The 1,153,433-nt window shown below is 37.6% G+C and overlaps 3 protein-coding genes, 2 long non-coding RNA genes and 2 pseudogenes across 15 annotated transcripts in view; 3 read left to right on the plus strand and 4 right to left on the minus strand.

The window, feature by feature from the left end:
• The window catches only part of LOC138843529 (uncharacterized), a 21,938-nt gene extending 11,176 nt beyond the window's left edge, over positions 1-10,762 (minus strand). The window contains exon 1 of the long non-coding RNA XR_011378340.1: positions 10,153-10,762. This is a non-coding gene — a long non-coding RNA (uncharacterized lncRNA). The remainder of the gene's footprint in view (positions 1-10,152) is intronic.
• A 23,350-nt stretch (positions 10,763-34,112) lies between these two features.
• Positions 34,113-204,468, minus strand: RAP1GDS1 (Rap1 GTPase-GDP dissociation stimulator 1). 6 transcript variants are annotated; one of them, XM_070047837.1, is made up of 15 exons: positions 204,249-204,468; positions 163,028-163,135; positions 133,610-133,732; positions 132,151-132,276; positions 98,481-98,627; positions 82,072-82,200; positions 75,848-75,973; positions 61,063-61,206; positions 60,477-60,608; positions 59,109-59,243; positions 58,075-58,200; positions 57,264-57,403; positions 49,233-49,359; positions 45,298-45,426; positions 34,113-35,908 (listed from the first exon to the last, which is right to left on the minus strand). In XM_070047837.1, the coding sequence occupies exons 1-15, from the start codon at positions 204,250-204,252 to the stop codon at positions 35,781-35,783; spliced, it is 1,824 nt and encodes a 607-aa protein (XP_069903938.1). In that variant the 5' UTR covers positions 204,253-204,468; the 3' UTR covers positions 34,113-35,780. The 6 variants fall into 6 exon arrangements, with proteins under 6 accessions (XP_069903938.1, XP_069903939.1, XP_069903942.1 ...); XM_070047838.1 differs by having other exon boundaries at positions 57,264-57,400; positions 204,249-204,458; XM_070047841.1 differs by lacking the exon at positions 98,481-98,627 and having other exon boundaries at positions 57,264-57,400; positions 204,249-204,458.
• On the plus strand, positions 146,366-172,637 carry LOC138843530 (uncharacterized). Its single transcript, XR_011378341.1, has 3 exons — positions 146,366-146,492; positions 146,661-146,741; positions 172,503-172,637. It is a non-coding gene; the product is annotated as an uncharacterized lncRNA (long non-coding RNA).
• A 125,579-nt stretch (positions 204,469-330,047) lies between the features above and the next one.
• On the plus strand, positions 330,048-934,439 carry STPG2 (sperm tail PG-rich repeat containing 2). 6 transcript variants are annotated; one of them, XM_051820162.2, is made up of 17 exons: positions 330,048-332,299; positions 332,532-332,658; positions 335,270-335,378; positions 338,005-338,080; positions 342,026-342,135; positions 345,014-345,163; positions 348,573-348,737; positions 362,216-362,328; positions 366,442-366,553; positions 460,849-460,956; positions 465,150-465,309; positions 468,116-468,276; positions 487,176-487,277; positions 585,541-585,700; positions 668,292-668,407; positions 926,451-926,600; positions 934,176-934,439. In XM_051820162.2, exons 4-16 carry the CDS (start codon positions 338,008-338,010, stop codon positions 926,580-926,582), a joined length of 1,662 nt encoding a protein of 553 aa, XP_051676122.2. In that variant the 5' UTR covers positions 330,048-332,299; positions 332,532-332,658; positions 335,270-335,378; positions 338,005-338,007; the 3' UTR covers positions 926,583-926,600; positions 934,176-934,439. The 6 variants fall into 6 exon arrangements, with proteins under 6 accessions (XP_051676122.2, XP_069903945.1, XP_069903946.1 ...); XM_070047844.1 differs by having other exon boundaries at positions 330,048-332,658; XM_070047845.1 differs by lacking the exon at positions 335,270-335,378.
• On the minus strand, positions 392,556-403,062 carry LOC100352692 (mannosyl-oligosaccharide 1,2-alpha-mannosidase IC). Its single transcript, XM_051820165.2, has one exon. The coding sequence runs from the start codon at positions 402,844-402,846 to the stop codon at positions 401,011-401,013; it is 1,836 nt and encodes a 611-aa protein (XP_051676125.2). The 5' UTR covers positions 402,847-403,062; the 3' UTR covers positions 392,556-401,010.
• Positions 734,708-734,967, minus strand: LOC108178105 (non-histone chromosomal protein HMG-17 pseudogene; annotated as a pseudogene).
• Positions 934,440-1,118,403: 183,964 nt separating the features above from the next.
• LOC127483356 (small nucleolar RNA ACA64) lies at positions 1,118,404-1,118,548 on the plus strand (annotated as a pseudogene).
• The last annotated feature ends 34,885 nt before the right edge of the window (positions 1,118,549-1,153,433 follow it).

Here is a 1,153,433-nt window from a genome sequence, read left to right on the forward strand (position 1 = left end):
TCATCATTGTTTCATTCCGCAAATGGCTGCAATGGCCAGGGCGGGACCAGGCTGAAGCCAGGAGGCAGGAGCTTCTTCCAGGTCTCCCACATGGGTGGCAGAGGCCCAAGCACTTGGGCCATCCCCTGCTGCTTTCCCAGGACATTAGCAGGGAGCTGAATCAGAAGTGGAGCACCCAGAACTTGAACCAGGGCCCATATGGGATGCCGGCGCTGCAGACGGAGCCTTAACTCACTATGTCATAACACCGGCCCCTAAAGTTTATTTTTTAAAAAACATTCATTTTCCATGACCTGTGCTTTTGTTAGTCTTGTTCCTTGGGGACAGGTCAGCCCACTAGTTAGTAACTAGTTATCAGTTAGTGACTCCAACTGTGAGGCAGCTACTAAGCCTCCAGTGAATCCTCTATGCTGTCAACCAACAGTTCGCACTTACGGAAAGCTGACCCTGTTCTAGGTGCTGTGCGGGGAGCAGGATCGGAGGGAGGGGGAACCACACACATGTGGACACTGTAGATGTCACCAGAGCTGAGCTGGTATCCAGGCTGGTGCTGGCTGAGAAATGGGGAGGACAGGGGGACAACGGAAGGTGGACTCTAGGGTGAGGGGCGCACAATAGTGAGGCGTGTGCTGCCGGTGCAATGGGGAGACCCTGAGCTTCCTGACTGCTACGGGCCACAAGGTAGAGGAAGCCCAGGTATGGAGGTTGTTGCACACACCAGCTGCTCAAACCCTTGCTGGATGGTGGACTTGGAAACCGAGGTGCCTGCTCTGCAATGAAGCGGACATGAAAAATAGAATTTTGGGGCAAAATAGATTCACAAGGTAGGTACAAAAAAATCACTATGTGACAGGAATATTTAGAAAATCAGACCAAAATATGTCGAGAGTTGTGTATCAGAGAGTCTCATTGCAAGGCCAACACACCAACAATGCCATCAGACCCAGACCATCGCCTCTCGAGAAATCACTGCGACCACAGCACTGGCAATCAAATGGCCGAGAGCTCTGAGCCGGTAGGAAATGCAGTTGCTGCGTGTCCTTCGGCTTCCCGGCTTCCCGCAGGCTACAAGGGAGCCCAGCTGCTGCTAACTCAGCAAAAGGCATGGTGGGGAAGCCCCTATGCCATCGCCGTAACCAGCGGCTCCTGTGGGCTGGTGATTGAGTCCCGAGGCGGAGCCCTCGTGTGTGGGATTAGTGCCCTTTTTTTTTTTTTTTTTTTTTTTTACTTTTATTTAATGCATATAAATTTCCAAAGTACGACTTATGGATTACAATGGCTTTCCCCCCATACCGTCCCTCCCACCCACAACCCTCCCCTTTCCCACTCCCTCTCCCCTTCCATTCACATCAAGATTCATTTTCGATTATCTTAATATACAGAAGATCAGCTTAGTATACATTAAGTATGGATTTCAACAGTTTGCTCCCACACAGAAACATAAAGTGAAAAATAATAGATGATTTTTTAAAATGATGATGAAATCAGATTAGACCTATTGTCATGTTTAATCCCAGTGAGAGTCAAGTTGGGAATTGATAATTTCTTTCTTTTTTTTTTTTTTTTTTTTTTTTACAGAGGATCAGTTTAGCATGCATTAAGTAAGGATTTCAACAGTTTGCACCCCCATAGAAACACAAAGTGAAATATATTGTTTGAGTACTCGTTATAGCATTAAATCCCAATGCACAGCACATTAAGGATAGAGATCCTACATGAGGAGTAAGTGCACAGTGACTCCTGTTGCTGACTTTACCAATTGACACTCCTGTCTATGGCATCAGCAATCCCCCTATGCTCCAGTCATGAGTTTCCAAGGCTATGGAAGCCCTCTGAGTTCTCCGACTCTTATCTTGTTTAGACAAGGTCATAGTCAAAGTGGAGGTTCTCTCCTCCCTTCAGAGAAAGGTACCTCCTTCTTTGATGGCCTGTTCTTTCCACTGGGATCTCACTCGCAGAGATCTTTTGCCAGAGTGTCTTGGCTTTCCATGCCTGAAATACTCTCATGAGCTTTTCAGCCAGCTCCGAATGCCTTTAGGGCTGATTCTGAGGCCAGAGTGCTATTTAGGACATCTGCCATTCTATGAGTCTGCTGAGTATCTCACTTCCCATGTTGGATCACTCTCCCCTTTATTTACTCCATCAGTTAGCGTTAGCAGGTACTAGACTTGTCTATGTGCTCCCTTTGACTCCCAGTCCCTTCACCATGACCAACTGTGAACTGAAACTGATCACCTGGAACAGTGAGATGGCATTGGTACATGCCACCTCGATGGGATTGAATTGGAATCCCCTGGTATGCTTCCAACTCCACCACTTGGGGCAAGTCAGCCTGAGCATGTCCCAAATTATACATCTCTTCCCTCTCCCATTCCCACCACCATGTTCAACAGGGATCACATTTCAGTTAATTTTCAACACTTAAAAATAACTGTGCATCAATTACAGATCTAAACCAGTCATATTAAGTAGAACAGATAAAAAAACTACTAAGAGGTATAATGTATTTAGTTGTTCATTAACAGTCAGGGCTATGCTGATCAAGCCACCATTTCCCATAGTGTCCACCTCACTCCAACAGGTTTCCCTCTTGGTGTTCAGTCAGTCATCACCGATCAGGGAGAACATATGGTATTTGTCCCTTTGGGACTGGCTTATTTCACTCAGCATGATGTGTTCCAGATTCCTCCATTTTGTTGCAAATGACTGGATTTCGTTGTTTCTTACTGCGGTATAGTATTCTAAAGAGTACATATCCCATAATTTCTTTATCCAGTCTATCGTTGATGGGCATTTAGGTTGGTTCCAGGTCTTAGCTATTGTGAATTGAGCTGCAATAAACATTAGGGTGCAGACCGCTTTTTTATTTGCCAATTTAAATTCCTTTGGGTAAATTCCAAGGAGTGGGATGGCTGGGTCGAACGGTAGGGTTATCTTCAGGTTTCTGAGGAATCTCCAGACTGACTTCCATAGTGGCTTGACCAGTTTGCATTCCCACCAACAGTGGGTTAGTGTCCCTTTTTCCCCACATCCTCGCCAGCATCTGTTGTTGGTAGATTTCTGCATGTGAGCCATTCTAACCGGGGTGAGGTGAAACCTCATTGTGGTTTTGATTTGCATTTCCCTGATTGCCAATGACCTTGAACATTTTTTCATGTGCCTGTTGGCCATTTGGATTTCCTCTTTTGAAAAATGTCTGTTGAGGTCCTTGGCCCATCTCTTAAGTGGGTTGTTGGTTTTGTTTTTGTGGAGTTTCTTGATCTCTTTGTAGATTCTGGTTATTAACCCTTTGTCTGTTGCATAGTTTGCAAATATTTTTTCCCATTCTGTCGGTTGTCTTTTCACTCTCCTGACTGTTTCTTTTGCAGTACAGAAACTTCTCAATTTGATGCAATCCCAATAGTTGATTTTGGCTTTGACTGCCTGTGCCTCCCGGGTCTTTTCCAGAAATTCTTTGCCTGTGCCAATATCTTGAAGGGTTTCTCCAATGTTCTCTAGTAACTTGATGGTGTCAGGTCGTAGATTTAGGTCTTTAATCCATGTGGAGTGTATTTTTGTGTAAGGTGTAAGGTAGGGGTCTTGCTTCATGCTTCTGCATGTGGAAATCCAATTTTCCCAGCACCATTTATTGAATAGACTGTCCTTGCTCCAGGAATTAGTTTTAGATCCTTGATCAAATATAAGTTGGCTGTAGATGTTTGGGTTGATTTCTGGTGTTTCAATTCTGTTCCATTGGTCTATCCATCTGTTTCTGTACCAGTACCATGCTGTTTTAATTACAACTGCCCTGTAGTATGTCCTGAAATCTGGTATTGTGATGCCTCCGGCTTTGTTTTTGTTGTACAAGATTGCTTTAGCTATTCGAGGTCTCTTGTGCCTCCATATAAATTTCAGCACCATTTTTTCCAGATCTGAGAAGAAGGTCTTCGGTATCTTGATTGGTATTGCATTGAATCTGTAAATTGCTTTTGGGAGAATGGACATTTTGATGATATTGATTCTTCCAATCCATGAGCATGGAAGATTTTTCCATTTCTTGGTATCCTCTTCTATTTCTTTCTTTAAGGTTTTGTAATTTTCATCGTAGAGATCTTTAACGTCTTTGGTTAAGTTTATTCCAAGGTATTTGATTGTTTTTGTAGCTATTGTGAATGGGATTGATCTTAGAAGTTCTTCCTCAGCCATGGCATTGTCTGTGTATACAAAGGCTGTTGATTTTTGTGCATTGATTTTATACCCTGCTACTTTGCCAAACTCTTCTATGAGTTCCAATAGTCTCTTAGTAGAGTTCTTTGGGTCCCCTAAATACAGAATCATGTCATCTGCAAAGAGGGATAGTTTGAGTTCTTCCTTCCCAATTTGTATCCCTTTAATTTCTTTTTCTTGCCTAATAGCTCTGGCTAGAACCTCCAGAACTATATTGAATAGCAGTGGTGAGAGTGGGCATCCCTGTCTGGTTCCACATCTCAGTGGAAATGCTTCCAACTTTTCCCCATTCAATAGGATGTTGGCTGTGGGTTTTTCATAGATTGCTTTGATTGTATTGAGGAATGTTCCTTCCAAACCCAGTTTGCTTAGAGTTTTCATCATGAACGGCTGTTGTATTTTATCAAATGCTTTCTCTGCATCTATTGAGATAATCATATGGTTTTTCTTCTGCAGTCTGTTAATGTGGTGTATCACATTGATTGTCTTGCGCACATTAAACCATCCCTGCATACCAGGGATAAATCCCACTTGGTCTGGGTGGATGATCTTTCTGATGTGTTGTTGCATTCTATTGGCGAGAATTTTATTGAGGATTTTTGCATCTATGTTCATCAGGGATATTGGTCTGTAATTCTCTTTCAGTGCTGCATCTTTTTCCGGCTTAGGAATTAAGGTGATGCTGGCTTCATAGAAAGAATTTGGGAGGACTCCCTCTTCTTCGATTGTTCTGAATAGTTTGAGAAGAATTGGAGTTAGTTCTTCTTTAAACGTCTGGTAGAATTCAGCAGTGAATCCATCTGGTCCTGGGCTTTTCTTTGTTGGGAGGGCCTTTATTACTGTTTCAATTTCTGTCTCAGTTATGGGTCTGTTTAGGTTTTCAATGTCTTCCTGGTTCAATTTAGGCAGGTTGCATGTGTCCAGGAATCTATCCATTTCTGATAGGTTTCCCTGTTTGTTGGCATACAGGTCCTTGTAGTAATTTCTGATGATTCTTTTTATTTCTGTGGTGTCTGTTGTTACATTTCCTTTTTCATCTCTGATTTTATTGATTTGGGTCTTTTCTCTTCTTTTTTTAGTTAGTTGGGCCAATGGGGTGTCAATTTTGTTTATTTTTTCAAAAAACCAGCTCTTCGTTTGGCTGATTTTTTGCAATGTTTTTCTTGATTCAATCCTGTTAATTTCTTCTCTGATTTTAATTATTTCTCTTCTCCTACTAGATTTGGGTCTGATTTGCTGTAGGTTTTCTAGATCCTTGAGGTGAATTGAAAGCTCATCTATTTGGTGTCTTTCCAATTTCTTGATGTAGGCACCTATTGATATAAACTTTCCTCTTAACACTGCTTTTGCTGTGTCCCATAAGTTTTGGTATGTTGTGCTGTTATCCTCATTTACTTCCAGAAAGTTTTTGATTTCTCTTTTGATTTCTTCTTTGACCCATTGTTCATTCAGGAGGATTAGTGCCCTTTTAAAAGAGGCCTGCTTCGCCCCTCCCACCCCGTGAGGATCTACGGTGCCTTTCGCGAGGCGTGGGTCCTCGCCAGCCCCCGCGTCTGCTGCTGCCGCCTTCGTCTTGGGCTGCCCGGCCTCCAGAACCATGAGTCTAGGACGGTGCTGTGTGTCAGTTACCTGGCCTTCGGGACGGTGCTACTGCAGCCAGAACGCGGCCTGTCTCCTACGCTCAGTGCCTCTGGCTCTGTGAAACGCCCAGGACCTGTGAGTCGCCGGCGAGTTCGCCATGTATTTATTGCTGGGGAAGGGGTGCGCTGCATGGACGCAGGCAGAGGTTGGAGGTGGCAACGTTGGGGATTTTTGTTGGTTGAAGCCAGGCTCATACACGGAACAGCACTGCTCAGTCCTGGACTCACGATAGAATCACCTGGAAGCATTCAGACAACTCTATAGCCCTGCCCACCCCAACCCCCACCCCCTTGGTAAGTACCCCAGGTCAGCCTACTGTAGTGGGCCAGGGATTCTCAAACTTCTGCACACCAATTACCTGGATCTTTTTTTTTTTTTTTTCAAAAAAAATTTTTTTTTGAGAGGTAAAGTTACAGACTGAGAGGGAGAGACAGAAAAGTTTTCCTTCTGTTGGTTCACTCCCCAAATGGCCACAACGGTTGGAGCTGTGCTGACCTGAAGCCAGGAGCTTCTTCTTGGTCTACAATATGGGTGCAGGGGCCCAAGGACTTGGGCCATCTTCTGCTGCTTTCCCAGGCTATAGAAGAGAGCTGGATTGGACGTGGAGCAGCCAGGACTAGAATCAGTGCCCATATGGGATGCTGGCGCCACAGGCGGAGGATTAACCTACTGCGCCAGGGCACGGGCTCCTCCAATTACCTGGATCTTAACTTGGTCTCTTATCCAGGAGTTCTGAAATGGTAGGCTGGAGGGTCCTTGTTCCAGAAAGCTCCTAGGTGATCCTGACCACACTTTGCCAGGCCAGGGCCATCTACTGGTAGTCAGTTGTGCGAAAAGCAGTGTCTTATCGCTGATATTTTTGGCTGGTGTCTTTTCTCAAACTACTAAGCCAAAGTTTTCCGGTCTGAGAAGGAAAATACGGTTGCCTGAAAATAGACTATTTATTTATGTTTGCTACATGTATTTTATTCAGATTACAAAACAAATTGCAGCCAAAAAGAACTTGTATTTTCATCATCTAGAGGTATATCCTTAATATATATTACAGTGTTAATTGCTCTTAAATTTAGTGCTACTCAGTGTTTAATCTGCTTGCTTTCTTTACATGGGGATGCTTTCAGTGTCAGTGAATATCTTATGCAGTAAAAATGGGTCACATTCTGTAGATCAAGGGTTCTGAAACTGGTCCACGACTGTTTTTGCAGTTTCTAGGATGCTAGGTGTACACAAGGTCATTCCTACTACTTCCTACTACTAAGATGTGATTTTTCCCTTTTTGATATTCATTCTGGAGGTACCAGAGAATGTTTCAGAGACTATGTGACATGGTGATGCCCTCACTCTGAAAACTAGTGGATTTCTGTGTTTCCAGTGTTTCCCTTCATTTCTAATATGGTAAAGGTTCAGAAATAACTGGTATAAACAGAAACTCCCTAGGGGTCTCAACCACTTTTGTAAGTGTAGGGGGTCTCGAGAAAGAAGGTTTGAGAATAGCTGGTATAGATAAACTGTAATTAACCAGTCCCATCAGTATTAGAGCTTTAGGCTCTTTCCAATTAAATACAGTTGCAGTAACCTTTCATGTACAACTCGCTTTTTTAAAAAAATTATTTGAAAGGCAGAGTTACAGAGAAAGAGGCAGAGAAAGATCTTCCATTCACTGGTTGGCTCCACAAAAGGCCAAGCCAGGAGACTGGAACTCCATCCAGGTCTCCCACATGGGTGCAGGGGTCCAAGCACTTGGGCCATCTTCTAGTTTCCCAGGTGCAATAGCAGAGAGCTGGATAGGAAGCAGAGCAGCTGGGACTCGAACCATAACTCTGGTAGGGGATTCAAGCCATGGCTTAACCCACTGTGCTCCAACACCAGCCCCTGTCATGCAATTCTTTGCATATGGCTCTAATTATTTCTTTGATAGATTCTTAACTGTGGCACAACTGGATCAAAGGATTAAACTCCTCTAATTTGTGGCACCTATAGTTAAGCCTTATTGAAAGCTTTGCAAAATTAGTACCTTATCATTGATATTTAAATTTTAGGTGAAAACTGTTCATTTTTAGTCAAATTTGCACCTAAATCAAAAGAGAAGGAAAGTCTTAATAATGTCTTTTTATCTGCTCCAGATTAGCATATTTGTTAACCTAACAAAATATCAAAATGCCAGAATTTCAAAATAACAGAAACCCAACTGCGTTATGGTGGAGTTTATTTTTAAACATTCATTTATTTGAAAGGCAGAGTGACAGAGGGAGAAACAGATTTCCATCCACTGACTCACTCCTCAAATGGCCACAATGGCTAGAGGTAGGACAGGAGCCTGGAACTCCATCTGAGTCCCCCACAGGGGAGGACAGGGGAGGTTGTTGGCAGGGGCCCAAGCACTTGGGCCATCTGCTGCTGCTTTTTCCAGGTCCATTAACAGGGAGTTGGGTGGGAAATGAAGTAGCTGGGACTCAAACCAGTGCTCCAATATGGGATTCTGGCATTGCAAGCAGTGGCTTGAACCATCGTGCCACCACGCTGGCCCCAGGGGAGGTCGTATATCACCCCAAGATATTTAGAGTGCAGAGCAGATGCCCTGCCCCCCCCCCCCCCCCCCCCCCGTTAACTGGTGTGAGGGAGTGAAATAAAATGACTCTCACGGTATGTTGTGTGCTTTCAGAAAAGATCATCTCAGGACTCTGGCTTCAAGTCCTAATTTAATTTCTGCTAATGTTTTCATTATTCTACTTCCTTGACCAATTGCTGTGCTGACCCACAACACATCTTTTTTTAAGGTTTATTTGTTTGAAAGGCAGCATGACAGAGAGGGACTGAGACAGAAGGATCTTCATCCAGGGATTCATTCTCCCTATCTGCATCTCCCTCCAGCAACTGGGGCTGGGCTGGGCCATCCTGGTCTCCCATGTGGGTAGCAGGAACTCAAGTACTTGGTCATCATCTGCTGCCTTCCCAGGCATATTAGGGCAGGTGTCTCAAACGAGGGCTTAATCCTCTGTGCTAATATCGCCCATCTCTCGAGCCTGGTGTCTATCAAACATTCTGCTAAGTTCTAGGACAGGAGAGCAATATCAGGGAAACACTCGAATAAAGACGACGACTAAGACAGGTTTGACTCCTTTAACTGTGCTGCAGAGGAACGTCAGGGGAGATGTTGATTCCATTGTTGGTTCCATCATGGAAAGAATTAGCAAACAGGACATTGAAACCTATGCCTTAGTCTCTGAAGGCTCTGGGAGCTGTTAATTCAACCAGCCTAAATGACACAGTGCAACCTGTGATGAGTGTCCTTAGGAGAAGAGGAGGTGGATCTTTTCCTACGCACCTCTGCCCCCCATACCAGCCTTCCTTCCTCACTTTCTGTCCTATTTCTGTCTCCATCTTGGTCTTTTCTCATTCTCTCTCTTCTCCCCCCCCCCTTTCTTCTTTCTCTGTCTCTCTCTTGCCCCATTTCCTTCTCCCTCTGTATGCATACTCGCCCACCAAGGAAAAGCCACTGGAGACGTAACCAGGAAGTGTAACTGCAACCATGCTGGTATGCTGATCTTACACTTCCCAGCCAGACTCCAGAATGATGGGAAATATGAGGCATCTTCAAACATTACAGAAAATACATATTATGGAAAAAGCCCTGCAAAGATTTCAAAAATTTCTGCACCAAAATAAACATTTTTGGTCAAATTTTCCAAAAACTTTGAGGTACTCTTATTTAAGGCCCCCAGTCTGGTAATTGGTTATAACAGCCTAACTAAGACGGCTAGGTTATTTCTATGAGCCTATCACAAAAGGGACAGAGGGCATATGGTTACCTAAAAGATGGGATTTGGTTTGGTCAAAAGACCTCTACTTACCTATAAGATGGTTTTTTTCAAAGATGAACTGACCCTGGAAATTGTCAGTGCAACTCTGGATGGGCTCAGGCCTGTGTCTGGAGTACAGAAAATGTCTACACCCCCCCCCCCCCCCCCGCCCCACAGGGCGTATCCATCTCCCTCCACCCTCTTGGTTCTGCCCGAGCCTCAAAGAGAGAAGACAAGGTAATTGGGGATTCAGCCTTTGAAGAAATGACTTTGCTAAGAAATTCTGAGTTTCTCCTGGGGCTGAAGTTTTTCTCAAACAACTTTTTTTTTAACAGCTAAGTTACAAGGAGGTGGGATCGAGGTTAAACTGAGAAAACTCTTGTGGTATTACTGCCAGACTGAACTGAGTTTCATAAATCCCATTTGTTTGGGTTCAGATAGTCATAAGAACATATGTGCTAAACAGCTGCCCTTCAGATGTCCCACATAGGAAAGGGAGACTGACCTTTTCTGGACAAGAGAGGTCATAAGCCAACATGCAGAAGGGCTCAGAAGTACATGCGGAAAGCTGAAGAGGAAGACTGAGCTGCTTGGGGACACAGCCGCTCCCTCTGCCTGCTTGGAGAGACCACAGGAAAAGAAAAAAAAAAACTAAGAAAAATCTCTACACTTGCACTCCATTCTGACCCACATTCTGAATTTTATGTCCTCTCTTACATCTTTTTACATTACTTATCTTTTAAAAGAAATTTTGAAAGGTAGAGTTGCAGAGAGAGGGTGGGGGAAGAGAAGAAGATCCACTGGTCCACTCCCCAAATGGTGGAAATGGCCAGGGCTGGGCCAGGCTGAAACAGGAGCCTGGAGCTCCACCCAGGTCTCCTTAGGGGTGGCAGGGACCCAGGAGCCTTGGCCATCTGCTGCTTTCCTAGCTGTATTAGCAGAGAGCTGGATCGGAAGTGAAACGGTTGGGATTCAATTAGCACTCCTATGGATGCAAGCATTACAGGCAGTGGATTAACTGGTTTGGCCATAATGCCAGTCCCTATATTGCCTATGTTTTAACATTTTAATGTGTTTTATTATTTTTAATTACTTTAACAGTCTTTATACTGAAGTGGTTTATGTACCATGTTTATAATATTAGAGCATTCTGAATTCATATGCTTACTGTTACCAGTGAATTTTAGACCATCTGATACTTTCTTCTCGCTATTTCAATTTTAAGAACTCTTTAGCATTTCTTGTAGAGCAAGTCTGGTAATAAATTCTCCCAGCTTTTGTTTGTTTCAGAATGTCTTTCACTCTTTTTTTTTTTTCAGCTTTTGTTTTAATGGATGCAAATTTCATAGGTACAACTTTAGGAATATAGTGGTTTTTCCACCCATTCCTACTCTCCCACACCAACTCCCATCCCACCTCCTCCCTCTCCCATCCCATTCTTCACCAAGATTCATTTTCAATTATCTTTATATACAGAAGATCCACTTAGTATATACTAACTAAAGATTTCAACAGTTTGCACCCCCCCACACACAATGTAAAAAGTACTGTTTGAGAACAAGTTTTGCAGTTAATTCTCTTAGTACAACTCATTAAGGACAGAGGTTCTACATGGCGAGTAAGTGCACAGTGACATTTGTTAATTTAATAATTAACACTTATTTAGATGTCAGGGATCCCCTGAGGCTCTTGCCATGAGCTGTCAAGGTTATGGAAACCTTTTGTGACCACAAACTCTGTCAATATTTGGACAAGGCCATAAGCAAAGTGGAAGTTCTTTCCTCCCTTCAGAAAAAGGTACATCCTTTTTTTTTTTTTTTTTAAAGATTTTGAGAGGTAGAGTTACAGACAGTGAGAGGGAGAGACAGAGAGAGAGGTCTTCCTTCCGTTGGTTCACTCCCCAAATGGCCGCAACTGTTGCAGCTGCAGTGATCTGAAGCCAGGAGCCAGGTGCTTCCGTGTCTCCCACATGGGTACAGGGACCCAAGGACTTGGGCCATCTTCTACTGTTTTTCCAGGCCACAGCAGGGAGCTGGATTGGAAGAGGAGCAGCCGGGACTAGAACCAGGACCCATATGGGATGACAGCGCTGCAGGCGGAGGATTAACCTGTTGCGCCACAGCGCCGGCCCTGGTACATCCTTCTTTGATGGCCCCTCCTTTCCACTAGGGTCTCACTCACACATATCCTTCATGAAGAACCAGTGTCTTGGCTTTCCATGCCTGAATTGCGCTCATGGGCTTTTCAGCCACACCTGAATGCCTTAAGGGCTGATTCTGAGGTTTGGGTGTTACTTATAGCGAATGCCATTCTAGGAGTCTGCTTTGTATACTGCTTCCCATATTAGCCATTCCCTCCTTTTTAATTCTGCCTTTTATTATTACCAGGCACTGATGCTATTTATATGATCTCCTTAACACTTAATCCTATCTATGTTCACTTTAACACTTAATATGATCACTTTAACAATTAAGATGGCATATTAAAGCTTTACAGTTACAAACTTCCTCCTCCCTTATATTCCCCCTCTTATTTTTTAACTGACTTTATAATCATATGATTAATTCTATGTTAAGTAACGAGTTCAACTTGTATTATGAAGAAGAGAAAAAAAATTATAAATAAAAATTAAACTGTTCCTCGACGGTCAAGTTGAGGGCTGTTCAAATCGTTTCTCAAAGTGTCAATTTCACTTCTACAGCTTTCATTTCAGGTGTGCTATTAGTTCTCACAGATCAGGGAGAACTTATAGTATTTGTCCATTTGGGACTGGCATTTTTCACTAAGTATGAAGTTTTCCAGATTGATCCATTTTGTTGCAAATGACTGGATTTCATTTTTTTTTTACTGCTGTGTAGTATTCCATTGTGTACATACCCCATAATTTCTTTATCCAGTCTTTGGTTGATGGGCATTTAGGTTGATTCCATGTCTTAGCTATTGTGAATTGAGCTGCAATAAACATGAAGGTGCAGATAGCTTTTTTTTAAACTGATTCATTTCCCTTGGGTAAATTCCCAGGAGTGGGATGGTTGGGTCATATGGTAGGTCTATATTTAGATTTTTGAGGTATCTCCAAACTGTCTTCCATAGTAGCTTTACCAGTTTACATTCCCACCAACAGTGGATTAGGGTACCTTTTTCCTCACATCTTCTCCAGAATTATGTTTGTTGATTTCTGTAAGAGCCATTCTAACTGGGGTGAGGTGAAACCTCACTGTGGTTTTTATTTGCATTTCCCTGATGGCTAGTGATCCTGAACATTTTTTCATGTGTCATGTGTCATTTGGATTTCCTCTTTTGAAGAATGTCTATTTAAGTCCTTTGCCCATCTCTTAACAGGGTTGTTTGTTTTGTTGTGGAGATTCTTGATTTTCTTTGTAGATTCTGGTTATTAATCCTTTATCAGTTGTATAGTTTGCAAATTTCTCCCATTCTGTCGGTTGCTTCTTTACTTTCCTGTTTCTTTTGCTGTACAGAAGCTTCTCAATTTGAAGTAATTCCATTTGTTAATTCTGATTTTTGACTTTGTGCTTCTGGAGTCTTTTTCCTAGGAATTCCTTGCCTGTGCCAGTGTCTTCCAGGGTTTCTCCAATGTTCTCAGTTAATTTGATGGTGTCAGGTCATAGATTTAGATTTTTAATCCATGTTGAGTGGATTTTTTGTATAAGGTGTAAGATAGGGGTCTTGCCTCATATTTTTGCATGTGGAAATCCAGTTTTTCCCACACCATTTGTTAAAGAGACTGTTCTTGCTCTAGGGATTGGTTTTAGCTCCTTGGTCAAATATAAGTTAGTTGTAGATGTTTGGATCAATTTCTGGTGTTTTTACTCTGTTCCACTGTTCTAGCCATCTATTTTTGTACTAGTACCAGGCTGTTTTGATTATAACTGCCTTGTTATATGTCTTAAAACCTGATACTGTGATGCCTCTGGCGCCTTTTTTTGTGTGTGTGATTGCGTTAGCTATTCAAGGTCTCCTGTGCATCCTTATGAATTTCAACAACCTTTTTTCTAAATCTGAGAAGAATGCTTTTAGTATTTTGATTGGCATCACATTGAATCTGTAAATTGCTTTTGGAAGCATTTTGATGATATTGATTCTTCCAACCCATAAACATGGAAACTTTTTCCATTCTCTTGTATCTTCTATTTCTTTAATGTTTTATAATCCTTATTGTAGAGATCTTTGATATCTTTTGGTTAAGTTTATTCCAAGGTATTTTTTTTTGGTATCTATTGTGAATGGGATTGATCTTAGAAGTATTTTTCTCAGCCATAGCATTGTCTGTGTATACAAAGGCTATTGATTTTTGTGTATTCACTTTATATCCTGCTACTTTACCAAACGCTTCTCTGAGTTCCAATAGTCTTAGTGGAGTCTTTTGGATCCTCTATATATAGAATCATGTCATCTGCAAATAGGGATAGTTTGATTCCTCTTACCCGACTTGAATTCCTTTGATTTCTTTTCTTGCCTAATAGCTCTGGTTAAAGCTTCCAGGAAAAAGCAATGGTGAGAGTGGGCATCCCTGTCTGGTACTGGATCTCAGTGGGAATGCTTCCAACTTTTCCCCATTCAGTGTGATGCTGGCCATGGGAATGTCATAAATTGCTTGGTTCTGTTGAATATTCCTTCTAAACCCAACTTGCTTAGAGCTTTCATTATGAAAGGGTGTTGTATTTTATCAGATCTGTCTCTGCATCTATTGAGATAACCAATATGGTTTTTATTAATATGTTAATATGATTTATCACATTGATTTTTTTTTCAAATGTTGAACCACCCCTGCATACCAAGGATAAATCCCACTTAGTCTGGGTGAGTGATCTTTCTGATGTGTTGTTGGATTCGATTGGCCAGAATTTTGTTGAGGATTTTTGCATCTGTGTTAATCAGGGAAATTGGTGTGTAGTTTTCTTTCTCTGTTGCATCTTTTCTGGCTTTTAGGAATTAAGGTGATGCTGGCTTCATAGAAAGAATTTTGGAAGATTCCCTCCCTTTCAATTTTTTAAATAATTTGAGAAGAATTAGAATTAATTCTTTAAAAATGTCTGTTATAGGCTGGCACCATGGTTCATTAGGCTAATCTTCCGCCCAGGTTCTAGTCCTGGTTGGGGCACTGGGTACTAGTCCCGGTTGTTCCTCTCCCAGTCCAGCTCTCTGCTGTGGCCTAGGAGGGCAGTGGAGGATGGCCCAAGTAGTTGGGTCCCTGCACCCACATGGGAGATGGGGAGGAAGCACCTGGCTCCTGGTCTCGGACTGGCACAGTGCCAGCTGTAGCGGCCATTAGAGTGATCCTATGGAAAAGGAAGACCTTTCTCTCTGTCTCTCTCACTATCTATAACTCTAATCTGCCTGGCAAAAAAAAAAAAGTCCATTAGAATTCAGCAGTGAAGCCAAATGGTCCTGGGCTTTTCTTTTTTGGGAGGGTCTTTATTACAGATTCAATTTCTGTCTTGTTTATGAGGCTGTTTAGGTTTTCGACATCTTCATGGCTCAGTATAGGTTGGTTGTATGTTTCCAGAAATCTATCCATTTCTTCTAATTTCTTAGTTTGGTGGTGTACAGCTCTATGTAGTTATTTCTGATGATTCTTTTTATTTCTGTGGTGTCTTACATTTCCCTTTTCATCTCTAATTTAAAAAAAATTTTTTTTTAATTATTTTATTTACTTGAAAGAGTTAGAGAGGTAGAGACAGAGGTCTTACATCCGCTGATTCACTCCCCAGGTGGCCACAACAGCCAGAGATAAGCTGATCTAAAGCCAAGAGCTTTTTCTGGGTCTTCCACATGGGTGCAGGGGCCCAAGGACTTGGGCCATCTTCTGCTTTCCCAGGCCATAATAGAGAGCTGGATTGGAAGTAGATCAGCTGGGGCTAGAACTGGCACCCATATGGGATGCTGGCACTGTAGGTAGAGGCTTTACCCACTATACCACAGCGCCAGCCCCAATGTAGAGCTTCTTGAGTTGTTTCCCAGCTTCATTGCATTGTTGATTTTGATTTTTTTTTAATTTACTGAGACTCCCTTTATGGCCTAGCATATGGTAATCCTAGAGAAATTTCCATGCACTGGAGAAAAAGTGTACTTTGTGGCTGTAGGGTGGAAGGCTCTGTAGATATCTGCTAGGTCTTTTTGGTCTATGGTGTTAACTCTGTTTCCTTGTTGATTTTTCTGTCTGGTTTATCTGTCCATTGCTGAAAGTGGAGTATTGAAGTTCCCTGTTACTATTGTATTTGAGTCTGTATCTCCCTTTATATCCTTCAACAATTCTTTTAAATAGCCAGTTGCCCTGTAATTAGGTGCATATACATTTATAACAGTCACATTTTCCTGTTAAATTGATTCTTTAATCATGATATAATGTCCTTCTTTGTCTCTTTTAATAATTTCTGTGTTAAAGTCTATTTTGTCTGATATTAGGATGGCCACACCAGCTCTTTTTTGGTTTCTGTTGGCATGGATTATCTTTTTCCAACTTTCACTTTGAGTCTGCATGTGTCTTTGTGGGCAGCAAATAGATGGGTTTTCTTAATTCATTCAGCCAGTCTGTGTCTTTTAACTGGGGAGTTGAGACCATTTACATTCAGTGTGACTATTGTTAAATACCATCTTTGCCCTGCCATGTTTCCTTAAATAGTCTTGTTTATATATTTTGGATTTTGTACTTTTGCTGGGGCATTTTCTGTGTTGTTCATCTTTTGTAGTAATGTTCCTGTTTCTGTGTTTCTGTGTGTACCACGTCCTTCAGCATCTTTTGTAGGACTGGGAGAGTAGTTATAGATTCTTTCAATGTCTGCTTGTTGTGGAAGCTCCTTATTTTTCCTTCATTCATAAATGAGAGTTCTGCAGGATACAGTATTCTGGGTTGACAGTTTTTTTCTCTTAGGACTTTGATAATGTCTTGCCAATGTCTCCTTGCCTGTAGGGTTTAGTATGAGAAGTCTGGGGTGAGTCTAACTGGGTTTCCTCTGAACGTGCTTGGTCATTTCTCTTGTGCTCATTTAAAGATCTGTTCTTTGTTCTTTTGGTTTCGCTGAGGTGAGTTTCGCTACTCTGTGTCATGGTGAAGTTCTTTTCTGGTCCCGTCTATTGAGATTTCTGTGTATTTCTTGTACTTGGATGTCGCTTTCTCCAGATTGTGGAAGTTCTGTTATTTCATTAAGAAGGCTTTCTAATCCCTTCTCTCTTTCCATACCTTCTGGAATTCTTAGGATCTGTGAGTTTGGTCATTTGATAGAATCTGCTAACTCTCCAATCATGATTTTTAATTTTTTAATTGTGTTTGGTTGACTATTTCTGGAAGTTTGTCTTCTAGTTCTGATATTGTTTCTTTTGTTTCATCTGTTCTATTGCTAAGACTTTCCATTGCATTTTTTATTTGGTCTATTGAATTCATTTCCAATATTTCATCCTGGCTTCTCTTTAAAAATCTCAATTTCTTGGGAGTGCTTTTCATTTAGATTGTGAATTTGTTTCTGATTGCTTCAAAGTAATCTATTAATTTTCTGAATTCCTTTTCTGGCCCATATCCTTGATCTCTTCTTCAGCCTCCATTATTGAGGATTTGTATTGCTCCTCTGGCAAGTTCATAGTCTTTCTCACTTATTCAGGATTTTTCCTTTGTTCTTCAGCATTTCTGGTTGATTTTATCATTAAATTGATTTCCCAATGCTATGAGCTGCGTTGCAAGTGGAGCATGCAGCCCCACCTCCTGGAGCCCTTTTTACTTCTACATCGTGATGGAGGTGGGTACCAGGGCTTTGGTGCACTAGGCCCCGCCTTCTGGGGTGTTGGTGCGTGAGACAAGCTGGGTTTCTGCTGTTTAAGACTATTCCTTGTTGTACAGCTTGCGTGGTGGGGAGGAAATCACTCTGAATTGTTGTGATCCTTGTTTCCTGGTCGGCCATGTTGTGAGGTGGCCCGCACAATTGATGGCTTTGTACCTGGGAGGGAGATACAGAGGCCTCCTGCTTACACTCCACAATGTAAACAGTCAATACTGCTTCTGCCTGCTGGCTGTAGGTCTGGTTGCGGGGAGGGGGTGAGACACAGAAGGACCATGGTGTGCCCAACCTCTCTGCCTGTTCCCCTACAATTTCTCCTTCCTGCTTGGAGCTTCAAACGCAGTTCACCAAGCTTCCCTGCCCACCACTGCCTGTTGCTCTGTGGACTCATGACCTCTCACCTGGTTCACTGGGAGTGGCAGCGCCAATCTCCTAGCTCGGTCCCTGTGCTGCTCCTTTGCTGTACGTCTGCCCCCTCTCCCTTGTCTTTGCTCCCACGGTATCTACCAGAGCTGTCTCTGGTGGATTCTTGGACTATTCTATGTGAACTTTTCGTGATTCTGCTTCTGGTGCTCGCTAACTATCCATTTTTTCCCTGTGTGACTCAGTGTCCTGCTATTATACCTGATCTGGAATTTCTCTCTTCCATTTTTAAAAGGTAGCTTGCTGGGGATAGTATTCTTGGTTTTGGTTTCTTCCCTTTTGCATTGTGAATATCTCATCCCACTTTTTCCTGGCCTGGAAGGTTTCTGCTGAAAAGTCTGTCAGGAAAATGGAGATGCCATTATGTGTTACTTGGAGTATTTTGCTCTTGTAGCTTTGAGAATTCTCCTTGTCTTTAACAGTGTGATTTTAACATGTCCTGGAGTACTTGGTTGAGTAGAATACTAGTGACTTTTGTCTGCCCATATCTGGATATTTGCATCCTTCTCTGTTTGGGAAGGTTTTTTTTTTTCTTAAAGATTTACTAATTTATTTGAAGTCAGAGTTGGAGAGAGAGAAGTGAGCTTTCATCTGCTGGTTCACTCCTCGGATGGCTGCGATGGCCAGGGCTAAGCCAGGTCAATTTCTGGCATCTTAAACTGTATATTGGGTTCCTGAAAGCTCTCTTTTCCCAATTAAAAATATACTATAATCCAAAAGCTTTTTTTTTTTTTTTACACCTATTATGCCGTGAATTCATAGGGAACAGGTTCCAGCAGCTCAGGCTCGTTTCTGTGGGTTCTGACCAAGTGAGCTTCTCTGGGTGGAACAGGCTGGTGCTTCAGGTGAACCCAGGTAACTTTCTCTTTGGCTTCCTTCTTTTTTCTTATTATTTTCCTTTACATGTTTCAGGAAGCTCTTTTCGTTCTTTGAGTGCTTAATATGCTCAATATGTACAAGAATCTTGTCCTTAACATGTTTGTTTACAACAGTGCCAACAGCATGCTGCATAACATTGTAGACCCTTCCAGTTTTGCTGTGATATTTATGGGGATTCCTTTTTGGACAGTACCCATTCCCTTGATGTCTACAGTGTCACCTTTCTTGTAGATGTGCATGTATGTGGCCCAAGGAATAACTTCGTTTTCAAAAAGACCAGGCGAACACATACTGGGTGCCTCTCCTCTTTCCCTCTATGATTGTCATCTTTGTGTAGCAAATTATTGGAAGATGGCTCTGCTTGTTGGCATATTAAGACATTTGAGCATTGAAAGATTATTTATTCTACTCCTCATAACATGGCTTTGTTTCCATCTTTCCAGAAGTTCTAAATAGGCTGCTTATTTTCTATAATCCTGTGATCACTGCTGCTCTTGCAGCGCTAGATGGTGCCCTAAGTTCAGGTTTGCAACAAATATGTAGTTGGTGTGTTGCCACTGATTGAGAACTAGTGGCCACTCCAGGCCCAAGTTTGTTCTATATCTATAGTTGGCTTGCTCAGAAAGGACTGATACAGTGCCTAAAAAGGGAAGTCCATCCCTGCCTGAGGCCAAGATGCTTTGTCCAAAGTCATAAGCTTGTGGTCAGATGCTATAGAATTCTGCCCAGATCTGGGTCTCACCATGGAGGGGCCAGCCCTGGGCTCTTCCTCCCCCTCTCCCACCCCCAGAATCCTTTTATTTAAGGAATACAAACTTAATGCACTTCATAAATACAACTTTTGGAATATAGTAACATCCCATAATTTCTTTATCTGGTCTTCAGTTGATGAATACCTGGGTTGCTTCTATATCTAAGCTATTGTGAATTGAGCTGCAATAAAACATGGGGATACACTTTGATAGGCTAATTTCATTTCCCTTGTATAAATTTCCAGGAGTGGGATGGCTGGGTTATGTGGTAAGTCTAGGGTACCTTTTTCCCCACATCCTTACCAGCATTTATTGTTTGTAGGTTTCTGAAAGCCATTATAATAGGGGTGAGGTGAAATCTCATTGTGGTTTTGATTTGCATTTCCCTGATGGATAGTGATCCTGAGCATTTTTTTCATGTGTCTGTTGGCCATTTGGATTTCCTCTTTTGAGAAATGTCTTAACTCCTTTGCTCATTTCTTGACTGGGTTCCTTGTTTTGTTGTTGTGGAGTTTCTTGATCTCTTTATATATTCCAGTTATTAATCCTTTATCAGTATATAGTTTGCAAAAGTTTCTCCCTATCTGTCAGTTGCCTCTTCACTTTCCTAAGTTTTTTTTTGTTGTTGTTGTTTATAGTATGGAAGGTTCTCAATGTGATGTAATCCCACTTGTTAATTTTGGCTTTGATTGCCTGTGCTTCTGGGGTCTTTTCCAAGAACTCTTTACCTGTGCCAATGTCTTAGAGGGTTTCCAGTGTTCTTTAGTAATTTGGTGGTATTGGTTTATAGATTTATGTGTTTAATCAATGTTGAGTGGATTTTTGTGTAAGGTGTAAGGTGTAAGGTATGGGTCTTCCTTCATACTTCTGCATGTGGAAATCCAGTTTTCCCAGCACCATTTGTTGATGAGACTGTCCTTGCTCCAGGGATTGGTTTTAGATCCTTTGCCAAAGATAAGTTGGTTGTAGAAGCTTGGACTGATTTCTGGCATTTCTATTCTGTTCCATTGTTCTATCCATCTGTTTTTCTACCAAAACCAGTCTGTTTTGATTATAACTTCCCTGTAGTATGTATTGAAAGTGGTATTGTGATGCCTCTGGCTTTCATTTTATAAGATTCCTTTAGCTATTTGGGGTTTCCATATGAATTTAAGCATTTTTTTCTGTATCTGAGAAGAATGTCCTTGGTATTTTGATTGGTATCATATTGACTCTGTAAATTGCTTTCAGTAGTATGGATATTTTGATATTGATTCTTCCAATCCATGAGCATGGAAGCATTTTTCCATTTTTTTGTGTCTTCTATTTCTTTAATATTTTGTAATTCTCATGGTAGAGATCTTTGACATCTTTGGTTAAATTTATTTCAAGGTATTTTTTTTTTTTGTAGCTATTATGAATGGAATTGATCTTAGAAGTTCTCACCCGTGGCATTGTCTGTGTGTACAAAGGCTGGTTTTTTTTTTTTTTGAATTGATTTTATATCCTAGTACTTTACCAAACTCTTCTATGAGTTCCAATAGTCTCTTAGTGGAGTGTTTTGGATCCCCTATATTTAGAATCATGTCACCTGAAAATAAAAATAAGGACTTCCTCCTTCCCAATTTGTATCCCTTTGATTTCTTTTTCTTGCCTAATGTCTCTGGCTAAAACTTCCAGCACTATATTGAATAGCAGTGTTGAGAGTGGGTATCCTTGTCTGGTTTTGGATCTCACTGGGCCTGCTTCCAACTTTTCCCCATTCAATAGGATGGTGGCGTAGGTTTGGATTTCCTTTGAACTTCTACTTGGACATTTTCTGCCTTCTCCTTGTTTTATACTGATGATCATGTTTTTCTGTGTAGCACACCCTTAAGTATTTTTTGCAAGGCTGGATGGGTGGTGGCAAATTCTTTCAATTTCTGTTTGTTATGGAAGATCTTTATTTCACGTTCATTCATAAATGAGAGCTTTGCAGTATACAGTATTCTGAGTTAACAGGTTTTTTTCTTAAGATTTGGAATATATCTCACCATTCTCTCCTAGCCTATAGGGTTTGTGATGAGAAGTCTGCTGTGAGTCTAAATGGAGATCCTCTGAAAGTAATCTGGTGTTTCTCTTGTGTACATTTTAGACTCTTTGTTTTACTGTGGAGAGTTTGATTACAATGTGTCATGGTGAAGATCTTTTCTGGTAGTGTATATTGGGAGTTTTTTGTGCTTCCTGTACTTGGATGACCTTTTTGTTCTCAAAATTGGGGAAGTTTTCTGTTATTTCACTAAAAAGGCCTTCTGATATTTTCTGTCTTTACATGCCTTCAGGAACTCCTAGGACCCATATGTTGGTTCATTTGATAGTGTCCTGTAGATTCCCAACAATGTTTTTTTTAAATTTCTTGTTTTTGGTCTGACTGTAAAATTTCCAGAGATTTGTCTTGTAACTTGGATATTCTTTATTCTGCCTACCTGAGTCTGTGGTTAAGGCTTTCCACATTTTTTATTTGTTGTATGGAATTCTTCATTTCCAGTATTTCATTATGATTTCTTTTTAAAATATCAATTTCATGGGAAAAATTTTCATGTCATGTATAGATTGCTTTAGTTTGTGGATTTGCTTCTGATTATTTCTGAATACTCCTCATATTTTTTTTTTTTTAAATTCAGTTTCTGGCATTTCTTCAATGTCTTCATCTTTATAGCCATTGTCTCTTATCAAATGATTACAGCCCATATCTCTCTTCTTCCTGCGAATGGGCAATGACTCTCTGGTATGCTGCTTAGGTTAGGGGAGGGTTGGGGTAGGCAGTCCTGTTAGACCAGTGGTATAACACTAAATTGTAGCTGGGGTCCACAGCCTGTCGGGATCAGTGCAACATAGGGGTAGGACCAATACTCTCACTGCTATGAGCTTTCTGCTACTGTGTTATACTCCTGGCCCAAGACTGTTGCAGATACCACTTGGTCCAGACGCTTGATCAGCAGGCATTAGCCTGAAGACAGGCCAACAGGATTGCCCTGGTTTGGTTTTTGTCAGCTCAGCACTGAGTTCCAAGGGAAAGCTCTGTTAACTCTCTGTTCTACTGTACAGCAGATGGAGTCATTCTCCACTCTGTGCTATTTACTGTTGGGAAAGTGGTGGTGGAAGCAGTCCTTTTGCATGCCTGGCCTTGGAGCAGAAGTCACAGGTCTTTTCTAAGTACCAGTTTTCTTTTTTTTTTTTTTTTTTCTTTTTTTTTTTTTTGACAGGCATTATGGACAGTGAGAGAGACAGAGAGAAAGGTCTTCCTTTGCCGTTGGTTCACCCTCCAATGGCCACCGTGGCCGGCGCGCTGCAGCAGGTGCACCGCGCTGATCCGAAGGCAGGAGCCAGGTGCTTCTCCTGGTCTAAGTACCAGTTTTCACATGATAACCTTGGTACTGGGTTCCAAGTCTAAATCCTGGACTTCATTCCCTCTCCTTCCTGCATCTTCTCCACACTGCATTTCTTGGAGTTAAGGGTAGGGTGACACAGACGACTCATTCCTGCCTTCTTCAATGCATCTCTTATCATACTAAAACCAGATACTATGTACCATAGTATGGTACCAGGTACAATAGTACCTGGTTTCCTTTGCTCTTGTGAAAGTAGTTTTATGCATGAAGAGTTATTCAAATTGATGCTTCTGTGGAGAACTGATTGTTGTAGGTCTTGTCCCGCTGTCATCTTGCTCTGCTTTCCCAGCAAGAAGCTCTGGTGTCTGAAAGAACATGGCTTTTCATTAGGGGCAGTAGGTTGGGGTGGATGATGGTTCTGTCTGGGACTATGTCCAGTATGACTGGCATGAGAGCAACCAGATAACTTCTTCAAAAAAGATGTTGCGCATAATTTCAGGTGGTTTGGTGGGACAATCTGAGCTGTTTGTTTTTTGACAGGCAGGGTGGACAGTGAGAGGGAGACAGAAAGAAAGGTCTTCCTTTTTCCATTGGTTCATCCCCCAATGGCCGCTGCGGCCAGCGCACCATGCTGATCTAAAGCCAGGTGCTTCTCCTGGTCTCCCATGTGGGTGCAGGGCCCAAGCATTTGGGCCATCCTCCACTGCACTCCCAGGCCACAGCAGAGAGCTGGACTGGAAGAGGAGCAACCGGGACAGAATCCAGCGCCCTGACTGGGACTAGAATCTGGGGTGCTGGCACCACAAGCAGAGGATTAGCCTATTGAGCCACGGCGCCAGCCTTCTGAGCTGTTATTAAATGTGTTTACCTTATCCTGCTTCCTATCAGTTAGTATTAGCAGACACCAGTCTTGTTTATGTGATCCTTTTGACTCTTAATCCTATCATTATAATCAATTATGAACTGAAAACTGATCACTTTGACTAGTGAGATGGCACTGGTACATGCCACCTTGATGGGATTGAATTGAAGTCCCCAGGCACGTTTCTAACTACCGTTTGGGGCAAGTCCGATTGAGCATGTGCCAAACTGTACATCTCCTCCCTCTCTTATTCCCACTCTTATATTTAACAGGGATCACTTTTCCGTTAAATTTAAACACCTAAGAATAATTGTGTTAATTAACAAGAGTTCAACCAATAGTATTAAGTAGAAGAAAAAAAATACTAAAAGGGATAAAAAAAAAAAAACCCTAATAGTATTAAGTAGAACAAAAAAAAATACTAAAAGGGATAAAGTATTAAGTTGTTCCTTGACAGGACAAGGGCTGATCAAGTCATTGTTTCTCATAGTGATACATAGCAGACTCATAGAATGGCAGATGTCCTAAACAGCAGTCTGGCCTCAGAATCAGCCCTTAAGGCATTCAGATCTGGCTGAAGAGCCCATGAGAGTATTTCAGGCATGGAAAGCCAAGATACTGTGGCAAAAAAAAAAAAAAAAAACAAAAAAACAAAAAAAAAACAAACAAACAAAACCAAAAACAAAACAAACAAACAACCAGCAATAACAAACAAACAAAAAATACACACAAACAACAACAAAACACACACACAAAAACAAACCTAAATGGAAGATCTCTGTGAGTGAGACCCCAGCAGAAAGAATGGGCCATCAAAGAAGGAGGTACCTTTCTCTGCAGGGAGGAGAGAACTTCCACTTTGACTATGGCCTTGTCCAAATAAGGTTGGAGTTGGTGAACTCAAAAAGCTTCCATAGCTTTGGCAACTCATGACAAGAGCCTAGGGTGATTACTGACACCATAAACAAGAGTGTCAATTGTTAAAGCAACAATGAGAGTCACTGTGCACATTGTCCCCATGTAGGATCTCTGCCTTAATGTGTTGTACAATGTGAATCAATGGTATAACAAGTAATCAAACAGTACTTTACACTTTGTGTTTCTGTGAGTGCTAACTGTTGAAATCTTTACTTAATATATACTAAATTGATCTTCTGTATATAAAGATAATTGAAAATGAACCTTGATGTGAATGGGATGGGAGAGGGAGTAGGAGATGGGAGGGAAGTTATGGGGCGGGGGGGAGGGAGCCACTGTAATCCAAACGCTGTACTTTGGAAATTTATATTTATTAAATAAAAGTTAAAAAATGTTTAGATAAACATCTGGAGTTGGTGGCTCAGAAAATCAGTACTTTTTAATTTATTTTTTATTTTTTTGACAGAGAGAAAGGTCTTCCTTCCGTTGGTTCACCCCCCAAATGGCTGCTACAGCTGGTGTGCTGCGCTGATCCGAAGCCAGGAGCCAGGTGCTTCATCCTGGTCTCCCATGTGGGTGCAGGGCCCAAGCACTTGAGCCATCCTCCACTGCCTTCCCGGGCCACAGCAGAGAGTTGGACTGGAAGAGGAGCAACCGGGACTAGAACTTGGGGTGCCGGCGCTGCAGGCAGAGGATTAGCCTAGTGAGCTGCGGTGCCAGCCCAAAATCAGAGTACTTTAATTGCAGTGGTTTATTTGGCAAGTAATTGCTCTGAACTTGGTGAAGCTGGAAAGAAAGGAGGTCAGATAAAAGTCTTGGGATACTGATGTAGTCTATGCTTTCCTGTTTGTCCAAATAAGGTGAGCCTTTTATTGGCCAGGTAAGGCTCTCTCTGAGGATTCCAAGGAAAATGTGATTGCCTTTGGATGTTACAATGCTTTTCTGCTTGAGCTGCAGATCAGAATCACTTTCAGAATTTTCAAGACTTCAGGCACCCATGCTCTAGCTCCAAGGATTTGGTTCTTTAAGTGTTGGATAAAACACACCTGGGGACCCTGATACAATGCAATGATATGTGAATTTAGGAAGTGCTGAAGGGAGCACTGAGGGCTGAGGGGACGTATGAAACGTCCCTGTAGACGTGGGTCTGCTGCAATGAAGCCCAGGTGACCAGGTGACTCCTCTCCAGGAGTCTCTAGATACCTGAAATCTGCCATATGACAACCAGCTCATGGTTACTGTACATGAATCTGCATTCCCTCCTGTGTCCTACACCTTGCCTCCTCTCTAGTCCTGAACTAAGCGTTAAGAACTGTGAAGGGTTGGATTACCCTACGCGAAGCTAACAAGTTAATCTGCCACAGTTTCATAGATGCTGAAAGATGGCATGAGACTCCCAGGTCAGAGCCAACAGACTTCATTACTCATATTCCTGCAGGTAGCAAGAGTTTCATGTCTGCAATAGCTCCTCTGTCCCCAAATCCCACAGGGAACAGTGGTCCAAATGGATAATACACACAACCCAAATTTGTACCCCAACTGAGGAATGCTAAACTTAGTCTACTTCTAATATTATAAAGGGGTCAGCTAACAATCCTGGCCAATTTTGCCCCTGGAGGACACACTGCTTTTATTGTGTAGTAAAAATATCTGCCCTCTGCCCCAGAGGGAGATGCTGGCTCTAAGACTGTTATAGAAACATGCTTGAAAATACAGTTTTGTGACAAAAGCTGTCCTTTCACAGAAGAAACGAACACCCATAGAGAACTGACTTCTAACGTTAGGGACTCGTCATGCTTACCTATTAATCTCCCTGATGCTAACCTACCCCTTTACCCATTAACAACAACTCTGCTGTAGAACAGAACACACAGCAGCCATACCAGTGTCATGCTAACCTTGATTTAAACAGCTAAATGGCTGAGGTCTCTTCCCTATCTTGTATTTTTTCAGTCTTGTTTCTACTTTTCTTTCACATGTACCCTCTGCCCAGGATGCCCAAATAGCCCAGACCCTTATCACTGTTTATATCTCAGTTACAACCCTTAGTTCTTTGCTTAACAGAGTCTCTCATCTTCCAACATAGTACCTGATACGTGCAGGAAGTGTTGAATCAGTCTTTGGTTAGGATGGCCATTGTGTCAAAGTCAGGTTCTTTGGAATTTTTCTGTTGAGTTATAACTGGTAGCTCTAGGGCCAACATGGTGGCAATGTGGTTTAAACCACTGCCTGTGACGTCAGCATCCCATATGAGTGCTGGTTCAAATCCCAGCTGCTCCACTCCCTGATAACATGCCGGGGAAAGCAGAAGATGGCCCAAGTACTTGAGTCCCTACCTCCCACATGAGAGACTCAGAGTTCCAGACTACTGCCTTCAGCCTGGCCTAGCCCTAGCCATTACATCCATTTGGGAAGTGAACCAGCAGATGGAAGATCTCTCTGTCCCTCCATCTTTCAAATAAATAAGATATTTAAAAACAGCCAAACCTGGTAGCCCCAATTGTTTTAATCCTTTAGACATGATTTCTGTAAGTTCTGCAGCCACGGCATGACCAGCCTTGTAAATCAAGACTTCTATTCCAAATAGTAGAAAACCATACTCTAGGGGTCTCAACAGGCAGGTGCGTGTTTCATGGGGTCAGTGTGAGGATTTTCAGTACATGTGTGGTCCTCCAGGTCATTATTGCTCCTTCCTGCTCCACTGTCCTCAATACGTAAGACTTCATCCTCATGTTTATACGTATCATTGCAAGAGGGCTGCTGTACTTCTGGGCCCATATCAACACTTGAGGCAGGGGAATGATAGAAAAGGGGAGCTTAGGGCCAAAGGTCCATCTGCTAGCAGTCCTTTGCCTTTCGATTCACTAAGGGGAGTCCTTTCCGGGGATTTGTGTGGAACTGTAGTGCAGGTTTGTAGAGCTGGGGCATTTGAATATTTTAAGCTTGGCATATTGTTGCCTGAACAAAATCGGGCTTCTGTTAACTAGGAAGAAGGGAGAGCTGGGTATTGGGTAAGCACCTCATGGTAATCTGCCTCGAAGACATTTTCAACTCTTTTTAAAAGACTTTTTATTTGAAAGGCAGAATTATAGAGAAGGAGAGAGCCATCTGCTGGCCCACTCCCTAAATGGCTGCAAACAGCCAGGGCTGGGCAAGGTGGAAGCCAGGAGCTGCTTCTGGGTCTCCCATGTGGGTGGCAGGGGCCCAAGAACTTGGGCCATCTTCTGCTGCTTTCCCAGGCCATAGCAGAGAGCTGGATCAGAAGTGGAACAACAGTAACTTGAACTGGCCCCCATTTGGGATTCTAGCGCTGCAGGTGTTGGCTTAACCCACTCCAAAATGCTGGCACCTCCCTTACTGATGTCAGTCCTTTTCAAATATGGCATTTCTTTGAGGGGTGGGTCCTGGGTTGTCCTACCCCAAAGGAAATAGGGTTTGGCAACAGTTCCTGAGCTATTGACATATTTCAATTCCCAGTCTATGCAGTCCTTGGTGGCTTGAGGCATGGAGTTACTTGGCTTCTGAGCCTGCTGAGGCCTAGGGTTTATTGCCCTTGGATACATGATGCTGTTGAGAAATTTCCCAGGGTATTCCTCTTTGCTGGGGTCTTGGTTGGAAGTGGATTGTAACTCCTGGTTGTATAAGCCTTTCTAAATAAGGGGATTCGTATGTGTGGGGGCTGGCTATTGAGAGGGAATTGTGGATTATGAGGTTATGCTGGGAGTTCAGTAGATGTAGCCTGTGTTAGGTAGTCTCCAGAGGAAGACCTTAAAGAGCGGAGTTCAGTGAATTGGGTTAGCAGGATCTGATATTGCATAAGTGCTCCTGACTCGTGGGATGCCTTTGGCCTCAGGAGAAGGAATGCATTCCTGACCCAGCTTAGAAGGGACTTTCCGGATTCCTGTATGACCCCTGGGTGCTCCCAGCCCTCTGAGAGGATAGGAGGGTCAGCACCAGTTGCCTCCTATTAGCAGGATGAGATTGGCACAGAATCGGGCATGGCTTGCAGCTGTTTGTTTCCATGTTCCTGCCATTTGTCAGACTGCAGCTGCCACTAGCCCTCAGGATGTCAGATCTTTTCTCGAAGAGGATGAAAACAGTGCACAGGTCATAGAAATGCTCTCAAGTATTTGAACCTGCACCAGTGGGGCCTTCCCAGTGGTGCTGCTCCTCCATGCTTACACATCCACAGACCCAGGCCTCCAGGGGCACCGGAGTTAAGGTGTACACAGGATAGATGAGGTGGGGACCCTCACTGGCTGGAGAGACATGCCTCGTCCCACGGGGACTGCACAGCTGCATCCTTCTCTCTTGGAATATGGAGTCAGTTCCCATTTTTAAGGAAAAGTTGGATAACAAGATTTTTATGCAACAATCACATAAATTTCAAATGTTTAAAACAATTGATTTCCCCCCTCCCATTTTTGTTTAAACATGTGGACAGACCAAACAATATGTGCAAGGGTCTTGAGTTTGCCATCTCTGGTCTATGGAGAAAGAAATGGTGTGGCTAGGTCATTGGATGGTGAGGAGTGTTACATGATGGCTCTTGTGAAAGAGGCTCCCCACCCTGTCCCTTCTCTGTGTGAGCCAGCCTGGAAAGTGTTTATCAGCTTGGAACACATCGGTGGTGGCTCACAGGCTGGGTGAGAGGTGTGAACATGCTGGCAGTGGTTGATGACAGTGCTAAGAGGCAGTTAGACTGCCACTACCTGAACACTGGCTCCACTGGTGCTGGTAGGTGTGCTCTGCCCCTCCTCCTTGAGGGTGATCCCTCTGGTGCACTTGCTGAGAGGATGGGATACATGGTGAGTGGGTGTATGTGCTGCAATGCCTGGATGCCCTGTGGAGGTGCTGCTGTGGGTCTCCTTAGGAAAATGGAAGGCTTGGCAGGAGTAGGGTGAACAGGAAGTAGAATGTCCACCTAGGGTGCCACATGGACAGCCTGATAAGGATCCCCAAGGAAGAAAAGTGGGCTTCTGACTTAGGAGTAGGGGCCGAAAATAGAGGGACTGACAAATCAGATAGTTCTTAGTTGATGAACTCTGCTAGAATCTGAAAATGCTCACAACTTAGCATTTGGGCTTTACTTTCCTTTTTTAAATTTCTCCTTATTTTATTTGAAAGGTGTGTGAGTGGGGGAGAAATTGGGATCTTCCATTCTCTGGTTTATTCCCCAAATGTCTGCAACAACCTGGGCTGAAGCCCCGAACCCAAGCCAAATCTGCAGGGTAGGAGCCCAAGTACTTGGTCTATGACCTGCTGCCTCCCAGGGTGCACTTACAGCAGGAATTTGTGTCAGAAGCAGAGCCAGAACTCCAACCAGGCACTCTGCTATAGGGTGCAGGTGTCTCAAGCACCGTCTTAACTGCTGCAACAAATGCCCACTCCTAGGTTTGTTTTCCAAAACTCAAAGTATACTTTGAATGTCCAGATGTGGGGAAAAGATTAAGTAAACTATATCCACAATTGAACACACAACCAGGAAAAATGAAGTTTATAAGGGTGGGCATTTGGCCTACTGATTAAGATATGTCACTCAAGACACTCATATCCCTTATTGGCCTACTAGGTTCAATGCCAGCTTCTTGCCGATGCAGACACTGGGAGGCAGCAGTGACGGCTCAAATAGCTTGGCCACTGCCATTCACATGGGAGACCTAGATTGAGCTTCCAGCTTCTGCCCATCTCACTCACAGCTGATTTGGGAATTTGGGGAGTGGGAGTAAACTTGTGGTTGGGAGCACTGTTTATTCTTTCACATAAATGGAAAAAAAAATTGAGTCATTAAAATCTCATGATTCCTAGTAACATGACATATTCTAATTGTATAAAGGGAGATAAAAGGACAGCGCTACTGGTGATCTAAAACTTCAGCTGTGTAAAAGACCCACAGGGCAGATGCTGGGGGAGGGTGGGCCAGATGTCATTCTGGAACTTTGCATCAGGCATTAGCCACAGGTTTAACAAGTCATGCTTTTAGAGGCTAAGTGGCTGTCAAATTAGGCTAGAACGTTAAGTGCATGGTTAATCTCTAGAGTAGCAGGAAACGAATTTTCATCAGATGCTTTTCTTAGGTCAGTTATCATCTTGCTCCCACTCCTCATGGTTCAGGGAAAGTCACTGCATTGCTCAATTACATGAAGGGAACAAGAGGCAAGAGCTAGGGAAGGGGGCAGCAGGCCTTAATAGTTGCTACCTTGGGATACCAGGTGGCTCACTGACTCCTGTGCTGTCGTCACTTCCTCCAGCTTCTGCTGGACCCTGGGGATGAGGCTGTGTGGGTGAAAAGAGCAGAATGAGTCATTAAAAGGACGTCATTGTGGGAGAGGCTGATGGAGAGTGGGATGTGTTCTAGAAACTCAAAGGGAGGGCAGGGCAAAGCAAGCACCTACTGATGGTAAATTGGGAACTATTTTGGGTTTCCCCAGAGGTGGGACTACTCAACCTTCTCCTCCCTCAGAAGTTCTAAGTTATTTTAGGTGTTTGATGTGCCTATGGTAGACATAGAGGAATTAAGCAGCAGAAAGTTGAGATCAAGGTCCGAGGCACTGAGCTGCTCTGATGGTCCTGGTGGTGGGAGGATGCTGACACTGGGAGAATGCGGACAAGTCCTAAAGGAGAGGCTTTTTTTTTTTTTCCCTGTGGGTGCACACATGGCCCGAGGGTAGGGCGTGTAGCCAGCATCCAAGCAGCAGGTAGTGCCTGCCTTTCAGTTATAAGGCATGGCTCCATTCTTCAAAAAGCAAAAAAGCATTTGGCTAGAAGAGAGGCCCATTTTTAAAGATTTATTTTATTTATTTGAAAGAGTGAGAAAGATCTTCCATCTGTTGGCTCACTCCCCAGATGGCTGCAACGGCCGGAGCTGCACCTATTTGAAACCAGGAGCTTCTTCTGGGTCTCCCACGGGGGTGCAGGGGCCCCAAGGACTTGGTCCATCTTCTGTATCCCAGGCCATAGCAGAGAGCTGGATGGGAAGAGGGGCAGTTGGGACATGAACCGGCACCCATATGGGATTCTGGCGCTTCAGGCCAGGGCTTTAACCTGCTGCGCCACAGCGCTGGCCCCAAGAGAGGCCCATTTTGAAACAGATGTGGTAGTAGCAGTAGTAGAATCCCCTATACTTAGGAAACAAGAGGGAGGCTCTACACTGTTTCTCTTGGGACAACTGCAAAAACACCAGTAAGCAGCCCAGGGACTGAGGGAGCAAAGGCCATGTGCCAGTTGCCACCTAGCTTGAGTTTGACTTCTTTGTCATTTGGTTGCAGTATACAAAGAGTTGTCACCATTTAGGTTCCTATATGGTGTTATGAACAGTAGACATGTGTCCACCGTCCACTTCCTTTTTTAAAATTCTGTCCACTTTCGATGTGTTGTTAGAATATCTGTGGCCATAGCTAAAAAGCTCAATTTTAAAAAAAGGTTTGTTATTGAGGAAAAACGTTAATACAGTTTAGTTATATTGACTGAGTCATATTAATAAAAGCTAGTCGAACTGAGCTACTGTCACTTCACAATGAAAAGGGCTGAGACAGGAAGAGAAAGCCCTGTAGAGGGGACTGATATACAAGGATTTTCTGCAGACCTGGTCATCTCCATTTCGGGGAAGTGAGGGATTATGAACTCTATGCAGAGTATGGCTGAGAGCCCTCAAGCTATTGAGAGACACCTTGTCTTCGGTTCAGTGGTGATATTTTGAATTCTGTCAGCTGGGAATCCTGTGGAGGGGTGGGGGAAGTATAAACAGGAATATATCACACTTCCATCCAACCATCCAGCTTCTAAAAGTTTTGTCACAAAAGTTCTGAGAAGTAGGAATTTCTAAACTTGTTACACTGAGAAGCCAGCCAGCCCAGGGAGTTAAAGTAACCTGGCTATGGTCACAAGAGCCAGTATGTAACAGTACCAGGTTATGACTACAGATCAGACATTATCCAGACCACCCTTCTCCTACTCTGACACTGTCGAAGTAGTTATCTCAACATTTCAGGCAGACATCCCTAATAAAACACTTAGGAAGCTTTCCAAGAGTACTTCAAAGAGTTTGTAGAAAATAAAATGATAAATTTATCTTGGTGTGAAAAAACTGAAATGCATACATACAGGGAATATTCAGAAAGTCTGAAGAAATACACATTATGAAATACGATGCATGGAGTTCAAATTTTGCACCAAAATAAACATGTCTAAATTCCATTTTCCATGAACTTTTGCAAGTGCTTTGTACGTGGGTGTTTGTACATGAACGTAAAGAGATGATACCTGTGCAGAAAAAAGGCCTCTGTTTTCCAGGTTACAACTCATCCTACGTATCATTAAGTACCTTCTAATAGATACTTATGTAATTCAAGCATCATGGTTTCCTAGAGTTAAATGGCTTTTAAGCTAATTCTTGTAACAGCTGGATACAAAGGTAATGCTCACCTAAGTAAATGTCTTTATCCAGACATCCTCAGCCGGTGTGCTCGACAGAATTAGTATTTTCTAATGATATGAAAGGGCATTTCGTTTTTGAATTCTTCACGTGCAGGGTTTCTCCGAACATTTCACATTGCTGCTTCCATCTGACAGTTGCCTCCCGTTCCACCCATCAGGAAATCACTTCAGAAATGAAAAATCTTAATTCCACATCTTCCTTATCAGTATGCCCAAACATGTTTTATCAAGGAAAACACTGGATTACAGGCTAGTGTTTGATCAGTTTTGTTCTGAGCATCAAGAAGTTACCACCTAGGGTGGGGTGGGGTGGGGTGGGTGGTCAGTGGGATTCCAAGTTGACAATGGGGCTGAAGGCAGGGGGACTATTCTAGTGTTTCACCCAGCCAGCCATCTTTCCCCTGTTCCCTGGGATTTTTAGGCCTTTTTTCTTTTCATCTATGCTCTAATCCTGGCACAAAATGATAGTTAAAGCTTTGTTGTGCTGTTCTGCCTGTATCCTCCCTTAGGAAGCACACTGAGTAGATAGTAAACTAACTCGTGAGGTTGGTGGTAGGAGATAAGGGAGGAGCTAAGGGACGGTACAGCCTGTAACCTGCCTCCCACTGCCATGGCACAGCAGTGCAGGATGTAACTGGGTGGACCCTTGTCATCTTAGATGCATGGTCTTCTGGTCTTTTTATAGAACACTTAGTCACTCAAATTGCCCTTTGTTTTGCTAGAGATGAGAATTGCTAGCATATCGGTGAATTGATTGCTGGAAGCTGGTCCAGATGGCATCTCCTCTCAAATCTGATTTTAGAATGTTCTGAGGCTTTCTGTAATTATACAGAAAGGGACAGATCCTACTATCAAAACTTTTTCCCTTTAAGTCAAACTACCTAAATCTCAAATTTCCTATCGATCGTCTATCTGGAATTAGTTTAGGGAGTCTTGAAACTTCATGGAAATAGGAATTTTATTCATTCAACAAATACTGACAACCCACAGTGAGCAAGCACTGTTAGAGGAGCTGGAGGTATATGTAAAAATACACAAAACCAGACAAATGATGCTACTGTAGTTTGATATACCATTTATTAAGTTATTAATATGCACAATCTATTATGCAACATGTTTTTCAAAACCTATAAAATATAGTCCACTATCCAGTCCAGAAGATTGACAATAAACAAGATCATTCTTACAGTAAGTGTAGCATAAGAACTCACAATAGTCCCTTATTTGGATATCCAAGGGAACAATCAGTTAAGATTATTTACCTCCATTAGGGTTTTAACTTCCCTGAAGTATAGTTGTTTTATTGGAGTCGAAAGTCCAACTTAGCACACCTATAGAGATGTGCAGCATCTCATGTTGGAGGGGAGGACACTTGTCACCTCCTTGGAAGCCCCTGCCACTATCCTGCACTCCTTCCATATTGGAGCCATCTTGTCTTAGGCCAACAGTGGTCAAATTCGGGTACAGAGAGAAGGCAGGCGGGTCACAGGGATGCTCTGGTTAATTTATGAAGATTGTGTTTCAAAGCGCTAGAATACCATGTGGTGGTGGTGGCAGTAGTGAAGAGTACACTCTGTTTTGCCAAGGGAGTCTTTATGGTTACTGCCATTCTCAGTGGGAAAGTGGAGGTGGACAATTAACAGTGACAGGTATGAGACCATCAGTGGAATGAACTGGACTGGCTACTATGGCTTTTATTACTTCCTTCCTTCCTTTAGTCTAAACAAGCTTATTCATCTTTCCTCCTGTGTCCTGCTAGTTCTAATAGAAGATTTAAAAGGACTGTGAAAGATGAAAACCTTTCACCTGAATGATGAGAAGCAGCGCACACACACACACACACACACACACAACCCCTCCCCCCATTCTTCAGTGAGCTACCATTTCCTCACCTGAAAACAAGTACTAAGTGACTTGTACAAGTGTTGGACAATGCTGATTAACTCATGGAAGATATTCTGAGGTGAAACTGCACATGGATCAGAATCTAAAATACAGGTAAAACCCAAATGCTCTAATGTCAGATTCTTCAACCCCTAGTTTCACATTGAAAATTACAAGGTTTTTAACAGTAAGGTGTTAATGACAGCCAATTAAATATGGCATCAGAAACCTCAGGATGTCTTGCCAAATTTGTGGCCATTTTAGTAGTCTACATAGTTAGGAAAAAGGAGAAACCATAGGGTAAAGATTGAGAGCGTTGGAATTTTATTCAACTCTAGGTACCATGAGTTTGACATTAGTAGGTAAGATTAATGAATGTACAGCCATACAGTTTTTTGGTCACTGTGCTTCCCGAAGCACCAAAAAAGGAGCTATTTTTACTATTCAGTTTCATTTTCAATAAGCTAGACAGGTCCTGCTGCGTTCTTTGTTTCTAATTTACCAGTACATTATTATGTGGCTTACGGCATGTGAGGAGCAAGTCATTATGTAGTACCAAGTTTATATCATCAAAGGACTACAACATGCACATTCTAATTAATGTAGTTCAAGCAACAGGAATACAAGAGAACAGTTATGGGTGGAGACCTGTTTCTGACAAAGCCATGTTCACACTAACTGTGGGTTTAGAAATCTTATTAGGCAGGTACCTACAGCAGTTCTTCCATTGCTATGGGAACATTACACGCATGCACAAGTGATATGGTAAAGAATGAAGCAGAAGAGGCAGCTGGATGGAGGACAAAGGGGAGTTCAGAGATGGGAAGATGCTGTGCGTCTCAGCTTTCCACAGTAAGTCTCTGCTCTGTGAGAGAGGCCTGTTGGGCAACATTTTTGTTCTCATGACTGCGAAGCTTGGATATAACATCTAGAAAGGCCAAATCCTGGACTTCCTTGTGTAGAGACTCTGGAAGACAAAAATAGATAGCAGATATGCTTCTGTTAGTTGTGTTTTTAAAATTTTGACAGGTAGAGTTAGACAGGGAAAGACAGAAGGGTCTTCCATCCATTGTTTCACTCCCCAAATGGCCACAATGGCCAGAGTCAAGCCAATATGAAGCCCAGAGCTTCTTCCAGGTCTCCCATGTACTTAGGCCATCTTCCACTGCTTTCCCAGGCCATAAGCAGAGAGCTGGATCAAAAGAGGAGCAGCTAGGACATGAACCAATGCCCATATGGGATACTGGCACCACAGGTGGAGGCTTAGTTGGCCACTACATTTTTCTACCAAAAATATATGCCCAAAATGTTTATTTTGATGAATCTGAGATATAATTCTGGAGAAAGATGTAGCAGTAGTCGAGGAATATGTTAAAAAGTCAGAAACTTTGCTTGATATATATTTTAAAGATTTATTTGAAAGTTGTAGTTACACAAAGAGGCAGAGAGAGAGGTCTTCCATCCGCTGGTTCACTCCCCAATTGGCTGCAATGGCCAGAGCTGCGCTGATCCAAAGCCAGAGCTTCCCTCAGGTCTCCCATGTGGGTGCAGGGCCTCAAGGACTTGGGCCATCCTCCACTGCTTTCCCAGGCCATAGCAGAGCACTGGATCAGAAGTGGAGCAGCCAGATCTCTAACCAGTGCCCATATGGGATGCCAGTGCTTCAGGCCAGGGCTTTAACCCGCTGTGCCACAGTGCTGGCCCCAGAGAGGCCTTCCATCTGCTGGTTCACTCCTCAATTGGCCGCAAGGGCCAGAGCTGCGCTGATCCAGAGTGAGGAGCCAGGTGCTTCTTCCTGGTCTCACATGGGTGCAGGGGCCCAAGGACTTGGGCCATCTTCTACTGCTTTCCCAGGCCATAGCAGAGAGCTAGATTGGAAGTAGAACAGCCGGGACTTGAACTGGTGCTCATATGGGATGATGGCACTGCAGGTGGCAGCTTTACCTGCTCTGCCACAGTGCCGGCCCCTATTTGCTATATTTTTATAAAGATATATCTGATGTTAAATTCTGTAGTCTAAGATTGATTAGGATAATGAGTTATAATTAAACATAGCTCATTGTATTACCTCATGTTTCAGTTATGTAGTACTTAACCCTATCATGAGTTCAAATATGAAAATGATTTTGGTAAGAACCTTGGTAACTGCTAAAATGTATACTTTTTGTTCTTTCTACAAATTTTTCTGACAGTGTTCTACCTTTCAGATTTCCTATCCTCCTCTTTCTGGCTTTCTTGCTCCACTTAGTGTCAATTACAGGAAATTGGAGAATTCCCTTTAAGACTAAAGTCAAATATGTTTAATATAATCACTCTTCAAATACCTGTGTTTAATAAGACTGACATATAAAACTAGGACCAACATTTTTAGGAGAAATAGAGAAAGCCATGCTAGAATTCATATGGAATTTAAGTACCTTGAATCCACAAAGCAATCTTGCAAAACAGTATTACTGACTTCAAAACCTAATGGAGGGGGCCGGTGCCGTGGCTCACTCGGCTAATCCTCCGCCTTGCGGCGCCGGCACACCAGGTTCTAGTCCCGGTCGGGGCGCCGGATTCTGTCCTGGTTGCCCCTCTTCCAGGCCAGCTCTCTGCTGTGGCCTGGGAGTGCAGTGGAGGATGGCCCAAGTACTTGGGCCCTGTACCCCATGGGAGACCAGGAGAAGCACCTGGCTCCTGCCATCAGATCAGTGCGGTGCCGGCCATTGGAGGGTGAACCAACGGTAAAGGAAGACCTTTCTCTGTCTCTCTCTCTGTCCACTCTGCCTGTCCAAAAAAAAAACAAAAAAAAAAAAAAAACAAAAAAAAAACCTAATGGAGGGGCCAGTGTTGTTGCGCAGCAGGTTAAACTGCCACTTGGAATGCAGGCATCCCACAGCAGAGCACTGATTTGAGTCCTGAGTGCACCACTTCTGATACAGCTCCCTGCTAATGTGTCTGAGAAAGAGGCAGAACGTGGGCCAAAGTATTTGTACTCCTGCCACCCATGTGGGAGACGGAGTTCTGGGCTTCTGGCTTCGGCCTGGCCTACCCCTGGCTATTGTGGCAATTTGAGAACCAGTGGATGTTTGACCTCTCATTATGATATTCAAAACAGTGTAGTACAAGTATAAGGACAAAGATACACAGGGGCAGGTGCTGTGGTATACCAGATTAAGCAGCTGCTTGGGACTCTTAAATCCCATATTGGAGTGTCGGGGATCAAATCCTGCCCCGTTTCCAATTCAGCTTTCTGCAGTTGTACATGCTAGCAGGCAGCAGATGATGGCTAAACTACCTGGGTTCCTGTCACCCACATGGGACGTCCTGGCCCAGCCCTGCATGTTACAGGCATCTGAGGAGTGAACCGGTGGATGTAACCTCCCTCGCACTATCCTCCTACCACTCTGCTTTTCTGATAAATAAATAAATTTAAAGGGGGGGTAGATCCACAATCTAAATGAAAGAGCTAAAACTGATAGGACTTGTAGAAGAAAGCATAGGGGGAAAACTTTGACACAGGATTTTAAAAATGATTCCTTGGGAACAACGACAAAAGCACAGGCAACAGAAGAAAAATAAATTGGATTTTATAAAATTGAAATAGTTTTGTGCATGTAAGGACACCACCATGAAATAAGCCAGGAACAAAACACAAGTACTGTATGTTCTTTTTCTTAGAAGCTAAAGTTGATTTCACAGAAATGGAGAGTAGAATAGTGGCTGTCAGAAGCTAGGAAGGGGAGGGAGGAAGAGACAGGCTAGATAACATCCCAAAAACATAGATAGGAAGAATAAGTTCTAGGGTTCTCCAGCACAGTAGATTACACACTTATTACCTATGAAAGCACTTCAAAAAGTTCATGGACAATGGAATTAAAAGTTTACTTTGTAGAAAAATTTTTGAAATTCATGTAAAGTTTTTCCATACTACTCATTTTCATGAACTTTTTGAAGACCTCTTATATGCAAAGGCTTCCAAATTTTTGCACCAGGGGCTGGTGGTGTGGTGTAGTGGGTAAAACTACCACTAGCATCCTATGTGGGTGCCAGCTGCTCCACTTCCAATCCAGCTCTCTGCTAATGGTCTGGGAAAAGCAAGTGCAAGTGTTTGGGCCCCTGCCACCCACATAGGAGACTTGGATGAAGTTCCTGGCCCCTGGCTTTAGCCTTGACTAGCCCTGGCTGTTGTAACCATCTGAGGGGTAAACCAGCACATGGAAGATTACCCCCCAAACTCTGCCTTTCAAATACAGTAAAATTTTTGCACTAAATAAACATATATTTGTTTGAAAAGCTGTGACCAAAGATGGCTATCTTCCATCAGCTGGTTCACTCCCCAATGGCTACAATAGTCAGGGCTGGGTCAGGCTGAAGCCAGGGGCATTCAATCTTGGTCTCCCATGTGGGTGGAAGGGGCCCACATTCTTGGGTTGTCATCTGCTGCACTGGCAGTAAGCTATATCAGAAGTGGAGCAGCTGGGACTCGATTTGGCACTCTGATAGGAGATGTGGGTGTCACAAGCAGTAGTCTGACCTATTGAGTAGAGTTTGAAGCATGCCAACATAAACACTAAAGTTTTAAGGAGAGAGAAATATAAGTTATCCTTTTTTGGTCATTATACTTTGAATCAATTAACACAATACCAAATAATGGATAATTTATATCAATGGAAAAATACTATCAGAGCAAAATAAGCAAATATTTGCTTATCTCATAAGAGATTAGGGATTATACATAAAGAACTACAACTCAACAACAAAACCATTTGACTTAAAAAATAGGTAAAAGACTTGTAGACATTTCTCCAAAGATAACCTACAAATAACCAATCAATATACAAAGAGATCCACAATATCAACACATGTTAGAGAAATGAAAATAAGACTACAATAAGATATTTCCTCACACTCATTAGAATAGCTATTATAAGGGAGCGCGGCAAGATGGTGGAATAGGAAGGGAGCACACTGATAGTCCGGGAAGAGCCAGTTTAATAAAAGTGGAGATACTGCAGGTTCAAGGAAGAGTAGGGGAAGAAACAGCAGAGGAAACTCTTCTGGAACTAGTGATTCACAGTGGACCTGCGTGGAGAGCATGGGGGCCCACAATTCAGGACACCAGCGGCAGAATCAATGCACCAGCGCTGGAACACGAGGTAAGTCGAACCTCAGTAGCCCGAGACACCGGTGGGCAAGTGGAAAGAGGAGACTATATGTATTGGTGGTGATATTGAAAAAATGGAACACTTATGCATTGCATATGCTAGTAGAAATGTAAAATGGTCTAATCATTATAAAAAATAGTATGGTAGTTCCTCAAAAACCAGAACAATTACTGTATGACCCAGCAGTTTCATGTGTGTATAAACCCAAAAGAACTCAAACTAGGGAATAAAAAATATCTGTATATCAATGTTCATAACAATTCTCAAAAGGAAAATGGTATCAATAATACAATAGGTAAAATGGATAAACAAAATGTGATATTCATACAATGGAACATTATTCTACCTTAAAAGAAAATAAAATTCTGATACATGCTACAACACAGAGGATCTTAAAGATACTATGTAAATGAAACAAGCCAGATACAAAAGGACAAATATTTCATTCCACATAGAAGATGTCTAGAGTAGTAATATTCATACAGACGAAAAACAGAATGGTAGTTTCCAGAGGCTGAGAAGAGGAGTGAATGAGGAGTAACTGTTTAATGAGTACTGAGTTTCAGTTTGGAAAGATGGGAAAGGTTTAGATACTGAAGGTGATGGTTGCATAGGCACGTAAGTGTATTTAATGCCACTAAACTGTACACTTTAAAATGGGTTAAATCATAATATGGCATTTTTTAAATTGTAGAAAAATAATTTATCTAAATGCTTTGAAACAAAAATACAATAACTGAAATAAAACTTGAAAGGCTCACTATCAGAATGGTGAGGACTTTAAGACAGAATAACAAACTGCTGAACAAAGAATCTAAATAGTAAGGAAGAAATAAAGTTGTGGGGGTGGGGGGAGACAACTCAGGACTCCGAGGACTATATCCAAAGATCTCACATTTGTCTAATCAGAAACTCAGAAGGAAGAGAAACAGGGCAGAGTTGAAAAATATCTGAAGAAATAATGTGGGCTAGCAATATGGCACTGTGGGTAAAGCCACTGCAATACCATCATACCATATGGGTGCCGGTTTGAGTCCTGGCTGTTCCACTTTAATCTAGCTCCATGCTAAAATGCTTTGGAAAAGCAGAAGATAGCCCAAGTGGGAGAACTGGTTGAAGCTCCTGGCTTCAGCCTGACTCAGCCCTAGTGGGTGTGGCCATTTGGGGAATGAACCAGTGGATGGAAGATTTCTCTCTCCTAAATTAATAAAATCTTAAAGTATTAACAACTTCGTAAATTTAGCAGAAGATGTAGCTCTTCAGGTGTCTAAGAAGTTGAGCAAACCTCAAAACAGGATAACCAAAAGAAATCCATGTCAAGATACATCATAGTCATCTGCAATCTGCAGACAAAAAATCTTGAGACAAGGCCGGCGCCGTGGCTCAATAGGCTAATCCTCCGCCTTGCGGCGCCGGCACACCGGGTTCTAGTCCCGGTTGGGGCGCCGGATTCTGTCCCGGTTGCCCCTCTTCCAGGCCAGCTCTCTGCTATGGCCAGGGAGTGCAGTGGAGGATGGCCCAGGTGCTTGGGCCCTGCACCCCATGGGAGACCAGGAAAAGCACCTGGCTCCTGGCTCCTGCCAGGATCAGCGCGGTGCGCCGGCTGCAGCGGCGGCCATTGGAGGGTGAACCAACGGCAAAGGAAGACCTTTCTCTCTGTGTCTCTCTCACTGTCCACTCTGCCTGTCAAAAAAAAAAAAAAAAAAAAAAAAAAAAAAAAAAAAAATCTTGAGACAGAAATGGGAATAAACAAATTGGAACCCAATGATTTCTTATAAGAAACCATGGAGGCTAGAAGATAGCAGAAGAAAGCACAATATTTAAGTGCAGAAAGAAAAGAACTATGAGTTCAAAGTCCTGTACCTGGAGAAAATACAGGAATGAAGGAGAAATCAAGATATTCTCAATGTAGGTTGTAGGTAGACACAATAGACTTTCCTTCTTTCAAGAGTTTTCTGATTAAGGTTGCTGGTGGAAACAAATTTTAATACTGTCCACTGTGGTTCTAAATGTATATAAGAAGAAATAGTTTAGAATTAAAGAATAAATGTACTAAAAAATGTTGTTAACCTCTGGAGGTAAGAAAAAAAATGGTACAAATAGGAAACAATAATGAAACTGCAGCCAAGCTATAATGTCATTATACTAAATATAAATGAAATGGTCTGAATTATCAAATAAAAGGGATTGGCAGAGTAGATTAAAGAACATGACCCAACTCTGCCGAGTATAAGATACTTCAAATAAACAATTTAGCAGATGGAAAGCACAGACAGCTAGGTTAATATTAGGTAAAGTAGACTTCAGAGCAAAGAAAATTACTAGAGACGGTGAAGGATGCTATGTAACAGAACTAAGAAGGCAAAGAGAAGGTATATGTACCTAACAGAGCTGAGAAATTAGTGGAGCGGAAATTGATAGCCCTGGAAGGAGAAACAGACAATTCACAATTATAACTGGGAGTATTCAAAAGACTCCTTTCTCAAAAGAAACAGTCAGGAAAGTGAAGAGACAACCGACAGAATGGGAAAATATATTTGCAAACTATGCAACTGATAAAGGGTTGATAACCAGAATCTACAAAGAAATCAAGAAACTCCACAAGATCAAAACAAACAACCCACTTAAGAGATGGGCCAAGGACTTCAATAGACATTTTTCAAAAGAGGAAATCCAAATGGCCAACAGACACATGAAAAAATGTTCAAGATCACTAGCAATCAGGGAAATGCAAATCAAAACCACAATGAGGTTCCACCTCACCCCAGTTAGAATGGCTCACATGCAGAAATCTACCAACAATAGATGCTGGAGAGGATGTGGGGAAAAAGGGACACTAACCCACTGTTGGTGGGAATGCAAATTGGTTAAGCCACTATGGAAGTCAGTCTGGAGATTCCTCAGAAACCTGAATATAACCCTACCATTCAACCCAGCCATCCCACTCCTTGGAATTTACACAAAGGAAATTAAATTGGCAAACAAAAAAGCAGTCTGCACATTAATGTTTATTGCAGCTCAATTCACAATAGCTAAGACCTGCAACCAACCCAAATGCCCATCAACAGTAGACTGGATAAAGAAATTATGGGACATGTACTCTATAGAATACTATACAGCAGTCAAAAACAACGAAACCCAGTCATTTGCAACAAGATGGAGGAATTTGGAAAACATCATGCTGAGTGAATTAAGCCAGTCCCAAAGGGACAAATATCATATGTTCTCCCTGATTGGCGACAACTAACTGAGCACCAAAGGGGAAACTTGTTGAAGTGAAATGGACACTATGAGAAACAGTGACTTGATCAGCTCTTGTCCTGACGGTTGATGTACAATGTAATACTTTATCCATTTTAGTATTTTTTTTTTGTTCTAGTACCATTGGTTGAACTCTGTAATTAACACACAATTATTCTTAGGCGTTTAAATTTTAACTGAAAAGTGATCCCTGTTAGGAATTTGGAAAACATTGTTGAGTGAAATAAGCCAATCCTAAAGGGACAAATACCACTTGTTCTCCTTGATAGGTGACAACTAACTGAGCACCAAAAAGGAAACCTGTTAAAGTGAAAGGAACACTATGAGAAACAGTGACTTGATCAGCCCTCACCCTGACTGTTGATGAGCAGCTTAATATGTTATCCCTCTTAGTATTTTTTTGTTTGTTCTACTTAATACTTTTGAATACTGTAATCAATACACAATTCTTCTTAAGTGCTGAAACTTAACTGAAAAGTGATCACTGTTAAATATAAGAGTGGGAATAAGAGAGGGAAGAGATGTGTAATTCGGGACATGCTCAAGCTGACTTACCTAAACAGTAGAGTTAGAAACATACCAGGGGATTCGAATTCAATCCCATCGAGGTGGCATGTACCAATGCCATCTCACTAGTCCCAGTGATCAATTTCTGTTCACAATTGATCATAATGATAGGACTAAGAACCAAAGGGATCACATAAACAATAGTGTCTGCAAATACTAGCTGATAGAATCAAAAAGGGAGAGAATGATCCAACATGGGAAGTGAGATACACAGCAGACCCATAGAATGGCAGATATCCTAAACAGCACTCTGGCCTCAGAATCAGCCCTTAAGGTATGCAGATCCGGCTGAAATGCCCATGAGAGTATTTCAGGCATGGAAAGCCAAGACACTCGGGGGGAAAAAAAAACCTAAATGAAAGATCTCCATGAGTGAGATCCCAGTGGAAAGAATGGGTCATCAAAGAAGGAGAGGTACCTTTCTCTGAAGGGAGGAGAGAACTTCCACTTTGACCATGGCCTTGTCTAAATATGATCAGAGTCAGTGAACTCAGGGGGCTTCCATAGCCTTGGCAGCTCATGACAAGAGCCTAGGGTGATTACTGATGCCATAAACAAGAGTGTCAATTTGTTAAGTCAACAACAGGAGTCACTGTGCACTTACTCCTCATGTAGGATCTTTGTCCTTAGTGTGCTGTACATTGAGATCTAATGCTATAACTAGTACTCAACGAGTATTTTTCACTTTATGTTTCTGTGTGGGAGCAAACTGTTGAAATCTTTACTTAATATATGCTAAACTGATCTGTATATAAAGAGAATTGAAAATGAATCTTGATATGAATGGAAGGGGAGAGGGAGTGGATAAGGGGAGGGTTGCAGGTTGGAGGGACGTTATGGGGGGGAAGCCATTGTAATCAATATTCTGTACTCTGGAAATTTATATTCATTAAATAAAGGTTAAAAATTAAAAAAAAAAGACTCCTTTCTCAGTAATTGATAGAATCATTCAGATGATCACACCCTGGGATAATTGACACCACCATCAATCAACATGATCTAATCAACATCGATAGATCACTCTACCTAATATAATACATGGCCCTTTCAAGTGTTCTTAGAACATATACCAAGATATGCCCATGATTCCTAGGATGGATTTCTTAGCTAATACAGCATACAAAGGAAGAACTTGTTCTTTATATAAAATAAATCATTAGGGTTAATAAAACTTTATTTAACACTAATTTTTGCCTATATTTGCCAGATGGTATTTTCTGTTATAGCAAGAATCTTTTGGAAATGTTTTCATTGTAGAAGTAATCCTACATATTCTGTGAAATAATTTCTAAAGCTTTTAAAACCCCAAGTCACCATTAACTATTCAGCCACATTTAATATTTAGTGTTAATCATGTATTGATACAGGAAATACTTACCAGATCCCATGAGAGCACAGATCAGGACCATGGAATTGTATTTTATTTCAGGAGCACTTCTCTCATCTGCTAGCAGTCTGTGTAAAATCTGTACAAGTTTAGCACTTTCTAGGTCTTTTTCAGCAGTGCCTAAAATATGAAGCAAAATGAGTTACATCTGCTGTTATGAACTCAGTGCATTCAGGATAATCCACCTTCCTCTGCTAGAAACTATGGAACCTCCCTAAAGAGACTGATAAATAACAATGATCTAGAAAAATAGTAAATTCAGACTACATGAAAATAGTAGAACTAGATTTCCATATACATTTGAGTTAATTAGACTTAATATTTAATAGGCAATTTATGAAAAGTGCTAAACAGACACAACCACTGCCATTAAGAATTAGACAATATTTTTTCTACCTCTATCAAGTTATTTTGAAATAAATCCTACATATCACTTAATTTCTTCCACAAATATTTTATTTCTTTAAAAGAAAGTCTCCTAATATAAATCTCATGAAAATTCCATCAAAAATTTCTATAGAAATAGATAAGCTTATACATACTAAAATGTATTTGAAAAGCCACTGGCTGTGGAATAGCTAAAACAATTTTGGTAAAGAATAAAAATTTCTCTATCCAATATTAAGGCTTACTATACAGCTGCAGTAGTCAAGATACTATGGTATCATCAGTAGAGGGACAGATAGACACAAAGATCAAAGGAACTGAATATAGGACAGAAATACAAGGGTATTTCAAAAAGTTCATAGAAAACTGGAATCAAAGGTCTATGTTGGTGAAAAAAAATTTTTGAGATCCATGCATAGTTTTTTTTCATAATATACATTTATATGAAATTTTTGAGGTATCCTCATACACAGTTAAATGAAGTAGAAAATAAGCAAAACATAGGCACTTCACCAAAAATATTTACAGGTCATGAATAAGCATATGAAAATATATTCAATATTATTAGCCATTAGGGAGATGGAAATGAAAACCACAATGAGATATCATTACATAGTGGTTAGGTTGGCTAGGATTAAAAATAGTGACAACACCAAATGCTGGAAAGGATGCAGAGAAAAAACTGGGTCAGTCTTACAATGCTGACAGAAATGTATTACAGCCACTCTAGAAAACAGGGTGACAACTTCCTTAAAAACTGAACATGTAGGTACCATACAACACAGCAATTGCATTCCTAGGCATTTATCTAGAGAAAAGGAAATGTACATTCACTTAAAAACCTGTACAAAAGTGTTTTCAGCTGCCTTATTTTTTAAAGCTCAAAACTGGATTCAGTTAAGATGTCCTTCAGTAGGTGACTGTTAAACTATGATAATATATGAAGAATCTTTTATTTTTTTTTATTTTTAACAGAGTGGACAGTGAGAGAGACAGAGAGAAAGGTCTTCCTTTTGCCATTGGTTCACCTTCCAATGGCCGCCGGCGCATCGCGCTGATCCGAAGCCAGGAGCCAGGTGCTTCTCCTGGTCTCCCATGGGGTGCAGGGCCCAAGCACTTGGGCCATCCTCCACTGCACTCCCTGGCCACAGCAGAGAGCTGGCCTGGAAGAGGGGCAACCGGGACAGAATCTGGTGCCCCGATCGGGACTAGAACCCGGTGTGCCAGCGCCGCAAGGCGGAGGATTAGCCTATTGAGCCATGGTGCCGGCCCTGATAATATAATATGATAATATAAGGACTTACCATGGAGTACTATTCAATAGTAAAAAGGCATGAACTATTTATATATAAATTAGATAACTTGAATTATGCTGAGCAAACATACAAAAAGTTAATCATAAAAGGTTATGTTGTTTGGCCCAATGTATGTAGCATTTTTGAGATGATAAAATTTTATTAATGAAGGGACACGTTACTGTTTTCTAGGGGATAGAGGCAGAAGGTGGGTGTGGCTATAAATGGGCATCAGAAAGGATCTTTATGGTGTTGGAAGTCTTCAGTATGTTAACTCTGGTGGTAGATGCAGTCCCACACAATAAAACTATATAGAACTTAACATATACACAAATAAGCATTAATAAAACTGGGGAATCTGAATAAGATAAGTAACATATCAATAGAGATATGCTATAGGTCTCCAAACTGTTACTACTGGGATCACTCTTTACTATTTCTTTCAATTGCACTGTAAATCTACAATTATATTTTAAAAAATAAGGACTCTTCAAAATGCTTTTAAATACATTATACAAAAGATTTGTAATGACAGTTTCTTATAGCCTGTAGACTGGAGAAACAGGGTTTTTCAAAGCGGATTGTGTATTTAAAGGCAGGATAGGTTTATTCACATTTTAGGGTCTAGGGGCCTAGTGATCACCAGTAACAATTAAAATGTGAATATGTATTATCATTTTTTGTAGTTCTAGGGTAAGGTGATCAGACCCAGGCAAATGCTCAACTATTAGGAAGCTGATGAAGTTGCAGTTTGCTTGGAATATACAAAACATGAAGGGCACAAAAACCAGATTCAGGAGTCTGTGCTGTAGTGTAGTGAGTAAAGCTGCTACCTGCAGTGCCGATATCCCATATGGGTGGTGGTTCAAGTCCTGGCTGCTCCACTTCCAATCCAGTTCTTTGCTATGGCCTAGGAAAGCAGTAAAAGATAGCCAAAGTCCTTGGGCCCCTATACCCACGTGGGGGACCTGGAGAAAGCTCCTGGCTTTGGATTGGCATAGCTCCAGCCATTGAGGCCATTTACCTTTTGGTTTCTCCTTGCTGGGATTGGCATTGGTGGGGCCACTTGCCCCAGTGAGAATTATGGCTATAAGTCATCAGTGGGAATTAAGAGGGGATTGGTTAAATTTACCCAGATGCCTTGAATTGGACAGGACCCACCTAATTCTATGAGCCCCTTTGTGTATAGGAGTCTTAGGTCTTAAACATAGGCCATGTCTTGATACACTGGGCTTGGCTTACTGTATCAGGCTGGGTTTATTGAGCCAAAGGCTGCTACTCATAAGCTAGATGCTTTACACTAGCTTCTTGTGAAAAATTTTGCCAAATAGGAATGCATTAGACAGAAATTAACACAATACTTCAGGCTCTGTTTTGGGGAATTTGATGGCAAAATACAAGTAAGAACAACACAGAAGATGGTAATTTAGAATGAAGGCAATTTTACAAAAGCAATAGAAACCAAAATGAAAGGGGTGATTAACAAAAAAATCAGTAGTACAGAGAGCAGAGATTGAAAAAGTCTGGGTTACTGGAAGAGGAGTGGGCTTTTCACTTGCTGTTATATATATATATATATATATATATATATATATATATATATATATATAGTTTGTTTTTTGACAGGCAGAGTGGACAGTGAGAGAGAGAGAGGTCTTCCTTTTGCCATTGGTTCACCCTCCAATGGCTGCCGCGGCCGGCGCACCGCACTGATCCGATGGCAGGAGCCAGGTACTTATTCTGGTTTCCCATGGGGTGCAGGGCCCAAGCACTTGGGCCATCCTCCACTGCACTCCTGGGCCACAGCAGAGAGTTGGCCTGGAAGAGGGGCAACCGGGACAGAATCCGGCGCCCTGACCGGGACTAGAACCCGGTGTGCCAGCGCCGCAAGGTGGAGGATTACCCTAGTGAGCTGTGGCGCCAGCCGCTGTTTTATTTTAAATACTTATTTTTTTCTTCCATGAAATCTGCTGAAAACATTGTCTATATTTTTTCAGTGGCTATAACTTGAGGTATTATTAAAATATTAAGCCAACCTCAGAGCACTGCCATAAAAATGTTACTAAAAGCAGAGCTGACGGAAACAGCTCTGACAACCTATCTAATGGATGTTCCCTTATTTCAGATACAGGTACAGGCAAAATGCTTCCAGTCAAGGTCCTATGTGACTTCAGTTCCACTCCTGTGCTTCCTTTCATACAAGATAAAAATAGGAGAAAATAACTTTGTCACTGGGGTACTTACCCAATTCTAAAGCTGCTATTAGTGCCAAAGCAACAAGGGCTTCGTTCTGCATTATTACATGTTCACTAGTTGCCATGGTAACTAGATGCTTGATGCCACCACTCTGCACAATGGTTTTAATTACATCCTACAATAAATAACAGAATTATAAACTTTAATTTTAAATATAGTGAAAGTGCATTACAATCAGTCAATTCATTGTTAAGCTGAGTGGTTTTGTGACAGTGTCCTGTATGAATCACTACTACATTTAACCACATTTTTTTCTTCTAGAAGAAAAGGAAAAAGCTTTTAGCTTTAAATAAATTCATCAAAAGATGACAACTTAAACTGCCTAAGTGAAAAAAGACCATTGCACCTCATATCAAGGAACAGAGAGGCCTAGAAGCTACCAAAGCTAAAGAAATAAAAGCCCCACTGCCTAAATGCTGACCTACCTCAATATCAACAGCAGAGACTAAAACTTGGATTAAAAAAAGGAAGGCCTAAGAAGGCCCAATTTTTACATTACCCCCAGGTAGTTGTTCTCTAGGTGCTTTAGGTAATGCTTTTATACATTTTTTTTTATTTATTTAATGAGCATAAATTTCCAAAGTATACATTTTTTTACTCCTTGGTTTGACCGGACACAAATGAGAACTATGACATGCAAACGGATCAAATAGGACTGCAATCAAAATTCTGTCTGCCCCCATGCTTCATGGTGTCCAGAGTATGGTCCTATCTCCATGGCAGGGTGGCAGTGGGCTCTGCATTCAGTACATCACAGCGCCAACAATGACTTTGAGCACAGTACAGAACTTCTGTTACCTCAGCGACTTCATCTGTGATGCTGGTATGATGTGTATCTTATAGGTTTCTTTTCTTTTTTTTTTTTTGACAGGCAGAGTGGACAGTGAGAGAGACAGAGAGAAAGGTCTTCCTTTGCCGTTGGTTCACCCTCCAATGGCCGCCAAGGCCAACGCACCGCGCTGATCCGATGGCAGGAGCCAGGTGCTTCTCCTGGTCTCCCATGGGGTGCAGGGCCCAAGTACTTGGGCCATCTCCACTGCACTCCCTGGCCACAGCAGAGAGCTGGCCTGGAAGAGGGGCAACCAGGGCAGAATCCAGCACCCCGACCGGGACTAGAACCCGGTGTGCCGGCGCCACAAGGCGGAGGATTAGCCTAGTGAGCTGCGGCGCCGGCCATCTTATAGGTTTCTTTAACCATTTTTGTCTTCATCTTATAGAGGATTTTGTTGTCTTAGAACTCTTGGATTATAAGAGGAAGAAGTCTCATTTTTAGAATATTTTAAAACCAGTTTTCTTTTGCTAATTTTTAGTACTTTGAAGTAAGCTCTTATATGTTAAGTAATCTAAGGTGGATTCAATGATAACAAACTGGGGGGTGGTGTTGCAGTGCAGTGGGTTAAGCCAACATTGTGATGATGGCCAATAAAGGCCCCGGTACCTGGGTTCTTGCCACCCATATGGAATACCAGGGTAGAGTTCCTGGCTTCAGCCTGGCCCAGTCCTGGCTGTTGAGGGGCGAATGGGCAGTGAACCAGCAGAAGGAAGTTCTCTCTAGGTTACTCTGCATTTCAAATAAATAAATTTCAACAAAAAATGACACCAAACTACTTGAAATAAGAAATTCTTTTCAAATTAATTTGCTAAAATATTTGAAAAAGGTTTTACTTCATACTTCTATCTTATGTACATTTTTAAGAAACCTATTTATATAGACAATATAATTTTTTTTAATGATCAAAAATACTAATCTAACTGGAGTCCAATGGTTACGTTTTTATGGTGGCTTTTATATTAGCTATATTCTGGCATCCAGTAAGTCTCTTTCCACTAACCTTTTTGAAAGTGAGAAGCTTTCAACATTTATTTTATTTCAAAGTCAGAGTTATAGATGGAAGATCTGTCTCTCTCTCTGCTGGTTCACTCCCCAGATAGATGCAACAGCCTGGGCTAGTAGTCCAGGCCAAAGCCAGGACTTTCCTCCAGGTTCCCCACATGGGTGGCAGAAACCTAAATACTTGGGCCATCATCTGAAGTTTTTCCCAGCCCATTAGCAGGGAGCCAGATGGAAAAGTGTAGCAGCCAGGACATGAACTGGTGCCCATACGGGATACTGGTGTTGCAGGCAGCAGCTTTACCAGCTATACCACAATGCTAGTCCTGAGAAGCTATCATTTAAAGTCTCTCTAACCTCCCAATTAACTGCCTACTTGAAGACAGTTTATTTGAAACTTAGCAAAGATTTTTTCGTTAAAAAAACCCACAAAGGAGTTTATGGAGTTAAGAGGATCAGAGGAGACTGAGATACACATGCTTTCACCTAGGAAGGCCCCAAGATGGTCATTTCATCTTCTGCTTTTTGATTCACCCTGCAAAGTCCAGTGCAAAAGAAGGAAGAGCAGGCAACGTACAAAGCAAACTGGTACATGAGAAATGAATAGTCCTCCCTTATATCCAGGCATAGCTTCTCCCTCTCACCTTTCTAGGACAGGTATCTGTTTCCTTTGGAAATGCCTGGGGCAGGTGTTGTGGTGTGACAGGTTGAGCTACTGCCTGCAACACCAGCATCCCATATGGGCGCCAGTTTGAGTCCTGGCTGTTCCACTTCTGATCCAGCGCCGTGCTAATGTGTCTGGGAAAGCCATGTGGGAGACACAGATGGAGCACATGGCTTCAGACTGGCCCAGCCCAGGCTACTGCCGTCAATTGGGGAATACACTATCTGTCTCTCTTTCCCTCCCTTCACAAATGTGTATTAAACAGCTACTACTCTATTAAGCTGCTTTACCTGATAGAATGCAGGATAAAGGGTAAAGCATTTTACCTGTGCTATGTGATAGAAAAGCAATCAAATATTGACAACTACCCTTTATGGAGCAACAATTATTATACTGAGTATAGATCTAGATCTTTTTTTCCTACAGAAAATCCCTTTAGCTAAATATTATCTCTAGTATATGGATGAAGAAACTGAAGGTCATATTAAGGTATGAAACCTGCCCAAGGTCAGAGAATGATTAAATGGTCAAGCCAAGGTTCGAATGCAGTTTGGTTACCGAGTCCATGTTCTTAATCTTTTATGGCTAGTGTAAAAGTAATGTAGTAAATTCATAGTGCCACACATGGCAATAATTTAATATAACGAGGTTCTGTGAGTGTATCGTAAAGTTATATTTTCATTTCAAGATTTTTCAAAAGGTGAAGGATATTTGTACCACTTCACATAGCAAGAAGGTTCATCTAGAGCAGTACAATTAACCAATAAACTTCTCAAGCTAGTCCTGAGATTAATTTCTTTCAAAGTATCTTATAATAATTTCTAGATACTCTACAATGAAACAGTTCTTTAGATAGTCCTTCTAATCACTAAATGTCTCTAAAAATTTGAGATTTTTACAAAGTTTAAAATAATGTCTTATTTTACAGTTCTGTTTTCTTTTAGGAAAATAAGCTTTCTCTTTGCTAACAATTTCACCTTTTTTAGCATTAACAGTCAATCTGTCCTTGATGACTGAAATAAACCCTGGTTGAAACTATGTTTAAAACTGTATAATAATGTTGATCACAAGTGGGATGTGCCTGATTTAAGAGATAATCAATTTACAAGTATGCAGGTTGGTGCTGCCAAAATTGTCAACACTGCATCATCAAAGCATTCTCAATATGGGACTTAAATATTTGTTGGATGAATGAGTGAATGACTAAGTATATTTGTCTAAACAAGCTTTCAGCTTAATAAACAAGTGATGATGAATGTTACACTCTGAAAGTAAAGATACATGATTATATCCTCAGTGTAGGCTACAGCTGCATTTGTTTGTTTCTGCTCTCTGCAGTTGAAGACCCAGCAAGTTGGTGAGGCGTTCCAGCTGAGGGCAGCCTTTCAGGTGAGTGTGAATTCACCTAATGGCATAAGCCCAGAATTACTCTGCATATGGCTACAGTGACTAAGTGGTGAGAAATCTTGTTAGCAAGTTCAGCCCTCCAAAAGTTTGCACTAAGACAGAATTCAGGGTGACTTTAAAAGGAGTACTATTTTCAAAGTTTAACACATGGAGAGAGCTGTGATTCATAACAGTTGGCTGAAGATCTATATGTAACAACAAGTTTGTTATTGCAAAAGTTTATTCCAGAAGAGCATTTTCCAAAGTACTAGGGTACTTCACAAAGTTTGGGGGAAATGGAATTAAGATACATTTTTGTGCAAAAATTTTGAAATCTAGCATATTTTTCATATGCGTTTCTTCTGTGAATTCTTTGAAAACTCTTGTATGCATTCAAAAATTAACACACCTTTTCATTCCAGTTTCCACAAACTTTGCTCATACGTCCAGAGTAATGTTAACAGGTGTTCCTGTTATGCTCTCTACGTAAAGTGTGACTACAAATTACAATCCTATAACTTCAAATTGTTTTCTGTTACATAAATATGCACAACATTTAGAAAGGTACTGTCATTCAAAGTGCCTACAGGGTGATGGGTGCTCAATAAGTACTCAAACAAATTGAGTCATTGAGTATGGGGTGAGGGGAAGCACAGGATGTTAGATGAGGGAAAGTCAAGATATTCCTCAAAATATTCAAACTTCAATTTCATATTATTGCATTTCGGTTGTTTAGGCCTTTAAATATAGTTAAGTTGGGATGCATCTTTTCATGGATAACGGTTTGTTGTATAACTTTGTTAATTGCTACAAAACTGAAGATACATTATAGATAAGTTCCTGTTACACATAGTAGTAATTAATCTAAGAGTTCCAAATTTAGATGCCAGAAACATGTCTGCTGTTTGTAACTATTTAAACAGAATTGTGGTTTTCCTTTAATTTCAAATCACTGCTGGTAATTCTAATGGAGTGGAGCAAGACTACAGAAAGTGTGAGATGGTGTGTTGAGAATAAGCAAGTTAGGATTCTAAGATGGTGGAATAGGGAAAGGATGTAATGCTTTATTTAGGCTAGCAGGAAAGATGAGCAAAAAATGGAAGTGCATTTTATTTTTTTCTTTTTGACAGGGAGTAGACAGAGAGAGAGAAAGAGAAAGGTCTTTTTCCGTTGATTCACCCTCCAATGGCCGCTGCGGCCGGCGTATCGCCTTGATCCGAAGCCAGGTGCTTCTTCTGGTCTCCCATGCGGGTACAGGACCCAAAAACTTGGGCCATCCTCCACTGCCTTCCCGGGCCACAGCAGAGAGCTGGAATGGAAGAGGGGCAACCGGGACAGAATCTGGTGCCCCGACCGGGACTAGAATCTGGGGTGCCGGTGCTGCAGGCGGAGGATTAGCCTAGTGAGCCGTGACGCTGGCCAATGGAGGTGCTTTTTCAAAAGAGGAAATTCAAATAGCCAACACACACATGAAAAAATGCTCAGGATCAGGGAAGCACAAATCACAACCACAATTAAGTTTCACCTCACCCCAGTTAGTCACTCTCATACAGAAATCAACAAATGCTGGTGAGGATGTAGGGAAAAAGGTACCCTAATCCACTGTTGGTGGGAATGTAAACTGTTGCAGCCACTGTGGAAGACAGTATGGAAAAACTTCTTAAATCTGAATATGATCCAGCCTTCCCACTCATGGGAAATTACTCAAAAGAAATCAGCATATGAAAGAGTTATCTGTACCCTCATGTTTACTGCAGCTCAATTTATAATAGCTAAGGGATGGAATCGCCCAGATATCCATCAACTGATGATAAAGAAATTTGGTATATATACACAACGGAGTACTATTCAGCCATAAAAAATAATGAAATCCTGTCTTTTGCAACAAAATGGATACAACTGAAAACCATTATATTTAGTGAAATAAACCAATCCCCAAAAGACAAATACCATGTTTTCCCTTATCTGTGGTAACTAAGAGTACCAAAATGTAATGATTTTGAGTGAAACTGACATTTTGAGATTCGATGATTGTATAAACAATCCCTACTTATCTCTACTGTTGAGGAACAGTTTTTTCTTAGTGTAAGGTTAATCTTATGAGTATACAGTAAACAAACAAAGTGGATCGTTATTAAAATTGAAATAAGAGTAAGGAGGAGGAAAAGTGGGAGCGTAGGCAGGAGGGAAGGTAGTATGGGAAGTATCACTATGTTCCTAAATCTGTATATATGAAATTTCTATTCATTAAATTATAAAAACTAAGCCAAGTTAGCTACATCTCTTCCTATTAACCTGGGGCTGAATCCAAACCTTGGAGTTACCTCTAAAACCACCTTCTCCTGCAAACCTTCTGTCAAACTTTGTCAAGATCTTCTCTTTCTTTTCCATCCAACCATATGAAATGTGTTCCTTTGTGTCAAAAGTGGTTAAATATCAACAATCCCAACTGCTCAACCCCAAATCTTGATTCAGACCATCATCTTTAATGCATATTTTTACAATTATTTTCTGATTGTTCTCTTTGCTTCCATTAAAGTCCTATGGCAGATTTCTAAATGAATGCCAAATAATGGAACTCTGCTACTTAAAACCCTTTAAAATTCTATGGAGAAACAAATCTATATATTTTCACTTGGCATGTCAATCTCCAATTCTCATTTTCTGACCATGGTCTCCATATCCTCTCTGTTCCAGCAATACCGCTTTACTTGTGGGTTCTCTCTAAAATTAGGCTGTTTTACATAGGCTGTGCTCTATTCCTTTCTTTCCCGCTTCTCTTGAGACAAGGAACACATTCACATTTTTTCTTTTTTTTTTTTTTAAATCTCTAAATAAAAATATTTGGAGAATTAGAGTTCTAAACTGACTCTTTTCATGTATAATCACCATAAGGTTGTACAATGGAAATGATCAAAAGGCTCAACTTAGAAAAACGATTAAAAAACAAAGGAATATAATCCAGATACTAAATGAGGTGCCAGGCTTCTGACCTGGGTTCTCACCACAATGATAGCCAGTGAATGAACAAATGAACTAATTTAGCTAAGTACCATGTGCCAGACAGCTATTAAGTTGGACGCTACTATGGGAAAGCATTTTGTCCATCTGGATACCATATAATTTCTAAATGCTCACAGCTATCAAGGTTAGTACCTGGCCCACAGAAGATGTTTGCCACTGACACTGGTAATAGTGGTAAAAATAGAAGCAGCAGCAGCAACAGCAACGTCTATTGAGTGCTTCCTATGTGCTGGGTACCAGCTGAGCACTTTGTATATATGACCTCACTAAATCCTCAACACTTTCAGACAGGTATTATCCCACTTTTCATATATTTAGATACAGAGTTGGTGCCGTGGCATAGAAGGTTAAGCCTCCACCTTTGGATGGGCACTGGTTCAAGTCCTGGCTGCTCCTCTTCTGATCCACCTCCCTGCCAATGGCCTGGGAAAGCAGCAGCAGAAGGCCCAAGGACTTGGGCCCCTACACCCACGTGGGAGACCTGGAAGAAGCTCCTGGCTTTGGATTGGCTCAGCTCTGGCGGTTGTGGCCATTTGGGGAGTGAACAAGTGGATGGAAGACATCTCCCCCTCTCTGCCTGTAACTCTACCTCTTAAATAAATAATCTTAAAAAAAATACATAAAGAAACTTGACCATTTAAATGGTAGAGATAAAAATGAGAATCCATAGGGCCAGTGCTGTGGTGCGTAGCAGGTTAAGCTGTCATCTGCTGGTTCAAGTCCAGGATGCTCCACTTCTGATCCAGCTCCCTGCTGATATGCCTGGAAGGCAGCGGAAGATGGCCCAAGTGCTTGGGCCCCTGTAACCATATGGGAGACCCAGATGAAGCTCCTGGCTCTGGCCTGGCCGTTGCGTCCATTTGGGGAGTGAACCAGTGGATGGAAGCTTGCTCACTCTAATTCTACTTTCAAATAAATCCATCTCTGTTGATTCCAAAGCCTTATACTTAACTATTATGAAATACAACTACATAGAAAAGCTCAATCTTCAATAATTTTTCCCCAGAACTGTTGATGAACATTTTATGTATAAATACATAAAAATACAAGCTTATTATGTACAATCTAAGCTGCTGGGTCTCATTATCTAGCAACAATTTCCTCAGGAACTTACTTTTGATTTACTGTGCCGTATGAGGGCTGACAGCAGTCTGTTAGACTCCCCCATTACACCAGCATGATCTTTGGCTTCACACCATTCCACCAAACGCTCTACTAATTTAACATTCTTTCCCAGTTGTTCAGCAGCTTCTGCTATAGGAAAAAAAGTCACAAAGGAATGACAGGCAATCAGCTGAAATAATTGGTAAAGGTAATAAGAGTGTGAAGGAAATTACATGTCTTAAAAACACAGAACAATGATATTATTAAAGCAAACACTTCAAACACTCCTTTTCTGATGGACTATTTGGCATTTTCTATAAAGTTGTAGACTTCATTATAAAATATACAAACAACTTCATACCCTTTTGATTAAGCCTGGCAGTCTGTTAGTATTCTGGCAGATCTGAAGAACTCAAAGCAATCAATGTGGAAAAGAGTTCAGAACTTAGAAATAAGTAAATAAATATAATTTATTCCAAGGAATGGTTTTCATGGCTGTTTTTACAATGGAAAATCTATGACTTTGAAGATTTAGGGAAAATTGAAAATGGATATGGGATTACTAAAGACAAAAAACCCTCAAGAATTGATAATATGCTAAAACCAGGATCATATATATATTAATAAGGGGAGATAACAGTTTGGTTTCTATTTAAAGGCAACTATAACAAGCATGAGAATTAATGGAGTTCCAAAATATTTTTATCTTTTATTTGCTATGTATTTGATGGTTACATAATTCTGAAAGTTAAAAACAAAAACCTCTTTCAATTAGAGAGGCACATTCAGAGTCCCATACAAAAATGAGGAATTTCCTTTACCTTGTGCATCTATTAACATTCTCAGTGTTCCCAGAAGTTTGAACTGCACTGGCGGCATTTCGGATTTAAGGAATTTCAAAACCGCCTCTGTGACCCCAGCTGATAGCATCTTTGCTTTATTTACAACTAGAGACAGGAGAAAGAATATATTTAAGATGGTGTTGGCATTCTTGATCATAAACATTCAATTCAATACACAGTTACTGAGTGCCTATTACCTTTACAGTTCCATTTTAGATTTTCCTATTTAGAAGCAATTTTGCTACTTTTCTGCGAATTTTAAGAATAGAACTAGAGTTGTGTATGTAAGCATCCTGTTTGTCTATATAAGCATAACATACACAATCATAATGGCTTTTTAAATGCATTCAAATACTTAGTTACATAATGCATAAAGGAAATCTGAAAATACTGACTTGTTATTTACAAAAAGCACAGTTTCTCAGCTTTAATGTTTTTATTTCTTTGACCCAAGTGTATTAAATGTAATTGATATCAATAAATATTAATATGCTATATAAACCACCGAACTCATATAGGTTGGATCCTTATGAAATCTATTTTACCTAGTCAGATATTTATTTTTAGAAAGCAGAATAAAATACTTTTAACTATCTTCTGTGTTATTTCCCATGATAATTTGATTTCATAGTTCAAAAGCCATTTATCCAGACATTTTTTAAAAACTATTTCTGCATGTAAGGAAAATGTCATTTTTTAGGGGATTCTGTTAATCAATGCCATTATCTTTTCTAAACTGGAGGTGCTTAAGAAAGCTTAACTGTACAATATAATGAAAATCTAACCATTAAAAAGGTAATAGTCTTTGAATGATCTGAATAAAAGCAAAGATTTTGTATGGGATACAGTCTCAGAAAGCTTATTAATAAATGGAGAGCATATGTTAAATAAGAAAAATGTGAACAACTTAAACTCTTATTATAAGTCAGGAAAGATACTCAACTCACATAATATGTTCCCCAAATGCTAGATTTTTTATTTTCTACATAGTTGCCATCTTTCTTACGTCTTACCTGGAATGGCTAGGTTTCTGAGGGCACTTAGTGCTGCATGCTGTACAGTTACATTTCCATCTTCTACATGTCTGTCCAATAAATCCATAAGTTTTTCTACAATTCCGTTGTCTACCATATGTATACAATTTCCATCTAAAAATCAAAAACATTTTTCTCTTTAAAAATGTTTAGAAGTATTCTGTAGCACTGATGTATGCCAATTAAACATTAGGGACCCAATTCTTATTCCCATCAGGTTTATAGATTTTTCTGTTTATGGAATGAGAAGTATGATTGTAAAGATTCCTAGAGTTTGAAAGAGCAGAAAAATAACCAGAAAGATCTCTTGCTTATAGCCTGATTATCAGGAAAAGTAGAAACCACATGTTTAAAATGTCCACTGATAGTTTTAACATATAGTGCAATATGTTTGTTTTCTGCCAATGTTACAGTGACTGACAATCTACCTTCTGTTATCATGGCTGATACTTAAGTTGTTTTTCACTTACAAACCACAGAGGATATTATATTTTGGCTTCAACAGTTATCAATAGTTTGCCAGTCTTAACTCTATCATTAAAGAGTTAATTACAAAACAAGAGAGTAACAGTAGAATGTCAGCTACTATAATACATTGCGTGTCAATAATTCATATTGGAATGAAATCAAAGAGGAAAAAACCCCATATTTGCAAGACAGTGTGAGTTTCTAGACTGAATAGGAGAATCAGATACCATAAATACAGAGGTCTAGTGTCACTGAAATATTAAAATATTCTACTCTAGAGGATTATTCTCACGTTTTATAGGCATTAAAGTATAGATTAAGGCACAACATTCAGATTAAACAAAATCAAGAAAAATGGCATAATTCAGATCAAATGTACATTAGAATGAGACTCATTTACTAAGCTCTAAAATGCAAAATATTTAAAAGAAATACTTTATTAATTTACAGATCTATTAGAATTTAGTTGAATTGCAAAGAATGTGCAATTTATTAGGATAGTCTCTATAAACAGGATATCTAAAAAATTAAGGAAGTAACAAAAACACATAGTGCACAAACTCTTAAAACTTTTTTTAGTAACATGTAATACCTGTACATTTTCAGTACAATGCAATATTTCAACACATATGTACTGCCCAACCCAGGACTAGCTTTCCGATTTTCTTATCCTTTGTGCTTGGAGCCCATCAGCTCTTTTTTCTAGTTCTTTGTATGTTACATTACTGTGAACTATTGTCACCCTACCATACTATGGAACACTAGACCTTCCTACTACATGTTACACATGCTTCTGAACTCTTCCAGCATATGAAATGGAAAAGCAAAAATAAAAAATATAGGACATTTGATTTGCAAAGGAGGGACCAATACGCTTACCATTTCGGGCAAAATTTGCAATGGCCAATGCTCCAGCAAGCTGTAGCTGGTGGTTATTTGATGGTATCCAAGAAAGCACCCTTTGAAACACATTGCCTTTTCCTCCTTCAAATAATTTCTGCATGGATTCATCTGGAGGTAAATGAAACAAATGGCTAAATAAAAGAAAAATAAGAATAACAAATCCATATTCCTGAGTATCCAATTGGGAAACTACATACCCCACAAACTTAATTTATAATAGGAAAGGTAATGACTTTTTGTTCTGAGCCTTTAGTAGAGACCAGAAAACAGTTAAGAGTTTTTCTAGTCTAAGTCCCAGATGGACATCCAGTTTTCAGTCCTTTAGCGCCACAGCAATCTCCTCTATATGACTGTTCTTAAAATACGGGATGATAGCTTGCTTTCTTTGGTTCAGTATCTCTTGTCCTCTCATTGATGTGTTTAAGGTTTCAAGATCATCACATCAACAGGATGTGTGATAGAAAAATGAAAAGCTTCCTGGTATAGTATCTATAGAAGAGATTTCATACACTAAAAATTATCTGACAATCATGTTCTGTGGGTGGCCTAAGTTACAACTCACCTCCAAGAAGTAATAAAACCATTAGATCTGAAGCAGTTTTGAGCTCAGCAATATCATCCTCTTTGTCACTGTCCACCTTCTGCTGAACAATCTCTAGCAGGCACTCTACCAGGCCTGCTTCAACCAGCTGCAATTTAATGGCATCTGAAAAACAATGTGAACAAAACCAAAATATGCAATTAAACAGGAGCTCTCAAATTAGCAATCCATTATTAAAAAACAGAACAAAGTAAACACAAGACTTACATAACACATCTTTGGGAATTTGAGTTTCAAAAGGAAGCACCCGACTCTGCAGTTTAAATACATAATAGCTTTATTTCATTTTTCTGTTCGTAGTTATATCACATTCCATGATGTCATGCAACACCCAAACAAGTCAATTCTCAGCTCTGAAGGCAACTAGTATCCATTATTATTCTAAAGGTTATGCTTATGTTTAGAAAGTCAATACTATAAAAGATTACATATCAAATATGCCTGTAATATACATACCTGTTACATAAAAGTTAAAAATATATCCCCAATGTGTCTCGCATATAAAGTTATTGAAAAGTAATGATGGGCTGGCACTGTGGCATAAGTAGGCTAAGCCTCCGCTTCCGGTGCCTGCATCCCATATGGGTGCAAGTTCAAGTACTGGCTGCTGCACTTTCAATCCAGCTCCCTGCTAATGGCCTGGGAAAGTAGTGGAAGATGGCCCAAGTTCTTGGGCCTCTGTACCCATGTAGGAGACCTGGAGGAAGCTCCTGGCCTCGGATTAGCCAAGCTCCAGCAGTTGCGGCCACTGGAGAGTGAACCAGCAGATGGAAGACCTCTCTCTCTCTTCCTCCCTCTCTCTATAACTCTGCATCTCAAAGAAATCTTAAAAAGCTATTAATTTCAATCTACATCCTCTAAGTATATTTGGATTCACATTTGCATAGATGCCATTTTTCTATTGTAATTAATCTACAACTTTATTAACTTTGAAAAGTAATGTTTTTAAAAAGGGCTTCAGGATTTACTTAATTTAAAACTTTCTTGGGTATGAGTATATGGTGCTTTATCATACTAAATTCTACTTTTAAGTATGTTTTAAAATGTTCCAAATAAAAGTTGAAAGAAATGACTGTAAAGCTCTCTGATGGGTAACCAACAAAATAAGGTTTTATAAAAAGAGAATTTATCCCAAATATATTTTAAAAAATGATCTTCATCACAGCAAACTCCACCACCAAATCAATGCTTAGTCTTTCATTATAACATTTATTTCATTGCAGATTTTATATTCATATCCATATTTGTATCCCATTCATATTAGATTTAAATTTATCTATGAAAATGCTTTGGATGTAATGATACTCCTTAACATAAAGACTGATCAACTGACCTTAGAAATACATTTGCTATACAGAAATTTTTAAATGTAAATTTTACTTTATTTATTTAAAAGAGTTAGAGGTCTTCCTCTCTGGTACATTCTCCAAATGGCCACAACAGCTGGAGCTGGGCCAGCCTGAAGCTGGGAGCCAGAAGCTTCTGGGTGGAAGGTGGCCCAAGGATTTGGGCCACCTTCCACTGCTTTCCCAGTCTTAATTGCAGGGAGCTGGATCATAAGTGGAAGAGCCAGCCGAGACTCAAAACATGCGCTCACATGGGATGCTGGAGTAGCAGGCAGCGGCTTTACTGGCTACACCACAATGTCAACCCTGAATTTTACTTTTTAGTTGCCTTACACTGCAGTCATTGGTTTCCTGAAGCTGTATATGCACATAGTCTCAAAGATAGCAATAGCAGTTTCAGCTTGTCACTTGGGAGAAAGATTTATACACACACACTTAAGACTTTGTCTTTCAGGCAAACAATGTGTAAAAATTTAGCTTTTTTCTATCACTAGAGTCACTGAATTTTCTTTGGAATGTTGTTTCAGAATATTCAACCTGGAATATTTGTCTTTTTTAAAGGCACATTCGCACTGTGCCATGCTGCAAGTAGGGCGTTTCCTTGGTTACAGAATGCTAAGGTTAGAAATATGTGGCAACTAGAATTTAAAATCATGATGCAAAAGTCTTATATTTTAAAAACCCTAAACAAATCTCAACTTTAATATCAGAATTACTCTCCTTTGCATACATAGGAAATTAGCAAAAGCTTAGTTTAAAAGCAAGTTTTTTGAGAGGTGGAGGGAAAAAACAATAAATGCACACACTTATTTTGAAATATGATAAGGAAGGTTACAGGTAATACTCTAGCATAAAACTGACAGAAAATTACAATAAAATTTTCATCTTGCCAAACTACCAAATGAATTTCTCCCTAAAGAATAAGACTTAAGGCATTTAGAAAATTTAAAATATGTCAAGATTAACGTTTACAGTTCTCTATTCTCAGTCTTGACTATAGTGACAGGAGAATTTAAATGGCCTTAATTGGGATTAGTAAGGCATTGTGGCAAACCAGATTTACCAACACCAATCTGAAGAAATCTACCTTCATTACCTCCACTTTCATACATATACTTTGTATACATACATTGGTGTATGTCTGTATCATATATGTGTATATATTTAAAAATTTTTATTTTTACATTTCATCTGCAAGAGAGACATTAATCTTCCATCTGCTAGCTCATTCCTCAATTGCCCCCATCAGCCAGAATTTGGCCAGGCTAAAGCCAAGAACCTGGAACACCATCCAGGTCTCCCACATGGGTGGCGAAGGGCCCCAGCCTTTTGCCATCATCTGCTGTATCCCAGGATGCATCAGCAGGAAGCTCAATGAGAAGCAGAGTACCTGGGAATTGAATTGGCATTCTGATATGGTATACGGGCGACCAAAGTGGCAGCTTAACCTGATACAACACAATGCCTTCCTTGAAATCTTTCTTTAAATGGTGAAGAAAGGCCACAGATGTAGAAAGTTGATACAATATGCAAATCAATGGTTAGAAAGCAAATAACCATGAATCTGTCTCCCAGATCAAGAAATTCATTGCCAACAACCTGAAGTTCTGATAAGCACTCCCCTTTCTTACAGTCCCCTCCCCCTTAACCCCCCTTTAATCACTACCCTGATTGTTATGTAACCACATCTATACTTTTATTGTTTCACCAAATCATCTCTATAAACTGATTTAATTTTACCTCTTAAAAACTTTACATAAATAGAATGTTATTTCTTAGTGTAAGCTTTTTCAACAATTTATAAGATTCATCCATACTTAATGGCTATAGCTATCTTCATTCCTTTTCCTAACTCTATTTTTCCATTGTATAAATGTGCCATGATTTATTTATTCATTCTGTTAATAGATATGGATTGGTTTCAACTTTTTATCATTATAAATAATATCGCTTTAAAAATTCCTGTAATGGCTCTTGGTGCACATATTTTCTGTATATATTCCTGGAAATCAGAATTGCTAGATCAGAGGGATGCACAGCTCTAACCACAGTACATACTATTTTCTTAACTGTATCAATTTATATTCCCATTAAAACTTACTCCACATCTCAACAACACCTGATTTTATCAGAATTTTCAAAAGGTATACAGTGTTATTTTGGTTTTTTATTTTTTTGTTTTTGCATGACCTGATTATTATAAAATTGAGTATATTTTCATGTGTTTATTAAACAGTTAAGTTTTATCTTTTTTTTTTTTTAAGATTTATTTATTTGAAAGAGTTACACAGAGAGAGTAAAGGCAGAGAGACGTCTTCCATCCAACGGTTCACTCCCCAAATGGCCGCAATGGCCAGAGCTATGCTGATCTGAAGCCAGGAGCTTCTTTCTGGTCTCCCACGTGGGTGCAGAGGCCTAATGACTTGGGCCATCTTGTACTCTTTCCCAGGCCATAGCAGAGAGCTGGATCAGAAGTGGAGCAGCTGGGTCTCGAACCAGTGCCCATATGGGATGCTGGAGCTTCAGGCCAGGGTGTTAACCCACTGCGCCACAGCGCCGGCCCCTAGGTTTTATCTTTTGTCAAGTGCCTATTCAGATCTTTTACATTTTTTCCCACTGAGCTTTCTACATTTTTCTTATTGATGTGTGGGAGTTTTTAGAAGTATACTGTACACTTTGAGGCCTTTGCTGGGTTGTAAATATAGTCTTTGGCCCACTCTTAGTTTTCACTCTTAAATGGCATCTTCGAATAATGTAGGCAATCTACCATATGGAGCTCTTTGTGACCTAAGCAAACTTTCTGTACTTCAAGGCCACGGTGATATTGTCCTGTGTTATATTTTCAGGAAAGCTTTTTGGGCATAACTTTCACATTTAAGCCAATAATCACCTGGAGTTAATATTCTACATAGAAGGACAGAAATCTAATTCATATTAATTTAAAAAAACTCATCTAGAAAACTGATCTCTAAACTGAGTATATATAATCATTTACAAATAATAATAATATTCTTTCTTTGCTACATTCTCTCTTTCATTCTTCCACTTCAATGTACTCATAGCTCCTATACAAGATTAAGCAGGAACTGGGATAATCTTTATTCCCAGTCTCCAAGGGAATACTTTTTTATTTCACCTCTGATGTTTTCTGTAGGCTTCTCGTAGGTATCTCTTTCTGATTAAAGACAATTCCTCCTAATACTGGCTTCCTAAGAATTGTTAAAATCATGAATGGACAATTAACCTTATCAAATCCTCTTTCTTCCATCTGAGATCATGATTTTTCTCCTTACATGTTTTAAGGTGATGAATTATCTCAATTGCATTTTGAATATTAAACTGCATTACATTTTCAGAATGAATACAATCTGGTATGTTCAATTTAAGAACATTACTGGAGTTGATTTGCTAGATCTATCTTCATGATGAGATTGGTCTTTTATTTACATTCTTGTATTTTCTCTGTTGGGACTTGATATGAATAAAGAATTTTTTAAGAAAACTTTAATAAATATAAATTTCAAAAGTACAACTTTTGGATTATAGTGGTTTTCACCCCATAACCTCTCTCCCACCCACAAACCATCCCATCTCCTACTCCCTCTCTGATCCCATTCTTCATTAAGATTCATTTTTAATTATCTTTATATACAAAAGATCAACTTAGTATATACTAAGTAAAGATTTCAACACATTAATTTAAGAAAAGATTGTCTAATTTTTCTAGTATCACCCACATTTCTAAATGCATTGGCATCAGGGGCCAGTGCTGTGGCATAGCGGGTTAAGCAGCTGCCTGCAGTACTGGCATCCCATATGGGTGTCAGTTCAAGTCCTAGCTGCTGTACTTCCGATCCAGCTCCCTGCTAAAGTGCCTGGGAAAGCAGCAGAAGATAGTCCAATTACATTTGGCCCATACACCCATGTGGGAAACCTAGAAGCTCCTGGCTCCTAGCTTCGGATCAGCTCAGTTCTGGCTGTTGCGGCCATTTGGGGAGTGAACCAGCAGATGGAAGACCTCTCTCCCTGTAACTCTGCCTTTCAAATGAATGAATGAATGAATGAACGTATGAATGAATGAATGAATAAAGCAAGCTTAAAAATGTATTGGCATCAAATTGTTCATAACATCCTATTAATATATGTATGATCTGTAGTAAGTTCTTTAGCATTCTTGATTTTAGTTATTTGTGGTTCCCCCACCCCCTAATTAATACCACTTTAGGGGTTTAGTAATTTAATAAGTCTCTTCAGATTCAACTTAGGTGATTACATACTTGTATTAGTTTTATATTTTCTATTTCATTAACTTCAGCTATTTTTATTTTCTTCCTTCTGGTTTTTAGATTGTTTTCTTTTGTCTCCTGAAATGAATACTGAGTTTACTGATTTTAGCTTTATTCTTTTTCTCATATGTATGAAAAAAAATATATAAAACAAAAGCTTCTCTCTAAATCTGGCTTTACTTGCATCATAAAGATTTGAGATTCAGTGTTTTCTGAGATTTCAGTTTTGACTATGACCTTGTCTAAATATGATCAGAGTCGGTGAACTCAAAAGGCTTCCATAGCCTTGGCAGCTCATGACAAGAGCCTAGGGTGATTACTGATGCCATGAACAGGAGTGTTAATTTGTTAGGTCCACAACAGGAGTCACTGTGCACCTACTCCTCATGTAGGATCTCTGTCCTTAATGTGCTGTACATTGTGATTTAATGCTATAACTAGTATTCAATCAGTATTTTTCACTTTGTGTTTCTATGTGGGTGCAAACTGTTGAAATCTTTACTTAATATATGCTAAACTGATCTTCTGTATATAAAGAGAATTGAAAATGAATCTTGATGTGAATGGAAGGGGAGAGGGAGTTGGAAAGGGGAGGGTTGCGGGTGGGAGGGAAGTTATGGGGGGGGGGGGGCATTGTAATCCATAAGCTGTACTTTGGAAATTTATATTCATTAAATAAAAGTTAAAATTAAACTTCAAAATTAAATATACTGTCTTTTTAAAATAAATACAATTTAGCATGGTTTTTTAATGATTACTTTTCTTAGTAATAACTAGATATGGCAAGCACAGTCAAGGATCCCATTCTTAAAAAAAAAAAAAAAAGAGATTCAGTGTTTTCATCTTAGAAACACTTCTACCTTTTAGTATGAGTCTTTAACCTCTGAGGTACTGGAACACATACATAGATACATAAACACACACACCCCTCCTACTTTCCACCCACTGGTTCTCTCCCGAGATGCCATACTGGTGGTAAACTTTCTCAGTGTTTACTCTGAACATCTTTATCTTAGAGCCAAGGGGCCTCTTGAATATTTGGTATGTTACACTAATTTCTGATTAATTCTCTACCAAAATTTCTTCAAATACTACCCCACTACCTCTATCTTTATTCTCCTAGTACTTCAAAAAAACTTACAGGAGAGTTTCTCACTTTATTCTCTGTATCTTTTATCCTCTTCTTTATAAACTGGTTCTGTTAATTTTTACAAAAATTATTTACCCTTCTAATTAATTAATTTTTACCAGATAATGTGCTTTGTAGACACAAATTCTAAGAACATAATGATATTCCTTTCTTCCATCACTCCTTCCCTCCCCCTCTATCCCTTTCTGGATCCCATCCTCCTTCCTTCTCCCATTCTTTTTTTGTTATTGAGATAGCATATTTTAAATTGACATAATAGTAAAAAGACTTAATACTTCACTGAATAAGACATTTTAACAAGTAAAAAGCAAAAAGACCCTTAAGTTTAGTGGGAATAAGAAAACGACTATAAACAATAATTAAAGGGAAAAATGACCATTTCACCCATATACAGTAAGTTTTAAAGTAATCAGAGATCATTAATACTAAAATAGTGTAACATTCTTAGCCATGGATTTCACAATGGTCTAAAACAAGGTTTTACAAAACTATATTTTTAGCAATACTGATACACAGATTTCTTTAAAAAATTTTTTTGTTTGCTTTTTAAATTTTAGCTCCTACATATTATGGAGAACATGTGGTATTTTGTCTTTCTGTGTCTAACTTATTTCACTCAACATGATGTCCTCCAGATGCATCCATTTTGCTGCAAATGGTAGAATTTCATTCCTTTTTATAGCTGAATAACATTCCACTGTGTATATACATCACATTTTCTTGATCCATTTACCTGATGGACATCCTGGTTGATCCCAAATTTTGACTACTGTGAACAGTGCTCCTATGAACATGGTGGTGCAGACATCCCTTTGATACATCTTTTTCAAGCATTTGGGATTGCTGGATCATATGGCAAGACTATTTCTAGTTATTTTAGGAAATCTCCACGCTGTTTTCCACAGTGGCTGCACTAATTTACATTCTCACCAACAGGTTGTTAAGTGTTCCCCTTTCTCCATATCCTCACTAGCATTTGTTACTCTCTGTGTTTTTAATTTTAGCCACTCTGATAGGGGTGTGATGATATATCCTTGTGGTTCGATTTGCATTTCCTTGATGGCTAGTGATGGTTGAGCATTTTTTCATATATTTGTTGGCCACTTGTATTTCTTCTTTTTAAGAACTATTAAAGTCCTCTGCCCATTTTTCAACTTGATTTTTTTGTTGTTGTTGCTGAGTTTTTAAATTGCTGATATATTTGAGATATTAATCTTTTGTCAGGTCATTTGCAAATATTTTTTCCCATTCTGTTGAATGTCTCTTCACTTTATTGATTATTTCCTTCCCTGTGCAAAAGCTTCTGAGTTTATTGAAATAGCCTCACTTGTTTAGTTTTGCTTTTGTTGTCTGTGCTTTGGGGGTCTTGTCCAAGAAGTTGTCCCTTACCCCAATGTCTTGGAGTGTTTCCCATACGTTTTCTTCCAGCAACTTCTTCATCTCAGTCTTAAATTTAGGTCTTTGATCCATCTTGAGCTGATTTTTTATATATGGTGAGAGATATGGCTCTAACTTCATTCTTTTACATATATAAATTCAATTTTTTCAGCACCATTTGAAGTCACTATCCTTACTCCACTGTATGGTCTGAGCACTTTTGTCAAAAATCAGTTGGCTGTAGCTCAATTCAGAAATAGCTAAGATATTAAATCAACCCAGATGTCCATCAACTGAAGGTTAGATAAAGAAATTACAGTATATATATACACTATGGAATACTACATAGCAGTTAAAAATATCTTGTTGTTTGCAACAAAATGGATGCAACTGGAAACCATTATACTTAGTGAAATAAGCCAGTGCCAAAAAGACATACATCATGTTTTCCCTGATCTGAGGTAACAGAGTACCTAAAATGTAATTTGTAGGAGTGAAACTGACACTTTAAGATGCAATGACATTTTCTTCTTCATTCTATTTGTTGAATTTGTCTAGGGTTAATCTTAAGAGCACAAAGTAAACTGAAAATAGGTCTTTGTAAAAAAAAAAAAAAAATAAGAATGGGAAGAGGAAGAGGAAGAGGAAGAAGAAGGGTGGGAACATGGGCGGGAGGAAGGGTAGGGTAGAAAGTATCACTATGTTCCTGAATCTGTATATATGAAATACATGAAATTTGTATGCCTTAAATAAAATAAAAAAAAAAGCAAAAAGAAAATCAGTAGGCTGTAGGTATGTGGATTAATTTCTGTGATCTCTATACTGTTCCATTGATCTATGACTTGGTTTTTATGCCAGTACCAGGCTGTTTCAATTACTACAGCTTTGAAGTCAGGTATCGTGATGCCTCCAGCTTGATTTTTCTTGTTCAGGATTGCTTTGACTATTCTGGGTATTTTGTGATTCCATATGAATTTTACAATGTCTTTTTCTAGTTCTGTAAAGAATATCATTAGTATTTTGATAGGGATTGCACTGAATCTTTATATTGCTTTAGGTATGACAGACTTATAATGATATTGAGTCTTCTGATCCATGAGCAAGAAATATTTTTCCATTTTTGGGGTGTTTGATGATTTCTTTCATCAATGTCTGATAATTTTCATCATAGAGATCTCTTACTTCTTTGGTTAAATTTATTCCTAAATATCTGATTTTTTTTTTTTTGTGGCTCCTGAGTAGAATTTCTTTCTTGATTTCTCCTATGCATACAGAAAAAACTATTTAGCATACAAAAAGACCTATTTTTTGTATGTTTATTTTGTAGCCTGAAACTTTACTGAATTGGTTTATCAATTCTAGCAGCATTTTTGGTGGTTTTTAGGCCTTTCTATGTACAACATCGTGTCATCTGCAAACATGGATAGTTTCCCTTCCTATTATATATTTTGATGCCCTTGGTTTCTTTTTCCTTCCTATCTGCTCTTGCTAAAACTTCCAGTATTGTATTGACTAAGAGTGGCGAAAGTGGACATCCTTGTCTTATTCCAGATCTCAAGGGAAATGCTTTCAGCTTTTCCCCATTCGATATGATATTGGCTATTGGTTTGTGATATATAGGGAGGGGGAGGGGGAGGGAGAAGGAGGTCTTCCATTTGCTGGGTCACTCCCCAGTTGGCTGCAATGGCCAGAACTGCACTGATCTGAAGCCAGGAGCTTCTTCCGGGTCTCCCACAAGGGTGCGGGGGCCCAAGGACTTGGGCCATCTTCTACTGCTTTCCCAGGCCATAGCAGAGAGCAGGATCAGAAGTGCAGTAGCTAGGACTTGACCCGGCACTCATATGGGATGCTGGCACTGCAGGCGGTGGCTTCACCTGCTACACCACAGAAATGGCCCCCAAGACATTTCTTTTTCAATGTAAGCAAGTAATGCTCACCTCTAAATACTGCTTTTGCTGTATCCCACAGATTTTAATGTTTGTTTTCATTTTAATTTACTTCAAGAAAGTTTTTGATTTCCTTTCTAATTTCTTCAGTGAGACAATGATTATTCAGTAGCATGTTGTTTAATGCCCAAGTATTTGTGAGTGTTCTATTGTTAATTTCTAGTTTTAATCCTTTAGGGTATGAGAGGATACATGGCATGATACCAATCTTTAAAACTTTGCTGAACATGATTTGTGGTCTAATAAGTGGTCTATTCTAGAAAATGTTCCATGTGCTGATAAGAATTTGTTTTCTGTAGTAGTTGGGTGAAATGTCCCATAAATGTCTGTTAGGTCAATTTGCTCAATTTATGTTTCAACTCTAATGTTTTTTTTTTTTTAAGATTTTATTTGTTTATTTGACAGGTAGAGTTACAGACAGTGAGAAAGAGAGACAGAGAGAAAGGTCTTCCTTTTTTGCTGGTTCACTCCCCAAATGGTCACCACGGCTGGAACTATGCCGATCCAAAGCCAGGAGCCAGGTGCCTCCTTCTGGTCTCCCATGTGGGTGCAGGCGCCCAAGCACTTGGGCCATCCTCCACTGCCTTCCTGGGCCATGGCAGAGAGCTGGACTGGAAGAGGAGCAGCCGGGACTAGAACCCAGTGCCCATATGGGATGCTGGTGCCGCAGGCAGAGGATTAACCAAGTAAGCCATGGAGCCAGCCCCAACTCTAATGTATCTTTATTGATTTTCTGTTCATTGATGAGTGGGGTGTTGAAGTCACCCATTATTATTGTATTGGAATCTATAACTCCCTTTAGGTCTGAAAGTATTTATTGTATATATCTGAGTAGTTTGTGTTGGGTACATATATATTTTCGATTGTTATGTCTTCTTGCTGAATTGAACCGTTTATCTAAATATAGTGTTTTTCTTTTTCTCATTTTATAGTTTATGATTTAAAGTCCATTTTATGTGATATCAGGATAGCTAGGGCTGACTGTTTTGGTTTCTACTTACCTGGTACATCTTTTTCCAAACCTTCATTTTCAGTCTGCATGTATCTTTGTGCAGTGAGTTTCTTGTAGGCAGCACATAGTAGGGTTATGGTTTTTTATCCATTCAGCCAACCTAATTCTTTTGGTTGGTGAATTTAATCCATTTACATTCAAGGTTAGTACTGACAGATAAGAATTGGGACCTGTCATTTTGTTGATTAGATAATGATTCTACCTGCTCTGTCAGTGAATTTGGTAGTGTCATGCGTTTCGTCTTTACTTCTAATGCAGGACACCTTTCAGAATTTCTTTTAAGGCTGATCTGGTGGTGGAGAATTCTGTTTTTGCTTATCTAGAAAATACTTTATTTTTCCTTCACTTTTAAAGAATAGCTTTGCTGGATATAATATTCTGGCTAGAATTTTTTTTCTGTTAAGACCTTGAATATATCATTCCCAGTCTCTTCTGGCCACTGAGAATCTTCATGTTAATCTAATTAGTTTTTAGATGCAACATGATGCTTTTCTCTTACTATCTTTAGGATTCTCTACTTGTCTTTAACTTTTGACAATTTGATGACAGTATACCTTGGAGAAGATCTTTTTTGGTTGAGTCTGCTTGGGGTTCTTTGTGCTTCCTGTATCTGGATGTCCATGTCTGTTTCAAGACCTGGGACATTTTCAACTATTATTTCATTTAGTAGTTCTCAATGTCTTTCTTTTTCTTCTCGTTCAGGAATGCCTATAATACAAATATTTGGTTGCTTAGTTGTATCCCCTATTTAGTGTAGACTTTCTTCATTCTTTTAAACTCTGTTCTATTTTTATCTGACTGGGTTATTTCAAAATTCTTGTTCTCAAGGTCATAAATTCTTTCCTCCACTTGGTCTGTTAAAGCTCTCAATCATATTTTCATTTCACTGACTGAAGATTTCATTTCCAAAATTTTTATTTGGTTCTTCTTAATGAGTTCTATCTCCTTAGTATTATTTCCATTCAAATCACTCATTGATTTCCTCATTTCTTTAATATGTCTATCTGTATTATCTTGCCTCTCACTGAGTTTCCTCACAATCATTATTTTGAATTCTGTATCTGTCATTTCATAGATTTCCTTCAGTTCAAGATGTAATCCTGGAGGAGTACTGTGTTCTTTTGGAGGTGTCATGCTACTTTGCTTCTTCATGTTTCCTGTGTCTCTATGTTGACATCTGCCCTTCTGCTGTATTCGTCCCAATAGGGTACCACTTTATACCCACTAGAGAGGGACAGTAACAAAGCACTAGTAATGATATAGAGAAACTGGAACCTTCATACATTGCTGGTGGAAATATAAAATGGCACACACTCTTTGGACAATTTTTCAGGGTAGGTTCTATTTTAAGAGTTTATGATTACAAACCTTTCTGCCAGGACTCTCCATCCTTTGTCCTGGAGGAGAGGGGGAGGTGGGTAAAGACTCCCTTAAAAACCTAGGAGTCCAAACAGACTGCACACTCAGCCCTCTGCCTCTCTGCCAGCCTGGCCTGCCCAGGTGTATTCTCTCCATTCAACCATGTAACCTCGCTCTCCCTTGGTCTGAGCGACTGGTCGCTCTCTCTCTGTCCCTTCCGGTCTGATGGATGCCCTATCTCCAATAAAACCTTATCACTCTGAAAAAGAAAGTTTATGATTTAGCCGGAATGCAGGTTATCATATGGCTTGTTGCTTTGACTTCAGTTCTAGGAGAGCCTAGGAGTATAGTCTCTGATGGATTTCTTTTGTCTTAATCAATGTTTTATCTGTGTCTACAAGTGACACAGTGGTCCAGTCTACTGAAGTTCACAGGGACATAAGTGTGGTTTTGAGATAAATAATAGTTTCCTTGGGTGAGTTTCTTTGGCCCACACAGTTCAGTGTCACTCTCTCTGGCAACTGTGATATCCAGGGGTTGTTCTTGGTGCTGAGGGAGACAAGGGTGGCTGCTCTCTTCTCCTGCTAGCAAGCCTGGGGATGCTGGGGCTTATGGTACTAACTGCTGTGGCTCTACTACTGTGTGATACAGATGTACCCTTCCTCAGGTCCTGCTAGGAGGGTCCAATTGGTGCTGTAGCTTACAGCAACAACAGCCTTAGTCTAGGGCTAGGGGGTTGTGAACTGAACTCTGTTCCAGTCCTACAGGGTGGCTACAAGGTATACAGGTGATTTTACTGTGGGGTGTGTAAGTCCAGAGAGGTGGAAAGCAGTAAGTTTTTCCCTATGTTCACTGAGTAGATTGTGGTGGCACTGAGAAATTTAGAATGAATTGTTACAGTCCTGGTATTGCAGGGTATACTGGTTACCCAAATCTCCCAGAGTTGGAATAGATTTTTTTTTTTTTTTTAATGTGTTAGACCCTAACAGCTTAGGTAAATTCCCTAGCTCATGTACAGTGTGTGAGCATAGCTCTGGGGCTAATGCCTAAAAACTCCTACACTTGCAGGATGTGGGAGATCTGTCCTTTAACCCACACATTGCCCTAACTCTGACTATGATGCTGGTAGGAGCAGAATAGAAGCACTCTGTGTGGCTTTTCACTGCTGAGTATGATGCTCTGTGTGGGTGGGGGAGGTGAGGAAAGGAAAGGAAAGCAATGTCGCTTCCCGACTGCAAGCCCGGCAGTTGCTCAGACCTCAGTCAGTTCTCCAGGCTGAAGTAGAAGTCAGTGAGTGGATGACTGTGGAACTCCTTCTGAGCTAAAACTGCAAGTGGCGGGGTACGGTGATTTCTCCCTACCTCAAGGTGGTAAGATGGTATAGCTCACAGATCTAGCTGTGCCGCGACAGTGTCTCTGTCTTCTCTGCTCCTCTTGTCCCATGGAGTTTTAGAGTCTTTTTTTTTTTTTTTCACTTCATCGCTGAAAATTTCTGTCAGACCTCTGGAAATGTAGTCCTTCCTTTTTCTTTTCATATCTCACAGCACCTTCAGTTAGTGTTGCTATGCCCTTCTCAGCCATCTTGGATCCTTTCATCTGAGTCTGTTTTTATTTAATCTTCACTGTGGACTTCTTTCAAACCTATCTTCCAGTTCACTTATTTTCAGAATTAACTGTATTTACTCTCCTGTTAAACATCCCAGTAGTTGTTAATTTTGGTTAAACTTTTCAATTCAGGAACTTTTGCTTGTTGCTTTCTCAAATCTGTTATGTCAGTTTGCTATAGCTTCCAGTTTAATTCTTTGAATATAATAAGCATACTTGTTTGTAGACAATGCATAATAATGCCAGTAACTGGCAACTTTCTGCTAATACCCACTCTTTGTGCTGGTTTTCACTTACTGTCTTGTTTCTTCATGTAGTGTCTAGTTCTTTTTGATTATGTGGTAGATATTATATTTGAAAAATTATTTACATGAGATGGCTTCTTTACACTGATTTACTTACTCCTTGGGTTAATCCAGAATATTTTCTCCCTAAAGAAGGTAATAGTTTCCCAGTTTTCTTATTGCTGCTCTGTAGCTTTGGCCAATGTAGGTACAGTTACAGAGCAGATAATATAGTTGCAGTCAGAGATACTCAAAATAAGTCTTAATACATCACTAATAAAACAAAGAAGGGTTCTGAGTCAAATAATGATTAAAGAATATTAGGAAAAAGCTGAAAAAGTGTTCATGATCAAATATGATAAGGTATATTTATTTTCTCACCATTTTCTGCCAATGGAGCAAGAACTTCAAAAATCATTTCCCTCTTATCATGTTCTATTTGTTTCTTGAAAAGTTTTACCAGCTCTTCAGCAATGTTTGTACTAGCAAACTGTTCTTTACTTGACTCTGCAAAATAAGAGAAATAAACAAAATTAAACCCAGAAATTGTTCTATTACTTTCAATGCTTGGTCACTTTGTATCATTACTGATAAAAAAAAAAGCACTCTTTAAGTACAGAAAAAGCATTTTTAATGTCCTTGAAAGGAAAAATGCCTAAGGTTTTAGAGAAAATGTTTTGACCCAATTATATCTGAGGCTATAAAAAATGTTTTCACTAGCAATTCAGGTAGCTATAGCAACAATAAAATTACTAAGTAATAAATTTATAGTTTCAAGGCCTTTAGATTACTCATAAAAGACTGTATGAGCAGACTGGCTGGATTAAATGTGACTTATTTTATCTTTATGCCATTAAAGTGATATGTTTTTGCACTGGCCCTGACATGCCTACTATTAAAGCATAGTTCTTCACAAATACTTAAGATGTCATTCCCTCTTGACTCTTTAGCATCTCCAACTTCTCACTGCCAGTCTGTATTTCAATATGCTTTAGTGTTTCTCAAAATATATGAAAAACAAATATCTTACCTTTATTCAATGTCTTTCTTTAACTACCATTCAATCTTGGTCTCTTTTACAAACAAGTTTCTTGACAGTATTGTCTATGCACACTGCCTCTACTTTGAATCACAGGAATTCCTAAACCCACTTCAAACTTGTTTTCTTCCACTCCTACAGTTTGTTGTCCATGTTTATTTCTCTTTCTACCAAACTTCTATGAATTCTTATTCCTTGGGACATACCAGTCCTTTGCTTTCTTATATTTATGGACCTTATTCTCACATGAGGTAATTAATTCTCTTCCATAGCATCAAAGCACATCTGTGTGTTGATATTTTATAACTATATTTCACTAGCCCTTCTCTGGACTCCAAGCTATGTATTTAACTGTCTATTTGATGTCTCTAATTCAGTATCTCTTGGGCATCCTAAACTCAATATCTAAAACAACTATTGATATACCCTGAAATCTCTTCTTCCTCTAGACTTTCATAACTCAGTAAATTCTCCCTCAGTCCATCTGTATAAAAGCAGAAATCTGATCATTGCTCATGTTTTTACTCAACATCCATGTCCAATAAATCATCAAGATCTACCAATCTCCCTTCAAATTCCAACCTGAATCCATTCCATTTCTCTCCAAATCGCCTCTCAATTTCTTTGGTTAAAAATTAAGTATCCTATTAAGTTTCCTAGAAACTTCTTTCAGAGAATTCTGACCGAATCTAATCAATACTGGTTGTTCTCTACGTTTGGGGGCACAGTTGACATCCTACAATCAACCCTTTAATCATTATCTTGATGGATCATTTCTTCTTTCTCAATTAGGGACTCTGTTACCATTGTCCTCTCTCCTTTATTTGTTTTGTTTTGGTGGAAGCATATTCAACAATTTCCTGAGAAAGCTACTGTATACTTTGTATAGGTAGGTGCTTTGAAATGATGACTTTCTGAAAATGTTATCTCCTCACCTTATGCTAATTACTTTCTCAGAAAAGCATAATTTATATGATATTTAATATTTATATATAATAACATATATATCATATAATATATATTATATAATATAAAATACATGCTATATTATTACATAATATAATATATAATATTTGGTATTTATATAATTTATAATTATATGCCTATTTGTGAATTATTTAATAAATAATTGTTCACTCCATCGACTTAACAGGGACAGTTGTATTATTTTAACCACCACAAACATAACACACAGAAACACTGCCTGGTAGACAGCAGGTGTTTGAAATAAATTTATTGACTAAATGAATAACTAATATGAACACGTAAATGAATCCAAGAGTTAGATATCATTTTGTAGCCTCTGGTAAATCTCCATGTTATATATCAAATAGAAAAGTATGAATACTGTAAACTTAACTTTTTAAGAGATTTTTTAAGAGAAAGGACAAATACAAATTTTAATACAGCTTAATACAATCTTGGCTGGCTTTTCATTTCACCACATTTGGTGCATACATCAGTAATCTATGCCAGAATTATGAGGACAGGTGAGGTGTCCTTTCCAATAAACTACTAAACCCTTAGACGTTGTATTCTGTAAAGGTCAGCACATCCTACCCTAAAAGGAGGATAGTCTGATTTAAATAGAAATGATTTAACTCTTGAACATTGCTTATAGTTCCTCTGCTTCAGGAAATTCTCCAAATGAAATGAGTTTCAGAAACACAAAATCATAGGTGAGGCAGACAGATATCATTACTCACCTACTTATGTGCGTTTATTCTTCTTTAAAATAATACTATTTGTACTCTTTTCTTTTCAAAACATATTCTCTTCCCCCAAACATTTACTAAACTGCTGCTATGTAACTCAGTTCTTGCTTGCTAGCACAAAAAGCATACATACAAGAATTAAAGAACAAAATCTATACTTACCTTGCAGGTTGATTAGAGTGAAAAGACAGCATGAAGTATGATTTGAACATTAAATCCAAATTAAATGACAAACATTCTTAACAGACTTTCAGCAAGAACTTCATTTTCTAATGCTCTTTTTTTAAAATCAAAATTACAGTTTAAAATGTTGTTTAACCTAATAATACCAGAAGACTGTAGCTTCCTCTTCCCTATTTCTTCTTCCTCATAAGCAAATAAATAAACCTCTTTTAGCTTAATTTCTTTTTAAACTTACCTAGCTGTAATGTAATAGTATGGCCACTTCTTAATTTTAGATATTTCTGATCAACTTTCTACTATGAAAGATGAGACACTAGTTTTCTTTGCATCTTGAATCCTATACATTCTATCTTCCCAATTTAGCTATTCTGTAAATTTTAGTTATATAGTGTTCTGATAAGACTTTATTTTCCTTCAAATATTTTTCTTTCATTTGCTTAGTTTCTATACACTTATTAATTCAACTCCAAACACACCCCCAGTTAACACCGGGCAATAAAACTTTCATTGACAGGAGAAAAATTATTCTAGGGAATATATGCTCTATTTCAGAGTCAATGGGCATACTACAATGGGCATAACCGGTTCCTGATATAAACTAAAAGTTTTAAAAGATAATGGAATATTTCTTTTATCTTTTCCTCCTCCAAATGGGGTAGTGCAGCTGGAGCTAGGGACTGAGTGTAAAACTGGACTAAAGGACCAGAATTGTGACACAGCAGGTTAGGCCACTATCTGTGATGCCAGCATCTAAAAGGAGTACTGGTTCAGCTCCTGGCTGCCCAGCTATTGTGCCTGGGAAAACAGGATAAGATGGCTCAAGTACTTGAGACCATGCCACCGAGGTGGGAGACTCCTGTGGATTTTCAGTCTCCTTGTTTCAGCCTTGCCCAGTCCTGGCTGTTGTGGCCATTTGAGGGAGTGAACCAGTAGATGGAAGAACTTTTTCTTTGTCTTTTCCTCTGTTGCTCTGTCTTTCAATAAATTAATCTTAAAAAACTGGGCTGAATCAAATTTATCTTTTAATATAGACTGGGGGGATGAGGCTGAATTAAGGTGGTCTGCAATCTCCCAAACAAATCCAGATTTTAAAAAATAATTTTTAAGTGACACAAAAATTGCTCATTTATATAACATGTGATGTTTTCATCCATGTATACATTGTGTAATATCCAAAGAGGGTAAACATCTACCTCCACAAGCATTCAATCTTTATGCTGAAAACAGTTAAAAATCCTTTGTTTTTTTTTTTTTTTAATTTTAGAGAAATACACAGCATATTATCATTAGCTATAGTCACCTTGTTGTGCAATAGAACTCTGTACCCGTTAAACAAACTTTCTCCATCTTGGTCTTACTTGAATAATGAAAAAAAAAAAAAGTTGAACAGGGGATGTTTGGTACAGTGGTTGGAATGCTTGCATCCCGTATCAGCATGTTTGGGTTCAAGTCCTGGTTCTGTTTCTGATTCTAGCTTCCTGCTAATGCATACCCTAAGAGGCAGCAGGTGATGGCTCCAGTGGTTGAGTCCCTGCCACCAAAGAGGCAACCTGGATTGAATCCTGGCTCCTGGGCATTGGGGGAGTAAACCAGTGGATAGGAAGTTTGTCTCTCAAATAAAATAAATAATAAAGAAAAATATGGCAAAATGTTAATCAGGATAGTAAGAAAAGAAGAAAATCAGAAGACAGAAGATAGTCACAAACATTAGGATATGACCCAGTGATTGACTTTAAAAATCTATCACTGATGAATAATCCTTACTGCCTTGGCTTGAAGTCAAAACAAAAGCAAAGTAGTGAAATCAAGATTTCAATGTGTAACATGAAAGGTTATATGGTGCTTTTATTACTTTCTTTATAAAACAGGGATAACTGACAGTATGGACATTTTTTATTGTAACTACTTTTATACCTACGGTAACATCATTTAGCTTCTTTACCCTAATAAAGAATCTGGTGTGAATGTGGTTCTGAAGGACATCTGTATCAGTAACTATAACATTCTGTCAAGAGTTACAGGAAGAAAGGAGAGAAGGAAGGTAGAGGATATAAAGCAGAGAGAAAAAGAAGAAGAAAGCTGATTCATCACATAGAGGGAAAAAAAAAACAGAAAAAGAGAGGTGGGTAGTCAGGGATCGGTTCATTCCTTTGATCAGAGTAGGGACGAGTTTCCAGCATTATTCTGGTCCCGTTTGCTTTCTGATTTTCAAGGATTTCTTAAATTATGCTTTCAAGGAGCTATCATTGTGGTAAGGTGGATTAAGCTCCCACCTGGAACACCAGCATTCCACATGGGTGCTGATTTGAGTCCTGGCTACTTTGCTTCAGATCCAGCTCTCTGCTAATGTGACTGGGAAAACAGTAGAAGATGGCCCAAGTGCTTGGGCCCCTGCATCCACATGAGAAATCTGGGTGAACCTTCTAGCTCAGCTTTTGCCTGGCCACACCATGGCTTCTGTAGCTATTTGGAGAGTGATCTAGTGGATGGAAAATCTCTGTAACTCTGCCTTTTGAATAAATTAAAGAAATGTTTAAACCAATTTGTGGAGGTCAGCACTGTGACATAGTGAGTTAAGCTACCACCTGCAGTGCTGGCATCTCATATAGGGTCTGGCTGGTCCATTTCTGATCCAGCTTCCTGCTAATGTGCTTGGGAAAGCAGTGGAAGATGGCCCAAGTGCCTGGGGCCCTGTACCTTCGTGGGAGACCTGGATGAAGCTCCTGGCTCCTAGCTGTGGCTTGGCCACGTCATGGCTTTTGTAGCCATCTGGGGACTGAACCAGCGGATGGAAGACCCCTCTCTCTGTCTCTATCCTTCCCTCTGTAACCGCCTTTCAAGTAAATACAATAAATATTTTTTGAAAATTTGTTTTCTAATGTTGTTATAAATATATTCTCATGAAAAAGTTCTGTTATTTTTAGGGATTTTGTGAAAAAGGGAAAGGAACCTTAGCCTGCTACATTCCTTCTTATCTAATCAGCAAAGATTTATACAATGTAATTATAATGTATTTTATTTTTGGCATGAATATACATTGATTTCAAGACCAGTCCCAGTGTAAGAATATTGAAGTCAATTGATAAAATTTTAAATATTCGGGTCGGCGCCACGGCTCACTAGGCTAATCTTCCGCCTGTGGTGCTGGCACCCCAGGTTCTAGTCCCGGTTGGGGCGCCAGTTCTGTCCTGGTTGCTCCTCTTCTAGTCCAGCTCGCTGCTGTGGCCCGGGGAGGCAGTGGAGGATGGCCCAAGTGCTTGGGCCCTGCACCTGCATGGGAGACCAAGAGGAAGCACCTGGCTCCTGGTTTCAGATAGGCTCAGTGCGCTGGCAGTAGTGGCCATTTGAGGGGTGAACCAACGGAAGGAAGACCTTTCTCTCTGTTTCTCTCTCACTAACTCTGCCTATCAAAAAAAATTTAAATATTCAACTCCATTAAATAATATACAATGTAAACATTAAACCTTAATACAGAATGTAATTAGGAAAGCAATGTAGTATCAATTATAAATAATATAATCTTAAGATCTAATTGGATCTACTTCTTCTTAATACTTTAGAAAACATCCTGTAATGCTTAAAATTAAAATTAATATAACAAAAAATGAATTTCCAGGTTCTTGATATGTAAAGGAAAATTTATTATGTGGTTCATGCCTAGGACTTACCAAGTTCTGCTAAATTTCCAAATGCAACAAGACACATCTCTGTAAGAGCTGCATTTTGACAGTGGATACCCAGTAATTTCACTAAGGTAGGAATAACACCCATATTGATAAGCTGAGCCTGAAGGGAATCTGTTAAGAAAGAGAAAACAAACAAACAAACAAAAAAAAACAAAGGTGTTCAAATATGAAATTAATATTAGCAAGAAAAAAATCTCTTTTAATCTCTATTATATACTCAGTGCTATCTGAATTACATTAAAACGGCATCCATTCATATGATTGTCTGGAAAACTGAAAAAACAGAGTGGGTTTGTAAGAGCTGTGTGCTCTGAACCTTTACCAAAGAAATTTAGAAATGGAATTAAATTTAAAGAATATATCAAATCATAGGTTTTTTTGGGTAAAAAAATGAGTCATACCAATAAAGATCAGACTTTTAATAGGTATAAATAATGAAAAATTACCATAATTTTGAAATTGAAAGGTTAAATAACATGTACATTACAGGAAATCAGGGAATATACGAAAAGCTTAAGAAAAATAAAGCTTAATAAAGACCAATAAAGGAGACAAAAATCTTAAAATTCTTTAAAAACAGTTTCTTCATTGTAAAAATTAAAAGGTTTATAATTGACTCTGAGTATTTGCAAGCAGGGCGTTCTTTGAAGACTTAATCTAGGAAGGAATGTACTTTTAACAAGGAAAAATTGGTTAAAATATTTTCTTTTTCAAGTTTTATTTAATAACAGTAAAAGAGCTAGCTTGAGAGGTGATGAATGAGGTCAACACGACCCTGTCACCCTTGTTTGCCTTCACTTTCTAAGCAATTGACTTTAAGGCACTAAACAAGCTTTGGATCTCCACACTGGTTCTTTATGGACAATAACAGAACACGTGCAGCGAGGCTGAAGGTGAAGTGTAAACCACAAGTACTACCTCTGAGAATAAGCTGAGAAAGACACATGCATTCACATATTTATGAACAATACTACTACTACTGCTAATTGCTTCATAAAGATTTAGGAATGCTTTTTCACATTCTTTTTTCTCCTGAAAATTATCTGCCATTTTCAAGCTAATGTTTTTCTCCAAATTCTCTTAAGTTACTTATTTGGGATCTAAAGATAAAAACTCTGTTTTAACAAAACACATTCTTCTTCACAGCACAAATCCCTTGACAGGGTTTGTCTGCTAAACCCCTTTTTATTATTCTTTATAGTTCTTAACCTGTAGATAAGGAAGTGGGTGGATTATGAGACAAGAACATAAAGGCAAGACTGAGCTGTCTCACATGCCAGGTGATAACTTCCTTGATGGTCTTTGTTGTTGATTCTTCCAGGTTTTAAAGTAAGGTTTGAAGACAGCCAACAGAGATTTATTGCTCCTGAAAACTGATGAGTGGGCATGTAGGGATAATCATTTGGTTTGCTTATGGGAGCCCTTACATTAGAAAAGGGCCTATTAACAAAACAACAGAAAATAAACCTGACAAAAGAAGGGGAAGTTAGAGTTCAAATCCCCTAAAACAATTTCCAATTTGCAATGGAATTAAGAAATCTATTCTAAAAGAGATAAAGAATGTAGTGTAGTCAACCAAATGATCTGTTTTTACACTTTTGATGGTAAACATTTTTTCTGAATATACAACTCAGCAATGATGAATAATTCACAATACATTTTAGAGGCAAAATACTTATGCTATAGGATACATTGCTATACCTGCATTATAATGGCAGAATACTTGCATTCTGGTTACAGTGTTTGTAAGGATCATGCACCAAGGAATTTCCAAGTTAGAAATTATACGTCATCACTTACCAGAAGAGAGAGTGCTTTCTTTTTATCACCTCTGCATATCCTTGTTCTTTAGCAGTTTGTTTATGTATTTATTTAGACTACCTTTTAAATACTGCAGAGCTGAACAATCATTAAAATTTCAGGTACGTAAGCGTGAGCACTAGCGCATGCATTGAGTGTGAGTCAAATTCCACTATAAGTCTGCATATACGTAAGCATCACACACCCCCTCAGTACTGTTGGTAGAAACTACGAAAATCCAACAGTCCAGGGACATCAGAGGAGTAACACATTTTATCATGGAGATAACTAAAGATGAGAATGCCACTTAGAAGATTATGTTCTTCAGATGTTCTTCTAACTTGGCATATCTACCACCATTTTGGACCTCTTTTACAATGCTGTAAATTTTGGCTCTAAGGAAAAGAGGACCAAAAAGTTAAGAAATGTTGCAGAGCTTAACTACAATCTTTGGCATACAAATTGAAGCAGTAATATTTGAAATTGTGGCAGATCAGGAGAAAAAGTAGCATGGCCAAATGGTATATGGTGTGAATTGCCATAATTAATGAAAATCACATTGCTACGTGAAAATGTTTCTAAACTATACAGGAGCCCAGTTAATTATATACTCACGTACAACAACACACATACAACACACAAGAGAAAGATATACGGTCATCCAACTGGACAGATTTCATTTTGGACTAATTGGGTTTCCTGTTTTAATATCCACTTCCATGTTGCTAAAAAATAATCATAGTCAACTAACTCTAAAATATGTTCACACTGCAGGCAAGTCACTCTCTTCAGATAATGAAGGCCCAGGAAGGGGGTCACTCCTCTAATCAAACAGGTTGCTAAAAAATTTCATTTTATGATGCCGAAGCATCCTAGATATGGTTATCAAAGCAGGGTCCCTGAAATCCTTTCATAGGATCGATCACACAGTCAAAATTATAAAAAAACAAACAAAACAAAACAAAACAAAACAAAACAAAACAAAACAAAACAAAAAACAGTTTCATTTGCCTTTTTCACTGACACTGATAGTACAAAATTAATGGCAGGTAAAACTGCTGTTACTTCAGCATGAACCCAGAAGTGGCACCTAACTGTATCAGCAGCCATTTATTCACAACCATGCAATCCCAGTGAAATGCTATTTTTCAGTTTTTAAAATTTTTTTCTGATAAAAATGTTACTTATGTTAACATATAATTGGTTTATTATTTTAAAATCCAGTACTACTGGGGCTGGCACTGTGGTGTAGTGGGTAAAGCAACCGCCTGCAGTGCCAGTATCCCATATGGGCGCCAGTTTGAGTCCTGGCTTCTCCACTTCCCAGCCAGCTCTCTGCTATGGCCTGGGAAAGCAGCAGAAGATGGCCCAAGTCCTTGGGCCCCTGCACCAGCGTGGGAGACCTGGAAGAAGCTCTTCGATCCTGGCTTTGGATTAGCCTAGCTCTGGCTGTTGTGGCCATTTGGGGAGTGAAGCAGCAGATGGAAGACTTCTCTGCCTCTGCCTCTCTGTAATTCTGCCTTTCGAATAAATAAATATCTTTAAAAAAATCCAATACTACTTTGCCTCATTTAAAATTTCCAATAAAGAAAATATCAATAGATGTAACTGATATACACAAATAAAACTTGTTTGATATTTTCAATCATTTTTAAGTGTAGAAAGAGTCTTGAGAACAAATTTTAGCATCCAATGTCAAAAGACTACCTAATTTCCATCAGAGGTGGTGGGGGGACAGTGAAGAAAACATGGAAAAGACATTCTGAAGTTCAATGATGTGATAACAAGACAGAAGGAAATAAAAATTAAAAGCATGGTAAAAATTCGAGATTTTGGTACTCAGATATTTTTAGAGAAATGACCTTAATAAAGTACTTAAACATATCATCTTCTTTATTTGGGGAAGAACTCTTTTTTGGGGGTAGGGGGTGAAGGAGTGGAATGGGGATTTAGTATGGGTCCTGTCTGAGTGGGTTAAACTGATATTAAAGAAAGCTTGCGAATGTTTTTCAAAGGGTAGCAGCTAACACTCATATCTAGAGTGAATTTTAAGTGAAAGACTAACAAAAAGAGATTCTTTTAGAACCAGGAAAAATTGACAATCTCTAGATACAATTAAGGGAGTAAGTGAAACAACTACAAGACTATGACTTTTGCATCCCTCAATGAATACCAGCAACTCCAGGGAAAAGCTTATCAGAGCTCAACAAACATAGCAATTCACAATAATGCAACCCAGGCCCATACATAGCAGACACTTATGTGTGGAAGACAGTATTTAGACAGTACAATGTCATAAATGTCTGAAGACCTTTTAATAATTGTTCCTGACACACATCACAGACAAATACTGACCAAAATACAGATTTACAAAATTATGTAATACCAGGATGACACAGGCCCTACATGATCTATGGGGAGGAAAAGAAAGAAACTGAGGGGGTGCAATACAGATGCATATACAAAGAGATATAAGGCAATCAACGCATGCGCTGGTGTGAACACTTACCTACCTACATTTGAATTTCAATGGTTCCAAGTTCTTCAGGTCACACTCATGGGAACTCCAAAGAATGGAGATCTGGAGAGAAGATCTCAAGTTGAGGAAGCTTTTTCCCCCTGAGTTTTAAATTTAATGTCTAAAACATTGGTATTGACTAGATTATAGGTCCAGAAAAGTATGCTGAGAATTCTAGTAACTCAACTGAAGTTATTTTGATTAATCACTAAAAATAAGTTTCTTAAGATTATAACATGTTTATCTTATTCATAAGGTCTTTATAGACAATATGATAAGTTATTAAGCTTACTGGTAAATAGGACTTAAGGATGAAAATGTCAAAATAATCTACAATTAAAAATACAGTCTCTACATTAGTATAAATATATACTATTATATGACTCAAAATGTAAAGATACAATATTGATATTTATAGGTTGAATTAAAAACCTCATCTATAGCCAAATGAGTTGAAAGAGTGAAAACAAACAATCTAAGACTTGGTGAAAAGCTAGAGTAAAAACTGGTTAAAAACCATTTGGGCATAATAGAGACAGAAGAGAACCACCTTTGACTTAATATAACATCTATGTTTTCCAAGGAAGGGATATGAAAATTAAAAATTAGAAACAATGTAAAAGTGAAGTAGAGCTTTGTAGTTTATACACATTTCAGTTCTACTGTTAACACTGAAAAGGAAAGTGACAAATACAGCTACTAAGAGTACAACTGTTAAAAACTTCATAAACACAAATGTACAGGGACAAGTAAAAAGACTTCCTTTTCAATTTCTTTTTGTATCATTTTGTTGGTCAGTAAAGTGGAGAGCTTTTATTCTAAACCTAGTGTTTCAAACTACCTTCAAATCATTATTTTAAAAGTTTTTATATAAAACATGCAGATGTGTTTTGCACCCAGTTTACTCCTTTATGTACCAGGTTATAACATTACAATGGGACATGGAGATTTCCCAAGGGGGGAGAAAATTGAGATTTACTAGTACTAAGAATACTCAAGGCTTAAGACAATATATTTATATATTTATTGGTATCTAAAAGTCATCAATAGGACTGACACTGTGGCAGAAAGGGTAAAACTGCCACCTTCAGTGCTGGCATCCCATATGGGCGCCGGTTCAAGTCCCAGACGCTCCACTTCGGATCCAGCTCTCTACTATGACCTGGGAAAGAAGTAGAAGATGACCCAAGTGCTTGGGCTCCTGCACCTGTGTGGAAGACCTGGAAGAAGCTCCTGATCAGAACAGTTCCAGCCACTGCGACCATCTGGGGAGTGAACCAGCAGATGGAAGACTTCTCTCTCTCTCTGCCTCTCTGTAACTCTGCCTTTCAAACAAATAAATAAATCCTTAAAAAAAATCAATAAAACCCAAAAAATTCAGGCGAGGGTGTTTAGTATCAGATAAGATGCCAGCAAATCACACTAGAGCATTTGGGCTCAATATCTGGTGATTCCTGCTAGTTCAGACCTTAGGAGGCAGTGGTGATAGTTCTAGTAATTGGGTCCCTGCCACCCACATGAAGAGTCATGGATTAAGTGCCTAGCTCCTGGCTTAAGCCTTGGCCTGCCATTTTGCCTTCTGGGGATATATGGGGCATGAACCATTGGACAGGAGTTCTCTGTCTCCATGCCTCTCAAATTTTTAAAAAAGTTTAGAAAGAAAATTCAAGTTGAGTTCTGAAAATAAAGGTCTCTATGTAACAAAATAGCTCTTTTGTTAAAGTTTGAAAAATAAATGACAAAATTGTAATGACAGCAAAAACCATAGCAAAAGTCCCAAAGCAAAAAACAGTAAGACATGAGAAAAGTGATTTATTGTTTGTAAGAAGCCCATCCATGCCAGCGCAGTGGCTCACTAGGCTAATCCTCTGCCTTGTGGCGCCGGCACACCGGGTTCTAGTCCCGGTCAGGGCGCTGGATTCTGTCCCGGTTGCCCCTCTTGCAGGCCAGCTCTCTGCTGTGGCCAGGGAGTGCAGTGGAGGATGGCCCAAGTCCTTGGGCCCTGCACCCCATGGGAGACCAGGATAAGTACCTGGCTCCTGCCTTCGGATCAGCACGGTGTGCCGGCTGCAGCGCGCCAGCCACGGCGGCCATTGGAAGGTGAACCAACGGCAAAAGGAAGACCTTTCTCTCTGTCTCTCTCTCTCACTGTCCACTCTGCTTGTCAAAAAAAAAAAAAAAAAAAAAAAGCCCATCCATTTACTATTCTGAATTCAATAATATCTAAAGTGATCATGTCCTAATCTAGTAGTAATTTCATCTCTATATCATTTCAGGTTCAACTATTTACTGCACATCAACTCTTGCTTTAGTCAATACTGCTACAAAAGAAATTTTTACAAATATGTCTATTCTGACTAAAGAAAACTGTATGCTTTCATCTCATAAAGAACCTGGTCTTTTATAAACATCTTTCTCTCTCTCCCTCTCAGATTACTGCTCGTTGTTGTTTAAGTAGATCTTAATAACAGAAACCAACAGTCTCTGCTCTCAAATAGCACTGCTGAGATAAAGCCAATACCTATGGTCAGTGTTAGGTTTTTTTTTTTTTTTTTTTTTTTTTCTTTTTTTGACAGGCAGAGTGGACAGTGAGAGAGAGAGACAGAGAGAGAAAGGTCTTCCTTTGCCGTTGGTTCACCCTCCAATGGCCGCCGCTGCAGCCGGCGCACCGCGCTGATCCGATGGCAGGAGCCAGGAGCCAGGTGCTTTTCCTGGTCTCCCATGGGGTGCAGGGCCCAAGCACCTGGGCCATCCTCCACTGCACTCCCTGGCCATAGCAGAGAGCTGGCCTGGAAGAGAGGCAACCGGGACAGAATCCGGCGCCCCAACCGGGACTAGAACCCGGTGTGCCGGCGCCGCAAGGTGGAGGATTAGCCTATTGAGCCACGGCGCCGGCTATTGTTAGGTTTACACTTGAATATTTGTAAAGCAAATTAAGCTAAATGCCAGGTTAGCTTATAATGTAACATGTATACCTCACAGACATGTTTAAAACAGAAAAATTTGTTTTACAAAAGGATATACTGGCTTAAAAAAACTTTACTAATTATCCTGAAACATGATTTAGTTTTATACTTTAAAATTACACAGAAGCTGCTTGCAACTCAAAACTTTTCTTAATGGGATATGCAGACATACCCAAAAGAATTTCTATACCAGTCAGTACCCTTGGTTTTCAAATAGTATTTAAGTTTTTTCAGTAAATTAAAGAACATAGTTGAGTATTAGATTTTACTTATCAAATAGGATTACTAATTTTTATAAAAGTTAATTTATACGTAATATGTTTCTGTTTTCAATTTTTCTCTGAATACATTTTCTAAGTGGCCTAAGTCAGAGATGCACTGATACTTGGTTATTATTCACCTCAGATTTTAACCTCAGCTCAATGCTAACTTCAAGGTCTTTTCTGGAACCTAAAAATTTGTACAGGATCAATGCATATCATGGCTGATACCATCATTTAATCAACAATAAAATAGAATCTTGAGGTGGGAAATGTGGGAAAGCAGGAATTGTGATGCAGTAGGTTAAAACACCATTTGGGATGTCCACATCCACATCCGTGGTTTAAGTCCTGGCTACTCTGTGCTTCCTTATGCTTCTTGCTAATGTGCCTGGGAGGTAGCATATGATGGTCTAAATATCTGTGTTCCTGCCATCCATGTGGGAAACCAGGATAGACTTCCAGGATCCCAGCTTTGACTGACCTACCTAAGGCTGTTGCAAGTATTCAGGTAATGAACCAGCCGGTGGGTAGAAGACCACCAACCCCCCTTCCTTCCTTCCTTTTCTTTTTCTCCCTTTCAAATAAACAAATCTCTAAAAAGATTTTTTAATTTAGAAGAAAGTAAAATGGCAAACACAAGTAAACAATTCACATATAGAGAAAATCTATTTGGCTCATATATTGAAATTCTATCATTCAGTCAAAATGTATATATCTATTATTATTATATTTAAATATACCAATAACTAATGATGGCAAACTTCACATAAAAATCAAATAAAAGCCAAACAATAGAGATTATATCATATATTCTCTTTAGAGTTTACAACATAAAATAAACATCAGGAACTGTTTTTAAGTTACTTAATCCCAGTCAGGCCATGAGTCTTTCAATTATAAAGTCCCATGTGGGAATTCTTTATTTCTTGTGAGGATAAGTAAAAATCAGAAAGCTAGTTGTCCTACCTTAAATTTTCACAATAAGGAAAATCTTGAAAATAATATTAAGCAACATCTGTGATTAGTCATTTTTAATACAGGCATACAGAAAAGAAAACCATGTTACAGAATGAGGAACATCAAATAAAGTGGGCTCCTAAGTAGCATTACATGCCAAAGTGCTATCATAATCACAGAGGTGATTTAGAGGATGACAATACTAAATATTATGTAAAAATTTAATTTCATACTTTAAGTATTAAGCTACTAAAGTCACTGATAAAAAGATTTAAGAATGATTTCATTTTTTTCTGAGATAAAATTGCAGATTCTTGCATTTAGAAGTTCATTCTATAATGGCCAAAGCTTAATATTACCACCAATACTTGACCATGGGGATAATATTTTTTTAAGATTTATTTATTTACTTGAAAGTCAGATTACACACAGAGAGAAGGAGAGGCAGAGAGAGAGAGGGGTCTTCCAACTACTGGTTCACTCCCCAGCTGGCCGCAATGTAGTGAGCTGTGCTGATTCGAAGCCAGGAGCAAGGAGCCTCCTCCGGGTTTCCCACGTGGGTGCAGGGGCCCAAGGACTTGGGCCATCCTCCATGCTTTCCCAGGCCATAGCAGAGAGCTATGGGTTGGAAGTGGAGCATCTGGGACTCAAACCAGTGCCCATATAGGATGCCAGCACTGCAGGCAACAGCTTTACCCACTACACCACAGCACCGGCCCGGAATAAGATTAGATATGCATTTGATATATCTCTACTAGGAACCAAGTATTATCCAGCATCTCCAACTGCCCTTTAAATAAGAGTATTATTATGGTAACTGTCTAGAAGGATTACGGCTAAAGGCTACCCTTGAGTGGTTTAACAGAGTTATTAGCAAGAGGCACCAAAATAATTGCTCTTTCAATGAAACAACTTGTTTAAAATGCCATTTGTAGCAGATTTGAAGAATGTAACCTGCTTCAGCAAACTGTTAAAATTCAAAAAACATTTACAAGAGAACAATGATAGGCACAGAAAATAAAGAAAAAATTTTTGAACAGTAAATAAATAAAGAAGCCCAGTAACACATCCCATATGAGTACCAGTTCAAGTCACAGGTGCTGCACTGCTGTCCCAGCTCCCTGCTAAGGAACCCGGGAAAGCAGCAGAAGGTGGCCCAAGTACTTGAGCCCCTGCCACCCATGTTGGAGTTCTGAGCTTCTGGCTGGCCATTTAGGGAGTGAATCAGTGGATGCAAAATCTGTGTGTGTGTGTGTGTGTGTGTGTCTCCCTCCTGCCCTCTAACTCTGCCTTTCAAATAAGTAAATAAATCTTAAAAATAAAAAACCAACAAGTTCTCATCTATACAATAAAATGCCCTTAATTTGACAAACTAGGCTTCAAAAGATGTACTTGATAGTACATTTTCCATATCTTCATAAACAAAGTAAACAAGTAAACAAAAATATATTTAAAATAACATACTGGAAAATTTAAGTTAAAAAAAGACCATGATCACAAAGATAAAGATACAGTTTTACATTTTAAATTTTCTTTTTTTTTTGTTTACACTTACAGAGTTACACAAAATGATTTTTACTATTTAGGGAATATATGGGATTATTAATTGCCTGTACACACAGTAAGTAAACTCTGGAAACAGTTCCTCATTCATGTAAAACAAACATTTCTCTAAACTTCTAACATTTAGGAAATGTTTTTTCTCACCTGTAATAACCCTTAAAACATAAGGATAAATATGGAGTTCAGGCCAAAAAGCATTTTAATTTTTAATCAGGATCATTCTTATTCATTTCTACTCCTCTATTTTTAAGGATGAAGAAAAATAAAACAAAACCAAGCTATTTGAATGTGTTCATTATGAAAATGAACAGCAGGATTAGAAGTTTGTTTTTACAGGTTGAAATAAAGTACAGGCTGAAATTAATTTCATATTAAATGATCTTTAAATTAGAGGACAGAAAACACTTTAAAGCCTAAACAGTAAGTACTGAGCTCAACAGTGAAAAATTAAGTGTTATGACTCCATAACACATCCCGGAAGTTGCATTTCCTAAATAATAGATAGGGTCCTTTCAACCATGGTTTAGTTCTAACTGTAGACAGCAAAGAAACAGAAATTATCATGCATGTATCCAAGAGAGATTTCAGGAAGCATACAAAAAAAAAAAAGGAGAGAGAAATTCTTTCAATAACAGGGAGTTAAGGTATGAGAGAAAACTTAGCTTTATTTATAGAAACCATATAAATGTACATAAAATACAGATCAGAAATCACAGATCGTACCCATTAATTTTAGAAGGAATGAGTTTTCCTTTTCCTGAAAGCATGTTTATTATCTCTGCCTTTTCTCTCTTATAGCATGGATTACATATAAAACGAATAACTTTGGTCTTTGTGCTAAGTGCTTATCATCAATTATAACTTGCTTTAGTGTTATAAGATATTTCCCTTCATTCTGTATCTCTAGCACAATGGCATTCAGAAAAAAATCAAACTCTAATTATAGAGTTTTCTGTCAGATAATTCTTTATTATGGGTACTTGTAACAAAGTGATGATGACCACCAAGAGATTCCTCCACAAGGTGCTCTTCTGGTCTCTATAGAATTGTTTTATGTTACCAGTTTGCTTCTATTCAAACCTTTTACGTGTATATAAAGCACATTTCTCAAGGCTACCGATCGCCTCTGGGAAAGTTGTACATGCAGATCTGATCACTGTTATTATCACTATTTTTTCAATGCCCTTTTCTGCTACTACCATGTATGTGGATAGAGAATATCACTAATATAGTGAAAAGGAGTTTATAATTCTTCTAACTTATTTAATGAAGAAAATCCAATTCCAATAACATTATTCTTCTCCAAGTACTGATTTTGTTAATTAAAAATTTTAGACTATACTATAAATCCAGAAAAGTCAATATTTTCTAAGCCACTATGTGCCAAAATAATGTAATAAATACCAACTGTGACTTAACCAAAAACTTGATTAAAAGTTTTGACTTTATAATGGTGCCAAAGTGATCTTCACTCACTAGAAACCTTATTTCAAACTATGATCTTCTAAGCTAGCAATATGAGGCACACAATTCTCATGATGTTGTGTAGCAGCAGTGACTCATGGTTCAGAGTTAGCCACACAACCATGAGTTAAGCAACCTGCACACTACAATATATTGTGCTGCTAAACTACAATGTTTGGTAGATGCATTTTGGAAGCATGATATTGAAAAGTTATGGGGGGGGGGGGCGGCACTGTGGCATAGTGAGCCAAGCCTCCACCTGTGGAGCCGGCATCCCATATGGGTGCTGGTTCAAGTCCTGGCTGCTCCTCTTCGGAACCAGTTCTCTGCTATGGGCTAGGAAAGCAGAAGATGGCCCAAGTGTTTGGGCCCCTGAACTCGTGTGGGAGACTCGAAGAAGCTCCTGGCTCCTGGCTTTGGATCAGCCCAACTCCATCCAACTCTGGCTATTGCAAGCCACTTGGGGAGTGAACCAGTGGATGGAAGACCTTTCTCTCTGTCAAGCCCTGCCTCTCTGCCCTGTAACTCTACCTCTCAAATAAATAAATAAAATCTTTAAAAAAAGATTTTATTTTTAAATTATTTATTTTATCTTTAAAAAAAGAGTTATGAGGAGGCCTTTCAGGACCTAATCCCAGAACAGCTGTAACTAAAGAAAATGTTTAGTCTTCATGGCAATGTTTTGGTATTAAGTTACCAAAGCTGTAAAAGGATATTTAAGAAACTAATAAGGGGCCAAGCACTGTTGCGCAGTAGGTTAAGCCTCTGCCTGTGGCACTGGCATTCCATATGGGCACCAGTTTGAGTCCCAGCTGTTCCACTTCCCTTCTAGCTCCCTGCTGATTGTCTGGGAAAGCAGCAGAAGATGGCACAAGTCCTTGGGCCCCTGCACCCATGTGGGAAGCCCAGAGGAGGTTCTTGGTTCTTGGTTTCAGATCAGCTCAGCTCCAGCTGCGGGAGTAAACCAGTGGATGGAAGACATTTCTCTGTCTTTCCTTCTCTCTGTCTATATCTCTCAAATAAAATCTTAAAAAAAAAAAGGAACAAATGAGAAATGTTAAGGGTCTTCAAAGAGTTCATGGAAAATGTACACTACTAAGGAACCATGCATAGATTTCACAATTTTCATACCAAAATAAGCTTATCTTTTAATTCCATTTTTGTATAATTTGAAGTATCTGTATAAATATCTATAATTAAATGAGTTCTTTGTTAACAGAATATAATTTTTCAATTTTTAACGAAAGAAAAAAATTAGAAAGTTCAACACATTCTCTCAAATTGAACACCTTGTCAACATGCATTTTACAGCCACAACTACCAGATATTCAGGTTATTTTCAAGAATCACAGAATTTCAGGGTGTGTTTTGCAACATGAAACAGGTGTCATTTTCCAAAATGGATAAATCTAAAATGATTTTTACTAAACAAAGTTTTATTTCTGCCTTATTTTAAATATGATGTCATTTATACAACATTATTGACATAACTTCTCTGGCTAAGCAATATAACTTTTATCTCACATATTCCACACTTACCTGTCTGAATATAAAAAGTTTTAATTGCTTCATTAATGTGGAAATAAGAATTTAGCTCACAGTTTAAAAGTATAGACTTTTTAAAAGACTTCTTAAACTGAAATTTTCAGTGTAATTCATTTTATAAATATATATGTATGTGTTATGTATGTATATAGTTATCAAATAGTAAAAAAGTCTTTATTAAATATTTTCATAATATGTCTAGCTTGCATTTGTTTAGAAAACTTGTTTTATTCTCAATTTAATGGATTGAAAAAAATATATATGCTCTGGGTTTCACCTACTGGACAAGATGTCCTAAGTCTCAATCTGATGAAAATGCTGTCTTCAAGGAAAACAATGTTGGAAGGTTTTTGTGATATTTTAAATACTTTCTTATCTGCATATTTAAACATTTTATCTACAGGATTAGGGAATAATTCCTTATTATAATGGGTAATGCCTAGGTTATTCATTCCAAAGGCAGAGTTAAGTTTTAAGCTGGAGTAGATTTTTATCACTTATATTCTTTTTTTTTTTAATTTTATCTATTTGACAGTTAGACAGTGAGAGAGACAGAAAGAAACGTCTTCCTTCCGTTGGTTCACCCCCAAATGGCCGCCACAACCAGAGTTATGCTGACTGAAGCCAGGAGCCAGGTGCTTCTTCCTGGTCTTCTATGCGGGTGCTGGCGCCCAAGCACCTGGGCCATCCTCCACTGCCCTCCCAGGCCACAGCAGAGAGCTGGACTGGAAGAGGAGCAACCAGAACTAGAACTTGGCACCCATATGGAATGCTGGCACCGCAGGTGGAGGATTAACCAAGTGAGCCATGGCACCGGCCCCCACTATATTCTATGCACAAATTAACACAGGCTTAAATTCAATGGTAAATATTTTTTAAAAATAAACTATACGTATCAGTGCCAATAAAAAAGTACCTCTTATGTTTTAAAAAGCTCTAAATTTTTTGTCTCAGGAACACATCTAGGTGGACAGAATCAATACTAACTAATCTGTAGTAAAAAAAAACCACACCCTATATTTAAATTGTTAAACACAAATTCTACAGAAAAGAGTCAGTAAATGAACACAACAATAAAGATGCTTGATAAGGATGCAAAACAGACCAAGGAGGACATAACTTGAGTCAAAGATTATTTGGCAGAAAACGAACCACTTCACAAATTGATGCTTATAACAGAAAGTAAAAAGGAAGCAGAGGAAAGATGATGATGATAGTTACAAGTTTGACATTTGTTCCTTAAAATTATTAAAGGTTGCTTCTATTTTAACTAGTAAGCTTTAAAAGCTACATTCAGATTGTAGCTTTTGGAACAGCAGAACAAAACAGCAGAACATTTGTCCAGTAATATTCTGAGAAAAGTTAATACAGTTCTCCAAAGTATCTAAGCTATTTCCTAGGAATACCTGAACACTAGGAAAAAACATACTTATAAAAAAGAAATACACATTTAGGCAATGCACTAGTTAAACACTACAACACACAGTTGTTAATAACTACCTTCTTAGTATACCTCTCTACACACAGTGCTCTATAGTATTGATTTAATCACTGCTTTGGATGAGAATTAATAATGTTTTCTTGAAGACCATGTGGCCATTTAATAACCTTTTGTACAGAGTTCTAAACAGCTTCCTCAAATGACTAACAAATAGTTTAGGTGCATAATAAGACTAACTCTGTTACATTTAGAGCTGCTATAATAACTTTATGAATAGTTTCTTTCCTTTGTTTTTCTAAAAACACTTTCTCCTATGTAGCACTTTCCTCCTTTCCCAAATACCCCAGCCCAAATGAAGTTATAGGGAATGAAGCAAAGTGGACAATCAATCAATAATTTCTTAATGCAACTCAAAAACTCATGATCAATGTTGATTATTTAAGAAATTGCTCCTCATTTCATGAATTACCCAGACATTGTCCATTTTGTTTCTCCTGTTCATAATTAGGACAGTTTCTCTTCAAAATTAATTCTACTGGGGGTGGGAGAAATAGAAATAATTGATACTATAAACACTACCATTTGTTATTAGCTCAAGCTTAATAACCATCTGCTCAATAAAAACTATTATTATTATGGATAATTTTGAGAAGCTCATGCATTAGCAAAATGAGACTTGAAGCCACTTCACGTTCAGCTCAACAGTGTTAAGGAAACAAATGTAATACAACATTTACAAATCAGATGTCATTACGAAAAGCTACACTTCCACCCTTCCTCAAATAAAAAGATGTAGAATCTGGCCAACCTGCCAAATAACAACTGGTTAGACAGGAGCAGTAGCTCTTCCCTTATAGGACATGGTGATTAATCACACTGCAGAGCCCATCATTCATGGTTCTCACTAACACCAAGGGCAAAATGTCAGTAGTCATTTGTGATCAGTCTTATCTTTTTAAAAATTATTGAGAATATTTCTTAGCTGCACTATTAGCAAAAGTGAAAGAAAAAAAAAAAGAAAAAAATGTAGAAGGGTCCCTGTGTTTCTAGATCACATGAAAATAAAGAGTAACATTGCATGTTCAATATGCAAATATCTTTGTAGAAAGACCACAACTTAAAAAACTTCTGTAAAACAAACCACAAAGACCTTATTTATATTACATGCCAAAAACATAACACAATTTGAGTGTCTGAGCCACACAACAATCATATAAAATAACAAAATGACTGATATTTTGTGACACAAAAGTACTGTGATGCCTTAATATCACTGTTTTTATGTTCATTTATTTAACCCTATGAGCTATCTGAAACCTGTTGATATGTCATTTGCTGCTAGGTTCTAAAAATGCCTGATAGAGAAAAGCTGCTGCTGTTTAAAAGACTTTATTAAATTTCTAAATTGTGCTGTCTGAAACTGCTCTAAATGTCATTTTACTAAAGCCAGATTTTATCAAAGTTATTTTAAAATTCTTCCAAGTCAATCTAGTACCTAGATAAAATAATTTTACTTTTATAGATAGCATTTACATTTTAAACTAATTCTGGTATTAATATAAAGCAATAAACACAATGCAATTTATTTTAGTACTGTTTATTTCAAGAATGTTCAGAGCTATAAAGCTTAAAGTGTAGCACAGACTATTTTTTGTTTGGATACTGATTAACATGGGTGAACCTTTAAAAACTACTCCCATTTAATAAATTAGAACATTTTGTATTTTTGAAACCTTAAAACTTAATGTTGGCTAATTATTAATTTTGTTAGGAATTCTTTATTCATCATTTTTCAAATATTTTGTTTTACACTATAGTAAAGATTATTTTTAATTTTTCCCCCAGAGATAAAGCAAGTTTTCAGTTTTGTTTACCATTCTCATTGCTATAGTTCATCAGCATGCCACAAAAGACAGTCAAGAGCTTCTCATTGGCGGGATCTGTTATACTGCACAGTGACCTTAAATGGTCAACTACAATCTGTGCACCACCTGCTTGGTCAACTGCACTTCTGCCCTCATCTGTAAAACAAAGAGTTAAATTACAAATAAAAGAAAAAATAAACGTACCTTATAACTTCAAATACAAAACATAACAGTGCTATTCTTTATTTAATAAGTAGAAATAAATCTAAGCAGGGCATCAAATATATCTTTTTGGATAAACAAAACAAAACAAAACAAACATGGAAATGGGAGTGGGATGGGGAAAAGAGACAATCACTTTTTAAGAGAATAAAAGATTCCTTTCATTGGCATCATACAGGAGTTTAAATAACTTTTTTGTTTTCAAGATGTTTATGTTGCAACATTATTTACCCCTTCTTCCACAAATGAGAATTCTGTATCATAGAGAAAAAAAAAGGAAATAAGTGATATTCTAGTAGTATGAGTTTTTGTTCCTCAGCTTAAAAATAGCTAAATATATCTATCATTGGTTTTCAAAGTTACCTATTATTAAAGAAAACTGCATGATACAAGGTATAATTTTCATATTAGTACTAGGCTCTTTTTAATGGCATCTTTAATACTCTTTAATAAAATCTAGAGATTGTTTCCCCTTTTCATTCTTATGTGTTTTTTTCCTTTTCCCCTGTTTTATGGAGCATACCAATACATTGCAACATTACAACTAGTGTCAAATGACAGTCAAACATACGTTCTTTCCATTATGTGTACATCTATACTGCATGGAACAGGTGTCATTGCACTGCTGGGACACATGGACAGCTATATAATACTTTCTCTTTTTTTTTGACAGGCAGAGTGGACAGTGAGAGAGAGACAGAGAGAAAGGTCTTCCTTTGCCGTTCGTTCGCCCTCCAATGGCCGCCGCGGCCGGCGCACCGTGCTGATCCGATGGCAGGAGCCAGGTGCTTCTCCTGGTCTCCCATGGGGTGCAGGGCCCAAGCACTTGGGCCATCCTCCACTGCACTCCCTGGCCACAGCAGAGAGCTGGCCTGGAAGAGGGGCAACCGGGACAGAATCCGGCGCCCCAACCGGGACTAGAACCCGGCGTGCCGGCGCTGCAAGGCAGAGGATTAGCCTAGTGAGTCGCGGCGCCGGCCTAAACTATTAACTTATAATCTTTTTTATAATCTACAAAATCCAACTATATTTTACCTAGATTACCTACATTTCAACTTCTCAATTGCCACATTTGGCAATGGCAATCCCAGTGCACAGCTCAGCTACAAACGTTTAAAAACAGGATCAATAAAAGCAATGACTCACAAGGGAATTATAGCTGTGAAATTAACATATGTGTGATTTTCATTCTTCTCATGAAATAACTAAAACTAAGGTCATATATTTAAAACTGCTGGAGTGATATTATATAGTGATACAATATATGTAATATTTTGTGGTGCATGCTCATACACAAATAAACATATAACACAGCAGAGCCTCAGAAATACTAGCTTCATAACTTGCAGAAATTTCAGAAATTCATATTAAAATGCAACAGCATACTTTTATCCACTTAGTTTCATTACATTATTATATAGATGCAGAACAGGATCCTATGCTAATTAGTAAGATCACAGAAATCTCTTCTGCCAGGATAACTAGTGAAGATGAACCAGCCAACAACAGTGGTGAAAACTGATCTCTTAAGCTTTATTTTCCAGTAACAAATGTCTGTTGTCTAAATTCTGGAGTAATCTCTTATGGATGTTATCTCAGCAAAGTAAACTTTTGGACTATCAATCCAAATGTTCAGACTCTCAATAGTCTGAATGCACAGTAAACTCTATCCTTTAACTGAAAAGCTCAGACAGTACTTGATTCTAAATGCTGAACATAGTCTTCCAAAATTCCCAACACGGATGCTTAAGACATATAAGAAGCAAACCTTGCAGAACAATTATACTAAGTCTTAATTTCATGTACTAGGAAATTACAGTTTAGAAAACATGTGGAGAATCTTTGCAGTGAGTTTTTAAAAATGAAGATGGTTTTCTATCAGCACTAAGCTATTCAATGTTCAAATCTGTTCAACAATTTTAATAATGCAATAAATAAGATAAATAAGAGTACAACTACAATTAGAAGGCAAATTGTGTTTCAGAGCCACAATACTTTTTCTCTTCCCTCCATTCCCTTCCTCCCCTGCTTGGATTGCCTAGAACACAGCTCCTTATTCATGAGTTACTGAGAGGAAATTGCAAAGCATAAATTCAGTCTCTGTTAACAGAAATTATAATCTTAGTGAATTTGAGAAGAAAATTTAAAAAGCATATATTACAATAACAGTTGTCTTAATTTAAAAAATTTAACCACACCTATAGGAATAGTTACACAGTTCTCCCCCCACCCTCACCTTTTGGACAAAAGCAGTAACAGACTTTAAATGTCTATTAGAACAGCTATCTCTGCACAAGTCCATATAAGCTGATATTTCAGAGTGAATGTAGCTCCACTGTTTTGTTACACGAATGAGTACTATAGTTCACTTATGAGTAATTTTTTTAAAATATTTATTTTATTTATTTGACAGGCAGAGTTACAGAGAGGGGTAGAGACAGAGAGAGAGGTCTTCTATCCACTGGTTCACTCCCCAGATGGCCGCAATGGCCTGAGCTGTGCTGATCCGCAGCCAGGAACCAGGAGCTTCTTCCAGGTCTCCTATGCAGGTGCTTTCCCAGGCCATAGCGGAGAACTGGATTGGAAGCGGAGCAGCTGGGTCTTGAACCGCTGCCCCTATGGGATGCCAGCACTTCAGGCCAGTGCTTTAACCTGCTGCGTCATAGCACCAGCCCCAGCCTGTCAACTCTTTAAGCCCTTCTGCATTCTTTAGTGAATATCCATACAGTAGTTTTCAACACAAGTATGACCTTTCTTCATACTAGGTAAGAGTAAGGCTTTAAATCTAAACAGATGCTGGATTTCATTATCAGCTTCTCTCCCCACTTTCCAAAAAAGATAGAAAGTTCAAATTTTTGAGAAAGACTCTGTGAGGGGGGAAATTGGGGAGGTAGCCCAGTACTTGAAAAGGAACATTGGCGGCCGGCGCCGCGGCTCAATAGGCTAATCCCCCGCCTTGCAGCGCCGGCACACCGGGTTCTAGTCCCGGTTGGGACGCCCACAGCAGCCATTGAAGGGTGAACCAATGGTAAAGGAAGACCTTTCTCTCTGTCGCTCTCTCACTGTCCACTCTACCTGTCAAAAATAAAAAAAAGAAAAAAGAAAAGCAACATTGGCATATAAACTAGATCTTAAAAATTCTTTGCCTACCCACTTTCCAGCTGTGTGAATATGCAGTTACCTAGTCTGTATTTCTTCTATGAGCTATACAATGAGGATAAGAATTCCTCTATTTCTTTTAAGAATTAAATGACATAAAATAAGACTCTTTAAAAAGTGCATGGAAAAAGCATATTATGACAAAGCTATACATAGATATCAAATATATTTTGTACAAAATTTTATTTTATTCTGAAGACATTAATTTTTTTAACTTTGCAAGGTAGAATTAGAGGGAGAGGGAAGGAGAGAGAAATCTTCCATCCCCTAGTTTACTCCCTAAATGGCCACAATGGCCACGGCCAAGCCAGGTCTAAGTCAGGAGCCTGAATTCCATCTGGGTCTCCCATGTGGGTGGCAGAGGCCATTTTTCCATTGCTTTCCCAGGCACATTAGCAGGGAGCTGAATAGGAAGCGGGGCAGCCAGGGCTTGAACTGACACTCTTATGGGATGCTGGCATCGCAGACGGCAGCTTAACATGTTGTACCATAACACCAGCTCCTTAAATTTATCTTTTTAATCTCATTTTACCCAGAAACTTTAAACAAATTACATACAGGGATGACCCCAAACCTTGCTGGGTACACCTCATTCTCAAGCAAGTCCACACTCCCTTTCATGTATTCTTGCTTTGCTGAAAATAAATCTTATTCTCTTAACTTTACATATGCCTCAGCCTCAAATTCTTTAGTGTGTTGGAGACAAGAACTTAGACCCAGCCACCTGAGAACACCTGGACCGCTGCAAGGACTCATGCAAACTCAGCCTAACTCCCACAGGCCAACAAACCTATGGGACCTTACTAACACTGCCACAGGAATCTAGCAACTGGGCCCAGTAGGCCACCTCTAGGTCTACTTGTGACATAGACTGTCTGCCAGTGATACTCCCATGACTCTGGCTCTGCTCTCACAGCTGAAAGCTACTACTGTGACCCACATAAACCCACTGAGACTGAGGAACACTTTAGGTCCTCACCACCATCAATACAGAAGACTACATTAGAGCATCCAAATGAATCTAAAGCCAAAGTCACCTACCAGGGGCTGGTGCCATGGTGCAGTAGGTTAATCCTCCGCCTGCGGTGATGGCATCCTACATGGGCACCGGTTCTAGTCCCAGCTGCCCCTCTACCAATCCAGCCCTCTGCTGTGGCCTGGGAAAGCAGTAGAAGGTGGTTCAAGTTCTTGGGCCCCTGTACCCACACAGGAGACTGGGAAGAAGCACCTGGTTCCTGGCTTTGGATTGGAGCAGCTCCATCTGTTGTGGCCATTTGGGGAGTGAAACAACAAAAGGAAAACTTTTCTCTGTTTCTCCGTCTCACTGTGTGTAACTCTACCTCTCAAATAAATAAAATCTTTACCAAAAAAAAAAAAAAAAAAAAAAAAAAAGTCACCTACCAAACTGACACACAAAGATAAATCTTCAGGAAAAAGACTTTTACTATAAAAGCCACCCTTTAAAAGCAATAGAGACACCTGATCCACCAAATGTCCTAATATTAATACAGGGAAACAAGTGTGAAAATGTAAAGCAATATGATGCCTTCAGAGGATACATGTAATGCCTGGTAACCGACTCTAAGAAAAGGAGACTAATAAAACACCTCATAAGGAATTAAAAAGGATAATTATAAACATACAAGAAAATACAGATGGAGCATTTAACAAAATTAGGAAAACAATGTATGATATAAATGAGAAATTCAGCAGTGATATGTTATAAAAGAACAGAAATCATGCAAAAGAAGAACTCAGTAAGTTAAGTAAAATGTACATTAGAAGGAAGCCTTAATACCAGACTACATAAGGCAGAAGAATACCTGAACTTCAGGACAGATTTTATAAAATACAGCACACACCCCAAAAGCCTGAGACCTTTGGAACACCATTAAATGGATGAATACTCAAATCTGCATACTCTCTAAAAAAGAGTAAAGCTATAGAAAAAATATTTAATAAGATAAAAGCTGAAGACTTCTTCAATCTTGAGAAAAATATATGGACATTCAAGAATAGAAAGTCATAGGGACCCCAAATAGACATGACCACAGAAGATCCTGCTTGCAATATTTCATAGTCAAACTTTCAGAAGTGTAACATGGGACCAGCATTGTGGCATAGTGGACAAAGTGCCACCTGGGATGCTGGATGCTGGTTTGTGTCCTGGTTGCTCCACTTCCAATCCTGCTCCCTTTGGGAAAAGCAGAAGATGGCCCAAGTGAGTAGGCCCCTCTACCCACATGGGAGGCTGGGATGAGGCTCCTGGCTCCTGGCTTCGGCCTTGCCCTACCCTGATCATTGCAGACAAATGAGGAATGAACCAGCAGATATAAGATCTCGATCTCTCTCTCTTTCTCTCTCTCTCTCTCTCTGTAACCCTGACATTCAAATGAAAATTAAAACGGAGGAAAATCAAGAGTGAATTGTAAAATCTACAAGAGAAAAGTGCCAAATCATATTTATAGAAACTCCAATTAAAGCAACAACAGATTGTTAAGCAGGAACCTTAAATGCTAGGAATGCAAGTATATTACAATCTCTGAAAGGAAAAACTGCCAACTAAAACTATTATACCCAGCAAAGATATCCTTCACAAATGATGGAGAAGTAGAAAGGTATAGAGGATACTGCCTAAATGTTCTCAGGGGAGCACAATCCCCTGGGATAGACATGGATGCAGTTATGTCTCTGCCTATGCAGGCTGGGTGAGGGCACACCCTCCCAAAGGAATGCCCTGGCAGAAGCATCTGGGGGCTAATAGGCTTTTTAATTGATACCTACTATTTTTGGGAGCTTGCAATAGCATCTGAATGGATCTGTCTGTGAAGATATACATCATCATTCTGTTCTCTGTCATGGATCACCAGACCAGATTCCTTTCCCACCATAAAGCTGATGTACAACCTTGCCTACATGTTTGCTAGCTTGTAGATGTGCTTATACCCTCTAATAAAAAGTGCTGGCCGACAGCTATCCAGTGGCACACTCTTTTGATGGAGGCTCCCATGTTCTATGTCTTCATTTGAAAAACCCCACAGAAAGTTTTTCCAAGACAAGCAAAAACTGAAGGACTTCACTACTACCAGACTGCCCTCACGAGAGATGCTTAAGGGAGTACCCATAATCAGAAGCAAAACAAAGATATCTACCATTATGAAAACATTTGAAAGTGTAAAACTCACTAGAAAAGACATACACAGAAGAGAAAGAGAAAACAATCAAACCTTATCAAAATAGTAAACTGCTAAACCATGGAGAGGAAAAAAACAGGATATACAAAATCTACTGAAGAAATAAAAAAAAAAAATAGGACTGTCATTACTATACAATAATAACCTTTAATTGTAAATGAACTAAACTTCCAATTAGAAGATACAAACTATCTGAGTAGATTAAAAAACAAGACCCAACAATTAATGCCTATAAGAAACTTATATTGGCTGGCGCCGTGGCTCACTAGGCTAATCCTCCGCCTTGCAGTGCCGGAACACCGGGTTTTAGTCCCGGTCGGGGTGCCGGATTCTGTCCAGGTCGCCCCTCTTCCAGGCCAGCTCTCTGCTATGGCCCGGGAGTGCAGTGGAGGATGGCCCAAGTACTTGGGCCCTTCACCCGCATGGGAGACCAGGAGAAGCACCTGGCTCCTGGCTTTGGATCAGTGCGATGTGCCGGCAGCAGCAGCCATTGGAGGGTGAACCAACGGTAAAGGAAGACCTTTCTCTCTGTCTCTCTCTCTCACACTATCCACTCTGCCTGTCAAAAAAAAAAAAAACCAAAAACCAAAAAACAAAAACTTATATTACCAGTGAAACACACAAACTGGAAGTGAAAATGATGGAAAAAGACATTCCATACGAAAAGAAACCAGAAGCAAGCAGTAATAACTATACATATGAGACAAAGTGAACTTTAAGACAAAAAGTATAAGAGAGACAAATAAGGCCACTAAATATAAGGGATCAATTCAACAAAACAAGACATGACAATTGAAATGTACACACAACTAATGCTGAAGCACTGAATTTTATATCAACATTTTTTTGTAAAGGAGAAAAATAGGCTCTAATACAGTAATAGTGTGAGACTTTCATATTCCACAATGGATAGATCATCCAGGCAAAAAGTCAACAAAGAAACATTAGAGTTAAGCAATACTATAGACCAAATGGACCAAATAGAACATTGCAGAACATTTCATCCAATACCTGCAGAGTACAAATTCTTCTAATCAACACATGGGCACTCCTGAGAACAGAACATATATTAAGTCACAAAACTAATCTGAGAATATTTAAAAAAATCAAAATCATATCATGTATCTTCTGAACATAGTGAAAAAATCTATAAATTAACAACAAAAGAAACTTCAGGAAATACACAAATTCATGGAGACTGAACAACATGCTTCTGAACAAACACTTGGTCACTGAGGAAATCCAAAGGGAAATAAAAAAATTTCAAATGAAAATGGAAATACAACATACCAAAATTTGTAAGGCACACTAAAAGCAGTACTAAAAATTTTATAGCAATAAACTCATATATAAAAAACAAAACCACAACCTAGATCCCAGACAACTGCGGGACGCATCTCAAAGAACAAGAAAAGTAAAAATAGGGCCAGCGCCGCAGTTCATTTGGCTAATCCTCCGCCTGCAGCACTGGTACCCCAGGTTCTAGTCCCGGTTGGGGCGCCAGGTTCTGTCCCGGTTGCTCCTCTTCCAGTCCAGCTCTCTGCTGTGGCCTGGGAAGGCAGCGGAAGATGGCCCAAGTGCTTGGGCCCTGCACCCACATGGGAGACCAGGAGGAAGCACCTGGCTCCTGGCTTCGGTGTCAGCGTAGCTCTGGCTGTGGCGGCCATTTTGGGGGTGAACCAGCGGAACGAAGACCTTTTTCTCTGTCTCTCACTAACTCTGCTTGTCAAAAAAAAAAAAAAAAAAAAAAAGAAAAGAAAAGAAAAAAGTAAAAACAAACCAAACCCAAAGTAAGGAGAAAGGAATAATGAAAATTAGAACAAACAAAATGGGAAAAAATGAAAAAGAATTATTTTTTTGAAAAGATAAAATCAACAGAACTTTAGCTAGACTAACCTGGAAAAAAGGAAAAGTGACTCAAATAAAATTGGAGATGAAAAGGCAGATATTACAACTGATACTGTTAGGTAGGAAGTCAGATATGAGCTTATGTGTGTGTGACAAAGGCCTAAGGAGACATTTGGGTCCAGCATATGCATCTCAAAGTTTCAGGTGCAGCCCAGTATCTGTACTTCAAAGGCACCCAGCCCCTTCTACCTGATAACCATCCTCCCTCTAAGGCTCCTCTAAGGCAGGGCAGTGCCAACCAGGCTTCCCCCTGTCTGATAACTTCAGGGGGAAAACTCAGATAGGAGTTTTTCTATTTATATCCAAAGAATCCTTGGTTCCAAGAGAGCAGAGGTGGGAAAACAAGACCCATCCCCTTAAAAACCCTCCAGCCTCAATCGGACTGCATGCTTAGCCCTCTGCCTCGCTGCTGAGCCACCTGCCTGGCCTGCCCAGGTATATTCTCTCCACCCAACCATGTAACCCCGCTCTCCCCCAGTCCAAGCAACTGGGCACTCTCTCTCAGGTTCTGTCTGGAGAGGTGCCAATCCGTTCTTATGGATGTCTCTTCCCTAATAAACCTTGCTATTTTACTTTCTGCTACTCTCTGTCTCACGCCTGAATTCTTTCTTGCACAATGCCATTCACTGGTAGCAATACTGCCACACTACAAGAGATCATTAGAGAGTATGAAGAACAAGTATATACCAACAAATTGGAAAACCTAGCAGAAATGGATAACCTTCTGGATAGATACAAGGTATCTGGACCATGGAGACTTATATGAAATCTGAACAGAATAATTACAAACAATGAGAATGAATCACTACCAAAATGTCTCCCAATAAAGAAACACCTAGGACCAGATGGCTTCAATACTGAATTCTACTAAATTTTTAAGGAAAAATTAAAACCAATTCTTCTCAAACTATTTTAAAGAATTGGAAGAGAACCCATCCTAACTCATAAAAACCAAAATATATAAAGAACAACAATAGCACAGAAACAAATAATGCAATTAAAAATGGGCAATAGATCTAAATATATGTTTTTCTTTTCCAAGGAAGATATATAAATGCCCTATCTGTATACAAAAAATTCTATTCAACATCACTAATCTTCAGGGAAATACAAATCAAAACCACAAGGAGATATCATCTCACTCAAATGAGAATGGCTATTATCAAAAGGCAAAAGATAACAAGTATTGGCAAAGATGTGGAGAAAAAAGAATGCTTCTACACCATTGGTGGGAACATAAGGTCAGTCATAATAGTATGAAAGTTTCTCCAAAAATTAAAAATAGGGCCAGGTGTTTGGCTTAGCAGTTATGACGCCAGTTAAGCTGCCTGCGTGCCACACTTGGAGTGCCTGGGTTCAGTTCCCAGCCCTGGCTCCTGATTCCAGTTTTCTAATAATGCGGATTCTGGGAAAGAGCAGATGTAGCTGAGGTAATTGGGCCCCTGTCACCAACGTGGGAAATCTGGTTGAATTCCTGGCTCCCAGCTTCTGCCCAGTCCAGTCCCTGCTGTCTTGGGCATCTAGGAATTAAACTTGCAAATGGTATCTTGATCTACCCCTACCTTTTCACCTCCCACAATCCTCAGATACCAATTTTCTCTACCTTTCAAATTAATAAAAAAATATAAAATAAAATATAATGTAAAAAATTAAACTCCAAACTACAATGTGATCCAACAATTCCAAAACTGGGTAATAATCAAGGGTAATGAAATCACTACATTGAATAGACATTTGTACTCCCATATTTATTGCAGCACTATTCAGAACAGCCAAAAAATGGAAACTACCTGTCTATTAAGTAGTGAATAGACAAAGAAAGTGTGACACACATAAACACTGGAATAGTATTCAGGCATTAAAAAGGATGAGATTCAATCAGTTGAACATCACGGAGGTCACTACATTACAGGAAACAAACTAGACAAGAAACAAGAAAGGCAAGTAATCATGACCTCACTCATATGTGGAGTCTTAAAAAAAAATAAAATTAGCAGTGAATGTAGAATGGCAGCTACCAGAGGCTAGAAAGAATGTGTGTGTGGAGGGGGAATGGGGGGACAAGAGATTAGAAATAGTTGATTAATGGTACTAAGCTACAGTTAGATAGAAGACACACAGCAGACCCATAGAATGGCAGATGTCCTATGGCCTCAGAATCAGCCCTTAAGGCACGCGGATCTGGCTGAAAAGCCCATGAGAGTATTACAGGCATGGAAAGCCAAAACACTCTGGTAAAAAACAAAACAAAACCCTACATGAAATGGAAATTTATATTCATTAAATAAAAGTTAAAAAAAAAGATAACTTCAATGAAAAAAATAAAAAAAATAGTTGATTAATGGTACTAAGCTATAGTTAGATAGAAGAAGGAAATTCTGACATTCTATTGCACCACAAAGTAAAGGCAGATAACAGTAATGTCATATGCATATATACTACAGGTATTAAAAGACTAGAAGGTGATTTTTAATGTTTTCTCTAAAGATGCTTGAAAATATCACTATGCTTACCATGAACTTAATCTTTAACAATGTACACATGTATTAAAGACATTACAAGGGGTACCCCACAAATATTGTATAGTTTTTATGTATTAACTTGAAAGTAATCACATTAACAGAAGACAGAGGCCAGACAAAAATATACAAGTACCTCAACAGATGAAGAAAAAGCTTTTGGTAAAATTTAACATACTTTCATGATTAAAACCCTGAAAAAATTAAGCACAGAAGTACTGCACCCCAATAAAATAAAGGTTATTCATGACTGCCCCACAGGCAATAGTGAATGGGGAAGTGCTGAAACCTTTTCCTTCAAGATCTGGACTAGACAAAGCTGTCCACTGTACCATTCTTAATAAATACAGTACAGAAGTCTTGAGCGTAACAAGGCAAGAGAAATAAAAAGCATAAAAAAGGAAAGGAAAAAGTCAAATTATTCCAGTTAAAGATAATATGATTCTTTATATAGAAAAATCTAAAGACTCTACCAAGAGGCTGGTGTTGTGACACAGTGGGTTAAGCTGCAACCTGGGACCCCAGCATCCCATATCAGAGTACTGGTTCAAGACCCAGGTGCTCCGCGGCTGATCCAGCTTGCTGGTAATGCTCTGGAAAAGCAGTGAAAGGCCTCTGCCACCCACCCTGAAGAGCCAGAAGGAGTTCTGGGCTCATGCCTTTGGCTTGGCCCAGTCCTGGCCACTGCAGCCATTTGGGAAGTGAACCTGTGGATCAAAGATACCTCTCTCTGTCACTCTGTCAAATAAATAAATCTTTAAAAAAATTGACTATAATGAACAAGAAATAAAGACCCTACCAAAACACTATTAGAATAAATTTAGTAAAGTTGCAATATACAAAAATCATTAGCATTTTATATAATAATAAGCTCACTGAATAATCACAATGTAGTCCCATTCACAATAGTTATAAAAAATACCTTGAGGCTGGCACCATGGCTCACTAGGCTAATCCTCCGCCTGTGGCGCTGGCACCCAAGGTTCTAGTTCTGGTTGGGGCGCCGGATTCTGTCCCGGTTGCTCCTCTTCCAGTCCAGCTCTCTGCTGTGGCCTGGGAAGGCAGTAAAGGATGGCCCAGGTCCTTGGGCCCTGCACCCGCATTAGAGACCAGGAGGAAGCACCTGTTAGTGGCCACTTGGGGGTGAACCAACAGAAAAAGGAAGACCTTTCTTTCTGTCTCTCTCTCTCTCACTGTCTAACTCTGCCTGTCCAAAAAAAAAAAAAAAAAAAAAAAAAAAAAAAAAAAAAGAATCATTGCTAGAAGAGGAGTAAATGGATTAAAAAAATACCTTGAAATAAATTTAATAAAGGACACAAAAACTACAATGAAAATTAAAAATACTGATGAAGAAAACACAAATAAATGGAATGACTTTCTATGGTCATAGATTACACAAATTAGCATTGTTAAAAATATACATACTGGAGCTGGCGCCTGCAGGGTTTGTGTCCTGGCTGCTCTACTTCTGATCCAGCTCTTTGCTATGGCCCGGGAAAACAGTGGAAGGTGGCCCAAGTCCTTGTGCCCCTGCACCCATGTGGGAGACCAAGAAAAAGCTCTTGGCTACTGACTTTGGATCGGCGCAGCGCCAACCACTGCAGCCATCTGAGGGGTGAACCAGCAGATGGAAGGCTAATATTTATTTATTTGTTTGCAGAGCTTCAGAGAGAGACAGAGAAAGACATGTCTTCCATCTGCTGGTTCACTCCCCAGATGGCTGCAACAGCCAGCACAGGTAGAGGCCAGAAGCCAGTAGCTTCTCCCAGGTCTCCCATGAGGGTAGCAGGGGTCCAAGTACCTGGGCCATCTTCTGCTGTTTTTCTCAGGCTGTTAGGAGGGAGCTGGATCAGAAGTGGAGCAGTTAGGACATTAACCAGAGACCAATATGAAATGCTGGCATCACAAGAGGTGGCTTTTACTCACTACACCACAGTGCCAGCCCCAGCCAAAAAAAATCTTAAGCAACATGAGCAAAGAGGCATCACAACACCTGATTTCAAGACATACTTCAGGGCTGTAATAACCAAAACAGCATGGCACTGGCATGAAAAGTCACATCGACCAATGGAGCAAACACAGGAACCAATGAAATAGAACAGGGATTCCCCCAAATGAATCAATGCATGTACAGCCAAGTGACTCTTCACAAGGTGCCAAAAATATACACTGCAGAAAGATCAACATATTCAGAAGACTACATTTTTTTTTGTCTCTTTCACCCCTGCCCCCGGCAATCTCAAATGCTACACAATCAACTCAAAATGATCAAATGTGTAGGTCTTAGACTTGACACAATGAAACTACTGGAAGAAAACTTGGGAGAAGTACTTCAAGACAATGGTATAGGTGATAGCTTTATGGATAAGACATCAACAGTATAGGTAACAAAAGCGAATACAGACAGATGGGATTTATCAAACTAAAAACTTTTTCACAGCAAAGAAAACAATCAACAAAGGAAGAGAAAGCCTGTAAAATGGGAGAGAACTTTTGCAAACTATGCATCTGACATATTCATAGAAACTAAAAGAGTCAGCAACAAAGACCTTTTAAAAAAAGTAGTTCAAATGGCTAACAAATTGATGAAAAAATGCTCAACATCATTAGCCATGAGGGAAAAGGAAATCAAAATCACTGTATCAGCTCGCTCCAGTTAGAATGCGTATTGCCAATATGGCAAAAAAAAAAAAAAAAAAAAAAATGGTGATGAGGATATGGAGAAAAAAGAACTCTTACACACTGTTGGTGGGAATGTAAATTAGCATAGTCATTATGGAGAACAAAATGGAAGTACTCAAAAACTAAGTACAGAACTACCAAATGATACAACTATCCCACTTCTGGGTAAATATCAAAGGGCAATTAAATCAGCTTGTCAAAGAGATGCTTGCCCTCTCATGTTCATTGCTGAACCTGAACTATTCACAATAGTTAAGATACAGAATAAACCTAGATGCCCACTGACAGATGAACAGGTAAAGAAAATGTTATAAATATATATATATATATATATAACCATGTACACACAATGGAATATTATTCAGCCATAAAAATGATATCCCATCACCTGCAACAAAATGAACAGAACCAGAAAACATGATGTTCAGTGCAGTAAAGTTAGACTAGGAAAGACAAATATTACATGTTCTTTATGTTACGAAAGATTTTTTTTTAAAACAAGCGGAAATGAGCGGGGCAGAGATGGAATAAAAGCAGGGTAGGCACTGGGTACCAAAACAGATAGAAGGAGTAACTTCTGATGTTCTCTAGCACAGTGGAGGTAACTACTTATTATATATATTATATATTTTATGAGCAGAGCTTGAAGCCTCCAGTCATAGAGGGATGTCTGGGAGAGGTAAACACTGATTGCTTTCATTTGATTTATACACATTGTGTACATTTGTTAAACTGTCTCACTGTACTCCGTAGGGTGTATACTGATCACTAGGGTAATAATGTTTTTTTAACAAAAGGTTTGAGGAGATGGAAACGCTAACCTGATTAGATCAACATCCATTAAATACATGTGAGAATCTGCAATTTTCATGCTGTCTTCTATTTATGGTTTAAACATTATATTTTTCTTACTCTGAGAAATTCTCATATCAAATACAAATAATGAATTATTCCCACATACATATCTGTCATTGGTTTTCCTCCCACACTCTAATTATTTGTGTAAAAACAGGATCTTGGTTCCTGACGCATCTATCTGCTCAGATGACTTATTTCCCAGAAGTTATCATCCTTTGTGAAATCAGTAATTGTTACTGTAGTGATATTGTCATGTAGCACCAAAAAAACAGTATATGGGAGAAATAAATAGCAAGAGCTGGTATCAGTAAGATTTCATCTAAATATTATTTAAAATAACATTGAAAACATAAGAAAATTGCATGTGGAAATACTGTTGGATTAGTTATCTTTTGTTATTGAAGTTTTTGCAAACTTCATCTTTACTATTACAAGCTGTATGGATTGTTGTGCTTTCCTCATTTTCTCTGTTTTCTATAAAAGCATCCTGCACATAATGTTCTGCAAGTGTTATTTAACAATGCTGGCTATGCATACAAGTGTTACACTAAGCGCTAAATGTTCTTTAAAATTAAGAGGGTGCACAATATACAGCAAAAATGCTGTTTAAGGTTATTGAAAACCATAACAAAAACCAATGTATGGAGAAGCTATACACAAATACCTTCTATTGTGGGTGTATTTCAGAGAGAACAATGATTAATGAATTATGGTAAATTATAAACCATGTTTTTTTTCTTATATTTTACCTTAGACTTTTCTTTAAGAAATTATGTGATTACGGCCGGTGCCACGGCTCAACAGGCTAATCCTCCGCCTGTGGCGCTGGCACACCGGGTTCTAGTCCCGGTCAGGGCTCTGGATTCTGTCCCAGTTGCCCCTCTTCCAGGCCAGCTCTCCGCTGTGGCCCGGGGAGTGCAGTGGAGGATGGCCCAAGTTTTTGGGTCCTGCACCTGCATGGGAGACCAGGATAAGTACCTGGCTCCTGCCTTCGGATCAGTGCGGTGTGCCGGCTGCAGCGCGCCAGCCGCGGCGGCCATTGGAAGGTGAACCAACGGCAAAGGAAGACCTTTCTCTCTCTCTCTCTCTCTCTCACTGTCCACTCTGCCTGTCAAAAAATAAATAAAAAAAAATTATGTGATTAAACATCAGCATTCTGAAGAACTTGCGAAGTCTGAATTATGTCAATATTTTTTCATTAAATACTTTAAAGAAAAAATATTGCCTTTGCCATCTTACTCAGTATTAATTGACAATTTTTAAAAATATTTATTTAGTTATTTGAAAGGCAGAGTTACAGGGAGAGAGAGAGGGAGAGAGAGAGAGAGATCTTCCATCTGCTGGTTCACTCCCCAAATGGCTGCCGCTGCAGGGACTGGGCTGGGCTCAAGCCAGGAGCCAGGAGCTTCTTCTAGGTCTCCCATGTAGGGGCAGGGGCCCAAGCACTTGGGCTATTTTCCACTGCTTTCCCAGGGGCATTATCAGGGAACTGGATTGGAAGTAGAGAAACTGGGACCAAAATCAGTGCCCCATATGGGATGTCAGCATTGCAGGCAGCGGCTTAACCTGATAGGCCACAACACTGGCCCCAATAATCTATTTTTGAAGACTTATTTCTGAAAGGTTCTTTGATGCCTTCCTCCCATTCCAAATTTTTCAAGATATCTGTAAATGCAACAATTATCAAGACCAATCTATATAATACAATAGCTGTCTAAAATGCACACTAAACAACCAGAAGTTGATGGACAAAATCCATTTCACAAATCATTGGTTCAGGGCTTAAAGTGACATAATACAATAACACAATTTTCACAACCCTATCAAAACTCAAGGAAAGTCACAAATCCACTCATTGAGATCCATTTTGAGAGTGAGAAATTTCTAAAACTCACAGAGGAAGTGCTTTAAATAACAGCATTTAGAAGCACAGCCAAGAATAGCCCCAAGTACAATCTTTTCTTTAACTGTGTAAATTATAGGCCTGTAAGAACGACAATCCCTTACCTGCACTAAATAATCTTCTCCCACATCCCTGTCCTCTTATCCAGGATGACCTGCCCAAATATTCATATTTTCTAAAGCTCCCTGCTTTACCCAACTTCTCCATTCTTAATAGTAATCATACTTCCTACATCATAGAGAAAATCTCAGGTACAATCTTCCTTACTTTTTCCTCAACCTCTCTGGTATTAGACAGGATATTATATTTACTTCCCTCAGATACTTTCAGTAACTTATACTCTATTTTGAGTTCAGTTTTAGCTAACTAAGAGGATGTAAAAGAAAATGAGATTTACTTTCAACAACAGGTGAGACTTTTCAAGTACAAATGTAGACATGTCATTAGCTAAGGTCTCTGAGGAAATAAATGGAAAGGACACTCAGTGATGAAATTCTAAGACAAGTCCTGGTTGTCAAAAGAGGAATTTGAATTTCTTTACTATCTAACACTTGAAATGTTAATAAATTTCAATTAAAAAGAGATAAAAAGACAAGAAAAACAGAAAACATTAAACATTTTTCCATTAAGTAGAAATTTTTTAGCATCAGAAAAATCCTAACACGGCTGACATAATGACTTACTGCAAACTATAATAAGCTCTTTAAATTTAGGACTTTGATAAGCTTGACCATAGGAAAGCCTCTTAATTTCTGTTGACATCAATTTTCTGATCAAGGAAAAGGGGAGGCAGGAGCAGACAACTGCTGAGCTCTATTTCAGCTCTGATGCTCTTTTACTCATTTCAACCTCTCTGTGCCTAATACTATGTTGTGCACACAGGAGGTACTTAATGTGAAGTATTTGTTTAATGTAATGGAATAAATGCCTCACAACTTGCTCTCTTAGCTTTCCAATCATTATTCACTATAATTTGGCTGCTTAATATATTTTCTCCAAGCAAGTATTACTAGAAACTATAAAGAATTCTGACACATTAATCAAAAAATAATTTCTGAAGGTAAACTGGAAAGCTGAGTTCTGAAAACATTTACTGTCTAGAATTTTGAAACAGAATAGATGCTTACTATCAAAGCAACTAAAACTCCAGTCCTAGTTTACTAGTGTTAGTTTACAAAAAGTGACACTACTACAAAGGTACCAGAACAAAATCTACTGTAATCAAATCCTTCATGGTTTTTCCTTCTGACTCCCATTATTATAGCACTTTTAAGCCTCTAAGAACAGCTTATTATGATAGATTTTGAAAATGTATAATATACTCTGAACCAATATTTCAAAACAGTAGGCAAAACAAACTCATTTTAAACATAAAGACACAAATGGTACTGAGTTCTCTTAGTTGATACTAGCTAGTTTTTTATTTTATTTTTTAAAGACTTATTTTATTTTTATTTGAAAGGCAGAGTTAAGGAGAGACGTAGAGGCAGAGAGAGAAAGAGAGAAAGAGAGAGAGAGACAATCTTCCATCCACTGGTAAACTCCACAAATGCCACAATGGATAGGGTTGCACCAGGCTGAAGCCAGGAGCTTCATACAGGTCTTCCACGTGAGTGCAGGGGTCCAAGTACTTGAGCCATTCCTCTACTGCTTTTCCAGACATTAGCAGGGAGCTGGATTGGAAGTGGAGCAGCCCAAACTAAAATCTGTATTCGAACTGGCACCCATATGGAATTCCAGCATTGCAAACGGTGGCTTAATGTCGCTCCCCCTCTTCGTGGAGGAGCAACACAGGACCCTGCGCTGTTCTTTCGTCTGCTCGGCCCTCCCCGGGTTTGCCGCTGGTTCTTCCCGGGTTGGCCACTATCCCTTCCACCTCCGTGGAAGGGCAGTTCCCCCTGGCCGCATTCCCCACTTCCGCAGGGGAGCGGCACACCGCCGGCCGGCTTTCTCGGGGGCTGCACGGGTGTTCCTTCAGCTAGATGTTCCCCATAGATGTTCCTGGTGCATGCCGTCTCTCTCCTCCCTTATAGTCCTCCTCCGCCAATCCCAACTCGGCTGAGTACGCTGCTCTCCAATCAGGAGCAAGTCCCACAGTTAATTGGTTGAACTGGAGGCAGCTGTGCGGAAGCTGTTTACTTCTCTCCCAGCGCCATATTGTGGGAGAGCAGATGCACAGAACAAGTCCCAATTCGAGCAACTTAGTCCAGTCCGGATTGCTCCCCACAGATCCCCCTTTCTTTTTATTTTTTAGCGTTGATACGCGCCTGTCTTCGGTGTCCCGCGGAACACACTCTGCTGTACTTGCTAGAGTTGCCACAGGCTCTTACAAGTCCTATCAATCAGGAAAACCGAATCCGGGTCCTCTCTTCGCCATTGTGAGGAGGTTTTTAGGCGCTGATGCATGCCTGTGTTCGGTGCCCTGCAGCGCATGCTCTGCTCTGCCCGCAGGGGCTTACAAAACCTATCAGGCAAACCGAATCCAAGCCTTCTCATTGCCTTATTGTGGGGGAGACTTATTAGTGTTGGTTCGTGCCTATCTTCGGTGACCTGCAGCTCATACTCTGGTCGAGCTTTGCTGGCGCTTACCGCCTTAAATCAGGCAGACCGAATCCAAGCCTTCTAATTGGCATGTTGAGGGGAGGCCTTATTTTTCTCTATTTCTCTATCTCCGGGCATTCCTACCTCTCCCATTTCACTTCTATCTTCCAGCATTCCCATTTCTCTTTTACTTCACTTCCAAACTTCTGTTTCTCTTATCCCTGCGGCTTTCCGGCACCTCGCCCCGCCGGCGGGTTCCCGGCTCTGCGCCGCTTCAGCCCGCGCGCCTCTCTGCGCGGCTTCCCGGCTTTGCGCGGTCCGCGGTCTCCACGCTTAACCCTTTCGCGTCTGAACCACGGCCTACGCCAGCGTTCCCTATCTATTCACGCCCCGTGCTCTCTCTGCACGCGGCGGCTTCCGCGAGTAACACAGCGTAGCTTGCGTCTCCGCCACTAGGATTCAATCTAAGTTCCCCGGGCTAGCCTGGCGAATTCAACCCAGCGTACGTCTCCGCCCCACGATCTGGCTTCCCGTCCTTTGCTCCCCGGGCTAATCAGACGGATCCCAATCTGGCTTACGTCTCAGCTTCTGGTTTTAACTTTTCGCCCCCTATTCCCGGGCTAACTTGAGAATCCCAAAGTGGCTTTCGTTTCCGCCTCGGCCTGCCCCCCGCGGCTTCAATTTCCCTAACATTTTTCTCTACCCGGTATGTTTCCCCAAGCTTTCCTCCAACGATATTCCTCCCTCATTTCTCCTGGCCTCTCCCCACAGTCCGCGTCCGAGTCTGTTTGTTCTAGCTTTCACTTTCGCTTTCGACCTTAGAGATTTCTCCCAGCTTCCCCCCGTAGTCCGTATCCGAGTCTATGCCTAGGCTTTCAATAGCTTCTTCCGGCTCCTTTTTCGTCCGGCTTTTCCCTAGGCTGTTTCGAGTCTATGCCTAGGCTTTCAATAGCTTCTTCCGGCACCCTTTTCGTCCGGCTTTTCCCTAGGCTGTTTGCTAGTCTCTCTCTCCGGTAATTTCCCTAGGCTGTTTGCTAGTTTCTCTCTCCGATATTTTCCCAGTTCTTCCCGTTTCTTCCCTCCTAAGTTTCGTATCCATCCTAGGTTTCCTATCCGAGCTAGGTTTCCTATCCGAGTCACGGCACCATTATGTCGCTCCCCCTCTTCGTGGAGGAGCAACACAGGACCCTGCGCTGTTCTTTCGTCTGCTCGGCCCTCCCCGGGTTTGCCGCTGGTTCTTCCCGGGTTGGCCACTATCCCTTCCACCTCCGTGGAAGGGCAGTTCCCCCTGGCCGCATTCCCCACTTCCGCAGGGGAGCGGCACACCGCCGGCCGGCTTTCTCGGGGGCTGCACGGGTGTTCCTTCAGCTAGATGTTCCCCATAGATGTTCCTGGTGCATGCCGTCTCTCTCCTCCCTTATAGTCCTCCTCCGCCAATCCCAACTCGGCTGAGTACGCTGCTCTCCAATCAGGAGCAAGTCCCACAGTTAATTGGTTGAACTGGAGGCAGCTGTGCGGAAGCTGTTTACTTCTCTCCCAGCGCCATATTGTGGGAGAGCAGATGCACAGAACAAGTCCCAATTCGAGCAACTTAGTCCAGTCCGGATTGCTCCCCACAGCTTAAGCCACTGCACTACAATGCAGGCGCCAGATACCAGTGTGCACAATTGAGACCAGAGTCCTAGATTTTTAAACTTCCAAGAACTCATTAATTTTCAGTGTATGGTACCCATACATGCTAAGTAATTCAGATGTTTCAGATCGTTAAATGAAAATTACTAAAAATTTCCAAATATCCCATCATGAGTAAAGGTAATGACAATTATTAAAATATACCAGAATTTTATGCAGAAAATGCTCCAAGTGGCAAGTGGTTTGTATTCTGTAAGTATCTGCATTTAAATGTGATTTTAGAAAACTCTACATTGCTATCTTTTTATCTAACTAAAACAGGAAACAAGTATCAAAATTCTTCTAAAAAATTAAAGAACAAAATCCTGACAGATTTACTCATGAGTACATACTTCGTCTAACTTTTCTGATTTAGCAGTTTTATATCTTTAGTAGTATGATACAATGTTACTGACATGGCAGGATCCTTTGAGGCATAGAGAACACTGTCCCCCCGCACTCCTCCCCGCCTCCAAATATTTAAGTCCTAACTCTCAGTACCTCAGAATGGGACTATATGTGGACACAGAGCTGTTGTAGATACAATTCACTAAGAGAAAGACAGGGGGTGAGTCCTTATCCAATATGACTGGTTTCCGTAAAAGAGACAGATGCAGGAAGGATATTTCACATGAAGATACTGAGCTGTGAAAGATGACAACCATGTGAACACAGTAAGAACACCTGGGGCAACAAGAGGCTAGAACAGATGTTAGGAAAAAAAAAAGGGCCTCCTTCTACAACTTTTAGAGGGGCTAAGGCCCTGCCAACACCTTGATTTCAGACTTTGCAACTTCAAAACTGTGGAACAATTAAAAAAAAAAAAACTTTATTTAACAGGTAGAATGACAGTGAGAGTGAGAGTGAGAGTGAGAGAGAGAATAAGCTTCAATTCAGTTTACTCCCCAAATGGCTGCAATAGCTAGGCTTCAGCCAGGATCCTGGAAATCCATCTAGGTCTCCCATGTGGGTGACAGGGGCCCAAATAATTGGGCCATCTTCCACTGCTTTCTCAGATACTTTAGCAGAGAGCTGATTGGAACCAGTGCTCTGATATGGGAAGCTGGTATTGGGAGTACCAGCTTAAACTGCTGCACCACAACAACATTGGACACCAATTGCTCTTTTTTTAGACACCTAAAGTGTGGCAATTTGTTACACAGCTCTAGACATTACATTTCTACAAGTGTTTATCATAATGTATTTAAGCTTTCTGGTTTTTTTTTTGTTTCTAAAAAGTATTACTTAGAATTGGGTCTTTGCTCTAAAAGCTAATATTAACAGCATTGGACACTCTGCATGGTGCTTGTTAACAGAAATCTATTGTGGGAAGAGGAACATGAGCACTGAGGGAATCCTCTGTGGCAAAGGCTTTCATGGATGGCTAAAGGTTCAAGGGAAAGCAGGAACATTAAGAAAAGGCCTCTATCACCTCCAGCAAAAGGTAAGAGCAGTCCACTATTTGAAGGAACTTGGGGAATGTACTGCATGAAGGTAACTATAGTGACAAAAAAATATGAACTCAACTCCTGACTGGATTTGCCTGACCTCTACCCCAGCCTTACAGTCTAACATAAAAAGAAGGCGCTCATTTCCAGATTACCCCAGTAATTTCAATCTCTATCATTTTTCTGCACACTACAACTGCCCAGCAGCCAATGCACAATATAAGAGATGTATTAAAGAGAAGAAAAACCCTACCACATTTCAAAGCTAATCAATAGAACCAGACTGGTGTTCAGATGATCCACACTATCAGATAAGGACTCTAAAATAACTATGAATAAAATATTGAAGGATCTACATGAATAACATCCACAGATTTGGAACTAGAAGAAAGTACATGGAAATGCCAGAAATGAAAAATATCAAAGATAAAGAATTATTTGTACAGGATAAATAATACTCAAATACTCTTAACTTCCATTCTTCTCAATCCATTTTTCATGTTGCTTCAAGCATTGTTTTTTTTTTTTTTTTTTTTTTTTTTTTTGACAGGCAGAGTGGACAGTGAGAGAGAGACAGAGAGAAAGGTCTTCCTTTGCCGCTGGTTCACCCTCCAATGGCCGCCGCTGCAGCCGGCGCACCGCGCTGATCCTGGCAGGAGCCAGGAGCCAGGTGCTTTTCCTGGTCTCCCATGGGGTGCAGGGCCCAAGCACCTGGGCCATCCTCCACTGCACTCCCTGGCCATAGCAGAGAGCTGGCCTGGAAGAGGGGCAACCGGGACAGAATCCGGCGCCCCAACCGGGACTAGAACCCGGTGTGCCGGCGCCGCAAGGTGGAGGATTAGCCTATTGAGCCACGGCGCCGGCTTGAGCATTGTTTTTTTAAAATCTGAACAAGGTCATGTCATTTGCTAGTTTTCTATGATTCCTCATTATTTCAGGATGATTCATCAGGCTTCTCATGATCTAAATCTAGTCTACTTTTTGGGCCTTATCACACAACTCTCTCCCTGTTTGCTCTATTTCAGACATTCTGGTCTCTTAAATTCTTTGAACATACTAAATCCTTTCCCTTCTGCAATTGCTCTACTCCTCTAAGGAATACTCATCCTCTTCTCTTAAAGCTCACTTTTCAGAGTTCAGTTTAAGTAGCATTCTCAGATACTCTCCATTACATCACCTTGTTTATTCCCTTGATATTCAAGATCACAATCTGTAAATATCTTCTTTTTGTGGAATCCATTTATTATATCCTCCTGTGTAATCCTCATAAAGACCCACTTTTTGCTTTTATTTTCTTGTGTGATTTCCATCAACTGGCACAGTGACTTGAACACAATGAGTTCAATCAGCATTTGTGGGTTAACTGATTTGGTATCTCTACCAAAGAATTCAAAGGCATAGAGTAAGAATTTCCTGGCATTTACTCATTATCCCTACTGAATAAAACATTCAAATAGGTTAGACCAGACTGAGTTCCTGGGTCATGGTTTTGGCCTGGCCCAACCCTGGCTATTGCAGGCATTTGGGGAGTGAACTAGAGGATAGGAGACCTCTCTCCCTCACTATTCCACACCCCAATCCGCACTCATTTTTCTGCCTTTCAAATAAATAAATTTTTAGAAACCATTTGCACTAGTTTACTGTTTCATTATGGTGGCATGTCTCTTCTGAATTTGAGTTGCAATTCTTGGCACAATAGTGTATCTAGACTTGAGTTTTATTTGGAAAATGAAAAAAAAGGTTTATCCGTCAAGACAGAATTTTTTTATCCTTTGAATCTACATAGCATAAATGTATTTTCTCAATACATGAATTTTATTAGAATCATTATTAAATGTGACTAATAAATTCATTCTTGTGTTAAAAGAATATGAAGAATATTCATATTTAAAGAAGGTGGCAGCCAATGACCCAAATCATTCACAGCAGTATCATATTTTAAATATCAGACATACTGGATATTCTGATCAAAATCATTATGCAAGAAATTTTTTCCACTTCTCTTAAATACACTGCCTTTTTATTTTCCCAAGCACTATTTTTCTGGAGCAGGTTAATGGTAAACAGACATACCTCATTATTTTTTAAGACAGATTTAAAAGATATTTTTGAATTTTACCAAGGAAAAAATTAAATACTGATGCTTAGATGTCCTCCTGTAATTTTGTAGAAATAGTGAATTTCTATTTTGCACCCAGGACACATTCAAAACACTTTAAGCATTCAAATGAAAAATACTAATCTACCAACATCTTTTCTGAAATTCAAAAAGCAATTTGTTCATGTTGCAGGTGCAGGTAAAATTAATGCAAGATTAGGTATAAAAGCAAAAGTTATAAATATTACACCAGTGAAATTACAAGAATGAGTCATGAAGCAAAAGCCATCATGACCACTGAATGCTCACATGTCCAAAAAAAAAAAAAAAAAAGAGGGATAATATATTTAGATTTAACTTATGCATTTATGCTGGAAAATTTCAGTATTTATATATTTACATTAATAATTCTGGATTAGGAGGAGAAAAGGAATAAACTATTTCCCAAAGCACTAGTACCACAGATGCTGTTTAAAATATGTCATGACACAGCATTCAATAGACAAACTAAGCTGTGCTTGCCAATATTGGTTTTAGTTCCTATAGCCCAGCAGACTTCATGTCAGTTAAAATTGTTTGATATTCCACTTTTTCAAAGATACTTTCTAATAGAGAATCCATAAATTACAACACTACTCCCTATATTTTTATCAATAAAACTGAATTTTTTTTAACAATTTTAATGGATATCAAAATATTTCTATTTTTACCAATAAGACTGTTTAAAACACACTGTAAAATAAATTATTAAACTGAATTATTTCCCAAAATATTACCTGAAATGACTTTTAAACATTCAGATAACACTGTAAATAATTTACTGCTTCAAGTTATTAGCACAATGTTTGATAAAAACCGAACTTTATATCATATATTTTAAATATGAAATTCTTTTACAAGATTACAATATATCTAAAAGAAACATTAGATATGTGTATATGTGTGTGCAATATAGATATGTTTAAGAAGTTAATCTGAACTGAAGACAGCACAGTTTCTTGAGATACAAGTGTTTATTCCACTCAGCAGGTAGAATATGGATTATTTTCTTTAAATATTATCACATACATTTCATATGCTCTCTCAGCCAAGGAAAACAAACTCATACAGAAGGGAAAGCTTTGATTTAAAGCACACGAAGTTTGCTGAATTTAAACAAGAAAATTAGAAAAATTAAAACACTTTTAAAATTAGAACATAATATGTGTGCATAGGGTTTCCATAAGCAGACTACAAAATTTTATGTTTTGTGTGTCTGAATCTTGACTACATCTTTTAAAGATAAAATTAGGCTGATAAAGTTAAGGGAGAACAGATTCAAACCACACACACACACAAGTTATTTTTTTCTGTAACATTGTCATAAAAATTTTTCCCAATCCACTTAATACTTATTAATCAGGGAGGGAAAATTCCAAAGGCCATTCAGGCTTTTGGTTCAAAAACTAGCAGGAAGTCTGTTATCCAAGAGAAAAAAGTTTAACATGACTTCATATGAAACTCAAGAAAAATCATCTAATATTTTACCATATGCAGTAATGTTCTCTCACATGCTACCTACACTCTTATATCTATACAATTAATAACACTTATTCAGAACTATTATTCCATGACTTCATCAAGGCATTAGCTTTGCATAACAGCACTACTTGGAAACTAACCAAGCACTGGAAAAAAGCAGCTATATAATGTGTTCTTTGTTACCTAATTTTTATTAAAATAACAATTTAAGAAACCTCAGGCTCTCTAATACTCTTTTTTTGTTGTTTTTCTGACAGGCAGAGTTAGACAGTGAGAGAGAGAGAGAGAGAGAGACAGAGAGAAAGGTCTCCCTTTTTCCATTGGTTCACCCCCCAAGTGGCCGCTGCAGCTGGCCCATTGCGGCTGGCACGCTGTGCTGATTGGAAGCCAGGTGCTTCCTCCTGGTCTCCCATGCGGGAGCAGGGCCCAAGGACCTGGGCCATCCTCCACTGCACTCCCGGGCCACAGCAGAGAGCTGGACTGGAAGAGGAGCAACCAGGACAGAATCCAGCGCCGCAACTGGGACTAGAACCCAGGGTGCCGGCGCCGCAGGCAAAGGATTAACCTAGTGAGCCACGACGCCGGCCTCTAATACTCTTTCAATACACAAGAGGTTTCAATTTGATATCAAATAAAAAAATGGGAAGATTGTAGTTCCTCAAAGTGTAAATTATCTTAAATGGTTAAGTATTAACATTACTTACCCCTGGTGCAGTGCTACCTAAGAAAAAACCAAACTGACAATAAACAACCCAATCTGGGTACTGTCTCTCACTTTGCATTTTACTTTTATTCTCACTGCTACATCACACTTGGTTTCTCCTATATCAGCTTCCTGATTATCTCTGCCTCACATCTCTTCCTATTCCAATCTAAACAACATGCTGGTATCATAAAAATACCAATTTCTTCAAGTTATTTTTGGTAGATTTTTCCTGTGTACACAAAGTACAAAGTAACTCCTTAGCTACACACACTTTAAGTTTGCAAAACATATTAATAAACTGATGTAAAATCAAGATCTCTAAATACAGTAAACTTATATAACAATTTCAGTTATTTAAAAAAAAAATCCTATCTTCATGACTGTTTACAACACATTCCACAGCTCCAGTCCTGAACTTTACCCCATACAAGTTTCTCTGAATCACCCTGCTGCTCTCTTCCGGACTTTTACTTTACTGGGAAAAGGCAGGACCTGGAACTTGGAAGGCCAAAGTAGGCCTCTGACTGTGCCCTTTATGACTTCAAAGCCTTTCAGCCTTTCACTTCTATAATTTTTCTCTAAGGGAAAAATATTCTTTCTCATTCTAATACCAATCTATTGAAACCTGTTTACTTGGGCTTTTGATTTCATTTCTTCTTTATTTATTTACTTTTTGTCTATGATCTTTCTCCATCAATTATCCCTTCTTTAGGAAATTTACTCTGTTATCCATTTGGTTCTCACTTAACAAATATAAACTCCCGCTGGCGCCACGGCTCACTAGGCTAATCCTCCACCTTGTGGCGCCGACACACCAGGTTCTAGTCCTGGTCGGGGCGCCGGATTCTGTCCCGGTTGCCCCTCTTCCAGGCCAGCTCTCTGCTGTGGCCAGGGAGTGCAGTGGAGGAAGACCCAAGTGCTTGGGCCCTGCACCCCATGGGAGACCAGGAGAAGTACCTGGCTCCTGCCATCGGATCAGTGTGGCGCTCCGGCCGCAGCGCGGCGGCCATTGGAGGGTGAACCAACGGCAAAAGGAAGACCTTTCTCTCTGTCTCTCTCTGTCCACTCTGCCCGTCCAAAAAAAAAAAAAAAAAAAAAAAAAAATGAACTCCCTCTTTATTTTGAGGCTGTTGATCTGGTTGGCTGTTTTCTGAAAGTCTAATTTGGAAGGAGAAAAAATCAGAAGTAATTTTATCTTCCACCTGAATTGCAAAACCTGGTTAAAAATGAGTATTATGGACCAAACTTTAGAATTTTATGTGTATGTGTGTATATATTCCTTCCACATTCTGCCTCAAGAACAGCTAAAAATAAGGTGATTTCCCATAGGAGAGAGCACACGTACGCCTCCTGGGTATTGGGATTGCAGTAAACTTTTTATTTTGATATAATCATTGGCTCACAGAAAGGTATCAAAAAAAAAAGGATAAGATTTCATGTACTTGCCACTCATTTTCTTTGAATAACAACACAATATAACTAGTACAACATCCCAATCAGGAAACTGAGACTTGTATAATCTACTGATCACATTCAGATTTTATTAGTTTATACATGTTCTAGTGTGTATCTGGACATGTATGATTCTAAACAATTTTTTCATATGTATTGATTCATGTAACCACCACCAATGTGATGTTTTTAAATATTTTCATGCAAATCTGATTTTTGTTTTATCAATCTGACAAGTGGCTTAAAACTCAAAGACAAGTATTCTTCTGGTCACAGACAACAGAATTTGGATGTATTACAGAATACACTGAAGGTTGCTGTTGTAGCCCAGAGGGTTAAGTTGCCACTTGTGACAACTGCTTCCCATGTGGGCACCGTTTTGAGTCCCTACGGCTCCACTTACTTGTGCCTGGGAAAGCAGTGGGTGATAGCCCAATTCCTTGGGCCCCTACCACCCATGTAGGAGACCCAGATGAAGCTCTTGGCTTCAGCCTGGCCCAGCTCCTGCCATTGCAGCCATTTGGGGAGTGAACCAGTAAATAGAAGACCTTTCTCTATCTCCCTCTGTCTTTCAAATGAATAAATAAATCTTTAAAACAAACACTAAAAATGTTGGGCATAGTGAATGCACAGTAGAACTGTATTTTGATTTAAAATTAGGAAATAAATTCAAGTTAAAACTTCTTCAAATTTTTAAGTTGTATCCTTGAAGCAAGTTCAGCACCAAAAATCAATATATTTGGTCTACACTACTCAAACAGAGATAACTTTACTAAAGTACTCAATACTATTTCTTGGATTCTACATATAATCTTACTTCATCCATATAATAAGCCTATTTTACCAATGAGGGAACTAAAATCAGACAGCTTAAATGACAAATTAATAAACAGTAGAGCTGGGAAATGTATCTATTTGCAGAATCAGCCTTCCACAGGGACATATTAGAACTTTATACATCTACATTAACTTTAAGTGAATTCTATTTCTATTCTAAGCAAGCATTAAAAAACAGTTGCAATTAATACTTTCATCATCCATTTATTTTTATTCTTACCAAAAACAACATTTTTAAGTGTATACTCTACTAATCTGCCCTCATAATGTTCCTTTATGCATGTTATTTTCTTTACTATATAAAAATCTTTTGAGACAGAGAGGCATAAACTTTTCTGTGTATATGACAGGGTTATAAAACAGCATCAGCTTCAATCAATATGTTTAGGACATCTTTACAATGAAGTATTTTCATGTAATAACATTCATAATTACATCACTGAAAGCAGCAACATATATTTAAGTACATGAAATACTTTGATAAACTGATTCATAAAATATAAGACTGGCTCATAAATGTTGAGGAATCTTTTTATGTAACTTACTGATTCTATTTACTTTAATGCTAAGTATTAAAAAAAATACAAACTGCTACAAATATACTTTGATTTCCTAGGCAATTTCAAAGCATATCTGTACTATATTAATGCACACTTATCTGACCAATTTACATTACAAAATATTGCAGAGTTATTGCTAACTTTTTCAGCATTTGCAGTCAGAATTGCAAATTCTTTCTTCTTCCTTCATATTAAGAGTGTAACATAATAGGAATTCCAAATATATAAATGGGTACATTACAGCTTTCTGAACATTCTTCTCATTTATAATTGAAGCCAAAGAAACAAGCAATATTTTATTTACTTCATAAACACTGGTTTTGGCAAGTAGTAATACTACCTCCTTTTGAATATTTACTCAACAGTGACCAAGACCACAATTTTTCCTATTATCAAGTAAGACAGCATAAGTGTGCTACTGTCACTCTTAAGTGTGCTTATCTTTCCAGTAGCAGGACAATTATATAATAAATGGTAATTTAACTTTTAGAAAATGGCATAATTAATTTTAAAATGTGATCATTTTTCTTCCTCTCTAAATAAGAAGGCACAAATATTGAATTTCATGTCATCATTGTTCTCTAGCCTCCATTAGTATTCTTTAAGAAGTACATCAAATATCACTTATTTCCTGACCTCAAGCAGTAATTTCCAAAAATCTCAATCTCTCTAATCACCAATTTATCTGCTGGGATTATAAATATAGGATGGGAATTTAACATGAAGCCTTTCAAAACTTTAAGGTAATTTAAATACACCAGCAATTTAAAATGTGCACACTTACACAAACAAAGCAAATCACTGAGAGAAGGGAATACCACAATGACAGCCAAACACGAAGAGAAAAAATTTACATCACCTTTGAGATGGATATGTAATGAAATAGGCCAAAGGTAGGCATTTTTGAAATTGGTTACTGCTTATTTTTATCTAAAGCCATATTCCCTGCTATATCTTATCAAAAGCACAGCTTTGCTGATTTCTTTCCAAATTGAAGCACAACTTTTCACTGTTCCGTGATTTGAAATAAGTCAAACTTCTCATTAAAAGGTTTATTTGGCAAAGTTAAAGGGCAAAAGAGTTTTTAAACGTTGCTAACAATAGAAGTCTGGATCCTTCCAAAGAGAAACCCATAAGTGAAGTGAATGAAGGCTCTCTAGAATGAAAGAAAAAAGACCGGGTATTTTAGTAAAAAAATGTTCCTAGCCAGTGATTCTTTCATCTCTTCATGCAAGACAGAGACTGGGATACAAAAAGTTCATCAGCAACAAATTCTCATTTCACCCCATTTAGTAGATACATCAATCTGTTACTTGATGTTAGCATTATATAAGATCATTTTCTTCCATTAGGAAGAGTTCCTAAAATGGGAACTGTCAAGGCTGGTAAAACCAAAATCTGACCTACTTTTCCCCCAATGATTTCCATGGATTTTATGGTAAGAACTTTATCTTATTTTTTTACAGAGAGAGCTTCCTTCCTTTCAAATAAGCTGTTAGAAAATGCTTTACTTCCTAAGATATCAAAACAAAAATCTCTAAAACATTTACAAATTCCTGAAATAAAGATTTCCAATAGTGAATTCCTTATAGCATTTTCTGTATATGCCAGCTTTACTATCTATTGTAAGCCTATCATCATCCTGAATAAATCCATACTGAAAATTTTATTCACCTACAATACATTAATAAAAGTTAAGCCAGAGCAGGCACTTGGCCTAGCAGTAAAGACCGCAGTTGAGACATACTTGTATCACAATGCCTGTGTTTGAAACCCAGCTCTGGTTCCTGACTCCACTTTCTTGGTAATGGAGACCCTGGAAGGCGGTGGTGGTGGTGATGGTTCAAGTACTTGAGTTCTTGCCACCTATGTGGGAGACCTGAATTGAGTTTACTGCTCCCAGCTTCAGCTTTGCCCTAGCTCTGGCCATTGCATGCATTTTGAGAGTGAACCAGCAGATGGAAGCTCTATGTCTCTGCCTCTCTAATTAATTAATTAATTACTGTCGGTCAATTGATGAGTCTGACAAGTATGCTTGATAAAACACAAATGAGAATTTTTAAATATATTTTATTTGGAAGAACAAGGTTCTTTACATTTACAAACCTGTCAGGTTTAGTTTACTGTTCTTTAAGAAAAAAAAAAAAAGAAAAAAGAAGCATAAAAAAAGAAGCATTATATTCCTGAGAGAGAAGGTGGCTTAAGAATTAATTAAAATAGAGGCTATTAAAAACTTAAAAAGAGAAATCTAATTGTTAAGTTCTTTGAAACTCCCAATTATCACAAAATAAAAGGAGAACTAAATGTCAAGTAAATTCACAAGTCAACCACATGGCATCACACTTCCAAACTTTTATATCATCTTGTAATTTAAAAATAGACAGTGTAGTTTCTCTATAAGAATTTTGGATAAATCACTAAGGAGTTCAAAAAATTCAAGTTCAGATAATAGGATAAGAAAGCATCTTATGGAATAATATGCATAAAACAGAATGGACAATGAATAAATTTTCACAACATGATTTACAGTAATAAATCACTTTATATTTATTCATTTTTTTTAAAACTGCAAACCTCATTTTCCTTAACTAAGGTTTAAGTGTATAAAAATATTCATTATGCTTAATTACTCATTTAACTATAATTTAAGTAAATGATGAAGAACAGTTATAAATATTTATAATTAATAAAAAATTTACTTCATGGTATAAAGCATCACCACAGAACTTTATACTGCATATTACCTAATACACTATAAATGGACATGAACTTTAGTTTCATCAAAATTATAATCTTATTAACTAGACATTTATTATCTCAACTTCAGAATTCTTTGGAGTACATGGGAGGTAAAACAACTGCTCATCAACAACAGGGCAACACAAGACAAAGGATCACTGTGTATTTTCTCTATTTTGCCAAATTAATAAGAACTCCAGGAAAAAACTACGCAAAGCAGATAATAGTCCCTATATGCAAATAATATATAATTCAAGAATAACTATGCTGAACAAAGTTTAAAGAATATTTTTGGTAGCCTTAAATTCTAGTAACTAAACAGAAGAAGGATAAGAACAATAATAATAATCAAAATTCTCCAAATATATGCCATCAATCTTTGACTATCATTCTGTAGATAACTTTTAAATGTATGTTGCCAATATTAATCATAAAACACATATTAAATGCTTTATTCTTGACAGCATGTAATAAGCTGTGGCACGGAATCAAAATCCTAAATTTTAAAATGCAAAGTTAAAAAGTAAATAAAGCTAGTATCTGAGGATAAAAAGAACTGAAGGAGACAGGTAAATTTACAGGCAGAACAGAATGTTAGAAACTGTAAATTAAGAATCATATCAAGATATCCATGTCCTCATATGTATCACTGGCATTTCAATACTTAATAGCTATCATAACATGTTTCAGAAAAATAAAGAAAAGAACAAATAAGGTTTGCCTTACCACTATTGTTATAGACCAGTTATCAACAATAGAATTTGTTTTTTTCCTACTTCTTTATTATATCATAAATTAATAATATGTTTAGGCCCTTATTTTCTATCTGTTTCATGCACATAAATCACTTTTGGAAGCACTGTCTATTATAAAAGGGGCATGTCTTTGTGTATATAAGAAAATACACCTTGAGATATAAACTCAACAGGAAATTAGCATTAAAAGTTATCCTAATTACATAAATAAAACTAAATTCCTACAAGGTTTTAAAGGTGAATGATAAATATGTTTCTGGTTCAGAAAACAGTAATCTAAGAAAAGCCTAATTAAATTGAATATACTCAAGATTTCTCTGTATTTTTTTATTTGTAGCAATTGTAACATTTTTGCAATGTACCCATAGCTGAGATCTTGCTTTTGCTTTTCCTGGTAGAACAGTGTATCACAGAAGGTGGTGAAGATGACAATGACATAATGATACATAGGAATGGAGTCAATGCAAATGCAATAGGCCAATCTAGCTTTTGGAAAGATAATGGCTTTTATGAATGGTTTTTACTAAACTGCAAGTAATTAAAAATGTATGTGAAATTTTAAAAAACTGTCCATAAGCATTCTCATTCATGAGTGTTTCAACAAAACTCAACTGAAAAGACATACATTCACATGTTTGCTAAATTTAAAGTCCCAATTTCTTAGAAATCTACTTCCTTTCCTCTGAAAATAAGACTTGTGATAATAGAGAGAATTCTCAATTAACTTTAGTTAGAAATACCATTGCCCAAATTTCTATCACTTCTGCTAAATAAGCAAAGCTAAATCATACTTATCAATGTTAGTGTCTTAGACTAGAAAAGCTGGTCATAACTACAAAGTGAAATTAATCTGAAAATCATAATTCTGTAAAATGGAGAAGTGTATTGCTGATGTACAACACTTACGGCTGTCATAACATATGTTTCCTAGAGCTCTGCCCGTCTGAAGCAGCACTTCCTGGTCTTTGCTATTTAGCAGCTGTACCAGTGGTGAAATCAATCCGGCATCCACACATGGAATTCTCATAAATTCTGAAAATAAAAGATATACTTCACAAATAGAACTTGTTGTTTTGTGTTGTTGGCATTCTTCAAGCAATGGCAACATCAATTTGCTATTATTTTACTCTGTTCTTACATTCTCACTGTCCACATGATACCACTGTCAAAACTTTGACTCTACAATCAAAGCTTCAGGTATTCTTGAAAATAATGGAAAATAAATAATTATAGGAAAATTTTGCAATCAGATGAAACTTTTCTGAACCACTTTTTTACTCAAAAACGTATAAGGATAAGGCAGTTATAGACTAGTGCTCAGCTCTCAGAAAATGTAAAAGGAAACACTGCCAGTCTCTGGAGAAAGTAAACTCCTAACAAACCCTTTCCTTTTTAGAAAATTCATTTTTTAAGAAAAAGAGTGGCAGCCCAACTTATCTAATCTTAAAGACATGATATTGTTCTCTGTGTATGTGTGTGTTTAAATGTTTAAAATAACACGTGTATTATACTGGAAAAGCATCAGAATGGCTGCGGCAGTCATTCTTATTCAAAAGAGTTCCTGCTACATATACCTGCTAAATTCACACCATATAAGCCTGTTACTTGGTCACGGCTGGCTGGATTCTGAGTCCAGTCCAGTGTGTATAACAGGCTGGCCAATAGTCTAACAGATGTCTAATCTGAAAAATCCGATAAATAGAGCAATGGTAATGAACTTAAAAAAAAAAAAAAAATTAGATTCTGCAGAGAAGTGAAAAGTTCTTGAGGTGAGGAGTGGGGGGAATTCTACAACAGGGAGGCCAAAACAAAAATAAAGTAGAAACCATTAGATCAAAGAAAGTAGAAATCATTAAGTATTCTTAAATACAAAAATTTAAGAAACATATGCTTTCCATGAAAGTGTCAAAAACAGAACACATATTCCAACTGCATTAATCAAGTATAATGTCAGAAGGATAGAAAAAATAAAAACAAAAAACAAATATGTGAGTTTACCTCAGTAAAACCAACATATATATTAGAAAATATAAGATCTCCTGTGGCAATGAAGATAAATGACTCAGTGGCAAGCTCAAGAATCTTATAATCCAAGTGAAAAATACTACAAATATAGCTGGGACTAGTAGTTCTTTCTCTTTATTCTATTCTAGAAGAATGAAATAGCAAATGACAAATGTATGAGTAAAATGACTATAGCAATAGTCATTTAAAACAATTACCTGAAAATAGCCAAAGAAAAGAGAAACAAAAATAAAAAACATCTAATCTACCAAAGCAAAACATAAATTAATAAAACATACTGACAAGTAAGGTGTAAAACTGAAGATGTTCCCAGCAGAAAAGTTCTTGAGGAAAACCTCACCATTTTTGGCTACTTCTGCTATGATGTTAGCTACTTTGGCTGTGCAGGAAGACTGTGGAGTCAACAGATTTGCAAACAATTGAAGTATTCCACTTCCTTGTATTTTTTCACTCGTTTCCATATCTGAAAGAGAAAGATACAAAGAGTTTCAATGAAAATCTTTAAGGCTAATGCTGACAACTTTATCTATTGCAAATTCTTCTACAATTTTCCCAGTTCATAATAGGTATTATAGTTTTAAGATACACTCAAATGTATGCTTAAATAAAATTACCTTCTGTTCCCAATCTGCTTTTGAGTTTTAATCTGCACAAAAACACTTCACAATATTGTATTCTGTCTATCTATGGCCAAACTACAAAGAGATTCTTATTAAATATATCATTAGCAAACCAATGATACCTTTCCATGTAAGTTGCAACCCTCACTTTTCAGAGCAGGAATGCTTTTTTCTCTATTTCTTTTGAATTCATAGTTATAACAGCATAGTACCACATTTTATGTAAACTATATGGTTCTTTATAATACTACAGCAACACTAAACAGCAGAAGTTAGTGGCAATCAGAACTCCACTTGGAGATTCAGAAATAAAAGGTCTCTGCTTTCTTTTTGTTAAAATATAAATGAAGAGCATATAAAACAAAGGGTCTTCATGTCTGTTATTGAAAGAACAACCTATTAAAATAATAGATAACAGCAGTACTTGGAGTAATGATGTAAGTAAAGAAAAGTTCAAGGAAGTAAAATTAATACATGTGAACAATGCAGGGAAGTGATGACAGAATTCTCAATCAACTTTAGTTAGAAAAATCATTGCCCAAATTTCTATCACTTCTGCTAAACAAGCAAAGCTAAATCAGGCCGGCGCTGCAGCTCACTAGGCTAATCCTCCACCTTGCGGCGCTGGCACATCGGTTGGGGTGCCGGATTCTGTCCCGGTTGCCCCTCTTCCAGGCCAGCTCTCTGCTGTGGCCAGGGAGTGCAGTGGAGGATGGCCCAAGTACTTGGGCCCTGCACCCCATGGGAGACCAGGATAAGTACCTGGCTCCTGCCATCGGATCAGCATGGTGCGCCGGCCGCAGTGCGCCGGCCATTGGAGGGTGAACCAATGGCAAAAAGGAAGACCTTTCTCTCTGTCTCTCTCTCTGTCCACTCTGCCTGTCAAAAAAAAAAAAAAAAAAAAAAAAAAAAAAAAAAAAGCTAAATCATACTTATCAATGTTAGTGTCTTAGACTAGAAGTCATAACTACAAATACCAAGGAATAAATGCAATAAAGAAGCCCCAAAATGTCTTAAGTATGCGGCAGCTGATATGATGATGTGATCAAATGAGCAGGAAAACCATTTTAACAGAATAGTTTTAGGAAGTCCACAAAAAGTAATGTATTTCTTTATAAATGTACTGATTATTTAATAACATAGTTTTCAATCTGTGGGTCCCAATTCTTTTAAAGGTTTATTTATTTGAAAGTCAGAATTAGATAAAGAGGGAGAGACAGAAAGAGATCTTCCATTCACAGGTTCACTCCCCAAATGGCTGCAATGTCCAGAGCTGGGCCAGGCTGAGCCAGGAGCCAGGAGTTTCATCCAGGACTCCCACATGGATGGCAGGGGCTGTGGCACTTGAGCCATCTTCTGCTGCTTTCTCAGACACCTTAGCAAAGAGCTGGACTGGAAGCGGAGCAGCCAGTATTTCAACAGGTGCCCACATGGGATGCAGGCATGACAGGTGACGGCTTTACCTGCTATACCACAGCACCAGCCCCCAGCAATTTCTTAAAAGAGTAATACACTTAACAACAAAAATGAAAAATACAAAAGAAATTGCAAATAATAAGATGAAGCACTGCTAGTGAAATTGTGGTTTGAATTATGTGCATGCACATGTAACTGTACATGAAAGCATTACCATTTGTAAAAAGTATTTCTAATCATGAGCCTTGGTCAAAGAAGCTAAAAATCACTGTCCCAGGTACTTCTTGATTATCCAGGATTCTAAGTTAAAGACACATATCTAAAAATTAAGGTTTTAAGAACATCTGAAAATCTAATACCTAAGACCAATTAACTAAAATTTTCACTTTAAGCAAAAAGCCAAATGGAACTGACTTCAACTGTCATGCTAAAATGCTTTCTTTTATGAACACTGGTACCAGAAGCTCAACATTAGAACACTGGGACAGACTGCCCCAGGGGTCTAGCCCCACCATCTGCTGGTGCTGGAATGACAGCAAGAGTCTGACATAAGGCACGAATCATGATTAGATGTGATTAGGCATTTGCGTGTGTAGAGGTTAGCAGTGTAACTGCAAATCCTTCATGCATATCTCATTTTAACTATAACTAAAATAATGGCTTAATATCAGAGCTGAAAGTCAGGGGCAGAGTGAAACAAAGCAAACTCCTGTATGCTGATGAGATATCTCTTTTTCTTTTTTAAAACAATTTTATTTATTTATTTGAGAGGCAGAGTTACAGACAGAGGGAGAGACAGAAAGGTCTTCCATCTGCTGGTTCACTCCCCACATGTCCACAAATGGCTGGAGCTGAGCTGATCCAAAGCCAGGAACCAGGAGTTTCTTTAGGGTCTCCCATGAGGGTGCAGGGGCCCAGGTACTAGCGCCATCTTCGCCTGCTTTCCCAGGCCATTAGAAGAGAACTGGATTGGAAGAAGAGCAGCTGAGACATGAACTGGCACCAATATGGGATGCTGGTAACATAGGCAGAGGCTTAGTCTACTATACCACGGCGCCAGGTCCCATTGACGAGATTTTCTGCAGATTACAACTGAAGGAATTGGGAAAATAACTACTAAAACTGGAATCAAGAATTTGGGAATAGTAATTTCATAATGTTACCATCAGAGTAATAAAAGGGAAAGCATATCTAATTTTTTCATATAAATATGATTTCCCATTTTAAAAAAAATCTAAGAGGAATTATATTTACCTGCTAGCCTATGGATTTCCATATAGGTTCAGAATTTTAAAATTAAGTGTTCCTTTTCCCTTTTACATAAAAACATAAATAACAAAATACTGTTCACCACTAAAATGCCACTCTGTCTAACAAATAACTACAAATTTTTAACCTCATCTCATATATGGCTTCTGCACTGGCATTCTATAGCATCTCAAAAGGTGTATTTACTTGTGAACTAATAGGTGTTCCTAGATATTTGAAAGCACCCTTGAAATGGTTTTAAAGGGGCATTACGAAGGGCAGGCATTTGGCCTAGTGGTTAAGATGCCTGCACTCCAAACTGGAGTACCTGGGGAAGACACCTGTACTTGACTCCTGACGTCACCTTGCTAATACACACCTGGGGGGGGGGGCAGTAGTTATGGATTAAGCAAATGGGTTCCAACCACCCACATGGGAAACATGGACTGTAGTTCCTGAACCAGGTTCTACCCAGCTAAGTCCTGGCCATTGTGGGAATGTGGGGTGTGAACCAGTGAATATGAGCTGACATACACACTCGCTCACTCTCTAAAAAAGCAGCCAAAAAAATTTTTTTTAGATTTATTTATTTTTTACTTGAGAGTCAGAGTTTCACAGAGGGGAGAGGCAGAGAGAGAGAGAGAAAGAGCACGCGAGCGAGAGAGAGAGCGAGCTTCCATCCGATGGCTCACTCCCCAATTGGCCGCAACGGCTGGAACTGCGCCGATAAGAAGCCAGAAGCCAGGAGCCAGGAGCTTCCTCTGGGTTTCCCACGCGGATGCAGGGGCCCAAGGACTTAGGCCATCTTCCACTGCTATCCCAGGCCACAGCAGAGAGCTGGATCAGAAGTGGAGCAGCCAGGACTAGAACCAGCGCCCATATGAGATGCTGGCACTTCAGGCCAGGGCGTTAACCTGCTGCACCACAGCACAGGGCCCCAGCTAAAAATTTTTTTTAAAAGGCAGAGGTTGATGTTTGCAGGTACAAATAAATGGCTATTTGTTGAAAGGAAAGAAGGAAGGGAGGGAGGGAGGAAATCATACACTATGACCAGGAGTCCTTAAAAAAGGGTAGATTACCTGTCAAATAAATAAAAATAAAAAAGGTAGATTTTCATTATATTTAGCCAGACTATTATTAACATTTAGCTACAATCCTTTTAAAATGTTTGCAAGAATCGATTCCACAGCTTTCTCCCCCTTCACATCTAGGTGTAGTTGTAAAAATGTTAAGAGTATGCCTACAAATTATACACAGCAGGTGGTTCTTGAATTCTCAAGCATGAAGGGCAACTGCTACTCTAAAATAGCAACTGTGGAAGCTACTGCAATAGTCACACTATCACAATAGCCCTTGCTGTCCTGTAAACATGCATTCTGTTTCTGAAACCCTGTCTACACTCCTCCTGACCTCCTGATAGCTCATAATCAACTTACTATCACACTGTCAGTGACTGAAAGGAAAGGTAAACTAGGCAACTTGGCCAGAGAAGCCTTAAAAAAAAAAAAAAAAGAATAAACCAAGACAGGCTACAATGCCATGGAGGGAGAAGTTAAAGCACAACTCATACAACTCCTCAAAGTCAGTTACAGTAGGGGAAATGAAGGAGTAGAGGGAATAGGGAGCATTCATAATTTAAGATGATGGCTTGAGAAAGGCTAAAGTTCCCAAAATGCTGCCAACTAATAATATTAAAATAGTTGGCTTTACAGTTTAATACCAAGAGGAAGTTTTTAAGTGTGCTACTACATAAATTTTAAATGTTATGTTATCTTATAGGCTTCATGAAGATAAACTAATAAAAAATATTTGAATATCAATTTACAGTGAACTCTGCGTTAGAAAAATGGATGATTATTGCTATTGTTGACCCTATTCGTTGAAAAATGTACTTGAGTTAGATTGATGATATAGCTTTGGAGGAATAAAAATGTTTGTTTTACTAGGAGTTATGAGAATAAAGGTACCTTGCTATTACACATCTGAGGGATCCCTGTGGCAGATGGTGTTATGAGACAAGTTTTCTGTAAGGACTCACACTTGGTATTGACTACAAGGACTGGGCATATGACTCAAATGGTTATGGGTATCTTGGTCTCTGGGGATTTATTTTTTACTGGTAGGTATTTAAAATGTGGTTTAAAAAGACTGTCTTTGGTTCTGGGCAGTCTGATCCAAATCCAAAGTTTCATTTACCACCACCCAGGCAAGGCTCAAATCCTCTCTTTTATCCAACAGAAAATAAAACATTTACACTCAATATATCATAAATACTTCAAATTTAACATGCCCTGATTCAAACTGACTCTTTCCTTTAAACCATCTTCTGGACTCTATTTCAGTGAATAGTGAGGAATCCACCTACATCAGAAGCCACAAAATAATTAAAAAATGTTTTAGTAAATGGTTTTCTACAACCACATCTAATCAGAATGCAAGTCTCTTAGATCCTATCTCACCAGGGTCTTTTGCATACAGTCTTTTCTTTCTACATTTATGTTGCTTCAAGTTCTCAGTGTGGACCTTTATTACATGCAACAGCCTCCTCATGAGTCTCCCTAACTCTTGCTTGCTTGCTGTCCAATATGTCATCAACAGTGAAATCAGAATACATTTCTGGAAATGCAAATATTATGTTACTCATCTACATGTTTAACCCAAACCAATCGATTTATTTCATAACTGCATTATGCACATGATTTTGCCTCTCTGAATTGCTGTGTCACCCACCCTGTCTTCCCAGCTAATTCCTACTCAGACTCACACTGTCCTCATTCAGAGCTACCTGACTGAAAGCCATTTAATCTTTTAAATGATATCTATTATAAGAACTTGGTACCTTGACTTTATATTGAGTACTTTTAAATTGAAAAGCATTTTCAAATATATTATCATTTCACTTTTAAAAGGCATGTAAGATAGGTATGAAGATCTTGTTCTTCAAGTTATAAATAAGACCACATGACATACTGGTTATACTGGAAGAGGAATAGAAACTAACTCTGATTCCTGGTCCAGTGCTCTTCCAACAACAACTGTCATTGAGGAGACAGATGCTGATGACAATACCTTGACTGCCAAATTATTACACAAAATACATTTGTAATTAACATGTTTTATAAATGTAAAAATTAAGACAACTGAGTGAGAAAAGGATGTAGGGTATTTTAGGAGAGATAAATCAAGGCAATAATTAAAACAGAGGACGGAAACTGCATATACATATAGTGAAGCTGGGTTAAAACATAAACAGAAATATGCTGAGTATCAGTAGATTAAGGTAAAAGCCCAACAAATGGGAAGTTAATAGTTCTACAAGAAAACTGGCAAGGAGGTGGGGAGATGAATAAAATGGCATTTTTTTTCCACTGATGAGATATTTACAAAGATCTGACATCTAGCTTGCATATTCTTTCTTCTGACTCAACAAGTCTATTGTTAAGGCTTACCACAGTCTTTTTTGACATATAAAATTCTCATTTCTAGTATTTCAGTGTGTTTTCTTTTTAAAAAACTCAATCTCACAGGCAAATTTTTTATCCATGTCATGTATGGATTTCTTGAACCATGACACACTGCAGCCAAGCTTGCAACAGTAAAACAGATTCTCAATGATGCACAAGAAAAAAAACAGGAATACTTTCAGAGGATCTCCAATTAGACTCACAGCTGATTTCTCATCAGAAACACTACAGGCTAGGAAATAAGGGAAATACATAGTCCAAGTCTTAAAAGAAGGTGAACCCAGAATGCTGTACCCCACAAACTCTCATTTATAAATGAAGGTGAAATAAAGAGCTTCCATAACAAACAGGAATTGAAAGAATTTGTCATCATTCACCCATTCTTACAAATGATGCTTAAGGATGTGCTAAACACAGTCATCATTATGAAAAACGTGAATGCAGAAAATCTCCGAGTGACAGTACAAAGGAAATCCAAAGCAACCAGTATTTATGGAAAATGGCAGGGCGAAGTTATCACTTAGCAAAAGTAACCTTGAAGGTAAATGGACTCAACTCTCCAGTTAAAAGATACAGACTGGATGAATGGATTAAAAATAAGACCCATCTATTTGCTGCCTACAAGAAACACATCTCGATAACAAAGATACACAACAACAAAACCACAGCCAGCATCATAATGAAAGAGGAAATGCTGGAAACATTTCCACTAAGATCTGGAACCAAATAAGGATGCCCACTTTTATCATTGCTATTAATGTATTTCTGGAAATTTTAGCAAGAGCCATTAAGCAAGAAAAAGACATTAAAGGGATACAATTTGGAAAGGTGGAAGTAAAATTATACCTGTTTGCAAATGACAAGATTCTACATATAAGGGAAACAAAACACCTTACTACAGACCTCTGGCACTCATAAGAGAGTTTAGTAAAGTTGCAGGACATAAAACTAACATAGAAAAGTAAATAGCCTTTGTAAACACAGACAATGCCATGGGTGAGAAAGAATTTCTAAGATCAATCCCATTAACCATAGCTACAAAAAAAATTAAATACCTTGGAATAAAATTAATCACAGATGTGAAAGACCACTATAATAAAAATTACAAAACATTAAAAAAGAGAAAACACCAAAAAATGGAAAAATCTTCCACATTCATTGATTAGAAGAATTAATATCATCCAAATGTCCATACTACCAAAAGCAATTTGCAGATTCAATGTCATCCCAATCAAACTACCAACAACATTCTTTTCAGATCTAGGAAAAAATGATGCTAAAATTCATACAGAAACACAAAGGACTCTGTATAGCTAAAGCAGTCATGAACAACAAAAACAAATCAGGGGCATCACAATACCAGAATTCAAGACATACTACAGGGCAGTTACAATCAAAACTGAAAAATCTTCCATGCTCATGGATTGGAAGAATCAATATCATCAAAATGTCCATTATCCCAAAAGCAATTTATACATTCAATGCAATACCAATCAAAATACCAAAGACATTCTTCTCAGATCTGGAAAAAATGATGCTGAAATTCATATGGAGACATAGGAGACCTCGAATAGCTAAAGCAATCTTGTACAACAAAAACAAAGCTGGAGGCATCACAATACCAGATTTCAGGACATACTACAGGGCAGTCAAAAACAACGAAACCCGGTCATTTGCAACAAGATGGAGGAATTTGGAAAACATCCACTTTTCTACGAATATAAACCAAACAACAAAAACGTACATGGGTAGCAGGCATTTGACCAGGTGGTTATGATATTCCTTATGACACCTGCATCCCATATCAAGAATGCCTGAGTTGGAGTCCCAGCTCCACTTCTGGTTCCAGTTTCCTTCTAATAGGTACTCTGGGAAGAAGGTGATGGCTCTAATAGCTGTCCCTGCCATCCACTTGGGACACCTATATTGAGGTCTTGGCTCCTGAACATTTGGGAAATGAACTAGTAGGTGGGGGTTCTGTTTCTCTTTCTCTCTCTCTCTAACCCTCAAATAAGTAAAATACTTTTTAAAAGATATAGCAAGTAAAAAAGCTGAAGGGTCATTTAAATCAACATACTGTAATCTTGGCCAAGGGGCAGGGGAACAGATGGATGACTAATACCTTAATAAGAAGTATTGAATAATAGATAACTTCCATTGTTACCGGCCATGCAAAATAATATGATGTAGTCATTAAAAACATAATTTTAAAACATCATGAATAAATGCTCTAAAATATATTTTAAAAAAGGAACCACATTTATATGGCATGATTCAAATTTTATAAAATAAAAAAATAAAATAAAAACAAAAATTTTCCACATTTTTTCAAATACTACAGAAACTGCTTCCATTATTTTATAAGCAAAATGGTTATTTTGAAATTTGTGTTTATCAAAATATATTGCAAGTAACAGAAATTACTATACTGTTCTTCAATGGAGGAATTTATCAGCTTACAGATCACATAACTGATAATTCTAGGAGCAATCTTCATAAATGGTTTAATGAGGGTTATTCCTCCATTGCTCTGAAATCTTAACCTTCTCTTCTTCTGTATGTTGACACTGTCATTAAACTAGCTAATATCACTGTAGACACAATAACTATACCAGCTCTAGGTCTTATAGACAGAGACCACACAATCCAAAGCAACACACATTTTTCTCTACAGTTCACATGACTAAGAAAGTATACACGGCTGGTGCCGCGGCTCAATAGGCTAATCCTCCGCCTGCAGTGCTGGCACACCAGGTTCTAGTCCCGGTCAGGGCGCTGGATTCTGTCCTGGTTGCCCCCCTTCCAGGCCAGCTCTCTGCTGTGGCCCGGGAGTGCAGTGGAGGATGGCCCAAGTCCTTGGGCCCTACAACCGCATGGGAGACCAGGAGAAGCACCTGGCTCCTGGCTTCCAATCAGCGCGGTGTGCCGGCCACAGTGGCCACTGGAAGGTGAACCAATGGTAAAGGAAGACCTTTCTCCCTGTCTCTCTCTTACTGTCCACTCTGCCTGTCAAAAAAATAATAAAATAAATAAATAAATAAATGAAAGTATAGGCTATGTGCTTTCACCAGATGAGTGGCAAGTCAAGCATCGTTCTGTTTAGGCCTAAGTTAAGTTCTGTGAATGGATCCTGTAATTTAAAGGGAGGAGGTGAGGGTTATCTCACTCAAATCTCATGGCAAGAAGTAGTAAAAAAAAAAGAGATAATAAAATCAGAAATACAAAGCATAAAAGCAGCAAAGTGATAATAATGATCTGTAGTGATTTATCTTTGCTTTATTTTAAAAACCTCAATGAAAAAGAAGGCAAATCTAACTAAGAAAAACCATATTGGCTTAAGTAAAGTTGAGAACTTTCTTAAGTTTTGCGGGCGTAAATTACAATTTCCTTTCAAGTAAAATCCCAGAGAACAGAATTTCAGTCATCAAAAGAGGTTCAAGAAAAGGGTTTGAGGGGCCAGTATTACGGCGCCTGTGTTAATCCTCCACCTGCTATGCCATCATCCCATATCGGAGCAACAGTTCCAGTCCTGGCTGCTCTACTGCCAATTCAGCACCCTGCTAATGAAATTGGGAAAGCAGCAGCAGATGGCAGAAGTACGTGGGCCCCTCTCACCCACACAGGATACCAGGCTCCTGGCTTTGGCCTGGTCCTGTACTGGCCATTGAAGCCATCTGAAGAGTGAACCAGCTGATGCAAGATCTTTGTCTCTCCCTGTCACTCTGCCTTTCAAATAGCATAAATCTTAAAAACAGTGGTGGGGTTGGAGAATGAGGAAGCCAAAAAAGATACAACTGACCAAGAACAAATTTGATGTTAATGTCCCCAAGTTTAAAAAAGTGACTTTTTGAGATTCGATGACTGTTTACAGCTCTTGTCTCTTCTGATGAAGAACAGTGTTTTTTTTTTTTTGCATACTTTTTGTTGAAATCTTTCACTCAGTATAGAGTTAACTTTATGATTATTAAGTAAACTCAAAGTAGTAGATCTTTGTAAAAATAAAAGTAAAACAGAAGGAGGAGGAGGAAGGGCTGGAGCTTGGGCAGGAGGGAGGGTACGGTGGGAAATACCACTGAGTTCCTAAATCTGTAAATATGAAATAGATGAAACTTGTATAACTTAAATAAAATTTTTAAAAATACTAAAATGATAAAAATCAATAACGTTATATGACTCTTCTGGGTGAAGATTTCAAAATATTAGAATAAAATATAGGCTGTAAAAACAAGATTTATTGACTGTAAAATATTTTGAGGAAGTTCAGTATTTTAAAAAGTGTTTGTATGTGAGCGGTAAGAATGAAGGGGTGTTCTGAGAAATGAATGCAAAAAAATATCAAACCAAAGCACTTAAAGAAAACTAATATATAGGACCATGACATGAAACTGTGATGGTCAACGAATATGCCAACATAAGACTTTAAGCAAGAGATAAACGATTATTTTATTTTTGTCTACAGACATCAAGAGGGAGCTAATAATTCTATATAAAAATATCTAGCACTGTAACTGAACTGAATCATTCTCAGAAAAACAATCAAGTAAACATTTTCAAACAGTTTTTCTCAATATGTTTTGGCTACAAAAACAACAAAATCCATTAACACTAAACTTTTAAAAGGGGTGAGGAGGCACACCAGCACTGTGGCGTGGCAGGTTAAGCCTCCACCTGCAGTGTTGACATCACATGTGGGTACTGGATCGTGTCCCCGCTGCTCTACTTCCAATCCAGCTCCCTGCTAATGCACCTGGGAGGGCAGTAGAGATTGGCCCAAACAATTGGGCCCTTGTACTAATGTGGAAGACCTGGATCCTGACCCAACCCTGGCCTTTGTGGCCATTTGGGTAGTGAACCAGTGGATGGAAGCGCTGTCTCTCTCTTTCTCTCTCTGTTTCTGCCTTTCAAATAAATGAAATAAATCTTTAAAACAACAATAACAATAACAAAAAAGGAACATACTTCAGGCTACCACAATCTACCAATAACAAGTAAATATATGTACTGGATTTCATTATCCTTCCAGACTTGCTTTAATTCCCTTTACTACGTCATCTGAGACCCTTAATAAATGTGAGCAAAATGCAGTTATTCCCCAATTCTACCTCCTCCCTTTCACATTTAGCTATAGTTCTTTGGAGACTTTCTTGAAGTACTCTCAGGCAGAAGTGCTTACCTCTCTTTTCCTCACCTTCTGCCCCAAGATACATGGCTTCTTTTATTTTCTTAACTCAAAATATGAGATGTTTTGTCTTCTGGCTTCATTCAAAAATACTTTTTTTTCTTTCCTACCTCTACCATCTGGTGACATTATCCTTGCTCCATAATCATTATTAGCATTCTAATAACCCTCAAGAATACTCTTTTTCTCTCCCCTCTAATTCCTGCCATTTATCCTGAACAACTCTGAACCCATACGAAGTCGTTAATAACTTGGCTTTATGTTCCCTGACTTTAGTAAATGGCCTAACTTCCATTGCTCTTTTAACAGCCTACCATGAAAATCATACTGAGGGTGTCATCCTCATGTAAAATTGCTCTATGCTTGAAAGCTTAAATTAGGAAATCACTTTCTGATCAGTCTTCTATTCTACCATGTCTTTTATTTCTTCACTGGTAAACTTTTAATCTCATTGAAATATCTTCTTTCAACAACTTGTTCTCTCCCTATCAGACCTCTCCATAATTTATTTCAACTTTACCCACTTTGAGTAAAATGATCAATGAGTTCAGCAATTCTAAAATTACACCTGTTTTCTAAAACCCTATCTATCTCCTCTTGCTATTCAGTCTCAACACTGTATGAATCTAGTCATATATTTCTTTTCCTTGACTTAAATATAGCAGGTTTCTTTCATGATTTTTTTTTTTTTTTTGACAGGCGGAGTTAGTGAGAGAGAGAGACAGAGAGAAAGGTCTTCCTTCCGTTGGTTCATCCCTTCAAATGGCTGCTACGGCCAGCGTCTGCGCCGACCCGAAGCCAGGAGCCAGGTGCTTCCTCCTGGTCTCACAGAGGGTGCAGGGCCCAAGGACTTGGGCCATCCTCCACTGCATTCCCGGGCCACAGCAGAGAGTTGGACTGGAAGAGGGGCAACCGGGACAGAATCTGGCGCCCCGACTGGGACTAGCACCAGGAGTGCTGGCGCCACAGGCGGAGGATTAGCCTAGTGAGCCGTGGCGCCGGCCTTTCTTTCATGATTTGATCTCAATCTCCCTTCCTGATTTTCATCTCTTGACCCTTCCCACATATAGCTGTTTACAAGCCAGACCAAGATTCTCAGTTTCTCAGAGGACTAGAGATGTTTCCCAATGCTGTGCTTTTGTACGTGTTACCTCCTTTGCTTTTGCTTCAGGCCCCACATTTACCTGGTGCTATGAACTGGATTTGGCTCCTTAACTCATGGAAATCTGAAGTCCCAAAGACATGTTTTGATGCTAATGACACGATGGAGACTTGATCCAATTCTGGTGTTCAAAGGTGGGGAATTTGGGAAGTGATTAGATTGGATCCGGTTGCTTGGGTGGGGTGCACTGGCTGAGTCATCTTGGCTTAATAAGTACAGAACACAAGGATGAGCATGTTCCTTGTCTTTCTGCTTCATGGTTCACCATGGGATCCTTCCTCTGCACATATTCTGCCTTCCAGCACCCTCATCAATACTCCAGACCCATGAGTTGCCTGATCTCGGACTTGGACTTCCAAGATTGAGTGCTGAAATCTTCTCTGGTAAGTAGCTTTAGTTGTAGTAAATAATAAGAAGCTATTGGATATACCTGGAGAAAGTATATTATATTTTTAAAATTCAACATTCATTGGACCTGCTTATCAAACTTACCCTCTACTTCCCAACACTAACACTCAACATTGTAACTGTTTCTGAGTTGTTAAAATAATTTGGTCATTGAAGACTTGGGAGTGGATAAGATCATTCAAGGAACGACATTTTTTTTACAGTTCCTCTTATGTTAGATAAGATAAAGAGGGCATAAATAATATCCTCAAATATAATTTCTGGTAAGAGAAAGAGGTTAATAAATTATCACAATTCAATGAGATTCATACCACCATGGAGGTTATGTAAAAGGTATAGTGGGGGCTGGCGCCGCGGCTCACTAGGCTAATCCTCCGCCTGCAGCGCTGGCACACCAGGTTCTAGTCCCAGTTCGGGCACCGGATTCTGTCCTGGTCGCTCCTCTTCCTGTCCAGCTCTCTGCTGTGGCCCGGGAGTGCAGTGGAGGATGGCCCAAGTGCTTGGGCCCTGCACTCGCATGGGAGACCAGGAGAAGCACCTGGCTCCTGGCTTCAGATCAGTACGGTGCACCAGCCACAGCGGCCACTGAGGGGTGAACCAACAGAAAAAGGAAGACCTTCCTTTCTGTGTCTCTCTCACTGTCCACTCTGCCTGTCCAAAAAAAAAAAAAAAAAAAAGGTATAGTGAGAGGGAATCGTAGTTGTGTAAATATGGAAATGTGCACTGATAAGGTAACGTTAGAGCTGAGTTTTTAAGGACAATAAAACATATTCTAAACAGAAGAGAAAAACACATACAAAGAAGCAATATCTGAAATTATTAACAGTTGAGTTTAGAGGTCATATTTAATGACAGCATTCTGCCCATTGGGTCACTTTTTGGCTAGCAGCTGAAGGCTACCACTATTGAGAAGTTATAAAAAAAAGATGGTTGGTATTGCTCAAGTCAGAAGAAAAATCAAGTAGTATACAGACAATACACCTATAAAACACCTATTTATCAATCAATGGCCAGGTAACACATCATTCCCTTTGTGAAACTTTCTAAGACTCTTCCATTTGGTTGTAAGTCAAACTGATGTCTTTGTTTCTAACACAGGTTGTAATCAGCTCATCTACACTATCTTAAAATGTGTCTATATGTTATGAATCTATACCATTAAACTCTCCAGAGCAAAGAACTAAGGCATGGTGGTACCTAATTATGTTAGCTGAATACAACTGCATATCATCCCTTAATAGAATTTACAAATGAATAAATGAAAAAAGGTATTCAAAAATAATGAACATATACTGAAATAAGTTTGGATAGAAAGTTATATAAACTGCTATGGTATACTAAAGATGAAGCAACTGAGGGATGATGTAGTAACTGTAATTACTTCTGATAGAAAAGAAGAAAGAACTGAAAAAAGAAATTGCTTTATATTTTAAAGAATTTTTTCATCAAGATCTTTGAATAGTTTCTGTAGAATTACCAATCACTGACTCAAGCAGAGACTAAACTTTGCACTTTGCATTAAGCTAATCAGATCTCAGATTGTATTTTCAAAAGCAAACATATGCAAAAATGTTCTCTAAACCTTTAGAAATCATTGTAGAAAATTACCTTGCCTTTCTATTATCCTTTCTATATATACATATCGGAAAGAAAAAGATGATGAATTCTTCAGTAATTATGAGCCAAATGAAAACATTGCTTACTTCTTTACAACAAAGAGAAAAGATGCCTATCATTCAATATGCAAGCATCTAAAATGAACTCACTTTCCAGAACACTATATGCTACAATCTAGACTTTGACTCCATATATCTAAAAAACAAAACAATAACAAAATTCAAATGTTACTGCCTTTTGGAACCTCATTTTGAGGTTTGTTTCAGTAAGTATCAAAAAGTAGGTCATAAAAACCTCAGTAAAATCAGTTATAGATTCTTCTGTGCAAAGCTCTAATGCTAATGGGATTCCTCCCAGCAGTTATTCCAACACATAAATACTGTGGCAAACAATCCATTTTGCTACTACAGTGGAAATGTATATTCCATTTGTGATGATTTTACCAATTTGGCAAAGCCATATTACTCAGGTGTTTGGTTAAACTTTATTTTGGATGTTCTAGGGTGAGATTACCATTTAAAACAGTGAATTATGAGTAAACCAGACTTGCCCTTCATGATTTAGGTGGGCCCCATCCTTATAGTTGAAGTCCTAAATAGAAGAAAAGACTGCTCTTGTTCAAGCAAGAGGGAATTCTGCTAGCTGCCTTTGTGGACTTGAACTGCAACATCAGCTCTTCCCAGGGTCTTCCCACTCTGCAAATCTGGGCTTCCAGCTTCTATAATCTCAGGAACAAACTCCTTAAAAATCTCTCCCTGTACCACCTTCTGTCTCTCTATACCTACCCACCTATCTACCTACCTTCCTATCCACCCACCCACTCATCTCTTAACAGTTCTAATTCTCTTGAAAACCTTGACTAAAAACCACCAGCTCCTAGAAAAGAGAATCATTTAAGCCCTTCCAACAAATATGTCCACACAAACATTAGGATGCTGTACCATCTTGTAACACTGCACTATACCTCTGTCACCGTAAGACCACCGACTGAAGAAATAAGGGATACAATAGTTACCTTTAAATGTAGAAGGTTTGTTAGGGAGCAAACATTGTATGTTTATCCAGGGGCTAAAAATGGGGCCAGTGTGTAGCAGTTGCAAGGAGGAAAATAAGAGATTAACATTTAAAAGTGCTGTTTTAAATCTTAGGTTTATCAAAAAATGAAACAGATCTTATCATAAAAAATGAAGTCCTTCATAAAGACAGAATAATTATTTGCTAAGGATGAGACAGAAAAGGATTAACAACTGGAGATGAGGTTAGTAAGGTATTTACAAACTGCAAAATTAGATGACAATATCATTAAAATACTGTCCCAGCCCTAAGGCTAGTGAGTTAACAGGCCTGTAGGTATTAGAGCAGACGGTGCTATAAGCTTTGTAAAATCACCTATCTCTTCACTGCTGACCATTATTTATGACCCATCTTCCTCCTGTCTCTGACTTTTGTCTCATCATTCTCCCCATTCCAATTCCATCATTTGTTACATAAAGGTTAAGAATACAGAAATGAGAGAAAAAAAATCTAGAAAAAGCAAGTGCTTTAGTAAAAGATCTTTCTGTATCTGTGTAATAAACACATTTTAATTGAACTTTCATAGGTATTTTTTCCAACAATTTTCTTCCTTTTCTTTCTTTACAAGTATAAAGTCTTCTGCCCTTTAAATAAATACATCTTTAAAAAAGTGTAAAGTCTTAAAATGATATAATAAATTTTACTTTCCTATTTGATAAACAGTTGCTCTTATTTTTTATATTCTTATTTATAAGAAATAGTAAAAACAAAATACTCATTTAAAAAATAGCTACAGACTTCAACAAAATTCCAGACTCTTTTCTTCAAAGGCCTAGCACAATGCTTACATTTATAATCCTCTAGACAGTATGATAGTATCTTATTTATAGATTAGACTAGATAGATTGTGTGAATACTGATATTGTCTTTGATTCATCTTACTCTGCATTCTTTTCAACCCACAAAAAAGTATGTATATTACAATCATATAACTTAAAGTGACAGATCAGTACATCGGCATCTTCTGAAAGCTTAGTAGAAATGCAATTCTTCGACAGCACCCTGAAATTACTGAATCAGAATCTCTGGGTACAAATCCCAGGTATCTGGTTTAACAAGATCTCCAAAGAACTTTCAGTACTCTTAAGTCTGAGAAGGATTGTTCTGGTATGCTGCAATCCAAAAGAAATATGTAAGCCCGGCCATTTGGAGGGTGAACTAACGGAAGGAGGACCTTTTTCTCTGTTTCTCTCTCTCTCGCTCTCTCTCTTTGTCTAACTCTGCCTGTCCGGAAAAAAAAAAAAAAAAGAAAAGAAATATGTAATCCCAATATGTAACTTTAAATTTTTTAGCAGGCATATTTTTAAAAGGTAAAAAGAAGGAGCAGCACTGTGGTGCATCTAGTCAAGCCACTGCCTGCAATGCTGACATCTCATGAGTGTCAGTTCAAGCTCCAACTGCTCCACTTTCCATCCAGCTCCTGGTAATGTGCCTGTGAAGGGAGAGGTAGATGGCCCAAGTGCTTGCGCCCCTGCACCCACGTGGGAGACCTGGATAGAGGTTGTTCCAGTCTTAGCCATTGTGACCATTTAGAGAGTGAACCAGAGGATGAAAGTTTGATCTCTTTCTCTAACTCTCCAATCTCCCTCTCTGTTACTCTCCCTCTCTATAACTCTACCTTTTGAAAAAAATAAATATGTAAATTTTTTAAAAAGAGAAAGCAAAAAGAAACAGATGACATTAAGTTTAATAGATATTTCATTTACACAAAATATCATTTAACATGTAATCAATATAAAAATTAAGTCATTTTATATTCTTACTTTTTAATACAAAGTCTTTGAAATTATACTATGGGAAACGGTGACTTGATCAGCATAGCCCTGACTGTTAATGAACAACTTAATACATTATCCCTCTTAGTAGTTTTTTTGTCTGTTCTACTTAATATGACTGGTTTAATTCTGTAATTAATACACAGTTATTCTTAAGTGTTGAAAATTAACTGAAATGTGATCCCTGTTAAACATAAGAGTGGGAATAAGAGAGGGAAGAGATATATAATTTGGGACATGCTCAAGCTGACTTGCCCCAAATGGTAGAGTTAGAAACATACTAGGGGATTCCAATTCAATCCCATCAAGGTGGCATGTACCAATGCCATCTCACTAGTCCAAGTGATCAATTTCAGTTCACAATTGATCATAATGAAAGGACTAAGAGTCAAAGGGAGCACATAAACAAGTCTAGTACCTGCTAACACTAACCGATAGAATAAATAAAGGGGAGAGTGATCCAACATGGGAAGTGAGATACTCAGCAGACTCATAGAATGGCAGATGTCCTAAATAGCACTCTGGCCTCAGAATCAGCCCTAAAGGCATTCGGATCTGGCTGAAAAGCCCATGAGAGTATTTCAGGCATGGAAAGCCAAGACACTCTGGCAAAAGATCTCTGTGAGTGAGATCCCAGTGGAAAGAACAGGTCATCAAAGAAGGAAGTACCTTTCTCTGAAGGGAGGAGAGAACCTCCACTTTGACTATGACCTTGTCTAAACAAGATAAGAGTCGGAGAACTCAGAGGGCTTCCATAGCCTTGGAAACTCATGACTGGAGCATAGGGAGATAACTGATGCCATAGACAGGAGTGTCAATTGGTAAAGTCAACAACAGGAGTCACTGTGCACTTACTCCTCATGTAGGATCTCTGTCCTTAATGTGCTGTGCATTGAGATTTAATGCTATAACGAGTACTCAAACAATATATTTCACTTTGTGTTTCTATGGGGGTGCAAACTGTTGAAATCTTTACTTAATGCATACTAAACTGATCTTCTGTAAAAAAAAAAAAGAAAGAAATTATCAATTCCTAACTTGACTCTCACTGGGATTAAACATGACAATAGGTCTGATCTGATTTCATCATCATTTAAAAAAATCATCTATTGTTTTTCACTTTATGTTTCTGTGTGGGAGCAAACTATTGAAATCCTTACTTAATGTATACTAAGCTGATCTTCTGTATATTAAGATAATCGAAAATGAATCTTGATGTGAATGGAAGGGGAGAGGGAGTGGGAAAGGGGAGGGTTGTGGGTGGGAGGGACGGTATGGGGGGGAAGCCATTGTAATCCATAAGCTGTACTTTGGAAATTTATATTCATTAAATAAAAGTTAAAAAAAAAAGTGAAATTAGATCCTCATCTAAAATATATATCAAAAACATATTTTTGAACATAATACATATAAATTAATTTTGATAAAAAATATATACTTTACAAAGCAGCTTTTAAAGGAAAAATGATTCAATAGATTTTATTACTTCTCAAAATGTCTCACTGGTAAATTCCTAAGTCCACATAATGATGAAACTTTATTTTATAACACCAAATGTGTACTCAGGAAAGCTGAAATGTAATACTTAAAAGTGAAAGTGTTTATAAACTATGCAAGAAAGCATTCTAGAGGTAATACAACCTCTTGGACTTGACTCACACTGAAAAAGGTAATCTATTCACTACAACAACAACAAAGAAACAACCAATCAAACTGAAAAATGGGCAAAGGACTTTAATAGACAGTTCTCTAAAGAAGAAATACAAATGGCCAACAAATATATGAAAAAGTGTCCAACATTACTAACCATCAGGGAAATGCAAATGAAAACCACAATGAGATATGACCTCACCCGTCAGCATGGCTACAATCCAAAACACGGAGAGTAATAAATACTGGCTAGGCTGTGGAGAAAGAGGAACATTTATACACTGTTGGCAGGAATGTAAATTAGTGTAGCCACTGTGGGAAACAATGCAGAGATTTCTTTAAAAACTAGAAACAGTCTTTCCATAGGAAGTGGCAATCTCACTACAGGATATATTCCCAAAAGACTTGAACACAATGTATCAAACAGATATCACCATGTTTATAGCAGCACTGTTCACAATAGCCAAAATTTGGAATTAATCAAGGTGTCAGTCATCAGATGAATGGATAAAGAAAATGTAATATATATGCACAGTGGAACACTATTCAGCTATAAAAAAAAAAAAAAGAATGGAATTCTACAATTTGAAGCAAAATGGACACAACTGGTGGCCATCATGTTGAGTGAAATAAGCCAGACCCAGAAAGACAAATATACATATTTTCCTTTATATGTGGGAGCCAAATTTTAAAAAAGAAGGAAAGAGACAGAGAGAGAGGGAGAAACGTCTGTATCAGTGTTGCTGCAAATACAGTTTTGTAAAACTTTGTTTTAATATTTGTGAAACTAATGGTTAAGGATGTTATACTACTACAGTTCTTTTTTTTTTTTTTTTTTTTTTTTTTTTTTTTTTTGACAGGCAGAGTGGACAGTGAGAGAGAGAGACAGAGAGAGAAAGGTCTTCCTTTGCCGTTGGTTCACCCTCCAATGGCCGCCGCTGCAGCCGGCGCACCGCGCTGATCCTGGCAGGAGCCAGGAGCCAGGTGCTTTTCCTGGTCTCCCATGGGGTGCAGGGCCCAAGCACCTGGGCCATCCTCCACTGCACTCCCTGGCCATAGCAGAGAGCTGGCCTGGAAGGGGGGCAACCGGGACAGAATCCGGCGCCCCGACCGGGACTAGAACCCGGTGTGCCGGCGCCGCAAGGTGGAGGATTAGCCTATTGAGCCACGGCGCCGGCTCAGGATGTTATACTACTACAGTTCTAATGATCTGTGATTACTTTAAAATTTGCTATTTATGGGTGAAATGGTCATTTTTCCATTAAATTATTGTTTATAACTATTGTCTATATTCCTACCAAACCAGCTTTCTGCTTTTTTACTTGTAAACTTCTTATTTAAGTGAAATATTAAGCCTTTTTACTGTAATGTAAATTTACAATGTGTTAGCTCAAAAACAAAAAGAAAGGGAAAAGAAAGGAGGGTGGGAGGGAGAGAGAGAAGGGAGAGGGAGGGAGGAAGGGAATATTATGTTTTCAGAATAGTATCTACAAACCATATTGAATCTGCTAAAGTAACTAAAAATACAAGTTTTTTAATAAACAGTTGCTACATATAAAAAAAAGAAAGAAAAAATACATTCTCATATGTAAAATAAAAAAGTTCCAATAACAATATTTATATAGCATAAAAAAATAAGATTAGAGGTGGGCCCTTTTTGGTCAGTGAGTTAAGTCACCCTAATGACTGGATTAATGGTGTCATGGGTTAGGCTTAGAATGCTGCCATCCATTATGTGAGGATCCTGTAACAAGGCATCATCAATGAGGTGCAGCACATCAGCTCACTTCAAACCTGCTAGTGCCTTAATTCTGGACTTGTCAGGGCCAGAGCTGTTGTGCAGCAGGGAAAGCTGCCACCTCCAATGCCAGCATCCCATGTGGACACCAGTTCAAGTCCTGTCTGCTCCACTGGGGATCCAGCTCCCTGTTAATAGCCTGGGAAAAGCAGCAGAGGATCCCAAAGTGCTTGGGCCTCCATCACCTACATGGAAGACCTGGAAGAAGCTCCTGGCTGCTAGCTTCAGCCTGGCCCAGCTCTGTTATTGTGGCCATCTGGGGAGTGAACCAGCAGTTGGAAGACATTCTCTCTCTCTTTCTCTTTCTCTCTCAAACAAATAAACAAATATTTCAAAGAAAGAAAGAAAACAAAGTTCTATTATTTATAAATTACCCAACCTGTCATATTGCTACATTAGCACAGACTGACACATTAGTTTAGTATTTATAGTAGTCTCCCTCTTTTTCCCAGGGTGTATGTTACAAGATCCACAGAGGATGCCTGAAACTGCAGACAAAATCAAACTCCAAATATATCATGTTTTTTCCAACTCACACATACCTATAACAATGTTTAATTTATAAATCAGGTGTAGTAAGAGAATAAAAATACTGGGGCTGGCACTGTGGCGCAGTGGGACGACGCCCTGGCCTGAAGTGCCGGCATCCCATATGGGCGCCGGTTCAAGACTCGGCTGCTCCACTTCCAATCCAGCTCTCTGCTATGGCCTGGGAAAGCAGTAGAAGATGGCCCAAGTCCTTGGGCCCCTGCACCCACATGGGAGACCAGGAGGAAGCTCCTGGCTCCTGGCTTCAGACTGGCGCAGCCCCAGCCATTGCAGCCAATTGGGGAGTGAACCAGCAGATGGGAAGACCTCCATCCTCCCCACCCTATAACTCTGACTTTAAAAAAAAAAAAAAAAAAAAAAAAAGGGCCGGCGCCGTGGCTCAATAGGCTAATCCTCCACCTTGCGGCGCCGGCACACCGGGTTCTAGTCCCGGTCGGGGCGCCGGAGTCTGTCCCGGTTGCCCCTCTTCCAGGCCAGCTCTCTGCTATGGCCAGGGAGTGCAGTGGAGGATGGCCCAGGTGCTTGGGCCCTGCACCCCATGGGAGACCAGGAAAAGCACCTGGATCCTGGCTCCTGCCATCGGATCAGCACGGTGCGCCGGCTGCAGCGGCGACCATTGGAGGGTGAACCAACGGCAAAAGGAAGACCTTTCTCTCTCTCTCTCTCTCTCTCACTGTCCACTCTGCCTGTCAAAAAAAAAAAAAAAGAGTCAAATAGCAATGGAGAGTTATCTCCTTCTGGAGATTGCAAATAATGAGAATTTTTTTGACTCTTATGAAGTATAATGTTTTGAAGAAAATCAGACAGCAAACAGCATGAACCAGCACAGTCATATCTACCTTCTGTTACGTAACCTCATGGCTTGTGAGGGTTTCATGATGGTCTTTCTCATTCTTCCAATCAGATTCAAGCCTTTTTCCATGTTGCCTTTCAACAAATTCCTGTCCTCTCCCTTCTGCTATATAGATTTAAGCACACAGATCATAATTCAGCACTACACACTGTCTCACCCTTAGAATCTAACCCCAGAACAATGAATTTAAATTTCCTTTTAAAATGTCTTCACCCTACACTGAACAACCTAATCATAATATATTTATTCATGAAATATGAATAAGTTCATATTATTTCACTTCTAAGCTGCATTTTCCATCATATATTTTCTGGCTCAACTCAGAAATCCACTTTAATCAGTTACTACACAATCCAAGAAATGTCAGCCTATAAGCCTCAATAAAGCATTTGTAAATATAAGATGTAAGAAATGTGTTGAAACAAAATCTTGTTTCAAATTCCTACATTTTATATTCTTTTTTCTGGTAATAAGTCTGAAATTCAGTTACATATTTTACACTTACAGCTTGCCACATTTCAGGTTAGCCTTATTTCAACTGTTCTACAGCCATGTCAGAGAATGGTTACTGTAACGGACAAAGATTCTTCTGGAGGTGAATGAGTACAGTATTTCCTGTGGTTTTTTTTTTTTTTTTTGATATCTTTGCTATTTATTGAGCAGCTTGTCTCAATATAAAGTTCTTATTACTTGAGTTAAATGAAAATATTGCTTCATTATTGAAATGTGTATTGCTACTGAGAAGTCTGATGCCTTTCTGATTTTCTTTCCTTTGTAAATTTTACTTGATCTTTTCTATATTACTATCCTTACAATTTCTTCCTTTGTACTTTTTTTCCTTTGAAATTGAAATTATTACTCTATTTTGTCTTTTAAGTTGACTGCTCTAGCCAATTTTCACAAGTACATAGTAGGCCTTTTTAATATGTAGATGCTGATTTTCCTTGACTTCTAGAAAACTTACAAGTTTAGTATCTCCTCTGTTACCTTTTTCTGTCTTCTTAAGAACTCCAATTTCATGCATGGTGGATCTTTTTTGTTGTCTTCTACACTGATCATCTTTTGTTTGAACCTTTATTTTGTTTTCATTCTTTTGCATGTTCTCATCCCTTCCTTATTGCCCCTTATAAAATTTTCAAATGCTGTGGCCTGCACTGTGGCATAGTGGGCTAAGCCTCCACTTGCAGCACCAGCATCCAGTATGGGCAGTGGTTCCAGTCTCAGCTGCTCCTCTTCCAATCCAGCTCTCTGCTATGGCCTGGGAAAGCAGTAGAAAATAGCCTAAATGCTGGGCCCCTGCACCCACTTGGAAGAACCAGAAGAAGCTCCTGGCTTCGGATTAGCCCACCTCCAGCTGTTGCAGCCATCTGGGGAGTAAACCAGTGAATGGAAGACCTTTCTCTCTGTCTCTCCCTCTGTATGTAACTCTACCTCTCAAATAAATATAATTTTCAAATGCCTCTACTCTTCTTTCCATATCTTACAATTTATTCCTAATTTTAAAATGATTCAGTCATTTTTTCATGAATTTCTTCTGGTCAGCACCCATTTTACATCTTCATGGTGTTTATAAATTTCAGCTTTAGGTTTCTGATTTCTGACATGTGGGCTTTTCTCTTCATACCTTCAAAAGCTTAAGGATGTTTAACATCATTTACAGTGTTCTGTTACCGATAACTGCTTCATATGGTTTAGGAGACAAATTTTTAATAGATAAAATGTTTTGATTCTTATTTGCTACTTTATTCCTTGTAGCATCTTTGTATGTATCTCTCACTGAAATTTCCTATTCAGTGTCTAAGCTTTATTTTCCTTAACTAGTGATAAAAAAAAGTTGTATGCAGTAAGGGTAAAGATTTGAGATAAATGCCTAGGCTTTAAGTTGAAAACCTTCCCCCTTCTGAACTGAAACCAAATGAAGTGATTAATGTGTCTTCTGATTGTGTGATTTTCTTATTTTTATAGAACACTTAATTCTCTCCTCCTCCCACTTACTTTCTTCTTTTCACGAAGTATACAGGAAGGAAGAACTCCTTTATCCCCCAAAGTGGTACTCTCCTGACCTGTCGTACGGGGTGCTACACACTTCAAAGTAGCCAATGTTCTAATTCAATCTAAGATTACAGCTTAGTATTTTCCTATTAGAGTAGGAATTTTACTTACATTTTTTTTTTTTATTTGAAAGGCAAAGTTACAGAGAGAGAGGGAGGGACAGAAAGAGAAATCTTCCATATACTGGTTCACTCCCTAGATGGTCACAATGGCCAGTGCTAGGCCAGACCCAAGCCAGAAGCTTCATATGGGTCTCCCACGTGGGTGCAAGGGCCCAAGGACTTCGGCCATCCTCTGCTGCTTTCCCAGGCACATTACCAGGGAGCTGGATAGGAAGCAGAGCATCCAGGACTCAAATTGGCAACCATATGGGCTGCCAACATCGCACGCAGCAGCTTTACCTGCTATGCCACTGCACCAGCCCCAGGAATTTTGCTTTCTCTCTCTCTCTCTCTCTTTTTTTTAAGAGTTATTTATTTATTTGAAAGGCAGAGTTACAGAGAGGCAGAGAGGCAGAGAGAGAGAGAGAGAGAGAGGTCTTTCTTCCACTGGTTCACTCCCTAGATGGCCGCAACAGCTGGAACTGAACTTCTTCCAGGTTACCCATGTGGGTGCAGGGGCCCAAGCACTTGGGCCATCCTCTACTGCTTTCCCAGGCCACAGCAGAGAGCTGGATCTGAAGTGGAGTAGCCGAGACTGGAGTGGGCACACATATGGGATGCTGGCACTGCAGGCAGCGGATTTAACTGCTATGCCACAGCAAAGGTCCGAATTTTACTTTCTAATTTGAGCTCCTGGTTCCTTACTCCCCTTTTCTTTTTCATGTAGTCTCTGTACTCTTGACTGAAATCACTCCACGGTGGTCTCTCAAGTTGAGCAGGCTAGATTTCGATGTTTATTTCTTTCTCTAATAATATTAATTCTGTTTCCCAGTTATACTGAAGGTAGAGATTATGGTCAGTTGGTTTTATCTGATGTCATTGTTGATTTGTATGGATTTTCAGAAAATATTTGGAAAGATTTAGATTGAGTTAGCTACCACTATACTCTGAAATCCAAGAACCTTAACTCATTAGGAACTGTCAACATCTTTTTAGTTGACAGATTTGGTATAGTTTAGAGTCTCATACAGTCTTCAAACGCTACCTTTACTTAGTATGAACAGAATCTCTGGGAGTTTATGATTTGTATCAGTCATAAACCTTCAGGGACAATGAACACTATAACTAAAGAATTACTATAAAAAATGAATAAGCACCATAATGAAGAAAAAAGGGCACTTCTGTGGCACATCTGATAACTCGTGATAAAAAAGTTGTATCTACCCTCCTTATTATTATTAAATAATAAACTAAAATAATACATTTTAATTTCTAAAAAATCAGCAATATTTTGTGCTCAGTGATTAGTTTTACTATAGCTACTGGGGTGGGGACTAATAAATTTCAAAACCCCTTAGTGAAGAAGTAACTTTGCTACTCGCAGTAAAATCTATTTAGATACAAGAGGGTGGGGAATGTCTGACTCATTAGCTGTATAAGGCCTGTGAAATCATTTGGTGTGGCCCTGACAGTTACCACAAGTGGTATCTGAAATTCAATAAGTAAATAGCCCACTAATTTTTTAAGTTGATAATTTCATATGGCCTGCAAGTGATGTTATAAATATACAAACATCCCTTAGCAGAAAGAAAAAGAAAATGTTTCCCAGCCCTGCATTAGAAGCATAAGGCAGACTGAAAGCAACTGAAACAAAAAGGTCTTACTGCTAGAGAAGATCCATGGAGTAATCTATATTAGCAGTTGGTGTATGTAATTAGGTATGCCTAGCATTGTAGCCGAGTATGGAACCTGGAATCAATACAACAAATAAAATACAAACCAAGAAATAGGAAATAAACAGATTAGTCTTGTGGATCTAGATATTAAACACTTTCTTCTTCAAAGACAAGTTAACCTGTGTTTGTCTCATAGAGTTGTTCTACACAAAATAAATAATCATATAATTCTTGTATGAAATCAGAATTTTTACTAGGAAAGTAACAAAGCAAATTTTAAATTACAAAGGAAAATATGACAGCAAGGCAGAAGAAGAGAGCCTCATTCTTCAGGAAGAGTTTAAAGTTGCTGGAGAATATTGCTGCGTTGTTTGGTGATTCTCCCCTCCATGTGATCTGTTCCCCATGTTTTAACATGGAATAAAATTAATAGAACTTTTATTATGACAAAAACGGTAATTTGGTTCTTTGTCTTAGCTTTTAATTTTTGCTGGTAGTTTATCCTGGAAGGTGATGCAGAAGTCCTGCTCTTTTTGTCTTAATGTTGAGGGATGAAAAGAGGTAGCTTATTGTTTTAATTTTTCAAACAAACATGAAATAGAGTAGCTATACTGTAATTCAACAAGCATTTACTGAGAATCATCTAAATATAATCCGAATTAAGAAACTAGAATAAACAGAAGCTGATTTCTTGGCTGGTAGCCTTCATATATTTACTGAAAACATTTTTAAAACTGAGATCTGAAGTATTTATGTGAGTAAATGAATGCCTCTCATTCAGATCTGAGATTTATAAAAATATCTTACTTAAACAAAGCGTTTTCTATAAAATCTACTATGTATTCAATTCTTGTAACTCTCATCTCTCTCCCCCTTTTTTTTTTTTTTTTTTTTGGTAAGATGGATGTATTTATTTGAAAGTCAGATTTACAGAGAGAGAGAGGGAGAGAGAGACAGATGTCTTCGATCTGCTGGTTCACTCCCCAAAGGGCCACAACAACCACAACTGGGCCAGGCAGAAACCAGGAGCCAGGAGCTTCTTCTGAGTCTCCCATTTGGGCCATCCTCCTCTGCTTTCCCAGGTACATTAGCAGGGAGCTGACTCAGAAGTGGAGCAGCCGGACTTGAACCAGCACCCAACTGGATAGGTTCTGCAAGCAGTGGTTTATCCTGAGGGGCCACATAGCCAATCACACGCTCATCTTTTAAAATTGGCAGACACTGAATTTAATGTCAAAGAAAGGGAAGAGGGAACCATTCTAGTCACACATCAAAGTAAAACTTTCATAATATGATCATTTACAATGCACAATTCAAATGTACTAAATTCACACAGTACAGATTTTTCAAAAGCATATTCTTTCTGAAATATCCTTTCCAGGGCCGGCACACTGATGCAGTGTGCTAATCCTCCGCCTGCGGTGCCGGCATCCCATATACACACCAGTTCTAGTCCCAGCTGCCTCTCTTCCAATCCAGCTCTCTACTATGGCCTAGGAAAACAGTAGAAGATGGCCCAAGTCCTTGGACCCCTGCACCCACGTGGGAGACTGAAACCGAAAGAAACTCCTGGCTCCTGGCTTCAGATCGGTGCAGCTTCAGCCATTGCGGCCATTTGCGGAGTGAACCAATGGACAGAAGACTTCTCTCTGTCTCTCCCTCTCACTGTCTATAACTTTACCTCTCAAAAAAAAAAAAAAAAGAAATATCCTTTCCAAGGACAAGTGAGACTATTGTAAAACAAAATTTTAAGTTCACATTTCCATTATACACATTATCATGTTGTATTTGTACAAAATGGAGAACTCTTTTTTGACCAGGTGCAATTTTGGTGCAAATAGTGAGATTTTTTTTTTTGTAAAACAACTGACACCAAGGAAGAATTATGAAATTAAAAGTTCTCCATCAAAAAAAAAAAAAAAAAACATGTACAGACTCATTTAAGTTAAATGTTATCATAAGAAGACAGAAGTGTCAATGGGTCAATCTACTTAGGCAAGTAAGAATGATGAAAATAAACATTACAGAAAATTATATATTACTTTTTATGGTCTAAAACCAGATATTTTTAAATTATATTAATAAATACCTAAATAATAAATATTATCAAGTCTATTCTCAAGGGGAAAAAAGGTTTATTCGCCTTTATACTAATAAATATTCAGAACTATTTTAAAGAAAAAGCAAAAACTTAAGATCACATTAACATCTAGCTTCTTGGAATAACTTCATGTTGTGAACTAAGAGTTCGATTCCAAACTCTTACTTCTGACACATCAATGCAAATAATCTTACCCAATCTTTCTCATCCTTTAGATTGTGATAATAAACCTACCTCATGTAGTAAGGAAAAGACTAGGAAATAAATAGAGTCTGTGGCATACAATAGGTGCTCTCATGACAGACACAAGTATAGCACAAACAGAATTAAGGCAACAAATGAAAATCACTCTATACCTCTGCATTCACTGTCATACAGAAATTAGTGCATGGAAATATGACAAATCAAATGCAATAATACCATGTGTTAATTAATGAACAATTATGTAATTTCTATTTCTAGTATTTATCACACCAAAGTCTTGTCTCAATTTCAGGGGATTTTTAGTTGACTATTGATGGTTTTTCCAAGTTAATCTACATATACACACATAATTTTAAAGTAAAATTACTTTAAATAGTGACCATAAGATCTCATGTGAAAAAATGTCAAATGTTTTAGGTTATCTTCTCTGTTTCTCCTCTCTCCCCCTCTCAACCCACAAATAAGCAGTCTTTTCTAAAGCACAAATGTAGGTGTTCAGCAAAAAACAACTATAATGTTGTCTGTTAGGAAGGAAATAATGGCCTCTTTCTGAGGCTGGTATTAATGTCATCACCACCAATCAATTCCTCCTTTCTTTGCTTATCAATTTGGCTTTGAGTTTATTTTGAGGGTGGGAGGTTGAGTGGGAGGGTAGAACATGTAACACAACCTCAGCACTCAGGGATAGGACTCAAAAACATTCAAGTTATGTCAATGCAAGTTATTTGTTCAACTATATATCAATTTCTGAATGACTGCTGATTCGATTTTTTTTTTGCTTTGCATTTGAGAAAAACATAATGGAACTTACTATTTTGAGCCAGGGCTTGAAGCAGACAATCCAAGCATCCTTCTAAACTATCCTCAGTCTTGTCAACAGCTGTTATCTTCAGCTTCTTTAAGGTATCACTGAGATTATCTGTTTAAATAAAAGTGAAAAATTCGAAACTCAACCAACCTTATCACCATCATATTTCACATGGTAAAAGGATAAACAGTTAACATTAATATGCAAAAGATTTCCACTATAGTGAATTGCCCTCTATCTACATTCCAAAATGGCATTGCACTGAACTATTACAAATTTTTAAATAAATCTTTGTCCATTTAAATCAAGTATGAAGCATGTGTGAGACATGAGGAAATATTCCATAGATAACCACAGAACATCTTTTTCTGTGTTCTTATATTTTATTGAGCTTCAAAAAAAAAAAAATCAGCTACCAACTATGGTTGAGAAAAACTAAATGTCCAAATATTTCATTTTGGTATTCTCTTGTATTTTAAATATATAAAATGAAAGCAAAATTTTGGAAAAGTTTCAAAATAATATGACTTCAAAAAATATAGTGTGGGGGCCATTATTATGGCACAGTGGGTTAAGCCGCCACTTATGACACTAACATCCCATGTTGGAGTGCCTTTTCAAATCCAGGTTGCTCTGCTTCCAATCCAGCTCCATGCTAATGTGCCTTAGAAGGCAATGGAAGATAGTCCAAATACTTGGGCCCCTGTCACTCAAGTGAGAGATCCAGATGGAGATCCTGGCCCACCCTTGGTTGTTGCAGCTATCTGGGGTGTGAACCTGCAGATGGAAGATATCTTTCTGTGTCTCTCCCTCTCTCTGCCACTCTGCCTTTCAAATTATAAGTAAACAAATTTCAGGGCTAGCACTGTGGCAGAGCAGGTTAAATCACAGCAAGTACCAGCATCCCATATGGGCACTGGTTCAAGTCCCAGCAGCTCCACTTTTGATACAGTTCCCTGCTAATGCATCTGGGAAAGCAGTGGAAGACGGTTCAAGTGTTTGGGCCCCTGTCACCCATGTGGAAGACCTGGATGATGCTCCTGGCTCCTAGGTTTGGACTGGCCCAGTCCTGACTGTTGCAGCCATCTGGGAGTGAACTAGTGGAGGAGATTTCTCTCCCTCTATAAATCTTTAAAATAAATAAATAAACAAACCTCTATTTTAAAAAAGTGATTCCTACAAAGCCTACCTTAACACTTTCATTTGAAAAACACTTCACATCAAAGTACTACTTTAAGCTGAAACACATATATTTTGGCTATGTCCTCCTCCTAAATCATACGTGGATTTCTCTAGACCACAGATTCTTAAAAAACCTCATTACGGTAGGAAAACATATTGAGGAGCCCAAAGAGCTTATCTTTATATTTCTATTGATGTTTAACTTATTTAGATATTAAAAACTGAGATTTAAAAAACATCAATTCATTTGAAAGTAAAAATTATCAACCTTTTACATGTTAAAATAACTAGCATTTTAAATGAAAATAACTATATTTACAAAATAAAAAATTAGCAAGAGTGGCTAATTATTATTACAAATCTCTATAATACAGTTTAACAGAAAATAACCTCATTCTAATATCTGCTTCTATATTCAGTATTTTGTGACGTGTTACTGTGGTTGAGTAAGTGAAAACAATTCAGCCTCCCATACATGTACAGGTAGAAAATGGAAGTATTTTTAATTATTATGTTGGATTCTTGTGAATATTCATTAATAGTATACTAAAATTTCCGGCAGGTTAGCAGCCATGTGAACTCTGAAAAAAATATCAATGAACATTCCAACTGCTATATTAAAATCCATTGATCTCAGGCTGGCGCCACAGCTCACTAGGTTAATCCTCCGCCTTGCGGCGCCGGCACACCGGGTTCTAGTCCCGGTCGGGGCGCCGGATTCTGTCCCGGTTGCCCCTCTTCCAGGCCAGCTCTCTGCTGTGGCCAGGGAGTGCAGTGGAGGATGGCCCAAGTGCTTGGGCCCTGCACCCACATGGGAGACCAGGAGAAGTACCTGGCTCCTGCCATCGGATCAGCATGGTGCGCCGGCCGCAGCGTGCCGGCCATTGGAGGGTGAACCAACGGCAAAGGAAGACCTTTCTCTCTGTCTCTCTGTCCACTCTGCCTGTAAAAAAAAAAAAAAAAAAAAAAAAAAATCCATTGATCTCTTGTGCTTTGGAGCTCCTAGGCATACAAAACATCAACATGTATTGATCATTTAAAAAATATTACATCAGGGGCAGGTGCTGTGATACAGCAGGTGCACCACAGTTTAGGATGCCCACATCCCATTTTGGAGCATCAGAGATCAAGTCCCACCTCCCCTCCTGATCCAGGTTCCTATAATACACCTGGGGAGGCAACAGATGATGGCTGGGATTCCTGCCACCTAAGTGGGAGACCTGGAAAGAGTTCTTGGCTCCTAGTTTGGGCATGGTGCAACAAAGGAAACTGAGGGATTTTGGGGAGTGAGCCAGTAGGTGGAAAATCAATCTTTGCCTCTCCCTCTCTTGCTGCTTTTCAAATCAATCAATCAATCAACCAAACTTTTTAAAAAGTATTAGTACAGGAAGTTATGCTTGTCTTTCAATTGTTGACATATTTCATCACACTATTTCAAAGTAATGCATTTGTTAATATCACTAATCTTATTTTAAAATGAATATTTTAAGTATTGGGAAGCTGTCAAGTTCAAGGTGGTCTAAGTTTTCTAAAATTCTAATTTTTTTCTTGAGAACTCCAATTTTCTCACAAGCAATACTGTCAACAACTTTTTCTCTGAATGACAAACTAACTTCATTCATTCTGGCAAACAATCAAACTTAAAAAAAAAATCTCTTGGTTCATTCATAAACAAAATGGTAATCCTCAGTGGAAGGCGGAACCTCCATCAGCTCCCAAGTGCTTTTCTTTAAAGAAACCATCAGATATGATGCACTGAAAGTGTTTTATGTATACCTGCCACTTCATCATGCAGAATATTTTGAAAATGAGGACTTAAAGGCTTAGGGTTTTTTTTCTTTTGTGTGTGTGTGTGTGTTTTAAGATTTATATATTTATTTGAAAGGCAGAGTTACAGAAAGGAAGAGGCAGAGAGAGAGAGAAAGGTCTTCCATCCACCAGTTCACTCCCCAGATGTCCGCAATGGCTAGAATGGAGCTGATCCAAAGCCAGGAGCCAGGAGCTTCTTCCAGTTCTCCCATGCAGGTGCAGGGGCCCAATTACTTGGGCCATCTTCCACTGCCTTCCCAGGCCATAGCAGCAAGCTGGATCAGAAGTTGAACAGCCAGGACTCAAACCGGTACCCATATGGGATGCTGGCACTGCAGGTGGCAGCTTTAACCTGCTGCACCATGGTGCCAGCTCCAAAGGCTAGGTTTTAAAAAATACTTTTTGTAGTAAATCATGGATATTCTTTGATGGAATAGTTACATATTGTGTTCTCTTTTACTTCAAGTGTGTGCCGGCAGACAACAATAACTACAGTATAGGTTTGTGCTGCTACCCCAATTGATGCATACCAAATCACAGAAGTTTATTTACTCAAAATTGCTGCAATCACCACTTTCAGTGCAAATGGCAACATAGTGAAAAAGATAAATAATGTCTTGACGTTATGAAGCAAGTAAGTTTGCTCTCATGACTCTCCTAATAGGAAACTAAGGACCTTCAGGATTAGCATTCCAGATATTCTCTTACTTCCAAGTAAAGTACACATTTTAATAGATTTTTGTACACTGCCACCATGACAACTGCAAAAATATGATGTTTTCTTGCTATGAGTGCTAACTTACAGAAAAAAAGACTTAAAAATAGACATCAAATAATCATATCTCTAACTGAACCTACTAAAACTTGTGACTAACATAAACCTAAAACTACTCTTAATTAAAAACCCCAAGTTATCATTCACAATTAAGGTTAACATTTATTTTCTTAGGAGACACAATGAGAAATTGATTTTTTTCTAAAGTAAAATCATATCCAACTCCCTATGAGCTAAACAAAATTACAGGGCATTATAGCTCAGGTTAGTAGATATTAAATTGATGCTTCTGAAATAAACTATGAATATATAATATCTAAGTTCCCATTATTGAAAGTCACAAAAATGATCACAACACTGAGAAAAAAAAACAGGACTTAGAATATTAGTCAAATTACAATTCCTCAGAACTACCAGTCAACAAGTTATAAGAACAGTTAAGACTAACAGAGTAGTACTGTATGTTTTAAATGTACTGCCTTATCTGGTGCATACAATACTCCTAAAGCAGAATATAAATGTACTCTTATTATACTCATTTTACTAATCTAAGTACTTAGTTGATCCTTGCTTCTTCTTACTTATATGGTTTATAAGTGAAGGCACAGAAAAGTGAAATAATTTGTACTAAAATCACAGAGGTAGAAGAGTAAGACTCTAGATTTAAACCAAAGCACTTTACTCCAGGGCACATTCTTTTAACCTATATACCCTATTGTTTCCCTAGTGTATTTAATGAGTACTTACTTGTACATTACCATATTAGAGTCTACAAGAGACTATTTTGAAGATAAATATTTGAATGTAATTAACATTATAAAGTAAAACAGTTACATTATAAACTAAGGTTTTAAAAATTAGATAAAAATTACAAAATACAAAGTAATTTTTTTAAACTTTTATTTAGTAAATATAAATTTCCAAAGTACAGTTTATGGATTACAATGGCTTTTCCCCCCCATAACTTCCCTCCCACTCGCACCCCTCCCCTCTCCCATTCCATTCACATCAAGATTCATTTTCAATTCTCTCTATATATACAGAAGATCAATTCAGTATATATTAAGTAAAGATTTCATCAGTTTGCACCCACACAGAAACACAAAGTGTAAAATACTGTTTCAGTACTAGTTATAGCATTACTTCACATTGGACAACACACTAAGGACAGATCCCACATAAGAAATAAGTACACAGTGACTCCTGTTGTTGACTTAACAATTTGACACTCTTGTTTATGGCGTCAGTAATCACCCTAGGCTCTAGTCATGAGTTGCCAAGGCTATGGAACCCTTTTGAGTTCGTCAACTTCGATCTTATTCCAACACGGTCATAGTCAAAGTGCAAGTTCTCTTCTCCCTTCAGAGAAAGGTAACTCCTTCTTTGATGGCCCGTTCTTTCTACTGGGATCTCACACGCTGAGATCTTTCATTTAGGGTGTTTTTGGTTTGTTTTGTTTTGTTTTGTTTTTTTGCCAGACTGTCTTGGCTTTCCATGCCTAAAATACTCTCATGGGCTCTTCAGCCAGATCCGAATGCCTTAAAGGCTGATTCTGAGGCCAGAGTGCTATTTAGGACATCTGCCATTCTATGATTCTGCTGTGTATCCCGTTTCCCATGTTGGATAGTTCTCTCCCTTTTTTATTCTATCAATTAGTATTAGCAGACACTGGTCTTGTGTGATCCCTTTGACTCTTAGACCTATCAGTATGAACAACTGTGAACTGAAATTGATCACTTGGACTAGTGAGATGGCATTGGTACATGCAACCTTGATGGGATTGAATTGGAATCCCCTGGCACATTTCTAACTCCACCATCTGGAGCAAGTCCAATTGAGCATGTCCCATATTGTACATCTCCTCCCTCTCTTATTGCCACTCTTATATTTAACAGGGATCACTTTTCAGTTAAATTTAAACACTTAAGAATAATTCTGTGCTAATTACAGAGTTCAACCAATAGTATTAACTAGAACAAAGAAAATACTAAAAGAGATAAAGTATTAAATTGTACATCAACAGTCACAACAAGGCCTGATCAAGTCACAGTTTCTCATAGTGTCCATTTCACTTCAACAGGTTTCCTTTTTGGTGTTTGGTTAGTTGTCACCGATCAGGGAGAACATATGATATTTGTCCCTTTGGGACTGGCTTAATTCACTCAGCATGATGTTTTCCAAATTCCTCCATCTTGTTGCAAATGACTGGGTTTCGTTGTTTTTGACTGCTGTATAGTATTCTATAGAGTACATGTCCCATAATTTCTTTATCCAGTCTACTATTGATGGGCATTTGGGTTGATTCCAGGTCTTAGGTATTGTGAATTGAGCTGCAATAAACATTAATATGCAGATTTTCTGTTTGCCAATTTAATTTCCTTTGGGTAAATTCCAAGGAGTGGGATGGCTGGGTTGTATGGTAGGGTTATATTCAGGTTTCTGAGGAATCTCCAAACTGACTTCCATAGTGACTTTATCAGTTTGCATTCCCACCAACAGTGGGTTAGTGTCCCTTTTTCCCCACATCCTCGCCAGCATCTGTTGGTAAATTTCTGGATGTAAGCCATTCTAACTGGGGTGAGGTGGAACCTCATTGGGGTTTTGATTTGCATTTCCCTGATTGCTAGTGATCCTGTACATTTTTTCATGTGTGTTTTGGCCACTTGGATTTCCACTTTTGAAGAATGTCTATTGAGGTCCTTGGCCCATCTCTTAAGTGGGTTGTTTGTTTTTTGTTGTGGAGTTTCTTGATCTCTTTGTAGATTCTTGTTATTAACCCTTTATCTGTTGCATAGTTTGCAAATATTTTTTCCCATTCTGTCGGTTGCCTCTCCACTTTCCTGACTGTTTCTTTTGCAGTACAGAAACTTCTCAATTTTATGCAATCCCAATAGTTAATTTTGCCTTTGAATGCCAGTGCCTCCTGGGTCTTTTCCAAGGAGTCTTTGCCAGTACCTATATCTTGCAGGGTTTCTCCTACGTTTTCTAATAATTGCATGGTGTCAGCTCATAGATTTAGATCTTTAATCCATGATGAGTGGATTTTTGTGTAAGGTGAAAGGTAAGGGTCTTGCTTCATGCTTCTGCATGTGAAGATTCAGTTTTCCCAGCACCATTTATTGAACAGATTGTCCTTACTCCAGGGATTGTTTTTGGATCCTTGATCAAATACAAGTTTGCTGTAGATGTTTGGGTTGATTTCTGGTGTTTCTGTTCTGTTCCATTGGTCTATCCATCTGTTTCTGTACCAGTACCATGCTGTTTTGATTCTAACTGCCCTGTAGTATGTCCTGAAATCTAGTATTGTGATGCCTCTGGCTTTGTTTTTGTTGTACAAGATTGCTTTAGCTATTCGAGGTCTCCTGTGTCTCCATATGAATTTCAGCATTATTTTTCCAGATCTGAGAAGAATGTCTTTGGTATTTTGATTGGTATTGCATTGAATCTGTAAATTGCTTTTGGGAGAATGGACATTTTGATGATACTGATTCTTCCAATCCATGAGCGTGGAAGATTTTTCCATTTCTTGGTATCCTCTTCTATTTCTTTCTTTAAGGTTTTGTAATTTTCATCATAGAGATCTTTAACGTCCTTGGTTAATTTTATTCCAAGGTATTATATTGTTTTTGTGGCTACTGTGAAAGGATTGATCTTAGAAGTTCTTTCTCAGCCGTGGAATTGCCTGTGTATACAAAGGCTATTGATTTTTGTGCATTGATTTTATATCCTGCTACTTTGCCAAACTCTTCTACGAGTTCCAATAGTCTCTTAATAGAGTTCTTTGGATCCCCTAAATAAAGAATCATATCATCTGCAAAGAAGGATAGTTTGACTTCTTCCTTCCCAATTCGTATCCCTTTAATTTCTTTTTCTTGCCTAATAGCTCTGGCTAGAACCTCCAGAACTATATTGAATAGCAGTGGTGAGAGTGGGCATCCCTGTCTGGTACCAGATCTCAGCAGAAATGCTTCCAACTTTTCCCCATTCAATAGGATGCTGGCCATGGGTTTTTCATAAAATGTTTTGATTGTATTGAGGAATGTTCCTTCCATACCCAGTTTGCTTAGAGTTTTCATCATGAAAGGCTGTTATAGTATTTTATCAAATGCTTTCTCTGTGTCTATTGAGATAATCACATGGTTTTTCTTCTGCAGTCTGTTAATTGATTGTTTTGCAAACATTGAACCAACCCTGCATACCTGGGATAAATTCCACTTGGTCTGGGTGGATGATCTTTCTGATGTGTTGTTGCATTCTATTGGCCAGAATTTTATTGAGGATTTTTGCATCTATGATCATCAGGGATATTGGTCTGTAATTTTCTTTCAATGCTGTATCTTTTTCTGGCTTACAAATTAAGGTGATGCTGGCTTCATAGAAAGTATTTGGGAAGATTCCCTCTTTTTGGATTGTTCTGAATAGTTTGAGAAGAATTAGAGTTAGTTCTTCTTTAAATGTTTGGTAGAATTCAGCAGTTAATCCATCTGGTCCGGGGCTTCTTTGTTGGGAGGGTCTTTATTACTGTTTCAATTTCTTTCTCAGTTATGGGTCTGTTTAGGTTTTCGATGTCTTCATGGTTCAATTTAGGTAGATTGCATGTGTCCAGGAATCTATCCATTTCTGATAGATTTCCCTGTTTGCTGGCATACAAGTCCTTGTAGTAATTTCTGATGATTATTTTTATTTCTGTGGTGTCTGTTGTTACGTTTCCTTTTTCATCTCTGATTTTATTGATTTGGGTCTTTTCTTTTTTAGTTAGTTGGGCCAATGGGTGTCAATTTTGTTTATTTTTTCAAAAAACCAGCTTCTAGTTTGGCTGATTTTTTGTAATGTTTTTTGGATTAAATCCTATTGATTTCTTCTCTGATTTTAATTATTTCTCTTCTCCTGTTAGATTTGGGTCTTGTTTGCTGCAGTTTTTCTAGATCCTTGAGATGCACTGAAAGCTCATTTATTTGGTGCCTTTCCAATTTCTTGATGTAGGCACGTATTGCCTACATTTGTCTGTTTTATGTAACTTTTTTTTTTTCAAAACTAATTTCTTTTCCCAACTTGTTTTCTAACTTTATCAAAAATTATCTCCCTGTCTTTCCCCATAGATACCTACACTGGCATCAGGTTCCTTTTTAATTCTTTCTTTTCCCTCATCCTGTCAATAATACTTCTTGCTTGACATCCCTTCCATTAAGTTTCAGTTCATCCCTGCCCAATCCCCCTAAGGCTTGTCCTTTGCCTTAGGTCCTCAGGTTTATTCTTTGTCAATGTACCTACCCATCATTCACAGCTAATCACCAGCTGTGATGCAACCTCCCCTACCATATTTTATGCAGTATCTTTTTGTTACAATCAATGCACTACTTGGCACATAGGTAGCAACCAGTAAATGAGTGAATGAGTGAATAAGGTAATCAACCAGTTAGTTTTAGAAAGCTGTCTAGCTACCAGCCTTTGTATCATATACTTGGGGCCAAAGTGTGCCAATAGAGAAGGGAAGGGAAGCACTACCTGTGAAGTTCTTACTATACACTCCATAGGATCAGAAATATAAATGGAGGGATTTAGTTTTTTAATATAAAAAGAGATCGATTCAAGTATTTAAGAATATAAAAAATAAGAAAAATTACAAAGAACAATCTACTTTCTAAAAATTTGTAATCATTAAAACATTCAGTCTTTCCATGGGAATAATTACTTTCATATTAATTTTTGCAGCATGAAACAGAGTGGTACTGGCACAAAAACAAGATGGGTAGAGCAATGGAACAGAATAGAAACACAAGAAATAAATCCATACATCTACAAGCAACTTATCTTTGACAAAAGAGCTAAAATCATTCCCTGGAGCAAGGACAGTCTCTTCAACAAATGGTGTTGGGAAAACTGGATCTCCACATGCGTAAGTATGAAGCAAAACCCCTACCTCACACATTACAAAAAAATGCACTCAAAATGGATCAAAGATGTAAATCTATGACCCAGTACCATCAAATTATTAGAGGACATTGGGGAAATCCTGCAAGATATTGATATAAGCAAAGAGTTATTGGAAAAGACCCCAGAAGCACATGCAAACAAAGCATAGATGAATGGGATTACATCAAGCTGAGAAACTTCTGTACTGCAAAAGAAACACTCAACAAAGTGAAGAGGCAACTGAATGAATGGGATAAAATATTTGCAAGCTATACAACTAATAAAGGATTAATATCAAAAATCTATAAAGAGCTCAAGAAATTCAAAACAACAAAACAAACAATCCAGTTAAGAAATGGGCAAAGGACTTGAACAGGCATTTTTCAAAAGAGCAAATTCAAATGACCAAGAGGCAAATGAAAAATGCTTAGGATCACTAGCCATCAGGGAAATACAAATCAGAATCACAATGAGGTTTAACCTCACCCCTGTTAAAATGGCTTTCATACAGAAATCAAGAAAACAACAAATGCTGGTGAGGATATGGGGAATGTAAATTGGTACAGCCACTGCAGAAGACAGTACAGAGATATCTCAGAAATCTGAATATAGACCTACCATATGAGCCAGCCATCTCGGTCCTGAGAATTTACCCAAACAAAATGAAATCAGTATATGAAAGAGTTATCTGTACCCCCATGTCTATTGCAGCTGAATTCACAATGGCTAAGATATGAAATCAACCCAAATGCTAGTCAATTAAAGAGTAGATAACGAAATTATGATAAATGATACCATGGAATACTACATAGTGGGAAAAAATAGAATCTTGCTGTTTGCAACAAAATGGATACAACTGGAAACCATTATACTTAGTGAAATAAGCCAGACCCCCAAAGATAAATCCCATATATTCTCTCTGATCTGTGGTAACTAATAGAGTTCCTAAAAGGTAATATAGAGAAGTGAAATTGACACTTTGAGATGTGATGATTTTGATCAGACTTTGTCTCAACTATTGAGAAGTTTTTTTTTCATACTATTTAATGAACTCTTTACTTAGTGTAGGGTTCATCTTATGAGTATAAAGTTAATTGAAACTAGATCTTTGTAAAAAGTAAGAATAGAAATAGGATAGGGAGGAGGAAGAAGGGTGGAAGGGAGGGTAGGAAGAATCACTATGTTCCTAAATGTTTACATATGAAATATATGAAGTTTGTATACTTTAAATTAAAGTTTTAGATTAAAAATTTATTGCAATGTGAAAACGCTTTAGAAAAAGTTCACTAAACTGATTTGGAGACAATCAAAGCTTTCAACAGAATTATTACAAATTCAAAAGAATGAAGGGGTCAGTAAAGAAATCTTGCTGTGAATCTGTTTACAAAGTGCTAGAATGTTCCGTATCTTGTTTCAAGTAGTGATTACATGAGTATCTTTGTCAAAATTCATCAACCAGCACCTGTCTATTTTCCTGTGTGTGAATTAAGATAGTACACCATAAAATAAAATGATTGGGACAGGAACCCCTTTTCCACTGACCTCAAGCTTCCTCATGACGGAATATCTATCATAATGGTACTTCTACCTTTTCTGCCTCCTCAAGTAGCAGATGCACCCCTCCACCCTCCATTTTCCAAGAGAAGGATGATCTATCTAGCAATCTGAGAAGGAAGAACTGGACATGCATAGCTCCGCTGCTTAGGGGCTATGCTTAAAAGAAGAGGCAAGAATTCTCTGTTCCACCATTTACTGTTCACTTGTCCCAGGAATGAAATTAGTAAGTATTGTCTAATTCAGCAGTGAAGTATCAAAAATCTCATGGTGAATATACAGAATCCTTCACTCTAGACATTATTAATTATAGTATTAGCAGACTACATATTATTTACATTCCTGATGCTTCTAAACTTGGATAAGGAACAGAGAATGTAATTTTTTGGATTGCTTCTAACTACGATAGTAAATCTCAATCATGAATTTTTATCACCTATTTTTCATGTAAATCTAGATTTCTATATTTAACTATGATTTACAATACTGAAATCGTTCTTAAAAAATGTCCCAGTAATGAAAGAATGACACAGATACTTCTCAAGGAAGGTTTCAATACTTAGTATTAATAGGCAAAGTTAATTAATATTTTTCTTAAAAAAATTTTCCTGCCAATAAAGCAACATATGGTCTAGTCTGTCTATGTTATAGAAAATGTGGTATCTACAAAGGGTTAAAGCAAAGTTGATTTGGTCACTAATCGGAGCCTTGTTAACCAGCTGATCCTAAAGCTATAATCTAAGCAAGTCCTCTAAAACTCTATCAAAATTACACCAGCAAAGATTAAATAATTATTTTGACAAAGCTAATAGATTTTCCCCCATCTTTTTATTTGACTTTCTTCATTTTTAGGACACTTGAACTTCAAAATGCCAAACTTTGAAATTTGGCCTTGGCCTTTAACAGCTTTTTCCTCCTTGTCCATCCTTTTAATGTTGGTGTGGCCATTGTTCTGCCCACAGCCCACTTCTTTTTCTGAGGGACAGATGCACTCTGGTGGACTGAGAAAGTAGGCTGTCTTTACTTCAGTCCTTCCTTTAACCAGCTTCCTTTATTTACCTATTGACACGAGGAATTGCCACATTCTAGTCCTTGTTACATTTGGATAAAATCTGACTACATTTTCTCATTACCCTGATCAGCTATCATTCCGCATGTCCCTGCTGAAGACAAGAACAGCTATACTTTCCTGCTAAAACATTTTTTAAAAACTTTGCCATGTTTTCTCTTTGCTCTTATAATCCTGTACACTATTAGGCACCAGAAGCTCTTAATGCTCAACTTTTCTCTTCTACAAACCAGAAACCCAAATTATTTTTAAATAATTTTACCCAGAATAATTTTAATAACATAACCCAGAAATGGTAGCTTTATATTCAAGTTTATTGGACCTAAAATATTTTAAACTGTTAATTCTATCAATTCACTATATGCTAATTAAGTAAGTGGGTGTGTGTGTGGATGGATGGACAGATAGGTGGGCATGGTTACCATCTTGGGACAATTATACCATTACTGACGGTAAAACCCACAGGATACGGCACTACTAACTGAGCTTAAAGTTCAAGACCTTTCTACCGGGGCCATAATTGTGGCACAGCAGGTAAAGCCACTGTCTGCAATGCTCTCATCCCAAATGGAGTCCCGGCTGCTCCACTGCCAGTCCAGCTCCCTGCTGATGGACTGGGGAAAGGAACAGAAGATGGGCCAAGTGCTTGGGCCCCTGCATTCACTTCAGAGACCTGGAAGGAACTCCTGGCTTTGACCTGGCCCAGCCACTGTCGCTGTGGCCATCTGGGGAGTGAATGAGCAGATAGAAATTCTCTCTCTCTCACTCTCTCTATAGCTCTGCCTTTCAAACAAATGTTTTTTTTTGTTTTTTAAAGATCTTTTACCCTCCTTCAAATGTCATTCAGTTCTTTTCTGAACCTACAGCCACTCAGTTATAGTGATACTCTTTTAGAAAGAAGAGATTAGTCTAAGAATATCTTACCCTTGAACCTAATATAATTTTCACAAAACTAGTACCAAAGCTTTCCTAGCATCATTTTTACACACATCAAATGTAAAAGAAAAATCATTTCTTTGCTAATGCAGTTTTTAAGCACCTAGAATGTCGTCAATGCTTGAATGGAAGAATTTCAAATTCATCTCAAAATGAACGGCATTAAGTCAATGTGAAGCACTTGGCTTACAGAGCTGGGAATAATAACTATCTCTCCTGAATATTATGTTTCACTTATCTTAAGGGTTTAACATCTGATAGAATGAAGCTATTTTTAAAAACATAAAATAAGAAGAAATAATTGTTTTTGTTAGCATGACAAGTGAAAGTATTATATTTAACAACTGTAATATTTCAGATTTTTATTATATTTACTGATTTGGTTTCTTGTTTTGTTTAATATATATTTATGGAGTTAGTCCTGAGACAATCTGAAACTCAACAGCTCTTAACAAGTTAACATATTTCATATTCCATTAACCTATACAACATGAGAATACTGACTTATTTTTTGTTTCTGAATGATAATGAATTTCTGCTAAGTAAAGAACACAAAGACCAACAAAGGATTTCAAGTCTCATGTAGCTATTGCCTCCTCCTCGCTTTTGATGGATCTAGAGTAATATATAATTGCTATTTTAATTTGCATTTTATATTATTATAAACATCAGCATCTTGGCCAGCACCGCAGCCCAATAGGCTAATCCTCTGCCTGTGGTGCCGGCACCCCGGGTTCTAGTCCCAGTCAGGGCGCCAGATCCTGTCCCAGTTGCCCCTCTTCCAGTCCAGCTCTCTGCTGTGGCCTGGGAGTGCAGTGGAGGATGGCCTAAGTCCTTGGGCCCTGCACTCGCATGGGAGACCAGGGGAAGCACCTGGCTCCTGGCTTTGGATCAGCGCAGTGCACCGGCCGCAGTGGCCATTGAGGGGTAAACCAACAGTAAAGCAAGACCTTTCTGTCTCTCTCTCAGTCCACTCTGCCTGTCAAAACAAACAAACAAACAAAAAAGCATCTTTTCATATTTGTTGGCCATTTGAATTTTATTTCCTCTAAAGTGTTTATTCACATTCTCTGTCTAGTGTTCAAATAGGTTTTTCAGTCTTGTTCTTACTGTATCACAGCAACAGTAGTCAGTAAAGACTTTTGTCTACTACCTATGTTAACGTTTTCTCCCCAAATCTATCATTAATCTATGGGCTTTGTTTAAGCATCTTCCTCCTAGTTTTCTTTTACAGCATCCGGGTTTTAGGCACAGTTAAGAAAGTTGCTTGGGTTCCCAGCAAATGCTTCACGTATCTTACAATGTTATGATTCTTTTAGTTTTAAGTCTGATTCTTTGGAAGTTATTTTTATGTATGACCCAAGATGAGGGCTTCCTTTTACTTTTTTGCATGAGCAGTAGTTTTTAATATTCCATTCTTTCCTCACCAAATTAAACTGCCACCATTGGCTCATACCCAGAAAAATATTTCTGATGTCCTCTTTCTTCCAATGATCTCTGTCTACTCTTACACTAATACCATACAGATGGAAGCACACTGGCTCTAATGTTCTGTTTTAAATGCTAGTCTCTGACATTACTGTTTCCGTTTTCCTAGCTATTCAGATTTTTTCGTCCAGAAGATCTTTAAAATCATCTCACTGAATCACTCCACAGTGAATGAATAAATGAACAAACAAATGAATAAAAACCTGGGCTGGCGCCATGGCTTATTTGGTTAATCCTCCACCTGCAGCGTTGACATCCCATATGGGCGCCGGGTTCTAGTCCTGGTTGCTCCTCTTCCAGTCCAGCTCTCTGCTGTGGCCCAGGAGGGCAGTGGAGGATGGATCAAGTGCTTGGGCCCCTGCACCTGCATGGGAGACCAGGGGGAGGCACCTGGCTCCTGGCTCTGGCTGTAGCGGCCATTTGTGGGGGAGGGGGGTGTGTACCAAAAGAAGGAAGACCTTTCTCTGTCTCTCTCTCTCTCTCTCTAACTCTGTCAAATAATAAAAAAAAGAAAGAAAAATAAAGAAAAAGACTGAACTACAGTATTTAAAAAAAATGAATAAAAACCTGAGTTTATAACAGGAATTACATTAAATTTGTATTTTAATTTTGGGATCACTTGATTCTTTGCTGAAAATAATTATTCCCATTTGTAAACTGAGCTACTTGAATATGATCACATATTCAGCTACCAACAAAACTCTCAGAAGTGGGTTTAAGTCCCCTGAGTTTTTTATGCATACCATTATAAGATCAGCAAATACTGATCACACTATCCCTTTTTTCTAATCTATATTCCAGTCTCCAAACAAGATCAAATGAGAAAATGGCTCCATACTCTATTATTTCACAACCTATTCATTTTACTGTTAGATTAACTTTAATATAGAAAGCTTTCCCTTCCGTTCTTAATACCAATACAAGCCTCCATGAGTCTCTGAGGATGGGGGTAGATGTTCTTATATAAACACACACCCAAAAACTGAAGACACAAGCACTTATTTTTAGTAAGCTAAAATATAAGCAGAAAATTCATGCCTCTAATTGGTACTGCTGCTATAGATGCTTGCTGTCAAAATACCAACTACAAAGATTAAAAAAAACCTAAAAGCTTAGAAATAGTTTTAAAAAGTTATTATTTATTACTTACTTCCTAATTATCATTTGGTCACAGAATAAAAAACTGGAAAGTTAAAGCGAATATGATGTTAATAAGAATGTGCCTTTTCCTTTCAACTGGTTTCAGGTTCCACAGCATAGTTTAATGTGAATGTCACTAAACGTTAACTATGATAAGTAAAGGTTCTATATATGAACAAAAACACACCAGTTACAAGTTTATGTATGCAGGGCCAGCGCTATGGCGCAGGTTAATTCTCCTCCTGAGGCGCTGGCATCCCGTATGGGCTGCTCCTCTTCCTATCCAGCTCTCTGCTAAGGCCTGGGAGAGCCAGTGGAAGATGGCCCTAGTGCTTGGGCCCCTTCACCCACATAGGAGACCCAGAAGAGGCTCCTGGTTCCTGGCTTCGGACCAGCCCAGTTCCGACTGTTGTGGCCATTTAGGGAGTGAACCAGTGGATAGAAGACCGCTCTCTCTGTCTCTCCCTCTCATTGTCTGTAACTCTCTCAAATAAATAAATAAAATCTAAAAAAAAAAAGTACATGTGTGTAACATCCATTTTTAAAGGCAATTTAAGCAGTACTTAGAAACACAGTAATGTTTGCAATAATTGAAGAAAAATAAAATTAAGAGCTAGAGATTATTATAGTAATTTCCTAATCCAAACTAAACTTCATAAAATTTGCGTTCTTATTTTTTTTGTCTTCATTAGTTAACTTACTGTTTTAACATGCTAGCATGCTTACTTACACACATGGGCTTTGTTCCCACTGTGCTTCTCTAGGTTGCAATGAAATTTTAACTCTTAACCCATTCGTCAGTTATTCACACAACCATCTGTCCATTCAATAAACCTTTTTCATCCCACAAGTTATAACTGAATATCTCACATCACTTGCCTCCCTTTCTTCAGAAAAGAAAACTTAAGATTTCATAAAATATAAGGGCTGGGGCCAGCCCTGTGGTATAGCGGGTAAAGCCGCCGCCTACAGTGCCGGCATTCCATATGGGTGCTGGTTCGAGACCCATATGCTCCACTTTTGATCCAGCTCTCTGCTATGACCTGGGAAAGCAGAAGATGGTCCACATCTTTGGGCCCCTGTACCCACAAGGGAGACCCACAAGAAGCTACTGGCTCCTGGCTTCAGATCAGTGCAGCACCACTGGCTGTGCGGATCTGGGGAATGAACCAGCAGATGGGAAACCTCTCTCTCTCTCTCTCTCTCTCTGCCTCTCTGTAACTCAGCCTATCAAATAAATAAATCTCTAAAAAAAAAAAAAAAAAAATAAGGGCTTACTAGTTTTTTAGTCTCTCATAGGTAGATCAAAAATTGTTGTTGGTATATTTCTACCATCATAAAATTCTTGGACGGATACCTATACTACTGCCTGCGGTGAAAATTTAATAAATCCTGACAAACTTACATTACTTTCTGAGGCACCTACACTTGCACCTTTTATACAAATTATAGCATAAAATGTGGTAATTCAGAAACATTTTTACCAGATCAGCATTGTGGCACAGAGGATTAAGCCTCTGCCTGTGATGCCAGCATCTCATATGAGCACCAGTTTGTGTCTCAGTTGCTCCACTTTTCGATCCAGCTCCCTGCCAATCTACCTAGAAAAGCAGCAAAAAGATACTCAAGTACTTGGGCCCCTGCCTATGTGGCAGAACTGGATGAAGCTTCTGGTTCCTGGCTCCTGGCTCCAGCCTGGCCCAGCCCCAGTTATTGCAGCCATCTGGGAAGTGAACCAGCAGATGGAGGATCTCTCTCTCTCCCTCCCTATCTCCGTAAATCTGCCCTTCAAATAAATAAAAATAAATCTATAAAAAAAGAAATATTTTTATTAAGATGGGCTACACTAAAAACAATGACTTCATTTTGCTCTAAGTTTTCTTCTCTTCTTCAGGTATCTAATAAAAACTTTTTATTTCAAAAACTCTTCACTCATTCTTAAATGGAGTTAAAAGTCTATTCTAGTTTGACTCAGAAAGCGTGGTCAGTCATATTTGATTAGAGAGTCAAGAGTCTGACAGACGATCTTCACAACTACAATATTAAACCATAATAGGTAAGAGCAAGACACAGTTTGTTCATTTACCAAGTTCAAAATCTATTTCACAGTTGTCAAATATGCTAGTATATAACATGATCCAAATTGGTAATAAGTTGTCTTTTTTTTAAAACACATACTGATTCATATTGAGATCTAGGCTATATTAACTCATCTCAGAATTGAGAGAGAAAAATATGAGGGTGATTTCTTAGCAGTCTCCTAGACAAAAAGATTTAAGAAAGTCTCATATCAAATAGTGGTCAAAACTTGGGATGTTATAACGCAACAGATAAACAGACATGGTTTAATAGCATACGTTAAACAGCTGTAAGGAAATCCAAGCATTATTAGTGGAACAATGTAGATGAAATGTATAACCTGCCAATTACAAACAGCTTCAGTGCAGAGGAACTGCTGGAACGATCTCCATACACAGAGAAGCTCCAAAAGATGCTGGGAAGTTGGAGTTAGACACTTTCAAACTTCACTTCTGTACAGATAAACTGAATACAAACATGATAAAGTAGAAACTCTCCAAATACAAAAATATCCATTTGAAATATATTTGCCCTGCTCCAGCTCCTTTATACAATGTGCCTGGAAGCCAACCTAAGCCCTCACACCACTAGTACTCTTATCACCAGTATTCTTCCAGAATAATGTCTTAGCTTATTCATATTATCCTGTGTTTACCAACTTCTCAGTCCTGATTTGTCTCTTAGCTCTCAAATTCCACTTACCCTCTCAGATTTAGTATACTGATCTTGGACTACTATCTTAGCAATGAGCTTCTACTTCTCAAGTGTCTGCTACTCAAGTGTCTGTCTACAATGCCTTGGCTCCTGATACTTAAATTCAAGGATAAAAGATATCCTGCCTCCAAATTCTGCCCTGGACTCTGGAATATGCTTGACAGAGAGAGATGATATAAATTCAAAAAGAAGAAATTCTGCCTAAAAATGTATGGGAATTTTTATAGCTATACAAGTTAAACAAAGAGAAATGTTTGGGGTTATTTACTGAGAATTCTAAATTGTCTTAAGATTCCTCAGTAGAAAATATTCAAAGCTATGACTCATCATATACAATGGTGGGAAAAGTAGTAAAGACCCTCCTTTATAAAGCTCTATAGTAATAGAGAACAGGACTAAAGGTTGACATGTAAGGCTAGATAAATGAGGCTTTCTTTAGCAGGAAAAATATATAGAGAAGTATTCCATTAAGATTGGTGCAAAACAGTCCCACTTATTAACCTAATAAATAACATGGGAGAGATACTGTACACTGAAATTCATAAAATTTTTTAAAGATTTTATTTATTTGAAAAGCAAAATTAGAAGGAGAGAAAGAGAGGTCTTCCATCCACTGGTTAACTCCTCAGATGGCCGCAATGGCTGGAGCTGTGCCAATCCAAAGTCAGGAGCCAGGAGCTTCCTCCAGGCCATGCAGGTACACTTTCCCAGGCCATAGTACGAGCTGAGTCAGAAGTGGAGCAGCCGAGACTTGAACCGACGCCTATATGGCATGCTGGCACTGCAGGCGAACGCTTTACCCACTATGCCACAGCATTGGCCCCAGAAATTCATGAATTTTTAGGCAGCATCAACTTTTTTGGCTAATGAAATGTCAACACAGAGGTGCCGGCACTGTGGCATAACGGGTAAAGGCACCGCCTGTGGTGCCATCATCCCAAATGGGCGCTGGTTCAGGTCCCAGCTGCTCCCCTTCTGATGAGAAAGCGGTAGAAGATGTCCCAAGTCCTTGGGCCCCTGCACCCATGTGGGAGACCTGGAAGAAGCTCCTGGCTCCTGGCTTTGGATTGGCTCAGCTATGGCTGTTGCAGTCAATTGGGGAGTGAACCAGAAGATGGAAGACCTCTCTCTCTCTGCCTTTCCTTCTCTCTCTGTGTAACTTTTTCACATAAATATAAAAAAAAATCAACACAGAAAAACAATACATGCAGTGTCATAAATGTGACAAATGAGTTTAACATAGGCTAATATTAGGTAATACATTAAGAATTTTTAAAAATCTAATAAAAAAATACTGTCTGAATTATCATTCATGAATCTACAAAGGAGAGACTGTCCCAGGATACCACTATCAAAAGAAAAAAGAAATTCTGAGATCAAGATTTAACAAAAAAATTTAGATAAAAATTAAAACAGAAAACATGATTAATAGCCTTTCTTAAATCTATAATGAGACATGCATTTAAAAATAAATAAAATTCAAACAACAGATTTTGACAATTATCCACTTACTTGTGCCTCAGCTACAACTACCCTTATTGCCTAATGTGTAAAAGCTTGACACTTAAGTATTTTTCTTTTGCCAGATTATATAATAAAAGTTTTGTCTATAGAGGACAATAGATAGGAAGATGCTCTCCTTCCTACTCAGCCTATGTGATATTCTCCAGTGCCAATCACCTACAAGTCATAGCTTTCACCACATATTCTCACACCATCTTTGAACACGGTAGCAGCACTGAAAAAGGAAAGCCCCAGGCAGGTCAAGTCTGCACCCTAGCACAGGTCACACTGCTTCCTTCACTATCTCCTCAGCCTTGGAAGTACACATGTTGGAAGCCCTGCAGGACACATCACTTGAGACACTCTGGCCCACACTGCACACCGAAGCATGCTAGATTCCTGGAAGAAGCATCTCCAGCTCCCAGTTCTAGCAGTACCTGCGTGGGTAGCTTCAGGTTCCTATGCATACACAGCTCTGGTACCCACCCACCACCCTCATCTTGCTAGTTTGTCAGAGTTGTTCCTATGCATCAGGCAACATTGAGCCAGTCTGGCCTGGGTAACCCAAAGAACTTCTACAAACCCAGAGGGTTAAAACCACATCTTTTAATGAGAATCTGAGCTTCCAACAAAGTTAGTTCCTCCTACCTTGGATACATTCCTGCTGGCCTAACTGCCCTTCATAGTGTGCACTATTAATCTTTTATAGTTATTTCCATACTACTGTTTAAAAATGGTCATTAAATATTCTCCATTTAAATAACTGTGCATTGGGAGACAATTCTTAGATTTCTTGGCATTCCTGCATGGTTGGAGTTTCTAATCAAAAGACACCAATAAGCTATAATAAAAGTAGTCTCCCACCCTGAAAACATTATAGGATTGTAAAAAATTCCCCTTTTCTTCCTAGACATTTGCTTTCAGCTTACTTTTAGAGTATGTAATAAACCTGGAGATGCCTTCCACTTTCCAAGGGAGGATTTTTTAAATTCCAGAATAAATATAAGAGGTGTGTGTATATTTTTAGATAGGTAAATGTGCCTGCCAGCAACGCCACATAAACTTACAGTACCAAATTTTAGGGTTCCTCTCCTGGTGCAACCTTGTAGAGGGTAACACCAGGTTGTCAGTGAGTGGTCCTGTGGTAATTTGGGCTTGGGCAACTGACATTGAAATATTCTGTAATAAACTAGTCTGTGACCTCAAGTTTCCTGTTAGAATATCTATATAGGGGCCAGATCTGTGGCATAGCAGATTAAAGCCTTGGCCTGCAGCGTCAGCATCCCATATGGGCACCGATTTGAGTCCTAACTGCCCTACTTCCGATCCAGCTTCCTGTTCATGCACCCGGGAAAGCAGGAGGATGGCCCAAATGTTTGGGGCCCTACAACCCAAGTGAGAGACCCGGAAGAAGCTCTTGGCTCCTGGTTTTGGCCTGGCCCAGCCCCTGTCATTGCGGCCATTTGGGGATGGAAGACCTCTCTCTCTCTAACTCTACCTTTCAATTAAACCTTTATTTTTTTTTTAAAGAGTATCTTATATGTAAACACATAAATTTAACATGGTATGGTTTTTGTCTTCTGACTGGACCTAGACAGATATATAAATAGCCCTGAAAGAAAAACAAAGATATAGGTGAAAGGATTATTTGCTCTTTTCAATGAATAATATCATAATCCATAAGATCATGAATATTACATACAAGGTGACTAATAACAAGATAGATCTCAAACTTCTACTCATTTAACAATATGAACTAAGTGCTTACCAAGCACCAAACACTGCACTAGATGCTAAAAGTAAACAAATGAGTACATCACAGCTCTGTTCCCTAGTTTCTCACAACATAGAAAATACCCCATAGTTTTAATTTTTTTAGTGGAAATTACCTTGACATGTCCCACTTCACTCCTGGAAGCAACCAATGCTATTAGTTTCTTACGTATCCTTACAGAGGCATTCTGAATATCTATATGCAATTATCTACATTTATACACACACAGACACACACAAAATTTCAAAGCGGGGCTGGCATTGTGGCATAGTAGGTAAAGTCACTGCCTGTGATGCCGGCATCCCATATGGGCACCGCCAGTTGGTGTCCCAGCTGCTCCATTTCTGATCCAGCTCCCTGCTATTGCGCCTGGGAAAGCAGCAGAAGATGGCCCAAGACCTTGGGCTCTTGCAATCCACATGGGAGACCTGGATGAAGCTCCTGGCTCTGGCTTTGGCCTGGTCCAGCCCCAGCTGTTGTGGCCATCTGGGGAGTAAACTAGTGGCGAGACAATCTCTGTGTGTAACTCTAACATTCAAATAAATAAATAAACCTTAAAAAAAAGCTTGAAAGCATAAGCAATGTAAAAGTTATGATGGTACCACCTTTCTCATGATAATGATCTATGGTTTGAATATGATTTGCCCCCAAAACTCATGCAGCACTTTGCATTTTTTTAATTAATTTATTTGAAAGAGTCAGAGAGAGAGGAGGGGAGATAGAAAGAGCTCTTCCATCTGCTGGTTCACCCCCTAAATCGGCAGCAAGTCAAGGCAGGGCCTGGCCAAAGCCAGGAGCTTTATCCAGGTCTCCCATGAGGGTGGCAAGGGCCCAAGCACTTGGACCATCCTCCACTGCCTTTCCAGGCCAATATCAGGGAGCTGGATCAGCAGTGGAGCAAATGGGACATGAACCAGTGCCCATTTACATGTCACCATCACAGGCAGCAAGCAGCCTTGTCTGCTGCTATGCCACAATTCCTGCTCCACACAGCAGCTTAAACTCCAAAGCCAGTAAGTTAAATTAATCATATCAAGGGGGTTTGAAGCTCAATTAAATTATGCTGTTTAGGAGGTAAGTCTGGTGAAAAGTCTTTATGTAATTAGAGGCATGTCCTTTGAAGGGAGTTCTTACAAGACAGAAGGTTCTAAAAATCTGAGTCAGTTCTCTCTGTCTCTCTCTCTCTCACTGTCCACTCTGTCAAAAAAAAAAAAAAAAAAAAAAATCTGAGTCAGGCCCAGACCTGTTCTTTGCTTCTTTGTTCACCAAATGATCCTTCCTTGGCACATCCTACACCTCTGTCTCTGCTGTCCTCACTAGATGGCAAACCAATGGGGTTGCCCAACCTTGGACCTGAACCACCCAAACTGTGAGCTAAATAATCCCTTATAAAGATAATTGACTTGGGTATTTATCTAGTTGTAGTGACAAAAAAAGGAATATATGATTTTAATAAAAATAACCACTAACAAGGCAGGCATTCGGCACAGCAGTTAAGATGCCATTTGGGGTGCTTGCATTCCTAGGTTTGAGTCCTAGCTCTATGTCTGATTCCAGCTTGCTGTTAATGCAGACCCTGAGAGGTGGCTGGTGATGGCTAAGGGGGAGATCTAGATTTTTAGCATCTGGTTTTGGCCTGTCCCAGCTGCAGACATTGTGGGCAGTTGGAGAATAAAACAAAAGATGATGATGCTGGTGTTGTGGTGCAGCAGGTTCAGCCACCACATACAAATGCTGGCATCCCACATGGACACCAGTTTGTGTCCTGGCTGCTCTGCCTGCAATCCAGCTCCCTGCTAGTGTGCCTGAGAAAGCAGTGTAAAATGTCTGGACCCCTGCCACCCATGTGGGAGAACCAGATAAAGCTCCTGGCTTTGGCCTGGCCCAGCCCTGGCTGTTGCAGCCATTTGGAGAGTGAATAAACCAGCAGATAGAAGATTTTTCTGTCTCTCCCTCTGTTTGTAACTCTGCCTTTCAAATACATATATAAATCTTAAAAATTAAAAAAGGTGAGTTTGGCTGGCGCCACGGCTCACTAGGCTAATCCTCTGCCTGCGGCGCCAGCACCCCAGGTTCTAGTCCCGTTTGGGGCGCTGGATTCTGTCCTGGTTGCTCCTCTTCCAGTCCAGCTCTCTGCTGTAGCCTGGGAAGGCAGTGGAGAATGGCCCAAGTGCTTGGGCCCTGCACCCTCATGGGAGACCAGAAAGAAGCACCTGGCTCCTGGCTTCGGATTGGCATAGCATGCCAGCTGTAGCGGCCATTTCGGGGGTGAACCAACGGAAAAGGAAGACCTTCCTCTCTGTCTCTCTCTTTCACTGTCTAACTCTGCCTGTCAAAAAAATAAATGAATAAAAATAAAAATAAATAAAAAAGATGAGAGTTCAATCTAACTTTTAAATAAATAAAAATGTTTAAAGTATCCATTAATATAATTATTTCAGAAAATCATATTAACTACTACTGAACTAAAATTCCCTGGTAATTTTATGACAGTATTATTTCATTCAGTGATAACCAACCTAGAACACTCTCTTCAAAGTTACAGGGAAAAAATGATTTAATTTTTTCAAATACACCAAAGTGAAGCTCCTACTGTAAGAATAACATTAAAATTAACATCAAGGGGGCCAGCACTGTAGCATAGCAAGTTAAGCTGCCACCTGCAGTGCCAACATCGCAAATGGGTGCCAGTTCAAGCCCCAGCTGCTCCACTTCTAATCTAGCTTCCTGCTAAAGTGCCTGGGAAAGCAGCAGAAGATGGCCCAAGAACTTGGGCCCCTGCATCCACCTGGGAAACCTGGAAGAAGCTCCTGGTTCCTGACTTTGGTCTGTCCCAGCCCTGGCCAATGCAGCCATTTGGGGAGTAAGCCAGCAGATGGAACTCCTCTTTCCCCATCTCTCTCTCCCTTTCTCTGTAACTCTTTCAAATAAATAAAATAAATCTTAAAAAAATTTAATATCAAGGACAATCACTAAATTTTCAATTGGAGAGGCCAGCAGATATTAATTTGTTCCTAGGAAGTTTTATTAGACTCCGTGTCAGTGAAAATACATAAATTTTAATGGTAACTATCCTTATTAATTTAAGAGTTCAGATTGACAGTTTTCATTAACCAAGCTGGTAAATGGAACATAAAGCTATGATGAAACCTGCAGCACTGTTTAAACATGTGCAATTCTTCCCTGTCTTTTAAAGCAGTTAACTAGTATTTATTTAAGGGAATTATGGTAAGAATAAAGAACAAGTAAAAAACCATAGGGCAATACAACTTACCAGACAGAATTCTCTATTAGGCTACCTTCATTTAAAACTAAAGAAAACTCAGTAAACATTTATGTAGCAGGCAGTTCTCACTTTGATTTATTTTATAATAGCAATCTATTTCTTACTGAGAAAATGTTATCTTTTCAGTTTTATAACTATTCCAATTATTGTTATATAATAAATCATCCCAAACTTGCTGCCATAAAACAAAAGCCAATTTATTACACTCACAGATTCAGTGAACCAGGAACTGACAAAGAACACACTGAAGATGGTTTGTCTACATTCCACAGGGTCTGGTCCTCATGCAATCTCAAAGGTTAGGGGTGATACTGGCATTTCAATGGCTACAGCTGGAACCATTTGAATTATCCAATCATCCATTCACTCACTCACACATGTACTGACTAGTCAGAAAGATCTTGAAGACCAGGATTACTGACTGACACCTAACACCTGAGACAGTTCTATTAGGCTGGGCCTCCTAACAACACGGCAGCCTCAAGGTACTGACTTCTTGGGTCTCCAAGCACAGTGTTGTCCAACAAAGAAGTGGAAGCAACATTGCCTTCTACATGCAGGACTAAGAAGTCACACAGAATCATTTCTACTGTATTCTGCTGGTTCCAAGTAGGTAATATGCATACTCAAATTCAATAGAATTAGACCCAAATCTCAGTGAAAAGTCCTAAGTTCTAGAAGAATATGTAAGACTAGAGATATTGGTACAGCTATTTTTGGAAAATATAATTTGCTACTATAACAATACTGACAACAGTTTTGTTAATGCTATAAACAGCATTATACTGATTAGTTTTATATGGAAATATTTCCAGAAGTGATGGTATTTTCATCTTTGGATATGGAAATTAAAGTTCACATGGATATTATTATATGTAAGTTATAACTATCTTGTGAAATAGGTGTGATTATCACCCACATTTTATTAGAAGAGAAAACTGAATAGAAAAGCTGCATAACTTGCACAGAAGAAGCGCCAAAATTAGGATAAATTCATTTGTAGGAAGAATCTTTAAAAAGTTTGTCTGTGGTACAGCAGGTAAAGTGCTACCTGAGACACCAGAATCCCACTCATATGAATGCCAGTTCATATTCCAGCTGTTCCACTTCCAATCCAGCTCCCTGCTAATGGTCTAGGAAAAGCAGCAGCAGATGGCCCATGTATTTGCACCCCTGCCATCCATATGGGAGACCTCGATGAAGCTCCTGGTTTGAGTGTGTCCCAGCCCCAGCTATTGTGGCCATCTGGGGAGTGAATCAGCAGATGGAAGATGTCTCACTGTCTCTACCTCTCTGTCACTCTTTCAAATAAATTAATTAATCTTAAAAAAAGAATTTATTGAAAAATTGGATTAAAAGCATGTTTATTTGGGTGCAAAATTTTTTTAGAAAACTCAGATTTATGAAAAAAACTGCATGGATTTCATTTTTACACCAAAATAAATTCATATCTTTATAACTTCATTTTCCACAAATCTTTTAAGATACCCCTGTATTTGTCTTAAAGTCCAGGATCTTTCCACAGAATAGGCAGGCAGTTGGCATTTTGCAGTTAACAGAAACTCATATAAAACTCATCTAAATGAGAACTATGCAATGTAAGGACTGCTTGTATCTTGCTTATATAGAAGTAAACTCTTCAAAAATGAATTTATAATCCAACCAGGTTAGCTACCAGCTAACAACTGTCTATATATCTAAAAATGCAACCGAAAAGTAACAATCAAATCTACAGAGCAGTCTCTGCCATATTATATTAATACAAAATTTCTATTCTAGCTTTCATTAAGTGATTAACTGAATAAGGAAATGAATTCTAGGTGCACATGCGCGTATATGCACGTGCACACACACACAAAACCTGGGTTGTTATACATATGAGCACTTGCATATGCCAGAAAAACTATAACAGATGCTGAAAAATCTCTAAGGGTGCTTTCTATTTTTATCTATTTCTATTATTCATTTTTTACAATATTATTTACCTACAGTTACAATCTGAGTTTGTGCAGAAAATGTGACTACTTGTACTACTTGTTTTGTCACTTTTTGTAATATCTAAAAGGCTGTCTTGTGTTTCTGATTTGATTGGTATATTGTACAAACCATATAAATCCAGAAATGTGACACAATGGACAGTTATTCTTTCTTGAATCTTAACACAGTATTACCCTTACCCAAAAATGCAATTTTGCAACTAAAAGGATATGAATCAGCCTATATAAGTTTTTTCTCTGCTCTGATTATAGAGACCAAATATACAATTTTTTTCAATTTTTTACTTTTTTGAGAATGAGAGAGACAGAAAAGAGACAAAAGAGCAAGAGAGCAAGAAGGTGCACTGCTTCACTTGCCAAATGTCCACAACAGCCAGGTGGGCAAAGTTGGGAATTCAATCCAGTTCTCCCATGTGGGTGACAGGAATCCAAATACTGCAGCCATGGCTGCTGCCTCCCACAGTCTGCATTAGCAGGAAGTTGGAACCAGGAGCCCGAGTTGGGGTTCAAATTCAGATTCTCTGATGCAGGATGTGGGTATCCTAACTTGCTTATTAACCATTAAGTCAAATGCCTATGCCTCTATCATAACTTTTTTTGTTGTTTAAATCACAGGAACAGGTATTTGGTGTGGCAGTTAAGGTATCCCTTGGGATGCTCACATCCCATATGAAGAGCCTGAGTTTAGGTTCTGGCTCTTCTTTCAACCCATTTCCTGCTAATGTGCACCTTGGGAGTCAACAGGACTTGGGTCCCTGCCACCGATTTGGGAGCCCTGGACTAAGTTCCATGCTCCTGGATTCAACCTGGCCCAGCCCTGGCTGCTAAGGGAGTGAACCAGCAGACAGAAGATCTCTGTGTGTTTCTCTCTCTGCAGTTCAAATAAAAAATTTTAAAAAATAATTTTTTAAAAAACTTACATGATGTGGCTTTTTCGCAGCTTTGAAAGAAATGTTTTTCTAAAAGTACAATTCCTGGTATATCTCCACAAATTAGGAGAATTTACTAGTCATCTGAAAATTTTATATAGTTTTCTATAAATTTTTATATAGTTTAAACAATAACTTAGGATTTAAACTACATATTTTATGTACTCCTTTGATATGTAATTATTTTGAATACTTTTATATAATTTTTTAAAATACTTATTTGAGAGGTAGAGTTACAGAGAGAGGGAGAAACAGAGAAAGGTCTTCCATCCACTGGTTCACTCCCAAATGGGCACGAAGGCTGAAGCTGCGCCTATCCAAAACCAAGAGCCAAGAACTTCTTCTGGGTTTCCCATGTGGGTTCAGGGACCCAAGCACTTGGGCCATTTTCCACTGCTTTCCCAAGCCACAGCAGAGAGCCGGATCAGAAGAGGAGCAGCCAAGACATAAACCGGTGCCTATGAGACGCCAGCACCACAGAGGCTTAGCCTACTATATCACAGTGCTAGCCCCTATATAATTTTTATATATTTGAAAATGCTTTCTGGGGCTGCACAATGGTTCACAGCTTGACTGCCGCACTTCTGATTCAGCTCCCTATTAATGCACATGAGAGATCACTGGATAATGGCCCAAGTGCTTCTGCCCCTGCCACCCACATGGGAGACCCTCAAAGAAGCTCCTGGGTTCAACGTGGCCCAGCGCTGGTCCTTGCTGTCAGAGGGTGGAAGATCTCTTTCTGTTTCTCCCTCTCCCTTTGTAACTCCACCTTTCAAATAAAATAAAGTTTTTTGAAAAAGAAAAGGCTAAGATATAAGAAAATAATATTTCTTAGAAACAATCTAGTGGCCCTATTGTACTTTGAGGATTTTTTAAAATATCATGCTATCATTTTCCTAGAAGATGTATTTACTGCTCAAGAGTGAAAAATAAGGAAACAAAAAATACAACAGATCTTGCTTTAGACTAATGAAGTTCCAGTTAGATAACTGAAATTGAAGGTTTCCATATTACGATTTGTCCTAGTTGTATTTGAAATAGGCTTGGAATCTATCCTTGGGTTTCACTAATATTAGTTAATATTGGCCGGCGCGTGGCTCACTAGGCTAATCCTCTGCCTGCGGCACCAACACAGTGGGTTCTAGTCCTGGTCGGGGCGCCGGATTCTGTCCCGGTCACTCCTGTTCCTGTCCAGCTCTCTGCTGTGGCCCAGGAAGGCAGTGGAGGATGGCCCAAGTGCTTGGGCGCTGCACCTGCATGGGAGACCAGAAGAAGCACCTGGCTCCTGGCTTCGGATCAGCGCAGTGTGTCGGCCACAGCGTGCCGGCTGCAGCAGCCACTGGGAGGTGAACCAACGAGAAAGGAAGACCTTTCTCTCTGTCTCTCTCTGTCCACTCTGCCTGTCAAAAAAAATTAGTTAATATTAATAATTATAATATTTTAGAGGCATATACAAAATGGGGATGTTAAGAGCTTATTTGACCTGTCAAAGACTCCACTAAACAGTTTGTAGAAAAGCAAAGAACTTATCCTCTCATTCTAAAATTCAGCTTAACCATGACTGATGACCACTTATATCATTAAGAGGCTGACTGTGCTCTTGACTGTTTAATTTTCATAATAATTTCTTAATTTTAAAAGAAATTAATTTTCAAAAATACAAATTCAACTTAATCACACTTTTAGACACAATTAAATCTTTAGTAATTCAGATACCTCCAACAGCCAGACAAATGTAGTATTCATGAGTGAAATTTGTAGGATGGATGATAACAGAAAGCAATGAACTGGGAACCTCACACCCTGCCCAAGTAGAACTATAACTTATTGTCATTAATGAGAATCAAGGCTAAGGGAGGCTAATTTTTTTAATCTTTCAAAAAAAGTAGATAAAGCAGATTTTATTATTTATTAGAAATTTCTTTGTAGTTAAATATGAACTAATTCCTAAAACTTCCCTAAGAAAATATATCTGCATGGTATTTGTGGCTCATAGACTGCAGGTGTATAACCTTTATTACAAACATGCCTATCACCACTATAGGATAACGCTGTTAAATTAGAAGCAGGAGCTTGATCCAAACCTACAGTGACTCTATGACATCAACACACAGTATTGACTGAATGTCCACAAGAAATTTGAAGCATTAAGTTAATAAAACTATATCACTGAACATGTTTTGAAATCCATGTAGCAAATTTCGAAAGCAGTGAGAGACTGGAATGAGGTCAGAAAAGAGTTTCATGAGCTAGACTATGGAGAGTGATTAAGAAAAGAGGTAATCCTTTACCAGAAGAAGCACAGAAGAAGGAATAATAGGAGCAGAGGTATACTGCTGCTGTCTCTGGTATTAACAAGGAACATCCAGGGGACAGTGACAATATCAAAGGGAGATATTCAAGAGGACTTTAAAAGTTCATGGAAAAAACAAGAGTTTATTTTGGCACAAACACACACACACACAACTGAGATCCATGTATAAGAGGGTTCTTCAAGGGATACACTCTTGGCACAGCAGTTAAGATGTCGCTTCTGACACCTACAACCCCCATCAATGAATGTAGGAGTTCAAGTTCCTAGCTCTGCTTCCCATTCTGGCTTTCTGCTAATGTGCATGCTGCAAGGTAGCAAGTGGTGGCTCACATACTTGGATCCTTGCCACCTACATGGAGACCAGATTGAGTTAGGGCTCCCGGCTTCACCTGGACCAGTCACAGCTGTTGCAGGCATCTGGGGAGTGAACCAGCAAATGGAACATCTCTCTCTGTCTCTTTGTCTCTTGTATTTGTGCCTTTCAAATAAATGTTTTAAAAAGAGTATTCTTCAAAAATTCCATGGAAGTACGTATTACGAAGTAACTATGCATGGATTTCAAAATATTTTTGCACCAATACAAATTTATATTTTAATTTCATCTTCCAAGAACTTTTTGAAGTAACCTCACATTTCAGAGTTGTGAGAAATATAACAGTAGGGCTAGTGTTGTGGCATAGCAGTTACGTGTCATGTCAGCATCCCTCATCAGAACACTACCTTAAGGTCCAGCTGCTCTGCTTCTAGTCCAGTTCCTTGTTAATTCACCTGAGGAAGCCAAATGTTTGGGCAAGTCATCCATGCGGGAGACCCTAGCATAGAATTCTGGGCCCCTGGCTTCGGCCTGGCCCAGACCTAGCATTTGCAACCATATGGGGAGTGAACCAGCAGATGAAGAGTTCTATCTTCTCAATCTCTCTCTCTTTCTGCCTATCAAATAAATAAATAAATATTTATATATAAGTTAAAAAATAAATCTTTCATATATATATGATATAGCAAATTTCCATGGCTCTCGAAAGCTAAGAGTTTAAACCTAATGTGATAGGCAATTGAAATAATTATTAAAAAATTATAAAAATAATAATTACTTCAGAGTGTTATAATTGATGTGGCATCTTTTAAAAAAGATTACTCTGTCTTAGTACAGAAAGGATGGGAGAGCACAAAGCCTAGCAGACAATGAAGAAATGGTCTCAGTAGTACAATAAGGTGGAGACAAGGGCCTGGGCTCTTACTAATGAAAATGTGAAGAGTCTCCCATTAATCCACTGAATCCTTGCTGTTACCTTGTTCCTGTAGGTGTGCATGCACACACACACACACACACACACACTTTTGCCTAGCCTGAAAGAGGGATTCTGTACTCAACTTTGATTAGCTTTCCCATATAGGTTTGTAGGCTCAAGGAAGCCAGATTATTTGTTATTCAAGAGATCTCTATATGAGACCTCCAGATTGCTGGTTTTTTGGAATTTAAAGATATTTCAATTTGAAAATCTAACACTTCAAATGATTATATCAGGGCTCTCTTTTTACTTTGATTAGGGATTTGATGGTCGGTGAGGTTAAGAAACAAGTCTGAGTTCACATATTTAGTAAGGGCCGTGCTGGAATTAGAGTTTTGATTTCCTACTTCCAATGTTAGTGTTCTTTTTATTATACAAGGATAGCTCCAATTTGTTAATGAAGAAGAAAGACAAGAATCACCCTTTCTAATATTCACTGGGGAAAGGTAAGGTAGCACAGCTTTACTCCTACAGCAGAAGTTAGCACACTAAGGCCACAGATAGGGGTGGCTTTTATATTTATAATGGTTGAACAAAATGAAAAGAATATGTATTTCATGACGTGAAAATTAAATTTCAGTGCCCATAAATAATTTTATCGGTACACCACTCATTCCTCTGTGTGTTGTTTATAGCAGCATTCACATCATCCACAACCTTGCTGTTTGATGCACTACAAATTGCAGTGACACAGTCATGACTCACCAGTGTTTCATGTATCATGTATACTGTCAAACCACAAGATTTAATTTTGGTCATGTCAAAACAAGAAAAGTATACAGATGGTCCCCAACTTACAATGGTTCAGCATGATTTCTGAAACTTTACGATGGTACAAAAGCAATAAGCACTCAGTAGAAATCCTAATTTGAATTTTGATCTTTTCTTGGTTATCGAAATTCATTAAGATACTCTCTTATGATGCTAGGCAGGGGCCACAACTCCAAGTCAACAATAACAAGGGTAAGTAACCTATTCTCTATAGTATACTGTGATGTTAAACCACGATATCCATAGGTTAAATGCATTAAATGCATTTTGTACTTACAATATTTTCAGCTTACAGTTTATAAGGACATAACCTCATTCGTTTAAGGCATTTAAAGCAGTGTGTAGACTATGTTGTTATTGAGTTAGATAGCAAGCCACTGTACTATGCAATGATACTGTAGCTCTGCTACAAAAATAGAATACACATTGACATTAACCAATTCATCAGATTACTAACGCATATGAAAGCATTGTCAGAGAAATCAGGAAACATAAAATACCTCATCATAGCAGAATTTTTTCATGAAAATGAAGCTGCAAACATGAGTGGCTCCAGAAAGGAGGGCTGCTTACATAAAGATAATTAAATTGTATTTGACAGCACCAACCAAATAGATATTCCCAGAGAAGATAACTTTTTAAGAACAGCTTTCAGTGAGAACAGCTACTTGAAGGGAAGACAATGGGAGCAATATCAACATTTAATGTAACTTAAAAAAAAAAAAAAAAAAAGATGAAGAGGTTTTCCCCAGCTCTTGAGTTGACTGAAAGATACTGGTACTACTTTATTTTTATTTTTTTTAAGATTTATTATTTATTTATCTGAAAAGCAGAGTTACAGAGAGGCAGAGGCAGAGCAAGAGAGAGGTCTTCTATCTGCTGGTCCACTACCCAAATGGCCGCAACAGCTGGTCCGAAGCCAGGAGCCTTCTACGGATCCTCTACATGGGTGCAAGGGCCCAAGGACTTGGGCCATCTTCCACTGTTTTCCCAGGCCACAGCAGAGAGCTGGATCGGAAGTGGAGCAGCCAGGGCTAGAACCGGCATCCATATGAGATGCCAGCACTGCAGGCAGCGGCCCCATCAACTATACCAGAGCACTGGCCCCTACTGTTTTTTTTAAGAAGTCCATCCCAAGCTTGTAGTGACTAAATAAGCTTCTATAAAGAGTCTGTATAGAAAATAATTGGCAAGCATATTTTCAAAGTTGAGAAAACACTATTTCAGTACAACCTGAAGTGGAATCTGCTAAGATGTATTACAACAGATAGTGGCAGAAATATATGAGGAATAGAAAACTGTTTAGTTGAACTTATGTGCAAAGTTTATGGTTCATCAGTCTGGTATTCATCAATAGGTTTTTTTATAGGGAAATATTTTAATTTATTTCATATCACTGAACCAGTAGTACTGCCAGTGAACTTCGTTTGCTTTCACAGATTTAACTATCATCAGTTCTATGCATTTCAATCAGAAATAGAAAGTGAATATCTTAACTTGTTTTATTTTGCAGAAGAAGTTCAATAGTTTAGCAGCTTTAAAGTTTTATTGTAATTTATTTGGGCTCAAACGCACAATTGAAATTTTCTATGCCAAAAGAAATGCCAACCACTATTACCAAACAATGAATGGCTCTGAAAGTTAGATTTTGTAGATTTGATAACATTTCCTAATGAATCCGACCAGAAAGTCAGGTAGCAACATGCTTTTATGGTTACTTACACCACAGTAAATCAATTTGACACACTGTTCAAATCACAAGTTAAAACCAATCTACTTCATACTCTCCATTATTGTCAAAAAGTAAAACAAGACCTTCCTACATACAGAAATTTCAGAGATAAATTTTGTAACTTCAAACTGTAGTCCTAGCAGTGCTTTTCAGACCTTGTTGCAAGTGCAAAGGAAATTTCCTTATTTCAAATGTAACTGAACAGTTGAGGGGCTCCTACCAAACCATCCACTGGAAGCAGTTAATCTGCATGCTACATGGCAAACATCTAAAGTGGAGTAGAAAATAATTCTATAAATGTCTTCCATATAATAAATATGCTCATTAAAAATCATATGCAATTTGCAATACCTATCTGTGTGCAAAAAGCCTTCAAAGATAAAATTTGTAAAATCGCACTGCAGATCTGCATTAACAGATGAACATCTGGACTCATTCAGATAGGATAACTATGAGTCTCAAATAAGTGAAATTATATCCCCCAAAAAGAATTCCTTACTTTTCATTTTGTACTACAATAAGCTATGTTCCATTAATATTATATTTTGAATTTGGTAAAAATATTCATGAGTACTTGTTCTCATCATATGTATATTCTCTCTTTTCTACATTACATCCTTGATTTTTGTCTCTTGGCATGTAAAGCCTAAAAGATCTACCATCTGGCCCTTTATGGAAAAAGCTCATCAACCTCTACTGGAAGGGTGGTGCTTTTCCAGTGCAGCATCACCAGGGAATGTCTTGACAAGGCAAATTGTGAACCGATCCCACACTCACTGAACCTGAATTTCTAAGGACATGCACAGTAATCTTTTTTTAACAAGCTCTCCAGGTGATGGCTGTGCAAAAGTTTGCAAACCTTGCTCTTGCACTTCCAGCTTCCAGACTGTGAAAGAATAAATTTCTGATCCTGAAAAATCATTCCGCTTCAGGTATTCTATTACAGCAGCATAAAATGAATTAAGATAATAACCTATTCTGATATCTTTATTTTTGCTCTTTTCAATATGTTAATGAGCTGTTTGACAAATTAAAATGTCTAGGAAAATAATTTAAATTTTCTCTTATCAGTTATCTAAAGAATTGGCTATACAAAATTTATGGGGTTCCCCAAGGAGTAGGTCTTCCCTATTCCTTTCTTCCTGATGTTCATGATTGGATAATAAACATTTAGGCAATTCTGATAGCTGTTGCTGGTGCCACCAATAACTCCAGAATTGCCAAGTTCAAAGTCAAGTGACCAGGAATTTCTGGAGAGAGCAAACCACATTATTACCCCAAAAGTGTACAAAAGCTCCAAGATCCCATTATGAAAGCAAAAATTTCTTGAATCTCAAAATGAGTTATAGGTATTATAACTTTCCAAAGAGACTTCATAATAAGACTCAACTAAGGATAGTGAACTTAGCCATCTCCAACAAAAGGTATGAGGAGCATATAGAAAACATTATAATACCAACGTAAGAAAAATTATTTTACTTTTTAATCATCTATGCTCTTTTAAAATCACAATTTCTAGTAATTATCAGCTAATAAAAATATGTGATCACCCCACCTTGACTTGCAAAGATCAGGCAAAAGTGGTATTTTTTTTTAACTAATTCATTCCTGAACTTACAATTAAGAGAAAAGGACCATCTATAAAGTTGATATATACTTGCTTCTGCAGAGAAAAATACAACTCCAGGAATTAAGAGTATAATTGGAGATACAAGAATAACCTGGAAAAGTCCCCAAATTCACAATGTCTGATAGTAAACTGGAAATGGTAAAATCATTTATCAATAAAGAGTTTTCTTTATGCAAAATTATAAAATAAAGTCATTCTAAATTCACCATGCATTTTACAAAAAGAACTGTAGTATGCTAAATCACAATGATATAAGAAAATGGAGTATCAAAGAAGTGAGAAAGCACTATTAAAAATTATTCTGAGGCAAATAAATAACATTTGCCACTCCAAGTAATGTGCAACATTTAAAAAAAAATCTATGCTTTCTTACAGATCTTTAAACAAAATAAGGAATACAGCATGAAAATACACAGTGAGCTGTTTTTTCCTACTCATTACCCGCTTACTTTACAACTAAATTCCATATTTACCATACCTTTCTTAAGTAACCTGTTTGGAAAATATAAAAACTGTCCATCAGTATGCTTCAGTGATTCTTTTCAGGACCTTCTCATTACCTAGTACCCTCACCCCCACCCCAATCCATGGTTTCCAAAGTCCCTTATAGAAAATGAAATAGTACTTGCATACAACCTATACGTATCCTCTCATGTACTTTAAATCATCTCTAGATACCTACAATACCTAACACAATGTACATGTGTATTGTTTGGGCATAAGGATAAAAAAAAAGTCTGTACGTGTTCAATATAGACTTAATTTTTTCCCCAAATATTTTTCATTCCCAGTTGGTTGAATCCATAGAAGCAGCAGGTATGGATATGAACAGCTGATCATACTGGGTAACATCCTACCAAAGTATATGAACTTAAGCCTTTTCTCAGTCCTTTATCACTGATTATTCTGTAGAAATAGACATTATTGGGTCCAGCACTGTGGCATAGCTGGTAAAGCTGCTGACTGCAGTGCCAGCATCCCATATGGGCATTGGTTCTAGTCCCGGCTGCTCCAGTTCCTATCCAGCTCTCTGCTATGGCCTGGGAGAACAGTAGAAGATGGCCCAAGCCCTTGGGCCCCTGCACCCGCATGGAAGACCCAGAAGAAGCTCCTGGCTCCCGGCTTCAGATCGGCTCAGCTCTGCCCACTGCGGCCAATTGGGGAATGAACCAGCAGATGGAAGACCTCTTTCTCTGCCTCTCCTTCTCTCTGTGCAACTCTGACTTTCAAATAAATAAATAAATCTAAAAAAAAAAAAAAAAAAAGACATTATTGACCATTTATTCTTTCTTGAAATCAACCATATGATTCTAGTCTTTCACTGCTACCTACTTTGGTATTTTTTCAGTGTCAAATCACGCGATTCCTTTTCCCTAACTCTGAGGGCATTCCTCAAAATTCTTACCTTGGACAGATTATCTTCTTTTTCTTTGTTGATCCTTATCCTCTATCAACTTCAAATATCACCTCAGGATATCTGTGGATCACTTCTAAATCTCTAGTTCAAACCTTCTCTTGAGAGTTACAAATAAACGTTTAATTTTTTCTACCTATTTTAGTCAGCACATTTCTACCATATAAAGCTATGTGCCACACAGTGATATTACAAATACATTCAAAACCTAATATAACAGAGTCCCTGTCATTAGGGAGCAGAGACAGGCCAAAATGTCCAACTCAACAAGTTCAAATGGGTTCTCATGTTTCCTCTTCCAATGGATTGAGAATGTATTAACAGATCCCCACATTGTCATTATCACCCAGGCAATCAAGTGCCATAATCTAGTTCAGGACATGAAACATTTTTACTGGAACTGCAGCAACTCCCTTCTGAAGCATTCTCTCATTTCTCATCTAACCCATTCTGCACTCAATTGACAGATTTTCTTAATTACAGATGTAATCTATAACTTAACTGCACAAAAATGTTTAACAATTACCCTCAATAGACAAGTGATGTACAAACTCTTCTACCATTTGGCATTTAAGGTTTTCCAGTATCTGGTCTACTAGAATTTTTTCATCACTGTCACCTATGATTTCTTTATCTTTCACATGGTTAATCACATCCTAGAAATTCCTCAAAAGTTCCCTATCTCTGGATTTTCATTTCTATCATCCCTCCCCCTCATTCTGATTAACAGTCTCACTTCTGCCATTTAGAAACTTAACCGACCTTTGGTTCAAATAACACCATTTCCCTCAAATGTTTTCTCCATCCCTTGAATCCATATTAGATGTAAAGTTCTCTTGTATCACTTTAACATTCATTCCTGTTACAGTTATTTGTGATGTGTTCCTTAAAATCATAAGCAACTGGGGCAGGCTCTGTGATGTTGCAGGTTCAAGCTGCCACCATATACCATCTGGGCATGGGTTCGTGTCCCAGCTGCTCCACTTCCCATTCAGCTCCCTGCTAAAGGCCTGGGAAAAGCATTGGAAGATGGCCCAAGTGCTTGGGCCCTTGCCACTCACTTGGGAGACCTGGGAAAATCTCCTGGCTCCTGGCTTTGGCCTGGTCCAGTAGCAGCCGTTACAACCATCTGGGGAATTAACCAGCAGATGTAACACCTCTCTCTGTAACTCTTTCAAATATAAATTTAAAATAAAAAAGATTACAAACAACTTGAAACATGAATGTTTACTCACCTTTATCCTCTCATAGAATATGGTACATGACAATAAATATTGTTTATAAATTATATAAAAATATATTTATATATTGTGTTTATATATTCACAATATTAAATATTGTGAATTTATAGTAAAGTATACACATAAATTAATAGTTATGGCCCATAAGGCTATATAGTAATTTTTCTTCACTTTCTTATGGAGAAATGTCAGTCATGAGAATATATATTTTTAATCACCTTATTTTTGAGAAGACAGTGATTTTTTTCCCCTTACCATTAACCAACATATGTTCCACCTCATATATATATGTGTGCATGTAAATATGCAGTACATATGTATACATATACATATTAATATATGTATATAATATAGATGTATATTAATATGTATATATTATATATACTATATGTATTAATTATTGTAACTTCCTTGGCTCAAATAATTGCTTTCCAGGGTTTCAATTTTATATTATTGTATGTACCTACTGAGCATACACAAAACAGCTTTACCATTGGAATGGCAGAACAGAAAGAAACGTCTTGCCTAAGTCTGACCCAAAGCCTGACAGGATCATCCAACTTTTTCTTCTCTTTTAAAAAGAAAGAGGCTATAGTATAAATATTCTTCCCTGTTGTGGCTTCTTCCACATTTCCATAACACCTACCAGCGCAAAGGTTTGTTCAAAGTTTGTTCAGAGCCTATACTTTTAGGTTCAAATGTTGAAAATTAAAAGGTAAGTGGTTTAGGTCCAACAATTAATTTGCCAAAGATTTACTAAATGCCTACTACGAGAAAAGCACTGAGAGAGACACAAAAATTATTAGGACATACTTTTCATCTTTTGAAACTCATGATTAATAACAATTCCATTATAAGGCAGATTATGTAAGTGCTAAAAAGCTTCTACCAAGGTACCAACAAGTACTATAAGAGAAACCAAACAGCTTCTATGGTGTCAAATGAGTGATGGGCTTCTAATTGGACTTTTATTTTTTAAATTATGTAATAGTATCCACTATTTTAAAGATTAATAATTTTTAAATAGGCAATTTCATTTGTTTTAGGTATTTTTATTCAGGTGTGTTGCAACTGATTTGGATTTTTCCATTTAAAAAGTACTGATTCAACATGAATGCTAAAATTTTTAGTCAAATGGGTTTTTAAGTTACTTTGACACATGGGGAAATGCATTTTATAGGCCAAGCTTGTGGCCTATAGTTAAGAAAATGTATGCATACTTAAAGGAAAGACACAATATGTCCAATAATCTCATTTAAAATTCTGCTCCTAGAAAAAGGATAGGCATATGAAAATGGGCCACCCTGTTTTTACAGAGATTTGCTCAGCCTGTCAACAACTGAAAATAAAATTCAGGGACCCACATCATTTTTCCTTTATACCACCTCTTCCTGCTAAATGGCCAGAGGTCTGAATCAGAGCTTTTCCAGGAAGCCTTTGCTTTTCTAGGAAGCTCCATCAACACCATTTCTAGATTGAGATATTTCCTTGAACATTTTGAGTTGCCGTGACCTAACTCTGGATGCATAGAGCACTGCATGGCAGATGAAAGGACCACACTCATCTCAAGCTTAAAAATAACTCGCGCAGAAGGGGTGGGAAAAGCCTGACGTGACAGATGCCAATGGAGCAAATTTTTTAAATGAGGAAATTATGATAGACAGGAGTGGAAACAAACTGGGGAACACGCAGAAGTACAGTATTCCGAGCTGCTACTATTAAAAGAAACTTTCGGCTCTGGATGGCATTACAGAATTTAACAGATGCACGAGTATTTGTGATGCCTAAATGTAAAAGTTAAGAAATACACAATGAGAAACACTGAGGTTCAATTACATTTTTGTAAGATTGGTTTGGGTGAGATGTTTAAAAGCAAACCTCTCCCTCGAGATTAACTTTAAATACAAAGGAACTAAAATCAGATTATGCAGATTGAGGCAGGGGAAGCCGGGAAGGAATAACTAGCATGTAAGTTGGGTAACAATATGTCACAGGGTGCAGCTTCCTGAGGCAGGAGGCGGGCGAAGACGGCGAGAAGCGGGTTGAGCACTGGAGCACCGCACGGTGTAGTCGCCCGACACTAATTCAACAGCTAGCGGCTCTACCCTGCCTCACGTTCCTCGTGGCCTCTGACAAGTCATCCTCCCAGCCTATGGGGCTGTCCGCTCTCGCCCCTGGAAAATTGTTTCTGTGCAGGTTGTAGAATCGCCCTCACCAACTACTTGCTCCCACTTCCCTGCCCAGGACGCGCAGTCCCCAAGATGGGGAAAGGTCGCCCTGACAGGGAAGCGAGTTACACCAAGTGGTGTCTCCGGGGGTCGGCCGGCTGGCTGGCGGACCAGCGGCCTCGGGAGAAGCGGCGCTGGGGCAGAGGAGGCGAGCCGGCGAGGCGGCTCCGGGGTGCCCGGGCACCGGCAGGAAGCATGGAGGAGGGGAGGCAGGCAGCGAGGTGCCGGAGAGCCGGGCGGCGGTCCGGCCCCAGCCCGACCCCACCCGGCTCGGGACCCTCCCGGCCCGGTACCGGCGCGCGTGCCGCGTGCGCCGACGCTCCCCGGTGGCTCAGCCACCGCCTCACGCCCGTGGGCTTGGGGAATCCGGCAACTTTGCGCGAGAAACGCTCCCCACCCTGCAGCAGGCTGAGAGAGAAAAATGTCAGGCGATGACGGGGGAGGGAGGATGACTTACCCATGTTCCTCCTAGGGGGTGAGGAGCAGGCAGGGCAAGGCGAAGGTCTCCGGCGCGGGCAGCGCGGCTCGGCGTCCTCCTTCTACCTTCTTCTCTCCCGCAGCCAGGGAGGGACCCGCGGGGGGCGGCCGCCGGGAAGGAGCAGCTGCTGCCGGTGCCGCTGCTGCTGCTGCTGCTGCTGCAGGCGGCGCGGCCGCGGCGGGGACGAGCGGCGGGGGGCGGGGCGGGGCGGGACGGGCGCAGCCTGCGGCGGGCGCGGCTCCGAGCGGGCGTGCGGGCGTGCGGGCGGGCGGGCGGGCGGCGGAGGCGCCGGGCCGGCCTGAGGAGCGCCAGCTCCGACGCGCAGCCGGAGAGCGCCCCGCCCTCCACACTGCGCATGCTCAGTGCTGGCTTGCCGGCCTGCTTTTTTTTTTTTTCCCCCTCCGTGGCAAATGAGGCTGAGCGTGTTGGTGGGCGTGTTTGCCTGTCGGCTGCAGCTGCCGCCGCAGAGGAGCTTGATGGCGGCCGTCTTTGGGGCGGGGGGTGGGCCCGGAGAAGGTACGGCATAGCAGTCGGGAGCCCCAGCTGCACCTGCCGACTCGCCCGAAGCTGGCTTTCCACCCTGGATACCCGGCCCGCCTGCAGTCGGTTGCTGGACGGCCAGCTGCACAGGCGGGAATTTCCCGGGGAAGACGCTGGGCAGCCCCCGGCCCGGGAGGGGTCCGGGGGAAGCCAAGCAGCCGCCCGAGAACGAAGCTGGGATGCACGTGCAGGCGAGGAGGCCAGTGCCGCTAGGGGATACCGAGGACGCCTGCTGGGAGGGCGCTCGCCAAGCCCGAGGGACGGTGAAGGCTCTCCTGGCTGTGGCCAGCTTGAGAACAGAGGCCCGAACGGCCGCGGAGTGACTGCCCGGGGTTTCCTAGGGGAGCGCGGCCTTCCAGACCCTGGAGGGCGCTTTCTCGAGGCTGCCCTCGGCCATCGGGCTCCACCCCTCCGGACGTGCCGGTTCTGCCCCGCTCCCTTTGAACGCGGGAGGAACGACATTCCTAGGCCACAAAATAATTGTCCAACTGAGTTGGCTGCGGCGCGGCCAAGCGAACACGGCAGAGGTTGCGCTGTCCCAGGGGCTGCCGCCCGCTCTGGCCTCCTCCTCCACGGCGGGGCGAACCTGACCAGGGACGCTCCCTTTCTAGGCCGCCCTCCAGGCCGGGCATGCGCCTGAAGCCGCAGCTGGTTTTGGGTCCTGTGCCAACGGGAAGGAAGCCAAGAAAACCTTGGATTTCTTTGCACCTTGCTCTGCCCTGACCCTTCTGTGACTGGGGGCAGAATCTTCCCAGGCTGCAGCCCTGCAGGGCACAGGGGCGCAGTGAGCTGCACAACCTGTGGGAAGAAGAGCTGAATCGAGGTTTCTCTCTCTGCAACTTTTACTCTTTCAGTTCTGTGTCTGGAAAGAGCTTTATTCTTCATCTGTGCCTCATGTTCACAGATCAGTTTCTCTGTGTGTGACTAATACTGCAGACACACATCAATCAGGAGGGGCTCTGTAATTTGTTCATCAGAGAGCAGATTTGATGTGATTTTTCTAAAACGAAAATGAAACAGTTGACTTAGAGAGGTTTGGTAAAACAGGAAAATACAATTTTCTTTACAGAAGTCAAAGATACTGGACTTTCCTGATGCACGTGACAATCAGACGCCTCATTCTTCTCGAACGATAAGAGTGATCTTCCTGTTGGCCTCGAAAATAATCTTGGCTGAATTCATTTCCCAGGGCTATTAAAACAGCTGGCACAAACTGAAGGGTTTGGAACACCTGAAATTACTGTCTCAGAGTTTTGGAGGGCAGAGGTCTGACAACAAGGTGGCAGCGGCCCCATGACCAGTGGAAGGCCTTGAGTAAGGGCTGAGGCAGGGTGACTACAGTCTCCACATGGTGCTCAACCTGTGTACATGTTTCTATGTTCAAATGGCTCTCTCTGTCTTAAAGCTTTATTTACCTATTTGAAAGGCAGATTTACAGAGAGGGTGAAACAGAGATCTTCCATCTGCTGGTTCACACTCCCCAAATGGCCTCAATGGCTGGAGCTGTTGGATCCAAAGGCAGGAACTCCAACCAGGTCTCCCACGCGGGTGCAGGGGCCCCTAGTACTTGGGCCATCTGCTGCTGCTCTCCCAGGCCATTAGCAGGGAGGTGGAGCAGCCATGACTCAAACCAGTGCCCATATGGGATGCCAGCGTTGCAGCGGCTTTACTCATTACACCACAGCATCAGCCCCCAGGTTTCTCTCTCTTTTTTTTTCAACAAAGACACCAGTTATATTCAGTTAGGTACCAACCATACTCCAGTGTGATCTCATTATCTTTAATTATTTCTGTAGTGACCCTTCTTCCAAATAACGTCATGGTCTGAGGTCCTAGGGGTTAAGTCTTTTAGCACAATTCATCCCTGCCCCCACCTCACACAGACACATTTGCCATATTCCATATTCATTTTTGACTGCCCAGAAGCCACCCAGAGCCTTTGTATCGCTGCTTATTTCTGACCTCCTTGTCTTTCCTTAACCATCATGAATCTCTTCTAGACTCTCAAGTTCACTTGCTTTCCTTTCCTGCTTTTCCTTTTCAAATTATATGTTAGAATAATTTCCTTGTACAACTTTTCTCTTTCTTTTGGATGTATAAATGGAAATTAGCCAAAGGAGCTGAAGAGGCCTTGTGACCTCCCACCTGACACTGGTTTCAGTGCTTTCTGTTCTGCTTGAATCTACAAGCCATTCCCCCAGCCTTCCTACCAATTCAAACCACAACACTGTTCAAGTGTATTGCACACACTGAGTCCCAATGTGTTGGTGGGTAACCATAGTGGGACCCAATACGGACTGCTACATGCAGTAGTGGATCACCAAGGACCAATATAGCACCTAGTCCTCACACACAACACCATTTCCTATCCTCTCCCCTTTCTTGTGCTATTATGGGAATATAGCACTTTTTCAGATCTCTATTTTATCTCTTAATTCAAAAATTTCCTTTATGAAGCCTTTACTAGGCATCTTATCTAAAACACTCCATCCACTTCATATGCCTGCTTATGTACTTTTATTTCTATAGCACTTATCAAAAAAGATAATGCATATTTTGCTGTTTGGTTGTCATCCACATTTAAATGTAAGTTCTCCAAAGGCAGAGATTTTTGTCTGCCTTATTTGCCATTATACGACCAGTCCTTGGAACAGTGCTAGCAGATAGCAAATACTAAAAATTTGTAGTATGAATGAAAATATTCTTTTTTTTTCAGAGATTTTATCTTGAAAGATAATAAGAATGGCATTAATATTCTCTATAAATTCTAGTATCTCACCAAGTAAAATTCGTTATTCAATAAATATAATAATGATACAATGACTATATTATTTCTGTCAAACTATGAGACTTCTCCTAGGTAGAGTATTTGTCCTAATTTACTCACTCATTCAGTTCATAGAGAATTATTGATTGCTCCTATCTAACACACACTATGATATGCACTTATTAGAAAAATTGTTTTGATAATATTTCTGGTACTTGATCCTAGAAATATTTAACAACATTTTCTGATGTAGAGAGAATGTGCTCCAGAAGTCAATCTGCAAGTGCCCATACTGCAGGTCAAGCAATTTCCAGGATTTTATTAAATCTGCAACAAAATAAAGCAGGAAATTCTGGCCCAATGCAGAGATTTTCAAATTCCATCCAGGAAACATTATGTTCATAAAGTATTGCAGATTTATTTGAATAGCAAGTTATGTTGAAAATTAGTTTATTCACTAGATAGCTGTAATTTTGATGGAATAGTAGGAAGGAAATGTCTATTAAAAAATACCAGAAGTAAAACTTATAAGTAATTACTTAATATTGATGCATCTAAACTTAAAAAGTTTAGAAGGTGATTTAAATTCTTTAAAAGATACATTGGGAAGAGCAGAGCAGGAAGAACTACCAAGAGAAGAAAGAGAATGCTCTTTTAAGGAATAATAGGGAACTGATTGCCTGTTCTTCACCATAATGTTCTGAATATCATTTAAGGGAATCTCACTGGAGTAGTTTCCTGAAATTTGCAGTGATAAAAAATGATTTGGCAGTGAACAGTCTTCTGTCTAACCTCTTTATTTTAAAAAGGCTTCCTTGCTGGGTTTAAGATAGTCCAGGCTGAACAACTAAACTGTCTTAATCTTACTGCTAACCCATCTGATTTGCTTAATATCTAGATTTTATTTTTTCATAATTCATCACTTCAAACTAATGTTGACACATTGCAAACAACTATAGATCAAATTATGTAAGGGAGTGCTTTAAAAAATTCTTGGGCAATGGAATTAAAAATGTTACTTTGATGCAAACAAGTTTGAAAACCATGCATAGTTTTCTTTTTTCTTTTTCTTTTTTTCTTTTTTTTTTTTTTTTGACAGGCAGAGTGGACAGAGAGAGAGAGACAGAGAGAAAGGTCTTCCTTTGCCGGTGGTTCACCCTCCAATGGCCGCTGCGGCTGGCGCGGATGGCAGGAGCCAGGTACTTATCCTGGTCTCCCATGGGGTGCAGGGCCCAAGCACTTGGGCCATCCTCCACTGCACTCCCGGGCCATAGCAGAGAGCTGGTCTGGAAGAGGGGCAACCGGGACAGAATCCAGCACCCCGACCGGGACTAGAACTTGGTGTGCCGGCGCCGCTAGGCGGAGCATAGTTTTTACATAACATGCATTTTCCAGAAGCATTTGAACATCCCTAATATGCATGGAATTTAAAAAACTTTACAGGGGCTGGTGCTGTGGCAATGTGTGTTAAGCTACCACCTGCAGAGCCAGCATCCCATATGGGCCCTGGTTTGAGTCCTGGCTGCTCCACTTCCTATCCAACTCCTTGCTAATAGCCTGGGAGAGCAGTGAGAGATGGTCCAAGTCCTTGGGCACCTGCACTCATGTGAAAGTTGTGGAAGAAGTTCCTGGCTCCTGGCCTTGGCCTGGCCCAGCTCTGGCTGTTGCAGCCATTTGGGGAGTGAACCAGAAGATGGAAGATCTCTCTGTCTCTCCTCTCTCTCTCTCTCTGTAACTTTGACTTTCAAATTAAAAAAAAAAAAAGTTTTGCACCAAACTAAACTTAGCTTTTTCTATTTTCCATGAACCTTTTGAAGTCTTCTTATACAAAGATGGGATACACCACTTCTAAATCAGATGACTACTCATTTCTTCTGAATTTGATGTTATAAGAAATAGCTATAGGTACATACCATGCAAAACAAGTGATATCAGTCTAAGACTATGATTGCTGGGGGCTGGCATTGTGGTCTAGTGGGTTAAGCTCCTGCCCGCAATGCTAACACTCCTTAAGGGCACCAGTTCAAGTCCCGGCTGCTCCACTTCTGATCCAAACTCCGGCTAACACTCCTGGGAAAGGAGCAGAAGATGGCCCAAGTGGGAGACCTGGATGAAGCACCTGGATTTGGCCTGGCCCAGCCCTGGCCATGGGACCATCTGGGGAGTGAACCAGTGAATGGAAGAATGCTCTCTCTCTTTCTGCCTCTCCCTTTCTCTTTGTAACTCTACCTTTCAAATAAATAAATCTTAAAAAAGAAGAAGAAGATGACGGTATTTGAAAGATGGATAGAATTTCATTTTTGGAGAGGTGATGGCAAGAAAGGAATCTATTCCAAGAGAGGGAAACATCATGAGCTAAAGTTGAGGTACATCATAATTAAAGGATCATAAAAAGGATATATATTGGGGGCATCTTGGTAAATAAACCTGGAAAGTTAGTATGAAGGAGAAAGAAAGGCAGAAGAATTTAAACTTGATAAGGCAGGAAGTGGGAACCGTTGAAAGCTTCTGACACATGGATTAACATGGTAAAAACAGTATGAGGAAGAAGTGGAACATTAAATAAAGAAATATGTATTATAATTTTTAAAATATTGGGAGTCTGTTTAATTCTGTGTAAGAATAAGGTATGCCAAGTGAAAAAGACACAGTTTTGACATTCAAAACTCATTTTGACACTCATAAATATGAGGGGTAAAACTTTGCATATGAAAGGTCTTTTAAAAGTTCATGGAAATGCGTGTTATGAAATAATTACAGAGATTTTAAATATTTCTGCACCAAAACAAATATCCTTTAACTCCATTTTTCTGTGAGCTTTTTGAAATACCCTCATACTGTAGTTAAAATATAGCACTACAGTGATCATGATGAGATAATGTGAAGGATGTAGGTAGAACATTCACCCTATCATAGAAAGCCTCCTAGAAAAATACTACCTAAGTAGAGAACTGAAAGATGAATACAAGTGAACTAAGCAGAGGTTGTGTGTACACAGGTCAGGAGACAAGATTTTGAATCTTTGAGGAATCTTCAAGCATTTTTTTTATAACTAGTGTGAGGCATGCATAGATGAGGGGAATGGCAGAAGATCAGGGCACAAGAGTTGAGCAGTAAGAGACCAAATCTTGTAGGTGAGCTACAGTATTGGACATTATCCTGAGGGCAGAGAGTTTTAAATTTGAAAGTGATTTTGTAAAATTTATATTTTAGTATTTGCAAAGTGGAAAATGGCTAAGAATGGAGTTTATACTAGAGGCTAGGAGACCATTAAGAGACTCGTGTAATATTCCAGCTATGCACTGAACTAATATAAAGGCAATGCAGTTACGGAATGATTGACAATGTTGAGAAATATTAGGGAGCAGTATTAGCTTGGTGACAGATCGTGTAGCATTTATTATTATTATTATTATTATTATTATTATTTTTTGACAGGCAGAGTGGACAGTGAGAGAGAGAGACAGAGAGAAAGGTCTTCCTTTTTGCCGTTGGTTCACCCTCCAATGGCCGCCACGGCCGGCGCGCTGCGGCCGGCACACCGCGCTGATCCGATGGCAGGAGCCAGGAGCCAGGTGCTTTTCCTGGTCTCCCATGGGGTGCAGGGCCCAAGCACCTGGGCCATCCTCCACTGCACTCCCTGGCCACAGCAGAGAGCTGGCCTGGAAGAGGGGCAACCGGGACAGAATGCAGCGCCCCAACCAGGACTAGAATCCGGTGTGCCAGCGCCGCAAGGCGGAGGATTAGCCTAGTGAGCCGCGGCGCCGGCCGTGTAGCATTATTTATTTCAAACAATATAAAAGCACTATATTGAGTTATTATCTCAGCTTTATCAATAATGAGACATGTTCAGAGTTTAAATAATTTCACATAGAATCTCTAACTTGTAAGTAAGGGAGGCAGAAGTAAAGTCTAAGGCCTCCTGTCCTTAAATCCTCAGTCAAATCATGTCACATTAGAGAAATGAATCTCCATTTCCTTATCTGAAAAATACCTAACTCTTGTTAGTTCTATGTGAGAGTGTCTGACACCTTAACCATCCCAACAGAATCAGGCTATTTGATTCCAAAAACCATGCTGCGGGGCCGGCTTTGTGGCGTAGTGGGTAAAGCTGCAGCCTGTGGTGCCAGCATCCCATATGGGTGCTGGTTTGGGAATCAGCTGCTCCACCTCCAATCCAGCTCTCTGCTGTGGCCTGAGAGAGCAGTGGAAGAAGGCCCTAGTCCTTGGGTCCCTACATCCGTGAGGGAGACCCAGAAAAAGCACCTGGCTTCTGGCTTCGGATTGGCCCAGTTCCAGCTGTTGTGGCTGTTTGGAAAGTGAGCCAGCACTGGCACTGTGCAGTGCATCCCATACAGGCACCACTTTGAGTCCCAGCTGCTCCACTTCCAAACCATCTCCCTGCTGATGGCCTGGGAAAGCAGTAGAAGATGGCCCAAGTCCTTGGGCCTCTGCACACACACGGGAGACCTGAAAGAAGCTCCTGGCTCCTGGCCTCAGATCAGCCCAGCTCAGCCTTTGCAGACATTTGGGGAGTGAGCCAGCAGATGGGAGACCTGTCTCTCTCTGCCTCTGCTTCTCTGTAACTCTGCCTTTCAAATAAATAAATCTTTAAAAAAAAAAAAAAAAAGAAAGTGAGCCAGCAGATGGAAGACCTCTCTCTCTCTCTCTGCCTCTGCCTCTCTGTAACTCTGCCTTTCAAATAAATAAATAAAAATCCTAAAAATAAAAAAGCCATGTTCCTTCTATTTCATAACACTACCTTGTGTAAATTTGTTTTCCTCACCACTAAGCTCACATGCACTGTGACATTCTGTGAGAAAAAGACATCTTTACTTTATCTTACCTACTTCTCTATACTATTAGGGTCTGTTTCTAACCAGGAGTATTTTCCTTTTTAGAATGGTAGGAAGCAAATCAAGTGATATATGTACAGAGATTGTTCTTTTTAAAATCTTGGGAAATATATATATATTTATTTCAGAGTGGATTTTAAATAAAAGTAAAGTAATTCAAAGAAGGCCTTCTGATGATAGTATCTTGCTTCCTTTATATACTTATATGTGCCTCAAATCAAAAGTAACTGCCAATTCTGCCTACTCGTAGGGTTTTTCCCAGATCTTCATGAAACTTTATTTCCTTTTTAGTCATCTTCTTATTTTTTTAAAGCTTTATTTATTTATTTATTTATTTGAAAGGCAGAGATACAGAGAAAGATGGAGAGAGAGAGAGAGAGAGAGAGAGAGAGAGAGAGACTGTATCTTCCATCTGCTGGTTCACTACCCAAGCTGCTGCAATGGCCAGAGCTGGGCCAGCCTGAAGCCAGGAGCTGAAGCTTCTTTCAGGTCTCCCATGCAGGTGCAGGGGCCCAACCACTTTGGCCATCTTCCACTGCTTTGTCAGGTACATTAGCACGGAGCTGGAGTGGAAGTGGAGCAGCTAGGACTTGAACTGGTGCTCATATGGGACGTGAGTGCTGCAGGTGGAGACTTAACATTCTGCACCACAGAAATGGCACCTCAATGGTCTTTTTTTTTTTTACATTTTATTTATTTATTTAAGAGGTAAAGTTACAGATAGTGAGAGTAAGAGACAGAGAGAAAGGTCTTCCATCCGCTGGTTCACTCCTCAGATGACCGCAACACCCAGAGCTGCACCGATCCAAAGCCAGGAGCCAGGAGTTTCTTCCAGGTCTCCCACGTGGGTACAGGGGGCCAAATACTTAGACCATCTTCTACTGCTTTCCCAGGCCACAGCAGAGAGCTGAATTGGAAGAGGAGAAGCTGGGACTAGAACCGACACCCATATGGGATGCCGGCACCACAGGCGGAGGATTAACTTACTGCACCACAGAACCGGCCCAGTGGTCTTCTTTTATCTTCTTTAAAATTCACCTAAAGACCCATTTCCTTTGGGAAACATTTCCTACTTTAACTTCATCCAGTCTTGGCTAAGTTACAATTCTTAAGCACTTACAAACCTTGTGTAATAAAAGCTGGCTCATTCAGCCTTTTGAATAGAAATGTCTCATTAACCAGCATGTTTATTTATCTACAATTCACTAATAATTGATTCTTATAACGATGACCCTGAAGGGCTGAAAGATTCTGAAGTACTAACGGCTGAGTAAAGTTTGCTTAATGTAGTCGTATTAGTTTCCTATGGCTGCTATAACAAATTACCACATATTTAATGGCTTAACACAACAGAAATGTATTATCTTACAGTTCTGGAAGTCAGAAATTCAAAATGGATCCCAGCAGGCTAAAATCAAGGTGTGGGCAGGGCTGCAGTCCTTTCTGAATGTTCTAGGGAAGACCCTGTTCCCTTGCCTTTCCCAGCTCCCAGAGGCTACCTGCATTCCTTGATTTGTGTTCCCTTTCCAGCCAGCAATTACATAACACCAACCTGTGCTTCTGTCATCACATCTGTTCTGTCACCCTCCTGTGTTTTTCTTTGCCTTATGAAGACCCTTGTGATTTTATATTGGGCCCATTCAGGAAATCCAGGATAATCCCCCATTTCATAATCCTTAATTTAATCAAATCTGCAGAATCCTTTTTGCGTGTAAGTGAAACAAAGTAGACCCCCTCTGTTTGCTTGACAGCAAGCTTCCTGAGGCTGTCTTACATATTAATAGCCCATAATAGTCATTTAACCACATGTTGCATAGTAACTTCAATACTATAGTAGTTGTCTTTGATTTAAAAAAAATCTGCTGAGCTGTCTTTTCAGGGTCCATGATAAAACTGGGCAGAATTAGCCACAGCCAACCTTGTATCTGGAGGCTATTGATCAACTCAAATTTACTGATACCTTGTGTCGCTCCCCGTCTTCGTGGAGGAACGACACAGGACCCTGCGCTGTTCTCTTGTCTGCTCGGCCCTCCCCGGGTTTGCTGCTGGTTCTTCCCGGGTTGGCTACCATCCCTTCCACCTCCGTGGAAGGGCGGTTCCCCCTGCCACTTTCCCCACTTCCGCGGGGGAGCAGCACACCGCTGGCCGGCTCTCTCGGGGGCTGCACAGGTGTTCCTTCAGATAGATGTTCCTGGTGCTTGTTGTCTCTCTCCTCCTTTATAGTCCTCTTCCGCCAATCCCAACTCGGCTGCCCACACGCCGAGTATGCTGCTCTCCTCCAATCAGGAGCAGGATCAGCTCCTGGAGGTCATCACTCAAGTTGGCAAGAGGCAGCTGCGTAGAAGCTGTTTTCTCCTCTCCCAGCGCCATATTGTGGGAGAGCAGATGCATAGAATAAGTCTTAATTCCAGTAACTTAGTCTAGTCCGGGTTGCTCCCCACACCTTGTGGTTCATTATAATGCTAAATGACATACCTCTAATGGCACTTCAACAGCTATTTTTGAACATATCCTGTATGTAAAGACATGATTTGCCAAGATGCATGCACAAAGAACTATCCCCACCTCTGTCTTCTTCACCTTTTATGTTCTGTTAGTTCCTTATGCTCAGTTCCAACGCAATTACCCTAATTCTATATGTTTCCATACCCATTTCTGAATGTGTCTTCTTACTAAGAAGGTGAATTTGGTGTTTTCACAACAGTAATAGTGTGGATGCAAGTAAGAGAACCTGCCATTTGATAACATAAGGTACCATTTTCAACAGGTTCCAGGCATGAGGACATGGATCTAGACCTCTTATAGAAGTATGGGGAGCATTATTCTCTCTCAGTAATTAATAAAGTTATTTTCTCCTATTAAATTTTTGAAAACTTAGTAATACCTATACATAGAGATGATTTAGATGTGATTTAAAAAATGTGAGTTTACTTCAAAATTTTATTAACTAGTTCTCTAATAATGCTGGAAAGTAGACATTTCTTACCTTATATTTCATGTGTATGCTTTAATCATTTCACTGATATACATCTTTATCCATTCAGATCCACCATAAATTCATTTTCATGTCTCCCTTTCCTTCCTAGAACCTATTAAATGTAAATTTACTCCTGTAGTATATCCTTGAAGTTAACATGTCTGCAAGTGGTGAATATTTGGCACAGTGATCCAGACTCTCCTTGGAACACCTATATCCCATATTGGAGTGCCTGGATTGAGTCTCAGCTCTGGTACCAACTCTATGTTCCTGGTATTGTATACCCTGAAGACAGCAGATGATGGCCCAAGTACTTGGGTTCCTACCACTCATGTGGGAGACCTGTATGGAGTTCTGTGCTCCTGTCTTTGGCCTGGCCCCATCCCAGATGTTTTGAGATTTGGGGAGTGAACCAACAGATGGAATATCTCTTTGAGTCTGCCTGTCTCAGTCTCTCTGCTTTTCAAAGAAAATGAGAATAAATTTAAAAATTTTAAGTATCCATTTCTTTTTTTTAAAAAGTCTGTCCAAGGCATTTGAACTCTTGGAGTTTGGTTTCATGGTAAAAAGAAAAGAAATCTTGCTTTTTTTTGGGGGGGGGGGTAAAAACAATTATGGGAAAGATCTGTTCCCTCTTTGAGTACATTTGAGTGAAGTGGACAAACAGTAAGCAAATAAGTAAGCAAACAGCGCATAAAGATGTGACAAGTAGTGTGAGTGAAGCAGACAAGGAGATGTGATAGACAAGAATGGCAGTGAAAAAGTATATTAAGTGACATTGGGAAAGCCTCTCTTGTAATAACCTGAGGTCTGAGGATAAAAAGAAGGCAATTTTCAGGGAGACAAAACAATTGGACCATTCTGAAAGAAAGAATCCAAGAAGTCTCCGAACCACACATTCTCAGTGTCTGTTTCCCCTCTCATCAATGCAATCGTTCTCTCTTCCTCTTCAAGTACTCAGGGATGGGAGTAGAGAAGGCAGTTGCTGAGAGAGACCAGGAATGTTTCCACTATTTTCCTTCTGTGAAGAGAAAGCTCTCTCCTCTTCATGGGTTGTGTATGTGTGTGTGTGGGGGGGGGTAAATTTTATCCTAACACTCCCATAACTTGCATATTCTAAGCCATGAGACAAAGAAGTTTAATTCTGATAGAAAGTACTACAAGGTTTTCATCAGGAACTACCTAGGCTGAATTATGAGTGAGGAGACCATGCTGGCTACTGTGGAGACAAGAGGAGACAAGGTGACATCTAGGGAACTATTATTGGTCAGGGTGAGACATGCAGGGGCTGCACCAGAGAAAAGAGGAGTGAGAGTATTGGAGTCCAGAGGTAGAAAGGCTGGGGTTTGCCCACAAATTGGATTTAGGGGAGAGAATCAAAGAGGATTTCGGGCTAGGTATGAGATTTCTGGTTTAAGTGACTGAATGGATGGAGATGCTATTTATTGACATAAGGGAAACTGGGAGAGAAATTAGATGACAATAGAATCATATTCCTTGAATTTGACAATGTGAAGATGATTTGTTGATTCATCAAGAAGAGTTTTTGTGAAGACTACAGAAGGAAGCCAGATGTGGAATTTGTTTTTTTTTTTAACTTTTATTTAATGAATATAAATTTCCAAAGTACAGCTTATGGATTACAATGGCTTTCCCCCCCATAACTTCCCTCCCACCCACAACCCTCCCCTCTCCCCCCCCTTCTTTCACATCAAGATTCATTTTCGATTCTCTTTATATACAGAAGATCGATTTAGTATATATTAAATAAAGATTTCAACAGTTTGCTCCCACACAGAAACATAAACTGAAAAATACTGTTTGAGTACTAGTTATAGCATTAAATCTCAATGTACAGCACATTAAGGACAGAGATCCTACATGAGGAATAGGTGCACAGTGACTCCTGTTGTTGACTTAACAAATTGACACTCTTGTTTATGGCATCAGTAATCACCCTAGGCTCTTGTCATGAGTTGCCAAGGCTATGGAAGCCTTTTGAGTTCGCCGACTTCGATCTTATTCTGACAGGGTCATAGTCAAAGTGGAAGTTCTCTCCTCCCTTCAGAGAAAGGTTCCTCCTTCTTTGATGACCTGTTCTTTCCACTGGGATCTCACTCACAGAGATCTTTCATTTAGGGTTTTTTTTTTTTTTTTGGCCAGAGTGTCTTGGCTTTCCATGCCTGAAATACTCTCATGGGCTTTTCAGCCAGATCCACATGCCTTAAGGGCTGATTCTGAGGCCAGAGTGCTGTTTAGGACATCTGCCATTCTATGAGTCTGCTGTGTATCCCGCAGATGTGGAATTTGAAGAAGGACTAGTAGGTGACTGCTCATGTATTTTTTTAAACGTATGTTTATTTATGTATTTGAAAGGCAGAGCTAGAGAGAGAAGACATACACACACACACACACACACACACACACACAGAGGAGAGAGACTTAGAAAGATCTTCCATCTACTGGTCCATTTCCCAAATGACTGCAACAGCTAGATCTGGGCCAGGCTGAAGTCAGAAGGCAGCAACTCCATCCTGGTCTCTCACATCCGTGACAGGTGCCCATGTACTTGGGCCACCTTCTGCTGCCTTACTTGGGACATTAGCAAAAAGCTGGATCTGAATGGAGCAGCTGGAACTTAAACCAGCACTCTGATAAGAGATTCTCGCATCACAAGCAGTGGCATAACTCATTGAGTCATAACAACAGCCATGCTTGTGTACATTTTAAAAAATGTTTTGCAGGCCGGCGCCGTGGCTCACTAGGCTAATCCTCCGCCTTGCGGCGCCGGCACACCGGGTTCTAGTCCCAGTCGGGGCGCTGGATTCTGTCCCGGTTGCCCCTCTTCCAGGCCAGCTCTCTGCTGTGGCCAGGGAGTGCAGTGAAGGATGGCCCAAGTGCTTGGGCCCTGCACCCCATGGGAGACCAGGATAAGTACCTGGCTCCTGCCATCAGATCAGCGTGGTGCACCGGCCACAGTGTGCCGGCCGCGGCAGCCATTGGAGGGTGAGCCAACGGCAAAGGAAGACCTTTCTCTCTGTCTCTCTCTCTCTCACTGTCCACTCTGCCTGTCAAAAAAAAAAAATGTTTTGCTGTGGAAATAAACAGAGAAATGTCATAATAAAAGGGCGATACAGGATTTTAGACTTAATTTTTACACTGAAAGGAACGATTTATTGGTGACACAGGGTAAAGAAGAAAACTGGCAGTCAGAACTTCAGTAAAGGCAAGAGAAGATGAAACCCAGAGCTCTAGTGGGGTGAGGTACCTAGAGAGGGACACCTGATTTGAGTCTTCACAAGAGTGAAGGTGATACAGACACAGATGGCCTGTAAGATTTGATGGCAGAGAGATGGGAAGTCCCCACTGAATAACTTCTGTTTTATTTATGATGTATGAAAGTGTATCTATCATTAATGGATGGTAAGAGAAAGAACAGGAGAGACAGGAGTTTTGAAGACAGAAGAGAGCATGAAATAGTTGTGTCTTAAATCCTGAATGCAAACCTATGGCAAAAATTAGACACTATCACTAGGCAGTGCTGAAAGCCCATTTTAGGTTTATAATTATTGACGAAAGTAAAATATTTCATGCTGGTTTGGTCATTTTCTTCAAAAGTTTTTCATTGCTTATTGAAGATGTAGTCTAAGAATGGTTTACAGTGTGGATGATAGCACATGTGAACTGAAAAGATAAAATTTTAAATTTTTTTCCTCAAAAATGATTCAGTTTTTAAGTTGTCAGGGTATTATGTGTGATGATAGAAGCAGGTCAGTGAAGAGGAGTAGAGGAAATACTAAAAAGTCAAGAAACTGAGAGGATGGTTATAGTTTTGGTCACCCTAGAGGATGCTGAAATCATAGAGTATGATTAAAAAAAAAAAAAAGTAGGACTGGGGGCCGGCGCTGTGGCATAGCAGGTGAAAGCCGCCGCCTGCACGGCTGGCATCCCATATGGGAGCCAGTCACGTCCTGGCTGCTCCACTTCCCATCCAGCTCTCTGCTATGGCCTGGGAAGGCAGTAGAAGGTGGCCCAAGACCTTGGGTTCCTGCACCCGCATGGGAGACCCAGAGGAGGCTCCTGACTCCTGGCTTCAGATAGGCACAGCTCGAGCCGTTGCGGCCATTTGGGGAGTCTTTCATTTGGGATGGAAGACTCTCTCTCTCTCTCTCTCTCTGCCTCTGCTTCTCTGTAACTCTGCCTTTAAAAAAAGTAGGACTAGAGTGTGATCCAGGAGCTAGGATGTCAATGAGTAAGGAGGAATGCCCAAGGGATCAGAAGTCAGCAGAAGCAAGATTTAGAGAGAGGGCCAGATGGCATGAACTTCAAGATGGCCAAGCTCACTGCAAGAAGACAACAGGGATCTGGGAGAACATGTCTGTTTGTATTGGCCCTGCAGTAGTTGGGCATGAAAGAAAAAACAGATGTAACTTGAAAGGGCTAGAGAATGAAATTTGGAAAGTTACTTGACATCAAATGCTACAAGGGGATGTTCCCCAGAAGTCTGAGTATGTAAGAGAGGGTTTGTTTTCTATTGTTGCCTATTTAACCACGTCAAAATTCAATCTCTTAAACAATTTTTATTATCTCTCAAGATACTGTATGTTAACTGGACCCAGCTAGATAATTGTTATGACCACATGATGCCATGTGGAGCTGAAATAATGCCATATGGAGGCTTTAATAAGACTGGATCATCCAAGATGACTCACATGCCTATCAGGTGCCTTAGCAGAGATGGCTAGAAAGCCAGGCTCAGGCAGCATGGCTAGATCCTCCTCCCATCCCATAACTGAGTGCCTGGGTTTGATTCCCAGGTCTGACTCTTGACTAAGCTTGCTGCCAATGCAGATGCTGAGAGACATCAGTGATGACTCAAGTAATTGAGTTCTTGACACCTACATGGGAGACCTGGATTGAGTTCCCAACTACTAACTTTGGCCTGGCCCAGTCTTAGTTTTGTGTGCACTGGAAGAGTGAATCAGCAGATGGAAGCTTTCTGTCTCTCTGCCTCTCAAGAAAAATTAACTGTATTGACAATGGTTTGTGTTGTATATACACTGTGGTGCAGTATAATACATGGAAAGGGAATGAGTTTATAAGATTCTCCCTACCAAGCCCTACTGGGGCTACCTTATGTACCAAGTATTTGACTTCTGAGCAAATAAGGTCAAAAGTGTGAGTACTCTAAGTAATATTAGAAAAACATAAATCCGTTCAAGTCTTTTAGCTACAGATTAAATATAAGTGTAAAGTTTAATATTCTCATGGTCCATGTTGTAGCATAGTAGATTAAGCTGCATCCTCCAATGCTGATACCACATTTGGACGCTGGTTCAAGTTCCAGCTGCTTAATTTCTGATTCCCGGCTAATATGCCTGGGAAAGCAGTGGGAGATCTAGATGAAGCTCCTGGTTTCTAGCTTCTAGCTCCAGGCTTCTAGCCTGGCCCAGCTCTTGCTGTTGTGGATATTTGGGGAGTGAACCAGCCAATGGAAGATCTCTCTCTCTCTCTTTCCCTATGTCTCTCCCTCTCTCTTTGTAACTCTTTTAAAAAATGTTTAATATTTTCTTCTTGCTCTCTATTGTTTGGTTTTGCACATCCCACTTTAGAAGCCACACTCTGAAAAGAATGAGGGCAATCACTTTGCTCTAGCAATGTAATGTCAAGGAAAACAATCAAATAGCAACTGTTCCTTCTGAAGACACCTATTGTAATGTAGGATTCACTCCAAAATGTCCTTCTTTAGCACAGTTATTAAGTACCAACTATAGGCTGACAATGGCTTCAACAATGAATTTTACATTAAAAGCAGAACTGGGAAGGAGAAAGAATGAGGCAGATACTGATACCAGTTGTTCATTATTCTCACACACAAGTCTTAAACACCAAATTGGAGAGAATAAAAACTGTTAGTGTTTGAAAAGATTCTAGAGGATGGAGAGAACTGGTTCAACTCCTGGTCTTCAGAAATGTGTTATTCCCATTTATTAATACATTCATTCACTTAACATTTATTTCCAGAACTTTTGACATTGCATTTTTATGAGGAGACAAATGAATTTCAAGGATTTGCCAGATTTTACAACACTAAGCTAAGTACTAAGGTTTTCTATTTGAAATAGTTCTTTCTCAAGATATTTTCAGCCACTGAGATGGAATTTAATCAGGCATGAAATATTAAAAACTAAAATAAAACATAGGTACCTCCTTCCCCAAAAGAAGCACAACAGGACTTGTGTCATCAGGATAAAGCAAGAACATCCAGATGCTGAAGTCAGATAACCATATGATGAGTTCAGAAATGACTGGTGGGTGGCTTGCAGCACAAGAAGTATCAGTCAAAAGAAGTAAGACATTGGAAGCACTTGTGTTCTTAGAACAAATAAGCACATTGTAGCACTGGCTCACAGCAAATCCTAGAGATTCTGCTAACAGTAATATAAGAAAAAGATCTTCTTAGCTGTTTGGGAGTGACTGTAACATGGGTGTTGCATGTAGTAGCATGGAGCTCAGTGGAGAAGACTTGTGTTCTGTGTTTCCTCATAGCTCAGATAGGTTCCATTTCCTCTGCTGGTCCCTAGCCATTGGTAAGCCCTCTTCTTTCTCCCTTTTCTCTTCTCTCCTCTATACACTTTCCCTTGAATGTCTTCACTGAGTCCCGATGTTATTGACCCCATGTTCTCAGACTTGACAAGAGGCCAATGTGTATTCCATCAAGGTTTATTGAAGGCTATGGTCAACACAATGGAGGCAACATAGTGTGAAGAGGTTCTGCTGACTGGCTGTTTTTACAGGAGTTCATCGATGCTTTTATGAGGATGGGGAGGCATCCCTCTTTCTACATGGAATTTTGATCTGCATTTGGCCTAGAGTTCAGGCTCAACTCTTGGCATACTTCATTTCAGTTTGGATCCAGTTTGGTGGTCTGCACAAATGCTATCGGTTTTTTGTACACGACACATATTCAAAATGGCAGTATTGCTCCTATTGCTACCCCAGGAAAGTCACATATTAGTCATATTGTGCTATTCTGGGCATGGGTGCAAGTTGGGGAAGTCCCTAACATGGCAGTAGGGTTCTTATGTGGATAGAGTCTGGATGTTCTTGCTTCTGATTGTTTTGGAGCTGGAGATGGATACATAGCCAGGTTGGGAGATTGATACATATTAGGTCAGGAGCAGCTTGATTAGGGTCTCACCAAGGCCTTAAAGCATCTCTCTCTAATCCTGACCCTAGACTCCAAATATGTATATCAGCTACCTACTGTCAGGGAATTATGATGAAGAAGAAGCCAAACTCTAAGCTGCCCTGCAAAAGGAAATCGCCAAACTGCAAAACCACATCACCATAGCTAGGAGACCCTGGGAGGGCGGCGGTTGGGCAGGGCTGACTTTTTAAAACTATATATAAGTGGACCCTCAGACTCTGTAAGCAGAGGTTGCTCAGCCTCTCTCCCCGATCAATAATGTCTTGTTCCTGCAGGAGTCTGGCTGAGTAGTCTCTCCCTCTAGATGCCGTAATAAAGAGCTTTAAGGTGTGTACCTGAGTCTTCTCAGTCTTCTTTGTTGAACCCATCGTTGGCTTCCTGGCCAGTTGCTAACGATAGGGAAGCCGACACCTACGATGATATTTCCTCTTCTATGTCATAAACAATTCAAATTTTATGTGGCCCAGACAGTAATTTTGATTGTCCTCCTACTCTCAATTTGCTCCTTTCTAAATCATTGCCATTTTGCTTTGTTTAAAACAAAAACCTAGAGGTCCTTATTGAATCTTCTGTTTCTTTCTCTGTCATTCAATCCCCATTGCCTCCTCTACACATATACACAACCAATCCTCTCAATACACAAACATGCACAGACACATACAGATACACATAGTCAACTCATCCACTTCTTCCTTCTTTCAAAACATATTCACATTCGTTTACACTGCACTCGTCCAAGCTGCCATCTTCTTATGCCTAGATTTCTTCAAATAATTTCAAGATAGTATCCCTAACTTTTTTCTTGCTGCCTTTCAATCTTATCTCCGCACAGCAACAAAAGTCATTATTATAAAATGTAAATTAGATCCACTATCTCAATGCCTAAATCATTTCGAAAATTTACTACCTCACATAGAAGGAAACCCAAACTCTTTACTTATAGGACTTCAAGTGATCTATCTGATGATTGCATTTTTCTAAGCCTTTTAAATGTTCATTTCCCCCTGCCTGTTGCAATGCCTTTCTTCATATTTTTCAGAATATGCCAAACTCATTCCTGCGTTAGAGTTACTAAAATAGCCATTCCCTCAGCTAGGAATGCTCTTTTGTTAGCTATTTCGAAAACTGCCTGCTTGTCATTCAGGTCACAGAGCAAATATCTCAGAAGAGCTTAGTAGTTTCACCTCTATAATATATAAAATAAATCCAAAATAATCACTCTATTGTATTATCTTGTTTTATTTTGTTCATAACCTTGTTATTATATGATATTTTCTTGTTTTATTTATTTATTTATTTATTTTCTCTGTTTACCAGAAAAGACAATGGCATTAGGATTTTGTTTTCGTTATTAACTAGCTCTATTAAAACACTGCCTGGTATGACTAGCCTTGAAACATTAATTACATGCTTTAATTGCAAAGGAAGAGATAGCTTTAAAGATAAATATCATGACTTTCATTAAAAGTGTCTTTACCTAATGATATTTAGTAGGAAGAAGGTCCCTTTTCAATAACAGTTGTTTGGTAGTGAGAGAGATGACTGATGGAACAATCACTTTCTAAAGAGTCTAAATAACTGCAAACTTCAGATTCCTTCAGATTCAGGGAATGAATAAATGGGCTCAACAAGCACGTCAGAGCATCTGCTATGCTGGTGATAGTGACAGGATTACATAGGAGATAAAACTGTGAAAGGGAACCAGCTCATTTGTCCTACTGATTATACTATGAGAGATTGGAAGAACAGAATGCTGAAATATCATGAAAATAGCAATTGTAGGAAAAATACAGGATAAAACCAGATAGGATTCTCTCTAATTGCATAAAGAGAAATCAGTTGGCATAAAATATGATCTGTACTTTCAAGGAAATTGACAATACAAATGTGGAGGCAAATATGTACGTAATAAAATGGAATCCAAGTTTTGGGTTCACTTCATGCATATCTTCAGGCCAAGCTACCTCATTTCAGCTCTTAAAGAAAACTGTGAGAGCACTGCTTAGAAATACAGACTTTCTAAGTTTAATGGGGGGGGGGGCAGTGTTGTGGTATAGTGGATAAAGTTGTTGCCTGCATTGCCAGCATCCAACATGAGCACTGGTTTGTGTCCTGGCTGTTCCGCTTCTGATCCGGCTCCCTACTAATGGCCTAGGAAAAGCAGTAGAAGATGGCCCAAGTGCTTGGTCCCCTACTACTCATGTGGGAGACCTGGTAGAAGCTCCTGGCTTTGGCCTGGCACAGCCCCAGCCATTGTGGCTATCTAGAAAGTGATTCACCAGATGGAAGATCTGTCTCTGTTCCTGTCTTTCTGTAATTCTGTCTTTCAAATAAATAGATAAAAAAGTTCAATAGGAAAACAGGCAAGAGTCACACAGTAAAACAGTCAAAAACTCTGCTTTTTTCTGCAAAGTTTTTCTTAACTAGCTGCCTCATTCCTTCTGGTTCTTGCTCAGGATCTTGTCAGCAGCCTTGTAAACCATGTTGCTCAGGCCTCCTTTTCCCCTTTACCTTTCTCAAAATTCATCCAGCTTGCATGAGTTTCTTAGGAAAGCAAAATTTAATTGTGAGCCAAACTATGACCACCTGTTGTTCCCCAAATGCACTACAGGATAATCAGCATAAAGGTGTGGGTAAGGAGGATGGATCTACTCTAATGCCATGGTTATGATTAGACAATGAAAATGTTATTGGAGTTTAAGTTTCATAATGGGGTTTAGTTGGAAATAAATCTGAAAAGGCAACTAAGAGTATGATCAGCCTTGAATGTCATTGTAAACATTTTTTTGCTTTGTAGGGCAATGGGGAATCTTGAAGATTTTTTGAACAGAGCTGTTCAGATTTGTATTATAAGAAGGCAATTCTAGGAATAATGTAAGGGATAAATTTGAGAGATATCTGAATAAGATAAGAACACAGGTTGTGGCTATTTCAAAGATATTCAATGATGTATATATAAGAGTATTGGGTGGCTGGCACTGTGGCGCAGTAGGTTAAAGCCCTGGCCTGAAGCACCGGTTCTAGTCCCAACTGCTCCACTTCTGATCCAGCTCTCTGCTATGGCTTGGTAAAGCAGTGGAAGATGGCCCAAGTTAATGGGCCTCCACACCCGTCCACATGGGAGATCTGGAAGAAGCTCCTGGCTTTGGATCGGCTCAGCTCTGGCCATTGTGACCATCTGGGGAGTAACCAGCAGATGGAAGGCCTCTCTGTGTCTCTCTCTGCCTCTGCTTCTCTGTAACTCTTTAAAATAAGTAAATAAATCTTTTTCTTTTTTTTAAATACAGAGTCAGATCCTTGTCTTACAAAGCTGTTACCAAGTGTAGCATCTAAACTTAAGGTGCCCAGGGGCTGGCGCTGTGGCTCAGTAGGTTAATTCTTTGCCTGTGGCGCCAGCATCCCATATGTGTACCGGTTCGAGTCCCAGCTGCTCCACTTCTGATCCAGCTCTCTGCTATGGCCTGGGAAAGCAGTAGAAGATGGCACAAGTCCTTGTGCCCCTGCAACCATGTGGGAAACCTGGAAGAAGCTCCTGGCTCCCGGCTTTGGATTGGCGCAGCTCCGGCCATTGCGGTCATCTGGGGGAGTGAACCAGAAAATGGAAGACCTCTCTCTCTCTCTCTCTCTCTCTCTCTCTCTGCTTCTCCTTCTCTCTTTGTAACTCTTTCAAATAAATAAATAAATCTTTAAAAAAATAGAGTATTGGAAATAACATGAAATAGATAATTCTAGATATGTTTTAAACTTTAAGAATCTTTGGAATTTTGGTTCGATGTAGAAGGTAAGAGATTCCCTTATATCTAGTTTTAGCAATCAGTGGGAGATTGATGTAATTAACTGAGTTAGGAAATACAAGCAATGAATAACTATGCTATTTCTGTGTGTATTTTATGATTTGTTTTTGTGGGCAGAGATAATGATTTAGATGTCAAACCAGACAAATGTGAGTAGGCATTTAACATGCTCACATGAAGATGTATTGCATTTGGAAAAGCAGGTGTGGGTTTTTAAAAGAAAGGTTAGTGTGAGAGGGCATTAACTGTACTGAATGATAGTGAAAGCTATGAGTGCAGATAAATGATGCATAAGCAAGTGTAGAGCTGGAATAAAATAGTGCTTAAGACATGTATTACATTTGAGACTTATAGGAAAACGAGAGCTGAGAAGCAGATTGACCAAGAGTTGTCAGAAGCAGAAAGATTGTCAATGAAAAGGAATTATTACTTTTGAAGAAGTGAAAACAATGTAAGAACTCAGGCAAAAGAATTGATGTAATTTTCAAGTTAATATGGAATTCTGATATATCACAGGATTTTAACCAAAAAGTTTAGCTATCAAAATTGTTCAATGTTTGGGATGGTGCTATGGTAGAGTAGGTTAAGCCTCTGCCTGTGGCGCCAGCATCCCATATGGGCACCAGTTCATGTCCCAGCTGCTCCTCTTCTGATCCAGCTCCATGCTAATGTGCCTGGGAAAGCAGTGGAAGATGGCACAAGTGCTTGGGCTCCCAAACACCTGTGGGAGACCTGGAAGAATTTCCTGGCTCCTGGCTTCGGATCAGCCGAGCTCTGGCCATTGTGATCATTTGGGGAGTGAACCAGCAGATGCAAGATCCTTCTCTATGCCTCTCCTTCTCTCTGTAACTCTGCCTCTCAAATAAATAAATAAATAATTGTTCAATGTCATAATTATTGACTGTAGTGATGTGTGTGGGGGGTAGATGTGGGATTGGATAGGGGAAAAGTTTGACTTTAGGGATGAGATAAAAGGAGACAAGGTCAGAAATCTCTATTAGGCTTCTCTGTACTTTCTCCATATCTTTTTTTTAAGATTTATTTTTATTCATTTCAAAGACAGAGTTATAGAGAAAAGCAGAGCCATAGAGAGAGGTCTTCCATCCACTGGTTCACTCCCCAGTTGGACACAATGGCCAGAGCTGTGCCAATCTGAAACCAGGAGCCAGAAGTCTCCTCTAGGTCTCCCACATGGGTGCAGGTGCCCAAGCACTTGGGCCATCTTCTGCTTTCCCAGGCCATAGCAGAGAGCTGGAATGGAAGTGGGGCAGCCAGGACTCCAGCTGGCGCCCATATGGGATGCTAGGGCTGCAGGCCAAGGATTTAACCCACTGCACCACAGTGCCGGACCCTCTCCATATCTTCTTGATTGGGGCTTAGCAGGCCTTTTCTGCAATGGGCCAGATAGCAAGTATTTTAGGTTCTTTGTGTGTCACGCTATCTTTGAATGCACTAATAATATGCACCATTGTAGAGCAAAAGTAGCTGGTGGACAATCCACAAACAAATGGGCACTGTTAGTTTCCATAAAATTGTACTTACAAAAACAGGTGATGGGCTGGATTTGACCCACTGGTGGATTTTTTTTTAAGGCAGAAAAGCTGAGAGAGAGACATAGATAGACAGACAGACAGACAGACAGAGCTCCTATCTGCTGGCTAATTTCCCAAATGCCTGCAACATCTTGGACTGGACCAAGCTGAGGCCAGGAGTCAGGAACCTAATGCAGGTATTCCACAAGGGTGGAAGGAACTGAATTACTCGAGCCATCATCTGCTGCCTCTCAGGGTGTTCAGTAGCTGGAAACTGGAATTTGGAGTAGAGCCAGGACTCAAACCCAGGCACTCTGATATGGGATGTAGGTGTCCCAAAAGGCTTCCTAACCACTACACCAATTTCTCACCCTTGGTTGACTTTTTTTTTTTTTGACAGGCAGAGTGGACAGTGAGAGAGAGAGACAGAGAGAAAGGTCTTCCTTTGCCGTTGGTTCACCCTCCAATGGCCGCCGCGGCCCGTGCGCTGCGGCCGGTGCACTGTGCTGATCCGATGGCAGGAGCCAGGAGCCAGGTGCTTTTCCTGGTCTCCCATGGGGTGCAGGGCCCAAGCACCTGGGCCATCCTCCACTGCACTCCCAGGCCACAGCAGAGAGCTGGCCTGGAAGAGGGGCAACCGGGACAGAATCCGGCGCCCCGACCCGGACTAGAACCCGGTGTGCCGGCACCACTAGGCGGAGGATTAGCCTAGTGAGCCGCGGCGCCAGCCCGGTTGACATTTTGTGACCCCTGTTAGTGACTGATCAATGCCTGCACAATTGAAATATAGTAATATTAATACATGTTTGATCTTGGTATAGGTTTTATTTAATTACAAGTCTCCTATAGAGATGTTCGGTTTTGCCGAGATAAAAATCACTTTTATAAATTCAGATTTAGATTTAGCTGTGGTACACATCAATCTGGCGATCTCTGAAGACCTAAAAAGTGTGATGATGTTGTTAAATCAGCAAGGGGCCTTTTGATTTTGTTGTAGTAAAATCTGTGCAGTTAACTGAGAATCTACAGGCTCTAGATGTTTCTGAGGATCTTGACAACTGTATGCAATTTTTGTAGTTCTTTGATTATCTTTTTACTCTCCAATTCATTGATTGTTCAATTATGCTAACAAATAGGCCAATCTTGTCTCATTTATTTGCATTAATTAATTTGCTTATATGTTTTTACCAATCAATGCAATTAAAATGGGTTAAAAATGGCTTACTGTTACTTTTTCACTTGGAAATCATATGATGGCTCTCTGTCAAGGGATAGTAGAGTTCCAAAGGGGAGAGAGAGTTCAACACTAGCAAACATGGCAGAAAAGTCAACCTTGAGAAGTGAGCAGTGGCCATTGGGTTTAGCAGTAAGAAAATTATAGGTGACCTCAGAGAGAGCATTTTCAGTGTCAGCAAACCTAACTCTTAGTTTCCTCACACTCACCTCAGCTATCATTCTCAGATGCAGAGTAATACAGCACACAGGCAGTGCGTTTCTCAAGAGAGAACTCTTTCTTTATTTGTGGTTTGGGTCTGAGTTCTGTATCAGGATTCCTAGTTGTAACCAAAACAAACCAGCTCTATTAGGTGTAAGTTTAAAATTTTTTAAGGAAAAGGCTACCTCTTAGCTATCTAAAAGGGCAAGAGAAGCAAATTTGGAGGCTACACAGATAGCAGCTAAATCTGAAGTCTGAAGTTGAGGTAGCCCTATAAAAACGCCACTGCTCAGACACTGCATCTTGAACAACTGTCAGTGTTGATAAGAGATGTTAGCTATGATTGCCAGGACTGCCAGGACTGCCGAGACTTCTGGATTGATTGCCACACAATCCCTGCCTCCCTGTGTCACTAACTCCTGAGTCTAAGTGGCGCTGGGGTACATTTCATCCCAGTTGCAGGACCAACTAGAAAGGAGAATATCGAGCTTCTGCACAGGGTAGGAAGGCTTTCTCTCCCGTTGAGACTCATAAGGCAATTACCCAAATCAGGAAAATGGTTCAAATACTTGACATCTAGAGGAAATGGCAACTGTTACAAAAATTCAAAAAGACATATACTGTGGCATCTTTTACTTAAGCCTAACTCTGAGTCAGTCTTAAAGAATTAATTCTCAGGAGGCTGGTGTTGTGGCCTAGTGGATAAAGCCAGGCCTGAAATACTTGCATCCCATTTGGGTGCTGGTTAGAGTCCCAGCTGCTCCACTTCCAATCCAGCTTCCTGTTAATGGCCTGGACAAAGCAGTGGAAGATGACCAAGTATTTGGACCACTGCTACCCACTTGGGAGATTTAGATGAAACTCCTGACGCCTGGCTTGAGCCTGGCTCAGCCCTGACCTTTGCAGCCATCTGGGGAGTGAACCAGTAGATGGAAGATCTGTCTCTCCCTCTGTCTCTGTAACTCTGAGTTTCAAATAAATAAATAAATAAATAAATAAATCTTTTAAAAAAGAAGAATTAGTTCTCTACTTTTCCCACACTTGTATTTTTTTTTTTAAAGAAAACAGCATTCCTCATTCCAAGAAAGACAAAATAACTCTAAAATCCCAATGGTGCAACAGGGCTCCCAAAGGTCCTCCGCCTCAAAGGCAGAACACTAAAAGCTCATTGAGTAAAACATATAAAGTCATAAAAGCAGAAAGACCAAAAATCCATAATCACTATCTCCCAGAGTCTGCAGTGGTCAGAAGCTGGAGTCAGCAGCTGCACCAAAGTAACTGATACAGGCTGTGGGTGTCCTACCCACTAAGCTAAACATCCATCCATCCTATAAAAATTTTAACCATCTTTTAACACAAAGAGATAAGACAAGAAAAGGGAAATATCTGCTCCTCTCTCATCTAGGCAAGGTATTCTCTTCCATTTTTTCAGAATATTTTCTTGTTTCTAAAGATTTACCTTTAGCATTGTTTCAGGTTTGGGAGATTTTTATGATGGCTCATATTCTTCTCACTAAACCTTTCTCACTCTTTTTGATATCTCCTCCCTTGCATCCCTGAGGTTAATGACAAGAAGAATAGGATATAGGATGAGTAATAACTACCATTTTTAGCAACACTGATTTTTTTAAGAAAACAGGTAGCACGTATTTTTCTAGATCTTTATCCTCTTGTAGCTCAGAGAATTAAATTGAAGGGACAGGATCTTTTCTGTTTCATATTTCATCTGTTCCACAGATGGGAGCTTGTCATTGCTTTGTGTGAAAGGTTCCAAACTGGCATCCCTCAGGTCAAATCTGCCTGCAGTTTTGTTTTGTACAACACACACAGTTTTAAAACATTTAAAAATATGGATACCTTTTGAGTGGTACAACCTCTTCAGCTCTCTGCAGGCTGCACCATTCTCTGCTGCTGTACACCTTTATGTTTTCTGCCTTGATCTTTGAAAGCATTTTCATCCAGCCCCCTACTAATGCTAATCTACAGTGATCAAATCTTAGTTCCACATTTTTAAAGTAAGACTCAATTGCATTTTGATGTTATTCTGTAGCCAACTTGATGTTTTTATTATCCTTTTCATTCTTGGAATGACTTGATAATAAATATGTAAAACTTATTTTTAATAAAATGGGACTTCTTTGGCTCCTTAAATTTCCTTTTTATTGGATCCTAACAGTAACAACTTTGAATTTTCTAAAAATTATTTTTATTTATTATCATTATATATCTTTTTTGCAGCAAAAAACCAGATACCTTTATCTCTAGATAAATTGCAGCTGATATGTCTGATCAGATATTATCAATTCCCTCTATAGATCCACAAAGAAGCCTAAGCTCAATTTAGACAAAAGTCTATCTATCCCCAGAGTGGGTGCCCCTACTACCACAGCTATCTGCTTCATGTCATTGTCTTGAGCATTTGTAACCATGTGGTTCCTCATTCAGCATTACCACCTATCTTCACATTTCCAGCTAATTCCATCCTGTTAGTAACAATCAGATAAGATGTTCACAAAGCCCTCTAAAAATATGGATAATGACCAAGTTAATTAATTTTAGAGGAGATACTTTGGAAATAAATGTATTTCATCTTTATTAATTATTTAAAAAAATCATCTCTCTCTCTCACCCCTAAAAAGAGCTTGCATTTGGATCAAGAATATAAATGGGGGTGGGTGTTAGGTGCAGCAAAGACCCTCCTGGGGATGTCTGTGTCCCAAGTCAGAGTGCCTGGTTTGAGTCCGGTTCCATTTCCAAACTAGCCTTCTGCTAATGTACACTCTGGCAGGCTGCAGGTGATGGCTAACTATATAGGTGCATGCCACCCATATGAGAGGCCCAGATTGAGTTCTGGGCTCCTGGTTTCAGCCTGGCGCAGCCCTGGCAGCTGTGGGCATTTTGGGAACTGAACTAGCAGATGGAAGATCTTCATCTGTCTGTCTGTCTGTCTGCATCTGCTTATGTCTCCCTGCCTTTCAAATAAAGTAAAAATAAAAAAATTTAAAAATTTGTCAAAAGACTCAATTGAAAATTTTTTTTTGAAAAAGGATATAAGTGGCACTGAACTGAAGCACGTTCTTCTAACTCTATTCTGCATTATCTTCCCTCTTGTTGCTTTCTTTTTGCTTTGCTTTCTTCCTGCTATGTCACTGGAATAACAATATAGAGGCTGGAGAATGTTTCAGGCCTTCTTTATCTGGGGATGTTAAGTGGAGCCAGCTGTTTTCTTACCTTTGGTATAGGCTTTAAGATAAAGGAATAAGGCCTCCCTGAGGCTTTCATGAAGTAGGAGACAGTGTATTTCATCAGTATTAGAAGAAGATAGTATGCAATGGAGAGTGCTTTTGCCTGAAATACATGTTGGGATTTGGGCATGGCAGTTGGATGGGAAACAGGATTTAGGATGCTGGCCATATGTCTTCCTTTGGGAATGAATCTAAAAACACATTCTATTTTCTGGACTGTGGTTGATTTGAATGGTATTAAAGAATCATTTTGCACTATTGTTTCAGAGTTTCCGCTCTGCATTTATAATTTCTATTATCAAATGATAAGTTTGCTCCACCATACTTCTAATCGTGTCCCAACAGTGTTATTGAGCATAATATTCTGATTTGTTATGCTGGCATTGCTCTAAGTTCTCAGGGAGCCATAGAATGTTCTTTCTATTTTTGCTTAACAGCCCATTACCTACATTTCTCCCCTTTTCCTCTTTTAAATTATAAAGGTAAGATACACTATTTAACATTTCTTAATTTCCTGCTAAATTTATGTCTCAAAATTAGACTTTAGTTCTTCTTCCAAGGAATGTTAATTCCAATTATTTTATTTTAATCCATATTTACGAAATTTAGGATCAAGTCCCATCACTACTTTAGCTGATTGGCTATAGTGTATGAAACAAAGTAAATATTATTTATATATTTACAAATCTAGATTTTCCTTATTGTAGAAGATTCCTGATTTTTAATTTATTTGTCCATTTTCATTTTAAATTTTCCAGAGTCCCTCTGAAGAAAACTAGAAGAGTATTTCCAATAGAATTTTCTACAGTGATGGAAAGCTATCCAATATGGTAACCACTAACAACATCTGGATATTGAGCTCTTGGATTGTGGCCAATGCAACTGACCGACTAAAATTTAATTTAATTTAAATAGCCATATGTGGCTAGTGGCTTATTACTAGACATCACTGATTGGAACATGCTATCTAACATTTGTTTTTTGTTTTAGTTTGTGCCTTCTATATCAATTATTCACATTTTAAAATTTGATATATAGAGATTTTGACATCCTTGATTAAATTTATTCCAAGGTATTTGATTCTTTTTGTAGGTATTGTGAGTGGTACTGATAAATAAAATATTTTTGATATACATATTTGATATATATATTTTATCATATATATGATGTACATCTATGTATATTTGACATATAAACAAAGCATTCATATTTTGCTACCTCGGAGACTCTGTAGACAATGGAACTAAAAATCTAAAATTCCTTGGGATTAAAGCTACAGTCTAAAAGATAAAGTTCAAATTTAAGGTCTTTTCTTTTTCTGAATCCTCAGGAACATTCAGTTTCAAATGAATTCAAAAGCATGAATAACTTCATCTCAAAGTTGAGTGATACAATCATGGTTTCAGTGTTTATTATCAATTCAGCATATATTGCACCCTTATATGTAATATAGTGAGAAGAACTCTAGCTTACAATTTAAGATTCATGTTCCATTTATAGCTCTGCCATGTAATAAGTGGTCAACCTTTGCCAGATGACTTACTTATCTCAGTTTTAATTCTCCTAAGTGTAACATGGAGATTTCATTGATCCCTGTCTTTCCTGAATTAGAAGCTTGGTGTAATATTAAGTGCTAAGTAAATATAACATAATATTAACACTGCTTACCAGTATTTTCTAGTTAGTATATTAAAAATACATCTAGGAGAATTAAGGCTCTTAGGTCAAAGGTAATAGATCTTCCTGGCTAGTATTTTTCAAGCTATATATGGGGACAGCCAGGTTTTAAAATTTCCAATCAAATCCACACATCTACAGCTGATGTTTGACAAAAGTGCTAAGAGCAGTATTGGAAAAAGGATAATCTTTTCAAGAGAATGCTACTGACAAAATTGGGTATCCATATGCAGAAGAATGAAACTAGACCTTTATCTCTCATCAAGTACAAAATCAACTCAAAATGGATCAAAGACCTGACCTGAAACTTTGAAACTACTAGAAGAAAAAGTAGCTAAAACACCACAGGGCATCAAATGAGCAGAATTATCTAGATCAGACACCAAAAGCCCATGAAACAAAAGCAAAAATAGACAAATGGGATTTCATCTAAGGGGCTAGTGATGTGGTATATCAGGAAAGGCTGCTGCCTGTGATGCTGGCATCCCATATGCATGCCAATTTGTGTCCCAGATGCTCCACTTCCAATCCAGTTCCCTGCTAATGTGCCTGAGAAAGCAGCAGAGGATGGTCCAAATGCTTGGAACCCTGCACCCACATGGGAGACCCAGAAGAAACTCCTGGTGTCTGGCTTTGTCATGACCCAGCCTGAGCCATTGCAGCCATCTGGGGAGTGACCCAACAGATAGAAGACCTCTCTCTGTCTCTCCCTCTCTGTAGCTCTGATTTTCAGATAAATAAATAAATAAATCTTTTTTTAAGAAATAGGATTTCGCCAAGCTACGAATTTCTGCATAACAAAGGAAACAATCAAGAGTGAAGAGACAATGCACAGAATGGGAGAACATATTTGCAAGCTATCCATCTGACAAGGGGTTAATATCCAGAATATATAAGAAATTCAAACATCTCAATAGCAACAAAGAAACAAAACAAATAATGCAATTTAAAAATGGACAATAGATCCAAACAGACTATTTCTCAAAGGAAGATATACAAATGGCCAAAAGGAATATATAAAAAAAGACTCAACATTACTAATCATCAGGTAAATGCAAGTAAAAACTACAATTATTGGCTATTATCAAAAAGATAAACGATAACAAGTTCTAGCCAAGGTGTGGAGAAAAGGGAACTTTGGACACTGTTGATATAAATGTAAATTAATGCAGCCATTGTGGGAAACTGTGTGGAGGTTTTTAAAAAATTAAAAATAGAAATTACCATATGATCCAGCAATCCCACTCACAGGCATGTATCCAAAGGAAATGAAATCCATTTGTTGAAGAGACATATGCCACTCAATGTTTATTGCAATACTATTCACAGTAGCCAAGAAATGGAAACAACCAAAGTATCCATTCATTGATGAGTGGATATAGAAAATGCAGTCCATACATAGAATAGAACAATACCTAACCATTAAAAAGGATGAAATTTTGTCATTTGCAATAACATGGATAGAACTGGAGGTCATTATGTCATGTGAAATTAGCCAAGTACAGAAAGACAAATGTCATATGTTTTCATTCATATGTGAAGTGTAACAAAAAGTGGTATCAGAGAAGTTAAAAATATAATGATGGCTTTCAGAGATGAGAGAGGGAAGAAGAGAGGCAGAGATGGAAAAAGATTGACTTATGGGTTTTAGGCTACAGCTAGATATGTATAAGAAGTTCTAGTGTTCTGTTGCATAGCAAGGTGACTATAGATAATGTTGATTTTTATATATTTCTCACTAAAAAAAAAAACCAGAAGATAAGATCTTGGGTGTTTTCACTATAAAGATATGTTAAATGTTTGAAGAGATAAATATATTTACTTTTAATGGAAACAACAAATGTATGCATGGATTGAAGTATCACATAGTACCCAATAAATATGTATAATTTTTTATGATTTTGGATTTTTTTAAAAATTAAAGTCTAAAATAAATAAAAAATAAATAAATAAATAAATTCTCAATCAGTTGTGGCTCAATACACACAGAATAGAAATGAATTACTTGAAAAACTAAGTAAAAATAATTTTTTAGATACAATAGACAAAATTATTGTCAAAAGTTAAATAGGCTTTCAAAGGTTTCTCAATTTTTTAAAAAGAATTATGTATTTTGATAGAGTCAGAGAGCAGGGCACTGACAGAGAGAGAGGGAGATCTTTCATTTACTGTAACTGCCAGGGTTGGGTAAGGCTGAAGCTAAGAGCTAGGAACTTCATCCAAGTCTCCCTTGTGGATGCCAGGGACCACTTGGGCCATCTTCGTCTGCCTTTCTGGGCACATTGACAGGGAGCTGGATCAGAGGTGGAACAACTAGGACACAAACCAGCACCCATATGGGATGCTGGCATCACAGGAGGCAGCTCAATCACTGCACTACCATGCATGTTCCTTCAATCTATGAATTTACTGTATCATGGATCACTATCAGTTTGTGGGTCAGCACAAGTCCTTAGAACTCATTATGAGTAGTACTGTTTTAAGGAATCCAGGACTACGTGGTTAATAAAAGATTTAATGAACTATTTCCACTAACTTTACTATTATATTTAAGATATTATATCAATTACTTGATATAAAAATAAGAATTACAGGAGCCAGCACTGTGGTATAGCAGGTAAAGCCACTGCCTGCAGTGCTGGCATCCCATATGGGCATTAGTTCGAGTCCTGGCTGCTCCAGTTCTGATCCAGCTCCCTGCTCAGGTGCCTGGGAAAGAAACAAAAGACAGTCCAAGTCCTTGGGCCCCTGCACCCATATGGGAGACTTGGAAGAAGCTCCTGACTCCTGGCTTCAGATTGGCCCAGATCTGGCCATTGAAGCCATTTGGGGAGATCATCCATGGAAGGAAGATCTCTCTCTCTCTCTGCTTCTGCTTCTCTGTAACTCTTTCAAATAAATAAATAAATAAATAGGAATTATAAATATAGATATAGATAGATAAAAAATAAGAATTATAGATGAATTACTTTTATCCTTTTCAAAGAATCAACTTTTATTCAGCTCAGAACCTTAATGTGTATGGAATTTGTCATTCACATAGAGACATATAATTATCCTATGTAAAATGAAGGAATGTGAAATTAGTAGAACTGTGGAAGAATATTAGTACTACATAGTCTATTGCCTATTGATTGAAAAACACATAATCACAGCTTACCCAGTTATGTTTGGTTATACACATATTAATAAGCTTTATTATGTACAATTCATACTTCGAGGCAATTGTGTGATAGTGGTTAGTGCATTTTCTGTTAGTTTATTTAACAGTCTTACTTCTACTTGCAGTTTATAAGCCTTTTAAATTTAATTAAAGTATTTCATGATTTAAGGGGCTGGCACCGTGGTGCAGTAGGTTAATCCTCTGCCTGCAGTGCCAGCATCCCATATGGGCGCCAGTTCTAGTCCCGGCTGCTCCTCTTCCAGTCCAGCTCTCTGCTATGGCCTGGGAAAGCAGTAGAAGGTGGCCTCAGTCCTTGGGCCCCTGCACCCACGTGGGAGACCTGGAAGAAGTGCTTGGCTCCTGGCTTTGGATTGGCTCAGCTCTGGCCATTGCTGCCATAGAGGAGTGAACCAACGAAAGGAAGACCTTCCTCTCTGTCTCTCACTGTCTGTAACTCTAACTCTCAAATAAAATAAATAAAATCTTAAAAAAAAGTATTTCATGATTTAAATTTGTAGGTGGTATAAAAGATTGCATATTCATTGATTATAAGATAGTAAATTAAACATATGTATTTTTTGCCACTTTACTGATCTCTTACGAAAAATCTAGTACTGATGGTTGGAGTGCACACATTTTTTTAAAAAATAAAATTTATGAATTATATCTACTCAGAGAAAATGATGTATGTGTTTCATTTGAGTGATTGATTTGTCCCATTAGTAAATCACATGACTAGATAGGTTTCTTTGATTGAATCCTTTTAGTTCTTTACCATTAACCTCTTTGTAAATAGCCTGTTAGACAACTGTCTCTAACAAAGAGATGTGGCCATGAAGCAGACTGGGTGACTGGCCTATCACAGCTCTGTCTTTCCAGATGCACATTAAGGAATGTAAAGTTGAGTTTCACTTTAGTATTTTAACATATTTAAAGTGTTTTTTAATATACATAGATCATTATTTAGAGAAATTGTAGTATCTATTTTGGTGATTTATTTGTTATAATATACTTGGCAAACACTGAATGTAGATGAAAACTCTATTACATGGCAGCTACAACTATGAATCTTGTAAATATTTTCATCCATTTATTTAAGTCCTTTCCATATTATTATTGACTGACTAAAGATCCTCAAAGACTATTTATTTATTTAATTATGACACATTTCAAACCTACAGAAAGTATGGAGAAGAATATAATGAATATATAATGAATACCCTTATAACTTACTACTCAGATTTAAGAAACTCTAGTATTTGGCAGATTGAGTCAGTTGTTTCTGAAACATTGCGTATAAAGATTTTTGTATCCTTTCTCATCTTATTTCCTTCTCTCATTCCCAAGAGACTGCCACTCTCATTCCTACGCATGCCTTTGTATTTTCAATATTGTGCCTGACAGCTAATGAGGCCCTAGAATCTTATTTTCTCCTTTAGTGCCTTTTACCTGAGCATTTGACCACACAAATAAACTATACATCCCAGTGTCCCTTGCATAAGACATGACTAACTTAGGGTCAATTGCAAGGAGAAGATGTTACAGCTCCTGAGTAACTTCCTTAAAAATGCCTGCCCTATAGCTTTTCCTCCCTTTCATTGGCTGGAAATGTGGGAACTGAAACAACTTTGAAAACCACATGTTAAGAGAGCAGTCTGTATCCTTGGGGACCCTCGTGGAGCAATGCATTTATACTTGTTCTAGACTGCTTTGGAGTGAGAAATAATCTTTGGACTCCTTCTTCAAAGAGGCTTAGCTTATATAATGTTTGTATCTTTTTTGTTATATATTATCCAATCATGCAAAATGATGACGTTTTGGTAAAACAAAACAAAACATGGGTTAGATGTGCAATGGTGGTCCCATAAGATCATAACACAGCAAAATTTCTACTACCTAGTGAACACGTAACTGAACAGGCAAGAGAAAAGGGAACTTCAGAAGAAAAATAAGAACTCCCCCCAAAAATTCATAGTGAAAAGGTTAATACAAGCTCTTACAGACCTCAATAAGCTCCTTGGTGAAAGTTTGAATGCATGGGGCGAGCATTTAGTGCAGTGGTTAAGACATTGCTTGGGGCATCCACATCTCATATTAAAACTCCTGGCTCAACTCTTGGCTCTTTTGGTTCTTCTGATCCAGCTTCTTGCAGGTGATGGCTTAGGTACTTGGGTCCCCTCCACTCAGAAGGGAGATGCAGATTAAGTACTAGTCTCCTGGCTTTGGTGTGACACAGCCCTGGCTATTGCAGACTTTTGGAATATAAACCTGTGGATAGAAGGTTTCCCTTTGTCTGTCTGTCTCTATCTCTCTGCCTTTCACATAAAATGAAAAAGAGTTTGAAAACATGGGCCCCCAACACCAAAAAGGTTTAATAGAGAGGAATATTGGGCCGGTGCTGTGGCACAGAGGGTTAACGCCCTGGCATGAAGCCCCAGCATCCCATATGGGTGCCGGTTCTAGTCCCGGCTGCTTCTCTTCCAATCCAGCTCTCAGCTGTGGCCTGGGATAGCAGTAGAAGATGGACCAAGTCCCTGCACCCACATGGGAGACCTGGAAGAAGCTCCTGGCTCCTGGCTTTGGATTGGTGCAACTCTGGCCATTGCGGCCATTTGAGGAGTGAACCAGCAGATGGAAGACCTCTCTCTTTCTCTGTCTCTACCTCTCACAAGAGTGACACATCCTTATGAAGAGCCTCACGTAGGTCCTTCAGGAGGTGTACAATAGAAGGCATTGTTGTTGTGGGACATGATAGCTCCACATGTGCTATTACTGCAAAAGACCTTTCAGGTGGACAAGACTTGAAGCTAGAAGACAGCAATACTGATCATCCTAGCCCTGTGTAGGCCTATGTTGATTTGTGTGTTTGTGCCTTAGTTTTTAATTTTTTAAATTTTATCTTATTTATTTGAAAGGTAGAGGGAAAGAGACAGACAGACAGAGATCTTCTATCCACTGGTTCATTCCCTAGTTGCCTATAATACCAGGGTTAGGCCATGTTGAAGCTAGGAGCCTGGAGCTCAATCTGAGTCTCCCACATGGGTGGCAGGGATCCTAGTACTTGAGCCATCACCTGCAACCTCCCAGAGTGTGCATTGGTAGGAAACTGGAATCAGAATGCGGCTGGACCTCAAACCCAGGACTTCAATATACGATGTGGGTGTACCAAGGGATGTCTTAACTGCTGCACTAAACACCTGCTCCTGTGCCTTAATTTTTAACAAAAAAAATTTAAAGGAAATAAATTTTGAAATAGGAAAGAGCTTAGAGGATGTAAGGAAAATATTTTTGTACAGCTACACAGCATGTTTGGGTTTTAAGCTGTAATTACAAAAGTCAAAACTTCAAAATTCAAATCTATAAAGTAAAAACATTACAGTAAGCTAGGATTAATTAATTATCAAAGAAAGAAAAAAATTTATAGATTTGGTGTAGCCTAAGTATACAGTGTATTAAAATGTCTACAGGTTTGTATAGTAGTGTCTTAGGCTTTAACATCCACTCAGAACTCACTAGTCACTGAGAGTAATTTATATTCCTACAAGTTCCATTTGTAATAAATGACCTATACAGGTATGAATTATTTAAAAATTTGTATGATATACTTTTGCTATATCTTTTCTGTATTTAAATAGGCTTGGATACACAAATGTCATCGTGTTACAATTGCGGACAATTGTGGTCAATACAGTAATATGCTGTACACGTTTGCAGTGTAGGAGCAATAGACTATACCAAATGGCCTGGGTTGTGTAGTAGGCCATTGCATCTAGGTTTGTGTAAGTACTGTGTATAATGCTTGTACAATGACCAAATCACCAGACAACACATCTTAGTATGTATCCCTGTTGTTAAACAATGCAAGACTACAATACACATTATTATATGCATATGTGTCCATAAGCAGTTCTATGTAAGTATTTTGCATATTAAAAAACTTTACATTGATTGCTTTCTTCAGTATCAGTTCACAACTTTTTTCACCCTACATTAGTTCCATTACATACATTAATTTATATAGCTCTGGTTCATTCAACTTCATTGGCCTGTGACTCTTGATTTTTTTACTTGTCTTTTTCTCTCTTACTCTATCTTTTACTCACCCCGTTTGTCTGGGTTTTGCGGTTTTCTCTGTCCAGAGCCCCTGGATCCCAGACCAAGTCAGGTTTTATTGCAATAGTTTGGAGTCCTTCCTACCTGGAGACCTTGCTACCTGGTAGTATTACAGCTTTGTTCATCAAGCCAGCTATGGCTTGCTTTATGACATTGTCAAGGACTTGTGCCTATTGTTTTCCCTGCGTACACCTGCAGTTTCATAAGTACTAGCACCAAAGCCACAGATACAACAGTTTTTCACTTTCCTTTTAGGTAAGTTCTATCTTTGAGCTTTGAGCAACAGATGTGGTTTCAGTCCTCTACCTTGCATGATAGATTTCTTTCCTTTCAGAAACCAAGTTCCAGCCACTACTGCTTATTTTAGGATTGAGAATCCAGCAGGATTTTTCTTATTTCTCTTCTGCTTCTTATCCGTAGATATTTACCTTACATCTGAGTCTGACTAGGTCTTTTTGGTTTTCTCTCTCAATGTTCTAATCTATTACTGTTACACTTTTGGTACTGAGTGGGTCTATAAAAGCTTAAACTCACAGTGTCATCTTGACAGTAAATCTTTCAACTCTCTTTTTAAAGTCCAATACTTCATTCTAGAAATATGAGATGAGAAAGCACACTCAGAACAATTCTCTATGTTTAAAGTACTCTTTTGCTAGGATGACAAGTTGTTCATTCTAACTTTTATGTGGAAAGGGAACTGTAAATTGGGTAGAAAAGGAAGGGTTCCATAGTCCAGGTAGTTTCATAGCTTCTCATAATTCAAGTTTACTTTATAGAACCATCATTCTGGCTCTGGAAATTCTAAAAATGTCAGGTACATACAATTATATGCTAAAGTTCAAAGAGTATCATTGTCAAGTCTTTTGGATAATCTGCCATACTTCAACATAGTTCTGTTAGACTGAATAGTAATTGTCTCCTATTTTTTGTCCCTTCAATTATTTGTGCTATATTTGAAAGTTTTAGCCTTTTCTTTTTCCTTTGTTATTTCTTATTATTTATCAGTTAAAATGTTTAAGTGTAAGTACGTAGGTCTAAAAGTAAGGAGCTCTGTCTCTGTTTGCCAATATTTGCCAGTAATTAGAAAGTTAATACCACTTTATTTCCTTGTTTGTAAAAGAAGGCCTGTTAGTATTCCATTGCTGCTGTAACTACCACATTAAGCCAACACGAATTTATTATCTTACAGATCCAAAATGGATCTCCCTGCACAAAAACCAAAACATGGGCCATACTACATTCTCTGTAAAAGCTGAAGGGAAAAAAATCTGCTTTCTTGTCTTTTGCCGCTAGAGATCGCCTGCAATGGCCCTGGCCTCCATTTTCAAAGACATCAGGGTATCCTCCTCAAATCTTTCTTTCTTTCCTTCTTTCTTTCTTTTCTTCCTTCCTTCCTTCCTTCCTTCCTTCCTTCCTTCCTTCCTTCCTTCTTTCCTTTCTCTCCTTTCTCTCCTTTCTCTCTCTCTCTCTTTCAGATTTATTTATTTGAAAGTCAGAGTTACACAGAGAGAGGAGAGGCAGAGAGAGAGAGAGAGAGATAAAGTCTTCCATCCCATGGTTCACTCCCCAGTTGGTCACACTGCCGGAGCTGCACCTATCCAAAGCCAGGAGCTTCTTCCCGGTCTCTCACATGGGTGCAGGGGCCCAAGGACTTGGGCCATCCTCTGCTGCTTTCCCAGGCCATAGCAGAGAGCTGGATTGGAAGTGGAGCAGCCAGGTCTTGAACTGGCACCCATATGGGATGCTGGCACTTCAGGCCAGGGCATTAACCTGCTATGCCACAATGCCGGCCCCTCAAATCTCTTTCTTATTCCATCCAGCTCTTCTGCCTCCCTTTCACTTATAAACTCGCTTCTGTTTTTGTTGGGCCAACCTGAAAAATCCAGGTTAATCTCTACCTCACAGATTCATCTGATTAGTAACCTCAATCCCATCAGCAGCTTTAATTCCCTTTTGCCATGTGACCTCACAAATTTTGGGGATTAGGACTTGGACATCTCTGGAGGAACCTTTGATTCTGTCTACCACAGAAGGTTATTATCATTTTATCTCAGAGGGGAAAAGTGATTAGAAATGATGTTGAATTAAGTGGTCACCCCCTCAGAAAATGAGAAGTAGGGTTATCTACCTTACTCTTACTAACATAACCAAAATATCTGGATCAAAGCCTTCAGTTAAGCAAAATTACAAATGTATCAAAAGTAAATGTGAGTAAACAGGTTGACATTTTGGAGAATATCATGAAAATTAGAAGCCTGAACAATTCTATCATCTCAAATATAGTAAACAACAATCAATAAACTACAAACAAGAAAAAAAAATTGTCACACATTAGCTAAGCAGAGGACCAGAATCCATGATAAACAAAGAGTTCTTAAAATTAATTGGAAGAAGGTAACCCACTGAATAGAAAACAGAAATGAGTGAAGATAATCACAGAAGGATAAATGGATGCCAAACATATCAATTTTTTCTTTTACTTTTAGCATGTTTGATTCTATAATTCAAAAACACATCTTTAATTTGTTTCATTTAAGTAGTAAGAGTCCTTCCTGTTCTAGATAGGATCCTTCCCGTCCTAGATAGGATTCAAAGTTTTGTGAGCACTCTGTGAGACTGCTATTTGTGTCAGTGTAAAAACAGAGTTAGACAAGTCCTGAATAATGCATAAGAATTTTAACTATAGAAATTACCACAAGTTTTTCATCTTGGTAAATTTTTTATTGGATACTTAGAATAAAGAAACAATTATCTTAGTGATTACTTTCTACTAGTAATTCAGAAGGTAGCCTAATTATCATACATTAACATTTTAAAACATAAACTGAGACTACTCAGTTTACAGGGTAAGAATCCTTTATACCTTATATAAAAAACTACTTAAAATTAGAAATTAAAGCTTTGTTCATGTTAGCTAGTCATCAAGAGTGTTATAATGGCTGGGTGGGTATTCAAGAATTATAATTTGGTGAAATATTTTAATTAAATTATTTCTACCTATTTATAACTTTTTTTTAATGTAGTAGAAACACAAATGTTTCACATAGGAACTTTCATACTCAAACTCATAAAATATTCTCAAATCCTGTGGGATTTATTATGAACATTAATCTTGCCTTAACATTTCTAGGTAGGTGCAAAGTAGGAGCTATTTAGAAAATACTACATTTTCTGGGAAGATTTTCATTTTATTATTTTTATTTAGCCCAATGCTATCATAAAAACAGAACAAGTTTTTTTTTTAACAAAGATGGACAAAATAACTACAGCTTTTAAGTTCCAGATAAGGAATATATTCTTGTAATTACCACAGTCCCCAAACAGAGAGAATGATTTTAAATAATAGTGTGAAATAATTTTATGTTTATGATCCTGTATTGCTCTTTTTGCTTAAACATTTTGGTTTAAATTCTTGAACACAATTCATTTGATATGCTTGTTTTGTAGATGTTCTTTACCCTGGAGGATTTTTTCAGAATATTGCATCAGCTTATGATTCCCAGGTCTCCAAATATAAGAATTTGAATAGAAGCTCTCAAAGAGATTATAGCTAAGTGAGAACTCATTATCTAAATACATTTGGTTTGAATAAATAACTTAGGATTTGAATGTATTTATCATCACTCATTTTCTAACTCAGCTATTAAGGTAGCTCAATATTTTCCACAATCATCATATTTAGTAACAGAAAAAAAATAACAGTACATTTTAAAAAACACACTTAACTGTCATATCAGAAATGCAACTAATCAGGGCCATGGGTGAGGCAGCACCCTAGACAGACATAAGAGTTCAGTCCTTACAGGTGTTAAACTTTTTATTTCTGCTTTTAAATGAAAGGAATGTGTGTATTTGTGTGTGTGTGTGTACTATGGTTTGGGTGTAGAGGCAAAATTCAGATGTTCACATCAATGTAGATTTTTCAAATTGAGTTTCAGAGTATTATTGACTTATTACAATTAAGAGTGAAAATCTATTTAAAGCATAGATTTTCAGTGGAACGTACAAAACATGGAAATCTTCCACACTTGTCTTGTGTTGATGCTGTGTTGATCTGTTTTGATACAATCCCTGGTCAGACTGAGTGCTCAGAAGAAAGATGATGTTAACATCAGATGTGCAGATCAGGAAGAAGAAAATTTATACACAAAGTCATTAAACTCACCAAAGTCCATTTTATGTAATGCCCTCCCTTTGGTCTTGATAATATTTCAGCACCAGCTTTTACTCACAAAGTATAAATGAGGAGGGAGGGGATCTCTTGGGATACAGCCTCCGTTGGGATATGGAGAACATTAGGTAATCAAAAAGCTTCTGGCTGAGGACATGTTGATTTTGCCAGAACCACTCTGCAATGTTGCTAGATTGGCTTTTTTGTTTTCCTAGTCTTATAAAGATTGTTGCTTTTATACAATTTCCATAAGAACCAGCTTTTCTGTAGGCTGCTTATGTGATTTTAGGTTTTTAGGGAGATGGTAGGAGAGGGGACATTGAGAACCAAGTAGACATTTCCAGATGTACCTGAAAATTCTCTGGCATAGGAAGGCAGGTGTGAGGAACCAGCTCCATGGTATATGAGACTTTAAATCACGTACTCTTGGCTCAATCAAGAATTAAGGTTACCTGGTAATAAAAATATAGATTTGGATAGCTAAAAAAAGGTTTATATTTTCTTAATGAGTTCAGTATTAGGTGATTTCTCTCCAGGGAGGATGTAACAGCTCTATTCTTACAGGAAAGCTATGATGAATAACGAGGGTTGCAGGTCAGGTTCAGAGACCACAAGATGATAGCTGAGGAAATTAACAAGAAGTCATCTCAATGATTCTTACAGAGTGCCATATCAGTGCAGAGGGACGTAAAGAAGTATGGTTGGGACAGCATTAAATTTCTTGGCACCTCTGCAGTCTTCATCATCTATATGCTGCCTGAACTAACCAGGTCAACCAATCTTTCATTGGAAGTCAAGCTCCTGATGCATTTACCACAATATCATTAGCTATAATTACAATTAAATACTTATGTATTTGATTATTGATATTTCCTATTAGTGACTTGTTTATTACTATAAACTTAGTATAAGGCAAGTATTTGAAAATATGTTTGTTGAGTGAATTAATGGGTAAACAAGGTGGAAATAAAACTGCTCTGTAGTTCCTTCAAGCTATATGCATGAAATTGAACTAACTTATCATTTACACCTCTGTCCTTCAAATATGCTTTTCTTCCTATCTTCACTGATATGGCCAATGGCATTATCATTTATCTAATCGCCCACAGTACAAAGCTCCCAGTCATCCTGCATCCCTGTCTCTTTCCCATTCTATGTCTAACTGACCTTTAATTTCTTTTCATTTTGCTCTAAGATTTTGATTCTATTCTCCCTCTATAATGCCATGATTTTTATCTAGCTTCTACTATCTATTATCTGAACCACAGCAATAGCCACTGAATGAGACTATTATCCACTAATTTCTACCCATTTAAAGCTATACAGGGATGGATGACATTGTGGCTGAACTGGTTAAGGAGTGCCTGGTTCCTAGTCCCAGGTACTTTGCGTTTCCAATTCAGCTTCTGGTTGATGTCCTTGGGAGGCAATTCATGATAGCCCAAGAACTTGGGTTCCTGTCACCCATGTGGGAGACCCAGATAGAGTTCCATGCTCCTGGCTTTTGTCTGGCCCAGGCCAGGCTTTTGGAGAGTGAACCAGCAGGTGGAAGCTTGCTCCCTCTCTTTTTCTCTTTCTCTTTATCTCTTTCTTTATCCTCACCCCCTCTCTCCATCAGCTTGTCTTTTAAATAAATAAATAAACTTAAAAAAATCTATATAATGCCATTGGTGGTAACTAAAAAAACCTTCATGCATGGATTTCTTTTAACTTTTTTATTTATTAGTATATTTATTATTCTTTATTAAATAAAAAATAGTCTTGGACCTCAATTGGAGTGGTATCATTCTTTAGGGATATTTACTGATTTGTGAGTACAGTTTTGATGTCATAGGGATCAAGGTACTATTATCTGGGAGACTAGATGTCTTAATGTGTGGACAGTCTCTCAAAGAAAAATTGTTTCGCATCCTGCACAGCTTTCAGATATTATTCAAGAAATAGATTCAATAAACCTGTTCAAGCAGGTGAACAAGAATTTTCCAAAAATTGAATTATTGTGTAAATCAAAGGAAGCATTCACTTCATTTAGTTTGAAACTTTAGAAAAAATTGTTTGCCATTTTGGAGAATCATACCACTGATGATGGATGCTGCTTGTGATATCTGAGTTGTCAAAACATACCTGGAGGCTTCCATAGCCTTGGCAACTCATGACAAGAGCCTAGGAAGATTACTGACACCATAAACAAGAATGTCAAATTGTTAAGCCAACAACAGGAGTCACTGTGCTCTTAACTCTCCACGTGGGATCTCTGTCCTTCATGTGTTGTCCAATGTGAATTAATGCTATAACTAGTACTCAAACAGTATTTTACACTTTGTGTTTCCGTGTGGGTGCAAACTGTTGAACTCTATACTTAATATATACTAAATTGATCTTCTGTATATAAAGAGAATTGAAAATGAATCTTGATGTGAATGGAATGGGAGAGGGAGCGGGAGATGGCAGGGTTGCGGTTGGGAGGGAAGTTATGGGGGGGGGGGGACCAATGTAATCCAAAAGCTGTACTTTGGAAATTTATATTTGTTAAATAAAAGTTAAAAAAAAAAAACATACCTGGAGGGATCAGTGTTGTGGCTCAGGGGCTTAAGTTGCCACTTGAGATGCTAGCATCCCACATCAGAGCACCCGTTCCAGTCTCAGCTGCTACATTTCCCAACCCAGCTTCCTGCTAATGTGCCTGAGAAAGCAGTGGACAATGGCCCAAGTACGTTGATCCCTGCAATTCACATGATACCTGGCTGGTGTTCCTAGCTCCTGGCGTTGGCCTGGGTAGTTTTGGCTCTTGCGGACATCCAGGGAGTAAACCAGTGAGTTCACTGTGTCTTTCTCTCTCTGTTACTCTGCCTTTTGAACAAATATGTTTTTAAAAAAACCCCTGCATTTGTGACTCTCACATTTATGGTGAGTATTTATATGGATGCGAGCATCTGACTATTTCATGATTTCCAGTGTAGCTGTGCCTATTTCCCTTAATTTCTTTTATATATGATATTGGATATTATATTGCTTCTTTTGAAGTCATCTTTTTCACCCATGAATTTAATTTCAGGAGAATATTAGCAGCAAATATTTGTTAATGGTAAGGATTGTTAGGTTTAAATGATATAGGACAAAGGTGTGATTTATTCATAATATACTAAAGTGAACAAAAAAATGGTATTATATTGTCTAGGGATGACCTGATATTTCCCTTATTTCCTCATTTCCTGTGTAGGGTAAAATAAAACCTAAATTTTAATCTAAACCCATTGACATAATCCATTCAAATCATTTAAAATGCATAGATATGGAAGGTTGAATGACAGGTCTCTCAGGCTTCTTCTACTTTCATGGCTCCACTCCAACAATTCTGAGGTGGGAAGTAAGGTTAAGCACACACAACCTTATATGGTGATGGAAAGATTTATTCCCTCCTTATCTATGAGAACTTGTCCTCAGTTACTCTTGGCTTTAAATATCCTCTATGTGTTACAGATGACCTAGAAACTGGTATCCCGTCTCCAATCCTAAATTCTCCTTCTCAAGTTTTAAGTATCTGTCTCTGAACTTGATATCTCTACTTGAATATCTAATTGACATTTTAAACCTTACATAGCCAAGTCTTGATCCTACTTTTTCCCAAATCCACTATGTGTGTCTGTGTCAGTAAAGGCCATTGTACTGTACTGTTCAAACCAACACTACAAATCAACAGTTTCCATTCCCTCTTTTGCTTATTATTCCAATCAGACTGTCAACAAGACTTTTTGGCTCCACTTCAAAAATACATACCAAATCCAGCAATATTCACTACTTCCACTATTACAACTTGGACTGTTTCAATAACTTCCTGTTTTTATTTTTTGGCTCCTTGTTTTCACTTTTGTCCCTTCACATAGCACCCAGATTATCTTCCCAATGGGCAAATCAGATCAGGTCACTCCCCTTCATGAAACCTTTCAATGACCCGCCACTGGAATCGTAATAAAATCCAAACTCTTTACTATGGTCTACAAGGTCCTTAATCTTTTATTTTATCTTATTATATATTTTTTAAAGATTTACTTATTTATTTGAAAGGCAGAGTTACAGAGAGGTAGAGGTAGAGTTACAGAGAGAGTCTTCTATCCACTGGTTCACCCCCCAAATGGTCACAATGACTAGAGCTGGGCTGATCCAAAGCCAGGAGCCAGGAGCCTCCTCTGGGTCTCCCATGCTGGTTCAGGGGCCCAAGGACTTGGGCCATCTTCCACTGCTTTCCTAGGCATATTAGCAGGGAATTGGATCAGAAGTGGAGCAGCTGGTACTCGAACTGGCATCCATATAGGATGCTGGCAGTGACTTTACCTGCTATGCCACAACAATGATTCCTATATTATTATTTTTTAAAAAGATTTATTTACTTATTTGAAAGATAGAGTTACAGAAAGGGAGAGACAGGGTGCTATTCCATCCTCTGATTCACTCCCCAAATGCCACAATGGCCTGAGCTGGGCTGATCTGAAGCCAGGAGCTTTTCCTGGTTCTCCCATATGGGTGCAGGGGTCCAAGGACTTGAGCTATCTTCCACTACTTTCCCAGGTGCATTACCAGGGAGCTGGATTGGAAGTGGAGCAGCCAGGACTCAAATGGGAGCCCATATGAGACGATGGCATTGTGGACTATAACTTATCATCCTCGCCACAGCGCTGGTCCAAGGTCCTTAATCTTCTGACCTCTGTCTAACTAACCCGTGTCATCACCTACCACTGTCCTCTCATTCACAGAGTTCTACTCTACCTCAAATTGTTCCATAGTTTTTCATGTGCTGACTCTTTACTATTTGGTGTTCACCTAAAGGAAACACTTCATCTGAAAATTCTTATCTTGTTCATATCTGTCTCATGTCAAAGCATCTGACTGGCTGATCTCTGCTGTGGAAAGGCTTAGTGTGTATTCTACTAGGACTGGTGACAATAGAGACAAAATTTGGGGGAGTTATGTGGTGGCATCTACTGCTAATGACTGGCCATTTTCCTTAGGCCTTAAAGTCCTATAATGGAATGTCTTCCTTGGAGACCCTGGGTCACGATGACCTGTTGGCATTCTCAGTACCTTCAGGTTCATTCCCCTAAAGCACGCATGAACTTCTGGGTCTCTACATGATATATCAGCCATAAAGGTAAGGAGATGTGCCCTGTTTATTTATGTGACCCTTACCTACCTCCACCTCCATATAGTGGTTTCATACCACATTGGACATTGCACTGAGTAAAGGATAGAGTTCTCCGAGGTTTAGGAACTCCTCAGCACTGTTCCTAAGGAATGAGTCCGTAACACAATGCCCTTGGCCGTTATCACTTTTTAAAAAGATTTATTTATTTATTTGAGTCAGATTATAGAGAGAGAGTGAGAGAGCAAGCGAGTGACAAAGAGAGGAATCTTCCACACACTGGTTCATACCCCAAATGGCAGCAATGGCCAAAGCTGAGTTTCTGAAGCCAGAAGCCAGAAGCTTCTTCTGGGTGTCCTTTGTGGGTACAGGAGCCCAAAGACTTGGGCCATCTTCTGCTGCTTTCCCATGCACATTAGTAGCATTTCCCAGGCACATTATCATAAGTGGAGCAGCTGGGGCTCGAACTGTTGCCCATAGGAGGTTGCCGGCACTACAGGCGGCAGCTTTACCAGCTATGCCACAGAACTGGCCACAGCCTTTTTCATTTTTATTGTGATTTTTCTAAGGGTTCTTCACTTACATGCCCCATCCACTACCTCAAATTTCTCTGCTGCCTCAAAGCATGAATTAGGAGAGAAGACACATGATGCCTGTCCTCCTTATTCTTTTGGTCTCTTTCTGTATTGATCCACAAAGATTCAAAGTGGCAGGCTCTTTCAACTAAACCATACTGTCTAGATTGGATTTCTCTTTCATCAATAATATGGGCTGGCTTTGTGAATTTTAAGTGAAGAAATCAAGAAATTTAGTAAAATGTTTTCTCTCCCTTTCAAAACCAGTCTCGCTCAATTGCTGTGTTCATAGGAGATTTTTAAAAAGTCTGATTTAACACTCAAAAATAACCAAAGCCCACTTTATTTTCCAATATTTCCATTTTTCTGGGATGATAAACCTTATAGCTTGACTTTGAAGTGGAAGAATGCAAAGGAACATGTTTTAGCAGAGACATTAGTTTAAGATTTGTAAACCATTCTCCCTACTCCATGGGTAAAGCACATCCTAACTTAGTTCCAATCTGCTTTATCATCTTCATTTCTATCTATGTTCCATCTGCTGCACAAACCTTATTGCTTTTTTAAATATTTATTTGTTTATTTATTTATCTGAAAGGCAGAGTTACATAGAGGCAGAGGCAGAGAGAGAGAAAGGTCTTCCATCCGCTGGTTCACTCCCTATGTGGCTGCAAAGGCTGGAGCTGCGCCAGTCTGAAACCAGGAGCCAGCAGCTTCTTCTGGGTCTCCCACACGGGTGGCAGGGGGCCAAAGACTTGGGCCATCCTCCAACCTCCACTGCTTTCCCAGATCATAGCAGAGAGCTGGATTGGAAGAAGAGCAGCTGGGTCTTGAATTGGTGCCCATATGAGAGTCTGGCACTGCAGGCTATGCCACAGCACTGGCCCCCAAACCTTATTCATTAGACATAATAAATCTGCTACCACTATTTGATACAACCTACTCTGAATTAGCACAGCTGTTTGTTTTGCCTAAAATATCCTTTTCCAACTTACCCTCTTCTTGGCAAAGTCTTTCTTATCTTATAAGATTTAACTCAAATGTCAACCCCCAGTGATGCCTTCTTTGATCAACTTGTCTTCTGTAATATCTTAGCAATATGTGAGGCTCAACATTGTGGCATGTATTACATTATAGTAGAATTATTTCTTTGTTGTTGCTATTCGATTGCTCAGTACTTCAATAACAGGGACAGAGTTTTGTCCAACTCTTTTCTATCAGCCCCTAACATTGTGGTTAAACATATCTCCTCTGTTTTTGTTTTTTAATTTATAAAAAAATCCAAATTTTACTTACATAGGAAAAGGTTACTGAATTCCAATGTAGTAAGCTATCTTTAATTTGCTATATGAAAAATGTGAAAGCAACGAAGAGTAAGAAGCAGATAGTTTTAGAAATCCTGTTTCACATTTCACAAAATCCTTTTTCACATTTCCTCTTTTCTATTTTTATGCAAAGGATAAAGAATTTATGTTAGAAAAAATTGTGATGATTTTTAAAAAAATCCATAACTTTGTCCAAACTCCAAAAACAACTGTAAATTAACATTTTAAAAGTTCTACACGTCCTATTCTACATTAATAACCATTCAGAGTGTTTCAGATAAAATAATCCAATCATGCTTCAATGAATGAATACACTAAATTAGACAGAGAAAGGAAAGATCAAGATAATAAAGAATTGTACAACTGAAACATCAATTAACAACAAAATAAAAGGTTTTTGTTTTATGAAAAGAGTCAGATAACATGCCTGCAGAATTATTTCCTATCTTCCTTCCTTAATTTTCTTCTTTCACAATGAAATAAAAGCAGGACTTGCTTATTATAAGTTGGGAAATACATGTAGAAAGAACGCATGTAAAAGTCATTACTCAAGGGAAGGCAGTGCTCTCAAGAGGCTAAAGCAAGAGTTTGGAGTGTGTCTTTTCTTTAACGCTCTGTGCTGCATTGTTCAACCAAAACATTTTTGCTGTAATGCACCCCACTGAAGCCTTGCAGCTGTTATTTTCCTATTTCCACTCTAGAATCAGAACATATCATTTTCTTCACCTTTACAAAAGTCAGAAACTGTGAAACTGTAGTATTTTAAGAAACATAAGCTTGTGAAAGATTTAGATTCTTCATGTAAGTATATGTAGTGGGTCGGGTAGCATTCCCCTAAAATTCATGTCCACCCAGAACCTCAGAAAGTAACCTTATTTAGAAATAGGGTCTTTGCAGACGTAATCACTTAAGGATCTCAGGATGAGATCATACTGGATTAGGGGTGGGCCTTAAATCCAATGACAGGTTTTTTTTTTTTTTTTTTAAGATTTATTTATTTATTTGAAAGGCAGTGCTACACAGAGGCAAAGGCAGACAGAGAAGTCTTCCATTCACTGGTCCACTCCCCAGATGGCCCCAATGGCTGGAGCTGTGCCTATTCAAAGCCAGGAGCCAGGAGCTTCCTCTGAGTCTCCCATGCAGGTGCAGGGACCCAAGGACTTGGGCCATCTTCCACTGCTTTCCCAGGCCATAGCAGAGAGCTGCATTGCAAGCGGAGCAGCCAGGACTCAAACCGCCACCCATATGGGATGCTGGCACTGCAGGCGGCAGCCTCACCAGCTACGCCACAGTGTCGGCCTCTGACAGGTGTTTTTATAAGGAGAGATGATGACACCCAGAGACGCCCAGAGAGGAAGCCTGTGAAAAATGGAGGCAGACTAGAGAGATGCAACTACAAACTGAGGAATGCCACGGATGGCTGTGAATTACCGGAAGCTAAAAGAGGTGAGCTAGGATTCTACCCCAGAGCTTGGGAGGGAAGATGGCCTGCTGACATATGGATTTTGTCCTCCTAGTCTCCAAAATTGTGAGAAAACAAATTTCTGTTGTTTTAAGACAGGCAGTTTGTGGTAATCTGTTCGAGCTATCATAGCGAAGCAATATACTATAGTAAATAATTCTTAGTCCTTTGTCTTGGAATGCCCAGCCTATTACAGGCATTTTAGGAGATATTTGTCTCTCAAATACATCATTTTTTTGAAAAAGTGCTTTTCTTAAAAAAAATTAGATTGCAAGGAACTTTCCATCTACATTGCAAATGCATGCATCTTAACTTTAAGAATGTAGTTACAGAGTCCAGCACTGTGGTGCAGCAGGTTAAGCCATCACCTGCAGAACTGGCAGCCCATATGAGTACCAATCTGAGTCTCTGCTGTACCATTTCTGATCCAGCTTTCTGCCAATGCACCTGGGAATACAGCAGAAGATGGCTTACATGCTTGGGTCCCTGCCACTTATGTGGGAGACCTGGATGAAGCTCCCGGCTCCTGGCTCCTGGCTTCTGCCTAGCCCAGCCCTGTCCATTGCGGTCATTTGGGGAGTGGATCAGAAGATGGAAAATTCTCTCTCTTTCTCTCTCTCTCTGTCTCCTTCTTTTTATTGGTAACTCTGCCTTTTGAATAAACAAATAAATAAGAATCTAGTTACAATAAAAATATTTTAATTTCTCATTTAATACTTTTAAAGACATACAGCATTATTGTCACTCTAATAATTATTATGCTAACAAGTAAAATTTCAGCCATTTTCTTTTACACCTCATAAAATAGATATTCACATAAAATGCAATGATAAGAAAATGCAATGGTAGCTATCCTTCTAAAGCTAGCTATTAATGAAAGTTTTGAGCTAATATCTCATACTTCTACATTCATAGAAGTTTATCATATGAAATGCTATTCATAATAGATATTATTCATTACTGAGCATATGAAACTTTGAACTTATAAAACTGAAGAAATAGGGAACTAGCACATTATCTGGAGTTACAAAGTTCCCCAAAAGAATACACCACGTGTTAGTCATCAATCTGCTCAAGTCCATTAGCATATTTTAAAAGTATGGGAGTAGGAGGCTAATTCCATATAGAACCTGGACTTACTCAGGCAAAAAAGAAATTCCTAGGATTTTGCAATGGAAGGGCATAAATACAGAGTAGATTGTGGAATAGAGAAGGTATTGTTATCTGTCCAAATGTTCAAAAACTGAATGCAAAAATTGTTGATCACTAGGTACAATGATTATTTGGGGTGCTATTATCTGACAGTGCCCAGCAACCTATAATAATAATAACCAGAGCAATATTTTCCTTCTTGAAAGGTTTTGACTCAGCCAGTTAGAGAATTTTGTTTTCCATGGTAATGTCTCTCCAATTTTGTAATTCAAATATGAAATGGATCAACAAATTAGCTTTTCATAAAGTTTTATAGAATATCATGTCTTTAAAGAGTAGGCTATTTGAGTACTCATTTTAATACTGTCTTAATATAATTACTGCAAAAAAATCTGTATTTTGGCAGCAACAATCCATATTTATTAATTGGTGTTATACCACTACCAACACTGGCAGAGTAGGGAAAAAAAACCCATATGTTATTTAGGCTGGTTCTGAATATCTGCTTTTCCCCCTTCAGTGTTTATCTACTTGGAGCTGAAGAAAGTATAAAGGCCAAATGGGAATCTGACAGTCATTTAACCAGAAGATGTCAACCAATCCAGAAGATTTTAATCTGGAAATCTCTGTTCAGAAATAGATGTTAGAAATAAAAGCAAAAAGTAAAGGTTACAAAAAGCATGAAATGAGTTTGGACATTAAAAAATTGACATGTACACCTATACACAATGTTTTATTCCTTGTGAAAATGTCAGAATGCCATCATTTATTATTGGCTACATATTAACAACCTGGGGCAACCTATCATAATGGCAGAGATGAAAAGTATTCAACCTTGCAGTGCAAGGTAGGGTAAAAGTCATGAAAGTGGTGTTTAAGAATAACAAGTAGAAACCAATCATGATGGTGAAGAATGGGTGACAGATGAGAAATCTTCACTTGTAAAGCACATATGGTTTCAAGTCAATCTAAAATGATATTCTCATATATTTTATAATCAGGTGCTACCAAAAATAGGTCCACTGAAGACCAAGAAGGGAAAAAAAACAACTTTATATACTATTCTGCAATTGTGAGTGCTGTATGATATGAGAATATCTTCTGAGCTAAGCATGCATCTGTTCACATAGTCCTAAATCATATAAAATCCAAAATGATCTCACAATTCCATAACATGTTAGTCACCACTCATTTTTATCTTTAAATCTAAGTTATATGCAATACAGTTAATGAACATACTAAAGAAACATAGTCTATTAAATATTACAGTAGCATTTCACACAGTTTAGTGTTGCTTGCACTTGGAAGCTTTATGAAACTTTGGTTTTACTTCCTTTCATAGAAGGCCAAGTTTGGGTGCTATGAAAGCAGCTAGATGGGTCACAGGTTAGATCACATGCACTAGTTATAAGGAATGCTGAGAGAAACAGGAAACAGAGTCAAAGCAAATGGAGTCTTAGAGAAATGAAAATTAAAAATTCAGAAAGCCAAATTTGCTATCATTTCCAAGAGGTAATGCTATACCTGGAATGAGAGACAGGTCTAGGGAATAGAGGTTCAGAGTCACTGGTGTAGGGTCTGCTCATGGAATGGCACTGGTATTCAAGAAGATTCTCTTATTTTAATTTAAACTATGAACATTAATATCATGGAAAATATAAGATAAAAATTAAACAAGTACATAGAGGTATAAAGTGAAATATAAAATCTCTCATCCCTCTCACCTCTACTTCCACTCCCTAGTGATAGTCATTGCTAACAGTTTCTCATGAATCCATCCAGTAATTTTCTCTATATATACAAACATGGAATTTTATTTCAAAATTATTATTGTATTTGTTACGAAATTCTATTAAAATATAAATGTGAGGCATGTAATGTCTTAAACAGCAGAGTTCCCCTATGTGAATCTGCAAAATAATCAAGGTTCTAAAAATCAAGCATACAAACAAAAGGAACCATTCATTTGTAATCAATTTTTATATTGATGAAACATAATAGGGAACAGACCAGTTAATTGGGATGCGATATAAAGAAAATGAGTATTCTTAAAGCAAACACATAGGTGATCTCATATGAGCACCAGTTTGAGTCCTAGCTGCTCCACTTATAATCCAGGTCCCTGCTAATGCTCCTGGGAATGCACCTGGGAATGCATCTAATTGTCTGGGTTCCTACCACCCATATGGGAGACCTGGATGGAGTTTCAGTCTTGGCTTTGGCTGGGCTCAGCTCATGCCAATGGACAATTTGGGGATTGAATCAGTGAATACTATGAGCTGACTTTGTACCTACATTTTTTCAATGTTTATTCATTTTTCTTCATGTACTTGAGAGGTTGAGGGATCAGTCTTCCATACAGTACATATAAACAGAGGTGGAACAGGGAGGGATCAGTCTTCCATACAGTGGTTCATTCCCCAAATGGCTGCAATCAGGGCAGGGCCAGGCTAAAACCAGGAGCCTTTGGCTTCTGGGTCTCTCATGTGAATGGTAGGGGCCCAAGCACTTGAGGCATCATCCACTGCCTCCCAGAATGCCTTATCAGGAAACTGGATCAGAAGTGGAGGTGATTTTTGATTACTGCAGTTTCTATAATATGAAGTCACTATGATTTATGCTAATAGTCCAATGTTAATGAAAATTGAGCAAAATGCCGATTTTACTGTTTTTTATAATACTTAAATTATTTTTACGATTTTTTCACATTTGTATAAGGACGTATAAACTCTTTTTAGATATCATTACTGCATCCATTTTTATTTTTTTTTAACTTTTATTTAATGAATATAAATTTCCAAAGTACAGCTTATGGATTACAATGGCTTCCCCCCCCCCCCATAACTTCCCTCCCACCTGCAACCCTCCCCTTTCCACTCCCTCTCCCCTTCCATTCACATCAAGATTCATTTTCAATTCTCTTTATATACAGAAGATCAGTTTAGTATATATTAAGTACTGCATCCATTTTTAAACTATAATGGGGGAACTGGCACCGTGGTGCTGTGGGTTAAAGCCCTGGCCTGCAACACCAGCATCCTATATGGCCACCGGTTCAAGTCTCAGCTGCTCCACTTCCGATCCAGTTTCCTCCCAAGTGTGCCTGGGAAAGCAGCAGAGGACAGCTCAACTCCTTGGGCCCTACACCCATGTGGGAGACCCAGAAGAAGCTCCTGGCTCCTGGCCATATGGGGAGTGAACCAGTGGATGGAGGACCTTTCTTTCTCTGTCTTTACCTCTCTCTGCAACTCTGTCATTCAAAAACAAACAAACAACAAAAACCACACCTATAATTGGTACTAACAAATTGTGCCAATAGATATCCAATAAAAGCCTTCTAATCTTTGCTAATGTCCTTAGTGAAAAAAGGAGCCCATCAATTTTTTAAAATCCTTTGAATTAATTTCAACAGGGCTTGATAATTTTTTCATAAGATTCTTAGCTATTTTTATTCTTTTTTTTCTGTTAACATGATAGATCATATCATGCTTCTCGCAAAACCCTCCTATGACTTAAATTTATGCAAAGTAATATTGAAAGTTTTAATGTGACCTAAAAAACTCTAAAAGATCTGACTCCTGGATTCTTTTTTGATCCTGCCTATCAATCCAATTTTTTAATTATCTTCTCCATATACTGGCTTTCACACTATTCTTCACGTATACTCATTATAGCCTTTTTGAAATTGCTGTTCCCTACTCCTGTAATTCTCTTCCCTCTATAGCAGCATGGCTCACTCATTTCAGCTCACTACTCAAATGTCTTTACAGAGAGCTCTCATCTTCCCACTTTATTGAAAGTACCAAGTGAGAGGGGAGTTACATTGAGTCCAGACTCTGTAGGGTAACCTTCAACATCAGAAGATAATGGGAAAGGGGTCGGTGCTGTGGCATAGTGGGTAAAGCCGCCATCTGCAGTACCAGCATCCCACATGTGCACCGGTTTGAGTCCCGGCTGCTCCACTTCTGATCCAGTTCTCTGCTATGGCCTGGGAAAGCAGTAGAAGATGGACCAACTCCCTGGGCTCCTGCACCCATGTAGAAGACCCAGAAGAAGCTCCTGGCTCCTGGCTCCTGGCTTTGGATCTGCACAGCTCTGGCTGTTGTGGCCAACTGGGGGAGTGAACCAATGGATGGAAGACCTCTCTCTCTCTGCCTCTCCTTCTCTCTCTTTGTAACTCTGCCTTTCAAATACATAATTTTTTTAAAGAAGCTAATGGGAAAAAGAAAGTGTATCCTGGGGCATGCATTGGTGCAGCAGTAAAGAGACTGCTTGCCCATATCCCATTCATAGTGTTCCTCTTCCATTTCCAGCTTCCTACAAATGCACACATTAGCCACATTAGCAGCAGGTGATGGCTCAAGTTGTCAGATCCCTGACACCCACATGGGAGGCCCAGATGAAGTTTCAGGCTCTTGACTTTGTTTTGGTTCAGCTCCAGCGGCTGCAGGCCATTGGAGATTAACCCAGCAAAATTAAGATCTCTGTCTCTATGTTTTGTAAATAAATAAAAATAGATTTTAAAAACTAGCACATATTTTCCTCTGGAGATTATGTTTAAAATGCTGAACAACTGGAAGGGGCATGGAACCATTTTTCTTTTTTAAAATTAATTTTGATTTTAATTTTTTAGTTTTTTAACACATTCAATATAGTTCATAGATACAATTCTAAAAATATAATGATATTCTCTTTTTCCCTCCCTTTTATCTTTCCTTCTTTTGAAGATTTACTTATTTATTTGAGAGATTTACAGACAGAGAGATGAAGAGAAAGAGGGAGAGGTCTTCCATTGGCTGGTTCACTTCCCAAATGACCACAATTGGCCAAACCTGAGCCGATCCAAAGCCAGGAGCCAGGAGCCAGGAGCTTCTTCCAGGTCTCCTACATGCATGCAGGGGCCCAAGCACTTGGGCCATCTTCCACTGCTTTCTCAAGTCATTAGCAAGGAGCTGGATTAGAAGTGGAGCAGCTGGGACTTGAACTAGCACTTACGTGGGGTGCCAGCACTGCAGGTGGAGGCTTAACCTACTATGCCACAGCTCCTTCCTTCCTTCCTTCCTTTCTTCCTTCCTTCCTTTCATTTTTGATAACATATTTTTAATTTTTATTACAGTCAAGGGCTTACTGTTCCATTTTGAAAAAGAGTTCAACAAGTAAAAAGCAGAAAGACCCTAGTTTAGTGTAAATACATGCAAGTGCTGTAAACATTGATTCAGCAATCTCACTTCTGGGTATTTATTCAAAAGACTTGAGTCTGTCGTATCAAAGAGTTACCTGCATCATCATGTTTATAGCAGCACTGCTCACAATACTCAAAATATGGAACCAACCAAGGTGTCCATCATCAGATGAATGGATAAAGAAAATGTGGGATATATACACAATAGAATATTATTTAGCTATAAAAAAGAATGAAATTATACCATTCTCAAAATGGATGGAACTATTTTTCTTTTCAAGATTACTTCTAAATATTTTAATTATGAAATTCAGTTTGGCAAATGATATGCTTTCCTTCATTTCATTTTCCATATAGTTTTGTCCAATTGTTTTTTTCCAACTGGATGCTAGACATATAGGCATGTTGTCATCAATTTGGTTTAAAAACAAAGTTGGGACTTATGTTGTGGCTTAGCTGGTTAAGCAGCTGCCTCTGACACCAGCTTCACATAAGGGCAGTGGTTAGTGTCCTGGCTGGCTGCTCTACTTTCGATCCAGCTCCCTGCTAACATGTATGGGAAAGCAGCAAGCAGTGGAAGATGGCCCAAAATATTTCGGCCCCTGCCACCAATGGGGGAGACCTGGAAGAAGCTCCTGGCTCCTGGCTTTGGTGTGGCCCAGCCGTGGCTATTGCAACCATCTGGGGAGTGAACCAGTGGGTAGAAGATCTTTCTGTCTGTCTCTGCTTCTCTCTCTGTACTCTGCCTTTCAAATAAATACACAAATACATAAATAAATCTTTTTTTAAAAAATCACAGAGTTAAAACAAGCTATCTCAGTTTCTGAGCTACATTTGTTTTTTTGCTTGTTTTGTTTTTTTTGTCTAAGTCTTATCATATTTGTCAGCCATTCCAAAACTAAGAATGGCCTTCTGTTACCATTCAATCATGTCTCAGAATCTTTCCCAGTTAGTCTACTCCCTACTGGTCATCTAAACACTTTGATATCTTTAAAAAACAGGTTATTATCAATGTTTTCCTCATTTAAAAGTATTTTCTACATTAAAAAGCTTTTTATATTTAAAAATATATTATGCAATTTTGTAGATTATCATTTCTTTTCTCCTCAATTTTTATATTCCCCTAGAATCAATAATGCCATAATCTAACTTTTACAACATATGCAGCTTAGACATGGGAGCAGAGAGAGACTGCCAAAACTCTGAAAGTGAGCAAAGCTGGAAACCACAATTTAAGCTGTCAGTTTGGCACATATCTATCAGCAACCTCATTCTCCCATTTGTGAAAATGCCATTGTTTGCCTCCTGTGGTCTCTCTACAGCAAAGTGTCCACAATGGTCAGTTCAGCTTCCCAAATTACGTGGGGAGAGAAAAATGAAATGTCTAGTCTACAGAGGGCTTTTAGCATTAGAAATTTTTTCCTAATGCACTGTCTCTGCTAGATACCTGCTCTGTACAGGCTGGTGAATACTTATTAACTATTGCTGCAGTGGCATCTTTTCTTGTCCTTGTGTGTTTGGCACTAGTTTTTTTTAAAAAATATTTTATTTATTTATTTAAAAGGCAGAGTTACAGAGAGGCAGAGGCAGAGAGAGACAGAGAAGTCTTCCATCTGCTGGATCACTTCCCAGATGGCCATAATGGCCAGAGTGCATCAATCCAAAGCCAGGAGCCAGGAGCTTCCTCTGGGTCTCCAATGCGGGTACAGGGGCCCAAGGACTTGGGTCATCCTCTATTGCTTTCTCAGGCCATAGCTGAGAGCTCTATCAGAAGTGGAGCAGCTGGAACTTGAAATGGCACTAGTTTTACCATCATGAAGATCAAGCTTATACTTATACACACCCAGTCACTGAATCCCTAAACTGACAACATGCTAGACTGGTAGGGACTGAACTAGCTTTCTGCTTTTCACATGTGTTTTAACCAAAGCTGTACTTCTCAGGTTATGGCTATGTGCTTGAGTTGAGTGGGTCTTAAGCCCAGATCACTGAGAGAAAATTCTACTTCAAAATACTTGGTTCCATTTTCCAATTAAAATTCTTGAGCCAAACCACCTCAAACTGTGACAAATTTCCCAAACTGTTAAACCTCAAAATGGAAGTTGGTCAGATTATGATTCAGTTTTATTCCAAACAGTTCCTTAATGGGTGTGAAAATTTCTCCACAAGCTACCCTAGAGGCAAGCTCTGTACACCAAGAAGTCTTGAGGAAATACATGAGGTTATGAGACTCTTCCCCAAGGGAACAGCTTCCCAGATTACTTTCCCAACTAAAAAAACAGAACAGAAACTCTCCAAAGGGACAGGCAATGGGTACCTAAACCAAGCAGTGCTGTCAACTTGTCACTCAGTGTTCTAAATTCAGTCTCACCTAAAACTCTGTTTTACACACAAGCCATCAAAAATGAAAGCAGGCCAGAAGCAGGTGTGAGAATTTTGGGAGGAGAAAATAGGAAAGTGTAGAGTTAGTTGTCTAAACTCTCTCTTGATCTTCCCATTTGTTTTGATCATGTGTGGGAGGAACAGCCAGGTGCAAAAAACTACAGACAGAAGGTGCACTAAATAAATAAGGGTCTTGCATGCAAGTTGTTAAAACAGTCTACATAAGCTCTGTTAGGATTAGAATGCAAATGGCACCTCTTTTCAACATTAACGAAATTATGTTCCATCCCCCATGCTTTGCTTTAGGCATCTCATTTACCAACACTTGAACATCAGATAGGCATAAATTAAAGTATACAATTTATAGTGCATAAAAATCACAGAAATGTTTATTGATTCCTAAATTAGGATAATATATTTTAGCTGATGCAGTCTTTTATCAATAAATCTTAATTGAATTTTCAAGTTAGAACCTGCAGGGAAAATGTGCTCTATTTTTCTGTTTTGTTTGTTCAAACGTTGTGAATATTTGCTTACTAAACATAATTGGACCACTTTGGAACAAAGATGAGTCAATTCTCTTAATTTGTTCAAAGAAAAATCGTTCACATAGTCTAAGTCTGAAGTTTTCAAGTACTCTGTAAAAGTAATTAGCTTTTCTTATAAATTACATTTCAACCAGAATATTACTGAAAATATTTTGTTTGCTCTTTTAAAGGTGTTTTCAAATTTCAGCACTATTTTCAGTGCAATCACACATGAATCCTTTACCTCTAGATAAACAAAAAAATGACTCAACATATTAAAAAGACTATTCCCTTTGGAGAATTTTGCCAATATTTTTGTGGAAATAAATAATGTATCTCAAGTACATTAATGATGTAGAAAGTCATTAAAATAATCCTAACATTTAAAAAATAATATTCAGTATAGTAGTTCTTTGAGTTGAAGAAAGCAGCGGTTGAGGCATTACTTTGGAATTCTAGTTTTAAATATCTTTTACCTAAAATGTTCAAAGTTAATGTGTACTGGGCTCCTGAAATTTGGCTGCCATTTATATAGTCTGATTGATTGGGTCCCCTCAAAAGTAGACCCTGAAATGAAAGCTTGGGTGCAGATAGTGTATTTTAAATTTTTTATTTATTTATTTTTATTTTATTTGGAAGGCAGAGAGACAAAGAAAGTAGGGGGGAGAGAGAGAGAGAGAGAGAGAGAGAGATCGATCTTCCATGTGCTATTGCATTCCCCAAATGCCCACGACATCCAGGGCAGTGCCAGGCTGAAGCCCGGAGCCCAGAAACTCAATTATGATCTCCCATTGGATGTCATGGACCCAAGTATTTGAGTTATACTTTCCAGGGTGAAGGTGGATTCAAAGAGGCATAGCCATGGCTGGTGCCGCAGCTCATTTGGCTAATCCTCCACCTGCGGCACCGGCACCCCGGCTTCTAGTCCCGGTTGGGGCGCGGATTCTGTCCTGGTTGCTCCTCTTCCAGTCCAGCTCTCTGCTGTGTCCCGGGAAGGCAGTGGAGGATGGCCCAAATCCTTGGGCCCTGCACCTGCATGGGAGACCAGAGAAAGCACCTGCCTCATGGCTTTGGATTGGCACAGTGCGCCGGCCACAATGCGCCAGCCGTGGTGGGGGTGAACCAACGGAAGGAAGACCTTTCTCTCTGTCTCTCTCTCTCTCACTGTCTAACTCTGCCTGTCCAAAAAAAAAAAAAAAAAAAAAAAAAAAAAGAGGTGTAGCCAGGTTTCAAACCAGGCACCTCAATATAAAATGTGTCTGTACTAAGTGATGATTTAACAGCTGGATCAGAAAGTTCCACGTGATAGTCAAACTGAGGAAGTCAAAGTGTGATAGGAAAGGGTGAAAAGCCAATAAAGATTGCATTAATGAGTAGCAGTAGGCAACCAGGGCTTCATTGTATTGGAACCCCCAGAGAAACTGTGTGTACCATGTATGGAAATAAAGAAGACCAACCAAATGTAAACAGACATAGGCTATACTCAGAACTTGCCAAAGCAAGACAGTTAGGTGTCACCATTTGTGTTTTGCTAGAGACTCATCACTTGTGTTTTGTAGAGGTAGGTAGAAATATGAATATGCCCTGATTGGAGGCTGTTTGCTTGAGGAGGCTGTGGGCAGACTATCTGCAAGTGAGGCATCCAATGTGATTGGTTAGGAGTACATATTTGGGTTTCTCTGTAGGTCCTAAGTTGGAAGCAGGGGACAAAAATTGGGGAAACTCGGTTATTGAGACTGAACATTCTGGACCAACTGTCTATAACAATTCTTATAGAATTATTCCTGGACTGTTTGCTAGAGACAGTGATCTGATTCCCTATAAGTAGGATTTATAGATGGTTGTTGAATTTTCTGTAGAAATGAGTTGGTTCCCTGGGTTAGTTGGGGTGGATTGTAAGTCAGGGTTCTATTTTCCATAGGGGCTGGCCATTGTCTATATATTCAATGTCTCACATGCTTTTAGAATGATCTTGCTGGTGGGTGGGAAGCCTGGAGAATTTATTAATCTATTTTCAGCTCCCCTGAATTGTTGTTACTTTGAGTGACATTAGCAGTGCAAACTTTCATAGTCTCAGAGAAAACCCTAAGGCAAGGAAAAGAGACACAAGTGTTTGATGTGTGAAGCTGTCAGTTTGTGGAAGCTGTCTCCTGCAGTTGATCCTAACATAATTTGATTACATCTGTAAAGACTTTATTCTCAAATAAAGACACACTCTGAAGTTCCAAGCTAACATGATATTTGGAGGAGTCTCTATTAAACTAGTTTAAGAGGTAAGGACTAACTTGCCCCAAACTGATTCACTGCAGGCTGGCTTCCAAGAAAAAGCAGTTAGTCTTCTTTAGAGTTTTATGAAAAGTGGTCACAGACAAACAATGACAATCAATCTTGGTCAACTGTAAGTCCTGTACACGAATTCCTGATCATGTCCAGTGAAGGGCTCATGCTTGCTACAAATATAAAAATTAAGCTTACAAAATAGGGCTGAAGTCATTGTTCTGGATGTCATCTTACAGCATCCTGGTCATGGATCACCTGAGGTATGCACCAGTGCTTCCTTGATCATGCATCTTAAAGGCCCTCAGACCAGAGATTGGAGTCCCTTTCCCTGAGTATGACATAAGACCATGTTAGAACTCTCATTCTACCTTATAGTGAAACAGAAGGCCTTCACAACTTATTGTTTCTATAACCATTATTTTTTTCCAATAAACTTTGCTCTAGGATTTTTTGTATGACTACTCATTGATGGCTGCATGACAAGATTTTTTTTTTGCATGACAAGATTTTATTTATTTATGACACCAACTATCTGAGGCAGATTCATAGCCATCATCCTTAATTTCAAGCAACTGAAGTTCTTTATCTGATCAAGCAGAAAAAAATTTTTGTAAAAGATTTTGGGTAGGTCACATAAGTTTTTGGAGGGCTTGAGAACTAGTCTTAAAATTAAGCTTCTACGAACAGTTTTGAAAACTATAGGGAAGTGCTGGCCCAAGGAGGAAGCTACATGACAAATATTGGGGCTGACAATGTGGTATAGTGGGTTAAGCTGCCACTTGAGATGCTGGCATCCCAAATGAGCACAGGTTGGAATCCTTGCTACTCCACTTATGATCCAGCTCCCTGCTAATGTGATTGGAAAATCAGTGGAAGATGCACTAAATACACGCACCCCAGCACCCATGTGGGAGATCTTGATGAAGCTCCTGGCTTTGACCTGGCCAAGGTCTGGCCATGGCTGACATTTGGGGAGTGAACCAGCAGATGGAAGATCTCTCTCTCTTTCTCTCTGAAAGTATGTCTTTCAAATAAACAAATAAAACTTTAAAAACAAACAAAACCATGACAAATATTGATGTACAATATAGCAAACATCCTTCTTTTACTTATGAGGAAATAGAAAAGCAGGTGATTTCAATGTCTAACATCTGGCTGTTACTCTATGTAGTCAATAGGGGTGGAATCAGGCTGGATATCCAGGTTTGTCTAAACTTATATCCTACAACCTTATTCACTGCTTTTGTTCGTTCAAACCAAAAACAGATTCACAAACATGTATAGAATTCTTAAATGAGAACAGTCCTATATTGTTACCAAAACATATTGACACTGTGATTTAGTTGGGAATATGTAGTAGCATGTATTTTGTTTTCTGTGTGGGTTGTTTGGTTTATTCATTTCTTCATCATTCTTTTTTCTTCTTTTGGTAATAGCAACCTTTCTTTTGAAAAGCCATTCTTCTTCAAATACATGTGGACCTGGTGGGACCACTGTCACAATATTCTCTTTCCATTCTTCATACAGAGTCATGAAAATAGGATACTTAATCCTTGAACAGATCTCCTTGTACACAGTGATTTGTTTAGGATGAGTGTGCTACCCAAGAGGTGCTAATAAAATTTCTTCCCAGGATTTCATTGCTAGAGTAATCGTAATCTCTGTAGTTGGTTGAATAATGCCCACCCCAAGGATGCCAGATCGAAACCCCAGAATCCATGGTTCTGTTACCTTTGCCACAAAAAATATTTTTCCCAGAAACCTTTTATTTAAGGTATACAAACTTCAGGCATTTCATATATACAACTTTAAGAGCATAGTGAATCTCCCAAACATGCCCTCCCTCTCACCCACACTTCTATCCTCCTTATCCTATTCCATTCTAATGTTTTACTAAGATCTATTTTCATTTAACTTTATACATATAAGATTAACCCTACACTAAGTACAGGGTTCAACACATATTATGAAAATAAAAATAAACTATTCTTCCTCAGTCGAGACAAGGGCTGTTTGAGTCATCACATCCCAAAGTGTCAATTTCAGTTCTATAAATTACCTTTTAGGACCTCCATTAGTTACCACCAGATCTAGAAAAACATGGTATTTGTCTTTTAGGGACTGGATTATTTCAATAAGTATAATGGTTTCCAGTATCATCCATTTTATGGCAAATGACAGGATTCATTTTTTTTTTAATGCTGTGTGGTGTTCCATCATGTACATATCCCATTATTTCATTACCCAGTCTTCAGTTGATGGGCATTTGGGTTGATTCCACATCTTAGCTATTGTGAACTGGGCTGCAGTAAACATGTGGGTACAGATAACTCATATGCTGATTTCATTTCCTTTCAGTAAATTCCCAGGAGTGGGATGGCTGGGTCATTGGTAGGGCTATAAGCAGATTTCTAAAGTATCTTCATACTATCTTCCACAGTGGCTGTAACAGTTTGCATTCCCACCAGTAGTGAATTAGGATACCTTTTTCCCCCACAACCTTGCCAGAATTTGTTATTCATTGATTTCTATATGAAAGCCATTCTAACTGGGGTGAGGGGGAAACCTCATTGTGCTTTTGATTTGCATTTCCCTGATGGCTAGTGATCCTGAGCATTTTTCATGTGTCTGTTGGCCATTTGGATTTCCTCCTTTGAAAAATGCCTGTTTAAGTCCTTTGCCCATTTCTTAACTGGATTGCTTGTCTTGTTATTGAGTTTTTGAGCTCTGTATAGATTCTGGATATTAATACTTTATCAGTTGCAGAGTTTGCAAATAATTTCTCCTATTCTGTTGGTTGCCTCTTTACTTTGCTGAGTGCTACTTTTGTAGTGCAGAAACTTCTCATTCTCAATTTGATGCAATCCCATTTGTTGATTTTGGCTTTGATGCCTGTGCCTCTGTGGACTTTTCTAGGAACTATGTGCCTATGCAAATGTCTTGCAGGATTTCCCCAAAGTTTTCTAATAATTTGATAGTATCAGGACACAGATTTAGGTATTTGGTCCATTTTGAGCACATTTTTATGTAATGTGTAAGGTAGGGGACTTGCTTCATACTTCTGCATGTGAAGATCCCTATTCTTGGTTTCTGAATTTTTGCATTTATTTTTAGGCATTTGTGGAGATATTTGTCTCTTTTTTTCCTGTGATGGCTTTTATCTTTAGACTATGACTCCATAGTTTAGTGGAGTGTCTGCTCTTTCAGTGAATACCCACGGAGATGTGCTGGGTGTAGCCAGGGAGCTCTGTTCAGTGCTGCAGTGTGAGGGAAGTATCCAAGGTAACATCCAAGTTGGGTGTGGTAAATTTTTTTTTTATCGGAAGGGAGGGTTTGATCAGCTCTGTTGGCATAGTCTCATTCTTACCTACTCTCCTCCAAGGCTACTATTACCCAGGTGCTAGCTCCAGTGTGTGCAATATTCATGCAGAACCACACAAAAGATCCATGTAGTCCTCAGTGTGAGCATGGGTCCCCCAGCAATGACCCACCCGAGGCAATCAGGGAGTCCTGTGCTTTGGAACTGACCACAGTGACAGCCCCGTGACTCAGCCACACTCTGAGTCCTCCCACGCAGCCACAGTGTTTTCACAGATCCAACACACAAGGCTCCCACAGTCATGGATACCCAGCCTTCATTTAATTATTCCAGCCAGTCAGGTGTCTCCTCTCAGCTGATTGCTGGGCACAGGAACACAAGCTGGTACAGCTGTTATGTATGTCCAACATGGCGCTGGCCGTCTCTCAGTTAACTATAGGATGCCATTGTCAGATGGTCAGAAAGAGAGAAACATGCCTCTTTTTTTCCTCTCTGAGTTGGCAGGTACACTGTCCCCCACAGGGTTCCAAACAGACTCACTCCATGCTCTCCATGAGGCTTTATTGCCAGTGGCTTGGGCTACTGCAGTATGGTCTCACCTCATTCTCCAAAGCTGGTGCTGAGGCTCTCGGCTCCTGGGGTCCTGTGTTGTATCCATGTTTGTGTGTGTGTCCACACCCTCCACGTAGATCCACAGAGTCCCTTAAACTTGTATGGAGTTTCCACTAGTTTTCTCCCCAAGTCTTTCCTGAGATGGCACTCTCTCCACATTTTTTAACAACTTCTGCTAGACTAGAGCAGTAAGCTCCCTCCCCATTCTGCCATCTTGGAATTCATAAAAATATTTTATAGATAAGGTCAAATTGAGAATCTTGAGATGAACAGATTATACTGGATTAACTGCATATTTCACTTTGGGTGGGCTTTTTGTAATTCTGAGTGCTTTATAGCAGGGAGGTAGGAGATCAGAGTGAGTAGAATGAAATTTGACCATGGAAGAAGAGACTGGATTCATGTGGCCACAAGCCATGGAAGGCTGGCAACCACTGGAAACTGGCAGAGGAAAGGAACAGATTTTCCTCTTTAACACTGCAAAGAAACTAGCTTTGTCCATGTCTTGTGTTTTAGCCCTGTAAAATTCATTTAAGACTTCTGACTCCCAGACCTTTATAAGAATTAATTCAAGGTTCAATCAGCTCTGCTAATCAAAGGTGTTAACAATGTTACAGCTAGATTTCTTTTGGCATTTAGACATGAGAAAAGGTGTTTTAAACTAGAATTCAATAGTTATTTGAATGTTAGTACTAATTTTACATTCATGCAATTTGTTTGGTCTGAAATTATATACCTTTTCATATTTATTGTTAATTTATTTTATTTCTGATACTGTGCTAAGCACTTGATATACATTATTCCATTTAGTTGTCATAGCAACCCAATGGAATAGGTATTACTAGTATTTCCATCTTATCAATGAGAAAATTGAGGCTTTGAGAGATTAGACATTAAACATAAAACTAGTAAGTGAGAAAGGCAGGATACAAATATGGGCAGGGGATTTCTGCAACCCGCAGTTTTATTGCAAGGGCTATTAACTAACCAGTAATACTAGAACAATTGTAGCTTGAACTTACATATGCTACCTTTGTTTCATTTATATCATTCCAGTGCTTCTTCCATCTATGTTCAAGATATGGAAATACTTATGGAAATACATGGTTAAAAGCTGTCTTATTGTTCTGCTCCCATTGCATCTATTCCAAGTTCTTTACTCAGCATGAGAGAAGAATTCAAAGCAGAGACCTAGATTTATTCCAAGAATGGGAGAAGGATTTATTTTGAGATTAAAGACATAGTACACATTCAAAAGTGAATGCAGTCAACCTCTTTGAGAGAGAATCACTCCCACCCCAGTTCAGTTATCCCTGTTATAGGGTATGGGATGGAGCTTGAGAGTGGCTCAATGCATGTGCTGATTTCTGGGAAGGTTTCATGGTGTCGTTGCATACAGCTTGGTATACACGTGTTCATCATGGCACTTCCTGCGTGATGAAGGAGGCTCAGGTGTATCATGGAAAAGTGAGTGTGTTGAATCAGCACAGAAAGTAGTAGAGTTTCAGTGGTGCAGAACTAAGACACAGAGACTGCTAGAAGCCTCTCTGTTGTTCACTAACTAGCTCATTACTTAGCCCATATCAACCACAGCCATACAAAAATGCTAGTTTTGTAAATTAAAATCACACAAGGAAAGATTATAAAAGACTGAATACTTGGAATAAATTATTTTTCATAGAATAATTGAAAAGGATTTATGCTTCTTCACTCAAACTATTCCATAAATTGAATATTGTTAGTGCCCTCCTTCACCCTGAACTCATGCTTTCATTTGATTGTCACTGAATCAGTGCTAACAGGTAGGGTCTGTAAGAGGTGATAAAGAAATTAAGAAGAATTAGTGCCTTTTTCAAAGGCCTGGGTTTCTGCTCCCAGGACTAAGAACAGGCCATTATGAAACAAATCCGCCCCTATTGTTTTGTCTCCTTCTCACATACCTGCTTGCACTTCTGCTTTCCACTTTGAGTGGCATTCTGGGATAAGGTGTTGTTTCAATGTATGTGCAATTTGCGGTCAAGAAAAGAGAGGAGAAGGAATGATTAGAAGCAATATTTGAATAGACAGTGACCCTAGTCTTCTAAAACTTAGGAAAGACATCAAGTTACAGAATCAGAGAGTGTAATGAACTCCAAATAGGATAAATGAAAAGAAAACCCTATCTAGACACGTTAGGGTCAAACTGCTGAAAGCCAGATTTAAGGAGAAAATCCTAGAAGCAGCAAGAAGAAAAAAATTTCTCTTTAGAGAAGCAACGATGAGACTTTCAGCAGAAATGATGGGGGAAAACAAACCATAAAATAGATTCTGCAAAGTGGAAGTGAATGCCACAAGGTTCAAAATATCCTTTAAAAATGGATCTAATATGGATCATAGATATATATGGAAAGTTACATGATAAAACTTCTGTGTTAAACAGTAAGAAATTATCCATGGTTTTGAGAATAAACAGTTATTTCTTAAACAAATGATAATAATGACAGATAATACTGAAAAATTCTACTCCATGACAATTAAGAAGTTGTGTTCATCAAAGAGAACAATAAGGAAACAAAGTTCAGAAGAATGTGTTCACAAGATACATATCCCCTTAAAGACTCTTATTCACTAGATAAACTGGAACAAAACAGGCTCACTATAACAGTGTTAATCAGGAGGTTGAGAAACTGGAATTCTCATTCATTGTTGATGGGGATGTTAACTGATATCATCTTTTAGAATTTTTTGGCAATATCTATTAAAGGGCTTACCAGAAATTTGATTTCTAGCATGAGTTTACATTCAGAAAATACATGTACAAGAATGGTCCTGGCAGGTTTATACTTAGTCATTAACAGCAGGAAACAACCCAAATCTACATCAGTATGATAATGGGTAAACCAACTGTGGTATATTTATGCATTAGAATACTACTCAGAAAATTACTACTATATACAATGAAATAGATGAATCTAACAGACATAGACTGTACAAAAGAAACCAGATACATTTAGATGAACATCAAAAGAAGGCAAAATTAATTTATGTCATAGTGGTCAGAATGGTATTATCTTTGAGGAAATATATATTGAATAGAAGAACTGTAAATGATTATTTTGTAGTGCTGGAAATATTCCATCTCTTGATCTAGATTGTTGTTATAGCAATGTATTAATATGTAAAATTCATTTAGCTGTACTGAAAGACTTTCAGAAAAGCAAAAATTAAGAAAATTAATCTTCAAGTAGATATGTACTAAAAGAAAGAAAGGGATAAAGGGAGCTTATCAGATTGGAAGAAAAAGATTCTAGATGAAAGAATGGAATTGCAGGAATCAGCAAAGAATAACAGGAGACTGGATAAAGAGTACGGGATATGTACTATAGAATACTATACAGCAGTAAAAAAAATTGAAATCCAGTCATTTGCAACAAAATGGAGGAATCTGGAAAACATCTTCCCGAGTGAAATAAGCCAGTCCCAAAGGGACAAATATCATTTGTTCTCCCTGATCAGTAACAACTAACCGAGAACCAAAAATGAAAACTGTTGAAGTGAAAGGGATACTATGAGAAACAATTACTTGATCAGCCCTTGTCCTGACTGTCGAGGAGCAACTTAATATTTTATTCCTTTTAGTATTATTTTGTTCTACTTAATACAATTGGTTGAACTCTTTAATTAACACACAATTATTCTTAGGTGTTTAAAATTAACTGAAGTGTGATCCCTGTTAAATATAAGAGTGGGAATAAGAGAGGGGGGAGATGTACAGTTCAGCACATGCTCACTTGGACTTACCCCTAATGGTAGTTAGAAACATGCCAGGGGATTCCAATTCAATCCCATCAAAGTGGCATGTACCAATGCCATCTTACTTGTTAAAGTGATCAGTTTAAGTTCATAATTGATCAAAAAGATAGGATTAAGTGTTAAAGGGATTACATAAATAAGACCAATGTCTGCAAATAATAACTGATAGAATTTAAAAGGAGAGAATGATCTTACATGGGAAGCAGGATACACAGCAGACTCATAGAATGGCAAATGCCCTAAACAGCACTCTGGCCTCAGAATCAGCCCATAAGGCATTCATATCTGGCTAAAAAGCCCATGAGAGTTCAAAAGATGGCAATACAACATACAAAAATTTGTGGGATACAGCAAATGTAGTATTAAAAGGAAAGTTGGTGCCTACATCAAGAAACTGGAAAGGCAACAAATAAATGGGCTATAAATGCACCTCAAGGATCTAGAAAAACAACAGCAAGCCAAACCCAGAACTAGTAGAAGCAAAGAAATAATTAGAGAAGAAATCCACAAAATTGACACAAAGAAAAAATTACAAAAGATAAGCAAAATGAAGAGCTGGTGTTTTGAAAAAATAAACAAAATTGACACACCATAAACCCACCTAACCATAAAAAGGAGACAGAAGACTCAAGCCAATAAAATTAGAGATGAAATAGGAAATATAACAACAGACACCACAGAAATAAAAAGAATCATCAGAAACTACTACAAAGAGTAGTAGTAGTTTCTAGGGAAACCTAGACGAAATGGATAGATTCCCGGACACATAAAATCTACCTAAATTGAGCCATTAACACATAGAAAACTTAAACAGACCCATTAACAAGACAGAAATTTAATCGGTAATAAAGACCCTCCCAACAAAGAAAAGCCCAGGACCAGATGGTTTCACCACTGAATTCAACTAAACATTTAAAGAACTAACTCCAATTCTTCTCAAATTATTCAAAATAATTGAAAGGAAGAGAATCCTCCCAAAGTCTTTCTATGAAGCCAGAATCACCTTAATTCCTGAACTTGGAAAAGACACAACAGAGAAAGAGAACTATAGTCCAATTTCCTTGATGAACATAGATGCAAAAAATCCTCAGCAAAATTCTCACCAATCGAATCCAACAACACATCAGAAAAATCATTCACCTGGACCAAGTGGGATTTATCCCAGGTATGCAGGGTTGGTTCAGCATTCTCAAAAAAGTCAATGTGATATATAACATTAACAAACTTAAGAACAAAATCCATATGATTATCTCAATAGATGCAGAGAAAGCATTTGACAAAATACAACATACTTTCATGATGAAAACTTCACAAATCAGGTTTAGAAGGAACATTCCTCAACACAATCAAGGCAATTTATGACAAACCCATGACCAGCATCCTATTGAATGGGGAAAAGTTGGAAGCATTCCCAATGAGATCTGGAACCAGACAAGGATGCCCACCCTCACCACTGTTATGCAATACAATCCTGGAAGTTTCAGCCAGAGCTATCAGGTAAGAAAAAGAAATAAAAGGGATTCAAATCAGTAAAGAGGAAATCAAACTATCCCTATTGGCAGATGACATGATTCTACATATAGCGGATCCAAAAGACTCCACCAAGAGAGTATTGGAACTCAAAATAGCAGGATATAAAATAAAAACACAAAAATCAATAGCCTTTGTATACACAGACAATGCTACAGCTGAGAAAGAACTTCTAAGATCAATCTCATTCACAATAGCTACAAAATAATAAAATACTTTGGAATAAATTTAACCAAGGATGTCAACGATCTGTACCATGACAATTATAAAATATTAAAGAAGGAAATGGAGAAGATGCAAAAAAATGGCAAAAACTTCCATGTTCATGGATTGGAAGAATCAATATTATCAAAATATCCATTCTTCCGAAAGCAATTTATCAATTCAATGCAATAATATTCAAAATACCAATGACATTGTTCTCAGATTTAGAAAAAAATGATGCTGAAATTCATATAGATACACAGGAAACCTCATGTAATTAAAGGAATCTTATACAACAAAAACAAAGCTGGAGGCATCACAATACCAGATTTCAAGATATACTACAAGGCAGTTATAATCAAAACAGCCTGGTACTGGTACAAAAACAGATGGACAGACCAAAAGAACAGAATAGAAACATCAGACATCAATCCAAGCATCTACAACCAACTTGTATTCAACCAAGGAGATAAAACCAATCCCTGGAGCAAGGACAGTCTCTTCAAGAAACGGATCTTGGAAAACTGGATTTCCAAATGTGGAAGTATGAAGCAAAACCTCTCCCTTACAAATTACACAAAAATGCATTCAAAATGGATTAAAGACCTAAATTTATGACCTGATACTATCAGATTATTAGAGAGCACTTGGGAAACCCTGCAAGACACTGGCACAGTCCAAGTGTTCCTGGAAAAGACCCCAGAGGCACAGGCAATGAAAGCCAAAGTTAACAACTGGGATTACATCCAATTGAGAAGATTCTGTATTACAAAGAAACAGTCAAGAAAGTGAAGAGGCAACTGACAGATTTTTGAAAAATCATTTGCAAAGCATGCAACTGATAAAGGATTAATAACCATAATATATAAAGAGAACAAGAAATTCCACAACAACAAAGGAAACAACCCATTTAAGAAATGGGCAAAGGTCTTAAACAGACATTTTTCAAAAGAGGAAATACAAATGGCCAACAGATACATGAAAAAAATGCTCAGGATCACTAGTGGTCAATGAAATGAAAATCAAAACCTCAATAAGGTTTCTCCTCAAACTAGTTAGAATGGCTTTCATACAGAAATCATCAAACATAAATACTGGCAAGTTTGTGAAGAAAAAGATACCCCAATCCATTGTTGGTGGAAATGTAAACTGGTAAAACCACTATGGAAAGCAGTTTGGAGATACCTCAGAAATCTGAAGATAGTCCTACCATATGACCCAGCCATTCCACTCCTGGGAATTTACTCAAGGGAAATGAAATCAGCAAATAAAAGGGTGATCTGCACCCCATTTTTTTGCAGCTCAATTCACAATAGCTAAGACATGGAATTAACCTAAATGCCCATCAACTGAAGACTGGATAAAGAAATTATGGGATATGTACTCCTTGGAATACTACACAGTGGTAAAAAAAAATGAAACCCAGTCATTTGCAGCAAAATGGATGAATCTGGGAAACATCATACTTAGTGAAATAAACCGTCTCAGAGGATCAAACACCATATGTTCTCCCTGATTGTAATAACTAACAGAGCACCTAAAAGGAAATCTGTAGACGTGAAATTGACACTTTGAGAAGCAATGACTTGAACAACCCTTGTCTTGACTGCTGAGAAACGGTTTTTTCTTCTCTTCCTTTTCTTTTTTTTTTTTTTTTAAGATTTTTATTTATTTATTTGACTGGCAGAGTCACAGATAGTGAGAGAGAGAGAGAGAGACAGAAAGGTCTTCCTTCCGTTGGTTCACTCCCCAAGTGGCTGCAACGGCTGGAGCCGCATTGGTCCGAAGCCAGGAGCCAGGTGCTTCCTTCTGGTCTCCCATGCAGGTGCAGGGGCCCAAGAACTTGGGTCATCCTCCACTGCTTTCTCAGGCCACAGCAGAGCAACCAGGACTAGAACTGGTGCCCATATGGGATGCCAGCGCCACAGGTGGAGGAATAACCTAGTGTGCCATGGCGCCAGCCCCTTCTTCCTTCTTAATACCATTGGTTGAACTATTTACTTAGCATAGAATTAACTGTATGCGTATAAAGTCAAGTGAAAATAGATCCAAGTAAAAAATAAGAATGGAAATAAGGGAAGGAAGAGCTGTATAGTTCTGCATACATCCTTATGGACATACTTCCAAGGATACAGCTAAAAACTTGTCATGTGATTCCAAATCCCATTAAGTTGGGTGGTAACAATGCCATCTTAAGTGCTAAAGTGATTATATTAAGTATTAACCTGATCATATAGATGGGATTAAATGTTAAAGTCTCATATAAATAAGACGAAGTGTCTGGTAATAATAGATAGAATTTTTAGGAGAGAATGTTCCAACATTGGAAACACCCCACAGAGCAGACTCATAGAATGACAATTGGTATATAGCATCTGACCTCAGAATCAGTTCTTAAAGCATTCTGGTCTGGCTGAAAAGCCCATGAGAGCATTTCAGGCATGGAAAATCAAGACAATGTGGAAAGAAAAAAAAAAGTCCTACATGAAGGATCTCTGTGTGAGAGAACTCAGTGGAAAGAAGGGGCAATCAAAGAAGGCTGTACTTTTCTCTGAAGGGAGGAGAGAACTTCCACTGTCCTTTTGGCCTTGTCTAAATACTGACATATTGTGGACTCAAAAGGCTTCCACATCCTTTACAGCTTATGTCAAAAGCATTGGGTGGTCATAGACATCACACATAAAAGTGTAAATTGTTAAACTAACAACAGGAGTCACTGTGCACTTACTCCCCTTGTAGGACCTCTGTTCTCAATGAGCTTACTTTGAGAATTAACTATAAAACTTGTTTTCAGTTTTTATATTTTGTGTGTATGTGTGCAAATTGTTGAAATTTTTACTTAGTATAGAGTTGGTCTTCTGTGCATAAAGTTAATTGAAAATGAATCAATAGAGAATGGGACTGGGAATGGGAGAGGGAGAAGGAGATGGGGTGGGAGTGGTGGTGGGAGGGCAGATATGGTGGGAAGAATCTCTATATTTCTAAGGTTGTACTTATGAAATTTGTACTCATTAAATAAAAGATTTCTTTGAAAAAAATATATAAATGTTTCCACTGCAAAAAATATAATGTTGTATAAAAAATTAAGGTAAAAGGGTGAAAAGTCTAAATCACAAAAATCACTCAATACAAGACTGAAATAGCTGACTATACCATATTAATATTAAAGTAGCACTTCATGTAAGTTGTATTACTAGAAGCAGAGAGGTATTTCATAATAATACAAGGGTCTTCCAGCAGACTGATGGATTTAAAATGCCAAGTCACCACATTACTGCACTGATATAAATCTTATAATGTCTCTTCACTGACCTTGGATAAAGCTCAAATTACAATTATGGTGGATAAGATCCTCCATAAATCACCTCTTTCACCTATAACAGCTTATCTCTTTGCTCAAAATTTATATTCAGGTTTGTTGAAAAGCATGCGATTACTCAAAATCACCCTGTTGTTTTATACTCACTTTTCTTCTTGCTCATATTAGTGCCTAGAATGTTTTTATTTTGTGGAAATCATATGTTTACTTTTTAAAGATATATTCTAGTAGATCCTACCTAAAGCTCTTCTGATTGGTCCTCAGATATAATCCTTCTGTTTATCTCTGTACCTCAGGAGCACTTTAAAAGACTCATTTCTTGTACTATATTTGTTTTTAAATTCTGCCTTTTTAGCTAGCCTGCAGGAAAATATTAAACACTCATTAATTTTTCTGAAATTAATTTGTTTGTGTTGGTAAATGCAGGTGCTCACACACTTGCCATAAAATTTTCTAAAATTTTCACTAGTGTATTTTGCCAGTTAACATGTACTTTTACATCCAACTAATATCTTACTATTTTTTCTATTTTATTAATTTTATTCTTATGAATGGAGTCATGTGAACAGTTATATAATTAGTTATTCCAATACAGTATTTTTTCATGTGGTTTTTCTTTTACAGATTGCTCGATTCTTTTCCATAACATTGTTAGTTTTTTAGACTTAAATAAATTGTAGTTAGTACATGAATTCAATTGAAAAATTTTTATTTTTATAGAAAGCATGAATCCATACTTTTTTGAGAATCTATAGTAGAATTTTTAGATATTCAATGCAGAGTGTTATGGCTAGGAAAAGCTGTAATGACAATGTTTAAATTTTTGGATGTGTTTTAAAATGTATTCAGTTAATTTTACAGTTCTTTTTGCTAGGCTTACAAATTAAAATAGCCAATGTAAATTCTTAGGTGAAATGATTTTTAACTATGCCATTGATGTTTTCTTAAATTCAAATTAGAGGAATTTCATATTTGTGTTGCAGTAGACTGGGTAAAAATGAAAATTTTGGGCCAAGATGCCGGATCTGAACTCAGGTTTTCCACATGTAGCCATATAAGCTTGAACAATTTCCTCAACTTCTGCAAGCCTCAGACTTTTTGCCTGTAGAAATGCAGATAATAATATTATCTACTTCATACATTATTTTAACTTTAAATGATTTAATATTGATAAGGCACTTAGCATGGTTCCCATTGCATAGTAAATCTGCAATGAAAATGAGCTGATACAACAGATATAGCTAAGCAAAATCAATAAATCACATAGTTAATTAAGAGTGATTTTACATCTATAATATATATGTAATTACTACTAATAAAAGCTATCATTATTGAGCATTGTACTAAATATTTTATATCCATTATCTCATTTGAATTTTATAATATCTTTGGGAGTTAGGTAGAATGTCCTTATTTTATGGAGGTGTTAACCACGGCTCAGAAAGTATATGCATAAAGTTATGTATTCAGTAAGAATATTTCAATATGATCATCTTAAGCAGATATTTTAATGTCATGGATATTTTAGTGCAGCCTTTAAAAAAGTCTTTAAACCTTCTGTTTTCCTCTACAAAATGAAAATAGCTTATTATTCTCCTTTGTAATTAAAAAACCACAGAACACATGTGTTGCAAACAATTCAGACAATACAATATGAGAATATATATTCACATATATACATATTCATATAAGAATCACCTGAAATTTTACCATTCAAAGGCATATAAAAAATTTGATAAATATAAGTAGCAAACAAGTTGGTTGCTTTTCAAACATCCATTCTCTCCTTATTTCTTAATATGAACCCAAATTTTGTTTGGATCAAGCTAAAATATGAAAAGCAGTGAACCAGTTCTAATCCAGGAGATGCAAGCAGAAATTGCTGGTCAGGCAATGTTGGAAAAGTGACTTATTGGTCCGGCAATTACCTTATGCCCTTTCCCCTTTTCTTTCCTTTACCTATGTGGAGTTCAAGCATGTAAGCAGTAAGCAGACATTATGTAGCCAAAAGGAAGAAAACTTGCAAGCATCTGGCACAATGAAGCCTTAGACCCTGGTAGGAGCATGGAGCCTTTTTATCATTCTTGACCTGCCTACTTTGCACATTCTTGATATAAGGGGAAGAAAACCTTTTGAGTTAATTTATTTTAATCTTGTTTCTGTTACATGAAACAATCCATTTTAATCTTGTTTGTTTTATGTTAGATAAAACCTTAACTAGTGTATTATTATTTTGTAATATTTTCCTTATTCAATTATATTAAATATTTAAAAAGAACCTTATTAAAATGCACATTATAAAACAAATCTTATTATGTAGCTATAATTTTGCAATAAACTATTAATTTATGTCATTTAAATAGACATAGCTGTTTGCCACCCAACAAATGTTTTTCCTGATTCTTTGTTAACAGAATTCTAATTTTGTTCAGATAGTATTCTATCCAGGCCCTGGGATGAATCTTGATTGGTGTGCTCATGTATGTTAATTATGACTATGTTTTATTTTGTCAATAATTTGTCTAGAAATGACAGTGTGAGATCATTCTGGCTGATGAGACCTAAGGGAGAATCTACAAAAAGAAAATGATTTACCATCTTGAAAAAAGATAAGTGGAAGAATACTTTTTCCCTGTGTTTCTTCTGCTAAGATTCTGGTGTATGAAGACAACATAGCAGGCCGGCGCCGCGGCTCACTAGGCTAATCCTCCACTTAGCGGCGCCGGTACACCGGGTTCTAGTCCCGGTCGGGGCGCCGGATTCTGTCCCGGTTGCCCCTCTTCCAGGCCAGCTCTCTGCTGTGGCCCGGGAAGGCAGTGGAGGATGGCCCAAGTGCTTGGGCCCTGCACCCCATGGGAGACCAGGAGAAGCACCTGGCTCCTGCCTTCGGATCAGCGCGGTGCACCGGCCGCAGCGCACCAGCTGTGGCGGCCATTGGAGGGTGAACCAATGGCAAAGGAAGACCTTTCTCTCTGTCTCTCTCTCTCTCACTGTCCACTATGCCTGTCAAAAAAAAAAAAAAAAAAAAAAAAGAAGAAGACAACATAGCAGTCACCTATGAAAACAAGAGGATGTATCATTGGTACTCTGATGATGACCTAATGCAGAGAATATCTATTCAGGCTTTCTTACAGCATAAACATATTAAATGTAATGTATTGTGCTTTATAATTTAATAATAAATTAATAAATAATAAATACAAATGTATGTTCTCAGATCCTGTTATTTATAGGCAAAAGAATTCCTAATGACAAATTTATTTCTAAAAGTTTTATTATGTATTGTCTGTATGTCAAACGCTTTTATATGCACTAGGAATAAATTAGTAAACAAAGCATATTATTTTATCCTCACAGACCTTACTTTTTGAATGAAGAGTTATATTAAATCAATAAATTGCATTATAAGTAATTTATATTATACATTAGAAAGCAACAGTGGTTGTGAAAAACAATAAAACAGGAAAGGTGTTTAGGGAATGAGGGTATGGTCTGAGAAGGTTTATTGAGGCCATGTTGGAGCAAAGACTTAAGAGTGGGTAAGGGAGTTAACTTTGAAGATTTCTGGACAAAGAGAGTTTAAGGCAGGGATAGTGGCAAATGCAAAGGCCCTGTGGTGGGACAGTGTCTGCTATGTTTAAAGAATAGCAAATAGACCCTATCCTAGAGTTGAGTGAGTAGAACTAGAAATTAGCCCAAAGGGATAAAAGAGAACAAAGTTGTATAGGATCTTGTTAAGATTTTGGCTTTTATTCAGAATGAAATGAATGGTCATTGAAAGATTTTGTATAGAAGAATAATACGATCCAAATCACATATTAAAGGATTATATAGACTGCTGACCTGAGACGACATGAAGGAGACTGTATTAATTATCGTACAGAATTAGTTACTAAAGCAGAGACAAATTATAGAGGCTTAAATAAGGTTTATTTCTGGAGGTATTGATGGTGTTGTTGTGTTCCAGGGAGTCAGTCAGGTCCCAGATCCCCTCTATTTTGTTGCTCTTCTTTCTTCAGACATTGGCCCTATCCTGCTTGTGCTCAAATGATATCTTGCAGAAAGGAGAATATAGAGTTTCCAGTGTATGTGGCTTGATTTTCAATTGGAGATGAACTAAAAATTGCACACCTCATCTCTGCTCACATTCCAGCAAACTTAATCATATAGCCACTTTTTGCTTGAAGGGGGTAAGAAATATAGAATTTAATCACAGCAGGACAATGACAGCCTAAATTCCTTCTATGAAAGTGAGACAGATGTGTTGAAGAACTAAAAGTCTATACTTCTAGGGACAAGGGGAGAAGTAGGGTCCCCATGGACTCTTGCAGTAATTTCCTACTGCATAGTTGTGTCTTGGACCGTGGCTGTAGAAAAGGGGATAATGAGAAGTGGTCAGATTCTGGAAAAGTTTTCAAGGAAAATACAACAGCATGTACTGGTAAATTGTATGTGGTCTGTGGAAAATAAAGAGGAATCAAGAACTTGTCATTTTTGGCCTGAGTGACTATCAACATGAATTAACCAAAGCTAAGTTGAGGGTGGGACGCATTGTGGCACAGCAGATTAAATTGCCCTCTAGAGCCAATTTTTTGTAGGTAGAAATTCACTGCAAATTTCAATGCAATAATTCTCAAAAGGGACTCTCCTAGAGAGGAATTTGGAATCAGTGGGGTGCTTTCTGTCACAGTGAATGAATCTCACTACTGGTATTTGGAACTAAGCATATTATATAGCTTGCACTGTGAGAAACAATCTCATTCAACAGAGATCTACATGTCTTTCACTACATTTAGATGCCTCACTGCATATTTGTGACTTGGAAAACCTGTTTCTAATTTTCTGAAACTACAATATAACATCATTTTACATGTAAGCGAAAGTATATTCTGAATGTTTTAATATGCTTAGAATTTTTCGGAATGAAACAACTGGCCACATTTGGGGAAAACTGTATTTTCTTGTTAAGAGAAATGAAGATTTGTTTATCATTTTGGAAAATCCTGTCACTGCCATCTAACACTATTCATTTAAATTGCTGGTATAACTTACTCCGCTTAGTTTGCATCTGTTGTTCTTTTCTTGGTGATTTCAATTATCAGACAGAAAGAAAAGTGTGATACTATTCAGCAGAATATTTTCTTATTTTTATAATTTCAATTTATTTTTTAAAGTATCAGTATATTCTTTTTTTTTCTCCCAAAGAAGCCATTAATTTAATGAGTACAAGTTTCATAAGTACAACTTTAGGAATATAGTGATTCTTCACATCATATTTGCTCTCCCACCCCTACTACCACCCCACATCCTCCTCCCTCTCCCATTCTCCATTAAGAAAAACAAACAAACAAACAAAAAAACCCTGTTCCTTGAGAGTCAAGACAAGGGCTGTTCAAGTCATTGCTCCTCAAAGTATCAGTTTCACATCTACAGATTTCCTTTCAGGTGCTCTATTATCACAGATCTGCGAGAAGATATGGTATTTGTCCCTTTGTAACTGGCTTATTTCACTAACCATGATGTTTTCCAGATTCATTCAGTTTGTTGCAAATGACTGCATTTCTTCTTTTCTTTTTTTTAATGATGGGTAGTATGCCACAGAGTACATACTCCATAATTACTTTATCCAGTCTTCAGTTGACGGGCATTAAAGTTGATTCCATGTTGTAGTTACTGTGAATTAATCTGCAATAAACATGGCAGTGCAGATAACCCTTTTATTTGTTGATTTCATTTCCCTTGGGTAAATTCCCAGGAGTGGGATGGCTAGGTCATAAGGTAGGTCTATATTTAGATTTCTGAGGTATCTCCAAACTGCCTTCCATAATGGTTTTACCAGTTTATATTCCCACCAGTAGTGGATTAGGGTGCTTTTTTCCCCACATCCTTGCCAGCAATTATTTGTTGATTTCTGTATGAAAGCCATTCTAACTCGAGTGAGGCGAAAGAAACCTCATTGTGGTTTTGATTTACATTTACCTGACAACTAGTGATCCTGAGCATTTTTTCATATCTCTGTTGATCATATGGATTTCCTCCTTTGAAAAATGGCTGTTTGTCTTTGACCCATCTCTTAAGTGGGTTGATTTTTTTTTTTGTGGAGTTTCTTGATCTCTTTATATAGATGGTTACTAATCCTTTATCAGTTGCATTGTTTGCAAATAATTTCTCTCATTCTCTTGGTTGCCCCTTTACTTTCCTAAGTGTTTCTTTTGCAGTACAGAATCTTCTCAATTTGATGTAATCCCATTTGTTGATTTTGGCTTTGATTGCCTGTGCCTGTGGGGTCTTTTCCAGGAACTCTTTACTTGTGCAAATGTCTTGCAGGGTTTCTCCAATGTTTTCTAGTAATTTGATAGTATCAGGTCAGAGATTTAGGTCTTCAATTCATTTTGAATGGATTTTTGTGTAAAGTGTAAGGTAGGGGTCCTGCTTTATACTCCTACATGTGGAAATCCAATTTTCCAGGGCTGGCGCTGTGGCATGGCGGGTAAAGCCATTGCCGGCAGTGTTTGCATTCCATATGGGTGCTGGTTCGAGTCCTGGTTGCTCCACTTCCGATCCAGCTCACTGCTATGGCCTGGGAAAGCTGTAGAAGATGGCCCAACTCCTTGGGCCCCTGCACCTGCCTGGGAGACCCAGAAGAAGCTCCTGGCTCATGGCTTTGGATTGGCGAAGCTCTCGCCATTGCGGCCAATTGGGGAGTGAACCAGCAGATTGAAGAGCTCTCTCTCACTGCCTCTCCTTCTCTCTCTGTGTTAACTGTGACTTTCAAATAAATAAAAAATAATTCTTAAAAAAAGAAGAAGAAATAAATTCATTTTTCCCAGCACTGTTTCTTGAAGAGACTGTCCTTGCTCCAGGGATTGGTTTTACCTCCTTGGTTGAATATAAGTTGGTTGTAGATGCTTAGATTGATTTCTGGCATTTCTATTCTGTTCCATTGGTCTATCCATCTGTTTTTGTACCAGTACTAGGCTGTTTTGACTATAACTGCCTTGTAGTATGTCTTGAAATCTGATATTGTGATGCCTTTGGCTTTGTTTTTGTTGTGTAAGATTGGTTTAGCTATTCGAGGTGTCCTGTGTTTCCAAATGAATTTCAGAATCGAGGTCTCCTGTATTTCCAAATGAATTTCAGAATCATTTTGTATGGATCTGAGAAGAATGTCTTTGCTATTTTGATTGGTATCACATTGAATCTGTAAATTGCTTTTTGAAGAATGGACATTTTGATGATATTTTTCTTCCAATACATGAAAATGAAGATTTTTTCATTTTTTGGTATCTTCTTCTATTTCTTTCCTCAATGTTTTGTAATTCTCATCATAGAGATCTTTGACATCCTTGGCTATATTTATTCCAAGGTATTTTATTTTTTTGTAGGTATTGTGAATGGGATCAATCTTAGACGTTCATTTTCAGCTCTGGCATTATTGTGTATCAAAGGCTTTTGTTTTTTGTGTTTTGATTTTTTATCCTGCTATTTTACCAAACTCTTCTGTGGGTTCCAATACTTTCTTGGTGGAGTCTTTCAAATCCCCTATAAATAGAATCATATCAACTTCAAATAAGGATAGTTTAACTTCCTCATTCTCATCTGAATACCTTTGATTTCTTTTTCTTGCCTAATGGCTCTGGCTAAAACTTCCAGGACTATATTGAATAGCAATGGGGAGAATAGGCATCCTTGTCTGGTTCCAGATCTCATTGAGAATTCTTCCAACTTTCCCATTCAGTAGGATGCTGGCTGCATCTGCTGAGATAATCATATGGTTTTTGTTCTTCAGTTTGTTGATTTGATGTATCACATTGATTGATTTGTGAATGTTGAGCAATCCCTGCATACCAAGGATAAATCCCACTTGGTCCAGGTGAATGATCTTTCTGATGTGTTGTTGGATTCAATTGGCCAGCATTTTTTGAGGATTTTTGTATCTATGTTTATCAATGAAATTGGTCTGCCATTTTCTTTCTCTGTTATGTCTTTTTCAGGTTTAGGAATGAAGGTGATACTGGCTACATAGAAAGAATTTGGGAGGATTCCTCTCTTTCAATTGTTTTGAAGAACTTAAGAATATGTGGAGTTAGTTCTTTTTTAAATGCCTGGTAGAATTCAGCAGTAAAGCCATCTGTTCCAGGGTCTTACTGGGAGGGTCTTTATTACTGATTAAATTTCTGTCTTGTTAATGGGTCTGTTTAGGTTTTCTATGTGTTAATGGCTCAATTTAAGTAGGTTGTATGTGTCCAAGAATCTACGCATTTCTTCTAGGTTTCCCAGTTTTTTGACATACAGCTCTTTGTATTAGTTTCTGATGATTATTTTAATTCTGTGGTGTCTGTTGTTACATTTTCTTTTCATCTTTAATTTTATTAATTTGCATCTTTCTCTCCTTTTTATGGTTAGTTGGGCCAATGGTGTGTCAATTTTGTTTATTTTTTCAAAAAAAGAGCTCTTCATTTTGCTTATCTTTTGTATATTTGTTTCAATTTTATTAATTTCTTCTCTAATTTTAATTATTTCTTTTCTCCTAATAGTTTTGGGTTTGGTTTGCTGTTGTTTTTCTAGATACTTGAGATGCATTGGTAGCTCATTTATTTGTTGCCTTTGTAGTTTCTTAATGTAGGCATCAGTTGCTGTAAACTTTCTTCTTAACACTGCTTTTGCTATATCCCATAGCTTTTGATATGTTGCATTGTCACCTTCATTTGTTTCCAGAAATTTTTTTATTTCTCTTTTGATTTCTTCTATGATCAACTACATTCAGGAGCATGTTTCTCAGTCTCCATGTGTTTGCATATGTTCTAGAGATTCTTGAGTTGCTGATTTCCAGCTTTATTGCACTGTGGTCCCTAAAGATGCATGGTATTATTTCGATTTTTTTGATATTGCTGAGACATGTTTTATGGCCTAGCATATGATCAATCTTAGAGAAGATTCCATGTGCAGGTGAGAAGAATGTGTATCCTGCAACTGTAGGATGAAATGTTCTGTAGATATCTGTTAGGTCCATTTGGCCTATAGTGCTGATTTAGTCTGCTGTTTCCTTATTGATTTTCTGTCTAGTTGAGCTGCCCATTGCTGACAGTGGGATATTGAAATTCCCCATTACTTTGTATTTGAGTCTATGTATCCCTTTAGATCCCTTAATATATGTTTTAAATAGCCTAATTAAAGGCACCTGGCTATTTAAATAATTTATAATAGTCACATCTTCCTGTTGAATTGATCCCTTAATCACTACATAGTACCCTTCTTTGTCCCTTATAAACTTTTTTGTGTTAAAGTCTATTTTGTCTGATATAGGATGGCTACACCAGCTCTTTTTTGTTTGTTTTTGTTAGCATGGAATATCTTTCAGTCTTTGTACATCTTTGTTGGTGAGATGTGTTTCTTGTGGCAGCAAATAGCTGGTTTTTTTTTTTTTTTTTTATCCATTTAGCTCATCTGTATATTTTAACTGGAGAGTTAAGGCCATTTGTGTTCAAGGTGACTACTGGTAAGTAACAACTTTTCCCTGCCATTTTTTCATAAATATTCCTATTTTTTACTTTTAATTTCCTTTGTACTTTCCTTCCTTTACTTTCTTTTTTTTTTTTATCTTTTATTTAATGAATATAAATTTCCAAAGTACGACTCATGTGTTACAATGGCTTCCCCCCCCGTACCGTCCCTCCCACCCACAACCCCCCCCTTCCCACTCCCTCTCCCCCTCCATTCACGTCAAGATTCATTTTCGATTATCTTAATATACAGAAGATCAGCCTAGCATACCTTAAGTAAGTATTTCAACAGTTTGCTCCCACACAGAAACATAAAGTGAAAAATAATAGATGATTTTTTTTAAATGATGATGAAATCAGATCAGACCTATTGTCATGTTTAATCCCAGTGAGAGTCAAGTTGGGAATTGATAATTTTTTTTTTTTTTTTACAGAAGATCAGTTTAGTGTACATTAAGTAAAGATTTCAATCGTTTGAACCCCCATAGAAACACAAAGTGAAATATACTGTTTGAGTACTCGTTATAGCATTAAGCCTCAGTGTACAGCACGTTAAGGACAGAGATCCTACATGAGGAGTAAGTGCACAGTGACTCCTGCCGTTGACTTCACAAATTGACACTCCTGTTTATGGCATCAGTAATCTCCCTATGCACCAGTTATGAGTTTCCAAGGCTATGGAAGCCCCCTGAGTTCTCCGACTCTTATCTTGTTTAGACACGGTCATAGTCAAAGTGGAGGTTCTCTCCTCCCTTCAGAGAAAGGCACCTCCCTCTTTGAAGACCTGTTCTTTCCACTGGGATCTCACTCACAGAGATCTTTTTGCCAGAGTGTCTTGGCTTTCCATGCCTGAAATACTCTATGGGCTTTTCAGCCAGATCCGAGTGCCTTCAGGGCTGATTCTGAGGCCAGAGTGCTATTTAGGACATCCGCCATTCTATGAGTCTGCTGAGCATCTCACTTCCCATGCTGGACCACTCTCCCCTTTATCCATTCTATCGGTTGGTGTCAGCAGATACTAGACTTGCCCATGTGCTCCCCTTGACTCTCAGTCCTTTCATTATGATCAATTGTGAACTGAAATTGATCACCTGGAATAGCGAGATGGCATTGGCACATGCCACCTTGATGGGATTGAATTGGAATCCCCTGGTATGTTTCCAACTCTACCAATTGGGGCAAGTCAGCCCGAGCATGCCCCAAATTACACATCTCTTCCCTCTCTTATTCCCACTCTTACGTTCAACAGGGATCACATTTCAGTTAATTTTCAACACTCAAGAATAACTGTGTGATAATTACAGAATTAAACCAGTCATATCAAGTAGAACAGACAAAAAAAAAAATACTATGAGGGATAATGTATTAAGTTGTCCATCAGCAGTCAGGGCTATGCTGATCAAGTCACCATTTCTCATAGTGTCCACTTCACTTCAGGAGGTTTCCCCTTTGGTGTTCAGTCAGTTGTCACCGATCAGGGAGAACATATGGTATTTGTCCCTTTGGGACTGGCTTACTTCACTCAGCATGATGTGTTCCAGATTCCTCCATTTTGTTGCAAATGACTGGATTTCGTTGTTTCTTACTGCGGTATAGTACTCTAAAGAATACATATCCCATAATTTCTTTATCCAGTCTACCGTTGATGGGCATTTAGGTTGGTTCCAGGTCTTGGCTATTGTGAATTGTGCTGCAATAAACATTAGGGTGCAGACCACTTTTTTGTTTATCAATTTAAACTCCTTTGGGTAAATTCCAAGGAGTGGGATGGCTGGGTCGAACGGTAGGGTTATATTCAGGTTTCTGAGGAATCTCCAGACTGATTTCCATAGTGGCTTGACCAGTTTGCATTCCCACCAACAGTGGGTTAGTGTCCCTTTTTCCCCACATCCTCTCCAGCATCTGTTGTTGGTAGATTTCTGAATGTGAGCCATTCTAACCTGGGTGAGGTGAAACCTCATTGTGCTTTTGATTTGCATTTCCCTGATTGCTAATGACCTTGAACATTTTTTCATGTGCCTGTTGGCCATTTGGATTTCCTCTTTTGAAAATGTCTATTGAAGTCCTTGGCCCATCTCTTAATTGGGTTGTTGGTTTTGTTTTTGTGGAGTTTCTTGATCTCTTTGTAGATTCTGGTTATTAACCCTTTATCTGTTGCATAGTTTGCAAATATTTTTTCCCATTCTGTCGGTTGTCTCTTCACTCTCCTGACTGTTTCTTTTGCAGTACAGAAACTTCTCAATTTGATGCAATCCCAATAGTTGATTTTCGCTTTGACTGTCTGTGCCTCCCGGGTCTTTTCCAGAAATTCTTTGCCTGTGCCAATATCTTGAAGGGTTTCTCCAATGTTCTCTAATAACTTCATGGTGTCAGGACGTAGATTTAGGTCTTTAATCCATGTTGAGTGGATTTTTGTGTAAGGTGTAAGGTAGGGGTCTTGCTTCATGCTTCTGCACGTGGAAATCCAGTTTTCCCAGCACCATTTATTGAATAGACTGTCCTTGCTCCAGGAATTAGTTTTAGATCCTTGATCAAATATAAGTTGGCTGTAGATGTTTGGATTGATTTCTGGTGTTTCAATTCTGTTCCATTGGTCTATCCATCTGTTTCTGTACCAGTACCATGCTGTTTTGATTACAACTGCCCTGTAGTATGTCCTGAAGTCTGGTATTGTGATGCCTCCGGCTTTGTTTTTGTTGTACAAGATTGCTTTAGCTATTCGAGGTCTCTTGTGCCTCCATATGAATTTCAGCATCATTTTTTCTAGATCTGCGAAGAATGTCTTTGGTATCTTGATTGGGATTGCATTGAATCTATAAATTGCTTTTGGGAGAATGGACATTTTGATGATGTTGATTCTTCCAATCCATGAGCATGGAAGATTTTTCCATTTTTTGGTATCCTCTTCTATTTCTTTCTTTAAGGTTTTGTAATTTTCATCGTAGAGCTCTTTAACGTCTTGGTTAAGTTTATTCCAAGGTATTTGATTGTTTTTGTAGCTATTGTGAATGGGATTGATCTTAGCAGTTCTTTCTCAGTCATGGCATTGCTTGTGTATACAAAGGCTGTTGATTTTTGTGCATTGATTTTATATCCTGCCACTTTGCCAAACTCCTCTATGAGTTCCAATAGTCTCTTAGTAGAGTTCTTTGGATCCTCTAAGTACAGAATCATATCGTCTGCAAAGAGGGATAGTTTGACTTCTTCCTTCTTGATTTGTATTTCTTTGATTTCTTTTTCTTGTCTGATGGCTCTGGCTAAAACTTCCAGAACTATGTTAAATAGCAGTGGTGAGAGTGGGCATTCCTGCCTGGTGCCAGATTTCAGTGGAAATGCTTCCAACTTTTCCCCATTCAGTAGGATGCTGGCTGTGGGTTTTTTATAAATTGCTTTGATTATATTGAGGAATGTTCCTTCTATACCCAATTTGCTTAGAGTTTTCATCATGAAAGGGTGTTGAATTTTATCAAATGCTTTCTCTGCATCAATTGAGATAACCATATGGTTTTTCTTCTGCAGTCTGTTAATGTGGTGAATCACATTGATTGATTTGCGAATGTTGAACCATCCCTGCATACCAGGGATGAATCCCACTTGGTCTGGGTGGATGATTTTCCTGATGTGTTGTTGTATTCTATTGGCCAGAATTTTATTGAGGATTTTTGCATCTATGTTCATCAGGGATATTGGTCTGTAATTTTCTTTCAGTGCTGCATCTTTCTCTGGCTTAGGGATTAAGGTGATGCTGGCTTCATAGAAAGAATTTGGGAGGATTCCCTCTTCTTCGATTGTTCTGAATAGTTTGAGAAGAAATGGGATTAGTTCTTCTTTAAATGTCTGGTAGAATTCAGCAGTGAATCCATCTGGTCCTGGGCTTTTCTTTGTTGGGAGGGCCTTTATTACTGTTTCAATTTCTGTTTCAGTTATGGGTCTATTTAGGTTTTCGATGTCTTCATGGTTCAATTTTGGTAGATTGCATGTGTCCAGGAATCTATCCATTTCTGATAGGTTTTCCTGTTTGCTGGCATACAGGTCCTTGTAGTAATTTCTGATGATTCTTTTTATTTCTGTGGTGTCTGTTGTTACGTTTCCTTTTTCATCTCTGATTTTATTGATTTGGGTCTTTTTTCTTCTCTTTTTTTGTTAGTTGGGCCAATGGGGTGTCAATTTTGTTTATTTTTTCAAAAAACCAGCTTCTCGCTTGGCTGATTTTTTGTAATGTTTTTTTGGATTCAATCCTGTTAATTTCTTCTCTGGTTTTAATTATTTCTCTTCTCCTACTAGATTTGGGTTTGGTTTGCTGCAGTTTTTCTAGGTCCTTGAGGTGCGCTGAAAGCTCATTTATTTGGTACCTTTCCAATTTCTTGATATAGGCACCTATTGCTATAAATTTGCCTCTCAATACTGCTTTTGCTGTATCCCATCAGTTTTGATATGTTGTGTTGTTGTCTTCATTTACTTCCAGAAAGTTTTTGATTTCTCTTTTGATTTCTTGAATGACCCAGTGTTCATTCAGGAGCATGTTGTTCAGTCTCCATGTGTTTGCATACTTTCTGGGGTTTCCTGAGTTGCTAATTTCCAGCTTCATCCCGCTGTGGTCTGAGAAGCTGCATGGTATGATTCTAATTCTTTTAAATTTGCTGAGACTTGCTTTATGGCCTAGTATGTGATCAATCCTAGAGAAGGTTCCATGCGCTGCTGAGAAGAATGTGAAGTCTGTAGATGTAGGGTTGAAAGTTCTGTAGATATCTGTTAGATCCATTTGGGCAATAGTGTCAATTAAATCTGCTGTTTCCTTGTTGATCTTCTGTCCGGATGATCTGTCTATTTCTGAGAGTGGAGTATTGAAGTCCCCCAGTACTATTGTATTGGAATCTAAATCTCCCTTTAAGTCCCTTAGCATATCTTTTAAATAGACCGGTGCCCTGTAATTAGGTGCATATACATTTATAATAGTTACATCTTCCTGTTGAATTAAACCCTTAATCATTATATAGTGTCCCTCTTTGTCTCTCTTAACAGTTTTTGTATTAAAGTTTATTTTGTCTGATATTAATATGGCTACACCTGCTTTTTTTTGGTTTCTGTTGGCATGGAATATCTTTTTCCAACCTTTCACTTTCAGTCTGCATGCCTCTTTGTTAGAGAGATGTGTTTCTTGTAGGCAACAAATAGTTGGGTTGTGTTCTGTGAGCCAGTTAGCCAAACGGTGTCTTTTAACTGAAGAATTCAGACCATTAATGTTCAATGTGACTATTGATACGAAGTGACTTTGCCCTGCCATTTTCCCGGAAATATTTTCTAGTATATGCTTTGAGCTTCCCATGCTCTTTTACTGGTAGGTGTTCTTCCTTTCCCTTCTTTCATATTGATGACCGTGTTTCTGTGTTTCTGAGTGTAGCACATCTTTAAGTATCTTTTGCAGGGCCGGACGAGTGGCCACAAAGTCTTTCAATTTCTGTTTGCTATGAAAGGTCTTTATTTCACCTTCATTCACAAATGAGAGCTTGGCAGGATATAATATTCTGGGCTGGCAATTTTTCTCTCTTAGCACCTGTGCTATGTCTCGCCATTCCCTCCTAGCTTGTAGGGTTTCTGATGAGAAGTCAGCTGTGAGTCTGATTGGAGATCCTCTGAGAGTAATCTGACGTTTCTCTCTTGCACATTTTAGGATCTTTTCTTTATGTTTCACTGTGGTAAGTTTAATTACCACGTGTCGTGGTGAGGATCTCTTTTGGTCATGTTTATTGGGGGTTCTATGAGCTTCCTGTACTAGGATATCTCTGTCCTTCTCCAAACCTGGAAAGTTCTCTGCTAGTATCTCACTAAAAAGGCCTTCCAATCCTTTCTCTCTCTCCATGCCTTCAGGAACTCCTAGAACTCGAATGTTGGTTTTTTTAATAGTATCCTGTAGATTCCCAACAATATTTTTTAGGTTTCTAATTTCCTCTTCTTTTCTTTGGTTTGACTGTATGTTTTCCTGTGCTCTATCTTCTAAGTCCGATATTCTCTCTTCTGCTTCACCCATTCTGTTTTTAAGGCTTTCTAATGTGTTTGTCATTTGATCTATTGAGCTCTTCATTTCATTTTGATTTCTCTTCACTATAACACTTTCCTGTTCTACTAGTTTCTGAGTTTCATTTTGACTCTTCCTTAAAATTTCGTTTTCACGAGAGAGATTTTCAATCTTGTCCATTAAGGATTTCTGTAGTTCAAGGATTTGCTTTTGAAAACTTCTAAATGTTCTTATCATAAATTTTTTGAAATCCGTATCTTGCATTTCTTCTATCTCATCATCTTCATACTCTTGGCTTGGGGTGTTTTGCTTATTTGGAGGCATCATAGTGTCATCGTTGATCTTGCTCCCTCTATTTCTGTGTTTGTTACTCGGCATAGTTAATTCTTCTTGCGTCACTGTGCGTTTTTTTTTTGTTTGTTTGTTTGTTTTTTTTTTTACTGTGTCCGTGTTAAGTGGACTGCCTGCTGTTGGAGGAGCCTTGGAGGCTTGAGATGGGTGCGGCCTGAGAGCTCTGCCTGGTTCTTCCTGGTTAAGGGTGTGCAAAGGCGACACCCTCAGGTTATGCGTGGTAAATCTCTCTCTTTTTATTTATTTATTTATTTTATTTATTCAGGGGGTAAGTAACACCGCAGGGCATGGCTGTGCAGAATTGATGGTATTTAGCTTCCAGTCTTTGGCTCCTCTGGACTCCCACTGGGTTGCCTAGGCTACTGAATTGTAGTGACTCAGTTCCTTAGCTCTCCCCCATTGATATGTAAATCCAGAGAGGAGGCCTGCTCTTTGTCTCTTCAAGCCTTTCAGCCTTGTAACCTTTGCAAGGTTAGGGGGAAGAGAAACCCAGAAGCTTTTTTTTCCTTCTTTCCGGTAGTGAGTTTGCTGCACTTTCCGGCCCCCCTCTAGATTCTGACCCCCGTTTCCCCACCAATGTCTCGGGTTATTGAGCTCACCTCCCCTTCCAGCGCCGATGTGTGGACTCGGAGCCCTGAGCGTCCCAAGTCTCCCCGCTGTTGTCTGTGTGGCGTGCACTCCCCTTGGAGCACTGGCGTGCCGACCCTGGGGCTTCTGCGGCTCGGTCCCGGGACTTGGCTTCCACGCGGTGGGCGACCTTGTTCTCCCAGTAGGTCCTCCGATTCACGATTCCCGTGCAATTTTTCCCTGGTTCTTTTTTTCTGCGGCTACCGTAACTCCCCTTTTATTAAACTAAATTTTCCCGGACTATCAGTGCGCGCCCTCACTATTCCGCCATCTTGGCTCCGCCCCTCTACTTCCTTTACTTTCTTCTGTAATGATGAACATGTTTCTCTGTTTCTGTGTACAGCATATCCTTATGTATCTTCTGCAGGGCTGGATGGTTGGTGACAAATTCTTTCATTTTCATTTGTCATGGAAAGTCTTTATTTCACCTTGGTTCAAAAATGAGAGATATGCAGGGTATAGTATTCTGGTTGTTGGTTTTTTTTTCTCTTAAGACTTGGTCAAGGCCGGCGCCGTGGCTCACTAGGCTAATCCTCCGCCTTGCGGCACTAGCACACCAGGTTCTAGTTCCGGTCGGGGCGCCGGATTCTGTCCCGGTTGCCCCTCTTCCAGGCCAGCTCTCTGCTGTGGCCAGGGAGTGCAGTGGAGGATGGCCCAAGTGCTTGGGCCCTGCACCCCATGGGAGACCAGGAGAAGCTCCTGGCTCCTGCCTTTGGATCAGTGCGGTGCGCCAGCGGCAGCGTGCCAGCTGCTGTGGCCATTGGAGGGTGAACCAACGGCAAAGGAAGACCTTTCTCTCTCTCTCTCTCTCTCTCTCTCACTGTCCACTCTGCCTGTCAAAAATTAAAAAAAAAAAAGACTTGGACTATATCTTGCCATTTTGTCCTAGCCTGTAGAGTTTCTGATGAGAAATTTTCTGTGAGTCTAATTGAAGATCATCTGAAAGTAATCTGGAATTTCTCTCATGCACATTTTAGTATCTTTTCTTTATGTTTTACTGTGGAGAGTATGATTACAATATGTCATGGTGAAGATTTTTTCTGGTTATGTCTTTAAGGAGTTCTTTGTGCTTCCTGTACTTGGATGCTCCTTTCTTTCTCCAAATTGGGGAAATTTTCTGTTATTTCACTGAAAAGCTTTCTAATCCTTTCTCTCTTTCCACACCTTCAGGACCTCCTAGAACCTGTATGTTCATTCGTTTAATATCCTGTAGATTCCAAATAGTGTTTTTTAGTTTTATAATTTCCTCTTCTTTTGTGTTTGATCTGACTGTATAATTTTCTGTGCTTTGTTTTCTAAGTTGGATATTCTTTCTTCTGCTTCACCAATTCTGTTCTTAAGGCTCTCCACTGCATTTTTAATTGGTACTATTGAATTCTTCATTTCCAAGATTCCATTTTGACTAGTATTTAAGATATTACTTTCGTGGAATAAATTTTCTTTCATGTAATCTATAAATTTCATTAGTTCATGTATTTGCTTCTGATTACTTCTAAGTAAACCTATGATCAGTTTTTTGAATTCCATTTCTGCCATTTCTTCAGTCTCATCATCTTCACAATCTAGTATTGAGGTGTTGTGTTCTTTGGGGAGTGTCATGTTGTCTTCCTTGTTTTTGTTTCTTGGATTGCTGCACTGGCTATTCAGCATTTGAGGGGATACTCGTTGCCTTCTTCCTTGATTTTTCACTATGCTAGTTTTTATCTTTGGACTATATCTGATTGGATTAGTGGAGTTTCTGCTTTCAGGGTATACCTAGAGGCATGTGATGGAAATGGCCAGGGCCTCTGTTCAGTGCTCTAGTGTGAAAGGCATGCCTGCTCTGGCCTTAGAATCAGCCCTTAAGGCATTCAGATCTGGCTAAAAGCCAATGAGAGTTTCTCAGGCATAGAAAGCCAAGACACTGTGGCAAAAAAAAAAAAAAAAAAAAAAAAAAAAAAAAAAAAAAAAAGCCTAAATGGGAGATCTCTGTGACTGAGATCCCAGTGGAAAGAATGGGCCATTAAAGAAGGAGGTACCTTTTTCTGAAGGGAGGAGAGAACTTCCACTTTGATTATGGCCTTGTCTAAATAAGGTCGGAATTTGTGCACTCAAGAGGCTTCCATAGCCTTGGCAGCTCATGACAAGAGCCTCGGGTGATTACTGACATCATAAATAAGAGTGTCAGTTGTTAAATCAACAACAGGAGTCACTGTGCACTTATTCCCCATGTAGAATCTCTGCCCTTAATGTGTTGTACTATGAAAATTAATGGTAAAAATAGTCTTCAAACAGTACTTAATACTTTGTGTATCTGTGTGGGTGCAAACTATTGAAATTTTTACTTAGTATATACTAAATTGATCTTCTGTACATAAAGATAATCAAAAATGAATCTTAATGAAGAATGAGATGGGAGAGGGAGTAGGAGACAGGATGGTTTGTTGGTGGGAGGGTAGTTATAAGGGGAAAAACTGCTATAATCCAAAAGTTGTACTTTCGAAATTTTACATCTATTAAATAAAAGTTTTCTTAAAAAAAAAAAAAAAGAAAGGCATATCTGAGGCTACACACTCAGGTTTGTCAAGGTAAATCTCCTTTTTTTTTTTTTTTTTTTTTTTTTCCAAATCAGAGGGATGGTTTCTTTTTTTCTGTTGGTATAGACTCAGCTGAGCCCAGTGCCTGGGCATTAGCCCCAGTGTGTATATTATTTGTCTGTTCTGTCACAAGGACCACACGAAGGATCTTTGTAGTCTTCAGTATAAGCTCAGATTTCCCAGCAATGCCTCTTGCCAGGCCATCAGGGAGCCCTGATCATGTGGAGCCTGCCACAGTTACTGTCCAATGTCCCAGGCACCCTGAGTCCTCCCACACAGCCTCAGTGTTTTCACAGTCCTGGCACACAAGCTTCCCACAGTCATGAACACCCAGCCCCCGTCTATTCTCCCCACCAGATTCAGGAGTCTCCACTTGGCTGGTTGCTGGGCATGGACACAAGCTAGCACAGCTCTTTCATATGTCCAAAATGGCACTGGTTACAAGATGCCTTTGCAGGATGACAGGGGAGAGAAAATGTACCCTCACTTATTTTTTCTCCTCTAGTTTGGTGAGTACACTATCCCCCATGAGGCTCCAAGCCTGAATCCCTCTAGGCTCTTCCTGCAGCTTTTTCACCAGTGGCTTGGGCTGCTGCAATCTGGTCTCATCTTGTTCTCCAATGCTGGTATGAAGGCTCTTGGCTGTTGGGGTCCCAAGTTGTTTGTGTTTTCACCCTCCATGTAGGTCCACTGTGTTCCTCCGATTTATGTAGACTCTCCTCTGCTGTTTTCTTCCTAACTCTTCACTGAGACTGCACTCTTTCCACTTTCTTTTAAACCGTCTTTTCCTAGACTCGAGCAGTAAGCTCCCTCCCTACTCTGTCATCGTAATCCAATCTGAATATTTTCTTGGGCTTTGAAATTTCCAGTATTCATTGTAAGTAGGTACAAACATCTACTTACTTTATGTTTTCTTATCTACTAATTTTAATGCATTTACAGCAACAAAATATGTATTATTTTATTTTGAACTAAGTTCCTTTTGTTTCTCCTCTGTATTTTAGATAGGGCACTCTATTGCCCCTTTTTTGGTGAAATTATGTGAATTTCATTCCAGGATGAGAACATGATATTGTCAAAGGACTTATTGTAAAGCATGCTGATTCTAATATTCTTAAGAACCACTGACATTTTCTTATCTCCATCAGGAGTTATAAATAGTCTTTCTATCTATTCTCAACAAAGGATTTCCTCATCACTAATGTCAAACATCTTAAAAAGTTTGTAATCTTGTTGGGGGTGATAAAAACAAATCCATGGAGCAATAGAGAACAGTGAGGTGCTCTTGTCTGATTACCAACCAATGCTTTCTCCAGTTGTTATTTTTTTTTTTTTTTTTTACAACTGGGAGCATATGACTATGCAACATGAAAAAAGAAAATCTTGACAACTAAAGTTTCAGTACTAAGCATCACAAGCACACGGAAATTGCATAAGTAAATTTGACACAGACTTAATCATAATACATAATTGTTATTGCTCTGGATGATAATTTTTAAAATGACTATAATCTATTACTATTACAGAGTCAAACTGTCCCCCCACCTTTTAAAGATATATTTTGCTTATTTGAAAAGCAGAGTTATATATAGAGAAAGAGATCTTTCATCTATTGGTTCATTGGTTCACTCCCTAAATGGCCCTAATGGCCAGGGCTAGACCAGACCAAAGCTGGTAGCCAGCAGTTTCTTTCTGGTTTCCTATATGAATGCAGGGTCCCAAGCAATTAGGCCATCTTCTGCTGCCTTCCCAGGTGCCATATCAGGGAGCTAGATCAGAAGTGGAGCAGCCAGGACTCATGCTGGTATTGTAGGTGGCAGCTCTACCCCTATGCTACAATGCTGCCTCCTGTTTTCTCTCATTTTAAAAATTAATTCTCCTTGTATTTTTGAATAAAGATGATAAAAATTAAAAGTTTAAGTGACCCTAGAAGCAGCTGAAACTTAATCACACTCATACTGTGAGGAGTCAGATGGATTAATAGGTAGTCAGATTGGTCACAGTGGAAATTTAGGGTGCAAACTGCTTTCTTCCCTCAAAAGTTATCTTTAGCAAGGTCAAAAGCAGCTGCTCCATTCTGTGGGAACTTCCAATCTTATGATAATAACAGGGGAGTGGGTTCCATCCTTCTGAACTCCCAGTTTACTATAAATCAAATTAGGTATCCCATTCTTTTGATGTTCTTTTGTTTTATCATGAGCAAGCCAAACAGGGTAAAGAGATTATAATATAAATCCGGTTTTTTGATGGCTTTGTACCTGCCTTGTACTGATTGATAGTTTCTTCCCCAAAATTGTGGTTAAAAACCCCAGTACCACCAGCCTCTTTGGGTTTTGCCTCTCTTGGAGCCCTCTCCAGGCCACTCTCGATGGAGGTCTCTGACTTAAATAAATCTTGCTTTTAAAGGCATCTTGCTTTTCTTTCTGCCTTGTCCACTTGAAATTTCTTTTTCCATGTGAGACAAAGAATGAAGGTAATTTTTCTCCACCACTGTTTCACCTATAACAATACTAACTAACACACTTAGAAAATCCAAGATCTTGTATTTCTACTTTACAGACTTAGAAGGAATAAGTGTTCCAGGTTACTGTTGTTGAAGATAAATGACATCTCTCAAATCTCTTGCCTTCTAGGAAAGATTCAGGGCAGACGAGACCACATTGCTCCTAACTATATGTCCTGATGCAGGTGAACTTGTCACGTGGAAAAAAAAAAGAAAGAAAATAAAGGGAAGGATGAATAACATGGCTGAGGGGAAGGTCTAGAGTTGGGAAATAATATATTCAGGATTTTCATTTACTCCTTCATTCAAAAATATTTGTGTGCCCTTCTCAGTGCAAGTGTTTGAGCATTTGTACAACATATCTGTTCTTTCTTTCCTTAAGGGCTTGCCTGAGAGTACAAGGCAGCACAGATGGAGCTTTCAAGCTGTGGATATATGCCCAGAGCTGAGATATGAATCTTACTCAGCTTTTCATATAGAACAAGTGCTAGCCATTGTTTTTAGCTGGCAAACACATTGGCCGACTCCCATTCCTTCTTTTAGTGATGAAAGCTTATATCCCTGGGCTTGTGGCTCAGACCAGGTTAATAAGAATACTTCTTCTAGTTCCAATCAGGTAGCACATGTAATCCAAGTCACATTATTACACCAGGATTGCTGTAGACAGAGCTAGCAAGAAAACCCTTGCTTCTGAATATCAGAGTTAGAAGTTTGTGAAAATAGATGTTAGTCATCCTATTTTTTGGTCTTATAGAGAATATGGTGCTAGATAATAAAACCACCAGAGATGGCAGAATTAGAGGAGAGAGAGGGAGATAGAGACAGAGAGAGAGAGAGAGAGAGAGAGAGAGAGAGAGAGAGAGAAAAGAGGTGTTAAATGCTGCTTCGGGGTCTGAGGTTCTAAAAACTGACACTCCTTAAGGTGTTAGTTGATGAAAGATTCTGGGCAGAGGAGGCTGCCTCCTCAACTCTGTATCACACTTCACCATCTGGAGCTCAAAGCAGCACTATTCATGCCCGGGGCTCAGAATGCATCTTACATAAACAGTTCCTTCAACCTCTGGCTCCCAGTTTTGCATCTTCCACCAGGAGTGTCCTCAAATCACATCTCCTGAGAAAAGAAACTATTTTCTGACACGGAGGAGTCTTAATCTCAGAGGAGATAGTCTCTAAAGGGAACCAAATCTGCAGAAATGCAACTCTTTCCTACCAAGTAAACAATCTTTAATATAATTAAACAAAACTCTTCTAATTGTAGTTTTTGCTGTATATTTATGTAACCAAAAAAATTCAAGGAGTTTCATCAGAACAAGGAGTCATTTGTCCCAAGTCTGTTTCCATGTTTTTTTTTTTTTTTGAAACAAAGAACTGTTGGCAGCTTTGAAATGGCTGTTTTTCTCGTGCCCACGTTTTAGTCCAAGTGCAAGCTTAAGGTCCCAGGCCTTTTCTTCCTCCTTGAGGTCTGTGTGAGGAGCTCTTCACAGTTCACACACTGCAAATGAGAATCAGGACCATAGAAGAGTTGCACAAGTGACTCTATTTCCTATTTTGCTCCAGATATCACTATTATAGTCCTCTGAAGATCATAAACATCTGAGTGGGATTATTCTGTGAATGCTTAGAAATGTAAGCTGAAACATACTGAAATACTAAGGGAAGAAATAGAAATTTAGGATAAAATTCCATGGAGGTGACAGTTGAATTAATCTGTCATGTAGTGGTTTCAGGGTACTGTGATTTTAAGAGCAACTGTGGCACATTATTTGGGGCATGACCAGAAGTTTCCCAAGGAGACCAGGTTAGAGCAGTCAATATAACTGCATTATTTGAGTGTAATTTAAGCCCCTCTGATTTCTTGCTGTGCCTCTTCACATCCTTGTGAAATAATAGCTGCAGTCTCTATCAGCCCTGTCAACTTGAATTCTCCCTAGAGCCCTGTCTTAGTCTTTATGTTTTTGTCAATTGACTGGGTTCCTGAACTGGGTCCATTGCCCTTTTTGTTTTTGCCTTTGGTATTAACAGCATAAAAGGCATTTTGTTCAACTACATGGCTTAAAATATGAACACATGACAGTTTTAATACTAGTTTTTTTCTATGATGAGTAGGGATAGGCATTGGAAAAAAGTCCATAATAACTATAATTATGATTCAGTTAGAAAGTCACTAGACAGGAAGCCTAGCTGCAGGAAGGATCAGATTTTCATAAGGAAGTAAGAATGAATAATTGGTTGGCTTTGATTTTTCTCTAGTATCATCCTGTTGTACTGTAAGAGGCTAGAGGCACACACTGGAGCAGTGGAAAATTCTGGGTTGGGTGCGATGCCATAGGACAATGGCATGGCTAGGAAAATCCAGAGTGTTGAATTTCTGCCAGAGATGGCCATGCAAAACACTGTCATCTTGGAATCTTGGCATGTCAGATAAGATATGCTGGTTCACATAAAGCCCATTCCATTCTCCATAATCCTCACCTCCATTTTTCTTTATTTGCTTTGTTGTAGTGGCTAAAATATCTAAAATTTCTATTTCCCAGTCTCTAGTGAAACTAAAGTGGCCCGTAATATGGTTCTGACCAATGAAGTATAAGCAAGTATAATTTGGTAGCACTACTTCCTCTCTCTTCTCTGCCTTGTGGCTTTTAGGCCTGGAGGCACCGATGGTGTGAGGAGTCAGATGGGTCAATAAGCAGTTAGGTTGGTCCTAGTGAAAAATGAGGAAAGAGAGTCCCTCTCTGAGGGTACAAAATGGTTGCCTTCCCCAAAAGTTATCTTTAGCAAGGTCAAAATGCCAATCCCACTACTTGGAAGCTTCCAGTCATCATGAAAATAGCAGGAGAGTGGTGATTTTACCCTCCTGATGGTTTTTTGTCTTATCCAGACAAGCTAGACAGGACAGACAAGACTACAAATCCAGACCCTTGATGCGCTTTGTCCTTGCCTTCTAATTGATTATTAGCTGCTGTTCTGATTTTTTTTTCCTTCAAAAATTGTGCTTCAAAACCCCACTTCCAGCAGCCTCTCAGATTTTGCCTCTTTTTGTGTGCCCTTCCAGGCTGCTTTGGCAGGAGGTTTCTGAATTCAATAAATCTTGCTTTTTCTTTCTGCCTTGTCTGCATGGAAATTCTTTCATATGAGACAAAGAACTGAGGTAACTATTTCACCTATAACAATGTCCTGTGGTACCATGAGGCAATAAGCAAGAGAATGAGCAATAGTATGATAAAGATGATAGACTAAAAAGGTGAAAGGGCCTACATGCCCAATGGCATTGTAAGTCTCAGCCCAGAATTGCCTACCCTGGGACTTATGTCAGGTGAGACAGTGGACCTCTGTTCCTCTAGGCCAGTGCGTCTCACTCCTTTCTGTGTTTCAGCTCATACTTACACACTACACACAGATAGATAGGCAAAGCTGCTTAGGACTGAAGACATTTTCCATGTCTCAAGTGGCCCCTCCAAATATTAAATGATCAATATTTTGGCTTACTGTTAATCATGTATGCAGAGAATTCCTATTTAAGCCCCTTTGGGTTATGGGTTTCTTCTCTAAGGCTGAACACATTGTGGATGCATTGGAGTTAGAAGAAGGTGTTTGGAGGCAAGGAGGTTACTATAAGCTTAAAAGGAAGGAATGGTGACATACCTGAAAGTCAGGATGAAGGTGAAAATCAAGTTAATCTTTGTGAGGTCAAAATGGGAATGTGGCATGTGAAAAACAAATTTGTATTTAAAGAGAAATTTCTGATTTAGGGATTGGTCATTGAGCAAGTGCTTGGCTAATAGAATGGAGATGGAGGTCTATAGGGCAAAGAAGCAAAGAAATGTGAACCAAAGGAACTAGCACTGTGAAATTCCCTTTGGCTGTAGGGGACACTAGAGTGTAGAAAGAATATACTGTCCCAGATTAAGGGTATCAAAGGAGAAGGAGGAGGTTTTGGCTAGATGAGAACTATGTACTTTGAAGTGGGAGAAGAGACTTGTGCTGAGGATACACATAACAATTGGCCAGATTGGAAGAGATAGTGCTGGCTCAATTGTCTGATAATAGCTTTGGGAATCTAGTAGAAAACCAAATTCTGAGCAATAGACAATATCTTTCCCCCTTCTCCTACTCTTGTTGTATTGCTATTTCTCCCATTGACCTTTTCCTGCTGCTTTTCCTCTGGCCAATTTAGTTCAGATGGCAGCACTGCAAATAAAATATATGAACAAGTAGGATTCTCTGGACTGTCTTCCCTGAATATGAGTTAGTAACAATTAAAGTAATAATCATTATAATGAAAACAATATAAATGTGATATATATAATTAAGGTACTACATATAATACATTGTTGAACACATAATAGGTGTCTGACACCATTGAAAAGTGTTGTATATGTATTAATTCATGTAATCTTCCTACAGATTCACTGTGTTAAAGTAGCATCTAGCATTATGATTTGGTGTGTGACAGACAAAGCACATTAGACAAAATGGAGCTGATTTTATTTGACCAACTGAAATAGAGAAAGCAATAAAGAGATGATTTTATTTAGGCAATTGCAATAGGGAAGAATGTCAAAAGTCTCAATAAACAGGGAGGGCCTTATGGAGTTTTATAGAGGCAGATAAACAAGGGAGCCTACATGAGATTTACGAGGAAGGCTGCAGATATGTAAGAATATTTGAAGCCAAGGTTATGCATTATAGTCATCTCCTGGAATACAAGAGACATGGATTTCTCAATAACTACTGGTCAAAAAACGGGGCTCAAATAAATGTTTAGATGTCATATGATGAGAGAATGAGTGGCACATATGAAAGTAGAAATCAATTTAATGACAACTTTCAAACTCTCTACCCCTAAGCCCAAACAATCCTTCAGCATAAAACAAGGGCAATGGCCTATCATTCTACAAATTATCTAAAATTATCTACTGCTAAATTTCTGGAGACTGGGTACTTAAGAACATCCTAAGTACTATGTTTTAAGAAAAGTCAAATATCTGATAAAAATTGAGAAGTGATTATATATGATGCATGATTACATAAAGTTTTTAACAAACCTCTTAATTATTTATGTTTTGGTAATAGTGTTGACAATGAGAAGCCATCCAATAACTTGACAATAAGGACAATAAAATTGTCCTCTCAGAAAGCTACTCTTGGTGGCTTTTTTACTGCCTGCAAAACCTGGGCATCTCCCTAGGTGATAGGTTGTTCCCAGGACATCTTCAAATAGTGCTTTGCATAGAACAGGTACCCAACTATTTGGTTAAATCAATTTCTCTGTAGGAATAAACTTTGAGAATGTGTGGAACTGCAGGACTAAAGAGTTTGACAATACTTAAAACTCCAAACAAAATAATCTGAGAGTAATCTCATGAGACATATCTGGAAGTGATTATAGTTTAATATGTAAAACCTTGAGTAGTGGCATCATACCTTACTTATTTTCTTGTGTAAAAAAAGGTAAATTCCATCTGGGGTAGGGAATATGGAAATCTCAACTGAAAAGTTATTAATATCCAACAGTGCTTGGAATCACGGCTTGAGATCTCTTTAATCTGATTCCACTAACCATATAATATTGTATAACTAATATTCCTATTCTAATTCTGTGCTTATTAAACAACATTGCAATTTCAAATTGGCTTCCTGTGTCTGTTGGAGAAAGAAATCTTGGACCTAGTGAGATTAGTATTCTGTGCTAACTGTGGCACAATGGAGCTGCAACCATGCAATTAGATGCTTCTTTACAGATAGATCATTAACTGTTGCACCTTAGAAGCCAAGAAGCTGAGACAACTAAGCAGTAATTTGGCTGCAATTATTTTGTTTTAGATATCTAGATCTCAGGATTTAGTGTGGAGATAGGATTTAAGAAATAAAAGAGCAGGATCAGGCAGGAGATAATAAGTGGAGTTAGGGATGTGCAGGACTGTAGGAATGTGGTGGCAAAACAGGAGATGTTTCTCTGCACCCTTAGCAGTATCAGGCATTATTTTCTAAATCTGCTCATTTGATAGGTAAGCAATGTTGTCTTAGTGTTTAGATTTTAAAGTCTTTCCTCATTAAATTGATTAATTTTAAACTACTGCTTCATTCTCTTAATTGAATTTTTTAGATATCATTTTTCTTTCATAAAATTCTTTAGGACTTAAATGTGTAAGAGATGAAAACTGGCAATAATAACCAACAATAGCATTGGGGCATTTAAACATAAAACAAAGTACAGCAGAAATGCAAAGCAATCTTATTTTATTGTAATGTAATGCATTAACTTTGGCCTGACCTTCAGCTTTGATTTACACAAAGTTGCCTAGGAGACAGAATTTACTGACTCAGCAAAGGCCAGAGGCCTTGTGTTTTAAAAGTATAAAAAATTAATTCTAAGGAATGGTGTAAATTCTTCCAGAATTCAATCTGTTTCTAGGTTTAGGGAAACACTTTTTTAAATGGACTAGAAGAGTAAACTATAAGCAAACTGTGCTGTTATATTTTTATTCCTGGTGCTTATTTATTGTAAACAAGGTAACAATTATAGCAATAATGGACTTTTTTAAAAAGGAAAGTTAGATCAAATATATTCAAATCACCATAGTACATATTTAAATTTTTTAAGACTTCTTTTAGTCTTTGTGTTTGTGTAGGTGGTGTGAGACTTCTTAATGTTCACAAAATCACTCAGCTGGGTTTCTTCCCTTACACTGTGCCCTAGAGAAGCTGCTGGGTTTTCTGGAGCTAAGATAGCTAGGCATCACTTCTATTGGATGACTGTTGCAGTGATATGCCTGGCAATTTATTTCCAGGGACCAAAGATTTTTTCCAACCCAAATTTAAATCTGAAAGATGTGCAGATAGCACCTTTAATTACTTTACAAATCATGTTACCATTAGTCATTTCCTTTTCTTTTGTTGCTCTCAAATTAAATACTTGTCAGTGTGAAAGTAATGGTGTAAGCACTGTAGCATTGTGAAAAGGTTTCTAGAATTTTCAACTTTAGCTTTCACTTCTGTAAATAAACATTCACATTCATCTTCTAAGGATTAGATCATGTTAAATCATAGAGTATGCACTCACTGAATGTTAATTCTCTCATTCTATGGGTTGTTTTAGAACATGATGTTCCTTTACGCTGAACTATGAATTTGCTTTATGGTTGTGATCAAACAGATCAATGCCAAAAAAGAAAAATCTATGTTTACTTCAGCTTTCCTGAGCACACACAAGTCTGTCTTTTGATTAACGGTTGGCTTCTAAAATACCCTTTTGGCCCCCTCAGTACTTTCTTCAACTCTTAGGATTGCCTAATTAGCTACAAAGGCTAAAAAAAGAAAAAAAAAAAAAGAAAAGAAAAATTCTTAAGCCCCATGACCAGCAAGGGGGAATTTATGAAATGACAACAATTCCTTAAAACTATGAGTACAGTACTAATTATTTCTAAAATTTCTTGAAGTTTCCTCGGTGGTGTCATTGCCTGTTGTTTTGTAGCACCATGCTCTGCATAAGACACAGGGATGACTTGAGGGAGCCTTGAGGTGTGCTTGTTGCTGCCCTTGTCGTGGGAAAGGGAAAAGAATATCCGACACTACTTGCAAAACTGTTCTGGCAGTCTGAAATAGACTCTGAGTCACCTGCTGCTAGAACCAGTGGAATCCCTAGTCCCTTCAGACATCCTTTTGCCTCTAAACACAAACCACAGAAAGGTCCCTTCCCAACCTAGGCTGGACTTAATATTGGTCACCCTGTTTTTACTTGTTGATAAAATTTAAGGTGGAGATCATCTTTTTTTTTAAGATTTATCTATTTATTTTGAAAGTTTTTACGGAGAGATAGAGGGAAAGAGAGAGAGAGAGATCTTTCATCACTGGTTCACTTCCCTGATGGCTACAAAAGCCAGGAGTTTCATCCAGGTTTCCCACATGGGTGACAGGGGCCTAGACACTTGAACCATCTTTTGATGCTTTCCCCAAGCCATTAGCTGGGTGCTGGATCAGAAGTGGAGCAGCCAGGACATGAACTGGTGCCCATATGAGATGAAGGCATTACAAGCAGTGGCTTTACCTGCTATGCCACAGTGACGGTCCAAAGGCTGAGATTATCTTAAGCTAAATATTTGGTGCTAACATCTCTTCTCTGATTTTCCTGAGGAATGATCAGTAGACAATGGAGTATGTGAGTTCTTCTTTCATACAGAGTTCAAGTGTTTGTTCAATTATTCTAAACTATTATGGATGCCTCTTCTCTGTAATGGCCATGTAACCTATAACAACAAAAGTTTCCTCCAAATTTGACGTGTGTGCTTTCTTTAGTATCTCCAACATAATTCTTGTTTTTGGTCTACAGGATTTCTGACATTCGTGGCTCAGTGATCCATCAGAGACAGATGAGACAGGAATCTAAGGAATCCCTGTTTCCTCTGCCAAAAATCTCTTATTAGGCAATAGTTGACTGAGGGGAACAAATGGATGCAAAAACTGTTCCATTAATGAAGAATAATGTATTTACATGGTCTCTAATCACAAGTTATCAACTAATTGCCAAGGAAACCATATCAGGTTATAGTGGAGAAGCCTGGCAGCTACCACCTTTAACTGAGTAATCACAGTTAATTTTATCAATCATAGGACAAATACACATCAAGTGTCTCTTGATAAGAAATACTGTTAATAAGACAATAACATTTATATAGTATTCCAGTCAAAAATTTATAACCTGAGTCAAGTCATGAGGGAACAAGTTGAATTTAAAGTGAGGGACAGTGGTGAATGTTGTAGCTCAGGAGATGAAGCTGCGACCTGTAATGTCAGCATCCCATAAGAGCACTGTTTGAGATCCAGATGTTCTACTTCTGATCCAGCTCCCTGCTAATGCTGTTGGGAAAACAGTGAAGGATGGCCTAAGTACTGGGTTCCTGCCACCACATGGGAGACCAGTATGGAGTTCTGGGCTCCTGGCTTTGGCCTGGTCCAGCCCCAGCTATTGTGGTCATTTGGAAAGTGAACCAGAAGATGGAAGATCTCTCTCTCACACACATGCTTTGTCTTGCCTCTCTGCAAGTATACTTTTCAAATAACTAAATAAATGAAATAAATCTTAGAAAATATAAAGTGAGGGACATACTGAAAAACAACTGATCTATACCCTTCAAAAATATCAGTATTATGAAAGACTAACAAATTGCTTCAGATTAAAGGACACAAGAGAGACCAAAATAAGATGTAAAATTTAACCCAGATTGAATCTTGTCCTTTTTGCTATAAAAGGCACACTGGAACAATTGGTAACATTTAAGTAAGGTCCTGTAGATTAGATAATAATGGTTTTCAAGATTAAATTTCCTGATTTTGACCATTTTATTGTGGTTATGTGAGTGATTTCTCTTGTTAGGAAACATACACTAAAGTATTCTAGGTTAAAGGGGCAATGATATCTGTAACTGTCTTTAAAATGGTTCAGAAGAATAGTATCAAACACATGTATCTATGCATACGTTCAAGTGTGCACACATGCACATCCACACAAAGGATCTTCAGCCGGTGCCATGGCTCACTTGGCTAATCCTCCATCTGCAGCACTGGCACCCCGGGTTCTAGTCCCGGTTGCTCCTCTTCCAGTCCAGCTCTCTGCTGTGGCCTGGGAGGGCAGTGGAGGATGGCCCAAGTGCTTGGGTCCCTGTACCCGCATGGGAGACCGGGAGGAAGCACCTGACTCCTGGCTTCAGATTGGCACAGCGCCAGCTGTGGCGGCCATTAGGGGAGTGAACCAACGGAAGGAACACCTTTCTTTCTATCTCTCTCTCACTGTCTATAACTCTGTTTCTGTCTCTCTCTCTCACACTGTCTAACTCTGCCTGTCAAAAAAAAATCTTCAAAAAGTTAATGAAAAACATATTATATAAAAAATATTCATATGGAAGGGGAGAGGAAGTGGGAAAGGGGAGGGTTGGGGGTGGGAGGGATGTTATGGGGGGGAAGCCATTGTAATCCATAAGCTGTACTTTGGAAATTTATATTCATTAAATAAAGTTAAAAAAAATAAAAATATTCATAGATCTTAAAAATTTTGCAACAAAATAAGCTTATTTTTAATTCCAGTTTTCCTTGAACTTGTTAAAGTACCCTCATACAGCATCTTTTTGTCTATGCATCCATACCTATGGTTAAGTTTAATATATATATTAGGCACAGAAGATTAACAATAATATAGCAGAAACATTATAACAAATTATAATAAAAGTTATGCAGTGTATATAACAAGGTTATATCTATCTTTCTAGAATTTTCCACTTAATACTTTTGGACAGCAATTGACCTTGGGTAACTGAAATCAAGGAAGGTGAAAATGCAGATAAAGGAGGCCTACTGTAATAATTTCTGTACATATATTTTCTGTAGTTTTTCTCCCTTTTTATTGAAAGATTTTATTTATTAATTTGAGAGGCAGCATTACAGAGAAAGGGAGAGAGAAAGGTCTTCCATCCACTGGTTCACTTCCCAGATGGCCTCAATGGCTGGAGCTTGGCCAATCCATAGTCAGGAGCCAGAATCTTCTTCTGGGTCTTCCACAGGGTTGCAGGGTCCCAAGGACTTGGGCCATCTTCTACTGCTTTCCCAGGCCACGATCAGAGAGCTGGATCAGAAAAGGAGCAGCTGGGACACAAACCAGCGGCCATATGGGATGCAGCGCTACAGGCAGAGGCTTAGCCTACTAAGAAACAGTGCTGGCCCCTCTATAGTAGTTTTTGCAAATGATCAGTTTTATGTGTTAACCTAATGATTCCGTGGTACCCAGATGTTTAATCAAATATTGTTCTAGAAATTTCTGTGAAGATATTTCTAAGATGAGATGATCAGATTACCCTCCATAAAATGAGTAGGCCTCATCCAATCAGTTGCAGACTTCAGGAGAAACAAGCCATAGCTCCATGAAGAAAAAGGAATTCTTCAAGCATACTTGTAGACTCAAACTCTTCCCTACAGTTCTATGGGTTACTAGCCTATTGGCTTACCTTGCAGATTTGGAATGTGCCTGGCCCCCAAATCATGTGAACCAATTCCTTAAAATCTCTTTCTCCACATGTATGTATCATATTTGCTTTATTTCTCTGAAGAACCCCAATTAGACAGTTCTCCAACTAGGAATAGCTTTACTAGCAGGTCATGCATGCTCATCCTTGTGCTTTGGTGGGCATGCCTGGATGATTCTCCTTTTACTCTTCTTCCTTAGCCAATCAATACTCCCTTATCTTTTTTTTTTTAAGTTTTATTTTATTTATTTGAAAGACAGAGTTACAGAGAGAGGTAGAGACAGAGAGAGAGGTCTTCTATCCGCTGGTTCACTCCCCAGATGGCTGCGATGGCTGGAGCTGCGCCGATCCGAAGCCAGGAGCCAGGAGCTTCTGTCTGGTCTCCTACGAGGGTGCAGGGGCCCAAGGACTTGGGCCATCTTATACTGCTTTCCCAGGCCATAGCAGAGAGCTGGATCAGAAGAGGAGCAGCTGGGGCTTGAACTGGTGCCCATATGGGATACTGGTGCTTCAGGCCAGGGTGTTAACCCACTGCGCCACAGTGTCAGCCCCATCCCTCATCTTTTTTATGGATGCACTTGTTCATTAGCTCTGTTAATATATTCAGTAAGGTACAATCAAATCTTCCTGACTCGACTTGGCAGTAATTCTTGGCAGTAATTAATACATTGATTAAGCACATAAATTAACTCTCCAAGGACAATCTTTTTACCTAATATTGAAATTCTTATGCGAGCACCCCCTGTAGCACTCCATACTGGCAACTGTGGGAAGTAATAAATTTTTTACTTACAGCTGAATTGGAGGTTGCTGTATTAGCCATTTCCTGGACATCAACAGTAATTTTGATTGTATAAATTGGTGTTTTAGAAAGGAAATCTTTTTGGTATTGTTCTTCCTTGTAATTATTTCACTTGAGCTTAGGTACCCTGCTGTGGTATTATTTCCATGTGCCTACATTTGCATATTTCCATTGTGATAAACATCTGCATTTGTCCTTACTTCCTTCCCTCCTGTCTCAGAAGATGAAGTGTCCCTCCCAAGGCTCAACCCACAGCAATCTGCCGCCTGCCTACCCTCACCCCTTCTACCTTGAGATTGGAATTATCTTTACTGAAGTAAAATAATGCATTAAATTTGTCCAATTCAGTGGAGGCTTTTACATCTTTGCCTTACAGAATCTCTTCTACTTCTGATTTTTGGGCAGGCACTGCTGAAAACTCTATCCTCCCTGCTCTCAGCTTCCTTGCCATTATTTTTCTAATTATACTCACTTATGCCTATATGCTCAACCACTTTTATTATTTTTCTATGCATGCTCTTCCTCTTTTGACTCCAAATCTCCGATCTTGATTTGTGTTTGTCTGCAGGAACTGCTTTTCTCTCTTTTTCTCCTCATGTTGGGTGACTACTGATATGATTTTAATATCTCTTGAATGATAACTTCCAAATCTATATTTTAATCTTGATCTTTCCTGAATTCATACTTATATAAACAATCAGATAAAAATTCCTGAGTACTGGTAATGTTTTGACATTTCATATTATAAAAATAAAACATAATTTTTTCTGACTAAACTTTAAATTTCTCAACCATATGCACTGGGATTAAGCAAAAATTTTTATGTCATTACACAAGAGATATCTTTCTTATAATCTTCTTTTGAATTTGTTCAATTTACTTAGATAAAATGGAAAAAAGAAGTAAACTTGATACCCTCTTTAATTTAAATGTACAACTGCAGCATGGAGAATAATTTAAATAAAGAAAATATTGAGACATAATTAAACTGACTATTTTTGAAAAGCATCAATTTGGTATTTTATCAAACATACCTGAGATACACTATGAATACTTAACATTATTATTACAGATGCAACCCTTCTAAAAATTAAATGTTTATTAAATATAAGATATAGAATGAATTTATATATCATGCATTAGTTGGAAAACTCGAGAAAAGAATGTATTTTAGTGTGTTGGGTTGAATGGTTACCCTCCTCACATTTTTATTTAAAGTTATTTAACTTATTTACTTGAGAAATAGAGAGAGAGTGTGTGTGTTTGAGAGAGAGAAAGAGAGAGAGCGAGAAAGAGAGAGAGACAGAGACAGAGAGAAAGGCAGAGAAAGACAGAGAAATCCCATACACTAATTTATACCACAAAATGTCTGCAATAAGTCTAGCTAGGCCAGGCTGGAGCCAGCAGCTGGAATCTTAGTCCAAGTCTCCCATATAAGTGGCAAGGATTCAATTACTTGAGCCATCTTGAGGAGCCTGCTGCCTCCCAGGATCTGCATTAGCAGGAAGTTGGAGTCAGGGACCAGAGCTGGAATCAAATCCAGGTAGTAAGATGTTGGATGCAGGTGTCTTAACCACTAGGTTAAGGGCTTGCTGCCTCCTCAAGTTCATATACTGAAGTCCTAACCCCAGTACTGCACAAAATGATCTTATCTGGAGAGTTTTTATATGCGTAATCAAGTTAAAATAGGATTATGAGCAAGGTCCCTAATCCAATATGATTAGATTACTTATAAGAGGAAATTTGAATACAGACAAATATAGAGGGAAGACAATATGAAGGGAGTAGGGAGAGAGGACCATCTATTAGCCACAGACAGAGGTCTGGAGCAGACCCTTCCTTCACAGAAGGGTCTCAGAAGGATATTAACCCTGCAGACACCGTGCTCTGGATGTCTAGTGCCAGAACTGTGAGACAATAAATTCCTGTTGCTGAAGCCACTCAATTTGTGATACTTTGTTTTATTCACCCTGGCAAACTAGAGATAGAAATAGAGATAGATGACATACATACAAGACTCAGTTCTTAAAGTAAAATAATTCTTCATAATTGGTTATTTTAAATTAAAATATCTCTTTTTAATCCCAAAAGCAACTAGTGAATTCTTCAAAATTTAAGTAAAATAATCAGACAACATGATGGAAAAATAGTTGCTCTAAATTAGTTATATTAATTGCTTTGGATGCAACCTATATTTATGACTTTAGGACACTATTTTGCCTTCCTTCTAACATTGCAATTTGTTTCCTAAAACAGTTAAGAAGTAATATTTAAAAATTCTCTTTTTCACAGTTTCATGTACTTTGATGATGAGCCATATCAGATAACAATATAACTAACTGTTTTTCTCCAATAGTTAGCATTCTCAACATTTATCCTTTATTTTACCTTACATTAAAAAAACACTTATTTTCATTTTTATTTGAAAGGCAGAGAGAGAGAGAGAGACAGAGAGATAGATGAAGAGAGATCTTTCAACCTGCTAGTTCACACCCCAAATGACCACAATAGCAAGGGCTAAGCCAGGCCAAAACCGGGAGGCAGGAACTCCATTCAGGTCTCCCAGATGGGTATCAGGCACTCAAGTACTTGTACCATTATCTATTGCCTCCCAAGGTATACATTAGCAGGAATCTGGAATCAGAAGCAGAGTGAGGACTTAAATCCAGGCCCTGCAATATGGGATGTGGGTATCCCAAGTGGTATTTCAACCAATGTGCTAAATACCTACTGCCTTGCTCCAACATAATCTGCTTATGTCCAATATGTTAGTACCAAGTAGGAACTATTTTGTGATTGTGAGAGTGATCTCATTTTCAGGAATCTCATAAAATAGTCCTCTATAAGTCAACTCCAGCCATTAGGTCCTGACATAGCAATTTACAAAAAAAAAAAAAAAAAAAAAAAGAGACACCATTTGTCCTGTGATTCATCCCTAGAATTAAGTAAAATCTTGATAGAACTCCTAACAGACTTTTGCAACTCTTTGGCCATTATATTAGTTTTCTATTGTTGTCAGGACAAATTAACACAAACATAGTAGCTTAAAGCAACACTTATTATTTCACAATTTTGTAGAGCATAGGGAGACTCAGTTTTTTTTTTTTTTTCATTTTTCTTTGTTTTGGTTAGATTTATTGATTTGAAAGGCAGTTACACACACACACACACACACACACACAGAGACAGACAGACAGACAGACGAGAGAAAGGAGATATCTGCCATTTGCTGGTTCATTAGCAATGGCTGTAAGGGCTAAGGCTGGGCAAAACCAAAGTCAGGAGCCAAGAACTCCATCTGTTTCCCAAGTGGGTGGCAGAGGCCCAAGTACGTGGACTATCCTCTGCTACTTTCCCTGGCATATTAGCAGGGAGCTGGATAGGACACAGGGCAGCCTGAATTTTGATATAGGACAACTGACAGTGTCACAGGTGGCATTAAACTGCCACATAACAGTGGTCCTAAGTGGGTTTTCTGCTTAGTGCCTCACAAGGCCAAAATCCAAAGGATCTGAGTAAGGTTCTACTCCCAAGTTTATCTGCATTGTTGACAAAATCTAGTTCCCTGTGTATGTAATATTGACCTCCCTCTCTCCTTATTGGCTCTTAGATGGGGATTACTTTCAGCTCACTGGGGCAGCTTGCATTCCTCATCAAGTGGTTCCCTTGAATCCTTTTTGTGCTTTAGATATCTTTGGCTTTCCCTTCCTTCTTCTGTCAACTGAAAGAATCTGTTTTTCAAGTGCTTGTGTGATTAGGTTAGGGCAACCCAGAAAACATCTCTAATTTAAGGTCAACAATCTCTTATAACAAAATGTAGTCATGGGGATGGCATTTCATCATAATCCTAATACTCAAGGATCAGGGTGAGGAATCTTTGAGGGTCATTTTATGCTCACCACACCCATAGTTGGGATATGTATCTTTTACTGAACTCATCACTGGAAAGAGGAATGAATTACAGGCATTTGCTGAGATGGTTTTCTGAGATGGAATGGAAACACTGGGAAATGAACCACAATGTTCATTATGTGTCCATATTATAATGCTTCTCTTGAGAAGTATCAAATAGGTTCATATATTCTCTCTTCTCTCTCATTCTCTCTCTCTCTCTCTCTCTATATATATATATATATGTATACATACATTTTATAGGCTTTTTTGTTATATATACACATATATATCTGGTTAGCACTCTATTTTTCTCATTTTTTCATACTATACAGTAAATGTCAGTTAAGATACTGGCTAAATATTATTTCAGTGTAGATCAAAAAAGAGGGACTTTTGAAGTGAAGCTTAGCATTTGAGAACAAAAAGCATTCCATTTTTCTTATTTTATGATAGTAAATTATCTTTTTTATTTTATCATAGTAAATTATCTTTAAGAGAGCTGATGAATTTGTTAGTTAACAGAGAACAGCAACATTACGGATACAATTTGTAAGGTCTTTTTTTTCCCCTACAAATCTTAAAAAAACTTGTAGTAGTATCATGGCAGATAGAATATTGGTCCAGCTGTTAAGATAAGTCATCTTAGATGTCTGAAAACAACTTCCTATAATAAATCACTGGCCACTTAGCATTATCATTACAAAGCCACTTGTGCGCTCATCAACTTTCAGTGGGTTCCAGTACTGCTTTAAGAGTTCCTCTACAGGAATTGTCCAGCTTTTCTCTTACTTTCCTCCCCCTTCCCCTACTGTACTGCATTTGTTGGAATGTATGGGGAAATCTTTGTATGTAGCATGCCACGCCATTAATATTTAGTGTGGTTTAAGAGAGTTGAGCTAGCAAGATATATGTCATTTTCCCTATTCCCCTCTGCTTATGTGATCCCTTAGAAGCTATTACCTTTGCCCAAGATAATGGTTTTCCTCTAAAGAGAACTTTCATCCTGCAAAGTATCTAAGTAGGAGCATTTCCCTCTTAGAAGCTCCTTTGTAGGTGTCTACCAATGCTGATTGCATCATCTGGCAGGAGTATTCACCAAATAATGGTTAGACAGGACTGCTCCAAGAGACTGAGCCAGGTGAAGTATACATACTCTTTGTTTGGCTGATGCATACTATTTCTTATTCAATATGCCAAAATGTGAAAAGGAGCTGATACACTTTCTGGACTATAGATAATTCTAGGAAAAGACTTGATAGTGAAAACATTAGAGATCTGGGACTTTAAACAAATGTTCAACAAGATACAAAACTGAGTCATTTTCTATTGTATCTAGATAAATTTTTTTCTCATTTTCAAGCACAAAGAAATTAATGTTCTAACTAGGTGTAATTAGCTTATAATATGCAACTAAATAAAAATAACTCAGTCTTCTGAACTCTTAGATAATCTTTCTACTACCTGAGTTTAAGCGTTTGTAGTAAATGGAGTCACTAGTCCCCTCTGTTGATGTAGGGATCCAACTTGACATGACCATAGGCATTTTGGTCCTAACCACCATCTTGTCCTTTAGGTGACCTATATAGTTATCCTGAACCCTATGGGATAAACAAAATCCACTGTCCTGGACTATACTTCTGTCCATAAATTTGTAATAAATTACATTCTAGGTAATCCTGGATTTATCTTCCTCTTTCTTTGATCTAACAGCACCTTCTGCCTTTGGTGGCTAGTTCATGTATATTGGATTTTCCCAAAATAGTTGTATTAGAGAATTTTATTATCCATAGGTAATACTATATAAATGCACATTTGATACAAATGTTTAATATCTATAATTTTAACACATTTTTAAGAGAGAGAGCACTATTTTCTTTGGATTATTTAAATTTATCTGCTGAGAGAATTCTCGTTACTGTGTTAGTGAATAAGAACATAAAACATGGTATATTATTCTCAGAAATTTTTATATTTATCGTTATGTAAGCTTCCAGTTAAATTATTTAGGTGCAACTATATATAAATTATTTCATATATGAATTCATGAGAGGGTGAATGATTTTATTAGCATAAATTGATGAAATTGTGCCATCTAGTGCCCTTTACTGAAAAAAGTTATTTTAAAAAAGATTTTTCAATACCTAGAATCTTTCCATTGTTACATATAAAAATGAATTTTAAATATATTTGTCTGATGATTAATATTACAGATAATGAAGATGAGTATAAAAATGAAAATAAATTGGGATACCTATTATTAGAAGAATATATTCTAGTCACAGGATAAAATCCCAGCCACTTCTTAGGAATTAGTGTGGTTATTCAAAGTATCTCCTAAGATTGTTTATTATATCTAGCATAAAATTTTTTGTAGGGTATGTGGATTAGTGGGGAAAGGAGTAAGAAGAGGTGTGATGAGACTGAAGATCCCTGATAATGAGATCCTTGGTGGTTGATGGTGGAAGGAAGGGAGGAAGGATCACTTGGTGTTTGGAATTTCTTTTCTTCTCCTTGGCTCTCTCCTGTCCAATATAGCTCAGGATAAGCCCTAGCTTGAGAACTGGCAAATCAGAAGTGTGTGTGTATATGTGTGTGTGTTGATAACAAGAGGAAAACAGTCTTCTTTAGGATAAACAGGGGGTGTTGTGAAAGAGAAGTTAGCTTAAGTCAAATTGATAGAAAGCTTCTGAGTCACATTTATCTAGATTTGAATTAGTGTGAATTTGGAATTAGCTGATTACTTTTGTTAATTTCCATATGTTAAAAAGAGGGTGGAAGTGGGCATTTGACACAGTGGTTAAGACATCACTTAGAATACTGTCATATGTCGCCCTAGAATTCCAGTTCTGCTCCTTATTCCAGCTGTCTGCTAATGCATATCCTTGGAGACAGTGGGTCATGGCTTCGTTTCTGTGTCTCTGCCACCCACATGGGAGACTCAGATGGAATTCTTCACTTCTGGTTTCAGCCTTCCCCAGATGTAGCTGTTGGCAGGCATTTGGGCAGTGAATCAGTGGATGGGAGATCTGTCACTCTGTTTCTTTAAAAGTTTTAAAAAAGAGGTGTAGATGGAAGCAAAAAAAAAAAAAAGATAAATTTGGGTACCTTATAAAATAGCTGGGCAAAAACCTAATGAATTCAACTTCAAATATACTGGGGACAGTTTCTGCAGCTACTTGCCTGTATATATGGGAAATATGAAGAAAACATATTAGGTATTGTGTTTGTTCAATTAGGCTAAAGATTTATCTAGTAACTTCTGATTAAATATTAATTAGGCTGGTGCCACAGCTCAATAGGCTAATCCTCTGCCTGTGGCGCTGGTACACCGGGTTCTAGCCCCGGTCGGGGCACCGAATTCTGTCCTGGTCGCTCCTCTTCCTGTCTAGCTCTCTGCTGTGGCCCAGGAGTGCAGTGGAGGATGGCCCAAGTGCTTGGGCCCTGCACCCACATGGGAGACTAGGAGAAGCACCTGGCTCCTGGCTTCGGATCAGTGCGGTGCGCTGGCTACAGTGCGCCGGTCGCAGCAGCCACTGGGGGGTGAACCAATGGAAAAGGAAGACTGTTCTCTCTGTCTCTCTCTCTCTCACTGTCCACTCTGCCTATCAAAAACAAAATATAAAAAAAAATTAAAAAAATATTAATTATATGCCACTTTGTGACTTCTATTACTTTCTTAACATTTTTTTTAATCTTGAATTGTTAGTCAGGTTTTGGGGACTTATGTCAACAACTATATAACAGTGTCTAAAAAATGTTTTGCATACCTCTCAATGCTTTGTTCATAGTCAGTAATTGATACATATCTTATTATTTGGGCTTCAGTAGAATTTTCATTTACCCAGAAAAAGACATATTGTAAGAAATCCTTTAAATTATAATCATGAAAAGAAAGTATACTTTATCAAATACATCTGAGATTTCACAACTACTCATGTAAGTTAAGGCAATTATTTCATATTAAAAACATAACAGAAAACTTATCTTAACATATTAAAAAACATTCTCTGTTTATTTGAAATGGAGAGACAGAAAGAAGCAGCAGCAGTAGCAGCGGCAACAGCAGCAGGAGAGAGAGAGGAGAGAGGAGAGAGGAGAGAGGAGAGAGGAGAGAGGAGAGAGGAGAGAGAGAGAGAGAGAGAAATGGATCTCCCATCTTCCTAAATGCCTGTGGCAGCCAGAATCCAAGAGCTGGGAACTCAATCTGGGTCTTCCATATGGGTGGCAGGGATGCAAGTAGTTAGGGCATCTCCTGCTGCTTCATAGGGTACGCAGTAGCAGGGGGCACAATCAAAAGCAGAGAAGCCAGGGTCCAAACCAGGGAACCAGGCACTCTAATATGGGATGTAGGTGTTCCAAGCAGTGTTTTAACCACTACTCCAAATACCAGCTCCAATCTTAATCATTTTTAAGTATTTATTCAATAAATGTTATGTATGGATGTATTCACAGTGTTGTGAAATGGAATTCTAGAGTTTTTTCTTTGCAAAGCTGAAACTTTATACCCCATGAACAATTGCACATTTCACATTGCCCCTGCCTCTGGAAACAACCATTCTGCCTTTTGTTCCTATGAGCTTGGATAACTTAGATAACTCATAGAAGTGTTTTCATATGAGTATTTGTCTTTTTGTGACCAATTTACTCTTATTTCATTTGGCATAATTTCCTCAAGATTGATCCATGTTATATTATACGACTAGATTTCTTTCCTTAAGGCTGAGTAATAGTCAAAGCAATTATTTTTAAAGTATTTAGCTTGTCATCAGAAGACTTACTTAATCAATAGGAACTATAAATCAATTTAATATGGTCCTCAGATGTAACAGAAAAATATAGCTACTTATATTTAGCAACACAGTGTACAATGCTGAGACAGAATTCCAACAATTGACAATCATCTAAACTATAGTGATTTCCTTTAGGATGATTAGGCAAGACAGTAGTATTTTTAAAGTGTCATGTAGAGTTGGGGCTATAAAAGTGTCATGTAGGGTTGGTGCTGTAACGTAGCAGGTAAAGCCACCACCTGAAGTGCTGGCATCCCATATGGGCGTGGGTTCGAGTTCCAGCTACTCCACTTCTTATCCAGCTCTTTGCTATGGCCTGGGAAAGCAGTAGAGGATGGCCAAAGTCCTTGGGCCCCTGCACCCATAAGGGAGGAAACTCCTGGATTCTGGCTTTGAATTGGAGCAGCTCCGGCTGTTGTGGCCATCTAGGGAGTAAACTAGTGGTTGGAAGATCTCTCTCTCTCTCTCTGTAACTCTGCCTTTTGAATAAATCAATCTTTTTTTAAAAAAGTGCCATGTAAATACTTTCTTACATTTTTACAAACATTTAATAATCTGAGCCACATAAGAGGAACCTTAATATTCATATTGTGTCCATTTTAGTAAACTGAAATTAAATAAGCACGAAATTCACTTATGTATAATTTTTAAAACATACACACCATATTTTCAAAAGTCTTGTCATTTACCCTTTATTTTACTCTCTTTATCATTTTCATTTTTAAAAGAAATTATATTTGGCAATCGCTTCTTGGCCTTTTGGCTAAGATCAAGTATAGAAATTATATTTGGCATTGCTTCCCTTATTTCATACCATTTAAAGTAAATTACCAGAAAATTGTTTACTGGAGCTACTCATTCTAGGAAGATCTAACTTACAGAAATTCATGATAACGATGAGGAAGCAATCAAATGATTAGTCTGCTGCATTTGCCTTGATTTCAAACCCTATTTGCACAGTACATGGAAAGAATCAATAGTTGCCACTTCTCTAGGGTGATTTATTTACACACTGATTTTGGTAAAAGTTAGTAAGAAAAATATTATGTCTATCCCTTTCTCAGATACTCCTATGTGCACAACTTCTTTCTACCCATTTTTTCATAACTTAAATGATTCCTTCATGATCTTATATTTTGTAGTAAAATCTGTACTGACAACCTCTCCCCATCTTCTCTCATCATGGGTTACAAGATGGCTCTGCCTCCAATTACTGTTTTCCTTATTTGATCCCATATTTTCCTCATCAGTGTAATTTGATTTAGGTAGATTAATAGACTACAAGGGGCTTCAAAAAGTTTGTGGAAAATGCAATTATATGATGGTACAAATCTTCTGTTAATTTTTTGATGCCCCCTTGTATTTCCCAAAGCAACCCTCAGGGTGTATGCATGCACAATGCAACATTTACTGCAAACTCTACCTGATTGAACTTTCGCATTTTAGTAATGAAACAATACCAACATTTCACAGCTCTACTGCTTTCTCACCTTCTGTCTTTTCCAACCAAATTTTACATAATTAATTTCATTAAATGATCTTAAAGCATTTCCCCCATTTTATAATTAATGCATAAATGTGTTCATTATTTATCCCTTCCTCACTATCTCTTCCATTCCTATAACCACATTTTCTCGCCATTTAGGTAATTTATATTAATAGCCTAGCATGTATCCTCACATCTTTTTCACCATGCTTATATAATCACACATAATCATCCTTTAGTATATTCATGGGCTGTTGATTCCAGGAACAATGATTTAAAGTATATAAGAGGATGTGTGTAGATTATATTCAAAAACTATGTAATTTTACTTAAGGGACTTGAGTATCCACAGATCTCGGTACACACTGGGAATCTTCAAACTAATACTCAATAGATACTGAGGTACAACTTTATTTTAAACCATCTCTAGTTACTTAGAATACCTAATATGCTGTATTCATAAACATTATGCCAGTATTTGTTATACTGTATTGTTTAGGCAATAATGGGAAGAAAAAAAGTCTGTTCATGTTCACTATGGATGAAAATTTTTTTCCAAAAATTTTTGATCTGTGGTTGGTTGGATCCATGAATATGCAACCTGCAGACACTGAGGTGTAGAGACGCTGCATAAGTGCCTCTTAGGGGGCACACCCCCCTGAAATTAGAGGTATGGCCACAGTTTCTGCTCATGCCAAAACAGGCAGGGGATGGACACATCCGCCCCAAAGGAATGTGGCAGCAGGAGCAGCAGGAGGCTAATGGACATGAATTAGTACCTGGAATATTTTTGGGAATTTGTAAATTTGTAGGAGCACCTAAAAGGGCCTGTCTCTGAAGATTTACAACACACCTCTAATCCCTATCTTAGTCCACCACACTGAATTCCTTTTCCCAAATCCTTAAGTTGATGTAAAACCTTGCCTATGTGCCTGCTAACTTGTAGACTTGCTGGTACCCTCTAAATAAAAGTACGAGCACATAGCTATCCAGTGGCTTCCTCTTAGAATGAATGCTCCCGTATTCTGTCTCTTCATTTGAAAAACCCCACACTGAGGGACAACCTTATATACCTATTTATGCACATGCACATGCACATTGAACATGTATATTTTTGTTGCTGCTATTCTTTTTTTTTTTTTGGTTGTTATTCTTTGGTTTTATACTTTCTTGAATCTTTTCTTAATAATACCTCATGGAAAACATTCCAGAAAAGTAATAATTCTCATTATCTTCCATCTGCTGGTTTACTCCCCAAATGGTCTCAACAGCCAAGTCTGGGCCAGGTTGAATCCAGGAGCTAGGAACTCCAACCTGGTCTCCCAAATGGGTGCCAGGAACCCAATTACTTGTGCCATCACTACTGCCTCCCAGTGACTGCATTAATAGGAAGCTGCTCAGGAGCTGGAGTTGGGTATCAAACCACGTACTCCAATGTGAAATTTGGGCATCTCAACTGGTGTCCTACCCACTAAACATTTAGTATGAGATATTGACAGGGTACATCTCTATATTTTTCAACTTTTCTGGGAATGTAAAACAAAACTTTTATGTTACATGTTTGCTTTGTAAATAAATTTTTGTTTTAGAATCCCAGAAAAGTTGATAAATCCACAGATACCCTATCTGTATCTCGGGCAATTTCCCGCCATTATCAGCAGCTTCCATTAGCAATGCATATTTGTTATAATTAATTAACTAATGTTGATACATTAACTGAAGTGCAAAATTCATTTGGATTTCTTTAGTTTTGCCTAATATACTTTTTTACTTCCATAATCTCATCCAGGGTACCATATTACATGTAGTTGTTATGACCCCTTAGGTTCCTTTTGGCTGTGACTATTTTTCAGGATTTCCTTATTTTTAATGACATTGATAGTTTTGAAAGATACTGGTCTATTGTCTCAGGCAGCCGGCCTGGGACTGTCTGTTTGAGGGGTCTTGCGGGACTTCTGCTGCAGGCTAATAAAGATTTTTTCTTCACTTAAAAAAAAAAAAAAAGAAAAAAACGGGAAAGATACTGGTTAGGTATTTTGTAGGATTCTCCTTAACCAGCATTTGTCTAGTGTTTTCTTCACAATCAGATGTGGTTATGGTTTTTGGGGAGGAAGACTATAACTGTAAGGTGCCACTTTCATCTTCTTGTATCAAAGGTTCATACCATAAACATAACTTAGCACTGTCAATATTGATTGATTACCTAAGTGTGTTAATGTTTGTCAGGTATTTCCACTGTAAACAATTTTCTGTTTAAATATTCTCTCTGAGAGGAAGTCCATTTGTGTAATTTATGCTTAAACAGTGGAGTTATGCTCCCTCTCTTTAAGGATGAAATGTTTACATAAATTACTTGGTATTTTGAAATAAATTTATAAACTAAAATCTTTGTAGTCAAATGGAAGATTAAAATATTATTTATTTTCATCTACTTGAAAGGCAGAGTTAAAGAGACAGAGGGAGCTATCTTCCTTTACTGGTTTGCTCCCCAAATGCCTGCAACAGTTAGGGCTGGACCAGACTGAAGCCAGGAGCCCTGAACCCCACCTGGGTCTCCTACATGGTGGCAGGGACCCAATCACTTGAGCCATCATCTGTTGCCTACCAGGATGCATTAGCAGGAAGTTGGATTGGATGTGGCATGCTAATACAGGATACTGACATTGCAAGCAGTAGCTTAATCTATTGAGCCACAAGGTTTGTGCCCAAATGGAACATTTTTTTGTATTAAATTCAATGATTTTATTATTCACTATCATTTTTTTTTTGCTATTATATTCTATCAATTCTGGAAGAGGTGAATTGAAGTATCTATTATAATTTTTATTTTTTAATCAAGTTCCCTCTTGCAGTTATATTAACTTTTGCCTTATGTATTCATCTGTTACCTCATTTGATGCATATCACTTTATTATTGTGAACATCTTCATAAACTTTGCTACCTGGTATTGCTTAGTTTTATTTTTTAACCTTAAATTCTCCATAGTCTTCTACCTTGCATCAGTTTGTTTGCATTTTCCTGGTTTTACTTGGACCATGTATTTATTTTCCACCTTTCTCAATGTGTTTTAGTGACTCTTGTATACAGCACATGAGACTTTAAAAATAAATGTGACGCCAGCGCCGCGGCTCACTAGGCTAATCCTCCACCTGTGGCGCTGGCACTCCGGGTTCTAATCCCGGTTGGGGCGCCGGATTCTGTCCCAGTTGCTCCTCTTCCAGTCCAGCTCTCTGCTGTGGCCCGGGAAGGCAGTGGAGGATGGCCCAAGTGCTTGGGCCCTGCAACCGCATGGGAGACCAAGAGGAAGCACCTGGCTCCTGGTTTCGGATTGACACAAGTGAGCCAGCCGCAGCGGCCATTTGGGGGGGTAAACCAATGGAAAGGAAGATCTTTGTCTCTGTCTCTCTCTCTCACTGTCTAACTCTGCCTGTCAAAAAAAAAAACATTAAAAATTTAAAAAGTGACAATTTTTGTCTTTAATGGGAGATTCTAAAGCTTTAACACTTACACTTAGTGCAATGATTAATATGTTTAATGTTATCTATCTTAAGATTTATAATTTATATTACCTTCTTTTAATTTTTCTCATTTCTACTGAATGATCTAGTGATCATTGGTTTTAGGTTCTTACCTCTCCCCCTTTAAAAAGCGGGGTGTGTCCTATTGTAAGGTTTTCATTCTATTATTGGTCACTCTCCATTTTCCTGTGCTGAAAATCAGACTCATATTTATTACTACTTGAGAATAAAATAGCTATTATTTTTACTAAGTCATTCTATTTCCCTTACCCTGCAAAACAAGACTGGCTTTTAGAACATTTTATTTTCTCCATTCTCATCTCTTCTCTTTTCCATCAGCTATAGTGTTTGGGACTATATATGTGACCTATTTCTGCAATTCATCCAATTCCTTATTTTTTTCTAATTTATTAGACTATTACTAGTTTTCCATTCTTTTTCAGACTATAGAGTCCTTATTCAGGACATATTGTACATGTTTTTGGAAGTCTATTATATGTTTAACTAAATTTTATGGTATTTTACATAAAAATTTCATTGACTAAGAGTTTCCTCTCTCATTTATTGTGTTTTTACCTTGAGGCTTTTCATAAAGAACTCTTCATTTTTGTTTAGAACCTATTGCAAAGTGTACCCATATGGTATTTTCAGAGAGTAAGTGGCACTTTCTAAATTCTCATTTATTCATGTCTTACTTATGTAGTGATGGAAAAAAAGTTACTGGTAAATTCAGTCCCCTTTGTTCCATTCACTTTTTTTAGTTGTTTGTAAATACTGTTACTTTGTCTATTATCTTACATTGTTAAGATGAGAGTTCTAATTTCATTCTGATCTTTTACTTTTATAGGTAACTTGCTCTTTTAGCCTCAAGCATTTTTCAGATATGTCTATAAGAATGTCTCTCATTAATGTCATCTCAATTCTAGTCACTTTAATTTGAAGATACATGTCTTGGTCACAAAGAATTTTTTTTTCTTTCAAAAAATTCTCACTATTACCTTTTCTACTTTTGGGATATCTATTATTTGCATATGAGTTCTTCTGGATTTATGTTCCACGTTGGTTATTTCTTTTCTATAGATTTGTTTATGTATTTGTTGTTTTGAATTTTGACATATATCTTCCGGTTGACCTTCCAAGATAATTGGGGTTTCAACAAATGACTAACCTTTCCTCCAATTAATCTATGTAATTGTTCAGCTGGGAAATCATATATTAAGCTTCAGAATCTCCTTCCTGTTGCACATGAAACTTCCTGAGTGCTTTCATTATTTTACAACTTGTCATCTACCAGCTTTATTTCTGGTGCTGAATGCTGCTTATTTGGTAAGATCTTTGCTTCTAGAAATCACCTTGGAGAGTAGGGTTAGGTCTGTTTGTTGGAACACCCACAGTAGCAGCAGTCTTAACAGTGGTGGAAGGAAGCTCTCATTCTATTTCCCATACTGGAGCATTTATAGAACCTCAGACTTATCTTGCCTCATCCTTTTAATGTTTTTTTTTATTTTTTATTTTTTTAAATCATTTGAGTTTGCTGGACTGCCTCAGAATTTTATTTAATAGGCATTTAAGAACCCTCTTAGACTTGTAAGACTCGCAATGACAACATGATATGGTATTTTGGCATCAGCTGATTCTCTACCCAATACATTTTTACTTAGCTGTATTTTCTCACATATTTTTATATTATTAATTGTTAGCTAACTAGTATAGATGTGCTTACTAGCATAGACATATATCCTAACAAGTAGAAAAATATTTATTCATGCTTCCTATAAAAAGCTGACTTCCTTAATTATCAAAGCTTTCTTCTCAATCTCTGTTATCTGACAAAACAATACTTTTAGAAAGGCTAACACAAACTACCAGCAAACATGAATGATTATGATAAACCTACTAATTATCATACTGTGGTTCATTCTTTTATTATGGAAATAGTTACTATTGCTTGGTAGTTCCACAACATTTTGAAAAATTGTTAATTTCTCATGAAATTTAAAGTAATAAGCTGGCATCAAAAGCAGTGTTTCTTGGCTGGCATTTCATTACATTAAAAATGTACTATGCTAAATGATGTGAGAAATTAAAAAATAATGTCCTTAGAATTTAGCATTTGTAGGTGAGAAGTGGAGAGAGGGTATTTCCACAGAGATGAGTCTTGAACAAAAGCACAATGATGGAAAATGCAAGGTGTGTTTCACCTATACGTAATTTGTATGCTTGAGTAGTAGCAGAAAATAATGGGAGTAGAAAGGGTGATAAACTCATTCAGTAAGAAACAGATTTCCAAGGACAGTGACATTCTCAGAAGTATACTCCAGAAGGTAACTTAGCTGCACTGTGTGGGATAAACTATAACAGAGATACTGGAAGAAGGAATTCTAACTGAGGTATTATATCAAATCAGTAGGATTGAGAATTTCAACAAAATTACAGAAGGAATGGGGAGAGGAGGTAGATTTCAGAAAGATCACCAAAGTTGAAACAGCAGAACCTGGCAGCTGTTTGGATATATGAGAACAAAGGGAGGATCAGTAGTCTAAGAGATGTCAAGCATTATGTGAGGGAAGATGTTGCTCTTTTGAACAGAAGTAGGAAATGAAGAGGAGGAAATGGCTTTCCAGAGAAAAATGAATTAAGGTTTGGACAATTCAACTTGAATTGATGTGGAACACTCACATAAAGGTGTTAAGCAGACCTTAAGAAATGCAGGTATTATGTTCATGAGTTATGAGAATGGACAAATTTACCAAGGGAGAAACAGAAGGGGATGGGAGAAGAGAAAAATTAGAAAAAGAAACACAACATTTTCTTGAAAGGGAGGAGAGCACACTTTCATTCTCCCTATATGGTGCCTACAATGGCTGGAACACCAGTAGGTTCTTTTTGGGTTGAGATGATCTTAGTAATGGGAGCCACATGTGAAGATATGGAACAGTATGATACAGCATCTTTGTTTCCTGCCATCAAGGAGCCACTACATCACTTTTGAAACACTATCTTTAGGGCTTTATAAGAATAAATAAATATGAAGCCAAACCCAAATAAGAACTGAAAAAAAAAATGATTAGGTGTGAGACTAGAGTTTGGAACATTTTCCTCTTAATGCATGTTTCTACCATTTTAACTTGAATGCATATCATTTTACAACGCAACCTTTAATAACACTGACAAGGTATATTTAGTTGATTTTGAAAAAGAGAGTGAGCAAGCAAGCAAGCACCCTCCCATTTCTGGTTTATTTCCCAAATGCCTGCAAGGGCAGAAGTTGGCCCAGGGTCAAAGTCAGGAGCTTGGAATTCAATCTAGGTCTCCTATGTGGTTTGTAGCCACATAGGAGCCATTATTATATACTTGAGCCATTATTATTGCCACCCAGAGTCTGCCTTAACAGGAAGCTGGAGCCATGGGCTGGATTTGGTACTTGAACCCAGGAACTTGATATGAGTTGAAGGAGTATTAACTGCTAGGCCAAATGTTTACCTCCCTCCTCATCCCACTCCCTCATTATTTTAAAAGAGAAAGTGGTATCGTTTTTCACTGTGGCTATTATGTTTGTTAAACAGTTTGATTTTTTGGATCTCACTTTATTTAAAAGATTTATTTTATTTATTTGAAATACAGAGTTAGAGAGAGAGGTAGAGACAGAGAGAGAGGTCTACCATCCACTGGCTCACTCCTCAGATGGCCGCAAAGCCAGAGGTGTGCCGATCTGAAGTCAGGAGTCAGGAGCTTCCTCCTGGTCTCCCACGTGGGTGCAGGGGCCCAAGCACTTGGTCCATCCTCCACTGCCCTCCCAGGCCATAGCAGAGAGCTGGATCAGAAGAGGAGCAGCCGGGACTAGAACCAGTGCCCATATGCTGGCCCCCAGGCCAGAGCTTTAACCCGCTGCATCACAGCGCAGGCCCTGAATCTTACTTTTGTTAAAGCTTCAATTTAATCTGATGAGAATCACGAGGGCAAAAGGAAGTAAGTCAGCATCTGAAGTTAAATAATCTTAATTCAAACTAAATGGTCAGCTGGTGGTTAATTATCAATGAAACTGTTTATCAGGAATTGAGAAATGCTGAATCAAATCCTTTGTGTTTATAAGTAATTATAATTTTGTGTTAACTTTTTTAGTAATATGCTTATTCCAGACTAGTCAAGAAATATTTACCATAATAACACTGTATTACTGAATAGTAGGAAGGAAATAGATGGGACATAAATAGAGAAGAACATGGCCGGCGCCGTGGCTCACTTGGCTAATCCTCTGCCTGCGGCGCCGGCACCCCTGGTCTAGTCCCAGTTGTGGGCACCGGGTACTAGTCCCGGTTGCTCCCCTTCCAGTCCAGCTCTCTGCTGTGGCCCGGGAGTGCAGTGGAGGATGGTCCAAGTGCTGGGGTCCCTGCACCCACATGGGAGACCGGGAGGAAGCTCCTGGCTTCGGATCGGCGCAGTGAACCAATGGAAGGAAGACCTTTCTCTCTGTCTCTCACTGTTTATAACTCTCTTTCTCTCTCACTGCCTAATTCTGCCTGTTAAAAAAAAAAAAAAGTTAAAAAAGAGAAGAGCAGATATATTGATCAAGAGAATAGAGATTTTCATACTAAAAACATTTAAGAAAAGACTTTGTTTAGAATGTAGAAGTCTAAGAGACTATGCATTACAAAATTGTGAGCAATTTATAGAATGTATTTTAGCGAGGTAGTATTTTGATGGAATTTGGTTAGAAAACCAAGAAACACTGGGCCTCTGCCATTGATCAACAACCCCTCTTGTGAATTTCTTGAAAAGACAGATATTCACTGAGGAAGTGGGGAAGATAAATTGTGTTTCTAGCTGGTATTTCAGGTACAAATTCCCCTCAGAGTCCTGTGAATGACCTAAGAGTGACTCTATGAGGAACTTCTTTTGTTTAAGTTAGGTTAGGCTTAACAGCCAAAAATCAAATCAGACAGAAAGCACTTACAGTCTGCTTTACCACTCCCATTCCTCATCTCAAATCCAGTTATATCCAAAGAAAGTGTAATCTAGTCCACAGAAAAAATAAATAGGTGTTGGGGGGGGGGGTGGTATGAGAATTTGTACCAGTGTCTACATCACCATGGCCTAAACCTGAACTTGCTCTCTGGGTTGATATCCACATTAGGATCATCAAGGGCAAGCATTCCTTAAGGAATATTCAAGAAGACTAATTTTTACAATATCAGAGGATTATCTTCCAATGCATATGGCTTTTTCTGTTTTTACCTCTTTTATTTTCTTTCTGTCATAAGAAATGTATTCTAGATCTTCTGAATAAGTAACTGTGGCACCTTGGGAAAATAAGATTAATTTAACTTTGAAAGGACTATGAGGGTTTCTCTAACAATGGAGGGAGCATCCAAGTCAGTGAGAAAGGATCAGTGATCCTGTAGTGAGGTTTCCAATATTAGTTTTCTGGCATTTTATACATCTTGTTCATCATTTCTTGTTTTTATTTGTTTTCTCAACAAAAACGCTTGAGAATTGGGACTTTTTTTTTTAATAGCTTTGTATCCCTAACTTAGCAGGGTATGGAATCTATGGTATATATTTGTGTGTTTTTCAGTGGACAAATAAGTGTATTATTTGGACAGCTATTTTGTAGGAGAAACATTTTACAGATACAGCTTTGAGAAGCATATAGCCTTATAGGGAAAATATTCCAACAGATAATGGCACAACTAAGCCACAATAAAGGACGCACTGAAGCGAGTAACACAGCGCATACCAGAGTGTAAATGCCATAAAAATCTTCAGTAGGGACAAAGTAAAATACCATTTCTGGGGGTAAAGCATGGTCAGGTTACGAGTTTTCTAAGCGTTTAAGGATCTGAATAGGCTTATTGCTGAAAACAGTCCGACACTAGTGGAGGTGGATTTTGACAGACTTCTCAAGACCTTTGAGGAAGCCAGCTTCCCGCTGTTTGAGGCTAAAAGGGCCGTAGGTTTAGTGGGATGAATTGGGCTTTCGCAGTGCCTTCACCTTGCTTTATAAACATTTGAACCAAAGCTGCCGCTGCCTGGCACCTGACCACAGAAGCAGCTTTCACTCACCTGACGTGCCCAGCGTGTTTCAGCTGCGGCGCTTCTTGTCTTTTCCCTGGTTCCCCATTTCCCGTTCCTCCCCCTGACTCCGGGTTCCTCTCAGCACGGTTTGACGGATCTAGGGCATAAAGTCAGACACACTCCTCCTCCGTGGGTCCCAGTGTAGCTGCTCTAGAGTAGGGGCGAGCTTCCAGAACCCAGTCTCGCCTCCGTGTTCTGCTTTTTCTTTCTGTTTTTGCCGAGTCTGTGGTCGTCCTGACTGACCTACAGAAAGTATCGATGGTGGTCTCTCGGCCTCACCCCTTATAATGTGTTTTCTAGGGCTTTACAGCACAGTGAAAAGGGTCAGAGACTTAACACAGTCCACGAATTAACACGGGCTCTGAGGCGAAAGGCGCGCGGCGGAGCGCGGGAACGCCGGGCGCCACTTGGCGCGCATGCTCCGTCGTGGGTCGCGTCCCGGCAAGGTAGCGCCAACCCTCCTTCCAGAGTCGGGACCCGCCTCCTCCCTAGTCTTCCGGGGCGGAGGGGAAATGGGCGGAGTCAGGACCGGAAGCACAGGGGGCGGGCACCTCCCCCCTCAGCGCCTTCGGTGGAGGAGCGCCTGAGCTCTGTCCTGGTGAATACGTGATTGTGTGGGCTGTCTTATCGCTAGTCACTCCCCATGTTGCCCCACAGTTTACCAAGGGCTAGGAATCCACCTGGGGGAAACCTGGCACTAATGGGAGGGTAGAGAGAGCGCTTCTCTAGCAGTTCCTGGCTTACGAGAGTTCTCAGGCGTTTGCGATTGACGTCTGCCCTCTTTTGCTCCACACCTCTAGCTGCCTTTTTTTTTTTTCTTCCCCGTTCAGTCTCCACTACTTCCCGTTATGTATGATCGGGCTCCCCGGTTGCTCAGATTGGTTGAAGGTGGCAGCACTGAGGCACATGTGGGTCCTGGATCCTACCAGGTACCTTTCCTGAAGCAGCAAGTAACAGGTAAGAGATGTAGGAACAGGCAAGCCTTGTGTGGCGGGCTCCCCACCTCTGCCCGCTCCGCCTCTGTGTGTCTATGACTGAAACATAAAAGCAGATGGCACCACTTCACAAGCACGACATAGAAGTAAGCGGGAAGAACACTACGCCTAGGATTTTGGGCTCCCGGTTCTGTGGACTCTATGAAGCCCAAGTCCTTTTGTTAATTCTTTCTGCCCCCCCCCCCCCTTTTTGATTGTAATTCTGCCTCACACACCTTTCTTAACAGTAACCAGGGACTTTATTTACTAAGCTGTCACTTCTATATTTCTATTTCGGAATATAATTTATAATCTCATTTCTTTTTTTTAATGGGTCGAATCTGGTCGTCCTCATCCCCCTTGAACATACTTAGTGAGAACCCCTTTTCCCACATTCTGTAAAGAAAAACTACACTCCTATTTTTGAGAGAGGGAGTGAAGATGAAGTTAAGTAATTGCTCTTCTCATTTATTTGCAGGTAGTAAGCTAGGGAACACTTTTAATACATCAATTTGCTTTCTAGTTTTTCTGTTCTGATTTTCTGGAGCTTAATACCATCCAAATTACAGTTTTTCCTTTGTTAACCTGTATTTTCCCCACATATACCCTATGTCTGTATTTTTACACAAAAGCCAGGGTTCATTATTTTGGATCAGTTGGCACAACTGATCAGATTAGGGTTGGTTTAGGATTCTTTAGTAAAATTTTATCATCTGTCAGTGTTTTAAATCTTGCATTTCGCTACTTCTCAACATCTGATCTCAGTATTCTTGAAGCTTTTTAAAACTGTTATAATGCAGGTGTGCTGTTTAAAGCAATGAACTCCCCAACAACTTGCCACCAGTGATCTCCCAAAGTGCTTGCACCTATGATGGTTTTTTATCATTATTTTGATACATACAAAGGGCTATTTTCTATTTTAGATATACTTCTTACTACAGAGTATGTAACATCATTGTTTTCTCCTGGTTGCTTTTTCTTACTGTTGTTTTGGAAGAGTGCCTGATTCAGGTTGGGACCTGATAAACATTTGTTAAGTGCTAAAGGGGGGAATCATTTTTTCTCCCTCTCCAGCCCTTTTTTTTTTTTTAACACTTAAGCATGTACACACTGTACTTTTCATCCTTTGCTTGTTGCTTTTCTCAGGTGTACTTTCTTATTCATATTTATAACATCAAATACTATCCATATTTTTATTTGAACACTCCCAGGATTAAGTCTTTAGAGATATATGTGATTTGTGTCTCCAAAATAAGATTTCTCCTGATGGTAAGTCTTCAGCATTCCAGTTTGCTTTTTGGATATCTCTCCCTGAGTGGTCTTCAACCATCTGAAATTCCAATTTCTGAACTCATAATTTTTCCTACCAAACTGGATCCTTAAAAAAAATTCCCTAGTTGTCTATCATGAACTTTAAGCCTGGGGCTTATTCTAGACTTCTTCTCTGCTTAACTGCTTCTGTTGATCATTAAGACCTATTGATTCTATCTTTAAAATCTTTTTATAATTGGTCTTTTTCTATTTAAATTTTATGGTTTGGCTGGTGCTGCGGCTCACTTGGCTAATTCTCTGCCTGCGGTGCCGGCACCCTGGGTTCTAGTCCCGGTTGCTTCTCTTCCAGTCCAGCTCTCTGCTGTGGCCCTGGAAGGCAGTGGAAGATGACCCAAGTCCTTGGGCCCTGTACCCGCATGGGAGACCGGGAGGAAGCGCCTGGCTCCTGGCTTCTGATCGGTGCAGCGCGCTGGCCATAGCAGCCTTTGGGGGGTGAACCAACAGAAAAGGAAGACCTTTATCTCTCTCTCTCTCTCACTGTCTAACGTTCTGATCTCTGACTTGGTTTTCTACTTTATCTGATCTTTCCAGGCACTCACACTTCCACAGACACTTGATATACATTTTAGTAATTACAACTTACTAGTTTTCATAAGTTATTGCTTGCTTACCTCTATATATTTGTACTTGATCTTTGGCCAGTATACTCTTTCTGCTTCACTTGGCTAATTCCTTTTTATTCTTTGAGACTCAGCTAAAGTAAATTGTTCTGACTCTTCTTTTTCTCAGGCTTTTCTTCTCTGACTCCTTAATGACTTTTTTTTTAACAGCACTTTAATTATATGTTGTAATTACTGTTTAAGTTACCTGGAGCACCACTAAAAGATGAACTGTTTGAGGTCAGTAACCATGATCTCTACTCCATTATTCTCAATTTTTAGCTCAATACTGTAACCAACAAATGGTTCTCAATAAAAACAAACAAATCATGAAATAAAATTATATTGAGGCACATATGACAATTAAAATTTCTTACAAATGTGTGTTAATTTGGTTTAGAGTGTAGCAAGTAGAATGTGTCAAGGCCCTTTTACTGTTTAATAGGATGTGCCTTGTTTACTGATTAAACAAACTAGGAAATTCCATACCTTGGAACTTTGAGCATCTGCATCTTGCAGGTTGTTTTTTTTAAAGCAATACTAGGGGTGACGTGCTGATAAGAGGAGGAATAGGTGTTCCTTTCATCACCTCTTTGCTAGGTGGTACATTTTACCTCACCTGTCCTTAAGACCAATAATACCCAGACTATGCGTTTATTTCAGCTCAGGATTAGGTGGATTTTTACACAGTATGAAGTGGAAAGAGAAGATATTGGGACTTTGTATTGCTTACTGGTTATCTTGAACCTCACAAGAACAGAACACTTTAGAGGTGTGTATACTCTTATTCTCAAACTTTCTGTCTACTAACTATACTGTCCTCTTACTGTATATGTCCTGCTTGGTGTTAATCCACAGTATATCATTTCCAGAATTATTTAATATTGTTACCTTTCCTGGCATTATTGTGCCAAGGAGAATTTTGTTGCTTTTTGAGCTTACTTACATAACCTTACATTAGCTGTATATTCATTATCTATTTTGGTTCTATATTAGCCATCTAAGTTCGGTGATAACACTTCCTAAATATATTTTTTTTCCCAAGATATCTTCTTTTATGAGAGAGTAGTTAGTTTTATCTGCCACAGAGCATTAGTTGTCTGTGGTCCCATAGATGTGCCTGTATGCTTATGCCAACAATGATGATTTTTATTTATTAACCAATCAGAATACAAGGAAGCTGCATCAGGGAAGGCAATCTATCTTTATTTGTGTTTAAATAAATGTGTGTAATTGCTGTATATGTTTATGTTCCTGAAGATGAGTGCATATTTCAAAGGCCTAGTTATTTCCTATATGTGAAGAATGCCCTTTTCTTTGTCCTGTGGCTGTCTTTGTGGCTATAGATCTTGTCTTTTAATCCTATACTGCCCATCTTCTTCCTCAGAATGGACTTTTACTGCTTCATGCCAGTTTGATTTATCTTTTGCTTGATGCCTCAAATTTAATATATACCGAACTGAACTTCTTTCTTTCCTTTCAAATCCTTTTCCCTCCTATATTATTAATTCCTGCTGCCAGTTTGATTTATCATTTATAATTGACACCTCACATTGTCAATTTATCTATATACCCCAAATCAGACTCCAATTCCCTGAGCCATTTTCTATATTTTATACCTTAATTATTAGCAGCACTATTTGTAGTGCAATCCGTTATTTGAAGCCAGATTTATCTTATTTATTATTATGCCCTCACTGCCTATCATGCATGCACATCAAATACATAATAAAGTATGCGTATTGTTGAATGAATAACTAAAATTATAGTTTATAATATTGCTGAGTCTGTATGTATTGTTTACTATACAAGGCACTATGATAACTGACCAAACATTCTGCTTTCTCAGGGACTGTCTTGGTTTTAGCACCAAAACTCTCATGTCATGGGTAAACTGGGACAGTTGGTCTCTCTAATTATAAACATTAAATATGCAGCTATGAATAAAATGGGAAAGTCTCTCCTTCATGGAGCTTATAAACATTTTAATTTCCTTGAGGTTTGACTTGTGGTCAAATTTCATATATACTTTAAGCTTATTGAAAAAGTACTATAATATGGCCAGCGCCATGGCTTACTTGGCTAATCCTCCACCTGTGGTGCAGGCACCCAGGGTTCTTGTCCTGTCTGGGGCAGCAGATCCTGTCCCAGTTGTTCCTCTTCCAGTCCAGCTCTCTGCTGTGGCCCAGGAAGGCAGTGGAGGATGGCCCAAGTCCTTGGGCCCTGCACCCGCATGGGAGACCAGGAGAAAGGCCTGGATCCTGGCTTTGGATAGGTGCAGTGTGCCGGCTGTAGCGGCCATTTGGCCATTTAGGGGGTGAACCAACAGAAGGAAGACCTTTCTCTCTGTCTCTCACTCTCACTAACTGCCTGTCCAAAAAAAAAAAAAAAAAAAAAAGAAAACTTTGTTAAGAAGATTAGCTTTCTTGGTTCTTTATGTTTTTATGTTGTCTCTTTCTACTTGTATACAAGGGAAATCCAAAGATTTTTGTAAAGTAGAACTAATAATATCTATTTTGTTGCTAGACATTTTGAAATTTATGTATAGTTTTTTCATTATGCAGATTTTCCATGAATTGTTAAATGTTGAGTACATGGAGCTGTTGTGTGTTTGTTTCTTAATGAATCAGTACTTTTAATGAATTTTACTTTTGTGTGGGTGTATTTATTAGATTCTGCCATTTTTCTGATGACAACTCTCAGAACTTGTTTGACCTTAGCTTTCATAGTTTTCCTATCTATGTAAACATTACATTATTGTTTGTGTGAACCAAAACATAAAGCCTTTTTGAGGGTATTTTGCACAGTGGTTAAGGTGCTGCTTGGGACACCTGCATTCCATAGTAGAGTGCCTGCATTCAAATCCTGGCTCTGCCTCTGATCCAATTTTATGCTACTGCACCCTGGGAGGCAATAGGTATGGCTCAAGTTCTTAAGCCCCAGTTACCTATTTAGCATAGTTATAGATTGAGTTCTGGCTTCAGCCTCATTCAGCCCTGGGTATTATAGGCATTTAGGGGAGTGAACCAGTGGATGGTAATGATGATGATGATGGGAGAGAGAAAGAGAGAAAGATAACATCCATCTTCTGGTTCACCACCCTAAATGGCTTCGTCAGCCAGGCCTGGTCTAAGTTAAAGCTAGGAGTCTGGAACTCAATCTGCATCTCCCATTGGGTGGCACGGAACCACATATTTGAGTTATTATTCGTTGCATCCCTGGGTGTGCATAACAGGAAGCTATAATTGGAAGCCAATTTGAGACTTGAACCCACACTCTGAGATGGATAATATACAATGCAGGTGTTCTAGGTGGTGTCATAACCATTGCATCAAACGTTTGTCTTCATCCTTGCATTGTTAAATTTCTTTTCATTGACTTTTTTTTTCTGTTTATAGGTAATGTTTTTCTGCCTCTTGGAAGTATGCTGTGGTAATTTGTACAATTTACTTTATAAAATCTGTTGCTTGATAGGTATGTGTATAAGTGTATATTTATGTGTTTTGAATGAAATCTAAAATGCTGTTCTTTGGTTACTTTGTGAGATTTGGAGTGTTTTTCTGGTGTGCTGAGTTTCTTTAACAGACAACTGCTGCCTTTTCAAAGTGAACTTTGGCTTACTTTTAAGGATTTCTGTTTTTGTGGTCTTTGTTACTTTTCTGAGGGTGTTTTATATCTTTTTCTTTGCTTTCTTTTTCTGCTTTGGGACAACCAACTTAAATCATCACTTATAAAATTATTACTCAGAATTTTAACATCTTCCATGAATCTTTTCCCAGCATCCTCTATGTGGAAAAGAACTTCTCTTCCTTTTTAGTTCTGTGTATTGTCATCCATTATGGCACTTGAGATGTTTTTCCTTGTTTAAAATTATTTTAATACTTTTTTTTTAGAGCCAAAGAGATTGTTGTTTATTTGAGAATGTTTGCTTCTTTTATGCTGACACTGATAACACAGCTAAATAATATTTTGAGTTGTTTATTAATATACTTAGGCCTCAAAGTAAGATTTTATTTCAGGGGCTGATGCTGTGGTGTAGTGGGTAAAGCAGCAGCCTGCAGCTCTGGCATCTATATGGGCAGTGGTTCGAGTCTTGGCTGCTCTACTTCTTATCCAGTTCCCTGCTAATGGCCTGGGAAAGCAGTGGGAGATGGCCCATGTGCTTGGGTGCCTGCACCACTCTTGTGGCGGCACTGGAAGAAGCTCCTGGCTCCTGGCTTTAAATCAACCCAGCCCTGGCCATTGCAGCCATTTGGAGAGTGAACCAGTGAAAGGTAGATTTAAATGTTTGTCTGTCTCTCTCTGTAACTCTGCCTTTTAAAGAAATTAATAAATCTTTTTATGAAAAGTGTAAATTGTTTCTACTTTTAAATAGATTAATAAAAATTAAAAAAAGTTTTATTTGTTTGAAAGGCAGTTTGAAAACTAGTTGGGTAGATAGATCTTCTGTCTAGTGATTTGCTCCCCAAATGGCCTCAAAAGCTGGAGCTAGGCCAAACAAAGACCAGGAGCCTGGAGCTGCATCTGGGTCTCCCACGTGGGTGACAGGGGCCCAACCAAGTACTTGGACCATCTTCTGCTGCCCTCTCAGGCACATTAACAGGAAGCTGGATTGGAAGTGGAGGAACCAGGACTTGAACTGATGGTTGATATGGGATACCATCTGCATCACAGGTGTCAGCTTTACCCATTGTGCCACAACACTGGACATAAATAGATTATATTTTACTATCAGTAAGATATTTACTATACTAATTTGAAAGGCAGAGTTACAGAGAGAGAGAAGTGGGGGGAGAGAGAGAGAGAGAAAGGAGGGAGGGAGGGAGAGAGAGAGGGGGGGGGAGGGTAAGAGAGGGGTCCTCCATCTACTGGTTCACTCCTCAAATGGCCACAACAGCTGGGACTGGGCCAGGCTGAAGCCAGAAGCCAGGAGCTTCTTCTAGGTCTTCCACATGGATACAGGGGCCCAAGCACTGGGGCCATCTTCCACTGCCTTCCCAGGTGCATTGGCAGGGAGCTGGACTGGAAATGGAGCAGCCAGGACCTGAACTGGTACTCATGTGGGATGCTGGCTCTTCAAGCTCTGGCTTAACTGACTGTGCCACAGTGCTGGCCTCATAAATTCTTAGATTTGCACACGTGTTCTTTTAGTGTACATGTTATTTAAAAAATTTGTTTGAAGTGCAGAGTAAAAGGGAAAGGGAGAGAGGTCTTTCATCTGCTGGTTTACTCCTGAAATGGCTGCAATAACCAGGTCTGGGTCAGGCTGAAACCAGGAGCCAGGAACTCCATCCTGGTTTCTCATGTGGATGCCAGGGGCCCATATATGTGGGTCATCTTCCTCTGGCTTCCCAGGTGCATTAGCAGGGAGCTGGATTGGATGCAGAGCAGCTGGAACTGAAACCCAACACTTGGATTGGCATTCCAGTACTGGGATGCTGGTGTTGCAAGCAGTGGCTTAACCCACTGTGCCATATTGCTGGTCTCTAGTATACAAGTTTTGAGTCCTTACTTTCATTCTTTTGTTACCAGTTGAATATAGCTGCTTTATTCTCCATCAGCTTTTTTTTTTTAAAGATTTATTTTTTATTTCTTTGAAAGACAGAGTTACAGAGAGAGGTAGAGACAGAGAGAGAGGTCTTCTATCCACTGATTCATTTCCCAGATGGCCGCAATGGCTGGAGCTGCGCCGATCCGAAGCCAGGAGCCAGGAGCTTCTTCCGGGTCTCCCACGTGGGTGCAGGGGCCCAAGGACTTGGGCCATCTTCTACTGCTTTCCCAGGCCATAGCAGAGAGCTGGATCGGAAGAGGAGCAGCTGGGACTAGAACCGGTGCCCATATGGGATGCCGGTGCTTCGGGCCAGGGTGTTAACCCGCTGCGCCACAGCGCTGGCCCCTCCATCAGCTTTTAACATCTATTTTGCTTAAACTGCACTGATTTTGTCATTACGGTTCTTGAATTTTTTTTTATAAGTCTCTAGTACTCTCTCCATGTTTGTCAAATTTTATGATTGCTTGTTTCAATGAAGTTTTATCTTGGATTTGTAAACATTTGTTTAGAGTTGCACAATCCAGAAATATGATATATGAAAGCGAGGAGACATTAACGACTATCTTCTTTTACTCAACATTTCTATAATTTATTCTATAAAAATAACATGCTATTTCGAAACATGAAACAGATTTGGAGGTTGAAAATTTTTTATCAGATAAATAGAACTACTTTTACCACAAGTCCTGTCCTTGTCACTGTTGCTGAACTAGAGTAATGAGACAAAGTTTGAGGATAAAGAGAAAGTTCATTCTATTGATAGAATGAGAATGTAGCAGACAAACACCTATAGAGCTACCATCTTCCTGAGTGAACAAAGTTCAGAGTTTTTAAGGATTTCAAAAGGGAAAGCTGTGCTTAGGAAGGTAAGACTAATAATGCATGAAAAATTAGAGACAGGGGCTCAGGAGTAAGCAGCCAAACACCGAAACTGGTTGTGGATCCAAAAACAGGATTATTTGTTATAAATCTCAAGCATCATTACAATTTCTTGAGAAACGTGGAAGGAGAATGGATGGCTTGATCTTAATATGCGCAAAACAACACATTCTGGATGGGTGAGTGCTGCAAAACATTATGTGGCCGGCATCTGGAAGATGAAAAGCACTGGGTTAAGAGACTGGAGTGTTTCATTAACCATATGAGGTCTACTGCTCCTAAAATATGACTAGTGAGGTTTATTGTGTCCTTACTCACCTTCATCCCATTACACCATGTTACAATGCCATTTTCATCCTGACCAAATATATTAGAAGAAAAAAAATTTTTTTCCTTTGGGTATTTTTTCTGTTTTCTGATAAGTTGTGTAGTTTCTTATATTTATTAAAAAGTAAAGGTTCTGATCCAATTTTTACTTTTTAAAAATGGATCTTATTTTTAAAAAGTAATAACTTCTGTGACAAGCCTTTAGTTCTGAAAAATAGTCTCAATATTGAGTGTTCTTTTTTTTTAAAGATTTATTTATTTATTTCAAAGTCAGAGTTACACAGAGAGAGAAGGAGAGGCAGAGAGAGAGGTCTTCCATCAGCCGGTTCACTCCCCAGATGGCTGCAATGGTCAGAGCTGTGTTGATCCGAAGCCAGGAGCCAGGAGAATCTTACGGGTCTCCCACGAGGGTGCAGGGGCCCAAGGATTTGGGCCATCTTCTACTGCTTTCCCAGGCCATAGCAGAGAGCTGGTTGGGAAGTAGAGCAGCTGGGACTCAAACTGGTGCCCATATGGGATGCTGGCACTGCAGGCGGCAGCTTTATCCGTTCTACACCAGCACCGGGCCCTGAATGTTCTAAATGATTTTATCTGAGTGTTTTTTCTTTGAAATCCTTGAAATGTTATTTTACCTGCCATTAAATATGATTTTATTTTTATAGGTGGCTATGCACCATTTCTTTCTTTGGCTGCCAGAGAAAGTACTTCTGTTGCCTCTAACACTGAGAAAGATGGTCCAGGTCCAGGACACTATAATGTTTCAGAAGCACAGGTACATTTATAAATTCATTATAATTGAGTCAGTGAAAGTCATATTTTTCTCCCCTAATGGAACCAAATGTCATTTGTTACATTTTTCCCCTATTAGTGTTTTCTTTCTCTTTTTAATCTATGTTTTGTAATTTGAGTAATAGAAAAAATGAGTTTGATATTGGTTGCTTTATCGGGTGTTTTTCATTATTCTTTAAATCCTATAAGGTACAAACCATTTAGCCAAAAGAATGGGAGATCAATATATATGGAAGAGATTGTCAAAAGAGTGAAGGAATTGGTTTTCAAAAGCTATAGCTGTTTCATTTATATCCTGTTTCTTTATAGACATAAGAGTCTGACCAGAATATATGCAATGGTCCACTCAGAAACAGTGTATAACTCCGATATCTTCATAATCGCAGATGTCATCTTTTATCATTTTGGAATTTTATTTGAATTAACTATTTGTCAGTTGATAATTTTTGATTCTGGAGAATCCGGATATGCTGCATGATGGGCCATGGAAGATTCCTCCCAATGTCTTCCTTTGTATGAAACAATGTTTAAAAATAATCTAAAAATAACCTTAGGTGTTAGTAATCTGCTGCAATAGTTACTACACTGCTATGGACATGTGTGTCTTATATAGGAGTGTGGGTGAGTTCAAGTTGGTCCTCTGATTCTGATCCAACTTCTTGCTAATGTACACCCTGGTAGGCACCAGGTGATAGGTTGTGTAATCTGGTCCCTGCCACTTACCTGAGGAATTTGGATTGAGCTCTTGGCTGTTGACTTTGGCCTGGCCCAGCCCTGGGTATTTTGGGTATTGGAGAAATGAACCAGTGGATGAAAGATGTTTCTCTCTCTCTCTCTCTCTCTCTCTCTCTCTCTCTCTCCTTGTCAAATCAATTAAAACAAAACAAACAAAAATGTAATCTGAGTATAAAACCATCCTGTTGCCAATAAACCTACATTAACTTCCTTGGAGATCACCAAAATGAACATAATTAATCCTAAACAATTTTTTTTTTTTTTGCCTTTTTGCTGCCATGTGATTGTCAGCATTTTTCAAGTTCGTTTTGGAAGTAAAATTTTCCCAGGCCTTGGAAAATATACACGATTTTTGCCCTGCAGTTTTGAGAATTCCTGTCTCTGATTCCTATTTTTTTTTTTTTAAGATTTATTTATTTATTTGAGAGGCAGAGTTACACAAGAGAGAGAGAGCGAGCAAGCACTTCTATCCATTGGTTCCTTCTCCAAATGGCTGCAATGGCTGGAGCTGGGCAGATCTGAAGCCAGGAGCTTCTTCTGGGTGTCCCACATGAGTGCAGGGGCTGAAGCACTTGGGCCATCTTCCACTGCTTTCCCGGGCCATCGGCAGGGATGCTGGATTGGAAATGGAACAGCTGGGTCTCCAATGGGTGCCCATATAGAGAGCAGGCATCACAGACAGAGGCTTAACCTACTATGCCACAGTGCAGGCCCTAGCCCGGATTTCTGTTTTAAAAACTGTGTTTTCTTGGGGCCAGTGCTGTGATATGCTGCCAGAATCCCATATGGGTGCTGGTTAAAGTCCTGGCTGTTCTACTTCCTGTCCAGCTCCCTGCTAATGTGCCTGTTAAATCTTTGAAGGATTGCCCAAGTGCTTGGGCTCCTGAACTCATGTGGGAGACCCAAATGAAGCTCCTGGCTTTGGCCTGGCCCAGCCCTGGCAGTTACAACTCTTTGGGGAGTGAACCAGTGCATGGAAGATTCTCTGTCTCCCTCGCTCTGTGACTCTGATTTCGAATAAATAAGTAAATCTTCAAAACAAAACAAAACAAAACCCAGAGTTTTCTTGTATTCTTTTAGACTGCTCTAATTATAGTAAATTTTAGTTTGGATTCTAAGTTAAAACTGACAAAACTGTTATTACCTGCTTTTACTAGAACTTTTTTTTTTTTAACTTTTATTTAGTAAGTATAAATTTCCAAAGTACAGCTTATGGATTACAATGGCTCCCCCACACCCCATAACTTCCCTCCCACCTGCAACCCTCGCAACTCACGCTCCCTCTCCCATTCCATTCACATCAAGATTCATTTTCAATTATCTTTATAGGCTAATCATGCACCTGCGGCACCGGGCTGCTGGGTTCTAGTCCCGGTCGGGGTGCTGGATTCTGTCCTGGATGCTCCTCTTCCAGTCCAGCTCTCTGCTGTGGCCCGGGAAGGCAGTGGAGGATGGCCCAAGTCCTTGGGCCCTACACCCACATGGGAGACCAGGAGAAGCACCTGGCTCCTGGCTTCGGATCAGTGTGGTGCGCCGGTTGGAGCGGCCATTGTGGGGGTGAACCAACGGAAAAGGAAGACCTTTATCTCTGTGTCTCTCTCTCTCACTGTCTACTCTGCCTGTCAAAAAAATAAATAAATAAATAAAAAGAACTAAAAAATATATATAAAACTTTTTTTTTTAAGGATTTATTTATCTATTTGAAAGGCAGAGCTACAGAGAGAGAGGAAAAGGTCTTCCATCCACTGGTTCACTCCCCAGATGGCTGCAATGGCCAAAGCTGAGCTGATCCAAAGCCAGGAGCCAGGAGCTTCTTCCAGGTCTCCCAGGTGGGTTTAGGGGCCCAAGGACCTGGTCCATTTTTGACTGCTTTCCCAGGCCACGGCAGAGAGCTAAATCAGAGTGAAGCAGCTGGGACCCATATGGGATGCCCTTGTTCTAGGTGGCGGCCTTACCTGCTACACCACAGTGCTGGCCCCTAGAACTGTGTCTTCAATTAAGAGTCTTAATTTTTTTAGGTTCGGTTTTAACACTACATGTTAATAGTGATGTTTAATATTTATCAAATAAAAATCAATTGCAAAGTGCTTTTAATTATTTTATATATTTTTTTCTCTCCAATTTAGTGTAATATAAAAGGAGGCCGTAGTCTACAAAACCGGGAGAAACGTTTTAAGAAGTTTATTTCAGATAATCCAGGACCAGCAAGCTATGATCAGTGTTTTCCTGGAACAGTATACAGAAAAGTACTGGAGGCTAAAGAGCATCTTCAGTCAGTATGTTGGTATTTTAAATAATGCTTTCATGACATTTCTTTTAGTTAAGATAAAGAAAAGGTTTAGTATTTTTTGTGATGTTAGTACATTTAAAAAGCCTCACTGACAGAATTAGCAGATTTCTTAGTCTCCATATTGTATTTAGTTTATAATTAAATGAGTACTTAAAAATTTATAAAAAATTTTTTAACTGTGTTGGTATCTAACTTCATTTTTGTGCTTGAGAAATCTAATGTTTATGAGGAATAGGAAGTAAGAAAGATTTGAAAGACTATCTGAGTTTACCTGTTAGAGAGGAAACTCTGTGTTAAGTATTGTTAATAATGCAGGGAAATTAAAAACGTGATTCCTGAAGTATAGAAGTTTAAAAAATTTGGATGGAAAAGAACATATAGGTTACTACTAATTCAAGATAAAATGTGTTAGGCTGTAAATGCATGATCATGTATTAAATGCCACAGAAATTTTAAAAAGATCTATGGTAATATAGGATGGTATAATTTATAGAGAATTTATGGCGGAGACTGGTCTTGAGGTAGGATTTGAGGAATAAGATTGTAATATTCATTCCAGACATGGAATGCTATGAATGAAGATATGGAAGTGGAGTTTTTAAAGAAGTAATGATGGAGCTTTCACATGGTGCATTTGGTTAATCCTCCAGCTGTGGCCCTGGCATATGGGCACTGGCTCTAGTCCTGGCTGCTCCTCTTCTGATCCTGCTCTCTGCTATGGCCTGGGAGGGCAGTATTAGATGGCCCAAGTGCTTGGGCCCCTGTACACATGTGAGAGACTTGGGAGAAGATCCTGGCTTCTGGCTTTGGGTCGACTTAGCTCCGGCCATTGCAGCCATTTGGGGAGTGAACCAGCGGTTGGAAGACCTTTCTCTCTGTCTCTTCCTCTCACTATCTGTAACTCTGTCTCTCAAATAATAAATAAAAATATTGGAAAAAAAAAGAAAAGGTAATGAGGAGACTGTTTTAACTGGAATGAGGAATTTATAGTAGAGACTAACGTAGGTGATATGTTTGGAAAGATGTGCTGCTGCTACATAGCAAATAATTTTGACACCCAAACCTCCTCCTTTGAAATAAATAATAGTATCTAGTGGATTTTGCTCATGGTTTATTTAGAGCGTATCCCTTCTCTTGCCCTTATTTCTTTATGTATCTTGTATTAATTGTATTTTAATCAGTTCTCTATTGAAGAGGATATTTTTCAGGGTTGAGTCCTCAGTTGAATAATGTCAGTGTAATGACATTGGGGTTAAGTTTTATAATGTATTTAAACATCAGTTATTTCATGTATGAGGACAAAGTAACTGTTCATTTACTTATGTAAGGATTTATCAAACATTTATTGATGTATCAGACAGCTGTAATTTTAACAGGAAAGTAATGACTGAAATTCAGTAAAGTGAAAGTGATGAAATCATGTCATAGAACCATGATCAAATTTCACTAGTAGCCTAAAGTGGGAGTCTAGGAAAGAATAGAACAAACAATTGAATTTGATCTTCAAGAAGGATTTACTAAGTTATAAAGAAAAGGAAAAGGATTCTAGACAGCAAAAACAACATTAATAGGCTGGCGCCGCGGCTCACTAGGCTAATCCTCCGCATGTGGTGCCGGCACACCGGGGTCTAGTACCGGTCGGGGCACCGGATTCTGTCCTGGTTGCCTCTCTTCCAGGCCAGCTCTCTGCTGTGGCCAGGGAGTGCAGTGGAGGATGGCCCAAGTCCTTGAGCCCTGCACCCCATGGGAGACCAGGATAAGTACCTGGCTCCTGCCATTGGATCAGCGCGGTGCGCCGGCTGCAGCGTGCCGGCCGCGGCGGCCATTGGAGAGTGAACCAATGGCAAAAGGAAGACCTTTCTCTCTGTCTCTCTCTCTCTCACTGTTCACTCTACCTGTCAAAAAAAAAAAAAACAAAAAACCACACACACACACACACACAACATTAATAGACTCTGAGATGTTTAGTATGCTCAGAGAAGAGCAAAGTTTCTTGGAATGTTTAAAGTATAGGATGTAAGGGACAATAGTAGGAATAGAGGTTGGAGAAGGAGATAGGGTCATTATTTTGTAAAATCTTGATACCATGTAATTGCTTTTTGAAAGTACAGAATGGAGAATAAACCATTCCATGCTTCTTGTTTTAATATGGTAAGTAATCTCATGAGAGTCATTGGAAGTTAATAGTGATAAGAAAAAGAAAATTCTGTGATAGTTTGTTTATAACATAATTGTATATGTCCATATGTGTTTATAACTATTGTACTTACTTATTTTTTCCAGAAATAATAGGGATCAATGTATTCTTTTTTTTTTTTTTTTTTTTTTTTATTTGGCAGGCAGAGTTAGACAGTGAGAGAGAAAGACAGAGAGAAAGGTCTTCCTTCCATTGGTTCACCCCCCAAATGGCCGCTACGGCCAGCGCACTGCACTGGTCCAAAGCCAGGAGCCAGGTGCTTCCTCCTGGTCTCCCATGTGGGTGCAGGGCCCAAGGACTTGGGCCATCCTCCACTGCCTTCCCGGGCCACAGCAGAGAGCTGGACTGGAAGAGGAGCAACCGGGATTAGAACCTGGTGCCCATATGGGATACTGGCATCTCATGCGGAGGATTAGCCAAGTGAGCCATGGCGCAGGCCCGGAATCAATGTATTCTTAATTATCCAAATAACTAAATCCTTTGAATGTCAATATTTTTATCTGATGTATTTTATATTAATATTTTAAATGTTACTCCTTCCTGTTTTTGTTTAGACGTATTGTACATTAAAGCAAATTTTAAAAAGAGGACAATCACCTTAAAACCTCTCACATTAACATTGTTTTAGTTTTTGCAAAGCTTCTTTCAATATTGTCACATTTGCTTTCTTATAAATTTCTATATGACTTCACATAACTTACATAACTAAATTCATAGTTAAATTTTTTATTTTTCTGTTTTAATTTAGTGTTATTTTCCTGGTACATAGTATGTGCATGATTAGGGTATTTATACAAGGTCTGGGTAATGTGGAGATAAGTTAGGACCTGGAAAATAATGAAACTCAGAAATGTTATTAAAAATATAAAGCATGTTTTTGTATGGCAAATTGAATAATAGCATAATTGTTCATGTGATTCTTGGAATTCTTGCCTTTGAATCAATATTTATTTTACTAAGCAGGTGCATAACTGATGCAAATGAGAGAGAATTCATACATCTTTATGGTGACTTTAGTAGTTTGGTTTATAAAATGACATTAGACTTGAATTTACTCCTTTGAGTTACTTTTAGAAATACTTTTTTGGTTTATATTATGAAATTCATTGTCAATATTTAATAGCTTTTAATAAAATTTCATATCTAATTCTCTTTTCCTTGTGTCTTTGAGTAAATAATATAAAATGTTTCCTTACAGAAAATTTCAAGAGCACGAACACTTACCAAAACTCTGGATATTCCTTCAATTCCTTCTTGTGGACAGTCATGTGGTTATCATATCAATAAGGATGATAGTATTATAAAATGTGTTCCACCTGCTAGTGATGACACACTAGGTCCAGCATACTATAAGCCTCTATTTGTAAGTATAATGCATTTCATGACAGTTGGACGATTGTGTTTGTTTATGCACGTTTTAGTTCATGTAATACAAATTGTGGTAACAAATAGACACCCACATTTCAGTGATTTAAAACAAAGGAATTTTGCTCCCATTCATCTGGACACTACTTGTTGATAAGTGACTTTCTTCCATGTAGAGATTCAAGGACATAGTCATATTCTGTTTGTATTTCTGTCATCCCCTAGGGCCTGGTCATCTAATCTATATCTAGCTAATAGAAGAGGCTGGAAGATTATGAGTGGGAGATTTTTGTAGGCCAGGTCTGGGAGCTAAAACTCAGTCACATGGCCATACTTGCCAAGGAGGATGGGAAATACTGTCTAACTGTGTATCTAGGAAGAAGAAAGAATGTGTGAAATTGCTAGATGTCTCTGCTACCATGTTTAGTCATATATAAAGCAGATTTTTTTCTTGAATTTGAAAGAAAAAAGTGAACATTTTATTTATAAAATAATTTGAATCTCAGAGTGTAAACATCATTTATTCAACAAATGATTGTAAAAAAGATAAGGAGCTTCTTTTTGATTAAAATAGCAAACATATTATAGCAGATCCATCTAATCCAGATAAAATTTCAAACCTAGGCAGAGTTGAATCAAAATTTCAGTCAGTCAGTTGAAATGTGAGTTACCCAGGCATACAAATACTGAGTATATATTGAATGTCTGGTTTTGCTTAGGTACGAGACAGAAGTACCTAGTGCTTTAAACCTATTGTATTTTTATAAAATACAAAAGATGAAATATTAGCAAGGAAAATGGCATAAATTAAGCATAGATTTAAGGAAAGGCTGAAGAGACATTTTGGACATAGTATAGTAGGTATTCTCAGGATTTGACTTAACCTACATTCACAATACTCTAGTTGTTCTCCATCTTTGGGCTTAGACTCAAACACCTGCAGAAACTATTTGATTTGTGATAATAGATATACCCAAGAATTTGAGGGGTCTTTTATCTTTGAATTGTTAAAATCTTTTGTTCTTAGAACATTTCTATTATAATTTATATATCAAAATATAGATACTATATTACCCAGGTGTCATATATTTAAAATTTGGCCACTTTTTGAGTTAGCTATGTTTATTTTTTCAAGATTTATTTGTTTGTTTACTTGAAAGGCAGAGTGAAACAAAGAGAGATAGAGATCTTCTATTTGCTGATTCACTCCCCAAATGCCTACATCAGCTGGGGCTGGGCCAGGCTGAAGGCATAAGTCAGAACCTTATTCAGGTATCTGATATGGGTGGCTGGGAGTAAGGCCTTTGGTCATAATCTGTGGTTTTCCCAGGACAGTTAGGTGCAAGCTGGATCAAAAGTGAGTAGCTGGGACTTGAACTGCTATGCCAGTATGGGATGTGGGTGTTTGTGTTGGCTTAACCCACCGGGAGACAATGCCTGCCAGAGTTAGCTACATTTGAAAAACAATGTATTATTATCCCCCTAAATCTTCTTTCTCCATCTTTTTTTCATTGCCAGAGCAAGCACTAAACCTTTATTACATATTCAAACATAATAATGTGTATTTTTATAATTAAAAAAAAATTAAGTGAATGTTTTCAGTATGTTTATTGATTTCCCACTTAATATATTTTTTGAATTTAAGAATATAGATATTAGATCTAATTCGTTTATTATGAGCAGTTAGATAAATTTAAAAAAATAATTTTAAATTTTAAAGGAGTTTCACAATTATAGAAAAGTTGTAATAATAATTTGCATATATTGTTTACTTAGATCACGTAGTTGTTAACATTTTATCACATTTATTTCATATTTTTTCTCCCTGTATATTTATATATTATTTTTAATAAACCATGTGAGAGTACATTTTACTTTAGAGATTTATTTATTTATTTGAAAAGCAAAGTTACAAAAAGAGAGGGAGAGACAAAAAGGGAAAGATATCTTCCAGTCTCGGGTTCACTTTCCAAATGGCAGTAATGGTCAGGGCTGAGTCAGAATGAAACCAGGGACTAGGAGCTAGGAAATCCATCTGGGTCTCCCATGTGGGTGAGAGATGGCCTGAACATTTGGCTGTCTTCTACTGCTTTCCTAGGTGTATTAGCAGGGAGCTGGATAGGAAGTGGAGTAACTGGGACAACAACCAGCACCCATATGGGATGCCACCGCAGGCAGTGAGTTAACTCGCTATACCACAATGCTGGCTCCAAGAGTACTTTGACACGATGTCTCTTTAACCCTAAAGATATCAGTGTAAGTAACCTGAGAAAAAGACATTCTCTTTGATAGCCACAATGCAATGATCAAAATCTGGATATTTCATTCATATAATATTATTATGTCATCTTCATGTTTTGACATTATTTCTAATTATCTCAATTATATTCTTTGTAGAAAAACACAAATTTTTGGTTCAGAGTCTAATCTGATACAGTTGCACTTCGTTGTCATGTTTCTTTAGATTCCTTTAATTTGGAACAGTTCTTCAGTTTGTTTTTGTTTTTGATAACTGATTTTTTAAAGACTACCGGTAGTTATTTTGTAGACTTTTCCTCATAGTTTGTGTATATTTTTATGAATAGTTTAAGGTTTTATATTTTGGCTGGAGTACTATAAAAGTGATGGGTTTTCAATAAATTATGTAAAGAGAAATATATTGCTATTGTGGTAATGTTTTCCAGTTTTATTTCCTTTAAAGTTATTTTAAGATTCAGTAGTTAGGGCTGGCACTGTGGTGCAGTGGGTTAAGCTGCCATCTGTAGTGCCAGCATCCCATATTGGCACTGGTTCATGTACCTGCTGCTCCACTTCTGATCTTGGGAAGGCAGCGCAGGATGATCCAAGTGTGTGGGTAACATGGGCCCACACTTGGGTCATCCTCCACTGCCTTTCTAATCTCATCAGCAGGGAGCTGGATCAGAAGTCAGAAGTGGAGTAGCACATGGGAGACCTGGAAGAAGCTTCTGGCTTTTGGCTCCTAGATCTTGGCTTTTGCTTGGCCCTTGGCCATTGTGGCCATTTGGGGAGTGAATCAGTAGATGGAAGATCTTTCTCTCTATCCCTCCTCTTTATCTCTTTCAAATAAATAAATCTTAAATAAATAAATCTTAAATGGATAACTCTTTCAAATAAATAAATATTAAGAAAAGATTGAATAGTTATCCATCAAATTGTCATCTGCTAGTTTTAATATTCATTGATGATGCCCAAATCAATTTTACTGTGATGTTAACAAATAATTTTCTGACTTCCTCTTTCCTTTAACATTTATTTGTTGAATCTGTACTCAAAAGAAGAATTTTATTTTCTTTGCCATTTTTTTGTGCTTGTATCAATGTGGAGTCATGAATTCCTATTTTATTCAAATGTTTATCTCACCCTTTTTATTTATTTTGAGGCTTAAATTATCCCAGATTTGATCCTTGGGAAACTGTTCAAGATGTAGCTTGTGTTATTTTTGTATATCACTATCATTTTGTGAGAATTTCCTTACTTTCTGGAGTCATAAGATGTTCTGGGTTTGTCTTTTCCTGTCCAGGCCTCAAATCAGCCATTTCTTTAAGGAACTGTACTTCCATTTAGTAGATAATGCATATCAGAATAAAATCTGTATACTAGGTACAAACAATACTACTGGGCTGTCCTTGCTTCTAAGTCATCTCAATAGATAAAGTTAGAAATTTATAATTATTTCTTATATATTTATTCAATCTTTGACTTTATACATATACCTCCAATTGCAATCCAATATTACAGATTTGTTCTACTTGCTTCTTTTTCATATTGAAGTCACTTCTTTCCACAGTGAGAAACCTGACTCTCATTATCCTCAATATAATTCCTTGGTTGCTTATTTCTGTAATATGCTTAAAGTACTTTCAGAATTGTTAACATAAACTCATAACTGTAAAAAATATGCTTGAGTATGTACAGGCTCTTACCTCTAGGTGATCTTGAAGCTCCGCCTAAGCAGGAGGTGAGGGATAATAGGCAGATTTGTAAATTGTCTGTGTGAATACTGAAAGTGCCCCAGCACTAACATAGAGCACTTTGGTGAAAGTTGGAGATTTATTGGTTTAGGGCATTTAAAGAAACCTTTGTCTAGTTATTTCCTGACCATTAACTAACTAGGTTGACACATGTGACCAAGAATAATAGACTTTAGGGAATTACTACAGGAAAATCACTAAACAATAACAAAGTCTGCTAGAGGGATTCTAATTTTCAGAATTGTCAACATTATATTATAAAAATTGTCATGTTTCAACAAAAGGCATGAAATATGCAAAGAATTTTAAAAATATGGCTTGTACACAGGAAAAGAAATTGTTCCTAAAGAAGCTAGGATAGGAGGTTGGCATATGTTTTTCAGGCTAAAGTAGGTTATTAGTAACTCAAATTTATACACAGAATTAAAGAATAATGCTATAGGTAATTTATAAGCCAGTATCATTCAGGTTTTGGTTTGTAATTCCTTCTTTTAAACATTTTTGAAGATGTATTTATTTATTTGAAAGTCAGTTACACAGAGAGAGGAGAGGGAGGGGGAGGAGAGAAGAGAGAAAAGGAGAGGAGAGGAGAGGAGAGGAGGAGAGAGAGAGAGAGAGAGAGTGTGTGAGAGAGAGTGTCTTCCATCCATGGTTCACTCCCCAATTGGCTGCAACGGCCTGAACTATGCTGATCTGAAGCCAGGAGCCAGGAACTTCTTCCAAGTCTCCCATGCGGGTGCAGGGGCCCATGGACTTGGCCATCTTCTGTTGCTTTCCCAGGCCATAGCAGAGAGTTGGATTAGAAGTGGAGCAGCCGGGTCTCGAGCTGGCGCCCATAGGGGATGCTGGCGCTTCAGGCCAGGGTGTTAACCCACTGCGCCACAGTGCCAGCCCTAGGGACTTTTGCTTTAAGATTATTTTTACTTTATATGTCAAACTTGGTCTTCCATTTGTTGACTATACCATCATTGATATTAAGAAGAACCTGGCCGGTGCCACGGCTCAATAGGCTAATCCTCCGCCTGCGGTGCCGGCACCCTGGGTTCTAGTCCCGGTTGAGGCACCAGATTCTGTCCCGGTTGCTTCTCTTCCAGTCTGGCTCTCTGCTGTGGCCTGGGAAGGCAGTGGAGGATGGCCCAAGTGCTTGGGCCCTGCACCCACATGGGAGACCGGGAGGGGCACCGGGCACCTGGCTCCTGGCTTCAGATTGGTGTGGTATGCCGGCTGCAGCATGCTGGCTGCGGCGGCCATTGTGGAGTGAACCAACGGAAAGGGAAAGACCTTTCTGTCTGTCTCTCTCTCTCACTGTCCACTCTGCCCGTCCAAAAAAAAAAAAAAGTTGCTAGTCCTTAGCTGGTATTAACTGCTCAAAAAAAATTAAAAAAAAAAAAAAATAGAGGAACCTAATGGTCTTTTTCAATAGAGAATGGCAAATATCTTAGATAGTTGTCATATGTGCTTAGTAAAACAGCAAAGATCAATTTTGTAACAATTTAAGTGACCTATAGAATTTCTGTAGTCTGATAACAGGGTAGTTTCTCTCAAGTGAAAGACAAGTTATGAGATGAAGTTTAATGGGACCAAAAGGCATTAGTATGTTTGCTGGCCCCACCACTTAATTGTTAATTGTCCTTGACCAAATTACTTAATCTCTTTGTGCTTAGTTGCTTTATTCAAAATATCCTGGGGGGAAAAATTATGGTCTAATACATTGCAATGAGAAAGAGAGAAAGAGAAAGAGAGAAAGAGTGACTAGGGGCTGACCAGGCTGAAGCCAGGAACCTGTAACTCAGTCTAAGTCTCCTACATGGATGAAAGGTACCCAAGGAGTTGAACTATTATCTGCTGCCTCCCAAGGTTCACATTTGCAGAAAACTGGAATTGGAAGTGGAACCGAGGGCTGAAACCTAGGCACTCTGGTATAGGATGTGAGTGTCCCAAATATGGGGCTTAGCTGCTGCACCACAGCACCTGCTCCCAAAATTATTTTGAATATCATTTTGAATGATAAAATTTAGCTTTTTTTTTTTTTTTTAAGAAGAGGTTAGCTTACTGTTAGAAAGCTGTTTTTCAGAGGTGGGTTTCAGAAGTAAAGTTCAGGATTGGAATTATGATACTAACATACTTGCTAGTGATAACATGCTGGTAACTACCTGTATGCTGTCACACTGGAAAATAGTCCATTAGTGTTTGCACTGCTGTATTTTGAGGCTTTTAACTCTTCACAAATTTTGTTTTCATATTTAATTATAGAAGGACATGGGGAAAAGTTGTATAGCCATTTCTTAATTTAATTTTCGATGAGAGTGGCAGTAATTCTTCTTTAAGTTATATTTTGGCATTCATTTAAAGTAGTGCAGCTTCTTGCTGAGTTTGCTTCAATTAAGCCATATTTTATTTGCTAATAATGACTTTACAGGTTGACAGTGACCTTGAAGTTAGTACTACTGTCAACACTTCTTGATATAGAAGAGAGTGTAATTTAGAATTAAGAATGCATGAATTTATTCATTTTTTGTCTGTATTTTTAAAAGGCTTTTAAATTAAATTTCAAATTGAACAATTTGAGTACTGCAGAGATGAGTTAAGTAATTATCAGTTCATATGGTTTAAATTAAATGAATTTTATTGTATATATGGAAAAGGATTTTTCTGCTAATATTTTGAACAATGTTTTCTTCTCCTGAATTACCTTTAGAATTGTTAAATTGTTGAACCATAAAATCTCAATAATGTAAATTCACCTGAAGAAAGCTTCTTAGATATACTTCTCAAGGTTTTCTGAATTGCTGTGTTAAAATTATTATTATAAAAGCTTAACATGATTTTTTAGGCTATAAAATATGAAAGATGGATTATCATAGTGTGTTTTAAAATACTAATAGGTACATTGATTATCTACAGTAAATAGATATGCTTGTATATGAAATATATAATAATATATTCAATGATATTATATTAGAACATATTTCTAATGTATGTGAAATGCCTAACATATTCAAGTATGTTATATTAGAACATAGGTCTACATTTTGTACTTCATAGCTCCTTATAGTAAAAATGTAGTAGAACAAATCTATGGAATTACGAAATTCTGCTTTATTTCTAAGAAAATCTAAAGTAGAACATCAATGGGAAATTTTTTTTTCTGCCATCAAAACTGTTTACTTTAAAATCCATGGCTATATTAAGTAATTCCATTTGAAAGAGGGTCTTAAATATTCAGTTTTTAAAAGAAAGTGTTGTGTGGTTAGGCATTGTCTCTTTTTCTGAAGCTTTGTTAGATGCATGCTCTTTTGAGTTACTGCTGACCCTATCAGAAAAATATGCCTTTTAGCTATTTCTGTAGATGCCATGGTTTTCTTTAGTGCTTCCCTAATGACACCTGCTGTTCTGCTGACTTCTTCTAAGCTGTTCTGGATGTTGCAGCATTTGTCTTTGCACCCTCAAGATCCAAAGCTTTTGGATGGCCTAATTTCCTTTTGTGTTATAGTTAGGAATCTGAAAGCAGTTTTTGTATATCCTGTATTTTACAAAGATTAGTGAGAAGCTCTTTTATTATTTATTTATTTTTTATTTATTTAATTAATTAATTTTTGAGGCAGAGTTACAGACAGAGGGAGAGACCGAATGGCCACAATGGCTGGAGCTGGGCCGATTCGAAGCCAGGAGCTTCCTCCTGGTCTCCCATGCGGGTGCGGGGTCCCAAGCACTTGGGCCATCCTCTACTACTTTCTCAGGCCATTAGCAGAGACCTGGATCATAAGAAAAGCAGCTAGGACTTGAATCGGTGCTCATATGGGATGCTGGCGCTGAAGTTGGAGGCATAGCCTACTACGCTACAGTGTCAGCCCCCAGCTTTTTTGATTTTTATTCATAGCCTTATTACTTCAAGGCCCTCATAAGGGTCCTCACAAGGGACTGGACTTAGAATTGTGTTCATTAAAATCCCCACTAGTAATGACAAATAATATTAATAGTAACAATAATACCTTGAATTGATATAGTGCTTTATAGAATTGTATCACTCACCATTCAGTGTTATGACAGATGTCATAGTGAAGAGGGGATGATACCACCCGGCTCTTTACATTTTAATTTGTTAGAAAGGATCTATGGATCCCTTCTAAAGTACACTGAGAGCGCTTATGATGTTGGAAATATTCCTAGAAAAAATAGAAATTAATCTTTTTTATATATGTTATGCAAGTTTTTCCAGGTTTCAATGGATTGTGGATACTAAAATTAGAGTGATGTTACTAATTCAAGTATTAATGTTTCTCATCTGTCTCCGCCAGTTAATGTAGAGTTTCTCTTGCCAGGCAGCTTTAGTGGTCCTCAGGGGATGTCTCAGCCATACTCCTAGACAAGTCTGTTTCCACTGAGTACAGCCACTGTCCCAGACACTTCAGTCTCTTGCCAGCTGGTTCTCTCTGCTGGGCATTTTTACCAATGTTCATCAGCTGCATGATAAACTAGGGTGAAGTGAGGAAATAATGTCTTCTTTGTGTTACTCTCTTTTCAGAGTCCTGAAATTGGATTGAGTTTACCAGTGTTTTTTGTTTGTTTGTTTGTTTGTTTGACAGGCAGAGTGTACAGTGAGAGAGACAGAGAGAAAGGTCTTCCTTTTCCATTGGTTCATCCCCCAGTGGCCGCTGCGGCCGGCGTGCTGCGGCCGGCGCACTGTGCTGATCCGAAGCCAGGAGCCAGATGCTTCTCCTGGTTTCCCATGTGGGTGCAGGGCCCAAGCACTTGGGCCATCCTCCACTGCCTTCCCGGGCCACAGCAGAGAGCTGGACTGGAAGAGGAGCAACTGGGACAGAATCCGGCACCCCGACCGGGACTAGAACCTGGTGTGCCGGTGCAGCAGGCGGAGGATTAGCCTATTGAGCCACAGTGTCACCGGCGTTTTAAAGGAACCATTCTTTTAGATTTTTTTATAGCCTTTTTGCACTCCACAGGATATAGGCATCAATCCAGATGGCATTATCTGTATTAGGAGATAAATTTATTTATTTTTAAAATTTCATTTAAGATATATAAAGTTCGTGTATTTCATATATACAGATTTAGGAACATAGTGATACTTCCACCTACCATCCCTCCTACCCATGTTCCCTCCCTTATTACTTCTCCCTCTCCTTTTCCCACTTTTAGTTTTTACAAAGATCTATTTTCAGTTAACTTTATACTCATAAGATTAACCCTGGACTAAGTAGAGTTCAACAAATAGTATAAACAAAAAAATCACTCTTCCTCTGAGGAAGAGGCAAGGGCTATAAATGATCACTAAATCTCAAAATGACTATTTCACCCCAATACATTACATATTATATGCTCTATTAGTTACCACAGATCAGGGAAAACTTACGGTATCTGTGTTTTTGGGATTGGCTTATTTTACTTAGTATAATGGTTTCCAGCTGCATCCATTTTGTTGCAAAAGACAGGATTTCATTTTTTTTAACCAATGAGTAGTACTCCATTGTGTATTTATACCATAATTTCATTATCTAATCTTCAGCTGATGGACATCTGGGTTGATTCCATATCTTAGCTATTGTGAATTGCATTGTAAAGAACATGGAGGGTATAGATGACTCTTTCATATGCTGATTTCATTTTGTTTGGGAAAATTCTCAGAACTGAGATGGCTGGATCATATAGTAGATCTATTTTCAGATTTCTGAGGTATCTCCATACTGTCTTCCACAATAGCTGTATGGTTTATATTCCCACTAGCGGTGGATTAGTGTACTTTTCCCCCCACATCCTTTCCAGCATTTATTGTTTGTTGATTTCTGTATGAGAGTCATTCTAACTTGAATGCAACCTCATTGTGGTTTTGATTTGCATTTTCCTAATGGCTAGTGACACTGAGCATTTTTTCATGTGTACGTTGGCCATTTGAATTCCTCTTTTGAAAAATGTCTGTTCACATCCTTTGCCCATTTCTTAAGTGGATTGTTTGTTTTGTTGTTGTTGAATTTCTTGAGCTCTTTATAGATTCTGGATATTAATTTCAGTTTTATAGTTTGCAAATATTTTCTCCCATTCTGTTGGTCGCCTCTTAACTTTGCTGAGTGTTTCTTTGGCAGTGCAGAAGCTTTTCAGCTTGATGTAACCCCATTTGTCAATTTTTGCTTTTATTGCCTGTGCTCTGGGGTCTTTTCCAAGAAGTCTTTGCCTATGCCAATGCCATGTGGAGTTTTCTCAATGTTCTCTAATAATTTGATGGTATCTGGTATTAGATTTAGGCCCTCGATCCATTTTGAGTGGATTTTTGTATAAGATAGGGGTTTTGTTTCATACCTCTGCATGCTGAGATCCACTTTTCCCACCAGCATTTGTTGAACAGACTGTCCTTGCTAGGAGGCAAATTTAGTCATCAGAAAATATTCAATGTTTGATCTTGCCACTCTCTTGACACGAGAATTTTCTTATCCTGTGATGGTCATCATGATGAGCTGCTTCCTATAGGACTAGTTTTCACATTCACCTCCTGTTGGTTGACTGTATTAGTTCCCAAATGTTCAAAAACATGACTAAGTCCTACTTGGACATATCTGATGACTCCATGTTTCTCTACCCTTATCTTCAACGTTCTCTACAGCCCCATGCAAGGAACAAACAAAGGGCTTTACTAATATCAAGACAGCGGAAACATTTTGGAAATCTGTATGCACATTTTACGATGAGATTGCATCTATGTAAAAAGAATCAACAGAGGTCCCATTTCACTTTATGAAAAAACTGAAGATCTATCAGTGCTTGTTTTTGTGCCTGTGTGTCACTGTCCTCCAGAGGAACAGGACCATTTACTCTTATGTATACATATACATGCACTTTCACAAAATTCATAGAGAATGAAAATAAAAGTAACTTTGTTTTGGGTTCAGAAATTTTGAAATCTTTGCATAGTTTTTTCCTAATATGCATTTTCATGAGCTCCTTGAAGTCTTCTTAAGTGCATAAATTTAAAATTTTTTTGTGCTAAAATGCACTTAGTTTTTAATTCAATTTGTATGAATTTTTTGAAGTACACTTTGGGGTGTGTATATGTGCATCTATATATGTAAGAAGGTTTTTATTATAGGAATTGGCTCATGCAGTTATAGAAGCTAAGTTCCATGGTAGACCATTTGCAAGCTAGAGAAACAGGGAAGCCAGTGGCATAGCTCTGTCCAAGTCTGAAGGCATCAGAACCTTGGAAGCCAATAGTGTGACTCTCAGACTGAGAACAAAAGCCTAAAAACCTTGGGAAGGGTGGCAGGGCATGGAAAGGGGAAGAGATGGGGCACTGGTGCAAGTCTCATAAGCTAAAGGCAAGAGAAACTAGAGTTCTGATCTGTTGTCCAAGGGGAGGAGATTTCCCAGCTCCAGAAGAGAGTGAATTTCCTTTTCCTCTGTATTATTGTTCTATGCTTTCCCTCAACTGGTTGAATGCTCAGCCATGTTGGATAACGGTGGATCTTTCTTAGACCACTGATTTAAATACAATCCCTTTGAGAAACATCCTCCCAGACATACCCTAAAATAATGTTTTACAGGTATCTGGTATCCCTGCCCATAGTCAAGTGGACACCTAAAATAAGCCATCATAGTCTCTACTTAGTTCTTTATATTTCAAAGATTTATTTATTTATTTATTTGAAAGGCAGAGTTAGAGAGAACTTCCTTTCACTGGCTCACTCCCCAAATAGTCATAAAGGCTGGAACTGGGCCGATCCAAAGCCAGGAGCCTGGAGTTTTTCTGGGTCTTCCATGTGGGTACAGGGGCTCAGCACTTGGGCCATCTTCTGATGCTTTCCCAGGCACATTAGCAAGGATCTGGATAGGAAGTGGAGCAGCAGGACCTGAACAAGTACTCATATAGATTGGTGGCTTTACCTGCTATACCACAATGCTGACCTCTTAGTTTATATTTTATGTCTGAGGGCTACTTGTTAGTGATAAGTTCAGTGAAGTAAAAATTATCACATAATAGGGAATTTTAGTGCTGTGCCAACTTCTTTTTGGATTTTGTTGTAGTATCCCAAAGCTTTTTGGAGTAGTGTTTCTCTAAGTAAATACTGCTTTATATTCACTACCTCAGCATCTGTCTTCATCTCCAGTTTCTGTTTTTCTCAGGATGTGAGTGGAGGTCATCTGAGACACTTTTCACATGTTGTGAGGTCCCTTTCTAGTTCTGGTATCTGCTATATTTTCTACAATTCTTTAAAGTTTCATATGTGGATGAAATCTTCTAGTTTCTAGCACTGATAATTTGTGTCTTTATATAAATTATTTTTGAAATTGTGGGGTGAGGTGGGGCACCTATGGGTTTGAGTCACCATTTTGAACTGAAATTATGCTTTTTATCACTAATAATATATTGCATTAATATTGCCTAATATTGTCATTGAGAGAAGTTGCGTCCACTGCTTAAAATAGTAATAGCCATCTAGAGCACTTGCACACTTTTTTAATGCAATTAAACTGTATGTTATGGGGATTTTATTCAGCATATACAGAGTTTTCCAAAATTTCATGGAAAATTCATATTATGAATAAACTATGCATTGGTTTAAAATTTTATACATTTCATTTTCCACAAATGTACATACACTCATATAGTATTTATTTAATAATCATGGTTAAAAAACTGTATTTTTACAAATTTACAATATGTAAACTAGATTTTTCTTCTACCACCAGATAGTTCAGTTAAGAGTATCTTAGTTCTGAAGAATTCCTGTGAGCAGCTATGGTTATTTTGTTATACTTTATTAATTTTAGTTTATGATGAAGCCAGTTGCTTTAACTCTTTATGGTTCATGCATAGTTTTGATATTTATTTTAGAGTATGTAAAGGAAAGTAATGGTTGGTTTCTCCAGTCACAAATGATTTCTTTGACATTAAAGGCTGATCCTGTCCTTAAGTATTAACAATAAAATGAACTGAGTTAGTGTTTACTTTATTACTGACTATTATTACTCTTTGAAAAATTTACACCAGGTAGAAAAATTTACACAGGTAGATAGAAGTTATCTAATGTCTATTTGTAATGTTTGCATTTTCTCAATCTGTCTCTCTCCTTTGTTCTGCCTTTGAAGAGGATGAAAATAAATATCAAAAACTAATTATAAATAGAGTTTATTCATTCCCTAAATAAGACAATCCCCCTCCTCATTTTCTAAACCTCCAAGAGCTAATTTTCATTGCCCTTAAGGTTTTAGATTACTGATGCACTGCCCAGAGCAAAACTGTTCATATTGGTTGAGAATATGCTAATATTTGTGGTACTTCTATGGGAATCCTGGATGATACAGATGGAGGATGGAGGCCAATGGTGTTACTTAGCTTGGGATCATCGAAGAACACCAGCAGAATCCCATTGACTGAACCTATCCTTGCATTTACAGTTAGATTTAAAGTTAGACATCATTTCATGATTTAGTTACACCAGGTCCCATCTTCCCCTGCTTCCTCCTCATTTTTTAGGATGTTTCTGATGCAACTTTGAAATACAAAGGTGTACATTTTGGCAGCTCTTCAGGAAGACGAGAGTTACCTGGAAGGTCTGGTCCTGGTCCTGGACAGTATGACATAATCCAGTAAGTTAAAAAGAAATAGTATAACTTTGATGTAGTTCTTGGCCGTAAAGTATTTTAATAATTCAGACTAAGGCTAGGCTGTCAAAAAAGGAAAAAAAATAGTATGAAAAACTTAAGGAAGTATTGTATTTTGGAGTAATGAAAGCTATTGCTTTTTTATGAGTCAGGTCCTCCCTGTGGCACTTACTTTACATGTATTGTTTTATATGTAGTTGTGATTGTTGTAACCATTCTATTAATGAGAAACTCAAGGATTGGAGAGGATGAATAACACAGTAAAGACTTTGCAGATATTAAGGGGTGGAGGCAGACGTTAACTGAGGCCTGTTTGATTACATAGTCTATGTATATAAGTAGGAAAATATGAGGGGCTTCAAAAACTTTTCTATCACTGTGAGTTAGAGTGATAACTTTGGGTTGAAAATAATATTTATGAAGTTTAGCTACTAAATAAGTTCTAGCAAAAAAAAAAGTTTTCCTTTATATTCTCCTACTTCCCAGTAAAGTTTTATACAGGAGGTCACAGAAGGCAAAAACAACAAATATATGGTCCTCATAATCTGCTACCCATTTTCATGATTGATTTTTTTAAAAAGATCTATTTAATTATTTGAAAGGCAGAGTTGCAGAGAGAGAGAGAGAGAAGGAGAAAGAGAGATCTGCAATTTGGTAGTACACTCCCCAGATGGCTACAATGGCCCGGGCTGGGCCAGACTGAAGCCAAGGTCCAGGAGCTTCTTCTGGGTCTGCCACCTATGTGCAGAGGCCCAAGAACTTGGACCATCTTCCTCTGCTTTTCTCAGGCCTTTAAGTAGGGAGCTCGATCAGAGGTGGGACAGCCAGACACAAAGTGTAGCCCATATGGGATGCTGGTATTGCAGATGGCAGCTTACCTTGCTGCACCACAGCACCGGCCCCAATGATTGATTTTGTTTCACATAGTCCAGTTTATCTGCCTAATTCATTCTTTCTAATAACATGAATTTTTTCAAGTCCCAAAGTGACTGGATACTCCATCAGTTTGCTAGACAGATTCAGACATATCTGTCTATCAGCAGTGATAAGTTCTTGCTCTGACTCCCTGCTATAGCTCATTCACTGAACAAACATTTGAATTCCCACTATGCACTAATACTTTTCGAATGAAAGCTGTAAAATATGGTCCTGATTTGGAGAATTTTATACTGTAGTCCATTGTCTGTTTCATTTTTCACTCTTCTAACATGAAAGACATATCTTTGTATTCTTTCTGTAGTTACTCTAAACTTAACACATATATTTAGTTAAGTGAAGTCTATATTTATAGCATATTCATTCTTCCAAACAAGACGTAAGTCTATGGACTACTCTATGTAAATCCGCTTCTTGACATGTTTTTATTGTTAATAATTTTTATTTAAAAAAGATTTATTTATTTGAAAAGCAAAGTTAGAGAAAGAGGGAGAGAGAGATCTTTCAGCTACTTGGTTCACTCCCCAAATACTTGCAACATTGAGTTAGGCAGGCTGAAGCCAGAGCCCAGAACTCTATCTGGGTCTCCTACAGGGGAAGCAGGAACCTAAGCACTTGGGTCGTCATCTGTTGCCTTCCAGGTACATTAACAGAAAGTTGCATATGAAGCAGAGGAGCTGGGACTTGAACCAGGCACACTAATATGGGATGTAGTCATCCAAAGTGATGGTTTAACCTGCTATGCCTCAAGGCTTGCCCTGTGTTGTTCAATATTTTAATCCTATCCTGTTCTCCCAGATTGGCTTGATTTGTTTCTTTTTCTCTCTCTACTTCGCTTACATTCTCTCATAGTTTTATTGAAGTCTGAAAAACATAAAGAAAAATTCGTCTTAATTTAGTTTTTATCTATAAACCCATTTGAGGTTTAGAAAACCAATTTGTTAAATTTTATGTGAATAAGTGAGTGAAAAAGTGAACATTTAATAATAAGCTGGAATGGTAAAGGCATCTTAAATCATAGCACTGCTGAACAAAGAAAATAATGGTAATTCTTATATAACTTAAACTTTTATGTATTTTATGTTTTCCTGTTATCTATTTTTTAACCTGCATATATTCAGTATGGTTTTTTTTGGAAATGTTAAATGTCAGATTTCTTTGAAATTTTTTTTTAGAAATAGAAAAAAAGTGGTGAAGTCAGAATAGCATGTTTAAATGTAATTCTTAATAATAATAGCTAAGAGTTATTGCGTATTTGTTATGGGCCATGTGTAACACTAAACACTTCACATACATTATCTACATTAATTTTTGCAACCTTGAGAGATATGGTTATTATTACCTCCAGTAACATAAAATTCTGAAGCTTAGAAAAGCAGGTGGCAAAGTTGGGATTCTTACTAGGCTGTATTACTCCAAAGCTGGGGTCTTAATCACTTCTCATGTTATTTCCAGTTCTTTTTTGAGGTTGTTTGAATTTCAATAAAAATAAATTTCCTTTCATTTTCAAAGAGTTTTCTTTAGGCCCTTTTGCTGGTGACTTTATGATATATGTGCTGTTTTCTCCTTATTTTAATAGTAGTTTTAGAACTTATTTGAGAGGGAGAGAAAGAGATAGACAGATAGAGTGAGTGAGTTAGCTCCCATCTGCTGGTTCACTTGGAAAATGTTTGCAGTGACAGGGTGTTAGAGGTGTCCACAAAACTGGAAACTAAGTCCAGGACATTTTAACAGACTAAACACCTTTCCTGGATTTGGAATTTTTTTAAATAAGATTTTTTATAATAAATAAAATACACAGGAAACTTTTGTTTGGACTAGCTTTTTATTTCTATTCATGATATAAATCCCACATTGCATTTTATTTTTGGATCATTAGAATATAGTTATGATGGGGTAGGCTCTGTGGCGCAGTGGGTTAAAGCCTCAGCCTGCAGTGCCGGCATCACATATGGACACTGGTTCGAGCCCCGGCTGCATCTCTTCCGATCCAGCTTTCTTCTATGGCCTAGGAAAGCAGTAGAAGATGGCCCAAGTCCTTGGGCCCCTGCACCCGCATTGGAGACCTGGAAGAAGCTCCTGGCTCCTGGCTTCGAATCAGCTCAGCTCTGGCCGTTGCATTCATTTGGGGTGTGAACCAGCGGAATGGAAGACCTCTCTCTCTCTTTTTTTTTCCTTTTCTCTCTCTCTCTCTCTCTCTCTCTCTCTCTCTCTCTCTCTCTCTCTCTTTTACTTGACAGGTAGAGTTACAGACACAGAGAAAGACAGAGAGAAATGTCTTCCTTCTGTTGGTTCACTCCCCAAATGGCTGCTACAGCCGGCGCTGTGCGGATCCGAAGCCAGGAGCCAGGTGCTTCTTCCTAGTCTCCCATGTTGACCATCCTCCACTTGGACCATCCTCCACTGCCCTCCCGGGCCACAGCAGAGAGCTGGACTGGAAGAGGAGCAACCAGGACTAGAACCCAGCGCCCATATGGGATGCTGGCACCGCGGGTAGAGTATTAACCAAGTGAGCCACGGCGCCGGTCCCTGCAAGACCTTTCTCTCTCTCTCTCTCTGGCTGTACCTCTCTCTGTAACTCTTTCTAATAAATAAAACAATTCTTTTAAAAAAAGAATATAGTTGTGATAATCTCTGGATTGAGAAAAATAGAACCATTTTATCTAAATAAATATTTTATGAAACTTTGAATATATTGGTCTGTTATCAAAGAGGTATCTTTTTTCCAAATACTTTTAAAAAGACTAATTATTTATTTGAAAGTCAGAGTTCCAGAGTTCCAGAAAGAGAGAGAGAGAGGGAGAAAAGAGATTGATTTTTCCATTTTCTAGTTCACTCCTCAGATGGCTGCAACAGCTGGGGATGGGCTAGATCAAAGCAAGGAGCCAGGAGCTTCATCTGGGTCTTCCCATCTTCATCTGGGTGGCAGGGGTGCAAACAATTGGACCGTCTTCTGCTGCTTTTCCCAGGCTATTAACAGGAAACTGGATGGGAAGTGGAGCAGCCAGAACATGAACTGGTGCCCATATGGGATGCCAGGGTGGAAGGCAGCATGCCCCTACCAACATTTAAAGCCGAAAATTTTGCTGTAAAAAATTTTTGTTGCTTATATATTTATATATTTTAAATTGATAACTAAATTTCTGTCTAAATTTTCTAAAGGGAAAAGACCTTATACTATGAAAATATTAACATCAAGAAAGATAAACAACAAAATTATTGCTCATTTATCCCACGGTTTTATGAAGTAATAGCATTGCAGGAGGAGAAAAAGGTAAGTTGAAAAGTGACTGTTTCATGTATTTTCCAGATTTTAAGATTTTAAGATGATTGAATCCATCATCACAGGGCTAGAGTACTCTTAGATCTATTCTGCTTCACAGCTGATTGCCACTCAATGACTATTATAGAAGGAATGAATATAATATCTCTGTTAAGTAGTCAGTGTCTGTGGTTGAACAACCTCTTGTCATATAGAACTTACCACTCCTAAGGTTTTTCGTTTAAATGGTAAAAGGCAAGTCTTTTTCTTGAAATGTCTTGTTTAAATTGACCTAAATTTACCTGTCTCCTGCCTTCTCCCTTTTCCTGTGATTTCAACCTCCCTTTCTAATGTAGTAAGGATGAATGTTCTAGTTATATTTGACTTCACTTAACTTTATTTCCCTTTGAAATCATTTAGGGAAGTTCATTCATTTGTGAATCTCTATTTTTAGTAAGATATCTAGAACTCGGCATAATATATTAGGTACGTTCTGTACATAGTAAGTTTCTCATCTTAATTTTGTATGTGTGTTTGGGGTGCTGCATTTGAGTTTACACACTTGGAACTTATAGGCAAATGAAAACTCTGGATTTTTTCTTTAGTAAATTACATTTAAACTTAAAATGTGAAGATTGAAGGATGAAAGTTAAAAAGTCAATACAATTAGAGTAAAGGTAATTATTCTCCATTGAAAAACCAATTACTATTAAAATAAGGATTGTCTCATACTTGATATCCTTTATTAGTTGAATATTAACTATCTATGAAAAATGTTGTTTATTTAAATATTAGAAAATCATTATATGGTTATTTTCATAGGCTATCATAAATCTAAAAGCAGATAAATTGTATTTAGAAATATTAATTTTGGGATATAATAACTATAATTGTTTGAAATATTTTCCAGAAAAGGCAAAAAATCTCTGGTTTCTCATTAAGACTTTATTCATTTGTGGAATTTATTTATAGTTGATATTTTTATTGAGTGTCAGTAAATATGGAAATTAAAGAAAGAAAATTATTTTCTGTTTGGCTTTTTAATTAAAAACCTTAGATATTCTGAAATCTATTTTACATTATTTTAAAGTCTTTCATAGTGTTATCCTACATGTTTTGAAAAGAGAAAGAAGTTTTAATTAGATGACTTTTAAATTAATATGAGGTACAGGGAAATCTATCAGAAATGGATAGATTCCTGGACACATACAACCTACCTAAATTGAACCAGGAAGACATAGAAAACCAAAACAGACCCATAACTGAGACAGAAATTGAATCAGTAATAAAGGCCCTCCCAACAAAGAAAAGCCTAGGACTGGATGGATTCACTGCTGAATTCTACCAGATACTTAAAGAAAAACTAACTCCAATTCTTCTCAAACTATTCAGAACAATTGAAAAAGAGGGAATCCTCCCAAATTCTTTCTGTGAAGCCAGCATCACCTTAATTCCTAAAGCTGAAAAAAGACACAACAGAGAAATATAATGGCAGACCAATTTCCCTGCTGAATATAGATATAAAAATCCTCAATAAAATTCTGGCCAATAGAATGCAACAACACATCAGAAAGATCATCCACCTAGACCAAGGGGGATTTATCCCTAGTATGCAGGGATGGTTCAACATTCGCAAATCAATCAATGTGATACATCACATTAACAAACTGCAAAAAAAAAAAAAACATATGATTATCTCAATAGATGAAGAGAAAGCATTTGATAAAATACAATACCCTTTCAGGGTGAAAACTCTAGGCAAAATTGGGTATAGAAGGAACATTCCTCAATACAATCAAAGCAATTTATGAAAAACCCATGGCCAACATCCTATTGAATGGGGAAAAGTTGGAAGCATTTCCATTGAGATCTGGTACCAGACAGGGATGCCCACTCTCACCATTGCTATTCAATATAGTTCTGGAAGTTTTAGCCAGAGCCATTAGGCAAGAAAAAGAAGTTAAAGGGATACAAATTAGGAAGGAAGAAGTCAAACTATCCTTCTTTGCAGATGATATGATTCTTTATTTAGGGGATCCAAAGAACTCTACTAAGAGACTATTGGAACTCATAGAAGAGTTTGGCAAAGTAGCAGGGTATAAAATCAATGCACAAAAATCAACAGCCTTTGTATACACAGGCAATGCCACAGCTGAGAAAGATCTTCTAAGATCAATCCCATTCACAATAGCTACAAAAACAATCAAATACCTTGGAATAAACTTAACCAAAGATGTCAAAGATCTCTATGAGGAGAATTACAAAATCTTAAAGAAAGAAATAGAAGAGGATACCAAAAAATGGAAAAATCTTCCATGCTCATGGATTGGAAGAATCAGTATCATCAAAATATCCATTCTCCTAAAAGCAATTTATAGATTCAATGTGATACCAATCAAAATACCAAAGACATTCTTCTCAGATCTGGAAAAAATGATGCTGAAATTCATATGGAGGCACAGGAGACCTGGAATAGCTAAGGTGATCTTGTACAACAAAAACAAAGCCGGAGGCATCACAATACCAGATTTTAGGACATACTACAGGGCAGTTGTTATCAAAACAGCATGGTACTGGTACAGAAACAGATGGATATACCAGTGGAACAGAACAGAAACACCAGAAATCAATCCAAACATCTACAGCAAACTTATGTTTGATTAAGAAACTAAAACAAATTCCTGGAGTAAGGACAGTCTATTCAACAATGGTGCTGGGAAAATAGATTTCCATGTGCAGAAGCATGAAGCAAGACCCCTACCTTATACCTTACACAAAAATCCACTCAACATGGATTAAAGACTTAAATCTATGACCTGACACCATCAAATTATTAGAGAACATTGGAGAAACCCTACAAGATACAGGCACAGGCAAAGACATCTTGGAAAAGACCCCAGAGGCACAGGCAGTCAAAGCCAAAGTTAAAAATTGGGATTACATCAAATTGAGAAGTTTCTGTACTGCAGAAATAGTACAGAAAAGTGAAGAAACAGTCAGGAAAGTGAAGATGCAATCGACAGAATGGGAAAAAATATTTGCAAACTATGTAACCGATAAAGGATTAATAATTAGAATCTACAAAGAAATCATGAAACTCCACAACAAAAAACAAACAACCCACTTAAGAGATGGGCCAAGACCTCAATAGACATTTTTCAAAAGAGGAAATCCAGATGGCCAGCAGACACATGAAAAAATGTTCAGGATCACTAGCAATCAGGGAAATGCAAATCAAAACCACAATGAAGTTTCACCACATCCCTGTTAGAATGGCTCACATTCAGAAATCTACCAACAACAGATGCTAGCGAGGATGTGGGAAATATGGACTCTAGCCCACTGTTGGTGGGAATGCAAACTGGTCAAGCCACTATGGAAGTCAGTTTGGAGATTCTTCAGAAACCTTAATATAACCCTTTCATACAACCCAGCCATCCCACTCCTTGGAATTTACCCAAAGAAAATTAATTTGGCAAATAAAAGAGCTGTCACCTTAATGTTTATTGCAGCTCAATTCACCATAGCTAAGACATGGAATCAACCTAAATGCCCATCAACAGAAGACTGGATAAAGAAATTATGGGACATGTACTCTATAGAATACTATACAGCAGTAAAAACCAAAGAAATCCTGTCATTTGCAACAAAATGGAAGAATCTGGAAAACATCATGCGGAGTGAAATAAGCCAGTCCCAAAGGGACAAATATCATATGTTCTCCCTGATCAGTGACAACTAACTGAGCACCTGTCGCTCCCCCTCTTCATGGAGGAACGACACAGGACCCTGCGCTGTTCTTTCGTCTGCTCGGCCCTCCCCGGGTTTGCTGCTGGTTCTTCCCAGGTTGGCTACTGTCCCTTCCACCTCCGTGGAAGGGCGGTTCCCCCTGGCCACTTTCCCCACTTCCGCAGGGGAGCGGCACTCCGGCCGGCTCTCTCTGGGGCTGCACAGGTGTTCCCTCAGATGTTCCCCTTAGATGTTCCTGGTGCATGCCGTCTCTCTCCTCCTTTATAGTCCTCCTCTGCCAATCCCAACTCTGCTACCCACACGCCGAGTACGCTGCTCTCCTCCAATCAGGAGCAAGTCCTACAGTTTATTGGTTGAACTGGAGGCAGCTGTGTAGAAGCTGTTTTCTTCTCTCCCAGCGCCATATTGTGGGAGAGCAGATGCATAGAATAAGTGTTAATTCCAGTAACAGTATAGTCCGAGTTGCTCCCCACAAGCACCAAAGGGGAAACTTGTTGAAGTGAAATGGACACTATCAGAAACAATGATTTGATCAGCCCTTGTCCTGACTGTCAAGGAACAACTTACTACTTTATTCCTTTTAGTGTTTTTTTTTTTGTTCTACTTAATACCATTGGTTGAACTCTGCAATTAACACACAATTATTCTTAGGTGTTTAAATTTAACTAAAAAGTGATCCCTGTTAAATATGAGTGGGAATAAGAGAGAGAGGAGATGTACAGTTTTGGCACATGCTCACTCAGACTTACCCCTAATGGTAGAGTTAGAAACGTGCCAGGGGATTCCAATTCAACCCCATCAAGGTGGCATGTACCCATGCCATCTCACTAGTCAAAGTGATCAATTTCTGTTCACAATGGATCATAATGATAGGACTAAGAGTCAAAGGGATTATATAAACAAGACTAGTGTCTGCCAATACTATCTGATAGAATTAAAAAGGAGAGTACAATCCAACATAGGAAGTGGGATACACAGTAGGCTCATAGAATGGCCAATGCCCTAAACAGCAGTCTGGCCTCAGAATCAGCCCTTAAGGCATTCTGATCTGGCTAAAAAGCCCATGAGAGTATTTCAGGCATGGAAAGCCAAGACACTCTGGCAAAAAAAAAAAAAATGACCTAAATGAAAGATCTCTGTGAGTGAGATCCCAGCAGAAAGAACAGGCCATCAAAGAAGGAGGTACTTTTCTCTGAAGGGAGGAGAGAACTTCCACTTTGACTATGGCCTTATCTAAGTAAGATTGGAGTTGGCAAAATCAAGAGGCTTCTATAGCCTTGGCAGCTCATGACAAGAGCCTCTGGTGATTACTGACATCATAAATAAGAATGTCAATTTGTTAAGTCAACAACAGGAGTTATTGTGCACTTACTCCCCATATAGGACCTCTGTCCTTAATGTGTTGTATGTGAATTAATGGTATAGCTTGTACTCAAACAGTACTCTATACTTTGTGTTTCTTTGTGGGTGCAAACTATTGAAATCTTTACTTAATTTATACTAAACTGATCTTCTGTATATAAAGAAAATGAAAATGAATCTTGATAAGAATGGAAGGGGAGAGAGAGCGGGAAAGGGGAAGGTTGCGGGTGGGAGGGAAGTCATTGGGGTGGGGGAAGCTAATGTAATGCATAAGCTGTACTTTGGAAATCTATATTCATTAAATAAAAGTTAAAAAATTGTGAGATAATTAATATAATATGAAGAATTATAATTGAAAGCAGTGAAATTAAATATTAGCATGTATTTTTCTTATTATTAACTTAAAGTGTTCACTTGATTATATTTCCTAGGCATAGGGACCATCTATTGTGTATTTCTATGACTTTAGTGATTAGTACGTTGCCTGGAATGTGGGAAGTGCTCAATTAATAATTATTTAATGAAATCATGAAGGAACTAAAACATTTTATGTATTTTAAATAGTAATACCGTTTTATATTTCATAGGGCTACAATTTTTTAAGCATAAAATATGTTCCATATTTGTTCAAAGGCAATAATACATTGACATCTTAGCTTTTTAGTTAACTTTAAGGAAAATAATCTTTGAATCTGACAGTCCTTTATCATCTTCAGATACTTTACTACTACCTTTGTGCTTTCTTCTTATATTCCTTCCCATTTATAATTATGTACCAAAATATTATCTCAGTATTATATTATCCGAGTATACCTCACTGTCATTTATACACATGGGAAAACTCTAAAAGATAATACTTGAAATCTTTTTTTTAACTTTTATTTAATGAATATAAATTTCCAAAGTACAGCTTATGGATTACAATGGCTTTTTCCCCCCACAACTTCCCTCCCACCCGAAACTCTCCCATCTCCCGCTCCCTCTCCCCTTCCATTCACATCAAGATTCATTTTCGATTCTCTTTATATACAGAAGATCAGTTTAGTATACATTAAGTAAAGGTTTCAACAGTTTGCACCCACATAGAAACACAAAGTGAAAACTACTGTTTGAGTACTAGTTATAGCATTAAATCACAATGTACAGCACATTAAGGAGAGAGGTACTACATGAGGAGTAAGTGCACAGTGACTCCTGTTGTTGACTTAACAAATTGACACTCTTGTTGATGGCATCAGTAATCACCCTAGGCTCTTGTCATGAGCTGCCAAGGCTATGGAAGCCCCCTGAGTTCACTGACTCTGATCATATTTAGATAAGGTCGTAGTCAAAGTGGAAGTTCTTTCCTCCCTTCAGAGAATGGTACCTCCTTTTTTGATGACCTGTTCTTTCTGCTGGGATCTCACTCACAGAGATCTTTCATTCAGGTCTGTGTGTGTTGTTTTTTTTTTTTTTTTTTGCCAGAGTGTCTTGACTTTCCATGCCTGAAATACTCTCATGGGCTTTTCAGCTGGATCCGCATGCCTTAAGGGCTGATTCTGAGGCCAGAGTGCTGTTTAGGACATCTGTCATTCTATGAGTCTGCTGTGTATCCCACTTCCCATGTTGGATCGTTCTCTCCCTTTTTTATTCTATCAGCTAGTATTTGCAGACACTAGTCTTGTTTATGTGATCCCTTTGACTCTTAGTCCTATCATTATGATCAATTGTGAACAGAAATTGATCACTTGGACTAGTGAGATGGCTTTGGTACATGCCACCTTGATGGGATTGAATTGGAATCCCCTGGTATGTTTCTAACTCTACCGTTTGGGGCAAGTCAGCTTGAGCATGTCCCGAATTGCACATCTCTTCCATCTCTTATTCCCACTGTTATTTTTAACAGCAATCACTTGAAATCTTAATATGTTAGGGGAGTAGGAAGAGAAAGATGTGAATGTTCTAAAGAGCTGAAGATTTGATTGCATCTTCATTTTTTTGTGGATATAATAGAGAGTTTAAATGTGAGAATTTTAAAGGATAATTTATTACTAAGTAAATTGATGCTTTGAAATAGATGTTAAAAAGTCAATTTACCCACGGGCTTGTCCATTGGAATTGCATGTAATTTGACTTTCTTCTGAAAATCAACTCAGTGGAAGCATGTCTCATAAATTAAGGATTTTAAGGTGTCAAAAAACATTTATAATTAAAGAAGACATGCGAAATTAGTATTTTATACTAATACATGCTAAATATATTTGTTATAATATAAAACTAGTAAATGTCTTTCTCAAAATGATTATGTAACCACATTATATTACAGCATCCTGAAGCTAGAGATAACATCAAAAAATCATTTCATTTCTTTACCCTATAAGTAGTAAAAAAGGATAACTAATTACATCGAATGGCTAGTCGAAATACAGGGACTTTTTTTGTCAATTCTTTGTTGTCATAGCAGCATATTTTGAGATTAAAAAATTTTTTTCTGTGTGTGTGTATTTTTTTTAACTTTTATTTAATGAATATAAATTTCCAAAGTACAGAATATGGATTACAATGGCTTCCCCCCCATAACGTCCCTCCCACCCGCAACCCTCCCCTTTCCCACTCCCTCTCCCCTTCCATTCACATCAAGATTCATTTTCGATTCTCTTTATATACAGAAGATCAGTTTAGCATACATTAAGTAAGGATTTCAACAGTTTGCTCCCACACAGAAACATAAAGTGAAAAATACTGTTTGAGTACTAGTTATAGCATTAAATCTCAATGTACAGCACACTAAGGACAAAGATCCTACATGAGGAGTAAGTGCACAGTGACTCCTGTTGTTGACTTAACAAATTGACACTCTTGTTGATGGCATCAGTAATCACCCTAGGCTCTTGTCATGAGCTGCCAAGGCTATGGAAGCCCCCTGAGTTCACTGACTCTGATCATATTTAGACAAGGCCATGGTCAAAGTTGAAATTCTCTCCTCCCTTCAGAGAAAGGTACCTCCTTCTTTGATGACCATTCTTTCCACTGGGATCTCACTCGTGGAGATCTTTCATTTAGGTATTTTTTTTCCCCAGAGTGTCTTGGCTTTCCATGCCTGAAATACTCTCATGGGCTTTTCAGCCAGATCTGCTTGCCTTAAGGGCTGATTCTGAGGCCAGAGTGCTGTTAGGACATTTGCCATTCTATGGTTCTGCCGTGTATCTCACTTCCCATGTTGGATCATTCTCTCCCTTTTTGATTCTATCAGCTAGTATTTGCAGACACATTCTTGTTTATGTGATCCCTTTGGTTCTTAGTCCTATCATTACGATCAATTGTGAACAGAAATTGATCACTGGGACTAGTGAGATGGCATTGGTACATGCCCCCTTGATGGGATTGAATTGGAATCCCCTGGTATGTTTCTAACTCCAACGTTTGAGGTAAGTCAGCTTGAGCATGTCCCGAATTGCACATCTCTTCCCTCTCTTATTTCCACTCTTATATTTAACAGCGACCACTTTTCAGTTAAGTTTCAGCACTTAAGAATTGTGTATTGATTACACTATTCAACCAAAAGTATTAAGTAGAACAAACAAAAAAAATATTAAGAGGGATAACATATTAAGCTGCTCATCAACAGTCAGGGTGAGGGCTGATCAAGTCACCGTTTCTCATAGTGTTCATTTCACCTAACAGGTTTCCTTTTTGGTGCTCAGTTAGTTGTCACCTATCAAGGAGAACAAGTGGTATTTGTCTCTTTGGGATTGACTTATTTCACTCAACATAATGTTTTCCAAATTCCTAACAGGGATCACTTTTCAGTTAAAATTTAAGCACCTAAGAATAATTGTGTGTTAATTACAGAATTCAACCAATGGTACTAGAACAAAAAAAAATACTAAAATGGATAAAGTATTACATTGTACATCAACCGTCAGGACAAGAGCTGATCAAGTCACTGTTTCTCATAGTGTCCATTTCACTTCAACAAGTTTCCCCTTTGGTGCTCAGTTAGTTGTCGCCAATCAGTGAGAACATATGATATTTGTCCCTTTGGGACTGGCTTAATTCACTCAGCATGATGTTTTCCAAATTCCTCCATCTTGTTGCAAATGACTGGGTTTTGTTGTTTTTGACTGCTGTATAGTATTCTATAGAGTGCATGTCCCATAATTTCTTTATCCAGTCTACTGTTGATGGGCATTTGGGTGGTTCCAGGTCTTAGCTATTGTGAATTGAGCTGCAGTAAACATTAATGTGCAGACTGCTTTTTTGTTTGCCAATTTAATTTCCTTTGGGTAAATTCCAAGGAGTGGGATGGCTGGGTTGTATGGTAGAGTTATATTCAGGTTTCTGAGGAATTTCCAGCCTGACTTCCATAGTGGCTTAATCAGTTTGCATTCCCACCAACAGTGGGTTAGTGTCTCTTTTTCCCCACATCCTCTCCAGCATCTATTGTTGGTAGATTTCTGAATGTGAGCCATTCTAACTGGGGTGAGGTGGAACCTCATTGTGGTTTTGATTTGCATTTCCCTGATTGCTAGTGATCTTGAACATGTTTTCATGTGCCTGTTGGCCATTTGGATTTCCTCTTTTGAAAAATGTCTATTGAGGTCCTTGGCCCATCTCTTAAGTGGGTTGTTTGTTTTGATCTTGTGGAGTTTCTTGATTTCTTTGTAGATTCTGGTTATCAACCCTTTATCTGTTGCATAGTTTTCAAATATATTTTCCCATTCTGTCGGTTGTCTCTTCACTTTCCTGACTGTTTCTTTTGCAGTAGAGAAACTTCTCAATTAGATGCAATCCCAAATGTTAATTTTGGCTTTAACTGCCTGTGCTTCTGGGGTGTTTTCCAAGAAGTCATTGCCGGTACCTATATCTTGCAGGGTTTTTCCAATGCTCTCTAATAATTTGATGGTGTCAGGTCATAGATTTAAGTCTTTAATCCATGTTGAGTGGATTTTTGTGTAAGGTCAAAGGTAGGGGTCTTGCTTCATGCTTCTGCACGTGGAAATCCAATTTTCTCAGCACCATTTATTGAATAGACTGTCCTTACTCCAGGGATTGGTTTTGGATCCTTGATCAAATATGAGCTGGCTGTAGATGTTTGGATTGATTTCTGGTGTTTCTGTTCTGTTCCACTGGTATATCCATCTGTTTCTGTACCAGTACCATGCTGTTTTGATAACAACTGCCCTGTAGTATGTCCTGAAATCTGGTATTGTGATGCCTCCAGCTTTGTTAATTTAAATGTTGAGATGGTGAGAAAAGAATTTCCTAAACTTCAGATAACACATCTCAGATAATGCTAAATGATAGTTTACACATGATTCTTATGACATAGAATTATTCCATTTTTTATTATTTTGTTATGTTCACTAGCAAATGCTGACGTCATATGCATGTGTGTGTGTGTGTGTGTGTGTGTGTGTAAGTGAGCAAGAAGGAAAAAGCAGAGATGACTTATAAAGCTTGAATTATGGGGACTGTGTCATTAGCAGTGATGGTAATTACAGAAGCTGCTCACTGTGATGGACAGAGGATGAGTTTAGTTTATAAAACTGAATTTTGAGAAAAATAACTAACAGATGGTAGGAATTGAAAATATAATTTGTAATACAAATTATGGCTAGAGATCCAGAGTTACTAATCATCCTCTTGAAGGTGATAATTGAAGTGGTATGGTGGCTGTAGAAGAGAATAGCAAAGAACATTTAAAACAGATCTTTGAAGAGCACTTGAATTTTGGAAGTGAGGCTGTGAGAGATTTTAATTTCTTTTTTTTATTTGCTTCATTCTCATTCTGTTACTTTATAATGAACATATAATGCAATTTTATGACAATAAAGTTGCAAGAAAATTTTCAATGGAAGAGAGAGTTTTAGAAAAGAATACAAATCAAGACCAAGGTTTTGTATTTGGTTGTTAAAGGTAGTGTGAGAGTAAATGTTTCAAATAGTATAAATATTGAAAGAACAGTTTGTCAGCAGGTGAATGTTAGATTCCATTAGAATGAGGGAAATGGGGCCGTTGAATGTACATTGGTACTATTCTTTCCAGAACTTTGATGCTGAAGTAGAAAAATTGGAAGTACAAAAATTGGATAATAGATTCAGAGTATACCAGAACAGGGGATATTGTATTTCTGGAGGGATGCATATTCTTAGAAAATTTGTGAGATGGAATGGAAGTTGAGGAACTGCAGAAATGTACAAGATGAGATAATTAATCTAGTAATGTCTGTTCATAAACATAATACGGAAGAGGATCCAAGGGGTAAATAGCTGGGTTATATTGGATGGGAAGAAAATTTCTCTTTATGAAAGGGAAGAAAGAATGAATGATGCAATAGATTAGGGGTTAGTAAAGTTTTCTGTGTGTGATCAGATAGTAAATAAATTCTTAGTTTCTGTGCCACACTGTCTCTTTTACAACTACTCAACTCTGTTGTGGTACATTGAAAAAAGCTATAAATAATACGTAAATAAACAGTGTTCAGGTAAAATTTTGATTTACAAAAGCAGATAGTGGACTGTATTTGCTCACCTTAGAAGGAGAAATATTGAGGTGCATAGTAGATAGATTCAGATTCAGTAGTTTTATCGAGGTGGCAGGCTCTTTTTTTTTTTCAGTAGTTTTATCTAGGTGGCAGGTAGTGTTTTTTTTTTTTTTTTTGTGACATATGATGACATGTAAAATAAAGTCCTCTCCACAGTGAAGTTAGGTACAGCTTGCAAGGTTGGTGAATTTGGTGTGGGATAGGCTGAATATTTTCATGACATTTCTTGGCTTTTCAAGTTCAGCTGAAATACTGACTCCTACAATAGATGATGCATAAAAACTGGTTACAGGCTGTGATTCCTTGAACTTGTCTCAGAACGCTGTTTACTTACATTGGGCTCATTGCTCTTTTATCTTGTTTCCCAGGATCTCAGATTTCTGGCTTGCACGGCCTCTTAAGTATTCCTCTTTTTGATTCATTTAGATTTTGGTGTCCCTTTATGACTTTCATGTTTGCACATCTTTACAAAGCACATACCCTCTGATGCCTCAGAATCCTCTGGGTTTGACTAATCTAATTCTGTTCTTATAAGTGGAAAATTCACACAAGTGTTAGTTTTTTCACATTATTTCTTTTTTTTACTGCTATATATATATATATATATATATTTCTTTTTTAACTTTTATTTAATGAATATAAATTTCCAAAACAGCTCATGGATTACAATGGCTTTTTCCCCCCCATAACTTCCCTCCCACCCGCAACCCTCCCATCTCCCGCTCCCTCTCCCCTTCCATTCACATCAAGATTCATTTTCAATTCTCTTTATATACAGAAGATCAGTTTAGCATATATTAAGTAAAGCTTTCAACAGTTTGCACCCACATAGAAACACAAAGTGAAAACTACTGTTTGAGTACTAGTTATAGCATTAAATCACAATGTACAGCACATTAAGGACAGAGATCCTGCATGAGGAGGAGTAACTCCTGTTGTTGACTTAACAAATTGACACTCTTGTTTATGGCATCAGTAATCACCCTAGGCTCCTGTCATGAGTTGCCAAGGATCTGGAAGCCTTTTGAATTCACCGACTTGGATCATATTTAGACAAGGTCATACTCAAAGTGGAAGTTCTTTCCTCCCTTCAGAGAATGGTACCTCCTTCTTTGATGACCTGTTCTTTCTGCTGGGATCTCACTCACAAAGATCTTTCATTTAGGTCATTTTTTTTTTCCCCCAGAGTGTCTTGGCTTTCCATGCCTGAAATACTCTCATGGGCATTTCAGCTGGATCCGCATGCCTTAAGGGCTGATTCTGAGGCCAGAGTGCTGTTTAGGAATCTGCCATTCTATGAGTCTGCTGTGTACCCCGCTTCCCATGTTGGATCGTTCTCTCCCTTTATTTTTCTATTGGTCGGTATTTGCAGACACTAGTCTTGTTTATGTGATTCCTTTGACTCTTAGTCCTATCATTATGTCTTGACATGTTCATCTATTTTCCCATGTTTTTCAAGTTTGCCTCAAAATACACTTCTTTTTAAATGTGGAAGTTAAGCTTTTTTTTCTTTTTTTGACAGCCAGAGTTAGAGAGAGAGACAGAGTGAAAGGTCTTCTTTTTAGTTTTTTTTTTTTTCTTTTGAACAGCTTTATTGAGATTTAATTCACATGTCATACAGTTGATACACTTGGCGTATATGGTTTGGTGGTTTAGTATACTTATGGAGTTGTACTACCATCACTATGGTCAATTGTAGAATACTTAACTCACCACAATTAGCAATCATTCCTTTTGCTTGCCAGCCTTCACAGCTGTAGGCAATCAAGAATCTACTTTCTGTCGCAGATTTTTCTATTCTGGATATTTCATATAAATGGAATTATATGGTATTTATCCTTTTGTGACTGGCTTCTTTTACTTGGCATGGTGTTTTCTGTGTTATGACAGATATTAATACTTCATTTCTTTTTATGACTGGGTAATATTCCATTGTAGGGGTATACTACATTTTGTTACTCCATACATCAATTGAAAGATATTTGAATTGTTTCTACTTTTTGGAAATATAAACACAATAATAATCATATGCTATCTAAAAGCATCAGAATAACAAGTGTAAGAATAAAGCTGTTATGAACATTTGTGTACAAGACTTTGTATAAATTTATATTTTCATTTGTCTTGGGTATGTGCCTTGTTGTGCAATTTCTGGGTAATATTGTAACTCTGTTTAATTTTTGGTGGAACTGTTTTATAAAGCAGTTGTGCCATTTTATAATATGATCAGCCAGGTATGAAGGTTCTAGTTTTTCCACATCATCACAACACTTGTTATAATTTGTCTCTTTGATTACAGTCATGCTCTGTAGATTAGAATCTTTGTAGTTTTAATGTGCATTTCCTTAAGCAATAATGATTGTAATATCTTCTCATCTGCTTATTGGTGCTTTTTATGTTTTCTTAGAAGATGTTGTCAGATCCTTTGCCCATTTTTAAATTGGATTGTGTTTTTATTATTGAGTTTTATGAATTCTGTAAGTTTTATTTGTTTTCGTTCAATTTATGATTAATTTAAGTAACATTTCTTTTATATAGGTTTTTTAAAAAAGATTATTTATTTATTTGAAAGTCAGAGTTATAGAAAGAAGTGGGGGAGAGACACAGAGATAGAGATCTTCCATCTGCTGGTTCACACTCCAAATGGTCATACCAGCTGGGATAGGTCTAGTTGAAGTCAGGAGCCAGTAAATCCACTGGGTCTCCCACGCAGTGAGCAGGGACCCAAGCACCTGGGCATCTTCCACTGCTCTCCCAGGTGCAATAGCAGAGAGCTGGATGGGAACCTGGATAGGACTTTAACCAATGCTCAGATGGGATGCTGGTGTTACAGGCTTGGTGTCACACACTTTACCACAAAATAGGGTCAATATGTTGAATTTTAAAATGTGTTTGACTTAGAGTGAAACCAGAGTTCTTAGAAGACAAGAATTTGCATCTTTTAACTTTTATTTAATGAATATAAGTTTCCAAAGTACAACTCATGGATTACAATGGCTTTTTCCCCCCCATAACTTCCCTCCCACCTGCAACCCTCCCATCTCCCACTACCTCTCCCCTTCCATTCACATCAAGTTTCATTTTCAATTCTCTATATACAAAAGATTAGTTTAGTATATATTAAGTAAAGCTTTCAACAGTTTGCACCCACATAGAAACACAAAGTGAAAACTACTGTTTGAGTACTAGTTATAGCATTAAATCACAATGTACAGCACATTAAGGACAGAGATCCTGCATGAGGAGTAAGTGCACAGTAACTCCTGTTGTTGACTTAACAAATTGACACTCTTGTTTATGGCATCAGTAATCACCCTAGGCTCTTTTCATGAGTTGCCAAGGATATGGAAGCCTTTTGAATTCACCGACTTGGATCATATTTAGACAAGGTCATACTCAAAGTGGAAGTTCTCTCCTCCCTTTAGAGAAAAGTACCTCCTTCTTTGATGACCTGTTCTTTCCACTGGGATCTCACTCGTGGAGATCTTTCATTTAGGTTTTGTTTTTTTTTTTTTTTTTTTTTGCCAGAGTGTCTTGGCTCTCCGTGCCTGAAATACTCTCATGGGCATTTCAGCTGGATCCGCACGCCTTAAGGGCTGATTCTGAGGCTAGAGTGCTGTTTAGGACATCCGCCATTCTATGAGTCTGCTGTGTATCCCGCTTCCCATGTTGGATCGTTCTCTCCCTTTATTTTTCTATTGGTCGGTATTTGCAGACACTAGTCTTGTTTATGTGATCCCTTTGACTCTTAGTCCTATCATTATGATCAATTGTGAACAGAAATTGATCACTGGGACTAGTGAGATGGCTTTGGTACATGCCACCTTGATGGGATTGAATTGGAATCCCCTGGTGTGTTTCTGCCATTTGGGGCAAGTCCGATTGAGCATGTCCCAAATTGTACATCTCTTCCCTCTCTATTCCCACTCTTATATTTAACAGGGATCTCTTTTCATTAAAGTTTCAACACTTAAGAATAACTGTGTATTAATTACAGAATTCAACCAATAGTATTAAGTAGAACAAACAAAAAATAGTAAAAGGGATAAAGTATTACTTTTTTTTTTTTAGGTTTGTATGCCTAAACTTAGTGGAGTGAAGGACATATGTTTTTAGTAATAAAATCACTTCAATAATAGTTTTTGAATGTATTTATTACAGATCTGAAAAGTGAGCAATTTTAATATTTGAATTCATAGCAAGACTTCTTAGATTTTCCTTTCCTTCCAGTTTACCCTACTGCCTTTGCAGTATAAATTTTTTTTGTTATTAATATAAAGAGATTTGATTTCATGTATTTCATAGGTATAATTCTAAGAAGATAACCATTCTCTCTCCATCCCTCTCCTTTTCTCCCTTCTTTCCTTTCATTAATGTTTGCAAAGACATAATTCACCACTAACCACTAATTCACCATTTAACAAGTAAAAAGTAGGAGGACCAATGTTCCACAGCAGTATAAACAAGAGCTAAAAGTGACAGTCATATCACATGATGTCTACTTCATTACTATACATTCTTTTTTATTGTACTTTAATTTCCACATATCAAAAAAAAAAAACATGATATTTGACTTTTTGAGCTGGCTTATTTCACTAAGGGTAAAGGTTTCCAGTTGTACCAATTTTGTTGAAAAGAAAGGATTTCATTTCTGTTTATAGCTGAGTAGTATTCCATAGTGTATATATACAGCATTTTCTTTATCCAGCCATTAGTTGATGGAGATATGAATTTATTCCATATCTTAGCTATTGTGACTTGAGCTGCAATGAATATGGGAGTACAGGTAACTCTTTCATATGCTGATTTCATTTCATTTGGGTAAATACCCAGGGGAGGGATGTCTGGCAAATGTGGTAGGTCTGATATCAGATCTCAGAGAAATCTTGATATTGTCATCCATAACGGTTGTACTAGTTTACATTCCTGCTAACAGTGGATTAAGCAAGAAAAAGAATTACCCACATCTTCACCAGCATATATTGTTATTTGATTTTTGGGTGATAGCCATTCTGACAGGAATGAAGTGAAGCTCATTGTGGTTTTGATTTTCATTTCCCTGATGGCTCATGATTCTGAACAATTTTTTATGTGTCTGTTGGCCATTTAAATCTCATCCTTTGAAAATGCCTATCCAAATCTTTTGCCCATTTCTTAACTGGATTGTGTTTTTTGTTGTTGAGTTTCTTGAGCTCTTTATAAATCCTGGATATTAATCCTTTGTCAGTTGCAAAGTTTGCAGACATTTTCTCCTATTCTATGGTTTGCCTCTTCACTTTGCTGAGTGTTTCTTTTGCAGTTCAGAAGCTTCTCAATTTGATATAATCCCATTTGTCAATTTTGGCTTTGATTGCCTGTCCTTCTGGGGTCTTTTCCAAGAAGTCTAGGCTTATGCCAATGTCTTTCAGGGTTTTCCCAATGTTCTCTAATAATTTGATGGTATCTGGTCATAGATATAGATCTTTAATCCATTTTTGAGTTGATTTTTGTATAAGGTGTAAGGTAGGGATCTTGATTCATATTTCTGCACACGGAAATCCAATTTTCCCGGCACCATTTGTTGAAGAAATTGCCCTTTCTCTAGGGATGTATTTTAGCTCCTTTGTCAAAGATTAGTTGGTTGTAGATGCATGGATTGATTTCTTGGATTTCTATTCTGTTTCGCTGGTCTACATGTTTGTTTTTGTGCCAGTACCAGGCTGTTTTGATTATAACTGCCCTGTAGTATGTTTTATTTTTTAAAGATTTATTTATTTATTTGAAAGAGTTACACACAGAGAGGAGAGGCAGAGAGAGAGAGAGAGAGAGAGAGAGAGAGAGAGAGGTCTTTGATCTGCTGGTTCACTCCCCAATTGGCTGTGATGGTCACAGCTGCACTGATCTGAAGCCAGGAGCCAGGAGCTTCTTCCAGGTCTCCCATATGGGTGCAGGGGCCCAAGGACATGGGCAATCATTTGCTTTCCCAGGCCATAGTAGAGAGCTGGATCAGAGGTGGAGCAGTCGGGACTCGAACCTGCACCCATATGGGATACCGGCACTGCAGGCAATGGCTTTACCTGCTATGCCACCATGCTGTCCCCTATCATATGTCTTGAAATCTGGTATTGTGATGCCTCCAGCTTTGCTTTTGATTTTTTTTAAGATTTTTTATTCATTTGAGAGGCTGAGTTACAGAGAGAGAGAGGAAGAGACAGAAAGAAAGGTCTTCCTTCTACTGGTTCACTGCCCAAATGGCCACAATGGCCAGAGCTGAGGCAATCTGGAGCCAGTATCCAGGAGCCAGGAGCTTCTTCCAGGTCTCCTATGTGGGTGCAGGGACTCAGGCACTTGGGCCATCTTACACTACTTTTCCAAGCCACAAGCAGAGAGCTGTATCAGAAGAGGAGCAGCTGGTACATTAACTGGCGCCTATATGGGATGCTGGTGCTGCAGGTGGAGGCTTAGTCTACTATGTCAAAGCATTAGCCACTGTTTTGGGTATTTCATATTGCTTTAGGTATTAGGAGTCTCTTGTGTTTCCATATGAATGTTAGCATTGCTTTGTCTACATCTGAGAAAAATGTCATTGGTATTTTGATTGGGATCATATTGAATCTGTAAATTGCTGTGAGTAGTATGGACATTTTTGTGATATTAATTTTCCCAATCCATAAACATGGAAGATGTTCAGACTTTCCATTTTTTTGTGTCTTCTTCTATTTATTTCTTTAATGTTTTGTAATTTTCCTTGTAGAGATCTTTCAATTCCATGATTAAATTTATTACAAGGCTTTTTAAGTTTTTCTGCAGCTGTTATGAATAGTACTGATCTTTCTTTCTCAGCCATGGAATTATGTGTTTATACTAAGGATATTGATTTTTGTGTGTTGAGTTCATTTCTTACAGCTTTACCTCTTTTATGTGTTCCAATAGTCTCTTAGCGGAGTCTTTTGGTTCTAATATATATAGTAGTATGTTATCTGGAAACAGTGATAATTTCACTTCCTCCTTTCCAATTTGTACCCCTTTGATTTCTTTTTCTTGCCTAATGGCTCTAGCTAAAACTCTAGGACTATGCTGAATAGCAGTGGTAAAAGTGGGATCCTTGTCTGGTTCTGGATCCTTGTCTGGTTCTGGATCCTAGTCTGGTTCTGGATCCTAGTTGAAATGCTTCAAGATTTTTCCTTATTCACTATGATGGTGGCTGTGGGTTTGTCATATATTGCCTTTATTGTGTTGAGGAATGTTCCTTGTATACCGAATTTGTTTAAGGTTTTCATCATGAAAGAATGTTGTATTTTATCAAATGCTTTCTCTACATCTACTTAGATAATCATATGGCTTTTATTATTAAATTTGTTAATGTAATGGATTGCATATATTGATTTGTGTATGTTTAACTATCCCTGCATACAAGGGGTAAATCCCACTTGGTCTGGGTGAATAATCATTCTTCTGTGTTGTTGAATAGATTAGCCAGTGCTTTGTTGAGTATTTTTGCATACGTGTTCATCAGGCATATCGGTGTATAGTTATCTGTCTTTGTTGTATGTGGGGAGCAACTCGGACTAGACTGTTACTGGAATTAAGACTTATTCTATGCATCTGCTCTCCCACAATATGGCACTGGGAGAGGAGTAAAAACAACTTTTACACAGCTGCCTCCAGTTCAACCAGTAACCTGCAGGAGCTGATCCTGCTCCTGATTGGAGGAGAGCAGCGTACTCGGCGTGTGGGTAGCAGAGTTGGGATTGGTGGAAGAGGACTATAAAGGAGGAGAGAGACAACATGTACCAGGAACATCTATCTGAAGGAACACCTGAGCAGCCCCCGAGAGAGCCGGCCGGCGGTGTGCCGCTCCCCCGCGGAAGTGGGGAAAGTGGCAGGGGGGCCGCCCTTCCACGGAGGTGGAGGGACGGTAGCCAACCCGGGAAGAACCAGCAGCAAACCCGGGAAGGGCCGAGCAGACAAAAGAACAGCGCAGGGTTCTGTGTTGTTCCTCCGCGAAGAGGGGGAGCGACATAATGGTGCCGTGACTCGGATAGGAAACCTAGGAGGGAAGAAGTGGGAAAAAGTGGGAAAATACCGGAGAGAGAGACTAGAAGAGCCTAGGGAAAAGCCAGACGGAAAAAGTGCCGGAAGAAGTTAGGATTGAAAGCAAAAGTGAGAGCTAGAACAAACAGACTCAGATACGGACTGTGGGGAGAAGCCAGGAGAAAAGAGAGGGGAATATTGTTGGAAGAAAAGTTAGGAAACATACTGGGTAGAGAAAAATGTCAGGGAAAATGAAGCCGCGGGGGCAGGCTGAGGCGGAGACGTAAGCTAGCTTGGGATTCGTCAAGTCAGCCCGGGGAGCAAAAGACGGGAAGCCAAACCGAAGCGGAGACGTGAGCTAGGTTGAATTCGCCAAGTTAGCCCGGGGAACTTAGACTGAATACCGGTGGTGGAAACGTGAGCTAGGCTGTGTGATTCGCGGAAGCCGCCGCGCGCAGAGAGAGCGCGCGGGGCACAAGTGGGGAGAGCGCACGGGGCGCGAATAGATAGGGAACGTGGGGCTAGCGCGGAGGCTGTGGTGCGGGCACGAAGGGCGCAGAGACCACGGAGCACGCGTGAAGCCGGGAAGCCGCGCAGAGCCGGGAAGCCGCCGCGGGGCGAGGCGCCGAGAAGCAGCCTCGGGGCGGGCGCCGGGAAGCTGCGGGGATAAGAGAAACAGAAGTTTAGAAGTAAAATGAGAGAAATAGGAATGCTGGCAGATAAAAGTAAAATAGGAGAGATAGGAATGCCCGGAGATAGAGAAATAGAGAAAAATAAGGCCTCCCCACAACATGGCAATGAGAGGGCTTGGATTCGGACTGCCTGATTAGTGAGGCGGTGAGCACCTGTGGGCGGCTAGCAGCTTCTGCGCCGCAGGTCACTGAAGACAGGCACGTTATCAACACCAATAAGTCTCCCCACAAGACAGCAATGAGAGGGCTTGGATTCGGTCTGCCTGATTAGGCGATAAGCACCAGCAGGCAGCTCGACCAGAGTATGAGCTGCAGGTCACCGAAGATAGGCACGAATCAACATCAATAAGTCTCCCCACAATACGGCAATGAGAAGGCCCGGATTCGGTTTGCCTGATTGGTAGGGCTTGTGTGGGTAGCAGAGTTGGGATTGGTGGAAGAGGACTATAAAGGAGGAGAGAGACAACATGCACCAGGAGCATCTATCTGAAGGAACACCTGAGCAGCCCCAGAGAGAGCCGGCCGGCGGTGTGCCGCTCCCCCGCGGAAGTGGGGAAAGTGGCAGGGGGGCCGCCCTTCTACGGAGGTGGAGGGACGGTAGCCAACCCGGGAAGAACCAGCAGCAAACCTGGGAAGGGCCGAGCAGACAAAAGAACAGTGCAGGGTCCTGTGTCATTCCTCCGCGAAGAGGGGGAGTGACAGTTGTATCTTTTTCTGGTTTAGGAATTAAGGTGATATTGGCCTCATGGAAGGAGTTTGAGAGGATTCTGTCCCTTTCAGTTGTTTTGAATTGTCTTAGAATTGGACTGGATATTCTTTAAAGGTTTGTTAAAGTTCAGCTGTGAAGCCAACCGGTCCTGGGCTTTTCTTTGTTGGGAGGGTCTTTATTACTGATTCAGTCTCCATCTTGTTATTTGTCTGTTTAGGTTTCCTAAGTCTTGTTACTTGATTTTGGTAGATTGTATGTGTCCAGAAATATATCCATTACTTCTAGGTTTTTTAATTTGTTGGCATATGGCTGTTTGTAGTAATTTCCTGATAATTATTTTTATTTCTGTGATATGCTTTTTAACGTCTTCTTTTTCATCTCTGATTTTATTAATTTGGGTTTTCTTCCTACCCTTCCACACTTATTTTGGTTAGTTGGAACAATGATATATCAATTTTGTTTATTTTTTAAATAACTAGCTCTTCATTTCAGTGATCTTTTGTGTTTTTGTTTAAATTTTGTTTATTTCTTCTCTAATTTTAATGATTTATTTATTCCTGCTAATTTTGGATTTCATTTGTTCCCCGTTTTCTAGGTACTTGAGATGCATTGTTAGATCAATAATTTGATACCTTTCTAATTTCTTGATGTAGGTACTAATTACTATTTACTCTCTCTCTCTCTCACTGTCTAACTTTACCTGTCAAAAAAATAAAATAAATGTAACTCTAGGAGCATAGTGATTCTTCACGTCATACGCACCCTCCCCCACACACTCCCACCCTTCTTCCTCCTCCCTTTTCTATTCTCAGTCTTATTTTTTTCCTAAGATTTATTTTCAATTAACTTTATACCCAGAATATTAACTCTATACTAAGTAAAGATTCAACAAATTGTCTTAAAATAAAAACTGTTCCTCAACAGTCGAGACAAGGGCTGTTCAAAGGCATTGCATCTCAAAGTTGATTTCACTTCCTTTTTTAAAAACATTTTTTATAAACATAATTAACTTTAAAGAAGAACCCAAGAATGATATGTCTTTTGCGAGCACTTAGATATAATTATAACTTATGAGGCATAAGGATATTCTCTACTTATTACACTAAAATGACGAAAATCTTTGAGAACAAGTTTTACTATTAACTCTCATAATATAATTCTTTGAGGCCCAAGGTCCTGCATGGGAAGTTAGTGCACAGTGACTCCTGTTATTAATGTAACAATTAACAGTCTTATGTATGATGTCAGTGATCACCTGAGGCTCTTGACTTGAGCTGCATCGGCTATAGAAGCCTTTTGAATCCACAGACTCCTTCAGTATTTAGATAAGGCCATAAGCAAAGTGAAAGTTCTCTCCTCCCTTCAGAGAAAAGTACCTCCTTCTTTGATGACCACTTCTTTCCAATGGTGTCTCACTCACAGAAGTCCTTCATGTAGCACATTTTTTGCCACATTATCTTGGCTTTCTATGCCTGAAATGCTCTCATGGGCTTTTCAGCCAAACCAGCATGCCTTAAGGGCTGATTCTGAGCTCAGAGTGCTACTTTAAGCAATTGTCATTCTATGAATCTGCTGTATGGACTGCTTCCTATTTTGGAGCATTTGCTCCTTTTTAATTCTGTTGTTATTACCAAACACTTAATCCTATTTATATGATCACTTTAACACTTAATCCTATCCATATGATCACTTTACACTTGAAATGCTATTTTTTACCATCCAGCTTAAGGGAATTTATGGCCCTATGCCAAATTTTTAAACTGTACACTTAGAAGTAAATCTGTAGGAATGTATGTAGAACTATAGCTTTACAGTTACAAACTTCAGGAACGTGGTGATTCTTCCCACCATGCCTACCCTCCCACCCATACTCCCATACCCCTTCCTTTACCTCTTTTATTCCCAATCTTACTTTTACTAAGATCATTTTCAATTAATTTTATACACATAGATTAATTCTATGTTAAGTCAAGGGTTCAACAAATTGTATGGAAAGAAAACCTCTTCCTTAACAGTCAAGACAAGGGCTATTCAAAGTCATTGCTCCTCATAATGTCAATTTCACTTCTACAAATTGCCTTTTATGTGCTTTATTAGTTATCACAGGTCAAGGTATTTTTCTTTTTGGGACTGGCTTATTTCACTAAATATAATATTTTCTAGATTCATCCATCTTTTTTTGCAAGTGACTGGGTTTCTTTCTTTCTTTATTTTTTAACCATTGTGTACTATTCCATGGTGTACATATCCCATAATTTCTTTATCCAAAGTTTAATTGGTGGGCATTTGGGTTTATTCCATGTCTTAGCTATTGTCCATAGCTTTTGATATGTCGTATTGTCATGTTGATTCTCCTCTAGGATTTTTGATTTCCTTTTTTATTTCTTCTGTGATCCACTATTCATTCAGGACCATGTTGTTTAGTCTCCATGTGTTTGTATATTTTCCAGAGTTTCTTAAGTTGCTTATTTCCAGCTTCAGTCCATTGTGATCAGAAAACATATATGGAATGATTTTAATTATTTTTTTGAATTTGCTGAGACTTGCTTTATGGCCTAAAGTATAGTCTACTCTACAGAAAGTTCCATACACTGAAGAAAAGAATGTATATTCTGCAGCTGTGGTATAAAATGCTCTGTAAGTAAAAATTGGGTTCATTTGGCACATAGTATAGGTTTGCTCTGTTGTTTCTTTGTTGATTTTTTTTTGTCTAGTTGATCTGTCCATTGATGAAAGTGGGGTGCTGAAGTCCCCCATTATTACTGTATTTGAGTCTCTGTCTCCCTTTAAATCCATTAATTTTTTTAATTGCCAGACACCTTGGGATTGGTTTCATATACATTTGCTAGTCACATTTTCCTGTTCAATTGATCCCTTGATTATTATAAGATGCCTTTCTTTGTCTCAACCATTTTTGTGTTAAAATCTATTTTGTTAGCTTATTTTTGCTTTCTATTAGCATGGAATATATTTTCCTGTCCTTCTACTTCAATTATTTTGTTGATGATGTGTGTTTCTTGTAGGCAGTAAATAGACAAGTCTTGTTTTTTAATCCATTAAGTCAGTCTATATCTTTTAATTGGAAAATTTAAGCCATTTACATTGAAGGTTAATTATGATAAGTAATGACATGGTCCTGCCATTTTTCCATAAATATTCCTATTATTTTCTTTGGATTTCCTTTGTACTTTTATTAGGAATTTTCCTGCCTTTACATTCTTTCATAATGATGACTGTCATTTCTGTTTCTCTGTGTAGCATGTCCTTAATTTTCATTTGTAAAGCTAGATAAGTTTTAGCAATTCTTTCATTATCTGTTAGATTTGGAAGGTTTTTATTTTACCTTTTTATAAATGAGCACATTTTTAGGTAGTAGGAACCATATTCTATTATTTTAAGTGAGAAAATATATATCACCCAAATGAAATTCTAGATTGGTTTTGATTTCTGAAATAAAACACTCATACATCTGCATAACAATGGCCATGAATTTCTGTGATGTATTTATAAAAAGCAGTTACTTAATTTTTCAAAAAAATATTTTGAGCACATCAAAGTATGTTCATTTGCAGTCATCAATGATATTAGTCTGTGATACATACTACTTTTTAATTTGCAAAAAATGTATTCTGTAATGTAAATAGACTAACATGTTATTTTACTAAACGTGTATTAACTGTCTGAACTGATTGAATCATTAGGCTCTTGGCAGAACTGAAAACTGGGGTCAATAAAGTTTTAAGCATGGGGAGTAGCGGAGGCATGGGATGAGATGGGAGGATAATAAGATGATAGCAGTAATATGTTATATTTTAATATATTTCTGCCTTTTTGGCTTAAACTCATAAGTATAGATGCTGCTTTTCTTTTCATGGGGTAATGCCCCAATCAATTAATTTTAAGTTAAAGACATCCTACGTTGAATATGCATTTAATATATTTAACCTACCAAATAGCTTAGCTTAACAACACTGTACATGGGGGAGTCAGTTGTTTCCCATCATGATCATGTGACTGTCTGGGAATCATGCCTCAATGTGCTTCCCAGCATCATCAGAGAATACTGTATTGCATCTTACTAGACTGAGAGAAGATCAAAATGCTAAATATGAAAAAATCCTTAAGTTAAACCATTGTAAGCCAGGGATCATCTGTACTGAAAAACTACAGCATGGACTATGGAAATCAGATTTTGGTTTGAGATTTTTTCTTTTTTCTTTTTCTTTTTTTTTGACAGGCAGAGTGGACAGTGAGAGAGAGAGAGACAGAGAGAAAGGTCTTCCTTTTTGCCGTTGGTTCACCCTCCAATGGCTGCCACGGCTGGCGCGCTGAGGCTGGCGCACCGCGCTAATCCGAAGCCAGGAGCCAGGTGCTTCTCCTGGTCTCCCATGGGGTGCAGGGCCCAAGCACTTGGGCCATCCTCCACTGCACTCCCGTGCCACAGCAGAGAGCTGGCCTGGAAGAGGGGCAACCGGGACAGAATCCAGCGCCCCGACTGGGACTGGAACTCGGTGTGCTGGTGCCGTAAGGCGGAGGATTAGCCTATTGAGCCGCGGTGCCGGCGGTTTGAGATTTTTTCTAACATTTACATGAACTGGGTGTCTGGTAAGATTACTTAACTTTGATAAGATTTTATTGAAAAGTAATATAGTTTGTTGTGAGAGTGAATCTTGACAATGCATAAATTGGGCATAAATTGTGTGTATTGTGATAACTGTAACATTTATAATTATATTTCCAAAAATACTGATAGCAATGTACATTTAAAATTGCATTCCATTGATATTCATGTAACTTGACTAAATCAAAATAATGTACCTGTATTCTTTTGGTTTTATTTTGTGTGTGTGTTTTCATCTAAGTTATATCAAAACATACACCTCAGTGAAAGAAGCCAGGCATATATATATACACATATATATAAAATATTATATATATAATTCTATTTACATAAAACTCTAGAAAATATTTCTAATCTATAATAAAAACTAAAAGTAAATTAGATTTTTCCTGTGGCCTGAGTGGAAGGGTTGTTTGAAAAGTGGTACAAGTAAACTTTTTGGGTAATGAAAATATTTTATATCTTGATTACTGTGATAAAGATAGCAGACATGGAACTGACAAACACTCGTTTTATTGGTTGTGATTATATTATAGTATATCTAAACTTTTCGGTTATATATAGCTTACTAGAATGTAGGTGGTTAGAGGACATGAATTTTTGTTTTTTGTTTGCTTTGGTATCACCATTTCATAGAACACTTATTATGTGCTTACCATATGCTATACTTGAAGTATTAATTGATAATTTGATAAGCATTTGAATTAAATAAACATTGCTTTTTGTTTTAAAAAATTTACTAATTAATTTGAAAGACAGACAAAAGCAAGATCAAAAGAGCAAGAGAAATCTTCCATCTGATGGTTTATTCCTCAAATAGCTTCAACAGTAGGGCCCTTAAGCTGAAGCCAGGATACAAGAACTCCATCTGGGTATCCCACATGGGTGGCAGGGCTGCCATCCTAGGTACAGGAAACTGGATCAGAAGTAGAGCAGATGGGACTTGAACTTGCACTCTAGTATGGCTCAGTGTTGCAAGAGACAGATTAACTTGCTGTCCCACAACTCCAGACTTTAAACATTGCTTTTCATGTCCTTTTTCATTTTTTAAAAGATCTGTTTATTTAAGAGGCAGAGTTACAGGCAGAGAGAGACAGAGAGAAAGGTCTTCCATCTGCTGGTTCATTCCCCAGGTGGCCTCAATGGCTGGAGCTGAGCACATCTGATGCCAGGAGCCAGGAGCATCTTCTGTGTCTTCCACATGGTTGCAGGTGTCCAAGAACTTGGGCCATCTTCCACTGCTTTCTGAAGCCATAGCAGAGAGCTGGATTGGAAGAGGAGCAGCTGGATTATGAACTGGCACCCATTTGGGATGCCAACACTGTAGGCAGAGGCTTAAGTTACCATACTATAGCACTGGCCCATATAATCTCTTTAAACTTGGAATCTTAGATATTTTCCCTGTTGTGATAGTATTGTATTAGTGCATATTTTCTAGGTATTTCTGTGAATAAAATTCTTCAGCTCCACTTAAAGTCTTCTTGTCCTCTGCATGCTATCAATGTGGTATTTATATAAATTATTTGGAAATGAATTTTTCTGAAATTCCTGAATACTCATTTATTAGTGAATTCTAAAGTAAGCTTTTCACAAGGGTCTACAGGGGTCTAAATTTATAGAAGATTTCCTATTTGTGTTTTAGGTTTACAGTGTTCAAGAATCATTATTGCATATTTGATGTTTCTGAGACAGAAATAAGTAATGATTTGAAAGAAGGCTAATGGAAATTCAGTGAGGGAAGAAAAGTGAATGGGATGATGTTGGGGAGATACAACAGGCTGAAGTAGGCAGGGCCTGATAGACTTTGGAAAGATGTTTTGATTTTACTCTTAGGGCAATTAAGGGTTTTTACAGAGGTTGGTAACATGGTCTTTCTGCTGTAGGGACACTAAATTGGAGAGGGCAAGAGAGGAAGATCATGGAAATAATGGCGATAGAGATGGAGCAGAATTATTCAGGGTACAGTTTGGATGTGATGTGATAGAAAGGCTTTTACCATTCTAAGTACTTTGTGCTTTACTGTACTGGCAAAAGGGAGTCAATGAAAGGTTTATCAATGGAGTGACAGTGGCATGATTATAGTTGTTATTTGGGAAATGTTTGGCAACATTAAGGATGGACATGCACAGGAGAGAGATGGAGAAAAGGGAGACAAAGCACAAATTAATAGTACTGATAAGAAATGATAGCTCTGTGTCTGTGGACATAGTTTTCTGCTTTGCCGTGTAAGATAAATCAGGTTTAGATGCCTCCATTTGGGTAATAGTTACAAACCGAGTACTGGGACTAATTGAAATTGAGCTTGGCTTGAGTGCTAGGGTAAGGTGAGTGTACCTTCACATAGAGAGTGGGTTCAAAGTAAAGGGTAGGAGGTTGAATCTGAAGAAATTCCTTGAGGCACTAGAGTAGAACATAGTTGCAGGGGGTTTGTATTTGGTTCCATGGATTTCATTGGTGGGTAGCAAGTGTACTGATTAAAATGACTTGACTATATTTATAATTTTCTCATCATCTTGTTTCCTCTTGTTTGACAGAACCTCTCACTTCTTAATGCTTGACTGTTTCTCTTGGTAATAGTTTTTAGAACATTTAAAAGATCTGTGCTTAAATGCTTACCATCACTTCTGTTGAACTGAACTATCTATTTGCCATGATCCTGCTTTTCAGATCTTGAGCCAGAATAATTAATAACTTTTCTTTTTTTCCTGTGATAAATCGATGAAGTTCAAGTTAAAAAAATTTTTTTGAGCAGGTGAGGAGGGGAGAGAAAAAATACCATCTTCTGGTTTATTCTCCAAATGGTCATAACTGCGCAGCTGAAACTAGAGCCCGAATCTAGGGACACAATCTGAGTCTCTGCCATGCCTGCTCCCTCCTATGATCTACATTGGTGGAATGCTGAAATCAAGAGCTTGAGTCAGGGAATGAAATCTAAGGCACTCAAATACATTACATGGTCATCTTAGTCAGTGCCTTAACCAGTAGGACAGATGCCCACATTCAAAGCTCATCTCTTGGTTTCTATTCAGCCTCTCATTAGTGGGTGTGCATTGGAAGAATTTTCAGCAATCTGACCATCCTAAAATCTGAAATTTTTAAATTTTCTTCCAGTGATTTATTTTTAAATTTATTTGAAAGGCAGAGTTACAGAGAGAGAGGGAGAGATGGAGGAGGAGGAGGGGGAGAGAGAAGAAGGAGAGAGAAAGGGAATGGGGAGGAGGAGAGATGTTGCTATCTCCTCTCTCTCCCTATCTGTAATGCTGCCTTTCAAATAAATAAATAAATAAATAAATCTTTTAAAAAATCATTGAGGTTATGGAAATTTTTTATTTTTCTTAAGAAACCTTTTATTTAATGAGTATAAATTTCATGAGTACATCTTTAGGAATACAGTGATTATTCCCACCATACCTGTCCTCTCACCGCCATTCCCTCCCACTTGCTCCTCTCTCCTATTCCCAGTTTCATTCTCCATTAAGATTCATTTTCAATTAAATTTATACACAGAAGACCAACTCTATACAAAGTAAAAAATTTCAGCTGTTTGCAGACACACACACACAGAATAGAAAAGACTATTTGAGAACAAGTTTTACAGTTAAATCTCATAGTACGACTGCATGGGGAGTAAGTGCACAGTGACTCCTGCTGTTAATTTAATAATTAATGCTCTTTGTATATCATCAGTGATCACCTGAGGCTCTTGACATGAGCTGCCAGGGCTATGGAAACCTTTTGAGCCCGCTATCTCTGTCAGTACAGTATTTGGACAAACCCATAAGCAAAGTGGAAGTTCTCTCCTCCCTTCAGAGAAAAGTGCATCCTTCTTTGATGGCCCATTCTTTCCACTGGGGTCTCATTCACAGAGATCCTTCAAGTAGGATTTTTTTCCACAGCGTCTTGGCTTTCCATGCCTGGAATGCTCTCATGGGCTTCTCAGACCAGCATGCCTTAAGGGCTAATTCTGAGGTAAGGGTGCTACTTAAAGTGATTGTCATTCTATGAGTCTGCTGTGTGGACTGCTTCGTATGTTGGAACATTCTCTCCTTTTTATTTCTATCTATTATTATTAGCAGGCATTTGATATTATTTATATGACCTCTTTAACATTTAATTTTATCTATATGATCACTTTAAAACTTAATATGATCACTTTAATATTTAAGATGATAATTCCTACTTTGTAGAGTGGTGGAAGAAATGATACAGTAAATGTAAAAATATTTATTTCATTTAAGGCATAATATGTGTATTAATTGTTGATGATTGAAAAAAAATACATATATATTTTTCTAAAATTAGTACCCTAAGATGAGTGACAGAAGCAGCCATAAATAATTCATCTTTGAACACTGTTTTGAAGACAAAGTTGTGCTAACTATATCATAGCCTTTATGTGAATAAAACTAGTATTTTCTGTATTTTATAGTGTGATTATTGAATTTTCTTAATTTTAAATGGAGTAGTCTAAATAAAAATTTCATATTTTTTTGTACTGGATATTTTAGATTTGTAGCTGAAAGGAACACTCTTTTTCCCTAAAAATAGGGAGACTGTATGTATGTATATATGTATGTATGTATATGTGTATGCATATGTTCATGTGAATTGTGATTGCTGATGATTGCCAGGTAACCTCAGTGAAATTCAGTCATGGTTACCTGCTAGTTTTCTTTAGGAATCGTCCACTTATGACTGAAGCAACAATAAGTTATGTTAAATATTTATAAAGAAAGTAAAATTAGTAACAATGTAGTTTATAAAGAAGCTCCCTTTAAAATCAATTAAGAATTATTTTACATCAAACTGTATTTTTCATGGTTTTACATATACATTAAATGTGCATGTATTTTTTAAAAGTTGTATGTTTTTACTTTTAGATAGTGTATATTTAATTTTTACATGTACTAATTTTTCTAAGGCCCAATTTCAGTGGTATTATACATTCTTTAAGAGCTTATATATAATGTAATGCAGATTCTGTGAAAAAACAACTTGGGTCTAACAACATCTTTCAGAAAGCAAGATGAACATTCCTATAAATTCTTTAGAGTTTATATAAATATTTCATAAATTGATCTCTAGATGTGAATATTCTTTTTGGAATTTGGAGTAAAATAATTTTATTTAAAAGAAAGGATTGATATTGTTAAAAGTAACATTTTAGATCAACTGGTATTATGAAATTATATTGAAATTTGCCTAAAGAGTTTTATGACTAGAGAAATATCACTTTTCATGTTGCATATATATATATATATATATATTATATTATTGTATCACAATATGGAGTTGCTATTTTGTGAGCCAGTCAGTAGAGAATTTATCAAGAAGTAATTTCTTGAAAGTGCGAGCATGGTTGTTTTAAAAGAGTGAACCTAATAAATAATAGTACTATTTTCTAGGAATTGATAAAGACAAGTAGTAAGGAGTTGAGTACATAAGAAAGTGAAAGCAGTGCCTTAGTAAGACTAATGAGTGCCTAAAATACTCATCTTTGGCTTTTCAAACTAAACCTTTTAGATCATCACTCAGTCAAGAGTGGCAAGTAGTGACCATTAGGTGGATTCATTAACACCCCGCAGCCTGCGTGTACAGGATGACCCACATCTGTCTTCATTAGAAGTGTTCTAGTTGCCAGTAGCGAACAGATGGGTCATTATTGCCAACACTGCCCTCTGGGCCTACCTGGAGGACATTCAAAGTCATCTCATTCAGAACACAGATCTATGCTTCCCTACTATGGTGTGAGAAAAATATTGAGTAATTTTGATATATTAAGATAGAGTTTTACTAATAGAGTGCTCATGTGGATTCGTATTTGTAAACAGTTCATGCAAAGATACTATTTTGAAGGAGAGAAAACAATCTAAATGTATATTTATAATGTGACCATTGTGAACATCTGAAAAAGCTAGAATACTTTAATTGTAAATTAGGCATAGTTGGATCATAAATTTTCATTCAGATTATTTGAATTTAATAATATATTGAAAGATTTTAGTAGAAACAAAATAAGTGATAAGTATGGTTATTTTTGATGATACTTCTATATCATAAATACTATGTATTTCAAGTTTTCCTTTTAATTTTTCTGATGGGCTTTAAATAGTACTATACCTAATAATATGAGGGTACTTCATAAAATAAGTGGAGGAATGGGTTTAAAAGATAAGATTATTTTGTTGTAAATAAACCTTAGAATTCATGCATTATTTTTCCTAATGTGTATTTTCCATCAACTTTTTGAAGACCCCTTACTTGTATGCTAAATTCCAAGTTTAAGATTTTAAAATCTTTGTGATTTGTGTGTATAAGCAGTCTGATTTAAACAAATTCATGTTTCTGGTCTGAAATTATAAGACTCTATAGACAATATAACATTGAATTATATCATTAAAGAAGAGTTACTTCCTTCAGTAGTATCAAGCACTTTTCTAAGAGCAGATTAATTACATTCATTGTGTAACATCGAAACTGTAATGACAGCAAGAAATTGACTGCACATTTATCTTTGCACTCCTGCTTCTCTCTTTATTTCTACTGAGAGGCTTTTTGTTGGTTAGTTTTCAGAGTCACCACAAGTGCAGTACACCTTGTTATACTTAGAAATCAGGAAAACTATTTTATCAAATGGCATTCTTTGTATAATGTTGTATGACAGTTTTAAATCTAGTTTTCTTTGTTTAGAAACCTGGAGGCTAGACTTCTGAGGAAATGCAGTACCTTGAAATTCTGGTAATTTATTGGTTTGTTAGATCAGCTCACTAGTGGTGAATTTATTTTCTTTCATGTTAACTTTCCAAGAGAAATATATTATGAGGACTTCCAAATTATAATAGCAATAACAAAATGCCAGATTTCCCTTTAAAACATTCTTAGGTGAAAATAAACTTTGCTTAAGGAGTTTGATAAGGATATAGTAGAAGCACAGTGCCCTGCTTTTTTTTGATAATGCATGCGTTTTCTTTCTGATCTTTTTTTTGATAGTGGAGAGAGAAATATTTTTAAGGATAATATTTCTGATAATATTCTAGTTCTGTGTTTGAGATAAGATTTATTTTATTTTGGTATAAGTGTCCTTTTATGACTTTCAGGTTATCTAAGGAGCAAAGAGAATACAGGAATTAAGAATATGTTGTGGGGAATTTGTATAATATATTTATGCAATCATAATGATTCTCATGGAAAGAGCTGAAAATGAGAAAAGATCACATCAATAGCACAGTAATATTTAATCTTGTGAGAATGGAACTTTTCTAAGAGTTATTCGAGAGAGTTACAGAGAGGAAGAGGGAGAGAGAGAAAAGGAGAATCTTCCATCTACTGGTTCATTCCCCAGATGGACGCAATGGTCAGGGCTGGTGGGTCAGGCTGAAAACAGAAGCCAGGAGCTTCATTCAGCTCTCCAACATGGTTGGCACAAGCACGTGGATCTTCCCCTGCTGGTCTTCCAGGCCATTAGCAGGGAACTGGATCGGAAGTGGAGGAGCTAGGACATGAAGTGTGGCCCTTATGGAATACCTGAATTGCAGACTGTGCCTTACCCTTCTGTGCTATGATGCCAGCCTGGAAAGTAGAACTTTTAATAAACTTATCTTTTAATTCATTTTTCCACAAACTTAAAAAAGATTTATATTCATATATTTGAATGGCAGGGTGACACACACACAGAGGGCAAGACAGAGGTACAGAGAAAATTGATCTTCTAGTCATTGGTTCACTCCTCAAATTCCTGCAACAGCCAGGGCTAAGCCAGGCTGAAATGAGGAGGCAGGAACTGTATCTGGGTCATCCACATGGGTGGCGGGAACCTAAGTACTTGGGCCATCAGCTGCAGCTTCCTAGGTATATTAGCAGAAAGCTGGAATGGAAGCATGAAGTATCGGGGTCTCTAACTTGCACAGTGACAATGGGATGCAGCCATCTCAAACAGTGGCTCAACCTACTGTACCATAACACCTACCCCTGAAATTTGCTTTTTGATTTAATGTTATTTATTTGATATATTAGGATATTTAGGGCTTATCAGAGCAACATGTAGCTATTTTCACTATTTTTATCTCATATTTTTTTTCAAAGTAATTTTATATATAGCAACATTTCTTTATCAGTTTCTCTTAATTTATCTTTCAGATTGTGGGACACTGATTCTCAGACTTTTTGGCTTTAAAACTAGTTTTTTGTTATTCAATGTTATTCAAGGTCTTTCATTCCCAGGTCACAGATTTTCCATTACAATAAGGAGAATAGCACTAGTTGAGTCCTACCACTTGGGTCCCAGTCAAGGGAAACCCCAACTCAAATTATAAAGTAACAGACATGTAGTTGAACATGGAGTAAATGTTGGAGGAAAGGCATTTAAAATAGAGATAATGGGGTCAAGATTGTATGTGCATAAACACTTTGAGGTCTGGCTTATCAGGATGATACTGTTTTAGCACACGATTAAATTAAAACTGAACTGCAAAGAAAAGCAAAATAAAACAAAACCAAAAAAGGAAGAGAACCAGCTGTGGGGTTGACATGCAGACCTCTGGTCCTTTGGCCCTGCAGCAGCAAATTTGTGGGTTTCATAGAAATTTCTCCATAATAAGGAATGACTGGGCCACGCATGACCGGGACCTGGCTGTGACACTGCCACATTTCTAAGTCCTGTCTCCTCACAGAGGAAATCTGTCAGTGGTCTGCTCCGGTGGGGCCTCCATTTCTCGTCCCTTTGAGAACAGTTCCGAACTCCTGAAAAGACCATGCAACCTTGAGGCCGCCAGGGAGCAGCAGGGAGGCGGGTCAACGTCAGCCCTGGGCCCTGCTGGAGCTGTCTGAATGGTTGACCGGGAGCGGGTGGGCCTCGGTGTTGAACACCCAGTCTTCCAGAGAGAGCACGTCATCGTCAGAGAACAGAAGGTAGAGATACTTCAGTGTCTCCGCCAGGAAGAAACTCTGCTGCTTGTTGTCGTGGCTGGGGGTGCTGCTGTACACGTCCTGGATCCCCGAGAAACCGGCCTCAGTCAGGCAGTATTTCTCCAAGGCCACCGCCACCTCCCAGCCCCACTCCCTGTAGATCGGGTCATGGGTCTGGCGCCACAAGTACATGTAGCTCTCTACGACCTCTGGCCGCAGGGTGTAGGAGCTCTCCCTCGCGTAGATGGCCATTGCCTCTCTGCTGGACTTGAACCAGAAGACCTCAGGCCCAAGTTTGGTATCTGAGCGGGCGTACGACTCGTGGCACGTCTTGGTGATCTGGGCGGCGAGCTCTCGATAGTGGGCCCTCTTGGTCTCCTTTGCCTCCTCAGCGCCAAGGGCAATCATGCCCCCGGTGAAACAGGCCAGGTGGTTCATCTTGTTTATCACAGTCCCCTCTTTCCACTCAGCAATGTAGGTCAGCCCCCCAGGCGAGACCTTCAGCAAGTTGGTCTCGATTGCCTCCAGGGCTTTGTAGTACATAGTTTTAGCCTCCAAATCTGTCTTGGCCGACATAAACCAGGATTTGATCAAATACTCATAAAAACTGTCACCGAGGCCCCCAACCGAGACGTGTTGCAGCTCCCACTTACCGCTCAGTGGGCTGATGAAATTGGGGTAGAGGCCGAAGGGCTTATCCGTGTTCTGGAGGACCTTGCGGATGTTCCTGGTCTTTCTCGCAAAGACCTGCTTGCCAGAAAGCTCTGTGAGGTGTAAGAATTCCAAGTGCAGAGATCCAAACTCGGCCAGGACGCTGCTGTCGCTCATCGTGTTCCAGTCGCAGCCGAAGCTCCCGCTCCGGCTTTTGAAGTTGATACACCTCATTGGGATTCCTGTGGGGGTTTTGAAGGCTGGCAGGAGTTTACCCCCGAGTTCTATGGCCTTTACTCGGAACACCTCTTCGCCCGTCAGGTAGAAGGCTGAGAGGAGCCCTCCAATGTAGCGGATGTTCACCTCAAACAGAGATGCCACTCCACTCACGTTCAGGTGGAAACTCTCTTCAACCCAGGCCTTGGCCTCCCTGAATTCCTCCTTAAGCTCCATGAGGAAGAGGGTGTCTAGGGAATCAATGACAGTCGCTCCGCTGAGGCCTCCGAACAGCTTGCCCTCATAGCCGTCTTTTGTTAGTGGACGGAGCTCGTTTTGCCCCATTGCGTAGCGCTTGTAGTTCTGCCAAGCAAACTTCATCATCTCCTTGATTTTCTCCCTCTGGGCTCCCACTGGGCTCTGAGAAGACTTCTCATCTGCCCCGGTCCCTAGGACCGGGTGGCGGAGGCGGCTGCGGAATGCATTGAAGTCGAAGCTGAACAGGACACTCTTGTTCTTCGGCCTAATGGCTGCGATGGTGGGCCACGTGCGTCGTGCTCCCCCTTTCTTGCGTAGGATGCGGGACTGGCTGCGGGGTTCATGCTCGCCCAGGGCAGGGGCAGCGGGGGCCGGCTTGGGAGGCGGCAGTAGCCCGTGGGCCAGGAGGTGGCTGGAGACTTCAGCCACCACCTCCTGGTCAGGCTGCTGGATCCGCGGAGGCAGGAAGAGGGGCAGCAGGAAGAGGGCTCCAAAGCACAAGGTGACAAGGCCAGAAAGGAAGAGGAGGAAGTGGAACTTACGTTGTAGCCTGAGCCGCCGCACGGAGGGTGGCTGGAAGCCAGACACTTTCCACCAGAGCATGATGGCTCAAGAGCATGGTCCCTGGGAGAGGCACATGTCCTTTTGCAGCTCCGGGCGATCCATGCCCCAGGGGACCATCCCCGAAGTTTACAGAGTTTGGAGTCACTCCAGCTCTGGGCCCAAGAAGAGCAGAACAGGAGGCTTGGGCCCACGGCCCTGGCTGTCACCGCGGGCTGCAGCCTTTTCCTCTGTGGCCTTCCTGTGCTGCGGCCGCGCCAGGCCGACAAAAGCCAGTGCTGTGACGCTGAGTGGCAGCTGCAGCCCCGGTTCCCCGGCCTGGCTCCCGCGCTGCCCCTCCCTTAAAACTGGTGGTGATCCAAAAGCACATGTATTTATATGGGTTATATGTGATGATACATAATTGTAGTAGAAAGTGAAATACAGAATATTTAAAATACAAGAATACACAAGTGTTCTTGAGTCAAAGTAAAGTTTTCGAATTATTAAAATAATTTTAATCTGCAGATTCTGTGAAAAGGTTTAAAGTAGTCCTAGGGATCACTGGAGCAAACTATGAGAACCATGACTGTGGAGTCTTTGAAGTTAGACAGCATTGTGTTTATTGATTAAATGCTCAGACCATAGTACTTAATATACATGTTAGCTAATAGTTAATAGTAAAAATTCTATTTTTAAAAACGTGATAAAGCTATATATGTAGCTTTGAATAGAACTATTTTTAGTTACAAAGTAAAACTATCCTTTTAAAAATCATAAAGTTCTCATTTAGAATGAGATTAGATTTCCTAAGTATACCTGTTAGAATTATAGTGACCTTTACAGATATTGCTGGCATTTGCAACTCTAATATCAAATGTCTTCCAATGTTATGCTGTCAGCAAGGAACATGAGGATTGACTAGTTTGAAATGGCAGTCTTAGGAAAAAATAAAAAAAAAAAACTTTTAAATTACCCATAACTACTTTTAATGTCAAAATCACATATACCAATCTCATTATTATTATTATCATTATTATTATTGACAGGCAGAGTGGACAGTGAGAGAGAGAGACAGAGAGAAAGGTCTTCCTTTGCCGTTGGTTCACCCTCCAATGGCTGCCACGGCCGGCGTGCTGCGGCTGGCGCACCGCACTGATCCGAAGGCAGGAGCCAGGGGCTTCTCCTGGTCTCCCATGGGGTGCAGGGCCCAAGCACTTGGGCCATCCTCCACTACACTCCCTGGCCACAGCAGAGAGCTGGCCTGGAAGAGGGGCAACCGGGACAGAATCCGGCGCCCCAACCGGGACTAGAATGCGGTGTGCCGGCGCCGCAAGGCGGAGGATTAGCCTGGTGAGCCACGGCGCCGGCCCTCAATATTATTTTTAATGCTTCTGATATCTCCACAAATTTATTGCTTTTGGGAGCACTTTTTATTCCAATGTATGTATTTGTTGTAAATGGAACATATAAGGACAGATGTTTGACATATCAGTTAAATTATGACTTGGAAAACCTGCATCCCCATATTGGAGTGCCTGTGTTCAAGTTCTGGCTGTCTGGATTCCTCTTGGGAAGCAGCAGGTATTGGCTCAGCCTGCTGCTTGCATGTACACTTGGATTAAGTTCCTAGCTCCAGACTTCAGCCTGGCTCAGCTTTTGTAAGCATTTGAGAGCAAACCAGTAGGTGGGAGATTTCTCTGCCTCTCAAAAAAAAAAAAAAAATAAATAAATAAAAAAAAATAAAAGGACACATAAAATTGTGTCTACTTATTTTCTACAATATGATTTTTGATACATGTATGTTGCAGAATAGTTTAATCTAGCTAGTTAACAAATGCATTACCTTAACGTGAAGTTATCATTTCTGTGGTAAGACCCCTCAACATTTACTTCTAGTGTTTTTTAAGAATATGTCATCATATAGTTAGTATGCTGTATATCTCTTGACCTTATTCTTCCAAAGTGTAAATATGTATCCTTTGACCAACATCTCTCTACCCACACTCCCACCTCTGGTAACCACCATTCTATTCTATGAAATCAACATTTTTAGATCCATATACAAATGAGATAATTTAGTGTTTGTCTTTAAGTGCCTCACTTATTTCTCTGAACATGAGGTCTTCAAGTTTTATTCTTGTTGTCCCAAATTACAGGATTTCCTTCTTTTTTATGGCTGACTGGTATTGCACTGTGTATATATACCACATTTTCCTTATCCGTTCATTCCTTGATGAATATACTTAGATTTTATGTCTTGGTTGTTGTAAATAGTGCTGATATGTACAACAGAGTTACAGATATATCTTTGAAATACTGATGTTGTTTCTTGTGACTATATATCATGTAGTAGGATTGCTGGATAAGTTTTTTTTTTTTTTAATTTTGGGGAGAATTCTATTCTGTTTTCTAGAAATGTACTGGTTTACATTCCCATTGACAGTGTGCATCCTTACAAGTAGTTGTTATACTTTTTTTTTTTTTTGACAGGCAGAGTGGACAGTGAGAGAGAGAGAGAGAGAGAGAGAGAAAGGTCTTCTTTTTCTGTTGGTTCACCCCCCAGTGGCCGCTGCGGCCGGGATGCTGCGGCCGGCGCACCACGCTGAGCCAGGTGCTTCTCCTGGTCTCTCATGCGGGTTCAGGGCCCAAGGACTTGGGCCATCCTCCACTGCCTTCCTGGGCCACAGCAGAGAGCTGGACAGGAAGAGGAGCGACTGGGACAGAATCCGGCGCCCTGAGTGGGACTAGAACCCGGGGTGCTGGCGCTGCAGGCGGAGGATTAGCCTATTGAGCTGTGGCGCCAGCTATACTTTGTTTTTTATAATGGCCATTCTAACAGGAGTGAATTAGTATCTCATTATAGTTTTTATTTGCATTTTCCCATTTTCCCAGTGATTATTATGTTGAGAATCTTGTGTCTGTATCTGGGCCTTTTGCCCATTTTTTTTTTTTTTTAAGATTTAATTATTTGAAGGGAAGAGTTATAGAAACCAGAAGTGATAAATCTTCCATCTTCTGGTTCATTCCCTAAATGACTGCAAAAGCCTGGCCTGGACCAGGCTGAAGCCAGCACCCTGGAAATGCATCTTGGTCTCCCACATGGGTGGCAGGGATCCAAGTACTTGGGCCATCTTCTGCTATTCTTCCAGGTGAATCAGTAGGGAGTTGGACCAGAAGTGGAACAACTGGGACTCAAACTGGTACTCATATAAATTGCTGGTGTCACATGTGGCGGTTTAACTCTGTGTGCTACAATGCTGACCCCTCTTTTGCCCACTTTTTAATTGGATTATTTTCTTGTTATTAAGTTGTTTGAGTTCCTTATACATTTCAGATAATTAGTTCCTTGTTAGAAGTTTTGTAAAATTGTAAAATTGTAGTACACTTATTTTCTTTCATTAAATAGGTTGTCACTTAGTCTGTTTGATATTTTCCTGTGCATTGCAAGAACTTTTTAGTTTCATGGAATTTCATTAGTGCATTTCTCCTTTTGTTGCCTGTGCTTTTGGAATCATAAAAAAATCATTTCTTAGATCGATGTTCCAGAGCTTTCCTTCTATGGTTTCTTGATGTTTCATAGGTTTGGGACTTACCTTTAAGTCTTCAATCTATTTTCAGTTCATTTTTGTATACATTGTGAAATAAGCGCCTGATTTCATTCTTCTGAATGATATTCAGTTTTCCTAACAACAAAAACTATTGTTTCCCCAATATGTATTCTTGGCACTTTTGCTGCAAATCACTTGTCTGAAATGTGCAGTTTTATCTCTATGCTCTGTATTCTTTTACATTGGTCTGTGTTTTTGTTTTTATGTCAGTGTCATGGTATTTTGTTTTTCAATTTTTCTCTGAGCTATATGATGTTTTCTGTAGGTTTGTCATATAAGGTCTTTATTGTGTTGAGGCACAGTCCTTCTATACCTTTTTTTTGTAGCTTTTTTTTTTATCACGAAAGGATGTTGAATATTGTCAATTTTTTATATTTATTGAAATGATCTTACATTTTTTGTCCTTATGTTAATGTGATATATCATGTTTATTGATTTGTGTATGTTAAACAGTCTGTGGGGCTGACTCCCAATTGATCACACTGAATGATTTTTTTTTTTGAATGATTTTTTTTTTTTTTTGGAGAGAGATCTTCCATCTGTTGGTTCACCTCCAAAATGCCTGTAACAACCATGGTGTGCTCAGGTTGAAGCTTGGTGCCTGGAACTCCATTTGGGTCTCCCACATTGATAGCAGAGGCACAGGTACTTGAGCCATCATTTGCTGCCTCTCAGGATTCATTAGCAGGAGGCTGCTGGGTCAGAAGTGGAGTACCTGGAACTTGAACTGGCTTTCCAATATAGGATGCAGGTGTCCCAATAGGAGATTTAACCCACTTGCCCCTTCCTAAGCTTTTGTTTATTTTGGAAAGTATTTATTGTTTCTTAATTTTTAAAGGATGTTATTTTCTGGGAATATGATTCTTGATTGGCTTTTTTCTCCCTATTCCGCATTTGAGTATATCATTTTATTTACTCATGAGCTTTAAGATTTTTGCTGAGAAGTCTCCTGCTAGGGGAATTATAGCTACCTTATATATTTTATTATTTTTCTTTTCTTGATACTTTAAGGATCCTCTTTTTCTTTTATCTTTGTCAGTTTGATCATGGTATATCTTTGGGTAGTGTTATTTGGACTAAATTTGGTTTATACCCTTGATTTTCCTGTATTTGTTTATATCTTTCTCCAGGTTTGGAAATTTTTCTGCTATTACTTATTTAAATATGTTTTCTACTCCTTCATCTTTCTTTATCCTTATGAAAATCATCTAGTTACTTGAATATTTGTTCTTTTTATGCTGTCCTACAGTCATTGAGCTTTCTTCATTTCGTTCTTATTTTTCTGTTTTTTTTTCCTCTGATTGCCTATTTGTGTATGACCATTCTTTGAGCTCAAATGTTTTTTCTTCTGATATATATCAGTTCTTCTCTTAATGTTATCTATTGGACTTTTCGTTTCTTTATATTTTTTCATTTCTTTATATTTTTCAGTGTCAAAATTTCTTTTTGATTTTTTTAACTTATTTATTTCAAAAGCAGAATGAGAGAGGAATACAGCTAGATAGGTAGGTAAATATATATATGTAGGGAGAGGTCTTTCATCTGCCAGTTCACTCCCTAAATGACCACAGTAGCCAAGCCTGGACCAAGCTGAAGCCAGGAACAAGGAATTCCATCTGGGTCTCCATGTAGGTGACAGGGTCCCAAGTACTTGGGCTGTCTTCTGCTTTTCTAGGCACATTGGAAGGAAGGTGGGATGGAAGTGGAGCGGCTGTGACTTGAACTGGTACTTCAATATGGGGTTATGGCATTCTAGTCCTAGCTGTGTTCTACAGGACTGGCCTCTATTGCTATTCAGTCTTTCTGTTAATTTCTTGTTTCAATCACTTGTTTTTCTCGTTTTGTTATTATTCCTCTGTATTTTCTTGAATGTTTGAGCTTCCTTTAAACAGTTATTTTGAGTTCTTTTTCAGGCAATTACTACATGTCCATCTCTTAGGATCAGCCACTTGCACTTTATTTTGTTCGTTTTATGACTTTATATAACCCTGTTGCTCTTAATCCTTGTGGTTGCGTGCACATTAAAGAAATAAAAACTTATTCCATTCCTGTCTTTGCAGTGTGGTTTGGTCTGGGAAGTCCTTCACCAATAAGCTTCTTCAGAGATTGTGGGAAGATCTTATGATGTGGTCTTGGAGCCCATTACTCCTGTAATTGTTGCATTACTACCTGGTAGTTGTTATAGTATTGGTCTGGAATATTGTGGGTGCCATCACTGCCAGTGATATGATATAACCAAAGCTGAGTATTGTTTAGGCTATTTCTCTACTTTGGTGTGTTTAAAGTGTGTGGCTGCTAAGACCTGTCTAGTTAAGGTTTATTTGCAACCCAAGGCAACTGTATAAGGTTAGTGACAGTATAGGCTTGAATCCATTTCTTTTTTTTATTTGACAGGTAGAGTTAGAGAGAGAGAGACAGACAGACAGACAGAGAGAAGGTCTTCCTTCTATTGGTTCACTCCACAAATGGCTGCTATGGCTGGCGCTATGCTGATCCAAAGCCAGGAACCAGGTGCTTCTTCCTGGTCTCCCATGCGGGTGCAGGAGCCCAAGCACTTGGGCCATCCTCCACTGCCCTCCCTGACCCCAGCAGAGAGCTGGACTGGAAGAGGAGCAACTGGGACTAGAACCTGGCGCCCATATGGGATGCTGGTGCTTCAGGCGGAGTATTAACCAAGTGAGCCATGGCGCTGGCCCCTTGAATCTATGTCTTAGGAGCTTTATGTTCCTGTTTGGTGCTGGGGCAGGTGTAACCTGTCTGCAATGGGTGACTGTGAGAATCTACATAGTGCTGAGTTTTACTGTGGCAGACACAGTACTGGGGTCCAAAGTAAAATCCTGTGATTACTTCTTTCTCTTTCCTCCAAGCAGATGATTTCTCTCTTAAGCTGTATTGCCTGGGTTTGGGGAATCAGTGACACAGGTAATATTTAATTGTCACCCTACCCTCTTCAAAGTGTCTTTTCTTATTATTGTGCTATGAGTAGGTGCTATGGTATCTCACCTTGTTTCCTTAGCTCTTGTGGAAATATTTCTATGCATGGAAATATTCAAATGAATAGTTCTGGAAGGAGGGATCACTTCTGCCATCTTGCTCCATGTTCTCCCAAGAGCATCTTATAGCTTGAATCTATATCAGATGTTTATGTGAAAGTAAATATATTGACCTGCAGAGTCATGATTTTATATATATATATATATGAACCAGTAATCAGCAAGCTATTTATGAGATTAACTTTATATTAATTTTAACATGGTACAAAGATTTACAAATTAAACTCCCCCCTTTTTTATCCTTTCGGTTATTTATGTTTGGATGCTTTTCCACTGGTTTGTATCTTCAGTGTCTTTTAACATTGTATTGTCTTTCATTCTTGAAGATTTTACAAGTGCTGTTAAGAGTTTCAAACTTGATAGTTAAGCTCTAAGAAAAATATAAATAGTAGAGTATTTATTTTTATAATCTTCAGGATATATTCCTATTATTTGAGTTGGATTTCATTAGTACATGACTAATTTTTTCCTTACTGTTAAATTAGGTACTTTAAATATTTTAAAAAGAATCATGAATATTTCTGTCCTAAATATACTTGAGTAGCTCATATTAGATCAGATATCCTGATGAAGCAAGTATAGAAGTTGGAAGAATTATGTGATTGCCAAATAGCTGAGGGTAACAGAAAATAACTAAAACAGTTAGAACTAAGGGCTACAGATTTTAGAGAGAAAGGGAAATATGTTTGTGTTGACCCGACATTCTCTTGAACACCTAACCACTCCACCAAAAATCTGTTAGAATTGATAATTCAGTAAAATTGCAGGTTACAAAATAAACATACAAAAAAAGGTAGCATTTGCGTGCTAATGAAGAATTCACAGAAAGAGAAATCAAGAAAGAAATCTTACAATAGCCACAAAAGAATAAAATATTTAAGAATAAATTTAACCAAAGAAGTGAGAACTCTGTATAATGAAAGTTATCAAACGTTGATGAAAAATATCATGAAGGACACAAAATAATAGAAATATATTTCTTGCTCATGGCTTAGAAGTTTTGATATAATCAAAATGTGTATACTACTTAAAGCAATTCACAGATTCAGTGCAGTTGCTATCAAAATACCAATGGCATTCTTTGCATAATTAGGGAACACAATCTTAAAATTCATATGGAATCACAAAAGACCCTGAGTAGCTAAAATGATCCTGTGGGAGGAAACTAAGGTAGAAGCATCACAGTACCTGATTTCAAAGCATACTACAAAGCTATAGTAATTGAAACAGCTTGGTACTGGCTTAAAAAGTGATACATAGATCAACAAAATAGAATAGAGGGCCTGGAAATTAATCCATGTAAATACATGTACATACAGATAACTGATTTTTTTTTTTGACAGGCAGAGTTAGAGAGAGAGAGAGAGAGAGAGAGAAAGGTCTTCCTTCCGTTGGTTTACCCCCCCAAATGGCCACTACAGCTGGCATGCTGTGCCAATCCAAAGCCAGGAGCCAGGTGCTTCTTCCTGGTCTCCCATGCGGGTGCAGGGCCCAAGCACTTGGGCCATCCTCCACTCCTTCCTGGGCCACAGCAGAGAGCTTAATTGGAAGAGGAACAACTGGGACAGAATCCGGTGCCCCAACCGGGACTAGAACCAGGGGTGCTGGCGCCACAGGCAGAGGATTAGCTAAGTGAGCCGCAGCGCCAGCTGACAACCGATTTTTGACAAAAGTGATCAGACGATACAGTGGAGTAAGGATCATGTCTGCAGCAAACATTGCTAGCAAAGCTAGATATATATATGTGGCAGAATGAAATCAGACCCATACCTCTCACCATTTACAAAAATTAACTGAAGGTAGATCAAAAATCTAAATTTAAGACCTGAGACCAGAAAGTTGCTTGAATAAAATATAGGGAGAAACCATCTAAGACATTAGTGTAGGGCATGACTTCGTGGACAGGATCCCTAAAGCACAGGCAATAAAAGCAAAAATGCACAAATTGGACTGTATCAAACTCAGAAGCTTTTGCACAGCAAAGGGAATGATCAATAGAGCGATGAGACATCCAAACAATGAGAAAAAATATTTGCAACCCACCTATATGACATAGGATTAATATCCCAATTATACCAGCAGCTTAAAAAAAAAAAAGCTCTACAACAACCAAAATCAATCCAGTTGAAATGGGCAAAGGTTTGTAGTAGACAATTTTCGAAAAAAGAAATGCAAACGGCCAACAAATCTATGAAAAAAAAAAATGCTCAGCATTGCTAGCCATCAGGGAAATGCAAATCAAAACCACAGTGAAATATCACCTCATCCCTGTCATAATGGCTAAAATCTAAAACAGAGAGTAACAAATGCTGGTGAGGTTGTGGACAAAGTGAAACAGTTATAAACTGTTGAGGAGAATGTAAATTAGTTCAACCACTGTGAAAAATGTTGTGGAGATTTCCTTACAAAACTAGAAATGCACTTGCCAAATGATCCAGCAGTCCTACTATTGGGTATATATACCATAAGATTTGAACACTGTGTATCAAAGTGATACATGCACCACCCTGTTTATAGTAACACTGTTTACAATAGCCAAAATTTGAAACCAACCAAGGTGCTCATCATTATATAATGGATAAAGAAAAAATACATATACATTGGAATATTATGCAGCTATAAAATGAATTTATACCATTTGCAACAAAATGGACAGAATGCAGGGCATCATGTTAAATGAAATAAGCTGGATCCAGAATGGCAAATACCACATATTCTCCCTCCTATGTAGGAGCTAAAATTTAAAAACAAAAACTGGAAAAAGAAAAAGGAAATGTCTAAATATATCCATATTGTTGCAAATATAGTTTTGTGAAATTTTGTTTTATAACCACCAGAACAGTGGTTAAGAATGTTATACTACTATAATTTTAATGATATGTGTTTACTTTATAATTTACTATATGTGGATGTAATGGTCATTTTTCCATTCAGTTATTATTTATAACCATTGTATATATTCCCACTAAACTAGGATCTTTTTGCTTATACTTATTAAAATTCTCATTTGGTGAATTATTAAGCCTTTTTACTGTAATTTAATTGTAAACGATGTTATATCTAAAACTGAAAAAAAGCAAGAAGGAATGAGGGTGGGAGGGAGATAGTGGGAGGGAGGAAGGAAGGGAATAACATTATGTTCATAGAATTCCATCTATAAGTAATGTTGATAATGTTATAGACTAATTAAAAATTAAAAGTTAAAAAATTAGATCTGGAGTACAGAACCAAAAATACAATACATGAGATGACGAACTCAATAGTTTTAACAGAATAGCATTGCAGGCCTCTGTCATTTTACTAATCCTACAGCAAAAGAGGGGATTAGCAAACAGGGGTGTTAGTTCACTGGGAAAACAATTAGGCTGTAAAATGGAGAATAAAAGAATAGAAGGTATAGAAAAGAAATTGGTGAACAAGTATATAAATCTGTTAGCAGCACCAATGAATGAATAGATAAATAGATAAATAAATAAATAATAATAATAGTACCCATAATAGCCACCACATTTTTCTAGGCATTATAGTTACTTGTTTCTCATACAGAATTTACACTTCATAATAAATTTTTGTCTCAAAAGATTTTCCTTTGAAATAATTTCTTACATAGTGTCTTATAAGATAATTGTTTAAACTAAAACAATAATCACTTCCTAGAGCTACTAATTGTAACAAAAGAGTTCATTTATCAGTCATTTGTGAATTACTACTTAATGTCTAAATTAGTTAAATAAAAATGCAATTAGAGGATATTTTTTAATTATCTAGAAAATGTGTGCAAAACACAAAATTCTGCAATGATGAAAAATCAAGTAAGCATTGCAAGTGAATAATAAAAGTAATAAAAGATCAGTAAGTAATAAAAGTGAGTAATAAAAGGTGCAAGATACATTAGAATAGATGATTAGTTGTGGAAATAACAAATGCTCATACTTTGCACATTCAAAAGTATTAAAAGAATTAAATATGTTTGTCCCTTACTCATAATCTGAAATGCAATAACATATAGTAGTAATCACTCTACTTATATACCCACACATAACTTCCATTTGAGTCAAGACCAGGAGAGCCCATGGACAGGTTTATGATTTGCATTCACTTTAAAATTATCGTGAAGGCATTCATGTTAGTGACATTTTCAAATACTTGTACTTCATTCAATAATTTACTCAACAGATGTTAAATTAGCTTCTGCCAAATTCCCAGTACTTAGCTAACCTCTGTAGATACCGTGTTGAAGAGAAGTATGCATAGTCTTTGTCCTCAGCATTGTTATAATTAGTTTACCAAAAAAGCATCATAGCAACAAACAGCAGGAAGGAGAGCTTTGCAGGACTTTGAGAGTTTTAATAAAGACATTCAGCCTAGTCATGGAAATTAGGAAAGGAGGCTACCCTTTGAAGTGAGATTTGAGTTGAGATCGCAAGTAAAACATATAATAAAGGAAAAGGTAAGGAAAGAACATTCTAGGCATAGGGAACATGTAAGGCCCTGTGTTTGCAAGGGTCAAATGAGCCAAAGAAGTACAGCCTAGATGTTTCTTGTTAGACATTTATACACAAGAAAATTGTTAATTACTTCAAAAAATCAACACCTTATTGCAAAATAAAGATTCGGTTAGACAGCCTAGAGGACACTAACAAGAAATTTTTTATCACAGAAGTGAAAATAAAAATTTATTTTTCCCCCAGAAACCTTTTATTTAAGGTTAATTCTGTTGTTTCCCTGCTGATTTTCAGTCTGGTTGATCTGTCTGTTGCTTAAAGTGGGGTATTGAAGTCCCCCATTACTATTGTATTTGAGTCTATGTCTCCCTTTAGATCCATTAACATTTCTTTTAAGTAGCCAGGTGTCCTGTAATTGGTTGCATGTAAATTTATTATAGTCACATCTTCCTGTTGAATTGATCCCCTAATCATTACATAGTGCCCTTCTTTGTCTCTTTTAACAGTTTTTGTGTTAATGTCTTTTTTTTTGGTCTGATATTAGGATGGCAACACTAGCTCTTTTTGGGTTTCTGATAGCATGGAATTTCTTTTTCCATCCTTTCTCTTTCAATCTGCATGTGTCTTTGTTGGAGATGTGTTTCTTGTAAACAGCAAATAAATGGATCTTGTTTTTTAATCCATTCAGCCAGTCTGTATCTTTTAACTGGAGAGTTGAGGCTATTTACATTCAAGGTGACTATTGACTTGTCCCTTGTCGCTCCCCGTCTTCGTGGAGGAACGACACAGGACCCTGCGCTGTTCTTTTGTCTGCTCGGCCCTCCCCGGGTTTGCTGCTGGTTCTTCCCGGGTTGGCTACCGACCCTTCCACCTCCGTGGAAGGGCGGTTCCCCCTGCCACATTCCCCACTTCCGCGGGGAAGCGGCACACCGCCGGCCGGCTCTCTCGGGGGCTGCTCAGATGTTCCTCTTAGATGTTCCCCTTAGATGTTCCTGGTGCATGTTGTCTTTCTCCTCCTTTATAGTCCTCTTCCACCAATCCCAACTCTGCTACCCACATGCCGAGTACGCTGCTCTCCTCCAATCAGGAGCAGGTCCTGCTGTTTATTGGTTGAACTGGAGGCAGCTGAGTAGAAGCTATTTCCTCCTCTCCCAGCGCCATATTGTGGGAGAGCAGATGCATAGAATAAGCCTCAATTCCAGTAACAGTCTAGTCCGAGTTGCTCCCCACAGTCCCTACCATTTTCTCATAAGTATTCCCATTGTTTACTTTGGATTTCCTTTGTATTTTTACTGGGGGATTTTCTTCCTTCACCTTCTTTCATAATGATGACCATGTTTCTGTGTGCAACACATCCTTAAGCATCTTTTTAAGGCTGGGCAGGTGGTAAAAAATTCTTTCAATTTTTGTTTGTTATTGGAGATCTTTATTTCACCTTCACTCATAAATGAGAGCTTTGAAGGATACTGTATTCTGGTTTGATGGTTTTTGTCTTTTAAGATTTGGACTATATGTCACCATTCTCTTCTAGCCTGTAGGGTTTCTAATGAGAGGTCAGCTGTAGGGATAATCAGAGATCTTCTGAAAGTAATCTGGCGTTTCTCTCGTGACATTTTTGAATGTTTTATTTACTTTTTACTGTGGAAAGTTTGGCTACAATGTGTCGTGAAGATAATTTCTGGTGATTTCTATCAGGATTTCTGTGTTTTTCCTGTACCTGGATATCCTGTTCTTTGTCCAGATTGGGGAAGTTTTCTGTAATTATATCACTAAAAAGGCCTTCTAGGCCATTCTCTCTTTCCATGCCGTCAGGAACTCCCAAGATTCTTATTTTGGGTTGTTTTGATAGTATCCCATAAATCTCTTACACTGTTTTTACGTTTTCTAATTTTGTCTTCTGTTTTTTGGTCTGACTGAAAAATTTCCAGAGACTTGTCTTCTAACTTGGATATTCTTTCTTGTGCCTCGCTAAATCTGTTGTTAAGGCTTTCCACTACAATTTTTATTTGATCGATTGAGTTCTTCAGTTTTAATATTTCATTTTGATTTCTCACTAAAACCTCAATTTCATGAGGAAAATTTTTCTGTGTGTGCAACATAAGCTGGCACAGCAGTTATGTATTTCTAAAATGGTGCCCGCCCTCTATCTGCTAGTTATAGAATGCTGGTGGGAGAGAGAGAAACGTGTCTCCCACCCTTCCTTTTTTTTCCTCTAGCTTGGTAGGTACCCTGTCCGCCACAGGGCTCCAAGCCAAAGTCATGCCAGGCTCTCTCTGCATCTTTATTGCCAGTGGCTCGGGCTGCTGCCATATGATCTCACCTCACCCTCCAAATCTGGTGTGGAGGCCCTCGGCTGCTGAGGTCCTGTGTTATGTTTGTGTTTATGCTGTGTGTCTATACCCTCGTGTAGAACCACCGTGTCCCCCTAACTTGAGTGGAGTTTCCTTTACAGTTTTTTTCTTTACTCTTCTCTGAGATTGCACTTTCTCCATTTATTTTAAACTATCTTTCCCTAGACTAGAGCAGGAAGCTCCCTCTATATTCTGCCATCTTGGAATCATCCCCCAATAAAAATTCTTTTGTTTTCTTCTGATCTGGTAAATGACAAGCTTTTGGATTATGATAGAAAAATATGGATTTAAAAGCAGGAGATTTTTGTTCATAATAACCAATAAGGTAAAATGTTAGTAAACTTTCCACCACCCAAACTAAGTTGAAATATTCAGGTTTATCATGAAACAGCTTTTATTGTAGTGTTCATATTTGAAAACCTTTCTAAAATGTATTAGTCCCATCCCTCATATCTTTTAATTTTATATTTTTGTAATTTAATAAAATTAATAGATTTTTTTGGTGTGGGTTCTTTTAAGATATAAATTAATACAAAATCATATTTTACATAATGATATTTCCATTCTTTCCTGCTCCCAATATTCATGAAGCAGCAGAATCTTTTTGTATTATTAACTGGAATTCTATTACAATATTTATTTTCATATCAGAAGTATAGGCTTAGGGTGTTTTGGCCTCATGGTTTAAGATACAGCTTGGGATGCCTGTATCCCATATTTGAATACCTGGGTTTGATTCTTGTTTCTGCTCCTGATTCTGGCTTCCTGCTACTTTTTACCATTTGAGGCAGCAGGTGATGTTTCAAGTAATTGAGTCCATACCACCCACATGGGAAATCTGGATTGATTTCCTGGCTCTCAACTTTGACCTAACCCAGCTCTAGCCTTTGCAGGTATTTTGGAAATGAACCAGCAGATGGGAGATTTTTCAGTCTTTTTCTTTCTATGTTTCTTTGCCTGTTGCTTGCTCGCGCTCTCTCTCCCTCAAAAAAAAAAAAAAAAAAAAAGAAAAAAAGAAAAAAAAAAACAAAGTGGGTTCTAGACATGCAAAAATAAGCAATAGTATTCAAAAGGATGTTATTTAATTTTTTTAATAGCTAAATAACTATGGTTGACTTACTGGATTAGATTTTTTTGAATATTATTGGAGCCATATCAGAAATTTTACTATTTATTTCAATACCAAATAATGTTTTTAATGTTTGCATTGTGGAATTTCAGACTCTTATCAAGCATTTGTGTGAGGTACAATTTCAGAATTGCCTTCTGTAAAAATCCCATCCTCTTTCTCAAGAAAGTACACAGTTTTAATGGCATAAATGTTTTCATTTTAAGGAGAATGACACAGAGGGAACTGGAGTTATAACCTTCCAAAAAGGAATGGAGTGAGAAGGAAGCATTTCCTTAACATGTTGTCACAATTGTTGAAGCCATGATTGAATGTTGAGTTTTCTGATATCCATAACTGCTAACCTTTTAAAAAAGAATTGAATTTTTTTTCATGTTTGTGATTGCATATTATACATTTCATAAAAGAATCATAATAGATTTGTCAGAAATAATAAGCTTGGGAATAAATAAAGCATTCACTTGTATTGGGCAATTTGAGAATATGCAATATACTTACCAGTGAAAGTGATTTATGGATAGTACATCTTCCAGACTTGTGAATGGTAACATTAATAGTGGGTCTAGTATAAAGGGTGTATTTGTTGCTATTTCTGTGTCTTCTATCAGTGTTCCTATGGATGAAGATATATTTTTCCTGTTAGGTTTGTATAAGACAATATGACATAGGCTCTTTTCCAAATGGAATATGTATTAAAGCATCAGTATCTCTTTAGATTTTGACAAATCACTTCTGCAGTAATATATACTATATCACATCCTGGATTTGCCATTTTCTACCAACTGTGCAATTTTGTAAAGTTGTTAGCCACTAAGATAATTTACATATTTTGGTAGGTTATATATTTATATGTATCATAAATATTATACTTTTTGGTATATGAAATAGACTTCCTTCATTTTTGACAGATATTTCAAATTCATATTCTTCTACTTGTAAATAGCTGAAGGCTAAAAATTGTTATATTCAAATCATAACAATATAGCAAAAAATGTTGAAGTTAAATAAATTTCTATTCTTTACTCATAAAACACACTCCCATGCAGTAGTCTGCATATAAATCCAGGTTGAAACATAGTACATATGTTAGCAAATTTACTAATATTGAGAATGGTACAGCTATATATAATCATACAGTTTAAGCACTTAATAGAGTAAGTCAGTGTTGTAACTAACAATGATTTGGTGAATCCATTTCTTTTTTTTCTTTGTGCATTGGCACTAAGATGGATGAAGCATGGTTATCCCATATGCATCCTTGTTGAAGTACTTTCTGATCAGTGCCTGTGTGGCCTATTTGCAGTTTTTTTTTAAAGATTTGTTTATTTTTTTATAAGGCAGAGCTACAGAGAAGCAGAGGCAGAGAGAGAGAGAGGTCTTCCATCCACTGGTTCAATCCCCAAATGGCTGCAATGGCCAGAGATGAGCTGATCCGAAGCCAAGAGCCAGGAGTCAGGAGCTTCCTCCATGTCTCCCACGTTGGTATAGGGGCCCAAGGACTTGGACCATGTTCTCCTGCTTTCCCAAGCCATAGCAGAGAGCTGGATCAGAAGTGGAGCAGCAGGGACTTAAACTAGTGCCCATGTGGGACTCTGGCAGCACAGGCAGCAGCTTTACCCTCTATGCCACAATGCCAGCCCCCATTTGCAGTTTTTAGTTGCTTGTATAGCACAATATTTGAGGGCTTTAAACTTTTATGCTTCATTAGACATTATTAGGGGATAGAAAACTATAGTCCATAGATTAAATGTGATTTGCAGATCTTTGTTTCTTTTTGTTCATGTCCTGGAGCAAATAATGAGTTTCACACTTTTATAAGATTATAAAACAAGAAAGACTGTGTATCAGTGACTATATAAGGTCTACAAAAACTACAATATTTGCTATTTGGCCTTTTTTGCAGAAGAAATTGCCAGTATCTTGTCGCTCCCCCTCTTCGCGGAGGAACGACACAGGACCCTGCGCTGTTCTTTTGTCTGCTCGGCCCTTGCTGGGTTTGCTGCTGGTCCTTCCTGGGTTGGCTGCCGATCCTTCCACCTCCGTGGAAGGGCGGCTCCCCCTGCCACTTTCCCCACTTCCGCGGGGGAGTGGCACACCGCCGGCCGGCTCTCTCGGGGGCTGCTCAGATGTTCCTTCAGATAGATGTTCCTGGTGCATGTTGTCTCTCTCCTCCTTTATAGTCCTCTTCCACCAATCCCAACTCTGCTACCCACACACCGAGTACGCTGCTCTCCTCCAATCAGGAGCAGGATCAACTCCTGCAGGTTATTGGTCGAACTGGAGGCAGCTGTGTAGTTGTTTACTCCTCTCCCAGCGCCATATTGTGGGAGAGCAGATGCATAGAATAAGTCTTAATTCCAGTAACTTAGTCTAGTCTGAATTGCTCCCCACATTATCTGATCTATGTGAGATAACACTGGCTTAAACTATTTTTGTTAAAAAAAAGATTTATTTATTTATTTGAAAGGTAGAGTTACAGAGAGAAAAGAGAGATCTTCCATCTGCTGGTTCACTCCCCAAATGGCTACAAAGGCCCAGATTGTGCCAGACTGAAGTCAGGAGCCTGCAGTGTCATCTGGGTCTCCCTCATGGGTACAGAAACCCAAGCACTTTGGCTATCTTCTGCTGCATTCCCAGATGCTTTGGGAGGGAGCTGGATCAGAAATGGAGCAGCCAAGACAAACCAGTGCTGATATGGGCTGCTGGCATTGCAGGTGATAGCTTTATATGGTTCACCACAATGCCAGTCCCTGGGTTACACTTTTTGACACAAACTATGATACATTGTCTTAGATTGCTTATCATCTGTGCTATTCCACAATGCTTGACCCTTAAATTTCTTTTAATGTATATATTTGTTGTATATATCTTTATATATTTATGAAAAGAACATACAAACGGTCAAATTTTCTCTCAAATTTCTCATTGTCTGTCTTTGCTGGGTATTTACCAATGGTGTCCTTTAATATTTTCCTTTGTCTCTAGTATTTTCTGAGGTTTAATTGTAGAGGTATAATCTGATTAAATGCTAAGTGCTTGATTCTTTGTTTTTATTATCACCTTTCAAAATAATGCATTGTTGCATGTATTCTCCAGTGGAGACCAATGACTTTTTAACAGTAGCAATATGAATTAATGAAGTTAAATGTTATGTATGTTTCAGTCAATATTGTGATTACTGCCAAATATATTCCAGTTAAGGTGGTTGGGAGCATCTTAGACTTAACTTCTGAGTTTAATTTATACAAATCCAGCAGTCTCTTCCTTTCTGGCAGAATAAAATGCTTAGTATTATTCTTAGTGTTACCTTTATTTTACAGCAAAGGAAACTGAAGCTTGGTTAGGTTAAGTACCTGAACAAAATTTTACAGCTTACAGACAGTGGGCCTGATAGTCTCATTCAGGTCCATTTTATTCTAAAACTTTAAGTCAAGTATCCATTAGAGACTCTTGTAACTCATGAACACACTTCTAATTTAGTATTGTTTAATTCAGGTTTCAACAAATTCTGTTTAAAGGTGTATATAGCTGTAAATAGATTCAGAATATGTGAAACAAAACCTGACAGAATAGAATGGAGAAACTGAGAAATTCATAACTGAGTTATCACTAGCGATTTCTCCACTATAGTTTCATTAATTATTAGACCAGTACGGAAGACTTGAATAGGACTATTGGCAAATTTTTAATCTGATAGAAATTCATAGAATGTGGTACTCATTATATTGAAATATTTAGTATGTGGTCATAGCATATCCATCAAGCAGGACATATTTGGGGCAGTACAACAAGTCAATTATTTAAAGTATTGAAATAATAGAATCCCAAAAATGGTATCTGGGAAGCTGGTTTTTTTTTTTTTTTTTTTTTTTTTTTTTTTTTTTTTTTGACAGGCAGAGACAACAGTGAGAGAGAGAGACAGAGAGAAAGGTCTTCCTTTTGCCGTTGGTTCACCCTCCAATGGCTGCTGCGGCTGGCACGCTGCGGCCAGCGCACTGCGCTGATCTGAAGCAAGGAGCCAGGTGCTTCTCCTGGTCTCCCATGTGGGTGCTGGGCCCAAGCCCTTGGGCCATCCTCCACTGTACTCCCTGACCACAGTAGAGAGCTGGCCTGGAAGAGGGGCAACCGGGACAGAATCCGGCGCCCCGACCGGGACTAGAACCCGGTGTGCCGGTGCCGTAAGGCGGAGGATTAGCCTATTGAATTGCGGCGCCGGGGAAGGTTTTTAATATATTTATAAATTGAGCATCAGACTTCTAAATTAACAGTGAGCAAAAGAAGATTTATTTACTTTAGAAAAGAATATTTATTTATTTATTTTAGAAAAGAAGAAACATGTAAAATCAGTGTACTGAACCTTCACCCTTAGGAAATAGAAAAAGAAGAGCACAATAAACCCCAGACAAGGAGAAGAAATAGTGGAGAGTGGAATTAAATGAAATAAAATTCTACAGCATCTATTCTCCACAAGGAAATAGGGAGCTATTAAATTAGGTTCAAATATTTACTGTAAAATAAGATCAATTTATTAATGTCTCTGGAAAGTATTTTTTTACTCCTTACTAGCTCTGTACCCTGGACAATTTGTTCAACCTATTTAGTTAGGTTTCTAATTTTTGAGGAGAGGAACTACTTGTTTTTAAGGTCATAGTCATTGAGAAGCAAATGAAATTAATATATGCAAAGATTAAAGAGCTCTGGAATTAAAATTCAGAAGCAAGATGGAATTCACCCTCAATAAAATTTAAAGGAAATAAATGTTTTTAATGAAAGAAATCTTATGGTACTGAATTTGCATAGGGCTCTGAAAATAAAATTTAGTATACTACTACTGTATTAGGGTTGCAATCCTGCCAAAACCTTGATTTTGGGACTTCTAATCTTCTAATCTATAAGATAGCCAGTCTGTGGTTTGAAAGTCAGAGTTACACAGAGAGAGAAGGACAGGCAGAGAGAGAGAGAGAGAGGTCTTCCATCCACTGGTTCACTCCCCAACTGGCTGCAATGGCTGGAGCTGTGCCAATCTGAAGCCAGGAGTCAGGAGCTTCTTCCAGGTCTCTCACGTGGGTACAGGGGCCTAAGGACTTGGGCCATGTTCTACTGCTTTCCCAGGCTATAGCAGAGAGCTGGATGGGAAGTAGAGCAGCCAGGACTCGAACTGGCACCCATATGGGAAGCTGGCACTGCAGGCAATGGCTTCATCTGCTACATCACAGCTCCGGCCCCATCAATGGGAAATTAACACTGGTCTAAATGTTGGGTGCTACTGTAACAAATACCTAAAAATGTGGAATTTGCTTTGCAAACTGGTTAAGGGGTACTTTTTTAACAAGCATGATAGGAAATGTATGCATTGCTTTCAACATACTGTTAGTAAAAATATGAATATTAAAGACTCTTCTGGTGAGGGTTCAGAGGAATGAGAAGAACATGATAAAGAAAATCTGTATCATCTTAGAGAATACCTAAGTCATCATGAACAGTTGTGGGTAGAAATATGAGCCTTTTTAAAAAATATTTCTTTATTTAAAAGCAGAGTTAACAAAGTGAAGGGGAGAGATCTTCTACCTGCTAGTTCACTCCCCAAATGGCTGCAACAACCAGGGCTGGCCCCGGCAGAAGCCAGGAGCCTGATCTCCATCTGGGTCTTGCTTGTGGGTTTCAGGGTCCCAAGAGCTTGGGCCATCTTCTGCTGCTTTCCCAGATGCATTAGCAGGGAATTGGACTGACTTAACCCACCTCACCTCAATGCTGGTTCTGAAATGTGAGTGTTAGAGGCACTGTTAATGAAGGATGAGAAGAAACTGAAGAATGTGTTGTTAGGAACTATAGTAAAGGGGGTTCTTGTTCAGAAAACTAAATTTTTGGCTACACACTTTGTTAGAAAGTAGAATTTGTAAGGGTTTTCTTGAATCTTTGGGTGAGGAGGTTTCCAAGTAAAGTGCTGTGAGTGTGCCCAGATTTCTCCTTGCTGCTCTATACCAAAAGCAACCAAGCCTTGATCATGGGAAAACCTAGCCAGATTTTAAAATGATATCAAACCAAAGAGACTGACTGTCAGGAACATATGCTCTGAGGAAAAAGCTGAGTTTGTAGCTGAATCCTCTTTTGCTAGAGCCAAAGTATTCAGTCATACAGAGGCTCTCTGAAGATATTAGGTTGGTGACTCATAAGGCTGTTCAACCATCTCAGGAGAAAGGAGTTCTGTATATTATATCAAAATAATTCATACAGGAAGAATTTACCAATATATGCTGCCTTTCAGGATGGAGAGAGGTAGAAAGAGGTAGAGAGAGAGAGAGAAAGAGGGAGAGTATAAATGCAGTAAGAACTTAGAAGAGCATCTTCTAATTTCCAAGGTTGCCCTATAGAGCTCATTGAAGGTGGCATGGTTGAGCCCTTTGGATGGCAGAGAAGTTCACTGGGAGCCAGTGGGCCAAAGTTTATCTGTTGGCTGTTATCTGCCACAGTTGTGGTAGTCTGGGATGGTCCACAGGAGCTGCCCTTGAGGGTCTGAAGAAACTCAACAGTGAATGTCACTAGGCCTCTAGCTTGTTGGTAGTAGGCATAATATAGGAGGAAACAGACATTAGAATTAGGATGAGAAATTCTTGTGCCATAAAATGTCCCCTGTAGTAACCCTCTTCTGGTAAAGTCTAAGAGTACACCTGCTTTTAAAAGAAATATTTACAGGGTCCGGATTCAGTAAAACCACGCAAGGCAAAAGAGTGTCAGTTTGGAGGTGAGAGGCAACAAATTGATAGTAGACAGTCTGCCCCATGGATCATTCAGCTTCTATGTGTTTAGTTCTACATGAAAATAAAAAAAACAGTTTCCACCTAATAAAACATAGGTATTTTTAGCTGTCTCCTTTAAAAAATATTTATTTATTTGAAAAAGTTATAGAGAGAGAGGGAGGAAGAGGGGAGGGGGAGAGAGAGAGATCTTCCATCTACTGGTTCACTCCTCAGATGACCACAGTGGCCAGGGCTAGGCCAGGCTGAAGCCAGGAGCAAGAAATTCATCTGGGTCTTCCACATGGGTGGCAGGGGCCCAAGCACTTGGGATGTCATTCGATGCTTTTCCCAGGCCATAAGCAGGGAACTGGATCAGAAATGGTGCAGCTGGGGCTCGAACCAGCACATATATTGAATGCTGGTGTTTCAGGCAACGACTTTTCCCGCTATGCCACACTACCAGCCCCATGGTTATCTTTCATACTGGGAAAGAAGCAAGTAGTCATCCTACCAGTTGCTTGCCAGCTATATTAATTAATCCTCAAATTCAGTTGAAACCTGGTATAATTTGAGTGCATGAATCACTTGTAATTCTAATGTAAATGTTAAAAGACAACATTATTGGCTGTGGCGGCCACTTGAGGGGTGAACCAATGGAAAAAGGAAGACCTTTCTCTCTCTCTCACTGTCCACTCTGCCTGTCAAAAAAAAAAAAAAAAGACAAAATTATTGAACTAAATTAAGTCATTATAACTAGAGCCATACTAATTATTAAGGAATCCCATGATAAAAGGTGTAAATTGTGACATAAATAAGAAAATGTAGGGAGAGTAGAAGTTAAAATGAAAATTTTTATATGTAGTTGAAGTAAACACATTACCAGTTTAAAATGAACTGTTACAGATACAAGATTTTTTTAATGTATACCTTATGGTCATTATGAAGAAAAAAACAATAAACACAAATTATACAGGAAAGGAATCAGAACATAGTACTACTTATTTAAAAAAAAAAAACTATTAGGGACTGGCGCTATGGCTCAGTAGGTTAATTCTCTGCCTGTGGCACCAGCTCCCATATGGGTGACAGTTCTAGTCCCAGCCACTCCTTTTCTGATCCAGCCCTCTGCTATGGCCTGGGAAAGCCGTAGAAGATGGCTCAGATGCTTGGGTCCCTGCACCTGCATAGGAGACCCGGCAGAAGCTCCTGGCTTAGATTGGTGCAGCTCTGGCCACTGCAGCCATCTGTGGAGTGAACCAGCAGAGGGAAGATCTTTCTGTCTCTCTTTCTCACTGTCAGTAAATCTATCTCTCAAATAAATAAAATAAAAAAACCATCAAATCACAAAGGAAGATAGCAGGAGAGGAAGAAATTTCAAAAACTATATGAAAATAGGGCTGGCGCCGCGGCTCACTAGGCTAATCCTCCGCCTAGCGGCGCCGGCACACCGGGTTCTAGTCCCGGTTGGGGCGCCGGATTCTGTCCCAGTTGCCCCTCTTCCAGGCCAGCCCTCTGCTGTGGCTAGGGAGTGCAGCGGAGGATGGCCCAGGTGCTTGGGCCCTGCACCCCATGGGAGACCAGGAAAAGCACCTGGCTCCTGGCTCCTGCCATCGGATCAGCGCGGTGCGCCAGCCGCAGCGCGCCGGCCGCGGCGGCCATTGGAGGGTGAACCAACGGCAAAGGAAGACCTTTCTCTCTGTCTCTCTCTCTCACTGTCCACTCTGCCTGTCAAAAAAAAAAAAAACTATATGAAAATATGAGAAACAATAAACAAAATGGCAATAGTAAGTCCTTACTGTAAATTGTTACTTTAAATATAAATGGATTGGTGCTGGCGCTGTGGTATAGTGGGTAAAGCCACTGCCTGCAGTGCCAGCATCCCATATAACTCTGGTTCGAGTCCTGGCTGCTCCACTTCTGATACAGCTCTCTGCTATGGCCTGGGAAAGCAGTAGAAGATGGCTCAAGTCCTTGGGCCCCTGCACCTATGTAGGAGACCCGGAAGAAGCTCCTGGCTCCTGGCTTCGGATCTGCACAGCTCCAGCCATTGCGGCCAATTGGGAAGTGAACCAGCAGATAGAAGACCTCTCACACACTCTCTCTCTATCTCTCTGCCTCTCCTTCTTTCTCTCTGTACTCTTTCAAATACATAAATAAATCTCTAAATGTAAATGGATTAAATTATCCAATTAAAAGACATAGAGAAGTAACCCATAATCGTATGACAGTATTGTGGGTGAATGTTTATCTTACATATTTTCTTCAAGTTGTTATATGGGTGTTGAGCTGGTTTGAGGGGAAAATGTTAAGGTAGCTGGTAGATACTGGCCTACGTGTGTGTATGAGGAGCCAAAGAATGTGGGAATTTTGTGTGGTTTAATGAGGGAAGAAATGTAGAAGTAAACCTTGGGAGCAGACCAGCATTTACACATCAAAAGTCTTGTCCTTATTTGATAACCTTGATGGATGGGTCTTTCTTTTTCTAAATATTTATTTGAAAGTTGCATTTAGACACACACACACACACACACACACACACAGTTTTCCATCTCCTTGTTCACTTCTCAGATGGCTGCAATGGCCAGGATTGGGCCAGGCTGAAGCCAGGAGCCAGAGGCTTCATCCAGGTCTCCCATATGGGCGGTAGGGACCCAAATACTTGGGCCATTTTCTGCTGCTTTTCTCAGGCAATAATCATAGAGCTGGATTTGAAGTGGAGCAGCAGGGATTTGAACCAGTGCCCATTTAGGATGCCTTTATCAAAGGCAGCAACTTCACCTGCTATACCACAGGGCTGGTCTGAAGGGTGTGTCCTTTGTGTGGTTGAATAAGAGAAGAATGGTAGAATAAGCTTGACTAGCAATTACATAATTAAATTAATTAAATTGAATGAAATTAAGTATTATTTTTCTTTGATGACCTTGTTGGATGGGTCTCAACCCTCTCAATTATGTCCATTATTAAGTTCTGTGAAGAATTTCAGGAATTCCATGTCCAGGAAACCTTCTACCTAACAATGTCCCAGACTGGAGAGGGAAGAAGCAACAGGTTGGGGGCAGGGAAGACTTCCCATATCCATAAAACTTCAGTCTGAATGCAGTCCTTTACTCTGATGCCCACCTGGTCTGCCAGCAGTACTTTTCACGTTAGCAGTCTGAATGCAGACTGGACTCTCAGTTCTTTCCTGAGCTGACATCATGGGCTGTCAGGTGTACTTTCTTCATTACACTTGGCTAGCATACTTACTGTACCATTTGTCTTTTTCTAGAATTCTTTCTTGTGCAAAGACAGGAATCTCTGATCAGCTGTCTCTGGTACCAGGATAAGTAACTGAGACTTTCCATCATCAATGATTTTTTAATTTTACTAAGGAAAAGAATGCCTAGAGTGCTTATTAAGAATCTATTGCGGCCGGTGCCATGGCTCAATAGGCTAATCCTCTGCCTTGCGGCGCCAGCACACCAATTTCTAGTGCCGGTCTGGGCGCCGGATTCTGTCCCGGTTGCCCCTCTTCCAGGCCAGCCCTCTGCTATGGCTTGGGAGCGCAGTGGAGGATGGCCCAAGTGTTTGGGCCCTGCACCCGCATCAGAGACCAGGAGAAGCACCTGGCTCCTGGCTTCGGATCAGCATGATGCGCCTGCCACAGTGTGCTGGCCGCGGTGGCCATTGGAGGGTGAACCAACGGCAAAAAGGAAGACCTTTCTCTCTGTCCCTCTCTCTCTCACTGTCCACTGTGCCTGTCAAAAATTAAAAAAAACAAAACAAAACAAAAAACAAAAAACTATTGCCTAGTGGTTAAATGCTTGCATCTTATTTTCAGTACCTGGTTCCGTACCTGGCTCCCATCCCTAACTCCTGCTTCCTGCTCATGCTGACCCTGGGAAGCAGAGGTGATGGCTCAAGTGATTGCTTCCCTCCCACCTGTACAGGAGAACTAAACTGAGTTCTTCACTCCCAGCTTTAGTCTATAGGCCGGGACTATCACTCATTGGGAGAGTAAACTAGTGGATGGGAATGCACTCTTTCTCTCTCCTCCCTCTCTCCCCTCATATAAATAAAATCTTTTTGAAAATAATCAGTCTCACCCTATTCTAGAAAGTCCCTGTCCAATGAGCAGCCCAGATGATTCTGATTTGGATCATTCTGGGATGTACTTTGTTTAACCCTGCAGTAAGGCTGTCAGAGGACTCTGAGTTACTATTAACTCTAAAACTTAGGATTGCTTTCACATGACCAGGGTGTCACTGAAGCCTGGGAAGAGGAGGTGAGAGTGCTATAGGATGTGGAATGGAAGAGTTGTTTGCCGAAAATGTGAGATGGGAGAAAGAGTTTGGAAAAAAAATGGGCTGTAGGACTTTTGGAGATGATTAGCAATCAGGGCAAAAAGTAGAGAAAACTTGCCATATCTGAACATGTTATTATCTAATATATTTGCCTTTTCCCCCCAGAAACCTATGTAAGGTATACAAACTTCATGCATTTCATAAATACAGCATTAGGAACATAGTGATTCTACCCACCCTACCCACCGTCATACCTGCACTCCCACTGTTCTTCCTCCTCCCTCTCCTATTCCCACTTTTAGTTTTTTTCAAAGATCTATATTTTTAAAGATTTATCTTTATTTATTTGGAAGATAGAGTTAAAGAAAGAGGTAGAGACAGAAAGAGAGTGGTCTTCCACCTGCTGGTTCACTCCCCAAATGGCTGTAATGGCTGGAGCTGAGCCGATCCTAAGTCAGGAGCCAGGAGCTTCTTCCGAGTCTCCCACATGGGTGCAGGTGCCCCAGGACTTGGGCCATCTTATGCTGCTTTCCCAGGCCATAGCAGAGAGCTGGATGGGAAGTGGAGCAGCTGGGACTTGAACCGGTGCCCACATGGGATGCTGGTACTGTAGACCGGGTCTTTAACCCACTGCGCCACAGTGCCAGCCCCAAAGATCTATTCTTAATTAACTTCATAATTAATATAAGATTAACTCTATACTAAGTAAAGAGTTCAACAAATAGTATGAAAAAAAAATCACTGTTCCTCAACAGCAGAGACAAAGTCTGTAAATGATCATCAAATCTTAAAATGTCAATTTCACTCCAATATATTACATTTTATGTACTCTATTAGATACCACAGATCAGGGAAAATATATAATATCTTTTCTGGGATTGGCTTATTTAATTAAGTATAATGGTTTCCAATTGCATCCATTTTGCTGCAAATGCAGGATTTCATTTTTTTTTTTTAACTGCAGTGTAGTAGTCCATGGTGTACATATCCCATAATTTATTTTCCAGTGTTCAATTGTTAGACATTTGGGTTGATTCTATATCTTAGTTACTGTGAATTGAGCTGCAGTTAACATGGGTGTACATATAACTCTTTCATATGTCGATGCTGATTTCATATCCCTTGGGTAAATTCCCAGGAGTGAGATGGCTGGGTCATATGGTAGGTCTATGTTTAGATTACTAAGGTATCTCCATACTGTCTTCCATAGTGGCTGGACCAGTTCACATTCCCACCAACAGTGGATTAGGGTACCTTTTTCCCCACATCCTTGCCAGCATTTGTTGTTTGTTGATTACTATCTGAAAGCCATTCCAATGGGGGTGAGGTGAAAATTTCACTTCCTTTAGTCTTGTTCTGAGAACTAATATCCAGTTTAGATAGAGCTTTTTTCAATAAAATTTTCAATAAATATATAATTATTAAAATAAATTGATAAATGATATAGAGTGATTGGCTACCAAACCAGGTAACAACTATATGCTGCCTCCAAGAGAGTGTCATGAGTGTCACTTGTCACGCAGCTTGATAAGGCTAATGCGACATATCGGAGCATGGGGAAGAATTACACAGAATCGTGATAGTCTTTTTAATATAATTTATTATCCAATATTCAATACCACTCAATATATATATTCAATGCTCACATCTAAAGGTCGACATCACTCAATATGTCAGTAGTCCACAGGTCATAACACACATCTAGGAGTAAGGCAACTTCCAGAAATATCCAGCAATAGTAATAAGTATAACACATACAAAGCATAAAAGCATAACCAATCTTAACACTCATGGCTAAGGATGTAATATGAATGCTGCATTCTGAAGGTTCGTATCATGGTCACGAAAAAGTCAAAGTCCAAAGTCTAAGTCCAAAGTCACCGTTACCACTTGGGGAGACAGATCTCAGAACAGTCACTTATGGGCAGGAGTTGTGGGATGACTGGCACTCTGGGCAGTAGGCTGGATGTTCCAAGATGGATGGCAAGGTGAAGGGTTGGAGAGGTCACCTGATGAGAGGTCTGGTCCAGCTCCAATGTCAGTTCTGGCAGTAGCTGGGATGTCCAGGTGAGGTGGGCTCCAGTAGAGTGGCAGGCAGAATTTCAGTCAGTGAAGACTCAGGCAGAGTTTCACTTGCACTGAGCCATGGTCCCTGAGGGGATGAAGAGCAGTTGTGAGGCTTGCCTGTTTATCCCCTCTTTGGGGTAGGTGGACAGTGAATGTGCCCTGGTGTGTCACCAATCACAAGCTCATCTTTTTGGGTGTCACCAGCCAGATGTTGGTGTTTGGGGTGACCAGTGGTGTGTTGGGGGTCTTCTAGGTGTGGCCAATCGTGGTGCAGTAGTGTGGGTGAAGTAATGCAGTAGCCAGCTGGTTGGCTTCTTCTTATGATGTAATATCCCCCAGTCCTTTTCAGACCTTACCACCTGTGTCTGTTCTGACAGATGGTCTGGGTCAGTTCCTGGTGCTTAATGGCCTTAACTTAAATGACTCCATTTTGGTTTTGCCTTTTCTCTTTCTTTTTGGGTTAGCAGTGCTCCATAACTCTTTTGGGACTCCTGTGGGATTGCCCACAGAGAGTCACTTTACCTTCAAGGATACACATAGACTGAAAAGGAAGGATTGGAAAAGTGTATTCTATGCAGAGGGGAATCAAAGAGTAACAGAGTAGCTCTGTTTATATCAGACAAAATAGATGCATAGTCAAAACTGTCAAAGAGACAAAGAATGCCACTATTTAATGATGAAAGGCTCAATTCATCAAGAGAACACAATAATTGTAAACATATATATACCCAGCTTTGGAGTATGTAAATGAATTAAGCAAATATTAGCAGATATTAAAGGAGAAGTAGATTACTAGGGGACTTCAAAATCCTACTGTCATCAGGTGTGATAGATCATCCATACAGAAAATCAGTAATGAAACACTGAACCTGATTTACATGTTAGATCAAATAGACCTAACAGGTAGGCTGAATATTCCACCCAACAGCAGCAGAATATGTATTTGGCTGAAGCATATGTGCTTCATTCTCTATGATAGATCATATATTAGGACACAAAATAAGTCTTACCAATTCAAAAAGATCGAAGTCATATAAAAGTATCTTTTCAGGCCAAAATTTATGAAAGTTGAAATTCATAACAGGACAAAAGCTTGAAAATTAAAAAGATCTATTAAAAGCTCTGTTGTGATGTCATCTTCATTCATTTCTTGGAATTTTCTGATTTCCTTTTTATTTCTTCTATGACCTCCTGTTCATTAGAAGCATGTTCTATTTCCATATGTTTGCACATTTTCTAGTGTTCCTTACTGTTAATTTCCAGCTTTGTTCCATTATGGTCAGAAAAGATATGTGATGCAATTTCACTTAAAAAAAATTGTTGAGACTTGCTTTATGGCCTAGTATGTAGTCCATCCATTCATATGGTATGTCAGTTCCATACACTGATGAAAAGAATGTGGATTCTATAGCTTTGTGTTCAATGTTCTGTGGATGTCTTAGATCCATTTGTTCAATTCTGTTGGTTAACTGTGTAATTTCTTTATTGATTTTTTTTTGTCTAGTCGATATGTCCATGAATGAAAGTGGAATATTGACAACCTCAATTGTATTGGAGTATATGTCTCCTTTCAGACACATTAACATTTGTTTTAAACAGTCAGCTGCCATAGCATTGGGTCCATATACATTGACTGTAGTCATATTTTCCTGCTGAATTGATCCCTTAATCATTTTAATAATGCCTTTCTTTGTCTCTTTTAATAGTTTTTGTCTTAAAGTCTTTTTTGTCTGATGTTAGGATGGCTACTTCTGTTGGCTTTTCATTTCTGTTTGCATGGAATATGCAATATGGATGTGTTTCTTGAGGCAGCATTTAGATAGGTCTTGTTTTTTAATCCACTCAACTAGTCTGTGTATTCCAGCTGGGGAATTTAAACAATTTACATTCAAGGTTATTACTGATAAATAATGACTTGGTCCTTTTCTTTTTCCATAAATATTCCTATTGTTTACTTTGGATCTCCTTTGTACTTCTCCAAGGAGGTTTTGTACCTTCACATTCTTTCATGTTGCTGATTATTTTTCTCTATTTCTGTATATAGCACATCCTTAAATATCATTTGTAAAGCTGGCCAGGTGGTGGCAAATTCTTTCACTTTGTTTATTTTCAAAAGGTCTTTTCACCTTCATTTATAAATGAGAGCTTTTTTGGGCACAGTATTCTGGGGTGACAGTTTTTTTTTTTTCCTTTAGGACTTGAATTATATCTCCTAGCTATAGGGTGTCTGTCTGATGAGAAATTTTCTGTCAATCTATATTGAGTTCCTTTAAAGTTACTCTGGTATTTCTTTCACTTCTTAGGGTCTTTATTTATGTTTTACATTTTAAAGTTTCACTATAATGTGTCATGGTGAAGATCTTTTCCGATTGTGTGTTTGGGATTCTGTGCATTTCCTGTACTTGGAGGTGGATTTCTGCTGTTACTTCACTGAATAAACCTAAGCCTTTTTCCTGCAGGAACTCGAAAGGCACATATATATTGTCATTTGATGGTATCCCATAGATTTGGAACATCGTTTTCAATTTTTCTATTTTCTTGTTTCATTTTTTTTTGGTCAGACTAATGTATTTTCAACAGTTTGCTAGGATGAATATTCTTCCTTGTGCCTCACCAAGTTTGTTGTTAAGGTTTTCCACTGTTTTTTTTTTTTTTTTAAATTTGATGTATTAAATCCTTCATTTCTAAAATTTTGGTTTGTTTTTCATTAATATTTCTGTATCTTAGCAGAATTTCTCATCCATGTTATGTATGGATTTCTTTAAATAGTGCAATTTTTAACTTTTTATGTTTTTGAATAATATTACAATCATTCTTTTGAGTTATTTTTCAGCTATTTTATCAATGTTCTTGTCACAGTGTAATATTGAAGTATTATTATGTTCATTTTTGGGGGTCATATTGTCTTCCTTGTTCATGTTTCTTATATCTCTACATTTACTTTTACTTATATGCAGAAGCACTTGCTTGTATCTCCTCTGAAGACTTGTTTTTGGAAATATGCCTTTAGGTATTACTAGAATGCCTATACCCTTAGCAGATATCCAGAAGTGTGTCCTGGATGAGGCGAGAGGAGCTCTGGCCAACATATGTAGCTGGGGAGCAACTGTCCAGAATTACACCCAAGTGGGATGTGATAGATCTCTCTGTTGTCAGCTGTGGGGGAATAATTGTGCTGGCTGAAGTGTTCACATTTTCAGCCCTTTTCTGTGCTAAGGTGATTCAACTGCCCATGGAGGGCTCACAGCGCCTGTGAATCACATCCACTGAGGCACATGAATCACACAAAGTACCTATATACTCCACAGTGTGAGCATAGATCCCTAAGCAGTGACACTCCACAAAATTCAGGGAGCTCTGAACTTCTGTGGTTGGACCCAGTAGACTTCCAACAACAGAGCCACAAATTATGCCCTTCTGTTTCCCAGACTATCGCACAGTCACAGGGTGCAGGGTAGCCACTCTCTTCCCTGTGAATCTCGCTATTCATGGAGAGAGCCGCCCTATCCCAGAATCTGCTGTTCACCTGAAAAAGGTCAGTTGGTATTTCACCCTGGCAAGCTGAATCCAGTGCTTTGACGGGGGTTGGGCCTGTCAGGGAGCATCATGCCCTCCCTTCGTGGCACTTAGTGGGTACCCTGCCCTCTGCCAAATGTCCAGGCCAGACTCAAGCCAGTTGGGACTGTGTATTTCTTCCTCTGACAAAACCCACCAGTGGAGCACAGGCCACAGCAGCCTCTACTGATCTTATTCTGGGTAGATGAAACATCCCCAAGGCTGGTCTCTGGTACCAGAGACAATGTATCCTCCCTTCATGGAGTTAATTGGCATCTTGCCCCTGCCAGCCCTTTATTCCAGATTCAAAGTCAGTCGTGACCACAGTTTTCTCCCTAAGACAAAAATGCTGGTGGCACTCTCACCTTGCTCTAGGAAGATGGTGTTCCCTACCAGCCTTTGGCTGCAGGAGTCACTGGTGGCATCTTGCCAACTACCTGTGTGTTTTTACAGCATTTGTTCTCCTCTTTGTGTAGATTTTCCATTGAAAATTTCTAAGTGTCCCTTGGGAACCTTACTCCTCCCCTGTTCTTCTGGTATCTTCTTGTGGTCAAAATCAGCGTATCTTTGCTCTGTTCAGCAATTTTGGCTCTCCTGAAACACCTTTTTTTGTATTATTCTGACTACTGATTTTTTTTAAATGACCGCAAAACAAAGGCAACTAGAGAGACAAACGAGACTGCATAAAACGGAAGTTTCTGCACAGCAAATTATACTATCAACAAGAGTGGAGATACAACCTACAGAATGGAAGAAGATATTTGCACATCCAATAAAGAGTTAGTGTCCAAAATATATTAATAACTCTAACACCTTAATAGCAATGGGAAAATAACCTGATCAAGAAAATAGGCAAAGGACCTGAAAAGGCATTTTTCAAAAGAAGACATACAAGTGGCCAACAGTTATGTGGAATAAAAGACTTATCATCACTAATCATCAAGGACATAGAAATTAAAGCCATAATGAACATTATCTCATGTCTTTTGGAATGGTTATTGTAAAAAATCAAATAATGGTGTTGGTGAACATGGAGAAAAAAGGCAATCCTTGTATACTGTTCATGCCGATGTTAATTGTTATGATCATTGTGGAAAACAGCATGAAAGTTACTTCAAAATATATAGAAAGAACTACCATATGATACAGAAATCCCACATTTGGATATATGTACAAATGATATAAAATCAATGTCATGGGCCAAGTGATGTGGCATAGCACGTAAAGCCTCTGCCTGTGGTGCTGGCATCCCATATGGGCACCTGTTCAAGACCCAGCTACTCCACTTCTGACCCAGCTCTCTGCTATGTCCTAGGAAAGTAGTAGAAGATGGCCCAAGTGCTCGGGCCCCTGCACCCGCATGGGAAACCTGCATGAAGCTCCTGGCTTATGGCTTCAGATCAGCTCAGCTCCAGACATTGCAGCCATTTGGGGAGTGAACCAGTGGTTGAAGGTTTCTCTTGCTCTCGCTCTCGCTCTCTGCCTCTCTGTAGCCCAGCCTTTCAAATAAATAAATAATAAATGAATCTTTTTAAAAAGTCATTGTCAGAGAGATTTCTGCACTCTGTGTTCACTGCAATATTATTCAGTATTGCTAAAATGTGGAATCAGTGTAATATATGTCATTGGATGACTATTTATTTGAAAGTGTCGGAGGGGAGAGACAGAGACAGACAGACAGACAGACAGACACACACACACAGAGCACACACACACACACAGAGAGAGAGAGAGAGAGAGAGAGAGAGAGAGGGATCTTTTTATCTACTGGTTTATTCCACAAATGCCCATGATTGATGCACTGGACTAGGCTGAAACCAGGAGCCTGGAACTCCATCTGTGTCTCCTACATGAGTTAAAGGGACCAAACTACTTGGGCCATCATATGCTGCCTTCCCTGGAGCATTCTAGGAAGCTAGATAGGCAGCAGAGTAGCTAGGACGCTAGGTGGCATTCCAGTATTGGATGTGGTTGTCCCCAGCATCGGCTTAACCTGCTCTGCCCCAATGCCTGCCTCAAAACACACTCAAATATTATTCTGTCATAATAAAGGAGGGAAATACCATCATTTGTGATAACATGTATGAACCTGGAGGATATTATATTATATGGAATGGGTAAAAATACCAAGCTATAGAAGCAGAGAGTGGAATAGTATTTGCTAGTGAGGAATATGAGAAATGTAGAAATGTTCAAAGGCTACAAAATTTCAGTTATGCTGGGTGAGTAAATTTTGGAGATCTAATGCACAACATTATGGCTGTGACTAATAATACTGTATTTGATACTTGAACATTGCTAAGAGATTAGATTTAAATGTTCTTACCAGATACATACAAAAAGTGGTAACTATGTGAATTTAATGAACTTGGTTGCCATGATCATTTCTTCACATTAAGAGTGGGTGTTTGGAACAGCAATTAAAAGGCTGCTTTGTATGTTTGCATCCCATGTTTGATTTCCTATGATGTAGTCTTAGCTCAGCTTCTTGCTAATGTGCACACTGGGTGGCAGCAAGTGATGGCTTGTGTGGTAAGGTCCTTGCTACCCACATCTGAGACCCAGGACAAGTTCTGGACTCCTTTCTTTGATCTAGGTCAGCCCCAGCTTTTATGGCTTTTGGGGAGTGAACCAAAATGAAGGAAGTAAACCACTGGAAGGAAGATCTCTGTCTCTGGCATTCTCTCCATTACTCTGACTTTCAAAAAAATAAAAATAAATAACAAAGTTTAGAAATTACACCATCTACCTTGAATGTATAGAATTTTTTTTCTGACATACTTTAGTTCAGCTAGAAAATGTAATAAAAATCTCAAATCTTTATGCCTTCTGATTATAAATTGGGCTTGAAATGAAAAATGAAAAGTCTGCATATTTTCTAATTTCAATTGCATCATATATTTTAAGTGTGGATAATGAAGAAACACATAATTGATACAACTATTAGAACAGGCTTAAAGAATAATCTTGAAAAGGGAACAAATGATTATGTGAATTATTGAAATGAAATAGAAATCTGATGCTATTAAAGACCATTACGATTTCATGTGGTCTTTTTCAATTAGCATATCTTTGTATCTTCTGTGGCCTGAAGTCATCTCTCCCAGGGATACATAGTATACTTTTTAATATTAAGGATAATTTTCAGGATTTTCAAGATGATCAAGGTGCCATACAAGTAGATCGGGTTTGAGATTTGGACTTTTTCCCAATTCAGTTTCTGTTTTGGTCTGTGTAGAAAGAAACGATGATGTATAATTTAGCTAATATGCAGACTACTTCCAAATATTAGAGCAGAGCATGAAGAGAAAATTTCAATGATGTAAACTACTTGAGTAGATTAATACTGCACTCCTGTTGTCTTCCAACCTTTAAATATCCAACCTTCCAGCTTTTGCCTATAAAATGTTAGAAGTCATCATTTGTTAGAGTGCTGACATTGGTCTTCAGTGAGCCATCTCTTAATAATTTCTGGGCCATTTGTGTTTAATATGAATATCTAGACTTTTCTGACAGCCACTAAATTCTTGGTGTCATTTTCAATGATCTATGAATGTAAATTTAAACTTTCTAATTTGATAGAAGCTAGCATGAGAATTCAATTGGAAATTTAACTTAAATTATGGATTAAGCTATCCATCCTTTAGTTGTATGTGGCTACCTTGGAGAAATAATGCAGACAACATTGTCATTCACATTAAAGTGAAATTTATTTACTACTAACTTTAAAAATATATGGCTGATTTTTACAGTCATGCAAATTCAGATATATGGTTTTGAAAATTACTTAAAATTGATGATATTCATATGCACTGAATATTCATTAACATTGAAAAATATGATTTAAGCTATAGACAAGGAATTTCTCTCATGCTGAGTATTATTTATTTATTTGAAAGGCAGAGTAAGACACAGAGAATAAAAAGAGATCTTCCATTTGCTGGTTCACTCTCCAAAGGGCCACAATGGCCAGGATAAGACCAGCCTGAAGCCAGCAGCTAGGAGCTTCTTTTGAATCTACCACATGGGAGACAGAGGCCCAAGTACTTGGGCCATATTCTGCTGTTTTCTTAGGTGCATTAGCAGGGAGCTGGATCAGAAGTGGAATAGATGAGACATGATCTGGTGCCCATATGGGAGCTAGCCTTGCAGGTGATGGCTTAACTGCTGCATTACCATGCTGGCTGCAACATGTGGACTTTCCAGGGACACACTCAAAACATATCAAAAGCCCTGTTATTTGTTTCAGTGTTCTTAGAAAGTCATATTTTGTTTTATCACACAGAATCAGAGCCAGTTCTTATTTTGGTACTTTCATTACTTGATGACTTGATCTACAACCTTATTTATCTCCTAAGTGGAAGAGTCTATAAATCTGGCCAGCTGAATCTACTTTTGCATTTCATTTTCTAATTAACACTAACCCCTCTTCCATCTGCAGGAGTTGAGTATGGAAATTTCTTATTTTATTTTTTCCTACCTGGAAATGTTTATTTAAGATATATAAACTTCCCACCCTACTTCTTCCCTCTCCTGTTCCCATTCTTTTTTTTTTTTTAAAGAGCTATTTTCAATTAACTTTACACACATAAGATTAATCCTACACAAACAACGAGTTCTACAAATAGTATGAAAAAATTGTTTCAACAGTTGAGACACAAGCTATTCAGGATCATCACATCTCAGTGTCAATTTCACTTCTATAGATTACCTTTTCAGTTCTCTGTAACCACAGATCAGGGAGAAGATATGGTATTTTTATCTTGGGGACTGGATTATTTCACTAAGTGTGATGCTTTCCAGTTGCATCCATTTTGTTGCAAATGACAAGATTGCATTTCTTTTTTTACAGTGTATATTAGTCCATGGTGTGCATATGCCATAATATCTTTATCCAGTCTTCAGTTGATGGACATTTGAGTTGATTCCATATCTTAGCTATTGTGAATTGAGCTGCAATAAACATGAGGTTACAGATAACTCTTTTATATGCTGTTTTCATTTCCTTTGGTTAAATTCCCAGGAATAGGGTGACTGGGTCATATGGTAGGTCTATATTTAGTTTTCTGAAGTATCTCCATACTGTCTTCTACAGTGGCAATGACCCTCACCATAGAATCAGGGAGCCCCGAGCATGTGGAGCTGCCTACAGTGACTGCCCAAAGACACTAGCCACACCTTGAGCCCTCCCATGCAGCCACAGTGTTTGTACAGTCCCAGCACACAAGGCTCCCCCAGGCACGAGCACCCAGCCCTCTGACAATTCTCCCAGCCAGACTTAGGCATCTCCTCTTGGCTGGTTGTTAGGCCTGCAGACACAAGCTGGTGCATCTCTTATGTATGTCCAAAATGGTGCCTGCCCTCTCTTGACTAGTTACAGGACACCAGTACCAGGTGGTTGGCGAGAGAGAAACCTGCCCCCCCCCCCTTTTTTTCCTTCTAGGTTGGCAGGTAAACTGTCTCCCACAGGGCTCCAAGTCAGACTCATGTCAGGGTCTTCCAACATTTTTATGGCCAGTGGCTTGGGCTGCTGCAGTCTGTTCTCACCTCACTCTCCAAAGATGGTGCTGAGGCTCTTGGCTGTTTGGGTCCTGAGTTGTGTGTATCCCTCCATGTAGATCCACAGTGTCCCTTCAATTTGTGTGGAGTTTCCTCTGCCATTTTCTCCCTAACTCTTCCCTGAGATTGCACTTAAAAAAAGAAAAAAAAAAAACATAAAAACAAAAAAAAACTATCCTCCCTTAGACAAGAGCAGTAAGCTCCTGCCCTATTCTGCCATCTTTATCCTTTAATTGAATTATCTATTTTCTCCTACTAATTTTGGGTTTGGTTTGTTGTTGTTTTCTAGATCCTTGAGTTGCATTGATAGCTCATTTATTTGGTACCTTTCCAATTTCCTGATGAAGGCAACAATTTTATAAACTTCCTTATTAACATTGTTTTTGTTGTATCCCATATATTTTGATATATTGTCATCTTCATTTGTTTCTAGAAATTTTTAAATTTCTTGTATGACCCATGTTCATTCAGGAGCATGTTGTTCAATCTCCATGTGTTTACAAATGTATTAGAGATTCTTGAGTTGTTGGTTTCCAATTTGATTCCATTGTGGTCATAGAAGATATGTGGTATAGTTTCTGTTTTTTTTTTTTTTTAATTTGCTAAGACATGCTTTATGACCTAGCATGTGGTCTATCCTACAGAAAGTTCCATACAGTGGTGAGAAGAATGTGTATTCTGCAACTGTGGGATGAAAAGTTCTGTAGATAGCCACTAAGTCCATTTGGTCTATAGTGTCAATTAACTCTTGTTTTTTTGCTGATTTTCTGTCTGATCTGTCCATTGCTTAAAATTGTCATTGAAGTCTTCCATTACTACTGTAATGGAGTCTGTGTCTCCCTTTAGATCCATTAACAATTCTTTTGAATAGTAGGCACCCTGTAATTGGGTTCATATACATTTATGATAGTTACATATTCCTGTTGATTTGATCCCTTAATCATTACCTAGTGCCCTTCTTTGTTTCTTCTAACAGTTTTTGTGTTAAAGTCTACTTTGTCTGATATTAGGATGGCTATGCAAGCTCTTTTTTTTTCTGTTAGCATGAAGTACCTTTTTCCAACCTTTCACTTTCAGTCTATAGGTATCTTTGCCGGTGAGAAGCACCCCACCCCAAGAACCAGCCACAGCCTATGTGCACCACCCCTCCTCCCCAACACAGCCACAGTGTTTCCTTAGCCTAGCACACAAGGTTCCAACTGATACAGGGCACCATATAGCCACTCCACCCCTCCAGTCTGTCCCATCCACAGAGAGGCGGAGACACTCCCAGAGACAGCCTTTAGGTGCTCTGCCCAGGCAGCCCCAGAGCCTGTAGTGTGTTGAGATGCTGGGGCACCTCACAATCCTGTGTATGTCCAACCCCCTGCCAATGCTGCCATCCATACTCAGGCATCGCCTCTTGGCTAGTTACTGGGCACATGGACAAAAGCTGGCACAGCTGTAATGTTTGTACAAAATGGTGCCTGCCCTCTCTCAGCCAGTTGCAGTGACTATTTTTGGAGGCATCGGGAGAGAGACATGTGCCTCCTATTTCCCTCTAGTTTGGCTGATACCCAGTTCCTCACAGGACTTCAGGGCAGACTCATGCCAGGCTCTCCACACAGCTATATGGCCAGTGGCTTGGGCAGCTACAGTCTGGACTCACCTCACTCTTGGCTGCTGGGGTCTTATGTTGTGTCTGTGCTTGTGCTATGCATCCACACCCACAATGTAGACCCACAAAATCCCTCTTCCTTCCATGAAATTTCCATGATATTTTTCTCCCTAACTGTTCCCTGAGATTACACTCTCTCCACTTTTTTTTAAACTATTTTCCCCTTGCCTACTACAGTAAGTTCCCTCACTATTCTGCCATCTGAGAATCTTGAAAAATTAAAATTTTTAATATACTCTGTTCTCTCTCTCTTTTACAAAAGATTTATTTATTTATTTAAAAGTCAGAGTTACAGAGAGGCAGAGGAAAGGAATGAGGGGGAGAGAGAGAGGTCTTCCATCAACTGGTTCCCTCCCCAAATGGTCACAATGGCTGGAGCTGGGTCAATCCAAAGCCAGGAGCCAGGAGCTTCTTCCAGGTCTCCCACATGGGTGCTGGGGCCTAAGGACTTGGGCCATGTTCTACTGCTTTCCCAGGCCGTAGCAGGGATCTGGATTGGAAATGGAGCAGCTAGGACCTAAACCGGTGCCCATATGGGATGCTGGCACTGCAGGAGGCAGCTTTACCTACTATGCCACAGTGCTGGCCCCAAATACTGTGTTCATTAACTTATGAATTTAGTGAGAAATTAGATATTCTGTCTTACAACAATGAGAATTGTGAAGAATAAATCGAGCTTTTCATGGTGTTTAGCAACAGTTGATATGACTCAATATGCTTATGCCTGTATTCCTGGCTTCCGGATTCCTCCTTGCCTAGTCTCTGCTATTGCAGGCTTTTGGGGAATGAACCAGCAGATGGGAGATTCATTCTCTCTCTCCCTCTTTCTCTTTGTCTCTGTCACACACACACCTTTCAAACACACAAATATATCTTAAAATTAATATAGTGAAAGCAAGTATTAATTGAGCTCCTTTCCTACATGTCATTTTGGACATTACCTGAAATGAAAACAGTCATCATTTTAGAATCATCAGGGTCTAGAAATATCTGAGTCTCTGCTGATCACTTGTAATTATGAGCATTATAATTTCATCATGATATGATAACCAGGCATGGGAAAGTCCAAATCATTAATTGAACATCTTTTAGACTTAAATTTTGCAAGTTATGGAGGTATATGCAGGAATTCATGTATGGAAGTATGTTTTTAACATTTATATTTAAGATGTTAAAGAACAAAGAGTGAAATCAATTCTGTAAATTTAATCCACAGGTGTATTTTTATGGCCTATTTGATAGTCATTAAAATTAGACTAGTTGGCAACGATCATAATTTTGGGGATTGCATATGGAAATGTAGATTTTTAACTTTTCTTAAAAATCAGAAGAAAAAAACTAAAAAATCAGTTGGGGCTTATTAAATGCTGCCATTCGAGATGGGCTTGAAGGACTTCCAGTATATCATTTTCCATTCAGCATTTATTTGCCTTCCTAGCTCCAGTAGGCATTTGAATCCCATATCTTTGTGAGTGTAATATTTTGTGTGGGTTCCTTAGCTTAATTTAAGAGATTTAACTGCTAACATTATTTTATTTGAATGTGTTAAATTATCTGTGTATTCATTAAATGATAGTATTTTTCACTTAAAAAATTTGGGTTTGTAAGGAGAAGGAAGAAGATATTCACTTTAAATAACTCTAGGAAGAAGTTCATATTGTAGTTGCAGTAATAAATGTAAATAGACTGAATACTTACATAGCACTGATTTACCACAATAAATAGTATAAATCTTGATTGCTACTAGATAATCTGCTTCAGAGGCTAGAGTAATTATAGGAAAATGCTACAAGCCATTTTCCATGTTTCTTCTTGGTGAAAACTTTTCAGCACAAAGATTTTGTGTATTTCTTGATCATTGTGAGATTTTCAAGATGGCCTTATTTCTTCATATTTACTTCATCTCAGAACTTAGCAGTGTGGTTTCAGACTTGCTATATTGGATTTTTGACTCTGCTGAATTACTAATGCCACCGTTGACATGAACTGTTATTCAGCAAATGTGTTATGGAATCCAAGTAGCTTTCAGTCAGCTTTATTCAATCTCATATTTATTTGGTTGACATTGCGTGAGACAACCCTCTTCTCCAAAGCAGCAATATATGAGTATAGTCAAAGTTAGTAGCTTACATTTACATGTTGCCTCTTCTGATTTACTTGCCCAAATTGATGTGGCAAAGCTACTTTTATTTTCTACTGCTGTTACTGAACATATGGTCGGCTAACTAGTATATGATTTATCTTCCCAAACACTTCCTGTCATTGATTTAATTTTCTCATCTGCATGGCATATAACCTAAGTGCTGCATCTGAGACCCAGTGCCACTTACATTGCTATTATTGATGAACAGAGTTACTTTTCAAATGGTTTGGTTCACTTACAGTGTTCCTTACCATGTTTATTTAATTTAGCTCTGTTTAAATTTAATTAGTTTTCAAAAAGCCACAGAGAGCATAACATATTTGTTTCCTGAAATCAAAAATAAAGAATGCATTATGCTATCTCAGTGAACCAAAATTTATGTTGTCATTATGTAAATGAATGTAATATACACATGTTCTTTTCTACAGTCTCAAAGTTATATATGAATAATATTCTGTTCAATCAATCATAAAGATTCAATTAGGAATTATAAAGAATAAATCATAAAGATTGACTAAATTAAAGAGTTAATTGTATTTGAGACATACTTTTTTTTCCAAAGAAATCTTTTATTTAATGAGTACAAATTTCATAAGTACAACTTTAGGAATATAATGATTCTTTCCACCATACCCGCCCTCCCATCCCCACTCCCATCCCACCTCCTTCTCCCTCTCCCGTTCCCAGTCCCATTCTCCATTAAGAAAAACAAAACAAAACAAAACTGTTCCTTGACTGTCAAGACAGGGCTGTTCAAGTCATTTCTTCTCAAAGTGTGAGACATACTTTTAAAATATTTTCTATTTTTAAAAAGAGGGATTTTTCCTTTTATTATGAGCATAATACCACATAATCACATAATATTCTAAGACATTTTCTTTTTTTTCCTCTATGCAATTTTCTCAGAAACAACTTACAATTTTATGGCTTTAGGTATAACTTACATATACCAATCACTTTCAAATACACAGGTATCTTCCAATGTGTATTTACATCCTCAACCTCCCCATTGATCTCCAATGCTTTGTAAATTTTTATTTTGTTTGACAGCTCATCTTTGATGTTTTATAGGAATGAGGAAACCAAAATGTCCAAACTAAATTAGTCTTCTCCTAATCTTTCCCTGGCTTCTGTTGTCTGTATCTGATACTTGTTTACATTCATTATCCAGGACGGTTTCACACATCCACTCTTATCAATGGCTGGGAAAAGGGAGGTTGATAATTGGGATTGTGGATAACCAATAGTATCTGGCTGAAGTTATGTTGCTTTTGCAAATAATTTATTTCCTTTGTGTCAAAATTTTCTTATCTGTGAATTGAAATAGTTCCTGGCAAACAGTAGGTGATTAGTAAATATTTGTTGCTGTTTTAGTTATGTTGGTGCATAGCCAAGTACTCCCAAACGATGTGACTTAAAATAACAATTCATTATTTTTCATGACTGCACTAAAGTGGCAGACAGAGTTTGATTGCTAAGGCAAAATGGCAATGCTTAAATTTATAGTTTATTGCTGAAAAACAATAAAATAGCCACAGCATTAAAGTAAGGGCATTCTTGATTAGCCAAAAGCTTCAAGGATTCCAAAGATTACAGAAGTGAACTCTTAATTATTTTCCCTCTCATACCAGGAATTACTTTCTCTTTTATATCAGGAACTACTGAAATGTACAAGAAACACCTCAGAAACAGGGACCACAAAATAGTCTTGCCAGGTTTCTTATATGCTGCTGGTGAGTGGGCATGCTGTTGCCCGTCCTTCCTTCCTTCCTTCCTTCCTTCCTTCCTTCCTTCCTTCCTTCCTTCCTTCCTTCCTTCCTTCCTTCCTTCCTTCCTTCCTTCCTTCCTCTCTCTCTCTCTCTCTCTCTCTCTCTCTCTCTCTCTCTCTTTCTTTCTTTCTTTCTTTCTTTCTTTTTTGACACGCAGAGTGGACAGTGAGAGAGAGAGACAGAGAGAAAGGTCTTCCTTTGCCGTTGGTTCACCCTCCAGTGGCCACCAAGGCCAGCGCGCTGATCTGAGGGCAGGAGCCAGGTGCTTCCTCCTGGTCTCCCATGGGGTGCAGGGCCCAAGCACTTGGGCCATCCTCCACTGCACTCCCGGGCCACAGCAGAGAGCTGGCCCGGAAGAGGGGCAACCGGGACAGAATCCGGCGCCCCGACCGGGACTAGAATGTGGTGTGCTGGTGCTGCAAGGCGGAGGATTAGCCTATTGAGCCGCGGCGCAGGTTGGGCATACTGTTTCATGACCAAGCACCAAATGGTAGAATCCTCCATGAATCTCACTGAAACCATGTAGAAATCATCAAGCATACTGTTATCAGTTAAACATGTTCACAAGCAGATGAAAACTACTCTGAAGCCCATAGGACCCATAATTATAAAGTAAGTCTAATTAGTAGTTTCATTCCTGATTGAGGGTCAGTGCCTCCTAGTTAATTCAGTGAAATGGCTCATGCTGGTTCCAGGCCCACTGAAATTAACCTCTCAGTAAACTGATTCTCTGGATTCACTGGGCTCTGTTAGCTTGTTTTTCTCATCCATGTTGTTATTACCTGGGGCCACTCCTGCGACTTCATTCTTTTGGGGATGGGGCTGAGACTGAAAAAGTGAAGATATTTACATGTGTGGCACCTCATATAGGTTGGCTGTCATGAATGGAGTTGGTAATTGGATTAATTTCATGGAGTCTGAGGGTTCTGTGAGTGCAAATGTGGAGCACATTATGCCTATTAAGGCCTATGCTCTGAAGTGGTATTATTCAGTTTCCTCTGTACTCTATTTGTCAAACCAAACCACAAGGGAAGCTCATATTCCAGGAGATGGAAAAAGACTCTCCCATCTTCTGATGGGAGATAAGCATAAGATTAAGGGTATAGAAATTTTTGGTGACTATCTGTGTAGACAATCTATAGAAACTGATTTTTGTTTTTAATAAGTGCTTTATTATCATCACTCAACTAATGTCCAATCAAAGAAGGCATTCTCTTTTGCCTGGATTTTTGAAATATCCTTGTAACTTGTGTCTCTACTTAAAATATTATTCCTTTCTTTAATCTATTGTTTGTAGGCAGTACATTTATCTTCTTAAATTGTAATCTGACAACAATAAGACAAAGAATCCAGTTAAAAATAGACCAAAGACTTAAATAGACATTTTTCCAAAGAAGATATCCAAATGGCCAATTAACCCATAAAAAATGTTCAGCATCCTTAGGCATTAGGGAAATGCAAATCAAAATAACAGTGAGATTCCACTTTTCTAGGATGGCTATAATAAAAAAATGAAAAATAACAAGTATTAATGAGGTGATGGAGAGATTGGTATCCCCATGCACTGCTGCTGGGAATGTAAAATTGAGATAACCCTATGGAAAACAGTTTAGTGATTCCTAAGTAAGACAATATAAAATGATCATTCAACTCAGGAGTTCTATTCCTTGCTCTAGCCTTCCTCAGAGATTTACAAATGATCTTCACTCTGTCAGGAATGCTATTCTGACCGAATTTTCCATGTTCTTTGCATATGCTGCCATAATAGGAATTAAAAAAAAAACTTTTATTTAATGAATATAAATTTCCAAAGTACAGCTTATGGATTACAATGGCTTCCCCCCCATAACGTCCCTCTCACCCGCAACCCTCCCCTTTCCCACTCCCTCTCCCCTTCCATTCACATCAAGATTCATTTTTGATTCTCTTTATATACAGAAGATCAGTTTAGCATACATTAAGTAAAGATTTCAACAGTTTGCTCCCACACAGAAACATAAAGTGAAAAATACTGTTTAAGTACTAGTTATAGCATTAAATCTCAATGTACAGCACACTAAGGACATAATAGGAATGTTATTCCATCCACTTTTCCCAAGAGAAGTTCCTTCTTTTGTTTAGGTTTCACATAAATGGTTTTTCCTTTCCATATAACATTTTTTTGTACCAACATTTTATATCCTTCCTGTCAGAAATTATACCTTGTATCTGTTAGTCTTGTTAACTGTTGCATATTGGTCTTTTTCACTGAAATTTTCACTTCCTGAGGGGAGAGCTCTTTCTTGCTACCCATATTAATGCTTAATGTATTGGTTGATTGAATAAATAATTGCAAAAAGAATGAATATTTAACCAAAGAAATTTGTTCCAGAATATAAAACAGTGCCTGTTACTGTAGGAGGGTACCTAAAGTAGTTTGTGGAAAAATAGAATTAGATGTTTATTTTGCTTCAAAAGAATTTTTGAATCTATGCATCGTTTTCTCATAAGTGAACATTTTCCATGAATTTTTGAAGACTCTCCAATATAATATCTTAATGAGCCCTTAATATTTTTCAGTCAGTTTTTTCCATGATCTCTGTAATCCTGTACTTTTGTTAAATTCCTTGAAAAAGAGGAGGGGCCTTGTAGTTAGCCAGACTTTATTTTGATTTTTGCCACTACTAAGAGTTTGGTAGTTAAATTACTTAATCTCCATGAATTTTTTTTCCTCATTGAGAAAATTTATGAATCATGCTGTCTACCTTGTGAGACTTTTAAGGATTAAGGACCATGTAGGAAAAATATCAAGTATAATGCCTGTCCCACCATGGTACTCAGTAAATGTGAGAAATTATTTTTACTTCATTTCACTTGTAAGAAGGATTATGGACAAGAAGAACCAAAACCATTATCTCAGTGAATGCTGGATACAGATTTATACTCTAAGAATTAAAGCATATAAACTAAAATAAAAGCTTTTATAGGTATTTGGATGGTTACTAGGAAAAAATAACCTTAAATTTCTCTATAATTTCTCTATACTATTTTTGTGATGTCATTGCTTGGATATGTATAGAATGAGGATACTTTGTTATAAATATACTGATAAGAACAATCAGTTAAATTAGATGTGGAACTAAAGTTCATGAAAACAAATGAAAAACCTAAAAGTAGACTTCTTGGCATCTTTCTGCACCAAACATCATTTGGCAATCAGTGCCATTTCCTCAGTTAATATGTTTGAATAATCATAGTTTAAGGGCAATATCCTGGTTTTGGATGCTATATGCATGCAATTATGTTCTGTACAAATATCAGGTTCTGAAAAAATACTTCTGTATTTGAAGGAGAGATGCAGAAAAGTCAAGAGTTATAGATGACACTAGTCTATGTTCTCATATATTCAGTTAATATTATTAAACTGTTAATGTTTCAAAAGAATGGTAAAGTCAACTTTTTTCCCATCTTCTGAAAATTGCCATGATTGGGCCAGTGTTGTGATGTAGTGGGTTAAGCTACTGCCTGCAATGCTATAATCCCACACGGATGTCTGAGTTTCAGCTGAACCACTTCTGATCCAGCTCCCTAATTATGCACCTTGGAAAGCAGTGAAAAATGACGCAAGTGCTTGGGCCCCTGTACCCACCTGGGAGACCTGAAAAAGCTCCTGGCTTTGGCCTGGCCCAGCCCAGACAATTGGGGCGTTTTGAGGAATGAACCAGTAGATTGAAGACCTGTCTTTCTCTTTCTCTTCCTTTGTCTCAATGTAACTCTACATTTCAAATAAATCTGTTTAAAAATTGCTATGATATAAAATGATTTTTTAAAGATTGTTTATTTGAAGGGCAGAATTTCAGAGAGAGAGAAAGAGAGAGAGAGAGAGAGAGAGAGAGAGAGAAAGAGAAGGAGAGATAGAGAGGGAGAAGGAGAGACAGAGAGTGAAATCTTGTATCCACTGGTTTACTCCCTAGATGGATGCAACAGCTGGGATTGGGCCAGGCTGAAGCTGGGAGCCAGGAACTTCTTTTGAGTCTCACACGTGGGTGCAGGGGCCCAAGGACTTAGGCCATCCTCCACTGTTTTCCTAGGTGCATTAGCAGGGAACTGGATAAGAAATGGAGCAGCTGGGACTCAAACAGGCATCCATGTGGGATGCTGTCATTGCATAGGCGGCTTATCCTGCTGTGTCACAGTGCTGACCATTCAGTGATTCTCAAACTATGTTGATGCCATTGTTTTCTATTCTTACATTCTTAGCTTCATGAAATTATTTATATTTTGTGGGTTTTATAAATGCTTCTAGTACTCGTTATAGCATTAAATCTCAATGCACAGCACATTAAGGACAGAGATCCTACATGAGGAGTAAGTGCACAGTGACTCCTGTTGTTGACTTTACCAATTGACACTCCTGTCTATGGCATCAGTAATCTCCCTATGCTCCAGTCATGAGTTTCCAAGGCTATGGAAGCCCTCTGAGTTCTCCGACTCTTATCTTGTTTAGACAAGGTCATAGTCAAAGTGGAGGTTCTCTCCTCCCTTCAGAGAAAGGTACCTCCTTCTTTGAAGACCTGTTCTTTCCACTGGGATCTCACTCGCAGAGATCTTTTGCCAGAGTGTCTTGGCTTTCCATGCCTGAAATACTCTCATGAGCTTTTCAGCCAGCTCCGAATGCCTTTAGGGCTGATTCTGAGGCCAGAGTGCTATTTAGGACATCTGTCATTCTATGAGTCTGCTGAGTATCTCACTTCCCATGTTGGATCACTCTCCCCTTTATTTACTCCATCAGTTAGCGTTAGCAGGTACTAGACTTGTCTATGTGCTCCCTTTGACTCCCAGTCCCTTCACCATGACCAACTGTGAACTGAAACTGATCACCTGGAACAGTGAGATGGCATTGGTACATGCCACCTTGATGGGATTGAATTGGAATCCCCTGGTATGCTTCCAACTCCACCACTTGGGGCAAGTCAGCCTGAGCATGTCCCAAATTATACATCTCTTCCCTCTCCCATTCCCACCACCATGTTCAACAGGGATCACATTTCAGTTAATTTTCAACACCTAAGAATAACTGTGCATCAATTACAGATCTAAACCAGTCATATTAAGTAGAACAGATAAAAAAACTACTAAGAGGGATAATGCTATAACGAGTACTCAAACAATATATTTCCCTTTGTGTTTCTATGGGGGTGCAAACTGTTGAAATCCTTACTTAATGCATACTAAACTGATCCTCTGTAAAAAAAAAAAAAAGAAATTATCAATTCCCAACTTGACTCTCACTGGGATTAAACATGACAATAGGTCTGCTCTGATTTCATCATCATTTAAAAAAAATCATCTATTATTTTTCACTTTATATTTCTGTGTGGGAGCAAAATGTTGAAATCCATACTTAATGTATACTAAGCTGATCTTCTGTATATTAAGATAATCGAAAATGAATCTTAATGTGAATGGAAGGGGAGAGGGAGTGGGAAAGGGGAGGGTTGTGGGTGGGAGGGACGGTATGGGGGGGAAGCTATTGTAATCCATAAATCGTACTTTGGAAATTTATATGCATTAAATAAAATTTAATAAATAAATAAATAAATAAATAAATAAATAAAAAATAAATGCTTCTAGTTAAACAAAGTGGAATGAATTCAGGCATGCATCAAACTCCTCCTTGTACTAGAATGCTAGGGCTGCCACTGCAAAGTTTCAAAGACTGGAGGCTTGAATCAAAGAAATTTATTTGCTCATGGCTCTGGAGGCTAAAAGTCTGAGATCAAGATGTCAACAATGATTTACTCAGAGGTCTCTCTCTCTCTGACATGTAAGTGACCATGTTCTTCCATGTTCTTCTGGTCTTATTACATGCTTATTCCTCTGTTTGCGCACATATCTATGTCAAACTTTCTTCCTCATGTAGAGAAATCAGTCATATTTGCTTAGGACTCAGACTAAATTCCCTATTTCACTTAATTACCCCCTTAAAGATCTTATACCCAAATATGCTTACATTCTGAAGTACTTGGGGTTAGAACTTTAATGTGAATTTGGGAAGATGGAATTTAGTTCATGACCCTCTTGAAGTGTCAATAAATTAATGAGTAAAGGAATGAGAAAAATGCAATGTTATAAATAAAAAGAATGGGAGAGATATGATTACTGATACCAGATATCTTCAATTTCAGAAGAAAAAAAGCTGATGGGAAGTAGTAAGTGGTAAAAGCTAATGGATGAATGGAAATGAATGGCAGAATGGAGAAAACTTTCATGTAAATGCCTTCCCCCAACTCTCTACCCTCACTCTTTCCAGATTTTATTTTACATGCAGATAAAATATAATTATTTTTACTTCCATATATGAAAGAGAACATGTGGTATTTTTCTTTCTATATCTGTCTTATTTGTTTAACATAATGATTGCTAGTTACATCCATGTTATTCAAATGCCAGTATTTCATTCTTTTTTTAATGACAGAATAATATCCCATTGTTTATACATACCACATTTTCTTCGCCTGTTCATCCAGTGATAGATACATAGGTTGATTCTATATCTTTTCTATTGTGAATAATGCTATAATGAACATGGGCGTACAGGTATCTTTTTCATATGCTGATTTCATTTCTTTAGGATATATATCCAGAAGTAGAGTGGCTGGGACATATGATAGATCTATTTGTATTTTTAAGGATCCTCTGTGCTGTTCTTCAGAATGGCTCTACTAGTTTACATTCTTATAAATATTGTATAAGGATTCCTTTTTCTCCATGTTCTTGCCAGCATTTGTTATTTTTTTGTGTTTTTGATAATAGCCGTTCTAACTGGAGTGAGGTGATACCTCATTGCACTCCTGATTTGCATTTCCCTGATGGCTGGTAATATTGAACATTATTTCATGTATTTGTTGGCCATCTGTAGTTCCTCTGAAGAGTGTATTCAGATTCTTTGCCTACTTAAAAATTGAATTGGTTGTTATCTTTTTGTTGAGTTTTCTGAGTTCCTTATGTATTTTGGGTAGTCTTTGTCAGATAAATAGTTTGAATATACTTTCTCCGATTCTGTTGGCTATCTGTTCACTGTGTTGGTTGTTTTCTAAGCTTCTTAGATTGATGTACTCCCATTTGTTTATTCTTTTGTTGCCTGCACTTTTGGGATCTTATGCAAGAAAACTCATTGGCTGTGCCATTATATTGAAGTGTTTCCCCTGTTTTTCCTTTCCTTTTGAAAGATTTATTTACTTATTTGGAACGTAGAGTTACAGAGACAGAAGTAGAAAGAGAGGGAGAAAGGCAGAGAGAGAGAGAGAGATTGATCTTCCATCTGTTGGTTCACTCCCCCAATGACTGCAATGACAAGGGCTGGAGCTGGCCTAAGCAAGGAGCTTCTTAAGGGTCTCATGTGGGTGGCACGGGCCCGGGGCTTGGGTCACCTGGTGCTTTCCCAAGAGCTTTAGCAAGGAACTCGATCAGAAGTGGAGCAGCTGGGACTCCACTTGGCGCTGCTGGTGGCAGCTAAACCTGCTGCACCACAGCACAGTGTCCTCTTGTGTTCTGTAAATGGTTTAATAGTTTCAAGTCTTAAATTCAGATCTTTGACATATTTTGCATCGATTTTTGTGTAAGCTGAGAGGTTGGGGGTGTTGTTTCAGTCAGTTGCATATGGATATGCAATTTTCCAGCACCATTTATCAAAGAGTCTGTCTCTTCTCCATGGTATATTTTTAGTTTCTTAGTCAAAGATGTAGATTTATTTCTGGCATTTCTATTCCTTCTTACTTTCTTTTTCCCTTCTTCCCACCCCCTTTTCTTTCTTCCTTTCTTATAGTGAATAGCCAATATATTTTCAATTCCAAATTGAATTCTAAACATAATCATTTGCACTTAAGTCTCACAATTCCTGCTGGGTATAGGTCATATGATTTATTTTCTGTTTTCTGCTTTTTATTATTAAGGAATAAAGAGAGATCAGACTAAGAGTTATAGGCCAGTTGTGTTTGTAGGTTCATCTCTAAATTTTTATTTATAAAAAGGAATAAATCTCCTTTCATAATACAGTTTTAGAGCATAATGATACTTCCTACCCTACCCTCTCTCCCTCACTCTCTTGCTCACAGCCTCTCTCCATTTCTTATTTTTCTTTTAACTTTTACAATTATATACTTTAAAGTTTCTTTATAATAACAAGCTTAACCTTTCACTAAATAAAGGATTCAATAAGTAGTAAGTAGAAAAACTATTGTTCCTAAAGAGTATGAGTCAAGGACTGTAAACAGTAATCAAATATCAAAATGTCAATTTTGATCACTACATTTTTTGTACTCTGTGTAATAGCTACCTCAAATCAGGGAAATCATAATGATATTTGTCTTCTTGGGACAACATATTTCACTAAGCATAATGGTCTTCAGTTATATACATTTTGTTGTAAAAGGTAGTATTTCATTTTTTTATGACTGTGTATATATACCACATTTCCTTTATCCAGACATCAGTTGGTAGACATCTGGTATGATTCCATCTCTGCTTTTGTGAATTGAGTTGCAGTAAATAAGGAGGTACAAATAACTCTCATATGATTATTTCACTTCATTTGGGTAAGTTTCTAGAAGTGGGCTGGCTGGGTCATATGGCAGATATATTTTCAGATTTCTGAGGAATCTCCATAATGTCTTCTATAGTGGTTATACTAGTTTACATCCCCTCCAGTAGTGTATTAGGGTACCTTTTCCCCTACATACTCACCAGCATTTGTTATTTTTTTAAATTTTTGAATGATAGCCAATCTAACTGGGATGAGGTGAACATTTATTGTGGTTTTTATGTGGATTTAACTGATGGGTAGTGATATTGAGCATCTTTTCAAGTGTCTGTTGGCTATTTTGTTTCATCTTGTGAAAAATTCAAATTGTTTTCCCATTTCTTTTTTTAAAAAAGGATTTATTTATTTATTTGAAAGGCAGAGTTACAGAGAGACAGAGGCAGAGAGAGAAAGAGAGAGAGAGAGAGAGAGGCCAAGAGGCACAGGCAGCCAAAGCCAATATTAACAAATGGGATTATATCAAATTGAGAAGCTTCTGTACTGCAAAAGAAACAGCCGGGAAAGTGAAGAGGTAACCAACGGAATGGCGGAAATTATTTGCAAACCATCCAAATGATAAAGGATTAATAATCAGAATGTATAAAGAGATCAAGAAACTCCACAAAAACAAAGTAAACAACCCAATTAAGAAATGGGCAAAGGACTTAAACAGACATTTTTCTTTTTTTTTTATTTGACAGATAGAGTTATAGACAGTGAGAGAGAGAGACAGAGAGAAAGGTCTTCCTTCCGTTGGTTCAATCCCCAAATGGCCACTACAGCTGGTGCTGTGCCAATCCGAAGCCAGGAGCCAGGTGCTTCTTCCTGGTCTCCCATGTGGGTGCAGGAGCCCAAGCACTTGGGTCATCCTCCACTGCCCTCCCGGGCCACAGTAGAGAGCTGGACTGAAAGAGGAGCAGCCGGGACTAGAACCCAGCGCCCATATGGGATACCAGCGCTGCAGGCAGAGGACTAGCCAAGTGAGCCACGGTGCCAGCCCCAAACAGACATTTTTCAAAAGAGGAAATTCAAAAGACATATGAAAAAATGCTCAGGATCACTGTCACAGAAATGCAAATCAAAACCACAATGAAGTTTCACCTTACCCCAGTTAAAATGGCTTTCATACAGAAATCAACAAACTACAAATGCTGGTGAGGATGTGGAGAAAAAGTTTCCCTAATCCATTGTTGGTGAGAATGTAAATTGGTAAAATGACTGTGGAAGACAGTTTGGAGATACCTCAGAAGTCTGAATATAGTCCTACCATATGACCCAGCCATTGAACTCCTGGGAATTTACCCCAGGGAAATGAAATTGGCAAATAAAAGAGTTATCTGCACCCACATGTTTATTGTAGCTCAATTCACAATAGCTAAGACATGGAATTAACCTAAATACCCATCAACTGAAGACTGGATAAAGGAATTACAGGATTTGTACTCTTTGGAATACTATATAGCCGTACAAAATTAAAATCTGGTCATTTGCAGCAAAATGGATGAATCTGGAAAACATCATACTTTGTGAAATAAGCCAGTCCTAAGGGACAAATACCATATATTCTTGTATGTTGCTCTACGATAACTAATCAGGCACCTAAAAGGAAACCTTTAAAAGTGAAATTGACAGTTTGAAAGGCAATGAATTGAACAATGCTTATCTTGACTGTTGAGGAACAGTTCTGTCTTTTTTTCTTTTCCTTCATAATACAATTGGTTGAACTTTTTACTTAACATAGAATTAATCATATGTGTATAAAATCAATTGAAAGTTCAACCCAGTAAAAAATAAGAGTGAGGATAAGAGAGGGAGGAGGAATTTTGTAACTGTAAAACTATATGGTTCTGCTTAGATTCCTATGGACTTACTTCCAAGTATACAGCTAATATCTTGCTATGGGAATCCAAATCCCATTATGCTGAGTGCTAATAATGCTATCTAGAGTGTTAAAATGATCATATTAAGTGTTAAATTGATCATATATAGGATTAAATGTTAAAGGAATTATAAATATGATCAAGTGTCTGTTAATAACAATAGATAGAATTAAAAAGGAGAGAATGTTCCAACATGGAAGCAGTTCACACAGCAGACTCATAGAATGACAATCATTTTAGATATCACTCTGACTTCAGAATCAGCCCTTAAGGCATTCCGGTCTGGCTGAAAAGCCCATGAGAGCATGGTATGGCATGGAAAGCCAAGATACCATGGCAAAAAAAAATGTCCTACTTGAAGGATCTTTGTGAGTGAGACCCCAGTGGAAAGAAGGGGCCATCAAAGAAGGATGTACTGTTCTGTGGAGGGAGGAAAGAACCACTTTGCTTATGGCCTAGCCTAATTACTGATGGAGACTGTGGACTCAGAAGTCTTCCATAGCCTCTCAGCACATGTCAAGAGCCTCAAGTGATCACTGACTTTGTACATAAGAGTGTTAATTGTTAAATTAACAGCAGGATTTACTGTGTACTTAATCCCTAAGCAGGACTTCTGTCCTAAATGAGTTATACTATGAGAATTAACTGTAAAACTTGTTCTCAAACAATTTTATATATTTTTTGTGCGTTTGTATGTAAGTTGTTGACATCTTTACTTAGTAGAGAGTTGGTCTTCTATGTATAAAGTTAATTGAAAACCAATTTCAATGGAGAATGGGACTGGGAATGGGACTGGGGGTGGGAGTGCAGATATGTTGGGAAGAATCACTATATTCCTAAAGTTGTACTTATGAAATCTGTACTCATTAAATAAAAGGTTTCTAAAAAATTAATAACATAACATACAAGATAGAACAATGAAGCAGTTTTCAATAGTAGCTTTTTAAAATCTTTAGCTTTTTTTTTTCTTTAAAAAGTTACCATGGATTGATTAGAATTACTTCCTGCTGTTACTGATCTGAATTAATCATACTTTTTTCTAAGTTGATACCTGTGTTACATCATTGGCTTTATCTGTTTACAGAACTGTCCCAAACATTGAATACAATAGAGGTCAGGGAAAAAGAAGTCCTTTGGAACTTGGAACCTAAAAGAAGTCACATTGATACATAGAACCATTAATGTTTTAACTTTATGAGTGGTAAATCTGATTTTTAGTTTTTGAAGAATACAAAACTGTGAATTACAAAAGACTTTAAATAACCATGTTTAAAATTATGAACTCATTAACCAACAAGAAGTGGCACTTGCTTACTCTGCACAATATATTTGAAAGCACCTGTAGAATTTTACAAAACGTTCATCTATTTTAGGACTCTGAGCCTTTCTCATTAAGATAACCATCATGTCTGATAACACAAGATCATTAGACTTGTAACCTTTGCACATTTGTATTACTAGCATTTTACATTATCATAACTTAAAATTTAGTACCACTTCACATCATGACAGTACCTTTAATATAATCCAAATAGCCTTATTAGTTGTAGTCTCTGTAAAATGAGACATATATCCTTTGATATTCCCAGGGACCCAACTGGAAATATCAAAGTCCAAATAATTTGGAACTTTGATTTTTTTGAATGCCTGTCAAAGATGCCAAGAAGGCTTAAAATACTTGGTTGAAAAATGGAGGAATCTGGAAAACATCATGCTGAGTGAAATAAGCCAGTCCCAGAGGGACAAATATCATATGTTCTCCCTGATCGGTGACAACTAATCAACCACAAAAAAGGAAACCTGTTGAAGTGAAAGGGACACTATGAGAAACAGTGACTTGATCAGCCCTTGTTCTGACTGTTGATGTACAATTTAATACTTTATCCCTTTTAGTATTTTTTTGTTCTACTTAATACTATTGGTTGAACTCTGTAATTAACAAACAATTATTCTTAGGTGTTTAAATTTAACTGAAAAGTGATCTCAGTTAAATATAAGTGTGGGAATAAGAGAGGGAGGAGATGTTCATTTGGGACATGCTCAAGCTGACTTGCCCCAAATGGTGGAATTAGAGATGTGCCAGGGGATTCCAATACAATCCCATCAAGATTGCATGTATCAATGCCATCTCACTAGTCCAAGTGATCAATTTCTGTTCACAGTTGATCATACTGATAGGTCTAAGAGTCAAAGGGATCACATAAACAAGACTAGTGTCTGCTAATACTAACTGATAGAATTAAAAAGGGAGAGAGTGATCCAACATGGGAAGCGGGATACACAGTAGACTCATAGAATGGCAGATGTCCTAAACAGCACTCTGGCCTCAGCCCTTAAGGCATTCGGATCTGGCTGAAGAGCCTATGAGAGTATTTCAGGCATGGAAAGCCAAGACACTCTGGCAAAACAAAACAAAACAAAACAACCTAAATGAAAGATCTCTGTGAGTGAGATCCTAGTAGAAAGAATGGGCCATCAAAGAAGGAGGTACCTTTCTCTGAAGGGAGGAGAGAACTTCCACTTTGACTATGACCTTGTTGGAATAAGATTGAAGTTGGCGAACTCAAAAGGCTTCCATAGCCTTGGCAACTCCTGACAAGAGCCTTGGGAGAATACTGATGCCATAAACAAAAGTGTCAATTTGTTAAGTCAACAACAGGAGTCACTGTGCACTTATTCCTTATGTAGGATCTCTGTCCTTAATGTGTTGTTCAATGTGAAGTAATGCTGTAACTAGTACTGAAACAGTATGTTTTATGATCTGTGTTGGTGCAAACTGATGAAATCTTTACTTAATATATACTAAATTGATCTTCTGTATATAAAAAGAATTGAAAATGGATCTTGATGTGAATGGAATGGGAGAGGGATCCGGAGATGGGAGGGTTGCGGGTGCGAAGGAAGTTATGGGGAGGGAGCCATTGTATTCCATAAACTGTACTTTGTAAATTTATATTTACTAAATAAAAGTTAAAAAAAATGCTTGGTTGAAATAGAATCCCTGAACATCATGACATAATGTAGATAAGATTTGGTGATTGCTACAAAGTGATTACTCAAATGCTTTATAATTAACATACATTCAAGCAAACTATAACTATTAATCAAAACTCAGCCATTTTACTGCTCTTTTTATCTTTGTAAAGCAAAGTTCCTTTGGAATTTTATAAAAAAGCAGAAAAAAGGAAAAGGAAGTTTTTGTGAAGCAATCAAGATTTTATTTGAAAAAGTTCCTTTAGAACTGTTTATTTATCCTATTACTCACACTTAACATATTTTCTGTGATCCACATTAATGACTACTTATGGAACTGCTGAAAACAAAGGAGAGTAATTGTGGTTTGTCCTTAGCTGATTTTTTAAACCATGTCTGCCTATATATGGAGAAGAAGCATCTCTCTAAAGTTCTAGAAAAGCGATTAACACTGTTTGTAGTGATGCTACCCATCTTTATATATCTGGTACATGGTTTTACTACATGTTCATAATTTAAAAATGGTCTTAGATGTGAAGACTGAAATGATCATTTCTGTCTGCCACCAAGTAATTTCACAAATTTACTCGTTTGAGACAAAACATACACTTGTGTGTATATTTTTGCACTCTGAACTGACTGCTATGAAGAAGAGGTATAACTGTATGAGTTTCTTGTAATGTAGCTGTTTTCCCCAAACAGATTTCTTTTAATATGAGTATATGAGCTGTATGTTTTACTATATCCAGAAATGTCTAATACATTTACTTAGTGACACATTATTTGGCAGAGGAACATATTTCTACATCATAATGTGGCCAGTAAAAATGTATGCTTCAGTTCATATATTCATCGATTCATCCATTCTTTTGGGAAATATTAAGAACACTTACTGTGCTAAGGGTATTCTTCCATGTGTGAGAGTTGCAACAGTGAACAAACAGAAAAAAAAAAACCCAAAACCTTCCCTTCTATAGCTTACAACATGACAAACAAAATTATTTTTGAAATAATAGTAAATGATAGGAGTTTTGAAAAGGCATGAAACTGGACAAGAATTATTTGGGATAAGGCAATGACATTTTAGATTAGATAATCTTGAAATGACTTATTGGGAATATGCACTAATGGAGAACATTGCTTGATGAGAACATTCCAAATGCCAAAGTCTGGAAGCAGATGTATTTGGGAAAGAGATGGAGCTGATGGAATGAGGGGGAGAGTGGTAGGAGATGAGGTTAGATTGATAATAGTATGCTGTGGGGGTGGAATTTGGACTATATGAAGTGCTTTGGGCTTTGCTCTGAGATTAGAAGTGGTTGATGGGCTTGGGATAAGTAATATATCCAGTTTGGAGTCTGGAGTGAATTCATCACTGGTGTCTATGTTAATTGACTGAAGATGGACAAGAGTGGAAACAGTGGACCGTTGGGAGACTCTTACAGTAATTCATTTACGAAATGATGGCTTGAATCATTGTGGTGGTTGTGGAGGTGGAGAGAAGTGGTTGGATTTGGATGTAGGAAGACAGGAGTGACAGAATGTGCTCATAGAGCTTCATTATACATCCAATTTGTAAGCCAAGTAATTCTATTCATAAATCAATAAAAATTCTTTCAGATGTGGAAAAGTAGATACATAGAAGATATGAATCTAACCTTTTTTTTTTTTTTACTATGAAAGGTACTTTATCAAAGTACTTAAAAGAGTTGATAATGAATAAATAGCATGCCTTGCTATACATTTAATTTATATTGCTAGGGTGTTAAAGAACTGAGTTCTATGACTTACTGAATTAATTTTTATCTCTTGTAAAGTATCTAGTTAAAAGTTTAATGTCTGACATCATCTAACATTTGTAGTTAAAATATTTCTTAAAACCCATTTGTTGGAAAAAATAGCAGGCTATTCATTAATGGAAATTTCAAAAGATAGTACAGTATTTTTAGAGGAAAGCTAGTGAGATGATTTTAAATGGAATAACTCTAGAAGTCATTTTTATTTTTCTTTAATCATGTGAAGAGCTGGATAATTTTTTTGAGTTTTGTCAGTAGAGGGCAGTAAAGTTTCAAGCAGTGTGTTTTCAGGTTGAAGGGAAGCTTTACTAAGGAAAATTTTTGTTGCTTTTTAAAAAGTGTGTTCTGGCTTGCCTTTCAGTGCAATGCTTTGGTCATATCATATTGGAATTTGCTGAAAAATTCTGTATCTTGGTATAGATGTTTAGCCAACTGTTCCTCTCATGTGCTGTAGACTCTTGGTTAATTAGAATATATGTTTCTTTTTTATAATTTAGGGAGTACCGGGTCCTGGAAAGTATGATATTAAAAGTCAGTTCCAGAAGACTGAAAGTTCATCACCCCATGTGAACAATGCATCTCATGCTTTCCTTTCTCAAACCCAGGTAATCATCATTTTCATGTACTGAGTCTAATTGGCCTAATGTGAGGTCAACAACAAATTTAATGACACTTAAGGAGATTATAAAAAGAAAAGTGATATGTAATCAAATTTGAAACAGATATGATCTGGCAAAAACATGGCCCAAAATATGGGGGAAATGAAATGAATTCAGATTAGACTATTAACAGTATGAATATCACAGAGCAATGTTTGAATTAGAACCATCTATTAAACATTTTTTGCTAAGCAAATTTGTGTATGTGAACATCTGATTTTGAAGAAATATCTATTTTAGTATATTTTAAAATCTATTTTGCTAATGAATGTGTTAACATGTAACTTATGACACAACTGTATATTTAAGAGCAGGTTTTAAAGGCTTTCTGTGGAAGCTGGCCATAGGTAGTATCTATGAAACAAAGATAAACCAGAAAATAATGTCATTGTTTACCTATAGTGAATGCTTTAGGGGTAGAGTGCACGTACAAGTATGCTGCAGCTAATTTGTATTGGCTTTCTTGAGAAATTGTTAGTTTTCCAGGAGTTTTGCAAGTTTATTTATGTTGCTAATGTGAAAACAGTCACTGCTTTGAGTTTGTTTATATCATGGAAATTGGCAAATGTTACAAATTGAGACTTTCTCCCCCCAGTGGCTCAGCATCCCATAGGTATCTTTATTTATTATTCATTTTTAGAGATTATTTATTTCTTTATTTGAAAGGCAGAGAGAGAGAGAAACACACACCCACACACATACCCACACCCACACCCACACCCACACACATACCCACACACCCACACGTGTTTCATTTGCTGGTTCACTCCCTAAATGAATGTTACAGCTGGGTCTAGGCCAGAACATAGCCAGGAGCCAGGAACTCCATCTAAGTCTCTTGTGGGTAACATGAACCAAAATACTGGGGTCATTATCTGCTTCATCCTAGGCACATTAGCAGGGAGCTAGATCAGAAGCAGAGGTGAGACTCAGGTTCAGGCACTCTAATAAGCAATGTGGGTGTCTCAGCCGACAGCATAATCCACTGTACTACAATGTCTGCCTGACTCTATTATAAACAAATGTTTTGTCTTTTAGAAGCATTTTTTAATATTTCACATATTGAAGAGTAAAGGAAATTAATAAGATTATTAAGGGTTTAAAAAGAAAGTAAAACTAGGGCTGGCACTCTGGCACAGTGGGTTAAAGCTGCTGCCTTCAATGCTGGCATCTCATTTGGGCACTGGTTCGAGTCCCGGCTGCTCCTCTTCCGATCTAGCTCTCTACTATGGCCTGGGAAGGCAGTGGAAGATGGCCCAAGTCCTTGAGCCCCTGCACCCACATGGGAGAGCTGGAAGAAGCTCCTGGCTTCTGGCTTCGGATCAGCTCAGTTCTCGGTGTTGCAGTTATTTGGGGAGTGAACCAGTGGAATGGAAGACGCCCCCACCCCTGGTTCTACCTCTCTCTAACTCTGTCTTTCAAATAAATAAAGTAATTCTTTTTTAAAAAAGAAAGTAAAACTGAAAGCAAATGAGCAATTGCATTCCAAATGAATACCCTTAACTCCCCTGAAAGGAGAAAAGGAAAGAATCATCCAGGTAACCACAGTAACTGACGCTTTAGTCTCAGGTGGGAAGGAGTGGTAGGCAGGAAGTATAAAACTTGCAAACAATTTTTTTAACAGAGATTTATTTCTTTTATTTGAAAGAATGACAGAAGCCTGGAACTCCATCCAGGTCTCTCACATGGGTAGTAGGGGCATAAATACTTGGGCTATATTTTGCTGCCTTCACAGGCACATTAACAGGGAGCTGGACTGGGAGAGCAGCAGCTGAATCTCCAACTGGTAACATATAGGATGCAAGCATTGCAGGCAGCAGCTAATCCTCTGTGCCACAATGCTGGCACATGTAACATGTAACTATTGTAGTTGCATTGAACAGGTTTGAACAGACAAGTTGATATTGTGAGCCAGAGTTTGTACTGTGGAAAAAGATGCATAAAAATATGGATCTAGGGAGGGGCTAGTGTTGTGGCGGATTTACTGATGGAACAGGCTGATTTCAGGGCAGTTGGAAGATGACTTTGCAATGTGTTCTTACATCAGAACATGACTTCTGAAACCTTTTAAAAAGCTGAGAACATATCAGAGGAGCACAAGAATCAATATGAAGTTCCCCCACCCTAATAGAAAGTTTAGTAATGAATTATAAATCATTAAATTGGCACTCATGAGTACATACATGTAGGTAACAAATAGCTAGTTATCTAGATTGATAATGGCAGAGATAACTGAAGGAAAAACAGTAGAATGCTGATTGTTTACTGTTAAATGTAGAATGAATACTGAATTTGATCAAAATTAAAATCACCAGTGATTTTTGTCCTTACCACAGGACATTATGTGCCTCCTGATATAATGCACTGAGAAAGCCATAACATGGTCTGTTTAATATTCTTTCCCAGAATACATAACCTGGATTATAATTATGTGCAAGCTTCAAATAAAGTCCAAGCAAGGCAGGTTTTATTGTACAAAAGGGAGGTGTGATATTCTTCCAAATTGTCAAAGTCACAAAAGACAAATAAGTGTCCCTACATTAAAGGAGGCTACAGGGACATAATGACTAAAAGCAATGTGTGACTTAGGTTAGATTATGTATGTAGGGAGAGATGTATGGACAGATTATTAGATCAAGTAACAAATTTGGAATATGAATGGTAGATTGGATAACAAAAATATTTTATCTTTGATACATTTGCTGAATTTAACAACTGTGCTATATAAATATAGGAAAATGTCCCTATTGTTTGGTAAATACATACTAAAGTATTTATGGGTAAAAAATATTTGATTCCTATTAATGATTAAATATTTGTTTAGAAACATAAATTTAAGTGTATGTGTATATATATATGTTTATATGTAAGTTTACTTTGGTACAAACATTTTGAAATCTATGAAATTTTCTTATGATAACACATTCAATGAGCTTTTTGAATATTTGAAAACATTTTGCAATATAATATCTTTTAATTACATTTTTTATGATCTTTAAAAAGTATTCTCATGTCTGTTTGTCTCTCTATATGTGTTAGAATATCTCTCTCTCTCTCTCTGTGTATATATGTGTATAGAACGTGTAGGAGAAAGAGAGACAGAGAGAGAGAAATGGACAAGGGTAAAGAGATAATGGGCAACAAAGATCATAACTGGGGTAACAAGTTTGCCATAGATGAATTTAGGTAATTATTATAGAGATATTTTCTATATTATTTTTATTTGTCTAAATTTTCTATAAGTTTGAAATTACTTTAAAGTAAGAAGTTAAAAAGTCGGATACACAGTGATATATTTTCTGAGAGTTCATAGTTATAGATACACATATATTTAATGCTAATAAGTATATACATTAAGCTGGACTTCTAAACAACTTAATGTAAGATTTTATTTTTCATGAGGCTGGCACTGTGGCATAGCTACTTTGAGACCCGGCTGCTCCACTTTGGATCCAGCTCCCTGCTTATGTGCCTGGTAGAGAAACAGAACAAAGCGCAGGTTCTTGGGCCTCTGTACCCATATAGGAGACTTGGAGGAAGCTCCTGGCTCCTAGCTTCTGTCTGGCCCAGCCCTGGATTTTAGTGCCATTTGGAGAGTGGACCAGCAATTGGAAGATCTCTTTCTGTCTCTGCCTTTCTCTGTGTAACTCTGGCTTTCAACTAAATACAATAAATCTTTAAAAAGATTTTATTTTTCTTTAAATATCAAATGAAATTATTGGTTTAATATAACATAGATGTTGAGAAACCTTGTCAATTCATTTAACTTGATTACAAAAAAGAAATTAGGTTAGAGTATACAGTTTTTTATCCATTATTCCAGTTTTCAAAACCCTCTAAATGTGAAATTATCCGTACACTGATATCTAGGATTTTATGTTGAGATTATTTCCCTTAAAAAGTCTATCTGCCTTAATAAGACATATAATGCATTACTATATTAGTATATAGGTGATATTACTAAAAGCTCATATATTTTACGTTTTGATGGGTATAGGATCTTAATTTATTTACATTTTCTTTACTCCATTAAGAAATAAATTAAACTTTGTTACATTACTCAGAAGACTGCTTTTAATTCATGATATATCAAAATGTCCAGTAGTTTTTCACTGGTATATTTTCCTGTTCTTCACTAGAGATTTGTATCTGTGAAATCAGTCACACCAGCTCCTGGTACATATAATGAACCTCAAATTGCTGTTAAATCCTCAAAGAAAACATCAGGACTGAAAAGTTCCTCATTTGGTCAAAGAACTGCTCAGTTTACACAGGACTCCAGGACAGAGGAAATGCCAGGTTAGCAATTAATACACATATTTATACTCTTTAGCTTTAAGTAACTAAGTATTCTTAACAAGGTGGATGCCCCAGAGAGTACTTTTTTTATCCCGTGGTTGGTAGTGTCATTTTAAGTTAACTTTTTTTTTAAACATTAGTTATCTACTGTACACAGAGAAGTCAAAATAATGTATAGCTTTAATAAGATTTCAATTTAACCTTTCATAAATATCAATTGTAATTTTCTATTGTTTTTTCCTTAAGGAATTTCATAATTTTCTCCTGGTGATTGACATATAGAATGTTATCAACTCAGTAGTAACTACTAATAATAAAATTTATGATCAGTTTTATTAAACTTATATTTTTAGGAATGCCCTCTCACATATTCTAGTTTTCTCTAAGTATTCTAATGTATAAAACTCATAATAAAGAACCAAAGTTACTAATACAATTGCTAAAATGGTTATTTATTGCCATGCAACACACTTAGTGGCTTAAAGCAATAGAATTTTCTACCACATATCATTTTGTGAGATGACTAGAATACAGGGCTTAGATGGAACTGTCATTCCAAGTAAAGCTAGCACCAGGATGCCTGCCTGAGGGCAAGCAGTCTGACCTTTAATGGGGTGACTCAGGACACCATGAGACCATAGCAGATGCCCCAAGGCTTTTCCTAACTCAGCCACAGAGGTTCCAGTATATAACTTCTTTAGCTTTTCATTAGTAAAACAAGTCACTCGGGGTAACACCTACTGAAAGGAAGGACATAAGGCTGCATCTCATAATGACAGGGATAGCAAAGAATTTATAGAAATTTCTCCTGCAGAGTTTCCTATGGCCACTGCTATATTGTCTACTATTTAGCACCCACTCCTGTTAAAGGACCCTAAAATATCCTAGAGTTACAGAATGATTTCAGAGTCCTAGATTTCATCATATGAATAAGTAAAGGTGAGAATTCTTGAGTGTAATTCTTGTGCTCCATTTTGTGAATGATTTCTCTGTATCAGAAGATCTATAAACCAGATGTGCTGGTTCATCCAACACACAATACCAGGAGAGAGGTAGCGATAATCATATCTCTTCAAAAAGAAAGACTACCAGTCTGTGGCAGTCACATGAGTGACTGAGTAATTCTGAAATCTTATGAGGTATATGTTGCTATTTTCTTGATGAGGATCTAGTTAGACTCTGGGAGTGATTCTCTGTGATTTTTTTTTTGGCTCTTGGTTCAATATTTTGTATCATTATTTCCTTTTTATAATAAATAGACTTGTTTGCAGCTTAACCTACTTTCTGCCTACAAATTGGGGGTCTATAAGTTACTTTTCAGTACTGTAATTGTCACTTTCATCTCAAGTTGGTACAATTTATTATAAAATCTTGTGAATTTCTAATTATGTTAATTTATAATAAAATTCCTATGAATAGCCACATTTCTCGTTTAGAGAAAATTTTGTTTTGGATCATCTTTGAAGCAGTTATGTTTTAACACCCTTAAATTCTTAGAAGTGCTGTTATTCTAGCCAAGAGATATAGAATATAAGATTTTAAGATTCTTACAGGACCTTCTATTTAACTGAGAGATTCTATGAGCAGCACACTAAATCTTTCAGAAAAAGGAAACAAAGGATCTTATAGCCTTTTTGATCTTTACCCTGAAGTCACTTGTTTGAGATATTTGCTATCTGGAGAGATAGAATGAAAATAATGTTTTTAAATCAAATTTTAAAAATTCTATTTATTTTTCAATTTCTATAAATTCTACTTGAAAAAATGAATTGTTTAAATTCAGTTCTTTCTAACCATACCTTTTCTTACATGAATAAAAGCAACTAGTTGTCACTTTGATATCCTTTCTGGAAGATTCCCTAGAATTGACAAATTATTAAGTCTTTTCTTCATTACCTCAAGTGTTTATTTTAGTAAAAGTATTAATTTTGTATTAATTTTACTATTAGTTTTGCAATTTCATTGCATAATACAAGTTATCTTTTCTCTAGCAATCATAGCATTTTTCCTCTTGGCCTTTCCACTCATCACCAATAGTCTCCTAAAGGACTCTTTTTAGAGTCTTGAGGTTGCTCTAGTTTTTTTTTTTTTTTTTTTTTTTTTTTTTTTTTTTTTTTTAAGGTTTATTTTATTTATTTGAAAGACAGAGTTACAGAGAGAGGTGGAGACAGAGAGAGAGGTCTTCCGTCCGCTGGTTCACTCCCCAGATGGCTGCAACTGCCAGAACCAGGAGCTTCCTCCGTGTCTCCCACATGGGTACAGGGACCCAAGGACTTGAGCCATCTTCTACTGCTATTCCAGGCCATAGCAGAGAGCTGGATCGGAAGAGGAGCAGCTGGGACTAGAATTGGCGCCCATCTGGGATGCTGGCGCTTCAGGTTGGGGCTTTAACCCACTGTGCCATAGTGCCAGTCTCTGCTCTAGTTTTTTACTCATTGTCTGATTCCAAATTGCCACAACATAAGGGCGGGGCCAGGCTGAAGCCAGGATTCTGGAACTCCATCTGGATCTGGATCTCCCACGTGGATGTGTGGATGTCAGGAGCCCAAGCTCCTGGGTCGTCGAACTGGCATTTCAATGAGAGATAATGGCATTCCAGGATGTAGCTTAACACACTGTGCCACAATGCTGCCCCCTACTACCTTTTTAAAGATTTATTTATTTATTTGAAAGTCAGATAGAGAGAGCCAGAGAGAGAAAGAGAAGAGGGCTCTTTCTAAAAGATTAATTTATTTAGAATAGCTCAGTTCAAAAGCTATAATTAAGTCATGCTTATTCTTACAAATGATATTCTTTATACTTTTAGGTCCTGGGTTTTATGATATCCTAAACAGTACTATAATTTCTAATATTAGAAAAACATTATTGAAGAAAAAAAAGGAAACTGCATTTGGTTCTTCTGCTCCTCGGACTTTTTTCCTGGTTCAGAAACAAGCTTATACTACTCCTGGTCCTCCTGATTATCAGGTAGTACATTAATATCAAAATAATATTCTTTAAGCCATTTATTCTCAACAGTTTATACACAGGAATAGTTTTATGCAGATTGCAATGCAAATAATTATGCACTACATGTTTTGGTACTCTATTACCACATATCAGAGAAACATATGGTATTTGTCTTTTTGGGACTGGCTTATCTCACTAAGTATGATGGTTTCCAGATGCATCCATTTTGTTGTGAAAGACAAGATTTTAGTTTTTTTTTTTTAATGAATGAGTAACTTTTCACAGTGTGTGTGTGTGTGTGTAATATATATATGTATATATCACATTTTATTTATCCAGTCATCAGCTAATGGGCATCTGAGTTGATTCCCTATCTTTTTTTTGTAAAGATTTATTTATTTGAGTGGTAGAGTTATAGACCATGAGAGGGAGAGACAGAGAGAAAGGTCTTCCTTTTCACTGGTTCACTCCCCAAATGGCTGCAATGGCCAGAGCTTGGCCAATCAAAGCCAGGAGCCAAAAGTTTCTTCCAGATCTCCCATGTGGGTGCAGGGGCCCAAGCACTTGGGCTGTCTTCACTGCTTTCCCAGGCCATAGCAGAGAGCTGGATGTGAAGAGGAGCAGCCGGAGCTAGAACTGGTGCCCATATAGGATGTTGGTACTGCAGGTGGAGTACAGCGCCAGCCCCATGATTCCATATCATAGCTATTGTGATTTGTGCTGCAATAAACATGGGAGTACAGATAACCACACAGGAAATATTTAGATGTTATGTTGTCATTGATTTCTATTTGAAAAATTATGAATGACTAAATGACCAAAAAAACCTGTATATGTGTGAAATGGTCATTTTCCCATTCTATTGTTTATATCTGTTGTCTATATCCCAACTAAATTAGCATCTTTTTACTTTTTATTTGTTAAACTTCTTATTCAGTGAGCCCCGGTCATTGTGACCATTTGGGGAGTGAACCAGTGGATGGACTGTCTCTCTCTCTCTGACTTTGCCTTTTACTGCAATGTAAATTTTTTTTAAACTTTCATTTAATGAATATAAATTTCCAAAGTACAGCTTATGGATTACAATGGCTTCTCCCCCCCATAACGTCCCTCCCACCCGCAACCCTCCCCTTTCCCACTCCCTCTCCCCTTCCATTCACATCAAGATTCATTTTTGATTCTCTTTATATACAGAAGATCAGTTTAGCATACATTAAGTAAAGATTTCAACAGTTTGCTCCCACACAGAAACATAAAGTGAAAAATACTGTTTGAGTACTAGTTATCGCATTAAATCTCAATGTACAGCACACTAAGGACAAAGATCCTACATGAGGAGTAAGTGCACAGTGACTCCTCTTGTTGACTTAACAAATTGACACTCTGTTGATGGCATCAGTAATTACCCTAGGCTCTTGTCATGAGCTGCCAAGGCTATGGAAGCCCCCTGAGTTCACTGACTCTGATCATATTTAGACAAGGCCAAGTTCAAAGTGGAAGTTCTCTCCTCCCTTCAGAGAAAGGTACCTTCTTCTTTGATGACCCGTGCTTTCCACTGGGATCTCACTCGGAGAGATCTTTCATTTAGGTCTTTTTTTTTTTTTTTCCCCAGAGTGTCTTGGCTTTCCATGCCTGAAATACTCTCATGGGCTTTTCAGCCAGATCCGCATGCCTTAAGGGCTGATTCTGAGGCCAGAGTGCTGTTTAGGACATCTGCCATTCTATGGGTCTGCTGTGTATCTCACTTCCCATGTTGGATCATGGGCAGTGAGATACACTGCAATGTAAATTTATAATATGTTCTCTTAAAAACTAAAAAAAGGCAGAAAGTACAGTACAAGGAGGAAGAGTGGGAGGGAGAGAGATAGAGAATATCATGTTCTTAGACTTGTATCTACATATTGAATCTGTTGAAAATAAAAATATAAAAATATTTTTTGCATGTAATAGAGAAACCTTAGAGTTCTCTTAAAATTATATGTGAATTAGTAAAAAGTGATGTTAAACAGCTATTATAACTGTGTTCCATATAGAAAGCAAAGTAGACGGAAGAACATGTTAAATAGTAGAGAAATAGCAGAAATAAAAGGAGATACAAATCAAAGTTCTAGAGATGACAAAGATAACATTTGCAGAAACGTGCCCTGGGATGTGTTTAATCATGGGTAATCAAAATGGTGAAGGGCCATAGATTCAAAACACAAAAGGTGTTTAGTACTAAGAAGTGAAGATTTCAGGAGAAGAAACCAGACAGCTGGTCTTAAAATAGAAAGTTTTATAATATAGAAATGTGTTCTGTGTGACATGGGTCATGCAATCAAGATCAATGGGTAAAACTATAGTTTCAGATTTCAATCCAGTTGAAATAATAATTAGATTTTGGTTACTGCAGTTCTAAGATGTATATGTGATTATGTTAATAGCATTGACAAAATAATTAAAAAAGGGAAACTAGAAAAACATGCTTAGACACACTGCTACCTGCCCAGCTGCCAGCTATTCCTGCATCTATGTGGTCAGCTGCAAGCCGAGAAGCACCCTCTTGCTAGAGTAAGCTGAGAGGAGGCTATTGAGGCACTGTCACTGGTGGCTTTGAGTGAGGGAGAATTCCTCTAGGCTTCTAGTCTGGCCTGGGAAGCTGGTAGGGGTCTGGGTGACTACTTTGCTCCATTACTCTCCATTACTTCCTCCCATCAAAGCACTAGGCACAATTTGCTGTGGTCAAAATAGAGCTGAACTCTATCCTGAGTCAGGGAACAGTGGACAATTCTGCCATTGTTGGAAACTTCCAGGGTTGGATACAGGCAACTTGCAGGACAAAGAGTGGTTGCCCTATACCCTGTGGCTGTGAGAGTTCTGGGCATAGGTCACTGAACTGAGATGGTTCCATGTTGCAATAGTTTCCCAAGCATCTGCATATTCTGACTGTGGAGACTCACATCTCCCCACCTGGTGGGGCTGGATCTTGTGGAAGGGTCAGGGAACACACTGAAGAATAAATGAGTCAGTGCTCTGAATGGTGCCCATTCTTAGATGGGTGAAGTGCACTGGTATTGTGAGCACTCTCACTAAGCTGTCAATAAGCTGGTTCTCTAAGGCAGAGACAAAGGCTGGGATGCTGAAGGCACTAGCTGTCTCCGACATCTCCTCTTGCCACTGACTGTCCAGAAGAGTGCTCCCACACTCTTTTGTGGAGTCATTTTGGATTCTTGCCCTACACATTAACTGTGCCCCAAGCTCCCTGGACCCACCCATCACATATCCATGGAACTCAAGTGTAAGCCTTAGGAACTCCATGAAGCACCAAAGGCACATACCCAAGAACAAAACTTTCAATAACTCAAAATAAAACATCTTCCACAGGATATAGAATGCACAAAATGCACAAAAATTAACATGGAAACATAAGAAACATGAACAAGGAAGGCAATATGACTTGGTACTAATGCTGTGGCACAGAGGGTTAACCCACCATCTGGGGTGCCAGCAACCCACAGGGGCACCAGTTCAGGTCTTGGCTGCTCCACTTCCAATCCAGCTCCCTGCTGGTGTAGTTGGGAAGACAGGAGAAGATGGCACAGGTCCTTGGGCCCCTGCACCTACATTGAAGATCCAGATGAAGCTGGTGGCTCCTAGCTATGGCCTGGCACAGCCCTGGTCAGTGTGACCATTTGGGGAGTGAACCAGTGGATGGAGTTACTCTCTCTCTCTCTGAGTTTGCCTTTCAAATAAGAAAATAAAAATTTTAAAGATGCATTAAAATATGACACCTAAAAGGAACACAATAATACATTAATATTAAAGTGTGAAGAAGGGGAGAATGCTAAAATACCCGAAAAAAATTCAAAATCTGAAAAAGTAATTGTAGGGTAACTCATTAACACAGGGAAACACTTAGATGAAATAAGAAAATCTGTACATGACATAGACATTCTGCAAAGAGATGGAGATAGTGAAGAAAACCCAAAAAGAAATATTAGAAAAGAAGTATTCGATAGGTCAAATGAAAAATACAGTTGAACACTTTAATAGACTCAGACAGAAAAACAATAATATCTGACCTAGAAAGCAACTATTTTGAAATATACAACAAGAATAAATGAAAAATTAGACTGAACCGAGTGTTCAGGATCTAAGGGTACTATCAAATGACCAAATACGTGAGTCCTAGGTATTCCTGAAGATATGGAAAGGAAGAATGGCTTAGAACATCTATTCAGTGAAATAATAGCAGAAAGTTTTCCTTATTTGGAGAAAGAATATTGGCATCAAAATACAGGAAGCATGTAGAACTCCAAATAGCCATGATCAGAAAGATCCTCACAATGACACATAATAATCAAGCTTTCAAAAATAAAACATAAATAGAGTAATCTAAAATGAGAGAGAAATGCCAGATCAACTTTCAAGTATCTCCCATCAGATTGACAGCAGATTTCTCAACAGAAACCCTATAGGCTAGGGAGAATTGAGAGATACAGTCCAAATCCTAAAAGAAAATACTTCCAACCCAGAATACTTTATCCAGCAGTGCTCTTGTTCATAAATAAGAGTGAAATAAAGACAATTCATGATAAGCAAAAATTGAAAGAATCTATGAACACGTGTCAGCTTTACAAATGATACTTAGGGATCTACTACACACAGAAACAAAGGAAGATAAACAGCATCATGAAAAAATGTGAGGGCAGAAAAACTCCTAGTAAAAAAACAAAGGGGATTCAAAACAAACAATAGGCATATTTATGAAAAATGGCTGAGCCAAGTAATTTTTTAGTAATAAACTTGAATTTAAAAGGACTAAATTCTGAAGGCATGTGGATCCGGCTGAAAAGCCCATGAGAGTATTTCAGGCATGGAAAGCCAAGACACTCTGGGGAAAAAAAAAGCCTAAATGAAAGATCTCCATGAGTGAGATCCCAGTGGAAAGCACGGGTCATCAAAGAAGAAGGTACCTTTCTCTGAAGGGAGGAGAGAACTTCCACTTTGACCATGGCCTTGTCTAAATATGATCAGAGTCAGTGAACTCAGGGGGCTTCCATAGCCTTGGCAGCTCATGACAAGAGCCTAGGGTAATTACTGAGGCCATCAACAAGAGTGTCAATTTGTTAAGTCAACAACAGGAGTCACTGTGCACTTACTCCTCATGTAGGATCTTTGTCCTTAGTGTGCTGTACATTGAGATTTAATGCGATAACTAGTACTCAAACAGTATTTTTCACTTTATGTTTCTGTGTGGGAGCAAACTGTTGAAATCCTTACTTAATGTATGCTAAACTGATCTTCTGTATATAAAGAGAATTGAAAATGAATCTTGATGTGAATGGAAGGGGAGAGGGAGTGGGAAAGGGGAGGGTTGCGGGTGGGAGGGACGTTATGTGGGGGGAAGCCATTGTAATCCATAAGCTGTACTTTGGAAATTTATATTCATTAAATAAAAGTTTTAAAAAAAATTACATTGCAGTAAAAGGCAAAGTCAGAGAGAGAGAGAGACAGTCCATCCACTGGTTCACTCCCCAAATGGTCACAATGACCGGGGCTCACTGAATAAGAAGTTTAACAAATAAAAAGTAAAAAGATGCTAATTTAGTTGGAATATAGACAACAGATATAAACAATAGAATGGGAAAATGACCATTTCACACATATACAGGTTTTTTTGGTCATTTATCATTCATAATTTTTCAAATAGAAATCAATGACAACATAACATCTAAATATTTCCTGTGTGGTTATCTGTACTCCCATGTTAATGTATGCTAAACTGATCTTCTGTATATAAAGAGAATCGAAAATGAATCTTGATGTGAATGGAAGGGGAGAGGGAGTGGGAAAGGGGAGGGTTGCGGGTGGGAAGAACGTTATGGGGGGGAAGCCATTGTAATCTATAAGCTGTACTTTGGAAATTTATATTCATTAAATAAAAGTTACAAAAAGGACTAAATTCTCCAGTTAAAGATGTAGATTGCATTAAAAAATAAGACCCATCTATATTTTACCTACAATAAATATACTTCAGTGCTAAAGCTACACACAGATTGAAAGTGAAAGGATAGAAAAAGACATTCCACGCAAATGGATTCAAAAGCAAAGAGGAGTAGCTACACTCATATCAGACAAGATAGATTTTAAGACAAAAACTTGTAAAAGAGAAAAAGAAGGTCATTATTTATCTTATGACTAATGGACAAATTCAACACGAAATGTGGGTATAGTAAATATATATGCACCCAATCCTAGGAAACCTAATTTAATAAAAAATGTTAATGAATCTGAAGGGAGACATAAATTATAATACAGTGATAATGAGGGGCTTCAACACTCCACTATCATCAGTGGACAGATCAACTAGATATCAATAAAGAAACGCTAACATAGCTGATGTTCACTGTTGATCAAATGGACCTGATAGATACCTACAGGACATTTCATTCCACAGCAACAGAATGCACATTCTGTTAGCTTTTTCTATCTTTTGTGTATTCTTCTATTTCTTTCTTTAATGTTTTATAATTCCCATCTTGGAGATCTTTGACATCCTTGGTTAAGTTGACGCCAAGGTATTTGATTTTTTTATAGCTATTGTGAGTGGGATTGATCTTGGAAGTTCCTTCTCAGCTGTGGCACTGTCTGTGTGTACAAAGACTGTTGATTTTTGTGTGTTGATTTTGCATCCTGCCACTTTACCAAACTCTTCTATGAGTTCCAATAGTATCTTAGTGGAGTCTTTTGGATCCTTTATATATAGAATCATGTCATCTGCAAATAGGGATAGTTTGAATTCATCCTTCCCAATTTGTATCTCTTTGATTTCTTTTTCTTGCCTAATGGCTCTGTCTAAAACATCCAGGACTGTATTGAATTGCAATGGTAAGAATGGGCATCCTTGTCTGGTTATGGATCTCAGTAGGAATGCTTCCAATGTTCCCTCATTCGATAAGACACTGGCCATGGGTTTGTCATAGATTATCTTGATTGTGTTGAGGAGTGTTCTTTCTAAACCCAATTTGCTTAGAGTTTTCATCATGAAAGGGTGTTGTATTTTATCAAATGCTTTCTCTGCATCTATTAAAATAATCATATGGTTTTTGTTCTTCAATTTGTTAATGTGATGAATCACACTGACTCATTTGTGAATGTTGAACCATCTCTGCATACCAGGGATAAATCTCAGTAAATAATCTTTCTGATTACCTGTTAGATTCATAATATTTTTGTAAGGATTTTTTGCATCTATGTTCATCAGGGAAATTGGTCTATAGTTCTCTTTCTCGGTTGTGTCTTACCAGGTTTAGGAATTAAGGTGATACTGGCTTCACAGAAAAGATTTAGGAGGATTCCTTGCCTTTCAATTGTTTTGAATAACTTGAAAAGAATTGGATTGAATTCGAATTTAATCCCATCGAGGTGGCATGTACCAATGCCATCTCACTAGTCCCAGTGATCAATTTCTGTTCACAATTGATCATAATGATAGGACTAAGAACCAAAGGGATCACATAAACAAGAATAGTGTCTGCAAATACTAGCTGATAGAATCAAAAAGGGAGAGAATGATCCAACATGGGAAGTGAGATACACAGTAGACCCATAGAATGGCAGATGTCCTAAACAGCACTCTGGGCTCATAATCAGCCCTTAAGGCATGTGGATCTGGCTGAAAAGCCCATGAGAGTATTTCAGGCATGGAAAGCCAAGACACTCTGGGGAAAAAAAAAAAAAAAAAAAAAAAAAAAAAAAAAAAAAAAAAAACCTAAATGAAAGATCTCCGCGAGTGAGATCCCAGTAGAAAGAACGGGTCATCAAAGAAGGAGGTACCTTTCTCTGAAGGGAGGAGAGAACTTCCACTTTGACCATGGCCTTGTCTAAAAATGATCAGAGTCAGTGAACTCAGGGGGCTTCCATAGCCTTGGCAGCTCATGACAAGAGCCTAGGGTGATTACTGAGGCCATCAACAAGAGTGTCAATTTGTTAAGTCAACAAGAGGAGTCACTGTGCACTTACTCCTCATGTAGGATCTTTGTCCTTAGTGTGCTGTACATTGAGATTTAATGCGATAACTAGTACTCAAACAGTATTTTTCACTTTATGTTTCTGTGTGGGAGCAAACTGTTGAAATCTTTACTTAATGTATGCTAAACTGATCTTCTGTATATAAAGAGAAATGAAAATGAATCTTGATGTGAATGGAAGGATGTGAATGGAAATCTTGATGTGATGGAGGGAGTGGATAAGGGGAGGGTTGCGGGTGGGAGGGACGTTATGGGGTGGAAGCCATTGTAATCCATATTCTGTACTTTGGAAATTTATATTTATTAAATAAAAGTTAAAAAAAAAGAAAAGAATTGGAGTTTGTTCTTCTTTAAATGTCTGATAGAATTCAGCAGTTAAGCCATCTGGTCCTGGATTTTTCTTTTCTGGGAGAGTCTTTTTTTACTAATTCAATTTCTGTTTTGGTTATGGGTCTGTTTTGGTTTACTATGTGTTCATGGCTCAGCTTAAGTAGGTTGTATGTGTCTAGGGATCTAGCTCTTTTTTCTAGGTTTCTCAGTTTGTTGGCATATAGGTCTTTGTAGTAAATACTGATGATTCTCTTTATTTCTGTGTTGTCTATTATTACATTTCCTTTTAATCTCTAATTTTATTGATTTAGGTATTCTCTCTCCTTTTTTTGATTAGTTGGGCCAATGGCATGCCAATTTTGTTTATTTTCTTAAAAAACCAGCTCTACATTTTGCTGATTCTTTGTTGTTGTTTTTTTTTTTTCAATTTTGTTGATTTATTCTCTAATTATTTCTTCTCTCTTACTAGTTTTGGGTTTGGTTTGCTCTTTTTTCATAGGTCCTTGAGCTGCATTGTAACTCATTTATTTGGTGTCTTTCCCATTTCTTGATGTAGACACCAGTGGCTACTTTCCTCTTAACACTGCTTTTGCTGTATCCCATAAGTTTTTTTTTTTTTTTTTTTTTGACAGGCAGAGTGGACAGTGAGAGAGAGAGAGACAGAGAGAAAGGTCTTTCTTTTGCCATTGGTTCACCCTCCGATTGCCGCCGCAGCCGGCGCGCTGCGGCCAGCGCACCGCGCTGATCCAAAGGCAGGAGCCAGGTGCTTCTCCTGGTCTCCCACAGGGTGCAGGGCCCAAGGACTTGGGCCATCCTCCACTGCACTCCTGGACCATAGCAGAGAGCTGGCCTGGAAGAGGAGCAACCAGGACAGAATCCGGCTCCCTGAATGGGACTAGAACCTGGTGTGCCGGCGCCGTAGGTGGAGAATTAGCCTATTGAGCTGTGGCACCGGCCATCCCATAAGTTTTGATATGTTGCATTGTCATCTTAATTTGCTTCCAGAAATTTTTTGATTTCTCTTTTATTTCTTCTATGACCCATTGTTCATTATGGAGCATGTTGTTCAGTCTCCCTGTGTTTGCATATGTTCTAGGGATTCCTGAGTTGTTGATTTCCAACTTTATTCCATCGTGGTCAGAGAAGATGCATGGGATTTTTTTGATTTTTCTGAATTTGCTGTGACTTGCTTTGTAGTCCTGTATATGGTCTGCCCTAGAGCATGTTCCATGCACTGATGTTTTCTGACACTGTGGATTGAAAGGTTCTATAGATATCTGTTAGTTCTGTTTGTTCTATAGTGTAAATTAACTCTGTTGTTTGCCCACTGATTTTCTATCTAGTTGATCTGTCCATTGCTGACAGTGGGATATTGAATTCCCTCATTACTATTGTATTGAGTCTTTGTTTCCCTTCAGGTCCATTAACATTTCTTTTTTTTAACTTTTATTTAATGAATATAAGTTTCCAAAATACAGCTTATGGATTACAATGGCTTTTCCCCCCAAAACTTCCCTCCCACCCACAACCCTCCCCTCTCCCGCTCCCTCTCCCCTTCTATTCACATCAAGATTCATTTTCAATTATCTTTATATACAGAAGATCAATTTAGCATATTAACATTTCTTTTAAATAGCCAGGTACTCTGTAAGTCAGTGCTTATATGTTTATTATAGGCATATCTTCCTGTTGAATTTATCCCTTGATTGTTACATAGTACCCTTCTTCATCTTTTTTTAACAGTTTTTGTGTTAAAGTCCATTATTTCTGATATTAGGATGACTACAACAGCTCTTTTTTGGTTTCTGTTATCATGGAATATCTTTTTCCATCCTTTCACTTTCAGTCTGCATGTATCTTTGTTAGTGACATGTGTTTCTTGTAAGCAGCAAATAGATGGGTCCATTTAGTAAGTCTGTTTTAACTGGATAATAGAGGACATTTACATTCAAGGTGACTATTGATTAGTAAATAACTACTTGGCAATGCCATTTTTCTATGAATATTCCTGTCATTTACTTTAGATTTCTTTTGTACTTTTACTGGGGGATTTTTCTGTCTTTGCATTCTTTCATGATGATGGCTTTGTTTCTGTGTGTAACACATCCTTTAGCATCTTTCGTGAGGCTGGATTAGTGGTAACAAATTCTTTTCAATTTCTGTTTCTTATGGAAGGTCTTTATTTCACCTTCATTCATAACTGAGAGCTTTGCATAATATAGTATTCTGGGTTGACAATTTTTTCTCTTAAGATTTGGAGTATATCTTGCCATTGTCTTCTAGCCTATAGGATTTCTGATGAGAAGTCCACTGTGAGTCTAGTTGGAGATCCTCTGAAGGTAATCTGGTATTTTTGTCATGGATATTTTCGAATTTTATGTTTTTCTGTGGAAATTTTGACTACAATGTGTTGTGGTGAAGATGCTTTCTGGTAATGTCTGTTTGGAGTTCTGTGTGCTTCCTGTACCTGACATCCCTTTCTTTCTCAGAATTGGGATAGTTTTCTGTAATTATTTGATTAAATAGGTTCTAGACCTTTCTCTCCATGCCCTCAGGAACTCCTAAGACCCATATGCTGTGTTGTTTGATAATATCCTATAGATCTTCCATACATTTTCTCTGTCCTTGGTTTATATTTCTGAGTTCGAAAAATGTGTCTCTAGATTGGATATTCTTTCTTCGGCCTTACCAAGTCTACTGGTAAGGCTTTCCACTATATTTTTGATTTGATATATTGAATTCTTCATTTCTAATATTTCATTTTGATTTCTCTTTAAAATCTCAATTTCATGAGAAACATTTTTCTTCATGTCATGTATAGTTTTCTATGGTTCATGGATTTGCTTGTGATTGCTTTTGAGTAATCCTATGATTAATTTTTTGAATTCCATTTCTGGCATTTCCTCATTCTATTCATCTTCACTTCACATTCTAATATTTAAGTATTGTTGTGTCCCTTTGAAGGGGGGTCATGGTGTCTTCCTTATTCTTGTTTCTTGAATTTCTGCACTTAGTTTTAGGCATTTGTGCCATTTATTTTTACTTTTTTCCTTCTGATTGCTTTTATCTTTGGGTATACTTTTGTGGCTTAATGGAATGTCTGCACTTTGAGAGAATACCAAGAAATGTGTGGTGGGTGTGGCCAAGGAGCCCTGGTAAATGCTCTAGTGTGGAGCTAGTTTCCAGAGTAAACACCCAATTTGGGAGTGATAGAACTCAATACCCAGCTACACCCTGCCCCTTCTCATGTAACCTCTGAGTACCTAACATCTCAGCACTTAGGGCTCCTGCAGTTATGGGGTTCAGAGGTTTCCCTCCACCCTGCCAATCTTTCCATCAAAAAGGAGGCAGATGTTACCAAGACTGATCTGCCTAGGTATTTTGACTCTGGGATGCTGTGGGTGCAGGCACCTCTCTGTACCACATAGATGCCCAGCCACTTCTAAGCCAGCTTAAAGTCAAAGTTAGGACTGTGGACCGTTTCCTCTGCTTGAATCTCTGAATCAAACACACATACACCAGAGTCGCTGGCCAAATGCCTGCCCAACCCCGCTGCTGGCACTACTCTTTAAGTATCCCTCCTCAGTCAGTTGTTATGCATGTGCTCAAGGGGTACTTTGGCTGCTGCTGTATTCTAAAATGGCACCTGTCCTCTCTCTGATGGACAGTGGGCTCAGTTTTGGAGACTTTGGAGGGTATCAAACATCTCCTTCCTTTTCCACTAGATCCACAGTCAACCACTGGCTACTGCCAGCCCCCAGGGCTCTAGTCTGGACCCCTGCAATGTTCTCCCTCTGGCTCTGTCACCATGGGTTTCTGCAGTCTGGCTCACCTTCACCTCAACACTGCTGCTAGCTCTGGCTTGTGTTGTGCTTCTACTCTCTGCTCAGGTTCACTCTATTCTGCCTCCTGCTGTGTGGCTTCCTGGGCAGTTTTCTCTCCAGTTCTCTGCTGAAAGTGTACCTTTAACACTTTTCTCCTCACTCTTTATCACTAGCCCAGTGAAGCATGCCACTCCCTAACCCGCCATCTTTTCTGGATCTCAACCTTTTTTTTTATTTTTATTTTTTTAACTTTTATTTAATGAATATAAATTTCCAAAGTACAGCTTATGGATTACAATGGCTTCCCCCCCCCCCCATAACGTCCCTCCCACCCGCAACCCTCCCCTTTCCCACTCCCTCTCCCCTTCCATTCACATCAAGATTCATTTTCATTTCTCTTTATATACAGAAGATCAGTTTAGCATACATTAAGTAAAGATTTCAACAGTTTGCTCCCACACAGAAACATAAAGTGAAAAATACTGTTTGAGTACTAGTTATCGCATTAAATCTCAATGTACAGCACACTAAGGACAAAGATCCTACATGAGGAGTAAGTGCACAGTGACTCCTGCTGTTGACTTAACAAATTGACACTCTTGTTGATGGCCTCAGTAATCACCCTAGGCTCTTGTCATGAGCTGCCAAGGCTATGGAAGCCCCCTGAGTTCACTGACTCTGATCATATTTAGACAAGGCCATGGTCAAAGTGGAAGTTCTCTCCTCCCTTCAGAGAAAGGTACCTCCTTCTTTGATGACCCTGTTCTTTCCACTGGGATCTCACTCGCGGAGAACTTTCATTTAGGTTTTTTTTTTTTTTCCCCAGAGTGTCTTGGCTTTCCATGCCTGAAATACTCTCATGGGCTTGTCTTATACTGGCACAAAAATAGATATGTAGTCCAACTGAGGAGAATGTAAACCCTAGAAATTAATCCACACATCTACAATCAGCTACTTGTTTATGAACAAATGGTGTTGGGATAATTGAATTTCCATATGTAGAAGTTTGAAACATGATCCTTACTTACATCCCTATAAAAATAATTTCAGAATGGACCAATGATCTCAACCTAAGACCCCGAATCATCAAATTCTAAAGGAAAACGTAGGAAAAATGCTGAGAGACATTTCCTAGACAAAGACTTTTTGGATAAGACTCCAGAAGCACAGATAATAAAAGCAAAATTGGCTAATGGGATTTTATCAAGCTGAGAACTTTTTCCATAGCAAAGGCAAGACTCAACAAAGTGAATAGGTAACTGACAGAATGGGAGAAAATATTTGCAAACTATGAATCTGATAAAGGATTAACATCCAGATTATTCAAAAATGGCTGAATAGGGAGTGCGCTTACTGCTCTAGGCTAGGGGAGGATAGTTAAAAAAAAAAAAAGTGGAGAGTGTGCAATCTCAGAGAAAAGTTAGGGAGGAAACTGCAGTGGAAATTCCATGGAAAGAAGAGGGATGCTGTGGGTCTACTTGGAGGGTGTGGACACACAGCACAACCATGGACACAACACTGCACCCCAGCAGCCAAGAGCCTCAGTGCCAGCTTTGGAGAGTGAAGTGAGAGCAGATTATAGTGGCTCAAGCCACTGCTGATATACCTATGGGGAGAGCCTGGCATGAGTATGGCCTGGAGCCCTATAGGTGACAGGATACCTGCTAACCTAGAATAAAAAACTGGGCATGTTTCTCTCTTCCCATTCCCCCAACAATGGTACCCTGAAACTTGCTGAGAGAGACTGGGCACCATTTTGGACATATTTAGCTTCTGTGCCAGCTTGTGTCTGCACACAACTGAGTCTGGCCGGGAGGATTAACAGGAGGCTGGTCACCCATGTAGAACTGTGAGGTGTCCCCAGCCTCCAAACACATGACAGGCTCTGAGGGTTGGGCTACCTCCGTAGAACACCCAAAGGCAGCTGGCTCTGGGCACATCTCTGTCTCTTTGTGGGTGAGATGGACTGGCAGGACAGAGAGGATCCTTGGCACTTTGTGTGTTTGGGAGCCTTATGTCCTGGAACTGTGGAAACACTGTGGCTGTGTGTGTGTGTGGGGAGGGCACAGGGTATGGCTGGTTCTCTGGGCATTTACTGTGGTTGGCTCTGCATGGTCAGGGCTCCTTGATTTCCTGGATGAGGGTAATTGCAGCAGGATCGATGCTGACACTGAGGACTACATGGGTCCTTTGTATGGTTCTCGAGGCAGTGTGGATGAATATTGCACCCACTGTGTGCCAGCTCCTGGGTATTGATCACCTTGTAAGAGAGGAGGTGAGGGTGTAACTACATAAACAGAAGATGCTGGCATCATAGGAAGAATTTGGGAGGATTCCCTCTTTTTCGATTGTTCTGAATAGTTTGAGAAGAATTGGAGTTAGTTCTTCTTTAAATGTCTGGTAGAATTCAGAAGTGAATCCATCTGGTCCTGGGCTTTTCTTTGTTGGAAGGGCCTTTATTACTGTTTCAATTTCTGTCTCAGTTATGGGTCTGTTTAGGTTTTCGATGTCTTCCTGGTTCAATTTAGTTAGGTTGCATGTGTCCAGGAATCTATGGAAGCCTTTTGAGTTTGCCGACTTCGATCTTATTCCGACAAGGTCATAGTCAAAGTGGAAGTTCTCTCCTCCCTTTAGAGAAAGGTACCTCCTTCTTTGATGACCCTGTTCTTTCCACTGGGATCTCACTCGCAGACATCTTTCATTTAGGTCTTCTTTTTTTTTTTTTCCCAGAGTGTCTTGGCTTTCCATGCCTAAAATACTCTCATGGGCTCTTCAGCTAGATCCAACTGCCTTAAGGGCTGATTCTGAGGCCAGAGTGCTGTTTAGGACATCTGCCATTCTATGAGTCTGCTGTGTATCCCGCTTCCCATGACGGATTGTTCTCTCCTTTTCGATTCTATCAGTTAGTATTAGCAGACACTAGTCTTGTTTGTGTGATCCCTTTGACTCTTAGACCTATCAGTGTGATCAATTGTGAACAGAAATTGATCACTTGGACTAGTGAGATGGCATTGGTACATTCAACCTTGACGGGATTGAATTGGAATCCCCTGGTATGTTTCTAACTCCACCATTTGGGGCAAGTCCGATTGAGCATGTCTCATTCTGTACATCTCCTCCCTCTCTTATTCCCACTCTTATATATTTTTTTATTTTTTGACAAGCAGAGTAGACAGTGAGAAAGAGAGACAGAGAGAAGGGTTTTCCTTTGCCTCATTTACTTCCAGAAAATTTTTGATTCCTCTTTTAATTTCTTCTATGACCCATTGTTCATTCAGGAGCATGTTGATCAATCTCCATGTGTTTGCATATGCTCTAGGGATTCCTGAGTTGCTAATTTCCAACTTCATTCCTTTATGGTCTGAGAAGCTGCATCGTATGATTCTAATTCTTTTTAACTTGCTGAGACTTGCTTTATGGCCTAGTATGTGGTCAATCCTAGAGAAGGTTCCACGCACTGCTGAGAAGAATGTAAATGCTTTCTGTGTAGGATGAAAATTTCTGTAGATATCTGTCCAATTAAAAGACACAAATTAGCTGATTGGGTTAAGGAACAAAGCCCATCTATTTGCTGCTTACAAGAAACACATCTTTCCAACAAGATGCATACAGACTGAAAGTGAAAGGCTGGAAAAAGATATACCATGCCAACAGAAAGGAAAAAAGAGAGGGCGTAGCCATCTTAATATCGGACAACATAAACTTTAACACAAAAACTGTTAAGAGAGACAAAGAGGGGCACTATATAATGATTAAGGGATCAAGTCAACAGGAAGATATAATAACTATCAATGTATATGCACCTAATTACAGGGCACCGGTTTATTTAAAAGATTTGTTAAGGGACTTACAGGGAGACTTAGACTCCAATACAGTAGTACTGGGGGACTTCAATACTCTACTCTCAGAAATAGACAGATCAACAGGACAGAAGATCAATAAGGATACAGTAGATTTAAATGACTCTATAGCAATACCATATCAACTTATGGGATATAGCAAAAGCAGTGTTAATAGAGAAGTTTATAACAATTGGTGCCTACGTCAAGAAATTGTAAAGGCACCAAATAAATCATCTATCAGTGCATCTCTGGGTCCTAGAAAAACAACAGCAAACCAAACCCCAAATTATGAGGAGAAAGAAATTGTTAAAATAAACAAAATAATAAACAAATTGCACCCAGAGCAGCATATTATTGAATATGGAAAAGTTGAAAGCATTCCCACTAAGATCCAGAACCAGACAAAAATGCCCACTCTTAACATTACCATCCAATGTAGTCCTGGAAGTTGTAGCCAGAGCCATTAGGCAAGAAAAAGAAATTAAAGTGATAAAAATTGTATAGGAGGAAGTCAATCTATCCTTTTTTGCAGATGTGATTCTATATATAGTGGAAGCAAAGGACTCCACAAAGAAACTATTGGAACTCATAAGACAGTTTAGTAAGATGCAGGATATAAAGTCAACACACAGGAATCAATAGCTTTTGTATACACAGACCATGACATCGCTGTGAAATAACTTGTAAAATCAATCCCATGCACATAGCTTCAAAATAATTAAAAAACTTGGAATAAATTTAACCAAGGATGTGAAAAATCTCTATGATGAAAATCTCAAAACTTTTTAGAAAACAAATTGTAGACATCTTCCATGTTTGTGGATTGGAAGAATAAGTATCACCAAAATGTCTACACTACCCAAAGTAATTAACAGATTCCAAGCTATCCTAATCAAAATACTAACGACATTCTTCTCAGATCTAGCAAAAACGATGATAAACTTAATGTGGAAATGCAAGAGACCCCAGATGCTAAAGCAATGTTAAACAACAAAAACAAAGCTAGAGGCATCACAATACTATATTTGAGACATAGTATAGGGAAGTGCTAATCAAAATAGCCTGATACTGTCAAAAATAAACATGTAGACAAATGGAACAGAATAGAAACCCCAGACATCAATCCACACATCTACAACCAGCTAATCTGACAAATGAACTGAATTCAATCCCTGGTAAAAGGACAGTCTCTTCAACAAGTGGTGCGAGGAAAATTGGATCTTTGTTTATTTTTAATTATTCCTGCTAGAAATATGATCTGCAAGCTACCCATTCATTCTAAAGCCAAAGTAATTGAGAGTAATATATTTCTTGGTAGTTGAATTCAGCTTGGTAGCTTCTACCCCATAAACCATGAAAGTTGCAATAGATTTTGGAACTTCCTTCTGTAATGATTTCCTGTATAATGTACAAGCCATTGATGAAATTATTATAGCAATTATTTTCAGCTTCAGACACATAATAAGGACACAAAAATAATAATGACTCAGATAAAAAAGGATGTTCTATATTTGAAAGTTTTAATTTTTGTAAGATGTGACTATGATTGTTCTGATTTTGAAAGTAATGGAATCTACCTGTTTTCTCTTGAATTACTATTATAGGAATAATTTGACAAAGAATGGAGAAATCTAACCACAGCTTTTAGGATATAGTGGCAGTTTCAGAGGTCCAGTTTGTGGGGTGTGTGTGAAAATATATATTAAACATATTATTTATTAATTAAATATATTAAGTTAAATTAGTGTTACCAACAAAATAAGCAAAGATATCTAACTATTACTATATATGAAATTCTAAAATACCAATATGAAGTTGAAATTCTAAATAAAAATAGTGAAGTGTGTGAAAAGAAATCCTTATTGCTTTTTTATATTCAAGGAAATTTAACACTGTTTACACAGTTTAAATTATTAAATGGATACAAATGAATAAATTATATGATAAATCAGAGTGCAGTATCACAAGGATTACTTAATTGCTAATTGAATTTTTAGATTATCATTATCCTCCGTCCTATTAATATATGTCTGCAATGCAGATAAAGAATTATGATACTTAAGAGGGTGAATCATTTTGCTAAGAAAGTGAATCAATTCAGATTTGCCACATAATTAAGTTAAATAGTTTTTGCTAATATATTTTTAATTTCATGTGTTAAATATTAATTATCAACAAGTAATTCTATTAGTCTATTTGTCTAAATACCTTATATTCATGTATTATTGAGTCCACAACCTGCTAGTTATAAAATAGAAAAGGAATTGATGTTTGCTTGTGACATTAAAGTAGAGCTAGTAATTTACTTCTAATATACTTAAATAATATATGTAGATTTGTTGTTTTATCTTTTGTTCTTTTTAAAAGATTTATTTATTTGAAAGAGTTACACAGAGAGAGAGGAGAGGCAGAGAGAGAGAGAGAGAGGTCTTCTATCCCCTGGTTCACTCCTAGATGGCCGCAAAGGCTGGAGCTGCGCCAGTCTGAGCCAGGAGCCAGGAGCTTCTTCCAGGTCTCCCACATGGGTGCAGGGGCCCAAGGACTTGAACCATTTTCTACTATTTTCCCAGGCCATAGTAGAGAGCTGGATTGGAAGTGGTGCAGCTGGTACTTGAACTGGAACTCATATGGGATGCCAGCACCACAGACGGTGGCTTTACCCACTTCTCCACAGCAGTGGCCCCTATCTAGAGTCTTTTAAATCCAATTCGTTTTCCTTTTCAATCTCCCTTGACTTTAATTCTTTTTACTATTCCTATTTAACAATTTTAGTTTTAAGGAATAATGGCTGTGTATAGTTAATGACAGAGCAATATTGATAAGCTTCATTGCAAGCTTATTATAGTATTATTTCTATTGATAAAAATATGTGATATGCCAATTTTAACTTCTCTGAATGTGCTTTTTAGACATCACAAGTTGGTGGAATATCTGAGAAATTATGTAACCTGACCAACAAATGTGCTCCTTTCCGGTCAATAACAGAGAGAAGTTTTAAAATGCCAGACATGGTAAGAAAACTCCTACAGTCAAACTTATTTATTATCTAGGATAATGCATAACATAAATATTTTTTCAGGACTTGAGAGAGGTTCATGGTATCTTGCTGGAACATTTTGTGCTAAACTGACTTTCCTATTTTTGAGGTTTGATAAAATTCTTGAAGCTAAGCAGAAGTCTGAATTGCTCAGTGAGAGAGTACTACAAAGAACATCCCTAATAGGATGGATTTTGAAACCTGTGCAAAGTTTTTGCAAAATATGCATTTTCATGAACTTTTTGAACATGCCTTGTATGGATTTAAAATCTTTTCTTGCACCCAAACAACATACTTACTAATTTCATTTTACATGAAGTTTTTCAAATACTCTTGGGTGTACCAAATTTCTCAGTTGATATTGCAGAGTTAATAGGTATGATAAAAAACTGACAAATCAGAATTAGCCCTAAATTAAACTTGTGGTAGTGAGTACCAAAATAAACAAACAAAACTATAATCCACAATTAAAAAAAAAACCCTTAAAGACTCAATTACTCTAAAGAGTCCTAATGACAAAATTACTCAGGACGGGTCCAGGGAGAGGTGAAAGGCAGATAGTTTTTCTATTTGTTTTAGACTCTTGTATGTGATTTCTAATTTATGAGGAATATAATGTTTTGTAGTAAAACAGTACTCAAATTATTTAACATGCATTTGGAATATATTGTTATATATTATTATCAGGACTGACCTACTTCCTGAAAATAATAAAGATTTTAGACCAAATAGGAATAAAGCATATTCATGACTATATCCCAAGAGTAAGAAAAAAGTAAGGAGTACACAGACTACATGGTAAATTGAGGAGGGACGTGGACTACAACCTGGAAGCTAACTTTCACCTGAGGGCATTTATCCCAACTAGATGAGCTTGAGTTTTGAGTTTTATAACCTTGGAGGCCTCCTGAGAATGAAACAAAGCCCATGTCTCCGTCATAGTCTGTGGTTTCAAAGAAGAATCATTAATACATTAAACTTTCAATATATGCAGATTAAGAATAAAATGCAAATAGATCTGCCTTTCTTGTCACCAGAGGATTTAAAGGAAGATTGCCTGTGTTGAACCTTTTGGTTTTGAATCTATGCTATTTGGACTACCTCTGACAATATGATGTATTTCATCTTCATTTAGTGAAACGAATTATTAAAACAACATCTATCTGTCCATCATGAAATTAATTTTCATAATAAAAATAAGAGCTAATGCTTATATAGTGCTTTCTATGACAGGCACCATTCTAAATGCATATTAAGTCATTTGAGCACTATAATTATGATCACCTTTAAAAATCAAGTAAGTAATAGAGACATAGGAGTGTAAAATTTAAATGGCACAGATAGTATTGAAAGTGAGACAGTCCAGCAGTAGAAGCTACACTCTTAAGGGTGTTTTAATGGCATTCTTATCTGGCTTAGGGAATTAGACTAAAATAAATAAAATGGCATTGTAAATGATTTTTGTGACTCAAAACAAAAGATATATGGTTTAAAGATCTCAGACAGTATTAGAAGGCATTGGACTTTTGAAAAAATTTCTGTTGTTTAGCAGAAACTGATAGAAGATTTGGAATCATGAACAAAATTGGTGAAGCCAATATGTTTCCTGTAGTTATTAAGAGACTTGAAGTTAAGAAATTACTATCAATTTAGTTAAAAAGTCATTAAAAAAGTTTGAAATACTATCCTAGGTCAATGCCTGGCTCAGAAAGGGACATCATTTGGCTGGTGACACCTTGTGTCAAAGAATATCATAAAAGATTAGACTAACATTTTCTGTAAATTAGCAAATTACTTGAGTATTAGAATTTTTGGTGAGAAATTTGTGCTGCAGTTTTATTACTTAATAAAAGCTATAATACATAGAATTGAGAATGGAATGACATTTTAAAAATGAAATTTGATTTGTACATTAATTTATGATTATTTGCATTTTTATTTATTTTGAATATAATCCCTGACTAGATTAAAGTTTAAGAGCAAAACTGTCTAATCATAGAATACTGTTCTAATATCTGTTCCGCTTTCTGGCTGTATGAGTATATGTAAATCTGTTTCCTTAACTATGACCCAAGGATAACAGGACCTACTTAATTGTATCATAGTAAAAATTGAGTGTATTACTTCTGTAATGCCTATTTCACTGTGCTTCCCAAAATAGGGTATATGTAATATGCAAGCATTCATCTGTTTTACATTGCTACAGCAAAATACCCGATGCTGGATACTTTGTAAAATAAGGGTTTTATTTGTCTCATGATTCTGGGGTTAGAAGGCCAAACACCATGGTGCTACTATACTGGTGAGGTTCCCTGGCTGCGTGCAAAAGGCTCCAAGAACCTAGTTTGGCCTTGCTTTATAGTAATCTGCTCTCTGTGTCACTAACTGCATAATCAGCATTAATCCCTTCCATGAGTGTCATAACCCAGGGTCCTCCCATGAGGTCGCCTTTCTTAGAGATTTCATTGCCTTTTCAACATCACCATACTGGTCACAATGCTTCCTGTACATGAACTTTTAGGGGTACACTTGACCATATCTGAACCGAATCAGTATGTTAACTGTAAAATTTGTGAATGGTAGGGTTATCTTTCAAATCATGCTTATTCTTTCTATTCATTGGTCTGTAATATTAATGATGAGTAAATGTTAAAATATGGCAGTATCTTTTTCATCCCTCCTTATAAGTGAAATTCAAATTTTTCACCTAGGGTCTCATTTATCTTGTAGAGGATTAACGTAAACAGCTATGCCAGAAATGCAAAGGAATGAGTAAAAAGAACATGTGTTCAGTTGTGACTTGTAAACATTATCTGAAGCTCATTTCAGACACAGTAGTTATGGATGGGAAACACTTTATAATGAGGATATATAAAAAGAGTTCAAAGGATTTTCTAATTTCCAAGAACTTTTTCTTAAATATTGTTGAATCAGAGATTGGTTGAGTTTTATTATGTGTTTTAATTAGTTTTTCCAGAATAAGAAACACAAAACCTTAGACATGCAAAAAGAGTGTTTATTACTTACTCAGAAGTTCACTGGACAGCTAAAAGAAGTCTTCATTGGGCTGCAGTGTTGTTAGAGAAACATTTCATGCTGCCTCTTGACTGGAGTGGTTTTTGAGACAGGTGGATAGTTGAGTGATGTTCTCATTGTGATATCAGAAACACAAGAACATTAGTGTTGGAAAGAAAATAGAGAAATTTCAGCATAAAAGAAGTCTTTTGCTACAGTTAAGGATTGGAAGGACAGGGAAGGATAAAGAACAGTAGAAGAGCAAGAGAGTTGGGAACTGAGTGTGAACCCTGTTTTCATGCTCTCCCATGTTGTGGGTGAAACCTGGTAAGATTGGGGGTTGGATAGCGGTAGCAGGAATTGATTAAAAGCTTAGGTTCATCCCAGATGTGGTGAAATATGAACTCAATTTCTTATCTGAATGCCTGGGAGGGTGTTAGAATAGTACCCTCCCTCCCCTATAGTAGTAGTCTTCACAGATAGAAATGCCATAGTGGGATGTTTAAGCAGAGAGGGCCTACATCAGACAGTCCAGTCAGAAGACAGAAATGTACTAGTTGTTTTTAGATAATATAATTTAAGGAATTTTGGATTTTAGAGAACTGAAAGGCCAAAGAGGATATACTGAGGTATCATGGAGAAAATTACATAGGAAATGCCACCATTCTAACCAGACCTGAGGAACAAAAGGAATATGCTAGAATGATTAAAATTTTAAACCTTGAAGAGATCTCAGTTGGGTTCAGAATTCAGAATATTGAAGTAGGAGTCACGGGTCAGCTGGTAACAGTGTATCAGCAGCTGAAAATACAGATCCACTTGGCCTGTGTTACAGATCACTGGGATCTAGAAGATAGTAAAAATATTAAGAAATGAATTTCCACTCAGCATAATGTTTTCCAAATTCTTAACAGGGATCACTTTTCAGTTAAAATTTAAACACCTAAGAATAATTGTGTATTGAGTGAAATAAGCCAATCCCAAAGGGACAAATACCACTTGTTCTCCTTGATAGGTGACACCTAACTGAGCACCAAAAAGGAAACCTGTTAAAGTGAAATGAACACTATGAGAAACAGTGACTTGATCAGCCCTCACCCTGACTGTTGATGAGCAACTTGATATGTTATCCCTCTTAGTATTTTTTTTTGTTTGTTCTACTTAATTCTTTTGGTTGAATACTGTAATCAATACACAATTATTCTTAAGTGCTAAAACTTAACTGAAAAGTGATCACTGTTAAATGTAAGAGTGGGAGTAAGAGAGGGAAGAGATGTGCAATTCGGGACATGCTCAAGCTGACTTACCTCAAACGGTAGAGTTAGAAACATACCAGGGGATTCCAATTCAATCCCATCGAGGGGGCATGTACCAATGCCATCTCACTAGTCCCAGTGATCAATTTCTGTTCACAATTGATCGTAATGAAAGGACTAAGAACCAAAGGGATCACATAAACAAGACTACTGTCTGCAAATACTAGCTGATAGAATAAAAAAGGGAGAGAATGATCCAACATGGGAAGTGAGATACACAGCAGACCCATAGAATGGCAGATGTCCTAAACAGCACTCTGGCCTCAGAATCAGCCCTTAAGGCATGCGGATCCAGCTGAAAAGCCCATGAGAGTATTTCAGGCATGGAAAGCCAAGACACTCTGGGAAAAAAAAAAAAAGCCTAAATGAAAGATCTCCGAGTGAGATCCCAGTGGAAAGAATGGGTCATCAAAGAAGGAGGTACCTTTCTCTGAAGGGAGGAGAGAACTTCCACTTTGACCATGGCCTTGTCTAAATATGATCAGAGTCAGTGAACTCAGGGGGCTTCCATAGCCTTGGCAGCTCATGACAAGAGCCTAGGGTGATTACTGATGCCATCAACAAGAGTGTCAATTTGTTAAGTCAACAACAAGAGTCACTGTGCACTTACTCCTCATGTAGGATCTTTGTCCTTAGTGTGCTGTACATTGAGATTTAATGCTATAACTAGTACTCAAACAGTATTTTTCACTTTATGTTTCTGTGTGGGAGCAAACTGTTGAAATCTTTACTTAATGTATGCTAAACTGATCTTCTGTATATAAAGAGAATCGAAAATGAATCTTGATGTGAATGGAAGGGGAGAGGGAGTGGGAAAGGGGAGGGTTGCGGGTGGGAGGGACGTTATGGGGGGGGCAAGCCATTGTAATCCATAAGCTGTACTTTGGAAATTTATATTGATTAAATAAAAGTTTTAAAAAAAAGAAATGAATTTCCTCTGAACTATTCGTATTAATTAAAGTTACTGTGAACAAAAATGATATTCCTTTATGCTTACATTTTTCTTTCCTTATAATTTATCCCTGGAATATTTAAAGAAATATTCTCAGATGCTTATATAGTTTTTAGGGTTTGTTTGCTTGCTTTTGGTTGGTTAGTTTGTTGATGTTTTACCATATACCTATCCATTGGTGAAAGAGAACATATAGTGATAAGTTTTCTTACTATAGGTACATTGATACAAGCAAAAGATTTTAAATAAATGATTTCTGACACAATGAACAGTGAATTGATCAGAGTGTACTTACATACTTCCTGCAGTTTCATTACATTTTAAAGTATCAATAAATTTTTTATTTAATTGTCTAACTTAATTAGTTCAGAAAATGAGTTTTGTAAACAAACTGCAAGAATAAGTGCTTCTGGTTGCCATCTTCTTCAAAGCAGAGAAGTAACAGTGACGTCAACCACTGAGCAAGGTGTGCTTGATAAACCAGATTCTAGCAGTCTAATTCCTGATCGAGTGCTGCTGCCTGTAAGTATCTATTTGTGTTGTGAAAAGAATGAATATTTATAGTTCTAGATTAGTTGTCTAAAAGGACCGTTTTAGGTAGTGATATTTGCTCTACTACTTGCTCTATCAAAATTAAATACTAGATTCATGAAAAAATTTTTTTACTTTTGCTGATAAAATATTTTGTACTTTAGTGTATTTTGAGAATGAAATCTGTCTTAATTTTGAAAGTTCCATGTGAATTTAAAATGAACAATAGTAAAATGTACATAGTAGTTTTACATAATGTTGCCATTTTATCTAATGACATTCTACATAGTTCCCGAAGCTTAAATTATGCTGTATTTTTGGCATTCATCCCAACCTGATTCCACATTTTATTTTAACCATTAATTATTTGTAGGATATGTGGGAATAGAAAGATGAAAAATATGTGAAAATGATATGGAGGTTATAAATCAAAAACTTTACATCACTTAAGCTTCTGCATGCCAATATGACTGTATCTACTACCTCCTCATATGGTGTAAGATTATGTTAAAACATCATTAAAGCCTCTTTATGACAAATTCATGACTAATGAAACATGACATTTAGAAATTGACTTCAAATTTCTAATTATCTTCCTTAAGGTGTACTTATTCATGAGGAGTAAACTTTGTTTCAGTATTTTCAAACATTTAGGGATTCATATTTCTTATCTCAACTGATGAAGAAATCTGTTGTTTGCAAGGCTGAATTCATGTACAGAAAATTGATGTCACTAACATGCCTAACACAGGCTTTGACTAATTCAGAACCTGAACATTTTGAGCATCTGGCCATCATTACACACAGACATATGTACTAATGACCCTTCTGTTGGGAGTTTTTCAAAGCAGACACAAATTCCATTGTTTTATTACAAGCTGTGTAGAAGAAAAGGTATTTTCTCTTCTTTTAAAGGTTTATTTATTTATTTGAAAGGCAGAGTTACAGAGAGGAAGTTACGGAGAGAAGTCTTCTATCTGTTGGTTCACTCCCCAAATGGCTGTGATGTCTGGAGCTGGGCCAATCTGAAGCCAGGAGCCAGGAGCTTTGTCTGGTCTCCCACACAAGTGGGAGCACTTGGGCCATTTTATACTGCTCTCTCAGGCCATAGCAGACACTGGATCTGAAGTGGGGCAACCCTTACCTGAACCAGTGCTGACATCACAGGCAGAGGCTTAACCTACTATGCCACAGTGCTAGTCCCCAAAAGGCATTTTTTCATCACATACATTTAAAATGTTGTGATTAAGTAACATGTTAGTATTGCCAGTGCAAGTTCATAGAGAGCAAAATGTAGAAAACTAAGAGGTTCACATAGTTAAAATTATATAAGTAGAAAAATAAATGACATGGGTAGGGAGCAGAGAGAAATGGAAGAAAGCTATGCATGCTAGGACAAATACAAAGAAGAGAAATCAGGATAAGTACTTACGTTGTAAAGTTAAAATGTTAAAATTTTTAAAGTTATTTTGGTTTTAAATATTTATAGAGTACAGGATGATAACTTGATACATGTATGCAATGTGTAATGATCAAATCAGGTTAGTTAGTGTTTCCAGCTCCTTGAACATTAAACATTTCCTGAATTAACAATTGTACATGTTTATGAGGTACTTTGTGACTTGGCAATGAATGCATATGTTGTGTACTGGTGAAATCAGGGTGATTAACATTTGATTGCCTTTATTGTAACTTTGGAAGCTTTCAGCTCCTCTCTCATATTTATTTGTAAAATTTATACTCGGTTATCATGAACTATGTCATTTCACCATGCTGTGGACAACTAGAACTTATTATTTCTTTCTGATCCTGTTTTGGTACCTGTCAATAATGTCCCTCATTATCCCCTCCCCCCACCCTTTCTAAGTTCTAGAAATCACCATTTTACTTTGATATTGACTTACCTTCCACATATGAGAGAGAACATGCAGTATTGGTCTTTCTGGATCTGCTTTATTTCACTTGACTTGATTTCCTCCAGTTCTATTTTTCTGCAAATGATGGAATATTATTATTTTGCATAGCAGTATAGTATTTCACCATGCTTTCTTTATTCATTTATCAACTGCTGAACATCTAGGTTGATTCCATATTGTAGCTACTATGATTAGTGCTGCAAAAACCATGAGAGTATAAGTATCTTTTTGACATGCTGGTTTCTATGCATTTGGGTATATATATATATAACCAGAAGTGGGATAGCTAGATCATATGATAGATGTACTTTTAGTTTGTTTTTTTTTTTTTTTTTTTGAGGCATCTCCAAATGTTTTCCATAATGACTATACAAATTTACCTTCTATAACAGTTTATGAGTCCCCATTTCTCTACATGCTTGCAAACATTTGCTATTTATTGTCTTTTTTTTTTTAATTTAGAAGGTGTAGTAAGACACAGAGGGAAAGACAGAGACTGATGTGCATGTATATATAGAAAAAGAGTTCCCATCCCCTGATTCTCTCCCAGTATGCTTACAGCAGCTTGGGATGAGCCAGGCCAAAGCTGGGAGCTAGAGACTCAATGTAATCTCCCAGCAGGGGAGTTGGAACACTTAGCCATCACTGCTGTCTTCAAGGATCTGCATTAGCAGGAAGGTGGAGTCAAGAGCCAGAGCTGGATATCAAACTTATGTACTCCAGTGTGGGACACAGGAGTCTTAATCAGCATCATAACTACTAGGCTCACCTCTTCCCCGTATTTTTTGTGTTTTTGACGATTGCTACTCTAACTGAGGAAAGATTGTAGTTTTGATTTGCATTGCACTGAAAGCTAACACTGTTCAGTATTTTTGCATAAATTTCTTGGCCATTTGATTGTTTTGAGAAATGTCTTCATATCACTTGCTTATTTTCTAGTTGTGGTTTGGTCTCTTTGTTTATTTGTTTATTTGATTTTGAGGTTTGTTTAGTTTCTTTGTGCTTAGAGTATTAATTTTTTGTTAGATAAATAGTTTGCATTTTTATTTTCTTTTTGAAAGGTTTATTTATTTGAAAGGCAGAGTAACAGGAGGGAGACAGAAAGAGAGACCTTCCATCTGCGGTTCACTCCCCAAATGGCTGTAATAGCCAGGTCTGAGCCAGACTGAAGCCAGGAGCCAGGAACTTGATCTGGATCTCCTACATGGGCCAGGAATTTGAGCACTTGAAACCTCATCTGCTGCCTTACTACCAGAAACGGAGCAGCTGGGACTTGAACCGGCTTTCTGATATGCGATGCTGATGCTGCAAGTAGGAACTTAACCTGCCATACCACAATCCTGGCCTTGCAAAAAGCTTTCTTCCCTTCTCTAGTTTGTCTTTTCCTTTGCTGTGCAGAAAATTCCAAGGTTGATGTAATCACATTTGTCAATTTTTGCTTTTGTTGCCTATGCTCTTTGGGTCTTATCCAAAAATTCATTGCCTATGCTGATGCTTGAAGTAACTTTCCTATGTTTTCTTTAAGTGATTTCATAGGTTCACATCATAAATGCAGATCTTTGATATATTTTGGGTTGATATTTGTTCATGGTGAGAGATGGGGTTAGCGAGTCTAGTTTCTTCTGCATATAAATTTCTGTTTTCCCCAGCACCATTAATCAAGAATCGGCTAGGTTTAGATATGTGGAATTTATTTCTTGAGCTCTCTGTTCTTTTCCATTGAGCTATGCTTATGTCAGTACCATACTATTTACTTTACTATCACTATATAGTATATCTTGAAATTAAGGATGGTGGTAATACCAATTTTGTTCTTTTTGTTCAAGATTGCTTTGACTACTTGCGGTGTTCTTTTAAATTTCAAGGTTATTATTTCTACTTCTGTGAAGGTTATTGGTGTTTTGATAGGAATTGCATTGAATCTGTAAAACACTAACAATGGTACTATGAGTAGTGTATTTAACAATATGCATTCTTTAAAATATGAACACTAGAAGTCTTCTTTCTTTTTTTTGTCTTCAATTTCTCTCATCAATGTTTTGTAATTTTCAATGCAGAGTTCATTCACATCCTTGATTAAATTTATTCATAGGATTTTTTTGGTGGCTATTGCAAATTGGACTATATTTGTGATTTCTTTTTCAACAAATTCAATATTGGTATATGAATATGTTACTGAGTTTTGTATGTTGATTTTGCATCCCTCAAACTTATTGAATTTGTTTATCAGTTGGGGAAGAAAGCGGCTATGTGTACCATGCCTGAAGGAACAAGTGCCCATGCTTCTGGGGGTAGATTTTCCTGCTATCCTGAATCATATGTTCCCTTATGCAGGATGTTGTATGTACTGGTTTGCTGGTGTCATAGTTGCACTGCTTGGCCTAGTTTGGTTTGAGGCTATGTTCTTTTTTGTTAGCATGGTTAAATGTCTTTGGAGCCCTAAGGGTGGGGACTTGCAGCGATTTTGTGCCCTAGTGCAGTATGAAATCCAACATCTTTTCTCAAGATGGCACCATCCTGCTGCAGCCTATGTTCTTGGGGTTGGGCGGAGATATATGCTGTGAGTTGTGTCTCTGAAGCTGTTATTACTCCAGGTAGCTGCAATTAGTGGGCTCCAAGCTTGTGACATCTGTGGATTTCTTCTGAAGTTAGGTTTGCCTGCATCCAGTATCCATGAAGTTGGGGTCAGCCAGGCTCTCCTGTTTACTCTTGCCCCTACATTTGGGATTCCTCTGGTGATGGGGCCTGGGTTGATTTTGCCATTTTGTTTTGTTCTTCTCTTTGTTCTCTTGTCCAAGGTCTTTGGATCCTGTATGGTTTCCTATTCTCCTTACTGAATTCTGTTATTTTCCCACAGGCTCTCACCTTGAAATGCATCTATTTGCTCTGTTGATTCTTTTCTATGGAGGGGGAGAAAAATGCTGAGCACTTCTATTTTTTCCATCTTAGAATATCTCTTATGTATTAAGATTTGAATGGGTACATAACAACACAAGAAAAATACTAAAGCAGCAGCACACTGGAAATGTTGACAATGGATTCAGAAAAACTGCAGCTATAGGAAGGAATTGTTCCTCCTGGAAGGAGTCCTTTCTCCTTCTACCAGCCCTGTATATAGTCTTTAGCACCTCCAGTTGGTAGAGCCCAACAGGGAGCCATTTGGCAAAGCAGAGATGCAGATTGTAGTTTTCCAGGTTGAGAACTAACAGACAGTGATTTATAAGAATCTGGTACATTTTACCCCTTTGGCTACTCAGCAAACATATGCTTCTTTCTACACATATTTAAACTTCCCTGTAGCATTCCAAAACATTGTTTTTTTCCTGATAATTTATAAACATCCTTTGCACAAACAAAAAGTATTCTCATTCTATCCAAAATGAGTAGATAGGTTTGGCAGTGCTGGGGCCTGGCACATTGGTTTTTTCCTGCTTGTGTCAGCTAGAAATCTAGGTGCTCATTTTATACCCTCCTTACACCATTGGCATGATATCTCTCTTCACTCTGTGCTTTGCTGGTGAGAAGTGCACAGATAATATGTAACTTTTCTTCCAGTCCTCTTTGATGCATCCTTTCTTATTTCAGGTGCCATTACCCCTCCTCTGAATCCTTAGTTTTCATTTAAGGTATTTTTGCATGTGGGTAGTTGTTCAATATTATGTTTCTGTGAGGATATGAGTGCTGTCATCTTGGCGATACCACTCTTCATTGTTAGTTTCTTATACAACTTTTAGTTAATATAAGACACCAAGTCATACATATGCATCCAAGAAGGAAGTTGATATGCACAACTGCCACAGTCCTGGGGTCCTAACTGGTCAAAGTCTATAGTTGATATTTCTAACTTCCCTCTTTTATGATCCTGTTTGTTTCTTTGCTCTTAGCCAAGATTTCAGCTCTTCAGGATTCTCTATCAGCTGGGATGACCCAAACCTTCATTTTTGAATCCTCAATGGTCCTGTGTTTTTCTTCCTTTGTTTGAGATATGTTTCATTAATTTTTAATATAGAAATAAAAGTATCAAGAGGAATTTCAGCCAGTACACTGACACAGCTCTTCATGCTCCCATTGTGTAGCTTTAAGTCAGCTTCCACTTGTCACTTATGATAAATCACTGTTCAGCAGAGGAACTTCTACTTTGCTTCAGTGACATAAGTATCTTCAACTTTCAATTAGCTGGAATCAGCACTGTGGAAGCATTCTTCCATTGAAAATAAAAATTTCTCCTTAAGTAGAGCCTAAAGTTGTGGAGATGAGAGGCAAACATTTTGTGTTTTGTTAGTAGGTAAATTAATGAGAAGAGATACTTTAACTTATTCTTGGTTCCAGAACTTATGAATTCTGGATATGAGAAAGTACCTCACATTAGGGTCATATGCAAAGCATTTATTAAATCATATGATTTAGAGCTCTGTCCTATCAAGTTCTTGTCGATCATTTGACACCATTATTAATTTTCAGCAGGCCCATCTGTCCTTTTAGGGCAGCTGCTCTAAATGATTAGGGTATGTTAGACCTAATGAATTCTGTGGACACGAGCCCACTGCTGCATTTTGTGCGCTGTTAAATGAATTCTTGATCAGAAATAATGTTATCTAGAATAGACTGCCAGTAAATATGACATTCTGTAAGTCCCAGAAGGATGATATTGACAAAAGAATTATAGGCAGGGAAGGCTAATGTCCTTTCTTGTAATGATCTTTTATAGGTCATGAAATCAAGGTTATGCTGGGATCTTAAAGGAGAATTTTTTTTTTCCTCACTCTATTCCCTGGGAGAATTTTAAACTTTTGTAAGATCGAGTTTTTCTACTCTAACTGTTTGTAAGAATTCACTGATGAATCCTCTGGACATTAGATTTTCTTTGTGGGAACATTTTTTTGAAAAAAATCAATTCTCTTAATAAATTTTAGACTATACTTCATTTGTCTACTTTTATTGATTTAATTTTTTAGAAATATGTCCATTTTTCCAAATAGCCAAATATATAGCTTAATGTCCATAATAACATCCTATTCTTTACCTATTTATATATATATAAGGTCTATAGTTAAGTCCCTTCCTTTCTTTCTGATATTGTCAATTTGCATTTTTCTTCCCTCCTTTCTATAATAAATCTTACTGGAGGTTGCTCAATATTTATAATGTTTTTAAAGGAAAACTTCTGCTTTGTTGTTATTTTTATTATATATTTTCTCTGTTTCAGGAATCCAATTCTTTTCTTTGTACTTTTTCTAAGTTTAATTTATTCTTTTTCTAGTTTCTAAAATGGGAGGCTGACCAATGGTTTTCAGCTTCTTTTTGATTTTATGCATATTTAAGGTGAAACTTTCCTCCCTGTACTTCTTTAACTGTATTCCATACATTTTGTTATGGTTTTTGACTTTTTTTGTGTATTTAAGTTTCTTGATCTATTTTGAATTGTGTTTTTTAACTTTCATGAAATATTTTACTAATTATTTGTTGTTGATTTCAAGCCTACCTCCACAATAAAAAATTAAATATAATTATTCCAATCCATCAAACCACATAAAAGTTTAGGATCAGCTTTCATGTGTATGTAAAACTAATGACACATATCCCTTTGTGATATATCTAGGGTTATCCTTAATGCATCAAATATTCTTAATATATATGATTTAATCTGCTGCCATTCTCAATATCATGACTTGGTATTCATGTTGACTTTCAAACTTAACTTTACTTGGAACATCCTAGTTATTGCTGACAATTACCTTCATCTATTTTGAAAATTATTTTTATGAACTAACATGTGAGTATTTTCAGCAAAAAAGTTATTTTGGAAGAAAAATGGGTATAGTATAGGAGTTTAGTATTTTTCCTCAATTTATTATGAATATAATTACTCAAAAATATTCTTTATACCTTAGTTTCTCTTCAAAATATGGCAACCCACGTATATTTAGGAACTTTGCAATGAGATCGACTTTTTAACCTTTTTTATATTTACATGTCTTGATTTTAGTCAGATTGTTTCTTTCCTAAAGGGCAGAGATTCTATTTTCAGTTTCCTGAAGTTCTCTGATTTCTAGGATCCTTTCCTGGCCTAGAACTTTCTTTTCCTGGTGAGCTATCCCTCTTTATTTCCTTGAGGTTGGTTAAGTGTGCTGGTTTCCTTTTATAATTATGAGGAGCCACTATTGCAGTGTTCTTAACTGGGCTTGAGAGAATGCTCAGATGAACAGTGTTTTCCTTCAAAGAAATTTCTAGGAATACATGATGAGCATCAATTTCATTTGAGATAGGAATTTGGTTTTGCATTAAGGTTTCTCTGAGAACTCTACACAGAGAGATTTTCTTTTCTTTTTTTGAGATTTATTTATTTATTTGAAAGTCAGAGTTATACAGAGAGAAAAAGAGAGGCAGAGAGAAAGAGAGATCTTCCATCTGCTGGTTTACTCCCCAAGCTGGTCATAATGGCCGGAGCTGTGCCAATCTGAAGCCAGGAGCCAAGAGCTTCCTCTGGGTCTCCCATGTGGGTGCAGGGGTCCAAGGACTTGGGCCATCCTCTACTGCCTTCCCAGGCCATACCAGAGCGCTGGATTGGAAGTGGAGCAGCCAGAAATTGAACTGGTGCCCATATGGGATTACTGGCACTACAGGTGGCAGCTTTACCAGCTACGCCACAGTGCCGTCCCCATACACAGATTTTCTTGCTTGTTTGTGTCAATCATTAGGTGTATCAACTTCAGGTAAATAATTTCCAAGATTTAATTATCTTGTAAGTGTGCATCTATATTTCATAGCTGTTTTGTATTTTGGAACTTTTATTTTTAGTACCTTGTTCAAATAGTACAGATTTGTTTTGAGCTTGAACATCTCAGGATTTGCAATTATAATTTCAGTCACTTCTAGTTAAAATAAACACTGAAATCAGGAAGGAAGCTAAAATTACATTATTGTAAATATTAAAATTTCTTTTTCACTTGCTCATTTAAATTTTCTTAACAAATTTAAAATATTCAGACTTGAATTTCAAATTTACAATCAGATTATATAGAGCATTTTGGAGTTTATTTGTGTACTAGAAAGTTTAAAAATTTTTAATTCATTTATTCTGATTTTCATTACATCTAGCATATTCTGATTTTCATTGCATTTAGCAATATTGTGAAGTCCCTATATTGAATGGGAATTTTTATTATCTATTCCAAAATATATAGGTTTATGTTCTAATATTAATAACCCTTGGTAATGTCACCAAACCTGGAATTACCTATCATGCACTTTAATCTTAATATTTGTTGTTATTTTTCTAGGTCCTTGAGATGCATTGATAGCTCATTTACTTGATGCTTTTCCAATTTTTTGATGTAGGCACCAATTACTTTAAACTTTCCTCTTAACAGTGCTTTTGCTGTATCCTATAAGATTTGATATATAGTATTTTCATCTTTATTTGTTTCCAGAATTTTTTTTGATCTTTCTTTTTTTTAATTTTATAACTCATTGTTCATTCAAGAGCATGTGGTTCAGTTTCCATGTGTTTGCATATGTTCTAGAGATTCTTGAGTTGTTAATTTCCAGCTTCAATCCGTTGTGGTCAGTGAAGATGCATGGTATGATTTGTATATTTTTGAATTTGCTGAGAGTTGTTTTATGGTTTAGCATATAGTCTATCCTAGAGAAAGTTCCATGCACTGGTGAGAAAAATGTGTGTTCTGCAACTGTAGGATGAAAAGTTCTGTAGATATCATTTAGGTCAATTTGGTTCATGGTGTCGATTTACTCTGTGGTACTTTTGTTGGTTTTCTGTCTGGTTGATCTATCCATTGCTGAAAGTGGAGTGTAAAAGTCTCCTATTATGATTATGTTGGAGTCTATGTATCCTTTTCAATCCATGAACATTTCTTTTATAGGCAAGTACCCTATTGTTTAGTGCATATATGTTTATTATAGTCACATCTTCCTGTTGAATTGATCCCTTAATCATTGCATGTTGCCCATCTTTGTATTTTTTTAGCAGTTTTTGTGTTAAAGTCTATTTTGTTTGCTATTATGATGGTTCTATGTATTCTTTTTTCTTTCATTAGCATGGAATATCTTTTTTCATCCTTTCACTTTCAGTCTATGGGTATTTTGTTGGTGAGGTGTGTTTTTTGTAGGCAACAAATAGGTGAGTCTTGTTTTTATAATCCATTCAGCCAGTCTGCATCTTTTAACTGGAGAGTTGAGGCCATTTGCATTCAAGTTTACTATTGATAAGTAATGTCTTTGCGCTGCTTTTTTTCCATAAATATTCCTATTATTATTTTTTTTGACAAGCAGAGTGGACAGTGAGAGAGAGAGACAGAGAGAAAGGTCTTCCTTTGCCATTGGTTCACCCTCCAATGGCCACCACGGCTGGTGCACTGCGGCCGGCACACCGCGCTGATCCGATGGCAGGAGCCAGGTGCTTCTCCTGGTCTCCCATGGGGTGCAGGGCCCAAGTACTTGGGCCATCCTCCACTGCACTCCCGGGCCATAGCAGAGAGCTGGCCAGGAAGGGGCAACCGGGAGAGAATCTGGTGCCCCGACCGGGACTAGAACCCGGTGTGCTGGTGCCACAAGGTGGAGGATTAGCCTAGTGAGCCGCAGCGCCGGCCAAATATTCCTATTATTTACTTTGGATTTCCTTTGTACTTTTACTGGGAGAATTTTTGCCTTCACATTTTTCCGGAGTGATGTTTATGGTTCTGTGTTTCCATGTGTGGCACATCCTTAAGCATCTTTTGTAAGGCTGGACAAGTGAGACAAATTCTTTCAATTTCTGTTTGTTATGGAAGGTCTTTATTTCACCTTCATTCACAAGTGAGAGCTTTGCAGGGCGCTGTATTCTATGTTGACATTTTTTTCTCATAAAATTTAGACTATATCTTGCCATTCTCTCCTAGCCTGTAGGGAATCTGATGAGAAGTCATCTGTGAGTGTAACTGGAGATCTTGAAAGTAACCTGGTGTTTCTCTCATACACATTTTAGGATCTTATGTTTTACCATTGAAAGTTGACTATAATGTGTCATGGTAAAGATCTTTTCTGGTTATGTCAGTTAGGAGTTCTGTGTGCTTCAGTACTTGGACATCCCTGTCTTATTCCAAATTTCGAAAGTTTTCTATAATTATTTCACTAAAAAAGAATTCTTATCCATTCTTTCTTTCCACACCTTCAGGTACTCATAAATCCAGTATTTCCGTATTTGGGTCATTTGATTACACTCCATAAATACAACTGTGGTTTAATTTTTCTGCCTCCCCCCCCTTTTTTGCTCTCAATGAAAAATTTGTAGAGATTTGTCTTCTAGCTTCGATATTCTTTCATCCTCCTTACCAGGTCTGTTGTTAAGGCTTTCCACCAATTTTTTATTTGATCTAATGAATTCTTAATTTCTAATATTTCATTTTGATTTCTCAATTAAATCTCAGTTTCAGCAGAAAAAATTTAATTCATGTTTTGCATGGAAATTTTAAATTTGTGGATTGCTTCTGAGTAATTCTATGATTAATCTTTTATGCTTCATTTCAGGCATTTCATCAGTCTCTTCATTTTCACATTCTAATATTGGAAGCTTTTTTTTTTAATTAGTTGGAGAGGGGCCAGCACTGTGGTACAATGGGTTAAGGTCCTGGCCTGAGGCACTGGCATCCAATATGGGTGCTGGTTTGAGTACCAGCTGCTCCCCACTTCCAATCCAGCTCTCTGCTATGGCCTGGGAATGCAGTAGAAGATGGGCCAAATCCTTGGGCCTCTGTACCCACATGGGAAACCGGGAAGAATCCTCTGGCTCCTAGCTTCAAAATGGCTCAGCTTCATCTGTTGTGGTCATTTGGTTAGTGAACCAGCGGAATGGAAAACTTCTTTCTCTGGCTCTATGTCTCTCTGTAACTTTGTTTTTCAAATAAAAAATGTAGTTCGCCTGGAAAATGCTATGCAAACACTTTAAAAAAATTAGTTGGTTTTAGATGTGTGGATTAAAGTCTGGAATTTCTATTCTTTTCTATTGGTCTGCATGTCTATTATTGTTCTAGTATCAGGTTGTTTTAATTACAGAAACCTGTGTTATGACTTGGAATCCAGTACTGTGATTCCTGTGTTATTTATTTATTTATTTGAGAGGTAGAGCTAAAGACAGAGAGAGGAAGAGATAGAGACAAAGGTCTTCCAACTTTTGGTTCATTTCCCCAGTGTCTACAATAGCCGGATCTGGGCTGATCCACAACCAGCAACCAGGAGCTTCTTCTGGATCCCATGCAGGTGCAGGGTCCTAAGCATTTGAGCCATCTTCCACTACTTTACCAACCATTAGCAGAGAGCTAGATCAGAAGAGTGGCATCCAGGACTGGAACTAGAGCCAATATGGGATGCTGACACTGCAGGTGGAGGCTTAGCCTATCATGCCACAGTGCTGGCCCCTATGGTTTTGTTTTATTGTTTAAGATTGCTTTGGCTATCTGGGGTCTCTTATGTTTCCATATTTTTTTAAAGATGAATTTATTTATTTGAAAGTCAGAGTTACATAGATAAAAAAAGAAAGTCAGAGAGAGAGAGAGAGGTCTTTCATTCACTAGTTCACTTCCCAATTGGCCTCAATAGGTGGAGCTGCACTGATCTGAAGCCAAGAGCCAGGAGCTTCCTCCAGGTCTTCCCACATGGGTGTTAAGGGTCCAAGGACTTGGGCCATGTTATACTGCTTTCCCAGGCCATGACAGAGAGCTGGATGTGAAGTGGAGCAACTGAGACTTGAACCAGTGCCCATATGGGATGCTGGCACTGCAGATAGCGGCTTACCTGCTACACCACAGCACCAGCCCCCCCATATAAATTTTATGATTTTTCTAGATCTGTAAAGAATATGCTTGGTATTTTGATTGAGAGCTCATTGAATCTCTAAATTGCTTTGTGTAATATGGACATTTTGAATAATATTAACTTTTCCAATTTATGAACATATAAGTTTATTCCCATATTTTGCGTGTTCTAAGTCTTTCATTAATGTTTTTGTAGTTTTCATACCAGAGATCTTTCACATCATTGGTTAAATTTATCCCAAGGTAGTTGCATTTTTTTTCTCCTATTGTTTGTGGAGATGATCTTATAAATTATTTCTCAAAACATTATTAATGCATAAAATTGTTATGATTTTTGTGGGTTGATTTTATGTCCTGCAACTTTGCTAAAAGTTCTAATCTTCTCTCTGTGGAGTCTTTTGGTTTCCTTGTGTAAATGATCCTGTCATCTTCCAGCAAAAATAATTTGAGTTCCTCCTTTCCCACTTGTATTCCTTTAGTTACTTTTTCTTGCCTAATGGCTCCAGATATTATATACCAGAACTATATTGAGTAATAGCTGGGAGAATGGACATTTTGTCAGATCCTGTATCTTGGTGGAAATGCTTCCAGCCTCTCCTGTTCAATATGATGCTGGCTTTGGGTTTGTCTTATATTGCCTTGATTGGGTTGAGGCATGTTCCTTTTATATCCAAATCTTTTAACTTTTTATCTTGAAAGGATGTTGTATTTTTATCAGATGCTTTCTCTGTATCTATTGATATAATCAGATGGTTTTTATCCATCATTTTGTTGACATCAGTTATCATTTTTACTGATGTCCTTATGTTTAGCCATACTGGCATCCCTGTTATAAATCCAACTTGATCTGGGTGAGTGATCTTTTCTTATATGTGGTTGGATTAGATTTGCCAGTATTTTGCTGATAATTTTTGAATCTATATTCATCAGAGATATTGGTGTATAGTTATTGTTCTTTGTTGTATCTTTTCCTGGTTTTAGAATGAAAGTGATGTTGGCCTCATTGAAGGGGTTTGGGAGGTTCTCCCCCTTTCAATTTTTTAATACTTTAAGAAGAATTTGGATTAGTTCTATAAATGTTTGGTAGAATTCAAAAGTGAAGGCATCTGGTCCCTGACTTTCATTTTTTTGTTGGTCTTTATTACTGATTCAATCTCTGTCTTGGTTACTCGTATATTTAGATATTGTATGTCTTCATGCCTCAATTTTGGTAAATTATATGTGTCTGGAAACTATCCATTTCTTCTAGATTTTCCAATTTGTTGCAATATAGCTGTTTGCAGTAATTCCTGATAATTCTTTTTATCAGGTTGATACATCTGTTGTATCATTTTCTTTTTCATCTCTCATTTTATTATTTTGGGTCTTTTTTTTTTTTGGTTAGTTGGGCCAATTGTTTATCAACTTTGTTTTGTTTTTTAAAAAATATGCTTTTCATTTCACTGATCTTTCATGTCTGTGTTTTTTTTTTTTCAATTTTATTTCTTCTCTAATTTTTATTGTTTCCTTCCTTCTACTAATTTTGGGTATGGCTTGTTTCTGTTTTTCTAGGTCTGTGAGATCCTTTGTTACATCATTTATTTGATACATTGCAATTTTTTTTTATTTAAGCATTTGTTGCTCTTAATGTTGCTTTTGCTGTGTCCTGTAAGTTTTGACTTGTTTTGCTTTCATTTTTATTTGTTTAAAGGACTTTTTTAATTTCCATTTTGATTTCTTCAATGACCCACTTTCACTCAGGAGCATATGGTTCAGTCTCCATGTGTTGGTGTATTTTCTAGAGTTTCCCTTTGTTGTTCATTTCCAGCTTCATTTCATTGTGGTCAGAAAAGATACATGAGATGATTTCAGTGTTTCTAAATTTGTTGAGATTTGTTTTATGGCTTAGTATTTAGTGTATCCAGGAGAATGTTCCATGTGCCGATAAACAGAATGTGTATTCTGTATCTGTAGAATGAAATATCCTGTTGATATCTATTAGGTACATTTGGTCTACAGTATAAGTTATTTCTATTGTTTCTTTGTTGATTATTTTTGTCTGATCTATCCATTGATTAAAGTGAGGTGTTGAAATCTCCCCATTATTATTATATTGGCACTTATGTATCCCTTTATATCAATTAGCATTTGTTTTATAAAACTGGGTGCCTGGCATTGGGTGCATGTACATTCACCATAGTCTAATCTTTTTAAATTCAGTCCTTCTCACTATATACTGTCTTTGTTTTTCTTTGAACAATTTTTGTCTTAAAGTTTAGTTTGTATTATAAGAATATAGCTACTCCTAATCATTTTTGATTTCCATTTGCATGACATATCTTTTTCAATCATTTTACTTTCAGTCTCTGTGTATCTTTGTTGGTGAAGTGTGTTTCTTGCAGGGAGCATATAGATGAGTTTTTTTTTTTTTAATGCATTCAGCCAGTCTATATATTTTAATTTGATAATTTAGTCCATTTACTTTCAAGGTTATTAGTGATAAGTAATGTCTTGGTCCTGCCATCTTTCCATAAATATTCTTATTGTTTGTTTTGAATCTCCTTTCTTCTTTTACTAGATTTTCTGCTTTCACCTTCTTTCATAAGGGCTATTGTCTTTTCTGTGTCTGGGTTTAGTAAATTCAAGTATCTTGTTAGGCTGGCTGGATGATGAAAAATTCTTTCAATTTTTGCTTGTCTTGGAAGGTCTTTATTTACCTGAGTTGACAGTTTTTTTTCTTTCTTTCATTATGTGGACACTTACTCTCCATTTTCTGGTGAGCTCTAGGGTTTCTATTGATAAATCTGCCGTCTATCTGATGAAAGTTCCTTTAAAGTTGGTCTGGTGTTTCTCTATTGCAAGTTTTAGGATTTTCTTTTTATGTGTTGTTTTTGAAAATTTGACCATAATGTCCTGCTGTGAGGAACTTTTCTGACCATGCCTATTTGGGGTTTTATGTGCTTTATTTGGATGTCCATATTTTCCCCAAAAATTTTTATTCCACTGAATAGTATTTCTAAGCCATTTTCTTTTTTTCATTCCTTTAGGAACTCCTAATACTGTCCTGTAGATCTGAAACACAATTATTGACCTTTTCGTTTTTTTTCTTGTGATTGAAATATTTTAAAAGGTTTGTCTTCTAGATTGGATATCCTTTCTTCTGCATCAGTAAGTCTATTATAACTTTCTGCTGTATATTTATTTGATTTATTGGAAATAATTTCTAACATTTGTTTGTTTTTATAATATTTCTATCTCAGTAGAATTTCTCTTCCATTTCATGGACTGATTTCTTTATTTCATTTAACTGTGTTTTTAAGTAATGTTACAGTTCTTCTGAACTCTTTTTCATGCACTTAACCAGCCTTCCTTGTTAAAATCCAATGATAATGAATTACTGTATTCCATTTGGGGAGGCATATTGCCTACTTTTTCATGTTTTTCTTCTATGTAAATTTTTTTTGCCTCTGGGGTATCTCTCTTTTTACTATCTCCACTGGAAGATTATTCTTTTTTTCATTGAAGGTTTTCTCCCATAGAAATATGCCTCTTGGTTTTGATGTAGTGCCTAATCCTTACACTTGAATTGTAGTATGTGTGTAGAGTAGGGCCAGGGAACTCTGGCTACCATTTATGGGTGGAGTTAGGGTCGAGAATGACACCCAAGTTGGGCATGTTAGAGTACCTCTGTCTGTCAAAAAGTAGAAAAAAAAAAAGGAGGACTCTGTAAGTTTTGGAGATTAATCCCTTATCAGATAGGTAGTTGACAAGTATTTTCTTATATTTCCTGGGTTATATATTCATTTTGATGATTGTTTCCTTTGCTGTTTAGCAGCTTTGGTCTTTGATGTACTTCCATTTACTTGTTTATGTTTTTATTATCCATGCTTACTGTTAGATATCCAAAAATAATTACCAAAACTAGTGTCCTGAAGCTTTTCCCTAATGTCTTTTTTTAAGAGATTTATTTATTTATTTGAAAAGCAGAATTACGGAGAGGCAGAGGCAGAGATAGAGAGAGAGAGGTTCATTCTCCAAATGGCCACAATGACCGGAGATGTGCTGATCCCAAACCAGGAGCCAGGAGCTTCCTTTGGGTCTCCCTCTCAGGTGCAGTGCCCAAGCACTTCGGCCATCTTCTACTGCTTTCCCAGGACATGGCAGAGTGCTGGATGTGAAGTGGAGCAACTGGGACTTGAACCAGTGCCCATATGGGATGCCAGCCATGTAGGTAGCAGCTTAACCACAGCTCTGCCCCCAACCCCACAATACTTTATTCTAGAAAATTTACAGTTTCAGGTCTTACATTTAAATTTTTAATTCATTTTTAGTTGACTTTTGTTCATGGTGTAAGAGAAGTATCGAATTTCCTTCTTTCTTTGATCCTTTCTCTCTTGCATTCTTTTTATTTTTTACTTTAAAAAGGATTTTTTTTAAAGATTGATGTATTTATTTCAAAGAGAGATTTACAGAGAGGCATAGGCAGAGAGAGAGAGAGAGAGGTCCTCCATCTTCTGATTCACCCCCCAGGTGGCTGTGCAACCAGATCTGTGCTGACCTGAAGCCACGATCAAGGAGTTTCTTCCAGGTCTCCCACGTGGGTGCAGGGGCCCAAGGACTTGGGCCACCCACTGCTCCTCTTCCAGGCCATAGTAGAGAGCTGGATCAGAAGTGGAGCAGCCAGGACTTGAACTGGCGCCCATGTGGGTTGCCGGGATGCCAGTACTGCAGGTGGGGACTTTACTGGATATGCCACAGTGCTGGCCCCACTTTTTAAATTTTTCATTTTTAAAAAGGGAGCAAACTCCATATATTTCATATATACAGTTTTAAGAGCATAGTGATACTTCACAACCTATCCTCTCTCCCACATTCTCACCCTCCCTTCTGCTTTTGTAATTTTTTTTCCTTTTCCTTTTTTTTTTAAGATTTATTTATTTGAAAGTAAGATTTACACACAGAGAGAAGGAAAGACAGGGAGAAAGAGAAGTCTTCCATCTACTTCCCAGTTCACTTCCCAGTTGGCTGCAATGGGCAGAGCTGTGCTGATCTGAAGCCAAGAGCCAGTAGCTTCCTCCAGGTCTTCCCACTCCAGTAAAAGGGCCCAACGACTTGGGCCATTTTCTACTGCTTTACCAGGCCAATGCAGAGAGCTGGATTGGAAGTGGGGCAGCCAGAACATGAACTAGTGCCCATATGAGATGCTGGCATTGCAGGTAGCGACTTTACCCACTACACCACAGCAATGGCCCCTCTAATTTTTCTTTTAATTTTTACAATGACATGCTTTTAATTTTCTTTATAATCACAACCTAAACCCACCACTAAATATAAAATTCAGTAAGTTGTAAGTTGAAAAATAAAACAGTTTCTATTTAGTATAAACAAGCTCTATAAAAAATAATTGAATGTCAAAATGTCAACTTTTGCTTTCATACATTACACGATCTATGTGGATATTCAGTTTTCCCAACATTATTGAAGAGACTGTCCTTTTTTTTCCCATTGTATATCCTTGGTGCCTTTGTTTAAGCCTTATTGATGTTAGGTGCCATCATGAGACAAGCAAGGGGAGAGAAGTGAGAGAAAGATCAAGAGAGAGCAAATGAGCATACTCCTATGTGTTAGTTCATTTCTTAAATGCCTGATTGGCCAGGGCTGGGCAAGAGCCAAAGATAGGTGCCTGTAACTCAATCAGTTATCTCTCAGTTGTGTGGCAGGAACCCAATTACTTGAGCCATTACCACTGTCTCTCAGGGTTTGCATTCACAGGAACCTGGGATCAGGAGCTGTAGTTTGGACTTGAACCCAGGCACTCTGATGTGAGTCACAGATAAATTTACTGTGCTTTATCCACTGTTTTATACACCTGTACTCTCTCTTTGTGAGCTTGTCTTTTCAAAAAATGAATTCTTAGTTTACCTTACCTTTTTGATTGATGTTAAATTCTCTATTTCATTCTTTTCATTTCGGAGATACTTCCTTTCTCTGTCAACTTAGTGCTTAATTTGTTCCTCTTTCTTTAGTTCTTTGAGTTGTAAATTTAGATTGCTTACTTGAGAGCCTCCTTTTTTCTTAATGTAGCCATTTATCACTCTAAGCTTCCCTCTAGGAACCTCTTAGAACTGCTTTTGCTCCATCCTCTAAGTTTTTGTATGTTGTGTTTCCATTTTTACTTATCTCAATATTTTTATGTTTGTTTTTATTTCTTCTTTGACCTTTTGGTTTATGTATTTGGGTATTCTTATCTTGGCTACATGTAAATTTAAAAATGCCATGTTCTCTGGATGAATTGACCTTTTATTAGGTAGTTTGTAGATATGTTTGTGATTGGTTACTGTAATATTATTGAATTCCTTTGAGAGTGTCATATTTTCTAGAAGAGTTTCTGTTCCTTGAAGTTTTGCTTTTCTGGTTTTTTTTTTTTTTAAATTATTCATTTGAGAGATAGAGTTACAGACAGAGAGAAGGAGAGACAGAGACAAAGCTCTTCCATCCACTGTTTCACTCCCTAGATGGCGGCTATGACCAGAGCTGAGCCCATCTGAAGACAGGGGCCAGGAGCTTCTGGATTCTTAATGTGGGTGCCAGGGCCAACACACTTGATGTCCTCAACTGTTTTCCCAGGTCGTAGGACAGAGCTTGATCAGAAGAGGACCAGCTCCCTACCATTAAGTTAGCAGTCACCTTTTCCAGGTTTTATTTGAGAAATGCCTTCACCAAGCAATCTGGCTAGGGATTCTGAAACTCTCTGAGACTTTTTTGGGCAATATCTAAGTGGCTTGGGTTTTCCAAGTTTCTTTTGTGAAAAGCTTGTACTTGCTATACATGGGGTGTGCTTATGAGCCAATACAGGGAAATGGAGATGAGGAACAGGGAGCATTTGGAGTGTCCTTGTGCCAATTGCAGTGATGGTGTTTGCAGTTGAAGTCTCCCAGATGGCTTTGTGGATGGGCTTCCTGATAGAGTCTACTGAGTGGTTAGTAGATTTCCCATCATCTCCCTGCTACTCAGAATTGTCAATTAGTTCATTATTCTGGATGGGGTGAGAAGGAAGTTAGTGTCTTGGGCAAAATCCTATACAACTACAGAAGCAGGTGCTCATTTCCCAAATACTCCTTTCTCTTTGGGAGAAATTGCAGTCAAATATGACTTTGTTGGCACTGCCTTAGAGGAAGTGTGAAGACAGGGAAGGAAAACTATTCTTTTCTTCTTTGAAGTGTCTGCACTTGGATTGTATCATTCAGTGGTGTGCTTGAACTTTTCCAGTGGAATCCTAGGTTCCCACAAGGGTAGTTTCTTCTCTGGAGAGATGGCTGACTCCCTGCTTCTGTGGAAGATTGATGGCACAAATATATTCTGCTGTTTTACCAATGTTCATGGTCATTATTCTCCACAAATTTCCCTTTAAGCCCCATGTTATATGTTTTCTAGTTATTCTGATATGTTGTATTTTCATTAGATTTTTTTACTTTAAAATATTTTGTAATTTTCAGTATAAATTATTCTTTAATCCAGTTGGCCTTTGAATTTTATTGTGTAATTTTCAAACATTTGTGAAATTACTATCTATGAGTTTCTCTGGTATCTTGGCTTAGTTCCCCCATGTTTAAATTATAATTTATATGATTTAAATCCTTTGAAATTTATTTATACTTATTTTATAGACTACTATTTGATCATGTATACATGGAGAGAAATGTAGTCTGTAGTTATTGGATACAATGTCTTCAATATGTAAATCATCCTGGATCTCTTAATGTGTTATTTGGATCTTCCATATTGTTACATGTTTGCTGGCTGTATATGTTACCAAGTATTGTGTTAAAAATCTTAAGCATTCAATGTAGAATTTTGCTTTGAATCTTCCCAATTTTTGCAGAGTCAAGACAAATTGAGAAGGTTTAATGGAGTTTATTTTCACCTCTTAAATCTATCCTTTTAACAATAATGCTTTCCTGGCCGGCGCCGTGGCTCACTTGGCTAATCCTTCACCTGTAGCGCTGGCACCCCGGGTTCTAATCCTGGTTGGGGCACCAGGTACTAGTCCTGTTTGCTCCTCTTTCAGTTCAGCTCTCTGCTGTGGCCCAGGAGGGCAGAGGAGGATGGTCCAGGTGCTTGGGTCCCTGTACCTGCATGGGAGACTGGGAGGAAGCAGCTGGCTCCTGGCTTCAGATCAGTGCAGCACTGGCTGTGGCGGCCATTAGGGGAGTGAACCAATGGAAGGAAGACCTTTCTCTCTGTCTCTCTCTCACTGTCCATAACTCTACCTGTCAAATAAAAAAAATAATGCTTTCCTTCGCTCTCATTTTCTGCTACACTTTTATATATATAAAATATAACTCAGGTAAAGAATTTCAAGCTTTACTCACAATTTCTGACTGGTGTAATACTTTTCTTGAATGGTGCTTTTTTCTATTCATCTACATTTTGATTCTAAATATATGATGCCACGATTGCACTTAAGTAGGTTGAAATCTAACAAAGATTTTAAATTACAGAGTAGGAATCACATGAAAAATGGAGTTTATTTTCAATAAAGGTTAGGTGGTGGTTGTCTAGGGTGCTTTGAATTGTTTCCTTATATAGAAGCATTCCAGTTGTAACTTGTGTGTATTGTAAACATTGAAATACCATGTGTTTGACATTTGCACAGAGAACATTCACAGAGTTCATTATCATTCAGTTCTTCAAGAGAAAAATCTACAAGTTCAAGTTTCATAATGAAATAAAAGATTAACACTTAAAAAATTTTTACTTGAAAGTCAGAGAGACAGACAGAAAGAGAAAGAGGGAGGGATTGAGGGAGGGGGAGAGAGAAAGGGAGAAAAAGAGCTCTCATCCACTGATTCATTCCCCAAATGCCCACAAATAGCCAGGTCTGGGTCAGGCCAGGAACCCAGAACTTAATTCAGCTCTCCTACATGGGTATCAGGGACCTAACTACTTGAGCCATCACCTACTGCCTCCCAAAGTGTGCATTAGCAGAAAGCTGGAAAGCAGAACAGAGCCTGGACACAAACCCAGATACTCCAATATGAGATGCAGGCCTCCTCAAATACCTATCCTGAAGTGTTTTTCTAATATTGTTATTTCCCTTAGGATTTCCACTGATTCTGTAATTGAGAAAACTTGTTGATCTATTGGGAGTTTTTAGAGGCAGACACAAGTTCCATTGTTTTATTACAAGCTGTCTAGGAGAAAAGGAATTTTTTCTTTCTAAAAAAAGATATATTTATTTGAGAGGCAGAGTTATTAAAAGAGAGAGGGAGATACAAAGAGGTCTTCCATCCGCTGGTTCACTCCCAATTGGCCGCAATGGCTAGAGCTACCCGATCCGAAGCCAGGAGCCAGGAGCTTCTTCTAGGTCTCCTACGTGGATGCAGGGACCCAAGGACTTGGGCCATCTTCTACTGCTTTCCCAGGCCATCAGCAGGGAGCTGTAATGGAAGTGGAGCAACCAGGACTCGATCCAGTGCTACACACATATGTTTAACCTACTATGCCACAGTGCCTCTCCACTCCCTTTTCTGCTATTTGTTTTGTTCAATCAAGGCTGTGTAATATTTTATAATATATTTTCACAAATTTAATTCCTATAAAATATAGCAATTTTTCAATTGATATTAGAGATTCATTACAAAAATATCATATATTTCAAATCTCAATAATACTTTTCACATAGGAGTAAGTACATAATGATAGATGCATTTCTATTTAACACGTATTTATTGTAACTTAACAGTTAAGTTACATTTCATGGCGATAATGCCAGCACCTTTTTTTGTTGTTTTTTTCCCTTTAATTTTCTGTCATCCCTACCAAAACATTTTATAGTGCTTTCTGTAAATTAAGCATCTGAAGCCATCTCTTGTTTACTTTTGGGACTGTTGTGACTTGTTTCCCATGTGTATCCCAAGTTATATAGGCCTTTTTAGGGGATAATTGACACTTTTTTTCAATTAGTATGTTGTATGTTTCATTAGTTCTAGACACAAAATTTTATATTAATTTTATGTTGCTTTGTTTGGATTAATTGTGATGATTAGCATAATTCTGTGTCACTCACCACAGTTAGTGATTGTAGAAATAGCAGCTAAGTTGACCCAGAAAATATTCCAGGGGTGCTGGCGCTGTAGCATAGCCCATGAAGCCGCTGCCTGCAGTGCCAGCATCCCATCTGGGCACTGGTTTGAGTCCCAGCTGTTCGATTTCCCATTCGGCTCGCCTCTATATCCTGGGAAAGCAGTAGAAAATGGCCCAAGTCCTTAGGTTCCTGCACCCGTGTGGGAGACCCAGAAGAAGCTCCTGGCTTCTGGCTTCGGATAGAGCACAGCTCAGACTGTTGCAGCCAATTGGGGAATGAAGCAGCAGATGGAAGACCTCTCTCTCTCTCTCTGCCTCTGCCTCTTTGTAACTGCCTTTCAAATAAATAAATAAATCTTTTTTTTAAACTTTTATTTAATAAATATAAATTTCCAAAGTACGGCTTATGGATTACAATGGCTTCCCCCCCGTAACGTCCCTCCCACCCGCATCCCTCCCCTTTCCCACTCCCTCTCCCCTTCCATTCACATCAAGATTCATTTTCAATTCTCTTTATATACAGAAGATCAGTTTAGCATATATTAAGTAAAGATTTCAACAGTTTGCTCCCACACAAACATAAAGTGAAAAATAATAGATGATTTTTTAAATGATGATGAAATCAGATCAGACCTATTGTCATGTTTAACCCAGTGAGAGTCAAGTTGGGAATTGATAATTTCTTCTTCTTTTTTTTTTTTACAGAAGATCAGTTTAGTATACATTAAGTAAAGCTTTCAACAGTTTGCACCCCCATAGAAACACAAAGTGAAATATACTGTTTGAGTACTCGTTATAGCATTAAGTCTCAATGTACAGCACATTAAGGACAGAGATCGTACATGAGGAGTAAGTGCACAGTGACTCCTGTTGTTGACTTAACAAATTGACACTCCTGTTTATGGCATCAGTAATCTCCCTATGCACCAGTCATGAGTTTCCAAGGCTATGGAAGCTCCTTGAGTTCTCCGACTCTTATCTTGTTTAGACAAGGTCATAGTCAAAGTGGAGGTTCTCTCCTCCCTTCAGAGAAAGGTACCTCCTTCTTTGAAGACCTGTTCTTTCCACTGGGATCTCACTCACAGAGATCTTTCATTTAGGTTTTTTTTTCCCCCAGAGTGTCTTGGCTTTCCATGCCTGAAATACTCTCATGGGCATTTCAGCCGGATCCGCATGCCTTAAGGGCTGATTCTGAGGCCAGAGTGCTATTAGGACATTTGCCATTCTATGGGTCTGCTGGGTATCTCACTTCCCATGTTGGATCATTCTCTCCCTTTTTGATTCTAGCAGCTAGTATTTGCAGACACTAGTCTTGTTTATGTGATCCCTTTGGTTCTTAGTCCTATCATTACGATCAATTGTGAACAGAAATTGATCACTGGGACTAGTGAGATGACATTGGTACATGCCACCTCGATGGGATTGAATTGGAATCCCCTGGTATGTTTCTAACTCTACTGTTTGAGGTAAGTCAGCTGAGCATGTCCCTAATTGCACATCTCTTCCCTCTCTTATTCCCACTCTTATATTTAACAGTGATCACTTTTCAGTTAAGTTTCAGCACTTAAGAAGAATTGTGTATTGATTACACTATTCAACCAAAAGTATTAAGTAGAACAAACAAAAAAAATACTAAGAGGGATAACATATTAAGCTGCTCATCAACAGTCAGGGTGAGGGCTGATCAAGTCACTGTTTCTCATAATATTCATTTCACTTTAACAGGTTTCCTTTTTGGTGCTCACTTATTTGTCACCTATCAATGAGAACAAGTGGTATATATCCCTTTGCGATTGGCTTATTTCACTCAACATAATATTTTCCAAATTCCTAACAGGGATCACTTTTCAGTTAAAATTTAAACACCTAAGAAAAATTGTGTGTTAATTACATTATTAGCATTATTAAGAGTTACCCTTTGAACCAAGGGCAAAGGAAGACCTTTCTCTCTGTCTCTCTCTCTCACTGTCCACTCTGCCTGTCAAAACAAAACAAAAGAACAAAAAAAAGTTACCCTTTATGGGGCCGGCGCCGTGGCTCACTTGGTTAATCCCAAATGGGCGTGGGTTCTAGTCCTGGTTGCTCCTCTTCCAGTCCAGCTTTCTGCTGTGGCCCGGGAGTGCAGTGGAGGATGGCCCATGTGCTTGGGCTCCTGCATCCACATGGGAGACCAGAAGGAAGCACCTGGCTTCTGGTTTTGGATTGGCACAGTGCTGGCCATAGCAGCCATTTGGGGGGTGAACCAATGGAAGGAAGGCCTTTCTCTCTGTCTCTCTCTATCTCTCTCTCACTGTCTATGACTCTACCTGTCAAATAAAAAAAAAAGTAAAAAAAAAAATTTTAAAAAAGTTACCCTTTATAACCACCTCCTCTCTTTGTAACTCTCTTTCAAGTAAATAAAATTCATTTTGCAAAAAGAGAGTCTCACTTTCTCCACATCCTTACTAGCATTTATTTTTTCGTTCTGATAATAGCAATTCTAACTGGGTTCAGTTAATATTATTTTGTTGTTTTCAGTTGCTTCTTTGTTATTAGTGATATTGAGCATTTTTCATACCTGGGAGTCAATTATTTAAAACTTTCGTTAATAAAAAGAGAATAGATTTTATGCATTCATGGACAATAATTATAAGAAGATAACCATACTTCCATCCCTCCCTCAATTCTCCCTCTTTTCTTTCTTTACTTTTCCTTTAATTTTTCCAGTAGTATACTTTCAACTTACTTATTAATCACAGGTTAGTGCACCACTAACCATAATATTCAGCAAGTAAAATGTAGAAAGACCAGTGTTCCACAGTACTATACAAAAGGGGTATAATCAATAACCAAATCATTAGATGTCAGTATCACTCTTATAATTTTTGTATTCTATATTAACTATCACATATCAGATTGAGCATATGATATTTGTCTTTTGGGATTGGCTTATTTCACTATGCATTGTGGGGTGCAGTTGTATACATTATTATTACAAAAAGATAAAATTTCATTCTATTTTATGGCTGAGTAGTATTCCATTATAATACATACCACATTTTCTTCAACTGGTCATCAATTGATGGACACCTGGATTGATCCCATATCTTAGCAATTGTGAATTGATCTACTCTAAAAATGGTGGTACAAATAACGCTTTCATATGCTGTTTTCATTTCATTTGGGTAAATTCCCAAGAGTGGGGTGGCTGGGCCATATGGTAGATCTATTTTCAGACTTTTGAAAAGTCTCCATATTGTCTCCCACAATGGTTGTACTAATTTACATTTCCACCAACAGTGTATTATGTTACCTTTTGCTCCACATCCTAGCCAGCATTTGTTATTTACTGTTTTTTGATTTTTGGATGATAACCATTCTTACTAGGGTGAGATGATATCTCCTTGTGAATTTTATTTGCATTTCTCTGATGGTTTGTGGTCCTGAGAAATGTTTCATGTGTCTCTTGGCCATTTGTATGTTATCATTTGAAAAATACCTGTTCATGTCCTTTGCACATTTCTTAACTGGATTGTTTGGTTTGTGGTTGTTAATTTTAAGCTCCTATATATTCTGGATATTATTCTTTAACCAGTTGCATAGGTTGCAAACATTTCTCCAATTCTTTTGGTTACCTCTTCACTTTGTTGAGTATTACTTTTGCTGTAAAGAAGCTTCTTAGCTTGATGTAATCCCAATTGTGTATTTTTGCTTTTATTGCTAGTGCTTATGGGGTCTTATCCATGAAGTCTCTGCCTATGCCAATGTCTTATGGAGTTTCCCCCATGGTTTCCTCTAGTAATTTGATGGTATCAGGATGTAAAATGAGATCCTTGGTCCACTGTGTATTTATTTTTGTATAAAGTATGAATAAGGGATCTTGTTTCATACTTTTGCATGCGGAGATCCAATTCTCCCAACACCAATTGTTGAAGATACTCTCCTTTCTTCAGGGAGTGATTTTAGCTTGTTTGTCAAAGATTAATTGGTTGTAGATGTGTGGATGAATTTCTGGGGCTTCTAGTCTGTTTTGTTAGTCTACATGTCTATTTTTGGTGCCAGTACCAGGCTGCTTTGATTATAATTGCCCTGTAGTATGTTTTGAAATGTGGTATTGGGATTCCTATGACTATGTTTTTGTTGCTTAAGATTTTTAGCTATTTGGGGTCTCTTGTGTTTCCCCATAAATGTTCTTGAATAAATAAAAAAAAAGTGCAACAAAAACACCTTCCCGACACCTAGGTAGGAAGGGAGGTCATCTGAAGTCCCCAGTCTCACATGCAGAGGTGAGACAGCTGCCTACTTAAAGCTCTTGCCATTTCTTAGGAAGTAACGGTACAGCGAGAAGCTAAAAAGTTTTCCTCTGAAATGTAAGGTAACTACTTCCTCTTTCTCCATGCAGAGGTCAGCTACTGTTAATTTGAAACTGTAGACATTTATGAGTCTAAATATCACTCATTTTTTATTTTTTTACTTAAATCTGTTTGGAACTCTCCAATCCAAATACACCCAGAGCATAGCATAGTTTGCTGTAAATTCTTAATATTAGTTTTCAAAGCACTCCCAACAGTCTGTAAGAACAAAGAGTGTTCATTGGATTTTTATGCTTGAGGAAAATGGAAGTCAGAGTGGTTTAGTGACTGGTTGACAGTCACACAACTATTGATTTGCCGGTTCACTCCCCAAATGGCCACAATGGCCAAAGCTGGGCTAATCCGAAGCCAGGAGCCAGGAGCTTCTTCCAGGTCTCTCCTATGTGTGCAGGGGTCCAGACACTTGGGCCATCTTTTACTGCTTTCTCAGGCCACAGTAGAGAGCTGGATTGGAAGTAGAGTAGCTGGCACATGAACTGGTGCACATATGGGATGTCAGTGCCACAGGCAGAGGCTTAGCCCACTACACCACAGTGCTGGCCCTGAAATAAGTAAACTAACAGTTGTAGTGGAGCATCCCTCCTTGGTTTTGAAAATCAAATTTTAGGGGCCGGCGCTGTGGCATAGTGGGTAAAGCTGCCGCCTGTGGTGCTGGCATCCCATATGGCTGCTGGTTCGAGTCTGGCTGCTCCTCTTCCTATCCAGCTTTCTGCTATGGCCTGGGAAAGCAGTAGAAGATGGCCCAAGCCCTTGGCCCCTATACCCACGTGGGAGACCTGGAAGAAGCTCCTGGCTCCTGGCTTTGGATTGGCACAGCTATGGCCAATGCAGCCAATTGGGGAGTAAACCAGTGGATGGAAGACTTCTCTCTCTCTCGCTCTGCCTCTCTTCTCTCTGTGCAACTATCTTTCAAATAAAATAAATAAATCTTTTTTTTTAAAAAAGAAAATCAAATTTTAAAAACAAAGCAGATGATTTTAACTATGCAAATAGTAAATTCAATCCAATAGAATTATGGAATCTATTAGTACAAGTTCATATTCTTTTTGAGTACAAAAGAAAGAGACACTAAAATTGAACATATATTAGAATATACAGAATTCAGTGAATTACAGAAAATCCTCAGAATACAGATGTTTTGTGATTTCAACACAAGATTTCAACCGTAATTTTAATTTGTTGAATTGTTTAGCTTTGAGATTTCTGATTGATGCTTTTTTGATGATCTCCGTCCCTTCTCATTCATATCATGAATTTTCTTCCTTATTTCATTGACTTGTCCGCTTGTATTTTATTTTTTTCATTAAAATTACTCATCTGAGTTCTTTGTCAAGCAAAATTGTTGAGTTCCTTTGTAGTCGTTTGCTAGAGTTACTGTGTTCTTGGGAGTGATCATATTACTTTTTTTTTTTTTTTTAATATCTTTCTTGTTTCTCTATGTTTGATTTAATGCATCTGCTTGGTCAGTTGCTTCCACTAGTTTTATCCAGTGGCTTTCATGGCAAAAGACTTTCTGCTACTAGTTTGTCCTAGGGTCTTTGGTAACTGTGGTGCATTGGCGTATGTGTAGCTTCTTCAGCTGTAATCTGTGTTGGCAATGTCTGCAGGTGTCTGTGTGGCCTAGGCTATAGGGGTTGTGGGATTTCTCTGCTAGCTGATATGCAGCTGCCTTAAGTAGAGTGAGTTTGTTCGAAGCTCTTGGTGTAGCGTAGGGGGTATCATGAGGTGCCTATCAGTTTCTACAAGTCATGAGAGTGGTACCAACCTGTGGATCCGTGTAGGTGTATTATAGTGTGTGTGGTAGTTGAGTGGGGAGCCTGTCTGTGTCTCTGCGACATCAGGGTTGGGCCCATTAGCGTGTCCAGTTCAGGCATGTGTTGGTGTCTGAGGGCTGTACAGGTAACTTCACATGGCCTAGAGGGGGCCCCTCTGCAGTGGAAGTTCTGCCCAGTCCTTTCCCCTGATGGATGAATGATTTGCAAGGAAGATTGCTTGATTCTCAGGACCTCAGTGGACTGAACTTCTGAGACTGGACCACTCAGCTGCTTTTGGAGCTAAAGGAGGTAGGAGAGACCACCTGTTTGCTTCTCAGGATCATTGGCAGGCTGAACCGTAGAGGAAAGACCACTTTCTGAATCCCTGGTCCTGAGTGGCCCCAGCTATTCAGGACTGCTTGCTCAGTTGCTTCCTGTATCTGAGATTATGGACGGGGCTGCTGTGCTGCTTCCGGGGTCCACAGGACGAGAACCTCAGGGTATGTAGTGCAGGTTCTTAGCCTTTGTCTGAATCTTTAGGAAAGAATGATTACTTTAGCACTCTCTTAGAACTTCAGAAAATCCTTGAAAATCTTCATAGTTAGAATTCTCTGGAAACTGTTATCTCTGTAATTTTGTTAGAGGAAATCTGAATCCTTATCTTTTAACTTTGTCTCACATGAAGCATCATACATTTCTCATGTGCTAAAGTTCCTACTGATTTCTAAAATTTTAAAAATTATAAAATGTCAGTTCACATGTTAATTGAACCATCATGGTTTTTGTAGATTATCTACATGTAAGTACTCAGTTGTGTAATTACATATACAACATGCAGTATTTTGACAGTGGCTATTTTAGAATATAAGCTTCTGATGATGGAGTAGTGATCATTTTCTATGTGTACTTTTTATGATCTCTAGTAGAAATACTGAAAGTAAAAATGCTACTTGCTAATTTTAGTAATCATATTTATTTTCCCTAATTAATTTGATAGAGTAGTGATTTATTTGGTCATGTTATTTTAAAATTGTGCCAATGAAAAGTCATCTTTTAAGAACACTTTTGAATCCTGTATAGATTTTCAAGTTGATTGTTATACATAAAATCAGTAAAGTATGACAGATCTCAGAAGGAAAGGAAATACCTTTTTAGGGGCTTATAAGATGACTCTTACCAGTATCTCTGCATCGTTTTCAGTGCAACGAGTCACTGTATTTTGTGCAAGGACTCAGCTGCCTGGATGCCTCAGTCCCTGAACAACCCTATTTCTGCCTTAATGATTCAGTTCATTCTTTTTATTCCATGAGATAATTCATTCCCAGTGAATTCATTTAACATCTGATCCCAAGTTCTTAGCTTGTTCTACTCCTCACTTCTGTAGTATGGATTTTTTTCTAAGTTCCTCCAGTAGAGTCCATTATTCATTTTTTTTGTTTCTCTTCTACATTTCTTCTGTAACATTTTGGTAATGGAATAACCTTGAAAGTGTCCATCAATTTATTGAATTAATTTTAAGAAGATGGAAATTTTAATTAGAATTTTATAAACTAAATATTTTACTTTTTAAATTCTAAGTTATAAACAAATGAAGCATCTTTCCTTTAAACACTAGCTTAATAGCATATGTGTGTGCATGTGTGTGTACCTCTGTATATTAGTAATATACTTGTATTTATCATAAGAAATTTGTGTAATGATAGTTTCATTGTATCAGATCAGTTTTCCAAATGGAAACTCTATGTCTTGTAGTATTTGATTTTTAAGTAGTTACAGTTTGTAACATTTGGATAGCCTTCTCAAATTTACCTAGCTTGCAATATTACAGATCAAAGAAGTATAATAAATAGTAGTATGCAGTTTGAAATAATTGAAATAAAAGATAAGGTGAAAAATTGAAATCTGGAATCTGTGCTCACAATTCTCAGAAAGTATAAAACTAAATTCTTATAGGTTCTGCTATTATTTTATACACCTAAAACATATATACTGTGGTGTCTACGTGGTAAAGTAAACTCATGAGATGAGTGATATACTAGTTTGTTGTTTTAAAATTCTTTATTAAAGATGTTTTCATTTGGGAGTTGAAAGCAAATTAAACAGTGCTCTTATCCTGATTAGTTTAAATTTATTTTCTACAGGCTGGTAGTAACAAAAAGCAAAAATATCTTATGTTAAGAGCATAGCATAGGCCGGCGCCGTGGCTCAATAGGCTAATCCTCCGCCTTGCGGCACCGGCACACCAGGTTGTAGTCCCGGTCGGGGTGCCGGATTCTGTCCCGGTTGCCCCTCTTCTAGGCCAGCTCTCTGCTGTGGCCTGGGAGTGCAGTGGAGGATGGCCCAAGTGCTTGGGCCCTGCACCCCATGGGAGACCAGGATAAGTACCTGGCTCCTGCCTTCGCATCAGCGTGTGCACCGGCCACAGTGCGCCGCCGGCGGCGGCCATTGGAGGGTGAACCAACGGTAGAGGAAGACCTTTCTCTCTGTCTCTCTCTCTCACTGTCCACTCTGCCTGTCAAAAAAAAAATGCATAGCATAAAATTTGCTTCCAGAAATTATTCAGATTGTCATAAAGTAGACAGTTGAACTTTTAAATGCTTTAATTAAGTATAAGAATCCAAAGGAAGGACTGGCGTTGTGGTGTAGCTGGTAAAGCCACCACCTTCAAAATTGGCGTCTTCTGTGGGTGCTAGTTTGTGTCCCAGCTGCTCTACTTCTGATCCAGATCCCTGCTAAGGGCCTGGGAAAGGCAGCACAAGATGATCCAAGTGTTTGGTCCCCTGCCACACCCGTGGGAAGCCTTGATGAAGCTCCTCACTCCTGGCCTTCGTCGTTCTGGCCATCCGGGGAATGAACCAGCAGAGGGAAGATCTCTCTTCATGTTTTCCCTCTCTCTCTGCCTTTCTCTCTGTAACTCTTTCAAAATCAAGAAATAAATCTTAAAAAAAAAACAAAAAAAAACCCAGAATCCAAAGGAGGCTGGATTTTATCACTCCATAGTCAGGCAAGAAAATTTTAAGCAAAGCCCAGTGACAAGTCTCAGCATTCGTGGATTTTAAACCTTCTGATTTACAATGGAATATTATTTTGTTAATTCGTTTTTGCTAGTTGAATTTGGGCACTAATTCAGTTCACAAAAAGCTGTTATAGGCCTACTCTGTGAAAAGGAACATACTGTATACATCTGAATTCTCTGAAACAATTTTGAAACTTGATTTTCTGCTTTTATCTGATCTCCTGTTCTGCAATACTATTTAACTAGGTTATTACAAGAATAATTATTTATACCATGAAATCCTATTTCATATGAAGATATATGAAGAGTAATAGAACATTCAAAAAAATATTTTATCATTATTTTCATTTGCAGCAACTTGCACAGAATCTTTTTGCCTTCATTGATTACTTTCATTAGTGCATAATCACGTTTCCTACCACTGCTGCTTTCATTGGTTGCCTCCTAGTGGCCTTTTGAAGTATAGCTGACTGTATCAGCTAAGTGTATGTTGTACAATATTGAATATGTGAAAATCCTCAGTTCTTAGTTTTGTTTCCCAGGAAGTGACTGTCTCCATCACTTCACATTTCAGCCTGACTTGCCTCCATTCAAACTAAGCTTCTGTGTGTTTTTTTTTTTTAATAAACTACAGGATTATGAGTGGATGCCAACCTCCCTCAAGGTAGTGCCATGATGCTCACTATGACTCTGGGTCAAATAATCCTAGTTCCTAAGAGAGTCATTTGAACTCTGGACCAAAGTTTCAAGAGGAGTTAAGTTTTGCTAGGTTAAAAGTGCTGGCTCTGGGGCCAGTGTTGTGATACAGCTGGTGAAGCTGTTGCCTGTGGTGCTGGTATCTCATATTGGTGCCAGTTCTAGTCCCATCTGCTCTGCTTCTAATTCAACTCCCTACTAATGTGCCTGGAAAGCAGCAGTTGATGGCCCAGGTACTTGGACCCTTGCCAACCAAGTGGGAGACTTGCATGGGATCCCTCGCTCCTAGCTTTGGCCTGGCCCAACCCAGCTGTTGTGGCCTTTGGGGAGTGAACCAGAGGACGGAAGATGTCTTTCTCTCTCTGTGTTCCTCTCTCTGTAATTCTGCCTTTCCAAAAATAAATCACTTAAAAAACACACTCTGGCTTTGTGGGGCCAGGGTGTTGCTGAACAAGACCCCAAACTGGTTGGAGGCATTGCTGTAGAACCTCTAAACGTGCTCTCACAATATGTGCAGAAGACCAGTCACTGCCACTGGGATAGGGGAAGAATGTAGGCATTTATTGCAAAGTGCAGAGCAAGGAGCCAGGCGGTTATTTGTTAATTCCCAGGCTCCCCAATGGGTGAAGATTCTTAATAGACTGAAATTGGGGGTGAGGGCACGTGATCAGCTTGTGCCAAGTTCCTGGTTGGTCAGTGGTGCTGTGGGTCTCCTTTGGTAAGGGATGCCATGCTCTTTAGGGCATTTATGATGGCCAGGTGGGCTCCAGTTGGTCTGGGGGTTATGTGAAGGTAGAAGTTACATCTGCTATTATCTGGAATTCCCCTAAACAAACAATCCCAAGACAACACTGGCCATCAAGGTTCTTATCTATTGGAGAAACAAATGACTCCCTGAGTCTGGTGATGAGAACCTTTTAATGCCAACTGGATCACTCCTTCAAGTCAGTAAATTCTTTTTTTTATTAATTACTTTTTCAGTACAATGACATTTTATTTATTTATTTATTTTAGTTATTTGAAAGGAAGAGTTAGAGAGAGGCAGAGGCAGAGAGGGAGAGGGAGAGGGAGAGGGAGAGGGAGGGAGGGAGAGAGAGAGAGAGAGAGAGAGAGAGAGATCTTTGATCTACTGGTTCACTCCCCAAAAGGCCGCAATGGCTGAAGCTGAGCTGATCTGAAGCCAGGAGTCAGGAGTGTCTTTTGGGTCTCCCACACGGGTGCAGGAGCCCAAGGACTTGGGCCATATTCCACTGCTTACCCAGGCCATAGCAGAGAGCTGGATCAGCAGTGGAACAGCCAGGACTCAAACTGGTGCCCTTATGGGTTGCTGGCACTTCAAGCAGCGGCTTTACCTGCTATGCCCAGCGCCAGCCCCAGTAAATTCATTTTGAAAAGGGACAGGCAAGGACACCTTAGCTAAAAGAGACAGAAAAGAGGCTGGATATGCTTTTACTTTATGTGGGTTCAGTTTCAAGGGCTATGGTGCAACAGATTAAGCTGGTGTCTGGGGCCAGCATTGTGGCCTAGAAGATAAAGCTGCAGACACCTGCAGCGCCAACATCTCAAATAGGCACTGATTCTAGTCCTGGCTACTCCACTTATCCAGCTCCCTGCTAATGTGCCTGGGAAGCAGCAGAAGATGTGCCCAAATCCCTAGGCCCCTGCTCCCACCTGGGAGGCCTGGATGAAGCTCCTGGCTCCTGGCTTCAAATCCGTACAGCTCCAGCCCTTGTGGCCATATGGGGAGTAAGCCAGCAGATGTAAGCTCTCTCTCTCTCTCTCTCTCTCCATCTCTCTCTCCCTCCCTCTCTCTCTCTCTGTGTGTATCTGTACATGCCTTTCTAATAAGTAAATGAATTTTAAAATTAGTGCTGGCTCTGTATGGGAACATGCTTTTCTCCATAACACTTGGATTAGTTTTGACAAATTAGGATCTTTGTTGAGTGAGACAAAAATTAGCCAAAACCAATTGAGACATTAAGACATTGGTTGACCCGGAGACCCCTCACACACAAATCCCAAGCATCTTATCTAGTATCTAGCATTCTCTGAACAAAAGAAAACAGTCCATTAGTTTCAAGGTGCTAGAGATTGAAGGCTGCCTTAAGTCAAAGATTGTAAAAATCAGATTGCACTGATTGCAGCAGTATATTAAGTTATTAATGAAACCACAACCACATAGGCTACAAGGTCAAGTGAGGTGCTGTTATTATGCAGTTGCTGTGAATTGAAATTGTCCAGGCCAAATGGTCTTTAAAATGGTCAGGGCTTTATTTAGATGATTGTTCTTATTTGTTACCTTCCTGGCAGAGGCTAAGATTGAAAATATTACAGATTTACTTTTTATTTCAAAGTTTTGTTGATTTTTATTTATCTGAAGGAAAGAGAGAGAGCAAGAGAGAATGAGAGCGAGGGATAAATAAGCCTTCCATCTGCTTGTTCACTCCCAAAATACCTACAATAGCTAGAGCTGGGCAAAGCTGAAGCCAAGAGTTGGTAATTCATTCCAAGTCTGCCACATGCAACTACAGGACCCATCACCTTTCTGCCTTTCAGGGTGTGCACTAGCAGGTAGCTGGAATGAATAGCAGAGTGGTATTCAATCTAGGTACTCCAATGGGGAACGTGGGTGTGCTAAGCAGTGTCAGAACTGCTGGGTCAAATGCCTGCCCACAGGTAAAAATTTTCAAGTGTTTTATAAATAACTTAGGCTGTGAATTACATTTTTCTCCACTTTAACTTGTATTGTCCATTTTATATATTAGTTTTCTTTTAATAGATACTAGATTGCTTTTAGGTAACAATGAACATTATTTAAAAATATCTATAGGGCTGTTCATTACAAATTGAACGGTGCCACAATTTGAAAGTTGGGTAATAGTCTTGACAGATGTCAAGTTTGTCTGAATTAAGTTTGGCAGCATTACTAGAGATTTTTTCCAACTGTTTTTCAAGTTTTGTTATCTTACTTAAGTCTCTTGAGTCCTGTCAACCAATCTAACATCTGTAAACTTAGAACAGAGCAGTCCTTTGTATACATCAGAAAATGATGGGGATTTGGGAGAGATTTCAGAGTCCATTGTATAATGAATATTAAGAAATTTGATTTCATAGACTTATTTTGAGTTATCATATGATATACTCTTTTGTTTTATAAAATTATGTACTTTAAAATTATTTACATTTGTAATACTTTTGTAAACTACAATTTTATCTTTATGTAATCTATTAGTATAAACCTAAATTTTTAAAATTATCTTTTTATTATTTAATATGAACATTTGAAAAGAAATATTTTGTCATGGATTCTTTGGTTGATATTATTATCTAGCCTTTGGTGATTGCTACTATTAAAAGTTTAAGTTCAAACTTAAAAGCTATAGATAGAAGGGACTTCTTAGTCAAATGGCCTGAAAGAAGTTTAATATTCCATGCTGAGCACCTTTTTGCCAAATTTAATGAAAATCGGCATAGTGTTCAAGCATTTAATTCTGCTATGAGAAGGGCTCAAATAACAACTAATAAACTAATGTTATCTGTACAACATTTCTCACCTAAATATTAATTGGCCATGTGGCTTTAATAAAATTGCTCCCACATTTGAAGATATTCTTGATTTTTTTTTCTGTTCCCTGTGATAGTACATTGGTTCAGAACTTTATTCCTAGGGCATAGTTGATCTGAGAGATTCAAAGCAGAACTCAGTGATTTGACTTGTAGCCTTTCTGATGACTATGTGAACAAGATATGCTTATATCAATGTTTTTACTCATTGATCTCCGTGAATACAATTTAAGATAGGGTAAAACTGAGTTATTGTCATTTAAAACACTAATATGAGCTGCCTTTTAAACTATTTTTATCATTCTTGATTTGGATTCTTGTCATGATTAAGTAGTCATGAAGTGACCTAATTTTTTATCCTAAGGATTGATTTATTTATGTGAAAGGTAGAGTTACAGAGAGGCAGATAAAGAGAGAGGTCTTCCATCCAATGGTTCACTCCCCAGTTGGCCGCAACAGCTGGAACTGCGCCGATCTGAAGCCAGGAGCCAGGAGCTTCTTCCAGGTCTCCTATGGGGGTGCAGGGGCCCAAGGACCTGGGCCATCTTCTACTGCTTTCCCAGGCCATAGCAGAGAGCTGGATCGGAAGTGGAGATGCTGGATCTTGAACGGGCACCCATATGGGATGCCAGCCCTTCAGGCCAGGGCGTTAACCTGCTGCGTCACGGCACCAGCCCCTGAAGTAATTTAAATTGAAAGTATATGCAAAATAATTAGAAATTAAGAAAAAACTATTTTAAAATATTATGAAGGCAGATGAAAGTATGTCACTAATCTAGGCAAGATTGCTTTTAATAGCTGTTTATTACTTTATTTGTATCTTCTGATGTATTTCAAATAATGTTATTGTTTAAAATTCTATATCCTAACTTTTTGGGTGGCAAGCACTCTGAACTATTTTCAAGAATTAAACAACAAGCCTCATATACATTATTGGCAATTTTTCCAGGACATAAAGATAACCATTCTGATGGTAGTAAATTATCAAATACAGCTGGAAGGGTGTGATAAGGCCTCATCAGTAATATTTAGTCTGAATGTGACTAATGAGTGAGAATGAGTGAGAAAGGGAAAAGAAGGGTAAACCACCAATGCTGTGAATGGTTCCTTTGCCGTGTAATCTTTTGGGACAAATATAATCAAGAATATTTAGAGCAAGGAATGTAAGTAGATCATGGTGAAGTGAATAGAAATCAAAGGAAGAAAAACTTTGGGACATACACAAAAATCATGGAAGTTAATCTATGATTCTTCATGGTGAAATGAGAAATTAAGAAGGAAATTTTAAAATGTCAAAACAAATGCAAATATAAACAATAACACATAGGATATAGCAAAATTAGTACTGAAGGAAATTTGTAACAATTTCTACAACAAAATTCTAGAAAGATCTCAAGTAAAAGCCTATTTCTGTGCTTATGGAACTAGAAAAACAAAAATAAAACAAACACAAATTTAGTAGAATGAAAGAATAACTAATATTAGAATTGAAATAAATTTAGAAACAAAAGGTACAAACATCAATGAAACGAATAGCTGGTACTTCAACATAAGAAGCAAATTGAAAAAATGCCTAGTTAGACTAAGAATAAGAGAAGATTCAAATAAAATCATAGTTGAGAGGAATCATTACTTCTGACACTATAGATACACAAAGGATCATGAAAAGCTATTATGACTAAGTATTTATCAATAAACGTGAAAACCTAAGAGTAATGGGCAAATGAATCATCAAGAAATAGACTATCTGGACATACAATAATTAATGACATACATTAGTACCAAAAATGTAATGTATAGGAGTGAAATTGGCATTTTTGCACTTTGATGATTGTTTCCAGTTCTTGTCTTTACTGTTGAGGAACATTGTTTTTTTCTTCATGTTATTTTTTGAACTCATTGTTTAGTGAAGAGTTTATTTTATGAGTATAAATTAAACTGAAAGTGGATCATTGTGAAAGTTAAAGGGAGGGAATAGGAGAGCAAGGAGGAGATAGGCTGGGAAGAGGAGTGGGAGGTAGGGTAGTCTGGGAAATATCACTATGTTCCTAGATCTGTATACATGAAATACATGAAATTTGTGTACCTTAAATAAAAATTTTTTAAAAAGAAAATAAGGGAAGAGATGATCTTAAAAAAACATTGAATCAGTAAGAACAAATCTCCCATTTAAGAAAAGCCCTGGACAAATGGCTTCTTTGCTTCATTATACCAAAAATTTAAAGGAAGTCTAATATCAATTCCCTTTAAATTATTCCAATAAATAAAAGAGGAGGGAGTACTGCCAAATTCATTTAATGAAGCCAGCATTACCCTGATAACAAACCAGACAAGAACATGCATAAATAAAAATACCAGTCAATATATTGTTGGACATGAATGCAGGAATTCTCACCAAAATACTAGCAAACTGAATCCAATAGCATGATAAAAGATGATTCACTTTTATTGATATGGGATTCGACTCAGGAATTCAAGGATGTGTCAACACATGTAAATCAATAAACGAAATACAACATAACTCCCTATTAACAAAATAAAGGGAAAATGCTATCACCTCAATAGATGCAAAAAAAAAGTATTTTAGAAAATTCAACTTCTCTTTATCATTAAAAACTCTGAACTAATTAAGTATAGAAAGAATATAACCTTAACAAAACTAAAGAAATATGTAACAAGCCAGCAGCTAATAAACTGGGGAGAAACTAAGGCTTTAACTAAGGTATAAAACAAGACAGAATCGTTTGCTTTCTATTCAAGGTAACACTGGAAGTCCCAGCCAGAACAAAATAGATAAGATATTGCAATAAAGGACACCCAAATTGGAAAGGAAGAATTTAAATTGTCACTGTTTGCATGTGACATTTTCTTATATATAGAAAATCCTAAAGATTCAACCTAAGAATGATTAGAACTGATAAATGAATTCAGCAGGGTTGCCAGAAACAAAGACAACATTCAAAAACCAGTAACACAGCTAAATAGTAATAACAAATGTTTTGAGAAAGAAATAAATAATTTCTAATATGTTACAAATGTGTAGGTACATATTTAACCACAGAGGTGAAAGATCTCTACAATGAAAACTAGAAAATATTGAGTAAAGAGAACTGAACACAGTGAAATAATAAAAAAAATCATATTTATGGATTAGAAAAATCAATATCCTTAAAATATCAATAATACCCAAAGAAATCCACAGAGTTAGCATCATTCCTGTAAAAACAAAAGACATTATTTTTTCACAGGATTAGAATGAATGATCCCAAAGTCATATGGAATAAAAAATCCTGAAAAGCAAAAATTATCTTGAACAAAAAGAACACAGCAGGAGACATTCCACTATCTGACTTTAAAATATACTGTATACTATAGAGCTACAATAGTTAAATTACTAAGGTGGTGCCCATGCTGTGGCACAGTAGGTTAATCCTCCACCTGGGTGGCATCCCATATGGATGCTGGTTCATGTCCTGGCTGTTCCTTTTCCGATCCTGCTCTCTGATATGTCCTGGGAAATAAGTGGAAGATGGCTCAAGTGCTTAGGCCCCTGCACCCACGTGGGAGAACCAGAAGAAGCTCCTGGCTCCTGGCTTAAGATCAGCACAGCTCCAGCCATTGTGGCCATTTGGGGAGTGAACCAGCAGATGCAAGACCTTTCTCTCTGTCTCTCTATCTCACTCTCTGTAAATCTACCTCTCAAATAAATAAATAAAATCTTTAAAATAACCCACAAAGATATTGGCATAAAAACATATAAATTAATCAGTGTAACATTAATAGAGTTAGAATTATACCTACACATCTATAGGCAAGTGATGTTTCACAAAGGTGCACAGCATATGCATTAAAAGAAAATACAGTCTTTTAAATAAATTAGCTCTGAAAACTGGATATCCACATGCAAAAGAATGAAAATAGAGATCTAGCTCTCACCAAGTACAAAAATGAATTCAGAATGAACTAAAGGCCTGAATGTAAGGCCTCAAACTTGGAAACTTCCTATTTCTTCATGATTCAATTGTGGTAGGTTATGAGGCTAGGAATTTGCCCATTACTCTTAGGTTTTCATGTTTGTAGATAAATACTTTGTCATAATAGCTTTTCATGATCATTTGTATATCTATAATGTCAGAAGTAATGATTCCTCTCAACTATGATTTTATTTGAATCTTCTTTTATTCTTAGTCTAGATAGGCATTTTTTCAATTTGTTTCTTATCTTGAAGTACCAGCTATTTGTTTCATTGATGTTTTGTACTTTTTGTCTCTATAATTTATTTCAATTCTAGTATTAGTTATTTCTTTCATTCTACTAAATTATTTAATAAATATAAATTTCCAAAGTACAACTTTTGGATTATAGCAGCTTTTCCTCCCATAACCTCCCTCCCATCTGCAACCATCCCGTCTCCCACTCCCCCTCCCATCCCATTCTTCATCAAGATTAATTTTCAATTATCTTTATATACAGAAGATCAACATAGTATACACTAAATAAAGATTTCGATAGTTTGCACCCACACAAAAACACAAAGTATAAAGTACTGTTTGAGTATTAGTTTGACTGTTAATTTGCTTAGTAAAACATATTAAGGACAGAGATCTTATATGCGGAGTAGGTGCACAGTGACTCCCATTGTTGATTTAATAATTGACACTCTTATATGACATCCGTAATCACCTGAGTCTCATGTCATGAGCTGCCAAGGCTATGGAAGCCTCTTGAGTTCACCAACTGCAATCTTATTTAGATAAGACGATATTCAAAGTGGAAGTTCTCTCCTCCCTTCAGTGAAAGGTACCTCCTTCTTTGATGGTCTGTTCTTTCCACTGGGATCTCACTCACAGAGATCTTTCATTTAGGTTGTTTTTTTTTTTTTTTTTTTTTTTTTTTTGCCAGAGTGTCTTGGCTTTCCATGCCTGAAATACTCTCATCGGCTTTTTAGCTAGATCTGAGTGCCTTAAGGGCTGATTTTGAGGCCAGAGTGCTGTTTAGGACATCTGCCATTCTATGAGTCTGCTGTGTATCTCGCTTCCCATGTTGGATCATTCTCTACCTTTTTTATTCTATCAGTTAGTATTAGCAGACACTAGTCTTGTTTATGTGATCCCTTTGACTCTTAATCCTATCATTATGATCAATTGTGAACTGAAATTGATCACTTGGACTAGTGAGATGGCATTGCTACATGTCACCTTGATGGGATAAAATTGGAATCCCCTGGCACATTTCTAACTCTACCATTAGGGGTAAGTCTGAGTGAGCATGTGCCGAACTATGTATCTCCTCCCCCTCTTATTCCCACTCTTATATTTAACAGAGATCACTTTTCAGTTAAATATAAATGCCTAAGAATAATTGTGTGTTAATTAAAGAGTTCAACCAATAGTATTAAGTAGAACAAAAAATACTAAAAGGAATAAAATAGTAAGTTGTTCCTCGACAGGACAAGGGCTGATCAAGTCATTGTTTCTCATGGTGTCCATTTCACTTCTACATGTTTCCTTTTAGGTGCTCAGTTAGTTGTCACTGATCAGGGAGAACATATGATATTTGTCCCTTTGGGACTGGCTTATTTCACTCAGCAAGATGTTTTCCAGATTCTTCCATTTTGTTGCAAATGACAGGATTTCATTGTTTTTTACTGCTTTATAGTATTCTATAGAGTACATATTCCTTAATTTCTTTATCTAGTCTTCTGTTGATGGGCATTTCCGTTAATTCCATGTCTTAGCTATTGTGAATTGAGCTTCAATAAACATTGAGGTGCAGACAGCTCTTTTATTTGCCAGTTGTTACCAGAGCCTTGGATTGGAGTAGGGAGAGAGGTTGGTAAAGGGAAGCTAAGAGGTTGATCAAAGGGTACAAAGTTCAGTTACACTGGAAGAATGCATTTTACTTATCTATTGAATTGCATGGTGACTACAATACAATATATAAAATAGTCATGTAATATATTTCAAAGTTGGTATAAGAATAGATTTTTAATATTCTCATCACAAAATAGTGGTAACTTGGTGAGGTGACTATGTTTGTTAGTTTGATGTAATCTTTCTACAATGCATGCATAGGTCAAAACATCGTATTATACTCCAGAAATATACACAATTATTATTTGTCAATCAAAATAAATGCAAATAAGTAAAAAATGCAAAAGAGCTTTTATGAAAGATTTTATGCATATTTAAGATTCTGCTATATCCTAATCCAAAAATTTTCAGGTTTTTTCTTATTTGCATGCTAATAGGAAACAGGAGCGTTTGCAGTAAATTAGCATTTTCGGAACTCATATTGATATAAACTGCAACCTTTTATGAAGTATTGTTTACATAGTAATAATAAAAAGCAAAGGTAAAATTTTATCCATTATATTGTTTCATCTTTTCTTAATTATTTTCAAATAATTTTAAAAAGTTTTTAAAGTTAGAATCAGTAGAAAATACTTAACTTTTAAATGAATGTTATGGTTAGTGTGGAAAAGATATTCAGGTCCCTAAACACTAGAAAACAAAGAGGCAGCATGTAATTTAGTGATATATCTCTCTGAGGACTTTCTAATTACCTTCTAATGTCACATTTATATTTAGAAAATTAATTTCCCCATTTTTATGATCCCATATCCTATTCTAGAAATAAGACATCATTGCTTAATTATAAAAGAATCATTAACAGAGTACATTTTTCAAGTTTGAAATTGTACATTTGAGCATTTCCACTAGAGTTTAAGACCTTTTCAAGACCTTTGGTTTGCTGTATACAAAAAAAATCAGATATTAAACATTTGCCAACAATTTCCTAATGTGCATTGTAAATACATGATTGCATCTGTTTCTTCATATGAGTCTCATAGTGCACACTCAAGGGGCTTTTCTGCTCCTGGTATTCAATTGATTTAATTAGGCAAGTCCCACTAATGTGCTAATGGGAAGACTGATCTTTTAGCATTCGCCTGAGATTAGATTGCATTCTCAGAATCATAATTATTTTGATGGCTTGCCACAGTGCAGTAGATGAACTGTGTACCAGCTAAATTTTTGATGAAGTTAACTTTTCACTTTTCTTCCTGTGTATATTCTATCTTTATCTTCTATATGAGGTTCTTTCTCAAAGCGTCCTTTGTTTTATTTTTTTAGTTCTTTATTAATACCATGTCTCAAATACTTGAATAACATTTTGTTTTTTATTTACTATATGCAATGAAAGATAGATAAAAACATTGTTGATGTGAAGACTTAATGTGGAGAAATAACTGTAAGGTTAAGTATGTATTAGATTCCGTTTATGGCATAAAATTTTTTTCCTTATAATTTCTTAATATTTTGTAGTTTAATTATATTTTTGTCCAATTATCTCCTATATCAGCCCCTCTAAATTTATGATTCTAAAAAGCATTAGTATGACCTTTCTATGTTCCAATCACTGTGTTAATACTGGGAATACAACAAGAAGTATGATTTTTCTTCTAGAAAACCTTCAAGCAAAAGTGGAATTAATGGCTTGAAAATTCTGTGGGACATATTTTTTTCATATGTTATCTGGAGTAATTGAATTTCTATGCATATGGTCATTCTACCTATAATTTTTCTCTTCATTTTTTAAGAAGTCATTAAGCTTTGACCTATTCTTTCTTTGTCCACCATTTCAGAGGTGTTTGGCCTTTAGAGAAAGATATTTAAAAAGATTGATGTAGTTGCAATATAATAAGTGTATAGAAAGATGATAATATACATCTACTCAGAAAACTTTGCCAGTGTTTTCGAGTCCAAAAGTTAAAAATTCACCTACTGTAGATCCAGGTATTCTATCTGTGTGTATTTATTCAAGAGAAATAGAAATAAATATCCACACAGAGACATGTATATGAGTGTTTATGGCAATGTTATTGATCAAATCCATCATTATTAATCAAGACTTTGTTATAACCCAAATTTTTATTAACTAGTGAATGATCAACAGACTACTATATCCATACAATAGAATACTACTGAGCAATTAGAATGAATGAAATGCAGTATATTAATTCAGGCTGCTATAATAAATTACCATAGCTTGGGTGACTTAAACAACAGGCATGTATTTCTAATTTTTCTGGAGGTTAGCAAGTCCATGATCAAGGGGTCTTCTTGCTATTGCTTTGTCAAGAAGAGAAAGAAGGAGAGGGGGATGGAGAGGGGTGGGAGGGGGAGAGAGGGAAGGAAGAACAGAGGAAGGAAGAGGAGGGGGGAGAGGAGGAGGAGGAATCTCTCTGAAGTTCTCATAAGGGTTCATTAATCCTATTGTGAGGGCCCCATCCTCATGACCCAGTTACCTACTAAAGGCTGTACTCCAAATACCACATTATTTGGGATTAGGGACTCAATATGTGAATTTTGGAGAGACACATTCAGGCTATTATATATACACAAAAACATGGTTGAATCTCAAAAATCTTTATGCTGAGTACAGGTAGCCAGAAACAAAATACATGCTTCTATTTATATATAACTCCAGTAAGTAGAAACTAATGTGTAGTTAAAAATCAGATCAGTTTATGCATGTAGATATTCATAGAAGTTTACAAAAGGACATAAGAGAACTTTAAAATGCATGAAAAATGTTCCTATTGATTGTTGTGATTGTTTAATTCTTGCAAGGTATATCAAAACTCATCAAACTGTATGCTTTAGATATGCAAATTTTACTATGTGAATTACAAATGAAAAAAGTTGCACAGAGAGAAAAGGAGAAGCAGAGAGAGGTCTTCCATCCGCTGGTTCATTCCTCAACTGGCCGAAATAGCAAGAGCTGTGCCGACCTGAAGCCAGAGCCAGGAGCTTCTTCCGGGTCTCCCACATAGCAGCCCAAGGATTTGGGCTATCTTCTACTGCTTTCCCAGGCCACAGCAGAGAGCTGAATGGGAAGTGGAGCATCCGGGACTTGAACCAGCGTCCATATGGGAAGCTAACACAGCAGGTGGCAGCTTTACCGGCTATGAAACAGGGCTGGCTCTGCCAAGTGCTGTCTTAAGTGCCTGCCCTAAGAGGCCTTGACAGTTCACTGGCATCAGAGTTCTCCCCACCCCCATTTTTATAAGTGCTTTAACTCTCATCTTTAAATCCATTTTGATAAATGTATTCAAAATTTGTGGTCTTGTTTCAGAAACATCTGTTTTCAATATGGTATGAGTTAAGGGTCAAGGTGTATTTTCTTCTTTTTTTTTTAAACTTTCATTTAATGAATATAAATTTCCAAAGTACAGCTTATGGATTACAATGGCTTGCCCCCCATAACGTCCCTCCCACCAGCAACCCTCCCCTTTCCCACTCCCTCTCCCCTTCCATTCACATGAGGATTCATTTTCGATTCTCTTTATATACAGAAGATCAGTTGAGCATACATTAAGTAAAGATTTCAACAGTTTGCTCCCACACAGAAACATAAAGTGAAAAATACTGTTTGAGTACTAGTTATAGCATTAAATCTCAATGTACAGCACACTAAGGACAAAGATCCTACATGAGGAGTAAGTGCACAGTAACTCCTGTTGTTGACTTAACAAATTGACACTCTTGTTTATGGCCTCAGTAATCACCCTAGGCTCTTGTCATGAGCTGCCAAGGCTATGGAAGCCCCCTGAGTTCACTGACTCTGATCATTTTTAGACAAGGCCGTGGTCAAAGTGGAAGTTCTCTCCTCCCTTCAGAGAAAGGTACCTCCTTCTTTGATGACCTGTTCTTTTCACTAGGATCTCACTCAGAGATCTTTCATTTAGGTTTTGTTGTTGTTGTTGTTGTTTTTTGCCAGAGTGTCTTGGCTTTCCATGCCTGAAACACTCTCATGGGCATTTCAGCCGGATCCGCATGCCTTAAGGGCTGATTCTGAGGCCAGAGTGCTGTTTAGGACATCTGCCATTCTAGGAGTCTGCTGTGTATCCCGCTTCCCATGTTGGATCATTCTCTCCCTTTTTTATTCTATCAGCTAGTATTTGCAGACACTATTCTTGTTTATGTGATCCCTTTGGTTCTTAGTCCTATCATTATGATCAATTGTGAACAGAAATTGATCACTGGGACTAGTGAGATGGCATTGGTACATGCCACCTTGATGGGGTTGAATTGAAATCCCCTGGTATGTTTCTAACTCTACCGTTTGAGGTAAGTCAGCTTGAGCATGTCCCGAATTGCACATCTCTTCCCTCTCTTATTGCCACTCTTATATTTAACAGCGACCACTTTTCAGTTAAGTTTCAGCACTTAAGAAGAATTGCGTATTGATTACAGTATTCAACCAAAAGTATTAAGTAGAACAACCAAAACAAATACTAAGGGGGATAACATATTAAGCTGCTCATCAACAGTCAGGGTGAAGGCTGATCAAGTCACCGTTTCTCATAGTGTTCATTTCACTTTAACAGGTTTCCTTTTTGGTGCTCAGTTAGTTGTCACCTATCAAGGAGAACAAGTGGTATTTGTCCCTTTGGGATTGACTTATTTCACTCAGCATAATATTTTCCAAATTCCTAACAGGGATCACTTTTCAGTTAAAATTTAAACACCTAAGAATAATTGTGTGTTAATTACAGAGTTCAATCAATGGTACTAGAACAAAAAAAATACTAAAATGGATAAAGTATTACATTGTACATCAACCGTCAGGACAAGAGCTGATCAAGTCATTGTTTCTCATAGTGTCCGGTGTGGCAGGTGGTGATGTCTCCCATGGCCTCTTTATCCTGTTCCACTGACCTACATATCTTCTGTCTTCAGTTGAAGTTGTATTACTTCTCCAAATTTGTTCTCCTGGTTCAAAATTTGTTTTGGCTTTTCTAAGTCCTTTGTATCTCCACACATATTTTAGAATGAGTTTATCAATTTGTAAAATACAAAGTCTGCTTTGAAAAAAAAAGTTGCAAAAAGTTAGTTGGTGTGCATCATAAAAATGCTGAGAGAAACAGTAATGAAAAACAAAAGTAAATCATTGAGATGATCGTGGACATGAAATGGTAACCCCAGGTAGTAATAGAATCCAGTGTTTATAGTGGAGTTGTAAATAACTAATTTCCATTTCAGATGTTCAAAGTTTTAAAATCGTCATTTTAGTGATACTGATGAAAGAATTGAGTTTCCTTTTGTATCTGTTTTTACTCTCCTGTTTTTGATGAATAATTCTTATTAGTACAAGAGGTTGACTGTTTTGAATGTCTCAGATTCACTTTTATTTTCTTCCTTTCTACTTATTCACTGTTATATTTCTACTATATAATTAGAGAAAAATAATGTAGAAAAATAATTTTACATTTTTAAACTAATTTTCTTGACATGCTGCTGTGTCAGAAACTTTCAAAGGCCCTGGGAATTCAGAAGAACCCCAGGATATTTTTAGCTTCATCCTCTCGACGTGTGTATTAGAAATAGTATTTATGTTATTAACTGGAATTTTAATTTTACAAGGCATGGAAAAGTATCCAAATCAAAAAAGGTGAGGGTACTAGAGTGGGATGATTTTATTTTTGTTTCCATTTATGAAAGACAATTTGCTAGTAAAGGTGTAAGGGTCTTGATAATAACTTTTTGAGTAATTTGAAATAAAAGAAAAGGTATGACATCTTGTTCTTTTATATGATATGATAATTTTTGGAGGACTGCATAACATTATTCCTTAAAAAACAAAAGGTACATATGGGAAAAATCTTCCATTAGTGCTATTAGTTGTAATTTCCCTGCTATTAAAAAATATTGTGAGTGTTTTTGACGGCTGTATAGTATTCTATAGAGTACATGTCCCATGATTTCTTTATCCAGTCTACTGTTGATGGGCATTTGGGTTGGTTCCAGAATTAGCTATTATGGATTGAGCTGCAATAAACATTAATGTGCAGACAGCTTTTTTGTTTGCCAATTTAATTTCCTTTGGGTAAATTCCAAGGAGTGGGATGGCTGGGTTATATGGTAGGGTTATATTCAGGTTTCTGAGGAATCTCCAGTCTGACTTCCATAGTGGGTTAACCAGTTTGCATTCCCACCAACAGTGGGTTAGTGTCCCTTTTCCCCCACATCCTCTCCAGCATCTATTGTTGGTAGATTTCTGAATGTGAGCCATTCTAACCGGGGTGAGGTGAAACCTCATTGTGTTTTTGATTTGCTTTTCCCTGATTGCTAGTGATCTTGAACATTTTTTCATGTGCCTGTTGGCCATTTGGATTTCCTCTTTTGAAAAATGTCTATTGAGGTCCTTGGCCCATCTCTTAAGTGGGTTGTTTGTTTTGATGTTGTGGAGTTTCTTGATCTCTTTGTAGATTCTGGTTATCAACCCTTTATCTGGTGCATAGTTTGCAAATATTTTTTCCCATTCTGTTGGTTGCCTCTTCACTTTCCTGACTGTTTCTTTTGAAGTACAGAAACTTCTCACTTTGATGTAATCCCAAATGTTAATTTTGGCTTTGACTGCCTGTGCTTCTGGGGTCTTTTCCAAGAAGTCTAGACCGGTACCTATATCTTGCAGGGTTTTTCCAATGCTCTCTAATAATTTGATGGTGTCAAGTCATAGATTTAGGTCTTTAATCCATGTTGAGTGAATTTTTGAAAAGGTGAAAGGTAGGGGTCTTGCTTCATGATTCTGCATGTGGAAATCCAGTCTTCCCAGTACCATTTTTTGAATAGTTGAAGTGAAATGGACACTATGAGAAACGGTGACTTGATCAGCTCTTGTCCTGACTGTTGATGTACAGTGTAATACATTATCCATTTTAGTATTTTTTTGTTCTACTTAATACTATTGGTTGAACTCTGTAATTAACACACAATTATTCTTAGGTGTTTAAATTTTAACAGAAAAATGATCCCTGTTAAATATAAGAGTGGCAATAAGAGAGGGAGGAGATGGACAATTTGGGACATGCTCAATCGGACTTACCCCAAATGGTGGAGTTAGAAACGTACCAGGGGATTCCAATACAATGCCATCAAAGTGGCATGTACCAATGTCATCTCACTAGTCCCAGTGATCAATTTCTGTTCAAAATTGATCACACTGATAGGTCTAAGAGTCAAAGGGATCACACAAACAAGACTAGTGTCTGCTAATACTAACTGATAGAATCAAAAAGGGAGAAAACGATCCATCATGGGATGTGGGATTCACAGCAGACTCCTAGAATGGCAGATGTCCTAAACAGCACTCTGGCCTCAGAATAAGCCCTTAAGGCATTCGGATCTGGCTAAAGAGCCCGTGAGAGTATTTTAGGCATGGAAAGCCAAGACACTCTGGGGGAAAAAAAAAAAAAACAAAAAAACCTAAATGGAAGATCTTTGCAAGTGACATCCCAGTGGAAAGAACTGGGCCATCAAAGAAGGAGGTACCTTTCTCTGAAGGGAGAAGAGAACTTCCACTTTGACTATTACCCTGTCGGAATAAGATCAATGTCAGCAAACTCAAAAGGGTTCCATAGCCTTGGGAACTCATGACTAGAGCCTAGGATGATTACTGACGCCATAAACAAGAGTGTCAAATTGTTAAGTCAACAACAGGAGTCACTATGTACTTACTTCTCATGTGGGATCTGTCCTTAATGTGTTGTCCAATGTGAAGTAATGCTGTAAGTAGTACTGAAACAGTATTTTTACACTTTATGTTTCTGTGTGGGTGCAAACTGATGATATCTTTACTTAATATATGCTAAATAGATCTTCTGTATATAAAGATAATTGAAAATGAATCTTGATGTGAATGGAATGGGAGAGGGAGCGGGAGATGGGAGGGGTGCGAGTGGGAGGGAAATTATGGGGGGGTGGAAGCCATTGTAATCCATAAACTGTACTTTGGAAATTTATATTTACTAAATAAAAAAAATCCTAAAAAATATTATGAGTGTGATTTGAAGTAAATTTCAAACACTGTAGTTTTAGACTAAAGGCAGAAAGAACTATAACCAAATGCTGAACTGTATTTAGTAGATTTGGTTTTCGTATTGCTGTAATTTAACAATGTTTAAACTACTTTATCTGTGATTTAGGCCTAAATGAATGAGTACATTGTAAATATTGGATACTATGCTTCTTACAATTGAAGAAGTTAGAAATATGGAAAGGAGTAAGGCCAGCATTAACACTAGAACTGAGTTAGATTTCAACATTTTGTTTGTATATATATATATATATATACACATACACATACACACTAAAATATATTTTGTTTATATATTGTTTATTTTGTTTATATATTGTATATATTTTGTCTATATATAGTAAAATTTTTGTTTTAAAAACATGGATATAGATGTAAATATATAGGTGTGCATCTATATACATATATGTGTATTTTGTCTCTCAAAACAGATAGGGGTTTTAATAAAAGAGTTTCAATGATAATGAATTCCCAGACCATGGTTTCTAAAAAACTATTTATCCCTAAAAGGTTCCTGAGATTCTTATAGAAATTTTTAATCTAGTGCAGTGGCAGGGAAATTTTGCTGTGTTAAAAACTAATTCAGACTGGATAATGATCATGACATGACAAATAGACACAGAATGCTTGCTATTGCTCCCATGGGCTAAATCTGGGATAATTTAAGTGTAAAGTTTAAATATTTGTAGTAATGACTTATGGAATAAAAGAGGAATCCATGAGTCAAAATATATATTTATAAAAATTGCTATTTTTTCATTGCATTTATAAAATCACTTGAGATCTGTCATTTTTATGATTCTGATTCATTTTATATAGATTAAAATATCTTTCTATGTTTTGAAATTAACTTTATATCTTTCAGAGTCTTTTGATTATTTTATGGAGTTTATTCTTAACTATTGTCTTTATCTTCTTTGTTGCTAATATAAGCAGCATTTTCTCTCATTAGTATATGTTTCAGCTGAGTATATGAAGGCTATTGGTTTCTTTGTGTTAATTTGATATCCTTGCATTTTTCTAAATTATTATCATTGATTCTCTGAGATTTTCTACATGTGCTGTTTTAACATTTAGAAATAGAGATCATTTTATTTCTTTAAAAATTTTACACCTGTAGGTATTTCCATTTTCATTGCATAGACTAATATTTTTGTACAATTTTAAATATCAATGGAGATAGTCTCTGCCTTTTCCTTATATTTCCTGATCACATAAAATAGGTACTGTAGAACTAAGCATATGCCTTTTTATCATGTAAAGTAAATGCCCATGAATTTTTATTTTATTGAATTCATTAAAAAGTGTAGATAAAAGTTTTGTCAAAGGCTTTTCAGGATCCATAGAGATAATTATATGATTTCCTCTTTCTGCATGTATTATCTTTATTATCCTCAGTTGCTTAACCTTGAACAAATATTACATTCCTGGAATAAGTGTCATTTGGTAATGGTGTTATTTCCTCAATGTGATATTAGGTTTTGTTCTCCTTTATTATTTTTGCATCATTTTTAGTAAGGATACTTAGCATATAATTTTCTATCTTTGCCATATGTAGAAGAGTCTGGAAGTTGATTATTCATCTTCTACACTGTAGAACAACTTATGTATTTTTGAGACTATGTGCAATAGATGTAACTACTATGTAGATAGAATATCTCATGAAATCTGAGTACTATGCTTCTTTGATAGCTGTTTTTTGTTATTCAAAAATTGAGAATTTTTGATTTATGTTTCTTTAAACATTGGTTTCATAAAATATTTTCTATAGAAATTGTTCATTTTATGTAAGTTTAAAAATTTATATGAATGGAGGTCTAAAAATATGGGAACTTTTATTTATGGTAATTTTTCTCTTGTCAATGCAATTCTGACCTTGAAAATCATGACTATTCACTCATTTTATTTTATTTTTTTTTTATTTTTTTTTATTTTTTTTTATCTTTTATTTAATGAATATAAATTTCCAAAGTACGACTCATGTGTTACAATGGTTTCCCCCCCCATACCGTCCCTCCCACCCACAACCCTCCCCTTTCCCACTCCCTCTCCCCTTCCATTCACATCAAGATTCATTTTCGATTATCTTAATATACAGAAGATCAGCTTAGTATACCTTAAGTAAGTATTTCAACAGTTTGCTCCCACACAGAAACATAAAGTGAAAAATAATAGATGATTTTTTTTAAATGATGATGAAATCAGATCTGACCTATTGTCATGTTTAATCCCAGGACTATTCACTCATTTTAATGATTAGATTAGGAGCTTTTGATCTGTTTCATTGATTTTTCCAAAGAACCAATATTTTTATTTTTTAAAAACTACATTTATTTTTATGTTAATATGATATTAATACAAAGAGAACAGATTCATTGTAGTTCCCAGTTACAATTCTAAGAATATAATGATATTCTCTCTTTCTTCCCTCTCCCTCCTCTCATCCTCCTTTCTTCTTTTTCCTTTTTTCCTTCCTTCCTCCCTTTCTCCCATCCCCTCCCCTCCTCTTCCCTCCCCTCCCCTCCCCCCTCCCCTCCTCTCCCCTCCCCTCCTCTCCCCCCTTCCCTCCCCTCCTCTCCTCTCCTCTCCCCCTTCCCTCCCCTCCTCTCCCCTCCCCTCCCCCTTCCCTCCCCTCCTCTCCCCTCTCTCCTTTCCTTCCCCTCCTCCTCCTTCTCCTCCTCCTCCTCCTTCTCCTTCTCTTGCCCTCCCTTCCCCTCCCCTTCCCCTTTCCCTTCCTTCTTGTTTAGTTTTTGAGATAAAATATTTTTTACTTACCTTACAGTCAAGGGCTTAATGCTCCATGAAATAAAAAGTTCAACAAGTAAGAAGCAAAAATGATCCTAGTTTATTGTAAATAGAGACAATGGCTATCAACAATAATCAAATGGGAAGATGACCATTTTACCTATATATAGAAAATTTAAAAGTCACCACAGATCATTAAAACTATGGTAGTATAACATGATCAACCATTGGTTTAACAGAGATATAAGACAAATTTGATTAAACTATATTTGTAGTAATACTGATACACACAGGCATTTCTTTTTTGTTGTTGTTTTTTGATTGCTTTTTCTTTTTAAATTTTAGCTTCCACATACAAAGGAGAACATGTAATATTTGTCTTTAAGTATGTGGATTATTTTACTCAAATTGATGTCCTCCAGTTGTATGGTAGAATTTAATTATTTTTCAAAACTGATTAATATTTTATTGTACATATACATTTCATTTTCTTTAAACATTGATCTAATTATTCCATATTTTGGCTTTTGTGAACAGTGCTGCTATAAACATGGTGGTGCCAGTGTTTCTTTGGTAGAACATGTTCATGTCTTTTGGGTATTTACCTAGTAGTGGGATTGCTAGATCATATGGAAAATCTATTTCAGTTTGTAAGAAATCTTCATACTGTTTTCCACAGTGGCTGCACTAATGTATATTCCCACCAACAGTGTTTAAGTGTTCTCTGTTTCCCAAATTCTCACCACAATTGTTTAAAAAAGATTATTTTATTTGAAAGGCAGAGTTACAGAGTGAGACATAGATACAGACAGGCAGACACACACACACATGGATACTGCATCTATTGGTTCATTCCTGAAATGGCTGCAATGGTCAGGGCTGGGCAAGTTTGAAGCCAAGAGCTTCACTGGAATCTCCCATGTGGGTTGCAGGGGCTCGAGTAATTGAACCATCTTCCACTTCTTTCCTGTTTGCATTAACAAAGAGCTGGGTTGGAGGTTATGCAGCCAGGACTCAGACTGACCTCCATGTGGAATGATGGCATCCCCGATGGCTTCTTAATCTGCTAAGCAATAACCTGCTCTGCTCTAAAACATTTGTTATTCTCTGTCTTTTGTCTAACTGCCATTCTGACAGGAGTGGTCCGACATAATATTGTGATTTTGATTTACTTTCCCTGAAGGGTAGTGATGTTGAGCATTTTTTTTACATATATATATTGGTTGTTTGCATGTCTTCATTGAGGACTGTCTGTTCAGGTCTCTTGTCTATTTCCTAACAGGATTGATTGCTTTTGTTGTTCTGGAGTTTTTTGATTTGCTGCTACATTCTCATATTAATCCTTTATCAGGTTGCTCACAAATATTTTTTTTTCTCATTCTGATGGATGTGATCTTGCTCTATTGATTGTTTCTTTTTTTTTTAACATTTATTTAATAAACATAAATTTCCAAAGTACAACTTTTGTATTATAGCGGTTTTCCCCCCTATAACCTCTTTTGCTGTGCATAAGCTTCCAACTTTGGTATAATTTCACTGGTTTAGTTTGATATTTGTTTCCTGTGCTTTAGGGGTCTTAAACAAGAGGTCGTTACCTACACCAATATCTTGGAGTGTTTCTCCTATATTTTATTTTTTTCTTTCTTTTTTTTTTTTTTTTTTTTGACAGGCAGAGTGGACAGTGAGACAGAGAGAGAGAGACAGAGAGAAAGGTCTTCCTTTTTTGCCATTGGTTCACCCTCCAATGGCTGCCGCGGCTAGCGCACTGCAGCCAGCGTGCTGTGGCCGGTGCATCGCGCTGAAATCGAAGCCAGGAGCCAGGTGCTTTTCCTGGTGTCCTATGCGGGTGCAGGGCCCAAGGACTTGGGCCATCCTCCGCTGCACTCCTGGGCCATAGCAGAGAACTGGCCTAGAAGAGGGGCTACTGGGATCTCCTATATTTTCTTCCATAAAGTTCATAGTCTCAGGTATTAAATTTTGGTGTTGATCCATTTTGAGTTGATTTGTGTATATGGTGAGATGTAGTGATCTAATTTTATTCTTCTACACATATGTCACTCCCCCATTCGTGGAGGAACTACACTAGACCCTGCGCTGTTCTTTTGTCTGCTCGGCCCTTCCCGGGTTTGCTGCTGGTCCTTCCCAGGTTGGCTGTCGACCCCTCCACCTCCGTGGAGGGGCGGCTCCCCCTGCCACTTTCCCCACTTCCGCGGGGGAGTGGCACACCGCCAGCCAGCTCTCTCGGGGGCTGCTCAGATGTTATCCGGATGTTCCTAGTGCATGTTGTCTCTCTCCTCCTTTATAGTCCTCTTCCACCAATCCCAACTCTGCTACCCATACGCCGAGCATGCTGCTCTCCTCCAATCAGGAGCAGCTCCTGCAGTTTACTGGTTGAACTGGAGGCAGCTGCGTAGAAGCTGTTTACTCCTCTCCCAGCGCCATATTGTGGGAGAGCAGATGCATAGAATAAGTCTTAATTCCAGTAACTTAGTCTAGTCTGAGTTGCTCCCCACAACATATATATCAGATTTTACCAGCACCATTTATTGAAGAAGTTATTCTTAATCCAGTGTATGGTCTTGGCACTTTTGTCAAAAATCAGTTGGATATATGTATGTGAATTAGTTGCTGAGATTTTGATTCTGTTGCATTGATCTTTGTGTCAATATTTATGCCAGACCATATTATTTTAATTACTATAGCTTGTAGAATGCTCTAAAGGTAGGAATTATGATGCTTGCAGCTTGATTTTCTTTTCTTTTCTTTTCTTTTTTTTTTTTTTTGGCTAGGGATTACTTTCCTATTCTGATGATTTTAGGATTCTATATGAATTTTAAGTTTTTAAATAATTCTGAAAAGAATGTCAATGTATTTTGATAGGGATTACAGTGAATCTGTTTTTTGCTTTAGGTAGTATAGACATTTCAATGATATTGATCTTTTGATTCATGAGCAAAGATATCTTTACTTTTTTTGTGTCCTTGATGATTTCTTTAATCAATGCTTTATAATTTTTAATGGTAGAGATCTTTGACTTCCTTGGTTAAAATTATACCTAAGTATTTGATTTTCTGTGGTGATTATAAATGGGATTTCTTTTTTTAAAACTTTTATTTAATAAATATAAATTTCGAAAGTATGACTTTTGGATTATAGTAGCTTTTCCTCCTATAACCTCCCTCCCACCCACAACCATCCCATCTTCCACTCCCTCTCCCATCCCATTCTTCATCAAGATTCATTTCAATTATCTTCATATACAGAAGATCGAGAATCTTTGCATGTTTGTTTATCATGGTTCTAGGTCTGTAGTTTTCTTTTTGTGTTTGGCTTTTTTGGTTTTGGTATCAGAGTGATACTGGCCTCATAAAAAAGGTATGACAAAGTTTTTTTTTTCCTCCTCAGTATTTTGGAACAGTTTTTTTTCTTTTTTATAATTTTTAATTTATATAAGGTGAACAAATTTCATATAAACAGACTTAGAAGCATAATGATATTACCCAATTTACCTTCCATCCTGCCCATGCACCTACCCTCCCTCTTCCTTCCATTCTTATTCTTTTAATTTTTACAATGACATACTTCCAATTTATTTTATACTCATAAGTTTAACCCTATACTAAGTAAAGAATTCAACAAATGGTAAGAAGAAAAAAAAACACTGTTATTCTATAGTAGAGACAATGGATGTAGACAATAATTCAGTGTCTCCAAATGTCAATTTAGCTCATTTACATTATATTTTTATACTCTATTAGTTACCACAGATCAGGGAAAACATATGATATTTGTGTTTTTTGGAACAAACTCATTTCACTAATTATAATAGCTTCCAGTTGAATCCATTTTGTTGCAAATGACAGGATTTCATTCTTTTATATGGCTGAGTAATATTGCATAGTGTAAATATTCCACATTTCTTTATGCAGTCATCAGATGATGGACATCTGGATTGATTGCATATCATAGCTATTATAAATTCAGCTGCAATAAACATGGGGGTATAGATAACAGTTCCATATGCTGATTTCCTTGTGTTCACATAAATTCCTAGGAATGGGATGGTTTAGTCATATGGTAGATCTATTTTTAGATTTCTGGGGAATCTCCATACCATCTTCCACAATGTCTATTTTAGTTAACATTCTCACCTATAGTGTTTTAGGGTAACTTCTTCCCCACATCCTCACTATCATTTGCTGTCAACACAGACTACTGTACCCTGCAAGGATTTCATTCATGAATTATGGTGGAATTAAGACTTTCCATAGCAAGTGGAAGTTGAAAGAATTTGTCACCTCTCATGCAGACTTATGAAAGATGGATAAAGATATGCTACACACAGAAAGCCAAAGAAATAGTCATCATTATGAAAAAAAGTGAAGGCAGAAAATCTCCCAATAAAACTACAAATAAATTCAAAGTAAAAACTAGGAATATTTATGGGAAAATGGCAGGATGAAGTAATTGGATTCAATTAGCTATTAATTTGTTGAGCATTTTGGCATCTATGTTCATGGATCTCTTTGTTGTATCTTTTTCTGGTTTTAGGGCCTCATAGAAGGAGTTTGGAAGGATTCCTTCTCTTTCAATTGTTTTGAATAACTTGGAATAATTAGAGTTAGTTCTTTCATAGTTTGGTGGGCTTTTCTTTTTGGGGATGGTCTTTATTATTGATTTACTCTCTGTCTTAGTTATTGGTCTGTTTTGTTTTCTGTATCTTTATGACTCATTTTTGATAGATTTTATATATCCAGAAATCTGTTTCTTCTAGATTTTCCAATTTTTTGATATATAGCTGTTTGTAGTAATTTCTGATGATTCTTGGAGTTAGTTCCTCTTTAAATGGTTTGTATAATTCCATAGTAATGTTATCAGATCCTGGACTTTTCCTTGTTGGAAGATTTTTAATTAGTGGTTCAGTCTTATTGCTTGGTGTAAGTCCATTTAAGTTGTCTATATCTTCTTTATTTAATGTTAATACATTATATTTTCCTCAGGAATTTATCCATTTCTTTGAGGTTTTGCATTTTGTTAGTCCTTCATAGTAGTTTCTTGTGATCCTTTGTTCAGTGGTATCAGTTGTTATATCTCCATTTTAATATCAACTTTTATTTTGTTCTTTTTTCTTTGTTAATCTGATTAAAGTTTTGCCTATTTGGCCAAACTCAGCTTCTCCAAAAATTCTCCAAAAATCAGCTTTTGTTTTCTTGTGATTTTGTTTTGTTTTTTTTGAGATTCAATTTCATTTGTTTCTGCTCTGGTCCTTATTATTTCTTGCTTCCTGGTGATTTGATTTTTTTGGTCTTGTTTTTCTAAGTATTCATGATGCATCAGCAGATCAGTTGTTTGAGATAATTATCTTTTTTTTTAATGTAACACTTGATGCTATGAACTTCCCTCTATAGTCTTTAGCTGTGACTCATAGCTTTTCATTTGTTTTGTTTTTATTTTCATTTATTTCAAGAAAGTTTTTGATTCCCTTTTTAGTTCTTCAGTTATCTTTGATCATTCAGTAGCATGTTATTTAATTTCCATGTGTTTTTGTTCTATTTTTCTTCTTGTTGATTTCTTGTTTTATTCCTTTGTAGTGAGAAGATACTTATATGATTTCATTTTTTAAAAATGATAAAAATAATTACCAAGACTTGCTTTGTAGCCCAATTTATGGTTTATCCCAGACAATGATCCATATGCTGATATGAATTCTGTTTGGTGAAACGTCCTTTAAATATCTGTTTGGTCCATTGGTCAATACTGTGTTTGAATTCTAATGTGTCTTTTTTTTTTTTTTGTCTGGATGATCTATCTATTGATAAGAATGAGGTGTTGAAGTCACTCACTGTTATTGTATTTTAGTCTATCTCTCCCTTTACATCTAATTGTATGGTTGTATATTTCAGGGTGGTCCTGTGTTGGTTGCATGTATATTTGTGAATGTTATATTTTCTTTCTGAGTTGAAATTTTTATCAAAGTATATTGTCAATCTTTATTTTTATAGTTTTTGAATTTAAGTCTCTTTTAGTTGATAGGACAATAGCTATTATTGCTCATTTTTTGTTTCAATTTGAATGGTATATTTTTTTCCAGCCCTTCACTTTCAGTTTATATGTATATTTATTTGTGAAGCAAGTTTCTTAAGGGTAGCATATAGTGAAGTCTTTTTTTTTTTTTTTTGATCCATTCAGCCAGCCTAAGTCTTTTTGCTGGGAAATTTAATAAATTTATATTCAAGTTTAGTATAGATAATAATTAACACCTTTAATTTTGTTAATTGTGTTAATTGGGTATGGATTATACTTGCTGTGCTAGTGAATTTGATGATGTCACGTGTTTTTATGATGTCTACTGCTAATGCAGTATTCTCTTCAGAATTTCTTGTAAGGCTGGTCTGGTGGTGGTAAATTCTCTGTTTTTTCTTATCTGGAAGATGCCTTATTTCTCCTTCAATTCTAAAGAGTAACTTCACTGGACATAATATTGTTGGTTGGTAAGACCTAGGAAATTTTCAACTGTTATTTCATTTGGCAAGTTCTCAATGTCTTTTTCCTTCTCTTCTCCTTCTGGAATATCTATAATATGAATATTTGGTCATTTAATGCTATGCCAAATTTCATGTAGACTTTATTATTTTTAATTCTTTTCTCTTTATTTAGCATGGTTGGATTATTTCAAAAGTCTTGTCCTCGTGGTCAGAAATTCCTTCCTTAGTTGGTCTATTCTTCTGTTAAAACTCTAAGTCTTTTATTTTGTTCTCTCACTGATTGAAGATTTCATCTTCAAATTTTCTATTTGATTATTCTTAATTGTTTCTGTCTCTTTAATAATATTTTCATTTATGTCACTCATGGATTACCTCATTTCTTAATCTGTTTTATTTGGCATTGCATTGAGTTTCCTTACAATCTTTATTTTCAATTCTATTTGTGGCTTTTCACAGATTTCTTTCAGATAAGGATCTAATTCTGGAGAACTAGTGTGTTCTTTTGGAGGTGTCATGTTACCCTGTTTCTTCATGAGTCCTGTGTCCCTACCCTTATGTCTGCACATGTGGTATAATCGTCCATTCTTTATTGAGTAGGTTTTATTGGGAAAGAGTTTATAGGTTTAAATGGAATGCAGAATATCAGTTGAGTTGTTCCTTTTTCTTTGGTTATAGATGAGCCATGTAGTCTAGCTTCTGAGTGATTTCTTTTGCTATAATCAATGTCGACTGCCTGTTCAAGTGACACAGAGGTCTGGTGCAGGTCATTGGGTTATAAGTGTGACTTTGAGGTGAATGTGGGTTTTCTAGGGTATATATCTTTTTTTTAAAATATTTATTTATTTAAGAGGCAGAGTTACAGATAGAAAGATGGAGAGACAAAGAGAAAAGTCTTCCAAATGCTGGTTCACTTTCCAAATGGCTACAACAGCCAGAGTTAGGCCAATCTGAAGCTAGGAGCCAAGAGCTTCTTCTGGGTTTCCCACGTGGGTGCAGGGGCTCAAGCACTTTGGCCATCTACTATTGCTTTCCCAACAATAAGCAGAGAGCTATATAAGAAGAGGAGCAGCTGTGACATGAACTGGCACCCAAATTAGATGTTGGAGCCGCAGACAGAAACTTAGCCTCCTATTGCACAGCATTGGCTGTAGGGTATATATCTTTAAGTTGCAGAGAGTTTAGTGTCAGTACACTGGGGATCGTTATTATAGTCAGGGCTTTGTTCTTTGTGCAGAGTGAGAAGAAGGGGGCTACCCTTTTGTCCCTTGCAAGCCTGAGTGATCCTGGGGATTGTAGTACTAATTGCTAGGGCTCCAAGTATATGTGGTATGGATGGGCCCTTGCTCAGTTCCTGCTAGAACTGTTGTGGTGGCCTATAAAATCAACAGTCCTAGCCCTAGGACTGGGGTATGTGAACTGAACACTGCTTCAGTTCTGTAGGGCAGCTACAAGGTATACAGGAAATTTTTGCTCTGGCAAGTATGGGTCCAGAGAAGTGAAATGCAGTAGGTTCTTTCCTAGGTCCACTAGGTAGATTCCAGTGGGGATTAGAAATTGAGGAAATTAGAAATAATTGTTACTGTCCTAAAGTTGCAGAGATGATGGTAAGTACTAAAATTTCCAGGGCAAAAGTGCTTTTTTTTTTTTTAACTGCTACTTGTTCTAGCACCCCAAAGTGAAGGGAAACCACCTGGATCACGTAGATTGAGTGAATGTTTCTTCCACAGTGGCAGGATGCTGGTGACCTGTCCTCTGTCTCACAACTTGCTTCCTCTCTTGGGGTCAAGCAGTTGCTTAGACTCCAGTCACTCCCCAGGCTGGAGTTAAATCAGTGGGTGACAGAATTCTCCAGTGCCAAAGTTGTGGGTGGTGGTGTGTGCAGCAACTTCTTCCTACATTAATTTGGGAAGATGCTGACTTCCAGCAGGATGCTGAGTAGAGTAGTGATTCTATCTTCTTTCCTCTTTCTCACAGAGTGTTCATTCTTTCGTCATTTTTCCACTGAAAATTTCTAGCAGACCCCTTTCTGTGTTTTTTCATCCTATTCAGCCATTTTGGATCTGTCCTTAATTTATTTTATTGTATTGTAACTGGATATTTAAGATTCCAAACATTCTCTGAAGTCTATTCCATTATGGTAGTGATTCCATTGTCGTCATTTTTAGAAATTCTGTAATTTGAGTTTTTATTTTATGTTTACTTAAAATCTATTTAGTACAGATTCTTTAAATTTTGAATAGAAAGGTCTTTATTTTCTCTCTCGCTCTCTCTTACTCTGCCCTTCAAATAAACCTTAAAGAAAAAAAAAAGGCTGGAGGCTGCACCATGGCATAGCAGTTGAAGCCACCACTTGTAGCTTCAGCATCCGTTGTGGGCACCTGTTAGATCCTGGCTGCTCCACTTGCAGTCAGGCTTCTTGCAGATGGCCTGGGGAGGCAGAGGAGGATGGCCCAAGTGTTTGGGCCCTTGCACCCATGTAGGAAACCCTGAAGAAGCTCTCACTCCTGGCTTTGGATTGGCCCAGCTCTGGCCATTGTGGGGAGTGAACCAGCAAATGGAAGATTCTCTCTCTGTAACTCAGCCTTCAAATAAATAATCTTTAAAAAAGAAAGGTCTTTATTATTCCATTTTATCATTTATTATTTAACTTCATTGTTATGACACAGTGTTATTATAATATTACTACTTTATGTACCTTACTAAAACATTGATTGTGACATAAAACTATGATTTTATTTTTTTTTTTTTGGATAGTGAATTTACCGTTTGAGTTTGAGGAGTTATGTTTTCTATTATAGGTAGTAAAGGCCCATGGTATCTTTAAAATCTGTATTATTGCTTATGCTACTTATGCCTTATACATTCTTTTTTACCTGAGTCCACTGGAACTTTCTTGAACTTACCATATTATTTTGATGTCTAATATTATGTGCTTCCATCCATTTTTTCTCATGTTTTCTGTAGTTTTGTTTTATTGTGATCATTTCCATGTTATTTGATGCATACAGAGGAATGACTTTTATATCTTCAAAGCAAATTGTGTCTTTTAGCAGCAAAGAACTTCTTTATTATGACTAATGATTTTAGCTTGAATTAAAATTTTATTATGTTATTATAATAACATTTTAAAGTAGTGTTTATCTTTGCTGAGCATGCTTTCATCTTTTTATATCCTTTTTTTCTTTGACATTTTAAATAGATTTTGTGTCTTAAAATTTCTTCTGTATGGTTGTTTGTTGGTTACTGTTATGCAAAACTGAAAATAATTTTATTTTAATAAATGAGCTAATCTCATTCACTTTTATTTCTTTAGTAGCATATGTGGATCTACTGTCATAGTATGTATTATTACTCTTAATTTTTAGACTAATATTGCATATATATTTATTTCTAAATATTACTTTTCCATTTCTCTTTTTTGATTTATATTTATTCATAAATGTTTGTTATTGGTTGTAGTTCTTTACTTTTGTACTAAGATCTGAAAATTGTCCAATTTTCTTATTTATAATTTTTTATCAAGTTTGTGTTAAATATGATCTCTTGACTACCATCTGTCTTCTATAGAGTAATTAGTGGGCTTTTTCCATTGCTTTGTCCCTCTTCCTTCCCATGCCATTTTTCAGTTGTGTTATTTATATCTAGTTTTAGTCCTAAATTTACTGTTGAATATATTAAATGTATCGCTTTAGCAAAATTTTACCCTTCATATGGATCTTCAATAGATGTATAGAATATTGGAATTAGAAGGTAATGCATATTTTCTACACATTATTTGAATTCCCTTGTCTCTTGGTTGGATGGAACCTGTCCTCTTACAGATTTTTCATGAGTTCTTGTATATTTATAATTGTTTTTCTATGGTCTTGATACTTGCAGGCCATCTTACCTTGATATTTTCTCCTTGGTTAATATTTTCTCTTTTGTATTTATTAAAAATATTACTAATTGTTATATTGACTGGACATTTTTCCTCTAAAGTCTAAATAAAATTAATTTTGTTGCTTTTGTTCAGTTTTTGGTTTTTGATTGGCAATCCTAAGGAATTTTTTGTTTTCTTTTTAATTTGAAACCCAAACCGTTTGCTGGCATATTTCCAGAATGTAACTTAATCCCTTTGAGTACCAACGATTTTTTTCCTTACTGTTTTAAATGTTATTTTGTTTCACTGATCTTTAGTCTTCAGAAATTCTATTTATACATATATTGGATCTGTTCCCTGTATTCATTTTCCACTGCCTTCTGAGGAAATTTTAATGTGGACCCACTCTTTCCTCGTTTGTAGTTAGAGTACATGTGTGTGTGTCTTTCTCTCTCTCTCTCTCTCTCTCTGTGTGTTTGGGAGGGAACATTTATTAGCTAGTATTAATTTCTCTTCTTTGTTTGTTTGAGAGGTAGAGTTACAGACAGTGAGAAGGAGAGACAGAGAGAAAGGTCTTCCTTATGTTGGTTCACTCCCCAAATGGCCACAATGGCTGCAGCTGTGCTGAACCGAATCCAGGAGCCAGGTGCTTTATTTATTTATTTATTTATTTATTTTGACAGGCAGAGTGGACAGTGAGAGAGAGAGACAGAGAGAAAGGTCTTCCTTTGCCATTGGTTCACCCTCCAATGGCCGCCGCAGCCGGCGTGCTGCGGCCGGCGCACCGCGCTGATCTGATGGCAGGAGCCAGGCACTTCTCCTGGTCTCCCATGGGGTGCAGGGCCCAAGCACTTGGGCCATCCTCCACTGTACTCCCTGGCCACAGCAGAGAGCTAGCTTGGAAGAGGGGTGCTGGCCAGGAGCCAGGTGCTTCTTCCCAGTCTCCCATGTGGGTACAGAGGCCCAAGCACTTCTGTCATCATCTACTGCTTTCCCAGGCCACAGCAGAGAGCTGGATTGGAAGAGAAGCCTGGACTCGAAGTGGCACTTATATAGGTTGCTGGTGCTGCAGGCAGAGGATTAACCTACCATGCCACAGTGCTGCCCTCTTCTTGTAGTTTCAGATGTGTAGACTAATCTGTTATATTTATTTTGTGGTTAAATATGTCTCAGAATACAGAAAAATGCTTTAAATTGAACATAATCTTCTTTTCCTTATTTTCAGTGTAAATGAGCTTCACTTTCTTGAAAATGTTTCCAGGTTCCAAGTACTTATTTCCAAGTTGTATCCATCTTGCCAACCAAAAGTACGGTTTTGCTTTACAACACTGCTTGGCAGAGTTAGTACAAGAACTCAAGTCTTCCATGTGTGGTTCAGTACTCCACAAATTATATATTCCTGTGAGTTACATATACACTGTAACAATGATGTCAGAAAAAATGAACCAGAAAGACTTAACAGCCAATGCAGAAATTCGGCAAGAAAGCTTTTTGCTGGTCCTGAAACTCTTAAGAATTAAAAAAAAATTAGAAATCCCGTGAAAATTCTAACTCTAGATCTATACCTTTTCACTGTTGAAAAGTGGATATATGGAGCTGGATGAGCTCATATGTAACTATGTCCTGTTTTGTTCTCAGTTTCTCTATCTTCTCTTTGGTTAATGAGGCATTTTTTTTCCAGGCATGTCTTTCTGCACATCAGGCTTGGGGCTCCTTTTAACTGGTGGGCAGAGGCACAGTGTTGCACAGTGTTTTTAATTGCTAGAGAAGTCTGGTGATGAGCAAGGATCTCCAGAAGAAAGAGAAGCAGAAGCAATTCATTTTGCTCACCCTCCTGATGATCCCGGACAAGCCCCCAAGAAATAAAGCAGGAGTATGCAGTTCTATTCAGTTTTGTGTATTGTGACCAAGAAGAATGAGAAGCACAGAAAAAAAAAAAAAGTGGAAGTAGAGAATCAAAATTTTATTAATGAACGAAATGGAAATCTTCCACAGGGAGAGCAATTCCTGAGCAGAGATATGTGAAGGGGAAGTTGCCTAGGGGTTTATATTCTTTGCGCCATGCGGAAGTTTATATAGGGTTGTGTAAACATGCCATTTAATCACTGCTGACCTTCTTGTTGCCGGGGAGCCTATATCTGGAGCTGGGAGGGTCCAGCTTTGACCTCATCATATTTTGTTTTCAATTCCTCTATTTTGTTTTTGAGTAATGAGGGATTTCATTCCATGCATGTTCTTATGCGGATCTCCTGGAGCCTTTGTGTCCCTGACTATCTACCTAGGGTTACATCTTAGCTGTTTTCTGTCTGTAACAAGCGAAAATAAAAACATACCTGGGTATGTCATAATGAAGCATCAGAATATCTAAGGAAAAGGAGGTTGTCTAAAAGAGCAGCCTGATACAGAAGATTATGAACAGTTATGGAGAAAATAATACCCTTGAGGAAGTTTAAGCAGAAATAGTTTTATACAGCATATTAGTGACTTATGTCATTGGTAATTAGACCAAGAAGCTGATTCCAGGCTGCACTTCTTGGAATGCACCCAAATCTGTGCATCAGAAACAGGCTACCATGTGAACTTCTTGTTACTTCTGCACAATGCAGAATCTACTTGTCTAAATGGGAGATTATCACATTACCTACTGGCCCCAGAAACTGGCTACTGCTGCTAGATAAGGAAGCCACATGCTCAAGTTATTTTACCTGTGGCAGCTGTCAGTTTGATTTCCTCTAATGTATTCTCCACAGCAAAGAATTCCTCACACCCTGCTTCCCTTTTCAAATAACTCAGTTCCAGATTCAAGCTTACAAAAAATAATTTGAGTGGCAAAAGCAAATCCTATTTGGATCACTAGCTGTGGAAGCTTTCAGGAAATACAGTTTTCAGCTTTACAGTCTCTAAAATATAGTAAGGCAAAGCAGAAGGATGTTGCAAAATATGTTAGGAAGCCAATCTGTAATCTATGTCACACAAGCCAATGAAAGATAATTAGCTCATCAGCATCATTTTTAGTACCAAAAATCAAGCCAGAAAACAATGGGATAATATTTGAAAAATGTAGAAAACACAAACAGATTCTTCAAAGATAAAGAACTTTCCTTAACAGACCTATTCTGGAAGAACTACTAAACCCTGCACTTTATTAAGAAGTACATTAAGCCTAGAGACAAGGAGAAATCTGCAAGTATTAATGATTTTTCTATATGTAATATTATAAAAAAAGGTAATATAAACTCATCAAAAATGAAGATATCTACTTAATTTATTGCTTGAAGGAAATAATGCTAGAATTGAGGAATACTAGAGATGAGTCTTTTTATGTTTTTAATTCAATAATAATGTGAATTTTTATAATTAAATTATCCATGAGCTCTGGTTCACATAGGTCTACTATCACTGCATCTTACTTGGAGAAAAATGTAAAGCAAGATTTTACATGCTGTATAGTTTTTACCAACCATTGATAGGTAAAAATAATTTTTGTACTTTCCAAATCTCTATATATTTGAAACTTTAAGAACAGTAATAGTATACCTTAAGTGGTAACAGATTTTCAGTGAATATATTACTGAACTACTTGAAATGTAGAATGAAATAATGTTAGGATCTTAATAAACCCATTATTACGTGGCATCCTTAAAATGATTTTTGACTCAGTTATTCATTGATCTCTCTAGCTCTAGTACTAAAAAATATTTTGACTAATAATAGATGGTGGTTGTTCTCATCTTACTTATGGCACAGTGAAATTTGCTTTGTTAATTGTTGTAAGCAGATTTTCTAATATGTCTCCCAAAGATGTTGCAGACTAATTCCTTGAATTTGTGAATAAGATTATAACTTGCCCCCATGATTAAATGATGATATTTGGTATAGTTAATCTCTAAATATTAAGACTTTTCTGTATTATCTGGATGGGCGTGATGTATTTACATAAATGGTTAGAAGCAGAGAGCTTTCTCAGGTAGGGTTGGAGATGTTAAATAAACTAGAATTGTGAGTAGCACTCAGTGGGTTATTATGTTTTGATGATGAAGAGAGCCACATGAAAAGGAATATGGATAGCCTCTAAGAGCAGAGAGCAGCCCCTGGCTAGTAGCCAGCATAGAAATAGGAACAGTGGATTTACAGCTATGAGAACTGGATTTTGCCAACAACCTGAATTGATCTGGAGGCATATTTTTCTCCTTAGTTCTTAGATTAAGAACCCAGACAAGTGATATCTTGATTTTGGGATTATGATACTCAGGAGAGCACCCAGCCATGATCACCCATACGTACGACCTACAAAGCTCTGAAATAATGCATAGACATTGTTTGAAGCCTTTAATTTTGTAGCATCAGAAGACTAATACATTAATCCACAAAGTGAGATGTATCACCGCTTTTGTCATATTTGTTAAATGTCCTGAAGACATTGACTTAATATTTTAAAATTGATAAATATATTTTAAATTGGAGAGAATATGAAACATGCATTTTTATTGTAATTTACTCTTACACAACTATATGTAACTTACTTTCATGTATTGTGTGATTTTCCTCTGTTATTTCATAATTTTAAAATTCATTGCTTAGTTACATTGTGAATATTTTCTGATGCTTAGGAATATCATTAAATGATGATGTAATCACTGGTTAATGTGACACCATTTGAACTAATTATACTGGAATTCACATATTGATAAGTAAATGTCTATATTAACTTTATTGATTTGAGAGAAACAAAGTAGGTGGCATTTTTTATACTTAATAAAATAGAATAAAGCATATGAATACAATCAAGGGCAGGGAACATGATATATTATTAGTTTTTTTTTCCTGTACCATTACAAGTAGTATTTAAGAATGTCACATTGTGCTATTGTTTGATGTGAGTTTTTCTGCATTTTCAAATGGCATTTTACATCAACTTTAATTTGTCTTTTCTAGGTTTTAATGGCAGGCATTAAAACTGATTAGTATGATAACATTATTTAATTTGCCTTCAAATAATCAAATTCTTAGAGATTTTAGATAATATTATATTGTTTGGCCTAAAAGCCTTTCAGGGTATAATGTGCTTTGTAATATTAGATTAAATTTTTTTGCTAGGACAAAGGGAGAGAGATAGGCAGCTGCTTTTACCATGTCTTGGAAGGAAGGTGAAGAGCAATGAGGATGTAATATGGATATTAAGAGTATTAAAAATTGAACACTGTACATCAAGTTTGGAAAAATTTCCTTTGGTTTGACAAAGACTTTAGAAATCTCCAGTCCAATTTATTATTTGTAAATATATTAGATTTATTCAAACACCTATTGGAATCATACTTACATGCAAAGATTTTAAAAATTCATATATTATTTTCACTGATAGAATACCAAGAGTTTGTAAATATATAATTTGTACATTTAACTGATAATATTAATTTTAAAAAAGCAATACTTCTACATTTTAAATGTACCTAATAGACCTAGTAAAGGCAGTGTGTGTGTGTGTGTGAATGTGTATGTGTGTGTGTGATATAACATGGGGTTTATATATTAATTTCTCTGAGAATTTAGCAAAATGGAAAGTTTTAAATTAGATTTGCTTTGTTTGAAATATTTCATGGAAGAATAAATAGTGAGCAAAGTGGAAGATTGAATTGTGTAGGACGTGTTAGTGGATTGCTTTGCAGATAAACAGATATATTACCATGTTTAAAGGTATAGCATTGAGCATGACTTGGTTGAAGAACATGTTAATATCCAACTCATGAGAGAAGGAGATAACAGAGAAATAGGTGAGCTATATAGGGCAGGATGATAGAGGTCCTTGAAGTTCAGACTGACTGTTAGATGTAATTTCTTAGTCAAGAAAGAGCCAAGGTTAGTTCTTAATGACTCCACTCTGGTATTTAGAATGACTAAAGAAATAAAAATGTACAAAAAGTTGTAATAAGGAGAGATTATCTAAAAAGGCAACTGGCTTAAATGACTACTAGGTAGAGTCTAAGTTCATGTTTCACTAATAAAGTGGTTAAAATACAGACTTTGGAATAAAATAGTCTAAGCTCACACTCATCTTCTGACAGGTACTTCCTGAGTAACATCCATCAATATAATTACTCTCTTTCTGTTTCTTTTTGTTTTCAAGTGGTAATCTCAGAACCTGTCTTTAGAAATGAAATAATTATGTGGCTTTACAGTTTTTAAATATTTAGAAAAACCCCAAATCAGTGAGTAGCCAAAAACACTAACCATTATTACTATTGTACACATAGCTGGAATACACATAGAGAGTGTACGTAAGAGTATACACATGTATGCATACAAATTTTTTTTTTTGCTATGTCACTATAAAGTATGTTATGGAAAATTCTTTTTTTTTTAACTTTTATTTAATGAATATAAATTTCCAAAGTACAGCTAATGGATTACAATGGCTTCCCCCCCATAACTTCCCTCCCACCCGCAACCCTCCCCTTTCCCTCTCCCTCCCCCCTTCCATTCACATCAAGATTCATTTTCAATTCTCTTTATATACAGAAGATCAGTTTAGCATACATTAAGTAAAGATTTCAACAGTTTGCACCCACATAGAAACACAAAGTGAAAAATACTGTTTCAGTACTAGTTATAGCATTAAATCACAATGTACAGCACATTAAGGACAGAGATCTTACATGAGGAGTAAGTGCACAGTGACTCCTGTTGTTGACTTAACAAATTGACACTCTTATTTATGGCCTCAGTAATCACCCTAGGCTCTTGTCATGAGCTGCCAAGGCTATGGAAGCCCCCTGAGTTCACTGACGCTGATCATATTTAGACAAGGCCGTGGTCAAAGTGGAAGTTCTCTCCTCCCTTCAAGAAAGGTACCTCCTTCTTTGATGACCTGTTCTTTCCACTGGGATCTCACTCGGAGATCTTTCATTTAGGTTTTTGTTGTTGTTGTTGTTGTTGTTGTTGTTTTTTGCCAGAGTGTATTGGCTTTCCATGCCTGAAATACTCTCATGGGCTTTTCAGCTGGATCCGCATGCCTTAAGGGCTGATTCTGAGGCCAGAGTGCTGTTTAGGACATCTGCCATTCTATGGGTCTGCTGTGTATCTCACATCCCATGTTGGATCGTTCTCTCCCTTTTTTATTCTATCAGCTAGTATTTGCAGACAGTAGTCTTGTTTATGTGATCCCTTTGGCTCTTAGTCCTATCATTATGATCAATTGTGAACAGAAATTGATCACTGGGACTAGTGAGATGGCATTGGTACATGCCACCTTGATGGGATTGAATTGGAATCCCCTGGTATATTTCTAACTCTACCATTTGAGGTAAGTCAGCTTGAGCATGTCCCGAATTGCACATCTCTTCCCTCTCTTACTCCCACTCTTATATTTAACAGCGATCACTTTTCAGTTAAGTTTCAACACTTGAGAATAACTGTGTATTGATTAAAGTATTCAACCAAAAGTATTAAGTAGAACAAATAAACAAAAAAATACTAAAAGGGATAAGGTATTAAGTTGATATGTCTACAGTTCTAAGTGGTTTCTTTGATGGTTGAAACATAGAAATTTGGATTCTAAAAATTTGGGCTTTTAAAATATATGTATTAGGGGCTGGTGCTGTGGTGGAGTAGGTTAAAGCACTGGCCTGCAAACTGAACATTCCATTTGGGCCATTTCCAGTCCTACTGCTCCACTTCCAATCCAGCTCCCTGTTAATGCTCCTGGGAAAGCAGCGGAGGATAGCCTGAATTCTTGGGTCCCTGTACACATGTTGGAGACCCGGAAGAAACTCTTAGCTCTTGGCTTCAGATTAGCAGCTCCAGCTGTTGTGGCCATTTGAGGAGTGAACCAGAGCATGGAAGACTTTTCTCTCTGTCTCTACTTCTTTCGATAACTCTGTCTTTCAAGTAAATATAATAAATCTTTAAAAAATATGTATCACCAAAGGCTCTATAGATTTTTGTGCATGTTTTCAGTGGTTTTAGAGGTATAGTAATATGTCATTTTAATTTTCATTATTTTTGTTATGAATTGCTGAGTTTTATGTTTATTGGCAGGTTTTATTTCTCTGAAAATGAACCCATTTTTTTTCTTTCTGTTTTTCTATTGCAGAACTTACTTTACTTTATTGCTTTAAAAGAGATATTCATGTATTACAAAGATTAAACTGTTGACAACAAAAGTAATATTAATATTACTAGCTGTGAATTTTGTTTTCAAATTTGTTCTTATAATTTTTGCTTATAAATATTTACGATTTTTATTTATCCACTTATTGATGTTTGTCTTTGGATTGATTAATTTTTATTGTTTTGTTTTTGTTTTGCATTTAAGAGGCCCTTATTATCTTGAAACTAGCTAAATAAATATGTATATATTAACTCTTATTTTGTTATTTTTCACATGCCTTTCAAATATTTGGTTTGAAAACATAAAAAGCAAAAAGCAACATCACAGAGACTTTCACATTCCTCTTCTTCTTCTTTCTTTTATTTTTTGGTCAGGCAGAGTGGACAGTGAGAGAGAGAGACAGAGAGAAAGGTCTTCCTTTTGCCATTTGTTCACCCTCCAATGGCCGCTGTGGCCGGCGCGCTGCGGCCGGCACGCTGTGCTGATCCGAAGGCAGGAGCCAGGTGCTTCTCCTGGTCTCCCATGGGGTGCAGGGCCCAAGCACTTGGGCCATCCTCCTCTGCACTCCCAGGCCACAGCAGAGAGCTGGCCTGGAAGAGGGGCAACCTGGACAGAATCCGGTGCCCCGACTGGGACTAGAATGCGGTGTGCCGGTGCCGCAATGTGGAGGATTAGCCTATTGAGCCATGGCGCCGGCTCCTCTTCTTCTAATTCTCACATGTTGGCATACATTTTATTTATTTATTTTTTAAATTTAATTAATTTTTTTAAGGATTTATTTTATTTATTTGAAAGACAGAGTTACAGAGAGAGGTAGAGACAGAGAGAGAGGACCTCCATCCACTGCTTCTCTCTCCAAATGGCCACAATGACCAGAGCTGTGCTGATCCAAAGCCAGGATCCAGGAGCTCCTTGCAGGTCTCCCCAACATGTGCAGGGACAAGGACTTGGGCCATCTTCTGCTTTCCCAGGCAATGGCAGAGAGCTGGATCAGAAGTGAAACAGCTGGGCATGAACTGGCACCCATAAGGGATGCCACAGCGCCAGCCCCAACATACATTTTTTTTTTTTTTTGACAGGCAGAGTGGACAGTGAGAGAGAGAGACAGAGAGAAAGGTCTTCCTTTTACCGTTGGTTCACCCTCCAATGGCCGCGGCGGCCTGTGCGCGGCGGCCAGCGCACCACGCTGATCCAATGGCAGGAGCCAGGTGTTTCTCCTGGTCTCCCATGGGGTGCAGTTCCCACGTACTTGGGCCATCCTCCACTGTACTCCCTGGCCACAGCAGAGAGCTGGCTTGGAAGAGGGGCAACCGGGACAGAATCCGGTGCCCCGACCGGGACTAGAATGCGGTGTGCCGGCGCCACAAGGTGGAGGATTAGCTTAGTGAGCTGGGGTGCCGGCTGACATACATTTTAAATACCCTTAGATGAAGATAAAATAAGCTGAACCCCATATGTATTCAAGCTTTATGAATTGTGATTTTTTTTTTTTATTTTTTGACAGGCAGAGTGGACAGTGAGAGAGAGAGACAGAGAGAAAGGTCTTCCTTTGCCGTTGGTTCACTCCCCAATGGCCACCGCGGCTGGAGCGCTGCGGCCAGTGCACCGTGCTGAGCCAATGGCAGGAGCCAGGTACTTATCCTGGTCTCCCATGGGGTGCAAGGCCCAAGCACTTGGGCCATCCTCCACTGCACTCCCTGGCCACAGCAGAGAGCTGGCCTGGAAGAGGGGCAACCGGGACAGAATCCGGCGCCCTGCCCGGGACTAGAACCCAGTGTGCCAGCGCCGCAAGGCGGAGGATTGTGATTTTTAAAACCTAATCGCTATTGACTTAAGTGACAGTTGAGCATATCTAGTCTACAATTGTAATTTTCAATATCTAGTAAGCATCCATCTAGAATTCTGTTGCATTAAATCCCTAGCATTTCACCCCACCTCTTCTAGCCTATTTTTCTACCACTTTGATTTCTTGGAGGTCATCAAAAACTACAGTGCTAAGTACTTCCATTAGGGTATTTTCTCTCTCTGCTTATAGTACTTTGCTTTTATGGTGAGACTTCCTAGAATGCAGTGTCTTATGGATGGTTTTTTTAATTCTCTATTGGGTACCTTGATAAATTTGAGTCATGAGTCATATAGTGACAGCAATATAATGTGACTGTTTTTGTTATTTTTAATGGATTAAATATTTCAATCTAAAAGAACTAATTTGTATTAAAATAACTTTTGACTGCAATACACTTTTTAAACAAAGCATAAAACAGGAAGCTATAAAGGAAATATCAGATAAATGTGATTTCTAAAAGGGTAGCACTTTTCTATAGAAAATTTAAAACAAAAAGTACTCCAAAACACTTTACCAAAAATAAATCTGAATCTGTAATTTTCTAAACCATTAAACAAATGCTCAAAAGCCAAACACTAAATTATAAACCGGAAGTAATTTTTTAATAATATGTGGAAGACAAAAAGGCTATTTCCTCAATAAAGAATAACAGCTTGCTAATAGGAAAGAAAAGATGGAAGTTAAATCGAAAATAGTCTAGAGATAGTTATAAATGCATGAAAAGATGCTCAGACTGACTCAAAATTAAATTAGTAGAATGGGAAGGAAGAAGTATATCTCCACATTTAGGAGAGTTTTAATACATTAAGCTTGGTGATAGCAATGATGGTAAAATAGACAGTATTAAGAGAAGTTAAATTGATAAAAATCTTTCTGAAGCTACTTGGTAATTTCAATATGATGTGAGACTCCACATGCTCCTTGCCCTAACAATTTTTTGAGACGTCTATCTTATTATGCACAAATTTTTTGTTAAATATTTATTTCATTTATTTGACAGAGTTAGAAAGAGGGAAACACACATACAACACTCACACACACAAAGATAGAGTGAGATAGAGTGAGAGACAGGTATTCCATCCATTGGTTCACTCCCCAAATTGCTGGCCAGCGCTGGACCATGCTGAAGCCAAGAGCTTAAAACACCATTTGGGTTACCAATGTGGATGCCAGGGGCTCAAACACTAGAGCCTTCTTCCTCTGCTTTTCCAGGCACATTAACAGGGAACTGGGTTAAAAGTGGAGTAGGTGGGACTTGAATCAGCACTCCTATAGGGTGTTGGCATTGCAGGCAGCAGCTTAACTTGCTGTGCCATAATGCCAGCCTCCACAATTGATTTCTATGTGTGGAACTGCATAAAATATACAGATGTCATGTCATTGTTTATAATAATGCAAAATTAGGATTGGACTATATTTGTCAGTAAGGTCTGGTTGAGTAATGCAGTAGAATAACACTACATCAACAAGAAGGTAGATGACGAGGGCCCCTCTTCATATCCCCCATTGCAATAATAATGCAATAGCCTTCTATGGACAGAAGAGCATCAGTGGGAACTTTGAGGTTTAGGTCAGAGGTTTCAAAACTCCAGTGATGTGCAAGACTGAGCAGAGATGTTTTTAGGAAATCAAACCCATGCCCAGATGGCACGTTCACTGACTGTGAAAGTCCTAGCTATGGACTTGAAAACAGTCCTGTGTCCCTGTGGCCTTGATTCCTCTCATACGTAGCAATTGTCCTGCAACCAGTCCTATTTTTCAAAGGACCCAGAAGGAGGCATGTCCATCTGTGCTCTGATAAAAGATCCAGTGACTACAGGCCTGACTATGGATCTGAAGAGGACCTGCGACTCACCTCTCTGTGACTTTATGCTTGTCTTGAGTCAGCCCTTCCCTTATAGGAACCCTGAAGGGGCCACATTTATCTATACTCCTGATATAGATAACAGGCCTGCTAGCCAGGATCTTGAAGCAATCCTGTATATACTTCTCTCCATTCAGGGTTCCAGCAACACCCATCTGTACAGGGAAATCATTTGGAAACACATGAAACTAATCTCCCAGTGACAGTCTCACTGACCTCTGTCCTGAATGTATAACCTGAAGCACTGTGTGACCTGCTTCAGTACTTATCTACCTCAGTGTTAAAGGTGGTCTCGGCCATCCTGGAACATATGTAGGGACTCAGCAAGATCCTACTCAGGAATATAGCAGGGCCCCACTCATTCATAACCCAGGTAATGGGCACTGCCTGCTGACTTCTCTGCAGACTTCAAGCATTGTCCTGCCCTATGTTCAGCTCTAATCAACAGTGGTTCCAGAGAGTGTCATCCACCTGGAAAACCTGGAAGAATCGCTTTTACTTGTACTCCCAGTAATTGGCTTGCTACCTGTGAACCAAACTGTGGACTTGGCGACAGCCATGTGACCAAGCTTTAGCCTGCTTAGTTGTAATAAAACAGGTGATTTAGTAGTCTTGGAACCCAGCTGGGCAATATCTTTACCTGCTGATTAGACTGATAATCTAAAGACAGGAGAGGTGTTTGCTGCTTCAAATGCAGATTTTAACACAAGGCTACATGAATAACAAAGGGTCAAGTAAACAAAACAACACCCAAGAAAACTAATAAAGTTATAAGTGACCCCAAAGAAATTGAGATGTGTGAATTGCCTGAAGAAAAAAAAAATCCCAAATATTTGTTTTAAGGAATCTCAGAGAGCTACAACAGAATACATACAGATGACAAAATTAAGAAAGCTTACAAGGACAAAATGAAAAGTTTAACGAAGAGAGAAATTCAAAACATCAAATTCTGTAGCTGATGAATACGGTAAGTGAAATTAGATTGAAATAGTGATCATCAGACTTGATGAAGCTTAGAGATCATTTGAAATTATATAGTAAGAGAAAAAATAGAATGAAGAATGATGTAGAAAATGAAATCAGCACTTGAAAGAGTTATCTGAAATCCCATGTTCATTGCAGCTCAATTAACAATAGCTGAGATATGGAATCAACCTAGATGTCCATCAACTGAAGACTCAATAAAGAAATTATGGAATATGTACACTATAGGATATAGCAGTAAAAAATGAAATCTTGTCATTTGCAACAAAATGGGTGCAACTGGAAAGCATTGTACTTATTGAAAAAAAACTAGTCCCAGAGAGAAAAATACCATATATTCTCTCTGATCTGTGGTTACTAATAGAGTACCTAAAAGGTAATCTATAGGAGTGAAATTGACATTTTGTGATGTAATGATTTTGAACAGCCCTTGTCTTGACTGTTAAGGAATAATGCTTTTTATTTTTTTTTAAATATTTTCTTCATACTATTTGTTGATCCTTCTACTTAGTGTAGGGTTAATCTTATGAGTATGAAGTTAACTAAAAATAGAATTTTGTAAAAAATAAGCATGGGAATAGGAGAGGGAGGATGATGAAGGGCAGGAGTATGGGTGGGAGGGAGGCAAAATGGGAAGAATCATTATGCTCCTAAATTTGTATATATGAAGTACATGAAGTTCTTATTCCTTAAATACATTTTTTTAAAAGTTACAATAAAAAAAGATTTCAGTGTCTTAATGTCTTTTCACTTTCCTTTCCCTCTGTGACCCCTGGCCAACAAATATTGTTATAACGGTTTCCCATATGTCTTATAGGCATTTTTATTTTCTTTTGTTTGCCTGTGTGGTTTCAAAATACTTGTCCTTAAGTTCACAGATTCTTTTCTCTCTTTGATCTAGTCTGTTGATGACATCTTCAATTGTAATCAGTATTTCACTGATAGATGTTTTCAGCTGCATGATTTTTGATTGACCTTTTTTATGATTTCTATGTTTTTGTTGACAATCTTTATTTTTAAAAAAAGGTTTATTTATTTGAAAGTCAGAGTTACAATTACAGTGAAAGAGCAAGAGTAATAGAGACAGAGAGACAGAGAGAGAGAGGGAGAGAGAGAGAGAATCTTTCATCTGATTCACTCCCCAGATAGCTGCAATGACCAGAGCTGTGCCAGACCATAGCCAGGAGCCAGGTGTTTCATCCTGGTCTTCCACATAGGTGGCAGGGGTCCAAACACTCCAGTCACCCTTCACTGCTTTTCCCAGGCCATTAGCAGGGAGCTGGATTAGGAAGTCATGCAGTTGGGACATGAACAGGCGCCTGTATGGGATGCTGGTGTTGCCGTTGGCAGCTTTACTTGCTATTCCACAATAGTGGCAACTTGTTTGTAGACTCTGTTAGTCATCGTGAGCTGTTTTCCTTATTTTGTGAAATTGTCTGTCTATATTCCCTTATATCTCACTGAGTTTTAAAAGGGTCATTACATTAAGTTTGTTTGTTTTTCTTTCTTTTTTTACATCTTTTAGATTTTCTTCACAGCAGGATGTATTCCTAAAGAATTATTTTATTCCTTTGGTGGTTTCATACTTGGTTTTTCATGTTTCTTGTGTCCTGTATGAAACTTGCCTCTTTTACTTTTGTGTAGCAGCTTTTGTAGGAAAGGCCTTTTTTTCTTTAGTTTGGATGTTTTGTTTAGAAGGGTGTTTTGGGGTGGGTTCTTTGGCCTTCTTCTAAATGGACACCTAAATATAGCTTCCCTGTGGTTCCCTAAGCTTTAATCAGTATCAGTGGTATCTAGAAGTGCTTCAGTAGTCTAGATTCCAGCTGTTTATAAAGGTGATTATGCAACTTTGCAGTGGATGTGAACTTCCACATGCATGTGTCCACTGGCACCGTGAAGCAACTTGAATGATGCTGGAGCTTGTGGCAGTGGGAGCTCTGGTTCCATAGCCATGGGGTATGAAGGCAATCATTCTCTGTTCCCACAAGGTTAGCCTGGGTGACGCCACTGCTTGTGGCAGTCACTATCATGGTCCTTGCGTCCCTGTGCATGGAGAGGCCTGTCCTTCACCTACTTGCTCTCCATGGAATGAAGGAATGTAACAGTGACTGTATTCTGATTATTATGCCGTGCTGTAGCAGCTTTGGTTCTGAGGATTGGGTCGGGTCAAAGGTAGGTCCCCTCTCTAGAGCAAAGTCATCACAAAGCCTCCAGTTAGGTCCCCTCACACAGACTCCAGGTAGCTCCCCATAAAACTTTTGAGGACTGTAGAATCCTATAGTTAGTACTGCTGGTCTACAGCAATAGTAGGTCCCTCATGCTTTGCTACTTCCCTTTTCCTGGCAATCTAGAGTTTTCCTCTGCTGTGGATCCAAGATCACAATTGCAGTGCACTTTGTTTCCCTCTTTATGCTGCCCTGTTTAGTGTCTGTGCTGTTTGGAGTTCCCATGCTTCCATTGGAATTTCGAAGTTCTCCCTCAGTCACTGTCCTTAAAATGTAGTCCTTCCTTTTTTTCCCTCTAGTTCTTTGTGGCAAAAGTGAATACAGTGTACCTACATTCATGCATGTTGAATCTGCCCTTTCCTGAGGGCCTTCTTAAGGGTAAAAACCCACTGTGAATGTAACCCAGCCATTTTGACTTCAAATACTGTGGTATTTCAATAATGAGATTATCCCTATTTTTATAAAAGGGGTTGTTCTTTCCATCCTGAAAATAAATAGATAGCAATAAGAATCATTTGATTAAAAAGTTTTTACTTTTTGAATATTATGGTTAGTGGTGAATTAAGCCTTTGATTATAAAGTGGAATGAAATTATGTTTTTACAAAAAATTAAGGAAATAAAAGCAAGGAAGGAGAGGAATTGAGGGAGGGAGAAAGGAATGGAGGGAAATATGATTATCTTGTTAGTATTGTATCATTGAAATACATGAAATCTATTCTGTTTTTATTAATAAACTTTAAAATATGTAAAAAATGTGAACATGAAATTGAATGGTTTCATACCTGTAGATACTTCTCTAGGGTTAGGGAATTTTCCTAAATGCTATTTAAATTCACATATTAAATTTTCCTGACTGCTATTTAATTTCATGTAAATTTCACAGCTTATATTAAAAAATTTCTCTTCCATTCTTATCAACTTGATTTTTAATTCCTAATCTAAATCTGTTCAATTGGTCTTGGGATCAGTTTTTTTTTTTTTTTTTTAAGAGTTACTTACTTACTTGAAAGAGTTACAGAGAGAGAGGAGAGGCAGAGAGAGAGAAAGACAAAGAGAGAGAGAGAGAGAGAGGTCCTCCATCCACTGGTTCATTCATTCCCCAGATGGCCACAACAGCTGAAGCTGCACTGATCCAAAGCCAGAAGCCTAGAGCTTCTTCCAGGTGTCCTATGCAGGTGCAGGGGCCTGCGACTTGGGACATCTACTGCTTTCCCAGGCCATAGCAGAGAGCTGGATGGGAAGTGGGGCAGCCGGAACTCAAAAAGGCACCCAAATGGAGTGCTGGCACTAAAGGCAGTGGCTTTATCCGCTACACCACAGTGCCGGCCCCCAATTATGTTCTTTTGAAAGATGTACTTTCTTTCTTTATATACGACATTACAAGCAATTGAAAGTAAAATTCTGAAGAAATCATATTATGCCAATTTGAGATAATACAATTGATGATAATTTCTGCCTTTTTTCTGCCTCAATAACATTAGTATTTGCTGGGACAGAAAGATTATCTAGGCCATTTATGTTCATGTGTTTTATTTTAATCTGCTGACATACACTTTTTTATATAAGCAATATCATGGATGATAGTGGAAATTTTTTGCTACGTTTTGATATCAAAGAGAAGGAAATGCATCTCATGACAATTATGAATTCAATTTAACTACCTGAAAGCACACTGTAATGACTTTGTGTGTTTGTCTGTGGTGAAAGTTTGAATAGACATTTCCACACTTCTGCATCATTGCTGATGTTTTAAATCATGTCTGACTTTGTTGGAAACGTACATGTTTTTAGGGAAACAGTACTTGCATAGCCTTTAAGCAGCACACACTTAACACAGGGGCTTATATTTGAGGCAAATGTAAGCATGGTATGGGTGGAAAATACTCTGAAGCCACAGTGTCAGTTCTATTTTGGGAGAGTGCAACAACACAGCTAACTGTGACAGAGAAGGCTTTAAAATAGATACCTACAGATTGATCTATACATTTGTTAACTGGTATTCACTCACAGATTAGAAAATATTCATTGATCACTTAATGTATGAAAAGATACTTGTCATCATTGAGTATAGCAAAACTGAGTCTTTGTGAACCTGGAGTAGTTTACATTCCTGTGAAAATGGATGATGTTAAACAAATCATTAAAAAGACTTGTTTAGTACATGTGTAAAAATGGCCACAGAATAAATAAATATGTGTTCTGAGTGCTTATCTTATGACACCTGACAAAGCTAATGGATTCAAAGAAGAATTGAGATCCTAAGATTGAGTTAGAACTGGAGAATAAAATCAGTAAGCAATGGGAGAGATCTTTTGGCATGCATAGATAATCCACTGTCTTGGATAGCAGCTGAGGAAAGTTAATCTTTTTGTAGTTTTATGCCCTCAAAGGAAGAGAACTGTTGACTGATAATGCCAGATGCCTTTCCCATATTCATTTTCTCTTTCTTTCTTGCTAACAGAATCCATTTTTTTATTTCCCCTTTGTAACTATATGGTAGTTAATTGATATGGTTTTAATCAATGCAAAGAAGACAAATGTTATTAGACTGTGCTTCCAGAAATTTTCCTCTGCGAAGGCTGTTTTAGCTGTAAGTACAATATTGCCTTTTCCATTTCTCTTTTTCGTTTCTTTATTAAAAGTTTTTATGTATTTATTTGAAAGAGTGACACAGATAAGATGATGACATACACACAGATACACACACACACACAGAGAGAGAGAGAGAGAGAGAGAGAGAGGTAGAGGTAAATATGTTCCATCCTCTGGTTCAATTCCCAAATGCCTGTGACAGCTGAGACTGGGCCAGGCTGAAACCAGGGTCCGGGGACTTCATCTGGGTCTCCCATATGGGTGGCAGGGACAAAAGCAGCTGAGCCATCATCTGCTACCTTTCAGGCATATTAGTGAGAAGCTGAATCAGAAGTGGAGTGGTGGGGAATAAGAGAGGGGAGAGATGTACAATTTGGGACATGCTCAAGCTGACTTGCCCCAAAAGGTAGAGTTAGAAACATACCAGGGGATTCCAATTCAATCCCATCAAGGTGTCATGTACCAATGCCATCTCACTAGTCCAAGTGATCAATTTCTGTTCACAATTGATCATAATGATAGGACTAAGAGCCAAAGGGATCCCATAAACAAGAATAGTGTCTGCAAATACTAGCTGATAGAATGAAAAAGGGAGAGAACGATCCAACATGGGAAGTGAGATACACAGCAGACTCATAGAATGGCAGATGTCCTAAACAGCACTCTGGCCTCAGAATCAGACCTTAAGGCATGTGGATCCAGCTGAAAAGCCCATGAGGGTATTTCAGGCATGGAAAGCCAAGACACTCTGGGGAAAAAAAAAAAAAGCCTAAATGAAAGATCTCCATGAGTGAGATCCCAGTGGAAAGAATGGGTCATCAAAGAAGGAGGTACCTTCTCTGAAGGGAGGAGAGAACTTCCGCTTTGACCACGGCCTTGTCTAAATATGATTAGAGTCAGTGAACTCAGGGGGCTTCCATAGCCTTGGCAGCTCATGACAAGAGCCTAGGGTGATTACTGATGCCATAAACAAGAGTGCATTTTGTTAAGTCAACAACAGGGGTCATTGTCCACTTACTCCTCATGTAGGATCTCTGTCCTTAGTGTGCTGTACATTGAGATTTAATGCTATAACTAGTACTCAAACAGTATTTTTCACTTTATGTTTCTGTGTGGGAGCAAACTGTTGAAATCTTTACTTAATGTATGCTAAACTGATCTTCTGTATATAAAGAGAATCGAAAATGAATCTTGATGTGAATGGAAGAGGAGAGGGAGTGGGAAAGGGGAGGGTTGCGGGTGGGAGGGACGTTATGGGGGGGGGAAGCCATTGTAACCCATAAGCTGTACTTTGGAAATTTATATTCATTAAATAAAAGTTAAAAAAAAAAGTGGAGTAGGTGGGACTTGCACTAAGCACTTCAATGCAGTTTCTTAATCTTCTGGGTTACAAGACCCATGCCATCCTGTCTTCATTTTTGAAATGAGAATGTTATTACAAAAGATATGGTCAGTTTTTTGAAACTCTAAGGATGAAGGTCACAATCTAAATATGGTAACATAGAAAACATGAAGGAGCCTGGATGCCTGATGATATTATTATATTATAATAAGTTGTAGCATTCAAATGCAAGTGGCATCCCTTAAAGCCAGAGTGATCAAAATGCTTCATGAAATACTTATAAATTATAAATTTGACTTCAAATTGGAAAAAGGCCTTGAACATTGGGGGGATTTTCTTAAAAATTTTACTATAGCCACTTGGATGCCAATGAGAGTTTCCTGCAGGTTCAGTAACTTACGTGAACCTGGCATGCAGATGGTGGCTCTGAAAGACTTAATGGTGACATAATAATATGTGAAAGGTTAAAATGAACATAACTTTGATATCTTTTAGATATAGAATAGAAAGTTAAGGAATATAATAAGCTAGGTTCTATATTTTCAGTATAGAAGGTTAAATAAGGAACTAGTGTAATTAGATGAGAAAGGATAGGTGGTTATATAGTTGAGGATTAGGGAAGCTAATGAGTTTTTATGAGGATAATGATATAGAAATGTCCAGAAAACACAAGAAATATTATTTCTTTTTTTAAAAAAGTTTTATTTTATTTATTTGAAAGACAGAGTTACAGAGAGAGGTAGAGACATAGAGAGAAAGGTCTTCCATCAGCTGGTTCACTCCCCAGATGGCCGCAACAGCTGGAGCTGTGCAGATCTGAAGTGGAGCCAGGAGCTTCTTCCAGGTCTCCCATGTGAGTGCAGGGGCACAAGGACTTGGACCATCTTCTGCTTTCCCAGGCCATAGCAGAGAGCTGGATCGAAAGAGGAGCAGTGGGACTGGAATCGGTGCTGGGATGCCGGTGCTTCAGGCCAGGGCTTTAACCCACTATGTTGTAGCATTAGCCCCTGGAAAAATTATTTCAAATGTATCTTGTATAATGTTGTATTGAAGAAATTATGTGAGGTGAATGGTTTATTAGTTAGATGATTTTGTCTACCTGCAGTTTTACTTATTCATTACTGAGCCTTGAAGTATCCTGGTATACTGATAATTCTAGTTTCTTTTATAAAATATCATTAGGCCCCTACCATGCCATTTCTTTTTTTAAAGATTTATTTATTTATTCAAAAGCCAGAGTTACACAGAGAGAGGAGAGGCAGAGAGAGAGAGAAAGAGAGAGGGAGAGAGAGAGAGAGATCTTCCATCCCCTGGTTCACTCCCTAATTGGCTGCAACAGCCAGAGCTGCGCCGATCTGAAGCCAGGAGCCAGGAGCCCCCTCGGGTCTCCCACGCAGGTGCAGGGTCCCAAGGGCTCAGGCCATCTTTAACCGCAGAGAGTTGGATTGAATGGAGCAGCTGGGATCCAAACCGGTGCCCACATGGGATGCTGGAATCGCAGGCAGCAGCTTCACCTGCCATGCCGCAGTGCTGGCCCCCATACCATGCAGTTATAATTACAATAGCTTTGCAGGGTGACTTGAAGTCAGGTATTATGATGCTTCTAGCTTATTTTATTTATTTTTTCACTCAGCATCAATTTGGCTATTCTGGGTCATTTGTGATTCCATATGAATTTTATGATTTTTTTTTTTAGGATTCTGTAAAGAATGTCATTGGTATTTTCATAGGGATTTCATTGAATCACTAGATTGCTTTAGGTAGCTTAGACATTTTAATTATATTAATTCTTCCAGTCCATGAATGGGGAATCTTTTTTTAATTTTTTGGTGTCATTGATGCTTTCTTTCATCAATGTTTTATTATTTTCTTTTTAAAGATTTTTAACTTCTTTGGTTAAATTTATTACTAAGTATTTGATTTTTTAAACTTTTATTTAGTAAATATAAATTTCCAAAGTATAGTTTATGGATTACAATGGCTTTTTCCCCCCATAACTTCTCTCCTACCTGCACCCCTCCCATCTCCCACTCCCTCTCCCATTCCATTCACTTCAAGATCCATTTTCAATTATCTTTATATACAGAAGATTGATTTAGTATATACTAAGTAAAGATTTCATCAGTTTGCACCCACACAGAACATAAAGTGTAAAATATTGTTTGAGTACTAGTTATAGCGTTAATTCACATGGAACAACACATTAAGGACAGAGATCCTACATGAGGTGTAAGTGCATAGTGACTCCTGTTGTTGACTTAACAAATTGACACTCTTGTTTATGGCGTCAGTAATCTCCCAAGGATCTTGTTATGAGTTACCAAGGCTATGGAAGCCTTTTGAGTTTGCCGACTTTGATCTTATTTAGACAAGGTCATAGTGTCCTGACTGCTGATGTACAATTTAATACTTTATCCCTTTTAGTATTGTTTTTTTGTTCTACTTAATACTATTGGTTGAACTCTGTAATTAACACACAATTATTCTTAGGTGTTTAACTGAAAAGTGATCTCTTAAATATAAGAGTGGGATTAAGAGAGGGAGGAGATGGACAATTTGGGACATGCTCAAGCTGACTTGCCCCAAATGGTGGAGTTAGAAATGTGCCAGGGGATTCCAGTAGAATCCCATCAAAGTGGCATGTACCAATGCCATCTCACTAGTCCAAGTGATCAATTTCAGTTCACAATTTATCATACTGATAGGTCTAAGAGTCAAAGGGATCACACAAACAAGACTAATGTCTGCTAATACTAACTGATAGAATAAGAAAGGTAGAGAATGATCCAATGTGGGAAGCGGGATGCATAGCAACTTATAGAATGGCAGATGTCCTAAGCAGCACTCTGGCCTTAGAATCAGCCCTTAAGGCATTAGGATCTGGCTGAAGAGCCCATGAGAGTACTTTAGGCATGGAAAGCCAAGACACTCTGGCAAAAACAAAAAAGAAAAAACAAAAAACCCTAAATGAAAGATCTCTGTGAGTGAGATCCCAGAAGAAAGAAAGGGCCATCCAAGAAGGAGGTACCTTTCTCTGAAGTATTTGATTTTTTGTGTTTACCTATTGTTAATCAGATTTTTTCTCTCCCTTTTTGTGTGTTCATCATTAGCATATAAAAACTACTAATTTTGTATTTTTTTTTTGTTTCCACCTTTACTAAATAGGTTTATCCATTCTAACAGCTTTTTAGTGATTGTTTAGGATTTTCCATGTACAGCATCATCTGTAGATAAGGATATTTTGACATCCTCCCTTTCAATTTTGATGCTGTTTATTTCTTTCTCTTTCCTAATTGCTTTAATACTTCCAGTAGTATGTTGAATAAGAGGAGTGAAAGCGGATATCTCTGTCTTGTTCCAGATCTGAGGGGTAATGCTTTTTGCTTTTCTCCGTTCAGCATGATATTAGCTATTGGTTTATAATTTTGAGATATGTTCTAATATACCTAATTTGTAGAGCATTTTTATTATTAAGGGGTGTTAGCAAATGATCTCTCCTCGTCTATTGAGATGAACATATATTTTTTGATCTTCATTCTGTTGATTTGTTTATGATATTTATTGACTGGTGTAAAAACTGACATATAAGTCAATGGATCAGAATAGAAAGCCCCAGAATTAATGCATTTACATAAATCAACTCATTTTTGAAATAAGTGCAAATACCCTACCTTGGAGTAAGAATAATCTCTTCAGTAAATAGTGCTGGCAAGACTGGATGTGTATACACACACACACATATATGCATATTCTTTTAGTTCCTTAGACATTTTATGACTTTTTTCTGAATGTGTATACACACACATATACACATATATATCTATATACATATATGTATGTATATATTTATATTCAATATATGGCAACTGTGTCAAAGCTTTTGTTTCTTGCCAGCTCTTACTCTTGTATGGCAACCAAGCATCAGTAGCCTGTATACGATTTCACTCTCTTTTTCCAGCCCTTGCAGACCTGCATCCTTTTGTCTGTTGTAGCATCTGCATGTATTCCATAGTAAAATATCAGTGATGTATTTTCAGTTCCTTAGTATTTATTCTCTATTAGCTATGTGACCGTCAAAAGCTTCAATCATCCTTAGAATAATCTGTGACAAACCCCATCTTTAACTCTTGCCCAGTCTTGATAAATACACTTAGTGAAGAAAATATCTTGCAATTTCAATTCACATATGAAGGGCTCTTCTGTTTTTGAAATTTAGTACATAAAATCTTTCTTCTACAGCTCTTGGAAAAACCTTAAAACTGATTTTAAAATTTTACCTTTTTTGGAGGTTAGCATTGTTGGCAGGCTGGGAATAACTATTTTTATTCTGGATAAATTAAGTTAAGAAAAAAAGAAGTTTAGAAATAAATAATCATGGGGCTGGCATTATGGCATAGTGGGTTAAGCTGCCTCCTGTACACTGGCATTCCATGTGGGTGCAGGTTAGAGTTCCAGCTGCTCCACTTCTGATCCAGCTCCAGACTAATGTGCCTGGGAAAGCAGCAGAGGATGACCCAAGTCCTTAGGCCCCTGAACCCATGTGCAAGACCCAGATGAAGCTCCTGGCTCCTGGTTTTTGACTGGTCATGTCCTAGCCATTGCAACCATTTGGGGAGTGAACCAGTGTATGGAAGATCTCTCTCTCTCTTTTTATGTCCCTCACACCTCAACTCTCTCTTTCAAATAAGTAAGTAAATCTTAAAAAAAAATCATTGCTACTCAGTGTTTTTAAAGGATAAATTTACAGAATACATTATTATGATAATTTTAAATTTGCATGTATATCTTACATAAATGTAAGCAAAGCTTTGCACAGCTTCAAGAGGAAGTAGATATTTAAAAAGTAAGGATAAATCTACTTTATTTCTATTTTTATATCTTTAAGAGACATAGCTACTCTTCAGTGTTCCTGTAAAAAGAAGTGAAAAATGGTAAAAATTACAAATATCAACAATGAAAACAAGAAACTCTACAGTTCTGGAAGTAATAAGCAAACAATTCATTGTCTTTATTATTTTGAAATTTGAAAGCATAGGTGAAATGAACAACCTTCACTAATGGAAAACATCCAGAGTTACTATGTTCTCTAAAGGATTCACTTTTCAACCAAAACCCTTTAGATATGTAAATATCAGGTGGGTGTGATACCATACCCACCGGATTCCAGGTGAAAAAGAATATTTCAAAGCAGCTATTACAATTTTCTCAAGTAAATTATGGAACTTTTGTAAAAAATCAAAGGAAAATTACTGGTAGTGAACCAATAAATAAATAATCTCTATAGATACATGGAAGAAAGCAAGCAAACAGAATGAAACTCACTAGATGTGAGATAGGAGAAGATAGAATCAATGAAGTAAGAGATAAGCCAATGGGCATAATTCAATTTGAAAAAAATAGGAAAAGACTGAACAAAATGAATTTTCTGATACCAGTGGTTCAATCTCAAATATTGTAAATATGTGTACTGGGAATTCCATATAGGAAAGAGAGAGGGGGAAGAAAAAAATATTTGAAGAAATAATCATTTAAAATTTTACACATTTGATGAAGAACGTTAATTTATAGATTTAGTTAGCTCAGTGAACTCTAAGTAGGATACAAATAAACTAAAGGCACACTTAGATGCATCATTACTTAGATACATGAAACTGTTGAAAGACAAAGAAAACATCTTGAAATAGTAAGAGGAAAAATAGCTTATTATGTATAACAGAAGAAACATGATTGTGAATGTCTCATCAGAAACAGTGGAGTCCAGAAATTAGTGAGATGACATATTCAAAATACTGGGAGAAAATAAGCAATAATCCTCTAGCCAGTAAAATTATATTTAAAAAAATGAATGCAATGTAAAATATTCTCAGATTCTTTTTTTACTGTTGGATGGTAAAAAAAAATTATTCTGAATCTGAAACTGATGTTCAGTGTTTATTCACAATGTGCTGTAACATGAAGAGACAACCACAGGCATCTAATGCTCCATTCTTTGCTGGAGCAGAGGAGTTCTGTAGTCAGTGTTTGATTATCAGAAGAGCAGAGACTACATGCAATTTCATTTGTCCCAGGTCAGAGAGTATATGAAATTTCACATGTCAAATGTCAGGAATAGGTGGAATTGGAAAATTCTGAATTTTGATATCAAGAGATTGTGTCTGGGATTCCAGGTCAGCCAAGCTTGGGGTATAAATGCGTTAATAAAAGGGTACCGAGCATGGAGAATGTTTCAGGGAATTTGACTTCATAGATTTAAATAAAATCACAAATTATGAGCTATGGTTCCACTGAAACAGAAACTGTCTGACTAGCCTTCCTTTGGAGATGGTTGAGACCAGTGAATTCTATTATTTATTTATTTAAATATATATTTGGATAACAAAGTGACATCGAGAGAAAGGTCTTCCACTTGCTGGTTCACTCTTCAACCAGGTTGGAGCCAGGCTGATGCCAGGAGCCAGGAACTCTATCTGGGTTCCCCACACAGATGGCAGAGGCCTAAGTGCTGGGGCCATCATTCACTGCCATTTAAGATGCATTAGCAGGAAGCTAAATTGGAAGCAAAGCATCTGAGTCTTGAACCAGCACTCTAATATTTGTTGCTAGGTTGCAAGCAATAGCTTAGTCCACTGTACCACAATGCTGACCCATTTATTTATTTATTTATTGATTGATTGATTGTAGCTGACTTGGACACAAAGAGTCACAAGTCTTCACGTGATTCCTAACTAGTTAACTAGCTGTGTGTGTGTGTGTGTGTGTGTGTCTTAAAATATTAGGCTTTCCTTTTAAATATTCAGATAGTATCTCTCTTCACACAAAGGAAATATCACTTAGTTAGAGTTCATGTAGTCCCACCCCTAATAAAGCTAAAAATATTAATGATGATGATGATAGCAGGAAAAGCATATACTAGGACTCTTTATGTGTTAGATATTATTCTAAGAATTCTGCATACACTAATTCTTTTAACTCTATGATTCTTAGGTCATTTTAAAGTAAGGCCCTGGTTTTCAAGATGAGAAAGTCATGACACCTCATATTTACCCTCCATTTGCATTGATGCATATTCTTTTAGTTAATTAGATATTTTATGACTTTTTTCTTGAATATAAAATGGCCTCTACTACAGTGGCCTATAGAAACTGAACATGACTGCTTAGCACTGCTGTTGCTCTCTTAAAAGTGCAATGTTTTAGGTTCCATGTTTATTTATGTAACTGGCTACCTATTCAAAGGTTGGCATTTAAGCCTATAACATAGATTCATGTTCTTGCCAAATAAAGTGAGACTAGGAAAGTGAAAATCAGTTTTTTTAGCCTTTACCTTGGGACCCAGATTCTGCTATATAGTATGTGGGAGTTTGCAAACACTAACAGGGTTCAAATTCTGGACATAAGTGGGCAAAAGGCATGAGAAATGTCTATAACATCCATTCTCATGTGCCTTCCCTATCTTTTGTGATTTATAAAAGATCACTAATAGAAAATTGATGATGTTATCTATACAGACTTCCTCCGACATGGTGTTCACCTTGTCAGTGACATAAAATTAGAATTGAAAATAAGTAAAAAGAATTCAGGAACATAAATAAGGTAGAAAATTAGGCTGAAAGTCCTCTGAGAAGAAGAAATACAAGAGTTCATTGTATTTAAGGGTAAAAAATGAATTCAAATGATTGGAAAGTCAGTGAATCTACTAGAATTTAAGGTAGTTAGTTTGGTGAACTTTCCACGATCTGAACAAATTACTGCAGAATGAAAATGATCACTGATATGATTTTCTGTCTTTCCTTCAAAACATTTTTTAAATGTTTATATTATTTATTTATTTAAAAGGCAGTGACAGAGAGAGAGAAAAGAGGGGGAGGGGGAGAGAGAGGAGAGAGGAGAGAAGAGAGAAGAAGAGAGGAGAGAGGAGGGATGTGGGAGGAGGGAGGAGAGAGAGACAGAGAGAGAATACATCCACTAGTTCACTCTCCAAACAGATGCAATGACCAAGATTGGGCCAAGCCAAAGCCAGGAGCCAGGAACTTCACCAAGTCTCTCATATGAGTGCCAAGGTACAAGTATGTGGGTCATCTTTTGCTGCCTTCCCAGATGCATTATCAGGGAACTGGAGTTCCTGGGACTAGAACAGCATTCCTATATGGAATGCCAGCATTGCAGATGGCAGCTTAACCAGCTGAGTCACAATGCTGGCCTCCAAGGCACTATATGTTTGTGTGTGTGTGGTGTGTGAATACACTTATACATTTATATATGTGCATACACACATATATATATGGTTGCTGTGTGGCAGTAATCAAGCCATTTAATCCTTTCTAGGGTACGTACTAGAAGAAAGGATAGTTGGTGACACCAGGAAGGGTGTTAAGAAACAATAATTGCTGTGGGTAAGAAAATTAAAATGTATAGTGGCACAACTAAGAACTTTTTTTTTTTTTTTTTGACAGTCAGAGTGGACAGTGAGAGAGAGAGACAGAGAGAAAGGTCTTCCTTTTGCCGTTGGTTCACCCTCCAATGGCCGCTGTGGCTGGCACGCTGCAGCCGGCGTACCACACTGATCCGATGGCAGGAGCCAGGTACTTATCCTGGTCTCCCATGGGGTGCAGGGCCCAAGCACTTGGGCCATCCTCCACTGCATTCCCTGGCCATAGCAGAGAGCTGGCTTGGAAGAGGGGCAACCGGGACAGAATCCGGCGCCCCAACTGGGACTAGAACCTGGTGTGCTGGTGCCACAAGGTGGAGGATTAGCCTAGTGAGCCGTGGCGCCGGCCACAACTAAGAACTTTGTAAAACTTTCTTAAATAATGCAGGAATATTATATATCAGGATTTCTTTGTGCTTTTGCAGTCTCTTTTACGTTCGTTCCATATTGCCATAGAGACAGCCTTAAAGATGTGCGAGTGGTCTATGGAAATATTCCCACTGCTGCTTGTCCTCAGACTACTCTTATTATTATTATCGCAGGCAAGAAGAAAATAGCACCTGGAATCTCTTAGTTGACTTAGCTATCATGACATTGGTGTTCAACACAGGATCAAACTAAAAATGTGGGGTTTTAGATGAGAATCTCCAATGCTATTCATGAACAGTACTCTTCTATCGAATGAGTCTTTGGAAATGGAAGAGAATGTTGTTGGTGTATGCTTGAAGTAGATAATACTGCTTAAGAAACGAGAGATGGTATTGTATAACTTGTGATACCTAGAAGGATTTCAAAAGTACACTTTCTCAGGGTTCAAACTTGTTTGACTTACTTGAAACACCAAAATAATACCCTGTTAGCCAGACCTTAATTGTTCAGCATTATTCCCCAGTAATTAGGTCTTCTAGAATAGTTAGATTTGTTTACTTATTTGGAATCATGTGCCAATCTAATCATAATAACATTTAATTCTCACAATAAGCTTATGACATAAATGCTGTCATTTTTATCATTTTAAGATGAGGAAACTGAGGAGAATACAGTTTAAGTGGATTGCCTAAGCTGATACATCTAGTAAGCAGCAGGTATTTTGAACCCTGGAATTCTAGCACTAAAGTCCACTCTCTTAGCTATAACACCATACTGTGTACCAGGAAATTATTAAACCTTAAACACTGTTTGTTATTCACAATACAGTTGAGTCAAACTCAAAAAGATATGCTATTTTAAAATAATTTGAAGAAAATTGGCTTTTAAAAGTTTTCATTAAGATAATTTGCTAATGGAAGGCATTAATTGTGCAACAAATACATGACATTTGTATTTAATTTAGATTAGAATTTTTATTGTACTAATTAACATCCATGTTTGTTTATGTTGATTAAAAATGCTAATATAATGGGAGATCATATAAAGAGCCATAAATGATGAAGGGGAAACCTTTTAACTTAATTGAGACCTATTAAAAATGAAATAAGCAGTCTCATTTTGTAGAATAAGTATGCTCTTATAGAACAGTAAAGCAGGAATGGTATTGCTACTTATGAAAACAAATAAGTATTGATTTTACTCCTGTCTGAAATTTGATTTTCATTATTAAATTGAAAATGATCATTTAGTCTATATCATGAGACTATTTTAAAAATAATATGATATCATATTTCACAATTCTGCTTATATTATCTTCACTTTTAATTTTGAATTTATGCTTTTATTATAAGATCATTGATTTAGGGACCGTCTTTCTAATTTTAATGTTTAAATAAAAAACAATTTCATGTTTTTCTACTTATATCATTGCTTAGCGTGAACATCTACCTGATATCTTCTTTCCTTTTTTTTTTTTTTAACAAAATATGTATTTACGCTCAACCATTAACATGTTTTTCAGGTTATTCCAGCACCAGGCAGCTATGATGTTCAGAAATCATATGAGATGTCCCAAGTTAAACATAAATACATGCCACCTCGTAGTATCGTGGCTAAAAGAAGACATGCCTCCTTTCTTAGTGCAACTCCCCGGTGCATGGAAAAAATGCCTGATGGACCAGGTAAGTCAAGTCTAGACTGTCCTTTAAAGCTTTACAGGGGAAAATAATTAAAATAGACAATTTGAGGCATACATTTATATTTATCATGCCTCTTTAAATGTGTGTAAAAAGAGAAAAAAAAGAACCCAGTTATTCAGCAAAAGATTTAAAAAGATTTTTTAATATAATAGTTTTTTGGGGGGATCTTATGTTTCTTGATCTTAGCAAAAGTCATTTACCAATTTTACTGATGCTAATAAAGCCATCTGGCATTCTATTATTGACAAAACAAAGCTTATATTAGGCTAAAGTTGTTTAGAAAAAGCCACCTTATTCTGATTTGAAAATTTTTCATACACATGTACAAGATATATATCATGCCAGTTACATGGAATTATTCTACTTTTTCTCAAGTTCAAGATAACAACTAATATAAACTATAGATATTTATTTAAGGATTTAAAATTCCAAAAATAATTTTGATTTCTAGAATTGAAATTGACTCAGCTGTTAATGATAGCATGATTGGTCTAAAAATGAATGCAAGAGCTTTTCCTGGTAATGAAGATAAATTAGTTAGTAAGCTATTTTACATATAATAATTAGATACAGAACAGGAACAAGAGTTTTCAACAGTAATTTATGAAGTATTGCCATTAAACGACCAAATTGTGGTAATGAGTTTTTATGATATTATGAAGGAAAAATGAATGAAACAGAATTAGTAACTATTTTTTCCAGAGTTGTTAATGAAAAATCCAAGCAAGAGAATGCAACCTGTCAGGCAAAAGCAGAACAAAACAAAAAAGAGAAAGCAATGTGGAGATCCTGAGATCCTGAGAGACTTTGTTATTTTTTTATTATTATGTTTTAAGACTCCGCCATATTGCCAGCTTGAAGATCCATTTTATATTGAAATTTAACTCTCCTTTTTTTTCTCCTTCTTCGGTTATCATAACATTGTTGATATGATAGGATTTGCTTGCTATGAAGTAGAATTCTAAGTCCTTTAGTGTGTCCTTGACTGTTCTCAGTATGTGGTCACCCAGAAGTGGTACAGGGAAATGAATTCTTTGAAGTTCTAATACCATTGCCATCACCAAGCACAATCAATTAAATATTAAATAAATACCCATATCATGGTCTTTTGAAGTAGATTATGTAGAGTTTCATATTTCTTGAAGTTTTTTTCTCTCCCTGTCTTGACTCTGCATAACAGAGTGGATGGTATGCATGATAAGTTTCCTTCAGCATCACGATTTGCACTCTGACTTTTTATTCCTTCATGGAAGTCCAAAGCATAGTGACTGTCGGAGTTGCTAGTCTGCTAAATGAAAAGACTTTACCACATTAGTTAATAAAAGTAATTCATTAAATTTGCCATACTGCATCTGAAAGTGACCTATACTTCAAAGTAATGATAATATAAAGCCTCCATAATCAACATATTAGAAAAATCCATATGGATTCTGAAGCTATTATTTAATACCATGAAGCATGAAATGTTATTTCCTCTGACATGTTATATATTTTAATAATTATGGATTTGTTCATTCTTTTAAATTTAATCATCTGTCTTAAAGTTATGCAGTCCAAAATGTGGCTCTAACATAAATTTAATTGATACCCAGGGCCAATTCAATTAATATCCATGCTTAATTTTAGTAACTTTAGATTAAATTCCAGGTGTTGAAATTCTGTTTTATCGATTCAGTTGAGAAAGATATTCAAGTGTGATATTGTGAACTCTATATAAATTTTTAGTTTTTTTAATGGATCTTTACTTAGATTAGCTTTATCTGTTGATTAATATGATGAAGAATTCTTCATTCTTTTAATAAATACAATTGAGAAGACTTTAAATAGTTCATGGAAAATCTACATTATCATTTACTTCAATTTCATAAACTTTTTGAAGCTCCTGGTACCAACATGATTTTCTGCTCTAAAATGAAAAATCCCATTTTTCTTTATAGTATTTATAATACTTAACTTTTTTGAAGACACTTAATATGGTCTTTTGTTTAAAACATATGCATTTTATAATCAAAATACTTTGTGTCAATTGTTTGTCTTATGAATGATGTCCTTCGTATCTTTCATTCCTAGAAATTAAACAAAGTGTTTCTTTACCGATATTTCGTCATTTAAACATTGACAATTTTGTTTCACATTAATACCAATGAACAGGACCTTTTTGGTTAAACATTAGATAGAATTATTTTATATTGTAATGTAATGTTACATGCATACATAGTTGAAACTGATAGGCTATTTGACCTAATTTTTAAGATTTATTTATTTATTTATTTGAAATGCAGAGTTACAGAGAGGCAAAGGCAGAGAAAGAGAAAGAGAGAGAGGCCTTCCATCCACTTGTTCACTGCTCAGATGCCTGCAACGGCTGGGGATGTGCCAATCTGAAACCAGGAGCCAAGGAGCTTCTTTCACGTCTCCCACATGGTCTAGGGGCCCAAGACTTCATCCATCTTCTACTGCTTTCCCAGGCCATAGCAGAGAGCTGGATGGGAAGTGGAGCAGCCGAGACTCAAACCGGTGCCCATATGGGATGCCAGCGCTGCAGTCAATGACTTTACTGGCTATGCCACAGTGCTGGCCCCTGACCTAGTTTTTAGAATATGATATGCATATTTGTTACTTGGGTCATTACCTTATTGGGAAGAATTGAGTACTTTGCTTTATAGAATTTAAGGAAAATGCATATTGTTCTTTTCTATTTATAAATAGAAGAATTAGAAAATTAAAATTGATTAGTAGACATATTTTTAGGTAAATTGTTTAAGAACAAATATTGATAAATATATGAGTTAATTTTTCTCATGGGACTCACAAAGTGATAGAATATTCATTCAGTCACTTAACATATAATAGCTATCTGATTATTTCAAATTATTTTAGAGCTTTTAACAATAAAAATGGGAATGATTTCCTTTATAAAGGAAGCATTTTTGGCTACATTTATTTAATAAGGATAAAACTCATTTTCACTTGTTTAAAGAGGGAGGTTATGTATTTGCAATCAGTATACCATTAAATGTATAACAAATAAAAACATATTAGATCATTTAATGAAGAAATTATTAAATGAAGTGTAGCACATTAGAAAGCAATCTGCTCTTATTATACCAAGTTTTAATTCATGGCTTTGTAAATGATTTTATGATTGATCCAACTCAGGTAAAGTGAGATCATTAAGAGGAAAAGTACTTAAACATTACTTTAGCTCTCATACTGACCTGTCTTTGGGCTTTTTGTCAGGGAGGCAGAAGTGCTCCACAAATTTAAATAAAAGATATGTGAAATCATTGTTGAGAGTGAGAAAAATTAGGAACTTTCATACAATGAGGTCAAAGTGTAAACTGATACCAGTGCTTTTCAAGGTTAGGTTGGCACAGTGTTTCAAATATGTGTGGAGTTTGATCCAAAGATCTGCTTCTGGGATTACACTAAGGAAATAATTAATGATATGTCCCAAATCTAAGCATCAAGGGTGTTCATCAAGGAACAGTAATACAAATTTTAAAGCATGCTAAATGGAAAGAAAAATAGGGTTTAGTTAACTTTTATAGAGACCTATGAAAATTTTATAAGTAGCAACTATTCTGTAAACTTGGGAAGATCTTGTAAACAGGATTAGATTCATTCATCCTATCATTTAACCCATATGGAGAGAACCTCATCCATTAAACAGTATTGCATGGGGCCGTCTCCATGGTGCAGCAGGTTAATCCTTGAGCTGCGGCACTGGCATCCCATATGGGCACTGATTTTAGTCCTGGCTGCTCCTCTTCCAATCCAGTTCTCTGCTGTGGCCTGGGAAAGCAGTAGAAGATGGCCCAAGTCCTTGGGCCCCTGCACCCACATGGGAGACAGGGAAGAAGCACCTGGCTCCTGGCTTCGGATCAGTGCAGCTTCAGCCGTTGTGGCCATCTGGGGAGTGAACCAATGGACGGAAGATCTTTCTCTCTGTCTCTCCCTCTCACTGTCTGTAACTCTACCTCTCAAATAAATAAATAAATAAAATCTTAAAAAAACAGTATTGCAGATTCTTATGATACAGCACTGAACAAAATAGAAATATTCCTGTTTCACAGACTTTAATATCAACTATAAGAGATGTTTAATAAATTAATGAAGAGATAGGTTGATAAATGGATACAGGAAAGATAGAAGAACGGCAGAAGGAAGGGAGGAGATAGGAGCAGATAGAGAAGAGGCGGCAGGAAGAGGGGGGGAAATGAAGGAATGAGGTAAGGAGGGAAACTAGGTGTTTCTAAATGCTATGGGAAAAAATTAAGAGAGAAAGAAGATTCAATTTGGAATGGGTTTCTTCAATTTCAAATAAGGTTATCAAGAAAGGCCTTACTGAGAAATAATATTTGAATAAAAACCTTAGGCTTATTAAAAATTTGTTTCACTTATTAAATTTTTGCTTTTTTTCTCTATATGAAAAAATACTCTTTCATAATATCTAAAAAGTGTATTATAAAATATTTGGATACTTTTGGCCGGTGCCATGGCTCAATAGGCTAATCCTCTGCCTGCGGCGCTGGCACCCCAGGTTCTAGTCCCGGTTGGGGTGCCAGATTCTGTCCCGGTTGCTCCTCTTCCAGTCCAGCTCTCTGCTGTGGCCTTGGAAGGCAGTGGAGGATGGCCCAAGTGCTTGGGCCCTGCACCTGCATGGGAGACCAGGAGAAGCACCTGGCTCCTGGCTTCGGACCAGTGTGGTGCACCGGCTGCAGTGGCCATTGGAGGGTGAACCAATGGCAAAGGAAGACTTTTCTCTCTGTCTCTCTCTCTCACTGTCAACTCTGCCTGTAAAAAAAAAAAAAAAAAAAAAAAAAAGGATACTTTTAATGTAAAGTTTAACTACTTTAATAATTTAAATAATTTAATAGTTTAAAGATTTATTTTTAAAAATTTAAATAATAATAATTGAGGCTGGCGCCGCGGATCACTAGGCTAATCCTCTGCCTTGCGGCACCGGCACACCAGGTTCTAGTCCTGGTCAGGGAGCCGGATTCTGTCCCGGTTGCCCCTCTTCCAGGCCAGCTCTCTGCTGTGGCCAGGGAGTGCAGTGGAGGATGGCCCAAGTGCTTGGGCCCTGCACCCCATGGGAGACCAGGAGAAGTACCTGGCTCCTGCCATCGGATCAGCGCGGTGCGCCGGCCGCGGTGGCCATTGGAGGGTGAACCAACAGCAGGGGGAAGACCTTTCTCTCTGTCTCTCTCACTGTCCTCTCTGCCTGTCAAAAAAAATAAATTAAAAAAAAAATAAAAAAATAGTAATTGAAGATGTTAGCACAATATTAGTAGAAACCAAATATTGAAATGAATGATGACTCAGCAATAACATAGCATACAACATTCCTAGACTGAACCTATCAGGCACTGAGACTATTTCACCTAGAAAATATTTTCTCATGAAGATAGCACTATGACTTCTGCATCACATTCCCACGGGAAATTATTTTAGGAAAGAAATACAACTTATCTTAGAAGTTAATTGAACATACCCATGAAGGTAGTTTTGTTCACTTTTTTAATAGACATAGTAATACCTTTGATATAAAAATCACTGTAGTGTGAAAACTAATTACTTCTCCTATTTTCTCAGTGATTTGTAATATTCTAGCTTCAGAAATACTCTGAAGTTTATCAAAATGCAGCTCTTCCATCTTGTTGAGTATTGTTAATCTATTGCAATAAATGTGCACATTTTGTTGGCTTTTTTTGGATAGATTCCCTAAATATTTCTGACCTGTTAAAATTCAGAATAATATTGAATGTAGGCAAAAATTTATCAGACCAATTTTGTGGATTATTGATTCTATATCTTTATTCAAAATGTAAGAAATTTTATTTTCAAAAATGAGCAAACTTCATTAGTTTTCAATCAAATTATTTTTGCTTCTTTGGGTACTTTAAATACATTACAAGTAAATGACCCTTACTTATATTTCAGAATGGTTGTATTTGTTAATAAGTATATATCATACATAAATTATTCTAAAGGCTACTCACTTTCTGAGTTAGACTGAAATAATCAGCTTTTAAACCGAAAAGAATTTTTGAGAACTGTTAAGGGAAGCTGCATTTAGTAAGGAGATATTGGATATGCAAAGGAAGGTAAGAGGAAATCTGTGGAAATAATTTATTAGAATATTAAGCATAACAGAATCAAAATCTACAGTGTAGTGGTTAGCTTGAAAGCAGAAAGTGGACTTTGTTTATTGGGAAGGGAGATAATGTGTGGAGAATACTGATCATATTTGGATCGTGGTCATATAGATAAAATATACAGGGGAGCTTATCTTAAACATCTTGTAGGTATGGCTTTGTATAATGCAATGGCTTATAAATTGATGAAACCAAAGCTTACACAGTTTTTTATATAATTATCTCAGTTTGACCCAAGAAGGACAGACACATGAAATGAGGCCTTTGGACCCTTAAATTTTTACAAGCAGGTGGTAAAATCCTCTTATCTGTCAATACAAGCTACTTTTTTTTAATTGAAAAGTCTTACTGAGACAAGAGCATGAGTCCACAGGGTGGGTTCATGAAATATATTGAACAACTCTCAGTAAGTAGGCCTGAACCAGCAACCCGTGCCTAGCTGGATTTGACTTCCTATGAACCTCTCACTGCTGTTTCTCTCCTATTTTTCCCATTGCACAGTTTATACTATTTAGTGTTTATAGCACTTAGTTTACTACCTATCTGTTGGAAAAGCAATTTGTCCCTTTAATTTGAGGACTTTTGAACAATAATCATTGATTGCAAAGAGCTGGAACTAAAAAACCACAGCTCTGGGAATCTCATCTTTATCCCAAATCAGAATTAGATGACAGAATCCTCAATTGTAAATTAATGCCGTAATGTGATGAAATTTGGGAGTCTTTCTTCTTTTTGTATGTGGAAGAAATATGAAATATTGTGGCCAGACTAGACACCACAGTGTCGCTCCCCCTCTTCGTGGAGGAACGACACAGGACCCTGCGCTGTTCTTTCGTCTGCTCGGCCCTCCCCGGGTTTGCTGCTGGTTCTTCCCGGGTTGGCTACTATCCCTTCCACCTCTGTGGAAGGGCAGTTTCCCCTGGCCACATTCCCCACTTCCGCAGGGGAGCGGCACACCGCCGGCCGGCTTTCTCGGGGGCTGCACAGGTGTTCCCTCAGATGTTCCCCTTAGATGTTCCCCATAGATGTTCCTGGTGCATGCCGTCTCTCTCCTCCTTTATAGTCCTCCTCCGCCAATCCCAACTCGGCTGCCCACACGCTGAGTACGCTGCTCTCCTCCAATCAGGAGCAAGTCCTACAGTTTATTAGTTGAACTGGAGGCAGCTGTGCGGAAGCTGTTTACTTCTCTCCCAGCGCCATATTGTGGGAGAGCAGATGCATAGAATAAGTCTTAATTCCAGTAACTCAGTCTAGTCCGGTTTGCTCCCCACACCACAGGATGTATTTTCCAAAGATCCTATATGTTCTTCACACAATGCAATTTTGGCACTGCTTTCAATCAAACAATGTAGTTTGTTTCAAGTTCCATGGGTGGACCTGGTACTTCCTCAACCAAGGTGAAGGAGTTATTTTGTCCCAGTCTATATCATAAACATTTCTTGTACTTCTGGGTGTTTTAGAATGTCAGCTCTTGTCTCTTCCCAAAGTAAGAGAGCTATAGCATTCATACTCCTGTATCTACCATTTATTGATTAAGGACCTATCTAGGAATATACAAATTCCCACGCACATTGGAATATTTTGATTTATAGGCAAGCTGGGCTCTTAGTACCATTTTATTTTGTGAGAACGAACTGTTGGCTAGAAGGAAAGGCACATGTTGCTATAGGTATGTAAACTATATACAAAGGGATCCTAGAAATCTGAGTGGAGAACTGATATTACCACTTACCTCAGAGTCTAGCCCTGCACTGTACTGAGAAAGGGAAAGAAAAAGGATTTCACTTTACTATAACCAAATACCTGTAGAATGTGTTGATCCATAACGTTTTGGAATTACTTTTTATAGGAGATAAATATGCACTTTAAAAATCCTAAATTTATAACCTAAAGATGGTGCCTGTCAGACTCGTGCATCATTTGACATTTAGGATAGATATGCTTTAAAAAGTAAATTTTTGTCATTCCATCTCATCATCATTATATAATCCTTACAAGTAAAATTGATAAAGTGTATTTTAATAATACAAGACAAATTAGTTGGTTATATCATTAATGTTACATCCACCTAGAGGGGCTATTAGATCTGTTACTGTTTTCATTCTTTGTAGACTCATATTAGTATGTTGTAATAATTTGACAGGGTAAATATATGCACTTAATGGTATGAGTATATATTTTTTTCTATTGAAAGCAACTTGAAGGGCTGGGGCTGTGGCATAGCAGGTAAAGCAGCCACGTGCAGTGCCGGCATCCCACATGGGTGCTGGTTCAAGTCCTGGCTACTCCACTTCCCATCCAGCTCTCTGCTATGGCCTGGGAAGGCAATATAAGATGGCTCAAGTCCTCGGGGCCCTGCTCCCACTGGGAAGACCCAGAGGAAGCTCTTGGCTCCTGGCTTCAGATCCGCACAGCTTTGGCCCTTATCCATCTGGGGAGTGAATCAGCGATGGAAGATTCTCTCTCTCTCTCTCTCTCTCTCTCTTTTTCTCCCTCTCCTTCTCTCTCTGTGTAACTCTGACTTTCAAATAAATAAATAAATCTTTAAAAAAAAAGAAAGCAACTTGATGAATTAGAATAAAAATGCGCTCTGGATTCTAACATGCATGCTAATTGTGGCATTCTGATCAGTTTAATGGTATATTTAGCTATGATTTTCTGAGTATATTATCTGCTAGGGCTTTTGAATCTGTGCTTTGATAACTTTTTCATTTTGGAAAGTTCTTGGTCATATCTTAAAGTACTACATTTGTTTTACTTTTCTTTCCTTCCTCCTGCTCTTTTGCTGCATACTTCTTTTTCAGCTAAAAATAAATATGTGCAAGGGATAGCAAGTTAATAGGGACTATTTCAAAACAGAGTGTATGAAGGGACACCACGGTGTGGAGAAGGAATGAATATAACACAATCCTGGCACTGCCTTCACCATATGTGCTGTGGAAAAAGAAAAAGAAAAAAGAATAGAAAATATTTGTAGATTTTTTTAAAGATTTTATTTATTTATTTGAGAGGTAGAGTTACAGACAGTGAGAAGCAGAGAGAGAGAGAGAAAGAGAGAAAGATCTTCTATCTGCTGGTTCATTCCCCAAATGGCAGCAACAGCTAGAGCTGAGCAGATCCAAAACCAGGAGCCAGGATGTAATATTACTTCTGAACATAATCAAGCCATGTCACCAACCAAAATACAACTCTAGATTTGTGTCTTGTTTGCATATTCTCCATAGCTACTATATTGTTAGTAACAAGGAATCAAGTTGTGCTAGTCTTTGAAATACCATTCCAACAATATTCCCTGTTTTGTTAATAATAATGTAATACTAATTTTAGGATTTGGAGAGGATTTGGAAAGGAAAGAAAGAAAAGCATGCAGGACAGGAGGTAGATTTTCTTAAATTGGTTGAATAATTAAAAAAAAGTGTTTAAATGTGTGCGTCTTGGGGAGAGGAATATATTCCTTCTGTATCCATGAAATATATTTATAGAAAGGAGGAGAATCAGAGGCTGAAATATCATTACATAAATGACAAGAAGCATAGATATAAAAAATAGGGAAAGATATGATAATTGAGGATTGTGAAGTTCTTGAAGAGGTTTTATTTTTATGTATGATTATTACAACTTTTGCAGTCAGAAATTATCATTTTTTCAATGTTAATTTAACACCCCAGAAATTAGAAAGCCTGGTTTCTAATTTAAGTTTAATGATTTTCATGTAGTGTAGTTTTGTAGCTGAATACATGGAAAATATGTTTCAGTCAGATATAATATTCTTTTCAAGCAAGCCATGTCTAATTTTGTAGAACGAATCCAATCCTCTTTGGAAATGCTGCATTATTGTTGTAAAATAAAATGAGAATGCAAGCACTTACAATATAGAAAAACAACTCCTTTTCTATTAGAAGGTTCAGTAAAGGTAATAGTTCAGTGTAGAAAAATTGTTATGTAAAATGTAGCTCAACAAAGTTGCAAATTCATTAAAACTCAACACTGTATGGTATGATAGTTTTATATGCTAGCTTCACAGAAGGCTCATATCATGCAATTTGTTATACTTATTGGAGCTGCATTTCAATTAAAAGACTTTGCAATTTACTTATCCTTTTTGAAATATTTTGAAACCCATTAGTGTGTCAATGACTTGGCATTGCTCTCTAATGGCAATAGATTTCAAGTGATAAAAATTGATTTTAGTAGCCTACTTTGTAGAGTCAGCACTGGGTACCTGAATACATTATACTTCTTTATAATTTAAAACATCATTCTATGTTGCTATAAGGCTTCATTGTCTGAATTTGAGATTATGTGGGCAGTTTGTTCTTTACTGAGAGATTTGCACTTAGAAGAAACATAATAAAATGTGGAATTCTAAGAAAGTTGTTAATATATCAAGAATATATTTTCCAAGCCTTTTTACACTTAAAGTTAAATTATACTAACATGAGTTCAATAGATGAATAAATCTCTTTTTGGGAAATCATGTCTTATGTACTTTTTATTATAAATATATTACAAAGCAATAATAGAAAATCTGACATTTTATATTGCTATAAAGCCTTGTGGTTTTACCTGTAAATTATAATCACAGTCTCCAAAGCATACGTCTTTAAAAATAAACTGTATTGCATTCTGAGATGCAGGAGGTGATTGCTGAAGTACTTGGATCCCTGGTACCCACATGGGGAGCCAGAGTGGGTGTGGGCTGCTAGCTTCGACCTGGCCCAGTCTGTTTTGGGAATTTGAAGAGTGAATCAGTGGATGGAAGATCCTGGTCTGTCTATCTGTATGTCTGCCTGCCTTTCAAATAAAAATAAATACATTAACAAAAAGAAAGTATGAAAATGTATTGCCTTAAGAATATGTATTGAAAAGTACACGAATTATTAGTTAAATTTCAATGTTTGTTTCCCAGTGAGCCACCCATGTAACCACTATGTAGATGCTAATATAGAATATTACAGGCACCCCTATCCTTAGCTCTTCCCTCTACTCTTTCTTAAATCCTACCACTGATTTATAATTGTTCCTTATTTATTATTTATTATACAGTTGTATGTATAAAAAATACTGTCTTTCTAGTGATTTAGTTTTCACTTTCTTAATGATTTCTTATTTTTTTTTTTTTTTTGACAGGCAGAGTGGACAGTGAGAGAGAGAGAGACAGAGAGAAAGGTCTTCCTTTTTGCCGTTGGCTCACCCTCCAATGGCCGCCACGGCCGGCGCACTGCGGCCGGTGCACCGCGCTGATCTGATGGCAGGAGCCAGGTGCTTCTCCTGGTCTCCCATGGGTGCAGGGCCCAAGTACTTGGGCCATCCTCCACTGCACTCTCTGGCCACAGCAGAGAGCTAGCCTGGAAGAGGGGCAACTGGGACAGAATCTGGTGCCCCGACCGGGACTAGAACCCGGTGTGCCGGTGCCTCAAGGCGGAGGATTAGCCTAGTGAGCTGCGGCGCCGGCCAATGATTTCTTTTGATATGAGCAAATTTATTCATCTTTCCCTTATATTTGTTGCTTTTAGATTCTTGTTTAAGAACCCTTTCCTTATCAGAATTCTTTCATATTTTTTAAAAATAGAAACTCTGTGATTTTGCTTTTTACAATATTGTCCCAGGAATTTTGTTCATGTACTTGTGAATGAGATTTTTGAATATTCCTTGTCAACATTCTTTGTTATCAGACTTTGTTCTTTCTAGCTTCAGGAAAAAAGAATAGGGATATTTTTAATTTGCTGTCATGCTGTTTGTAAATGAACAATTTCAATGCTTCTGTGGCTTAAAGCAATGACATTTACTTAATTTTGCTATATGTTTAGCTTACAATATTCTCAGTAGCATTAGACCTATGTATATACTAATTTACATTATCATATCTTCTTTGACCTATAAGTTATTTAAAATTTTTAAATTTTTGAATGTTTGCAGCTTTATTGGAAAATATATTCTTTTGATAATTGATTATTAACTACATTGTATTGTATTTATGTGGTATGCACATTTCCCTTTTTTTGAACTTTGTTAAGGTTCCATTTACATTTAAAATAATGTGTAGAGCTAGTTGTTCTGGTGCAGTAGGTTTAGCCACTGTTTGGGATTCCTACAACCCATATCCGAGTGCTGGTTAAGTACATGCCACTCCAATTCCAGTCCAGCTTCCTGCTAATGCTTCTTGGGAGGCAATAGATGATGGCTCAAGAGCTCGGACCCCTGCTTCTCTTGTGGGCCACGTGGAAAGAGTTTTGGGTTCCTGGACCAGCCCTGGCTATTGGGGACCTTTAGGAAATGAACCAGGGGATAGAAGATTTCTCTCTTCTGTCTCTGTCTTTCTCTCTGTCTCTCTCTTTCTCTCTCTCTTTCTCCTCTCTCTCTTTCTCTCTCTCATGCTCTGCCTTTCAAGCAGATGAAAATAATAAACATTAAAACAATGTTAAAATGTGTATTTTCCAATAGTTGGTTGTAATTATCTCTAGAAGAAGATCAACCTTATTGATTTAAATGTTCATATGTTCTGTAGCTCACTTAATATATTAAGCTTTATCCAGGTCTCCCATGTGAGTGGCAGGAGACCAAGCACCCAGGCCCTCTTCTGCTGCCTTTCCCAGGCCATCAACAGGGAGCTAGATTGGAAGTCCAGCAGCTGAGATGCAAACTGGCACCCATGTGGGATGCCAGCAGTAGCCTTACCTGCTATGCCACAAATGTCTGCAAATTAGCACTCTAGTGTATTGAATGTTTTATTATATTAAAATGACTCTGAGTAGAAGATTCTCCTAGGTATTAAGAGGCTTTGTAAGATGACTGCTTCTCACATGCAGTACCTGAGTTAAGATACTGTAATCTGGCTCCTGACTCCAGCTTCCTGCTGACATGGACTCTGGGAGGTAATAAATTCGCTCAAGTAATCTAGTCCCTGATACCCACTTAGGAGACCTGGATTGTGCTTCCATCTCTGGGCTTCAGCTTTGGCCCAACTCTGGCCATTTCAGGCATTTGGGGAATGAACCAGTGGATCAGAGTGCTAACACCCTGTCTTATCCCCCTCTCTTCATTCAGTCTCTCAAATAAATAACTAAAAAATCGTTTGAAGATAACTCTCTTTGTTCAGATTTTCTTTGCTGATATCTGCTGGGTTTTGTTGTTAATGCTTGTTGGCATGTGCAGTCCTTCAACTTTTACTCTCAACTATTCTCTAACCGTGTGTTGAGTTGGATCCCTTTTCTTGCTATCCTGTTTGGGAAATTGGTAGATTTCTTTTTGAAAACCAGTTTGGGAAATTGTGACAGAAATTGTGCCTTGCTGTAATTTTTTTATAATAAATTGGGGCTAGTGTAGGACCAATAGCCACGAATGTTAACTGTACAATTTACTCAAGCTATTGACTTCTATGTACAACTCTATTAAATATCTATGAAACAATTATGAGGAAAACACAATGTAGAAACAGAATGAACTCACTGATACTATAGTAAGGCCTGTTTTACAATATAGAATGCAAGTTACTAAGGCTATAGCAGAAACATTTGGAGGTGAAAAGTTGTGCTCAGAGAGGTAATGGATAGGTAGGTGACATATGGCTTGGTACATCATGCTTCACAGTGAAGAGCAACATCTATTAGAGTATTTTGATGAGAAGTTATATGAGTCAGTGTTTTGGAGAACTTTGGTTGCTATATCATAGATTATGGAATGGAAAGGGTCAAGAGTAGAAATAGCAGGTTATTGTCACATGAGACATGATGGTGGCTTGGGGCAGAGTGTTGTTGGTGAGGATGATGAGAAGTGTTACTGTGTAGATATTTTTCTGAAGGTGAACTGAAGTATACACCAAGGATTCTGATGCTGGCCATGGGAAGAGAAGTTAAGGATGACTTTAAGGTGTTAGGGCTGAAGAAGTAGAAAAAAGTGATTTAGCATTAACTGAGAATAAGTCAGGAGTCAGGTATAAGAAGCACTGATTTGGAGAAGGATACTGTGAGTTAGATTGTGAGCATTTTAAATTTGAGATGCACATAGCTATATGTTATGTGCTATACTGTAGTTTTTGCAATTCATTGTGATTAGGGACATAATAAATAGCAGTTTTAAAACCAATTGGGGCTGGCGCCGCGGCTCACTAGGCTAATCCTCCACCTTGAGGCGCCGGCACACCGGGTTCTAGTCCCGGTCGGGGTGCCGGATTCTGTCCCGGTTGCCCCTCTTCCAGGCCGGCTCTCTGCTGTGGCCAGGGAGTGCAGTGGAGGATGGCCCAGGTGCTTGGGCCCTGCACCCCAATGGGAGACCGGGATGAGTGCCTGGCTCCTGCCATCGGATCAGCGTGGTGTGCCGGCCGCGGTGGCCATTGGAGGGTGAACCCGTTAACGGCAGGGGGAAGACCTTTCTCTCTGTCTCTCTCTCACTGTCTACTCTGCCTGTCAAAAAAAAAATGGGTTATTAAACACCTGGAAATGTCTGCTAAACAATAGCATCAAAGAATTTAGTGACTGTCCTGTTCAAGATGTAAACTTTAGAGATATATTTATTATATAAATTCCCAGTAATTATTTATTCCCATATTGCTTCTCTAGCCATTTTTCAATATTACTTTTGTATTAGCTGACATTGGACTTCTGGCTTCCACTTCATGCTTTCTTTCAGTATCCTCTAACTCTTTTTGCCTTTGTTGTACATTTTGCTTACAAAAGTTATATTCATTCTACTACTCAATCCATTTATTTATGCTTTTATTCTATAACCCTAGGGTTAGTTCTATCTCTATTGATATTTTTCACAAATGTCTGTGTTTAATTGATCCATATTTTCTAGTGTTTTACATGTGTTAATCTCTTTTATAATATGAAACATTAATATTAATTATATTAACCATTAAATTTAAACTCTGATTTTGAATATTTCACTTTGATTCTTTTGGGATAAGTTTTTTTTTTGTTATTAATTGGATGATCTTTCCTGAAATGTTTGAAGGTACTTGATTTTGCGCTTATCTTTAAAATTTATATTTCTTTCTAAAGTCTTTATATATCATTCAAACTCAGCCAGTATTCTCAACATAAATGCTGACTTGTATGGAATTCCAAAACTGCAGATATATACCATGGCTTTTGGCCAACTAGGAACATGCTCATCCAATCATTGATTTCTGGATAGACTGTGCTAGTTTGATAGACTCTGCTGGCATAACCTGCTTGAGGAAGGGGATTCTGTTAGGATTTGCTTTCTTGATTGCTTCCACTAAGAAGGAAAGATAGTCGTTAAGCGCCACCAAATGCAATACATTGACATTTGGTCTTCACATGCTGTATTCACTAGCCATTTTGAGTCACTCCTGTGTATCCTTGTCTAAGGTTCTCCACTTACTTTCCCTGATCGTGCCATGTCCCTCCCTTTATCTTCCGCACTATCAGCCAGATAAGATGGAACCCTTCTATAGACAATGAAGTAAGTGATAGTGTTTAATTATTTTTGCTTAGGTGCCTCAGATAATGAAATGCCAGTTCACCTTGAAGGCTGAGTTCTGTCCTGCGTTCTTGTTGCTTTTTAGTGCATGTCTTGATTACTTTCATTCTCTCAGGAATTTTTCATGTTCTTGAGCCTATTATGTATACTCTGTGGGGCTCTTTTTGTGAGTAATTAATAATCAAAATTTATTTTATATATGTATGTTTATATAGACCTTTTAATTTTTAGAATTTATATCTTAAAACTAAATGTCATTTAAAATCATTGTTACTATTGTTTAGGAGGTATTCACAGTTACTAGTAACCCTATCAGTTTTAGAGTTGATATAATGTCCCTATTCACTGTGATCGAATTGGGAGATATAGGTGTATAGACTGCAATAGGTATGTGAACTGCTATATATACTTATGGGTGAGTAGATGAGTTAAATTTTATGATATATACATCAGAATAATTTTATTTCTAGTATTGTGATCTACAATATGAATTCAGTTTTATTTTTAAGGATTAGTATTGGTACACCATGTTGTAGATTTGGAATAAAGATCCATTTGTTTAAAATTGAAACATTAACTTATATATATATCATACTATGTACATTTTCATAAAATTGAACCACCTTGCAAAAATGGTTTTTCATATAAATACTGTTTAATGATTTCACAGGTTCTATTGATGGGATTCATAATCTTGAAGAAAAGTAGAGGTTTAAAGTTTGCCCAATCATTGTAAATTGAAATTGAATATAATATAGAAAAGTAGGTTTACTACATTTGTAAAAATTTAGCTTGAGATGCCAATATGATATAAACTTTATTATAAAGAGATTACTTGTATTCTAATGTATTTTTGACTTAGATAACCTTAATGGCATTCTGTGCTAGGTAGAAAAATGGTGTTACATAAAATCATAACGTCAGTGTACTGTATGAAGAAGAGATTATAGTTTTTCTCTTAGCCATTTTAGTTCACCATAAAAGAATTCCATTGTTCAGCATGGCCTCCTGAACTGTGTTTTCCAGTCAAGTTATTTTATAAAGATTAAATTAAATTCATTTCAGGGTACATGAGTTCAGATATTGTAACAATTCCTATCTGTTTGAACTATATGATGGCATTTTTTTTAGTGTAGGGAAAGTTCAGAAAGACAGTTTTCCATCTCATTGCACCTTTTCAGAACAATTCTCATACCTCAACCATAGGTTTTATTAAATACAAATTGAAGTGAACCTATGTCAGTAAGAAATAATGAAAACATACATTCAAAGTTCTGCTTTGCCTTTTCAGAGTGTACTTCCAGGATTACTTAGGAAGCATACAAAATTTTGGCAGATTTTGAGTAACTGGTATATTTAAGGTATTATGAACACTGAATAAGTGAATGCTGTCTGACCTGGTTTGTAGATAGAATAACACCCTGCCCCTGCCAAGATGTCCATGTCTTAATCTCTGGAACCTGTGAGTATGTTAATGTTACATGGCAATAGGATTTTACAAGTGGAATTAAAGGTTACTAATTAGCTATTCCTAAAATACGGTGATTAACTTGGATCATCCAGTTGGGTGTTAATCTAATCACACAGGCTATTAGAATTGCAAGCATAAAGCAGAAGGGTAAGAGAGACACAGCAAAAGATGGAGGTAGAAGAGAGATTGCTGGCCTTGAAAACTGAAGAGGAGGGAGCTATGAGCAACAGTGACAGCAGCTTCCAGGAGCCAACATTCTGTATGGAAATTTGGACTTCTACATCTTCAGGAACTCATTTCTGCTAATAATGTCTCTTGAAGTGAGTTCTTCTATAGTACTCCAGAATGTAATGCAACTCTGAAGATGCTTTCATTTTGGCCTTTTGAGTCATAGACAGAGAAATAAACTTGAGACATCAGACTGTTGCAGACTTTTGATTTTAAAGAACTGTGATGAGCTGAGCACTGTGGCATAGTAAGCTAAGTCTCCCCCTACAGTGCCAGCATCCCATATGGGCGCTGGTTTGTGTCAAGGATGCTATTTTTGGATCCAGCTCCCTGGATCCCATGTAGAAGATTGCCCAAGTGCTTGGGCCCCTGCACACATGTAGGAGACCCAGAGGAAGCTCCTGGTTTCCTGTCTTTGGATCAGTCAAGCTCTGGCTGTTGCATCCATTTGGGACATGAACCAGCAGACTTTATTCCAGATGTTCTGTGTTAGTTGCTGGGATGTAATTGTGAGAAAAGCAAAAAGGTCCTTGGTGACAAAAATAGAAAAAGTCCCTAAATGCATGGGTTTTATATTCTAGTCAAGTGTGGCAGGTGCTAACCAGAGAACCAAATATAAAGCCATAAACTAATATAAAGACACACAGCTCTTTAAAAAAAAAAAATATATATATATATATATATTAAAAATCTCCCATCCAGGATGTGATGCCTTTATAACAGAATTCTATAAAACGTTTAAAGGGGAACTACCTCCAATATAATTCAACCAATTCCAAAATATTGAACAGGATGGAACTCTGCCAAATTCATTTTTTTGAATCATGCATCACTCTGATACCAAAACCAAACCAAGGCACAATGCAATTAAGAAAACTACAGACCAACATTCTTTATGAAAATAGATGCAAACATTGTCAACAAAATACTGGCAAATTTAACCCAACATTACATCAAAAAGATCTTACACCTTGGTCAAATGGGATTTATTCTGCAGATGCAAGGGTGGTTCAGCATTTACAAAGCATTGAACATAAATTATATCAACAGAATCAAGAAGAAAAACCATATGATCTTCTATGTAGACATGGGGAAAGCATTTGATAAGCCTCAATATCTCTTCATGGTTAAACATTAAATAAATAAGGCATAGAATGAGCACACAGAAATTTAAATGCTTTGTATCAGTAGTCAATATCATGTTGCATGGGGAAAAGTTGAAAGCATTCCTCCTTAGATCTGGGACAAAATAGGGATGTGCACTTTCACCACTCTTACTCATTATACTATTGGAGATACTGATCAGCAATTATGGACCAGAAATAATAAAATGGCATACAAATTGGAAAGGAGGAAATCAAAATATCCATGTTTGTAGATGACATGATTTTGTACATGGAAAAGGCTAACCACTCCACCGTTAAGCTGTCAAGACTAGTAAACTAATTCAGTAAAAGCCACAGTATACAAAAACAACATACAGAAACAGCAGCATTTGTGTACACTAAGAATGATCTTGCTGAAGAGAAATCATGAAAGAAATCCCATTCACAATAACTATAAAAAATTAAACATCTAGAAGTAAAATTAACCAAAGAATTGAAATATCTTTACCATGAAAATTATAAAACACTGATGAAATAAATAATGAAGGACACAAAATAAATATATATTTACTGTTCTTGCATTGAAAGAATTAATGTTGTTACAGTATCTACACTACCTAAAGCAATCTACAAAATGATAAGCAGCCCTTATCAAAATATCAATGGCATTCTTTACACAATTAGAAAATCAATCCTAAAATTATTTGAAAGGCAGAGATACAGCAAGAGAAGGACGGAGAGAAGGAGAGAAGAGGGGAGGGGAGGGGAAGATGGGAGGGATGAAGAGAAAAGAGGAGGAGAGGAGAGGAGAGGTTTTCCATCTGTTGGCTCACTTGGCTGCAAGGGCTGGGGCTGGGTCAGGTTGAAGCCAGGAGCCAGGAGCTTCTTCTGGGTCTCCCACATGGGTACAGGGGCCCAAGGACTTGGGCCATCTTCCTCAGCTTCCCCAGGCACATTAGCAGGGAGTCAGAGAGGAAGTAAAACAGCCAGAACTCAAACTGGCATCCATATTGGGTGGCGACACTGCAGGAAGAGGCTTAACTTTTATTTCACAGCACCAGCTGCAACACAGATTCCTTTTAAACATATACTTTTCTTTTGCATGCCATCGTTTTACTGACTTTCTAAGTATTATACACAGTGAGTTTCCTCTTCTCAATTCTAAGCTGCTAATCAAGAAATTTCTCTTAACCTAATGCAGTTATCCTCTAAGGAGATAGTCTGGTGCCTGTTAGGGAAAAAGATGATTGAATTTCGTTCTTATGTGCTACCTGTTTAAAACCCTGGTATACATGTGTTGCTTTTACCCTTCTGCCATTTTCTTCTTCATATGTATCTTTCTGTCATAACGACTACAATATTTGAACTAAAATTTTTCTGCCAAAATCAGATTTATTTAAAAATGAATAAAATCTGTGCAATAGGTATACATTTTACTTTATTAACCTTATTAATATAGATAGATAAGGCATTGTCAATAATTGATTTATTTTTCTCTTTTCTTGAAGAAAGTGGTGTTTTTTTATGAATGAAAATGAATAGCCCCTGCTGTGGGATTAGGAAACTGTGGAAAATTACTATCCTCTTGCCCAGCTACTTTTCCATCCCGGTCTCATCAGGGACATATTCTGGGTTTCCTGTCTACTGGAGCCTGCTGGCAGGCTGCTGAGACTGTCAGAACCTGAATACCTGTTGCTACCCTTAAGCCTCATTCTGATTGGTGTTGGTGAGAAGGGCCTAGGAGTCTAACCTTTGATTGATTTCACAAATGCCACAGGATCTGAGGCTGCTCGTGTGGTTATTGTCTAGTGCTGATTCTCAGGGATTGGTTTTAGGGCCCTCTTTTCTGCTGTGGAAAACACCTGTGACAATAACAGATCCTTACAAGGGAAATAAGGATTCCTTCTCCAGGCTTACTGAGAGGGTGCTGAAAGGATTTGACTTTCTTTAAAAAATAATTTATTTATTTTATTTATTTATGTAAAGAGAGCAGATGTCATGAATTGCATACATAGAGTTTTAAAAATGATTACTTCCTACCCTGCCTACCTCCATCCCATCTTCCCTCCCTCTTCCTTTCTTATTTCTCTTTTGTCTTTCAAGATAACATAATTTCGATATAGTTTATAGTCACAAACCTAGTCATATACTAAATAAAGAATTCAATAAGTAGATAGTAGAGAGACTAGTGTTGGTTCCTCACAGGTATATATAAGGACTATAAATAGTAAACAAATCTTAAGATGCCAATTTCATTTCAATATATTACATGCTTTTGTACTATATATATTAGCTACCAGAAATCACAGAAAATATATGATAATTGTTTGTGATTCAAATTGTATCACATTTATGGGACTGTGTGTGTTAATCCATCCCAGCATCCCAGGGATGAAACTGACTTGGTCCAGGTGATCTTTCTGATGTGTTTTTGGATTTAATTTAGCTAGTATTTTGTTGAAGGTTTTTGCATGTATGTTCATCAGGGATTAGGTCTATAATTCTCTTTCTTTGTTTTTTATTTCCTTTTTTGTGATTTTGAAAGTAAGGTGATACTGGCCTCATAGAAGGAGTGATGGAGGATTCCCTCCCTTTCAATTATTTTGAATAATTTAAGGATATTTGGAATCATTTTTTCTTTAGTGTTTGGTAGAATTCAGCAGTGAAGAGTCTGGTACTGGACTTTTTTCTTAGGTGGATCTTTATTACTATTCAGTCTCCATCTTGATAATTTAGTTTGCTGTATCATCATGCCTCAATTTTGGTAAGTTATGTGTCCAGAAATCTGTACATTTCTTCTAGGTTTTCCATTTTTTTTCACATATCTGTTTGTAGTAATTCCTGATGATTTTTTTTATTTCTATAGTATCTGTTATAACATGTCCTTTTTCATTTCTGATTTTATTAATTTGGATCTTATTCCTTTCTTTTTCTTTCTTTTTTTTTTTTTTTTTTGCTTGTTGGGCCAATGGTTTATCAATTTTGATTATAGTTTCAAAATAACTAGCTCTTGATTTTACTCATCTCATTTTTATTTCCATTTTATTGATTTCTTCTATAATTTTTATTATTTTTCCTCCTACTAGTTTTGTTTTTGTTTTGTCTTGTTCCTGAGATGCATTAGATCATTTATTTGGTGTATTTCCAATTTCCTCATGTTATGCACTAATTCCTAGAAAATTCCCTTTTAACACTTTTTCTACTGTATCCCATAGGTTTTGATATGTTGTATTGTCATCTTCATTGATTTGTAGGAATTTTTTGATTTCCCTTTTGATTTCTTCTGTGACCCACTGTTCATTCAGGATCATATTGTTCAGTGTATGTGTGTGTGCATATTTTCTAGAGTTTCTTAAGTTGTTAATTTCTTGCTTCATTTCACTATGAGTAGAGAAGATACGTGGTGTATGACTTCAATTGTTTTTGAATTGGCTGATACTTGCTTTATTGCCTGGCATATGGTCTATCCTAGAGAAAGTTCTATGCACCAGAGAAAAGAATGTGTATTATTCAAACATTGAATGAAGTATTCTGTAGATAGCAGTTAGTTCCATTTGCTCCATAGTATAGCTTATCTCTGTTATTTCTTCATTGATTTTTTTTGTCTGGTTGATCTGTTCATTGATAAAAGTGGGTTTTGAAGTCCTCCATATTGTATTGGAGTCTATGTCTCCCATTAGATCCATTAACATATGTTTTAAATATCCAAATGCCCAAACATTGGGTACATATACATTTATTGTAGTCACATCTTTTTTTTAATGAACCCTTAATCATTGTATAATTTCCTCCTTTGTCTATTGTTAAATATTTTTGTCTGAAAGTCTGTTTTTTTTCCGAAATTATAATGGCTCCCCTGCTTATTTTTAAATTTACTCTGAATGGAATATCTTTTTCCATCCTTTGACTTTAAATCTGTGTATCTTTGTTGGTGAGGTGTGTTTATTCTATTCAGCCAATCTTTACTTTTTAATTGGAGATCTAAGCCATTTACATAAAATATTAATACTGATAAGTAATAATTTATTCCTTCCATTTCCCCATAAATATTCCCAATGCCTGTTTCAGATTTCCTTTGTAGTTTTAGTGGGAGATTTTCTGCCTTCACATTTTTTTCATAATGCTGAATATCTTACTCTGTTTCTGTGTGTACCACATCCTTAAATATGATTTGTAAGACTGTTTCATTTGGAAGGTCTTTATTTCAACTTCATTTGTAAACAAGAACTATGCTGGGTACAGTATTCTTGGTTGATAGTTTTTTTTTTTTTTCTTTTTGAACTTGGGCTTTGTCTCTGTATTCTCTCCTAGCTTGTGGAATTTCCTTGAGAAACAAGTTGTCAAGCAAATTGGAAAAAAATTGAAGGATATATAACATTTCTGTCTTGCACATTTTAGTATCTTTTATATTCGTTTAATGTGTCTTGGTGAGGATCTTTTAAGTTCAAGTCTATTAGGGGTTCTGTGTGCTTCCCCTACTTGGATGTCCATAACTTTCCCTAGTTAGAGAAATTTCTGGTATCATTTTTGAATAAGTCTTCTAAGCCATTCATTCTTCACAGACTTCAGGAATTTCTAAGACATGCATATTTGGTTATTTGAAGGTATCCTATAAATCATGAATACTTATTTTTAAAATATTAATTTGCTTATTTATTTAAAAGTCAGAATAACAGAGAGAGAAAGAGTGAGAAAATCTTCTGTCTGCTGATTGATTCACTCCCAAGATGACTGTAACAGACAGCATGGGGCCAGGCTGAAGCCAAGAGGCAGGAGCTTCCTCTGGGTCTCACCCATGTTAAAAATTGTTTTTGATTTTTCTACTTCTTCTTCTTCTTTTTGGCTATTTCCAAAGATTTTTTAGCTCATGTATTTTCTCTTCCACCTCACTGAGTCTTTTGCTCACACTTTCCACTGTATCTTTTATTTCACATATTGAATTCTTTATTTCTAATACTTCAGTTTGATTTTTCTTCCATATGTCTATGTCTGTCTCCCAGCAGAATTTTCTCATCTATGTTATGTTGGATATCTTTAATCACATATTTGCTGCTCTTCCCCCCCTTTTTTTGAGCATTCTTATGATAATTCTTGTGAATTCCTTTTCTGGCTTTTCATCAGTCTCTTTGTTTTTACATTCTAATATTGCAGTTTTTTTTTTTTTTTCATTTTGGGGAGTTCTATTGTCTCCTTTATATTTCTTGGATTTTTCTGTATATTTTTACACATCTGTGCAAATACTTTCCATTTTCTCCTCTCGGTGCTTTGTTCTTTGAATTGTGCCTCTGTGGCTTGGTGTAGTGCCTACTCCTTCAGCAGATATCCAGAGTTGTATGCTGGGGATGGTGGGGGCAGGGGGTTCCAGAAAGTTCCAGAGGATGGGACAAGTGTTCAGAGTGACACCCAAGTTGGGAATTGTAGATCTCCTCTGTGGTCAGAAGGGAAGAGGGTATGATTTTGCTGGCTGGTGCGTTCACTGCCCCAGTTCCACTCTTGCAAGGTGAACCAATGCCCAGGCTGAGCCAACAGTAACTTAGCACTGCCTATCACCCCTCTTCCTTACAAACACTCAGGCACACATACCAAACGAAGTATCTATGTATTCCTTAGTTTTAGCATGTGGAGCCCTCTGCCTTACCCTCTCTGACACTCAGGTAACTCAGCCTCTGGATCTGGACCCAATGACCGCGCAAAGATCCTGTCACACTCCATGCCCTAACACAGTCACAGGTTTCCCACAGTCACTAGGAGCTGAGTATCCTCTTTTCACCCTGACAACATCTACATCTTCAGACAGAGCCAGTCTGTTCCCATAGTCAGCTGCCTACCTGACAGAGGCTGCTCAGTTTTCCATGTTGGCATCTTGATGGTGTGAGGGGAGATGAACAATGTGGCTTTGCTTCATGGACCTAATTGGCTACCCTACCCCTTGACAATTCCCCAGGCTGAGCTGCAAGTCAGTGGAGACAGAGGATTTATCCCTCCAACAAAATCCACCAGTGTTATATGGGCTACAGCAACCTGCAGTCATCTTATTAAGATGTTCTCTCTCTCCTGATTGCTGGGCTCATGGTGGGGGGAGAAGTACAAAGTGGATGTGCCTTCCCTTCACAGGGTTAGGAGGGCACCCTGCACCCAACCAGCACTTCAGGCTGGACTCAAACCCAGTGGGACCAGGAGAATCTCCCTCAGACAGTGTTGCCTGTGGCATGAGTTGCTGCAGTTTTCTGTTACCTTGCTCTGAGAAGAAAGTGTCCTCACCGGCCACTGGCTGTGAGTCTCATGGTTTCCCATTAACTGCTGTGTGGTTGTACAGCTTCCTCCCCCACCCGGCTCCCACGTTTCTCTACTGGGTTTCTCTTCTTTCTTTTCTTTTTTTTTTTTTTCCTTTTTTTTTTTTAAACTTTTATTTAATGAATATAAATTTCCAAAGTACGACTTATGGATTACAATGGCTTCCCCCCCCACAACGTCCCTCCCACCCACAACCCTCCCCTTTCCCACTCCCTCTCCCCCTCCATTCACATCAAGATTCATTTTCGATTATCTTAATATACAGAAGATCAGCTTAGTATACATTAAGTATGGATTTCAACAGTTTGCTCCCACACAGAAACACAAAGTGAAAAATAATAGATGATTTTTTTTTAAATGATGATGAAATCAGAGCAGACCTATTGTCATGTTTAATCCCAGTGAGAGTCAAGTTGGGAGTTGATAATTTCTTTTCTTTTTTTTTTTTTTTTTTTTAACAGAGGATCAGTTTAGTATGCATTAAGTAAGGATTTCAACAGTTTGCACCCCCATAGAAACACAAAGTGAAATATATTGTTTGAGTACTCGTTATAGCATTAAATCTCAATGTACAGCACATTAAGGATAGAGATCCTACATGAGGAGTAAGTGCACAGTGACTCCTGTTGTTGACTTTACCAATTGACACTCCTGTCTATGGCATCAGTAATCTCCCTCTGCTCCAGTCATGAGTTTCCAAGGCTATGGAAGCCCTCTGAGTTCTCCGACTCTTATCTTGTTTAGACAAGGTCATAGTCAAAGTGGAGGTTCTCTCCTCCCTTCAGAGAAAGGTACCTCCTTCTTTGATGACCTGTTCTTTCCACTGGGATCTCACTCGCAGAGATCTTTTGCCAGAGTGTCTTGGCTTTCCATGCCTGAAATACTCTCATGAGCTTTTCAGCCAGCTCCGAATGCCTTTAGGGCTGATTCTGGGGCCAGAGTGCTATTTAGGACATCTGCCATTCTATGAGTCTGCTGAGTATCTCACTTCCCATGTTGGATCACTCTCCCCTTTATTTACTCCATCGGTTAGCGTTAGCAGGTACTAGACTTGTCTATGTGCTCCCTTTGACTCCCATTCCCTCCACCATGACCAACTGTGAACTGAAATTGATCACCTGGAACAGTGAGATGGCATTGGTACATGCCACCTCGATGGGATTAAATTGGAATCCCCTGGTATGCTTCCAACTCCACCACATGGGGCAAGTCAGCCTGAGCATGTCCCAAATTATACATCTCTTCCCTCTCCCATTCCCACTCCCATGTTCAACAGGGATCACATTTCAGTTAATTTTCAACACTTAAGAATAACTGTGCATCAATTACAGAACTAAACCAGTCATATTAAGTAGAACAGATAAAAAAACTACTAAGAGGGATAATGTATCAAAAATCCACTCAACATGGATTAAAGACCTAAATCTACGACCTGACACCATCAAGTTACTAGAGAACATTGGAGAAACCCTTCAAGATATTGGCACAGGCAAAGAATTTCTGGAAAAGACCCGGGAGGCATAGGCAATCAAAGCCAAAATCAACTATTGGGATTGCATCAAATTGAGAAGTTTCTGTACTGCAAAAGAAACAGTCAGGAGAGTGAAGAGACAACCAAGAGAATGGGAAAAAATATTTGCAAACTATGCAACAGATAAAGGGTTAATAACCAGAATCTACAAAGAGATCAAGAAACTCCACAAAAACAAAACCAACAACCCACTTAAGAGATGGGCCAAGGACCTCAATAGACATTTTTCAAAAGAGGAAATCCAAATGGCCAACAGGCACATGAAAAAATGTTCAAGGTCATTAGCAATCAGGGAAATGCAAATCAAAACCACAATGAGGTTTCACCTCACCCCGGTTAGAATGGCTCACATACAGAAATCTACCAACAACAGATGCTGGCGAGGATGTGGGGAAAAAGGGACACTAACCCACTGTTGGTGGGAATGCAAACTGGTCAAGCCACTATGGAAGTCAGTCTGGAGATTCCTCAGAAACCTGAAGATAACCCTACCGTTTGACCCAGCCATCCCACTCCTTGGAATTTACCCAAAGGAATTTAAATTGGCAAACAAAAAAGCGGTCTGCACCCTAATGTTTATTGCAGCTCAATTCACAATAGCTAAGACCTGGAACCAACCTAAATGCCCATCAACGATAGACTGGATAAAGAAATTATGGGATATGTACTCTTTAGAATACTATACCGCAGTAAGAAACAACGAAATCCAGTCATTTGCAACAAAATGGAGGAATCTGGAACACATCATGCTGAGTGAAATAAGCCAGTCCCAAAGGGACAAATACCATATGTTCTCCCTGATCGGTGACGACTGACTGAACACCAAGAGGGAAACCTGTTGGAGTGAGGTGGACACTATGGGAAACGGTGGCTTGATCAGCATAGCCCTGACTGTTAATGAACAACTTAATACATTATCCCTCTCTTCTTTCTACTGGGCACCTCTTTCCAACTGTCGTCTGGGAATGTGCTTCCTCCTCTTCTGGTATTTTCCCATGTTCAAAGTCAGTATGTCTTTTCCCTATTTAGCCATCTTAGAACCCCTGAATACAAATTTTTAAAATGTTATTTCACTCATCAACTTATTTACTTGAATGAACAAAAATCTGTATGAAGTTATATTTTCAGAGCAAGTCCTTAGTCTAGCAGTTAAGTTGTCCGTGTTTCCCATTGGAGTTCCAGGAATTGATACCTGTCTCCGGCTACTGACTCCAGGTTCTGTCTAATGCAGACTGTTGGAGGCAACAGTGATGATTCAAACAATTGTGTTCCTACCACTCAAATGGAATACCTGGATTGAGTTCCCAGTTTCCTAGTTTCAGACCTGGCACAACCCTGGCTGTTCTGGACATTTGCAAAGTGAACCAGCACATAACAACTCTCCTTCTGTTTCTCTTTATCTGTATCTATTCTGAAATAAATGTTTAAAAGGATTATACTTTACTATTAATTATAGTATAAATTAAAATATAGCATGCTTGAGAAAACATCAATGACTTAGAGCTCTTCTCTTTATGTTGATAAAAGTGATTTCAAAAGTCTTTAAGGGATAATTCTCTTATAGATGTAGACAGTTAATTATTACATAGTGCTCTAATGTGTTACATCTTTGTAATAAACAAGTGACCTGAAATTACAATTGCCTTTCACAGTATCTTCTAGTGTAGTATGTCCTTCTAGATGAATAATTTTCATATGTATAATCTCTCACTGGAAAAATATATGATTTAGCACAATTATAACCCACTTTAAAGGCCAGTTTTTTCTTTGTATTTTAAAAAGCGTGTTTTCATTATCCAGGCAAGTTATAGCAAATTTTAAGATCTTTGCTTTCCCTGTATTTTTTCTCATGTGAATTATTCTTTATTCAGAAAGCTCAAAAGCATTTCAGGATGAATTAACAACAAAAAATCATGGTTGTTCTTTTGAAGAAATATTTAAAGGTTATATTATAATAAATTATGTCAGAGTTTATAGATGTAAATCACATACTTCTCAACAGTCTACTCCTTTTGTTAACAACAGAATTTATGATTTTGAAAAATATTTTTTTTCATTATTTTGTTTTAGTAGTTCTTATAATGATTGCCTGAAATGGCATAATAAAGAACACAATTTCCTTACCTTGTGGATCCCTCTTTGCTATTTATTAATATTACACATGCCACCACTGACCCATTACAATCATTTTTTCTGGCCCAAAGTGCAGTTCAACTGTAACGTTAGCCATTCAGATTCAGAAAATCCTCTTTGAACAAACTACTGATAGAAAAGTTGGCTTTAGGCATTCCTTCCAAAATGTTATTCATAAGATTTATAAAGTTATTTCATGTTTTAGATCAACCTTGCTAAAAAAAAGTATGTTACTGAGTTTAAAGTTATAAACAGAATTGAGGTGCAATGAACAATCATAACATTTCCATTCCTTAGCACTTGATGGTAGTTAAGAATGTAACTGGGAGCTATTAAATCAAACTTGTGTTTGATAGGCATCTAGGTCAGAGTTGATGGAATGCCTTGTTATGATGAAGAATTGAACAAATGCTTTTATCAGTTTTAGGCATCTTTTATCAAAGCCAAAGGATAAGAATTGACTTTTATCTAAGTAGGATAACAGCTTTGAGCCAATCTCTGCATCTCTTGGAATCGTAGAATTCTTAAGGTAGTTAGGACTGTATATATTACCTAGTCCATTCTCATTTATAGTTCATAAATGTGAATGCACAAAGATTAAGGGATATGCAAATCATCACATAGCTTATGAAAGATAAGGCCAATATTAACATTTAGATTTCCCAATACTTAGTTTAATGACTTTCCTTTTTTTAAAGATTTATTTATTTGAGAGGCAGAATCATGGAGAGAGACGGGGGGGAGAGAGAGGTTGATCTTCCATCTGCTGGTTCACTTCCCAAATGACCTCAACAGCCAGGGCTGGGCCAGGCTAAAGACAGGAGCCAGGAACTTCTTCCAGGTCTGCCACATGGGTGTAGGGGCTTAAGCACTTGGGCCATCTTCCACTGCTTTTTCAGGAACATTATCAGGGAGCTGGATTGGAAGTGGAGCAGCTGGCACTTGAATCAGCACTCATATGGAATGTGGGCACTGAAGACAATGGCTTTACTTGCTATACCACAATGCATGTCCCAGCCTTTCTTGTTCATTGTAAACTTTATGGGGGGAATTTACAATGGAGTAGATGTTTTTATAGATGTATGAGGTTTAACAAAATGCATACTCATATTTTGTTTGAAAGAATATGGTTAAATTAGTAATCTATAAAGTATCTAATAAGGATACATCCATAGATTTTATATTTTATAACTCATGATTTAGCTATCTGTAAATATTATCAATTGATTAGATAAGCCCAAAATGATTTGAAGTAGAAAACAGTATTATTTCCTATGTGAATTTCTTTTTAATAATATCACAATACTATTAAACATCATGACTCATTGAGTATTAAGGCAATATAGCCCAAAGAAAAGATTTTTTTGTATTGCTAATGATTCAAACTATAACTATAGTTATAGTTTGCCATTCTTAGTTGTTTAATTTGGACCAAAAAAATCCAGGAATGATGCGTGAAAACTGTTGGTAATGTATTTTGATGTCTTAAATAGATTTTTTTTCCTATGTTCAATGTCATAACATTACCATAGTCCAATAAACCAATTGTCTAAATAGCTAAAAGTAAAATGTTTTCATATTTAGTTGGCATATCCAATTTGAAAATGAATCAAAAAATTGGCTCAGAAAAAGCAGAGAGCCCTTTAAAAAATTGAATAACGGATACATAGAAAATTACTCAAATTATGGTACTGTTCTTGTTAGATCTAATTTTATGTAATTAAATATTAGTTTTACAAATAAGGAAAAGGCCACAGATTGGGCATATAATTCTCACCTATGATACAGAGTAATTTGATATCTCCAGTTGCTATGCTGCCAGAAGTTTAAAATGAAAAAGTAAGACATTTATTAATCCACTATTAATTGAACAACTAGATGCAGATAATTTTTTTCTAGTTGTAAGCAAATGTTAGTGTCCAAATTATTTACTTTAAAATGATTTTTGTTTATTGCAAGGCAGAAAGACAGAGGCAAAATGACAGACAGAGGAGGAGGAGAGAGAAAGAGAGGTACAGAGAGAGAGGGAAAGGGAGAAGAGACGAGGAGAGAGAGAGAGAGAGAGAGAGAGAGAGAGAGGGAAACTGTCTCACCCAGTGGTTTACTCTGTAAATGCCAGCAATACCTGGGGCTATGCTAGGCCTAAGCTGGGAGCTGGAGCATCTTTCAAGTCTCATGGGTAGCAAGGACCCAAGTACTTTAACCGTCACCTGCTACCTTCCTAGGTATGCATTCACAGGGAATTGGAATCAAGAACAAAGCCAGATTCAAATCCAAGCGTATGACATGGTTTGACAACCACCCAAGTGTTGTCTTAACTGGTATGCTGAATGCCCTTCCCTACTTGTTCTTAGTCACCAAAAAGATAGCAGTTTAAACTTCTTAACATTTAATCATAAAAGCAAACAAGGAGTAGCTTATGTGCAGAAACAAGGTGAGAGAATAAAATCTTTTCTTTTTTTTTTTTTTAAAGATTATTTATTTAAAAGACAGAATTACAGAGAGAGGTACAAACAGAGAGAGAGGTCTTCCATCAGCTGGTTTACTTCCCAGATAGTTGCAAAGGCCAGAGCTGAACCGATCCAAAACCAGGAGCCAGGAGCTTCTTCTGGGTCTCCCATGTGGGTGCAAGGACCCAAGCACTTGGGCTGCCTTCTACTGTTTTCCCAGGCCATAGCAGAGAGCTGGATCAGAAGAGGACTAGAACAGGTACCCATATGGGATGCCGATGCTTTGGGCCAGGGCTTTAACCGGCTGCGCCACAGTGCTGGCAGTGAGAATAAAAGCTTTTCATTGTCTTTCCAAGCCTTTCTCATGTTTGCCGGTGCTGATAGCACCAACTATAGCAAAATCACCGGAAATTCTTGTCTTGGACCTGGAAATTGCATAGTTTCCATGAGTACAGAGTTCATATGAGGGATGCATGATAAGAATTTGAAGTTTTTTGCTTGATTTTATGCTGCCTGTGAGGCATTATAACTTTCCTCTTGACTGAATTCTTTAAAGTAGAATCTGAATAGGAACATTCAGTGTGATCTAAAATAAGAGACTATTTTTTGGGATAATTTTGGTTAAGAGTCAACTGGGCAAAAAGACTGGCAAACCTATACAAGTTGTGCTGTAACACTTTTAAAAAAGGTATAAACTGTAAGACAATAGTATTCTGTTTTTTAACTAAATAGGAACCTCTAATACTGCATATTTTTTCTGCATGTGGAGTCATTCTTGGGTCATTTTTCCAGTGTTAAGTACACTGTAGCTATTTCTAACTCTTATTTTTTTAATTAAAAAAATTTTTTTGACAGGCAGAGTGGACAGTGAGAGAGAGAGAGACAGAGAGAAAGGTCTTCCTCTACCGTTGGTTCACCCTCCAATGGCCGCTGCGGCTGGTGCACCGCGCTGATCCGAAGCCAGGAGCCAGGTACTTCTCCTGGTCTCCCATGCGGGTTCAGGGCCCAAGGACTTGGGCCATCCTCCACTGTACTCCTGGGCCACAGCAGGGAGCTGGCCTGGAAGAGGGGCAACTGGGACAGAATCCGGCGCCCCGACCAGGACTAGAACCCAAGGTGCCGGCACCGCAGGCAGAGGATTAGCCTAATGAGCCGCAGCGCTGGCCTAACTTTTATTTAACTAGCTCATGTTTAATGATAGTGATTAATCATTATCATGTGATTTTTTATTTGCATAATACTTAATTGTTTTCAAAGCACTTTAACAAGTCATATAATTCTTAAAACATACATGTGAATTTGGCAGTACAGATCTATATTATTATTCTTTTACTCCTAAAATTAGTAAATGAAAGGATCAATGCAAAATTGTAGGATTTGTGGCATTCATTGCAATGCTCTCTTGTAGTTTCAGGGTATTGCTTCTGCAAATCCCACTATTTTGAAAGATAGTACAACAATCAATATTTTTAACATATCTTTTGGAGGTATTTCAGAGATTATCTTTCTAATTTGGTTGATCTGTTTAATTTTATTAAATTACTGGATTTAATGACAATATGGCTTTTTTTTTATTATTTGACAGGCAGAGTTAGACAGTGAGAGAGAGACAGAGAGAAAGGTCTTCCTTCTGTTGGTTCACCCCCCAAATGGCTGCTACGGCTGGTGCACGGCACTGAACCGAAGCTAGGAGCCAGGTGCTTCTTCCTGGTCTCCCATGCGGGTGCAGGGGTGCAGGGCCCAAGCACTTGGGCCATCCTCCACTGCCTTCCTGGGCCACAGCAGAGAGCTGGACTGAAAGAGGAGCAACCGGGACAGAACCCAGAGTGCCAGCGCCGCAGGCGGAGGATTAGCCTAGTGAGCCATGGCGCCGGCCAACAATATGGCTTTTAATAAATGTTCTTCTCTTCTGTAGGCAGTACCCTCTGTCCACATTTCCTATGGAAATCCTACCTATCCTTCCAGTAACGTATTTTAAATGACATTTCCTCTGCGCACTTGGCACATCTCACCAAATAGAACCTTGTTCTCCTGCCTCCTCTGTATAACCCATTCATCTTCCTGTATGTTCTTTTTGGAGAATAGGCTCCTTGCAGGGGCTAAAGAAAATTTACTAGAATTAAAGTATATTTAATAGTAGCAAAATTAATATCAATGAGAGTGGAAATTAAATTTAGGAAGACTGAAGGACCTAGAACACAGAATATGGGACCATATTCCCCATATTGAATATGTCTTGTACTTAGTCCTGCAACTATGGTCACATTATTGGCTAAAATTATTACTCAGTTTTCTCATGTGTAAAATGGAATAATTTTATTAGTTCCTATTCTATAGAGTTAACATAGAACAACATTCATAGTAAGTTTCATATATACATAGAAAAATACAAATACACAAAATATGTGTGAATATACAAAAGTTTAGATATATGTAAATTAAAATACTTAATTCTTTGATATTTTATTTATTTGAAAAGGAAGGAGAGGGAGAGCGAGAGGGAGAGGGAGGATTTTCTGTCTGTTGGCTCACTTTCCAAATGCCCGCAACAGCCAGGCCAGGTGTGGGCGTAGACAAATCCAGCAGCCCAGAACTTAATTCAGGTCTCCCAAGAGGTTGGCACGGATCCATGTTCTTGGGCCATCACGTGCTGTTGCTCGGGGCACACATAAGCTGGAAATTGGAACTGGAGGCAGAACCAGAACTCAAAATCAAGAACTCTAATATGGGATGTAGGCATTTCAAGCAATGTCTTAATTACTATACTAAATGTCCATTTCAATTCTCTTTTGACATTTACTTAAAAATACCCTAAAATTATTATAAAAACTGAAACCATCAATGCTATTTAGATCTTAATAATCAATACTGATTCCTTTTCATATACCACTCTCCAGCAATTTTAAAAACTCTGTTTCAGCATTAATGTGGTTTTGAAGATTCATCTTGCTTTGTTACAGATAATAATAGATATTGAAGATCAGTTTATTTGGTGGTTGATCCTCCAACCAACCATTTAGAATCATTGTGCTTTTATGTTTCTCAGTGTATTAATATCTGAATTTCATGAAGACTGGAATTATTTATCTCCTGTTTGTCACTGTACGCTCACTAACTTAGTTTAGTGCTGGGTAAATGGTAGGGCAATAAATATGTTATTGCCTTTTTTTTTTTAATCCTCTTGTCTTCACTTTCATCCTCCAACAAGTTTCTTTTTTATTCAGGTACTCCTCTCCATGGGCTTGTTACTTTCCTTTGTCTCTTTATTGTTCCCAGAAATCTACTCTCTCTTTATAATATGCTGTGTGTCAGTTTCTATTTATGAGCACTTTCATTATACTATGAGAAAATGGTAGATAGGAAAGTATGGTTACATTTTATTTTTCCTTAGCCAGAATTTAATTCTTTTCTGAACAGTATATAACCAGCAAAATATCCAGGCCAATGAGTCCAGTATGGCTAGATAGGCTTTACCTGTGCAGAACATATAAGGGCTCCTTAACTTGGAATTAGACAGCTGGCAAATGATATTCTTTGTAGCTTCTCTCTCACCTGTTTTTCTCTCTGGAGTTCCAGTGACCATTGGCGCTCTGAGTAATTTTGGGGTAAAAGTCATGTTCTGTGTAAGGTAGGAGAGGGATTTGGAAGGAACTGAGTTCTTCATTGATGTGAAACCAACGTTGTCGTGCAAGAGTGCTGATTTTCTACTGTTGGTTGTGAGAAAGGAAAAAAAAAAAAAAACACTTGCCCTTTAGAATTTACTTTATATGCAGCCAGATCTAATTCTAACTCTTGGAGTGTGTAAAGTAACTGCAGAAGAACCTTGAGGTGACTGGTAAGATGGATAATACCCTGATTTAGATCCTACCACTCAAGAAAAACCTAATCATTTTCAACAAGCATATACTATGATGTGCTTAGTGTGAATGCATTTCTTAGAGAAGCCAGCAAATGGTAGAACTGAGTTGTTGTCAAAATGTTTTTTGATTGTTTTGCTTTGAGAAGTGGTGAGGGTGAGAGGAAGTAAATGGTTTCCTGGGCCATAAAACAGGGAAAGGCAGTCATAATAAAATAAGTATAGAGAAAGACTTGTAGAGATGATTAGAATGTCCTGTTTACCAGATGTTATAGTATGTGATTTTATAAAAACTTACTTAAAACCAAAAAGGGTAGGTTAGAGCATGAAATTACTTGAATGGAATACAAATTACTCCAGAATACTCTTTCATAGGGAGTAAAATAAAATTGCGAGTGCAGTTGAAAAGTTTATTTTGATACAAATTTGTGTAAATAATTTCTAAATTGCTTAAAAGAGATGGGATATGATCACTGTCTCCTGTGATGTTTATTGTAGTCTTTCTGATTTGATTTGTTTGTTTTAAATGTGCCTGTCTTTCCCCAGTGAGTTGTGAGAAATTTGAAGGTGGTTCTTTTTGCTATATGACTTTTCATCACATTTTCTACATCAGTTGGCAATGCTTATTCAGGAGCATGTTGTTCAGTTAACATGTGTTTGCATATGTTCTAGAGATTCTGAGTTGTTAATTTCATTCCATTGTGGTCAGAGAACTTACATGTTATAATTTCGATTATTTGAATTTGCTGAGACTTGCTTTATGGCCTAGCATACGGTCTATCCTAGAGAAAGTTCCATGCAGTGAGAAAAAGATTGTGCATTCTGCAACTGTAGGATTAAGAGTTCTGTAGATGTCAGTTTTGGGTACATTCAGTCAATAGTGTCTATTAGCTATGTTTTGTTGTTGTTGTTGTTGATGATGATTTTATGTTTCATTGTGCTTTCCATTGATGAAAGTGGTGTGTTAAAATCACCCATTGCTATTGTATTGGAGTCTATGTCTATCTTTAGATTGTTAACATTCTTTAAATAGCCTGGTACCCTGCATATAAATTAATTATTATCACATCTTGCTGTTGAATTGAACCCTTAATCGTTATGTAGTGCCCTTGTCTGTATCTTTTTTTTAACATTTATTTAATAAATATAAATCTCTAAAGTACAGATTTTGGATTACAGTGGCTCCCCCCCCCAACCACCCTCCTACCCACAACCATCCCATATCCCGCTCCCTCTCCCATCCTATTCTTCATAAAGATTCATTTTCAATTATCTTTATATACAGAAGATCAATTTTACTATATATGAAGTAAAGATTTGAACAGTTTGCACCCATACAGAAACAAAGTGTAAAGTACTGTTTGAGTACTAGTTATACCATTAATTCATACAGTACAAAACCTTAAGGACAGAGATCCTACATGGGAAGTAAGTGCACAATGACTCCTGTTGTTGATTTAACTGTTGACACTCTTGTTTATGGTGTCAGTAATGACCTGAGGCTCTTGTTATGAGTTGCCAAGGCTATGGAAGCCTTTTGAGTTCCAAATGGCCAACAGACACATGAAAAATATTCAGGATCACTAACAATCAGGGAAATGCAAATCAAAACCACAATGAGGTTTCATTGCACCCTGGTTAGAATGGCTTACATACAGAAATGTACCAACAAAAGATGCTGGCGAAGGTGTAGGGAAAAGGGGACACTAACCCACTGTTGGTGGGAATGCAAACTGGTCAAGCCACTATGAAAGTCAGTCTGGAGATTCCTCAGAAACCTGAACATAACCCCACCATACAACCCAGCCATCCACTCCTTGGAATTTACCCAAAGGAAATTAAATTGGCAAACAAAAAAGGGGTCTGCACCCTAATGTTTATTGCAGCTCAATTCACAATAGCTAAGACCTAGAATCAACCTAAATGCCCATCAACGTTAGACTGGATAAAGAAATTATGGGTTATGTACTCTATAGAATACTATACAGCAGTAAAAAAATGAAATCCAGTCATTTGCAACAAAATGGAGGGATATGGAAAACATCATGCTGAGTGAATTAAGCCAGTCCCAAAGGGACAAATATCATATGTTCTTCCTGATCGGTGACAACTAACTGAGCACCTAAAAGGAAACCTGTTGAAGTGAAATGGACACTATGAGAAATAATGACTTGATCAGCCCTTGTCCTGACTGTCGAGGAACAACATAATACTTTAACCCTTTTAATATTTTTTTTTTTTTGGTTCTACTTAATACTATTGGTTGAACTCTTTAATTAACACACAGTTATTCTTAGGTGTTTAAATTTAACTGAAAAGTGATTCCTGTTAAATATAAGAGAGGGAATAAGAGGGGTGGGGCATGTAGAGTTAGGCACATGCTCAATCAGACTTGCCCTAAATGAGAGTTAAAAATGTGCCAGGGGATTCCAATTCAATCCCATCAAGGTGGCATGTATCAATGCCATCTCACTAGTCAAAGTGATCAGTTTCACTTCATAATTGATCATAATGATAGGATTAAGAGTCAAAGGGATCACATAAACAAGACTAGTGTCTGCTAATACTAACCAATAGGATTAAAATGGAGAGAAGGATCCAACATGGATAGCGGGATACAGAGAAGACTCATAGAATGGCAAATGGCCTAAACAGCAGTCTGGCCTCAGAGTCAAACCTTAAGGCATTCGTATCTGGCTAAAAAGCCCATTAGAGTATTTCAGGCATGGAAAGCCAAGACACTGTGGCGAAGAAAGAAAAAATGACCTAAATAAAAGATCTCTGTGAGTGAGATCCCAGCGGAAAGAATGGGCCATCAAAGAAGGAGGTACCTTTCTCTGAGGCAGGAGAGAACTTCAACTTTGACTATGACCTTGTCTAAATAAGATCGGAGTTGTTTTTCTCTTTTAACATTTTTTTGTATTAAAGTCTATTTTGTCTGATATTAGGATAGCTACACCAGCTCTTTTTCTGCCTTCCGTTAGCATGGAATATCTTTTTCCATTCTTCACTTTCAGTCTGTTTGTAACTATGTTGGTGAGTTGTGTTTCTTGTAGGCAGCAAATTAGATGGGTCTTCTTTTTTTAAACCATTCATTAGTTGGTATCTTTTAACTGGAGAGTTGAGGCCATTTACATTCAAGGTTAGTATTTAGAGTAACAACTTGGTTTCTTGAATTTCTGTGCTTATTTTTAGGCATTTGTGAAGATACTTGTTGGTTTTTTTCTCTGATGGTTTTTATCTTTGGACTATACCTCTGTGACTTAGTAGAATGTCTGCTCTTTCTGTGAATACCCAGAGATTTGTTCTGGGTTTGGCAAGAGAGCTCTGGTCAGTCTCCAGTGTAGGGAGAGTATCCTAGGTGACACCCAAGATGGGTATGGTAGATCTCTTCTCTCTTTTTTTTTATCAGAAGGAAGGACTTGATCACTTTTTATGGCATAATAACACCTTTACCTCCTCTGTTCCAAGCTGACTAATTCCTGGGTGTTATAACACAGTGGGTGCAGTACTCATCTGTGCTGCCATAAGCATTGTGCAAAGTATCTGTGCAGTCCTCAATGTGAGCACATATCCCATTGCAATGACCCATCCCAGGTAATCAGGGAGCACTGAGCTCAATGTGATTGCACAGAGGCCCAGCTACAACCTGCACTCTCTCATTCAGTCAGAGTTCCTGCAGTCTCAGCACACAAGGTTCCCACAGTCATGTGTATAGAGGATCCACTCTGCCCTGCTGAACTGTCCTGTCCACAGAGAGACAAAGATGTTCCTAGAGCCTGCCACCTTGGGTGCTCTGTGTAAGTGATTTGGGCCCCAGAGCCTGTGATATGTTGAGATGCCTGGGGTACCTCACAGTCCTATGTGGGTGCCCAGTAACTCTGTCAATCTCCCGGTCAGACTTAAAGTTAATGGGGAACATGGATTTTTCTCTCCGATAAATTTCTGGATCACACATGTACACAAAAGCCATGGGTCACAGCCTATTCTCATTTCACAGTGGTGCTTTCTTGCCACTAGTTGCCAGGTTCACAGACTTGAGTCACTGCTGCAGCTACTGACAAGGTGGTATCCATCTTGTCTCAGCCAGGTGCCGGGCCCATGCACAAGAGTTGATGCAGCTGTTACGTTTGTCCAGTAGGGCACTCACCTTCTCTCAGACAGTTGCTGGGCTCCATTATTGTGGGGCAGGTAAGGAGAAATGTGTCCATTTTTTCACTATGTTAGTAGATATCCTGTCTCCTACAGGGCTCCAGGCCAGACTCATGCCAGCCTCTCCCTGCAGATATGTTGCTAGTGGAAAGGGCTGCTACAATCTTATCTTACCTCACTCTCCAAAGTTAGCATTCTCTCAGGCTCTTGGCTGCTGGAGTCCTGTGTTGTGTCTATGCTCATGCTGCACATATGCACCATGCATGTAGATCTGTGCTTCCCTCTTCCTTCTGAAGAATTTGCATTACAGGTTTTTCCCTATGTCTCCCCTGAGAATGCACTCTACCCCCCCTTTTTTTAAACCATCTTTCCCTAGCCTAGAGAAGTAAGCTCTCTTTGTATTCTTCCATCTTGAAACCTCTACGTGTTTTCCTTCTATATTTTTTTAAAAAGATTTATTTATTTATTTGAAAGGCAGAGTTACAGAGATGCAAGGAGAGACAATAGAAAGATCTTCCGGCCGGCGGCGTGGCTCACTAGGCTAATCCTCCGCCTTGCGGCGCCGGCACACCGGGTTCTAGTCCCGGTTGGGGCACCGGATTCTGTCCCGGTTGCTCCTCTTCCAGGCCAGCTCTCTGCTGTGGCCAGGGAGTGCAGTGGAGGACGGCCGAAGTACTTGGGCCCTGCACCCCATGGGAGACCAGGAGAAGTACCTGGCTCCTGCCATCGGATCAGCGCGGTATGCCGGCCGCAGCGCGCTGGCCGCGGCGGCCATTGGAGGGTGAACAACGGCAAAGGAAGACCTTTCTCTCTCTCTCTCTCTCTCTCTCTCTCACTGTCCACTCTGCCTGTCAAAAAAAAAAAAAAAAAAAAAAGATCTTCCACGCACTGATTTACTTCCCAAATGGTCGCAATGGCTGGAACCCTGCCAATGCAAAGTGAGGAGCCAGGAGCTTCTTCCGTATCTCCCATGTGAGTGGCAGGGGACCAAGGACTTGGGCCATCTTCTGCTGCTTTCCATGACACATTAGCAGGGAGCTGGATTGGAAATGGAGCAGCAGGCATCAAACTGGTGCCCATGTGGGAATCTGGCAACACAGATGGCGGCTTTACCTGCTATGCCACAGTGCTGGCCCCAAAGATTGTTTTACTTTGAATAATATTTAAGTCAAGGGGATTCTGTGTATGTTATTTCTTATTTTATTTTTACATATTTAATTGTGAATCATTGAGGATGATGGACATTCCATATATTTGACTGCCACCTGCCTCTGCATGATTCTGAAAAGAATGTGCCTATTGTTTTTTCTACATTGAACATTATTAGTTAGGTCTCAGATTGTTAATTCTTGTCAGTATTAAAAGAACAACAACAACCTAATGTCAGAGAGTGAGAACTAAAGCATGAAAAATGGTGTCTGATTGGCAGTGGAGAGTGTAATACCCCCTGAACCAATAAGGAAATCAGGGACCCAAAATGAAGGACACTACATAGGAAAGCAATGTATGTTAGGACAACTTACATAGAGGATTCCAGACTGAGGTAAATGAGTCATCTGGGTAGACGTTGGGAGATTTTTTTTCCTTGCAGAATAGTGGAGGGGGAGAACATTTATACATTCACCTTCAGTCCCTACAGGGAACTTCTGGGAGAAGTAACAATGGAGAGATGACACCAAAGATAGCATTGCAGTTCTCACAAAAATTGAACCTGGCCTTTCTGGGTAAATACCTAGAACAGGTACATTTTTTTGTGTTTGTTGATTCTTATGAAAGAGGTGAAAGAAGGTACATGGAGTAGCCAGACACATTTTGATAATATTTTTATTTATGGCAAATTATTCTAGAGTAGCAAACTGAGGAGCACTGATCTGTTGTTTGGAGAAGCTACCCTATTCCAATCAAAAAAGAGAAAGATGACCTTAAACTCCTCACATTCTTTTCATTTCTTTATAGATCACAGTTACAGTTTTGTAATCTAAATTTTGAGTAATCTCCATTTCCTGAGCAACAGTACATACAAAAAGTAGACTTCAATTTCTTAAATTTGGATTTCTGAAAATAAGGGTAGATTCCGATTTATGCTCTCATTTCTCTTAAAATTATCCTTTTTTGTTCTTTTCAATTATCCAAAATATGTCATGAAAAGAAAGCCAAGCAAAAAATGCCCAGAACCCTGTACTTCTAAATGATAATATACTATTAATAAATCACTGGATGTAAATGATAATGCATTTAACTTTTATAGGTATTTAAACAGTTGTAAACAACTTAAAGCAGTTTTTAGAAGATATAACTAATTTTAGGATAATCTTTCTGGCCTAATTATTTTGGATGGAGTAACCATGTAACATTGGTCATCTAAAAGACTTTCAACAGTGACAGTATTAGTTATGTGTTGTTTCCCATAAAGCTTTGGTCAAAAATCCAGTAAACTAAATAATAAGGATTAGTTGAATGAATTAGCATTGAAATATACCTACAAATCTAAAACCTTTCATGATGTATTTAAATCATATTGCTCTATAGAATTTCGGCTTACTTCTGTAAGTAAAATGGTTAGTTTCTTATTTTCTAGAACCCAAGGTACAAGAATGTTAGGGGAGCATGTTTAAATGTGCTACTTATTACTTGTATGTTGCACAAATAACTAATGGTGTTCTAGTGTTACAGTTTGTGTTAAAAACTATAAAAAGATTATTATATTGTGAAGGTCAAATTTGAGAGACTGCAGCAAGATTTAATCACAAAGCCTTCAATATCAGTCAGAAAGAGGACATATATTGAAATTTAAGCAAAAAACTGGAATTGGTTATTGCTCTTCTTTGGCCATATGATTTTAGGAATAATGTCTTTATAATCTGATAATGATAGCTAAGGAAATGAAAATATTTCATAAGAAACTGATTAACTCTTGAATGACTTTTTTTTACCTTGCAGCATTTTTTGTTTTCTATTTGGAATACTTAAAGTATATGTTAGTCTTGGATATAATGTACAATACTTTTAATCTGGGAAAGAGGCAGTAACTTTAATTTTCTTTTCCATTGCTGTTATTTCTGTACACTTTTTGTTCCTGAGGCATTTTAGCTACATGTTCCTCATAATTGAAGTAAGTGTGTAGAGTTGTTAATGGTTTACTCATCTATAAGGTATATCAAACTCTTTTTCATAGGGAGAATGCTTTCAGTTGAGCCAAAAAAAGTTCTCATTCTTTTAGCTGTCTCCAATCAAATTCTTCCATCTTTTACCAGATGTGTAAGCAAAATAGGTCTGAGTCCAATGCTTCTGTAAAGATTGGTCACTAGGGAACAGCATAGAATGGCCCTTATCTCAAAAGACAAATGTGTTAATCCTGAAAAAGGGGAAAGATAAATCTGACAGAATAGGAAAGGAGTCATTTTGCTTCTGGGGGGTTGAAAGATCTTTGGCAATATATATTTCTTTTGAAATAAGAAATCTTGCCACCTCTAAAAGTGTTCTTAGGCATCAGCTACACTCATTGTAGATTTAAATATGTCTTTGAAACCTCTAAAACAGAATGTGGAAACGTTTTTTTCCTTTTTTAAAACTCAAGACACTGAATTGGCATAAACCACTCCCACCTCCCCACTCTCCAGTCTTTAGGCTCTGTTGGGGTGACTAGTCCATACTTGAGCTGTTTGCCTAAAGTCAATTTAAAATAGCTACATATGTTAGGTAATTCAATTCACAATGAAGTCACTACGAACACACACACACACGCACACACACACACAGAAGTGGTTGCAAAGTGTTGCCAAGTGATACTTAATACAAATTCCAGGAAGATAGAAGCTTCAGTATACTATGTAAAGTATAAAGAAAAAAATCAGTATTTCCATTTCTTCAAAAGATGTTTGTCCTGTCATTCTTAGAGGGCGAATATCCTCTTCTTCCACAGCTTCCCACTGATTGCAGTAAGCACAATAATGACCTTCTGATGATGTCCATGTCCAAATCCTCAGAACTATGAGTATGTTATGTTACATAGTGTGCTAGTTTGGTAGAGTTTCCATAACAAAGTACTGCAAACTGGATTTCTTAAAGAAACAGAAATTTGTTGTGTCACAGTTCTGTAGGCAAAACGTTTGCCGTCAAAATGGAAACAAGGACACAGTCTTTATGAAAGTTTTATAATTGTCTTGTTTCTTCTTGCTTTTATATTATAGAATTGGGGACTTCTTGGGTTGGAAGGAACTTTGGAGACCATAGAATTCAACCCATGGTTTTAATCTTGTGTCTTCTCTGTACAAATGTGTAAAATGAAATTCACCACATCCTGGGGATGTGTCTAGATATAGACTTGCCTTGGTTCATTTACCCACTTGGGTATAGGTATTTATAGCACATTGGTTCATTAATTTAAAAACATTTACTGAGCATCCATTCAGAAATGTGTTCTAGGAAAAGCATAACGTATAGGATGAGTATGTAAAACCCAAATGATAGTTCATGACCTGGGATTCTTTGTTTGGTATGTGAATCTGAACTTTAGCAGCTAGGACTCTATTGTGATGAGTTCACTAACAGAACACATTTTAAACAAAGATTTAAATTAATTTTATTCAGATTTATTTAGATTAATATAAACATTAAAGAGCTAATTAAGTGGCATGTTTGAGAAATAACAAGGAGTATCATATGGTAGGTGATGAGAGTGGTGGAAGTTGAGGCTATAACTACATTGGATTAAATCATGAATAATCTTGGTGTGCCATCAGAGGGTTAAAAATGAAGTGACACATTTATACTCATACTTGAGAAAACTTATACTCCTGCTGGGAATGAATTAGAAAGAGGAACAGTGGAAACAGATGGATTAGTTTGTAGGCTCATACAGTATTCCAGTTGTCTGGAAGATTTCTGGAATCTCTCACATCTCTAAAACTCTTTGGTGCATTATTCAGATAGATAAAGAAATCCAGGTTCTTTCCATGGAATTAACCTTTAGACTGTTGAAATTCCATGAAACAAGTTCCTGGAAATCCAGCAACCAAGTATTTTGCTAGTCTCCTTAAATATTTCTATATTTCCTCATGGACCTAATTTTTCTAGTTTGTACAAGTTGCCCAAATATTAACTACCTGGGAATTGCTAAATCTTTGAAACTTTTTTTCCCACATACATTCAAAATCCATCTATTTACTGCCTCACCATGCAATAGTCCTGAATGATCTTTGTGACTTTGATTTCTTCCAAATCTCTTCATTTTATTCCCTGTTTCCACTCCATCCTTGATCACCTCTTGTTTTACTACCTGTATTCTTTTGTATTCTTTCTACTTTAGAACTCTCTTCTCCTTCAGTCGTCCCAAAATACCATACACAGCCGACTTTACTAAAGGTAGGTGGTAAAGAGGGTATTAATTGACAGAATAGTGACAATGTTGCCCTATTTTTGCTCTGGGAAAGCAATGAGGTTAAAAAATTCTATTTTTTTTCTCTGTGTCTCTCTGCCTCTCTCTCTTTTTCTCTCTCTCTCTCTCTCGGTGTGTGTGTGTGTGTGTGTGTGTGTGTATGTTGTGTCCAGGGTGAAACTAATGGCAAAGAAGCACCCTGTCCTCACATATTCTTTTTTTTTCCACATCCATCTCCGTCCCTTCTCATGACTCCTATGAGACTTTCAGATGATGTTCGTTCATCTGCCTCTATAAAACTTTGGAATCCTTGTGTTTTCTTTGAGACTTTCCACATTAATGACATCTCTGCAATAGCTTGAATAAAAGCTCCTTAATTGTCCAGTATATTTTGTCTTTCTCACGAGCAAACAATTAAAAATTAAATGTCACATAGTTATTTTCCCAAAAAAAATTTCTTCAGGGCTTCTTTTTAATATTTATTTATTTATTTGAAAGGCAGAGAGAGAGAAAGAGAGAGGTGTCTTCCATCCGCTAGTTCACTCCCCAGGTGAACTCAATGGCCCAGTTATGTACCAATCTGAAGCCAGGGGCCAGGAGCTTCTTCTGAGTTTCTCACAGTGGTGCTGGGCCCAAGGACTTGGGCCATATTCTGTTGCTTCCCAGGCCATAGCAGAGAGCTGGATCAGAAGAGGAGCAGCCGGGACTCAAACCTGTGCCCACATGGGATGCTGGCCCTGCCTGCGGCGGCCCTATCTGCTGTACCACAGCGCCAGCCCCTGTTCAGGGCTTCTTTAGTGCAGTTATTAGGTCCTGTTTTCTGTCATCTGGCTACATTGTTTATTTTTTTTTCTGTTTTTCAATCTAAATTTGTTTTCACTATGACAAATATTGTGTGCATGTGCGTGTGTGTGTGTGTGTTTGTTACCTGTTTCATATATTGAATGCCAAAGCAAAATAAAACTAAATGCCTGTAATTTTCTAATAGAGTCCTTTCACTGCCCCTTCCCTTCATTCTTTTCCCACCTTTTTGAGGATCACCCCAGAGACCTTCTTTTTTTTCACACAAATGGCTTTCTAAGGTGCTTTGATAAACAAAAAATCATTGTTTTCTAAAATGTCCACCACTATCTCTTAATAAACCATTTTGAGTCTCATAAAAGACTAAAGGCCAGTTCATTCAGAACCCCTAGAACCTAGACTGGCCTTTCATATTATGTATGGAAAACTCAATTATAACAATTTTACTTAAATTTTCACTACTTTACAGTTTATCTCATTTAGCAACATTTAACATCAACTTTGTAATGCAGGTGTTTTCTTCATGGGAAGAAAACATGTGAGAGAAATTATGAGAGTAATTGTGCCTTGCTCTAATTTTTCTATGATATATTGAGGCTAGTGTAGGACCAGTAGTCACAAATGTTAACTGTACAACTTATTCATCTATTGTCTTCTATCCACAACTCTATTAAAAATGTATAAGAAAATTATGAGGAAAACACAATACAGAAACAAAGTAAACTCACTGACTTAATCATACATGAATACAATTGTTTGGAAACTACATATTTTTGAGGCAGTGGAGGTTTCAAGGTATTTTTATATAAGGTATTCTTAATACCTTATACAATATATATTTATATAAATATCTGGGTAATATTATTGTGTTAGGGGTATATATTGTTAAAAATCGTATGTATTATTCCATTGAATTCTGGAACACATTTGTGACATACAGAATATTTGAAAAAGGACATACTTGGCAAGATTTTTACTTTCTTGAGAACTAAATCTGAGTTAAGCACCTAAGAGTCCATCTTAGGGAACAGAGCAATTTCCTAATTGCCAATCACAGCAATTCATCCTAGTGTCAGTGATAGTAAAATGAGAAAATGTACTTGTGGTTGAAGTAAGCTTCATTAGAAGAAAAGCGACTCATGATCTAATTATCTTCATTTCAGGGGACAGCATGGAGGAATTTGCAAAGCATTTTAGTTACTAAAGGATGAGATAATGAGGAGATGGACTTGAATTATAAATAAAGGGAGCTGTACCATGTTTGAAACTTCATGTCAGCCGGCGCCGCGGCTCACTAGGCTAATCCTCCGCCTAGCGGTGCCGGCACACCGGGTTCTAGTCCCGGTTGGGGCGCCGGATCCTGTCCCAGTTGCCCCTCTTCCAGGCCAGCCCTCTGCTGTGGCCAGGGAGTGCAGTGGAGGATGGCCCAGGTGCTTGGGCCCTGCACACCATGGGAGACCAGGAAAAGCACCTGGCTCCTGGCTCCTGCCATTGGATTGGCGCGGTGCGCTGGCCGCAGCGCGCCAGCCGCGGCGGCCATTGGAGGGTGAACCAACGGCAAAAGGAAGACCTTTCTCTCTGTCTCTCTCTCTCTCTCACTGTCCACTCTGCCTGTCAAGAAAAAAAAAAAAAAAAGAAAGAAACTTCATGTCAGTGTAAAGAAGAAAAATATTTGTGAATTCTTTTCTCATCTTCTTCACATGGTGCTTGAGAGGAAAGCCCAGGGGCCTAGAAATGATAGGGTGCATACTAGGAGTGGCTCTTACAAATCAGTGGTTTAGAACACAATCTACAGTAGTGGCTTGCTGTTTTGATTATCTTCCTGCCACTTGCTGAGAGCAAAAAGTGGTGGTGTATCTACCAAAAATGGGTGGGTAATAGAAAAGGAGGCAATTTAATGAGCACGTAAGAATTCAGCTAGATTGATGTAAAAGGTTCTTGAGTAGTATTAACCTTTTTTTTTTATGATATTCTGAAGTGAATTTTATTTCCAATGAAATTAAAAGGAAGAAAATTGAAATAGTAGAAATTCTCCTCTGCTTCTTGGAGTGATAGGTGGGTACAAGGAATTGAAGGAGTTCCTACTCATTTCTCCTTCAACCAGGAAAAAAAAAATAATTTGCTAAAAATTATAGAAATTTGGAGCAATCTGTAAAGACAATCTTCTTTTGCACTTTTAACACTTTTGTTATCTAATGATTCTCAGTTAAAAAAATCACAGTGTACCAAGGGAGAACATTGCCATTGGGTAGATTATTCCTGTCTATAGAAAAGTGAGAGGATTTGAATAGTCATTATAGGAGAGACTAAGAAAAGAGAGATGAAACAAAGAGGGAGACCAAAGAGAAAAAAAGGGAGAGAGAAGAAAAGTCTGGCTAGAAATAATCAAAAAGGCACTCAGGCAGTGTTAGTTGATCCAATAGGAATCAGAAACTGTGAATTTAAAGAACTAATCCATGTCATGGTGCTAGCTTTTCATCATTCATATGATTCCTATGCCAAGTGTCACGAGTGCATATTTTAACTTTTTAGAGCATCCCACATAAAACTTTCTTTTCAAAGAATTTTATACAGGGACTTTTAACATTCAGTACCACAGAGCATGGAATAACGATAGACATCCATAAATAGCATGAATTTTGTACATCTTTCATATAGTACCATTTTCCAAGAATATAAACTTAGAGATTTTATTTTTTTAAAGATTTATTTGAAAGAGAGAGAAAGCGAGAAATAGAAATTAAGAGAGACTATTTTCCAGCTGCTATTTCATTTCCCATTTGGTCACAAAGACGAGGTCAGGACCAGGTCAATGCGAGGAACCAGGAAATATGTCCTGGGTCTCTCATATGGGTTGACCAGGCATTTGGGCCATGTTCCACTGCCTTTCCAGCTGATAAGCAGGGGTCAGAAGCAAAGTAGTCAGGACTCCAAATAGCATTCTGGTAAGAGATGCCATTGTTGCAAGCTGTGGCTTAGCTCATGGTGTTGGCTGCTAGAGAGAACTTTTTATTGGTTTAAAGGATAATATTCAGGGAATCCAAATCAATGTAAAAGTTAGCAGATTTCTTTAAGAAACCATTATTCAAATTTAGATATGTACCTAGTTGACAGGTTATTCTTGAGAGCAAAATATTTTATAAATATATCAAATAGTGTTGAAGAAAAATGAAGCAATATAAAGTATAACTTTTTTAAAGACATTAGCTATAAATTTATGCTATATTTGAGAAATACAGAATGTCTTTGGAAAATAGGTATATGTCAGTGTAGATAAAGATAACTTGGTTGCAGAAAAGATACTGATAAATCCTTATAATAAGAAACATAATGGAGAACACAATTTTCCCCATTTGAACTGTTAGGTTACATTCTAGTAAACAGAAATTCAGGTAGGATGTTTTTGAGGATTTTGTATGTAATATTCCAATTGAATTACAACTATATTGGTAGAACGTATGTATAACACATGGTTTGTCATTATGTATCACATAATACACATGGTTTATCATTTTCTGCTATTAGATTTAAAATAATTTCATACTGAGAAACTATAGGTAATCATGCCTATTTACTAAGTATTTATTAGATACATGAAAGGTTTTAGTTTTGAAATTTAAAACAAGCAGAAATCTTGATGTGAACTCTTTTTTTTTTTTTTTTTTTTTTTTTTTTTGCTTAATTTGACCTGATTTTCTTCATCACTCACCAGAGTTGTAGTCTCAAAAATATGTGCATGAATGATAGCCAGAGGACATTCCCATGTCATTAATGAAGTCAGCAGGTCTCTAAGATCGCCTCAGGGATTTCTCCTTCCCTCTGGCATTCAAGGCCTTGTTTTATCCTCTCTTAAGTGTGGCTCTAATAATGCACAGATGCTGGTAGCTTGGCAGATGGCAGCAGAGTTCTGTAGAAATGGCCTCTTGATTGTTTTAATTTTTCTCAGTGAGGTAAGAAGTACAGTCATTGGATGAGAGTGATGATCTGTTGGAAAACTGAGGAGAGAGAAGTTGAGAGTCATTTAGCTGAATGGGAGGCTGCACAGGCCAGATGGATATAATATGAATGGCTAGCAGCATCATAGTCCGTATAAGCAGAAGTTAGATTTCTGAATTTAGAGGCTGGGAGAGAAATCTGGAAAGCTATATAAATTTGGGAATTAAGGACCCATTTGATGAGGAGTGAAGTCAGGGATGTGGTACAGTATGAAGTATTTGGAATTTGTCTTTCTACTTAGAGAACAATTGTGCTGGCAGAAAAGATGTTCCTGTTTTGAAGCTCTGGAGTCTGTTTGAATACTTGCAGCATCAAGGGAGAAAGCTTGGCTGGCAAACTACTGTTAAAATCTGTTTATTTCAGACTTCAGTGAGATAGTGGCTACCCATTCCCTTCCTTCAAGCTCTTGGCAGGCAGTTGTAGAAATGGCAATGGAAATGTTTCCAACTCTAGTTGCTGGAACAGGGTGAGCAATAAGAATTGTCCTCCAAATACGAGTGCTGTGTTCTCTGATTGCTGATTGCTGTTTCTGATAATTTTTGTGCATAAAGGCAACCCCTATTATTTTAATCCTCACCAGCTGATCCAGCTTCCAGAGGGTTTTAACGTACAGCAGTTTTTTAACATACAGCATTAAAAAACAACTGTATATAACAGGGATTTTAGAAGGTCACCAGAGATTTCCTGGGAAAGATACATACTGAGAAAAATGCTTGACACACTCCCAAACTTTCAATTGTCTTCATGAATAGGAGGATTTATCATTATGAATATATCAGTAATAATCCAAAGTGATCTACACAATTAATGCAAACACTATAGAAATTCCACATCCTTTTCCACAGAAATGAAAAAGCTAATCCACAAAGGAATGGAAAGGAGTTCTGAGCAGGTAAAACTCCTTATTAAAGAAAAACAAAGGTACAAACTCATACTTCTCAACTTCAAAAATTACAATAAAGCTATAGTAATTAAAACAAGAATAGTACTGGCATGTGAACATAAATATACGGCCATGGCATAAAATTGAGACAAAAAAACCCACTAAAATATAGTGATTGGTTTTTGCAAAATGTCATGTCCATTTAATGGGGAAAAGATAGTTATTTAACTAGATGATGATGGGAAACTGGCTACCCATAGGAAAAAAAAATGAACCATTATCTTTTACCATATACAAAAATCAGTTCACAATGGATTAAAGACCTAAATTTAAGATTTAAAATATAAAATAATTAGAATAAAATATGATGAAAAATCTTTATGACATTGGATTTATAGTTCCATGGATATGACACCAAACCCACAGAAAACAAAGAAAAAATAGATAAATGAGCCCTATTAAAATTAAGAACTTCTGTTCATTATATTATAGTACATTATGAATAAGGCAAAAATACAATCTACTTAATGGAAGAAAATATAAATTACATATCTGATAAGGGATCAATATCTAGATCAGTATACAAAGAACTGCTACACATCTTAATTTTAAAAAATGGGCAAAGGACTTAATAGATGTTTGTCTAACATAGATATATGAAAGGTCATTGAGAACATGAGAGGATGCTGACCGTCATTAGTCATTAGTGAAATTAGAGTATCAGGCAAAACCACATTGAGATACAACCTCTTAGTCATAAGGATGGGTATCATAAGAAAAATGAAAATAAATTTGGCAACATTGTGGACAATTTGAAATTTTTTTACAGGTTATTCACTTGAAAGGTGTCTGCATCACCTGATCCAATCCCCAGATGGTTGCAATAGGGAGATCTTGGCCAGACTAGTCTCAGAAAGGAAGAATTCTAACCTGCTCTCTCACATTGGTGGCAAGGACATGAGCACTCGAACCATCTTCTGATGCCTTCTCATATGCATTAGCTGGAAGCTGGATCAAAAAATGGTGCAGTCAGCACTCCAAGATGGGATAGTGGCATTGCAAGTGGTAGCTTGATCTATTTCACAACTGTGCAAACATTAAAGAAAATAAAGGAAGGAGAGAAGGGGGTATTGAAGGAGAGAGAGAGAGCAGCAGGGAAGTATGTTTATCTTCTTAGCATTGTACCAAAGAAATACATGAAATCTGTTCTCTTTATGTTAATAAGAATTTTTAAGAAGAACTATTAATCCCAGCAAAGGTACTCCTGACTATTTTGAAATACATGCATAGAAAGTGTCTTCAAATTATTCATTGAAAATTTATATTATATGAAAACTATGTATGGTTTTCAAAATTTCATTGCATCCTAATAGGTTTATCTTTAATTTTACTTTCCATTAACTTTTTGAAGTAGTCTCACATAGCCAATAGAATTGAAAGCCAAAAGTAGAAAAGATATTTGTACACCTATGTTCACTGCACATGGATGGTAATAATATGTGTCCACCAGCAGATGAGTGCTTATAAATATGCTATATACTGTATTATGGAGTATTATTTATAAAAAGGGAATGCAATTTTGATGTATGCTACAACATGGATAGTTTTGAAAAAATATTTTAGTAAAATAAACCAGAAATGATAGGACAAATATTATATAATTGCAGTGATATGCGATACCCAGGATAAGCAAATTTATTTATGGAAAGAGAAAGTGAGGTAGAAGTTTCCAGTGGTAGGGTATAAGGAGTACATAATTTTAGGATGATGGAAAGTTTTAGAGAGAGGTAGGAGTGATAACATTATGAATGGTTTTAATGACCAAAACTGTGCACTTACAGATGGTTAAAATGTTTACAATTGGCCCTCTGTCATTTATTACAGTTTGAATCCACCTGAAGTTTGTATTCTTGAATTTGAATTGAGTGCAGTCTTTATAGTTGAATATTTTTTATCTGTATTGCAGGGATAGACTGATATGTCAATGAATAATTGAGATAGCTTACATCTACAGAAAGAGTCTTTGTAGTTCATATGAAAAGAAACTCTGTGAACTCACAGAACTAAGAGATTAGAGCAAGTTATAGTGGCTAGAAAAGGCTTTATGAAGGGGATAAGATCTGCATAGAATACTGAAGGATTTTAATATTTGAATGTATGAGAGAAGAGGAAATTAAGTATTGGTAAAAGAAACAAAGTGACTAAGTCTTTGATTCTGTATTTTTTTTAAAAAAGATTTATTTATTTATTTGAAATGCAGCGTTACAGATGTAGAGAGAGAGAAAGGACCTCAATCTGCTGGTTTACTCCGCAGGTGGCCAAACCAGCTGGAGTTGCACCAATCTGAAGCCAGGAGTCAGGAGCTTCTTTCAGGTCTCCTACTCAGGTGCAGGAGCCCAAAGACTTGGGCCATCCTCTACTGCATTTCCAAGCCATAGCAGAGAGCTGGATCAGAAGTAGAGAAGCTGGTCCTGTGAATAGGAGAAGGAGTAGCAATGGGATGGTTTACAGGTGGGAGGGTGGTTATTGGGGGAAAAACTGCTATAATCCAGAAGTTGTACTTTCAAAATTTATATTTATTAAATAAAAGTTTAAAAAATAAGAAGTAGAGCAGCCAGGACTTGAATGGATGCCTTCACTGCAGGCCTTGGCTTTTCCCACTATGCCAAAGCTCTAGCCCCTCAATAATATATTTTAAATATGTACTGTATTTATTTGAGAACCAGAGTTACAGACAGAAAGAAGGAAAGACAAAGAGAGATCTTTCATCTACTGGTTTACTACCCAGATGGCTGCAATGGCCAGAGCTGAACAGATCCAAAGCCAGGAGCCAGGAGCTTTTTCCAGATCTCTCACAGGGATGCAGGGACACAAGCACTTGGGCCATCTTCCACTGCATTTCCAGGCATAATAGCAGGGAGCTGGATCAGAAGTGGAAGAGCTAGGACTCGAACCAGTGTCTAAATGGAATGATGATGCCACAGGGAGACTTGGCCTACTACATCATAGTGCTGGCTCCTGGATTCTCTAATTATGAGGATAATGGTACCAGCTAAGTTTGCATAATTGACTAATGTAAAGTGGTATGGGATAAGGACTTGGCAGATGGTGGAAAGTTAATTTTAAAGAATCTTGAATACTAGTTGAAGAGCTTGGGCATTTCCTTTTATGGAGTTGGAGGAACCAGTGCTGTAAAATCAAAACGGTGGTATGATGCATTCAGTGTTTTAGGAAAATTAAGTGAAGAGCATTATGCAGATTGTATTAAAATGAGATCAGAAAATATTAAACAAGAAATCTGGAGACGTTGCTTTTATCTTCCTTAATCTAATGATATTAGCTTTGTAACTCTGGGGAAGACACTTAACCTCCACAATCTTCAGACTTCTCATCTTTAAAATTAAAGAATTGAATGTTTTGTAATAATGAAATATAATAAAGTAATTTAAAGAACATACCATTAAAATATATTTAGGGCTTGCTGACAAAATACTGATGGTAAAATATTCCATAAAGTAAAACAGTATATAAAAATTCTACAGAACATAATCCCACTAAAAATTAAAACAAAACTGTATATGTATGTATACTAATAAATATTGCTAACTTTAAAAAGAATGACAGTAGGAGAATCAAAAATGGCTGAATAGGGAAAAGATGTGGCTGAATGGCTAAATAGGGAGAAGTAACACAAAAACAGCCAAAGTTCATTCCTAGGGGAGAGTTGGAGAGAATTTTGTAGTAAAAATTCTACAGAAAGAAGAGAGATGCCATGGAACAGGGTGGAGAGGTCAAGCACACAGCAGCGAGTAGGGACACCAACCGTGACTCCCATAGCTGGGGACTAAAGGTGACACTGTCTTCCAGAACTGAGAGTCAAGCAGACTTTGGCAGCCTGTGTCACTGCTGATATTGCCTGAGAGAGAGCCTTGTGACCAGACTGACTTTACTTCTGGCCTGGATGGTTGGCAGGGGGCTGGGCACCCGCTTAGAATTGTGAAGCTTTCCATCTCCTCACACTATCAAAGGCTCCCTGGGCTTAAGCTGCCAAGGTTGAGCATCCACAGGCACCTGGCTCTGGAAACACCTCAGCTCTCTAAGTGTGTGGTATAGGCCCATGGAGCTGAGAGTGGATCCCCTGCACCCTGTGACTGTGGGAACTTTGTGTGCTGTGACCATGGGGATTCTGTGACTGTGCGATAGGACATGGAGTATAACTAGGTCTCTGAGCAATCACTGTATCTGGATTCAGAGGATTAAGTTTCCTGATGACCTGGGTTGGGTCATTGCAGAGTGTTCTGTGTTCACATTGAGGATCACACAGACCCTTTGTGTGGTACATCTGTCTGTGTGGGTCCGGGTACCCACTGTGGGCTAAACCCAGGCATTATTCATCTTGTAAGAGAGGAGGTGAGGCTTTGAGAATGCCAGCTAATATGATGAGATTCTCCTCCGCTGCTGACAATAGGTGAGCTCTGGCTGGCCCAGCTTGGGTGTTACCCTGGACTGTTGCCCAACCCTTGAGAACAGAACAGAGTTCTTGGCCCCACCCAGCACAGACTTATCAATATGGACTGAAGGAGCAGACACTGCATTAAGCAAAAGAGGCATAGTTCAAAGATCAAAGCCATCAGCGGAGAAAACCAACTAGTGTTTCCACAAATGTCTAAAAGCAAATGCAGAAATACAAGAAACATTAACATGGTAGGTAATTTTACTCCCACAAAGGAGCACAACAACACCTCAGTATTATAATGTGAAGACAAAGATAGTGATGAAATGCTAGAAAAAGAAGTCAATGTGATGATCGTAAGATTAGTCAGAGACAAAAAGAAATAAACACATAAGATAAAGAAATCCATACAGGATATGTATGAAAAATATTGCTGATAGATATATTAAAGAGAAATTGAATGAAAAACTACTAATGAAGAATTCAATATGTCAATAGAAAATATAGTGGAAAGTCTAAGCAATAGACTTGGTGAGACAGAAGAAAGAATATTGAGGCCAGCAGAGAAATCCTTTGAAATACCTCAGACAAAAAAAGAAAAAAATTGAAAGTAACATTCAAGATTTACAGGATACTATCAATCACCCAAAAATATGTGTTTTAGCAGCTCCTGAAAGGGTGGAAAGACAAAATGGTTTAGACGGCCTATTGAGCAAAATAATAGGAAACTTCCCTAATTTGGAGAAAGGGACACCCACGTATAGGAAACACATAACATTCCTAAAAGACATGATTGGAAAGGATCTTTGCCATGACACATTATAGCAAAAATTTCAACAGTAAAACCTAAAGAAAAGATTTTAAAAATGTGCACTAGAAAAACGTTAGATTATCTTCAGAGGATCCCCAAGTAGACTAACACTTGATTTTCATCAGATACTCTATAGGCTAGGAGATACTTGGGAGATATAGTCCAAGTCCTAAAAGAAAAAAAAAAACTGTCCCTCAGAATATTGTACCCAGTGAAACATTCACTTATAAATGAAGGTGAAATAAAGCCCTTCTCTAACAAACAGAAATTGGAAGAATTTGTCACCACTTGTTCAAGTTTACATATGTTGCTTAAGGATGAAAGTAATCATTGTGAAAGAACGTGAAGGTGGAAAATCTACCAATAAAAGTACAAAGGAAATCTAAAGCAAACAATATAAGTAATTATGGAATAAGGGAAGGACCAAGTCATTACTTATCTATAATAACTTTGAATATAAATGGCCTAAATTCCCCAATTAATGGGGAATGGGTTAAAAAACAAGACCCATCTCATTTCCTCTTACAAGAAACACATCTCACCAACAAAGATACACACATAATGAAAGGAAAAGGATGGAAAAAGTTGTTCCATGTTAATGGAAAGAAAAAATGAACAGGTGTGACTATCCTAATATCAGACAACATAGACTTTAACACAAAAACTATTAAAAGGAAAAAACATTGCATTATGTAATGATTAAGGGATCAATTCACCAGGAAAATGTGACTCTAGTAAATGTATATGCATCCAGTACTATGGATGGTGCCTGGCTATTTAAAACAAATGCTAATTAGTCTAAGTGGAGACATAGATTCTATTACATTAATAATGGGTGACTTCAACACCCTACTTTCATTAATGGAAAATCAGTTAGACAGAAAACCAAAAAAGAAATAACAGAGCTAATCTTCACAAAGAACCAAGTATACCTAGCTGAAGCTTGTCCATGTTCATTGATTGGAAGAATTCCAATATCATCAAACATCACTACTACCAAGAGCAATTTAAAGATTCAATGTGATCCCAATCAAAATACCAACAACATTCTTCTCAGATCCAAAAAAAACCAATGCTAATTTTCACATGAATACACTAAAACCCTGAATAGCTAAAGCAATCTTAAGGGACAAAAACAAATCTGGAAGCATCACAGTACCTGACTTTAAGACATACTACTGGGCAGTTATACTCAAAACAGGCTGGCATTGGCACAAATAGACATGCAGACCAATGGAACAGAATAGAAACTCCAAAAATCAATCCACGTGTCTACAACCAACTAATCATTCATAAAGAAGCTAAAAATCAATTTCTGGAGCAAGGACTGTCTTCAAAAAATGGTGCTTGGACACTTGGATCAGTGTTTGCAGAAGTATGAAGCAAGACCCCTGTCTTAGACTTTATACAAAAATCAACTCAAAATGGAACAAGGATCTAAATTTATGACCTATGCAACACATTGGCATAGGCAAAGATTTCTTTGGAAAACCCCAGAAGCACAGACAATAGACAAATGGGACTACATCAAAGTAGGAAGCCTCTGCACAGCCAAGGAAACACTAAACAAAGTGAAGAGACAGCTGAGAGGATGGGAGAAAATGGCAGCAAATGATGGCTCGTGTGGTTGGGTCCCAGAAGAAGATCCTGGCTTTTGGCATTGCCCAGTGCTGACCATTTTGGCCATCTGGAGAGTGAAGCAACGGATGGAAGACTCTCTCTTTCTCTCTCTCTGATTCTGCCTTTCAAATAAATAAACAAACAAATCTTTAAATCTTTAAAAAAAAGATTTCCCCAAAGTCTTAGGTATCTATTGACTTGGACTTTTTTATTTTTTTAATTTTTTTTAAATCATTGTTTATTGGAAAGCTGAGTGACAGTAAGAGGACAGATAGAATGTAAGAAAGATCTTCCATTCTCTGATTCACTCCCCAAGTGCTTGCAATAGTTGATGATGTAACAGTCTGAAACGAGGAGCCAAGAATTACATCCAGATCTCCCACATGGGTAGCAATGACCCAAGTATTTAGGCCACTGTCTGCTGTAACACTCTGGCTATTTTTATACAACCTATGAGCTCAATATGCTTTTTTCAAAATTTAGATGTTATAAAAATAAAAAGAGGACTACTTTTTTGTGTCAAGTTATATGAAGTTTAAATCTTAATATCCATAAAGAAAAGCTGTTTTGAAATAGCCATGCTAACTTATTTACATAATATTTATCTGCTTCTTTTAAGATTTATCTCATTTATCTGAAAGGCAGAGTTATAGAGAGGCAGAGGCAGAGAGAGAAGGAATTCTTCCTTCTATTGGTTCACTCTCCAAATGGCCACAGTGGCCAAAGTTGTGCTCTGATATGAAGCCTGGGGACAGGAACTTCTTCCAGGTCTTCCATGTGAATGCAGGGGCCCAAGGACTTGGGTCATCTTCTTTTTCTTGATCAGGCCATTTGCAGGGAGCTGGATTGGAAGTGGAGCATCCAGGACCTGAACCAGTGCCCATATGGGATGCAGGAACTGCATCGTGGCAGCTTTAGCTGCTATGCCACAGTACCAGCCCCCTGCTTTTGTTTTTATAATCAGCATTGAATAGTTGCTCTAGAAGCTACCTGGTCCACCAAACCTAGATTATTGACTCTCTGGTCCATTAAAGAAAAAGCTTGTTGGCTTCTGATCTCTTAAAAGCTTAATATGAATATGTCTCCCTCCCCTTTTTGTTCTATAACTAATATATTCAAAAATTTTACAAGTTAGGTATGAAAACCATCTTATGAGAGAAGTTTTGGTTAGTGTAATAAGTCATTCAGTAATTCAACTTTCTTTCAATGCCTTAACTTTTCTATTCTTTTGAACTTATAGTTCTCATACTCTGGTTTCTCTTCAGATCATATAAATCTTTCGCCTTTTTAACTTATAGTTCTAATATCAGGCATCTGTAGTGTACTTTAGTAAGATCCGTTTTCACTGAATTATTTGAATAATGATAAAATAATAACATTCACATTAAAATATGAGAAGTATTTTAACATTTCACATTTTCAGAGTTATCTTGCCTCATAGCAGTAATTTGCTACATTTGTGCTTCTAGTTTTGAGCAATTCAACAGCAAGATCTGTCAATCTCAGGATTGAGTTGCATCCTACATTTTCTCTTCATAATAGCAAGGAAAATACTCATTTGACAATGAACAAGTATAGGAATAGTGGAAGACTTCACTTATGTAACTTCTATAAATGATAAAACTTTCCAGACTATCTCAGAAGATTCTCTATTTGTTTTTGCATCCATGAATTTAAAACATGACTCCATGAAAACAATCTATTGGGAAACATTAAATAGAACTAACAGAAATTCATTCATTTGGGAGTTTTGAGTAGACATTTGAATATCCAAATAATATGCAGTCTGTATAAGTGAAGATGAAGTACTACTAATGAGTTTTGAACATATAATCAGGAATATCTGCCCTAGCTTTTAAAAGACTTTCCATATCTTTAAGATTCCATGTATTTTTTCATCTTGAAATAAAATAATGCAGTTTATAAATTAGTAATATATAACATCTTAACATCCTAATAGATAAAGCATCTATGTCATGGGGAAAAAGATACTCCCAAAGTGTGCTAAAATGAAACTGAAATTAATCTCAGTAAATAAGGAAAGGAAAAGTCATTTTATCCTAATACTCTGACCACAAAATTGGTAATGAAAGCTCCTAAAATTTGAAAACAGTTGAATGATAATGGATATAAATAAAAGCACACAACCAAAATAGGGACATAAGTTGAATTGTGTACCTTGTACTTACCACTTTGATCATCTTACTATTTGAGCATGGTGGTTGAGAGTAGAGGAGTATAGTTAGGAATTTGACAGTATGGTTTAAAGTTCCAGATTCCTAGCATTAACAGTTGTGATAACCTTGAGAAAGTTGCTTTATAATTTTAACTTTTGAATTTCTCATTCAAAAAGCAGTATAAATAATATATTAAATATATATTACCTTAATCATGTATCACAGTGCATGTGAGATTCTGTTGGTTGCCTAACACCATTCTCTTTACCAGTGCTCATTATTTGCTCTCTTCTGTTTGGAGGATGGAAAAGCCCAAATAGTCTCTTTTCCACCTTTTTTTTCACTACAAATGACTATGTAATCCTATTTTTGGTTTCAAACTAAAGGGGATAATTCTTTAAAAGGGTTTTCTTTATATATATATATGAATATAAATATAAATATATATATATATATATGAAAAGAGAGTTCATGCTATCATTCCCCCATTTTTACTGACTCAAAGTAGAGATCGACTCATGTATTTACTATGTATCAGTTGAGTGCCTGTTATGAGACAGGTACTCCTTTTGTACATATACAATTGTAGACCCAGTTATCAGAAGATACAGTGGGGTATTTTAAGTGCTAATGAGTTCCTTATTTCTGTGATAATTTGTGAACACATTTAGAAGGAACACAGTTAAACATGGTGTTCTCTTTGCATTAATTTAGTAAAAAAAAAGTTAAACAAAAATGATTACAATGAACTCAGTGTAATTAAATCTCTTTAAAACCTTTCTTTTCATTCTGCTACCATTCAGGGTACCTTTATGATTTGACAGGCTAGATTTTGGATATGTTGTTATGTCACAGTTTTATTCACTTGCTATTAAGTCATGACATAACCATGACCCAAGACTCTGTGTTTTCTGTATGTAATCTATGGCTAAATTGGAGCTATTTCTCTGTATTTTTGTTTATGGAAACATTTTGTCTTTTTGTTTCTGCTGACTGACAACATTATTAAGGAAATCCAACTGTTAAGTTTGATAATCACATTGCAAGTAAGTTTCAGAGGGAGTCACTTTGGATGAAGCCAGGGAAAATGTTTATGTTGTTTTAAAACTTCTATCTTTAAAATATATGAATTAAAATATGAATTTAATGCTCACTCAGATTTGCCCCAAAAGGTAGAGTTAGAAACGTGCCAGGAGGGCCGGCGCCGCAGCTCAATAGGCTAATCCTCCACCTGCAGCGCCAGCATACTCCGCCTGTGGCACCAGTCGCTCCTCTTCCTGTCCAGCTCTCTGCTATGGCCCAGGAGTGCAGTGGAGGATGGCCCAAGTCCTTGAGCCCTGCTCCCACATGGGAGACCAGGAGAAGCACCTGGTTCCTGGCTTCAGATCAGTGCGGTGTGCTAACCGCAGTGGCCATTGGGGGGTGAACCAATGGAAAAGGAAGACCTTTCTCTCTCTCTCTCTCACTGTCCACCCTGCCTTTCAAAAAATAAATAAATAAAAAGAAAAAAAAGAAAAAAGAAACGTGCCAGGGGATTCCAATTCAATCTCATCAAGGTGGCATGTACCAATGCCATCTCACTAGTCAAAGTGATCAGTTTTAGTTCACAGTTTATCATAATGATAGGATTAAAGGTCAAAGGGTTCACACAAACAAGACTAGTGTCTGCTAAACTGACTGATAGACTTTTAAAGGAGAGAACGATCAACATGGGAAGTGGGATACACAGCAGACTAATAGAATGGCAGAAGGCCCAAATAGCACTCTGGCCTCAGAGTCAGCCCTTAAGGCATTGGGATCTGGCTGAAAAGCCCATGAGAGTATTTCAGGCATGGAAAGCCAAGACACTCTGGCAAAAAACAAAACAGAACAAAACAAAAAAACAACCTAAATGAAAGATCTCTGAGAGTGAGATCCTAGTAGAAAGAATGGGCCATCAAAGAAGGAGGTACCTTTCTCTGAAGGGAGAGTCAAACTTCTACTTTGACTATGGCCTTTTCTAAGTAAGATTGGTGCTGGCAAACTCAAAAGGATTCCATAGCCTTGGCAGCTCATGACAAGAGCCTAGGGTTATTACTGACGCCATAAACAAGGGTGCCAATTGTTAAATCAACAACAGGAGTTACTGTGCACTTATTCCCCATGTAGGATCTCTGTACTTAATGTGTTGTACTATGTGAATTAACGCTATAAATAGTACTCAAACAGTACTTTACACTTTGTGTTTTTGTGTGGGTGCAAACTTTTGAAATCTTTACTTAGTATATACTAAATTGATCTTCTGTATTTAAAGATAATTGAAAATGAATCTTGATGTGAATGGAATGGGAGAGGAAGTGGGAGATGGGAGGGTTGTGAGTGGGAGGGAAGTTATGGGAGGAATAAAGGCACTATAATCCAAAATCTGTACTTTGGAAATTTATATTTATTAAATAAAAATTAAAAAATAATAAAATATATGAATTAAAATATGAATGCCACCTCATCAGCCACATAATCTAATCAGACATCCACATAGATATGTGATCTCATCATATATAATATAAATATAATATCCAGATATATGTTAAAATATGAATATAATTTCATCATATATATGGAGTATATATATATGTATATATATTTTAGTTCTGTTTTAAACCTTTTAATGAGGTTTTTTAATTTAGTAAGTTAACGATACAAATTGATGTGGTCTTATGTGTGTATAGTGTAACAGAATGTTTTGAAGACTGAGCTATATAGTAATGGTACTTTCTATAATTTTCATGAGTATGTCTGTTTCATAAGTTTTCAGTCACCTATACTTTATCATTATAAAAGAAACATTTGTGTGGATAAAACTAAATATGAAATAAAATTTATATTACACAGAAATAAGCTATTGGAACATCCAAGAACTTTGGTGAAAAAATAAAGCATTTAATCATAAAAAAACTAATTAGCTCAAACAAATGTCATATTTGCTTAGTAGACTTATATAGAATATTGGAAATTTAGATGTTGATTACTATTTTTAAAATATACAATAAAATACAGTCATATTTGAGAGCTTTCATTCTGTTACCATAAGCTGCATTTTAATGGAATCAAATAAATGTTTGCAAAGATAAAATCATATGCAGAAACACTAAGACTTTTCCTCAAGTTTTCTTAAGTGAATTTTATTCTAATTTTCTTGAGCAAATAATCCTTAGTAAATCAGTATAAGACTATTTTAGTCACCCAGTATTTTGCTAAATTCTGATAGAATACAACATGTTTTCATATGTTGAGAGAACATCTTTTCTGAGATTTTATGCCAGTATTATTATTACCAAAGATCTTTTATGGTAAAAATGTTTATTTTAATGAGATATAAGTGTGGGATTTTATAACTATAAGATAATAAAGACCTTGTGAATAAATGTATGAGAGGATTTCATAAAATCAAAAAAACAGGAAAATAAAGAAAATATATTTGATTAAAAATGTTTTGTGTAGTGATTAACACAATTTTGCAGAATGATTTAAAATGGAAACAAGCTAAGTATATTATAATTACTTTTTAGTGATGTGAATTTGACTTAGAGGACCAATTAACACTTTTGTGTATAATTTTACTTGTAGTTTTGTATAATGTTCTCATAAAGGAAATATAAGGCATGCTTAAATTAGGCTGAAAGCAGTTCTGGCTTGGGCTCATGTTTTGAAATGTCATGAAAAGATCATGTTATTGCCATCATATAGGCACATTTCTTGAATCTCTTCTTGAGCCATTGGTAGCCTGTTTTTAGATTGATTAAATATGCAATTTCTTAAGGAATTAGTTCTGATAGTACCACTTAAAGTAAACAATTTCATTGGTAATAGGAGTAAGAAGTTTTAAACCACTTCAGTTCTCTTTTATGTGAAGAACAGATGATAAGGAAGTAAAAGGAATTTAGTGAATCTTTAATTTGAATTTTATAAATTGATTTAATTTTCTGATGTGGTAATATAATATTCAAGCATTAGTTTAACCAATGAAAATTATTAAAACAAAATGAACTACTTTTGTAAATGTTTAATATAATTAAAATAGCTCCATTTAAATATCTATGAGAATTTAATATACATTATTAAAGGTATACTTCTATTCTTCTGTTATTCTCTACTCATTCCCAGTAATTAAAGGGTCATTTGACAACAGGATGAGACCACACAATCATTACCAAGAGGCTAATTCTTATCACAGCATATTCTACATCTTTTAGAATATTACAAATTATGTATTCTTATGGATATGATTTTCAAATTTAAAAGAAATGATGTTACAGAAAAGAACATTCTCATCTCTGAAGTTGTTTTTATTATTATCATTTATGTCCCAATTGTCTCCTATTTTTAAAAGACATTTATTTATTTGAAAGGCAGAGTTACAGAGAGGCAGAGGCAGAGGCAGAGAGAGAGAAGAGAGAGAGAGAGAGAGAGAGAGAGAGAGAGAGAGAGAGAGATGGCTTCCATCCACTGGTTCACTCCCCAGAAAACCACAATGGCAGGAGCTGGACCACTGCAAAGCCAGAAGCCAGGAGCTTCTTCTGGGTCTCCTACATGGGTGTCCAAGGACTTGGGTTATCTTCTACTGCTTTTCAAGTCTGTAGCAGAGAGATGGATTGGAAGTGTAGCAGCCTTAACTCGAACTAGCTCCCATATGGTGTGGCCTTACCTGCTATGCCATAGCGCCTGCGTGGAAGACCTGGAAGAAGCTCCTGGCTCCTTGCTTCGGATGTGTGCAGCTCACCCATCTCGGCCATCTGGGGAGTGAACCAGTGGATGGAAGACCTCTCTCTCTCTGCCTCTCCTTCTCTCTCTGTGTAACTCTGACTTTCAAATAAATAAATAAATCTTTAAAAAAAGAAACAATAACTATTACTAAGTGATTCAAACTCTGAATGATTTGAAAAATATCATATATTTAATTTTTATAGTATTGAAGAATGATGAATTACAATTGAAATTTGATTGATTATGTAGATAAGAGGAAGTCAATGTAAGAGAGACAATGATTAAAATTTATACTTTCCCCAAAACCTGGTGCTGAATGCATGTGATTTAGTTTCATCACTTTATAAGTTCTGATAGTGCTTAAAAGCTACCACTCAATAACCAAGGTGAAATGGTAGGCATGTGATTAATAAGCTAACATTTTTTACCCACATCAATCTAAAAAAAATGACTGTAGTGCAACCCAAGTCTTCTAGATCTTAGCTCTCTACACTTTGTAATGCATTATGAAGATACAAACTAACAATTTAAAATAAAATAGCTTTTCTTACTATTTCTCTTTTAATATATGCCTTTATTATTTTAATGAAATAATAATGGAATCTATTTTTAAGATATGTGTTTTAAAAATATTTTTAATTCCTTTTAAAGTCAGAGACAGACACAGGAAGACAGAAAGAAGACAGATCTTCCAGCCATTCGTTCACTCCTCAAATTCTTATAACAGTGACAGCTGGGTCAGGTTGAAAGTAGCAGCCCAGAACCCAACTCAAGTCTCCCTCAAGGGGGCAGGGACCCAAGTACGTGACCTATCACCTGCTGCTACATTGGCAGGAAGCTGGAAACAGAAATAGATCCAGGACTTGAACCCAGGTACTCTGATGTGGAATGTTAGTATCCCAGACAGGATCTTAACTGCTGTGCCACTCTTGCCACTAAAATACATTTACAAATGTATATTAAAGGTAGAAGATATGTTTTGATATACATATATAAAGTGAAATGATTATAAGTCAAGTCAGTTAGCATATCCCTCATTTCATAAAGTATCATTTGTTGTGATTTGTGTGTGTGTGCAAATATTGAAAACACCTAAAAGCCATTCTGTTAGTATACAATGAAAGAGTCATTATGTGATACTTTAAATCTCTAGACTTATTCATCTTGCATCACTGTAACTTTGTACTCTTTGATCTATATCTCCTATTTGTGGAGTCTAAGAGAAGTTCCATTTCTTTTTTTTTTTTATTTTGCATGTGGTTATTAAGTTTTCCTAGTACCATATATCAAAGGGAATATCATTTTCCCACTGTGTATTTTTTGTGCCCTTGTCAAAAATTGTATCATCTGGCCGGCGCCGCGGCTCACTAGGCTAATCCTCCGCCTAGCGGCGCCGGCACACCGGGTTCTAGTTCCGGTCGGGGCGCCGGATTCTGTCCCGGTTGCCCCTCTTCCAGGCCAGCCCTCTGCTGTGGCCAGGGAGTGCAGTGGAGGATGGCCCAGGTGCTTGGGCCCTGCACCCCATGGGAGACCAGGAAAAGCACCTGGCTCCTGGCTCCTGCCATCGGATCAGCGCGGTGCGCCGGCCGCAGCGCGCCGGCCGCGGCGGCCATTGGAGGGTGAACCAACGGCAAAGGAAGACCTTTCTCTCTGTCTCTCTCTCTCACTGTCCACTCTGCCTGTCAAAAAAAAAAAAAAAAAAAAAAAAAATTGTATCATCTGCTTTGATCAGATTGATCCTATATGTCTAGGTTTATTTCTTAACTCTTTATCCTATTTTATTCATCTATATGTTTGTTTTTGTACCATTATCATACTTTTTGATAACTATACTTTTATAATATATTTGCAGTGTAGAAGTGTGATGCTTCCATGTTTCTTATTCTTTCTAAGCAATGCTTTGACTATTCTGGTTCTTTTGTGGTTCTATATGAATCTTAGAATTGCTTTTTTCTGGTTCTCTGAAAAACGTGGTTTTGGTAGAGAATTGCATTGGATCTGTCTATTGCTTTGAGTAGAATGGGCATTTTAATGATATTCATTTTCCCAATCTAGGAAAATTGGTTATCTTTTCCTTAATTTGTGTTTTCTTCAAATTTTTCTTAAGCATTTTATATTTTCCAGTATACAAATATTTTGCCTTCTTGGATAAATTTATTCCTAAGTATCTTATGAGATCCATATTACTCTTAAAATAAAACCAGACAGGACACTGCAAAAAGAGAAAATCATAGGCTCATATCCCTAGTTTACATATGACACATATGTTCTAAATAATGACATAATTCTTAACAAAAGAAAATGAAATTCAGCACATATTAAAAATATCATACACCATGGTCAACTGGTATTATCTTAGAGATTCAGGATAGTTCAACATATGCAAGCCAATCAATATAATATACTATATTAACATAATGGAAGGTGAACTCCATAAGATCATCCCCATAGACACAGAAAAACTTAAAATTCTGCATTATTTTTTAGTAAAAACTCTCAACAATTCACATAGAGGAGGAGTCTATCTTAACTCATCAAGTCCATATATTCTAAATAAATGTCATACTCAGGGGTAAAAACAACTGTAATCTTTTTCTTGAGATCAGGAACAAGATAGGAAGGCCTGCTCTTGCCACTTGTATTCAGTACAGTACTGGAAGTCCTAGCCAGAACAGTTAGGCAAGAAACATAAATAAAGACATATAAGTTAGGAAGTGAAATTGTTTGCAGATGGCATGGTGTTATATATAGAAAATTCTAAATAATTTATCAAAATATATTATAGCAAATAAATGAAGTCAGTAAAGTTATAAGATACAAAATCAGCATATAAAAATCACTAACTTTTCTGTAAACTAACTGCAAACTATCCGCCCAAAAAGAAGAAAATAATCCCTTATACAAAATGCATAAAAAAGGCAATTTTAAAATGAGTTAGTTCTATAAAACTGTGGTAAATTTTATCACTTTTGCCTGGTTTCTTTAGTATTTTTCCTTTGGTGTTTTCCCTAAATTCTTTGCTATTGTCCTTAGTTTGCATTAGGATTTGTATGCATGGATTTGAATCTTCCTTCTGTCTGTTCCAGGCCACTTCACTTCTGTTGTCTTATTCCTCACAGTCCACAGAGAGACACAGCATTAGTATGCAGAATGTATCTAAAGTTCTAATGAAATTCTCATCCAGGTAGCTTCACCAAAGTAAAAGGAACTATGTGCCACAAATTATATTCCATTCTTGAACTTCTTCCAAAGATAGAAAAAAACATTTTCTTCTCTAAAGTCCACCAGTGTCCATCAAAGCCTCTCTGAATCTTGATAATCCGTCTTTACAGCAGTGAGCTAAGGCCACAGGCACTAGAAATGGGATGAAATGCGTTATTTTCTCTTGTTCCTCAGTTAGCCTGTGAAAGACAGAAAGGAGAGGGAGAGGAAGATGGGAAAGGAACTCTTGTGTCCTTATTATCAGTACAGTGGAAAGCCATTACTCTCTGTCTCTCATCTCGCTCTGTCTCATTCAATGTCATACACACACAGCAGATTTTTTTCTATTATAAGTTCTCCAAAAGATATTTCTAGAGAAGTTACTGTTTATTTTCTTTACTTGCTTTGCATTATACATGATATTTTCTGCAGCCACAGTGATGTAACAGTCCATAGGATCTGCTGATTTTTTTTCAAGTTCGTCAAGTAGGGTGTGTATCTACAAATGACTTCCTTCTGTAACTCTTTTATCTGCTCTAATTCAACTGCTTCAACAGAGATGCTCATATTTGAAAATAAATTATTTTCTCTTTGATTTTAAAATTTATTATTTATTTAAAGTGAATAGAATTCATGTATTTCGTTTTTGGTTCAAATGAGATTTGACCATGGTTAGCTTTTGAATTCATTGGATCATGAATAAATTATTCTGGCCACATGCCGAGGAAGTGAGTGAATTATCAAAATAATTACAACATGGAAAATACTTCTACTCATAAATTTCTTTGTTCATCGAGTGAACAATTTATGTCTGCTTATTTTGTATTTTTCCCAAACATGAAACTTTGAAAAGACTATTATGAGTAAAAATTGTCATCAGTGGGATGGAAATTTTTCTTAGCAATATTTATAAATAAATTAACTCTTGACATCAAAAGTATATCATTTATCTGATGCTTTAGATTTAATTTTATTGTATAATAGAATTCTATTGTACAAATTTCAGAGTTATCAAAGCCACTATGCTAGAGGGGGGTTGGAAGATATGCTGAAAAGAATATAAATGAAAATATTCCTTAGAGCTGTGGCCAATTATAGATAACATCATTCACTATTGATGGAATTATTTGGTTTGTATTTTATCATTATCTGAAGATATTACATGCTGAACTGCTGAAACTATTATCTAACTAGATAATATATGCATTTGCTAAGGATAATTGATTATGCAAACAAGGAAGTACAGTTCCATGATATACAAAATCAAAAATGATATAAATAACTCTTTTATGTGATTATTAAGCTACAATTTACTTCAAATTTTTTAATAACAGTAGAAAATGGTTCTTATTGTAATTCTGTCTCTACTTTCATCTGTGCCTTTCAACCAGTCAAGATTTAAATTACTATTTTAGAATTAGTATATCAAAAATAGTTCTAGAAATTAAGGAGCAATAGAGATCAAAATTTACCAAACTATTTTATTCAAGGTCTAGTTCCATGAGAAGAATGTGAAAAATGAAAACAGTTTATAATCAAACATGTGTTAGAAATTCACCCACTGTGTTAGTTCTTTATGCATGAATAACATATCAAAGGCTTTGGTATGACCTTAAGTAAAGAAACCTGTTTTAACTTTGTGTAATCTAGCATTCTCTAAATTTATTTGAATACATAATACTTTACAGTGTGGGACACCAACTAACACTCTGTGAACATTTCTAACTGCAGAAAGAGCATGGGGTATACTACTTCAAAGCTCTGAAATAATATAATTTCAACATTTTTACTGTGTGACTTTAACCTGTTCATACAGTAGACCTCATTTTCTTCTCTGAAGTATAATAAAAGCCATGCTAGAAAATTAGGAATAGGTAATTACATATAATATTGATAGTTTAATTTTTAAACAATTTTATTAAGGAATAAAAATATTAAAATGTTAAGGAATATAAATATTAAAAACCTAACATGAAATTAAGAGATGGATATATAATTAGTATATGTATGTATATATATACACCAAATAGTACATGTCTACCATATTTATCTATATAATCTAGTTTTCTAATGATATTTTTCTATAGAAACAAAACTGCAAATAATAATGTGTCTAATTTTCTCATCTTTTTTCTGATGACTTTTATCATTGAATTTTTTTCCTTTTTCATCTGCTCTTAGGATACATTGTTCTTTGTTTTCATAGTGCAATATTTTTGTGAATGTGTTTTAGCATATTATTTACAATTATTTTATGATTTGTAACATATCACCAAACAAGTGATGATTTGCAAAAGAATAATAAAAGTAAATGACAGTCATAGTAGGAATAAATAAAGTTTTTAGGAATTAACTATGGAGACAAAAAAATTTCCAAAAAGAGAACTTTTAAATTCTAATAATAGACCTAGGTAATGTATAGAAAAGAGCTATTCTAGGCTCTTGAATGTGATATTTTTATAAAATAGATGTGAATTTTCTCTAAATCTATGAAGTTAATTCTACTTAAGATTCCAGTTGGAAGTTTCCAATATATTCATAAATAACTAAAATGTATATAAAAATAAAAATACATGAAGAGCTGAGACAAAGAGAGAAATTGCTATATAACTTATTAAAACATTTTAAAACCTGTGTTAATGAAAACATTCATGGTTTGGGCACAAAAGCAAGACAAATGGATAATGGAACAGATCTAAGAGGCAGATCTGTGTACACATAAAGGTGATTTATTGTCAAAGTATCATCACAAGTCAATGGATAAACAAAGATTATTTAGTTGGACATACTGGAAAAACTGACAGACTTAATAAGGGAAATAATATACAAAGATGGAATCCTGATAGATTAAAACCATAATAAATACGTAAAACTGTAATTATATTAGAATGAAATGTTAGAGAGTATCATTGCAATCTAAAATGTAGTGAAATACTTCTTGCTTAAAGCTCCAAAAATAAAATAGTCTGAGCTTGATTATCTTGAAATGAAGGATTTCTGTTCAATATTGGGCATACTAGGCAAAATAATGCAGGTAATAGAAGGAAGAAATACCCACAATAAAGACTTAAATCTGGATGGAAGAATGAATTTATGAACTAAAGAGAACAAAAAAGAAAGTATAAGAGAAAGTGGACGAAGCGTGTACAATTATTTTATAGGCCTATTGATTATTGCTCATTTTATTATTTTTTCATAAAAATTGAACATACTTGAGAACAGATGTTAACCTTTTTAAAAATCATCAATTTGTACATTGCTACTTTTAAGTATGAAATGTAATTTTTTTAAATCCCTGGGAATAGCACTTATTATAACAGGACAAATACAAATACCCTTTCCCTTGGTGTCTGGCAGTTATGTGATAAACACACAGGACTTTGATTTTAATGATGAAGTTCTCTAAAAAAGACCCACTGGGGTTACATTGTCATTTCTAAGGAAAGGATAAATGCATTTGATAAAACAAATTGGCATGGGAAGTAATGTAGTATCAGGCTTCATCAAAGTGTAGAACTCACTATTTCCCCTCGAGGCTTAAACAAATATTACATGAGTGAGGGCTCTTGTAAAATGTTATGTTTTGAAATAGATTTCATTAATGGCTTCTAGTGATAATTTATTTCTCCCTTTATGCACAAGTCTCTTCTCATACTAATAATGGATAGCTTATTTGCATATAAATAGATTTCAGTATTTGCTGAAGCAGAGACCAAATATGTTCCTTTTCCCCTCTGGACATTGTTTAAAAAAAAAAAAAAAAGGAAGGTTGGGATATATTGCAATAATTAGCAGTAAGGGTTTATAATAATTTCTTGTTCAAAAAATTTTGTAGCCCACTTTCTTTGGTGTGTTTATTGGAATACTTCATGTCATAGGTTTGGGGCTCTATTGAAATCATGTGGAAAATAGAATCTACATCTTTATCAGATATCTTTTTGGAATACATTTGTTAAAAATCATGTTATTGGTTATTAAAATGTTTGCAGTGACCCTTTGGGTGCCTTCCTCTAGTTAACTTTTACTGTTTCTGATAATGTACCATGTTCTGTTTTAGAGTTGATAAATGTCATTTCTGTGATTATCTTGCTTAATTAAATAAATTATTTGTGAGATACCACAAGTCATATGCTTAAGATGGAGAGATATTTTGTTCCTTTCAGTTAAAAGTATACAGATACTAATCATTAGTTGTCATGTTAGTTGCCTAAAACTGTAACAATCTTAAATTTTGTATGTATGATATTTCTTTTTAATAATTAAGTCATAAAAAGAAGTCGACTACATCTTACTTTCATTCCAGCCATTAATGGTCCTTAGTGGAGAACAATCGGCTTAATGTTTTTTAAGGATATTCATTTGGTATTTGCTTCTTGACTTCCAGTATTTGAAATAAGAAAAGTTCCTTTTTGTTCTACTATAAGTGAATGTAGGCATCAGCTTATGACATACAGTATATGTGAGTAATTCTTTGAGAAAATTAAGATAACAGCTGCTTTCTGGTTGGTATGATGTCTATTAATATGTGTCTTTCTGACCAAGGGTCACTCCGTGTAAAGTGAATAATGACTTCAGCTTTCAAGAGAGACAGCAAACATGACCATTTTATTTGAGCAATTCTATTTTCCTTGATTTCTGCTACTGGCAGAAATACCATCTTTATCTCTTGTTGTACATGCTTGCAAACATGAATGAGGATGTTTCTTGGAGTTCAAAGATATTTCTAATTGTGAAAATAAGACCCTGGCAGAAGTGATTAAAATTATGTATTTAAATCCTTCTATTTTAAAAATATTGTGTTTTTTTTTTTTTTTACCAGTTAAAAAAATGAGAGAATATTGTCCCTCAGAAAACATAACATTGTATTCTACCACAGAGAGGCAGCCTTCACCAAAAGATAGGAAGTAGGGCTATTTGGATTCCAGGAAAAGAGCAGCAAGCCCTAGATTTTTAGATTGTTATTTACATCAGGGATAGAAGGTAGCAGTGTACTAGTCTTGACCACTGGCAATGTGGTGATATGAATATTCGAAGACAACTTGATTTTTAGAATTGTGTTTTCCTTAAAGACCTTTAGCTTAAGTTGAAAATTGACAGCCAATATTACATACTGGGGACTTTATACAAAGTATATTCCCAAAGAGACTTCATTGACCACTTAGATTAGAAAATTTGTCTCAGTTGTTACAGTGACATATATGCTGCAATATTTAATGACTGGAGTATTAGCACATAGGTTATTTTTTAAATCTGTGCTTTGAATTTTTTAATGTATGTTATTTAAGATATTGCATATACAGCTGGGAGAACTATACCTTTATGCACATAAATTTGTATATTAATTTGTAGAAAATATTTTCCTTATATATTTCCTTACCATAAGAGGTGCTTTATTCATCAGGAAAATTTTTGCCTCATATTGGCAAAAAAGGCACCTGTTGAGTTTCTTTTTTAGATATATAGATGACAAGTTTATAAATATACTTATTTTCAGAGTTCTTTTTAGATAAGAAACTCTACTCAAAAAATGGTAATCATCAGTGTCAGAAATCTGAATTCTTTTAAGTTAGTAGGTATTATATATAGCATCTTTTTTTTACCATTTCCATTCTTATCTCTTATATTATCACTTGATCTAAGAAGGCTTAATGATTGACCATTTTAAATTAATCCTCTTTTGAAATGTTAAATTTTGAAAGCAAATTGAGATTGTTATGTTGTGATTTCTTTTTTTTTAATTTTATTTTTTTTCGTTTTTTTGTGTGTTTTCTTTCTTTTTATATGTTGTGATTTCATCTATGATATGAAAAACATTATCATTGGTGCTTTCTTCCCTCATTGCACAAATAATTGCAAATCACTTGAAATGACTTAAACTATAAACCAAACAGTGCAACCTGCTAAGAATCCCATGCATTGCAAGTTACGTAAGTTAAATTACTAAAGCTTTAGCTTGGAGCTTACGTTTAGAAATATTATTGAATTCTCATAGTATGAATACAACTACTGTAATTCTCCAGAAGAGGCTCTTCTAACCCTAAATCATCATATATGAACTGGCTTTTAGAAAATAAGAATACTATGTGTTAGTTGTGTTAAAAGGTACCAAATGGAAAAGTCAGGAATATCTACAATTAAATAAGTTCATCTACTTCACTTGAATGTAAATGTATTATACGGAGACATGTCTAGTAAACAGCTGAATGTAAAAAAAAAAAAAAAAAAAAAAAGAATTGTGTTTTCCTTAAATGTGTTTACTTACTACACCTTTAAAATATAGGAATAAATAAAAATTACACCTACTTTTAGTATGCTAATGAATTAATACTCCAAGAACAAAATCCCCAAATTTATCAATAGACTTCAATTCCATCTCCTGGACCCAATTCATCTGTTAAGGAAACGTCATGTTCAGGCAAAGCATACCATTGTGATTTAATTAATCTGATATTTGTATGAAAAATTACTTTTTCATGTGATAGAGATTAAGATGGCAATATGAAGTAGTGAAAAGAGCTGTTAGAACTATAAAGCCAGCCGGCGCCATGGCTCACTAGGCTAATCCTCCACCTTGCGGCGCCAGCACCCCAGGTTCTAGTCCTGGTCGGGGTGCCGGATTCTTTCCCTGTTGTTCCTCTTCCAGGCCAGCTCTCTGCTGTGGCTCGGGAGTGCAGTGGAGGATGGCCCAAGTGCTTGGGCCCTGAACCTGCATGGGAGACCAGGAGAAAGCACCTGGCTCCTGGCTTTGTATCAGTGAAGCACTGCGGCCGCCAACGCACTGGCCATAGCGGCCACTTGGGGGGTGAACCAACGGAGAAAGGAAGACCCTTCTCTCTGTCTCTCTCTCTCCGTCTAACTCTGCCTATTAAAAAAAAAAAAATAACTGTAAAGCCGAGTCTCAACTGTGTTAACTGTTTCCTTGAAAATTTAAATAATAAGTTTCTTACTTTTCTTGCTCTCATAGATGTTTCAAGGATTGAAGGTGGTTGAATGATTTGGTCCTTACTAGACAACTCTGAGAACATCGCTTACTTTTTCTGGGCTGTTTTATCCCCCTTTTACAAAAGAATACACTAAACACTACCTGTTTAGAGGATTTATCAAGGTCCTATGGCTTGTGTACAGAAAGGTTGAACTTGAATTAAGCCTTAAGATTTACTCTGGGAAATAATTGGCTAAATAAAATCCAGATGAAAATATTATTTACTCTGGAAAGAATTTCATCTTTAATGATCATGAAGTAAATTTGGCAAATTTGATTGAAGACTGAAATAAGATGACATGCCCATGATTTCCTGTCTTGAAGGGTAGACACTGAAAAGCAAGTCTCTTTCCTATTTTAATAATGTCCACCTCCTAAATTTTTCTTTACAGGCAACAGCTTCAAGCAGGGACTTAAGACTGCACTATATACTTGCCCCAGAATCTGCGTTTGAACACTAATCTGGATGTTACTGTTGTCCCTGGTCCATGAACTACATTTTGTAAAGATTAGTTATTATCTATGATCATGCATATGACTTTTCTTTTAATCTGATATATCAAGTGAAACCTCAAATTTACCTGGGGGCCAGTGGTTTAGTATGCCCAAAGCAATAGAAGGGTAATAAATTTCTCTGCAAGTTGTTAGATATAGAAGCCAGATGAGGAAACTCTTAATTATTTGGAAATGGATATCATTAATATGAAAATAAAACCCACAATTGTTAGACTTGGTTAAAAATTAAATAGTGGTAGGTGATGAGAAGGGAACAGTCCTGCTGAATTCTAGCTGTTGACTGCTTTCTGTTTGTCTTTTAGGAGTCCTGGAACAGGTTATTGAGTATTTACATTTTATTATCACAGGGTCATATTGAACAGAGACTATTGTAAGGGTGAAGAAAAATATGATACATTTAAATACATCTATAGATTTAAATTTAGTACAAAGGGGCATGAAGTTTCTTGAGACATCCAGTGCTTAACCCAATATTTCTTCTTTAATTTCTGATGAATGTGAACAAACATGTGATGATATCAAAATATGAAGAAATTCCAGCATTCATTTGTTTCAAGATGAATATTTGTACATTTAAGTTGTAAATCAACTATTAGCATTTGCTTAATTAGTTCATTTCTAAATAAAGTAAAAATAATCTTTTTCAGGAAACTTTAAAGTTTGAAAGTCTTATTTAATCCTTGCAGTTCTATTCAAGGGAAGATATTAGTAGCAGATTCAAATCCAAACATACTTGGGAGACTTGCAATATTTAACAAGTTGAGCAAATGGCACCTACTCACAATTTAAGAATTAGTCATTTTTCATGTTTGGTTTGAATGTTACTTCATTTACTGAAGCTTTGTAAGAGGATTTTGTTTGATTGATACTAATCAAATATTTTATTTTTTAAAAATAGAGTTGTATTACAATGTAAAGAATTCTGCATAACTTGATTTATGACATTGCATGTTTTACAGAGAAATAATATTATCCTGTTTTACATATAATTACCCAGGGATAAATGTCAGTCCTAAGAGGAAGTGTTTTGCTAACATAGCCCTAATTTGAGTGTTAAAATGATGGTGATGATGTAAGAGAATTTTGAATATTTTTGAGACTTACCTTACTTGTTTGCTTGGGTAATTTTCTTGGTGTTCTGACTCCAAACTTCTAAATACAAATGGGTAGTGCTATGGTACATTAGATTAAAGCCCCAGCCTGCAGCACCAGCATCCTAAATAGGTACTGGTTCAAGTCCTGGCTGCTCCACTTCCTATCCAGCTCCCTGCTAATGGGCCCGGGAAAGTGGCAGAGGATGGCCCAAGTCCTTGGGTCTCTGCACCCACATGGGAGACCCGGAAGAAGCTCCTGGCTTCAAATGTGCTCAGTTCCAACTGTTGTGGACATTAGGGGCATGAACCAGTGGATGGAAGACCTCTTCTTTTTTATTTTTAATTTTAATTTGAAAGGTAGAATCATAGACAGTGAGAGAGAGACAGAAAGGTCTTACTTTTGTTGGTTGGTTCACTCCCCAAATGGCTGACACGACTGGCGCTGTGCCAATCTGAAGCCATCCTCCACTGCCCTCCCGGGCCACAGCAGAGAATTGGACTGGGAGAGGAGCAACCAGGACTAGAACCCAACGCCCATATGGGATGCTGGCACTGCAGGCAGAGGACTAACCAAGTGAGCCACGGCACTGGCCCCAGATGGAAGACCTCTTTCTCTTTTCTCTGTTTCTCTCTCTTTCTTTCAACTAAATAAAACTAATCTTTCAAAAAAAAATATAAACACATGAATACAAAACCCAAACTTAGTTAACGTGTGAGTGGAAAATTTGCTATTTATGTATCAGATCACTTTTGAGTCATTTTATTGAATATTTTATAACTTTATTCATTAATAAAGATCATTCATATAATTCATGTGTATATAATACCTACTCAAAATGATTTTAGATGAAAGGTGGTTCCTATAATTTATACAGAAATTATGTTTTACTACATTTATAAGATTGGTGAAAGTCATTCAAATTTACTTAAAATATGCTTATGTTATCCAAGAAAGAAAGCGTTTTTTTATAGTAGCAGTTCAAAGACTGCATTTGACAGGGCTTATGGAAGCACATTTTGATAAGTATATACTTAGAAGCACACAGATAAACAGACATCACTGTCTGGAGAGAGATTTCAGTCAAACCAAATCCGTGTGATTTTGTATTTATACATCATGACTGTGACAGCCCTGTTGCTTGAATCCATGCTAGGAATGAATGCATGGCTTAGGTAGACTTTAATAAATACATTTCTTATAATAATCCATTTTGGTGTGGGGAAGCCTGTGTTGGCAATTATTTCTAGATACTTTATGGTAAATTTCAGACAGCTTTAAAAGTATTTAAATTCCTGTTTATTAAAACATGTGATATTCATTTTGTTGTTTGACACAGAAGTTAACAGGATGGTAATACAAAATGGAAATGTTGGGTGAAATTTGGTATTTTCTCAGTATCAGCACCAATTTTTTTCCTCCCTCATTACATATAAGCTCAATTTAAAAGACCGCAGTTCTCTGGTTGCAATCTGAAGTGCTATTTAAACAAATTGAGTCTTAGAAGCAATGAAAGAGCATTTAACCTAAATATTGCTTTGACATTGATGAGGATACTACTTTTTTTGTGTACTAATCTTTTGTCTTGCTATCACTACATATGTAAAGCTGAATAAAATCAATATGAGAAAATGTGTTAAGTAAAAATATAAGCTCTCTAAATGACATTTTAAAATCACACCATTTTAGCTAACAATTTCCTAAATGCTTTTTAATTCCTTAAGATGTTGCTCACATATGGGATATTTGTTTTTCAGTAGATTTCTGTCACCTTCACATGAAGAAAGGACTCAGTATTTATATGCAAGAATAACTGTGTGATTTATAAATTTTAGCTCATTATGAAGACAGTCTTTTTAATCTAAGTTTTTGTCACTTTATTTATTGAAGTAGTTATTTCTGAGTCCATTCTAATATAAAAGACTAAAATGGTCGTATTGAAGGGACACAAGCATAGATTTTTATTTTACATTACACATTGTTCCTGTTTCCATTTTTGCCCTCTAGCATTGGTTGACATTTCATAGAGACTGAGTTGGAATAGGGCTGAAAATAAGTAATTATAAGAATCACCTGCTCTTGAATTTCCCATTATATATGAGTCATGATTCAGGCAGACTTTTCATAGGTGTTTGATTTGGAATGAGAAGTTTTCTTCTTCCATGACCTGCGATTAAAATGTGGCATTTTGGAATATAAATATAAGATAGTTTCTGCATAATCCAGCTGTGATTCAGAGTGGTGAGGCAATGTAAGTCTTTGACCTGTATCATATAAGCTGTAGCATACGTAATTGGAAATATATTTTAAGATTTAAGTGCAATAAACCTTTTTTTTTAAATTCTCAGAGGCTTAAGGCAGGCTTAGTGCTAAAATGCAGCAAGATGCATATTAAGAGTTTTGCTTCACTTAATGCTCCTCAAAGGAATTCCAGTAAAAGTATTTGTTACAACTACATTTGAATAATTTCTTTTCTATTAACAAGTTATAACTGGGCATGTAAATATTTGTCAGTTGCTGTAGCAAGGGCAGGGCCCAGACAATATTTCTTTATAATTGAAAATGAAACATTATTATAATGGTGTTTCAATAATGGCTTTACCTGTTGCATTAACCTTTATAAATTTTTATGGTTAAATAGCAGTTTTCAATTAATTGACTGTGGAATCAGTTCGATGAAATTTGTGTTCTTTTCTGGTTATTGGGATAGTTGACAGATTTCGATTTTCTAACACATGGTTTCTATTATGAGTCTGTCTGGGGGCCGGCGCTGTGGCGTAGCCAGTAAAGCAGCCACCTGCAGTGCCAGTATCCCATGTGGGCACCAGTTCGAGTCCTGACTGCACCACTTCCAATCCAGCTCTCTGCTATGGCCTGAGAAAGCAGTAGAAGATGGCCCAAGTCATTGGGCCGCTGCACTGCGTGGAGGAACCAGAAGCTCCTGGCTCCTGGCTTCGGATGGGTGCAGCTCCAGCCATTTTGGCCATCAGGGAGTGAACCAGTGGATGGAAGACTTCTCTCTCTCTGCCTCTCCTTCTCTCTCTGTGTAACTCTGGTTTTCAAATAAATAAATAAATCTTTTTTTTAAAGAAAGTCTATCTGTAAAGAAACTGTGTATGTATCAGTGCATTCCTTCCTCTGTATTGATATTATTCCTTCCTCTGTATTGATATTATTCCAACACTGTGTGTACTGTTGTTTTTGTCACTTTGGAAATCAAAACATGTTAGTGTCCCACAAGGGCTTTGAATATTGATACCATAAAATGAATTGAAAATGGAATTATTGTGGCTGGCACTGTAGAACAGCAGGTTAAATCCCTGGCCTGAAGCGCCGGCATCCCATATGGGCATGTGTTCTAGTCCCGGCTCCTCCTCTTCCGATCCATCTCTCTGCTATGGCTTGGGATAGCAGTAGAAGATGGCCCAAGGGCTTGGGCCCTTGCACCCATGTGGGAGACCTGGAAGAAGCTCCAGGCTCCTGGCTTTGGATCGGTGCAGCTCCAGCCATTACGGCCATCTGGGGAGTGAACCAGTGGATGGAAGACCTCTCTCTCTGTCTCTACCTCTCTCTGTAACTCTGTCTTGCAAATAAATAAAATCTTTAAAAAAAGAAGAAAGTGGAATTATTAAGTTACAACTTAAATGTCTTAAATTTTCAAGTGGGTATGGCTTATGTATTGTGAAAAATATACTAGTCTAAAATGTTACTAATAGGGGAAGCTGGGTGTGGGGAATATGGGAATTCTTTGTACAAATCTACAATTTTGTTTTGTAAATTTAAATATATTCTGGGATAAAAGTTAAAAAAAGAAGTCTTACCTTACTGAAGCTAAAACATTACAAATATTTCAAACCAACCTGTCACTTCTAAAATACTTTAAATTTTAAGGCATCGATAAAAATATCAATAAGGGATATATTGTTCAAAATATTTGGGTTTGTGTTCATGTTTATTAGAGAGATGGAGAAGCATTAATTTTGTAACCTGTTAATAGCTCAATGCCTACTCTAGTCATCCACTGTTCATGTTCATTTTCAATATTTGATACCCAGAGTTTGTACTTTCTCTCTGAAAAATGTCTCTTTAATGCCCTCTGATTTAATTTAATCCGTTACCACTCTTCCCAAAGTTGATCCACAGAGTTCTTCCTATGAAGTCTTGTCTCCTCTTGGATTGATTTGATATACCTCTAACTCTGTTTCCAGAAACAAGATTTGACAAGTGAAAGACAGTCAATAAGTATTGGTTAAAATATGAATAGAGAATAAATAACTTCCTTCTTAATTTCTCTCTCTCAGTTCTACTGGCCAGATTTTATACACTAGACTCTCTCCTTCCTGACTCCTCTCCGAACTTTGTAGGTAGCTCCATAATTTTTGGTTCTAACACTTTCAGTTACTTAGTTTATTTTTTTTAAATTATTTAAAGAGAATGGTTTCCTGCCATCTTTTCAAACAAAAATGGCTTAAAACATAATTCAAATGTTGTTACTCTCCAATAGTATCTTCTTCCTACGTTTCCTTATTTCTGCTATAGTATTTACTTTTTCATAGTGACTACTCATTTTTATGCTTTCCTAATCACTGTTAATACTAAATATTTCTTGCATCTATTAGAAAGTATTCTGTTGTTCTTCCTTTCCTTTAACAATGTTTGTAAATTCCTTGTTAGTATTATTGAAACAGACTATCTTCAAGTCATCCCATCCTATAAAGTATTGCCAGAAAGTACTTCTTAAATTACCACTTTCTTTTTTTTTTAAACTTTTATTTAATGAATATAAATTTCCAAAGTACAGCTTGTGGATTACAATGGCTTCCCCCCCATAACGTCCCTCCCACCTGCAACCCTCCCCTTTCCCTCTCCCTCTCCCTTCCATTCACATCAAGATTCATTTTCGTTTCTCTTTATATACAGAAGATCAGTTTAGCATACATTAAGTAAAGATTTCAACAGTTTGTTCCCACACAGAAACATAAAGTGAAAAATACTGTTTGAGTACTAGTTATAGCATTAAATCTCAATGTACAGCACACTAAGGACAAAGATCCTACATGAAGAGTAAGTGCACAGTGACTCCTGTTGTTGACTTAACAAATTGACACTCTTGTTTATGGCATCAGTAATCACCCTAGGCTCTTGTCATGGGTTACCAAGGCTATGGAAGCCCCCTGAGTTCACTGACTCTGATAATTTTTAGACAAGGCCATGGTCAAAGTGGAAGTTCTCTCCTCCCTTCAGAGAAAGGTACCTCCTTCTTTGATGACCCGTTCATTCCACTGGGATCTCACTCACGGAGATCTTTCATTTAGTTGTTTTTTTTTTTTTTTAGAGTGTCTTGGCTTTCCATGCCTGAAATACTCTCATGGGCTTTTCAGCTGGATCCGCATGCCTTAAGGGCTGATTCTGAGGCCAGAGTGCTGTTTAGGACAAGGTGGCATGTACCAATGCCATCTCACTAGTCCCGGTGATCAATTTCTGTTCACAATTGATCATAATGATAGGACTAAGAGCCAAAGGGATCACATAAACAAGACTACTGTCTGCAAATACTAGCTGATAGAATAAAAAAGGGAGAGAATGATCCAACATGGGAAGTGAGATACACAGCAGACCCATAGAAATTACCACTTTCTTATGAATCTCCTTTAATCTAAATATCTCAAGAGCTGTCCACTGTCTATGAAAGTGATTCTTAGGATTTTTTGTTTCGTTTGTTTATAAAAACAGTTTAAAGAATATATTTATTTATTTATTTGAAAGACAGAGAGATGTTGAGAAAGATATGCCACCCCGTGGTTCACTCCTCATTGCTTGCAACATCCAAGACTAGGCTAGGCCAAAACCAAGAGCCAGGAACACCATGTAGGTCTCCCAGGTGGGTGGCAAGAACCCAAGCACTTGGGGTATCATCTGCTGCCTCCAGGTTGAGCATTATCAGAAGCTGGTCTGGCATGGGATGCAAGACTTGATCCAGGTACTCTGATAGGGGATATATAGGCATCCCAAGTGTGACTTAATTTGCTGTTGTTTGTCATACTAGAAGGCTTTGATTATATCCTACAAGGAACCCAAAGAAATGAAACAGAACTCTAGAGCTGTCTAAATGAAGATGATCAGACCTCTTCTAGTTGAGATTTACCCCAAAATTATACTCTAATCATTTCTGTAGAATTTGAGGACATTATAGTATACAACTGAAACTCATTGACTCAGATATGAACTTTATTAAGTATTTGGCCCTGGTCCACTCAAAATGCTTTTACTACATCTTATCATTCCATGTAAATTCCACCTCTGTGCCTTAGCTTATATAATGTTTCATATCCAGAATATTGTTAAGTGACATTCCTGCTTCTATATATCCTATTCTTATTTACATATGCAGCGCCAGCCCTACCTCCTCATCGAAGATGTGAATGAATATGTAGTTAGGTATCTTTTTTTCATGATATATGTTTTCTCTTTTTTTGAAATTACAGCTGTATTGCATTTAATTATTATATAAATAGATGTATAATTATAGGCTTATCATAGTCCAAAGCTCTACACTGAATTATTTTAAGCATTAAGAAAGATTGCATCCACAGGGCAGATGATAGGGATACTGGTTAATGTGCTGCTTGAGATACTGCTTGGGATAATGACATCTCCTTTCAGGGTGCTTGGGTTTGAGTGCCGACCCCATTGCTGATTCCAGCTTCCTGCTAATTCACAGTGGGAGGCAGTGGTGACTCAAGGTAGTTGGGTCCCTGCCACCATGTGGGAAACTTGGATTGAGTTTCTGGTTCCTGACTTCAGCTTGGAGTAGAGCTAACTAATAATGGGCATTTTGAGAGTGAACCTGCATATGGGCATTATTGCTTTCTCAGTCTCCGTTACTCTGCTCTCTCTCTCTCTCTCTATCCCTGTTACTCTGCTTCCATAATAAATCAAGTGAATAAATTGATTAAGAAAAGTAATAGGTCCAAGATTGATATTTGCTAATTTTATATATTATGAGTATGAACCTCAAAATAATTTACATTAGACCAAAATCAATAATTTGAAACATACAGTCTTATAATTTTTACATTTGTTTTCTTTTAGGGCCTGCATCGTACAATCCTGTTTTAAGGAAATCTTGCCCCATACCCTTCTTTGTGAAAGCATCAAAGCGTTTTGAATATCCAAAGGAGACTACTCCAGGCCCAGCAGCATATGAGGTTTGTCAATAATATTGCTTTCTTATCAATGATACAAGAATAGAATGATTTTTCAGAAAGTACTGATAATGATAAAGTACTGATAAAGAAAATACACACACACACACACACACACATCTTCTGGCTTTAATTAAATCACAAACTTATTAGAAAGCTTTGTGATTCCAGTGAAATCAAGTATTGATCTTTTATTTTGTTAAAAATGTATGCTCTCATTTAAATTTACATAAATCTCTCTTTTAAGTTATGGGCCTACAGAGTTTTAGAAATTATGTTCAAAATAGGCCTTTGTTGCGTTTTTTGAGAGTTTGTATAAAATATGTAAACTGCTCCTACCCTACTAACTGTTCAAAGTGAAAAATCATATAGAGGCTTGTACCAATTAATATTTGAAATCTATTCTCTTTATATTAATAAGATTTTAAAATATCATGCTGATCCTATTTCTAGAGTAGAATCTTTTACATTGCAAAGAGGAAAAAAAACAGATTATGATAAAAATATTTAATTCTGAATGCAGACTAAATAAACTTATTTTTCAGGTTAATGACAATACTATTATTATTGAATGTATTTTTAACTTATTTAATATGCCATAATCTAAATAAATCTCCATTCCACCAAAGGTAGGTTTGTAATATAATATCAGAAATTAAGAAAAAAAGAAAAGACAATGAATAATCAGAGTTGTTATTTTACTTGTTAAATGTTGATGACCCCCACAAATGACTACCCATTCCTACTGATTAAGCAAAATCTACTTTATTAGACTTAATTCAGAAAGCGAAGATCTGTTAGTATTGTTTTAGAAGATGACAGTCGAGCAGAATAATGCTGTTGGACCCGAGCTGGTTAGTTTAGGTCAAGTCTTACAACTAGGGAAGTGATGGGAGAGTGAACAAATTTATGACATACTTTTGAAATGTTTACTTTGGAATGGTGGAAACAGTGAGGAAGGGTCTTGAAGCAAGTATTGATTAGTAAACTATTAGTCTTTGTAAAATTGATAATTTAATTGTTCACAGACTGATAATATTAAATTATATATCAATTCTTTAGCTGAACTCTTCTGTCTCCGTTCCAAAACTGATTTTTAATGGTTTTTACCAATAACAATGCTGGCAAATCTAACAATATCCTTTTCTATTTTGTGATGAGTTCTTCATAAAGGATGTATCCACTAATCTTTCTAATATTTAAAGTTGTTCTTACTTTTTCCTTCAGTAGGAGTTCAAAAATCTACTGTGATATTATATTCACACTTAAATGTACTCATTTATTATAGGAGAAAACAATTATAATTTTAATAATAATATTTATTAAGATATTCCCTGACATTTCTGATTTGTTCATCCTATGTATACTGTACTGCAAAGTAACTTCTTTATTGAGAACTGAATCTGCAATTTTTAATAATTTTTTGTTTTCTCAGCACCATTTAGTAAATGAAAATTTTAAAAATCACTAGTAAATTAAAAATCATTTAGTAAATGAAAAATTTTGATTAAATGATCTTTTTATAACTTTTTTTAAAGGAAAAGTCACTTGTAAGGTGATAGGCTGATACATTACTAGGAACCTCTGTTATAAAACTTGCTCTGATATTTCAGTTTGATCTTTCATGACTTAAAATTTGGTGAATCTGGAAATTATCTTAAACAGTTTATAATTCTTTTTATAGAAAAAGCTAATTCTAGGAATTTATAACATTGATGTAGAAGTACAACAGGTTTCTACTTCAAGTACTTAATTCCAAATATTCTTATGCTTTTCTTCTTAGTGTCTCAAGTCCATAATGGATCTCACATTGTCCATTACTGGTGGTCATTCCTATAATACTTGGAAATACCTAAAACTCTGTTAAATTGTGTACATACACTTGCAATGTCTGCTTGCCATTTTTATTCTTTTGTGAGTTGACTTGAGTTTCCTCAGCAGAATTCATGTTCTTCCTTTTTCAGAAGTCAGAGTTGCTATTTGAATATATCTTTACTTTCTCTCCATTTTAATTACCAGCTAACCTTTCTCCTTTGTTCCTTGTAGTTAATGATATTTTATTAGTTTACTATCATCCATCCTTATCACCTAATGCCAGCCAGGGAGAAATACATGTATGCTTATAATAAAAATCTGTCATATGTTTGTAGATGTATTCACTTGTAAAAATTCACTTAGGATTCCCATCAAGAGATCCATGAGAGCAAAACTTATTTAATTTCATATTATTTGGGTGTCTACCATATAACCTGGCATATAGTGATAGTGTATCAATAAGTGTTTGTTAAATGAACTTTAAAAATGGATACTCTTAGGATTTTCTTCCCATAAATCAGTAATCTTCTGCTAGAAAGAAAATATACTTTTTGATTCCATTTTCAGTTACAGTATATGTATATGCTTTTAAAATAGTAATACATGTTACTGATTTATTCACCTTCTCTCATTGAATAAGTCTTCTGCACCAAAACACATCTTTAGGGTTTAGATGAAGCATCATTTTAGTTTTCTGGAATTTAAATTAGACAGTTAATCGGGAAAGTATAAAAACATTTATAAAATCTTCTGTTTAAATATTAAATGCACTTAAATATATACCTTTTAAAGAAATTCTACCTAAATTAATTGAAATTAAATAACAGATTTCTTTTTGAAATGTAATTAATTTTGGCAGGTCATTTATTTAGAAAAATGTCAATCATGAATAATTGGCATAGCATGTGTAATATGTGTATGTGATAGTATTGATAAGTTCTATAAATCTATCATTTTCTATTACTTTGTCAACTATTTCAGCAAGATTGTGCATTTAAGGATTTTAGTTCAACTTCTCATTACCTTTTAGATTGATACATTGCCAATGAATATAGACATTTCAAAAAGGCACAACATAGCAAGCAAGTGTAGTTAAGTTCATCCAGAATCCATCCCTGGGGCCGGCTTTGTGGCACAGTGAGTAAAGCCACTGCCTGTGATGCAGCCTCCCTTATGCATGCAGATTCCTGTCCCTGCTGTTCCACTTCCAATCAAGCTCTCTTTCTGTTACACTTTCAATAAATAAATAAGTCATTAAAATTAATCCATCCCATTAAAATATTACAGAAATTATGAAAGAAGATTCTACTGAAATTAAATAAAAAATATAAAAGCATCTATTTTAAAAATATTTTTTGTTAGTAGATTTTCTACTTGTTTAACATCTACAGTTCTGTTGTATTTAAATAGCAATGTAATAACTTACGCATGATTTAGTAATGAATACCAATTCTTAAGTTGTCTTTTAACTTATCTAAGACATTCTATCATGTTTCTTTTTTACTTAGTAAAACTTTTTAATGTTTCTTCAATTTTTTTCAAAAAACATTTTATAATGCTTGTGGTTTCTTTTTTCTTATCCTAATCTACATTTGTTATAATGTGCTATATATATTTTTTGTAAATGGTTTTACTTTTTTTCTTTAATTCTTTAATACCTTTTTTGTTTAGTTGGTATTAGGTGCAATACATCCATCTTTCTTTCTTTTCCCTTATGACTGGAATGGTTACCTTTAGCTTTTACCCAGTTATCACTGAGAAGGCCCTGTTGATGCCGGGCAATCAATATATCTTCCTATATGAAGATATTCTTATACTCTTATAGGTGACTCTTTCATACTTTATTCTTTTTTCAAACATCAAGTACTTTCCCCTCCCAGTCTCTTTTATTTCAAATCCTTAAATATTTTACCAGAATTTCCACCAGATCCTCTTCACCACATCAATTGCCCTGACAGCATTTCTGCATTTATGAATACACTACCTGTTCTCCTGACACCTTTTGAACTGCCTTCTCAGCTACAGAAGCCTAACACTTCTTTGACAAAAAAAAAAAAAAAAAAAAAAAAAAAAAAAAAAAAAAAAAAAAAAAAAGATTTATTTATTTATTTTTAAGGCAGAGCTATAGAGAGGCAGAGGCAAAGGTAGAGGCAGAGGCAGAGGCAGAGACAGAGATAGAGACAGAGACAAAGACAGAGACAGAGAGAGAGGGAGAGAGGTCTTCCATTCATTGGTTTACTCCCTAGATGGCCACGATGGCCAAAGCAATCCGAAGTCAGGAGCCAGGAGCTTCTTCTGAGTTTCTCGTGTGGGTGCCAGGACCAAAGCAGTTGGGTTGTCTTCTGATGCTTTCCCAGGAAATTAGCAGAGAGCTGGATCAGAAGTGGTGAGGCTGGGACTCAAAGCAGAGCCCATATGGGATTCTGACACTGCAAGCTGTGGCTTTACCTGTTTCGCCACAGCACTGGCGCAGCCTGCTAATAACATGCTAGCTGACATTTGTTTCACATTGCTATCAGCATTTTCCTTCTATTTATTATATTTGTTTTTCCTCTCTCCTGAATCATTCACATGAACCCACAATCATGTTACATTTCTCCCAATATATATATATATATATATAAACTCTCTTAGCCTCAATTCTCTCTTCAACTAAACTCCCATTTCTTAGTTTCCTTCTTAAAACAAAACAAAACAAAACACCCAGAAATTTATGGCTCATATACCTGGATACTCAGGGGTCCTAGATAAAAGCATTGGAAGAGTCAGTGGCTGATGAGAGTCCCCTTCCTGGTTCATAGAGAGCTGTCTGATACTGTGTTCCCATATGGCAGAAGGTAAACAACGCTTTGTGATCGCATGATCTAATCACCAACCAAAAGCTACACTTGCTCTTATGATAATATTGGGGTTAGGATTTCAATGTGAGAATTGCTAGTAAGTAAAGTAAAATGGGACAAGGTAGTGTAGGATCAGAGGTATTAAAAACATTTTTTATGTTTTTATAGTGTCTATTTTTTTAATGCCAATAGTATCTCTTGGCTCCCAAATGCCACTTGCAGAGTATTTCAAGTATCTATGCTTGATGATCTCATCATCTGTTTTTACCAGAGAGGCTCTCTTATTGTTTTATGAACTTGCATAAAATGTTATTAGGGAAAGAATTCCTTAGCTTTAAAGTAAAAAAGAGAAGTTTAAAGCCTCAGCTTTAGGGCAGAGGAAGATATATTAGATTAGGAGACAGCTGATGACATATCTGTTGCCAATCATTTAATATAAGGATAAAATCTATGATTGTAATACAAAAAATGTATCAGAAAAAATATTTATTGCAGTGCTTGATGTTCAATTGGATGCATAAAATGTTGTTATTGTTACTATTACTTTTAATTCATGGTTACATTTTTTTATTTCTAGTTTATAAACATGAAACCAGCCTGGTCTAGGTTCTGAAAAAAATCTCTGTTCTCAAATACAAATCTTGAAGGAGAAAAAGCACTACTTTTAATAAAGTAATTACTGTGTTTGTAATAAGTGAAAGGTCCCAGTATTTATGAGGTAAAAATTCCCACAGGTCATTCAGTGGGAATCAGAAAAGCCTCAAAGCACATTTCATGTGAAGTGTGAAAGTATAATAATGTCAGTTGTCTATTTGGGCAGGGAAAGGAGAATATTCTAGGGAATGAAAACAATGTATGTAAACTTGAAGAGGAGCTAGAGACCAGAATAGCAATGTCAAGCTTTCCTTATCAGTTGTATTAAAATATGGAATGTATGGATGATATTAGATATTTAGACAGTAATAGATCTCAAACTATACTAAACAATATGCACTTTTTATTTTCTCCATTAAACTAGAGGTAAACATTGAAGATTTCTGAATAGAATTATGATGTTATATATTAATATAAGTCAACCAAAACCCAATGTTTTATTTTTTATTTTAAAATATTACTTTTTGGGGCCAGCGCTGTGGCACAGAGGGTTAATGCCCTGGCCTGAAGTACTAGCATCCCATATAGGCGCTGGTTTGAGACCCGGCCACTCCACTTCTGATCCAGCTATCTGCTTTGGCCAGGGATAGCAGTAGAAGATGGCCCAAGTCCTTGGGTCACTGCACCCATGTGGGAGACCTGGAAGATTCTCCTGGCTGCTGGGTTTGGATCAGCACAGCTCTGGCCGTTGCGGCCAATTGGGGAGTGAACCAGCAGATGGAAGACCTCTTTCTCTCTCTCTCTGCCTCCCTCTCTCTCTCTCTCTCTCTGCCTCTTCTCTCTCTGTGTCACTCTGACTTCCAAATAAATAAATAAATTTTTAAAATAAAATAAAGTAAAAGAAAATAAAATATTACTTTTCACTATTTTCTTGATAGGTTGCCGATAAATGATGAATAACATAATTTAAATTATATATTTTTGATATTGGATGAATGCTTACTCCTCAGTTAATTTCCAGGTATTCACATTATCTTTGTAAAAAAGTGTTTGATTGTAGCTTTGAAAGATATTTGTTTTAAAATGTTACTTTTGCTTTGAAAAATTCAGTTTTTTACCTTAAATTTAGCAGTTATAGGATAGAATTTCATATACCTTCGGGGTGTGACTTAAACTTTTCCTTATTAGAAATTGATTTTATTCTTGAAATGTAAAAATCATATCACATTACTTAATAACCCAAAGAGAAAATTTCAAAGCCAGCTCTCATTTGCCATTCTAAAAAGACAGTCATTGCTGCTCAATAAAATACATATTTCCTTTAATAATAACCCTTAATTTTTGCCACTGGATGTCTTTACACTCCCTTGAATGTCCTAAGTTACTAAGTTTTGGGAGACGTTTTAGGTCCTATCTAGGGAAATCTCTTTTTAGTTCATGATATTAGGCCTTGGGACATGTGTCAGAGGCACCATTACTCTGTGATGTGTTGAGATAATTACAGGTTATTCATGTAAGTAGCCATTATATTGGAATGGAGAGGAATCTTTGGATTTAAAGATAGATTTCCATCTACAAAGATCATTGAGTGATTATATATTATGGATAATTTTCATGGAACCCATGAAACTCCTAAAGGATATAAAGTATTGTGTACTCATGCATTTGACTATTTTGCCTCTCAATAGTTTTCTCAATTCTTTCAAAGGAGATGTAATCTTCCCTCACCCTGTCCTCACCAAAATTTTAAGAATCACTGCTTTCTACCAGAATAAGACTTCTAACTTCTCATAATTCAGGGGAAAAAAACAGAGAATTCAATCTCTACCTCACATGAAGCAGCTGTTAAGAAAAAAAGAAAGTTCTGTCATGGTTGAAAACCTCTTTGGATATTAACCATTGGTTTCTAATATAGGTTCACTTGATTAAAGGCACAAAAGGTATTTATAAAATCAACTCTCTGGGGCCAGTGCTGTGGTACAGAAGGTGAAGTCTCCACCTACACTGCTAGCATCCCATATGGGTGCTGGCTCTATTCCCAGCTGCTCCAGTTGCAATTCAACTCCCTGTTAGTGCTCTTGGGAAAACTGCAGGTGGCCACCCAAGTGCTTGGACCTCTGCACCCACATGATTGACATGAGACCTGGAAGAAGTACTTGGCTCCTTGTTTCAGCCTTGCCTAGCACTGGGCATTGCAGCCATTTGGGGAGTGAACACAGTGGATGGATTTCTCTCTTCTCCTCCTCTTCCTCCCCCTCTCTCTCCCCTTTCTCTCTGTAAATAAAATTACCTATCTGAAAGTCTTTTAAAAACTGTATAAGTTACACATGATGTTTCTAAGGAGATTTATTTATTTAATTGAAAGGAAGAGCGAGAGCAAGAGAGAGCAAGAGAGGGATATCTCATATGCTGGTTGATTCTCCAGACGTCCACAACAGCTCAGAACGGGTCAGTGTGAAGCAAATAGCCAAGAACTCCAAGTATTTTGGTTCATCTGCTGCCTCCCAGACACAATGGCAGAAAACTAGATCAGAAGTGGAAGCCAGACTCAATCCCGGGTCCTCTGATATGGTATGTGGACCTCCCAAATGACAGTTTAAACCCCTGAGCCACAACACTCGTCACACACGTTATATTTTATAAAGACATAAGAGTATCATGCTAAAAAATAGATGGAATGTATAATATCTTAATGCACTGTAATGATTTGAATATAACAGTATCAAAAATGGGGAGCTCAGAAAGGGCCAGGTTCATATTCTCTTTTACTTTAATTTGAAATAGTGTTTGGGGCTGGCACTGTGGTGCAGCAGATTAAAGCCTTGATCTGCAGTGCCAGCATCCCATATGGGTGCCGGTTTGAGACCTGGCTGCTCCACTTCTGATCCAGCGCCCTGCTAATGAAATAGTGTTTGCTTGTTTCATACAAAGTGTTAAAGCAGGTAATTATGTGGGCACGAGCAAGGGTCCCCAAAAAAGTCAGTCCAAACCGCAACTTATCAGAAGTCTGAGAGAGGCATGGCGTGGTCAAATCTTCCTTTCCTGGAAGAGCACTCCACCTTCAAAATGCCCATGACACGGCTAAAAAGGCTCCACCACTTTCTAGGAATTCCTTTCTTATTTTACAGAAATCCCGATTGCCATGGTCAATCAGTTCTGACCATTGGGACTGAAATAGACTCTTTCAGTCTTTTTAAGTAACCTCCTCCAATTCTGCAGAAATCATACCCTGTGACAGGGATAGCCTACTTCCCAGTTAAGATACACTCAGCAGAGGACAGTCCCCCGAGCTGATGGAGGCAGCCACTCTGAGCAACTTGCCTACTTGGGTCTTTCCCAAGTATACTTTTGCTTTGACTAATAAACCTTGTTTCTCAATTACTCAAACTTGTGAATTCTTTATCTGCCAAATTCTAGAAGTGAGGTGCGATATTTTTTGGCCAAATATCCAGTAACAAAAGCACTATTTCAAAATTGACTTCCTGACAAAGTACTGTGCTTACAGCTAGATAAACATATTTTATAAAGCTACAAAAATTTGTCTAATTTTTTATAATAACACCTATTTTCATATCTTCCTACAATATAAACTTTGATATAGGGGGCCTCAGAACCTATTTGTAATTTGTAATGTATGGATTAGAGTCATTTTTAAAAGTGAATCAGTAAGACAAAGGTAATAAGGAAAGCAGGCTGTGCTGTTAATTCTCAATGAGTAAAATCATGAGACATACCAGCTATTTTCTGTGAGAAAGGCAGAAATGAGTCTCCTATTCCTTTTGACTGTTAGAAGAGTCATTTCCTGGCAAACGCCAAAACATACATCCTCTGCTGTTACCACCAAATTACAAGGATGATTTCCCTCACTGTCTAATATATTCCTTCCCTAACTTGAGCTTTATCTGCAGTAATCACATTCTGCCTGGTTATTGGCGCTTGGTACAGCAATGTTCTATGTTTACAATTCTGTCACTGATGTTGACCTCATTGTTTGTGGGGCCATTGATATGGAAGTATAGTTTGTGTCCAATAAGTCTCCCCTTAAAAAATACAAGTTATGACTTCACAAGTATATATGCTTTTGCTCACAGTTTTTCATAGTCCCAAGGTTTCTTTTCTATTTACCTCCGTCTTCCTTTTTCCTCCTTAACACCTTTCTTTATTGCATGACTCCTGAAGTAATTGGAAGAAAAGAAATACTCATGTTATAAATTAACAGCCACAGTTATAAATTCATGATGCCACATATGTTCAACCAGAGCTGCTTACATGAACTTGAGTACCTCGACTCCTTTCCTTCAGAGTGAGCTTGGCTCATGAAATGCATTATAGAGGGAGGTGTCAGGTGAAGGTTTTCTGCAGCACTGGTTAAGAATGTCAGACCTTGGAGCATACCATGCGTATCAGTTTGTGTAATTGTTACATGTCAGGAGTTATTTTTTGCTTTTATATGAATAGGAGTAGTTATTGACAATTCTTTTGGGTCTTAGATTAGTCCTGACATGCCCAAAGATTCATATTTTTGTCCCGAGGATTAGAATAGAGGCTGTCTTCTCAATATATCCTATATCACTGACCTCACAATCCTGTAAGGTAGTTTATTTTGTATCCAGGAAAACAATAATTTCTTGATAATCAACTCTGATATGAAGCTTGAACTTAATTATCATGTGTCTAAGGTATATTACATTTTCAGTAGCTGTTGACAGTCAAATGTAACAAAAAAAATGAAGTTTACTGAGAGAAAAGGTGATGACGATATTCACCTTCTAAAACTAAAGTACTATTTTTTTATTCCTAATTATTGGAAGCTATAATTTAGCAGTAATAGTCTAGATAAAGTGACATTGCTTCAGTAACTGCTTTATTGATTTAAATATTCTTGAAGCATAAAATTATTTTTAAGTCCTCCAAAGTCCAAATATTAATGAGGAGTTTTAAGAAATTATTTTTAACTATAATATAAAGGAGAAATAAAAATTCCCTTGAGTTTATGTAGTATAAAGTTATGGAGAGAGAAGATATATAGGGCTTTGGAGTTTTCTCCCCTTGTGAAAATTTAAAGTGGCAAATATGATAATCTGAATTCTCTTTTAAACTTAGTTTTTTGAAAATTGAAGAATTCTCAAGTAGTATTTCCTTTTTGGGAGACTTGTGTTTAAGTGGAACTACATGTCCAAAAACAAAACCAGTTTAAAGGTTATTGTGTTTCATATAATAAATACTATATTCCAAATATTTCTACAATTATAATTATGATATCATTTAATTTCCTATTGCCCTTATATTATTATTCAATTTTTATTGAAATATTTTCCTTCCAAAAAGGAAGAAACATTTTTTCTGGACTTCTCTAGAATCTGCACTTTTTAAAAGGCATGTAAAAATCTCAACCTAGGCAGTGAATGTTCAGTCTAAATAGTTAAGAAACCTGTTTCTGGGGGCTGGCGGCATGGCTCACTTGGTTAATCCTCCACCTGTCGCGCGCCAGCATCCCATATGGGCGCCAGGTTCTAGTCCCAGTTGCTCATTTCCCAATCCAGCTCTCTGCTGTGACCTGGGGGTGGGCAGTGGAGGATGGCCCAAGTGTAGTGCTTGGGCCCCTGCACCCACATGGGAGACCAAGAAGAAGCACCTGGTTCCCGGCTTTGGATAGGCATAGCTCTGGCCATAGCGGCCCTTTGGGGAGTGAACCAGTGGAAGGAAGACCTTTCTGTCTCTCTCTCTCTCACTGTCTGTAACTCTACCTGTAAAACAAAAACAACAAAAAAATAGAAACCTGTTTTTTACATCTGAGCATCGGGATTCAATTCCCATCTCTGGCTCCTGACTCTATCTTTCTGCTACTGCAGATCCTGACACAATTCTGATGGCTCAATGACTGGATTTCTGCCATCCATGTAAGAGATCTGGACTGAGTTCCCAGCTCCAATTTAGGGCCAAAGGTCAGCTTTGGCCATTGTGGACATTTGGGTAGTAAGTCAAGTATATAGGAGCTTTGTCTGACTGACTGACTGGGTCTCTCTCTTTCAGTCTTTCTGACTCTTTTTTATTTTTTTAAAATTTAATTTCATTTATTTGAGAGTGAGATACAAAGGGAGAGAGGGAGGGAGGGAGGAAGAGAGAGAGAGAGAGGGAGTTAGAGGGGGAGAGAGAGAGAGAGAGAGAGAGAGAGAGAGAGAGATTTTTTTCATCCACTGGTACACTCCTCAAGTGGCTGCAAACACCAGAGTTGGGAAATGCTGAAGTCAAGAGCCAAGAGCTTCATCCTGGTCTCCCATGTGGCTGCAGGGGCCCAAACACTTGGACCGTCTTCTGCTGCATTCCCAGGTGCATTAGCAGGGATCTGGATCAGAAGTGGAACAGCTGGGACTAAAATGTTTTCTATATGTAATGCTGCCATTGCAGGCTGTGACTTAACCCATTATGCTACAATAGTGGACCAGTGTCTCTGACTCTTACTAGAGGAGAACATTGGGAAAATGCTGAAAGGCAAAGACTTCTTGTAAAAGACTTCAGAAGCACAGGCAATCAAAGCCAAAATAGGCAAATGGAATTATATTAAGCTGACAACCTTCTGTACTGCAAAGGAAACACGTAACAAAGTGAAGAGGCAACCAACAGAATGGGAGAAAATATTTTCAAACTGTAAAACTGGTAGAGGATTAATATCCAGAATCTATAAAGAAACTCAACAACAACAAAACCAACAATCCAGTTAAAAAACTGGGGAAAGGACTTGAACAGGCAGTTTTCAAAATATGGAAATCAGATGGCCAACAGACACATAAAAATGCTCAGGATCACTAGCCATCAGGGAAATGCAAATAAAAAGCATGATGAGGTTTCACCTCACCCCTGTTAGAATGCCTTTCATACAGAAATAAAAAAGAATGAATGCTGATGAGGATGTTGGGAAAAAGGTACCCTAATCTACTGTTGGTAGGAATGCAAACTAGTATAGCCATTTTGGAAATCAATATGGAGATTCCTCAGAAAGCTGAAAATAGATCTACCAAATGACCCAGTCATCCCACTCGTGGGAATTTACCCAAAGGAAATGAATTCAGCTTATATTAGAGTTATCTGTATCCACATGTTTCAGTTCATAATAGCTAAGATAAAGAATCAACCGATGATTGGATAAAAAAAAATGTGTTGTATATACACTGGAATATTTCTTAACCATGAAAAAGAAAGAAATCCTGTCTTTTGAAACAAAATGAAGGCAACTGGAAACCATTATTCTATTGAAATAATCCAGTCTCAAAAAAGAAACATACCATATGTTCTCCCTGATCTGTGGTAGTTCATAGAGTACATAAAAATGTATTGTATATGAGTAAAATTAACATTTTGAGAATGGATTATTGTTTATAACCTTTTACTCAACTTTTTTGGAACAGTGTTTTTTCTCACTTTTTTGAATTCCTTATTTTTGGAGGGTTATGTTATGATTATAAAATAAGCTGAAAATATGTCATAAAAATTAAAAGAAAGAATAAGAAAGAAGGAGGAGGGAGAGTGGGAGCATGGTGGGAGAGAGGGTAGAGTGGGAAGTACCACCATGCTCCTAAATCTGTGTATCTGAAGTACATAAAATTTGTTCATTTTATATAAATAAAAAATTTAAAAATAAAAAAATCTGTTTTCAAAGACTTTGTATGAAAGAAAAAATATATCAATATTTTAGTACAGTTATGCATTGAAATGATTATATTTGATAGGAATTAAAGGAACAGACATTTAATTTTAAAAAGACAAAAAGCTTTAAAAATGTCATTCTACTTCCCTATGTGAAAGTTACCAATAATTATATTTTCATGTAAATTAGCAAGTATCACATCCATTAACTTCGTTCTTGTAATAATAAACAAACAATTAAACTTCAGATAGTGAAGAGAGGGAGAGAAATGAATCTCCTAAATGTACTCCAAGGAACTGTACAAACATTTAGATAGCACTTTTTCTACAGGTGAGGAATACTGCATTATGTTTGGCCAAATATTTTTTATTTTTATTATAAATAAATGAATACTAAAATATATGTTGTGTGTTCATTTGATGGTGAGAAGTAAAGTAAAGATATAACTCTTTTTTATATAGAATTTCATGTAGCATATTCTAAAACCTTAAATGCTTTGCCTTCAATTTTATATTATTTTCTTTGTGGTAATCAAAAGGTTGACTAGAGAAGTAAAATCAGTTTCAGCAAGTACACGACTTTAAATGTAATTTTTAACTTTTATACCAGAAAATAGAATACTTGTTAAGATTGATGTTTTTTTGTCCATCCCCAAAAATCATGTGAATATATTCTTCTGCTTTCTCTCTAGAGTAAGAGAAAGATCTTAAATTAGGTTTACTGGTATAATAGTGATGAATTATTCAATGACTTAAGTTATATCAATTTATCCTGTAATAGTAAAATATTTATTTTCTTCAATATTCTAAAAAGTTCTTCTTATCTACCTTTTTGTACACCCAGTAATTTCCTTTGACTGCTGAATTAATCAAGGTCATGGAATGGATGGGTCTTCAAAAATTCCATGGAAAATGCATTTGATGAAAGAAACTATGAATGGATTTGAAAGTTTTTTGTTCCAAAAGTAAACTTACCTTTTAATTCTACTTTTCACAAGCTTTTGATACTATTGGACATAAATAAGATTTTATGTTGTACTGTTAAAAACCATTAATCAATTTACAGAGTACATAGAACCTCCATCCACTCTTTCAAGACCCACAACAGCCATAATGGACAAGGTTAAATCCAGGAACCAGGAAACTATCTGAGTCTCTCATGTACTTGAGTAATCATTCCTGCTCCCCAGGGTTTGCATTAGCTGAAAATAGAATCACTGGCAGAATCAGGACTTTAACCTAGGCTCTCTGCTAGGTGATACCAGTGTTCCAAGCTTTGTCTCAACCACTGTGCCAAATGTCTACCCCAACTTCATTAAATCTGAACTAATACTGTTCTCTATTCTCTCTATCACATCCTCTATCCACCGGATCATTTCCCTTGTCTTTTTGTGGAAACAGACATTATCATTTAGAGCAGTTTGACAAAAAATTCTCCTGAAAGTTCAGAGTCCTCGGTTTACCTGTCTCTAGGTTCTGCTGTTACTAATACTTTGCATCAGTCTGGAGCTTTTGTTACATCTGAACAGTGCTGACGTATTACTGTTAAATTAAATATGTGATTTTCATTAGTGTTTAATGCTTGTGTTGTATAATTCTATGTCTTTTTACAAATGCACAATATCCTGTATTCACCATTAAAGTATCACTTATACTAATTTTACTGCATTGAAAAAGCCCTTCTGGTCTAGCCTGTGCCTGCATTGCTGACATCCCATATAGGTGCAGGTTTGAGTCCTGGCTGCTCCTCTTCTGATTCAGCTCTCTGCTATGGCCTGTGAAAGCAATGGAAGATGGCCCAATTGCTTGGGCCCCTGCCCCCATATAGGAAACTCAGAAGAAGCTCCTGGCTCCTGGCTTGGGACCATCTCAGCTCTGACCTTTTCATCCATGTGGGGAGTGAACCAGTGGATGGAAGACTTTTCTCTCAGTCTAGCTCGCTCTCTCGCTCTCTCTCTCTCTCTCTCTGTAAATCTACCTCTCAACCAAATAAATAAGTAGAATCTTTAAAAAGAAAAAAACAAGCCCCAATTCTCTTCACTTCCCTCCTTTCTTATAGCTCACTGGTACTTACTGATTGTTCACTGTCTGCTTAGCTTTGCTTTTTCAAGAATGCAATATCATTGAAATCATACGGTATGTAGCTTTTTCAGATTTCTTCTTTTACTTAATAATCATGTACGTTTCTCTATGTCTTATATAGATCTCAAGAAAAACCATCTTGTTCCTCATCACTTTTATTGTCACATACATATATATATATATATATATATATATTTGCAGACACTCTTTTTCAAGTTGAGGAATTTGCTACAAAAGGACTTTCTATTTTGTTAAATGTTTTTCTATAACTATTGATAGGATCCTAAGATTTTTCCTTTGGTCAAATATCCTTATAAATATGTTAATGAGAGACATCCTTGCAGTGACACTAGTGGTATTTACTAAGGACAGAGTCCTTATCTATGGACGGCTTTTATAGCAGGTTATATCCCTGTCAAGTTTTACTAATTGCAAATAAATCTAAAATTTATTGATTTATGAGGCATGACTCTCTGGAAATGTGACTTAATTGATCTAATTATAAGAGTATAAAATACAGATCTTTAATGACTGACTGATTTCTTTTTGTGTAATTAATACTATGCATGCATCATTTAGAAACCACATATATTAAATTTGGGCCAGGTCTCATCATAATGTGGCAAGGAAAGAGTACTGATATAGAATATTCTCCTGATCATGCTGCTTGCTGTGCTTTGAGTAATAAAGTCCTTTGTATCTGACCCAGGGGCCTCATTTCTGTTGGCATTATCATAAAATAGTAACACGCTCACTTATACGTAGGGTGAAATGAAATCCTGACCTAACACATTTCTGCATGGCAACAGTTGGCTGGAACTGGATAGCACCTTCCCCTTTCAGTGAATCATACGATGTTTTGTGTGCCATTGTCTCCACTCCTGTGACCCACTGTCAGTTACCATTCCTTAAAATTGAGATTATGATTTTCTTAATTGTAAAACTAAGGGGAATTATAGAGTAATGGTTAACACCAAGGAATCAAGCTGTGATGCCTGCATTTAAATATAAATTTCACTACATAAACCTGTATGACTTCAGGTAAATTATTTAAGATGCCTCTGCCTATTTCTTATCTGAAAATGGTGATGGTGATAACAACAGTGCTTTCTTTATAATTAAAATTCACTGTTAATGTGCTTAAAGTACTTAGGATAGTGCTGGGCATATAAAAATATTAGCTATTAGAGAGAGACAGAGAGAGAGAGAGAGAGAGAGAGAGTCTTCCACTTGCTGGTTCATTCCCCAATTGACCACAATGGCTGGAACTGTGTGGATCCGAATTCAGGAGCCAGGAGTTTCTTCTGGGTCTCACACGTGGGTGTAGGGGCCTAAGGACTTGGGCCATCTTCTACTGCTATCCCAGGCCATAGCAGAGGGCTGGATTGAAAGTGGAGCAGCTGGGACTTGACTTGAACCTGCACCCACATGGGATGTGGGCACTGCTGGTGGTGGCTTTACTGGCTATGCCACAGTGCCAGCCCCTAGCTGTTAATATTACAAGCCATATTCCTATTAAAATGCAAATTTTAAAGAGAGCTATTTGAATCCAGTGATATAATGTTATTCATCAAATAAGTATGTGTGCTTGTACAAAGTGTGCCTGTAGCGGAGAATTTCTTTAATAGTATTCCAGGAAGTTAGAACCACTACAAAATTGTCTTTGTGGTCTATTTTTTGTAAGTATTTTTAGGTTTTATGGAGGTTTGTCCTAGTACCTAAATTTTGATAAAAATTTTAGGTAACAGAAATTTAGGTATAATGTAATAATGAGATAGCAACATGTTGTAGAGCATTCTACATTTTCAGATTATAAAAGTGCCTGAAAATATTATCATAGCATCTGTCAGTTGGTATAAGAATAGTACCAAATGCGAAAAACTACCTGTAATCTGATTATGCTTCGTGAATTAAAGAACAATCAGGATATTCTCCATCTTTCCAGGTCATGGCAATAATAGAAATAGACTGAATTCAACTTTGAGATCTTACTCTTGATTATCTTGGCCACATTCTTTTATAAATGGTACATTTTTGGAAGTACATCGTTCTTTTGGATGCCTAGTAGCACAATGTTTGCTGTGCCCTATAAAACTCATGAAATGTGATAAAATATACTTCTTACATGCAACAGCAAACTGTAGGTAAAAAAAAAATCCATGTTGTGACAAATATCAGATGTAAATAAACACACACTTGAAGATATTAGGGATTTGACTCAGAAAATTTTCAATAATGTTATTTAGTGTTAGTGTTCATTTACGACATTAACTTTTGACTAAATTGTACCAGTAGAAACACTGCTGTCTACAGATGCCTAGTTGATAACAATGGTAAAGATCACTAGGTGATTGTATTGTTGCTTCACAAATTGAAAAGTCAAAGACAGGAACAAAATGTGAAAATATATTAAATAAAAAAAATCAGATAGTAGACATAAATTTGCCACACCTCAAAATCTGCTTTGTGTTTTCTAAAAAAGATTTATTTCTTTATTTGAAAGGTAGATTTACAGAGAGAGAGAGAGGAGAGACAGAGATCTTCCATCTGTTAGTTTACTCCTCAATTGACCCCAATGGCTAGGGCTATGCCAGGCCCACGCCAGGAGGCAGGAGCTTCTTCTGTGTCTCCCATGTAGGTTCGGGCCCAGGGAGTTGGGCCATCTGCTTCTGCATTCCCAGGCAGATTAGCAGGCAGCTGGATCAGAAATGGAACAGCTGGGACTGGAACTGGTGCCCATATGGAATGCTGGCACTGCTTAACCTGCTGCACAACAGCTCCAGCCCCCAAAAACCATTTTAAATATGCCTCGTGCTGTGCTGTTTGAACATGTAGACTGATTTTTTAAAACAATGATAACTAGTAAAATATTGCTGCTGATTTTTTTAAAAACTCATGTCTTTTGTAAAATGCTGAATTGCTTTTCGTGTTAGTTCTGAGGCCAGCGTTTTGGTGTAGCGGGTTAAACCTGTCTGTAATGCCAGCATCCCATATGAATGGGTTATTGTGTTCATTTGAGGAGTGAACCAGTATATCTCTGCCTTTGAAGTAAATAAATAAATCTTCATATATAAAAATAGATTCGTTAAAATATAACAAAGTTGGGGCCAGCGCTGTAGCATAGTGGGTTAAGCCGCCACCTGCTGTGCCAGTATTCCTATATGGGTGCCAGTTCGAGTCCTGGCTACTCCACTTCCAATCCAGCTCTCTGCTATGGCCTGGGAAAGATGGCCCAAGTCCTTGGGCCTCTGCACCCACATTGGGGACCCAGAAGAAGCTCCTGGCTCCTGGCTTTGGATCAGTGCAACTCTGGCTGTTGCAGCCAAATGGGGAGTGAACCAGTGGAAGGAAGACCTCTCTGTCTTCCTGTGTCTCTCTCTCTCTGTCTCTCTCTTTATGCCTCTCCTTCTCTCTGTGTGTAACTCTGACTTTCAAATAAATAATTAAATCTTTAAAAAAATAACTTAGTTTCAAATCACCAGAAACTGACAAGAAAGGCATATGTGCTATCATTTTCTGTAAAAATAAAAATTAAAAATTAAATCCTAAAATTAGAAATTTATGAGTATCCAGATAACCTCACGACATCAGTCACAACTTAATTAAAAAAATTTACTGCATTCTAGGCAGCTTAAATGGCTATAATATCAAGCTTCACTGATCCCTACCATATCATATAATTTCTCCCCAAAATGCTATTTTTTGTACTACCTAGAGCATGTCCTAATATATTTTAACACATATCCTTTCCTGGCTCTGTATAAATCATAAAATTATTCTCTTACCTCAGAGATCAGAGTTATTGCTCAGCTCAACATTCTGAACTTTAGCCAATACTTGTATTTTCCAGTTAAGAATAATCATTTTCTTAGACTTTTCACTGTTTTTTTACTTTCATCAGCACTATTGGACTTTTTCTTTATGTCTACATTTCTCCAGGGAATACAGTTTGTGTATTACCATGTTACTGAATGTTAAGGGAGAACAAATAGCCAGTTTGATTTGGAATGCAGATACGAAAAGGTTAATAATGCTTAAGAAAAATATAAATGATACATTTCATGAATTCTTATTCATTAAAGCTCATTTTGCTTTATAAAAGTGATTTTAGTTACTACCTGTCGCTCCCCCTCTTCGTGGAGGAACGACACTAAGCCCTGCCTAGGCTTCATATCCGAGTCACGGCACCATTATGTCGCTCCCCCTCTTTGTGGAGGAACGACACAGGACCCTGCGCTGTTCTTTCGTCTGCTCGGCCCTCCCCGGGTTTGCTGCTGGTTCTTCCCAGGTTGGCTACTATCCCTTCCACCTCCGTGGAAGGGCAGTTCCCCCTGGCCACATTCCCCACTTCCGCAGGGGAGCGGCACACCGCCGGCCGGCTCTCTCGGGGGCTGCACAGGTGTTCCCCTTAGATGTTCCCCTTAGATGTTCCTGGTGCATGCCGTCTCTCTCCTCCTTTATAGTCCTCCTCTGCCAATCCCAACTCGGCTGCCCACACGCTGAGTACGCTGCTCTCCAATCAGGAGCAAGTCCTACAGTTTATTGGTTGAACTGGAGGCAGCTGTGTAAAAGCTGTTTTCTTCTCTCCCAGCGCCATATTGTGGGAGAGCAGATGCATAGAATAAGTCTTAATTCCAGTAACTCAGTCCAGTCCGGGTTGCTCCCCACAGATCCCCCTTTCTTTTTATTTTTTGGTGTTGATACGCACCTGTCTTCGGTGTCCCGCGGCACACACTCTGCTCTGCTTGCTAGAGTTGCCACAGGTTCTTACAAGTCCTATCAATCAGGCAAACCGAATCCGGGTCCTCTCTTCGCCATGTTGTGAGGAGGTTTTTAGGCGCTGATGCGTGCCTGTGTTCGGTGACCTGCGGCTCACACTCTGGTCGAGCCGCTTGCTGGTGCTTACCGCCTTAATCAGGCAGACCGAATCCAAGCCTCCTAATTGTTGTATTGTGGGGAGGCCTTACTGATGTTAATTCGTGCCTGTCTTCGGTGACCTGCGGCGCATAAGCTGCTAGCCGCCCGCAGGTGCTCATCGCCTCACTTAATCAGGCAGACCGAATCCAAGCTTTCTCATTGCCATGTTGAGGGGAGGCCTTTCTATTTCTCTGTTTCTCTATCTCCGGGCATTCCTATTTCTCCCATTTTACTTCTATCTTCCAGCATTCCTATTTCTCTCATTTTACTTCTAAACTTCTGTTTCTCTTATCCCTGCGGCTTCCCGGCGCCTCGCCCTGCAGGCGCCCGCCCCGAGGCTGCTTCTCGGCGGCTTTGCGGCTGAGCCGCTTCAGCCCGTGCCTCTCACATCTGCTCGGCTTCCAGGCTTTGCGCGGCTTGGCTTCGCGCGCTCCGCGGTCTCCACGCCCTTCGCGTCTGCACCACGGCCTCGCGCCAGCCCCGTTCCCTATCTATTCACACCCCGTGCTCTCTCTGCACGCGGCGGCTTCCGCGAGTCACACAGCGTAGCTTGCGTCTCCGCCACTAGCATTCAATCCAAGTTCCCCGGGCTAGCCTGGCGAATTCAACCCAGCTCACGTCTCCGCCCCACGGTTTGGCTTCCCATCCTTTGCTCCCCGGGCTAATCAGACGGATCCCAACCAGGCTTACGTTTCCGCTTCTGGTTTTAACTTTTCGCCCCCTATTCCCGGGCTGACTTGAGAATCCCAAAGTGGCTTTCGTTTCCGCCTCGTCCTGCCCCCCGCGGCTTCAATTTCCCTAACATTTTTCTCTACCCGGTATGTTTCCCCAAGCTTTCCTCCAACAATACTCCTCCCTCATTTCTCCTGGCCTCTCCCCACAGTCCGCATCCGAGTCTGTTTGTTCTAGCTTTCACTTTCGCCTTCGACCTTAGAGATTTCTCCCAGCTTCCCCCTGTAGTCCGTATCTGAATCTATGCCTAGGCTTTCAACAGCTTCCTCCGGCACCTCTTTCGTCCGGCTTTTCCCTAGGCTGTTTGCTAGTCTCTCTCTCCGATATTTTCCCACTTCTTCCCGTTTCTTCCCTCCTAAGCTTCCTATCCGTCCTAGGTTTCCTATCCGAGTCACGGCACCATTATGTCGCTCCCCCTCTTCGTGGAGGAACGACACAGGACCCTGCGCTGTTCTTTCGTCTGCTCGGCCCTCCCCGGGTTTGCTGCTGGTTCTTCCCGGGTTGGCTACTGTCCCTTCCACCTCCGTGGAAGGGCAGTTCCCCCTGGCCACATTCCCCACTTCCGCAGGGGAGCGGCACACCGCCGGCCGGCTTTCTCGGGGGCTGCACAGGTGTTCCTTCAGATAAATGTTCCCCTTAGATGTTCCTGGTGCATGCCGTCTCTCTCCTCCTTTATAGTCCTCCTCCGCCAATCCCAACTCGGCTGCCCACATGCCGAGTACGCTGCTCTCCTCCAATCAGGAACAAGTCCTACAGTTTATTGGTTGAACTGGAGGCAGCTGTGCAGAAGCTGTTTACTTCTCTCCCAGCGCCATATTGTGGGAGAGCAGATGCATAGAATAAGTCTTAATTCCAGTAACTCAGTCTAGTCCGGATTGCTCCCCACAACTACCCTTTTATTAGCTGAATAGGAGAAGCTGAAATGGCAGAGGACATAAGGAAATTACGTATATTTTATATGTTTTTATTATTAAGTTCTTAAGAAGTAGTGAAACTTAATGGTTAGGAGTTTACCTCATCTGAAAGGATAGATGTAGGAGCTCCACCTGATTCTTCCCTCTCCATTTACATTCAGATAACGAGAATTGAACGCCAGATTTCTTGTTTTTAGAATGCATATGATAATAATATCTAATTATAGGATAATACAAGTATTAAGAAAAAGGTATGCCTACTGACACATAGTTATTGATGATTAATACTTTTAAAAAATCAGTATCATTGGCCGGCGCCGCGGCTCACTAGGCTAATCCTCCGCCTTGCAGCGCCAGCACACCGGGTTCTAGTCCCGGTCGGGGCGCCGGATTCTGTCCCGGTTGCCCCTCTTCCAGGCCAGCTCTCTGCTGTGGCCAGGGAAGTGCAGTGGAGGATGGCCCAAGTGCTTGGGCCCTGCATCCCATGGGAGACCAGGATAAGTACCTGGCTCCTGCCATCGGATCAGCGCAGTGCGCCGGCCGCAGTGGCCATTGGAGGGTGAACCAACGGCAAAAGGAAGACCTTTCTCTCTGTCTCCCTCTCTCACTGTCCACTCTGCCTGTCAAAAAACAAAACAAAACAAAACAGTATCATTTAACAGATCAACACATTTATATACATAATCTTTATAAATAATTGGAATTTTATTGTACTCAGATAAAAATATTTTTCTTTTTTTTTTTTTGATTTATTTATTTGAGAGGCAGAGTTATAGACAGAGAGATGGTGAGACAGAAAGAGAGATCCTCTATCTGTCCCAGATAATAGCAATGGCCAGAGCTGGGCTAATCTGAAGCCAAGAACCAGGAGCTTCCTCTAGGCCTCCCATGTGGGTACAGGGGTCCAAGCACTTGGGCCATATTCTACTGCTTTCCCAGGCTATTAGCAGGGAGTTGGATCAGAGTAGCTGAGACACGAACCAGTGCCATATAGAATGCCAGTGTATCTAATGCCAGAGCACAGGCCCTGCATAAAAATAGTTAAAAAAATTTTTGTCTGTCAATTTTATTCCTCTTTAGTGTATTTTTCTTACATTTCTATATGTTCATAGAGAAATTTTAATTTAGGGCATAGCTGTTAATTTGTTGCATATGGTCATTGCTAGTATGATTTCATAGTGGTTCCAATTAGAAAATCAGAAGGAAAAATAACTGTAAGTATGAGTTCTAAATTTTGTGAATATATATATGACTAAAAATGAATTTTGTATGTTTTTGTTGAAATATCCACTTCCTGTAATACCTTGAATATCCATTTATTATTTTTTCCAGCTTATTCGCACTCAGAAATCATCACATACACAAAACATTTAAAGAAACAGTTATCATATAGCTAGTTTCAAAAATGAGCACTGCCTAATTGTGTGTATGTTGATTATTTCTTTGAGAAAAATTGTGGTGTGTAATTTTAATGAGAGTTAAAACTATCTCTTAGTCTTAGAAATGGATATGCTTATAAAGAGGAGGTTCAACTACAATTAAGATAAAACCCAAAATAACGTAAAACAGTCTTCTGTCTCATATAAAAGAGAGAGGTGTCAGGGGGTCTAGGGCTCTACTGGAGGATTCACGAAATCACTAGGATCATGGGCTTCAACTAGTTTACCACCCAGCAAATCTCATACGTGGTCCTCTCATACCTGGTGAAAGAGGGCTTTTTTAGACTTTACATCCAAGTTTGATATGCCATGAAGGAAGGAAAAGAAAGGATGTATTTGGAAAGAAATAACCCACATTTTGCCATAAAAATTTACTTTTGTGATTGGAGAATCCATATCCTTTACTTGAAGGTAGCCAGTACTTATAGACCCATGGTCATCTCCAGATGTGAGGGGCCTAGTTGAAAGCTGGGATATTAAAATTGATTAGCATTTTCTGCTGGAAGAAGGGTTGGAACATGGGAAGAAGGGAGGGTAGAGTGAGAAGTGTCGCTATGTTCCTAAATCTGGATATATGGAATACATGAAACTTGTATAACTTACAATTAAAAAAATTAAAAATATTTATTTATTTGAAAGTCATGTGACATAGAGAGGGAGGGAGATAGGGAGGGAGGGAGGGAGAGAGAGAGAGAGAGAGAGAGAGGAAAAGAAAAGAGATCTTCCATCTGCTGGTCAATGACTTAATAGCTACATGAGCCTGGGCTGGGCCAGGTAAAGCCAGGAGCCAAGAACATCATCTGAATCTCCCACATAGGCGGCAGGGCCCAAGTACTTGGGCTGTCTTCTGTTGCTTTCCTAGGAACACTAGCAGGGAGCTGGATCTGCAGCACAGCAATCCGGACTTTAGCAAAGCATCAGTGCAACATGCAGGCATTGCAAGTGGCTGCTTAACCCACTGCAGAACAAGGCCCTACTCTGCTGCATAACTTCTGAAGAATATAGGTACACACTCAAAAATGTTAAAGATAACTATCAAATCTAGCTTCCTCAACTATAGAAAATTGGTCACAGTATTACAACCCAATAATCATTTGTTTTTCATGATTAAATTGTTATGTAAGCTATAATTGGTTCTAAACATCTGTTGAAAAAATGGTAGTTAGTAAAACACAGTAAATTCCATGTACTACTACACTGCTGTTGAATCCTTCAAACCATTTTAGAGGTTCGTTAAACTATTTTTTACTGAGAAGGTAACAATCTTCAGTTGCAAAGTGCATTTTACAGTCTGTGAGCAGAGTGCCTGGCAGTCCATTTGGAATATTGCTTTAAGACATTATTCATGCCGGCGCCGCGGCTCACTAGGCTAATCCTCCACCTGCGGTGCCGGCACACTGGGTTCTAGTCCCGGTCAGGGCGCCAGATTCTGTCCCGGTTGCCCCTCTTCCAGTCCAGCTCTCTGCTGTGGCCAGGGAGTGCAGTGGAGGATGGCCCAAGTGCTTGGGCCCTGCACCCCATGGGAGACCAGGAGAAGTACCTGGCTCCTGCCATCGGATCAGCGCGGTGCACCGGCCGCAGCATGCCGGCCGCGGCAGCCATTGGAGGGTGAACCAATGGCAAAAGGAAGACCTTTCTCTCTGTCTCCCTCTCTCACTGTCCACTCTGCCTGTCAAAAAAAAAAAAAAGACATTATTCATATTGAATAAAATACTTCAGTAACTGACTGACTTTCGGAGAGATTTTTTACTTCATACTTTCAATTTTTTTAAGATTTATTTATTTATTTCAAAAGTCAGAGTTACAGAGAGAAAGGAAGAGAGGGAAAGAGAAAGGGGGGGGGAGAGAGAGAGAGAGAGAGAGAGAGCGTGCACGAATCTTCCATCTGCTGGCTCTCTCCCAAGTTGGCTACAATTTCCAGTACTGAGGCAGGCTGAAGCCAGGAGCCAGCAGCTTCTGGGTCTCCCACATCAGTGGCAGGGGCTCAGAACTTGGTCCATCTTTCAATGCTTTCCACATGCCATTAGCAGAGAGATGGATTGGAAGTGGAGCAGCTGGGACAGGACCCAGCACCCATGTGAGATGCGGGTGTCACAGGTAGCAGCTTTATCGGTTATTCCACAATGCCAGCCCCCATACTTGTAATTTTGAAACACAAAAACTGTAAATCCACTTATCTAAATTTGTTGGATATTTAAGATGAAATACTAATTCAGAAATTTTCTCATATTAGAAATACTCTGCTTGTTCATATTTTCTGATGAAAGTACCAGGATATGAGAGAAGTCATCAGAGAATCTGAAACATGCAAGTTTTTGTCTGTTCAGGTTATGAAGAAACAAGTCATTGGCCTTAGGACTCAAGAACCTTCTGGCAGTACAGCTAATGATTTAAATGAATTAAATTATCAAGGCACAGAATATTAGAATTCGTGGAAACCTTTGAGAATACATTATCCAAAGCTGTCATTTTGTAGTTGAGGCACTGACGTCTGAAAAGTTTAACAGGCGTGGCAAGGTCGCCCTGAAGAGTCATCAGTGCTGAAGTCAGGATGAGGGATTCACTGTGATTTAATCTAACTCATTCTTTCTCTCCATCCCTCTGGCCTTCTTTTCCATCATATCTTTTCTTTAAATGTTTTGATAGTGCTAAAGGATTTGTATATCACACAGGTTCAGATGGATAAAACAAAATCAATTTATTTTGCATAATTTAGCACAGGAAATAATGTTGCTATAAAATTGTTGACAGAGTTGATGTAGGGAACTACAGGTTAGGCTTCCAGAAATAATTTGTAGAATGTCACGATATGGTCTGGTAGAGGAGTGGTGGCTGCTGCCAGAGGTTTCTCTCCACACCCTTAAAACAAGTGACTAGAGTCTGGAGTGCTGCTCAGTAAGCTGATATTAACCTCATGGCACTTGACATGCATAAAACTCCTGCAGGGAGCTATAATACAGCAGCAAAAAACTTCACCTATCTGATATATCTGTCAGTGAAACTGGGCAAAAAATGGTGGTCCAACATTGGCATTTAGTGTTCCCATCATCCCAAATGCATATGATATATGCATTTGATTGTTGCCACCCAATTCACAACCAGAACCTCAACTGAAAGGAAGTCCAATAAATGTCTTTTAGTGTGCTATGTCCAGGGTGCAAAGAAGACATCTAAGAATCAGCACTTGGAAGGCAACTGGCTTTATGGAACACACACACACACACACACACACACACACACACACACTACAGCACTAGAGAGATAACAGAGCAAGCCGGACATCACTTTGAAAGCTGTGCAGGGCAGCACATTCCAAGATGGACTCTGTTGTTCCAAAGTCCAACAAGGCCCTCCCAAATGTGTATGGTAGGGAGTACAGAATATTTTTATTCTGTTTCTTTCCCTTTCTTTATTTCTTTTTGGATTTTTTTTCCAGGTTGTTGGAGCCCATTAACTTTCACAACCATAGCAGACCTTGAATTTTCTTATAATTTATTCCAGGTTTGCCAATATATTAATTTATAAAAGCCAAGAACTGAAACTTAATAGAAAGTTTGAAGAATGTACACCATGCTATGAGCACATGTTTAGACATTTTAAATTAAGATTCTGAATGGTGTTACTTTAGGTCCGAAGTGTTAGTGGCTGTGCTGAGGGTAAAACTCAAGGATTCTTGCTTCTAATGCATTTTTACTGTACTCAATATCCTGTAAATTCATTAGCACTATTAATACATTGAAAGTTTGGTATCAGATAACATTTAAATTTCAGAACATAGAAAAAAATCATTGGGAAAATCTGTGTTTGAATAGACAAGATGAATGAAAGAATATTTTCCTTGGCTCATCACTTCAAAACTGTCAATAATGTCATCCACACCATTGCAAAGCTTTGTGCTTTAAGGAAAATTATGTTAAAAGAACAAAGAATCAGGGCTGGTGCTGTGGTGCAATAGGTTAGTCTTCCAACTGCAGTGCCAGCATTCCATATGGACACCAGTTCTAGTCCTGACTGCTCCTTTTGACAGGCAGAGTTAGAGAGAGAGACTGAGAGAAAGGTCTTCCTTCTGTTGGATCACCCCCCAAATGGCCGCGGCGGCCGGCGCGCTGCGCCGATCCAAAGCCAGGAGCCAGGTGCTTTCTTTGGTCTCCCATGCAGGTGCAGGGCCCAAGCACTTGGGCCATCCTCCACTGCCTTCCCGGGCCACAGCAGAGAGCTGGACTGGAAGAGGAGCAACCGTGACAGAATCCGGTGCCCCAACCAGGACTAGAACCCGGGGTGCTGGTGCCACAGGTACAGGATTAGCCTAGTGAGCCGCGGCACTGGCTGACTGACTGCTCCTTTTTCAATCCAGCTCTCTGCTATGGCCTGGGAAAGCAGTAGAAGATACCCAAGTGCTTGAGACCCCACACCAGCGTGGGAAGATTGGGGAGAAGCTCCTGGCTCCTGGCTTTGGATCTGCACAGCTCCACCCATTGCGGCTATTTGGGGAGTGAACCAACGGAAGGAAGACCTTTCTCTCTGTCTCTACATCTGTCTGTAACTCTACCTCTAAAATAAATAAATAAAATCTTTAAAAAAAAGAACAAAGAATCATATGAGGTGAGAAAATTTGAATGTTCACCCATTCTAGTATTCTGGACATGTTTAAGAGATTGATTGTAGATGATTCAGTGCCATCATTTGTAATTATATTACTCTATTTAACAATGAGAAAAAGTTTGGGATTCAAAAATATGTAAATGGAATAAACATCCATTTGACCATTGTTTTAGCACTTAAAACTTTTCTCTATCATTTCAGTTTTCCAAATAACTATCTTGCATACTACTTCCTGTATTCTGAATATTGTGAATCACATTTGAATTTTCAATATCCATGTAATAGTATACTTCCAAATTTCTATGTTTGTCCCTCCTCTTCCTCATCTTTGTTTTCATTGTCAACAACTTTTTTTAAATTATTTATTTGACAGATAGAGTGATAGAGAGAGAGAGAGAAAGGTCTTCTTCCATTGGTTCACTTCCCAAATGGCCTCCAGGGCCGGTGCAGCACCGATCCGAAGCCAGGAGCCAGGTGCTTCCTCCTGGTCTCCCACATGGGTACAAGCACTTGGCCATCCTCCACTGCCCTCCCGGGCACAGCAGAGAGCTGGACTGGAAGAGGAGCAACCGGGACTAGAACCGGCGCCCATATGGGATGCCGGTGCCGCAGGCGGAGGATTAGTCAAGTAGCCATGGCGCCGGCCCCAACAACTCATTTTTTTTTTTTTTTAAGATTTATTTATTTTATTTGAGAGTGGGGAGAGAGAGAGAGAGAGAGAGAGAGAGAGAGAGAGAGAGAGAGAGAACACAGTCTTGTATCCCCTGGATCACTCCCCAGATGGCTGCAACAGCCGGAGATGGTTCAATCCAAACCTGGGAGCCAGGAGCATCTTCTGGGTCTCCTATATGGGTGCAGGTGCCAAAGGACTTGGGCCATCTTGCACTGCTTTCCCAGGCCATAGCACAGAGCTGGATTGGAAGTGGAGCAGCCAGTTAAATGTTCAACTATAGTGCAGAGTAGGGAAGGGAGGAAACACGTGATTAAGGCAAGTGACAGTGCTTTCAGCTTATCCATGAAGGATTTAATTAGGATACATTATAATATTTATAAATGTGTTAAATGCTTTGGGTCAGTGATAGACACTGATGGGTCTTTTAATACATTTATGATCAACCACTTTACATTTTGAATTTGTGATGAAATAAATCACCAAATTTAAATATAAACTATAAAGCAAGAAATTTCATTCAAATGGAGTTAACCAATTATAAAATGACATACTTAACATATATGTATGTAAAAATTGAGAAATGACAAACATTTATACACAGAGTAAATAGATAGGAAGTGATGGAATAATCGTGCAAGTTTCTGCATTTTCATTCTTGTCATAGTTAATTCTGTGACCCTGCCATTGTGGGAAAGAAAACAATGCAAAGCCTCATATTCTTTAATTTAATCATGTTAGGAAATATAACTGAAGCCAGAGGCTAAAGCCTCACTGGACAATTTAATGAAGAATCTTGAAAGAATAGGAGACTCTGGGCACTCTGAACTGGTTATTACATCTGTTTAGAAAAATAAAAGGTTTTTGTTTATATATCGGTTACTGAAATATTTAAGTTAAATATATGCTTACTTTGTTTATATATCAGTTACTGAAATATTTAAGTTAAATATATGCTTACTAGTTATCATTAATTTGAATTTTTCATTGAATCTATTTGATATGAACATGAAAGACCTTCCTAGTTATATTGAAATATTTATTTTTAAAGTCCCTATGGCTGTTGAGTTATTACCATGAAATCATAAATATACATTGTAGTAGACTATTTACTAAGATGTTTATTATGGGATACCTGTCTTTCCATGTAGATTATAAATTTTATTGTTCAATGGATGCCAATTTTACTACCACACATTGTATCATCAGCCATGACATCACTACTATATTTTACTATAACTTTCTTTGTGTAAAAGTGACTTGCGTTTGCTTACCTAGATTAAATCAAGGTTTTGCACTGACAGGCTTACTTGTATTAAACTTAATGACTCCAATATATTCCTTTCTGGAAAACCTCATGAGTGTGAGTTTTTTTTTTTTCAGACATTAGAATTTATTGTAGGGTCCGGCACTGTGGCACAGCGGATTTAAGCCCTGACCTGAGGTGCCGGCATCCAATATGGGCTCCAGTTCTAGTCCTGGCTGCTCCTCTTCCAATCCAGCTCTCTGCCATGGCCTGGGATAGTAGTGGAAGATGGCCCAAGTCCTGGGGCACCTGCACCCATGTAGGAGACCCGGAAGAAGCTCCTGGTTTCTGGCTATGGATCGGCGCAGTTCCGGCCGTTGCAACCAACTGGGGAGTGAACCAATGGATGGGAGACCACTCTCTCTGTCTCTACCTCTATCTGTAACTCTTTCAAATAAAATAAATCTTAAAAAAAAGAATTTATTGTATACAATGTAGGTCATGATTCAGACTAGGTTCAAAACATGCTGTTAATATAAAAGCAATTGGGGCAGTTAAAAAAGGCAGTGATTTCTGAATTAAAAATAAAAAGCATGTAATAGGAGAGGTTTTTGGCAAAGAGGCTAAGATTCTACTTGTGACACTTTTATGCCATGTCAGAGTTCCTGAGTTTGAAACCCAACTCTATTTGATTCTAGTTGCTGGCTAATAAATACCGAGAGGCAGCATGTGATGGCTCAAGTGAATTAAATTCTGGACTCGTGGCTTTGGCCAGAACCAGCCCCAGCAATTGTGTACATTTTAAGAGTGAACCAATAGGTAGAAGATCCCATCTCCCTCTGTCTTTCCAATGAGTAAATAATTGTAAGAGGAACACACACAGCCAAGTAATGAAGCCTCCAACTCTCTCTCCCCTTTGTCCACCAGTGGATTTTAAAATGAATATTATAGCCCTTGTCATCTTACACACACTGTTGCCAGTGACTTCTTGTGAGGAGAGAAGACGACACTCCCCCCTTTAGGCAGCTCACATGCATACTCCTTAAGAAACGATCTCCTTAAGATAGACTAGGCTGTTTCCTGAGACCACCCCTAAAATTCCTTTCATTTGGCACTGTATGTCTTCATACTTTTTCTAGAAGTTTCGGACCAGGTTGAGTATTCTTAATCTGAAAACCCAAAATCCAAACATGACAGAAGTGGAAAATTCCTCAACTGACCTTACATGGTTGTAGTAAAGATGCAGGTGCACTAAAAATATTGTATAAAATTACCTTCAGATTATGTATATACTGTATACATGAAACCTTACTACATTTCATGTTTAGATTTGGGTCCCATCCCCATGATTTCTCATTATGTGTTTACAAATATTCCAAAAACATGGAGGGGGCTGTCGCTGTGGCATAGTGATAAAGCCGCGGCCTGCAGTGCCAGAATCTCATATGGGCACTTGTTTGAGTCCCAGCTGCTCCTCTTCTGATCCAGCTCTCTGCTATAGCCTGGGAAAGCAGTAGAAGATGGCCCAACTAGTTGGGCCCCTGCACCCACATGGGAGATCCAGAAGAAGCTCCTGGCTCCTGGCCTTGGTTTGGCTCAGCTCCGGCCATTGCGGCCATTTGGGTAGTGAACCATCAGATGGAAGTCCCCCTCCCACCACTGCCTTTCAAATAGATAAATAAATATTTAAAAAGAAACATGGAAAAATCCAAAATCTAAAACACTCTGGTCACAAGTATGTTGCTTAAGGAGTACTCAACCTATATCATAGCTATGTGTGGACATATTTAATATCACTTACAAATGTTTCTGTATTATAAGATTCATAATTGGTAGAAAATAGATTGAATTATTTTTATATTCCTTTGAGTTCCTAATATCAGTATAAACAAGACTCTAGAATTTTTATTGGAGCCAGAAATTTAGCTTTTTTGAGACTCATTATCTTACTGTGTAAGATGAAAATCCTAAGAATCTACTACTTAAGATTTTTTTTTTGGCAATTGAAATAGTTCAAAAGGCCTTACAGTGCTTACCAGGCAGTATAGTGGTAATAGAAATGTACTGCGTAGCATGCAGAAGCAGTGACAATAGACATAATCACAATGGTAATATTTGTAGTAGTAGAACCAGTAGCAGCAGTGGCAATAGCTGCTTGACAGAGGTTTTATTTTTAATAAGAACCTATTTTTAGTATAGTTTTTAATAGAACAGCAATAATGAAAATACTGTTTATAGATGTCTTTTGTTAGAATTGGTATACATACTGCTAACAATGATCCAAAGAGATGAAAGCTATCATTTTAGAAACTGAAACAGAGAGGTTAAGTAAGTCCATATATATGTAACAAGTGACCAAGCAAGGATTCAGCCTTAGGCAGCCCAACTCCTCTGGAGGCAAAATCAATAGGTATTTGTTGAATGATTAATTTCTGTGTAATGCCACATTATCTATTTGACCTTACTCTGATTTACTTTCTACATGTATACATTTACAGTCTTATATTATCAATGCAACTTGCTCAAATGTGTTTTTGTTTCATTGTTGGAAAACAATGTTAACATATACTTCAGAATGGAAATTGTTATTGGTAAATACATGGCCTCTGTATTTAAGTTTGTATGTATATATGCCATATACTTTCCACATATTGCAGTTTCTATAATCCACACAGGAAATCTATCCCATTACATCCCCAGCCATGTTTTCTATCTAAATATTGGTAGATTTATACATATGACATGATCTGGGAGAGCAAAATGGTATGGAAATATTATTTGCCTTTCTAGTAGAATCCTTTGATCTTTTTTGTCTCCACTGAACCCATGTCTAGAAAGCTGAATGTAAGAGGTTGTGGTGTGGTATCTATTGTTTGGTCTTATTGCACTCATTAACTGCAGTCAAGGTGCCTTTCAGGAAGAAAGGATGATAGATAGGCCACATTCTCACGATCACATTCACTGTCATGGAGAACAAACGTCAGTAAGGTGGGAGGTAGCAGAAGACAGAGTGCAGTGGGATACAGGTGCACCTTTTCCAGAGAAGAGCAAGATGAATGTTCCTATTGTCACTGCTCCCTGCATTTCCTCAGTCATTAGTGTGACAGGTCTATAATTGATGACGTGACATGGGACTTGTTGTGAAGCTTCTTTCCCTGCCTTTGAAGCTACCACTGTGTCTTTTAAACAGTATATGTATGGTTATCTAATGTGTCAGTACGTCTGCCTTCATATCTCAATCTAAGCTTTCTTGGTAATGACAGAAAATCATGACACTTGTGAAAAGAGAAGATCATATTAAAGTTTCATAGCTGTGTTAACTGCAATTCTCAGCAGTGGTTATTTATGTAATAATAGGCAAGGTCAAGAATAAATTTATCAGAGTTGAAGAAAACAGCTTAATTTGAGCTCTCAATCTGCAGCAGAAAAATGCTTTGTAGTCTTATCATATTACTTATATACTTTCCACAGTGGCACTATTTAAATGAAGGGCTTCAAAGTTATCTTTTAAGATATATTATATCTTAAATATATATTATATATATAGCAATATTATATATATATCAATATATAATACTACATTATATAGAATATTTGAATTGATTATTTAAATTAAATACTTGAGCAAAAAAACTGAATGTTCACAATGTCATCAACTACTTCTGATTCCATCTTAATAATTGTTTGACTATAAAATCAGGAACTACTAGGAAGTATATTTGATTTTGATTAAATATTTAGGTTTATCTTATAATAGCTTATTAATTGATATTATCTATATGGAAATTTATTGAACAGGTCACTATAATAAACCACAAGAAATAGCATATGTATTATTATAGTAGGTACATGTTAAAATTTTCTAGTATTAATCCTTAAGATTGGAACTTTATCATTCATCAGAAAATGGTACCAACAAATATAATGGTTTGTCTAGGGTATTTACAAAAGTGTTAGAAAGGATACCTTTTTCCCTTTTAGTTTTTAAAAATATAGCAACCATAAAAACGTGCTTTTCAGAGCAATTATCTATAATGAGAAGCCTTCCACGTTGGGAATAAATCCAATGTTACATATTAAATTTGGCTACTGCACATATAGAATTGTTTTACATTAACTCTTTTAATAGGTATAACTCCATTAGCATTATAATGATTTCATGCTGAAATTTGAAGCAATAAGCTTCTAAAGAGAAGGTTACAATAAAAATAAAATAGAACTTCAATGGTGATGCGAGTCAAAGCTACATTTTATCAGTATTTCCCTTCTATTCTCCAAACTATACTACCATGTTAGATTCTACAGGATTATGTCTTTAATAGAATTATTATTAGTCACCTCTTTCAGACATATACCTAATTTACAATAATCTAGGTATGAAGCTATAACATGACATTTATAAGTGATCTGTAAATGTCACAAAAATATACATGAGAACATGAGAATATCTGTATATCTATACGTAGATGTAGATGTAGATGTAGATGTAGATATTTGTTGACTAGTTAGATTAGTTTGTGAAGTATTACCTTCACTAAAAATTGACTTAGATAGACATCCAAATATTTGGAAAGATTCTTTGGCTAGTCTCTTTATTTGTCAAGTGTATATTTTCATTCCTTTGTTTCTGAAAGACTTCCTTATGGTGTCTTTCACATCTCTGACTGTTCTTTTTGTCCTCCTTGATAGCTCTTGCTCCTTTGTTGCTTAAATGCTATTTTACAGGTGTTTCTTAAGTTCTAACTTGTGCTGTGTTCTATTCAGGTGCCGTAACTTCATTTTCAGTTTTATACTGCATAATCCCAACTTTCTTTTATAAGCCCTCCTTTTTTTAGGAGGGTTGATTCATGGTTCTGGTTTTCTACTATGATCTGCTCATGAAAGACCTGCTAACAATGCAAACTCTGCTTCTCCCATCCTATCTATTCATTTTCCTTCCCATTATTTCAAATGATAAGTCTTGATGTCATGTTTAATTTCTCCTTTCTTCTTTTCCTTTTCTTTAATTCTATTCACTGCTAAGCCTTGTAAATTTAATCTCCACAACTATTCCTGAATTCATGCTATTTGCTAAGAGAGATCAGTTATTTCCCTTTATCTGGGTTATTACAAGAAGATTATAATTTCATTACCAGTATCACCATTTGACAGTCACAATGATCTTCTTAAGTCATGTATGTGTATGATTACTTCATTATCCTATTGAATCACTTTTCAGACTTTCCAGTTTCAATATGAAATATTGAAATATAGAAATATGGCCACTAGGATGTTTCACAGTTTGGCTGCTTGTATTTCCAGTCTCATTTCCTGATGATGTCCTAGGGAAGACTGCTGGCTGATTACACAATATGTATCTCTCTCTCTCTCTCTGGTTTTGACTGTTATCTTAAATGAACTACGAAATCTTTCATTTGTAAACTTCCCTCTTTTTTCTTAAACCCAATCCCAAATTACTCTTTAAGTATTCTTATTTTACATATTTAATTATTTTCATGAATTTGCCAATATTATGTATAAAGTTTTTGCCACTAGATTTTTGACTTAATTTTTTAGATATACTTGTCAAAACATGTAGATCTTATTAATTTTAATTCCTGATAATACCTTTTGTATAAGTGAATCACTTGCTTATTCTACTACTGAGGGACAAATAGACTGTTTTAAATTTTCTGTATTTTTGTGTAAAAAATATTCCATTGAACATTCTTGCCATTGTATCTTTGGGCATATGTGTACAATTCATTAAGTAATTAATGAATTAGTTTCAAATGGCTAATCTGGGGTCCTGTGGAGAGTAATGAGAGGATGGTGAAATGTAGACACCTGCAATCATTTTCCAAATTTTTCTTACTTGAAATGTCCTTGTATGAAGTATGATAGTGTCAACATACCCATATTATGCTTGGTTTGGCATGCAGTTAGATGATGCAAATAAATGTGGAAAGATTGAAAAAACTGTTATTAAAAGTTTTTTTCCTATACTATGTCAAAATGTGATACTGTTGTACCTAATAAGGCTCTCGTTAACATACCTGACCTGCAAGGTACAAATACAAAATTCTGAAGGTCATAATCTATTGCATTAATTTCATTGTTCTAAATTATAGAGAGTAAAAATGATTTTTTATTCTCCATTCCTATTATATACTTACTTGAAAATTGTATTAGGTCACAATGTTCCAAACGCCACAAAATGCAAAAGAAGCAAGTGCATCTATATTTAAGATGTTGTACAACTTAGTATTCTTTCCCTCCCTCTTTACCTCCCTTGCTCCTTCCCTCCTTTCATTTCTTCTTACTAGCCATAAAACTGTTTATTGTGACTTTTTATTAGTTGAAATTCTGCCTTATAAATTGAAAGACTATTGTATATTATAGTGATCCTTTCAATTCACTTTGTGGAAGAATTGCCTGGGAGCAGTGTTTAAGTGTTAAGTTCTAGTTTCCACTGTAGAATAGCCTGATTCAATAGTTTGTGGTATTTAAAAAATATTATTAACCTCTCATACTTAACACAGTTACCACCGCTTCAGATGTGCTCTAGAAACTGTTTCAAAAACATAGGTTTGGGGCAGGAGGTGAGGTGGCAGTGGTTACGGTGACTGTTGTGATGGTGGAGGAGGTAACAGTGGTGGTTTGGGCCATGATGGTGTAGGTGGTGGTAGAGATGGAATGGAGTTGTCCTATGTGTAGAACAGAGATAATAATTTACCTAATTCACAAGGTTTAGAATGCCTGTTCTATAAGTACATGGTAAACATAAATTGTAATATTTACTAAGAAAGTATAATTGTTTTTTTTCAATGTTTTGTTAACAATTTGAGGTAGGATTTTCTGTAGTAGAATGCAAATACATATGGAACTCTAAATCTTTGTGTCTCACAATCAGAAGCCAAATAATATTTGGGCATCTTATTTATGTTTCTGTAAATAATACTGATCCTTTGTTATCAGACACATAAGCTGTCTATTCTTTGTTTTGAATGTTACTCAATAAGAGGGTTGCATGTTAACACTGCATGTTCTAGAAATTAAATTTCACCTTTTCCTTTTAGTGAAGATACTGTCTTATTATAGGAGATAGTGAAGTGAATCACTGGAAAGCTCATCAGAAGCACACACACATACACACACAGAGATACACACAACAGTTGAGAACTGGAATATCTGACAAGGAGAGTAGTAATTAAAAAAAAAAAAAAGCGTTGCCCCAGAAGTATGGCATCTCTGTCCCTGAAATTAAGCCTCAAAGACTTTTTAAATAGCATCTGGTAAAACATAAATTAAAAAAAAATAGCATCTGACGACTTTGTGGTGGGTGGCCCATAGAGCATACATTAAGAAACATTGAGAAACTCCAGAACTTTAGTATTTACCAACAACTTTAGCCTCTGTGAATTTAATATGAGTGTCTGACTCATATTAGACTGTCATTAATTTCATTATCCTTGTAGAAGGCACTGTGTTATTGGTTAAAGCATGAGCTTAATCCTAAATGTGCTACCACTGATCTGACTTTAAATAATACTAAATTTCTATACCTTCAGATTTATTATTTGTGAAATGTATTTAGAGAAGTTTTATGAGTGTGAGATGAGATAAATGATTCAAAATAATCATATAAATGACTAGTAAAATGTATATCTAAGAATAATAAAATTATTTCTCATTTTCCCTTGAATATACTAAGCTGTGTATATGCATACATAATTACATACATGTTCCCTGTCATATCAAGTCTACTCATACATTTAAATGAATTCATTTGATTGTGGTTTACTATTTTAAAAACATCAGGAATTTTTATATGTAGGATGCATTATATCATCAATAATTTAAGCTGAATTTACAACATGGGGATTTTGGTCATCAACTATAGAATCAACATTAAATTTCAAGAGTATAAATTCAGCATTTTGTAAGGAGCTTATTACTGTTTCAGGTTTGTTGCTTTTTGAAGTAGCATCAAATTATACATTTCAGGAATCAGCAACTTATGAGAAGACTAACACCTTTTGGATATAATGAATGACTCTCATAAAGGCCCAATAATACAAAACTTTCTCTGGCATTGACAAGGATTTTCATTTGTTTTTATTGTTATTATCTTCAATATAGAATTAGATTTCTGCTTGGGACACCCACATGCATATCAGAGTGCCTGCTTTGAGCTCTGGCTCCTCTGCTTCCAATCCTATTTCCTACTAATTCACACCCTAGTGGCAACAGTTGATGCATCAAGTACTGGGGTCACTGTTATCCAAGTAGGAGACTTGATTGGAGTTCCAGGCTCCTGACTTTGACCTTTCTGCCCCTGCTACTGTAGGCATTTGAGGAGTGAATCAGTGGGTGGAAATCTTTCTCTGTCTGTAGTCTCTATCACACACTCTCTCTCTGACTTTTAAATAGAACAAAAAACATAAAAATGTTTTAATGACAATATGAAGAATTACTAAACCATAATAGATTCATCTTACTGAATACTTGCACATTAGCACTCCTAATATTTAAATCTGTATTTCAATTCTACTAAAACCAAAGGAACAATTCACAGTAGTAAAGTAGAATCAATTTTGTGTTCATACAAAAATGTTTATTTTTAACTTGCTCAAGTATTCTTAAATAGTGATAAGTGCATTTTTAGGAGTTTATGAAATTCTGAAATATTATATACTTTAATTGTCTATATGGCTTTCATCAGTCTCTCAAATAAAACAGCTCAAAACTGTAAAGTGCCATCATAGAAAATGGGTAAAATGATGTGGATATTCTGTAAAATAAAAATAAAGAAAGTGCATGTGTCCAGTATTATTAATATCTTTTATCATACTGTGTTCTGTGAATTGATTTTCAGTAACTTTCATTGTTATGATAAAATCTATTTTTTCCTTTGATGCTTATTTAATTCACTATTTCATTTGACATATTGGCTTTCTCATTAAATTTAGAAATTTGAATGTATGGTGTATATTTTACATATTATTGGCTAAAGAAAAATGAGAATATTATGTACTTAAATTTTGAGCATTGCTTTCTAGTAAAACTAGGTTCTGGAATTCAGGGAACCAAGAATTGGGAATTAATTTGCTAAGAATGGTTCAAAATATGGAGGAGTCTCTACAATGGGAACCTACAATATAAACATTACTTTTCAAAGTGTAGTTTGAGAAATCATTCTGATCATTAAGACTCATTTATTGCCAGTCAAAAACTAAGTGGAAACAGAAATTGAGAGATATTATTTAAAAACTGTCATAGACATTTGACTTTGCTTCAAACTACAAGTTTATTCAATAGGATGCTGGCTGTTGGTTTGTCATAAATTGCCTTCATTGTGTTGAGGAATGTTCCTTCTATTCCCAATTTACTTGTGGTTTTCATCATGAAAGGATTTTGTATTTTATCAATTGCTTTCTCTGCATCTATTGAGAGAATACTATTTTTTTTCCTTCAGTTTGTTAATCTGATGTAGTACATTTATTGATTTGCAGATGTTGAAACATCCCTGCATACCAGGGATAAATCATACTTGGTCCAGGAGAATTATCTTTCTGATGTGTTGTTAGATTTGATTAGCTAGTCCTTTTTGAGGATTTTTGCATCTATGTGCGCTAGGGATATTGGTCTATAGTTCTTTTTCCCTGTTGTTTCTTTTTATGGTTTAGAAATTAGTGTGATGCTGGCTTCATAGAAGTAGTTTGGGAGGATTCAATTAGTTTGAATAGCTTAAGAATTGGAATTAATTCTTTAAATGTCTGGTAGAATTCAGTAGTGAAGACATCAGGTCCTGTTGGAGGATCTTTATAACTTATTCAGTTTCCATCCTGGTTATGGGTCTTTGTTGGTTTTCAATTCTTCATGACTCAGTTTTTGTAGATTGTATTTGTAGATTGTAGTTCTTGTAGATTTTGTAGATTGTGTATGTCCAGGAATCTATTCATTTCTTCTAGATGTTCTTGAAGCAGGCAGGCATACTGGCTAAAACTGATTAGGTTTGTGAGCTGGAAGACTATGCCTTCACTCACCCCTGTGTGACCTCACACTGTACCTGATACCTTCACCACATCCATATTTGACCTCATGCCCCTACCTGGCCACACCTGGTTGCCCACCAGCCAATCAGGTTAATTAAACACTCCTCTTTGGAAGTGGGTTAAAAGCCTCAGACATGGTGTGTCCATGCTTCTCTTCTCTTGTTTCCTGGCCTCTTGCCAGGATGGGGCTGGCTGTAGCTCTGCACCCCCAGTGTGCGTGGCCTTTGGGCCACCTGCCCTAGGCTTCCTAGCCTAGATGCTTCTCCATGTGGCTGGTTCCTGGTGCTCAGTATGAACCCAGATTTACCCCACTCTCTCTCTTAGATAAGACTCTCACTCTTCTATGCATTTTTCTCACTAAATAAAGGCTTAAAATGTACAATGCTGCCTCATTTATCTGGGCTGATATTTAGAATTCATCTCTATATATTAGACAAGAACCCCCTCGGGCTTATTAATATTGGGGATTTATTAATAAGTGTACAGTGATATTGTATGGGACCCCAAATTCCTGTAACATATGTGGCATCCCAGATGGCACTTCTGGGGAATTTTAAGGGCCACATTTGTATATATATTTTAGGGGGTCATCTCCGATATTCTGATTTGTTGGCATATAGCTCTTTGTAGTAATTTCTGTGGTATCTGTAGTTCTATTTCCATTTTCGTCTCTAATTCTATTGATTTTTTGTTAGTCTTTAATTTTGTTAGTTGGGCCAATGGTGTGTCAATCAAGTTTGTTTATTTTTTCAAAAAAAAAGCAGCTCTTCATTTTGTTGATATGTTGTACTTTTTTGGTTTCAGTTATGTTTATTGCTTCTCTAATTTTAATTATTTATTACCTCTTACTAATTGTGGTTTTAGTATGGTGTTAGAATTCTCGTTAAGATCCAGAACCAGACAAGGTTCTCACCATTGCTATTCAATATAGTCCTGGAAGTTTTAGCCAGAGATATTAGTTAAGAAAAAAAAGTCTGGGGGCTGGCGCTGTGGCTCACTTGGTTAATTTTCTGCCTGTGGTGCCGGCATCCCAAATGGGTGCCGGGTTCTAGTCCCGGTTGCTCCTCTTCCAGTCCAGCTCTCTGCTGTCACCCGGGAAGGCAATGGAGGATGGCTCAAGTGCTTGGGCCCCTGCACCTGCATGGGAGACCAGGAGGAAGGACCTGGTTCCTGGCTTCGGATTGGCACAGTTCTGGCCATAGCAGCCATATGGGGGATGAACCAATGGAAGGAAGACCTTTCTCTCTGTCTCTCTCTCTCACTGTCTATAACTCTAACTGTCAAATAAATACACACACACACAAAAAAACATAAGAGCTAAAAGTTTAAAAAAATGAAAAAAAATCTAAGGGATACAAATTGAAAAGTAGGAAGTCAAACTGTTCCTATTTGCAGATGACATGATTCTATATGAAGGGAAGCCAAAAGATTCCATTAACAGACTGTGGGAACTGAGTTTGGTAATGTGGTAGGATATAAAATTAACACACAAAACTCCATAGCCTTTGTATACACAATGTCTCACCTGAGAAAGAGTTTCAAAGATCAATGCCATTCACAAAAGCTACAAAAAATTAAATACCTTGGAATAAATTTAACCAAGGAAGTCAAAAATCTCTATGATGAAAATTACAAAACATTAATGGAAGAAATAATAAAAGACACAATAAAAAGTGAAAACTCTTACATGTTCATGGATTGGAAGATTTAATGTCATCAAAATTTCCAAACTAGCAAAATCAATTTATATTCAATGCAATAACAATAAAAATACCAAGCACATTCTTCTCAGATCTAGAAACAACAATGCTAAAATCCATATGGAAACAAAAGAGACCCCAAATAGCTGAAGCAATCTTATACAACAAAAACATAACCAGAGATATCACAATACTAGATTTCAAAATATACTAAAGGTAGGATAATCAAAACAGCCTGCTGCTGATAAAAAAAATTGACATGTGGACTAATGGAACAGAACAGAAACTCTAGAAATCAATCTATGTATCTAAAACAAGCTAATCTTTGACAAGGAGCTTAAAAAATTCTTATAATAAGGACAATCTCTTTAACACATCATGCTGGGAAAACTGGATCTCTGTGCTGAAGTATGAAACATGACCCCTGCGTTACACCTTACAGAAAAATCCACCTAAAATGGATCAAAGACCTAAATCTATGCCCCGATACCATCATAATACTAGAGAATATTAGGAGAAATGTGCAACACATTGGCTTAAGCAAAGACTTCTTGGGAAAAAACCCCAGAAACATAGGCAATCAAAAAAGCCAAAACCGACAAATGGGATTATATCAAGCTGAGAAGTTTATGCACTGCCAAAGAAACACTCAGCAAACTGACAGAATGAGATAAAATATTTATAAACTATTAAATTGATGAATTAATATCCAGAATCTACAAAATGCTCAAGAAACTCAACATCAACAAAATAAATCAGTTTAGAAATGGGCAAAGGACTTGAACAAGAATTTTTCAAAAGAAAAAATTCAGATGGCTAACAGACACATGAAAAAATACTCAGGATCACTAGCCATCAAGGAAATAAAAATCAAAATCCCAATGAGGTTTCACCTCACCCAAGTTAGAATGGTTCTCATACAGAAATCAAGAAACAATCAATGCTGGTGTGGTTGTGATGCAAAGGTACCCTATTTCAGTGTTGGTTGGAATGTAAACAGATGCAGCCATTGTGGAATACAGTATGGAGATTTATATATCAAAAATATGAAAATATATCTACCATATGACCCATCATCCCACTCCTGGGAGTTTACTCAAACAAAATGAAATCAGCAACTGAAAATGTTTTCTGTACCCCTGTTCAGTGCCAGTTAATTAATAGTAGCTAAGATATGGAATCAATTCAGATGTTCATTAACTGATGACTGGATAAAGAAATTATGGAATATATACCCTGTGGAATATTACTCAGTAGTAACATACAATCAAACAACCAAATAAAATTCCTTGTTTTTTATATATTTGCATACATATCATAAATACAACATTAGGAGCATAATAACTCTTCCCGCCATACCTGCCCTCCCACCCACTCTCCCAACCCTCTTTCTCTTCCCTCTCCTCTTCTCTGTTCTGTTTTTCACTAAGCTCTATTTTTTTAAAGATTTTATTTATTTTATTTGAGAGTTAGAGTTACAGACAGGAGAAGGAAAGACAGAGACAAAGGGAGAAATGTCTTCCTTCCGTTGGTTCACTCCCCAAATGGCCGCAATGGCCAGAGCTGTGTGATCTGAAGGCACTTCTTCCAGGTCTGCTTCCAGAAGCCAGACGCTTCTTCTGGATCTCCCATATGGGTGCAGGGGCCTAAGGACTTGGGCCATCTTCTATTGCTTTCCCAGGCCATAGCAGAGAGCTGGACTGGAAGAGGGCAGCTGGGATTAGAACTGGTGCTGCAGGTGGAGGATTAACCTACTGCACTATGGTGCCGGCCCCTCACTAAGCTCTATTTTAATTTAACTTTATTTACAGAGGACTAACTCTATTCTTGGTAAAGAAGTCAAAGAAAGAAAAAGAAAAGGGAAAAAAAAAAAAAAAAAAAAACAACAGAAACTGTTCCTCAACAGTCCAGACAAGGGCTATTCAGTCATTATACCTCAAAGGTGATTTCACTTTTTTTCCTCCTTTTTTTTCCCATTCATTCCTCCCCCTTTTTTCCTTTTAGAAACTTATATCTTTAAAGAAGAACCAAATGGTTTCAGCTAGAAACCATTATACTTAGTGAAATAAGCCAGTCCTCAAAAGAGAGATAATGTATGTTTTCTCTGATCTGTAGTAACTAATAGAGTACCTAAAATGTAATGTCTTGGAGTGAAATTGACATTTTGAAATACTATGAGTGTTTACAGCCCTTGTTTGGGAACAGTGTTTTATTTTTCTTCTTCATACTATTTGTCTTGTACTCTTTACATAGTGTAGAGTTAATATTTTGGTTGTTTTTTCTTTATGCTTTCATTTTAATTTTAATTAGTTTTTCATTTTTAAAAATTTTATTTGTTATACAAGTTTAATGTATTTTATATATATGGTTTTAGGAACATAGTGATAATTCCCATCCTACTTCCCTCCTAATCTTATGAATACAAAGTAAACTGAATATAGATCTTTGTAAAAATTGACAGTAGGAATAGTGGAGGGTGGGGGAAGAAGGATGGAAACATGGGTGAGAGGAAGGGCAGGGTGGAAAGTATCACTATGTTCCTAAATCTGTATGGGAAAAACATGAAATTATATATTATATAATTTAAATAAAAATATTTTTCAAAAATTATATTGCTAAAATTAAAAAGTATACGTTTATAACCAATACTTCAAAATAATTATTTTGTTTTGGTATAAAAATTATAGTCTGCAAAGTGGACTGGGACTCTTATTTATTTAACGTTTATTATTTATTTGAAAGGCTGAGAGAGAAACCTAGACAGGGACACAGAAAGGTAACCTCCATTCTCCTTTTATTCTCCAAATGCTCCAGGAAGCTGGGGCTGAGCCAGGAAAAGCCAGAAGACTAGAACTCATCCTAATTTTCCAAGCACATGATAGGATGCCAATTACTTGCACCAACATCTACTGCCTTCTAAGGTGTTCAAGTAGCTGGTCAGAACTTGAACACACGCACTCAGATACAGGAAAAGTGGGTATTCTAAGAGACGTTGTAACTCCCTAACACCTATCCCTGGATTGGAAATTCAAAAACATGGCCCTTCAACCATAGTTTGGATAACAATGGTGTACAATTTTTGGCTCACAAGCTTTAGCAATAAACAGAAAGCTATAGCAATAAACAGAAAGTTGAAAGAAAAAAATAATTTCTACTAAAATTTAAAGTTTGGCATTTTATGAAATTATTGATGACATTTTATTGTTCTACAAAAGAGTTGATATTTTTAACTATAACTATGTTTTGCCAGACAAATATGAGATACTATTATATGATGAGGAAAATAATCTTGTGTATATATATATATATACTTATGTATAATATATATTTATTATATTCTAATATATGTATATTAAGAGCATTATCCATTCTGAAGCATTTTAGAAAGTGATAGAATTTTTAACCCAGGAGTTTAATTGGTGTTGTGAACACAAATGAGATATAAGAAAAGGATACAAGAGAAGCTTTATCAGCCTTGTGCCCATGTTTATGAATTCTCCTAGAATATGGATGGAGAAATTAGAATGTCAGACAGAAAGTTAGGATTTTAATAGACAAAGTATTATTTAACTATTATTTATAACTGATCATTTTAGTAAAATATATTAAGATATTATTATTAAATTGGTAAGGAGAAAGACAAGATGGGATAGTGATGGAAGAAAACAATTTAGGCCCCTATACTTAGACTGTATTCTAAACAAGTCAAAATTAGGTTGGCGTTGAAAACGAGGCTTGTGGTCAAATAGAGTTTTTCCATATAACAATGTCAGAGATTGGGGTTAGGATGCTGAAATTACGTCAGAAGTAATAATTTTCTTTATTAATGATTTATTTTATTCATTTGAAAGACAGAGTTACAGAGAAAGGTAGAGACAGAGAGAGAGGTCTTCTGTCCTCTGGTTCACTCCCCAGATGACCACAATGACTGGAGCTGTGCTGATTTGAAACCAGGAGCCAGGAGCTTCTTCTGGGTCTCCCACACGTGTGCAGGGACCCAAGGACTTGGGCCATCTTCTAATGCTATCCCAGGCCATAGCAGAGAGCTGGATCAGAAGAGGAGCAGCTGGGATTAGAACTGGCACCCATATGTGATGCCGGCACTTCAGGCCAGGGCTTTAACCCACTGCGCTACAGCGTCAACCCCAAAAGTAATAATTTTCTGAGAAATGATAGACATCTTGCAAATCTGGAATTAGTATTAGTGTTTTAGATGCTGTGGAAGTTAGGAAGCATTGTCCCAAATTCTAGAGCGATTCTCTAGTTTATCTGGGGATCTATATATCCTTCCATATCCCATAGGAGTTACACATGGTTCATGACCAACGGAATATGGTAGAAACAACACAGCATGACCTCAGAGGTAATGTCATAAAAGGTGATTCCATGACTACATCATCCTCTTGAATGATTGTATTTGGAGCTCAGATATCACATGGAAGAAGCTTGACCACTTTGAGTTGATCATGCTGGGAGAAGTCAAGCCAAGGGGAAGGAAGACTACATACAGATGCTCCAATTGACATAATGAATCCCTTGAGTTTTTCTCACCTTGGTGGGCATCATACACACAAGTGAAGTGATATTAATAATTCCAGTCCCCAGACAACAAATGTCCCAGCTTGAGAAATAATAGAGATGTCTATTTTTCCTCTTGTTTCCCCTTCCCCTTTTCCTCTTGTTTCCCCTTTCTTGGTGGAGGGCTTCCTGGGTGTGCAGTTGCTGAAATTCCTCCCAAAACTTCATCATCACAGTATTATTAGATCTAATAGCCTCTTTGTTACATAGTGGGGAATCCCTAAAATGCCCCTGGCAGAGAGCATTGACTCACCCAACAAGGTTATGGAATAAGGGTAAGACTTTTAATCTTGTATAGTTTGTTGTGTTTGATTTTTTTATAGTTTCCTTTTTCATCTCTGATTTTATTGATTTGGGTCTTTTCTTTTTTTTAGTTAGTTGGGCCAATGATGTGTCAATTTTGTTTATTTTTTCAAAACACCAGTTCTTTGGCTGATTTTTTATAATTTTTTTGGATTCAATAATATTGATTTCTTCTCTGATTTTAATTATTTCTCTTCTCCTACTAGATTTGGGTCTGGTTTGCTACAGATTTTCTAGATCTTTGAGATGAATTGAAAGTTCATCTATTTGGTGCCTTTCCAATTTCTTGATGTAGGCACCTATTATTATAAACTTTCCTCTTAACACTGCTTTTGCTGTATCCCATAAGTTTTGGTATGTTGTGCTGTCATCCTCATTTACTTCCAGAAAGTTTTTGATTTCTCTTTTGATTTCTTCTATGACCCATTGTTCATTCAGGAGCATGTTGTTCAATCTCCATGTGTTTGCATATGCTCTAGGGATTCCTGAGTTGCTAATTTCCAACTTCATTCCCCTATGGTCTGAGAAGCTGCATTGTATGATTCTAATTCTTTTAAATTTGCTGAGACTTGCTTTATGGCCTAGTATGTGGTCAATCCTAGAGAAGGTTCCATAACTGCTGAGAAGAATGTAAATGCTTTATGTGTGGGATGAAAAGTTCTGTAGATATCTGTTAGATCCATTTGGGCTATAGTGTCATTTAAATCTACTGTCTCCTTGTTGATCTTCTGTCCTGTTGATCTATTTCTGAGAGTGGAGTATTGAAGTCCCCCAGTACTATTGTATTGGAGTCTAAGTCTCCCTTTAAGTCCCTTAACAAATCTTTTAAATAAACCGGTGCCCTGTAATTAGGTGCATATACATTGATAGTTGTTATATCTTCCTGTTGAATTGATCCCTTAATCATTATATAATGCCCCTCTTTGTCTCTCTTCACAGTTTTTGTGTTAAAGTTTAATTTGTCCGATATTAAGATGGCTACGCCTGCTCTTTTTTCATTTCTGTTGGCATTGTATATCTTTTTCCAGCCTTTCACTTTCAGTCTGTATGGATCTTTGTTGGAAAGATGGGTTTCTTGTAAGCAGCAAATAGATGGGTTTTGTTCCTTAACCCAATCAGCCAATCTGTGTCTTTTAACTGGACAGTTGAGGTCATTAATGTTCAATGTGACTATTGATAAGTAGTAACTTTGCCCTGCCATTTCCCAAAGATATTTTCTAACATATGCTTTGAACTTCCTGTGATCTTTTGCTGTGAGGTTTCCTTCCTTTACCTTTTTTCATATTGATGACCGTGTTTCTGTGTTTCTGTGTGCAATACATCTTTAAGCATCTTTTGCAGGGCTGGACAAGTGGTGACAAATTCTTTCAATTGCTGTTTGCTATGAAAGGTCTTTATTTCCCCTTCATTCACAGATGAGAGCTTTGCAAGATATAGTATTCTGTTCTGGCAGTTTTTCTCTCTTAGTATGTGGGCTATGTCTCGCCATTCCCTTCTAGCCTGTAGGGTTTCTGATGAGAAGTCTGCTGTGAGTCTACTTGCAGATCCTCTGAGAGTAATCTGACGTTTCTCTCTTGCACATTTTAGAATCTTTTCTTTGTGTTTCACTGTGGTGAGTTTGATTACAATGTGTCATGTTGAGGATCTCTTTTGGTCATGTTTACTAGGGGTTCTATGAACTTCCTGTACTAGGATGTCTCTGTCCTTCTCCAAACTCGGGAAGTTCTCTGATAGTATCTCACTAAAAAAGCCTTCTAATCCTTTCTCTCTCTCCATGCCTTCAGGAACCCCTAGAACCCGAATGTTGGGTTTTTTTTAATAGTATCCTGTAGATTCCCAACAATTTTTTTTTAGATATCTAATTTCCTCTTCTTTTCTTTGGTTTGATTATATGCTTTCCTGTTTTCTGTCTTCTAAGTCCAATATTCTCTCTTCTGCTTCACTGACTCTGTTTTTAAGGCTCTCTGATGTGTTTGTCATTTGATCTATTGAGTTCTTCATTTCATTTTGATTTCTTGTCACTATCACACTTTCCTGTTCTACTAGTTTCTGCGTTTCATTTTGATTCCTCCTTAAGATTTCATTTTCATGAGAGAGATTTTCTATCCTGTCCAGTAAGGATTTCCGTAGCTCAAGCATTTGTTTTTGAAAACTTCTAAATGTTGTGTTTGATTCTAGTACCACCTAATATGTATTAGGAACAAGTGGATTTGATTTCTGTATATAATTATGAAAAGTACTATACTTGTTTATGAGTCATATTTTGGAATTTCTTGTAAAAGTCACCTTTTACTTCTTTCCCATTGGAGTCCGTTGGATGAAAGTTACCAAGATTGGAAGTATGCAGTGACTATATTTTGTCAATAGTAGGGATTACATATAGTACCAATAGTACACTCATGTTACAGAGAAAGAGTTGTCTCAGAATCAATTTGTGTAAGATTATAGAGCTACACTGAGCTGATGTCTCCTTATCTAAAGTTAAATTCAAGATCTTGTAGTGCACTGTCATGGGCCACTGCTGTCCAAACTCCATGGTAACAACTAATGCTCTTTCTTGGTGTATCAGGCTCCGAAATAGTAGCATGAGATTGGGAAAACTAAATTATATAGCATCAGTCCAGAATGGAGAAGTTTTTTCCTTCCTTTTCCTATCTGTATCTGTTACTCTGCTGTTAATAAATTTTTTTTACTGAAATTTATTGTGGACAGCAATACTCTTAGGAATTAAGATACACAACTGCTAATCCTATCAAGAGGCATACAGTTCAGATACTGAGATCCTCATTTTATTGATAAGAAAATGGGCTCAGAGAAGTGAAGTGAAGTAATTTTCCCAAATTTATGCATCTCATAGACAGCAAAGTCAGATATCTCTAGTACAAAGTCTGTGTTCATTTTTTTTTCATGACACTGAACTCCCTCTGTCATTATAAATCATTTTCCTCCAGTTTTGGGTGATTTTAAATTACCTGTGAAATCATTATTATACTTGTATTAACCATCACTATATCACATATGCTTTGGCATGTTGTGTTTTAATATTTGATTCTTTTAAAAATGTTTAAATTTCCCTTTGATTTCTTCATTGTCCCATAGTTCATTGAGTACCTATCAGTTTTCATGTATTTATATAACTATTAAACTTTCTTTTTTTCTGTTGACATCTAGTTTTATTTCAACATAGTAAAAAAAAGTAGATACATAATTTGAAAGAGGAGTTACCAGTGTTGTGGGAACATCTCGCCCCACTCCTTCTGGGTTATGCCAATGATACTGTAACACTAGCACCATGGTTACTAAATTCAACTGAAGAATTTTGAAAGATGCACAATAAGGATAAATCATCCATGCTTATGTAAACAGAAGATATCATGACATACTTTGGTGCAAAGACACACATGGCCTGGTAGAATACTGCTGATATATCCTTTGCTATTCCATGCTTTATGAGAGTGCTAGACTTGCAACAAACCAGCTGGATCAGTCCCTGGATAATTTGCCCTTCCGTGAAAGTCCAGGACATATTGATAGCTGTTGGTGCTTCTACTCATGTCATATTTCCCAGTAGTCAACAATCAAATTTTAGACTGAACTTAATGCATTTGGTGATAGTTTGTAAAGTTATTTATGATTCATATACTTGAAGACAGTGGTTGAATTTTATTGTACTTTGTCTTTAAGACCAAAGCCTCATGTTTAAAAATCACAGTCATATACTTATGACTGACACAAAAAAGAACACATTATAGAAGATATTTTCTGTATGTTTGTTATCTTTCCTACTGTCATTTCATTATAAAATACATATTTTAATATAATTAACTTATGGATAAATATTAGATTTTTGCATTGTTTCCCTTGTACAAAAATGTACTACCAATTGTCAATACTTATTTTTTAAATCCTTAGTATTCAGTGCTCAGAGACGTGAGCAACTGATAATAAAAATGTGATCTACAAAGAAGATCATATGCCTTGTCTATTTCTAGCTTTTTAAGAAATCTCCACAGTGTTTTCCACAGTGATTGTACTAATTTAGATTCTCACCAACATTGTATAAGTGTTCTCCTTTGTCCATATTCTCACCAGCTGTGTTACTATCTGCATTTTGGATTTTAGCCTTTTTGACAGGACTGAGGTGATACCTGCATTGTGTCTTTAATTTGCATTTCCTTTTTGGCTAGTGATGTTGAGAAGTTTTCTACATCTTTTGGCCTTTAGTATTTCTTCTTTTGAGAACTGTCTATTGAATCCTTTGCCCATTTCTCAACTAGGTTGTTTGTTATTGTTGTTGCTGAGTTTTTTAAGTTACTGATATACTTAGGATATTAATCCTTTGTCAAATAGTGGTTTGCAAAATTTTTCCCATTTTGCTGAATGTCTCTGCACTACATTGATCATTTTATTTTGTATATTCTGAGTATTAATCCTTTGTCATATTCAAAGTTTGAAAATACTTAGTCCCATTTTTTTTGCTTGTCTGTACAGTTTGTGTATCATTTTCTTTGCTTTGCAGATTCTTCTATGTTTGATATAATCTCATTTGTATGTGTTTTTGCTTTTGTCACTTGTGCTTTTAGGTTCTTATCTTAAAATGGATATACATTCCAATGTCTTAAAGTGTTTCTCCTATGTTTTATTCCAGCCTCATAGTTTCAAGTGTTGCAATTAGATCTTTGATCCATTTTTAATTTATCTGCATAGCATGGAGAGTTAGGAACATTTTTCTGCATATCCATTTTTCCCAGCACCATTTATTGAAAGGACTAAAATTTCTACATAGTATGTTTTCAGTGCCTTTGCCAGAGATAAATTGGTTGAAGATGTGTGGATTAATTTCTGGGATTTCTACTTCTATTCCTTTGGTTTATGAGTCTGCTTTTATGCTAGCATCATGCTATTTTGATTACCGTAGCTACACAGTAGGTATTGAAATCTGCTATTGTCAGGCCTCCATGTTTGTTTTTTGTGTTCAAGACTGCTTTGTCTATTCAGGGCCTTTGTGCTTCCCTATGAAGTCTGGGATTGTTTATCTAGTTATGTAAAAAATATCATTGATTTTTTGTTGGGAATTGCATTGAATTTATAAATCACTTCAGATAGTATGAGCATTAAATAATAATAATTACCCCAAACCATGAACATGGGAATTCTTTCCATTTTTATGTGTCTTCTTCCATTTCTTTCATTAATGTTATACAATTTTCATTGTAAAGACTTTCACCCCTTCCTTAAATTTATTGAACAGAATTTTATTTATTTATCTATTTATTTTTAGCTATTGTGAATGATCTTGCTCTGTGTTCTTTCTCAGTAAAGTTATTATGGTGTATAAAAATGCACCTGATTTTTGCATGTTAATTTTTTGTCCTGCAACTTTACTGAAGTTTATCAGTTCTAATAGTCTTTTGGTGGAGTCTCTAGGTTTCTTCCTATGTAGAATCATCCTATGCTAGAAATAAATGGTGCTATTTTTTTCTTGTGATGCTGAGCAACTCCCAGTCACACAATCACAAAGATAAACCACTGATAATCTACAGTGTAATGTGTTGCTATGCTATGATGTTTGGTAGTTTAATTGTATGAAGTTCATTTTCAACTTAAGATATTTTCAATTTACAATGGCTTTAGTACATTTAGTGTATATATATATATATATATATATAGTGAACAAATTTTATATATTATAGAATTAGGAGCATAGGAAATAACACTGTGCTCCTATAATAACTTTGTCAGGACATAACCACAGGGATGTCTACATTCTTTTTCAATTGTAAAATCTTCATATTTTTATGTTTGTTAATAATCCCTTTCAAATAAAGAGCTATATGCAGTAATATTTGCTCCGTATTAAGAAACTAGTCCAATAAGAATGTCTTGTATACAAGAAAGTTATAGCTGTATACAAAAGAGCTCTGTAGCTCTCTTTTCATCCCAGGAAGAAGTCATAGTAGCATCTTATGCCCCTTTGTACAATCTTCTGTGTACATACAACCAGCATGCTTTACTTTTATTCTCTTTGCTTCTCTGGAATTAGTAAATGACAATAAGCTACAATTGAACTGGGTTGTCACACTTCAAACTGTTTAATTCAAATCGTTACCTTGATTAAGAACCTATCTCATGCTAGAATTCTATATAACTGCTCCAAGTTACGTACAGCAACATCTGACTCAGGTTTCATTACTTACTATTGGTGACTCATCCTTTTTAAAGGCAAAATCTAGTAAATCCATTGCTGCTTTCACCTTCTACAGCTAGAGACTAATCTTACAATTTTGACAACATGTTCCTTTTATGGACTCCTAAGGCAGTCAAAAATACATTAAAGTAAAAAACACAAATCTTTCTAACTATTCTTTTATCCTAAATGTAGCCTGCGACAGTTAAGACCATTTCAAATTAAAGCCAATTTAAGATGTATTTAGAAATAAATATTCCACAAAGCAGAATGCTTTAAAATACCCATTCCCCCCATTAACTGTTAATCTTGTTAAAGAAGCAAGATAAACTTTTGGCAGAAGCTTTTAACCTGGGCTCTGGGTCCACACATCCACAGAGTCAAATAAGTCAGCTAATAAATGTTATTACTCAGTAGTGGTTAGAATGGTCAGATTCCTGGCAGATTACCAGCATATACATCAGAAAGCAGGGTTTTCCTATGCTCCTTTTATACCCTTAAAGCATTTTCTGGTAATTCTTGGGAGTTCTTTAATTCTATATTTTAGAGAAAAAAGGAACTCAAGTACCATGTTGAGAGTATCATTACCTAAGCTACTGTGGGGTTCTAGGTATGCAGTAAAGCTGTAACCTGAATGTGTAGTACGGAAATAAACCAGACTTAGCTCACTGCAACCATGTGAGAGTGAACTAAGTATTCAGATTTTTGTTTCCCAAATAGGGGAATGCCGAAAGTCTAAGTGCGCCACCAATAAGGTCACAATAATAAAAAGAACAAAATATTTTTCAAATCTTTATCAAAATGGTGGTTTAGTCTAATCTTTCTATATATTATCTTACTCTCCCAACAGCTTTGTCAATAGACATTACTATCTTTAACAACCAGCAAATGAGCCTATTGCCCTGCACAGCAAAGATATTTGTGAATGTTTGTCAAAGATGATAGGAGCAAAATTTGGATTGAAGTGTTGGTATATCTGACTTCAAAGCCTGTGCTGATTTCAGCAGTCATCTATTCACTGCAGAAAAGCCAGGCATAGGCATTTGATAGCATTCCCATGAACAATAAGTCAAGACCCAGAAACCATTCCAAAACATTCAAATTTTCCTCATTCAATAGGCATTAATAGATTAATAGATTATTTAAAACAAGCAAACAAACAAACAAAAAACACCAGAACGGCCAGAGGTTTTAATTTGTGAGCTTGGCAACAGCTTATGCTTTCAACAACCACTTTGCTCCAACTCTCATTTGACCTAAATGATTAATTTAAGCCTATTAAATATGGGATTTGGATTTATTGTTATGTGTCAGTTGATAATAAAAATTGAATCTATCCATCCACTTTTTTTAAACTTTTGTTTAGTAAATATAAATTTCCAAAGTACAGCTTATGGATTACAATGGCTCCCCCCCCATAACTTCCCTCCCACTGGTAACCCTCCCATCTCCTGCTCCCTCTACCATTCCATTCACATCAAGATCCATTTTCAATTATCTTTATATACAGAAGATCAATTTAGTATATATTAAGTAAAGATTTCAACAGTTTGCACCCACACAGAACATAAAGTGTAAAATACTGTTTGAGTACTAGTTATAGCATTAATTCACATTGAACAACACATTAAGGACAGAGATCCTACATGAGGAGTAAGTGCACAGTGACTTCTGTTGTTGACTTAACAAATTGACACTCTTGTTTATGGCATCAGTAATTTCCCTAGGCTCGTGTCATGAGTTGCCAAGGCTATATCCATCCACTTTTATATCTTTATCTATCCATACTCCTTTCTTTCTTTATATCAGACTTGGCCTGGAAAGTATTTAAATCCTCCTGTTAGTCAATTTTTCATTACTATAATAAAATGCTCAAAGCAACTTCACTTTATAAAAGAAAAAGAGTCTCATTTTGGATCCCAGTTCTGGAGGTTCATGGTCTTTGGGCAATCCACATTCATGCTGGCAGTCATGTAACATCACATGCTGCTCTATCCATGTGGTCTTTCTCCCTTTTATTATAAAGCCACCGGATTCACCTAATGACCTAATTCAGTCTAAAAATTCCAAAAGGTCCCACCTAAACCACAATCAGATTAAGTCTCCATCATCTTAGACCCATTAGCATAATACTTTAGGGACTAAATTCCTGAGTTCAGGGAAAGAACTATTCAAATCATAGCAATCTCAGAGCTATCAGTTTGGTACAGTCTGAAAGAAGAGTAAGCACTAGAAATATGATTGATCTCAGGAGAAATTCTCTACTTATTTTGATGCCTAATGAGTATCCTAATAATATCTAATAACTATCAACTTAATGGGAGAAATTGTTAGAAAACTTTGATGCAGTTCTTTGTGTCAAACCATAGGTTGCACAGACATTACTTTATTATAGCCATATTGAACAAATTATTCTACCACACATTTCTAAAAGTTAAAAAAAAAAGTATTTTTGATCTTCCATGTATAAAGAGAATAGAAAATGAATCTTGATGTGAATGGAAGGGGAGAGGGAGTGGGAAAAGGGAGGGTTGCGGGTGGGAGGGACGTTATGGGGGGGAAGCCATTGTAATCTATAAGCTGTACTTTGGAAATTTATATTCATTAAATAAAAGTTAAAAAAAGTATTTTGAGGTTATTTGACTATTTGCACTGTAATTTATATCACTTACTGAATAGATGTATAACATGGTTGTTCTGTTAAATTAGAGAATAAAAGTGAATTTGTTGTATACAGTGTATGCGTACACTAGTTTCCAAAAAAGCCAAAGTTTTTGGAATATGTAAGTGCTTAGGATGGGGAAGTTAGGAATGAACTGAAAGTATGGAAATATGTGGAACTTTTCTATAGGTCCTTATGTTTCTGGTTTCAATTATAGAGCTATGCTTAGTTAATATTTATATATAATTCGATTTCTTATAAAAGTAAATTTATCAAAGTAACAGAACATATTACATTATCAATTTACTCCATGAAGTGGAACAGGTTATACTAGGAGTGAAAAAAATTAGCTCCTTTGAAACCTGAATATGACTGATAACATGAATATGATCTGAAGCTTTATTGCAGTACAAATGGTGGGTGATGGGGCTATATTATCTTATAATACGTATTACTCTTTATTGCACATAGCCTTGCAGTGTGTGCAAATAAAATTTGCTCCTCAGCAAAATTAAAAATTGCTACTTGTCATGGAACCTCAAGGACTCTCACAAATCTTCAAACCACACGTTTTAATTTGTGAAGGCCAAGCAAGGGTCTACTTCCAGCAGCATAAAGCTTGTAACTGATTACACATCAGGAAAGTCACAGAACCGTGGATTTTCCAGTTCAAAAGGACAGGTCGTTCAGCACGACACCTCTTCAGAAAGACGAAGCATCTGAGACCCAGAAAGAGAGTGATTCCTAGGCTCAGTGTGTTCATGGTGAGGTTTGAACTGGATTTATATGTATTGGAAACACTTTTATCCAGGATTTTATGTTATCTTTTTACAAAGTTAAATACAAGAGAAAAAACTATGTATAGTAACGGCATAGTTTTAGAGGGAGTTTAGACACAATCTGTATGGACAAATTAAATAAAACTATTGCAGGGTCATGAAGTTGAGGGACATGTCCTGAAGGAATGTCTTCCCCATTGTTGTTTGGTGATAGGGGAAACCATCTGGATGATTTCTCAGAATCTGGAATGACAGCAACAAAGGGTTGCCAACCCCCCATGAACATAAATGAGAGTCTCTGACAATGCCTATTAATTATGTCATAAAATTCACGAAACCAGCTATGTACTCATGTCTCACGGCAGAGGTTAAAATGCAGCTAGTAAAGTCTGAGGACTCTAGAGTGCTTGAACCAATAACTGGAGTCTTGTTAGATATCAAGGCAAACTGAAAGACTTCTTGATAGGATTCTCTGAAGCCTATCTTTAAAATTCTAGCTTCAATTCTTCCATCCAAGGAAGAGCATGAGTCTTAGCTGTTCATATAGCTGTGCCGCTTTCTTCTGTCTTCCCAGCAAGATGCTTTCTGCCCAGTCGGTGCAGCAGCTGCCACGAAGCAATGGCTTCTCCTTGTTGTTTTTTAAAAACCATAGCTATAAAAAAACAATAGGCCACACTCAGTTCTCCATCTGTCTTTTATGTCCCTCTGGATTGTTTAAAGAGGCAACAATTTATTTATAACCACCACACTGTACTCTAAATAATATTTGATGGAGGCTAGTTTTTTAAGTTATCAGAGCAATTACATGATTGTACCTTTAGGATGTGAGTGAAAGTACTTTACAGCTTTCTATGACTTTCCCGATACTGCTGAGCCATGCAATTTACTTGCTCACTTTATTCGATTTTGAGCAGGACATTGTGGAGAACAAAAGCTGACAACAGTTCATCCAAATCTAGCATTGTCAATGACAAAAAGCTGTGATAACTCTTAGGTTGTGCTTGAGAGTTCAGATGCACATAGTTTACCAATCTTGACCAAAAAGTTCAAAATAAAGATTTAGAGAACGAGAATATAGGGATCTACGCTGTGGTTCAGTGGGTTAAAGCTAAGGCCTGCAGCTCTAGCATCCCACGTGAGCACCAGTTCAAGCCCTGGCTGTTCCACTTCTGATCCAGCTCCCTGCTAATGTACCTTGAAAAGCAGCAGAGGATGGCCCAAATGCTCAGGTCTCTACACCCACATGGGAAACCCAGAAGAAGCTTCACGCTTCAGCTTGGCCCAGTTCTGGCTGTCTCTCCTTTTCTAACTCTGCCTTCCAAATAAATAAATAAATCTTTTTTTTTTAAAGAAATAAAGCTAGAATACTAAAAAGTATATTACTAGTCTTTTAATTGTACCCCAGTAATTGACTTTAGTGTCTCTTAAAGTGCAAGGAGATGAACATATGAATATATGAACATTGTCCTCCTCCCAACTGAGTTCTGCTTAATTCAAAAATAGATCATATTCTGTTCAGGCTTCATAAGCTCCTGAAGGTCAGATTTAGCTCAGAAGTATCTGTGAGTGATCAGAGCCAAGTGGTGTTTGCTCCCCTTCTGATTCTCTCAAATTTTGTATGAAAAGGTAGGACACATAGTGCACATTTCTCCAGAACAACGTCCAGTTTGTCACAGACAATGATCCATTCATGGATTATTTGTTTGGCTTGGGAACAACAAAAGGCGATTTATTAGTCAAAAACAGTGACACTGGAGAGATAGAACCACATATTTTTTTTCTTTAAGTCCTTGTGACAATTTGTGTTTTATTTTCTTTGAAAGCAAAAGGAACTAATACATTCTTATGCTGAAGTGTTCAAAATGCTTTAGCAGCATTTTCCCATTTTATCATCAAAACAAATTTATGAGGCATATACTTCTCTCATTAAGATATAACCAGGCCCGTATTAAGATGAAAAAATTTGGGTCTGGTGATGTGGCACTGTGAGTTAGGCTGCTATCTGCAGTGCCAGCATCCCACGTGGGCACTTTTTGAGTCTTGGCTGCTCTATTTCCAATCCAACTTCCAACTAATGTGCCTGGGAAAGCAGCAGGGGAATACAAAGTGCTTAAGCCCTTGCACCACGTGGGAGACCCACATGAAGTTCCTGGTTCCTGTTTTCTCCCTGGTTCAGCCCTGCCCATTGCAGCTATCTGGGGGAGTGAACCAACAGATGGAAGATCTCTCTCCTCTCTCTCCCTCTGTCTTTAGCTCTGACTTGCAGATAAGTCAATACAATCTTTTAAAAATTAACAAAACAAAACAAAACAAAACAAGTGCCTCCTTTATGTGCTTGTGTGCCTGGTGCATGTATGAAAAAATGGTTTTATTGAAGATAAATTTACATTTCACAGGTTTTTCAAAATCAAAAGATCAAGGTACATATCCCATTAGCATCAGAATCTCTTTGAATTTCATATCTTATAAATCACAGGGTGAAAGGATAGGTACTTTGCCATACTAATTCAAGTACATATCTCCAGAATTTAAAATCCTTGTGATTGGAAAGATTAAAAAACACATTTACAAGATATTCATCTACATTGCTTAAAATAAATTCAATATATTAAATTTCTTGGCCATTCTGTTTATTGTCCTGTATTTCAGCATGCAGGTTTTGTTATTAAACTAAATATTCCAGGAAACAAGGTGAATTTATAAAAATCATCTTTGTAGTAGAGGGAATTGTCTCAGATTCTCCTATAATATCAGATACTCTTAAAGTTCCAGCTGAAAAATACTAATCTAATAAAACTTCAGTCACTAGATTTCTATATTTTAAAAGTCAACTGAAGGAGGGAATGTAGGGTATAGCAGTTTAAGACCCCAATTGTAACAACCGCATCCCAAATCAGAGTAGTGGATTGAGCCCAGCTGCTCTGCTTATGGTCAGCTTCTTGCTAATGTGCCAGTGGAAGCAACAGAAGATGGCCCAAGTGCTTGAGGCCTTGCTACTCATATGGGAGACTAGGATGGAGTTCCTGACTTCTGGCTTTATTCTTGATTCAATCTATGTTGTGGTTATTGGTCTGTTTAGGTTTTCTATGTTTTAATGACTCAATTTCTGTAGATTTTATGTCTAAGAATCTATCCATTTCTTCTAGATTTTCAGATTTGTTGACATATAACTCTGTAGTAATTTCTAATGATTATTTTTATTTTATTTCTGTGGTATATGTAGTTACATTTTCTTTTTATCTCTCATTTTGTTGATTTGGGTCTTCTCACTCTTTTTTTTAGTTATTTGGGCCAATGGTATATCATTTTTGTTTTATTTTTTCAAAAAACCCAGCTCCTCATTTCACTGATTTTTTGTAGTCTTTTTTTGGTTTCAATACTGGTTAGCTCTTCTCCAATTTTTTTTTAAATTTTCTTTCCTCCTATTAATTTTGGGTGTGGTTTGTTGTTTTTTGAGGTCCTTGAGATGCACTGATAACTCATTTATTTGGTGCCTTTCCAATTTATTGATGTGGGCACCAATTTCTATAAACTTCTCTCTTAACATTGTTTTGCTGTATCCCATAATTGTTTATATGTTCTATTGTCATATTATTTGTTTCCAGAAAATGTTTTTATTTTTCTTTTGATTTCTTCTATGACCAACTGTTATTTCAGGAGCAGGTTGTTCAGTCTCCAGATATTTTCATATTTTATAGAGATTCTTGAGTTGTTGATTTACAACTTAGTTCCACTATGGTCAGAAAAGATGCATGGTATGATTTCGATATTTGATTCAATATTTGAATTTGCTGAAACTTGCCTTATGGCCTAGCATTTTTTCTAGCCTAGAAAAAGTTCCATGCCCTAATGTTAATAATTGTGTGATGAAAGGTTCTATAGATATCTGTTAGGTCCATTTGGTCCATAGTGTCGATTAGCTCAGTTGTTTCCTTGTTGATCTTCTGTCAAGTTAATCTGTCCATTGATGAAAGTGGGTTGTTTGATGCCCCACCGCTTATTATTGTATTGGAGTCTATGTCTCCCTTTAGATCCATTTGTATTTGTTTTAAAGAGCTAGGCACTCTTAAATTTGGTGCCTATATATTTATTATAATCACATCTTCTTGTTGAATGTATCCCTTAATAATTGCATAGTGTCCTTCTTTATCTCTTTAAACAGATTTTATGCTAAAGTCTATTTTGTCTGATATTAGGATGGCTACACCAGCTCTTTTTCTTTTCCATTTGCATGGAATATCTTTTTCATCCTTTCATTTTTAGTTTGTGTGTATTTTTGTTGGTGAGTTATATTTATTGTAGGCAGAAAATAGATGGCTCCTGTTTTTTAATCCATTCAACCAGCCTGAGTCTTTTAATTGGAGAGTTTATATCATTTACATTCCACATTAGTACTGAGGAGTACTTGGCCATGCCATTTTTCCATAAATACTCCTATTGTTTGCTGTGGATTTAGTTTGTACTTTTACTGGAATATTTTCTGCCTTAACATTCTTTGATAGTAATGACTATCTCTGTATTTCTGTGTGTAACACAGCCTTAAGCATTTTTTGTAAGGCTGGATGAGTGGTAACAGATTTGTTCAATTTCTATTTGTTATGGAAGATCTTTATTTCACCTTCATTCAGAAATGAGAGCTTTGAAAGGTACAGTATTCTAAGTTGACAATATTTTTTTTTTTCTCTGAAGACTTGGACTATGTCACTCTTTCATCTTCTAGCGTGTAGAGTTTCTGACAACTCAACTGTGAGTCTGAATGGAAATCCTCTGAAAGTAATCACACATCTCTCTTTTGCAAATGTTAGAATGTTTTCTTTTATCTTTTACTATTAAAAGTTTGACTACAATGCATCATGGTGAAGATCTTTTCTGGTCATGTCTATTATGAGTTCTATGTGCCTCCTATATTTGAATGTCCCATGTCCCAGGGAAGTTTTCTTTTATTATTTTATTGAATAAGCCTTATAATCCATTTTCTCTTACCATACATTCAGGAATTCCTAAGACCAATATGTTGGATCCTTTGATAGTATCTCATAAATCTCTAACACTGTTTTTAATTTTTTAAATTTCTTCTTTTTTGTGGTCTAACTGAAAAATTACCAAAGATTTGTCTTCTAGCTGTAGGTTCTTTCTTCTGCCTCACCAAGTCTGTTTTTAAGGCTTTCCAGTATATTTACATTGGACATATTGAATCTTTCATCTCTAATATTTCATTTTGATTTCTCTTCAGAATCTCAATTTCATGCATGAATTTTTAATTCATGTCATGTATGTATTTCTTTAATTTGTGAATTTGCTACTGATTGCTTCTGAGTAATCCTTTGATTACTCTTTTGAATGGTTTCAGTCATCTCATCAATGTGATCATCTTCACATTCTACTATTGAAATGTTTTTGTATTCCTTTGAGGGATATCATGATATCTTCCTTATTTTGCTTCTTGAATCTCTGAGTTTATTTTTAGTCATTTGTGGAGATATTTGTTTTTTTTTTCCCCTGATGATTTTATCTTTGATGTATGCTTCTGTGGCTTAGTCAAATATTTGCTCTTTTAGTGAATAGCCAGAGGTGTATGCTGTGGCCAGTGAGGTCTGGTCAGTGCTCCAGAGTAGGGCAAGTATCCCTGGTGACACCTAGGTTGGGGGTAATAGAGCTCCTCCTTTTTTATCAGCAGGGAGAATTTGAACACCTCTGTTGGTGTAATCATAGGCTCACTTCCTCTCTTCCAAAATGATAAGTACTCAGGTGTTAGCCCACAGTGGGTGCAATATTCATCCGCATTCTTGCAAGTACTGCACAAAGGAAATGTGTGAGCATGGATCCCATTGCAAGAGCCCACCCCAGGAAATCAGGGAAGCTTGAATTTGTGGAGCTGCTTACAGTAATTTCCCAGAGACCCAGTAATACCCTGTACCCTCTTGTGCAGTTAGAGTTCCCACAGTCTCAGCACACAAGGCAAACCGGCACAGGGTGCAGATGATCTGCTCTGGCCCCCTAGATTGTCCCATCCATAGAGAGGCAAAGGTGTTCTCAATGCCAGCTGCTTGTCAATGATTCAGCAAGACGGTTTGAGCCCCAGAGCTTATGATATGTTGAGAGGCTGGGTGCACCTCGTAGTCCTATGTGGATTCCCAGGCCCCTGTCAATCCTCCTAGCCAGATTTGACGTCCATGGGGAATGTGGATTTTTCCCTCTGGTAAAACCTCTGGATCAGATGGATACACAAGAGCCAACGGCAGCCCCTTCTTGTTTCACAGTGGTTCTTTCTCAGTGCTGGCTGCCAGGTCCATGGAGACGAGCAGCTGCCACAGCTGCTGATAAAATGGTGTCTTTTCTAGTCTTATTGCTGTGTGCAGGCAAAAGAGCTGGTCCAGCTGTTACCTATGTCCAAAATGGTACCTGCCGTCTCTTAGCTGGTTTCCAGGTACCGTTTTTGGTGATTGCGGAGAGGGAAATGTGCCCCATTTTTTTCTGCTACATTAGTATGTACCGTTTCACCCACAGGGCTGTGGGCTGGACTCACCCCAGGCTCTCCCCCAGCTCTATCTGCAGTGGCACTGGCTGCTACAGTCTAATATTTCCTCACTCTCCAAAGCTAGTTTTCTCTCAGACTCTTTGCTGCTGGGGTCCTGTGTTGTGTCCATGCTCATGCTGCACATCCTCATCCTCCATGTATATATATATATGGAGTCCCTCTTTCTTCTGTATAATTTCCGCTGCAGTTTTCTCCCTAGCTCTCCCTTGAGAATTCACTCTCACCATTATTATTTTTTTTAAGCTATCTTCCCCTACCCTAGAGTAGTAAGCTCCCTCCCTGTTCTGCCATTTTAGAATCTTCTACTTCCACAATGACCTAATTTTAACTTTAAATATTTATAACAGAAAGCATTTATCCTGTATTTGCCAAATTGTCAAAAGCAAGAATAAAATAATGTATCTCAAAGTTAAAAAAGTTATTGGCTCATTCCATTTTTTAGAGACTCAACCCTTGAACATTTTTTGGCTTTTTAATATTTACTTATGTATTTGAAAGAGTTACAGAGAAAGGAAGAGAGAGAGAGAGAGAGAGAGAGAGAGAGAGAGAGAGAGACTCCACCCACGTAGCTTCAATGGCTAGGGCAGAGCCAGGACAAAGCCTGGAACCGGTAACCTCCTCTGGGTTTTCCCTGTATGTGGCAGGGACCCGAGCACTTCAGCCATCTTCCACTACTATTCACAGGCCATTAGCAGGGAGCTGGATTGGAAGTGGATCAGCTGAGACAAGAACCATCTGGGATGCTGGCATTTTAGGCAGCAGCTTTACCTGTGAGGCAACAATGTTGTCTAACTTTTTGACCTTTAAATTAATTGTAACCTTAAAGCCAGTTTGCTCTTTAGCCTTCTTCAAAAAATAGTGTGTATCACCTCTTTGGATATTAATTTTGAATTTTGCAATTACAGACATATTTGTGATTTAGATTTAATATCAGTGCTCATCCTAGTTCCTCTGGTACCACCATTTCAACTCTAGTTCTTTTTTGGGAAGAGTGCTCATTTTATCAGGAAAGATATTTACCAAGTATACATTCTGGACACACAGAGTATGAGCTTGACTTTCTGTTCATACTCTGTCACAGATCAGTTGAAAGCTTATGTTTAGATTTCCTGCCCAGAAGTATCATAGCCTTAATCATCCGATAGTATGTATGTCTTTCTATACGTTTTTGTATTAATCATTATTTTAGTCTGTTCTGAGAATGTACAAACCATAGAGATACCAAAAGAAATTAATATGTATGTATGTATCTATCTATCTATATACATATACATGTGAATAAACATGTATATAGTATTTTCTAAATATTGGAGAGAACTAAATGTTTTTATCTACTTATTTACTTTTTAGCAGTCTGTCTATAGATTGATCTATCATTATCCATATCTTTTTAATATTAGAGGAACAGCTCTTGGCATAAAGTAAACTTCTCATTAATTGTGGTGAATCATTGATAATTACTGAGGTCATGTCCATTAATACATCCAGTTACAGGTGGTTTAAACTTCTTTTTACCTTAATCTGATCATTTTAGCATTTTAGCACTGTTTTATTGAATCAGGAATTCATCATATTTTCATATTTTTTTCCTAGACTTGTACACACTGACTACAATATCTATATCTCACTGTGTCCTGATGTCATCATTCTTCAGCATGTGGACTGATATAACATTTTCCATAGCTCATATTAGTTATGACTTTATTAAATATATTGGTTCCTTTGAGTCAATAGATGTATTACATTCTTGACCTTGAGAAAATATTTTTGTGTGTACATTGCATTTCAGAGCAAAGACTATGATCATAAAAAAGTCATTTTATTGACACATATAAGGTATAGAGTAATTAGATTTCTCTCCCAAATAATGAGTAAATATTGGCACTAATTCATGGCTATATTAGATTTTTTTGCTGCTATTATGAAGATTAACTAGTATTTAGTCTTTATTATATCTTGTTATTTGATCTTTCTAAAATACATCCTTCATCTAGCTATTTTACTTTCCCTTGACAGTGAGAAATTAAAAAAAAACAATAAGCATGCAAATTTATGTGAAAGTTTAGTAAACTTAAAACCAAAATGCCATAATTGCTTATGTATTTTCAGTTTAATAGAGATTTTAAGAATGGAATTGATTTCTTGCCATAAAAGGACAGCTTATTTTTAATATTTGTTTATCATTTCTCATGGAAGTACAAATCAATGTGTTATTAGGGAAAGGTGATTTTTTTTCTTCTGAAATGCTTTAGGTTAAAGTAAGAAATATTTGATATTTATATCTTTTAAGGATAGATTGAATTAATATTATATACTTTGTTAATGTAGTCTGATTTGGGTACATGTTTTTGCATAGAATTGGAAGGCATTTGTTATTCAAGATAGACTTCTTCTGATCTGTTTCTATCTTTCATGTAAACATTTCTCCTATCTTTTCTTACTGCTATTATAAATTGAAGGATAGAAAAATTTTTAAAAAATAGTCTTCTCACAGCACACAGCCTTGCACTGTCAAAAATGTCACAGGTTAATGGTAAAGCTCAGCTCCATTTATCTTACTCTGACAACTCAGCCACCCTAGCACAATCTAACAAAAACATTCTTCGCACACCAGGTGACATTCTTGGCCTTTGTTCTTCAATATGGTGGTTGTGACAGCATTTACTGGGCAATAACTTTGTACAAACTTTTGGCACATGGTCTCTTCAAGACTTCCCATTAAAGACAAGAGCTTTTAGAATTTCAAAAATACTTGAAAAATATAAATTAACAGAGTATCTCTCTTACTTTCAGCTAATCTGATGATTACTTAAGAAATATAAAGATATTTAACATTTTTATTTGGGAATTATAAAATGTTACAAAATATATTTTAATTTCTCTGACCTTTTGGTTGCATAAACTTCATTGCCTTTTAATACTTAAATGCTAAGTTTCACATCAGGATATGAGGTCTTCTTGTACGCATTGTCCAGGTCACTTGGTAAATGAGTCTGAGTTTCTGAGGAATAGCTTTTCACTGTATTGATGGAAATTTAAACAATTTATGACACTTGAATATTTCTAAACCCATTTCTGTGTTTTGAATTTGATATTGAATAATATCTTTCTTTCTCTCTCAACCAAATAATCATATTAAAGTAGTCACTTTGTAATCTACATTTCTTCTCTACTTTTGATTTCTAAGATTTGATAAGATAGATTTCCCTGCTGTAATACAATGAATTTAAAAAAGGCAGCAATGTTTTGGTGTTAGAAAAAATATATGTATATAAATAAATATGTGTGTGTGTATTACTTGCTATGACATTCAAAGTATTTTTTTACATTTTTAAGTGATTTAAGACTATTATCCAGAAAGTCTTTGCATCTTGTCTTATGATAGAACCAAAAGCCTTCCATTACATTCTGCATTAATTGTTTTCATAAGTCAATTTTATGTTTTCATGTCTAATTTTAGAAGGAAATTTTGTTTTATTTCTTTCTAATTCAAATTTAAGATTAATATTCTAGTAAGATGTGCACATAAGATGCACTTGTGGTTTCAAATTTAAGATTACAGACGTTAAAGTTGTTTTCTAGATTTTCTAGATTCTGCCTGTTGTGCTGGTTACAAATTTTGGGGTGTCAGGTCCCAACAGATCTCTGAGATTAAGGGAGTTAAGTCTAAGCTGAAAGTGGAGAGGAAGAAGAGGGAATAAAATCTAATTTAATTTTTCTGTGCCATATGGTGTTTGTGCCATAGTGGCTGAGTGCCTCAACCGTAGGGAATCCCTCCTCCAGGGAGTCAAAAGGACGTCCATAAAAACTAGAAGGGAGAGGTGTAAATCACCCCCTCCCAACACACACACATCAGTTCAGCTTCAGATACACTTTGATAATGACCTATGCCCCTTCCCCAAAACAACAATGAAGTATTCCTGTGCTAACATACCTTTAAAAAAACAAAAATTCTGCATTTTCTGTAAAACTTGATAAAAACTGTAGTCACCTGAAGTATACAGTTACCAGGAATGCACACACTTTACTTAGCATCTCCAGCTTCTTCAGGTTTCTGTACTGGCCTGTTTTGGTGTCTCCATTTTCTGCAGGGTTATTCCTACCCTTGCCAGCGTCAGCTTTTCCCCTTTCTCCTTTGGGTGCCTTTTGTCCCTTTTATGCAGGGACCTTTGTAGGCTTGGGTTCTGGCTTAGGAGGATCTGGTTTAGCAGTTAACCTTGTGCATCTTCTCTGTGGTTCATCCTTCACCTTGGCTTTACCTCCTTTAGCCTTTCTCTTGAGCATGGTGGTGGCAGAGGTGGGGTTCAAGAGCTGGATGCATGGATGCAGTGGCGTGTGGGCTTTGATCAATCCAGATGCCATTTTCACCTCTTCTTCACGCTGCTCAGAGGCATTTTTTAAGCTCAAGGATAATGTGCCTTGAGCCTATAATCTAAAACAAAATAAAAAAAATTTTCACACTCTCCTGTTCCTAAACACCTCTTCTTGCTTTGTGCTTTTATTTATATTGGCATGTGCAAGTGAATAAAACTTAGGATTTTGAAGACTTTATCAATTGTGGCAGGATATATTGTTAAGTCTTCTAGATAAAACTTCTATGTGGTTTTCCAGGTAACCATGTCTATTTCCTCTTAGCGTTTTGAGATAATCAAATGCTATTGGCCTTTTGTGCCACCATAACAAAATACCTGAAACTTGGTAATTTATAAAGAACACACATTCATTTGTTACAGTTCTGTGGACTGGTAAGTCCAAGATCAAGGACCTGGCAGGTTCAAATGTAAGGTAAGGGCTTCACTCCCAGAGCAGAGAAACACTGTGGAGAGCAAGAGGGCAAGCCAGGTGACATCGGTGTGAAGCCTCTTTGGTTAGGGCCTTAATCCCATCACTACGGAGTAGCCCTCAGGATGGAGTCACCTCTTAGAGCCCCAACTTTTGAATATTACCACATTGGCAACATCTGAACCTTAAAGGTGACACATTCAAAATAGAGCAAGCATCAAATAATCAAATAGTCATGTAAAAATACACACACACACACACACACATTTTTCATTTTTATTTCTTTATCCTACCCCATTGATTTTAGCAGAGATTGCAGTGAGGTGATGCTATTCTTAATGCAAAACAGCTTTTTAGACAGTCTTCAGCACTTACCCTGTCATCCTCAATAAATGTGCAGTTTTAGGGCAGCTATGAAGGAGCAGCCATGATCAGAAGAAATAAGAAAATGAGAACAAATGACTGCATGTTTAGGTTCATGCCAAATTTCATGTCATTTTTGTCATTCAGACCATAGCAAATACTAAATACATTTGTAAACACACACACACACACACACACTTACACTTGTTGTTTTCTGGTTGTCTGGTGAGGACTTCTGCTTCCAGAGACAGGGAATTCTGTATTTTTACAGCTTCTTTGCAGAGTTTGTACTTAGTAATGAATCATGTTGTTGTGTTCTGTATCTCTCATACGTAAAACGATAGAAATCACACACCATCTATAATTATGTCTAAAACCACCCTTCTTCTGGGTATCAAGTACAACTTGGAACAATAAAAGGCTGACAAGTAATGGATACCTTTGCCACTATTCCTCTTACCTAACAACGAATGAGAATATAAAATCCACCGTAAAGCAGCCACCACAGCATGAGTCCTGAAATTGATTCTACCAAGTGAGCTCCTTGTAGTGAATCAGAACCACCTGATAAAACAACATTCTATTGAGAAGCACAATGCCTCCTGTATTTACACTCAGGTCCCGCATTCAGATAGTATTAAAATTTTATGGATGAGTTGTTCTCTGAATGAGCTGGAACCATGAAAGAACTCATTTATGCCATGTTTCTCATACCCTGAACTATTTTGCATTCTTAATAAGTTAAAAGCACTTTGTTCCCCTATCATCTATTGCTATGTATCTATCTATTCAAAGCTTAGTTGTTTAATACAACATTTTCTTCTTTATGCTTGGTGATTCTGTGAGCTAAGTCATGGAATCAGCTTATCAGCTTTTAAGTTATTAATTACAGGTCTCCTTCTGAGTTGCAATAAAACTGTGAGCTGCAGTTGCCATAATCTAAAGGCTGATGGAGTTGCATGTCCAGGAAGGATTATTCTCATGACTGGATGTTGGCACTGACTTTTTACACCAAGGAAATGGGGTCCCCTGAGGTATCTGCCCAGAAAAAAGTTTTTTTAGATTCCCAGGCAGAAGTTGTAGGCTTCTTACCACCTAACATTGCAAGTCTCAACATACTCTTCTGACACATTATATTGGTAAAGAAAATCACAAACGGCAAGCTAGATTTCAAGGACAGAGTAATTATAATCAAGATATTAATGGAGGAATGGCAGGCTCATATTGCAGAAGACATTAGATGATCTTTGGACAATGTTTATTGGGATTTCTTGATTTCACTATATTAGAAAGTACAGATTTTTTTTTTTTTTTTTTTTTTGGACAGGCAGAGTTAGAGAGAGAGAGAGAGAGAGAGAGAGAGAAAGGTCTTCCTTTTCCATTGGTTCACCCCCTAAATGGTTACTAAGGCTGGCGCACTGCGCCAATCCAAAGCCAAGAGCCAGGTGCTTCCTTCTGGTCTCCCATGCGGGTGCAGGGCCCAAGCACTTGGGCCATTCTCCACTGCCTTCCTGGGCCACAGCAGAGAGCTGGACTGGAAGAGGAACAACCGGGACAGAATCCGGCACCCCGACCAGGACTAGAACCTGGGGTGCCAGCAACGCAGGCAGAGGATTAGCCTAGTGAGACACAGCGCCCTCTGAAAGCATAGATTTTTAATAGTAAATATTACTTGCTAGCAATGCTGAATAAATAAAGCTCAATGATAATAGAACCTTATTTATCCACCATTCTTGTAAATTATTGTATAGTATCATCCTAATCTAGTATAGGTTTTCACAGTTTTTGTTACACATGTCTCCTGTTATTCTGGCACTATTTTTCAATGTTACCTAGACTCTATTCACTGTTGGTATCTAATTTATTCCCAGGCCGGCTTACTTTTTTTTTTTTTTTTTTTTTAATCACTTTCTTTTTAACTTGAAGGGACTTCCAAGGCTCAGAAAATGGAATGGGGTAGAATGCGTATCTTTCTACTGCTAATGTGGTGCTTCCTCCTTTATCTAGTTTTCTAATTAGGGAGAGAAGTGAGTGCAAAAGAGATTTTGGTGGTGGCAGTGACAGGGTCCTCTGCCTTTACCCCCAAATTATATCCAAAACCTACAAATGCCACCTAAGCATGTAATCTGTGTTTAAAAACAATGTTTGAAATGCAATGGATCTTCAAGAAAAGTAGAAACATTCCTGTGTACTTCCTGCCAAATGTCATCTTCTTACGTATTACAGAAACATCAGTGATCCTGATTCCTAATTGTGATCACAGTCTTAGACCTAGTGATTTTAATAAGCTATCAGAAGTCACAAAATTAATTTAAAAATAAATTTGTTATTATGTACTCAATTTTCTAATGTCTCAAGTGGTGGTAATGATACTTCTTTGTGCATGTTATTTATTCATTGTACACAAATTTAACAATAGGTACTAAGGATTCAGCTTTACACAACATTCTTGCCTTTATCATACAGTCTAAAAGAGGAATTACGTTAAATACATGTATTAAAATTATATTTATCTAAGTGACAATATATGGTGTGCATTGTATATAATCTGTGCTGCACTCTCTGCTTTAATGGGAACAGAGCTGGAGTAATTTGATTAGTGAGCTGCTTAAACCAATATATTAAAATACTTTAATAGTCACATAAATTTTAAATCTGAGAAAATTAGATAGTATTCATTTGTTGTACTTATAATGTTTTCAAGCCTCATACATTTAAAGTAATATGCTTCTTGATTTCCTACAGATAAAATCTTTCTTAACTTTTGCTTATTTTAAATTCTAATAAGAGTCTTCAGAAGGTACATGTGAATTGTCATATACTGGTCAAATTTCACTAAAAATGATTGTCTAAAAGGTAACCTTTTTATTGTACAAACTTGAAGTTGTTTTTTGTGCGGAGGGAATTTAGAGGTATAACATAGCTGATCTTGTGTTAGCAAATGCTATTCCCCAAGCCATACTGATATCACCACTAGTGATGTTTTTGACAAACAACAAATTAAACAATCAGTCCCTATGCAGTTCTGTGCTCAGAAATAAATGGAGTAGAAACAAATCAATAATGCCAAGTAGAAAAAGACAAAGGCAATAATAAAATAAAATTATTTCCCAGTCTCCAAGAAAATGTTACAAATAACAGAAAAGAAATAATTAAGTTTAAATTTAAAGACTTCTTTAAATTAGAGAGGTGGAAAACATTTTTTATTTTTCATAATTTGTTGTGGATAATTATTGTTCTGCTAATTTTCTTATGAAAATGCAACTATAAAAGTTGAAATGTTAAAATAAAAAAATGAGAAGTTAGGAAAGCATAGATCCCATTTTTCCCTACGAGTTAAGGTTATATTGCTTAATATATTCTCTTCCTGATCTCACTAAAATGATGTTTTTTCTTTCTTTGTTTTTAAATGCTTTCTATGGGAAAATTGAAGAAATATTCAGGTATATTAGGACCTCCTAAGTGGCTAATATGTAAATCTGAACATTTTCAGGGAAATTAATTTTTTCAGTTGAAGAAAATTTTTCTAATGAATTGTAAGTGACCCTATTAGATGAGGTATATCCAATAAGTTCATGGAAAATGGCGTTAAAAATAATGTGTATTTCTATAAACATTTCTATCTCATATGTGTATATCCATCTATAATATAAAAATACATGTGTCTGAAGAATACATTTTTGCAGAGATGATAAGTCAACATGGAAAGATTCACTTATGATCTTTAATATAAGCCATTTAAGGACACAAACAGACATTTAGTTATAAAATGAATTCAGGATGCACATAAGCCTAATTAGAACATAAATTCTAATGTGATATAATATGAATCCTACTTGTTATTGCTTAATTTAAAGAGATCCTTTGATTATAGAGACATTTTAATTTTAATTTAGGACTGTATATATCATAAGTCATTTCTACAAACATTTCTCTGGACAGAAGAAAGACCATTGAAGCTGGGTATAGTAATGTCCTTTCATAGGACTTCTGAGCCCCTAGTACTCACCAGTTCACTCTGCATATTTTTATGGCACTTATCCTAGTGAACATTTACTGTTTTTTTTTTTTTCTAGCTTTCATTTGGTTCACCTATCTTGTAGCAATAGAGCTCCATTCCCTGAACAGTTGGGATAGTGATTCCCACCACTGGGAATTTTCTAATAAAAAGTGTACTGCCTATTTTCATTGGGATAGGAGATGATCTCAGAAGGTATATGTTCAGGTAATTAATTTGTTACCCCAGCACAATGTGTGGATTTTGTCTTTAACCATCCTTTGGGACCTTTTTCAAGTGCAATATTTTCTTCTGAATCAAGTAAAATCTTAAGGCTTTTTTATTCCTAAGTTCTAAAAGTTGGTTTTTAAATTTTATTTAACAATTTATTTTTAAACATAAAATATTGGATGAAAAGATGCTCATTTAAAGCATGCAATAATTTAATCTTTACAAACATAAACAAATAATATGAAATTCTTAACACTGAAATTGATAAAGATGAAATGTTGTGCTCAGGGAACACAAATCTTGCTGTAATTCCGCTTTCTTATCCCCATATTTCAAGGAGCTGAGAATCTTGTCATGAATGTTACGTTGCCAAATAAGTAAAAGTTATTTATAACGTGTATATTTAATTTTTTAAAGTTGAGAGGCAAAGAGAGACAGAAAGACAGAGAAAGCTCCCATTCACTCCCCAGATGCCAGCAACAATTAGGGCTGCATTGGGCCAAAGCTGGGAGTTGGCAACTCAGTTTAGATCCCATGTGGGTGACAAGGACCTCACTGCTTGAACCATCACTGCTACTTCCCAGGGTCTACACTAGCAAGAAGGAAGAATCAGGAGCCAGAGACAGGCATTGAATCCATGCACTTATAGATGAGACATGGGCACCTTAGCTGGCATCTTACCCAGTAGATCAGATGACCATCTCAAGAACACATATGTAAAAATACAATGCATGGGGCCAGCACTGTGGTGCAGTGGGTTAGACCTATGGCTTGAAATGAAAACATCCCATATTAGTGCCAGTTCAAATCCCAGCTGCTCCACTTCCAATCCAGCTTCCTGCTAATGTGCCTGGGAAAGCAGCAGAGTATGTCCTGGGTCCTTGGGCCCCTGCACCCACATGGTAGACCTGGAATAAACTCCTGTCTTTGGCCTGACCTATATCCCCAGTTGTGGTGGCCATTTGAGGAGTGAATCTGTGGATGGAAGATCTCTCTGTCTCTCCTCTCTCTGACTCTGCCATTCATATAAATACATATTTAAAACATGCATTGTTATAAGAACCACCCAAAAAAAGGGAAAACACAGTTTTGTATGTTTCCCAGTTCAAAGTGAATAATGTTACATTTTAGCATTTTTTAAAAGATTTATTTATTAATTTCAAAGGCAGATTTACCGAGCAGCAGAGAGAGACAGAGCACTCCCCAAATGACCTCAGTGGCCCTGAGCTGTGCTGATGTGAAACCAGGAGCTTCTTCCAGGTCTCCCACATGGGTGTGGGGACACAAGGACTTGGGCCATCTTACACTGCTTTCCCAGGCCATAGCAGAGAACTGGATCAGAAGTGGAGTGGCTAGGACTTTAACCAGTGCCCATATGGGATGCTGGCATGGCAGGCAGCAGCTTTACCCACTACGCCACATCTTTTTAAATGATCCAAAGTACAAAACCAAGAATGAAACATGGTGTACATTTCTCCTGGTGAGTCTGCAAAAACCAGTCTCCTTGAGGTCCTGGTCTATTCTGGTGAATGTTCTCAGTTACATTTTTTCAAAATTCAATGTAGGTTGCTTTACTTGTTCAGATCTTAATATTTTAGACCCCTGATATCACAGGTTTCAGAAAGTTCTTGGAACACAACTTAAGAAACAAAAACATAGAGAGGAAGAAACACGTCCTCAGTAGCCCATGTACATTGAGGATGCAGGACATGCACACCTGGGATTCTTGAAACGTTCTCACTATGTGGGCTGAGCAACCTTCATTACTCTCAGTTACAGTACAGTGGCTGATGCTCTTTTTAAGCCTTTGGGTTACCTTAAAATTCATGTCCCATTATTAGAAATACAGTAGTAGTTTTAACTTTTCTACCCACCTTCAGCAAATAGACAATGCTATACTGTAGTTAGTTTTCCTGAAAAAGAAAGTATCAAATTTGAATTAAAATGTCCCAGTTCTATTTATGACCCCAAAGTTGTGAAATTGACTTGTCTGCACTTGTTTTTCCTTCCTTTCTCCCATTTGAATCTACAGTGTGAAGGAAGATGCTGATTGTGTGGCTGATATCTCTTTTCTTTTGATTTTCCCTTCTCCTTGCCTCTTGTAGCTGTGGTTTTGAGCTTCACAAAGAGGGAATATGGAAATAGAGAGAGGATTAAGTTGAATTGTTTCTACCAGAACTATAAATTAACTTTAAGCCCTCTGGGTTGACAGATGTATAATGCTGAACTTCATTATGCACTTCTGTGAGATCTAGACATTCTCTTCTGTACCTATCTCTTTATTTTCCTGACCCAGAAAGATGCCAATATATTCTCCTCTGAGTAACCTCCAGCTTCTTTCTACTCTGGCCCCCTTGACTTTCTAGATGACTCTATTAGACAGCACCCAACACAATTCCATTCTGATATTTCCTCTCTTCTGTTATAGACCTGAGTCACAGGAAAAATTCATGCATCTCCAGTCCTCTCAAAGTCTGGCAATGCAGGAAAATCCTAGTATTGTATTCAACTGTCTATTTAATTCAGGCAGTACACTTGAAAAAATCAGAATATTTTTTGAGGTTCCCTTTCTAGACTTGTTGGAAGGATGTACTTATATACCCTTTTCCAAATGTGTGGAACTCGCAAAACAAGGATAGTTTTTTCAGCAATATACATTTTTCTCCTGTCTAATGGCTCCTAATATGTTTCATTTGGATGATGAATTCATGAGTCATGGGATAAGTTCTTCAGCAGTGCTATCACAAATTCTTTGTGCCTGCATTATGATGCCAGGAACAGCCCCTCCTTATAATCTGGGCTGTAAACAGGAGATAGTGGAACAGTGGGAGAGGGACATGGTGCGGGGGAGAAGAGGGAGAAGGAGAGGGAAGTGGATACTGGGCTAGTCAAATGTTTTGAGGCTCTGGATGCTACAGCAGCTAAAAAGCAGTTGATCTCACCATTGCTATGGATACTACTGCTACTATTGTGGTAGCTGGTAGAATTTTTTAAAATAATGTATATCAGATTGTGGGTAGAATCAATGTCATCTAAAGGAAAAAAAAATGAAATTATTCTTTGGAAATTCCTTTCCATTGGAAAGAAAACCAAAGTATAGCACAAATTACTCATCATAATTATGTGTTAGCATTACAGTATTTTTTCATACAAAAGAGAGAAAGCTACAGTTCTATACCAATGCATGAGGTATTAATTTTAGCCTAACCATGCCTATACTTTTAAAATTTAATTTTAAAATATGTACAACTTCTCATTTCTCTTAGAAATTGTAAAATTGTAAATCGTACTTGTAGAATTATAGGAATCATCCTTTCCATAAGAGAAAAATTATAGAAGCAAATAATAAAATACAAGTACTTAAAAACTTATTTTCAGAGTAAAAAACAAAATAATATGAAGATTTAAAGCTAAATAGCAATAGTTATTATTTAGTCATTCACTTGGTTTCAATAAATAATTACAATTTGTTACAAATAATATATAGTATATGGTGACTTAAAGACTACATTTAATAAAATGCTATTCTAGAAATAAAAACAACCAATGGATGAATCAAATATATGATATGAGTAATCAGGACTCTTGCTGAAATACATCTACAAGAGAAAATAACAACAGAGTTTGTATGTATCCCTGAAATTAATCTATGTTTCTTTGACTTTTCCAATAAAATGTATTTTCTCTATTTTTTGCACAAGGGTGTTCATTGCTAGTACACCTACTAAGGTTTGTAGAAAAAAATATGCAACCCTGGGAGAGCAGGACTCCTGAGTGCTCACTGATTATATTCATATGCAGTAAGGCTATCAGTTAATGGCCAACATAAAAAAAGTAAAACTTACTTTAAAGGGGATATTAAACAGAGTCTTGAATTAGAAAATATCGTCCATCTAGAAAGCCTTGCTACTCTTGAAAACACATACAATGATGTGCTTGCAAAGGTCATGCAATAAAAGTCACAAAGTCAGAATACAAAAATATCTCATGTGATGGGAAGAACAAACATTTAAAAATAGACAACATCAACGTCTTGTATCCTGGAGAGTCCTAGACCATTTCAAATCATTATGAAGAAGGCGAACAGAGCTGAGCTGCTGCTTGAAAACTAATTTTCTTTCAGTTCTTATCTAGGAATGAAAATTAGATCTAAAAATTCCATGGCTGAAAGCTTGATTACACATATAAAACCTACAGCAGGGTATTGCTGTGGCTTCTGAACTAGTTTTTCCAATGATTTTTTGTGGAATGTTTTGAGATGAGATTCAAGACCTTGTACAGGTAATTTTTTTCAAATACAATTTAGTTTTCCTTTATTTGTAATAGCACAAGTAAATTTGAAATCACTAATATGCATTACCAAATGTCTCAATTAACTACCAGCTAATGATACTCTAAATTTATAAATACAACTTAGGCTTACAATGTTAGGATCATGATTTATTTACATGTTTTGAAAGTTTCATTTTCAAATTTTCATCAATAATTTACTGTTAAAATGATGCCTCTATGGAAAACCTGCAAATTATAATTTATTTGTAAAATATTAATTTTTAAAATGATATTAACAAGAGGCAACATATATTATTCAATAAAAGAAGCCTAGGACTTTGAATCATGGACTGGAACTCATAACCAGATATATCAGCATTTTTTTTAATTTTGTACAACTAACACAAGATTTAGGTTTCTGATACTTCATAAAATGTTTCATGGAGATATTTAATTTGAATGAGATAATATTTTCATCAAATGCATGAAAGCATATTCTAAATTCTGATATAAATGCTTTTAGCACTATCAGATATATTGGATATCAAAGTATTTTAAGTAGATTTTTCACTGGGTTGGAACTTTTAATGCTTTTTGAAAACTCTTTACCTTAGAAAAGTGCATTTGATCCAGAAACTCATATATTTGTGTTTCTATCAATAGTGAACCCTAAAATGGTAATTGAATGGTACAGTGAGGAGATAGATGATTTTTTTGTTTATCAGGAAAGAAAGGAAACAAATGGATATAATTGTCAAAATTAATAAATTATAAATGCATACATCCTAGAGTGTAAAATAGCTCCTTAATGGGCTATTTTTAATTATTATGGGCAGTTTAAAGCTTAATATAGGCTCTTGGTTCAACATGGAAAGTTTTGGATTACATTTTGGCTAATGTTTTGCACAATAGCAATATGTACCAAAATTCAATTTTGTTCATCTTTTTGCAAGGAGAAAAAGGAAAAGATGAGGATATTAGCTGTCTGAAGTATTTCTTAAAAGCATAGATATTTCTGAAAAACAGGACAGTTACAATCAAAATAGCCTGGTACTGGTGCAACAATAGACATGCAGACCAGTGGAACAGAATAAAACCCCAGAAGTTAATCCATGAAGCTATGATCAACTAATCTTTGATAAATAAGATAAAATCAATATCTTGAGAAAGGACAGTCTCTTCAACAAATAGTGCTGGAAAATTGAATCTACACATGCATAAATATGAAACAAGACCCCTGCTTCATACCTTGTACAAGAACCAAGTCACAGTAGATTCAGGATTTGAACCTAAAACCTGAAACCCTCAAATTAATAGAGGAAAACAGGGGAGACACTACAAGACATTAGGTTAGGCAAGGTCTCTTTGGATAAGACCCCAGAAACACAGGCAATACCAGCAAAAATAGAAAAATGAGATTATATCAAACTAGGGTGCTTTTGGCACAACAAAAGGAACATTCCACAAACTGAAGAGGCAACCAATAGAATGGGAGAAAATATTTACAAACTATACATCTGATAAAGGATTAGTAGACAGAATATATAAGACACTAAAAGAAACGAAATAATCCAATTAAGAAATTGGCTAGGGATATGAACAGATATTTTCCAAATGGTACAGCAAGCCTTTGAAAACTTGCTCAGGATCACTCACCATCAGGGAAGTACAAATAAAAACCAAAATGAGGTTTCACCTCAGCCCAGTTAGAGTGGCTGTCATCCAAAAATAAAAACGAACAAATAAACAAACAAATAAGTGCTGGCAAGTTGTGGTACAAATGTGAACTAGTACAACTATTATATAAGACAGCATGAAGATTCCTCAGAAATCTGAAAATTCATCTACCACACAACCCAGCCATCCTACCCTTGAGTATTTACACAAATAAAAAGAAATCAGCATATGAAAATGTTATATGTACTCCCATGTTTATAACAGCTCAATTGTCATTAGCTAAAATATGGAACCAAGCCAGATGATGACTGGATAAAAAAATGTGATGCATATGCATGATAGAATACTACTCAGCCATAGAAAAGAATGAAGTCCCATCTTTCACAAAAATTAGATGCAATTGAAGATCATTATGGTTAGTGAAATAAGTCATTCCCGGCTGGTGCCATGGCTCAATAGGCTAATCTTCCACTTTGCGGCGCTGGCACACTGGGATCTTGTCCCAGTTGGGGCGCTGGATTCTATCCTGGTTACTGCTCTTCCAGTCCAGCTCTCTGCTGTCACCCCGGAGGGCAATGGAGGATGGCCCAAGTGCTTGGGCCCTGCACTCCATGGGAGACCAGGAGAAGCACCTGGCTCCTGCCTTTGGATCAGCTCAGTGCGCCAGCCACAGCGGCCATTAGAGGATGAACCAACGAAAAAAAAAAGGAAGACCTTTCTCTCTGTCTCTCTCACTGTCCACTCTGCCTGTCAAAAAAAAAAAAAAAAAAAAAGGGGGGGGGGAAAGAAAAGAAAAAAAGAAGAAAAAGAAAGAAAAAAATGTCATTCCCAAAAAGGTAACTAATATATAAAGTACAAAAACGTATATGTATGAAACTGACATCTTGAGATTTGATTATTATTTATAGCCCTTGTTTATTCTCTGAGGAACAATTGTCTTTTTACTTACTAGTTGTTGAATTTTTATTTAGTGGAGGATTAATATTGTGATTATAGTATAAATCAAAAATCTGTCATTACAAAAATTAAAAGAAAAATTTAAAAAATGAGAAGCAATGATAGATGGAAAGTATTATGTTGTTAAAACTATATATATGAAATACATGAAATTTGTTCTACTTATATGCATATGTAAAAAGACAAGTTAAAAAACAATATTATGGGCTGGTGCCACGGCTCACTAGGCTACTCTGCCTTGCAGCACTGGTACACCAGGTTCTAGTCCTGGTTGGGGCGCCGGATTCTATCCTGGTTGCCCCTCTTCCAGGCCAGCTCTCTGCTGTGGCCAGGGAGTGCAGTGGAGGATGGCCCAAGTACTTGGGCCCTGTACCCCATGGGAGACCAGGAGAAGTACCTGGCTCCTGCCATCGGATCAGCGCGGTGTGCCGGCTGCGGTGCGCCGGCCACGGCGCGCTGGCCGCGGCGGCCATTGGAGGGTGAACCAACGGCAAAGGAAGACCTTTCTCTCTCTCTCTCTCTATCACTGTCCACTCTGCCTGTCAAAAAAAAAAAAATACTATGAACATTTTTCTGAGAGGCTTTGAAAGGAAGAAGGGAAAGGCATGGTAATGCTCAGATATTTAGTTGGTTTTGACTTAGAAGATAATGTAAGATTTTTTGGAACTAATTTTTAATAGAAGTCAGATCTGGCCATTAAAACATTTCAGTTCTCTAGCATATACAGATACGTCTCCATTTCCATGCTAAGAATCCTATTTATTTGCAGGGTTATTGGAAAAATAAGTCAACTAAATATGAATATCTCCCTTAAAGAGAAACTTGTAAAACCAGTTCTTGATTTTTAGTTAACAGAAGCGTAGAGTAGAACTCTAAAAGGATTAAGCTCATTCAGATTATATTTTGACATTTAGTCATATAATTACTGAGGGACATAGAAGAACATCGTGTCATTCAACACACTTATCTATTCTGAGAGAGAATGCTCTGACTTTGCCTTGGAAGTCAGTATTAGAAAATAGAAACTAAGATTATCAGTAACGACACATTTTTTTCCCCTTCTTTTTCTTTCAGGGAGCACTATTTCAATGTGTAGTAAGATATGTTTCCTTTTAAGTATTACTTATCAAAAATCTTTGGTTCAGTGCATTGTAGATACACTATCTAAGATATTTCTTTGTCATATTCCTCTGGCCACATTCCTATTTCAAGCTCAGAAGACCTGCAAAATATGAGCCTATCCTTTCAGGATACAGATTACTAGATTACCTTTTAGATTACAGGGCTACTGTAGAGTAAAAGCCCAGCCCAAGGATCAGCCTAAGAACATATCCAGATATCCAACTTCAAAACTGAGTCTTTTGTGTGATTAAAAAGTTTTTGCTATTTGAAGTTTCGGAAATGGAGGGTATCTGTTAAGATTTTAATTTTTTTTTAAGTTGACATTAACTGACCTTGGCATTTTCCATCTTTTAAAATTTTATTTAAGTTATACAAGTTTCATGTATTTCATACATACAGATTTAGGAACACAGTGACATTTCCTCCCCTACACTCTCTCCTGCCCACGCTCCAACCCTTCTTCATCCTCTCTCTCACATTTCCACTTTTAATTTTTATAAAGATCTATTTTCAGTTTACTTAATGCTCATATAGTTAACCCTAAACTAAGTAAGAGATTTCAACAAATAGTGGTTGCCCACACAGGTGCAGTGGCCCAAATACTTGGGCCATCTTCCACTGCTTCCCCAGCCCATAGCAGAGAGCTGGATAGGAAGTAGAACAGCCAGGATTGGAACTGGCACCCATATCGGATGCCGGCACTGCAGGCAGTGGATTTACCTGCTATGCTAGGTAAATTCAGCCCCTGTTTTAATTTTTAATTGTAAAACAAACATAAAATGAAATTTATCATGTTACTCATTTTTAAGTGTACACCTCAGTAAAGTTAAGTGCATTCACATTGTTGTGCCAAAAACCTCCTGATTTTTTTTTTTTTCCTTGCAAAATTGAAATTCTGTACTCATTGAGCAACAAATCCCCCTTCTTCCCTCCAGTCAGCCTTTGGCACTCACCATTCTACCTTCTGTCTCTATAAATCTGACCACTCTTGAGATACCTCATGTAAATGGAATCATACTGTATGTGAGCTTGTGTGTGTGTGTGTGTGTGTGTGTGTGTGAATACTTCAATTAGCATATGGCCCTCAGGGCTTATCCATGATGTAGCAGGCATTAGAATTTCCTTCCTGAATAATAGTGTATTGCCTGTATATAAAGTTTTGTTTATTCATTCCTCTATTAGATAAATCCCTTGGGTTGCTCCCACATTTTAACTAGAATGAATAATGCTACTGTGAACATGGTTACTGCGCAGATATCTCTGTAAACCCTGCTTTCAGTTCTTTTGGCTAAATACCCAGAAATGGTATTCCTGGATCATCTGGGAACTCCAGTTTTGCTTCATGCGAGGAATGGCAATACTGTTTTCCACAGTGGCCACGCCATTCTACATATTTTCCAAGCAGGCCAAGTTTTTCAGTTTCTCCGCATACTTGCTAGCCCTTATTATCTTCTCTTTTTTATTCTCTTGGATGTGAGATGATATATCTCATTATTGCTTTTATGTGCACTTCCCTGATTAGAGCATGTTACTATTTAAATCTTTTTCATGTTATCTTCCTTAAAGAAATTCCTATTTACATTTTTTCCATTTTTATTTATTTATTTTTGCTGTTCTTGAATTGTAGGTGTTCTTACATATTCTGAAAATCACTTATTATTAGATGTATGATTGGCAAACATTTTCTCCCATAAAATAGGTTGTCTTTTATACTGTTGATTGTGTTGTTTCATATGTCCTTTAAGATGAACTTAAATCTTCAAATTAAGAAGTAAACTAACACAAAATTTAAAAAAAATTGTAATATTAATGATGACATGAAGTAATAGTGATAGATGAAGTAACATATTTCTATTTTCTTTTTCCATTTCCAGTGATTTATATTTTCTTTAATATCAAACTACTTGTACTTTTAAAACTAAATACATCCTAAACATTTTTCCAAATGCTATATGCTTAAAAATATAGTGAGCTAGTTTCTAAAAAGTGAAAGTGTTGATCCAAAGTGTATGCACGCTTTTAATTTCAATAGAATTGGATGTATTACTTTCCAAATGACTGTTACAAATTTATATACATTGCACAGAAATGTATAAAAGTATTGGTTTTCATTTCATAATACCAGGTTTAAATTCTGTCCAGCAACGGAAAGTGGAAACTCTGATATAATTTAAGTTTTTCAATAGCTTTATACTTTTGTATGTTACCTATATGTACTTTATCTTTTATAAATTATATGAATATCCTCCCCCATTTTTCTTTCTCTGTTTGTGACCTATGTAAATGATAACTCATCATCTAGTAAAATATAGTATTTATTCTTTTGCTGAGCAGTTAATGATTTTTTTTTATTTCTGGTACATATTGATATTTAGAAATTTAAAATTTTGCATGTATAAGTTTAGATGTCTATTAGTAATTCCTTATGCTTCTTTCTTTATGCAGGGCTCTTTCATCCCAGAAATAAAAATTATTTTCCTCATTTAAGAAAAAAATCAATGTAATATTGTCATATACTTGCTTTATCGAAAGTTCAGTTCAATGATTTGAGCTAAAAGTATGTTTTCTTTAACATATATCATATATAGGAAATTATGCCAAAAGCATTAAGTAGCCATTTTCCCTATAATCTGATTAGCAGATTTAATCAATTTCTAGAATTTGTTGTTTTTTGCCACTGAGTTATTTCTATTTCTACACCAAAGTGGAATAAAATCTACTTTTTTATTCATTTAGATGAATTTCTTTGAGTTGGAATATGCCAAGGAGGTTTGACCTTTTTCAAAGGAAACAGAATATAATTAAGCCCTCACTTACAGGAATGTAAATATTAGGTAGAGGTAGAAATAGAGGTAGAGGTAGAGGAAGGGGCAGAGAGGAGGGTGTGAGGGAGAGAAGGAAGGAAACAGAGGAGAATGGAAAGGGAGGGGAGGGGTGTGCTGGGGAGGGAAGGGAAGGAGAGAGAGAAGGAAGAGAGGAAAGAGGGAAGGAAGGAAGGAAGGGAGGAAAAATGAAGTAGAAGGGAGGGGAGAGGAGGGAAGATAAGACTGTTCTAAAATCCTTTACTCCCCCCCATACTCATTTGTCTCCCCCATACTCATTTGTCCTTTGCTTATCCATTTATATCCATTTTTGTTCCTTTGTCCCTCATGTGTAGTAAATAATTGTTAAAGAGCAAAAATAATAAGTCTTGATCTACAATTTATCTACTGCATAACAAATTTTTATGTACTGCCTATAACTGGGACTCTACAAAGAGATTAATCAATATTATAATCACATTTCAATAACATGGTCCCATCTTTATATTTTATAGAGGGGTAGTAGAAGATTGTTATGGTGTTCAAGATTTGACTTTCAGATCACTCAGAGTTGTCCAGTCATTAACAGTCAGTAGACAACTCTTATCCTTAATTGTTTTAAAGATTAGAGCAAGCTACATAGCTGATGTTGTATTAATCAGATTATAGAAAAACTTTGGTCCTGCACTGATCACTGTCATCTAGAAAACTTCTTCTCCCAAAATATGAAGGTACATGATTATTTTATCATCCAAAAACACTATTTTCTCTCAAACTCTATTACTTAATATAATTCATATTGTCTTTATGAGTATTTTCAAGTTTTTCTCTGGTTATAATATCTTTGATAAAGACATTTGTAATTTTTTTCTAGTTTTTTAACATAGAGGCAAAAGGCTAAGTCAAAATTTACTGAAAAGTCCATTTTCTATGATCCTAATCTTATTAATTTTTTGTATTCAGAGAATCTATGGTATTTCAACATTATTCCTGGGGCTGATGCTGTAGCATAGTAGGCTAAGCCTTGGCCCATGTTGCCCACATCTTAGATGGGCAACAATTTGTGTTTCAGCTACTCCTCTTCCTATCCAGCTCTCTGATAATGGACTAAGAAAGTAGTGGATGATGGCTCAATTTGTTGTTCCCCTGCACCTGGAAAAAAGCTCCAGGGCTGGCTTCAGATAGGTCCTCTCTGTCTGTAACTCTGCCTCTCAAACAAATATATAAAATCTTTAAAAAATATTCCTAAGATAATTTGATTTTTTTCTTAAGTGTCTCTGGAAGCCAAGATTTGTCTGATTTTGAATATGTGGTAAATTTGATACGTTATGGATTGCCAACTGTGATTCCTTCATAATTTCACCTAATGATGATATAATAACAAATTTGTTGACATTATGGCTAATTCAAATGGAGTGAGTCATTATTCTCATTTAATACTTTAATGACAGGGGCAATATCATAAGACCCTTTCATTGTCTAGTCCTTCAGACATTTCTTAATGAAGTGCCTCTCAGAACACATGTTCTAATATTGTCATTTGATACATATGAAAATAATGTTTATAAATCCACACACTCTAATATTGTTGTTTGACACTTATGAAAATAACATTTTAAATCAATTTATGTTGCTTCACATAATCACTTAAAATGTGCTTGTTCATCCACCCTGAAACAAGAGATGGATTTGCTTAATGTGGTATCAGACATATTTTCTGATAAGCAAATGAATATGGACTCATATTAAGAATAATGTAGGAAAAAAGTACACTTACTCCATTATCTCATTCCTCAGAGGCAAGGAATACTTACATTTCACTCTTTCCCTTTTATATTCTTTCTTAATATTTTATACAGTGAAGAAAATATTCTTTGTATTTTTATTTAAATATTTCACATGATACAGAAAATATAGCAAAGGTTCAATACGTACCCACAGATTTAAGTTTTTAACGTTTTGCCATTTTTGTTCCTATGTCTATATTACATTTACACATATGCACTATTCTTTTTTAAAAAGCACAGGTTTATATGTTGATACCACATGATGAAGGATTCATGACAGAAATAAAATTGGGGAAGAAAGTACACTATTGTGTTAAGGTAAATTCAGTGAAGGAAATGGGTAAATAATATCTGCATATCAGATAGTATTCTTTTTTAAAATTTGGGCTCTTTGATGATTCAATGTCATAGCACAAATCTGTTGTATTCTAAAGATTTTATGATGTGAGTAAAATATTTTACTTGCAAATCCATAGGCAGTTATGCCCAGATAATATTAAACAAACCAACTGGTCAATATTTTTGAATTATTTGGTTTAATGCCTACCTTTTAAGTTCTCTTAATGTTGAATAACTAATTTTCAACCTGCATTTGATATTAGTAATACCATTGCATTGAACATCATTTTGTGTAAAGCTTTTCTGTCATTAAGAATGATTCCTTTGCTTATTTTAGAATTACAATCACTGACTTAGAAACACATTACCAAACTGACTTTCAAAAAGATGATGTCAGTCCATACTCCCATTCATAATATGTGATGTGCTATATTATCAGTATGTATTCTATTGCTTAAAATATTAAACAAAGGGATAAAAAGAATGCATATCTATAAGTACCAAGAAAATGAATAATTAGAAAATATTTTAGTGTAATTAATGTTAACAGACAAAAGAGAAAACCACATAATGATCTTATTACACATATATTAAATGACAAAAAGCAACTCATAAAAGCCAACATCATTCCTTTTTTAAAAAAAAAAGATTTATTTATTTATTTGAAAGGCAGAGTTACAGAGAGAGAGGGAGAGAGAGAGAGAGGTCTTCCATTTGCTGGTTCGTTCCCCAAATGGCTGCATAGCCTGGAGCTGGGCCAATCAGCAGCCAGGAAGCAGGAGCTCCTTCCAGGTCCCCAATGTGGGTGTAGGAGCCCAAGCACTTGGGCCATCTTCTACTGCCTTCCCAGGCCAGCGAAGAGAGCTGGATTGGAAGTGAAGCAGCCAGGTCTCCAACTGGTGCCCATATGGGATGCAGGCGGCAGCCTTACCAGCTATGCCAAAGTGCCAGCCCCCATGCATTCCTTTTAAAAAGGAATGAGGAGAGATAGAGAGAGAGAGAAAGAGAGAGAGAGAAGAGAGTCCCCCAATAGGGACTAGAAAATATATATGGGCCAATTTTGTGACATAGTAGGTAAAACTGCCACCTGTAATGCCAGATCCCAAAAGGATCTGGCCATTTCCTGGCTGCTCCACTTCTGATCCAGCTCTCTGCTAATGGCCTGGAGAAAACAGAAGTACTTGAGTGCCTGACACCCACTTGGGAGACCTGGATGAAACTCCTGCCTCCTGGCTTTGGCCTGACTCAGCCCACCATCAGCCATGGCCGTTGCAGCCACTTGGGGAGTGAACTAGTGTATGGAAGATATCCCTCTGTCTCTCCCTTTCACTTTCTCTCTCTGTCTCTGTAACTTTGACTTTCAAGCAAATAAATTAATTAATCATTCAAATAAAGAAAATATAAAATTATTTTAAAGTTACCATGTAAATATTATCAAAATGAGGTGCATAGAAATAAATCCAGCAAAAAATATCAGAAAGCTATATTGAAAGACATTAAAATTACTTCACTAAATAGAGGAATGTACTGTGTTCATGAATAAGAATGTTCTCAAATTTCAGTTCTCCCAACTTAATCTATAAATTTAGCTACTGCAAATTAATCAAGCATCTTGAAAAGATTGCTCCTAATTTTTTGAAATAGTAAAAGAATGTGCAAATGCTCTTGAGGAAGAATATTATGAAGGGATTACTGTACCACAGAACAAGATTTTATACTGCAATAATAATTAAATCAATATGGTATCCTTGAAGTGATGAATACACAAGCCCAAGGAACTGACTAGATTATGTCAAATTAGACTCAGTGGATATGAGCATTTGATACTTTAGAGAGGAAACCGTGTAGACCAGTGGGAGGAGATGGGCTTTTTGAGGCAGAGTAAATCATCCATATAGGAAAAATGATATTGAATTTTCACAATCTACCATACACAACAATCAATTTTGATTAGAGTCAGTTTGGAAAGTACAATTAAAAATTTCTAGAATTATTTAGAAAGCATGAATATAAATTTAAAGAACAAAATTCTTAAAAACCAAAAAAGCACATATAATAAAGAAATTGGAATATGAAATAGCTGACTAATAGGAACTTGAGAATGAGAACAGAACAAATGAAGGTAATTTATCAAAGAATTAATTTGAAAACAATTTTTCTGGCTTTAAATGTATGAATCTCTGGACTGAAATGTCCTTACAATGTCTTGGTGTATAAATAGAAAAGCAAAGCAAACCAAATGCACAAAGGAATACTAAGGCATATTATTTGGAAGTTCCCAGAAAAACTGGAATAATGAAATAATTCAAAGTCTTAAGGTCAATTTTTACTTCATTTCTTACATCCCACTCCCATCTCCAATCAAAGTCACTGCTAAGTGTCCTAGATACTATTAATGTATACTTTTAATTTAAAAAATAGTTAATTTATTGAGTTTAATGAATCAAGATTCCATGAAAATATATTTACATAAACCTAGGTATAAAAAGGTATGTGTATAATCATTTCATTATCCTATTAAATAATTAGCTTTAAAGAAACAAACCTTTTAGATGAGTGTTTTGGTGTATTTATTTTCATTTATTTGATTTTAGATTTGAATAAATATATTCTCTTAGATAATAAATCAGATGAACTACTGATAATAATTTGTGTTCTCAAGTCCTAGTATGGTAATTTTAAAAATTAATCAATTTTATGTTACTTTTATGGGCTAATCGTATATTAGAATATCTTAATATGTTTTATTGCTGTAGTGGTGCTATTGCTTACCCTTATATTCAGAGTAAACAATACAGTCTACTTATTATAGAGAAAATATTTTTATGTAATTTTCATTGTTGGAGTTTTATACAGTTTGATCTCAAAAATGATTTTAATGCAGTGGTATATTTTTCTAAATTTTACATCAAAGGAATAGTACACTTGGGGAATTACCAAAAGTTCAGTTATCTGTAATCTAGCCTAGAGCAGAAGTGCTGTATTTTCTAGATTCCTTATGATTTGTAACAAAGTATATCCTGGAAATCTTAATATACATCCTATGAGAAGGCAATGTGAATTAGCTTCCAACATTCTGATTGGCGGCATTTACTGGATTAATAAGAAGGGTAGTATATGCCTTCTGAGAAAACCATAATTTGGATATCAACACAAGAAGAGAAAACCAATTTGGTTGCAGTGAACCATGGCCAACTGGGTGCAACATGTGCTCAAAGGAAATAAAAGGTACATTGTTCAGAATTTTGCTCTCTTATCTCTTATTTCACATAGTTTTTCATCTTCAAATCTGATGATCTGTAGAAGAATTGGGTTATCCAAAGTATACTATATATTTATAACTATAAAAATTTCCCAATGTTTCCAAACTTTTTTCCTGTTTGTTTCAAAATTCAAGCAAGTCAACTTATGGGCTAGCTCACATTGAATGTTATGTAACTTGGTCTTCATTAGTATGTTAACTGATTAATGTTAGAGAAGATGGAGCAATTATTCACCTTTTGCTATCAGAGTTATACTTCTGTTATCCATTCAGCTATTTTTCTAATATGATTCTGAATTCTGTATTTGCTACTTGAAATAGATTTGTACGATATCTGTATCTACATATGCATATGTTACAATTTTATATATACTCTTTTAAAATATGCTGCTATATGGATCTTCTGTCTTAAATTTATTTGTTGCCATATAGTTATTATTTAGTCACATATTTTTCACTTGATCAACTAACATGCATTTCTTTGCTTTTGAAAGGTTTTTATTGCTGTTCTGTGAACAGCTTGTAGGGTTAGTATTTATGTTTCTGATAATGAGGTATATGACTAAAAGGAGTGTCCCTGATGTAAACTCAATATAATAACTAAGTGAACAATTTCACCTCCTAGTTTTGATATGTGGTGTCTTACACTTGTCCCAAAATAGCAATGGCGTATTTTCTTGATATATTTCCATGTAAATGCAGATGCAATTAATTCACCTTTCAAATCAGCTCCTTTCTTTGTGTAAAATCTTGGTTTCTCCTTAAAATTCTTGTGCTTTGCTAACTTAGTAAGGTATATGATCATTAGTATTACTAATTTTGAATCTGGTATAATATCTTAGTTTGTTTCTTTACTGTTTTTGTGTGTATGTGCTACAGGCATGTATTACATGTGTTAGCAAATTTCTTTGTAAGTATACATATTTATGGTCTTTGTAGGCTAAGGACACCTAGACAGACAGATCACCTAGGACAGGTGTTGGAAGACTGATCCATCACTGAATCTGATCTAATGCTTGTTTTTTAAATAAAGTTTTATTGAAATAGCAACAATTTTATACACACATATGCATATATGGTACATTTACATAGCTATGTTGCCTTTGCAGTACAAAGGTAGAGATGAATAGTTAGGACTAAGACCATGGGATCCACAAAGCTAAAAATACTTAGTAGGTAGCCGTTAATAACAAAAATTTGCCAACCAATGACCTGGAAAATTGTAAAATAGTTAACTGCTGAAAACTATTTGATAATGAGTGAATAGTTAATTTAATTCATGAGTAAATTTATTTAATGATTGTTTGGCTAAAACACTGATTCATGGAATACTGTTAACATTGCTTTATTACTATAAAATGAAAGTTATTGTTTTTAATATACAATGATACAAATATGTTAAGAAAAGTATGTGATAACTTTCTTTCTCATACAAAGGCTCTCCCAGGACTCTAAAGAAAAACAGTACATATATGTCTTCCAATAATTGCATAAAGTTCTTTTTGTGATTCTTTTCAGAAAATAAAATCCATAAATAATTACACATGCACGCACATGCCTGGTAGCATATCTTTCACAACATTTTATATTTATTTTTCCTCATGAAAATTTTTTTATTTTTTCATACACATACCTGCATTTTACCTGATTTGCTTATATAGCATTCTTTAAGAGTGCACACTCGGGTCTAGCTCTGTGGTGTAGCTGGTAAGGCCACCGCCTGCAGTGCCAGCATCCTATATGGGCGCTGTGACAACTCCCAGCTGCTCCACTTCCAATCCAGCTCTCTGCTATGGCTTGGGAAAGCAGAAGATGGCCCAAGTCCTTCGGCCCCTCCACCCACATGGTCCCAGAAGAAGCTCTTGGATCCTGGCTTTGGATCGCCACAGCTCCTGCTGTTGTGGCCAACTGGAGAGTAAACTCATGGATGGAAGACCTCTCTCCTCACCCTCTCTCTCTCTCTCTCTGCCTCTCCTTCTCTGTAGAATTTTGAGCAACAATCCCCAGGTTTGTGTGCTTCAACTTTAAAATGAGACTAATATCTCAATATTTTTGTGTGTATTAGATAATTATACAAACTTCATCCTTTTGAAAAGCATGGGAAATACTATATACTTTTGTTTTATTTTATTGTTTTGCTAATGTTTTGGATACTTTAGTTGTATGTATTATGTTTGTAGTTACAGTACTACAAAATATATCATTTTCAGAATATCTTGGAAGTCATTGGTAGTTTCATCTTTAAGGTAAATTTAATCAAGAGAATGTCTGTTTCAATTAAAAACCAGTGAAATAAATTTTTGGAAGTAGTGTTTCATAGCCTCACTGATTATGTGAGCCCTTTCCACCACACTACTGTTTGCAGTGAATGCCATCAAACATTTTAAATTTTCCAATTGACCGGTGCAGCGGCTCACTAGGCTAATCCTCCGCCTTGCGGTGCTGACACACCGGGTTCTAGTCCCAGTCGGGGCGCCAGATTCTGTCCCGGTTGCCCCCCTTACAGGCCAGCTCTCTGCTGTGGCCAGGGAGTGCAGTGGAGGATGGCCCAAGTCCTTGGACCCTGCACCCCATGGGAGACCAGGATAAGTACCTGGCTCCTGCCATCGGATCAGCGCGGTGCACCGGCCGCAGCACGCCAGCCGCAGTGGCCATTGGAGGGTGAACCAGCAGCAAAGGAAGACCTTTACCTTTCTCTCTGTATCTCTCTCACTATCCACTCTGCTTGTCAAAAAAAAAAAAAAAAAAAAAAATAAATTTTCCAATTGTATTGGTGAAAATAATATCTTTTCCACTTTCTTAGTGTAATCAACATGTATGCATATATATGCATTACAGATCTTTTCATATATGCATTACAGATCTGTATATTTTGGTATGTAAAATACCTGTTTGTATCTTGTATTTAATTTACATTAAGTTAGTGTATCTCATATTGAATTTATGAGCTCTTCATAAGTTAGCTAAAATACTCATGTGTCACTGTAATATAAATAAATTCTTCAGAGAATGATTGTTAAGCTTATGGTTCTTTTTCCTATATTGAAATATTTATTTTTTAATTTAAAAAGCTTGAGGATAACAATTCTAATTTATTAAATATGCACATGCATTATGTGTCATACTCCTATTTTTTGCAGCATACATTCGATTATTTGATTTGAAAAAGCAAATGTGAGGGCCATCACCCTAAGCATTATCAAAATTACTTAAGGTTTGGGACACTGAAATTCATTTTTATTTAGATTTATGGATCCTTGTAAATATATCAATTCACATAGCTATTAAGAATTCATTCAGCCTTAAGGAGTGTAAGGATGAGCTCTAATGTATAATTCTTCAAAATTCTTAAGGTATTCTTTCAGAAAAAGAGGAATTCATAAATTTCATTATTATTAATGTTTAAAATTATTTTAATTTCTGATTAATTTTTTAACAGATTTAGTGTAATTTGTAGATACAATCCTAAGAACATAATAATATTCCCTTCCTATCTTGTTCCCTCCAATGTTCTTTCTTTCTCCTTTACTGTCTTTTTTTTTTTTTTTTAGTTTGTGGCTAAAATATTTTAAATTTACATTACAGTAAAAAGACTCAATAATTCACTGAATAAGAAGTTTAACAAATAGAAAGCAAAAAGACCCTAATTTAGAGGGAATATAGACAATGGCATAAACAATAATGAATGGAAAAAAATGACCATTTCACCCATATATAGTAAATTTTAAAGTAATCACAGATCATGAAAATTATGGTAGTAAAGCATTCTTAACCATTGGCTTCACAGATGTATAAAACAAAGTTTTACAAAATTACTTGGCACCAATACTGATACACACAGACTTTTCTTTTTTTTTAATTTTAACTACCACACATAAGGTAGAACATGTGGCAGTTGTCTCATGGGTCTGGCTTATTTCACACAACAGGATGTCCTCCATCCAGTTGTATCTATTTTGCTGCAAATGGTGGAATTTCATTATTTTTATAGCTGAATGATATTCCATTATATATACATACCACATTTTCCTTATCCATTCATCTGATGATGGACACTTTGATTAAAATGTGAGTATTGTGAACAGTGCTGCTATCAACATGGTGGTGCAGGTATCTGTTTGATACATTGTGTTCAAGTCTTTTGGTTTATACCCAGTAGTGGGATTGCTAGATCATATGGCAAGTCTATTTCTAATTTTCATAATTTTTTTTCAAATTATTTGACAGATAGAGTTACAGACAGTGAGAAAGAGAGACAGAGAGAAAGGTCTTCCTTCTGTTGGTTCACTCCCCAAATGGTCGCTACGGCTGGCGCTGCGCCAATCCGAAGCCAGGAGCCAGGTGGTAAATAGAATGACTTTAATTTTATTATTTTGCATTAGAATACCCAAATGTTCCAATACCAATTGCTAGAGTGGCTACCCTTATTAAAACTGAATCAAATACAAATATATTAGTTTATTTTCATATTCTCAGTTCTTTTCCATTTATCTATGTGTCTGTACTTATAGTAATTCTGTACTTATAGTTCTGATTACTGTGATTTTGTTGAATGTGTTGGAATTGATAAGTGAAATCCTCCAGCTTTATTCTTTCTTTTCAAAATGTTTTGGCTATTTGAAGTCTCCTGAATATCCATATGAATATTTTTTAATTTATTTGACATATAGAGTTAGACAGTGAGAGAGAAAGCAGAGAGAAAGATCCTCCCTCCGTTGGGTCACCCCTCAAATGGTCGCTACAGCCAGAGCTACGCCAATCCAAAGCCAGGAGCCAGGCGCTTCCTCCTGGTCTCCCATGCACGAGCAGGGGCGCAAGCACTTGGGTCATCCTCCACTGCCCTCCTGGGCCACAGCAGAGAGCTGGACTGGAAGAGGAGCATCTGGGACTAGAACCCAGCACCCATATGGGATGCCAGCGCTGCAGGCAGAGGATTAACCATGTGAGCCAAGGCACTGGCCCCCTAGGTTTATTTGTTGTTGTTGTTGTTTTTGTTTGTTTGTTAAGAAATCTCCACATTGTTTTCCAAAGTGGTGTGCTAATTTGCATTCCCACCAACAGTATAAAAGTGTTTTCCCTTCTCCTGAGCATTTATTGGTCTCTGTGTAGCCATTCTGACAAGGTTGAAGTGATACCTCATCGTGGTTGATTTGCATTTCCCTGAGGGTTAGTGATGTTGAGCATTTTTTCATATATTTGTTAGACATTTGTATTTCTTCTTTTGAGATCTATTGAAGTCCTTTGCCCATTTCTCAAATGGATCGGTTGGTTTTTTGTTGTTGAGTTTTTTAAGTTGCTAATATGGTCAGGATATTAATCCCTTTTCAGATAGGTGACTTGCAAACATTTTTTTTTTCCCATTTGGTTGGATGTCTCTTCACCCTTGATTGTTTCCTTTGCTGTGCAAAAGATTTTGAGTTTGATATAGTTCTATTTATTTAGTTTTGTTTCTGTTACCTGTGTTTTGGGGGTCTTACCCAAGAAGTTATTTTGGAGTGTTTCCCCTATGTTTCCTTCCAGCAACTTCATAGTCTGAGGTCTTAAATTTAGGTCTTTGAGTCATCTTGAGTTGATTTTTTTATATGGTGAGAGGTATGAATCTAACTTCATCTTCCACATATATACATCCATCTATGCCAGAACTATTTATTGAAGCAATTATTTACTGCATTGTATGATTGAACACTTTTGTCAAAAATCATTTGGCTCTATGCATGTAGAATAATTTCTGGGCTCTATTCTGTTCCATTAATCTAAGCATAGTTTTTTATACCAGTACCATGCTGTTTAAATTACTATACCTTTGTGGTATTCTTTCAAGTTGGATATTGTGATGCTTCCAGCTTTATTTTTCTTGTTCAGGATTGCTTTGGCTATTCTGGGTCTTTTGTGATTCCATAGGAATTTCAGGATTGCTTTTTCTAATTTTGTAAAGAATGCCATCCATTCATATTTGATATAGATCGCACTGAATCTGCAGATTGTTTTACATAGTATAGACATTATAGTGATGATGATTCTTCCATTCCATGAGAATTTCTTGTGTCCTTGATGGCATCTTTCATCAATGTTTGATAATTTTCATTTTAGGGATCTTTCACATCTTTAGTTATATTTATTCTTTAATTTTTTGTGGCTATTATTGTAGTGGAATATTTCGACAGAGAGGCAGGTACCCCAAAAAAGCAAGGGTAACATGTCATATAAACACTATCACAAACAACTATAAATTTCCTAAGACCTATTCAGTTACACATCTTTTGATTGAATATTTTAGTGCTATAGCACTGAGGGCATAACCATTACTCAGTCACATTTGCATGCAACTGAATCGCTGCAGTTGACCTAATATCATTAATTGACCTAGCTGCATTTGTGGTGTTTCTCAGAAAACCCCTCCACCACCCTGTTCCTGGAAGTTTCCTGCAAGTTTTTTTTTTTTTTTTTTTATTATTATCTGGGGGAAGAGTGGTCCCTGAGGGTTCCTGCCACATTGTGAATGAGATTTCTTTCTATGATTTAGCTTTCATGAGTTTGTCATTAGCCTACAAAAAAACATGCTGTTTTTTGTATGGTTATTTTGTATCTTACAGCTTTACTGAATCAATTTTTTCAATTCTAACAGCTTTTTTGTGGAATGCTTAGGTTTTTCCATGTACAAAATCATGTCATCTGCAAACATGGATAATTTGACTTCCTCTTTTCCAATTTTGATGCATATTATTTATTTCTCCTCCTTAATTGCTCTTTCTGAATCTTCCTGTACTATATTGAATACGAGTGGGGCCACAGTAGAGAGCTGGACTGGAAGAGGAGCAACCGGGACAGAATCTGGCGCCCCGACCGGGACTAGAACCCACTGTGCTGGTGCTGCAGGTGGAGGATTAGCCTATTGAGCCACAGCGCTGGCTGAAAATTCAAAAATATTTGAAATTGAACAATAACTATTGTGTCGGAGGAGGCAAGATGGCGGAATAGGAAGGGAGCACACTGATAGTCCGGGGAGAGACAGTTTAATAACAGTGGAGATACTGCAGGTTCAAGGAAGAGTAGGGGAGGAAACAGCAGAAGAAACTCTTCCGGAACGCATGATTCACAGTGGACCTGCATGGAGAGCGTGGGAGCCCACAGTTCAGGACACCAGCGGCAGACTCAACACACCAGCGCTGGAACGCGAGGTGAGCCGAACCTCAATAGCCCGAGACACCGGCAGGCAAGCGGAGAGAGGAGACTAGAGGGAACGACCCCCAGGGGGGAAAAGTTCACAAGGCTAACTGGAAGAGAGAGAGAGAGAAAAAAAAAGGTGACTGGTATGGACACGGGTTTCTCTCCCTCCGCTCACCTCTCAAGGGCGAGCAAGACAAAGAGCAGGCGCCATCTTGGACATACGTCATAAGCAGAGCGACCTCAGGTCTGCACCGGCCCTGAGCCTAGCAGAAAAACCTGACTCTGGGCGGGGCGAATTAACAGGAGATTAGGACCTAGTAAATTTGTGGTGCTACTGAACTGAGACTGTGGAAACAGAGACGGTGGGGGAAGGAACTCACAGAATTCACGTGAGTACTCTCCAGAGACACTACAATTCCGTAACTTTGGCAACCCAGTGGGAGACTGAAGGAGAATCTGAGCCCACTCTGAGGGCAGAACAGATTCCCTGTGTGGTCCTTGGGAAAGAGCTTCTGATCTCTGGCTCCTGTGGGTGTATCATTTGCCTGTTAACTACCTCCAACTTCGTTCAGCTGTGTGGAATTACTTCCCTTTTGAATCAAAAAAAGAAAGAAAGAGAGAGAGAGAGATCTATCACGCCTAACCTGGGAGTGTCACCTTTGGCACACCAAACAGAGCTCTCAGGCCACACCCATCTCAAGCCTCTAAGGCTCCATCAAAAACAGACAGTCCACTTAATCTAGAGTCATAGTATAACAAGAAAAAGCACCACAGTGAAGAAACCAAATATCTCCAATATGCCAAATAACAAACGCAAAAACCGAGATAATAGAAACAAGGAGGTCACCATGACGCCCCCAAATGAAAAAGACACCCCAATTCAAGATTATGAAGATGATGAGATAGAAGAAATGCAAGAAGCAGATCTCAAAAAATTGATAAGAACATTAAGAAGTTCTCAAAAACAAATTTTTGAACTACAGAAATCCTTAATGGACAAGGTAGAAAATCTCTCTCGTGAAAATGAAATATTAAGGAGGAATCAAAATGAAACAAAACAACTAGTACAACAGGAAACTGTGATAGTGACGAGAAATCATAATGAAGTGAAGAATTCAATAGATCAAATGAAAAACACAATAGAGAGCCTTACAAACAGAATGGGTGAAGCAGAAGAGAGAATATCGGACTTAGAAGACAGAGAACAGGAAAGGATACAGTCAGACCAAAGAAAAGAAGAGGAAATTAGAAATCTAAAACATATTGTCAGGAATCTTCAGGATACTATTAAAAAACCCAACATTCGGGTTCTAGGAGTTCCTGAAGGCATGGAGAGGGAGAAAGGATTAGAAGGCCTTTTTAGTGAGATATTAGCAGAAAATTTCCCAGGTTTGGAGAAGGACAGAGAAATCCTAGTACAGGAAGCTCACAGAACCCCTAATAAACACGACCAAAAGAGATCCTCACCACGACACGTTGTAATTAAACTCTCCACAGTGAAACATAAAGAAAAGATCCTAAAATGTGCAAGAGAGAAACGTCAGATTACTCTCAGAGGATCTCCAATCAGACTCACAGCTGACTTCTCATCAGAAACCCTACAAGCTAGGAGGGAATGGCGAGATATAGCCCAGGTACTAAGAGAGAACAACTGCCAGCCCAGAATATTATATCCTGCAAAGCTCTCATTTGTGAATGAAGGTGAAATAAAGACTTTTCATAGCAAACAGAAATTGAAATAATTTGTTGCCACTCGTCCAGCCCTGCAAAAGATGCTTAAAGATGTGTTACACACAGAAACACGGTCAAAATATGAAAAAAGGTAAAGGAAGGAAACCTCACAGCAAAAGATCACAGGGAATTCAAAGCATATATTAGAACTTATCTTTGGCAAATGGCAGGGCAAAGTTACCACTTATCATTAGTCACATTGAACGTGAATGGCCTGAACTGTCCAGTTAAAAGACATCGATTGGCTGATGGGGTTAAGGAACAAAACCCATCTATTTGCTGCTTACAAGAAACGCATCTTTCCAACAAAGATCCATACAGACTGAAAGTGAAAGGCTGGAAAAAGATATACGCAAACACATGGAGATTGAACAACATGCTCCTGAATGAACACTGGGTCATTCAAGAAATCAAAAGAGAAATCAAAAATTTTCTGGAAGTAAATGAGGATAACAGCACAACATACCAAAACTTATGGGACGCAGCAAAAGCAGTGTTAAGAGGAAAGTTTATATCAATAGGTGCCTACATCAAGAAATTGGAAAGGCACCAAATAGATGAGCTTTCAATTCACCTCAAGGATCTAGAAAACCTACAGCAAACCAGACCCAAATCTAGTAGGAGAAGAGAAATAATTAAAATCAGAGAAGAAATCAACAGCATTGAATTAAAAAAAAATTACAAAAAATCAGCCAAACGAGGAGCTGGTGTTTTGAAAAAATAAACAAAATTGACACCCCATTGGCCCAACTAACTAAAAAAAGAAAAGACCCAAATCAATAAAATCAGAGATGAAAAAGGAAACGTAACAACAGACACCACAGAAATAAAAAGAATCATCAGAAATTACTACAAGGACTTGTATGGCAGCAAACAGGGAAACCTATCAGAAATGGATAGATTCCTGGACACATGCAACCTGCCTAAATTGAACCAGGAAGACATAGAAAACCTAAACAGACCCATAACTGAGACAGAAATTGAAACAGTAATAAAGGCCCTCCCAATGAAGAAAAGCCCAGGACCAGATGGATTCACTGCTGAATTCTACCAGACATTTAAAGAAGAACTAACTCCAATTCTTCTCAAACTATTCAGAACAATCGAAAAAGAGGGAGTCCTCCCAAATTCTTTCTATGAAGCCAGCATCACCTTAATTCCTAAGCTGGAAAGAGATGCGGCATTGAAAGCGAATTACAGACCAATATCCCTGATGAACATAGATGCAAAAATCCTCAATAAAATTCTCACCAATAGAATGCAACAACACATCAGAAAGATCATCCACCCAGACCAAGTGGGATTTATCCCCGGTATGCAGGGATGGTTTAATGTGTGCAAAACAATCAATGTGATACACCACATTAACAGACCTCAGAAGAAAAACCATACGATTATCTCAATAGACGCCGAGAAAGCATTTGATAAAATACAACACCCGTTCATGATGAAAACTCTAAGCAAACTGGGTTTGGAAGGAACATTCCTCAATACAATCAAAGCAATCTATGAAAAACCCACAGCCAACATCCTATTGAATGGGGAAAAGCTGGAAGCATTTCCACTGAGATCTGGTACCAGACAGGGATGCCCACTCTCACCACTGCTATTCTATATAGTTCTGGAAGTTCTAGCCAGAGCTATTAGGCAAGAAAAAGAAATTAAAGGGATACAAATTGGGAAGGAAGAACTCAAACTATCCCTCTTTGCAGATGATATGATTCTTTATTTAGGGGACCCAAAGAACTCTACTAAGAGACTATTGGAACTCATAGAAGATTTTGGCAAAGTAGCAGGGTATAAAATCAATGCACAAAAATCAGCAGCCTTTGTATACACAGACAATGCCATGGCTGAGGAAGAACTTCTAAGATCAATCCCATTCACAATAGCTACAAAAAAAATCAAATACCTTGGAATAAACTTAACCAAGGATGTTAAAGACCTCTACGATGAAAATTACAAAACCTTAAAGAAAGAAATAGAAGAGGATACCAAGAAATGGAAAAATCTTCCATGCTCATGGATTAGAAGAATCAATATCATCAAAATGTCCATTCTCCCAAAAGCAATGTATAGATCAATACAATACCAATCAAGATACCGAAGACCTTCTTCTCAGATCTGGAAAAAATGGTGCTGAAATTTATATGGAGGCACAAGAGGCCTCGAATAGCTAAAGCAATCTTGTACAACAAAAACAAAGCCGGAGGCATCACAATATAGATTTCTGGACATACTACAGGGCAGTTGTAATCAAAACAGCATGGTACTGGTACAGAAACAGATGGATAGACCAATGGAACAGAATTGAAACACCAGAAATCAACCCAAACATCTACAGCCAACTTATATTTGATCAAGGATCTAAAATTAATTCCTGGAGCAAGGACAGTCTATTCAATAAATGGTGCTGGGAAAACTGGATTTCCACGTGCAGAAGCATGAAGCAAGACCCCTACCTTACACCTTACACAAAAATCCACTCAACATGGATTAAAGACATAAATCTACGACCTGACACCATCAAGTTATTAGAGAACATTGGAGAAACCCTTCAAGATATTGGCACAGGCAAAGAATTTCTGGAAAAGACCCGGGAGGCACAGGCAGTCAAAGCCAAAATCAACTATTGGGATTGCATCAAATTGAGAAGTTTCTGTACTGCAAAAGAAACAGTCAGGAGAGTGAAGAGACAACCGACAGAATGGGAAAAAATATTTGCAAACTATGCAACAGATAAAGGGTTGATAACCAGAATCTACAAAGAGATCAAGAAACTCCACAAAAACAAAACCAACAACCCACTTAAGAGATGGGCCAAGGACCTCAATAGACATTTTTCAAAAGAGGAAATCCAAATGGCCAACAGACACATGAAAAAATGTTCAAGGTCATTAGCAATCAGGGAAATGCAAATCAAAACCACAATGAGGTTTCACCTCACCCCGGTTAGAATGGCTCACATACAGAAATCTACCAACAACAGATGCTGGCGAGGATGTGGGGAAAAAGGGACACTAACCCACTGTTGGTGGGAATGCAAACTGGTCAAGCCACTATGGAAGTCAGTCTGGAGATTCCTCAGAAACCTGAAGATAACCCTACCGTTTAACCCAGCCATCCCACTCCTTGGAATTTACCCAAAGGAAATGAAATTGGCAAACATCAAAGCGGTCTGCACCCTAATGTTTTTTGCAGCTCAATTCACAATAGCCAAGACCTGGAACCAACCTAAATGCCCATCAACGGTAGACTGGATAAAGCAATTATGGGATACGTACTCTTTAGAATACTATACCGCAGTAAGAAACAACGAAATCCAGTCATTTGCAACAAAATGGAGGAATCTGGAACACATCATGCTGAGTGAAATAAGCCAGTCCCAAAGGGACAAATACCATATGTTCTCCCTGATTGGTGACAACTGACTGAACACCAAAAAGGAAACCTGTTGAAGTGAAATCGACACTTTGAGAAACGGTGACTTGATCAGCATAGCCCTGACTGCTAATGGACAACTTAATACATTATCCCTCTTAGTAGTTTTTTTATCTGTTCTACTTAATATGACTGGTTTAATTCTGTAATTATCACACAGTTATTCTTAAGTGTTGAAAATTAACTGAAATGTGATCCCTGTTAAACATAAGAGTGGGGATAAGACAGGGAAGAGATGTACAATTTGGGACATGCTCAAGCTGACTTGCCCCAAATGGTAGAGTTAGAAACATACCAGGGGACTCCAATTTAATCTCATCAAGGTGGCATGTACCAATGCCATCTCACTAGTCCAAGTGATCAATTTCAGTTCACAATTGATCATAAATGAAAGGACTAAGAGTCAAAGGGAGCACATAAACAAGTCTAGTATCTGCTAATACTAACCGATAGAATAAATAAAGGGGAGAGTGATCCAACATGGGAAGCGAGATACTCAGCAGACTCATAGAATGGCGGATGTCCTAAACAGCACTCTGGCCTCAGAATCAGCCCTAAAGGCATTCAGATCTGGCTGAATAGCCCATGAGAGTATTTCAGGCATGGAAAGCCAAGACGTTCTGGCAAAAAAAAAAAAAAAAAAAAATCTCTGTGAGTGAGATCCCAGTGGAAAGAACAGGTCTTCAAAGAAGGAGGTACCTTTCTCTGAAGGGAGGAGAGAACCTCCACTTTGACAATGACCTTGTCTAAACAAGATAAGAGTCGGAGAACTCAAGGGGCTTCCATAGCCTTGGAAACTCATGACTGGTGCATAGGGAGATTACTGATGCCATAAACAGGAGTGTCAATTGGTAAAGTCAACAACAGGAGTCCCTGTGCACTTACTCCTCATGTAGGATCTCTGTCCTTAATGTGCTGTACATTGAGACTTAATGCTATAACAAGTACTCAAACAGTATATTTCACTTTGTGTTTCTATGGGGGTGCAAAGTGTTGAAATCTTTACTTAATGTATACTAAACTGATCTTCTGTTAAAAAAAAAAAAGAAGAAGAAATTAGCAATTCCCAACTTGACTCTCGCTGGGATTAAACATGACAATAGGTCTGATCTGATTTCATCATCATTTAAAAAATCATCTATTATTTTTCACTTTATGTTTCTGTGTGGGAACAAACTGTTGAAATCTTTACTTAATGTATGCTAAACTGATCTTCTGTATATAAAGGGAATTGAAAATGAATCCTCATGTGAATGGAAGGGGAGAGGGAATGGGAAAGGGAAGTGTTGCGGGTGGGAGGGACGTTATGGGGGGGAAGCCATTGTAATCCATAAGCTGTACTTTGGAAATTTATATTCATTAAATAAAAGTTAAAAAAAAAAGAGTGATGAAAGTTGATTTTTTGTCTCATTCCAGATTCTGAGTGGGGATGCTTTAGGTTCTGCCCATTCAGAATGATATTGACTGTTGGTTTGTCATATATAGCCTTTATGATTTTGAGGAATGCTCCTTCTATTTCCATATTCTTTAAATGTTAAAACAAGGGAAGTATGGCTAGAGATATGAGCTTGAGTTGGAAGTAAAAATAAAGAAACCTAAAGTTAAGATACATTTAGGATACAAAGATGATTCTAGAAATTGCAACCAACCTTCCCTCTATCTCACAGTGTGAAATGGGACTTAAATAGTGACTTATGTAGAAAATGCAGTTGTTAAAAATAACTTTTATACTAAATCTGGTTACCCATGTTAATTCTTAACATTACTTATTTATTGATCTTTTCTATAAGAAAATGATTTATGTATGATAAAATGAAGTTCCTTATTATTTTAAAAAAATTAACTGTTTTTTCTTCATTTAAAAATATTCTCCCTGTATTTCCTCAGTTCCTCAGATGTTATAAAACTACATATCTTTTGAATGTTGTTTAATGTTGTGTTAAAAACAGCATAACAGAAAGAAATTTTTCTTTTTCAAAATGATGAATAAATATGCAACTAGTTATGGATGATAGTATTTCTTAGCACATTACAGGTTTGTTCAATATGCTTCATAGTAATTATTTTAATGTTTGGAGTATCTGCCTAGTTATTTAGAGTAAGAAAGAAATGATAATAAGTAAATAATAAGAAGAAATGATAATAAGTAAACATTTTATTCATTTCTTTTTTTTTACTAAACATTTGTTATGTAATATGGATACTGATTATTCTTAAAAATACTATGATGATATTAGATGAATGGTTGAATAAGCCAGTTTCCTAGGTACTTATGTTTTAGTAGTGAATGGAAAATAAACTTTATATGTATAGTCACTTTCTTAAGTGCAATTCATAGGAGGGTACAACATCAAAATACTGTGATAACATTTGTATAAAGTATTTTATATAATATTTGTATAAATTAATGAAAGAATAGAAGGCAGGGAGGAAGGGAGGTTGCAGGAAGCAGAATACATGAAATCTGTTCTCTTTATATTAATAATTTTTTAGATTTTTTTTATTTATTTAAAAGAGTTACACAGAGAGAGAAGGAGAGGCAAAGAAAGAGGACTTCCATCCACTGGTTCACTTCCCAGTTGGCCACAATGGCTGGAGCTGTGCCGATCCAAAACCAGGAGCCAGGAACTTCTTCTAGGTGTCCCACAAGGGTGCAGGGACTCAAGGACTTGGGCCATCTTCTACTGCTTTCCCAGGCCATAGCAGAGAGCTGGACTGGAAGTGGAACAGCCAGGACTCGAAAAAGTACCCGTATGGGATGCCAGCACTGTAGGCCACAGCCTTACCTGCTACACCACAGCACCGGCCATTAATAATTTAAAAAAAGAATGAAGCCTAGACTTGAAGCCAGGTACTCAAAAATCAATGTGTGAATTCCAAGTGATGACTTAACAATTGCACCAAACACCTTTCTCAGAATGTCTTTGAATTTATCCTATTTCAATGTCACTAAGTTTTCTGAATACATATCAAAGTACTTTGAAAAATACATGGAAAGACAAATTGAGTAAATTTATTTTAGTGCCATGAGTTTTGAAATCCATACATATAAGTGTTCTTCAAAAACTTCATGAGAAAATGTGTATTTTTAAAAAACCATTTATGGATTACATTTTTGGCACAAAAATAAATCTTTTAATTCAATTTTTCATGAAATTTTTAATATATCCTCATGAGTACATGTCTGCCACCAAATTTTGGAAATTTTCTTGCATTAATTTTGTATACTTTTCGGTCCATAGTCTTTTTTTTTCCTCTTCTAGGACTCAGATGATAGGATTGTTGGGTATTTTCAATGACTGCTTCAGGTCACTCAGCTCTGTTCCCTTTCTTTTCATTACTTGGATTAGATCATCATCTGTCCTCAGATTCACTGACTTCATCCTCTTTCATCACACTCTACTACTGAATCCATTCAATGAGTTACCTTTATTGCAACTTTGAGCTATATAATTTTTTTTTTATGGTTTACTTATTCATTTGAAAGTAAGAGTTACAGAGAGAGGAAAGACAGAGCGAGAGATCTTCCATCTGCTGGTTCACTCTCCAAAAGGCCACAACAACCAGGGTTGGGCAAGACCTAAGCCAGGAGCCAAGAGTTTCTTCTGGGTCTCCTACATGAATCTAAGGGCCCAAGTACCTGGGTCATTTTCTGTTGCATTTCCAGGCGCATAAGCACAGAGCTGAATAAGAAGTGGAGCAGCTGGGGCTCCAACTGGTGTCCATGTGGTATGCTGGTGCTACAGACAGTGGCTTAACCCATAGCAATGGCCCATTTGGTTCTCTTTGAATAGTTAACTTTCTAAGGCATTCTATTTTTAAGAATTCTTTATTATTTGAAAGTCACAGTTACAGAGAGATGGAGAGACACAGAGAGGGAGGGAGGCAGGTAGAGAGAGAGAGAGAGAGAGAGAGAGAGAATGAATCTTCTGTCTGTGGTTCATTCCCCAAGTGGGCACAATGGCTAGCTCTGGGCCAGGCCTAATCCAGGACCGGGAGCTTCTTCCAAGTCTCCTACATTGGTAGCAGGGGCACAAACACTTTGGCTATCCTCTTCTGCTTCCCCAAGTGCATTAGCAGGGACCTGGATTGAAGTTATAGCAGCCAGGACATGAACCAATGCCCATATGAGATGCTAGCGTCTCAGGTGGTAGCTTAAAACACTACAGTATAATGCTGACACCTAAGACACTTTATTTTTGAAAATTTGCTATAATAGAATTTATAACTAATTATTGAATAATTTTTATAATAGCCCTCTTAAAATTCTTGGCAGATAATTCCAATATCAATTCATTTCAATTTGAAGACAGTCTGTTCTCTTTAATGTTTTCATTATCTTTATCATTTATTAGATGGGTGACTCTTACTATATTATAGACATTTTGTTATTTATATTTGTCAATATAAATTCCTTATGTTTGTTTTTATAGTTTGGCTATTATTTAAATCTTTCATTTTAATAGACAGTCACTCTGTTTAGGTTTATCCCACTTTTGACCCATTTTGAGGGCTGTAGTTCTAATGATGGTTTGATTTTTTAGAGTTTGGAGTGTTATATTGAGCTTTTTGCTTACTCTAGTACCACAAGGGTTCCTACTGGTCTTTTGGAAGCTACTTGAAGAGACAGAAAATGTTTTCTAAACTACAGTGGGGTTTTCTCAGAAGGGAAGAGACATCTCAGGCAAGTGGAAATAGCCTGCTTTGCTTTGGTATGGTTGCCCCTGCCTGTGAGAGATCTAGATCACTTCCCAGTCTGAATATGTATAATACTATCTTCCCTACAAATATCCTGTGGCCTTTTTAGTATTACTGGATAGGCTGGGGAGGGGAGTCTCAGACCTTCAGGATCAGAGAGATTTCTGTGCTGAGCTTCTTGTGGATTGATCCCTCTTGCTAATTCTGGCCCAGTCCCCTGTCTGGATAAGAGCCTCACGTCTGGCAGTGCAGGAGAACACTTCCTCTCATTGATGATGGTTATTGGACCTCCTTCATGGTCCCATTGATGGTGTTCACTGGCAGTCCTACAGAGGCTTCCTGGTATGGTCTCTGTGTTGTACTTTGCTCCTTTTAGTGTGGTTCTGTTTGCCCGCTCTGGTGTTAAGGGATGGGTTAGGAGACTGAACATTAGGGACAAAGAGACAGATATTACTGTTTTCAGAGGTCCTTGTGTATTTCTGCACAAGTCTTTTATCAGTATGTTCTATGAAAATTTTTTCAGTCTGTGACCTGACTTTTAAAACCATTTTTATTAACTCATTTTCATTTTATTTGAGTTACAGAAAGAAACAGAAACATCTTCCATGTGTTGGTTCACTTTATAAATGGCTGCAAATGTTAGGACAGGGCCAGGCCAAAATCAGGAGCCTGGAGCTCAATTTGGGACTTCCATATGGATGGCAGTTACTTAGCTACTTGAGACATCATTTGCTAGAAGCTGGGTTTGAAGTGGAGGACCCTGGACTCAAACAGACACCCTCGCCAATATGGGATATCGATATCCCAAGCTGTGTCTTATCCACTGCACCAAAAGTCGGCCCCAAATTTGACTCTTATTTATTAATAGTACTACTCAAAGAGAAATTCTTAATTTTGTTGAAACCTAAGTTGTCAGTGTTTCATTTACATATTATAGTTTTGGTATCATCTCTGAGAAATCTTTGTCAACCTAAGGGCACAAAAATGTTCTTCATTTGTTTTCACACAGATGTTTTATGGTTTGCGGTTTTATGTATGTGTTTAGGGTCTGTTTTGACTTACATTTTGTATATGGTTAAAGTTTTGAATTGAAATTCATTTTATTGCAAATGAATTATCCCATTGTTTCATCATTATGTGTTGAAAGATTGTCCTTTTTCTATTTATGATCTTTTAATCTTTGACAAAATCAGTTGTGCTTTTATTTTCACACTTTGGATAGCTATTGTTTTCCATTCTGTCCCTTTGACCTATGTGTAGCCAGTAACATAGAGTGTTTACTACTATAGTTTTATAGTAAGTTGAGAAATCAAGTAGTCCTCTCAATATTTTCATTTACAAATTTATTTTAGTTATTTCATTTCTTTTGCATCCACATAAATTTTTTAAAAAGTCTCTTAGTTTCTATTTAGGAATCTTGGCTGGATTTTTAACTGGGATTATATTGAACCCATAACTCTATTTGTGATGAATTGTCATCTTAACAGTATTGAATCTTGCAACCAATGAAGATGATACATTTCTGCAATATTATGTCTCTAATTTCTTTCAGCAATGTTTTGTAAAACTTTTTGTTTTATAAGCCTTGAAATCTTTTTTCATAATTCTCCTCAAGAATTTTATATTTTTGATGCTACTTTAAATGGTACTTTAAAAAGTTTAATTTGAGGGGCTGGTGTTCTGACATTTTAAGCTGCTACCTGTGACACCAGCATCCCATATGGGCTCTGGTTTTGAGGCCCAGCTGCTCTACTTCCCATACAACTCCCTGCTCATGAGCCTGGGAAAGCAGTGGAAGATGGCCAAATACATGAGCCCTTACACCCACATGGGAGACTCAGGGAAACTCAGATGAAATTCCTGGCTCCTGGCTTTGGCCTATCCCAGCCCCGGCCCTTCCTGCCATTTAGGAAGTTAACAAGGAGATTGAAGATATCTCTCTCTCTGTAATTCTGCCTCTCAGATAATTAAATCATTTAAAAAGTTTAAATTTTACTGTTCATTGTTTTTGTATGAAGATGCGACTTGATTTTTGTATATTGATATTGCATCCTTGAATTCTACTAACTTAATTGCTACTTGGTTCTAGCCATTTTTTTATAGATTTCAGAAGACTGTTCATATATATATATACGTATATATATATGCTTTCTGTGAATTAAGACAGCTGTGGATTAAGAAAGTTTCATTTCTTTGACATTATGTATGCTGCTTATTCTCTTGCCTTGTTTCATTATATTAATATGGAATAGAATAGGTGAAAACAGGCTGTAATGTTTTTTGGCTAATCTCAAGGAAACATTTTGAGTCTTGTTTCTCTAACTCATCTGGCTAGAATAAATCACTGCTTTATTTATTTTTTTCCTAACCAAACTAATGACTCATTGCACTGGAGAGAATTGTTCCCATGTGTATAGTAGAATATGAGAGCCAGTGATTCTCCTAGGATGGTTTCCTATCAGTTTACATGGTTAAATAAGAGTTTTCCTCAAGCAAAAGTTTGTCCGTTCTTTCTTTCCCTCCCTTCCTTCCTTCCTTCCTTCCTTCCTTCCTTCCTTCCTTCCTTCCTTCCTTCCTTCCTTCCTTCCTTCCTTCCTCCTTCCACAGGCAGAATTAGCCAGTGAGAGACAGAGAGACAGAGAAAGATCTTCCTTTTTCCGTTGGTTCATCCCCCAATGGCCACTACGGCTGGTGTGTTGCGGCCAGCGCGCTGCGCTGATCTGAAGCCAGGAACCAGGTGCTTCCTCCTGGTCTTCCATGCAGGTGCATGGCCCAAGCACTTGGGCCATCCTCCACTGCCTTCCTGGGCCGCAGCAGAGAGCTGGACTGGAAGAGGAGTGACCGGGACAGAATCCGGCGCCACAACTGGGACTAGAACTCGGGGTGCCTGCGCCACAGGTGGAGGATTAGCCTAGTGAGCCATGGCGCCGGCCTGTCCATTCTTTAAAAAAAAATTATTGGTTTGTCTTGCTTCAGCAAAATATTTCCCAAATATGTAAATGAAAGCTCAATGTTGTTAGGCTTTAGAAAAGAAGTTGTATAAATTCTGGGTCTGCTAACATTTGAAATATGATCAGACTAATTCCTTACTTTTCACTTTAAGGGACCTGCTAGTTGTCCAGTGGTGTATGTGTGTCTTTCAAAAAGTTCATGAAAAATCGAAATAAAATGTAAATTACTTTTAGTGCCAAAATTTTTAAAATCCTCGCAAGTGAGTTGGCTATTCTTTCAACTTATTGAGTGATCCTAGGTAGACTTCTTTCTCTTGCTACTTTAAAAGATTTTGTAGCTGATAATAAGGAGGAATAGGTAGCTGATCACTGTGAAACTGGTATTCTGGATATTATACCTCTTCTTCTAGTTACAGAAACTTTCCTATAAGTCTGTTTGGAGGCTTGGCAAAAACCATGACAGCTGAGATTGTTAAATCTACATATGCCTCAAAGTTGGCAAATAGGAACTTAAAAAGTAGCATCACAGTAGTAATGGAAAGGAATTTTCATCAGACATGTCAAGAAGTGAATGTTTATGCAAAAAATATATTCCCAAGATTGTTTCACTGACAAGCACAATAAAGTGTCTCAAAAATATCAGGAGATTGTCACATTCTTAAAACTATTTGTCACTTTGCAGAACTTGTTTTTTTCTGGTTTCTGAAAGCATTTTACATAGTGCCAACCCTATTTATCTTTGCTGTAGTGTAAATACTATAGGGCATGTTAACCTAAAATTTGCATTTGGATAGTTTTTATGGTCATTATAGGCATTTGAAAGCATTCAATAAATATAGCAGTTGGCCGGCACTGTGGCTCAATAGGCTAATCCTCCGCCTGCGGTGCCAGCACACCGGGTTCTAGTCTTGGTTGGGGCACCGAATTCTGTCCCGGTTGTTCCTCTTCCAGTCCAGCTCTCTGCTGCGGCCTGGGAAGGCAGTGGAGGATGGCCCAAGTGTTTGGGCCCTGCACCCGCATGGGAGAGCAGGAGAAGCACCTGGCTCCAGGCTTCAGATCAGCACGGTGCACCGGCCGCAGCGCACTGGCCTCAGCGGCCATTGGGGTGTGAACCAACAGAAAAGGAAGACCTTTCTCTCTGTCTCTCTCTCACTGTCCACTCTGCCTGTGAAAAATAAATAAATAAATATAGCAGTTAAAAGTATAATTGTGCCAATAATTTAATCAATTTATCCTTCTACACTACATCTTTTACTCATTTATATATCCTATATTTTGATTTACAACTTTTCTTTCCTATATCTAAAAATCAGTATTGTCTGTGAAATCATAAGAGATTTAATATGTATTGAAAATGTAGATTTATTGATAATTGATGAAAATATAAATTACTGGGAAAATGAATAGAATTAGCAGATGAAAGAAAAACATTTGAATGTATAGACAAATTGATTTCTATTATAGTAACAAAACAATATCAACTATTTACTAATATTTTCATCTTCATCATTTTCAATGAAATTTATAATTCAGTTTTATGTCATGTGGCTGGTCCTGATTTTTAATGTTTTTTTTTGCAAACTTGTCTACCTCCTAAAATGGTCATCTAGTGCCCTGAACTGTTTCAACCAACAATTTGACAAATATACTGAATATGTTCATGCAGCTTGTATAGGTCTTAGCTGGCCATTTGTGGTTTAAAAAGCATTTGTAGTTTTAGTAATAATTAAATTGTTTTGTGTTTGGGAGGTAGCAAGATAGAGAGAGAGAGGGAGAGAGAGAGAGATAGTGTTAACCTAGTTTCTGTCTAAGTAGGAAACCATCAGTAATTGGTCCTCCTTAAACAACCAAGTAAGCTGGTAGGAGACTCTTGTAAAGCTCTTTTGGAGATAGGTGCACAGTATTCTTAAGTAATGCCCTATCACATCCTCCTTATCACTAGATCTATACCAGTAATTATTGTTTGGAACTTCATTGAAGACTAAATAAAGCTAATGAATACCTTCATTTTGGATACTATTGAAGAGTTGTATATTTCTTAAATTAGGGGGCTGGAGCTGTGGCCCAGCAGCTTAAAGCCCTGGCCTGAAGCGCCAGCATCCCATATGGACACAAGTTCTAGTCCCAGCTATTCCTCTTCTGATCCAGCTCTCTGCTATGGCCTGGGAAAGCAGTAGAAGATGGCCCAAGTCATTGGGCCTCTGCACCCATGTGGGAGACCCGGAAGAAGCTCCTGGCTTTGGGTTGGCGCAGCTCCGTCCCTTGCGGCCATTTGGGGAGCAGATGGAAGACCTCTCTCTCTGTCTGTACTTTTCTCTGTAATTCTGTCTTTCAAATAAATAAAATAAATCCTTTTAAAAAATTCTTATATGATTCGATAATACCTGGCAAGATAGAATGGTGTTATTTCAATTTTAGTTAATTAGTATAATTTATTAATGCAGTATATGAAATACATATAGAAAATTTTGTATACTTACTACAGTGATGCAGATTGTGATTAAACCATCAGTTCAAACATTAGTTAATTATATCAGGGTATGTAGAAAAGGTTGTGGAAAGGCAAATTGAGATGAGTTTTGAAATTCATTCATATTTTGTTCATAATTCATATTTTCCATTAACTTTTTGAAGATCTCTTGTATCTCCTGGCCCAATCTGGTTGAACAATTGCAATTTGTAATAAATGAATACATTCTACTTTACATTCAATTTTGATAGCTTCATATGTACGAATTTATTAAAACTTATGGGAAATAGTGGTTTCAATTAAAGGTTTGGTAAATTATATATAGAATATAATTGATTGGCAATTAGGTAGTTTGCCCTAATTACTCTGCCAAATTTTGTAAATCTGACTAAGTGGAGAAAATCAACTTCTATTATTGAAGACCAAACCATACGCTTAATGACTATAGATTTCCTTAGCATGGCACACCTCACAGCACAGCCAAAGAATGATCTATGCAAGTCAACAGATGGGTTGAAACAAATTAAATGTTTATTTTACAAAAGCAGCAACAGTTAAGTGTAAGCTTTCTACTTAGGAGATAAAGGGCTGTAATGCTGATATTTTAACTACAAATATTCCATTTTAATACCTTTTCAACCTCATAATTATTTAAAATGGAGATTGAATATAAGAGGAACTTGTAAAATGCAGCAATAAATTTATTGGCATAGAAATGTTTCAAGCAAAAGAGAAATAAATGCATTTAACTTACTCCTAAACTCCCATATAAACATATTTCAAATCTTGAGATTAAATTTTTTCAAAAATGTTAGAACCAAACCTTTTATTCAACTTCAATTATATCATTTTACTCTGCATTTTCAAGAGACATCTATTAGTACTTAAAAAAAATTCTGTTGATTTTTTTCTTCCCTTTTTCTAAATAAGATAGTAAAACCAGTGATTTTAATTTTAATACTTTTAATTTTTTGTTTTTTTATTATAATTTTAGTTGGTTTTTAAAAGATCCAATGTGATTTATAGATACAGTTCTATGAACATGATATTTTCTTCCTTACTCACTCACTCCCCACCCAGCTTCTTTCTTTCTTCTGTTCTTTCTCCTTTTATTTCAGTTTTTGAGATAACATATTTTAAAGTTGCATTACAATAAAAAGGCTTAATACTTCTCAGAATAAGAAATTTGAAACAAGTAAAAAGCAAAAAGACCCGAGGCTATTGGAAATATGGACAATGGTTGTAAACAATAATTTAAAAATAGTTAATGATTTAATTCACATCCACAGTGTTTTGTAATTTCACAGTGTGCATGCAGAGCTAGAGGAGTCCATGGTTAAGCCGTAGATATGATCCTAGTGCTAAACAGAGAGCTGCTTCAAATAAATGTGAAATTTTTATTACTATGTAAGAATTGCTGCCATTAATTTTAGAATTTCTGATTACATACATATTTACTAGGAACCTTCTTTTTTGTTTTAAATTTTGTTAAGAATTTTTTTAACTTTTATTTAACAAATATAAATTTCCAAAGCACAGCTTAGGGATTACAGTGGATTTCCACCTCCCCCCCACCCCCATAACTTCCCTCCAGCCCACAACCTGCCCATCTCCCACTCCCTCTCCCATTCCATTCACATCAAGATTCATTTTCAATTATCTTTATACACAGAAGATCAATTTAGTATATATTAAGTAAAGATTTCAACAGTTTACACCCACAAAGAAACACAAAGTGTATAGTACTGTTTGAGTACTAGTTATAGCATGAATTCACATTGTACAACACATTAAGGACAGAGATCCTACATGAGGAGTAAGTGCACAGTGACTCCTGTTGTGGACTTAACAAATTGACACTCTTGTTTATGGCATCAGTAATCACCCTAGGCTCTTTTCATGAGTTGCCAAGGCTATGGAAGCCTTTTGAGTTCGCCGACTTCGATCTTATTTAGACAAGGTCATAGTCAGAGTGGAAGTTCTCTCCTCCCTTCAGAGAAAGGTACCTCCTTCTTTGATGGCCCCATTCTTTCCACTGGGATCTCACTCACAGAGATCTTTCATTTAGGTCTTTTTTTTTTTTTTCCAGAGTGTCTTGGCTTTCCATGCCTAAAATACTCTCATGGGCTCTTCAGCCATATCCGAATGCCTTTAGGGCTGATTCTGAAGCCAGAGTGCTGTTTAGGACATCTGCCATTCTATGAGTCTGCTGTGTGCCCTGCTTCCCATGTTGGATCGTTCTCTCCCTTTTTAATTATATCAGTTAGTATTAGCAGACACTAGTCTTGTTTGTGTGATCCCTTTGACTCTTAGACCTATCAGTGGGATCAATTGTGAACTGAAACTGATCACTTTGGCTAGTGAGATGGCATTGGTACCTGCCACCTTGATGGGATTGAATTGGAATCCCCTGGCATGTTTCTAACTCTACCATTTGGGGCAAGTCAGATTGAAAAGAGATTGGCTTTCTGTTATTTGAGTAAAAGTTTAAAACAAATCAATACTCATTGTTTTTCCCTCTCTTACACTCATATCAGTAATTCTGGTCCTGAAATGTGTGAATTATTGTTACTGTTTTCACACCCAGCAATTCTCCACTTCTCTGCAGATACCAACTCAATGTCCTGAAACTTCAGTTTTGTTACTATCTACCTGGAATTACCATCAGATTTCACAAGTTAAGGACTTGGAGCCAGAGAACTGCCTCCTACTTCAGATGCCAATCACAAGTGCTATGTTGCCAGGTTACCTACAACTTTGGTCTGAATCAGCTGTGAATCAGGGAGTCCTCTGATTCCCTCTTTTTAAAAAAAAATATTTGTTTATTTGAAAGGCAGAGCTACAGAGAGTCAGAGGCAGAAAGAGAGAGAGAGAGAGAGAGAGGTCTTCCATCTGCTGGTTCACTCACCAAATGGCTACAATGGTTGGAGCTGGGTGGATCTAAGCCAGGAGCTTCTTCAGGATCTCCCACATGGGTACAGGGGCCCAAGAACTTGGACCATCTTCCTCTACTTCCCCAGGCCATAACAGAGAGCTGGATTGGAAGTAGAGCAGCTGAGACTTGAACCAGAGCCCATATGGGATGCCAGCACTGTGGTAGGCCGCTTTACCTGTTACACCACAGCATCAGTCCCCATGATTCCCTCTTTAAACTTGACTATTTACTCACAGAAAACAGGAAAACAATTCATGTGCTAGAAAACATTCACTCACTAGATTATCAGCATGTTATAAAAAGAAGAAACTCAGGAACAGCTGTGTGGAAACAGAAAAAGTGCATAGGCCAAGGTGCAGGGAAAGGTCACAGAGTGTTCCATTCACTCTGTGTGTTATCCTCCCAGCTCTTCCTCAAGTTCACCAACCTGTAAGTTCTCTGATGCCCTGAAACTTTATTTTCCCTTATCTTTATCTTTACTGGAGGCTTTACTAATATGCAAGATTGATGAAATCAATGACCACTAGTGATTCCTTCAATTTCCAGCCTTTCTTCCCTCTCCATAAGCTAGAGGGTGTGGCTGGAAGGTCCAACTCTCTAATTACAAGGTTGGTTCCCCTGGTTCATCCTATCCTGATGCTCTTCAGGATACCTCAGCAGTCATCTTACTAGCAACAAAAAATCCACTACCCATTTCAGAAAGTCTAAGAATTTCAGGAACTCTGCCAGGAAATGGGTCACAGATCAAATAAACTCTTGCATGGAGAATTAATCCTGAGAAATGCATCCTCAGAAAATGTCCATGTTGCAAGAGTCATAAAATGTACTTTAACTCAGTTGTGTATGACTTAGCTAGATGATATAATCTTCTGTCATACATGGTTGGTAGTTGATGGAAGCATCATTGTTATAGTGCATGACTGTATATGTTTTCATTATGTCATTGTGGGAAAATATGGGTGCACAGATGAGAATGTGACTTTTCTGATGATGAATTTGATTCGCATCACAGAAGAATCTGATGTTTTGGTTATGGAAAAAAAAACTTTTAAAGGAGTGAAATTTAAGCGGATCACTCATCTTTCAAGTCTTTACCTAACAGATGGGTTTGCTAAGCAACTCTTTTCTCATTTATAGAGACTAAGAAAATGCCTTGTCACTGTACACTGATTCTACTCCTACTTCTCTGCCTCTCCCTCTCTCTGTCAGTAACTCTGCCTCTCAAATAAATAAATAAATAAATAAACATTTTTTTTAAAAATAAATGAATACAGTAGTGAGGGGATATGGAAATACTACCCCCAAATTTAGCACCTTTCTAAATGGAACATTTTAAGCCAAATTAAATTCAAAAGGCATTAGAGCTTGAAGTTCTTTTTGAACTTCTTACAACCCTCTCTCCTGAAGCTAGAAACTAGAATTATCCTCATCACTTTCCTTCTGAAGCAAGCCATAAAACCTAGCAAGATCACTCTGATTTTCTGTTTCCTCTTCCCTAAAGACTCTCCTCTGTCAGGTGTTGGCCCTGTACTAAGAGGGAAGAAATGTCATAGAGGTCAACAAGAATTTGAATAAATAGGCTTTGCTAAGTTTCCCTCTACCCATATTACTACCATTACCTTTTATTGTCTTGCTATCCAATCATACTTCTCTATAAGTATCCATGTGAAATAGTTTTGCATTAGTCTTTGAGTCTATTTCTGAAGGCTCTTGTGTTACATAAAACTTACAATAGATAAATGTGCAGATTTTTGTCTTGTTATTCAGTCTTTTGTTATATGAATATCTTATAGTTTGAATGTATATCCCATAAATTTATGCATTGACAACTTAATCCCAGAATTCATACTCTGTTGGCATTTGGAGGTGTGGGCTTTGGAAGGTAGTTAGGGTTAGAAGATGTCAGAGGGTGGAGAGTAATGGCTTTGAAAGAAGAGACAGAACTGAACTGACACTCCCACTCTCTGACTATGCGATGGGCTCCTCCATGTTATAACACAGTAAAAAGAACCTCACTCAATGAACGCCCTCAATCATGAACCTCCCAGTCTCCATAGCTATAATAAATAAATTTTGTTTTCTTTATACATTAACTCATCTGAGATATTCTGTCATGCAGCAAAAAATGGACTAAGGCATGGTGTTGTCTACAAGATTTTGCAATGAATGAGGGAGTACTATATACTTTGACTCTCCAAAAGAGTTATTTTTAAACAGAAGGTTTCATACATTTTATTTGACCATATAATCCATTGTCCTTGAGATTAATAATCATTTTTCTTTATTGCAGTCACAAAAAAATGCCATGTGATAAGCAGAAGAAGGGTCTTCATGTATGTCTGTGTCCTAATCTGTGAGTGTTAACTTTCACAGCAAATTAATTCAGGTTAAGGACCTTGACAGGGAAGATTATTCTTTGTTACCTGAATGAACCTTTCATAATTGTGAGACATTTTTTAAAATATTTTATTTATTTATTTGAGAGGTAGTGTTACAGACAGTAAGAGGGAGAGACAGAGAAAGGTCTTCCTTCTGTTGGTTCACTCCCCAGATGGCCACGATGGCCAGAGCTGTGTCGATCTGAAGCCAAGAGCCGGGAGTCTCCTCTTGGTCTCCCGTGCAGGTGCAAGGGCCCAAGCACTTGGGCCATCTTCTACTGCTTTCCCAGGCCATAGCAGAGAGCTGGATTGGAAGAGGGGCAGCCGGGACTAGAACCTGCGCCCCTATGGGATGCTGGCAACGCAGGAGGAGGATTAACCTACTAAGCCGTGGTGCCAGCCCCGAGAAACTTCCTAAAAGTAGAAAACCTTCCCTAGCTTTGGTCAGGTAGAAGAATGTAAGGACAGAAAAAGAAAAGTTTAACACTGGCAAGTTTGATGATGGCAGAATTCGGCTATGAGCCAAGATGTAAGAGCAGCTCTAGAGGATAGAAAAAGAAAGGAAATCAGTTATCTCCCCCAACCTCCAGAAATGAATTTGACCTCACTGACACCTTGGTTCTAGCTCAGGGAGATCCCTGCTGGACTTTGCATCCACAGAACCATAGAATAATACTGTTATATAATTTCTCGCAGGTAATTTTGGAATTACTGGTATAACCCTGTCTTCTTTTAGTGACGATAAAAATGCCTAGTGACATTCCAGATGTCTGGTAAACTCAGAAAAAATATTTACTTGGGAGGGCTAAGAATGAAACATATTTAGCATAGCTTATAATTTAACATAGCTTATAATGCTATACAATTCCCATTTTATCTGGCAGATAAAGAAAGTGAGGATTAGTATGTGAACATTGGGAACGTTGAAGATATTTAAATTTTTTTTCAAAATTCATATACCAATATGTTTTTCAAAATTACAGTTTGAGAGGCAAAAATGCACATACACACACACACACACACACAGAGAGAAATCTTATCTGTTGGTTCTTTCACCAAATGATTGCAAGAGTCTGGGCTGGGCCAGGCTGAAGCCACCAGCACAGAACTCCATCTAGTTGGGTGGCAGGGATTCAACCACTTGACTCATTTGCTGCCTCCCAGAGTACGCATCAGTAGGAAGCTAGAATCAGGAGTGAGCTGGAGCTGGAAACCAGGTACACCAATACAGATGCAAGCATCTCAGTTGGTTTCTTAACAGCCAGGCCAAGTGCTCATCCTTCAATATGTTTTAAATTGTCTTTTTTCCTACTAGTAAAGTGTTGACAATTTTCAGATAATGGAAAATTTAGAAACTTTTAGCTTTATATTTTTTTCTTTAAGATCTTTTAAATGATTGTTATGATATTAATAAATACATGACAAAAATATTTTAACTTAAGCTTTTTTCTTTATCTTGATTCTCCACATTGTGACCTGAACTTATCTCAGTTTTTTGTATGACTTCAGGCATTTGACAAATTAGCCTATGTCGTGCTAATGATTACTTGTGTAGTTTGGGTGAATGAATTTACTCTTGAGTTGTAGAGCATTTATAAAAATATAATAGTGGTAGCTTTTATTGCTATATATATTTTTTCTTTTCATTTCATCAAAAATAAGTTTTATGTAAGCTATGTGGTTGTGTTCCAATTATAAAAATAATTTGCTGCAGAAATTAGGAAGAATTATGGAAAATAACAAGTTCAGAAGCTCAAAGAAGTAAAGCAAATTAGAAATTATTCACATAGAAGACCAAGACTTCACATTGCATTTAGGTTTAGGCTGTGCTGAGGCATTTTTATTAAACTACTGCAGAGGGGAGATAACAAACCAGGCTTCTGTCTTAACAACAAAAAATTACCCTGAGGATTTTTATGGTGTTAAAGATCAAATACCTAACTCTAAGTGGACTAAAACTTGTTAAAAGCCCATTGAATTATTTCAAATCCATTTGCATATGAATTTGATTAATAGTAGTTACAATTTATGAACAATTACCATCTCTAACATAACCATGTTTTCTCATTTTCTACTTTAATTTAAAGCATATTTCATGAAACCTTACCTTCCATATAAACTAGAAATAAATGGAAGGTTGGATTCTGTTTTGTTATTCTAACAAAATGTGCTACTCAGCTTCAGCTTCAGGTTCAGGACACAAATTTTGGAGGACAGAAAGGGTAAATGCTTATTTCAAAGTCATTTCTGACAACCTTGAACTTCTCTGTTACTAGTAGTCACAGGAACATGCAGGTTTACAAAAGCATACTCATTAGCACAAAAAGGTATAATATTTGCCTTTTTTGTGAATATCCAAATATTCATTTTCATAAAGACATAAGATGTAACTTAGAATATGCTTACATAGTTGTAAATTCTGTTGTGACTTAAGTGATTTTGGAAACTGATTTTACATAACATATTCAACCATGACAAATAATAGCTATTACATGTTAAGAGATTGCTTAAAAAAAAAAAAGAGGAAGCTGGCGCCATGGCTCAATACGCTAATCCTCTGCCTTGCGGCACCGGCACACTGGGTTCTAGTCCCGGTCAGGGCACCAGATTCTGTCCCGGTTGCCCCTCTTCCAGGCCAGCTTTCTGCTGTGGCCAGGGAGTGCAGTGGAGGATGTCTCAAGTGCTTGGGCCCTGCACCAGCATGGGAGACCAGGAGAAAGCACCTGGCTCCTGGCTTCGGATCAGTGTGATGCGCCAGCCGCGGCGGCCATTGGAGGATGAACCAACGGCAAAAGGAAGACCTTTCTCTCTGTCTCTCTGTCTCTCACTGTCCACTCTGCCTGTCAAAAAAATTTTTAACAAAAGAGGAAAATCTTCTCAAATTCAATGTAACAGGAATGACTAACAAGCTGTGGTTGCTTGTAGACAAAAGTGTTCTGGAAACTGCTGAGCAAAGAACCCAGTGGCTGTGCCTTGAAGTGTGGGTCATTCATCCATGATGCACCCTCCGCAGATCCTCCTGCCATTCAGTTCTGGGTCATTCTGAAAATGTGAGGGATGAGGAAAGTGAAGTGTGGACAAGTTATTGTGTGAAAGTGCAAGTGCATGCAAAATTAGTAGAAATCAAATACATAATTCAGAGCAACAGTTTGATGAAATCCTTGAACATGTTCAGGAAGCATTCTTATTCAAGGAGTGCATAAACATAAAACATCTTAATTGTAGCACTCAGCCCAAAAATGTCCTTTTTAGAATTTGTGAATCCAGTTTGGAATTGTGTGCTTCATTGAATTGTCACTTGTCTTTCATCTTTAAAAAGCAATAAGATTTGTCTTTCACAACAGAGACTTTTTTTTTTTTAAGAAATTGAAGAACTTCTTACAATTTGAGACTTTCTAGGATTTCCTTATGGTTAGAATGAAATTGTGGGAGCCATCATTGTGATGTAACAAGTAAAACCACCATTTGCAATCCCTGTATCCTGCTTGCCAATTCTTGTCCTGGCTGCTCCACCTCTTAGACAGCTCCCTGCTAATGGCCTGGAAAAAGCAGCAGCAGGTGTCCCAAGTCCTGTGCCCCTGCTACCGACATGGGAGACCCAGATCAAACTCTTGCCTCCTGGCTTCAGCCTGGTGCAGGACTTGGTCTCTCTCTTGTTCTCTCTCTCTCTCCCTTTTTCTGTAAATCTTTCAATACAAATAAATAAATCTTGTTCAAGAGTTTATTTATTTCTGGAGCTGGCACTGTGGCATAGTGGGTAAAGTCACCGCCTGCAGTACCGGTATCCTATAAGGGCATCGGTTCAAGGCCCGGCTGCCCCACTTCTGATCCAGCTCCCTGCTATGGCCTGGGGAAGCCGTAGAGGATGGCTCAATTCCTTGGGCCTCCGCACCCACATGGGAGACCTGGAAAAAGTTCCTGGCTCCTGGCTTCAGATCGGCGCAGCTCTGGCTATTGTGGCCATCTGGGGAGTGAACTAGCAGATGGAAGACATCTCTCTCTCTCTCTCTCTCTGCCTCTCTTTTCTCTCTCTGTGTAACTCTGACTTTCATATAAATAAATAAATTTTAAAAAAAGATTTTGTTTATTTCTTTGAAAGGTAAAGTTACAGAGAGAGAGGGAGAGACAGAGAGAAAGGTCTTCCATCCACTGGTTCACTACCCAAATGGCCACAATAGCTGGAGCTAAGCCAATCTGAAGCCAGGAGCCAGGAGCTTCTTCTGGGTGTCTCATGTGGGTACAGAGGCCCAAGCTCTTGGGTCATCTTGCACTGCTTTCCCAGGCCACAAGCAGAGAGCTGGATCTAAAGAGGAGCAGCCAGAACAGGAACTAGAGCACATAAGGGATACCAGCACAGCAGGTGGACTCAGTCTACTACACCACAACACCAGACCCTGAATAAATAAATCTTAAAAAAAAAATGGGACTGGGGTGGAGGCAAGATGGAGGAATAGGAAGGGAGCACACTGATAGTCCGGGGAGAGACAGTTTAATAAAAGTGGAGATACTGCAGGTTCAAGGAAGAGTAGGGGAGGAAACAGCAGAAGAAACTCTTCCGGAACGCGTGATTCACAGTGGACCTGTGTGGAGAGCGTGGGAGCCCACAGTTCAGGACACCAACGGCAGACTCAACACACCAGCGCTGGAACGTGAGGTGAGCCGAACCTCAATAGCCCGAGACACCAGCAGGCAAGCGGAGAGAGGAGACTAGAGGGAACGACCCCCGGGGGGAAAAGTTCACCAGGCTAACTGGAAGAGAGAGAGAGAGAAAAAAAAAAAAAAAGGTGACTGGTACGGACAAGGGTTTCTCTCTCTCTGCTCACCTCTCAAGGGCGAGCAAGACAAAGAGCAGGCGCCATCTTGGACATACGTCATAAGCACAGCGACCTCAGGTCTGCACCGGCCCTGAGCCTAGCAGAAAAACCTGACTCTGGGTGGGGCGAATTAACAGGAGATTAGGACCTAGTAAATTTGTGGTGCTACTGAACTGAGACTGTGAAAAAAGAGACGGTGGGGGAGAGAACACACGGAATTCATGTGAGTACTCTCCAGAGACGCTACAATTCCGTAACTTTGGCAACCCAGTGGGAGACTGAAGGAGAATCTGAGCCCACTCTGAGGGCAGAACAGATTCCCTGTGTGGTCCTTGGGAAAGAGCTTCCGATCTCTGGCTCATGTGGGTGTATCATTTGCCTGCTAACTACCTCCAACTTCGTTCAGCTGTGCGGAATTACTTCCCTTTGAATCAAAAAAAGAAAGAGAGAGAGAGAGAGAGATCTACCACGCCTAACCTGGGAGTGTCACCTTTGGCACAACCTTAACCCCAAGGAACCAAACAGAGCTCTCAGGACACACCCATCTCAAGCCTCTAAGGCTCCATTAAAAACAGACAGTCCACTTAATCTAGAGTCATAGTATAACAAGAAAAAGCACCACAGTGAAGAAACCAAATATCTCCAATATGCCAAATAACAAACGAAAAAACTGAGGTAATAAAAACAAGGAAGTCACCATGACACCCCCAAATGAAAAAGACACCCCAATTCAAGATTATGAAGATGATGAGATAGAAGAAATGCAAGAAGCAGATCTCAAAAAATTGATAAGGACATTAAGAAGTTCTCAAAAACAAATTCTTGAACTACAGAAATCCTTAATGGACAAGGTAGAAAATCTCTCTCGTGAAAATGAAATATTAAGGAGGAATCAAAATGAAACAAAACAACTAGTACAACAGGAAACTGTGATAGTGACGAGAAATCATAATGAAGTGAAGAATTCAATAGATCAAATGAAAAACACAATAGAGAGCCTTACAAACAGAATGGGTGAAGCAGAAGAGAGAATATCAGACTTAGAAGACAGAGAAAAGGAAAGGATACAGTCAGACAAAAGAAAAGAAGAGGAAATTAGAAATCTAAAACATATTGTCAGGAATCTGCAGGATACTATTAAAAAACCCAACATTCGGGTTCTAGGAGTTCCTGAAGGCATGGAGAGGGAGAAAGGATTAGAAGGCCTTTTTAGTGAGATATTAGCAGAAAATTTCCCAGGTTTGGAGAAGGACAGAGACATCCTAGTACAGGAAGCTCACAGAACCCCTAATAAACACGACCAAAAGAGATCCTCACCACGACACGTTGTAATTAAACTCTCCACAGTGAAACATAAAGAAAAGATCCTAAAATGTGCAAGAGAGAAACGTCAGATTACTCTGAGAGGATCTCCAATCAGACTCACAGCTGACTTCTCATCAGAAACCCTACAAGCTAGGAGGGAATGGTGAGATATAGCCCAGGTACTAAGAGAGAACAACTGCCAGCCCAGAATATTATATCCTGCAAAGCTATCATTTGTGAATGAAGGTGAAATAAAGACTTTTCATAGCAAACAGAAATTGAAATAATTTGTTGCCACTCGTCCAGCCCTGCAAAAGATGCTTAAAGATGTGTTACACACAGAAACACAGAAACACGGTCATCAATATGAAAGAAGGTAAAGGAAGGAAACCTCACAGCAAAAGAGCACAGGGAGTTCAAAGCATATATTAGAACTTATCTTTGGCAAATGGCAGGGCAAAGTTACCACTTATCATTAGTCACATTGAACGTGAATGGCCTGAACTGTCCAGTTAAAAGACACCGACTGGCTGATTGGGTTAAGGAACAAAACCCATCTATTTGCTGCTTACAAGAAACACATCTTTGCAACAAAGATCCATACAGACTGAAAGTGAAAGGCTGGAAAAAGATATACCATGCCAACAGAAATGAAAAAAGAGCGGGCGTAGCCATCTTAATATCGGACAACGTAAACTTTACCACAAAAACTGTGAAGAGAGACAAAGAGGGAGACTATATAATGATTAAGGGATCAATTCAACAGGGAGATATAACAATTATCAATGTATATGCACCTAACTACAGGGCACCGGTTTATCTAAAAGATTTGTTAAGGGAGTTAAAGGGAGACTTAGACTCCAATACAATAGTACTGGGGGACTTCAATATTCCACTCTCAGAAATAGACAGATCAATAGGACAGAAGATCAACAAGGATACAGTAGATTTAAACGACACTATAGTCCAAATGGATCTAACAGATATATACAGAACTTTCAATCCTACAGCTAAAGATTTATATTCTTCTCAGCAGTACATGGAACCTTCTCTAGGATTGACCACATACTAGGCCATAAAGCAAGTCTCAGCAAATTCAAAAGAATTAGAATCATACCATGCAGCTTCTCAGACCATAAAGGAATGGAGTTGGAAATTAGCAACTCAGGAATCCCTAGAGCATACGCAAACACATGGAGATTGAACAACATGCTCCTGAATGAACAGTGGGTCATAGAAGAAATTAAAAGAGAAATCAAAAATTTTCTGGAGGTAAATGAGGACAACAGCACAACATACCAAAACTTATGGGACGCAGCAAAAGCAGTGTTAAGAGGAAAGTTTATATCAATAGGTGCCTACATCAAGAAATTGGAAAGGCACCAAATAGATGAGCTTTCAATTCACCTCAAGGATCTAGAAAACCTACAGCAAACCAGACCCAAATCTAGTAGGAGAAGAGAAATAATTAAAATCAGAGAAGAAATCAACAGGATTGAATCCAAAAAAAATCACAAAAAATCAGCCAAACGAGGAGCTGGGTTTTTGAAAAAATAAACAAAATTGACACCCCATTGGCCTAACTAACTAAAAAAAGAAGAGAAAAGACTCAAATTAATAAAATCAGAGATGAAAAAGGAAACATAACAGACACCACAGAGATAAAAAAGAATCATCAGAAATTACTACAAGGACTTGTATGCCAGAAAACAGGGAAACCTATCAGAAATGGATAGATTCCTGGACACATGCAACCTACCTGAAATTGAACCAGGAAGACATCGAAAACCTAAACAGACCCATAACTGAGACAGAAATTGAAACAGTAATAAAGGCCCTCCCAACAAAGAAAAGCCCAGGACCAGATGGATTCACTGCTGAATTCTACCAGACATTTAAAGAAGAACTGACTCTAATTCTTCTCAAACTATTCAGAACAATCGAAAAAGAGGGAGTCCTCCCAAATTCTTTCTATGAAGCTAGCATCACCTTAATTCCTAAGCCAGAAAAAGATGCAACATTGAAAGAGAATTACAGACCAATATCCCAGATGAACATAGATGCAAAAATCCTCAATAAAATTCTCGCCAATAGAATGCAACAACACATCACAGAGATCATCCACCCAGACCAAGTGGGATTTATCCCTCGTATGCAGGGATGGTTTAATGTGCAAAAATCAATGTGATACACCACATTAACAGACCTCAGAAGAAAAACCATATGATTATCTCAATAGACGCCGAGAAAGCATTTGATAAAATACAACACCCGTTCATGATGAAAACTCTAAGCTAACTGGGTTTGGAAGGAACATTCCTCAATACAATCAAAGCAATCTATGAAAAACCCACAGCCAACATCCTATTGAATGGGGAAAAGTTGGAAGCATTTCCACTGAGATCTGGTACCAGACACGGATGCCCACTCTCACCACTACTATTCAATATAGTTCTGGAAGTTCTAGCCAGAGCTATTAGGCAAGAAAAAGAAATTAAAGGGATACAAATTGGGAAGGAAGAACTCAAACTATCCCTCTTTGCAGATGATATGATTCTTTATTTAGGGGACCCAAAGAACTCTACTAAGAGACTATTGGAACTCATAGAAGAGTTTGGCAAAGTAGAAGGGTATAAAATCAATGCACAAAAATCAACAGCCTTTGTATACACAGACAATGCCACGGCTGAGGAAGAACTGCTAAGATCAATCCCATTCACAATAGCTACAAAAACAATCAAATACCTTGGAATAAACTTAACCAAGGATGTTAAAGACCTCTACGATGAAAATTACAAAACCTTAAAGAAAGAAATAGAAGAGGATACCAAGAAATGGAAAAATCTTCCATGCTCATGGATTGGAAGAATCAATATCATCAAAATGTCCATTCTCCCAAAAGCAATTTATAGATTCAATGCAATACCAATCAAGATACCGAAGACCTTCTTCTCAGATCTGGAAAAAATGGTGCTGAAATTTATATGGAGACACAGGAGACCTCGAATAGCTAAAGCAATCTTGTACAACAAAAACAAAGCTGGAGGCATCACAATACCAGATTTCAGGACATATTACAGGGCAGTTGTAATCAAAACAGCATGATACTGGTACAGAAACAGATGGATAGAACAATGGAACAGAATTGAAACACCAGAAATCAATTCAAACATCTACAGCCAACTCATATTTGATTGAGGATCCAAAACCAATCCCTGGAGTAAGGACAATGGTGCTGGGAAAACTGGATTTCTACGTGCAGAAGGATGAAGCAAGACCCCTACCTTACACCTTACACAAAAATCCACTCAACATGGATTAAAGACCTAAATCTACGTCCTGACACCATCAAATTATTAGAGAGCATTGGAAAAACCCTGCAAGATATAGGTACCAGCAATGACTTCTTGGAAAACACGCCAGAAGCACAGGCAGTCAAAGCCAAAATTAACATTTGGGATTGCATCAAATTGAGAAGTTTCTGTACTGCAAAAGAAACAGTCAGGAAAGTGAAGAGACAGCCGACAGAATGGGAAAATATATTTGCAAACTATGCAACAGATAAAGGGTTGATAACCAGAATCTACAAAGAAATCAAGAAACTCCACAACATCAAAACAAACAACCCACAAAATCTGCTAAAAGAAGTTCACAATTTGTTTCAGTTTCCCTTTTTATTTCCTCTCATGGTGACTATGTTATTCATTTTAAATAGAGTTGAGCTCATTTTTTTCTGTTTGCAACCAGATCTTTTAATATGAATAATCCTGTCTCTAAAAATCACAGTTACACAACAAGATATACTTAAAGAAACATTGGTCGTCCAGGCTTTCCCATCCCATTTAGCAGGACCCCTCTCATAAGCAGGCAAATAATTTCACTGATTTCTACTTTATCATTGCTTAATTTCCCTTTGTAAATCATGCATATACATATATATTTTACCTCTATATATTTACTCTAGAGCTGCTATAAAATATGTGTTGTATACACATAAAATGTACAATATACTTTTATTTTACATGAGCATATTATATAAAATATCTTACAATATATCTTTTGTCCTTTACTTTTTACATTTAATGAGGAATCTTCCTATCAATTCCTAGCAATGTGTCTAATTCCTTTCACAACAACATAAAACTTTGCTTAAATCTAACATAGTTTTTCCTCCAATCCCCCATATTTTGACATTGAATTGTTTTACAATTCTAAATAATACTGAAATTAATTACCTTGTAGAAATGTCATTTTTATAACTTTTAATGGCTTCAGCATTCTTTCCTAGAAGTCAATTTTTTGGGTGAAAGGAAAAATGTACCTATAATTTTATTAAATATTATAACATTATTGCATTTTAGGATTGCACCAATTTGCACTCTGACCAGTAATATATAGAGGCCTATTTGCCCATGGCCTCGATAACAGAATGTATGTTCAGGTTTTCATTGTTGCCAACCGGGTGGTTGAGAAATTATTTTACTTTAATTATTCATATAAAATGTAATTTAATATATTTTAAAACCCATGTATACATATTAAATATACACACACATATGCACATACACACACACATACACATCAAATTCCAGTCTGAAGAGTGACATGAAGTTTGGGTTACTTTTATAAAATTTCAGTGGCAACATTTTTCTCCTTCCTCCTAATGATAAGAATGAGTTGAACATACTTCCCTAAGGTTTTCTTTTACTGGATATTTCCCTCTCCCTCAATTTTACTCATTCATGTTGTCATAGTTTGTGAATAGCAGTCTTGGGTTGGGACCCCTGATATCCTATCTTGGGAAGACTCTTTTGTAATCAATGTGCTGAACTATTGCATGTTATCTCACTAGATTTGTGCTTTTTCATTGTTTTATTTACTTTGCTGTGATCTGGATCTATGGCAGTTTATCTCATCTGTTATAGATGTCAAAGAGGAGATTTAACACTATGGCTCCAAAAATGCACATTCATCCTTCAATCCAGTGTTAAGTTAAAGAGGGCCATATTTTCAATGGCTTGAATATCTGGGAGTACTTATTCTCATACATATTCCCTACACGTCCTACATCTCTGAAGAGATGGCTGTTCACAAAGCTTAACAATGTGGTTAAGAGAGCACATTAGAGTTTGTGTGTACGTGTGTATGCTCAAGACAGGCATTTATCTCATAATTAAGAATTTGAGTAATTTTACCAAGATTTCAGAATTCCAAAATTTTAGAATTTTAGTTCATATTCATCTTCCTCTACTGCTCTGGAGAACAAATTAACCTAGGGTTCATCACTGGAGTCTGCAGTCTGGGAGGGTGTCAGATCTTAGACCTTGGAAATGGAAAATGATGTTGTTTAAATATTAAACCCTACGATCCTGGTGGGTATTTCAGTATGCTGTATTAAGCCACCACTTAGGATGTCTGCATGCCATTTCTGAATGCTAGTTCAAGTCTTGAGTCCTCTGCTTCCTATCTAGATTCCTGCTAATGCACCGGGAGAGGCATACCTGGGTGCCTGTCAACCATGTGTGAGATTGGAAGGAATTCTGGGCTCTTGGCATTGCCCTTGCCCAACCTCAAATTTTGTAGTCATTTGTGGGGTGAACCAACAGATGGAAGATTGATACCTATCTATCTATCATCTGTCTATCTATCATCTATCTCTCCCCTACCTCCATTTCAAATAAATCTTTAAAAAGCAAAAATAAAATAATTCCTAACATTGACAATTTTCTGATAAGTAGGAAGGACTGAGAATTTTGGAAGAGAAATCACTTAAATCAATTGAGAGCTATTATAGAAGGAAAAGGCAAGGAAATAAGAGTAGAAATAAAACATACTTTGTATACAACAGACTCTTTAAACATATATTTGTAAAATATTTGGTTTTGAATGAGGAAGTGGTAATTAAAACATTTTGCCCTTTTTGTTGAGAGGGCATGTAGGTATTGGAATTGGGTAGCATACTTGTACTCACAGGTGAGATAACTCAGGCAGGAACTGAAGCAGAATCAATCAAAATGCCAGACTGGGGACAGAGGACTGAAGGTTAAATACACTGCAGTACTCAGAGTAGAATAACTAAAGGTTTGGAAATCAGAAAGTTTGGAAAAAGGTCAGTGAGGTCACACTATGGAGTTGTTGAAGAAACCAAGGAGTCAGTCAGAGTTATTCGAGCTCTCAGAGGGCAGATAAAGAACAGATAAGGATTACAGAAAGGCAATGGGCTTTTTTTTAACTTTTATTTAATGAATATAAATTTCCAAAGTACAGCTTATCGATTACAATGGCTTCCCCCCCATACCGTCCCTCCCACCCACAACCCTCCCCTTTCCCACTCCCTCTCCCCTTCCATTCACATCAAGATTCATTTTCGATTATCTTAATATACAGAAGATCAGCTTAGTATACATTAAGTAAGGATTTCAACAGTTTGCTCCCACACCGAAACATAAAGTGAAAATAATAGATGATTTTCTTTAAATGATGATGAAATCAGATCAGACCTATTGTCATGTTTAATCCCAGTGAGAGTCAAGTTGGGAGTTGATAATTTCTTTCTTTCTTTTTTTTTTTTTTTTTTTTTTTTTTTTACAGAGGATCAGTTTAGTATGCATTAAGTAAAGATTTCAACAGTTTGCACCCCCATAGAAACACAAAGTGAAATATATTGTTTGAGTACTCTTTATAGCATTAAATCTCAATGCACAGCACATTAAGGACAGAGATCCTACATGAGGAGTAAGTGCACAGTGACTCCTGTTGTTGACTTTACCAATTGACACTCCTGTCTATGGCATCAGTAATCTCCCTATGCTCCAGTCATGAGTTTCCAAGGCTATGGAAGCCCTCTGAGTTCTCCGATTCTTATCTTGTTTAGACAAGGTCATAGTCAAAGTGGAGGTTCTCTCCTCCCTTCAGAGAAAGGTACCTCCTTCTTTGAAGACCTGTTCTTTCCACTGGGATCTCACTCACAGAGATCTTTTGCCAGAGTGTCTTGGTTTTCCATGCCTGAAATACTCTGATGGGCTTTTCAGCCAGATCCAAATGCCTTTAGGGCTGATTCTGAGGCCAGAGTGCTATTTAGGACATCTGCCATTCTATGAGTCTGCTGAGTATCTTACTTCCCATGTTGGATCACTCTCCCCTTTATTTATTCTATCGGTTAGTGTTAGCAGGTACTAGACATGTTTATGTGCTCCCTTTGACTCTTAGGCAATGGGCTTTTGAAACATTTTTGTCAGTGAACAGAAACATCAAGGAAGCCATATCCTATGAGGATAGAAATGCATGAACACTACTCATTTTATACTTTATGCTACACATGTGGGTCTAGGAAACAGGCGAGTGTGCAACCCTCCTCCCCGAAGTAAAAATAAAAGTGTTGAACTTTTGATTATATTCTGAAAATATTTATTTCAAACTAGGATAAAGTAATTTAGTAACATGCTCTATTGTTTGAAGTATAATGTTTCATTTTATACATTACATTTTTAAAAGATTTATTTATTTAAAAGAAAGTTACACAGAGAGGAGAGGCAGAGAGAGAGAGGGAGAGAAAGAGAAAGAGAAAGAGAGAGAGAAGTCTTCCATCCACTGGCTCACTTCCCAATTGTCTGTAATGGCCAGAGCTGTGCTGATCTGTAGCCAGGAGTAGGAGCTTCTTCCAGGTCTCCAATGTGGGTGCAGGAGCCTAAGTGAATAGCAGAGTGCTGATCAGAAGTTAAGCAGCCGAGATTCAATCTGATGCCCATATGGGATGCAGGCACTGCAGGTGGCGGCTTTTCCAACTACACCACAGTGCTGTCCCCTAAATTTCTAATTTCAAAAGTGTTGTTAGTCGTTGATAATGTTTAAACAGTGGTCAGATTTTATTTTCAATTTCTTGGTTTTCCTTTTTCTTCAAAGTAGACTCTTACTCCTTTTTTCTCACTCTCACTAAGGAAATATCCCAAGAAAAAAACAGAGAGTGTCTCATTAATAAAATGACTGCTGATATTGTACCACAAATTTATAGTCTCCCCTCACCCAAGAAAAAAGACAAATTTTATTGAGATCAATTGCTCATTTCTCAGTAACTTTAACATATTTGCTCCAAATCTGGAAGTGATGAATCCACCATTTTTACTCATTTGAGCATTTGCTTAGGCGTCCTTGACTGTGTGACAACACCACAGAGAAATAAACCTTGTTAAGACAAAATACTTTAAAGAGTGTTATTGTATCATCTGTCATCACTTAACAGTTCACACCCACATTTAGTGGTGTACAGAAACATTTATTATCTCACAGTTTCTTTGCCCCAAGCATCAAGGTGAAGCTTAACTAGATCATATAGCTCAGTCTTTTGCAAGGCTGTGAGAAAACCTGAACCCATAACATGAATGATACAGTATATGGCATTGCATGGGTTCTTATTAAATGAACTTGATATTTATGACAGTCTGTGTGGTTTATCAGGCAAATACATATGCATCCTTTCTAAAAGATGTACTCAGGAGTTATAATGTAAAGTGACAGTTACTCCTTGTTTTGAAAACACAAGGAAGGTTAATTTGGCTTTGAAAGTAGGCTGAGTCCTGCTTTAATCTGGGTTCTTCATTTGTGTATGTCATTTGGTCTTGTTTCTATGGTTTCTTTCATGGTGTTGGTATCTCCTATTTCAGAATCCTTATTCTGTTTGTAAGGAATTCTCATTCTCTGCTAATGCAATTGCTCAAAGGTCACTTTAAGTACAGTCTTTATAATTGATTTTTGCAGAGTCTTGGCTTCCTTTGCTCCAATATGCCTTACAAAATCCTTGCTGCCTGCATTAGTTGTTAACCCCAGGGAGACTTTTGTCTATTTGCTTGGTCCTCCAGCTCCTTCACTAGCCTGAGAGATTTGTGTCTGCCCTTACATCTCCTCTGCCATCTTATTTCTCTGTCTGATGCTGCGGTTAGGGGAAGATTTACATTCTATTGCCTTTGGCAGGAGGAGACAGTTTTTTGGTGTCTGAGTTGAAACGTGCCCATACCATGCTTGCAGTACCATGACACCAGGAGAGTTTCAGAAGCCATATCATTTTTTTTTAAAGATTTTTATTTTATTTTATTTATTTGAATGGTAGAGTTACAGACAGTGAGAGGGAGAGAAAGATAGAAAGGTCTTCGATCGGTTGGTTCACTACCCAGATGGCTGCAATGGCCGGAGCTGTGCTGATCTGAAGCCAGGAGCCAGGAGTTTCTTAGGGGTCTCCCGCATGGATGCAGGGGCCCAAGGCCTTGGGCCATCTTCTACTGCTTTCCAAGGCCACAGCAGAGAGCTGGATTGGAAGAGGAGCAGTCGGGACTAGAACCAGTGCCCATATGGGATGCCAGTGCCACAGGAGGGAGATTAACCTACTGCACCACGGTGCTGGCCCCTGAAGTCATAGCATTTTATAGTCACCGTTTTATGTACCATATCATGATGGTGAGAGAGAAATGATAGCCACAATCCTCTTTTCTTTTGACAAGTGTTTCATGTTTGTTTTTTTGTTTTGTTTTTGTTTTTGTTTTTTTTTTTTAACTTTCTTTTCTCTCTGTTATCTCTGTTATCTATGGAATAACAAGGGAAAAACTGTTCCTTATGTTCCTTACAAGTTTAATTTCCCAAATAATTGTAGTAGTTTTAAAAAAATCTAGTTTCATACTAGCACAAACTTCATAAATGAGGCTTTCTGTTTCTTCATTCATGTGTTTTATAAAGGGGAAAACTAATGTACTCTGTTGATATACAGATCTCTGTTGATATACAGGTTTTTTTTGTTTGCTTTTTGGTCCTCATTTTTATTAACCTCAGATTAAAAAGAATGTGGGTGGTAACAAAATGAATACATGAACACATATTTAGTCCTTATTTTAATCATTTTACTTCATCAGTCTTACAAAAATAACTATTGAAACAATGAAGTATTTGTAATTTTATTCTACAAGTAAAAGGGGAATTTTTCATGTTTTTATAGTTACTGTTTGTTTCTAAAATAAACCTAGATATCTTATATTTCTGTTTTAGTTTAATGCAATAAAATCTTCAAGTTAGTGTTCTGGTTTATTAAAGACTTTTTTTTTGAGGGAACTGCATAAAAATATGCAGATTGTGTGAATTCAGGTGTGAGATGTTTTCAACAGCCTACAAATCATAAAATGCAATTTTCTCCCTTTAGTGCCAAGTTCATGATACTAAATGGCTTAGAAAATTGTATTAGGTAATTTTCTCTAGTGCATTTGATGCAAATTGCACTAATATTGTGAAGGGCCTTTGTTTAACACATTTTCTTTTAAGTTAGATAAATTAAAATTTCTGAAGAATAGAATTGGATCAAGAAGATTATGATTAGGATGATGGCTTATTCTTCTCTAATAACATTAAATATGGTTAATTGTATGCATTACTGATGTAAACCTAAGTAACTTCACCATTTAATCTAATGGCCACTTTCCTGCTTGTCTAGTAGTAGAAGAAGAGTGCTTTGTCTAATATTTATGCAATAACTCCTCTTTGTTTCTGCATATGTGTAGGAGATGTTACCAGTGTCTTCAATACAATTGTTTTAAGCACTCAAAGTAGTTATTTTCAGAAACAATGACTCCATTCTTTTTAAAGGTTATTAAAAATTATCCAAGAATCTGAAGCAAGGTAAGACTCTGTTATATATTATAATACTCCGGAAAAGGAGGTGTGTTGCATTAAATTTTTTTCTGGATTGATAAGGGCTTTCTTTTGTGAAATGATAAATATATGTAACTTATGGAAGTGATATAAGAAGAAAAGTATGACTTAACTAGAGCATAGATTTATCGTTGTTATTTTCCATCTACAAGGATAAGGTTTGTAGCTTACCAACCTATATATAGGAGACAATTTTTTTTTTTTTCATTCAGCTGCTAGTCTGTTCTATGCTACTCATTTAGGGAGAACCTAGTCTGTGTTGAAAACTTAGCATTAGGTGAAAAAAACTATTAAATATCTTTTTAACAAGTTAATCTCCAGAACTATAATTTCCCCCTAATTTTTATGATAATGTGGCCATAAATAATTGTTCTGTGTTACTTTTCTTTCTTTCTTTTTTTTTTTTTCTTTTTTTGCTTATCTTTTCTGTTTATTCACTGAATACCATTGGGGGAGTTTCACCTTGTTTTTTTTTCTTTTCTTCTTTTTTTCACAGAGATACCTTTTATTTAATAAGTATAAATTCCCTAAGTATAGCTTCTTTAGGATTATAGTAATTTTTCCCTCTATACCCACCCTCCTACCCCCACTCTCACCACACCTCCTCCTTTTCCCATTCCCTGGTTACTTTTTACGTTAAAAGACTTTATCACTCAATGAGTTTATGACAGGCAGCCCCTGTGTTATCTACCTCCCTTCTCTTTCTGTAGTACTTTTAGTTATGGGGGGGGGGGAGAGAAACTAACATACGAATTAATTTTCTAGGAATTTCAGCCTCTTAGGAAGACTGAGGTTCAAGGGTGATCCTACCAGTATGCAAGCATCACATCACCTACTGCAGAGCGGAGGAACAACTTTTCTCTCCATCCCCCTGAGTTAGCTGAGTTCTCTCCATTACAAAAGAATGATTACATAGACAGGCATTTGGAATAGCAGTTAGGCAGTGCTTGGGATGCCTGCTTCTGTGTACTGGCTTCAAGTATCACCTCCAGGTACTTTCAGAGTTCCTGGCTTCAAGTCCCACCTGTGCTCTTGATTCTTGGTTCTTGCCAGCATGTACCCTGGGAGGAAGAAGATGATACCTCAAAGTACTTAGGTCCCTGACACCCATATAGGAACCCAGACTGAGTTCCCGGTTCATGGCTTCAAACTGGTAAAACCCCAGCTTTTGAAGAGTAACCCAGCAGATGGAAGATTTCTGTCTGTCTGTATCTCTGTTTCTGTCTCATTCTCTGCCTTTCAAAAAAATGAAAACAAATAAATAAATGAGAGAGAGGAAGAAGGAGCAAAACAAGCAGAAGTTTAATAACATGTATATCTTTTATATACATAGGAAATAACCTAATTAAATTGATATAAAAAATAACCCCCTAAAATCTATATGAAAATCTGGACCCCTAAATTTCACCAGAAGTCCTATCTGGGGTGCCACATATGTTACCGGAATTTGGGGTGCCATACGATATCACCATATGCTTATTAATAAATCCCCAATATTAATAAGCCCGAGGGGGTTCTTGCCTAATATTTAGAGAAGAATTCTAAATACCGGCATAAATAAATGAGGCAGCATGGTACATTTTAGGCTTCTATTTAGTGCGAAAGATGCATAGGAGAGTGAGAGTTTTATCTAAGAGAGAGGTAAATCTGGGTTCATACCGAGTACCAGGAACCAGCCATGTGGAAGAGCATCTAGGCCAGGAAGCCTAGGGTGGGTGGCCTGAAGGCCACATGCCCTGGAGGCATAGGGCTACAGCAAGCCCCTTTCTGGCAAGAGGCCAGGGAAAAGAAGGGGCGGGGGGACACACCATGTCCCAGACTCTTAACCCACTTCCATAGGGGAGTGGTTAATTAACCTGATTGGCTGGTGGGCACTCAGATGTGGCCAGGTAGGGGCATGAGGTCACACAGGGGCATTGCGAAGGTATCAGGTAGGGCGTGAGGTCACACGGGCGTGGAGATGGTGTGGTTGTCCAGCTCACAAACCTAATCAATTTTAACCTGTATGCATGCCTACTTCAAAATGAGTCCCTGAGGTCTCAGAGTTTTCTGAAACGAAGAAAGCAGCTTGTGAGGATAGACCTGGTTAAGACAAGATGATCAGGAAAATCACCATAAATCAAGGGTAAGATCTGTGTTGAAATTCTAAGTCAGTGATGTTTCTGTTGGAGATATCTGGCAAAGAGGCTCTTCTGATTAAATATTTCCATTTCTTCCTGGTACAAAGAGGAAGACACCCTTACAAATGGATATTTCCTTTAGAGAGACACATTTCCCTTCGAAGGAGCTAACTTTTCTGAGCTTTTCCTGTGTTTGCAGTTTCTGAAAATAACCAGCTCACAATAATGCAAAAGCTGAAAAGATCTATTTGTGGCAGCACGTTCTGGTCTCCTACAGTCATATTTTGGAACAAACTATTTTGGCTCATTAGTAGCTCCAGAAATATTCTTTTGATATGAGATGAGATGAAACAGTGTGCAAGAGAGCCTTTTCAAAGGAAAAGGGACACAATTCTTGAACAGTAAATTGTCTTTGAGTACTTTGAATTTGGTAGCATATCTAGTTATAACTGGATTATCATGAATGGTTAAAACTCTTCTTTTCCCATTCCTGAAGTTCTAGGTCACATAGTGTAAAGAAGATCTGTTCTTAAACACTTCAGAAAGAACAATTAGAAAATATGACAGGGAAGAAAAGTCGTAATTTAAGAATAGAAAATTTAGTGATGTCCGAGAGATGGTGGACTAGAAACCCTGGCCTCTCCTTGCCCTGACAGATGACTAATTTAACAACAATTTATAAAACAATTCCCTTGGTGAGAAATAAGGAAACTCACAGAAAGAAATCTGTACACCCAACAATGCAAGCACAAACTCACCAAAGCCAGTAAGGATATTTAGGACACCCTTTCATCAGAATTTCTGCTCCTAGCCGAGCAATGTGTATTTAAAAAGTGCCAATCCCAGACGAGCGGAATCTTTGGCTTGGAAATTCAATACCTCTACTTTTTCAGAGACCCCCCCCAAGGGGACTGATGGCTGTCTTGCCATTCTGAGAACTCTGATTGTATTGGCACAGTCTAACTGCCTTGGGGAGAGTAGAAGGACCATCTGGCCTGTTGGATGCAGCACATCCTCCCTATGGTAAAGCACGGAGTGGGCAGCTGAACATCCCCAGCCCTTAACTTCCCTCCAGAATGAAGGAGCTGCTTCATGTGTCAACACCCCAGTATCTCCAGGAACTTCCCAATGACGAGAAATGAAACTAAAGTATTTGGAATCATAGACAGTAGATGTTATTTTCAATGGCATTTAAATGAGCTAAGGAAAATGGGACAAAATTAAATGTAGACCATAAAACTTTTAGGAATTAGGAGCTTCAAGTCAGAACTTAAATGTGTAAAAAATCGCCTACCATAGATTTCTCAATATACTCAGCCTTAAAGTTCAGATAATGAGAATGAGCCAGTACTGAGGGAAACAGCTTATTGTTGTCACTCTCATGATGCTTGTTTAATGAATTTAATTTAATTGATGATCTTTAATAGGCTCACCACAGTAGACAGTAGGCCAAATCAAAGAAAGGAAGCTATACCCACAATTGATCAGAGCTGCCTCTGTTGCACATGATTTTGGAATAAGATATGGTCCTCATAGAGAAAAGAAAGTGTCAAAGAGAGGGAAATATTTTTCAAAGGTATCCCAAAAATAGAGCAGCAGAGTAAACCTGAACACAGGTCACCTGAAATCTAGTCCAGTGTTCTTTTTAATGTGTCTAGGATCATTTTTTAACCAAAAAATGAAATCAAATACTGACTATTTATAGTTGAAAGGAAACACAGGCAATGTTTGTTTCAGTAACAGTGGTCCTTAAAGTATTGATAGTTGTCAAAGTATAGAGCTTCTATTCATAAAACTTGTTATAGCCTCTATCTCAATTTCATGTGAAGAAACTTAATATTTGATATTGATGAGAGAAAGCATGATGTATTCTGTTTCTTTAATAGGCTGGTATTTGTTTTCCTGGGAATTTAAAGCGATATATTAATTTGTAACAAAAGAGAAATGGCCATGATATACCAACAGTGCATAGTAGAAAGTAGACAAAAAAAAACCTAATTTATTTCCCTACCACAATTGAGAATATTTCCAACAAAACCACTCATTTCAGATCTAGTCACTTATCTCGCAGACCCTTGCTATTAACATTCATGTCATAAAGAAGTAGAATGTAAGCTATTAAATGCTACCATAATAGAGAAAATTACAGACATACTTGAGAACTATAAAGAGGAGCATTGCCTTCCACTTCTATAATGGAGGTAGATTATTCAGGAAAATGCTCCCTGGAAAAGAGTCCTGTGATTGCAAGTTATTACTCTAATAGAAAGTGATTAAGTACTAAGGCTATCAATCTGGATTTATTTGCTTATAAACATAACTCATTGCATGACTTGATCTTTCTCAAGATACAGGCCCCATGTATTAGTAGCGTAGAATAAAATGGCTTCAATGAAACTATTGCTATTATGGAAAGCAACTGCTTATATTCTTTTGAGTATTCCTATGTTTTCTCCACTGTTAGTGTTCAAATTGGAAAATGCAGTATCTTTAATTATCCTTCTTTCACTAGGCTTTGTGCCTAACTGAATAATGTTACAAAGTGTGCTTTTCATGGATTTTAAAAACCTGAAAAAGTGCCTAGAAGGAAATCACTAGAATATGAGGGGCCCACAAATCCTGGATATCAGCTTGAATGCTTCTCTGTATCCATATCTACATACTTGACAATTGTCAGAGACATCAGAAAAATAATTTTATAGCAATAGAGTTTAAGTTTTCCAGATTCATGAGTAGGAGTGCCTCATTATATAATAATAATTTACATAATAATAACTACAGTCCCAGCATAGCTATTAATGAGAGCACAGAAAGTAGAATTTAGATCTCCCATGGAGATATTCAGTAGAGATTGAAGTTTGTTTTGTTCTAATGCAAACTGAAGAAATCACAGCAGCTGTTGATCAAAAGTTATTATGAAGCTACATTCTAAGAAGAAATTATAAGTGAAAAATTCTCCAAAATGGCATAGTTGTTTATAGTTGTTTGGATAGCCTGAGTAAATTAGAAGCACTATTTCATATAGATAGAGTTTAGAACAAGTGATTCAAACTAGCTTCATTTACCACTTTTACTCTGCAGTACTAGAATATTGGGTTTTTATAAATTTTAAAGAGAACTGTATTCCTTGTAAGAAATCATACAGTGAACAGCCTTAACAGCATATGTAATTATAACTATTAGTGTTTTGACATTCCATACATGGTGGTAGATGAAATATAGAACTTGAAAAAGAATTTCCAAAATGAAGCTATTCCATGTTATGAGCCAAAAGCTATCCAGTTTTATTCCTCAAATGCCACTGGGTTTACTTTTAATATCTGATATACTATACTATTCTATTTTTTTTGTTTATTTGAACAGCGAAGAAAAAAAGACGAGATAGAGTGAGAGGGAGGGGGGAAACAGAGTTAGATAATCTTCCATTCACTAGTTCACTGTCTCACTTCCCAAAAGTCTGCAATACCCAGTGCTTAGCCAGGCTTGAAGTCAGGAGCCTGGAACTCCATCTGGGTCTACCATCTGGGTAGCAGGTGCCCAGGTACATGAGCCATCTTTGACTGCCTTCTTAGGTGCATTACTAGGAAGCTGGATTAGAAGCAGAGCAGCCAGGACTAGAACCACTGCTCCAATATCCAGTGCTGCATTGCTAGGGGCCCTACTGTGCTACGATGCTGACCCAATTGGATTCTTTTCTTTACATATTTCTCAGGCATATGATATCCATCCCCTGCTAGATTACAAACATTGACATTATTCTTTCTCCCTGTTTTCATATCCATCTACTAAAAACATTTACTATAATAAAGACCCCTGCCTTAGACTGAGTAGTACTTCATAGTTTTAAAATACTTTTATATATATTTCATTTAATCAACAACTTAATGTGACAGGGTATAATTTTACTATTTCATGGGGAAGGAGATTGAAGCTCATGTAGATTAAACTGCTTGGTCAGAATCATAAATACACTGTGTTTGTTTCCCAGCGCTGCCCTATTAAGTTACCACAAACTTGATGACTTCAAACAACAGAAAGCAATGGCTTACACAGTTCTGCAGATCATATGTCTGGAATCAAATCGTCAGCAGAGCCCCTCTCCCTCTCAGAGCTCTACTGGAACTCTCTGTTCCTCCTATTGCTTTTTTGCCTCTTCTAGCTTCTGGTGATCCCCGGAATTCTTTGCCATGTGGAGGCATAACTGCAAATGTTTCCTCCTCTTCCAATGACCTTCTTCTCTGTTTCTGCATTACCATCTTCTCATATTAGGATGCTTATTATTGGAAGTACTGCCATCCTAAATCAAGAGGATCTCTTCTCAAGGTCTTAAATCACATCTACAAAGACTTTTCTGAATGACATCAAATTCACAGGTTCTGGGTGAACATATCTTTTGTGGGGCACTGTCAACCCATTTCACCTCCATATACTAAATAATAGACAAGGAGTTGGTATTGTGGTGCAGTGGATGAAGCCCCAACTTGGAATGCTGGCATTCCATAAAGGGGTGCCATTTGAATCCTGGCTGCCATGCTTCTGCTCAGGCTTTCTGCAAATGAACCTAGAGAAAGCAATGGATCACTGCCCAAATGCTTGGGCCACTGCCATCCACATGGGAGACCCAGGTCCAGGATAACTTGAACTTGGGGATTTACACTCAAACTCCAATGCAATTTCTTTAGTTCCATACTGCAGTTGCTTTTATGGCAAAATAAAACAGGATATATGGGGGTTATTTTCATCCATTTAGGTATATTGAAAATAATTTGGAATAGGTAAAAGAAAATTAACATTGACATCCTGACACTATTTCATTTTAATTAGGTCCAGCCTTTGTGCTAATGAATTAAATATATATAAGAAATATATTATTTCATTTAATTGACATAACAGTGATGTAGTATATATAGTATCTTAACTTTGCAGATAGACACAGAGATTCATCCAGGCTATTAAAGCATGAAGACCACAAGTTGATAGATAGCACTGATGAAATTTGTAGCCTGATCTGTTCACCACAAAAGTTATTCATAACACTATGTCTGAACACATTTTATTCCATTTAATTCTGAGAATAGTTAGATATTAATGCCATAAGTTCTGTAAGTCAACTTGTTCAGAGAATTGTCCAACATGACAATTCTCTAAATGAACTCAGTATTGTCTAAGAACTCCTTGCTAATCTTCCCTTCACTTGTTGTTCTGTTTTCTGAACTCCATCTTTCCAAGTTCTCATTCACTTGCTTTGAGCTGCCCTTTTGCTGCAGTTGTATTCATATTTTTATTCATTTACTGGGCACTCTTCTTTATTCTGCATCTAGGAGAAGACAAGATTTATCAGAATCTGGTAAAAGAAGTGGGATTCTACACTAGTACCTCATTCAAAATCATTGTGAAGGAAATAGTATACTATATATACAATATTACACTTAAAGGTCAAGTTGTAAGACATTAAATGAAAACACTTAATCTGGCTTAATGTAGATTGTAATGCATGGATATTTTTCATAAATTGTCAATATTTTAGTACAACATATCCTCAGATATTGTGAATTAGGAAAAGAAAATTTTTCTAACATGTCTTGTGTTTCTTTTAGTAGCATCAGACTTTGTGTTTTTTTTTTCTATTTAAAAACAGTATCTTTAAATTCTAAACAAATCCCTAAACCATTTTCCTTTGAAAAGGTTGTAATACTATCTGAGGAAAAACTCAAGTACTAAATCAATTATGTAAAGTGAAATACAAATCACACGTGAATGAATGGAAGAATTAAATAATGAGTTTATTCTTTAAGAAACACGTACTCTCTTTGGCTTAGTTCTAATCACTATGGACGTAGTAGTTATCAGATCAGATCAGATAACTTTTCGATGGACATGGCATCTTGGTGAAGAAACAATAATTTAATGTTATTTAATGTTCTATAACTGTGATGATGTTGATGCTCCCTCTTTTTTTTTTTTTTACATCACCCCCTGCTAATTCTTCTACCATCTATATGACTAGTTTTTCTTATTTCCCTTTTATGCCTCATATTATAAGAGTTGGTATTTCTCAGAATGCTTTAGGTTCTCTTCTCATTTTACACAGTTTTTATAAGGTATTTTATCCAGGCTACTCATTTTTTTCATATAGAGTTAAGACTTCATATTGAAGGGGCTCTCATTCCTTGACTCCCAGTATGTCGTGCTTAACTGCACTCTGACACCTCACCTGCAGGTTATGTGAACTCAATATATTTCTACTCCCTCTCCCACCCTCAGTTCACCTTTCACTTTGCTTTTCTATTGCAAGAAATTATATTAGACATGAACTTAGGAGATATTTGTCCTTTATCTTTACTACCAACCCTTCTATTCAGTTAGAAACTTGTTGATTCTAACTACTAAGCATTTCTCTGATTTGTTTGTCTCTATACACGCTTAATAGCAACCCTCTACTCCAACCATTTATCCCATAGAAGCCACGTACACTACCAAGCTGCAGTCTTCATTCACACCTTACTCCTGTTCCCACAATACTCCATAGTAGCCAGAATATTTTCTAAAACTTTAAGTAAAACTATATATATGTACACACACACACACACACACACACACACACATATATATATATATATAAACTTTAAAATTATTAAAGAGTTTCCTCACCTTTCTAAGCACAAAATCTAATTCCTTGTCATGGCATACGTAACCAGGCCTTGGATTGCTTATTCTTTCTTCCCTAGCTTTCTTTCTGTCATATTGTTGACTGACACTTGCTGAACTTCTTTCATTTCAAGAATATACTACATACATATTTCTGTTGAACAAGCTAGCCCTGCTGCCCTTTGTTTGAATGTCATCTTATGAATCAAAATTCCAGAAAGCTTTACGTGGTACCCTCAGTTTGGATTATGTGTCTCTTCCATATGTAGTCAAAGTAACATATACTTCTGAGGAGTGTATATACATCATCTCACTCATATATATATATATATACATAATATACTTCTGAAGCCTGTATATATATATCATATATAATCCTCAACACTGCAGTGTGCCTGCCTGTGGAGATAGCTTGATAAGGCAGGCACAATGTCTTCCTTGCTCTTTTTTTTTTAAGTGTATAGCATTCACTATAATGCTGTATGTGGTTTTTAATACTTAACCAATCCAGGATTACAATCTCTTGATTTAGGTTTTTATTATTGATGTCTACTAGGAATTTTAAATTCACAGAGGATATGTATTATAAAAATAATTATGCGTGGACTTCAAAAATTGTTTTATATCAAATAAACATTTCTTTTAATTTCTTTTTCCCAAGAACTGTTTGAAGTGCTCTGATACTTATTTAAATATTTTAAAACTTCTTTTGAGAAAAACTAGATGCAAAGAATTAGATTCACACTGCTTGTCATGTTGACTATTGCAAGCTTTTATCCTCTCCATTTTATTTTTCTGCTCTATATTATAAAGCATAGGAACTTTCAAAGGTAAAATTAATGTCCTACTTCTAACTGATCATATTATTTAATATATTGCATAATATCTTCAGCTATAACTGTAGGTGGTTATTTTTAAATAATGCCTGCTAATTTTATTCTATCATTTTACTTACCTTGATTATATAAAATGCTTTACAATGGATTTTTCATAGACAGGTGTTATTAAGAACCAATATGCCCTTCATCTGTAATGTTTGTCTATCCTCTAATATAAATGGATTATATTTTTCTATTAGTAGAAAATGGTCTTTAGAAATATAAGTAAATTAAAGTACTCAATTGGTTTTGCCATTAGTATTCATTATTTTATACACTAATATATATCTTTTTAATTTTTCCCTTTCTCAACTAAATGTGTCCTTCAATCTTTTATCATAGAGTGCCTCATTTTCCATATAAATGTAGTATTTTCTGATTACTTTTCTGGTTCTCTCTTTTTTCATCTAGTCTGCTAAGATGAGACAGCTAAGATGACTACTATAACATTATAGTTAAGATAAGGAGATATTATTGATTCATAAATTGAAGTATTATACTATGTGTGTCCTATTTCTGGCCTCTTTTAATATGTTTTAATATCTCATTCCATTTTTATTACCTCTAGGTAGTGAACAAATGTGTTCATTGAATTGCACAAAGAGATACTTAAATCTTATTCCTGGGAAAATTACGTTTAGTTCGGAGCTCATCAATGTGTATGAGTAATTTAAATTTTTTTTCGAATGTGCTTTGCCTTTACATTTTTAAATGAATTTTATCAACCTTTGTGTTTCTTAATTACCTTATATTGTTAGGTCTTTCTGGAATTCAACCAATTTCCTTAATCTCAAGAAAATTAAAAGTTTCCTGCATTTTTAACAACTTCACCTTCCTTTCCAGATCATTAACAAAAATATTGCAAAGGAGACACATGGTTCTGGATACTAGACTAACCCTGCTAATTAACCTCTTTGCTTCCCAAGGATTTGAAACATATTTCCACTCAATTTCTACCACTTAACTTGTTTTTAATGGCTTAGGGCCATCCCCGGGGGGTAGAGAGCCCTGAGCAAATCATTTTGCAATCTTATTGCTTAACATTTTTATTTATATGAAATCCTGTGAATGTTCACATCAAGGACATCCTTAGTATGTAAAACTCCCTAGAGTAGGAGCACAGCTATGTGTAAAAAGGAGGCTATTGTTCATAGGTACCAAATCTCCTCTAGCTCTTTATTATGGATCAGTCTTTCTCAAATGGTATAATTCATAGAAAATTCCTTGAGAAAGCATGTTAAAAATGTAGATTCCTATACCTCCCTTTGGATGTACCAAATCAGAATCCCAGAATCCAGCATAGTTTGGTTGACTCATTTTACTTTTTAAGATAAACCTTGTGTGCAAGCGTTACGTCTCATAGCATAACCTAAGAATTTGAATCAGTGATACATGGGAGTTTATGAGAAATGCAGAAGCTGAGACTTCTCACAGGACTGTGATTCAGAACCCGAGGGTATTTTTTTTAACAATACCCTTGGTTGATTGCTCATTAGAATTCGAGAGGAATTTTATTATTTTTCAGACTTATTTATTTATTTATCGGTAAAACGTCAAAGTTACATTGAAAGAGAGATCCTGGAGCCCCTTCCAGGTCTCCCACATAGGTGGTAGGACCCAAACACTTGGGCCATCTTCTGTTGCTTTCCCATGCCATAACCAGGGAGTTGGATCAGAAGTATATGAACTGGTGCCCATATGGGATGCTGGCTTCATGGTGGTGGCTTTATCAGCTATGCCACAATGCTGGCACCAGAGCATTCTTTAGAACATGGTTAGAAACCACAGTGCATAAGAATCATGCCCTTTATTGTACCAGCAGTAGATTTCATTTCATCGAAAGCGTCCTTCTTTTCTCTGTCAATTACTCATTTACTTAGACCCAGGCGTTGCAGTGCATATGGTATGTCTGTCTTCTCCTGGGTAGTGAGCTATATGAACAACATAAATAATATCTGCTGAACAGAACTTACTATGTAGGACAGTATGTTTAACTTCCTGTTAGAATTTTTTAGGCACCATATTTCCTTTATCCTGTGTTGCCTATGTATTTTATAGCCATTTTAAATTTTTTTTAAAGATTTATTTATTTATTTGAAAGTCAGATTTACACAGGGAGGGAAGGAGAGGCAGAGAAAGAGAGCTCTTCCTTCCACTGATTCACTCCCCAATTGTCTGCAATGGCCAGAGCCAAAGCCAGGAGTCAGGAGCTTCCTCCGGTTCTCCCACACATGTACAAGGTCCCAAGGACTTGGGCCATCTTCTACTGTTTTCCCAGGCCAAAGCAGAGAGTTGGATTGGAGGTGGAGCAGCTGGGAATTGAACTAGTTCCCATATGGGATACAGGCGGCGGCTTTACCCACTGTGCTACAGTGTCTGCCCCATTTATAGCTTTAACAATGGAAAATTTTAATAGCCATGTTGATTTTTTGCTTTCATAGTATTCTGGCTGCTTGGAAATTATCTTATCTTAATCTGTCTTGTAAATAATTCAATATGATGATTGGACAGCTCTAATTGCCGTGGAGTTATATTACATAATTCTCTTCCTTACAACTCTCAGTTGTTCTCTGGAGAAGTTTTTGCAGCTGTTATGATTCCTGTATGAATTTTCCATCAGCTATCTGAAGATAACTATTATTCCCGTTATAATTTTTAAATTATGCAAACCAATTATCCTGAAGTTCTTTCAACACATGAATCCAACAATAAACACTGTAACAAAGATATCATCTGTAAAGCACAAATACCCAGTGGCACTGTTACACAAATCTGAACTGTGTGCTTTTATGGATATCTCCATAGAGTCCATTGGCTTTGAGATCATGCATTCTGAGATGCTGACTTGTAATGTAATTAATTAGGATTGTACCTTTACAATTCTGCATGCCTGAAAATCTATTTTTAAACTTATTTCCTTATAAAATATACTTACTTAGGTAAATTTGTTAGGAAACTCTTTTACAAATGTGCTTAAATTTGACTTCAACTTCCTGTGAACTCTTTGCAGATTTCCTTTATGATAATTCATATTGTATTATTATTAGGAGAAAAAACTTTCCCTGTTTAAATATTTTAAAAATGTATCTTATGGTAGTATATGAATGTCTGAGCAATAGATTATGTATGTATATCAAGGTGGTGCTAAACATGCAAATATTTAAGGGCTACCAAGATCTACTGAAGCTAGCCATCTATATTTTTAGCAACTTTGTCAGGTGATTCATATTAAAATTTGAGAACTTTTAAAAGTACTTATTGATGTTCTCAAGAAGATTAGAACAAGATTAAAGATCATATAATCAATTTACTATGTTATAGAATAAAATTATATGTTTTGTGTATCTGAAAACAAAAGAAATGGTGGTTATGGCAAATCATATGTAATTGTGATTATCACATAAATCTAAGCTGGATATTTTCTCTCATCAGAGTTTTGCCATCAAGTACAGTAACCTAAACTAAAATGATAAAACTATCAGGCAAGGGGTGGGTGTTGGGGTGCAATAGGATAAGCTGCTAATTGGGACACCCACATCCCACATTGTATTTCTGCATTTGATTCTTGGCTAGTCCATGATGCCAACCTAGCTTCCTGCTAATGCACTTGGGAGGCAGCAGGTAATGGCCCAGGTTCTCGGATTCCTGCCAGGTGGGAGACTCAGATGGAGTTCCTGGCTCCTGCCCTGGACCTGGTTCAGTCCTGGCTGTTGCAGCCTTTTGGGGAATGAACCAGCAGTTGGAAGAGCTTTCACTCTGTTCCTCTCCCTTTCTCTCTGTCATTCTGCCTTTCAAATAAATAAATATGTCTCTAATAAAAGATGAAGGAAAGGAAACGGAATTAAGAAAAAGGCTATTACTCCTTTTAAAAATCAACCAAAATGAAGGCTTATATAATTGCTTGGCATATTTCTTCTATTATCAATATTCAGGACTATAAGATTTCAAATGTTCCTTTTTTAAATTTATTTGACAGGTAGAGTTACAGACAATGAGAGAGAGAGAAGGAGAGAAAGGTCTGTTGGTTCACTCCCCAAATGGCCACAACGGCCGGAGCTACGCAGATCCGAAGCTAGGAGCCAGGTGCCTCCTCCTGTCTCCCATGCTGGTGCAGGGACCCAAGTACCTGGTCCATCCTCCACTGCCTTCCCAGGCTATAGCAGAGAACTGGACTGGAAGAGGAGCAACTGGGACTGGAACCTGGCGCCCATATAGGATGCCGACACTGCAGAAGAAGGGTTAACCTAGTGCGCCACAGCATCAGCCCCCAAAAGTTCCTTTAAGCTTAATAGCATATTGATATATGAAAATGGTATTGTTCCAGTTGAAGTAGAAGCTACTTAAGGTATACATTTTGACTCCATAGACTTGGCTGCGTTGGTCTTTCCATAAATGTATTTATGAACTACAAATAATTATTCCTGTCTTTAATAATGCAAACAACTGATTAATTCTTCCACATGTTTCTCCAAAGTGTGTTTCTTATTTAAATATTAAATTTCTTTCCCAAGCAACAATATCTCAAATGGGTATAAGAAAGCACTAGACCACCGATGAGGGATTATCAATGTCTGAATGAAGAATCCTAAGCCTGACAACTAGTTTTGACAGTAAACTTCAAGGAAATATATTTGCAGGAGCTTCCAGTGGACCTTAGAGGACCTTATAGGAAGACAGAGGTTAGGAATTCCTGGGTAAGTATGAGCATAGGAACTAATGCCTCTGAAGAGAAGGTGGGAAAAGGATATCCCACATACTTCCTGGGAGTGTTATGATGGGCAGATAATACATACTAAACTAGCAGATATTTAAGATATATGGGTACCACAATGGGAAAGTTTTTAAATTATTAACAGATAGACTGGATATGCAGGCTGAATCCAATGTCATGGTTTAGTCCTAGGGCCATAATATCTAGTGTTCCCTATATTTCTGCTAAAAGAGGAAGTTATAAATTAGAATAAAATACAACTTTCTTGAAGTGCCTTTTAAGCTTCTGAATAACCTATCATACCTAGTTGTGAACTGTTCTCTTCCTTGCTCATTATGCTCAAGCCACAATGAGTTTTGAATGCCTTTGTTCTAGCAATTACTTTGCCTTTATAAGATTATCCTAATTTCTTTGTATGTTGATTTCCTCACATCTTTATTGACTTAGATCAACTATCAATTCCTTACAGAACTATGGTGTTTTTACATTTTGGTTAGTGAACTCTAATTTAGTGGGGCATTACTACTTTGACTATGATGTAAAATAAAAACATATTGTCTCAAAAACTAAAAAAGAGAGAAAGGGAGAGAAGGAGAGAGAGAGAGCATGAGAGAAAGGGAAAGGGAGAGAGGAGGAAAGGAGCGCAAGAAGTATAATGATATTCTTAGAATTTTATCTGGGAACTACATATAATCCTTTCTCTTTGTATAACATCACATTAACATTTGAATTGTTGAAAATTGTGTTGTAGCAATTATTGTACATTGGCTGTGACCCTGAAAATCTATTATATTAATAAATTTCTTAATGAAGTTTTAAAAAAGATTTTGGATTCATTGGGAAATATTATCTAGTTGTTCTCTAATAATTTCATAATTAACTTTTAACATATCATAGAAATACATTATCATTATATACTATATATATTCTTAAACTTAATCCAATAGTAATGATACAATTGCTTTATCTAATAGAAGTATATTTACTGCTTTTAGTGAGTTGTAATAACTTATTTAAAAATATATTTTAGATACTTTGTTTTCTTAAATTTGTGTCTTTTTTTTCCTTTTTGTAAAGGTAAACATATTTCATGTATTTTAAATATAAATAGGAATATAGTGGTATATCCAACCCTAACCTCCCTCTAACCAAAGCTCCCACACTTCCTCCTCATTCCTCTCTTATTTCCTCTCTGAACTTGACAGTGATCTGCTTTCATTTTACATTACACTCATGATTAACCCTACACTAAGTAAATAGATCAACAAAGTAAGAACAGAAAAACACTGTTCCTCAACAATAGAGACCAGTGCAATAAACAATCATCAAATCTCAAAATGTTGATTTTATTCCTATACATGGGATTTTTTGGTACTTCATTAATTACTACAAATGAAAGAAAGTATATGGTATTTGTCTCTATGGAACTAGTTGATTTCACTAAGTATAATGGGTTCCAGTTGTATCTATTGTGTTGCAAATGACAGAATTTCAATCTTTTCTGTGACAGAGTAATATTCCATAGTGTATATTTACAACATCATCCTTATCCAGTCATCAGTTTATAGACATATGGGTTGATTCCATATCTTAGTTATTGTGAATTGAGCTGTAATAAACATAGGGTTACAGATAACTCTTTCAGATGCTGATTTCAATTCCCTTGGTTAAATTCCAAGGAGTGGGATTGCTGGGTCACATGGTATATCTATTTTCAGCTTTCTGAGATATCTCTACATTTTTGTCCACAAAGGCTGAGCTAGTTTATGTTCCCAGCAACAGTGAATTAGGATACCTTTCTCCATGCATCCTTGCCAGCATTTATTGTTTGTTGATTTGTGTATGACAGACATTCTAACTGGGGTGAGGGGAACCGTGGTTTTGCTTTGCCTTTCCATGGTGGCTCATGATCCTGTGCATTTTTTCATGTGTCTATTTGCCATTTGAATTTCATCTTTTGAAAAATTCCTGTCCAAGTCCTTTGCCCATTTCTTACTGGATTGGTTTGTTTTGTTGTTGTTGAGTTTCTTGAGCTCTTTATAGATTCTGGATATTAATCCTTCATGAGTTTCATAGTTTGTATTTATTTTCTCCCCTCTGTCAGTTGCCCCTTTACTTTGCTGAGTGTTTCCCTTGTAGTGCAGAAGCTTCTCAGCTTGATGTCATTCCATTCATCGATTTTGTCTTGATTGCCTATGCTTCTGGGGTCTTTTCCAAAAAAGTCTTTTCCTATGCCAATGTCTTGCAGAGTTTCCCTCAAAGTTCTACTGTAGTAATTTGATGGTGTCAGATCATATATTTAGATCATGAATGCATTTGGAGTTGTTTTTTGTATAACATCTAAGGTAGGGGTCTTGTTTCATACTTCTGCACACAAATATCCAATTTTCCCAGCACCAACAGAACTTGCTTTTCCCAGGGATTGATTATAACCCCTTTGTCAAAAATTAGTTGTTTGTTGGTAGATGTGTTTTCATTTCTGGGGTTTCTATTCTGTTCCATTAGTCTACAGGTCTATTTTTGTGCCAGTACCATGCTGTTTTCATTATAACTTCCCTGTAGTATGTCTTAAAATCTGGCATTGTGAAGCCTCTGACAGCCTCAAAATTAGTAGGAGGAAAAAATAATTAACATTAGAAAAGAAATTAAAAAACAAAAAATTACAATAGATCAGTGAAATGAAGTGCTGTTTTCTTAAAAAATAATGAAATTGATACACCACTGGCCCACTAACCAGAAAAAAAGAGAGCAAATACCCAGGTTAATAAAATCAGAGATGAAAAAGTAGATCTAACAACAGATACCATGTAAATAATAATCATCAAGAATTATTATAACAGCTATATGCCAACAAATTGGAAAATCTAGAAAAATGTGTAGATTTCTGGGCACATACAATTTAGCAAAATTGGGTCGTGAAGACATAAAAAACCTAAACAGACCAATAACCAAGACAGCAATTGAATCAATAATAAAGACCCTCCCAAACTATAAAAGCATAAGATCAGATGTCCTCACTACTAAATTCTACCAGACTTTAAAAAAGAACTAATTCCAATTCTTCTCAATCTATTCAAACATTTGAAAGGGAAGGAATCTGCACAGATTCCTTCTCTGAGGCCAGCATTACAATAATTTCAAAACCAAATAATAAATAATTAAATAAATAAAATTCAACAAAGAAAGAGAACTATAGATCAATATCCTTGATGAACATAGATGCAAAAATCCTCAACAAAATACTAACTAATCGAATCCATCAACTCAGAAGATAGATCATTCACCCAGACCAAGTGGGATTTATCTCTGGTGTGCAGGGATAGTTCATCATATATGAACCTTTAAATGTGATACATCACATTAACAAACTAAAGACCTAAAACCATATGATTATCTCAATAGATACAGATAAAGCATTTGATAAAATACTGTAATTTTTCATGATAACAACCTTAAGCAAATTGGGTGTAGAAGGAACATTCCTTGACATATCAAGCCATGTTATGCAAACCTACAGGCAGTATCTACTTGAATGTTTGATAGATGGAGCCATTTCCACTAAGATCAGAACCAGACAAGGATTTCCACTCTCACCATTACTATTCAATATAAGTCAAGAAGCTTTAGCCAGCAGCATTAGTTCAGAAAAAGAAATCAAGTGTATACAAATTGGAAAGGAGTAAGTCAAACTATTCTTATTTGCAAATAACGTTATTTATAACATTATTATATAGGATACATAAGACTCCACAAAAAATATTGGAACTCATAAAAGCGTTTGGTAAAGTGGCAGGATATAAAATTAACACACAAAAATCAATAGCCACTGTAAACACAGATGACAATGCCGTGGCTGAGAAAGAACTTCTAAGATCAATCCTATTCAAAATGGCTACAAAAAATTAAATATGTTGGAACAAATCTAACAAAGGAGGTGAAGGATTTCTAGAATGAATATTACAAAACATTAAAGAAAGAAATAGAAGACACAAAAAATGGAAAAATCTTCCATGTTTATGGATTAGAAGAATTAATATCATCAAAATATCCATGCTACTGAGAGCAATTTACAGATTTAATGTGATCTCAGTCAAAATACCAAGGACATTCTTCTGAGATCTAGAAAAAAATGATGCTAAAAGTTATGTGGAAACACAAGAGATCCTAAATAGCTACAGCAATTTCAGTGTTTCTATATACCTGTAGTTTAAATAATATATAACCTACAAAAGAAATATATTTGTTGATTTGATTTACTTTGCTAACAAAAATATAGTACTGTGTTCCTTTCAGTTTTAAAGAAACACTTAGTCTCAAAGTTTAAATATCATGACTATATTATTTCAAAGAATACAAAGCACATAGGTTTCCATTAACTTATAACATCAAACAACATAGATAGGAAAATAAAATGAACTTCTCTGTCATCATAAATATTCTTATATTCTTAAAACCACATTATTGAAATTATCTATTTCTATTTAAGTTACCGGAGTGATAACTAGAACATATTGTTTATAGAATAATGAACATTTGGACTACAGTATACTTTTATTTTAATTATGTTGTGATATTTCTTAGTAAATGCAGTCATAAAATTTAAAGCTTATTTGTTCATTTATGTTATTTTGAATTTAGTATAATTTACTATCACTTGAAAAAATTAATTTTCACTACTATTTCTAAAAATTTACATTTGCAGTATCATTGAAACCTTGAAAATACTTTGGATCAAAGGATTTTCACTTGTATTTATGCAGTTTCAAGAGAACAGATCATTTTGTATGTATTATGCATTAAGTCTATGTCAAAAATACATTTTCTGAAATAAACTCTGATTTTGTTTCAATAATTCACTCTGTATATGTTCAAAATTTGAATAGGTTTGCATTTTCACAGTTCAAAATATTTTTGAAATGAAAACCTTTATGATTAATGACTTAATGATAGTTCTTATTTCAAGGTAAAATACCTTAACGATTGAAAACAAAGAGAATGAGTTATTAGACATTCTTTTTCAACAACCAATTCATCCATAAATCCTTTTTTCTCACAATACACTGATAGCAATTAAACTCATGTTGGCCTAGAAATGTGGTGATTTTGGTGACTCTGACCTGGATATAAATAACTATAGCAACAAATGAATTAAAATCGTGCTACTTGATTTATGATAGAGAAAAAATAAATAAATAAGACTTAACAAAGTTTCTGCATAGACACATTTATAAAAATGGAATGAATGGCCAGCAATCAGCACTAAACTAGTGCTACTGAAGTGAACAATTAAAAGAGAGGAAGCTACATAAAAGCACCGTTTAAAGACATTGGAAATGAACCAAAACAGAAATGTGACACTTGAGAGAAGGGAAACAATCAAAGCTTGTAATTACTTGGATTTCTATCTGGAGGCATTTACTGGATTCCAGCCGAAGAAACAGAGGCCCAAACAGAGCAAGGATGGCTCACTGAACTCATGAGAGTGATGGCACAGCTAGATTCTGAAGCAGCTAGAACAGGAGAGTCAGAGAACTGGAGAGGAGCAAGCTATGGACAGAAAGAGCTGAAAAGTTTGCAAAAGGGTCACTTGAGTCTTTGTCTAAATAGTAATCTATGCAGATGGTATAACTCAATAAATATGTGCAAAGAACTATCAGGAAAGGAAAATTATATAAAATTTAACTTGAAGCAGATTACAAACTTAAATATGAGAGTTAACAGTATACAAATTCTAGAAGTCTAAGGAGAAAATCTCTGGAATGTGGGATTGGGAAAATCTGTCCAGATAGGAAAAACATTACGTATAACTCAAAAATAAATTAATAAAGTTAATAAAACTATATATAATATTTGAACAGGTGCTTTACAAAAGAAGATACATATATTGGGGCTGGTGCTGTGGCTCACTTGGTTAATCCTCCACCTGTGGAGCCAGCATCCCATATAGGCACAGGTTCTAGTCCCAGTTGCTCCTCTTCCAGTCTGGCTCTCTGCTGTGGCCCCAGAGAGCAGTGAAGGATGGTCCAAGTGCTTGGGCTCCAGCACCCGCATCGGAGACCAGGAAGAAGCACCTGGCTCCTGGCTTCGGATCAGCGCAGCGCCAGCCGTAGCGGCCATTTGGTGGGTGAACCAACAGAAGAAAGACCTTTCTCTCTGTCTCTCTCTCTCTCACTATCTATAACTCTACCTGTCAAAAAAAAAACAAAAAACAGAAGATACATATATGGTGTTGATAAGCTTACAGATTTATTGAACAAGATTACTAAAGAGGTGATTATAGTGCTAATGAATTAGGCATATTAAACAACAGGTATCCAAGTTTATTTTAATTTCCTTTTCTCCATATTTTGCTAGCATTTGTATTGTAAAATAAATTGAACTATTTTATTTATGTATTTGTTTATTTGAGAAGTAAAGTTACAGACAGAGGGAAAAGAGAGAGACAGAAAGATCATCCATCAGTTGGTTCACTCCCCAAGTGACAAAAGCCAGAGCTAGGCTAATCTGAAGCCAAGAGCCAGTAGCTTCTTTGAAGTCTCCCACATGGGTGCAGGGGCCCAAACACTTGGGCTATCTTCTATTGCTTTCTCAAGCCTTAGGTAGAAAGCTGGATTGGAGGAGAAGTAGTCAGGACACACACCGGTACCCATGTGCGATGCCTGGGCCACGAATGGAGACTTAGTCTTCTATGCCCCACAATGCCATAGTGCCAACCCCATAAATTGAACTCTTAATTTTTTTGCTATAGTTCAACTTTCCTAGTATGCTATGATGTTCATTTAACATCTCCATTGTCTACCCTGTGACCCAGATTTTATCAGTTTGTTGGATGGTTGATCAGCAAAACTGTCTTTATTCAGAAAGCCTTCCTTCTGGTGTGAAACCCACATCTTATTTCCCCTTTAGATATCCAGATATCTTATCTGAAGCATTAATTATAAACTCAATTGTGCGATTAGTTTGATCTCACTTATGTCTTTCACTTTAAGTTCTATGGCATTCAAAATGTGTGTCTGTATTTGTTACTGGAGTACAGTGGAGTACAGTGGCTACATAATAGATCCCAAGTAAATGAATGAATGCTTATGAATTTTATTGGATGTAATAAGGGATTTGTATCAGCATGGAGAGGATATGACTGAAAATTGGTTTTTAAAAAGAGTGCTGAATCTCACTAAAAAGGCCTTCTAATCCTTTCTCTCTCTCCAGCCTTCAAGAATTTATAGAACCCAAATGTTGGGTTTTTAATAGTATCCTGTAGATTCTCAACGATATTTTTTAGATTTCTAATTTCCTCTTCTTTTCTTTGGTTTGACTGTATACTTTTCTGTGTTCTATCTTCTATGCCCTATATTCTGTCATCTACCTCACTGATTCTATTTAAGGCTCTCAAATGTGTTTTTCATTTTTTCTATTGAATTCTGCATTTCAATTTGGTTTCTCTTCAATATCTCAATTTCATGTTCTACTAAATTTCTCATTTCATTTTGATTCCTCCTTAAGATTTCATTTTCATGAGAGAGATTTTCTGTCCTGGCCTGTATGGGTATCTGTAGTTCATGTATTTGTGTTTGATAACTTCTAACTGTTCTTATCATATATTTTTTGAATTCCATCTTGCATTTCTTATATCTCATCATCTTCATAATCTTGTATTGGAGTGTCATGTTCATTTGCAAGCATCATAATGTCGTCCTTGTTCTTGTTTCCTTGGTTTTTGCAATTGTTGTTTGGCATTATGGATATATTCTTTGGTTTCTTCTTTTTTTTCTTACTGTGAAGGATTTTCTCGTTATGCTATGACGCTAATTTAAGTGGACCGTCTGCTTCCTGGGTTTGGAGAAGAAAAGAGACATCCAAGTAGAGGAAGCACACAGAACCCCCAATAAACTTGACCAAAAGAGATCCTCACCAGAACACATTGTAATCAAATTCATCACAGTGAAACATAAAGAAAAGATTCTAAAATATGTAAGAGAGAAAAGTCAGGTTACTCTCAGATGATCTCCAATTAGACTCACAGCAGACTTCTCATCAGAAACCCTACATGCTAGAAGGGAATCGTTGCAAGATATAGCCCAAGTACTAAGAGAAAAAAAAAGCCGTCCCAGAATATTATATCCTGCAAGGCTCTCATTTGTGAAAGAAGGTGAAATAAAGACCTTTCATAGCAAACATAAATTTGAAAGAATTTGTCACCACTTGTCCAGTCCTTCAAAAGTTGCTTAAACATGCATTACACACAGAAACACAGCCATCAATACGAAAGAAGGTAAAGGAAGAAAAGCTCTCAGTAAAAGGTCATAGGAAGTTCAAAACATATATTAGAAATATCTTTAGAAAAATGGCAGGGTGAAGTCACTACTTATCGGAAGTCACATTGAATGTTAATGGCCTCAACTCTCCAGTTAAAAGACACAGACTGGCTGAATGGATTAAAAAACAAAGCCCATCTACTTGCTGCTAACAAGAAACACATCTTTCCAACAAAGATGCATGCAGACTGAAAGTGAAAGGTTGGAAAAAGATATACCATGCCAACAGAAATGAAAAAAGAGCCTACATAGTCATCTTATTAACAGACAAAATAGACATTAACACAAAAACTGTTACGAGAGACAAAGAGGGGCACTAAATAATGATTAAGCGATCAATCCAACGGGATATTATAAACGTATATGCACCTAATTACAGGGCACCAGTTTATTTAAAAGATATGTTAAGAAACTTAAAGGGAGATTTAGAATCCAATAGAATAGTATTGGGGGATATAAATACTCCACTTTCAGCAATAGACAGATCAACCAGACAGAAGATCAACAAAGAAATAGCAGATTTAATCGACACTGCAGACCATATAGATATACCAGCTATCTACAGAACTTTTCATCCACACTTAAGGAATACACATTCTTCTCAGCAGTACATGGAACATACTCTAGGACTGACCACATACAGGGTCATAAAGAAAGTCTCAGCAAATTCAAAAGAATCAAAATCATATCATGCATCTTCTCAGACCACCACTGGAAATTAACAACTCAGGAATCCCTATGAAAACACATGGAGACTGAACAACATGCTCTTGAATGATCACTGGGTCATAGAAGAAATAAAAAGAAAAGTTAAAAACTGGAAGTAAGTGAGGATAACAATGCAATATATCAAAACTTATGGTATACATCAAAAGCAGTGTTAAGAGGAAGGTTTATAGCAATAGGTGCCTACATCAAGAAATTGGAAAGGCACCAAATAAATGAGCTATCAATGCATCTCAAGGATGCTGAAAACTGCAGCAAACCAGACCCAAATCTAGTAGGAGAAGAGAAATAATTAAAACCAGAGAAGAAAACAACAGGATTCAAATAAATTACAAAAAATCAGCCAAATGAGGAGCTGGTTTTTTGAAAAAATAAAATTGACACTCCATTGGCCCAACTAACTAAAAAAAGAAAAGTCCCAAATCAATAAAATCATAGGTGAAAAAGGGAATGTAACAACAGACACCACAGAAATAAAGAGTCATCAAAAATTACTACAAGAGTAGTAGCAAACTGGTAAAGCCACTATGGAAGTCAGTTTGGAAATTCTTCAGGAACCTGAATATAACCCTACCATACAACCCAGCCATCCCACTCCTTGGAATTCACCCAAAGGAAATTAAATTGGCAAATAAAAAAGCTATCTGCACCTCCATGTTTATTGCAGCTCAATTCACAATAGCTAAGATCTGGAATCAACCTAAATACCCATCAACAGGAGACTGAATAAAGAAATTTTGGGGGTGGGCGCCGTGGCTTAATAGGCTAATCCTCCACCTGTGGCACTGGCACACCGGGTTCTAGTCCTGGTCAGGGCGTCGGATTCTGTCCCTGTGTTGCCCCTCTTCTTTCCAGCTCTCTGCAGTGGCCCAGGAGAGCAGTGGAGGATGGCCCAAGTGCTTGGGCCCTGCACCCCATGGGAGACCAGGAGAAGCACCTGGCTCCTGCCTTCAGATCAGCATGGTGCACCGGTCACAGTGTATTGGCCACAGCAGCCATTGGGGGGTTAACCAATGGAAAAGGAAGACCTTCCTCTCTGTCTCTCTCACTGTCCACTCTGCCTGTCCAAAAAAAAAAAAAAAAGAAATTATGGGACATGTACTCTGTAGAATACTATACAGCAGTAAAAAACCAATGAAATCCTGTCATTTTCAACAAAATGGAAGAATCTGGAAAACATCATGCTGAGTGAAATAAGCCAGTCCCAAAGGGACAAATATCATATGTTCTTCCTGATCAGTGACAACTAACTGAGCACCTAAAAGGAAACCTGTAGAAGTGAATTGGACACTATGAGAAACAATGACTTGATCAGCCCTTGTCCTGACTGTCGAGGAACAACTTACTATTTTATTCCTTTTAGTATTGTTTTGTTCTACTTAATACCATTGGCTGAACTCTTTAATTAACACACAATTATTCTTAGATGTTTAAATGTACCTGAAAAGCAATCCCTGTTAAATATAAGAGTGGGAATAAGAGAGGGAGGAGATGTACAGTTCAGCACATGCTCACTCGAACTTACCCCTAATGGTAGAGTTAGAAATGTGCTAGGGGATTCAAATTCAATCCCATCAAGGAGGCATGTACCAATGTCATCTCACTGGTCCAAGTGATCAATTTCAGTTCACAATTGATCATAATGATAGATCTAAGAGTCAAAGAGATCACATAAACAAGACTAGTGTCTGCTAATACTAACTGATAGAATTAAAAAGGGAGAGAACAATCCAACATGGGAAGCGGGATACACAGCAGAGTCATAGAATGGAAGATGTCCTAAACAGCACTCTGGCCTCAGAATCAGCCCTTAAGGCATTCGGATCTGAGAGTATTTTAGGCTTGGAAAGCCAAGACACTGTGGCAAAAAAAATGACCTAAATGAAAGATCTCTGTGAGTGAGATCCCAGTGGAAAGAATGGGCCATCAAAGAGAAAGATACCTTTCTCTGAAAGGAGGAGAGAACTTCCACTTTGACTATGACCTTGTCTAAATAAGATCAGAGTTGGCAAACTCAAGAGGCTTCCATAGCATTGACAGCTCATGACAAGAGCCTAGGGTGATTACTGACATCATAAATAAGAGTGTCAATTGTTAAATCAACAATGGGCATCACTGTGCACTTACTCCTCATGTAGGATCTCTGTCCTTAATGTGTTGTACCATGTAAGTTAATGCTATAACTAATACTCAAACAGTACTTTATACTTTTGTTTCTGTGTGGGTGCAAACTGTTTAAATCTTTACTTAATATATACTAAATTTATCTTCTGTATATAAAGAGAATTGAAAATGAATCTTGATGAAGAATGGGATGTGAGAGGGAGTCAGAGATGGGATGTATGCAGGTGGAGAGTGGTTATGGGGAGAAAAAGCCACTATAATCCAAAAGCTGTACTTTGGAAATTTATATTTATTAATTAAAAGTTAAAAAATATGTTAATGAGTAGAAAATATAACACAATTTAAAACATGAGCAAACTAATTTGTTGGAAATTTTGCCAAAAATGCTAAACATCATTACTGATTATGAAAGTGAAAATTAAAGATATAATTTCACTGTCCAAAAAAAAAAAAAAAAGAGTGCTGAATCAAGAGTAGCACACTCATGTCTCCAGAACTACCATCCTCTTGGATAATGGTGTTTTGGAAATTTTAAGGAGGCTAGAAGTAAGGCATAAAGAATAAGAGGAACAAAGAAAGAACAAGGACAGCTGCATGTTGGCCTCTAGCCAGTGATAGGGGCTATGAAGACACAGTGGTTATTTGGTCTGGTTACAGGTTCAGCTTTTGTCCAAGTGTCTGGTTGGTCAACAGTGCTGTTCTCTTCAGATAAGGTTTATGATGGTCAAGTTGGTTTCAGTCAGTCTGGGGGCTACATGCTAATGTTAGAGTTACTTTCTGCTTTGGGCCTGGAACTCCCATAAACAAACTTCCTTGAGACAGTCCTGGCCCTCAACATGTTGTCCACTGGAGAAATAAATTAGAGCACTGTAGAGTTGGCTATCACTTCCTCCATTCAGTGAGTGAATTTTAGTGCTATCAAAAAGCAGGGCAAGAAAATTTAGGCCAAGGGAAGGAGGCTAGGAAACTGGGGCGTGATGCTACCTAGTGACTGCTTTGATAGATTTTTATGGATTTGGCTAAAGGACACATTCACTACCCAATATGTTTTCTAATATTAAACAATGTTTACATAACATCTCCATTTTTACACTGGTGTCTGGTTGGAAATCAAATAATTACATAGCAAATTATACTGATATTGATAAATATTTTTTCTACTAAAGATTCATTTCTTTGAATACTGCCAAGCAGAACAATTTTGATCATTCATTCATTCATTCATTCTTTACTGCTCCCCATTGCTAATAATCACAAGTTGCATTTTAGGTAGCCCCATCTTGAAATAATATGGGATGTATAGTACAAAAGAGAACTCATATTTGTTGGTCGTCTATTATGTGTTTGCCAGGCATTTATATAATAGCTATTGTATACTTTATCATTATGACTATGCTAGGATGTGTAGATATTGTCCCCATTTTTGTGGATGATGAAAATGAGATTATATATTTAAAATTTTACCCAGTGGATAAGTAGAGGAGCCTGTATTACAATCCAAATCTGATATTAAAGCTCCTAAATGTTGTCCAATCTTCTAACATAGTAAACTAAATTTCTTGAATATTTCAGGTCATGTATATAAAGCCATATAACAGTATGAAAATGTCAGATACCTGGTGCTATTTATACAGTAGATGAAAATGCTTTTCATTATATTAAAGTTGTAACTTTAAAACAGAATGACATTTTAACTTGTTTGACTTGCTGACTGCTTTAAGGATCTACTCCATAGGGGAAGAAACACTTCCATTCACATGTGACAAACACCTTGGGAGGTACAAGACTATATGATAATTCAAGAAATTAAAATTGTAATTTCATAGCTGAGAAGACTTATTAATGAGTATTTGCTCCAAACTACTTCCTTGTGACAAGAATGTTTCAGCTTTTGTATAGAAGTCAAACCACCGTCCTTCAGTTTAAAACTACTCCAGGCAAAACACATATTTCATTTATTTATTTTTTCATTTGTCCAACCAAAGCCTCTGCCAGTCTAATTTAAACCTTTGGTGTTCATATGTAAGACAACTTCCTAACAACTCTATCTGTACTTGTGTATGTTTGAATCAGACATGTTTTCTGGATAAGTTTGTTATGATTAGACAAAGATGGTATATCCTCTGTGGGATGATTTGTCAGCTTTGCCTTGTAAAATTTGTGGTATAAATTATGCAAATCTTGGTCTCTTGGTAGTGGTCTCCAAAGTAAGTATATGTTAAGATATTAACTTCAGATAACTTCAAATGTGTTAAGATACTGACTTCTGTCGCTCCCCCTCTTCATGGAGGAACGACACAGGACCCTGCGTTGTTCTTTCGTCTGCTCGGCCCTCCCCGGGTTTGCTGCTGGTTTTTCCCAGGTTGGCTACTGTCCCTTCCACCTCCATGGAAGGGAGGTTCCCCCTGCCACATTCCCCACTTCCGCGGGGGAGCGGCACATCGCCGGCCGGCTCTCTCGGGGGCTGCACAGGTGTTCCTTCAGATAGATGTTCCCCTTAGATGTTCCTCGTGCATGTTGTCTCTCTCCTCCTTTATAGTCCTCTTCCACCAATCCCAACTCTGCTACCCACACGCCGAGTACGCTGCTCTCCTCCAATCAGGAGCAGGTCCTGCTGTTTATTGGTTGAACTGGAGGCAGCTGGGTAGAAGTTGTTACTCCCTTCTCAGCGCCATATTGTGGGAGAGCAGATGCATAGAATAAGTCTTAATTCCAGTAACTTAGTCTAGTCCGGGTTGCTCCCCACAGATCCCCCTTTCTTTTTATTTTTGGCGTTGATACGCGCCTGTCTTCGGTGCCCCGTGGCACACACTCTGCTCTGCTTGCTAGAGTTGCCCACAGGTGCTTACAAGCCCTACCAATCAGGCAAACCGAATCCGGGTCCTCTCTTCGCCATGTTGTGAGGAGGTTTTTAGGCGCTGATACGTGCCTGTGTTCGGTGCCCTGCAGCGCATGCTCTGCTCTGCTAGAACTGCCTGCAGGTGCTTACAAGCCCTATCAGGCAAACCGAATCCAAGCCTTCTCATTGCCGTATTGTGGGGAGACTTATTGGTGTTCGTTCATGCCTATCTTTGGTGACCTGCAGCTCATACTCTGGTCGAGCTGCCTGCTGGTGCTTATCGCCTAATCAGGCAGACCGAATCCAAGCCTTCTCATTGCGGTATTGTGGGGAGACTTATTGATGTTAATTCGTGCCTGTCTTCGGTGACCTGCAGCGCATAAGCTGCTAGCCGCCCGCAGGTGCTCACCACCTCCCTAATCAGGCAGACCGAATCCAAGCTCTCTCATTGCCATGTTGAGGGAAGGCCTTATTTTTCTCTATTTCTCTATCTCCGGGCATTCCTATTTCTCCTATTTTACTTCTATCTGCCAGCATTCCTATTTCTCTCATTTTACTTCTAAACTTCTGTTTCTCTTATCCCTGCGGCTTTCCGGCGCCCGCCCCGAGGCTGCTTCTCGGCGGCTTCCCGGCTCTGAGCCGCTTCAGCCTGCGCTTCTCTCATCTGCACAGCTTCCCGGCTTCGCATGCGCACTCCGCGGTCTCCGCGCCCCTTTGCGTCCGCACCACGGCCTCGCGCTAGCCCCGGGTTCCCTATCTACTTGTGCCCCACGCGCTCTCTCTGTGCGCGGCGGCTTCCACGAGTCACACAGCACAGCTCACGTTTCCGCCACCACCGGTATTCAGTCCAAGTTCCCCGGACTAACCTGGCGAATTCCAACCTGGTGGCCCACGTCTCTGCCTCTGGTTCCAGATTTTCGCCTTTTGCTCCCCGGGCTGACTTGAAGAATTCCAAGATGGCTTCCGTCTCCGCCTCAGCCTGCACTCGCGGCTTCATCCTCCCTAACATTTTTCTCTACCCGGTATGTTTCCCTAAGTTTTCTTCCAACAATATTCCTCCCTCATTTCTCCTGGCCTCTCCCCACAGTCCGTATCCAAGTCTAAGTTTCTTATAGGTTTCACTTTCACTTTCAACCTGCAGTCCGTATCTGAGTCTAAGTTTCTTCTTGCTTTCACTTTAAATCCTAACTTCTTTCCCACAGTCCATATCCGAGTCCATGCCTAGGCTTTCGATAGCTTCTTCCGGCACCTTTTCTGTCCGGCTTTTCCCTAGGCTCTTTGCTAGTCTCTCTCTCCGGTATTTTCCACTTCTTCCCGTTTCTTCCCTCCTAAGTTTCCTATCCGAGTCACGGCACCATTATGTCGCTCCCCCTCTTTGTGGAGGAATGACACTAAACCCTGCCTAGGCTTCATATCCGAGTCACGGCACCATTATGTCGCTCCCCCTCTTCGTGGAGGAACGACACAGGACCCTGCGTTGTTCTTTTGTCTGCTCGGCCCTCCCCGGGTTTGCTGCTGGTTCTTCCCGGGTTGGCTACTGTCCCTTCCACCTCCGTGGAAGGGTGGTTCCCCCTGCCACATTCCCCACTTCCGCGGGGGAGCGGCACATCGCCGGCCGGCTCTCTCGGGGGCTGCACAGGTGTTCCTTCAGATAGATGTTCCCCTTAGATGTTCCTCGTGCATGTTGTCTCTCTCCTCCTTTATAGTCCTCTTCCACCAATCCCAACTCTGTACCCACACGCCGAGTACGCTGCTCTCCTCCAATCAGGAGCAGGTTCTGCTGTTTATTGGTTGAACTGGAGGCAGCTGGGTAGAAGTTGTTACTCCCTTCTCAGCGCCATATTGTGGGAGAGCAGATGCATAGAATAAGTCTTAATTCCAGTAACTTAGTCTAGTCCGGGTTGCTCCCCACAGACTTCAAATAAGTAAATATTATTGTAGGGGGCCAGCTGTGTGGACTAGAGGGTAAAGCCGCTACCTTCAGTGCTGACATCTCTTATGGGTGCTGGTTCGATTCCCAGCTTCTCCACTTCCAATACAGCTTTCTGCTATGGCCTGGAAAAGCAGAAAAATATGGCCCAGACACTAGGGCCCCTGCATCTGCATGGGAGACCAAGAAGAAGCTCTTGGCTCCTGGCTTCAGATCAGCATAGCTCCGGCTGTTGCTGCCGTTTGGGAGTGAACCAAATGGAAGACATTTCTCTCTCTGCCTCTGCCTCTCTGTAACTCTACCTTTCAAATAAATAAATAAATCTTTAAAGGATATTGCATAGAGTAAAATTAACTCTAACATTGTTTACTATGCTATTATTACATTGTAAAATATTGAGAATAGTGTTTGTCTACATAAAATTATAAAATTTATTCTGAAAACTGAAAAAAAAATTCCTCAGTATCCTAAAAAAGAAACAGTTCTCTATTACTCTTCAGTGGAAGAAAAAATCATGAAAAAGTTTTTACAGTTACACTAGTATTTTTAACCTTGATAACTCATTTTTGGTAATATCATCATATTATATTAAATAATTAATTTATTATATTAATATTGTATTGAATTAGATTAATTTTGTATTAATATTACATATATTAATATTGTATTAAATAATATACAGAACTTCCATCTGCTGGTTCACTCCCTAGATGGTCACAATGGCCAGCTCTTGGCCAAGCCAAAGCAAGGAACCAGGATCCAGGACTTTCATCTGATTATTCCATGGGAATATAGGGGCCCAAATACTTGGGCCATCTTCTGCTGCTTTTCACATGCCATTAGCAGGGAGCTGGATCAAAAGTGGAGCTGCCAGGACAGTAACTGCTATCCATATGGGATGCAAGCATCACAGCCAGTGGCTTTAACCATTATGCTACACCAGCACTAGTATCTTGTTTTTTAACATACTTTTTAAAATGATGAAATAAGTTTGGATATTTAAAATATTTTCTTTAAAGTAAATTTCAATTCATCTTGTTTTCATTGTTAGCATACTGGTCTAGACTATTTGTGCATGTATATTGATATTATTTTAATTTTTTATTATAATCTGGCATAAATCATATATGAGCAAAGTAGAACACAGGTATATTTCTGTTGAAGATGAGATTCTAGTTTAATTTTTCAGAAACTCTTCCAAAGAATGTTAAATAACATAAAGCATTAATGAGTCTTTGTGATTGTTGTTAATACCCATATCACTTCCATATTAATCTCATGGTATCCCAGGCACATTAACTGATTTTCTCATGTACCCATTTGTGAGATCTTGGTTGGTATACAGAGAAGCACAACTCTAGGCATTGGGAAATGTTGCTTCTAGTCCTGGCTCTAGTTCTATATATATAGCATCCTGGACAATTTACTTTGTGGTGGTTCCCAATCATTTAAATTCATGGATTGGTGTAGCCAACTTTTTAAATTTCCTTAATCCCTAATTGAAAGAAAAAGCAATTATTTATTTCAGAGGCAAAGAGACAGAAATGGAGAGAGCCATACATTTGCTGACTCACTCCTCAAGTCCTCATAATGACTGGGTCTGGGTTGGGTCAAAGCTGACAGCAGGAACACAATCCAGGTCACCCATGTGGGTAGCAGCAACTAAATCATTTAAGCCATCATCACTGGCTCCCAGGGTCTGTATTAGCAGGAAGCTGGAGTCAGGAGCTGGGGCCAGGGATCATTCTCAGGCATCCAAAGTGGGACATGGGCATATCTGCCTCTGGCTAAATGTCTGCTTTGATCTTTCAAGTTTTTAATTCACTACTTCTGAGTTGTTGAGCTTGTGTTAAATCAGTTGGTTTTTGTGTGGTCAAAAATTAGTGATAATTTAGAGGTTAAAAAACCTTCTCAAATGCCTCAGTCATCATGGAAGACATGGGGAAATGATATATTTAGTTTTATTCTTTTCAGTGTACTTTAAATAATGTAAATGGTAACAGTGAAGTAAACATGTATTTCTTTATCTGAATGTAAAGATTTGAATATCACATATAAAATACTATAGAAATAAACTTTAACAATGTAAATATCAAAAGTATAGATCTAATTCCAGAAATCATAACTGATTATTTTAAAGAAAAATTTGGAGGCAGAAAATTGTGATGCAATAGGTTAAGCTGTCACTCACTGGGGCCGCTCCATCCCAGATTGAAACACCTGTTTAGAGTCCCAGCCCCTTTGTATTTGATCATCTTCCTGCTAATGCCTTCTGGGAGGTAGGGGATAATGGCCCAAGTACTTAGGTTCCTGCTATTCACATAAGACACCCAGAGCTGGGCTCATGGCTTTGGCCTGGAACAGCCTTGGCTATTGTTGGTATTTTGGCAGTAAACCAGTGGATGTAAGATACTTCTCTCCTCTCTCTCTCTCTCCCCCTCCCCCTTTCTTCCTCCCTCCCTCTCTCTCATTTTCTCTTTCACTATCACTCTTTCAAATAAATAAAAAAGAAAGAATAGTTTGAACCCATACTTATCTATTTTTATGTATACCCAATACCCATATTTCTCTTTTATTAACATCTCATATTAGCATTGTATGTTTTTGCAATTAATGAACCACATCCAGCTTCCCCTATTTGTTTTCCAAATTCCTTCTATCCTCCCCATCCCTCCCAGTCTCTAGTACTCAACATTCTGTGTTCACATTGAATTTTATTTTGCTTCCCAAATGAGGGAGAACATACGGTATTTGTCTTTCTGGCTTATTTCACTCAGTGTGATGTCCTCCATTTGCATCTATTTTGTTAAAATTATAAGATCCATTTTTTTAATGGCTGGATAGTGTTCCATTGTGTGTATATACCACATCTTTTTTATCTATTTACTTTTGGGGTCCTATCCAAGAAATCATAGCCTACTTCAACATCTTGAAGTCTTGCCCTTGGTTTTCTTTTTTTTATTTAGTAAATATAAATTTCCAAAGTACAGTTTACGGATTACAAAGGCTTCCCCTCCCATAATTTCCCTCCCACTAGCACCCATCCCATCATCCCATCTCCCACTCCCTCTCCCATTCCATTCACATCAAGATTAATTTTCTTTTCTTTTCATTTTTTTTTTTGACAGGCAGAGTGGATAGTGAGAGAGAGAGAGAGACAGAGAGAAAGGTCTTCCTTTGCCGTTGGTTCACCCTTCAATGGCCATCGCAGCCAGCGCACTGCAGCCGGTGCACCGCGCTGATCTGAAGCCAGGGGCCAGGTGCTTCTCCTGGTCTCCCATGGGGTGCAGGGCCCAAGCACTTGGGCCATCCTCCATTGCCTTCCCTGGCCACAGCAGAGAGCTGGCCTGGAAGAGGGGTAACTGGGACAGAATCCGGCGCCCCGACTGGGACTAAGACCCTGTGTGCTGGCGCCGCTAGGTGGAGGATTAGCCTATTGAGCTGCGGTGCCGGCCAAGATTCATTTTCAATTATCTTTATATACAGAAGATCGATTTAGTATATATTAAGTAAAGATTTCATCAGTTTGCACCCACACAGCAACACAAAGTGTAAAAGATCATATTTATTATTTTTGTTTCATATTTGTACATCCTATGCAAACTTTTAAAACTATTACTTGACGTTATTGGTTACTTTTACATTTACATACAGTGAATTTATTATTAAATTTCTATTATTTGTATAGAACCATTCTAAGAAGATAAACAATAATTGTGTTTCTTGTAAGTGCCCATAAAGATTAATTAATTAATTTCACAATAGTTCTGTGGAAACAGTACAATCATTTTTTCTGAAAAATTGTCTTCTCTGGAGCACAAACCGAAAACTTTCTTAGCAGGTTTGATAGCATTTCCTAATATTCTGGATTAGGAACTGAAAAAGATTGTATAACCAGTGTATAAGCAGGGGAAATTAACAAGGCCATAATTTAATTCCATGTGACTAAATATTATGATGAAAATTCAATGTAATTTTCAAAGGTGGTTAGGATTTGAATTTCTGATTTATTCATTCAGTCATACAGAATTCACAAATAGAGATTGGAACAATCATACTATTGACTTGGGTATTTGTAAAAGCTAGTTGTAATATACAATATATAGGCTTATTGTATAAGCTTATTTAAGAACTTTATGTAAGCGCAAATATATCTTCAGTGTTCAGCAGAGTAGTTCTTTTATTTTCCTTTTGTTTTTCTTTTCAGTATATGGATCTAACACTGTTTGGGGGTAAATGGTTTTTCACAGCATTGTTGTTGTTGTATATTCAACTCACTATATGTCTGTGTTCCCCTTTGATGGTTTCAGCAAAAGTTTGCTTGAAAATGTGCTGAAGAAATAAATTCTGTCTGTCCTGAACATGTACAGACTTTTTCCTTGACATGATTCTTCAAAACTTATAACAACTGTATGCATATTATTTACATTTTATTAGGTATTACAAGTAATGGTTTACAGTTATGAGAGGCTATGCCCAGATTACCTACAAATACTGTCCCAGTTTATCTGAGACTTGAGTAGCCATAAGTTTTAATATCCATGAGAATTTCTGGAACCAATCTCTCGTGTATATTGAGGGATGACTATAATTTTTTCTGATTTAGATTCTTTGGTCATTATTTTAAGATTCACTTATTATTAATTTGAAAGGCAGAGTTACAGAGAGAGGGAGAAACACCAAGAGAGAGGAGACGGGGAGGGAATGGAGGGAGGGAGGGAGAATCTTCCATCCGCTGATCACTCCTCAAATGGCTGCAGTGGCCAGGTCTGGGCCAGGTTGAAGCCAGGCGTTAGTTGCTTCATCTGTGACTCCCACTTGGGTACAGCGGCCCAAATTCTTGGGCCATCTGTGCTTTACTAGGTTCGTTAGCAGGGAGCTGGATAGAAAGTGAAGCAGCTGGGATTCAAACAGGTGTCCATATGGGATCCTGGCATTGCAGGGAGTGGTTTAACCCACTGTGCCACACTGTTGGCCCCATCCCTGATTGAGATTTCTAATGATGAATTCCTTTGTATTTTTAGTGTCACTGTCTGTCAATGTTCTTAGTATATTATTATGAAAAAATATGTTTATCTTCTATCAATTTCTTTCAACCTTGTCTGTCTTTCTCAATCTTTTTATGGTACTTTTCCAAAATGTAGTTCTTTATTCAAATTTTCTCCTATTTAAGGTCCTTTATTGACTTCTCAGTGTTCATTTTTTCATGCATTGATCATACTTACTTGAACTAGACTTTCTATGTTTAGGATACAGGACCTAGACCTCAATCCTTGTGCTGTCCTTTTAAAATTGGATTCCCTTCTAATACCCCAGTTTCTACTTGTTGCAATCTCCATACAATTTTTGCACTTCAGCCAACTGCCTTTATTTGTTACCTGGAAATACCATAACCATCCCATTGTCCTTATTCAGAACGTCCTCTCCTCTTGTTTTTATGCTTTATTTGTTTCCAATACATATTTATTTAATTTCATAGCATCTCTATGAATTAGGCACTGTTATTTGTATTTTACAGATAAGGACACTGAAGCACACAAAATTTCAAACTTATGCAGCAAATAGGATAGAACTGGAAGTTACAGTCTGGTACTCTCATTCAAGAGTCTGATTTTTCAACTTATTTCATGATTTCCCCATCCCTATTCCTCTTTCCTCTTTGTTCTCTCTCTTATTCCCTTTCCCTTTCCTTTCATTCTCTTTTTTTTCTATTCTCTCATTCTTTCTGGAATAATCTACATTCCCAGCTGTGCAGTGTTTTGCCTGAATATGTAACATGATATTTGCTTTAATGCCATCTTCTATTCTGAGCTGTCATTTACTGAGTTAGTACATTCTTGACTGAGCTCATGTCTTTGTGCTTGCATTTGCAGAACTATCTACATCTGCGTTTGATCCCACCCACTTTCCTCTGCAACATCCTTCATTATGGCAATATGGGCCCTGTAGTGTCTGATGGGCATGTTTCAGTTTTTATGTATCTCATAAATACAACATTAGGAACACAGTGATTCTTCCCACGGTACCCGCCCTCCCACCCACTGCTTCCACCTTTCTCCTCCCTCTCCGGTTTAGTCAGAGAAAGAAAAAAAAGAAAGAATGGAATCAGAAAACTAAGAGAACTGTTCCTCAACAGTCTAGACAAAAGCTGTACTACGTTATGGGATTCAGCCTTCTTCCTAGGCAAAATGCATGTTCCCACTACTACCATCTCTTCTATACTCTCTTTTTTAATTTTGTCAAAGATTTTTCTTTGTTATATAAGTAATAATAGGACAATACACATTATTGTGGCATGAAAGATAAATTCAGTGATCTGTATTTCCTTTCCAACCAAGTACCAAATTATACCTACGTTGACTGTAATTATTGAAAGACAATATGTAATATTCACAATGAAAAACTGAAAATAAATTGATTCCATCATATGAAGTAAAAAAACAGTTCTTTTGTACCAGTGAATTCAATAACTTATGGATCTTAAGTAAAATATTTTAAAGTAATGATGTTTACCATTTGGGATAGCCTGGACAATAATTCCCATAGAAGAAAGCATGTCCTATTGAGTAAGAATTGTCAGTGTCACCTGATATGCAAAAGGCTTTGCAGATATGTTTAACCATCTTGAGATGAGGGAATCATTCTGGTTTGTCAGGTTGTGCTATAAATGCAATTGCATCAGTTAGATTTTATCACTTAATCTAAAACTGAGATAGGCTACTTACGAAAGAAGGAGGCTTATTTCAGCTCATGGTTTGAGACAGTTCAAAGTTCACAATCAGGTGAGCCACATTTGTTTAGCCATTGAGTGACACCAAAGGATGGTGATGAGGAGTATGTGAAGGAAAAGTCACATGATGAGCCAGGGAACAGAAAGGGCAACTGAGCCAGATTTGGGCTTTTATAATCAAACTTCTTTCAAGCAAATGTCACCAATATTCTACAGACCTCTGACCAGGCACAACTCTTAAACACTATGATTGCATCTAGCTTCCACTCTTTCATTACATCAGTCTGTGACTTTGGGAATTAACCATCTATATGAGAATGGGAACCATGTCCTATTCAGATCATAGCAGAAGTTAATTATATTTTAAATAAGGAAGGCAGGGGAAATACTGCAAATTCACAGAAGAGAAAGTTATATGAAGACGGGGGCAGCTATGGAAGTTATGGATCACAAATAAATATGTGCCAGTAGTCCTAAACATGGATTTGCTTCTGAGTAATCCTATGATTCATCTTTTGAATTCCATTTCCAGCGTTTCATGAATCTCTTCATCTTTACATTCTAATATTGATGATTTGTTGAGTTCCTTTGATGGTGTCATGTTTTCTTCCTTATTCCTGTTTCTTGAAATTTTGTGTTTATTTTTAGGCATTTGTGCAGTTACTTTTTTTTTTTTTTTTTTCCTCTGATGGCTTTTATCCACAGACACTTTCTCTGAGGCTTAGTGGAATGTCTGCTCTTTCAGTTTATTCCCAAAAGGATGTGATGGCTGTTACCAAGGAACCCCGTTCAGTGCTCCAAGTTGATTGGAGTGTCCAAGTTGACAGCCAAGTTGTAGTTTATCTCCTTTTTTTTTATCAGAGGAGAAGATTTCATAAGTTCCAATGGCATAGTATCACCCTCCCCTTCTCTCCTCAAAGGCGACCAATACTCAGATGCTATATGCATCTGCCCTGCCACAAGAGCCACACAGAAGATTTGTGCAGTCCTCAGTGTGAGTATGGATCCTGCATCAATGACTCACTCCAGGCAATCAGGGAGTCCCGAGTGTGTGAGGTGTATGAAGCCATGCACAGTGACTGCTCAGAGACCCAGCCACACCTTCCTCCCTCCCACACAACCACATTGTTTCCACAGTCCCAGGACAAAAGACTCTTACAGTCATGGGTAACAGAGAATCCACTCTGCCCTGCCAAGTCCATCCTGTCCACAGAAGAGCAGAGACTCTCCCAGGGCCATCAGTCTGTGGGTACTCTGCCCAGGCAGCCTAAGCCACAGAGCCTGTGATGTGCTGGGAGGCTGGGGACACCTCACAATCCTACATTGTCCCCCAACCTTCTTTAAGTCCCCTGAGCCAGACTTAGGCATCACTTCTCAGCTTTGGTTGCTGGTCATGCAGACACAAGCTGTTGCAGCTGTTATGTTCCCACAAGGCATCAGGCTGTACTCACGCCAGGCTCAGCCCACAGCTTTATCAGCAGTGGCTTGGGCTGCTTCTGTCTGGTCTCACCTACTCTCCAAAGCTGGTGCTGAAGCTCCCTGCTGCTTGGGTCCTGTGTTGTGTCCCTGCTTGTGCTGCATGTCCACACCCGTCATGTAGATCCACAGCGCCCCTCTAACTTCCACGGCGTTTCCACTGCAGTCTTATCCCTAAATCTTCCCTGAGATTACGCTCTCTCCACGTTTTTTTTTTTTTTTTTTTTTTTTTTAAACTATCTTTCCTTAGACTAGAGCAGTAAGCTTCCTCCCTATTCCCCCATTTTGGAATCTCCTCCTATGCTCTCTTTTTAAATTCTTATTTATTCTGTATTAGAAATCCTGTGATTATTAGTTTTAATTCTTCAATATTAAACCCAAACCACTGTTTTTATTACTTTGTTGGTTTTAAACTTTTAGAAGTTATGAACTTAATGTTTCTGCTTTTGGCTCCACTGTCCCTTGATGTACCAAGGTACTACTAAAAGCTGGGTCGCTCACAAAATAAGAAGAAAGTGAGAGTGGAAAGCACTTCTGTGAAAACGTTTTGATCTCTTGTAAGGGTACAATTAGCATCAGATTGGAAGTAAAAAGTAATATTGCTAACTGGGTTGGTGGGATCAGGGTAGGGAATATTTTTTTTAATGTGATAAATAATAGGAAGTCACTTTATATTTTTGACATAGTAACATAGCTGTAAGTTTATTTAGAGGAATTTTGTTCATTTAGAGGAATAATGTTCATAAATTATGGTAAAATAGCAGTGGTAGACTAGAGTAGGCAGATTGTTAAGTACCTCATTTCCAATAGCCACCCACCCCCACTCCAGATTGGGTCATATTTACTAATTTATGTTAATACTTATAGTTTTCACAGAAATAGAGTATGTCTTCCCATTAAAGATGAAATGATGTTTTGACAATTCTACTTTTCTGTATTACATACTTTAAAAATGAATCCTCATTTAACTTAAAACTGCCAATAACTCATAAGGTTTTAGTGTGTGATTTGCATTATCATGTCATAACTTTTAACCTTGCTTTATAAAAGGAAAATGAATACGTGAATGTACTTCCCCTCATGTGTAAGTGACTGTCTCTTTTATTCATGGTTTGTTTCCTCTGACAGGGTTCTCAGCAGATGGGTTTTATCTTGGTGTTTTTATAGTTTCTTAATTATTCACTGTCATTTTTAAATGGATGCTTCAGGACTACTTGAGTATTTACACACTCTTTGTCACCTTGCTTAACTTTCCTTGTCTCATAGAAGGGTCCTGATAATTATTGTAATAGAACTTGAGCGAAGTTATATCAGCCTGCACATACCATTAGTGCATTAATGTGTCAGAATACCAGTGAATGACACAGCTCTAGGCAGTCTTAAAAGCTACTAATGGCAGACCAACTTTAAGGAATTGATTTGTAAGCAATACCAAAGCTATAAAACTTTCTCCTTGATTTATAGTTTCAGAAAGCCTGCTTCTATTATTCACCTTATTTTTAGTAGATGAGTAATAGCTATTTGAATAAGTGAGCAATCTATAAAGGAAACATATTTGATGTTGTCTTTTGTTAAAGTAGCAATAGAAAGCTTCAAATAAGAAAACTAACAAGGTAGAACATTAAAATTAATTCAGTTGTTAACAATTTAAACTGCAATTTAATCATGGGTCAAACGTTTTAAGTTATTGTTTGTGGTTAATAGAAATGGATTTGGTAATGCAGTTTGTCAAACTAATAGCTTGTTGACACCTAGAATTACTGAAGAGAAAAATATTTGCAAAGTGAAATAATGTCATAAATGACAAATAATGTAAAATATATACATGCATATATGTATAGTACATATTGATTTTGAAAACTGAAAAAAATGTATTTTAAAACTGAGAAAATATAATGTTCAAAAACTAGATGCCTCATCCAGGCAGGTTGAGTAACAGATGAAAACATACTAGTATTGTTCTCCACATAGCAGTCAGAGTTTTTTAGGACACTGTTTGTTGTTTGGGCCAACTTGTCTCCTTCTTGGGAGCCCCTATAGATCAGGAGTCATCTCCTCCGTGCCTATCATTGTACCTCCTGGGACTATGTCCAATTTCTAGAACAAATTAGGAGCCCAATAAATATTTCTAAACAAATAAATATGTATTTTAATACATATTTATTTATGTGTTCTCTAAGGGCCACACATTATAATTTTAATAAAAGACAGTCTTTATAAATGTCATGAGAAAAGCTCAAAGGATAATGCAAGTAAGAGGAGCATAAATCTTAGGTTTCCTAAAATTCTCCAAGGGGCTGCTACTAGAAGAAAAATGCAATGTCATGGGTATATTGTATTGAAAGTGATATTCAAATTTGCTGTTAAAATAAATGGATTAGATTAGAATATTTCTAATGCTCTTTTTAACCCTAAAATGTGTGACCTTAATGTAAGCCTAAATTCATGGCCAAATTTAATACAAAAATAAATTAATTAAAATTTCTGCAAAAATTGATACTTTGAATCCATACAGAAAGACTTCTTTCAGTGGGAAATGCACTTAGAATCAGACTATTTCTTACTTCATGAGTTTTATTCTCTAGTGAATGACAAGGGAGGTCCTAAGGTACTTTGAAACTTTTCCCAATGCCCACCCAGGAACCATGCTGAACCACAAAAAGATGACTTTAGTAAGTTTCTTTCTTCCATCCCCACTTCAATCTTCTGTTTGCAATAAATGTGGAAAATATAGTGACTTTTTTAAAGCAGTTTCTTTAATCAGGATGAAAATATAATATCACAATGGAAGAACAACATATGTGAAATATTAAAACAAAATGTAAAATTTTTATACACACATACAAGATTTTGCACTATAAAGAAATTTTTTTTTAAAATGTCTTCTAATGTGATCCTGTAAAAAACTGACTCCATAGGGCATTTTATATTGAGTACTAGGTACATTTTTGAAGTAAGTGAAAAAAATATGGTCTGAACTTTTTTTATACCTAAAAATAAACTTAAAATTCCTTATTCCAACTTTACTGTATTTTAACATTACAAATTGTGCCTTCTACCCTAACTTCCTTTTTTAAATTGTTCCCTCAACTTATAATTTACTGCTCTGGAGACACTGGTTGACTTTTTAAGGGGTGATTATTTCCCAGTTGTTTCTTCTTTCAATTCCCTTTTCTGCTTTTCCCCTCTAAGCAACTACAAACACATGTACATATCTTTCCTCATTTACTTGATATGTGATGTTTACAATGAGGCTGTCTTTCTGTGAAAATGAAATTTTATATCTTGTTAAAAATCCCAGAATGCTATGTCCCAAAAATGTATGCATTTCTGCATACAAAAACCAGAATCTGAAAAGCCAGAGGACAGGTGACTTGCTTCTATTATCCATAACTACTTAGAATAATGCAACCTTATAAATTTACAAAGGTCATGATTTATAGATGTGCAAATTCATGTAAGTAAGGTTCTCATCTCTGAAAGTGTTCTACACCACAATGAAACAGATTTGTAGTTCACTTAATTATAACTGTATATCTTCATAACGCTTATCACTCATGTCTCAGGTTCACTTTAGACAAAGTTTCAGGTAAATTTATGATTTTGTTCGAAGGACTGATTATTTTGCACTTAATTTGATTTCACTGAAACCTTGGATTTGAAAACCTGTGAATGTTTTAAGAATCATCCTTAGGGGCCAGCATTGTGGCATAGTAGGCTAAACCTCCACTGGGCCATGATTTGTGTCCTGGCTGCTCCTCTTCCAATCCAGCTCCTTCCTCATGGCCTGGAAAATCAGTGGAAGATAGCACAAGTGCTTGGGCCCCTGCACCTGTGTGAGAGACCCTGAAGAAGCTCCTGGATCCTGGCTTCAAATAAGCTCAGCCCTGGCTGTTGCTGCCATTTGGGGAGGGAACCCGTGGATGGAAGACCTCTGTCTCTCTCTCCCTTCCTCTGTCTGTAACTCTATCTCTCAGATAAATAAATAAAAATCTTAAGACCAGGAGAAGCACCTGGCTCCTGCCATCGGATCAGCATGGCACGCCGGCCGCGGCGGCCATTGGAGGGTGAACCAACGGCAAAGGAAGACCTTTTTCTTTGTCTCTTTCTCTCTCACTGTCCACTCTGCCTGTCAAAATAAATAAATAAATAAAAAAATAACAATCATCATCCTTAGTGCTCATGAGTTTTAGGTTAGCTACTCCAATCTGTGATCACCTCCCACAGTTTTTCCATTCCCAGTCATCGTAATGAAAGCGAACACATTGATTAGGGATTTATGTATCTCCAGGTAATTTTATACTCAGGAGGTAGGACCTACAGTTAAAGAAATTCAGAATTGGTTGTGCATATAATTCTTAGTAATAATTAAAAAAGATGCAAGACGGCCGGTGCCGCGGCTCAATAGGCTATTCCTCTGCCTGTGGCGCTGGCACCCTGGGTTCTAGTCGTGGTCGGGGCGCCGGATTCTTTCCCGGTTGCCCCTCTTCCAGGCCAGCTCTCTGCTGTGGCCCGGGAGTGCAGTGGAGGATGGCCCAAGTGCTTGGGCCCTGCACCCGCATGGGAGACCAGGAGGTAGCACCTGTCTCCTGGCTTCGAATTGGCACAGCAGGCCAGCTGTGGCGGCCATTTGGGGGGTGAACCAGCAGAAGGAAGACCTTTCTCTCTGTCTGTCTCTCTCTCACTGTCTAACTCTGCCTGTCAAAAAATAAATAAATTTAGCAGTTGGCCGGCGCCACAGACACAGTATTATATTGCTGAAAAACATTTGAACCAAAGGGCAAAAAGAAGTGAGATTTTTATCTTTTATTTAAATGCTTGCAAATAGTATTTTCGAGTATATATAAACCTGTGCACCCCCCCCTTTTTTTTTGACAGGCAGAGTGGATAGTGAGAGAGAGAGACAGAGAGAAAGGTCTTCCTTTGCCGTTGGTTCACCCTCCAGTGGCTGCCACAGCTGGCGCACTGCTGCCGATGCACCACGCTGATCCAAAGGCAGGAGCCAGGTTCTTCTCCTGGTCTCCCATCGGGTGCAGGGCCCAAGCACTTGGGCCATCCTCCACTGCACTCCCTGGCCACAGCAGAGAGCTGGACTGGAAGAGGAGCAACCGGGAGAGAATCCGGTGCCCCAACTGGGACTAGAACCCAGTGTGCTGGCGCCGCTAGGTGGAGGATTAGCCTATTGAGCCGCGGCGCCGGCCAACCTGTGCCCTTAAAACTAAGAAATTTTAAGGAAAAATATGAGTGTTTTCAATTTATTTACTAGAACATGCCATACTAAATCACATGCCTTATGAAAAATACTCCTTTTGTTAATAAAATGCAGCTCCCTTTTCTCCTCCATAAAAAAAACAGACGTCTCAGAAGAACTTCTTCAGTTCCTCTCACAATAGAATAGTAGGCACTTCTTTGGGCATCTACTTTTAGTGGGAAGAAAATTCCTCCTTGGGACTGAGAACATCACTCATCAGTAATCAGGGTTTCTTACTTAGCCTGCCCCTCCACATTGTGTTTGCTCAACCTACTTCCCATTCAGTTATCTCGACTCTTCTATTTGTTTAACCTCTCTCTCTACTTTTCTGTCTCCTTACTGTATACTGTTTATAACTGTAAGATATGTGGAACACAGCCCAGCCTTCTGCAATGATACATTAGCTATTCTCAATCATGCTTTCTGCATGGCCGAAATCTAAAGAAGTGTTCAAATTTATTGCCTTTATCTTTTTCTTTACAATAATGTTTCCACTTACTGTGGTCTTTTTTCTATCACTCAGTGGCAACTGTTTTTGGTGAAGACTGACAATGGTCCCTAAATGAAAAATCCAAAGAAAGTATTCTACTTGCTTTGAAGATTTGAGTCTCAGGTGCTCCACTTATGATCCAGCTACCTGCTAATGGATTGGAAAAAGCAGTGGAAAATGGCCCAAATGCTTGGGCCTCTGCCACTCATGTGAGAGATCAGAACAAGTTCCTGGCTCCTTGCTTGCCCTGGCCCAGTGCTGGCCATTGCAGGCATCTGGTGAATGGTCCAGAAAGTGTAGGATTCTCTTTCTCTATCTCTCTCTCTGTGTAAATATGACTTTCAAAAAAAAAAGAATATTAAAGATTTTAAAAATTTTCAATGGGGGGCCAGCGCCATGGCTCACTTGGTTAATCCTCTACCTATGGCGCTGGGATTCCATATGGGCGCCAGGTTCTAGTCCTCATTGCTCCTCTTCCAGTCCAGCTCTCTGCTGTGGTCTGGGAAGGCAGTCGAGGATGGCCCAAGTGCTTGGGCCCCTGCACCCTCATGGGAGACCAGGAAGAAGCACCTGGCTTCTGGCTTTGGATTGGTGCAGCTCCGGCTGTGGCGACCATTTGGGGAGTGAACCAATGGAAGGAAGACCTTTCTCTCTGTCTCTCTCAGTGTCTATAACTCTACCTGTCAAATAAAAAAAATTCAATGGATACTTCCATGAACCATAAGTTGCAAAATTGTATTTCATCATTATGAATTGTCTTACATGTTTTATCTAGTAATTCTTATTACACTAAGGTCATTTAATCCAATTTTAATATAACCACACCTTTATGGTATCACGTTTTCCATTGTTTTACTTTCTTGTGTCTTCATATTTTGAGCCAGTTTCTTATAAATATCATGTAGTTTGCTCTTTCTTTTTAAACTTATTCTGCCAATGTATGTCTTTTAATTTTAATAATTATTTTTAGATTCTAAATATTTACAGTGAAAGACAATTGGCAGGTGTGACTTCATTCTGTGACTCAGACTCCATCTTGTGCTGTGGTGGCCGCTCTGAGCTTCCTGACATGACATATAAAAATGTTATTTTCTAAGAAGGAACCTCCTGAAGACTGCATAAACCAAAATCTTCCCTTGAAGTGATATGATTGAAGCGTGCATGTTCCAGATCAATGAACTGTACAAGTAAATGTGTCCTCCATTCATAATTCTTGACAAATAACCCCTATGTAACCCACTTAAAATTCATTTTATACAGTTAAAATAATTATTGAGAGGCCTCTATAAGGGGCCACATTTTGGATTCTACTGTAGTCTGGGCAAATTGTAGTCAAATTATAGTTCTGAGACCCTGAATGAATGAATATTTTGCTTTACAGATTATGCAAACCTACTTGGATGACATTTTAAAATACTTATAGTTGTGTTTAAATCTACCACATTGCTAAACATTTCTGTTGCTTGTACGTGCTTTCCAATTTTTATATCTCCTCTCTTTTTTATAAACTAGTCAAGTATTTTTGTTCTGTGTTTTTCCTCTCTCTTTGCTGTAATTGGGTAGTGCTGTACATTCTTGATTCTTATTTATATTCTGTGTGCTTCTACTTGAGATTTCAGTAGACATATTTGACTTGTTGGTCTTAGTGTTGTTAGCCTTTCCTTAACGACATTAGCATTTACTTAATAATGCTCAAAACAATTAGCCCTGTAGTTTCATTTACTTCCCTCTTACCTTTGAAGCTACTGTTGTCAGATAATTTCCTTCCCCTCTGTGTTGTATAGCCACAAGACACAGTGATATCACTCTTTTAAAGTCACCATTTTTTTTCTAGATATCTGCATAGTCTGCCTTTTAGTGTTCATTGCTTCCTGCGGCTTCATCATTCCATTTCAATCTCAAAAATGTCCTATAGTATTTATTAAAAAGCAATCAAGTATCTCACCTGGTGACTAATTTCTCCCCTTTTTTCCCACCTGAAAAGATTTTTTTCATTGCACCCAAGAAGTGCAATAACCACTGAAGAGTATTTTCAGTGGTTTAAAATATATTTATTTTCTATTGGTTAGAAGTTTGGGTATTTTAATCTTTCAAAGCTCAGCACATTCTTCCCTGTTTTATTGATAAAGCAGCTGTCATGTCAGTGTAATTGCTTTCATGATTTTTTTCAGTCTTTGGATTTCAACAGCTTGACCTTAATGTGGCCAGTTGTGGTTTTTCATTTTATTTATCTTGCTTGTGATTCCCTAATCTAGAATCTGTGAGATGATACCTGTTATCAGTTTTCAGAAATCCCTGCCCATTCTTTTGCCAAAATCTCTCAGTCATCTCCTTTGAGTAGTCTAATTACAAATGTTTGACCTTCATTGTGACTCTCTTACACTCTATTTCAGTCGTTCCATGTGTGTTTCAGTTTATACTTCTTTTTTTACTGACCCATTGTTTAATCAACTAACCTATCTCTGTATCCAGTTTACTATAAACCTCATCCAAAACATTTTAAATTTTATCTATTGCACTGCAAAATTTTTAAATGTCCTCTTGATGCTTACTTTATAGATTCCAATTTCTTATAAAAGATTTTCACCTTCCATTCAATTGGTCAATCATTACTTTAATTTTTAATATCATATTGATCTTAGTTATTTTAACCTTCTTCTTGGATAACTCTAGTATATGGGTCATTTGTTCAGATGCTTCTATTGCTTATTTTTGGTCTTGATTGATGGTCACATTTTCTTGACTCTTTGCATGACTAGTAACTTTTGATTGCATGTCTGCCCCTGTGTATGAAACAATTGTAAAAGTTTCAGTTATATAATTTATCTTGTAGCCAGCATCATTTCCAAATAAGAAGCTAAAGTTTATTCTCCAGACAAAAGCAGGGTCAGATGTAGGTTGTGATTTTAGTTAAGCCTTAATTCACCTTTGACCATGCATGTTCCCTAGGCATGACACATATGAAGTTTTGATTGAATGCCTATCTATTTTTGTCTCAGCCTTTAAAGACTATGGAAAATTGAGCTTTGTACCATATATTTCATAATATGTCTAATATGTAAATGTGGTGGGTTTTTTTCCCCCACTTCAAGATACATGAGGTTTACCATTACTTTAAGAATTAGCCTTACCTTTTTTCATTTATTCACATAAATTTGACTCATAGGAAACTGCCATTTATTTGTGGTTGCTGTATTTTCCAAACCATTGTCTGGATCAGTGCATTCACCAAATAGTCACTCTCTTGTTACTCCAGTAAAATAGTCTGTGAAATACCACTCAAATTATGAGATCACACCCAGAATCAAATACCTCTAGAGAAGAAAATAGTGATGATCCACTCAACATTCCACAATTTTAGTTTACTTAGCTTTTATTGTTTCCTCAGCATTCCAGTATCTTTTAAAAATGCAACTTTTTAAGATTACTCATTTTATTATTTATTGCAGAGTGAGCAATGACCTTCTTCAATCTATTAGATCCTGGTCAGAACTGGAAGTTCCCCATCAGTGTTTTTCTGGTTGCTTTTGTTCTTTCCTAGGTTCCTTGTTATAGTGGAATAATCTGTGCTTACCTTTCATGGGCTTTTTCTTTGCTCATTTGATAATAGTAAGCCTTCACATATAAATGTATGTGCCCATGTACATGGGTACAGGGGATGTTACTTGTGCTTGTTGGTTGGGTTTATCTGGCTCTGCCCCTAGACTGTGCAGTTTCTAGGGTAGTTAATTCCAGAACTGTGGCTGTAATGTATAGATGAATTATACATGTGGAATGCATCTGTAATTGGAAATCATCTGTATACTGGCTCATAGAGTATTTAAATTTAGAATCTTAAATTTTACAGTTTTACCCTTTCAATGTCCATGGTTCAAATAGAAACCCTTATCAGTTATTGCTTGAAATGCTTAAAATCTTTCCTGGCAAAGGTTTGTAGGAAACACCTATCAATGTATAATTAGGTGTCAAAGATTAAGTTTTGACTCTGAAAATAGTTTTTAACTTTCCCTAGAAACAAACACCCTTTGACTTCTTTGTATCTTTTCTGTCACAAATCAGAGTGCTCTGTTTTAGTAGGTACTTAACAAAATTTTTATTTGAAGTGCTGCTAAACTTCCAATATTTCTTAGTTTTCAGTGATTAATTCTAGTAACCAAGTGAATCAAATTTGTTACCCAGAGAGCATTATTATTATATCATTTGTATATCTGATATACAAATTACTGTTTTCCTCCTTCAAAATGAGTGTCCTCTTCATCTCTTTGAGGGTGGCAAAAGTGTGGAAAAGAATGGCAGCCCTTATATATATTTTTTACCCTTTTGTTATGTTAGAAGTGTAGATTTGGAGTGACCAGTTAGCCTAGCACATAGGATGGCCAAGTCTCACATCTGAGGGCCTGGGTTAATCCCTGGCTCTAGATTCCTGACAATGAAGGCTCTGGGAGGCAGTATGATGAATCAAGTAATTGAGTCTCTGTCACTCATATAGGAGACCTGGATTTTTCTCTCTGTTTTGGCTCTGACCCAATCCTGGTTCTTGCCATTTGTGGAGTGAACCAGTAGATATGAGCTCCCTCTATGTCTCTGTGTGTGTCTCTCTATCTCTCAAACTAGTAAGTAAATAATAAAACATTGTAAAAGCACAGATTTGTCTTTATTTAAAATAAAATTCTATGAGAAATTTTCTAGGATTAGCACTGAAAAAAGTCTTTGGTTTTAGATTTTTATTCATACTGTAGATCACAAATCCTCATTAGCTATTCTTTATCATCTGTTTTTTCCCATTTGTGGCTTTTCTATGATTTCCTGAACAATGTGCTAATGGCACTTCACTTTTTTTACAGTTTAAGTTGAGACATTTTTATGTTGTAAGATTTTTCTAAACTTAATTAAAATTTGAAACATCAATCCTCATTTTTATGGATTGGATGTCTGAGGCACATAAGGATGAAAAAGTTGTCTCTTGAAAACTTAAATGCAAACTCTCATTGCATTGTGTAAATTTGCATGTGAAGTTCCTTAATGTTTTCTAGTGAATTCCAATGTGGATTGTTTTTAGCTCCAGATCCCTCAAGTTCAGATTATACTTCATAAATTGTTTTTAACGAAACTCTTTGTTAATTTTAGTAACAAGAAATTTTCATTAATTATTTAGGAAAATAAAACAAATCACAATGTTTTGGTGAATAATAATAGAGCAGTACAAATAAATCAGAAGATAAGTCTAGAGATTTTCTATGATACTCTCTACTTTTTTCTTAAATAAATGTTATCTTAGATTGATGTAAATAACTTATTAATAACTTATAAAATATGGTGTGAATTTTCAATAAATATAATACAAATGCAAATCAGACAAAAACACAATACAATTTATTGGAATGAAAAATAGGTTATATGTTAAAATCTATAATTATTTAGTGTGTTGAGAGTGTATCCAAAATTATTCGTGTGGGAACTATATAGATCCTCCAAAAGAAATGGTCCACTTTGTCAGAAACCTTATAGTGTTGCTTTAGACAGTATTTAGGTACTGTTATTTTCTTTGTAGTGTTGTCTCTAATTCTTTCCTTGCCTTCTCCCACAGTGACATACATGGCAAGTACATATCCATGTAAATTTAGTCATTTTGTTTTTTACTTGTTTCAATTGTCACACAAAAAGAGGATTATTTACTTCTTTCTTCTCTATGTACTTACTGTCAAGAGGATAGATCTTTAGTTTGTGTTTCCAATCCCCATGATTATTATCCTCTTCCTTTCCCTGGTCCAACACACACACATCCATATCCACCACAGACTTCATGAAGTCATTGGAAAAGTAAAGCCGTCTTTCCAGCATCTATCACAGTCATGTTGTCATCTCACTCTTTTTGCCATTGGATTCTACTACTCCACTCACCTGATGTCTCCAAATTTCTAAAGAAACTTCAGCTCTTGTTTCTTGAATATACTTTAACATACTTCTGATCATATTACATCTACTTTGGAAAAATGTCTACTCAGGTCTTTTGCCCAGTTTTTAAATTGAATTGTTTGGCTTTTTGCTATTGAGTTGTATGATTTCTTTGTATATTTTGGATATTAGCTCATCGTTGGTTATATGACTTAAAACCGTATTATTCCATTATTTATGTTGCCTTTTCATTTTGTTTATTGTTTCCTTTACTGTGAAGAAGCATTTTAGTTTTTGTATTCCCACTTAGTTATTTTTTGTTTTATCTTGCCTGTGTATTTGGTGCCAAATCTGAGAAATCATTGTGGAAAATAAAATCAAGGAACTTTTCCCTAAGTTCCTCCTAAGATTATTAAGATTTCAGATCTTATATAGGCATAAGAATTGTTGAGTGGTAAGGAGAGAAGAAGCTGCTGGCAGATAGTATACAGTTACTCCAAGAAAATATCTAAATATTTAAGATGAAATAATACAAATTGGTCAGAACTATAATTTTTATGCATGAAGACTTGTTTTCTGTCAAATATGAAGTTGATCAACTAATGTAAATGTAGAAATGTGTTACATAGAGAAGCCTAGGTGACTAGCTCCCAAGATGTTTTAAAATGGGACACTACCTTACTAAATTTGCTGTTATGCAAGGCCCGAGTCTTAGCTATTCTATATCAGAAATCATATTTGCTAGTACACCATGATAGAAGAAATTCACAGGCAGACAGACACACATTAACCAAGCTCAGGAGACTGATACATAAAACCCAAATGTCAATTTGCAGTAAGAACTATACTTGCTAATGGTACCAAGTAAGGCAAGCTACATGGGAAGCCTAATTATGATCAAGGTGCCAGTTTATAAATTTACAATGTGAAATACAAGTATTCAGGGAATCAAACACTTGAGTCTTCTGGTAAGCACATTTCTCCTGAGGTACCATGTGAGAAACTACATTTTAATCGAAAGGTGGTTTGCTGAGGTTACAATAATAAGAAAGCAAATTAGTTACGTGATTTGAAGTCAGATAGCCTCAGGCTAAGATGCTTCTCAAGGATAGTGAGAATGTCATTCATTTTTCTATGCTGACTGTGTGGAACATGCTAGAGGCTAAAATGTCCATTGCCCAAATGAACACCCTAAATAGGAGAACTTATATTCCCCAGGTGCTACAAATATTTTATTTGCTGCATTGAAGATATTGCTTTTAAAATATTTTCTTGCCAACAATGATAGCAAGGAGAGAATATCTATAAAAATTAGATAATTTATCAGAATTCTATAAAAATACTAGAAAATATCTACAAAATATTAGATAAAAAATATCTCCAAAATGAGCATAAATATCCATAATAAAAATAATTAAACCCTTCGTGATTGCCCTTTTATGTTTACGCTTCCAACTTCGATTCTTTAGTTCTTTTATTTTGGGAAAGCCTAATCTCTATGACTGTGAACTTGCTCTGTGTATTACATAGTAATAAAAGTAACTTCTTTTAGAATTGTGAAAAGCAAAACATATCCCATTTTCAAAGTTGCCATTGAATAATCGTTAGGACACAGTCAGCTTTTCTTTTCAACTACTAGTGAAACAAACAGCATTTTTCTTTGACAAACATGCCAAACACACTTATTTTTGCTTTGCGTGCACTTTCACAGTTACATAGGAAATGACATATAAAAATTTTCATTACTATTATGCTGCATTGTATGTTACTTTGGTAGTTGTTTTCCCATTTGTCAAATGGTCATGTAGGTGCATGAAATAATACATTCAGATATTAATATTTTGTAAAAAGATTTTACAAAATATATATTTTATATATATGTATATACATATTTCTACTGAATGTAATAATTAGATGTTTGGAGCATAGCTTAGAATTTTAAAATATGAGAGTTGTTATTTCATATTTTTTCCCACAAGTACAATTTTAATTTTCTCATTTTCCAATGATGTTCTTCTTTTCCCAGTCATCCCCCATGCTCAAGTGTGGGGAGCAACTGGGAGCAACTCGGACTAGACTAAGTTACTGGAAATAAGACTTATTCTATGCATCTGCTCTCCCACAATATGGCGCTGGGAGAGGAGGAAACAGCTTCTACACAGCTGCCTCCAGTTCAGCCAATAAACTGTAGGACCTGCTCCTGATTGGAGGAGAGCAGCGTACTCGGCGTGTGGGTAGCAGAGTTGGGATTGGTGGAAGAGGACTATAAAGGAGGAGAGAGACAACATGCACCAGGAACATCTATCTGAAGGAACACCTGTGCAGCCCCCGAGAGAGCCGGCCGGCGGTGTGCCACTCCCCTGCGGAAGTCAGGAAAGTGGCAGGGGGCCCGCCCCTCCACGGAGGTGGAGGGACTGTAGCCAACCCGGGAAGAACCAACAGCAAACACGGGGAGGGCCGAGCAGACAAAAGAACAGCGCAGGGTCCTGTGTAGTTCCTCCACGAAGAGGGGGAGCGACACTCAAGTTCTGTAAAGCTTATTTAAATGCAGAGGTGTAATTTTGATATCAAAAGCAGAATCAGTTCTATAGATTGTAAACTGTAGATTAATTTCAGTTATATGTAACAATAATCTCACAAAAGTTAATATTTCCTATATAACCCAAGCCCTAGGATATATTTTAAGATAATAACCAGAAAACAGGAGAAAAAAAATAATTTTACATATTTGGAAAATATTTAAATAGTCCACAAATGCAGAACATTTCTGTAAACTGTTTCCACATAGGGGTTTAGCTTATTAAAGTGTTGCTTATTATATATTTAAGTATAGGAAAAATTTTTTGTTGTAGTGAAAATTGTGGAAAAATACTTTTTCGCTTTCTTATAAAAGCACACAAATCAGCATGTTAAAGCTGCTGCTTTGATGCCAACCTCTCAGTACAAGTTTGAATCCTTGCTATTCGGCTTCTGATCCAACTTCCTGCTATTGCACCAGGGAATGGATGATTAACCAAGTACTTGGGCCCTGCCACCCATGTGGGAGAGCATGGTGGAGTTCCTGGCTCCTAGCTTTGGCTACGTCTAGCCTTTGGTATTGCTCCCATTTGGGGAGTGTACCAGTGGATGAAAATTTTTTCTCTATGTGTGTGTGTCTCTCTGCTATTCTGGCTTTCCAATAAATTAAAATAAAGCATGCAAACTAAAAGCTTATAAGGTAGTTGTCAGCAATTTTGAATGGGTGGTACAATTTGAAATGCATTTTTTTCAGCTATTCTAATGGTTTTCAAATTAATATACTTTTTTATTTTTATTTATTTATTTATTTATTTATTTTTGACAGGCAGAGTGGACAGTGAGAGACAGAGAGAAAGGTCTTCCTTTTGCCGTTGGTTCATCCTCCAATGGCCGCTGGGGCCAGCGCGCTGCGGCCGGCGCACGGCGCTGATCCGAAGCCAGGAGCCAGGTACTTGACCTGGTCTCCCATGGGGTGCAGGGCCCAAGTCCTTGGGCCATCCTCCACTGCACTCCCGGGCCATAGCAGAGAGCTGGCCTGGAAGAGGGGCAACCGGGACAGAATCCAGAGCCCTGACCGGGACTAAAACCCGGTGTGCCGGCACCGCAAGGTGGAGGATTAGCCTAGTGAGCTGCGGCGCCGGCCAAATTAACATACTTTTTTAAAATACACATTTTAAAATATAGTTTTCTCATTGAAAACAAGAACAAATAATTATTAAATGTATTATCTATAAATTCTGTTCATAGTGTTATCGAATGAGGTAGATATGCTGCCTGATGAATGAAAGACCAGTCTGTGGTGACAGTCTTCTGGGGAAAGAAGGATGTTATTTGCATGGCTGAGCAGCAAAGGAGACTGAAATCTGCCTTGCTGATAGGGCGTCTGAGGAAGGTTTTATGGGTTGGGTCAGAAAAGCTGGTATGCCGAAGTGCTGGTGAGGCCTGTTCTACTTAGAGCGGCTTAGAACAGGGCCATTTATGGTGAGCTTTAAGATGGTCCCCAGCACTGAACTTCCCTGGTCAATGGACACACTTGCTTCAGAAAGGGCTCCAGTCTAAGTTCCAGTCACTCTCTGGTCTCTGATTGGCGGCATGACTCATGATTTTTGGCTCTGTGTTCCTTCAGCGTCAGCACAAATAAGTTTTAAGCAACTCTTCTAAGAAAAGAGTGGCTTTAAAAATACAATTTAATATCTATTATGAACACATAATATGGGGAACTTTCAATAAAGGAATGGGGAAATGTAAAAGGAGGTTGTAGATTTGGGGGCATGACGAGGAAACTCAGTAAAGGCAACAGTCTGATGTCAACAGCATTTGACTATTTCTGTGGTGTGACTACTTCCATGAAGGCTGAGTTGAAGCTGCCAGTGGTTAAATGACAAGCTGGTGGTAATCCTGAAGATTACCTGTTGATCTATGAGCTGTGGTATTGTAGCATAGCACTGTAGGCATCCAATTAGTTATCCTGAAGACTAGGTAGATAAAAGGAAAGGATAAAGTATTTATCATCCTATAACAGTTGAACTACACCCTGGGTAACTAAATAGTATATAATCCCTGTAATACCCATGGCTACTTCAAATAATTTTTTTGAATTTTTGATTTTTGGATCAGTTTTTGATTATCCATATTTCAATACTCTGTAGTTCATTTTTTAACCATCCAAGAACTCATGAGTACCCTTATGGAGGTGAATGTTTGCTGTTTGCCTTTGTGTTTGAAAGGTAACTTTCTGGGGAATAATAATCTTCATTCACCTATTTTTTCCCTCAGAGATCTGAAGACAGTATGCATTGTGTTCTGACATTGTTGTTGCCATGATGAAATTTGAGGCCAGCTTCAATTTTTATTTACCTTGAAGTTGGCTTGGTTTTTCTGTCTATATGCATGAGGAATGCCATGGACACACAATAATTTACTTAGGATTTATGTCATTTCTGAGTACTGTCTGAAGGTTCTTCCTTGTATAGAATACAATCTCATCAGATTCAGTTTTTCATATCAGAGGAATGTTATTGTGCTATATTTCTTAAGTTTTTATCCAGTTTATCAAAGTCATTCTAAGTAGTTTTCTATATATTTGATAATCTTAGTGGTCTACTATCCTGTCAATGAGAATGATATGTTTGTGTTTCCTCTGAATTTCCTATAATTGTTTCAGATTTTTCCTCAGTGTCATTTTTATTGTGTTCATTGTATTTATTCTGTTTCTTGCTAATTCTGATCTATACATTAAATTTGTCTATTTTGGTCTTCAATATTATATATTTTATATTATGTTGAGTATATATTTATAATTAATTTAATTTATCCTGTTCTTTTTATCTTTGTGATCATTTTATTGAATCTCATTATATTCTATTCTTCTATTCTTCAAAATGTTCTTATGTGCTTTTAGTCATTGGATCATGTTTCATGCAAATTCTTTGTCTTTATTTTATATATAATGTTCATTCTTTTCTTCTCTTGCTTCTCTGCCACCCGTCCACCTGCCTTCTTTCCCCCTTATCAATATTATGGTAAGTCATATAGTTTGCATATCCTGTTGTTTCCTTTCATTTTTTTCAAATGGGCAGATTTTTTTCAATCTTCTAATCCCCGTGACTTCATGTGAACTAATATTGCCACCTATTAAGAGTATTTTCTCTTAGATACTATATTTGAAACCTAATTATTCTGTGCTACATTCTCTGGCTTACATATTTGTTATTATTCACGAATATTTCCTGTGCCCGAAGGCCTGCTCTGTAGTTAGCATTAGACCAGGTCTCCCTTCCTTTGAAGACATCTCTCCAACAAGTCCCCTCACCCTTCGTCATCAACATTTTCCTTCTCTTCTAGATTATCCTGGCAGCAAACAAGTTGTTTATCTCCCACAGCACAGTTTGTCCTGCATGCCTTTGTCTCTATTTACTATATACTTCCTTAAAATATTTTCTATTCTCATTCTCCTTGACTCTTCTGTTATTCCCTTGAACTTTGTAGATTTTCACTCTCTACATTACACAGAAACCACTGTGTTCCTGGCCAACAATAATTACCCCTATTGTTAAATCCAATTTCATGGTCAGTTCTCATCTTCTCTGATTACTATTAGCAGCATTTAATGTAGCACCTGCAACCCCTTCGTACTGAAACTGCTGTGCTTGACATCTAGCACCACATCCTACCTCCTTGACCACCCAGTTTCCATGTGCTTTTCTGGTTCCTTCTGATCTCCACTTAGTAAACTTGGAGTGCTCTAAGCCTTGCATTTCAACATCCTCTGTTCTTTTCTCAGAAATTTCCTGTGAGCTTTAAATGCTATGTTTATCAAGACCTCTGTGTTTTGTCTCCAGTCAGGATCTTTTCACTAAACTCCAAATATCAAGTTTCCACTTGGATATTTAGTGAGCATTTCAGAAATCTAAAGCCAAACTTGTGATCTTCACAAGACTTGCTTCTCCCATATTCTTTATATTCCCAGTTAATGGCAACATAATCTTTGAATATTCAGGGCATAATTTACAGACACATTTGACGGTCCTCTTTCCTTCCTTCATCCAGTCAGTCAGAAAATACTCTTAACTTTACTTTCCAAATATATCCATTTTTCTACCTCTTGTTAAAACCTCTACTTGTCCTGACTGTTGATGTACAATGTAATACTTTATCCATTTTAGTATTTTCTCTTTGTTTTGTTCTAGTGCTATTGGTTGAACTCTGTGATTAACACATAATTATTCTTAGGTGTTTAAATTTTAACTGAAAAGTGATCCCTGTTAAATATAAGAGTGGGAATAAAAGAGGGAGGAGATGTACAATTTGGGACATGCTCAATCAGACTTTCCCCAAATGGTGGAGTTAGAATCATGCCAGGGGATCCCAATACAGTCCCATCAAGGTGGCATGTACCAATGCCATCTCACTAGTCCAAGTGATCAATTTCAGTTCACAGTTGATCACACTGATAGGTCTAAGAGTCAAAGGGATCACACAAACAAGTCTAGTGTCTGCTAATACTAACTGATAGAATCAAAAAGGGAGAGAACGATCCATCATGGGAAGCGGGATACACAGTAGACTCATAGAATGGCAGATGTCCTAAACAGCACTCTGGCCTCAGAATCAGCCCTTAAGGCATTCGCATGTGGCTGAAGAGCCCACGAGAGTATTTTAGGCATGGAAAAGCCGAGACACCCTGGACCTAAATGGAAGATCTCTGTAAGTGAGATCCCAGTGGAAAGAATGGGCCATCAAAGAAGGAGGTACCTTTCTCTGAAGAGAGGAGAGAACTTCCACTTTGACTATGACCCTGTTGGAATAAGATCGAAGTCAGCAAACTCAATAGGCTTCCATAGCCTTGGCAACTCATGACTAGAGCCTAGAGAGATTACTGATGCCATAAACAAGAGTGTCAAAGTGTTAAGTCAACAACAGGAGTCACTGTGTACTTAATTCTCATGTGGGATCTGTCCTTAGTGTGTTGTCCAATGTGAAGTAATGCTATAACTAGTACTGAAACAGTATTTTACACTTTGTGTTTCTGTGTGGGTGCAAACTGATGAAATCTTTACTTAATATTTACTGAATTGATCTTCTGTATATAAAGATAATTGAAAATGAATCTTGATGTGAATTGAATGGGAGAGGGAGTGGGAGATGGGAGGGGTATGAGTGGGAGGGAAATTATGGGGGGGAAGCCATTGTAATCCATTAACTGTACTTTGGAAATTTATATTTACTAAATCAAAAATAAATTAAAAAACCTCTACTGTTGCTACCATCATCATCTTTTCTCTGAACTATTGATACAATAACCTAGTTGATCCCCTTACTGCTGTATTTTCTCCTCCTCTATCTATCCACAAGACCATAGTCAAAATATCAAAAGTAAAATGTAAGTTAGGTCGAGTCTCTTCTCTTCAAAACTCTCCAAAGAGTCGGGTGTTATGATTCACTGGGTCAAATCACTTGGGATACCTGCATCTCATACAAGTGTGTGTGGGGTCAAATCCCACCTCCACTTCCAGTCAGCTTCCAGCTAATGTATCTGGGAGGCAGGCTGTATATAATGGCCCACCTGCTTGTGTTCCTGACACTCTTTTGGGAGACTCGGATGTAGTGTCAGGCTCCTGTGTTTGCCCTCTCTTCTCCTTCATGATAATTAAAAATTCAGAAATCAAGAAAGAATATGTACATGAAATGTAAAATATGGACAACTTTACATAATTTCCATAGTCAATATCATGAAATTACACACGTTTCCCTGACAGACAAGCCATTCCACAGTTGTCAAAGAGCATAGAAAAGAGAAAGAAAAATAATGTATCATGGACACTTAATGGACCCTTACTGCTTACACTGCTAATTTTTTTGAAAATTCTAACAGCATGACAATGTTCTATCTGTAGTTTCCAAGTAATTATTTTTTATTGAGTAAAAGATAATTCAAATTAAATTAACTAGCTAACAGAGAAATTGACAGAAATGTTAATTTATCTAAAGTTTTAAATTAAAGATGTTTGCCTTTTTATTAATTAGAACATTTCTATTGTTAGACAGTGCCTCAAAATTAAAAAAAATACTTTGGAAAATACATATTAGGGCAGGAAAGTATGTTCTTTTCCTGTTATATTAGAATCTTACTGTGGTATTTATATCAATGTTATATATTTTCGCTATGTAACTGACTCTAAAATGTTAGATAATTGGTATTTTTAAGCTACTAATTCTCTCAGATTTTATAATGAAATTATTGTAATTGGGCATACAGGAAAGGATGTTCTTACTATCAGTTTTATAGAATTAATTTTTAGCTTTTAGGTATAATTGTCAAATGATCAGAATTCTAAATGCTGCCTGTATATGTTATTTTCCTTTTTTTTGATTCTTCTTAATACATGAGAAGTAATAAAAACAGTTATTCTTTCAAAGCTCTTCCCTCAAATTTGCTTTAAACAATGCTTATGTTTCTTGTACAACTTATCTTGAATAATACTTCTTTTATCCTTTGTAAAACATAGGCAGGAACTTCTACTTATAAAAAATATATACAATTCCACATGAAAAATGTGCCTAATTATTTTGCTTAGCATTTTAATATGAATATTGCTGCTTCTTCCTTCATGGAGTCATGAACCTCTATGTAAAATTTTAAGAGCAGAAAAACAAACAACTTCTTGAAGAACCACTTGGCAGACAGTATGAATATCCCACGGTGAAGCTCACTGTTTAGGAAAGTCAAACAATAACCAAAGGTATATTTGCAGGAGATTATTAGGTAAGAGAAAGGATTCGCACACTGCTGGGATACACATCCTGCTCGGTGGGAACTTCCTTCTGAGTTGGGATGCTTCTCAGAGAACACACTAAACTCTGCAGATGCTTACACAAGCTCAGGGGGTATGCATGTGACTTCCCAACAGAAACATCATTTTATTTTCCAAACCTAATGTTTTCTTGATACCTTCTAGATTATGTAATCTTTTCCACTAGGGAACCATGGCAGTGCCTTAATTCTCAGGTTAAAGCTTTTCATGAGACAAAGCCTACATTTTTTCTACCAGCAGGAAACATTTGACTGAAGCGCAAATCACAATCTTTTGAGACCAGACACATGCTGTGTAATTCTGAGTTCAGCATGTGTCTTGGGGGGCATGTTTAATAAATTCTTTTTTCCCCGAGGCAGCTCTATTTTGTCTGCCTAGAGATAACAAAAGACATTCTGTGCAACTGTTAAAATGCCATTTTGATCTAGGCAAAAACTTATAATAGTTAAAATGGAATGAAAAACTGCAAATTATTTTTGCTTTTCTCTTTGCAGTTTGTTATGTGGAAAGCACTTTCTTTTGGGGCATATAAGTAGGCACTTTTAATATATTTTCTTGTACAATCAAAGTAAAAAATGATACTATCAAAGAAATTCCCCTTTATTTATGTTTATCTTCTGTAACTTATAAAATAGATTTGCACTCCACTTTTTCAACAAATGTATGTGTGTATTTATATTGTGTAAATTGTTTTTGAGTTTTAAATGTATCCTTGAAATCTGTGGAGCACAAAAAACAGTTCTCTTCTTCCTTTTATAATACTGAAGCTTAAGAAAAAAACCATGCAAATATTTAGGCTACTTAAATAACTACTTGTTGATATATTCAAGTGTCAATAAGCCCAATAAATAAAATGACTTTAGACTCAGGTATCTGGCCTAATAGTTAAGACACCTTTTGGGGGGACCCACAACCCATATATAGAGTGCCTAGATTTGAGTTCTAGCTCAGTTCAGATTCCAGCTTCCTGCTAATTCATACCCTGAGAGACAGCAGGTGGTGGCTCAAGTATTTGAGTCCCTTCTACCCACATGAGAGACCTGGATTGAGCTGTGGGCATTTGAGGAGTGAAATAGCATATGGAAACATGCTCTGCATGTCTCCCAAAGGAAAAGAAAGGTTACAATTTTTTAAAAATAAAACATCCTAAATATACTTCAATGGAAATTTGAAATTTCTATACTTTTATAGTTCCCTTGGTTATTATTATTTTTGCCCTAAACATCACTTTCTAAAATATTTGATTTATGTTATCAGCAAAATTAGTTGCTTTACTGCTGAGACACTAAATTTCTTTTGAACATTGTAAATACGGAATCAATATATAGTGTTTACCTTTATTTATGTCATTTTTGAAATCTAGTTTTTCAAACTGAATTCCATTATGTATCACTCCCAAAAGATGATGTAGTATATTGCCTTATTGACTTTTAAACACTAAATACAACTCTAAAATGAAATTTAAGGGGCTGGTGCTGTGGTGCAGCGGGTTAATCCTCTGGCTGCTGCACCAACATTCGTATGGTACTGGTTCTTGTCCTGGCAGCTCCACTTCCAATCCAGCTCTCTGCTTTGGCCTGGAAAAGCATTAGAAGACAGCCCAAATATTAGGGCCCCTGCACCCATTTGGGAGACTCGGAAGAAACTCCTGGCTTCTGGCTTCAGATTGACTTAGCTCTGGCCATTGCAGCCACTTGGGGAGTGAATCAGCAGATGGAAGACCTTTCTCTCTTTCTCTCTCTTTCAGTGTCTGTAGCTTTACCTGTCAAATAAATAAATAAAATGAAAAAATGGAGGTATAAAGATAGTAAAAATAAAAAATGTATAAAGAAAAATTGGTGATTTATAGAAGCGAATAGAGGAGGGCATTTTGTCAAACTGGGTTAAGCCACCACTTGGGATGCTCATGTCCCATTTCAAAATGCTTGTTTTGAATTCTAACTGCTTCTCTTAAATCCAGCTTCCTGCTAATGCACTGAGAAAGCAGTAGAAGATGCTCTAAGAACTTAGGTCCCTGCCATCATCTTGGGAGACCTGGGTAGAGTTCCTGGTTCCTGCCTTCAGTCTGTACCAGCCCTACCTTTTGCAGGCATTTGTGGGAGTAACAATGAATGGAAGAACTCCCCCTCTCTTCCTCTGTCTGTCTCTCCTTCTCTCTCTGTTACTCTGCTTTTCTAATAATAAATAAATAAGTAAGTCAAAAATAAAAAAGGAAATAGGAGTAAACAACTAGAAATTATAGGTTAACAGAAATAAAAAAAATTTAAAAGTGATGACCTATGTGCAACAGACGAAGTACCCAACCAATAACAAGCGTATGATTCGGGACAATGTCTTTGGCTTCTTAAGTGTTTATTATATATCTGTGCTCATTTATTGTCTGAAAGAAACACTGGAAATATGAGTTATAGAGATGAAATGAAATGCTTATTTGTTAGCTATATCAGAAACATCTAACTGATTTAATTCTCTTTTTTCTCATTTATTCAATCAATAGTGGTTGTGGTTTAATTGAGGAATTAGGATGCCAGTGTATGTATGGAACTTATATAATTTTTAGTTATATCATCCTGTAAATTTAATTATTATGTTAGTATGTCCATACATCACATTGCATAAGAACTTAAAAGAATGAAATATGTCATTGTGTCTGTCTTTGAAAATATTATCCACTAGTCTGCCCATCAATATTCAAAGCCCCTCTACATAAAAATTCTTATTCTTTCCCCAAAACCTTCACCCCATGACAGCACTAACTTCAAGTCTACTGTCTCATCATCTAAGCCTTAACAGGTTAGGGATGATGCAGCACAGGGATGATGCTTCAGGTGCAGCTCATTGGATATAGTGTCTCTTAATCCAAAGACTTACAAAATGGAAAGACAATTTATTTGCCCTCCCTGCATACAACATACAATAAGGAGACAAAGTGACCTCAAGGGTTTATGCTTTAGAAGCTTTGTCCCCAGATGCCAATATTGGTATAAAACTTAAAGAGAAGGCACCTAAGTGGGAGGTCTTAGGCCAATTAGGAATATGTTCTCAATAGAAATTGTGGGACCCTAACCTCTCTTTGGTTTTCTACCTGAAAATGTGATCTCTTGCTCCTGGACATACCCTGACCATTGCATGCCATACTCCATGAGTTCCTTGCCAGAGCTGACATGATACTGGTACCAGCCCTGATGCTCTAGAACTTTGAACTAAATAAACCTCTTTTCTTTATCAACATACCCCAAGCAGATATTATTAGTATAATGGAAACAGACTAATAATAGAAGGGTAGTTCAAAATGTTCATGAATAATGGAATTAAAAGAAATTTATTTTGGTACAAAAATTTTGAAATTCATACATATGTTCTTTTTTATACTATCAAAAACTTTTACAAGTCCTCTTATATAGTTACTTATTACTACATTACAAACCCCTTCAAAACTTAGTAACTTAAAATAACAATAATAAGTATTTTATCCATATACAATTTCTGAAATGTATTTGGCCCAAAAGAGTTTTTTCTTTTATTTCTTCACTCTGAGGATACTGCCAGTGTCATTTTATGGCTGCGTCTTACTGTTAGGATAGCTTGGGGCTTGGTTCAGTTAGGAGGCTATAATAGCTGAGATTTTTACTACTCCTGTGCAGGCTTAGCATTGCTTGGTCTCAAGGTTGTCCTATCCTACAGAGAAGCCAGAGGACTCATAGCATGATTCAGTACTAGTAAGCACCAAGAAATTGAAACTTTTAGGCCTTATTATTGATTGGATTAAGAAATCTCAGAACATTACTTCTGCAATATTCATTGTTAAAACAGTCACTGGGGCATTCCAGGATCAAAAAGTCAAAAGTTGGGAATAAACTGCACTTCTTGATTGAAAAGTACCAAGATCACATTGCAGAAAACATTACAATTCAGAGATTTTGTTGTAGCTATCTTATGAATGTACTCTTCCAAAACATAGAGTACTGTACATTAGTATATGTTGTTGGAACTTATAAATTCACCAGATATTATAATGGCATGGTATCTCATAAACTGTCCAATGTAGTGTTCTATACGTGCAAGTGTCTCTTTATTGGGAAAATATATCTACAAACAAAATCTAGGAACTCAGAAATTTTTCTCAACTGAAAGAGAGAAAGTAGTTTTATCATTGTATGAGCCTAAACTGTAATATACTGCATATCACAAGCAACTCCCAAAGAGATTGCAGAGAATAGCAGCCTCACCCTTTTATAAAGACAGGCAGATGCAGTTGTTATATACATGTCAAATGTTTTTATACAAAGAAAAAAAATTTGAAAATTTGTTACTGACAGGTGGGGAAGTTACATATTGGAGTAAAACACCTTCTATTCACCTTCCAAAGAGGCAATGAGAAGGCTGTCACACTCCTGGATGCTCCTATTTTTAGAAAGATGGCTTCAGAATCCCCATTAATCCACTGGAGTGCAAAAGAAGCCAGAGACTCTCTGAGTTTTAAAATATTTACATATATCTTAAAAAGACAGAACTATTGCAAATTCAAGTATTCTAAACAGGCAAGGGACTTACTTCTTCAATGGCTTGGGAAGCAGTCTTCTTTTCCTTTGGCACCATGGAAAGTTTTAAATGTGTTTCTAAATTACATTTTACATTACATTTCTATATTCCTCTCCATTCTTTATTAATTTTATTTAAGGCATACAAACTTTTATGTAATTCCTGTATACAGATTCAGGAACATAGTGATACTTCCTACTGTACCATCCTTCCTGCCCACACTACCACCTTTCTTCCCCCTCTCTCACCTATTTCCATTCTTAATTTTCATAAAGATCTATATTCATTCTCTTTATATGCATAAGTTTAACCCTATACTAAGTAAAGAGTTCAACAAATAGTATGAAAACAAAAAAACTGTTCCTCAACAGCTGAAACAAGGGCTGTAAACAATGGCGTTTCAAAAATGTCAGTTTCACCCCTATACATTACATTGTTTGTACTATGTTAGTTACCACAGATCAGGGTAAACATATGGTATTTATCCTTTGGGAACTAACTTATTTCACAAAGTATGATGGTTGATAGTTGCATCCATTTTGTTGCAAAAGACAGGATTTTATTTTTTTTTTACCACTGAGTAATAATCCTAGTGTATAAATACTGTAATTTCCTTATTCATCAGTTGATGGACATCTGGGTTGATTCTATATCTTAGCTATTGTGAACTGAGGTGCAATGAACATAGAGTACAGATCGCTCTTTCATATGATAATTTCATTTTTTGGGGCAAATTCCCAGGAGTGGGATGGCTGGATCACATGGTAGGTTTATATTCAGACTTCTGAGGTAGCTCTATACTGTTTTCCACAATGGCTACAAAAGTTTACATTCCCACCAATAGTGGATTAGGGTAACCTTTTCCCCACATCCTCGACATCATTTGCTGTTTGTTGATTTCTGTGTGAGAGCCATTGTAACTGAAGTGAGATGAAACCTCATTGAGGTTTTGATTGTGTTTCTCTGAATGCTAGTAATCTTGAGCATTTTATCATGTGTCTCCTGGTCATTTGAATGTCCTCTCTTGAAAAATGCCTGTTCAAGTCCTTTACCCATTTCTTAATTGGATTGTGTGTTTTGCTGTTGTTGACTTTCTTGAGCTCTTTATAGATTCTTGCTATTAATCCTTTAATAGTTGTATAGTTTGCAGATATTTTCTCCCATTCTGTTGGTTGCCCCTTCACTCTATTGAGTGTTCCTTTTGCTTCTCAGCTTGATGTAATCCCATTTGTCAATTTTGGCTTTGATTACCTGTGCTTCTGGGTTTTTTTTCCAAGCAGTTTTTGCCTATGCCAATGTCTTGCAGGTTTCCCCAATGTCCTCTAGTAATTAGATGGTATTGAATTGTGGAGTTTTTAGGTCCTTGATCCATTTTGAGTGTTTTTTCGTGTGTAAAGTGTAAACTAGGGATCTAGTTTCATGCTTCTGCATGTGGAGATGCCTCCTTTCAGTTGTTTTGAATAGCTTGAGAAGAATTGGAATTAGTTCTTTAAAAGTCTGGTAGCATTCAGAAATGAATCTGTCCAGTCCTGGGCTTTTCTTTGTTTGGAAAATATTTATTTCTGATTCAATCACCATAGTGTTTATTGGTCTGTTTATGTTTTCTGTTTCATAATTTAGTTTTTGTAGATTGTATGTGCCCAGGAATTTATTCATTTCTTCTAGGTTTCTCAGTTTGTTAGCATACAGCTCTTTGTAGTTTCCTGATGATTCATTTTATTTCTTTGTTATCTGTTGTTACATTTCAGTTTTAGTTTATTGATTTGGATCCCCCCCTTTTTTTTGGTTAGTTGGGCCCATGGTGTATCAACATTTTTTCAATGTTTCTCTAAAATCAGCTCTTACTTTCACTGATTGTTTACACTGGTTTTGTGGGGAGCAATTTTGTTTATTTCTTCTCCAATTTTAATTATTTCTGTCTACCCACTAATTTCGGGTTTAGATTTTTGTTGTTTTCCTAGGTTCTTGAGATGCATTGATAGCCCATTTATTTGGTACCTTTCCAATTTCTTCATGTAGGCACAAACTGCTATTCCCTCTGAACACTGTTTTTTCTGTATTCCATACATTTTGATTTGATGTATAGTCATCTTCATTCATTTCCAGAGTTTTTTTTCTATTTTGATTTCTTCTGTGACTCACAAATCATTCAGGAGCATGTTGTTCAGTCTCCATGTGTTTGCATATTATCTAGAGATTCTTGAGTTATTTCCAGCTTCATTCTATTGCAGTCAGAGAAGATGCATGGTATTATTTCAATTTTTGTGTATTTGCTTAATCTTGCCTTATGACCTAGCATATGTTCTATTGTACATGCACTGATGAGAAGAATGTGTATTTTGTAACTATATGGTGAAAAATTCTATAGATATCACTTCCTTTTGGTCCATAATGTCAGTTAGCTCTGCTGTTTCTTTGTAGATTTTCTGACTAGTTAATCTGTCTATTGATGAAAGTGAAGTGTTGAAGTCCCCCATTACTATTATATAGGAGTATATGTGTCCCTTTAGATGTATTAACATTTGTTTTTAAAAGCCAGGCACCTTGTAATTCAATGAATATATATTTATTACAGTCATATCTTCCTGTTGGATTGATCCCTTAATCATTACATAGTGCCCTCCTTCATCCTTTTATAGAGTTTTTTTATAAAGTCAATTTTGTCAGATATTAAGATGGCAAAACCTTCCCTTTTATGCTTTCTGTTAGCATGGAATATGTTTTTCCATTCTTTGACTTTCGATCTTTGTGTGTCTTTGTTGTGACATGTGTTTCTTTTAGGCAGGAAATAGTTGGATCTGATTTTTTTTTTTTTTTTTGACAGGCAGAGTTAGACAGTGAGAGAGAGAGTGAGAGAGAAAGGTCCTCCTTTTCCATTGGTTCACCCCCCAAATGGCCACTATGGCCGGAGCGTTGCGCCGATCCGAAGCCAGGAGCCAGGTGATTTTTAGTCCATTTGACCAAGTCTGTATCTTTTAACTGGAGAGTTGAGGCAATTTACGTTAAAGGTGACTATTGATAAGTAAAGACTTGGCCCTGCCATTTTCCCATAAATATCCCTATTGTTTACCTTGGGTTTCTTTTGTTCTTTTATGGTAGATTTTCTGCCTTCACATTTTTTCATAATGATGACTATATTTCTGTGTTTCTGTGTGTAGCACATCCTTAAGCATTTTTTGTAAGGCTGGATGTGTGTTGACAAATTCTTTCAATTTCTGTTTTTTATGGAAGATCTAAGACCTTTATGTTGGGTCAATTGATAGTATTCCATAAATTTCCAACACTGCTTTTATTTTTTTCTAGTTTTTTCTTTTCTCTTTTGGTCTGACTGTAAAAATTTCAGAGATTTGTCTTCTCAGATATTCTTTCTCCTGCCTCATTGAGTCCTGATGAATTTTTCATTTCTAGTATTTTATTTTGGTTTCTATTGAAAATCTCAATTTCATTGGAAAAAATGTCATTCATGTCATCTATTGATTTCTTTAATTTGTTGATTTGCTTCTGATTGCTTCTGAGCAATCCTATAATTTTTTGAATTCTGTTTCTGGCATTTCATCAATCTCTTCACATTTTAGTATTGAAGTATTTTTGTGTTCATTTTGTGAGGGGCATCATGTTGTCTTCGTTCTTGTTTCTTGAATTCTTGTGTTTATTTTTGACATTTGTGCATTCCATCTGGTAAAATATCTGGATCACTTTTGTGCACAATAGCTACCAACCACAACCCTACTTGTTTCACAATCACACTTTCTCCATGCCAATTGCTGGGTGGTTGGGTACAAAAAATCTCTGCAGCCAGTACTGATGTCAAAATATAGCTCCTTCTCCCTGTCCATTGCCAGGTGAGCCTCCTGCAGGTGTTTCTGCTAAGAACATGGTATCTTAACCCTCCAGTGGCTGAGCATGCACAGAAGAGGTGCCGGAGCTCTTACCTAATATCCAAAATGGTGCCCGCCCTCTCTCAGCAGGTTGTCAGGTGCATTGTAGTGGGATAGGGGTAGTGAAACATACCCCTTGTTTTCCATTATGGTTAGCGCACATCCTGTTCTTGGGGCACCAGGCCAGACTCAAAGACAGTAAAGTCCAATAGGCTCTCCCTCCAGCTATATCATGAGAGGCACAGGCCACTGCAGGCTGGTCTAAAGCATTTTGCTTTATCTGGCTCTGGGATGCTGGGGTCGTGTGTTGTATCTGCTCATTGCTGTGTTTCTGTACTTCCACAGTGTCTCATCCTTCTGCAGAATCTCCACTGTGATTCTCCCTCCAACTCTCCGCTGAAAATGCACTTTCCTCACCTTCCCTTTTTTTGACTATTTTTCTCTAGCCTAGAGCAATCTGCCATTTCCCTATTCCACCATCTTGGAATCTCCAGCCTCCTCACTGTTCTACCAGATAATTATCTAGGTGTACCCTGAGTAGTTCTTAAGAGAAGATGAATTTGGCATGCTAAGTCATATTTCTGACTAGTGGTACTGTGCAAGACCATGTATGTATTGGTATGAGAAAAGGTACAGTCAGTGGGCATAATCTTTGGCTCCCCAGATTCCTAACACTATCCAACTCTTGTTTCCATTCAATCTCCCTTTTTTTTTTTTGGTTCAGTGGCAGGTTGCAACTTTGATTCCAGGTGTCATCTGTAGGTCACAAAACTCTTTACATGTGCCCACCTCAGCTGATCAGCTTTGATCTACTTAAAACTGATAAACTGCTTGATGGTAGAGCCTTTGAACACAACTTAAGAAAAAGCCATTTCATAACCTGACTTTTCCGGATAAAAACTATCGTTAAAAAACAGTGTAGGGAGTTTTTGGAGGAAGGCATGCAGAAACACAGCCAGAGTCTTTGGGGTTTCAGGGTGTCAAGAAGAGACCAGATATTGGAGGTAACAAGCCAATTTTACTGCCACCAGAGATTGTTGCAAATGTGATTGTCACTTCCTTTCTCAAATTTTTCATTAGATCTTGTGTGTTTTCAGAATAAATTTCACTCTTCTGTTCACATCATATAGGCCTCTGTAAGATTTATTTTCCCCACCTGTCTAACCTGCTTCTTCACTTTCACATCACTCTCACTCTAAGTTAAAATCTGGTTTCTCAATAGCATCATGTCTTTGTAGATTCTGTGCTTCTGCATATGGTCTTTCTTTTTTAAAAAAATTTGTTTCTTTTTTTTTTTTTTTATCTTAAAGGCAGATAGCGAGACCAAGAAAAGAAGAAAGGAGGAGGAGGAAGTGAGAAAAGAGAGAGAGAGAGGGAGAGAGAGGTTCACTCTCCAAATAGCTGCAATTCAGGAATTCAATCCATGTCTCCCATGTGGGTGATATGAACCCAACTACTTGAGCCATCTCCTGCTGCCTCCCAAGGTGTGTGTTAGCAGGAAACTGGAAAAGGAGCCTGGACTCACTTGGATATTGGATGTGGATTTCCCAGAAGGCTTATTAACCCATTCATCAAATGCTTACTGCTTATATCCACTTCAAGTATCCACCATCCATTCTCTTTTCAACTAATGCCTGTTAATCATCCAAAAATTCAGCTGTTACTCTTTCTGTTTGGAAATAAGTGCTCACATTTAAAAAGGGGCTAAAGCTGGAGTTTTAAACTAGGGCTATTTTCCCTCTAGAAGTATAATTACATTCTAAAATGGAAGAACTCATGATCCCTATCTTTTCTTACTCAGGTCAAATTTGTACTCATGATGGAGCAATGGTCCCCCCCCCCCCTTTTTTTGGCAGGAAAGGAGAGGCAACTGTCCCACTGCTACTAGTTTATAAACCTTTTGATCTACATTATTAGGTACAATATAATACTGGCACATGTATGGGACAATTCATTTCACTGTGTGTGGCTTTCACTCAGTTATCGAGTAGGTACCACCCAGGAATCTCAGTTCCATATTACTCTGGCAGCTGATTGTTTTAAGAAAATAAATCTCTGATTTGTGACCCAGGTGCCTGTCATTTCTGCTAAGGATATCTATCTATCTATCTATCTATCGATCTATCATCTATCTATCTATCATCTATCATCTATCTATCTATCTCTGACTATACAAGTAGGGTAACTTCTCTTACACTTCACGCTGATTTACCAATAGCTGGACCAGGCTTTTGTCATTCACATAGATAGCATGGCCAGATATCTGCATTCTCATCATTGGAACAGGGTTGAAAATGGTGTCGGTCACTTCCAGACCAGAATTAAATATTATTTGTGTTGTCCTCTATGCACATCCTCTTTCTGTTCAGTTAGAATTGCCAGAGTGATCCTGGAAGACAATTTTTGAAGGTGGCTTATTAGCTGTGAGTCTGGGTTCCTGAAAAGCTGCTTACCCACCCACTCCCCTCACTTCTTCCACCTTACTGACTTGAAACATCTGTTCTTCACTCTTATCTGCACGAGACATAAATTTTTAAGTTATCCATTTGTTCATTATGGTAGTTCAGATCAGTACTATATTAAGGGTATTAACACGTTATAGGGAAGATGTGTTACATAACAGCCTCCAAAGCGGCCTGGAGGAGTTGATATAGAACCTATAAAACTGGGTCGACTCACTAGATGTGTAGAAGGCCAGTTACTGTTATTGGGTTGATGGGGAAAAGGAGGTGTTTATTACAAAGCACAGAGCAAGGAGCTGGGGACTATTACCAAACTCCTGGGCTCCACAAGGGGTTAGGGTGAAGGCTCTTAAGGGTTGAAGTTGGGATGAGAGCTGTGTGTTCAACATGTGGCAAGGTTCCTGGTTGGTCAGCCATGCTTGTGGACTTCCATTTATTGATCAGCATACTATGTTCTTTAGGGAGTTTTTCATGATGGACATGTAGGCTTCAGTCAGTTTGGGGGCTACATGCAAATGGTAGTTACTTTCTACCCCAGACCTGAAATTCCCCAAAAAGAAATCCCTAGAGACAGTCATATTACACTATCAAGTGTAAGAAGCCTCATTATTTTATATGGCACTAAGAAACTATCAACTGTAAGGTAAATTCTAATATAGATGTGTTAAAATGTGGAAAACATATATCTGGAATCAAAAACTTTTTTATAGTATAATTTTTATTCCCTCAACAGTTATAAATACCAGGAAAATTATTTTTATAGGCTTGAGGTGTGTTTTATATAATTTTAAGCCCAAATCATGTATTAGAATATTTTCATACTGTTATAGTAAGTCTGCTTCCAAAGATGCCTTACCTGCAGCAGTTACTTTTTTACTTTCTGAAGTTATATTTTTCCCTTTTTATAAGTTCACACAAATGAAATCCTACCATATGTACTCTTGTGCCTGGTTTCTTTGACTTCATATAATGGTTTTTAGACACATATATGGTGTTGCATAAATAAAGTTAGTTCTTTTAAAAAAATATTTTGTTATTTTTTGAGATACATTTTCTACTTTATATTATAGTAAGATATTCATTGGCCCCATTAAATGAAAAATTCCGCATCTAATAAATAAAAGGTTCATAGTCATTCAGGAACTTACGCACAAAGTTATGTTCACTAATCAAAGGAAAAGATGTGAAATGTCACTCTTATAAAGCAAATTTAAAACAGTAACAAAATCATTAAAACTACAGTAGCATATGATTCCTATAATTTGTTTGGCAAATATTTAAAAGAAAATTTGACAAAATACCATATTTTCAGTAAAATGATATAATCAGATATTTTTCTTCTTTTCTCTTCTCTTCCTTTTCCTATCTCCCTCCCTCTCTTTCTTCTTTCATTTCTTCCTTCCTTTTTTTAATTTTAGCTCCCACATATAAGGGAAAATATGCAGTATTTGTCTTTTTGTGTCTGGCTTGTTTCACTAATTTGCTACAAATGATTTAACTTCATTCTTTTTAATAGCTGAATAATATTCTATTATTATTGTGTTTGATTTAAATAATGTTTGAAATCATTTTGAATCTATGTATTTTCTTTTGCTGAAATGTTTTCAGCTGATTTTTGATTTCGAGGTATTACTAGCTTCATGATACACATTTAGAAGAGTTGCATCTTCTTTACTGAATAATTTCAATATAATTGCCATTGTTTCCTTCTTAAATATCTGATAAAATTTATCAATGAAGCCATCTGTTCCTGTGGTTTTCTATTTGAGAATCACTTTATCCAATTTCTTCAATAATTATAGGACTGTGAGCATTATGTATATAATCTTCAGTAAGTTATAGTAGTGTCTTCCATAGACTTTGTCTGTTACAAACATCCTAAAATGTAAATAAAATTGCATATAAGTTAATATTCCCTCAACTGTCTAATATCTGTAGTATCTATATTGATGTTCTCTTGGTTTCTATATGATTGACTTTTGTCCTTGCTCCATTTTATACTAATATTTTAATTGAAGTTCTTCAATTTTATTTATTTATTTTAGAAAACTAATTTCAGGCCGGTGCCGTGGCTCACTTGGCTAATCCTGCGCCTGCGGCGCCGGCACCTCAGGTTCTAGTCCCAGTTGGGGCGCTGGGTACTAGTCTCGGTTGCTCCTGTTCCAGTCCAGCTCTCTGCTGTGGCCCAGGAGGGCAGTGGAGGATGGCCCAAGTGCTTGGGTCCCTGTCCCCACAAGGGAGACCAGGAAGAAGCACCTGGCTCCTGGCTTCGGATCGGCACAGCTCTAGCCGTAGCATCCATTAGGGGAGTGAACCAAGGGAAGGAAAACCTTTCTCTCTGTCTCTCTCTCACTGTCTATAACTCTCTCTCTGTCTCTCTCACTGTCTAACTCTGCCTGGAAACAAACAAACAAACAAAAAACCCTAATTTTATCTATTTTGTTAAATAAATTTTATTATATGCGTGCAAAATGTTTTCAGCTCTCTTGTTCTGTGTGTAGGTGCCTATAGTTCTACTAGACATTTACTTTAATCAAATATGGGAAAAAGTTGACCATTATTGCTTCTAAGGAAAAAACTGGTTCAACCATGGAGATCATTTTTTTATTTCTGTACTCTTGAGAGTTAATGTTATTAAAAGTAAACTACAAACAAATGGGTACAAAAATAATGAACATTGGCATTTAGCAAATTAATAATCTGCATAACTTGGAGACTATGTTGAAATACTTTCATTTGACTCAGCACAAAACTAGATCCAAGATAAAATAAATCATGCCTTGCTAATTGGTAGTCATCGAGGTTATCATAGGAAAATCACAGCAATCCTGTGCTATTAATTTTTCCAATTAATTTTTTGTTGTTGTTCTTTAATCTGCTGAAACTAAAACTGACCAGATCATTGTAAAAGGAAAGTCCTAATTTAGTCTAAAGCTCTTCATTTTATGATCCTAGTGTATTTTTCAACTGTTACTTCCTAACAGTTTATTTCATGTTTATAAGTTTTAACCTAACAAAACAATTGCTATTCTCCATATGATTGACCCATTATTCTTTACTTTCATTACTCTGTCATTCTGTTCACACTGCCTTGAGTATCATTTAATCAACTCTACATTTCCAAAATTGATTTATGTTTCAAAGCCCAGTTTGAATGTTAACTTGCTGGTCACTGTAAGCATTATACTGATGTTTTTCTTTGAATATCTGGTACACTGTCTTTACCATTATATAAAACATATATTAGTTTGCATATTACATTTATTTTTTATATGATAACTTCATCTTTTTTGATCAGACTCTACATGTTTAACATTTATCTGTGTCTTACCAATATTATTGTATGGTAGGTGATTTACAAATATAGGTTGGCATATCACAAACTGGGGATAAGATTGACAAAGGATATTGAGAAGCAATGGCATATAATCACAAAAATCAGGTTTAAACATTAAAAATGAGAAGACAATATTATTTTATTATCTAAGCTAGAGTAAGGTGATATAAATTTTTGTTAGAGATTTATATAAGAGGATAAGAGTATATAAATTACTAGAACAAATGACTTTCACTCAGATGACTGATCATTCAGAGCTGAAATTAGGAAACTGCTTTATAAAATAGAAATTTGTCATTATTAATCATGTACCTAGTTATCCCTTCTTCACCCATGTATCAGAAACATATATGACTAGCATGTGGAACAGAAATAATGGAAGTTACTATAAATATATAATTGTAATAATGACAAAATAATGATAGCTAATATTTATTGAAGGCTTGACACAAACATGCACATACTCAGAAATTCACATGTATAGGACATAGCCAATAAATACTATGGAAGAAATCACCACTCACAACCCAGTTACAGGACATTGAATTGTTATTGAATTGTTACTGTTAGGTAATACTATGGTATAAATACTTGTCCCCTTGGACTCAGTGTTTTGGTCTCCAAAGTTTTATTGGAGGTGGGAAATTGGGGTAATGATGGGATTGGATTATGTTTTAAGGATGAAGCCCTTAAATATATCTTGGTGTCTTTCTAAGAGACCATATGGACATAGCAAGACACACATTTCCTTTGTCTTTGTCTTTGTTACTCTCTGCCACCTCATAATTCTGCCAAGTAAGGTTGACATCACAGTGCCAAAACAATGAAGACTGCCTGATCTTGTAATGTGAACTTCCAGGACTGTGAAACAAAATAATTTTTTCCTCTTTAAAGTTAGCCTATCTTACATATTTAATTATAATAACAAAAGCTAACTGTTTCTGGTACAAGTAATCTTTGCATTTGAGCAAATAATTATGGGCATCACAAAAACAAGCACTGAAAACCAAACAAACTGAAAAGTCTCTCTAACTCTCATGGTCAATTATTTTACCTAACTGCCTAGGCCAATTTAATAGAATGGATATGGCTATCAAACACTACAGTCTGCTTCTTCCTATCTTACTGGCTACTTCTTCTAGGACTTGTATACTAATTCCTTCTCATAATATATTAATACACTGGTGTACACAATAGAAGCATTTGCTGCCTCCTTTGTCTTCTAGTGCTCACTAGAAGAGAGTCACTACAAATCAGTACCAAGTATATGGTGGTAAATTCCAAAATTATGTCCCTAATGCAGCTGTAGTTCTCTCTTCTAAACTCCACAATTTATACAAATACCTACATGATACAGACATTTGGAAGACTACCAGATGTCCACTAGTTGATCAAAAATGCTGAATCAAGAAATTTTCATTTTATTATTTGTTTTTATTGACAAATAATAATTGTATATATTTGTGGGATACCATTTCAATATGTGAATACATTTTAATAATCAAATTAGGATAATTAACATCCATCACATTATATATTCAAGCTTTCATTGTAGTGTGAACACTCAAAAAGTCTTTCTTCTAGTTATTTAGGTAAACACAATATGTTATTTTTAACTATTGTTACTCCACTCTGCAATAGAACACAAGAAGAATTATTTTGACAAAAAGGAAAAAGACTTTTTAATTCAATAAAAGTAAACCTATCTGAGGTTTAATTTATATCTTTTTGAAAAATTTAATTAATTTTGAAGAACCCAAGAATGATTTGTCTTTTGTGAGCTTTTAGATATAACTATAACTGAGACATAAGAATATCCTCCACTTAATACACAAAACGAAGTAAATCTTTGAAAACAAGATTTACTCTTAACTCTTATAATCCAACTCTTTGTGGACCGAGGTCCTGCATGGGAAGTTAGTGCACAGTGACTCCTGTTGTTAATTTAACAATTAACACTATTATGTATGATGTCAATGATATCCTGATGCTCTTGCCATGAGCTCCCCAGGCTATGGAAGCCTTTTGAATCAACAGACTCCTTCCATATTTAGACAAAGCCATAAGCAAAGTGGAATTTCTCACTTCCCTTCAGGGAAAAGTACATACTTCTTTGATGACCACTTTTTGCACTGAGGTCTCCCCCACAGAGGTCCTTAATGTAGGAATATTTTTGTCACAGTGTCTTGGCTTTACATGCCTGAAATGCCCTAATGGGCTTTTCAGCCAGACCAGAATGCCTTAAGGGCTGATTCTGCGGTCAGAGTACTACTTAAAACGATTGTCATTCTATGAGCCTACTGTTTGGACTGCTTCTCATGTTGGAGTATTCACTACTTTATACGTACACCTATTATTATTAAACTCTTAATATTATTTATATGATCACTTTAACATTTAATCCTATCCATATGTTAATATTAACACATAAAATGCTATTTGTACCCCCCAGCTTAAGTGGATTAGAGGTCCCATAGCAAGTTTTTAAACAGTACCCTTAGAAGTAAGTCCATACAGTGTATGCAGAGCTATACAGTTGTACAGTTAAAAACTTTATATATTTCACAATTACATCTTTAGGAACATGGTGATTCTTCGAACCATGTCCACCCTCCCAGCCACACTCTTACCCCCTTCCTCTTCTCTCTTTTATTCCCACTCTTACTCTTTGCTAAGATAAATCTTTAATTAGTTTTATTCACATATGATTATCTCCAAGTCGAGTAGAGAGTTCAACAGATAGTATTTTGTTTTTTTTGACAGGCAGAGTGGACAGTGAGAGAGACAGAGAGAAAGGTCTTCCTTTGCTATTGGTTCACCCCACAATGGCCGCCACGGCCGGCATGCTGCGGCCGGTGCACCACGCTGATCTGAAGCCAGGAGCCAGGTACTTATCCTGGTCTCCCATGGGGTGCAGGGCCCACGCACTTGGGCCATCCTCCACTGCACTCCCGGGCCACAGCAGAGAGCTGGCCTGGAAGAGGGGCAACCAGGACAGAATCCGGCGCCCCAATGAGGACTAGAACCCGGTGTGCCAGCACCGCAAGGCGGAGGATTAGCCTATTGAGCCACGGCGCCGGCCTTCAACAGATAGTATTTAAAAAAAAAAACTATTCCTCAACAGTTAGGACAAGGGCTGTTCAAAATCATTGGTTATCAAAGTGTCAATTTTACTTATACAGATTGCCTTTTAAGTGCTCTATTAGTTATCACAGGTCAGGGAGAGCATATGGTATTTGTCCTTTTGGGACTGACTTATTTCACTAAGTATGATGTTTTCCAGTTTCATCCATTTTGTTGAAATTGAGCAGATTTTTTAACACTGTATAGTATTCCATGCTATACATAAGCCGTAATTTCTTTATCCAGTGTTCAGTTGATGGACATTTGAGTTGATTCCATGTCTTAGCTATTGTGAATTGAGCTGCAATAAACAGGAGGGTGCAGATAACTCATTTATTTGCATATTTCATTTCCCTTGGGAAGATTCCCAGTAGTGGGATGGCTGGGTCATATGATAGGTCTATATTTAGACCTCTGATATATCTCTACACTATCTTCCATAATGGGTCTACCAGTTTACATTCCTTCCAAGAGTGGGTTAGGGTACCTTTTTCCCCACATCCTCTCCAGCATTTGTTGTTTGTTAATTTCTGTAAGAAAGCCATTCTAACTGGGGTGAGGTGAAACCTCATTGTGATTTTGATCTGCATTTCTCTGACAGCTAGTGATACTGAGCATTTTTCATGTGTCTTTCAGCCATTTTTATTTCCTATTTTGAAAAATGTCTGTTTAAGTCCTTTGCCCATTTCTTAACTATTTTTTTTGTTTGTTTGTTTTCTGGTTTTGAATTTCTTGATCTCTATATATTCTGGTTGTTAATCTTATCAGTTGTATAGTTTGTGAATAATTTCTCCCATTCTGTTGGTTGTGTCTTCTCTTTGCTGAGTGTTTCATTTGCAGTACAGAAGCTTCTTAATTTGATGTAATCTGCTTTGTCAATTTGGGCTTTGATTGCCTGTGTCTCTGGGATCTTATCCAGGAAATCTTCACCTATGCAAATATCTTACAGAGTTTCCCCAATGTTCTCTAATAATTTAATTTGACATGAATGAAAATTTTTCCCATGAAATTGAGATTTTAAAAAGAAGTCAAAATGAAATATTAGAATTGAAGAATTCAATAGATCTTATGAAAAAAAAAATGAGGTGGAAAACCTTACCAGCAGATTTGGTGAGGCGGAAGAAAGAATATCCAAGCTGGAAGGCAAATCATTGGAAATCTTTAGGTCAGTTCAAAAACAAAAAAGAAAAAAATCCAAAAAAAAAATTAAAAATTTAAAAACAGTGTTGGAGATTCATAGGATAATATCAAATGAACCAACGTATGGGTCTTAAGAGTTCCTGAATGTGGGAAAACAGGGAATAGAATGCCTATTTAATGAAATAATTACAGAAAACTTCCTCAATTTGGAGAAATGCTGAAGATCACTAGGCATCAGGGAAATGCACATCAAAACCACAATAATGAGGTTTCACCTGATTTTGGTTAGAATGGCTCAACAAATGCTGGTTGGGGCCATTGCTGTGGCACAGCGGGTTAACGCCCTGGCCTGAAGCACCAGCATCTTATATGGGTGCCGGTTCTAGTCCTAGCAACTCCTCTTCCAATCCAACTCTCTGCTATAGCCTGGGAAAGCAGTAGAAGATGGCCCAATTCCTTGGGCTCCTGCACCCACATGGGAGACCTGGAAAAAGCTCCTGGCTCCTGGCTTCGGATCAGCTCAGCTCCAGCCATTGTGGCCATCTGGGGAGTGAACCATCAAATGGAAGACCTCTCTCTCTCTCTCTCTCTCTCCCCCTCTCTTCTCTCTGTGTAACTCTGACTTTCAAAAAGTATATAAATCTTAAAAAAAAAAAAAAACAAATGATGATAAGGATGTGCAGGATAAGGTACCCAAATACACTGTTGATAGGAATGTAAACTGGTGTGGCTATTGTGGAAGACAATATGGAGATACCTTAGAAATCTGAATGTAGACCTACCATATGATCCAGCCATCCCACTCCTGGGAATTTACCCAAGCCAAAATAAATCAGCATCTCTAAGAGTTATCTGTACCCCATGTTCATTGCAGCTCAATTCACAATAGCTAAGATATGGAATCTACCCAGATATCCATTAACTGTTGACTAGATAAATAAAGTATGGTATATATACATTATCTAGTACTACTCAGCTATAAAAAATGAAATCCTATATTTTGCAACAAGATGGCTGCAACTGGAAATCATTATACTTAGTGAAATAAACCAGTTCCAAAAAGACAGATATCATACGTTTTCACTGATCTAATAGATTACCTAAAATGTAATGTATTAGAGTGAAATGAACATTTTGATTCAATTATTGTTTAGAGCCTTGTCTCCTTCATTGAGGAACAGTGTTGATTTTTTTTACATACTTGTTTGTTGAACTCTTTTATTTAGTAGGGTTAACAGTACAACATTAAGTAAACTGATAATAGATCTTTGGCTTAATTAAGAGTGGGAATGGGAGAGGGAGGATGAAGAGGGGTTGGAGTGTGGGTTGGAGGGAGGGAAGGATGGGAAGTATCACTATACTCCTAAATCTGTATATATGAAATAAATGAAACTTGTATCACTTAAATCAGTTTTTTTAAAAAATCAATGAAAGCAATTGTAGAAGAAATTAATAGCATTATTGAGGCTTTTCTCTCTTATAATCATAAATCTTTCTAGCTAAACTTCCTCCTTTAATCTAAACATTGTCCATGTCCCTAATATGCCAAGTGTTGCGATGAGAAGGAATGGTATAAGCAATAAAAAATTATGTTATGCAATACTGTTAAATAATAAGGAAATCCAGCAAAAGTCAGTTGGATTTTCATTATCAACATGGGCTGGCATTTATAATCATTATTAGTGATATGCCTGTCCCTAATAGAATGGCTGTTGTCCTCTTCACAATCCCACTATCGTCACTCTTCCATGTTCACATTGTCGTCTTGATTGTTACTTTTAAGAATGGAATAGAAAATAAAAGAAATAGAAATAAAAGAAAGTTTATTTCCTTACCTGTCTCTTTGTCTATTTTAATTAATAAACTATTTTCTAGAAATTTACCAGAAAGTATGGTGTTCCCATATAACCTCTTCCATCACAACCACACAAGTTCTCTCACTACCAACATACTGCACAATAGTAATACAATTGTTGTAACCAGCAAATCTACCTTCAGATACCATTATCATTGATCTTAAAATTTCTTTCCCAGCCATAACTTTGTGTATAAAAGGCTATTGATTTTTCATGTTGATTTTATACCCTGCCACTTTACCAAGCTCTTTTATGGGTTCCAGTAGTCTTTTAGTAGAGTCTTTTTAATCCCCTATATATATAATCATGTCTTCTGCAGATAGTGATAGTTTGATTTTCTCTTTCCCAGTTTGTATTCTTTTGATTTCTTTTTCTTGCCTAATGGCTCTGGCTAAAACATCTAGGACTTTATTACACAGCAATGGTGAGAGTGGGCATCCTTGTCTGCTTCTGGGTCTTAGGGGAACTTCCAGCTTTTACCCATTCAATGATAATTCAATGGCTGTGGGTTTGTAAAACATTGCCTTGATTCTGTTGAACAAAGTTCTTCCTATCCCCAATTTGCTTAAGGTTTTCATTATGAAATGATGTTACATTTTATCAAATGATTTCTCTGAATCTATTGAGATAACCATGTTTTTTGTTCTTCATTTTGTTAATGTCATGTATCATATTGATTTTTTTTTGACAGGCAGAGTTAGACAGTGAGAGAGAGAGACAGAGAGAAAGGTCTTCCTTTTTCTGTTGGTTCACCCACCAAATCGCTGCTACAGCTGGCACGCTGCAGCTGGCACACTGCGCCAATCTGAAGCCAGGAGCCAGGTGCTTCATCCTGGTCACCCATGCGGGTGCAGGGCCCAAGGACTTGGGCCATCCTCCACTGCCTTCCCGGGCCACAGCAGAGAGCTGGACTGGAAGAGGAGCAACTGGGACAGAATCTGGCACCCCAACCAGGAGTAGAACCTGGAGTGCTGGCGCCGCAGGTGGAGGATTAGCCAAGCAAGCCACAGCACCGGCCCACATTGATTGATTTGTAAATGTTGAACCATCCCTGCATACCCAGAATAAATCCACTTGATCTGGGTGAATATTCTCTTTTATGTGTTGTTGAATTTTATTAGCTAATATTTTGTTGAGGATTTTTGCAGCTAGGTTCATCAGGGTTATTTGTCCATAATTCTCTTTCTCTAACGTACCTTGTTCTGGCTTAGGAATTATCACCCAATGTTCATAGACTACTTGATGGCTCACTTTAGATGTTGTACATTTCATGGGTCTTGACAAGTAGATAATGGCATGTGTCTACGTCAAAGTTACCATGTAAAATAGTTTCTTTGAACAAAGTAACCTGTGTTTCACCTATTTATCCCACCCTTCACCTAACCTCTGGCTACCATAGATCTCTTTGCCTGCTCCATGGTGCTCACTTGACAGCAGTTCATAGAGGATGAATCATATGTAGCCTTTCAGTTTGGCTTCTTTCATTTAGTAATATGCATGTAAGACTCTTCCATGTCTTTTCATGGCTTAGCAGCTCATTCTATTTCAATTGCTAAATAATATTTCACTGTCTGGATGTACTGCAGTTTATTAATCCACATAATTTTTGAAGAATACCTTGGTTGATTCTAAGTTTTGGCAATGATAAATCAAGTAGCTGTAAACATAAGTGTGCAGGTATTTTGCATGGACATTAAGTTTTCTTCAGAAGGGCAGGCCTTGCTAAGAATAGATTGTCTGGCATATTCCGAAATGTTAACTTTTGGGGAATTAGTTTGAGGCTCCTAGAAGAAAATGTTTGATGTTTGATGACTGGTCCCTTGAAGATATTCTCTCTTAGACTTGTCCACACTGGTTCTCCAATAATCCATTGATTGATGTCCACAAAGTAAAAAAAAAAAGTCCTGAAAAGACAAATATCATATGTTTCCCCTGGTTTATGGTAACTAATATACAGAGTACAAAAAATGGAATGTATAGGAACAGAACTGACATTTTGAGATTTGATTATTGTTTATAGCCCTTGTCTATACTTTTAAGGACCAATGGTTTTTCTGTTTGCTATTTGTTGAATTCTTTATTTAGTGAAGGGTTAAGCTTGTGAGTATAAAGAAAAATGAAAGTTATGTCATTGTAAAATTTAAAAGAAAAATAAGAAAAGAAGAAGGGTCAGGGTAGGAGTGAGGGACAGAGGGAGGGTGTGGTGGGAAGTATCATTATGCTCTAAAGCTTTAGCTATGAAATACATAAAATGTATAAAATTAAAAGAAAAAAGAAAGCAAAAGAAAAGAAAAAAGAAAGAGGGTGGTTTGAAGGAGGGAGGAAGGGAGGCAAGTATGGTTATCTTCTTAGAATTTTATCTGTGAAATACATGAACTGTGTTCTCTTTATGTTAATAATTTGTTTTAAAAAAGAAAGAAGTCCCTTACCCCCTAAAAAAGTTTAGGTTTCCTTAACACAGCTGTGGTTCCTTGGGAAATTTTAAAGTGATTTTCTTTTGTATTAAGTTGTGAAAACTCTTGTCTCTCCAGTTTTGAAGACAATAGTGTGTCTTCTAACCAGTTCTGTGGTGGACCCAGGAGTTTTCATCTTTCTGCTTGTTAGGAGGGAGGGACAATTTCTAAGCTCCATCCTTTTCTTTCTTTGTTTTTAAAATGATTTATTTATTTGAAAGTTAGACTTAAAGAGAGAGAGAGAGAGAGAGAGAGAGAGAGAGATATGGAGAGGCTTTTTATTTATAAGTTCACTCCCCAAATAGCTGTAAATGCTGAGACTGGGCCAGGCTGAAACAAGGAGCCAGGACCTTCTTCTGTGTTTCCCACATGAGTAGTAGGGGCCCAAACACTTGTTCCATCTTCTGCTGCTTTGCCAGGCACATTAGCAGGGAGCTGGATTGGAAGTGGAGTAGCTGGGACACAAGCAGCATCCGTATAGCACACTGGGTATTGCAGGTGGTGGCTTAACCTGTTTTGCTAAAACTCTTGCCCCTAAGCTTCATTTCATGAGCACAAAATATGCACATAAATATTCTCATGTAAGTCAGCTATCTCTGAATTTTATATGATGTATATTTTATTACTAGTTTGTGGGTTCAAAAGAAAGGAAGAAGCAAACCTACCTACCATTCAGATCTTGCTTTACAAAAAGTTGATTTTGAATCATATGTGATATTGAAGAAAAAACATTACTCAGATAAATCAATAAATGCTTAGAAAATGTTTTATTCAAATTCTAATCATATTACATTTACAATATTAAAACTTAACTGATAGGAAACTTTCCCTGGGATACTACTTTTCACTTTCCTTGAGTAAAACTTGATCTTAAAATGAGTTTTTTCATAGGGAACCAAATAGAATAAGCAGATCTAATATAAACTGTCCTGGGAGACATTTGGCTGCTGATCTGAAAGCTTCACTTCTCAATCTCCCACCCAAAATCATCCCTGAGATACTTCTCAGCATCTTTGTGGATCCCTAGAGCAGTATTTTATTATTTTACTGTTGATTAAATATGTCATTGGAAAGAATCACTGCAATTACTTGAATTATTCTAAGACAATCTGAGAAACTTTGAAATTACATGACTGCTATCACTACTCTAATGATATGACTATGACTCTTTGATTGTTCCAACTAGACATTGTGGTCAGGATATGTTTATTCAAATAAACAACACTAAAGATTAAAATACATGATAGTTAATATGTTATACATGATGTAACAGTACATAAAAATTCTACAAAGATACACATTCTGTCATAAATCAAGTATATTAAAATGTACATGCTTCATTGTATATATTGAAAAATACTATATTAAGATATGTAACATAGCAATATCTTCTTTGCAAAATAATGAATTTCCCCCCACATTATAAATCACAGAACATTTTGTCAATGAGACTCTGACAAAGTAGTACAAATCAGAAAAGCAAGTATGTCTCAGACCACGATGTTTCAGCTGTGTTTGAAAATCACCCCACTCTAATTAAGAAGATTCATATATGCCACTGACCTTGTTGCCTCCCTATTTTTTTATATTATTGTTAATTATTTCTGTCTCCAAAGGGAAGACTGGAATCCAAAATCACAAAGTAATTGTCTTGAATCTACTGTGATTTAATTTAATTTTATTATTTTGTTTGAAAGGCAGAAAGGACATAGACAGACAAAAATATACCTCCCGTCTACATGCCTACAACATCACATGCCTACAACAATCTGGACTGGAATAGGCCAAGTCCAGGAGTCAGTAGTTCAGTCTTGGTCTCCTATGTGGGTTACAGGGACTTGAGTACTAGAGCCATCAGCTGCTCAAGTATTCATTTCCAGGAAGCTGGAATCAGAGCTTAGATTTGAACACAGGCACTCCCATATGGGATGCATCTCACCATGCAAAGTGCCTGCCTCCACTTAATTTTTTTTTTAAATGAAAATATGTATTTGGTAGAAATAAAGCATCCACAGTCACAGCTTATTATATTGAGTGGTTCTAATAGACTCCACTGTTACAATATTTGTCCCTCACATGTTAATTTCTATTACTTCTAATACCATAGCGTGAAGAAATAGCACATCACCAAAGAGGAACTTACTAATTGTTCTTTCAGTTGTGGAACCTTTGCTTTCTCTCACTCTGACCTTTACGCACAATAATACAGACCATCCAAACCTTTTTGGGGTCCTTGTGCTCTCAGTTGCTTTTCTGACTTCCTGACAGAGCTGCCTCTGTATTTTAGCTTCTGTGTTTCTGTCTGTCTGAACTTGCTTCACACAATACGTTTTGGCTCTTTTAACTCAGTATTTTTATTTGCCTTGCTTGTGTTTCTGTTTTTTGTTTGTTTGTTTGTTTTGTTTTCATTATGCTCACGGGTCAGAAACACCTAATTTTGCCTCTCTTGAGAATCCTGTGTCCAACTGCTGCTGTCTTCTGGTCTTAGCTCCTGCTTAGGCATCTCATCCTCAAAGTGTCCAGCAAAGACTCTACTTTCTTCCTCCCCCAGAATTTTCCCTGTTAGTGAATTCTAGCAACATTCTGCCTTCCTTTACATCGCTGTCCTATTTAATTGGTTAGCTCAATGTTTCTATCAAGCCTGTTCTCTTCCAGGTACTGTGTATTATCTTGATCGATATTACTTAACTTTAGCTTTTAATTTATTTTATTTCAAAATAAGTGGAAAATGACCACAGTCATTCCAAACACAAATTCTTTAGGGTGACCGCAGTTCTTTAGTATATAATCATGCTTTTAAAAATTGAATATGTCATTGTGTTGTTTCAGAATAGAAAGCACTCTTCAAAATCATAAATGTGAATTTTTAATAGCACTATCTGAATATCATAATAACTTATGATTCTTGAATTTACAAAAGTACTTCCAGATGTATGGGGGTATTTCCAATATTTGTTTTTCTGACCCATATTTCCTAGAAAAATTGCAGTTAATACAGTTGATTGACAAGCATGCTGTCATATTTTTGAAGGTACTAAACTTTGGCTGGGTATGGTTTTTGTTTTGGCTATGCTGTTCTGCTTCTGTGTGGAAGAGAAAAGGAAGTTTATGGTTTTGAGTTTCTGTGAGACATCTGAAAATAACCATACTAATAAATAGGACACTTTTCTCAAATATCTTTTCCTTCATTCCCCAGTTTCATCGCATAGACAAAATTGCTATACAGCTATTTGACACAAAGAACTAACTCTGCCTGAGGATAGAGAAATGGGGTTCATTTCAACTAGGAGGGAGTGGATTTGCTGCTCAATAGTATTTATGGGGCAGTGGAAATCTTTAGTAGTCTATGGATCACGTTTATGATGACCACCTCCAGAGAAACTGTTTGAACTATTTACTACCACTTTTAAATATCTTTTAAAAAGCTCAAAGGCACCATATATAGACCTTGAATTTTATAAGTTTAGGAATTTCAAAGAGTAACTGTGTGAAGCATGAAATGAGAGAAGACTGCGGTTTCTAGGGAACTCATGTTCTAGGTGACATCAGTTATGGCAAACTACCTACCATCATGAGAGGCAGCAGGGAATACTTTAAGTGTTTTGGGCCCTTGTCACCCACATGGGAGACCCAGATGGAATTCTAGTCTCCTGGCTTCAACCTGGCCCATCCTGGCTACTGTGGGCATTTGGAGAATGAATCAGCGTATGAGAGATTTTCTTCCTCTCCCTCTTTCTCCTTTTCTCTCCCTCTCTATCACATAAACCAAAATAAATAAATAGTTCTCATTCCCAGATATCATGGAAGTTACTGGTGTTATTCTTCCCAAGGGATGTTCAGTCAGAAAAGAAAATAGTGCATATCTTTGATTAATTAAAATAAATAAATCTAGTTGGCATAAGTATGACTTTTTAAAAATATTTATTTATTTTATTTGAAAGGAAGAGTTACAGAGAGGTAGGAGAGAGAGAGAGAGAGAGAGAGAAGCGGCAGGGGGAGGTCTTTTATCCACTGATTCTTACCTCAGATGGCTGCAACAGTCAGAGATACACCAATCCAAAGCCAGGAACCAGGAGCATCTTCCGGGTCTCCCATGTGGGTGCAGGGGCCCAAGGACTTGGGCCATCTGCTACTGCTTTCCCAGGCTATAACACAGAACTGGGTCAGAAGTGGAGCAGATGGGACTTGAACCGGCGCTCACATGGGATGCCGGCACTGCAGGCAGTGGCTTTATCTACTGTACCACTGCGCTGGCCCCTAAGTCTGAATTTTATAACCCTCCAAATAACTTTCCATTATCATTTGCAAATGCTAATAAAACTCTATGTACAAGTTCATCATTGTCACAATTTTTAAATAAATCATTAAATTGGGAAAAGCAGGTTCTAAAAATATTTTGTTCACTAACTAATCACCTAGACATCTACAAAGTAATAAGTTTTTCTTTCTTTTCATTAAGTTGATGACAGGCTACTAAAGTATAATTTAATCCTAGGATTAATCTTTAAGAAGATGTGAGGTAAATTCATTTAAACATGTTAGTGCCTCTTTATTTTCCTCCGTCATCTAGCTCTCTCCTTCTTAGAGATACTTGAAAGCTTACTCTCTACAATCTATAGTATTTCACATAGATATTTTATGTAGTAGAGAGTCCGTTCTTATTACACTATACAAAGTCCCATCTTTTAAAAAATTACAAAATAAGTTTCCAGAATTACAAAGTCCCTGGCAGTGTTTCTTGCTCACAATGTAATTATTTTGCATTAGCGTACTCTAAGTTTACATTTATCTCCTGACCCAGTCAACAAAACAATCTAAGCTTTTCAACCTATTTGCCTACTTTCTCATTTTTCACGCAATTTCCATTTTTAGTATAACGAGTTAACAGACTAGCTTACTTTTAATAGGCTTTAAAAACCACTTTATTATTACTATGCCTTGTGGTTCATGTAACATGAATACTGCATGAATGTAAAATGAATTCTTGAGCTCATTATAGGTAATTTATTTTAAATTGAAAACTTCTTTTGGTGAATCATCTGGTAATTCTGTTTTACTTTTGCCCTTAGTATTGAATTATGATGCTTTGGGAATTTTTATGGTATAGGAAAAAAGATTATTTGATTATGCTAATATATAATTACGAATTTATATGCTTTTTGTCTAATTTCAAATATTAAAATTGTCTAAAATCATATACTTTTATGTTATAGTTTAAGATGTGAAAATCTTTTATAGTCACCATGAAAACCAAAAATGGTCATTTTGAAAGATTGAAAGATGAGCAGTGAATGTGCATATGTCCTCCATATGTATTAATGTCAAAGGACTATCTGTGTAAGGCCTCCCAGAAGAAGGGGTTACATCTGGTGGCTGTGCAATTCTTATGACCTTTTTCAGATACTGGAGATAACTTAGTCATTTCCCATTTCTCAGCTATACTATTTCTTTTGAATGTTGTGAACTTTCTAAAAATGTCACTAAAATGTTAACTATTTTTTTCTTCACACATTTGTGGGTTTTGACTACACTAGCACACATACTAAAAAGTCTATTGCAAATGTACTTAAGAAATCCTATAGCTATTTCTCAACTACAGGTAATCCTATTTCACCCTTGAATGCATGATTTATGCCATCAAATAATCTATGATCTAATCTTCTAGAAAGTACATGGAGAAAGATCACCAGTTTCTTGTTTTATATTCATTAATTTAATACCTTTATTATTTTAAGTAGATAACTTTTACACTAACATTTTTGCTGTGTTTATATACTTTTTGGATAATTTTATTAAACTGGAAATGTATGAATAATATAACCATAAATGTGATGAAAAACCCAACAAAAGAAAAAAATATATAATATTCATCAACAGGTTTTAAAAAATATAGAATAAACAACACCCTTAAAATGCACAGAAAAAAATAGAAAAATATTACTACAAATGCCCCCTAATGACTACAGTTATGAATCGCATACTGTATACCATGTACTCTTCTGGTACTGCTCATTCCCATTAATGTCAATGGAAACTGAGCCATCAGCCCAGTGCTCTTTTCACAAGACTGTTAGAAGCTGTGCTTGCTTCTAAATATAAACAGAACATAATCTTCCTAACTACTCCACTTGGAGTTAAACGAAATATAAATTATTTCTATTACTAGTAATCAAGCTCATCAAAAGAACTAAATGATACTTCCTTTCAATCAAGTTAGCAAAAGGTTTTGTCCAAGAAAATGCACAAGGATGGTAAGAAAATAAATTTGAATAAGGCCCATAAAAATTTAAAATATGATTCCTTGTGATTCAGTGAATCTGTATTTACTCATCTATGTATATATTTGAAGCAAAATACTGAAAACAATATAAATTTCATATGTTAAGTAAATGTTGAAGTAAAACATGACATAATCACATAGTGAATTATGATGCAGTCTTAAAATACGTTTTTTAAGGATTTGAATAGCCTTAGGGAAATCCATACAATGTATACACAGTGGATTCTGCACATCTGTTCATTGTAATCATTGCTACTTAACACAATGTAAATACTCAGCAGCAGCAACAGATCACATAAAGGATTGCTTAAAACAATGATTAGGAACCCTCTAGGTTTAAAAGCTGAAGTGATATAGATAAATCCCCAAAGTTTTAAAGATTTATTTATTTCCTTGAGGCTTGGAGAGAGTAATGAGGGAGGGAGTGAAGGAGGGAAGGGGAAAGAGAGAGAAAAAGAGAGAGAAAAAGAAAGGAAAAATTTCTTCCATCTGCTGGTTCACTCCATAACTGCCTGTAAACTGGCAGGCATGAGCTCAGTCAAAGCTGAGAGCCAGAAACTCCATCAGGGTCTCCCACATGAGTGGCTTAAAATCCACTGCTTCCTAGGCTCATTAGTGGGTCACTGCATCAGATGCAGAATAGCTAGGATTCAAACTGGCACTTGGATAAAGGATGAGAGCATCCCAAGAGCAGGCTGCATCTGCTATGCCTTGGGGCCCTGCCCATGAATCCCAACTTTTTTTTTTTTTTTTTTTTTTTTTTTTTTTTTTTTTTTTTTTTTTTTTACAGGCGGACTTAGACAGTGAGAGAGAGAGAGAGAGACAGAGACAGAGAGAAAGGTCTTCCTTCCGTTGGTTCACCCCCAAAATGGCCGCCATGGCTGGCGCGCTGTGCCGATCCGAAGCCAGGAGCCAGGTGCTTCCTCCTGGTCTCCCATGCAGGAGCAGAGCCCAAGCACTTGGGCCATCCTCCACTGCCTTCCTGGGCCACAGCAGAGAGCTGGACTGGAAGAGGAGCAACCAGGACAGAATCCAGCGCCCCAACCAGGACTAGAACCTGGAGTACTGGTGCCGCAGGCAGAGGATTAGCCAAGTGAGCCGCGACGCTGGCCTCAACTTTTATCAGTTACACAGTAAGAATGACTTTAATGACTGTATAACTCACCACAGTTTCACTCCCAGAAATAGACTCTGTGGTCTTTAAGTTAGATATTGGATGTGATAGTGCAATTTAATTAGAGAAATTAAAATGTTAGCTCTATAGAAATCTCAGGTGTAAGTACACTCACTTTTTTCTGTTGATATAATAGTAAATCATTATTTTTAAAGTCATTCTCTAAGGAGAAGAAGCAGAGAACTTTATAAAACTATTTTTGATTTTGAATATATTTTTCTCTCTAACCTCTGAAAATGAGTTAACAGTAAAAAAATCACAGAGCATGATGAGGAAGAATAAATGTACAAATGATAAAATGATCTAATGAGACTATAAAATACGATTAATATGATTAAATAAATTATGGAGTATAACTCAGAATAAAAAATCTGGAAAACACACACACAGAAAGCACAGAATAATTTTTTATATACCCAAATGTATGTATGGTTCATGTCACTCTTATCTTTACAACAAGAAAAATCTGGATAAAAGCTGGAAAGTAAATGGCTTTTCTGGGCCCATCTGAAAGACTGAAATTGACATGACAGTCATCATTCTCTACTCTGGAGAGGCAGGCATATGCAGAGAGAAATAGCAACTGGGACCTGCTTACCTACACTTGAAGCCATTGGAACCATAAACTGGTAAGAATAGTTACATGATAGTTTTGAAAAATCGCTGGAGCCTGATTGTGGACCAGTCTGAAAATGAGACATTCCTGGAGTCCTTGGGGTCTGGGGTGCCCCAAACATTCACAGGCTTTCTTTCCTGTAGTTTCTCACCAGGTTCTTCTGGTGATAATACTAGTAAGGTGCCTTTAAGTTAATTGAAAGGGAGAGAAGAGTAACCCTCTTGTAACAGACCCACAGTCTTCTTCCTAACAAAGGACCATTCACCAGGGCACCTGAAAAGAAATTTGCCTCATGCAATTCTGAAAATGTATTCCAGCCCAGAAACAAATAGGTGGCATTTTTAAGGGTGCTTAGGTTAATAGCACTATAGTTAATTGAGTGAATGGAAGTATGACAAAATAAAAACTCAAAGCAATTAGAATATAGCTACAGGATTTATGTTCCAAATATCAAGGTGTATATAAAGCTACTCTAATAAAGGCAGTGAACAATAGACAAAAATGCCCAAATGGAAAAGAAGAAACCATCTGACAAATAGACCCATTGTTTTGTTGATAATAGTATTGTTGTTTTTTTTATATGAAAAAAATGACTACCACCTAGCACCATGCATAAAATTGACTTCAGCTCTATTGTAGATCTAACCATTAACAGTAAAAACAATATCCTGGAAAAGCAGAAATAAGACTACCCTCATGAACTTGAGATAGTCAAATAGTATTTTAGTAGGATCTAGAAAATTATTTTTGTGAAAAATGATAAATGACAATTAAAATTAAGAACTATTGACTGAAAGAATGAAAAATGTTGGGGGCAGATATTGCTGAGAAAGCATTTTAACATAGTGGGGGATGCTCCACTTTTGATCTTTTGATCCAGCTCCCTGCTGATGGCCAGGAGAGGCAGCAAAAATGGCCTACGTGTTTGGGCACCTAAAAAACCACCCATGTAGGAGACTCAGGTAAAGCTCCTGGCTCCTTGATGCTTTGGGCTGACCCAAGGATGGCTATTGAATCCTTCTGGTGAGTGAACCAGTGGATGGAAGATTCTCTCTTTCTCTCTCCTCTGTCTCTTTCTGTAACTCTGACTTTCAAATAACGAAAGAGTGAATGATAAAAGTAACTCAGAAAAATGAGTAAATATATATATATATATATATAGAGAGAGAGAGAGAGAGAGAGAGAGACAGGCAGAGTTAGAGAGAGACAGAGACAGAGAGAAAGGTCTTCCTTTTCTATTGGTTCACCTCCAAAATGGCCGCTATGGCCAGTGCGCTGCGCCAATCCGAAGCCAGGAGCCAGGTGCCTCCTCCTGGTCTCCCATGCGGGTGCAGGGCGAAAGCACTTGGGCCATCCTCTACTGCACTCCCGGGCCACAGCAGAGAGCTGGACTGGAAGAGGAGCAACCGGGACAGAATCCAGCGCCCCAGCTGACTCTAGAACCCAGGGTGCTGGTGCCACAGGCAGAGGATTAGCCAAGTGAGCCGCAGCACCAGCTGTAAATATATTTGCAATATATGTATCTATAATGAATTTCTAGAAATAAACCAAAAGGGGCAACCAATAGAAATGAGCAGAAGATTTGAACATGAATATTTTACAAAAGAATACCCTGGATGCCAGCATTGTGTTGTAATGAATTAAGCTGCTTCCTGCATCAGAATCCCATATGGACACACGTTCCAGTCCCAGCTGTTCCACTTGCATTCCAGCTCCCTGCTAATGGCCTGGGAAAAGCAGCCGAAGTGGGCTCCCACCCCTAATTGAGAGACCCAGAAGAAGCTCCTGGCACCCAACTTTGGACCATTTAAACTCTGGCTATCACAGCCATTTGGGAAGTGGACGAATGAGTAGAGTATTTCTGTGTGTCTGTGTGTGTGTGTGTCTCTCTCTCTCTTTAAACTCCATCTTTAAATAAAGAAATCTATAAAATATGTAAATAATATCCAAATGGTCTATAAACATGCAAAAAGTGCCTTATTTCATAGAAAGCAATAACCAAATTTAAACAGTACCTTTGTTGGTCAGCCCTGGATGCTATAACAGAATGCCATAGACTGGCTAGTTTATATCAATAGGAAGTTATTTTTTCACTGTTCTGGAGGTTGCAAGTCTGAGATCAGGGTGCCAACATGATTAGGTTCTGGTTAAGCAACTACTCTTGCTGGCTGACTGCCAGATGTGCATTTCACATGGTATTCTCAGGAGGTGGAGAGAGATCTAGCTGGCTCTCTGACCTCTTCTTATAAGGGCACCAATCCTATTCTTGAGGGAGCCACCATTGTGACCTAATTACATCTCAAACCATCCTCTACCTTCTAATACCATAACATTAGGGGTTAGGATTTCAATCTATGAATGAGGGGAAGGGGCAGTTCCAAACATTATGTCCATAGCTGCGTTATGCTAGTTTATTCCCAGTGGCGTGCTGTAAAACAAAGAGATATGGAAAGAAAGACACACACACACTCACACACACACACACAGTGTGGATAAAAATGAAACTCTCATATAGTTTGGGACACTACTTCATAGATTGTTTAAAATTAAATTTATTGATATTCTGTGAACAAATATATACCCTTGGATGTAATGGCCAGCAAAAATTCATTCTTATGTGCCCCCAAAACACATGTAAAATGATTGATACCAACTCTGCTTTTCATACCTAGAATTAGAAACAACTCATAAATGATCATCAGAAATAGAATGGATAAAATACATTGTGGCATATATATCAAATGGAATGCAAAAGAGAACTGATAATGAGTATGGTACACAACCACACAAATTTATATCCCAAATGTAATATAGGGTGGATTAAGAAAGGCACAAATGTAAATGCTTTATGTGGTTTCATTTGTGTATTATTCCAAGTCAGGAAAAACTCATCTAATAACGGAGTGAGAAGTTACAATACTGTGAGTCTCGTGGGCTTTGGAGTAATTATGGAGAACTGTGGCTGGGTGGGGGCACACAGAAACCTTCAGGAATGCTAGTAATATTTTATTTCTAATGTGGGGATTTTACAGAACAGTGCTCACTTTTTTAAAAAAATTCATTGTATTAAGGGACCAAATAGATGAGCTTTCAATTCACCTCAAGGATCTAGAAAACCTACAGCAAACCAGACCCAAATCTAGTAGGAGAAGAGAAATAATTAAAATCAGAGAAGAAATCAAAAGGATTGAATCAAAAAAAAAAAAAGTTACAAAAAATCAGCCAAACGAGGAGCTGGTTTTTTGAAAAAATAAACAAAATTGACACCCCATTGGCCCAACTAATTAAAAAAGAAAAGACTCAAATCAATAAAATCAGAGATGAAAAAGGAAACATAACAACAGACACCACAGAAATAAAAAGAATCATCAGAAATTACTACAAGGACTTGTATGCCAGCAAACAGGGAAACCTATCAGAAATGGATAGATTCCTGGACACATGGAACCTACCTAAATTGAACCAGGAAGACATCGAAAACCTAAACAGACCCATAACTGAGACAGAAATTGAAACAGTAATAAAGGCCCTCCCAACAAAGAAAAGCCCAGGACCAGATGGATTCACTGCTGAATTCTACCAGACATTTAAAGAAGAACTGACTCCAATTCTTCTCAAACTATTCAGAACAATCGAAGAAGAGGGAATCCTCCCAAATTCTTTCTATGAAGCCAGCATCACCTTAATTCCTAAGCCAGAAAAAGATGCAACATTGAAAGAGAATTACAGACCAATATCCCTGATGAACATAGATGCAAAAATCCTCAATAAAATTCTCGCCAATAGAATGCAACAACACATCACAGAGATCATCCACCCAGACCAAGTGGGATTTATCCCTGGTATGCAGGGATGGTTTAATGTGCGCAAGACAATCAATGTGATACACCACATTAACAGACTGCAGAAGAAAAACCATATGATTATCTCAATAGACGCAGAGAAAGCATTTGATAAAACACAACACCCGTTCATGATGAAAACTCTAAGCAAACTGGGTTTGGAAGGAACATTCCTCAATACAATCAAAGCAATCTATGAAAAACCCACGGCCAACATCCTATTGAATGGGGAAAAGTTGGAAGCATTTCCACTGAGATCTGGTACCAGACAGGGATGCCCACTCTCGCCACTGCTATTCAATATAGTTCTGGAAGTTCTAGCCAGAGCTATTAGGCAAGAAAAAGAAATGAAAGGGATACAAATTGGGAAGGAAGAACTCAAACTATCCCTCTTTGCAGATGATATGATTCTTTATTTAGGGGACCCGAAGAACTCTACTAAGAGACTATTGGAACTCATAGAAGATTTTGGCAAAGTAGCAGGGTATAAAATCAATGCACAAAAATCAACAGCCTTTGTATACACAGACAATGCCATGGCTGAGGAAGAACTTCTAAGATCAATCCCATTCACAATAGCTACAAAAACAATCAAATACCTTGGAATAAACTTAACCAAGGACATTCAAGATCTCTACGATGAAAATTACAAAACCTTAAAGAAAGAAATAGAAGAGGATACCAAGAAATGGAAAAATCTTCCATGCTCATGGATTGGAAGAATCAATATCATCAAAATGTCCATTCTCCCAAAAGCAATTTATAAATTCAATGCAATACCAATCAAGATACCGAAGACCTGGAAAAAATGGTGCTGAAATTTATATGGAGGCACAAGAGACCTCGAATAGCTAAAGCAATCTTGTACAACAAAAACAAAGCCGGAGGCATCACAATACCAGATTTCAGGACATACTACAGGGCAGTTGTAATCAAAACAGCATGGTACTGGTACAGAAACAGATGGATAGACCAATGGAACAGAATAGAAACAGCAGAAATCAACCCAAACATCTACAGCCAACTTATATTTGATCAAGGATCTAAAACCAATTCCTGGAGTAAGGACAGTCTATTCAATAAATGGTGCTGGGAAAACTGGATTTCCAGGTGCAGAAGCATGAAGCAAGACCCCTACCTTACGCCTTACACAAAAATCCACTCAACATGGATTAAAGACCTAAATCTACGACCTGACACCATCAAGTTAAGAGAACATTGGAGAAACCCTTCAAGATATTGGCACAGGCAAAGAATTTCTGGAAAAGACCCGGGAGGCACAGGCAGTCAAAGCCAGAATCAACTATTGGGATTGCATCAAATTGAGAAGTTTCTGTACTGCAAAAGAAACAGTCAGGAGAGTGAAGAGACAACTGACAGAATGGGAAAAAATATTTGCAAACTATGCAACAGATAAAGGGTTAATAACCAGAATCTACAAAGAGATCAAGAAACTCCACAAAAACAAAACCAACAACCCAATTAAGAGATGGGCCAAGGACCTCAATAGACATTTTTCAGAAGAGGAAATCCAAATGGCCAACAGGCACATGAAAAAATGTTCAAGGTCACTAGCAATCAGGGAAATGCAAATCAAAACCACAATGAGGTTTCACCTCACCCCGGTTAGAATGGCTCACATACAGAAATCTACCAACAACAGATGCTGGCGAGGATGTGGGGAAAAAGGGACACTAACCCACTGTTGGTGGGAATGCAAACTGGTCAAGCCACTATGGAAGTCAGTCTGGAGATTCCTCAGAAACCTGAAGATAACCCTACCGTTCGACCCAGCCATCCCACTCCTTGGAATTTACCCAAAGGAAATGAAATTGGCAAACAAAAAAGTGGTCTGCAGCCTAATGTTTATTGCAGCACAATTCACAATAGCCAAGACCTGGAACCAACCTAAATGCCCATCAACGGTAGACTGGATAAAGAAATTATGGGATATATACTCTTTAGAATACTATACCGCAGTAAGAAACAACGAAATCCAGTCATTTGCAACAAAATGGAGGAACCTGGAACACATCATGCTGAGTGAAATAAGCCAGTCCCAAAGGGACAAATACCATATGTTCGCCCTGATCGGTGACAACTAACCAACCACAAAAAAGGAAACCTGTTGAAGTGAAATGGACACTATGGGAAACGGTGACTTGATCAGCATAGCCCTGACTGTTAATGAACAACTTAATACATTATCCCTCTTAGTGGTTTTTTTTTATCTGTTCTACTTAATATGACTGGTTTAATTCTGTAATTAATACACAGTTATTCTTAAGTGTTGAAATTTAACTGAAATGTGATCCCTGTTAAACATAAGATGGGGATAAGAGAGGGAAGAGATGTACAATTTGGGACATGCTCAAGCTGACTTGCCCCAAATAGTAGAGTTAGAAACATGCCAGGGGACTCCAATTTAATCCCATCAAGGTGGCATGTACCAATGCCATCTCACTAGTCCAAGTGATCAATTTCAGTTCACAATTGATCATAGTGAAAGGACTAAGAGTCAAAGGGAGCACATAAACAAGTCTAGTACCTGCTAATACTAACCGATAGAATAAATAAAGGGGAGAGTGATCCAACATGGGAAGCGAGATACTCAGCAGACTCATAGAATGGCGGATGTCCTAAACAGCACTCTGGCCTCAGAATCAGCCCTTAAGGCATTCCGAACTGGCTGAAAAGCCCATGAGAGTATTTCAGGCATGGAAAGCCAAGACATTCTGGCAAAAAAAAAAAACAACAACAACAACTAAATGAAAGATCTCTGTGAGGGAGATCCCAGTGGAAAGAACAGGTCTTCAAAGAAGGAGGTACCTTTCTCTGAAGGGAGGAGAGAACCTCCACTTTGACTATGACCTTGTCTAAACAAGATAAGAGTTGGAGAACTCAAGGGGCTTCCATAGCCTTGGAAACTCATGACTGGTGCATAGGGAGATTACTGATGCCATAAACAGGAGTGTCAATTTGTAAAGTCAACAACAGGAGTCACTGTGCACTTACTCCTCATGTAGGATCTCTGTCCTTAATGTGCTGTACATTGAGACTTAATGCTATAACGAGTACTCAAACAGTATATTTCACTTTGTGTTTCTATGGGGGTGCAAACTGTTGAAATCTTTACTTAATGTATACTAAACTGATCTTCTGTTAAAAAAAAAAAAAAAGAAGAAATTATCAATTCCCAACTTGACTCTCACTGGGATTAAACTTGACAATAGGTCTGATCTGATTTCATCATCAGTTAAAAAATCATCTATTATTTTTCACTTTATGTTTCTGTGTGGGAGCAAACTGTTGAAATATTTACTTAATGTATGCTAAACTGATCTTCTGTATATAAAGAGAATTGAAAATGAAAAAAAAATTCATTGTATTATACTTATGTGTGCACATTTTTATATGGATTTCATAATTTTAATACATGTTTACTTAAATATATGATGGACTGTTTAAGAAGGTTAAGCACATCTAATATCATTTCCAAAAACAGGAAATAAAGAAATGCACAAGAGATACAAAATCTATATTAGCTGAGAGTATTTGAAAGTGAGTGAAGACCTGAAGGTCTCAGAGTGTAAACAAAAAGAAATACTAGTAAGTATGATTCTCAGTACTATGGAACAAAATAGATGAAAACAACTTCTGGTAAGCTTGATAAGAAATAAAGCAAGATATATAAATAAAATACATAAAGTAGAAAAAGTAAAGCAGAGAAGAGGACTATCACACAAGTTTAGGGAGCAATGCTAATATCTCAAATGGAGTTTCCAGAAAAAAGCCTTACTAAATATTAAGGGACAGAATATAGGATACAAAGGAATGTAGGTGGTAGAGGTTGATGGAAGAGGAGAAAATAGGATTTTGATCTACATTTATTATGGCTAATTCTATATTTAAATCATTACTCACTATTACTTGATTATGACATATAAAAGGGCGCTTCAAATGTTCATAGAAAATGCCTACCAGGAAAAAGTATGCATGGATTTCAAAAACTTTGGTCCCAACATAAATTTATGTTTTAATTCCATTTGCCCACAAAGTTTTTGAAGTGCCATCCGTAGTCTGTGTGTTACATATTGCTTACATGGAACTTTCATAAAAGAAGCATAAGAACACTTCTACTCTATTCTCTAATTGCTTGAAAATGTGAGATAAGAAGGAGCATATTATGTAACAAGACTGACTGAGACAAAACAGGAAAAATATACTTCTCTATAGGACTTGTAATGATGTTGGTTGGAATTCATCAAAGTAGATTCAGTGATTAAAAGGACCCAAATCACCTAGGTGAAAAATAAATCTGAAGTCATCTAATATCGCAGTTGATGTCAAAAAGAGGAATCCTTTGAATTGCATTTTAGCAGGAAAAATTCCCTGTTGCTAGGGGAAAATGAACTGTAACCAAAGAAGCTAAAAGGCATTTTAACATTGAAGTCCTAGAGAAAAGACTTTCTCCTTTGAATTTTTGTTTCAACATTTGTTTCAAAAAATTCATGGACACTGATATTCTCACATTTCTCACACATGTAACTATTTGAATCTACCAGATATCATAATCTATTAAATACTTCTGTAAAATTAACATTGATGCAATATTATTCTCTATAAAATAGTCCTTATTTTAATTTTCTAATTTCCCTATACTATTTTGTCTCCAGGATCATCTGTTGCATTTAATCCCATGTTCCTTTTATCTCCTGTAATCTAGAATGGGTTGTCTTTCCGTGTTTTTCAGGAGGTTACCTTATGGAAGCTATTTAGCAAACTTAGTTGCAATATTAATTTATTCTCTCTTCTAATGTGGACCTCTATCATTAGTATAAAAGTTAACAGGTCATTATCTTCTCATCCTTCTCTGACAGAAAATGGTGTAGTGCATTTTTTTTAAATTTCCTACTGTTCTTTGAAAACCCATTCATCATCACAAAGAAAATACATCTGTAGTTGCTGTTCTACCAGATGCATTAAAATGCCATAATAACACCTTGTGACTAAAATGTCTTAATCATTGTACTTTATTATACATAATGAATATATATCATATTGTTATAATGACAGTGAAAAGTATAAACAATGCCAAGTCAGAATATTTTCATTTTAGCTTTTGCTTCATTATAAGCATGAGACAGAAAGCATATAGCTTATAGCAATGTATTGATTTTACCATAATTGTAATTCATATTTTAAGAACACTTTATAATTTCAATTAAATGGTACAAATAAATTATTTTTTAGTTCAGATTAATTTTAAATATAATTTGCAAACCACAGATCATAGAATAAGAAGATGGATGTGTACCTTAGACTACTCTGCTGCAGACAAGTACTTTTAGACACTTCTGTATTATGAAAGCTACAGTTTGAACAAGATTTCAATGTGGATCAAATATACTTAGGACCTATCTCATATTCCTTTGTATCTTCAGGTAGAGAAAGCTTTGAATGCAAAATAACTGTTTTCATCTCTCTAGTGAGGATGCCACTCTTTTTACTGCTCCCACTTGCATGTTATCTAAGAGGAAACAAGTTGTTAATTAGAAGATGCTTTTATGTAGTTAACAACTTATGATGATATGTTGTCATCCTATCACTTCATGTTTTTTTCCCTTACCATTGTAAGTTTTGTCCTTTTGTTTGCCACCTCTTCACTATGGCTAAGTCATTAAATTTAATTTTTCTTTAGCTTCCTGTTGGCACCACCCCATTGCTCAAATATCCTGTAATTTAAGATTTTATGTTTAATTGGGGTGCTGGCTTTTTATTTTCCAACAAACCCAAGCTGCCTCATCATATATTTGCTTATCATTCTCCTTCAGCATTTTACTTGCATTAGTAGTGATTTTGCCTTTTATTTTTTGTTGCAAAGTACTAAAAGGCAAACTCAGGCATATAAAAATTTTAAATAGTTAATTTAGCAGTTTCTCTTGAATTGGACAGCATTAGATTGCGAAGGTTCACTACTCCACCAAGGCGATGCAATGTGAAAACTTTTATTAGGTTTGGTTTTAATAAAAGCAGCACAAAGAAAATATCTGATTCATTAAAGTGGGAAGAACCTAGTTAAAGATTACTTAGTGGTTTCTGATTGATTAAGCTTCAATGTTGTTTTACTGTTTTCACTGAGATGAATTCGCTTACATGAGACTCCCAGGCAAGGAAAATTTTTAAGCCTGATAGTCATCCATTAAATTTTTCTTAATTATTTGACAGGTAGAGGTATACAAAGTAAGAGAGAGACAGAGAGCAAGGTCTTCCTCCTGTTGGTTCACTCCCCAAATGGCTGCTGCAGCCGGCACTGCGCTGATCCAAAGCCAGGAGCCAGGTGCTTCCTCCTGGTCTCCCATGTGGGTGCAGGGGCCCAAGCACTTGGGCCATCCTCCACTGCCCTCCCGGGCCACAGCAGAGAGCTGGACTGGAAGAGGAGCAACTGGGACTAGAACCCGGCACCCATATGGGATGCTGGCACTGCAGGTGGAGGATTAACCTGGTGAGCCACGGCGCCAGCCCCCATTAAATTTTTTTAACAGTGCTTCAGCTTCTTTCATGTTTGTATTTTCAATGATAAAAATATACAAATGTATTTTGAAAAAAATACTGTAAATGAGTCTTAATTTTCATTTCATTTATATTTAATACTATGAGATAAAATTACATGAAAAGCAATTTTCCAATAGGGTAAATTAATGATGTTGGCAAGTTTGATGGTGACATATACCTTGAGTATATATATATATATATATATACACACATATATATATATATACACATATACATATATATACAAACATATATATACTATATATAGTATATATATATATATATATATATATATATTTTGAGTATGACATTCTTTTCACCCAATAATTTATCTGCCAGATAACATAGCAATGTACTGCAGTTTGAACATGATTTTACTTCCAAACTCACATATGACATTAAACACCAAAGTCATAAATGGTAATTTGTGTGCAAACTTAATTATGGTGTTTAGGATATGGACCTAGGGAAGGCTTTTAGATCATTGGAGGCATGTTCTTGGAAGGTCGTTCTTGTAAGACAGTTGGTTATAAAGCTGGAGTGGGACCCAACCTCTCTGTTTCCTGGTTCTCCATGTGATCCTTCCTCTTCTTGCTTCACCATTACCATCTACCACCTTCACCACATGTTAAACCAGTGGGTTTGCCTGACTATGGTCTTGACCTCTAAAGTTATGAGCTGTATTAGCCTTTTCTTTTTTATGCAGTTAACTTCTTTCAGGTATTTCATTATAATAAGGAACAGCTAATATACTGTGCATCTGTATTTTAATCATTATAGTTCATTAAATCACTTAATTTGTAATAGAGAAAGCTTCTCCTATTATTCTTTTTAAAACTGTACTTCAGTGTTCTTTTAGATGAATTTGAAAATCCACATAATTTCATTGGACTATTTTCAAAGCAGTTTTACACTCATAGCAAAATTGAGTAGAAAACAGAATTCACACATACCCTGTGTCCCACACCCCAGCTTACTGCCTCTATCCACATTGCCCACCTGAAAGGTACATTTGTTATAATTGGTGAACCTACAATGAAATGTCATTATCACCCAAAGACTGTATATTACATTATAATTCATTCTTAGTTCTATCATCTATATGTTGTGAAAAATGACATAATATCCACAGTTGTCATATCATACTGATTAATTTCACTGTTTTAAAAATATTTTTTAACTTTTATTTAATAAATATAAATTTCCAAAATACGGTTTATGTATTACAATGGCTTCCCCCCCATAACTTCCATCCCACCCACAATACTCCCATCTTCCACTCCCTCTCCCATTCCATTCGAAACAAGATTCATTTTCAATTCTCTTGATATACAGAAGATCAATTTAGTATATATTAAGTAGATTTCAACAGTTTGCACCCACACAGAAACACAAAGTGTAAAATACTGTTTGAGTACTAGTTATAACATTTATTCACATTGTACAACACATTAAGGACAGAGATGCTACATGATGAGTAAGTGCACAGTGAGCACTGTTGTTGACTTAATAAAATGACACTATTGTTTATGGCGCCGGTAATTACCCTAGGCTCTTGTCATGAGTTGCCAAGGCTATGGAAGCCTTTTGAGTTTGCCGACTTCGATCTTATTTAGACAAGGTCATAGTCAAAATAGAAGTGCTCTGCTCCCTTCAGAGAAAGGTACCTCCTTCTTTGAAGGCACGTTCTTTCCACTGGGATCTCACATGCAGAGATCTTTCATTTAGGTTTGTTTTTCTTTCCGCTGGGATCTCACTCCCAGATATGTTTCATTTAGGTTGTTGGTTTGGTTTTTGTTGTTGTTGTTGTGGGTGTTTTTTTTTTTTTTTTTTTTTGCCAGAGTGTCTTGGCTTTCCATGCCTAAAAATATTCTCATGGGCTCTTTAGCCAGATCTGAATATCTTAAGGGCTGATTCTGAGGCCAGAGGTCTATTTAAGACATCTGCCATTCTGTGAGTTTGCTGTGTATCCCACTTTCCATGTTGGATCATTCTCTCCTTTTTAATTCTATCGATTAGTATTAGCAGACACTAGTCTTGTTTATGTGATACCTTTGACTCTTAGACCTATCAGTGTGATCAATTGTGAACTGAAATTGATCACTTGGACTAGTGAGATGGCATTGGTACATGCCACCTTGATGAGATTGAGTTGGAATCTCCTGGCATGTTTCTAATTCTACTGTTTAGTGCAAGTCAGCTTGAGCATGTCCGAAATTGTACCTCTCCTCCCTCTTTTATTCCCACTCTTATATTTAATTGAGACCACTTTTCAGTTGTAAATGATCAGATTTTATTGTTTTTTACTGCTGTATAGTATTCTATAGAGTACATGTCCCATAATTTCTTTATCCAGTCTACGGTTGATGGGCATTTAGGTTGATTCCATGTCTTAGCTATTGTGAATTGAGCTGCAATAAACATTAAGGTGCAGACTGCTTTTTTTGTTTGCCAATTTCATTTCCTTTGAGTAAATTCCAAGGAGTGGGATGGCTGGTTTGTATGGTAGGGTTATATTCAGGTTTCTGAGGAATCTCCAGACTGACTTCCATAGTGGTTTTACCAGTTTGCATTCCCACTAACAATGGGTTAGTGTCCTTTTTTCCCCAATTTCTCACCAGCATCTGTTGGTAGATTTCTGTATGTGAGCCATTCTAACCAGGATGGGGTGAATCCTCTTTGTGGTTTTGATTTGCATTTCTCTGATTGCTAGTGATCCTGAACATTTTTTCATGTGTCTGTTGGCCATTTGGATTTCCTCTTTTGAAAAATGTCTATTGAGGTCCTTGGCCCATCTCTTAAGTGGGTTGTTTGTTTCATTGTTGTGGAGTTTTTGATCTCTTTGTAGATTCTGGTTATGAATTCTTTATATGTTGCATAGTTGTTTTTTTTGTTTTTTTTTTTTTTTTTTTTGGCAGGCAGAGTTAGACAGTGAGAGAAAGACAGACAGAAAGGTCCTTCTTCCATTGGTTCACCCCCCAAATGGTCACCACAGCTGTCGTGCTGGGCCAATCCGAAGCCAGGAGCCAGGTAGCCAGGTGCTTCCTTCCGGTCTCCCATGCAGGTGCAGGGCCAAATTGGGCCATCCTCCACTGCCTTCCTGGGCCACAGCAGAGAGCCGGACTGGAAGAGGAGCAAGCAGGACAGAATCCTGAACCCAACCGGGAATAGAACCCGGGTGCCAGAGCCGCAAGAGTAGGATCAGCCTAGTGAGCCGCAGTGCTGACCTGTTGCATAGTTTGCAAATATTTTTTCCCATTCTGTCGGTTGCCTCTTCACTTTCCTGACTGTTTCTTTTGCCTTACAGAAACTACTCAATTTGATGCAATCCCAATTGTTAATTTTGGCTTTGACTGCCTGTGCCTCCGGGGTCTTTTCCAAGAAGTTTTTGCCAGTGCCTCCAATGTTCTCTAATAATTTGATGGTGTCAGGTCATAGATTTAGATCTTTAATCCATGTTGAGTGGATTTTTGTGTAAGGTGAAATATAGGGGTCTTGCTTCATGCTTCTGCACATGGAAATCCAGTTTACAAAGCACCATTTATTGAATAGACTGTCCTTACTCCAGGAATTGGTTTTAGATCCTTGATCAAATATAAGTTGGCTGTAGATGTTTGGGTTGATTTCTGATGTTTCTATTCTGTTCCATTGGTCTATCCATCTGTTTCTGTACCAGTACCTCGCTGTTTTGATTACAACTGTTCTGTAGTATGTCCTGAAATCTGGTATTACAATTCCTCTGGCTAATAGACATGTAGAGGAACTCATTGATTTTTATTTGTTTTTCTTTTTTTAGGGATGTATTTGTTAATTGGATATAATTATTAGTTGGAAAGGCAGAGTTAGAGAGCGAGAAAAGAAAGTGAGATAATCTTCTACCTGTTGGTTCTCTCCCCAAATGGCCACAATAGCCAGAGCTGATCCTATCCAAACCCAGGAGCCAGGAGCTTCTTCCAGGTCTTTCACATGGATTCAGGGGCCCAAGGACTTGGGCCATCTTCTGCTGCTTTCCCAGGCCATTAACAGGAAGTTGGATTGGAAGTGGAGCAGCCAGAATTTGAACTGGTGCCCATATGGGGTGCCAGCATCGCAGGCAGTAACATTATTTAATATGCCATGACACTGGCTTCAGGAATCTCATTGTTTTAATTTGTGATTTCCTAGTGATATATGGTGTGGACATCTTTTTCATATGTTTATTTGCCATTAATTAGTCACCTGTTTATGAATTTGATCATGTCCTAAATGAATATTTTATTTTCTAATTGTTTTATTTTAAAGATTCTGCATATTTTGAATGAGTGCTATATATTTGAATAAATCCTTTTATCATATATGTGTTTTGTAAATATGTTCTTTGAGTTTATAGGTAATCTTTTAATTTTCTTGATAGTTTTTTGTAGAACAAAAATTTTTAATTTTAATTAATTACATCTTATTATTTCTGTCATAGATTAAGCCTTTAGTTTTGTATCTAAAAACCCAAGACCATCTCATCTTTTATATGTTTTTACTACCTTTTTTCCATGGGAATGCATTTGTAAAAAATCAATTGACTATATTTGTGTGGGCTTATTCACGTGCTCTTTATTCTGTTTTATTGACTGATTTTCCTGTTACTTTCCAAATATCACACTTGCTTGATTGGTGTAACTTTATAGTACCTCTTAATGTCTGATATTGCATTTATTTTTAATAATAAATAGCCATGCATTAAAATCAAATATGTGAACTTTATAAAATGTGGCAACATTCTATTTTTTTCTATATCTAGAATAATTTCTCAAATATTATCAATAGTTTGTTCCTGAAAATTTTGACAGATTTTCCTGGCTTTCCTATTATATAAACTATGACTAAAATAAATGTCATGTCTAATATCACTTTTTGCAGAAATAGTATAATTTCCTAAAACAAAATTCTACTCCTGATAGGCATTTGTACTTTCAGTTACAATACCTATTGTAATGTTCCATTTTTAAAAACATTGTAATGCATGTTTGCCTGTAATATCTAGATATAATATATGGTCATTTCTGTATTTTTACAAATATAAAGCTCATTATGCCAGATCCTGTGACCTTTAAATGCATCCTCTTTCTGGTAATTGAAATGCCAGTTTTATCGGATGCTAAATGCTTATGTTTATTTCATGCCTACCAAGCTTTTTCCATTGAATTTACCACCTGTTTTTGGGCTTCAGAAGCACTGTTTTAAATATCTAAAACTTACAGATTCTATAAATTATTATTATTATCATTGCTTTTAGTATATGTTCTGCCGAAGCGAGCACAATTATTATTATTGCTTTTATCATATGATATCATCCATCTCTGTTCTCTGAATCTTCCTACAGTGGGTGCTCAATGTCAGACCTCTTCAGGTCCAGGAGCCTTTGTAGAAGTTTAGAGAGACAGATCTGGTACAGTAGGTAGTCACAGGAAGAATTTCATTTCTTTCCTATAAAGTAGATAAAGCCTAATATATCCACTTTACTTCTACCTCCCCTGTGCTCAGATTCAGATGTTATTGTATCTTAGCTTGGTTTAGCTTCTGTATCAGAAACAAAGTTGACTGCTTACTTCTAAGTTAAGGGCTTTAATAGAACTTAAATTTAGGCCTCTTAATATATTGACTCCAATATTTCATCCACAATGTACTACTCTACTTCCGTATTTCTAGAAAATGACAAACTTAACTTTTTGAACTCATTATTTTTTTTTCTTGGAAGTTGGTTGTGGATGGGAGAGAGGAGGCTTGAATTAACTCTACAAGTCACCCTTCAGTCCCCTACCATCTCTATTATAACTAGCATGATCCTTTGAAATCTCAGCAGATCATAGTTTTATGCTTGTTTCAAAACATTACCATAAGATTTTCCCTAATTGTATATATTTCCTTGGTCATTTCCAAGGAGTTTTGAGTAGGAAGAACACTGGGTACCATTATTATGGAAAACCAACAAAAACACAGATGGAGCCCCTCTCAATTATACTGCTTGTAATTCTGTCCTATAATCCTTTCCAAGTGTTAAACAGATGAGTCCGTTTTCCTAACATCAATTCCTGCAGACACCTTATGTTATTAGATTTTTACTCCAGTCTATATTTTCTGTGACATTTCTCTATCAGTTATTTCTTCTCACTCTCCACAACAGAGTGATTACTGTTATCCTTTAGTTTCAAGTCTCTTTTGCTTATGACATAAAAAGAAAATTATAAATATTTCTCAATCCTTCATTTAACTCTGCCTACTTTTTTTCCAACTTCCTATTTGTGAAGCTAAATCTCTTAAAAATTTATTACACCACTTCTTCCATATTTCTCCTCAATTCCCTCTAATGTGGATTGTATTCACTTCAGTTAATCTCAATTAAATCAATAATATACCACTTTTCTCTTACAATAAGAGTATTTCAGCCCACTTCTTACTTTACTTCTCAGTGTGTCGAATACTAAAATCATACAGATATATTTTCTTTGGTTTCAATGACACACCACACTCTATGACATTCTCATGCCTGCTCCATAATAATATCTTTCATTTGCTTATTTTTCCATATATGGCTATGAATTTGGAAGTTCCTAAAGGCTGGAGGGTGGGTCCTTCTCTCATGCTACAGTCATTCGGTGGCCTACTTGCAGTTAATGTACATATTTTCATGTTTAAATCATTTCACCCTCCCCAAGTATCAGACTATCATTCCTTTCAGAAGGTAATTACAAACTCAGATCCCTCTTTTTTTGAAAGATTGATTTATTTATTGGAAAGTCAGAGTATACTGAGAGAGAAGGAGAGGCAGAAAGAGAGAGAGAGAGAGAGAGAGAGAGAGAGAGAGAGAGGTCTTCCATCCTCTTGTTCACCACCCAATTGGCCACAATGGCCAGAGGTCTGCTGATCTGAAGCCAGGAGCCAGGAGCTTCCTGAGGGTTTCCCATGTGGGTGCAGGGGCACAAGGGCTTGGGACATCTACTGCTTTCCCAGGCCATAGTTGAGAGCTGGATTGGAATTGGAGCATCTGGAACTCGAACTGGTACCCATAAGAGATGCTGGCACCACAGGCAGTGGCTTTACCCACTACGCCACAGTGCAGACCCCAAGATCCCTCTTGATACACACTAATTTCAGTGCTTAAAGCATACATATGATGTACAAGGTATGATAAAAATATTAATGCAAAATAGAGCTAGGGTGGTCTTTCCAAAAAGCAAATGAGAAAGTAACCTCTCATTCTGTTTAATAAGCTTCATTTCCTCTTTTTGCTTTTATTATAAAGACTAACTTCCTTCATATCTCCTACTTATCCCCATGATATCATCCCTCATCAGGCCTCCTTTGATGTATGCTACTACAGGCCCATTGTTCTTTTGGTTACTAACACATGCTGCAGAATATTTGCTTTTATTGAGCTCAGAGCCTGGAGTGCTTGTCTTATACTCCTCTCGACCACTGCCTAGTTAAGTCTGTCCTTCCTTCAGATTTCAGTTCATAACTTCCTTAACAAAGTTTCTGATCTCTTTTACTTGGGTACAGCTTTCTATTTTATTTCTATGTAACCCTTTTTTAGAGATCTTTTAACCACTTGAATTTAAATTTATTTAGGATTATCTGATCATTGGTAGCTGAAATCCATGAAACCTGGGATTTGTCTTTTTTATGACAATTTATTATTATGATATCTGTATATTATAGGTACATGATTTTCACCTGTGGAATATAGAAAGAAATAGATGGAAGTTTTTCAGTTCTCCTTCTTTAAATCATTGAAGATTTTATATGTGACTGCAGTTTTAGGGGTAATTATATGAATGTTTTTTCTCCCTAATTTGTATTATCTTCTTTTAAAAAAAATTATTGGGTGGGGTTTCCAAGATGGCAGAATAGGGAGGGAGCTTACTGTTCTAGTCTAAGACAAGATAGTTAAATAAAAGTGGAGATAAAGCCGGCGCCGTGGCTCAATAGGCTAATCCTCCACCTTGCGGCGCCGGCACACCGGGTTCTAGTCCTGGTTGGGGCGCCGGATTCTGTCCCGGTTGCCCCTCTTCCAGGCCAGCTCTCTGCTATGGCCAGGGAGTGCAGTGGAGGATGGCCCAGGTGCTTGGGCCCTGCACTCCATGGGAGACCAGGAAAAGCACCTGGCTCCTGGCTCCTGCCATCGGATCAGCGCGGTGCGCCGGCTGCAGCGGCGGCCATTGGAGGGTGAACCAACGGCAAAGGAAGACCTTTCTCTCTGTCTCTCTCTCTCACTGTCCACTCTGCCTGTCAAAAAAAAAAAAATAAATAAAAATAAAAATAAAAAAAATAAAAAAAAAAAAATAAAAGTGGAGATAGTGTAGTCTCAGGGAAGAGATAGGAAAAAAACAACAGAAGAAACTCTTCCATAATTAGAGGAACACAGTGGACCTATGTGGAGGGCATGGATGCCCACAGCTTGGAACTCTAGCTGCCGAGAGCCTCCACACCAACACTGGAGAGCGAGGTGAGATGAAACTGCAGTAGCCTGAGACACTGGCAGAAAAGCAGCAGGAACAGCCTGGAGGGAATGAGGCATTGAAGCCCTGTGGGGAAAGTACCCCAGCCTAACTAGAAGAGAAAAAATAAAAGGGATGGTATGGACACAATTCTCTCTCTCTCCAGTCACCTTACAAAGGCGTATGAGCTGAAAGAGTGGGCGCCATTTTGGACATACATACCAGCTGTGCCTGCTCAGGGCTGCACACAGCAATCAGCCAAGCAGAGAAACCTGACTCTGGTGGCGAGTAATAACAGGAGACTGAGACCTAGTGAATGTGTGGCGCTTCTGAAGTGGGACTATGGAAAAAAAAATGTGGGTATGTGGGAGAACTCATTGTGTGGCCTAGACTTTGAGTAGACTCTCGGTGGGAGATGCCACAAGCTCAGGAAGCCCTATCTACCGGGTGAGAGACATTGCAGGGAAATCTGAGCTTACACTGAAGACTGCTTAGATCCTTTGTGTGGTCCTTGGGACAGAGCAGACGAATATTATACCCATTGGGGCTAGAGCTCAGGCACTGATCACAAATCAGGAACAGAGCTCAGCTGAGTGGAATTATTTCCCTTCTGATTAAAAAAAAAAAAAAAAAAGGAAAGAGAGATAGATAGATTTACCTGGCCAAACCTGGGAGTGTCACCTTAGGCACACCCTTAAACCTGAAAAACTGCACAGAGCTCTCTGGCCACACTCACCACAAGCCTCTAGAAATTCACTGAAAGCAGACAGTGCACTTACCTACAGTGTCATAGTACAACGAGGAAAGCTGCCACAGTGGGGAAAAAAAAGAAGAAACCAATTAGTATCTCTACAAATGCTAAACAAAAAATGCAACAACCCAAGGAACAAGAATAAGGAAGACAACATGACAGTCCCAAAAGAACATGACACTTCAATACAAGATTATAAAGATGATGAGAAAGAAGAAATGCAAGAAATGGAACTCAAAAAATTGATGATAAGAATACTTAGAAGTAATTAAAAACAAATGCATGAACTACTGAAATCCATGCAGGACATGAAAGAAAAATCTCTCTTATGAAAATGAAATCTTAAGGAGGAATCAAATGAAATGAAGAATTCAATAGAACATGAAATTGAGATATCGAAGAAAAGCAAAATGAAATGAAGAATTCAATAAGACAAAAAAATGGTTGAGAGCCTTAAAACAGAATCAGTGAGGAAGAGAGAATATCAGACTTACAAGACAGAGCACAGGAAAGTATATAGTCACACCAAAGACAAGAAGAAGAAATTAGAAATCTAAAAAATATGATTGGGTATCTACAGGATACTATTAAAAAACCCAACATTCAGGTTCTAGGAGTTTTTGGAGGCATAGAGAGAGAGAAAAGATTAGAAGGCCTTTTTAGTGAGATACTAGCAGAAAACTTCCCAAGTTTGGAAAAAACAGGGACATCCAAGTACACCAAGCACATAGGACTCCTAATAAACATGATCAGAAAAGATCCTCACAATGACACATTGTAATCAAACTCACCACAGTGAAACATAAGAAAAGAGTCTAATATCTACAAGAGAGAAATGACAGATTACTCTCAGAGGATCTCTAATTAGACTCACAGCAGACTTCTCATCAGAAACCCTACAGGCTAGGAGGGAATGGTGAGATATAGGCCAAGTACTAAGAGAAAGAAACTGCCGTCACAGAATATTATATCCTACAAAGCTCTCATTTGTGAATGAAGATGAAATAAAGACCTTTCATAGCAAACAGAAATTGAAAAAATTTATCACCACTTGTCCAGCCCTGCAAAAGATGCTTAAAGATATGTTACACAGAGAAACACAGAAACACAGTCATCAATACGAAATAAGATAAAGGAAGAAAATCTCTCAGTAAAAGATCACAGGAAATTCAAACTATATATTAGAAATATCTTTAGAAAAATGTCAGGGCAAAGTCACTACTTATCAATAGTCATTTTGAATATAAATGGCCTCAACTCTCCAATTAAAAGACGCAGACTGGCTGAATGGATTAAAAAACAAACCCATCTACTTGCTGCTAACAAGAACACATCTTTCAACAAAGGTGCATGCAGACTGAAAGTGAAAGGTTGGAGAAAGATATTCCATGCCAACAGAAACCAAAAAAGAACTGCATAGCCATCTTAATATCAGACAAAATAGACATTAACACAAAAACTGTTAAGAGAGACAAAGAGGGGCACTATATAATGATTAAGCGATCAATTCAATAGGAAGATGTAACTATTATAAACATATATGCAACCAATTACAGGGTACCTGGCAGTGCAAAATAAATGTTAATGGACCTGAAAGGAAACAAAACTCCAATACAATAGTAAAGAGGGACTTCAATAGTCCACTTTCAGCAATGGACAGATCAATTGGACAGAAAATCAACAATAAAACAGCAGATTTAATCGACGCTATAGACCAAATGAATATAACATATATCTATAGAACCTTTCATCATACACTTAAAATATACACATTCTTCTTAGTGGCGCATTGAAATTTCTCTAGGATTGACTACATACTAGGCCATAATGCAAGTTTCAGTAAATTCAAAAGAATCAAAATCATACCAGAATCTTCTCAGACCACAATGGAATGAAGCTGGAAATCAGCAACTCAAGAATCCCTAGAGCATATGAAAACACATGGGGACTGAACAACATGCTCCTGAATAAAACTGGGTCATAGAAGAAGTCAAAAGAGAAATCAAAAAATTTCTGGAAGCAAATGAAGATAACAACACAACATATCAAAACTTATGGGATACAGCAAAACAGTATTAAAAGGAAAGTTTATAGCAATAGGTGCCTACATCAAGAAATTGGAAAGGCACCAAACAAATGAGCTATCAATGCATACCAAGGAACTAGAAAAACTGCAGCTAAACAGACCCAAAACTAGTAGAAGAGAAATAATTAAAATTAGAGAAGAAATAAACAGAATTATATCAAAAAAAATTACAAAAGATCAGCAAAATTAAGAGCTGGTTTTTTGAAAAAATAAACAAAATTGACACATCATTGGCCAAACTAACCATAAAAAGGAGAGAGAAGACCCAAATAATTAAAATCATAGATGAAAAAGGGAATGTAACAACAGACACCACAGAAATAAAAGAGTCATAAGAAATTAATGAAAAGAGTTGTATGCCAGCAAACAGGGAAATCTATCAGAAATGGATAGATTCCTGGACACATGCAACCTACATAATTGAACCATGAAGACATAGAAAACCTAAAGAGACCAAAACTGAGACAGAATTTGAATCAGTAATAAAGGCCCTCCCAACAAAGAAAAGTCCAGGACCAGATGGATTCACTGCTGAATTCTATGAGGCATTTAAAGAAGAACTTAATTCTACTCAAATTATTCAAAACAATTGAAAAAGATGGAATCCTCCCAAATTCTTTCAATGAAGCCAGCATCACCTTAATTCCTAAACCTGAAAAAGATGCAACAGAGAAAGAGAATTACAGACCAATTTTCCTGATGAACATAGATACAAAAATCCCCAATAAAATAAGGCCAACAGAATTCAACAACACATCAGAAAGATCATCCACCCAGACCAAGTGGGATTTATCCCTGGTATGCAGGGATGATTCAACGTTCACAGATCAATCAATGTGATACACCACATTAACAGACTGCAGAAGAAAAACCATAGTATTATCTCAATAGATGCAGAGAAAACATCTGATAAAATACAACACCCGTTCATGATGAAAACTCTAAGCAAATTGCGTGTAGAAGGAACATTCCTCAACACAATCAAGGCAATTTATGAAAAACCCATGGCCAGCATCCTATTGAATGGGGAGAAGTTGGAAGCATTTCCACTGAGATCTGGTACCAGACAGGGATGCCCACTCTCGCCACTGCTATTCAACATAGTTCTGGAAGTTTTAGCCAGAGCTATTAGGCAAGAAAAAGAAATTAAAGGGATACAAATTGGGAAGGAAGAAGTCAAACTATCCTTCTTAGCAGATGATAGGATTCTTTATTTAGGGGATCCAAAGAACTCTACTAAGAGACTATTGGAACTCATAGAAGATTTTGGCAAAGTAGCAGGGTATAAAATCCATACACAAAAATCAACATGCTTTGTATATACAGAGAATGCCATGGCTGAGACAAAACTTCTTGTTTTTTTTTGTTTGTTTGTTTGTTTGTTTGTTTTTGACAGGCAGAGTGGACAGTGAGAGAGAGAGACAGAGAGAAAGGTCTTCCTTTGTGTCGCTCCCCCTCTTCGTGGAGGAGCAACACAAGACCCTGCCTAGGCTTCATATCCGAGTCACGGCACCATTATGTCGCTCCCCCTCTTCGTGGAGGAGCAACACAGGACCCTGCGCTGTTCTCTCGTCTGCTCGGCCCTCCCCGGGTTTGCTGCTGGTTCTTCCCGGGTTGGCTACTATCCCTTCCACCTCCGTGGAAGGGCAGTTCCCCCTGGCCGCATTCCCCACTTCCGCAGGGGAGCGGCACACCGCCGGCCGCCTTTCTCGGGGGCTGCACGGGTGTTCCTTCAGCTAGATGTTCCCCATAGATGTTCCTGGTGCATGCCGTCTCTCTCCTCCTTTATAGTCCTCCTCCGCCAATCCTAACTCGGCTGCCCACACGCCGAGTACGCTGCTCTCCAATCAGGAGCAAGTCCTACAGTTTATTGGTTGAACTGGAGGCAGCTGGGTAGAAGCTGTTTTCTCCTCTCCCAGCGCCATATTGTAGGAGAGCAGATGCATAGAATAAGTCTTAATTCCAGTAACAGTCTAGTCCGAGCTGCTCCCCACAGAGGAGAGCAGATGCATAGAATAAGTCTTAATTCCAGTAACTTAGTCTAGTCCGAGCTGCTCCCCACAGATCCCCCTTTCTTTTTATTTTTTTGGCGTTGATACGCGCCTGTCTTCGGTGTCCCACGGCACACACTCTGCTCTACTTGCTAGAGTTGCCACAGGCTCTTACAAGTCCTATCAATCAGGCGAACCGAATCCGGGTCCTCTCTTCGCCATGTTGTGAGGAGGTTTTTAGGCGCTGATGCGTGCCTGTGTTCGGTGCCCTGCAGCGCATGCTCTGGTCGAGCCTGCAGGGGCTTACAAGCTCTATCAGGCAAACCGAATCCAAGCCTTCTCATTGCCTTTTTGTGGGGGAGACTTATTAGTGTTGGTTCGTGCCTATATTCGGTGACCTGCAGCTCATACTCTGGTCGAGCTGCTTGCTTGGTGCTTACCGCCTTAATTAGGCAGACCGAATCCAAGCTTTCTCATTGTTGTATTGTGGGGAAGCCTTACTGATGTTAATTCGTGCCTGTCTTCGGTGACCTGCGGCGCATAAGCTGCTAGCCGTCCAGGTGCTCATCGCCTCACTTAATCAGGCAGACCGAATCCAAGCTTTCTCATTGCCATGTTGAGGGGAGGCCTTATTTTTCTCTATTTCTCTATCTCCGGGCATTCCTATTTCTCCCATTTTACTTCTATCTTCCAGCATTCCTATTTCTCTCACTTTACTTCTAAATTTCTGTTTCTCTTATCCCTGCGGCTTCCCGGCGGCGCTCGCCCCGAGGCTGCTTCTCGGCACTTCGCCCCACGGCAGCTTCACGGCTCTGCGCGGCTTCCCGCGCGGCTTCCCGGCACCTCGCCCCGCCGGCGGGTTCCCGGCTCTGCGCGCACGCTCCGCGGTCTCCACGCACTTCGCGCCCGCACCACGGCCTCGCGCCAACGCCCCGTGCTCTCTCTGCACGCGGCGGCTTCCGCGAATGTTTCCGCCACCACCGGCATTCAGTCCAAGTTCCCCGGACTAACCTGGCGAATTCTGGCGGCCCACGTCTCTGCCTCTGGTTCCAGATCTTCGCCTCTTGCTCCCCGGGGTGACTTGAAGAATTCCAAGATGGCTTGGCCTGCACTCGCGGCTTCATCCTCCCTAACATTTTTCTCTACCCGGTGTGTTTCCCTAAGTTTTCTTCCAACAATATTCCTCCCTCATTTCTCCTGGCCTCTCCCCACAGTCCGTATCCAAGTCTAAGTTTCTTATAGGTTTCACTTTCACTTTCAACCTGCAGTCCGTATCTGAGTCTAAGTTTCTTCTTGCTTTCACTTTAAATCCTAACTTCTTTCCCACAGTCCGTATCCGAGTCCAAGCCTCCTCCAGGTTTCACTTTCGCTTTCAATCTCCTAGCTTCCCCGCCATAGTCCGCATCCGAGTCTATGAAAGCTTTCACTTTCGCTTTCAATCCTAACTTCTTTCCCACAGTCCATATCCAAGTCTATGACTAGGCTTTCAATAGCTTCTTCCGGCACCTTTCTCGTCCGGCTTTCCCCTAGGCTCTTCGCTAGTCTCTCTCTCCGGTATTTTCCTGCTTCTTCCCGTTTCTTCCCTCCTAAGTTTCCTATCCGTCCTAGGTTTCCTATCCGAGCTAGGTTTCCTATCCGAGTCATGGCCCCATTATGTCGCTCCCCCTCTTCGTGGAGGAGCAACACAAGACCCTGCCTAGGCTTCATATCCGAGTCATGGCACCATTATGTCGCTCCCCCTCTTCGTGGAGGAGCAACACAGGACCCTGCGCTGTTCTCTCGTCTGCTCGGCCCTCCCCGGGTTTGCTGCTGGTTCTTCCCGGGTTGGCTACTATCCCTTCCACCTCCGTGGAAGGGCAGTTCCCCCTGGCCGCATTCCCCACTTCCGCAGGGGAGCGGCACACCGCCGGCCGCCTTTCTCGGGGGCTGCACGGGTGTTCCTTCAGCTAGATGTTCCCCATAGATGTTCCTGGTGCATGCCGTCTCTCTCCTCCTTTATAGTCCTCCTCCGCCAATCCTAACTCGGCTGCCCACACGCCGAGTACGCTGCTCTCCAATCAGGAGCAAGTCCTACAGTTTATTGGTTGAACTGGAGGCAGCTGGGTAGAAGCTGTTTTCTCCTCTCCCAGCGCCATATTGTAGGAGAGCAGATGCATAGAATAAGTCTTAATTCCAGTAACAGTCTAGTCCGAGCTGCTCCCCACAGAGGAGAGCAGATGCATGGAATAAGTCTTAATTCCAGTAACTTAGTCTAGTCCGAGCTGCTCCCCACACTTTGCCGTTGGTTCACCCTCCCATGGCTGCTGCAGCCGGCGCGCTGTGGCCGGCGCACTGCGCTGATCCGAAGCCAGGAACCAGGTGCTTATCCTGGTCTCCCATGGGGTGCAGGGCCCAAGCACATGGGCCATCCTCCACTGCACTCCCTGGCCACAGCAGAGAGCTGGCCTGCAAGAGGGGCAACCGGGACAGAATCCGGCGCCCCGACTGGGACTAGAACCCAGTGTGCCGGCGCCGCAAGGCAGAGGATTAGCCTAGTGAGCCGTGGCGCCGGCTGAGACAAAACTTCTAAGATCAATCCCATTTATAATAGCTACAAAAAATCAAATACCTTGGAATAAATGTAATCAAAGACGCCAAAGACCTCCATGAGGAGAATTATAAAACCTTAATGTAATAAATAGAAGAGGATATCAAAAAAAATGGAAAAATCTTCCATGCTCCTGGATTGGAAGAGTCATTATCATCAAAATGTCCGTTCTCCTGAAAGCAATTTATAGATTCAATATGATACCAATCAAAATACAAAAGACATTCTTCTCAGATCTGAAAAAAATGATGATGAATTTCATATGGAGGCACAGGAGACCTCAAATAGCTAAAGCAATCTTGTAAAACAAAAACAAAGCTGGAGGCATCACAATACCAGATTTCAGGACATACTACAGGGCATTTAGAATCAAAACAGCATCACACTGATACAGAAACAGATGGATAGACCAATGGAACAGAATAGAAACACCAGAAATCAATCTAAACATCTACAGCTAACTTACAATTGAACAAGGAGCTAAAACCAATTCCTGGAGTGAGGACAGTCTATTCAATAAATGGTGCTTTGAAAACTGGATTTCCACGTGCAGAAGCATGAAGCAAGACCCCTACCATACACAAAAATCCACTCAACATGGATTAAAGATCTAAATCTATGACCTGACACGACCAAATTTTTAGAGAATGTTGGAGAAACCCTTCAAGATATAGGCACAGGCAAAAACTTCTTGGAAAAGACCCCAGAGGCACAGGCAGTCAAAGCCAAATTTAACAATTGGGATTGCATCAAATTGAGAAGTTTCTGTACTGAAAAACAAACAGTCAGGAAAGTGAAGAGGCAACCAACAGATGGGAAAAACTATTTGCAAATTATGCAACTGATAAAGGATTAATAACCAGAATCTACAAAGAGATCAGAAACTCCACAACAACAAAACAAGCCACTTAATAATGGGCCAAGGACCTAAACAGACATTTTTCAAAAGAGGAAATCCAAATGGCCAACAGATACATGAAAAAATGTTCAGGATCATTAGCAATCAGGGAAATGCTAATGAAAACTACAATGAGGTTTCGCCTCACTCTGGCTAGAATGCCTTACATACAGAAATCTACCAACAATAGATGCTGGTGAGGATGTGGGGGAAAAGGCACACTAATCCACTGTTAGTGGGAATGAAAACTGGTAAAGCCACTATGGAAGACAGTTGGAAATTCCTCAGAAACTTGAATATAGCCCTACCACATGACCCAGCCATCCCACTCCTTGGAATCTACCCAAGGGAAATTAAATTGACAAATAAAGGGCTACCTGCATTTCAATGTTTATTGCCTCTCAATTCACACTAGCTAAGACATAGAATCAACCTAAATGCCCATCAACAGAAGACTTGATAAAGAAATTATAGAATTTGTACTCTATAGAATACTATAGCATTAAAAAAAATGAAATCAGGTCATTTGCAACAAAATTAAGGAATCTGAAGAACATAATGCTGAGTGAAATAAGCCAGTTCCAAAGAATCTAATATCCTATGTTCTCCCTGATCTGTAACAAATGAGCACCTACAAGGAAACCTGTAGAAGTGAGACGGACACTATGAGAAACAATGACTTGATCATCCCTTGTCCTGACTGGCGAGGAACAGCTTACTATTTTATTCTTTTTAGTATTTTCTTGTTCTAAATCATACCATTGGTTGAACTCTTTAATTAATGCACAATTATTCTAGGTCTTTAAATTTAACTGCAAATTTATCCCTGTTAAAAAGAAGAGTGGGAATAAGAGAGAGAGGAGATGTACAGTTGAGCACATGCTCACTTGGATTTACCCCAATAGTAGAGATAGAAATGTGTCATGGAATTCCAAATCCCATTAAGTTGGCATGTACCAATGCCATCTTACTAGTTAAAATGATCAGTTTAAGTTCATAATTGATCATAAACATAGGATTAATTGTCAAAGAGTTCACATAAACAAGACTAGTGTCTGCTAATAATAATTGATAGAATTTAAAAGGAGAGAATTGTCCAACATGGGAAGTGGGATACATAGCAGACTCAGAATGGCAAGTGCCCTAAAAAGCACTCTGGACTCAGAATCAGCCCTTAAGGCATTCAGATCTGGCTAAAAAGCCCGTGAGAGTATTTCAGGCATGGAAAGCCAAGACACTCTGGAAAAAAAAAAGACCTAAATGAAAGATCTCTGCGAGTGAGATCCCAGTGGAAAGAACAGGTCATCAAAGAAGGAGGTACATTTCTCTGAAGAGAGGAGAGAACTTCTACTTTGATTATGGTCTTTTCTAAATAAGGTTGGAATTCGTGAACTTAAGAGGCTTCCATAGCCTTGGAATCTCATGATAAGAGCCTCGGGTGATGACTGAAGTAATAAATAATAGTGTCAATTGTTAAATCAACAACAGGAGTCACTGTGCACTTACTGCTTATGTAGGATCTCTGTCCTTAATGTGTTGTACTATGCAAATTAACAGTAAAACAGTTCAAACAGTTCTTTATCCTTTGTGTGTCTTTGTGAGTTAAACTGTTGAAATCTTTACTTAGTATATACTAAGTTGATTGTCTGTATATAAAGATAATTAAAAATTAATCTTAATGAAGTAAGGGATGGGAGAGGGAGTGCAGATGGGATGGCTTGCAGGTGGGAGGGTGGTTATGGGGGGAAATAAACTATAATCCAAAAGGTGTGATTTCAATATTTATATTTATTAAATAAAAGTTTAAAAAATAAAAAATCATTAATATAAAGTGAACATATGCCATGGATTTCACAGATATAATATTTAGAAAATACCAGTAATTGCCTCCCTACCTCCCTCCTTCAAACAAGCATCCTTCTTTCCTTTCTTTTTCTTTAATTTTTCTAATAACTTTTTTTTTATTTTAAATATACCGTTTTAAGAGCTTGATGACACTTCCCACCATATACTTCTTCCCTCCCTCACTCCCATCATTCCTATTCTTTGCTTATTTTACTTTTAATTTCACAATGACATACTTTCAATTTTCTTTTTAATCACAAGCTTATCTCTACACCAAATAAAGAATTCAATAATTAGTAAATAAAAAATATACCCTTCCTCAATGTTATAGACAAAGGATATATATAACATCAAATTTCAAAATGTCAGCTTTACTAATCTACATTATGTTTTTTGTACTCTGTATATTAACTATTATAAATTAGGGGAAATGTTTGTCTTTTGAGGGCTGGCTTATTTCATTAAACATTGTGGTCTCCCGTTATATCCATTTTGTTGAGAAAGACAGGCTTTCATTCTTTTTTTTGACTGAGTAGTGTTCCATCATGTATACCTACCACAATTTCTTTGTCTATTCACCAATTGATGGACATTTGTGTTAATTCCATACCTTAGCTATTGTGAATTGAGCTGCAATAAATATGAGTATACAGATCAAATATGCTGATTTCATTTCCTAAGGATAAATTCCTAAGAGTGGGATGGCTCGATTGTATGGTAGATCTATTTTCAAATTTCTGAGGAAATCCTGAACTCTCTTCCTTAATGGTTGTACTAGTTTGCATGCATTCACTTGAATAGTGTATTATGGTATCTTTTACCCTACATACTTGCAAGCATGCATTACTTTTCATTTTTTGGATGATAGCCATTCTGACTGGGGAGAGTTAAAACCATATTGTGGTTTTTTTTTTTTTTTTTTTGCATTTCCCCGTTTCTAGTGATCATGAGTTTTTTTTTTTTTCATGAGTCTGTTGGTCATTTGAATTACATCTTTTGAAAATTGCCTGTTCATATCCTTTGCCCATTTCTTGAATGGATTATTTGTTTTGATGTTGTTGAGTTTCTTGAGCACTTTATAGGTCCTATATTAATCCTTTATCGGTTGTATTGTTTGCAAATATTTTCATCCCATTCTGTCAGTTGCCTCCTCGCTTTGTTGGGTGTTTCCTTTGTAGTTCAGAAGCTTCTCAGTTGATATAATCCCCCTTAATTATTTTTACTTTGATTGCTTTTGCTTCTGGGGTCTTTTCCAAGAAATCTTTGCCTATGCCAATGTCCTGTAGGGTTTCCTCAATGCTTTTCTATAGTAACTTGAAGGTTTCAAATCTTAGATTTGTGATTTTTTTTTTATATAGGGTGAAAGTTATGGGTCTTCTTTCATACCTAAACATGTACAGATCTAATTTTCCCAGGACCATTTCTTTAAAGAGACTATCCTTTCTCCAAAAAGTGATTTTACCATGTTTGTCAAAGATTATTTTGTTGTAGTTGCATGGATTAATTTCTGGGGTCCAATTGAGCATGTCCCAAATTGTACATCTCCCTCTCTTATTCCCACTCTTATACTTGCCCCAAATGGTGGAGTTAGAAACGTGCCAGGGGATCCCAATACAATCCCATCAAGGCAGCATGTACCAATGCCATCTCACTAGTCCAAGTGATCAAATTCAGTTCACAATTGATCACACTGATAGGTCTAAGAGTCAAAGGGATCACACAAACAAGACTAGTGTCTGCTAATACTAATTGATAGAATCAAAAAGGGAGAGAACAATCCATCATGGGAAGCAGGATACACAGCAGACTCATAGAATGGCAGATGTCCTAAATAGCACTCTGGCCTCAGAATCAGCCCTTAAAGCATTTGGATCTGGCTGAAGAGCCCATGAGAGTATTTTAGGCATGGAAAGCCAAAACACTATGGCAAAAAAAAAAAAAAAATAGAAGACCTAAATGGAAGATCTCTGTGAGTGAGATCCCAGTGGAAAGAACAGGACTATCAAAGAAGGAGGTACCTTTCTCTGAAGGGAGGAGAGAACTTCCACTTTGACTATGACCCTGTTGGAATAAGATTGAAGTTGGCAAACTCAAAAGGCTTCCATAGCCTTGGCAACTCATGACTAGAGCCTAGGGAGATTACTGATGCCATAAACAAGAGTGTCAAATTGTTAAGTCAACAACAGGGTACTTACTTCTCATGTGGGATCTGTCCTTAATGTGTTGTCCAATGTGAAGTAATGGTATAGCTACTACTGAAACAGTATTTTACACTTTGTGTTTCTGTGTGGGTGCAAACTGATGGAATCTTTACTTAATATATACTAAATCAATCTTCTGTGTATAAAGAGAATTGAAAATGAATCTTGATGCGAATAAATGGGAGAGGGAGTGGGAGGTGGGAGAGGTGCGAGTGGGAGGGAAATTATGGGTGGGGGGAGGAAAGCCATTGTAATCCATAAACTGTGATTTGGAAATTTATATTTACTAAATAAAAAAATAAAAATAAATAAATAAATGATAAAAAAAATTTCTGGGGTCTCTAGTCTCTTCCATTAATCTTTGTGTATCTTTGTGCTGCTACCAAGCTGTTTTGAATATAGCTGCTCTGCAATGTATATTGAAATCAGGTATTGTGATGCCTTTAACTTCATTTTTATTTTTTAGGAATTCCTTTATTATTTGAAGTCTCCTGTGACTCTATATGAATTTTAGGGTCATTTTTTCCAGATTTGAAAAGAACTCTTTTGGTAGATTGACAGGGATAACATTGAATCTGTAAGTTGCTTTTTGCAGTAGGGACATTTTGATGATATTGCTTCTTCCAATCCCTGAACATGGAAGATTTTCTACTTTTTGTTTCTTCTACTATTTCATTCCTTAATGTTTTGTAATATTAATGGTAAAGAACTTTTACATCCTTGGTTAAATTTATTCCAAGGTATTTCAATTTTTTGGTAGCTATTGTGAATGGAACTGATCTTGTAAGTTTGTTCTCAGTCATGGCATTTTTTGTGTATACAAAGGGTATTGATTTATGTGTGTTAATTTTTATGTCCTACAATGTTGCCAAAATCTCTTTTGAGTTCCAGTAATCTCTTAGTGGTGTATTAGTGGATCATATAGTCTGCAAACAGGAATAATTTGACTGCTGCCTTTCCAATTTGTATCCCTTTGATTTCTATTTCTTGTCTAATGTCTCTGGTTAAAACTTCCAGAACTGTATTGAAAGTAATGGTGAAAGAGGGCATCCTTGTCTGGCTCTTAATCTTAGTGGAAATGTTTCCAGCTTTTCCCCATTTGATGTGATGCTGGTAGTGTGTTTGCCATATATTGCTTTGATTATGTTGAGGTACATTTGTTTTGTACCCAGTTTCCTTAATGTTTTAATAATGAATGGATGTTATATTTTGTCAAATGCTTTCTCTGCATCTATTGAGATAATCATATAATTTTTTTATAGAGTTAGTGAGAGAGGGAGAGAAATAAATGGCCACCATGGTCAGAGCTACACCAATACGAAGCCAGGAGCCAGGTGCTTCTTCCTGGTCTCCCATGTGGGTGCAGGGGCCCAAGCACTGCACTTGGGCCATTCTCCGCTGCCCTCCCGGGCCACAGCAGAGAGCTGGACTGGAAGAAGAGCAACCAGCACTAGAACCCGGTGCCCATATGGGATGCCAGTGCTGCAGGCGGAGGATTAACCAAGTGAGCCACGGCGCCGGCCCAGATATTCATACAATTTTTATTCTTCAATTTGTTTAAGTGATATATTACATTTATGGATTTTCATATGTTGAACTATCCCTGAATACTACGAATAAATCCTATTTGGTCTGAGTGAATGATCTTTCTGATGTGTTATTGGATTCAATTAGCTAGTATTTTGTTGAGGTATTTTACATCTATGTCATCCGTGATATCGGTTTATAATTTTCTTTCTTTGTTGTATCTTTTAACGGTTTGGGAAATAAGGTGATACTTGTCTCATTGAAGGATTTTGTGAGGATTCCCTCTCTTTCAATTGTTTTGAATAGTTTGAGAAAAATTAGAATTAATTCTTCTCTATAAGTTTTGTAGAATTCATTTGTGAAGCCATCCAATTCTGGGTTTTTCTTTGTTGGGAGAGACTTTAGTATTGACTCAATCCCTGTATTTAACCATGAAATTCTTAGACAAGAATTATTCATCTATTGAACAAATATTCTTCCTGATTAGTCACAAGATTAGAAGTTAGCTTTTGTTAATTAGAATTTTAAAAGCAAAGAAAATGTATTTATTATGGTTGCACCTTGTCCCTGTTATCACCTTAATCATGGAAATAATATTCTTTTAAATTTTATACTAAATGTATGTAATATTATTTATTTTGACAACCATTGGATTGAGAGCTGAGTACATCTGCTCTGTTTATCACTACTCTAACAATAAAAATTTATTTTTAAGTAATTTGATATAAATATCTATTATTTGGGCAACACCATATAAGATAATAGACCCCTATAATGTTATGATACATATGATACATAATATGATACATAATTTTATGATATATTTACACATATTAATCCATTCAATCCTCACAACAATGCTATAAGATATGTATCTTATTTACCATCTTCATTTTCAAAATGTGAGCAGCAAAGAACACACAGAAAACAAGTTGCAGATATAGGCCACTCACTTATATTAGCTCTCAAAGCAAGGACTGCTTTACATGAGTTACCTTGATTAATACCAGAAAACCTATGTAAGGCTCTGACTTCATCTGGACAATGAGGAAACCAGGGATTGGATATTTGTCCCAATGATGAGGACACACCAGTTAGGATACTCTTGTCCCATGCTGGGGTATCTGGATTTGGTTCTTGGCTCTAGCTCCCAATTCTAACTTCTTTCTAATGCAGACCCTGGAAGGTAAAAGTGATGGCTCGTGTTAATAACAAGAGAGACCTGTACTAAGTTCTCAGTTTCTTCCTTTTAGTCTAGTCCTGGCCATCTGGCACATTTCACGAGTGAGCCAGTTGAAGTTGATGGGTACTGTCTCTGTCTTTCAAATAGGTAATTTTTTTAAAAAGATCAATAACTCATGAAACAGAAAGAAAAAAGAAAAATGAGGAAACCAAGGCAAATAAAGGAGAGTATGACCTTCTGAAGGTCATAGACATCAAAGATGCCTTAGTCCACATTTGCAATGAGATCTATTAATTATACTTCTACAAGAAGCTGACTTTAAACCTGTAACTCCCAGCCTATCATGTGCACACAGGCTTTGAAGAAGCTATAAACATAGGAATACAATATTCCTGTCTTATATTTAGAAACTATTTATCTCAGTTCAACATATTAAACTGCTTCATATATCCAGCTGAATTATGTACTTGGGGATGGGAGTGTGATGAAAATGAAAGAAATGTTGTTAGAGATATATTATTGCTGTTACCTGTCACAAAAATTGCACTCATATAAATGTTAGTTAATGAAATCTTCCTTATTTTTTCTCAATTATATTTGAGATCTAGTTGTCATAAAAGTAGTCAAAATTCAACTTTTTTTCAATTTTTAAAATTATTTCAAATCATTGTCTTTCTCAGTGTTTTCATCATTATGTTGAATAGTGAATATAAATGGACTTTTTGGTTTTATTACATGTGCATGGTACCAAAATAATTTTAGGTAGATAATAATTCAATTATATATTTTTAAAAGCATAAATGTAGAAGAAAGCATATTTGACAAATCAGCATCTGCCTTCGTAGGATGTAAAAGTTATTTTGAGAATAAAAATTACTTGAAATTAATATATGTAAAATACATATTTCTTTTTAAATATAGTTTTAGGGTTTTTTATTTGTATGATTATTTTATAGTTCTTTGATAATTCATAAAATTAACTAACCCATAAAAATTGCATGTATTTATGGGTTACTAGGTGATCTTTGATAAACGCAATTTTAGAACTTATAAAAGATTTTGGTCTCAATTATGTGTGATTTTTGGCAAATTTTTTATACACACTATAGTCAAGCTCATGACTTTCAACATTTTGTTCAAGTACATATATCTGTATCTATCTATCTATATATATATATATTAATTCCCAGAACCCAAACATGTAAGACATTAATCAATGGCTGTAAGTTGATGAGTTAATGGCTTACATTGATGAATTCATTATTGATTTATGTATAATGGTATTTCAAAGCTCATGAATATTATAATATTCTATTCTTTTTTCTTGAATCTCCACAGCTCAGTCCATTTTTAAGACATTCTGTTCTGAAGAAAACTTTTAATGTCACTCTACCAAACCCTTCCCAGATTAAGAAGAAAAATACCCTGACTGTAGAACAAAAATCCAAACAAAAAAATCCCAGGAGGTAAAATGAAATCTTCTAAGTGGTGAGTAAGCCTGTCTTCATGGAATCATATGGTTGCTGTATTTTACAATCTGTAAATTGCATACACAATACCTTGGTCCAGTATTTTTTTCTTTTTTCAAAAACCTGTACAAGAGAAGTTCAGACATCTGTTGAAAAATGTGATGAAAAATTGTTGTTTTGGCACATAACATTTTTAAATCCATGCCTAACTTTTTCATTTTTTTTATTTTTTGACAGACAGAGTGAGTGAGAGAGAGAGTTATAAACAGTGAGAGAAAGACAGAGAGAAAGGTCTTCCTTCCATTGGTTCATTCCCCTAATGGCTACCACAGCCGACACTTCGCTGCTCTGAAGCCAGGAGCTGAGTGCTTCCTCCAGCCTCCCATGTGGGTAAAGGGACCCAAGCACTTGGGCCATCCTCCACTGCCCTCCCGGGCCACAGCAGAGAGCTGGACTGGAAGAGGAGCAACCAGGACTAGTACCTGGCGCCCCAACTGGGACTAGAACCCCAGGATGCCAGCGCCACAGGCAGAGGATTAGTCAAATGAGCCACGGTGCCGGCCTAAATTTTTCATTATAAGCATTTTTCTTGAACTTTTTTAAGACTTCTCATAGGAGTGGATTTAAACACTTTTTTTGCACCAAAATAAATTTATTTTTTATGTCCAATTTCACAGATATTTTGAAGTATATCTTTGCATCCCTTTTCTAAAGAAAGGTTATGTTTATGGCCCCAAGCAGGTCATTAAAAGAATATAGTAAGGATAATTTACATGTAAAAATAAATATATTCTAATCTGGTTATGAAAAGCCCTTACATTATATTTTCATTTTATAAAGTTTATTATAAAGTTTATTTTTCAGTTCATTTTGTTACTGAGATAGAAAAGTTACCTTAATAAAATGTCAATGACAACATTTTAGTTAACTATCATTTTTACACAAAGAAATAAAAATTAATATTATGCTGGGATTAGATCTCATCACAATATTTTTTGACCATTTGTATAATAAATAAGCATGGACCAATAATAGATATTCTCATACAAAGAGTTAATGGGTATTAAATTACTGGTTAAACACCCAGTGTGTAATAATGACTACAATAGCAGTTTGCATTTTGTTTGGAAGCTGCGACTGGACTTGAACAATAGATGTTATTATATTCCAGATAATAATTTCTTTTCGTTTTGGTATCCATATCCTTAAATGGCATTGTATTTCAGCCATCTGATTATTAATTATATTATTATTTAGTTATATAATTATATTAATCATATTATCAGCAATCCAAATATTAAACATATAAGTAAATATTGAATATATAAGTATTAAAATGATAAAATATAAAGTTTAATACCTGATATATAATGTAAATACTTATTGGAATATATCAAATTTATATAATATAAATTTATAAATATATATTTACATATATTCATATATATTATATAATATAATATATTTATATATATAAAATATATTCACTTACATTTATTTGAAAGTAGTGCATCAGAGGATGAGAGAGAAAGAGATAGAGAAAGATAGTACAATAGTTAGAGAGAGTAGTCTTCTACTTGCTGATTCACTCCCCAAATGTCCACAGCAGCCTGGGCTAGACCATACTGAAGCCAGGAACTAGCATCTCCAACCGGGTCTTCCCTCTAGGTTGCAGGGTTCAGAGTATGTTTACCATATTCTGGAGCCTTCCCAGGAACATAAGCAGGAAGCAGAGCAGCTGGTAATCCAGCATTCCAACATAACCTTACAAGAATCAGCTTAACCATGGCATCACATTACCAACCTCATAATTTATGTTCCATGGATACCATCAAAGTTTATTCTTGCCACAGTCTAGTACCACTGCTGTGTACTGGTAGTTACTAGCCATTTATAAATTATCAAACAATTGAAAAGAGTGTATTTATAATTTAGATGTGCTCTAAGACTAAAATGCATATCAGAGTTTGAAGGCTTAGTTTTATGAGATGTATAAAATATATAAAAATTTTAATGTATTGTATATTGAAATAGTACCTCGGATATAAATATTTAAAAGTAACATATACTATTATTCTTATATATTTCTTTTTATTTTCATTACAAAATTCAAGTTACTTTTTTAGCTCTAATTATATTTCTATTGGACCGTGCTATTCTAGAGCATCTTTGTTTTGTAATAGTGAATTCACACTAAATTTTGTAGAAAAACAATAATACAATAATGTTTTCATTTTACTTCCAATTCACACACTATACTTTTGCTTCTATTATATGTTGGGTTTTGATGGAGAAATAGCCCATTATCATTTTATGTATAATCTTAATTAGTTTTTAACATATAGTACATCCTTTATAATGCAAAACCTATAAAGACCATTTTATTTTGCTTAAAATCGCCACTTCATACTGTCATCATTTGGTTTTCATTTCTATACCTATTAACTCCATAAGAGATTATTATTAACATTGCTTAAATTATATTTATTTTCATTTACTCACACAATTATCTGTTCCTTTGGATTCATTCCTCCTTTCTTTTCTATGCTTTTCTTTGGGATCATCATTCCTGTAATAAACTTTATTGCATTTTCTTTTTTGAAGGAGATGTTTTGTGGATAAGGAATTCAAGGTTGGCACCAATGAGGACTCTTCAAAATGTTTGTGGAAAATTGAATGAAAAGATGTTCTTTTTGATGCAAAAAAGTGAAACCAATGTAAATTTGTTTCCATAATTTACATTTTCCATGAACTTTTTTTTTGTAGTTTTTTTTAAACTTTTATTTAATGAATATAAATTTCCAAAATACAGTTTATGGATTACAATGTCTCCCCCCCATAACTTCCCTCCCACCCGCAACCCTCCCCTTTCCTGCTCCCTCTCCCCTTCCATTCACATCAAGATTCATTTTCAATTCTCTTTATATACAGAAGATCAGTTTAGCATATATTAAGTAAAGATTTCAACAGTTTGCACCCACAAAAGCTCCTTGTATGCAACGGTTTCAAAAAAATTTCACCAAATAAATTCATCTTTATTTGTATTTTCCACAAATGTTCTGAAGTACCCTCTTATTTTGTTACAGCATTTTTAAAAGATGTCATCACATTGTACTTTGCCCATGGTTTCTGTTAAAATATTTTTTCTTTAAAAATAATGCATCTTTTATTTACCTAAATGCTTTAGCAGTTGTTCTTTTTCAAAGTCCATTTTAGTCTAATGCTTCCTGCCTCAGTGTTTCTTAGTGCATCCTAACATTCAAGATTGTGTGGGCTGATGTCTTTTTATTGGTTGTGGAAATTTTTATTGTCTTTTCATATAGCATTATATATATATATTCATATAGCATTTATAGCATTCTCTCTTGCCTTTTATTTTACAATTATAATTTCAAATATTAGATATTTTACTGTTTCATATGTCTCTTATGTTTTGGCATGTTATAGAACTTCTTCTCTACTTATCAATATGTTTATTTTCTAATAATTTCTATTTCACTAGGAATCTCTTCAGCTTTGTAATCTATAGAAATATACATTTATTACATTCTTGATTTAAAGAATCATATTTTAAATTTTATAATTCCCATGTGATTATTATTTATAAATTCTGGTTATATGGTTGGATTATGAATCTTGTCAACAGTTTTGTCAAATTTTAACTCTTCATTATTTTAAAGTCCATAACAGATAGATAAGCCCAACTTCGTTTTACCTTCAGGTCTGCTTATCTTTTCTGTTTAACATCTTAGGTCTCTGTTTTGATTCTACTTTCTGACATGCCTAATAAATTTGATCAAATATGGGGCATTGCTTCTAAAATATGTTAAAGATAATTTGATGTATTGTTATATAGTATCTTCATCAGACAGCATACCCTTTAACTTTCAACTACCTCAAAAATGGAGCAGACCCTCTTTTCCAATATAGGATTGAGTTTGTTCAGAACTGGATTTTTGATTTTTCTAAGAGTTGACATATTCCTATATTCCTAGATCGTGACTTTTCTGTGATCCTAAAGAAAGTTGGTGATGTTCGTGAGAGTTCCTGCTTTGTTCCTCCCTTCTGGGAAACTTCCATGTCCTCTTTGCAGTTGCCCAACAATTTAGCTGACGCTTTAAAAATATTTATTTTATTTACTGACATAAAAGGTGGAGAAACAGAAGGAGAGACAGAAGAGAGACATAGTCATCTTCTGTGCATTGGTTCACTCTCAAATGCCTGTAATTTTCAGGTCTTGAGCGGGCCAAAGCCAAGAGCCCAGAACTTAATGCAGGTCTCCCACATGGGTGGCAAGGACCCAGGTATTTGAACTGGCACAGCAGCCTCCCAATGTGAACATCAGGGGGAAGCTGGAATTTAGTTGCAGAACCAGTACTCCAGTCCTAACGCTGGTAGCAGATGCAGTGGTCTAGTGGTGGCTTAATTGCTACTCCAAACCCTATGCTACACCAGTCTGTAGCTGCCAATCTCGACTTTACTTAGTTTCCTGGCCCCATACCAGGTAAAATTTAGCAAAATGTCTTTGCGGAGAAAAATGACAAAATGCTAGACTTCCCTCAGTGTCTCCATTCCATTCACTTTGTAATTTAGTCTCACCAAGCCTGCTTTTTTTAACTTAAACTACAGTCTTGTCTCTGTAGGCTTGAAGAATGCCAGAATCTCAGCTAGGATTCCTATCCATTTTTGGCTGTTTTATCTTAGCCTTTCAGCCTTGTGATATTTAGGAACTGAAAGATTCCTCTAGGGCAGTGTATGACTCAGCACCAGTGCTGTTCCCTTACCATTTTCTCACCAGGTTCCTAGCCCTTCCAGAGGTGGTTGTGAGGGTAGATTGTATTCACTTACATGGACTTAGAAATCAATTTTCTAGATTTTCTCAGCAACAAGATAACTATTCCCTGAGTTACCTGAAATTCCTTTTTCACCATGGTTTGTGAAACTTTCCCTTTTATTTTCAACCAATTCCCAAAATGCTGTATTCTCAATGAACATTTACAGCTAAAGGAATTATCTTTAGGATAGGGTATATACAGATATGAAACTATATACTCATCATCCTATTAAAAGTATATATTAATTTTAAGGAAATATGTCTATTAACCTTAATTACAGATTTATTTGAGGATTATTATTTTCACATTGTAAGCTAAAATAGTGTTAAGGTTATATGTTTAGTCACTTAATTATTTTGACTTGATGTCACATAAAAAGTTATGCTTCTTGAGTGCTTTAGTGATTCCAAACCCTCTGTGAAATAAAACTTCCAAAGGAAAAGCCCCCTAAACTGTTTAACTTGGCCATTTTGGACAGGCAAGACTCATTCCATCCTTCTTTTTCTACACATTCCTGTCATTACCCCTGGAGACCTTCAAAAAACTACTATTTGCATTCAAAATTATTATGTATTTAAGTGAATATAGTGTCATTCGGAGACTCCCTTCTTTAATTAACTATCATGAAAAGCAGTTTTATTCCACTAAAAGAGAAACGTTAGTGCTTGGCTGGGCTATTTTTACCAACTCTAGAGGAAATTGATGGTGATAACATGTTCCCATGGCTGCTATTAGCCCCACTCAAGTTTGCATGAAGAAAGAACTGACTAGATAAAACAATAGTGTTGGATATTTGATGTAGAAAAATAGTGACAATCTGAAATGGGAATACATGTGAAACAACTACAGTGATATCACTAGAACACATTATCTGGATTTTACAGGTTTACCATGGGAGAAGCTATTTTATTTAAATTGTCCTAGTCATCATGGAAGTCAACATGAAATATGTTTGCATATATAGTCATATATATATGAAATTTTGTGAAAAAATTATATTTTTCTAAAAATAAAATCTAATGGAGTTTCTTATGTGCTATAAATATACTTTGTAGCTAATTTTATTATTTATTTATGCTTTGTTCCTAAAATATTCATCAATAAAGACATCAAAGAATTAAATTATGTTTAGACAGTTTTAACAGCTGATTTATTTGCTGTTTCTCCCTTGCTGTTACTTGATATATCATCTTTTTCAATTCACTATCATAATATAACATCTAAACAGGTGTAATACTTGTATATACTTCAATATATAAAAGGTATTCCAACAGTTTGTGGAAATGAAATTAAAGCCTGAAAATGAAAATATAATTAACATAAACTCAGTCAAATACAATACATTTTAGTGAGCCAAGATACCACATACTTAGTCCATCCCAAAATATCTAAGGGCCTCAAGAATGTAAACATGGCAATGCAGTCTTTTTTTACTTCACCAACTAAAGAAAAAAGGGTACCCTTCAACGACTTTCTGAGATCAGGGGAGAAGAAAACGTCAGAAGGAGCCCAGTCAGAACTATGGGTGATATCTCATAATTTACCATGGAAACTCTCACAACATTGCTCATTTGATGAAAGGGATAAGCAGGTGCTTTGTAATGGTGGAGTACTCTCTGTTTAAGATTTATTGGACCTTTTTCTACTCAGGCTTTGACTAACTTTCTCAAATCACTCTCCTGATAAGTATATTGTTATCATTCTTTTACCCTCTGGAAACATCAATAAGCAAAATGTCTTGAGCATCCCAAAGGCTTGCATTTGGCTTTTGCTCTTGACCAATCTGATTTTCTTCTGACTGGACCACTTCTGTCTCTGGATAGGCATTACTTTGATTGTGCTTTATCTTCAGGATCATAATGGTAAAACTATGTTCCATATCCTTTTGCAATTCTTTATAGAAACACTTTAGGATCTCTATTCCATTTATTTTAAATTCCCATCAAAATCTCTGCTGTAGTCTGCAGCTGATCTGGGCATAACAGTTTTAGCAGCTATTGAGTAGAAAACTTGCTCCACAAAGTTTTCAGTCAGTATTATACAAGTTGAACCAAGATGGCTATAGTATTTGTTATTGTTTCTGCTGTGAGTTGTTGGTCCACTCCAATTAGGGCATGAACCAGATTAATTTTTCCTCACAAATTGATGTGAATGGTCTGCTGCTTCAGGCTTCATCTCCAATGTATCTTTTTACTTCTTAAAATGAGTTATCCTTTTGTAAACTGGTGGCTTCTGTGGGACATTGTCACAATAAACTTTTAATGAAGCATCAGTGATTTCACCATTCTGCTACCTAGGACTTACTATACACTTGATGTTTGTTCTTGCTTTAATTTTTAGCAGAATTTGTGTTGTTTTTATAGGGACTCTTTTAAAATGAATGTCATATCTTTCTTGTTTCTCAAACTAGATCTTGAACAGACATCTTATAATAAGTTAGGATAAGTTTATTGTGGTGAAAAAATGAAACCTTTGCATTGTTTTTTTCATAATATGCATATTCAATAAATATTTTGAAAACTCCTCGTACAATTGAACTTGCAAGAGTCTCCAGTAATCGGAAAAGCCAGAATTTTGATGTAATATGAACTACTTAATAATACTTAATTTTGTTAGAAAAAGAGGGCATTTAATGGATTTTTTTCTCTTTCTCACTTGAGGTAATATATCTGGAGAAGCACACTGAAAGGATATTTTGTCTTAAGTGAGGAAGTATAATAGAGAAACCATTTACTGAAACAGCTTTTCTTTCCCCACAGATATGTTCCAAATGTAATAACTATTAACATAAAGGTAAGCTGACAATTCTTTCACAAAGAAGTACTTCCATTTTGATGATGCCTTCCATCAGCTGCTCAAAGGAACACAATTGTTCTGCTAACCTCTAGAGACAGGAAAATGTTCTTATAACACATTAAATTCTATTCCTCAAATGTTTTCTTGTTACAGGAGCGGTATATGTGTTTGTTATACTCTTTCCTAACATACTACTGATGTTGCCATAAAAAATATAATACTGAATAAAATCATCTGAAGATGTCTTTGTTTTTTTTTTTACTTTAGAGTTTTGTTCTCTAATCAGAGAACACAATTAATTCCCATATACTAGCACACTGAAAAAAGCTAAATGATATTATTCTGTGTATGTGTTATGCATTTGACATATTTTCTTAATCTCCATTTCTCTGAAATGCTAAATGTGGAGAACAAAAATCAAAAAGAAATATTCAATATGTTTTATTGCATTAATTAATTTTTTCATGTTCATCAATGTAAAGAGAACAGATTTCATGTGTTTCATAGGCACAATTCTAAGATGACAACCACACTTTTCTCCCTCCTTCTCTCTCTTTCTCAATCCCCCTTTCCTTTTTTCATGTTTTTCTTTAACTTTAGCAAAAGCATAATTTTACTCCACTATCTAATCACAAGTTTAATGCACCACTAACCATAATATTCAACAAGTAAAAAGTAAAAGGACCACAGTTCCACAGAAGTATAGATAAGAGCTAAAAACAATAATCAAATCACAAGATATCCATTTCATTTCTATATATTTTACATATTAGGTAAAACATGATATTTGCCTCATTGGGAATGGCTTATTTCACTGAACATAATGGTTTCCGGTTGCATACATTTTGTTGCAAAAGATGGGATTTCATACTTTTTATGATTGAGTAGTATTCCATTGGGTATAATAACACATTTACTTGTTTTTTAAATTTTATTTAAGAAAATACAAACTTCATAAATTTCATATACACAGATTTAGGAACAGAGTGATTCTTCTCACCCTACTGCTCCTCCCACCCACAATCCAACACTTCTTCCTCCTCCTTCTACTATCCCCATTCTTATTTTTTACAAAGTTATATTTGATACTCGTAAGATTAACGCTATAGTAACTAAATAATTCAACAAATAGTGTAAAGAAAAAAAAACACACACACATTGTTCCTGAACAGTCAAAACAAGAGCTTTTCAAAATCATCACATCTCAAGGTGTCAGTTTCACGCCCAATAGATTACCTTTTAGGTACTCTATTAGTTACCACAGATAAGAGAGAACATAATTTGTCTTTTGGGGACTGACTTATTTCACTAAGTACAATGCTTTCCAGTTTCATCTATTTTGATGTGAAGGACAAGATTTCATTATTTTTTTTTTTTTTTTTTTACCACTGAGTAGTATTCCGTGGAGGAAGTGCATTGTGGCCAAGTGCCTGGTTGGAGTTTCAACTCCTCTGTTCTTGTGATCCAGTTCCCTGTTAATGTACCCAAGAGGCAGCAAGTGATAGCCCAAGTACTTGGGTTCCTGCCACCCACATTGGGAACTCTGATGGAGTTCCAGATTCTTGACTTCAGCATGGCCCAGGCCTGACTCTTGCAGGCATTTGAGGAATGAACCAGTATATGCAAGATTTTTCTCTATGTTGCTTCCCGCCCTACTATGATGTCTTTCTAATAAATAGATCAATCTTTGTTTCTAAAGACTTATTTATGTATTTGAACAGAAGAGTTACAAAGATGAGATAGAGATAGAGATAGAGATAGAGATAGAGATAGAGATAGAGATAGATTGAGAGAGTGAGAGAGCGAGAGAGAGAGAATGAGTGAGCTGGGCCAGGTTTAAACCAGGATTCTGGAACTCCATCAATGACTTAGGGGCCCAAGTTCTTGGACCATCTTGCACTGCTTTCCCCGGCACCTTCAGAAAAAGCTAGATTGGATGTGGAGGAGCTCAGATTTGCATCAGTGCTCAAATAGGATGTTGGTGTCACAAGAGGCAGCTTAATATACCATGTCAGAAAGCAATACCCATAAATCAATCTTTACATATATAAAAGGAGGTAATGCAGGCATGTTCTAGAGTTGGCTGAAATCCATGAGGTATGGGGTCATCCTTTTATATGATCTGGAAGCATATGGAGTGGTACTTACTTTTGAGAGTGATTTTCCAGGAAATTGAGGGGATATTCAGACATTTGATGACTGACCAATTTCTGGTCTCTTTAGGAAGTTTCAGAAGTCTCATGGCATCAAGTTCAAGATGGGAGTGGGAGTGTCAGGCATAATCATTTTATGATAGGCTTTAAGTCATCATGGGAATGCAGTCAGCGGCCATGCTGGATATTTTTGGCTATCACCAATTCAGAGTGGCAGCTTTGCTACCACAGTGATTTCAGTTTGGTGGCTATGGGAGGGATTTTGAGAATCAATCCTTATTTTGAAGGCAGGGAGATGGAAAGTTGTGGTGACATATTTCCTTTGGCTCTTTCCCTGACCCTCTCCTTAACTATAACACAGAGACCTTGATTATCAATACCAGTATCACAGACAAGTATGCTATACACTCACAGTTAAGTTGTTTAGGCTCTCTATTGCTTACTTTGTTCATGATGCTCTTAATTTGAAATCTGGGTCATCCTCAAGTTCCCCTCCCCTATTTTTGTCCATAATCTATTTAGCGAACATTCATTTTTTTTTTTTTGTTTTCTTTTGTGATTAGTCTGATCAATGACTATTCTACCTTCGGCTTTTTATTTATTTATTTCTAGTGAATTCAATTGGTTTAAAAATATTGATTTATTTCCTTGAAAGTTTGAGTGACAAAGAGAGAAATTCCATCCATTGGTTTACCTAAGTGGCTTTTTTCTGCAACAGTCAGAACTGGACCAAGCTGAAGCCAGGAGCCAGAAACTACATCTGGATCTCCCATATAGGTCACAGGAACTCAAGTATTTGAACCATCACCTGCTGCCTTCCCAGGTACATTAGCAGGGAGCTGCATCAGAAAGCAGAGTAACCAAGATGCAAATCTGCACACTGATATGGGATATTGGCATTGAATGCAGCATGCTAACCCATTGTGCTTAAAGTGACCATCTGGAGAACTAAAGTCTTATTCACATGCTTTCTAATCATAAAATAATATGTGAGCTAGATTCTTTCTGTGGCACGTTGTCATTTATTCCATATCTCTAAGCTTTGAATGTTTTTATAAATCCTTACTGCTTACTGATAAGTTTTCCTAAATCTTTATGACATGAATCTTTATGTATTTGTATTCTTTATTGTGGCATATTTCCTGGTATGTGAGTTTAAACTTGTCTGAAAATACCATTAAGTTTCTATCAGTAGATCAACAGAGAAAACATACAACCTCACCAGAACTGAAGTGCTATTTATAATAAAATTGCACAAAAAATATCTGTCAGTCCTGGAGGGTAAAAATAGTTTTTTACATTTCTTTGTGATTTCTACTTATTCAAATATAGTTTGCTTATCTCCTGGGTTCCTTTTTATTTTATCAGTGATTCATAGGGCTTGATCTTATAGACTTATTATTTGCCCACAAGGCAAACAGTGTTTTGTTAGCATAAATAGTAGTCACTCTGAAAGTCAGTGCACATCATGATGGTGTAGATCACAGCAGAAAGGCTTATTTTACATCTTAAACTTCCTTTTTTGTGGAAAAGGTATATGATTATTCCTATAATATTAATTAAAATAGAAATACCAAAGGGAAAACTATTATTTTCTTTAAACAGTAATGGTTTCCCAATAGTTTACTGTACCCAAGTTATCAAGCCATTCTCTAGTCTGTGTTTGACTAGTAACTATAATATTTTTTAAGAATTAGTTTATTAAATAAATTCAGCAGGCCAGTACCACAGCTCATTAGGCTAATCCTCCACCTGCAGCGCTGGCACCCGGGTTCTAGTCCTGGTTGGGCGGCGGTTTCTGTCCCGGTTGCTTCTCTTCCAGTCCAGCGCTCTGTGTGGCCCAGAAAGGCAGCGGAGGATGGCCCAAGTGCCTGGGCCCTGAACCCACATGGGAGACCAGGAGGAAGCACCTGGCTCCTGGCTTCGGATCACCGTAGCTCAGGCTGTGGTGGCCATTTTGGGGGTGAACCAATGGAAGGAAGGAAGACCTTTGACTCTGTCTCTCTTACTGTCTAACTCTGCGTGTCAAAAAAAATTTAAAAAAAAGATATTAAATCTTAAAAAAATAAATAAATTCAGCAAATAACTTGTATTTATATGTCCTAACAATAAATTATCAAAAAGGAAAATAAAACAACAATAGCCCCTAAATATTGCAATATGTAGGAATGTATTTAAACAAGGTACAAAGCCTGTGCCTTGAAAACTGAAAACCATTGTAGAAAGATATTAAAAGATTAAATAAATGGAAAGATATTCTATGGTCATGGATTGGAAGACATACTGAAATGGGCTCTAAAGCAACTATAATGTTAATCTCTATCAAATTCTCAATAATTTTTTTAAAGCAGTGAGAGAGCTAATTATAAAATTCATATGGAGGTGCCCGGCGCTGTGGCTCACTTGGTTAACCCTCTGCCTGCGGTGCCGGCATCCCATGTGGGCGCCTGTTTCTAGTCCCAGTTGCTCCTCTTCCAGTCCAGCTCTCTGCTGTGGCCCGGGAGGGCAGTGGAGGATGGCCCAAGTGCTTGGGCCCCTGCACCCACATGGGAGACCAGGAGGAAGCGCCTGGCTCCTGGCTTCAGATTGGCGTAGCTCTGGCCGTGGTGGCCATTTGGGGGGGTGAACCAACGGAAGGAGGACCTTTCTCTCTGCTTTCTCTCTCACTGTCTAACTCTATGTGTCAAATAAATTAAAAAAATATTCATATGGATATTCAGGAGACTTCAAATAGCCAAAATATTTTGAAAAGAAAGAATAAAGCTGGAGGATTTCATTTATCAATTCCAACACATTCAACAAAGTCACAGTAATCAGAACTATAAGTACAGAATTTCTATAAGTACAGACACATAGATAAATGGAAAAGAACTCAGAATATGAAAATAAACCAATATATTTGTGTTTGATTCAGTTTTAATAAGGGTAGCCACTCTAGCAATTGGTATTGGAACATTTGGATATTCTAATGCAAAATAATAAAATTAAAGTCATTCTACTTACCACATACAAAAATTAATTCAAAGTGGAATGAAGACTAAGTGTAAGAGTTAAAACTGTAGAAAATAGTAGTAAATCTTTATGACTTTGATTTTGATAATAATTCCTTATTTATGACACCAAAAACACAACAAAAGAAAAAAGTAAATTGGATTTCATCAATAATAAAAAGACTTGTGCATCAAAGGACAGTGTTGAAAAAGTGAAATGGCAACCTATATAATGTTAGAAAACAACTTGCAAATCATATACACGAAAAAATTCCAGTATCCAAAATGCATAACTAAGCTTTACAAGTCAGCAACCAAAAAGCCAGCAGACCTATTTAAAATAAGATGAAGTACTTGAATAGGCACTTTTCCAAAGATATATAGATATAGGAAAAAAATCTAACAATATGCTCCACATCATTATTCGTTTGAGAATTGCATATCAAATGACAATTATATAGCACCTTATACCCAGTAGGATGACTAGCATAACATAGAAAATAGTAAACAATAAACATTAGCAAGAATGTGGAGAAACCAGAACACTCATACATTTGTTGTGGAATTGTAGAAGGTACAAATATTGTGGAAAATAATGTGGAATTCTTCAATTATTTAAACTCAGAATACCATCTCACTTAGCTGTTCCACTCTTAGATGTATAATATATGCAAAGGAATTGAAAACATGTCAAATAAAATTTTACACATGAGAGTTCATAAAAGCACTACTCATTTATGCTCAGTCAACAGATTGAAACACCTCAGATGTCTACATATTGATGAATGGATAAGCAAAATGTAGAACATCCATAAAATAGAATATTATACAGTCAAAAAAAGAAATGAAGAACTGTTTCATGCTGTAACATGAATGCATTTTGAAAATATTATGCCTGGGGCCGGCGCTGTGGTGTAGCGGGTAAAGATGCTGCCTAAAGAGCCGGCATCCCATATGGGCACGGGTTCGCTTCCCAGCTGCTCCACTTCAATCCATCTCTCTGCTATGGACTGAAAGAAGCAGTAGAAGCTACCCCAAATCCTTGGGCCTCTGCACCCACTTGGGAGACCTGGAAGAAACTCCTGGCTCCTGGCTTTGGATCAGCTCAGCTCCAGCTTTGTGGCCATCTGGGAAGTAAACTAGAGGATGAAAGACCCCTCTCTCTCTCTCTACCTCTACCTCTACCTCTACCTCTACCTCTACCTCTACCTCTACCTCTACCTCTGCCTCTGCCTCTCTGTAACTCTGCCTTTCAAATAAAGAAATAAATATTTAAAAAAAAAATGTTATGCTGGGTTAAACTTTAATACAGACACAAAAAGCCACACATTGTATGATTTTATTTATGGGAAGTATCTAGAATAAACAGATCCATTGAGAAAGAAACAAATCAGTGATTTACAGGATTTATGGGCCTAGAGGAATGGGGAATGACTACTTGATGGGTAAAGGGGGTTCTTTAGGGATAATACAAGTATTCTGAAGCTAGGTAGTGAAAAGTGCTGCACAACATTGTGAACATACTAAATGCTACTAAATTGTATACTGCTCAATAGCTGAACTTTAAAAAGTAACATTTGAGTCTCTGATGCAAATTTGGGCATTAGGGTACAAAGCGGGGGTGGCTGTCTGTTGTGAATTTTATCGCACCAAAGAATGTAATAAAGAAAAAATGGGCCAGCACCGTGGCTCACTAGGCTAATCCTCCGCTTTGCGGCGCCGGCACACCGGGTTCTAGTCCCGGTCGGGGCACTGGATTCTGTCCCGGTTGCCCCTCTTCCAGGCCAGCTCTCTGCTGTGGCCAGGGAGTGCAGTGGAGGATGGCCAAGTCCTTGGGCCCTGCACCCCATGGGAGACCAGGATAAGTACCTGGCTCCTGCCATCGGATCAGCGCGGTGCACCGGCCGCGGCGGCCATTGGAGGGTGAACCAATGGCAAAGGAAGACTTTTCTCTCTGTCTCTCTCTCTTTCACAGTCCACTCTGCCTGTCAAAAAAATAAAATAAAATAAAGAAAAAATGACTTACTGATAAATGGATCATTTGTATTCTTTTGAAGTTTAGCTTGTCCTTAAAATAGAAACTCCTTTCCAATATTTGTAATGGGTGAGATTTTATCTTAAAGTCCAAGTGAAAGACTATCTAAGGAGTCTTCTGCGTTCCTCATGTTATAGCATATGATGGTCAATTTGCTTGTTCTGTTAAAAAGTCATTTAGCTCATAGCTCATTAGATACTGTGAGATGCTACTAAGCAAGTGATTTCATAATTGTATCAGGGAAAAGGATTTGGTTCACAGAATATAGTCTTGTATATTCATTTTATTAAGTTATGAACAATAAAAGAAATTTAGGTGCATTCTGCCAAGGCTTTGTGGCAGCCTTTATCACACTTATCACTCCCTAAACTGTAATTTCGATTTGTAAATCTAGATGCCAGTAGAACCCCGGACCTGAGTGCCATCATTATAAGTAGGTCATCACATTGGTTCTGAACTCATTGTGGCAAACAGTGATCAACCTCAGAAGGGCCACCTTTACCTTTCAGCTTGCTTTGAAACAGTAACCACACTCTCTTAGGACTGGCAGTGCAATCATTGATTTTAGAATCAATGGGACATCAGGGCAACACTGGATCTCAGATTGGCAGCAGGAAGTTGGTCAGAATGTTTCAAACTTTATAAAATCAAGTCAAGAAAACACTAGTTTACTTGAAGTCACATCTACTCTGCCTACTTGTATCTTAGAATTTAACTTGAAGCAGACATGAAGTGTCCAACATTCAACTTCAGAAAGTTAAAATCCAGCCAACCACTGTGACCTTGTAGCTTAATGCCCAAGACACTGGTTGAGACTAAAATGTTGACTTACTGTGAAAGCTCTTTCAGATATTAAACTTTGAAATTTTTATCAGTTTTCGAGACCTAAGATTTGAGGTTATGGGCTTGAATATGAAAGTACTCTCCCATAACACTCATGAGCAAAAGCCAGAATTGTTTTATAGGCAATCATTTGACAAGTGCCGCTTAAATGCTGCCAGTATACTGAAAATATAATGGTTGGAATAAATTCCAAGTCACAGTTTGATTTCATAATTAAGTGGCAAAGTGGAAATAGTGATTTTTTTTTCAAATTCCTATGAATTTGTAAGTGAAATTACATAAAGTACTGGAAAAAAATTGTTCTTTAATTTCTTTTCTCTAAACAACTCCTGTACCCTTAACACTTCTCCGCTGATGTTTTTAACTGGATTCACCTTTTAAAACAGTGACAAATAATGAGAGATTGTCCTAGTCCTCCTGACACAGTTTTAGAGTTAATGTTAAGCTACCACACACTTCATTTTAATTTTGCAAATTGCTCTAATCCTGAATAGCCCAATTCTAACACAGTGTACTTAATTTGTAGTTAACTTTCTTTGTACCTTCCTGTTCTTTGACAGATGGCTGCTGCCAAGAATCAGCTTTGGTGGGGAACTAAAGTTTCAAGAAATATAAGAATTTGCATGCATAGCTAATATCCCTTAGGTTTCTTCCTGACTTCCACATGATAAACAGAGAACTGAGCCAGAGCTCCTGCCTTCTGGGATGGCCCTTACCAATGATGGCTTTGTCTCTCGCCGGAGTCCCAGTTCCCTAGTCTGTAAATCAGACCTAATTGTGTTTGTCATTCCCTTTACTTCGCCAGGGGATTTTAAGGATTGCAAAACCACATAGCGCTTGACAATATAAAATGCTATGGTAATGGTTAAAATGAAGAATGACCTTGTCCTGGCAATGAGTAATCTACTCCCAGGGAGTAAGTTAGGCATCTGGGATGTGAATTAACTCTCTGTGGCCATCAAGGAACCATTTTTAGCTGAGTGCTGGAGGGCATGAAAGAATAAACTCTTACCACATGAGGCCAAAGGTTTCTGCCCTTCTGACTATGCCTAGATTTTAAAAGTAACTAAAAATTTACAAGGAGTTACTAGACATTCTTAGTAAATTCTAAAAATTAAACCTAGAAAATCATTCTCTCTCTCTCTCTCTCTCTATATATATATATATATATAATATATGTTCTTACATATAATAATAAAAGTAACCTCTAGTATTTATCCCTTTAAAATAAAAAAAAAAAATCATTCCAGGATCTCTTTCTGGCTTCCCTTCTGAAATCAGCTTCAAGGACCAGAGTCGTGAAAAATGCTATTGTAGTTGCCCTCTGCAGCTCATTACAGCTTTATGATTGATGAATGCATACAGGCTTCTTTTATTCTGTTGCTGAATTATGTTCATCACATAGTGAGGTGTAAGTTTATCGCTTGTTTTTTCAGCATAATAATCAATCTGTGTTAGCTTTCTAGGGCTGCTCTTAGCAGAGTACCACAAACTGGGTGACTTCAACAACAGAAATGTACAATTTCATGGTTCTGGTGACTACAACACTGAGATCAACTTGTCATCAGTGTTGGTGCCTGCTGAGAACATTAGAGAATAATCTGTGCCACAGCGCTCTGCTAGAACTTTCTCTCTCTCTCTCTCTCTCTCTCCTCTCGTGATTTGGCTTCCATCTTTAAAATTCCCAGAGATCAGCTGATCTCTGCTTACATCTTTTATATGCTTTTCCTGTGTGTATGTGTGTGGTGAAATTTCTCCTTTTCCTCTTTTCATAAAGATATTCATAATAATTAAATAGAACCCACCTTACTCCAAAATGATCTCATTGCAAAGTAACTGATTATGACTACAGCAGACTTATTTCCAAATAAGATCCTATTTTGAGGTATTAGACATTAGAACTTCAACCTGTATATTTGAGGGAGAGGAAATATAATTTAGCCAGTAAGTCCATTTTATTAAATCTAAAATAAATGCATTCAAGCAATAAGAAACAATAGCCTGCTGTGGTCTGACATTTATATTTGAGGCTATGCTCATTTTTTGTACATCTTCATGGCTTTTTAGCTGTCAGTCATGTCTCCTTTCAGCTGTAGTGTTCCAATTGATTTTACTTGGGTGTCCTACAGATGCTCTTTCCAACTCTGAGTAGAGCTGTTTCTGCATTTCTAGGGCACTCAATTCCTCTATTATTGTTTGGATTACCTTTTAATATGCGTATTACTTGTTATCTATTTTCTGCAGAGTTCATAAATGCTTGAAAGCTAGGCATTTGAAGCCAGGGTTTTCATCTTCCTGGTAGTAGATATATAACCTTAGGCAAGTAAGTCTCTACCAGTGAAGGGATTAAGAATATTTTAAGTAGGGCTTTAAAGAGGACTAACTAAGGCACTGAAAATGAAAAGGAAATGCTTTCAGTATAATGCTTCTGACTTAGCAAATGCCCAGGTGATTTACTTATTTCTGTTTTATTATTCAAAATGGCTTAGTGCTATCTACATATTGATAGGAAAATGGTGCAGTCCTTTCTGCAGGTCATTCAGCAAAATTTGTATAAGACAGTGTCAGTTTCTTCAACATTGAGCTGCTGTAACAAATGCCTGCTCTCTCCCCCACCCATTTCAAGAACCTTATAATAATGAAGAGATTTTGTTGTTGTTGTTGTTTTCCTCACTTGTGCCTTGTCTTAGATGCTCTTTGGCTGTAGTTTTGCTCCTCCTCCATATTTATTTTTTGTTCCAGCATCCATGATGAAAATAGAGATGTAGGGCAATGTCTAGGACATGCTGTTCTTGTCACCGAGAGAAGACCAAAAGAAAACATGTAATATATATTAAAGCTAGCATATTCTCACTTCTATTCACATTTCATGGGACAAAGCAAATCATCTGGACTAGCCCTGTGCCATGGAGCCTGGGGAGTATATTCCTTCCATAGAGAGGAAGTCCATGTTGCATGATTAAAGGCAGAAATGTATAAAGGTTTCTCAACAGTTCATGGTAAATGAAATCAAGGATAACTTTAACTACCAAAGGTTTTGAAATCGATGTCTGCATGGGATCTTCAAAAGTTCAGAAGAAATGCATACTATGAAATCACTGTCGATTTCAAGTATTGTTAGGTCGGACATCTGAAGAGGGTCTAACAATTTGGCTTTCTCTGAGTGAATCTTAGGGAATGAGCTTTAGATGGCTCCTCTGTAATAGCTGAGAATCTGAATAGGTATTTACTGTGAGCCTGAAATGGAATTAATATTTTGTTTCTACTTCATAAGTTCAAAATGTCTCTAGCTTTAGAAAAAAAAAATTATTAGTGGAAATGCCATGGATCTCATTTCTGTAAGGCATTTATTTCCCTGAAAAGTGGTTGCTACCAAACCAAAGAATGTATTGAATATAAATGCTCAGTAGGATATCCAGCTTAACTATGTTATAAACTCTTTCAGGAATCCAGTAATAAAGTTTTCACAGTTTTCTTACAGTTTACGAGGAGGAAACACTCATTCATTTAGTACCTTGTTCATGTACTTAGCACATTCTGATGTCTAGTTAGGGTCTCTGGCTCTCAATCTTCTGCTGGCTTCTGTTCAGAGCTCCTTTTCCCCACCCATGTCTCTTCTGCACTCATACAAACAACACAAGGTACTTAATTTAACTAATGTCTTTTACTGATCACTGATTTCTGTCTGCTTCAAGGGATTGTTCGGCTAATGCAAAGTGACATGATATATTTGGCTACCCGGATTTATCCTCCAAAGAATGCTGATCCTAAGGCAGTATGTTCAAGATGTACTTGAGATTGTTCTATGCTTTAAACCCCTGGGTGTGTGGGTCAGCTTAGAGGAGCATTGCATGTTTCATTTAAGAGCTTTCACTTTTAAAAGCAATTAGGTGTGCATTTTCTAGTTTTGTAGGAGGGGACTTCAGAAAGTGGGAAAATGATATTACAAAAATTTTTGAAATCTACATAGTTTTTTCATAATGTGCATGTTTGTATGCTTTTTGAAGCCCCTCTTGTGCATGTTTTTCTCTTGTACCTAAGAAATGCAATAAAAAATATTTAATGATGAAAATATTAGCACATACAAAAGATTAGAAAATGCTATATTACTTGCATAAATTATTATATACCACAGTTATATGAAATATATAAATAATAAAATTATTTATAGAGTACTTCATAGGTACAGTTATTGCATGTAGAATTTTCCATACATTCTCCTAATTATTCCTTTTATCAGCCATTTATGTTAAAGACTATAACTCCATTTTACAGACTAGGTTTAGAGAAATCAAGGGGACTAGCCCAGTGTTAGACATATAGCTCAGAAGACCAATGGGTGAATTCAAAGTAGGCAGCCGGATTCAAGATTCAAGGGAAATAGTCAAGTGTGTGTGTGTGTGTGTGTGTGTGTGAACAATGATCTTAATTTCTTAATGCCAATATGAAAAGGATTCACTAAGCAGTTTCTCAGGAAAAGCAAATACTAAATGTCACAACAGATGGAGTGCTAGTTTGTTGTCTTATTCTGCCCTTTGGATGTTTCAAACTGCTGCTTCCTGCTTCAAAATTTCAGTTAGGAAAGTCAAAGTTAAGAAAAGTAGATGAGAAAGAACAGAAACATATTTGGCAGTCTATAAGAAGGACACATCCAGGATGCTCTTCAGTAAGGAAGTTAAACAGGGATAGTGATTTCCTCTAAACTACTTTTTACAAGAACACAAGTCTTGAGGAAAAATATTTGTTCATGCCGCTTTTTGCAAATAGTTTCTGTATATATTGTATTATCTCTATGTGCAATATACAGTGGCATTTCTTGCCATTGCAGAATGCGGGGACTCAGCTATCATTTTTTTTTTGCCTTTCTCCCTCTTTTTCATATTTGGTCACATATAGTGAGAAAATGGTAGTTTGTAACCAGTGAGAATGATTTCCAGCTTGTTCAGGGTTACTTGAAGTCATCTGGACATGTCAAGACAAAGAGACACACAAGCTAGCTGCCTGTTTCTTAGGCTTCAGCCAACCCAATTATTCCTGTAAATTCTAACAGTCACTATCAGAGAAGGTGTCTCTGCAACCTGCCTTTGATTTCTTACCATTTCCTGGTTTTACAATAGCTTATGGCAGCTTAGCCAGCTAAAGGCTGTTTCTGATTAAATCCCAGCCTTCTTTTTGTCTCTCTTTGGCTCAACTTATGACAGTGAAGCCAGCCTGAAGGGCCCAGCCTAGCAAGGTACGTCCCCAGTGATTTATACAATGTCACCTTCTTGATGATTAACCTGAATAAATCATGCTGGTATTTTCAGCAGTGGTATAGCTGCCCTTTATATTCTTATCAATTTTCAGAGCAAGAAGAAATTAGCCCAGTCCTCTCATTGATCTTGTAAGGAAAATGGTACCTTGCAGCAGGAGTTCTACTGATAAACAATGAACACCACAAATAACTTACCAGCTTACTGTTAATCAATAAACTTTCTCAGGATGCATTATTCTAGCAGTTGGCCTAAATCACTGTGCCTATAACTGTTTTCAAAACCTTTTAATCTAATTGGGAAATCTTCCTTTGTACTAGTAATAAACAGTCACTAAACTGTCTGTACCTAATTGAGCTATGGTAATTTATGGGTGTTCCCCACTGTTTTTCCCCTCTTTAATCAGACAGACTGTTTTATGTCTTTAATGAAATCTAAGGACCTACGCAGTAGATCTGATCACATGTCACTAGTGAATAAATCTTCATTAACACTGGCAGGTTCCAAACGTGATCTCCAATTTGGTTTTATGACTGTCTCAAAACTCTATGCTTGTCATGTGGCAAACTCTTCTTCTCCACGTCTTCCAATAAAGGCTTCATCAGCTGACCTAGTAAAGCACAGCTCCCTGGCAGTAAGACTCTGTGCCTGTATCAGGAATGGAAGCAGAGCCAACTCAAAAGCATGATCATGACCCTGTCATTAGATGTGGACTCTGCAATTGCTGTGTCAGCTTCCTCCACAACCTTTTATGCTTCTCTTTACCAATGATGAAACATGTTTCTGTGAATTCACTCAGGGTGCTTAAACCCTGCAAAACTCTTTTATGCTACTCAGGATCAGAAAACAACAATTAAGATGCCAAAATATTGTTAAGAGATATAGAATATTCCTATAATAAATCTTTATCCCAGTAGGAGAATTTTCTTGGGATATTAGGTTGAAATCCTAAATGCATTTGTTTAATCAATTTTCAAAGCAAATGGAGTTAGATGATACTAAGTCTGCAAGAGTTTCACAAAGCTGGTACCTACCAAAGACCAACCCAGTCCCCTGGGTTCCATTAACTATATTGACTTTCAATTAACAGAGTACTCATTTCCCTGAACTGCTCTAGAACACTGATGAAATTTATTTTGAAAGTTCTTTCTTGTTCTATTTTTTTCATTTTGAAGCATACTCTTATGATATTATTTATTGGATTTCAAAAGAGCATACCAACTGCAAATGACTTGAATATATTAAAGTGATAAAACAGAAATAGGTACTGACAAGAAGAACTACATTAAAAGAGAAAGCAACCATTTTAACCATATACCAGGTAGTCTTCTAAAGACTTCATAAATTTTTACCTTCAAAACAACCCCAAGAGTTCTTTGTTATATAAAAAAGTCCTTTTCCAAATGAGGAACTAAAATTCAGATAACTTGGGTAACAGGCTAGCCACAAAAATAACAATTGTTGGAACTGAAATTTACATACAGGGATATGGTCTTCTGTGTTAATGCTTTTTTATCTACACTGTGTTGTACTGTTGTACAATTGAACATGTGACAACTTGATTCTGAGTTCCAGCATACAGAGGGAACATGAAACATATCTCATGCTATTTAATTTAAGAATATTTCCTAGCACTTATTTCAGAGAACCATAGCATCTCACAATGGTCCTTCATAAAGGATTCCATGAACTCGGGTAACTTTACAGCTATTTATTACTTCATTGTTATTTCATAAAGCATAGTAAAGTCTCTGATAAGATGTACAATGAAGACAAATATAACTAGAGCAATCTAGTATTTACAGACCTACTTAGCCGTCTTTTCTGGAAGATTCACCAAAATCTTGCAGAACTAGTGTCTCATCATGTAAGTCTTTAGGGAACACTTAATAGTATATTCAACATTTTTTTACACACATCCAAAAAAACAAATGCCAAACTGGTTTTCACAGGGTATGGCAATCATTGATTTTTTTAAAGACAGGCTATTTAGCACTGAAATGCAATGTATAAAAGATGATCCTGAAGGGCGCTGAACTACACAGAACCTTCCTGTGGTCATTAGAATGAAGATGGAATGTTGGAGTCCACATGCTACAATTTCTGATATAATTTCTGTGTCAGATTACTGCCTTCTCAATGGAGATTTTAGAAAACACTTATCACCATGGCCTTAAGTCATATTTTAATACAAGGTACAGCTATTTTAATCCACAATAACAAAGATTTTATTTCTGTAAAGGAAGTCGTTGTTTTCTCAGTATTGAATCAATTGCTGAAGCCCAATCATGTAAAGAAAGAGACAGAGAGAGAGAAAATTATTATATTCTTATAATTGCATCTATGAACTCTATTGAACTATCTTCTTGTATTAATATCACATTAACATGAAAAAAATAACATAAGAAAAACATTGATTGACTCCAGACTCTATTTTGAAAGTCTTATGGGGACTGTATTTAGTGTATTCTACAGTATTTCAACATTTCTTGTTAAACTTATTTACATGGCACATTATATTATTACTTGAATGCATTTTCTTCATAGTGTTAAGAATAAGTTAGGCTAGGGCTGGTGCTGTAGTGCAGCAGGTTAAAGCCCTGGCCTGAAGCGCCAGCATCCCATATGGGCCCCAACCGCTCCTCTTCTGATCCAGCTCTTTGCTATAGCCTGGGAAAGCAGTGGAAGATGGCCCAAGTCCATGGGCCACTGCACCCACTTGGGAGGCCTGGAAGAAGCTTCTGGCTCCTGGCTTCAGATTGGCGCGGATATGGCTGTTGTGGCCATCTGGGGAATGAACCAGCAGATTGAAGACTTTTCTCTCTGTCTCTACCTCTCTCTGTAACTCTGTCTTTCAAATAAATAACATAAATATTTAAAAAAGAGTAAGTGATGCTAAAACAGGTGCTTTCTGCATATTGTTTTGGGAGCCAAAGAATAACCGAATGTTTAGAGGCTTTTGATAGGAACCAGAAGGGTCTATGTGTGTTAACAATAAGAGAATCTAATATCTGTCACTTACTCTACAAATTAACATTTGAGGTGTAAGCATAATGGGCACCTTATATTCATTTCTTCAGTCAGAGTCTCCATGCCATTACATTCTTTATCAAAAGATCTAGGAAATCTTTTTCAACTTTGTAGAAAAATTGTATATTTTTAAACTCTTTGCTATTTCATCCTTGATAATTTCAATTCAGTATATTTCTGGTAATTTTTTTGTGTAATTTTTAAAATTTTATTTAAGGTATACCAACTTTATGTGTTTCATATATATAAGTTTAGGAACATAGTGATTCTTCCCACCCTACCCTCCCTCCTACCCTCACTTTTGTAGCCTTTTTAAATTAAAAATGTTTGTTTATTTTATCTTATCTACTTGAAAGTCTGAATGACAAAGAAAGAAATAGGGAGATAGAGTAGTAGGGAAGGAACGAGAGAGAGAGAGAGAGAGAAAGAGAGAGAGAGAAAGAGAGAGGGATTAGGTCAGGCAGAAGCCAGGAGACAAGAACTCTATTTGAGTCTCCCACGTGGGTGGCAGGGGCCCAAGTACTTTCGCCAACATCTACTGCCTCTTAGGTTGCATCAGCAGGAAGCTGAGTTGGAAGTGGAGCATCTGGGACTCAAACCAGGCACTCTGAAATGGGATGCAGGCATCACAGGAAGTGGCTTAACCCATTGTACCACAATGCCAACACTGACTCTTCTGTTTCTTGTGTTTATGGTTGACTTTTCTATAGTGTATCTTCACAAACTTGGGGGAAGTTCTTGACGTTTCCTTTTGTGCTTGGGTATTCTTCAGTAGTTAAGGGTATGAGTGTTGGAATGTGGTTAGAAATCTAGTTTCTCTTTGTTAGTTCTGAGACTCTGACTAAGTTATTGTATATTGAAGAAAGCTCTGTTTTTGACCTGAAAGTAGTGATAGAACTTGGGCATAGTATAGTTATTATGTTGACTAATTGACTTAATGTTTGTTAAATACCTAGTATTATATATGGCATCACCCAATCAACTGGAATCTATTTCTAATATTATAGCTTGAAACTTTAGTTTGCATAACAAATATTGGAAGGTTTATCAAAACAGAGATTTCTGAGGTATATCCCCAAAATGTCTGATTCAATTTATGTAGAGTGAAGCCTGATAATCTGCATTTCCAGTAACTTTCCAAGTTATGCCAACATTCCTTTTTGAGGACTATACTGTGAAAATCACTAATACAGAGTAATTGGCAAATGTTTTCTATAAAGAAGCTCTGAAAGTAATCAAGTTGTGTAAGGGATATTCTTCTGAGGTTTTTATCAAATGCGTATATCACAGAGATTTACAAAAGGGACAATTAGAGTTATGATCTTACCTAGAGTCTGCTAAGTATGTGATTCATGCAGAGGTATACAAAAGTCCTCAACTGGTGTGCGCTGGTTTTGCATTGTCCTGGGATGGATTTCCATCTTCCAATACTGCCTTTAAGATGAATGCTAAGTAACAATATTTTGCTTCATTGTTGTATTGCATTAAATTCCCTTGCTAGGACATAATCGTTGTCTGATATATTAGAGCTGATTTTCATTCTCTGAAGTCTGTCTCAATAGCATAGTTAGGATGGCTCTTCCCTAAAAGTTATCCAATGAGAAGTAACACTCATGAGTCATTGGGCACCCCTGAGTATTCAGCCTGGATGAGAATCACTGAGTAGTTCATCTTTTCACCTCAGAACAGATGGAAGCAGCTAGAGTAAATGATAGACAGAAGGGGAACAGGCTTCATTACACCTTCTAAGTTAATATTAACCTGGGAAAAATACAATGATTTCAAAGTTTGTCCTAATAGCTGAGACAGACTCCTTAATTAGGGGTAATGTCAAAAAGGTGGCTATTCCCAAAAATTCCTGCTCACCTACCATCTGCTAGTGATAAAGGTTTAGCCATTAAGGAATTCAAAGAATAAGTTCTAATTACCTTCCTACCCCTGTATCTTGTTCCCTTGATAGCTTAATTTAAGCCCACATGTGAATCACATCTTCTGCTGAATGCCAACTCCTTCTGCCTAAATATGCAGAAATCATCATAAATCTAGAGTTACCCACTGGAGAAGGATCTTGTGGCTAAAAACGAGATCTCATATTTCTCCACTTTTCTGTGGTTGCTCATCTTATTTGGCCTGAATTACTCAGAGTGTGACATTGATAACAGAAAGTTTATTAGCCTGGAATGGCAATTGTAGTTATCCTGATCCTCTTCTTCGTTAAATTTGTTGATGCAGTGAAAGTGACAGTGTTTCTTACCAAGCCATACAGTATTGAGATGAGTGTAATCTATTGGTGACAATTCTTCTTTCTGAATCCATGGAAAACATTTTAGAATCTCTGTGTTCAATGGGGAAATTGGGCTTAGGTGCTGCCACCAGACAATAGGAAAAGAAGAACAGTATTATTTTGGAAGGAATTTATGGCTGAGTCTCTGGTTTTATCACAAGAGATTGTTTGCCTTCTTACTGTCAGATGAAGACGATTGCATTCAGACTGTATGTTGCTATAGTGTTTGGGGGAGAGAGATTCATCTCACTGCACTGATCTGGAAAAGTACAAAGTAGTTGTTTCACTGAGTCAATGATAAATACATCTCCACAAGTGATGTCTAAAATCCACAGACAGCCTCCCAAATATCTGAGTTTATGACATTTATTTATATCCAGCATCTGTTAGATTTTTAAGTGATTATTTTCACTAAAACTGGAGAGCCAGATCTTGATAATTTTCTACTTTATTACACAAAATGCAGGAAAATACAGACAATTATTCTTCATGGAGCACTTATTGGAGCAAAACCATATGCTGTCCTTGTTTGAGATAATTGTAAATCTTTGAACATCTAAAATTGGCTGTCTTTAAAACAGATATTAACTCTAAAACAAGCAATTTCATGTGAACAACTCAACACCTAGAATGCCAATATGCAAAAACAATGAAGTGGCTTTATCTGGGTATCCATGCAAACTTACAAATGACTTTCCTGTGCTTGCATCAATGATCAAAGAATATTTGTGCAATATGCCAGCACTACTTGAGACCACTGAATATTGGATTTATGACTTCAAAATTATCTAATTCACTGGTTCTTAGGCTTGACTATGCATTATAAACTTTGGAGTTAAAATATGTATACTTCAGTCCCACTTTTGAGATTCTAACTCACTTTTTTCAATAAGAACATGGTATGTATATTTTTATGTTGTTGGCAAATCATCCTGATGGACGCCTGTCGCTCCCCCTCTTCGCAGAGGAACGACACAGAACCCTGCGCTGTTCTTTTGTCTGCTCAGCCCTTCCCGGGTTGGCTGCCGATCCTTCCACCTCCGTGGAAGGGCGGCTCCCCCTGCCACTTTCCCCACTTCCGCGGGGGAGCGGCACACCGACGGCTGGCTCTCTCAGGGGCTGCTCAGATGTTATCCGGATGTTCCCCTTAGATGTTCCTGGTGCATGTTGTCTCTCTCCTCCTTTATAGTCCTCTTCCACCAATCCCAACTCTGCTACCCACACGCCGAGCACGCTGCTCTCCTCCAATCAGGAGCAGGATCAGCTCCTGCAGTTTGTCAAGTTGGTGAGAGGCATCTGCGTAGAAGTTTACTCCTCCCCAGCGCCATATTGTGGGAGAGCAGATGCATAGAATAAGTCTTAATTCCAGTAACTTAGCCTAGTCTCAGTTGCTCCCCACAGACACCTGTATTCATTCCCTAGAATTGTCACAAGAAATTACCACCAAGTACACTTGCTAATTTAACAAAAATGTATTCTCTAACAGTTCTAGAGTCTAGAAATCCAAAATCAAAGTGTTGACAGAGCCGTCCTTGCCCTGTTGGCTCTAGAGAAGAATATTTCCTTGCCACTAATGAGCTTCTGGTAATTGCTGGCAATTTGTAGTAACCCTTATCATTACTTGGTTATGGCTGCAACACTCCATTCTCTGTCACTATCTCTCTCATTACAAGGACACCAGTCATTGGATTTGTTGCCCACCCTAATCCAGAATGATCTCATTTGAACTTTGACGCTACTGCAAATGCACCATTTCCAAATAAGATCACTTTCATAGGTACCAAGGGCTAGGAATTGAGCATATTTGGAGTGATAAAGATGACACGTTTAATCTTCTATCAGCACACAGAATGAAACAAAATGATACTCTTTAAACTTACTGAGAATTGTTCATTTATTTGAAAATCAAAAGTTACAGGGAGAGAGAAGGAGAGAGGTCTTCCATCCACTGGTTCACTCCCCAAACGACTGCAAAGGCTGAGGCTGGGTCAAGCCGAAACCAAGAGCCAGGAGCCAGGAGTTTCTAAGTCTCCCATGTAGATGCAGAAGACCAAGCACTTGAGCCATCTTCCACTGTTTTCCCAGGCTATTTGCAGGGCAGTGGATCGGAAGTGGAGCGGTCAGGACTCAAACTGGCACCCATATGGGGTTCTGGCATTGCAGGTGGCAGTTTTAGCTGCTATGCCACAGCACTGACTCCCAATACTATTTCTCTTACCTTACCAAAAAAAAAATAATAATAAAATAAAATAAAATTACTGAGATTCAGATAAAGAAGTTAAGCAGCTTGTGTTAATTGTCTATTTATCCATAATAAATGATCCCCTTGATTAAAACATTAAATCTTTGTTATGTAATAATTTCTGAGGGTCACAAATCTAAAAAGCAACTAAGTTTGGTGGATATAGTTCTCGGTCTCTTATGAGGTTGTAACAAATTGTCATCTGTGATTCCCGTCATATGGCAATTTGAATAGGAATGGAGGGTGTATTGCATCCCATTAAACTACTCACTGTCTGGTCCTCTGCCTGTGGTGCCGGCATCCCATATGGGTGCCGGTTCTAGTCCTGGCTGCTCCTCTTCTAATCCAGCTCTCTGCTATGGCCTGGGAAAGCAGTAGAGGATGGCCCAAGTCCTTGGGCCCCTGCACCCATGTGGGAGGCCCAAAAGAGGCTCCTGGCTCCTAGCTTCGGATTGTCACACCTCCAGCCATTGCGGCCATTTGGGGAGTGAACCAGTGGATGGAAGACCTCTTTCTCTGTCTCTTCCTCTCACTGTCTGTAACTCTACCTCTCATATAAAACAATAAAATCTTTAAAAAAATGAACTACTCACTGTCACTTTTTTCACAATTTCCTCAATTCCCTGTCATGTTGTCCTCTTCATAGAAATGTTCCTGATAATGACAGTTAACATCCATCCACCAAAGTGAGAGAGCTGAAGTAGAGAGGAAAAGTGAGATTAACCTAGACAATAGCCACAGTATTTTGGGTAGCCTATTCTTGGATGTGACATAGTATTACTTCTGCCATATTTAGTTGATCATACTGTTGAATTCTGGTACAATGCTAGTCTGTGTACAGTATAAGGAAGCATGAATGAGTGGGCCAGCTAAAAGCTATCTACCATGATAACGTCAGGGACTGGGGCTCTAGAGCAAGGAGAGGATTCCATTGACACTCAAGATGTAATCCAAAGGATGGTATATCTGGGAAATTCAGTAGAAATGCTGAATTTCAGGCCTCACTTCAACTTACTGTATCAAAACCTATATTTTAATAAAAATCCCAGGTGATTTGTATGCACACTATATTTTTAGAAGCAGTGAGTCTGAACAAATTACTGACTAATCCATTGCCCTTTTCAAAGTAATTTCCTTGAGAGGTGCACCTGGTCCAATGAGATTGTCACTGCTTAAAATCTTCTATGAACTTTGCTTTGGGCAAGACCATAAGACACTAAGAAATCAATATCTTCCCATTACAACCATATTACCTTACTGTAATCATAATGCATTTTACCCTTTGGTCATATTAATTTTATTCAACAGAGTCTACTCAATTTTTAAAATTATTTTTAAAACACAAGAAGTAAAAATTTTAATTCTACATTATGGATATTAAAAGTAAGCATCTTCCAAATTTCATTCCCAAATCATAATGCCATTTTTAGAAACAACACCGTATATGTCTAACTTCTCAATTTCTTTTGAAGGAAAGATCATCATCTTGCCCTCAAGTAATTTGAAGTCATTGATGAACTAAATCTAATTAAAATAGCAACAAATTTGGAACAAATTTAAAAAAATCAGATTATATTAACTCAGGTCACCATGCTAAACAGTCTGACAGAAAGAGGAGTTTTTTAAGTTTATTTATTTTTATTTTATTTAAAAGAGAGAGGGCAGAGGAAGAGAAAAGGTCCTCTGTATACTGGGTCACTCCAGCAGCTAGCACTGTATAACACTGAAGCCAGGATCCCAAAACTCATCCAAGTCTCCTACATAAGCGGCAAGGACCAAAGTACTTGAGTCATCATCTGCTTCCTCCCAGTAAACTTGAGTTGATGTCAACAGAGCTTACAAAATCTGAAAAATCTGAACGCAGATATAATTGTCCTTTATAAAATGCTAGCAAATCAAATCATGCATTACATGAAAAGGATAATACATCATGATTGTATGGTGTTTATCTCAAAGAATGTTGTATATTCAGCTCTAAAGTTTTTACTAATGTAATTCATCATGCTATATAAAAAATAAAAAAAATAATAAAGTAACTTCAATAGAATTAGAATCTGCACCCATATGTGATGCCAGCACTGGAGGCAGCAACTTCACCTGCTATGCCACAGCACTGGCCCTGATTACCCATTTTAATAAGAGTTTTCAGAAAATAAGAAGTTAAAGGAAACTTCCTTAGTATGACTTAATGCATTTGTGAAGAACCTACAGCCAACATTATATTTAATGATGAAATGTTTATTACTCTTTCCTTTGAGATTGGGAATAAGGCAAAGGTATCAACTCTGGCACTATGTTATAACCTAATACTGATTTATACAAGTTTACTGGAGTCACAGTTCTTACCTAGTAAACTGAATGGTTCTTATTCAGGCATTTCCATATGTCTACTTGTTTCCCCCTTGCAAACTCTCCTCCTGCACAGCAGTTTGAGGTTAAACATACTATTGTGATGTTAACCATCTTTATGTCCCTCAGGGTTTCAAGACTTCATTTATTTTACTAATTTAGAGTCCACACTTTGCTTGGTGATAGAATATTACTTGGAAATTGTCCTCAAAGAACATACATACAGGAGGAGGATGTAAAACTAATAAGCAGGAATTTAGAGTAGAGGTTGACACATGCTACTACAGAGATAAGGACGGCAGCTCATGGAGGGGCATTATCACCTTGTTTGGAAAGGAGAGAGCATAAGAAAGGAAAGTTTTCCAGGGGCAAGTGAATATCAATCTCACATTGGAATGATAGCCCCAATTTTTTGCTATAAAGTCACAAATTACAAGTACATAACCCAGTGTCACCAGGAGGAATTTTCCAGGGACCCTATGTGCACTTGTCACTTATTGACAAAAATCAGACAGCATTCATTGATTCCCACTTGAGAGTCAGGCAGTATGCCTCCAACTTCATCCTAGAAACTCCCAGGTACAGTGAAATATATTGCTATACTTTCAACCTGTTTGCTTGAGATGAGACCATCATGCCAATCAGTCCCTGATCTTGTTTCTATTCCTACCTTGTCTGAAACATCACAACTTACTCATAATTTTCTTTATCCACTATTCCCAATCCATGTACATAAACAGAACAGTTAATGAACAGACAATAACCTCCTTACAAGCTTGCACAGAAGAAGAAAGGTGTTTTAACAGAAGGAAATGCAAATGCAGTGTTTCAGTAGTGAGGAAATGCATGGTTCTTTCAGAAAACTGAAATTTAAATGCCAAGTGTAGTAGGAAAGTGGTAAAGAGTGGTGCTGGGGAGAGATGCACTTCCAGGTCATAAAAGGGCCTGGATGTCACACTAGGGGATTTATACTTTTATTTCTCTTTGGTCAATGCAGAACTATTGAAGGGTTTTATGAAGGGAGTGGTGTCACTGCATGATTCACTTTCATTTTAAGAAATATTACTCCAGTGACAATGTCAAAAGTGAACTTAAGGGGCAAGATAGGAGTCTTGGAAACCATTTAGGAAATTGTTACCATAGTAGACTGCGAAATGATGATGGCATAATTCAAGGAACTGGAGCTAGGGTGGAGAGAAAAGGACAAATTCAGAAGATTGAATGGATAGCACTTAGTCGTTAATTGGACATGAGGAGTGGAATAGGATAATTATGTTTGAGCCCTTCCTCCTCCATCATTCATCAAAGGACATTTTTGTAACTCTGTATGTTACCTCCTATATTTTATACTTCTTCATTAAAGCATGCGTTTCTCCATTACCTTGTTAAAAGCCTAAAACTGCATCCATCTATACTGATTTTTATCATCAGTTCCTAAGATAGCAAAAATAAAATGTGTCTTTGGACAAACCAGCATATCACTTTCCAGTACAGAATCCTGAACATAATGTTCAAATACACATAGGAGAAACACACGATTCAATTTTCATCTATTGTGAGATATCTTTACATGTTTATTTCAATGGAAACTTGAATTAAAAGAAATCTGAAGAAAGAAGCATTTCACTTTATTTTTGGTTAACTCTGAATTAACCAGAATTCTCTGTATCTGTATCAATTATTGAAAATCATATTAAAATTAAATTGTTAGTCCCCTGCCTTACTAATAGCAGTATATCAAACAACTCAATCTTGTGATGAGTCCAAGATATTTTCATATCCTTAAGTCATTATTATACATATTAAAAATTAATTACCCCTCATTTGACTTTGTATTCAGTAATTACTAGATCCATTATCCATACCAAAAGAAAAGTAAGATCAAGTATCTTAAAGAAAGTAATAACCTAATATAAAAAATTGTACAGTTTTAAGAGAGGATTTGGGATTTAACTTTTGGGAACATTGCTGAACGCAGATGATGAATGTATGCTAAGAGAGGGACAATTTTATGGATGGGCCTAGAGGAAACAGCAGTGGATGACCCAAAAGCAGGAGCTTGCATGATGTGTTTAAAGAACAGCAAAGAGGCAAGTATGATCCTTTTGAGAAAGGAGAAGAAATATGGGAGGTAAGACCCGAGAAGTAACCAAATATAGTGGTTTTAAAACAAGACTCCTGGGGCAGACATTTGACACAGCAATTAAGACTCTACTTGGGATGTCATCTCAGAGTGCCTATATTCAAGAATTGGCTCTGCTCCCAATTCCAGCTAATGCACACCCACCCACCCACCCACACACACACCCACACACCCTGGGAGACAGCAAGTCCTGGTTGACACAATTGAGTCCATGCTATCCGTTGTGAGAGATATGGATAAAATTCCCAGCTCCCAGCTTTGACCTGGTCCAGCCCTGCTGATGCAGACATTTAGGAAGTGAACCAACACATGGGAGATCCACTTATTGCTCTGCCTTTAAAATAAAAATTTTTTAAAATGATCCTAAAAATGATACTAAGTGATTTGACACTCTTCCCTTCGAGAAACAGTGTCTAGATCCCATCCCTTGAGTCTAGGTCTGATGAGTGCTTAACATCGGATAGTTGAGGTGGTACTGTGCCAGTTTCCAAGTACAGACCTTAACAAAATGGCACCCTCCACTTTGTGTTCACTGGCATGTTTGTTGTTGGAACACAGCTGGCAGACTGTGAGAAAGGCATTACCTATATAATTTTCAGGTGTGTCCAATAGCTTGCTGGCAGCTATAATTGAGTAAACCCATTGGATGACTCTGGGCCTACCCTGCCACTGTCAATCCTTAGGGAACCATCTATCTGAGCCAAATCAACCCCCAAACTTTGAAATATGATAATAAAATAATTGCTATAGTTTTATCATTGACATTTGGGGTATTTTTCATTATGTTTTCACACCATAGTAGATACATAATCAAAACAGAAGGGTCTATATCCAATAAGGGTGTTTAAGCCATTGAAAATTTGTGATCATGAGTGAAAGAGAATACTAAGTTTGAACTGAAGATTACTTAGATTTGACTTATTTTTTAAAAAGGGTCACTGTAGTACTGATTGAGAAAACATGCTGAGGGTCTCCAGTGAAGGAAAGGAAATTATGAGCTGACAGAGGTGTGAATTCCCAGTGTTTTGGACCAGTTCCCAGTGTTTTAGTGATGTTGGGTATATCTGAAGATAGGCTTAGTATGATTTCCTGAAACCATTATATGGGTATAGTCAGTCTGCATAAACACATACAAACACGAGTGATCCTTATTTATAAATATTTTCTCTTTTTATAGACAGGCTCTGTACAGATGTTTCTGGCTTGTGTATCACTTATCAACACATTTATTAAAGGGAATATTGTTCAGGCATTTTCTGTTTCTATACATTCTGTTTCATTTTATGAAACATATTTCACTTGGTCACTGGTGGCCACTTTTACACCTTTCTTTAAACTTCTACAAATAAGGATTCCCTCTCCCCTCTTTGTTTAGAGTAAGATGAATGAAAATAACAGAGTGAATTGAGCTGACTTGGAGCTTACCTAGATGTTTTCACCTGATATCTCTCTCTTAAAGACCTTCTCTAATTAGATAACCACTGTACTCAGAGTAACACTGAGTAAAATTTTATTGAAGCACATCACTTTGTTCGATAAAAATAAATATATAATTAAAGTCTATGGGAAATCATGCACATTTGGTGAAAGACCCCACATTTATGACACTCTTACAAAATATCTGTATGCCAATGCAATCATGCATAAAAATAATTTGTCTTCTGTGGATATTTTATCCAAAAACAGAGAATACAATGAGTAAGGGTATGTGCCTAAGAATTAAAAAAAATGGTAAGAATATAAAGAATACAAAGCTAGCACAAAATAATGCAGAATGGAAGGATTCTGTGATACTGCATGAATATGTTTACAATGAAGAACTAATAAAATGATGAACTATCACGTACTTTAATGTACGCCCTCTAATATGGAAAGCCGCATCATATCTACTGCACCAGATATCTGCTGTGATTCCTCAGAGTTCTGGATGCTGGAAAATCTTGAGGTCAAGGTGCTGGCAGATTCAGTGTTTGGTGAAGGCCCTTATCCGTGCTGTGTATCACAGCCTTCTTGCCTAGTCCTCCTCTGGTAGAAGAAAGAGTGCTTTCTTAAGTACTCTCACGATCAATCACCTCTTAATGGTCCCACCTCCTAATACCATAACCCTTAGGGCTAAGGTTTTAACATATGAATTTTAGTGGATACAAGCATTAAATACATAATATTGTCCCTCCAACAACAATAACCTTGTTATCTTTTTTTACTCCTTTTTAAGGTTAGTGGCATTGGCATCCACCACAGCACTGAGAAAGAATCCTTGTACTATCTTCCATTTCTTTCTCTTTCTCAGATGCTCTCAATCTACTCTTGTAAAATCAATTATTAAGCACTCATCATTATGTAGCAAGATCATTGTGATAACCTCTTAACATGTATCCCTGTCTCTATTCCACTGTTATCTAATCCTCTTCTACACTAAAACCGGAGTCCTTTTCTATTTTTAACTGTTGTCACCGTTCCTTTTAACCCTTTACCTGACTCCCACAATGTTATTCCCCATAGCTCCTTAGGAGAGTCCAAGACAATTTCAAGCATTAAATTTCTCTATACTTCCTCCATCCACGTCATTGGATTTAGCTCTTCATTTATGGCTAGATACTGCTATGTTATTGTCCATATTCTATTTTCTCTTTGGATCTGTGCTTCCACTACTTCCTGTTCTTCAAAGATACCACATTTTGTTTTGTCTACCAAAAAGACATATTTTGCCATAATTTTTCTATAAAAATGCTATACACTTTCTTCTCAGAAATAACCTTATGTGAAAAATTTTCCCAAAGTACTGAAATACTCTCCCAGAAAGAATTAATGACTCACAGATATTTCTGTACTTGTTCATCTTCGTCATCATATTTATCAGAATGAAAACTGTTTACTTCAAAATATACATGTGCATTTCCTTATTAAAAAGTGAAAATATGGAATAACTATATGTAATGTTAAGCATTATTATGAAATTCCTAAAGTTAGTCTGATTTTGATTTTTTTAAATACCCTATAACGTTTAGTACAAGGATAAAATACAGGTACTACTCATTGAAATTTTAGGAATGATTTTTTAAAGATTTATTTATTAGAAAGTCTGAATTACACAGAGAAAGAAGGAGAGGCAGGGAGAGAGAGAGAGAGAGAGGTCTTTCATCCACTAGTTCACTCCCAATTGGCCATAACAGCTGGAGCTGGGCTGATCCAAAGCCAGGAGCCAGGTGGATCTTCCTAGTCTCCCATGCGGGAACATGAGCCCAAGGACTTGGGCCATCTTCTACTGCTTTCCCAGCCCATAGCAGAGAGCTGGATCGGAAGTGGAGCAGCTGGGACTCAAACCAGCACCCTATGGGATGCTGGCACTGCAGGCAGTGGCTGTACCAGCTAAGCCACAGTGCCAGCCCCATGAATAGGTTTTACCACTCAGAATTCCCTTTAGTGTGTCACCAGAGTCCGCTTCACAGTTTTTCAGCCCACTTGTCTGTAATTCAGAAATACCTGTAGAAATGAACAAAGGTCGTTGGATTTCACTGTTGGTTTAAGGCACGAGATGGCCCTGCTATTTTCATGCTATCTGTCTTAAGGGAAATGGGATTAGGAAGCTTTTTTAACAAAAGATAAACAAATAGGCACCACATCTTCTGGGGATTTTGAGACCAGCAATTTTTATTTTAAATGTATGACTGGCCTCAGGCAAAACGATGAGGTTGGTGATTTGCTTACGGGACATCCCACTGTGTTCTTACAGCATTCTGCCTCTTCTTTTTATAATCTCATTCTTCCACTTAGATCTCCAGAGTACATGATGCCCTCCAGGGCTCCCCATGAACACTCAACTTTGAAAATTGTCACAGTTTACTATCCTTTCTTGAAACTCTTATTCTTTCACACTGGTTGTAGGTTGCTTTTACTCAAGTAACAGTTAAATAAATGGCCTTAGGTGTGGTTGATTAACAACATTGAGAGGAGATACCAATTATGGGTACATTGAATTTTTTTATTTATTTTTTATTTTATTTATTTATTTATTTTTTGACAGGCAGAGTGGACAGTGAGAGAGAGAGAGAGAGAGAAAGGTCTTCCTTTGCCGTTAGTTCACCCTCCCATGGCCGCCACGGCTGGTGCATTGTGGCCAGCGCACCACGCTGATCCAATGGCAGGAGCCAGGTACTTATCCTGGTCTCCCATGGGGTGCAGGGCCCAAGCACATGGGCCATCCTCCACTGCACTCCCTGGCCACAGCAGAGAGCTGGCCTGGAAGAGGGGCAACCAGGACAGAATCCAGCGCCCCGACCGGGACTAGAACCCGGTGTGCCAGCGCCACAAGGCGGAGGATTAGCCTAGTGAGCTGCGGTGCCAGCCTGGTACATTGAATTTTAAAACACATTTCTGAAGATACAAGATTTTTACTTTTCTGTCTCTGGTGGAATTTCAGTTGATGGGGTGGGGATAGCACACTAGATGAATTCTGGAATAGTGTAGTATTGTCATACAGTATTTGAATACCAGAATTGGTAAAAAATTAAGAGTGAGGGCACAGTCCTCCACAAGACTGTCTTCACTTGAGATAATAGCTAGAAGTCTGGAGCTTCCAAGCTACCATAATTCTGAACAACTGCCTCACACGTTCCCAGTACTGCTTTCATGTTCAATAGCCTATGAAAAAGACACAGAACTTACTGAGATGCTATACTTATGACTACGGTTCTATTATAGCAACAAGATACAAACCAGAACCACTCAAAAGAAGAGATACATAGGGAGTTTGGAGTGTTGCAAATGCAAAGCTTCCACATCCTCATGAATGGATCACTCTCTTGCTATCGAAATGTGAAAGTGTGAGAATACTCAATATTGGCAGCCAAGGTGATTCACCCAAGACAGTTTTTTATTATTTTTTCATTATGTAGGCATTTGACCTAAACATTAGCTCCATCCCTTCTCCAGAGGTAGAGATGACAATACCTGGCTCAAAGCCCAAATTCTTTAATTCCTAGGTTTCTCTGGAATGGTGTTTCCCCATCCTTTATCATCTCCTTGGCAAAAGCTATTTGACGCCCCATCATGAGTCCCCTTGTTAGCATGAATTACCAAATATGGTCAAAGGCCCACCATGGGTAACAAAGATACTCTTCTCACTCTAGAAATTCTAAGGGTTGGGGCCAGCATTGTGGCATAGCAAATAAAGTCATCGCCTGTGACTCCAGGATCTCAAAAGAGCACTTGCAATGCTGGTATCCCATATGAGAACTAGTTTGTGTCCAGGCTGCTCCACTTCTGATCCAGCTCCCTACTAATGACCAGAGAAAGGCAGCAGATTGACTCAAGTGCTTGGGCCCCTGCCACTCATGTCATAGACCAGGATGAAGTTCCTGGCTCCTGGCTTCAGCCTGGCCAAGCCCTGGCCATTGTAGTCATCTGGGGAGTAAACCAGCAGATTGAATATCTCTCTTCATATCTCTCTCTCTATCAGTAACTCTGACTCTCAAATAAATAAATAATAGCATGGGAGTGGCAATCCCATCCTGCTGAGCTCACAGTTTATTGTAAAAACAAGTTACCTATCCTACCCCTCAGCAAATAAGATTACAGATCAGGTCTTTTGATGGGTTTTGTCCTTGCCTTGCAACTGAATGCCAAGCTGATACGTTTTTTTCTTCTCCAAAATTGTGCTTAAAACCCTGGTACCATCAGTCTCTTCAGGTTCTTCTTCTCTTGGAGCTCCCCTCTGGGCCACTCTGGCTGGAGGTCTATGACTTACATAAATATTGTTTTTAAATGCAAAAAAAAAAATGATTTAGTACATACCAGCTGCTGTAACAAAATACCTTAGACTGGCTACTTTATAAAAACAGCAATGTGTTTCTCACATTTTGGAAGGATGGGAAGCTCTAGATCAAGTCATCAAAACAGATTTGGTACCTGGTAAGACTCTTTCCTTCATAACTGATGATTTTAATGTGTCCTTACATAGCAGAAGGAATGAAAAGAACTCCCTCAGGTCTCTTGTAATGGGATTAATTAGTGGAGCCTTCATGACCTAATCACTTTCAAAACCTCGCCTATTTTGCTTTATTTAGTTTTTTTAAAATTATTTATTTATTTAAGGGTTGTGAGATGGAGAGGGAGATTAGGGGGATGGGGCAGGGAGAGAAAGCAAGTGCACTCCATCCACTGGTTCATTCACCAAATGCCTGCAATGACAGGCCTGCGCTGGTCCAAAGGCAGGAGCCGAAGAATACAATCTAGTTCTCCTACATGGGTGGCATGAACCCAGCTGCAGAGCCATCACTGCTTCCTCCCAGAATCTGCACTGACAGCTGGAATCAGGAGCTGTGCTAGGAATGGAACTCTAGTACTTCAATATGGGATATGGATAATGCCTTAATCCCTAGGCAAATGCTCATCCCAGGTTCACCTCTTAATAGCAGCACACTGGTGACTAGGTTTCAAAACGTGAATGTTTTGGAACACAGACATTCAGAACATAGCATTGTATTAGTAAAATATTAATCAAAACCACAATGATAGAACATCACATGATAGAACATTTCATACCTGATATGAAAACCACTATTAAAAAAGAAAACCCAGAACATTGGAAGTACTTAAGTACTGGCAAAGCTGTGGAGAAATATGAACTTTTATGCATTGTTGGTGGCAATATAAAATGATGCAGGCACTATGAATAAGAGAATGACAGTTACTCAACAACCCAGGAATACAATATACCTCATGTTTCAGCTATTCTATTTCTAGGTACAATCTGGAAAGAACTGACAGCAGGATCTCAGATATTGGTGCACCCATATTTATAGCACCATTGTACACAGTAGCTCTTTGGTGGAAGTGGTCCAAGTGTTCCCTTATAAATGAACAAAATGTGATACAAACACACAATGAAACATTACTCTCAACAAAAAGGAATGAAGTTCTGTCATGGATGAACTTTGAAAACAGTATACTAATTGAAAAGGAAAAAGACCCAAAATGAAAACTATTGCATTAATTCCACTTATATGAGGTGTCTACAATAAGCAATTTTTCTTAAATTTTTATTTATTTCAAAGGTATAGAGATGAGGGGGAGAAGAGAGAGAGAGAGAGAAAGAGAGAGAAAGCCAGATAGAGTAAGAGAGCTCCTATCCACTGGTTCACTCTGTCAAATGCCCAGGGCTGAGCCAAATCCAACCAGGAGCCTGGAATTTAAACTGGGTCTCCCAAGTGGGTGGCAGGGATTCAAATACTTGAGCCATCACCAGCTATCTCTCATGGTGAGCTTCAGCAAGAATCTGGGACCTGATTAGCAGAACCTGAATTCAAGTACAGGCACCCCAATATGGGATACAGGCATCCCATACAACAACTTTACCATACACCCAGCACTTGTCTCAATAGGCAAATTTTTAGAGATAGAAAATGTAATAGAGATTACCAAGAGCTGGAATGAAGGAATGAAGAACTTTTGCTGAATGGATGCAGAGTTTCTATTTGGGATAATGAAAAACACCTGAAAATAGTTGTGATAGCTTTACAATTGTATGGAACAACTTTATATTTCTGAATGGTACACTTAAAATGGTTAAAATTTAAAGTTATACATTAAATATATTTTATCATAATTTTTTTAAAAATTGTCATGGTAAAGACTGAAAAATAGAATGCCATTAGACAACTTGATACTAAAGGCATGAAGTAAAAACTTTATAAAGTTTTAAAACTACAGAGTAAATTTTAAATGGTCCTCTGTATCAGGAAGCAAAGAAAGTGATAGAAGAAGTTAAATACTTTTCTGCTTTGAACTTTTATTATGATATAATGAAGATGCACATCCTACTCTAGGTTCTAATCTATTGTAAACCAAGATTATTTAAAGATGTTCATAGCTCCATACATGTTAAATTATAACTTAAAGTACCTAAAGAATAATCTGTTAGATAGAGTATTACTCCTCCAAAAACACCACTCCATGCTCCTCAGAACCTATGAGCATATTATGGTTACATGTCAAAGGGAGTTTGCAGATATGAATAAGAGACAGAGATTAGCTTGGATTATCCAGGTATACTCAGTTCAGTGAGCTCTTAAAAATATAGAAATGTCTCTGTCTGAAGAGAGAGATGCAGCAAAAGAGAAAGGCAGAGGATACATGAGGCAGAGAAATTTGCAAAGTCAAAGGAGGTTGAGCCACTATTGCTTGCATTGAAAATGCAGTCAGGTAATCATTTCCCGAGGACCATGATGTGCATCTAGAAGCTGAGAATGATCTTTCACAGCCAGCAAGGAATTGGGGATCTCAGCAACACAAGCTTTAGGAACTGAACCCTGCCAATGGATCAGACTCTAAATGAGATGGGAAATGAATTCTCCTCCAGAATCTCCAGAGATAATACAGTCCCAGTGACACCTTGGTTTTGGTCTTTTGAAACCCACCTCAAATAAACCAGCCAAGCCTCCTGGGTGTCGCTCCCCCTCTTCGTGGAGGAACGACACTAAACCCTGCCTAGGTTTCCTATCCGAGTCATGGCACCATTATGTCGCTCCCCCTCTTTGTGGAGGAACGACACAGGACCCTGCGCTGTTCTTTTGTCTGCTCGGCCCTCCCCGGGTTTGCTGCTGGTTCTTCCCGGGTTGGCTACCGTCCCTTCCACCTCCGAGGAAGGGCGGTTCCCCCTGGCCACTTTCCCCACTTCCGCAGGGGAGCGGCACACCGCCGGCCGGCTCTCTCGGGGGCTGCACAGGTGTTCCTTCAGATAGATGTTCCCCTTAGATGTTCCTGGTGCATGTTGTCTCTGTCCTCCTTTATAGTCCTCTTCCACCAATCCCAACTCTGCTGCCCACACGCCGAGTACGCTGCTCTCCTCCAATCAGGAGCGGGATCAGCTCCTGGAGGTCATCACTCAAGTTGGCAAGAGGCAGCTGCGTAGAAGCTGTTTCCTCCTCTCCCAGCGCCATATTGTGGGAGAGCAGATGCATAGAATAAGTCTTAATTCCAGTAACTTAGTCTAGTCCGAGTTGCTCCCCATACTGGGTTTTTGACCAATAGTACTGTGTGATAATAAATGTGCTAAGTTTATAGTTTCTTATAGTAGTGAAAGAAATTGTGCAAATAATAAATTGAGAAACACTGCAAAATTTTTCAATACATCTGTATAAATTTCTTCCAAATGCTACTTGCATTTTAACAGCAACTGAAAGAATATCATTTCTAAACATTTCCCCTTCCTTTCAGATGATTCTCTGACATTTAATAGTCTCTGAAATTAAACAAAATGACTTCAAAGTTTATGAAATGCAGTTCCTTCTCCCTATGTTTTGACTTTTTATAAAGGGCACCCCAAAAAATCAAAGAACAGCATGCAATATAAGAGTATTGTTATTTTTCCTGGTGAGTTAGTGTAATCTCAATTCAAATATTGAATGATAATGAATCAGGAGGGGATTCCTTGCAGAATAAAATTAATATGAGAAAGAGGAAAATGTCTACTTTTTATGATGGCACTCTGGGTACAATTCATTTTGGGATTTTCTCCGAGTCTCAAGGGCAGGACAGTTGAGGTAAGACCGGAGACTTAGAGTCCACGTCTCAGGAATGGGGAATGCACACAGATAGGGTTCAGATGCAGGTTGTGCTGAAATGGACATTTTCCTTTACTTTTTTTTTATTTTTAAAATTTTATTTAAACTGTACAAGTTTCATGGATTTCCTATATACAGATTTAGGAACATGGTGATGCTTCCCCTCTCCCGCTCACACTCCAATCCTTCTTCCTCCTCCCTCTCCCATTCCCACTATTAATTTTTACAATGATGTATTTTCAGTTTACTTGATGGTCATAAGGTTAATCCTATGCTAAGAAAACAGTTCAACAAATAATATGAAGAAAAAACATTATTCCTCATCAGAAGAGACGAGGACTATAAACAGTCATCAAATCTCAAATTTTCCTTTTCCTTTCAGAAATAGCACTCCCAAGCCCATTTCCCATCCAGAATATAGTTTTCTGTTAATCCGAAACAAATTGCCATAACCCTAGTGGTTAAACAACATGCAGACATTAATTATATCATGGTCTCTGTGGGTCAGGAGTCCTGACACAGCCTTGCTTAGTTCTCTGCTCAAGGTTTCACAAGGCTATCGTCAGGTGTTGACTGAGCTTCACCTGGAAGCTCAACTGGAGAAGTATCTGCTTTCAAGTTCAATTAGGGTATTGCAGAATTCAGTTCCTTGCTGTCTGACTGAAGACATTGACTTTTTTATTTGTTTGTTTCTAATATCAGTAGCTAGTGAAAGCTTCCCTTAATTTGGTCTGTTGAGAGGATTCCATATATGCTGTGTGAAGATATTTTACTGACTATACATTTCATTTTAGAACATTCCTTCTTAATGCATTTATACCAGTTTTTGACAAGTTGAACTTTATAAATTTCTATTTTAAGAAATAGCAAATTTAAAGCTGACATTTTAACTAACTCTTTAAAATTGAATTTGGTTAGAATGACTTATTTACTTACTAAATGCATAAAATAATTGAACTTCTCAGCAATTTTTTTGTTTGTTTCTTCATTGACCCCCCTTTAAGTAATGAGTTTGTCTGCATGAAGTATGAAGCTATATGAGTACTTAAATACACAAACCAATTTCAGTGGAGGGAGCAATTTTTCAAACAACCACTGTTTTGTTGTGCCATGTGGGCCTCATTCAGTTTCACATAAATTGTTGAAGTATAAAACATGGGTTCATGGTATGAGTTCACATACCAGCTGAATTTATTTTTGTCAATTAGCAGCTGCAGATGCTGCTGAGATTCTTCGGCTAATATACTACATTTCGTTCATATTACAGCATGCAGTACAGCTCACACCAGGCCATGGCTGTCTTGCAGAGAACAATTTTACTGTAGTCATTACTGTGGTCAAGGAACATTTCCTTTTAGCTTCTGATTCTTGCACTTCATTCATAGTACACATACAGATAACTAGATAGGTAGGTAGGTAGATACATTTTTTTTAAAATTAAGATTTATTTGAAAGGCAGAGCAACTGAGAAAGGAGAGACAAAGAAAGAAAAAGAGAGATAGATTATCTATCCACTGGTTCATTCCCAAATGGTCACAACATCCAAGTCTGGACTTGGCCAAAGCCAAGAGCCAGGAACTTTATCCCTCCCATGTGGGCAGCAGGGGACCAGGTACTTGAGTTATCATCCACTGTCTTCCCAGACACATGAACTTAGGGCTGAATTGGAATCTTGTAACAGCCAGAACTTGAATATGGGATGTGGGCATCCAACTTGGTGGCCTAACCTGCTGGGGTACAATGCTGGTCCTATAACAGATGTACACTTTATAATTCACTGTTTTATGGTACTCAGTGCATTCTTTTAGCCTCAGATTCGTTTTCTATAAAAGTCGGGTTGCTAAATGTTTCTCCTAACTACAACATAAAGTATTAGGTGATTAAATTAGTATAAATAACGTATTCAGTGACTCTTAAGATTCTATGGGTGTGGACCTGTAATACTGACTCTATAACTAAGTCTGAACCAGACATGTAAACACAAAATTTTCTCTAGCTTTTCAAGTTTTTATATGAAAAATGAACATAGTGTTCAAAAATTCTACTGCTTAATGAATTACATTAGCTTCAATAAAAAAAATTCCGTATTTTCCACTGAGTAAAATTGGTGACATGCAAAATGTGATTTAGCTTTAAGAATTGTCTGGCACCTGGCACAAGACTGCTTCATATAGACAAGTGCTTTATACAATGCAAGCATAAAGAAGAAATAACACAGCATTGACTTTCTCTGTAAAATAAGTTAATATTAATTTTTATTTCTATACTAAAATATATGCATGAAAGAGATAAGGGAATGCCAAAATATTATAAATAAGTATGAATATTCTGTAGCAATTACTCAAAGTATACTTAAAGTTGTCATTAGCAACAGAAATGAGAATATCCTAAAAATTATAAATCAGAACCTTATAAAATAAATGTCTTTTAAGCAAGGTAAAACTAAATGCCTCACACATTAAATCATGTAGTAGCATCAGAAAGTATGGTATGAAATGTAGGGAGCCTTTTACTGATTGCTGCAAAGTAATTGGAATGAGCAATTCAGTGGCAATTTAAATAACCCAGTCTCATCTATAGTTACAAAGACTATTTCCAAGACCAATGGATAAATTAACCACCACAATTTGACATTGAAGATGAAAGGTTGATTCATGGAACAATGTGACTTACTTTTGGGAGAAATCAGGTTATTCATGGCTATGAAATAGCTAGGAACCCATTGCTTTCCAAATGTGCACATTTGTACAGGCTCCTCCTTCAGCCATGAAAATCTTAGGTTAGTGAACACTTAAATGTCACCATTTGACTGATATCAAAAGAGCTTCTTTGAATTTCAAAATGATTGAAGAAATCATACAAGAATCTGGGCCATATATGAAGTCATGTGTCTTTAAGTTCCTAATCCAGACTTCCCATGGCTGCAACACAAGTGCTATTCTTGTAAAAATGAGTTTCCAAGGAGGCCAAGTAACTTGATATATGACACAATAAATAGATGAGAGAGCATAAATATGAAATGGAGAAAATTTACAAGGTGACTATATTCTTTCAATTTTTATGCATTCACATTATATCATTACAATTCAATTCAGCTGTTCATTCTTTTAAAGTTGGTTAAACTGCTTAATTTAAGGATTTATGTAATAGATTCCTTACAAATATGGAATATAATTGCCTGTGAATTATATTCTGAATATGGCACTTCTGAATCTTGTCACTCGGGCCTTGGACAAAGAATTAGAAGGCTGTGTTTATGTTTGCTTGAGTTTACCATATGTAAAATATGATTCTTGTAAAACATGGCAAAAAATTTCAACAAAGTGATACTGTTAAGATAGAAAACCAAGGCCAGCGCCGCAGCTCATTTGGCTAATCCTCCGCCTACAGCACAAGTACCCAGTGTTCTAGTCCCGGTTGGGGCGCTGGATTCTGTCCTGGTTGCTCCTCTTCCAGTCCAGCTCTCTGCTGTGGCCTGGGAAGGCAGTGGAGGATGGCCCAAGTGATTGGGCCCTGCAACCACATGGGAGACCAGGAGGAAGCACCTGGCTCCTGGCTTCGGATCGGCGTAACGCGCTAGCCGTAGCGGCCATTTGGGGGATGAACCAAGGGAAGGAAGACATTTCTCTCTGTCTCTCTTTCTCTCACACTGTCTAACTCTGCTTGTCAAAAAAAAAAAAAAATAGAAAACCAAGTGTACCTCTTATTATCTCATTTTCCAATTATTTTCTACCATCACTGAAACGATCCTTCAGCACTAAATATATCATATCTTTTCTGGAATAGTCCCCTGTGAAATTGAAGTAATTGCAAATTTAAATGGCTCTAAGGGTTGTATTTATTGTCATCAGAAATTTTGATGTCTATTATGTAAACTTTGGACATTGAAAAATGCACCCATGTGACCAAATATCATGAAAGAGCCCCCTTTCTGATTCATGCATTAGCCAGGAACAGAGTACAGTTTGGTTGTGGCAAGACTGCCAGAAACTCAACAATACAAAGCACATTAATCTCTGAAGATACTGTTACAGTGAAGTTGGAAGTTAGAGAAAGTAAAACAACAAAAATTGTCTAATAGTGATTGATTTTCACCATTCATGAGCCCATTTGACGGGAGAAATAATGGCTGGATTCCCCAAATGTTCTTAGACAAGCCTCTCTCTCCCTCCCCCTCCCTCTCCCCTACCCTCTCCTTCTCCCCTCCTCCCCTCTCCTCTCCTCTCTGGCCTCTCTCTCTTTCTCTTACTTCCTCTCCCCCTCTATCTCCCTCTCCTCTCCCTCTCCCCCTCCCTCCCTCCTAGCTCCCTTCTCCCATGCACACACATATCTTCCTCTTTCTCCCCTTTTCTGAATTGACTAAAATTTCTGCACAGCTTACCATCATAATCCCTTGACTCGTGTATTCATTAATTTAACAAGTACAGGGGATGTTCCATAAGTTCCTGGAAAATGTATTTTAATGCATTTTTATATATTAAAATAAAAATGTAAAAAATTATCTTAATTTTGAAAAAAAATTATTTACTTGAGAAGTAGCTAGAGTAGGGAGAGAGAAACCAACCTTCCATCTGCTGGTCTACTTTGCAAATGCCAGCTATTCCAGGACTGAGTCAAGCCAAAATCTGAGGTGCGACTACTTGAGCTACCACCACTACTCCCTAGAGTTTGCACTACCAAGACGCTGGAGTCAGGATCTGGAGCCAGGAATGAAACACAGGCAATATCATAGAAAACACAGGCAACTTAGCCTGTGTCTTAACTGCTTAACTAAATGCCTTCCTAACATTATCTTTTAATTACATCTGTCCACAAACTTTTTGAAGTCTCCTTGTGTTTGTTGTGTATCAACTATGTGCTAGTCTTCTCTCAGGAACTAAGGGTGTAGCAATGAACAAAACAACAAAAAGGAGTCAGTGCTGTGTCCCAGTAGGTTAATCCTCTGCCTGCCTGCCGTGCCAGCATCCCATATGGACACCGGTTTGAGTCGCGACTGCTCCACTTCTGATCCAGCTCTCTGCTATGCCCTGGAAAAGCAGTGGAAGATGGCTCAAGTCCTTGGGTTCCTGCATCCCCGTGGGAGACTAGAAGAAGCTCCTGGCTCCTGGCTTTGGATTGGCACAGTTCCATCCATTGCAGCCATTTGGGGAGTGAACTAGCAGATGGAAGACCTCTCTCTCTCTCTCTCTCTCTCTCTCTCTCTCTCCCTTCCTCTCATTGTCTGTAACTCTACCTGTCAAATAAATAAATAAAATCTTAAAAAAATAAAATAATAAACCAACAAAAAATCTGATCTTAGGAAGTTATATGGATAAGGTTGAAGGTAGTAAATATTAAAATAAATCAGTGCTAGGGCTGGTGCTGAGGTATAGCGGGTAAAACCACCGCCTGCAATGCTGACATCCATATTGGTGCCGGTTTGAGTCCCAGCTGCTCTACTTCTGATCCAGCTCTCTGCTATGGCCTGGAAAAGCAGTGGAAATGGCCTAAGTCCTTGGGTCCCTTGCACCTGCATGTGAGACCCAGAAGTTCCTGGCTCCTGGCTTCTGATCGGTGCAGCTCTGGCTCTTTCAGCTAAGTGAGGAGAGAACCAGTGGATGGAAGACCTCTCTTGTTCTTCCTCTCCTTCTCTCTCTGTGTAACTGTGAATTTCAAGTAAGATAAATAAATCAAATAAATAAATAAATAAATAAGTGCTAGGAAATGAAATAAATCAGGAAGGATGTTAGGGAATTTTAATGTGGAAGTAAGGGTGTGATTTTGGCTCCTTCACTGAGAAGGGGGCACTTCAGGGAGCCTAAAAAGAAGAGTGGCAGTGAGCCATGTGGTCACTAGAGAAAGAACCCCTGCCGAGAATAAATGCTCTAAAATTCGAGCATGCTGTTTAAGGAATGACAGAGCAGCGTGTTAGAGCAGAGTATGTTAGAACTGGAAGAGGTTAATAGAGTGATGAAAGGAGAGAGGCAAATCACAAAGCATCTTGGAAGGCCTTCCAGGGACTTTGATTTTACAGAGTGAGGTAGAAAACCTGTAAGAAGTTTTGAAAGGCAATGAGATATTTGACTTAGGTTTTAAAAGGACCACACCAGGGTCTCTTTTGAGAAGAGAATGAGGAACAACTAAAGACTATATGGTGGATAAATTCTAGATATTTAGATTTTGTTTGTGTTAAAATAACTATGGAAGAATTTTAAGAATGATAATAAGATGGTACTAAAATTATTTGTGAGAAGTGGAAACGAAATTCAGCAATAAAATGTAAAAATTCAGTAATAAAAATGTAAAAAAATGGTGGCTAAATAGTAAGTTCAATGGGTTTTGACCATATAAAGAGAAATTAAGTAACTTTTCACAGATTACAGTAAATATTTTATTGAATATATTAGTCTTCTGTGGGGAGCAACTGGGAGCAACTCGGACTAGACTAAGTTACTGGAATTAAGACTTATTCTATGCATCTGCTCTCCCACAATATGGCGCTGGGAGAGGAGGAAACAGCTTCTACACAGCTGCCTCCAGTTCAGCCAATAAACTGTAGGACCTGCTCCTGATTGGAGGAGAGCAGCATACTCGGCGTGTGGGTAGCAGAGTTGGGATTGGTGGAAGAGGACTATAAAGGAGGAGAGAGACAACATGCACCGGGAACATCTATCTGAAGGAACACCTGAGCAGCCCCCTAGAGAGCCGGCCGGCGGTGTGCCGCTCCCCCGCGGAAGTGGGGAAAGTGGCAGGGGGAACCGCCCTTCCATGGAGGTGGAAGGGTTGGTAGCCAACCCGGGAAGAACCAGCAGCAAACCTGGGGAGGGCCGAGCAGACGAAAGCACAATGCAGGGTCCTGTGTCGTTCCTCCGTGAAGAGGGGGAGCGACAGTCTTCCATGACAAGTTTTAAAAACTCCTGTTCCAGAGGGTTTAATGAATAGAATATTTAAATCTTCTGTAAAGAATTTGGTGTAGTTTTCCTGAGAAGACATACAAGAAGGACTTTCATCCTAAAGTCTCAGATAGTGTGATGACTTTATTTATAACTTCATATTTCCTTATTTATTAGCATGCCTGAGTAACTTTCTAGGAGCCGATATTGATTTTTCAGGTTTCCTTTAAGTCTTAAATTAATTTTCAAACTTGAGTCCCACTTGCATTTATTGTCAACTATGAATTTTTCATATTTGTATGTAATGCACAATTTTTCTAATACAAAGCTCAAATTTATGAGTATAGAGAAATAACATTTACTTTAATTATGTATCATTCCTCTAAGAATTAACAAGATTTTAACATGTTAATTATCTCAGAGCTTACTCAATTATAAAAAATGACAATGGAAATATTACAAATACTCTTAATTGATACCATCGAGGCCATCATGAATCAATTTCTCCAGCACCATGATTTGACACCCAGTGGGTGTTCAAGAAACATGTGTTGAATTTAACTGAATCAGCAACTGGAAGTCAGCTTTTGCAGGTTATTTATTTCTCTCCACAATACACAGCCATCCATGATTAGATAGAATGGTATTTGCTTATATTATTGAAGTTATAAATAACACCCCTTCTTGTGTGTGTGTATATATATATATAATATGTATGTATATACCAATTACATATATACACTATATATACGACGTTTCACTTATGATTCATCAACTAAGTACTATAATAGTTCCATCTTAATATCTCTATCATCTTTTTCCCTTCTTTGTGTATTAATAAATGAAGTGCTATCATTTTAACCCTATACTCTTTATGCAATATTTCAGATCAAATAGAGTAGTCAAGAGTTTATCCTGTGAAAAGAAAATCCAAAGCATGAAATAGGAACAAACTAAACAAAACATAAAAACCCTTCAATGAGTTTAGAGATAGTCAATCCATTCTCTTGTAATGATTGGGGAGAAAAATAATGCCAAGTATCCCTTCTTTAGTTCATTACAAATTTCTTTCAGTTATCAGTAACACTTAATTTTAGCTATCGACCAGCATATATGGCCATCTTTTAAAAAGTATTTAAGAAGCAGAGAGACAAAGAAAGAGACTAACAGAGTTCCCATTCACTAGCTTACTGCGCATATGCCTTCAACAGTCAGAGATGGAGCCTAGAACCTAATCCAAGTCTTCCACATGGACAGTGGGATCCCAACCACAAGTCAACACCTGATTCCTCCAAGGGTCTATGCCATCAGGTAGCTGGAATCCAGAGTCAGAGCCAGAAACATAACTCAATCACTCCAATATGGGATGTGAATGCTCCAACCAGTGACTCAGTTGTTAGAGTAACTGCCCGTTCCTCTAGGTAACTTTTGTATTAAGGTTTCAACTTCAAATCTATATCTGACACACAAACAAATATTCTATAAACATTTCTTAGGATAATGGATGCAAGAGTGACCTGCAATTGATTTATATGCTTTTGAAGTAAAAAAATGTGGTATGAATCCTTTGCAAACATAATCAAGTTAAACTTTTCTCTTTGAAGCCTGGTGATATATTTTGCAACATTTTTTCAAAGTAAAAAGAATTTTTAGGATAATTTTTCCCAGTGGAAAAGTTAGACCTAAGATAGGATCTTGGACTTCAAACCAATTTTATCCACTTAAGCAATAACTCACCTTACCAACAGCAAGATTAGAATTTCAGAATGTGTAAAGAAATAGTTCAGTAAGATTTAATTTATCTATTTTTGCCCAGGAATTACTAGATCCATGTAAATAATGAAGAGATGTTCATACTTTACTTCTGAAGATTCTACAATTAAGTCTGTTGAAATAAATCGACAGATAAATGGGAGAAAAGACATACAAATTTATTAATGTGCACACATGCATAAGAGTCACAAATTAACAAAGTCAAAGAAGGTCAGATAGCTGAGGTTTAAATATACATTTTATAGGGGAGGAAAATGAGGAATGTAGACGATCGTGGTGTGGTGGTATATGATTGTTAAGGGAGATGACTGAGCTGAAGATAGGTGTAATGTTTGATTTTTAGTCTCTTCCTCTGTGATATGTTTAATTTTCCTTGGTTAGTGAAATTTCAGAAAGAAAGTTGAAGGCAACTGTGTTTCTCCTTGATGGATCTGATCTTTGGAACTTCAGACAGAAGTCTCAACCAGCATCTGCTGATCCTCAAGTTTCTTTATAATAATGTACATATCAATGCCATATTCTAGAGTATTATTTTCTGAGCCCCAACAGGAGGCATTAATGTTTGCCAGTTTATATGGGAAAGTGTGTTATAATTAGCAGATGATCTTCAACTTATGAGGTGGTGTGTCCTGATAAAACCATAATTAATTGAAAATATCCTAAATTGAAAATGTGTACCACAGAGTGCACTGCGGAGTGTCAGTTGCTACCCTCATGATCGCCTGACTGAGAGCTATGGCTCATTGCCACTGCCCAGCATTGGATGAGAGGATTGTATCACATATTGCTAGTCCAAGAGTAACACAACATTCAAAATGCAAAATATAGCTTCTATTCATTGTGTATTGCTTTTGTAAGTTACAGACCTTCTATATGATGTGGAGTGTTTATTTCTCAAACATTGTATAGTATCATTTAATCTTTGACTACGTAATAAATGAAGGAAACTTTAATACTAGTAGCATGCTTTATACTCATACCATGTGCCAGTCACCAATGCATCCATTGGGTAATTCTCTGAATACTGTTAAGGAGGAATTGATGTGACTTTTCTATTTGAAAAAAGACAAGGCTCAGAATGCCTTAAACAGCTTGTTGTATGTCTTTCTCACTCCTGAACTGGTGTTTTCAACACTAAGCCTCTATTTGCCTCTCCTACTATAAATAAAGGTTTAGAAATTTTATGTCCTTTCTGCAGATATTTTATAAAACCTATTTTTTATTCTTATTTTTGTCAAGTACTTTTCCCTTTGGGTTGTTGCTTTTTTCATATTGACTTGAAGGAATTATGTAAATGTAAAGCAACAATTTTGTCATGCTGTATTTTGTTTTGCATATGGATCATATTCAACTTTATGCAAGAACTCATTATATCCAAAAGATTCTGCAAGGTTTCCATAAGTTGAAAATAATCAGCTTAGGTTACTCAAAATTGCGACTACCAAGTAAGTAAAGTGCGACTTAAATTGACGTGGGTTAATATGTAAATTCCTTCTGAAAGATTTTTTCAATACAGGCCCTGTTTTTCTGGATACTCCAAATTGCAACCCATTCATTAAGCAAACCCCTCAATTTTTCTTACATGTTTTCCTTCCGTTGTATAGTAACCTCTAAAATCTTTCAAGATAAAATGTATGTTATTTGTTGTCTGATATGCTTAAAAAATGCCATAGATATCCTTATCAACCCAAACTTGTGGGCCTGCTTCCTGGATAGTCCTACAGAATGCACTAGGTATTTTCAAGTGAAGTAATTTATTTGCAGGAAGTAAGGGGACTTTGAGAGATAATATCCAAAAACATGACTTCATGAGCAGGGGAAATGATTTATATATATATATATATATACACACACACACACACACACACACCAGTGGGAAATGAATATATAAGAGGGGGAGTCCTTGTCATCACACGCAGGGGTGGTACAAGTCAACCTGGAGGCACAATTGAGAAACATGGAAACACAAGGTGCATGCTATGGTAATAGGGCTTAAGCTCCCCCAGGGGTGAAGATCTTAGTATTGAAATGAAGCAAATGGTGATATTTGGATACTTTGTTGCCCATCTGTGCAGGAATTGCCCTTGTGGTAGGGTCTGGGCAAGTCCAGGGTATCTGGTGATTGCATCTCTCCCTGGAATGTGACTGGAAATCTGAAAGAAAACTTTAGAGAATGTCATATGCTTCTGGGGTCTCGAGATAAAAATCAGTCACAATGAAAGCTTTAGAATTGCAAGCTGTGTAGTTGGTTTTTACCAAAAGCTTGGTCCTTGTCATCAGTGCTGAATAAAAATAACATGGACAAAGTTTGAGGTTAAAGGAATCAGGAAGTTTAAACTATTGATAGATGAGTATGTTGCAGACTTAATTCTCCAGAACTACTGTCCTGCTGAATAAGAGCTCTTTGGAGTTTTTAAGGAGGTTTCAATGAAGAGAAAGTCAGGAATAAGGAGAACAAAGGATAAGGACAGTAGCATGTTGGACTGTGGCCTGGTGATAAGGGGCTTATTGGAATCACAACGGTTATTTTGTCCATGGTATTGGTTGGTCAGCAATGCTGTACTCTCCAGGGATTTTTTTTTTTTTTTTTTTGTAGTATCCAAGTAGGATTCAGTATTTTTTTTCCTGGACATGGAATTACTCTGCCCAGACCCCTAAACAAAATCCCTTGAGATAATACAGTCACCAATGTCTTATCTATTGGAGAAGTAAATGAACTCATGAGTCCAGTGATTAGAACCTTATAGAGCCAGCTGTACCCCTTTGTCCATTCAGTGAGTTAGTTTTAATGTTGTCAAAGGCAGGACAAGGGCACAGTAAGCTGAGGGAGGCGAGGTGACTCAGCCATTGTTTGGGTGCTCAGTTTCACAGTAACAATAAGAGTAACATTTCATTTTGAAAACTTGTTTCAAAGCATTCATTGTCAGGAATTATCATCATCTTTCAATTCTTTTTCACAAAACCATAAAATGGATCATTGATATATATTTTGAGCAAGTCTAGGAATCTGTATCATTATCAGATTAGAAGTTTCATTGATGAAATGGCCCACATGAGAGGAAAATAACTTAGCCTTTGCAGGAGAAGGGAAGAACTGCTTAACCTTTGCATGAGTCTTGAAAGTAATTTATAGATAGAATTAAGTTTTTCCTTTCTTGAGTACCACCTTAAATTTATTGAAAGCTTCCTGAAGCTGTTCAGCAGGAATTCTATAAAATGTATCTTTAACTTTTTTTTTTTTTTTTTTTTTTTTTTTTGCCTCATCTAAAAACAGCTTGAGGATACTTGCCCAGTGGGTTGTCATTTTGAGAGGGCCCATTAGTAAACACGTTCTAAGCAGGAATTCTGGCTCCCTAAGAGACAGCTGGCTCTTAATAACAAACTTTGCCTTACAAAAACAGGCAAGCACATCACACTTGGGGGCTTATGTGTCTATTTTTCTCATATTCTGGGCAGGTGTTCTTCCCACAGAAGACAGCTACTAGGCACTTTTACTTTAACTATAGATAAATCATAGGGAACATGTGCTCGCCTTTTGAGAACATGAGTAGCCTGAAGGTATAGTACCCATCTTCCACCAAAAATGAGGAATGAAATACTCCAGAGAGGAAAGGAAGTCAGAATCAGATACACTTAGGAAAGATAAAAGCAAATAGCTAAGAAACTATGTGTAAAGATGCAAAATAACACTAATATAAAGAAACACTTTGGAATTTTTAAATTTTCATAAAAATGATTTTTAAGAGCAGGCACGGAGAAATTTCTCATTTGTACCTGCGTGATTTAATACAAGTGACTCAGTGGCCACATGGAAAAAAAAATGTATTGCTTACATTTCTTTAGAAAACGGGGTACGCCACGTATACCAGGCAGAGCCACATGGACAACACCAGCTTAGGCGGGAGGCAGAAGACAGGTCTCTGAGGAAGGCGTGCAGCAAACCCTTTATGGGGGTTCAGAGGAAGGAAAAGGCAGGGAGAGAAAACAGTGTTGAGTAGTTTGCATAATTCTAGCAGGTTTTGCATTATAGTCCAGTTCTCTAGTTGCCTGTATCTGGCCCTGGGAGAGTTAGATAAGAGGGCTGTAGACTCTCACTTGTTGATTTGCAAATAAAAGGCATGTTCCAAAGTAAGTTGTTTACTATCTTTAGGAATTAGCTAACTCTGAAAGAGGCAGCCTTTCCCAGGTCTTTAAGGCTACCAAATGTAGGTGAACCAAGAATCTCATTACAATAATGATTATCACAGCAGAAGTAGCTTCTATTTTCATCAATACGGTAGTAATTAGGGGCGGGCCTTGTGGCATAGCTGGTAAAGCCACCGCTTGAGACCGGGCTCTCCACTTCCAATCCAGCTCTCTGCTAAGGCCTGGGAAAGCAGTAGAGGATGGCCCAACTCCTTGGGCCCCTGCACCCACATGGGAGACATGGAGGAAGCTCCTGGCTCCTGGCTTTGAATCAGCGCAGCTCTGGGCATTGTGGCCAATTGGGGAGTGAACCAGCGGATGGAAGACCTCTCTCTCTCTCACTCTCTCTCTCTCTCTCTTCTCTCCTTCTCTCTGTGTAGCTCTGCCTTTCAAATAAATAAAATCTTTAAAAAATTATAAAAAATATGGTAGTAATTAAATAAGACAGGGCACATCTTTACTAGATTACTAGGCAATATTTGTTTTTAAAATATTTTTTTGAATAAGTAATTTTCCTTCCTTTTTAAGACTTATTATTTTATTTACTTTGAAAGGCAGAAAAAGAGAGAGAGATGAATCTCCCATCCACTAGTTCATTCCCAAAATGACTACAGCAGCTGTGGACAAGGAGAACACAGCAGGGAGCTGGAAACTCAATCCAGGTCTCCCAGGTGGGTGATAGGAGCCCAACTACTTGAGCTATTACTGCTGCCTTCCAGGGTGTACGTTAGCAGGAAGTTGGATTTGGAAGAACTAGGACTTGAACCCACGCACTCAGACATGGGATGCTTGCATCCCAAGTAAGATCTTAACTGCCTCACTAAACTTCCACCCCTACTAGACAACTTTTATTTATTTTTTTCGATAATTTATTTTTTATATTAATGTATACTTTATTTTTATTTATTTATATTTTATTTTTCTGATACTTTATTTTTCCATATCAACATAGCAAAGTTAAAAGATTCAATGTGGTTCATAGATACAATTCTAAGAATATAATATTCACTTCCTCCCTTTCACCCTCCCTCATCTTTCCCTCCCTTCCTTCCTTCCTTCTTTCCTTTCTTTTTCCTTTCCTTTCCTTTCCTTTCCTTTCCTTTCCTTTCCTTTCCTTTCCTTTCCTTTCCTTTCCTTTCCTTTCCTTTCCTTTCCTTTCCTTTCCTTTCCTTTCCTTTCCTTTCCTTTCCTTTCCTTTCCTTTCTCTTTCTTTCTTTCTTTCTTTCTTTCTTTCTTTCTTTCTTTCTTTCTTTCTTTCTTTCTTTCTTTCTTTCTTTCTTGTTTTGAGATAACATTTTAATTAACATTATTGTCAAATGCATAATGTTCCACTAAATAAAGAGATAAATACATAAAAAGTAAAAAATACCCTAGTTCAGTGGTAATATATAGGCAAGGGCTACTAAAAATACTCAAAAGGAAAGATGCCCATTTCACCTATATACACTAAATTTTAAAATAATGACCTCATTAAGCTAAAGTACTTTAAATTAACATTGGTTTGAAAAAGATATAAAATAAAGTCTGAGGGAAATATATTTGCAGTAACACTGATACACACAGGCATTTTTTTTGTTTCTGTTTTAATTTTTGATTTTTTTTATTTTTTAATTTTAGCTCCCACACATAAGGGAGAACATGCAGTTTTTGTCTTTCTATGTCCAACTTATTTCACTCAACATGATGTCCTTCTCTTGTATCCATGTTCAGTGTAAATGATAGAATTTCATTCTTTCTATGGCTGAACAATATTCCATTGTACATATATACCACATTTTCTTTATCCATTCATCTGCTGATGGACACTTTGGTTAATTCCATATTTTGGTGACTGTGAATAGTACTTCCATAAACATGATGGTACAGGTATCTTTTTGATACATGTTCATGTCTTTTGGGCATATAATCATACAACTTTTGAAGAGAATGAGATCCTCTGTTTCACTTCTTAGTGATGTGACCATGAACAGTTTACTTGACCTCACTGCATTTCCTTTTCTCATGTGTAAATGAGGATAATAATTTCACCCGACATGCTCACTGTTATGAAGATAAAATGAGTTAATATATGTCAAGTACTGCAAAAAATGCTCAGCATAGAAATGCCATATTGTACGATCCATAAACCATTATGAAATATAGCTGCATTGTAAAGGAAGTAATGTGAATAAACCACATTATGGGGTAATATATATGTGTAAATATATATTTCTTAGTTTATAATTTTATGCACACATAGTAAATGTTTTATAGATACAAATTAATACATATATATCTAATATTTATTTATATACAAAAGCAAGTCTGAGTAGATATTTATTGACTTTCAAACAATGATGTCTTATAGGGAGATTTAAAGAGAAACTTCATTTTCTCCCTCATATTTTTTCATTATAGACAGTTATACATATGATATAGTTAGTAATCTCCATGCATTACTTTTGATAAAATAGAACAACATGGTTACTATGATAATAGAATCAATCTAAAGAGCAAAGACATTTCCCAAAGAAGGAACACTTTAAAACACATAAGCAAAATAGTCCTATACATATAGTAATTTAAGAGAAAATATTTGTGATCACGTATTATTTTGTAAATGCAATTATTGGAATCTCATGTAAAAATTTTTTTTATACTTTGCCAATTTCTACCAAATGTTCTTAAGGAGAGAAAAGTAAAGTATTCTCTTGCCCATGAGTTTCCTTCAGCTACATACTTAGTGAAGAATTGAGCATGGCTTTTATGTTCGTATTTTTTCACATCATCCCATTCTTTACATATATTTGTCTTTTTTATTATGTTTGCTCAATATTAGATAATGTAGTTTTAAAAATATATCAATACCTGGGCCGGCACCATGGCTCATTTGGTTAATCTTCTGCCTGCGGCGCCAACATCCCATATGGGTGCCAGGTTCTAGTTCCCGTTGCTCCTCTTCCAGTCCAGCTCTCTGCTGTGGCCCGGGAGGGCAGTGGAGGATGGCCCAAGTGTTTGGGCCCCTGCACCTGCATGGGAGACCAGGAGGAAGCACCTGGCTCCTGGCTTTGGATCAGCGAAGCTCTGGCCGTGGTGGCCATTTAAGGGGGGTGAACCAACGGAAGGAAGACCTTTCTCTCTGTCTCTCTGTCTCACTGTCTAACTCTGCCAAATAAAAAAATTAATCAATACTCTTTTATCTAAGTTTTGATTATGAGCATGATTTGGCCACATTAATAACATTAGTTCCCAAAATCTAACCTTTCCTTGAAAACTTACTGTTAGAATCATAACTTTTGGGCCGGCGCCGTGGCTCACTAGGCTAATCCTCCACCTTGTGGCGCCACACACCAGGTTCTAGTCCAGGTCTGGGCGCCGGATTCTGTCTTGGTTGCCCCTCTTCCAGGCCAGCTCTCTGCTGTGGACAGGGAGCGTAGTGGAGGATGACCCAAGTGCTTGGGCCCTGCACCCCATGGGAGACCAGGATAAGTACCTGGCTCCTGCCTTCAGATCAGCGCGGTGCGCTGGCCGCAGCGGGCCAGCCGCTGCGGCCATTGGAGGGTGAACCAACGGCAAAGGAAGACCTTTCTCTCTGTCTCTCTGTCTCTCACTGTCCACTCTGCCTGTCAAAAAAAAAAAAAAAAAGAATCATAACTTTTGCTTTGTGGTTTCTTGGGAGATTCCCATATGATTATGATATTATTATAAACTGTCTTACCAAAGAAGAGGAATAAAATGGGGAGCTGTGAAGAAATTATAAAATAATCCTTCAGAAACTGTTATAGCTCAGAAATGGCAGTGTCAGTCAAGACTCCAGGGAGTGGACAATTAACATGGGTCATGAAACATAAAAGGGCACTTCTGATCATGTTGGAAGGACAAATCATTTCTTTGTGCTGTTAAATGAAAGTCCATTACACTATATAGCTATAATCTCACAATTGTATTTCCTAACATCTGATAATTTGCCAAGTGGATCCAGCTAGGGAAATGAATTTAGAATAAAGCAAATCCAATCAGGCCAATTTGTTCAATTCTGTCATGTCTTCAAAAATGATCCTAATATTTTTGTCTACTTACTTGTTTTTTTCAGACAAAGGATCTTCAAAAATATTCAGCTATGTGTAAACATTCTGTCTTTCTTTCTTTAGTGTTTAAGTTTTGTTTCATGAACTTGAAATCTTTGTTGTTAGATACTTATAATCTTTTTTTTTTTTTTTGACAGGCAGAGTGGACAGTGAGAGAGAGAGAGAGAAAGGTCTTCCTTTGCCGTTGGTTCACCCTCCAATGGCCACCGCGGCTGCCGTGCTGCGGCCGGCGCACTGCGCTGATCCGATGGCAGGAGCCAGGTACTTATCCTGGTCTCCCATGGGGTGCAGAGCCCAAGTACCTGGGCCATCCTCCACTGCACTCCCTGGCCACAGCAGAGAGCTGGCCTGGAAGAGGGGCAACCGGGATAGAATCCGGGAATTTCTAGATATTCTTAGGGTTATCACACTTTTGTCATTTTGACAAAATGAAATTTTCATTAAAATTTCATTAGACAACAATTATTGTCTCAAAATCTCCACTGATACTCATGTAGCCGCAAAGGCTTCCTCCGGCTTACTGTTTCATGATGTATCTTTCCATGCTTTTATTTTCTGTCTTTGTTGATATTTAAACTGCTTAATGTAAATAGCATGCACCTGATTTTTCTTTTTTATCCAGTTTAATAATCTCAGATTTTATATGAAATGATTAGTCCATTTTAATTTATTCCTGAATATGTTTGGGCTCCTTTTCATCTTTATATTTCTTTCCTATTTGTCCTGTTTGTGTTTTGTACTGTCTGGTTTGTCATTTCATCACTGTTATATTTGTATTTTTGGTGTCTATCAAACATTCTTAGTATGTTATTTTATCACCTCTATTGGTATTATAGTACAATTCCAACTGTCACAATATATGTCTTTAATATATCATCACAAACCTGCAAATATTATACTACTTCATTAACACTATAGAAATGAGTATAATTCTGTCCTCTTAATGTCATATGTTTTACTTTAATATGTACTAGAATCATTGCTTACTGAGTCAATAAGCTTTTTTTAAAAAAGATTTATATATATGAAAGGCAGGGTTACAGACACACACACACACACATACACACAGAATGAGAGAGAAAGAGAGAGAGAGAGAGGAGTCTTCCATCTCCTGGTGCACTCCCCCGATGATCCACAACAGCCAGAGCAGGATCAGGCTGAAACAAAGAGCCAAGAACTTCTTGTGGGTCTCACACGTGAATGCAGAAGCCCTTTCACTTTAGTTGTCCTTCACTGCATTGCCAGTGAAGGGAGCAGGAATGGAAGTGGAGCAGCCAGGACTCAAAGCAGCACCCATTTGTGATGCTGCCACAATCCCGGTCCCTAGTAATCTCTTAAAAACACTTAAAAATAAACTTGTATATGTGAATATAAATAAAATTAAAAGGTATTTTATATTTATCAAAACACAAACAAGACAAACCCAAGTGTGTGAGCCTCCTCTGTTTCCTCTCAGAGTCTGCATTAGCAGAATGTTGGAGTTAGCAGGTGGTGGAGTAGTGCACCCAGGCACTCCAACATAGGATGTGTGCATCATAGCCAACATCTTAACGGCTTCATCAATTTTGCCCCTCTCTCCAAGTTTTCTTGGATTGTCCCTAGGTTTAGTTGAACCTCCTTATGATAAATTTGGCTAATGGATATACACTGACCATGGTCAGAACTCCATGTGATTCTTGTCAGTCATATAAGTCAATACACTGCCATGAAAGGTTATTAAAGATTGGCCAGGTTCCTATATGACTTGCCTCTATCTAGAAGATTTCCTTCTACGTCATTGTCCTGTCAGGAATTGAAAGTAGTTTTCCAGGTGCTCATGACTTTCTGAATCTTAGTTCATTTTCATTTCTTTCTATGCTTAAAACTCTTTTAATTGTGGTTTTGTTTTTAAGCTTTCCCATGTAGTTTAGTTGTTTTGATGGATTGACACTCAGTTGTAAGTTTTGGTATAATAACTCCTGTTGGTGATTATTTGAGAGGCAACCTTAAAAATTATTATTACTAATTTGAACTCTGGTGTTCTGGCACATTGAGGAATTCACAGATGACCTCAGGGATTCCTATGGATAATATCCAAATTGGCCAATATATTTATTACCAATCTCTCCCTTTGTTTCACACTGTGTTCCTTTGTCATACACAATGTTTGCTTTTGAGAATTCCAACTCATTCCTTTAGTAATTTTCTTTGTGCTGACTTACTCAATTAACATGAATTTATAATTTCTTTATTCAGCTCAGCTTTTCTTCATTATATAAAGACATGATCATGAATTTTGGTCTTTTCTTAATTTTCTTCTCTGTTAAGCCTCTTCCTATCTTTTGGCAACTTCATGCTATTCGATACTCATCACAAAGTTTCCACTGAGAAGCTTTTGTAAATTATGCTTCAAATAATGCATGGCTCCATGGATCTGTCACATAAGTATGTTGCAGTGATGAATGAACATATATTTTTCTCAATTATTTTTACTTGATTCAATTCCCTGAATATATTTACCCAGGATAATATCAAAATAGGTGATTTACTGTAGGGATTTCTAAATATCTTGTTATAATTTTATGTTTTCCTAAATTTTATAAATATATTATGAGGTTGAACACTACTTATGTGCTGACGTATAGATGAAGATTTTTTATTTTCAATATTATTATAGTGACTATATATCCGATTCAACACAGCTATAGATGATTATTTCAATCATTATGTGTATTTTAAATTAAGTATGGAATTGTCAAAATGCATATGAGAGAATGAAATCTTCCTCTCATTAAAGTTAAAATGTTAACATGTATGCTTGAGAGGTTTATCCCAGCATGTGGAAAGCCCATTTTATAAAATATAGTATCAGGATTTAGAGATTTACCTCATGAAGTCAGTCCTGCTGCCTAAATACATGATGTCCTTACACAACCTTCAACAACAAAAGCGGGTTTCTTAGAAGAAAAAAATGTCATATAATTTCCTTCAATGAAGCACAGCTTAGTTAATTCTTAATCTCACCAAATTAAGTATTTAAACTCAAGTTTAAATTGTTTTCTTGTACATCCTATTGTTACTCATTTTCAGATTAAATAATCCAGATATATTTAAGATTTGAAAAACATTTATTAAAAATTTGAAATTTGTCTAAATTCCAGATGTTTGAATCTCATTGGCTACTGTTCCAATAGATATTTGGATGTGTGTTTTTGTTTTAATCACCTTATAGACCTGAGCTGGGGGAAAGTATGTCTATCAAGTATAGTGGCTATGGAAATTTTTAGTTCCTCAATTTTCAAAAGAGGAGAGAAAAATCTCATTTGTTTATATTGAAGGGACTATTTTGAGTTGAACAACTCCTTAATGAAGACTGGAATGAGTGCTGTCATATATTATCATCCAGGGAAATGTGGAAGCAAGGAAATAGAAGGTATAGAAACAGCTGGGTTGGGTTTTTGGCACGAGCTGCCAAACAATGTGTTCTTGAGGAGCAAACCTTCCCAAAGAAAATAAAACTGAAGCTGTCTGCTTTTATTAATGTGCCTCGCTGGTGAATCTCCAGTGGTGATGGATCACCCTCATTTAAGGAATGATGTGCTGGAAAAATGCATTATTTTCAAGAGTAAGAAAGTGGATTAATGCAAGTGTGTACTGAAAAAAATTCAAAACTCTTCCATGATATATGCTGATTTTCGGGTGTTCCCCATTTGCACGGCTGTTTAAGCAAGCACTCTAAATGGAAATGCACTTGACATTTTTGCAACTGGATGTGATCAGACAACATTAGAATTTAGCTGATTTCTCAGAAAATGATTAAACCAATTTCTTTTTCATTCTCAGTACTTGCAAAAGAAAAAGATGAATAAAACACATTAATAGAATAGGCCCTGTAAATGAAAAACTGCCTGGAAACAATGTAAGGAGGTTGATATCTATTTTTTCCCCCTTTCCTTTCATTCTTCTGTCACAATAGTCCTGGGCTACATGCATCATCAGAGGAAACTGTTGATCACCCGTTTGCAGGCCTTGGTAAAGCAATTCAGGATAAATGTTGCACGAGGTACCTTGAGACTGAATTATGCTTTCCATTAATGTTTATGTCATAATAACCTGTTAATACAGAAATATTCTTAAACACTCTAAAATAAATGATTTTGGCCTTGTAGTGCCTAATAGTAGACAGCTGAATATTGAATTCTGCCATGGAGGTAAAAGAGAACACAATGAGATGAGTATGTCTACCACACTAGGCCACCAATCACAAATGTCAATTACAAGACTAAATACAGCAAACTAAGCAACAAAGGAAACAGGATGATAAGAGTGGAGATAATTGTTGAGGACTTTGGTAGCTTTTATATACCAGAAGATACCTGTTCTGTTATTGAAAATAATACAGATCATTTACCATTTTAGTTATCTATTGCCACAAAATAAATGATCACAAACTTAACAGGTCAAACAGCTCGTATTTATTTCATAATAGTTCCCATGGCCAGGAATCAGGCATGGCTTATCTGGGGTTTCTGTTTGGCGGTCTCTTACTAGACTGCAATCAAGGTGCTCACCATGTTAGGAGGCGTTCTCATCTGGGGTTTGACTGAGGAAGGATCTGCTTCCAAGCTCATATGTTATTGGCAGGATTCAGTTCTTTGCTGGCTGTTGGCTGGAGGTCTCCCTTGTTTCCTCGCTGTGTTGCTTTTCCATATGGCAGTTTGATTCATCAAAGCCAGAAAGAGAGAGAGGGCCAATAATAATATTTTGCTAGAATATGGAAGCTACAATCTCACATAACATAATAATGGAATTAACATCCAACATCTTTGCTGAATTCTGTTGGCTGCAAGCAAGCCAAATGTCACTCCCATGGTGGGAAAACCAGGAGGCAAGGAATGTTGGGTGCTATCTTAGAGAGTACCTATCCACCATAACTAAGTCCTAAGTATTTCTCTATTTTGAATCAAATTATGTCTACATAACTTCATATTTCTTCAAAATTCTGTATAAATATTTCTATGCAGGAGAATTTGTAGGCTTGATGAATTCTAAATGATGTAATACTACATCAATCTAGAAACCAGAGAATATATATATATATATATCTTTTTAATCTTTTCTACTTCTTGCTAGCTATATAATAGAACATAATTCTTAGCCTCTATGTCTTGGTTTTCTACATGTGAAATAGCAAAATCATGGCCACCCTGTCTAATTTGCATGGCCATTCTATCTAATAAGATATATCCTTATAATTAAATTATATAAAAAGGGATTTCAATAAGTAGGTTCCTTATAACCATAATACAAACGTCCAGGTAACCTAGATTTCACTAGTATGAGACAAATATGGAATAATGACTTGAAGTGTTTTGATCTACAGTTCACAAGTTCACCATACTCCTCCTCTGAATTTTCCCCTCTAAGTTTTTCTTTGATTCTCTAAGGATGTCTGTCACAATCTCTTAAAAATTCTCAAGAACCTGCCAAATCCCACCCACAATCTCTGACTTTTTCTCCCACCCTGGATGCCCTCTGAAGAGTACTGAACACCTACCTGTTCCATTGACTTCTATGGGACCTGTACTCTGAACATTTGGAGATAACAGTTGAAGGCTTAAAAAGGTGCCAAATAGCACACACTTCCCCCTCTTCCTCAAATCCATAGCTACTTGAAAAACAAACACAGGAGCTTGATGAATTTAGATTAAAATACCAACTTTATCTTTAGTGGAGATGGATTAGTGAGTTCAGCTGGAGTTTGTGATGTACACGGCTTTCCTGATTTAGGCATTGCCAGTGTTGCAATCTCCAGAAAATCATTTTGGTACTTCAGGGTGTGCAGGTTGTTCAAAAAAATACGCTACATGAGGGAGTTATAGTCTTATGTACCAGACAGCGAGGACAGAGAGAAGTGGTCTCACTGACTGGGGAACAAGGGTCAGGGGGTGCCAGATCCTCCTCATCTCACCAATCAAATCAGCCAGCCCTTTTTCAGTGGGTAAGAGAAACTAAAGGAAAGGCAGACTGGTTATATCACATAAACATGACACTGCACATCCCCTTATGCTTTGGAGTGTTCTGAGGAGAAGTTGGCAACTAATTAGTGTCTCTTAGAAGTTTGTTCTAAGAGAGAAGCTATCTACCAGTGCTACTCTTGTCCTGGAGTCAAGCTCTGCCACTCGTGTAGTAGATATGGGACACTATCAGTATGGACTGTGTTAGACTCCCTATAAAATGGACTAGATCCTGGGCTAAACCTAAATCACCATGCAATAGCAACTCCTTGCTAACTCAGATCTGTTTCTGTGGACTTTTTTTGTTAGGTCAAAGAAGATGGTGAGTAGAAAGACAATGGTCACAGTTAACTGACAACAATAGTTCAGGGTGTGTTGCTGTTTACTAAGATTAATTTCTCCTTTTATTATCTATGTTGTAAGTAGTTTAATGTATTAAGAAGTTTTAAAATCACAACAATGCTAAAGAGAACAAGTACTAAACAAAAGTGAGTTGATTATAAATTATTTCCAGAATACTCAGACAATGAAAAAGAAATAATAAATTAAACAGTTTTTAAAATTATATAAAGGGAAGATCAGCTTCTCCTTGTTCTTATAAAGTATATACTGAGCATAAAAATATTTAAAACAAGTCCAGGCAACTCTAATGACCCACGCTGGCATGCTTGTATTTTATCATGTTCTTAGTGTAGCAGATACTTAGGTTTTTATTTATGAGACACTCAAAGTGGCTACATAACCACTGGGACAATTTTATGACTGGTTTTCCTTGCTCTTGCTTTTTAAAGAATAAAGGTTGGTTGCTGTTTCTAAGACCAGATTATTTCTTAGGGAACTTTTAGTCTTTCATAAAATTAGTCATCTCTGCTCTTCAAGGTTCCCAATTGAGAAGATTGAGAAGAGTATGAGCAACTTAGGTTCATTTCAAGACATCTATTGCATTCCCATTTCCCTTCTCTACCTTTTTTCATAAAAAGCTTGGAAACATGATGGTAGAAACAAAACTGAAATTGGGAATTCTCACCCTATTATTTTTCCTATAGATGGAACAGAGGGAGAATGGAGGTTCTGCCCATTGTTTTGATTAGGTTAATTTTCAAGCTTTATCTAAATATATAAACAAATGGGGATTACCATATGCTAAGAATTTGTCATAATTTGACACTTTTTTTCCTGTGATGTCCAGTCCCACCTGTTCTGTTAGAAAACTACACAATCTCAAGGGCTCCACAAAGCTGAAGGTAGAATATGATACAGCATTTTCCTCTTGAGCAGGGTGATCTTGCCTTCGAGATTTAAAATGCATTACCTTGCAGGTGTTGACCCAATGCTTGCTAATGCAGAAGATAGTTCACCCCCATGACAGGATAGGGAGCTAAAAATGTTTCCTGCTGAGCTTATAGCTCTGTCATCACTGTCCATTAGTCTTTGTAGATGGTTTTATTGGCTGCTTTGCTCCATAACTCTTCCACTAAGCAGTTCTTATCGCAAAAACAACTCAATCATTCACCTGTCCATCACCCATCATGAATTCCATTGTGCCACAACTAGATGGAAAATTGCTGAAGAAAATAAGTCACTTTTAATATAGGGCCAGAGCAAAACAATAAAGACTGTGTTTTGATCTTTTCTTAAAACTAATAGTGCTGATCTTTATAAGAAATGTTCAGGATATTAATACTAATTCTTTAGATAATGATCCAAATATGTACCTATTCCCCAAATGCTGGCAGAGCAGTTATGACAAGAGGAAGGTCATACATAGCGAACAGTGTCTTGAGTTTCCACTTATTTCTTGTCACCTGAAATTATGCATTCAAATCATAGACATGGGCCACCAATATAACACAAGGTATTGAATCAATTATTCATTTTTTGAAAGTCACTCATGCAGTGTCTTTTTGATTGTAGAGGGGTCAATTAGATATTTAAAAGGGACTTATGATAGATAAGGAAATACATTTGCAATAATACTAGCAAATTATATTTATAAAAAACAAACAACAACAAAGATAGGAAGACCTCTGGTCTAGCAGGCAAGAAGCTGAATAGGAGGCTTGTGTCAGCGTCAAGGTAGCTGGATTCAGTTTCTGGCTCCAACTCCAGATTCCAGCTTCCTGCTAATGCAGGCCCTGGGATATACCATGGATGGCTCAAGTAATTGGTGTCCTGCCATCCATATAAATGTCCTGGATTGAGTTCCTGGTTTCCAGCTTAACCTCAGCCTAGCCCATGATGTTGAAGACATTTTGAAAGTGAACCAATGGATGGTCAACCTGCTCTGTCTCTCTCTCCCCCCCTCTGTGTGTGTATGTGTGTATGTGTGTGTGTGCATGTGTGTGTATGTGTTCCTCTTTTTATCTGCCTCTCAAGTAAATAAAAATTATATAGAAACAAACACTTTCATTTTCAATCCAGATTACAAGTCAAATAGTTACATTTATCCCTTGTATACACTTTTTGCAAAGCTTTGTTTTCTGAAATGAACTTAGATGAAAACTGGAGTTACCAGAATTGTAGAACTTGTGACAATAGTCAGGATATCCATGATTTCCCTCAAGTAATTCTTTTTAAAAAATATTCCTTCATTCATTTATTTAGAAGTCAGAATGGTAGTGAGAGGAGAGGCACAATATTCTATTTGTTGGTTCACTTACTAAATGCCTGCATCATCCAGGGAGTCAGGAACTGCACCAGTGTCTCCCATGAGGGTGCCAGCCCAGACACATTGATATGAAGCTGGATTGGATTCAGAGGTGCCGGGACTTGAACCAGCACTCCTACATGGGATGCTGGTGTCCCAAGCAACAGCTTCCCAATGCCTCCCTTCCCTTAAGTAATTTTTACATTAACTTTTTCATCTATGCTGTCCTGTTTCATTGGCAGTGCATAAGAACTTGCTGGATATGTTGGGAAATGCACTCTGAGCACAGTTCTGATTAGTTCTAGGCTCTGTAGGGTCATTTATTTGGTGGAAGTAGTTAAAGTTATTTGAAGTATTTTTATAAATCCTGGGCCACCGCGAATTCTACAATGGATAGTATTTCTTTTGTCAACCACTGAGAACCTGAGGGTCCATAATTAGTGTCTAAAAATATCTTTATGATGTGTGCTTTTAAAATTTACCTTTACATGGTTTTATTGTGGTGGGTGTTGTGGTTTTCACCTACCACACACACACTAATATGTATACACATATACAAGTAGATACACATATATGTATTTTATATGCTTTGTAGACTAGAAATGTGATTTGCGTTTAAATTGAACATTAATTACTTAATTACTTAATTAAGTACTGTGAGGTGTACCAATTGTGCAGCTTAAATCACAGTTCCCTTTGGACTGAGTCTTTGTGCTACTGCCATTGTTTGCAGTCTCCTGATAGATGGTGCTGGTGCTTTATCTAAGCATGCTAAAAAGAAGGTCACATATTTCTTTGTTTTTCTTTCTTTCTCCCAAATCTCACGGGTTTGGTTTAGTTGAATAGATTGTTTCAAAAAGGTGGGATCTTGCCCTTGGTTTCTAAGGAAGCCTTTTGTTAACTTCAAGCCCAGTAATCACAAACAATGTAGAAAGTAATGGTGTGTGATAGACATAGTTTGCTCTTCTAAGGATTTCTGTTGCACTTCAGTTTCATAGGCAGCAAATGAGAATGCCATTAAAAAGCTCTCATCTGTATATAAAAGTCAGAAAAAATAGCAAAGACTAGAAGCTACAGCCACAGAATTTGTGACAGAAATATACAGAGCAAGAAGCCATTGGTCCATGAAAGAAAGAGAAATGTATTGTTAACATTTTTAGGGAACAATTTATTTGGATTACTATGTGCATCACAAAGGCTTAATTTAAAACAATGTTTGATGATGGTGGCATCCTAGTCAGCCTGTGGAAAAGCGAAGGTCATGACCTGATGTGCAAAGACCCTTTGCATTGTCTTTTGCCCTCCACTGCGTCCCAGGCCAGTGGAACACCGTCTTCTGTGTCTGAGAGTTCTTCCATCCTCCAGTGTGCAGCAGTATGCAAGGCTCTCCTCAGGCAGGCGCCTTGTATCCCTCACTCTCCCTGACCCCATCTTCCAGCTCACAGCTGAAACCTGGCACGCTCTCTGTTGTCCCTGTAGTCACTAACCACACTCAGGGAGAGATGTGCCATCTTGTTGTGCTTACATTTCAAATTACAAATAAGTTACTTAGCTTTGATCTGCTGCGGACTTTTTCCCCACTAAACCACAAAGGTCTTTAGAAAATAACTGAAACAAAGAAGATTTAGGCTAATTTAAGTTGTTTTTATTCTTCCCTCTGAAATTCGAAGAGAAATGGATGGGGAGAAGGGTGGGGAGAAAAGCTAGCCCATGATGCCCATGTTAAGACTTGGAGGTGAAACTTACCTGTTATTAAATGCCCCACTGTGTGTGGCAGCCACCAAGTTACAAAGTGAGAACCCCCAAATAGGACTTTCACTTTTAACTGTAGGTGCTCAGCACAGAGTCAGGGGCCCATTGTCTCTACTTTTCTGTTAAACCCTAGATTCACCTTTCTCTTCCATGGGCTAAAGGATCCAGATGCTGTCTCTCTAGTATAACAATTATTTTTATTTTGAGATGGAGCAATTTGAGTTCCAGAAATCCTCCCTCTGTCTGAAAGCAAAGCCTTCCTAAACAACTCAAAAGATTCCATTGTCATAATTCCCTAAGAGCAAAGGATGAAGATTGACTTTTGTGGCCACAAAGAGAAGTCAGCACCATGCCTAAGTGGTCGTTGTCACAAAACTGTCCCATCCCCCCATGCTTTTCTAAGGGTCCATTTATCTTTCCAAAATGCCCTGGATTTTTCCACTTGTGCCCTTTCTCTCCCCCACTGCACCTCTATGAAGTCAAGGGCCTTCTTCCATTCCCACTCCTCTATCAAGATGGTATTATAAGCCCCAGATTCTAACTACTCCATGTCAGTTCCATTTTTTTGTCTTTTATTCTGTTTCTCTGTGAACTCCCTTAAGTACATGAGTGTTTAAAATCTGTCTTTTCTCTTGCTGATGTGTTTTTATCATTTTGACTTGAAGGACCCCAATTAAAGATACAAAGAGAGCAGAGGAAAAGATTTTCTTCCCTAGCAGAGTTTTATGCTTATGCTTAACAGTTTCAGCAGAAGTTTTCTCTGCCAGTTTTTCAGTTGTATTCCCAAGGTCAATATATTATAAAATTTAATGGATGTATTTTATAAAGTTATAAAAGTATATACATAAGAATGCATAAATTTATTCCATAAAATTTTCACATATATCCATTCATATGAAGCTATTTCTGAGGGGCAAGCATTTGATACAGCCATTAAGATGCCACTGGGGCCACCCAAATACCATATCCCAGTGCCTGGGTTTGAGTCCCCAGGTCTGCTTCTGATTCCAGCTGGGAGATAGCGAGTGGTGGCTCAAATAGTTGAGTCCCTGCCACCCCCATGGGAGACCCCTATTGAGTTCTGGAAGAGGGTACACCTATAACTCAATAGGAGTCTCTGCCTTCATCCTGGCTCAGTCCCAGCTGTTGGAGGCATTGTGGGAGTGAACCAGCTGACGGAAGATTTTTTTCTCTCTCTGCTTTTCAAATAAAATGAATACAAATAAAAACAATTTCTTAGAAACCATTGAAACAAAAAAGACTCAAGAGAAATATGTTTATTAAAAATTGTGGTCTCTGATAAATGGAGATTTTTCTCAAATCTTTTCTTGCTACAGGATGCAGTAACTCAAAAGAGATTATTTCAAATACATACAAAAAATTTTAATCCATGTTCATATTACTAAAAGATTTTGATTTGGTGCTTGTTGCTTTCTTTCCATCTTTCATAACTTGATGCCTAAGGGGAAGAGAGAAATTTATTCTTCTTTCTTTTTTTGTCTGTAAGATTTATTTTTTTATTTGAAAGGCAGAGAGAGAGAGAGAGAGAGAGAGAGATCTTCCATCCACTGGTTAGCTCTCCAAATGGCTGCAACAGCCCTACTGAACCAGGCTGAAACCAGGAGCTTCTCCCAGGTCTTCCCCGTAGGTGCAGGGGCCCAAGCACTTGGGCCATCTTCTACTGCTTTCCCAGAGGCATTAGTGGAGATCTAGATCAGAAGTGGATCAACTAGAATTCAAACTGGCATTCATATAGGATGCCAGCACTGCAGGCAGCAGCTTAACCTATTTATTTCTTATAACCGGATTATTTTAAACCTTGGGTATCTAATTAATGAATGATGATAAAAAGCACAACACCTAAGCAATGCCTAACAAAGGGCATATGGATATGGATTCATGATAATCTGGACTTACAGTGAAGACACTGTTGACAGTGCACTATCTGGAGAGTTCTTCATTATACAATAGGAAACTCTAGGAGTATTTTCAAATTTAATTTTAGCAAAATATCTCATCATTTTACTCCTCCTTAGAATAGTCTTCATGATATTTCCATGTCACTGAATGTGCACGGAAGCCTAATTATTTCTCTACCTCTGCATTTTTGTAGCTCCATTAATAGTACCTATCATATCCTATCATGATTATCCATTTAGTTTTCTGCTTTCCATCAAGGCAGCATTTAAGATCTGTATCTACAGAAATTAACACAGGTAATATCTAGGTACCAGCACCAGACTTATATTTAGCACATAGCAAGTGCCCTATATGAATGTTAAATAGAATTATATCTGAAATATCTCTTCTGAGCTTCCCAATTATTTAGCCCTTATACTTCAAATAATATGAAGTTCAGACATTTACTTTGTACTATCATGCCTGGTCTGACAGACAGAATTAATCACACCTTAATCTGTGCTCCTAGAGAGTTCTGGTAATATGACTAGGATCGCATGTAAATATAGTTGTTGTTAAGTATTTGTTTCTGTGTCTCCTTAAGGTAAAAAACTAGGTCTAACTCATTTTTATTGCTGAGAATCTAGCATTATATCTAACACAAAATAGTTGAATAAATGTGAAAAGATACATGAGTTATCTCATGGGACGAGGTACACAATCTTTTGCTCTGTATGGATTGAACTGTGTCTGAAAATACTCTGTTTAAGTTCTGACTCTTAGTACCTTATAATGTGACCGTATTTTGAAATATGGTTGTTGCAAGTGTAATTAATTAAAATGAGGTCATACTGGAAGAGGGTACACCCATAATCCTATTTGACTGGTGTGCCTATAAGAAGTGAGAGACAGCCCTCACCCTGACTGTTGATGAGCAGCTTAATATGTTATCCCTCTTAGTATTTTTTTTTGTTTGTTCTACTTAATACTTTTGGTTGAATACTGTAATCAATACACAATTCTTCTTAAGTGCTGAAACTTAACTGAAAAGTGATCGCTGTTAAATATAAGAGTGGGAGTAAGAGAGGGAAGAGATGTGCAATTCAGGACATGCTCAAGCTGACTTGCCTCAAACGGTGGAGTTAGAAACATACCAGGGGATTCGAATTCAATCCCATCGAGGTGGCATGTACCAATGCCATCTCACTAGTCCCAGTGATCAATTTCTGTTCACAATTGATCATAATGATAGGACGAAGAACCAAAGGGATCACATAAACAAGACTAGTGTCTGCAAATACTAGCTGATAGAATAAAAAAGGGAGATAATGATCCAACATGGGAAGTGAGATACACAGCAGACCCATAGAATGGCAAATGTCCTAACAGCACTCTGGCCTCATAATCAGCCTTTAAGGCATGCGGATCCGGCTGAAATGCCCATGAGAGTATTTCAGGCATGGAAAGCCAAGAAACTCTGGGGAAAAAAAAACCTAAATGAAAGATCTCCACGAGTGAGATCCCAGTGGAAAGAATGGGTCATCAAAGAAGGAGGTACCTTTCTCTGAAGGGAGGAGAGAACTTCCACTTTGACCATGGCCTTGTCTAAAAATGATCAGAGTCAGTGAACTCAGGGGGCTTCCATAGCCTTGGCAGCTCATGACAAGAGCCTAGGGTGATTACTGATGCCATAAACAAGAGTGTCAATTTGTTAAGTCAACAACAGGAGTCACTGTGCACTTACTCCTCGTGTAGGATCTTTGTCCTTAGTGTGCTGTACATTGAGATTTAATGCTATAACTAGTACTCAAACAGTATTTTTCACTTTATGTTTCTGTGTGGGAGCAAACTGTTGAAATCTTTACTTAATGTATGCTAAACTGATCTTCTGTATATAAAGAGAATCGAAAATGAATCTTGATGTGAATGGAAGGGGAGAGGGAGTGGATAAGGGGAGGGTTGCTGGTTGGAGGGAAGTTATGGGGGGGGGAAGCCATTGTAATCAATATTCTGTACTTTGGAAATTTATATTCATTAAATAAAAGTTAAAAAAAAAGAAGTGAGAGACAGACATAGAAATATGATGGCCACCTGTAGACAGGGCAGTGACCAGAGGTATGCAGCAACAAACAAAGGAGCAACTGGGGCCCATAGACTCTGGAGGAGACAAGAAAAAGGCTCTAGGAGCTTTGTGAAGGGAGGAAGTGGGGCCCTGCCAACGCCTTGATTTTGGGAGATCTAGACTCTAAAATTGTAGTAGAATACATTTTTATTATCTAAAGCTACCCAACTTGTGGTGTTTTGTTTAGGCAGTACTAGGAAACTAATTCATCTAGTATATTTGAACCATTTTATTACATTATTCAGTGTTATCTCTAATATGAAATTGACTTAAGTGACAGAATAAAGAGAAGTGAAATTTTAGGATTGTCTGTGTTCTGTAAAGGTACTCTATGACGTTAATACTCTCCTATCATGGGAACCAATTGGAATTTAAGCTCCCAGAAGTGAACAAATGAATGAACATTATGTGTGTGCACACACACAGGTATTTCAAAATGTTCTGTACTATATTTTAATTCTAGTTATGAACCTCTAAAAATACTCTTATGTGTAAGTATGTGTATATTACAGAATCTAATGAACAATGTTTTACCAAATGTCTCAAATGGGGATCAAATTTTCTTAGAATCATAAATAAGTGATACTTTTGTATTGTATTTTTATTTGAATTCTATAGTGGGAGCAGTGAGAAAGCTAGGAAGACAATAGATTCATCTACCAATCTATTCATCTATTCACTGATATGTTCATTCATTTATTGTCCCTGTTTTGAGGATACAGAAATGAACAAAACAGCCATGGTCTCCTCTTCAGGAGAACACATTCTTTAGAAGTAGAACAGGAAAAACAAAACTTGGAGCAGGTAATAAGGTGCTGTGAAAAAAGAATGAAATAGAATAAGAAGTGGAGAGAGTGAGGAGGGATTACTCTTCCTCACTCTCAGGAGTGTGTTTTATAAGCTAGCACTGAAATGGAGTGAGGGACTGAGCTACACATGCATGGTTACATAGCTATAACTATATGGCAGGAGTACAGAACACACCACCCTGAAACCAGGCAGTTTGTCATATTGATTATCTTGAGTTAAAGACACTTGGAAAAAAAAAAAAAAAACAGCAGATGTAAGAAGGACACTGTGACCTCCTATTTTCTTCCTGAAAGCAAGAGATTAAACTCCCATGTGAAAGATGTCCCCTGAGACAGGAGAGTTGAGGCTGAGGAAAGTCTGTATATATAAACCTTGCCAAACTGGCTATTACCTCCTTAGTTAATTATCCCTAGTCAACTGCCCCAGTCCAGGCCCCTTTGTCTTGCTGCATTTTCACCATTTACTTTTCTTAGTCCAGCATAATGTGAAAGCTTTTGTCTTTAACTGCATCTTTTCATCTTTATTTTCCTGGTGAGGGCAACAATGTGTAAATAAAACCTACTCAATAAAATTTCCTTGCTTTTCTCCTATTATTCTGTTTTATGTAAATTTAATTCTTAGGTCTACTCAGAGACCTTAAGAGTGGGGAGGAGAAGTATTACCTCTACTCCAATATATATATATATATATAGTTACGTATAGCTATACATATATGTATCCTATTTGTACATGCACACATGTGCATGTGTGTGCTTGTGAGCTGGAGGTAGACTGTATGGGCAGAGGGAACACATTCAAAAGTTGAAGTATGTTGCTGGACTAGCGAAGGAGCCAGTATTGATGAAGTAAAGAGGGAGGGAGGAGAGAAACATGTGACACTACACCAGAAAGGTGATTGGGAACCACATCCTGTGAACCATGTAGTTCTTTGAAAGGATTTGGTTGTTCTTCTAAGTGAGCCCATTGGTGCCTCCCCTCTCACCACAATTTGTGGTTTCAGTCACCTGTTGACAACTGTGGTCTGAGACTATTACATAGAAAATTCCAGAAACAGGTAATTCTTAAGTTTTAAATCATATTCTATTTTGACTAGTATAATTAAATCTCTCATTGTCCTGCCTACCTTACCTGGGACATGAATCATCCCTTGACTGGCATGTTTACACTGTATACACTACATGCCTGGTGTTCATTCAGTGGTTGTCTTGGTTATCAGAATGATGGTTGCGTTATCATAATGCTTGTGTTCGAGCTACCTTTATTTCTCTTAATAATGACCACAAAGCATAGGAGTGGTGATGCTGACAATTTGGATGTACCAAACAGAAGCTGTAAAGTGCTTCCTTAGGTGAAAATATAATAATGTGCATCTTGTGGGGCTGGCGGGAGAGCATGTCCATATAACCTGTATTTCAGAATCTTGTTATAATTATTCTGTTACTATTAATTGCTGCTGATGATTTTCTTAAAGATTTACTTATTTATTTGAAAGGTAGTAAGACAAATGGAGAGAGATAGGGAAAGAGAGAGAAAGAGAGATCATCCATCTGCTTATTCACTTCCAAATGGTTGAAATGTCCAGGGCTAGCCAAAGCCAAAGCCAGGAGCCTGGAACTCCATCCTGATCTACCATGTGGGTGGAAGGAACCCAAGTTCTTAAGTCATAATCTGAAGCTTCTCAGGCACATTATTAAGGAACTGGATTGGAAGTGGAATAGCTGGGACTCAAACTGGCACTTTGATATGGGCTGTGAAACTTGAAAGCAGCAGCTTAACTTGCTATGCCGCATGACTGCCCTGTTGTTAATGTTCTTCTGTGCCTACTTATAAAATAAGCTGTATTATATGTTTATCTGTATAGTAAAATATAATTAATACAGATTTCAGTACAATATGAACACTATCTGGATTCCCCCTGGAGATCTTAGAATGTATCTCTTATTAATAAGGGAGAACTATAATATGATCTGACAAAAGATTTCAAGAGCCTTTCTGGCTTCTTTGGTGAGGCTACCTATTGGCATGGGCAATGGTAGAAATCAACAGACTAGGGGCTGGCCCTGTGGTGTAGCTGGTTAAGCCACCACCTGCAGCACTGGCACCCCATATAGGTACCGGTTAAAGTCTCAGCTATTGCACTTCTTATCCAGCTCTCTGCAAAGTACCTGGAAAAGCAGTGGAGGATGGCCCAAGTGCTTGGGCCCCTGAACCCACGTGGGAGACCCAGATGAAGCTTCTGGCTCCTGGCTTTAGCCTGTCCCAGCCCTGGCTGTTATGGCCATTTGAGGAGTGAACCAACAGATGGAAGATTTCTCTATCTCTCTCTCTGCCTCTGCCTCTCCCTCTCTGTAACTCTACCTTTCAAATAAACAAATACAAAATCTTATCTCTGTATTTCTCCCTCTCTTTCTCTCTGTAACTCTGCCTTTCAAATAAATAAAATAAATCATTAAAAAAGAGAAGTCAACAGACTAGTTAGATAAACATTACAGCAATCTGTTTGAAAGGTCATAATGTCTTGCACTCGCATGATAGAAGTGTTTGTAAAGAAGTGACTGGAGTCTGGACATTCTCTGAACAAGGAATTTATAAGGTTGGCAGATATGATACACAGGTATATGTGAACAGAATTTAGGCTGACCAGTGAACATCCTGGGGAAGATAGGAGTGAAAAGCTCCACACATTTTAGAAATTCAGGATGCTTATGTAGATAGTGAATGCATGAGAAATTTGAATTCCTTTGAAGAGGTAGAAGAAATGATAAATGTGACTTCAGAGCTCACTGGGAGCCTGTTTATTTTGGATATGTTGCTGTGTGGTTGTGAAAGCTGAAGTCTCTCTTGAAGGTAATGAACAGTCATTGAAGGATTTTTGAGAGGTTATGAGGCAGCATCATAGTTATCTTTTTGATAACTCATGGTGAGAGTAGCACACAGAGTGAACTAGAAGGAGTGCAGAGTTGGAAGTTAGAGATCAAAGTAGAGACTTTTGCAGGATTCATCTAAGAGATGATGGTGGCAATTGCACTGGAAATGAAATGGAATGTGTTGGTAAGAGATATTTAATGAGGGGAAGTGACAGGACTCAATCATTCGTTGATTAAATATAGTGAGGTAGAGGAAGAAACAAGGACAATGCCAGATATTCTGACTTAGGCAGTTGGGTAGTGTTGGCCCTGACTAGCCTTATTCACAAATAGATCCTAAGAACATTAAGGTAAATAGATAGATACTAGGCTATATGTGTTAGAGGGGCTGGAGAAAATTGAGACTTTCACTCAGTCTGGGCAGCTAGGTAGATATTGTACTTTGTGTGTAAGAGAGGAAGAAGAAAATGAGAATTTTTTGCCGGGCACAATGGTGCACGCCTGTAGTCCCAGCTACTTGGGAGGCTGAGGCTAGAGGATTGCTTGAATCCAGGAGTTCTGGGCTGTTGTGCGCTGTGCCAATTGGGTGTCCACACTAAGTGCGGCATCAAAATGGTGACCTCCTCTCAGTGGGTCGACCACCAGGTTGCCTAAGGAAGGTTGAACCAGTCCAGGTCAGAAAAAAAAAATGTTTAAAGAAAATAAATCGTTGTGCAAAAAAAAATGCAATGAGAAAACTTGCCCCAGAAGCAGACCAACAATTACACTTGAAGTAATTCATCTTGTTCTATAACACTGTTGGATGGGTTTCAGCCCTCTTCCTGGGGGTTGCTCAGGACAATTCCCTCTGCAATGCATCAAGAAGGCTATTAAGACTAATACCACTTTCTGATAAGACCCTGGGAGGATTTTCAGGAACTCTACACCCACACATTTCCAGAAGAAGGAGGAGGGGAGAAGAAAATGGGGGACTCATACTCAAGTCCATAAGAACTCCAGTCTGAATGCAGACTGCGCTCTCAGTCTCTCCTGAGATGCCTACCTGGTCTATCAGGTGTAGAACTCTTCATTATTTCTCTTCATTAAACTTTGCTAAAATCTCCTTCTCATCTCTGCATTCATCAGACTCACACTTGATCAATAAAACAAGGTCCCGGCATTCCCATCAGCTGTAACATGAGGACATATATGGAAACCTCTTGGGGCTTAGTCGCAGAGGTATAGTTCAGGGAAGATTGTTTAGGTGCTGGCATAGTAAGAATGGTAAGCTCTGGGGCCTAGGTAACACAGTAGCCTTATATTATGATTTGTTTCTGAGTGCTGATGTAGCAATTAGTGATGAGCTAATGAGTCCAGAGTTCTGTTATTCCTGACCTGGCAGACATCTGTCTGTGGGTGCCCAAAAGCACCAAATTTTGACCATTTCTTTTCATGAGAAAATGGAAGAAGAAGGGAGTTAAATCTACATCTTGTATCCTTTGTACCTCTTACTGTCACTTTGTGAATAGATCAGAGAAAAGCACACTTGAGCCAAGGTCAAGTGAGTACCACCTCTAATCTTTCAACTGTTACCGGGTTTTATAATTTGACCTTCCCTGTGAGAGGATAATGAAGTCATTAATCAGGCCTGTGAATAAAAGAGGAAATATTTGTGCATGTAGTGGAAGTGGAGAGAAAGAAGACAATATATCCATGAAGAGATTTCCCGAGTCTGTAATTCAAGTTCAAAGTCTGTGTCTGGAGCTCAAATTGAGACCTTGCTTGAACAGTGGCTTTGAGTGCCATCTCGGGACATGGGAGATCTCAGGAAGAAATTAATATAAGGAGAGAAAAGAGTCAAGTGCTGCTTTAGAAAATGTTGGAACTCAAGCTATGAATTCAGACAGAACATCCTGGGAAAGCAACGAGCTGACCATCAAGGTAAGAAAGTAAGAAGAGATGGAATGTTGGAACCCCATGGATGAGAGATTTTTGTATTGTATGTTGAGAGGCATCATTTGGACACACTATAGATGGGATAGGTGGGATACATTATAATGTGAGACACTGGAGAAAGGAGATGTTTTTATTATTGTAAAGTTTAGATTTCACTGATTAGTTTTGGTGGAAGAATATTTGTGCCAAGTGTTGAAGTCCTTATTGGGATAGTTTTATTTTCTACATGGATGGTCGAGGGATGCAGGAAGTGGGGAGAGATCCTTAACCTGCTGATGCACTCTCCAAATGTCCACTATGGCCAGATGGCCAGGACTAGACCAGTCTGAAGCTGGGAACTGGAAACTCAATATATGTCTGCCACTTGGGTGACAGGGACACAACCACTTGGCCCATCACCACTGCCTTTTAAGATCTGCATTGTGAAGAAGCTGGAATAAGGAGTATACAACCCAGGTACTCTGATTGCTACATGGCCATCTAAACTAAAGGTGCACCTCTGGGAAAGTTTTCTATGTGATGGAATATAAATTCTAGGCTTCTAGGAATTGAAATCAGGAAGGACCTAATTAAAATGACCCTTACATCTTCACAAATGCTGAGAAGTTTAAGTGAGAAAATGATATTGCTGCACATAGTATGTACTCCACTAATGCTAGTTTTCTTTCTGAGTCTTCAGAAAAATATATGAGATGCCAAAATGTGTCAAAATTTGAGAGCACATTTTGAACTCTGAGCAAACAGTCTCAAATAGGAAAAATGTAGAAATTGGACAGAAGAGACTTAACAAAGGCAAATCAGTAATTCAGTCTGCTCAGGCACCTTAATAATGGAAAGGGCTTGAGGAAATCCATGGCACAATGGCTCATGATTCAGACAACTCATCAAGAGTTCATGAAATGCTATAGCTGGGAGTTCTCTTCAAATCGACACAATAAATTCTAAACTCTTAGAGAAAAAGAAGTGTTAGAAATGCATCTAATGATCTCTGAGACAAATGGAGCAGACCAATCCTGTAACTGATTTAGACCTATTCCCTGTCTCAAGGCAAATGCTATAAAATATGAGCTCATTCACCATCAACAATGAACTCCTTTGATCACAGATGCATTTTAAAAATTGCTTTTGTATCTTTTCACTTATTTGTACTTATTTTATACTTCCATTTTATCCTTTACATTTTCTTTTTCAAAAGCTTTAAGCATGGACCCCTTTCAAAAGTACCTAGATTTCAAATGATGCTGGTCCACCCTCTTTCAGTTCAGTATCACTTTCCCTTCTGTGAACGCCTTCTGTAAACACTCTAGGTGACTCGCCTCAGGTCATTTAGGAGCTCTGCCCTGTTCACTTTAAAGGACATCATTAGTCATCTCAAAGATTCCATAGAATGATAAAGAAAGCAGTTACTTGAAGGATTTGGGGCTCTGTATTTTTAAAATTTATTATTATTATTATCATTATTATTATTTAATTTTTGCTGTGGAAAATATCCTTTGGTAATGAAGACTTCAGAGGATCTTCATTAGGACCCAAGAAAGGAATAGCTGAAAAGTTAATTACCTGGAGCCAAAAATCCCATTTTCCCTTTAACAACCCTAGGCTGCACTTTAAAGGCAATCAAATGGAGTGCTGTTTGGCAAATAGTCAGCCTTTCTAGAAATGCGGAGTGTAATTAGATGCTCTCCTGCCTGTCATTAAAGACAAATTGTTTGTAAATGGTTAACATTTGAGTACTGCACTGCGTCTTCAACCTTTATCATAATTATATTTCCAATATTAAATGAAATATTTGAAACTAAGAAATGGAAGCTTATTACGAGGCTAATTGCTCGATAATGAATTACTGCTGCTCTTAAGAAAACTTGAACTATTTATTTATTATTTTGCCTTCATTTTCTTTAGGGGTTTTGACATTTGCAATTCAAATATACTCAGAAGAAGTCTTCTGTGAAAAGAACCATCCATCCTATGATAGTGGCTAATTTTGTTCCTAATTGGGGCTGTGAACCGTTCAAAGAAAAAACTCAACCCTGTCTAAAATCCACTGGCTTGAAAGAAGCCCAGATGTCAAAGCACCCTGGTGACAGTTAACAGTGGATGAAGCATTTTTGATTTTTATGGGGTATTGTGAGCCTGTGATGTCATCAGCTTTTCCTATGCTTCATAACAATTTACTTCATTATATTATAATCTAATTATTTTAATGTGCATGACTAAGTCACGAGTCATCCTACGTAAAACTCCAAAGTCCAGACAAAAGGCTCCTGACTGTGTTGTGATGATAGGCTCTTCCACATCTTTCGAATGGATGTTTTCAAATAGACGCATGTGCTTACTTTATGTTCATACTGAGAATTACAAGCAAAATTATATGGATATGTCCCTGGTTATAGAGCATGTTGTTTTCAAGTGTGATTATCATTAAAATGGGATGGTCCAAGGTACAGAATACAAATCTGTTATAGGGATAGTAGCAGAATGCAATTGCACGTTTTTTCTACTGTCTACCCCCATCTACTTAATAAGAAATAATGAACCATAAATAGTAATCTAGTTGTTAGTTATTTTATGGCTACTGTATGCCAGGAAATTTATTACATTATTTTGTATATTTTCCATTTAACATATAACCCTATGAAATACTAACAGGTGTCTTTAAAAAAAAGATTTATTTATTTATTTATTTTTTGAAAGGGAGAGACACAGAGAGAGGTCTTCCATCCACTGGGTCACATACCAAATGGCTGCAACTGCCAGAACTGGGCCAGTTTGAACACTGGAGCCAGGAGTTTGTTTTGGGTCTCCCACCACATGGGTACTGGGGCCCAAGTACTTGGGTTATCTTCCATGCTTTTCCATTCACATTAGCAGGAAGCTGGATTTGGAAGTGGAGCACTCGAACCTGTTGCTCCTGGAATGCCAGGACTGCAAGTGGTGGCTTAACCTGCTAAGCCACAGCACTGGCACTGATAATAGATTTCTAAATAAATGAAGAAACTGAATCTGGGCGGTCTTATTTTCCCTGGACGCACAGAGAGCAGATGGTTCCTAGCAGTGAGAACCTAGATAGCTAGGTCTATTCCTAAAGGATACTGTTGTAATTCTGTGGTAAAGATTCTTTCTACGGGGGCCAGTGCTGTGGTATAGTGGGTAAAACGACTTCCTGCAATGCTGGCATCCCACTGGGGTGTTGGTCCTTGTTCAGGCAGCTCCACTTTTGATCCAGCTCTCTGTTAATGTGCCTAGGAAAGCAGCGGAAGTTGGCCTGAGTGCTTGGACCCCTGTACTCACATGGGAGACCTGGAAGAAGCTGCTGGCTCTTGGCTTCCACCTGGCTCAGCTCTGGCCAATGTGGCCATTTAAGGAGTGAATAAGTAGATGAGAAGATTTCTCTCTGTCTCTACCTGTCTTAACTCTGCCTTTCAAAAAAAAATTCTTTCTATCAAATGTGCCTAATTCAAAGTCAAATCTGATACAAAGTTCATATGTGACAGGCATAGTTAGCTGTTTATCTAAGTCATTGTCATTTTAATTTTTATTTATAAAATTTTGTTTGATCATTCAATAGTTAACTGTGCACACTTCACTGTCAGTTGTCTGTTCAACTTATAGGGGCCAGAGCTGTGGCGTAAGGCTGCCACCTGCAGTGGGCACTGGTTTGAGTCCCTGTAGCTCCTCTACTGATCCAGCTTTCTGATATGACCTGGGAAAGCAGTAGAAGATGGTCCAAGTGCTTGGGCCCCTCACCCATTTGAGAGACCATGGGAAGGCTCCTGGCTCCTGGCTTCAGATTGGCACAACTCCAGCCATTGTGGCCATCTGGAGAGTGAACCAGCAGATGGAAGACATCTCTCTCTCTCTCTCTCTGTCTCTCTCTCTGCCACTGCCTCTCTGTAACTCTTTCAAATACATAAATAAAATCTTAAAAAAAGAAGTATTTATATTTCACTTCTCTCAAAATAGGTATGCAGGTTTAATGCAATTTCTTTCAAAAATTCCACTAAGGTGACTTTTGTAGATATTGGCACAACTATTGTAAAATTGATATAGAAAGGCAAAGGAATAGGAATAAAGCAATTCTGAAAAAGAATTAATGGATGAAATCAGGCTACCTAATTCTTAGACTTTATATGTGGTATAGCTATAGTTACATTAATTAAGACACATGTTACTGTAAGTGTGATAGATACATAGATCAGTAGAAGGAACCTAGTAATAATCCCATACAAATATGTGGGTTCTTCAAAAAAATTATGGAGAATATTTATTTTCAAAAACCTTTTGCATAAGTTTCAAAATGTTTTTGCATCAAAATACACATATTTTTAAATTCCATTTTCCATGAACTTTTGGAATTTTCATCATGTATCAATGATACTGTGATATTATCAGAAATATCTGTTTACTCTCCATCCTGGATTCCTGATAGTGTCTGAAAAATAAGGACAGGAGAAGCCATTCCAATGCTATTTCTTACTAGGGAAGAAAAATTAAAACCAAAGTGAGATACCATTAACATGTAGCAGAATAGCTAAGATCATAATTTAAAAAGTGACACTAAATACTGAGAAAGAAGCAAAGAAACTAGATCACTCATACTTGTTGGTAGGAATATAAAATCATGTAGCCTCTCTCTAAAGTAACTTGGAAATTTCTTAATAAACTGTACATGCAGCTATCATGTGACTCAACAGTTGTACTCATGGACACTTATCCCAGAGAAATGAATATTTATGTGCACACCAAAAGATGAACACAAATATTTCTAATAACTTTAATCCTAATATTCCCTAAATGGAAACAACCCAGATGACTTCAATAGGTGAAAAAATAAATTTTGGTCTATCCATGGAATATTGCTCAGCCAAAAGGAACAAATGATTGAGATATACACCTGAATGAATCTGTAGACACTTATTCTGAATTAAAACAGCTAATGCCCGAGGATCATACACTATAGGATCTAATCATGCAGCTTTCTAAAATGTGAATGTGTAGAAATGATAGTAACTGGTTGCTGAGCATGAGGAGGTAGTGGAAGGGCAAAGGGCATGGCTACAGAAGAACAACTGGAGGAATTCCTGTGGGGATGGAAGTGCTTGGTTATTGGTTGTGTTTTTGCACTACGCCTTTGCAATTTGTATTGTCCATGAAAACTGGATGTAAGGTCCACAGGGCATCTTTGTAGCATTTCTTATAACTGTGTGTGAATCTATAATTATCTTGAAATGAACAAAATAATAAGAAAGGACAGTTGGGGCTGGTGTCCTGATGCAGTGAGTTAAGCCACCACTGTTGACACTCATGTCCCATTCAGAGTACAGGTTCTCATCCTAAATACTCTGCTTCTTTTCTAGCTTCCTGCTAATGTGCACAGGAAAGCAGCCAATGGCCCAGATATTTGATTTCCTGCCACTCCTTTGGGGGACACCAATAGAGTTTTTGGCTGCTTTTGGTTGTCACAGTAATGACTGTTTGGGCCACCTAGGGAGTGAATCACAGAAAGGATGAAAGATTCTCTCTTTCTCTCTCTCTCTCTCTCCCCCACTTTCCTTCTCTCCTTCCCTCCCTCTCTCACTGTCTTTCAAAAAGAAATACATCTTTTATTTTTTTTATTTTTTTATTTTTTTATTTTTTTTTATCTTTTATTTAATGAATATAAATTTCCAAAGTACGACTCATGGGTTACAATGGCTTCCCCCCCATACCGTCCCTCCCACCCACAACCCTCCCCTTTCCCACTCCCTCTCCCCTTCCATTCACATCAAGATTCATTTTTGATTATCTTAATATACAGAAGATCAGCTTAGTATACATCAAGTATGGATTTCAACAGTTTGCTCCCACACAGAAACATAAACTGAAAAATAATAGATGATTTTTTTTAAATGATGATGAAATCAGAGCAGACCTATTGTCATGTTTAATCCCAGTGAGAGTCAAGTTGGGAATTGATAATTTCTTTCTTTTTTTTTTTTTTTTACAGAGGATCAGTTTAGTGTACATTAAGTAAAGATTTCAATCATTTGCACCCCCATAGAAACACAAAGTGAAATATACTGTTTGAGTACTCGTTATAGCATTAAGCCTCAGTGTACAGCACATTAAGGACAGAGATCCTACATGAGGAGTAAGTGCACAGTGACTCCTGTTGTTGACTTTACAAATTGACACTCCTGTTTATGGCATCAGTAATCTCCCTATGCACCAGTCATGAGTTTCCAAGGCTATGGAAGCCCCTTGAGTTCTCCGACTCTTATCTTGTTTAGACACAGTCATAGTCAAAGTGGAGGTTCTCTCCTCCCTTCGGAGAAAGGCACCTCCCTCTTTGAAGACCTGTTCTTTCCACTGGGATCTCACTCACAGAGATCTTTTTGCCAGAGTGTCTTGGCTTTCCATGCCTGAAATACTCTCATGGGCTTTTCAGCCAGATCCGAGTGCCTTTAGGGCTGATTTTGAGGCCAGAGTGCTATTTAGGACATCCGCCATTCTATGAGTCTGCTGAGTATCTCACTTCCCATGTTGGATCACTCTCCCCTTTATTTATTCTATCGGTTAGTGTTAGCAGATACTAGACTTGTTTATGTGCTCCCTTTGACTCTTAGTCCTTTCATTATGATCAATTGTGAACTGAAATTGATCACTTGGAATAGTGAGATGGCATTGGCACATGCCACCTTGATGGGATTGAATTGGAATCCCCTGGTATGTTTCCAACTCTACCAATTGGGGCAAGTCAGCCCAAGCATGCCCCAAATTATACATCTCTTCCCTCTCTTATTCCCACTCTTATGTTTAACAGGGATCACATTTCAGTTAATTTTCAACACTTAAGAATAACTGTGTGATAATTACAGAATTAAACCAGTCAAAATACATCTTTTAAAAAAGTTAAAACAAACAACAAAAAGGGTGTAACTGATTACTGCACCAGATAATGCCTCCTGGCCAGAGCTTGTTTTTGAAGCTGAGGAATGACAAGATTCTCTTACAACTTTTAAATAAAATGAACAGTTCTATTTAACAAGTGTTGACTGAGTGCTTGTTGCTGTCAAAAATGGTGCTAGTGACAGTGGTTGCATGGGATAATAAATGCAAAGCTATATTCTGGGAGCTTGCAATTGAGGGAGACAGAGACATGTATAGATAACTATATTGCAAGGCAAGTAATAGCAAATGTGATGGTAAAATCTGAGGAAAAGACAATGAAACAGCATGAGGGGGAGGGATTAGCTACAATTGTAAGTTAGAAATGTCAAAAGTTGTGTGCGGAAGAAGGTCAATGGTATGATATGAATAGGTTTACAAAGAAAGGATTAAATTCTCTGCAAATATTTGCATTGTGTTAGGCAGATTGGCAAATAGACACTTTTGAGAAACTGGATTGTTCAGAAGTGTTTGTGTGCTGCTTAATATTTGCTACAGTGCAAACAAAAGGTGAGAAGTATAAATAGAACAAAACATCACATTGCGTATCGTAAATATACGAATTAGTATTTGTCAACTAGAACTATATTAAAAATAAGTAAAAGGAGAGAGGCTGTAGTTCCCTGCTGTTTCATTTTTCTTTGCAGAATACACACAGGGTGAGGGGCAAGTGGAGGCAGCCCAGAATAGGGGGGATTGTCTCACTCCTGAGTTGTCCCAAACAAAAGCTTGCTTCCTTGTTGTGATGGACCTGTGGGCCCTGAAGAGAAAGGAGAAGAGCGAATAGTGGAAAAGTACTGAGCTGAGCAGATAAAAGGCCCTCAGCAAAGTCCCCTTGGAAGGCGTGCTCCCATGAGTAGCGCCTGTGCCAGCAATGGAGATGTGCATGAGAAAGTTCCAGCATGGTTGGCCCAGGGAGGTGAAGTGGCATTGAATTCTTGACCATAGCTCCCTCCAGAAAACTGCAATTCACCAGTTGTGTGGTAGGGAGGATAGTTTCCCCTATGAGATCCATCAGACAAAGCCTTGTCATTGCCAGTGATTGGGCTTGAAAGATCACACTTTGGTCTTTGACCTGAAGTTAGACTCCTCAATGGTCAGCTAAGGTGTGTGTTTTTTTTTTTTTTTTTTAGATTTTTATTTATTTATTTGACAGGTAGAATTACAAACAGTGAGAGAGAGACAGAAAGGTCTTCCTTCTGTTGGTTCACTCCCCAAATGGCTGCAACGGACGGAGCTGTGCCAATCTAAAGCCAAGAGCTATGTGCCCCTTCGTGGTCTCCCATGTGGGTACAGGGGCTCAAGCACCAGGGCCATCCTCCACTGCTTTCCCAGGCCACAGCAGAGAGCCAGACTGGAAGAGGAACATCTGGGACTAGAATCGGCGCCCATATGGGATGCTGGCGCTGCAGGCAGAGGATTAGCTTAGTGCGCCATGGCGCCGGCCCCCTAAAGTTTTGACTTCTGAAAAAATCTCTTTGGATCCATAAGCCACATCTGTACTTTTTAAATGATTCATTCAGGTAGCAGAAAAACTCTTATTATTCCTAGTGTCAAGTAATTGACTACGTTTGAGCATAATTAGAAATTTAGCAATACTGTATTAAGCATGGATAGCTCATTTTTCTCTGAATACATTAGGTAATTTAGAATTTAATTTGGATAAACGGTTAAACATTGGATTGTATTAGAAGCTCTGATTTACCAAACCATCCTGGCAGAGTAACAATGTCTATTGTAGGCTGTCCCATCCAGGACACTCAAGGTGCCTCTTCCCTTTCCTTGAACTGTTTCATGTTTGATGTGCCCTTGACACTTACGATATGGACACTTCCAATGTGGACAGCATAGTGATCACAGGAGATGTGCAGTGTTTCAGTATTTATTTTGTTTCTGCTTGGGGGTTAGTGGTTTTGATCATTACTATTAGCTGCTTTTTTGTACCTGGGGTCTAAGTGTTTGTCTCGTTATATTCATTCCTCAGAAGAACTTGACAATGACAGGATGTACCCACGGCTGGATAGCTTACTTTTTAACCATTGATCTCCATGTCCAGTCCCAAGGCTTCAGATCATGCAGGACTTCCAAACATACAAAACTGGGAAATAAACTCAAAGAGCACAGAGGAAAGAGCTTGGTTAAAGTCTAATCAGTTACTTATGTTTGGGTTGTCTTATTTTACAAGTACAAAACAAAGATTAATAGGACAAATAAAATATGTAAAAAACCTCATAAGAGGAGGCATCTTTTTCATTTATTTATTTGAGTTAGTTTTGTTATAATTTTGTGCAGCTTAGAAGTTCGTAACTAGAAAATGAACAGAAAATAGTATAAGGATTATGGGAAGCATGACGTGTAAAACTAATTGTTCTGCGCTCACACAAGACTTTTCCTAGGCCGGCGCTGCGGCTCAATAGGCTAATCCTCCACCAAGTGGCGCCGGCACACCAGGTTCTAGTCCCGGTCGGGGCGCCGGATTCTGTCCCGGTTGCCCCTCTTCCAGGCCAGCTCTTTGCTGTGGCCTGGGAAGGCAATGGAGGATGGCCCAAGTGCTAGGGCCCTGCACCCCACGGGAGACCAGGAGAAGCACCTGGCTCCTGCCTTCGGATCAGCGCGGTGCGCCGGCCGCATCGCGCCAGCCGTGGCGGCCATTGGAGGGTGAACCAACGACAAAAGGAAAACCTTTCTCTCTGTCTCTCTCTCTCTCACTATCCACTCTGTCTGTCAAAAAAAAAAAAAAAAAAAAAAAAAAAAAAAAAAAAAGACTTTTCCTAAGAAATTGTCATGGATGAAGGCAGATTTCTGAGTTCTGAATTTAATAAGGGCAATACAATTTATATTCAAAATTCCCAATACTGTCTTATAACTAGCCATAATGATCTAATACTTATAATCAGAGTGACCATATAATTTCTTCATGAATCCAGAACTTCTAAAGTGTGAATGGTGAACTACGAGTATTTCTGCCAGAGCATAATCACAGATGGCTCCAGCCAAATGAACACATACTGCATGTCCTCACCATGTTCTACAAAGAAGAGGGAGTTACTGAATTGAACCACCACACGAGTTTTTGTTTAATTGTTGGCTTTCCTTGATTTCCACCTCTTTCATAGCCACTTCTATTGTCCTAAGTATTTTTCCATTAGATCTTCACATGATAACTCCTTTTCATTCAAATTACCCTGCAATATCTTATTTGTAGAGATCTCTTTCCTAGACCATCTTATCTGAGGCCACCTATTCCATTGCCCAACCATGTCAATATCATTCTGTTGTATTCTTTTTTTTTTTTTTTTTTTTTGACAGGCAGAGTGGACAGTGAGAGAAAGAGACAGAGAGAAAGGTCTTCTTTGCTGTTGGTTCACCCTCCAATGGCCGCCGCGTCTGGCGCGCTGCGGCCGGCGCACCGCGCTGATCCGATGGCAGGAGCCAGGAGCCGGTTGCTTTTCCTGGTCTCCCATGGGGTGCAGGGCCCAAGCACCTGGGCCATCCTCCACTGCACTCCCTGGCCACAGCAGAGAGCTGGCCTGGAAGAGGGGCAACCGGGACAGAATCCGGCGCCCCGACCGGGACTAGAACCCGGTGTGCCGGCGCTGCTAGGCGGAGGATTAGCCTAGTGAGCCACGGCGCCGGCCCATTCTGTTGTATTCTTATAATCTGATCAGAAATTACCTTTATTTACTTGTTAATTGTTTCTTTCATCCAAATAAAATATATCTAAGAAAAGAAAATTCTAACTACCTCATATATAGCCGACTCTCTAGAACTTAGAAGAATGTCTGGCTCAATAAAAATATGTTGAGTTTATGAACAAACAACTAACAAAGTACAGTACTGGCTTATGTTGGTGTTTTGAACTAGAAATACTAATAAATAACTTGAATTTAATGTGAAGATAACTTGAAGTTTCTATTAGTTTACTAGTCTTTAGAAAATGTTGACTCAGTTCTATAACTGGGTTTTAATAAATTTGGGTTCACTTGAAAAACACACATGGTTTGTGGTGTGGACTAGAACATCTAATAGTTTCTCTTTTCAACCTGTTCAAATTATAATTCACCTTAACTTATTAGTTCACTTTATGGTAGATATCAATAATCACAGAAATAATATATGAGATATTGAGAAAATAAATGTTCTTCATATTTGGAATACAGAAAAGTCTTTACAATACATGCAAATCATTCCATGTCCTTAGGAAGGTTTGCAAATAGTCATGTACACTCTGCATCAAGGGGGATATTCAATGCCATGTTTGCAAACTCCAGAATATTTGCTATTTATTGTATCAACAGGCATTTACAACACTGAAATTCATCTACCTACTATAAGTGGCAGACAACCTGAACTTCATCTTTTCTTTTTTTTTTTTTTTAAGATTTATTAATTTATTTGAAAGAGTAACAGAGTGGGAGAGAGAGACAGAGAGATCTTCCATCTGCTGGTTCATGCCCCAGATGACAGTGGACAGTGCTGGGTCAGGACAAAACCAGGAGTCAGGAGCTTCTTCCAGGTCTTCCAAATGAGTGTCAAGGGCCCGAATAGTTGGCCCATCATCCCCTGCTTTTTCCAGGCCAATAGTAGGGAGCTAGATTGGAGATGCAGCAGCTAGAATACAAACTGGCATCCATATAGGATATTGGTGTCAACGGTGGTAGCTTAACCTGCTATGCTACAATGTTCGCCCTAACTTGAACTTCTAAGTGGCAGATTCCTCTCCTCTCTTCTTGAACATGGTACATAAATAATTCCACCAAACTTTCCCTATTGTCTCAATATTAATTGCATCCAAATTTTATGTCATTGAAAGAAAACAGGAAATTCTGACACAGAATTTTGTGGAGACTTTGTATCATTTTAGAATTTAAAAATAGACCAAAATGAATAAATAAACTCATGTAAATACTGCATAGAATGTGAAAAGTGTAGTTATTCAACTGAAAGTTTTTGTAGGCCATGGGATTATTACAATAGATATGAGAGAAAAATCCTAGAAATAAATTTTCCTCCTATACATGACATAATTATCTAGCTGGTCTATATCCAGTAACTGTTCTAGAACTCAGCATTAAGAAGCAGGCAATGTCCAACATTTGAAGGATATTGAAAGGGCAGCCTTTCTGAAAATGTCATAAACTTTTATGGTCCTTACTTCCCTTTTTTTTCTCTCTTCCTAGAGTATATTACCTTTGGTTAAAATTTTAGCCACAGTATGTCTTTGATAAAAGATTATTCTTGCTCACTGTGCTTTTCTCCTAAGTCCTTCCCTCTCATACTTACTCTCTTTCTTACATTATTAATAAAAATATTTTAAGTTGAAAGTCTTCCATGAGTCCCTGAGGACATCTTTGTAAACAGTATTCTAAAGGTTATTTCTAGATCATAGTTAAATGTTATTAATCCTTTAGGGAAATCAATAAGGATACTCAATAATACAGGGTAAGGATCTTTAAAGATGATGAAATTTCCAGTAGCAACAGGAAAAAGAAATGCATCTAATTCCTGACATTATGAACTAGCATGGCTGCTGGCTTACTTTTCAGATCTAAACCCAGAACTAGAAAAGAGGACACTGATGGAGTATATGACCTAGGACAAATGGTAATAAACCCCTAGGGAGGGGCCGGCGCCATGGCTCACTTGGCTAATCCTCCGCCTGTGGCGTTGGCATCCCATATGGGTACCAGGGTTTAGTCCCAGTTGCTCCTCTTCCAGTCCAGCTCTCTGCTGTGGCCTGGGGAGGGCAGTGGAGGATGGCCCAAGTGATTGGATGCCTGCACAGTGTGGGAGACCAGGAGGAGGCACCTGGCTCCTGGCTTCAGATCGGCACATTGCTGGCCATAGTGGCCATTTGGGAGGTGAACCAATGTAAGGAAGACCTTTCTCTCTGTCTCTCCCTCTCACTGTCTAACTCTGCCTGTCAAATAAGTAAAAATAAATAAATAAATGGGGGGGGGAAGCCATTGTAATCCATAAGCTGTACTTTGGAAATTTATATTCATTAAATAAAAGTTAAAAAAATAAAAATAAAAATAAAAAAATAAACTCCTAGGGAGAGAAGACATTTGGGACTCCATCTGCACTGGGAATACTGGAAGCAGAGGTCAGAGGTGATAAGAGTATAGATTAAGGAACAACACAAAAAGGAGGGAAATCACAAACTCAACAGCCAGAACAGATTTATTCAAGCAGGAGACAAACCTGAGGGACCTACTACGGGTGAGGATAGAGAATTCCCTTTTCATACAGGCTAAGGGTTTATTCAGTCAGGGATGCTTTCTGTTCTGGGGGGGAGAGCATTAGCTGGTTTGTTTGGGCTTTTCAAACTTGGTTGGCAAAGGTTTATTCAAACTTTGGGTGGGGCTGACTCCTAAGGTGGAATGTGAGTGTTAGGTGGAGGTACTTATGCTCAGGATCCTGCTCACAATGCAGCAAAAGAAGGACTGTGACCTCCTTAAAGCTGTACCATTTTGTCTTCTCCCTTATTCAAAGAAGGACTGTTGCTTGTGTCTGCACTATTGTAGACCAAACCACCGCTGGTACCACAACTAGCCAGAGGTGAAAAGCCAAGATGAGAGTTGCAATCCAGCTGACCTGGAGAGCAGATAACACAGGGAGCAACTAAGTGGGCTGGCAGCTTTCTAAGTGCTTTTAACTGAGAGAAGTGGGTCAAAGCAAAGGACAGTGTCAGGGATCAAAAAGGATATATGATACCTGGAAGATAACAATTCAAAGGAAAGCTTTGATGTTGATTTTAAACTTAACCGAAATAGAATCTAAAAAAAAAAAAAAAAAGCATCATAGTGATCAAGGTACAGGAGTTTCTATTTCAGATAGGTAAATGTGCAATGCGGCAAGGAATTGTGTACACATACAGTGCTAGAAAAGTGGAGCTGAGGTCACCAGACCCTTCCTGAAGCCCTGCCTCCTCCAACCAAACATGCCTCTATTCCTTTCAGTGCAATGGAAAATTGTTTTCTGCAAATCTGCTGTTGAAAACCAGGACCAGCCAAAAATAACCAACATGGCTGCCGGCTTCATCCCTGTAATGATTGTTAGCTAATGATAATGTCATTATCATAAAATTACCATGGCTGACAGGCCTACTCTTATCATTTACCTGGTGGCATGACACTTCTGAAATTCCTAAAAAAGGCCAAAGAAATGGATGGTACTTAAACCACACAACAAACTTTATTTCCTATTAATATTCAATTAAACCCCACCTCAGTCATCACTCCAAGTGACTCCAGATCATCTAAAGGATGACCCTGAACCTCATAGAGAGTAGATCACCTTTGAGTGTGCCTGTACCCTCTCTGAGTGTGTACTTTGGTTTTACATGTAAATAATTCTTCCTATTCTATTGAACTGTACTAATATACAGTCTTTGAATCCTTCGTGTTTCAACGACAAGCACCTGGACTCAGCTATCTGATAACATCTTGACTAAGCAACTACACAACATGTGTCAAGAAGTGGTTGAGCAGATTTTATAGTAGAGATTCTCTTCCCTGAGGTATGTCCAGAATATTCATCCCCAAATTATCACAGAGACAAAAATACCTGTTGGCTCTCCTAAGTGAATAAATACTAATCAATGTAGCTAATACACCCAAGAAAAGATAAACTTATAAGTGAAGAATGCATTAATCGCAACAAAAATTAGATGAATTCATGATTCAATATGTTTATTCAAAAATCTATTCATTTTCAACATGTTAAAGGGATATCATCAAAAACTGAAACGAGAACTTACTGAAATCAAAATTGCAAAATATATGTCTGATTAATAAGCAACATATGAGGTGGCAGATATAAAGAGTACCTAAAACACTATAATAAAAATAACTCAATTTAAAAGATGGCAAAGGATCTCAATAAAAGATATGCATATGAAAAATGTCTATTGAAGTCCTTGGCCCATCTCTTAAGTGGGTTGTTGGTTTTGTTTTTGTGGAGTTTCTTGATCTCTTTGTAGCTTCTGGTTATTAACCATTTATCTGTTGCATAGTTTGCAAATATTTTTTCCCATTCTGTCGGTTGTCTCTTCACTCTCCTGACTGTTTCTTTTGCAGTACAGAAACTTCTCAATTTGATGCAATCCCAATAGTTGATTTTGGTTTTGACTGCCTGTGCCTCCCGGGTCTTTTCCAGAAATTCTTTGCCTGTGCCAATATCTTGAAGGGTTTCTCCAATGTTCTCTAATAACTTAATGGTGTCAGGACGTAGATTTAGGTCTTTAATCCATGTTGAGTGGATTTTTGTGTAAGGTGTAAGGTAGGGGTCTTGCTTCATGCTTCTGCACGTGGAAATCCAGTTTTCCCAGCACCATTTATTGAATAGACTGTCCTTGCTCCAGGAATTGGTTTTAGATCCTTGATCAAATATAAGTTGGCTGTAGATGTTTGGGTTGATTTCTGGTGTTTCAATTCTGTTCCATTGGTCTATCCATCTGTTTCTGTACCAGTACCATGCTGTTTTGATTACAACTGCCCTGTAGTATGTCCTGAAATCTGGTATTGTGATGCCTCCGGCTTTGTTTTTGTTGTACAAGATTGCTTTAGCTATTCGAGGTCTCTTGTGCCTCCATATAAATTTCAGCACCAATTTTTCCAGATCTGAGAAGAAGGTCTTCGGTATCTTGATTGGTATTGCATTGAATGTATAAATTGCTTTTGGGAGAATGGACATTTTGATGATATTGATTCTTCCAATCCATGAGCATGGAAGATTTTTCCATTTCTTGGTATCCTCTTCTATTTCTTTCTTTAAGGTTTTGTAATTTTCATCGTAGAGATCTTTAACGTCCTTGGTGCTTGGAAATGGTGCTTGGAAAACTGGATTTCCATGTGCAGAAGCATGAAGCAAGACCCCTACCCTACGCCTTACACAAAAATCCACTCAACATGGATTAAAGACCTAAATCTACGACCTGACACCATCAAGTTACTAGAGAACATTGGAGAAACCCTTCAAGATATTGGCACAGGCAAAGAATTTCTGGAAAAGACCCGGGAGGCACAGGCAGTCAAAGCCAAAATTAACTATTGGGATTGCATCAAATTGAGAAGTTTCTGTACTGCAAAAGAAACAGTCAGGAGAGTGAAGAGACAACCGACAGAATGGGAAAAAAATATTCGCAAACTATGCAACAGATAAAGGGTTAATAACCAGAAGCTACAAAGAGATCAAGAAACTCCACAAAAACAAAACCAACAACCCACTTAAGAGATGGGCCAAGGACCTCAATAGACATTTTTCAGAAGAGGAAATCCAAATGGCCAACAGGCACATGAAAAAATGTTCAAGATCACTAGCAATCAGGGAAATGCAAATCAAAAGCACAATGAGGTTTCACCTCACCCCGGTTAGAAAGGCTCACATACAGAAATCTACCAACAACAGATGCTGGCGAGGATGTGGGGAAAAAGGGACACTAACCCACTGTTGGTGGGAATGCAAACTGGTCAAGCCACTATGGAAATCAGTCTGGAGATTCCTCAGAAACCTGAAGATAACCCTACCGTTCGACCCAGCCATCCCACTCCTTGGAATTTACCCAAAGGAGTTTAAATTGACAAACAAAAAAGCGGTCTGCACCCTAATGTTTATTGCAGCACAATTCACAATAGCCAAGACCTGGAACCAACCTAAATGCCCATCAACGGTAGACTGGATAAAGAAATTATGGGATATGTATTCTTTAGAATACTATACCGCAGTAAGAAACAACGAAATCCAGTCATTTGCAACAAAATGGAGGAATCTGGAACACATCATGCTGAGTGAAGTAAGCCAGTCCCAAAGGGACAAATACCATATGTTCTCCCTGATCGGTGACAACTGACTGAACACCAAAAAGGAAACCTCCTGAAGTGAAATGGACACTATGAGAAATGGTGACTTGATCAGCATAGCCCTGACTGTTAATGAACAACTTAATACATTATCCCTCTTAGTAGTTTTTTTGTCTATTCTACTTAATATGACTGGTTTAATTCTGTAATTATCACACAGTTATTCTTAAGTGTTGAAAAGTAACTGAAATGTGATCCCTGTTAAACATAAGAGTGGGAATAAGAGAGGGAAGAGATGTATAATTTGGGGCATGCTCAGGCTGACTTGCCCCAATTGGTAGAGTTGGAAATATACCAGGGGATTCCAATTCAATCCCATCAAGGTGGCATGTGCCAATGCCATCTCACTATTCCAAGTGATCAATTTCAGTTCACAATTGATCATAATGAAAGGACTCAGAGTCAAAGGGAGCACATAAACAAGTCTAGTACCTGCTAACACTAACCGATAGAATAAATAAAGGGGAGAGTGATCCAACATGGGAAGTGAGATACTCAGCAGACTCATAGAATTGTGGATGTCCTAAATAGCACTCTGGAATCAGAATCAGCCCTAAAGGCACTCAGATCTGGCTGAAAAGCCCATGAGAGTATTTTAGGCATGGAAAGCCAAGACACTCTGGCAAAAGATCTCTGTGAGTGAGATCCCAGTGGAAAGAACAGGTCTTCAAGGAGGGAGGTGCCTTTCTCTGAAGGGAGGTGAGAACCTCCACTTTGACTATGACCTTGTCTAAACAAGATAAGAGTCGGAAAACTCAGGGGGCTTCCATAGCCTTGGAAACTCATGACTGGTGCATAAGGAGATTACTGATGCCATAAACAGGAGTGTCAATTGGTAAAGTCAACAACAGGAGTCACTGTGCACTTACTCCTCATGTAGGATCTCTGTCCTTAATGTGCTGTACATTGAGGCTTAATGTTATAACGAGTACTCAAACAGTATATTTCACTTTGTGTTTCTATGGGGGTGCAAACGATTGAAATCTTTACTATCTTTACTTAATGTACACTAAACTGATCTTCTGTAAAAAAAAAAAAAAAAAAGAAAGAAAGAAGAAGAAATTATCAATTCCCAACTTGACTCTCACTGGGATTAAACATGACAATAGGTCTGATCTGATTTCATCATCATTTAAAAAAAATCATCTATTATTTTTCACTTTATGTTTCTGTGTGGGAGCAAACTGTTGAAATCCTTACTTAAGGTATACTAAGCTGATATTCTGTATATTAAGATAATCAAAAATGAATCTTGATGTGAATGGAAGGGGAGAGGGAGCAGGAAAGGGGAGGGTTGTGGGTGGGAGGGACGGTATGGGGGGGAAGCCATTGTAACCCATGAGTCGTACTTTGGAAATTTATATTCATTAAATAAAAGATAAAAAAAATAAAAGATATGCATATGAACAATAAATACATTGAAAATACTCAACTTCACTAGATATAAATTATTTCCTTAAATGTTGTCTCGTTTGGGTTCTCCCGTGGTAGCCAGGGGTAAGTTGTTTGGGTTCTCCTGTGGTACCTGGGGGTAATATGATGCAGAGTCAGGACACAGACACTGGAGTTTGGCAGAAGTAAGCTAGTGGTAAGTAGCTTACAAACTCATTTATTTCAGTTAGTGCAGCAGCTTATATAAGGGTTCTAGCCAATCAGCTCAGAGGTTGTTTCTTTAGTCGGCCTATAGGTGCTGGTTGCTGGGCAGAGTACTTCTGTGGAGGCTCCTTGCCACCATTTCCTGGCCGCTCGGTTGCACATCACTTGTGGCTCCAGTGCCATCTTCTGTGATGTCTGGTTTTCCCCCACACTTAAAGGAAAATTAAACTCATAAGGAGAATCCATTTCATATATATTGAGATGGCTATAATAAAAAAATGTGTTGGTAAATATTTATAGAAATCTGAAACCTCATATTTAGTTGGTGGTAATAAAATATGATACAACCACTCTGGAAAACAGTATGGCAGATTGCTTAAACATGATTAAACATGGAGTTCACATGATACCCATCAATTCCCAATCCTACATATTCTAGGAGAAAAATGAAAACACATATCCACACGAACATTTCTACATGAATATTAATGGAAATACTATTCACAATAATCAAAAAGTAGAAACAAGTAATGTTGGTTAACTCATGAATGGATAAATAAAATATGTAGTAAACAATGGGATATTATTCAGCAATAAAAAGAAATTAAGGATTGGCATGTATTACAACATGAGTGAACCTTGAACATATTATGCCAAGTGAAAATAAGTAATTAAACAAAAAGATCATATGCCACATGAGTTTATCAATATAAAATGCCAGGATAGCCAAATCTATAGTGGCAGAGTACACCAGACTTCCATAGTCTTGAAGAAGTTGGAGGAAGCTGCTAGTGGTACAGAGTTTACTCTTGGGATGATTAAAATATTCTACAATTGAGTATGGTGATGGTTGCACAACTGTGATCATACTTCAAAACTATTGAGTTGTAGACTTTAAAAGGGTGATTGTGTGCTATGTATATGATATCTCAATAAAGTTGTTGTTTTTTTAAAAAGGCACTAATATGGAGAAAGCCAAGAAAGAAGATAATGACTGGGTAAATAGGTAACAAGATACATCAGGAACATTAGCAATGAGAAAAAGATGAGATTTATAAAAATGGTATGGAGGAGAGATTTGAAAAAGTCCCATTTTTGGCACATAAGTGTATCATTCAATTTTATGTTGTTTTAACATAAGACCTGAGGCTGGGTAATTTTTAAAGGAAAGAAGTTTATTTAGTTCACAGTTCTGGAGACTGGAAGTTCAACATTAAGTGCCTGCATCTGGTGAAGGCTTCATGTTACATCCTAATATTGTGGAGAAAATGATAGCCAAGTGGGCCTATGTAGGAGAGACAAAACATGAAGATAGACCTCACTTTATAACAGTTCACTCTAGCAATATCTAGTGCAGTGCTCCAAGAGCTGTGTTAGTCTTTCTTAATGACAAGATTCTGCTTAAAGGTCCCATCACCTCTCAAAAACCATAGTTTGGGGGCAAACTTGGACACATGTTTCAGAGTGAACAAATCATATTCTACCCATGGTTGAGGTCATAAAAGAAGGGGGGGGCGGTGCCGTGGCTCAACAGGCTAATCCTCCGCCTTGCGGCGCTGGCACACCGGGTTCTAGTCCCAGTCGGGGCGCCAGATTCTGTCCCAGTTGCCCCTCTTCTAGGCGAGCTCTCGGCTATGGCACAGGAGTGCAGTGGAGGATGGCCCTAGTGCTTGGGCCCTGCACCCTATGAGAGACCAGGATAAGTACCTGGCTCCTGCCTTTGGATCAGCGCGGTGTGCTGGCTGCAGCGTGCCAGCCACAGCGGCCATTGGGGAGTGAACCAACGGCAAAAGGAAGACCTTTCTCTCTGTCTCTCTCTCACTGTCCACTCTGCCTGTCAAAAAAGAAAAAAAAAAGAGGGGGAAATGTGCAAGACATAGAGAGGACTGAGGAGGAATGCAGAAGCAAGAAAGAGGTAAGAGTATCCCAAGGAACTTGTTCTGAATAAAGACATGGATAGCTTAACACAAAGAGGAATATTTTTTTTTTGATTACAATATCTAGCTTTATTTTTTTTAATTTTTTTTAACTTTTATTTAATGAATATAAATTTCCAAAGTATGACTTATGGATTACAATGGCTTCCCTCCCATACCGTCCCTCCCACCAGCAACCCTCCCCTTTCCCACTCCCTCTCCCCTTCCATTCACATCAAGATTCATTTTTGATTATCTTAATATATAGAAGATCAGCTTAGTATACATTAAGTAAGGATTTCAACAGTTTGCTCCCACACAGAAACATAAAGTGAAAAATAATAGATGATTTTTTTTAAATGATGATGAAATCAGATCAGACCTATTGTCATGTTTAATCCCAGTGAGAGTCAAGTTGGGAATTGATAATTTCTTTTTTTTTTTTTTTTTTTTTTACAGAAGATCAGTTTAGTATACATTAAGCAAAGATTTCAACAGTTTGCACCCCCATAGAAACACAAAGTGAAATATATTGTTTGAGTACTCGTTATAGCATTAAATCTCAATGCACAGCACATTAAGGACAGAGATCCTACATGAGGAGTAAGTGCACAGTGACTCCTGTTGTTGACTTTACCAATTGACACTCCTGTTTATGGCATCAGTAATCTCCCTATGCTCCAGTCATGAGTTTCCAAGGCTATGGAAGCCCTCTGAGTTCTCCGACTCTTATCTTGTTTAGACAAGGTCATAGTCAAAGTGGAGGTTCTCTCCTCCCTTCAGAGAAAGGTACCTCCTTCTTTGAAGACCTGTTCTTTCCACTGGGATCTCACTCACAGAGATCTTTTGCCAGAGTGTCTTGGCTTTCCATGCCTAAAATACTCTCATGGGCTTTTCAGCCAGATCCGAGTGCCTTTAGGGCTGATTCTGATTCCAGAGTGCTATTTAGGACATCTGCCATTCTATGGGTCTGCTGAGTATCTCACTTCCCATGTTGGATCACTCTCCCCTTTATTTATTCTATCGGTTAGTGTTAGCAGGTACTAGACTTGTTTATGTGCTCCCTTTGACTCTGAGTCCTTTCATTATGATCAATTGTGAACTGAAATTGATCACTTGGAATAGTGAGATGGCATTGGTACATGCCACCTTGATAGGATTGAATTGGAATCCCCTGGTATGTTTCTAACTCTACCATTTGGGGCAAGTCAGCTTGAGCATCACAAAGAGGAATATTAAAAAGTGTTTGATAACCATCTTTAGGATAAAAATCAAGTGTAGAATTTAAACCATTGGAAGGAAGAAAAGATGAAAAGTAGTAACAAAGCTACAGGAAAATAGAAAATATTAAATAAGGTATCCGAAAGAAATCCCAATAATACAATTATCACAATGGACAAATGTATTTGAGCCCAATAATCAAAAAGCAGAGACTCCCTTATTGGACACTGTCGCTCTCCGTCTTCGTGGAGGAACGACACAGGACCCTGCGCTGTTCTTTTGTCTGTTCGGCCCTCCCCGGGTTTGCTGCTGGTTCTTCCCGGGTTGGCTACCGACCCTTCCACCTCCGTGGAAGGGCGGTTCCCCCTGGCCACTTTCCCCACTTCCGCTGGGGAGCGGCACACCGCCGGCCAGCTCTCTCGGGGGCTGCACAGGTGTTCCTTCAGATAGATGTTCCCCTTAGATGTTCCTGGTGCATGTTGTCTCTCTCCTCCTTTATAGTCCTCTTCCACCAATCTCAACTCTGCTACCCACACGCCGAGTACACTGCTCTCCTCCAATCAGGAGCAGGTCCTACAGTTTATTGGTTGAACTGGAGGCAGCTGTGTAGAAGCTGGTTCTCCCTTCTCAGCGTCATATTGTGGGAGAGCAGATGCATAGAATAAGTCTTAATTCCAGTAACTTAGTCTAGTCCGAGTTGCTCCCCACAGGACACAAAAATCAAAAATATGATCCAAAAATATACTTATCAGGAAAGACAAAATTATAGGATGGGGAGGTTTGGAATTGAAGGATGACCTCAAGTTTCAGGTCATACTTATTTTTTTCAAAATCTGTTATTTGCTATTGGGTTTTGTTTCCAATGTTCAAAGGGCAAAAAACTGACTGCTCACTTCAATACCATTCTGCAAACCCATCTTGATTTATACTCATATAAGATTTTCAAACAAGATGAAAAATCAAGTTTTTACATGTCTGAAAGACTGCTTGGGGGAAATACATTCTTTAATACATGCTTAATGGAACTGATTAACTATGAACTGTGGCTTGCATTAAAAGTAGATTAGTTGTTGGTATCTGCTGAAATTTCTCTGTCCTGATGGTGTGGATAATTTCTGGTAGGTTTAGCTGCAGAGATGTTCTTATCAATAAGGTTTCAGAGTCAGATTTATCTCTATCTATCTAATCTGTCATCTATAACTATCTATAACCTATCAGTCTAATCTATCATCCATCTATCTATGATTTATCTAAGTTCATTTACATTTTAATCTAACAATCTTAAGCATATTTTAAATAGTTGGAAGTCTTATTGAAAGAGTGCACAAAACCTTTCTGGAATCACATAAATTATATCACATCATCACTTTGTCTAAATCCAGATTTGAGTGATACATTTTTCAGTTGGTAAAACAACTTGTTGGCAACATTATCATCAACAGCTGAAGATGCCTGCATTCATATGCTTTTGCTTCTCTTCCAGCCTTGGTGAAAAGTGGGCATATATTTCAGTGTCCCAAGTGTATAGTATCATGACTGCACATGACTACAGGGACAGTCCACAGCTGGCTAGTAGTGCTGAGAAATTATTTCTACAAAAAATGCCAAACTTTTCAAATTTGACCATGAAATAAAAAATATTTTTTAAACTCTTTTAAGGATTTAATTATATATTTGAAAGTCAGAGTTACATAGAGGGAGAGACAGAGAGAGAGAGTTTTCTAACTGCTGGTTCACCTTCCCCGCACGCTTAGAGGTTACAGAGTGAGAGATAGATGGAAAGATTTCTTTTATCTGCTGACTTGTCACTCCTCCGCTCACGGAGGAGCGGCACCAGACCGGACGCTGTTATTCCCTTGCTATCGGTTTTTTCTACAGTAAAGCAAGCACAAGTAAAGAGAAGAATGCAATAACGAGCTCCCCAGCGAACTCTCCACCAACTCTCCACCCCCGAACTCTCCACCAGCCCGGAGACAGTAGTTGTCCCAGAAAGTGCAGTTGAGTCCCCTTTTATGGTCCTCTTCCACCAATCCGTGCTCTGCTGCCCACGTGCTGAGCACGCCGTTTTCTTCCAATCAGCGGTTGGGTCAGCTCCTGCAACTCATTAGTCAAATTGATGAAGCAGCCAAAGCCACTGTGTAGAACTTGTTTACTCCCTCTCAGCGCCACGTTGTGGGAGCCGGGCCCTGTTTCCCACACTGACTCATTCCCCAAATAGCCACAACAGCCAGGTCTGGGCAAGGCCAAAGCCAGGACCAAGGAACGGCATCCTGATCTCCCACATGTGTGGCAGGAGCCCAAGCACCTGAGTCATCTGCTGCTGTTAGTCCAGATGCATTAGCAGGAAGTTGGATTGGAAGCAGAGCAACCAGGACTTGAACCAGCACTCTGATATGGAATGCCAGCATTGCAAGTGGCAGCTTAACTCACTATGCCACAATGCTGCCCCTCTAGATTTTGTTTTAAATGCTATTTGTCAAGTATATCTTTTCCATTCCTTATTTACAAAGATATATTTCATACCTAATTTAACCCAACAGAAAATAGAAAAATGTGAACATTAATATTTGTTCAAGACTGACTGAAATAAAATATCATCATCAAATAAAAAATGTGACAATCTGGTATCTCATGAAAAAATGCTAATTTTATTACAATTCCATTTCAAGGCCAACAGCTGGCGTTGTTGGGTGGTGGATAAAGCTGCGCTGCTGCCTATGGTGCTGGCATCCCATGTGGATGGTGGTTCATGTCCCAGCTGCTCCAGTTATGATCCAGCTCCCTGATAATGGCCTGGAAAAAGCAGTGGAATATGGTCCAAGTGCTTCGGTCTCTGCACTTATGTAGGAGACCTAGAAGAAACTCTTGGCTCCTGACTTTGGCCTGGCCCACTCCTGGCCATTGTAGTTATTTGGGGAGTGAACAAGTGAATGGAAGATATATGTCCTTGTCTCTCTCTCTCTCTCTCTCTGTCACTTTATTTCTCAAATAAACAACAACAGAAAAGCTAGGGTAGGACTTATGAGATCAAACTAGTAAAATCTTTATTGACAGTAAATATGTTAATTTCAAGTATAGTCTAACATAAAGTGGCAATATTTAATGTTGAGAATAAAGTCTCAAAAATAGCCAACAAAATTTTAAATGTAGCAATAGTGTGGGCTATAAGGGGTCAGCATTGGAATACCAGCTGCTCTGCTTCTAATCTAGCTCTCTAGCTAATGTGCCTGGGAATGCAGTGGAAGATGGCCCAAGTGCTTGGCCCCTGCAGCCCACATGGGAGACCCAGATGGAGTTCCAGGCTGCTGGTTATGGCTTGACCAATCTCAGCTATTGTAACCATTTGGGGAATGAGCCAAAAGGTGGAAGATATTTCTCTCACTGTCTCTCCCTGTATGTTATCCCCTTTCAGTGATAACCAATAAACATCTGGAAACAAAAAAGGAAACTAAAAATTATTTTGGCATTAAACAAACTGGGAAATTAAGAATATTGGAATTGAGTACTATTAAAAACACTAAATATCAAATTTTATGAGACACAGGAAAAATAGTTTGTCGAGGTAAATTTGTAATTTTCAATTTGGAAAGGTAAGAAGCAAAAGAGCCAGCAGCTGGCATTTAGCCTAGTGGTTAGCAGGCTTTTTGAAGTGTCTGGGTTCAACTCCCAGTTCTGGCTCATGATTCCAGGCTCTTGTCAATGCAGACGTTGGGAGGCAGCAGTGATGGCTGAACTAGTTGGGTTGCTGCTGCCTATGCAGAAGAACTGGATTGAATTCCTGGCTCCTGGCTATTGCAGGCTTTTGGGTAATAAATCACTGGATGAGCAAGCTCTCTCTCTATCTCTCTCTCTCTCTCTCTCTCTCAAAACAGAAAAAAAAAAAGGCAAAAGCTCCAAATAATACCAGAAAAAATAAAAGAGCAACCAATTAAACTCACAAAATAAAATATACATAAATGTGCAACACATACAGAAAATGGGAAATTAATCCTTTGAAAAGATTGTTAGGTAACCCCATAGCAAGATAGATAAAGAAAAAAACTTTTAATTAAGAAAATAGAGAATGTTAAGGAAGCTAAGCAGATATAACAAGGTCTAAATGAATATCCTAAAAATATTTAGGAGAGCAATAAACTTGAAAACTAGGTAAAATAAAAACAATTAACCCAAAACATGTTAACATTTATTAATTTGTTTATTTTTCAATTTTAGCATAATTTATTAAAAAGTGAATAGAAAGAAGTTAGTTCCTATACCTCATACACCAGGCGGGCATCTGGTGATAGAGATCTGGTGAAGAGACTGAGAGCCTAGTCTATATTTAGACTGGGGTTTCTATGAACAAGATGTAGGTCTCCCATTGCTTCTTCCTTCCTCTGTCCTCCGTCTTCTGGGAAAGTGCAGCTGGGAGATTTCTGGATGTGGAATTCCTTCCAGAACTTCTTAATAGTCCCATTGGTGAAAGGCAGATGTGATTCTCATTAGTTGCCACCAAGGAGAGGGCTGAAGCCCATCCAACAGGGTTATAAAACAAGAGAAATTACTTTAGATGTGGAATTCTAAATATATCCCTATTGACAAACAATGGCCAGCAGGGTCTTTAATCTATTGATAAAGCAAATGATTCCTTCAGTCCAGTGATCAGAACCTTGTCGGGCCAGCTGTATCACACCTTCAAGTCAGTGAATCCCTTTTGATAAAGGGCACTTTGGACCAAGGGTCCTGCTCTCAGGACTTGTTTCATCATTCTCTTGCACATACATTTATTTTCTTTAAAACTTCCAGTTTTGTTGGCTCATCACACACACATAGGCTAATATCTACATAGCTGCCTTCACATTCTATCCTCAAGAGAATTAACCCATAATCTTAGGGATAGGGGTACCTGGATGAAGATCTCAATTTCTGTGCCTTCTTCAAGCTGACATACGGGTATAGAGCTGTTTATGGGTAGTTTTATCTTGCTGTCCTATGGTGTTTGAGGGTGGCCTTGAAAAGTTTGTCTTGTGTAGTTTAGAGAACTAGTCCCATCATCTGGAAGCATAGACTGAAATCCTTCATACAACCGTCTGGAGTTGCATTGGTTTTATTCTGTTAGAGACAAAGTGAATGAGGGCATCAAGGGACAAGGTATAAAGAGAAGCTGTAAGATTATGGAAACTATGGGGCCAATGAAGGGCCATAGCCAGAATTTCCATGACCAGATGTCAGGCCAAAAAGTTCAGTCTTATTCAGCCCGGTCCTAGAGTTGCCTGTCCTTGTCCAAGAAAGTGTGACTATGGTATTGTAACACTCTAGTTTAATCCCAAAACATTTTAGAACCATGGTGCAGACCAACCCTGTCTGCCTGTTTTGAAGGACTGGCTTCAGAAACCCCAGCATAGGGGCCCTAGTATTCGCTCTGGGGTCAATGTTTGTTCCCTGGGAGTGAGTATGAGCACTAAATAGTTTATTTACTGAGAGATCAATTTCGTTTTTTCCTTGGAAGCTGGATAGACACTTTCTGTTAGGAATTTCAGGGTTCTAATCAAATGCCCAAGACTGGAGTCTAGGTGGATGAACAGACTATCAACTGCCTTTGCTTTAAATCATCTTTCCATCCCCCTCAAGAAATTGGTTCTTTAGGTCCATAATGAGAGCCTGTCCAAAGAGGTGCAGCTATTTCTATAAATCTCTGTGGCTACACTGTCCAGATTAGCTGCTGTTTGTTAATCCATTTGAAGGCATTGGAAGGCAACTTGAAACTAATAGAAGGGGCTTGACAATAACCAAGGCTGGCCAGGTTTATGTGAGGCCCAGAACTATCTGTCTCTTTACGTTGAATATCTACTGGAAGAGACAATACAAGGGAGTTGTTAACCTCCTTGGAAAGACATCCCATTGACTTCCATTGCCTGGCTGGTCTGGGAGGGGAGCTTCCCTGAATAGGAGGTTGATATAGAATAGGCGGCATCTCTAAAAGAAAATGTATGCTCCTGCCTGAAATATCACTGATCCTAGGTCATTCTTTCATTAGCAATGGTTACTTTAGAAGCTTGGCAAAGTGAAGGGCTTTTTCAGTGTATGGAGGGCCAGCAGGGTCTGCTTCTGACCTGGGAGTCCTTTGACCCCAGGACAGCTCCAGTTCCAGCGACTCGGTTTTTGACACAGCCAACAGGGCTCTTTGAGAACTGGCTTCTATCACAGCAGCTGTTTGCCAATTCCCTGGGTTTACACATCAAAAACAGGTGCTATATAAGGGTAGACTGGCTTTATTCAGTCTCCTTGATGGCAGAACACCGTGTAAAACAGTTATCAATTGGCCTGCCACCTATCCTAACATTACTCCTGTTGCTTGACTTGATCCTCCTCTCCCTGGTCTCTGTTAATGTGGACCATGGAGGCAGCCTTTAGGACGTTCACCAAGGGAATACTCAGTCCCATTCCTAGTCTTTGGCAGCCTCAGCTAGAAATCTATAGTCGTAGGTATGTTCTGCTGCTGTTTTTTCCTGTGAGCTAAGAGAGTGCCCATGAGGAGAGCTATGTCCTAGGTAAGAGCAAACATGATGACCATCTTACACAGCATTTTTTTAAATAAAGGTTAACATTTATATGAGAAAAATAAACACCTGGACATACTAAAACTTTTTAAAGGCTACAAGTTCTCTATCTGTGGATTCAGTGAACAGTGGATGAAATATACAAGAAGGAAGCTTTGTGCTTAATATATACAGATTTGTTTTCTTGTCACTATCCCCTAAATAATATACCATAACAACTATTAACAGAATTTACATTTTATTAACTATTTAAGTAATCTTGAAATGATTTAAAGTACATGGTAAGATGTACATATGTCATAAGCAATATTGTGCCATTTTATAAAGGGGACTTGAGCAACTATTATTTGTTAACTATCAGGATCCTGGAGCCAGCTCTCCATGAATACTGAGGGAAAACTGTAATTTGAAGCCAAACTTTACAAAAGATACTGAAAAGAAAGTAGAATCTAGATCCAAGTGTTTTTAATCATATTTTTCTTAACAGAGATATATAGGGACAGGAAGAGAGAGAGAAAGAGAGAGAGAGAAGAAATAGTGCTCTCATCCATTGGTTCACTACTCACTGCCTACAATATCCCTCTAATTCCCCCAGAACTAAAGCTGAGAACCAGAAACTGCATTCATGGTCTCACACTGGGTGGGAACCCAACCCAACACTGACTCCTAGGTACCATAATAGCAAGAAACTGGAGTCAAGAGCTAGAGCCAGGAGTCAAACCCATGGACTCTGATGTGAGATCTGGACATATTAATAGCTAATCCAAACATCTGCCCTAGATCATTTCAAATGTAATATCTACTATGTAATATCAATCAAACTTTCCAGAAAAATATCAACCATACCTTCTGTAAGCTGTCCCTTACAACGTATGTTGTAAAGCTCTGAAATTTTTACCATATGCTAGTAAAATTGTGACTCCAAAGTCAGTTAAAGACAATGATAAGAGTGTTTTCAGCTTCAAACAACAACAAAAATAACTGACAATAGTTTAAATAAAGAAGAATTCAATAAGACATCCAGAGGTATGATTTTTATTCAGCTACATAATGATAAAAGGCTCAGGGCTATTTTTAATCTTTCCACTATTATCATCCTAGCAGGTTGACTTTCATTCTCATTCTAGTAATATGGTGATAAGCAGACTATTACAACTCTACATATCATAATCACCTACCATACACAAAAGATAAGAAAAAGAGAGCCAAGTATCTTCCTCTACTTTGTCTAAAATAATTGTGCCAGAAATCTCCTCAGCTGACTTCTGTATAAGTCCATTGGCTAAAAGGTCACAGGGACACACTTAATTTAAGGAGATTTGGACAACTAAGCACATGGCTATTTTGATTTACTTTCATTGTGCGATCTGAGATATGTATTCCTAGTTTCATGGAAACTGCAATGTCAAAAATTAACAATAATACTAAGATGCTATTTGTTTTATCACTATTAGTTTTTTCACAAGTGTAAAGTGAAATTTTCAGAGATTGCATGATACGTGACAATGTTTTTCTGATGGTTATGGAATTCATGCTTATGCATTTTTGTACTTTAAATATTTCGAAGGTTTAATTTCCTGTGCAGTAACCATCAGTAGATGACCCATATAAATAATAGCTCTTCGGGGTTCTCAATACTTTTCAAAGTTGTAAAGGGAGCCTAAGAAAGAAAATTTTGAAAATTGGTTTTGATTGATCAATCAAGATCCATGAACTGCAAGAAGATTGCTATACTGAACAAATCAGTAGTATTATCAAAGAATATGTGAGGACTTTGTATTGAGCAGGAGCTAATGAAATCTGACAAGTTGAAACTAGAATGCAAAATCATAGCACTGCTTAAAAACAGATACTCCTTAAATGAATTTTTAGAAAAGACTAGGGTACATTATATTAAAAATAAATGTATCTGGACAAGTAGAATTCATTTCTGGAATGCATAAATGGTTCATTATCAGACACTGTATTAATTTGGGGCACTTTAAGTTCAAGAACAATGGAACTAAAAGAAAAGTTTACTTTGGTGCAAAATAGTTTTGAAAGCTACACACAGGTTTTACGCATTATGTATTCTTATGAACTTTTTGAAGACTCTCATATGCTTGGATTTCAAGTCTTCTTTTTGCATTAAAACAAAGTTGTCCTTTAATTCCATTTCCACAAACTTGTTGAAGTATCCTCATATAATATAGCATACAAATTGGTTTAATTATTAAAATAATTTGGTTACCTAAATGCATGAACTGAAGTTTAAAAATCAGCATTGCAATATACTTACCAGAAAATTATGAACACAAGGGACATATCTGTTGATAAAGAATATTTGCCAAATAATTTAAGCAAATAGCTTACTAAATCCAATATTTTAAACCATCAGAAACAATATTAGGATATGCTTTGTCACAGCTGTTGTAGAAATATAGGTTTGGAGATCTTGACATATATATGAATGGATTTCAAAAAATATATTTATTTATGTAGAAAGTCCAACAGGGGGCCAATGCTGTGGCATAGAAGGTTAAGCCTCTTCCTGAAGGGCTGGCATCCCATATTGGTACTGGTTCAAGTCCCAGCTGTTTCATTTCCAATCCAGCTTCTTGCTAATGTGCCTGGAAAAACAGCAGAAGATGGCCTAAGTGCTTGGGCCCCTCCACTCATGTTGGAGACCCAGAAGAAGCTCCTGGCTCTTGGCTTCAGCCTGGCCCAGCCCCAACCATTGCAGCCATTTGGGAAGTGAACCAGCAGATGGAAGATTTCCTCTCTCTGTCTCCGTCTCTCTCTTTCTCTCTCTCTCCTTCTCTTTCTGTATTTCTGCCTTTCAAATAAATAAATAAATAATTTAAAAAAGAGTCCAACAGAATCAACAAGAAATTAAAGCTCAAAAGACAGCATGCCACATTCAAAATCATCTTGCAAATATCCTTTTTCCTTTTTAGTAGTAATCAACTCGAAATAAAAAATCATGGCATATAAACTGATGAGTGTAAACTTAGAAACTTAGCCATTTGTTCTCTTCTTCCTTCAGTGGCTATTAAAAGATATCATTTAATGAACATTTGTTGATAAGCAAATACCACAAAGCCCTATCCTAGAAAATTGACACTAAATTGTCAAAAAGATGGAATATAAGCCTTCTAGGGAATAACCTTGGGTGATGCATATCAAGAAGAGGAGGTTCCTATATTGGTATCCAATATCTAATATATAATTGAATGTTTATATCTAATCTAATAAAAGTAATAAATTACTTTTTTCTTAACATTATTGCATTTGAAGCTAAGTTTTTTGACTCAGGGGAAGATGTATAAATAGTATTATATTGCTTTCTTCTTTAGAATATTAACTTTATTTTAAGTATATATTTAATTATATGAAATCAGTTAACATTTTCCTATAATATTATAGCTAGTTGTGCATGCAAGTCTTTTAGATAGGTAATAGAAATATGGCCCTTGACTATGAGATATTTAGAAACTAGTTGAGAAGGTAAAACATAAGCATGTTAGATAATCTGATAAAAATATCAAACAGCTATCTTCTTGTATGGTAAAACCTCTGTTTTAGCTCTGATGAGAGCTAAGTAGAAGTAACCCAATCTCAATTATTTAAATAGATATTTTCTTCTTCCAAATATATAAAAAAATTCACACAAGGCTAAATAATGCTTCATAAATTAAAATGTGCTTAATGATTTTTCATGAATAAGAATGATTGAATTTCTTTTTTTTCAAAGTATTAAATTGCAAGTAAGAATATAATTTCCAAATTTCAAAACTGTGTGGGAACTTTGCTTAGATATTGTATCTTTGATACAAATGAAGTACTTTTAAGTGTTGGCTCTTTAAAGCAACCAGTCCTCAAGCACTCTCATATTCCTATTTCATAGCATTTATTTTCTTGCAATAATTTTTGAAGAAAAAATAAACATTAACCCCACCTCTTTCTAGATGCTAATTTACCACATAATGGTGAAATCCAATTAAAATCAATTCCACTTTTGTACAAATTAAAGTTGTGCAAAGTATGATATCTGAATTTTGTTCACAATAGCATTCTCAGTTGTTTTCATGTATAATCATATAATAACCTTAAAAGCAGCAGTCTCTCACTTTGCATAGACTTAACGAGCAAGAAAAACCAGTTATTGAATTATTCCAGTCTAGTTTTCATGGCATGCTGGTACACTGATTAGGGCAGGCTTAAGATGCTGTCCTCAGTTTGTGTTTGCTGAATTCTGTGGTGTGAAGACCCAAACTTTGGTCAAGTTCTAGCTACCAGTGGTTTATTAGAATTCCTAAATACATGTAGTCCTTCCTTAACACTCACTCTGCAGAATACCACAATCTATATGCTTTCTGTTTTTAATCACCACATAAGTGTACAGATTTATGATGTACAGTATAATTTGATACGTATATTAATATGTAGTGATCAAATCAGGAAAATTAGTATTTCAATCTCCTTAAACATTTGTCATTTCTTTGTGCCAGAAACCTTAAAACTTCTCTCTTAATCTTTATAGAACGCATAGTAAATTGCCACCATTTATATTTTAAAAGTATACTACTTTCATCATCTTTTATTTCCTTTCCTACTCTGATTACCTATGAGGGATAGAGATAAGAACTTATTTCGGTAGAGATAAGTTCTTTATATACAGTTAAAGAGTGAAAATACCATATTCTTCATATGTTTTGATTTTGATTTATTTATTTATTTATTTTTGACAGGCAGAGTGGACAGTGAGGGAGAGAGACAGGGAGAAAGGTCTTCCTTTACCATTGGTTCACCCTCCAAAGGCTGCTGTGGCTGGCACGCTGCGGCCAGCGCACCATGCTGATCCGATGGCAGGAGCCAGGTGCTTCTCCTGGTCTCCCATGCGGGTGCAGGGCCCAAGCACTTGGGCCATCCTCCACTGTACTCCTGGGCCACAGCAGAGAGCTGGACTAGAAGAGGGGAAACCAGGACAGAATCCGGCACCCCAACCGGGACTAGAACCTGGTGTGCCGGCGCTGCAGGCGCAGGATTAGCCTATTGAGCCATGGCGCCAGCCTATTCTTCATATGTTTTGACAAATAAAAGCAATCTGCCAATGTCATCTGAGGTATTTGATACCTCACATTCTATGAAATTATAGCCTTATCCATTGCTTGAATTTAAAACAAATTTTGAAATTTGGGGCAAGATGCACATATTGGTTTTATACTTGCTAATGACTTTTTAAAATATTTTGCTGATAGCATTTCATACTTCAGAGTGTATACTCATTATTTTCTTCTTAGTATCTGCCATCCTAATTTATCTTCCTTTATCAGATGCTCTTTTCATGTTAGCTTTAAAAACTTCTCCAGCTCTCTGCTACGGCCTGGGAAAGCAGTAGAAAATAACCCAAGTCCTCGGTTCCTGCACCCACGTGGGAGACCTGGAAGAAGCTCTTGGCTCCTGGCTTTGGATTAATGCAGCTCCAGCTGTTGTGGCCATCTGGGGCGTGAACGAGTGGATGGAAGACCTCTCTCTCTCTCTGTCTCTGTCTCTCTGTCTCTTTGTTTCTCTGTCTCTGACTCTCTCTCTCTCTCTCTGCTTCTGCCTCTCTGTAGCTCTGCCTTTCAAATAAATTAATAAATATTTAAAAACCCTCCCCTAATTCATAAAGATTCAGCACTTAGTTGTTGCAAAGCATCTTGGATTTGGTTTATCTGTGGTATTGCAGAGGGTTATGTGTGATTGGAATGTTAAAGCGGCAGGCCTGAATGTTGGGCTTTACGGCAGTAATTCTGTGGATGTTTTTCATCAGAATTCAGAAAAGCTGCCAGGTCTCTGGAGCCCTTCAGCATAACTGCTGGTGCCACAGACGGGCAGCTGTGTCACTGACTTTAAGCTTGGGGTGATTTGAAGCCATAGAGAAATGTAAACAACTTGACTGCCTAATATTCTAGCTTTCTGCCTCCATAGTACTTGAAGAAATAAAGTTGTCACTCAGCTTGTTTTAGTTTCCAGGAAAGGCTGTGGGAGATATACTCTTTTAAATTACAAAGGCGATTTCACATCAAATTTTTTATTGAGGTCTTTACCATTTAGTTTCCATAAATCTTGATAGGCACTTAGAGAAAATAAGGATATGATGTGTGATAATTCAATATGAACAGGAATAAAGAAAAGATTTTGAGAGAGGAAAAGGAAGAAGGAGATGTTTTTAAAATGTATTTAAAGTATATTTACATAAAAAAGACACATTTAAACTGTTCAGTTTGAAACGGAAAGGAAAAAATAATTCACGCATGTCCAGGACCATGGACAAGTACATGTAACATATATTGAATTCTTAGATAATCTGTTCTCTGAAGTAAATTTTTCACCTGCTGCATTATAGTCCAAAAACTAAAAGTAATGGGGGAAGGATAATTTTATGTATATATATATGAAAGTATATGTAAAGATGTTTATATCCTTAATCATGCTTTGATAGAAATGTAGTTGATAATGATAAGATTTTTTTAACTTTTATTTAATGAATATAAATTTCCAAAGTACAGCTTATGGATTACAATGGCTTCCCCCCACCCCCCATAAAGTCCTTCCCACCCACAGCACTCCCCTCTCCCACTCCCTCTCCCCTTCCATTCACATCAAGATTCATTTTCGTTTCTCTTTATATAGAGAAGATCAGTTTAGCATACATTAAGTAAAGATTTCAACAGTTTGCTCCCACACAGAAACATAAAGTGAAAAATACTGTTTGAGTACTAGTTATAGCATTAAATCTCAATGTACAGCACATTAAGGACAAAGATCCTACATGAGGAGTAAGTGCACAGTGACTCCTGTTGTTGACTTAACAAATTGACACTCTTGTTTATGGCATCAGTAATCACCCTAGGCTCTTGTCATGAGCTGCCAAGGCTATGGAAGCCCCCTGAGTTCAGGGTCTCTGATCATATTTAGACAAGGCCATGGTCAAAGTGGAAGTTCTCTCCTCCCTTCAGAGAAAGGTACCTCCTTCTTTGATGACCCGTTTTTTCCACTGGAATCTCACTCGCGGAGATCTTTCATTTAGGTTTTTTTTTTTTTGCCTGAGTGTCTTGGCTTTCCATGCCTGTAATACTCTCATGGGCTTTTCACCTGGATCCGCAAGCCTTAAGGGCTGATTCTGAGGCCAGAGTGCTGTTTAGGACATCTGCCATTCTATGGGTCTGCTGTGTATCTCACTTCCCATGTTGGATCATTCTCTCCCTTTTTTATTCTATCAGATAGTATTTGCAGACACTATTCTTGTTTATGTGCTCCCTTTGGTTCTTAGTCCTATCATTATGATCAATTGTGAACAGTAATTGATCACTGGGACTAGTGAGATGACATTGGTACATGCCACCTTGATGGGATTGAATTGGAATCCCCTGGTGTGTTTCTAACTCTACCGTTTGAGGTAAGTCAGCTTGAGCATGTCCCGAATTGCACATCTCTTCCCTCTCTTATTCCCACTCTTATATTTAACAGCGATCACTTTTCAGTTAAGTTTCAGCACTTAAGAAGAATTGTGTATTGATCACAGTATTCAACCAAAGTATTAAGTAGAACAAACAAAAAATACTAAGAGGGATAACATATTAAGTTGTTCATCAACAGTCAGGTGAGGGCTGATCAAGTCACCGTTTCTCATAGTGTTTAATGATAAGATTTTGATTTAAACTTAAATTGAACAATGATTTATTGATTATGTAATGCATACAAATCATCCTGTAGATTCTATGGTGACCACAAATTTTAATAAATTGCATGTCCTTAATTATTACATGCTTTTAATTTACAGTGAAAATAAAATAATCTGTAATTAATTCCACTATGTTTCAAGCTGCGATGAGAGCTTTTTGGTGGTACAAATAGGCTATGAGAATTTGTGGAAGAAAGCACTTTGATTTAAGCTTTAGGAAGCTAGAAAAATTTGGGTGAACATGTATTTTTGAAGCAGAGTATTAAAAGATACCTCACAGTTGTATAGGGGATATCTGGGGATTGAGGGCATATTCCAAAGACATAAATCTTTATTGTTCATTTATTAATAAAACTTTGCTGATTGTTCTATTAGATGCCAGATGATGTATAAGGTTGGCAGGAAAGATGGTTAAGGTATGGTTTCTGCCCTGAAAGAATTGATAGTGACTGTTATGTCATGAAAGCAATTTATTTTCCCTCTTCCTCTAATATTATAAGTATGTTTGTACAATTCTTAAAATATGTGTGTAATGCAGTCAGTTAGGGTTACAATAGGGTTATAAATAGAAAGGATAATATAAAGGGAGGAAAATAGATATTAGTGAATCAGAGCAGATAATATATAAAAGTGATAAACAAGGAAGACCCCAGGAATGTGCCTTTTTGTGCTAACAAAATTTTGAACATATTGAGGATATTTGATTTCTTTTTAAAATAATCCCCTCTTCCTTGTAACAAAAATTGACTTTAGCCATAATTAGATTTAATAATGATCATGTGTTGATTTTTCTTTATTAATAAAGCTAATAATTAAACAGAGAATTATTGAAATTTTAAAGCTATTCAAACCAATTAAATTATTTCTTGTGTGAACTAAATTTGCATATAAGCCAATTGTATTAATTTTCTATTGTGTCTATGACAAATCACTATTCACTCGGCAAGTTAAAATGACAGATTTATTATCTTACAGTTCTTGAGGCCAGACCTAGGAAATGAGTTTCCCTGGTGCTAAGAGCAAGCTGTTCTGGGACCTGTAGAAAATAATCCCTTTCCTAATCTTTTCTTCTAGAAGTTCCCTGCTTCCTTCTTCAAATCCAGTAGATCACATCCCTCCGACCTCTACTTCCCTTGTAGCATCTCCCCTCGATCTCTCCTCTTTCCCTTCCAAGGGTTCTTATGATTACCTTGGTCCACATGGATAATCCATGATAACCACCCCATCTCCCAAATTCTTAATTTAATCATGCCTGTTAAGCCTCTTTTTCTATGTGAGGTCACACATTAAATTCTAGGGATTATGACATGGTCAATTTTATGGGGAGAGCTGTCATTCTTCCTGCTATTCCAATCCAAAGTATTCTATTTTGTAATTCACTCTTTGGTTCACTACTCTACTTTTTATACATAAATACTCCAAATGCTCAGGTGGACTGATGAAATTAAAGTTCTACTTCTTTATGTTTACAGTGACTGCACTTTATTTGTTTATTTCTAATCTAACAAATTAAACACAAGAGTATGTTTATTTCTAATCTAATTAAACTCAGGGGTTTTCACAAGCAAGCATTAGATAAATGAGCTGCACCAAAATTGAGTTTGAAAGATTCTGAGCTGCTTTGACTCTACACTTGAAATTAGTCTTTGTATGTTGAGTTTACATCTATCAATGCTGTTTGTATAAATGGAGCTTGCCTGAAATTACTGTAATATATAAAACTATTTATTAAAGTATAAACAATGAAAATATGTTCATGTTAAACCTATTTTCAGATTAGTGAAACTCAACAGTAACTTCAGTAATTGTTTAAAATTTAAACAATCACAAGATTTTTATCATGGAAGAGTAATTAACTTACCACTACCATTGTTGAGAGTCACTGGTGTGTGATAATAATAAGAAAGCAGACTGAAACATCTTTCTTTATGGCCTATACTCAAGGGACCATTCTTGCTGCCTCATCCTGGGTTTGCCATTGATTCCATTACATTTTTTCCTGGTGTATTGTTTCTTAGTGCAAATTCACCAAAGTCTACCCCAAACTTATTTCACATGTAGAAAGTGCTGCTATGATGAGGCATTCATGTTCCTAAATATCTCTGTACATATTCCCACAATCAGAATCTTGGGCTTTAAAAGAAAAGTGTGGTTATAGGAACTTCATTTAAAATTTTCTTCAAGGAAATTTTTTTAGAGACAATACTGTAATAACAAAGGTAGTATAGCTTACATATTTTAAATGGCTAAGAAATAGGTAGTTCAACATGGCCTTTTACAGGACATAGGCCTGAAGTTTACTTGGAATTGGGGCTCAGAAGGGTCACAGCCTGAGTTTCCATGAAGTGATGAAGGGAGGGTAGTCTCAAATCAGTAAGAAAGTTGTAGCACACATGTGGACATAGGTGGGTTTTTACACATTTGGTGAACTGATATAAGTGGTAGATATTTCAGGTGTCTGCATGTGTGAATTTATGTATGAGAAGACTTTAAGCAGTTCATGGGAAGTGGAATTAGAGCATGTTCCATGAAGTTCCATGAACTTCTTGGAGATCTCTCATGTGCCTATGTGTCGTGGTTCAGCGGGGTACAGTTTTCTGCCTTCAGTTAGCTGTTCTTATGGGTGAAATTGTTGTGTATAAGTGAATATGAAATTTGCATTATGCTCAAATTATTACTTAATATGGTCCATTTCATTGGAAGAATTGTGTGTTTGCAAAACAAGTGTCATAGCAGAATCCACTATAGTATTACTTCAACTATGAGTGGAAAATATACATGAAGATATACAAAACCCTTTTTTCCAACCTATATATTGGAGGCCAGGCTTAGTACTGAGATATCAAGTGTCCTCGTGACCAGTATACAACACCTGTAGCAAAGCCCCCTCTTCCATTTGCTTGGCTATCACTAATAGGTCCTGACATTTTCTATCTTGAGCCTTAATGTGACTTCTGAATATATTGGAAAGAAAAACTTTGAGAAAAGGCAATCCTAATCAACTGGAGTTGGCATTAAAAGATGGAAAGCCCTGTTGCCATTATTGATACTGGGAGGGAAAAAAAAAAAAGCACCAGTCCTGAAATCATTATACCTGGGGCCAAATCTTGCACCTTGGCTTTAAGAGTGACTCTTTAAGGGTTACTTAAACTTTATTACTATACTATAAAAGTGAGATAATAGCACATATTCCAAAAGGTTTTTGTGAGAATAAAATAAGACCAAATGGATGGAGTACTTGACACAGTGTGTGCATCTGCCTGACTTGAATAGTTTCCTTCCTTACCTTTCCCTTGGCCAAACAAAGAGCCAAGAAAGAAATCTAGTTTTGACCTTGGAATGGGAGTGGAATGTAAGATTGGTATGTTTTGAGAAGCATATAAATTAAAAAGACCATTTGTCTCTCAAAGTACTTGCTTTCTATGATCTGTGCATGAAGATAGACCATTTTGAGTAGAATGTTTCCAAGCTATGGACACATAGAATACTTTCCTTGGGTTCACCTAGCAGCGCTGGTTGAGATGCAGAAACATTGAAATAGTGATTACCACTTCTTTTTTTAAGATTAATTTATTCATTTGAAAGTCAGAGTTACAGTGAAAGAGAAAGAGACATAGATAGAGAGGAGAGAGATCTTCCATGTACTGGTTCACTCCCCAAACTGCCACAATGATGGGGCTGGACCAGGCTGCTGCCAGGAGCCTAGAGCTTCTTCTGGGTCTCCCATGAGGGTTCAGGGGCCCAAGCATTTGGGACAAATCTTCTGACTTCCCAGGCATACTATCAGGCAGCTGGATCAGAAGCCAGGACTTGAACTAGTGCCCTATATGGGATGCTAGTGCTGCAGGTGGTGGCCCAGCCTGTCGCACCACAGTGCCATCCCCTTGCTGCTTATCATCATCCTTAGCCCTTAGACAATGTTGTAAAGAACTCTACTTTGAACTACATACCGTGACTGCTTCTTTTAGCAGTAAGGTGGTTGCGAGATGGGTTTTTGAGGCTAACCCAAAAGGCATAGATGCCAACAGAAAATGCTTGTTTCTCTCCTAAAGTTGTTGATGATTCATGATATGACCTCTAGAACACTGAAGTGCCATAATCAATTTTTCATGTTGAGGGGCCGGCACAGTGGAGCACTAGGGTAATCCTTCGCCTGCGGTGCCTGCATCCCATATTGGTGCCAGTTCTAGTCCCGGTTGCTCCTCTTCCAGTCCAGCTCTCTGCTGTGGCCTGGGAAAGCAGTGGAGGATGGCCCAAGTGCTTGGGCCCCTGCACCCTCATGGGAGACCAAGAAGAAGCACCTGGCTCCTGGCTTCGGATCGGCACAGCTCTGTCTGTTGCGGCCATTTGGGTAGTGAACCAACGGAGGGAAGACCTTTCTCTCTGTCTCTCTCTCTCACTGTTTGTAATTCTACCTGTCAAATAAATAAATAAAAATCTAAAAATAAAAAATTCTTCATGTTGAAATGCTCAGCTCAGAAAGCAGAGACTCACCTGTTTATGTTGGTTTTATGTAATAAAACATTTAGGTTTTAAAATGATTTCAGAGAGATGCTGATGAAAGGCAATGTGTGTATTTATTTCACCTAGTAAAATGGAAACCATTTTAAAACTGACTACAATTACAATTGTACCAAAGATAGGTACAATTTCTCTAAGATATAACTATCTAGCTACAAGTTCTGCTAGCAAAAGCGCTGCATTCGAAGCTTCATTCCTCATTTTAGATTCAGAGGCCTGTTTCTTTTGTATTGTAATCTTTAGACAAGAAGATTCATGCCTGTAAACATATGCACAATAATAAAGCTGCCCAGGAAAGATGAAACAGAACATTGGCAGAGCACGTTGTTGTATCTGCCACAGCTATGCCAGTTACATGATACCTACTGGAATTGTTGGCTGGGTCATTATTTTAATTCAGAGGGATTGAATACCAGTGAGTGTTCATGTTCTGGAATAAAATTGGCAATGCTAAGCCAAAGTCAAATAAAAGTCATTATTATAGGAAAGTACTGAGTGAAATTGTTTCTTCTGTAAGCCAATGAAAAGGATGTAAAAATCTGTGCCACATTTATTCAGAGTTTAAACTAAATAGGGTGTCAGTTATTGTTTTCACGTTGTAAGAATATAATACTCATGAAGAGATTTATGCATTATTTTTGAATTATTTTACTGTAAAAGTACAGATTCTCAATTATTCTACACATGGGCTATAGGGATATAGCATTACTATCTATTTTTTAAGCAGGACAGTAAGTAATGGATTATAGGTCTGATGCTATAGAGAAGATGTATTTTAGTCTATAAACCAACACTTACAAATTTCCAGAGTGTGGCATGGTACCACACTTCCTTGTCTCCATGAATAATTAAAGGGAAGACATCCAGCTGTGAGCTGAGAGAGTTTTGTCATAAACCTCCAAGAGCATGCTGTTTGAATATCCCAAAGACTGACCAGAATTTTCATTTTCAAGTGTTAGTGGCAACAGGTTGGATGGAATGCTGTAGATGGCGTTCTTGTGTGTCAGGGTAGCACCAGTATCCAATAAAATTGACTTCCTGCTGAAAGATGTCACTTAATATGGCATTTTCTAGACTACCAACCTAAACTCAGTTGACTTGCCATCTGCTCCACAGTGAAACTGGCACAGTCGACAAGAGAAAACACACCGCCATCCTATATAATGGCCTTTGGGATGGAAAGCCAATTGACCATGATAAATTATGTGGATTAATTGTTGATGTTAAAATTAGGATTGTAAACAAACACAAAGAAGAAAATTGTAAGAATATTTTTTCATTTTGATTGTTTTTCTTTCCATTCTGAATTTTTATGCTGGAAATAATGTCAGATTGTAAGGTGTTATATTTTAGAATCCATTTTTATAATAAAATACCAGTAGCCATAGATATTTGTGGTTAATAAGTCAAGTTTATGAAGTCATAAATTATGTGCTGCCAGGTATTGAGTTAGAATTTCAGTTTTCTGTATACTACACGCATATACAAACATATAAGAACACATTTTTGTGCTTGGACTTACCATGCTGTGATGTATCTGAGCATTCTAAGATATCATCCTGATAAAGAATTATTTCTCTGCTAAGAAAAAAAATGACCTTTGTAGTTATGTACAGTAAATCAAATCCATGTACTCTCAATATCATTCTCTTTCAAATGGATTTCCATTCCAAAACTAGCATAACACCAAGAACTCAGAATGAACTTTATGATGATCTCCATGAATTTCTGAGGCTATAATTTGGTGACACTTGGATTCTGTAGCCACCAAATCTTTGAATTTTTTAGGATGTGTTCCTTAATCATATTTCTGTGATTCATCATTAATTAAGTCTATATTCATCTTGTGGTTAATGGTTATCCATATTGCCTACTTCATAGTTTATGACTATACCTATCTTATTATAATTTAAGTCTATGCACATTTTAGAATTTAAGTGAAGTCACTCTTAAAGTTCATATACAGCAATCAGTTAATCTTTAGAATGTATTGTGTATATATTCAGTTGTATCGCTTTCTTCATGAATGTTGTAATGAATCCATGTTTCATCCTAATTGTAAGTGAAGCACTGAAGGGAGGCATACTCTCCAAAAACAGGAGAGAAACAAAAACAAATCTGAATGGCCTTGGTCTAACATGGACAGGTGCACCAATCAACCCCACAGAGAGAAAGCTATAATGATGAGATACATTATGAACTTGTTGGCTTTAACTCCATCAATTGTGGGAAACACTGAGAGCAATTAGGTTTGACATTGATAGACCCTCATACTCAAAACTCCAGGGGGAAGGGTCCCCTCCTGCCACCTGCTTTCCAGACAGGATCTTTAACTCTTTGTCTAAAATGTCTGGCTCCATAAAGAGTGCAAATATCCAAATTTAACTGGAACAAGGGACTGTGTTAATTCTAAAATGTAACTTTATTGTAGATGAGAAGGAAAATGACATTTTAAAGGAGTATTAATTTGTCCTTGAAATTGCCTCTGTACTTTCTCGTTCCAGAATAAAGGTGAAAATTTATAAAACTTAGGGGAAGCAAGGTGTATTGGCAATTTATCAAATTGCTCTCCTGGTTTTACCAGTGCCATTCAACTTTGCATTCCTGCTATCCTCGGAGTGTGAAATACTCCATGTTTGTTTTGTATGTATAAATGTACAGTTGTTCATTTCTTTTGCAATAAAATATTTTGTAAATGTATAATTGCAAGAACTATACATGTAAAATATATATTATAGAATAGAAGTAAAACAGGTGGGAAAATATCTCTGATGATTTCCAAAGGCACTATTAGGAAAGTAATAGAAACTGTTTTGCACACAAAAAATAAACCATATTAATTTTGGCTCTTAAGAATTTAAGGGATATCTGTGGCAGAAAGAAAATTTAAGAAAATCTCTATAAGTTATTTCATTTTGTCCTGCACTTGCTAAGATTTTGTACCTAAGATAAATTGTATTTTATCAGGGGTTAAAATATGATATAAACTGATTTCTAATATACCATTACTTTTATAAGCTTTTCAAAAATCTCCTTTGTCATTTTTTTTTTTTTTTTTGACAGGCAGAGTGGACAGAGAGAGAGAGACAGAAAGGTCTTCCTTTTCCGTTGGTTCACCCCCCAATGGCCGCTGCAGCCAGCGCTCTGCGGCTGGCGCACCAGGCTGATCCAAAGCCAGGAGCCAGGTGCTTCTCCTGGTCTCCCATGAGGGTGCAGGGCCCAAGTACCTGGGCCATCCTCCACTGCACTCCCTGGCCACAGCAGAGAGCTGGACTGGAAGAAGAGCAACCAGGACAGAATCCGGTGCCCCAACTTGGACTAGAACCTGAGCTGTGGCGCAGCCGGTCAAATTTTTGAATACATGATTATCACTGATTATGCTTCTATATCCTATATTATAACATATTTAAGCAAAATCAAATTCATAGGCAAATTACTGAACATATTTGAGACCAAGTATATTATGCTTAAAATTCTTTAGGAACTCTTGATGTTCACTACAAAATTGACATATATAAAATTGGGCTCTATTTTATCATAAAAAATAAATCAACCAAGTTATTATGCCTTCATGATCATCTTAGATGATGATTACAAGAAAAATAAGAAATATTCTTGCCTATCATATTCTTCTTCTCAGCGTGGACCTTAATACTAGATAGGAACTCTTTCATAATCTCTCCAAGACATCCACTAAAAAGGAAACTTTTCATTGGTGCCCCAGACAGGGACACTTACCTTCTTGGATCTCCACCTAAATCCGTTATGTTTACTGATCTAGGTTTGATTATATATATATATATATATATAAAATGGATATATATAATGGATATATAATATATAAAATATATAATATATATATATAATGGCAGTAGTATAAATAACATAAGGATTTATGTATTCCTTTCTTTTTAACTTTGTAATTATAATTTCTTAATTTATAATTTTTACAAGACACCCAAACATGGTACACATTCATGGGGTGACATGTGATGTTTCTGTACTAGTATGCATTGTATAATGTCTAATTAAGCCAAATAGCTATCTTCTCAGACAGTTAACATGTCTTTATGGTAAAAACATTTAAAGTTCTTTCTCCTACCATTCTTTGAAAAAGATACTTTGTGTTATCATCATCTACAGTCATCCTACGTTGCAATAAAATCTTAGAACTTCTTACTCCTATCTGAATGAATCTTAATATAATTATTACTTCTTAAGAAAAATAAGATCCTAAGTTTCTGCCACTTTGTTGATGACACTATCTGTCATCAAATTTGTATCTTAGGCTAAAAAGGGAGGAAATGAAAGCCAAAAAAGGAGTCTCTTCTAGAAAAAATCAAGTTTTATTAAGCAACCTTCAAGGAAATTCATATTCTTCAAGTTAATCTTACATCTCACTGGACATAACTTGGACATGTGAACACATCATGCAGAAATGGAGGCTGGCAAATGCAATCTTTTATTCCAGGTGTCAATGTGTTGTAAAACTTGACCAGTTTTACTGAGGAGGAAATGGAGACCCGAGGTTGCAGAGGTACCAAAGTCTGCATCACAGGTCTTAGTCCTCTACAAACCTACCTGTTTAGAATAAAAACTTAATTTTTCTCCCATTGATTAATATATTCTCTGCATTTCCATAATGTCTATACTTGAAATCAATTATTTTGCTTTTAATAAAATACTGATACATGCTGTTGTGATTCATTTATGAGGGTTTTGTATACTCAGTGACGAATTTAATTCTTAGAAAATAGATCCATATTTATTATTCCATAGAGAATCTTGTTTGGTAGAATCTGGTTTGAATACAGGGCCAAGTGTTGTGGTGTAGCAGGTTAAACTGCTTCCTACAACACAGGCATCTCAAAATGGACACCAGCTCCTGTCTCGGCTGCTTCTTTTGGATCCAGCTCCCTGCTAATGTGCCTGGTATAGCAGTGGAGGAAGGCTAGATTGCTTGGGCTCCTGCCACCCACCCCACAATGGAGACATAGATGAAATATTTGTCCTGGCTTCAGTCTGGCCCAGACCTAGTTTTCGTGGCCATCTGGTGAGTGAATCAGTAGATGGAAGATCCATTTCTCTCCATCTTTCCTTCTCTCAAATACATAATTCCATCTTTCAAATACATAAATAAATGGAATCTTAAAAAATATTGAATATTATATTGATCCTGTCACTAGAATATTTATTAAAATGTTCATTAATATATACTCAAATGCTTTCCTAGAGACTGGATCCATTTATTTTTCTTGCCTAGATTTATTAAAATTAGGTGGAGATTATCAATACACATAGTTGTGGTTTTCTGTATTTAATGTCTTTTTAATATAATGTAAAAACAAGTTCACTTCAAAACAAACCAATCCAATTTTTAAAATCATTCTTCATGCAATAAATACTATGTTGAAAAAATCCCTTCAGGTAAACATGGAAATGCACCATGGATACTGGGTCTCTCTGCTGGTGATCTGTTTGGCCTCAGTGAATATCCACTCCACAAGTGATACCCAAAGAAGTAAAATTCCTGTTGAATTCCTCACAAATAACTTATTTTTTCCCTTATCATTGCTGAAGCTTGAGGAATAAAGTGTCAGAATATGTCTGAAAGTTCCAAGACCTGGAGTGGGTCAGATACTCAGAGCATTTCCAAATCTAGGGCTTTGCTGTAACTCAATTTTCATAAGAAATATTTTGAGAAGCAGAGTTTACACAGAGAAATTCCTGAAAAGATGGTCAAAACTCTTTTTTCTTAACATCAGTTTAAAGAAAATCCAAGGCATGCTGAATCCAGCTAGAATGTCAAAGTTGTCCTTGACAACAGTATTTTTTCATTTAATCCTAACATGTAAGTGGAAAAGGTTGAAGTTAGTGATATTAAGAATCAAATTTCTCAGTGAGAAGAACTGTTCAGAGCTATTACATTCCACAAATAATTAATCTAATGGCCCACAAAGCAACTATGTGAATTTTACTTAAAGAATTATTTTTAGGAATAACTTTCCTCACCATCTATATACACAGGAATGTTATTATTAAATGTAAAGGAAATTCATTGTACAACACACTAAAATTCTGAAGGATTCCACTTGCACTTCTTTAAAAGCCAAATTTCTGAGTTTTTTAAATGGACATCTCTACTGCTGCTTGTCTATTTTATTAATTTTGTGAAGTAGAAGATCTGTCCTTTGTGGGTTAGAAATAAGTAGACACATGGGGCCGGTGCTGGGGCGCAGCAGGTTAATGCCCTAGCCTGAAGCGTTGGCATCCCATATGGTTCAAGACCTGGCTGCTCCACTTCCAATCCAGCTCTCTGCTATGGCCTGGAAAAGCAGTAGAAGATGTCCCAAGTCCTTGGTCCCCTGCACCTGCGTGGGAGACCTGGAAAAAGCTCCTGGCTCCTGGCTTTGGATCAGCACAGCTCCCACCGTTGCAGCCAATTGAGGAGTGGACCATCAGATGGAAGATCACTCTGTCTCTCTGTCTCTATCTCTGTCTCTCTGTCTCTCTCTCTGTCTCTCTCTTTGCGTCTCATTTCTCTGTGTAACTCTGACTTTCAAATAAATAAATAAATCTTAAAAAAAGATATAAGTGGACACAAGCTTGTAATCTTTGCAGAAGCAACAATTTTACCATGTACAGTTGTGAAAGTAGGTTGAGTTCATTTAACTGGGTTATTTGCACCATGTTGTTGAACAAAATGGATGCTTCTCTGGACATTCCATTTATTATTTTTGTAGATCTGGAAAGGTGTCTCAGGGCTGAATTAAATTGTAGCATAAAAGAGCCGATATCTATATACCTTAAATGTAATCTTTATCTAGAATGCTAATCTTGAAAGACACAAAATTGATATTGATCATTTGAACTGGAGTTAAATGTATGAATATTTACTTAATACATCACTTTTTTTAGTTTTTTTCTTTTTTTTGACAGGCAGAGTGGTTAGTGAGAGAGAGAGACAGAGAGAAAGGTCTTTCTTTGCCGTTGGTTCACCCTCCAATGGCCGCCATGGCTGGTGCGCTGCGGTCGGCACACCGCGCTGATACAAAGGCAGGAGCCAGGTGCTTCTCCTGGTCTCCCATGGGGTGCAGGACCCAAGCACTTGGGCCATCCTCCACTGCACTCCCTGGCCACAGCAGAGAGCTGGCCTGGAAGAGGGGCAACCAGGAAAGAATCTGGCGCCCCGACCGGGACTAGAACCCGGTGTGCCGGCACCGCTAGGTGGAGGATTAGCCTATTGAGCCATGGCGCCGGCCTAATACATCACTTTTGATAAGTCAAAACATGTAAAGCATCCTCACTGTGCTAAATTACAGATATTTGGCTATTTTTGCTTGCTTCTCTATTTTTAGATAATCTAGTGTGTGACAATAAAGGTACACAGACCTTCTTAGTTGCCTATTTAGGATGTTTCTCCCACGTTTAGGTTGTAGCACTCCAATTTTGCTCATGTATGCACCTGAACTCATGTGGTTGAGAAGAAGCTAACCGAGCCTCCACAGCCTGATTTATCCAAGCTAATCAATGCATTGCATTGCCCTGAACACATCACTTGCACGGAGATGGGAACATGAAATGAGTTTACTTGATTATAGCCCATGATTCACGGGGAGTTTCTTCCATCGCTTTTGAAAGATGTGAACAAAGAAGGACTATGACTGACTTGATCCTGTCAGTAACCCTGGGACACTGAATGTCCAAACAGATGAAAAGTTGACAGATAAAGGATGGCAAAAAGAGAAATTTTAGAACCTGGTTTCTTGCTGACAGTTCAGCCTAGGAAACAACTAAATCTGAGATCTTGATATGTGCGATGATAAATCTCCTTATTATTTATTATTATTAATTTTAACTATTTTCTTTACCTTGCAATCAAAAGTAACTGTTTTTCTTAAAATAATGATATTGATAGATACTTATATTAACACATGAAAAAACATGAAAAGTAAACAGAAGACGATAAAAATGTCTATAATAGCAATGACTAGAAGCACCACTGTTAACACTGAGGTGTTAATTGGAGTTTTAAAATTTTTGTATGTGAAGATTATAACTTTTGTAATTATGCTTTGAAAGGCTATATTTTTGTCTATCAATAAATTTTGTTGTTTCTTCTAGGTCTTCCTCCCATTTTTGTAAAAGGTATTTTGATATTTTTCTTTCTTAAAATATTCTGAAAACATTTAATAAATGTTTATTAATTACCAACTATGTACTAAAAATTTGGTTGACCTGTGGTTAAAATAATGAGTGAAACCAGTGAAGGTCCTTGATTTTATATAGCTTCAATGAGCTTATAGTCCATGAAAGAATCATATTTATAAAATAATCATTTTAATAAATGTGTTGTTGCAAGGTAATTGTTGTGAAAGAAATACATGATAATAAAAGTGCTTCTAATAAAGGAACACCGTGTACTTATCAATCATAGAGAGTTTAGCTGAACCAACCAGTGAGCCAAGACTAAGAATGGTTCACACAATGGGAAGACAGGATTTCCTTAATGTTCTGTAGCTGGAGGGCTCACAGTCGCTTTGTTAAAGTCACTGTGGCTGGATTACAAAGAAGTGTGCTGTACAAGGGGAAATGGTCTTGATTATGTTGGAAGGACTTAGAATAAAGTTTGTGTTTATTACATTATACGATCAACAGAGATGTAGCATCAGTTCGATGTTCTGGCTTCAATGTTCAAGGAGGAAGAAAAGGACAGAGAAAGTAAAATGAAAAGAAACTGAATCTATTAAATAATCAGAGAATCAAAATTTGATTTGAATCAATTTATAATTTTTAGGTTTTGCTTTTATGGAAAGGGATAATGACATATTCTGGAATATATCAGAGTTCTTACCTTTTAACATTGCTTCTGTGTTTCTCAAACTGATTACACAGATGCTTCTCTATATTGTTATTGCAAGTATTCAATCTGTTAGACCAATCAAATGATTTCTATGTCAACAGATATTCCATACCATACATGTATAAAAAACACTCAGGAATCAGTAAACAAAAGAGAAAATCAAAGGATAAGTGAAAACAAACAAGAGAGCCAATTATAATGCTAAAGGTCTCAATCTAGCTAGAGGAAATAACACTTATATATGTATATACAAATAATGTTGGAGCACCCAAATACATAATGCAAATATTAATAGACCTTAAGGGAGAGAGAGACTCTAATAGAATAATAGTAGGGGATTTTAACACCCATTTTTACAAATGGACAGATCATCTAGACAGCAGAGTTAAAATGCACCCTAACAGACATCTATAGAACTTTCCATCACACAACTATAGAGTATATATTCTTCTCAATAGCCCATGGAACATTTTCTAGGATAAGTCATGTTATAAAACGAATCTCAATAAATTTAAAAGAGTAACAATTATATCAAGTATATTTTCTGATAGCAAATCAACAAAACTAGAAATCAATACCAAAAAAAAGATTTAGAAACCATATAGGGGCCAGTGCTGTGGCACAGCAGGTTAATGCCCTGGCCTGAAGCACTGTCATCCCATACAGGTGCCGGTTCTAGACACAGTTGCTCCACCTCCAATTCAGCTCTCTGCTATGGCCTGGAAAAGCAGTACAAGATGGCTCAAGTCCTTGGGCCCCTACTCTCACATAGGAGACACGGAAGAAGTTCTTGGCTCCTGGCTTTGGATTGGTGCAGCTCCAGCCTTTGTGACCAGTTGGGGAGTGAACCAGCAGATGAAAGACCTCTCTCTCTCTCTCTCCCCCTCAACTTTCTCTGTGTAACTCTGACTTTCAAATAAATAAATATTTAAAAAAGAAACCATATAAATACATGGAATTTAAACTATTACTTCTGAACAATGTATGGATTAAGGAAAAAATTGAGGACATTAAAAATTTCTTGAAATGAATTGTTTGGAAGAATTAATATTATTAAAATGTGCATAGTTCCTAAAGAAATTTACAGATTCAATTCTATCCTTATCAAAATCCCAGTGAAGTTTTCATGAAACTAGGGGAAAAAAAAACACTACTAAAGTTTGTGTGGAATCACACAATAACCTGAAACAGTCAAATTATCTTGGGCAAAAAGAACTAATAGGAGTCATTACACTAAATGACTTTAAAATATATCTTAAAGCTTGACATATTCCTTTCCAATTTGTATCCCTGTGATTTCCTTTTCTGGTCTAATGACTCCGAAACTTCCAGGACTATATTGAATAGCAATGGTGAGAGGCGTTGGTTGTCTGGTTCCGGATCTCAGTAGGAATGCTTCCAACTTTTCCACATTCAATAAGATGCTGGCTGTGAATTTGTTATAAGTTGCCATGATTGTGTTAAAGAAAGTTCCAGCTATACTCAATTTGCTTAAGGTTTTAATCATGAAAGAATGTTGTGTTTTATAAAATACTTTCTCTGCATCTGTTGAGATAAACATATGGTTTTTGTTTTTCAGTTCGATAATAGGATGTATCACATTTATTGATTTGCAAATGTTGAGAACCATCCTTGCATACCAAGGATAAATCCCACTTGGTCCACGTGAATTATCTTTTTGATATGTTGTTGGATTTCATTAGCTAGTATTTTGTTGATTTTTGTGTCTATGTTCACCAGGGATATTGGTCTATAGTTCTCTTTCTTTGATGCATCTTTTTCTGGTTTAGAAATTAAGGTAATGCATGCTTCATAGAAGGAGTTTGGGAAGTTTATGTCCCTTTCAATCATTTTAAATAGCTTGAGAATAATGGGAATTAGTTCTTTAATGTTTGGTAGAATTCAGCAATGAAGTCATCTGGTCCTGGGTTCAGTACACAGGAAGTCACTGGAAAATTTTAAGCAAGGGAATTTTAAAATTTTTTACTTTTATAAAAGATAATTGAGGCTGGCGCCGTGGCTCACTAGGCTAATCCTCCACCTTGTGGCGTCGGCACACTGGGTTCTAGTCCCGGTCGGGGCGCCGGATTCTGTCCCGGTTGGCCCTCTTCTAGGCCAGCTCTCTGCTGTGGCCTGGGAGTGCAGTGGAGGATGGCCCAAGTGCTTGGGCCCTGCACCCCATGGGAGACCAGGAGAAGTACCTGGCTCCTGCCATCAGATCAGTGTGGTGCGCCAGCCGTAGCGCCCCAGCTGCGGCGGCCATTGTGGGGTGAACCAATGGCAAAAGGAAGACCTTTCTCTCTGTCTCTCTCTCACTGTCCACTCTGCCTGTCAAAAAAAAAAATAATTGAAAGAAATAATAAAATCTAAAAATTATTCATGAATGTTACTATTTTTGACATGATGATGTGATTAATATTACTGATATATTTCCTCGTATTAAACCATAGTTGCATGCTTGAAATAAGCTGTAATTGATTATATGAGTACCATATACAGTTGATTTTAAGATATTATTATATCTTCTGGATATTTATGTTAATGAATGAAATTCTTTTTAGATATTTTATCACAAATTGAAAGGTCTGAGGCTCTTGCTGCTGACTTCAAATACAACTTATAATGTGAATCTTATTGATAAATATTTGAGTGTTTCATTGTTTTATTTGTGCTTGAAACACACAGAGGAAGTCATCAGAAAATAGCTATTAAATGTAAAACTACATTTGGATTACCAAGGTATAATTTTACATGAAGAGGTTTTAATCAATATTATTCACTCTTTACTGCTAGACTAGATATGAGAAATTAATGTAGAATTTCAAATAAGACACACAGTCTTACAAAACATCATCTTTATGTAGTTTTGCATTTTTAGTAGAACAAACTAGTAAATGAATAAATAAATAGATTGAATAAATTAATTACCATAATTTGCAGCGTACTATTTAGAGCACAAAGCTTCTTATTAAATATTCACAATAATTTCTATAATAAAAACTCTATGAAGTTTGCTTTTCTAACATTCTATGAAAGATAGTATATTATAGTGGCTAAGAATATTCTGAATTGACAACATACAGATGTTTACCTGTGCTTCTTATCATATATATATACATATATATATATGCATATATTCTGATGGATAACCTCATTTCTTCTAGTTTCCTTTGTAACATGCAGATAATAACATTTTAAAGTTTTCTTGTGAACATTGAATGAATAAAGCATTTAGAAGGATGTATGTAAAATAGATTGTTTTAAAAAATAATAAAAAATAGAGTAGAGGTAGTTTTAGTAAAACTAGCCTCAAACTTGAGCATAAGTTATTTCACAGTAGTGTTCCTCCTATAAAATAAAGCTAATAAAAATACAATGACAAAGGCTATGCTAAATAATTGCTGTATCATTTAAATGTTCTCATGTAGAAGACATAGCGAATGTTTAAAATTTTGCCCAATAGCTAGCACTAAGTGTTATGGCTATTATAAGCACATTTAGCTAAATTAAAGACCTAATTGTTTCAAGACTCAAGTATTTATACAGCATGTTATCAGAGAGACAACTGCAAGTTACACACTAGCCAGAGATTTGCCACTTGCATTTAGTGGCTATGGATGGTTCTTTTCAAAGCAGATTGCTGGATCTTCTTAAAAGTCATTTAAACTCAGTTTTCCTCTATGTGTCCATATGGATGATGGTAGTCTGCAATGTTACTCATTTGATCTGGAAGCGATGTCATTTCCAGAGATTAGAGATGACTATGTTATTGGCCAAGGCTCCCCCTACATTCATCAGTAAGCATGGCAACACAGGCTCTGCATTCACCCGCACCTGTGTATTCAAAAGCTTTTACTCCTCTCTGTTCAGAGTTTGGAAGCATATCCCAGCTCTAAAAGTCATAGAGCAGCTGGGTGGGAGGAGAAGGTAAAAGTCGGGCCAGAAAAATTCATCCCAGACCACCTGAAGATGGATTTCTAAGTGTATCACTTGACTTGAAAATACTCTGCTTTAAATGAATGTGTCCACTAACTAATGGGAATGTATGTACAACACAGTAAATTTTTGTTCACAGTGTAATAAAATCCAGTGCCAGAATGTAAATAGTTAGTCGCGCTTATGCTATCATCTCAAATGTTTGGCAGTGATAATTATAATTAGTCTACTAGAACCTGACATTTGGGAACTTTTGCCATAGGAGTTGTATCTGTGTGTGTGTGTGTGTGTGTGTGTTTGTAATCAAATGTGTGCCCATTTCAGTTGAACATGTTCTTTTGAGATCTGCTTCGCTTTTTCTCTCTTCATCTCTCACCAACATTTCAAATTTTTTTCTGATGTATTCTGTCTTTTATAATTTTTTAACAGTATGCTTTTGATTGTCCTGTAAAAAGTGAAGAAATTATTGAAGTTAATACAAATGGAAGCTCTGTTCTGTAGCATATAGTGTGAACATAAGTGGCAATGTAATGTATATGAGCAAAATTGATATTTTGAGATTTGATTATTGTTTATAGCCCTGTCTATATTCTTGAGAAACAGTGGTGTTTCCATGTACTATTTGTTGGATTCTTTATTTAGATAGAGGTTAAGCTTGTAATTATAAAGTAAATTGCAAGTATGCAATTGTAGAAATTAAAAGAAAAAAGGAGGAAGGAGGGTTGGGAGTGAGGGAGGGAAGGAAAATAGATAGAAGTATTTTTAAAATGTATATATGAAGTATATGAAATGCATTTATTTGTTAAGTTTGTTTATTTATATAAAGAAAACTTTATATAAATATATAATAAATAAAATAATATATAATAAATATATAAATTTCCTTTATATAAATAAAAAAGTAGAAAACAAAAACTTCATTATGGGGCTTATGGATAAGTTTCTAAGGGAACATCTACAATAATTTTTCTAGTTTCTAACAATTTTTTAAAATATGGAAATAGTAAAGTCCATTCTATAACGAAGTTCATAATAAAAGCTTGCCAGTCCATGTGAATCACAAAGACAATTATCTTGTTAACTCTTCCTGATCCTTATCATGTGTAATTTTTTACCTAGACATCTTAAGAATCTGTCTTTCTCAGGACTCAACTGTGAACAACAGATTTTTAAAATCGTATTTTATCCCATATGCTATGTAACTTATCATGTGAAACAGTTGTAAAATCCCCTCTGAAACATATATGGAATAACTGTGGATAAGGTTCATGATGTATTGAATGGTTATGTATACAGATAGAATATGTACAAGATCTATCAAATGAAGACTGAAAATCTATAAAATGGATTCTAAAAGAAAGTTAAAAGGTTATAAAAAATTCCAATAATAGTACCATTGGTTGAACTCTGTAATTAACACACAATTATTCTTAGGTGTTTAAATTTAACTGAAAAGTGATCCCTGTTAGGAATTTGGAAAGCATTATGCTGAGAGAAATAAGCCAATCCCAAAGGGACAAATATCACTTGTTCTCCTTGATAGGTGACAACTATCGACCTAACCGATATCTACAGAAGTTTTCATTGTACACTTGAAGAATACACATTTTTCTCAGCAATGAATGGGACTTTCTCTAGGATTGACCACATTCTAAGCCTTAATTCAAGTTTCAACAAATTCAACAAAATCTAAAACATACCATGTATCTTCTTGGACCACAATGGAATGATGCTGAGAATCAGAAACTCAGGAATTTTTAGGACATATGCAAACATATGGAGACTGAACAACATGCTCCTGAATGAACAGTGGGTCATAGAAAAAATCAAAAACATTCTGGAAACAAATGAAGATGAGACTACAAAATATTAAAACTTATGGGATACAGCAAAAGCAGTGTTAAGAGGAAAGTTTATAGCAATTGGTGCCTACATCAAGAAATTGGTAAGGCACCATATAAATGAGCAATCAAGGCACCTCAGGATCTAGAAAATTAACAGCAATTAACACACAATTATTCTTAGCTGTTTAAATTTTAACTGAAAAGTGATCCCTGTTAGGAATTATGAAAACATTATACTGAGTGAAATAAGTCAATCCCAAAAGGACAAATACCACTTGTTCTCCTTGATAGGTGACAACTAACTGAGCACCAAAAAGGAAACCTGTTAAAGTGAAATGAACACTATGAGAAACAGTGACTTGATCAGCCCTCACCCTGACTGTTGATGAGCAACTTGATATGTTATCCCTCTTGGTAATTTTTTTGTTTGTTCTACTTAATACTTTTGGTTGAATACTGTAATCAATACACAATTCTTCTTAAGTGCTGAAACTTAACTGAAAAGTGATCACTGTTAAAACTAAGAGTGGGAATAAGAGAGGGAGGAGATGTGCAATTCGGGACGTGCTCAAGCTGACTTACCCCAAACGGTAGAGTTAGAAACATACCAGGGGATTCAAATTCAATCCCATCAAGGAGGCATGTACCAATGCCATCTCACTAGTCCTGGTGATCAATTTCTGTTCACAATTGATCATAATGATAGGACTAAGAACCAAAGGGAGCACAGAAACAAGACTAGTGTCTGCAAATACTAGCTGATAGAATCAAAAAGGGAGAAAATGATCCAACATGGGAAGTGAGATACACAGCAGACCCATAGAATGGCAGGTGTCCTAAACAGCACTCTGGCCTCAGAATCAGCCCTTAAGGCTTGCAGATCCAGGTGAAAAGCCCATGAGAGTATTTCAGGCATGGAAAGCCAAGACACTCAGGCAAAAAAAAAAAAAAAAAAAAAAAAAAACTAAATGAAAGATCTCCACGAGTGAGATAGTGAGATCCCAGTGAAAAGAAAAGGTCATCAAAGAAGGAGGTACCTTTCTCTGAAGGGAGGAGAGAACTTCCACTTTGACCATGGCCTTGTCTAAATATGATCAGAGTCGGTGAACTCAAAAGGCTTCCATAGCCTTGGCAGCTCATGACAAGAGCCTAGGGTGATTACTGATGCCATAAACAAGAGTGTCAATTTGTTAAGTCAACAACAGGAGTCACTGTGCACTTACTCCTCATGTAGGATCTTTGTCCTTAGTGTGCTGTATTGAGATTTAATGCTATAATGAGTACTCAAACAGTATTTTTCACTTTATGTTTCTGTGTGGAAGCAAACTGTTGAAATCTTTACTTAATGTATGCTAAACTGATCTTCTGTATATAAAGAGCATCGAAAATGAATCTTGATGTGAATGGAAGGGGAGAGGAAGTGGGAAAGGGGAGGGTTGCTGGTTGAAGGGAAGTTATGGGGGGGGGGGGAAGCCATTGTAATCCATAAGCTGTACTTTGGAAATTTATATTCATTAAATAAAAGTTAAAAAATATCCAATAATAATAATACTTTATCTATCTCCAAATAGGAGAGAGCATTTTGAATATACTCACTATAAAGAAATTATTAGTTTAAGGTGATGGGTATATAATTACCCTTAGTTGATCATTATTTGATGTATGCAGTGCTCAAAGCATTACATTATACCTAATAGATATGTACAAATATTATATGTCAACCAAAATGTAAGATTAAAAAAACAAACTTTGAAGTTGAAGATTTGTAATGTTTAAAACTTGTGCAAGCTACAATTTCTGGGAATTCATATCCTCTTAAAATACATGGACAGTATTTTCCCATTACTCATTCTCTGTGGAAAAAGAATTTATCCAATAAACCCTTCAGCAAATATGAAATCTGCCTCAACTACTTATTGAGTTTGCTTTTAAATTTAGTTACCCCTTGTGCTCTTTTAAATGTCTTTCGTTACAACAGTTTTAATCATGAGGAAATTGTGTGAACTCATGACTAAAACTCTTTAGAGAGTGGTCTTTAATGCCTGGAATCATATTTCCTAAGCAGTCTTTCTGCCTCAGAAAATGATTTATTAACCAGAGTTCAGCTGCCTTTTGCTTTTTGTTGTCGATGACAAAAGGCATGTTTAAGCATGTTAAATTGGCTTAACATAGTGGACAGAAACGAAGGTTTACTGTAGGAGAATTTGCTGCCAATGCATATTTCTTCTTTGTGTTGCATATAAGGAGTATTTAATCTGACCTCAAAGAGAAGAAACATATGCTCCCCCAGATAAGGTTCTAGAGATGAATGAGTCTGTCTGCTTTCTACTATGTTGGTCAGGGAGAGGAGAGGAAAAAAAGGAATGTGGAAAAATAAGACTTTCTAAAAGCCTGATTCCAAAGGGGAAAAAGTGAGGTAAAACAGAGAAATGACACGTACTATGGGATGGGAGTGGGTGAATGGATGAAGAATGTAAAATAAGTACAGGTATATCAGCAGCCAGCAGTCTCTCTGGGGTCATATTTGTTATTTGTCCCCTAGCAAATGACTCTGGAATCTTAAACAGTCAAAATGTCTGCTCTAATGAATTATGCTGTCAAAAATAAATAAATAAGCTCAATTTAAGGACATGGGTCCATCAATTATATAATTGCAATAGGGCTGGAACATGATCCAGCTTCTATTTGAGTTCCGTCTCTATGTGCTGAATAAATTGAATTAAGACTGCAAAATTCTTGGCCCAGCTTGGTGTGGCTCACATAGCTGGAAGCTGCAAATGGTGGTTCCACCTCATTAGCAGAATTTGGACAATTCAAATGATTGTATTCAAGCTCTATGATTGTTTTGCCCTCTGTGCCTGTCTCACTATGTACCCTCATCTCTCATTCAATACCTTTTCCTTTTCACATCCCTTCTATCAGGTTTTTAAAGCTGATTATGTTTTATTTTGTTAGAAATATTTATGGTAAGGGAATCACCTCTGATCTTCCAAAAGAAATTCATTAGAGCAGACATTTTGACTGTTTGGTTTAGTGAAGCTAAAATTGAAACTTGTTTTTGAGATGCTTCGCTCACCTAGTTCTCTTTATATTTCTAATCAGTTCTTGTCTCCTCTGCTTTCATTTTTCTCCACCTCTAGGTATTTGTGACCCAATTATAGTCAATGAGAAGAATGCTCTCTTGTCCAGTAAATTTAGAAAATTCAGTCAATTTAGATATTACAAATTATAGCTGCTTCTTGAATATTTCCCAGAGTATATTAGATTCTTTCCCAAACCCTAGGACAATAACACTTGTGTAAATGCGTTTAATCAAAATCTAGTACTATTTTAAACTTTCTTCTTTGTTTCTATTTTATTGCTATGCTGCAAAGGATCATAGGTTTGCAGATAACTCTATTATCTACATAATGGGCTCCAGTTTCTATCTCACGTATCAGTTCAGTATTTCTAGTTATCATTTGGATGTAATAGTCTGAATATTATGCCAGAAATTTGAATTAAGTATTTTGCAATAAAAACTCATCATTTTTCCTGTTAAGGAAAATAGTTATCAGTTGACTTCAATGAACCACATGCAGATAGGTGCTACATATGGAGTAATAAATAGGACATTGTTTTAGAGATGGTGGCAAGTGAACATAGGGTTGAAGGACTGGAGAGCTAAACCCAGATCAAATCTTAAATTCAATGAATGTCTTGCTGTGGAGTTTGACATTTTCTTTGAGAGAAAACAGAAGCCATTGAAAGGTTTTAAAGTAAGCAATGAATTGATTTGCATTTTTAAGCTCATTATGATTCCAGTCTAAGATATACATCATAGCAAAATTTGAGTGGAGACTGTGAAGTCAGTTATCATAAGCCAGTGAGATAACTTTTTGGTACTACGTAGATCAATCTAATTCTTTCAATTAAGTACTTTGCTATTTTTCTCTACTAAATGTGAGGTCCTAATGGACAGTAACTACATCTTGTATTTCTTTGTAAACTTCTTCATCCTTAGCACAATTCTTTACACATCCTAAATGTTAAATGTTTGCTTGATGAGTAAATGAATATGAACTTGTTAGTGCTGAAAATATTTTGTACAGCATATTTCTTCAAGGAACTTATAAGCAGAAAGATATAAAGAAAGTAGTTAATGAGAAGCCAGAGAAATAAAGAATTAGTGATGAATGAAATACAATCATAGAAAGAAAATAAATGTTGATGACAGGAATTGCCTATTTAAAAGACATTAGTTAAAAGAAATGGTGATTTAATACAAGGACTTCCACTTCTAAGTCACAGAACCTCAGCCCTTCTTCAATAGTTTTTTTTTTTTTTTTAAATATATTAGCACAAGAGCTTGTAAGAACTACATTATGCAGTAAAAGTCATGTGGCAGAAAGATCCAATTCTGTCCCTGCTCACTGACTACACCAGAATGGAAATTCAGTCCAGGGTGCAGGAAATGAATAAATGAATAAATGGGATCCTTAAAATGCTATTTTTTCCTTTCCCAACTATAGAGTATGAGGTGGAGTAAATACTTTTAACTTCTATTGGTTATTGTGTTATTGAATGATAACATTTAGGGTGACAGTCTAAAACTATTGCCCAATTTCAGTGAACCAGAAGGAATTCTTTCTCTTGGAAAAAATTTTTAAAAATACTGTTAGCATCAGATAGCTTAGTTTTAGTGCATGTATTATGTGCCATGTTACATGTTAGCACATGGAACTCACCCACCACCACTGTCACTATCTACTATCCACACACCTTAACTATTGAAGCTCACAGAGGTTAAACATAGCCAATAATTAGAAACACCTAATTGACTTCATTATTTGTCTCCTGTATTTCATGCTTTCATATTTCATTTCAAAGAAGAGAAGAGGACTGATTTTGTTGTGTGCGTCTAGGTACTTGGGAATTCTCCTAGTCATTTACTTCAACTGACATTACTAAGAGCTCTGCTGTGCATGTCAAAATGTCAATAAAATAAAAAAAAAAGTTATTAGAAAATGTTAACTCCTTTGGTTATATATTCATTATGATTTTTTTTTTTTAAAAGGCATCTTCCTGATACCAAGATGAGTGACTTAAGTTTTGCCACACAAGAGCCTGGATGTCCTGAAAATTTATATTACAGTAACAAAAGTTCACATGTGAGATTGAACACATACACACATGTACCACTACCACGAGGGAGTTTAAAAAAGTTTATGGAAAGTAGAATTAAAAAAATAAGTTTTATCATAATGGATATTTTTCATTAGCATTTTTGAAAATCCCTTATATGCATGGATTTCAATTTGTTTTGCATCAAAATAAAATTCTAGTAATTCCATTTTCACTGAATTTTTTGAAATATCCATGCATGTGTGCCTGGAGTCATAGGTGTTAAGAATATTGCTATTCATCGTAAATTAAAATCAACCTTGTTCCTCTCATAAAAGAGTGCTCTACCCAAAGTTGGAGTTAGTGCTTTTTGTCTTCTGATAGGTCTTCTTACAATCTTCTATTTTTAGCTTTTGAAATATAGTTGTGGCCACTGGGTGAATCAAGCTGCCACTGAGTTTGATTTTGTATACAGTGCTTAAAAGGAAACAAATACACTGCTTCAAAATGTCAGCAGGGATACATGTGAAGACAGTGAATGAATTGTTTCCATGACGACTAGAGGAGTCAAGGAGAGACCCAAATGGACTCATTAAGACCAGCCTCATCGAGTATCACAAACAGAGCTCTGTGAAGAACATACAGCATCCATTGTGTGGGCAAGAAATAGCTGTGTCATATTTTAAAGGGAATTCATTGATTCTATATTTTGTTTCAACCTTGAAACACATAATGAAGTGCAGAAAAGAGAAACGGAAGCTGTTTTGATTGTTTTCCCTGAGACGGGGTGGAAGGCCTAGACCTAATAGGCTGGTTGTCTTGGGAAAGCTATGAGTGTTTCAGTTTCAAACCAGCATGAACAGATGCTCAACCTTGAGCAGTCTGAATGAAGCACTGCAGAGTGACTAGATGCCCAAGGAGCACATGCAAAAGACTCAGTGAACAAGGCTCTTCAAGAAAGGTAGCTCATGCATTTTCTCTTATGTTTTCTGCTGAAGTTGAAGGCTGAAGGAAAAAAAAATAGACAATTTTCACCTTGGTGACATTTACTGACAGCAAAAACGCTGTTATGAATAGAGCTGATTCTGCAGACTACTAGGAATTAAACTTTTTATGCTTAACTGGGAAATATTTGGATAGGCAGAGGCCTATTAATGCATGAATTAATACATGGAGTGAGGAAGGAATTCTCTAGTACAATCTTGGCCAAAATTGTACTTCTGGAGAGGTGTTTTAGGAGACTTTGCTTTCATAGGCTATAAAATTTCCAACTTCTATTCTATTCAATAAAGTTTTATGTTCTTTTAAATGAGGTACAAGGAAATTTTGTTTCCAAGATTAGAGAAATGGCTTATGTATCTATGGAAGCATAACTCATTCATATTAACCTGAAGTTGATCCCTTTTACTTTACTGATTGAGGGAGATGAGGTAAGACAAGATAAGTTCTGAACCTTCTTGGTTTCAGAATTTGAACAGAGATGAAAAGGAGCAGGACAAGAATGTGGAGAAAATGTTCATCTACTTAATATGGGAGCAATGTGTACTTCTCTAATGCTTGTGGGTATGCTTCACATGAATGGTCTTATGTAAGTACTGAATTCAGAGCCACTAGAATGGTTGAGTAGGTAGAGGAACCAAAGTTCAACTCATTTCACCTGATTCTCACAGAGGTCATGCTGTGGTTTTAGGATGGGGATATATTTTTTAATAATGTCAAGATCCATAGCCTTGGAAACTCATGACTGGAGCATAGGGAGACTACTGATGCCATAGACAGGAGTGTCAATTGGTACAGTCAACAACAGGAGTCACTGTGCACTTACTCCTCATGTAGGATCTCTGTCCTTAATGTGCTGTGTATTGAGATTTAATGCTATAACGAGTATTCAAACAATATATTTCACTTTGTGTTTCTATGGGGGTGCAAACTGTTGAAATCTTTACTTAATGTATACTAAACTGATCCTCTGTAAAAAAAAAAAAAAAAAAAAAAGAAAAAGAAATTATCAACTCCCAACTTGACTCTCACTGGGATTAAACATGACAATAGGTCTGATCTGATTTCATCATCATTTAAAAAAAATCGTCTATTATTTTTCACTTTATGTTTCTGTGTGGGAGCAAACTGTTGAAATCCTTACTTAATGTATACTAAGCTGATCTTCTGTATATTAAGATAATCGAAAATGAATCTTGATGTGAATGGAAGGGGAGAGGGAGTGGGAAAGGGGAGGGTAGTGGGTGGGAGGGACGGTATGTGGGGGAAGCCATTGTAATCCATAAATCGTACTTTGGAAATTTATATTCATTAAATAAAAGTTAAAAAAAAAGGAGATAAGGTCATAAATATCTGTGACCAAACTACAAAATAATTCAGAAATAAAAAATATAGACAAAATTTTAATGGTGAAGGAGGAATAATTAACATATTATAATAATTTTGCCCATATACTTTCTGAATTATGGTCCATTGTCACTTGTAAGCTCACTGATGAAAACTTTGATAAAATTCATAAGCATTTGTTTTAAAGTTGACTAGAACAAAAATATAATACTAATTAAAAAGCTAATCTGTTCCTAAAATAAAAAATAGAACTCAGAATATTCTGTTCATTAAACATGGCAGAAAATATGCTTAAACAACAAATATAGTTTTGTCAATCTTTGCTTATATCTTTGTCAAATCAATAATTAAGAATGTTATATCAGTATAGTTTTAAAAATCTATGATTACATTACAATTTACTGTATATTGGCAAAAAAAAAATAATGTAAAGATTGTAGGAATAAGGTCATGTCAGCTTACTCCCTAGGCATACTTTTACCCATGCCCACATTGACAGGTAGTACTCTCTAAATGAAGGAAGCTAATGCTGACAGCTATGTGAGAACACTTACATCCACCTCTGTATCTAAAATGCAAGATACTGTCTGTGGATCATTTCTCTTGTATATTTGATTTAAATTCAGTGGAAAGGCAATATTTCCACCATGTTTTAAGAAACTTACTATTCCCAGATAACCCAAATATAGTTTGAGATTTTTAAAAAAAATAATCAAATAGATTTTCTTTTATTTTAATATTAATGCGAAAACATTACCTTTAAATTTTCATTTTTTTAAACTTTTATTTAATGAATATAAATTTCCAAAGTACAGCTTATGGATTACAATGGCTTCCCCCCCATAACTTCCCTCCAACCAGCAACCCACCCCTTTCCTGCTCCCTCTCCCATTCCATTCACATCAAGATTCATTTTCAATTCTCTTTATATACAGAAGATCAGTTTAGCATACATTAAGTAAAGATTTCAACAGTTGCTCCCACACAGAAAAATAAAGTGAAAAATACTGTTTGAGTACTAGTTATAGCATTAAATCTCAATGTACAGCACACTAAGGACAAAGATCCTACATGAGGAGTAAGTGCACAGTGACTCCTGTTGTTGACTTAACAAATTGACACTCTTGTTTATGGCATCAGTAATCACCCTAGGCTCTTGTCATGAGCTGCCAAGGCTATGGAAGCCTTTTGAGTTCACCGACTCTGATCATATTTAGACAAGGCCATGGTCAAAGTGGAAGTTCTCTCCTCCCTTCAGAGAAAGGTACCTCCTTCTTTGATGACCTTTTCTTTTCACTGGGATCTCACTATCTCCCTCGTGGAGATCTTTCATTTAGTTTTTTTTTTTTTTTTTTTTTTTTGCCTGAGTGTCTTGGCTTTCCATGCCTAAAATACTCTCATGGGCTCTTCAGCCAGATCCTCGTGACTTAAGGGCTGATTCTGAGGCCAGAGTGCTGTTTAGGACATCTGCCATTCTATGGGTCTGCTGTGTATCTCACTTCCCATGTTGGATCGTTCTCTCCCTTTTTGATTCTATCAGCTAGTGTTTGCAGACCCTAGTCTTGTTTATGTGCTCCCTTTGTCTCTTTGTCCTATCATTATGATCAATTGTGAACAGAAATTGATCACCAGGACTAGTGAGATGGCATTGGTACATGCCACCTTGATGGGATTGAATTGGAATCCCCTGGAATTAAGCCAGTCCCAAAGGGATAAATATCATATGTTCTCCCTGATCCGCGACAACTAACTGAGCACCAAAGGGGAAACTTGTTGAAGTGAAATGGACACTATGAGAAACAGTGACTTGATCAGCTCTTGTCCTGATGGTTGATGTACAATGTAATACTTTATCCATTTTAGTATTTTTGTTTTGTTCTAGTACTATTGGTTGAACTCTAATTAACACACAATTATTCTTAGGTGTTTAAATTTTAACTGAAAAGTGATCCCTGTTAGGAATTTGGAAAGCATTATGCTGAGTGAAATAAGCCAATCCCAAAGGGACAAATACCACTTGTTCTCCCTGATAGGTGACAACTAACTGAGCACCAAAAAGGAAACCTGTTAAAGTGAGATGAACACTATGAGAAACGGTGACTTGATCAGCCCTTGCCCTGATTGTTGATGAGCAACTTAATATGTTATCCCTCTTAGTATTTTTGTTTTTTTGTTCTTCTTAATATTTTTGGTTGAATATTGTAATCAATACACAGTTATTCTCAAGTGTTGAAACTTAACTGAAAAGTGATCACTGTTAAATATAAGAGTGGGAATAAGAGAGGGAAGAGATGTGCAATTCAGGACATGCTTAAGCTGACTTACCTCAAACTGTAGAGTTAAATTTTCATTTTAAAAGAAATCACAAGTTATATATACATACATATGATATATGTGGTTATATACAGCCATATCTATATATTCCACACATGTAATTCAACTCCAAATCTCAGTATTTTCACATATGACTATGGATTTGTTTCAAGTCATTTGGTTGGCTTAGATTCAGGAAAGGTTCTCAGTCATTTAGATAAATTGGTCCTCAAAAAAGATGGTAATACACATTTTCTACAAGAATACATGTAAATGGCCAATGGATATATAAAAACTTTTCAACATCACTAGTCATCAGGGAAATTCATATTAAAAGCACAATGAGATAATACCTCACCCCAATTAGGATACTTATTATTAAAAAGATAAGAAATAACAAATGCTGGTGAGAATGAGGTGAGAAACTCTTACATATTATTGATGATAATGTAATTCAGTACAGCCATTATAGAAAATAGTTTTGAGATTGCTCAAAAAATTAAAAATAAAACTTCTATAAGATCCAGCCATCTACTACTGGATAAAAATCCAGAGAAAATAAAAATAGTTAGTCGAAGAAATACATTCACTGCAGTGTTTTTCAGCATTGTTAAAATAACGAGGATATGAAATCAACTTACATTTTCTGCAGTGAGTTCGTGGATGATGAAATTTTGTACACACACACACAAACACAGTGAAATACAATTTAGTAATAAAAGATATGGATGGACCTGAAGGACATTATTTTAAGTGAAATACGTCATGCACATAAAGGCAAACAGCACATGATCTCATTCATATGTGCAATCCAAAAATGTTGATTTCATAGAATTTGAGAGTCTAATGGTGGTTAACAGAATCTGAGGAGAGTAGGGAAGAGTGGAGAGTGGAGAGGATGTTACACAGATACAACGTTATACTTATATTGAAGGAGTTAACTCTGCTGTTTCATGATATGGCAAACAGAATATAACTAATAATGATATATTATATATTCAGTACTTAGAAAAGAGGATCTTGAATGCCCTCTTCACAAGCAAATATTAAATATGGGAGGAAATATTAAATATGTGTACATGTATTGAAACAGCACATAACAGTGTGATGTTTCATAAATGTGTACAAGTATGTACACATAAATGTGTACAATTATGCATCACTTAAAATAAGACACATGAAAACTACATTGAAGAAAACTATATGTTGCCATTTTCTTAAGTTTATTGCCCTTTAGGCTTCCCAGCTGGTGAGTCTGGCTCCATGACAAGGTGTGTCAGGTCCTATCAATCTTGATGCTTCACGTGACACATTACGGTTCAGAGAAGTGTATACACGATGAAAGGCGATGGTGTCACCTCACAGTGTGAGGGCTCAGCTGGAGAAAGTTCCACATAAAATCCAAGCTAACAAGTTACGACTGAATGTAAATGCAACTTGTTTAACATAGGATCACTAGGAAGACAAGAAGTCTTTTGAATTCTATTTTTTTACTTTTATTTAGTAAATATAAATTTCCAAAGTATAGTTTATGGATTACAATGGCTTCCCCCCATAACTTCCCTCCCACTCGCACCCCTCGAATCTCCCGCTCCCTCTCCCCTTCCATTCACATCAAGATTCATTTTCGGTTTTCTTTATATACAGAAGATCAGTTTAGCATACATTAAGTAAAGATTTCATCAGTTTGCACCACACAGAACATAAAGTGTAAAATACTGTTTCAGTACTAGCTCTACCATTAATTCACATAGTACAACACAGAGATCCCACATGAGGAGTAAGTACACAATGACTCCTGTTGTTGACTTAACAATTTGACACTCTTGTTTATGGCATCAGTAATCACCCTAGGCTCTAGCCATGAGTTGCCAAGGCTATGGAAGCCTTTTGAGTTTGATGACTTCGATCTTATTCCAACAAGGTCCTAGTCAAAGTGGAAGTTCTCTCCTCCCTTCAGAGAAAGGTACCTCCTTCTTTGATGGCCCTGTTCTTTCTACTGGAATCTCACTCGCGGAGATCTTTCATTTAGGTGTTTTTTTGTTGTTTTTTGTTGTTGTTGTTGTTGTTGTTGTTGTTTTTTGCCAGAGTGTCTTGGCTTTCCTTGCCTAAAATACTCTCATGGGCTCTTCAGCCAGATCCTCATGCCTTAAGGGCTGATTCTGAGGCCAGAGTGCTGTTTAGGACATCTGCCATTCTATGAGTCTGCTGTGTGATCCCTTTGACTCTTAGACCTATCAGTGTGATCAATTGAGAACTGAAATTGATCACTTGGATTAGTAGATGGCATTGGTACATGCCATCTTGATGGGACTGTATTGGAATCCCCTGGCACATTTCTAACTCCACCATTTGGGGCAAGTCCGATTGAGCATGCCCCAAATTGTACCTCTCCTCCCTCTCTCTCTTATTCCCACTCTTATATTTAACAGGGATAATTTTTCAGTTAAATTTCAACACCTAATAATAATTGTGTGTAAATTTCAGAGTTCAAACAATACTATTAACTAGAACAAAAAAATACTAAAAGGGATAAAGTGTTAAATTGTATATCAACAGTCAGGACAAGGGCTGATCAAGTCACTGTTTCTCATAGTATCCATTTCACTTCAACAGGTTTCCTTTTTGGTGCTTGGTTAATTGTCACCGATCAGGGAGAACATATGGTATTTTTCCCTTTGGGACTGGCTTATTTCACTCAGCATGATGTTTTCCAGCTTCCTCCATTTTGTTGCAAATGACCAGATTTCATTGTTTTTGATTGCTGTATAGTATTCTATAGAGTACATGTCCCATAATTTCTTTATCCAGTCTACTGTTGATGGGCATTTGGGTTGTTTCCAGGTCTTAACTATTGAGAATTGAGCTGCAATAAACATTAAGGTGCAGACAGCTTTTTTGTTTGCCAATTTAATTTCCTTTGGGTAAATTCCAAGGAGTGGGATGGCTGGGTTGTATGGTAGGGTTATATTCAGGTTTCTGAGGAATCTCCAGACTGACTTCCATAGTGGTTTTACCAGTTTTCATTCCCACCAACAGTGGGTTAGTGTAATATGAAAAGTTTTCAAAATGTTCGTGAAAAATACATATTATGAAAAAAAACTATGAATGTATTTCAAAAATTTTTGTATCCAAATAAACTTGCACTAACTTGTTATAACTTGTTAGATCTAGTCTAAGGCACTGAGAACAGTAAGACACCAGTTTCAAAAGACCCCCTATCAGAATAACATGAATTCTGTTAAAATTGACCAAGAACATATATGGTGAAACATGAATAGAAGAATGGTGTCTTCACTGATGCTTTATGAAAATATTATGAGGACAATATCCCAAAGAAATTAGCTGTTTACAAATGGGTCCTTCCTTTTGTAAAGGGATAAGGTGTAGGTGTTTGCCCTGATGGTTATGATGACAATTGGAATACCTGAGTCCCATGTACGTAGGGTCCAAATTTGATGCTAGACTCTGGCTCCTGATTCCAGATTCCTGCTGATGTGGACGTTGGGATGCTGCAGTGATGACTAAAATAATTGGGCCCCTGCCAATGACAGGGAAAACCCAGATTGAGTTCCCAGCTCCTGGTTTTAGCCTAACCTATTTTCAGTCTTGCAGGCACTTGAAGAGTGAAACGAATGGACATCTTCTCTGACTGTCTGTCTGTTTCTCTCTCAGATAGATTTAAAAAAATGGGATTTGAGATTATATTGAAGATGGAGCCTGTTAAACAATACCACTTCTTTTTGTTAATAATTTAAAAAAGTGTACTGTGATGTGAAATTCCCATGTCCCTCAGTTCTTTGGGAGTGAAATAAGATGTCTGGTATGCTCCCTTAAAAAGTGTTTTCAATGTGATTGAGTTTATCTTGATAACCCTGGTTTGCAAGGATGGTTAACTATTTGCAAATCAATAACTATGATACATCACATTAAGAAACTGAAGAACAAAATCCAAATGGTTATCTCTACATGCAGAGAAAGCATTTTGTAAAATACAAAATCCTTTCATGTTGAAAACTTTAGGCAAATTGGATATAGAAAGAACATTCTTCAACACAATCAAGGCAATTTATGATAAACTCACAGCCAGCATCCTATTGAGTGGGGAAATGCTGAAAGCATTCCATATATGATCCAGAACCAGAGAGGTTGCCCACTCGCATCATTGCTATTTAAAATATTCTAGGTAGTTTTAGCTTGAGCCATTAGACAAAAAGTAGAAATCAAAGGGATACAAATTGGAAAGGAAGAAATCAAATTATCCCTATTTGCAGATGACATGATTCTATATATAGAGAATCCAAAAGACTCCACTGAGAGATTATTGGAATTCATAAAACAGTTTAGTAAAGTGTCAGGATATAAAATCAACAAAGAAAATTCTGTAGTCTTTGTATACACAGGCATTGCCATAGCTGAGAAAGAATTTTTTTTTTTTTGACAGGCAGAGTGGACAGTGCGAGAGAGAGACAGAGAGAAAGGTCTTCCTTTTGCCGTTGGTTCCCCCTCCAATGGCCGGTGCGGCCGGCGTGCTGTGGCCAGCACACCGCGCTGATCCGATGGCAGGAGCCAGGTACTTCTCCTGGTCTCCCATGGGGTGCAGGGCCCAAGCACTTGGGCCATCCTCCACTGCACTCCCTGGCCACAGCAGAGAGCTGGCCTGGAAGAGGGGCAACCGGGACAGAATCCGGCGCCCTGACCAGGACTAGAACCCGGTGTGCCAGCGCCACAAGGCGGAGGATTAGCCTAGTGAGCTGCGGCGCCGGCCGAGAAAGAACTTTTAAGATCAGTCCCATTCACAATAGCCCCAAAAAGAATTAAATATCTTGGAATAAATTTAACCAAGAATATAAAATATCTCTATAATGAAAATTATAAAACACAAAATAAAGAAATAAATAAGACATAAAAAATGGAAAAAAAAGTTCCATGTTCATGGATTGGAAGAATCAACGTTATCAATGTCCATACTACCAAAAGCAATTTACAGATTCAATGCAATCCCATTCATAATATCAATGATATTCTTCACAGATCTAGAAAAAAATGATGCTAAAATTCATATGGAAACACAACAGACCCTAAATAGCTAAAGGAATCAGATTTAACAAAAGCAAGCATTAAGACATACTTCAGGGCAGTTATAATCAAAACAGCCTGGTATTGGCACAAAAACAGACTTGTAGACCAGTGAGACAGAATAGGAACTCCAGAAATCAATCCATGCATCTACAACCAACTTATCTTTGACAACGGAGCTAAAATCAATCCCTTGAGCAAGGACATTCTCTTCAATAGATTGTGCCAGGAAAACTGAATCTCCCTGTCAAAAGTATGAAACTAGACCCATAATGTACTCCTTACACAAAAATCTACTCAAAATGGATTAAAAATCCAAATCTATGATACAATATCATCAAATTTTTAGAGAACATTGGGGGAAAACTCTGCAAGATATTGCCATAGGCAAAGACTTCTTGGAAAAGACTCTAGATGCACAGGCAATCAAAGCTAAAATTGACAAATAGGGTTACATCAAGCCAAGAAGTTTCTGCAATGCAAAAGAAACACTCAACAAAGTGAAGAGGCTACTGTCAGAATGGGAGAAAATATTTACAAACACAACTGATAAAGGTTTAATATCCAGAATCTATAAAGAACTCAAGAAATTCAGTAACAACAAAGCTAACAATAAGAAATGGGCAAAGGACTTGAACAGACATTTTTCAAGAGAAGAAATTCAAATGACCAACAGACACTTAAAAAATTGCTCAGGATCACTAGCAATCAGGGAAATGCTAATCAAAATCACAATGAGGTTTCACATCAACCCAGTAAGAATGGCTCTCATAAAGATATCAACAAACAAATGCAGGCAAGGATGTGGGAAAAAAGTAACCCTAATCCACTGTTAATGGGAATGTAAACTGGTGCAGCCACTGTGGAAGACAGTAGGGAGATACCTCAGAAATCTCAATATAGACCTACCATATGACCCATATATCCCACTCCTGTGAATATATCCAAACCAAAAGAAATCAGCATTTGAAAGAGTTATCCGTACCCCATGTTCATTGCAGCACAATGCACAATAGCTAACATCTGTTATCAACCCAGATGCCCATCAACTGCTAACTGGTTAATGAAATAATGGTATATATACACTATGGAGTACTACTCAGCTGTAAAAAAAAAAAAAAAGAGAGAGAGGAAGGAATAAAGAAAGACTTCCTCTTTTTTGCAACAAGTTGTATGCAACTGGAAAGCATTATACTTAGTGAAATAAGCCAATCTCAAAAAGACAGATACTATAAGTTTTACCTGATATTAGATAACTAATAGAGTACCATTGACGAACAGTGTTTTTGTTCTTCATATTATTTGTTGAACTCTTTTACTTAATGTAGGGTTAACTACATGATCATTAAGTAAACTGAAAATAGATCTTTGTAAAAATTAAGAGTGGGAATATGAAAGGGAGGAGGGAAAGGGTTGGAGTGTGGATAGCAGGGAATTTAGGGAGGGAAGAATCACTATGTTCCTAAATCTGTATATGTGAAATATATGAAACTTGTATAACCTGAATAATTTTTAAAAATGTTCCACTCTATGCATTTTTAAAAAAATTCCTTAAGGTTTAAAAATCTATTCTAATGTTAAATTCCAAAAAGCTCAAGACTGCAGGCTTATTTTGCCCTATGCTTTACTAGGATAGCTCTTTAAAGAGCTCCAACATCCAGATCATCTTCCCCTAAGCAACCATGGATGCAGACTTGTCAAGACTGTAAAGCATTTATGAACGGTCTCTGAAGAAAATAGAGTATTTATTATTATTCTTAATTTTTATATGAGAGAACTGAGATTCAGGCAGGGCAACCAATTGAAAGTTATAGAGCTTGGACATAAGCCTAATTCAAATTTCAAAACTAAGTCACCTTCTATCATGTTTGAGATATGAAGGAGAAAAGGCAATTTAACAGATGATTTCTATAGGTAAAGCTCCATCAGATGAATTTTCTTTAAAGGTTAATTTACTTTAAAAATTATCCATTGACATACATTATGGATTAAAAATATATCCCAAAAATTTCATAAAAATTTATTATTTTATATTCATAAGTTGTTACTAAAATCACATGTGGAATGTTCAGTTTTACATTTTTGAGTGTAAGAGTTAAAACCTCTAATACCACCTCTCTGGAGATAGAAAGTAAGCTGGTTAACTCTTGGTAAACTCTAAAGCTATATATTTAAAATATTTGATTTTTAGAGCATTTTTAGGTTTACAGAAAAATTGATAGGAAGGTGAAGATGTTTCACATATGCCCACTGCCTGCACTTGTCAAGCCTTCCATTCACAATTGTACATTTGTTAAAATTAATGAGCCTATATGAGCACATTATTTTCATCCAAAGTCCATGATTTACAATAAGATTCACTCCTGGCTTTGTATATTTTCTGGGTTGGACAACTACTTAATGATATGTATTTGTCTTTATAGTATCCTACAGAGTGGTTTCACTTCCGTAACAATCTTCTGTGCTGTACTTACCTATACATTATTCACAACAAACCCTTGGAAAGTCTTGATTCTTTTTTTTTTACTGTCTATAAATTTTACTTCTTATGGATGTTGAAAAGTTGAAATCATATGCCATATGCTATTTTCAAATTGATTTCTATCAATTAGTAATATGCATTTAGATTTTCTCCATGTTTTCTCATGGCTTAATAGCTCATTTCTCTGGATATACCACAGTTTATTTATCCATTCACTTACTAATGGGCATCATGGTAGATTCCATGTTTTGGCAATTATGAAATAAGCTTACAACAATATCCATGTACAAGCTTTTGTTTGGCAGTTTCCAGTTTCTTGGAGTAAATGACATGGAGCATGATTGCTGAGTTTTACAGTGAGACCATGTTTAAAGGAGATTCCCAAAATTTCAGGGAAAAAATATTTTGATAAAAAAGTTTTGGAAAACCATGAATAGTTTTTTCCACAATATGCATTAACATAAGTATGTTGAAAAAGCTTCATATTTTTAAGAAATTGCCAAGCTGTTTACCTACATAGCTGTACCAGTTTGTATGTCACATGCAATGAATGAGAGTTCTTGTTGCTCATATTCTCAATATAATTTGACATTGTTATTGTTCTGGAAATTGGCCATTATAATGGGTGTTTAGTCATATCTCATTATAGTTTTAATTTGCATTTTCTTGATGACATAACAAGGATTGATATGTGAAACATATGTTTTTTATATGCTATCTGTTTCTCTTTGGTGAGATGTCTTTTAAGGTCTTGGTCTCAGTATTTTGGTCAGATTGTTTTATATATCACTGAGATATGTGTATATGTATGCACATACATATATATATTCCTTTATCAAATAAATATTTTGTAAATATTTCCTTCCAGTCAATGGCTTGTCATTTCATTCTCGATGTCTTTTTATGCAGAGCAGAAGTATTTAATTTTAATGAAGTCCAGATATCAATTATTTCTGTTACAGGATTTGCCTTAGGGCTGGCATTGTGGTGTAGCAGGTAAAGCCACCACCTGTGATGCCCACATCAACAATGGATGCCAGTTCTACACCAGGCTGCTTCATTTCCTATCCAGTTGCCTGCTAATACTCCTGGGAAAGCAGCAGAAGATGGCCCAAATGCTTGGGCCCCTGTACCCTTTTGGGAGACCTGAAAGAAGCTCTGGGCTCCTGGCTTTGGCCTGGCTCAGCCCCTGCCATTTTGGTCATTTAGGGAGTAAACCAGTGGGCGGAAGATCTCTCTCTCTCTCTCCCCTCCACCCACCCCATGTGTGTGTGTGTGTGTCTGTCTGTCCCTAACTCTCTCTCATGATTCTGAGTTCCAAATAAATCAATATTAAATACATAAATAAGAAAAGACTATGCCTTTAGTGTGATACCTAAATGTTACAACCAAATCCAAGATCATCTAGATTCTTTTTTTTTTTTTTTTTTTTTTTTTTTTTTTTTTTTTGACAGGCAGAGTGGACAGTGAGAGAGAGAGAGAGAAAGGTCTTCCTTTGCCATTGGTTCACCCTCCAATGGCCGCTGCGGCTGGCGCGCTGCGGCCGGCGCACCGCGCTGATGTGATGGCAGGAGCCAGGAGCCAGGTGCTTTTCCTGGTCTCCCATGGGGTGCAGGGCCCAAGCACCTGGGCCATCCTCCACTGCACTCCCTGGCCACAGCAGAGGGCTGGCCTGGAAGAGGGGCAACCGGGACAGAATCCGGCGCCCCGACTGGGACTAGAACCCGGTGTGCCGGCGCCGCAAGGCGGAGGATTAGCCTAGTGAGCCGCGGCGCCGGCCCTCTTTTTTTTTTTTTTTTTTTTTTTTTTGACAGGCAGAGTGGACAGTGAGAGAGAGAGACAGAGAGAAAGGTCTTCCTTTGCCATTGGTTTACCCTCCAATGGCCGCCACGGCTGGTGCGCTGTGGCCGGTGCACTGAGCTGATCCAAAGCCAGGAGCTAGGTGCCTCTTCTGGTCTCCCATGGGGTGCAGGGCCCAAGCACTTGGGCCATCCTCCACTGCACTCCCTGGCCACAGCAGAGAGCTGGCCTGGAAGAGGGGCAACCGGGACAGAATCTGGAGCCCCAACCGGGACTAGAACCCAGTGTGCGGTCGCCTCAGGGGGAGGATTAGCCCATTGAGCCGTGGCGCCAGCCAATCATCTAGATTTTCTCCTATGTTGTATTCTTGGAGTTCTACACATTTGTATTTTACATTTGAGTCTGTGTTAGACTTGAATTTAATTTTTTGAAGTGTGTAAGCTCTGAATCTAGATTCACTGTTTTGCATTTGATGTCTTTTCACCCCAGCACTATTTGTTGAAAACTCTTATCATTTTCTCATTATATCTTTGCTCTTTTTTAAAGATCCATTGATTATATGTGTATATATATATATGCATTTATTTATAGGCTCTTTGTTCTGTTTCATTGATCTACTTGTCTATGTTTTTCACTAATACCCATAATTTTGAATGGTATAGCTTTATAATAAATCTTGAAGTCTGGTAGTGTCAGTCTTCCTATTTTTTTTTTTTTTTTTGCTTTTGTTACATTTAATTCATTAATTTTCCAGGCAGAGGGATAGAGATGGAAAGACAGGGAGGAAAGTATTTCATCTACCGCTTTACTCCTCAAATGGCAGCAACAGTCAGGTCTGGACCATGCTAATCCAGGAGCCAGGAATTCCATTCTGATCTTCCATAGGGGTGGCATGGGAACAGGCATTGAGGCCATCATCCACTGCCTTCCTATATTAGCAGGAAGTTGGGTTGGAAGCAAAGTAGCCAGAACTTGAGCCAGCACTCCAATATGGAATCCTGGTGTTGCAAGTGGTACATTAACTGTCTTGTACCACAAACCTGATCCCTCCAACTTTGTTCTTTTTCAGTATTTTGTTGAATGTTCAGTTCTTTTCCCTTTTCATATCAACTTTATAATTGGCTTTCAATATCCACACATTAACTTGCTGAAATTTTGCAAGGGATTGCATTGTATCTATATATCAGTTTGAGAAGAACTGACATCTTCACAATGTCAGGTTTATATAATGAAGTCTATGCAGAAAATTTGAAGAAGAAAAAAAAAAACCTTCCGTATCTAAAAACGATTATAACAAATTGTAGGGTGCAAGTTTTATAACTCTCACTCTCTCATTATTACATTCCAAAGGTCTTCCAGTATAATGTGGAAACTGGTGAGAGGAGACGTATTTTCCTTGTTCTTGATAGTAGCAAGAAAACTTCTTATTTTCTACAATTAAACTGTAAACATTAGCTGTAGGTCTTTAATAAGTTGAGGAGGTTTCCCTCTGTTCCTAGTCTGCTGCGAGTTATGGTGAAGGGCTTTTTGCTATTTTGATGTGCCTTTTCTGCCTCTGTTGATGTGAATTTTCTTGTTTAACTTGTTGATTTAATGGGTTATAATAATTGATTTTTTAATGTTGAAATAGGCTTGCATACCTGTAATAAACCCCAGTTGGTCATGGTGTATAATTTTTTTTTTTTTTTTTGACAGGCAGAGTGGACAGTGAGAGAGAGAGACAGAGAGAAAGGTCTTCCTTTTGCCGTTGGTTCACCCTCCAATGGCCACCGCGGTCGGCGCGCTGCGGCCGGCGCACCGCACTGATCCGATGGCAGGAGCCAGGAGCCAGGTACTTTTCCTGGTCTCCCATGGGGTGCAGGGATGGTGTATAATTTATATTGTACCTTTTTGGATTTGATTTGCTAAAATTTTTCCTGAGGATTTTTGCACCTATCAGAATATTGATCTGTAGATGATTCCCTTTTCTTTTCTTTTCTTTTCTTTTCTTTTCTTTTCTTTTCTTTTCTTTTCTTATAATGTCTTTATCTGGTTTTTATATTATTGTAACACTGGATGGCTTCAAGCAGTTAGGAAGTGGTCTCTCTGTTCCTAATACATATTAGAGAATATTAGATACATTTTTGTAGTAGTTTTTAACTACTTATTAAACTTTCTATCTATATGCCTAGCTGCATTGTCTATTTCATTTTGTGTGAATTTTGGCAAATTTTGTTTTCCAGGATTAGTCAATTTCATATAAATTATATAATTGGTGATGCTATAGTCCGAATGTGTTCATCTCAAACTCCTAGGCTGAAGTTTTAATCCTCAAGGCATTAGGAGGTAGTATATTTGCAAAGTTATTAGATCATGATGAGAGAGTCATCAATGATTGGGATTACTGCCCTTATAAAAGATTGGGGAGAGTTAGCTAGAACCTTCTACCACACAAGGACACTATGAGAAGTTGCTATCTGTGAACCATGACATTGAATCTGATGATGTTTTCATCCCGGATTTTCCAGTCTCCAGAACTGTGAGAAAAAATTTATTTTATATATAATCCACCTCATTTCGTTTATTTTGTAATGACAGCTCAGATGATTTAAGATAGTCAACCCAGAAATGTTCAGGATATTCCTTTATCATATTAATATTCATGGATAGGAAGTGATGCTTCTGTTTCAACTGTGATCTTAGTCACTTGTGTACTCTTTCTTCTTTTCTTTACTAGTCTGGAAACAAGCTTAGGAATTTTGTTGAGCATTACAAAGAACAGATTCTGTTTTGGCTTTTCCTTATTGATATCCCATTTAATTAATTGGTTTTGTGCTGATTTTTACTATTTCTTATTTCTGCTAACAGAATTTAGTTTTTAGTTTTCTTGTGGTGGACACTTAGATGATAATATTAGATCTTTATTATCTTCTAATATATGCTTTCAATGCTATACATTTCCCTCTATGTATTGCTTTTATTGTATTCCACAATTTAAATGTTATATTTCCATTTCTTTTAATTCATATCTTAAATTTTCTCATGAGTTTTTTTCTTTGATGTGTGTTATTCAGAAGTGTTTTTTCAATTTCTGAGTATTTTTTCATTGTTTTTCCAGATACTGTTCTGTTATTGATTTCTAGTTTAATTCTATTGTACTCTGATTTCAATTTTTATGATTTCTATTCTTTTAAAATTTCATGAAAGGCATATCTACTGATGATGCCGTTCTTCGATTTTAATTTATTTGAAAATGTATTTTTGTTACTTTTGAAAGCTAAATTTTCAATCTACAATTCAAAGTTATTGAGTTCATTTTCTCAACACTTTAAATCTTTTTCTACTCTCTTTTTGCTTGCATTATTTCTGAAGAGAACTCAGGCAATTTGTATCTTTGCTCTTCTGTGCATTAGCTGTTTTTATTCTCCTCTCTGGATTCTTTCAGGAGTTTTTGCTTTGTTTTTGACTTTCTATAGTTTTGAAAACGATATGTCTAGGTATACCTTTTTGGCACTTATCCTACTTGGTGTTTTTTGATTTTCCTGGAACTGTGCTTGAGAATTTGACATCAATTTTGGGAAACTCTCAGCCATTATTGCTTCAAATATTTCTTCCATTCCTTTCTCAGTTTCTTTTATCTCCAGTATTAGTGTAACTTGTGTATTATACTTCTTGTAATTGTCTTGTATGTTTTAGATATTCTTTTCTCTTTTAGCCATTTTTATTTTGCTTTTCCAGGTTTGGAGCTTTCAGTTGAGATACCCTCAAGCAAGAGATTCTTCCCTCAGCCATCCTGAGTCTACAAAGAGCATGTGAGAGGCGTCCTTCCCTTCTGAGACAGTGTGGTTGATCTCCAACATTTCCTTCTTATTATCTCTCAGATTTTCTGTTTCTTTGCTTACATTGCCCATCTTCTCTTATAGGATGTCTACTTCATTCAGTGAAAGCATTAGCATTTTAATTGTAGTTTTAAAAAATAAATCCAAAATCACGTCCCTGTCCGAGTCTATTTCTGATGCTTGATCTATATATTTAAAATGCATTTTTTGCCTTTAATATACCTTATAACTTTTTCTTTATAGCTAGACATGATGTCCTGAGAAAAAGGAATTTCTGTAAATGGGCTTTTAATAATGTTGTGTAAGGCAGCAAAGAGAGGCATTCTGTACCCGCTTTGATCTGTCTTGTAGCCTTTTAGTGAAGCTATGCTTCTAGACAGTGAACTTACAATTTTTAGGCACCCCACTCTCGTAGGACAGTGAATTTATAATTTTTAGGCACCCCACTCTGGTAGAACAGAATGGCTGGAGTGTTGTGACAAAACCCCATCAGATTAGGCTTTGATGAAACCGCTTCTCCTCAGGGCAGAACATGCTAAGAAAAACATAATGCTCTGGCATTTTTCAAAATGGTTCTATTTCTGCTTCTCTTGTTGAAGAACAAGACGATTTTTCTATGATATTTACTGAGAGTATCTAGTTGAGTTACGGCGGGTGAAAATCACAAAGGTATGAGGGCTAACAGTAATTGGATCTCCATTTTTTTTTTTAATTCTTAGACTGTCCACTCTAGGCCTCCAGCGGTTTGTAAGTTATACTTTAAATTTCCCTACCCTGGTATTGCTTACCTGAAGGTTTGTACTCTTCAGATTTATTAGAGAAGTTTAAGATAATGCCATATTGGTTGGCTCTCAGTTAATTTATAGAAGACGGTTTCTCTCAGGGATACTCCTAAAGCATATTCCTTCCCATGATGATGTCTAGATAAACACAAAAATAAGCCAGTGCTTCTTTCATTTGCAATTTGTTTCTTCTTTTGTGTTACTCCCTCTAGCCCCTTGTATTTTTGATTATTCATTGTCTTCCACCATGAATATGAGTTTCAGAAGGGTCATTGTCATCTTGTTGTTGACTGAAGAGCTGTTTCCCTTGAGTTCCCCAGCACCTGCAGCCTTGAGTTAACACTGATTCAGATTAGCTCTGGGTCAGTGGTGCTGCAAGCAGTTTTAACCCCTTGTAGACTTGGCTTCTTTCTTGGAGTGAGTCTGAGGAAAAGCTATCCACAGGATTTCTGTTCCCCTGATGTTTCCAGCTCACTCCCTGCCCTCTCTCCTGAGCAGGCCATATTTGCTCTCCTCAGCCAGCAAGCTTCTGCTTTCTGCCTGGCTGAGCTCACCGCCTTCGTACGGCACCTCAGGGAATTGCCCTCTTATTACCACAATTACAATCTGTACACATTTCATTAAACTAATATCGCTTTGCACAGGCTTTCTCCACAGAACTGCACAGCTGGAGGCCCATTTCTTTTCCTCAGCTTAAACACTTTGACAGGTTAAGAAAGCTATTATGGCTGAATAACAGGTGTTGCAAAACAATGTGCATTTGATGTTTAAATGAGAGAGCTTCTTTATTGACTGCCTTTATTGCAGCTAAGCCTCTCCTTTTTCATGATGACTGGATTTTTATTGTTTTTACTGCTTTTTAAAGTGTATTCTGTTGTTTCAGAATAGGTCCAAAGTGACTGTGTGTCATTATTTGTTATTCTGCTGTCCTTTCCTTTTATCATCATAATTATTATTTGTGCTTCCTGCTTTCTTTTTCCAGCTGAAGAATAGTATAAATTTGAGAATTTTATTGGGTCCCTCCCCGTGACTCTAATAGAAGCACACACACTTCAGGAACGACTCTGGCAGGGCCCATAAGGGGACACCTCAATATTAATTTGCTTATGTATATATAGTCTACCTAAGTCCCTTCCTCTACCTTCCAGAGACCCAGCAAATGTGTTCCCAAATGAGAAACAATAAAATACAAAGAAAGGGATGGTTTCCTGCTAGAGCTGCCTTATCTAAATAGAACTATCACATTCTTTGTTCAAAACCCTGCTGCACAGAGCATACCACAGGGATGTATCATTTTTGGTATTTATCCCTTATCTCTTGGCATTTTGTTTATTTTTCTTTACACTCATCAATGTTAAGCAAGTCTCTTTTTTCTCTCTTTCTTCACAAAATAACATGCTCAGCAGGATATGCTCTGTTTTATTATTTCAGTAAGATGACTTTTGCTGAAGAGACAGTCAAGTGTTAAAATACCATTTTTCAAAGGCAAGTGCTCAGTGAGAGAGAACATATGATTATGAAAGCATAGAAATGAATGGAAATAAAAGATAGCTTTGAAATATTTAGATTTCTGTCTTTACAGTATCTGGTGTAGTGCTTCTCATACATAGGTATTCAATGATTATTAATTTGACTATATGCATACTTTTTAAAGTAAAATTTGATGTCATGTTTATTACAGGTTTTTGTAGTAACAAGCATAAGAGAAAAAAATGAAAGACAGGGAAAAGCTATTGTCTTCTTTAGCTGAATATTTTCATCTATCTTCCTAATTAAACATTGTAATCACTATAATCATTTTCTATTCATTTTTGTGAGGCCAAATGAAGTCTTTCCCTGAGGAGGTGACACACATTTTAGCTAACACATGCATATTGCCCACTAGCATCAAGACTGCTCCTAATTCTTTTTATGTCTTCAGTGTCCAAAGCATATCTAGTAAGTGCCCAATAAATGAATGTTGAATTAATTAACCATAACCACTCTGGATATTGCTATGATTTGGAGATGTCCCCACCCCTGCAAGCATTTCTTTGTTGGGGATTGGTCTTAAGGTGGAGGTATTGGAAGATGGTGCCCAACCTTCGAGATGGGCCCTGGTAGGAAGTGCTTGGGTAAACTGGGGGCATTTACTCTAAAGGGATTATGGTATTTCTCCTGGAACAGTGGTGAGTTTTCATGAGAGCAAATTTTTATAAAAGCCTAATCCTGGCCCCTCCTGGCCTCTCTCTAGATTCCTGTTCAGGATGTGATTGTGTGTTCCCACAATTCCTATCTGTTATGAGGTCCTCACCAAAGCTGCCCCAATCCCAGGGCCATGCCCTTGAATCTCCAGAACCCTGAGCACAATAATCCTCTTCACTTTATACTGTTAGCCTGCTTCAAGGCAGTTAAACCTAAAACCGAGATTCATGTAGATTTCGAATGGCTCAAAAGTCTCCTAAAATTCTAAGTACAATTTTATGTATACACACAGAAGTGGGGTCAATGAACAGTTTTGTTTTTCATTTGATTCTTGAAGGAATCTGTGACTTTAAAATTTATGAACTCCTATTTTAGAAAAAAAATTCTTTGAATAACTTAATTAACATTTGGTAACTAAAATCATACTTATTAAACCAGTACCTTTACTTTATCTATATTGTAAACTTAGTTCTAGACAAACATGGAATTTAGGAAACAGGTAAGCATTGCTTGATTGAATAAAATTATGCTGAAACTGCTTAAGGATAGGCATTTGGTGCAGTGGTCAAGACTCTGGAAGTAAAGTCCACATCCCATATCAGAGTTTCTGAGTTCAAGTCCTGCCTCTGCTCTTGGCTCCTAATTCCAGCTTCCTTTTAAGGTATACTCTAGGAGGAAGCAGGTAATAGCTTAACTAGTTGGGTCCTTGCCAACCTAGTCAGAGGCCTTGAATCAGGTGCCAGCCCCAGCTTTTGGTAGTATATGAGGAGTGACCAGTAAATGGAGGTCTCTGACTGTCTCTCTCTGACTTTTCAATAACATAAATAAACAAATAAACAACTTTTTAAAATTCTAATTTTTTTAATGTTCATCTCCAGAGTCAGACTGTGATTTCCAGTCTGCATTTGCGACACACAAAAAATATATTTTTAAGAATAACACCAAAACTTATGCCCCCCATGTACTCTTTGCACTTTAAAAAGTGCTTTCTCATTAGTAAGACTACCTACATCCATCCCACCAGAGTGCTGATTCGCCAACATCCCTGGGCACAAGAAGAGGCTGGTTCTGTTTTCAAGGGCTTCCAAGTAAAGTGTGCATCTATATCCCTATGGTGCCTAACTCTATTCTTTTATGAAAAAACTAGTAATCTTACATTTATGAGGCACATTTCTCCTAAGAATTTCAATAAACTTCATGATGTTCCTAGAATCTTTGTAGAACAGGACTTTTATTCTCCTCACTTACCAAATAAAAAAAAGTAAAATACAGACATTGCTCAATGATTTTTCTTATGACTATTTAGGTCATTGGGCAGGGATACAAACCACAATATTAGCTCTGGATTTTTACTTGATTGGTTTCTTCTACAATAAGAAATGCATGAAAAGTATGAGCATACTTAAAAAGTTCATGGAAAATGCACATTTTCTTTTAATTCCGTGTCTATGAACTTTTGGAAGTACTCTCATATTTAAATAAAAAAAGATATCTATGGCTTTATAAATATATTTGCAAAAGTTCTAATAACATGTTTCTGTCTTAAATTTGAGACAAAATTTATTTTAGGAAATTGGCATCATTTATTCATTTATTGGGTAGGCAGAGAACAGAGAGGCAGAGTCTGAAGGAGTGAGGTCTTCCATCTGCTGGTTCACTCCTCAAATGCTGGCCACAGTTGGACTGAACTGGGACTGAACCTGGGAGCTTGAAACTCGATCCCACATCTCCCATGTGGGTGGCAAAACTCCAAACAGTTGAACCATTACTGCTGACTGCCAGCATCTGCTTTAGCAGGAAGTTGGTGTCTGGAGCTGGAACCAGGAATGGAGCTCAGGTACTCTAATAAGGAAAGTGTTCCTAATCAGCATCTTAACTACCAGGCCAAATGTCTGCCCAGGAAATTGGTTTTACAATGAAACAGATATATTTTTATGTGTTTAAGCCAAAAAGGTTTATAAAGTTTTACAAATATCTGTCAATATATTAAGGTATAGTGAAATAGTACATGATGTAATTTATGAAAGTCCATGTAATTTATGAAATCAGAGTTACACAGAGAGAAGGAGAAGCAGAGAGAGAGAGAGAAAGAGAGAGATCTTCTATCTGCTGGATTACTCTCCAATTGGCAACAACAGCCGGAGCTGCACTGATCTGAAGCCAGGAGCCAGGATCCTCCTCCGGGTCTCCATACGGGTGTAGGGCCCAAGGACTTGGGCTATCTTCCACTTCTTTCCTAGGCCATGGCAGAGAGCTGGATTGGAAGTGGAGCAGCCAGAACTCGAACCAGTGCCCATATGGGATGCTGGGATTGCAGGTGGTGGCTTTACTCACTATGCCACAGCACTGGCCCCCGTGATAGTAGTTTTTAGAATTACCTGTTTTCTGGGGTCGGCGCTGTGGCGCAGTGGGTTAACGCCCTGGCCTGAAGCACTGGCATCCCATGTGGGTGCTGGTTTAGTCCTGGCTGCTCCTTTTCCAGTCCAGCTCTCTGCTATGGCCTGGGAAAGCAGTAGATGATGGCCCAAGTCCTTGGGCCTCTGTACCCACGTGGGAGACCTGGAAGAAACTCCTGGCTCCTGGCTTTGGATTGGCGCAGCTCCGGCCGTTGCAGCCATCTGGGGAGTGAACCAACTGATGGAAGACCTCTCTCTCTCTCTCTGCCTCTCCTCTCTCTGTGTAACTCTGACTTTCAAATAAATAAATAATAAATAAATAAATAAATCTTAAGAATTACCTGTTTTCTTCAAATAATGCCATAGATATGAGTAATAAATGCATTCTCAGGAAGAGGTTTTTTTCATGAAAGATGATTGTGAGATTGAGATGATTTTAATTTTTCTGTAAGTTTCTGTTATGTTAATGATATGCTTTAGCCTGACATGGATTCCATTTATGAAGTTTGTACTTTGGGCCATTTTGAAAATTTGCACTTTTTACATGAAAGAGCATGAAAAAGTTAAATTCAGTTTTTCCTCTGTGCATGCTTCCCTTATGAATTTTATTACAAGGTATGACTGTGTTTGAACAGATTCTCTCACCCAGCCTATTGAAAATAATAGAATCACTTGCCCATAACTGTTCAGTCAGTTAGATTGTATCTGTGCTTTCTCTTGTCCTAGAAATTCATCTTCTTGAAAGCATTGTGTTATTGAAAGCAGCAGAGCCTGGTAATGCTGGCCATTACCTTTACTTCATTTACATTTTTGCCCTATATTTTTCCCCAAAATTCCTTTCTCTGCCCTGAAGTCCCCTTCACTCCACCGCATCTCATCAAGCACCAGCTCAGCCACACAGAGGCAGCCTGCTGTGAGAAAATGAACTGGGTACAATACACAGTCCTGGGAGTCTGAGGCTTCCTGGGTTTGTTCCTTATGCCAGTGGCAACTGCGCTGACCCAGATACAGCAACTGTTTGCTCTCTGTGCATTTCACCATTTCCAAGAATGACCATTGTTGCATTACCGCTAGGATTTGAGAACACAGCATGATCCCTGTGGGTGGTACAATCTCCTCTGCTGGAAGAATGAAGGCACAATGGGAAACCAAAAGCCCCAAAGAACGAGAGAGTGAGTGTAGCAAAGCAGAAAACGGTTGCACAGTGATCCATTATGCCTGCAAGCATTCTTCCTGCATGTGCAGAACAGTGAGAGAATCAGACTCACCTGCCTGGTAACAGGCAACAGGCATCAAAAGTTACTGCAGTTTTCAAATACAGTACAGGAAGCCAGAGAATTTATTCAGTTGGGGTATTAAATCACAACTGAAAGGAGTTGTCAAGAAGAGAAAAAAAATCTATTTTTCATCTAATAATGAGATTCATTCTCTAGTAGATAAATACTAAATAACTTAGAACAGTCTCTAGTCATTGAATGAAAATAAATAAATTTTTACTTCTGCTGGAAAATGACCATGGCTATTAGTGAATACCTCTAAAAGATTTTTTTCTAAATGTTTCTTAAACTCAGGCATATAGTCAAATCCCCTGAGACCATAGTGACCCCCCCCACACACACACGTACAGACTCAAGACCTCTGCACCAAAAAGCCTGCACCTGTTTCTTCTCTTAAGAAATCTCTAAGTGATTCTGCTGTGCACCCACGTTTGAGAAACACTGATCCCAGCCATAAGGGGGAAGAGTCAAAATGCTAAAAGGTTTTACAGTGATTTAATTTGAAATGTTTTTATCACTTAAATTATTCAAATTAATGACTGGGAAGTCAACAACAGGAGTCACTGTGCACTTACTCCTCATGTAGGATCTCTGTCCTTAATGTGCTGTACATTGTGATTTAATGCTATAACTGGTACTTAAACAGTATTTTTCACTTTGTGTTTCTATGTGGGTGCGAACTGTTGAAATCTTTACTTAATATATGCTAAACTGATTTTCTGTATATAAAGAGAATTGAAAATGAATCTTGTTGTGAATGGATGGGGGAGGGAGAGGGAAAGGGGAGGGTTGCGGGTGGGAGGGAAGTTATGGGGGGGGAAGCCATTGTAATCCATAAGCTGTACTTTGGAAATTTATATTCATTAAATAAAAGTAAAAAAAAAAAAAACAAATTAATGATAACTTTTGTATCCCTAATCAAGGCTATAGAATAGTTGACTCAATTTTACCCTTTTCACCTCTACCCCAAGCCATTCCTTCATTCAACATCCTGGGTTATCCTGCTATCACTAAACTGAAACCATATAACTCCCCTTTAAAATTCCCACCCATGTGGCGTGATGTGTAGTAAAGAGTAAATTCTTATGATATCTGGAGTCCATTACCTTCGTTTCTTCCTAACTTATTCTCTCAGCCAACCTGCCCTCCTTATTGTCCTCAGCACATAAAGCCTTGCTTCTGTCTCAGGATATGCAATGCAATTTGGACCACACTCTCTCCAGATGACCACCTTGATCACTAGATCATTTTCTTCATACTCCCATCCACCTGGCTCCTTTTCAGAGAGGACTTCGTGACCACTCATCATAGGATTGAACTACAGACTAAACTATTTAACTTTCTCTATGTATATATATATTTTTTAAAGATTTATTTTATTTATTTGAAAGGGTTACAGAGAGAGGTAGAGATATATAGAGAGAGTTCTTCCATCCACTATTTCACTTTCCAGTGGCTGCAATGGCCAGGGCTGTGCTGATCTGAAGCCAGGAGCCAGGAGCTTCTTCCAGGTCTCCCACGTGGGTGCAGGCCCCAAGCACTTGGACCATCTTCTACTGCTTTCCCAGGCCATAGCAGAGAGCTGGATGGGAAGAGGAGCAGCCGGGACTAGAATTGGCACCCATATGGGATGCTGGCACTTCAGGCCAGGACGTTAACCCACTGTGCCACAGCACCAGCCCCTTATGTGTATATTTTGAAACTTGTTGCCACCTGAAATATTATATATTATTTGTCTCCTTATCCTTAATCTAATGTTAGCTTCCAAACCATTATCTTATATTCTATTAACTCCCTTTGGACTTTAAATTTTAAAGTTAAAAAATAACTTTTGTGTGAATTTTTATTATACTTATTAACAGTATATGGCGTCTTCATAGTCATTCTGTAGACTCATAGAAAATGCATCTAATTGTATAAGAGAATCTTATTGCATGTAAGAGATCAAATTCTAATTTGTTAAGAATTCAAATCAATGCTTCCTATGAGGAGCAAGTGTGTAAGTGTATTTCCTCATGTTCTTGCTTTTTCACACTGTCTGTAAATTGCACTCACAGTGACTTCACTTCCTTTTGTTATCTCAATAAACCCATATATCTATTTTTCATCTAATAATGAGATTCATTCTCTAGTAGATAAATACTAAATAACTTAGAACAGTCTCTAGTCATTGAATGAAAATAAATAAATTTTTACTTCTGCTGGAAAATGACCATGGCTATTATTGAATACCTCTAAAAGATATATACACTCATAAGACAACGTCAACTTCCTGTCAATAGGAAGGTTCTTGAAGTTCCATTTATACTAAGATTACCTCAAATTTCATCATCAAATCGCTGTCTGATTGGCTGTTGAAGTCCCTTGCTTAGTTTTGTCATGGTCTTTGTTGTATTCCTTGGCCCTTCCAACCTTGTGGCTACCGATTCCCCAAATGAGATAATATCTTTGTTACCTATTTTCTAATATTTGTACATCTTTCCATGAGTCTGTATTAGAGCACTGTTGTCTGAATTTATCATAAGATTTACTTAAGGAACTTCTTAGAAATACAAAATCGTCTCCTTTTCTAGAAATTCTGTTTCACAGACAACACGAGTGCCTTATTCATGTCCACTATGCATTTCCTATGATAGCCCAGGACCACTATCATTTCCCACTATAATTACTTGAAACTGCCTACCTTGGGGCTCTTCTTTTGGTCATGAAATGCAAACCAGAGGTCCTAGAGACATTAATGTTCTTGGTAATAGCACCCAGCCAATGACTAAGGAACACTGGAATTTCATTGCTCTTTGGGTGGGATAAGTATGAGATGTATTTTATGTGGTTCTAGTGTTATTCAAGCTTGTTGAGGCCCAGCTGTCCACAAAAATAATCTGCTCAATTATACTCAACCATTGCCTTCATTCCCTTTCTTATTTTAGTTACCTTCTCCCTTATCACTGCCTCCAAGGATCATCTCCCAGATATAATATTTGCCTTTATAGAATATCCTTCCAAGGAAACCCAAGTTAAGAGATTCTGCTCAGTATGCTCAGAGGGGAACAAATCAACTGTATTTTTTAAAGATTTATTTATTTATTTGAAAGTCAGAGTTACACAGAGAGAGGAGAAGCAGAGAGAGAGAGAGGTCTTCCATCCGCTGGTTCACTCCCTAGATGGCCACAACAGCCGGAACTGCGCCGATCCAGAAACCAGGAGCCAGGAGCCAAGAGCCAGGAGCTTCTTTTGGGTCTCCCACACAGGTGCAGGGGGCCAAGAACTTGGGCCATTTTCTACTGCTTTCCCACATCATAGCAGAGAGCTGGATCGGAAGTGGAGCAGCCGGGTCTCAAACTGGTGCCCATATGGGATGCTGGCACTTCAGGTCAGGGCATTAACCCACTGTGCCACAGCGCTGGCCCCCATCTGTGTTTGTTGAAAATAAGCTTCTTGTATGATTATTATACGATAAAAATCGGATTCACAGCAAGAAAAACATCCGATTTTAAAATATTTATTTTTTTTATTTACTTGGAAGGGAGAATAAGAGAAAGAGTGAGAAAGAGAGAGAGAGACAGAGAGAGAGACAGAGACGGAGAGGGAGAGAGATTTTTCCATCTGTTTGTTCACTCTCCAAATGCCTGCAATAACCAGGACTGGGCCAGGCTGAAGCTGAAAGTTTTGAACTCCTCTGGATCTCTCACATGGGTGTCAGAGCTCAAGTTTTCAAGCCATCAACTACTGTCTCACAGGTGTACTGACAGGAAACTGGATCAGAAGCAGAGAAGCCAGGACTCAAACCTGAGCTGCAGAACGGGGTGGGGGTAACCCAACAGCAGCTTAACCTGATGTGCCACAATGCCTGCCCCAAACATTTATTTTTTAAAAAACACATGCAACTTTTTCTTTTCTGAAACTTCTGCATGGTCAACAGCTCAATCATATGGTATTTTTTCAAAATAAATTTCTTTTTGTTCTCTTCCTATGTAGTCTTCTAAAAAATTCCTGTCTTTGAGATTGAATAATTTTTCACCCTAGTTATTGCAACCTCTTTGCTGATTTTGCTTGTTTTCTTAGCAATGTATAATTTATTATACATTTTAAAAATATTTAAAGTTGAAATTGCCTCATATACTTATAAATATTCACAATATTAGATTTGCAACCTTATATTGTGATACATTACTAAGGAATCAGTATTGATGGGGTTGTGCTCTGACCATTTTAAACTACATGATCTTTTCTGCAGTAGCTCAGATTTAGTTACATTGAAAATTTTTTGTGATTATACAAAGTGAATAGAGGTGGGAAAACAGGAAATTTTATCCAAAAAGAGTATACAAAATCTTCCTTTTTCTTCTAGAGCTCTTCGGTAATGAATGCTGTGACACACCGCCCAGATACCTCAAAGACATTTTTTTTTTCTCCAGCAACCTGCAGTGGTGCTGGTTTATAGTGCTCATTCCATAACTCTCTCCAGAAATTTCCCTCAGATGGAGAGATCTGTCTCAAACCAGGTCATGTTCCTTTCTCAGGACCAGAGAATACTAAATGACTGACTGACATGTGGGTGTAGAGGTATTCCCTCCATGTCAGAAGATGGCCAAATTTAAAGGGTTATTCCAGCTACCAGGCTCCCCACAGAAGTCAGCTAATTATTGAGTAGACTCTCACAATACGATTTCACTCTGCTGCATCTTGCTTACTTCTTTTCTTGCACCAGGTGTTGATTCCAAGAGAATTCCTTCCTATATGTGCTGCATAGTAAGCTTCATCTCAGAGTCTTCCAGAAGAACCCAGCCTGCAGCATTTGGCTCCGGCAGTAGTTGTATCAGTGGTGTGAAAAAGCAGAGACTAATAGGGAATTCTGGAGATGATTTCCTCCAGCTTGATGGTACTGAGGACTGCAGCAAACACACAACTGTTGGCATAAATTAGAGGATGCTATCCTTATAATGCTCACTATGGGTGAATTGTGTGATTTGGCTGTGCAAGGTATTATATGAAGGTACTTCAAACTGTTCATGGAAAAATAGAATTAAAAGATAAATTTAGGACAAGTGTTTTTCTTTAACAGCTAAAATGCACTTCCCACTTTGAAGTAAGTGGGTTTGAATCCTGGCTCTGGCTCCTGATCACAGTTTTCTGATAATGGAGACCCTGGGAGGCAGTAGGTAATGGCTTAAGTTGTTGGGTCCTTGTTACTCAGGTGGGAGACCTTGACTGAATTCCTGCCTTCTGGCTTTGGCTTGGCTCAGCCCCAGCTTTTGTAGGCATTTGGTCAGTAAACCAGAATATAGGAATATTCTCTCTTTCTCTCTCCCTCTCTCTCTCTCTTTCTATCTCTCTCTCTCTTTCTCCCTCCCTCCCTCTCTTTCTCTCTCTGTGACCCCTTGCCTCTCAAATGATAGTAATAATAATAATAATAATAACAACAACAATAATATAAATGAATACATATATTTTGGTGCAAAAAGCTGAAATACATGCATGGTTTTTCATGACATATATTTTCTGTGACATTTTTGAAGATCTTGTTTTTGGGTCCAGTGTATCAGGTGTTTCAGAACAGTGGAGAAGAATAGCTAAAATGATAAAGAAATTGAATATTGATAAATGCCATTGAGTCCTTGGAAAAAGATGACAAAAGGGTGGGAGAATTGTCTGGGAGTTGTCCCCCTGCATTAGTGTAAATACTTCAGTTTTTCAAGTTTAAGCATGGAAAAAATCTGCAGTCCAGGTCTAGCACTTAAAACTGTCATAATGGAGCTCCAGGTAAAGTTACATACCAAATCTTGTCAAGGTTGCTTTGGAAAAATCAGGGCTCAGGGCCATGGGTTTGGACATATGTGTTGAAGCACTTGGATATTGAATCTTCAAATATCCCTGAAATCTCTGAACCTTTCAACATGGTCATACCACTATACTAAGAAGTCATACTAACCTTCTTATTAGGGATTTAAAAAATATTTATTTATTTATTTGAAAGGCAGAGTTACAGAGAGGCAGAGGCAGAGAGAGAGAGAGAGGTCTTCTATCTGCTGGTTCAGTCCCCAGATAGCCATAATGGCTGGAGCTGTGCTGATCTGAAGCCAGGAGCCAGGAGCTTCTTCCAGGTCTCCCACACAGGTTCAGGGGTACAAGGACTTGGGCCATCTTCCACTGCTTTTCCAACCATAGCAGAGAGCTGTATCAGAAGTGGAGCAGCCAGGACTCGAACAGGCACCCATATGGGATATCGGCACTACAGGCTTTACCCACTATGCCACAGCGTGGATCCCTTATTAAGGATTATTATTTATCCTGGTTTCAGGAATGTGCAGAGGTTTCTAATTGGAAAAACAACAGCAACAATAAAAGCAACAGCAAAAACAAGAACATAACACATACATACTTTAAATTTTCCTAACCTCCACTACTGAACACTAAAGCAATAATTAGGGTTAAGTTCCAATATAAGCTGACTAGGAAAGTGTTGTGCTGTTATTGAAAGGAAAGTACTGTACTTCCAAGGATGTTTGGAACCTAGGCAAGTTGCATTAGTAGGAACCGAGAGAGTACCTATGGAAGTGAATTCTGAAGAATCTATATCTATGGAAGAGAAGATCATTAAGTTGGATTAGCTATCAATATTGTGTACTTTCATGAGACAAAGGATTTAACATCCTAACATAGATCTCAGCAACACAATTATAGACTGTTTAGAAGCTGAAGAAAATCAGACAGCACAAAGTGAGGCAGCAATGCCAAAATTGTCATAGCAAACAGAGAAGTTGGGATTTAAAACTCAGCAAAAATGGCATGTTAGAATGATTTTACCACATAATATCTAAAATACCTTCACAGATTATGTTTCTTGAGAAGAAGTAGCATGTTGATTGTTCATGAAAGCAGTAAGGAATGTGATGATGAGGGAACAAGGATCATTGAAAGCTCAGTCATGTCTTTTCTCTGGCAGACCAAGGATGATGGTAAGATACATCACTACAGAGTTGTACTCTTTGAGATAGATCAATGTAATGGGACTCTAAAACAATAGAAGACAGGTAGGGGGGCCTAATAAACAGAATTCAAGTTGATTGCTATTATAATTAGCAGCAATGTTGGGGGATAGATGCTAGAGTTATGATGATGGTTAATGGAACATGGTTCCCGTAGGAACAAGACAGATGGTAGCCAATAAAGGTATGGCTCATCATAAATAAGTAAAAGTTATCAGAGATGATGATAGGGAAGTTTTTCAATAAAATACTGTTATCCCTTGTCCAGTTTTCAAAAGAGGAACCCATTGCCAGGTAACATCATGTACCATACTATTCAGAAGCTTCTAGCTTGACATATGATGGACTAGTCTGTTGAAAGCAAGCTAGAATTTCATGTATAGACAACAACTTGACAGCATCCAGTGCACTCAATGCGCACTGAAGGTGCTGTGTTTCCAGCTGGTAGAAAATTGCATCCAGAAACCGAAGTGTGGAATGACTCTGCCCCCACAACTTAGAGTAACTCACTTGGGAAATTTATGTTTGCCATCCCATCAATTCTGGATTTATGGGTTTAAAAGTTATGTTTTCCATAGGGACAATTTCTACCTAGGCCCATGTCATGACAAAAGTCCCCTTGAACTATAAGTTATGATTTTTACTTAGCATTTGGGGGTCCTTGTTCCCAGGGACCAGAATATGGGAAGCGGAGTAACCTCCCTGGCAAGGGTATTTGTCTCTGACAAACATCTTGATGTTACACAGGAAAGAAAATGTTTGACATCATATGATTCACTCTGGTGTCTGTTGCTATGTCCTTACTCATATTTGAGAGTAAATGGACTAGTGCATAAATCATGGCTAAGAAAGCCTGATCATATCACGTAGGGTGGTCAGTGTCATTGTCAGATTACATGATAAGCCATTTATACCAACTGATGTGCTGCTTTAGGATAGAAAATTCTAAAATTAGTATATCAGTTGTGGTTCACAAACAAGCTATAGCAATGGGTCTGTTGGTCCCACTAACCTTCTACTTCTATGTTTTCCTAAGGAAAATCGAAATTTCAAAATCCTGGAGGATTAGTTCCAAGAATATACAGAAATATTCAGACCTGAGAGTGAAAGGAAAAGCTTGTATTGTTCACTCTAATTTGTCTATATTCGCCTAGTACTCAAAAGCTTGAGTATCTCAGCTGCCAGCTAATTTCCTTCAGCTTTTAGACATCTCTGGAAATTTATCTGGAGAGATCTGATTGGCCAAGTTCACCCTCCTTTCCTGATGGAAGTCTACATTCAATGTGCTGTTAGCAGGAAACTATAAAGACTCGGTCCCCTTGAAAAATTTGTGAAGGGTCATCCCAGCTTCAGACATTCCTTTAGGGTCACTTGAGACTTTGTTCAGACAGGCTTGGAGCTCCACTTCCCCCTTCGCTAGTCCTGCTTCTTTCTTTTTTCTGTCCTGATTGTTGATCCCAAGAAATGTCTGAAATGAACTTTTTGCTTGCTATTTTCCATCTGTGCTTCAGAATTTCCTTCCTAAGAAATCCAGCACATCAAATTCTCTTCCCTTCTCAACTAATCTAAACCTTTCCTCAAGGTAACTGGCTTCAGTGCTGTCTTTTGTTTCTCTGCCAATCCAAATAATTTTTATATACCCACTTACTAGCCATAAAGTCTCAGTCCATATTGATATTTCCACATCCAGAGTATCTGCAAGATTATTTGTTCCCCTCTTTTCCATTTTATATGAAAATAGTTTATAGTTTTTATGTGAATGTATTTTTTGCTAAGGGAATCATTCCTTAAAATTTGAGATCATGCTTTAAACTTTTCAGCAATTCTCTATTGAATCCAGTGTAGAATTAGGCACGCTATATAAAGACCATGCATCATTGCTTATTTGTAGATTATCTAAACTGAGATGGGGAACATCTGGCCCATGGGCTGTATAAGGCCTACAGTATCATTTGATCTGGCCCTGCCAAGCAATTGCAAGCAGAACCAGAAATCTAATACATCTATAGTAGGCTAATTTTAAGTTATTAAATTTGTGTGGTCTATGAATGATGTTACAATACCCAAATTACCTTTGAAAGAAAAAAAGTTTCCTCATTCCTGAACAAATATAATGTATATCTTTACTTCTCTTGCTCCTTGCCCTGTAGCTAACTCCATTTGTGTCTGGCCTTAACATACATCCTCCCTCTCCAAACTTCCCTACCCACTATTCCATCTCTAGCATCAATTAAAGAATCAAGTGCAGCAGAAAAAAAGCTTCATTTTTGTGGTTTCTCCATACACTTCACTATTTCAATTATTTTCTGAATGAATAAATGATTAATGAGATAAGTCTCTAGATAAAAGATGTGGTTTACTGGTAAGAGTGGTAAAATAGGAGGAAACCAGGGCTCCTTCAGTCTTTGGGTTTCAGCAGTTCCTATCGTTACACAACACTGGAAGTCTGCTTGCTCTCTATTCTGCTCTACTTGGTAAGCAAGGATGGTGGCCTTGCTCTAGACTTCAACCAGTACATGAAAGGCCTAGTACTTCAAGAGTTCCTGCCGGGACAGGTGCTGTTTCCTAAAAAGTTAAGCCTCCATCTGCAGCTCCAGTATCCCATATGGGTGCCCATTTGAGTCCCAGCTGTTCCACTTCTGATCTAGTTCCTTGCTAATGCGCCTGGTGGAAGATGGCCATAAGTCCTTGGGCTCTTGCTTCCACATGGGAGACCTGGAAGAAGCTCCTGGCCCTGGGTTTGGATTGGCCCAGCTCCAGCTGTAGAGGCCATTTGGAGAGTTAACCAGCAGTGGATGGGATATTCTCTCTCTCTCATATCTTTATCTCTATCTCTTTCTCCTTCTCTCTCTGTATCTCTGCCTTTCAAATACATAAAAATAAATCTTAAAAAAGATTTAAAAATATTAAAAAAGAGTCCCTGCCTATCTTCTTATCCCAGACCTAAATCTTCTTGACTTAGCTCTGGCCCGCATAAAAAGGTCCTTCTCTGAATGGACAAATTGCCTGACGCACAGCACCACTCTGCCTTATTTCAGGACTGACTCACTGTTTAACCTTTCTGTCTTATATTTCAGAATGAAGATAAGGATGCTGGTATACAGTATAGTGCAAGCATATATTCCACAGGGCTTCAAGACAAATTTGCTCTCTTATGCTTTTTCTTCCTGTTTATATGTATGTAATGGAGAGAATTTTTACAACAAATATTAATCCCTCAGTTACATTCTGCAAGCCATTGAATTGATTTCTAGTGGTCTTGACATTTCCTGGTATATTAGATTGCTAGGTCTGCCAAAACAAAATACAACAGCAGAGCAACCTAAACAACAAATCTTACTTGCTCACAGAAATAAGAGGTTAGATGTCCAAGATCAAGGTTTTGGCAGATTTGGCTTCATCTGAGACCTCTATTCTTGGCTTGCAGATGGCCTCCTTTTACTGTGTCCTGTGCCTTCTCTGTGTATATATCCCTGGTGTCTCTTTTATGTCCTAATCTCCTTTACTTAAAAGGATACGACTGTGTTTGTATTCGGGCCCAGGCTAGCAGTTTTCTTTTAAGTTAATTACCTCTTAAAAAATCCCTATCTCCATATTTGGTCACCTTCTGAGGACCTGGGTGTTAAGGTATCAACACACACTTTTTGTGAACACACAATTCATGTGTAACACTGGGTTGTCACACTTCCCTGTGCTGATAAGGTCTTAGCAATTCTCACATTCAAAGCCAGCCCATTGAACAACAATTAATCTCTACCAAAATAGCTCATCACACTCATCACTACTGATGAATCAAATAGCTACACCAAATACTTTCAGAACATCGCTATTTTTTTTTTTTTTGACAGGCAGAGTGGACAGTGAGAGAGAGACAGAGAGAAAGGTCTTCCTTTGCCGTTGGTTCACCCTCCAATGGCCGCCGCGGCCGGTGCGCTGTGGCTGGTGCACCCGCTGATCCGATGGCAGGAGCCAGGTACTTCTCCTGGTCTCCCATGGGGTGCAGGGCCCAAGCACTTGGGCCATCCTCCACTGCACTCCCTGGCCACAGCAGAGAGCTGGCCTGGAAGAGGGGCAACCAGGACAGAATCCAGCGCCCCGACCGGGACTAGAACCCGGTATGCCAGCACCACAAGGCAGAAGATTAGCCTAGTGAGCCACGGCGCCAGCTCAGAACATTGCTATTATTGATCTAGGTTAGTTTTTTTCAGTATATAAGATTGATTTGTAGCCTCCACTTTGATTTGTCAAATACAGGTTGTTAACAATTCAAAAATACAGAACTCTTGCACTCCTCATATTCTAAATATTTCTGTACATTCCAAGCAAAAATGATATATTTCATCAGATAAATATACATTTCTGTTTTTTACTGGATTTTTTATTTTTTTTTATTTTTTTTGAACCAGCAGATGGAATACCTCTTCTCTCTGCCTCTTAAATATACATTTCAAAGGTGGTAATTTTCTCCTTCAAAATATCTGCATTGATTCTTGATAATCTGTGTCTAGAGCATTATGTTTTGTCTTAATGGAATAAAAATCCAGATATGTGTAAGAGATGCATAACAACACAATGAGACTTTGGCAGACCACAGAGGTCTTGAACATTGGGAAAAACTGGTCTATTATATCATATGTTCATTTATTCTTTATTAAGATTATTGAATCTTTGGCTCAATTTCAATCCTCTAGTACAGACATAGGAAAGGCTATAAGAATACAAAGCCACAATAGGCTTTGTAAAGTGTGTCTCTTTGTTAGCAGTGCTAAGGGAAGAATCAGGGTTTGTGATTTGTGCTATTTATCGCTGTTCAGAGACTGACTATACCTGATGGCAAATTTAAGATGATAGATTTTTCAGGAAATTAAAATACCCCAGAAGTGGATGGCCAAGAGCTATCTGAAGGATCTCCGTTATTGACATTGGAGAAGAGAAAACTTGCAATGATATATAATTTTAATTGGACTCTGTTATGACAGGCCGACCATTTGCCAGTGGATATCCTAAGAATAAATAGCATGATGGGGTGTAAAATTTTCTCTGGGTCTTCCTTGGTGGCTTGAAACAGCTGTGGCAGTTTCTAATTTATTTAGAATGCCCTTTGTCCTGGTCTTTCATTTTTTAAAACTTCTTTGACAAAGAAGTAATAAAGGGACTGTCTATCTAGCTAGTGTGACATTGTCTAATGAGGAACCTGTACACTAGATTTCATGTGGGCAATGGAAAAAGTCCTCAGTTTATGTCCAAAGTATGCTTTCTTATTGTACTTTTAATGCTTACATGTGTCAAATGGAGGTAAGTCTTTAAAATCTCTCCCTCAAAACTGATTGCTTCAGGACTGAAAGCCAAGGATGGGTTATAGTTAAATAAAACACTGGGTTTGCCTTGACACCATCCATCTGCTGGGGACTGAAGCCCTCCATCCTAGTGAATATCATGATCTGTGTGTCTTGTAGTTCCTGGAGAACATAAGTGGTTCTCCTGGTTCCAGGTCCCTTTGTTGTGCTCCTCAAGAATGTAGCCTTTGTAGGACTTAAAAAATATGTAAATAAAATTCTAGCCAACTCTCTCTCTCTATTTTTTTTTTTTTTTTTTTTTTTTGGCCAGGCAGAGTTAGACAGTGAGAGAGAGACAGAAGAAAGGTCTTCCTTCAATTGGTTCACTCCCCTAATGGCCGCTACGGCCGGTGCTGTGCCGATCTGAAGCCAGGAGCCAGGTAGTTCTTGGTCTTCCATGCAGGTGCAGGGGCCCAAGTACTTGGGTCATCCTCCACTGCCCTCCCGGGCCACAGCAGAGAGCTGGACTGAAAGAGGAGCAACTGGGACTAGTACCCAGTGCCCCAACTGGGTCTAGAACCCAGGGTGCCGACGCCGCAGGTGGAGGATTAGCCTAGTGAGCCACTGTGCTGGTCTAGCCAACTCTTTTCAGACAGGGTCTATTTTCTTGAAAGGAAATGAGGACTCAATTATGTTGGTTTCTCATGCCTGCATCATCTGTAAAATATTAACAGTGAGTTTATCAGAACATAAATGGTAAAATTAGTCTTTCTGATTTTTTCCAACTAGAAATCCTTTTATAACTATAAAAAAGGATTCTGGTAATCAGAATTTGAGGTTTGTTGTTGTTGTTGTTAAATTTGCTTGTGGGCAAAAGCAAAGAAAGTGTTTATTACCCTTTGCCTTGAGCTCACCCAAAAGATATTGCACCTGTGATCATGCGAGAGCCTATCAGCATAAACTTCAAGTGGTTATAATTATGGGTTTGACCATCACATGTCACGCAGTTTTCTTTTCACTTCGACACATTATTGTTGAACTCCTGTACTGAGGTTAAAACCTGTGTCATGACTTTGAGAGATGCAAAATGGACATGTGACAGTATTTTCAAATGAGGATATTAAAAGGTTTTAGAGAAATAAAAAAATGCACAAATGAGATAGTGTTAAATTGAGATATTTCATATTTAAAACTCAAAACAAATTGTACAAATAATGTTAAAACCTCAGAAAAGAAAGATATCAATCCAAACCAGAGTGAATGATAAAAACTTCAAGAAGGGGTCATTTATAAATTACATGGCACACCTATAGCCTCAGAAATCAGGAAACAAAACCAGCAGAAATGCCGATGCTCTGTAGCAGAAATGATCTTGAAACACAAAGAGGCTAGTTTGGTATGAATAGTTTGGAGTGGTAAAGACAGAAAAAAGGGAATACATTGGGTATTATAAGGACATGATAGAACACAGTAGTTATTCAAGGCAAAAAAAATCTTACTTCCATAGTCACTTTCATTACTTTTTATAGATATTTTCAAAATTCATACTAAATTAAAGAAGCAGTCAAAATCTTAAAATCTGTCTTTCGATGAATATGTAACAATATATGATATGATATGATATGATGTAATATAGAAGGTACATTAATATTCTAGTCTTTCCCTCTAACACTTAGAGCTCAAGAGTGGTGAAGAGAAATCCTATTCTCACAAACCATTCAAGTTCTGTTAAAGAAGTCAGGTAGATGTATATGTGCCATTAATTGTGCCCATATTCACTCAATGGTGAAGAATATGTATGCTTGCCTTCAAGGATTTCACAGTTGAACATAAGAGACAAACACATATATACATATTAAGATTTTCCATATGTACTATTTATAGTAAACGAATTAGCTATGTGGGACAGTGTGGCGGTGCCACTCTTTCTGAGAGAGTTCATAAAATACTACAGTGGAAAAGGTGATTCTTAATTAAAATTTAAACCAAATAATAAAATTTACAGGACACATTGAGACTAAAAGTGCATTAAAGGCAAAGGAAACAATATGGATGAAAACACAGATACTTATGATCTTATTGGAACCACAGCTATTGGTATTATTGGAACTGTGAACAAAAACAGGAGTTAGTGCTGCAAAATAGTGAGGCAAAAGCAGAAGCGGGTTAAATGCCTCAGTCGTTGTGGTTGATTGGAACATGAACAAGCGGAATTGCAACATTGTTTGCGGCAGGCATTTGGTATAGTAGTGAAAACACCTTCCTGGGTTCAAGCACCAGCTCTGCCTCTGAGTCCAGGTTCTTGTTGATGTGCACCCTGAGAGGCAGCATGCAATGGCTCAAGTACTATGTGGAAGATCCAGATTGAATTCTTGATATCTGACTTTGGCTTGGCCCAGACCCACTTGTGTCAGGTATTTTGGGAGTGAACCAGCAGGTACAAAGTATTTCTCCCTCTGTCTGCCTCTCTGCTTTTCAAATGAATAAAAAAACAAATAAATAAACCAAATAAACCAAATGAATAAATAACCAAAAACTGTTTTTAAAAACCCACAAATATTGCTTTCCTATCAGTCTATATCACATAGTCATTTTAGTTTGATATCGCTCCTCCCTTGTATAAAAAGGATCAGGATAATTATTACCTTAAAAATTATGAGAATCAAATTAAATAAAATATGCAAACTAGTTTACAAAACATTATTAAAATTATACATTTCTTTATAATTATAATGAGATCGTGATCCTTCCTAGATTATATACAATGACTATGAATTACAGCATGTTGTTTGTTCTGTTTTTCCACTGTGCCACATATTTTGCTGTGGAGGTGGGTTCGATGGCTGGGCACCACTTGCTTAGATGCTTCTGGCTCTTGCAAACTCAACCACTTTCCTGAGGTGCTGCTTAGACACTGGGGAAATTTGGCTCAATATGTGCTAACTAGCTGATGTAATTGACCTTCTGTCTCCCACTGCATAATTGCAGTCCTTGTATCAGGAGTTGCTAAAGTAAGATCCACAAAGAAGTGCAGAGACCAACCCTTTACTCTTATTTTCCTGTTAAATTCACTGCAAATTGTTGCGGCTGATAATTTAAAACCAGTGGAGAATGAGCCTTTTATGTGTGTAAAAGACATGAAAAGCAAATCTCTAGAATTGTCAATGTTTATTCAAATCAGCAGATTTTAAAGGACTTGTTTCATGATAAGTAAAGGGAAAAGTTTAAAAGCTTAGCCGTGACAATTATAGGGAATATGTTTTCTGTCCTGCCCTATAGAAAAGCATGCATCTTATCCTCAATGGCTGCCAGCCGTCTTGTCAGACCAATTACTTTAAAACAATTGTTTCATTTGGAATAGATGCCACAGTCCAAGTGATTGTCCCTTGTCAGTGACATATTCAATTAAAACAGCTCTGAATAGGAGTTCTGGAGGGCCGACTGTGCCTTGTCCAATCTTATCAGTCAACAAAGAACAACCTCAGAGACTTCAGCGCCGACTGGTTCCACTGTCAGGTGCTTTGAACAGGTTGCCCCTTCCCAGGGTTCCTCCAAGTCTTTCGTCCTGGTGCCTTTTACAGCCAATGACAGGCGCCATCCCAGCAGTGTCTGGGTCCGCAATGCCAAGAAAGCTTATGGCAGTAAATAAGATGGCAGCTGTGACAGCCCTGACAGCTGGCTGGAGCTCAGGGTGGCAGGCTGACCTGGACTATGAGCAGTTGGAGTAGCAGTGAGCTATGACCAGCATAACTGGTTGGCAGATGTCAGTTTCCACACTACTAGATACAACATGGGGTGACGGACACACTCACATCGTCATATAGGCAAGCAGAACTTTAAACAAACTCTGGATGCCTCACAGGTTCCATACCTTGCTTTGAGTTCAGGAAAATTTAAACATTTTCATTAAAAGCCCTTTGAGTACTTACACAATTGGAGAAGAATCTTCTGGATTAGCAAGAGCAGAAAATCGACTCTTCCAAATTAAAAGGAGGACTCAATGACAGTAACACTGATGTCACAAACAGGTTTCATGAGCCAGACAACATTTACAGAAAGCTACTGTGATTTCACATTTTAGATATGTATCTCAGAATTTCTTTGTTTAGAGATTGCATGTGTCTGTATCTTTTGAATAGTCTCCTTTATTTTCCTGTCCTAGGCAAAATCTTCACACCTCTGCCTCTTAATGGTCTTCCCTGTTTTCTGAAGGAGAACTGATAAGGGAACCACTTATCAAAGATGCAGGTGTTTCAAAATATACATTATCAAAACTGGGAAAATAGGAAGAAGCTCTCATATTAAATAATATGTACCATTGTAAGTCATGTATGTCATCAGTGGGGAGAGATGGATTTCCATGGGCTCATCAAGTCTGTTCAGAACACAGTCTGTTGCTATGTTGTTCTAGGGTCAACCAAGGTGAACAAGCAGGCTCCAGTTCTGAAAACTTGTTTTACACTGAGAGATGGCACAGTAGAGCTGGCAGCTGTTAGTGACAGAGCTGAATGTAGCCACAGAAAGAAGTCAGCAAAATGATACTGGACAAACTGATGACGCTGCTCTTACACCTTCTTCTGTAAGAGATTTGAGGTCAGTTCACTTAAAACCAATTCTCCTAACGTCCAATCCTCCGAAACCCCCATTAGCCTAATAATGGTAATCCTTATAAAAATCTGTCATAGATGCAGCATTTCCTATATAACAAAATGTCACTCTCAGCAGTTTTGAGATATGATGATTGACTCTTTTAAAAGTGTATTTTATGGCACTTTAAACATTTCACATTAATTGAATGAAATGCCTTGGAAACCCTCAAAAACAGGCAACATAGTCATTATGCAACTTTACAAAAATGCCTCTGAGCCACAACTCTTTTAGCACAGATGAAAAGTTCTATATTTGATAAATGAACATTTTAGATGAATGTGTCATTAGGCAAATTGATCATTATGCCAATTGATTTTAAGTAAATGAGCTTTAGGCAATTTGACATTCTCTCCCTAAAGGTGTCTCCCTACTTTGAAATTCTAGTTTTCCTGACATGCACAAAATGTTATTGCCCAGAACAGGGTTTGCTAAGATGACTAACAGCTTTTGCATGAGGCCAATATTTTTTCATAGAAAATAATGATGAAAAATGATAGCAAAAGTAATTTAGCGGGTCAGATAGCATATCTTTGGACTTTACACCTATTTATTCAATAAACACTTATTTAATATCTACTACATGCCAGCCACTGTTCTGAATTAACTCATGTAACCCTCATACTGACCCCGTGGTGCATCCCCAAATATGACTTGGGGTAGAGCTGGGAACTGGAGCAAAGAGAAGTTAAGTAATTGCCTAATTAAGTGGTAGAGGTAGATTTTGAACCCAGGCAGCTTGGGTCAGTGCTTTACTGCCTCAGCAGATAGGCTCTGCTGATAAGTCATTAACTATGCACCTCGAGGTGATTTTTCAAGCTGGTCAAAACACAAAGGCAAGTTGTAAGGATGTAGATGATACCCCTCTATGATTAAAAAGAGAATGTAAGTGCTATCCTTTCTCAGTGGTAGTTTTACTAGAAGATCAGAAATCATTGCTTGAGAATGGTTCACACTTTCTCTATTAATAATCTCCAGATGCTAAAGTGAGATAAAAGAGATTATCTATTAAGAAGAGAAAGCAATGAGCAAGGGATTAAAATGAATCCTATTAAAACAGCAATGGTATTACATGAAAATGTTCAGATTCCTTCTCTTATCTTTGTAGTTTTTGGAGGGCAAAACTGATTCCTCAACCCTTGCCTTAATTCTTCCATAATATATTAAAGATGAATGCTTGAAGGATGTTACTCAAAGAAGGACTTCTTTGCTGGCACTATGAGTAAGTCACCAGCAGCAGGAGATAGTAACACGGAAAAATCTGTATGTGTTTCATGCTGTTGAACACATGAGTGACCAGAACTGTCAGAAATCTGCTACCTTGAGGCAGTATCCAGATTTTGAAGCTGAACAGCGGACACAGTTCTGGACATTGGAAACTATTTAGCTTTAATACAGTATTTTTGGTGTCCTTAGTCAAAAGCTATATTATTAGATGACATTAATAAATCTTAATACACATTTCTCGTGTAACTTTGTTAGTAAAAAACAATCAAGAATATATTTTTAATTGGAATGTTGGGAAACAATAAAAAGTGAAGAGAAAAAATAAAGAAATCCTCAGATTTGAATTACTTAAACTTAGTGTGGATCAATGATTTTAAGCTTAATTTTCAAGTTGAAGAAAGACAAGAAGGATGCCTTGGTATGGTTAAAGAAAAATTTGTAAAGGTAAAACTAACTTGCAATGCAACTGACCCACTGGGTACAGTCTTTCCACAGAGGTACAGTGTCTTCCTGAGCTCAGCTGGTGATCAGTTTTTGCCCTGAAGCATGATTATAACATTAACCTTGAAAGGCCCTAATGAAATGAGTTTGGTAGTTTCAGCCTATATATTTTTATATGCACTGGTGCATGCCTTGGAACATATCTTGATGGACTGTCTGTAGAGTAGCACAGCGTGTATCTGAGATTACAGTGTGACCCATAGTCTCCTCACCATAACTCCCATTTTTCCCATATGATGAACCTCTAAAAATTCAGCCCAGAAGGGAGAAGTGACTTCTTAATGACAGTCTGTGCATTATTGATGGGGCAACAGGATAGCAAGAGATAACCCTAGGTGTCTTGTTTGCCAGTTGATTAATCAGGGTGAATGCATTCCCTGGGGAAATCATGCCTCTCAGACAGCCAGTTATCCATTCAGTCTCTCACTAATAATAATGTTGCAAAATTTGAGGTGCCCCCTCCACTTCTGTTCCTCAAAACCTCCGTGGAATCTGATTTTTCAAAGTGAGGTTGTGAATTAAGACATAAAATTAAAATTGTGATGCATACATATTGATTGGATCAATGGAGTCTATTAAGAACCTAGGTTGGGGTAAATAAAAGAATTCTAATATATGTATTTCATAGTGATTATGACACATCTCCTGAGTGATCTGAGTTTTACGTCAAGAAATCTCTATATGTCTTGAAGGGATAGGAGGTTGTTATGCCTACTACACTGGACTTAAATAAAATATTTAGAAGAGAAGTAATCCATTGGGACCATTATAGATTAGAGCCTAAGTGTTTGAGGGATTATCTAGCAGAGTTCTAATGTAACAATGTCACTCTTTCTTGAAAACAGGTGATATCAATTTGTAGCTGCCCAGGCTTCGGTATCAATTTTGGACTCAGTCTGGCAACGTCAGCAGCTTATTTTCTGTCCTGGAGGAAAAGACATTACCATCTCCTGAGTCCACTGCTTTATGACATAAACCAGTTCAGAATGCTCTGCTATTCTATTACATGGAACTTGAATGTTGGGCAAAATTCTGAGGCAAAAGTTTTTCACAACTGAAAACTGTATATGTCTCACTTCTTTGAACATGGGTGTCAGGCTGATAAATAGCTTGCATTCTTTATATTTAACTTCTCTGAATGGAATTCAAGAATTCTTTTCCTCTGGGACCATTTGTAATTTATGAACCATTTTTCTTTTCTCTATTCTTCAGCGAAGAATCTACTTGTACAGAGAAGTCTCCAAGGTATTTGTAATTTCAGGAAGTGTAGTAATTCTGAGGAAATATGGAGCAGGGGCATATATGTTAAGGTATGTAGACCAGTCACAATACCGCTTTTTCTCCTGCCCTGAGCATTGTTATTTTGGTATCTTACCAAAAACTCAAATTTTGAAATTATTCAGATGTTAGGAATGTCTTTGCAAATTTCCACTAGTTATTATGTATTGGTGGTGATATCTACACACAACATTCCTGTTTTCTTATTACTATTAACATAATCAAGTAATGTTGGGTTAAAAACTTCAGTCCTCTGTGACTTCAATGTTTCTCCTCCTGGCTATACAAGAACTCAGAAGAGACTGAAATGAAAAAAAAAAAAAAAAGGGGAGATGAATTATTTAGCATGAAAAAGAGAAGGCTAAGTGGGTTTGAGGATCATGAAGGAAATTTAATAATAGTCTTTGTGTATAGAACAGGTAGAGTACAAAGATTAATAGGGATTCTCTACATTTATTGAGATCATAATAAAAGGAAATAAAATAGGAAAGACCTGGAGTAGCAATGAGGGAACATTTCCTGGTGTTGAAGTTTGTAGGTTATGAATGTTTTCAGTTCGTCATTCAATATTTATAAAGTTTCTATTATAGGAGATCAGAGTTGCTCAAGATGGAATGGTTTACTGGCTAGTAGTGAGAGCTTTCTAGAATATATTTACATTTTGTCTGAAATTATTAAGGTAGATGAACAGTTCATGGCCTTTCTGATTTTTGTGATTCCTTCAAAGATACACAGTAGAAAAATAAGATACTAATTCAATGGTTCTCAGTAATGTATGTGAGATTTCTCAGAACTCATCTAGAAGCACAGAAAGAAGACTAGATTGTACTACAATTATCAGCAATGCCACAATGTGTGCGTAACAGACAAGACAGTCTATGATGGTGGAACTCCGCAGGGCTGGTGCTGTGGTGCAGTGGGTTAACACCCTGGCATGAAGTGGTGACATCCCATATGGACCCCCCCAATATGGGCGCTGGTTCGAGACCCGGCTGCTCCACTTCCTATACAGATTTCTGCTATGGCCTGAGAAAGCAGTAGAAGAAGGCGTAAGTCCTTGGGCCCCTGTGCCTGCATGGGAGACCCGGAAGAAACACTTGGCTCCTGGCTTCAGATCGGTGCAGCTCCGGGCTGTTGCGGCCAATTGAGGAGTGAACCATCGGATGGAAGACCTCTCTACCACTCCTTTCTCTATGTAATTCTTTCAAATAAATAAATAAATCTTAAAAAAAAAGAAACTCTACACATATTACAAGGACATGGAAGTACAAGATCACAGACTGCACTGCAATTTTTGAGAAATTAGATAGCCTTTTTCAGAGTAGGGGATTGTTGGTATGAAAAAAAGGCTTAAGAAAAGAGTATTTTTGATTTTGTATTGGTGTGTAAATTCAAATGTTTTTGAGAATTTCTTGGGTGCTACAAAGGAGTTGTTCTTGATGATTATGGTCAGAACATTCTCATTAATAAACTGTATAGCTATACATTCACATTGATTTATTGGCTTTGTAGTTCTATATTGTAACTTTGAAGAATTCCTTCACTCGCCCTGTTTGGGAAACCTGACTGTCCTAGGCTGTTCTGTGCCATTTACCTACTCTCTTTTATTTCCTGTCACTCAGGAAGCAGCGGTGGGACTGGGGTACAGTAGAGGTGGTGCCATTGAGTGCACTGATCCTAAAAGAATGGGACAGGGGCTGAGGATGCGTATCCCCAGGAGCACTTTTCCTGTTGTGCATGGCCAGCCCTTGCCTTTTGGATGGATTTGTTGGCTGTATATGGGGATGGAGGAGGATTTAACTCAGAAAGCTCCACACACAGGACCATCTACCTCCTGGGTTACTTTGTTGAATGACGTAGGTGATTTGCCTTTCATTCCCAGCCATTGCCCTGCTGATAGTGAGCTTTGACCAACATTTGTGGACCTTCAGTTCTGAGTCAGGACTTTAACGTTGGGATTACTTCAAATGCATTATTATCACTGCTGAGCTCCAGAATTGTCACCCAGAACAGGCTATTTTCAGGTTAGGCAGAACACTGACTCTGTTTTTGTCTGGATAGATTTTTTTTAAAAAGTTATTTATTTATGGGGCCAGCACTGTGGCACAGCGGGTTAATGCCCTGGCCTGCAGTGCCAGCATCCCATATGAGCACCGGTTACAGAACTGGCTACTCCACTTCCTATCCAGCTCTCTGCTGTGGCCTGGGAAAGCAGTAGAAGATGGCCCAAGTTCTTGTACCGGTGAACCTGTGTGGGAGACCAAGAAGAAACTCCTGGCTCCTGGCTTCGGTTAGACACAGTTCCTGCCATTGTGGCCATCTGGGGAGTGAACCATCGGATGGAAGATCTCTCTCTCTCTCTCTCTCTCTCTGCTTCTCCTCTCTCTGTGTAACTCTGACTTTCAAATAAATAAATAAATATTTTTTTTAAATAAAAATAAGTCTTTTAAAAAAAGATTTATTTATTTAGGGGAGAGAGAGAGAGAGAGAAATATCTTCCAGTCACTGGCTGCTGGTTCACTCCCTAAATGGCTGCAACAGCTAGGGCTGGGCCAGGCTGAAGCTGGGAGCAAAGAGTTTCTTCTGGGTCTCCCATATGGGTGTAGGGCCCCAGGGATATGGGTCATCTTCCATTGTCTTCCCAAGAGCATTAGCAGGGAGCTGGGCTGGAAGTTATCAGCTGAGACTCGAACTGGCCCTCATATGGGATGGCACTGCAAGCTACAGCTTAACCTACTGTGCCACAGTGCGCTGCCCCCCCCCACCCTTTTTAACTCTTAACAGTCTGTTTTCACTGGTACATAAATTAAGTAATTATTATACTTATTTTTTGTTTTTGTTTTTCCCTTTGAAACAGGTTTAAGAAGGATGCTGTCAAAATGAATTGACTAAAAGGAGAAAGTATTTTCAGCCAGGTGGGTTGGATAAGGTTTTTCCAAACTGTATGTTTCTCCAAAGCCAAAGTCATATGTTTTGATTGACTAATGCATCCATTCTCAATTCAATCATATCCTTTAGAATACCTATCAAGGGAAGTCACTAATTGCTTAGGACAAGTCACTCCCACAAGTCCGTTTTCTGTTGGGCTTAAAAAAATATCACCAGAGATTTATTGGACTAAGATGTTGCCGTGTTTTTAGGATTTGTGAGCTAACTCAACAAAGTATTGGTTTCTGGGTCTAGAATTTCTAAGATTATTTGTTACACTCAGAATAACAATAACTTCCTTAGATTTTGGACATGTTTCTGATCCTGAAGAGACATTACCTCATTCCTGGGTCTTGAATTAAGAATAGATATTTCTACAACTATAGGGGTTTAAGGTCTTTAACAGGATGTTGGCCTTTAAATGACTATTTTGGAGTTTATTAATGTATGTAACTTACTGCATATGCTGATTTATAATGAACCAACCATTCCAATTGTCCATTTTCAGGCTGAAAGCAATAAAACTAGCACTTCTCTTTATCTGGATGGTTTTCACATCCTCAGATATCTGGGTGCCACAACGCCTACCTTGAATTGATTTAATCTGCTGCTGGTTTCAAATTTTATATATTCAGGTGTTTTCCTTCATGGTAGTAGGAGTAATCATCAATGAGTTCATGAAAAATATGTATTCTGAAAATACTATACATGTATTTAAAAAATTTTTCACAAAAATAAATTTATACTTTTCTATCGACTGCTTGAAGTACCTTCATATTTATCCTTACCTACTCTCTTTTATTTCCTGTCACTCAGGAAGCAGCGGTGGGACTGGGGTACAGTAGAGGTGGTGCCATTGAGTGCACTGATCCTAAAAGAATGGGACAGGGGCTGAGGATGCGTATCCCCAGGATACTGTCCCATCATTTCTGGCCACCATTCAGCTCTTAAATTCTATCATTTATTGTCATCATATGTTATTTGCTTATTAAGCTAACAATGCAGCAGATTAATGAATTTAAAATGCCCTGTAAGCTTTCTGGAATCTTACCCATACTAAATAAATGTTTGTTTTGTGAGTAAACAAATAAATAATCAATATATGGATAATAGTCTTTCTCAGATTAATATGAGAAAGAATCCTATGCTATTTCAATTAAATTATTCTAAGATTTATTCTAAGAAGAGTTGCTAAGGCTCTGCCTGACAGATACAAATACTGATTTATTCTCTTTGATTTTTTATTATAATTTATGATATATCACATCAGAACACTAAAATGGATTATGCTAATGGTTGTCACTTTTTTCTTCTGTATATATGACTTATTTATCAAAAGAAGGGAATATTTCAAAAGGCTTTAAGTATATTTTTAAATTTTATTTTCTTTAAAAATTTAGACATTTTGTCTTTGCTAAGTTTTATAAATATTGTTTGCTTTAGTAATTTTTGTGTTAAAGCAAAATTTGAAGCTACTCATTGTAGAGTTTTGGAGTTTGGTCAACATGTTAAGATCTATTAATCAGTAAAAAGGTAAAGTATCTGTTAGGGTCTGGTTCCAGATGTGAGAAAGAATTACCTGAAATCCTTGTGCTAGATGAGGATTTAAAATAATTCCTTGAAATCACAATGTCTATGCTTTATTTTTAAACTGTAAAAATGACCACCTAGATTTTTAGGATATATCTCTAGACCATATTAATTTTCTTGCTTTTGTCTGTTCTTTGTCAACACTTGTTTAATATTTGTACAGAATTCTACCCTCTTTAAAGATGGAAAAAATCTTTTTTCTGTCACTCAATAAGTGGTATTGTGTTTTGTGTTGAATACATGCTGAATCAATTTGATTAAGCAAATTATATGTAATTTGTGAAGTGGTTAAAATTAGAATTATTCTACTAAAATTTATAATTCTTTAGCATGCTGCCAAACAGCTAAGTCTATTCTTCATTGATTTCCTGTCAATCATTAACTACATATTTTATTGTTCCATTTTAATCCATTGTTCAGAATTACCCATTCCAGCCATAATTTATTACCTGATCTATGCTATTTGAGTCTGCTTGCTGGTTCTAAATGACCACAATATCATTTCACACATATAATTCATAGTAGATAGAAAGCTTAATACAGCTTTTTAACATTTGATCACTTCATAATGTCATGTTTTTGGATTAATGGTATATTGTATCCTATTTCACTAAGTTAAAGTGAGAAGCTAATAAAAATTATGGTGTCTAGAAAGTATGATTTTAGTATTTCAAATAACTAAGATAACATATATCTAGAAGTCACACTTTTCCTTTAATTAATCATGGTGGGAACATTCTGAGAGAGCTGTTGTTGAAGTGATGTCACTGTCAAATAGCATGATTTAATAGGATATTCCATGACTTACGGACAGATGTAATTAGTTTTTGAAGAAGCTTTCTATCATTCTTTTCTTCCAAGACTAAAAGGTGTGCAAGTAAATAACTGTACTTTTCAATTTTATATGAACTTTATGCATTTTTAAATAAATACTTTGACAGAGAGTTGATTTTTTTTTATTTTGGGGAGATCATTTATTAAACTGCAGGATAAATATAAAACTGAGCACAATTCAGCTATATATGTTCTTTTAAAGAACAAAAGCTCAAAAGATATTAAGCTCACCAAAGAAAACCTATTGCTCTGTAGAGAAGAAAATACTAGATTAAATGATTATGACAAACAATATGAGAACTTTTAAACAAGTACACATCGTACGGTAAAATTACTGTGAATTGATGAAAAGAAAGAAGGGTGTCAGGCTTAGCAAACCAATTAGCTTCCATCATGCAAGAGAGTCAAGGAGTTCCTGACAAAAGTAAAGCAATAGACATAACTTGTTTACAGATTAAAAAGCCCCTTTGACATTCTACAAGGAAATCAGGTGAGCAAGTTATTTATGAAGAAATGACATAAAGAATGAGAAACAGTGCATAATGGTGAACAACACTGGCAGACATTTCAGATTAGATAGAATTAGATAGGGTTGAGATTAGATAGGATTAGATTGGATTAGATAGATTAGGTAGATTCAGATTGGATAGGATTGAGATAGCTCAATAGAAGATTGGGGCTGCCAGAAATAACTTCCTGCTGTCTCTGCCCAGACCTGGGCTCAGGGGAGCAAAACTGAGATCTGGGAGTAAGCTAACAAGCCAATAAATGATGATGTCAACTAAACTAGGATTAAATTGAGTATGTGTTAGAACTTTAATTCCTTTATTATCTACTGCCTCAGAAAGTTCCTTAAAGATTATGAAAGAGTTTATAGCCACAATAACTATGTGTTTTGGGCAAAAATGGATTCACAGTAATGGATGGTTAGAAAATTCTGTCCAGAAGACACAGAAAAACTACAGCAGACCAGATATTTAACATACTCCTCCACTCATCTATGCATTTTGGTATGTTTTCTCATCTTCACTTCATGATCTTCCACACACAAAGGCCCAGTCCAGGATAGTAAATGTGTCTTACACATTCTGTGTCAGGAAACTCCAATATCGTCACATTTTCCCCATTTTCTCACTAGTATTAGGTCAAGGCTCCAGTAATTTTATGTCTTAAATATTTCAATAATTTTCTGATGTAAGATACATTCTTAAATATTTTGTTCCCAAACCAATCCCCTTTCTTATAACTTTAAACTAGACTAGAAACATAATCCCTTGGAATGTTATTATTGACTTTTTCTTTCATTTATGTGGGAGCTTCTCTAGTCTGTTGATATTTTCTCCATTTCCCCATGCTCATTTTATTAAGTCTCCAACACTCCTAACCAGTATTAATATAATTAGTAATGATAACTGTCAATCATATGTTTATTCTTTAAACATGCATTATGCTAGTGGTTTGTAAACAGTATTCTTTATAATTTTTTTATAATGCTACCCGAAGAAGGTATTAGTATGCCTATATTATTAATGAAGGGCAGGGGACTGAAGAAAGCCTACAACCTTGCTAAAGATCACATAATTACTAAGGAGAGGATCCAGGGTTCAAAATCGGGTTATCTAATATTACTTCTTTGTGATATTTCTCACAATTGTTTCTCATTGATTGTCTTTTAGTTTCTATTGCTGTAGCCAGGGAGGTGGCAAGCATGGAGGAGCTGAGGTCACCAGCCCCTCCCTGCACTCTCACATGAGCTGCAACACCGTTTGTACCACCAAAACCACCAGGGACACTTCCACCTACCCATGTGGCAGAAAACCACAGCTTTCGTGGTTTTGTTGCCCTCAGCCAGCACCAGGTAAAATATAACCAACAAGGCTGCTTGCTGAGTACCCATAAAGAGATTTAGCTCATGATAAGGTCATTACATTAGAAATACCATGACTAGGCTGGTGCCGCGGCTCACTAGGCTAATCCTCCGCCTTGTGGCGCCAGCACACCTGATTCTAGTGCTGATCGGGGCGCCGGATTCTGTCCCGGTTGCCCCTCGTCCAGGCCAGCTCTCTTCTGTGGCCAGGGAGTGCAGTGGAGGATGGCCCAGGTGCTTGGGCCCTGCACCCCATGGAAGACCAGGAAAAGCACCTGGCTCCTGGCTCCTGCCATCGCATCAGCGCGGTGTGCCGGCCACAGCGCGCCAGCCGCGGCGGCCATTGGAAGGTGAACCAACGGCAAAGGAAGACCTTTCTCTCTCTCTCTCTCTCTCTCTCACTGTCCACTCTGCCTGTCAAAAAATTAAAAAAGAAAGAAAGAAAGAAAGAAAGAAAGAAAGAAAGAAAGAAAGAAAGAAAGAAAGAAAGACCATGACTGACACATCCATCCCCGTAGTGCACCCGACACCATGACATATCTGAGTTTACTCCAGTTCTTAAGGGTCTCAAACTTTCCATCTTTTGATATGGCTGTTGTTTATATGAAGTAATGGACTCAATCCTCATGGAGTGGAGGTTTCTCTTGAGCATGGCCATACTCCTTAGTGTGTACTATCACTTTGCATACGAATAAATCTTTTACCTTTCTCTTCTCATAGTCTTTGCTTAATTAGAGGCTTGAAACTGGACCCAATTATCAAATACTCTTAAAAGAGGCTATTTAACAGGGGTGAAATTCCACACCTAGAGCCACCAGGAGCTTCAGCTTATTGCCTATTGCTTTGGTGTGGGAAGGTGAAACCCAGTCCCTGACAGGTGCAAAAAGAAAATAAAGGGGGGTGTACTATTTGACTTAGAATTTTAACCCTTCATATGTAAAATTTCCTGTAGCTTAAATTTTTCACCTAATGCTTTTTCTTGAATATATTTCTCAATATTACTATGCATTTTACTAGGGAAATTCCATTATTTTACTTAGCCTAGTTAAGATTCTTTGTTTTTGATCAGGAAGGCAATTGCAGTTTTTCCCATTATGAATAACAGACTAGTATACAAATTTGTCTTTTTAAAAATTTCTGGTGAATATCTTTCTAGGCAAATTTCCTAGTTAGGATTAGTGGATGAAAGCATTGATTTTATCTGGCTTTAGAGAAGGAGTTAACAGTCCACAGCCTATGGACCACTTCCTGTTTTTGTAAATGGGCATTTATTATTTCAACACAATCAGATTCAGTCATTTAGATCTTGACTATGGCCTCCTTTTGGAAGGCAGAAATGAGTAATGCAGCCTGTAAATCTGCAACTGTTTACTTTTTGGCCTTTCATAGGTAAACTTCCAAATCCCTGCCCAGAGACATATTACTCAACTTATTTTGAGGCAGTTTGATTACTACCTAAAATCTAAATGTTGGCCAGTTTTGCCGTACTCTCCTCAGTGATAGGAAATACGAATATTGTCTTTTCTCTACAATAGTCCAGCTTTGTAGTAGGAGGAGAGAGCTAAATCCAGGTAGAATGTGGTGTACCAAGATCCCTGAAAGCTTAGAAAATTGCCCTGAAGTTTGGTTGTATTTGTTTCCTAAGGAAGTATGCTACTTTTGGAGCCATCATTAGCTCCTCGGTGACTGCTAGGTTCTTCCTACACGTAGCTAACAAGTTCTATGGAGATCACACTCTCAGCTTGTTTGCAATTCCAACAAATCCAAGAGATATATAAGAGCTCTAACCCATTAGACTTTGCTACATTATCTACTTTAGCATGTTGAGCTGTTGGAGATATTTTGCCTTCCAAGAGCCCAATTTAATATACACAAAAGTGCCCGAAAGCAAAATTTAGGTTATTGCATAAGGGTTTGCTGACTTGCTTCAGGCATGGCATTGTGCTGAGGCTGCATGCAGGTGCAAAAAGGCTATCATGTTTCATCATTTCTCTTTTGCAAAATCAAGTACCATGGACATAATATAGGACAGATTATCTTCTTGTAATACAATATGAGCCAATTTGCCAAATAAAAATGGAATGAAAACAGTAGCTTGTAGCAACACCTAAAATATCTTTTGAGCCATTATCTTTCTAATGAAAAGCAACACTGGACAATATCAACACAAATTGTAGTTTAGCATCTCATTAACTGAATAATAGCTTATACACACCATGCATTTCTAAGCACCTGAAGTGTTGAAAAATGTAAGCCAAAATGAGTCAACAGTCCATTCTTCTCTATTCATCCTCAGATGACAATGAAGATCTTTATGTCTTTCATTATTTCACAGTAGTAATGTGTTTCTTTTATCTTCCTCAAGTGTTAAATAGACAAGAAAAGAATTCTGAGGAGTCTATTCTCTACATTCTTAGGTATTTAAATAATTTATCTAACTGTGGATTATATAAATGCTGGATTCTCATTTGTCACCTGATTGGCCATATTTCTTTTCTTAGGAAGTTTAAGGTGATAATTTAAAAGAAGAGCTGACTCCGTGTAAGAAAGCCCTCCGAGAACATACATTACAACTGGGCAGCTCCTAGTGCCTCTAAAACAAATCTTGCAATTTTTTAAATTGAAGCCTAGTGAGACCAGTATGTCTTTCTAAATTCACTTAAAACATCCCCTTCCGTAAGTGATATTTTCCTTTCAGTAATCAAGCAATTACTAGTCTGATTTCACTTCATTTATACAAACTTTGTCTTGTGTTCATCAGCCTGGTTTTTTCACCCTGATAAGCCTGGACTATGGGGGCTAGAATGGCTGAGCCCTACCGGGTCTGAATATCTGCGGGCATTTCCCTCCTGTTTCACACTGAGTTAGCAATCAGTCCCATCTGTTCTTTATCATTAGGAATTCACAATGTACCCAAAGCCATTCTTCAAGTAAGGTCGTAAACTTTCAAGGCAGTGTTCTAGATAGACACACATACACATACATGGATGCCTCTATCTCTATTTCTATCTCTACACACACATACACTTTAACACTATTAGTTCTCACTTGATTTTGAATATATAGGCATCTCAAGGTAATTATTTCTGGACAATAATCCGTGTATGTTGATAGGCTTGGTTAGTGAGAAAATGGTTTTCTATCAATTTTGTCATACTCCATGAAACAATATCAGATGACTAATTATTTGATATACATTTTTTATGCTAGTAACAGGGAACAAATTGTTTTATCTAGGCTAGATAATCAATTGGGCATTAACATTCCTTGATTTGTGCTCATCAACTGTTCATTGACTTAGACAGTATTCATATATTTGATAGGTTGTCACAATAAAAAATAAAGTACTAAATTCCTCACGGTACATTTTGTGCAAATATCAGTGTTAAAATATACCACTATATGAATTAGCTAGTATGCCATGTTTTTCAGATGAATGTAAGCAACCAGTAAATATATAGACCAAATAAAACAATGTCTTACTGTTTTACAACATAATTGAAAATAAACTCCCATTAATATTTTCTTTAAAATATAGATTAAGCTGAACTGTTTTGAATGATTATAACCTCTGGTCCTTTGTGTCTGATATGAAAACATTTGAATTAAGTGCTTTGCTTCATACAATGAATGACTTTGCATAGACTAAGACAAGATTCAAATAAATGCAATCATTTAATCTCCTTAATATGTCTCAAAGATCACTACTTGGTAATTTTAACTCAACTTCTAAAGTCTCTAAAACTAAATAGATATTTTTTAAAGATTTGTTTATTTATTTGAAAGGCAGAGTTACAAAGAAGCAGTGGCAGAGAGAGAGAGAGAGGTCCTCCATCTGCTGAAATACCCAAATTGCCGCAATAGCTGGAGTTGAGCTAATCCAAAGCCAAGAGCCAGGAGCTTTTTCTAGGTCTCCCACTAAGGGGCAGGGCCCCAAGGACTTGGGCCACCTTCTACTGCTTTCCCAGGCCATAGCAGAGAGCTGGATCCAAAGTGGAACAGCCGAGACTCGAACTGGCACTCATATCGGATGCCGGCACTGCAGACGGCAGCTTTACCTGCTATGACACAGCACCTGCCCCACCAAATAGATTTTGATCAAAATGATAGAAATGTTTACTTTTCTTTAAAAAGATTTATTTATGTATTTGAAAGGCAGGGTTATAGAGAGGGAGAGGCAAAGGCGGAGAGAGAGACAGAGACAGAGACAGAGAGAGAAAGCAATCAATTTTCCATCTGCTTGTTCACTTCTCAATTGGCCTCAAGAGCCAGGGCTGGGACAGGCTAAAACCAGAAGCCAAGAGCTTCATCTGAGTCTCTTACATGGCCAGAGGGACCCAAGTACTTGGGCAATCTTCTGCTATTTTCCCAGGCACCTAAGCAGGAAGCTGGTTTGGAAGCTGAGGTAGAACTCAATCACAGACACACCTATATGGGATACAGGTATCCCAATTGTGCCACAAAAGCCCACCCCAGATGTTTCAAAATAAAATTTCAAAGAAATGCATAAGATCCTTGAAACCTTGAACACTGATATATGGGAAATGCAAAATATCTACTATATACAGATTTTATTTTCTACTTGTTGTTAAGATATTCCTAGAATAAGCATCCTGTTTAATGTATCATATTTGAAGTTCAAGTTTGTTTTAAATTTTTATTAATATAAAGAGAACCAATTTCATACATTTCATAAATACAATTCTAAGATGATGACCATACTTTGTACCTGCCCTCTCTCCATCAATCCCCCTCCTTCCTTCCTTTTATCTTTAATTTTTGCAAACATAATTTCAGTTCACAGGTTTAATGTACCACTGACAATAAATTTTAACAATTAAAAAAAATAACATTCTACAGGAGTGTAAACAAGCAAAAACAGCAATCACATCTCAAGATATCTGTTTCATTCTTATATATTTTTATATTCTTTATTAACTGCTACATATCAGAGATAAAATATGATATTTGTCTTTTTGGGTCTGGCTTGTTTCACTAAGCATAATGATGAAGTACAAGCTTTCTGCTCAACATAGAAATTCATTTAGCCAACTTTCTCTTGTCAGAGATAATAGGTGGCTTTCAAATATGCCTCAGAATAGAAAAGAATAAATGTAAAACCTCCTGTAAAATGATCTAGGAATTTTTAAAAAGATGCATAAATTTGTTAGGGCATAAAAGTAAGTCATTTTACCCAAGTGCAAAAAATATAAGAACACAAACAGAAAATTTTAGTTGTGAAATTTTTAAATTCTCCATTCATGATTTAAGTCTGACAGCAAAGCATATTGCATATTTTCTTTAATGTGTCATATTTCTGTCCATTAGATAAATTGTTGAGCACTTTTTCCTTCATTGATATTCTAGATGTGTTAAAAAATTATGCTTTGGAAAAGTAAGAGTTAAAAGTACAGTGTGGGCCCGGGGCCGCGGCTCACTAGGCTAATCCTCCGCCTTGCGGCTCCAGCACACCAGGTTCTAGTCCAGGTTGGGGCGCCGGATTCTGTCCCGGTTGCCCTTCTTCCAGGCCAGCTCTCTGCTGTGGCCAGGGAGTGCAGTGGACCCCATGGGAGACCAGGATAAGTACCTGGCTCCTGCCATCGCATCAGCGCAGTGCGCCGGCCACAGCGTGCCAGCCGCAGCGGCCATTGGAGGGTGAACCAACGGCAAAGGAAGACCTTACTCTCTCTCTCTCTCACTGTCCACTCTGCCTGTAAAAAAAAAAAAAAAAAAAAAAAAAAAAAAAGTACAGTGTGGGACCTGTGACAAAAGTGTCTATTAGAAGCAGTTAGCACTATACATTTGTCTCAACATTCCATTAGGGAGAATGAAATAGACCAGAAAAAAAAACAAAAGAGAATATCAGAGGGAATAGAGCAGGAGGCTGACTGTTCTTTTGTTTAGACACCTGGAGATGGAAGCAAAATAGATTGAGTTGATGTTCTTCCGATTTCTTTTCAAGTTCTAAGGGAGAGGGAGACAACACATTGTGACATTTTGGTTAACTGTATTTATTGAAAAACTCCTTACTTTTAGCTTTGATTTAAGGTAATTCTCTAGGCTTCAACTATTAAATGAAATGTGACTCACCCCGACTCTTCTTCTTTTTAAGATCTAGTTAGTCACCAAACTCTATCAATTTTTCTTTCCAAGTATCTCCTACCCAAGATTTTTCACTTTATTTTCATTGTCAACATCCTCATCCACATTTCATCACCTTATGTGGAGACAAATCAAAGAGCCTCCTATGTGTTCTCTCTAACTCTATCTATAACCAAGTTCCTTAAAAAGTAATAATAAAAACTGTGATGTTTGCTTACTCAACACAATGGACTTTAAGAGTACATTTTATAATATTTCTTTCCATTCTGAAAGTCATATATCATAGGATTTCTCAAATATAAATTAAGTTATATCAGACTCTACATATCAGGGTTTTGATAAGTAGTTGGCCTTGTTTGAATTTGGTATTTGAATTGAGCTTTATATGCTGTGAATATACTACTATTATTAGGAAATGACAGAATTTTTAAAAAAATATTTTATTTTTTACTGATAGATAAAAATGATACATATTTTTCCGGTGACATGTAATGTTTATATATATGCATATCTGGTGTGATTTCCAATTAGAGTAAACATCTGTTTGTGCAAACATTTATTATTTATTTATAATGAAAGCATTCAAAAGCTCATCTAGTTTTCTTTGCTTCATTGAGAAATATACAGTGCATTATCATTATCTATAGTCCCCCTACAGTGCCATTGAAAAGCAGAATTTCCCTCAGATCTGCAGTTGGTGCCCAAAATTTCCTGGGGAAGCACTGAAAAATAAGTAATCCATCTGTACAAGCCTGTAATTTCATGGCTATCACCATTGCAATGATAGATCATACCTATAGCCTACAAACACCAAGACAAGCAAAATATGGAGGTAAGACCAAACCCCAAGCTCCTGTGATCTATCTGCTGCTGAGATGGATTCACAGCCCAAGGCCACAACAACTAATAACAAGTGATGGTGGCTGAAAGCTTAGTCCAGTCCACTGAGATCAGAGGGCTCCACTTTAACCCCAGGGCAGGTCCAGGATTCCATCTGTAAGTACTTGCCACGGGACAAGAACTCTTAGGTTCTTCCAAAGTTGGATTTTTCTAGCCTAGCCCTGAGTCCCCAGACAGTTCTGTTGTTGTTTGATATCTACCCAACAATGGTGGAAGGGTGAGAAAGACAGACCCTTAGCCACCCAGGCTGACAGGTTGGCACTGTGGCATAGCAGGTAAAGCTGCCGCCTACAGTGCCAGCATCCCACACGGACGCTGGTTCGAGTCCCAGCTGCTCCACTTCCTATCTAGCTCTCTGCTATGGCCTGGGAAGGCAGTAGAAGATGGCGCATGTCCTTGGGCCCTGCATCCATGTGGGAGACGTGGAGGAGGCTCCTGGCTCCTAGCTTCGATCAGCACAGCTCCAGCCATTGTGTTCAATTGAGGAGTGAACCAGCAGATGGAAGATCTCTTTTTCTCTCTTTGCCTCTCTTTTTCTCTGTGTAACTCTGACTTTCAAATAAACAAATAAATCTTCGTGTTTTAAAAAAAAGATACAACACCCTTGAGTCTCACAATCACCAAGGCCTACACAATATTGGGAATGAATATCAGGCTAGAGATAATACACACCGAGTCAACTGTGTCTCATCAGAGTTCTGAAAATCAACAAAGTTTATATTGGAAAGTATCTATCAACTGCATATATGTAATGGGTTGAGTTGTATCCACAAAAAAGATACATCAAAGCCCTAATCACCATTCCTGTGTTTGTGACATTATTTGGATATTGGGTCTTTACCGATGTAATCAAGATGAGATTATATTGGATTTAGGTAAGGCTTAGTCTAATTGCTGGTGTCCTTAGAAAAGGAAAATTTGGACACAGAGTAGACAAGATATACAGGGAAGAACTCTGTGGGGCAATAAAGATAGAGATAGGAGTAATGCATCAACATTTCAAGCAACTTCAACGATGCCCAGAAAACACCATAAACTAGGAGCTAAGTATGCAAGGGGTAGAAATATATGCAAGACAATCTGTTTCCAAGTTTTCCAGAGGAATCAACCCGGCTGACACAATGTTTTTTCTGTCTTTTTTTTTCTTTTTTTTTACTTTTATTTAATAAATATAAATTTCCAAAGTACAAATTTAGGATTATAGTGGCTTTTTACCCCATAACCTCTCTCCCACCCACAACCATCCCATCTCCTACTCCCTCTCCCATTCCATTCACATCAAGATTCATTTTCAATTCTCTTTATATACAGAAGATCAATTTAGTATATACTAAATAAAGATTTCAACAGTTTGCACCCACACAGAAGCACAAAGTGTAAATTACTGTTTGAGCACTAGTTATACCATTAATTCACATAGAACAACACATTAAGGACAGAGATCCTACATGGGGAGTAAGTGCACAGTGACTCCTGTTGTTGATTTAACAATTTACACTCTTATTTATGACATCAGTAATCTCCCTAGGCTCTTGTCATGAGTTGCCAAGGCTATGGAAGCCTTTTGAGTTCGCTGACTTTGATCTTATTTAGGCAAGGTCATAGTCAAAGTGGAAGTTCTCTCCTCCCTTCAGAGAAAGGTACCTCCTTCTTTGATGGCCTGTTCTTTCCACAGGGATCTCACTCGCAGAGATCTTTCATTTAAGTTTTTTTTTTTTTTTTTTTCCCAGAGTTTCTTGGCTTTCCATACCTGAAATACTGAAATACTCTCATGGGCTGTTCATCCAGATCTGAATGCCTTAAGGGCTGAATCTGAGGCCAAAGTGCTGTTTAGCACATCTGCCATTCTATGAGTCTGCTGTGACACAATCTTTGATTCCTAACTTCTATGCTCATGAACTGTTAGAGAATGCATTTCTGTAACTTTAAGCAAACTAAATTGTGATGGTTTGTCATCAATAACTTGGAAAATTAAAATGATATCTGACTGTATGCAGTACCAATACATTTATCTACCTGTCTCTCTTTCTCTTTACCTACCTCTCTATGTATCCCTCATCAGCACCTAATGGTATATTTAAATTCCATCCATCCTTTCATCTGTCCATCAAACAATGAGCAGAAATATTAAAATCAGTCAAGGCAAATTACAAGATTTTGAGTGAGTTATTAATTTTACAAAGCCTCTGTATTTTCATAAAATATGAATAGATTTTAAGATTAAGTAAAACAGAATAGTATCAGAAATATTATTAATGAATTAATAATTTTATTCAAACAAAAACACATACAGATAAACCTATACACATAAATATAAATGACACATAAACACATTGCATGGTTTTTTTAGAAGTGACTATTAGTTGTCTACTCAGAGCCATGCTTCTTTTATTTATTTGCAATCTCTTTCCAGCTAACTACATATTTATTGATATATATGTTCCTTTATATAAAAATAGTTAAGTCGTCTTTTGGAAGAAACTTTTAGTTGATTCCCCATATCCATACTTTCTTTCTTCAGAGCTTCACTTGATTATATAAAAATCTGGAACGAAAATTATATTTGTACATCAGCTCAAACTTACAACCACAGAACTGCATCTCGTCATTGGAATATATAAGGATTTGTTGTTAACCTCCCTTCAGTGTGCACCATTCTTTGTTATATCAGATGCTATTTTCTGGCATGTGAGTGTAGCTTGAAATCAAGTAGTCGTGTTGATTGTCAGTAGACACTGCTTAATGGAAATCGCTTCCAAAAATGGGAAAGCAAATGATGGAAGAGGGATCAGGTAACTACAGTTTCTGCCCACAATCAACCAATTCTGACATATACCAATATACTAACTTGAAAATATATAGATCTTAATACAACAATTTTCACATGAACAGTGAACATACAGATGGATTGAATACAAGAGCATTCTATAATTGCACATGCATTTAACTATTAATTCCTTCATATTTGTAGTTACATCCTAGTTGAATGTGGAATCTTCAGCCTACCTTCAAAATGCACATCTCCAAACATTTTGTAAGGTAGAGAGAAAATCTTATTGAAGCAACAATTGAACCATTCTTTAAAATTCATAACCTAAATATTCCCAAGTAGTGCATGTAAAATTAAACAATATGCACAATTAACTTTAAAGGCTTTCTAAAAGTTTATCTTGTTAACCAACTAAGAAACTCTCAACTCTGGGAGCTAGTACTGGTACCTCAGTCCCAGGGATCTTGAAAGCAGATCTTTTTAGACTTTGATTTGCTATGCATTGTCCTGCTCTGCTTTGCTGCTTGACTCCTATGCTGTTTCTGAATCATCATCATCACTTTCTGTTTTGGACTTCCTATGTTTTGATTGATTTTTCTATTTAAGAAATTTTGGAATTTTTTTATTTTTTCATTAAAATAATTTTGGCCTTTCCCTGTTTCTCTGTGTTTGTGTACATGTGAGTGTGCATGTGTGTGTGTGTGTATGTATGTGTGTACAAAATCATAATTTCTTTATCATCTGATAGGGCTGTAGTCATTCAATGGAAGGGCCTACTTGTTGACTGCAGAGGTTCTGTATGAGAGAACAGCTTGTGAACAGGTCATCGAGGACAATCGTTTTCCAAAAGCATTTTCTGTCTTGTACTTCATTTTTCTTCCTAAGGCACAACCATTTGGTAGATAGATAGTCATATCAGAAGTACTATTTGCCCTTGGAGCTATGGCATGGCTAGAGTGTGTTACTCTGCTCCATTTTTCCCCATGTGCTTGTGTTTCAGTCATATGCTAGACTCTGCCCTGCAATTAGGTGACCAGTGTGCACTGATAAAAGTAAATTCCAGCAGTTAACATTTGAATATTGTCAACTGTTGTAAGTAATTGATAAAAATAAAATATTCTTATGAAAGGATAATAGAAACAGTAAATAAATTTGGCTTAAAATGAAAGAGTCATTAATTGACCATTAGATACCAACTAATAACCTGTGTCCACTTACTATCTTCCTGCGTATTTGTCAAAAAAGAAACCACATAACTTTTTTTAATTGCCTTGATCTTAGAAAAAATAACAACCAAATCATGGTAATTCTATGTTGTGTTTCTCTGGAATTCTTAATTTGAATCATGCTTTCTGTATAATAGAATCAGTCTAAAATGAGTAATTTTGTACTCATTGATAGCCATAAGGACTCAAAGTGTCTTTTTTATTTTCAAGGTTTATTTATTTATTTGAAAGGCAGAATTACAGAGAGGCAGAGGCAAAGAATGAGAGAGATCTTCCATCTGCTTGTCCATTCCCCAAATGGCTGCAATGGCTAGAGCTGAGCTGATCTGAAGCCAGGAGCCAGGAGCTTCCTCCGGATCTCTCACAAGGTGCAGGGTCCAAAGCACTGAGGCCATTTTCGACCACTTTCCCAGGTCATCAGCAGAGAGTTGGAACAAAAATAGACCATCCAGGACTCGAACTGACGCCCACATGGGATGCCAGCACAGTAGGCAGAGGCTTTACCTGCTCTTCCACAGCACCAGCCTTTCAAAGTGTCTTTATAAAACATTTAATTACATGTCATATGTGATGATACCTTAAATTAGACAGTGCTTTACAAATCCATTGTATTTAACAATTCATTTTATATATTAGATAAATAAAATGGAATAATATGCTATAGAGATACATAGATCCACTAATAGTCTTATTAACATTTCATTATCAAATACAGTGTTTATATATATGTATATATATATATATATATTCAGTTCATTCTTTGAAAAGTATACCTGAAATAAATGCTTTATGATATTATGAAAGTGTTGAACATTGGGATTACAATGACATCATTTGTGATATGATGAGACATTAAACTCTGTATCAACATTGCATTATTCCTGAAACCACAATAATTGTCACATCTTTATTGTAACAATTGTCTCCCTTTCTCCTATATCATATTTTTCTCCTTCTATTGTTCAATTCATGTTTGAAAATTTTTTGTTAAATGCAAGCAAATAAGCTATCATAATTCTGTATTCCAGCTAACAGATTTATGGTTTTCAGCTCGCCTTTACCATAAATTTCATAGAAGTGATAGTTCCTGAATGAGATATGATCTACTACCAGTGCCTTACCTTCTTTTCTCTCTTCCACTCACGGTAATTGGCAGTCTGTGATTACTTAATAGAAAATACTAATTTATGAACGTGAATGATTTTTGTTTTACCAAATCCTATATTTGATAATTTCTATTCCTACATCAAGAAATTGGAAAAGTACCAAATAAATGAGGATCAAAAAAAAAACCCAAAATTAGTAGGCTAAAAAAATTATTAAAATTAGGGAATAAACAAAGTTGAAACAAAAAATGCAAAACAAAAAAATCAGTGAAATTAAGAGCTGTTTTTTTTTAAGAGTAAACAAAATTGATACATCATTGGCCCAACTAACCAAAAACAAAAAAAAGAGGAAGAAGACCCAAATCAATACAATCAGAGATGAAAAGGGAAATGTAACAACAGATATTATATGAATAAAAAGAATCATCAGGAATTACATCACAAAGAGCTGTATGCCAACAAATTGGGAAACCTAGAAGAAATGGATAGATTCCTGGACACATACAATCTACCAAAATTGAGTCATGAAGACTGAGAACACCTAAACAGGCCAATGAACAAGATAGAGATTGAATTAGTAATAAAGCCCCTCGCAATAAAGCCCAGGACCGCATGGTTTCACTGCTGAATCTACCAGACATTTAAAGCAAAACTAATTTAGTACTTCTGAAGATATTCAAAACAATTGAAAGGGACAGAAAATTTCCAACCCCCTTATTGAAGCCTGCATTACCTTAATTTCTAAGCCAGAAAAAGATGCAACAGAAAAAGAGAACTGTAGACCAATATCCTTGATGAACACAGATGCAAAAATCCTCAACAAAAACTAATCAAACCAATAGCACATCAGAAAGATCACTCACCCAAACCAAGTGGGACTTTTCTCTGGTATGCAGGGATGGTTCAACATACACAAATCAATAAATGTGATACATCACATCAACAAACTGAAGAATAAAATCCATATGTTTATTTCAATAGATGCAGAGAAAGCATTTGTTAAAATACAACAACCTTTCATGATGAAAACCTTTAGCAAATTGGGTATAGAAGGAACATTCCTCAACACAATCAAGGTAATTTATGACAAGCTAATGGCCAGCATCCTATTGAATGGAGAAAAGTTGGAAGCATTCCCACTGAGATCCAGAACCAAAGAATGCCCACTCTCATCATTGTTATTCAGTATAGTCCTGGAATTTTTAGCCAGAACCATTAGATAAGAAAAAGAAATCAAAGGGATACAAATTGGAAATGAGGAAACCAAACTATCTCTGTTTGCAAATGACATGGTTCTATTTATAGAGGACCCAAAAGACTGCACTAAGAGACCACTGGAACTCATAAAAGAGTTTGGTAAAGTGGAAAGATATAAACTTAACACAGAAATCAATAGCCTTTGTATACACATAATGCCATGGCTGAGAAAGAACTTCTAAGATCAGTCTCATTCACAATAGCTACAAAAAATATTACTTTCTTCTCATCTTTTTTTAATATCTCTGAAATATTTATCAAAGTTGACATCACACTTTGTTTTTTTTTTAATTTTTTTTTTTTTTTTTTTTTTTTTGGACAGGCAGAGTTAGACAGTAGGAGAAGAGAGAGAGAGAAAGGTCTTCCTTCTGTTGGTTCACCCCACAAATGGCCACTATGGCCAGCACGCTGCACCGATCCGAAGCCAGGAGCCAGGTGTTTCCTCATGGTCTCCCACACAGGTGCAGGCGCCCAAGCATTTGGGCCATTCTCCGCTGCCTTCCCGGGCCACAGCAGAGAGCTGGACTGGAAGAGTAGTAACCAGGACTAGAACTCAGGCGCCCATATGGGATGCCAGTGCCACAGGCGGAGGATTAGTCAAGTGAGCCGTGACACCGGCCCCCACTTTGTTTTCATAATACAGCCATATAAGTTCTTGTCTCGTTGGCCGCTTGATCTCAGACTTCATGGTTTGTTTCTTTTCCTGTGGATGTTCTGTAAACCTTGGAGGTCCAGGTTTTTGAACAGTCTCATCTTTTTTTTTTTTTTTTTTTACTTTCTAGATGTAACCTTATTGAGTATTTAATTCAGTCTCATGACTTAATAAGTACCTAGCAAGCTTCACTCTGAACTTTGCGTTTCAGTCCCATGGCCTTTTTCATTATCTACCTGCCAACTACAAATCTCCAATCTCCATTTTGATGTCAAAAACTTAGCTCATTACAAAGAGGAATTTTGATTTACCCTTCTTCCATACTCTGTTTCTGAATGTTCCCTTCCACCACTCTTCCACATCTCACCCCTCCCCAAATGTCTAATCAGGGCCGAATTTTAGAAGCCTATCTTATTCCTTTCCTTGTTTTTCCCATCAATTGCAACTGCAACTCATCAGCAAGGCTTGTTAGTTCCACTTGCAAATATGTATATTGAATTTATCTGTTTTCTGTCAGCACCATTGTTACTACCCTCCATCAAGACTTCTTTCAACCCCATCCTAAGACAAAAATCATTTTCTTGCTTTCACTTTTGTGCTCCATCATAGTCTATAGTCTTTATGGTAACTTGAATTTTGTTTCATTTTTTTTTTTTTGCAAATAGTGGATCAATTTATAAATTTCTCCTGCTTGGGAATCTTCAAAGGCATCCACTATACATACATCAAATCCCTAATATGTATGATAAACCACCTCATGATATGACTTGGTTTTAGTCTTGACTCATTTTATATAATCTTGTCTTTATATTCTACATTTTCTCATTCCAGACATATTTCCATTTATCAAATCCATGAAACTCTTGTCATGTTACTTTTATAAAAAGGATCCCTTATCCAAAATTGTATTGCCTTCAAATACACACAAATCACTGTGCCAGCAATCTCTATGTCAACACTGATTTGCATTTTGTAGAGACAGTATTCCTGTATCATCTAAAATTATCTAATTTATATGTATATATATATATTTTTTCTGACATCCCTAAATAGTACCAAAGTTTCACAAGAACCAAAGTTTATTTGTCTTATTTTTTGTATCTAAGTTCCTGGGGCAATATCTGGTATACAATAAATGCCTGATGAATGTTTGATGAATAAATGAGTGAATTCAAAACTAAGAATTACAAGAAATATTGAAAATATCTAGGCACAGTTACCCTGCACAAAGAAAGGCCTCTGAAGTACATCTAAATAGCAGTCTTTAAATAATCTAACCATGTTTCAAATGGAAAAATAATTGGATTTTTTGTATAACTTTACATTTTCATATATGTCTTTGACTTAAGAGAAAGCAAGTAAAAAAAAAAAAAATTCCAAAGACAAAACTGAAACAATTATATGAATGTTTTGCTTTTCTTTTGAATTAAATCTGGATGATGAGGGGAAGGTTACTAGGACTTAGACTTAGGACAAATAAATAGCTACATAATTGTGGGGAGCAACTGAGACTAGACTAAATTACTGGAACTAGGACTAATTCTGTGCATCTGCTTTCCCACAATATGACGCTGGGGAGGAGCAAACAACTACACAGCTGCCTCATCAGTTTGATAAGCTGCAGGAGCTGATCCTGCTCCTGATTGGAGGAGAGCAGCGTACTCGGCGTGTGGGTAGCAGAGTTGGGATTGGTGGAAGAGGACTATAAAGGAGGAGAGAGACAACATGCACCAGGAACATCTGAAGGAACATCCGGATAACATCTGAGCAGCCCCCGAGAGAGCCGGCCGGCGGTGTGCCGCTCCTCCGCGGAAACGGGGAAAGTGGCAGGGGGAGCCGCCCCTCCACAGAGGTGGAGGGGTCGGCAGCCAACCCGGGAAGGACCAGCAGCAAACCCGGGAAGGGCCGAGCAGACGAAAGAACAGCACAGGGTCTAGTGTCGTTCCTCCGTGAATGGGGTAGCGACAATAATATATAAGACCATCTCTTAGAACTAGGAGCTCCCACCTCATTAGTTATCATAACCCAATGTGTCATGCAAGTACCATAAAGGATAATATCCATGATGTAATTGAACAGATTTTATTATCCTTCTCAAGATAATGAGCTTCTCAGGATACTGGAAATATGATGTTTTAGACCTGTCTCAATGGCTTACAAGAAATACAACTTTGCAAAAAAGTTCTTTTTATAAATCTATTTCCATTTATCCCTTCTTAACTCCATATTTACTGCATCAATTTTTGAGGACTATGAAGACATGTTATTAGAAGAAGCAGTATACAATAGCTTACCACAAGGACATATTTCCCAGAAAGATATTCCCATTGCTTCGTGATGGATGCCTTATCATGGTCAGTACATGACCGTAAATGCTAGGGAATGCAGGATGTAACATGGATCTTGCCTCTATGGCCTTGCTCACTGTCAGTATTGTAGGAGGGAAGAAATTCCTTCCGCCCCCTTGTCTTAATAACTGAGTCCATGAAATTAACTAACAAGAACGCATAAACAGGAACAAAAATGCATAAACAGGAACAAACTGTATATAAATGCATTAATTTATAATAATCTGTGTATGGGAGCATGCCAAGGAAAAAGTGAATGTGCCACCAAAAATGGTGACATTTGATAGCTTTATAAAGGAAGTAAATTGGAGTAAAAGCAATTTAGAAAAAAACGACTTTGAGGGAATTTTGAAGAGTAGATGAGGGTTGACAGAATCTGTGACATGGTTTGTCTGGATGTGGTGTCAAATTCTGGTTTTGTTTTTCATAAGGTCAGTTTTTCCTGGTGGCTTAAACCCCTTGGGAGGGGATTTTTTGCCAACTGAGTTCCTTTTTGAGGCTCCGTCTTTCGGCAGGTACAGGAGTTCCGAGAAAGTATCTCCTTGCATTTGATGTTCTTCCAATGTCTTCAATGGAAAATAAATAATATACCATTATACTCCTAAAACATGTATGAAACTTATTCGCTTTATATAAATAAAAAGCTGCAAACAGTGAATAATGTATCCAAATGGCATATTTTTGAGTAGCATATTCTTGCCTGCAATAGTATTAATTGCTTAGTAGTCAAATAGCCAGCATTCCCTGAACTCTGCATAATAAGTGAACTAAGAGAAAGGTGTAAATCACAGGAAACCTTCTTATGAATAGTATGGTCCAAAGAGAGAAGAAAAGGAGCTTCAAGCTGGAAAAGTATAGTAGTGCACAATAAAAAAGCAGAAACTTCAGCTGGTCTCCCAATTCCAGAGAAACCATCTAACTAGTTGGGATGGTTATTCAGAGGTGAGACTTGAGGTAGAATCTCTTTTTCCACTTAATTAACTGTAAGACTGGACAAGTAACGTCTCTCATTTATTACATATAATGATGGCACTGTGTAGTACTGTTTTGGGGGAGAACAAATGAGTTAATTCATGCGAAACACATGTCAGAGTGCCTGATACATTATAAATGGTCCACAGATGTTAACACTTCTGATGACTTCTGTGCTCCATGTGCTTTGTAGAGGAGTTCCCAGGCCTGCTTATTTACTTTCTAAAACTCAACATCAAAAAAATTTAGGATACAGGAAGGGAAAGAAGAAGAGAAAATAAAGATTCTGGATAAGAAAATATGTCTTGTGACTCTAAAGTAATGAGATTGACAATTTTTTCCCACAGAAAATTCAGTAAGCACTTCTGAAGTAGAATAACTTTTATCCAATTATACCTCCAGCTCAAGGAGATACTTGAAAGTACAAAACTCATTTTGGATATGAACCCTGTAACATGTATTTTTCAAATCCACTTCTCATTTTATAGACAACATATTTAATCCTTAACATTGCATTAAAATAGTTTGCACACACAGACACAGATGCAGAGAAAACACTATTATAAGGAAAAGTTCAGACTTCAGATAGAAGTTTCTTTGATGTTACAGACAAGGAAAATATTATATTGTGAGCTTTCCAGTTTGGACACATTCAACAAAAGTGTTGACACTTCAGGTCAGTTCAATGAACACTGAGTTTGTTGTGTTCTACACAGGCACTGTGATAGGTGTGAAGTGAGATTAAACAATGAAAATCTATTTCGATAGAGTCCCACTGAGGAAATGAGTGAACCAGACACATAAATAACGAAAACAATGCTACTGAGGGCTTCTTTTGATAGAATGAGAAATATATGACAAGATAGCACAAGGGAAGGAGACTGTAATAATGTCAATAAAGAAGGATCTGAGGTTTCTTTCAGGAAGTGTAACTTGAGCAATGCCTTGATGAATAGATAAAAGTTCAGTAGGTGGTGTCTGGAATTTTTTTATGTTTATTTACTTATTTATTTATTTTCATCTACTTGAATGGAAGAAATGGCACAGTGAGAGAGAGAAAGAGAGAGAGAGAGAGAGAGAGAGAATCTTCCAACTTCTGGCTCATTCCACAAATGCCTGCAACATCCAGGGATAAGCCAGATAGAAACCAGGATCCTGGAGTTCCATCCAGGTTTTCCACATGAATGGCAGGAGCCCAAGAACTTTCATCGTCATCTGTTGCCTCCTAGGAAGCATTAGCAGAAAGCTGTATCAGAAGGGGAGGAGCCAGGACTAAAACCAGGCTTTCTGATGTGGGATGCAGACATCCCAAGTAGCTGCTTGACATCACAATGCCTGTCCCAGAAGCAGAGGGTTGTAAAGAAATAAATGCATTTTCTTTGAAATCTTTCATGCTTGAATATCATAAGTCTATCTTTGACACCTTCAGGAGTAACTGGATTAACACCAGATTTCCTGATGCTGTATTATAAAAAATATACCCAATAACTGACTATATTTTTTCTACTCTGATTCTTAGTGAATAGAAGCATTTTCAATGATCCAACATGGGAAGTGGGGTACACAGCAGACTCATAGAAAGGCAGGTGTCCTAAACAGCACTTTGGCCTCAGAATCATCCCTTAAGGCATTTGGATCTGGCTGAAGAGCCCATGAGAGTATTTTAGGCATGGAAAGTCAAGACACTCTGGCAAAAGAAAAAAAAAAAAAGAACCTAAATGAAAGATCTCTGTGTGTGAGATCCCAGTGGAAAGAACAGGGCCATCAAAGAAGGAGGTACCTTTCTCTGAAGGGAGGAGAGAACTTCCACTTTGACTATGGCCTTGTCTAAATAAGATCAAAGTCAGTTAACTCAAGAGGCTTCCATAGCCTTGACAACTCATGACTGGAGCCTAGGGAGATTACTGACGCCATAAACAAAGTGTCAAATTGTTAAGTCAACAACAGGAGTCACTGTGTACTTACTCCTTATGTGAGATCTCTGTCCTTAATGTGTTGTCCAATGTGAATTAATGCTATAATTAGTACTCAAACAGTATTTTACACTTTATGTTCTGTGTGGGTGCAAACTGATGAAATATTTACTTAATATATACTAAATCAGTCTTCTGTATAAAAAGATAATTGAAAATGAATCTTGATGTGAATGCAATGGGAGAGGGAGCGGGGGATGGGAGGGGTTCGAGTGGGAGGGAAGGTGCGGGGGGGAAGCCATTGTAATCCATAAACTGTACTTTGGAAAATTTACTAAATAAAAGTTAAAAAAAAAAAAACATTTCAAAAGATTTAATTGACCAATGAATAGGTGGTCAGAGACCATTTGAGAATCAGATTTTCAGTTCTGAAGAAAATCTAGATTTTACATGAACAAAAACATCTTAGGGGCCAGTTCCATGGCGCAGAAGGTTAATCTTCCGCCTGCAGATTGGAATCCCATATGGGCACCGGTTCTGGTCCTGGATGCTCCTCTTCCAATCCAGCTCTCTTCTGTGACCTGAGAAAGCAGTAGAAGATGGCCCAAGTCCTTGGGCTCCTGCACCCACGTGGGAGACCAGGAACAAACACTTGGCTCCTGGCTTCGGATCAGCACAGCTCTGGCTGTTGCGGCCATTTGGGGAGTGAACCAACCTTTCTCTGTCTCTCCCTCTCACTTTCTGTAACTCTACCTGTCAAATAAATAAATAAAATCTTTAAAAAACAAACAACTTTAAAATATATGAGCAAGTGTCTTCCAAGAGTAGAGTGTATCATCTCATGAGTGTGTTTTTGCATGAATCACCAAATTGCTTTTAATATTCTGCTTCAGATCCTGGATGCTTGTCCAGGATGATCCTGGATCATTGTCCAGATCAAGCAAGAAACTGTTAAGCAATTTCACAGGATGCTTCAGTCCATGCATTTGTTGTCATTATGCCATGATCCATTCTACATAAAAGTCAGCAGTCTTCTGTTTAAGTGGAGGTGATTTTGTTTATTTGTTCTTTAGGTGCACAATACAGAGCAAAATATATGTGTACTGAGGACATAAACAGGCAGCATGGAGATGACAAGACCTTCTTTTGTTGATGAATGACTAGAAAAAGTTTTAAGGATCAGTCAGCTTGGTAAAAAGTTTCACTAAAACCTCTAACCAATCAGGGAGCAATTTATTATTGGAATGAGCCCAAAGAGAGAAGCAGTGCGTTGAACTATGTGACAATAGTAAGCAACAAAATAGTGAATGATTAAGGAGTGACAAACTGAGGAGTGAAAAAAAGATAGCACTCTCATCATGGTGTCAAAAGAGAATTTTACAAACTCTACATAGAAAGTAGTCAATATTATTTTTCCCACTTCTTAGGTGAGCAGCTGATAATGAAGACAATTATACTGTTTTGAAAGAATTCAGTAAGAGGTAAATAGTTGCACATTACATAATTCCAATAATTAAGGTTTGCAAATATGTTCAAAGCAGTTTAGATTTTAATAATCTAAGCTTTATAAAATTTGGGTTGGATTTTTTTCAAAATAAATTAAAAGTAGAAAAAAACTGATAAATATGTTGGTAAGTAAAATGTTACAAAATAAAATACACTTTATATATTATAAATGGAGACTTTAAGTATAGGTTTACACTTAATCTAGTCAGATAATTTTAGAACTTTAAAAAATTGGTTTGGATTGTCTGACATCTAATTCATAGTATTTTAAGGCCCACACCCCCCTTTCTGAAAGCAGTAGAAGACAGCCCAAGTGCTTGGGCCCCTGCACCCACATGGGAGACCTGGAGGAAGTTCCTGGATCCTGGCTTCGGATTGGCACAGCTCCGACCATTGCGGCCAACTGGGGAGCAAACCAGTGGATGAAAGACCTTTCTTCTCTCTCTGCCTCTTCTCTCTCTGTGTAACTCTGACTTTCAAATAAATAAATAAATCTTAAAAAGACTACCCCTTTCCTTCTATTGTAAAAACAAGATTATTGCTGACTTAGATATTAATAGTGGAGAATCATGGAAAGAGCAACGACCTTATGATAGCTGACCGTGGATTCAAATGCTCAGCACTATTATTTCCTAAATACATAGCCTTGGGAAAGTTTCTTAAGTTTTCTCAGTTTCCTGAGACTCAGTGTTTTCATATTCAATCTTGACTTACCACCCTCAGTCTGCCAGAATTGTTGTGAAGAAATAATGAGATATTAAGTTGTTCATCAACAGTCAGGGCAAGGGCTGATCAAGTCACCATTTCTCATAGTGTTCATTTCATTTTAACAGGTTTCCTTTGTGGTGTTCAGTTAGTTGTCACCGATCAGGGAGAACATTTGATATTTGTCCCTTTGGGACTGGCTCAAGTCATTCAGCATGATGTTTTCCAAATTCCTCCATCTTGTTGCAAATGACTGGGTTTCATTGTTTTTGACTACTGTATAGTATTCTATAGAGTACATGTCCTATAATTTCTTTATCCAGTCTACTGTTGATGGGCATTTGGGTTGTTTCCAGGTCTTAGCTATTGTGAATTGAGCTGCAATAAACATTAAGGTGCAGACAGCTTTTTTGTTTGCCAATTTAATTTCCTTCAGGTAAATTCCAAGGAGTGGGATGGCTGGGTTGAACGGTAGGGTTATCTTCAGGTTTCTGAGGAATCTCCAGACTGACTTCCATAGTTGCTTAACCAGTTTGCATTCCCACCAACAGTGGGTTAGTGTCCCTTTTCCCCCACATCCTCTCCAGCATCTATTGTTGGTAGATTTCTGCATGTGAGCCATTCTAACCAGGGTGAGGTGAAACCTCATTGTGGTTTTGATTTGCATTTCCCTGATTGCTAGTGATCTTGAACATTTTTTCATGTGTCTGTTGGCCATTTGGATTTCCTCTTTTGAAAAACGTCTATTGAGGTCCCTGGCCCATCTCTTAAGTGGGTTGTTTGTTTTGATGTTGTGGAGTTTCTTGATTTCTTTGTAGATTCTGGTTATCAACCCTTTATCTGTAGCATAGTTTGCAAATATTTTTTCCCATTCTGTCGGTTGCCTCTTCACTTTCCTGACTGTATCTTTTGAAGTATAGAAACTTCTCAATTTGATGCAATCCCAAATGTTAATTTTGATTTTGACTGCCTGTGCTTCTGGGGTATTTTCCAGGAAGTCTTTGCTGGTACCTATATCTTGCAGGGTTTTTCCAATGCTCTCTGTAATCAATACACAGTTATTCTTAAGTGTTGAAACTTAACTGAAAAGTGATCGCTGTTAAATATAAGAGTGGGAATAAGAGAGGGAAGAGATTTGCAATTTGGGACACGCTCAAGCTGACTTACCTCAAACGGTAGAGTTAGAAACATACCAGGGGAATCCAATTCAATCCCATCAAGGTGGCATGTACCAATGCCATCTCACTAGTCCCAGTGATCAATTTCTGTTCACAATTGATTGTAATGATAGGACTAAGAACCAAAGGGATCACAGAAACAAGAATAGTGTCTGCAAATACTAGCTGATAGAATAAAAAAGGGAGAGAACTATCCAACATGGGAAGCGAGATACACAACAGACCCATAGAATTGAAGATGTCCTAAACAACACTCTGGCCTCGGAATCAGCCCTTAAGGCACGTGGATCTGGCTGAAAAGCCCATGAGAGTATTTCAGGCATGGAATGCCAAAACACTCTGGCAAAAAAACAAACAAACAAAAAAAAAACACCTAAATGAAAGATATATGCGAGTGAGATCACAGTGGAAAGAAGAGGTCAAAAAGAAGGAGGTACCTTTCTCTGAAGGGAGGAGAGAACTTCCACTCTGACTATGACCTTGTCTAAATATGATCAGAGTCGGTGAACTCAAAAGTCTTCCATAGCCTTGGCAACTCATGACAAGAGCCTAGGATGATTACTGATGCCATAAACAAGAGTGTCAATTTGTTAAGTCAACAACAGGAGTCACTGTGCACTTACTCCTCATGTAGGATCTTTGTCCTTAGTGTGCTGTACATTGAGATTTAATGCTATAACTAGTACTCAAACAGTATTTTTCACTTTATGTTTCTGTGTGGGAGCAAACTGTTGAAATCTTTACTTAATGTATGCTAAACTGATCTTCTGTATATGAAGAGAATTGAAAATGAATCTTGATGTGAATGGAATGGGGAGGGAGAGGGAAAGGGGAGGGTTGCTGTTGGGAGGTACATTATGGGAGGGAAGCCATTGTAATCCATAAGCTGTACTTTGGAAATTTATATTCATTAAATAAAAGTTAAAAAAAGAATTAATGAATAAATAATTGTACCTAGGATAGAAACAAAAAGACAAAGCTGGCACCATCACAGCCCACAAACCCACATAGCAATTTCCTCCCACCACCCTATTATATACTCTCAATGAAAAGTTACGAAGCTCACCTCATCCAAGATCTGGGCAAGGGATAGAAGAGTAAGAGAAGTTGGTAAATTGGTTTCTAGGGACTTTAAATACAAAGTTTACAGAGTTTATTGCACACTCTTAGAATTCATGTGATGGAGAAGACAGATTTGAATAGCGTTTTCCTAGCCCAAATAGGATAAATGTCCTTTTATTTGAGGATATTAACATTTAGTAAATGTTAATGCAAAAAAAAAAAAAGTGTTTTGTGTGTAGTCAAGTACCTCACATGCCTAATGTAGCCTAATCTTTAAATAGAGTTTAAATACTAAAGTCATGCTTCAGGTTCCTCTTTTTAACATCTACAAGTAATTCATTAGGATTCAGTACATTTTCTGACTCTGAAATTGTCTTCATGTGAATATTTTGACCAAAAAAGTGTCATGTGGGAAAGATGGTTGAAGTTTGATGATGAAAAAAGTCTTATTATCGGCCAGCACCGCGGCTCACTAGGCTAATCCTCCGCCTAGCGGCACCGGCACACCGGGTTCTAGTCCCGGTTGGGGCGCCGGATTCTGTCCCGGTTGCCCCTCTTCCAGGCCAGCTCTCTGCTGTGGCCAGGGAGTGCAGTGGAGGATGGCCCAAGTGCTTGGGCCCTGCTCCCCATGGGAGACCAGGAAAAGCACCTGGCTCCTGGCTCCTGCCATCGGATCAGCGTTGTGTGCCGGCCACAGCGCGCCAGCCGCGGCGGCCATTGGAGGGTGAACCAACGGCAAAGGAAGACCTTTCTCTCTGTCTCTCTCTCTCACTGTCCACTCTGCCTGTCAAAAAAAAAAAAAAAAAAAAAAAACCTCTTAATATCTGTGGGGAGCAACTCGGACTAGACTAAGTTACTGGAATTAAGACTTATTCTATGCATCTGCTCTCCCACAATATGGCGCTGAGAAGGGAAACAGCTTCTACACAGCTGCCTCCAGTTCAACCAATAAACTGTAGGACTTGCTCCTGATTGGAGGAGAGCAGCGTACTCGGCGTGTGGGCAGCCGAGTTGGGATTGGCGGAAGAGGACTATAAAGGAGGAGAGAGACAACATGCACCAGGAACATCTATCTGAAGGAACACCTGTGCAGCCCCCGAGAGAGCCGGCCGGCGGTGTGCCGCTCCCCCGCGCAAGTGGGGAATGTGGCAGGGGGAACCGCCCTTCCACGGAGGTGGAAGGGTCGGTAGCCAACCCGGGAAGAACCAGCAGCAAACCTGGGGAGGGCCGAGCAGACAGAAGAACAACGCAGGGTCCTGTGTCGTTCCTCCATGAAGAGGGGGAGCGACATAATGGTGCCGTGACTCGGATATGAAGCCTAGGCAGGGTTTAGTGTCGTTCCTCCACGAAGAGGGGGAGCGACAAATATCAGTTTAAATAAGTATTATATACAGTGATAATAGATATGACTCAGTTCATTAATAATGCTTTATTTCATGCAATATGAGCAAATTTATCTGTAAACTCAAGGTGCACACAAGCACACTGAGTGACTATGACTGTATCTGTAGAGTTTTCTCAGAGTGCTTTAATCTTTTTTCTCTATGGATACTTAATATAATGTCATCCTTGAAGAGACGTAGAAGTTACTTTACCACATGAAATAGTCATTTTGAGTTTAAGACCTAAAACTAACAATGAATGTCCACAGTATTTTTTCAGATTTGTTTATTTGTAAGGCAGAGTTACAGTGAGGGAGTAGGAGAGACAAAAAGAGAAAGAGAGAGAGAGAGAGAGAGAGAGAGAGAGAGAAAGAAAGGGAAAAAGAGAAGAAGAAGAAGAAGAGAGAGAGATCTTCTATCTCTCACTTCCCAAATGGCCACAATGGCCAGGGCTGGGCCAAGTCAAAGCCAGGAGCTTTATTGGGTCCCCATGTGGGTACAGGGGCCCAAGTACTTGAGCCATTTTCTGCTATTTCCCAGGTGAATTAGCAGGGAGCTGGATGAGAAGAGGAGCAACCAGGACTTGAACTGGTACCCATATGGGATGCCTGTTGTGCCACAATACCAGACTTTCCTCAGTATTTTTAAAGTAAAAAAAGCTCTGTGTATGAGAGCTGTGATAGTTGCTAGAGTGAGAAGAAGCTCAGAGATAGGATGGTAAAGGGAAAAGTCTTCATGGTTGGAGTTGAATGCATGACTTGGGGCCCAGGTCACCTGACTCTTAAATAATTATTTTCCATTTAGTCGAAGTTTACACTCTAGACAGATAAAGTATGGATGTATGTAATATATGCATTTATTTTAGATTGAAAACTCAGAATTCTATTGCACATTTTTGTGAGAATTATAAATAATTAGTATTTATTTCCTAGATTATAATAGAGTGAGGCATTTGAGCTGTGTTGGAAACTATTCCCTTAAACACAAATGATTCCAGCCTGTCATTTTGTTCTAGTGTTTAATTCTGCTTAAGTTCTCTCTTGATGTCTAGCTGTCAGAAGTTATCCTGTGGTCAGTACACCTGTCACAGTGGTCACCACTCACTTTCCCAGGGGAAGCAGAGTAGCATACTTACAAGGAAAGCCGAATGAGCCTCAGATTTGGATAGAACCCAGATCTCTCACTGTTAGATTCCTTAAACTGCATGAGTTCACTATTGTCACCTGTAGAATGAGGATAATAGGACCCACCTGTTGTGTGAATGAACTGAACAACATCTGTAAAACAGATAGCAGGATTGTTGATGCAGACACAGCACTCAGTGGATCTTTTTCCCTCAAAGCTTCTCCCATGCTGTTGAAAGTAGGCCTTTGTTGTTTTTGCTGATGTTGGAGAGTGCTAATAGAGTTTGATAGAATGATGCTTGAAACAACAGTAAATTGGTTCTGATTGAATGCTTGAAAGTTTCTCCAATGGTTTTACATTTGTCTACTTTGGCTGCCTCTGGTGAGGTTTTTGGCTGTATTCCAAAATACTGAGATTTTTGAATGAGTGAACTATCACCAGAGTATTGCAAAATATTAATATTCCATGTTCTTTATGTTCTTATGTTAAAACAGAATGCCTGTCCTGTGTGCTAAATTGAGAATCTGAATTTTCTTAGACATGTAGGTCATGAGGAAACTGGTGGTATGTTGAAATTATCAAGTTCTTCATGTTATAGATGATAAAATTGCCCAGATTATTTATTATATTGAATATTTCCCTAATAGCATATTTTAATTCAAACCAGTTTCACATATATTTTATTAAGTATGCTTCACATTGTACCAGTGAAACGTTTAAAATTTATTTTCATAGGTTATGAAACTAAGTTTTAGCATATAGCATTGTAACTGAACTCTATGTTTTGAATAAGTTTAACAAATGCTACAAAATTGAATTCTCACAAAAATAAATTTTAAGAAAAATTATTTTGACAAATGAGAGTTCAGTTTTGAGGTTTAATAGAACTCTGACACTTGTAACAATAGCTAGACAGTAGTAAGAAATTCTGGGGTTCTACTGCACAGTATAGTAAACATAGATAATGTTATGTATATTTCTCTATTAAAATGGGGGATATGGTTTTTGGATGTATTCACTATAAATAAATGTTAAGGGCTTGAAAGGATTAATATATTTACCCTGATTGGACATTATTCAATATAGGCATGCAATGAAACATCACATAGTAGCCAAAAAATACACACAATTTTTATATGTCTGCTAATTTTAAATAAAAAACATTTAAATTATAATCTGGCACTTTATTGATACAATAAGATCTTAGATTTGATTATAGGAATATCCAAACAACTATAATTAAGGGGCTTAAATTCTTGCTTTTGTCATTGCATTCCTGCAAGTCTGTTCAAGTGGCTGCAAACGTCTTTTCATAAGATATAGATATCTCCTCTACTCCTATTTTGAGTGTTTGTTTTAGGGCAATAAATACTTACTCTTCTCACCTAACAATGAAAAATATTTTCTTTTAAAATACATTTTATTTATGTTTTTACTTTTTTTATTATGATTTTGGTTATATCCACTTAGTAATAGAAAAAATTCTACACATTCTTAATTGATATTAATTTCTTTCAAATATTAAAGTAAGAATGCATACAGAATTAATATTGCAGATATTACAAAATATAGAAAATAAAAACTAGAAAATAAATTAAAGAGAAGGAAAATGTTTTACATACATCCAGAGTTTATTTTTTCAAAATGATCTAAACAAGTGAGTAACTCTAAAGACATTTGATTGACAAATTCTTTCACTCACACAGTTTATACTGAAATTTTTATAAAGATTGTCTTATTTGAAAAACTTATTCTTTCTTAGAAAAATATGATCAGAGTGAAAATTGGAAAAACAAATATCCATGGATGTGTTTTCAACCTATGGTTTGTACTGAATCTTTTAGATCTGAGACCAAGACTACCAATGAGACTATTTTGACATCTTGAGGGACAGAATTTTCCAAAAGATAGGTACAATATGTCCTTCTCCATATTCTCTTTTTTACATTGTGATTTTAAGATTCTTTCCTTCAGGAGAGAAAGTCTACATTCCCTCAAACAGTGATACAACTTCTGACCGATTTTTTTCAAATACTTGGTCTTTGGACCCGGCCACTAGGCTGTGAGGAAACACAAGCAGCTCAGGGAGAGGTCTACTTAGAGAAGAACCAAGACTTCCTGGTCCATAGACTTGAGTCCCTGATGACAGCCAGCACTAACTTGCAAGTCATATGCAGAAACCATTTTGAAAGTAGATTCTCAAGCTTCTAGTTAAGCCATCCCTGAAAATGTAGTAAGAGCAATAATGGGAAGAGTTAGGGCAAAAAGAGCAGAGGAAGCTATGCAAACTGGAGGGACACAGTGGACCTACATTGATGGCTAGGACACGCACAACTCTGGACCCCAGCAGCCGAGAGCCTCTGCACCAGCGTTGGAGAGTGAGGTGAACCAGATTGCAGCAGCCCAAGCCACTGGCAAAAAAAAAAAAAAAAAAAAAAAAACCCACAGGAAAAGCCTAGAGGGAATCCAGCTTGGAGCCCTGTGGGGGAATATTGTATCTGCCAAACAAGAAGAGAAAAAAATCAAAAGAGAGGCATGCATTTTGCCTCCCTGATCGCCCCCCACTGGCATCCTGTAACAAGCTGAGAGAGAGCAGGCATCATTTTGAACATAAAAACTGCCCTGTCAGCTTGTGTCCATATCCAGCAACCAGCCAAGTGGAGACTCCCAAGTCTTATTGGGGCTGAGTGCTCATGACTGTGGGAGGCTTGTGTGCCGGGATTGTGAAAACACTGAGACTGCGTGGGAGGAATCAGGGTGTGGCTGGGACTTTGGTTAGTCACTGTGGGAGGCTCCACATGATCAGGGCTCTCTGGCTACCTGGAGAGGGATGTTGCTGGAGAATCTGAGCTTACACTGTGGACTGCAGAGATCTTGTGTCTGGTCCTTGTGACAGAGTGGATAATTAGTATACCCTCTGGGGCTGGCGTCTCCTTTGAGGAGCTCAGTTGAGTCTTTGCCAAGAGACAAGAACAAGTCTCCTCTCTGATTAAAAAAAAAAAAAAAAGAGGGGATTTTCATGCCAAACCTGGGTGTGTCACCTCATACATGCCCTTCACCCTGGAGAACTGAACAGAGCTCCTTGGCCACACCTACTACATAACTCCAGGTATTCACTGAAAGCAGACACTCCACTATTCCACACAAACACAGTCCAAAGATAAAGCCTGCCACAGAGAAAAAAAACAAAAAAAAAAAACACAAAGAAACCAGTGAGTATCTCCACAAATGCCAAATAACAAATGCACTAATTCAAGAAATGAGAATAAGGAAGACATCATGACTTCCCCAAAAGAATACAACACTTCAATACTAGATTGAGAAGATGATGAGATTGAAGAAATGCCAGAAATGAAATTCAAAAAATTGATTATAGGATTGCTTAGAAGTAAGTAGAAACAAATGCACAAACTAATAAAATCCATACATGACATGAATGAAAATTTCTCTGACAAAATTGAGATTTTAAAGAGAAGTCAAAATGAAATCTTGGAAATGAAGAATTCAATAAAACAAATAAAAAATGCAGTGGAAAGCCTAAACAACAGAATCAGTGAAGCAGAAGAAAGAATACCTGACTTAGATGACAGAGCACAAGAAATTATACAGTCGGACCAAACACAAGAAGAGGAAAACAGAAAACTAAAAAACACTTGATAATCTATATGATACAATTGACCAGCCCAATAAACAGGTTCTAGGAATTCCTGAAGTCATGGAGAGAGAGAAAGGATTAGAAGGCCTTTTTAGTGAAATAATAAAAGAAAATTTCTCTAATTTTGAGAAAGAAAAGGACATCCAAGTATAGGAAGCACATAGAACTCCTAATAGACATGACTCAAAAAGATCTTCACCATGACAAATTGTAGTAAAATTCTCTACAGGAAAACATAAATAAAACATTCTAAATTGTGCATGAGAGAAATGCCAGATTTCTTTCAGAGGATCTCCAATTAGACTCACAGTGGACTTTTCATCAGAAACCCTACAGGTTAGTAGAGAATGGCAAGGTATATTCCAAGTCTTAAAAGAGCTGTCTACACTGAATACTATAACCAGCAAAGCTCTCATTTATGAACAAATGTGAAATAAAGATCTTCCATGATAAATAGAAACTGAAAGAATTTGTCACAACTTGTCCAGCTCTGCATAAGATGCTTAAAGATGTGCAGCACACAGAAAAACAGAGACAGAGATAAAAGGAAATCCAAAGTAAAACATAGGAATATTTATGGAAAGATGGCAGGGAGAAGTCATTACTTATCAATAGCAACCTTGCATGTAAATGACCTCAACTCTCCAGTTAAAAGACACAGACTGGCTTAATGGACTAAAGAACAAAACCATCTATTTGCTGCCTGTTAGAAACATCTCAAACACAAAGATGCATGCATAATGAAAGTGAAATATGGAAAAAGATATTCCATACCAACATAAACCAAAAAAGAGGTGGTGTAGTCATCCTAATATCTGACAAAATAGACTTTAACACAAAAACTGTTAAAGGAGATAAAGAAGAGCATTACGTAATGATAAAAGGATCAACTCAAAAGGAAGGTGTCACTATTATAAACATATATGCACCTAATATACGGCACTTGGATGTTTAAAAGAAACGTTAATGGATCTAAAGGGAGATATAGACTCAAATATAGTAGTAATGGGCTATTTCAATACCACACTATCAGATCAACCAGACCAAAAATCAGCAAGGAAACAGCAGAGATAATCAACATCATAAAACAAATCGACCTAACCGATATCTACAGAAGTTTTCATTGTACACTTGAAGAATACACATTTTTCTCAGCAATGAATGGGACTTTCTCTAGGATTGACCACATGCTAAGCCTTAATTCAAGTTTCAACAAATTCAACAAAATCTAAAACATACCATGTATCTTCTTGGACCACAATGGAATGATGCTGAGAATCAGAAACTCAGGAATTTTTAGGACATATGCAAACATATGGAGACTGATGCCATAAACAAGAGTGTCAATTTGTTAAGTCAACAACAGGAGTCACTGTGCACTTACTCCTCATGTAGGATCTTTGTCCTTAGTGTGCTGTACATTGAGATTTAATGCTATAACTAGTACTCAAACAGTATTTTTCACTTTATGTTTCTGTGTGGGAACAAACTGTTGAAATCTTTACTTAATGTATGCTAAATTGATCTTCTGTATATAAAGAGAAACGAAAATGAATCTTGATGTGAATGGAAGGGGAGAGGGAGTGAGAAAGGCGAGGGTTGTGGGTGGGAGGGACGTTATGGGGGGAAGCCATTGTAATCCATATTCTGTACTTTGGAAATTTATATTCATTAAATAAAAGTTTAAAAAAAGAAGAAAATTAACAGCAAACCAAACCCAAAACTAGTAGGAGAAAATAAATAATTAAAATTACAGAAGAAGTCAATAAAATTGAAACCCCTTCCCCAAAAAAATATAAAAGATCTGCAGAATGAAGAGCTGATTTTTTGAAAAAATAAACAAAATAGAGGCACCATTGGCCAAACAAACCAAAAAAAGGGAGAAGTCCCAAATCACTAATTAGAGATGAAAATGTAAATGTAGCAACAGACAATGCAGAAATAAAAGAATAATCATAAATTCCAACAAAAGGCAATATGCCAACAAATTGGGAAACCTTGAGTAATTGGATAGACTCCTGGAGACATACAACCTACCTAAATTGATCTAGGAAGACATAGAAAACGTAGATCATAGAAAATCATAGTAAAACAGACCCATAACCAAGACAGAAATTTAATCAGTAATAAAGACCCTTCAAACAATGAAAAGCCCAGGAACAGATGGATGCACTGCTGAATGCTACCAGATATTTAAAGAAGAACTAACTCCAATTCTTTTCAAGATATTCAAAACAATTGAAAGGAAAGTGTCGCTCCCCCTCTTCGTGGAGGAACGACACAGGACCCTGCGTTGTTCTTCTGTCTGCTCGGCCCTCCCCAGGTTTGCTGCTGGTTCTTCCCGGGTTGGCTACCGACCCTTCCACCTCCGTGGAAGGGCGGTTCCCCCTGCCACATTCCCCACTTGCGCGGGGGAGCGGCACACCGCCGGCCGGCTCTCTTGGGGGCTGCACAGGTGTTCCTTCAGATAGATGTTCCCCTTAGATGTTCCTGGTGCATGTTGTCTCTCTCCTCCTTTATAGTCCTCTTCACCAATCCCAACTCTGCTACCCACACGCCAAGTACGCTGCTCTCCTCCAATCAGGAGCAGGTCCTGCAGCTTGTCAAGTTGGTGAGATGCAGCTGCGTAGAAGCTGTTTCCTCCTCTCCCAGCGCCATATTGTGGGAGAGCAGATGCATAGAATAAGTCTTAATTCCAGTAACTTAGTCTAGTCCGAGTTGCTCCCAGTTGCTCCCCACAGAAAGGAATTCTCCCAAGTTCTTCTATGAAGTCAGCATGACCTTAATTCCAAAACCCAGAAGGACACAACGTGAGAAAAAACTACAGACCGATTTCCCCGATGGAAATAGCTGCAAATATCCTCAAAAAAATTATAGTCAGTAGAATCCAACAACACATCTGAAAGATCATTCACCTGGACCAAGTGGGATTTATCCCTGGTAGGCAGGGATGATTCAACATTTGCAAATCAATCAGTGTGATACATTATATTAACAAACTAAAGCACAAAAACCATATAATTATCTCAATAGATGCAGAGAAAGCATTTGATAAAATACAATACCCTTTCATGATGAAAACTCTAAGCAAATTAAGTATAGAAGGAAGATTCCTCAATTCAACCAGAACAATTTATGACAAACATGTGGCCAGTGTTCTATCCGTGGGGAAAAGTTGGAAGCATTCCCACTGAGACCTGGAACCAGGCAAAGAGATCAAGAAACTCCACAACAACAAAGTAAAAAACCCAGGTAAGAAATGGACAAGGGACTTAAACAGACATTTTTCAAAAGAGGAAATCCAACAGACATATGAAAAAATGCTCAGGATCACTAACTCTCACAGAAATGCAAATCAAAACCACAGTGAAGTTTCACCTCACCCCAGTTAGAATGGCTTTCATACAAAAATCAACAAAAAACAAATGCTGGCAAGGATGTGGGGAAAAAGGTATCCCAATCTATTGTCTGGTAAATTGACTGTGGAAGACTGTATGGAGGTACCTCTGAAAACTGAATATAGTCCTACCATACCACCCAGCCATCCCACTCCTTGGAATTTACTCAAAGGAAATGAAATAAGCAAATACAAGCCTTATATGCACTCCCATGCTTATTACAGCTGAATTAACAATAGCTAAAACATGTTATCAACCTAAATGCCCATCAGTGTAAGACTGGATAAAGAAATTATGTGATATGTACTGAAGGAATACTACACAGCAGTAAAAAATGAAATACAGTCATTTGCAACAAATGGACGAATCTCGCCAATATCAAACTTAGTGACATAAGCCTGTCCCAAAGGGACAAATACCATTTGTTCTCCCTGATATTTGATAACAGAACACCAGAAAGGAAACCTGTAGAAGTGAAAATGACACTATGAAAAGTAATGACTTGGACAACCCTTTTCTTGACTGTTGAGAAACAGTTTTTTTTTTAAGGATTTATTTATTTAATTGAAAGTAACAGTTACACAGAGATAGGAAAGTCAGAGAGAGAGAGAGAGTGAGACAGAGAAAGAGAGAGATATCTGGTTCCCTCGCTAGACAGCCACACCTGCTGGAGCCGCACTGATCCAGGATCCAGGAGCCTCCTGCGGATCTCCCATGTAGGTGTAGGGGCCCAAGGACTTGGGCCATCTTCCACTGCTTTCCCAGCCATAGCAGAGAGCCAGATCAGAAGTGGAACAGCCTGCTCACGTACCGGTATCCATATGGGATGCTGGCACTGCAGGTGGTGGCTTTTACCCACTGTGCCACAGTGCCAGCCCCAGGTTTTATTTTTTTTCTTCCCAATACCATTGGTTGAACACTTTACTTAACATAGAATTAATCATATATGTAAAAAGTCATTTGAAAATAGATCCCAGTAAAAAATAAGAGTGGGAGTAAGAGAAGGAGGGGCTGTATAGTTCTGCATATGTTCTTATTAACGTATTTCTAAGGGAAAAGCTAAAAACTTGCCATGAGACTCCAAATCCCATTAAGCTGGGTGATAGTTATCTCATCTTAAGTGTTAAAGTGATCATATTACGTGTTTAATTGATCATATAATAAGATTAAGTATTAAAGGGATCATATAAATAAGATCAAGTATCTGGTAATAACAATAGATAGAATTAAAAAGGAAAGAATGTTCCAACATGGGAAGCATTCCACACAGCAGACTCATAGAATGACAATTGCTTTAAATAGCACTTTGACCCAGACTCAGCCCTTAAGCTATTAGAATCTGGCTGAAAAGCCCATGAGAACATTTCAGGCATGGAAAGCCAAAACACTGTGACAAAAAAAATGTCCTACATGAAGGATCTCTGTGAGTGAGACTGCAGTAGAAAGAAGTGGCCATCAAAGTATATACTTTTCTCTGAAGGGAGGAGAGACCTTCCATTTTGCTTATGGCCTTATCTAAATATTGACAGAGACTGTGGATTCAAAGGGCTTTCATAGCTTTGGCAGATCATGTCAAGAGCTTTGAGTGATCACTGACATCAGACATAAGAGTGATGATAATCTTTAAATTAACAACAGGAGTCACTGTGCACTTACTTCCCCTGCAGGACTTCTTTCTTTATGGGTTGTATTATGAGAATTAACTGTAAAACTTGTTCTTAAAGAGTTGTGTGTGTGTGTGTGTGTGTGTGTGTAAATTGTTGGAATCTTTACTTGGTATTGAATTGGTCTTCTGTGTATAAAGTTAATTGAAAATGAATCTTAATGGAGAATAGGACTGGGAATGGAAGAGGGAGGAGGAGGGGGGTGGGAGTGTGGTTATGGTGGGAAGAATAACTGTATTCTTCAAGATGTACTTATGAAATTTGTACTCATTAAATGAAAGGTTTCCTTGGGAAAAATTTAAAAAATGCTATTCTCTCTATGAAAAAATAAAGAGCAACAAGGAACCACTGCTAAGGCAAAATCTAATTCAATAACACACTTGTAAACAAATGAAATGAATGCTGTCATTTTAGGACACTAGGTTTTAAGATAACAGACTTAGATATTTTCTTTAAGCAATAACACCCAATATCCTGACTATTAATTTTATGTAAATTAAGTGATCCTTGTCTACTTTCATGGTTGTATATCAAAAAATTTGGTTTTATTACATTCAGAAAGAAGCATCAATTTTTCAAATATATATTTATCTGTTAACACAGTATTCAAGTATATTAATGTTGAAAGATTTGTTTTCACTAACAGAAATATCTAATAAAATCACATTACACATTTGAATAATAATTTTACTTAAAGCCCTCTAGCCAATCTCTGTATTATGTAAGAATTGTGAATGCCAGGACATTTTATTTTAGCTCCATTTAGGAAGTTCTGACTTTAGAAATTTCATTCCTCAAGAAAGTGTCTCCTAAGAACCATTTTCTGCAACTGTGGCTCAATAA

The sequence above is a fragment of the Oryctolagus cuniculus genome, chromosome 8, assembly GCF_964237555.1.
Source record: "Oryctolagus cuniculus chromosome 8, mOryCun1.1, whole genome shotgun sequence".
Classification (NCBI taxonomy): domain Eukaryota; kingdom Metazoa; phylum Chordata; class Mammalia; order Lagomorpha; family Leporidae; genus Oryctolagus; species Oryctolagus cuniculus.

Bases quoted from the DNA above. Each gene is read 5' to 3' on its own strand.
- LOC100352692 (XM_051820165.2), bottom strand. From the start codon at position 402,846: ATGCTCTGGTGGAAAGTGTCTGGCTTCCAGCCACCCTCCGTGCGGCGG.
- STPG2 (XM_070047843.1), top strand. From the start codon at position 332,550: ATGTATGATCGGGCTCCCCGGTTGCTCAGATTGGTTGAAGGTGGCAGC. The intron at 487,278-585,540 runs GTAAGAAAACTC...CATGTTTTTCAG, and splicing joins GTTTTAAAATGCCAGACATG to GTTATTCCAGCACCAGGCAG. The intron at 668,408-926,450 runs GTTTGTCAATAA...GAATCTCCACAG, and splicing joins CAGGCCCAGCAGCATATGAG to CTCAGTCCATTTTTAAGACA.
- RAP1GDS1 (XM_070047837.1), bottom strand. The intron at 59,244-60,476 runs GTAAGCGTATTG...TTTGATTTTTAG, and splicing joins TGCAAATTTTGCCCGAAATG to ATGGAAATTGTATACATATG. The intron at 57,404-58,074 runs GTAAAGGAAATT...TTTTTCCTATAG, and splicing joins AATGTTAATAGATGCACAAG to CAGAAGCTGCTGAACAACTG.